Source organism: Sus scrofa, chromosome 4, assembly GCF_000003025.6.
Source record: "Sus scrofa isolate TJ Tabasco breed Duroc chromosome 4, Sscrofa11.1, whole genome shotgun sequence".
Classification (NCBI taxonomy): domain Eukaryota; kingdom Metazoa; phylum Chordata; class Mammalia; order Artiodactyla; family Suidae; genus Sus; species Sus scrofa.
Window position 1 is genome coordinate 13,133,278 of NC_010446.5, and position 1,069,223 is coordinate 14,202,500.

Genomic DNA, 1,069,223 nt, shown 5'->3' on the forward strand with positions numbered 1-1,069,223 from the left:
TCAATCTCTGGTCAGGCACAGTGGGTTAAGGTTCTGATGTTGCCACAGTTGTGGCTTAGGTTGCAGCTGCAGTTTGGATTCAGCTCCTGCCCCAGAAACTTCCATTTGCTATGGGTGCAGCTCAAAAAGAAAAAAAATAAAAAGAAAGAACGAAAATAATCCCACTTAGAGTAGCATTAAAAAGAACACAATCTTGGGAATCAATTTCACAGAATAAGTGCAAGACCTGTAAACTAAAACCATAAAACATCATTGGAAGAACTTAAGAAAGACATAAGTAAATGGCACACCTCAGGTTTATGAATTGGAAGACTATACTGCTATAATTGCAGTATACACTATTGATTTAAAGTTTCAGCAGATTTATCAAAATCCCAGATGAATTATTTAAAGAAATTGATACCTATTCTAAAATTCACAAGGAACTGCAAGGAGCCCTGGGAAATCAAAAGACTACTGAAAAAGAAAAACAAATTTAGAGGACAAACACTTCCTGATTTTAAAACTATTACAAAGCTACAGCAATCAAAACAGTATGATACATAAAGACAGACATTTATATTAATGGAATAAAATCAAGAGGTCAGAAAAAAAATCCTTATATTTATGATAAATTATTTTTTGACAAGAGTGTAAATATAATTCAATGAGGAAAGAATAGTCTTTTTCAAAAAATGGTGAGGGAAAACTAAATATCCACATACACAGGAATAAAACTAGACTCCTACCTCATTATTTACAAAAAAAAAAAAAAATAACATGGACCATGTGGTAGCAGAACTGAATATAACAGTTAAAACTATGAAATTATCAGAAAAAAAATAGGAATAAGTGTTTGTTACCATGCATTAGGCAATAGCCTTTTAGATATAACACCAAAAAACACAATAACCAAATGAAGAAATAAATAAATTAGACCTGATCAAAATTTTTAAAAAAATTGTTCTTAAACAGATGACTCAAGTAAGTGGAATGACAGTCCAAACAATAGGAAAAAATTATTTGTAAACTGTATATCTGAAAAAGGACTTATATCCAAAATATATAAAGAATTCATATAACTCAACAATATAAAGACAAATAACCCAATTTAAAAACTGGGCAGAGGATATAAATAGATATTTTGCAAAAGAAGATATGCGAATGGCCAATAAGCACATGGAAAGAAATACAATGCCATTAATTACCAGAGAAATGCAAATCAAAAGCATAGTGAGATGCCAGCCACTTCATGAACCCATTAGGATGCCTATAATCAGACAGACACTAACAAATGCTGGTGAGGAGGTGAAAAATGTGGACTTTTCATACATTGCTGCTGAAAATAAGACAGGGCAGCCTTTCCCATTAAGACAGTTTGGCAATTCCTCAAAAAGTTCAACACAGAGTTACTGTAAGACACAGCCATTGTACTCCTAGGTGTATAACCAAGGGAATTAAAAACATATGTCCACATAAAAACTTGTACACAATGTTCACTGCAGCCTTATTTGTAACAGCCAAAAGGCAGAAACAAACCTAAATATTCATTAGCTAGTGAATAGATAAATAAAATATGTAACATCCAGACAATGGAATATTATCTGGCCTTAAAAAGGGTTAAAGAGCTGTACTTTTACAACAATGATGAACCTTGAAGCATGCTAAGTGAAACAAGCCTGACAAAAGAGGCCACATGTTTTATGGTTCCATTTAAGTGAAATGAGCAGAATAGAAAAACCCAGTGTTTGTCAGGAACTGATGGGAAGGAACAATGGGAGACAAAGAGTACAGAGTTCTTTTCAAGATGATAAAATTTTGGAATTAGTGGTAAGAGCTAGACATTCTGAGAATATACTAAAAAAAAAAATTAACTTTACATTTTAATGAGGTGGGTAATATAGCATATGAATTATATTTCTGTAATGCTGATTTTAATGTTATTCATTATAATCACAAGGTCCATCACAATATTTTTGGCACATTGTGATGATTTGTTGATAACAAGTTTTTAAAGTCATGTGAGTTAAGTGCCTGAGAATGAGGACTTTAGAAGAGGGTCAGGTTTCATGGTTTAAAATACAAATAACTATTTCTAGTTTTTCTTTCCAGAGAGGATAATGGAGAATAGTGGACAAATGAAATTATCCCAAGAAGAATTTAACACTCCAGGACGAGTGACAAGAACCTCTTTTGATCTTTTAATGCCTTACTAGCAACTTACTGAATTTTCAAGGTTTTTAAAAAAAATTTTATTGGCATATAGTTGACTTACAATGTAGTATTAGTTCCAGGTGTACAGCAAAGTGAATCAGTTATACATAAAAATATATCCACTCTTTCTTCTCTTCATTATAGGTTAAATAATGGTTAGCACCCTGTTTTGTGAATTTTAAAGTTTATATTATAGTTCTAAGGCACCTAAAGACAAGAAATGAGAGAAGTGCTGGCATGGCCTTCTTCACTTTAGAAAGACTGCGGCCTTGGAGAGTCATGGTATGCAGTTGCCTTTTTCTTGAGATGTCCCGCAAAGGAAGTCAGAACATCACGTACTATAAAATTAGGCCTCAAATGTACTTTTATGTTTCCCAAAGGACACTATTTAGGATGATTTTGGCTTTCTAAAATAATAAAGGAACATTTGAAAGTGGGAAGATAGAGGAAGATGGAAGGATACTAGAAGTGGAGAGACAGACACAAGATAAGAACTTTAGTCTTGCATCCTTTATGCAGCAAGTGTACCCAACATGCACAAGCCAGACACTCACTAAATGTGTCTTGAATGAATATAAGTATTGAATGAATTAAACACTTATTCAAAGAATCCATGAAAATTATAACAACCATGAGGGGTTTTTTTCCTTTTCTTTTTTTTTTTTTTACATTGAAGAATCTCTGTTTTAGAAGGGATTTTAGAATTTGCCAGATTCAATGTCTCATATGTGTTAGGATACCACTCCCTTTATGCCCTTTAAGTGGTAATCCAACCACACTTGATTGGATTTCTGATGCTGTACTTATTAACTCTCAGGATGGTTCATTTCCAAAGATCTGACCAGTCACTTTGCATATAATTAGCTAATGCTTACTGTGGGCCTCCTTCGGGCCACCAGGCATGAAAGGTACAGCTGCAAATAAACTAGACAAAGATCCTGCCCTTACACAGTTTTCATTCCAGTGAGGTAAGGAGAGGAGACAGAAATAAATAACTGAACGAATCATATGACAAAAGCTATGGAAAAAGTAGAGTAAATGGAATAGAGAATGCTGGGGGGTAGCTGCTGTTTTCTACATAGTGATCAGGGCAGGACTGCCTGATAAAGAGACCTTTGAGCAAAGAGAGTCTAAATATTTAGACTAAATCCAGCCCTGCTACTGATTCTCTGTGTGGCCTTTAGCAAATTATTTCCCCAACAGTCAGGGTTTTTGCATATAAAATAATGGAATTCCAGCTCTAACATATTTTCATTCAAGAGAAATGACTCTTATTCGAGGACGAGTGAAATGTGAGTAAACAGTGTGGCTCTAAGATGAGGGAAAACTGCTGATTGGTTTCCTGGTCTGTAACAAAATCTCCTCCATTCAGAGTAATTCAAGGTCAGAGCTTCTCTCCTCTGTTTCCTCTTCACCTAGAACATTTCTGCCCACAGCCTATATTCAACAAAGGATTCTGCCTTGGTGAATTTTTGTCCTTTTTCACAAGGATTCAAGTGGCTTCATTTGAAATTCAGGAATGGGGAGCAACCACAGAGTGTGGTTAAATTCCACTGGGAAGGCATGCAGTTTGGGAGGGTCTATGTACAGCCTAGCGGGTCCCAAATTTGCATGCATATTGAAATCATCTGGGATGCTTTTTAAAAATCCCAATGCCCAGGCTGTGCCCAGAAGAATTAATCAGAATCTCTCAAAGTCTATTTAATGCTCCTCCGGTGATTACAATGAACAGCCACAGTTGAGAACTTTGGTTTGGGGAAAAGAGCTTGCTTTTGACAGTACACATATCTGGGCTTGATCTGATTTCAGCACTTGGTGGATGTATGCCCTTGAGTAAATGTCTCAACTTGATTCTCATTTTCCTTATTTGTAGAATTGAAAAAATATTTAACACCATGTAAATGGATGAACCACTGAGCAATCTATCATTGATGTGTTTTCACTAAAATTTATTTTAAGTCCTTATCTATTAAAACCCTAGCTTTACATAATTCTCTATTAGCTCTATGCAGATAAATGTATAAGCCATGTTCTTAGGAGCTAATGATTTTTATACAAAGCCCTGAAAGATTCAGAGGAGACAGAAAGACAACATAAATTGATGTCACTGGCAGACAATCTATCAATAAGAAAGTGCATCCTGACAACCTGAATGTGGTGGTCAGAATTTTCAAAGATAGAGGTCTTGGTTGTCTATTTCTGCATAACAACTTACTGAAAGATGTAATGGCTTAAAGCAATAGTATTCATTATTTAAGTTTGCAAGCCAAGAATCTGGGACAGATTAGCTGGGCCCTCTGGCCATGGGTCTCTCACAAGGCTGCAGTCATCGCAAGGCCCAAGTGGGAAGGATTTGCTTCTGAGCTCACTCACGGTTGTTGGCAGGATTCAGCTTCTCAGAGGCTGTTGGATGGAGGCCTTAGTATCTTGCAAATTGTTAGTCTAAGTCCTGCCTTGGTTTCCTGCCATGTGTGCCTCTCCAAAGAACATGGTACAACATGGCAGCAAATAAGCAAAAGGACGAAAGAGGGTGCCAGCAAAGGGGAACGTGCTGGCAATGGACATCACAGCCTTTTGGTAACCTAGTCATGGAAGTGACATCACATCATTTCTGCCATATTTGATTCATCAGAAGTGAGTTCTAAGATCCAACCACACTCAAACAGACAAGATTACCCAAGCACATGAACACCAAGGAGTAAGGATCGCTGAGAGTTCTATCAGTCCATGGCAGGAGATGCTTGGAAATTCTGTTTTTTCATACCAAAACATCATTTATTGGTTCTCCAAGAAGCGACTGAAAACAGAAGTGTCGGCATTCCTTCATTTTCATTTATATTTCCAAGAGCCAAACCCAGTGATTTTTCTTGAGGTTTGCACTTATTGAGCCCCTTCTGTGTGTGTAGCAGTTTTAAGGGCCATGGGGTGATTTGAAATGAATAAAACAGTAGCTACCTTTTAAAAAGCTCAACAAATGAGGAAAACAGAAAAAAAAATCATCCCAAATCTAGCAAATTTTATTATAGAGAAACTATATACTAAAGTCTTGTGGGTAAAAAAGAAACTCCTGACTATTTGGGGATGAGATAAAATTTGAGCCACACCTGAAGGATATGAGATAAAATTTGAGCTATGCCTGAAGGATATAGAGGATTTTGAGAAATGCACACTTGAGAAGAGCAACTAGGGGAGGGAACAGCTTGAGCAAAGGCACAGGGGCAGGAAAATTTAGAGAACATTCCAGGATTTGTGAGGATAAAGTATAGGATTCAACGTAACAAATAGAAAAATAAATCGGGATGTAGTTAGCTAGAGACAAAGTATAAATCAGTGGAGGGACCACTGAACATTTGAGCATTGGAGATTGGTATAATAAAATCCATGATAATGTTCAAAAATAGAATGTGTACATGTATGTGTAACTAACTGGGTCACCATGCTGCACAGTAGAAAAAAAATTGTTTTGGAGAAATAACTATTAAAATTTTTGAAAAAAAAATCCATATGTAGAGCAATCACACTGGCAGAGGATGAAAAAAAAAATGATTGGAGTGGGGACAGTTGGGAGGACAAGGACACTGGAGGTAGAGAAACCAGTTAGAGAGCCTTTGAAATTATATAGCCAACCAGAAAAGGCATCTCTTCATAGACAGGGACAGTGGGAGTATAAATGCGTGAGGGGACATTGTGGAGATAACACCAACAGAATTTAAGGAGGCCTTTGAGAAAAGTTTAAGCAAGAGAAATTGAGAAGGACTGAAATTTCACACCTGGATGGCCAGATTTATAACAATTCAGGGGAACATTTGGAAATATGAAGTAAGATAAGGAATATATCATTTGATTCATTCATCCCTTTAAAGTGGTTCTCTTATGAGAAACAAGTTCTCTATTTGCCTGAAAAAATAGGAACCGAAGTGTCATAGTGGATTGTGTGTGCTGTTGTTTGTTTGGAGAGATAATAAAACACAGGGCATAGATTCAAAACCACCCAGGAGGGTGGTGAAGCAGAGTCAGAAATCAAATTTAGGTCTGTTTGATCCTTCCCATCGCTTTGGAGCTGAAGTCTTTGAGGTCGTTGATTGTAACACTGAGCAGATTAGATTATACCGCAGACAATGAGTAGCTAAAGCAACTTTGTTGTTTTTCCTCTTGGTGTTTGAATTTGTGAGGGCTTTGTTTTGACTTGGTTACAATTTAGGAGCTTCATAGGCATAACTGCTCCATTAATGGATTTAACATAGCATGTCTAATGAATAAGAATACACAAAGACTGCAGGAGAAAGGAATGTCTATTTCCATCCAAGGGCATTTGAAGAAGCCAGGATGGAATTCAGGCTTGGCTCTTAGGGAAGAGCATATGTCTTTACTGTACTGCAAAGTCACCATGCAGAGAGGAAAAGACTATTTGGCTGGTGATTCAAAAACAAGCACCAATAAATACCGCCATGGAGAAGGCAGAAAGAGGGATTAAGAGTAAAATAACTGAGTTATTAAGTTCTAGAAATAGTGAAGCTGGTAGTGAGCACGGGGGTTTGCGCAATGCCCAATGTCCAGGTCACCAGGTGACCTGGTCAAAGATCATGGGATGTCCTCAGGGAGAAATAGCTGCCCCTTAGCAGTACCAAGTTCTGTTCAATCTACCCAGAAAGTTCTCCTGTCAGTTCCCTCCTCTGTTTCAGCCCTTGTTCAGGCTCATTATTTTTTCTCCCTTTCTGTCCTAGATTTTCCCCTAGAAGTTGCATTTTAGACACGGATTTTAAGGCATACACAGATGACCCTTGAACAATGTGAGATTAGGGGTGCCAGCTATCTGCACAGTCCAAAATCTGCATATAATTATTGGCCCTACCTACACAGTTCTTTGTGTCTGCTGGTTCCTCTGTATCTATGGTTCCACATCTGCAGGTTCAGTCAACTGCAGATTTAATCAACTGCAGATCACGCAGCACTAAAGGACTTACTATTGAATAAAATATGCCTATAGGTGGACCTGCTCAGTTCACACCTGTGTCATTCCAGAGTCAACAGTAGTTCATTTCAGAAGTCATCCCGAGAAGCATCAGTAGGGAGGGCAGAGGTGAGAAAGAGAAGGGAAGTAATTCAATAAAGGGCGTGTTAATGAGCAGGTTATCGCTATGGGCATTCGGAGCTGAATTACACGGGAGATAAAGTGGAAGAAGCCTCAGAGTTGCTCCACCTGAGACACAAGGAAACTAAAATATTTATCCTGCAGCTTCTGTTAATCATCAGTTCAGGGTTACACTCAGAGGATGTCAACTTTCCAGCTCTTCCCGCCAGTCTCATGCAGAGGCTGAGTGCCCAGAGGACAGCCTTTAGAAGGGGAGCCCCACATGCCTGCAGTCAGGACCTCTCAGCACACGTAGGATGATGGTGATGAGAGGATATGGCAGATCCCCCAGAGCTCAGCTCTGCCTGGCCTAAGGGCCCTCTTTCCCAGCCGGCAAGCCCTAACCTGCTTACCTTTCATATTCATTGTGCATGGACCATACGCAGCTACTGAGATACAACAATAAATAAGGCAGACTTTATCCTTGTCCTTATATTTCCTACACTCAAGTATAGAAAACATCTTTTAGCCAGAAAAATTGAGAGAATTTTATAATGAACCACCAATTATCCATCATTCAGTTGGACAGCAGTTGCTAGCATTTTATCCTATTCGTTCCGGCTTGTCTTCTGGCTTTGCTGGACTATTTCAAAATGAATTACAGATATTATAACATTGATTTCTAGGTACTTCAGTGCGTATCTTAAAAGAAGACCATTTCCCTGTGAAACACAATAACATCACACTTAACAAAGTCAAAATCAACAATTCCTGGCATTGAATACCCAGTTTTTAACATTAATTGACATGTAATTCAATAAGTTCAGAGAGTGTGGAGACTGATCCTCTGTCTAATCCAATAGTTGAATTTTATCCCTTGTAATTTATGGCATGGTTGTGGTAATAGGGAAATAATTTGTCTGAAATGGGGGTCAGAAGACCTATTTTTTTTGCTTGTTTGGTTTTGTTTTGCTTTTGCTTTCTAGGGCTGCACCTGTGGTAAATGGAAGTTCCCAGGCTATAAGTTGAATCAGAGCGACATCTGCCACCTACACCACAGCTTACGGCAACTCCAGATCCTTGACCCACTGAGTGAGGCCAGGGATCAAACCTGCATCCTCACGGATACTAGTTGGATTCATTACCTGCTGAGCCACAATAGGAACTCCCAAGACCTGTGTTTTAAGATCTTTCAGTAATCTGAAGACAAGTAGCTCAAAAAAGGATGAGATCTACTGGCTCATATAACTAAAAAGTCCAGCTCTATCAAGATCAATAACCATACTGTTAATAAACATCTGTGTAGTAGCACTTACTACATGGCAAGCCCTGCTCTCCACACACACTCACACACACACACACACACACACACACACACACACAGAGACACACACGGAGTCATTCATTTCTCACAGCAACCTCATGAGGTAGGTTTCTATTCATTGGCTTCATTTTACAGATGAGACATGCAGAGTGACTTGCCCAAGGAGGTCACATAGCTTGTGAGTGGCAGAGTTGTCTAGGGTTGTCTGGCTCTACCATCTGGCTTAGGACATGGCTGGTCCAGGAACACAATCTCCCCCCAGACCATGCTCTCTCACTTGTTCTTCTGCTCCATTTCCAAGCAGAGCTTCCTCTCATGATTGAGGCATGGTTTTCATTGACTCCATCTTTACTCTCAACACCCCCATACAAAATATTCATCTCTTTTCTCCAACAATTCTTGATGGGAATGATTCTAATTGAGTCCCTCGTGTCTGATTAACCTGACTTGAGTTATGACCTACCCCTCAATAAATCACTAAGTCTGTAGAACTGTTCTCCCCCAGAGCCAGTACTGTGGTCAATTCCTTTATAATGAATAGACAATGAGAGGAATGGGGGCTTCTCCAAAGGAAACCAGAGTGCTATTTCTAGAAGAAAAGGAACTGAATGCTGAGTAGCCAAGAGTTTGTGCAGCACAAACCCTCAGTTTTCTTACTCCCAAGAGAAGGCAATAGGACATTGTGCTTTTTAGAGAAGTTAGCTCCTGTGTTTAAATTCTATTCAACTTAGGAAATGAAGGCTGAGAGATAAGAAGGAACTCACTTAAAGTGACACAGACAGTTAGTGGCAGACCATGGGTTAAACCCAAGATTCATCAATCCCAGTCCAGTGCCTACGACTCTCCGTTCCCCAGCCACAAAAACTCTGTAAAAAAATATTAATTTCTGGAGTTCCCATCGTGGCTCAGTGGTTAAGAAATCCGACTAGGAACCATGAGGTTGCGGGTTCGATCCCGGCCTTGTTCAGTGGGTTAAGGATCCGGCATTGCCGTGAGCTGTGGTGTAGGTTGCAGACTTGGCTTGGATCCCACGTTGCTGTGGCTCTGGTGTAGGCTTGGCAGCTACAGCTCTGATTAGACCTCTAGCCTGGGAACCTCCATATGCCATGGGTGCAGCCCTAGAAAAGGCAAAAAAAAAAAAAATTACTTTCTGGCATTGGTCCTTAGCTTGAAGAATCTGTGGCTTTGCAAAAGAGAAAAGGATTAGGATATAACTCTTGACCTTATTTCAAAGATAAATATTTGACCAGCAATTTTTACTAAAGTCCCCAAAACAGGAAAAAAAAAAAATGAACTTTTCACAGGCTCCTCCAAGATTAATCTGTTTCCACAGGAATGCATGAATGAAGTCGCCAGCACCACTCATCTGCTGTCATCAAAGTAGCTTATGGCTACAGATAGCATTACCTGGTACAGCATCACAGCTTTTGACAAGCAAGCAAGAGAAAGTCCCCCCCAAGGTTAGTGCGTCTGGATTTGTAAAATCTCGTGTTGATCTTCATCTCTCAGTCATTTTGAAGGAAAGCTTCCCAGGTGACCAACTCAGGGTCCCCTTCTCACCTCGGACTTGAGAGAAAAAAAGTGACACTCTTAAGCATTTAAAAAAAAAAAAAAAAACGAGCAATGGGATTTTTTTTTTTTTTTCCCACAACTTTTGGCTGAGGGGAAGACTTGAAAGGGAAGGATGGGAATATTGAAGAAGCGGGATTAAGGAACTCCATATGCTACATTCCTGTTATTTACAAATAGGAACTCACTGGAGCCACACACGTGCACACACACACATGCCTTATGACAGCACCTCTCTTGTTTGCCTATCTGTCCTGTTCTCCCTTGGTTGGCCAATTTCTTTTATGTTAGCCCCACTTACAAAGCAAGCCAGTTTGGCGGGTATTTGGTAGTTGTCAATCACCTTTGATATTAAACCTCCTAGTAAGTTATTAGTTACTGGCTGCTCTTGGGTTAGCTGCCCACTCTATGTAATCCTGGCCATGCCTTCACCAAGGGAGTGGAAGGTCAACACCAGTTTGTACAGCTCCAGCTGCGCTAGGCATGGGTGGACTTTCTCTTGCCTGTGTGTCCAAAAGTCTAGAAGTTCTTTCTAGAGAAGGATGTTATGGGTAGGAAAGTTCAGATGGAATGGGATGTGAGAAAGGATAATATGTCATGAGAAGCTGATCTGGTACACCTGCTCTTCTGCAACTACAGGCCAGAATCTGAGTTTCAGTACTTTTTTTCTTATTACCTCTTCAGAAAGATGAAACCGAATGTTTATATAGGATTTATGATGATGCACAAGCAAAAAGTGTGTAGACAAATATCCGGTCACCCTGGGATACAGAGATTTTCCTTTTGACTCCAGCTCAATGCTCTGGTATGGAAAGAAGGTTCTCCCTTTCCTTATTGCTTTGCACAAAACATTAAAAAACTTGATGTTTTCCAGTTCCACGCCCATGTGCCATCAGCCCCACTGCCATTTACCCCTCACTAAAGTACAAAATTACACGATAGGAAGGAAGAAAAAGAGAGACCTAACATTTTATTGAATACCTACTTAAGTACCAGGAATATGGTACCATATGACTTAGGTCGTATATTTTCGACCCCTATATATTCTAACAACAATACACAAATAGATCTTATTATCACTATTACATAGATAAGGAAATTGAGACTCACAAATGTTAGTGTACTTTTCCACGATCATCCAGTTGCAGCCCTGGGATTCAAAGCCCGTCTATGCGAGTCACCATCCAGGTTCTACCTGTACATTCACTCCTTTTGTTTCTCTTCACAGTGTCCTGCACACTGCCAAGTGTTAGGAAAATGATTACAGGAGCAGCAACACATCAACACCAGCCCCTCAGAATCATCTATATAAAAGGTTCTGTGATCAAAGACGTTGACTATTTCTGCATATAATCTTTATCCCATAAAATGCAATGTACCACTGACATATTAGTGATTCTAAAATGTCCTAAATAATCATTTTAGTTTTGCTTAGCCAGTACTTCCTAAATTAACTTGATGACAGGATGCTTTCTCAGATAACATCCATGAAGATCTCATGAACAAAGAATTTTATGGAAAACTCTTTGGGGAACACAGCATTGCAGGATGCTACCTTCCTCTCATTTTATGAATGACAACATTGGGTCAGAAGTAAAATTGTCATTTACGAGTGACAATTCTGACTGAGAAGGAAGCAATGATGTGTGTTAGGACCCACAGCTAATGACTGGGGGAGCTGGTGGGGGGCCAGAGGTCAGGATCCTGGATGGTTATGTTAATGAAGCCGTGGCATAAAACAGTCGTGTATCTTTGTTCTCTCTTCCTGTCCTCCTCCTCTGGGATGTCATTCATGCATCTGTCCTCATAGAAAAATCTTATCACCTACCAAAGGAAATGCTGTTTGATTAATTCACTTTACTCTGATTCTCTCTCTCTCTCTCTCTCCCTCTCTCTCCCCCATAAATTCCCAAAGCATTTAGAGAAGTGTATGTAAATGCAAAAGGAAAAACATGCGATTCCCCAAGTTTGTGTCAAAGGCTGATAACTCTAATCAAATATGTCACTTCTTCACCTTGAACTGAGGCATGATTCAACATGAATTTCTTCATACACACTCAAAGTAGCCTCCACAAATCCCACTGCATTGACATGTAAGAAAAAATATTTTTGTCATGTTAAATTTAGAGCATAATTTTGCGAGTTGCATGCAGCCTTTCCCCTTCCCTGCTCTTTTATTTTGTTCAGCAAGGCGGCTGACAGATAGCATGACTTCTGTCCCTAAGTCTCTCAGGGTACTTAGCACACAGCGGAAGATGCTATGTAAAATGATGGACCCAAATCCACACGTAAGAGATGGTAACCTCACAGAATCACAAAACTTTGAATCTAGAAAAACATCTGATCAAGTGAGAGTCAAAGAGTTGAATGTACAAGGAACAGGGTGGTAACAACAAGCTAGAGTTAGGGGCCCTCAGAACACCAAAGACTCAGGGAACCTGGGGACACAACGCTCCAAGTCTGTCTCTCTTATTAACAGGAGAGTAACCCAGAGTAAAACCAACAAACCCCTGCAGCCTCGCAAATTCCTCTGAGGCCAACTGGAGCCTCTAGGAATCAGAGCTATGAGAAGTTTCCTTCAACTTAGGGACACAAGACAAGTAAATCACTCGGGCACTGACACTTCCATCTGGAGACGGTCAAATAAAATGCAGAACCTCTTATAAAATATCCCAGATCTGAGGTATAAGGGTGGATGAGATTGTCTTAATGCCCATGTATGAAGCAAAGGGATCCACCAGGTTCTTCTCTTTGCCAGCTGGCTGACCTTGGCTTCTCTTTCTCTTTAAAAAGTTGTACTGAGCAAATCTCCCAGAGGTAGAACCAAATATACCAAAATGGGAATGGCAGAGAAAACACAACTGAAAAATTAATGCAGAAAGTTTAGCATCTGAATAGTTAGAATTGCAGGAAGAATGACATGAAAAAGTGGAAAAGAAGGAAAAAATAATGAAATAACTTGAGAATACTTTCCAGAAGGACACAGATTAAAAACTCAACTGTTGTGGGGCAGGTATATAAATTGGGAATAGGAAATTAACAGATACACACTATCATATATAAGATAGATAAACAACATGGATTTATTGTACAGCACAGGGAACTATGTTCAATATCTTGTAATAAACTACAATGGAAAAGTCCAAAAAAGAATATAAATATATATATATATATATATATATACACATATATATATACATGTATATATAAACAAATCATGCTGCTATACATCTGAAACTAACGTAATATTTTAAATAAATTATATTTCTTTTTTAATACTTAATTTTTTTAAATTATAGTTGATTTACAGTGTTGTGTCAATTTCTGCTGTAGAGCAAAGTGACCCTGTCATACATATAAATACATTCCCTTTCTTATGTTCTATCCCAAAAGTGAATAAACTATATTTCAATTTAAAAAAAATGCGTGCTCAATACTAACTTTTCTTTTTTGCTTTTTAGGGCCACACCCACGGCATATGGAGGTTCCCAGGCCAGGGGCTGAATTAGAGCTGCAGCCGCCACCTAAGCCACAGCCATAGCAACTCAATACTAAAATGTTTAAATCCCACTCTAAGACACGTGAGAGTGAAAATTGCAAAATACCTGGAATAAACAGCTGAAAAGGCATTTTGCCAAATCCAATGACCAAGTCACAATTATCATTTTTTTCTTGACCTTTCAGTTGCATTTGACACAACTGATGAATTCCTCTTCTTAAGGTATGTTTGCCATTTGACTTTCAGAACATCATCTCCCATTTTTTTAAATCTTTTCCTCCTCTTTCTCTCTTGGTAGATCCTCCTCACATTCCTAGACTTCTCACAGTCTCTCTAGCATCTCTGGCCCTCATTCACCTAAACACCAGGTGAGCCTCCCATTCATTAGAACAACCAAAATATCCCCACAAAATTCCAAAACATCTCCCACAAAACATACCACATAAGATTAAAGACACAACATGTGAATTTTTATCCTTACATTTTACCTAACTTGGTGCTGACCTTGGACAAGTCACCATCTATCTCCAGGCCTCAGTTTCCTGGCCTTCAAATTGAAGACAAGAACCTGGATCAAGGGTGGCCAAGTAAAATGCCAATGGGAAAGGCAGATGAAATAAAGACTGAGTCAGGTGTAAAGAAAATATCACACAGCTTGATTCACCTTAATGATCCCGTTTTTTAATAGATACATGTGTAAGGAAAAATTATTTCATTTATTACTTATTAAAGAAAATAATTGTCTCAAAAGTTAAATATTGTCTTTGCAACAATGCCAAGGCCATATAATGACATAAGACGCAACAGGTCTTTGGCCTCAATGTTGGACACAGAGGGAGGAGTGAGACTGGATTAGGGCAGAAGCTGACCTCTACAGGGGACAGTGGCTACTGAACTTCATTTAATTGTTCCCAAGTGGAAATGCCCGTCTAATGTTGTCATACCTTTCCTTTTTTTTCAAAATAATCCAAAATATCCAATTTTTAAAATGCAAAATTAGAAATTATGAAATGTTGGTTCCGATCTTATAAAAACATCACTGAAGTCTAGCAAAACATACGTTTAAGATGATTTCACTCACAGGTTCCCTGTTTGCTCCCACTACTTTCCCTTCCATCTCTGAAGACCATTCTAACACAAACTCTATCATGTTACCTTTTGGCCAGGGGTCGGGGGTCTAAAGAAGAAATTCCTAGAATTATAAAAACACATTTGTTAGAGGGTTAGTCTAGGGCTGAGATTTGGTGTCTTTCACTTTCAACAAGAAAGTCAGAAAGTCTGCTAGGAGATTGTTTTAGAAGTTAAACGGGTTATCTAACTTTACATAAGCCAACAGCACACCCAGGCGAGGTTAGGAGACATACAGGGCTTCCGTGGGAGTTTACTTATTTATTTACTTATTTAGAGAAGGACAGGATACAAGGCCTAAACTTCCTTTGAACACAGCACCACCCTGACATTGTTCAGACTTTCCCTCTGCCATGCTTCCAGGCGCGCTTTAAAGGAAAGCGATAAGAAGGAAGGCAGAGGAAGTCACTCACGCCGGGCACAGGAGGACCATTAACGTTTGCCCTGGAGGCTGTGCACCAAGCTCTTCAGCTGCCCTGGTTTCATTTATTTACTTGTTTGTTTGGTTTGCTTGTTTAAGAGAGTCAGTAAACTTCAGCCTACATCTGGAACTGCTTCCTAGGAAGAGGCGGCGGGCCATCAATCTTCTCTCTCTCAAGGATCATTGTATCAATGGGACAAAGAGACAAGTGATGTTACCTTAGGTCTGCAGCTCACAGTCAGCCTGGTTATCAGCAGGGGAAGGAAGTTGGAGTGACAGGATGTGGCAGGTTAGAAAATAGCTTATGGAATGTGAAGGAACAATACCCAGCTTGCCTGGAAGAACAGTCCGCTTTGGATGATTCCAAGTTCACACCAGGGGTTGTTTAAGCAGAGGCTGGGGTGGGGGGAAGTCAGTCTATTCTCAGAATAGATCTTTGGTGCCCAGCCTCTTGCTTCCAGCTTAGAAGGTAGCATGAGGTAATGAGCACACACTTTGGAGTTAGACAAACGTGGGTTCGAATCCTGGATCCTCAAGTTGCCAGCTTTGCAATTTAGGGTACCAAATAATTCTTTATTTCTCATGTATTTATATATAATGTCTCTCATTTGCAAAATGATATGAAGTTTGACATAGGTAGTTTTGCAAGATTAAATACTGTAATGAATATAAAGTAGAGAGTATATTGCCTGACAGTAAGTACTCAATGAATTTAGATTTCTCTTCTCTCTGAGTGCAAAAAAAAGGACTATCTTAGATCAGCTGCCTAGATAGTAGGTTTTGTGCTATGCTACACTTAATAACAGTATCTTTAACCCCCATGTTTCCATTATTAAGGACTCAATACTCTGTCAAATTTAATACCAGAAAAACTTAGAATGGAAAAGGTTAATAAACAGCATGTACTGGAAGATTATATCTTGCCCCAGTTCCTGCTGGCCCCAATCTCCTCCAACTAATAAGATAAGTGTTCATATTATCCCCTTTTTTCCAGATGAAAAAACCGAGGCTCAGGGAGCTTAAATAACTTGTCCAGATTATACAGCTATTAAGTGGCTAATGTAGGCTTAGAAATTACATCAGTCTGAATTCAGAGTTTGCAAACATAACTGTCATGCAAACCAAGGGGAAGTGGCATCTCCTTTACTCTAGCAAAAAGGTCTTGAAATATCCAGCTATGTCCTCACTCACCTGGTGGCCAATGGAGATGCCATGTGGCCACCTGTGACGACCTTGTGTGGCAGCTTCCTCAATGACGCCCTGAGTTAAAATGCCCACCCAAACATTTTTCCCCAAATCTCCCAAGGCCTGGCTGCCTTTTGAGTCCCTCTAAGAATTGAACCTTCAAGCCCCGCTGGTTGACTGGGGAAATGGTGTTCTTTCCCCCATTTTGCTATAAGCTTTTGGTCTCCCTCCTTGCAAATATCTCTCTTTAAGTCTGGAAATAGTGCTTCCATTTCCAGGCTAAAGGCAAGCTTTCTCATGAAACTCCTCTGGCAGACTTCCCTCCCTGGCACACTTAATTATACCAAACAGAAGAAATTTAGACCCAGACAGACCTCGATTTGAACTCTGACACTGCCAGTTGGAACTGTGGGATGCTGGGGAAGACGCTTGAGCTCTATATCCTGCACATCCTCACCTGTAAGATGCTCAGAGGGTTGATGTGAGGATGAAATAATTGTATCTTAAGATTATAACACAGTAACTGACACATAGGCAGTGACTGCTACCTAGCTTTCCTGGCTCTGCCACTTTCTAGCTGTGTCACCTTAGGCAAGCTACCTCTATTCTGTCCTTTAGCTGTCACATATGAAAATGAGGAAAATCATATTCACCTCACAAAACTATTACAGTGACCATTAAAGACATAATACAAGAAAAGGTTTTAGTGCAAAACCTGGCACATAAAGGTGGGTTTCCTTTCATTTTTCTAGAATTCTTAAATTCTGGTCATAAATAAAAATAAATAAAATATAATAAATAAATAAATAAATGTTAAAAGAATAATAAGTTATCGCCACAACCTTATTAAATTATCTAAAGTGAAAAACTCACCAAGAGTGGGTGATGACATACAGCAGCTAGAACTCTAATGTGCTGCTAGTGGGAATTAAAAACCACTTTAAATGTAATTGTAATGTATACATGTAAGGATAACCTGACCCCCTTGCTGTACAGTGGGAAAATAAAAAAAATTATTAATAAAAAAAACACTTTGGAAAACAATTATGCGGTTTCTTAAAAAGTAAAACATACACCTACCATAAAAATTAGCCATTCTTCTTCTAAGAATTTACCCAAGAGAAAGAAGAGTGTATGTTTACAGAGAGAGTTCTACACAAATATTCATTGAAGCTTTAATTGCAGTAAACTGGAAAATACCCAAAAGTCCATCACCATGTAAAAGGATCAACAATGCACGGTTCATCTATGTAGCAGAACACTACTCAGCAGCAAAAAGAAATGAACTGTTGACTCACGGAACAAAGTGGATGGATTTCAAAATGGTTATGCTATGAAAGAAAGCAGCCCTCCCCCCAAAAAAAGTGTATGATTCATTTACATAAAATTCTATAAATGCAAATGCGTCTATGGTGACAGAAAGTATATTATTTGTTACCCAGTGATGGAGTGGAGATGGAATTATGAGGCAAGTATTACAAAGGGTCATGAGGAACTACTGAAGATGGTATGCTTCTATTCTGATGTTTGTGATGGTTGGATACTTAACATTAAAACTTATGAAACTGTACAATTCAATTATTCACAATTAAATGTATATCTAAGATATAGTGGCAAGTGATAAAGCCAAGTTTTTTACTAAGTCTGACCCTAAAATCCATGCTTTTGGAATATATATATATATATATATGTATATGTATATATACACACACACACACATCTTACATATACATACAAACATATATACATTGATATATTTACATACATATGCATGTGTGCCCCATTTTTGGCCTCCTTTGAACCACAACTTGAGGACTAACGATTTGGCATGCAGGAGGGAGAATAAAGTAGTGGACAAGAGGACTGAGAATGAATACAGCTGGGATAGATTGATAAAGACAAGTGTAGTAGAAGCGTGGAAAGGGGGATGAGAGCCCTGAGGAGAGGGACTGATCCCTGAATTTCAAACACCTCCCAAGCGTCCCTGAGTGACTAGGTCACGGTTCCCATTTTCTTTTCTTAGGGGGACCCTCCCTAAACACCCAATCCCGTGTGGCTACACCCTTCATAACCTTCTCATCAAAGGCCCTGTTAAAAGCTCTATTTTATTTTCTTCACAGCACTTAACTCCATCTGAAAGTATCCTGTCCAGGTTTATAAAGTCATTTTCTCTCTTGCCCTGCCTAGCTCACTACTGTTTTCCAGTGCTTAGAATACTGCCAGCCACACAGGAGGCGCCTGCTAAAAAAAAAAAAGAAAAAAGAAAAAAAAGTGTGTTGAATGAACGAGTGAGTGAATTCATCCGTTTCTATTTTTGGTTTTGCTTTTACTTTGGAGCTTGACAGTCTCCCCAGATACCGTTTGCCAAAGCTTTTCCCCTTAATTCCTAACCCCATGTCTGTTAACACGGAAATTAAATCCAGATGTTTCTGAATCATTTGCCCTGGATTCACCACAATTTGGGTTTTGTAAGAGCTGAGTTATGGAGCTAGTCATTTAGTAATGCAATGCCCAGAGAGGGAAGCAATCAAGCCTCAGAGATAAAGGATTCAGGAGAAGGAAAGAGTCACAACATCTCTAAGATGTATCTCCAGTTGGAATTTTTTTTTTCTTTCTAGGGCCGCACCTGCGGCATATTGAGGTTCCCAGGCTAGGGGTCCAATCAGAGCTACAGCCACCAGCCTACACCACAGCCACAGCAACGCCAGATCCAAGCCGAGTCTATGACCTACACCACAGCTCATGGCAACACTGGACCCTTAACCCACTGAGCAAGGCCAGGGATTGAACCTGCAACCTTATGGTTCCTAGTTGGATTCATTTCCACTGCACCACGATGGGAACTCCTCCAGCTGAAATTTTGACAGGAAGTGGTGAGGGATGGAGGTGGTATCTGGTAACCTCTACCCTTAGTTTTCTTCGCCAAGACAGGACAAACTCTCCTGGACCACTCTACTAAGAAAGCTCATGTTCTCCAATGGGTAGTGAAACTCTCTACCTGATCTTATATCCTCAGATAATGCCCAGGCAGGTTCCTACCTTCCAACCTGTTTGATACGTTGCTTTGGAAGCAGAAGTCTGGTGCAGGTGTTAAGACACGACACATTTGTCATTCAATAACAAATAGTTCAAGGCAAGATCTAAGAACACAGTCCAACTGGGAACTGCCAACGCAGTTTTTTGCTTTTGTGTTTTTGCTATTGTTTCAGGGGGGTGTATGTATGTACGTGTTTTAGTACAGGTTTGAAGAATGACTATGAGCTTTCAAACAAGACAAATGTGTGTTTCTATTCCACTTCTATTTACTGGTAGTGTCCTTGGGGCATTATATTCATTTTCTGAGTCCCTGTTCATTTTTCAAAATGGAGCTAAAATAGTATAGAGTCGTTATAGAGATGAAATGAGATTTTGTTTTGGTAAAGAGTCTGTCAAAACACCTAGTACCCATTAGAAATATTAGAAGACAATGAAAAAAAACATTTTTTAAATAATGAGAAAAGAAGGGGAAGGAGGCAGGAAGGAAGTGAGGGAGGGAGGAAAGGAGGGAGGGAGGCAGGAAGGAAGATAGGCAGTGGTGCGCTAGTAAATGTTTAACAATTTAGAAACTAGTTGTGATAGTAAATAAATAAATAAGTAAAATTGACAAATGTAGTGCTTGCCAATTTCCATGGTGTAAATACTCTTAACATGACCAATCACAAGCTTTTAATGTGAAGTCAATCAGCTCACAACGAATCTGAAAATTTAATAATTCTTGCGAGCAGATATGGGGGACGGGGCGGGGGGGGGGCATCACCTGCCACCACCGAAGAACAGCTACAAAAGGCCACAGCTGATGAGGAAGTAAATACTGCCCACCCAGCCTTTGTGGTGGATTCAAAATATAGTTTCAATTCAAATTAGGTTCACAAATACTCATTTTTACCTTTTTTAGAAAGAATAGTGTACTTGAAGCTGCAATATGAGATGAGCTTTCAAAAACTTTATTTATGATACACTTTGGGACTGGTATTTGAGGGTTCTAGGATATATAAGGAAAAGCCAAAGATACATTTGAACCCATAAACAGGACCACTTGGCAGGCTCTAACTCATAATCTGCTTGATCTTTTTTAAAGAATCTTCTGAGTTGCTAAAGTGAATTCCACTCTTCGGGATGTGCTAAGTTCTCAAACAGTCTCTCCCAGGCTAGAAGGCAAACACACTCTTAAGAGGGGATTATATTTTGACCACTATCATCCATTAATACTTCACAACCAATTCTTCAGCAAGAATCCAAGGGAAAGAAACATAGAACAGATAGGATTTCAGATGGGGTCTGGAGAGTCAAAATTATCACAGGTCTTGGGTCACTGGAAGGAAGGTGGTCTGAGGGAAGCGGGGCCGGGCTGGGTCCAGAGCTGCAAGAAGCAATGAGAGGACTTTGGTCCAGAACACAAGGGGCGATCTGAGAACAGGTCCTACACAAAAACACTGCGGTTCTGTTTTTACATTATTTTTAAATAAAAAGAAAGAAACCTATATCCTTAATGTTGGAATGATACTGAGCAAATCACTTACCGCTTCTGATTCCTTTCACTTACCTATAAAAGGGGGTGAAATATCAGAAAATTCTTCTTCGTTTCCAATGAGGTAACAGAAGCATCTGGGATGAGGCAAGGTGTCAGCCCAATGATCCCCTGCTGTTTTCTTAGATTTCTTCTTCCTTTATAAATTTTCTCTGTGAGGAGCAAATGGAAAGACATGAGAGTGTTTCACAATAGAGATAGCAAGATAAGTAAATGCTGTGCGTGCGTGTGTGTGTGTGTGTGTGTGTGTGTGTGTGTGTGTGTGTCTCAGTTGAAATATGGACATCTGACTTCAACTCAGCAGGCAGAAGACCCTTTTATTACAACCACATGGTTTGGGAGTTCCTGCTGTGGCTCAGCGGAAACAAATCTGACTAACATCCATGACTAGCATCCATCAATCCCTGACCTCACTCAGTGGGTTAAGGATCCAGTGTTGCCATGAGCTGTGTGTTGTAGGTCGCAGACATGAATCGGATCCATCATTGCTGTGGCTGTGGCTTAGGCCAGCGGCTCCAGCTCCAATTCAACCCCTAGCCTGGGAACCTCCACATGCTGTGGGTATGGCCCTAAAAAGACAATTAAAAAAAAAAATTTGGAGTTCCCGTCGTGGCGCAGTGGTTAACGAATCCGACTAGGAACCATGAGGTTGCGGGTTCGGTGCCTGCTCTTGCTCAGTGGGTTAACGATCCGGCGTTGCCGTGAGCTGTGGTGTAGGTTGCAGACGCGGCTCGGATCCCACGTTGCTGTGGCTCTGGCGTAGGCTGGTGGCTACAGCTCCGATTCAACCCCTAGCCTGGGAACCTCCATATGCCGCGGGAGCGGCCCAAGAAATAGCAACAACAACAACAACAAAAGACAAAAGACAAAAAGACAAAAAAAAAAAAATTTGATTTAATTCTTTAGAAGATAATAGGCTAGGTTAAGGAACTCTTGACTCTCCAGCCCCCATTAGAGCCTATTTCAGATGTTGCCTCTTTAATGAGGCTTTATCTAATTCTCTCAGCAGAAACTGGCCCTCACCATGCCACCCCTACTGTATTCAGCTTCTTTTTTCTCTGCTCTAAACATAAGTCCTATGCTGCCTTGCAACGTAACTATCTTATTAGGCCTGGGTTTGTATATTTAATCTGTTGTTTGGAAGGAGCATCAATCAGCCTCCCTCAGATTATTTCGGGTTATAAAAAGTTACTGTTAAGAAAATGCATGACCTTAAGAAAAACAGGGATGTCAACCAGGTCTCATGGAAGCCAGGAGCAGCCCCACAATTTAGCCTCTGGAAAAGCAGAGATCGTCACACATCCAAGCCTCAGGAAGATGGGCACATCTTCAGATACAAGAAAGTCACTTTGATCCCAGCAAGCACCCTTAACACAAAGTATGTATCTGGGCATCCACACACTGGCCAGCAAGTACCTGTGCCTCTCTTGAAGTGGGGTTGTCTGGGTTCCCTGCATCCTGACTCTACCACTCTCTCCATCCCTGCTTTTCCTCCTCTGCTGTCTGCTCATCTCCATCAGAGAAATATGGTGGTCAAGGTGGTCATTGTCATGCCACTGGCCAACCTGTTTCTGTCACCCGTCCTGTCTGCTGTTCAATGGACAGGCTTGGAGTTAGATGCCACTCCAAGCAAATAAATCTTGGCCAGTGTGCTGAGTTCACACCTGGACTAGCAAAGTTTCTAAGGTGAGTGGTGTGTGTTTGGGAACTCCAACAAAGGTGTCGGTGTGGCAGGCCTCTGAAACAAGGACTCTCTGGTGAACGACCTTATCTCCATTACCCTTCTCTAAATGACTTTTAAGAGTTAAGCAAGCTGTCTCTTGTACATCTCTGAATCCCCAACAGAAACTAAAAGGCGCTGAACAAATGATTTTAAAATCCAATGTTGCTGATTTTTCATTAGATTTGTTTTAGCTTTCCATTAATCCTGACTCTGATTTGGAAAGAGTGTGCCTAGGATATGTGTGTTTATCCGTGTACCACAGGCAGCGGGACACACCTTAGAGAGGTACTATAATCATTTAGAGAAAATAAAACGGCCAGCAAAGAGTCTGGGTCTGGTTTAAAAATACATTTTAATAAGATTCCTTAGGGCTTCTCATCTAGAGAGAACTTTAAGTAGACGTATCTATCACATCTTTCCTTTATCCATTTTCCTTACACGGCTGTGGAATATACTGATGGCTGTGGCCCCGTTTCCATACTTAGAGTGATATTCAGTTGAAGCCTATTTATTTTACAAATACAACATACAGGTGCTTGGTATTCATGCTTTATGTCCTCAGCCTACTTCTTGAAGAGTTACCTTGAATGTGGTCCGAAGAAGATAATAAAAAAGGAAAGATCCCTGATAAGCAACGATTGCTATGTCCTGATATCTTACTGGCTGGAGACCTCAGCTCTTTTGGGTCACACCTCTTCAGTGTGATTAACGGGAAAAGCACCAAGAACCACAGTTGTACTGACTTTTGTTGTACTTATCACACTGCCTCATAACACTGATTTGTACATCTTCAATCACGCTAATCTCCTCCATTCATCTTAATACCCCCATCAAATGCTGCCTGTACAGCGGGAGTCAATAAATCTTGTCGAAATCAATGAATCTTCAAATACACAGATGCACCATCAAATGAATGAAAGTGCTTTGTCACCATTGCTCTTGTTCACTTTGCCCAACACCTTCTTGATCTGATGGACTTTGACCAGATCCCCTTCCTCTCCACTGTCATCTATTCATACTACAGCCTATACAGAGAGAAGACATCCAGTTACAACAGCATTTCATATAAACATATAAACAATCTTTTCATGTAGTATAAGTATGTCCCGGGTGAATTTGTTGCCTGTTTAACTAAGCGTCCTGTATTCTAACTGGCAACCCTAATACATGTCAACAGCCCCAATCACTTAGGTCTATTTTCAGGCTACAATTCTTCCCATCCCCACCCCATCTTGGACAACACCCCCCCCCACTGCCTCCAGCCCATGCACTCCTGGCCCTCTCAGCATGGACCACATTGGGCTGGGCTGGAATGTCAGCCAGAATGGCTCTTGCTTTAATGAAAGGAGAAGCATGCCTTCTGCCTCAAAGTGAGCAAGGTCTCCAAAAGTTTCCTTAAGAAGACAGGGGAGGCCAAGGAGAAGGGAGGCATCCCCACAATGGAACACTTGCCTCTTTTGTCTAAAACAAAGAAAAGAGCTATTCAGGAACCAAATTGATTGAAATTGAGGGAAATTGCCAGACCACTGATAATTGCAGCAAAAGGGCAGTGGTCACTCCAACTGATTGTCACTTCAGAGGAGCTGTGCACCAAAAACAAGCAACCCTTTAGTGACCCACGATCCTCCCTCAGGAAACATTTCACACTAGCCTTTAAAGCCAGGCCAAAGCATTTTCCACACCATATTTACCTTGAATTCCCAAACCTAGGGGGACTGAAAATCATCCAGTCTCTAAATGTCTTTCTCATGCTGAAGAGATGAATGAGACAGGCTTCTACCACCATGGCTTTCTCCATTCACCAGCCTTTGAAATCACACAAGTGGGTGAGACCCTGCCCCCACCCTCGGTACTAGGTGGGCTCTGGCTCTCTGCCATCCTGCACCCCGTCAGACAATTCAGAAATGCTACTTCTGTTCAACACCATGAAAACCTGAGCACTTTTCTGGTTTATCTTTTTTGTTCTTACATCCTCTTACAGTGGCCCTCTGACAAAGACAAATCTCTCCTAGGTTTTAAAAGGAACCTGTATTTATAAGTTTGGTGAAAGAATTCAGACCTGGGGCCTGGAAGACTGTGAATGGTCCCAGCTTCACCACAGACAGGCTGAATGGTTTCTGGCAAGTTGCAGAACATTTGTAAACCTCAATTCTCTCATTGAGAAAAATGACATAGTTGGATGTGGTCCACAGGTCAAAACTGTGCTAAACTGGGAAGGTCAAATAAAAAATAGCATATATTTTATATAAAAGTTAATAAATACATAAACATAATTTAAATAATAGGCTTAAAATAATATGTATTAAATATCCCCTTCTTTGAATGTATATGGCAATACACATATATATGGCCATACATATATACAGCTATCTATAGGTGCGTGTGTTTGAGATCAGTAATATGTATTGTAAATAAGCTCTCTGGGGGATTCTGAAGATTAGACAAGTCTAGAAATCCCTCGAGAGAAAGGTCACTGGTCTTGTCCTGGTTAGCATTTCATGGCAGGAACACAGGGCGTATTTTTCTCCCTACCTAATCCTGGGAGTCTGGAAGTTGTGTACGTAAGAGTGAGTGAACCAGGCCCTCCAAGCATTTAAGAGGCCAAGGGGGTCTACTCTAGGAAGGGAAGAGGAGGTGCCCCCTGTCTTCCAACCAGGAAACCCACTACACTTCCTAGAGGGCGTTCCTCCTTAGAGTAAAAGGAAGGGTAAAAAGTCTGGTTTTCTCTGGGGACATGCTGGGGTGAGTTCAGTGTTTTCTACCACCCCTGATCTGATCTGTAGCACAGGAGGCTTTGCTAGAAAAAGGGCTGCCTCCAGATTTAAACTAGGCCTTGAAGATGAGTTCTGTGTGGATTTGGTGTTCTGAACGAATATCCCGCCATTTGGGAATCTACCTCTCCAGGCTCTACAATCACCTGCCTGATCAAAAGGGTCTAAGTTACTGAAAGGCTCTAGATTCTAGCTCCAGAGGAGCTGCCGAACTTGATGTAACTTTGACCTCTCTCCTGCACCCCTCCCTGCTTCCAGTGTCATCCCGTAAATTAGGAGGTTGGCTGATATTTGGAAGGTCCTTTCTAGCTGTGAGAGGATGTAGAGTAAAAATTTCAAAAGCTTTTGTGGCTGCTATTTGGATAATCTAATTAAAAGGTATTTAAATATCATTACTAGTTTCTAGTGACAAAAAGAGACACAAACTGAATGTATATGTAAATAAGGAAATGGCTGCAAATTGTGACACATCCATGCAAGGACTACATGCAAGGACTATTATTAAGTCACTTAAAAAAGTGAGTTTGATCCCTATCTATATATCCATGATGAGTTGTAAAAGTAAGAAATTTATAGACACTTTAAGCAAGTCAAAGCAAATATGTGTCTATATGAATTTGATACTTTTAACAAAAAGCACCAAAAGTGTATGTCTACATGTTTCATACGAATATTGAAAATGAATGCAAAGATACCCATAATGCTGTAAATACTAGTTTCCTAGAGGGACAAGGGATGGGCTGAAGAAATATTATTAGATATTCTTTTCATATCTTCAAATTGAATCACTGGTGGCAGTGAAGGCAAGTTTCTTTTGTAATTTTTCTGAAGATTAAATAAACAAACAAACCCAAACAGCCTTATTACTGCTCTTCTCCTGAGGAAGGCAAAGGAGGTACGGATGGAAACTAAAAGTCTGGTCCACACAAGCTATTGGAAAACACTCCCACAACAGTGAGTTTCTTCTTTGGGGGTGTAATCTCCAGCCCCACTGCTATAGCCCTGGGGGCTAAGAATCTCCTGCTAGTGTAACTACACTGACCTCTCAACTCATCTCTTTGCTCTCAGTTTCAACCACGAATTTTTCACATTGCTGCCAAAGAAATAGTACTCATGTCACTCCCCATCTTGAAAGCATTCAGTGACTTCTCACTGTGTCAAGGGCACAGCCTACACTCTTGCCTAATAGAGCAAACTATGTTCATCACAATCAAGTTCCAATTTGTTGTTGTTGTTGTTAAACTTTATCCACAGATTTTTTTTTCATACTCTATGCTTCAGGCACATTGAATTGTTCACCAACTGCTATTGTTTTTAAAACACCTTTTGCCTTTCCATGGCTTAATGTTCTTTTCTATGCTATATCTCCTCAGCCCGAATCCAGTTCTCTCTATGCATTTCTAGTGAATGCCTACATACCCTTCAAGACCCAACCCAGATAGCCTCACCTGTGAAAAAGTTAATGTGTACACTGAAACCTGCAAGATGGAGGCCACCCCAGTGACCCAGCTCACATCACAAATCTAAACCTACATTAGCCTGCACTTACAGGAAACCTAACATACACCAATCATAGTCCTCCAACTCAGCTTTAGCTAGTTTACCTTACCCTAGAAAATAGGACCTGCTAGCCTTACAAAGAAATCCCAACTCCCTAGCCAATCACACTCTGCTTTTGTGCTGCCTCCTCTAATGCTCTGTAAAACTCACTTTTGCCCCAAATCTCTTGGGAACCTTGCTCCACTGCTTATAAGACACTGTATTTCCCCAACCATGGATTGTTTTCCCTTGACTAAAGAACATCAAACATGTTACTAAACTGTTTTTGTTTTGTCATTTGACACCTGTATAAAGGCTATCTTTAATGCCACTCTCAAGAGTAAGTCATCCATACCACTTCAACATCCATAGTAAATCTCTAGTCTAAAGTTTACTACTATTTTCTTATACTAATTTATATACTTACCTTTCTCTTCCTGGAATGAAAATTCCATTGCACATGGTATATGCCCAATGAATTTTGTGTAAATAATATTTGTTTCTAATTGGTCTAAGATTTTTTAACTATTACAGTCAAAAACCAATAATAGACTCTAAGGGATAAGTATGATAGTTTAAACTCTGTTTTCAAGTGACCAAAGTGAGTACATGATTAAATATTGATAACATCAAAGGAACACCCACCTGTGCTAATTATTGTCATTTAAATGATTGTTTCAATTGGTTATTGATGTCCCCAAAACTCCTGAAGCCCTTCTCTTCCACCTACTCCCCCACAAAATAGTGTGAAGAAGATGAAATAACATTCTCTTGGGTGCCAAAAGTTTTAAATCCTAATTCTGCTTCTTCGGACCGTTGGAGATCAGGCAAGTTCCTGGCTTCACTGTGCCTTGCTTTGCCCATCTATTCAATGGGAATAGTGACAAAATAACCACTTTGAGGGGTGACTGTGCAGCTGAACCAAGAAGAATGTTAAAGTTCTACATGAACCTAAGTTGTTACTTTTTTTTCTTTTAACAGTAGCCTCTCCTCCTACAATAGTCATTTGCCTCTTTTTCACTCACTCTTCTGATGGGAAATCAGAGGAGCCCTCATGGTTGCCCTGAGAAAAAGCATAACATGTATACCCAGTTAGTTAAGTAGCCCTGTTAGATCAAAATGAAGATGTCGCACACCAATTATTATCAGACAGTTATCTCCTCTAACAAAAATATTTTGCATAATATATAAACATCGTAAATCAACTATACTTCAATTTTAAAAATAAATAAATAATAACAAGCTTTCGTTTTGCAAAATTATCATTATTTGGTTCATTTGCGTATCAAGGTCTTCAGAATGTATATGATACCATAAATCACACACAAAAAAATCACTACACACACACACCCCCTACACATACACAGACCATTTTCAATCAATTAGATCAAGGTTTTCCCTTCCAATTTCTTCTATGAACACCATTTTCTTCTATGCCACAGAGTCAGGGTGGAAGTGAAATTTGCTGAGGATTGGAGATGAGCTAATTTTGGTCGCAATCTGGGTGCCAACACTTACTATGAACAGGGTATTTAAGTTCTCTGAGTCTCCATTTCTAAATTAGTCAAAAAGATTTACTATTTAGCTTGCAAGATTATTATGAATGAAAATAGAATAAAACATATAAAGCTTCTGGCACATGTTATGTGCTCAAAAAATAGCAGCTACTATTATTAATATCTTTCATCATCAGCTTCAAATATTCTCTAAATCAAAAAGCTGGTTAGCTTTGATGCAAGCAAGAAGTCAGAGACCTCTGTCATACAGAAATTAGTGAACATGTAAAAGAAGAAAGCTCAAAACATTATCTTCTTTAATATTTCCCAAATATATTCTGAGACACTAACGTCTAATCACAGCTAAACTTTAATTGCATTATAACTCTGGCCCTAGGACAAAGAAGGAGGAATTGTATTAATAATCATCAGCATTTATTGAGTAAATGGAATAGAAAATAGGTATGAACAGCCTTCCAGGAAGGAGAGTTTCATAGATAGATATTGTCAAGGAGCCTTAATGTTCAAAAGTCATGGACTCTAATCAGGGAGACAGGAATAGTGACTGGACTACCGTCCATGATATCAGACTAGGTTCAAATCCCAGCTTTGCCACTTCCCACCTATGTGAGCAGAAATTAGTCCTGTCAAAAAGAAATTCAAAGGGGACACAACTGTTAGAGGGGAGTCTACAGCAATAAGAACTGTGGTCATTGAAAATTTACCATGTGTCAGACACTTGATGGTTATGCTCTGTACCTTATCTATGTGAAACAGCCCAATGAGGTAGGCATAGTTATTAGCCCCATTTTTAGGAGGGGAAATCTGAGATGCAAAGAGGTTATATAAATCCTCCAATGTTACAGAGTCCAAATGACAAACCCGTGCGCAAAACCTGTGCACATGGCTATAATCATTATCTCACTGGTCATTAAAAAGAACTCCTGGATATCATGTGTTAGAAACATGTGTCTTTTGTTGGATGTTCATATATATATATAAATACATATACATCAAGAATTTGCAATGGCATCATAAATTTGAATGGAATCTCAATGACATGGTGCTTTTAGTACAGACGGCTCTGTGACCAAAGCACATGCTAGCCTTGAAATGTATTTCAGTTTAATTGTACTATACAGCCAAAGAAACCTCTTATAAGTCATGAGCGACTTTCAGTGGTCAGTATACTGCATTATACACCGACTGTCAAAGAAGAGAAAACAAACCTAGCGTTCAACTTACTTAAACTTCTCATGCCACCTCAAAGAAAACTGAGGTTCAATATAATTGAATAAAGTCCTACCAATACAGACACACATCTACCTTCATGGCAGAGATGAAACTTGAATTTGAACTCCTGACTCAAAAGTCCAGAAAAGTGTTCAAATGTGCAAAAGCTCAGCAATAAACCTCAGTGACGTTTTCAGTCCATTAGTTATGTATTTGGCCTAGCAAAATTAGCACAGCTCATGTTCATTTGAGGTCTAAGTTTTGAATAAAGATAAGCTAGTTGTTCTCTCATTTGTATATCTCATCCCTCCAACTTGAGAAAGAGAGAGCAAAAACTGGGCAATTCTTCTGCCTGGATTGGCTCATCTCTTCCCACAGTCATTCCAGGACAGATACATGTAGGTCTGAAGCAGGGGAACACAGTAACATTTCAGAATACTCATAACACTGCAATTTCCTGTTCAATTTCCAGCCATCTTTGTTAGACTTTGCGTGCACGAAGGTACCATGATTATTGTACTCAGAGTCCCCAGATGCTTAGCAAAGGGTTTTGGTAAATAGCAGATGGTCAATACATGTTTGATGAATGAGTGAAAGGAAGAAGAGGTCATATTTAAGAATGGCTATTTACTGGCCAGAGAGTCATAATATGAATTAGATCTCTCCGCCTCAATTGCTCCTAGGAAACTTCATTTACGTTGACCTCGTGGTGGTGGGCTCAGTCCCTATCTATTCAGATAGGTCTTCCACTAGCATATAAACTCCTTGATGGCACACACTTTGCTTCTTTTTTCTCCATTTCTTACAAAGCACACATGCCCCCTCCAATAATCCTAGACTAACGCCTGTCACATTCTAGGCGCTCATGACATGTTTATTGATAGAACTGAATCTATAATCAAAAGGTTAACCAGAATGACCTGTCAAGGACACTTTCAATCTTAGTAATCCATGACTTTGGAATGTTACAAAGATGTCTTCTAAAAGTGTCCTCACTTGCTTCTCTATCTCTTTACTAAGCCATCTGTGATTCGGATGTCCTCAGTGTGGGACGGTCCAAGGAAGATGTGTAGATTTTCAGGTATGCCATGCCTTGGGGTACCAAGCTTGGAAACACATGCTTCCTTTGCTCACATGTTCAGAGACGGTACGTACTATACCCAGATGCCAGTGAGGGGCTTTTAAACAATGGTCCAACATTGTTAATTTTATGCTTATTTTCTTTGCCTTCTTTTACTTTATTTTTACTTTACTTTACTCCTAAAACTGATAAACAGGGTAATTCCTGAATACAACCAGATATATTTCAAGTTTTACTAAGTAGGGCCAAACTAAATTCTTACCTCATGGCCTAAAAGTATCCTCACATTCTTCAGAGAGTATCTACCATGAACCATACTTCCTACAGATTATGGCAGGACAACGTGGGAACAGAGCTCACAATCTGAGATTTTTTGCTATATGGGAAAGTCAGAAAGCACTGAGTCTTTACAGGGAACTAGCAGAAGGAGTCAGGATGCCCAGAAAATGGAATTCCTGACAGAGGAAAACATTCTGTGTTATTTACAAGTGGGAGTTGTCAGGTCAGCTAAATCAATTATTTACCATTTGTTCAATTTGGCTTTGTATAAATCTTCATTTTCTCACACACCAAATTCCCAATTTATCGTGAAGCCATGCACAGGCAGTAATGAGAATAGAATGTCAAACATTAAACTGAGGACAGTTGCAAAATTTACAAGTTCTGCCTTCTCAGCTGGCTTCACTTCTCTGCATATTTCCCCTGCCCAGCAGCCGTCATTTTGTCTGATTTTCAAATGTAAGTCATAAACAAAAGCCCTATCCCATCACCCTATGAGCAAGAGTTGTACAACATCTTTGTTTATGATTTTGAAACTCAGAATTCCAGCTGGTACCTCTCACTTGGGAGGCCGGTGAGGGTTGTAAAAAAACACAAATTACAGAAATAATAACTCTAACAACAACCTTTTTTTTTTTGGTCTTTTGTCTTTATAGGGCCACACCCACGGCATATGGCGGTTCCCAGGCTAGGGGTCTAATCAGAGCTATTGCTGCCGGCCTACACCACAGCCACAGCAACACCAGATCTGAGCTGCGTCTCTGACCTACACCACAGCTCATGGCAACGCCAGATTGTTAACCCACTGAGCAAAGCCAGGGATTGAACCTGCAACCTCGTGGTTCCTAGTCGGATTCGTTTCTGCTGCGCCATGACAGGAACTCCAACAACCATTTCTACTTTGCATATTTGGGGGGAGAATCTGTGCAAAAGCACATTATATAAATTACTTTATTTAATCCTGACAGTGCCCTAGGAAGATATTACTTGTATCATTTTACAGTTGAAGAAGTTGAGATTTGAGATGTTAAGGAGCTAGTCCAAGGTCACAAGATTAATGTTAGCAGAGCCAGGATTCTAGCATTTGATAAATGGTCCTTTTGATCCCATCCCTTCCTTCTTTTAATTTCCCCTCTTGAGCATGGGTCATCAGGCCAGACTATCTCTCCGGCCACCACTGTTGAGAGCTCTCATTTCAGCAACATCTCTAACCCAATGCCCCTTTGGGGTTGACCTTTTATTAACAACATGATCCATTTATAAGAATATTTCTGAACTCTGCCCTTGGGATCAATATCTTCTTATCAATCAACAGTAGGAAATTCTCCCCAGGGAGCCCTGAAGAACAAAATGAGACCTAGGAGGAAGCACCTGCATAATTAAAAAGGGCAAGTCCCCCTTACAAGGCAAAAAGAAAGAGCAAAAAAGACTTGCAAGTTGATGGAAAATTCAGTCCCAGAGACCCAATCCTGGACCACATGAATTGTTTTGTAGCTCGGAACCTCTGACTGAGTCACTTTAATTGCTGGAACTTGTTAAAGAGCGCTGCTGATACGTGCATGTGGGCACAGGGCTGGCCCAGGGGAATTGGGTCCCTGAAGTCAAGTCAGAGGCTTGGGCTGGGGACAGGCATCTCTCGCAGTGCGTTGGAACAATAGAGTAGTCAGTCCAACGGCTGCAGCACTTGTCTCTCACATTTACTGTATATAGAAGCTTCTCTGCTTGCCCACTTATGGCTGTAAAAGGAGGCTGTAGTATAGAACTTTTTTTTTTTTTTTTTTAAGTACAGGCTCTTAAGAGCCAAATTTCTTCTGTTCAAAATGTGGCTCCTCAGCCGACTATCTGCCCGGGATTGCAAAAGTTACATAGCCTTTGTAAGCCTGCGTTTTCCCATCTCTAAAGTACTGACAGACCTTCCTAGGTACAATTGAAGCAGTGAGCCAGAGTAAAATTTTACTGCTTTGTTCATTGCCAACAGATGGCAAGAATCATTGCTGTTGCAGTACTGTGTCTTCAGACTTCTGGTGAACAACTGTACGTGTAAAACGCACTTAGGAATCCAGTTCACAATTAGAGGAGCTTCCATTTGGGGTCTCGGAGCACCTCGATCGCTGCCTATTGCAGCTGGAATCCCTATCAAGTTACCTCCTTCAGTGGTTTCCGACCTCCTTCCACTGGGCACTCGGGTGCCACAATGGAGCTTCGCAAACCTCTAAGGGGAATAAGGGAGGTGAGTGACAATGAGTAGGTGCGTCTCTTACCCTCCAACCCCTTTTTCAGGCTAAGCATCTGTGACATAAGAAATATATATATTTCTGCCCCATTTCCTGACACAGAGCTCCCAAAACCTCTGTCATTTCCTGAGCGTTGGGGGCGGTAGGAAAGTCTTACCCAGAGCTGCTCAATGCCTTGACTTTTCCAGGGTTATAGGAGCTTCTTTGGTTCTACTGAGGAGACTCTTGGTGGGCTCCTAGATGGCTTCAGGACACGGGCTGGTCACCAGAAAGATCAAGCCACAACTGGACTTACAGAACGTTCAGCCCCTTCCCATCCCAACCTCCAAGGAGGGGAGAGGGGCTAGAGAGTGAATTAACAACAAATCATGCTTACATGATGATACTTTCATTAAAAACCCTAAACTACTGAGTTCAGAGAGCGTCTGGGATGGTGAACGCGTCCACGTGCCGGGCGGGTGGTACATCCCAACTCCCCAGACACGTCTGCAGGAGACCACAGCCGCCCTCACCTGCTAAGCCTCTTCATCTAGCTGCTCACACGTATCCTTGAGAATATTCTTCGTAATAAGCCAGTAGGTGTAAGTCAAGTGCCCCCTGAGTTCTCTGAGTATTTTAGCAAATTGCCACATCTGAAGAGGGGACTACAGAAACTCCCGATTTACAGCCAGCTGCTCAGAAGTACCAGCGACAGCCTAGACGTATGATTGGCATCTGAAGCCGGGACAGTCCTGTGGGACTGGGCCCTTGACTTGTGGCATCTCTGCTACCTCCAGGGAGATATGTCAGGACTGCATTAAATTGTAGGCTGGTGTCCAGAGTTAGAGAACTGGTTGTGGGTGTGAGGAAAAACCCCACGTACTCGGTGTCGGCAGTAGTGGGAGCTGAGAAACCGTTCTCCTTCAGCTCCTTTACTGTTATCTGTGTCACGCATGGAGAGTCTGAGTCATATTTTATTTGCTTTGGGAAACTTATTGATAGAAAAAAAGAAGAGGAGTGAGAGAAGGACTAATTTCACCCCCAGAGTGAGTGGCTTGGCCCCGATCATGTTAAATGAGCACAGAATTAGACCCAGTACCGCCTCTAACTCCTATTTCCGGTGCCCAGTGAACACCATTGAATGAGTCCGGCTCTTTGCTTTGGTCCAGCAGGGTCTGGTAACGCCCATTCAGAGGTTCAGGAGGTCACAGATGGGTTGTGAGGAAACAGCCTGAATGCTTGGCTCGCTGGCTCCAGGGAGACGGTTTTGAATTGATGGACTTAGGGTAACTGGGAAGGAAGAAATACAAAAAGCTTGGCATGGCTTCCTCAGCCCCCTGGCTTCCTCTGCTGACTCACATGGGGAACAAAAACACAGGAAAAAAAACACAGAATACCTGTGCCTTATAATGCTAGAGCGGTCTTCAGGAAAGCCTGGGAAGTAGTGACTAAGTGGTAAAACTTGAGCCCCAGTGAGACTAGCACTTCTTGTGACATTTCCTCAAAACCAGTCTTTTAATCCAGATTTTTAAATGTTACCCGAGAAAACGTGAATTAAAGACTGATTGCAAAACAGGATGACAGTCCCTCAAACAAGCAAATACAGATTTATTATATCATCCAGGAATTCTACCCCTAGGCATACATTCAAAAGAATTCAAGACAGGGTCTCCAAACAGCGACTCATACACCCATATTCATAACGGCATCATCCACAACAGCCTGAGGATGAGAGCAACCCAAGGTCCATCAGTGGATGAACGGATAAATCAATGTGGTATTTACACGCCATAGAAGGTCATTCAGCCTTAAAAAAAGAAGGAAATCCTGACACATGCTATAGCAGGGATAAATCCTGAAGACAAAGTGGAATAAGTCAGACAGAAAAGGGCAAATGCCCTATGATCCACCTATGCGAGGCCCCTGGAGCAGACAGGTTTGGAGACAGAAGGGAGAGTGGTGGTTGCTGGGGCTAAGAAGAAGGAGGGAGAGATTGCTATTGCTTAGTGGGTATAGCGCTTCGGTTGGGAAGATGAAAAGCTTCCAGAAACGGATGGCAGTGATGGTTACACAACACGGTGAAGGTACTTAATGCCACTGAACTGCACAGCCTAAAATGGTTAAAATGATAAATTTTATGTTACATATATTTTACTTCAATTAAAAAAAAACCAAGATAGATATACCAGGCAGTGTTTAGAGAAGTACAAGTGGTCTATGGCATTTAACACAGATGAAAAACTCAAGGGCCTCCGGCGGTATGGACTTTGCCCTTTAACTCCTTCTACATCTCCCCATTAGGACTCTAATACTGACAGCACAGTAAACAGGATGCCCATTGTGGCGAGAACTGGATTTCTGGGGAAGGATCCTGGATTCGGTCTTTTTAGGAAAAAAGTCGCATACCTGATTTATTATTAGCATCTTAATGATGTGAGTTGTTTTAAAGAGACAGTGCTTTTCTCAGCCGCCACCTGGAGGGAAGAAGTGGCTCAGACCTCAGGAATGGTCCCTTGTAAGCATACCAGAGACCCTGCCCCTTCCTGCCACTCCGTACACAACAGCTCTCCTGGCACATTGTTTCAGGGATATCCTTATCTCTTTATGGAGAGCCCAGAAGAGAAACAAGGGCCCCTTCCTACCGAGGTTATGAAGAGGGTAAACATAAGATCAATGCATGCGAAAGTGCTCGGCCAGGGCCTCGCACAGAGCAGGCGCCCAAGGAATATTTCAGAACTCGGGCTGTAATTGTCTAACTATCTCCCAGGTATTTTCACATTCATTCAAAAATGATAAGTGAGCATCTATCACATGCCTGGCTCTTTACAAGTCACAGACAGTAAAACAATGAATCAAATAAAGTCTCTGCTTTCATTCTAGGAGGGGGTCAGAGAATATACAAGCAACTACACACTGCCTGTGGGGAAAAGGGGTAAGAAGAAGACAAAGAAGCAAAGTAAGAGGAAAAGACACTGATGCAGGAGGGTGTCCTTTCATCTGGGGCAACTTGGGGAAAATTTTAAATCAGACCCTTTGCATTTGAACAGAGATCTGAAAGGCAGGCAGATGCGTGAAGGACGCTCTAAGCAGCTGAAGCTGCGAGTAAAATCCCCTGAGGTGGGGATATGCTCGGAAAGTTCCCGAGGGCCCAGGGGCCAGTGTGGTTAGACAGGGTAGGAGGTGGGAGCTGGAATATGAGGCCAGGAGGATGTGCATGCAGATTTCAGGGTGTGTGTGTGTGTGTAGATTGTGTAGGATGGCTCAGAAAACGCCTTCTGCAAAGGGCTATAGCAAATATTTAGATCTGTGGGCCACGCAGTCTCTGCTGTAGGCATTACGCTGTGCTGTTGTAGCGTAGAAACAGCCACAGACAAAACACGTAAACCATGGGCAATAAAAATAAAACAAAATGGGGAGAATCTGAAAGGCAAGGCTGAAGCCTTTGGCCTTCATCCGGCAAGACAGAAAGTCACGGCAGAGTTTGCAACATGAATGACAGATGTGGCTTCCATTTGAGACCATTTCACTTTGGAAATGAGGAAAGCCCTGCGGAGGCTTTTGCAACAGTGAGATGGTCTGCAATGGATGGGGAGGAAGCTTTGTTTTGAACGTGAAGCCAACAGGAGTTGCCGACAGGTTGGATTTGGTGTATGAGTGAGAGCAGGGATGGCAGGCAGCTTTATGAGCTGGACGATGACAGAGTGAAGCTTCCATTGACTGGGTCATGGAACACTTTTGGAGGAAGACCTTTGGGGGGAAATCGAGGGTTCACATTTTCACATGTTAAGCTTGAAATGCCAGGAAACACACACCTGGAGAGGCCGAGAGGACGGATGAGTTTGGCCTTCTTAGGGAAGATCAGGACCAGACACATCGATGATGAGAAGGTCGTCGGCACAGGGGCACAATGAAAAGTAATGGGACTGTCCTCTATTTCCCTGAGTTCGTTTCTGTTCTTGTGGTTGCCAAGGGGGAGAGGGGAGGAAGTGGGGTGGATGAGGAGTTTGGGGTTGGTAGATGCAAACCATTACATTTAGAATAGATAGGCAATGAGGTCCTACTGGACTGCAGAGGGAACAACATCCAATTTTCTGGGACAGAACATGATAGAAGATCGTAGGAGAAAAAGAATATATAAATTGACACAACATTGAAAGTCGACTATACCCTAATAAGAATTAAAAAAAAAAGTAATGGGACTGATGAAATCACACCAGAGGGGAGATCAGATTTGTCGCATAGAGTGTATGATGCGCCCTGAATAGCAAGCAGGTCCATGCCACGGTTAAGGTTAAGGCATTGGAACAGGCTCACCTGAGGGTAAGTGTGTTCTTAAGCAAATCAGTTCACCTCTCTAGGCCTCCAACTACTGAACTGTATCCAACTCAAAATGATGTTCTGAGGATTATTAACCCAGTACCTTCTAAGCTCTCTTAAGTCATTCTCCTACTTAAAACCTGCAATGACCTTTCTTTGCTCTTAAGATAAAATCCACAACCCCAGGCGTGGCCTGCAAGGGGCTGCCTGGACTTGGTCCCTGCTGGCCTCCCCGACTTCTCCTGCCCACGTCTCCTTCTCAGTCTCCAGTTATTCACACCTGATCTCAGCCAGGCCAAGGCATCCCCCAAACTCATTTCTCACTCCTGTTCTCCTGGCTCTTCTTACTCTTCCTTTAAATTCCGCATAAATGTTGCTTCCTTGGCCAATGGTTCCCTGAACAAGAGCACCAGGGCATTCAGCAGCCCCCAGTGCACACCCTCAGTCAAGCTGAAGCGAGGGATCGCTGGCATTGCTGTTGGCAGGTGTGCTGGTGAAGTCTTTTCTACTCACCATCAGATGGAGAAGGGGAGGGAAACTGGTGTTTTTAAGTTGTCTATTTGATTTCAGGTAACATACTGTATATTTTTGATACAGTTTGTCCATTAAATTTCCAAAAGCATATTGAGACAAATGTTCTTTTTTGAGATATGGAGCAATGAAGATGAAGAAGTGATAGATAAATAGAGTCCATTTATGCAAAACTTTGTATCCTGAATTCTGGGCCTGAGAACAAGCGTTATAATTATTTGCCTATCAGTACAATCGCTATAACATCATCTATAAAAGTAATTATAAAGACAGTAGGGGAAAGCCCCACTCCTTCCAAGAAGCTTTGTCTTGGTCTGCTGATTGAGCAAGGCCCTTTGAGCTAAATTCCTTTTTCATGATCCTGTAGGTAGGTGGCTCCACAGTTATGCAGGTGATAACAGATGACTGTCCCTTACAACTGTCAGAGGAATGTTCCACACTGAAGTAGCCTCTGGGGAGAAACACGGAAGTATGTCACACTTTTGTTACAAGTGTTAAAAGAAATGCATTGCACGAAATCAAAACTGAAAAGAACAGAATAAAAGAAACCCACCAGTTTTGCACCACAAAGTAGAAGGTGGATACGGATAAAGACTCAGCGCACCCACCACTGGAGCCCTTACTTGGTCAATTTCTGGGTGTGTGACCACAGGAAAGCTGCCGCCTTTCTTCTCTGAGTCTCGCTTTAATCAAAATACCAACTTTACCAAGTTGCGATGAGGTTTAACCAAGGTAGGAATATGAAAGGGCTCCTGTATTTAACTGCTCGTTTGGCTAAAATTGCTACGTGTGGTCAAAATGGATGCTGACTGAACCAAAAAGATTTGAAAGATTTGTCTGGAGAGGACTTCTGCGTCACAGGCATCAGACCATCATTCTGTCAGGAGGCAACCCTCGAGTACATGTGTGCTCCCATCTCCGGTTCAGCAGCTGTTTGGACCCTGGCAGAGGTACCATCCCCATAGTCCTCGGCTAACTCATTGATAAAATGATTTGACTGGTGCTGCGTCTATCCCCTCAGGTGCCTGGATACACAGAAGACAGTCATTTGAGATTTTCCTCTCTACATTTGAAATTTTTAATTTGGGAAAAGTATTTATGTTAATCAACGTCCTACAGCAAGGATTTATAATTTTTCTCATCATCCAAATGGGTTAAAAATGCTGTGATGCTATTTAGCCATTATATCTATTTATGTGTATTATTTGTCTTTGTTCAAATATACTGGGATTGATAGCCTCCTAGAGGCTGGTGGGTTCTTCCAGTGTCATGGCTGTAATTCAAATAAAATGAGATGGCAGAGTCTCTGGGTGTGTTAAATTCATTCAAAGGCATTTCTCCTTATGTTGGAAAATACTTTAACATGAGTAATGAATCTTCTAAAAACGTATTATTATCCTAATGTGTCTTCATTAGGATAGTTTGGTCCTGCTATCCACCACCAAGTTCAATTCTCTGGGCTTCCAGAAGCTTTATTCTCTCTAATCTGACTCATAAAAAAATACCAATATTTAGAAAACAGTGCCTTTAGAGAACAGGTAACCTCCACATCCTGAAATGATGAAAATTCATCGATTTGGTCACCCTAGATATCTCCATGGGTTGTGTCTCAAAAGGCAGCCCAGGATAGCCGGAAGTACCCAGGAGAGTGGAGCTGATGGTATTACTGACATTATTCACCAACATCAAGCATCAGAAAGTACTTAGTAAATAGTAAAGGCAATAAATACAACACATACTAGAACTCAGCTACTTCTACCTCTCTAATTCCTCCATTCTGATGACTTAATTCTATATGTTCTACTATTGAGTTCCTACTACATATCAGGCATCGTGCAGGGGTTAAAGAGAACCATGGCCTTAAGCTATAGTCTACTTCAGGGATGCATCCGTGCATACCTCGGAGATACTGCAGGTTTCAGTTCCAGACCTCCACAATAAAACAAATATCACAATAAAGCAAGTCGCACATTTTTTTTTGGTTTCCCAGTGCATAGAAAAGTTATGTTTTACAATATACTGCAGTGTGCAATAACATTATGTCTAAGAAAACAATGTACATATGTTAATTAAAATACTTTATTGCTGGAGTTCCCATCATGGCACAGTGGAAATGAATCTGACTAGTATCCCTGAGGTTGTGGGTTTATCTCTGGCCTCACTCAGTGGGTTAAGGATCCAGCATTGCCCTGAGCTGTGGTGTAGGTCACAGATTCGGCTCAGATTTGGAGTTGCTGTGGCTGTGACGTAGGCCGGCAGCTGTAGTTCCGATTGGACTCCTAGCCTGGGAATCTCCATATGCCTCAGTTGCAGCCCTAAATGGCAAAAATAAATACAATAAAATATTTTATTGCTAAAGAATGGTAACCATCACCTGAGCCTTCAGTGAGTCTTAATCTTTTTGCATTAGCAACATCAAAAATCACTGATCACAGGTCACCATAACAAATATAATCATAACGAGCAAGTTTGAAATATTGTTACCAAAATGTGACACAAGACATGAAGTGAGCAAATGCTATTGAAAAAAATGGGGTGAAAGAAGACTTGCTTGAAGGAAGATTACCACAAACTTGCCATTTGTAAAAATGCAATATCTGCAAAGTGCAACAAAATGAAGTCACAATAAAACAAGGTATGCCTGTATATAAAATAGTTAAATAATAAATAATTACTACTGAAATCATTACTAAGAAAGAAAAAAAAAAAACAGAATGCCATGAAAATAAAATAATGGGGAAGGAACTACTTTAGGACTAGTGACAGAAAAGGTGTTTCTGAGGAGGTAACAATTATGCTGAGATCTCAATGATAAGAAGGAGGCATACTTGCACGTTCTCCATGAGGAGAACATTCAAGGCAGAAACAAGAATACATATAAAATCCACAAGGCAGGAAAGAGCATGGAGTGATTTAGAAGCATTAATAATATCTGCATGGCAAAAGTAAAAGGAGCAAGCCACAGAAGAGTGCCAGACATGCTTGCAGATGTAAACAGGGGCAAGATCATAAAGGGACTTAATGCCATAATAAGGAGGTTACTGTAAATACAATAGGAATCTTCTGAATGCTTTTCAGCAGAAAAATTAGTGATATATGTTTTTAAATCATTCAATGCTGCTGCAGAGAGACTGTATTAGGCTGATTTCAGAAAGTGTAGAAGATTAATTAGAAGGATTTATTTGTTTTCTTATTTGTTTTAGGGTGACTTATTATTCGGGCTCCAGCAGGGAATGACAGCCTTTCAAAAAAAGGTAATTTGAGAATTTAATACAGGGTTGAGGTTGAGGCAGAGTATAGGAAAGCCGGAAGAGGGCAGTGCTATTTCTTGGGGATAAGAACTAGGAGAGACCCATCACAGAAAAAAAAGGCACGCCTGGTGGGGTAACTAGAGCATAAGGACAGAAAGCTGCCTCCTTATAGGAAATGAGACTTTTCACTGAGAATCCCTGCAAATCTGGGGAGGGGAGGGAGCACATGGGACACACTCCTCACTCCCTCTAGTTTCCTGCTCCTACTCTCCATTAACTGAATCCAACCAGAAGCCCAAGGGCAAGTGAGCCTAGTAATGTAGCTTATATACAGATCAGCCTGCTAAGAAATAGAACAGGGTGGAGAAGAGATCTGGAAGGGAAGATGGGGAAATACGGCCCCCGAAGGTGACAGTGAAGAGAAAGGTAAGTGGAAAAACAAAGGATATCTTTGAATATAGAATTCCCATGAGCTGTAGATTATTTGTTTTATAGAGAGTAGGGGACAGAGAGGCATTAACTATGAACCTTAGGCTTCTACTTGGAGTCATGGGGTTGATTATGGTGCTGTTTACTAAGATATGGTAGACTTGGGATTCTTATGGAGAAATTCAAGATGCACTGGCATGGCAAGTGTAAGGTGTTTGAGAGACATTCCAGTGGAGATGTCAAATGGGCAGCTGGATGAACAAGACTGTATCTCAAAAGACACATCTAGGCTGGAAAGACAGACTTGAAAGTCATCAGCACACACATGGTATTTAATGAGATGGTAATGACTATTATCTGAGACCGTAAAGAAAGAGGGGAACTATTTTCAACTTCTAAGATCAGAGAGAGGAGGAGAAGCCAGCAGAGAAGACTGAGCAGGTGTAGTCAGAGCGATAGGAAGAAAACCAGGGAGGCAGAAGGTCATAGGAATTAAGAGTGTATATCACGGAGGAGGGAGGGCCAACTGTGACGAAGTACAATTGAAATGATAGCACTTTGAGACTAGCTTCAGATCGTGGAGCAGGCAGAAGCAGTTTAGAGTAGACTGCTCATAATAAGCCTGTGATACAGGGTTCATTATTTTTTTTAATTTAACAAGTGAGAAAATAAGGCTGAGATGCATTAAGTAGCTCTTTTATTCAGTCACTAAAGATTTGAATGCAGGTCTTTGATCTCAAAACCCATGCTCTTTCCATTATGCTGAGTAATGCTCCAACTCAGATTCCTGCTACACAGGAAGTTTGGAAGGAACTGTCAAGTTAGCATCTCATCTGAGGTTTCTGCCAGATCTGACCTTCTCTCAGCTCTGGCTCCCAAAGGCAAAAGATGAGGAAAGGCTTCCCCTCCAAAGAGGAAAAATAACATAAAATAAATGGCAAGATATTAATCTTGAGACCCTTTTCAAAGAGGTGTTAAGTGCCCCCATTGGCATTAACAGCAACGAGCTTCGAATATCACTTGTACAGCAAGCAGCTTAGCTCTGCAGATAACAAGTCACAGCAGGCATTCTTGGGTTGCAAATGCAGTCACTCTGTTTGCCAATTAACTCTTTCTTACTTTGCTTTTTATGTAACCAGCCAGGAAGCTTTACTGAGACTGTATGATCCCCCAGCAACAGCACTGGCCTGGGAGCTGGAAGAGATGATGTGACTGAGGCACCAGTGGTAGCAGGGAACAGACGGTAGCAATCATAGCAGTAGAACAGTCATTAGCAAGCCAGAGCCCTTGGAGGCTATTTTCTGAAATAAATTTCCATGTGTTTGAGCTTTGTATTAGTCAACGTCATAGCCGAGACATTGTTCTTTCATCTCAAGACATTTCGATTTGTCTAAGTTGTCCTGAGCATGCTAAATAAAATACTCTGTGGTCTTCCCAAGTACACTGCCAAAAGTCCTTAAATCATTTGTGATGCCACAGACTAGATTTCTCCAGGAGCAGGTGGCTTTGTGTCCTAGCGAGAGCTGCTGTCTCATCCACTGGAATCACGACTGCCCGCAGATGAAACACAGGGCTCCCACGGATGGTCTTTGCTTGCTTGGGCCCCCAGCAACAGCTGACATGATTGACAATCTCACCTTCATAAAGCATGTTTTCTTTTGTCTACTTGACACCACAATTCCTTGGTGGTGTCCTTTTCCCACAGACTAAACTTTCTCAGTTTGTTTGTGCCACTTTCTCCTCTTTTGCTCAACCTATAAAGGCTGAAGCAGCCTGGGGTCTTCCCTAAGCTCCCTTTACTTCTCCATCAATTTCCTCTCCATGGAGAGTGCTGGCATAATTGGTCATCCCCAACAGCACTGCTTTGAGAGACAGAAGGTGCTAAACCAGGCAATAAGTATTACAGGACCACAGATGTGTTTCTAGGTGATCACATCCTCTAAGGAGCAAAGATTCTTAAATCTTCCTCTATAGACTCTGGATATACATATTCAGTAGCCAACTTGATATTTCTACCTAGATTCAAATAGGCATCTAATCATAATATAGGAAAACAAAATTCTTGAGTTTATTCTTGCAAACCTGTTCCTTCTCAGTCATTCCTATTCTAATAAATGGCCCCATCATTCATCACCATTCATAAAGCCAGACATTACCGTTGATTTCTTTTTCCTTTGCCCACCATATACAACTCATCAAGTCTTACTGGCTCTACTACGTTCTTAGATAAAGGTACCACCACTTCTTGGCTAGATTCTACAAGACCTTCTTACATGGGCTTTCTTCGTTGATCATGGCTAGAGACTCCCCACATTCTGAATGAAATACATGCTCCAAACCTTTATGGACAAGATGCTCCATGTCTTAGCCCTTTCCCACCTCCTGCAAACCATTTTCTTTCCACTTTTCTTTCATCTACTCCCCGCTGGTCTACTGGCCTTCTCTGGGCTTTCCAGTAGCCTCTGTCATTATCTTGAAGGTTCTAACCCTCAATGACTAGCTTCTTGAAATCCAGAACTTTGTTTGAATGACACCTTCTTAGAGAGACAGTCTCAACTGGGTTCCTCGTCTCAGTCACCAAACATAGTAAGTGATTTCAGTAACATCCCCCTCTCCAATTTTCTCAAAGACTGTACAACACTTAGTACCATTCTAGATGCTTGGTCAAGAAGTTAGTTGATTATATCCAATGTATGCCCTAGGGCAGGTGGACTTAATTCTCTAGGGTCACCTTTGTTGAAGAAGGCAAAATATGCTCTCTCATCATGTGTTATCCTTCCTCTAAAAGTGGTCATTACCATCTGGTATTTTTCCTCCTTTGTTTTCTTTTTGTTTACTCCCTATCTCTTCTGCTTAGATCGTGAACTCCTTAAGAGACTAAGTCCATCTGCTCTGCTGGTACCTATGATGCCCTTGAGTATTTGTTGGGGGCAAATCATCGAGGTTCTAGAACCAAGATGGAAGACCTAGGAGGATGAGGACTTCTCGCAAACCCTTTCTCAAGCTGGCCTTTATTACAGCATGGCCCTTCCAATTCCTTTACTTAAATCACACCATATTGTGCTTTCTCTAATACTTGCTCATCACATCTGTAATTACTCCATTCTCACGTGTGGTGGTTGTCCCTCTCCTCTCCCCAGAACATGAGCTCCATAAATGCGTGACCTTTCTGACTTGCTGTCTTGTGTATCCTCTATATCTCACCCAGTGCCTGGCACATAACAGTTTTATTATCTAGATAAATGAAAAAGAGGGCAAGTCTCTGTTTAAAGAGACTCTGGTCCAGGCATTAACCTTGCGATGGACCTTTGAGCTGGTTGCTAAGGCTGTTTATGTGTCAGACACTTAAACAGCATCTTTCCCTTCCCCTGAGGGTCCCATCTGTAAAATGAATACTCATTAAGACCCACCTTATACACCATAAGGAATAAATCGGTCTATGTATAATCACCGTGTGTTGTCTTAGAGTTCTTCAGAAGCAATCTCTGCCACAAGGATTCTAGTCCAACTAATTCATTTGACAATGAAGGGGACACTGGTAAAAGTAGGGGAAAAGAAGAGAGCCACCTGTATGGGCAACTGAGCTTAATCCCACTGAGCAAACTGGGAGACAGTGGAGCACATGTGCCTCGGATTGATCTCACCCAAGGGAAAGGGAGCTGGGGTATTAATACGCCTGTCAGTCTGTGACAGAGGGCTGTTCCCAGGGACCATACATTCCCGGGCATGTCAGGATGGCCTGTCTAGCTCTAAGGAAAGGCCTTAAGGCAGATAAATGAAGGGGCTGCAGCCGGAAGTTGAGCTGGCATGCACTGCAGCTGTAAGGGCAGCAGGACATGGAAGGACACCAGTGGGGAGGGTCCCCAGAAGCAACTGCCACAGTCGACTGCATGTTAGCATAGCCAGTGTCTAGCAGAGTAACCTCATTTAGCAGTGCTTACTTTTATTCACGAACCCTCTGAAATGGTATACGGTGGATAACTGTACATTTGGAGGCAGGGAAAGATGCTAAACAAACATCGGATGTTGAAAAGGATCCACGACCCTGAAGAGTTAGGAGCCACTGGTACAGGAATCCATCTGACTTGAGGCTTGTCTCTTTTTTTGGTCATCCATTCAAAAATGCTGTGACTGAACCACAGAGTAAGCATGGAGGCTGCACCCGCTGATAAGCTCACAGCAATCTCAGGGGAAGGTAAAGACGTCCCCACTGACGAGAGTGAGGAGCTGAACCAAGTTTACGCAGCTCTCTGAGGAGAAGCAGCGCTGCCCCAGCACACCCCTTCAGTACATGTAAAATGGACATAATAATCTCTCTCTTACAATCTCTACCTTATAAGGCTTTCGGAAGAATTAAATGGCATAATGGATATAATATACTGAATTACCTAAAATAGGCCTTGGGACCAGTTTTTTGAGAACAAGTACAAAAGGCAGATGTTTATTTTATTGGGCACCTAGAATCCCCAGACACATAATCACATCTTGGGTGAAATTTAAGTAGAGGGAGAGTGAGTGACAGGGTGAGGGAGCAGCTGGACCACAGTGATTTTTGGCCAATTGGATATTTCCAGAGAGCCCATTTGAAGCCAGTAACACCCAGAGAGTGCACTGACTGCATGTTAGCAGGCTGGTGTCACTGGGATTGGACTCTCTGAATGCTTACATGACCCTGGGATAATGAAGAGAGCCAGAAGGTCAGAACGACAGCGATGCTTCAGATGCATTTCCAAATATTTCCCTGATGCAGGAGGGGAGTCCCGTAGAAACCAGTCTCCTGACATTTGTCCACAGGATGCCGAGTCAACACAGCAGACTGAATAAATTTCAATCTTAGGTACATAACTTTTTTTTAAAGTGGCTTGGCTGGTACATTTTTGCACTGTCTGCACATTGGGCAGAGAGCCGTCTACAAAAGGTAAATCAAATCATAGCCTCAGAGATCTTTGGACGAGAAGTGTTTTCAAACCCTTGCTTAGAAGCACTGTTAGAGCCTGGAAAAGATCTGAGTTTTAGTTGTCAGAAGGCCTGGATGCAAATTCTGGCCTTCTCCTTATTTTTTTTTTCCCAAAATAAACTGTAATGGTTCTGAATTATTACAAACTAAGATTCAGTATGATCACATGCCCATATATGAGAGTTCTGTGAATTAAATTCTTTGATAATACAATCAATATTTATTAAGGGATACATCTTAAATTAAATATGTTCTAATTTGAATATATATGAATATTCAAAATAGGGAGAGAGTACATACAAGTAAAGTCCAAAGATACCTGCCAGAATTATTTAGACTCACAGAGCATTTGTTCAGGAAGGAGTATTTTAATACTGACATTGTTTAGAATTGCCAACAAATACGTTCGTAAAAAGCAGAAGGCCTTTAATGATTTTAATATTGGTTTTATGGCCTTCTACTTATTAGACATGAAGATTAAATCAAATTGCCCTAAATCTCATTGTTCTCACCCAGAAGCCAAATCCAAGTCGTGAAGATTAGCAATACGTGTACACACACACACACACACACGGACAAAGCATGCACACGCATGCACGTATATAGAAGCACGTATGTGTGAAGAAAGCAAAAGCAGTAGCTGTTATCAGACAGAGCCCCGCCCTCGCTTTGAGATTTTGGGGGTGAATCTAGGAGAACAACGCAGGAGAGTTAGGCTAATTGCCTCAGTCATGCTTGGAAGTGAGCAAAACGCAGCTGAGGTCAGCAAACGACTCCCCACAGGCCAAATCCACCAGCCTGCCTGTTTTCGAGAATGAGGTTCCACGGAGTGACAGCCACGCCCACTCACGTCTGGAGTGTCTACGGCTGCTTTTACGCGATGGCAACAGACTTGAGTAGTTGTGACAGAGACCAGATGGGCCACAGGCCTGAAATATTTACTATGTGACCCTTTACAGAAAATACTCGTTGACCTCTGAAATAAAAGGCAAGTGACGTTCCCACTGCGAATGTGTGTTCGCACCAATCCCGAATGCTGCCTCGTCCAGAGCGAAGAGCCTTCCTTCCAACATGGTGGGACGTATGAACGGAACGGGCCTTGAAGGACCCTCTTCCTCCCCACATTCCTCCTTCCCCTCCACCCACACCCCACCCCTCACAGTGACCCCCGATTCTCTCTTGTCTGTTCAGGCGGCGTGAGACACAGACCAGGACTCGGTCACTCAAACACGGGTGTTGTGATCCCCCTGCAACCATGGCGTGTGAACAACCTCAGCCTGTATCCCAAAATATCAATTTTATAGAAAAATATATAAAAATCTCATCTCTCATAAAAACAAATGAGGAGATTTTAGATGAAGCATAGGACTGCAAAAAAAAATGCCCAGTCTGCTCTGGTCCCTCTGATATCCACTCCTGGAGGAATGTGTTTAGCCTCTTCTGCGCTGGGGTTTTTAGAAGAGAAAGCTGACAGGTATTCTCCGTGTGGGAGCTGACATTTCAGAGTCGGACAGAGCTGTATCTGACCCTTTGTTCCACTGCTAACTGGCTGTGTGTCTTTAGTGCCCCGAGAGGATCACTGCCTCCCCTTCTGCAAGGCAAGGAGGAGGGCTGGGGGGAGAGTGAAAAAAGACGACCTGTATCAGCGGTTCTCAAACCTGAATGCACAAGAAAACCACCTGAGGAACTTTCTGGATGCCCAAGCCCCACCCTCAGACCCATGAAAACAGAATGGGAGTAGGGACCAGCTCTGGCATTTCAAAAATTGCTTCAGATGAATCTACTGTGAAGCCTGGGTTAAGAAAAGGCTGATGTGCATGGAAGAGTTAGCATGACTTAGAGCCGATCATCAATAAATGGAAGCTTTCAGGGTGTGTGTGGGGGGATTAGCCCACGGCACTCAGCCCACGGCATGCACTCACTGGGGCTATCCTGTCCCCTGCAAGTTCCAACTCACCCACGGTGGCAAATAGCCTGAGGTTAACGCATCACCCCACTCATAAAATATATCTGCATCACAGAGCCTAATGGAGCCCTTAAATCACATCATGGAGACAGCTTGGGGCTCCACCTGATGCTGATTCCAGGACTGAGGTGGTTGCTACAGCCGGGGCATCTGGGGTTGGATACTAATGTCCGTTAATGCACAGGAACTCAGGTCCTTTAGGGACCCAGCAAGCATACTCCTGCCCTGTGGGGACCACCAACTTATGAGATGCTCCGGAAATCCTTTAGAGCTCATCAAATTTACCCCTTGTTCCATCTGTTCGCTCTAGATATGGAGCAGGGTGTGTGTGTGTGTGTGTGTGTGTGTGTGTGTGTGTGTGCGCGCCTAGGTAAATGGACTCCTGACCCCAGTGTCAGGGACCTGGCTTCTCTCCCACTTTGTGCCAGCCTTAGTTCCCAAATGAAGAGCCTGAGGTAGAGCCTGTACCAAGGTAGTTTATTTTGGAAGCAATCCCAAGACCATGAGTGAAGCACCAGTGAGTAAAATAGGAAGGAAGAAACGTGAGCATCAGTTCGGGCATGACTGGGAGTGACTGACTGGGAGTGAAATATGTCTCAGAACCATTCACCTGGGAGAATGAGAAGGGGAAACGTTTATCCAACAGTGCCAGCTCCCTTTGGGTCAGGAGTGGCCCCTCCAACCTTAACCTCTCGAACAGTTCATCCTTAGAAGCCAAGCAAAGTTGTACAGTGAGCCAGAGAAGCCTGGGGAAGGAGGATTAGCTGCTCCACCTCCCCTGGCACACAGGCTGTTGGAACTGCATGGAACAGTGCACAGAATACGGGGCCGGGAGGGTGGGAAAGAGTGTAAAAAGGTGCCTCACACTCAGCCTTCCACTCACCCCCCCCAACACCACCACAGCAGGTGTTCGGGGCACCATCTCATCTGGTCCTCCCCCATTCCCAAGCAGCTGGCATCTTTTTCTTCCTTTCACAGACTAGGACCTTGAACCTCAGAGATGTCAGGTAACTTAGAGTGGCTGAAGGGGACTCAAACCCAGGCTACACACCTTGGACTCCTCCTTTCTTCACCCCTGAGCTGGGGAATGGAGATTCCAGACACATCACTGCATCTTTCTGATTCTTGGTGTCCTTGTCTGCAAGATCACGCTGATAACCTCTGCCTCCTTCCTGGGTTGTGATGAAGAACGAGAAATGTGTGTAAACTATAAAAGGAAGTACATATGCAAGGACTTTTTTTTTTCTTCAAAAGGCAAAAAAGGAAGGAAAGGAAAGGAAAGGAAAGGAAAGGAAAGGAAAGGAGGAAGGAAGGAAGGAAGAAAGAAAAAGAAAGAAAGAAAGAGAAAGAAAGGAAGAAAGAAAGGAACAGTACAACAGCATGTGCTGGTAGCAGAGGAAGGGATGGACATGTTTGAAAGCCACATCCATGACTTGGGTGGTTCTGCTTGAATAGACAGCTGCCACAAAGAGCCTGGAGCTGAGGCAGATTCCTTCTGTTTAGGGGACAGCCTTTCACTGGGGTTCAAATAAACATCTAAGTAACCGGGGGCAGAAGAACGGTTGCTGGGTGTGCCTCTGGTTATCCTAGAGAAACAAAAGCTAAGAACTACAGTTTCTCTCATATGAAGTGGAGCAGCTTTGCAATTGAAAGACAGAGCAATCCGCCTGGAGCAATTATGTTTTCATTATTATTCCCAAGCTGCTGTGTCACAAATCACATTTTCCATCCCCGGGCGTGTTGGTGCAGAGCTGCTGACTGCAGTTCCCATCATTCTACCAGCTGACTGCTCCAGCCGGGCCCTGGGAGCAGCGAGCCGGTGTCTCATTAACTGCAGTACCTGCACACAGATTGCAAACCCAGCGGAGCAGATGCTGTGTATTGAGGAAAACCTCCTCGTTTTAAAACGACCACAAGGTCCTTTTTACTATCAAATTCCTATTGGGATTTTTCTAGAAAGAAAGACCGTGAACCCCTTGAAGATGTTTGTGTCGACCTGCATTACAGCTCAGCTGAGACTGCTGAGGCTGGGCGTAACTTTGACTCGCAGGCACAAACACAAACACGCCCAGGCTCCATTGAAAAGTGGCAGACTTGAGAGCGCAGGGGCGCTGCCAGGCTCATGCCGCCATCATGTGGCCATAGGAGGAACTGCACCGAGGACAGGGGACCGCCAAATTTGCTATGGACTGTTGTGTCTTCCTTCCTCCAGCCCTTCCTCCCTCTCTCTCTCCCTTTTTCCTCTCCTCCTTCCTTCCTCTTCTCACTTCCCTCTTCCCTTCTTCCCTCCTACTTTCTTACACTGTGACAAACACTGGGATACAAAAATGCATCTGAGACGCCTTGTGCTTTTAAGTAGCCTGGTAGAAGGAGAGGAAAAGGGGAAGGGAAATAATTAAGTTCCACGGTTTCCAGCCCCTTCTCCTGGGTTCCTAAGAATGATCACAGTTAATTCTCACAAAAGCCCTGTGTGGGAGGGGGCATTACTGACACCAGTTGTCAAATTAATTTGAAGGGTCAGCCAACAAATCCTTGATTACTTGGTCATTAAAATAGATCAGGCAAATTCAAAGTCAAAATCGTGCAGTTTATATTTTAAAAAAGCTGATTCTTGCAAAACTTCACAAGCGTTACATCTAGGGGCGCAAATTATGCTTTTGCTTACTTATAGCTCTGAATAAAAATCAGTACTTTACCTCCAAACAGGCCTTAAGACCACGTCCTTATCCATTTTGCTATTAGATTATTTGTCAGTTCTAATTCTTAACTTGTCGACGCTCTTTGCATACTGGAGATATTTTCCTTTTCTGTGTTATATGAGTTGTAAAACTTTCTCATAATCAGTTATGTTCTTTACTTCTTCATGGAGTTTCTTAAGAGTTAGAATATTTTAAATTATTGTTTTTAACAGAACAAGCTGCTAATTTTGTTTCCCCTTAATAGCTTCTGAGTTTCTTATCTTGATCAGGAAGGCATCCTCCACCTCGAAGTATGATAGAATCTTATTTAAATATTAACACTGATTTTGTAATTTTATTTTTATGTTTATATTTAGTCTCTGTGAATTTATTTTTGTACTCTATTTAAGTAACCTTTGTTTTTATCCAAATGGAAAATTGCCTCTGCATAATTAAAGACAATTTTTTTTCCTTTTTAACTAAGGCACATTTATCATAGAATATGTGCCCATATATAGCTAAATCTTACCTTTTCTATCACCTTATTTATACTGTTCCACTACAATGCTACTTTTATTTGGTAGGGCAAGCCCCCACCCCTTACTAATTTTCTTTGACAAAATACTTTTAGCCGTTCCAAAATAACTCCTACATCACATACATATACACTGTCTGAATTTTTATAGTAAAGAGGCATTACTTTGGTTGATAGCAACTACCTTCACTTCTGTGTCTAGTGTAGGCTTCATGGGTTTGTTGGATGCCAGGGAAAGCCTGGGCCTGTCTCTGAACCAGCTGGAGGGAGTTGATTGAACCAGACTAAATCAGTCTTTTTGAACTGAATTGAACTGAATCAGATTGAATCACTGTTGTCAGGGGAGGGGTCTCATGGCTGCCAGGGGCCCATCCCTAATAGTAACTGGAGGTTGTTCTCAGTGAATGGGGTGGTTGTGAGATGGGCAGAGCCCCTGATGTTTCCTGTGTTCCTTAATCCCGGTTTATTTTAAAAATCACACACTGATTGCTGTTTATATCCCAGGGCTTGGGACTGGGGACTCAAAACTAAATCAGATTGAGGCCTTTTGGGTGAAGAGCTCGGGGTCCAGGAGAAACTGACACATGGGAAAACAAAGGAAGCTCCCTACTGGACAGAAAGACGTAGTGGACACACGTGCATTGTGCTGGGATGGCTTTGGGGTTGGGGTTGGGGGCAGGAAGTGAAGTCCTCCCGGGTGAGTCAAGAAGGCAGGCGATTCCCTCCTCCACGGGGGACTCGGTCCTGCCACAGCTCAGGGGTAGAAAGATGTGTGATGATTCGTGTGTGTGTGTGTGTGTGTACAGGAGCCTAGCCAGAAGCCACAGAGTTTGCAGGCTTGGGTTAAAGAGAGAGATTGAAGGATTTAGGAAGGAAGCAGCTCATACGCGTCCCGGTCTTCTTCCCTGTCCGCAAGGACAACACAGGCAAGCACTCGAGGCAGGCTTTTCGAAAAGACAAAGTTCTCACTGTCCCAGGAAATGGGAGCTTATCCGGAATAAAGACGCTGCTTCATACCGTACCACCTTCTCCCACCCCTCTCCTGACACACAAGTGCTGTTTGTTTGAACGTTTATCTCAAATAGAAGTTTTAAGGAAGGGCCCCTAGACATCACCGTAGATCCTGTGTTATGCTTCAGCTGTTTTCTGATGCTCGTTCACACGATGAAGTCATGAAGATCACGATTGGGGCCAGATGATATTTTCTGCGGTAATTATTGTTCTTGGAAATAGGAGAGCAGAGCAGAGAGGATGTGAGAGATGGGCAGGTTTGAGGCAGCAGTGCAGCACACCGCTGGGTTAACCCTTGAGGGAAAGAGACCTGGGGAGGTGACGTGACTCGGCCAAGTTCACACAGCTAGTTCATTTGGCACACACGGATCCAAGCAGAACTCTTCTCCAAATGCTTCCCCCTCGCATCATTATGCAGTGAAATGGAGGCCTCCTTTTGACAGAATCCATCACTTCTTTTCTTCTAAACATCAAGATGAGGGTTATTTTTTTTTTTTTTTTTTCTTTTTACAGCTGCACCTGCAGCATATGGAAGTTCCCGGGCTAGGGGCCCAACCACAGCCATGGCAACACAGGATCTGAGCCACATCTGTAGCCCACTCTGCAGTAGCATCACTGCTGGGTCCTCAACCCACTGAGCAAGCCCAGGGATTGAACCCACATCCTCAGGGATACTACATCGGTCATATATATATACGTGTATATACACGTTTATATACGTGTATATACGTTTATATGCATGTGTATATATATATATATATATATATATATATATATATATACATATGAAATTTTACAAATATAAAAGTTCACTCAGGAGAGTGAAATTTTTCAAAGGACAAACTACAAAGGACTTAGAGAGTCTTCCCCTCACCCCCCCAAGAAAAGATCTCGAACAAGGAGAGGCTAATTTGATGGGAAATTACCCCACTCCTGGTCTCCCTAAAGAAAAATCTTCCCTAAGCACTCCTGTCCCTTTGCTTACTCCTCCCATAGAGAGCCCCCAAATCTTCCCACTGCAGAGTTTGGGTCAGAGCACAGGGGATTTCATAGCTCATCTTTCTGCTTCCCTTTAAGTATCCAAAAGTCCTTGCAGAGAGCAATTATGTTCTCTGCCATATAGAATAAAGTTCTGATCCTCAAGGAGAAAAAAATGTCTTTTTTTCCAGCACCGTCAGTAGCTGGGTGGAAAAGCCAGCTGAATTCTGGAGAATAATTTTAGAAATCCATTGTTGCCTTGATCTCCAGAATTTTCTGTCTGTAATAAAGCTGGCTTTCTGTTCTCCATGTGTCTACCTCCTTGTATCTTGGTTGATTCAGAGCTCGGATAGGGAAAGGGGGTGTGCTGAGTCACCCCTTCTATCAGAGAATGTCAAAATGCATTACCAGTAGCCAAGGGGAAGACTGTGAACAGCTTTCTCATGCTTTCTCCCGGTGTTGCCAAGTCGATTGAAATTTCATGTGAAATGTAAATGCTTTTGTTGGTCACAGTTGAAAGATGTTTCGGAGCTCAACGGTGTCTTTGTTTGTTTGTTTGTTTTTTCTATACTTTGCTCTTTGGATAAAAGCAAAATGGAATATGTGACCAATGAGGACTCAACTCAGCTTGCAAAACCAGCCACTCAAAGAGACAGTCCAGGAGCCAGTGCAACCAGGAGGGCAAGGAGACCAGACCAGCTTCTCCTAAACACAACTGGACCGCCTCTTTTTCTTCCTTGCGTCTCCAAGAATCTTAGCATCCAGAAGTTTCTCAAAGGCCATCTACTGCAACCACACCGAGGAACTGGAAGTTCCCTACGCACCCCTAACAGCATCTGTCCAGGCTCAGCTTCCTCACTGCCAGAGAATTGGAGTTTTATAAAGCCGAGGCCATCTTTGAACAAACTGATTTTTGAGGAAGTTCTGTTGTTGTCTGGTTTTTCAAAGTATGTTCGCAGTAGCCTTCCTGAATTCCATCTAAATTCTACTTATTAAAAGGCAACACTGCCATTCCTCCATTTTAAGATGCATATCTGTTTACATTTTTTCTCTGAACGTGGAGTGCCTCTTAACAACTCATGACTTAACATTTTTTGACAGTTCTTGGCCAGGCAGTGGATGTGACATCGTTGTTGCTTGTGCTTATGTGAGCTTAGCTATCCCTGGTGGTGTAGTGAAAACTGCAACCTCTCAATGTGTCAGTCAGCAAGCCATTTAGATGCCTTGGAATAAGAAGCATAAGGACCCTTTGTGACCTAAAAAATCTCAACAGTTGAAATGTTCTGAAAAATCGCAAAAACACCAGCATCAAAATGTTCAAAGGCATCTCGAAAAACAAATCTTGGAGACAATAGCGGAACAAGCTTAAACAATGTGGTATTACAATGTTGTTATAAAGAGGGAAAAAAGGATGGCACAATACAGCAAAACAGCTTAATGCGCCTAATGCACAGATTGCAATAGCTGTTTAGGAAACGAAATAGATTCATAATATGCCAGAAACACTGCTAAACCCTTTTCATATCTTATTCCACTTAATTGACATAGAACCTAATGAGGTAGTTAGTACAGGGCTGCTCTTCTTTATACAAAACTTTTGGGGCAAGGTGAAGTGTATAACCATTGTGATTATTTTGGAGAAGTAATATAGGGCATATATTGTATCTCATCTAACACCATCAACACAGCCTGGGATAATGTGCTTTAATTTAAATTATGTGTTTTAAATTTAAAACACATTTACATGTGCACCAAAGAGTAAGTTAAAGAAAGACCCCAACAAGCCTCATGGCAGTTCAGGTCAGGTTTCGCTGCGAATGAGTTTGCCATGGGCTTATAAGAATATTTTCTGTCTTCAGATATTTTGGGATTTTAGAAATGCAAATGAGGCAGTTTGGATTTGTATCACTGCATCCATTTTGCAAATTAGAAAAGCAAGGCTTTGTAAGTAGCTTCTCTGATGCACACAGCCTAGACGTATGGCGTTGGATATGAAACCCAGACTGCTCTCACTCCACAGCACGTCATGCATCAAGGTCTTAACCATGATGCTCTAGGGCCTCAGGGAAACACCTGCCAGGGGGTTGAGGGCCACCCATGCTCTGAGGGCCACCGGCATGGGCTCTGAGTCTTCCTTTTGCAGACTAACCGCCTGCATGTAACCGACTATCTCAGGTCTTCTCACCACCATGGCTGCTCTCCTTCGAACACACAGCTATTACCCCCAGTCCCTTCTAACCACGACAGCACACAGCAAATCTCACTGCCACCCCCACCCCCGCAGGGGGAGACGTCTGCTACTACAAGACCAGAAAGGTGTGATGAGGAATTCCACTCCTTACCAGCACCGACCACTTGCTCAAGGAATGTTTTTAATTTTTTAATAAATTATAAGCGATGATGTGGCCTCTGCTTTTACAGCGCTCATGATTTTAGAAGGAAAAGTTAAAAGAAAGCCATCATCAGTTCCAAACTCAGGTTCGTGAAGCTTTATATCCCGGTTCTACAGAAATCACAATTCCTCATAGAAATTTCCCTGGAAAAGTCACAGTATCATAAGAATTTTAATAATAATGTGTATAGGCTCTGTAGCTAGCTTATCTGGTTTGAATCCTATTTCTGGATGGGTGATCTTGAGCTCATTACTTAACCTCTCTTTGCCTCAGTTTTTCATCTAACAGTTGGAGATGGTATTGCCTGCCTTTGGGAGTGCGTGCAAGAATGAAATGATTTCATACATGCAAGCTCTCAAACTAGTATCTGGCCATAGCAAGGACTCGACGGATGTGAACCTTTTATCATCATCATCATCAGTATCGCTACTGTCATCCTGGATATATTTTAAACAATGACCCATGGTCTCCCAGAAAGGAAAAGAGGCAGAAACAAACTTAGGAGCCGGATCTCTCTGCCTCTGAAGCACAGGATCTTCATCATTAGACTGCCTTGCTCCACATGCCCAGAAGTTGTGATGCCCAAAAACCAATCTGCCCATGCAATTCCAGGGCTCTTCCAAAAACCACACCAAGGAGCAACACCATATCTTTCCCTATCTCAGAATTAATGTTTTGGTGCAACACAAAGCGAATGCACAGCCATCATCATGGAATCTATTTGGAGTATTAAAGTGGGTTGCATCTGTTCCAACACTACCATTACTAAAGGCTTTACCAAGTGTAAGAATTCATGTGGTTCTCTCCAAGGAACCCAAGGTGGCTTTAATGGCTTAGTCTTCAAAGAGATTTCGCGCTTGTGGAAGTTACAATATATATACAAACACATTAGAATATAGTGATATACATATATAGACTCCTGAGTTAATACTTGTGCTTAATACTTATTTACTACATTTGAGTCCGAATTTATTTATTGAGAGAACAATTATTCTTTTCTCCTTCGTAGGAGAAATAATTCCGAGATCTTTAAAAAGAGGGGCCATGTCGTCTTCATTTATTTATCCATATTGCCTTCGAAATGAATGCTTGGGAAGGAAGAATGAAGGGAGGGAGGAAGGCAAGATGGAAAGGGGGGAAGGAGGGAGGTGGGAATGAATGATGTGTGGCTGCTGTCTTTAGTGGGATTCTGCCATACTGCTTCATCTTCTCTAAATAGTCTCTGGAGCACAGGGCAAGAACACCCCCCCACACCCGCCCCCGTTAGTACTTCCATCAGCCCTTCCTCCACACCCAGGCATGCTGAAAAAGGTTCCCACAGGGGCTGCAGGGAAAAAGACAATCTGAGACCTAAACAAAACAAGGATGTTTTAATCACTGCGCCAAAATGGGAAAGGGAAGTCAAAATAAAAGGAGAACAGGCCATAAAGGCACACTGCCCTACAAGCACTGGCGAAACTTGGGGGTAAACGTATTTCGGTAGCTGGGGTATAAATAAGCTCTGATTTCCCTACAGTCTTAGAGGGATTTTAGGGGATTCCCATTGATCAAACTGTGAAGTGTGTGTTCGCACACCCCCAATGTCAGGAAGCGTTTCTTAGCTGCTGCACACCTCACTGTGACTGCCCCTCCTGAATGCCCAAGCTGGCGGTGTCGCCTGGAGCTGGTGTCTGGGAACTGGAATCCAACCTAGATCCCCCCACCCCATATACTACCTGTGTGACCTTTTGCAATATAGCCAACCCTTTCAAGCTTATAAGTTCCTTATTTTAAAATGCACATATCAATAGCACCTGATTCATAGAGCTGTTTTAGAAATGAAGAGATAATCCACATGGAAAGTACTCAGCTCATTGTTTGACAAAGTTGTCTCAAAAATATCTAGAACTGTTTATTATTATTTACAGCATGATAACCTATGTTGCATTTAATAATAGGTGTTCCTTGGACTGTAATTTAAGTTTTTAGCGCGTGTTTAGTTTGTGTTTTCGATGGCAATGGCTCCGCACTGAATTTCTGTTGTAGTCTCAAATGATTAATATGTTTTTCAGCAAGATATGATGGTTCTTGGCAAAACTGTGATGTAGGTGAGAGCAAGCTGTGTAGCAGAGTGGCAAGAATGTGTTCGAGGCCTCTTTTATCTTCTCCGACCAGTTGTCCCCCAAGGCCATCTCCTGCCACCTCTTAGTAGCATCTTCTCCTGGGTTCAGGAAACAAATTGGAAGTCGGATCCCCTGAGTAGATGATATACATGACAGTGGGAATAAAGGTTTCTGATAAGCTGTATTTATAAGAGAGAGATTATCCTGGGAACATCCAGGTGGCCCAATGTAATCACAGGGTCGTTTAAAAGAGGGAGGCAGAGGGATAAGAGCCAGAGAGATGACATCATGAGAAAAACACACCAGGCTATTCCTGGTTTTGGAAATGGAGGAAGGGAGCCAGGAGCCAAGGAACATGCTCAGCTTCTAAAAGCTGGAAAAGGCAAGGAAACCGAATCCCCCTAGAAGTTATAAAAGCCCTGCTGACATCTTGATTTTAGCCCAATGAAGGCCACTTTGGACTTCTGATCTCCAAACTGTAAGATAATTAATTGGTGATTTAAGGCACCGAGTTTGTTGAAATGTGCTCCAGCAGCAGGAGGAAAATAACACACTGGCCCCTGAGGTTCTATGATGCGGGAGCTCCCGGGGACAGTGTGACTTATAGACTTGATTCAGATGACCTGGAAAAGCATAGCCAGAAAGAGGACGTGACCTGACAAGTCAAAGAGGAGAAAATGAGCAGAGCCTGAACCGTCCTTCTGCGCACAGAGATGGAATGACCGTGCGATGCGGTATGGAGAGCAAATAGCGAGGTCAGGAATTAGGAAGATCAAGGGCACAGGGCTAGGATGGGGGTGCAAGGCGGCTGAGTTTCAAGACTGGCAGCGGGAACAGCGGGAGGAATGGGAGGAGAAATGCTTGACTGCCCTGTGACAAGGAAAACTATGCCTGGTATTTCATGGCGTAGGAAGCCCTCTCATTGGAGACACCCTGACAGTTCACCCTTCGAGCCGTGGTGCCTCACACGATGTGTATGGGTACCGCCTCTGACACCTTCCATGTCCCCTGACGCCACATCAGCTCTGAGCATGTGTCACCAAACAGGCTGTCCCCAAATGTCAGTGCCGGTGGTCAGTGCGATCATGTCCCGCGTGCAGTGTGGACTCCAGCTATTTGTGGAAGCACATCTTTCTCTTCAGAATAGTCCTAACATCTCACTCCACGTGAAGAAAGCCAGTGCCAGTAATGCTCTGTGATAAAGGGTGCTGTCATCAACTTTTATGTTCACAGACATAGACAGGAAGCGTTTCCATCTTCCTCCCACCCTCCCTCCTTCCCTTTCTTTCTGTCCACAGTAGGATTCTAAATGCTCTGAAGAAGCCAGAGAATGCAAATTCCACGGAAAGGACAGGACCCGGGGAGGTGGGGGGTGGGGGGATGGGAAGCCTGAAAGATGGTGCGTATGTTTTGTGGTTGTTTTCCCAGGGTGCCAGGTTCTGCGACACAGTCTTTTCCCTGTGTTTCTTGTTTCCTTTTCTGTTTGACCTGGATCTCTCCTGGCTTTTGAACATAAAAGCACCTCTCAGTGTTCAGCGTCCTTGGAGCAAGACGGCAGCATGGGTCCCGGGAAATGGGCTTAATTCTCCCCACACACGATTGGAGAAGCAAGTTCTGTGACTTCCATGACTGCCAACAATACCTCATACCCAATACGTGGGACGAGGATGAGGAATTTTATTTCCAAATTAGGATGGCCTTCACAAACAAAGAGAATAAGAACACCAAGAGCAACGTGAGACAGGTTCCTCCGGCTGAAGTGTAGTTCTTCTCATGACAGTCGTTTAAGGGCATCCGGGGCATAAATTAAAGCTGGCACACTGCAGTCATCTACACTGCAGCGGAAATGTGGGGCTGGCAGGGGGCCAACAGGAGCTCAAGGCCCCGGTTTCTTTCCAACTGACTGTGTATCCTTGGATTAGTCTCTTGCCTGGAATAAGGCCTTTTGACTCTGTCACCCAAACTTCACTCAGCTTTGAAGGTCCATGACCATATTGCTCCAGCTAAAGGTCACTGTCATTTTCCCAAGGTTGTCTTCATGGTCATGGAATTTAAGGACCAAATACCAGGATGTCATGGTGACAAAATGCTCTTTGCCACCTAGCAGGGTGCTCTTTAGGGTGAGGAAGTTGTACCCTGGACATAGGTCTCTGTGGACTTTTTGACTCCCAAGGTTACTGCTTAGGAGCCTCTGTTACAAAATCCAAGTCCCTCCTCACTTCCTTTAAAAAAAAGAAAAAATAGCTTTAGGAGTTCCCATCGTGGCTCAGTGGTTAACGAATCCGACTAGGAACCATGAGGTTGCGGGTTCGGTCCCTGCCCTTGCTCAGTGGGTTAAAGCTCCAGTGTTGCCGTGACTGTGGTGTAGGTTGCAGACGCGGCTCGGATCCTGCGTTGCTGTGGCTCTGGCATAAGCCAGTGGCTACAGCTCCTATTCGACCCCAGCCTGGGAACCTCCATATGCCGCGGGAGCGGCCCAAGAAATAGCAAAAAAGACAAAAAAAAAAAAAAATAGCTTTAATGTCAGCACGAGAATGAGTCAGGCAATCATATAATCTCAGAGTAGAAAGAGGCCTTAGAGGTAATTTGCAACAAACCATTGCACATTCCCAATACTCAGCACGCCCATTTATAGGTGAGGACACCCAACTCTCAAGAGAGAGACTCTGGCTCACAGGTCCATTTCCATTAAGTGGCAGAGTTGGACTTGAATGCCAATAGCTCCCCCAGCAGACCCCTGATCTTTCTGTAATTGCAAAGGCCATCCTTTACTGGAGTCTCCATGTGTGTCTAAAATACAGCCTAAGGGAGGCCTACAAACCCTTGCTTTGCAAAGAACGGTCCCTGATCGACCAGCATTGGCATCGGTGGGAAACTTATTAGAAATGCAGAATCTCAGGCCGCTCTCCAGACTGACTCAATTACAATCTGCTTTTGTGATAAGCTCCCCAGGTGATTCATGTACATGGTAAGTTTGAGACACACTGACATCGACTGTCCTTAAGTCAGTGCCAACAGCCATAGTGCCCCGTAGTCTTCCAGGTGGTACTCCACCACCGGGAATGATAACAATTCAGCGTGGCCCCAGAGGACCCTACTGGTTACTTCTAAGGCAGCATTAGCAAGTGGTTCTTCAGTCCTCCACAGAGAAATCTGTGACCTCCATGGGAAAAGCCTTAATGATTTTCAATCACTACTCAGGAATCAACATCCATTTTGGTATCTAGGAAACAAGGAAAGGGTTTTTTGTTTTGGTTTGGTTTGGTTTTTTTCTTTAAATATCAGATGACTGTGACTCTTTTGTTAACTTCTGCTTACTTTGCTTTGGCTTCAGTTTCATGAAACCAGAACCTCTTATTTACATAGGGTTTACATAAGGTTCATTGTTCTTTCTGTGGCACAAAGAGGCAGACTAGGAAAAGAAAGAACAAGCCCAGTGGGCCCAGAGGCCCCCAGAGCTGAGTTTCAACACTACCTCAACTACTTAGTAGCTGTGTGACCTTGAGCAGAGCAGCTTACCTCTCTGAACTTAACTGTCCTCCATAAAATTGTTATGCCACAGTAACTAATTTATGAGAGTCTCGAGAGACTATATATGAAAGTTCCCAGCATGCAGCGAATATTCAGTAGGATGCTGAGCTGTGTGATTTAGAAAGGTGGTAAGTAGGGCCTGTAATAAATGCTTCTTGAGTATCCATAGTGTGAGTAGACACTGGGACTAAAACCATAAATGAGACTGGTATAGCATCAGCCCCCATTAGAGCTAATGTCCACTGAGAAAGTAAGGAAAAAAGCAATGGCTGAGTGCTTGCTATGTGCAAGGCAATGCTCCAAGACTTCGCGGATGGACTAAATCATCACTGCTATCCGGCAGTTAGAGGTACTATCCTAACCCATTTTACAGATGAGGAAACTGAGGAACATAGGAGTTAAGTAACCTGGCTAAAAGCTGTAGAGCTGGCAAATAGAAATCTCAAGGCTATGACCTCATATAATAAATCAGTTCTGGAGCCCAGTTGCTTAAGTTGTACACTAACCTGCCTCACTATAGGTAGCAACCAAAGGAGATGGCCAGAGGGCTAGAAGAGTATACTGGGGAGCCCGACCCAGTCTGAGGGATCAGGGAAGGCTCTCTGAGAAGCGGAAGAGAAGGAGCATGGGAAGGAGGTGATGGGACTCAGGTAAAGAGGGGCGGAGCCTTCCCAGCAGGGTCAGAATAGGGGTAAAAACCTGAAACTGATGGAGAGCTTAGTTAATTTAATGTTGAATGACTAATGCTTGATTCCTGAAGGGGACTGCAGCCCAAAAATAAACCAAAAATAAACACGTACACTCACAGATACAACTCCTTAAATGTTGTATCTGTCATATACACATTCCCAACTTGTAGCTGTGGCCATTGCCTTTTTTTTTTTTTTTTTTTTTTTGTCTTTTTTTTTGCCATTTCTTGGGCCGCTCCAGCAGCATATGGAGGTTCCCAGGCCAGGAGTGAATCAGAGCTACAGCCGCTGGCCTACGCCAGACCACAGCAATGCGGGATCCAAGCCGTTTGTGCAACCTACACCACAGCTCATGGCAACGACGGATCCTTAACCCACTGAGCAAGGCCAGGGATTGAACCCGAAACCCATGGTTCCCAGTCGGATTCGTCAACCCGAGCCACGACAGGAACTCCTGGCCATTGCCCTTTTAAGATACAAATGAGAAGGGCAAAGACTCAAGCTTTATCTGGACATGGAATTACCTATTCATCCTTTCTGCATGACCTTGAAAAGGCTTATTTAGAACTGTTTTTTAAACCTTGGTTTCTTTATCTGGAAAATAGGAATAATAATACCCACTTCTTAAACTTGTGGTGAAGGTTAAATAAGCATGAATGTATGATGCCTGGCCTATAGCAGGGACTCATGGAATGTCTGCTTCCTCCCCTTCTCTGTGTTCAAAATTAGAAGCTGGCAGTTATACAGGGAAACCAAACATAATCTCTGAACACCCAGGTCACCTCCCTCACCCTCCATCTGAAAGTGTTTGGTTTTTCTGATGTCTTAAGCAAAGTTCGGTTATCAATTTCTGTCACAGAGAACCCACAAGACTTTTCAAAAAAGTCCTTACTTATTTAAGATCCTTCCGAGGAAGCAAAACTCCATTTGGACAAAGACTTCCAAATGCCCTATTGCAGTCTTTCTTATAAACAAATAAATAAATAAACTATGAAACTGGGCGATAAAGTACATATGAGACAGTTAGTTAACAAAATTAATGTGGTTTTTTTTGTTTCTAGCAGTGCATCTTAAAGGTTTATGTATGACTTCAATCCCTGCCAAATGCCAGAGAGAGAAATTTGGAGTCCAATCAAGTCAGACTTTTTCAGAGATAGATGGAACTTACACAACTGAAATCAACTTGCAGAACACTGGGTTAAGTCCCCCATTTTCCAGCATATATGAGTGATTTTTAAAGCTGAAGAGAAAATCACATGGGCTTATTGGTAGAATGAGGACTTGAACTTGGGACTCTTGGGGCACTCAAGAGACAGCACATGCAATGATCAGCTAAGGAGATTTGCTGCTCAGTGCAAATAATTCAAATTTCAACATCTAAAAAGAAAATTATGGATAAGTGGCTAACTTCCCTTCTTTGAAGAGTAAAAATGGAGTTAAAACTGCTAGAAAGCAACAAAGCTTCCATTCAACAAATTTAAGGACATATTCCCTTTTCCTAACAAATGTGATAATCCTCAGGCCTGCCACTTCTCATTGACCCCTTTGTGGGAAGATAGTAAAGTTTGCTTAGATTTGCATGTGATTTCCATACTGGTCACCCAATCCCAAACTCACGTCAGTGGGTAATCACATGCCAGTTTCTGTTCTGACTCTTGGTCATTAAGCAAGAATGTGGAGTCCCTTCACCTCTGCCAAGCAAAGCCATCACCCAAGGAAAGCAAGGCTATTCTCCATCATGGCCTCTTTCCAGCTGGGTATCAAGGCAGCTTCCTATCCTGATGCCCTTCAAATGACTTTCAAAGATCCACAAAAGATTGCCCAGTGCCCTGATGCAGTGTGTGGTCTGAACAAATTAGCTATGAAAGAAACGTCTAGGGTAACTGAGGACATCGGAATTTGGAATGAGTATGACGTGGCCCTAGCAAACAACTGTTAATTTTGAGGGGTATGATAACTGTATTATTGTTATATAAGGTAACAGCCTCACTTTTTAGAGATGTGCTGTGGAATATTGGGGACTGAAATGTCAAAAGGATAAATCAAATGCAGCAAAATGTTAGTAGGTGTTAAATACAGGAATAAGTATCCATTACGATGTCCTATTTTTCTGTATGTAAAAATTTGCACACTAAGCATTTTAAAAAGAAAGTTATTCTACTAGGATTTTTAAAAAGCTATGGAACATCACCTCTGTTGTTCTTTTTGACCAGCTAAGAGTCAGCCTCCTGTGCTATGATGAAGTAAATAAGACCTCCTTTCTTTCTATATAAAAAGCAAACACAGGTAACTGGTACACATATATTTACTTATTGCAAAAATTCCCAATCCTCAAGCAATATAAGGGGTAACAAGTGAAAGCCCCTCTCCGTGAATTGCCTTCTCTGTCGATTTTCCCCAGAGCACCTGCTCCCACCTTTCTCCCCCACCATTAACAGTGATAGTGGAAGTAAACAGGAGAATGGATTTGCGTTCCTGGGCCAAACTCAATGCTGAACCATCCAAGAAGAGAAGCACTAGATGCAGAGTAATGGGTGGAGTGGGGGCTGGGCGGGGGCAGGAGAGGAAGAGAAATAAGGTTGGAGAAGTGATGAAAAGATGGATGCAGGAATATTATTTTTGGAAAGACCCCCTAGGTGCTTGCTCTGCTTTCTCCCCATGAGAAGAACCTTCCTAATTCTGAGATCAGTTCATTAACCAGAAGAAGCTGAAATGCCCAGGGTGATAAAGGTAAATCCTTCCCCCTAGGCTATAGGGTCATAAAGTCCTTCCCACACAAGGAACCTTCTCAACACTGCTTTCTCATCATGTCAGGGTCTGATCTGGGAAGAGAGTGTCTCGGTTTGGGGTCCTGATGAGGAGCCAGGGCTCCAGGGTGGAAACCATGACAGGTTGGCTCCCTTACATTATGAATCCTTGGTTACATGAAAGAGGAAGTCATGCTAAATAAGTGTCACCTTTTTCTCACTAATTGGTAAAATGGGTGCTGTGTAACACCACACATATTGGTGGATTCATGAAAATACACAGTGGTATGACTCATATCCTTATAGTCCCTGAAACTTGAAGGAGCATATTTTGCACTGATGGCCATGCTCAAGTACAACAGCTTATTCTTGGAGTGAAAAAGGAATCACCTACCTTAGAAAATGTGACTCCACTCCTCTCAGAGTGCTCAGTGCACTTGGGTTTCAGCAGGAAGAATTTAACTCTCAGAGTTTGGCAAAAGACACCAAGCAGACTATTGGGCATGCCTTCCATTGTACTGAAACAATGGACTGGCTCTCTTGTTTGGGGTGGTATGGTTGTGATTTCCAGAAATTGGATGAATCACTAGTCTCAAGCAGGTAATGGTCATGCCAACTTGGCTGGGCACCAGGTGGCCTTTCCTAAAAGCTGCAGAAGAAAACTGTGCCATAAATAGAAATGTCCGCCAAGTATTTCCTGGAAGAAAAACCCTCGGTGATCAAGATCTCCCGCTCATTTTGCTCTCTACCAAAAAGGGACTCTTTCTGGGTCTTTCTTCTCTTAGATCTGAGAGTACAATTATATGAAAAGGACCAACCATGCCATGTTTTTTAGAGAGGAAAAGGAACTGGTATTTCTCAGTGTGTTAGCCGTGTATTGTAGTTAGGAACACTCTGAGTTGCAAATAAGAGAAACATGGTCTAACAGAGGCTTACGTAAATATTAGATTTTTCTCTGTCATATATCAAGAAATGTATAGATGAATAATCCTAAAGTAATATGACGGCTCAAGGATACTATCAAGAATACCCATCTTTCAAGAATATCCTTCTAGCTATCAACTTCACTATCCTTAATGACTCCTCATTGCTATTGCCTAATGGGTACAAAATGAATCCTATGGCTCCAAGAAACATAATTTCAATAAAACCAGGAAGAGGAGAGAAGGTATTTATCTGCCCATTTTATCTGGAAAGAAAACATCCCAGCCTCCCAGCCAAGGTCCCCTTATCTCTCATTGGTCTAAACAGGATTACGTCATCTCCCTTAGCTGAAGGAAGCATGGAAACCGCCTTTTGCAAAGGGAAAAGGTGTTCCTGACAGAAGTCAGCCAATTGCAATTTTATGCCTGGGACTCCACACTGCACAGGTTGCATCATCAAGGAGGAAAGAGGAAATGGATGTTCAGCCGATAACTAACACCTCCATCCATCAGAGGACCATTCCCACCTTCGACGCCTTGCTCTCCATCTCTTCTTTCCCCTTTCTGCCTTTCACACAAACAGAACACAAGGAGTCTCCTTTTTGCAAGGCTTGCTTTAAGTCTTCCTGAATGATCTCCTCTGGGTCACCATCTCTGAGAACTTTATCCCACAGAAATCACTGCTACCATCGACTGGATTTTACTGTAAACCAAACATTAGGCTAAAATTGAGGGGTTTTGATAATTCTCCAAGAATCCCTCATCATACAGTGACTTTCCACAGTCAGCCCGATCTGTATGGACTCAACTCCATCTGGAGCCAAAGACCTTCTCTCTTCCCTCTAACGTGTGTGCTCCTTTCTTCTGCTGCATTCTGGTGCAACGGGAGTCCTGCCAAAGTCTGTTTGCTCCTGTGTTACTTTATGACTTATTTATTTGTATCAATTATACAAAAAGAGTTCTATTTTCGAGGGCCAGAAAGGTCTTTAAGTTGTCCTTGTCACTTATTTCCAACCATATCTGACTAGTCAAGTGAGGTTCAGAGGGTTTATACCCAGGGCCTAAGGAGTGAAGACTTGACCTTTGCACCTTTGCCTTATCTAGGAACTAAGATATGTTTGTTAAAATTACCATACAGTGGTTTTTAACCCTGGGTGGATCCTAGATATTAGTATTTATTTTTTATTATTTATTTATTTATTTGCTTTTTAGGGCCGCACCTGCGGCATATGGAAGTTCCCAGTCACCACAGCTACAGCAACACGGGATCTGAGCCTCGTCAGCGACCTACACCACAGCTCATGGTGATGCTGGATCCTTAACACACTGAGCGAGACCAGGGATTGAACGTGCATCCTCATGGATATATATATATATACACTTTTTTTTTTAGTATTTTTTTAAAACCTCCCTAAGTTTTCATGTGTGGCTCAGACTGCCATTCTAAAATGAGACTGGGTCTCTGTGCAAGACTGATCACTTACAAAACTTTTTTGAGGAAGGTCTCTGGTTTTCAGTCTACAGTGCTCCGTGCTCTAGACTACTGGAGCCTGTCAATGGCATTGAGAAGTCTTATCCTCTCTACAGAGCCAGAAAAGAGGCTGGAAAGTTAAAGTGAGGATTAGTCTGTACCTCTGTCTTAGAGCAAGAAAATCTGATATAGAAGGAGACAGAAAGGCAGCCATTAGCTGTCAGGGGCTTTATGATGCTATAAAGCCAAGCTAAAGAATCTTCCTAACATGTGTAAGGACTCACACTACGCACAAGGACTTGAGCTTTCCAACTCACAGACAACAGTTACTTCCAGGCAGTGTGATACAGAGAATGAACGTTGGAACTCAGAGTGTTAACAGAGTTTGCATCTCAGCTCCAAATGTATAAGTAGGGTCCCCCAATTTAACTTTCTGAGCCTCAATAGCCTCAATTGTAAGAAGAATAAAACCGTATGCTCCCACGGCTCTGAGAATAAAAGGAGATAAAAAAACATAACCTCCTATAAATAACTGTAAACAATTGCCTGGTTCTGTTCCCGAAGAAATACCCATTCAGTTCAGCCATCAAACGGTTAAGAAAGCTAAGTTGAGTGCAATCACTTGGTTGAGATATTTTATTTCTGAACAAAGGTTCTATAATTTCAGCTTGGCCATGCCTATACCCAGCTCCTCACCCAATCCTCACAGCAGCCTGTGGGAGTTGTAAGCAGATCCGGCGCTCCACAGTAATGCTCTTTGAAAAAGTATTGTGCTTTAATAAGTCACTTTTCTCTCCTCTGGCTAAGTTCACAGGAATTAGATTGCAAGGCACTTTATGCAAAACGTCTGACCTTCACTGGCTCTGATTTGCATTGTCATCGTTCCTTTATTCTTCTAAAGTGCCTTCATTTTGCATAATGTTATAATGTTATTCAGGCTTTGCAGTTAGCACTATTTCATTTCTCCAATTATAACCATTTTAGGCAAAGCTATAGATAACCTTCAGATACCCATGCCTGTGTGATATTTCATTCACAAGGAGGAAGCAATAAAATTAGACTTTTTTTAAAAAAGAAAAAATAACTTAAAAAGCTCATTTTAGGTGGAAATTTAAAACTCCAAGACTAGATTTTTCTTTTCCTCTTGGGGAGCAAGAGAAGGTGTTGTCTCTGTCACCCCTGAAAATCTCTGCATTACTGTTCAGTTATTACAGGCAAAGCTTCCCGTTGAAACAGGGACATTCACCTAAGCAGAATAACCCAGTGCTATAATGCAAAGTATTTCTCAACCTAAGCTCTCTCTTCCCACTGTTCCCACAGGTTGCACCCCCCTGCAGGAATGCCATCCCAAGGACTGGAATCAGTTAATGAACTGAAGCCTGTAAGAGACATGACATCTTACATATCTGCCATGTATGAGACCAAAGGAGTTCTGATCCTTTCTTCTAATTTATAGTTAGTTGAAGAAGACCAGAAATAGATTCTGAGAAAGGGAGTGAGGAAATGACTCCAAACGAAACGTCAGCCTTTTCACACTTTTGCAAAGACCCTCAATTACAATTTGGATATGCTAAACAGTAGAAAGAGACACTCATTTTTTTATGAAATACCTACTCTACTCTACTCTAATACACTACACTACACCACACTACCAGTAGGTATTTATCAAATATCTACTATTCCTCAGACAAGTCATGAGCATACAATACAAAATGCACCCACTAGCCACAGGGCTTACCATCCTAGACACAAGATCATGGTGAGGTACTCAGACAATCAATGAATCATGGCAAATCAGAGAGACTGAAGACCTATACCAGAATTACACCTTGCTCTACAAATAATGTGTGGCTCCTTCATTTCTCTGCTATTTGACTTCTCCTTGCATGGACTACGATTTGCTAAGTACTTAAGGAAATGATGTTTATAAATTTAGTCCATGCAAACTGAGAAATAAATCTAATCAATAGTCAATTCACATACTTGTATTTCAGGTCATCTCTTTGAAATGACTGCTGTATTTCTCGGTTCTCTTCTCACCCCTGATCACCTGGCTATGTGGGAGAAGGACGGTCATAGCCCCAGGGAACTGTGCATTCCTAAGGCTGGGTATCTGAGCGTATGCAGGGCAGCATCTCATAAATATCCTTGACTTTGCTTCAAGCCTGGGTGTTCACTGAGGCTGACATCCATGAATAAAGAAACCTTCTATAAACATTTCTCTATAGACTTGAATCTGAGGCCTCTACCTCAAAACCCCCCACCAAGAACCTCTTTAGTTCTTCCTGCCACTACAGACCTCTTGGGTCTATGCTACTCCTTCTTTCTAGCCTTGGCCCAGAAAGCCATCCCCTGGCTTCTGTTGAAGGGTCTCCTCAACCCCACTTCATTTGGCCCCACTGCAGGCTCAAGGACTCTAAACCTGGTGTATCTTCTCCTGTACTGGAACTTAGGATATCTCAGGACTGTCAGCAAAACCCTCTCTCCACGCCAGACCATTCTCTTAAACCATGCTGGGACTCCCCTTGTTGGCTTATGGCTGTTCTGCATCATGATGTCCCCCTTGAGTCCTCAGCAAGGAGGTGGGCCAGAGCCCCCTGCCCTGTATAGCCCCCCAACCTGGCCAACACATTTCCTGCCCCCTCCGGAGTGAGAGGTAGGGTTACATCCCTGACTCCTTCTCTGTTCTCTGTCCTTTCCTTCCCAAGGACATCCAATCACCCCTCTATGCCCTGTGCTATACTGGCAAGCAGGATCTTGGGAAGCAGTTATATTATAGTAAAATCAATTAATATATATATCTAAAAGTAATATTCTTTTTATCCTTAAATATCCAGATTCTCAGTCACCAAATGCTAGACCAACAATTGTTTTTGCTTCCCATTTTATAGATAAGCCTAAAATGAAGAAAGTCAGAAACAAAATTAATTCACATCAACCCCTATATATTAACACCTCACGTTAAATATTCGTTAGTGACACGAAACTGCGGAACTTTTCTAACAGAATTGTATCTCATGTTTTTTTCTTCTAGGCATGCTCTTCTGCTCCTGGCCCTTAAGACAGAGGTGTTTCTCCAAAGTTATTTCCCTGGTGGCCTGATTTTTTTTCTCTTCACCATGTTTTTATATGTGTGTGATTTCATCTACTCTCAGAATTTAGCCAGAAGCTTTAAATCTAGACTCTGCATTCCTGCTTACCCATTTTCCCAATTGTTATTGGGTATCCCTACCTTGGGAGAATGCTGGTTCTTCAAACGGGACATTCAGGGAACTGAATGGTCCCCACCACACGGACTTTCTAATTTCTATTCGGATTATGCTTTCTTCAAATATCGTACTATCATATTTGGGTCTTCATTCACCAATCCTGGCCATGGCTGGTTCCCATAGAGTCTACCTTCTTGGTCTCCATGATATCTCAGCCTTATTTGCTGCTCTCTCTATCCCTGTCTTACTTCAGACACTTCCTCATCACCTCTCACTGGGACATGAAGTCAGGTAGCTGTCATGCAGTATTAAAAAGAGGGCTCACACTCCATCTTGGTGTCTTGGCATCCTAGATATTCCAACACTCGGCCCCAAACACAGTTCTTATTTCCTGCTCATCCTTTACAGACCTGCCAAGGTTGGCAGCCCGTTCTCCTTGAATGTGGGCTTTCTTATCACTGTACGGCAGCTAAGTACTTCTTTTCTGTCTTGAATGAGCTTGTCAAGCCGCTCCATTTATTGCAACTACACTGACCAACCAAAGTCCATTTTAAACAGAACTTCTATTTTTTGTGAACAGTTTCTTGAATGGCTATCTGTCCCAAGACCCAATAACACACTCTTCTGTCACCTATACAACTTCTCTTTGGTCATACGAATGAGCTAACTCCTTTGATCCTCAAGGCCAGGTTGGGTTAAGGATTCCTTCTGCGTCACCCCAAATTTTATGGGAGAACCTTCTTCTCTCTCTGGCCCCCTCCTTCCATAAGTAGACACCATTGGGAGAGAGAGATACCTGTTTTCTCTTTTTCCTGTCCTCACTCATTCTTTCTCATTGAAGGAAGAGTGAGCTACCTGATTCCCATGTATGGGAAAAGGGACTGAGCAAGTTTACCTTGATTTTTTTTTTCTTCTCTCTCTGTCTCTCTCAGGCTGTTTCTCTACCCCCTGAAGCTTGACTGTCTGTAGGATGCATGCATTCTGGTCTGCTGTCCATTAGGTGGCAAGAACTTCTTTCTCTCTGGGGAAATCTTTAGCTTTTACACCATTATACAAAAAGCAGATGAGTAAGTTCGATTCCCGCCTGGAGTGTTGTTAGTGAGACCTCTGGGTAACAGATCTGTTATCACATTCTCTAATCTACTTTTTTTTTTTTTTTTTTTTTTTTGGTCTTTTTAGGGCCGCACCTGCTCCTTATGGAGGTCCCAGGCTAGGGGTCAAATCAGAGCTATAGCCACTGGCCTAGGCCACAGCCACAGCAATGCCAGATCCAAGCCATGTCTGTGACCTACACCACAGCTCACAGCAACGCCAGATCCTTAACCCGCTGAGCAAGGCCAGGGATCAAGCCTGTGACCTCATGGATACTAGTCAGATTTGTTTCCGCTGAGCCACGATGGGCACACCTCTCTAATCTACTTTTTATCACTAATAGAGCTGACCCGCTGCTGTCCATGTGTTTCTCCTTTGTTTCCCTCAACTGACTTAGAACTTGATGGAGGAAACAAACAGTACCTCACACTCCTCCACGATGGTTTTCAGTATGGGCAAGACCAGTCTCTGTCTCTTCTCTCTAGCCTGCAAATTCCTGGCAGACAGGGGTGTGCCTTTTCGATTTTTATTTCTCCAGCGTCTGTCACATTAACTGGCTCAGTGTGTATCTTCAATGAACGGAGGTATGAATGAAGACTTTACACCACACAGATGGCTTGTCATATACCTTACGACAGGACTGCAGGAATAAGTGAATGAATGACAAATACTTGCATACTCGCCACAACCAGTCCTATTCCTTATCACCAGGGGCCTACCAGCTTGAGCAATCTGAAACTCACAGTTTTGCCACAGCCTGCGTTTGAGGAACACCCGCAGCTCTTCCTCACCGCTTTGACTTCCAAGGCTGACAGCATGGTAACTTGTCCAGAACTGTTCAACCCTATCATCCAGAGCCACATCATCCAGTCAGCAAGGCAGCAAAGCTGGGCCACAGCATCCCTCTCACCCATAATCTTCTCTTTATGCTCTTCTGTTCTCCCTTTATAAATCTATTCAGTCTCTTTCTGCACTTTAAGCTATAACAGTGTCTCCCTCAGCCTCCCTTATCATACAAGCTGACATAGGCATTCAGGAAGCCTATTATTTCTACAGAAAAAGACTTCTTTTTTTTTGGCTGAAAAATTTTTCCTTCAAACTCTTGTCCTCTTTCCCAGAAATTTAACTGTGTTATTTTTAACCTGAATTAGGGGTGTCTCTTTCCAGGAGACTTCCTTTCTGTAAGCAGGGGAACTAACTCCATTTTAACATATTAGCAATTATTTATTTATTAGCCATCTCTATGGCCTGGGTTAGTATTTTAACAAAGGAAACGGAATGAATTTCACTTGGGGGCTTCTAGACCACCACCATTTGTACAGGGAAGGAAAGCATCTGATGACCCCAGACCATTTCACACTTTAATTCCCTTCATGAACTAACCACTAACTAGTACTTAGTGGATATTCTATACTCTCTACTAGTTACATATTGCTGTTTGACAAATCACGCCATAATTTAGTACTTTTAAATGACAGCCATGCATAATTCCTCATGAGTTTAGAGATGATCTGAGAAGTTTCGCTGGTCTGGGCTGAGCTTGGTTGATCTTGACTGGGCTCACTTATTCACTGCGGTCAGCTGCGTTTGGCTGGCAGCTCAACTAATCTGGGCTGAGCCTCTATGTCACATGTTTGAGGGTGGACTGATCCAAGATGACTTTAACTGTGACAATTCAGCTCTGTCTGATCTCTCATCCTCCAGCATGCTAATCCAGCTATGGTACCATGGTCTTGGGAGGATTCCACATTCAAGAAAACTCAACCATGTGAGAGAAGGGGAGACACACAACGGCTTTTCCAATTATACTTTGTGGCATGTTTGCTAGCTTGTCTAATAGTCAAAGTTACGTAGAGTCTTAGTCTGAAGTTCAGAGGGGGAGGGGCTTTGAGGTACAGGATAAAGAGCATGAATAATAAGAAGCCATTAAATAAGCCCATCTATGCAATTGATTTACCACTTTTCAAACTCTCCTTCTGAATGGTGTATGTCAGAGAGTAGAGCTGAAATGCCCTAATTTAATCCTTGCTGGAAATAATATCATCAATAACAACTATGAAAACAAACAAAAAAAAATAGGCTTCATGGATCACCAACTGCAGTTCTTAGACCAAGACTATATATAAATGTTTTTATTTAATCCACACAACACTATAAAGCAGATATTATTATTATTGTTATTTCAACTCAGGTGCTCTAACTCCAAGCCCCATGGGTTTAAGCATGACCCCAGTCTTCCTGTAAAAGCAAGTTTGCAATTAGGTCTCCCATAGGAACACATAGCATGGTAACAGCCTTTTGCTACAGTTTGCTCTTGTTTCCCAGTAAAACCGCCTTAGTTTTTGCACCCAATCTCTTCCTAGGGTGCAAATTATCTGAAGAGCCCAAAGACATGAGAGCATACAGGCATTTATGAAATTGAGAGGTGCAGTGAAAAATATTACTCTGGGATCATTTCTCAGTCATGGCTCACAAATCATTTTATACTACCTCCTCTCTTAAACCTTAAAACCGCTCTTCCCTTCTCGAATTGTTGCTAAGCAACAACAAAAACTGGAATGGGAGCATTCCTCAGCTCTGGGTCCATCCTTTCTAGACCTACTATTGAAAAAACGCTGGATCCAGGAAGGAAATCACATACCCATGCAAACATGAAGCAAGTATTTAGTAGTGGGTAAGAACAAGGGCAGTTAGGGGGAGAGGAGACGTCTGGTACTTACTAAAGAAGCTATCATCTTCTCAAGCCTAACTTAGGATACTCTTTGATACAAGAGCTTCTTCAACAGAGTCCAGAAAGTAAAAAACCATTTCATCTAATGAAAATGTCCTTGCCTATCAAAGACTGGCATGACCAAGACTGTTCAACATGATTGCCTTTAAGTTGCTGTGATTTCATCCTGAATGAAGGCTACGCCATGAGGTGCAGAGGTATGCTTGGTAGTATATCATAGTGCTTGTGCAGGTTCTTTGTTGCAAGTGTTGAGGTTTAATTTGTATTACATGATCCATGGTCCCTGGGAGTGTCCTACATAACAATCTAATCCAAAGGTTAATAAAGTTTTTCTGTAAGAGGCCAGACGGTAAATATGCTGGGCTTTTCAGGGCATATGGTCTCTACTGCAATTCTGCCATTTTGCACAAATACAACCAAAGATGATATGTAAATGAACGTCCATGGCTGTTTTCCCATTAAACTTTCTTTGCAAAAAGAATGGCGAGCCAGGCTTGACCTGTAGGCTGTACTTTTCTGAAAACTGCCTTGAATAATTAAGAAGTATCTAGATTCAAGCTCTCTTGCTTTGGAGAATAAGTTTAGATTGGGTAGGATGAAGCATAGGCCAATTTAACTGAGCAGCTCTTAACTTCGTCTTGTTGTCATACTCAGCAGCTGGAATCTGGACAGCCTTGGTTAAGAATGATGCGATAACCAGTGCAGTTGATGGTCGAGAGGGGATTCTGTTGGAGAAACTGAGCCTCCTGGAAAGAACAAGACTGTGGCCACAGAGGAGCCTGGCTTCCCTCTGACATAAATTGAGGGGTTTTTTTTGTTTGTTTGTTTTGTTTTCCTGACAAAGGCTTAACTCTGAAGTGCTTAGAGCTGTAAAGACAGGATGAACCAAGGGACTAAAGTCAAATACTTAAAGGACTCTGGACTAGAAGCAAGAAAGTCTGAGGCCTAGTTCTAACCTTGCCACTAACTAACCACGTGAGTCAGTTATTCAGGGATCTAATTTTCCCCAACAATTAAACAAGAGATCCCAGTGTTTCTCGTCTGTGCACCCATCCATCTGCATCACTCGCTGCTCATTAAAAAGGCAAGAGTCCTGTCCAGACACCACCCTAGACCCATTCAAGTATCACCTCTGAGGGCTGGAGCTTGGTGACATGTATGGATAGCATGAGCCCATTCTACCAAGCACAGAAGCCAACCTTTATTGAGGGCCTGGCACACTTCAGCCTCTCAGGATGTGTGCAAACAACTCCACGGGTCTTAAAAATCCAGTAAAGTTTGAGAACCACTGGGTAAGAAAGATACCCTCCAATCATCCTTCCAGCCCCAACATTCTGTGCCTCTGAAATGTGCCATAAAACCTATCATCCTCCACAGTGCAGACTTCTCAGGGAGAAATGCCTGTTAACTGTGACACACGCGGCATTCATTAGAGCCGTGCGGAATTTCGGAAAGAATAAGCCTCACCTATACCTCTGCTTGGAAAAATGGTCTCTTGGCCTGAGCAGATGTGTTATTTGACAATCAGAAGGGGAAAAAAAATACCTCCACACCCTTTTCCTCAGGCCAGAATGCAAATCTGGAACTCACCCTACATACCTTCCCAGGGAGGCGCCCACAGCACAGCTGACGAGGAACTCTGCGCTTGTAGCAACAGGTCCTGGAAGCTGAATCACATCCTTGAAGCCGACACAGCTCCCTTCAGCTCAACAGAGCAGCTGCAGGGGAGAAGGGGAAAGTGTGTTGATGTGTGCCTGTGGTGTCTGTAATTGTGAGTGTGTGTTGTAAGGTGTGAGTGCATGTGGCGTGTACGGTGTGTGTGTGTGGTATGTGTATGTGGTATGGTGGCTGGGGTGTGTGGGGCAAGGTATCTGGTGTTTGTGCCTTTGTGCTTGGTGTGTGGTGTGTGTGGTATGTGTGCTGTTTGTGTGGATACACTGCATATGCAGTGTGCATGTGTGGGTATGGTATCTGTACAGTGTATATGAGTGTAATGTCTATAGCATGTGTGCTCGCGCACGTGTGTGCTGGCGGAGGGCAGGATAAGGGTGATGGTTAACCAGAGAGCCAGAGTCCATGGACTCAATAGCTCCTACTACGTGTGTCCTCCTCTGCCCCCCCAGGCCAGGGGCTAACAGCACAGAGGTGAATTAGAACATGTCACTGCTGGGAACAATCTGAGTCCAGCGTGTAGCCTTTCCTGAGTGTTATGAGCCAGGCGCTTCCCTTGCATCCCTCTCACAACGAGCCTAGGAAACAGAGACCATGGCTGTTCCCATCTTACAACTGAGAAGCCTGCGCCAAGACAGGTGAGCAGTGGAACACTCCAACACACCTGAAGAACTTGGACCAGGCGGTCAGACTCCAGAGCCCATTCTACCAAGCACAGAAGCCAACCTTTACTGAGGGTCTGGCACACTTCAGCCTCTCGGGATGTAACCACCCCACGAGGAAGACACTGCTGTTCTCATTGCGCCAGTGAGTGAATTATCCATGGTCACAGCCAGTAAGTGGCAGACCCAGGATTTGAACCCAGGCAGTGTTGCTCCAGGGGGTGTGTGACGTTGCCTCGTAAAGGCAGATAAACATGGAAACAAATGACAGCATAGAGGATGTATGTGCACTGGTTAGAAGAAGGAAAGGATAACTTTCTGGGGGAGGACACAGAAGAAGCTTCCCTAGGAAGGGCTCTCCATTTTCCTGCATTCTCAAACCTGACTCTTGGAGAAACTGCGGAGTCCATAGTCCTCTGGCCACAACTTTAAAGACAACAGAGAGAGTGTGATGCTTGTAATTTCATATCTGTTGATTTGTCTTTGGTGGGTGGGGAGCAGGACTTGTGCTCTATTTCTTTTTCCTGTCTTTGAACATAAACTCCCTTGATGAAATGTGAAATGCCTCTTTGGGTCACGTCAATAGCCTCTTATAGACCCCCTCTCTCTGAGGAGCCAAAGAGTTGTCAAGGGCAGGCAGGTCTGTGCAGGGGCAGAGAAGACGAAAAATGAAAAGCCTGTAAATGCCGACTGGTGTTGCCCAGAGAGCAAGGGGCTGGGGAACTGGGGGGAAAGTCTTGCTGTACATTTTTGTTCCCAGTGCTACCACAGTTTTTAGTCCTCTCTCCAAAATAACTGGAGATGAGTCATTAATATTCATGATCATTATGTATTTCAGGAAGACAGGTGTGACCAGGTGTACTCTCAGAAGAACCATCTTCGCAATGGGAGCGAACGCTCACAGGCCTGGGTTTAGCTGCACAGGACATTCATGACTGTAGCCAGAGCATCAAATTTGCTGCAACTATAGCATATTTGTTTTTATAAAGAAAACTTTGAAAGTAAAACAATACATAAAGGAGAAGGATCCAACTTAGTTAAATAAATAAGTACAAAAACGGTACCAGAACATCCCTTAGAGAGTCAGCTAAGCCAGCTCCGTGTGTGTGTGTGTGTGTGTGTGTGTGTGTGTGTGTGTGCTTGTGAATATACAAATGTATGTCTTTGTGAGTATGCGTGTGTATGTGTTGGTAAGTATGTGTGTATTTGTGAGTGCATGTGTGTGTGTGTGTTTGCACATCACTTCTGGTCACCTAGTACTTGCACATTTCCAGGAAAGGGAGGTCACCTCTTTCCCAGGCAGGTCACCCCATTGTTTTGTAACACAAATGGTTAGGACTGGGCTCCTTATAAGAGTCACCATCTGTCCTAATTCTGACTTTTGAAGTTACTCAAAGTTGATTTTAAATACTTTTTAGTGACTTCAAAACCTTTATGGAAGAAAGACATGAAAACCAAATGAATATAAGTAAAATAAACACATGGATTTTTCTCCACATAAAAAGGCCATTGATTAATTGAAGATGACTAATAAATCCCTCTGATCCTCTTCTTTTCCATCCTGCTTCAATTCCCCTTCTGCCTAGCTTCCCTCCCATGCCCAATTACACGACTCTCTCCTGAGACACACGGGTGCACCCGTGAGCACACACACAAACTGCCAATTGGTGGGTTCAACACGCCTTTAAAATTCGGACTGACATCGTCCTTGAGTGCAGTTGTGAAGTGCTCAGGAGACTTCCTCCAAAGTTTGCTGATGGGTCCAAAGTCAGCACTTACGTGCCACTATTACAACTGCATTCCTTGCCCTGTGCCCAGTTTCACAATGTGCAGCTCAGTTCATCACTGGGTCTTCTTGCCATTTCCTAAATGGGTCCTCAACTTAAAACCACCCTTCCTAAATGACTGGGTCCTTTATTGTCACACTTGTTTCTCCTTGGACTGAGGTCTTGATTCCAGGTTCCTAACCAGCAATGTTTCTGACACCATGGATGGCAGCAGACATTTTAACTGCCTTCATTTCCAACAACCAATTAAATGTCTACAGGGAGGCCAAGGACAGACAGTTATGCAGGAAGCTAAATATGACTCCGTTCTTCAACCAATGGACAGCTACTGAAATGTACTCGCATCCAGCCTTCATTTCTCAAGGTGTTCGTCCAAAATATTCTGAAGGAAACTTGGAAGCCCCTTGCTGAAATTGACACACATGGCATCGGAGCAATGATGCTAATCTGGCAACCCTAGCAGAAAAGAAAGGAGGTGAATTGGCTTCTATTTCTTTTATTCTCAGGTAAGCCCTATCAGTTGCTGGTGATCACTTTCCTTCTATAAATACAAAAGAAAATTGCCCCCTGCGGTTCCTCAAAGATTCCTTAGAGTTCCAACTGTATATTTAAGGTTTGGGAGGAAACGCATGAAATTTAGGTGTGAGTTCAAATTTGCTCTCTATTAGGAGTCATTTATTAAAGGCGGTGATCTCTAGCAACTGACTTCTTTTCTTTCCACAGTTTCTTTATCTGTAAAATGGATACAGTGTATATCTTCCAAAGTTGCTCTGAGAAGGGAACTCGACAGAATGCTGGGACTCCCTAACGCAGTGCCTGACGTGCCCTCCAAAGAGGTCTGTCCCTGACCTGTGGACAGGGACTTCCTTCGTTTCCACACCTTGACCTCCATGCTTTTATAATATTTCCTTATAAATCCCCCTCTCCATGTCCTACCCTTTCCAGTGGGGAGATCACTGTCCTTTATATTTTATAAAACGCATACAGCGATGTTTCCTCACTCTTCTCTGCTAACATCAGGTTTTCTGTCCTGGACATCGAGCCTCTTCCTTCCCGATTATCTTGATTGTGAACAGAGCTTCTAAATAGTCTCCCTGCAACTCCCAGTAGCCCTTTCATTCTGCAAACTCCTCACACGTCTCAGTTTATTCAACAATTATTCATTAAAGACACACGGCATTGAGAGCACACAATGAGTGCTATATCTTCAATGCTGAGGACACACGGATGAGCAGACTGACGGGCCCCGTGGTAGCACGTCTCACAGGGAGCATTAGTTTCCTGCAGGTGAAGCAGGGTTTAACTCAGACCCAGGTCCCAGGTGGGTGTAGCACCCAGTGGAACTAGGACTTGCATCCAAGTGCCCCTTCTGCCATGTCATGTTGACATAAAGATATTTTTTTAAGATATATATAAACAGCACCAAGGAAATATTACGAAATACACTGTTAGGTGGCCCCATGATCCTCCTTCTGACATCATCTGCCTCCACTCAACTGGTTATCAACTAATCCTTATTAAGTGGTTACTGGATAGGTAGTTAAGGTGTAACTGATAACAGCTAAGGTGTGGCCTCTTCCTGTGAGAACAAAGTGAATGGCTTTATCCACTTTATCCGCATGCTCCAGAGAGGGTGGGAAACCATGTAAGCGGCTGTTCTTCCCTCTTCATTTACCAGTTGGTCCTAATTCAATCTCTCCACCGTTCTCAAACATTAAACTCCAAATGCAGTGAACAGAAGATCATTATATGCCACAATCACCCACTTTGCCGAGAGAACCCACCCTCTTCTCTACTCATTTCCCCTGCAGTGAGGTGTAAAGAGGTCCTTAACAGCAGCAGGGAGGGACCTCGGCTCCTGTCTCACTCCCATCACTATCTCAGTGTGTGATGGTGGGAAGTTCGTTATATATGTCTGGGCCTCCTTTTCTTCAACTATGAAATCAAGGACTTAAGACTTGAAAACTCTTGAAACAAGGTCCTGCCCTAAGGTCCTGCCCCAAGGGTCAACTTCCTGGTTCGAGCGACATTTGGCTGTGCACAGAGAGTAGCAATCAGCATCCTGCCCCAAGAGCAAGAGTTAGCGCTGCAGGAACAAGGACAAGGCTCTTCGGCTCCCATAATGTGACCTGAACATCCACATTCTTCCCTAAGAGCTCATGCTGTTTGCTCAGACAGCCTTCATGGGGCTTGTCCCATGAACACAACTAGATCTGTGCACAGGGCTTGTAGCCCAGCTTTGCTACCTATATATCGTGTGGCCTTGAGGACGCCAGGTCACCTCTCTGGGCCTCTTTACTTCCTCCGTAAATGTGGGGTAATGATACACCTTCGAAGGCAATGATGGGTCTAGAAATTTTACAACTGTATTATTGATCTGATTGGAAGATGGCCTGAGGGGCTTGCCTTGAACCTGTGATTGTGAAGTGAGCAAGCACAAGCACAATGCATTTGCTTAGATTGCATGCTTATTTGAGATGTTTAGAGAGAGAACATGGGTGTAGGTTATATGAAGTGGTGGGACTCAGGCCTCCTCTGGTTACCCCAAAAGCACAGTCATTTTTCAAAGAGCTGTTGTGACAATTCAATGTGATTCCACATGCCTAAGTGCCTGGTATGTGCTCAAAGAAATAAAACAGCCTCCTGGTTTTGAATATGACTCTGCTTTGCACCAAGCTCCAGGTAAAATGTACATCACCCTAAAGTCCTTTGTCCTGCAGTAAGTCCGTCCTATGAAAGAAGAGAGCATTTTTTGCAGGGGAAGTATGCAAAAAACAAAATGATTCTCTCTTGGGAAATACTGTCTTATTCTTAAGATCTGAGATAAATCAATGAGATGTTGGAACATACCAGACGACAGCTGCATGGCTCCAACAGTCCTGTGGGCTTGCAGAGCTGACGTGAGAATGCTCAAAGCATTTCTGCAAAGTGCTTATTTTTCTTCCAGCCCTGGCAAATTCTACTCTGAAATTTTAGATAGACAGGTAGATAGATAGATAGATAGACAGACAGACAGACAGACAGATAGATAGATAGACAGACCGTCCTCTGAAATCTACGAGTTTATAGAAGTTGTCCCCAATATCCACTCAGCCCTTCCTCCTCTGTATCAGATGCTTGTTTTTTCAGCTGGACACATGGCTGCACAGGACAAACATCACGTTTTCCATGGTAACTAGGTAGGGTCATGTGACAAGTCCCATCCAATAAAGTATGAGCAGAAAAGGTGAGAGCCACTTCTCAGAAATGTCCCCAACCAGAGGGGGCTGTTCTTACCTTTCCTCTTTCTCCTTAAGTGCTAGCTGGAAAAACAACCATCTTGGAGACTGAGATGAACTTGGGAATGGAAGCCATGTGTAAAAGGTCAAAGATGGGAAGATGGGTCCTAAGACAGGTCCCTTCAAATCTTACCCAAAAGAGAAATAAGCCACACTTTGAAAAACAGAAAACAAAAACTGTACTTGAGTGTTTCCGTCCCCATGTAGTTGAAGCAAATTCTGACTCATCCAGAGGTGACACTTGGGAACCTTTGGAAATGCTACTTACTCAGTGTGCACACACACACACACACACACACACACACACAAATGAGCACTGGTCTAGGAAATGGTTACTGGACAGAGTAAAGTGTAACCGATAATAATTAAAGTGAGGTCTGGTCTAGCTTCTATCACTAGTTAGCTTGTTGACATTCAATAGATCGTTTACTTTTTAAAGCCTCAGTTTGCCCTTCAGCAGAATATGGGCATTAAATAAATATCTCCTCTACAAATTTACTGCTCCATTATAATTTTTAGAAAAATACAACATGAACTCCCGTGTAAAATATTGTGTCAAGCTTAAGGATATTAAAGGAAAAGTAGAATCTGGCTGTAAACATACTCTGTCAACATTTATTATGCTCCTGACTCATGCCAGGTACTGGGAAAATTGAGGTGACCTGAACAGAGAAATTAACAAATATTGATAAATAATTGTAAACAGTAGATTTGCATAGGAGAGAGGCACTTGCGTCATGGACTCATGTGTCAGGGGACATCACCTGGCTGTGGGAAGAGGAGATCAGGAAGAAATACATGCGTAAGTGACATTTAAAGTGAAATATGATGCCTGAATGGAGGTTGACTAGGTGGAGAGTGGGAAAAAAGAAAAACGCAAAAAAAAAAAAAAAGTATCAAGTGAACTTTAAGGGTTTTTGAAGGACAAGTTGATCAAAACTGTTGAGCCACAAAGAAGTTCAGATTTACTCTCTCCCAGACCTGCCCAATTACAAACGGATGCCCCCCAGCAAAATCTCCACCCAAACCTTATTACTCATGACTTCAACTCTTAGAAGATGTTTTTTTCTTGAAGTGGCAACAATGAGCATTTTTAGACCAGAGACTCTCCTTTTCATGTTTACAACAGCTTTCAGCTTTCTGACAAAGCAGACTCACATGTACAGTTTCACATAATACACAAGGTAGATGGTATCAGCCTCAGTTCCAGGGCAGAAATGGAAAGCTGGTGAAGGGAAGCGGTATATTTGTGAGTAAGGGGGGGCCTTGAATTTGTCCTCTGAGCTTCTATTTCTTGGTCCAGTGTCTGTCAACCCCTCTACTTCTAACTTGACACCGTTTTCACACATAAGTGTGACCACAAGAGAAGGAAATCAATTGATCCCCTTTAAAGGAAAACTGGCCAATTAATCCAACAAAGCCAGTGAGAGAGATTAAAGTCAAACCATTTCTTCACTCTATTTATGACCTGCTTCCAAGCCACACAAGAAAATAAATGAAGACTTTAAATCTACCCTTTGGTTTTTGACTTCAGACACTATTACACAGATTGATGGGAGGCTTTATTCCACAGAATTGGCTCTAAATGACACTTGTCTGTTTCCAAAGTTGACTCCACCCTCAAAGGATAAAGATTCAGCACCATAGGGACGATTCAAAAGCATGTGCGGGAAGCGCTTGAGGCGGTGCTCAGGACTGTCCAGACCTGTTTCTAGCCGTGTCAATGCCCTCTGAATAAGGGTGCACCTGGATGCGACCGTCAACGGTGATCAGCAGTTCTCTGAACGATCTGATTGTGATTTACAAAAATACAGTGAATTATACACTTTTAAATGAGTGAATTATATGATACGGGAATTACATCTCAATAACATGACTAACGTGTAACCTCACTGGTTGATTCTATCCATAGTGTTACCACTGGGATAGGCTCAGAGAAGTAGCTTTATGCCTATAGGTTGCAGCTGAGATGGACATAAATACACCTACCATTAACCTTGCTTGTCCCCTTCTGCTCCTGAGACAGCTGGTGTGACCTCCCAGCACCTCCTTCGGCTCCATGACTCATCATCTCTATTACTTCACCGGAGCCCAGGGGTCTAGATGGAGCCTTTCTGTCTTTCTTCAACAAAGATCTTTGCAATGAGAGTCTTTAAAAGAGAAGAATTTCCCCGTCACACCCAGCTGCCTTGGGGTCTGCCAAGTGTTCACAGAAACTCACAAATTTCCCAAGGCTCCTTGTGAAAACCGTTTCCTCAAGAAGATTCCCTACAGCAGATTTCAAGGAAGTTGAAGAAACCTCCAACATGTGGGAGCAGAGAAATGAAAACAAAGGTTGCAGAGGTTAAAGCTAATTACTCTGAGGACTGTTTGGTCAATGGCCTGAAGTGTTTTAAAACGAGCAGCAGAGTCAGCTCCTAGTTGGGAGATGGAGTGAAAGGCATTCACACCTTTGTTATTGGGATACTCGCAGGTAAGGAATCTAGAATGTTGCAAAATTGCTTCTCACACTCATTCTTTCAAGCGATCCAGTCTAGAGCCATATGTGAAGGGAGTGTCACACCTGGAAAATGCCTCCTTTGGTCAAGATTATATTGAATTTGGTCACCAACCAGCCTCGGGGTTTCCAGAGGCACCAGCGAAGCTTGGAGTAATCACAGAAGCCCAGAGATCCAGGGGAATCCTCATTGTTAATATCCCTGGAACACAATGGGAGGCCCTAAATCACGGAAATCCTGATTTTCAGTATCTGCCTGGCCACAAAGAATCCTGGTTTTCTTTAATTCCTCGGAATGGGAGGAGGCCCAGATATCACAGTGAATTATTTAGGAGCAAGGAATAAGTCCACCTGTCAGTGCTGCCGGCACCCCAAGATTACTGATTCCTATAGAAAAGTAGGCAGGGACACGAAGTACCTCGGTATTGACTCATACACCAGAGGTCCAGGTGCCACTGGAATGGCATTTCCAAGAGAGAAGATCATACATCTTTGAGTTCATTAGGATTAAGTTCTGCTGTGAGAAAAAGAGACCTATAAAATTACTGTTTAAGTAAAGAAAAAGTTAATTTCATTCTCACATTTAAAAAGTCTTTGGGTAGGCATGCCACAGCTCACCCATTAGCTCCTCAATGTCAGCAAAAGGATCCTTCTGGATTTGGTCCTTCATTTCCCAAAATACCTTTAGGATCCAAATTTCTTTCTGAAATTAGCTAATTGCATATTCCAGGAACTAAAGAGAAACAAAGAGTTAAGGATAAGCCTCCTCTCTTAAAAAACAAACAAACAAACAAAAAACACTCCAGAAAGATCTCAATGACATTACAGCCTTTATAACATTGGCCAAAATTCAGTCACGTGATCACATCTTGTGGTAAGGAAAGGTGGGAAATTTGGCTGGGCAGCAATATGCCCAGGTAAATATTAGGCTTGTTACTAAGTGAGAAGGGAGAATGGATTATGAGTTCAGCTATAGATAATCTCTGTCATAGCCATCATAAATTAGCTAAAATAAACTACCCATAGTATTAAGGAGCCAAGGTCCTTAGGAAAGACGCCTATCTCTCTGAGCTTCTGTTTCTTCAACTGTAAAATGAAGACATGAATGAATCACTCAGGTATCACTCCTCTCATTTTTTTTTTAAATCTATTTGACTTGGGTAGATTATGTAGAGGATTTTTTTTTTTTTTCCAATCCTTAGACTCTAAGTGTCTTCAAAACTCTCTGCAAAGCCTGGGTATCTTTGGGTAAGAGGTGTCTGACCAGGAAGACAAATCTGGAAGAAGAATGTGTTGAGCTAATGATGAGGAAGAACAAGGTCCATTAAACTCCAGGTTAATTGTCAACAAGTGGCCGACTCCCAATCAAGCAGTTGACTTAAAAATCAGAGGATTAGAATGACATCAGTCCTTACTTTTTCAAAAACACGTTCAACCATGAAGATAAATGCCTCTTTTCTTCCTATTGAAATGCAACTGATCCCCTGCGGGGAACACACTGAGGATCCAGAAAGGAAGGAAAATGAACTTTGCGGCATCTTGTGCAAATTTCTCAAACATGGATTCTAATTCAGCTGCTGGAAATACAAAGCAATCTGTGTGTACACATGATTATAAGCGGAGAGGAGCGTGTCTAACAGAACTCCACAGGCCTGGGTTTTTCTGGGAAGTGACCAGGGAAATTTTAATGTTCCTATCGTTGACCCATTATCTAGAAATAAGGCCTTTAACTTTCACCTTCATTGCCTTTCAACCACCTACCACACATGGCTAGTCCCTTAAATACCACTATGACCAAAAGCTAATCTGATTCTAATATCTCAGATTCTGAAACTCATGTGTTTATAAAACCTGAAGTTACAAGGTTCAGGTTTAAGAACTCAGATTCAGGAACTGGATGGCTGGGGATGCTAGTTCCTGTTCTGATTTATACAAGCCATGTGACATGGAACAAATGACTTAACTTCTCTACACTTCAGCTTCCTTCTCGGCAACATTAGGAGGGATAATGACATTTCTCTCTTTAAAGGAGTATGAAATACAACGATTCCTGGAATACAAGCGATTAACACGTCACCTTTAAAAAAGGTAAGCAAACCTTTATTCTTCTACCTTCCACTTCTTCATTTCCACTAAAATTTTGCTTTGGCCTTATTCTCAGTTCTATTCCTAAATCCCTCCCACTTCCCGAGGCCTCTTTTTCTTGAGTGCTCTACAAGCTGAAGGCCACGTGGGACCCGTTTCAACTGCAATCCTGAAAGCCTTCTCTTCTCTCTTCTTGACCTGCCATGTCATCTGTGTTTCCAATTTCCACCCTCTGGTTCCAGACCTTTGAGCAGCAACAGGAGAAAAATGCTTACAGTGCCCACCAGCAACGCCAGGCACTCACACTTAGCCTCGGCTGGTTCAGAAGGCTGAGCGACACATCTGTTAGTCACACCTAGTTCCCACTTTCCACAGTGAGGTTCCCACTTTCCACACACGGAGGAGCTGTTATTCCAACCCTGCCCTCGCAGCATGAATGAATTCTTTTCTTCATACATGTCCTAACTCACTCAGTCAATAAATATTTACTCAATCTCCTCCACAAGCTAGATGAACCGTTTCCAAGGAGGCTACTCCCACGAAGGGAAGTCGAAGACTCACTTATTCCTCCCTTCATTCATTCATTAAAAGGGTCTTCCTCCTTCAGAAAGAACACGCAGAGCTTCATTACATTTCTCTCCCCTTCCTCCGAACTTTTCTCCCAAACTCAAATCACACCCTCCTCTAATGTCTACGCAAGAGTCAAAAAGAAGCTTCTTATTTCTTGGCCAGTCTAGTTCCTTCTCCTGCATCCTCTGCAGGCGAATCGTTTCCTTTGATACATCCATTTTTGCATTTCTTGGTTTCTCCCCCTTGGCTAATCTTTTACTGTACTCAATGAGTTTGAGAGTTTGCCTCCAAAAACCAAGCATTATGATGTAATGCTTTCCTTGCTGCTGTCTCTCACTCTTTCTTGCTCCCTCCTGTTTAAACATGCCAAGCACATCTAACACTTTCTCAAACCCTCTCCCATCCCCTCCTTGACTCACAGGTATTTTAGCCCCTCAGAGGAATGGCTCTCTCCGGGGTCACTAACAGCCTAGTGACAGGTTCTAGGGTTCTCCGTCAGTCGTCACGTACGTCTCTCTCCTTTCCAAGGCCTTCGGCTCTGGTAACTCCCCTCTGCTTGGAGTATCACTCCCCCTTGTGTCACTTTATTCTAAGCGCTTTCTTTATTTTGGGGTGGCCGCACCTGCCGGCATATGGAGGCTCCCAGGCAGGGGTCTAATCCAAGCTACAGCTGCCAGCCTACACCACAGCCACAGCAATGCCAGATCCGAGCCATGTCTGAGGCCTACACCACAGCTCAGGGCAACGCCAGGTTCTTAACTCACAGAGCGAGGCCAGGGATCGAACTCACAACCTCATGGTTCCTAGTCGGATTTGTTTCCACTGTGCCGTGACAGGAACTCCTCTGAGCGCTTTCTGAAGCATTCCTGGTGGTTTCTTGCCTGGATCCAGGTCCCTGACCACGTGTGAAAGCATCCCCCAAGGTCTGTGCTCCCTTCTCCTTCTGTGTGTGCGCCTTCTCCTCAGTCGTCACTGCATGAATGAACCACGTGTATTTCCCTCTCTGCACCCCAACCTTTCCTCCGAGTTCCAGACCTCAGATTTCCAGTGGCTGCTGGACATCTCCATGCAGATGGCCTCCTCAAACACATGTCTCACAAGGGAGGCCCGGCTTCCACGGTGCTCTGCTCACAGACCCTGTAAGTGGTCCATTTCCAGAATCTGGCCCCCAGTGGTCACAACCCATAGTGACCAAGGTAACCAAATAGATTCTCCTTAGAGTCACAGACTGATAATAATAATACTTATTAAGCAGCTCCCATTATATGGGTTTGTCCCTCAATTATTTATACTCCAGTTAAACTGTATTAGTCCCTTTTTTCCTGCCCCACACAATTTTATTTCTCTCTCTCTCTCATGTGTGTGTGTGTTTTAATGCAGAGAATTTCTTTTCTTCATTTTCTTCTCTCCTGACAGTTTTTTTTTTTTCCTTTAGAAAACCAGCCCTGATAATGAATAAAATCCCAGGAAAAAGAAATTAATCAAAATCTATCGTACACGCACTTCTCAGCCTCATCCCCACCCACATTCTTCAGCACCGTCGGTTTCAGAACCACCAAACTCTTAACACTCCTGGAACGGCCATGCCCTCTCCCCGCTCTGAACTTTTGCTCTTGGGCTAATCCCAGGAGCTAGAACACTTTGTCTCTCTTCTTTCCCTGGCTAACTCCAGGAAGACAACTGAACAGAACAGTTAGAGCCTGGATTGGAATCCTGGATCTATCCACCCTTTACCTCTAGCATGACCTTGGCAGACTATTTAACCTCTCAAAGTCACATGTTCATCACCTATTCAATGTGGTTAACAACAGTAGCTACATCCCAAAGGTGTTGCCATGATTAAATGAGATAATACACAGAAAGCAAATGGGACGCTGCCTGACACAGGCAAAGCTTCAATAATTGTTAGCTGGTATTACTGTCGTCGCAGTGCTGCGGTAGAGATAAAGCAGGGCCTGAACACACAGAAGAACAGTTAATATAACCTTGGGAGGTCTGAGAAGATTGAAGGAATTGCCTCTTCTTCTGTGTGCTCATAGCCCCTGGCTTATCTCTGCCACAGGACTATAAAATATATTTTAATTGTAGCATCCATGAGGATGCAGGTTTGATCACTGGCCTCACTCAGTGGGTTAAGGATCCAGTGTTGCCATGAGCTGTGGTGTAGGTCGCAGACACAGCTTGGATCCCACATTGCTGTGGCTGTGGCATAAGCTGGTAGCTGCAGCTCTGATCTGATCCCTAGGCTAGGAACCTCCATATGCCCTGGGTGCGGTGCTAAAAAGACTATATATATATATATATATATATATATATATATAAATTGAATATTTACGTATCTCTCCACCATGGAAAGGCTGGGAGGGTAGGTGCCATGTCTCATTTATATTTGTATTCATAACACATAACATAGTGACTGGCTTTGTAAAAACTCAATAATGCTGAGTGAATGAGGGAACGTGCTAAATTTAACTGCAGGGCCAGCTTCTGCTCAGAGGCTTGTGGCTCTCCTCCACCCCAGACAAAGTAAGTCATCCCCTTTTATTTCCCACTGCGGCCAAGCCTCCTACATTTCAGTCATATTTACTTGGGCAATATCCCACTCCCCCACTAGACTGTAAGTGCCCTGAGAGAAGCCACTCCATCTGTAGGACCTATCCCAGTGTTTATTTGCTAAAAGGATGCCTGAACAGGCTGAGAGTGCTCTCTGACTCCTAGGAACTCTGTGACTGAACTGCCCAAGGCACTGACATGGGCCTTGAGTGGGTGACCAGGCCTTGCTCACACTTCCTGCTTCCCTCCAGAACCCCCTGCTTGCCCAGCTCAAAGACTCGACTCTCTGTGTGGCAAAGCTCTGGAATCTGGCTGCTAAACTCCGAAGACAGGAAGACAGAGAGGCCAGGGAGTCATTTGAAATGACTGTCCTGAGCTCCCGTTTCATCATGTGTATGCACTTAGTGACACATCAGGAAATTTTTTTCCAGCAGCGAGTTTTTTTTCCTCCGTCCACTTGTGGACATGTTGAAAGATCACACATAGGTTTTCAATGAAGTCACTGACAATCAGGGGAAGCCAGCAGCCACAGCTGGTGGGTCCGAGTCTCACCCCCCCCCCCAGGGGGGACAATTTAATCTCTTGGCCTCACATTGGGAAAGCAGTCTGAGGAAGGTAAAGACTCTGTTAACCTTTTTTTTGAAGAAAGAAAGATCAAGAGTAACAAGAAGAAACTGTATGACTTGAGGCAGCTGCTGCTGTTACTAAAAAGTAAGAAAGGAGGTGGGAGGGGCCTTAGCCCGTGGATGACAGGAGGCTTGTTATCAGCGGCCAGGGTGGCCGGGACTGGTGCTCCTGGGAGAATATCACTTCCTTTGTGGAGTAAGATAGGAGAAGATTTCTAGCCCCCACGGAGCAGCGTAGGGAGTCTGGGGTTTGGGGACACTTTCTGATTCAGGATGCCTGGATTCAAACAATGTCAGTATCGCTTGTGAGGCTCGTAAGCGATGAGTAACAGGAGAGGGATGATTCATAGGCCAGGGAACCCTGGAAGCAGTCAGTAAAGTCTTGAAAGATGCAGGCAGCGGTGTAGCACAGCTGTTGGTCTTGCCACTTGTGGATTCGGGGTGGGTGGGGGGAGCCATTCCAATGAGCCAGCAGTTCTCATCCTGACTGCTTGCACCACAGCCATGATTTCACCCCATAGAGCCTCTTCCGAAAAGCAAATCAAAAAGAGGTTCAGAGACTGTGGAGGGCCCCGATGCTCACATTTCCTGCTGAATCCAGAGGTCTACATGCTTGACTAGGATTCCCTGATCATATTTTTGTCCATCAGCCAATTAAAAGAGTGCATCATTCAAAAGGAAAGCTTAATTGCCTCTGAAACTAGGACATTTCGTACTCAAAAGGAATAGCTGACCGGGAGCAATGACCACCTCTATGGTTACATGTAATGAGACCGAAATGCTATCAGAACGTACTGATCAGCTCTCAGAGCTTTTCAACACCACATTCACAAAGATAAATAAGGTGCAGTCACCGACCTTGAGGAACTCATCAGGAACAAGGTGGAGAGAGCCACATAAACAGGGGATTACGACACAGTGGCGTATGTGCTACAGTGAAGTTTATGCCTACTGTGAACACTGAGACTGAGGAGAGGAGGGATGAGGAATAAAGAAGCCAGAAAGGACGGAGGGCAACAATAAGAAAGAAGAGATCAGGGAGCTCCTGTTGTGGCAAAGAGGAAACGAAGCCAACTAGGAAGCATGAGGTTGCAGGTTCGATCCCTGGCCTTGCTCAGTGGGTTAAGGATCCAGCATTGTCGTGAGCTGTGGTGTAGGTCACAGACGTGGCTCAGATCCTGCGTAGCTGTGGCTCTGGTGTAGGCCGGCAGCTACAGCTCCGATTAGACGCCTAGCCTGGGAACCTCCAAATGCCACGGGGGCAGCCCAAGAAATCACAAAAAGATAACAAAAAAAAAGAAAAAGAAAGAAAACAGAGTAATACCAAAAGACAATGGATTGTATACTAACATTACTATATAATCCATTATCTTTCAATTGTACTCATACACATGAATAATAGAGCATATACATATGTGTGATATACATGTATATATAATAAAGTAATATATATGGTTGGGGCATCACATGATGATAAAACAATCTACAGGAAAATAGTAATCCTAAATATATATGCACTAAAGAACAAACCCTCAAAACATATAAAACAAAAACTCATAAAGCTGAAAGAAGAACTGTAGTTGAGGACTCTTAACACTTTACTCATAGAAAGTAACAGAACTACCAGACAGAAAATCAGCAAAGTTATAGAATGGAGCAATACAACCAAACAGTAAAATCTAATTGACATATACAGAACAATCTACCCAACAATAGTAGAATACACATTTTTTTTTCAAGAAATCATAGGACATTTACTAAGATAGACATATTCTGGGCCATAAAACAAGCCTCAACAAATTTTAAAGAACTGAAATTATAAAAGTATATTATTTAACCATAATGGAGGTGAACTAAATTCAATAACAGAACAAACAGCAGGAAAATCTCAAGATACCTTGAAATTAAAACACGTATTTCTAAATAGCCCATGGTTTACAGAGGAAGCCTCAAAGGATTAAAAAAAAAAAAAAAAGCACACAGGACTAAATGAAAATACAACATATCAAAATACGTGGGGTGCATCTTAAGCCATGATGAGAAAGTAATTTATAGCACCTAAGACATCAGAAAAGATAATAGGTCTCAAATAAATAATTACATCAAAAAAACCCTAGAAAAATAAGTGCAATATAAACACAAATCAAGAAGAAAAAATAAAATATCAGAGATAAGAGCAGAAATAAATATAACCAAAAATGGGAAGACAATAAAGAAAAATCAGTGAAACAAAAAGCGGGCTTCTTCAATAAAGTTAATAAACCTCTAGCAGGACTGACAAAGACTAAGATGAAAATACATAAATCACCAAGATCAGGCATAGAACAGAGGATATTACTATAGATCCTATGGCCATTAAAAGAATCATATGAGAGCAATACAAATAACTTTATGCTCATAAACTTGACAACATTAAAGAAATGGACCAATTCCTCAAAATTCACAAGGTACCATCATTCAAACAAGATTTAATAGATTCCTGAAGAGGCCTATAACCATTAAAAAAGTTTAATCTGTAATATAAAGCTCCCCAAAAAGAAATCTTCAGCCCCAGATGGTTTCGGTGAAGAAATTTACCAAACATTTATAGAAGAATTAACACCACATTTACACAATCCCTTCCAATAAACAGAAGAGAAAGTAACCCTTCCCAACTTATTTTATGTATCATTACCATGACACTAAACCACAAAAGGGATTGTGTAAGAAAAAGATAACTACATACCAGCATCTCTCATACATTTAGTTGCAAAATTTTTCAATAAGTACTAGTAAATTGAATCCAGCAATATCTAAAAAGAATTACATGTCGTGATCAACTGGGATGTATTCCAGGCATGTAAGACCTAGTTCAATATTCAAAAACCAATTAACATAATCCACCATATCAACAGACTAAAGGAGAAAAGGTATATGATCCTATAAATTGATGAGAAAAAGCATTTGACAAAATTCAGGACTCACTGATGATAAAAAAAATTCTCAACAAATTAGGAATAGAAGGGAATTACCTTAATTTGATAAAGAAAATAAACCAAAAAACTCTGCGGCTAACATTGTACTTCAAGGCGAAAGACTGAATATTTTACCTCTAAGATCAGAAACAAGGCAAAGATATCTATTCTCACCATTCTTATTCAACACAGCAGTGGAAATTCAAGCCAACCCTTATTCCGTCTATCTAAAACAGGCCTTGTGCTGGCAATAGGGTTGAGAGCCAGCAGTTATCACAGAAAAGAGATGCACACACCTGTGGAAAATGGCAAGTGAGCAGAACATCCGAGTTGTATGAAAGAACAGAGGTGTAGGGGGTGGGAGGTTTGAGCAGGTGTCAACAAAGTGGAAAGACCTTCAGAATTATTTCTCCCCCCATTTGGTAAAAAACAGAGGAGTCATGAAGTGCGTGTCCCAGGTTTCAAGTCCCCCACCCCCCATCCCCACCAAACTGTCCCATGAGTCACAGCAGCAAAACGGCATTCTGCACAGCACAGCAGAAGCAGTGGCTCTTTGCACCTAAAGAGCAATTTTCATTTTATCAGGCCAGCTGGAGCTTGTTTTTGAGTCTGTTGGAAAGATAGGAAGCTTTCAAACAGGAAGTTGGGATAGGGTTACAATGACAAATCTGTAATTTTGTTCATGACTTTAGAGCAGAGGAATGTTCTGCTGTCAAACTGCATTGCGACAACCAAGTTTAGCATATATGTGTTTAGGCCAATTTGGCTGCTTGGAGCTGGTTCTGATTCTTAAAGTTTGAGTGTTATCTTTGTTTCGCCCTTCAAAAAAAACAAAAAACAAAAAACCCATTCCCTGATATAGTGAAGCTCTCCCTGGGACAGTCCTCAGGATCCCATTTCAATATTTCAAGCTCAAACTTCTTTTAACTGAACTCCCAACCCCCTAAGTTTTTGAGAAATCTCTCACCCTCTCTCTGCCTCCTCACATATTCCAGTCACCAACTTCTGGCATTTTTGCTTTAGAAATGGTTCTCTCTCTTTATTATTATTATTATTTTTTTTCCTTCTTAGGGCCATACCTGCAGCATAGGAAGTTTAGGAAGTTCCCAGGCTAGGGGGCCAATCAGAGCTGCAGCTATTGGCCTACACCACAGCCACAGCAACACTGGATCCCAGCCACATCTGCAACCTATGTTGCAACCTGCAGCAACGCCAGATCCTTAACCCTCTGAGGCCAGGGAATGAACCCTCACAAACACTATGTCATGTTCTTAACCCACTGGGCCACAAGGAGAACTCCAGAAACGGTTCTTAAAGGCAGGATTCATTCCCCATTAGCAAATGCATGACCCCAGTTCAGAGCCTCACCACCTCTCATCTGGACCAGTGCACCAGTTTCCTGACTCATCTCCCTGACTCAGTCTCCACTTGTAACCTTTCTCCACCTGGTTGCCAGCATGACCTTCCCAGGACACTAATTGCATCAAGCCATTTCCCTGTTTACATCAGTCCTGGTGGTTCCTCATCCTCAACCGTGCCCCTCAAATGGGGCCCACAGCCGGCCTTTGCTCCTGCTCATAATAAGAGAGTGACACCTAGAGACACTCAACATGCCATGGTATCCTCCTTCCACTCCGCCAAAGACTGGAGGATAAAAACCAACCATGGTTCTTCACCATAGATGGTTCAAGAAGCCCGATGCTGCAGAGACTTCACCCCCAATCCTTCATTATCTGGCCTGTGTCTGTGGTTCTCCTGACATCTTCCAGACTCTCATACCTTCCCCTCTTGTGTGAAGTGCCTTGACAGTTCTCCAAGCATTAGGCACCTATGAATTCTTTCTGAAATGCCCTTCCTTGCCTTGTCTATCTGGGGACTTCATGTTATCTTTACTCTTCTGCTAAAACAACTTCTGTGAAGCCATATCTGACACCATCTTTCAACTTCCAACACAGATATACTTTCCTTGCGTCCTTCTGCACTACCCAGCACATTCATTTGAGAAGCATTTTTGCAATGCCCAATCCAAGACGAATGGAATAAGATTAAATACCTGCCATCAAATGAGTCTCATGAATTTTCTGTGTATCGTCTCCTTGGAGACAGTGGCCATGTCTGAAATATCTTTGTGTCTCTAAAGACTCTGTGCTGCGAGCATATTGGGAACTGAGGTAATGATGCATTTGGAATTAAGGTGATAATAATGGATGAGACATCTTTCACCAGCTTGGTTAACCTGTCTGGACTCTCATTTCTCCTTTAATCCATGTCAGATCTGGACTGTAGGACACCCTTTTAAACTCAAATCTTGTGCTTTAGAGCCAGGGAATTCACATTACTGGAACTCAGCTTCTCCAGATTCCCTTAGAAAATGGCCCTTATCTGCTCCGTCTCCACCGCACAGCAGTTCCTCAGACTCTAAACACCAAAGCTGATGACCTCAGGAACGTATGTAGCTGTATTTTCCTGAGCCTTTTCACCAGGTCTTTCTCGGTACTGCATCCCTTTGGTGATAGTGGACTTTCAGCGGCTTGCAGACTGCTCTTTAGCCAGATAATTAAAATAGATCTAAAACAGGAATTTCAAACTTGCATTTTTTTCTACTGACATCTTCTCTAGGTATTGTTGGGAAATAGAGGCAACAAGAAAAGGCACGTTTCAACACAAGCATGGCATATGCCCCTAGGCTTGGGGAAGAGCATCCGACAGTCATTCACATATGAAACAATAAATCTGCAACATCTCAAGTTAAACATATTACACTGGAAGTGAGCTGGCATTGTGGGTAACTCAGTCAAATCAGCCTATTAAACTTAATGAATTGAGATCAGTGTTCTTTCTCTTCTCCCTACTCTGTGTTTATCAGATTTCACAAAATGTAGGTGGAAATACATATTGTCCTTTAGGTTTTCATATCAGATCCAAGTCTCTTCTTCCCACTAGATTTCAGTGCAATAGAAAATTATTTGTAGACCTTGGAATAGACAAGTTCTATCTCACAAACTTCTTCTATTGCCCACATTCGATATTGTTAATGAACTGATTTATCTTAAGTCACAGCAGTATCATATGGACAGTGATCATTTTCCATTGTGTTGCTTTCAGGAAAAGTGGGCCACATGCTTTAAGAGCATGGTCTCCCTCTGCGCCTTCCTCTTGTCCAAAACACATTCCAAACCCCTTCATGCCTGACTAGGTCTGATTCACCCTTCAGGTTTCAAATTAGAGACCACTTCCCTGGGCCCCCTGTGTGTTCCCCAAGCTGGTGCAGATGACATTCTTTCTTGCTTCCATAGTATCCTTGAAAGCCAACCTTTGAAAGAAAGGGGAATACTCATGCAAATGTCAAATTACATCTAACTTGGGGGTGAGCAGAGCAAGCAGAATACACTCATTTTGAGGTCATCTCCATTTCAATCTAAGGGAAAAAATATTCACACCAGCAAAGACTGAAGAGTCTAACATTTTTATTTCCTCAAACAATTCTTCTCAGAAATACTCAGTTAAGCCAGAAATAGCTAATAGGATGGTTGAAGATGCTGCAAGTATAACTGCTCTACGAAAGGGGCTGTATACACTGGGAATGTCACAGTTAGATGAAGTCCTTAAATAATGCTGCTGCAGATATTTTCTGAGGAATCAGACACGAATTCATCTTACACATCACTTTCCTTTCTTTTATAGTCTCACCTCACCCCTTCCTCTCCCCACCAAAAAACTCTCCATGAATTTGGTGTGTGAATCTGGGACAGCAATTCTTCAGCCCAAGAGCACAAGAGAGGAGGATTTCGCTGTTGGCTTCTGGGCGTGCCTTGCAGAGATTTCCACCACTGCAGAATGCCCCTGCATCTGTCCTCATCTTTCAGATTCCTTTCACTTTAACTGACAGGCCGGCTTCCCTCCACCCCCTTCCCTGGAGCCATACCCATGGGCCTGCTATACACAGTAGTGTTTTCAAAGCTATATTCCCAGCAGGAGTTCCCAGAGCAGGCTACACACCCAGGAGGAAGGAGATAAAGGTCTGAAAACTCAGTTTTAATTGCATTTGGATTTGGGAAGCCCGTTTTGATTAACAAGTAACACTGTAAGGGCATATCTCTTCCAATTTAATGAAAAAGGTTTTTCCTCTTTAAGAAATTGAAAGAAGGAGTCAGATAACTCCCCCACACTCCCCCACCCGGAGCCCACAAGCAATAATTTGATTCCTGCAGTCTAATTTGAATGCCAAGACTGCAACAAAAAATAGCTTTCAAAGGGCTCTGGCGCCCTCTGCTGGTAATCAATGCTGACACCAGTAATGAAAGGTCACTGAATGTTGGGAGTTTATCTATTCCATGCCATTCATTTAAAGATGAACAAGGTGGGGATGAAGAGCTTCACTCAAAAGCTATTTAGCTTGTTAATTCCAACTGTATGTGGTCTGAGGACACCCTATAATGTTAGAAAACCTCTTTTTTTGGAATACTGTGTATTTCCTTACTAGGTACGTCCTCGGGCAAGTTAATGGTTCGCTCCAAGTCTTCATTTTCCATCTCTACAAGACGATAACAGAAGACTGAATGGCTTTGATGGGACTGAAAAAGTGCCATTCTTTGAAAGCTATCATTTACCTGCTCCTTTCTTGCTTCGGCATCATCTTCATCCCACTGTTCACCAAGGCTGCTGGGATAATCAAGTTGTCAGGGCCACTGGGATACCGCCCTCACTTAATCTTCTATGAATTAGGTATGAGACACAGGCAGTCCTTTGGCTAAAGTTATACAAAACCTTCTCCTGCACAAATCTGACCTGTGCCCATATTATAGTAAATATAAGCCACATGACTTCAGGACCAACTGAAATGTAGACATCGTGTCAACCACCGACCCTCCTGACTGATTCACTATATTACCTCAGCTTCTCCCTCTGGAAAACAATGACTGAATAGCCTCTCTTCTCTTTATTTTCTTTGCCTAATACTGCATCAGCCCTGCCACTTCTTTATCTCAGCGCTACCATTCTGATGACAAGGAGCTCTGGGAATCTCTTTTTGCAGTTGTGCACTTCTGTCTTTACTTTGTATGCATTTGGCAATGCAAAATCAGGATGAACTCAGAAACATTAAAAGGTGTGGAGGTCTTCCAGTGTGAACTTGCTCTGATAAATTCCTTCTGCCTGTGAAAGCTGCTATAAAAGTGTTGCCTCTGGTGAAAAACATTTTACAGACTTTCCTGGCTTTAGACAAGAAAGGTGCAATAGTTGGATTGGGCATTGGTCAAAAAACTCTTTGCCTGTTGTACAGATTTCTTTTCTTCAGTTTATTAAATGTCAGTTATATGTGGGTATAAAATATTGTTCTTAATATAAGACACACATGGAGTGAGAGACTGGCCATGACTCCACAAAGCTATTGTCCAGCAGAAGGATGGTTGCTATTCACATGTCATTTGATTATTTCTTCCTTGCCACTGTAAACCATTCTTCTGATTGCAGCAGGTGTATACAGACACTAACTGTAAGCTCTTTCTCTGTGATTCTGCTATCAACTCGTTTTGAATATGCACACATATTTTTAAATGACTCTGAATACACACAAAAGCAAGTAGTTAATTATAGAGAACTGTCCCAGACTGTGCCATAATATGCCCCAGATATTATATTAATGTTACAGGTATTTTAAGTCCCAGATCCTAATCCTTTTACCACTTTGGTAGGCTTCAAGCTTTGGTGTTCAAGACATTTGACAGCAAAGAGAGTCAAAAAACAAATATTCTTGTATCTCAGTCCCTGCATTTCTGATTCGGTAGGTATGCAACAGAGTCTAAGATTCAGGGGCCCATAGACAAACTCTAAGAAATACTGTGTGGCAGGCAGCATGCACATTTCTTTTCTAGCTATTCAGCAGTAACTTTAATGTGTATTTGGGGAGCTACGTGTTTATAGGCTCTCTTCTGTATGCCAGGCACTCTCTGGGGCACTTCCCCTTGGTGGTTCAAAATAGTGGTTAAGAGCAAAGAGGCAGAGCCTCTGGGTTCAAATCTAAGCTCAGCCAACCTCTCTGTAGCCACCACATCATTCATAAAAGGAAGATACTACGTGTATCTTCATCATACAGTGACTGTGATACAAACAGCTGATATATTTTAAGGCGTTCAGCAAAGTGTCTAGACTATGAGGGCAATTGTTGTACACACAAAATTGAAGCTAAAAATGGCAACGTGTTTGATCAAGTACACAGAGCCAGTAGATGGAATGCCGGGATCAAATTCCCCATAAAGCTGAAGACTGTTTTAAAACATATGTAACCTATACTTTCTTTACCCCCGACAAGCTTTTGGGCAGATTGAGGTGTGACTCAATGCATGATAACTGGTGAAACGGTGAAAGAATTTCATACTGTGTGCAAAGCAGGTGGCAGAGGACAAGAAGCCCTACATAAATTTAGAAGAAAAACCTCTTTAGGGTCCATCGCCTGGTGCATTGAAGATATCTTGGTTTAGGTGAGCTGGGACCCCAATTTCCAGACACCTGGATTCAATGAAAGCAAAACAGGGAAGTTTTAACTTCTAATAAGCTAGAGAACAAATTGATTTCTGGATGCTCCCAGCTTTACATCTAAGAAGTAGAGCAAGTCCATTCTGTAATGTATAAAATCAACCTCATGTGGTCCAAAAGTTTTTCCTAAAGTTAAAAGGAAAATCCCCCTGTGGCAAACTGAAATCATTTCATTCTCTCTTTATCACCATTGAAAATGAAACTCTCAAGTCAATCACATTACTGGTTAAAAAATATGCATGAATTTCTCAACAGTGGTCGAGAAAAATATACTGGTTTAGGCATTCAATCAAGTGGATAATAAAAGCCGGAGTAACTACTTTTTTTTTTTTTTGTCTTTTTGCCATTTCTTGGGCCGCTCCCGCAGCATATGGGGGTTCCCAGGCTAGGGGTCGAATCGGAGCTGTAGCTGCCGGCCTACGCCAGAGCCATGGCAATGCGGGATCCAAGTCACATCTGCGACCTACACGACAGCTCATGCCAATGCCAGATCCTTAACCCACTGAGCAAGGCCAGGGATGGAACCCGCAACATCATGGTTCTTGGTCAGATTCATTAACCACTGAGCCACAACGGCAACTCCCAGAGTAACTACTTTTATTTCTGAACCTTCTCTGTGCTCAATATTTTGACAAGTGCTGAACTGGACAGATACTGGTTTGGACATAACAATATTTTCTAAATTTCTGTATCACTCAGCACACACACAGGCACAAACTATGCTTCTCTTATTAACAGTCTCTATTTAAGAAATAAATCTGTAAATTTGATACTCCAAAAATAGGATATTTGGCATTCAAATCCGTTTGATGATGGCACATTAAGGATTCTTTCTAGGAGTTCCCTTCGTGACTCAGCAGTTAACCAACCCGACTAGGATCTATGAGGATGCAGGTTTGATCCCTGGTCTCTCTCAGTGAGTTAAGGATCTTGCATTGCCGTGAGCTGTGGTGTAGGTTGCAGACACGGCTCAGATCTGATCCTGTATTGCCGTGGCTATGGCATAGGCTGGTGGCTATAGCTTCAATTCAGCCCCTGGCCTGGAACCTCCATATGCCGCAAGTGTAGCCCTAAAAATTAAAAAAAAAAAAAAAAAAAGATTCTTTCTACAATTGAATACTGGAACTAGTTCTTTCAAATAATGAAGTTCAACAAAAGAGTAGATGTCAAGTCTCCCAACAACAGTTTCTTTCTGAAGAAAACGGCAAATATGCATTGTCCAATTCCATTCATATCCAAATTAATTATCATTCCCTCTAAAACATTCTACTGCTTTCTTGTCCGCTAGTTCTTTTCTAGATTACTTCTCTTTCTTCTCCCACAACTTTTATAGTTTCCAGATGCCATGATCATGATTTATCAGAGAGCAATTATAATGGCCATGACTAAATTTAACCAGTGATTGTGCAAAAGTTTGATAGTCTTGTATAGCCCAAAAGTTATCTAGCTTTATAGACAAAAATGCAAGAAATAGGATACCTGAACAGCAAACATGAAGAAACAAAGGACTTCCTTTGGGTTTTTTGTTTCTTTGTTTTTAATAAGGTGATAGGGTCCTTGAACTAACTGAGGAAGGGGGACAAGAAAAGGGAGTCATACCCCAGTTGGTTAGAAGGAATTCCCTGAGATTTAGGTGACAAGAGTGGAATGTGCTATCTGAGCAATATGATACAGAGAAAGAATCTGAAAACAGAAAAAATGTCATAGTTTCACCCACCAAATTAAATATCAATATATTACCATGAAGTGAAAGAGCGCTCAGGAACAGAGAGACTGATCCTTATGTGCTTGGATTTGAACGATGGTGTGTGTGTGTGTGTGTGTGTACATATAGTATATTTGTGTAAATGTATACATAAGTGTATGTATCACACACACGTTTATAGATATGACTACATAATGAGACAGTAGAGCATGAAATAGCTACATGCTCTCATAATATAGAGTACAACTATCAGAAAATGAGAGGAAATGGGAGAGCACAGGCAGGGTATATTAAGCTTGCTAGTGGTCTTCTATAGTATTTGGGGTATAAGACTATTACTTCAGTCCAGATGCTGAGGAAAACAAGAGGGTTCTAGCTAATTTAAATAGTGTCATAGGACAAAGCAATAAATAACTGAGACAAAGAAGACACTAAGGGCATTATACCAAAATACAAATGCAAAAGTAACAATGACCACAAATAAATACATCTTCCTAAGTAGCAAAAGCTTTATCGAAAGAGATGCAGGAACCTCCACCAGCAAAGATTATGGCTCATGAAAGGCTCTGGTGATGGTTAACGTTTTTTAGCAATAAAGTATTTTTAAATTAAGGTACACACATTTTTTAGACATAATGCTATTGCACACTTTAATGGACTATAGTATGGTGCAAAGATAACACATATATGTACCAGAAAACCAAGTAAAACTATGGAGACAGTGAAATGATTTGTGGTTGCCAGGGGTTGGGGAGAGGCGGAGATGAATCAGCAGAGCACAGAGGATTTTTAGGACAGTGAAACTATTCTGTTGCCAGAGTAATGTTGAATATAGGTCATTATAAATTTGTCAAAACCCATAGAATGCACAAGCCTGAGAGTAAACCCTAAAGTAAACTACGGACTCTGGATAAGGATGATGCGCAAGTGCAAGTGCACCGCCACGCCGCAGGATGTCGACAGGGAAGGCTGTGGGGCTGTGGGGGCAGGGCTATGTGGGAAATCTCTGTACTCCCCACCCGATTTTGCTGTGGACCTAAAACTCCTCTAAAAAGAGCCCACTTAAAAATATAAATAAATAAACAGAAGGATAATTAATGGTAACACTAAGCACTTTCCTTTTTTTTTAAAGAAAGCAAGGGTCACAATCTTTATGGTTAACAATATCCATTTAGATCCCAGAGTATTAAAAGCCACTTTATAAAGCTAAAGGCAACAGCTTACAATGAAGCAATTACAGGTATTAATATTTGTTCATCTAATAACATAGCAACACTGTTCATAAATCATTGCCTAAATAAGACAAAAAAAATATACAGATAGACTAATAACTGGAGACTTCAGCACACATCTCAACTCAAGAAAGATGAAGCTGACTAAAAACTAGCACATTTAAGCCTTAAACAACTGTGCCCAGTGCCACCAGTTTCACAGTGCAAAGCTCTGGGCCTTGCCCCCGATTTCTGCCACACAGCAGGCAGTTCCCACAGCAGGAGAGGTTTGATTCACTTCTTACTGAGACAAGACCTTGCTTCAAGCTTGTGCTACCCATCTTTCACCTTCTGCAGCAGAAACTCTCCATCTAGATATTGGCAAGAGCCCCCTTAGCAAGGACATGTGTACAGTCCTAAGGCACAGGGAAACAAACACCTCTATGGACAGCCTTCAATATCTGAGAGAATGATTTCATCACTCAACCCAGACTGGACAACAGTGAGAGGCATTACAACAGCTGAGTGAGCACTGGGTCCAGTTTCACCAAGTGGTACCCTCGGTCACATCCTCTTATATTGACTGTTCTCCCTCCCCTTGCTCTTCGGGGATCCAGTGATAACTGCATGATGAGGGCGAATGTGTGTGTGTGTGTTTATAAAAGAATATATTTATATCCTAAAGCATACTGTATATACCTACATATATATGTAAATATGTAAACTATGAAAAACCATGAGAAAATAAATGAGTACTGTTTTAAGTCACTAAGTTTGTTGCAACTGTTACACAATAACAGATAACTGGTGGAAATACTCAGTGAACTCTGAACAAAAGAAGTAACCATTGTAAGTAGTGGGTAGGCTGGCCCACTGGATACTTATACATAATAGATCTCTGTAATTAAAAGACTGTTCCAATACTGGAATCGACCAACATATCAATGGGGCAGAATAGGAAATTGAGAAATACATCCAATTACACATGACTTTTAATATAATAAAAGGGGCCATCTCAAACTAACTGGAGAGCTACAAGCTACCTCAGAGATATTGCAGGTTCAGTTTGAGACCACAGCAATAAAGTATCCCAATAAAGGGAATCACAAGAACTTTCTGGTTTTCTGGTGCATGTAAGTGTTATTCTTGCACCATATTATTAAGTCTATTAAGTGTGCAATAGCACCTTACCTTAAAAAAAATACGTTACTTAATTTAAAAATAGTTTATTGATTTAAAAAAAAAAAAAGTAACCATCACCCGAGTCTTCCAGGAGTCATAATCTCGGCTGGTGAAGGTTCTTGCATCAGTGTTAAGGGCTGCTGACAGATCAGGGTGGTGTTCTTGAATGTTGGAGTGGCTGAGGCCATTTCTTAAGGAAATGTTTGCTGCATTGATTGATTCTTCCTCTCACGGATGGTATGTAATGCTGTTTTTCTGTGGCATGTAATGCTGTTTGATAGTATTTTATCCACTGCAGAATTTTTTCAAAATCGGAATCAATCCTCTCAAATCTTGTCACTGCTTTATTAAACTAAACATATGCAATATTCTAGACCCTTTGTTGTCATTTTAATAATCTTCACAGCATCCAGCAGTGAAGTGATCCTATAATCACCAGGAGTCGTTTCCATCTCAAGGAAGAGTTGCTCATCAAGAAGCAACTCTTCATCTGAGATTACAGCAATCCAGTCACATCTTCAAGCTCCATTTCTAATTCTAGCTCTCTTGCTCGTTCCACATCTATAGTTACTTCTTCCACTACCATCTCGACCCCCTACCAAAGTCATCTTTGAAGCTTGGAATCAACTTCTTCCAACTGTATGTTGATATTTTGACCTCTGCCCATGAACCATGAATGCTGTCAATGGCATCTGGAATGGTGAATCCCTTCCAGCAGGTTTTCAATTTCCTTTGCCCAGATTCATTAGAGGAATCACTATCTACAGCAGCTATAGTCTTTTGAAACATATGTATTAAGTAACAAGACTTGAAAGTCAGAATTACTCCTGGATCCATGGGCTGCAACGTGGATGCTGTGTTAGCATGCGTGAAAACAACATGAATCTCATTATGATCACAGTTCTTGGGTGGCCGGGTGCATTGTTAATGAACAGTAATATTTTCAAAGGAATCTTTTCTCCTGCTTGGTAGTTTTCAATATTGAGCTTAGAGTATTCAGTAAACCATGTTGTTAAAGAGATCTGTTATCATTCGGGCTTCCTTGTCTATTTGTACATAAATCACAGGAGACTATAGATTTCGCATAATTCTAAATTCTAAGGGCTTTAGGATTTAGGGAAGAGTAAATGAGCACTGACTCTAACATAAATCACCAGCTGCATTAGCCCCTAAGGAGAGCCAGCCTGTCCTTTGAAGGCTTGAAGCCAAGCATTGACTTCTCCTCTCTCGCTATAAAAGTCCTAGATGATGTCTTTTTCCAATGGAAGGCTGTTTCATCTACACTGAAAATCTGTCGGAGTTCCTGCTGTGGCACAATGGGTTTAGAATCCAACTGCAGTGGCTCCGGTTGCTGTGGGAGCATGGGTTCGATCCCCAGCCTGGGCACAGTGGGTTAAACGATCTGGCATTGCTGCAGCTGTGCACAGACCACAGCTGATTGGCTCAGATTAAATCTCTGGCCTGGGAACTTCCATGGCCATTTGTGTGACAACAAAAAAAGAAAAAAGAAACTATTGTTTAGTGTAGCCATCTTCATTCATTTATCTTAGCTAGACCTTCTGGATAACTTGTTGCAGCTTCTACGTCAGCACTTCCTGTTATGTTGTTATGTTATGTTATGTTATGTTATGTTATGTTATGTTGTTAGTTATGTCATGTCATGTCATGTCATGTTATGCTGTGTTAAGCTACACCTTATATTTTTATGTTATGAAGATGCCTTCTTTTCTTAAACCTCAGGAACCAATCTCTGCTAGTTTCAAACTTTTCTTCTGCAGCTTCCTTGCCTCTCTCAGGCTGAATTGAAGTGAAGAGAGTTAGGGTCTTGTTCTGGATTAGGCTTTGGCTTAAAGGAATGTTGTGGCTGGTTTGATCTTCTATCCAGACCACCAAAGCCTTTTCTATATTAGCATTAAGGCTGCTTTGCTTTCTCTTCATTCCTGTGCTTCCCAGAGTAGCACTTTTAACTTCCTTCAAGAACTTCTCCTTTGCACTCAAAAATTTGGGTGACTGTTTGGCTCAAGAGGCCGAGCTTTCAATCTGTGTGAGCTTTCAACATGTCTTCCTCACTAAGCTAAATCATTTTTAACTTTTGATTTAAAGTGAGAGACGTGTGACTCTCCCTTTTACCTGAATACTTAGAGGCCTCTGCAGGGTTATTAATGGGTCTAATATCAAAATTGTTGTTTCTCAGGGAATAGGGAGGCCCAAAGGGAGGAAGAGAGACAGGGGAACAGCTGGGCAGTGGAGCAGTCAAAACACACATTAAGTTCATCAGCTGTGGGCACAGTCTGTGGCATCCCAAAACAGTTACGATAGTGACATCAAAGATCACCGATCCCCATAGCAAATATAATAATAATTAAAACATTTGAATCATTCAGAGAAATATCAAAATGTGGCACAGAGACAGGAAGTGAGAATATTCTGTTGGAAAAATGGCACTGACAGACTTGCTTGACACAGGGTTGCTATTAAACTTTTAATTTGTAAAAAAAAATGCAGTATTTATGAAGTGTAATTAAGTGAAATATGCCTATATAAAAATCAGATTCACTGCTTACAAGATATATTATAAATGTATAAAAGATTTAAAGTACAGAAAAAAAAAAAACCCTATATGAGTTCAAGAAGAAAACAAGAGTGGATTTTTTTCACCAACAGGGAAAAATTTCCTAACTATGCCTCCAAATCCAGAAGTGAAAGGGAATCTGGTTGGTAAATTTGATAAAATAAAAATTTTAAACACAATAAGCCAAGTTAAAAACCAAGAAAAAATATTTGCAAACTTGTAATTTCCCTATAGTATAGATAGCTTTTAGTGATGGAGAAATAAAACAGCTTCTAATAATCAAGAAATTATAAGTCAAAACCTTATCAAAAAAATAAATAAATAAAAGGTGGGGGAGCAGGGATCTTGTTGGTTCACAAATTTGGGAGCCTCCTGGGTAAAATCTGAAATGTATCACCATACAGGCAGGGTAAGGAGAGCCTGAAGAAATGCAGAGAGAAGCAGCCCACTCCTGACTGGTAGGTGGCAAGTATAATAAGCAAGGGAACTACAAACCAGGCTTGTCTTGGGCAGACACAAGACAAGGACATCTTGGCATCTGCCCATCAGAATCTTAGCAGTTTACTGAGAAGCCTTAACTGGGTTCAGTCATGGACACTTTTCAGATTGTCTCAGCAACATGCTGCATCCTTGAAAACAGCTCCCTCAGCGGGAACGCTGGGCAGAGAAGGCATCCCAAGGACAGGGAAGGGCAGAGGAACCTCCAGTTGCCTGGTCCAGCTCTCAGGTCAGCTGGCAGTCATGCTCTCTCAACAACCACCTCCATCAGATACAACGTGTTCACAGAAGAAAAAGAAATAGAAAAGGCTCTTAAATTCATTAAAAGATCCTATCCTTGTTTATAGTAAAAGAAGCAAAAGTTAAAACTAGACTGACAAAACAGGCTGTGGGAAAACAATCTCATTTATTGTTTGTGGAAGTTTTTTTTTAATGTTTAAATTACTACAAAGGAGAATTTGGTAATATGTAGAAAAATTACATAAGCACTTAATCTTTGTCCCAACTGTCTCACTTCTAAGAAGATACATTAACAAATTTGCACACAAGGCTGCAGTAGATTGTGCATTTCACTTCAACCCTTCGGCTTTCCTTGTATCCACAACTCTGTCATGCCCTCTTTGTGGGTGAAGCAATTCTCCACCTTTGATGTTGGGCTTGACCAGGAAGCTTGCTTTAGACCATGGTACGTGAGTGGAAGTGACCCTGTGCCAGACCCAAAGCTGGGCTTTAAAAGATATAAACGGTGGTGATTATTTCCATATTCAACTAAAACTTGTTGGTTTTCTGCTACATTGCATTTTGTAGCAAAAGTTGATACAAGAAAGCATCACTTGGAAACAACCCAAATGTCCATCAAGAGGGGACTGATTGAATAAACCATGGACAAACTACCCAAAGGATTATTATGCTTCACGTTTAAAATTGTTAACAACAAGAGCAATTTCCATTTAACTAGGTCAATTCAAGATATTTAGGAACAATTATTTCTCCTGAGAAGCTCCAAATGTTTAAGTAGACAGGGCATTTCATTCTTCACAGTAGCACTGGCGTTAATCAAGGGACCATTCCAAAGCATTGCTTTCACCGGGTCATTGCTTTCAGCCCTAGGAAATCAGGAAGTGTACGTATCAAATTTGGATTGCTCTTCAGAAGAGAATCACAAGTTACCAGGAGTCTCAGACTTTTTGCTCATCAAAAGTGAACTCATGTTCCTAATGGCCACCATGCATGAATGAATAGGGAGGAATTGTTGGGGGTATAACTTGCTGACTGTCCATGGCCCTGACTTCACTTTTTTCTTGACTGCTGTGGGGAGCTATAGGTCATGGCAGATAAGATGACAGGTTTGACGTCAGACACACCTAAGCTATAGTCCCTGACATTTTCAAGTCTGACCAACTTAGTTATGAAACTCAAATTCTTTGTCCCTCAAACAGGGTTACTAATACCTACCACGGAGAGCTTCAGTGGATGAAAAGAGGGAACAAATATACTGATTCTACACAGTGCTTGAGAGATCACAGGCACGCAAACATATGTGTATATTTGTTTCCTACCTCCATTTCTTCTCATCAAAACTATGGAAGTGTTGGAGTTCCCATCATGGTGCAGTGGAAACAAACCCAAGTAGGAACCATGAGGTTGCGGATTAGATCCCTGGCCTTGCTCAGTGGGTTAAGGATCCGGTGTTGCTGTGAGCTGTGGTGTAGGTCGCAGATGTGGCTCGGATCTGGCGTTGTTGTGGCTGCAGCGTAGGCCGGCAGCAACAGCTCCGACTAGACCCCTAGCCTGGGAACTTCCATGTGCCACGAGTGTGGCTCTAAAAAAAAAAAAAAAAAAAAAAAAAACCTATGGAAATGTCCACAGAAATGTGGGCTCTGAAATCTCCTAGTACTAGTTAAATTCAAATTTTTCCTTAATATTTTCAAGTCAGCTTATATAAAATGATTACAATCTTCACTGGAATATACACAGAAATGAAAACCAAAGAATCATCTTGAGAACTCATTAGTAAAATGAGACAGTCTGCAATCACAAATAAAGGCTCAGAGGTAACACTGCATCAAAAGACTCTCTACCTTATTTAGTCTAGGTGTGTATGTTAGACTTGATTTACAATTATGCACTCCTTCTTCTAGTAAAATAACTATAGATCTCTGTCTGTTGACATGCAGTGATGTGACAAGTATTTTCTTATTGGGGAGCTTATATCCCATTGTCCAATACGGCCATGTGATTTACTTTGGTTAATGGCAGACCAATGCATGTGACATAGAACACATCCAAATAGAAGTTCTGACCAAGAACTAGAGTGGAAAATATCATTATAGATAAGGCATCAATTAGAATACTAAGAAGGGTCTTGCCTCATTACTGGGAAAAAAATTAATCCCATCAAATTCTCTAAAGGGCTTAGTAGGAAATAATTTAGTTTTTTTCAGGCCACATCCAGTCTCTATTTCATATTATTTTTTACAATTAAAAAATGTAAAAACTGGAGTTCCCGTTGTGGCTCAGTGGTTAACAAATCCAACTAGGAACCATGAAGTTGCGGGTTCGATCCCTGGCCTTGCTCAGTGGGTTAAGGATCCAGCATTGCCGTGAGCTGTAGTGTATATTGCAGACATGGCTTGGATCCCACATTTCTGTGGCTCTGGTGTAGGCCAGTGGCTATGGCTCTGATTAGATTCCTAGCCTGGAAACCTCCATATGCCGCAGGAGCGGCCCAAGAAATGACAAAAAAAAAAAAAAAATGTAACAACCATTGTTGGCTTACATAATAAAAGCCTCTGCAATACACTAAACACTGCTTTGGTAGCACCTAACTAAGCTTAAAAGCAAAACTCTAGAGGGCTAAGATATTTCTAAGTAACTTAACTGGGTCCAGGATGAAGCTCAAGAATATTGACAGGAATACAAAAATATCGGGATCCTACAAGGTAAAACTCACAATGTTTGACATCTAATCGAAAATGACCAGGCAGATGAAAGCAGCATAATAAAAACTACAATGAGGATACAAATCAATAAATCAAAACTGCCTCAGAAATGACAGATTATGGAACTTGCTCCCATAACCTAAGAGATTCTCACTGGAGATGAGGCTCACCACTTTGGCTTTAAGCCATCTTTGTTTCTAACACGTGGAAATGTTATAGCTCTTGAACTCAACATCAACATCATTCCCCAAAATTTCCTCCTTAAATCTCCCTACGATTTTTCCATGCATTTAGAGAAGTAAAACAGATCTTTCAAGACATCTTCATCCACAAAAGTGCCTAAAAATCTTGATTCATTTCTCTATTTTATCAACACATGTCAGTTCTTAAGAATCTTGAAAGACAAAAAATCTGTAATGAACCTTCAGCAAACCAGAGTCTCCATTGTGTCAGAAAACATTAGTGACAACCAAGACAGCAGATTCACATAGATGTGTGTCCAATAAAACCACTAGATGGCACACTATCTTCACATTTTATTAACACTAAAACCCAGAAGGGAATTTGGTCCTTTACAAGGGACACTTAGTGGACAGCCATCCTAATTTGTCATTCCAGCTGTCTGCCTTACTTGCTGATGATCTTGTGAGAAGGAACTGAGTCTTCGCTTTGCTTTAACATGAAAGGGAGCTTTCTAATTTTTTTAAATATCGATGCTGTGGTGAGACTGAATATTTTCAAAAGCAAAGTGTGAGATGAATTCTAATTCTCCCATTCCCCACTTCTAAACATAGGCTGCCTGCCTTAACTCATCGACTATCCCCCAGATTCCAGCATTTTTCAAGGCCTATGGTGGTTTCCTCTCCTGTAATAAGCTATCACTTTTCTTTCCAGTCCACGAGTACCTCTTTTTTTCCTAAATGCTTGTAAGACTTTTGCTTTGTTTCTTATTAGACAGGGCATTATAACATTGGGGAAGTTACTTTATCTGTTGGAAGGTCAGTTTTCTCTTCTTACCATGGAAATCACCAAAGTACATAACTCATGTTTAATACATAGTAAATTCTCATAGATACATTTTTTCTACAAGCCCTTGGTATAATATTAGGTATAATTTCCCACTGTCCTGTGCATTAATTATATGCTCAGTAATTCTTTCTTGAACATGGACAACTTGCCAAACATCTGCTTGCTTTTATAGGTGGAGTTGAGAATAAAATGTATACAAGCCATGCCCTTAAGTCTTACAGTAGAGGAAGGAAGAGGGAGATGAATCCTTGCAGTAGGATCTACAACGTAGCAAGTACAGAGGACCACAGGAGAAGGCAGCAAAAATAACTTCTCTCGTCAGGTAGAATTAGGAAACCCCCCTCAAGGGAGTATTATCTATACTTAAGCTGATAAAAAGGGTAGTGATTAGCTAAGTAAAGGGGAAGAGTTGGTGAGATTTTTAATCCAGCCTGTGAAAGTTCAAAGGCGCCACCCAGGGCTTATTGAAGTTATTATGGCTTTCAAATGTTTCTGACCACAACTTAACAATAAGAAATATATTTTATATCTTAACATATACACAGACTCAAACACACATAAGTGAAACAAGACTTAACCAAAGTATTGTTAACCTTATTGTAAAAATGCATTCTGATATTTCCCATTCTCTTTTATTTAAAAAGTATTGATCTCATCTCACAACAGAGCACCCAAGTATTTAAAGCAAAACAGGCCAAAATGAAGGGAGAAATTAAAAATTTAAGTAATAACATTTGGAGACTTCAATATCCCACTTTCAATATTGTACAGAACAACCAGTCAGAACAGCAATAAGGAAACAGAAGAAAACACAACACATCAACTAGCCCTAACAGACACCTGTAGGACATGTCACTTAGCAACATCAGGATGTGCATCCACCTCAAGTGTCATGAAACATTCCCCAGGAAAAACCATATTCTAAGCCATAAAATAGATCTCAGAAACTTAAAAGGAATTAAATATAAATTTCATTCTGAAACCAAAGGAATGAAATTAGAAGTCAATAACCTAAAGAAATAATGGGAAACTGACAAACATGTGGAAATTAAACCACATACTCCTATTAACCAACTGGTCAGAGTAGAAATCACAACGGAAGCTAGAAAATACTCTGAAATGAATGAAAATTAAGACACACTATAGCAAAATATAAGGAATTCAACCAAAGCATCTCTTAGAAGGAAACAGAGCTATAAATGCCTATATTAAAAGAAGAAATATCTCAAGTAAATAACCCAACTTGTCACTTTAAGACACTGAATAAATAAGAGCAAACCGAACCTAAAGAAAGAACAGGGACGGAAATGATAAATATCAGAGCGGAAATTAATGAAATAGAGAATATAAAGACAATAGAAAAAAATCAACAAGACCATGTGGTCCTTTGGAAAGACAGGTCAAATTCACAAACCTTTAGCAGGAATGACCAAGGAAAGAGAAGAAAAGACGCAAATTACTAAAATCAGAAATGAAAAGGAAACATTATTACCAAACTTACAGAAATAAAACTCTTTATAAGAGAGTATTACAAAAAATATGAATTGTACACCAAAAAGTTAGATAAGTTAGATGAAATGGAAAAATTTCTGAATCTGACTCGAGAAAATAGACAATCTGAATGTACCTGTAACAAGTAAGAGAATGAGTTAGTAAAAACAACAACTACTACAACAGCAAACATCTACCCACAAGGAAAAGTTCAGGCCCAAATGGCTTCACTGGTAAATTTAACCAAATATTTATTTAAAAAGGAATACCCATACTTTAGAAACTCTTTCAAAAAATACAACAGGAGAAAACATTTCCCAGCTCATTATACTATTACTCTAACATCAGTATTACTCTAATATAAAAACCAAACAAAGACATTACAAGAAATGAAAACTCCAGACCAACATGCCTTATGAACATATATGCAAAAATTCTCAAAAAAAATACCAGTAAATCAAATCCATCATTAGATAGATATACAGATGTAATGGCCAAGTAGAATTTGTACTAGGAATGCAAGGTTGGTGTAACATCTAAAAATCAATTAACTAAACTAAAAAAAAAAAAAAAAAAACTACATGATTATCTCAGTAGGTGTATAAAAAGCAATACCTGTTCATGACAAAGACACTAAACATATAAGAATAAAATGAAACCTCCTCAACCTGATAAAGGGCATCAATTAAATACCTATACTTAATATCAAACTTAACGGCAAAAAGCTGAATTTTTTACTCTAAGATCAAGAACAAAACAAGGATGTCTGCACTCATCATTTCTATTCAACATTGTACCGGATGGAGGTTCTAACCAGGATAATCAGATGAGAAAATGAACAAAAATCATACATAATGGAAAGAAAGAAGTAAGCAAGTAAGCTACCTCTCTTTACAAATGACATGACCTTGTATGTAAACATCTTAAGTAATCCACTAAAAACCTATTAGAATTAACAAGCGAATCAGTCGCATTTCTGTATACTAATGATGAAATATTAGAAAAGGAATACAGAAATACAGTATCTTTTTTTTTTATTTTATTTTCCCACTGTACAGCAAGGGGATCAAGTTATCCTCATATGTATACATTACCATTACTTTTTTCCCCCACCCTTAGTTCTGTTGCAACATGAGTATCTAGACAAAGTTCTCAATGCTACTCAGCAGGATCTCCTTGTAAATCTATTCTAAGTTGTGTCTGATAAGCCCAAGCTCCCGATCCCTCCCACTCCCTCCCCCTCCCATCAGGCAGCCACAAGTCTCTTCTCCAAGTCCATGATTTTCTTTTCTGAGGAGATGTTCATTTGTGCTGGATATTCGATTCCAGTTATAAGTGATAAAAAGACAACTTTCAGAATGGGAGAAAAGAGTTTCAAATGATGCAACTGACAAGGGCTTAATCTCTAGAATATATAAACAACTTATACAACTCAACAGCAAAAAAGCCAATCAATCAATGGAAGAATGGGCAAAAGACCTGAATAGACATTTCTCCAAGGAAGATATACAGATGGCCAACAAGCACATGAAACATGCTCAACATCGTTGATTATAAGAGAAATGCAGATCAAAACAACCATGAGATATCACCTCACACCAGTCAGAATGGCCATCATTAATACATCCACAAAGAACAAGTGCTGGAGAGGGTGTGGAGAAAAGGGAACCCTCCTGCACTGTTGGTGGGAATGTAAACTGGTACAGCCACTATGCAGAACAGTTTGGAGATACCTTAGAAATCTATACAAAGAACTTCCATATGACCCCACAATCCCACTCTTGGGCATCTATCCGGACAAAACTCTACTTAAAAGAGACACATGCACCCGCATGTTCATTACAGCACTATTCACAATAGTCAGGACATGGAAACAACCCAAATGTCCATCAACAGATGACTGGATTCGGAAGAAGTGGTATATATACACAATGGAATACTACTCAGCCATAAAAAAGAATGACATAATGCCATTTGCAGCAACATGGATGGAACTAGAGGATCTCATACTGAGTGAAATGAGCCAGAAAGACAAAGAGAAATACAATATCTTTTAAAATTGCACCTCAAAAAATCAAATACCTGGGAATACACCTGACCAAGGAGGTAAAGGACTTATATGCTGAGAACTATAAAACATTAATCAAGGAAATTGAAGAAGATGTAAAGAAATGGAAAGATATTCCATGCTCATGGGTTGGAAAAATTAATATTGTAAAAATGGCCATACTACCCAAAGCAATCTACAGATTCAGTGCAATCCCTATCAAATTACCTATGACATTTTTCACAGAACTAGAACAAACAATCCAAAAAGTTATATGGAACCACAAAAGACCCAGAATTGCCAAAGCAATTCTGAAGAACAAAAACCAAGCTGGAGGCATAACTCTCCCAAATTCAGGCAATATTACAAAGCCACAGTCATCAAGACAGTGTGGTACTGGTACCAAAACAGATATACAGACCAATGGAACAGAAGAGAGAACCCAGAAATAAACCCAGACACCTCTGGTCAATTAATCTTTGACAAAGGGAAGCAAGAACATAAAATGGGAAAAAGACAGTCTTTTCAGAAAGTATTGCTGGGAAACCTGGACAGCTGCATGCAAAGCAATGAAACTAGAACACACCCTCACACCATGCACAAAAATAAACTAAAAATGGCTGACAGACCAAAATATACGACAGGACACCATCAAACTCCTAGAAGAAAACATAGGCAAAACACTCTCTGACATCAACATCATGAATACTTTCTCAGGTCGGTCTCCCAAAGCAACAGAAATAAGAGCAAAAATAAACTAATGGGACCTAATCAAACTGACAAGCTTTTGCACAGCAAAGGAAACCAAAAAGAAAACAAAAAGACAACTTACAGAAGGGGAGAAAACAGTTTCAAATGATGCAGCAGACAAGGGCCTAATCTTTAAAATATACAAACAACTTATACAGCTCAACAGCAAAAAAGCCAACAACCCAAGTGAAAGGTGGGCAAAGGACCTGAATAGACTTTTTTCCAAGGAAGATATATAGATGGCCAACAAGCACTTGAAAAAATGCTCAACATCCCTGATTATTAGAGAAATGCAAATCAAAACTACCACGAGATACCACCTCACACCAGTCAGAATGGCCATCATTCATAACTCCACAAAAAACAAATGCTGGAGGAGGTGTGGAGAAAAGGGAACCCTCCTGGACTGTTGGTGGGAATGTAAGCTAGTACACCACTATGGAAAACAGTATGGGGGTACCTTAGAAAATTATACAAAGAACTACCATATGACCCAGCAATCCCACTCTTGGGCATACAGCCGGACAAAACTTTCCTTAAAAAAGACACATGCACCCACATGTTCATTGCAGCTCTATTCACAATAGCCAAGACATGGAATCAACCCAAATGTTCACTGATAGATGACTGGATTAGGAAGATGTGGTATATATACACAGTGGAATACTACTCAGTCATAAAAAAGAACAAAATAATGCCATTTGCAGCAACATGGATGAAGTAAGTCAGAAAGAGAAAGACAAATACCATTTGATATCACTTATATCTGGAATCTAACATATGGCACAAAGAAACCTTTCCACAGAAAAGAAAATCATGGACCTGGAGAATAGATTTGTGGTTGCCAAGGGGGAAGGGGAGGGAGTGGGAGGGACTGGGAGCTTGGGGTAAATAGATGCAGAATGGAGCCTTCAGGATGGATTCTGAAGCAGCAATGGGATTCTGCTATGTAGCACTGGGAACTCTGTCTAGTCAATTGTGATGGAACACGTAATGTGAGAAAAAAGAATGTATACATGTATGTGTAACTGGGTCACCATGCTGTGCAGTAGAAAAAATATATATATAAAGAAATAAAAAAAAAGAACAAGTGAGATCAGAAAGGGTGCAAGAGAGAAGATTAAAACACAAAAAGCAACTGTGTTTCTATACACTTGCAATCCAAAAATCCAAAAATGAAATTAAGAAAATAATCTGTTCACTACAGAATCAAAAATAATAAGATCTACAGCAATAAGTTTAACAAAGTGCAAAACTCATGCTCTGAAAATTGCAAAATAGTGTTAAAATAAATTAAATAATAAATTAAAGAGGTTCCAAGTAAATGGAAAAGCATCTTCATGTTTATGGCTTGTAAGATTTAATACTGTCACAATGACAACACTGTCTGGTCTACAGACCCAGCGTAATCTCTGTCAGAATTCTAGTTGGCTTCTTTGTATAAACTGACAAATTGATCTTAAAATTAATATGGAAACGCAAGATATACAAAATAGCTCAATCTTGAAATTGAATATAGTTGAAACTCACACTTTCTGATTTCAAAACTTATTACAAAGCAACGGTAATTAAAACACTGTGGTTCTGGCATAAGATAGGCACACAGATAATAGAATGGCACTGCATATATATGAACTGTATATATTAAGTAGTTAGTATATATTATATTATAATTATTATATATAATTATATGGTTAATTATTATAAATTGTATTATTAATAATTAATTATTATTAAATATATAATTATATTATTACTATAATAGTTAATTTTATTATATAGTTGTTATATATATTATAAACTATATACATACAGTTTCAATTAATTTTTGACAGGGATATCAAAATCATTGGTTAGGAAAAGAACATTCTTTTCACTGAATAATTCTAGAAAAACTAGATATCCACATGCAAAAAAATGAAGTTGGATTCCCATCTAACATAAAATTTTAACTCAATATGGTTCAGACATAAATCTAAGAGCTAAAACTACAAAACTCTAGACAAAAGCGTGTAAGTAGATCCTCATGACCTTAGCTTAGGCAATGATTTATTATTCATAACACTGAAAGCACCCAAAAAAAGTAAATTAAAATGACCTTTTCAAAATGACAACATTTGTGTTTAAAGTGACACTATCAAGAATATGAAAGAGCAAATCACAAAACAGGAGAAAATATTTGTAAATCATATACCTGGCAAGAGAACTCCATGTGAAATATACAAAGAATTATTACAACTCAACAATAAAAAGACAACCCACTTTAAAAATAGGCAAAGGGGAGTTCCCGTCGTGGTGCAGTGGTTAACGAATCCGACTAGGAACCATGAGGTTGCGGGTTCGGTCCCTGCCCTTGCTCAGTGGGTTAACGATCCGGCGTTGCCGTGAGCTGTGGTGTAGGTTGCAGACGCGGCTCGGATCCCGCGTTGCTGTGGCTCTGGTGTAGGCCAGTGGCTACAGCTCCGATTCGACCCCTAGCCTGGGAACCTCCATATGCCGCGGGAGCAGCCCAAAGAAATAGCAAAAAGACAAAAAAAAAAAAAAAAAAAATAGGCAAAGGATTTGAATAGATGTTTTTCCAAAAAAATACATTCAAATGTCCTTAAATATTTGAAAGATGCTCAAAATCATTAGTTATCAGGGGAATGCAAATTGAACAGAATACCCCTTCACATATACTTAGACAGTGATAACAAAAAAACAACTATTAACAAGTATTGGCAAGAATGTGGAGTAATCTGAACCCTCATACAAAACTGGTAGAAAATAAAGACAATACGGCTACTTTGAAAAATAGTTTAGCTGTCCCTTAAAGAGTTAAATATAAAGTTACCATTTCACCCAGCTATTCCACTCCTTGGTATAAACCTAAGAAAAATTAAAAAGTACAAATCTTGCACACATATGTTCAATGCAGTATTACCATAATAAGCTAAAGGCAGAAATAATTCAAAGGCCCAACAACTGAAAAATGGATAAACAAAATGCGGTAATCCATATGACAGTGTAGTATTTGACCCCCCCCAAAAAAATGAAATTCTGATACTTTCTACAACATGGATGAACCTTAAAAACATTACACTAAGTGAAAGAAGCTAGTTACAAAAAGCTCCACCTTATATGGAAGCATTTATATGAAACATCCAGAATAATCAAATGTACAGAAACAGAAAGTAGATTAATGTTTGTCTATGGCTGGGAAGGGGGGGGTGGCAGTGGTGGCTGAAAGATACAGGGTTTCCTTTGCAGGCAATAAAATGTTCTAAATTATATTGTGGTGATGGTTGCACAGCTCTGTAAATATCCCCAAAGCCAGTGAATCTTATACTTCAAATGGGTGAATTATGTGGTATATAAATTATATTTTAATAAACCTGTTAAAAATTATTGGTCATGACCAACTAATGCATTGTGAACAGGTGCTCTGAAAAGAACTTTGTTAAGAATTAAAAGAATTCCAGTTTGGCTGGAGCACAGAGAAGCAGTGGGCTAGGAAGCAGTAGGGTTCGGTGACTTTTCGAAGCCACACAGGGAAAATGGAGTTTGGACACTAGAACGAACAATCTGCCTCCCGTGCATATGTATTTAAATATTATGTTACATAGCTTTAGTTTGCAAAGAAGATCTTTAGGTGCAAGTCCAGGATCTCCCACTTGGTAGGAATTTACATGTCAGGTAAGCATCTTAGGTTGCCTTTTAGTTAGAAAATTATACTCACTCTCTGTGCTCTTTGTATGGAATAAATGATGATGAAAAAATGCCTACTAATCTAGCAGACAAAATAGAGAATAGCCAATGTTGTTACTACAAAAATTTGGTTGACAGTAATATAATAGGTGGCACTTTACTCTTTGACAGATGGATTTGATTTTTGACAGATGGAGATGGGTGTGGTGAATGGAGGTGGTCAAGGCAGGCAAAACGTGATAAGCAAAGATAGAGTCAGCAAAATGTTAAAGCTGAGAAAACACTGAGTGCATCTTGGCTGAGCACAGTGTGAGTCAAGAAGAACACAGGACTAGGACCTTGAATGACAAGTTACAAGTGGATCTTTAATTAGGCAGGCAAAGTGGAACCACTGAAGCTTTCAGACTGGATGAATATATGTTCAGATTTGGGTCTTAGGAAAGCTCATCCGTCAGTATCTGGCACAGAAGAGATATTCAACAAATGTTCTTTGGATGAATGGCAGCAAAGTCAAATATACTATGAAAAAAATAGTAGCAATGAGTAGAGAATCCAGTTAAAGGCTATAAAATGTAACCAGAGAATAGATCCTGTTTAGCAGGATAATTCCAGAGGTCCTCCCAGGTACTGGATTCAGCATGGGAGTGCTTTGGCGTGCATGCCTATGAGACTTCTGGGAATTCTGCTAGAGGAACACAAGGAAGAATAGTAGCCCTTTTCTTGACTCTGGATGTTTTTGTGTCTGTGTGTGATGTCTAGAATGGCTACAGCCATCGTGCAATCAGTCTGCGGGCACGGCTGCCAATAAGGGTACAGAACCAAGAAGATGCAGGGAAGCAGCCCCTGTCATCTCTGAAGCCACCTTGGACTCCTTATTATAATGAAACTACCTTTACTTATCATTTAAGCCAGTAGGGTCAAAGTTATATAATACTGAAAGCCACAAACCTGCTGATGGATAGGAGACCATCACAGCTCTCCAGGCAAAGGGTAATTAAGACCTAAGTTAGGTCAGTGTCCTTGGGAACAGAATGAGTCAAAGAAATTTGAGAGGCAATTTAGGCGTAGAGTAGGACTGTCAGATTTAGCAAATAAAACTAAAGACACACAGTTAAATTTGAATTCCAGAAAAAAAAAAACAATGGACACTTCATTATGTGTTGTGCAACACTGAAGACAAACTTATGCAAACATATTATTTGTTGCTTCTCTGGAATTCAGCTTTAACTGGGTGTCCCATATTTTGTCTGGCAACTGGAACACAGAACCTTTAAGACTTAACCATGGACTTGATGTGAGGAAAATACCAGCAAAAAGAAGATACAGGTGCCTCTGAGGTTTCCATCCTGAGTCACCCTAGGAGTACTGGGACATTACTACATAAGAAGAAGAAGAAGCACAGGCATTTTGTGGAGAGGATAAAAGTCTCGCTGAGAATTTATGGTAGACGAGACAGTCATCATGTTATTCTACAAGAATAATTCTCAACGGGGGGGATTTCTGTTCCCCAGGGATATCTGAAATATCTAGAGATATGTTTGACTGTCATGACTTTGGTGGAGGGAAGACCAAAGCTATTGACAGCTAGTGGGTAGAAGCCAGTACACAGGACAGCCCTTTACAACAAAGAATTACCCCACCTAAAATATCAATAGTGGTGAAGCTGAGAGACCTTATGTTTTAGAGGATGAGGTAAAAAATGTTTTTAGGATTTGTATATTAAGGCTGCATTAGATTTTAATAATCTGATTTCATTCTCTGTTCAGCAAGATCTACTGAGCATCTAATATGTAGCAGACCAGTTGTCAGGAACATGAAGAGGAATAAGACACAATGAGGGATTTCTAGAAGCTCAACCAAACAGGGGAAATTGATGTGTATAAGTCTCTGGATGAAAGCTTTCAATAAGCATACTGAAGAAAATGTCATTTTATCTAAATTTGAGAAATTGGGCCATAAGATTGCTGTTTCCCAAAAACATGGGCTCCAGAACATTAGTCTGGCTAATCTAAATCTAGGAGGCAGACAGAGCTTTCTTTATCCCAGGAAAACATCATGCGACTCTAAGTAAAGGACATACCTCGACCACAGTCTGGAAGAAAATTACTGTTGATTGCATTTTTAGGCTCAAGAGGGAAGGTGGAAGCACCTGTTAGTGTCTAACATGTGCCTAACACCTTCCCAGATGCCATCATGTCAACTCGCTTGTTCTTCACAAAAGCAGAATGATGTGACTATTGCCATATGCCTTTTATGGGTGAGGAAGTTGAGACTCAGAAAATGCATAATATCTGAAGTATGTCTTTTGGGCTTGTAGCACTCTCTCTTTTCGGTTCATTTTCTTTTTTCTTTATGTTTTTGTTTTGTTTTTACCTACTTTAGCTAAACCTGTGTCCCAAATCTCAAAAAATAATTGTTGGGGCAAAAAGAATTAAAATTGTTCAGTTATACATCTAGACAATGGAATCCTATTTGGTGCTAAGAAGAAATGAGCATCAAACCATGAAAAGACATAGGGGAATCTTACATGCATATTAGTAAGTGAAAGAAGCCAATCTGCAAAGGCTAGACACTGTATAGTTCCAGCACATGACATTCTGGGAAATGGTAAAACTATGAAGACAATAAAAGGGTCAGTGGTTCCCCAAGGTTAGGGGAGGGATGAGTCAGCAGGGCACAGAGGATTTTAGGGCAGAAACACTACTCTGTAGGATAGAGTTATGGTGTACACATGTTACCAATACATCTGTCAAACCCACAGAATGTACAACACTAAGATGTTAACCCTAATGTCAACCATGGACTTGGGGTGATAATGATGTGTTAACATAAGTTTATTGATTTTAATCAATGTACCCCTCTGGTGGGAGATGATGATAATGGGGGAGGCTGTGCAGGTGTAGGGGCAGGAGGTATATGGGAAATGACTATACATTCTGCTCAATTTTCCTCTGAACCTAAAACTGATACATTAAAAAAAAAAAACCATCTGGTAAAAAAATAATGTAACTTGAAAAGGACACCTGAGGAATTCTGTTTTTAAAAATGGTGTGGTCCTCCTTTGGTGTGTCCCTTAGGCTGTTGGTCTTTTGCATTTGTCTGCTTTTGCTGATGAAGCTTCAGCCCTCTGTCTTGTCAATGGATGTTTTCCCTTGAGACCTGCATCAGCTCTCAAGGGAAACATACAGCTCAAGAGACAGAATGGTGGAACATGGGAGAACTGTGCATCTTGAACTCTCCTGTTGACTGGTGAATGGCTTTGTGTAAGTCATTTTAGTGGACTAAGCCTCGAGTTCCTCATCTTTAAAATGAGGTTGATAAGTGATGGTTATATCTGATTACTCATTTACCATCAGACAACTGTGCTAGAGAGCGAGGTCCACAAAGCTAGGAGGGATGTCTGTTTTCTTACTCATCCCTTCCACAGCGCTGGCACAGGGCGGGTGCTAATAACGATGTGTTAGGTGAATGGATGGATGAATACAGGAAGGAATAACAGTGCCTGGGCTGCAGGGTGGTTGTGAAGCCTGGACAGCCAGGGTCGAGAACATGCTAGGTGTCTCCTTTCCCTGGCCCTTGTACCTGAGAATTATTCCGGGCAATTAAGAACAACAATAGACATACAGACAAAGAGAAATTTCAGGAATATGACTGACCTAGAGAAATGAGAGAAAGGAGACACCTGCTCCATTTTCACTTAACAACATTAATAAAAGTAGGTCTTTGTCTTTCCTAATTGCACATTGGGGAAAAGCAGTATCAATTTAAATGCAACACATTTCAACCAAGGGATAGGCTATTTCTAGCCCAGGTCTAACATAATGATTCCCAAGAAGCCTCAAACCTACTGATTCAATTATTCGAAGAAAATTTCTGAAGTTAAGACAGGCCTTATTTAAGACGCTGTTATCATTTTCCTTGATTCTTAAGAAGCCAGGGGTGAGAAACAGAATGAGCAGCACTCTGCCAGAGGAAAAGAGAGTCACATCTTGTTTTGGCTCTGTCAATAAGCTGTGAATACTTGGAGCAAATCCTATCTCCTCTCCTGGCCTCAGCTTCCAGATTCATAAAACCTAGAAATTAAATAAATTAGAGATTCTCCAGAGCACATGTTTGGAGAAAATACTGGATTAATATTCTATTAATATTTAATATTTGGATTAATACTTTATGCTTGGAAAAACAAAAAAAAAGGCATCTTTTTAAGACAGCAAACTATATCTTGATTAGTGGAGGAATATGACAAATAGAGTGGTTATAAATGGAACCTGTTCTTAGCCATCACTTCCTCTCAGCTCCCAAGGAAATAAACCAGCATTTTGAGAGCTCTGTGGGTGCATATGTGTGTGTGTGTGTGTGTGTGTGTTGTATACATGAGTGTGAGTGATTTGTACTGTTTACCACAATGTAGAATAGACTAATTATTGAGGCACTGATTATGTGAATCTTTTATCATTTTCAGATCTCAGTTTTTAAAGGATCCCATTTGCAATGATAAAGATGATTATTAGGATTTTAAACACTGAGTTCTTTCTCATGCGTGAAGATTTTGTGCTCACTCTTCAATGGCCACCAAACAAATTGTTAGAGAACATTCTGCAACATTTCTCTCCGGGATTTACAGGGTGGTGAATATTATGAAATTCACAAGTCAATTTACAAAAAAGAAGATACTGCTTTTCACCATAAAGGCCTGAGTTAATGGACCAATAGTGGGGTGACTTCAGTTGAAGTTATCAGCAGGGATCTGGGCATTTATAATTGACTGCACTCTGTGCAAACTTTCTTATATATGGGAAGAAAATTCATATTTCTTAACCCTCCAAAATGTGTCATTTGTCTTCTGATTTAATAAATGTAATTTAATAAACATCTCTCTTGTGGGAAATGTTGATAACAGGGGAGGATGTGCAGGTGTAGGGGCGGGAGGTATATTCTACTCAATTTTACTCTAAACCTAAAACATCTAAAAAAAATAGTCTGTTAAAATAATAAAATAACTTGAAAAGGCTACTTGAGGAATTCTCTGTTAAAAAATAGCATGGTCCCCCTGTAGTGTGTCCCTCAGGCTGTTGATCTCTTGCATTTGTCTGCTTTTGCTGATGAGTGGGTCACACTACTGACACATAGTAGGTGCTCAATAAATCCCTACTGAGTTGATAAATGAACTGATCAGTTAATTATGGTCAGTGTTTTCTAGATGAGGAAATTGTGGCTCCTAGAGGCAGTATGCAGTAGGGCTAAGATCTAGCTGTGTCTTTTGTCAATGCCCTGGTCCTCCTCTTGTCCTTCCTTCCTCTTGGTGGACCCCTGACTTCGCAGCAGCGTAGTGCATAGCACATAGTGTGCATGTGGCTCGGGACATGTTTAGCTAAAATCATCTTCAATATTTTATTTATCTATAAAGTGAAGCATTGTAATCTACAAAGATACCTGCAAGGATTCAGAGAAGTAAGCAAGAAGAAAAACAAGTAAAAGAAGTAGATTCATACTGATTACCTCAACTGGAGCCCTAACAGTGGCTTGTCACCCCCCTCTCACTTCCCCACTGCCTCTGATTTTAAGCTTAGTGATGTTCATTCTATAAGATTATTCCTTTTTATGAACAGTGTGTAACTAGAAATATCAAGGCTGGTGTTGGTGGGAAACCAATAAAAGCAAAATTAATCGACTGGATACAAGGGGCAAGACTGAATTCATAAAATAATGTAATACCTTTTGTGAACAGGTTTACATTTCACTGGCAATCTGATAGCAGCTTTCTCCTAAGACTTCATGAAAATCAACTCTTATCCAACCCCAGATGAAAAACAGTCCAATGGCTTTAATTATTACTTAAAATCCGTAATAAAAATAGGTTAGTGCGTTTGGAGAAAGAAAATGGGAGCCTAAGGAGGTAATGTTCCCCACCTAGATAAACGGGTTAGTTCGGAGACAGAGAGTCACTCCTCTCTCTCTCATTTCTCACTATTTGCCATTTTTTGGTTTTATATATATGTTTATATATACACACATACATGTACGTATATAAAATAAATCTCAGAACTACTTTTTAGTTGCCTTGGAATTGATTTTCTGATGCTGAATGTAACATAGTACTAAAGAATATTTAGAAAATACAGACACTTATAAATAAGTATATAAAGTCAATCAGGATGCCATCATTCAGAGTGAGCCATTGTTAGAGTGTTGCTATATGCAATAGAAATTTGGGCAACAGAAATGGCTAAGCAATTCACAGAAGAGAAAACTCTAGGAAGAATTTAAAAAGTAATAAAATTTTTACAACCTTACCAGTTGTTTAGGAAATGGAAAATAAAATAATACAACAAATGTAAAAGTGACCATGGGAGACATAGTTGAAGGAAGTATCAAAGAACTGAAACATAAAATCAAGGAAATTATCCAGAGTGAAGGAAACAGAACCTATGTAAGAAGAAAATATCAAAAAGATCCCCTCTCTCTCTCAGGCTTTCTTTCTCTTTTCCATACCTTCTCTGCATGGTGGAGTTGTAATGCCATCAGTTGAGACAAAGCAATTAGACAGCAGGTTGAAGAGAACTGCTGGGTGGAGGGTCAGGGTAAAGGGGGCATCTCTGCAGAGGGAGAGGGCAGGCAATATTGATGGTGAGCTCCCAAACAGAGTGAGGAAGTAAACCTGCTGAGGGTTGGCCCAGCATGCAGTGTCAGAACCTAGCGAGGTGAGGCCTTCCTTGAATGAGTAGTTCCATGGAGGAAGGACTTGGCATGCTTCTCATATAATATATATATACATACATATAATCTGTAATAAAATAATGACTGGGAGAATCAAATCCACACTCTTTAGACAGCGATCGTTCTCATATTGACATACAGGTTCAATGCAATGCCAATCACATTCTAATAATACTTTTGAGGAAATCCATAAATCTTTTTTAAAATTTATATGAAAAGGCAGAGGATCTGGACAAGCTAAATAATTTTGGGAAAATGTGTGAGGGACTCGTACTACATGATTTCAAAGCAATATAAAGCTACAGTAGTAAAAACAGAGAGTTTGGAATAAAGAGAAATTCATAAATCAATGGAAAGAATGGAAAGACCAGAAACCACATTTTATGGCCAACTGATTTTCAGCAAAAGTGCCAAACCATTTCAAACTATGTCAAAGGTTAGTGTTTTCAAAAGGTAGTGATGAAACTACTATATATATGTTTGGAAAATATAACTAAATCTTGACAATGATACCACACATACATATTAATGTGAGATGGAACAGAGACCTAAATATGCGAGCTAAAACTATGAAACTTATACAAGAAAAAAATTTTGACATGAGATTAGGAAAAGAGTTCCTAAAGAGGTCCAAAAATATATACACACCTGTTACTACAAAGAAAAAAAGTAGTACCGCATTTTGTAAAACAATATGGCCTTATATTAAAAAGTCAAATTTGTATGGGCTATAAATCCTAGCAATTTCACTCCTAGGTATTTATATAAAGGAAATGAAAACCAAAGCACAAGTCCACATATGCTCTTGAAGTGAATATTCATATCAGCATTATTTCTAATAGTTCAACACTGGAAATGACTCATCCCAAATAATACCAACTAATGCCCTAGTGAAGGAAAAACAAAATCAGCAAATCCATACTATGCTACACCACCCAGCAATAAAAAGGAACGAAATACTATGGCTCAATCTCAAAACATGTGCTAATATGTTCCATTGAAATGAAATTTTTTAAAAAGTAAAACTAAGGGAAAAAATTGGATCTGAGTTTACCTGGATTTGGAAGTCGATCAACTGCCAAGTGGTACAAGGTAACTTTTTTTTTTTTTTTATCTTTTTGCCTTTTTCTTGAGCCACTCCCACAGCATATGTAGGCTCCCAGGCTAGGGGTCTAATCAGAGCTGCAGCCACCAGCCTACGCCACAGCCACAGCAGTGTGGGATCCGAGCCGCATCTGCGACCCACACCACAGCTCACGGCACCACCGGATCCTTAACCCACTGAGCAAGGTCAGGGATCGAACCTGCAGCGTCATGGTTTCTAGTCGGATTCGTTAACCACTGCACCACGAGGAACTCCAAGGTAACTTTTTTAAGGTGGGGAAACTCCTCTTTATCTTGGTTATATCAGAGGTTACTGTGCAATACACAATTTTCAAAATTCATCAAATACCACATTTAAGATGGGTAGGCCTTACTGTATATAAACAATACAATGTTTTAAAATGGTAACTCAAATCCTTATAACACCCACAAAATTAAAACATTCCATATGATTTATATACAAATATAAAAGGCAAAAATTTAAACTTTTACAATGAAATACAGGAATATATTTTTTGATCTAAAAAAGGAAGCATTTTTTTAAACACACACACACATACCTCCCCTAGACCATTACTGCAAAAATTAGCAAATTCAGCTTTGTTGAAATTAAAAATTTATAATCATTGAAAAAAGGGTGACAAGCTTGCCCAATTTGCCTAGGGCCTTCTAGATTTTAGCACTTTAAAATTTTGTGTCTCAAGAAACCCCTCAGTCCCAACAAACCAGGACAGTTGGTAACTGTCCAGAGTTTAGCTAATCTACTCCATGGCATTGCTGCCTCTGCCCCCAGTGTGTCTGGCACAAGTGGACAGTGGAGGCCCTAAACTGACACTATCCCTCTCATGTAAGCACACACCCTAGATAACAGCCCACAGAGGCACAAGCAAATTTAGGTTCCTAATATGAGTCTTCCAACAGCCCTTGTGAGAAACAGTCTCCCCTGCATCTTGGCTGTCCATCTGTGTGCCCCTTAGGTAAGATCCCCTGGAGCCTACCAAAATCCAGCATTTTTTTTTTGGTTTGAATTGACCAATTCAGCCTTAGCCCAGGAATCCAAAAGCACTCCATCCATGGGCCTTAATAAAAGGATGTGCCCTGCCTCTCCCTTGGCTGGGCCCCTGTCTTGACCTCCCAGGTAGGTCAAAGTCCGCTGTGTACTTCCTCTAGGACCAGTGAGGAACAAACTTCTCCCTCTCAGTGTCTCTTGTGGTCTCTTGCTGAACTGCTCATCAGCTCTCACCCTTGGGTTCCATGTAACAAATCATAACAGGAACTGTACGGAAATGTCATTAAAAGAAGTGAAGACAAGCCCCAACTGGTAACCAATATTTTCCCCAAGGGTGAAAGATAAGGAATTCTCTGGACTATCAGTAAGTAAAAGGTGGCAAACACCTCATTCAATAAATAAACGAAAGCCTTGAACAGACATTTCTGAGACGAAGAAATATAAAAGGCTAATACACATAAAGGGATGATCCATTCTACCTTATTTTTAATCTGGGAAATAAAAACTAAAGTGAAATGCCAGTGATAGACCATTAGAAACCAACGAGTTCGTTCGAATTTTTCAAAACCTAACAGCATCAAATATAAGCAAGAATTTCGAGATATATGAGAACTCACATAAAACTCTATCTAATAAGAGTTCCTGGTGAGGTGCAGTGGGTTAGGAATCTGACTGCAGTGGCTCTGGTCACTGAGAAGGAGGGGTTGGATTCCTGACCCAGTGCAGTGGGTTAAAGAATTCAGCATTGCTGCAACTGCAGCATAGTTTGTAGCTGTGGTTTAGGTTCAGTCCCTGGCCTGAGAACTTCTATATGCTGTGGGTGCAGCCATTAAAAAACAAAAACAAAAACAAACCAACAAAAAACCTCTGACTAATATACAAAATTTGTAACAATTCATTAGAAACGTTATAGCAAAGAAAATAATGAAGTAGAAAATGTGCATATCCTATAACCTAGTAGTCTTACTCCCAGGTTTGAAACTGTAAGGGATTTTGAATGTGTATATATAGATAGATAGATAGATAGATAGATAGATAGATAGATAGATAGATAGATATACGTGTGTGTGTGTGTATATAAATTATATATATAAATTATATATATAAATTTATTTATATATATATATATATTGATCTTGGAGGAACTTTATGACAGTTCTGATACTAACAGAAATAAGTAGAATAGAAAATACAATTAGTCCATGTGTTCACTGAAAGGAGAATAGATAATTAAATATATTCACACAATAAAATGCTATTCAGATGTGGAAAAAATGGTAGCTACATTTTTCAACGTGAATGAATTTTTTGGCTGCACCTGTGGCATCTGGATGTTCCCAGGCCAAGGATCAAACCCGTGCCACAGCAGTGACCCAAGCCATTGCAGTGACAATGCTGGATCCTTAACCTCCTGCACCACAAGAGAATTTTTAAAAATGAAGTGAAATAAAAATGCTAGTTGCTTTTAACTACAGAATGATGTAATTTTTGTCAAGTTCAAAAACAAAGAATTTTACAGATATATAGGTATGCAGCAATATTATCAAGGAAAGCAAGGAAATACACTACTAAAGTGAAAATAATCATAGTATCAAGTGTCTCTATATGAGCATGTAGAGAAACGGTCATCTTTACCAGGGGGAAATGCAATTGCTACATTATCCCTGGAAAGTAATGTGGCAATATTTACTAAAATAGAAATGAATATGTATCTATGGCTCAGCAATTTTACTTATTGGAATTGATCCAATTTCTAAAAACTGCCTTTAAATAAATATATTTGTACAAAGGTGATCATTGCGTTAGCAAAAAAATGAAAGCAAATGAAATATCTTTCAATAGAGGAATATGTGAATAAACTGTGGTACATCTCTGTTCTTTCCAAAATTATCCAACTATTCAAATGGCTGAATTACACTTCGAGAGAAAGTTACATTTAGTTAGATGAAAATAAAATGGCAGAATAATATGTAAATATGATCTTGCTTTTGTAAATTATTGATTTCCAAAATAATGGCATTAGCCAGAAGCATTTGTGCCTATGAATATATATACTTGTTTTGCAGGAAAAGAAATGGATTGATGTACATCAGTGTGTTAATTTGTTACTCTGGGAGATAGAAATGAAAATGGGATGGAATGAGATTATTAATTTTTAAATACAACCTTGCCTTGTTTTATTGGTTCAAAAGAGGGTATGTTAATTTGTAATATAAAGAAGAAAAATTAAAAGAAAAGAAAATGTATAACTACTTTATATCCACCGGGGACATTTTGGAAAGTTTAGTTTCCAAAGTGTGTTCCAGGGAATTATATTTGATAGTATGTTTAAAGAACTCTCCTTCCAGACAAGTTTGTGAACCTGGGACTTTAAAAATTAAGGGTATTTTTTTCACTAAATTATTTATCATATCAACAATTTTACTTGTGATGTGAATTTCCAAGATGAGGATTTCATTTGTAGAATTTCTTAAAATTTTTCACAAGCTGGGATATCTCAGGGAATTACTGCTTTATAAAACCAATTTTCTTAAATAATGTGCTAATCTAATTCCCCCGACAAAATTACTCTCAATACAAAGTTAAATTCTTTCTAATCTTTTTGCCAGCATTTTAACATAGTGTAGATTATATGGTACACATAAATTTTACCTCCTTTGCCTTTGCAATGCTATTTTTAGTTTACTGTTTTATCATTGGACAGATTTTTAGGGACATCAGTTCATTACAATCTAGTTGGACTTTCAGCATAAATATTTGTGCAAAATGTAACCAACACAATCCTGAAGTCACGATTCTAAATATGATTAACTAGTAAATAATGTGTTTATGTGATTCACACTAGAAGTTTTAAAGGGACTGACTAGAGACGATGGCTATCTGGAGATAAGAGGAAAGCCTTCATGCAGAAAGGAATTTGAAGACACAGGACCAAGGCAGCCCTGGCCAGGATTAAGGGATGTACATATATCCCGATAAGAAATGAGCTTGCTCAGGATAGGGACTCTAGCTTCTATTAATTGATTGGTTAATACAGAAGATCACAAAGACTTAAGGATGAGATGCAACACCATGGAATTCTGCAGAAGGAAGCAATATTTGTTATTATGCAGCTAAACCTGGATTGTGGTAACTGAGACCTATAATAAAAAGATTTATGTTTCCAGATACAGTGAGCTGTCTTCACTGTTTCACAACAAATCCCTTATTCATGGAAATAGTTATCCCCTGAAAAGAAAACTGAAAGCCTGTCAGAGTCTGTTCAGGCGGCTATAGCAGAATACCATAGACTGAGTGTCTTAAACAACAGACATTCTTTTCTCACAGTTCTGGAGGCTGGGAAGTCCAAGATCAAGAAGCCCACGGATCTGGTGTCTGGTGAAAGCCTGCTTCAGAATTCAAGAGGGTTGCTATTTCGCTGTGTCCTCATGTGGCAGAGAACAGAGAGTGTGGTCAAGCTCTCCCGTCTCTTCATATAAGGAAACTAATAGCATTGATGAGGGCCCCACCCTCCTGACCTAATACCTCCTAGAACCATCACACTGAGGGGCAGGATCTCAACATATGGATGTTGGAGGGACAAAGCTACTCAGATAATTCAGCTGGATGCTGCATAAACCCAAAAATCCGTAGTAGTAAGTACTAACATTTTTAAAGTTATTTAGTAATCCCACTTACATGTATTATTAAATTTTATCTATTTACCCCACCGGTGAGAGTTAGGTATCATTATGTTAATATCATAAAGAAATTAAGACTCAGTTTGAGTGATTTACCCAAAGTCACAAAGTTAATTAGTGAATGAGTTGGGATTTACAACCAGGTGTTTCATCATGTTCTTTCTGCTACACCATCTATTCCTTCTCCAATATTAGGCATTTTGATAATAAAAAATATAAATATGTTTAATTTGTTGCCTATCCATTCTTGATTTTTTTAAACTTTGGATTTATTTTATAGTCAGTTGGAATATCTCTTCAGGTAATTTTGTTTTTCAAGAAAAATACACTGGTGACGTTATCTCTATGTTGTTGCCTATCTGAGAATATGTTTTCATTGTCACAAACATGAAAGATAACTGGGATGGGTGTAAAGATTTGAGATCAAAACCTTTTTCAATTAAAGTCCATAAGTTGCCACTCCTTACATTTTAACTTCTGATGAAGTGAAGTCTAAGCCAGACTGATTTGTGTTTAGGGGTAACCGGTTTTCATTTTCTTTTTTAACTAACCTGTTTCTTTTTCTTTTTTTAATTTTCCCCTTACCTGAGTACTTGTCAAAATTTCCCTTTTTCTGATCCATCATAAATTTTACCAGGGCATGTTTTTCTCAGTTCTTTTCCACTGATTTCATCAGAGAAGCAAGAACACTTCTGCCTTTACTTTCTAATCTAATTTCTTATCAGGATTTTTCAAAATTATATGTGGATGCCTATACTGCAGTTAATCTGATTTTTTCCTTATGAACACTTATGTTTAAGTAGAACTAATTTCTCTGTCCTCTATCATTTCCGTTATTTTTCTCATTTTTAATTATTTCTCTTAGAATTTCAGAACAACTCCTCAGTTTATTTCTTTAGTAGACATTTATTGTTACTCTGTGCCACTCATTGTCCCACATGCTCAGGATACAAAAATGAACAAGAGAAACAAAAATCCTTGCCTTTGTGGGGATCGCAAAAGAAAATAATGTTTCAGATAGATGATACATAATTTGGAAATAAATGAGGCAGATATGCCAGGGATGGAAGAAGCACTTTTAAACAGGATGAGAAATAAAAATCTTACTAAGAAGAAAACATTTGAGTAAAGACGTGATGTGGGTGAAAGGGTGAGCCAAAACATATCTAAAAGATCATAACCGGCCAGAACAATAGCAAGGGCAATGACCCTGACTACTGGTATGTTCAAGGAAAAGTGCAGAGACCAGTGTGCCTGCTCTAGGGTGAACAAGGTGGGGGTCAGGGGAGCAGGAGATGAAGCCATCGAGGTAATCTAAAGTCAGATCCCATGAGGCCATAGAGTAATAGCAAGAACCTTGGCATTTGCTCCAAGAAGGAAAGCCAGTGAAGAGTTCTGAGCAAAGGAGTAGCATGAGCTGATTTGCTTTTTAGTAGAATGACTGCCTGCTGTGAATAGGTCTAAGAGCAGAAGAGACATTGGGGAGAAAGCTACTGCCATAATCCCGATGAGAGGTGATGGCAACTTGAACCAGCATGACTGGGGAGGAGGTGATGATGTGGCTGAACACTTAATGTACCTCCAAGGTAAACCAGTAAGACTTTCTGATAGGTTGGATGTGTGAATGTAGATTCTTGTACTGGGCAGCTAGGACAGAGTTAAATTTTAACACAGAGAAAATTACAGAAGTAAGGAAAGGATATCATAAACAGTTTAAAGCATGTTATTTATGTAATTTTTTCATCTCTTTCTTTTTTTGTCTTTAAGGGCTGCACCCACAGCATATGGAGGTTCCCAGGCTAGGGGTCTACACCACAGCTCATGGCAACACCAGATCCTTAACCCAGTGAGCAAGGCCAAGGATCGAACTCGCAACCTCACGGTTACTCGTCAGGTTCATTAACCACTGAGCCATGACGGGAATGCCTTTATGTAATTTTTTTGTTTGGCTTCTTTTTGCTCAAAATTTTATTTGTAATAATCATGCATTTTAACAAACATACCTGTGGTTCATTTAGGTTCACTGCAGGGACTGGCAGACATTTTTATGTAAAGGCAAGATATTAAAAACTTTTGGCTTTACAGACCAGATGGTCTTACTGCAATAACTTACCTCTGTCACAGTGTGAAAGAAGCTATTGCCAATATATAAAACAATGGGATTGATATGTTATAATAAAATGTATTTGCAAAAATAAGCAGTGGGACGGATTTGTAATTCGCTGAATGTCCTCATCTACAGTGTCTTATTGAGTGAAAGTATCACAATTCATTTATCCATTCTGCTGTAGATAAGTATCTGGGTTGTTTCAATGCGGGGCGATAACAAACGATGCTCCTAAGAACTCCTTAAGAATGCCTTCTGGTGACCATGCCCTCACATTTCTATTTTATGTAAACAAAAGAAATGGAATTGCTGTATTGTAAGGATGTTAATCTTCAATTCCGATAATGTTACGCTTTTTTTCCAAGTAACTCTAATAAGTTAACTTTCACCAACTGCATATGAGAGGACCTGCTGTTTCACAACCTTACAACCAATTCGCTAGTCAGTCTTTTAATTTTAGTGCTCTGGTGAGCATTTAGCGGTACTTCGTTTTGAGTTCAATGTGTACCATGTGATTTTTATAATAAAGACTAACACTTTCACATGGATTTGGCCACAGAATTCTTTCATATGAGCCTGATTAAAGGACTGTCTACATATTCCTACCGGGTTGTCTTTTTTATCCAATTCTTTTGTAGTTTGCTACAAATTCTGTGTACGTGCCACAATTACATTTATCTACATACTTACTCTTTTCTGATGTTCTTTACTCGTTCTTGCATTTCTCAGCTTCCATGTGGCAAATCATTTCATTGGCACTGAATAACTTTTTTTAGTGTTTCTATTAATAGAGCAGTTATGCTGGTGGTGAATCTTCCTAGGGTTGGTTGGTTGTTTGCTTGACTCTATCTTAAATTCACATTAGTTCTTGAAGAGATTTTTGTCTCAATTAGTGCTTTAGGTTGTCCCTCACTTCCTTTCAGCACTTTAAGGTATCATTCCTTTGTCTTCTGCTTTCTGTAATTCCTGCTGATAAATCAGCTGTTCGTCTTGTGGCTCCTCAGAAGATAATATGCCTTCCCCACTTTTCTGTTGTTAAAGATTTGTATCTTTTTTCTTGGTTTTAGCAGTTTTTCACGGTGTCCCTGGCCATGGTTTCCTTTACACTCATCCTGCGAGGGGTTATTAATAGGGCTTCTCGAATTGGTGGTTCAATTTCTTTTAATCTTTTTGGGAAATATTTATTGCTTTTTTCTTTTTTCTCTGTCTTTCCTTTCCTCTTGGATCTCTAATTATATGTAAGACTTTCTTACTGAACTCTTTATAAATGTTACACATTTTTCTGTACTTCTTTTCTCTTTATATGCTTATTTCTGGATTTTTTTTTTTTTTTTTTTAGTTTACCTTCCAGGTAACGAATTCTACTTTTTTGGCTTTGTCCAATCTGCTCTTTGACACAGTATATTAAGTTATAATTTTTAGTTATTTTATACTTATTTTTATTTCTGAAATTTCAATTTGATTCCTTTTATAGTTTTTAAAGTTCCAAATATCAATTCTGTTTTTTATTATGTGGATTACTCATGGATTTATTTTTTATTTGTTGTTATTAATTATATATCATATAATCCATATTATCTTGCATATGTATTGTATAAACATGTATTTTTTAAAGTTTTGTAGGTATTTTGCCCATTTTATTCTAGGCTTTCTCAGCAGGAAGTCAGTTAGAATTGTGTGGTCTATCATTCAGGAAGAAGAATTTCTGACTCTTCTTATTTTGGTGTTTTGTTTTTTTTTTTTTTTTTGGTTGTTTCTAGGGATTATTTTACTTGTACTACTGCAACTTTTTTTTAATTTAGTTTCCTCGTCATCTTTTACAATACTTATCTGTATTTTACCATGGACTGTCTTCCCTTATTATCATGGTCTGTTTCTGTTTCAGAGAGGCAATGTTTCCTTACACTCTCATACCAAACTGGTTTCCAAAACTGTCATAAGTTAGTCATTCTTCTGAGTGTTCTGGACAAAGTTCCCTTTTCTTTATCTTGCAATTTTTTTTTCCCAAAAAGTTATTAAAATTGGTCTTTCTCTTAATTTGTTATTTAAGGAGAAACTCTTTCCAAACTTGTTGACAAACTCAGTAGATCATTATTATTCTGCCTTTTGTCAGCTGCAGGTCTGGCTGAGTCTTAGACCTATACATGGATGGCAACTTGATGTAAACAACTTTTAGGACAATTCTTGGTCCGCATCCCTTGATTAGACTTTAATTAGACTAAAAGATAAATTTCACTGAACATATAAAAATGCCGAATGAAGAACATTATAAATCCCGGTACATAAACTCCATCATGTTCTTCCCGTTTTCACCTTTTGCTTGCTCCTCATAACGCCACTTAGAAGGATTATACCTCTAGTATGCAGCACTTCAGCCTGTTTAAGAGTGTGTTTAAGACCTTGACCATTTAATCAACATTTCTAAATGTCATATTCCTGATTTGTAAAATAGGATAATAATAGAATGGCTATTGTAAGACTATTACCTGAAATGATGCATGTAAATTTAATAGCATAATTGCTGGCACTTAGAATTAAGTAAATGTTACCCATTATAAGTAGATGTAAACAACAGTACTAATGTTACGGTCATTAATTTGCTGCCTCCTGCTCTCCACTCTGACCTTAACCTGCTGAATTTAGATAGAAATGACATGATGATACTGTTGGTGTCAGGAATGTACTATTTGTTGGCTCTTTGAAAGGCACTATTCATGCACTAAAGAGACTGATACGGCGTTTTCTGACAGGGGAAGTTTCATATCTTTGTTAAGTCTGGGCAGCGGAGGAATCAGAAAGCAGTCTCAAATGTCTGCACGTGTCCGACGTGTAACAAAAATGAGTGTAGCGAGCCAAATGAAATTAAAAGGGACTCCTGATAGGGGCTGTTCCAAACCTTAGAGCACATGCCGAGTATTTTATGGGCAGCCATACTTCAGTTTCAGTTCATTGATGTGATATGGAAGTGTGGGTTAAGAGATTTCCCCAGGAGGTGGTTACTGGGATTTATAAGTGAAGTCACATTTCATATTTGTGTGACTCAGGATATCAAACAATCTGTATGGGCTATATCGGGCATACATGGCTCATAATAAGCTCTTCCATGACTTCTAACCTGTAAGATAAAGCCCAACAGCTTGTCAACCGCATCCCATGATGCTGGCTCCAAAAGTTCCCTTCAAAGTTATCTTCCACCTCTTCTTGATTTTAACTTTATACGCTGGTAACACCAAAATGCTTCTAGGAATCCTCTGACTACATTCTAAGCTCCAGGCTTGCCTAAGTGGCCCTATTATAGTTTTAGTATTAAAAATTCTATGCTCTATTCTGGGCATAGAGCCATCACAGACCTTGCAGCACAATTTTAAAAAACGTCTGTTTCCATCATCCTCATTTACCCAGAAGCTTCTTGAAGCTTAAGATCATGGTGCGTCCACCCTTTACCCCTATGCCTGGCACAGGGCCAGAGACATAGCAGATACTCAGATAACATTTGTTAAACTGGATTGAATTTTTTGAAAGGAGTGTGGTAAGTATTATGATCATTCTCTGCAGAAGCTGAAATGGGGTACAGAGGAAATGGGGTACAGAGGACATATTATTGATTGTTTTCGTTACTTATTATTTTGGGTCCTGAAAAACCAAAGACCTGTAAGATTTCCAAGGCAAAATACGCTTGAGGAACTCCCAGTAGGCTGACTGCCCTATATTTTAACACTTAAATAGCAAAGGTAAAATTGGTATAAGGAAAGTACCCATAGCTATTACGTATTTATGAGGCTATGACACCAAGATCTTTGCTAAGTAGGTCACAGGAAATATATATTTTTTTCCATCTTCATGCCATCCATAAAAGGCAGATACTCTAATAGTTCCCATTTGCCAGATGGAGACATTGAGACTCAGAGGGAGTGCCCATGATAATACAGCAAGAAAATGGTGGTTTCAGTATCCACACCAGGTCTAATTTCCCTTCACTTCTTAATACTACTTCACCAGCGTCAAGTGACAACAGTGACCTATGGATGATTTTCTTATTCCAACAAACCTGAAATTCAGAAAGAATCCACACTTCTTTGTGATTTTATCATGACGGCTGTGAAGAAGTAAAGAACCAGAACCGGACCAGAGGTACCCTGGATACAAACTACCACAGTTCACTGCTCTGACTGCACCTCTAAGTTTTCCTTCAGTATGTAGATCCTTTAAGGGGCGGGGGGGGGCATTCTAACTAACAGGGAGGTTTCTGAGATATCACCTTTCCCTGCCTGGAAATACAGAATAAAGCAAGGACCCTGGAGCCTTATATTCTTGAGTTCAAATCTCCACTCTGTTCTTTTATGAACTGATTATATTCTTCCAGGGTTATTTTCCTTATATATAAAACAGAATTCATAGAGCCCTGCTGGACTCATAGGCTTGTTATGAAAATCAAGTAACAAAAGGCAGAGGAAAATGCTTTTGAAATTGTAGAGCACCAGGCACACAGGAAGAGTGGTTATTGTTTTGCAGGAATGACATTCCCCAAAAGCCGTTTTATGTGAAATGTGGAAACCTGGGGCAGGAGATAGGTATACACTGTGTCCAGTGGTCCTGCTTTGATAACAGTTCAGTGGTTTAAGTAACCAGAAAATCAATGGAAATCAGGTTATTAACACTGGACATATACAATCTATCAATGTGGGCCTTTACTTTGCCAGGGACCTACAATTACACCTCATGATAAGCTATATATATTTTGCAGAATTTTAATAAAATGCATATCAATGAGCAATAAAAAGCAATAAGGAAATAACAAAAAGAGATACAGAGGGAAAAGCATACCTTTATGGGGATAGAGGGAAGAAATTCAGTGTGCTTTTTATTAACACTATGGAGCACTTACCCAACTCATCTTTATAAGAGCATACAGCCAAGTAGACATGATTCTATCATACTTATGACCATACAAGAGAGAGGAAATTTCTGCTGAGCTGACAGGTGATGTTAAGATTTCTTTCCATCCTCGGGCACTATGTGTACCAAACTCAGACCTTCTGATGTAAAGCCATCCTTTGTATGAAAATCTGTTGTACAAAACAAAACCAGTCTCTTTCACTCCCCTATGATTTTTTCACCAGGAAACAAACCATTCATTTGTTATCAATTTATTTATCATACATTCACAATGAGACAGTGCTCTGGGAGCATGGGATTCCATTTGATGGCGTTAGTAGATCTGACTTCAATAGCGTTTAATAGTGCAAGAGAGCCTGTCTTGCCAAGAACCCTTCCTCGACTATTCATAACTTGTAGGTACATCCGTGCAATAAAGAAGCCAGAAGCTAAGTGAGAGAGACATGCCAAGAGGTAAGAGCATATATTCATTAAGAAGGAGAAGGACAATTTGAAACATTTAACCTTAGAGTAAGAAGGATAATAAAGTTGTAGTTATTGAGTAGTTGCTCTATATCAGTCACCATACTAAGCACTGACATAGATCATTTAATTCTCACAAGAACCTGTGAGGCAAGCAGTATTATTACCTCAGTTTTGTAGATGAGGAAGCTGAGGTAGAGAAAGTAAAAGGCTCACAGCTGCAGAGACAGAAACCCTACAAAGTCTAGATTGAAAGGAATCAGTCATTCTTCAAACATCCCTTCGTCCAGATGGCCTTTCTTGGGATGAAGACAGAAAAATAAAGATAACACATCCCTGGCTTCCAAGAGCTACTATCTACCTCACTCCCTTTTCCTTCATTTGCCAATCTGATTCTCCTTCCTCGGTCACAAGCCCACCTTTCCATTCACTGATCACCTTCCATTTCTTGGATCTAGATCTACTTCCTGCCTCAAAAGCTCATCTTTCCACTCCCTGATCTTGCTTCATTTCCTGGGTCATTAGCTCACATCTCTTAACTGACTTTGACTTGCTTCTTGGTTCTCCTTAACTATAAGGTAGACATATTTGGATCTAGGAAACAAAAAAGCAAATACATGAACTATTACATTCACAGTTCTTGCTTCATAAGCAATATCAAGAATGAAAGAGACCTCTGTCTGTTTGAAATCTCTTTATCCTAAGTGCCAAAAGACTAGACAATGCAGCATTTAGGCTGAGGCCACAAAGGATCTTCTCTGAAGATTAGAAAGGGGTATCACAGCTATGAATTCAGCCCCTGTGACTGTCACAATGAAAGTAAGTCAATCTAGAAGCAGTGAATCCAGAATACCACTCTGGACTTGTGTGTGTGTGGGGGGGGTCATTTAGGACCACACCCACATCATATGGAGGTTCCCAGGCTAGGAGTCGAAATGGAGCTATAGCTGCCATCCTACACCACAGACAGAGCAATGCAGGATCCAAGCCATGTCTGCAAACTATACCACAGCTCACGGGAATGCCAGATCCTTAACCCACTGAGCGAGGGTTAAGTCAGATTACCGCTGAGTTGTAGAAGGAACTACAAAAAAAATTTTTTTTAATGAAGACCTCTAGCATAAGTCCTCTTTTCATTCATAAATAAATAAATAAAGGGAATCAAGTCAGCATAAAAATATATAAGCTGTTAAAGAACACTCTTAACCACCCACTACTGGGTCAGTAGCCAAAGCTTAAGATAAGAATGAACTAGGTCAAGCTTTGTCACATCCAACTCAGATGGTGGATGTGCACCATGCTGCTGAGAGGTCAAGGGTGAATTTTAGGAACAGTGGAAGGAAGGACAAGAGGAGGATCAGGGCATTTACAAACGTACAAACCTCTCAGCACATCTCCAACTAAAACACATAAGAATAGTTTTATTAAGAGCTTACCAGACAGGATAAAGACAGTGGAATAGAAGGACTGGAGCTCAACTTTTCTCCTAAAAACAACAAAATTTACAACTAAAGACTGAGCACACTTCACCAAAATAGACCAGAAACCTTAAAAAAGATACCCTACTCCAGAAGAAAAAGAGGAGGCCACATCAAGAGGCAGGAGGGGCGATTTCGCGATATAAACCACCCCATACCTCCCGGGCGGGAAGCCCCACAGGCTGGAAAGTAACTGGCTCACTCACAGAGATTCACCTATAGGAGTGAGAGTTCTGAGCCCCACATCAAACTCTCACGTGTGGGGATCTGGCACTGGGAGAAAGAGCCCTGGAGCATCTGGCATTGAAGACCAGTGGGCTTGTGTGCAAGAGCTCCACAGGACTGGGGGAAACAGAGACCCCATTCTTAAAAGGCACACACAGACTTTCACGTGCACTGGGTCCCAGGGCAAAGCAAAGTCTCCAAGGGAATCTGGGTCAAACCTGACCGCAGTTCTTGGAGGATATCCTGGGAAAACAGGGGTGAATGTGGCTTGTTGAGAGGGAAGGACATTGAAAGCAAAGCTTTCGGGAATATTCAGCAGCAGTGCCTTTCTCTGGAGGTGGCCATTTTGGGAAAATCTGGCCCCACCCATCAGCCAGCTGCTGAGAAGCCCCAGGGCAAACAACCCAGGTGGGATCACAGCCTCACCCCTCAGTAAACAGGCTACCTAAAGACCCCCCCCCGCCCCCGCCCCCTGGCACACAGCTGCCTCTAATCCCATCCAGAGACTAAGCCCCACCCACCAGAGGGATAGGAATCGGCTCCTCCTACCAGGGGGCAGGCATCAGCCCCTCCCATCAGGAAGCCTACAGCAAGCCCCCATACTGACTTCAGCCACAAGGAGGGCAGACACCAGAAGTAAGAGAGGTTACAGCTCTATTTTCTGTAAAAAGGTCACCACACCACAAACCTATAAAAATGAAAAGACAGAACTATAACTCAGATGAGGGAGAAAGGAAAAACCCCACAAAAAAAGCTAAGCCATGAGGAGATTCTCCGCCTCCAGGAAAAAGACTTTAGACTGTTGATGCTGAAGATGATGCAAGACATTGGAAATAAACTGGAGGCAAAGATGGATAACTTACAGGAAACACTAACCAAAGAGATACAAGATATAAAACTTAAACAAGAAGAGATGCAAAATACAATAACAGAAATAAAAAATGCACTAGAAGCAGCTAACAGCAGAATACAGGAGGCAGAAGAACGAATAAGTGAGGCGGAGGACAGCTTAGTGGAAATTACGGATGCAGGACAGAAAAGAGAAAAAAGACTGAAAACAAATGAAGAGAGTCTCAGAGAACTCTGGGACAACATGAAACGCACCAACATCTGTATTATAGGGGTGCCAGAGGGTGAAGAAAGAGAGAAGGAGACAGAAAAAATACTCCAAGAGATAATAGCTGAAAATTTCCCTAACATGGGAAGGAATCACTCACTCAAATCCAGGAAGCACAACAAGTACCATACAAAATAAACCCAAGGAGGAACACCCCGAGACACATACTAATCAAACTGACCAAAATTAAAGACAAAGAAAAAATATTGAAAGCAGCTAGGGAAAAGAAACAAATAACATACAAGGGAACCCCGATAAGGCTATCAGCAGATTTTTCAACAGAAACTCTGCAGGCCAGAAGGGAGTGGCATGATATACTCAACGTGATGAAAGGAAAAAACCTCCAATCAAGATTACTCCACCCAGCAAGGCTCTCCTTCAGATTTGAAGGAGAAATCAAAACCTTCTCAGATAAGCAAAAGCTGAGAGAATTCAGCAATACGAAACCAGCCTTACAACAAATACTAAAGGAACTTCTAGAGGCAGAAAAGAACAAGAGAAGAAGGAAAGGAAAAAGACCAGCAAAAACAAATCCAACGTAATTACTAAAATGGCAATAAGAACATACATATCAATAATTACCTTAAATGTGAATGGACTAAACGCCCCAACCAAAAGACATAGACTGGCTGAATGGATACACATACAAGACCCATATATATGCTGTCTTCAAGAGACCCACTTCACTTCTGGGGACACATACAAATTGAAAGTGAGAGGATGGAAGAAAATATTTCATGTAAACGGGGATCAAAAGAAAGCTGCAGTAGCAATACTCATATCAGACAAAATAGACTTTAAAATGAAGAATATTTTCAAGGACAAAGAAGGACATTACATAATGATCAAAGGATCAATCCAAGAAGATGTTATAACAATTTTAAATATCTACGCACCCAACACAGGTTCACCACAATATATAAGGCAACTGCTAACAACCTTAAAAGGAGAAATTGACAATAACACAATCATAGTGAGGGACTTTAACACCCAACGTACAGCAATGGACAGATCAACCAGACAGAAAATCAATAAGGCGACACAGGCCCTGAATGATGCATTAAACCAGATGGACTTAATAGATATTTATAGGACATTCCATCCAAAAGCAACAGATTACACATTCTTCTCAAGTGCACATGGAACATTCTCTAAGATTGACCATATCCTGGGCTACAAACCTCAGTAACTTTAAGAAAATTGAAATCATATCAAGCATCTTTTCCAACCACAATGCTATAAGACTGGAAATCAACAACAAGACAAAAACTGCAAAAAACACAAACACGTGGAGACTAAACAACATGCTACTAAACAACCAATGGATCACTGAAGAAATCAAAGAGGAAATTAAAAAATACCTAGCAGCAAATGACAACGAAGGTACGACACTCCAAAACCTATGGGATGCAGCAAAAGCTGTTCTAAGAGGAAAGTTTATAGCAATACAAGCCCACCTCAGGAAACAAGAAAAAGCCCAAAGAAACAAGCTGACTTTACATCTAAAGCACTCGAGAGAGAACAGACAAGACCTAAAGTTAGTAGAAGGAAAGAAATCATAAAAATCAGAGCAGAAATCAATGAAATAGAAACAAAGAAAACCATAGAAAAGATCAATGAAATGAAAAGCTGGTTCTTTGAAAAGATCAACAAAATTGATAAACCCCTAGCCAGACTTATCAAGCAAAAAAAGAGAGGACTCAAATCAATAAAATTAGAAATGAAAAAGGAGAAGTAACAACAGACACCACAGAAATACAAAGGATCATAAGCAACTACTAATGCAACTGTATGCCAATAAAATGGAAAACCTAGAAGAAATGGACAAATTCATAGAAAAGTACAATCCTCCAAGACTAAACCAAGAGGAAACAGAAAAGATGAAGGGACCAGTCACAACAACTGAAATTGAAACTGTGATTAAAAAACTTGCAACAAACAAAAGTGCAGGACCAGATGGCTTCACAGGCAAATTCTATCAAACATTTAGAGAAGAGCTAACACCCCTCCTTCTGAAACTATTCCAAAAAAAACTGCAGAGGAAGGGATACTCCCAAACTCATTCTATGAGGCCACCATCACCCTGGTACCAAAACCAGACAAAGACTCCACAAAAAAAGAAAACTACAGGCCACTTTCACTGATGAACATCGATGCAAAAGTCCTCAACAAAATACTAGCAAACCACCTCCAACAATACAAGAAAAGGATTGTACATCATGATCAAGTGGGAATTATCCTAGGGATGCAAGGGTTCTTCAATATCCACAAATCCATCAGTGTGATACACCACATTAACAAACTGAAGAATAAAAACCATATGATCTTCTCAATAGACGCGGAAAAAGCCTTTGACAAAATCCAACACCCATTTCTGATAAAATCTCTTCAGAAAGTGGGCACAACGGGAACCAACCTCAACATGATAAAGGCCATATATGACAAACCCACAGCGAACATCATTCTCAATGGTGAAAAGCTGAAAGAATTCCTGCTGAGATCAGGAACAAGACAAGGATGTCCAGTCTCACCACTACTCTTCAACATAGTTCTGAAAGTCCTAGCCACAGCAGTCAAAGAAGTAAAAGAGATAAAAGGAATCCAAATTGGAAAGGAAGAAGTAAAACTATCGCTATTTGCAGATGACATGATACTATACCTAGAGAATCCTAAAGACTCTACCAGAAAACTGTTAGAGCTTATCCACGAATTTGGCAAAGTTGCAGGATACAAAATCAATACACAGAAATCGACAGCGTTACTACATACTAACAATGAAAAAGCAGAAAAGGAAATTAGGGAAGCAATCCCGTTGACCATCGCATCCAAAAGAATAAAATACCCAGGAGTAAACCTACCTAAAGAGACAAAAGACCTGTACTCTGAAAACCATAAGACACTGATGAAAGAAATCAAAGATGACACAAATAGATGGAAAGATATACCATGCTCGTGGATTGGAAGAGTTAATATTATCAAAATGACTATACTACCCAAGGCAATCTACAGATTCAATGCAATCTCTATCAAATTACCAAGGATATTTTTCACAGAACTTGAACAAAATATTTTAAAGTTTGTTTGGAAGTACAAAAGACCCAGAATAGCCAAAGACATCCTGAAAAAGAAAAATGGAGCTGGAGGAATCAGGCTCCCAGACTTCAGACTATACTACAAAGCAACAGTTGTCAAAACTGCATGGTACTGGCACAAAGACAGAAATATAGGTCAGTGGAACAGGATAGAGAGCCCAGAATTAAACCCACGCACCCACAGCCAACTAATCTATGACAAAGGAAGCAAGACTATACAATGGAGAAAGGACAGCTTGTTCAATAAGTGGTGCTGGGAAAACTGGACAGCCACATGGAAAAGAATGACATTAGAACACTCCCTAACACCATACACAAAAATAAACTCCAGATGGATTAAAGACCTAGATATAAGACCAGACACTATCAAACTCCTAGAGGAAAACATAGGCCAAACACTCTCTGACATAAACTACAGCAACATCTTCTCAGATCCACCTCTCAGAGTATTGACAATAAAAAGAAAAATAAATAAATGGGACCTACTCAAACTTCAAAGTTTCTGCAGGGCAAAAGAAACCCTAAACAACACAAAAAGACAACCCACAGAATGGGAGAAAATCTTTGCAAGTGAATCGACTGACAAGGGATTCATCTCCAAAATTTATAAACAACTTCTGCAGCTCCATCCCAAAAAAACAAACAACCCCATCCAAAAATGGGCAGAAGATCTAAACAGACAATTCTCTAAAGAAGACAGACAGATGGCCGAGAAACACATGAAAAGATGTTCAGCGTCACTAATTATTAGAGAAATGCAAATCAAAACCACGATGAGGTACCACCTTACACCAGCCAGAAGGGCCATCATCCAAAAGTCTACAAGCAAGAAGTGCTGGAGAGGGTGTGGAGAAAAAGGAACCCTAGTACACTGTTGGTGGGATTGTAAATTGGTGCAACCACTGTGGAAAACAGTATGGAGATGCCTCAGAAAACTAAACATAGAACTACCATTTGATCCAGCAATCCCACTCCTGGGCATCTATCCAGAGAAAACCACGACTCGCAAAGACACACGTACTCCAATGTTCATTGCAGCACTATTTACAATAGCCAAGACATGAAAACAACCTAAATGTCTATCGACAGAGGAGTGGATCCAGAAGATGTGGTACATATACACAATGGAATATTACTCAGCCATCAAAAAGAATGAAATACCAGCATTTTTAGCAACATGGATGGACCTAGAAACTATCATGCTAAGTGAAGTCAGCCAGACAATGAGACACCAACATCAAATGTTTTCACTGACATGTGGAATCCGAAAAAAGGACAGACGGAACTTCTTTGCAGAACAGATGCTGACTCACAGACGAAAAACTTATGGTCTCCGGAGGAGACATTTTGGGGGGTGGGGGGATGTGCTTGGGCTGTGGGATGGAAATCTTGTGAAATCAGATTGTTATGATCATTATACAACTACAGATGTGATAAATTAATTTGAGTAATAAAAAAATGGAAAAAAAAAGAGCTTACCAGATGCTAGGCACTGTGCTAAGCTTTTAAAATACATCATTGAAGTCCTCCCATTGGCAGTCCATGATGTAATTTTTGTGTATTTGCACGCTTTTTACTTATATGTGTTTCAATATTTTTAATTAGTTGTCTTTATTTAAAACTAAGGAAATTTCACCATTTTCACCAAAATGCTTTGCTTTTCTTAAAAAAAAAAAAAAGGCAAAGCTGAATAGCAAATGCCTACTTCAGGTTGTTCAGGAACTTTCCAATTTGCTTCAGGCACCAAGAGCCCTGTTGCCTGGCACTCAGCCCATCTGCCCATGGGCAAGGTCTTTTTGGCCCCTGCAGACTTTTGAATTTGCCACACCTGCATCGCATCTTAATCCTTGAAGAAACTCTACAAAGCTAAATATTGTCTTTTCATGAGGACAATTTTACTTGTGTAAAACTGATTCAAAAAAAAAAAAAACGTTGTTCAATACATAATAGTTAACTTTCTTCTTTATTTTTTATCTGTAAAATTTGGTTGGGTTCCAATGCAGAAGGGAAAACCTATTCTTAAAATTTTAATTAAATACAGCTAAAAATAGAGACTACTTGGTGAAGCTTTTATTCAAAGAATAACCACAAAATGCTATTCAAAGGGAATTCAAATGCAAAAATAAATCCACCAATGTCCACTCCTGCTATTGAAGGTAGATGAGCCATATCATCACCTCATTTCAACCAAAGAGCCTATTAAGGTGAAAATGTTTTTAGAATCAATTATGTATTTGAACTGGAACTTGAATATGGCCTAAACTGCTAAATGTTTGAAGCAAAAAAGGTTGAAGGAACAAATTTAGGAGGTGGGGTATAAATTATTTATGGACCTCTTGTAAAATGTCACAGAGTTTTGTTTAATTCTACCAGGACCTTCTGGGGAATGCAATACTGCTACTCTATATGCTACATGCTTAGGATGCTGGCTCTTTGTCAGCATCCCTGTCTCCATGGTAATAGGTTAGTGCTCATCCCCCACCCCCATCCTGACCTCCATACCCACAGCGAACCTTAGCGGGAAGAAAAGCCCTCTGGGGGGCCATGCACTGCAGCTCTAGGACATAAACAACTCCATGGGTGGTTGCCATGGCAGATCTTAATCCAAAATATAATTATCGTGAGGTGCACTGGTGATGCACTTATGTGCATCAAAACAAGAACAGCTACATTTCAATAAATCACTCTAGCCAGGTAGTTGCCAAGCTAGTGTTCTGAGCAGCTCGGGTTACAAGGCAACCACAGCTGTAATTCATCATTAGAAACAATGCCTGGAGTCCATCCCTGGCATGGAGTGACTCTCCAGTTTCACACACACAAAGCCACATGTTTCCATAAAAAGAATACCAGGCAAATTCAGATTTTCATCCAGGCAAACCTAAGAATGACCTAGGGAGGTTGTCTGTTTCTTTTATTTAGCAGTAGTGGCAACATATTGAAATCAGTTTACCTGTCTGAGTATAGATTATCTCATTTGCAAAATGCAAGTACAAACATACAACTTATGAAATTGTTGGGAATATATATGGGAATTGCAACCAACACACAATGGCAATTATTATTATTATATTATTATTTTTAAACAGGGGAGGCTCTGATAAGTTTTGGAATAGAAGATAGTCATCAAATAATTAAAAGATAAGATCTTCCGAATTAAAGGACCATCCATCTTTCTTCTCCACACAACCATGTGCAAATACAGATGTGACTAGCAGCCACTTACACTCAAAGATAGGCGTGCAGTCAATACTGCAGATGGAGAGTGCAGGCAAATGCTCCATGCGTTTTGTTCATTGTTTAATTCCTCCAGCAGACACTACAAGAGTCTAGCATGTATTTTCTTCCCCCTGAATGTCCCATTCCCACACCTTCATAATAAGAGCAGAATATTTAATCAAGTTTGAAATTTGTGTTTTATGAGGAAATGTAACTCAGCTTAGATTAATCCTCCTGCTCATCAAATACATGTCATCTCCAACACTGAGCTTGTCTTTGTTCTCCTGTCAATCCTTCATCACTAACTATTCTTCATGTTCCTGTCCCTAGGTTTCAAGCAAGGATTCTCAGTCAACAAATTTCAGAAGTGAGTGAGCATTCCCAATCCCATGTTAATATGTGAAAACTGATCATTGTAGACATTAGGTGACAGGCCACACAGTTAATAGCAGGGCTGGCTGAATAACAGAGGTTGTCTGACTTCTACCCTTAATCCCGTGCCCATTATGCAACACCAGCATGCCTCCCCTAGTATCTGTTAAAAAAAAATTGTTATGACATTGTAAATGTGCCATTGATACTACCAGAATTGGTCTCACTTTAAAAATCTCAGATATTTCAGGCAAAGTTACTAATCAATTTCACTTATAATGGAAGTGGCTGAATTCTTTGAACGATATGGTCATCACTGATCAAGCCCGACATATATATTTTTAATTTTTTAAATTATACTTGATTTATGCCATGTTGTGCCAATTTCTGCTGTATTTTTTGGCCATGCAGAGACCTGAGCCACAGCAGTGACAACACTGGGTCCTTAACACACTGAAGCACCAGGGAACTCCTATATGTTGTTATTTCTCTGGCTCAGCCTTCAATTCCTGACTCAGAGACAACCTATTTAAGCACGTGGACATCAGTGTCACTGATAATATTAATACATAGGCTTTATTTAATTTCTCATCCAAATTTCTCTCATTATACTTTTTACAGCAGGTTCTCTTGGGGCATACAAATATCTTTGTACAAGTTTAACTGGCTTGCCTTAAAATTTTAATATTTTCATTGAGTCAAGTTTTCCCTGGTCTTGAGAGATTCAGAATTTGAGGGATTCAGAGTTATAACTCACTGCTTTACAAGAAGTTTCTCTTATAATCAGTCTTCTCATGGTTATCAGAAGTTTCACAACTTTCTCTATCCTTCTGGAATAGAATTTTTTGTTATTCTTTTTTGCTTTTTTAGGGCCATACCTGCAGCATATGGAAGTTCCCAGGCTAGGGATCAAATCAGAGCTACAGCTGCCATCCTATACCATAGCCACAGCAACATCTCAGCAAGAGGGGATCCAAGCCGCGCCTGTGACCTACACCACAGCTCATGGCAATGCCGGATACCTGACCCAATGAGCAAGGCCAGAGAACGAACCAGCATCCTCATGGATACTTGTCAGATTCATTTCTGCTGTGCCACAACAGGAACTCCCTGGAAATTTTTATAAAGTGATTTCCTTCGTATTCTAAGGGATAATGTGGTTAAAGAGAAAACTAAGGGCTGAATGTGCAAATGTTTCTATATCTGTTTTCTAACTTAGACTTTCCAGTTTTCCTTTGGAAATGGAATCTCTTTGTATACATAACCTAAGAAAGACACTTTTTTTTTTAAACACTGAAACTATATACCTGGTAGTAACTTTATAAGCCCTCATTTATTCTGATTTTAATTTTAAAAATTAGATAATTGTGTTAGGGCACTGAGGATACATCTCATCAGATATTTGTCAAAATAGAATGTGGGTACACATAAAGAGTGAGCCCTAAAGTAAACCATAGACTTGGGATGATAATGACACGTGACTATATTCATCAATTGCAGCAAATGCATCATCTTCTGGGGGACGCTGGTGATGGGGGAGGCTGGGCATTTACGGAGGCAAGAGATGTATGCGGTATCCCTATACTTTCTGCTCATTTGCTGTGACCTTAACATTGCTCTAAAAAATAAAGTCTATTTTAAAGTATATTAGGATAATTGATATAAAAACTCCTTCCTTGCAGGTACACAAGTTATACCCCAAATGAAATATCTGCTTTTGTAAGTCTACACTATCTTCCAGCCATTTTTTTGCTTTACTCCTAACCCGGTTCCAAACATCAGTACAAAGAGCTGACTGTGAAGAGTTTATGTGTGTTGGGGTGGGGGGGGTGGGGATGTGGGTGTGGGCATGTTTCAAACATATTTCACTATAAAAACTATGTGATTATGATCTTTTCATCAAATAATTAGTTAATTTGGAGGTTTCTAATTGGAATTTGTGCTATTTGATGCACAGGTTGCAATTCTTAGTTGAGATTATAAAGTGTGAGAGAGGGAAGTGTTAAAGTTATTATAAACAAGTTTCAAAATATTTTAAAAATTTCTTTACCATCCCTCTTTTGAATATAAACAGTTAGCAATTACAGATGAGCATAGCCATTTTAGGAATCTTTTTATGAGCTTCATGTGGTTAGTTGCCACATTTAATTCTTATATGTTATGTCAAATAATAAACTTTCCTGCTCTTATATAAATCACATAGTAAGGAATGGCTTTCCCTCAAGTTCTTCTGAATCAGTGAAATTTAACTCTACAAGATTTTTTCTAATGTCTTTAAAATTTTGATTTGAAAAGAATTTAACAATAAAAATTTTGTCCTATTTTTATGCATTTATACATGACCCAAAATCACATGAAACATAAGTGCACAATATATATTTTTGTAAACTGTTTGATAAATTCTATGTACATTTTAAAATGTCTTTTGACAGCCTTATCTAACCCAGGGTTTCTCAATCTCAGCACAGGTGACATTCAGGGCTGCATAATTCTTTGCTGAGGGAGGCTGTCGGGTGCACTGTAGAATATTTACCAGCATCCCTGACTTCTACATACTAGATGCTAGTTTCAACTCCCAATTGTGACAACCATAAATATCTCCAGACATTGCCAAATGTCTTATGGAGGGGAAAAAAATCTCTCTGGTTAAGAACCACTGGGCTAACTAATAAATGGGATCACAATATTCTCCTTAAAAATATATATCTACTATGCATACATATAGTATGCATATGATTTTTAATTGTTCTTGGTCTAATAAGTTCTCTCTGTTCTTTAAAACATCGTACTGAGTTCAAGGTCAGAAGATTGATCATGAGGTTTAATGCATTCATAAAAACAAGCATTTATTGATTGGCCTACAATTACATTGCACTGTGCAAAGTGCTGAGAGGGACACCACAAAAACATGAAAAGCAACCAGTGCCCTCCGGGAGTTGATGATCCTCCAGAGTGAGTGAGAAAAAGCCAAAATGAAAGGGGGCTACGGCACAATGATGATTCAGGATAGTACCAGGGCTGAGAAAAGCTCTGCCTGAATCTGGTACCGAAGGGACTAGAAAAGAAGGTGGGTAGACAGAGAGGAAAAGGGGTTGGTTCCTTTTATAAAGGAGGAATAGCAGGGACAATTATTTATTGTAAAAAGTTAACGTGTGCTAGGCACCCTCCTAAGTACTGATTATGTCATATTTTCTGTACATGATATACAGGTATATGACAGAAATTAAGTTCTGGGTCTAAAATCACCAGCCTTTGCTTTAAATTCCTACTTCTCCTAGTTCACTATGACTTGGGAAAATACTTATCCTATTTAAATATTACCTTCTTATGTATAACCTGGGATTAATTATAGGGTATGGTTATTTTGAAGCCTCAAAGAAGTGATACATGCAAACCAATTTAATATAGGATTTATACCAATAAGAAGTAAATATTTTATTCTCATTTTATTATTGCTATTAAATACTCATTTATTCAAGTATTTAAACCCGGGCCTGTCTGTATTCACAGCTGTGTACTCTACAGTCACCATGTTCCCAGAACATGGGCTTGTGCAAAGAGCAAGAGAAGTTCTGTCTCCTGCTTGGAGAAGACCGTGGGCTATGTCACAAGTGCCAGGAGATATTAATGCTCATATGAAGCCCCCCAAAAAGCCAAAGTTGCTGGAGTAAATAAATAAACACGAGCAGGAGGAAAGGTGGCACTGGATGGAAGGAGAATAGTGAGGAAAGTATAAGCAGAGGCCACAACATGCAAACTCTTCTAGGTGATGCTAAGAGGTTTGAATTTTATCCTGAAACCAATGGGAAGTCACTGAAGGGGTTTTAAGCCCAGCAATATCAGGATCAAATGCGTCTGCTGGGAAGATCAGCCTACCTATTTGAAGGATGCAGAACAGACTGAGGTATAACAAAACTGGGAACTGAGGCCAATGAGGAGACTAAACGATGAATAATGGCAGTCTGGGCTTGGCTAGTAATAGAAGGATGAGAGAAGCAGGATTTAAAGATTTTTTTGGTGATATAATTGATAGGCTGTCCTTCAGCTAGTAAGTGGCAAAGCCCAGGCATTTGGTTCCAAATCTAAATCTAATACATTTTCCTGAGCATCATAGCTACACTCTCCTACAACCTAGATACCTATAAGCCACTAGACACTGAGAGAGCAAAAGTAACTCTATGCATAAATCAGCATTGCATCCCAAGAAATGGGGAAAAAATTCAAATTTTATAGTCTTTGTACTTTTTTCTGAAAACAGTACTGTCTGTGGAGAGAAAAAAAATGATATTGAGTCAGTGATGTCATCTCTGTATGTGACAGAAAACATGACTTCCCTGAAATGTGGTGTTTACCTCAATGTAGCCCATTAGCATCTACTGTCCGCCCAATTATCTGTGCCTTCCAGGACGAATCTGAATAAGTGTGTATTTTGAAAATACACTGAAATACTTCTGGTTTGCTATCAACAAACATCATCATCTCAGAATAAAATGACATCTATGGATGCTTGTCTTTTTTTTCTTTTACAACTTCCTCCTGCTCTTTTGGCCTCCTTTTTAATATATATTTTTTATTATTCAATGAATTTTATTACATTTATAGTTGTACAATGATCATCCAACCAAATTTTACAGCATTTCTATCCCAAATCCCCAGCCCACATCCCCCCACCCTGCAACCTGTCTCATTTGGAAACCGTTAACTTTTTCAAAATCTGTGAGTCAGTATCTGTTCTGCAAAGAAGTTCATTGTGTCCTTTTTTTAGATTCCACATGTAAGTGATAGCATTTGATGTTGGTGTCTCACTGTCTGAATGACTTCACTTAGCATGATAATTTCTAGGTCCGTCCATGTTGCTGCAAATGCTGTTATTTCTTTCCTTTTGATGGCTGAGCAATATTCCATTGTGTGTATGTATATGGATGCTTTTCTATAAGCACATCTTCGGTTAACTTTTCATGAATGTACTGACTAATTCAACAAATGTGTTTTAAGCTAGTACTCAGCCATATATTATACTTGATAGTGGTGAAAAATGAAAACTAGATAGAACATCTCCACTCTTAACCAGTTTGCAGTTGAGAGAGAGATAGGACAGTAAACAAGTAATCTCAGGAGAGTCAGCAATTGGCTGGCTGGAGTAATTATAGGGCACTGGTGGAAGAGAAGGACACGCAGCCCTCTCTTGGAGGAGCTGATGTTGACGTGAAAACTTGAGAATAACTAGCACTAGCCTGGAGAAGGTGGAATGGAAGGGAGAGCATTTTGTGAAGAGCTCAGAGTATATGCAAAAGGCCAGAAGTAAAAGTAAAAATGGCATATTCCTGGAAAAGCAAATATTTCAGAATGGCTGGAGAGGAAAAATTTACTTTTGGTTAACCCCGGGGGACAAAATCATAAAAGAACTTATAGTTCATGCTAAATAGCCTGAATTCACCAACAGGGAAGTGACATGATCAGGTATAACATTTAGAAAGACCTCTGTGACTACGGGATTACAAACACATGCACGAGGGTGAAGAGATCAAGTTACAAGGCAGGCAAGTCAACTGGCAAGTCCTATGTGTTATTACAGACTAGAAATTATGTATTCTAAAAAAGCTGAGTGGATAAAAAGAGAAATAGGCAACTTCTAAGGAGACTGGTTGATAGGATGAGCAGGTCTTGGTGACTGATTGGACGCGGTGGATGGGTGAGTGTTGGGAGGTATTGAAGATGATACCCAGGTTTCTGATGGGAGTTAGGAGTAGAGGAGAAATGCTTAGGACATGAAAGTAAATAGTACCTTGGGCATGTGAAGTGTCACCTGTTTTCAGGCCATCTAGGTGGTGACGACCATGAGGTAGTGTTCACGGAAGAGCTCTGTGACGGCCTCCAGAGATCCTGTCGGCATCAGCGTATACTGCAGGGAGAAATCTGACTGAATATGGTCCATGGTCAGAGAGCCAGAAAAATGTGACAGCCCTGGGTGAATCAGCCCTTCACAGCTATCCCGAGGCTGTTATAATTCCCCTCTGCAATCAATGATACACCAAGCGAGCAGTTTCCTTAGGGTCACTCCAATGACCTTGTTGCATGAATCTATTATTAGGCCTCTACCGATTCCTGTTTACAGTGATTCCAATCTGCAGCCAATACGACAATCAATATCTATATATTGAGTGCTCCATATATGCTCAGCACAATGTCTGTCAGAATTCACTTTAGAGTTTTAGATATGATGGGCTAGAATTAGGGCAAAAGACCCTAGACAAGGTGACCAGGAATAGGAGGAACTTGCAGAGAAAAATACAGTTTTAGGCACAGAAAATAGCAGGTGTCAATCTGTAAAAATCATGATGGGCTAGCAAACCCAAATTGCAAGAGTTCTGCAAAAACCAGGAGTCAATGTCAAGGGTCAAGAGATAGGAAGAATAGGACAGAACAGATGCAAAACCAAGAGGAGAACATGGGAGACCTAAGGCAATTAAGGTGCTTAAGCATTTCTGTATTGACTGCATTATCTATCAAGAGCATGGTCCTTGGATGGGACAAATCCACTTAGAAGCACTAGGTTGTAGTAGATAGCAAATATTCATATTGCTTTGATTCCTTCATGGTTCTAGAACTTCATTCTGAACATATTTTATTAAAGCAGTATTTCCACTTATAATAATCCCCCACTGTCTAAATCCTTTAGACAGGGACTGCTGAAATAATTATAAAAACATTCCACTAATGAACACTTATTCTCTGTCCCAGAATGGTCATTTTGCATGCTCTGCCCCATTTAATCTTCACAACAGTTGAGTGAGGAAAATGAGGTTCCTATTGTCACTGGGAAGAAAGTGAAAGCCCTTGACGATCTGCCAGTGAGATTCAGTTTTTTTTCTGGCTTTGCTTTCCTCTCTTTTTTCCCTCCAGAAACTTGCTCTGAATCACACTCTTGCTCCTGATGCCCTGGCCTCTTCCGTATACCAACGCCACCATTCTCCGAGCCGCAGGGTATCTGCACATGCTGTTTCCTCAGTGTGGACTTCTAGTCTCTCTTTCACTTGGCTCTTTTGGATCTCAGCTGAAGAACAGCTTCTTAGGCAGGCTTTGCCCACCTTCGCAGTACCGGTCTGTACCCTTGGTCATGCTTTAGAGGATCATACTCCTTTCCTGCAGAGCCCGGAGCTCAGGATGTAATTATATCGTTATTATCAGAATTAACTGTTTAATGGTTTTCACACTAAATTGACTATAAGCACAAAAAGAGCGCTTAATTACTATGTATGTCTTTGTTCACTATTGTGTTCTGATATCAAGTACCATCCTGGCACATGGCAGGTATTCAATAAATGTTTGTCGAAAAAATAAATGTACGTAAAAGGTAGTTTCTTCAGTTACATAGATGGCATATCTATATACTTATTATTTTATTAAACCCTACAACAGAGTTAGTTTTTTGACTATTTGTAAATTATGAAAATGAGGGCTAGAAAAAATTGTCACTTAATCTAAGATCAAACCTGTCATTGATTAGTACCAAAGTTACAGCTCAGAGATCCCACCTCCCTGCCCATTTTCTTTTAAAAATATTAACTCCAATTTGCCCACTTTTGGCCTTCCCTTCACCATCTCCATTATGATAATTTGTACAGATGCCCAACGGGAAATGCAGACAATAAGTCTACATCCTAACAATATGCGCTTAATGAAGTAACCAGAAAAGTAATCCGCCACTAAAAATCTAAATTAACATACTAAAACCATAGCTAAAAACATTGGTTTGATCTGGCAACTGCACTTGTCATTTCTATAGAGTGTGAGTTTTTTTGCAGACTGAATATTTCCCTTCAAATAAAATTGAGAACTGCTATAGAATTGTGCCAGAAAGAGTCGTGGTTGTGTTGAACATTCTACCAACATTCCTTGAAAAGCATGCATCATTTTGACATTTTATTTAGATGTATCTTTTAAAGAAGCCATTGCCTCCATGCTGTAAGCTAATGGAAAGCAACTGCAGTTCCTCTTTAAAATCATTTGAGCCCCCAGAGCGGCGCAACAATTCAAATCATGTCTGTATAGCAACAGTTTATGTGTACGAGTTCCCTGTGGCAAAGTTCTTAGTTAAGCCCGTGGATCATATTATTCCGAGTCAGCTGATACCTCTTTGAATGCTACTGCCTGTGTTTCTACGACTAAATTTAAAGAAGATCCTGTGCAATAGTACTACAGCAACTCTCATATCTTCTTGATTATTTCTGTTCTCTCTTTTTGCTTACATTGTCAGGTATAGACTATGAGCAGAAAGCCCAAAAGCCAATAAATGAGAAATGCATCATTCCATTGATTCAAAAGGTGATAGTGCACCAGTGTTTTCTAGAGGGTTTTTTTCCCCTCATTAATCCAGCTGGATCTTTCACTAATAATCCACTGAAGAGGGTAGCTGAATATTTGAAACACTGGATTTTTTTTCTTCTGTACTTTCTTTCTTGTTTTTTTGTTTGTTTGTCTTTCTGTTTTTTTAAGGCTGCACCCGAGGCACATGGAGGTTCCCAGGCCAGGGGTCAAATCGGAGCTGTAGTCACCGGCCTACACCACAGCCACAGCAATGCCAGATCCTTAACCCACTGAGTGAGGCCAGGGATCGAACCCGCAACCTCATGGTTCCTAGTCAGATTTGTTTCCATTGCGCCACAACATCCTCTTCTGTACTTTCTAAAGTCAATTAATCACTTCTAAAACCAGAGTATCGCCCACCCAGGACTCTTTGCTGAAAGAAAGGCAATATCTTTATTAGCATTTAACCAAACGACCTCAAAAGCACCTGTCCTTTGAAAAAATTATAAAAGGAAAGAGGAGAATTCAAAGTAATGATAATGAAGACACTTCTGTTTTGAACACAGAAGAAAGCTGATGAACAAGAGGAAAAAAACACAAGGACACATAGGCAAGAATATTCTGGTGAACATCAGGGACCAGGGAGAGCAGTATAATAAGAGCTTAGGATTGCAGCCTTGAGTCAGACACACCTAAGTTCACTGGATCATTCATTTATTAATTCATTTATTTGAGGGTGGTAGCACAGCATAGTGGTTCAAAGCATAGAAATTTTAGCCAGAGGAACTGGAACCAAATAGGAGTTCCATCACGGACAAGCTGTGAAGCCTTTGGCAAGTTCCTTAAGCTCTCTGGCTTCAGTTCACGCATCTGTAAAGTGAGCATGATAATGTGTCTATTTCATAACATTGCTAAGAGGATTTAATGAATTAGCACAGGTAAGATGATTAAAACTGTGGCTGGCACACTGTGATCATTATGCAAGGTTTGCTGTTAACTTTTATTTTCCCCAAGCAACTGCTATACGCCAACCCCCACCACAGGTGCTGAGCACTGGAGAGGGACTACAATCGGCACTACCCCTCACTCTGTAGATCATGATAAACATTATGATGGGAAGGGGGTAGAGAGATGTGAGAAAAAATAATGAGGCCGTGGGGTAGTTTGATTTACTGAATGGTGATAAAACACCTCTCTGGGAAAGGTGTCGTTGGATCTGAAAGACAAAGTTTGAGCGGATAAGAGTAGCTACATGACTTAAGAGAGATAAAATATCCAGTCAGAGGACATGACAGGTGTAAGGCACAGGATGAGGAGTACTGGCTATTCTTGAGAACTGATGGAAGGCTCCTATGTCAGAGATGCAGTAATGGTGGTGAACGAGTGGCAAATGAGCCTGGAGGCATGGGGAGGGGCTGGACCACCAGGACCTCTTACTGACACTTTTTTTTTTTCTCAGAAAAGGAGGAGGCTCTTGAAGGATGTTTTGCAGAGAAGGAATATAATCAGATTTCTTTAAGTGAATAGACTAGTTTTTTTAAAAGAGCAGTTTTCGGTTTACAGAATAATTGCACACAAGGTACAGCCCATTCTCCTAAGTCCCTTGTTCCCTCCTCCCCTGCAGTGCCCCCTACTATTAACACCTTGCACTAGTGCAGTATATTTTTTACAACTGATGAACCACTGTGGACACATTATTATCAGTACGATCTAGAGTTTACATTCGGATTCACTCTTTGTGTTGTACAGCTCTATGGCTTTTAACAAGTGCCTAAGGTCACGATTCATATATAACAATGTCATATAGGATCATACAGAATAATTTCACTACTCCCTAATATTTTGATTTTAAAAATGGACTAACTTGAAAGTATGTAGAAAATGTGACTGGAATAAGAGTAGTGATGAGAAACTAGGTAAGTGGCTGTTATCACAGTCTTGACAAGAGATGATGGTGACCTGGACTAAGAGAGAGTCACGGAAATCAGGAGAATGGGTACATCTGAGATCCATCTCACGGATGGATTTGTTGGGGGTGTGTTAATCACGGCAAGCAACTGCTCTATGTACGGACCTCAAGATCTCAGCAGGTTCTCATAAGAATAAAAGCGTATTACTTGCACTTTGGCAAAGCGGCTCTGCCTCAGGCTGTCATCCAGGGAACTACGTCATCTTGCAGCCCAGTCCCATCCCTGCCCCATTCCACCTCCTGGAGCCCTCTCTATTCAGACAGGGACAGATCAGGAGTGGAGGGTCACATGGAGAGTGCATATCAAATTCTCCCGGCCACCATTCAGTTCTCAGTCCTCAACTGCTAGAGGTCTGGGGGAAGGCAGCGCCGTTATAGGCCCAGGAGGAAGGGTAGATGAGGTTTGGTAAACACAGAGCAACGTTTACACAGGATAAAGGAGAAGGTGTTAACAATGACTTCCGAGTTTCCGGCTTTAGCTGCTGAATTTATACAGATGCTGAGATTAAGACTGAGGAAGAATCAAGATTCTTGGCGGAAACAAAGACAGAGAGATCAGAGTTCATTTTAACTGTGTTTCCACAGGCAATAAACTTAACCTCTCTGTGTCTCCGTTCCATCATTCATGATATGGAGCTGACGATGGTCCTTACCTTGTAGTGTTATAAGGACTTTACGAAATAATCCAGGTAAAATACTTAGCAGAGTACCTGGTACATCCTAAGCACTCAAAAACTCTTCCTTGCTGTCACTGTCATTATCATTTTTACCATTATTAAACAATAGGTTAATAATAATAGATTAGGTGCAAGAGGGGTATATGATACATAATCCACATTTCTCTTCCCGAAATGAAGACCTGCCAAGGATCTTCTTGTTCCATTAACTGGCAGAACTTACAGAGGCATTTAAAAACTCACTTTCTAAATTGCAATGAATGCCTTGGCATTTTGTGTGGCTCAATGTCAGAATTTGCCATTATCCGTTTTTTTTTTTTTTTTTTTTTAGGACCCCACAGCATATGGAGGTTCCCAGGCTAGGGGTCGAATCAGAGCTGTAGCTGCTGGCCTACACCACAGCCACAAGAACGCCAGATCCCAGCTGTGTCTGAGACCTACACCACAGCTCATGGCAACTCCGCATCCTAAACCCACTGAGTGAGGCCAGGGATCGAACCTGCATCCTCATGGATACTAGTCAGATTCGTTTCCGCTGAGCCACAATGGGAACTCTGCCATTATCCTTTTTGAAATAAATGGGGGAAAGGAGAGGAGAAGGATGAAAGGCTTTGCAGTGTGTCCCAGGAGAAAAGTTACGACTGTGACAGTGTTAGAGGAGAATCTCAGCAGAACATAAAATGAAGAAAATTTGTAAAAGGATTAGTGTGCAAATAGTTTACCCATTTACTTTCTTCCACTCTCATCTCAGTATTTCTAATCTCACCTGTTCTCCAACGTCCAGGTCACAGAGCAAATCCTTTGGTGGCAAACCATTCTCTGACATCAACCATATAAACGTTTTCTTAGGTCAGTCTCCCAGGGCAATAGAAATAATAAATAAGTAAAAAACCAAAGGGACCTAATCAAGCTACAAGCTTTTGCACATCTAAGGAAACCATTTTTAAAAATGAAAAGACAACCTACCGAATGAGAAAAAAATAGTTGCAAATGATGCAACCAATAAGGGCTTAATCTCCAAACTATACAAACAACTCTTACAACTCAACAGCAAAAACATACACACACACACACACCAAAAAGCCCAATCAAAAAATGGGCAGAAGACCTAAATAAGACATTTCTCCAAAGAAAACATACAGATGGCCAATAGGCACATGAAAAAATGCTCATCATCACTAATTATTAGAGAAATGCAAATCAAAACTATTATGAGGTACCACCTCACACCGATCAGAATGGCTATCATTAATAAGTCTACAAATCATAAATGCTGGAGAGGGTGAGGACAAAAGGGAACCCTCCCACGCTATTGGTGGGAATGTAAATTGACACCACTATGGAAAACAATATGGAGGTTCCCTAGAAAACTAAATATAGAACTGCCATTGATCCAGCAATACCACTCATGGGCATATATCCAGACAAAACTTTCATTCTAAAAGAAATATACACCCCCATGTTCACTACAGCACTATTCACGGTGGCCAAGATATGGAAATAAGCTAAACATCCATCAACAGAAGAGTGGATCAAAAAGATGCAGTACCTATATACAACGGAATACTACTCAGCCATAAAAAAGAATGAAATAATGCTATTTGCAGCAACATGGATGCAATTAGAGATTCTCAGATTAAAAGAAGTCAGAAAAAGAAAGACAAATACCATATGATATCACTTATATGTGGAATTTAAAATACAGCACAAATAAACCTATCCACAGAATAGAAGAAGAGTGACTCACAGACATGGAGAACAGACTTGTGATTGCCGGGGATGGGGAGGGGGGGATGGAATAGGAGTTTGGGGTTAGTTGATACAAACTATTACATTTAGAATGGATAAGCAATGAGGTCCTGCTGTATAATACAGGAAATTATATCCAATCTCTTATGATAGAAAATGATGGAAAATAATGTGAGAAAAATAATTTGTGTGTGTGTGTGATTGGGTCACTTTACTGTACAGCAGAAACTGACAGCACATTGTAAATCAACTATACTTTAATAAAAAAAAAGAAAAAAGAAAAGAAAAATGCCCCTTCCTCAGCTCATGTGCTCAGAAGCAGAACATGACTAGATCTAAGGCAAGGAAGTATTCAATTTGGCCACTCATAGCAGGAATCCTAGGACTTGTGTGAGACCCATCAGGAAACCATGTTCTCCATTCTTCTGGTCTTGAACTTGCGAAGGTACAGGAGTGAGGGGAAAACATGTTTAAGAATACAGCCATCATAGAGAAAGCAAAACTGAAAACAGAGGAGAGAGACACTGATCCCAGCTGTGTAGCACCTGGATCAAGACTTTCCTGAAACTACTTTCTCCCTGGGCTATCAATTACGGAAACCGGTATCTTCCCTCTTTTGCTTAAGCCCTTTTTCATCTGGGTCTTCAGCTGCTAATGACTAACAGAGCCCTTACGGACACATGTTCCATGAAGCCTTTCTTTTTTTATTTTATTTTTTTTTTCCGTCTTTTTAGGGATGCACCCATGGCATATGGAGGTTCCCAAGATAGGGGTCCAATAGGAACTATAGCCCTGGCCTAATCGAAAGCCACAGCAACATGGTATCTGAGCCATTTTGGTGACCTACACCACAGCTCACGGCAACTCCGCGTCCTTAACCCACTGAGCGAGGCAAGAGATCAAACCTGAATCCTCATGGATGCTAGTCAGGTTTGTCAACCACTGAGCCACGACCGAACTCCCATGAAGTCTTTCTTGATCCTTACAATTAGAGCTGATTTAGCTCTTCTTTTATGGCGTTGCTTTCTGTGAACTTACCACTTTCCATTATATAATTATTCATGTACATATCTAACCTTCTTTACTACAATTTAGACTTCTTAGGGAAAATGACTATTTCTGATGTATCTCTAAATTTCCCATTTTCCACAATCTTTATTAGAGGGTCAAGAAATGGTATAGTGTTAGAAGAATTGGTTGAGGATATCTTGGTTGGTATAACTTTTTAGCAATGAATCCCAAATTGAAGGCCTAGAATTTCCAAGCAGTTGGAGATTTATTGAGAGTGTCTGAAATCTGTATGCGCTAAGCATTGCATAAAGAATCAAATCATTAACATATCTCATCTATAAAATGCTATAAAAATGTTTGTATAATCTATTGTGTTTGTTAATTTTACTGTAATTAACAAAATTCAATTTCATTTTAACTCTATTACTGAATCCAAGTCAAATACTATTCAATATCTTTTAATGTTTATTCACTCAATGAGTACATACATAGCTAGATTCACACATTAACTAAGCACATACAATAAGCCAGAGACTGATAAGTAAACACTTTATTTTTTATTTATTTTTTTTTTTTTTTGTTTTTCAGAGGCACACCCGCGGCACATGGAAGGTCCCATGCTAGGGGTCAAATCAAAGCTGTAGCTGTCTGCCGACACCAGAGCCACAACAACACAGGATCTGAGGCGTGTCTGCAACCTACACCACGGCTCATGGCAACATCGGATCCTTAACCCACTGAGCAAGGCCAGGGATTGAACCTGCAACCTCATGGTTCCTAGTCCAGTTCATTAGCCACCAAGCCACGACAGGAACTCCTGAGAAGTAAACACTTCAAATGCATCACGTCACACAAGTGTCCCTGACATGACATTCTTTTGTAGTGGCCTTACTGCCTAAACTTGACATCAAAACACTATAGAAAACACTAACATTGGTGTGGTTCACTGTGCTCGGAGCACAAAGGTGCCTGTGGCTGGAAGTTATCTCTAATGAGCAGTGACTACTGCAGGTCCCACCCAGTCACCATGAAGACTGAGGGGGGTGGTTATCTTGGCACAACTAAATTTGTTCATAGCACTGCAATGTGCTATTGCCTAGAGGACAATTTCCAAGTCCTTACATTGAATACATCTTCAAGATCACATCCCTGCCTGCACCCCACAATTTTGCCTCCCTAGTCTTTTCCAGCCCCAACCCCACACCCACACCCACCCACACACACACGTATACATATCCAGAGGTGTGGGTACATCTGCTACCCCACTGCAGTGCTGGACTGTTCCACGTTCCTGTGCGCATCTTGTTTTGCCCTCCTCTGTACCCCTATTCTCAAGGGAGGGAACTGAGCCACAGGAGGGGTTTAGACTCAACACTGACTCTAGAGTCAGCAAGCTTACTCATTGCTATAGACTGACTGCTCATCTTATTATCTTCACTTAGTTCTGATTAAAGAACACGACCCAATAACATCACTTTTAGATCTGCCACATTTTCCTGCTGTCTCTTGAGTTAGATTCATGAAAGTATTAGCTTAAAAAAATCCTGAACCTGCTGTTACGTGACCCCAGATGAATAACCATCTGATGTACACCTCTGCTACTTTCACTACTTCATCACGTTTGGGGCAGCTTTGTGGCTCTGCTCTTTCCTCAGTTGCCTTTAGGAATTATAGTCTTAATGTGATTTGAACCAAAATTATCTACGAGAGCGACAGGGAGGGAGAGGAGTCTGAAGTGGGAGAATGGGCAGCACAACATGAATTCCTGTTAAGCATTCTGTTAGTGTACCTTATTTCCCCAGAGCAGGAGTATCAGGAGGCGGCAGAAACAATTCACTCATTCAACAGCAATCTGATACAGGAGCTGCTTGTCAGAATCTTGGAAACACAGGTTGATTAGGCTCTGGGCTGCCTCTGATAAAAGGTGCTTTAATAATACAGAAAGGGGTGTCTGTCGGATCCTAATTTTTTTCCTCCCTCTGTCCTGAAAATCATCCACCATCAATGAAAGCCTCATGTTGTTTGCTATGACAATTGATGGATTGGATTTGAAATCCAAAGCTATGCTTTTGTTTGTTTATCATTTTGCTTGTGGTTTTCCATGCCATAGTAGGTACAAGGTATTGTGCAATGGAACTGTAACTACAGAGAATACAAGAGGGCTAGCGAGAGGAGCATAATTTTCTTCCTTGTAAATGAGACTGTGAAGCAGTGGGATGAGCAGTAACACTTAGCTGGCCGACAAACCATTATCTCCCTCCTTTCATTCTGCTAAGGTAGTCTGTCCCTGAGTCATCCAGAGGAGGCTGACCCCGTGGGGTCACCAAGGAGGTTATTGCTTGTTATGGTTAAGAGAACACACTGTGGAACCAGACTTTCCAGGTTCAAATCCTGGATCTGACATATATTAGTGTGACCTTGGACACTTATTTAACCTCCCTGTATCTCAGCTTGCTCACCTAGAAATGTGGCTAATAACAATGTATTTCACTGGGTTGTGACAGGAGCAGATGCATCAATAGAAGTAGACAACTAAGAAATGGACTTGGCACAGATGAAGAGTTGTATGTGTATTAATTATGATCATTAATACCTAGTGTTAAGCTCCTTATTATTTGCTACTTAGTGCCTTCAAAGAAGGAGTGTGCTCTCAGCTAACTTTTCCCTTACCAACACACTGCATCCTGCCATTTGTGAAGCATTTGGGATAGAATTCCATTTGCTAGGCCACAGGGCTTCCGTCAATCTTCCATCTCTCATCTACTAAGATGTGCTACCTTTACTTGTGAAGTTACCAAGCAGGTGTCACAAAAGCAGGACCTTCTTCCCTTCTGGTTTGAAAATCATGGAAAGGAAAGAAGGGGAACCATTACTTAATAAGCAGCTAGGATTGTGATCCAACTGCTTCTTGGTTATTTCTCACATCTTGGGTTGGGGAACTGAGGTTTTAGCCTAAGGCAACTGCTTCAAACACATAACTTAATTATCTTTTTTTGTCTTCTGATGTCTATGAACTGTGTGTTCTGCCCCACAGCATCCCCCATTCCAAAGATTCAAATAAAACTGGTGCTTCAGGAATGTGAGTAGTTTCTGTAACTTAAAATCTCCTACCTTGTTGAGTATTCTTGGATACAGAGGATGGATATTCCTGAGGGTTACCTGCACCCCATTTCACTTCGTGTCTCAAATGTGGCAAAAGCAAGCCATTCCACTTTCCCAGATCTGTGATTCAAATCTGAATTCAAGAATTACTCCCACCTTGAAGTTTCTGCTGTGGTACAGTGCATTAAAAATTCAACTGCAGTAGCCTGGGTCACTGTGGAGGTGCGAGTTCAATGCCCAGCCCAGTGCAGTGGGTTAAAGGACCCAGCATTGCTGCAGCTGTGGCTTAGGTCGCTGCTTCAGCTCAAATTTAACCCCCGGCCCCGGGAACTTCCATACGCCACCAGTATGGCCACGAAAAAAATAAAAAAGAATCACCCCCACCTTAAATCTCCTCTCCCAGTGAATGACACCACCCCCATCTAGTTGTGTACAGAGAACTGTACCTGCAATTCTTGGGACCTCCTCCATCCCCATAATGAATCACCAAGCCAATCAACTTAGATTCCTAATTTTTCTTGAATTTACCTGCTTTTCTCCATCTTCACTATCACTGACTTGTACTAAGCTATAATCAGGTCTTCCAAATACTCTCTAGAGTCTACCCTTGCTCTGCTCTAATCTGCTCTCCTCACAGTAAACCAATTATGCAAACCCAATTATGTCACATCTATGCTTAAAAACCTTGGGTAGCTTCCCACTGCTTTGCAGAAAATGTCAGAAATTCTTCCCCAAACCTTTAAAATCCCCTGTAATCTGCTCCTCGCATACTTCTCCAGACGCATTACCCATGGAAAAGCACCCCTCCAACCTGTTCCTGCCATGCTGGCCTTCTTGGATTTCCTCTAGGGGAATGACACACACGTGCTCACGTTGTCTGTGACTGCTTCTGACAGTGGCAGAGCTTAGGGCTTGAGAGAGAAACTACGGCCTTCAAAATCCAAAATATTTTGTATTTTGCCCTTTATAGAAAATAAGTTTGCCTATCTCTAAACATTAGTATGGTCATTCAAGAAAGCTAATTTTTTTTTCCTGAGAACTTAATTTGTGCCTGATAATAAGTCAGCCACTGAATTATGCCACTGGAAAAGAATGGCTAATGGTGGGAAATGGATGTTTTGACAAAAAACTAATGTCCTCCTTAAGCACAGTGAATTTTAAATCAAAACAGAATTTTTCCCTTTTGCTATAAACACTTCCTAGATGTTTCTGTCTTCTTACAATTTCTTTGTAAGATTTCAGTTATCTTTTAAATCGTTTCAAACTACACACTGCTTTATTAGCAGAAATGAAATCTACCTTCGAATTTCTGGGGACTTTGAATATCAACTAAGCTGCTAGAGTAAGAAAAGGGAGGAAAAGAAAGAAAAGAAGAAAGGAGGAGAGAGAAGGAATTATACAACAGATAGAACTGAAGACTTGATGGCTACTTTACTAGGTAAAGGCACACAGTTTAGAATTAGATAGTCCTAGGATTTAGTTCATTGTTAAGCCTTACGGGCCTTAGATAAAAGGCTGACTGATACCTCACTAAAATAAAACAGACTGAATTTGGTTACCGAAAATAGCTTGACCAGAAAATTCACTTATGTGAATCTCAACGTCCTTATCTATAAGATGGGGATAGTAATAAAACTATATTTCATAATATGTGTATATGCCACCTATATTTAGCTGTAAGTATAGCTTAAAATTTAACTATTTATTATAAGTTAAATAAATATATACGTAAACATTCTATAAGTATTATAAAGTGTTAATACTATATAATTAATTATAAGTATATACTAAAATTTAGAAATTTTCATATCATTTTATGTAATGATGTTTTAATGTTAATTTACTTGTATAAATGTGAACTATTTCTGGCTTATAATAAATTCTCCATATATATTTGTCAAATAAATGAGTGTATAAATAAATAAATGAAAATTATAGTATAGTATAAAAAAATACATAATACATTCATTTCTTCTGATTCTACACATAGGATCATTAAGGCCCTGGGAACTCGGAAAGACAGGGAGTCTGTACCAGCTTTTGGTTGGGGATGCTGTCTGGTTAATCATTAACTGTCGAGAAAGAAATACGTGTGATTTATTTTTCTGCCTAGGTTTATAAGTGACGTCTCCTGCGTTGCCCTACAATGATACTGACCTGGATTTTCTGAGCACATCTTCGTAACCTTGCCTAGGTGATCTGGTGTGTCTGCTGCTCTATAAAAGGAAAAATAATCAGAGGTACATTACACCAGTGTATAACTCCACAGCAGAGCTAGCAGTCACCACGGGCAGCCCCAAATGCTGGAAAGGTCACTGCCCTTTGTATCAAAGAAAAGCAGTTTCCCATCCCAGGGCTCCAGCTTTCACAAGCATTTGCTGCTGATGCTGCCCAACATATATTCCCTTTCTCCTGACAGCAGTGCCCTGAGTGTGTCCCTGGAGGAAACCCTTCCCTGTTGTCAATTTCAACAGACATTCAGTCTATTACCGACTGCGAGGATGAGCATTCCGACATATTTGTCTGCTGCGTGTGTCTGGGAGCCGCAAATGCACTGAGCACACACATAGAGCTTCTTTGTTAATATCATTTTCACCTAAAATGAACTAGGGATCCTTGGAGACATGGTTGTTTGGGGAGGGAGAAGGGGAGGAGAGGCAGAGTATGAGATAAGCCTGAAATACATCGTACCAGAAACTATGGAAGTACTGAGAAGGACAGAGGCATGCCAAAAGAAAGCCAGCTTGAAGAAGCTCCCCTTGGTCCAACTGGATGCAAGTGGAGTACCAAAATAAATAATGATAGTTACGGATTTGCCCCACTAAATAAACAGATAATCACAAGTCCACAAATAGTAAATAAATTTAGAACCTAAAAAATAAATACATACATAAATGAATAAAAGTTTGATTAACGATGGAATATGTACTTAAATAGCCTCCTCACAGCATAATTATTAACAACAAAGAAAAAAAGAGAACTTTAAAGTAAGAATTTTGGCAAATATCACCCTAATCCAATGATGAAAAGCTAATATCACCAGTAATGGGACAAACCAATATTGTGTGCTTCTTGATAAGATGCAATGAGCAAAAACAGAATCACTTCCGTGATATTCCTGCCGAGGATGCAAACCCTGAATCTAACCATAAGGAAACATCAGACAAACCAAAAACGAGGACACTCAACAAGATCACTGGCCTGAAATATTCAACAGCGTCAACATAACGAAAGTCAAGGAGATGCTGAAGAGCTGTTCCAGACCAAACAAAGCCAAACAGATGCAACAAGCTGGACACAACACATGATTCTGGACTGCTTTAAACACATTAGTGGGAGAGCTGGAAATCTGAATGGAGTCTGAGGATTAGATGGCAGTAATGTATCAATGTTAACTCTGATGATGATGGTTGTTACTTGGTTGTGTAGGGAAATATCCTATGTATAGGAAATACACATTAAAACATTCAGAGGTAATGGGGCAATGGACTGGCAACTCTCAAATAGTATAGGGAAGGGAAAAAAAAAAAAACCTGTATCCTGCTCTTGAACCTTTGCTGTAAGTTTGAGATGGTATGAAAATAAAAACGCTCGTAGTAGAAATGAAGGACACATCTAGAAGGATGCTCCAGAATTGCTACTGTCCATGAGAAGAGGACTAGTGTCTAGCATGAAAGAGACTTGCTCTCCATTGCTTACCTTTCATACTGTTGAGATGATTTATGCTGTGAATTAAAAACTATATCCATTGGAGTTCCCATCGTGGCTCAGAACAAATCTAACTAGCCTCCATAAGGAGGCAGGTTCAATCCCTGGCCTTGCTCAGTGGGTTAAGGATCCAGCATGCCATGAGCTGTGGTGTAGGTCGCAGATGTAGCTTGGATCTGGCGTTGCTGTGGCTATAATGTAGGCCAGCAGCTGTAGCTGTGATTCGACCCCTAGCCTGGGAACCTCCATATGCACGGGTGCACCCCTAAAAAGACAAGAGACAACAACAAAAAACAAAACAAAACAAAACAAACAAACAAAAGCCACACACACACTATATCCATTAAAATTTTAATAAAAATTACAAATAAAGTACATGCATGACCACTGCCAATATTTTGAAAATTATAAACATTTGAAGGGCTTGACCAACTCCTTCAGGGATAGCATTTTGATATTCTTATTGCTATTCATGGTTTCCCCCATTGGTTTTACAACATTGATACTGTGGTCCTATGTGGTATGTAACGTTAGATTTTAAAAATTAATGTAATTTTCCATACTACTTAAAACTCTTTTAAACATCAACAAATAAATAATAAATAAAAGGAATTCTATCCTTCAGTATGTGCCTTTAGGCTTCTTAATTTTATTGCTAGCACTTACTATTATGTAACAAAATAAATAACTAATTATTTGCATTATTATTTTTGGCTGTAGCTCCTGCACTAGACTGCTGGTCTCTCCCATAAGTCTAGGGACTTTGATTTATTCTCTGCTGAAGGTTTGATGCCTAGTGCTGTTCCTAGCACACAGTAAGTACTCAATAAATATTTATATTCGAAAGATAAATGCCAAGGAGATTTATTTGCTTTCATGTTTCAGAACCTGTTACATAGAAATTATTATCTAGGCTGATAATAAGTACTTACTATCTGCTCAGTCACAGTGCTAAGTACTTTACAAATACTCTCTAATCTAAAGGTTCATCAACAATGCTATGAAAAAAGACTATCACCACGTACAGATGAGCAAAAAGAGGCTTGGGGGGAGTGAACTGACCAAGGGCCCACAGATGGCATTGAGGGCATGAGACTGAACCCGGCCCTGGCCGTCTCTTTGGCCTTTCCCCTATCTGCACTGCCTTGTGGTCTTAGCTCCATGGCAGGCACATCAGCAGTGAAGATTACTGGCCCTTTGCCTTTTTCCTGGCTCGGCTCTTCATTACTTCTTCTCTGGACTCCTGTAGGGAATGCTTAGCTATCCTCTTGGCCTCATACCACCTTATAATTTCTCTCCAGATAATGTTTTCAAAGAAAAACCAGTGATGCCTCTACCAATTACTTTCAAGAGTTGTCTAGTGGCTAAAGCAGAATTGCTCAGAGCTTGTAGAACATTTAATCTGTGAGAGGAGAAAGCAAGAATCTCTCTTTCCTAAAATGATAAGCAGAGATGCTAAGCTTATATCCAAAGAGGAATGTCAAAGATCAAGGGTATTCAAATGGTCATCCATCGACAAATAAATTGCACGCCTGGGGTAGAAGGTATTGTACCAGGGTTATAGCAATAAATAATGAAGGGAGGGGATGGTGGGGCAGGATGCCGAGATGAAATGTGAAAAGTGAGATGTGAGATGTGCAGTCGGAGCTAATAAGGGCAAAATGAGTGCAGGGAAGAGTGAAGTAGGATGGCAAAACAGAAGACAGCCTTGACATATTCCAGCGACAAGACTGATTGAGAGCAATCATATCAATAATGGTGAGTTATTTTAAGGAATTAAAGAGTTAATGTTGAGTCTATTACAGGGTCTCGTCCGTAATAAGACCAATAAATGGTGTATCTTATTAAGACTACTTCAATTTTAAAGTATTGGAATGTGTAAAAATCATTGTAAACTCTTCCCAGAAGCAGAGACACGTCTTTTTTCAGATGCGTTTGTACATAACATCTTCCAATGCCTTCATGTACAGTGACAACCTCAGAATGCATTCCAAAATACCAATATGTCCTTTTTTTTGAGAAGTCAATAAATAAATAGTCTTTCCAATCTCTTCCAAAATCTATGGCTCTGTTAATTTTTATTGGTTTCACTGTTTAGGAGGGTTTTATAGCCTGTACCATCAGGGGTTTTACAAAGCAACTTGACTTTTCCAAGGTAGACATGGTCTGAGGTTGTTTTCAGTCACTTTTGATTTCTTATGTTCCTCCTACCTGCTTGTTAATGCCTTTGTGCTACTATTATGAAATTATATTACACCCTGAAATTTAGACTGACTAAACACCTAAACTCAAAAAGCAAAGCAAATTTGAAACCGAACTACATACCTATGTAGACTCTCCTCCCCCCACTGCCCTACCATACTACCACCTTGCCCCTCAGTTAATCCTATATAAACCAAAACCAATATCCACTGGGAATTCCTGCTGTGCACAGCAGGTTAAGGATCTGGTGTTGCTGCAGCTGTGGTGTAGGTCGGATTCGATCACTGGCCCAGGAACTTCGATGTGCCTCAGGTGCAGCCAAAAAAAACTGAATATCCATTGAATAAAAACAAACTGTAGGCTGTTGTACACCATGTGTGTGACTGGAAAGTTACGGTACTAGAATCAGATGTGATGTTGTAACTGCACAGAATCACCGCAGCGAAACATGCCTAGACCATACTTGAACAGTGAGAAACAAATCATATAGCCAGATCATAATGCCCTTCAAAGCAAGAAATAACCCAGGGTTCCCAAGATACTCCAAAAGAGAATCCTGGCAAATCTATCAGACACAAATATGAAATGTCAAGTTCAAGAGCTGATTGGATAGAGCATTTCCTAATAGATCAAAATGCCCTTCAAAGCAAGAAATAACCCAGGGTTCCCAAGATACTCTAAAACAGAATCCTGGCAAATCTGTTAGACACAAACATGAAATGCCAAGTTCAAGAGCTGATTGGATAGAGCATTTCCTAATGATTTCCTATCTTTCTTGACTCCTTGTTCCTTAAACATACTCTGTATTAGGCAAATCCAGGACCCTGCGGTGGTCTTCTTTCTCTGCTTGGGGTGCATTACAGCCATCTTGTCCACTAGATGTCTTTGTTATGTTGCCAGACCATGAAAGGAAATAATTCACATATCTTAGTGGCTAGAATTAGACAGACCTGACTCAAGGCCTAGCTTTGTCACTTCTTGGCTGTGTGACAGGGGATTCCATAGTAAGCCGTCAAGACGTTAATAAAACTCTTAGGACATGAAGAGGTAAGTCAGAAAGGCAATACTACGTTCTTTTTCTCCCTCCTTTTTTTTTTTTTTTTTTTTTTGTCTTTTGCCTTTTCTAGGGCTGTTCCCGCGGCATATGGAGGTTCCCAGGCTAGGGGTCTAATTGGAGCCGTGGGCACCGGCCTACACCAGAGCCACAGCAATGTGGGATCCGAGCCTCATCTGCAACCTACACCACAGCTCACGGCAACACCAGATCCTTAACCCACTGAGCAAGGCAGGGACCGAACCCGCAACTCATGGTTCCTAGTCGGATTCGTTAACCACTGCACCACGAGGGAACTCCTCTCCCTCCATTTTTTAAACATGGCCATGGAGAGCATGATAATTAATGACTTCCTCCAGGCCATACAGTGAGCGAAGATGAACAAATGCTTTAGTTCATCACTGAGGATTGGGGAGGGGCCTCATTTCAAACCTCTGGTCGTCTGACTACCATGATCTTTGTACTTCACCATTAATTTCACTGGGACCCTACATGTATGTGAAGTGGGATTATGGCAACAAAAAGAGGGATTTGAGGTTACGTGGGCCCCCTCTGGTAAAGCAGACTGAGTGGAAGGGTCCCAGCCATTGAAAGCAAATTCAGGTCTGAGTATGAAGAGACATGATAAATCTAACTGAATCTCACTGATGTTTCCACATAAGAGACTTAACTCACTGTTTCCTCTTGCTAAGTGCATAGCTTCTAGATGTCAGTGTCTCACCATCCCCTCTCTTATCATGTAATTCAGTAGCAATGGTAGTTTCTGGAATCTCAGAGAAAAAGGAGATGAATCTCTGATTTGAGGAACTCACAGCCTATAGGGGAGACGAGAGATAAACAAAAATTGCAGTCAAGTGTGGCAAGTGCTGCCAAAGACAGCTCTACCACAACAGCCCTGGCACCAAAGGTGTCATGCGGCCTGGTGGTCTGATGAGGTCCAGAGGTTTCACTTCAGGGAGACTCTTGACAGGGTACTGAAAGATAGTTAGGAGTTCTCTAGGGAAAATATAGTGGGTTGAATGATGACCCCCAAGATGGTATGTCTACACCTTAAACTCAGCAATCTGTGAATATGACCTAATTGGGAAAAAAAGGCACTTTGGAGGTGTAGTTAAGTTAAAGTTCTTGAGACAGAATTATTCTGGATTATCTGAGCTGGCCCTAAATCCAACGAAAAGTATCCTCACAAGCGACAGTAAAAGACACAGACACGAATAAGAAGGCCATTTGAAGATGGAGGAAGCGATTGCAGTTAGGCAGCCATAAGACAAGGTACTTCTGGACATACCAAAATTAGAAAAAAGCAGAAACCTAGAGCTTTCAGAAGAAATATCACCCTGCCAACATTTAACTTTGGACTTCTAGTGGCTAAACTCTGAGAGAATAAATTTCTGTGTTTTAAGCCACCCAGTTGTGGTGACTTATCACAGCAGCTCTAGGAAAGTAACCTAGAGGTGAAAAGGGAAGCAGCATTTGAAGCAGAAGAAACCCGTGACATTGCTGAGATGTGATGAGAGGAGCTTGGTCAGAAGAGCTGCACCACTACTGCACTGGTGCCTCTTCATCTGGTCGCACTATGTTGAGCTGACAGAGGAGGAGAAGAGCTAGCTGGTTCAATGATGAGCAGGCGTGACATGCGTTTCAAGCTGAAAACGGTCTCCTTCTGAACTGAAGACACACTAAAGGTGTCCCCTGGAAACAGTGGGAAGTTTAATTTTCTATGTGAGCAGAGTTTTGGTTCATGTGTCTGGTCATCCACTTTGCGTTGGAAGAGACGTGGTCTGAGATACGGCAATATACAGACATGTGGGCAGGCATCTGACATGGCTGGCTGGTCAGGAGTCTAAAGAAGAAGGACTGAAGGTCAGAGCCCAAATGATCTGGAAAAGAGGCATGAGGATAGAGCCTTTGCCAGGGTCCAGGACTTTTTTTTTTTTTTTATTGCAAGTAAATGCCCACGAGAACATTCATCATGGAAGTGATGCTTAACAACCAAGTAGGCAGAGTGACTTGGCCAGTTGACAGCAACAAGCCTTTGTGGTTGATATTAAAATAAAAAAGGGGTGCCCTTAGTCTCTAGATAAGTAAGTTATTTCTCAGCTCAGTTGACCCTTATAATACCTTATACCTATATTCCATTTTATAATTTCCCAGGCCCTGCTGCCATTAATTTCTACTTGGAAAGTAGAGGGCCGACAGACTCCAGCCCTCATATTTAGAACATATTAGGATCTTGTACAGTGATAATGCAAGTACTGAAGTCAAGCAGACCTAGTCTCTGTTCCTTTATTTACAAGCTATATAGCCTTGCATGCATAGGTTTACCTCTCTGAAACTTAGGTGATAATGCCTACTTGTAGGGTAGTTATAAGGAACAAATGAAATAATATTTTTAAGTCACTTTATTTTAATATAATTTTAAGCTGACATAAAAGGGGTAAGAATAGCACAAGAAATTCCCAAATGCCCTTTACTTATTTGCTCTTTCTCTCCTTATTCATATACACACATGTACTTTTTTTTTGAATGATTTGAGAATAAATTGCAAAATCATGTTCCTGAACCTTTAGATTCTTCAAGATATATTTCCTAAAACCAAGGACATTCTCTTTCCTAATCAATGTTAGATATTATAGGACATTATTTTTCAATATACAGCCATAGTGAAGTGCCTCTGACTTTCCCAAGAATGTCTTCATTTTTCTGAGGACATTTTTTATTACTTAATGAATTTTATTACATTTATAGGTATACAACAATCATCACAACCAAATTTTACAGCCTGTCCATCCCAAACCCTCACTACATCTCCCCACCCCCCAACCTGTCTAATTTGTAAATCATAAGTCTTTCAAAGTCTCTGAGTCAGTATCTGATCTGCAAAGAAGTTCATTGTGTCCTTTTTTAATTTTTTTATTACTCAATGAATTACATTTATAGTTGTACAATGATTATCACAACCCAATTTTATATCATTTCCATCCCACACCTCCAGCACATCTCCCCACCGCCAAAACTGCCTCCTTTGGAAACTGTAAGTTTTTCAAAGTCTGTGAGTCAGCATCTGTTCTGCAAAGAAGTTCAGTCTGTCCTTTTTTCAGATTCCACATGTCAGTGATGGCATTTGATGTTGGTGTCTCATTGTCTGACTGACTTCACTTAGCATGATAATTTCTGGGTCCATCCATGTTGCTAAAAATGCCGTGTTCCTTTTAATAGCTGAGTAATATTCTATTGTGTATATGGACCACATCTTCTGGATCCACTCCTCTGTCAATGGACATTTAGATTGTTTCCATGTCTTGGCTGTTGCAAACAGTGCTGCAATGAACCTTGGAGCACATGTGTCTTTTCACATCCTGGTTTTCTTTGGATAGATGCCCAGGAGTGGGATGTCTGGATCAAATGGTAGTTCTACTGTCACTTTTCTGAGGAATCTCCATACTGTTTTCCACCGTGGTTGCACCAATTTACAATCCCACCAATAGTGTACTAGGGTTCCTTTTTCTCCACACCCTCTTCAGCACTTACTGTTAGTAGACTTTTGGATGACGGCCAATCTGGCTGGTGTAAGGTGGTACCTCATCGTGGTTTTGATTTGCATTTCTCTAATAGTGAGTGATGTTGAACATCTTTTCATGTGTTTACTCAAAATGGATTAAAGACCTAGATATAAGACCTGATGCTATAAAACTCTCAGAGGAAAACATAGGCCAAACACTCTCCAACATAAACGACAGCAACATCTCAGATCCACCTCTTAGAGTAATGACAGTAAAATCAAAAATAAACAAATGGGACCTAATTAAACTTCAAAGTTTCTGCATAGCAAAGGAAACCCTAAACAAAACGAAAAGACAACCCACAGAATGGGAGAACATCTTTGCAAATGAATCAACTGACAAGGGATTCATCTCCAAAATTTATAAACACCTTCTGCAGCTCAATACCAAAAAACCAAACAACTCCATCAACAAATGGGCAGAAAATCCAAACAGATAATTCTCCAAAGAAGACATACGGATGGCCAAAAAACACATGAAATAATATTTTTAAAGTGTTACTGAAGTACAGTTGATTTATAATGTTATGATAATATCTGCTGTACAACAAAGTGATTCAGTTATACATATACACACATCCATTCTTTTTCATATTTTTTCCCATATAGATTATTGCAGAATAATGGGTAGAGTTCCCTGTACTACACAGAAGGTCCCTGTTAGCCAACCATTTCATATATCACAGTGTACAGAAATAACATTTTTAAAAAGCTTAATGCAATGTCTGCCACACAATTAATACTAGGTACAGATTAGATGCTGTTCCCTATAGTCAAAATTCTACAGCCAATCTTCTCTGAATCCTTGTTATCCTCCTATACCTCTCCTTCTCATCTTCAACCAGACTCTCAGATACTTTTTAAAAATGCTTTTATACCTAGACTGGTAAAGAAACTTTGTCTTATGGAAACAACCTAAATGTCTATCAACAGATGATTAGATTAAGAAGATGTGGAATATATACATAATGGAATACTACTCAGCCATAAAAAAGAACAAAATCATGCCATTTGCAGCAACATGGATGGAACTAGAGACTTTCATACTAAGTAAAGTCAGAAAGAGAAAGACAAATACCATATGATTTCACTTATATCTGGAATGTAACATATGGTACAAATGAACCTTTCCACAGAAAAGAAAATCATGGACATGGAGAAAAGACTTGTGGTTGCCAAGAGGGAAGGGGAGGAAGTGGGAGGGATTAGGAATTTGGGGTTAATAGATGAAAACTATGCCTTTGGAATGGATAAGCAATGGGATCCTGCTGTATAGCACTGGAAACTGTCTGGTCACTTGTGATGGAGCGTGATAATGTGAGAAAAAAGAATGTAAACACGCATGTGTGACTGGGTCACCCTGCTGTACAGTAGAAAATTGACAGAACACTGTAAATCAGCTATAACGGAAAAAATAAAAATCATTCTATGCAAAAAAAAAAAAAATTAAAAAAAGAAACTTTCCCTTGCGTCTAATCCCCTCATAACCACTATCAGAGAGCAGCCTGCATCCCACCACTTTTATTTCCTCTTCGTTTTAGTCTATGACTCCCCAAAGCACCTCTAAAGTTCCCTAGAGTAATGAAAATTTGAAATCTACTGGCCTAAAGCAATTGGTGTAAGCATGTAACAAAGGGAACTTAATGAAAGGTCTAAAAGATATTTATCATTTAACAAGGCAATTAAACATACTATCCAAGATTGTGCCACCTGGGTTCCTGTGACCTACACCAGCAAAACCTAATAACAACATTTCAATTACATACCCACAGTCAGCTCCAGATACGGGTTAGTTAGCAAATGCTAATACAGAAAAGACAGTATGAACAAGGCGAGAATTACAATGGCAGATTAACACATGCAGGCCAACAAATTGTACCTTCTGCAAATGAATAAGACTAACAACAGCTTATTGTGAGAACTGTCCCTACAGCACTGAATTATTTTCATAATTGCTAAGGTGGGAAAACAAGAAAACAAACGTGGACCAAAAATAGGGGGAGGAGGGAGGAGCTGGATTCTAGCTTTAACTCTGCAGCTAATAGTGATGCTAAGTGAAAATATTCTCATGATAAGAAACAAAACATAGAAACAATCTTCTCATATGACTAACTCATTAGACTCTAGACAAGTCAACCTCTCTTTTCTGAGTTTCTATCTCATTGTGAAGATTAGAAAGGGCAAGACAGGCTTGGGAAGTAAGAGGAGTTCTCATTTCTAAAAGCCCATCTTAACACTGAAGCAAATGTAGAGACAAAGAGAAAATCAAATTAAAGCCAAGTGAGCAGTTGGCAAATGGAGCAGGTTTCACATAAACTGTGAATCAACAAATATGATGAAGCATCTATTATTTGGACCCAGAACTATACTATCTGCTAAGGGGAGACAAAAGAGTGCTTGCATTTATTCTCAATCAATCCTCACAAAAGACCTATGAGGTGGATGCTTAGAGAGGAGTGAGCTTAGTTTTCAGGACATTGAACCATCAACTAAAATGCTTTGGCTGCAAGTAAGAGACTCCTATTTGAACCTGAGCAACAAGAAAATGCTTCACTGCCTACAACTGAGAATGCAGTGGCTGGCAGTCTTCCAGCTGTCATACAAGGACCTAAGATTTCTCTGTCCTCTGTGTCAGCTCCATCCTCTATCTGTACCACACCTGAGGTTCACACAAGATGGGCCAGGATGGCAACCTGAGCAACATGTTTCCTTGTCTCTGTCCCGCGGGAGGAAGAACACTTCTCCTCCCTCAGGTGGACTGTCTGTTCTTCCCGCAAAGCTGATGGGGATAACACAGGTCATAGGAAACTCCTGAATCAGTAACTGTTACCAAAGGATGGATGCCCTGCACTGGAATTCGAAAACCAACAAGGACCATTCCTAGATATGGGAATGGGGCCACTTTCTTCCAAATCATGAATGTGAGAGATACATGTGTGAACAAAAATAGAGGAAAGAAAAGAGACAACACAAGCAACTGGTGGGTCCACTCCACTTACTCAAAGTCAAACACTTGGTAAAGCCAGCACTGAATTAGTTAAATGCCTTACAGAACCACAGACCAGGAGTTCAGGGTTTAAGAATTTGGCACTGTCACTGCCCTGGTACTGTGGTATGAGCTTGACCCTTGGCCTGGGAATGTCCACATGCCATGTGAGCAGCCAGAAAAAAGAAAAAGAAAACAGGAATTGTAGGAGTTCCCTTGTGGTACAGCAGGCTAAGGATTCGACATTGTCACTACAATGGCTTGGATCGCTGCTGTGGCACAGGTTTGATCCCTGACCCAGGAACTTCCACAAGCTGCAGGTACGGCCAAAAATAAGTGAATAAATAAAAGAATCACAGACCAACTTCTGCAATTTAGAAAAACCACATTATCAAGCAATTCTTCTCATTACAACCCAACAAACCAGTTTTAACAACTACACCCCCAAACATGCATGATAACCATATTTAGCCAACAAAAAAGTCAGGTCACTTGGTCTAAAGAAGAATGAACTTATCAAGACGACTGAAATCCAGAAAGTCACAGAATGGCCAAGGCATATGAATGCCATGCCAATAGAAGCCATTTGCTTTGAATGAGAGTCAACTGTCTTATAAATATATAATAATGGTATCTGCACAATAATAAATATTCATGTGCCATTTAGCCCATCTTATTATTGTTGATATTTGTTCATTGTAAAGAAACGCTGTTGTATTTAAAAACCGCAGAAGGTATAGAAAGCCTTTAGGCAATTAGAATTTTTTTAATGACTGGTCGTAAACAAAACACCTCTGCCGATAAGTTTTCTCTAATTTCTTCTGGCTGCTACTGATAATGGGCTGTAAATAATGCTGCCCAGTGTCTGGTGTCTCTGAAATATTTAACACTGGGACAGAGATGAGCTGGCTAGTCCCGGCCTCTTCTTAGCTGAAACCTAGATTCCAAAATATTCCCCCTTCCTCTAGGGTTATACTCCATGGAAATAAACATTGTTTTCTCACAAAACGTTTTTTTTTTTGTTTTTTTTTTGTCCCATGAGGAGAAAAGATAGTGGCAGCCCAAGACAGCCAGTCTGCCTAGAGGGCTAGTTCCAGTTTGCTATGCAGAAGGAAATAAGCCAGGGAACCCAACTTCTGGACCATCTCCCACTCTCTCCCCACCCCCACCCCCCGCTTGGGGTCATTACCATATACCTGGTACTCCAAGCTAGGCCAAAACACCATTGAGGTCCTCTCCACTCCTGGATAAACAGAGTCCTTCTCACACTCATCCTCCTGGTAGATGCTCAGTCAGTTTTTGGTTTAAGTGAAAGATCTTAACATGGGCTTTCTTAATGGAATTGAAATGCCAAAATGAGAACCTCAGAAATAGAGAGTAAGTGGGTTTATAGCTGCCTTCAGTGTTTTGTAAATATTTCCCTCCTTTTTTTTTCTGCTGCCCCATTCTTGGCCAGCTCTTATCACCTTCATCTTAAGTGTCATGGACTCTTGTCTTTCCTAACTCAAATTCCACTGCAAAATTAACTCTGTAAAGTAAACATCTCTTTGCTCATTACCTCCCTACTCATTGGGAGTTCCCGCTGTGGCGCAGCGGAAATGAATCTGACTAGGAATCATGAGGTTGCGGGTTCGATCCCTGGCCTCGCTCAGTGGATTAAGGATCCAACGTTGCCATGAGCCTTGGTGTAGGTCGAAGACGTGGATCAGATCCCGAGTTGCTGTGGCTGTGGTGTAGGCTGGCAGCTGTAGCTCTGATTGGACCCCAAGCCTGGGAACCTCCATATGCTGTGGGTACAGCCCTAAAAAGCAAAAAACAAACAAAAAAAACTTCATTGTATTCCTATTGCCTACAGAAGACCTGCTGCACCAGAGGTTGGCAAATTTTCTCCATAAAGGTTCAGATAACAAATATTCCTGACTTTTGAGGCCAGATGCTCTCTGTTACAACTATTCAAACATGCCTTCTGCCACTGCAGCACAGACGCTACAGACGATGTATGGACAAATGGGCTTGACTATATTCAAAACAGAGGTTTATTTATGAATGCTGAAAAGTGAAGCTGACATACTGCTTAAAACATTCTTCTTTAAATTTTCCCCCAACCATTTAGAATAAAAGCCATCCTTAGGTCATAAGCCATACTAAAGCAGAAGAAAGACAGGATTTGACCTGTGGGTTGTAACTTCCTGACTCCCTGGTCTAAAGCACTTAAGTTCAATATCCAAATTAATCCCCATGCACAGTTTAGGTATCTCTTCAGCGTTAGCTTCCACTGTTCCCAATTCACCACCATGATACCATTACTCCTGCAAAACTGAGCACCATTTCATTCTCTGAATGTTCCACGTGCCCTTCCATCTCAGCTCTTTTAACGTCATTCCTCCCACCTAGTTCCAGAGACTTAAACTGAATTTCTAGCATAGAACTTTTCCTAATGATCTTAGCTTGAAATAACCTATCTTTAATAATACCAATTTTTGCCTCATTCTGAGTAAGCAATTTACATATCTTATGCCCTTTAACCCTCAGACAATGAGATAAGTGTTGTTGGACCATTTTACAAATTGAAAATTGCAATTCTGAATGATTGTGTGCCCAATACCACACAATAAATGGCCAGCGCAGGAGTCTAACTCAGGTATTTTAGGCCCCAAAGCCCATGCACTCCTTTTTAAACCCTAAGTACACCACAGACACTAGTGTTTTATTTGTACGTCTTTTATGATGTAGATTTCATTTCCACCCATTATTAGAGCTATTTGTGTGAATTTCCTCATCTCCTTTTCTAAATTCTGGAATTCTTGAAGGCACAGTCTATGCCTTATTCATATTCGTATCCTCAGAGGGATTTGCATAAAATAGGTGCTTAATACATCTTTGTTGAAAGGATGAGCACCATTCAAAACACACTTGTAGCATGATTTGATTTCCTGCAATCACTATCCTTGATGACAGAGAACCTGCCTTTATTCCCCAGGAAGCAGACCCAGAGATAAACAGAGAATCAAAACTGGTCTCCATCAGCATGTGTGGAAAGATTTCATTTATGCTCAAGTAAAAGCTAGACAGATACAAATACAAAACACATTTGGCCATTTGTTTTGAATTTTAGCACTTTCTTTCAAAAAGAAAAAGCCCAGAACTGTTGGTGTGTTCATGAGTTCTATTAATACAGGAGCACCAGGGTTGGCAAAAAACATTTCAAGGGTTTTAGAGAGCCTTTGATGCCAACAACCCCTGGCACTGTTGGTCAGCAGGCAGAGAATCTGCTCCAGCCTTGCTTATGACAGGGTCACCTTCTGTTTCAATTGGACACTTGGGTCATTTAGCATGGAGCTTCAGTCTGGCCATGGTATTTGGCAACAATGACAGAGACAGCCATCAACAACTGCCACCCTGGCTCGCCGTTCAACTTGCCGAGTCTAAAAAGTGACTGATTTTTCATGTCTTCTGAGGTTAAGTTTGATAGATCTTTTCCTTCTTTGGATGTGATGTCTGACTGGCGATTAAGTTAAGAACTTGATACAGGGAAGCGTGATGTAAGGACATAGACCCTGAGCATTGGATTCAAGAACTCCTATTCACCTGTGTGTGTCACTTTCCATGTTTCATATGATGTATCTGACTATCATTTTCACTGCTTTTAAACTGGAGAAAAACAGTACCTTTTTCAGAGAATTTTAAACGAAGGTGTCAGCATCCACATCATCCCAAGGACAGTGCCTGTCACCTAGTAGGTACTTAATCACTGTCACTTCCTTCTTCTTTCTGTCTTAAGATAACATTTTTGGAAATGAGGACTAACATTAGTTCACAAATTACTTACGTGACAGCACGGTTTTGTTGTTTTGCTTTGTTTTGCATTGCTTGGTGGCTGTCTCAGGAACGTGACTGAAATTTGACTGTATTAAATTGTGAATTACCTGCAATCCCACTCTTGGGCATCTATCCGGACAAAACTCTACTTAAAAGAGACACATGCACCCGCATGTTCATTGCAGCACTATTCACAATAGCCAGGACATGGAAACAACCCAAATGTCCATCGACAGATGATTGGATTCGGAAGATGTGGTATATATACACAATGGAATACTACTCAGCCATGAAAAAGAATGACATAATGCCATTTGCAGCAACATGGATGGAACTAGAGAATCTCATCCTGAGTGAAATGAGCCAGAAAGACAAAGACAAATACCATATGATATCACTTCTAACTGGAATCTAATATCCAGCACAAATGAACATCTCCTCAGAAAAGAAAATCATGGACTTGGAGAAGAGACTTGTGGCTGCCTGATGGGAGGGGGAGGGAGTGGGAGGGATCGGGAGCTTGGGCTTATCAGACACAACTAGAATAGATTTACAAGAAGATCCTGCTGAATAGCATTGAGAACTTTGTCTAGATACTCATGTTGCAACAGAAGAAAGGGTGGGGGAAAAACTGTAATTGTAATGTATACATGTAAGGATAACCTGACCCCCTTGCTGTACAGTGGGAAAATAAAAAAAAAAAAAAGAAAGATGCTGAGTGAATGAGTGCATGAAGGACAAAAAAAAAAATTGTGAATTACGTCACAAGTAGAATTTATTTTAAAAGAGTAGTGAGCCTAAAATTTAAGACCTCAGATTTAAACTTGATTGTGAAATCAGAGATTAAGTTATGCTGCAGACATAATGACTTATGAAGCCAAGCAATGGAAATGGGGAGTTGAGGAGAACGGACCCCTGCGCACATGGACACACCATGGCTCAGTGACTGGAATGTCCCTGCTATAAAGCAAACAGGTGTTTTCAGCTAACCATACCTGGGTGACGAGTGTAGAAATCCAGTCCCCAGAAATATCTCTTTCTGCCACAACCTGCTCTCTCTTTTCCCCTTCAAGATAAATCATCCTTGTTCTCCCCACCCCTCACCTCTCACCACAGCTAAGTTAATAGCATCCTAGGTCTTTTTAAAATATCCAAACTATATACATTCTCCTTAGCTAATAATTCTTCTTCTCTCTCCATAATACATTCAACTATTTCAAGAACCTCCATCTCCTTCCCCACATTGTAACTTTTCTAAGCATCCACGCAATCCTAACTTCAGGAACTTTCTTATAAAAGTAGGTCTATCAAACCACTATGAGGTACCATCTTACACCAGCCAGAATGGCCATCATCAAAACGTATACAAATAATAAGTGCTGGAGAGGGTGTGGAGAAAAAGGAACCCTTGTACACTGTCGGTGGATTGTAAATTGGTGCAACCACTGTGGAAAACAGTATGGAGATGCCTCAGAAAACTAAAAATAGAACTACCATTTGATCCAGCAATTCCACTCCTGGGCATCTATCCAGAGAAAACCATGACTCGCAAAGACACATGTACTCTGATGTTCATTGCAGCACTCTTTTCAGTAGCCAAGACATGGGAAAAACCTAAATGTCCATGACAGAGGAGTGGATCCAGAAGATGTGGTACATATACACAATGGAATATTATTCAGCCATTAAAAAGAACGAAATACCAGCATTTTTAGCAACATGGATGGACCTAGAAACTATCATGCTAAGTGAAGTTAGCCAGACAATGAGACACCAACATCAAATGTTTTCACTGACATGTGGAATCTGAAAAAAGGACAGACTGAACTTCTTTGCAGAACAGATACTCACTCACAGACTTTGAAAAACATATGGTCTCCAAAGGAGACAGTATGGGGGTGGAGGGATGTGCTGGGGATTGTGATGATTATTGCACAACTATAAATGTAATAAATTCACTGAGTAATAAAAAAGACTCAAAAAATAAATAAACAAATAAAAGTAGGTCTATCAACAGAGGTAAAATTCTCTAAGTTGCAGAGTAAAAGAAGTACAATTTTTAACTGTCTTCAACATCTAAAATCCATAAATATGCCCAGGACTTCCCTTCAGAAATCACACCCTCGCATTTTCCCAAGTTCATTATCAAAAAAAAGTGAATTCAAGTATTCAAATTAAACAAAACACTGTTTCTTTATCAAGGCTTACATATTTAGGGATTACTTAGTTGCTAGAATATTTTATTGATTTTTTAAAGGCTGCTGGCTTTGCAACTATAGCATTTCTGTTATGTTACCTTTAGGCAAGTTTATGGCCTAAATGGGATACTTAAATAACTTTCTCAATAATATTTATGTAAGTATTGAGGATCTATTTCAAATGACCCACTCATAATTACATTTTGGGGACATAATTCATTTGTATGAGAGTTACTTCTTGGATTTAAGCTATTGGTTGATATCAGAAAATTCATAGCTCACTTTATATACTATACATACATAATTTATTTTATTTATTTCTTGGAAATTTTTGTGATTTTCATCACAGACTTACTTTTGAGATTTTTAACTTCTGAAAATTCTCAGTGACATTGAAGGGCACACCTTCACTGGCATTAGCCAGTGTAGTTCTTGAACATTAACTGGGTTGGTTTGTTTGTTAGATATGAGTAGCTTCCATGGTTACAGTTTGGAATTATGTGTTTCCTCCTTGACAGTTTTTCCACCAACTGGCATGTTCCCACAAAAGCTAGTCTCTGAGCAAATTTAGTCAGGTATTCAGATGTTTACTAGTAAAGCAGTAACAAAACAAGTCATTTAACAAATTGTGCAAGCTTGATAACATCTCTGCTCTCTGGTCCTTTCCATCCTGTCACATGCATTTGATGAAAGGTTTTCCTGAGGCAGGCTCACAATAGTCTAGTGGCAGGATTCAGCTAACCCTCCAGTAGGAAGGGCTGACAGAATCCTGCAGCAGGAGCCACACGCAGACCTGGAAGGAATCCCAAGGCCAACGCTTTATCCTGAAGTGGAGTCATTTGACCAATAGATTTTTATAGCATGTTCATGCAAGAATAAAGGCCTTGTAACCCATTTGGCCAATCCAAAATCATGTCTAACATCTATTGTACTAATTAACCAACTCTCTGGTGTTGGTCACTGATAAGAAGAGTTGAATCCTCCTAACAGAATTGCCAATCTGTGGGCTTCTGATAGTCTTTCAAAGGCTAACCAATTTAGAGCTTGTCTTGACAATTAAGGTGTTTCAAACGTTAAGCTAATTAGAATGAGATTAAAACACTTGCCTGTGTGTGTGTGCACATGCACACTCTCCAACCATAAATTACATGTAATGTAGAACTCCTGAAATTTCCAAAATCTAAAATGTTAAAGACCTATAGATTCTTGTCTTTGCCCACAAGAAATCTTATGCAGATTCACAGGTGAGAGATGGATACAGTTAACATAGTATGAGAGCCAAGCCCTAAGAAACTAATAGACTGTTCTTGTTTGGTAGTAGAGAAATGCTGAAGGTTTTAAGTTGGGAGGAACTCAAATTGTTTAGGAGTCAGTAGCTCTAGAAGGGTATAAAAGAAGGAGCCAGGGATTGGGGGCCAGAGTAAGTACAGGAAGAGAAGACAATTTAAGTGAAACTAAAGAAAAAAAAATATGATTAAATGACCTATCTTTCTGCCATGTAATATGCTTTAAAAATGAGTATGGCCTATCCATTAAGAAAATCAAATATGTAAAATAATGACTGTGCAGAACGCATGATCCAGACTGACATATTTGTTATTATTTTGCCAGTGTAATAATAGCTATACCTCTGGTTTTCAAGATGCCTATTTAAGACTGGGTGATGCATTAAGTTAAAATACCACCAGGGCTGAGTAATGTCTAGGTCAGGATCACATTACCCTAAAGGTTGGGTTTAGGATGTACGATTTATCTGAAATAAGCCAGCACGGTTTAATTTTTAATTATTAAAAATATTTGATTAGTAAAATTATTTAATCATTAAACATAATTTAATTATTAACATGTATTAAAATAAATTATAAATATTTAATCATTGCTAATTATTTTAAAATCCAGCCAATAAAGCAATTAGGTGCCTTTCCATTAGCAGCACAATCTGAGATCTGGACAAGAAGAACACTGCTCTTTTAAAATATGATACTAGTTATCTTTCATCTAATTAGAAACTAGACAGAATTAGTGCTTCAAAAGAACACATTTAATTACCACACAATTTTCAATACCCTCTATGATATCCAGCCTAAGCCTGAACCCCGTCCCCGCCAATGATAGGGTTCACACTTTATCCCAAGCCTTCTAATTCAAACTTTCAAAAGGTCTGGCTGTTACAGCATCTGTTCTCATGTGCTTTCATCCAACAAATAAGAACTGAGGGTTTCCCACTGTTGGGTACTGTCATTAGCTCTGGGACCCAGGATTAAACAAGTTACACAAATGTCTTTGCTCTCTTGGAACTACATTCTAGTTGGGGAAGGTAGACAATAAAGAAAGATAAGTGATATATCTAGTCTGAAATGGAAGAGATGTGATCTGCAGAGAAAAACCAAACAGAGGAAGGCAACAGGGAGACCTACGGTGCTGCGTAAGTTCCAAAACAGGCAAGGAAGTCAGTAGGTAACTGGGGGCAGAGCAGTTAGAGCAAATGCCAAGGCCTCGAATGCTAAGGAGGAAATGCTCCTGGAGGAGTTACGGAACAGCAGGATGCCCTGGTGGCCAGGGCAGGGCAAGTGAGGGGAGGACACCAGGAAGGCCAAAGAAGGTATAGGGAGGGAGGGCAATGGTAGGATCAGCCTCCAGAAACTACTATACGTGAGGAACGGGAGTAGGACCCAAACCATGAAACCTTCCAATGACCTCTGGATAATGACGGACTGTCCTCACGTCCAGTATCTTATGTTCCTCAGATTCAACCAATCTCCTTAATTCATTCATTCCCTCTCTTCATGTCCCCCAGTTCTGTACCCCTTCACCATCCTGCTGACTCACTAAATATGATTTAGGGAGCCTGGTCCCTCTTTCCATAGGAGGCCCATGACTGGATAGAACAATTAGGGAATATGTGATATGCTCCCACACTGCCCTTCATTCTGCCGTGGGAGCACTTATTCTCAATTATAATGGCTGCCTATTTGCTTGTGCATCTGCTCAGTGGAAAAGGACCTCCCTAAAAGCAAAGATTTGATCCCATCACAATTATGACCCAGAGTCTCACATATCATTGGCTCATATATAGTTGAACAGTCTCACATAGAGTCAGTGTTGGTTGAATATGTATAGATGATAAACCTGAGGAACAGAAAGGTTAAGCAATTTGCCCAAGGTAACAAAGCTAGAAAACAGAAGAGATGGGATATGATCCAAAGCAATCATCTATTTAACTAGCCTATCTGTCCACCTGACTACACGATAGTCCATCCCACTGAAATTTTATTTGCTTCTCCTGCCTATCCTCCCCACTGGGCTCTGAACTTCCTTGGACCAGCAGCTATGTCGCATGCATTACTGCAACCCTCAAACTTGGCACAGTGTCTGGTAAAATGAGTGCTCAGTCGCTGGACAGGTAGAAGTGTTAGAAAGTTTGGTTTGGATTTTGCTCTGGCTGAATTAATTTAGCTGAGGCTATAACTGGTGGCATTTAAGGAAAGGCTGGATTTCAAATCTACTGATGAACAGATGTGACACATTTAGTAGGTCATTCAGGTGGAACAGAGTTATCACTTATCCTGCTCATGTGTAAACACAAACACACACACAGGCCATCACTCAGGGCTTTCCTGGGTCTGTGAGATCAAGGGTGCAGACTCTATTTTCTTATGGGCTGGCTTACTCCAAGGTCATTAGTTCAAGCAGGGCAAATAACCTAGTTCAAACTAAGCCCCCAGATAGGATATATCTCCCAAAGGACACATGTTTAATGAATATGAACAGAGAGAGTCTATAGAGCAGGAAAGTCATTTTTATTTTTAGAGGAGAGAACTATAGATTTTTGGTTGATCCCATCACTCTACATTAAGCACCCATCAATATGGCAAAGTGGAAAAAGCTCAAATCTTGGAGGCAGAGTCTAACGGCAATATCTGGTTCATATACTTGTTGCCATGTGAGCTTGGGAATGTCTTTTCAACTCTTGTCTACACTGGTTTCCTTAACTGTAGGCTCTTCCTTTCTCCACTGGTTGCTAAGAGAATTCAGTGGAATAATGTGTATGGTATTGGCACATGGAACAAGCCTGCCTCATGGGATGTAATCAGAATGTGATTTTATTTTTGTTTTCTACTAATTCATTAGTCTTATTACATGGGTTGACTTTTCTATTTCTGCATGAAAACTTGATTGATCTCATGACATTTCTGTTCACTTTAAGCCAAAAATACAGTGTCAGTTCAATCATTCAAAGTATCTAGTCTGTATGATAATCAGAGCTTTGAATTTCATTCAAAAGTAAAATTTCCTTCTATTTCCATACCCAGGATCTTGTGTGAGGAGGTCCTCAAGACCCCCTCTGGCTCGATAATTTCCTAGGAGAAATCACAGGATTTGCATGTAATCGTACCGATCCCTCTGATTTATCAAGCCGAAAGGATACAAAGCAAAACCAGAAAAGGGAAAAAAAGTTCATGGAGCAAAATCTGGGGGAAATTAGATGCAAGCTTCCACAGTCCCTCCTAGTGGAGCCACACAGCATGAAATTAATTCCCCCCAAAATGAGTCGTGATGACACGCCTATAAGGTTGCCACCCAACGAAGCTCATTAGAGATACGGCATTCAGGGTTTTTACTGGGGGCTTATCTCATAGGCATGGCCTCCCTCTGGCTCATGGGAAACACTGGGGCACTTTTACCCCAATTAAGCTCCGTGACTGTAGATGACTCAGTGCAGTCACTTCTCGGCTGCAGCTGCCTAAACATCTAGCCTGCCCGACTCTCTCTTTTAGGTTCTAGCTAAGAGTCAGTCACCAGTCTTGCTATTACGCCAGCTGCAGAAGCTAAATATCTAGGTTTCAGAGTGGTCCTCTTTTCATCTGATGTAAAAAGCAGAGCGTCCCTCTTCCTTGCCCTGCTGACTGAGGGCGGTGCTGGCGGGGGGGGGGGGGGGGCGCTCATGGCTGACCAACAGCTCCCTCTGGAAATGACTTTCACATATACTTCAGGGACTCCTCTCAACTCACTTTGATATCTAAAATCCAGGTGCAAATCCAGGTTTAAAGGGGCCCAAAGTTAACGTAACATAAGGAAAAAATGTACCTTCTTTACAAAAAAAAAAAAAAAAACCCATAAAAATACAAATACATAATTAGGTACAAAGTAAATACTTATTATTAACAAGAATAAATCACAGAAAAATTAAAAAAAAATTAAGCTGGAAAATACTACCAACCTAAAACTCAGAAAAATAACATTTCTATTAACTACATGACCCTCTTCTATAACACCTTTTTTCTATATGTTTAGCTGTAGACTCTTTGATCACCTCTATAATAGACAACTTTGTACTTCTTTGTTTTCCCCCTTATAGGGTGGTACCCGAGACATATGGAAGTTCCCAGGCTAGGGGTCAAACTGGATTTGCAGCTGCTGGCCTACACCATAGCCACAAAAACACCAGATTCAAGCTGTGTCTGCAACCTATACCACAGCTCACAGCAACACCAGATCCTTAACCCACTGAGCGAGGCCAGGGATCGAACCCATGTGGGATATTCATTACCACTGAGCCATGGTGGGAACTCCTATACTAGTTTCAATAGTTTCAATATCTTTCAAAAAAAAGATAATCCAGTTTTTCCTCTAGTACAGCTGATAGGAATTTATTTTTATTTTGATCAGTTAGATAATTTTTTTTCAAATTCATACTATGCCATTGGTAAAGCTACACACATTTTGAGGATTTGCTGTCATAATTAAGAAATCTCTAACAAGTTTTTTTCATGCATGAGTTGTGAGATTTGGAAGAAATTTCTAGGTACTGGCTTCTAACTCCATCATTTCCCACCTTTCTTTCTACTCCGTTCTATGTGTTTCCATGCTGGGATCCGTCAGCCTGGTCCTGCACCTTTGGGTCACGAAGCTGGGGAGGATGGCGCTAAGAGAAGTCCGAGTACTTGTGGACGCGGTGCCCACACTGACACCATTAGCAAATCTGTAAATCCTAACACGAATGTGACTATGGGCCACAGGACCAAGCTAGATGTATCCACAAATCAACGTCCTGCTAGTTCAGTGATTCTCAATGGATGAGGGCTCACTTTTCTCTCCCCAGGGGACTTTGTGAAAACTGTGGGAGTGGACAGGGAAGGGTTTGGGACTTGCTACTGGCATGCGGTGGGTAGAAACCAGAGATGCTGCACATACCCTTCAATGTTCAGGACAGCCCCCACAGCAAAGACTCATCCAGCCCAAAATGTCAAGGGTACCAGGACTGAGAAGGCTTGATAGTAAGAACCTGCTCGCTGATTTTCAAAATACACCCCCAGTTGCTAAACCACCAGCGGTCACTTGGGGAAATGTAAAAAAGAGAACTCTGAGTGAATATGGACCACAGTTAAAGCACTGCAGCTAGAACACCTTACTTTTGCAAAAACATATAATCATATAATTTAATTCCCAAGGCTCTCCCAGAGCCTTGGAAGGGGCACTATGATTAAGGAATCCTAAGCTTCATCTTCATCAGCTTCAGGATAAATCTCGTCTTCCTTCCCTGCCGACAGAGATGGACAGCAGAAACCCGGGTTTAGCATCCTGTTTATATATTGAAAAGGAAGAAACCCCTTTGGAGTGTTGCTTTATCACAGGCTAGCACATTATCTCAATGTTGTAAAGTGTAAGACAGAGGGAGGTCACAAATCAGCCACAGTCAGGCTAGGACCTGGCTTACAGACAGGATGTGCTGATTCCCACATTCAATGTGAATGAACTGCCAGCCCTTAAAAAATTATACTCTACACAGAACCCGAGATTTCAGACTTTGATCAAAAACCAGCAGCACTGGGCTTCCACTCCCATCTGGCAAGAAGGGAGTTCATTTTATAGTTTGCCAAAGACTCTACCCAGCCAGTAGTTTATGCCCCCCTCCCTAGCCCTCTAGGTATTTGAATCTACAAGCCTGCCCCATGGCATCAATTCCCTATAAAGGGCTGTGCAAATATTCAACAGACAAATATTCAATATTCAAAGGTATTAACACTTTTACTACTTGGCCCGTAGCCTCTTTTGAATGCTGGACAAACACTGCCTCATTTATCATGCGTGATTTTTCTTTTCTTGGAAAGTCACACGAGCCATATTTTAATAGAAGCCACACAGCTTCAGCAATTTGTCACATGCTGGACTTCCTATGAAAATGCAAAGTGCTGAGGAAAAAAACAAGTGTCCTCTCCACTGAATGTGGCAGGGCTGAACAAAAGGGGGGAGGCCCCCAGGGGTGGTTGGGAGTCAGCTGCTCCAGGAAAACCACTTCTTAGAGGCCAGAATACAGAATGCCAAATTGATTTCAAAGCCCAAAAGGCCAGTTATAATGTAAAAATTAATGAACAAAATAAAACAATGGCAACACAAACATTGCAAAGTGTCTCAAATTAAAATTAGGATTTTTTTCTTATTTGATTCAGGAATATGACACCCAGTGACACTTAGCAAAAAATATGAGTGGGCTCCTTGCGAAGCCAGGTTTTCTGACCCCATCTTCAAATCATTAGTGATTCCCAGTCAGGCGCCAGGTATCATTAGATATCAGACATCAAAGGAGGCAGAAGTGTTTGAAAATCTTGTGTCCCTGAATCCTCAACTCTGTTCAGTTAGTCTTGTTCCTAAACATAGAATTCATTATTTCATTTGGAAGATACCAAATCCCACTTTCTTATTTTACAACAAAAGAATTGAGACAAAGGGTTACTCGGAGACAGCCTGTGATGGTTGTTATGTGTCAGTTTGTCTGAGCCACAGGGCCCAAATATTATTCTGGATGTTTTGGTGAGGTGCTTTTAGATGAGATTTAAATCTGTGGACTTTGAAAAAGCAGACTGACCTCTGCAATGTGGGTGGGCCTCATACAATCAGCTGAAGGTCTGATCAAACAACAGGCTGGCGTCTCCCAAGCAAGAGGGAATTCTGGAGGAGACAGCCTTTGGACTTGAATTGTATTGGCTCATCCCTGGTTGTCAGCCTGCTGGCCTACTTTGCAGATTTTGGACTTCCCAGCCTCCATAATTTGATGAGCCAATTCCTTCAATTTCTTTTACTGTATATATATACATCCTATGGATTCTGTTTCTCTGGAAACCTCTGACCTAAGACATAGCTAAGGATTTGAGACTAAGATTCAAGTGCCCTTTCAACATATAATGACCTGATGGCAAACGCCACTAAAGGCAGTTGTTAAGTAGGTAAATGTCACCCTCTGGGGTGGGGTGGGTATCACTTGTGTGTATTCGACAGCTCCAGTAGCAGGAATATTTTCCAGATCTCGCACCTCAAGGGAAAAAGGGGGATGATCAGATTTAGACAAGAGCCAAAAGGCAGGAGCAGATCCAGTTCCAGGAAATCAGGGAGCTGAGACAGAGTGGTCTCCCACTCTGGGATGACGGAGGATGCCCAGGCCATACAGACAGATGGATTAAGCCCCAGGCAAGAACACCGAGGTATAAACTGACGAGAAAGAAACCAAGGTGACAGTCAAGTCCTAGGGAGACAGGAAAGGGTGTTAAGGTGCCGAGCCAAGAATTCAAACCAAACTGTTCAAAGCAGGTACAGATATAGATGCTAAGAGGGAGATTTAGCAACTCACCCAGCAAATATTTACTATGCATCTGCCATGAGTCAGGCATTATTCTAAATCACGAGGATAAAATGGTGAGCAAAGGCAGCATGGTCCCTGCCCTCGAGGAGTTTGGAAGCTGCCTTTGGCAATGACCAGAAATAGTGACTCTCAATGAGTAAAGGAGAGGGCCTACCTGGCCAGGAACTTGTTTTATGTGTCTAGGAGAACAGGGAGGATATCTGTAGCTGTCTGATGTATTAAAAGGCATATTCCAAATGATGCTCCACATTCTTCCTGGAAAACCACTGACAGAACCAAATCGTTTTTCATAATATAAACTACAGAGAATAGAGGGTTGGGATGTTTTTCATAAAGAAAGGGCAGCTTGGGAAATATTTGCCAGGAATATTAGGCATTTACAGCTTGGTTTTTTGTTTGTTTTTGGTTTTGTTTGTTTGTAAACCGGCAGGGGAGGGGGAGTGAAGAGGCTCCTTAATTTGCATCCAAGGACCAGAACAGAAGAGACACAGCCTCTTGCATCACTTATACACACTCCACGTCCCTCCACTCCATATGCATATATACATTTTGGCATACACAAACACACACATACTATCGGAACAGAGTCTTTCACCTATTGCTTAATTCAGCAAGGTGTGCTGACCACGTGGCCAATTCAACGCTAGGTACTGGGAATGTGCCCCATGCCCACATGGGGCGAATCATCCACTGGAAGAGAAAAGCAATAAGCAAACACTTGCACTGATAAGTGTGCAATGCAAACTGGATATACTGGCAGGAGGAAAGGCACACAGTAGTGGGAGAGCCGAGAGGGAGGCCAGCCCAGCCCTGGATGTCAGGAGGAAGGTGCCATCAAATGACTTGACACGTTTAGGTAAGAGATGCATTTCTCTTTTCAGAGCCATGGAAACATCTTATTATTCTTTTCCGTCCTGTATTTTATCTACATAACAGACAGAAAGGTAGCAAGAAGAGGTTGGAGGCCATTAAACTCAATGTCAGAGTGATTGATAGAAGTGCCATCATCTTTGCAAATGTTACCTGAATATCACTCGTACGATGAGTGTGCCTCTCCCACAGTCCCTTAAGATTTTCATAAATCCTACTGGTAAGAAAGGGTGCTTCTAACACTCCTAACATAGAGGTTATTTGCAGCCTTTTGATTTTCACCAGGTGATGTGCAGTCATTACTAATTCAGTCAGATAACTCAGCTTCAATAAGTCACTGGCCCCAGGAGTCTGAAAAAACATCAGAAAACAAAAAACAAAAACATACATCCTGGACCTTGTCCATGACCCCAAAGCCAAATTACTGACATTTACTGATGCTTCTTCATGAAATTTCCTTAGAGAACTAACGTGTTTGTTCATTTTTAACCTCCTTCTTTTTTGATAAATAAGAAGACAATTAGGTTCATCCTGTAGCTCAGAAGCATTTATTTATCAGTGACTATTTTTGACTACCTACTATGAATGAGGCTCTCGAGTTGTTGACAGCCTTGCAGGGAAGCAGAGATGTAAACAAATAAAAACAATAAACAGGGGAAATAAACCAGGGGAAGTGTGAAAACAGAGGCAGAGATTAACTGCCTGAGAGAGGAGAGGATGAGGGATTGCTCCATGGGGAAGATGCTATTTTAGCTACAAAGCAAGATGGAGAGGAGTTTGCCAGGCAGGGAGGGGAGAGGAGGGTGGGAAGGAGAAGGAGGGGCTCAGGCAGAGGAAACAGCAAGTTCAAAGGCACAATGGTGAGGAGCAGCCTAGCCCGCTTACAAGCAGGAAGCTAAGCTGCTCAGCACATCCTACGATCACAAGGCATGAGGGGCCCCGGTGCAGTTAGCAGTAAGAACAATGTCCGGGGCTTTGTAGCTTTGAATGCCCTGCTAAGAATTTTGGGCTTTTCCTGAAGGCAAAAAGCAATCTCAGAAGAATTTTAAGCAGAAATGATGTTGTAATAGGATTCGTGTTTCAGCAACATCACCCTGGTAACCGTAGGGAGGATAAAGCAGGATGGGGAGAGCCAAAGTGACCAGGAGGCCACGGCAGCATGGGATTGGGCTGGGAATGTCTGTTTCATCTGGTTTTATTACTTCCAGAGCCTTTTCCTCCACCTCAGTCCCTGCTCTAGGAGTGTGCTTTTAACCAGAAATTGCTATGGATCTTTCAAATTTCTCTCCTAGGATCCAGCACTGAGTATCAAAATGGGTGAGAGCTGGGAAGGGCTTTGCAAAGCCTGAAAAAAGCAACTACTCCGGATCCCTATTTGTGCCTCCTCCATATCTCCAGCCCTGGAGAGTAGCCTTCCTGACCACTGGTAATCCCTGGTTTAGATGCTGAGCCTTTGGTAGTCCTTAAACGCTTCATTTAATACCACGAAAACTTATACTTGGAGACAGATGGTATCTAACGCACACTCTTCCTCTTGCAGAGGAAAGAGAGGCCTAGGTTAAGAGAAGTGACTCGGCCCAGGTTATCACATGTAGTTAGCGGCAGGGTCAAAATCATTATTGCCACAGCATATTGACTTATGATCAACTGTGGGATTTTTGAAAAGTAAAGTGTTACCAGTATCAGGAGTTATCTTATGTTAAATGTGTTCTTGAGTGGGTGAGAAATGGATAGGGATTCTGGGAAAGGAGACCAAATACAGCCAGTCCTCACTAGGCAGCCATGTATTTAGCATCTACAGTATCAGAATACTTGGTGGCAAGTGACAGAGACCCAACTTTAGGTAGGTTTGCCTTAAACACAAAGGGCAATTGATTGGAAACTTTGTCTAAATGCATAAAGGGCTGAGCTGCAGCGGGTCTCAGGCATAACTGGAAGCCAGGCCATGCTCCATTTCTCATTTCTGCTTCTCTCTCCCAGAACAGTCATCTTTAGTCTCTCAAACTAGCTTTATACTTTTGTTAGGGGCATAACATGGATGAAATTTGGTAGCTGGAGACTCTCGGACCTCACCTCCTATAACTTTGCCCCGAAAGAATTTTTCATCCCTTAGAAAGTCAAAATACTCTCAGAGGAAAAAGTTGATTGACTCAGCTCCTTATATATTCCCCAACCCCATCAGGCAACTGAGATACTGTCATCAGAAGCCACTAGTATAACCACGCAGTTGAGGTGGGATCCAAGAAAAATGATCCAGGAGGTAGATGTTTCCACTATAAATGGTTCCACTGATGTAGTAAATACAAATAACTGCAGAACTTGATTCTCTTGACAATATTTGTTTAAGTTTTATCATCATAAGGTTGGCAACATTTTCTTTGTATGAATATCATCTATCATATGCTTCTCTATTGCTTTTGATTTCTATTTACTATATGCAAAGACTTTTCCCCAAATGAAATTTTAAACTTAAAGAAAATGGTAATTTGAGGTGCATTTTTCTTATTCTCCACTGAGTCTAATGTGCATTCACTGTATGTGCCAAGTACTTGAGCTCTGCTAACTCCAATGCTACGTGTGGCTGTACCAAGAGGGATAAGACAGGAAGAGTTACTGAGGAGAAGAGGGAACACACCAACTAGGGGTGAGGTCTGACCAGTGGGAACTAATCCCCAGTCCATCCGTCAGGTCAGGTTCCTTCTCTGAAGATTATACAAGAACACAACTCGGGACTATTTTCTCCGATTTGCAGCAGGACGTGAAGAGCAAGTGCGGGGGCCTGGGCCTGGGCCTTAGAGAAAATTGCAATGCAGGATAACACTAGGATAACGCTGTAATACAAACAAAAAGAAGGAATGAGTCACCCTGCATGGGGATGCCGAGGAAAGCTTTGCAATACTGACACGTGAACCAATTCTTCAAGGGCGAATATGGGTTTTCCAGGTATGAAAGGCAGACGGGCAGAAATGTCAAAGGGAACTACCACACGCAAAGGAATGGTATATGGATGCACATGACGTGAGCTTAGAAAGACTGCTATCATTGTAAAGTAAAATAAACCTACTTAACCTATCCAAAAGAAAAAGAAAGGAAGGGAACAAGGGTGAGAGAAGAACAGGAAAGGATAGAAGAGAGGAGGGGAGGGCAGCAGAGGGGAAGGGAGGGGAGGAAAAAGAGAGTTTCAAAGCATAGAGTGTGACTCCTGGGCATCCAGGGGGTTATACAAGCACTGGGGGTGGCAGCGTGGCCATTTTCTCTGTCTCTAATGCAGACGTGGCAGCTGTCCCCTCATGACTTCTCTTTCATGTCATCTCTGCATTTCTACATGTGTCTTCTCCGTTCTCCTTTTGCTCAAAATACTCATCAGTTGCACATCGTTTAAAATGATCACCTACCCCTAACCCTAGAGCTCTTATTCCATACAACCTTTCTCTTCTCAATGCTCTATAGGGAAACTAAAAAGTCTGTTTCATCCTGCAAATTCTCAAAAAAGAAATCCAAATTTTTGTTGGTAACCCCACAGTTTGTTTCCCTTAGACTAAGATGCATCCTTTGTCTGTTTAGTGGAGCCGCTGAAAGCGGTCTGCCCTGGTGCCTTTTCAAGTAAAGGGATAGTAGTAACCTGGTGGGTGATTTAAAGACAACACACTTTTCGTAAACGGTGAGAAGTGGGGCAGCTTAAGCACACAGCAATCTTTCACTTGCCTTGTTCTACGAGGACAAAAGAATCAAACCCACCAAAAAATGTCAGTACCAGCATCTAAAAGATAGCAATTGGACCAGTTCTCCATCCAAGTAGCAGTGTTACTATAGGCGGTCAAGGACAACATGACAGAATAAAAGAAGATGCCAGGATCCAAGCAGGAGGGATGACAAGCTGGAGGAGTAAGTACCACTGAATTCAGCCAGGTCAGCAAAGACAACATGACCACAAAGTATTTATCCTGGACGATGTCTTTCTCATTCAAAGTCACACCGAATGGCACAGAACACCTAAGTTAGTTAACGCTCCACCACAATTTCCAGATTCCAGGTAGCAATTCATTATCACAGCCCTAGTGCCACCAGTGATCATTTCGACGCTTTGTGATATTCTTCCAAAGGACTGTGGTCATGTTCAAATCTCATCTCATGACACAAGACAGTGCCCTCCCTTTCCATGTTGTGAGCCGACAGTTTACGGGGAAACAGCCAAGAGGATAGGTCTTCTTTTAAACTATGTAAAGGCAGAAGTAGGGATTTTATGTAAGAAAAATAAAGTGGCCTTAAGAATACGTTTTCCTAGGAATAGAAAGCCCCTAGGAATCAGCTTGCTTGAAAGCTGAAAAGCTCAACCTCCTGTCTCACGTTTCCTAGCAATGTTCAAAGCTGGCAGATAGAGGAAGAGAAGAAAACTAGAAAATGAGCATCCTTAACTCTGGAATCTACAGAATGTTCCTCTCACTTTTTCTGGGAGCTGGACTTAAAGTAAGGCTTTACTCGGCTCCTTATTTATTAATTAATTAGGAGATTTGCTTATTTTAAGGCAGAGGTGAGAAGAGAACTGGAAAAGAGAAAGAAAACAAGTAAGTCTCTCTTCAGTAGTTTTACTGATGCAGGAGTGAGACAGCAACTCTGTTTGATGGGAGGCTGTTAGCAGCACGTTAACATTTAGCAAGTTTAAATGCAGTCAATTCATTTCCATTCAAGAGTTAGAACCACCTCTTTCTAGCCAAACTGTTTTAATTTGGGCCTCATTTTGAGTTATTTTGACCATATTTAGTCATAGCCAAACCTTAGATTAGAGAAAATGGGATTTGTGCCCTTGATCTAAGGATGGGAAGAAGTAACAAGCGAATGAGGTTCATCATCATTAAAATTATCCTTGTCATCACTGCTACTGAGCTCCCACTATATGCCAGGTCCTCATGCAAGCTTCTCAGGTGCACCGCCTTACAAGAGACATGACTCCTATGTGAGATACCGTAACTGTCCCTATTATGCAGATAAGTAAATTGAGGCTCTTAGAGAAGTGTAAATTGCCTGATGTCACTGAGATATTAGGTAGGGGAGCTTGGACTGAAATCCGAGTCTTTCTGATTCCAAATTATGTTTTCTCAACCAGGATGCTGCAATTATTCCAAGGGATCTGAATCTTGCAACCATTAACTGCTGAACAGAAAATCAGTTTATAGAGAAAGCACTGGACTAAGCAACCGAAGGTCTGTATTTCTGTCCAGCTTTTCAATAAATAATCATTTGCAGTCACAGTTTCCTCATCTATATTATGGGGGGGGGTGTTGAACAGGTTGATCTCAATCCTGACATTCTGAGATGTGGTCATTTTAGTGACTACTCACCCATACTATATTTCTTCTAAGGAAAAGAGTAAGTGGTTTCAGTTTCCTCATCAATAAGTGAAAAGATTGAAATACTATGTCTCTATTAAGGGAAATCAAAATTCTGCTGCTAAGTTTTATAAAAATACACTACTTAGGTTAATAATCAAACCTGTGTTTAATCTTCTCTCAAGTCCACCAAGAACTGCTACTCCCACACCCCTGAACACAAGCAGGTGCACTCACTCCTGGCCTCCCCACCCGGGCTCTGCAGGCTCTAAAAGCCTAAGGCTGCAGAAGGATAAGCAGTGCTTACTTTTATAATCACATTCTTTGCTTCATGAAAAGATCTACTAAATGGATCCTTTAAATAGCAATCTCTTTTAGAACATTTAAAAGTAATTCAATTTACTCCTTCAGAAACACATTTACCATACCCAGCAAGGCCCACCAGAGTTTTGAATAGTTACCAGTCTAATGGAAGTAGGGACATTTTATGCTTATAAGGGAAAAGATATGCATTCACTGATTGAAAGTATATTCATTGCCAGCCTATTTCTTGAGCACTGAATGCTGGGCTAGGTTCTTAGAAAATGTGTGAGTGAGATTAGTGTAGCAACTTTCCACCAAAATTTTTAAGTCCAGTGTGTTGGTGGATGATTTTTAAAGCAACAGCTTAAGACAGAATAAGCATTACGACTGGAGAAGTACTGGTTTTATGGATACTCCAGGTGGGAGCACGTCATGGGAGATTTCCTAGGAAAAATGATACTTGCAGTAAGACCTGAGGGATCAAAAGGAAGTGTATAAAAGTAGGTGAGTGGGTAGAAGGGGGAGATTTATGCTCAGGGAGAGGACAAAGCAAGTGTGAAGAGACCAAAGCAGAGATCATGGCACACAGAAGTCATGCACAGAAGTATAACAGACTTCCCAGAAAATGAGGCCACAGAGCTAAGTAGGGAATCATCTCAGGAAGGGACATAAGACTTCTTAAACATCTCGATCTGAGTATCCTTGGGCTAGTCACTCAACTTCTCTGATTTACAAGCAGAGTTTAGAATAGACCGTATCTAAGGTCCCTTCCAACTATGAAGGTCAATGCCATAGCTAAAGGAAGGGGATAAAATTGGAGAAATAACTTCACCTGACCTTCAGTGGAAGTGTAGAGAGACCAGGTGAGGGATCACGCATTTGTTTTTTTATTAGTTATTTATCTAATACTTAAAAGTTAAAGCAAATAACTACAAAAATAAGTATACAGTCAAATTTTATGAAGGAAAATAAAGTATTAATCAAGGATAACTAGCACAGGCCCACAGAAAGCACCATACTGCACAGTAAAACATTAGGAATGTGTCAGGAATAAGGCAAATCCAAATTCTGTCATTTCCATTCAACACTGTAATGGAGAATCTAGCCAGTTCAATAAAACAGGGAAAAATAAAAAGCATAAAGTTCAGAAAGGGAGAAATAAAACTGTCACGTCTAGCAGACAAGATAAGCTAAGTAGGAAATCCCAGAACATTTCAGACCTTTGGAGTGAATAAGAAAGCTCATCAAACTCAAAGGAAAAGTTAACTAAAACTAATCAATTTGGGGTTTTTTGTTTTTGTTTTTTGTCTTTTTAGGGCTGCACACACAGCATTTGGAAGTTTCCAGGCCAGGGGTAGAATCAGAGCTATAACTGCCAGCCTTCACCACAGCCACAGCAATGCCAGATCCGAGCCATGTCTGCAACCTACCATCACAGCTCATGGCAACACCGGATCCTTAACCTACTGGGCAAGCCCAGGGATTGAACCCGCATCCTCAAGGATACTGGTCGGGTTTGTTACCGATAAGCCACAATGGGAATTCCTCAATTATTACGTCATACAGTGGTTACATCGGAAATTGAATGTTTAAAATGGACTTGAATTAGCATTTCTACTATAAGCTCTTCTATATCTTTTAGGGAAAATTTGCAAAACTTTAAAATACAGTGAGGAGTTCCCGTCGTGGCGCAGTGGTTAACGAATCCGACTAGGAACCATGAGGTTGCGGGTTCGGTCCCTGCCCTTGCTCTGTGGGTTGACGATCCGGCGTTGCCCTGAGCTGTGGTGTAGGTTGCAGACGCGGTTCGGATCCCGCGTTGCTGTGGCTCTGGCGTAGGCCGGTGGCTACAGCTCTGATTCGACCCCTAGCCTGGGAACCTCCATATGCCGCGGGAGCGGCCCAAAGAAATAGAAAAAAAATAAATAAATAAAATAAAATAAAATACAGTGAAAATCGGGAGTTCCCTGGTGGCTCAGAAGTTTAAGGATGTGGCATTGTCACTGCTGTAACCCAGATGGCATGGGTTCGATCCCTGGCCCAGGAACTTCCGCATGCCCCAGGTACAGGCAAAAAAATTTTTTAAATTAAAAAATAAAAATAACTAAACAAATTGGTAATAATTATATTTATTGGAGGAACTCAATATTATAGCTGTGTCAATCCTCCCTAAATTATTCTATAAATTAAATGCAATTCCAAACAAAATCACAAAGAGCTATTCACAAAACATGGTAAACTGTTTAACACTTATTTGTAAAAGGAAACTGTCAAATTTATACAAGACAAACGTGATCTATAAGATATCAAAGTTTACGACAAATCTTTAACAATTAGAACAATATGACAGTTGCCTAGTAAAAGAAAACAATAGTGAATAGAACCAAATAGACAGTTCAGAAACTGACCTGTGACTATTTTGATACTCGAATATAGTAAGTAGTGGGGGGAAAATAGAGTATGCAATACATGCTTTTGGGGAAATGAGCTATCAATTCAAAAAGTTAAATTAGATTTCTGCATTACACCTTACTCCGAACAATTAAACTTGAATAAAAACCTAAATGTGAAATATCAAATTAACACATTGTACATTTAAATTTACACAATGTTATATATCGATTACATCAATGTGATATGTCAACATCTAAATGTGAAGAAGTAAAATTTATGTAAAAAAGTGTATAACAGTTGTAGATGTATGTATACAAAAAAACGTATGATCATGATTCGGCATCTGATATTGCACACCGTCACTTCTTTTCAGGCCAAGGAGTATATCGTTTCCTGAACTGTACACAAAATGCCATAAAATGCTATAAAATATGAAAGATTTTACAATTTCCTGAATTAAAATTTTTAATTTCTGCTGGTAGAATATACCATAGTTTTAAAAAAACAAGTCTCAGACTTAAGAAGACATAGTATACATAAAACGTAAACAATTCTTATAAATCAATCCAAAAGATGCAAATGACCAAAGACAATAAAAGGCAAAATAGATAAGCAAACAAGCCACAGATAAAGAACTGCCAGTGACCAAGAAACCCAAAACGAATGATTAAACAAAATCTATCACTTAATCAGATTCAAAGGAAGAATGGAAAAGGGGAAAGGAGAAAAATAAAGCAAGCCTTGTAATAGAAAAGGCTGGTGGGGCTGTGGGAAAATAGGACTTCCCATGTACATCAGATGGAAGCATAAATTAGTACAACCATTTTGGAAACTGTTTTGCTAATAACTAGAAAGTTGAAGAGAAATATGTACCCTAGGGAAACCCTAGATATGGAGTGAAGAATTCACCTACAAGGATGACAACACAGCGGTTTTAAAAATAAGAGTAAAAACCTGAAAACCACCTAAATACCCTCCAAGAAGAACTGATAAGTAATTATGGCATTGTCATGGAATGAATACTAGTCAATAATAAGGATGAATGTTCTAGTGCTACGTTTGTCAACATAGATAAATCTAACTAGACATCATAAGGCCACACTCACAAGAAAGTAAGCCGCAGAAAGATACCACGATTACCTCTGGGGAGGTAAGAAGGAGAATGGGATTAATGAAACCCTTGAATTTTATGCCAGAAATTTTTCATAATATATTTTCAAAGAAAAGGAAGATGTAATTCAACTTCTGTGTTGAATGCTGCTGTGATACAAGTAAAATGAAGACTAAAAAGTATCCGTAGGATTCAGTAACCTGGATGTCACTAGTGATCTAAAAAGTATTTTCTTTCTTTCATTGAACAAGTATGGATGCTTACTGGATATAGGTAATCTATTGCTATGTAGCAAATTGCCCCAATAATTAGTGGCTTAAATTAACAAACATTTATTATCACGACGGTTTCTGAGGGTCAAAAATCCAGGACTGACTTAGTGGAGTGGTCTAGCTTAGAACTGTTCATGCTCAGGCATCATCTGAAAGGTCGTGTGGAGCTGGAAGAACTGCTTCCAATGTGGCCCACTCGTGTGACTAGAAAGTCAGTCTGGAGTTCCCGTCGTGGCGCAGTGGTTAACGAATCCGACTAGGAACCATGAGGTTGCGGGTTCGGTCCCTGCCATTGTTCAGTGGGTTAACGATCCGGCGTTGCCGTGAGCTGTGGTGTAGGTTGCAGACGCGGCTCGGATCCCGCGTTGCTGTGGCTCTGGCGTAGGCCGGTGGCTACAGCTCCGATTCGATCCCTAGCCTGGGAACCTCTATATGCCGCGGGAGCAGCCCAAAGAAATAGCAAAAAAAGACAAAAAAAAAAAAAAGAAAAAAAAAGAAAAAGAAAGTCAGTCTGATGGTTGGGAGGAGCCCTCAGTTTCTAACCATGTGAGCTGCTCCACAGGCTGCTTGAGAGCCCTCATGATCTAGCTGCTGCTTTCTCCCAGAGGAGAGCCCAAAAGAGAATAAGCGCTATGCCACAATGTCTCTGATACTGCTCACCAGCACTCCTGCTTTAGTTTGTTTTATAAAAAAGGAAGTGGCCCAAGTGGTCAGAAGGCTTTTTAGAGGGAACAGGGACAGAGGAGGATCCTGGCATAGAAGCAGGATGATGAAGACATTCCAGACAGGGAACAGCATCAGTGAAGCCAGAGATCACACAAATTATGCATTTGAAGTATATTTTAACGTGTCTTTATTACTGAAGATGCCAGAAGAATAGTTGCTTATGAAGAGTTTCCCCAGACTGAAATTCATATACTACCTGCAGAGCTATTATGTTCCCTAAGGGCCAGGACTGTGTATTTTTAATTTCTGTGTCCTCAGAAGCTAATGCTATGGCTGGCACAGGGTACATTGTCCATAATATAGTTTATTGAATAAAATATGTGTTGCTAAAGAATGAAATTAGACCATTCTCTAACACCATACACAAAAATAAATTCAAGAGACCTAAATATAAAGACCAGATACTATAAAACTTTAGAGGAAAACAGAGGCCAAACATTCTCTGACATAAACAGCAGTAACATCTTCACAGATCCACCTCCTAGAGTAATGACAACAAAAACAAAAATAAACGAATGGGACCTAGTTAAACTTAAAAGTTCTTGCACACCAAAGGAAACCGTAAACAAAACGAAAAGAAACCCCACAGAATGGGAGAAAATATTTGCAAGTGAAGTGACTGACAAGGGCTTACACTTCAAAATATATAAACACCTCCTGTAGCTCAATATCAAAAAAAAAACAACCCCCACAAAAAATGGGCAGAACATCTCAAATAACACATACGGATGGCCAAAAAAGCACATGAAAAGATGTTCAACATCACTCATTATTAGAGAAACAAATGAAACCTACTATGTGGTACCACCTTATACCAGCTAGAATGGCCATCATCAAAAAGCCTACAAACAATAAAGGTTGGAGAGGGTGTGGAGAAAAGGGAATCCTATTACACTGTTGGTGGGAATGTAAATTGGTGGAAAGCAGTATGGAGATTCCTCAAAAACTAAAAATAGAACTACCATATGATCCAGCTATCCCACTCCTGGGTGTCTATCCAGAGAAAACCACGACTTGAAAAGATACATGTACCTCAATGTTCACAGCAGCACTATATACAATAGCCAAGACGTGGAAGCAACCTAAATTCCATGGACAGAGGAATGAATAAAGAAGATGCGGTACATATATATGATGGACTACCACTCAGCCATAAAAAAGTAGGAAGTGACGGCATTTGTGACAACACGGACGGACCTAGAAATTATTGTGCTAGGTGAAATTAGTCAGACAGTGAGACGCAAACATCATATGGTATCACTTATACGTGGAATCTAAAAACAAAGGATACAAATGAACTTACTTGATGGTTCATCAAGACTGAAAAATTTATGGTTTACTGAAGGGGTCAGGTTGTGGGGGTGAGATGGACTGGGGATTTGGGAGGGAAATATTCTAAATTTAGGTTGTGACGATGGTTGTACAACTACAAATATAACAAAGTTCACTGAATTAAAAAAAATAAAGAACATTTCCTATTTCCTTATAAAACATTTTAAAGGCCCACGCTGAGCTTCCTGACTGCCTCCACTTTCTTTTTCAATGCTCTGCATTCCAGAAGTGCCCCAGGAATATTGTTTAATTGATTAATCTTCACTCTCAGCATAACTGAAAATAAGACATACCCCCACCTGGGCAGCTCTCAATTGGACAGGAATTCACACACACACACACACACACACACACACACACACACACACACACGCACACACTCTGATACTGCAATGTTAGATGGGCCTTCAGAAAAATATCAACACCCCTCTCTCCCAGGTCACAATAAGCAACTGAATATCAGATGAATCTCGGTTGACATGCAGTTCCAGAACGGAGATGGTAATATGCTTGTTAATTACTATCTACCTTCCCCAGCTAGTCATTATATCTGGTTATCTGGAGGATATCATTTTTCTCACCTTGGGAATCCCCAGGGCCTCTTCTCTGGATAAAGACTGCCGAGCTGGTAACCTGAAATATCTCTCCAAATGACCTCCGGGTGTCTAGGCTAATAAAAGAATTCAATGTGAAATATTAATGTTCCTCATTGAATGTGAACTTCTGACTGTGTCAAAGCCCTCACCAGCCTTTTCCACAGATCCCTGCTTTCTCTATTTTATTGTTATTATTATTGATATTAATTCAGCCAAAATTTAGACTGCCCTCTGAAAGCACTGTTACTCCCCCCAGAAAGTCATTTACGTGCAACTTATGGCCTTGAAGATGATTAAAGGATGATTTCTATTCCCTGTTAGTCATTTGTCATTTTGCTTTGGATCATAAAAGTCCAGGGTAAGTTTCCAGGGAGATTTAATCAAGTTACTGGAGTGGAATTTTACAGGCATAGCTTCAAAGACAAGGGAGTGGAAAAAAGATGAGACTGAGTTATACAGATAAGAGTGCCCGCCATTCCCTGGGTATGTGCTCCTAATCAAGACTCCTCACCTCTGTACTTTGGTCTTCTCATCTGTCAAATGTTATGATTAATGAGCTGATATTCACATACACAAAAGGTGCTCCACAAGTGAGAGTTTCCTTTCCTCTTCATTTCTAAAGAAGGGTACTATGATTGCAGGAGTGGCTATGTTTCAGGTTGGGAATGTCTGGTACCTGTAGAAGCATAGCTAACCACTCCTGGAGGCCATGGGGAAGACCAAAAATGCTGATGATGGCAAATCTTACTCGATGGTTGATCAAGACTTTGAAAAACTTACGGTTACCAAAGGGGTCAGGTTGTGGGAGAGACGGACTGGGGGGTTGGGAGAGAAATATTCTAAACTCAGGTTGTGATGATGGTCAATGTGCACTGCTGGAGCTTATATCCAGATGGGATACAATGTCCTCTCCTGTGTCTTAGAACTGTTCATTCCCTAAAGTCCCAAAATCTTGGATCCACTGCAATGTAAGAATGATCAACCTAGATCAAACTCTGGCCAGCCCCACTTTGGCTAAAACCAATGAGAGGCTTAATGGACCATCTCTGGAAGGGAAGAAAAGAACATCCTTGTTGGTTATAATGGTTCAAGTTGGGAGGAAACTAACACAGTGAGTAGCAATTATTTGAGAGGGGCTGGGAAATGGCAAGATAAATAGGACACACCCTTTACCTACACAGATTCTCTGCCACGATGTGAGAGGGGCTGTCCAGGACTGTATGTGTTGTGCTATGAATGCAGTACAGGGAGAGGGTTCCTTCCACCAGGAGCACAGGGTAGGAAAGGTCTACAAACAATGTGATTTGGGTTTAGGACTTGAGAAATGCACAAGAGTTTGCTAGACAGAGAGACTGCTTGGACTGAGGGGAGAGGATGATCAAGAAGTCAGAGGAACAAGGAGAGGGGCAGGGGAGGGATGGGTCTGGAAAGATGATTTGGGCCTCACCCACAATGCCAAGCTTTCCCCCCCAAAGAGCTCTCAAGCAGAGCATGACACAATCAGATCAATTTGTCCTGAGGGCCCACTTTTCCCCATATTTTATATCTTTTTTTCTTTCTACAGCTTCACCTGTGGCATATGGAAGTTCCCGGCTAGGAGTCAAATCAGAGCTGCAGCGGCAGGCCTACGCCACAGCCATGGCAACACTGGATCTAAGCTGCATTTGCAACCTATGCTGCAGTTTGGAGCAATGCCAGATCCGTAACCCACTGAGTGAGACCCAGAATTGAACCCACATCCTCACAGACACTATGCTGCATTCTTAACCCACTGGGCCACAATGGGGACTCCCCCACATATTTGACTAACAAGTTTATGCTCTTAGGAAAACTTCCATGAAATATTTATATTATTCTTTAATATTTATATTTTACATGTTATTATATTTTAACTTAATGAGTAATAATGTAATATATATTATGTATATTTAGTACCATAATTAAATAATACATTATTTAATGAATAATAATATAATACAATGACGTATCAGTTCTCTATGAGTGGAAACAAAAAAAAATCTATTTTGCTGAGAACTGAAAAGATCTGAAGAATCAATTACCGGAGTTCCCACTGTGGCTCAGTGGATTAAGAATCTGACTGCAGAAGCCTGGATTGCTTGCTGCTGAGGCATGGGTTTGATCCCTGGCCTGGCACAGTGGATTAAAGGAGCCAGCATTGCTGCAGGTGTGGTGTGGGTCGCAGCTGTGGCTCGGATTCAATTCCTGGTCCAGGAACTTCCACATGCCATGGGTGTGGCCATGAAAAAAATAAAAGTAAAAAAAATTAAAAATTAAAAAAAGAGTCAATTACCAACAGGGCAGGCAATGGGAAGCCCCAGAGATTCCAGGGCACTCAAAGGAATAAGCTGTCTCTAGAAGATGCCAGCAAGGGGGTGAGTCAAACTTACCCATTTTTATTTTTCTCCCACATTTTAAAATATTTAAGACATAGAGACAATCATAGAAATAATATAAGCAGCTGTGTTCTTACTACTGACCACTACCAAATATTACATGTTGTCATGTTTGCTTTAATGAAACATTAAATATACAATTAAGGATGCTCTGTACTCCCTCCCCAGTCTCATTCTTCTATACGCCTCTGCCCCTAAGATCATAAATTTTTATTCTTTACAGGCATGTTTTTATTATTGTATTATGTATTTGGATATATGAAAAATACATGGCATTGTTTAGTAACTTTTCTGATAATAATTTTTTCTCATAATTCTGATTTTGAGCCATATTGATTCATGCAGGTTTTGGTTCATTCATTTTTTTCGCTATCGTATAACAGTCCATCACTAAACATGCTCCTTTCCTGCATGTTCACTCTGTCTTTCTCATTATTTTGCTCTTTCTCATTTGTTTTTTCAGGCTGAGTTCTCTGGAGCCAGACTGAAATGGAGCATTGCAAGGCTTATTAAGAGGTATCCTTGGGATATACACTTAGGGAAGAGGGAGGAAGGATGGGGCAGAGGAAGAAGCTGAAACGATACATGGCCTGTCCCACAGAAAGCTCTGGAACTGAGATGGCCTTCACTGTTGTCCCAAATTGAGACGGGTGACCAGCCCTCTGTATCACCTAATTTGTATTAGCCAGTCACTAGCAGTTATGTCCTGGGATGGGAGCATAACCTTGGGTGAATCACGTCTCAATGTGCAAGGATGGGTCTCATAGGGTACAGGGATGTGGGCCTGCAGCACCTGGAAATCCAATCACTGGGAAGGGGTGTGCCAGCTGGAAGACAGGATCTGGTCAGAGCACCCCCGCAGCCACCACAGACCAATACGGGTCTGACACTCAGCACTTGTTCTATCCTTCCTCTAGTGTGACTCGCAGTCACTGAGTCCAGAAAGCACACAAATTAATTTCTCAGTCTCCCCTAGAGGTAGTGGTGTGTTGGGCTGAGGGTTAGCCAGTCCGATGCACTTGAATGAGATTTAAAAGGAGGGAATGAGATGGAAGCTGGGCTCCTCTTGCATTTCTGCTGCCCCCAGAGGCCTGAAGAGTTTGGCTCCTGCACCAGTGATAGCAGAATTTCCAGTATCTAGGTACTGGTTTTGTTGGTGTTGAGAAATAGCCTGGGGCAGATCCCAGCAGAGGCGGCATGGTTCTGGAATCAGTTGCTGCAGCTCTGATCTTGGCAGCTTCCTGACAGTGGCCATGGCAGGGTGGTTCTGGAGACAGAGAGGTCCTGATCTGAGAGGAGGCGGAAGTTCTTTAAGGGGTTTGGTTCCAGGCTGTGACTCTGGAGACCATTCCCTTAATCTCTAGTCAGTTTCTTCAATGCTTCCCTCAGTGGTTTTATAAGCCACTTCATAAATGTTTCTCTTCCTGCTTAAACCACCCACGGCAATTTAAAGATCCTTCACCTGGAACCTGACTGATTTATATCAATTATTTATAATTTTATTTGGTAATTTTTATCAGATACTCAGATTTTCCCCTAATTTGTACTATTAAAAAAATGCTACAATAAATATCCCTGTGCATGTTTCCTGCTGAATATATGCAAGAGCTTCACTGAGTATAAAAGTACATATGTCTTCAACATTACTAGCTAGTGCCAAGTAGATATTTTATCACCTTATGCTCCCCTTGTATATATACTATGAAAGTCTGGTTTCTCCACATCATCACCAACTCTCAGAATTGTTACACATTTTTATTTTTGCCATTCAGTGTGAAATGGTAGCTCTTTGTTGTTTTAACTTTATTTCCCCTAATTGGGAGATCAAGCATTTTTTGTAAGTTTATTTATCATTCATGCTTCCTCTTCTACAAACTCCATGCTCACATCTTTTGTGGATTATGGTACTTATTTGTTCTTTTCCTTACTGGTTTGAAAAATGTATTTAAGTATTCTGGACTCTAATCCTTTGTTAGTCATGTGTGTTGTAAATATAATCTCCCAATCTGTGGCTTCTCTTTTAACTTTTTGCAGTGTTTTTCTTTTTTTTTTTTTTTTTGCCTTTTTGCTATTTCTTGGACCGCTCCCGCGGCATATGGAGGTTCCCAGGCTAGGGGTCCAATCGGAGCTGCAGCCACTGGCCTACGCCAGAGCCACAGCAACGCAGGATCCGAGCCGCGTCTGCGACCTACACCACAGCTCATGGCAACGCTGGGTCGTTAACCCACTGAGCAAGGGCAGGGACCGAACCCGCAACCTCATGGTTGCTAGTCGGATTCGTTAACCACTGCGCCACGACGGGAACTCCTGCAGTGTTTTTCAATTACGCATAAGTTTTAAAATTTTAAGGTGAATTGGAGCTACTGCCCCATGGTGATATTGGACAAATCACTGAAAGAGTCATGGCCTCAAACTCCAAACTCTCAGCCACTAGAGTGGCTTCAGCCACTCTTTTAAAATATTATTTATTTATTTATTTAGGCAGTACCCACGGCATGTGGAAGTTCCTGTGCCAGGGACCAAACCCAAGCCGTAGCAATGACAACACCCAATTCTTAACCCGCTGAGCCACTGGGGAACTTCAGTTTTGGCTACTCTTTTTTTTGGTCTTTTCTAGGGCCGCACCCACAGCATATGGAGGTTCCCAGGCTAGAGGTCTAATTGGAGCTGCAGTCACCAGCCTATGCCACAGCCACAGCAACGTGGGATCCGAGCCGCATCTTCGAACTACACCACAGCTCATGGCAGTGCTGGAGCCTTAACCCATTGAGGAAGGCCAGGGATTGGACCCGCAACCTCATGGTTCCTAGTCGGATTCGTTAACCACTGAGCCACGACAGGAACTCCCAGTTTTGGCCACTCTTATTCAAAGGAATGTGCATTTTTGAACCAATTAATGGGTACAGTTCTCTTTTTTTCTTAATATTTAACCTAATTTTCCATTTGTACACAAAAGAACATGAAAATATAAACTAACCATTTTAAGTCTTTATATCACTCCATCCAAGATTCAAATTTTAGGGAAAGAGAGATTATGTAATTAGTCTAGCTTACTCTTCGCCAGGAGATGACAGGTCATGCTGATTTTCAGTTCTACCAAAACTGTGTCAGTGGAAGAGGAGTAAATCCCCAAATCAGACCCCAAGGCAGCCTTCAGGTAGAAGGTCAATGGGCACAGGACAGGCAGAAATAATAGACGTATGCTACACGTGTATTGAATAAAGGAAACAGATTTCTTGGCTGTAGTAACAGAGTTTTGATTTGCAAAATAGTAAAACAACAAGATAAATTCCTTATAACACATTATAACATGATATGAATAGAAAAGAAAGAACTCTCATGTCCATCTGCTTGAGCCAAAGAAAGGGGGGCCTATCCCAGGCAGAGGAAGAAGCAGTGCATAGAAAGGGAATCATAATGAGCAAATCATGTTCTGAGAACTTCCAGGAGTTTAGTATGGCAGGCATGTGAACTGCAAGGAAGAAGGTTATAGGCAAAGCCAGATGGGAACAAAGCTTTTTCTTTTTTTGGCTTTTTAGGGCCACAGTCACTGCATATGGAGGTTTCCAGGCTAGGGGTCAAACAGGAGCTGCAGCTTCCGGCCTCCACCACAGCCACAGCCACACAGCATCTGAGCCACATCTACAACCTACACCTCAGCTCATGGCAACGCCAGATCCTTAAGCCACAGGAATCGAACCCACATCCTCATGGATACTAAGTCAGGTTCCTTGCTGCTAAGCCACAACAGGGACTTCAGAATAAAGTGTCTTATAACCACTGCCTATTAGATGTCTTCTGAGAGAAATGAAAGAGTGTGGGGAGGCATTTTTAGTGATAAAAAAAAAGAGTACTTATATGTAGGTATTAAAAATATTTCAGGCTTCACGAAAACTAGTAGACTGTATCAGAGCTGTTTCAAGTAGCCACTGTCAGAGAAAACATCAATCCACCAGAGTGGACACGAAGCATAGCTCTTCTTATGCTCTTGGATTGAATTTAAAGATATGCATTTGCAATGATAAACCAACAAGCTCTAAATTAAAAAAAAAAAAAAAGGAGTTCCCATCGTGGCGCAGTGGTTAACAAATCCGGCTAGGAACCATGAGGTTGCGGGTTCTATCCCTGCCCTTGCTCAGTGGGTTAACGATCCAGCATTGCCATGAGCTGTGGTGTAGGTCGCAGACTCGGCTTGGATCCTGAGTTGCTGTGGCTCTGGCGTAGGCCAGTGGCTACAGCTCCGATTAGACCCCTAGCCTGGGAACCTCCATGTGCCATGGGAGCGGCCCAAGAAATAGCAAAAAGACCAAAAAAAAAAAAAAAAAAAAGTGTTATCAGAGTCACAGGCAGGAAAGTTTTATACTTAGTTTTCTTTTATAGTCTTTATTTCAAATATCATGTTGCTGTTGTCCAGAACACATTCTGATTTTTGTTTCAGGACACTTACTACCTAGATCTCAGCAGGCCTGCTGCATGGAAAAACAAATAGCATATAAAACATGAGGCAAGGTGCCCTCGGTTCCCAACCAGACCTCTGCCATTTGCCAGCCATGTGGCTTTGGATCTCTCCAAACTTGAATTTGCATACCTGAGAAACAGTACTGAAGACAGACACACACCCCACCTATACCCAGAGCAACCAAACAAGGCAAAATCTAGTTTTATACACCTTTATACATATCACTCTTTTAAAATAGTATGTTCAAACCTTTTTTTTTGAAATTGTGCAGTGTTTTTCAATTTGTAAGCTGAAAATTGGTTAAACTGATTTTGATCAGCATTTTAAAAATAATCAAACCTGAATAAAGTAAACTGGAACAGCATGGAATAAAGAAGGCTCAAAAGGAAATAGAAATTATCAAAGTAATACCACAAAGAAATACCATTGCTTCAGATGCATGTATTTGTGTGATTCATTCTGTGTGTGTGTGTGTGTGTGTGTGTGTGTGTGTGTGTGTGTGATGGTGTAAAACAGCTGGCTTAAAGGGTTAGGTGCCCCGTGGGCTCTTACTGAATATTAATTGCTAGGGATGGGATGAATAATGGAAATCACCAATTGAAGGACTAAGGCAATCCTAGGAATCAATGTCCTCATGAGAAGGATGAGAGTGTCTTAGCATGAGCCCAGCTGCATCTCTGGGGAATGTCTGAATCAGAAGTCATCATTATACTCTCAGGAACTGCAAATGAAGATTCATAGGCCCATAAATTTCCTTTTCTATGGGTCCCAGACTTGCATGGCTCAGTTAAAAGGTAGGTTCAAGAATAAATGCTCTATTTAGTAAACCCAGAGGTTAGGGGCAAAAGGCTTATCATTTTTTAATTCTCTTAGATCCATCCCGCTTAGAGCCCACCAACAGAAATATCTCTCAGGAAATCATCTTTGAAGGAATCTCAGTTTGCTAATTTGGAATTGAACAGTATGATCTTCCACTTTTCATTCAATGTAACTTTCCACGAACGGAGATGAAATTTTGACTCGCAGAAGCCGTTAGTGAATCTTAACAAAAGAACACCGTAATCTTGGAGCCACAACTTTAATTCATTAATTCAATTGTATTTTAAACAAAAGTGCATTGTACTCCCACTATGTTTCTAGTACCAGCTAAATTGAGAGGAGGATGTGAACAAGACAGACACACTGAGCACAAGCATGTTGTGTATAAAGTAAAGGACATACGGTGTGCACCATCTCGGCTGGTCTGAAGTTCACAGAAGACCTTTTTAAGGAAGTTATACTTCAATTAAGACCTACTGGAAAGATGATTTAGAGCGAGTTTGGTAAAATCTCAGTGAGGGGATATTCCAGGTAGAGGAGCAGCATATGTTAAAGCATGAGGGGGGGGGGGGGAAGGCAGGGAAAGAGAGATAAAGACAGAGACAGAGAGACTGAGACTGGGATAACAGGTGGAGTAAAAATGAGATGGCCTGCAGCAAGAGGGGAAGCTGGAGAGGAAGTCTTCAGGCAAGTGAGCCTTAAAAGCTGTACCGAAGAACTTGGAATTTACCCTAAGTGCAATGAAGAGCCATGTGAAAGAACTTCGTGTGTTTTTACAAAGCTAGTGGCTGGTATATAAGAGTCAAAAAGAAATGACAGACGTAAAGGTCCGTTTTTAGTCTCTGATGGATAAAGCAGTGAGGACAGTTTAGGAGACTCTCAATGATAACCCTGATTAAACATATCTCCTCTAGAGGAGCAATGGCTGGCCTCTGGAAAAATGATGAGTCAAAAAATATTGGTCTTGGGGCTCCCATGGTGGCTCAGCAGTTAAGAAAACCCAACTAGTATCCATCAGGACATGGGTTTGACCCCTGGCCTCGCTCAGTGGATTTAGGATCTGTCATTGCCATGAGCTGTAGTGTTAGGTCACAGACGCTGTGGCTGTGGCACAGGCCAGCAGCTGCAGCTCTGATTCGACCCCAACCTGGGAACTTCCATATGCCATGGGTGCAGGCCCCCTCAAAAAAAATATTGGTCTTCCAAGGAGCACCCTAGTAGACTTTCTCTTCCCGACCTAAACTCTTGCTTCATAGCATGGCTGAATAACAACTACTCTAAAATCAAAAGTTTCAATAATAATCATTAACCTTGTTACACCAATTATGGGTCACTAAGAGTTGGCTGACCTAGGCAGGGCTCATCTGGGTGGTTCCAGCTCAAACTACAGATGCAAGACCCTGGCTCCTAGCCGAGGCTTGGACTCAGATCTGTTCCATGCTTGTTGACTCATTTTAGGGCTCTGAATGGCTACAGGGAAGACTCTCCCAGACCAGACAGAAGCTCAAAAGAGCAAGGAGAAGCACAGGAGGCCTCTCAAAGCCTAGGGTCAGCCCTGGCACACTTTCACTTCCTCCTCTTCTATGGCTGATCCATCGCTTTCTGTGGTAAAAATCACATAACATATATTTTACTTTTGTAAGTGCACACTGCTGTGACTGGCTTATCTCGCCATGTCTTTGAGTTTCATCCATATTGTGCATGTGCCAGAATTTCTTTCTCCTTAAGGCTGAATAATATTTCACTGCATGATGATACCACATTTTGTTTACCCATCATCTATCAGTAAACACTTGGTTGCTTCCACCTTTTAGCAATTGTGAAAAATACTGCTACGGATATGGGTGTACAAATACCCTGTTTGTAATCTGGGGGTATATATATCCAAAACAAGACTTGCTGCATCATGGTAATTCTGTTTAAGTTTTTGAGGAATTTCCATGCCATTTTCCAGAGTGGCTGTACCAGTCTGCATTCCCATAGGCACTGCATAAGAGTTCCAGTTTTTCCATATCCCCACCAACACCGGTTACTTTTTACTTTTTTATAATAATGGGTATGAAGCGGTATCTCATTGTGGATTTGATTCACGTTTTCATAATGATTAGTGATTCTGAGCATCCTTTTACATGCTTATTGGCCATTTATATATCTTCTTTGGAAAAATGTCTGTTCAAGTCATTTTTAATAGGGATGTTTTTTGTTGCTGTTGTTGTTTTGAGTTGTAGGAATTGTTTAAATCTTCCCTTATCAGATACCTTATTTGAAAATATTTTCTCCCATTCCATGTGTTGCCTTTTCACTCTGTTGACAGTACCTTTGATACACACGTTTTTAATTTCAATGAATGAATTTATTTTTTTTTAATTTTGTCTGTATTTTTAGTGTCATATCTAAGAAATCACAGCCCTATCTCATGTCATGAAGCTCTTCCCTGATCTCATCCCTCTTAAGAGAGTATGGATTCAAGGAGCAGATAAGTGTTGGTTCAAAAAACTCAATCTAGGGGAGTTCCTGTTGTGGCTCAGTGGAAATAAATCTGACTAACATCCGTAAGGATGCAGGCTCGATCCCTGGTATCACTCAGTGGGTTAAGGATCTGGAGTTACCCTGAGCTGTGGTGTAGGTCGCAGACATGGCTCGGATCTGGCATTGTTGTGGCTGTGGTGTAGGCTGGCAGCTCAGCTCTGATTCGACCCCTACCCTGGGAACCTCCATGTGCCGCAGGTGAGACCCTAAAAAGACAAAAAAAAAAAAAACCTCAATCTGGATACCTCCCTTTCCTCCTTTATTGCTCACTGAACTAATACCCTCTCCTTGCTCTGATCACAGACTTTTGTTCTTAGGAAGGAACCTAGTCACCGGAGGTAACAGTGACTAAGACTTGGCTAAAGAACATAGGTCCCAGGGATACTTCATTTCGAGCAGAGGCAAGAAAGCTACACATGTTTACATTTTGGTCACCTCTGGGCATGGGAGAGAAAACATCCCTGAAGACACAAATCAGAAACCTGGCTCAGGGCTCAAGCTGCCACAATTTCTGGAATTTCAGCCTTTAGCATCAAACTGCTTCATTAGTAAAAACTACCAGGATTTCATTACAAACAGGATATAGCGGAGGTGTAACCCACTAACCAAAAAGACCCACCGAGGGAAACAAACACAAACACAGTTCTTACACCCCTCCCACATAATGCTGATCCCTTCTTCAAGGCAGTGGGACTCCTTTCCTTGGGCAATGGTAGATAAATACGTTTCCTTCTGGCCCAGCTTTTTCAAGTCATATTGACATTGTATAATTTGTTTCATAAAACAAAAGAAGCATTTTCTTGGAATCTTTTCCAGTTCTTGTCAAATCTTGTTTACACTGGGTAATAAAACAAAGTTTTTATGGGTTTTTGTCCTTTTTTTTTGGGGGGGGGACACATATGCACTATGTGAAAGTTCCTAGGCCGGGGATCGAACCCATGCCACAGGTGTGACCTGTGCCACACCTGTTGGCAATGCTGGATTCTTAACCCACTGTACCACATGGGAACTTTCATTTTTCTGTCTCCTAAATGTAAAATCGCAATGCTAAACATGGTCTTTCAAGTTATACTCCCTTACTACAGATTCTAATTTTTTTCACTATCATCCTAAAGTACCCACAAATAAATGTGCCTTCACGAGAGCGCACACACACACACACATCCTGTCAAGTATCACTGGTTCAGAAAGCTCATAGACGGGAAGAGTTTGTTGCTGTTTCTTTCTAACTTGTTCTGTTTTTGTCTGAGAGAGTGCAGAGACTGATGTACATCAAGGTTTGTGTGTCTGTGTTTGTGATGGACAGAGAGGCGAGGGATTAGAGAGGAGAGTCCTGGACGAAGCTGGCTGTGTGAGGGATGGGATGGAGGTCTAGGCAAGAGCGCGTTTATTGCTGACACAAACTGAGGGATAAGGTGGTGGAAGGGACACAGCTGGAGGATTAGGGTCCATCTACCGCTCAGCAGTGAGCCCGCTCTAGCCTGTTCCGGTGCACCTGTTGATGTCTACTGTGGACACACAAATGTAGGCCAAAAAAAGCTGATTGGCCTCTCCTGTGATCTTCATGATAAAAATCCTGGAGAGGCTCAGGGATAATGTGGAGAGGCAAAAAAACAAATAAATTAATTAATTACATAAATAAATGCAAGGTTGAGGTTAGAGGAAAAGCTTTCTATGCCTAATTTGTTGCAGATATTATTCAAGAATAAGTCAACTGTAAAAACATGGCCCTTGAGACCCTGCCAAGGTTAGTACAAACCATTAGGATCTGCTGAGCAAATGCTAGCTATGTACTCAAAATCTGCTTGGTTGAAGCTTTAACTTAAGTACCAATTTTGCTTGCCCTTAAAAAAGTATTTAATAAGGGAGTGGCATGGGGGCTAGGATAAAGTGACCATGTTGTAGGTGTTGGTGCTGAGCCAGATAAAGCTGCTCCTGGTTTCTCTGTCAGAGAAACATTTTTTCATACCTTCCCGCTCCTCTCTCCCTCAGGACCTGGATATACACCTCAGATCCTGCTTGGAAATGACTGAGAGACACTGGTTTTGCTGAGGTTTCACCAGAGAGCTTAAGAATAGTCTCTTTTTATTCAAACTGGCCAATTCTTGCCTAGATACAACACAGGTATGGCTAAACAAAGCCTGGAAAACAGAAATAAGGAGCAGAGGGAATATCATGGTCTCATAAGGGCTATGCATTAATTGGTGTCACCAGAAGAAAACCCTGTTTGATAAATTCAGTGACTATTCTAGCAAGGGCATATTTCACATCGTCCCCAAATTTATAATTATGCTCACTACATGCCAATGGAACTCTCTCCCCAGAGTTGACTCTCTAATGGCCATGTAATAAAAGGTAATATATATCCTTATGCCAAGCAATAAATAGGGAACACTCGGCAGCACTGTCTTCCTGAGGAAATCTCAGGTCTTTGGGGGTGCCTATTCGTTCACACAATAAGGGGACACAAATCAACATGGTGGCCGAGCAGGCACGGGGTGACTGATGGCCTCAGCTCCTAATGAAACCAAACCATGAAAGGCATTAGAAAGATTGATTGGCATTAAGTTAGCTGCCTGTGCTGCTGGGGTGCCCCAGGCTATAATGAAACTGCCAGGGGTTATTTATGGAGATGTAGGGCTTAGGGTGTAACTTATGTCGGGCAGGCTGGTCTTACAAACAGACAGACACACACTTGAACCTCCACAGTGAATGGGGCAACTGACACCCACTTCCATGCGGCTCCTCTCTCACTCGTTGGGATGTTGTGATTTCCTGAGCATTTGCACCAGGCTGAATAAGGACTGGTACCCGACCAGAAGGAAAAACAGGCCAAGGTTGCATATCGTTTGAGAATACGAACTTTCAGTAGGACAAGAGAAGATGTTAAAATAATTGCTGCTGAAGCCAAACCGAATACACACATCCACATCCAAAAGCTATGCCTTTGTCTAAGCCAGGGGATAAAATATATGCTTGTTTTCAATGGTTGGGAATCCACTTTTAACCATGGTTCCTTTTACGAGAGCCAGAAAGAGGGAAGAAGGAAAACCAACACTGATTCTGGTAATTGAGTCGTGTGCACAGGCTCTGGGGGCACAGGGCAGGGGACAAGGGTGGAGGGTGGATTTGGATGGGGAAGCAGAATAACTAGCACATCGCCACCTTCTTCAACCCAGGTCTCTGTTCTACAGTGTGTGGCTTTCAGGTGAATGTAGAAAAAAAAAGATAGAAGCAACTTGAAAAACAGGACTCTTCAAGGGCTACTAGGAACAAGATTATACAAACTGTAGCACGCCAAGAAGCTAGAAATGTCACCCAATCAGAGAGTCTCTTCAATTTCCTGCCTGACTGGCTCTAACAGACGGAAAAGGGGAAATGGTGCATGAGCTTTGTAATTCAGGCTTGATTCCTCAAAAGTCACCTCTCTCTTAATATGTTGCCTCCAATTCTGCAAAAGTATACGCAAAATGATGTGGTGGAATCTGGCAATCCGGGGGGGTGGGGCATGACAGTGGGCAGAGCAACAGCAGCTGGGGACACAGCAGCTCAGGCCTCCGGAGAAAAAGAAGAGGGGCCAGGGAGAGAGGGGGGAGATGCACCCAGCAGAGTTCAATGCTGCATGTTCCTATGAGGGCTCCCTCAAATGTGGACCCTGAGACGGAGGCTTGGAGAGGTAGCTTACTGGGGAGATGACAAGAGGAGACATAAATGAGGAAGTAGTGAAAATAACAGAGCAAATAAAGAAAGGCAAAAAACTGAAATACTGTATTGAATACATTTCAAAAGTAACCCACTAAAGGACAAAGAGGTTGGCCAGCAACCTACCGACTCTCATTCTCCATTGATTGAAAGTTACTCCCACAAAGCAAAAGAGTGGATATTAGGTTAGATGGAAAACATGATTAAATTAAGGATTTTGAGAGACGGAGTTTATCCTGGATCATCTGGGTGGACCCTAAATGCTGTCACACACATATAAGAGAGGGTCAGAGACACATTTATCCATGGAGAAGCTGATGTGATGATGAAGCAGAGGGAGATGCACCACCAGACACTGAACGAGGTGAGAAGGATTCTTTCTTACAACTTCTGTAGGGAGTGTGGCCCCACCAACTCCTAGTGTTCAGACTTCTGGCCTCCAGAACTGTGAGAGAATAAATTTCTGCTGTTTCAAGTTTGTGGTAGTTTGTTACAGCAGCCTCAGGAAACTAATACAAGGAACTTCCCGAAAACTCATTAATTAAGCACTTGAGTTTGTAACTTATCCTTATTAGAGTAAAAACCCCCTTCTTGGTGCAATAAATAGCACCAAACAACTGTCTCTTCAAGACTTATTTTGAAGCTATGACCTAGCTTTGGCCACGGATCCTGAACTAACCTGTCACCTCTCTGCCCAACACAATTAAAACCCCTGCCTCAAATGATTTGCACTAAACCAGACTCCAGAATCCTCAAATGTATCTCTCTTTGCCATCTCCATTCTAATAAATCTCCTAAGAATCTATCAACGTAATGATCTCCCTTACCGCAACATTTTCAGAAAGTCAGCTTTCAGTGCTGGTGACTGTGATTCTTGAACATGCTCCCCACTTCAGACTAACAGGCTGGCTAATAGGGTAGGATATAACCTGTGCAACAGACAAGGGGAAAACAGAGGTTTGGGGTTCTCGCCAAGAGTTTGCGTTTCTGTAGCTATTGAGAACTTTGATCTTCATCTCTGAAATAGTAATCTCCAAATGCTGTGACAATACATCTTCACTGGTAAGTGATTTTTTTGGCCATGCCCACAGCAGGCAGAAGTTTCCCTGGCCAGTGATCAAACCTGAGCCACAGCAGTGACAATGCTGAATACTTAACCACTAGGCCACCGGGGAACTCCCATAAATGATTTTTTAAATTATAAATACTTAATATATATATTTACATTTATTTTTATATAACATATTTACGCATTCTATTCTTTTGTATATATTTAAAAGCATAGACAAAAATATAAAATGTAAAGTTTTAAAGTAGAAATGAAATACAAACTGCTTTGAAATAATTTTAAGTTTACTTACTGATACCACCAAGATCTTTGGTTAAATCTGAAAATAATATGACTAATATTTCTGTCAGTACTGCAATTGGGAAAATTATGAAAGATTTTGAAATGTGCAAAAGATTACTAGGTAATCTTTCAGCTGAATGCTGAGCATTATCTAGTAAACCCTTTAGGGTTTTCTAATTCTATAGATATTTACACCTTTGATTGTCTTGGATGAGTCTGTTTTATAATTCTGCACGTTGTATGAAACTGATGATTATGCAAATTATTTTTATCCATAGAAATGCAATTGAATTTTGTCTAGTAGAGGTACAACTGATTTCTGCTCCATAGAAAAATACAGTTCGCTGCCTTACAGGATGTCATACAGTTTTGTAACCATTAGCAAATTCATTTTAGCATTCTTGATTGCCTGTAAATATCTTGGCTCTTCAGATTTTCCTTTGAATTGGATTAATCACCTTATGGGTTCTCTCAATGATTAATAAACTAGATAAGACTTTTGGCACATGTTTATTTTATATATGTACGACAGCATATTTTATCTTTTTTGAAAATTATCCGTCGAGAAATGAAAACACACATGTTTCTTGAAAAACATCTTGCTTTAATCCTTTGTGATACAACAGTTTAAGTGTCTGGTTCTAAGTTCAGTTACCTCAAGGTTTTAACGGATGCTACAGCGCCACCTGAGAGCCATCAGAGGCATTGTGGAATGGCCCTGGATTTCATTCAAGGTTAGGAGGAACAAGCTGCAGAGAGCAGACATGAAAAGACAGTGGAAGGAAATAAAGTTCCCTTTCCTTGAACTCCAGGGAGATCCGCTCTTTCAGAGGAATGGCTATGAGTTTAGAGTAAGCACAGAAAAGGTCTAACAATGGAAGCTCCCAGAGTAAGGTCGTGGGTGTGGGCAGGAGAAGAGAGGCATGAAAGCCTGAGAAAGAAGAGGAAAAGCAGGAAAGCAGGAGCTGGTGGTCTCATGGAAGCAGGTGCTTTTTCCTTTTGAATGCTACTCTGTTTTCCCTATAAGCTCACACTCCTCTCTACCCATAGAGACTCAGTGCAGTCCTGGGACACGTAGGCTACTGGCAGCACACTTGTGAACCGACAGAACGGTCCTGCAAATAGTTTCCATCCAACTCTCTCAGCTTTAAAGACTCTAGGATTCTACTCCAAAGAAGTCCCTATTGTATAGATATGCATGTGAGTAGTGAGATCACGCGTCTGGGTGCACAGCGCCAACAGAGGCAAAACTGACAAAACATTAGCTGTATCTGATGAATGATTTCTGCTTCTTGTAGCACTTCTGAGCTACACCAGGTGAGCAGCTGAGCACAGAACATCACACCCAGAGGAAGGGAGAACAGGTGTGTCCCCTTCACTGGACAGAAGAAGGGGGTGGGGTTAAAAAAGAAGATGACAGACTTGCTAACTAGGAGTAGGATGAGACGCCAGGTCTCCTGAGTCTTAGGGGCTTTTTATAGAACATTGTCCTCCCTCCCTGAGATGTCTTTGATTCGCCTGGCCCTTTAAGTTTACTGAGCGTGGTCACTCACTTTATTTGAAGGTTCTCCCTCCTCCTCAGAGCGTCAACTTCTAGGGATCCTACAAAACCCAGCCCTTCATCCACACATCTTATTGTCTTTACTAAACCCCTTAAGCTATAAACAAAAATCTGGGACTAGTTGGGATTCCTTCAGCTGATTTAAATAAAATGGAAATAATGCTATTTCCCATTACATAGGAATGTTGAGAGGATTAAGAAGATAACACTGGGTACCCAACACATAGAAGGCCTTCCGTGAGTGATTATTTAGCAGACGCTACCATAAAGAGCTCAGTGGACAGTGGTGGGGAAAAGGCATTGAGAGGACTTCAGCTCTAACCTCGGGGATATTCTGGTTAGCATCACATATGTGCTTCCCGACTGTTATCTAAATGGTAAATCTCGCCCTGCCCAAGATCAGCAGGAAGACCTAAAGCTTATGCTCAGTTCTTGCAACATAAAAACAAGGCTCAGGTGACTTCTTGGCCAAAGCCATTTCAAATGTCTCTGCCCCTTACTTAATCGCAGTGATAAATACCATGTAAAGAGCTGAGGCTAAATGCCACATGCATAAACCAGCTGGATAGCAGCAAAAACATGAGCTATTAGGCCTTCTCTCTGATGCCCAGGGGAGCTTACCTGCTCCTCTTTTTCAGCAAGCACCACAGTTAAAATACTGTTTGATATGTTTCATAAGTCAGCATAGCAACAGCAGGGATATATATATTTGAAGTATTCTGCATCCAAGCATCACTCTGAGTGCTTTTAATACCGGCTTATACCACACAAACCAGCAGGAGTTGGTATTTAATAACAGAGCTAACAAGAGGTACGGTGTCCCAGAAAATCGACCTGTTTCCAGTGCTAGCCAGGGATAAGGCATTTTCATGAGATTCACTCCATGACCTCCACAGCACCCGTGAAGAGTGGGTATTAATGTCCCATCCAAGGCAGTGGGGCAACTGAGACCCAGGCTGAGGAGCCAGTGTGGGCAATATGGCAGTGAGGGTAGCCAACAGCAAGGCAGAGCCCATGTCTCCTAACTCCCCACTTGCACAGCCTTGGTGCTGCAGGGTGGTCGTCTTTGTCTGTTACACAGCTTCCTGTGTCTCCCCGATCCAGCCGTGAACATCCTGGGGCCTGTGGAAGACTGTGCTAAGGCAACTGCCATGGGAACCTGGCCACTATCAAGTGCAGTAATGCCCTTCCTTCCTTCTTCCTTTCAACTTCCCTCCTTCCTTCTGTCCTTCCTTCCTCTTTCTTTCCTTCTTTTTCGACTTCCTTCCTTGCTCCCTCCCTCCCTCCCTTCCTTCCTCTTTCTTTCCTTTCTTTCTTCCTCTCTTTCTCCCTCCTTTCTTCCTTCCTCCCTTCCTTCCTTTCATTTTCTGCAAAATAAATCTTATTGAGACGCCCATTATGTAAAGTAGATCCAAGTGAGCTCAGCTTCCTTCATTGCAAACTTGGGGGGGAGCAGTGTCTAGCCTCCTCAGCAGCACCCTCATTCCTCCCCACAGTCATCCGGAGTAACCCCCTAGTTAGAGCCCAGTTTGAAAACCGCTGGGTTGGACCAATCTCCAAATTTTACAATTAAGGAAACTGAGTCCTAGAAAGAGAAAAAAATTCAGCAAAAGTCAACTTTTAAAAAGTCTTCAGAGCACTTTTATCTTCATTTTTGCATGTCACTCCATTTGCCACGTGTCATAGTAACATCGTATTATGAGGAAACAGTCTGTGATTTTCCCAGCTTACACTGAGTGAGAACTGGAGCTGGGATTCTAAGCCAGGTCTTCAGACTCCAACTCTGCACCTTCTCACCACTCCAAAGCTGCACATCAGCCTCTCATATGTAAGTAAAAGTTGTGCTTCATTAAAACAAAAGTTCACAGAGATCCAGAACTCTCTGTATGTCCTGAAGCATGGAGACTCTGATGTCCACCAAGTCTTAGTATTTATTAAACAGGCATTGCTTCACTGGTTCATATTCTGAATACGTTCTCAGAGTTTAAACTCAGCACTGCAAACATTCTTTGTGTTTGCCCCTTCTCCTATGGCATCAGGGTGAAATAATTATACTTCTTGCAGTTAATCTGTGCCTATTATTGCCCAGCAAGTTTATCTGTTCCATGTAGCTTAGAGGAACAGTGTCTTGGGGGTGCAGGGGCAGGTCAGGGGAGATAAGGGAAATGGGAGTTTCCAGTTAACCAGGGAGGTTGAAGTGCAGCAAGAGAACAACGCAAGTGTAAACAAAGAGGACCGAAAGGGAGGATAAATTCTAAGTGCCTCCTAGCCTGGCACTTTGAAGATTCGGTCCCTGTGGGAGTTGCCAGGCACTGCATCTGAGCACCTGAGTCTGCTCTTGTCTTGGCTGCTGGAAAGCAAGACCCGTGTTGTGTAAGTCTGCCATCTGTTGTCTATTTAACCCATAACAAGGATGGGCTTAAATGTAAAGAGCAGCGATGTTTTTAAAGAAATGTAAATTGACGTAAGTTACCATCTATCCATCTCTCCAGACATCCTTTACGTCATTCACTCACCCATCCATCCCTTGCTTTCTACAGATACACAGTGAGTGCATATAAAGATATGTACTATGCTATGTGCTACCAATACAACAGTGATTTCAGCTAAATATGAAAGCTAATGTTTACTAGATGCCCATTACGGCATAAGCACAATACTGAGCATCATGCATGGATTATTATATTTAACGCTACATTACCATGGCATCATTATTACCATTTTACAGATCGAAAAAAAATGGAGGTATATCACCCAAAGTCATGTAGTGAATAAGCGACAGAACCTGCATTTAATACCAGAGCTTAAGCAGTTAACCGTCATGTGAGACAGACAGACCTCACATTTTAATCCACGATGATTAATGGTGAACCTTTCTTTCTCTGTATTAATTTTCTATAGCTGTGTAACAAATTATCACAAAATTAGAAGCCTTAAAACAATACCTATTAAAAAATTTATGGTTACTCTGGGTCAAGAGTCAGGGCACAACTTATCTGAGTCCTCTGCTCAAGTTCTCTCAAGGCTGCAATCAAGGCATTGACCTCAACCCAACAATCTCTGGGATTTCTATGAGCCTATGGAAAGTTCCATATGTCTGCACTATTCACTTGATCACCTTTCAGCACTATGTCATTACTTTAGCAGAACTTTTTACTAATCTGACCATGTTCTCTTTTCTACCCATGAGCAAAAGTTCTGTGCAGGTTCTAGGAAGTCTGCACTCTTTCTTTGGTGCCAAATGTTTATATTATTCCTCTTGCCTCAAGTTTCAAGTTACAACCCTCTCTATGCCTTATTCCACAACCTACTTAGCCTAAAACTTTGGGACAGGTTTTGCTACAATAATATGTGATGTGAGTGAGTGAGTGTGTGTGTGTGTGCAGTAGTGGCAAAAAGTATGCATTGTTCAAGATTTGGCAACACATCTGTGAAATAACTCCTCCACACATGTATTAGTTAGCTATTGCTGAGTAATATGCCATTCCAAAACAAAGAGGCTACTCAGCCCATAATTCTATGGGAGGAAAGAAAATTAAGTTGGGCTCAGTTGGGCAGCTGTTCTGATGTTCACTGTTCTCAGCTAGGTTTACTCATGGATCTGTAACCAGTTCATGGATTTGCAAGTGACTGGCTGGTCTAGGTTGGATTAAACTGGGATGCCTTATTCTCTTTTATTCCTCTTCAGGTAGCTGCCCCTGCTACTCTTTCACCTGTAGCCATTACTACTTCCCCACTGAAGAATCCATGTGGTTCTTGGTGGACATGGAGGGCTTCTAATCAGAGCAATCCCCCTACTACTGTCAAGGAAATAAAGCCATGGCCTGGGTCTAGCTAGTAAGCATCTCAATTCCCTGTCCACACTGTTTGGCCCAAAGCATAAACTTATGACATAAGCAGGACATACATAACTCCCAGGAAAAACAGATTATTATAGTATTATCTGTTACATTATATGTGTGTGTGTGTGTGTGTGTGTGTGTGTATAATAACTTCTCAGGGAAAATTGTGAATATATATAAATATATGCATATGTGACAGATACATAGAGATATATATAGATACAGATAAAAAATGAAAGAGAAGATTGTCTTTTTTTCAGGTTGACAAATGCAATAACATTAAGCCTGGAACAGCCATCAGTCATGTACTTTCCCCCCCCTACTACATGGAGGAAGCTTAGGAGCCCAGGTACAGAATGAGACCAATACCAAAGGGTATAAAATTTCAGTTATGCAAGAAGAGTAAGTTCCGGTGATATAAGAACAGCAATGTGACTATAATTAACAATACTGTACTATAGGAGTTCCCATCATGGCACAGTGGTTAACGAATCCAACTAGGAACCATGAGGTTGCGGGTTCGGTCCCTGCCCTTGCTCAGTGGGTTAACGATCCGGCGTTGCCGTGAGCTGTGGTGTAGGTTGCAGACGCGCTCGGATCCCAAATTGCTGTGGCTCTGGCGTAGGCTGGTGGCTACAGCTCCGATTCAACCCCTAGCCTGGGAACCTCCATATGCTGCAGGAGCGGCCCAAGAAATAGCAACAACAACAACAACAAAAAGACAAAAGACAAAAAAAAAAAAAAAATACTGTACTATACACTTGAAACTTGCTAAGAGGTTAAATTTTAAGTGTCCTCACCACAAACAAGCAAACAAACAAAAAGAATGGCATCAACACAAAGGAAGAGACGTAAGGGATGGGAAGGTCCTGAGGCCAACAAACAAATCCCTTGTCACATCCTTGCTGGAAGCCAGCTTTGGGGTGGCCTGTCAATGCTTTGGGTTTGTAACATGGTAGTTTTAAGTACTTAGTGAGAGCTATTTCAATATTCCACAAATTGCGATAAAATCAACAGCTGAAAAACCATAACAAAACCTGTTAAGTTTTTCCACAACCATCTAGAAGGATGGGGCTATAAAATGCCCCTTTTATAATACTCTTCTACTTTCCTCAAGACGTCAGAGAGGGATTAGGGACAGGAAAGGAGTTTGCCTTTTAAAGGAAGAGAGAATTTGTGAGAAAACCAACCGTTTCTTATTTCTACAACCACCTCGGCCATGGAGGAGAACCTTCAACTTATCTCAGCCCCTAACCTTTTTCCAGTAAGACGTAGTTCCACAAAACATGATGTTCCCACGATCACTATTCAGGAGCTGGTGACCATCTGTTTTATGAAAGTTTCTGCACCACTGAACTGGCAAAAAGGCCACTGCTGTTGGGATGTGAAGAAAGAGGAGACCTGTGAAACCACCTCTGTTTGGCAGGGGGAGAGGACAGTTCCATGGGTAGAGCTAGCATGACAGAAATCATCTGGGAAGGCTGTCATCTCACTAGTATCCCCCAAGAAGGCTGCACACTAGGCTAAAGAACCCAGCAGGAAGGGCTGTGAGTTGACTGCCCATGAAGCTGGCTGATGTGGGAAGAGGATGAGCCTCAACCAGTCTTCTCTCAAGGAAGCTGACTGTGCAAGATGGAGGCCTCTGGGATCTTCCCCAAAGTATAATCCAGAGGTACCCCCCACAAGACAGCCAACATCTGGATTCCTGTGACATAGAGATGACTTAAGATCAGAATGACAGCTATAACCAAAAGGGAAAGGCCAGGAAAAGCCATCCATGAACAATCATTTAAGGAAATACCTCTTTTGTCTCTCTCTTTCCCATTCTGAAGACCATCAAAGAATGGACTTGGCAAAGAAATGAGCATAAAGAAAAGTAATGAGTGAACTTCAGCCCTCAATGGGGATACAGACTCACCTATGCTGGGGGGTGGGGGAAGGGTCTGAGAGAAAACAAGAGATAAGAGTTTTAGAACAAAAAGGACTAAATATTAGCCCTTGAAAGTGACCAAGATGTTTTGAATCTGACTAGGATGTCATTAGGTAGGTGACTATATAATTTATTGCAAATTCCAGGACACTAATGAAAGTCAAAGGGGGCACCGTTTCTAATTGCTTGAGGACAAAGGTGTAAACCAGAATATTCCCAGGCAAATAGAGACATAAGTCACCACGCCCTTAAGGAAAGGGGCTTCCACAGAACACACTGCTAACAGTTTTCAGGGAAAATAAAAGTGCTTCAGGTTTATATTTGAAACGGAATTTTGAAGCCAATTAATGTCTTTTTTTTTTTTTTTGCATTGAAGCTACTCTGAGAGGTTTTTGTCATAACGGAAGGGATCTCAGTAAATAAAATGTAAATATAAAAATCATCAGAGTCTTAAGTACTAAGACAAAGGTAAGCACTAGCTACTAGAGGAGCCTGGGTAGGAAGCCCCTAACCCAGCCTGGCGGGTCAAAGAGGAAGTTCCAGAGGAAGAAACTCTGGGCTGAACCTCAGTACGAGCAGAAAACACACAAATGCACGAGAAGGAAGGGCAGAATGGAGCGGGGAAGGCCAAGGAAGAAGGAGTGAAAATAAGCAAACGAAAGGAGAATACTAAGCACAGGAAAGTGGGAGGTAGGATCTAAAGCAGAAGCAGGCAAACTGTAGTCCACAAGCCAAAGGGTGACGGGTCTTGTTTATTACTAACTACCTCCAGGTCTTTGGTTTTGCATTTCTATTTGGTTTCCTATCTAGAGAGCTTGGCTGGATGCTGTAATAACAGAGGAGACTTACTTTGTGTGTGGCACGGACAGGTCTTAAGAGACAGCCTCGGAGTTCCCGTCGTGGCACAGTGGTTAACGAATCCGACTAGGAACCATGAGGTTGCGGGTTCGGTCCCTGCCCTTGCTCAGTGGGTTAACGATCCGGCGTTGCTGTGAGCTGTGATGTAGGTTGCAGACGCGGCTCGGATCCCAAGTTGCTGTGGCTCTGGCGTAGGCCGGTGGCTACAGCTCCGATTCAACCCCTAGCCTGGGAACCTCCATATGCGGCGGGAGTGGCCCAAGAAATAGCAACAACAACAACAACAACAACAAAAGACAAAAAGACAAAAGACAAAAAAAAAAAAAAAAAAAAAGAGAGCCTCTAACACCTGTGCCCTCCGGCTCATTTTTCAAGTTGGATCCCTACAGGAGCAAGCCCTGAGGAGAGAAGCTGGGGCATGCAGTTTATTCTGGAGGCACAGAGATCCTGGCAGAGCAAGGGCAGCAAGACACAGGAAGGGGAAGGCAGACAACACGGAGCCAGTTACTCGTTCAGTCACCACAGGACACAACCAGAACCGCCTTCCTCCAGGAATATATGGGGAATTGTGTACAATGCCTGCCTCAAAAGTATTCCAGCAGAGGGATGAGAATGCCAGGCCATACCCAACACCCAGCAATCACAAGTTAGACCCTCCATTCTCAGATATCAATTCCCAGTCAGGGGCTCCAACAGTCTGAGGATAGAATTCAGATGAATAATTATTAAATTAATGATAACACTGTCCTAATTTTACTTGAATAATGCCATCTCGAATACAAACACACACACACACACACACACACCCCTATATATATACATTCTTTTACAAAACAATGTGTTAAATATCAACTTTATATACTTTACAAAAATACAAATTCACTTAATTTAATCTTGAAAACACCTTTGTGAGATATGTGTATATATATGTATGCATGTATATAAATATACATATATAGTCCACTCGTATATTTATTATTTCCATTTTATAGATACAAGGAACATGCATGCAGAGCAGCAGCATGGAAAGGAAAAGAATGCAGGCTTTGGCATCAGGTAGATTGAGATTTAAACTCTAACTTGGACTGAAAGTTAAGCTGTCTTAACTTCATACTGTCTGAGTTCATAAATTGAGGATTATAATGCCCCTTTCATAGGGTTTTTAGGAGGACCAAACACAGTAATGGTGTGATAATAACAGCTACCACTTTGAGGAATCTCTCCCATACCAGGCACTGTGCTAAGCACTTTCTGTACTTTTCTTTGTCTCAATCTTATGTGATATGTTTAATATTACACCCTTGTAAGGACCAAGAGAATTTAGCAAATTGTTTAAACTGTATAGAACACTGTTAGCTCATTTGGAAAAGCAACGAAGAGTGGGTGGTCTTATAAATGGAGCAGCTGGGTGAGAAGCACTGCCCAGGAAGAGCAGGAGGAGGAAGAAGCAGAGGGAGGAATAGAATAGGCTTTCCACAGCCCTGCAGAAGCAGCTGCCCTGTAGGAGTCAACTGCTTGACAGATTGCACCCTTTAAGCAACGCTCCTGGTTTGTTTCTACTACCGCAATAAATCAGGCTGTGTAACAGTAAAATACTTATTTCCTGCAAGAAAAAAAAAATCTATTTACTTACAGGGCAAGAGTAACACCACTGGCAAAGGTGGAAAACCAAGGGCCGATGGTAATAAGAGATGTCAGATCCTGTGCACAGAGCCAGGACAGTAAGCATCAGCACGCGACTTTTTCTGGCCCCTGAAATAACATGGTTATTTGCCAAAGCTACACCTCAAAAATTAACTCTGGATTTCCCGTCATGGCTCAGCAGTTAGCAAACCTGACTAGCATCCACTGGCCTCGCTCAGTGGGTTAAGGATCTGGCATTGCCTCCAGCTGTGGTGTAGGTCACAGATGTGACTCGGATCCCACATTGCTGTGGCTCTGGTGAAGTTCGGCAGCAGCAGCTCCAACTGGACTCCTAGCCTGGGAACCTCCATGAGCTGTAGGCGAGGCCCTAAAAAAATTAAAAAAAATAACTCCAACGGAAATGCAGACAGAAATGGAAAAGCCATATTAGCTTCATTGCTGGTCCTTGAACCCATGAAACACAATCTTGACATTTGCTGTCCCTCTGCCTGGATCAGCTTTCCCCCAGAGAGCCACGCAGGCCACTCCCTGATGACATCCATTCCTGGGCTCAAATGTGGACCCTGAGACCCTTCCACCACCTCATCTGAAACAGCCCTCTCCCTGCCAGCACGCGCTCTCTCTCCCCAACTCTGCTGTATTTATGCTGCATGGCCTTTAGCGCCACCTGACACTTCAAATGCCACTTCATTCCTTTACTATAATTTTATCTATCTATGCAGTAATTTATTTTTTACTTATCCACGTATTTATAATTTTATGTTTATGTGCACTGTCTGTGTCTCCACACTGTCATGTAAACTGCACAAGAATAGGACTTTCTGTCACTGAAGCACTTCAAACATCTGCAATAGAGATGGGCACATAGTAGGGATAAATAAATATTTTTATGAACAGCAATTTATCTTTATACTTGTTTGGTTGGTTTTATTTGTTGATTGGTTTTTAAATGCAAGTTATAAAAGAGCTGATTAGAGTCGTACTCCCCACCCCTTCTCTTGGGTCCACTGTGTTGCGTTATCTTATCTAAATGTCACGCTGGATATAAAAAAGAAGTCGGAGCATATATGAATGGCGTCAATTTTTAACACACTAAAAATATACTAGTTTTAAACTGATTGTCCTATTGTGGTCTCACCTACACTAGGAGGATCGAGTTGGTATCACTGTTCTCATGTGAAACAAAGAGGCGCTCTAATTCAGAGAAGTTAAAGGGCTTTCCCAAGGTCACACAACAAATTAGTTGCTGGGGTAACAGGTAGTTGAAGTTAGGACACAGAAATCTGGATTCCGATCTAGTAAGTGTTTCCATTAGGCACAAAACAGGGAACTGATTATACATGCACACCACCGTCACCCCCACAGCACCTTCATCACCACAGAGGACATTAAGCATCCACCAGCCACCAATGGCACACCTTCCACAGGGCCAGGGCAGGGCTCCAGCGTCTTCTGTAACACAGCATTCCAACCAGCCTCCGTTAAGAAAGTTTAACCTGCCTGCCTGCCCCCTACCCTACTGACTATTTTGCCCTGTCCCAGTCACCTGTCCACAAGATGGAAACAACGCATGGCTTAGGTTCCAGAAAGGATCTTTAGGGATTACTTACTAAAAAGATTTACCAGTTGCCCAGCACCATTTCACAATATGTAAAAGTATATTACGGTTATTTTGATATACTGCAGTGGAATGAATTGTGTATTTTATACACACACACATACACACACAGAGTCATAAAATAGTATTATAAATTACGTGTAAGAACAGGGGTAGATGCTTTAAAATATTTATTTCATTGCCATTACAGATACATCTCATATTTATACTTTATAGAAACTAGAAAGAATGAATCTCATCTTTGGTACTAGATGATTACATGTTTCAGATGGTCCTAAATCTTACATGCCTGCAATAGCAGATTGTGGAAACTGGTCTTGATAAGGCATGTGTGCTTATTTATTTGTTTTGCACAGGCCAAGACCAAAGAACAGTCTTCCTTTTAAGAAGTATTCCCAAAGAATCTGGTTTACACTCAAGCAATAATTGTGATGCATAATTATTTTGCAAATAGGCAGTCATGGTAAAATTTCTTTATACTTGATTTGTCAGTAACCACCTGGGGTTCTAATTAAAATTCACTCTTGGTATATGTAATAGCATCAGATAATGTTATTCTTACCTCATTATATAATAATTACATCTGTGGCTTTTGGTTTTGTTTTTAATTAGCTTCCATAGTTCTCTACAAATGACATGGGGCAACCAACACAGTTCACTTCTGTAGTGATAGAAAAAAAAGCGTAAAGGACAAGAAAAGCATCCAAAGGTAATGAGGATACTGTGAATAAAATGTCAATGACTTGAGGCAGATAGACTGGGTTGCGTTTCATCCATCCTTCTCTCTTGCTCATCAGTTCCTATGACAAGACTGTGCCCATGGTAGAGGGGACCTCACGGATGTTTTGTAAAGGCAGACACCTGTGTAAGAGCTGCAATTCCATGATACTGGCTTCATGACATTTCATTCTTTCCACAGTAGAGCCTTGCACCATACTTGCTGTAGAACCCTGGGAGGCCTGGAGGGATGGGACATGGTGATAGCTGGCATCAGAGAAAGAACCAGAGGAACCAAAAGTGGCGCTTAACCCAGGATCCGTTTGCCCACTTGAGGGCAGGAGGGACAAAGAGGAGGAGGTCGCCATGAAGTCGAACCTCATCTCACCCCTTAGACTGGGTTTGTGCAAGAGAAAGATTTAAATTCATTTAAATCGGATTTAAATAAAATGCTACATCATTTTATATGAAAAAGCTAGGGAGGCCAAAGACATCTGGGCTACGACAATTTTATACGCAAAATAAAAATTCAGCAGGCATATGTTGAGAACGGGAGGCTCTGTGCCAGGGGACTGTTCTTGAGTTGAACATAATAATGCTTTAGTTGTAGATAATAACTATCCTGTTTCCTAACTAATTTACTAATTCAGTTTTACCTCCTATACTTGAGACCTGTCACAATTCTGTTTAAGAACTTTCAGCGGCTCTTCTCCACTACATAGCATATCAATTCTAAATGCCTAGGCTGGCATCAAAGGCTTCCAGTTAAGACCGCATATGTCCTGTCCTGACTTCTCATGTTTCTCTTAAAGGACATTCCATCCCAGTCTTTCTGGTCCCAAAGTCACAGGCATGCCTTAAACATTTCTCCCCTGCCTCTTTCTCTCTCTCTCTGCTCTCCACATCCTCCCCACATAAACATAAAGCCTAAGCACACTTTCCCTACTCTCATTCCTTCTGTCTAAGTCTAACGTATCCCTGTTTTCCCACCGCAAGCCCCATGTGTCAGTCTAGGGCCTATAGGAATTCTGTTGTTGAATAAGAAAGACCTACTTAGGAGCAATAGAAAGCTCTCTGGGCGCTACACCAACCAGAAAACCATTGCCCCACTCCCCAGGTTCATATTAGTCTGCCTGTCTTCACCCCTAAGAAACATAGGCCCACAGGCTGCAGTCTCCGGCAGCATGATGATCCAGTTCGGCATTCTGAGACTGCTGGTTACTCAGCAAACGGTTCTGAGCACTGGCCAGGTGAGGCACCTAGCTGGACACTCCATGTGGATGATCTCAGAGGGCCCCTCAGGGCACCCTGTGAGGTGAGGATTAGGCACATCCTCAGTGCATAGGTAACTCAGGCTCATGAGGTGAAGTGACCTGTCCGAGGTCAAGCAGCTGGAATGAAAACCAGCAGGGCACACACAGTGCTTCATGTCCCTTCCAATTACTGAAAGTTCCCACAAGAGCCTGGCCCCAAAAGCTTGCACAGCTCCATCCCTGCAGTGCCCTGTCAGAAGTCACAGATTCAGAGAAATGAGGAAGCTTGTTTATTCGCAGGGCAGGCTGGACTGGATGGCTTCGTGTCAAAATCCCTGGAAGAATGCCAACTCGCAGATTGCTCATTCATGATGCCACTCTTTTCCCCACATCCTGTCTTCCCAAGGCAGTGACGGCCACGGGGATGACCTCGAGCACGACGCCCCTGCAGGCCTCATACATCAATCAAACTGAAGGGCCACCCTCACCCCCACTTGCAGAGCTGTCACAAGAACAATAGTAACATTAACCATGTGATTCTCACAAGCACATCGTCAGACAGGAGAGAACAATGGTGTTCGGATGTTTTCAATGTTCTAATTCACAGGTAAGGAAACAGAGGCTCTGAATGACAAAGTATCCATCGGCTTGTAGGTCAAAAGAAAGAGTACAGACTGTGTTCTATTTCTTGGTCATATTAGCAGTTATACAATATTCATTTTGTTGTGATTCACAGAGCTGTGCATTCTATTTTGTACACTTTCCATATGTGTTACACTCTCCCCACCCCCAAAAAAAGGTTAAAGATGAGTATGAAAGGACATAATTGATTTAGCTGAATCCCAAGACTCCTAGGTGTTGGGATTCAATTAAGTCCTAATATATATAGGAATCTTATATACATTTGCTAGTTTGTGGCTAGTCATTGGCATTATTTTATATACTACAAAAAAATCTATGTACATATCCATATGTGGATGAATATCAGTAAGAATAGTTATTTTAAACATATTTAAAATACTAATCCTTGACCAATTATTTTTATTAAAGCTTTGGTAGTTACTATCAAATTGCCCTCCAAAAATCTCTACCAATTGATGAAAACACTTATTTCTTCATATCTCACCAATATGATGATCATCAAACTGATATTTGCCAATCCAACCTGGACAAACTTCTCATGGGCGTTGTAACGTTCACTTCTTTAATTATGAGAGATGCAGATCTTTTCCCCAAGCTCATAAGCCAATTTTACTTCTTTTTCATCAATCAGCCTATTCATGTTTTTGCATGTGCATGTTTCTTTTGGCCAGATGGTCTCTTATTGATTTGTAATAGCTCTTTATCTACTGAGAAAATAAGTCCTTCACATATCATTCTTAGTGCTTTTTCTCTTGGGCAGAAATGTTCTATTTTCTTTTTTTTTTTTTTTTTTTTGGTCTTTTTGCCTTTTCTAGGGCAGTTCCTGCAGCGTATGGAGATTCCCAGGCTAGGGGTTGAATCGGAGCCACAGCTGCTGGCCTACACCACAGCCACAGCAACAAGGGATCCGAGCCACATCTTCAACCTACACCACAGTTCACGGCAACGCCAGATCCTTAACCCACTGAGCGAGGCAAGGGATCAAACCCGCAACCTCATGGTTCCTAGTCAGATTCGTTAACCACTGAGCCACGACGGGAACTCCAGAAATGTTCTATTTTTATGTAGTCAAATTTGCCAGTCTTTTCTCTTAGATTTTTGGGGGCTTTATAACATGTTTAGAGGGACCATCTCCATTCCAGGACTGCTTAAGGACATGTTTTCTCTAATGTTGCATTCTTTTTTTTTTTTTTGGCTTTTTAGGGGTGCACCCACAGCATATGGAAGTTCCCAGGCTAGGGGTTGAATCGGAGCTGCAGCTTCTAGCCTACACCACAGCCACAGCAATGCTAGATCCAAGCTGCGTCTGCAACCTACACCACAGCTCCGACAATGCTGGATCCTTAACCCACTAAACAAAGCCAGGGATAAAATCCACATCCTTATGGATACTAGTGAGGTTCATTAATGCTGAGCCACAGTGGGAACTCCCTAATCACTCATTCTTTAAAGGATTTGCCTAATAAGATTTTCCCCTCTCTGGGCAACAGAATGTTGTCAACAATATTCAGGTAGAAAAGTTCCGTTGTGGCCCAGTGGAAACGAATCCGACTAGGAATGATGAGGTTTCGGGTTCCACCCCTGGCCTTGCTCACTGGGTTAAAGATCTGGCATTGCCATGAGCTGTGGTGTAAGCTGCAGACACGGCTCAGATCCTGCATTGCTGTGGCTGTGGAGGAGGCCAGCAGCTATAGCTCTGATTCAACCCCTAGCCTGGGAACTTCCATATTCAGCCCTAAAAATAAATAAATAAAAACAATATTCAAGTAGAGTCCATCCAGCTGAGTTTAATACCTAAGGGGTTCTCTAACTTGAGGCTCTACAAAGACAACCAAAAGAAAAACAAATGAATAAGACTAATGCCACAGTATAGCATGGCAAATAGACAAGGTTTACTGGACAACAGACTAAAATTTTATACTGTACAATAGGCTATAGACATTATTTGGTGGGTTTCTGCTACTCACCCACAGTTCCTTATCATGAAGGAAATGAAAACAGTTAGCCAGACATAGTCTAAGCTCTCATCTAATTCTCCTTTCCTTTGCCTTTTCTAAGGTGTTTTTAAAATTGAGATATAACTGACATACTACATTGAGTAAAGCCAAGATATACAACATATGGATTAGATACATTTATATAGTATAATACTGGTGGGGGGGGAGGGAGGGACTGGGGGGTTGGGACTGGCACATGCACACTGAGGTAGATGGAATGATTGGCCAACAGGGACCTGCTGTACAGCACAGTGAACTCTGCCCAATATTCTGCGATCATCCGTGTGGGATAAGAATCTGAAAGAGAATGGATATGTGTGTATGTGCGACTGAATCCCTTTGTTGTACAGCAGAAATGATCACAACCTTGTAAGTCAAGTATACATCAATAAAACTTAAAAATAAAACTATTAAAATAATAATAATATGGTTATCATAGCAATCGTATAAGCTAGTACCTCTAGTATGTCACATAATTACCAATTCTTAAATTCTTTTAATTTAATGTCATGTCTCCCAGGTGATTCAACCTAAAATATTTCTTCGTGTGTCGAGATCTTTATTACTTTTGGGAGGTAGAGTCTCAGTTCCTACTTGTGCAAAAGGGTCAAAGTTCACTCAATGGATAGAGGCTTTACCTCAAGTATTCCAAGGAAACTCGCTTCCTTCAACAGAGTCTGAGACACCTGTTGCTGCTGGTAACAGATTATCCCAAGACATTTCCACCTGCTGTCACTCCTTCGCCACCCTGCCCTCTGCTGTCTTTGGCTGGGAAGTGGAAGAGAACAGGCTCCAGGGTAACACCAGGGGCTGCTGGAGCCTGGACACAAACTGCCTCCTCACTACTACATACGTTATTTTAGAAGAGGAAACAGAGGGTCCTAGAGGTGGAGTAATTTGCCCACCATGGCAAGGCCAGAGCAAGAACCAGGCAGGATTTACATCTAGGTCAAACTGCTGACTGAGCTCTGAAATATTAGACAATACGTCTATGTGAGAAATTAAAAGGTACAGTAGGACCTCAAGAAGAGAAGAAAACCTTGCCTGAAGATATCCACACAAAGGAGACCCTTGGGAAGGGCCTCAACAACACCAGGTGGCCCCCAGGTGGAACACAATAGTCCTTTACAGACAATACCCTACACCCACTAATTGGAACAAACAGTAACCCCGGGGGCTCCCTTTCCCCTGCAGGCTGGTTCTCTGATGGTTGCAGATGGCAGCGTGGCTGGCTGACTTTTTGTCTAGACAGAACCTACTCCCCACGGCTCACGTAATTTCTCAGATGCTGCCAGGCCACCTCCGCCTCCGCCCTTCCCTCCTCCTCGCTATTCTGTATTCTCCGCGCTGCTCCTGTCCTGTGGAAAGGAACGCATCAAAGCCATATGGAGTCATTCTTTCTGGGCGCCCGTGTCCTTTCGCTCTTCTCCTTTTCCTGGAGCATTAATATTAATAGCTTGTTTCTTTGCAGTTGCTTTCTTCTCCAACCTCAAGGGACGGGAACCTTTTCTTGGTCTTTGTGCCAGACGGAGGAGGCCTCATTTGAAGGCGTGGGGAGGCGCTTTGGGAAGCACAGGCACGGATGATGTCTCTGATGTAATCCCGGGCCACGCAGTGCAAGCATGTGATGCTGCTGCACTGCCAGCCCAGTCCACCAAATATTCTTTGTAATATGCGTCCTTTTCGAAGAGGAGGAGAAAGATGTGCAAACAATCTAGCCAAAGCCCAGTGAAATCATCTTTAATTAATAATCATTGGTCTTGCAGCCAGGCTCTGCACAAATTTTGCATGCCTCGTCTCACATAAATTATCAAAATTCTACCAGTGGAAGAGTGTTATCCCCAGTATCCCTCAGAGAGAGTCCGCCACTTGCCTTATGTCACACAGCTCATGAGCCTGAAAGTGGAAATTCAATTCTCCTTCTAATTAATTTCAAAACCCATATTTTAAACCTTCACTATCAACTCTTTCCTGTTCTGGAGCCTCTATTCAGGCTGAATTCCCAGAAATTGGAGACCAGAAGAAAGGCTTCTTTTGTGCTCAGTGGACCCCGGCCGCATCAGAGCATGGGAGCTGGCACGGCAGGACCCAGCCTTTGTGGGTCTGCCCTCTCCTCTCTCACGCCCACTCCAGTCATGTTTGGCACCATGTCCGAGGTCCATGGAAGCTTGAAGCCAGAAGCTGTTAGCCCAGTCTGCGCTGACCAGCCCTCAGAGAAGTCTGGGTCCTGAGCTGTGTGTTTCCACCACGGGCCAGAGGGTGGTTTCATAGCAGGAATAACAAGAGGAGACCTGTCAGGCTAAACTGACATTGGAGGAATGTGGGTGAATCCCAAAATATCAGCGGCCACCTTGGCATGGGGTTAAGTGACGGGGCTTCAAGTTCAAGGATATAATAGGATGTGGAAGCAACAAAGACACCACATCTCTGGAGTTTGTTTGCTTTGAATTTTTAGTGCATCCCCTGGACACTGAAAGAAAGTCTGAAATGGTCAAAATATCAAGAAACTTCATCATGGTTTACAAAGTTTTGTGGGCTTTTTCAGCCTGACCGTGAACTCTTTCTTTCTCTTAGCAGCCTCCTTTTGTTTCCTCAAATGCGTCAGATTCCTCCCTAGCGAAGGGCTTTCCAGCCTCTTTCCTCGGATGTTTACCCAGCTCATCTTTGTTCCTGCCCTGTCAGATTAGGTGAGCTCATCAGACTGAGCAGGCACCAAGCACTAATTTATACAGGGCTCTGGAATAGTGAGCGGCATATTTTCAGCAAATATTTTCGGCTCTGTGGGCCATACAGTCTCTGTCACATCTACTCAATCCTGCTGTTGTAGCATGAACACCAGCAGAGATGATACATCAGTGCATGAGGGTTATCTGTGGATGTCAATACAGACTTATTTACAAAAACAAGTGGCCAGTTAGATTTGACCCATGGACCATAGTTTGCTGACCTTTACTCTAAGACATCACTGAAATAGAGAACTGTGGAAACAGGTAACTCAGGTTTCTGCAGTAAATTAACAAAACATGTAGGCCAGTCTTGATTCCAGCCAAGTCAATCATACCTTGAGCATAAACTGAAGCAAATACTTCTTGCTGGGCTGAGCCCATCTGTGATGCAAAGTTTTTTAAGCGATGAATGTTATCAACAGTCAGCTGAAATCTGGAAACCCAATAATCCATGGCGTGAGATGGGAGCAAATTACTTATTTTAATATCTATGTGTTGGATCCTTTAACATGTTTCACGAGATGCTTTCTGTCTTGGGAAATTACAAAAAGAAAACTTAAATGAGAATAAGAACTATGGAAACATAGAAAATATTCTGCCAGAAATGTGCAAAAATACCAATTCTGCTTCCGCTGGGAGTGAATTAGTGGGTGGAACTATTTGGGGATACAATTTTAATTAATTTAAATTAAGTTGCTTGGAAGTCTGTCTACACACAGGCTGTGGACTTCATGCCTGTGTCCTCTGTTTGTACCATCCGCCTCTCCCAGGCAAAGCCAAATTCAGGATCTACTACTATCAATATTTTCTTTTCAGATACAAAGACTCCCCACCAGCTTCCGGAGTCTGGTGGAGCCCAGTGAGAACCAGCCAGAGGTAGTTTTCTTTATTCTTCAACCATTTATTAGACACTTACTATGGGTCTGGGATACATGTGAATGAAACACAGACTCAACCCATAAAGGGCTCCCTGACCAAGTGAGTAATTAGGTAATATGTGAGCATGAAACACACTTCAAAAGAATCAAATGACACACAGCACTAAAGAATGTACCCACAGATGAGTACCAGAGCTACCTGCACTGTGTGACTCTCAGCCATACACAGCCTTGTAGTCAGCTTGCTGCCAGAGCCCTGGGTGTCTGGGCACCAGCTGAGGCTACACTGGAGCATTAGAAGATCTCAAGGGCACAGCACAACAGTGTTGTTGGAGAACAGGGGTGACCAGAGCAAAAGAAAGAAGCCTTTAGACTGTGATGAGTTCAGGCTCTCCAAGACTCTTCCACAAATGCCAATTTCATCAGCTGGTTAATCGAGTTACGACTCTTCACTGGCCCATGGGTGATGAATGGGGTGGCATCTGCCAGTAACAGAATGCATTTCTTTAATTCTTGCCTTTTCTCTCCTATCTCTGCTAATGAGGATGAACTCCAGCCACCACCACTGCCCATCCCCACAAATATCTCACCCAGTTACAGTGCACTAGTTACTGGGAATCCTTAGCAATGCCATATGGGTCCAATGGATGCAGCAAGAACAAAAAGGGGAAAGTCATTAAGTTGTGCGAGATGCCTAGAAGCATTCTAGAACCTCCCCAGCTATGGTATAAGAAGAAACTGTGCACCCAGAACCCAGACGTTAGGACTGGGACACCAGCCTCTACAAAGATGGAAGGCAGGTGGCTAGAAGACCTGCACTCTTCTGACCCAGAGCATCTGACGCTCTGCACAGGCTGCTGGTGGCAGATCTGAGATCACCCCAAAAAGCATGTTCATAAAACCATGCCTGTCCACATCCTCATTCTTATTTGTATCTTGAAAAACAGCTTGTTTTCTGGTTCTTTAGTAAAAGGAAGTGATTTTTTTTTTAAATCAGTTTCTTCCTGCCTCCATAAGATAAAAGGAGAATGAGTCTGTTTGAAAACATACCAAATTATTAGCCTGTACGGGGCCTCTATATTTTTTAGTCCCTCTGATATGTTTTCTCATTGCCTCTTATACTTCTCTTCCATAACACTTCCTCAAATTTTCAATTAAATAATGTTTTTCTAATTCTTTAATATCTCTGTTTGCTGACTGTGTACCCCATGAGGACAGTGGCCATGTCTGTTGTATCATTTAGGTTCCTTCAAAATGTATCTGCGGAATGAACAAAGGAATGCAACTGACTCTCCAAGGACCTTATCACACCTCTGCTGGGAATGCCTACAATTGGGCTGATTATCTCTGACTTCAAGTGCAAGCCAGTCAGTATCAGATGTTCCATTTGGAAGCCCCCTCCCCAGTGTAGGATGGAAACATCCCCGTTGATCCTTGTGGTGGGAAAGCAGGATGAGAGGACAAAGAGAAAAGGCTGGCTGGGAGGGAAGGCACTTACACACTTTCAAGTCTGATTATTAATATTCTGTGGAAAACAAGAAACCTATTTAATATTCTATGGCAAATAGGAAACCCAACACGATAACAAATAACTTCCTGCTGGACATTTCAACTAATCCAGACTCTAATTCTGCTGCATGAAAAGCTGTGTTAAGTCCTGGAGTCAGAGAGCCAAGACTGAGTTACAGTTTGCAAAGCCAACATATTTCAGAGATGGTTCCAGGACACCTAATGTGAAAATTCAAATGAGGCCACCTGCTTTATTACATGTCAAAAGGAGCGTCACCCCCACCCCAAGTGCAAGTTATTCTCCTAACCGTACAGTATGGGAAGTGGGATTTTTCGATGGATTTTTTTCCTTCAAAAGCCACAGTCTCTACCAAGCCACCAAGCTTTTTCATTGAAAATGAATTTAGATAATTTGAAGTTTGGTGTGTTGGGCTTTCATTTTTTTTTTCTTTTCAATTTTCTTTTTCTGTTCAGGAAGACACCCCTTCTGGTGCAGTCATGCCCCATTGAACAGAGCCAAACCTGGATATAATTATTTCCTCTGAGATGAAAGCAACCTAATATGGAAGAAGCTATTGAAATTGAAATCTCAGAAAACCACCAACCCGAGGCAGGGATATTTTTATCAATGATGCATTCTTCCAAGAGGGAGGTTATTAAAATTTCAATTTTATATTTGTGTGTATATGTATATATACCCACATACATATGTTCACATATATATGCCTATGTGCATATAAATACACATATAGTTTTATATATATAGTCTTCAGAAGGAAGATATGTAGTAATTAGCGGAGGAAGCAGAATTACTAACACCTAATTAGAATAGAAAGAGAAGTCATTTTAAAAATCTGTCATATATTTAATTAAGAAAAATTAGCATTTGGATGCATGGCTACCAGTCAGTAATGAGGTGAAGAAGAGCAGGTTTCAGGAAAACTGGGGCGAGTTCTAAATGCACACTCTGCTCCACACTCAGATAACCGCAAACAGACCCTCTAACTGGAGCAGCCATGTGCTAAGTTAAAACTTTGGTTCTATCAGGTTTCTCTTCTTCCTAAAGAACCACTGGAAGCCCATCCAGCCACACACGTCAGCTTTAAGAGGTTTCTATTCTTTAGAAGGGAGCGCGGGGATGTGATGGATGGGGCACTGCCCGCTGCTTCCTTTCCAGAGACTAAGAGAGGCCATTAACTGTCTAAGGTCTGAAATGTGAAGCTATGCATATAGAAGCTGGTGGTTCTACTTGGCCCTCGCCAGGCAGGATCCCCAAAAAACAATAGATTATTCCTTCTACTAGCTGTGCTTGGTTGGCCTTGGTTGTTTCTCTTATACTTCTAATCTTTTTGTTATTTGGGTTTTTTTTATTTTGGGGGGCTTTTCTGAGCCCCGATTTGACTTTTACTGGAAATCCACCAGGATAGTTATATTAGTCCATTCAGGCTGCTAATAACAGAATCCCATCAACTGTCTGGCTTACAGACAACAGAATTTATTTCTCACAGTCCTGTAGGCTGGGACATCCAGGCTGGAGGGGCCGGCAGATCTGGTGTCTGGTGAGAGCCTGCTTCCTCATAAGAATACCTGCTGCCTAATTAAGGCAGAGCTTAATCTCCCTGTAGTGTTCCTCCTGTTCTTCTCACTGCCTGGCATATCCTTTCCCATCTTTTCAACGTGGCTCTCCCCTAGGCATCTTTCCAGAATCAGTTTTGGCCCCTTTTATCTTCTATGCCTCTCTGGGCTGAAGTCCATGGCCCTTGTGTATGCTCCCATGAGACCTGTGTTTCTCCTTTTCACTGACTTCATGGCATCCAATTAATCAGATCGTGATCTCTCTCCCCAGTGCCAAGCTTGGCAGGTGGGGCACCTGTCTTTCTAGCCCTGATATCCAGAATGCCTAACACAGAGTGGGGAAATTTTAAATGATTACTAATTCGATTTACTTGAAAGTGCTATTTCCTATTTCGTAGCTACCCCAGTGAGCTAGGTTATACTGTTGTAACCAATGCCCCATATCTCAGGAAAGACCAAAGAATTATCTTAAAATGAAAAATAGCATCTCTCACCTGTACTAAACGTCATTCATGTGCCCGCTGGGCCTCTCTTCCACACTGACCTCACACTGAGCCCCAGGATGATGGAGCAGGCACCATATGGAATACTGCTGGGTTGCCACGACCAAAGGAGAGAAGGCTCTGCTCTGGCAAGTAAATACTCTGACCTAGAAGTGACGCCTTCACATGGCAGGAAATAATAATATGGCCCCTTCTAAGCACAAATGATCCAGGAATTTTACTCCTGATCCTAGAAATCTGAGTGTCAAATATTTGAAAATACTAATGATTTTAGAATAGCTGCCACTGTTTATGCATGTGTGCATATAAATATATAGAAAGGTAGGTAGGTACGTAGGTAGATAGATGATTGATAGATAGATAGATAGATAGATGATAATGTCTATATATGAAATCCGTATGGGAGGATGGGGGAGTGATCTGTTACAAAGAAACAGGGATCGTGTCTCACTTGTCTTAAGAACCTACACCTAGCGCTATACCGAGAACTGGCTGTCTGTATATTTTACTGGCCACCAACTTATTATACTTGTGTGCTTTTATATAAGCTGTTCCTTGCACCTTGAGCTCTCATTATTCTCTGCCTGCTTTCACCTGATTGTGCCTGATTCCTCTCTCAGACGTGTGATTATACGTGACTTCCTCGGGGAAGACTTCATCGGAAACCCCTTACACACACATCACCCTATGTGCTTATGTATCCTTGGTCTCTGTCACAGAGCCCCACACCCTAGAGTTTCACACTTGACTTCAGTCTCCTGTCATTTCCCACTGGACTGAATGTTCTATCAGAGTATGAATCCTGCCTTGCCCAATAACGAATAACCACCCTATTCCCAATATTAGTTGCTCAAAAATTATCTTTGAAGGAATGACCCAACTAATGACTGTAAAAATGAATTGATGAAATCTCAACTGCCTCTATGTTGTTTCAAGATGGTTTCCTCCAGTGTTTTGATTCCTTGGCTGCCTTCCAAGAGAGGAAGGAATCTACTTCCTTTACTCATCCTCCTGTTTAATCCAGAATCACCATCCAGTTCATTTTCAAATATACTTCTCTCTGGCCAAAATTTTATCTTGTCATTTTTTTAAATTATTTCTAAGTTGTTCTGCCCTCCTTCAGTTAGTAGAGGACATCTTCAGAGCTCTCCACTCTGAAGTTTATGAAGTCATCACACACGCACGCACGTGTGCGCGCGCACACACACACACACACAAAACATACTTAAGACTTGATTTCCTACATTTAAAATGGAAGATGCAGCCATGACTGCCTCTAGAACTCCTATTGGTTCTACACTCTGATTTTATGGCCATATAGTTGCTGCATTTCCATCTCTTTGCCAGTGCTGCTTTTTTTTTTTTAACCTAAAATAAATTCCTGAACCTCGGACCAGTGTGGCTATTTCTAAGGAATCTTAACAAGAATTAGTCCTATTTAGAAGAAAGTGATATATTAGATCATTACTCCCTTGGGGTGGGCAGAAAACTTTTTCTCCTCATCAGCAATACTGTCTGAAACTCCACCATTCATTGATTCAATTTTTTGACATTTGTGAGCCAAATTCTTGGCTCGATGTTTTCCCAAAGGTGAGTCCCATATGCTAAGGTAAACTTCTCTTCCTCTCACAGGCCACTTGCCAGTGGTGTAATCTCTGAATAAGACATGCTATAACCTTAGCTCTGCCAGTGGAGTATGCTTTACTCCAACTCATTCTCCCTTGGGGAAGTTTTCTGTGACCCTTTAACTGAGGCACCCATCCCTACGATCTGTTCCCACACCACGCTGTGTTCTCCCCACCCTAATCCTCCTCGCACCTTGTCGCAACCACCTATCTACTGTCTGTCTTTCTCAGCAGAGAGCAGGCTTCACTGAAAGTTTGGTTTGTGACCCTTACCCAGCATCTGTTTCCCAGTGCCCAGTATATTATTCAAGTGCTCTCTTAACAGGCACGTAATAAATATTTGTTCAATGCATGAAAGAGAATTTTCTGGTCCAGTTGAGACTGAACTGGGAGTGAAATGTTACAATCAGCACTGGATTATCCAATTTTCAGGCTAAGATATGTTTAGGACATGCAGTGGGGGACTGGGGAGGGAAAACAGTTTAAAGCATAAAAACTCCCTCAACAACAAACTTATTCAGAACTTTGGAATCAAACCATCCCCTAAGTAAGTATTTTCATGTTAGGATACATAACATTTTGTGTTATTTCAAAAAAATAAAATCCTAGAGTTCCCGTCGTGGCGCAGTGGTTAACGAATCCGACTAGGAACCATAAGGTTGCGGGTTCGGTCCCTGCCCTTGCTCAGTGGGTTAAGGATCTGGCGTTGCCGTGAGCTGTGGTGTAGGTTGCAGACGTGGCTCAGATTCTGAGTTGCTGTGGCTCTGGCGTAGGCTGGCAGCTACAGCTCCAATTCGACACCTAGCCTGGGAACCTCCATGTGCCATGAGTGCGGCTCCAGAAAAGGCAAAAAGACACACACAAAAAGGTAAAATCCTGGAGTTCCTGTCGTGGTGCAGCAGAAACAAGTCCGACTAGGAACCATGAGATTTCGGGTTGGATCCCTGGCCTCACTCAGTGGGTTAAGGATCCGGTGTTGCCGTGAGCTGTGGTGTAGGTGACAGATGCAGCTTGGATCTGGCGTTGCTGGGGCTGTGGTGTAGGCCGGTGGCTACAGCTCTGATTTGACCCCTAGCCTGGGAACCTCCACATGCCACGGATGCGGCCCTAAAAAAAAAAAAAAAAAAGGTAAAATCCTCTTTGTAGCTATTTTCTTTCTAGAGTAAGAAGCCAACCATTACATTTATTAAAATTAAATCTGTGATCTCAAAAGTCTTAGTTGAACTTGTAACTCAAAGGTCTTATGATAGCCTTACCTAATCTTCTATTTGTACTTTCGCTACAGCTTCCCAACTAAACAACTTTACAACAACAAGCTAATTGTTTGAAGTAAAAAAAAGAGAGAGAGAGAGAGAGAGAGAAAACGGGAGTTCCCCTTGTGGCTCAGTGGAAACAAACCCAACTAGCATCCATGAAGATTCGAGTTCAGTCCCTGGCCCTGCTCAGTGGGTTAAGGATCCAGTGTTGCTGCAAGCTGTAGTACAGGTTGCAAATGGGGCTCAGATCTGGCCTTGCTGTGGATGTGGTGTAGGCTGGCAGCTGCAGCTCCAATTCGACCCCTAGCCTGGGAACCTCCATATGCCACAGGTCTGGCCCTAAAAAGAAAAATAAAAAAAGAAGAGAGAGAAAACAACAGTTACGTGGCTGATGAACATATGGAGAAGGCAAGAAACTGAATCTGGACTTCGCTAGTTCTGGCCAAATCTGCGGAGTCTGCTGGAGTATTGTGAGAAAACATTCCAGAAAATCTCATCTGCTATTTCATACGTGTAAACCTGAGAGCATTTAGCAGTTCTCAACTTTCACGTGTTCAATTCCAAAAGCACATTCTCCGTCAATGATTCTTTTGAGAATTTGAATCCATTTTCCCATAGAAACAATAGTTTAAGTGTTTGTAGGTTTTCCAGGTGAGCTCACCCAAACCCATTTCTTCCATAACTACCTGACATACACGTTCACAAAAGTAGAAAACAGTGCAGTAAAGGTGTTGATTTCTTTTAAATGCCAGAAAACATATCTAAACATGGAGAGTAAAGCAAAAATACATTTAAAAGTCATCATAATTTTTCAGACCTCAGGTTGGTTACAATAACAAAATTTATCATAAGGAAAAGAAATAAGAATTTGGGGATTTCCCTGGTGGCTCAGCAGGTTAAGTCTCCAGCACTGTCATTGCTGTAGCACAGGTTCAGTTCCTGGCCTGTGAATTTTCACATGCCATGGGAGCAGCCAAAAAAAAAAAAAGAAGAAGAAGAATTCAATAGTATTTGTAGAAGCATCATGGAACACATGACTGCCTGTTTCCTAACATCCAGTCTCTCCTTCCCTCTTTCTTTAGAAAAAGAAAGTAATACTCAATCTGTAGCTGGATACAAAGCCAATCAGCATAAAAAGCATAGCCCATACCCCCCGGGGGTGCAGGTACAGTCATACGATGAATTCCACCACAGGGCTGAACCTGAAAGTGCTGTTGTAAATCCCAGGTTATGGTCTCAGCTGACCTTAGCCTCCTCAACTGACTGGAACACAGAAATACTGGGAGGAGAGGGGTCCTAGACAGTGCATTTGAAACCGGTACCCTGGCAAATGATGAAGTGCGAGACAGGTTCCTTAGGCAATCTTGTGGAGCAAGGTCTCCCCATCAGCTCTGAGCCACCTACTTCGCGACTGTTGTATCAGAGAAATACAAATTTCTAACTTGTTCATTCTGAATCTTTTTGTGGTAACAGATATGTACAGAGATAGATAGAGATAGAGTCAACTAATGTAAACAAGGAATGAAGATGTGCTGAAGAATCCTGCGGGAGTTCTAAAGGAAACATCAGAACTTCCAGGATGGGGCTAGTACAAAAAAAAATGCTCAAAACTCAAATTTTTTTTCTCTGAAAAAAACATTATTTTTTGCCTCATGAAAATTTGCCAAAATAGGTCATCGGGGTATTTTCTTAGACGCTGCAGACTAAACCAAAAGGTCTACTACAATTTCCTTCCTTCTTACTTCTTCCTTCCTTCCTATCTCTGTTCCGTCATTATTCGAACCCCAACCTGTATGAGGCATCAGGCTGAAAGTATAGCTATAACGTTTAACAAGGTACAGTGTTTTGTCCTCATGGAAGTTACAGATTCATAGGACAGAAAAAGAAAGGACTCATAGCCCTGCTCTGTGATAAATGCTATAATGCAGTTATTTCCAAAACTCTGGGGGAGCCCAGAAATAGAAATGTCTTTTGAAAATCATCAGAAACCTTGCCTCAAAAAACTGAGAAAAGAGCTTCTGAAGAGTCACAAGGGCATGGGTTTCTTTTTAGTTGATGAAAATGTTCTAGAATTATGGTGATAGTTGTACAACTCTGTGAATGTACTGAAAGCCATTGAATCGTATGCTCTTAATTGGTGAACTGTATGGTATGTAAATTCTATCTCAATAAAAATGTTAACAACAACAACAACAAAATACTGAGGAAACAACTCAGCGCTTCACTGGAAAGAACTTATAGTTAGCCTGACTTTTTCATAATGATTGGATACCTGCACATATGTATGCATTTGTACAGATGCGATCACATCAAAATCACACTCAAAAGGTTTTTATTTTAGATCCAAATTTGCTTGATGATAAGAGTCAGAAGCTTAAGCACCACTCAGAGAGAGTATGATCCAGGATATTACGTTTGGCACATTCAACGGAAGAATGAGGGTAGAATGCAGACATGGTTCTAGCTCTTCACCCTTCCTTGTGACTGCTCTTTGCCATGGAATATCTGTGGACACTACAGAGTCTAAGCTGGGAAAGCACCTGTACACTTAGCCTTGGCCTTGAACTTCTGATATTGTCATGAGAAAATTTTGTCCTAGCTAAATCAATGACCTGGGAGAAGGATGAAAGCTCTGTTGAGCAGCCTGGCCCAACCCAGAGCAGATGACTCCCAGGAGACAGCAGATTGACGTCAGCCCAGCTGAGACAGGAGAACAGCAACCCTATAAGTCAAGCTTGGTCTAGATCAGCTGACCCCACCCAAATGACAGGAGACATGGCAGCTAAATAAATTCCATTGACAGGTGGTTGTTATATAACAAAATATAGACAGAGTTAACTGATATAAGGCTAAGGAGTTTTTATGATTAGGCAAGATGAGGATACTTATCTGGTCCTCACCACCGCCCTTCTTTCTTCCTCTCTTAACTCAAATGCCAACAAATGCTCCTGACACTCCAAGTACAACCTGTCACTTCTGGGAGGCTCACTGTTTAAGGTGCTACATGTACAGCTGCTCCACACTCTGAGACTGGAGGGACAGAGATAAATCAAAGTCTTCCTATTTTAGACAAGAGACTTAAGGTTATTTTCTCTCATTACCACAGCTGTTATCCTTGGCCTTTTGCTGCTAGTCAACAACCACATCTTAAAGCCACGGCTCTTACGTGTCATAGAGCAGAATCAATAGCATCGATCCCAGGAAACAATAGAGGCCTCTGCCCACAGAGATAAGCTCATTTTTCTCTCCTTCTAAAACCCATGCTTCATTTTCAAGTTCATACGACTTATTCACTCAACATCAAACATGCGTTCAAGTTGAAGTAGAGGGGGCTGGGAATGATGTACCATTTTTTTATCTTCCTTTATATGTGACTTTTATCCGTGCTCCCAATCCAGGGTTTTCTCCCTAAGAACTAGCAGGGGATCTTACAGCTCGTACTGCTCATCAGGTTCTCTCAGAAGTAACAGAAGTTAGGACTTATTTTTTCCAGCAATTACAGAATTGAAAACATTGAATTTTATTTTTGTAATTGTTCTATTACACTTCATATGAATTCTCAATTTCAGGTCCCCAGTGTTTGTCGCAATGTCAAATACGTGCTCAATAGACACTTCTTATGTGTCTGAAGACAAATCAAAATCTTTATAGACAGAATTTATATTCATAAATTCAAAATAAGATATTCACTAAATGGTCCTGAAATTCAGATGATGAATGACAACTTCCAATACTATACGTGTGTGTGTGTGTGTGTGTGTGTGTGTGTATAAAATACATACAGATTATATGTATACATATATAGTGTGTATATATATTTCTTAAAAGAGACAATGTAGGGGAGGTTTGTTTTTGTTTTTGTTTTTTTGTTTCTTTTAGACTGCGAGCTTTGGAATTAGAAAAACTGGAGTATGAATTTTGATTCTACTTGTCTTTTTGGCAAATTAGTTCAGCTATCTCCATCTCTGTTTCCCCATTTGAAAAATGGAGATAATAAAGACCTCAACAGAATTGTTGTAAAATTAAAATCAGTTCTGTAAAAAACATTTATTATATTTGTTATAATAAATATAATTATAATAACCATTTATTATTACCATTTATTATATTTCAATGTATATTCCTTGTACATGGAAATATAATAAATGGTAATAAACTGAATTACTTTTAATTACCTTTCAGATTATTTTTGGCATTTGAAAAAGAAGTAGAAAAAATATACCAACTTTAAAGGAAGAGTGTATCCACTCCGAGGTATTATTCCATTCTGTTTTAGAATCTTACTTTTGATGAATTAGTCACTCTGATCACATAACTATGGGAAAAGCATACATGGGCTTAATTAGAACTCCCAGACCCACTCTGTGGGAGACATAAAGATTGGATTAAGAGCCAAAGTACCTGCCCCTGGGGAACAGAGGACTTGGAAGAGGTGCTGGACCTCCTGGAGCCAGGTCCACTTTACTCTCAGAGTGTTCCGCACATTTAACAAACATTTTTTAAGTGATGGAACTAGGGAATGGCGTACAAACTCCTAACCATACTGCAGTGAGCAACAACCTCACAACCTGAATGTAGTTCCACAATGCAATTCAAAGCCTTGGGGATCCCATATGACTAAGGTTCAGGCCTTCATTATCTCTGAATCCCTAGAATGAACTTAGGGCAGTACCTGGCATTAACACGTGCTAGCTAAATATTTGATTGTTGATAGAATCAATGAAGGCCTTTTACAACAGTCCCACAAAGGTCACGGTGGCAAATCGTATCCTTTTTAGGTCAACAAGAAGAGCCGTTAACATTGAACATTGAACAAAGCACCTCACCCCGTATGGTGCTCTGTCTCTCATCTGTGTAATCCACTGGGCCATATCAAATGACATCTGCCACTACCAGGGCTCAAACCATCAGCTCTTTGGAAACAACCTCTGCAAGCACTGTGTAAGCATGCTTGCACGTGCGCGCGCACACACACACACACACTCACATGTGATTTTCTCACAGGAATAGTGAGCACCTTAACTAAATATTTATCCTAGAATTAGTAACAGGCATTTACTTTCCCAAAGAAGCACAATCTTAGAAGTATTCTGATCTGATTCCAGGAATCATACATTTATGTAAGTATTTAATCATTTTTCCTAAGGTATACTCCAGGAAAAACAATGATATTTAAAAGAAAGAACAGAATGATGGCATCCACCACAGAGGCTTGACTGGCTCGTGCTTGCCCATGTGCTCCCTTTCCATGAGGTTTGGCCTAAATGAATAGAAATAGAGATTCCAATCCCTGTCCCTTGATATTGTTCTAATTCTAAGTCTATGCCCTGAGTTCTCTCTTTACAAGCTTCTGGGTGATTCCAGTTCCAGGTATGAAAACCACTCTGCCTGCATCAACTCTAAGGCCTGTCCATTCTTAATATTTAATGAGTCAGCCAGGTAGGAAGGCTGCAACTTCTGTCATCCCACAGATCTTGAGGTGCCTGATGTGACAACCTAGAAAAGTGCACCTTTCTTCTCTAGCTCCCCCTTACATGTCCATCTAAAAGCTGCAAGTCTAGTATGAGAGGACATCCATCCGAGCTAGATGCCAGCACTTCAATCAATACAGTATACTTTTTACTAGGACCCTCTGCACAAACTTCAAGGATTTTCTCAGGGGCCGTGTGTAAATTGCATCTAGATGTCAATCACCCCCCCCATGCTGAGTTTCTCTAATCCCCAGAGCTAAGCCAGCCACTCGGAGGCATCAGTCAAAGGTAGAAGACTCTGCCCCCCACCCCCTGATCCCAGATCCTTTCCTTGTTGGAACCCCAAACCCCATTTCATCTAGACCCAAAACCTGAACCTACCCCTGTGCAAAGATGCCAGAACCAAGAAATGAGATTGGAACTTTGTCACGAGGGTATGAGTACGTACAACTAGAGGGGCAAACCAATCACTCTGCAATCTTCCTTAACACCCACATCGATATGGCAACTTTTCTTTGATCGGACTTAAAGCCACTGTAATTTGATAAACACTTGGGTAATTTCTTACCTTATAAATCTCCCCCATAAGACAAGTGTTACGAGCACAGAACCCTTGACTGGTCTTGCTCACTCACATCCCCAACACCTAGCACAGAGCCTGCACATGGTGCTCGGTGACGTCTCACAATAATACACGGAAATGGGTCTGATTATTGTTGTACAGGATGTACAGGTTTCCTGCCCCCTAGGAAAATCCCCTTTCAAAATCAATTAGTGAATATTTATTGCTCCCACCAGCCATGGGAATTCTGAATTCCCTCGTCTGGGTTCTAAGAGGATTAAGCAACTATAAGATGCATAAGGCAGCTCCGGAAGCTGCAGATACCCTGCCAAGTTTAAGCTGCAAGTCAACAAATGAGATGGGCTATCTGTACTAGCTGAGGCGAAAGACAGATGGACAGCTCTACAAGACCCCTGTTCTGCTCCTCCAACAGCTCTCTTACCCTAGACTCTGCAGGCAGATATGCAGTGCAGATTGAACATCCTGCTTCCGGCAGAGAAGAAACATCCAAAGCCTGTATTCTGAAGGATATTGACAAGGACTTCAGGAATTAGGGGAGGAAGGGAGACAGAGGGGAAGGGATAAAAGGGGAGAAAAATCTTAAGGGAGAAAGAAAAGTGAGTCCAAGAGTGTTTAACCAATCAATCAAGGTATACTTTTAGCTGGACTTACAAAGCACTCACTCCTTCTTCCAACAGGCTAAAACATCTTTCCTAATCCTCACCTAATATTTGAGCAATATCATGGGGATGAAATCAATTTTTCATATTTTACAGAGCCAAAGAAGCTCAAAAAGAGTTTGTGAGAATCCAAAATGGTTCAAAATCAGAGGTTTTAGAGCTGGGATGGAGTTTGCAGAAATCTTCTAGTTCAAATTCCTGACCTTGGATAAATACTATTTAATTTCCCCCATTTTATAGATAACACAAGCTGGTAATAGGCCTGTGCTTCTGTTAGAAAGGTATGAAGGGGCTGAAAAGAGCAAAACCTGGTCCACTAAGCACAGTGCTTTGCAAAAATATGCTCATGATTTGGATAAGTCAGGACCCTATCCAAGTGACCCAGTGATTCCCAGACTCATTAGAATTTATTCTAAAATTTTAATAAGTGGTTTCCACATGCCAGCTTCTGTTCAAAACCCTTTAATCCTCACAGTAACCTGATCAGGGAATTACTATCAGTATTTTAATTTTACTAGTTAAAAAAAAAAGTACAGAGAGGTCAAGTAACTTTCTTGAAACTGCACAGCTAGTAAGTGTCTGAGCAAGAACTATGAACCCAAATATTCCAACCCTTTAGCTTGGACTTTTAGGAGTTCCCGTCATGGTGCAGCAGATTCCTGACTAGGAACCATAAGGTTGCAGGTTCGATCCCTGGCCTCGCTCAGTGGGTTAAGGATCCAGCATTGCCGTGAGCTGTAGTGTAGGTCACAGATGCGACTTGGATCTGGCGTTGCTGTGGCTGTGGCGTAGGCCAGCAGCTGTAGCTCCGATTTGATCCCTAGCCTGGGAACCTCCATATGCCGCTGGTGCAACCCTAAAAAGACAAAGAAAAAAAAATTGCAAACATAGATTGGACTTTTAATCTCTAGGCTACAGTGCCTATCAATTCAATATTATCAATTCATTCCTTTTAAGGAAGGAACTACCTTATTTTTTTTTTATCTCAAAGAAAATTGTCTAGAATGTCCTAATAATCCCATTATTATATAAACACCCTAAAGGAAGGTGAAAAATTGAGTGCTAAGAAAGGTGACACTAGGTTCCTGATCTGGCTCACCTCTGCTGTGTTCTCCTTGTGAGTATGGCAGCCAAGAGGAAAAAACATCCCCAAATCATTACCCCAGAGATAGATGAGAACCAAGCACTAAGAATTATTTTATTCCAGAGTTACCATTGTGGCTCAGTGATAACGAATCTGACTAGTATCCATGAGGACGCAGGTTTGATCCCTGGCCTTGCTCAGTGGGTTAAGGATCTGGCGTTGCCATGAGCTGTGGTGTAGATCACAGACATGGCTCGGATCTGACATTGCTGTGGCTGTGGTGTACGCCAGCAGCTGTAGCTCCCATCCAACCCCTAGCCTGGGAACTTCCATATGCCAAGGGTCCAGCCCTAAAAAAATAAAAATTAAAATTAAAATTAAAATAATTATTTTATTCTGCTCTAGTGCCCATTTTATACTCATTCTTCGTTTCTCCATCTCTTTATGAGCCTGTGTTGCAATAGCCCTCTATCCCCAAAGACAAGTGTTTGTTTTTTCCCCAACTTATCTGAGGGGACAACAGGTCAAAATACATTCTTTATTAAGAAGACTGGGTCCTCCCAGAGTTAGACGTTTCCAGAGTAACAGGCCCAGAGGACCCCGATCCTGCAAGTACGTGGTTGCAACACCTGTTCCAGTGTCTCCCAACGCCTGCAGGCCTCTCTTCCCCACTGGACGACGCTCCAGGAAGACTTAAGGAGAGCACTTACTCTTTTCGCATGGCACAGAGCCTTTTAGCATTCTCCATAAGGAACCGGTGGCTATTAAATCTGCTTCTAGCCAGTGTCCCAACAGGGGGTGATTTTGCCCCCCAGGGGACATCTGACAACGTTGTCTGGAGGCATTTTTGGTCACCGCAACTCAGGAGGGCGGTAGAGAGGAGTGATATGGGATCCTAGTGAGAAGAGGCCAACGACGCTGTTGAAAAAACCCTATGAAAACCCTATGATGCACAAGTCAACCCCCATAGCAAAGAGTTCCCCAAGTTAAAGTTTCCATCCTGCTGAGGTTGAGAAACTTTACTCAAATCCAATGTATTCCTTTGATGAATGAAGAAAAATCTAAGAATTGAAGAGATGAAATTTCTGTCCCAATCTTACCCAGCTGAATGGTGGCAGAGTCAGATCTGGGACCTGACTCCCAGTCCAGGCTCCTTTCCTCACTGATGAATATTCCAGAAATCAGGACAAGTCTCTTCAGAGCACTCATGTGGTTCCTTAGGCCAAACAAGCTCAGGCTAAAAAGAGAATCTTATATTATACCATGATTTCCTGCTGCCTATTTTTACTTTAAAAAAAAAAAAAAAAACCTGCATAGCTTGGTGTATATAAATAAAGTAAACGTTGCATATATACGTATCTTTAACTGCTTTTTTCTTTTTTTAGTTTTCCGCAGACTGATGAGACATTGCTTTTTTATCACTCATTTTTCTAAAGATGGGTTAATTGCTGGTTAAGAGTGATAGATTAAGGATATGGAGGTGACTCGAACCTTTCCCCTCTCTCTCTCTCTCAAGATACTGATGTGAAACAAATATGGGGAAAAAACTTAACTCTATAACTTTGAATAGTAGTCACAGGATTAATTCTTGTATTTTTCAAACTCTAGGCAGGATGGCCTCAGCGCCAGCCTCTCCTGAAGCTGCTGACCACCCTCCAAGACGACTCATGTTCACAAGTGTCCACAGGCTCCTGGAGGCAGAGTGCAAGATGAGGAGAAGCAAGATCTTTGGGTCTAGCCAGTTCCACCATTTACTTGGGCACGTTAATTAGCCTCTGTGAAACTGAATTTTCTCTTCAAAATGGAATTTTTTAAAGGAAAATAATTATAGAGATGTTAAAAAAATTTTTAAAGATGAATTAAATTCCTCCTGAGAAGAGGGAGCACATACTTGGGGAAGATAATAGATGCCTGCTTTTTACTGTCGACAGAGCTTTTACTTTTTTTCTTCTTTTTATCCTTCAAGAGAAGACTAAAAATACCAGGGCAAGAATTATTAGCTAAAATATATGCCTCCCCCTCCTCTTGCTCTCCAGTCAGTGACACCCAAATTCCTCAGGCACTGCAACAGGTTGAATCGTTTGCTCTGGGAGTTAACTTGGTGGCTTATGTCTGTTACTGACCTCACACACCCCAATAAGCATTGATTACCTGGTGTGTGCTGGTTACTGCACTAGACATTCACCATGACAGCGGGAGGAACAGACAGGGATGAGGCTAATGCACACCCCATCCTCAGGACGCCTACGATTGGGGCAGGGGAACAAGGCCACATGCAATCCAAAAACCACACAGAATGGGATGCATGCATGCTTGAGGCACGATAGTTATTCCACAACTTAAACATCAGATTCCACTCCTGGCTGGGCACTGAGAAGATCCTTACACACGACATCAGACAGCACCCTTCAAGGAGGAAAAGAATTCAAGCAGAGCTTTCAGGGAGAAGCACATTGCAGCATAGAGTAGGGCCTGATTACAGAAGGCAGAGAGCATGGGAATATAAGAATTGTTTCTGGGAGTTCCCTCTGTGGCACAATGGGTTAAGAATCTAATTGTGGCAGCTCAGGGCAGTGGATTAAAGGATCCAGTGTTGGAGGAGTGGGTGTGACCCCCCAAGTCCAGTGCAGTGGGTTAAAGGATCCAGCGTTGCTGCAGCATAGATTGCAGCTGCAGCTCGGATTCAATCCCTGGCCTGGGGACTTCCATATGCCACAGGTCTGGCCATAAAAAGAAAAAAAAAAGAAGAGAAAGAATGATTTCCCAGGAAGACAAGCACTGTGAAACGGTCTAATGTGAGCTGAAAAATAAAAGGGAACAGGCTTTGAAAGGGGAAATGTGCCTGTTTTTCACATTTATTCTATATTATTATATTTAGTCTTTAGGCAAATGGGAGCCTCTAAGGATTTCAGAGCAGTGGTGGGATACGAACTGAGAATGTGCTTCAAGAAGGTTATTCTGCAGCTCTGGAAAGAACAGATCTGTGGACGGCTGCAGAGAGGGAAGCTCTTCAACTGTGGCCTGTTCATTTCTTCCTGAGTTTGAATTAGAATTAGGGTCTGAGGTCTGGAAGGGCCTTAAAGGTCACCTGGTGCAAACTTGTTCCTGGTGCAGGCGGCTCTGGGTTTACACACTCTACCCAAACACCTCCCTTGATGGGAGGGCCACTGGGACACACAATAGGTGTTAGGGGTGTTAGTGACCAGCTCAGCTCCACAGGAGATAGAGACGTGCAGGGGAAAGTCCTCAGGCCTGGGTTCCAATCCACCTCTGCCCAAAGGTCAGGCTACTCTCTGAGTCTTGGTGACCTTACATGGGAATGATAACCTTCAAAGGACAGAGATGCACTGTTACAAGATTATAGACCCGACCCACTGTGGCCCAGCATGGCAGGCACATACTCTTCCTCTTTGTCTCACCCAAAATCTCCCTTGTTGTTTCGCCCATTCATAGCACCTGATTTCACCCTCTGGAAGCACAGAGGCCATGTCTGCTACCAATTTCACAAGACAAATATTAGAAGATAGAAATCATGTTGCTTCAAGTTTTCTCTTTGCTAAAGAAGATTAACCTCACCTTTCTCAGATAACCTCTTTCCCAAAGCACTTATCTTTGCAATACTAAAATATGCACTGTGATGATGTCTAAATTGGTCTTTAATATAAAACCATATTCCTGTGTAGGGTGAGGGGTGGCAGGAGCTTTCTGAAGTGCAGTCCTGATTATCTCACTCCTTTTAATGAGTGAGTTTACTTGGCTAAGAGGAGAGAGGGGGCTGAGTTGGTGATCTCTAGAGACTTCTGACCCCTTTTTCATTCCTCTGGGCTCTAGTCTGACAACTTCTCAAATGTAGCCTAGGACAAGGCACTGGGAAAAAAAAAAAAATTGAGAACCACTGGTGTAAGACACATGGATCAGTGTTCGGCTGACTACCCGAAATAAACTAAGACTAACAAGATTAAAATAACTTCAACACTTCATGTTAAAGAGGCACAGATGAGCTCTTGTTAAGGCAGCACATAAAAGAGCACTGCAGTTTTCAGTACAATTAACCTGGCCTGGGGATCTGAGTAAGAAGGAAAACGGGTGGATGAGACCCAGTGCCCATGCCACCAGCGTGGAGAACAGGCTGCTTCTGCTTTAGAAAACTGGAGCCTCTCCTCCAGCTGACCCCAAGGCCCAGAGCAAATGCACTCAGCAATGTGCATGACCCCTTGCTCTGGGCTGGGCTCTGTATGGGGTCTTAAGGATGACGAGGTGATTAACCCAGCATTGCTGCTCTCAAGCGGCTGGAAGTCTGGCTGAGGAGACGGATAGAGAACAAGAAAGATTATGGCAATATAATGTGCTAGATGAAACAAGGATCATTGAAACCTAGGTTTTACACTTCACGTCCAAGCAGGGGGTTGGCACAGAAAAGACAACTCAGTTTAATACAGTCATTAAGAGGCAGGATGGAGATTTATTCAAAGTGCCACTGGAAGCAGAGTCGGGGATGCCTTCTCAAAGCTGAGAAACTGCACAAGGCTGAAAGACAGGGCAGGAAATTCTGGGTCAACGGAATAACATGCCCAAAAGCTGACTGGAGGGAAAGCCCAAGGAATAGCTAGAAGAAAGGCAAAGAGACTTCTGGGTTTTTAAAACCTTAAGTAGTGTGGAATCAAAGAAAGGCTTTTAAGCATGGATTACAGGAAACAGATTCCAGTAGAATCCTCTGATAACTGAGCAGAGAAGGAGCTGAGAGAGAACCCAGGGGCAGGGAGAGCTGTTAGAAAACGCACGCCCAGGTCATAGATGGGGCTTAGATTAGGGCAGCGGCTTTTACAGATAGAAAAGAGAAAGTGGGTTTGGTAAATAGTTTGGACAAAGAGCTAAATCAAGATGTATCACACCCCCATGTCAATATCTAAACACGGTGCTCTGCCATAACTGGGGCATGACGATTAAAGGATGGGTCCTGAAACCCCCAGCACAAACACAGGAGAACCACCGAGAAGACAGGCCACTGTATTTACTTATTATGCGTGCTCTGCAAAGATGCCAGGGCAAAATTACTTTAAGTCTCTAAGTATTTATTAAGCACTTCCCTTATCCCACATTCTCATTCACGGCCAGGCACTATATTATGCTCCCCACATGTACAATCTCTTTTACCATACGAAAAAAAAGACTTTTGGAGTTCCCGTTGTGGCTCAGTGGTAATGAACCTAACTAGTATCTATTACCATGTGGGTTTGATCCCTGGCCTCACTCTTTGGGTTAAGGATCCAGCGTTGCCATGAGATGTGGTGTAGGTTGCAGATGCAGTTCGATGTGGCATTGCTGTGGCTATGGCGTAGGCCAGCAGCTACAGCTCCAATTCTACTCCTAGCTGGGAACTTCTATATGCTGTGAGTATGGCTCCCCCAAAAAAAGTTTTTACAATAATAAAAGCAAGTGAATAAGTTTAAGTACCTTGCCCAAAGTCAAAGTGAATTAACAGTGTGACTTACATATACAGAACAAAGCAAGAAAATATTTCAACAGATAGTAAATTGAATGAAAAATGTCTATATCCCAGGAGTTCATATGGCCCAGTCTCTGACCATTAAATAAGTTCCCAAAGGAAACAGTCTCTCTCATACATTGCTCATGGACATGCAAACTTGTATATTCCATCTGGAAGGGAATTTGAAGATATTCAACAAAATTTCACATGCATCAATCTTCTGACTCAACAATCCACTTCTAGGAATTTATCCAACAGCTGCACCTCCCACAAACGAAAATATATATGTACAGGTATCTTTAACTGCAGCATTGCTTGCATATACAAAATATTGGAAACAACCTACATGTCCATGGAAAGTTATTGAATAAACTGTAGTCCATACACACATCCATGGTATGTAGCCATTAAAAAAAAAGAAGAAGATTTCCCTGAACTGTTATGAAATTACCTTAAGGATCTTTTTTTTTTTTTTTTTTTTTTTTTTGCTTTTTAGAGCTGCAGTCGCGGCATATGGAGGTTCCCAGGCTAGGAGTCAAATTGGAGCTGTAGATGCCAGCCTACACCACAGCCACTGCAATGGGAGATCCAAGCAGCATCTGCAACCTACACCACAGCTCACAGCAATGCTGGATCCTTAACCCACTGAGCGAGGCCAGGGATTGACCCTGCATCCTCATGGATGCTAGTCAGATTCAGTAACTCCTGAGCCATGATGGGAACTTCCAAGGATCTATTTTTAAGTGAAAAAAAGGAGAAGTATAAAGTGTGCTACTGCAAGAATCCTGTTAGGTCATTTCACTTACCCCTAATGTTCTCTCTCAGTGATTTTCTATCCACTGTCCCTCGACTCTCATCCTTCACTATAAATCCTCACTGGCCCAGGCTATATACAGGGTTAAGCCCAAGCTCATGGCTCCATTGCAAAACCCCACTTCAGCGGTCCCTCTACCTATCATGATGGTCCTAAATAAAGTCTGCCTTACCATCTTTAACATATGATTGAATATTTTCTTTCTTTAACTTTAGCAAATTTGTTTTTGATGCCTGGATATGAATTAGAAATTCTGAAACTACTTTATGCTAATACTTGGATTGAGTAAGTAAGTGAATATATGGTGGAAAATGAAGGCCAGGTTTCTCCCTGTCAGAGAAAGTAGTTATAAATAAGAAAGGAAGAAGGTGACAGTAAATCTAGAGCTGTTGGATTGGAATCAGAGGTACTGGTATGAACTCATAGTTCTAATATATGTATGTACATAGACAGATAGAGAAATAAATATGTATGTATATTTTCATATCCGTAAGTAAATATACGTAGATTCCATAACTGTCTCTGCCGAAAAGTGTTAGAAACAATAACACACCTCAATAGCAATAAGCATGTCTAGTTCCCATATTTTGGTTTCTAAATACTTTTATTTGATAAAAATAAATAGATATCCTTGAAAAGTAAGGGAATGGATGTCAGGAGCATAAAAAAATATAAGATGTGCCTGGAATATTTATAGCACCAAAAATTAAGGAAATGATCAACAAATGATGTGAATATATTGAGAAGACTTGGGGACCAACTTGAATAAGCTCCCTCTAAATCTGGAATAATCTGAGCAACAAAATAAGGGTAGTAATGGATTATAACCCACAGACTAAAATGGATATCCATGAGTTCATACTAGTACAAAAAATAATTGAATAATAAATAAATGGGGATGAAGGGACTGCTCTTACTTACAGTAGAATTCAATTAATAATTTTATAAGGAATGATGAAAATAAAAAATAATGACCATTAGTATACACCACAGTGAACACTGTGGCACAGAAGTATCACTAAAGAATGCTAAACTTACTGGGCAAAAGTACAATGAAAAACAGGATATCTACACAGTCTCAAAATATCTCCCCACAAGATATTTATTAATCACAAAGGTGAAGAAACCTGGCATACAGCACCTTTTCCAAGTGCTCAAAAGCAATATTATCAGGAATGACACAAATTGACTTCACATACCTTCTGATATTGATGCACAGAAAAGGATAAAGGTCATAACATCACTTCAGTTGTGATCTTGCCAGAAATACTTTAACTCATCTAATCAGATTAAGGGACATTCTACAAAATAACTACTAGGCAGTACTCTTCAAAAGTTCAAGATCATCAGAGCAAGCAAGCAAGCGAGAGAGAGAGAGAGATGAAGGAAGGAAGAAAAAAGGAGGAAAGAAAGAAAGACCAAGGATTTCACAGGTTGGAAAGACTAAAAAGACATGATAAAAAAGCAATGAAGGATTCGAGATTGGATCTTGGGCCAGAAAAAGTACAGATCCAGTAGAGTGGAACACCCTGCAAAATTCAAATAGATTAGTTAATAATACTGCATCAATATTAATTTCCTGGTTTTAATCAGTACAGTGTTGTAAGATGTCGACATTAGCACAAGCTGGCTGAAGATATTTGGAAATTTTACTGTTTTTCAAGTTTCTCTAAGTCTTAAGCTATTTCAAAAGAAAAAATGAAATACATACATACATATGTAAAATTCCAAAAATGGTCTACAAGGTACTAAGTTAATCAGGCTTTTTTTGCTTGCTACTTGGAACTTAATTCTTTGTTTTGTATATCAACAGTATCACTGATGTTTCTTTTTCTTTTCTTCTAGCAAAGGGGAGCCCAGGAACTGGCCCAATACGCAAGGATCCTTCCCCTTTCTTCTCATTTCCTCATTCCTGTCTCTCAATTCTGTATCCCAAAAAATCCATGAGCCAAGTTAATGAAAACACATCTCTCTGGAGTTCCCGTCGTGGCGCAGTGGTTAACGAATCCGACTAGGAACCATGAGGTTGTGGGTTCGGTCCCTGCCCTTGCTCAGTGGGTTAACGATCCGGCGTTGCCCTGAGCTGTGGTGTAGGTTGCAGACATGGCTCGGATCCTGCGTTGCTGTGGCTCTGGCGTAGGCCGGTGGCTGCAGCTCCGATTCAACCCCTAGCCTGGGAACCTCCATATGCCGCGGGAGCGGCCCAAAGAAATAGCAAAAAAAGACAAAAAAAAAAACAAAAAAAACACATCTCTCACTATAGAGTGAGAGAGAGACACTGACTGACCAACAACAATTATTTTTAATGAGTGGAAGAAGGGGCAGACTTGCAGGGCTTGTTTCTGTAACACAAACATGACCAAAGACCAGGGATGGTCAGGAAGGAATAAGGTAATGGGCTGGGCCAGTGGTCACTCTAATTCTCAGGCGAAATTCTCCATTGGCCTTAAGGGGAGCCATTTTCTCTGTCTCCAGTGAGGATTAGCTACAGTCAAATCACTTTCAGCCATCAATTTCTCTGTTATACACAGAGTTAAAGGTGTCCATTTTGGATATTTTCTCAAAACCAATTCAGCTCACGAATTTGCACAGCATCAGAGTATCTTCCTACAAGATGTTTATTAATTACAAAGGAAAAATCTAAATCTTACTGTGGGGAAACCTCACAGACACTGCTATAAACACATGTTCAAAGTTCACTTTACCAATAATAAAATACATCCACATCATGTACCTTTTGATGTGACACACAGGAGGGGATATTATCACCTCTGTGGAGAGATCTTGCCAAGCGTCTCACCCACACCAGTGCAGTGAGTTTAGTGCCATCACTGCTGCACGCTGTCATAGCAGTGATATCGATGGGTGCTGAAGCTGAAATACCTTACATTTAGCTGACTTTACCAACAACCATCATCACGAAATTGAACGGCGTTGAAGCAAAATAAGCCCTTATTCTAGTTGGGGAAACATTCAATTAACGACAGAATCATGTAGAGCCACCCGGTGGTTATGGAGATTTAGTGACTCACTGCAAGTGAAAACTGCTGGTAGCGGCAGTGGTGCTATTTCCCTGGCGCTTGCTTTGCCAGTCCCCAGCAACCATGCCTGGCTTCCACCCATCACGAAGCAAAATGAAACAAAAATCACCAGGGGTTAAGAAACCTAAATTGGATTATAGTCACACCATTTAGAACACAAAATTTTACTGGTAATTGCATTCAGCTGAATTAATATCCTTACACGAGTTTATGGCCCATTAGTATTCTGATGGTGATTATTTTTACTTAAATACGTCTGCCTCTGAATAAATGGGGAAAGAGTGCAATGATATGAGGTTTTGAGATGAAAAGGATATTCTGTTTAGTAAACCAGGGTTTTGGCATGGAGGGAGCTAGGATTGTGGGTGAAACTGAAATTACAGAGATTTATGTCATATTACGTCTTTGCAAAGTTATCTACTGAAGCCATAATCCTATAGTTTTCAAACTTCGTTGTACATATCAGAGTCAGAGACCAGAAATACAGATGCGGAGGCTCTTCCCCAGACATTCCGCATCGAAATCTTTAGCAGCAGGACTCAGGAATCTACATTCCTAACACAGTTCTCAAGTATTCTAGTGAACAACCTGTTTGAGGAATACTGTTCTAAATTCCAGGTTATAAATGATGATTCAAGTATAATTTGATTTAAAGGACCAAGTCCACCACGGAGACAGACGAAAGGACAGCAAACTGTGGTTCATGGGCCAAATCTGACCCATCACCTGTTCTTGTATATAAAGTTGTAGTGGAACACAGCAATGTCCATTTGTTTACAAATTACCTATGGCTACTTTCTTGTTAAAATGGCAGAGACAGCAGTTGTGACAGAGAGCATATAAACTGCAAAGCCTAAAATGTTCACTACCTTACCAACGTCTGGTGTAAACCCATGCCAGGGACTAAGAAAGTGGGTGAATGAAGAGACAGGCTGGTGGAGCAGTTAGCTGCTGCCCAATGGTCACTTCCCTTCTCTGGTTTCTTCTTTTTTTTTTTTTAAGTCATGGATGCACTCTATTTTTTTTCAGCTTTATTGAAATATAATTGATATATAACATTGCGTAAGCTCAAGGTATATACACAGGATAATTTGATACATGTATATAAAATAATTACCATGATAAAGTTAGTTACATCTATCACCTCATATAATTACCATTTTCTGTGGTAAAGGCATTTAAGAACCTTTTTTGTGTGTGTGTCTTTTCTAGGGCTGCACCTGCGGCATACAGAAGTTCCCAGGCTAGAGGTCTAATTGGAGCTATAGCTGCCAGCCTATGCCAGAGCCACAGCAATGTGGGATCCAAGCCACCTCTGCAACCTACACCACAGCTCACAGCAACACCACCAGATCCTTAACCCACTGAGCAAGGCCAGGGATCGAACCCGCAACCTCATGGTTCCTAGTCAGATTCATTAACCACTGAGCCACGATGGGAACTCCAAGAAGTATTTTCTTTGGCCATACCCACAGAACGTAGAAGTTCCCAGGCCAGGAATAGAACCCACAGCATAGCAGTGACAATGCTGGATCCTTAACCTGCTGCACTACAAGGAAACTCCCAAGATCTACTCTTTTAGCAACTTTCAACTATACAATATAGAATTGTTAATTAGAGTTACCATGCTATACATTAGACCCCCAGAATGTAGCCATCTTTTAAGTTAATGCCCTTTCATCAACATCTCTGCATTTTCCCCAGCCCCTGGCAGCAACCATTCCTCTACGAGTTTAGCTTTTTTAGATTAACCACATGTAAGTGAGATCGTACAGTATTTGTCTTTCTCTATTTGATTTATCTCACCTAGCAGAGCGCCCTCAAGATTTACCTGTGTTGTTACAAATGGCAGGATTTCCTTCTTTGTCACGGATGAATAATATTCATATATACATATAATATTTTACATATAATATTCATATATATATATATAGTATTTTTTTCTTTATCCTTTCAACTGTCAACGGACACAGCTTGTCCTGTATCTTGGCTCTGGTGAATAATGCTGCAATGATCATGGGGGTGCAGATAGCTCTTCAAGATACTGAGTTCGTTTCCTTTGGCTTATTTCCCAAAAGTGGAGTTGTAGATCATATGGTAGTTTTTATTTGTTATTTTTTAAGTAACTGTCATAAGTATACTCCACAGTGGCCAGCCCACTTTCCTTGGATTCTAATCTCAGCTCTGCCACATACTAGAAGGACTTAACCTTCCTGAACTTCAACTTTCTTCATTCTATGCAAATGAGAAAGATTAGACTAAATAAAATGACATATAAAGGAGAGGTATTATTACAGTCTTTGTGCTAAGAATAAGGAAGAGAGATGGATAAATCATAGTTTGTGCCCTCTGGGTTGCTCAGGCATGATCTCAAGGTTCCATTTTATCTTTGGCTTAAGCAGCTCTATGGTACAGTTATTAAGGTTGTAGGTTCTGGGGTCTAATTTAGGACACTGTTTAAAATCTGGCTCTGCCACTTACTAGCAGTGTGACCTTGAGAGAATTCTTTATCCTCTCTCAGCTATTCAGGAAAAATTAAGATAGTATTTACTCCAACGTGTCAAGGTGAGGTTGAATCAGACAACGCAGTAACACAGTGCGGGTATGTAATAAACCATTACTACTAGTATTGTTCCTATTCTAGCATTTGCTTATCAGAGGAGATACCACTGATCTGGATCATGCTTCTCTGCGCAAACCTTTCCAAATTGTCCCTGTCCACTAAATACCAATAATACACCCCCTCCCAGTCAATGGAACAAACCAAACTGCCTTTAGGTATTTTCAAACATGGAAAGAGCGATGTTGTCACCACCTGACTGAGAAGTACTTAGTGCAATTCTTAAGGACTTACTTATTTCTGTGTTCTCAGTCCAACACTACGACTATCACATAACTCAACAAGTAGCCTTTACAGAAATGAGTAAAGGAGAATAAATAAAACAATATGACTTTATAAATATGTTGAAATAGCACAATTATGTATTCATAAGTCTTCTTTGTGTATGGTTCTATTAGATTTCTAGAATTCTTCATTAAATTGCAAATATTTCGGATGGAAATACTCTCAGCTGTTATTAATGAGCATCAAGGTGGGTGAATGCCACCTGTGACCAAAGCCCTGCAGGTGATGTTTACAGGACAGAGAAGATGGGGATGTAATGGTATTAAAGTATAAATTCAAAAATATAAAACCCTGGGAGTTCCTGCTGCAGTGCAGTGGGTTAAGAACCTGACTGCAGCAGCTCAGGTCATGCAGAGGCATGGATGGGTTCGATCCCTGGCCCAGTGCAGGGGGTTAAAGGATCCAGCATTGCCACAGCTGTGTGGGCTGCAGCTGTGCCTTGGTTCAATTCCTGGCCCAGGAACTTCCATATGCCATGGGTGTGGCCATGACATGCACATATATATAAAGCTTTGTATGCCTCTAATTGTGCCTCTGCAAAAGTCTGTGCATAAAAAAAGAAAGTATGTGACCATGGGAGCTCCTCTCTCATTTTATTTTAAAAGAAATTAAACACCCAAGGTCCTTTCATATCTATCATCATTTTTCTCCTCTTCCTTTCCTTTTTTTTTTTTTTTTTTTTTTTTTTTTTGGCAGTGCCCATAGCATGTGGAAGTTCTGGGCCAGGGATCAAACCCACATCACAGCAGAGGTCTGAGCCACTGCAGTGAGAATGCCGGCTCCCTAACCTGCTGGGCCACAAGAGAACTCCTCCTCTTTCTTTCTTACAGGAAAATGCTACATCTCATATTTCTCTTTCCTCAGTAACCAGTCTTCCTGAGAAACTAATATGAAACTTCCTTATTTTTATTTATTTATTTTATACCTGTTATTTATTTTGTGAATGAGCCACATTCTCCTCATAATTTATTGAAAGCTTATTCCCCAGGAACTTCAAATGTTTAGCCCTCTAAAAGTTAATGGCCTCATGACCACTTTGGTTTTCTTTTCAACTCTCTCAAAGCACTTGACTCTGAAAGAAATATCCATTCTCATAGCGTCAACAATGACAACCAATCATTATCTGAACATTTACTATCAGAATCCCCAAATTCACGCAGTTTAATTCTGTGAAGATATTCACTTCAAAACTGGCAATTTATAAAAATTATACTTCCCTCAAACATCTTTCCTTACTTACAAAGGTCTCCTAGTCCACTGAGGCAAGTGTGTGGCAATACTGGTTATCACATGTAAATATCTATTAGTACCATCAAACTCCAGAGCAAATCTCTTTCAGAATAGAACTGCACATCTGTCAAAAGATACCAGATTTCATGATGTCCAAGCACAGTTGAAACACCCGCAAAGCCATTGAGCTAAGAGACTCCGGAAGAGTTATTCCAGTGAAAAAATGAAAAAGATAAACTGACAAGAATGATGATACAACAGCGACCTCAAAGACTTCAATAGAAAATGATTTGAATGTTGAAAAATTAAGAGCAATTCTTGGGGAAAAATGATGACCTCTCACTTTTTTTATTGCAAATTTTGCCCTCTACAATAGTAAAGCAGAGCACTTGAATAGCCAAAACTCTTGAAAAAGAAGAACAAGGTTAAATGTCTTGCACTTCTTATTTCAAGCTTATTACAAAGCTATCATAATCAAAACATTGTGGTACTTGTATCAATACAGATAGTTAGACCAATGGAATGTAATACAGAGCCCAGAAACACACCCACATAATTATAGCCAAATGATTCTTGATAAGGAAGCCACGATAATTCAATTAGGGGGAAAAAAGAGTCTTTTCAATAAACAGTTTTGGGAAGGAGTTCCCGTTGTGGTGCACTGGTTAACGAATCCGACTAGGAACCATGAGGTTGCGGGTTCAGTCCCTGCCCTTGCTCAGTGGGTTAACGATCCGGCATTGCCGTGAGCTGTGGTGTAGGTTGCAGACGCGGCTCGGATCCCACGTTGCTGTGGCTCTGGCGTAGGCCAGTGGCTACAGCTCCGATTCGACCCCTAGCCTGGGAACCTCCATATGCCACCGGAGCGGCCCAAGAAATGGCAAAAAAAAATAAAAAATAAAAAATAAATAAACAGTTTTGGGAAAACTGGATATCCACATAAGAAGAACAAAGGTGTACCCTCACCTTATACCATACACAAAAATTAACTCAAAATTTATCAAAGATCTAAATGCAAGACCTAAAACTATAAAACTCTTAGAAGAACACAGAGGAAAAGCTTCATGACACTGAATTTGGCAATAATTTCTTATAAATGCAGGGAAGGAGTTCCCGTCGTGGCGCAGTGGTTAACGAATCCGACTAGGCACCATGAGGTTGCGGGTTCGGTCCCTGCCCTTGCTCAGTGGGTTAAGGATCCGGCGTTGCCGTGAGCTGTGGTGTAGGTTGCAGATACGGCTGGATCCTGCGTTGCTGTGCCTCTGGCGTAGGCCGGTGGCTACAGCTCCGATTCGACCCTAGCCTGGAACCTCCATATGCCACCGGAGCGGCCAAGAAATGGCAAAAAAAATAAAAATAAAATAAATAACAGTTTGGGAAACTGGATATCCACATAAGAAGAACAAGGTGTACCTCACCTTATACCATACACAAAAATTAACTCAAATTTATCAAAGATCTAAATGCAAGACCTAAAACTATAAAACTCTTAGAAGAACACAGAGGAAAAGCTTCATGACACTGAATTTGGCAATAATTTCTTATAAATGCAGGGAAGGAGTTCCCGTCGTGGCGCAGTGGTTAACGAATCCGACTAGGCACCATGAGGTGCGGGTTCGGTCCTGCCTTGCTCAGTGGGTTAAGGATCCGGCGTTGCCGTGAGCTGTGGTGTAGGTTGCAGATACGGCTTGGATCCTGCGTTGCTGTGCCTCTGGCGTAGGCCGGTGGCTACAGCTCCGATTCGACCCCTAGCCTGGGAACCTCCATATTCCGCGGGAGCAGCCCAAGAAATAGCAACAACAACAACAACAACAAAAAAAAAAGACAAAAGACAAAAAAAAAAAAAAAAATGCAGGGAAAAAAATTTTTCCTCCCCTTCTTGGGATCCCTGGCTGCATGAAAATTAAGCTGACCAAAACAGATTAATGGAAGAAAGCATACAAATTAATTCGATACAAGTTTTAAGAAATATGAGACCCTTCATAAGGAAATCAAGACCTGAAGAAGCAGTTAAACCTGAATATTTTTATTCTAGATTTGATGAAGAGTGGATAGTCACGAAGAAATATCATAGGGCAAGGAGTATTAGGTGAGCACAGGAAATTTAGCATGACCTATTTGGATTCTTGTTGGCATCCCTTGTCTTTGGAGATAAGGAGACTCCTTTGCTTCATATAGGAGGGCACTTCTCACATTAGGGTTTTATGACCTACTTCAGGAGAGAAGGGTGAGGGGAAAGTCAGAGTAATCATCCTACTTCTGCTGTTTTCTCCAACTCCTTCAACTTAAAATATTAAATATGCCAAGGTGCCATATTTTAGTGTATCTTATCGAACCCCATCAGATATGACACCAAAAGCACAGCCAGCCAAAGGTAAAACAGATAAATTGAACTACATCAAAATTTAAAACTTTTGTGCATTCAAGGATGTAATCAACAGAGTGAAAAGACAACCCGTAGAATGGGAGGAAATATTTGCAAACCGCATATCTGATAATAAGTTAAAACCTAGACTGTATAGACAAGCCCTATGATTCAACAGCAAGAACAACAGGAACAAAAACATCCTGATTCAAAATGAGCAAAGGACTTGAATAGACATTTCTCCATAGAAGATAAATAGGCATGGTCAATAAACAAATGAAAGATGTTCAACATCACTAATCATTAGCAAAATGCAAATCAAAATCATGACAAGACATCCATCTCACATGCATTAAGGTGGCTACTATAAAAAGAATAGGGAGAAAATAAAAGAACAGCTGTCGAGAAGGATGTAAAGAAACTGGACCCCTTGTGCACCACTGATGGGAATGTAAAATAGTAGGAAAGACTATGTAGTTTCTCAAAAAATTGAAAACAGAATTTCCGTAGGATCCACCAATTCTACATCTAAGCATACACTCAAAAGAAGTGAAAGCAGGATCTTGAAGAGCTATTTACACACTCAGAACTAGCAGCATTATTCACAACAGCCAAAAGGTAGAAGCAGCCCAAGTGCCCACTGACAGAGGAATGAATAAACAAAGTGTGGTGTATATATACACAATAGAGTATTATTCGGCCAGAAAAAGAAAATTCTCTTTTTTTTTTTTTTTTTTTTTTTTTGCTTTTTTAGGGCCACACCCGCGACATATATAAGTTACCAGGCTAGGGGTCGAATCAGAGCTACAACCCCAGATCCTTAACCTACTGAGCAAGGCCAGGGATCGAACCCGCATCTTCATGGATGCTAGTCGGGTTCCTTAACTGCTGAGTCACGAAGAGAACTCCCAAAAAAGAAAATTTTGATGCATGCTCTAGCCTGTATAAACCTAGAAGACATACTAAGTAAAATAAGCCAATTACAAAAAGACAAATACTGTATGACTGATTACACTTATAGGAGGTATCTAGGTAGGCAAACTTGTAGAAAGAGAAAGTACAATTGTGGTTTCTAGGAGCTGGGGGAAGGGGATACGGAGAGGTTTTGTTTCATGGCTATGGAGTTTCCGTTTTGCAAGATGAAAAAGTTCTGGAGGTTGGTTGTACAACATTGTGAATATACTTAACATTACTGAACTATATACTTGAAAATCGTTAAGATGGTAAATTTTGTTATGTGTATTTTATGATTTTTTTAAATATCAAAAAATAGTTGAGGGGAAACCATTGTAAGATCTAAAAGGATCCCACATTCAGATTACTTGCCAAGAGTCTTTAAATTTTCACTCTGCGTTGAAGAGTCAGAGATTGATTTCTTTGCTGTGTGTGAGGTTTGTGCACAAACAGAAACTCAAATCAACACACCAATGATTGGTTTTAAAAAAAAAGACTTTGGAGTTCCCGTCATGGTCTGTGGTTAACGAATCTGACTAGGAACCATGAGGTTGTGGGTTTGATCCCTGGCCTTGCTCAGTGGGTTAAGGATCAGACGTTGCAGACGAGGCTTGGATCCCGGGTTGCTGTGGCTCTGGCGTAGGCCGGCGGCTATGGCTCCAATTTGACCCCTAGCCTGGGAACATCCATATGCCGTGGGTGAGGCCCAAGAAATGGCAAAAAGACCAAAAAAAAAAAAAAAAAAAAAAAAGACTTTGGGATGACAAAAAGTCTAGAAAATAAATATATATTTATGGTTTTTTTAGAAAGCAAAACAGAGGGTAGATTCTCACAGACTAGCACACAGATTCACCAGTTGTATGGTAACAACAACAAATTAATTCTTTGTTTGTTCTAGGAATTAGTCACCAACTGGAATTAGAATATTAATTGTTTTAAATATAAGATACACATAGCTATAATTACTTGTTTATTTTTAAGTTTTTCACTATTACTTATTAAACATTGGTTTTGTTCTGTATGAAATTATTTAAACGATCTTTTTCCACTATAACTCTTTGGATAATAGAGCCCTCCTTCAGTTATGCCTTCTACGCACATTACTTTAACTCTATCTTTGAACCTGAGCGATCTAAGTTTTCCAAATGCTCCAGGATATTTTTATTTAAAGTGTTTTTCAGTTAATTCAAATTCAATGTAAAAAGTCAAACCTATCACTGCCCTTCTAAATACTACTTTCCTATCTTTCAGTGTCATCACACATGCCATACCAACCAAAATGCAACCACTGGTATCATTCTGTCTTCTTCCATTTGCTCATACATCCTTTAATGTGTGCAAACTCTGCTGACTTTTGAAAGCTATTTTCATCTGCCCTCCCTTTCACATCCCCTCAGTGGTTCCCTTAGTTCTGGCTCTTACCGCTCACGCCTGGATGATTACAATAAACTTCTCTTTTGTGTCCTCACTTCTTGTATTTTTGCCTATTATTCTACCCAAATAAGACCGTGTTAATCTTTCAGTGGAGCTCTGCTCCAGCCAAAATGCTTTATTCATTCTCCTTCAAACATGTTTTTCTTTTCCTGTCTCTTGGCTTTTACACCATTCCTTCTTCCTAGAATTCCATCCCCTCCAAAACCGACTCAGATCCCAGTGCTGCCCTTCTCGATGAGCTCAAGCCTAAGTGTTCTCTCCCCACAGACACATTCTGCCTACATCCCTCAGAAGAGAATTATCCATGCATATCAACTCTAGCTGGTCACAGGGTGGAACCCAGAAGTAGGAGACCAGGATGCTTCTTAACTATAAAATCTTGACAAAGATGCTCAATGGGTATAGTGACTACATGCAGTTGTTATTTATTGAATGCTCACTATGTGTTAAGTATTTTTTTATTTACTAATAGCCATTATTTGTTGAGTTTTTCTTAGATATTTGATCCTAAATGCATTACTTGAATCAGTCCACATAAAAAGCTGTGTTAAGGTATATAGTATTATTAGCCCATTTTTTCAGATGAGGAAATTAAGGTAGAGAGAAAATGTACAACTTAACAGAGAAAGTTAGTAATGACTGGCAGAGCTAGAATTCAAACTCAGTCCAACTCCTGAATCTACATTCTGGACCAATACCCTATGGTAAATTATAATATTTAACTCTACAGTAACCCACCAAAATATATATTATTTTTCCCACTTTGAGGATTAAAAAATGAAATTCAAAGAAGACAGGAAATATCTTAAGTCACAGATATGGTAAATAATAATACTCAACTCTACACCCAAATCTGTCAGACTCCATTAAATATTATCTTTAACATGCTCATGCTCTTAAGCTGAACACAATTACCTCAAAGTTCATTATGGGAATCAGAATCATGTACGTGCTTTATAAATGTTAACACACTACACTGAAGGTTGAGTTGAATATCCTGTGAGTACACTCTTATGTTGCCACTATGCCTATTAGTATTAGACAAATAGTCTCCAAATTTTAATCCTATACTTCTATTGGTCTGTTTATTGTCTTTAAAATGGAGTGATCTACGTGTAAATTAAATACATGCATTACTGTATCAATGAATCTTGATTCTGTCACACATTAGCTAATTGTTCCTATGCCACTTTCTTAACCTACCTGTGCTTTAGCTTCCTGATTCTTTAAATGGGGACACCAGTATATACATGTGAGGTGTTGTCAGTTAAAATAATTAATATACATAGAGTATTTCTAATAGTACCCGGTACACGGTAAAATGTTTAAAGTACCATAAAACACATAAAAATACACTTTAAAGAAAATGAGAAATGTGGTAAGTAAATTTTATTTCAGTTTATTGTTAATGATATAAACTTTCTTGCCTTACCTAAAAATATTACTAACATCACTAATTTTAGCAAAAGAAATATCATTTAATATGTTCCACTGTTTTTTTAAATCTGTATATAACATTTTGTGAAATAGTGATTTAATGGCCTGGTTCTAAATTTATTTATTTTTTTATTTTAATGACTGCCTAGTTGAAAAAATATACTTCACAAAGAAACACACGTCCTTATGGAAAAAGAACTTTAATATTAAGCATTCATATATAAGTTTTGATATCTGATCAATAAATTTCCATCTTCCATAGTGTTAATCTCTTTTTTTAAAAAATTAATGGGGAGTTCCCGTCGTGGCGCAGTGGTTAACGAATCCGACTAGGAACCATGAGGTTGCGGGTTCGATCCCTGCCCTTGCTCAGTGGGTTAACGATCCAGCGTTGCCGTGAGCTGTGGTGTAGGTTGCAGACGTGGCTCGGATCCCGTGTTGCTGTGGCTCTGGCATAGGCCAGTGGCTACAGCTCCGATTAGACCCCTAGCCTGGGAACCTCCATATGCCGCGGGAGCGGCCCAAGAAATAGCAAAAACAAAAAAAACAAAAAAAAAAAAAAAATTAATGGAAGGGGAGTTCCCGTCGTGGTGCACTGGTTAACGAATCCGACTAGGAACCATGAGGTTTCGGGTTCGATCCTTGGCCTTGCTCAGTGGGTTAAGGATCCAGTGTTGCCATGAGCTGTGATATAGGTCGCAGACACGGCTCGGATCCCGTGTTGCTGTGGCACTGGCCGTAGGCTGGTAGCTACAGCTCCAATTAGACCTCCAGCCTGGGAACCTCCCACATGCCACAGGAGCAGCCAAAGAAATGGCAAAAAGACCAAAAAAAAAAAAAAAATTAATGGAAGGTATTTAATATGTTTTTTATAAGTGGTCTCAAAAACCTACTGAAAGTCTTCATTTGGAATATTTTTAAACAGATCAGGATATTTCAATTCAAAGCCTTATTAATATTGAAATATGAGAGTTTTATAGGTAAAATAAATCAGTTTTAATCCCAGGAACAAAAATCAGATAGTGATGGAAATATTTTTAAACATACACATATTTTCAAAATTCTTCCTCCAAGCACAAGTTTTCTTCAAAAAGTCATCATTTTCTCATTTATTGCCAAAAACATCACTTCAACTTCAAAAAGATTAAGTGTGAATATTTTGTTCAAAAAAAAAATGCTGCTGGATAACATATGACCAATAACCACTATTTTTAGCTCATGATATATCTGAAAGAGTCCAAACCAGGAAGCAGCATGCTGTTCTTGCTGTTACTGCTGATGTGAATTATTAAAATAATTCTGACTGACAATTTCTTTACAGAAAATATTTTAAATCACTTGTACATTTTAAGAAGATGGGTTTACTAAAATCAGTAACATAGTGTATAAATCCATTTCACCAAGAACTATAAACTGCAACACGTCACTGTATGTTCAGAACAAGGTAGCCATCCCCACCTCTAAGTAACAAAGCTCCCATTCCTCCTGCAGACCATGTGACACAGAATCATTAACCTTACTAAGTGATGGAGCCTGTATCTATCATGTTAAATACGAGTAAAACTTAGTATATTTCCATTTTCTCAAGACATAATCTAAATAGAAACTGAAGTCCTACAGTTTTCTTCAGGCACCTCAAGGGATAGCCCTGCACAGACCTAGAAGGTACACACACCCAATTTGGCTTTTTTTTTTTTTTTTTTTTTTTTTTTTTGCCATTTCTTGGACCGCTCTCGCTGCATATGGAGGTTCCCAGGCTAGGGGTCTAATCGGAGCTGTAGCCACCGGCCTACGCCAGAGCCACAGCAACACGGGATCCGAGCCGCATCTGCAACCTACACCACAGCTCACGGCAACGCCAGATCGTTAACCCACTGAGCAAGGGCTGGGATCGAACCCGCAACCTCATGGTTCCTAGTCGGATTCGTTAACCACTGCACTGCGCCAAGACGGGAACTCCCACACACCCAATTTGGAAATGACAGCACTAAGCTGCCTCAGGCCAGTAGTGCCACTACATGATCACGAAAGAAGAACATGACCCATGTGTTTTTCTCAGACCTCTATTTTTCCCATTAAGGGGACTCAACCACTCACAGCTTTCCTCTTTCTGTCTCCACTGTCTTCACTGGCAAACTCAAACATATTGATACATACACGTCCTTTTAAACTCGATTTCTCTCTTGCTTCATTCTTATATCCGTGCATGAATGTTTCTCTTCCCCACTCTTTTTGAAAATTACTCTAATCGTTGCTTATAAGCATAAAGATAGTATTAGTGTTGGAGTTTCCCTCATGGATACTAGTCAGGCAGTTAATGAACCCGACTAGTATCCATGAGGACGCAGGTTCGATCCCTGGCCTCACTCAGTGGGTTAAGGATCCGGCATTGCCATAAGCTGTGGTGTAGGTTGCAGAGGCAGCTCGGATCCCATGTTGCTGTGGCTCTGGTGTAGGCCAGCAGCTACAGCTCTGATTCGACCCCTAGCCTGGGAACCTCCATATGCCGTGGAGCAGCCCTATAAATGGCAAAAAGACAAAATTAAATTAAATTAAATTAAATTAAGTAATAAATACCAGTATTCTCAATTGCAAAAGGCTTTGGAGACTTTTAGATGGCTCCTTCAGAATTACTATTTTTCACTTAAACCTCTATTCACATCCTCATCGTCTCCTAATTATATCTGTTTGCCTTGAGCACTAGCTTTCAAAAGATATGTATCCATCTTTTTCTTATTCAATTTTGATATTGTTCTGTTCAGGAGTTTCCGGTTCCTGGTAAGATGGAGTAAGCACAATCCACTCTGCCTCGCTCACTGAAGTCAGTACATACCTGGACAGGGTGCATGAAACAACTACATGGGGAGTCTGAAAATTAAATAGCAGTGGGAAGACTGGGAAAGAAGACTGCCACTTGAAGTATCACCAGACCAAAAATTACGAAGTGGTCATTTTTTTCATCATTTTTTCCTCTAGTATCTCCCAGCCTGAGCACAATGCAGCCTGATACTCAGAAGTTAGTATCAGCACAAACAGAGAGCTTCAGAAGAAGCCCTTGCTTCTGCCTAAGGAGTGAAAAGAGAACTCTTAACGCTTATAAGAGAGTGTGTAAATTTTCCTCATTTTTTTTTTCTTTTCTGTTTTTGGAAATCCCAGCCACCAAGCAATGCCATGGTCATGGCATCAGTAGCCCCCAAGGGAGCCCACTGAGAGGGATGGTGTTGGCGGCCCTTCCTCTCTTATCAGTGAGCTGTAATTCCCAGAATCAAGAGGATGGCTTCCCCCTGATTTTTACTCTTCCCTTGACCTCCCAGAAGTTGGCTCTGGCCATGGACATAATCCCAAAAAATGTGCAGCAGAACAGGATTAACGAGAGCCTCAGCTTTGCAGCTAAAGGAGCAAATGGGAAATACCTGGGAATAAGTATCCGTAAGATTGCAAAGGCAGAAGACCAAGAAAGCAACCCCATAAAGTCACTCATGAACGCCTAGGTGTCAGCCCCTCTCTGTACAGGCATGGACAGGATCCTAATCAGCATTTCAAAGAATGTAAGAACTTAAGGTACAGACAGGCCACTGCCTACATCACAGGCAGACCCCTGGGTGGCGCACATGTGACGGGTCTAATTGGAACTGAAAAGTCTTTAAAAACTGAACTGACATTGGAACTACAGTCCACAGAAGGCAGGTTGGAACTTGCAGCTTCAATCTAACCAGGTCAAAAGCCTGATAAAACAAGAATATCTATGTTTTCAACAGGATTTAAATGACGTCAAGAGTCTCACAATATAACCTAAGAAATGTGCAGGATACAATCTAAGATTACTCAGCACATAAAGAACCAGGAAACCCTCAATCCACACAGGAAAAGACAATCCACAGACAGCAACCTGAAGATGACACAGGGTTATAAGCTGAATTGTGTTCCTCCACAATTCATACATGGAATCCCTAACCATCAGTACCTCAGGATGTGATTATATTTGGAGAAACAACCTTTAAAAAGAAGATTAAGGGAGTTCTCATCATGGGTCAGCAGTAATGAACCCAACTAGAATCCATAAGGATGCAGGTTCAATCCCTGGCCTCGCTCAGTGGGTTAAGGGTCTGGAGTTGCCGGGAGCTATGCTATAGGTCACAGACACAGATTAGATCTGGAGCTGCTGTGTCTATAGCCCAGACCAGCAGCTGCAGGGCTGATCTGACCCCTAGCCTGGGAACTTCCATATGCCACAGGCGTGGCCCCAAAAAGAAAAAAAAAAAAGGAGATTAAGTTAATATAAGGCCATTAGGGTAGGTTCTAATTCATTCTAATCAGTGTCTTTATAAGAAGAGGCAACAAGGACACACAGAGAGACACCAGGGCTGCCCATGCAGAGAGAAAGTCCATGTGTAAGTCACAGTGAGAAAGCAGCCATCTGCAAGCCAAGGAGAGAGGGCTTAGAAGACACCAAAACTACTGGCACCTTCACCTTGGACTTCCAGTCCCGAGAGCTGTGAGAAAATAAATTTCTGTTGTTTAAACCACCCAAGCTGTGGTATTTTGTTAGGGCAGACTAAGTAACATATTCTGATATTATAATTTTCTGGCAAAGACTTTAAAGCAACTATTTTCTAAATGCCACAACAACTAATAGTGAATATTCTTCAAACAACTGGAGAAAAATGGAAAAATCTCAGCAAAGAAATAAAAAAGAATCAAATGGAAATTTTAGAAATACAAAGTGGTATAGCCAAAAAAATAAAATAAACTCACTAAATGGGTTCTGAGGTGAGAGGGAAAACAATAGGTCAAAAGAACTCATCCAATCTAAACAACAAAGAGAAAAGGGATCAAACAAAAAAGAGGGGACTAAAATTAAGGTCATTCGAGTCCCCCAAAAATAGAGGGGAAGGAAGATAGGAAGATGATGTTAAAAAAAACAAACAAACAAAATTAAGAAATAATGGCTAAAAACCCCTAAGTCTGGGAAAAGATTTAAACCTACAGATTCAAGAAGCTAAGAAAAACTCTTAAAGGAGAAGCTCAAAGAAATACACACACACACACACACACACACACGCCATAATCAAACCTCTAAAACCTCACGAAGAAAAATATCTTAAATGTAACCAGAGAGAGATGATACCTTACCTATAGGAGAACAACTTAAATGGAAATGACAGACTTTTCATCAGAAACCACAGAACACAGAAGAACTGGAACTCTTAGAAATGACACCAAAATCATGACTCATAAAAAAATTACAAACTGGAGTTCCCGTCGTGGCACAGCGGAAACGAATCCGACTAGGAACCTTGAGGCTGTGGGTTCGATCCCTGGGAACCTCCATATGCCATGGGTGTAGCCTTTAAAAAAAAAAAAAATTACAAACTGAACGTCATTAAAATTAAAAACTTTGCAAAAGACATTATTAAGTGAATGAAGAGGCAAGGTATAGACTAGAATAAAGCATTTTCAAATTAGGTATCTGACAAGAATTATATAGGTAGTGATATAGATATAAAGAACTCTCTAAACTCAAAAGTAAATAAAAACCCAATTAAAAAAAAGAGAGAACAGGTGCTTCCTTAAAGAAGATACAGGTGTGGCAAACAGGCATATGAAAAGATGTTCAATATAACTCACTAGAAGAAGAAAATGCAAATTTAAAGCATAGGACGCCACTGCATACCTATCCAAATGCTAAAATAAAATTTTCTTTAAATGACTGGTAATATTAAATGCTTGTGAGGATGTGGAGCAACTGAAACTCTTCTACACTGCTGATAAGAATGGAAAAAGGTCCAGCCACACTGGAAAAGTTTGGCAGTTTCTTATAAAGTTAAGTAAACTGTAGTAGTATATTCACACAATGAAATACAATGAAATATTCGAAAGAAACAAACTATTGATACAGGCAACAATTTGGATAGATCTCAATAGAATTATGCTGAGTGGCCAATCCCCAAAGACTCCACTTATGTAACAATCTTGAAGCAATAAGATTACAGTGAAAAAGAAAAAATATACCAGTGGCTGCCAGGATTAGGGATGGGGTTGGGGGGGATGCTATTTTTAAGGGGTACTGAAAGGTGGTTTTTGAGGGCACTGTAACCATTCTGCATCCTGATTGTAGAGGCTATTACATAAATCATACATATGTTAAAACTCAGAACAATTACATCCAACAGTCAATTTTCCTCTATGGTAATTAAAAAAAATTAATAAATGAAAAATATATCCTTCTGTTTTACTTAGCTATTCACTTGGTAACATTATTACTTTTCCAAAATTGTTATTGCCAGTTGTCAGTTACATTGTCAGAGAAATAAGCCTTTGTTAACTAGCCTAGAAATCTACATACAACTTACCACAATCATTTCAGGGGAAAAAGATATTTCAAGTTTCCATCATGATCTGACAATGAAGGATGACTTGAACTCAGCAGTCAAAGAAGCAAGACAGGTCAAGCTAAGACTAAGACAAAGGTGGGCAGAGAGAGTCCTGGCAGAAGAGCAGATCCAAACAAGTGCGTGGCTGTGGATCCTCCAGGAAGAAAGGAGGGACTTTCTAAGGGGGAAAACATCAGCCCCAGGGCAATCTGAGCTTTCCATTAGTGGCTCATTTACCTGAAAGAGACTGAGAAAACTTTCAAAAACAAAGAGATGGATCTTTTCAGCCACCAAGTTTTTGTCTGACTAATCTACGTCACCTGTTTTAGCTGGTTCGAGCTGCTCTCACAGAATTCCACAGACTGGGTGGCTTCTCAACAACAGACATGTATTTCTAATGGTTCTAGAGGCTGGGAAGTCCAAGATCAAGAAAGGTTTCAGCAAATTCAGTGTCTGCTGAGAGCCTGCTTCCTGACTCACAGAGGATACCTCACCTGTCCTCACATGGCCGAGGGGGCAAAGGAGCTCTCTGGGGTATCTTTACGAGGGCACTAATCCATTCCCAAGTGCCCCTCCTAATCACTCCCCAAAGGCCCGCTATATTTATATATTTTGTGCAGGTAGATATGAATTTGGGGGGACGTAAGCATCAGTTCTTATCGTAAATTCTAGAAACATTTTTTTTCTTTTTACCACAGACACATAAACATATATATGCACATATACATATACACATTATTTATATATATAAATAATAAATATAAACTCAGAATTATTGTATTCGACAGTCAATTTTCCTCTATGGTAATTTAAAAAAAAATAATAATAAATGATAAATATATTCTTCTGTTTTACTTAGCTATTCAGTTGGTAACATTATTACTCGTTCAAAATTGTTATTGCCTATATATATCACAGGCCCTGTGGGTGAGGATGACAGGCACCACCGTGGCCTGGCCGTGAGACGTGTGTAAAGCGCATGCGGGGCCTACCTGCCCGCTGATTCGCGAGGATGCCCTTTGTAGGGTCTCTTTCAAGGTGTTTCACGGCCATGGGTCCAAAGCGACGCTTGCAAAGAACCAGCTACGCATTTAAGCATTCGGGGGGAAGCGTCTTCTTCGGCCGCAGCCTGGGGACCATGCTCCAGTTCCACGTTCTGGCGGGTCTCTGAGGGCCCGAAGAGAGATTCTAACAGAAGCCTGCACTTTGCTACAGGGGTTGTTGTCTGAGTCCACGTGGCGGAGGGAAGAGCCTGCAGCCGCGAGGACAGAGCAGAATCGCCGGTGGAAATGAAACTGATCTCGTGGACAGTCAGCTTCTCGCGAGACCTTGCTGGAGAGGAGGGGGTCATGCAGAGGACGTGACCGCAGGTTGACCCTTGACCTGGACCAATTATGCTAATGAAGGCTCGTTGCCCTCCCCTGGCCTTGAATCAGTCCACCACTGATTCCCACAATGGGAGCCGTTTTCAAGGACGCAGTTTGGGGAGAGGAGGGTGCTGTTGAGACCCTCTGGGCAGTATGTGTGACTGGACCCCTTAAAGCGACTCTGTACACTTGAGATCCTGGCAGGCAGGGGTGGAGACCTTGCTGCCCAAGAACAGCCTCCTTAATAAATTCCCCTGCATATTAACACTGCCATTTGCCAGTTTGGAGCGGCTGTCTCCGTCTCCATCTGTCCCTCCTGTATATGGGAACCAGGTTCAAATTTTACCCTGGAAGCTCCTGAGGTTTTGAACCAAGACACCTCTTCCCTAGAAGAGGTGTTGGACCTGCTATCTGTGTGCGATGCCTTACCCAGGAGCAGGTGGGAACCACAGGGAGTGTCCTCCAGCAGCAGCATGTACTGAGGCCCCGGGGCCAGGGACAGTCCCAGCCTGGTCCTTGCACCCAGGGCCTCCAGAGCCTGGCTATGCCACCCACAGCTGCCCAGACCGGAGCTCTCTCCAGACCATTCAACTCAGTGCAGGTGCTGATAGCCAAGGAGAAGCTTGATCCAGTCCCAGACCCATGGCTACTCCAAGGAGCTGATGGGGTTGCTGCACCTGCGTGGTCATCAAGCTCATGCCCAGCCTGGTGCTGGGGAATGGGGCCTTCTTGCTGGGACTAAGGCTTCCCAGACTAGCCACACAGAGACATAGTGGTGGTGCAGCCCATGCGTGACTACAGTTGAAGGGGATCACATTCTATACCTGCCTGCTTGCTGTCCCCTCTGTCTTCATGTGGCCATTGACACCAAGACCTCTATAAAGGCTAACACCTAGCAGCTGATGGCAGCCTTCATGCTCAGGCTGCAGGTCTCTGGTCAGTACCATATGTAGGCCAAATCAGAAGCTGGCCAAGTCTCCTGACCCTGCTTGGTTTGTGTACTTTGGACCCAACACTGCCTATAGAACCCCGACTTTCAGGGCCAGACCTCCTTGCTTCTCTTCCAATGCCTGACCCAAGCGACCAGGCCACAATGCCCACTTCTCCCTTGTGCTCTATAGGGGTGTGCAGGGCTCAGGACCACTGTGGGGCTGGCCCCTGCAGGGAGGAAGCCCTCCTTGGATCTCCTGCTGCCCAAGATCCCAGTTGAGACCCAGCTCTGCAACCAGAGGTACTGGTGCCCACTCTGCTGTGGAAGCTCTGGGAGGGGCCCTTCTGGGCATGAGCACCTGTGGGGCCATTTCCCATGGCTTCCCCCAGGGCCTGGGTTGCACCGGAAATCCGGAGTGTGTACCTAGGTGAGGACAGTGACAACAAGGCTGAGATGGGTCAGAGCTAAACCCTAGAACAAGTCCCTGGGACAGGAGGTGCCTGGGACCCACACCCAGTGTCATGGCTGCCCTGCTGGGATCTTTGCCAGAGCAGGAAGGCAAGGACAAGGATCAGCAAGTGGCAGGGGATCATTGTTTGTATAAATAAAAATTTTTTTGTTAAAAGAAAAACATATATACACGCTATTAAAATTACAATAAAATTTGATATCTATCACAAGCCTGTCAGGGTTTTAAAATATGTAAGTTCATTGACACTCTTCCATTCAAGTGGTGGAGTCCCAATCCCTTCTTCCTGAACATGGCTGGACTGAGTGATGTGATGTAGGAGATCTTATGTGATTTCAGAGGTTAGGGCATTAAAAAAAAAAAATACATTCTTGTGCCCCTTTCTCCCCCCACCCCTACTGTTCTGATTGGCAGAAGACGCCACTGTGCCATGAGGCTCTTCAGGCAGCCCGAGGAGAGGCCCAATGGCTTTCAGCACCTATATGAGCAGGCCTGTGTGAGGCCACCTGCCAAGTAGATTCTCCAGCCACTCTGCTCAATATTCTGTAATAACTTATGTGGGAAAGAATCTGAAAAAGAATAAATATATGTCTGGTAAGACTGAATCACTTTGCTGTACATCTGAAACTAACATGACCTGGTAAATCAACTATACTCAAATATAAAATAAAATTTTTAAAGAAATTCTCCAGCCCCGGCCAAGCCTTCAGAGGATGGCAGGCCCAGCCAAACTTGTATTACAAGGTCATGAGAAATCTCAAGCCAGAATGGCCAGCCGAGCTGCCCCTGAATTCTTATGCCACAGAAATGGTGAAGGATTATAAATAATTATCGCTGCTCTAAACCACTAAGTTATGCAGCATTAGATAACTAATACAAAGCCTATATGTATCAGGCCTCACATACATTATCTTATTTAATTCTCATACATACGGTAGAACATCTCATTTTACAGATGAGGAACCTGCTGCCTGGAATTACTGAAGAATTTATCACATGGTCATGGGAGCTAGTCCACAGCTGGCATTTACACTCAGGATAGGTTATGTTGGCATTTGCATGCACTCAGGAGAGTTTATGTAGGTCGTATGAATGAGTGTCAACACGGAGACAGAGTCATGGAAAGCAGTGAGTGGAGTGTGATTGGGGGCAGGGGGGAGCTCCTGAACAGAAGTTCAGCTGGAAGAAAGGAAGGAGCTAAATTAGCAACTTCAGTAGAAATTCTGCAGTTCAGGTCAAACTTTCAAGGAAGGAAGGAGAACTTTGGCAAAGAGAAAAGCAAAAAGGAGATGAGAAAAAGGCAGAACCAAGGAATGGTTTGTATCCCTAAATCACAAATGAGGGGGTAGCCAGGGACACAAAAGGAATCAGTCAAAAGTGGAGCAAGAGTCCTTATCAAAGTCATGCCGCCGGTCATTTTCTGCCAGAAGTTGCCCTGGTAATAGGATCCCCACCTTATTGTGTTGTTATTTACATGATTAAAGTGCATGCAAACAAAGTGCTCATGATTTTATTGGTGCTGATGTTCACATTTGTCCCTTTACCTTCACCGTCTCTGGAGGTCTGTGTACAAATTTGAGAAAGGTTTTGTCCCAGAAAAAGAATGACACCATAAAAGGGAACTTGGACAATATGACCCATGGTCTGTGGCTCAGCCTCCCATGAAGAGCTTCCAGATATCATAACCCTGGTAGGAATTTTTTTTTTTTTTTTTTTTTTTTTTTGGCCGGGGATGGAGGAGCACACTCATAGCATGCAGGAGTTCCTGGGCCAAGGATTGAACCTGCACTGCCACAATAGCAACCCAAGCTATAGCAGTGACAACGCAGCATCCTTAACCTGCTGAGCCACTGGGGATATCCAGGAGTAAATTTTAAGTATTTTAAGTAACAAAGCTTGCAATTTTTCATACCCAGTCCATTCTGGTTTTAATCTAAAAGAAACCCTGTACGTCAGGGCCCTAGCCTGGCAGCATCTCTCTCCCAGGGTGCTGAGTAAGGCATCAGAATCCTTTAGGTGCCATGCTGTTTGGATGGCTCTGCCTGCTTTGACCATTTCTGAGAGCCAGGCTGCCCAGAAAGAGTATATTTGTTTCCTAGGACTGCTGTGACAAAGTACCACAAACCGGGTAATATAGAACAACAGAAATGAATTATCTCATAGTTCTGGCGTCTAGAAGTCCAAAATCAATACGTTAGGAGAGCAGTGCTCTCTCTGAAATCTCCTGTGGGGAGATCCTTCCTTGACTCTAGCTAGCTTCTGGTGGTTTCCTGGCAACTGTGGGTGACTGATGACTGCCTGCTGTAGCATGTCAATCCCCGCCTCCATTGTCACGTGGCCATCTTCTCTATATGTGCCTATGTATCTTCTTAGAAGGACAGCAGTCATGTTGGCATGGAGCCCACCCTAATGACCTCACCTTAACCTGATTATATCTGCAAAAATCCTTTTGCAGAGGAAAGTCATATTCCGAGAAACTGGGGATCAGGGTTTCTACATGAGAATTTAGAGGGGTGGGGTACCATTTGATCCAAAGCAGAATGAGAACAGAACCCAGAGGCAACAAAAAGAAGCCAAAAGAGAAATGACCCAAAATGAATATCCCAAGTTGATTCCCACTGTATATATATACCCACTTGCACCCCTGTGACTGTCCTTCCCTCTGTTCCCCATGACACTTGCAGTCCCCACAAGTTAATCTAAGTCTGCCACGGTTAATCTAAGATAAGGTGCCAGGCAAAAGCATTAAGATTTAGCTTGTCATAACTCTGCCTTGAGTGTCTGACTTTCCAAGTTGCCCACCTGGGCACCTGATTAGTGACCTTCAAATGAGTGTTCTTCAAACATGCAGCAGCTCATGGGTCACTTGTGCTTTGGTGAGACCTTCACGCTGGCCGGGAATTTCAACAACACAACAGACAGCCTACTTCCTAGACTGGCTCTGGGTCCCAGGTGTATTTTCTAGCTCCCATCATCATATCTGCAGCTGAGCCCTCAGGAAAGAGAACAGCGGAAAGAACTCAGGTCAACAAACACTTCGGGGACAATCTGAAAGTGGCAGGCATCCCTCCTGATCGCCTTCCATTGTCTGGAACCCAGCTAAATGGTCACACGAGTCTTGGGAAACCAGATGTCAAGACCATGATGGCAGCAGCAAAGTTTAGGAATGCTGGGAATTGTAGCTCTCAAAGGAGTGGAACTCAGCCCAGAGTCAAAACATTAGGATGACATTTCTAAGTGTGTTTAAACTCTATACAGCTACTGACATTTCTAAGTGTGTTTAAACTCTATACAGCTACTGGATGTTTTTATTCATTTTTATCCTTGTATGCAGGTCAAGGCCCCCAAAAGGCCAAATTTGCCAGATCTCAAACTCCTCTGGTAAAAAATGGCAAAAGGTGCTGGGGTATGTTTCATTGTGAATAGATCATAAGCTTTGGAAGGAAATAAAGGTGGCTTGGACAGCAAAATACTTTAGATGCCTCTGTTAGGAAAGGGAGTTAACCCCCTAGGGTTTGCATTTCCTCATCGCCTTCCTGGACTACTGTTAGAGCTTGTCCTGGGTCAAGCCGAGCATGTATACACATTTTAACATGTACCTACGTCTACGACGAGGGTTCTATTATTATTTTTTTGAAGGAGAAATGGAGGCTCAGAATGTTAAACTCTTTTGCCCAACAGAGAGTGACTGAGTGGAGTGGGGAATCCTGGGCCATAAACCCAGGTCTCCTGAGCTCCAGACGATGGGCAGCCAGTGAGTAGTCTTGGTTCCTGAAATCCCACATCAAAAGTCAGAGGGAGGGCAGTTCCCTGGTGCCTCAGTGGATTAAGGATCTGGTGTTGGCACTGCTGTGGCACAGGTTCAACCCCTAGCCCAGGAACCTCCTTCCAAGGGTGATGGACACACACACACACACACACACACACACACACACACACACACACGGAAGTCATAAGAACAGGAGATTGCTGTCCATAGATGATGACTGCTGTGAGCCACCGCAGCTCAGTAACCACAGGGCTCACACAGCCACTGTGCTCTGCCCTCAGTGGTAAAAGCCTGGCAAAGACTCGGCTCAGAACAATGGGCCATCAGTCTCCGGGGTTTGGCAGCAGTGACCAATTTTGCTGCTATATGGGCACACTTTCCCAGAGAGAGATTAGAAAGCAGGAAATTTTTTTCTCAAAGGGAAAAAGAAAACCCATCCCAAAGTGTTCTTTTGCTAACAGCCTCAACTTTGTAATAAATAAAGACGGCAAATGGGAAGAAAATGCATAAAACGGAAATAAGCTGAGTGAATCATGGCACGTGCTATATACACTACATCAATATTCATGTTAAATTACCTTTTACTCCAACTCCATGGTCCTCCTGTGTGCACTTAAGGCAGAGTGGTTTGGGGAGCCCTTCGTTACCTACGCTAACACGGGGGACTTTTGTGAGAGCAGGAGGAGTACCTAAGAATGATAAGCACCGCCCTGAGTAATGTTGAAGCCCAGGGTAAGGCCGGGAGCTCAAGCACCCTCTCTGCACTTGGCAGGAGAACAGTAATCCATCTCTTGGTCCTTCCTAGTCAAGGGAAACTGAGCTGAGGGAGAAAACAGGGAGAAAATCCTTAATCTTAGCAACAGCAGGATCTGGCATTTTAGCAGCAGAGCTTAAAGGAAAACAAAAAACAAAAAGCCCTGTTGAAAAGTTCAAACCTAGGTAACCATTTTCTCAAAGAGTCTTTTGTATAAGCGGGGCGATGGGCTGTGTGGGCAAGAAGGCGCAAGGGCCAGGCAGGGAGGTGCCCCGCTTTCCTGCGGGGGAGGGGGTGGCTGCCCTTCCTAGGGCTCGGGGCTGGTACAGGCTGTCACAGCGCTGATGGGGAGGCCAGCAGAGGGAGGCCAGTGTGCCCCGAGGCTCAGCTGGCTCGGGGGCCAACATTCCTTCCCTTGTTCAGCTCTGTCCTCCCAGTGACCTTGGGGTTAAACTACAGTCAAGCTCACTCCTCTGTGCAGCCGTGAGCTGCTTCCCACCAAAGGCAACGTTCTAAATGGGAGCTGTTGGAATATCCTTACAAGGACTCTTCCTCTCCAAGTTACCACAGCTTGTCTTTACCTGGGAAGAGCATGGTGTGTGTAGTTTGTGTGTGAGTGTGTGTGTTTACACCACATTAGGTAGCGGTGTGCATGCAAAAATGGATCCTACATAAATTATTTTACATGTTGGACCAGGATGACTTTAAAGTGTTAAATCAGGTTTTTCCTGTGCTTCCTGGACTCACATTCATTATGTCAGTTTTTCCTTCAGATAAGAGTCTATATAGTCCATGGAGTTAAAACTTTCTAAGCAGAGTGCTGTGTGTTTACACCAACTAATTAATTAGCACTTCCTGAACACATACTATGGGGCAGGCAGTACGCTCAGAACTGGGAATGCCAACACAGCGAGTGTAGGCAAGAAGAGAGACTCTGCAGTCACACTGGATTCAAATTCTGGCTCTGCCACTCAGACCTTTGAGAACTTAGGTTAAAAAAAAGTTGAAATTTTTGGTGCCTCAGTTTCTTCATCCATAAAGTGGGTACAACAGTGCCTCAGAGGGCAGATGTGGGAATTCAATGAGATGCATGTAGGAAGCATAGTACCAGCGTCTGGGACCCAGGAATTCTGTGCAAGCATTTGCTGGCATTAAATTTCGGGTGCTACCTGAAGAGAGAGCATAGTACCTTCTTTCCCACCTCTTTCCTACTGGCTTAGGGGTGCCCATGGCTCCGTGTTGCTAACCTGGGTTCCCTCACCATCAATGGTGCTTTCCTAAACCTTTCACACATAAGTTCTCCTCTTGTGAACAAGTCCTGTTTGAAGGGTCCTTACCTGAGCGCAGCACCTATTTTCCTATTGGGATCTGATACAAAGCTACTATTATTATGCCCATTTTACAGATGGGTCTAGAGGGGAAAAGCAACTTGTTCAAGACCTAACAGCTAGTCAGTGGCAGAACTGGATTTCAAAATCAGATCTGTCTAAATCCAGAACCCGTGTTCTTAACTGCTATACTGTAGCAGCAATACACATTTCTGGACAATGCAAGTGAACTGGGAGGCCTGGGAGTTACAGCCTTGAGAAACCTGCAGCAGGTAGAACTACACAATACAGGCAATTTGCACACCTGTCATCCTCTTTATTAAGCAGGGTGCTTCCTGTGGCTCGGGGCTGGTACAGGCTGTCACAGCACTGATGGGGAGGCCGGCAGAGGCAGGCCAGTGTGCCCCGAGGGATAAAAGAGGAACATCCTCTTGGGTCTCCCCCTGCCTGGAGTCAACCAATGATACTGGGCAAAAAAATATCTGCTGGTGCTGAGAAGCTGGGAGGAGCTGTCAGATCTCACTCACATTTAATCCTGGGTGGGAATCACACTCCAGGGCCCCTTTGGCCATTCTCTAATTGTCCTGACTGAACCCTTTGGGTTCCCTTTGGGGCGGAGACTTATTTTAAACAGCCCACCAGAACAGGATAGGCAATGATTGATTCTTTATCCCAAAGGAAATTCATGGCTACTTTTGCCCCTGAACATCTAATTCATTCACTAGACCTGGGGAGAATTCATCGTGGGAACTGACTAAGGATAGCACTTGCATCTAAGCAGGACTGCTCTCTGCATGCTGGCTTCTGCCTCCCACCTCAAGAAGCTTGATGATCTTTATTTAATGCTGCAATGCTGAGGCTTCCTCTGCAGAGTGAAGCATTGATCATCTCAGGCTCCAGATTAAGCAGAGAGAAATTTTTAGCTAAAATAGTTACGTATACACATTTCCTTAAATGATTTTATGATAAAATAAAAAGTCTACTTCCTCTGCCTGAAGCAAAAAAGCAGTTAAGCAAAGACTCTCAGCCATGCCTTTTTCCAAGGACTTCTGCTCGCTCTTGTCTCCATCTTGGCCCTCATTGCACTGAATTGTGTGCACCCAAAAGTGAGGTCCTTGTAGACAGATTTTGTGCCTCTTTCATTGCAGTGTCCCTAGCCCAACACAACACCTGGAACACATCAGGCACTCAATATATGCCGTTGGATGGAGCGACGCATGGATGCCCCCAGGGCTCCCTGCAAGGGCTGTCATCAGAGTGTACTATGCAATTACATGTTGACGCATTAGCCTCATCCGCAAAGGCAGACACCATATTTCATTCAGTTTTATACTTCCTATGTTTGAAGCATCATGACTGTTCAAAACACGTTTTGCAGGAAAAATGGTTATGGAGAATATAGCAAACAGGAAATAAAACTTCATTAACTCTTGCCCTCCTGCATTCCTCGGAGAAAGCTGGCCAGCTTCTTAGGTTGGTATCTACATGCTGAATAGTTGCAATTATATAACATTCTGGAAAAAGGCAAAACTCTGGAGACATAGTAAAAAGCTTGGTGGTTTCTAGGGTTTCTGGGGAGGGATAAATAGATGGAGCACAGAGCACTTTTTGGACAGGGAAACTAGTCTATAGGGTATTGGTATTAGGAGTTTGGCCAGATGCATAGAGGGTACAACAAAGAATAAACCCTAATGTAAACTATGAACTTTAATAAACAATAACGTATCAATATTGGTCTATCAATTGTAACAATGTGCAAGATGTTAATAATAGAGGATCAATCCTTGAGGATGGGGGAGGAAAGGGGGTTTATGGGAACCCTGTACTTTTGTGCTCAGTGTTACTGTACATCTAAAACTGCTCTAAAAATGTAGTTTGCTAATTTAAAAAAAATTGCAGGAGTCCCTGTTGTGGCCCAGGGGTAATGAACCTGACTAGTATCTATGAGGATGCAGGTTCAATCCCTGGCCTTTCTCAGTGGGTTAAGGATCCAGTGTTGCTGTGAGCTGTGGTCTAGGTCACAGACTCGTCTTGACTCCCATGTTGCTGTGGCGATGGCATAGGCCAGCAGCTGCAGATCTAGTTCGACCCCTGGCCTCTGCACTTCCGTATGCTGTGGGTGCAGCCCTAAAAAACAAAAAAAAGACAAAAAAAAATTGCAATGTAGGTGGTCACTCAACACGTGAAATATAGGAATAGAGAGATGTTGGCTGAAGTAGGGGTGTAGCCCCTCTATTTTAAACCCACAAGTACATCTCAGATCTCACTTTCCTCCTCTTGGGATCGTGAGACACCACCATGGAAAAACCCTCATTATTCTAGGTAGTTATTTGAAATCTTCTCTTGTTTTACCTACCCCCCGGCTCCCAACCCCACTCCTGGCACAAGTGTGTCCTGAATAGTTCGAACTGGCTCCTGGCTCTGTAGCCCAATCTTGAAAGCCATCTTTAGAAATGGCTGTGTGGGAGTTCCCGTTGTGGCGCAGTGGTTAACGAATCCGACTAGGAACCATGAGGTTGCGGGTTCGGTCCCTGCCCTTGCTCAGCGGGTTAACGATCCGGCGTTGCCGTGAGCTGTGGTGTAGGTTGCAGACGCGGCTTGGATCCTGTGTTGCTGTGGCTCTGGCGTAGGCCTGTGGCTACAGCTCCGATTCGACCCCTAGCCTGGGAACCTCCATATGCCGTGGGAGCCGCCCAAGAAATAGCAACAATAACAACAACAACAACAACAAAAAAGACAAAAGACAAAAAAAAAAAAAAAAGAAATGGCTGTGTGGAGCCTTCTTGTGGCTCCTCATGGACTTTAGCACAATCCGCCTGATTGAAAACTTTTCTTGTTTTGGCTTTTCCACTGTATTCAATGAGAAATCCCTGTTTGGGCCTAACCATCTCCCATATATTTCCATCCAAGGCCAGTACATAGAGGAGAGGGTCATGGCCCAGTAGTGCAGGGAGAAGGACTGGGAACTTGGAACGGGATATACATGAAGCCAGATGGTTTTCATATTCCAGTCACAGCCTCGACTCCTCAGCAGTCCTGCTGATAAACACACCCTGATTGCAAACAAAGAATCTAAAAGAGAACGCAATATCCCCTTGAAGGCAAACTAGAATGTGTTAACTACAAGTGGTGACACCGCAATGGCTGGCAAATGTTGGCTGGGCAGGAAGGGTGCCGGTGAAGTGCCGCAGGGCACCAAAACACTGAGGAGTCAGTTCCACCAATTAATTGAGTGCTTCTGAGCAGGAGCTGTATCTAGAAGTTTTCCCAAATAAGCCTCGGCTGCACCAGCTAAGGCCCTTGGGAAAGGGGAACAAACTTGCTCTCTGGCAGCAGGGAGGCCAGAAGCGCAGCATTGCCATGGCTACCCAGCAGAGCCTCCTTCAAAGCCTTTCAGGAAGCTCTACTATTTGTGGAAACTGGGTAACATTCCCCAAAGGCCAGCATTCCTCCACTGCCCTGCGCTTTCAGTGGTTGCCCCTCTTAACTTCCCTCACTCCAGTTAAAAGCAAGAATGAGCCCTTACACTCCACTCACACTGGGGACCCTCAGTGACACTCAGCTGGAATGCCTCCATCAGAGACCCTACAAGGCTGAGGCCATCCCAGCGATTCCTATTTGCCACAAATCCCATATATTCACAGATCCAGATGTGGAACTTCATTAGCATACTCTTAAATGCCTAATGGGATTGGAGGGGAAAACAATAGATCCTCATTGATGTGACCTAGTGTCAATTAAGGATGCAAGTCTTTAGTATCCATGAGGACTCAGGTTCGATCCCTGGCCTTGCTCAGTGGGTTAAGGATCCAGCATTGCCATGAGCTGTGGTGTAGGTCGCAGACTTGGCTCGGATCTGGTGTTGCTGTGTCTGTGGTGTAGGCCTGCAGCTACAGCTCTGATTCGACCCCTAGCCTGGGAACCTCCATGTGCCTTGGATAAGGACATGAAAACACAAACGATTAAAAAAAAAAAAAAAAAAAAGGACTCAAGTCTTTCTTCTTTTGTTTTCTGTGTTCTATTTTCCAAACATACTAGCAGAGGGAGGTGAGTGATGAGTAATGTAATCTCTATTGTATATTTGCTGCAAAGAACATTTGGTAAGAGACCTTCCACTGAGAACAAGGGGTGGATGTTTAATTGCATTTTTTTTTCAAAGAAAATAAGGAAAATGTGTAGATTGGTTTAATTGGTAGTATTTTGGCGAACAATAAAAACCGATTTTCAAACTAGCTTACATTCTTATTAAAAACCAGACTTGGGAGTTTCCATTGCAGTACAACGGAAACGAACCTGACTAGAATCCATGAGGATGCAGGTTCTATCCTGGGCCCTGCTCAGTGAGTTAAGGATCCAGCGTTGCTGTGAGCTATGGTGTAGGTCACAGATGTGGCTTGGATCCCATGTTGCTGTGGCTGTGGTGTAGGCTGGCAGCTGTAGCTCCGACTCAAACCCTAGCCTGAGAACTTCCATATGCTATGGGTGTGGCCCTATTAAAAAAACAAAACAAAACAAAACAAAATAGACTCTCCTAACCAACTAACAAAACAAAACAAAACAAAAAAATCAAAAAGAGAATCTGAGATTTTCTGTTCAAAGGTCCCCAACACTGCACATCTATTTGTCTTTTCTGGCCAGTGTATCTTCATCATTCCAGAAGCGATACCAATCCTCTTTGAGAATGGTGTCTCTAAAGCGGCTTCTTCTACAAACGCTATCAGAATATGAGGTTCTAGAGGAACTGCCAATGACAGCATCCCAATTGCTTAGCCTCTGGATGAGCATCTGACCCAGAGCAGACCAAAGTTCCTCCCGGTGATTTTCAGAATAGAATTAAAGAGGAAAAGACTTGTTTCCCTTTGGGTGAGAAGCTGAAGAAGTGATTCCTAGGATTCTAGAATTAGGGGAAGTGGTTTGTCTAAAGCAATGAAGATGACACACAGAGAAAGGCAAAGCCATGATAGGGAGCACCCTGCAGACATTCGAGTCCTTGGTCTAGGGTGTATGTGGTAGATTGACACAGAAACAGCCCCCATGAGCTGGGCCTCCTTGTACACACAACCTTGCAGGGTCCCCATGCACATTGATTTGGGTCATGGCCAAGTGTTCAGCCAGTAGGACATCAGGAAATGCAATGCCAGCACAAGCTTGAAAAGCAAGTATACACTGGGACCTTCCCTTTCTCTTGCTGCTTTCAATACTTAGTCACCATGAGAAGGAGCCCAGGCTAGCCTGCTGGAGATAGACTGTCCCAGCCAATACCCAGTGAAAACTGCCAGGCATGGAGAAGACCATTGTAAGCCATTTGGCCCCAGTCATGTAAACATGGACACCAGAGATTATCAGAACTATTAGGCTGAGCCCAGTCCAAAATGATGACTCACAGCTCACAGATAAGTAAATGAAGTGGTAGTGATTTGTTCCACCAAGTATTGGAGTGATTTATTGCTCAAAAATAAATGATTTGCTGCTCTCTGAAACCAAGTAAAAAAGGGTGACTTCAGGGCAAGAAACCATGTAGAAAGAAAAGCCCAGGTGTCCCAACCATCTCAGCCATCCCAGCCATCTAGCTAAGGTCACAGCAGTAACACTATGCCCAGGTGACGCTACGTGGAGCAGAGATGTCTCCCAAAGGAGCTCAGCCCAAGCTGCCTATCCACAGATTCAAAAACAAATAGATGTTTGTCTGAACTCAAGCTTTAAACTTAATAGATCACTAGGTTTTGGACAGGCTTATTATGCAGCAAAGCTAACTCATACAAAATCCACTCCATTCTTTCTTTTCTCTTAAAGGCAATATATTCTTCATTTTGTCCAATTTACTGTGCATGATTATTAAGTGCATACATAATACCCAATCACTCTTTTTCCTTTGACTACAAAATCCTGCTTATAGGTAGGGAGGATATGTACATAACTATCTACAACTAACTACTCACCCTATCCATTTCTCTTGCAGCTAGATATGGTCAGGTGATGCAGCTTAAGCCTTAAAAAAGGAAATGAACAATTTATGAAATGGACCACACCCATTCCACTTTCTATTTTCTTTCTTACTAGAACACAGATGTGATGACTGGGGTCACAGCAGCCATTTTGAGTAAATGAGTTAAAGAAAAAAAAATTTTTAAGTGAGTAAATGAGCCGAGTAAAAAAGAAAATAAAGAATCACAGAAATATCAGACCTGATATTGTTGAGCACCTAAAGCAATGTCAGTGACCATTTAACTCTAGAAGTGTTGTACAAGAAAATCAGAAACTTTGTTTCAAGATACCTGTGTAAAACAAGCTTCTATTACACACAGCCAAATACAATCTTAAATGACTTAAGTTAGATTTTTGTCTCTTCTAACCAGAAGAGTCCTAACTAGTGATTGGGCTTTCCTTGGGGAAGTCCTGGGGCTGCCTCTGAACTCCAAATCTTAAGGAGCACTGCTCCCCCTTTCTCTCTGATTTGCTTGTAGACACATTGTCATTTCCCTCTATCCCCTTAAAATAGATGAGATGGGTAGATATTTCCAAAAAGTATTTTATTAAAATCCAAAGAAAAACACAAAGGAAATAATTACAAAAATATAAATAGCATGAAATTGCCCTGTTCCCATATTTGATTCTAAAGTGACCAAATAAGTTCTAAGAGCCCTTGTTCTAATCTCTTTATTTATGAAAGTAGTTCTCAAAGTGGTGCGCCTAGACCAGAAGCATCAGCATCCCCTCAGAACTTGTTAGAAATGCAAACTCCCATGCCTGAGCCCAAACCTACTGAATCTGAACCACGAGAGTAGAGTTAGCAATAAGTGTATTAACAATCCCTGCAGAGCCATCACCTTACCATAATTAGTTTCCAGTTTCTTGTGGATAATTATGTCCTGGCTCCTTTTCTTCCAGGCAGTGTTGGGTACAGCCAAGGGTCTGGAATCAAAAAGAACTTGGGGCCATTTTGTGACTCTGCCATATTACCTGTGACATCTTGGGCCAATTGATTAACTCCTAACTCCTTGAGGTCTCAATTTCTTCACAGGTAAAATGGGATATTACTTGACAGGATAGTTTAAGGATTAAATGAGGTAAGACCTGCAAAATACTTACTCACTATATGGCTCCATACAGGTACTAAACAAAGTCAGATAGTTTTTTAAAAGTCTGCATCTCAGTCATGTGGCCACAGATTAGCCCAGTAACAAATATCTGGTGTATACAGCCATCTTATTTTCAAAAATTAAAAAAAAATATATAGATTCCCTCAATTCAGTTCAAATCTCCCAATAGTCCTTGATATTCCCATGCTCCCACTTCAGTGAGGTGTCGAGACAAAGAGTCCAGTTTATTTCTTAACTGATTTACTGGAATTACTGACACTCCTCACTCCCTAGTGGTTAATCTGGCCTTTCCTGGCTGAGGATGGAGGAATTTCCCTTCTCTAGAGCATTCCCATCCTCCTCACCTCCAAGGGTCTTCCATCAATCTGCTTCCCTCCATTGAATCATAAACAGCCTCCAACTGTATCATAAATATGCTGAGTTAATCACATTCAGAAACAATCATTCACTCAGAGGAACCAATTCAGAAACATTGGCGTGTAAGGCAGACACAGGAACATAGTTTAGTTTTGGTTTTGTGGGTTTTTTATAGTTCATTGTTTTGAATAAGGAATCCACATCCATGATTAAAAGGTTCAAGGATTATCAAAGAGAATGCAAAGGTATTCTCTTTCCCACTTCCAACCCTTAGATCTCTACTCAGAGACAACCATGCTTGAGAGCTTTGTGGGTTAACTTACAGATATAGTCTGTATGTGGAAAAATCATGGGCAAAAGCATGAATTTTTTACACACACACACACACACACACACCTCTACAGGAAAACAAAGGATGAAATACATATATTATCCTTTGTTTTCCACAAAATATATTATACATATTCACTGTACCAGGAATATGGAAAGCATGACTAATAAGACAAATAAGAGCCCTTAATAATCTGCAAAGTTTTATATAGGGGAAGCCTGAGAGTCTGGATGATATTATATGCACTACAGAAGGATCTTGTCCTGTCTCTTCTGTCTCTGGCTGAACACAAACGCTTTCTTGAGGGTGGATGCTATATACCTGTGTGTGTGTGTGTGTGTGTGTGTGTGTGTGTGTGCGCGCATCATGCATGTATGTCTACACGTATGTCTGCCTTACTCTTCACACAATCGTAGCACACACATCTTTTGGCATCAATCTCTTCTCTATCATACCAGCCTGGTCACTTAGTCCTAAACTGAACTTCTGCTCCCTGGGTTTCTTAAAGAGTTCAGCCTCAGAGCTCTGGCTCTCTTTCTTATTTCTGTCAACATTATTACCACACATACAACAGTTTACACATAAAGGATACAAATTTATCAAGACACTGCCTTTGTCCTCTAGAGGCAGAAGATGTAGCAGAGATGCTCAGCCAGTTCCTTCAGCTCGGTGAGGGCTTTCCTCTCTGGAGGTGTGATGAGAAACCCTGGGAACCAACAGCACTTATCTACCTGATGCTGGCAAATGAAGGGCAGAGGCAGGTCTAGGGTGGGTAAGACTGCTGGACCAAGGCCAAGAGTGGGCTGAAATGGGAACACACGTTTCCTGGCATACCTCCTCAATCATGCCCAGGTATGCTTGCTTGATACCACACCAGCCTCTCTCCAGGATTTTCCAAATACTGTAACCTGTGCCGCAGCCGCTTTCATTTCTGAGCTCCCAGATGTGCAGGTTCACAGGAGTCTCCTCCTCTGCACCCAGGCACGTCCTTTCACCTTTCACATTTGGGCCCCAGTGTGACCTCCAGATAAAGTCTCCTAAAATAACCTTCTGAGGATAATCTGTCAGGCGCACGATTCGGCAACAGGGCAGGGAATCTTTCCTGACTTCTGCAGATAGGGGCTGACATCTCAGCATGAAATTTGTCTACCCTTATCTTAGCACACAAGAACAAATTATCCCGCCCCTGTTGTAAATCCAGCAGCCCTGCATCTGTGGGGAGGTTTCTGCATAAATCTCCAGCAAACTCGACTTGGCTTGACTCTCCACTTTTGTTTGCTGCCTTTTGCTGGCTCCAGGCTCACAAAATCGTCAGTCTCACTAGAGGACACACAGGCTTTGATCTGGAGAAGTAACAGAAGAAAAGGAAGAGAGCAACCAGAGTCACTGCTGTCATGGAAACCCCAACCACTTCCAGCTGAATTGCAGTGGCTTCTTCCCCTCACCACCAAGGCCTGGGGAGATTTTCCCTCGACAGCCTGGGAAACCAGGACTCACCAGCTTTCAGGGCCTTGCAGGATGGTTAGTACCAATAGATGATCCTGAGTGAGGTGAGGAACCCATCCAATTGGGCTTTAACCAGCATCAGTAGCCCCAAAGCCAAATGACCCAGAATCAGGGGAACCCTCCACCCAACTGACAACTAATTAAACATCAAACATCAAAGTAAATATCCTTGGCCTGGGTGCCTATGTTTCATAGACAACAGGATAGCCTAAGGAAATTTTTAAAAAAATCATTAGCAGTAACAGAATAACTATGGTGCCCTTAGCTTAGGTGCAGGCTCCACTGAGTGTGCTCGCTTGCTTTTAATCCTCCAGATCCATTACCTTGCAGAGCTCACAGCAGCCCAGGAAGGGGTGCACTGTAGCACCAGGGAACTGAAGCCCAGGGAGGCTGATGTGCCCAAGGTCACACAGATGTAAGAGATAGAGCTTGATTAGAATAGGTGGTCAGGAGTTCCCATCGTGGCGCAGTGGTTAACGAATCCGACTAGGAACCATTAGGTTGTGGGTTCAATCCCTGCCCTTGTTCAGTGGGTTGATGATCTGGCGTTGCCGTGAGCTGTGGTGTAGGTTGCAGACGTGGCTCGGATCCCGCGTTGCTGTGGCTCTGGTGTAGGCCGGTGGCTATAGCTCCGATTGGACCCCTAGCCTGGGAGCCTCCATATGCTGCGGGAGCGGCCCAAGAAATGGCAAAAAGACCAAAAAAAAAAAAAAAAAGAATAGGTGGTCAGGCTTCAGAGCCTACATGCTTCCCAAGCCTTCACACTCACCAGAATCAGGAGTTCCCTGGCCTCGCTCAGTGGGTTAAGGATCTGGATTTCCGTGAGCTGTGGTGTAGGTCACAGACGAGGCTCAGATCCCACTTTGCTGTGGCTGTGGTGTAGGCTGGCAGCTGCAGCTCTGAGTAGACTCCTAGCTTGGGAAATTCCATATGCTTAAGGCGCAGCCCGAAAAAGCCAGAAAAAAAAAAAAAATCTAAAAATAAACAAACAAAAAACTCACCAGAATCATCTAGTGGTCTTGTTAAAAATGCAGATCCCGGTTCAGCAGATTAGAGATGGGGCCCACGACCCTGCATTTCTAGCAAGCTCGGTTCTCCCGTGAGTGAGGCCCATGCTGCCTGTTGGAAACAGGCATTTGGAGAAGCAAGGGTCAATCTGACTCAGGCCTGCAAAGTGGAAGGTGAGTGCCTCTGCTGATCCACCCACTGCTTGTTACCTGTCCACAGAGAAATAAGAACAGAAACTGGGAATGAAATTTTGTAAGTATTTGATGGTGATTTGATTATTTTATATCTGCTAAATCTAATATAAAGGTTAAAAAATGGGCTTGTGTGTCATTTTATTATAATCTTCATGTTTCTAGTAATTTATGTGTGTTATTTTACAAAGGTATCAACTCACAGAAAGTTTGGAAATTATAAACCAAACCAACAGGCAATAAAAACAGCCTGGCCCTTTTCTGCAGATAATTTGAAAAATCACATCTCTAAACTACTACACTGTACTGGCTCCCTAACAGATGGGGAGTCTAGGACCAAGGAGTGTGTGGGTATCTGTGTATCTATGGGTGTGGGTGGAGGTATCTGTGTGTGTGTGACTGTACCACTTCAACTCTCATTTCCGAAAGTTCCACTTCCTTTTGGTTTTCAGGGCTTTCCTGCCTATCTAGGCTCATGTGCATATGGAAAGTACCATCCATAAAACCCCTTAAGTAATGCGAATTTCCGTTTGTCCCTTCCTAGTTTGGGAACCTTAGCCAAGTCACTCAACCTCTCTGAAGCTGACCTGCAGGATAAAGACATAAAGCACGCAAAGTGCTTAGAGCAATACCTGGAACCACCACTAGCAATCAATAAAGAGCAGATACTATTATTGGAGGAAAAGAAAAACAACAGCAAGAAATAAATTCATATCAGACATTCATCGATTTCATCAGCATTTTTGAGAAAAATGCCCTGATACCCCTCTAAGCACTGGGAAAGTAAGATGCTGCACTTCCCTCAACAAAATGAAATTAAAATTCCTTCTTCAGCTTGGAACCATTAGAGCCCCGTTTCTCACAAAAGTCTACAACTACAGTGAAATTTCAATCCTAACTGTTAGGCAGAATAGTGCCCCAAGGCACTGCAAGATGTCTGATCATCAAGCAAAAATGTAATTGTTTTCATTCTGCTCCAGAAACTTAGGCAGGTGAGTGAACTAACACAGTTTAGAAAGATTTTCAATAACAATGCATGAAACAAGGCGGGTTTTATTTAACCTTCAGTTAAACCGACATCCAGTTAAGTAGAGATCATCAGGGTGGGGCGTGTTCCAGATTAATGGATTTAGATTCTGCAGGTAGGTTATTTACATAATGACTCAGGAGGCAGAAGCCCCCTGGGGCTGGAGGACAATGCAAAGGGCTGAGGACTGTAAGTCTTGATCTAGTCCCTGACAATGGGGACTGGAATGTTTAAATTGCTAGGTGAGGGACATTCCCCAGGTGGGAAGGGAAGCTTTCTGACCTTTCCCAAATGGCAGACTTCACGCTCAGGTTGGGGTGATGTGTAAAGTGCCTACAGGGGTGTAGTGATTCCTACAGCACGCTGAAATCCAGTTTATTTGTCTTCGTTGGCACATCCCCAAAGCTCTAATGACTCAGACCCTCCCCCGGTAATACATTCATTTGTCAAATTTGTCAGGGTCCCCAGGTTGTTTCTTTTTCCCTCTCCCCAGACCATCCTTACACAGGAGGTTCAGGTTCCTTTTCCCAGTGGGGCCATCAGTCTGTTTCTGCAATCAGTGTGGGCAGGCTAAATTCTAAGAAACCTGTCTGAAACCCTGGGGCTAACTGCTCTGGGTGTAGCATGCCCCACTCACAGGAGGAGGAAGAGGGAAAAGAAACACTGCATTAACGTCTGCATTTTGCCTCACAGAGTGAAGCTCCTTCCTGTTGTTTGTGACAGAGACGGGACATGCGGTGGTCGGAGTACCAAGGAGTCCTGTCCAGCGGGCTTGGGTTCAGACCTGCTTGGGTCCATATCCAGTTGCTTGGATGACTTGCCAGCTCTGTGACAGGGATTAGTCACTCAGGACATTTCACTTTCCCGGGCTATAAAATGGGAATTAGGATAATAATAGAGCTGCCCTGTGAAGTTGTGAGGAATATTAACCACATAGTGATTACAAGTAGTTAGCACAGCAGCTGTCGTGGAAGAAATCATCCTACCACCCTGGAGACCAGACCTCATCTTTTTGTTGGTCCATAGAGAAAGAAGAGGAGCAGAAAATGCTACCCTAAAATAGGCCAGTTTGGTACCAGGATTATCTTGAATTAAGGACAACTGAGAAGAAGCAGATGCAAGAAAAGCTGTCTTCCCACTATCTGCCTGAAAACAGAGCATAAATTTCCCTTGTTAAGGTGCCCCCTTCTCTTCTTGAAAGTTTCCACCATGGTGCAGTGGGTTAATGATCCAGCTTTCCCACTGTGGAGGCAACAGTTGATCCCTGGCCCAGCCTAGTGGGTTAAGAATCTGGTGTCGCTGCAGCTGTTTTGCAGGTCACAGTTGAACATCCCATTTGATCCCTGGCCCAGAAACTTCCATATGCCTTGGGGGCAGCATGAAATGAAAAAATAAGGCATTCCCATTGTGGTTCAGCAGAAACCAAACCGGCCAGCATATAAGAGGATACGGATTGGATCCTTGGCCTCACTCAGTGGGTTGGGGATCTGGGGTTGCTGTGAGCTGTGGTGTAGGTCGCAGACGGTGTAGGTCGCAGACACAGCTTGGATCCTGAGTTGCTGTGGCATGGGCTGGTAGCTACAGCTCCGATTCAACCCCTAGCCTGGGAACGTCCATATACCACAAGTATGGCCCTAAAAGAGCAAAAAAATTTGAAAAAAAAAAAAAACAAACAAATAAATAAAATACAACCACTATGGAAAACAGTATGGAGGTTCCTCAGGAAACTAAATATAGAACTCCCATATGATCCCACTCCTGGGCATATATCCGGACAAAACTTTCATTCAAAAAGATACATGCATCCCTAAGTTCATTGCAACACTATCCACAATAGCCAAGACATGGAAATATAAATGTCCATCTATAAAAGAATGGATTAGGGAGATGTGGTACATATATGGAATGCTACTCAGCCATAAGAAATAATGAGATAATGGCATCTGCAGCAATATGGATGCAACTAGAGATTCTCACACGAAGAGAAATCAGAAAGACAAATGCCATATATTACTTATATGTAGAATCTAAAATATGGCACAAATGAACCTATATACAACAGACTCAGACATATAGAGAATGGCGTCGGGGAAAGGAGTAGGATGGATAGGGAGTTTGGGGTTGGTAGATGCAGGCTATTACATTTAGAACAGGTAAGCAATGAGGTCCTTCTGTGCAGCACAGGGGACCACATCTAATCTCTTTGGATAGAACATGATGGAAGATAGTATGAGAAAAAGACTATGTGTGTGTGTGTGTGTGTGTGTGTGTGTGTGTATACCAGGGTCACTATGTGGTACAGTAGAAATTGGCACAACATTGTAAATCAACTATACTTAAAAAAATTTTAAATAAAAATAAAATGCCCCCTTTTCCACTTCCATATGAGGAGGAGGATAGCAGCCTTATCATTGCAGACAAGATGGCACAAAGAATGGGTCTACAAGAACAAACCTTACTAGCCTTTATCCCCCATTGGTTTCCCCATATATTTGCCATCCCACAATTTGCCATCACTAGAAGCTCAAATTTCTTTTCCTTTGTCTTGTCGCTTCTCTGCAAAATTGTTGTTCTTGGCTAAGATGCTATACAATCCCAAGCTCTAACCACCCCTTTATCTGTTCATTGCAGACTGTTCCTGTGTATATGTGACACACGTTAGTAAACCTCTATTTGTTTTTCTTATTCTGTATTTTGTCAGTCTAAATTGAGAACCCCAGCCAACCAACCTAAGATAAGTAGAGCAAAAAACTTTTTCTTCCCTCCCCTGCAAAAAGTATTCACAGAGTAGTTATAGCCCCTCTGATGGGCAAAAGCCAGGTAAACATACTTTTATTTTTGGATCAGTCACTAAATATTCCTTGTCTGATATCCCCAACTACTTTTAAGACTCTTAAGACAAAGGTCCCATTCTATGTACTCATTAATCCAATCCTTCAAAAATGCTTACTGAATATCCACTGATGTTCAGGGGGTGTTAGCTGGGGTGTTGGGTCTCTGAGCTCCCAGAGGGCAAAGATCATGTTTCAGTTCTTTCGTAGAGCAAACAGGAATGATGGGTGATATAACCTAGGTATTCAATAAGGATTCCTGGAACTGGACTGCCAGACATAGTAGCTGACTGCCATGTGTATTGCTGCACATTTATCTCCAGCCACAGGGCCCAGGGCAGGGCTGGACCTAAGGTAAGTCCTCACCATGTAAAGGGGGAACTCCTTCCCATTCCTTGCTCATGCAGTCCAAATTACTCATTCAATCAACTGGAAATCAACCATCTGTCAGAGCTGTCTGAGAGGCTACCTCCCAGGTTTAGGTCCTCGACAAGTCTGTGGAATAAAATATATTTCTCAACTTTTAGGTTGTGCTTTTTTTTTTTTTTTCTTCAGTGCACAGTATGTATGGAAGAACATTTGAAATTTTAAGTAGAGCTGTTGGGGAAAGCGCACCAAGAGGCTAACATCTGAGTCAAGACTAAAGAGCACACCATGGAGATATCTGGGGGCAAAGTGTTCCAGGCAGAAGGAATCGAAAATGTTGAAAACGGGAGCAAGAGGCAAGCTCACCATGGGGGAGGAACAGCAAGGGGACAGTGTGGCTGGTCTGAGCAAGGGGACAGGTGATGAGGGAGGCAGGCAGGTCTCTGGGGCTATTTTAGGGGCTTTGGCTTCTCTCTAAGTGGGATGGGGAGCCATGGGAGAATTCTGAGCAGAGGAGTGACCCAGTGAGGCTCACGGTCTCACAGGATTGCTGGGGGCTGCTGGGCTGTGAATAGACTATAGGGAGGTGAATCTTTGATGGGGATCCCTTGGCCTCAGGCCTCAAAGTGATTTGGGCAAAGCAGATAGAAATTGACCAATCAGATCTGGTGAGCCTAAGGCTCCAGTTATACTGGATTGGAGGTCCCCCTAGTCCATCCTGCAGAGAGCCATGCTGAACAAAGGCTGTCTTCCTCTCTCTCCTCGGAGCTCCTTCTTCCCTGGAAGCATGAAGAACGCCCAAGGACAGAAAAGGAGGTTGGGTTTGCTCTGCCGAAGCTTCTGTCATTATTGACAGCCTTGTCTCTCCTCTGAATAGCTCATCCTCCCCTTCTTGCACAAGAAGTGCAAAATAAGATCTTAGAATTTAGATTAAAAAAAAAAAACCTACACTTGGATTTGCAGATATGCCAATATTTGGATTTGTAGAGCTGTAATTTAAGCTGGTCTCTCCTCTAGAACTGCCTGGTGAAATGCATCTTTCATGAGGCTTCTGCAGGAGCCCAGCTACACGCTCAGACTCCTGAGCACAAATCAAACTACTGTTCAACACACGAATATGATGTCAGGGGCCTCCTAAAACATCACGCTTCCAGGAGGCACAAGTTTTGGTGTTTTTCTGGCTGGTTAACCCTCTCCCAGGAAAGGGTTAAACCCTTCCTCACAATTTAGGCACAGGATTGAGGCAAGGAGAGCTGATGGCCGGGGTGGGTGATAGCCCCAGATGCCTCTCCAGGGCATCTCCTCCACACCCCAACCCACAGGGCAGACTCTTTCCATCCCAGCCCACTTGCCAGAGCCTGTTCTGGGGATCTGAGGTCAAAAGGAAATAAAATGCAGAGGCCAAGGAAAAGGATAACACTCAGCAAGCTCTTCCTTAATCTGGAGATGGAGGAATTGTTCAAAGTGCAAAACTCTTGCTGCAGGTTTTCAAGCCCAAGACAGGCAGGCTGGGAGGGTAAAGAGAGAGAGAGCAGCTTCAGGCCGGTTCTTTCCTCCTGGAAAGAATAAAAGTAAAAAAAAAAAAAAAAAAGAAGAAAAGAAAAAAATGAATGAATGCCCAAAGCAGGCTGTAACACTGTCTCTTTTATAAGCTTCCGGGGTTTGTGTAGCTGCTGCTGTGTATACAGCCTTGTTTGGAGATGGAGGCCCTTTGTGAGAGTGAAATCTGGACTAGTCCTCACCTTTCTCTCGGCTCCCTTCCCTGCTCCACCACCCCAGCAACATCCCCAGCCCTGCTCCGAGTCCCTGAAAGCTACTGGTGTAGAAAAAGCAGAGTGACCAGGGTAGGGAGCCACCAAGGTAGGGCAGCCAAGGGTGTCCATGTGCCTAGGGCATGGGACTTTTGATGCTAAACCAGGATAGTTCCGGGCAAGCCAGGATGAGTTAGTCACTCTACATATCCCCGGATGAACAACGCACAGGCCAATGCGACTGATGCAGCTTGATGAGGCGTGAAAAGGGTGGATGTGGAGCCAGCCACATTTGGATTTGAATCCAGCTTCTTCCACTTACAATCCCTAAGAATCCTATCCCTGGACCTTTGTATTCTTATCTGGAAAATGTTACAAAACAGGATTGGCATGGAGATTTAGTAAGCTGATGCTCAGGTTAAATGGTTATCCTTTGCCTCCCCATATGAAAATCATCCTCTGGCTCTAACACAGCTCTAATCTAGAGCTAGTGGGTGGAAATAACGTTTGGCACCTACAGAGCCTTTAGGATTTTCAAGGTGCTTCCACATACACTGTCTCACATGAGGATTCCCCAGTGAGGCAAATAGTATCATGAGCCCCACTTTAGAGATTGGGTAAGGCCTCAAGAGGGTAAGAGACAGCTCCAAGGTCATATACCTGGCAAAAGGGACTCCAACCCAAGTCATCTGTTTCCACTCTGCTACCACTCACCTCCTATGTCTCAACAAAACCCCAGCATTGGTAAGAGGCACAGGTAAGTCTGGAAGTTACCCAAGGTAAGGAAGGTGTGGAGGATCCTGTTTTCCAGCAAACTCACTCAGGTATCTGAGGTTGCCATGAGCCTGGGGCCCAGCCTGAAGAACAGGCAGAGTTCCAGAGTGTCTAATCAGCTAATTTTGCCCTTGTGCTCCTGTTCTGTACATTCTTGGATTGAGCCATTTAAACAGAGCTCTCCACTACACCTGCAGAGTCAGGGTGTCACTGCCTTATCAGGTAGAGACATCAATTCTCCATTATTCCTCACTGCTCTGGGCAGGAATACTGTGAGAGTGACTCTCTGGCATTCAGCACAACTTGTTTTTATTGAGTGCTCCCTCCAAGGAGGTGTGTGGAATATGACACTTGGGTCACTGCTTGAGGGTGAAGCTACAGTACAGCTGAGAATTCAAATCTAACTAAGGTTTCTTTATGGGTGCTCTTGGGGAAGGTGCCTTCATGGCTTTCTCCTTCATTCACCAGGCTCCATTTCCAAGAATGCCTTTTGTCCCCACAGCCTTTTCATTTATAGGACCAGCTTCCTCTCACCCCTTTACCATCCATTTTCCATAGGACAGCTAGAGTGACAACCCTACACCCCCAAAGCTTTCCCATGGCTCTAACTGCACGCCCATCACAGTCCCTCTCACTTACTGTGCTCTAGTTGCAACTGTATCTTCTTCCTTTTTCCTGAACACCCCAATTCCCTCTTACCTTGGGCCTTTGCTTCTAGTCTTCTCGTGAAAGGAATGCCAAGGCCACCTCCTTCTCATCCTTCAAGTCTCAGCACAGGAGCCCGTCACTGACCATTTAATCCATTTTATTTATTTATTTATTTATTGTCTTTTTGCCATTTTCTTGGGCCGCTCCTCGCAGCATGTGGAGGTTTCCAGGCTAGGGGTCAAATCGGAGCTGTAGACGTCAGCCTACACCAGAGCCACAGCAATGCAGGATCCAAGCCGAGTCCTACACCACAGCTCACGGCAACACCGGATCCTTAACCCACTGAGCAAGGCCAGGGATTGAACCCGCAACCTCATGGTTCCTAGTCGGATTCGTTAACCACTGAGCCACGACGGGAACTCCTGACCATTTAATCCAAAGTAAGCCTTCCCACCTCCTCTCTGTAGCCACAGTTACTCCATCTCATAACTGTAGTCTATTTTCTTTATGGCTCTTATCTCTCAAAAATTATTATTCATTTACTTAAACTTGTCATTGTCTCCTCCTATCAACATATAAGACCCATTAAGAGAAAGGACTTTGTCTACTGAGTCTGTGGCTTTATCTCTAGAGCGCAGCACAACCAGAAACTCAAATATTTGTCAAGCATTGAAGAATGTATTTGTCTCTATTTAAAACAAAGTGGTTATGAGCACAGGCCTTGAAGTCAAGTGGACCTGTGCAATGATCCCACCTACCAACTAGAAAAAGTCACTCGGCCTCTCTAAACTTAACTGACCTTTATAATAGAATCAAGAGCTCAGTCAATGGTAGTTGTCATTGTTAATTTTAGAGTTGTGTCCCTCCCACCCCCACTAGTCCAAGCCCCTGATGGCAGGCACTTTAATATTCACTTCTGTATCCATACATCTTGAAACTTCCTCTTACAGCATCCTCTATGTAGCCTTCCTGCAAGACATGTCATACTGTCCTAAGGCAAAACCTTAACACAATACCTGTTGTACTTGTAGAAGAAATGGGCAGTGTATAAGAATAACAGGTATCAGGTAGGTCTTCGAGAAATATATTTCGAATTAAGTTTTCTGTAGAAAAAACATGAATTAAAGAATAATACCGGATGCTATATGATCAGGTGCTGAATGACATAAATCAAGTGATATGATGTGTAGTGCAGAAATTGGATGGCAGGGGTAGCCAACTCAGAGGCTCCCAGGGTTATTCAAGGATCCACATAGGTCAGGTAGGTAGGACAGAGGTTGGGGCCAACTGGAAGCTATATCTCATCTCCAAGGCAATGAAGGCTCAGCGCTAGCTTTTTGTTGCCATCCTGGACTGTGGGCCCAATGGTCTCATGTCATTAGCACTTTCAAGTGAAGCTAGAAGTCTGTGTGTGTGGTTTTTTTTGGGGGGGGCCGCACCTGTGGCATATGGAAGTTCCCAGGCTAGGGGTTGAATAAGGGCTGCAACTGCCCGCCACAGACACAGCCACAGCCACAGGCATGCCAGATCCAAGCCATGTCTGCGACCTACACCACAGCTCACGGCAATGCTGGATCCTTAACCCACTGAGCAAGGACAGGGATTGAACATATATCCTCATGGATCCTAATCAGGTTCATTTCTGCTGAGCCACAATGGGAATTCCCATGGAAATCTGAATTTTTATGAGATTTCCCAAGTCTCCAACTTGTTGACAGTTTCAGTTCATAAAACAAGTGTTTCAGATGAACAAAGCAAGTTTGGGAGCCATTCTGTAACCCCTAACCAAGAGCCCTAGGGGAGCAGAGGGAGGTTGGGTCCGAAACAGGAATTAATGGAAGAAGCTACACAGGAGGCAGGCTATAGGGATGGCCAAGAATTCCCCTAAAGCATCCATTAAGCATTTATGGAGCACTTACTGATTGCCAGGCATTGGGCCATAAAGTTGACTCAGAGCTTGTTCCTGCTGAGACTTTATACTTGGTCAGTTCAAGGACTGTTGTTGAGCCACTAGTGTGTACCTGGTCAGAGCTCGTCAAGGAAATAAGATCAACACCTGGACAACTATCATTAGATCTTTACCCCAGAGTGCTGGCAGCAAACCATCACACTGCTGTGTGCTTCAGTGGATTCTTCCATCACTAGGCAACCTACCCCACACCTAGGGGCAAAGTGTCCCACCACAGCTGAGGGTAGCAGAGGTTCCCCAGGCTAACAGACGTGGGATAACTTGCCATTGCCTCTCTCAGCCTAACCCCTCCCTGTAAAATGGGCATCTACATGAGCCTACCTCGTAGTGGCAAAAACCATTCAGGTAAAACAGCAGCCCCCAGAGCATGGGTTATCAAAAAGTTCAGGGGGGACCCATCTGGTCACACATGCCTGAGGCCGGTCAGAAAAGACTTAATCTACACAGCAGACACACAGAAGTCCCTTTTTGGTCTAATTTACACTGAGATTTTAGACTTGCTGAAGGACTAACTTCCATCACAGCCCTGCCAATATTGATTGCTGGGCTCCAAAGTATATAAGTAGATTGATTTCTTTTTTTTCCCCTCAAACTAAAAAGGATCGCAGTAGTATTAGTACATTCCTGTTTCCACTGGTCAGTAGACCCACTGAATAAATAATCGTGTTACCTGGAAAAATTGAGTCAAAAGAAACAGTGATGGAAAACAGAGCAGAGGAGGTCTTGAGTTGCATTCTTAAGCAAACCAAAAAAAAAAAAAAAAAAAAGAGAGAGGGAGAGACAGAGAGCGAGAAAACCACTTTTGTAGAGCTTCCATCTTAGGTAAAATAAACAAAACCAGCATGGAGGGGAGAGAGAGGGAGTGCCCTCTTTTAGTGGAGGTTATAGGCAATACTAGTCTCCTGTCATTTCCTTCTGTAAGTCAGCAGGAAGGAAATATATCCAGCGAGGGCCTCTGCTAATATGCTCTGAATTTAAAGACAATTAGGCAATTCCTACATCCTCTACCGCCAAGAAAAACAACCAGAGCCGAATGCTTTCTTTCACTGTCTTTTGAACTGGGAACTCTCAAAACAATGGAGGTTATGAAATCAACTTTGAGCTAATTTCAAGCAACGTTAATAGTTAATAAAGAGAGCCCTGGTCTTGGAAGCAAGTCACTAACTAGGTCTTTGTTCTGTTTTCTACAGTTCCTTCCTGCGAATTTTTTTTTTCTTACCTGAAAGTTTCACAGGACTTATTTTGTAAACACCTTTAAACTGAAGCACTTCTCCAGTCTGCCTAGGAAAAAATTCTTTTCTGTGACCTTTGGCAAGAAATAGGTTCTAGGAAAGAAAAGAAGGAAGTAAAAGTTTCTTTGTTTCCTAATGTCTGTTCCTCCCTCTCCAGGTACTTTGGGAAAGAACAGGCAAAGGGAAACAGAACAAACACCAAACTCTTAATCCCTCTCTTCTTTCTACACTGGCAGGTGGCGTTTGCTTTACAACTTCTTTTTAAAGCTCACAGCTCCGAAAAATACAACCTGAGCAAGCAGCGAGGGCCCCACAAGGCCTTGCTTTAAGAGGGGAAGCAGGACTCCCAGGGGCTATGCGTACAACAAGAGGGGCGCAGACTGCCAGTCCAGCCAACCCATTGGTTATTTACTAGCGGGATTTAAACCCGCTCCGAAGTGGAGGCGTGGCCTGGGCGGAGCCCCCTGGTCTGGGTGGGCGGGGCGGGGAAGGGGGCGGGGATGCCCGAGGCTCCGCGCGGTGCGGGAAAGACCTGGGCTCCGGGAGCGAGCGTCTGTCTCTTTAAATGCCAGGGGCTGCGCTCCCGCCCTGGGAGCCGGGAGCCGGATCTACAATCCCGTCCCTCCCGCTTCGGCGCTTGTTGCTCGCCCGGCCCGACCGGGAGCTGCAGCCGCCGGGCACCGAGACTGCTTCCTTCTTCTTCTGGAGAGCCCCACCTCCCCGGGAGCCGGTTGAGGGGGAGAAACAGCCCCAGCAGGAGGGAAAAGGTGCCGTGTGAAGAGGCATCACTCCCCCCCTTCAAGTCTTACGCGGGGGCAAGACATGCGCCGCTCCCCCCTGCCCAGCCTCGCAGCCGCCTGCGCCTGGAGAGGAGAGACTGCGGAGCCCACACCTGCAAACTCGTCCTAGAAGTCTCAGGGTGCGGCTGGGGACCCCTCCCAATTCCCCTCGGCCTCCACCTCTCCGCGGGTGAGTTCACGCAGGTAACCCGAACTAGAGGGCGGGCGCGCGGCGGGGGGGAGGCGGGCGAGGAGGGAGGAGAAAGCGCCGCAGGTGAGCCAGGTTGGGCCGCTCACCTGCTCCAGCCTCGCGGCGGCTCCTCGCCGGTTTCTCTCTACGGTTAGATGGCGGGGAGGGCGTCTCAGGGGCTAATTTAGGCCCCTGGGGTGAAAGTGAGAGTAGGAAAGGGGAATTGAAGTAAAGTTTCTTTTTCTTACCCCCTCCTATTTGGGCTTGGCAGGTTAGGGCGCTGGCGGAAGCGGTAGGAGTCGCTGATGCAATGGGCTTTTGCCCAGGCGAGGTGAAGGGCTGGGGGAGGGGGAGAGCTGGAGTTGCCAGGCTTCCTTTGACTGTGACCCTGGAGGTGGAAAACTGAGGGAAAGCTCGCTACATTTGAGACGCCTAGTAAAATGACTCCAGGTGCCTGGCCCTCAGTCTTTTTTCTTCTTCTTAAGAACAAATCGCCCATTTCACCGAATGGCTCCTACATGGCTACCTTGCCTTCTTCTCCCAACAGGTGGTCTCAGCCCCGGTCCGGGGACCTGTGCCAATGACCCTAGTGGTGGTTTCGCTTTCTCCTCTTTCGGCGGTGTGAACGTGTGTCCACGGCGTGATGGGCAACCAGGTGGAGAAACTGACCCACCTAAGTTATAAGGAAGTTCCCACTGCCGACCCGACTGGAGTGGACCGGGATGACGGGCCCCGAATCGGAGTCTCCTACATCTTCTCCAATGACGACGAGGACGTGGAGCCCCAGCCGCCGCCCCAGGGCCTGGATGGCGGTGGCGGCGGTTTGCCCGACAGCGGGGACGGGCCGCCCCTGCCCCCGCCACAGCCCTATGACCCACGGCTGCACGAGGTGGAGTGCTCCGTGTTCTACCGCGACGAGTGTATCTACCAGAAAAGCTTCGCTCCAGGCTCCGCCGCCCTGAGCACCTACACGCCAGAGAACCTGCTCAACAAGTGCAGGCCTGGCGACCTGGTGGAGTTTGTGTCGCAGGCGCAGTACCCGCACTGGGCTGTTTACGTGGGCAATTTCCAGGTGGTGCACTTGCACCGGCTGGAGGTGAGCAACAGCTTCCTGACGGACGCCAGCCAGGGCCGGCGCGGCCGCGTGGTGAATGATCTGTACCGCTACAAGCCGCTGAGCCCCAGCGCTGTGGTGCGCAACGCGCTGGCGCACGTGGGCGCCAAGGAGCGCGAGCTGAGCTGGCGCAACTCTGAGAGCTTCGCCGCCTGGTGCCGCTACGGCAAGCGTGAGTTCAAGATCGGTGGGGAGCTGCGCATTGGCAAGCAGCCTTACCGGCTGCAGATCCAGCTCTCTGCGCAGCGCAGCCACACACTCGAATTTCAGAGCCTGGAGGACCTGATCATGGAGAAACGGCGCAACGACCAGATAGGGCGCGCCGCGGTGCTACAGGAGCTGGCCACGCACCTGCACCCCGCGGAGCCGGACGAGGGCGACAGCGACGCCGCGCGGACTACGCCGCCTCCCGGGCGCCCCCAGGCGCCGGGCCAAGAGGAGGAGGACCGAGAGGCGGTGGTGCACTGACAGGCGAGCTGAGTGCGGAGCTGCGTGAGGGAGCCTTTGCAGCAGCCGCTGCCCCCTCCCTTCTCTCCCTCCCTCCTCCACCATCTTCTGGGTCCCAACTGGGCTCCTGGGCCATTTGGAAAACGGAGAGTTGGCGAAAAGCGCTGCCAGCTGTGGCTTGAGTTTGTTATCTTGGACGGAGGAGGAAGAGGGAGCAGGTAGGAGCATTTTGGCTGGGGGCGCTTCTTGGCTTCTTGCCTGCCCGTTCAATCTGTCTTCCTTTCCGAGGTGAGGCACATTTTGGACTTGCCAGATATTAAGTACCTGCCGGACATGGGTCCAAAAATCGCCCCTTCTTATGCACGCAGGGGTGGAGCAAAGTTCTGAGTACCAGTATCTGCCATTGCCTTCTGCCCGCTTCCCCTCCTACCCTAGGCTTGGAGGATACACTGTACCAAGGCCAGAGCAAGTTTGTGGTGGTGCTAACCCCTAGGAGCAGTGTGAGGGAACTGGGAAGTTGGGATGATTTATGTTATGGTTTTCCTGGGGTGCAGGGCTGGTGGAACCAGGACCCATCTAGGAACAGCAGACTGAAACAAAGGAGCCCCCTGTGAAGTGTAACAAATGATTGAGTAATCTTGGGCTGCAAAACAAAGACTTTGCTACCTCCCCCCTTTCCATCCCTGAGCGGTTTGTCTTCTGAAGTTGGCCTCCTGCATCGCAGGCCAGCCACTTTCCAGGTTACAAGTAAATCCTTGCCACAGGCCCGTTAAGGGAAGGATTCATTTTTGCTTCCGTTCTGTCGCCTTTGTTTTCCTCGCCCACTGTTGTAGGTTGTAGGCACTTACAGCTGCGTTATTAGTTCTAAGAGGGAATAGGCCTTTGTGTCTCTTTTCTAATGAAACTTGCTTGACCATGTTCATCCACAGGCCACACTGTGAGGCTGGCTGCTGCCACCGCATAAAGTATCCACTACAGAAACAGCCAAACAGGGTTGCCCTGGCAGGAATTTGTCAATTTCCTGTTCATTCCCTGACCTAATCCCCTTCCCGAATAGTGAAAGTACCTTTTTTTTCTTTTTTTTTTCTTTTTTTTAAATTTAAGTGGAAGGCTTTGGTGGTGGTCTTCCAACTTTTTTTCCCCCTCACTGCCCCATCTCCGTGGCTCTCACTCTTACTTTTCTGCTGGTGGTGAAATCTTAGGCTTGAGGCATATTTCAGTGACAAAGTTGTTATTTTGCTAGCCACACTCAATGTGATTTAATTCAAGTTGTAAAGTCTTGTTATATTGCTGCAGTCTCCTTGTTGCTTGGAGAGCACTCCTTCAGAATGCTCTCAATGAAGAGAGGTGACAGCAGTCACAAATAAATGCCACCTGGTGTAGTCAGTACCAAATCTGGTGAAGGTCCTTAAAGCCTAGGTTGGTGATTGTGGGATGTGTCTGAAGCAGGCTGGCTGATTCTGTCTGGATCTGCTGCTGTGTTTGCTTTACTGTGAGACTCTAAAAATATGTCCAGTTTGTCCTTTGTTTTCATGTGTGCTCTTTGATGATGTGTGCCCTTGATCTCAGAATCCTCTGCTGTACAATGGCACTGCTAACGCTGTCTCAAAAGTTGAGTAAAGTTTTTTCTTTCTCTTGGGAATTGTTATGAATTACACTGAACAAGTCATTTCATGACCCACTTCTTACAGTTGGAGTAGAATCACACTTGAGTGGTCTATAGCAGTGGTCATCCTTGGGCCTCCTGCTTGGGGAGCTTTAAATCAAGGCGACAAGACTTGAAAGATTTCCTTGTATACTTACTTTTTCAAACGTGGGACATTGAGGCCATAATTTTTAAAAGCTTAAACCTTCATCATAACATGAAATGATTTAATTCCAAGGGCATTAGCTATGTTCCGTTTTCCCAGGACCCCCACACAGGTCCTATCGCTTTGACTGTTAAAGCTGAACAACCCTCAGCCCTGGTCTGGGACTTTGGAGAAACATCAGTCTTCCGTTGGAAATGTTGATCTAGATTTCTTGTTTAATAATCTCACAGCTTATATTTCTGTTCTTTTGCTTCTGGAAAAGTGGAATGGGATAAACATGAGTAAAGATACTTAGGAGAGCTTACTAGATTTGGAATTTTTTTTATGTTTAACACAGTCAAATGAAAGTTGAATGTAAATGGCCATTGTGCAGACAGCAGGAGAGAACAGAGCAGCACTGTCTAGCAGTTTTGGGCTAGCCAGCCAGCTCTCTTTTCCACTCCCCCGTCTCTGTCTCCTGCCTTCACCCTTCAATGGAAAGCGAATGCGATCGGAGTTCCCATTGTGGCTTAGCAGAAATGAACCCAACTAGTATCCATGAGGATGTGGGTTTGATCCTGGCCTCGCTCAGTGCATTAAGGATCTGGCATTGCCATGAGCTGTGGTGTAGGTCAGAGATGTGGTTCGGATATGGTGTGGCTGTGGCTTAGGCCAGCAGCTGCAGCTCTGATTTGACCCCTAGCCAGGGGAACTTCCATATACCGCAGGTTAGGCCCTAAAAAGCAAAAAAGGAAAAAGAAAAAGAAAGAAACTGAATGCCATCAGTCACACCAAAGGAGTGACTCTCCGTTACAAACCTCTTTGTGAGAAACCTCAACTTGAAGGAAGAACTCCTGTAAAATGCACCTCAAGAGTAGCATTCTGCCTCTAGAGAAGAGGTTTTTGGTAACAGGGCTTGAAAATGAGCTAGAAGAGAAGAGAAATCTACTCCAGATGCTGCTTTTTCGTCTGTCTTTACGGGGTACCAGAGGTGTGAAGTATGTAATGCTTTGGAACAGTGATTGCATTGGAAGTTTTATTAGGGTCATCATGCTTAAAGCACCAGCCAGCCAGAAACCAGTGAAGTTTCCAAGGAAAGGGGATTGAACCAACTGTTGGCATCTCTTCTGAAGACGGCAGTTTTGTGGATAAGTTTTTAATGTTCGGGCAATGGTTGCATCTGGCACTTTAAAAAATATATACATATATATTTAATAACTGTTGTTTCTCCTTAGGAATAAGACTCTAGAGCTGTTTTGTACTGTGAAATTACCGATGCTCTTTGAAGGAAAGGAATATTGATTCTAATGTTCTTCAGAAGCTCTGGCAGGGATAAGCAGGACGCCCAACTGGAACGTATACTAAATGTAATCAGACAAATTCTATTTTCTTACTCGAGCAAATATTTTATTGAGACGGCTATGTATGGCAAAGGAGCCCACAACTTCAGCTACATAACTTTTTATATTAAAAGAACTCATGCTTTTTGTAGCTTTTATTCCACATTTAATTTAGAATGACTTTATAGCACTAACATGCCTAGCAGAAGACTATACTCCAGACCTATAAGGAAATTTTTAGTTTTATGAAGAAATAACACTTCAGTGGTTCAATTTCTCATGTCTTCGGTGCTATTGGCCATAAGAGCACCAGTTGACAACACCACAACCACGTGGAAACATATTTTTGGAAGCAAAACTTTAATTTTCTACAACATATGCTATGGAGAGTGAAGAAAATTTAAGGACTACTTGTTTTTTTTTTTTTCCTTCATATGGAGTCCACTGTGTTGAAGACTTCATAGTATGTGATTGTCTAACCTTTTTTTTTTTTTTTTGTAAATTAGAATAAAATCTAGTGTGATCATGATCATTGAAAGGATTTGTTTGGAAAGTTACATTTTATTTGTGATTTTTTTTAATCAGGGTAACTATAAACTTATAAACTTGACTGGTTTATTCAGCTTACTATGTTGTTTTGTTCTTAGCGCTAATACTTGTGACTCATGGAGAATTACATCAACTAACTTGATAAATCCCACATGCATTTTATTTCCTAGTGAACTGTGTAAATTTTATTTTTGTTGAAGATTATATGTTGAATCAATGTTATGTTCTCAAACCACTTCTTGAGAAGGAGGTTCTGATTTGAAATTGTATCATTTCCTTCAAAATGAAGGGCAAGTGCTTAATTAAATAAAAGATTGATGACATCTTTTAAACCATTTCCTCTTTACTGTGTCTTATTACAATAGAATCTGTCTAGTCTTTTTGAAAAATGCTCTGAGAGTTTCCAATAAATATCTTTTAGACCTCACTATATTTATATACATTTTTTTCCATTTGTATACTTTGTTCCTGCCTTTTTTTTTTTTTTAAGGGCTGCACCTGTGGCATATGGAGGTTCCCAGGCTAGGTGTCAAATCAGAGCTACAGCTGCCGGCCTACACCACAGCCACAGCAATGCCAGATCCGAGCTGCGTCTGCGAACTGCATCACAGTTCAAGGCAATGCCGGATCCTTAACCCACTGAGCAAGGCCAGGAATCAAACCCGCAACCTCATGGTTCTTAGTCAAATTTGTTTCCACTGCGCCACAACGGGAACTTCCTGCTATTTTTTTAATTCCAAGTCCTAGCTACTTGGCTCAACTAGTTTTTCTGAAATAATAGTGTGTTTCATCTTTAAATTGTTCGGTAAACACTTTGGTGAATTCATTTAGTGACTGAAAACCCTCCCTGCATTTATTGTGTGAGAATTAATCACCCATTGCTTATAGGCTCCGTGTTCATGAAGAATGTCTTATGAACATAAATTTTCAATGCACATTGATTTTTTTTTTTTTTTCTTCCCAGAATCAATGCAAACGTTGCAGGAACCCACACTCACATTTTGGAATCTGCACTGGGGAGTTTTGGTATTAAGATCAGTAACCCATGTTGTGTCTTAGGTGGTTTCAGAATCCCAAGCAAAGGGAATAGGCTTTTAATTATAGGAAACAGGCAAGTGTGATCACATGGCGCTGTTGACATGATAAAGGATGCAGGTTGTAGTAGTTGGTATAGGAGCAGATGTGGCCTCTGGGGTTGGCAGGTGGGAGGTCAACAGCACTCAGGCCAGCACCTGAAGCCTCTACCACAATCCTGTTGAGACTCAAAAACCTGGGCTCCATCAATAGATCCCTGAGGATTTTATTTAATTTTTTTCTTTTTATGGCCATATCTGCAGCAAATGGATTTCCCTTCCCCCACCCCACCCCGCACGTTACTGTTAACTGAGCAAGGCCAGGGATCGAACCCACATCCTCATGGACACTGTCAGGTTCTTAACCTGCTGAGCCACAAAAAAAATAACTCCCCTGTGAGGATTTTAAATAGGAAGAGTGTTGAATGCTGAAGGTTATCAAGAGCTCAAGTAGCAGTGAGGCCAGTTTTCCCTAGAGTGCTAGCCCTTAATTTGTCATGGTTCTCATTGCACAAGAAAGTAGAAGGAGGGGAACATAATACAGAATGTGCATTTATTTGGGGGTGACTTAGTGGCGGCTGCTGTTCCTATTTCTCTTAAGTGGACTGAGCTTGCTTAATGCAGGAAAATGGCACATTTGAAAGTGTTTAAAAGGACCTCCAGAGTGAACAGAGCCAGAATGTATGCAGAAGGGCTTTTAATTCCTTTTACTGAATTTGCTAGAAAAACTGCTTATTAAACAAATATAGCAATTTTACCTGCAGAGTAGATGCAAGAAAGGTTAGTATCTGCATTTGCAATCACAGCAAGGCACTATGTATGAAGGGCTAGAGGATGCTGAACCCTAGACCAGGTATTAGAACTTAAAGGGGTTACAGCCACATAAAAACCTTAGATAGTCCCTGCCCCTGAGCTCATTTCTAAGGGGAAATCAATTTCATTCATACATGTGGAACAAATTATAATGAAAGGTGGCCTTGTGAAGGGCTGAGGGTTAGTAGATACTCAAATAAAGCAGATGTGTGTTGGTTTAATTGGAGTACTCCCACTGGAGAAATCAGATCAAAGCCCAGAGGATACAATGATAATGGAGGAAAGGATATAACTAATATCATATTCACAAAGTACTTCAGCCGAAGGCTTCTAAATTCCAGTGTCTTACATACAAAGATACACCAGATCATATTTTCTGTCCGCACATAGGTAAGGCAAAGAGCTCCTTCGGTGGCACAGTGGGTTAAGGGTCCTGTGTTGTCTATGTGGTAGTGAGGGTTCGATTCTCAGCCTGGTGCAGTGGGTTAGGATCCAGCATTACTGCAGCTGTGGTGTAGGTCCAGGCTGTGGCTTGGATTAGATCCCGGGCCTGGGAACTTGCATATAGTGCAGGTGTGGTGGAAAAGTGAAAAACAAATTAAAAACTAATAGGTAAGGCAGATAACTACTTAGTACAAAAAAAAAAAAAAATTCACATGAAGGAATTTAGAGTTGTGATAGGTGCAGGGAAGGAAATGTGCAGGGTGTAGGGAGAAGATCTCCCTCCATCAGTGAGTCAACGAGGGCTTCGTGAAGGCGCATTTATGCTGAACTTTGGAAGAGGTGGAGGAGAAAGCCACGTGCTTCAGAGTGGGCCCTGATTACATTAATTCAGGGATTCCTGGGAAGTGAACGAATGAATATTGAGTGCTTTTGCTTCACAATCTAATGGTGTCCATTTCTCTGGGGTCTCCTTCAGCAAGCAACACGTTGTCATTTATGTATCTGACACATAACACGGGAACAGGCAAAGAGACCCTCGAAGTCCTAGTGAGTGCATGAATTTGGGAGTTGTGGTTTGCTACACTAGCAAGCCCTGCTATTATCTCAAGGTGGCATCAGGACTGTGGTTTGAAGAGGTGACATAGCAGTGGTAATTAGGGTGAACTGAACAGGGAGAGCAAATGAGTGACTCTCTCCTCCCCTCTCCCAGAACTAGATATTGTACTGCTCATGCTTGATGGCGTAGACTATCAGCCAAGCTTTGATGTGGAGTGTGAATTTGGGCCTTTGCCTGATGCGAGTGTGAGGAGAAGTGGCCAGGCCAGGCTGGATGGGAGCAGAAGTAAGAGGTGGCAAGAGGTATTACAGCTTCCATGTCACTGGAATCATTATTGAGAAAGATGTCATTTTGTTCAGTTGGCTAATACAAGCCACCACTGCAATATAGTCTCTCATGCCTTGTACAGTGAGACCATAAATGACTCAAAAGATGAGCTTCTCTGCTCTTTTCTTTTGGGAAACTTAAACAAGAATGTAATCCACTCCTAAGATGTGTCTATTGATATTCCTTGCATTCTTTTTAACTTTGAGGATTCTTTGTTAGCTAAACTGGAGGTAGAGGGTCTGACCTAGGCCCACAGAATCAAATAATGTTAAAAGATGGCAGTCAAACTACCTGGGTTTCTCTGCTTAGCTCTCCTGTAACCTTGGGAGAAATTAGGCACCCGCTTGGAAAATTTATTTCTTCCTCTGAACAATGTGGCTTTATGGCATCGGTCAAGTCACTTACTTCTCTGAACATCAGTTGTATTTGTAAAATAATATAATAAATTTATATGTATATATATATATATCATAGCTGATATAACTGAACTATACTAATAGTATTAACTTTAAATGGTTGTTTGTGAGCACAAAATGAAACAATGCATATAAAGCCCAGATCACTAGCTACTGAGATTAAAGAAAATATAGGATATGGTATGTGTCTAATTCAAAATAAATATTTTACAAATATTTATTTTGTCTTTTTAGGCCTGCCCCTGCAGCATATAGAAGTTTCCAGGCTAGGGGTCAAATCAGAGCTGTAGCCTCCAGCCTATGCCACAGCCACAGCAATGCTAGATCCAAGCCCGTCTGTGACCTACCCCACAACACTGGATCCTTTAACCCACTGAAGGAGGGCATGGATTGAACCTGCATCCTCATGGATGCTAGTCGGGTTTGTTACTGCTAAGCCACAACAGTAACTCCAAAGTTATTTAAGAGAGAAGTCTTCTCTTTAGTCTTGGAGAATTTCTTAGCTAGATAGAAGAAATTGGTAGCATAAGAAAAAGAACTCTAGTTAATACTTGAGTTGTTTAGCCACAGCTGCACTGTTTGAAATTTTTCTTGAGCTTTGATCTCTAATAGAAGAAACATTTACCTTGGTTTTTAATTTTATATGCTTACCCATTAATTCAACAAATATTTCCTGAGAGCTTTTAAGGTACTAGAGGCTGGAGAGCTGAGAGGGGATAAGAGGGGATATTGCAGTAATAATATTGACTGTGACGAGGTCGCTTTGCCTTCACTGTCCTATATTAATCATCAAAACAGCTTTTTTGGACAGATGCTAACATCCTCATTTTATAGTTGAAGAAATGAGAAATGAGGTGATTTGTACATGAACACATAGCTAATAAATGACTGGTTCTGCCCTGGAACAGGAATGCTGCCCCAGGCTATGGTTCTTCCTCTGAGAGCCTCTGACCACTCCCATCCTTTCTTACCCTGGGAGATTGCATAGCATCTTATGCAGCTCCAACATCTGGCAGGCAGCACTATCTGGATAGTACACATATTTTCACTCTTGGAGCAACTCTGGTGGCAGTGACTCTGGAAGGCCAAAAAGAGGCAGGAACAAGGGGACAGGCAACTCAGCCAAGAGGAATTTGACGTTGTTAATATGTAGCAGTGACAAGCCAAGGTAAATGTTGACCGATCCAAGATTACCCCTCTCTGGGACTGTGCACTGTGACAATCCCTCCTCAAACTTCCCCTCTTCTGTCTGCCCTTTGGTGGCTCCTTTTACCCCTTCAGGCTGAGGTCATGTCACACAGACCTGTTGAAAATCATGGCTCCAATGGAAGTCCTGCTGTGTGACCTTGGGCAAGTTAGTAACTTCTGCAAGCCACCTGGACTTATGTAAAAACTAAGGCTATTAGGAGGGCCTCCTCCATAGGGCTGTTCATATGGCTTACATGAGACAACGGAAGTCAAGTGCATATGAAGCTCTTGGGTTTGGTGTGGTGGCCATATTGGTTGTCCCTGCTACCAATGGCTCCATTAGGGATATAACATATGACCCCAAGGAAATGCCTTTACCCTCTAGGACCCTGGATCTACATTTGTGTGTGAGGAGTGCCCAGCTCCAGCAGGGTTTTATATAAGATTCCAAGTGCAATTTCATCCTTTGAGATGGTTATAGAAGTTGCTAGTTGCTCTACTTAATTAATTCTAGTTAATTAATGCTAATTAATACTGATTCCTTGACCATAGCCCTAAACTTCATTCATACAAAAATGAATATGTAAAATGTAAAGAAGTTAATAATGATAATATAATAGCTGAATTTCAGGGAGTATTTTTATTATGAAAAGTGGGAATTATAGACAAACTTTCTGAGAATTACAAATTTTGTTAATGATTTTTAATATTGGAAATCGAAATATCGGCCATGGCTAAAGAAAAAGGTGATCGTAGAAGTAAATTAATCCATGTCTCCTTTATTTTGAAAAAAAGTTTAGAATTTTTTTTGAAATCTTTTTTTTTTTTTTGGCTTTTGTCTTTTTAGGGCTGCACACTCAGCATATGGAGGTTCCCAGGCTAGGGGTCCAATCGCAGCTATAGCTGCTGGCATACACCACAGCCACAGCAACTCCAGATCCGAGCCGCGTCTGTGACCTACACCACAGCTCACAGCAACGCCGGATCCTTAACCCACTGAGCAAGGCCAGGGATCAAACCCGCAACCTCATAGTCCCTAGTCAGATTCGTTTCTGCTGCGTCATGACGGGAGCTCCTGAAATCTTTTTAACTTTGCTTTTTGAATACTGACTTTTTTTTTTTTTAACCTCCACACTGGGTTATATTTCTCTTTGCTACCTGGCTCTACTCTTGGCCAATACATCATACCATGAGAGAATTCTCTTGTATCTCAATGGGTAAGCATAATTTATTCTACTTTATTCTGATGGGGGTCTATTTCTTTTTATATTTTAGAAAGGACAAGGTTGTTCATAAAGCCATAAAGCATTGCATGGTGGCAGTTCTTCATGCTGACATCTGTTTTAGTACTTAAAAAAAAAAAAAAAAACAACCTACTAGAAGTTCCTGCTGTGACACAGTGGCTGGGTTTGTGACTTCCCCCAGCCCAGCACAGTGGGTCAAAGGATCCTGCGGGTGCTGCTGGTGTGGCCATTGAAAAACAAATAGACTTTATTTTTTTAGAGCAGTTTTAGATTCACAGAAAAATTGAGTGGAAAGCATGGGGTTTCCACGTAACCCCCTTCCCAACCATACAGCCTTTCCCACCATCAACATGGGTATCAGAGTGGTACCTGTGTTTCAATGGATGAGCCCACATTTATAAATCATCATCAACCATAGTTAACACTAGTTTCCACTCTTTGTATTATATATTCCTTGGTTTTGACAAATGCATCCACCACTATAGTATCATACCAAGGACTTTTATACCAGACCTGGTCTTCATTTCTTTTCCCTCCCAAGCTAAGAATTTGTCTCTTTTCAGCTGCTCTTATCAAACAGATAAGATACACTTCTCTGCTGGGACCTTCTGCTTTCTTCACCATCCCAAATGCTGTTGAACTCTGTTCATTCAATCTTTAAGTATTTATTGAGATCTACCTGGCAATGTGGTAAAGGCTAAAAAGAAGAATGCCATGGGGTCCCTATGTTCCAGGTGCCTGCTCACCTTGTGCTGAGGAACACAGGCAAACAATGAATGCAATACCTTGGGTCTCGAATGTGATGGGAGGGGACAAGTAGGCTCCAGGCATCATGGTGGCACTGGGGTAAGGGTTGGGTATAGGGGACTGGTGGCTAACCCCACGTGGTGGGGATGGGGAAAGGTCAAGGATAGGCTTCCTGGGGAGACTTAAGCAGATGGGGGAGATATTATCAGAGAAAGATTCTAACGTAAACCTGTTCCCATCTTATCAACTTTTATTTTCAGAGTCATCTCTTTTTGTACATAGCTGGGGTTGGAGCAGAGGGGGATATTGTGAGAACAAACACTATAAATTGCTTAATACTCTCTTTTTCTCTTTTTCACTATGCTGATAACGGATTTTAGCCAATCAGGATACATTATCAAAAACTCAGAAAGGATATTAAATTTACTGCAGTTCAGTGTTCTCTTTAGCACCATGCAGCTGACTTTAGGTGTAGCCAAGCAGTTCCAACATGGTTAGAGGATTAAGGCCGCCCTCTCCGTGTTTTGAGGGAATTGAGAAGCACTGAGGAAGGCACTGGCTGTGGCTGGAGTTAAGCCTGGGCTGTCACCCAGCACCTCCCTTACTACACCTGGGCCGATGGCCTCCCCTGGCTGGAGAGGCTGCATTATATTCTTTTGTAAAGTGGGGATATTATGTCGTCTACCATGCAGAGTTGTGGAGGTAGTGATAATATACATAAATCACCCAGAGGTGGTCCTGGCAAGAAGTTGTCGCCATCATTATCCATTTCCCCCTTTTCTTTTTTGCCCAGTGTTCATGACTCAATCTCAAAATCTCCCAGATAAATTTCCAGTTGGAGCAGATTAAGCCAGATAAACTAAACCAGAGGTAAGATGGTCAGTGGGGGTGCAACATTTGGTTTTGTAATGGTTAAAATCATCTGGCCCCAGGTTTTGGGGTGAAAATCATACATATATGTTCACACACACACACACACACACGCATGCACGCACATATCAATAGGCCAAGTACATCATTTCACCTGAGTCTGGCTTCTATGCTACCTGACAACCAAGGAATTGACCTCGGGGCATCGATATCATCACAAAGTTACAATCAATTTCTTACCTCCCTGGTTAATGCCTCTCTCTGCCTGCCCTTTAAGCCTGTGAATATTTTATTGATGTAATTTTATTACTTTTTATATTTAAAAAATAATGTGTGTTTAATATAGAAGAGGTTCAAATACTGAAGGATTTAACAGTGAAGGACATCCTCCATTGCCTTTTCTCACCCGGCTCCACCTCTCACCAAGGGTATTGTGTAGTGTGTTCCTTCTAAACTTTTTTTCTGTTAACATTCAGATATGCTTATATGCATATATTTTCCCGGTTTTTAAAAACTTAGATCATGCTGTGCATCTGTCATTGATGCCCATCGAGATCCAGCTTTTCCTGATTATAAATGCTACTGCAAACATTTTGCTATACTTGTTCTTGACATATATGTGAGTATTTCTGAGGGGTATAACCACCGAAGTGAGATCTCTCACTTAAAAGTCACACAAAATTTAAATGTTGATAGGAACCACCATATAGCATTCTATAAAAATTTTGCCAATTTACACTAATACTAATGACTTTCTCAACTGTTTGAAAATATTTGCTTAATCATAGGTAAAAATTAGTAGCTTGTTGTTTGAGTTTCTGTGAGAGTTTTATTTTTTTTTTACCACCTGAGCTAGTCTCATTGTCTGTCTGTCTGTCTGTCTTTCTTTCTTTCTTTCTTTCCTTTCTTTCTTGTCTTTTTGCCTTTTCTTGGGCCACTCTTGCGGCATATGGAGGTTCCCAGGCTAGGTGTTGAATCAGAGCTACAGCCACCGGCATACGCCAGAGCCACAGCAACGTGGGATCCGAGCCGCATCTGCGACCTACACCACAGCTCATGGCAACGCGGGATCCTTAACCCACTGAGCAAGGCCAGGGATCGAACCTGCAACCTCATGGTTCCTAGTCGGATTCGTTAACCACTGCGCCATGATGGGAATTCCTGAGGTGGTCTCATTGTTATCAGAGCAGTAGTTTACCAGTTTTATTCTATTTCTTTATTTGGTATTTTATTTTATTTTATTTTTTTTGCTTTTTTTAGGGCCGCTCCCGATTCCCAGGCTAGGGGTCTAATTGGAGCTATAACTGCCGGCCTATGCCACAGCCACAGCAATGTCAGATCCAAGCTGCGTCTGTGAACTACACCACAGCTCATGGCAACACTGGATCCTTAACCCACTGAGCGAAGCCAGGGATCGAACCCTCAACCTTATGGTTGCTAGTCAGATTTGTTTCCGCTGCACCACAATGAGAACTCCCAGTTTTATTCTATTTCAAACATTATAATTCTTTCCAAAGCACTTGGTTACTGGGTCAGCCTGGCAATGTCTTGAGTCCAACCTGTGAGTTTGAACAAATAATAGAAAGGTGATGGTGAAAGGTATCCAAAATTATCCTTCCTTTAAAACTGTAAATCACAGTGTGCTGCTGATTTACATCCTTTATTGCTTCGAACAGTGCTTAGAATGGAATCCTAGTTCCTTAACATGGCCTGATGGCCCGCACAGTCTGGCCTCTGCTTATGTTGCTGATTTCACTTCTCATCATCCCCCTTTCAGGGTATATTCCAGCCTCATAGGCCTATATTTATTTCCCTAAACACACCAATGTTTTTCTTTCTTGCTTTTGAGCAGTATTTTTCAGACATTCTGATTATTGACCTACAATGAGAAATGCACGGTGTAGCAAAACTAAATGCCCACATATGTGTGTGTGTACATATAAAACTAAAAGGTATTTATGAATCAGTAAATAAGTATAAAACTAAAATTTTACCAAATAACTCCTAACAGTGCTGTGATGCCATGTACGAAGCAGAATAATGGTCCCCCAAGTTGTCTGAACCCTAGTCCTCAGGCCTGGGAATATGTTTTTTGACCAGTCTAATCTCAAAATTAAGGATTTGCTGGGGTGGGAAACAAATACCCAGAGCCTCCTATTTTTACCAAGTTACAGCATCACTTTGGACAAGGCTTTCATTTCATTGTCTCTCGCATCCTTAGCCTTTGCTTTGGAAATGCAGACATTTATAATGTGTTTGGCACGTTCACAGTATGGCATTAGATGCCTTAGGGGGATGTGGATTATGTTCAGAGGTATAAACAAATTCCATCGTTGTATGCTTGTTGGGGAAATCAGATTAAAAAGTCAGAAGAAACTTGAAAGTAAGAAAGACAGAATGGGGCATTCCACTGTGAGATTAGTTAGGGGTAGGAGGACACTTGGGTCACCTTGGTCACCTCCAGTGATGAAAACACTCACCTGTAACGGGATGCTTTTTTAAGTGTATTTCACAGATTATCACATACGCTCTTTGCACTCTCTTCTTGAAATATTATTACAATTTGCCTTGAATGGGTGTGGAAATTGAACCTCAGAGAAAAGGAAATAAAATGTATATTGAGCACATACTCTATGCCAGAGCCCATGATTGGAACCTTACAAATGGTATTTCATTTAATCCCCAGTATAACCTGGGAGGTCGCCACTGGGATTCTCATTTTACTGATGAAGTGATGACTCCAGGATCCAGATCAGATGAAGTCATTATGCAAGATCGCTGAGCTGTGAAATGGACCAAACAAGATTCAATCCAGTCATCTGACTCCTGGGTCACTTGCTCTTCCTGCCACATTGCACATACTCCTGGCAGTTCCACTCATTCTCATTTGCAAGCATTTCCAAATCACATAATCGCAATGGTTTCCCTTCAGATTTCTATAGCGCTGCTGAAAGTTGAGGAGGTGGAATTATTAGATTTTCCTTGGTGACCCCTGTTACTCTGAAAAATAAGCTGATGAAGGCAAGAAACTGAAGAATCCAACTGAGAGATGACAGAGAGCTAAGGAAGACAAAGTCCTGTGTGCAAAGGACTTTGCTTTTTTTACTTTAACATTGTATTTGGGGATAATTTCAAAATTGCTTGAATAAGCAAAATGCAAAAGAACCTCTAGCTACCCTTTCCACAGATTCATCTCTTGTTAACATTTTATTCCATTCTGAAGTACAAGTGGGATAAATGTTTTTAATGTCACTCTTGCCCAAGAACTCCGTGCCTCACAGATTCTTTATTCCTCATTTGAATTTTCTAGAGCCCAGCTCTCTTATCCATTCCTTCCTACCCATTTCTCACCTTCAGTTTGGTTTTATTGCCCAGGATTTCCTTCTCTCTCACACTGTCGGCACAAGTCTGGCTCTGCCACTGGCCGGCCTGAATTCGGATCGCCATTCTACCACTTACTCGTCATCATCACTTTTATAGAGTTTTAGAGTCTCCTCATCTGATGAAAGAGCCTGAAGTAGCACTTTCCGGAGTGTTGGTGAAGACTATGTGGAATCATCGGTAAGTTTAGTCACAATACCAAGCACAGGATTAATTTCCCGAGAAGTGCCTACTTAACATTGCAAAGGACCCATGTTCATTATACAGCTGTACTTGTTGTTAAAATATTAAAACACTTCCATATCAGTTGATAAATAGCTGCTTCCCTGAAACCCACCCCCTCATCACCTTGTCACTGTCATCTTCCTGACCACCTGGCCACTGCCCTGGGACCACACTGTATATTCATTCTTGCAATCCAATAACAGGCCTGCCTATGGAGCTGGGGCCTCCAGCACTCTGCTGCAACTCTATGTGCAGAATTTTGATTGGTTGATGACTGCTGAAAAAATGCTAATGTCATGGCAGAATATTAGCTTCGTGCCTATAAAATACTATGACCCCTGTTTACAGATGATGAAGAAAGCCCAGGGAGAGAATGAGGAAATTTGTCCAAGGTTACAGAAATAATAAATGATTTAAACTGAGACTATTTAATCCCCAAAACTATGTCCAGACTCTAGGGAATGGAATCCCAGTCAACAAGTGTGGTTCAGACCCTGGGACCTTGGGCAGGGGGCTTTGTCTCTCAGAGCAGGGGACAGAGTGAGAATGATTCTTCTGTCTTCCCTTCCTCTCCATGCACTGAAAAGTGTCAATATAGAAAAAAAAAAAAAAGGTGTAAATATAGGGACATTTTCCTTGTCTTTTTGTTCAGGGCAAATAATCAAGTTTAGCCGTCAGTTTTAGGCCAGAGAGCAAACTCACCGTGTTAATTATTCACAGGGTTGACCACTCTGCTCTTTTCTTGAAACTGCTAAACCAGCTGAGACAAACCAGAACAACAACACTGGTAAAACAAACTTTTCGGAAAGAATTCGTTAAAGTAGAGCCTACAAATATGTTTAGAGAGGGAGCATGAGCCAGTGAAAGCCAAAACACACAGTGAAAGGAGCATGGCCTTGGGAGCCAGAGAGACGCCACTTATGAGTGTGCTATTGGGCAGATCATGTAATAAGTTACCATGGTTTCATCATTTGGAAAATGATAAGTGTCTTGAAGAGTTATTTAGATTCAGATACAATAGATGTACAACCCTAAGCTCAGTGCCTGGCATGGGAGTGAAAATCAAAGTATTTGCTCACTTAGACTACAGAACCCTAAAGGAACCAGGCACTGAGTCAGCATCCAGAGGCTCCCAGAGGTCCCCAGTGGGCCAGGGGTTAATTAACCTTAACCTTGCTGGATTGCGGGGGCAAGGATGTGGCTATTGACCAGCCAGAATGGAAATCTTTTAGCTGCTGTGCTCACGTGTCCCCCTGAAGAGTTCTTGGTAGTAGTAGAAAATCTCAGGCATCATCAGGTCCAGTCTTCATTGCAGGAGAAAGAGGGAAGGACAAGGGACAGCTAGTAATTGGGACGTTGGTTTGTTTCCAATGGCACAGAAGGGGTAAAGGGAAAGTTGAAGCCCTTCTCCTTCCTATTTCCCATCCTCACTCCCCAGAAATGACAATTAGAAGCAGATTCTTGTGTCTTTTTTCTAGAAATTAGCCAATTAGCCTTCCTTCCTTCCATACAAATGGAATCGTAATATAATAATAGTTAATATTTAGCATGTGCTTGCTGTGTGCCTGGGAATATTTTAAGCATCTTATATGGACTGTATGTTTTTTAACCTTTATGACAACTCTGTGAAATAGGTACTGTTTTTATTTTCATTTTTCATATGGGAAACTGAGGCCCAGAGAGGTTAAAGCACTTGCCTAAAGTAGGTAGGGGCAGGAAAAAGAGCACGAGAAGTCAACATACATCTAACTTCTGTTTCATGCTTGCACAGCATTTCCTAATAGAAATGAATTATAGTTTAACTCATTGTTGGGTCTTGAAGTTGTCCAAATCTGTTCTAACCATCACAGCTGCTTCAAACAGCTTCGTGTTGTTTTCTTTGAAGTTTTACCTCTGGTTTGATGTCTAGTTTGTGCCAGGCACTCTGGGACGATCTTTACAGGCACGTAGCCATTTAGTACTCAGACTCCATGAGATTAGGAACCATTGTTCTGCAGGGAGGTTATTCAGGCTCCCAGCCATTAAGTAACTTGCCCAAAGTCCCAGAGTTAGTCAGTGGCAGAGGGTGAAAATGAATTCGGGTATGTCTCATTTCAGGGTCCATGACACTGCAGTTACTATGTAACCTACATGGTGGTATGTGAAAATTATACATTTACAGGACTATTCTCCTTTTAATAACATTACCCTTTCATATTTTCCTATGTATTAATCACACTGTGACTTCATTTTCATATCTATAGATGAGTTAATAATACCTATTACTATGGACTGAATCGTGTTTCCTTCCAATTCATACATTGAAACCCTAGCCACCGAATGTGATGGTATTTGGAGCTGGGGTCTTTGAGAGGTCATTAAGTTTGGATGAGGTCATGAGAGGGGAGCCCCCTTGAAGAGACTGGTGTCCTCATAAGAAGAGACACCAGAAATCTTGCTTCCCCACCACTTCCCCTCTCTCCACAATGTGAGCACGCAGCGAGAAGTTGGCCATCTGCAAGCTAGGAAGAACCTAACCACACTGGCCCTTTGATTTTGAACTTTGAGCTTCCAGAATTGTGAGAAATAAATTTCTGTTGTTTAAACCACCAGTCTATAGTATTTCGTTATGTTAGCCTGAGCAGATTAACATGCCTACCTTATAAAATCATTTTAAAGATTAACAGAAACAGCAAGGTAAAAAAAGCATCTAGAATAATTTCTAGCGTGTTTTAGAGTTACATGACAGTATTGTCTAAGAGCTTCACAAGTACATTAGTTTCCTAAGGTTGTCATAGCAAATACCGTAAACTGGTGGCTTAAAACATTGGAAGTGCATTCTTTCGCAGTTTTGGAGGCTAGATGTCTGAAGTCAAGGTACTAAGAAGACCAATGTCCCTTAAAAGCCTCTCTGGAGGAGGGGCCTTCCTTCCTTCTCCCCAGCTTCTGGTAGCCCCATGCGTTCTTTGGCTTGTGGTGCTATCACTGCTGTCTCTGGCTCTGCTGTCACCTGGCATTCTCCCATGTGTCTGTGTCTTCACACGGCCATCTTCTTTTAAGGACATCAATCCCATTGGAAGGATTCGCTCTACCCAGTATGACCTCATCTTAACTAATCACATCTAAAAATGACCTTATTTCCAAATAAAATCCCATTCTAAAATATTGAGGGTTAAGGATTCAGCATATCTTTTCTGAAGGGAACAATTCAACCCATTGCAATATATCTTACCTAATTCAATCTCCATGGCAATTCAGTGAAGCAGATATTATCATATTAATTTTATAGATGAGGACACTGAGACTCAGAGAGCTCATGTAACTTGTCCAAGGTCACAAAGTGACTAAGCAAGTACATGCTCTACTACATTTTAGCTAGTAATGTTTGGGGGCATAGTAAGCACTCAAAAAAAATATATGAGTTTATTATCATTTTTATTTGTTTGCTTCTTATTTTATTTTGAAATGCCTTATAAATAACCATATATCTAGAGTAAGGATGAGAAAACTTTTTTTTTTTTCCTGAAAAAGGCCAAGCGGTATTTTAAATTTTGTAGGTGGTATGGTCAGTCTCTGTTGCAACTACTGAACTCTGCTGTTGTAGCATGAAACTAGCCAAAGGTAATATGTGAGCAAATGAGCACGATTGCATTCTAATAAAACATTTGCAAAAATAGACGGTGTTTATCTATTCATCAGTTGATGGACATTTGGGTTACTTTCACATTTTGGCATTTATGATGAATAGTCTTGTTATTTGTAGTGTCTCTGAAGCACAAAACTTTTTAATTTTAATGAAGTTCAAGTTATCATCTTTTATTTCCTATGCTTTTGGTATCCTAAGAATGCATTGCTTAATCCAAGACCATGAAGACTTACTCCTCTGTTTTCTTCTAAGAGTTGTATAGTTTTAGACTGCTATTAATTTTCTCATCCAATTTGAAGTAAATTTTGTTTGTAGTTTCATTCTTTTGCATGTGGATATCTAGTTGTCCCAGAAACATTTGTTGAGAACACTGTTCTTTTCCCCACTGCCTTGTCTTGGTACTCTTTGCAAAAGTCAACTGACTATAAATTTAGTTTATTTCTGGATTCTCAATTGTATTCCTTGATCTGTATGCCTGTCATTAAGGCAGTTCCTCATGGTCTTGATTACTGTTGCTCTAAGCATTGAAACAAAAAAGTGTGATTCTTCCAACTGTGTTCTTTCTTTTCAAGACATTTTGGCTCTTCTGGGCCCTTGTATTTCCAGATACATTTTGGGATCATCGTCTCAATTTCTTCAAAATAGCCATCTAAGGTTTTGACAGAGATTACAATAAATCTTCAGAAAAAAATTGAAAGTATTACCATCTTAACAATATTAATTTTTCTAATCCATGGACATGAGAAATCTTTCCATTTATTTAAGTCTTCATTAATTTCTTTCAATGATGTTTTGAAGATTTTAGTATACAAGTGTTGCTTTCTCTTAAGTTTATTAAGTATTCTGTTCTCGATGCTATTATAAATGGAATGGTTTTCTTAATTTTATTTTCAGATAGTTTATTGTAAATGTGTAGAAATATATTTGATTTTTGTATACTGATTTTGTCTCTTGTAATCTTGCTGAATTCATTTATTTGTATTAATATCTTTTTATTCAACCCCTTACTTTTCTCTATAAACAAAGTCATGTTATCTGCAGATAGAGATAATTTTCTTCTTCCTTTTCAATCTAGATGCCTTTTATCTCTTTTCCTTGTTTAAATGTGCTGGCAAGAACCTCTAGAACAATACTGAATAGAAATGGCAAGAGCAAATATCTTATCTTTTTCCTAATCTTAGGGAGAAAAAAACTTTTAGTCTTTCACCATTTGTAAGATGTTAGCTATGTTTTTTTTTTTGATTTGTTTTCGTTTTTTTTTTTTTTTTTTTTGTCTTTTTGTCTTTTGTTGTTGTTGATTTCTTGGGCCGCTCCCGCAGCATATGGAGGTTCCCAGGCTAGGGGTTGAATCGGAGCTGTAGCCACCGGCCTACGCCAGAGCCACAGCAACTCGGGATCCGAGCCGCGTCTGCAACCTACACCACAGCTCACGGCAACGCCAGATCGTTAACCCACTGAGCAAGGGCAGGGACCGAACCCGCAACCTCATGGTTCCTAGTCGGATTCGTTAACCACTGCGCCACAACGGGAACTCCTGTTTTTTTTTTTTTTTTTTTAATAGATGTCCTTTATCATTTGAGGAAATGTCTTTCTTTTCTTAAATTGTTTTCATCATGAAAGAATGTCATCAGATTATCTTTTTCAGCTTTTGAGAGGATCATGTGATTTTAAGCTTTATTCTGTTAATATAGTATCTTACATTAATTATTTTCTTTATGTTGAACCAAAGTTGTATTCCTGAGATGATCTTATTCATGGTATATGATCCTTTTTATATGTTGGTGAATTTAGTTTTCTAGTGGTTTTTTTTTTTTTTTTTTTTGAGGATTTTGTGCCTATCTTCATATGGGATATTGATTATTGATGTGTAGTGGTTTTTTGTTTGTTTGTTTTAATTGTGATGTCTTTGATTTGGAATCAGGATAATGTGAGCCTCTTAGAATGGTGTCCTGCAGGTCTCTGTTTATTTTCTTTTATTTCTTTCTATTTTTAGTCTTTATATTGCATAATTGCAACTGAACTGTCTTTAAGTTTACTAATTCTTCTGCCTGCTCAAATCTGCAACTGGGCATACTTTATATCTTTTTATTGATAGTCTCTGTTTAATGACACATTTTTCTCATACTTTCAATTCTTTAAAAATAATTTCTTTGAGTTGTTTGAATATATTTATGACAATGGATTTAAGTCTTTAGTAAGTCTAATGTCTGGGCTTTCTCAGAGACAATTTCTGTAAACTATTTTTTTCCCTTTGTATGAGCCATACATTCCTTCCTATTTCTTTGCTTTTTTTTTGTTTTTGTCTTTTTGTCTTTTCTAGGGCCGCACCTGCAGCATATGGAGGTTCCCAGGCCAGGGGTCTAATAGGAACTGTAGCAGCCGGCCTATGCCAGAGCCACAGCAACTCGGGATCCAAGCCGCTTCTGCGACCTACACCACAGCTCACAGCAATGCTGGATCCTTAACCCACTGAGTGAGGCCAGGGATCAAACCTGCAACCTCATGGTTCCTAGTCTGATTCGTTTAACCACTGCACCACGATGGGAACTCCCTGCATCTCATATTTTTGCTATTGTTACTGAAAATGAAAAATTTTCCAAAATAAACAACTTTTTACTTAGTTATCATTGATTTACAATGTTGCATTACTTTCAGGTATACAGTGACTCAGTTATACATATATATTTTTTTCAGATTCTTTTCCATTATAGGTTATTACAAGGTATTGAATATAGTTCCCTGTGCCATACAGTAGGCCCTTGTTTTTTATATATTTTATATATGGTATTGTGTATCTGTTAATCTCATATGCCTAATATATCCCTTTCCTCCCTTTCCGTTTTGGTAACCATAAGTTTTTTTCTATGTCTATGAGTCTATTTCTGTTTTGTAAATCTGTTCATTTGTATTGTTTTTTTAGATACCCTATATAAGTGATATCATCTGATATTTGTCTTTTTCAGTCTGACTTATTTTATTTAGTATGATAATTTTATGTCCTTCCAATTGCTGCAAATGGAATTCTTTCTTTTTTGTAGCCAAATAATATTCCACTGTGTATGTATATCACATCTTCTTTATCCATCCATCTGTTAATGGACATTTAGGTTACTTCCATGTTTTAGCTATTAGAAATAGTGCTGCTATGAACATCAGGGTGTATTTATCTTTTTGAAATAGAGTTTTCATCTTTTCCGCATATATAAACCTGGGAGTAGGATTGCTAGACCATATGGTAACTTTGAATATTGGACATTTAAAGTAATACAGTGTGTCAACTCTGATGCCATATTCTCTCTTTCCTTTAAGCTTGTTGTTGCTGCTGTTTGTTTTTTTGTTTTTTGTTTTTTTTTAGTGACTTTCTTAGGCTAATTCTGTGAAACCTGTATTTTTTGTCACATGTGACCACCAATGTCTTTATTTAGTTTGCTTAGCGGTTAGTAAATGAGTGGATGGCGATTTTATTAAAATTTCTTGAACTAATACTCTCCCAGCATTTTTAAGGGCTCTGTGTGTGTGTGTGTTATGTTTTAAGTGCTCTAGCAGGCAGTTTACAATCAAACTTATCCTAAACTTCCGCTGATACAGAGATTCAAGAAAACCATAGGTGAGAGAGTAGGACTCTATCAAGCTTTTCCTGGATGTATGCAGTTCTAAAAATGCACATGGGGAGTTCCCACTGTGGCGCCGCAGATACGAATCCAATTTGGAACCATGAGGTTGTGAGTTTGATCCCTGGCCTCGCTCAGTGGGCTAAGGATCCAGCATTGCCATGAGCTGTAGTGTAGGTCACAGATGCGGCTTGAATCCTGCATAGCTGTGGCTGTGGTGTAGGCTGGCAGCTGTAGCTCTGATTTGACCCCTAGCCTGGGAACCTCCATAAGCCATGAGTGCAGCCCTAAAAAGCAAATAAATAAATAAATAAATAAAAAAAAATGCACATGGGCTTCTAGGTTTCCAGGAATATGTTGAAGATTTTCAGAGGCCCTACGAACATTTCGTTACCCAGGTGTTTGCTTTAAAATTTTTGGTTAACCTATTGTTAGCTCTAACTGTTAGCATACCCTCAGGCAGCTGGATTGTAAACAATTGCCACTGATTGTATTCCACAAGTACTCTGTGGGTGGGGCACTTTACAAAAAGCAAGCTCTGCTTAGGTCAAATGAAGACAATCCCTGAAAATGGAGCTTTCTAGTGAACTGCCGGATAGGTCAAATATGACAGTTCTTTGGAAATGGGGCTTATAGGGAGTTCCAAACCCATTCAGCTTCCTTCAGCAGCAATTTAAGCTGCTGTTTTCACAGCTTCTGTAGTTGTGAGGCTACTGGCTTTTAGTGTTAGAAAAGAAATGGAGAGAGGGTGATGACCACAGGTTAAAATACCACAAGACTCACTGCCCTTGCTGAGATTCAGCCATTTTTCTTGAATGACTACTCCTTGGATTGTTGTAAGCCTTTGGTGATTTCTCAGAGTTCTGAAAAAGTTTATTTTGACAATTTTCATGAGTGTTCTCATTGCTTTTGTGGAGAAGTAAGATTTCAGAGTTCATACTCAATCTACCTCTTTAGAACAGTTGATTGTGTATTTTTTAAAGAGCTATATAACAAATTGTCATAAGCTTAACAGCAAAGACAACCTCCAGGTATTATGTGTACTTTTTGTAGGTCAGAAGTCCTGGCATGGAGTAACTCGGTTTTCTGCTCAGAGTCTTACGAGGCTGACATCCATGTGTTGGTTGGACTATATGTTCTCTTCTGGAGCCCAGGGTTTTCTTTCTCACTCATTGAGGTTGGTGGAAGAATGTAAATTGTTGTAGGACTGAGGTCCCTGTTTTGCTGCTGGCTGATTCATCTCAACTCTGAGAAGCCACCTTTTGGTCTAAACCATGACTTAGAAACCTATTTTCTCAAAGCCAGCAGGAAAAATCTCTCCCCAGTCTGTTAAGGTAGAATCTTATATTATGTAACCTAAACATGGGAGTGAATATCCTATCACATTCACAGGACCTTCTCAAGACAGGGAGTATGTAACGTATAGGTATACTAGGGAGTGGGATTCTTGGAGGCCATCTTAGAATGCTGCCTACCACAGGCTTCATTGTGGGTTTTTAAGCATTTGGCTACAAAAGATATCATTTCCAGCTATACTTCATTTGAGTAGAACTGTTTCATATAGCTTAATCTAGTATTTAGAATAACCCTCCAACATAGAAAGGGATGGTGTTCTTAAACCCATTTTAGATATTGAACAAAAAGGCTTGGGGATATTATATGATTTGTTCATGGGCACATGGATTGTGAGAGACAAATAATTCCTCTGATCTAGGTAGAGTGCCTTCTGCTCTACCCCACACCTGCCTGCATGTTAAAGGTCAGTCCTTTTGTTTTGTTTGCTGCATGGCAATGAGGATGTTAGTACCCGAGGTTTCTTTTCTTTTCTCTGTGTGTGTGTTTTGTTAGGGCCACACCCACCGTATATGGAGGTTCCAGGCTAGGGGTCAAATCAGAGCTACAGCTGGCAGCCTACAAGGGGAGGCCATAGCACACTGGATCTGAGCCTCGTCTGTGACCTACACCATAGCTCATGGCAACACCGGATCCTTAACCCCTGAGCAAGGCCAGGGATCAAACCCGCAACCTCATGGTTCCTAGTCAGATTCATTTCCACTGCGCCACAATGGGAACTCCGAGTACCCAAGGTTTCTTTAACGGACTTGGTTTCTGGAACAGTCTCCCCTCGGGTTCCTCCAACTTCTGCATGTGTATTTGGGGAGAATACCTGAGCATGGAAAATAGTATTAACCAGGAGTTTTGATAAAATGGAGTTTTCAGGGGTGAATTGCAATTTAAATAGCTGAAAAATTCCATTTACTTCCAGCAATGTATTCTGAATGCTCCCTCTGGCCCAGCTCAAAGGGAGCAGACAGTCATCTCCTGCAGAAAGTAAATGGAATTTCTCTTTTTCTTTTTCTTCGAAATGCCTTGAAATAAGCAATCTCGAGGCTGGCAATGAGGCCTCAGTGAAGACATCATCAGAAGGAACAGCAGAAGGTTCTGAAGGTTGTCAGCCATCGACCAAACTCACTCTCACTTTGATATGATGGTTTTGCAAGTGGTAAAAGAAATTAACCATGTTATACCAGCTTTCCAACCTCCCTCTACTTAGTCTCCTGGTTCAGTGTATCCAGTCATTTAAAAGGCTGTGGGTGTTCCTTAGTTCCAGCTCAACCCCTTTAATTATTCTGTGTCTTTCTGCAGTGCAAATAGCTGTTTGTATACTTATATGTGTCCCTATATTTTCTCACATAACATATGCAATCATATATGGGTTTTTTGTTTATATATATATATTTTTTTTTATATATATATATATATACTTTTCACACATAAACACTGATTTTAAGTGAATCTTCTACCAGCTTACATGGCATCTGTCTCAGGTTAGTGAATAAGGAAATGTTTGGCCACTGTGTCTTCTCTGTAGATCCCTGTTGCTCCCCAACTTCAGGTTAGCTTCCTGACCTGAGTTCTTTGATAGGTTTAAGAAAAGGCATTAACTTGCAATGTGTCCAGTTTCTTTCTTGTTGTAAATGTGGAAGCTGAATTCATACCAACTTTCTGTATCTCTGAGCTGAAACCAACAGTCTTTGCATTACAATCATAAATCTAAAAATGTACCCTAGGTTAGAAAGTATTTCTCCTTTGTTTAAAACTGTTATTGTTGTTTGATTTCCTTTCCCTGATTCTAGTGAAGTTGAACATCTGTCCTGCTCATCATCAGTCATTTGTAGACCCCTCAGATCCAGTGCGGTCCCAGATGTCCTCTGGAGAGTCCTGGGAGGAAATCTGGGGGTGCTGGACAGGGAGGAAGATGTAGGGTGATTTGGGGAGGCAAGAGAATTGATGGAAGTGGTTCCTAGTCCCAATATCAGCTCTTTCCTTACGCTTTGTTCATCTCCAGGGCTAAAATCTCTACAACACCCCCTTTATTCCTCCACGGCCTGACCTGTCTACTCTAGGATCATGTATTTTAACTTCATTCTCAATTGTTCTACCAACAGAGAGTCAAGCCGGAAGAACTCCAGGATTGGACCCTGGCCTTCTGTCAGGGCAAGCAGCATCTAAGGCAGAGTGATAAAGGCAGGATCAGGCAGGGTCCTAGGAGAAGACTTCGCCTTCAGGTTAGTCATGCTCGAGGAGAGTTAAATTGAGAGATTATTATGCTGTGAGTGTGTATAAGGAAACCATGATGGGAGAAGCAGCACTGGGTCTATTAACAACAAGGTTCAGGAATTCTCTGATGGCCTAGTGGGTTAAAGGTCCAGTGTTTTCACTGCTGTGACTAGGGTCACTGCTGTGTTGCAGATTCGATCCCTGACCTGGGAATTTCCACATGCTGCAGGTGTGACAAAAAAGAAAAAAAGAAAAAAAAAAAAAAGAAAAAGAGATGGAAACGGAAATAACTGTGGCACCTCTCATTTAAAAAAAGGGGGGGCAAGATTCCCTTTTTACCCCCAAGGTCTTTATTGTGAGGGAGTGGTCTTTGGAGCAGAGACAGAAGGGCCCTCCCCTGTACGGAGAAAGTTGTGTGGCCTGAATGAGACCCAAGGTGAAGGCAGGTGGCCAATTCCAGGTGTGATTGGGAATAAACTCTCCTCCCTCCTTCTTCTGCTGATGTTTATAATTGGTCAGTACCAACTAGAAGCCAACTGGCAGGGGAGCCCATTGATGGATTTGTCCAAGTCTGTCTCTTGGGGCACAGATGAGAAGGTGGAGAGGGATCTGAGCAGGTCAACTGAATACATCCAGCACAAAGACCATGGGGAGCACATGTCAACAGGTATTCATATGGCTATTTAAGATTTCTTGAATTAAGTACCTAAATACTGTACAATGTTAATAATTTTGCTCTGATAATTCAACCATGACATTGAATCACCCTGTAAAGGGTTTACTGTTATTACTTCCACAAAAATCCAAGGCAGAGCGTGATTAGTAATTTGGCCAACATTATATAGCTAGAAAGACTGGTGAAAAAAATGTTCATAAGACTCCAAAGTCCTTACCAATGACCACGAGACTCTGCAAATTTATTTGACCGTTTTCTTGGGCAATCACTCAGAGCCAGATTTTTCTCCCTCCACAGTCTAAGGAGCCTTTCTGATCTGGCCCTAGCCTTTCCTTCCTCTCCAAAAGTGGACTGAGTCTTTAGTCAAGCTTTAAGAAATTGGGCCCAGGCACTACAGGCAGGACCAGATCAGGTAAGGACACCTGGAAGGTAAGCAGAGCATGTGGTGGCCAGGCAGAGCCAGGGAATAGGGAACAGGGAACCAGCAGAAAGGAACAAAGAGACCACACAGACACATTTCACCTGCAGCCTGGATGTCAGCCCAAGGGGAAGAGAGATAGGGATGCAGAGGTCATAGGCGAGGCTGGCACAGTTCCTTAAGAAACACATGAAAGGTGAACGTGACTTTGCTTTAGTCCAACAAAAGCAGCTAATACTTAGGGGTTAAAGCACATTCTTATGTTTTATTAGATAAAATAAATCTTCCTGAAAGCAGGGCCTTTTCATTTTGGTATCCCTACCATTAAGCAAGGTGCCTGGCACCTAGTAGCCAATATCAACAGATATTTGTTAAATAAATAATTGGAAATGTAGTAAAAAATGGAGCTAGGAGGGTTTGGGAGCCAATAACATTGGGCACATAATTCTGGTTTTGTTGACTATTGAGTGAGAGTCCTTAGGGGTGATCTAGTTCCTGGGAACCTTAATTGTGCTCATACATGAAATGAAAATGAAGAATTCTTACATTTGCAGGGTTGTTGGGAAGTTATATACGCACTATACACGTACATACTATACACAATATACTGGCTATGTAGTAAATATGTTTTACACACACACACACACACACATTCATACACACTCAACACCACTTTTGCATCTAGCAAAGTAACCATGACAATATGATGACAGTGACCAGGATAATGAAGAAGTAACTTCCCTTGTGGGGGGTTCCTATATTTTTTGCTATTTCCACTATTTCAACAAGATTCTTTTCCAAACAGCTCCATCTAAGCAACAAATAGGCCTTAAGCTTCCCACTTGAGAAAAGAGCAGGTGATAAAGCTGAGCGGTGGCAAAGTGACCTCTGTTATTAAATCAGCACAATAGTGCAGGCTCACTTTTTCCTACTTATAACTGTTATAAAGGAAGGTCTAAAAGCCACCCCATTACATCCTCTCAGAAGTAAAAGCTCTTGCTGCAGGGGTTTGCTGAACCTTCCTAAGGCAGGAAACACTGGGCCATGAGCTGGGTGCTTAAACAGTTCATCTCTAGCTTAGTTGTGACTTAAAAAAAAAAAAAAAATCCCACTTAACCTTTCTCAGTCTATGAAAGTCGGAATCTGTTCACCTTCATTCTTCTCATCTTGGGAGGTCCCAACCTTTACACTCATCTCCATACCTCCCACTCGTCATTCCACCAAAATTCTCTCTGGTTACTGATAAAATTGGTTATGATGGCATTTAATAGAAAGAACAGCGACAGACTCCCCCTCGCTCTCAGTACCAGCTGCTTTGCTGATACACGCACACCCACCTATGGTCTGACAAGGAGGCAGCAGAGAAGAACTCTCCTGTGTTCACTGGGTTCCCAACATGTGCTCATCATCTACTATGCAACCTGGGTGGTGGGGGAGGAGAGAAGATGCCGAAACCCAGGGCCACAGCATACAAACAGATAGCAGCTGCCCTTCAAGGAGTAGCCCAACATTTTTTAAGAAATGTTTTCCATAAAATTCATCAGCTGACAAATGTCCTTGGTCCATGTGCACTATGATGATCTAATACTAACATGAATCCAAGTTAGACTTCAAGCAGAATTACCTGAAATGCTCAGCATCAATAAACACTGCTCTCTGCTGCAAGAAAATGCATGAGGAGAGCTCAGTTGAGAATTTCCCATAAAGCGCTCTCAGTAACAATCACTAGAGCGATCTTGATTCTCCTCCTTCACTCCTTGGAAGAGGAACCACTTTGGATTCCTTGAGCCTCTAGTTCATACTGATCTTCTGAGGGGGATTGAGAAGGAGGCCCTTTCATGTCCATGAGGACAGGAATCTCAGGCTGGAGTTCATTGGCCTCTGCAAAGTTCTATGAATACTATCCACAAAGCTTTGGCTATTTAGGCAAAATTTGTATCTATCTCTTCCATGAGCTTCTTCTTCTCCTTTTTTTTTTTTTTTGAGAAAAATTCCCATCTCCTTCAGGAGAATCCCATGGTTGTATGCATCCTCTAAAATTGTAAGAGCCATTAACCGAGAGGGGTTGCTCAAACATTCTGTAAATTTCACACAGTGTATTTTAGCCAAAATTCAGAAAGAAAAAAAATTTAAAAACCCTTCCTTTCTCCTTGGCTTATGGGATTCTCACTCCTTTCCCAGAGGTCAGTGAAAGACCTGTGTCCAGAGGCAGCGTGACAGTGAAGGAGTTGTGGTAGAGAAGGCTGTGTTGTAGCCAACACTCTAATGGCAGTTGGCTTTCTGAATCTGTGTAGTCTCTACAATACTAGCTATTGGAGGTTGAAGAAGAATACTTTATGTCAACCCCCTGCCACCAGATATAGCCTTGAAGGAACATGTTAATTGTACAGAAAGTTTGATGGCTTCTATGTACTCCAACAAGTATACCCCCAAATATTTACCAAGTGTGCAAAACTAGAGAGTGAGTCTTCTTGCTAATGGTCCATTAGCAAAGTTCTACTCAAGTTCTGCATGTGAATTTTGACCAGTCTCTTAATGCTCCAACCTGTGTTTCCTCACCTGTTCAGTCCAGGTGAATCGACTCACCTATCCTGACTTTAAAGGATGTAATAGTTAAATGATAGAATTGCTGAATCACTAAGGAAGAAATGAAGCATGTAAGAACATAGAAACCTAGGTATCCTAGTCTTTATGGAAAGAATGTGATTGTTCTGAAAGGCAACTATGACAAAAGTAAAAGGATGGCTTCCAGGAAGAAGAAACTAATGGTTAAGGTGGTAAGGGATTTGTTGAAAGTGGAAACCAGGGTCGAAATATTTTGTATGAGTTTGCTCACATAAACGTACATTCTCCTAGGCAAGTTTGAAGATTGTTAAATGCATCTGATAAGGAAGGAATCTAACCAGTGGTATGGATTTGGATCAGATGTCAGTTCAGTGATCACTGTGAAAAATCCTGTGGACCTTTTGGCTTCCCGGATGCCAGCCTGACCACTCAAGGGCCTGACATCCTCTGAAAAGGTATTCCTGAGTTTTAAACCCACTGGGCAACCACTTCTCTACATTTGCCCTGTCAGACTGTGCCTACTTCATGCGTCACTCATTTACTTGTCTGTGCATCATATAGATTGAAGTGTTCAATAATAATACTGCTAGTAACAAGGATGTACTATGCTGGGTTCTACTTTATGTTACTAAGATTATTCTTCACAAATACACTGCAAATTAAGTATAAAAGATTTGTTGGTTATAACTCCAACCTGGTTAGTAGCCATCAGGACAATCAGGAAATAGCATTACTTGTTTACTTACTGCCTTCAAACTTTCTGATGTGTTGGCTTTCTCCTTCTCTTGATGGCATATGTGGGAGACTCTATAGCTTCCTGGTTATTTTCAAGTATTATCACACACAGTTAAATCTAAAATAATAATAATAATAATCTCACATCCAGCTTAAAGCTACTCCCCTTTGCCCTGTTCAGGTGTTAGGTAGATATATAGAGCGCTTGGACTCTTTTTCAGTTCTCCTTGCTCCACCTCTTACCTGTCCCACCTCGTTGGTGATGGAATTTTCAAGATTAGGGATGTGGGAAGGATGCAAGATCAGGTGGCAGATACTGTTCATGCTGTTCTCTTGGCTGTTGAGAACCCTCGAAATGAGTGGGATCCACATGTTGGCTCTTCCAGGTGGCACCTTTCATGCAGGTTCCTCAGAGATGCTGACTTGGCAATGTGCAAGATGAATCTCTTTGAGTACTCCAGTCCCCTGGAGGAGATGAGTTAAGCTGATTGTCTTCAATATCTTCCATATCTTGAAGATATCTTCAATATCTTCCACGATATTCACCTGGCCCAGTAAAATGTACACAGACTTGCTCTGCTATGGTGGGCAGCTTTGATGAGCTTCACCCTTCATCTCTCCAGGCAGACACTGGTCTCTGTGTTTCCAACGCTGGGGGATATCTTTTAAGATTTCTTAAGAACTCTACTATACTCTCCCTCAGGGGCAGCTTGGAACTATCTTTTCCAGGCATCCAGCCTGAGAGTGAGATGCCATTTTGCCCTCTTGTGACAAATCCTCCATCCAAGACTGATTATCCTATACGTCCTCATTTTGCCATGGGTGAATGGAAACAAACCCATCTCTAAACTAAAGACTCTTTGAAAGAATCCTCTTTTCCCTAAGGAAGCTTCTAGCCTGACTGTAAGCAAGTTGTTGGGAGTGTTAGATTTGGTTACCAATTAGCAGTTCTCCTGTGGAGGGGTTTAGCTCCTCTTTAGAAGGCATAGCTACTTAGCTTTTTCACCATCTTTGGAGTCTCAGCCAAAACTCTAAGTTCTGCCAAACATTTGTTCTAATCCTTTTGCCCATGAGGACATGAATTGCAAAAAGATTTGCTGCCAAATGCTGAGATCACTCCACTTGTAAGAGCAAAAGTTAGATTTGAACCCTGACCTGTCCTCCCATGCTAATCATCTCTCATACTCCAAGTGTCCTCTTTAACTAAAGTTGCTTAGGACCAGGAAGAAGGAAATACACTTAATCCCATTTTATAGATGAGTTAATACAAGCTCCAAAATTTTAAAAAGACTTGCTTAAGATTAACCCCTGGACTAGTAAATGTCCTAACAGGAAACAGATCCTATGCGGAGGAGGCTACTTTAAAGACAATTTAACGAAAGACTATTTGAAAAGGTGTGGGCTGTAATACAACACCGTAAGGGTTAGTTCACTACTTCAGGACTAGTTAGCAGAAGGGCCATTACCTCTAGGACTAAAGGGAGGAGAGGAAAGAGTTGCATCTCAAGGGCGACCTGGAGAGGAGCAGGGATCTCAGGTTGTAGGAGCCAGCCAGTCTTAATTCATGGCTCAGGGAGGAAGCTGGCCTGCCTGCTTCCCTGCTCAACCTCCAACCTCCTCTGGGGGCCAAACTCAGGGTGGGAGCCAGAGGGCACTGGCACTTGTTGAACTTGTCCTTTCAGGTTGGTCTCCCAGAGCACAGAGCCAAAGAAGAGTGGAGAATGGCTCTGACCCACTCATCTAGTCATGGCAGAGCTTGGGTTTGAAATCATATCTGCCTGCACCAAACCCAGGGCCGCCTCTGCCCTAATTTCCTTATGTGGTTGTGACACTTTATATTGTGTCACAATATATGAGCCCTAAATGTTCTTAGGGCGGGGAATTTTCTTGCCATCTTTATAAATGCTGCCACCCCAGTACATAAGACACTCAGAAAAAATCTGTTGACTGAGTGACTGAATGAATGAATGGATAGAGGGATGGGCTACAGATAAGCTTGAAACACATTGAGACAGCATAAGCCAGAGAAGCAGTATGTGTTGCACCAACTCTCTATACGAGATGATGTCTACACACTTTTGTGTACGTGAAATTTTATGTTATGTATTTTGTGTATATTGTCTCATTTAAATCTCACCTACATCAATACTTGAATTATTACTCCTTGATGAGTCACCCTAGTTTATTTGTGTAATGGTAGTGGCTGAAGTGGGATCTGAGCTCATATCATCTAACTCTAAAGCCAGTACTCCTTCAAGAAACACTCAATTGAGTATAATATGATTTAATAACAGGATAATCATAGTTTTATCTCAAAGTCTTTCTCTGTCTCTCTCCCTCTCTTCCTTCTGTCATTGACTCATTGCAAAAATTAAGTTATCTCTCTTAAAAGAGATATCTCACATTCTGGATGTGTCTGTTGGCTTCCTTGTAGTTTCATTTAAGTTGTTCCTCTGTCACATGTCCTATTTTCTGTAAGTAAAGCTATTAAGTACTGGTTTAATTCAGATTCAGCTTTGTTTTTCTTTTTTCTTTTCTTTTTTTGACAAGGACACTTTGTGAGTAGTGCTGTGTGTTTCATATTATAGTACCTCAGGATAGACACAAAGCCTGACTATACCACCTTACATAAGGCTAAGTTAATCATGAATTTAGGTGATTTAGGAAAATTTTAATTATTATTATTATTAAGTGGTATTATGAAGTTAAGCACCAACCATGTAGCAAGTGTTATGATTGGCATCACACATTATCTTGTTGAATCCAAAGTCTGCATGCAAAGTGTTCTCATCCTCATTTATTAAATGAGAAAACAGGCTCAGAGAAGTTAAGTAGGTTCTCTGAAATCATCCAGCTAGGGAGTGACAGAGATAGGATGTGAACTTGGAGCTGATGGACTCTAGAGTCTATGTTCTGAACAACTATGTGCTTATGCTTCATTTATTTATAGCACATTCTCACAGTCCACTCCTAGAACTTTTGATTTTTGTTTGTTTAATAGAATAAGTCAGAGTAATTTTACATTTAACATTAGAGCCAGTGTTGGAAAAAGGGCTGAGAAGGGAGACCACTTTGTTGCCAACCATGCCATGGAAGGAGGGAAGCAAGGATAAGAAGGAAGAGAAGACATGGAGAAAGGCACTTAGAACAGCTTGCAGCAGGCTGCAAAATCCAGAAAGACTGTCTATTGAGAGCTTTTAAATTGTACTTTATAAAACCACAACCCAAAGTAACTTAGAGAAAAAGAGCCATTGATTTGCTCAAGTCTCCAAACTATGGAGAGGCCAGAGGTGGACCAGCCTCAGGGACCTCTAGACCTACAAACTAGATAGGATTCTGTTGAATTCTCCCTCCATCTCTCAGCCCTGCTTCTTCATGCATGCTGGTTTCTTGCTCCCAGGTTGGCTGTCTCCACACGGCAGGAACTATGGCTACAAACAGTTCATTCTTAAAACTACCTCACCCAAGATGAAAGTGATCTATCTTTTCTTCACTACAGTGGGGAAAAATCCCAAGGAAGGACTCTGATTGGCTGGGCTTGGGCCAATCAGAACAGCCAGGGAAGAAGGGCCCTATTATTGGTCTACTTGTGTCACATGTCCCTCCTATGGCCAGGAAAGCAGGGTTCATTAGTATAAGAAGGAAATGGGGAGTTCCCATTGTGGCTCATTGGTAACAAACCCAACCAGTATCCATGAGGATGCAGGTTCAATCCCTGGCCCTCCTCAGTGGTTAAGGATCTTATGTTGCAATGAGCTGTGGTCACAAACAAAGCCAGATTGGCTTGCTATGGCTATGGTGTAGGCTGGCAGCTGCAACTCTAATTTGACCCCTAGCCTGGGAACCTTCATATGCATTGAGTGTGGCCCTTAAAGAAAGAAAGAAAGAAAGGAAGGAAGAAAGGAAGGAAGAAAGAAAGAAATGAATCACATAAATAAGGCTACTGGAGGAATTGTGAGCTACGTAGTCACCTCTGAGTCCATTTTCCACATGTTCTTGTTATGAACAAATGATAGCAGATGATATTCAGAGGCAGGCTCTGGGATAACTGAAAAAGAGAAATGTAGGGGGAAGGAAACTGATGTTTATTAAACACCTACATATGCTGAATAGTATTTCAAGTGCTACATACATAGATTATTTATTTAATTTATTCTTATATAGGGAAAAATGTTTATTCACATTTTTTTTTTAATTTTTATTTTTTGGTCATGCCCGAGGCATGCAGAAATTCCTGAGCCAGGGATTGTACCTAAGCCACAACAGTGATGACGCAGGATCCCTAACTGCTAGGCTATCAGAGAACTCTATAGGGAAATTTTTTTTTTTTAATTTCTGTTATTATTGTAGGATCTGATACTTTTTAAAATTTTTTAAATTTTTAATTTTTTAAATTACTCAATGAATTTATTACATTTATAGTTGTGTAATGATCATCACAATCCAGTTTTACAGTTATGTCCCTAAATGTGGATTTGTCTGATGAAAAACAGAATACATGTCAGGATTTTGATTCTACTCTGACCAGCTGACCCAAATATAAATGGAACTCTGCTTCATTTTTGTGAAGAGGCATTTGCTAAACTGAGTACCCTAAACTCAGTATTTTATTGTCATTTTTAAAAATAAACTGAAGCTTGCAGAAATGAAATGATTTGCCCAAGATCAAAGTTAGTAAATAGGAAGCCAGGATTTGAATTTAAGTTTTTATAGTTCTAATACCTGTGCTCTTTCCTTTAGACCCAACATATTTTAGTTCTAGAGGCACTGAGAGTGGAGGAATGATACCCAACTACAGAAATTCTGTGTATGAAGCAGATGCTTCTTCACAAAAATGAAGCAGAGTTCCATTTATATTTGGGTCAGCTGGTCAGAGCAGAATCAAAATCCCGACATGTATTCTGTTTTTCATCAGACAAATCCACATTGAGGGACATTCTACAAAATATCTGACCTGTATTCCTCAAAGCTGTCAAGGTCATCAAAAACAAGGAAAGGCTGAGATACTTTTACAAACCAGAAGAGACCGAAGGGATATTACAGCTAAATACAAAGTGCTATCCTGGATTGTGTCTTAAACAGAAAAGGGACAATAGTGGAGGAACTGGTGACATCCAAATAAAGTCTGGAGTTTAGTTACACAGTGTGCTCATGTTGGTGTCTTCGTTTTGAGAAATGTATCATTTTAATGTAAGATGGTAATTATAGCGGACACTGGGTGAGGGGGACATGGGTACTCTCTGTACTGTCTTTACAATTGTTCCAGCAATTTAAAATTATTTCAAAACTAAAAATTTATTTAAAAATTGTTTTGTTTTGGGAGTTCTGTCGTGGCTCAGTGGTAACAAACCCAACTAGTATCCATGAGGATGCAGGTTGGATCCCTGGCCTCCCTCAGTGGGTTAAGGATCTGGTGTTGCTGGAGCTGTGGTATAGGTCGCAGACTCGGCTTGAATCCTGCGTTGCTGTGGCTAAGGTGTAGGTTGGGAGCTGCAGCTCCAATTCAACCCCTAGCCTGGGAACTTTCATAGGCTGTGGGTGTGGCCCTAAAAAGGGAAAAAAAAATAAATAAAATAAAATAAAAATTGTTTTGTTTTTCTCCCTTGAGTGAAAAAATGAGCGGTTGCAGAGCCTGGGGCGAGCCTGTAGATGGGAGTTCACTACTGACTGTGATGAAGGGGGTCTCTGCACTCCTACACAGGGTCTTACGGACTGAATATTTATGTTCCTCCCTCCAAATTCCTGTTAAATCGTTATCCAAAATGATATTATTTGGAGGTGATGCCTTTGGGAGTTAATTGGATTTAGATCAACTAAATGGTCATGAAGATGAGGCTCCATGATGGAACTCATGTCCTTTTAAGAAGAGGAAGAGAGGAGTTCCCATCGTGGCTCAGTGGTTAACAAATCCAACTAGGAACCATGGGGTTGTGGGTTCAATCCCTGGCCTCCCTCAGTGGGTTAAGGATCTGGCGTTGCCGTGAGCTGTGGTGTAGGTCGCAGATGCAGTTCGGATCCAGTGTTGCTGTGGCTCTGGCGTAGGCCAGTGGCTACAGCTCCAAATAGACCCCTAGCCTGGGAGCCTCCGTATGCTGTGGGTGCAGCCTAAAAAAGACAAAAAGAGAAAAAGCCAAAAAAAAAAAAAAAAAAAGAGAGAGAGAGAGAGAGAAAGAGAGACCAGAGCTCTCTCACTCTCTAGTATGTGAGGATACATGAGAAGGTGACCATCTTCAAGGCAGGTGGAGAGCTTTCCTTAGAACCAAATCTACCAGCACCTTGATCTTGGACTTCCCAGCCTCTAGACTGTGAGAAATAAGTACTGTTGCTTAAGCCATCCAGACTATAGTATTGCTATAGTGGGCCACGTTAACCAAGACATAGGGGATAACATACATTGTTATGAGTCGTGAGTTAAAGGAATAACACCCTAAAATGAGATTACAGTGATGTGAGGGAATTGGTAGTGGTTAATTTTTGCTCAAATCTCAGGTTCCACCCAAGAAAACTTTTCCTCTACAGATGCTGTGCTAACATGCACTTAGTTCAGACTATGGTATCTCTATTTTCTTTCTTTTTAAAATTTTTTTAATAGTTATTTCCTCAATACAATTTTTTTCTATTGTAATGCATGATGACCCAGTTACTCATACATGTACACATTCTTTTTTTGTTTTTGTTTGTTTTGCCATTTCTTGGGCTGCTCTCACAGCATATGGAGGTTCCCAGGCTATGGGTAAAATCGGAGCCATAGCTGTCGGCCTACGCCAGAGCCATAGCAACGTGGGATCCGAGCCACATCTGTGACCTACACCACAGCTCACGGCAATGCCAGATCCTTAACCCACTGAGCGAGGCCAGGGATCGATCCCACAACTTCATGGTTCCTAGTTGGATTTGTTAACCACTGAGCCACGATGGGAACTCCATGTAGACATTCTATTTTCTCACATTGTCATGCTTCATCATAAGTGACTAGACATATTTCCCAGTGCTACATAGCAAGATCTCATTGCTAATCCATTCCAAAGGCAATAGTTTGTATCTATTAACCCCAAGCTCCCCAACCACCCCACTTCCTCCCCCTTGGCAACCACAAGTCTATTTTCCAAGTCTGTGATTTTCTTTTCTCAAAAGGTTCATTTTTAGCTTATATTAGATTCCAGATATAAGTGATATCATATGGTATTTGTCTTTCTCTTTCTGACTTACTTCACTCTGTATGAGAGTCTCTAGTTCCATCCATGTTGCTGCAAATGACATTATTTTGCATTTTTATGGCTGAGTAGTATTCCATTGTGTATATATACCACATCTTCCGAATCCAGTCATCTGTTGATGGACATTTGGGTTGTTTCCATGTTTTGGCTATTGTGAATAGAACTGCAATGAACATGCAGGTGCGTGTTCCTTTTAAGGAAAGTTTTGTCCGGCTATATGCCCAAGAGTGGGATTGCTGGGTCATATGGAAGTTCTATGTATAGATTTCTAAGGTACCTCCATACTGTTCTCTATAGTGATTGTACCAGCTTACATTCCCACCAACAGTGCAGGATGGTTCCCTTTTCTCCACACCTCCTCCAGCATGTGTTATTTGTGGATTTATGAATGACGGCCATTCTGACTGGTGTGAGGTGGTATCTCGTGGTAGTTTTGATTTGCATTTCTCTAATAATCAGGGATGTTGAGCATTTTTTCATGTGCTTGTTGGCCATCTGCACATCTTCCTTGGAAAAATGTCTATTCAGGTCTTTTGCCCATTTTTCATTTGGGTTGTTGGTTTTTTTGCTGTTGAGTTGTAGAAATTTCTTGTATATTCTAGAGATTAACCCCTTGTCCATTGCATCATTTGAAACTCTTTTCTCCCATTCTGTAAGTTGTCTTTTTGTTTTATTTTTGGTTTCCTTTGCTGTGCAAGAGCTTGTCAGTTTGATTAGGTCCCATTGGTTTATTTTTGCTTTTATTTCTGTTGTTTTGGGAGACTGAACCGAGAAAACATTTGTAAGGTTGATGTCAGAGGATGTTTTGCCTATGTTCTCTTCCAGGAGTTTGATGGTGTCTTGTCTTACGTTTAAGTCTTTCAGCCATTTTGAGTTTATTTTTGTTCATGGTGTGTGGATGTGTTCTAGTTTCATTGATTTGCACGCAGTTGTACAGGTTTCCCAGCACCATGTGCTGAAAAGACTTTTTCCCATTTTATGTTCTTGCCTCCTTTGTCAAAGATTAACTGACCATAGGTGTCAGGGTTTATTTCTGGGTTCTCTCTTCTGTTCCATTGGTCTATACGTCTGTTTTGGTACCAGTACTACACTGTCTTGATGACTGTGGCTTTGTAATATTGCCTGAAGTCTGGGAGAGTTATGCCTCCTGCTTGGTTTTTGTTCTTCAGAATTGCTTTGGCAATTCTGGGTCTTTTGTGGTTCCATATAAATTTTTGGATTGCTTGTTCTAGTTCTGTGAAAAATGTCATGGGCAGTTTGATAGGGATTGCATTGAATCTGTACATTGCTTTGGATAGTATAGCCATTTTTACAATATTAATTTTTCCAACAGACTATGGTATCTCTAAAGCTCACTAACTTCTGTGACACATGGGGTTGCCAGCCTAGGTTGAGGCCCCAAACAGTGTTGATAAATGAACAACCTTTGATGAAGTTGTCCCAGCTCCCCTTGGGTGCTTCTTATCTTGGCTCCTGTCCACCACTTCTCTTAGTTTTCTTGGTTTGGAAACACCACAGACGAGAGGGAGACTTACTACCATCTGCTGGTGTCTAGTCCCAAATGCACCACTTAGATGACTTACTAAAAATGAAGAATGTCTTCCCTTTATAACCTTTACAGTTGATAAAACCACAACCCGCTGAGTATGTTCTGGCTCCTCACTCCTGCCAACAAGTCTAATTTTTTTACCTGTGTTCCTTAACCAGCTATGAAATGTGGGTTTAAAAGAGGAGAGGTGAGATTATGATGATGTTCCCTCCTCTTTCAAAGGTAGGACAGAGGGTCTCATATAAAGTTTATAAACATACAGATTTCAGAGTTGAAAGTATGGTGACAAAAATCCTGGTTTTTCCAAAATTGAGCAGTTGCCTACCATGTGAGATTTTCAGAGCTAAAACTGGGACATTTCTAGGAAAACTGGGATGGTTGATCATCCAGACAGAAGGGACCTTAAAGTGATCTTCTCACACATTAATGATCCAAAATCTATCCTTTCCTCTCGGAAGTCTGACTAGATAAATATTGGAATGGCATATGTGTTGTCAGGCAGCAATGGGTGGAACTGACAGAGATGGATTTGGGCTGCACAGTGCGGATAGAGGAGGCTTCTATGGCAGACTCAAGGTCAGAACACTTGGGTGTAAATATCATCCCTGTTGCATAACAGCTAAGAAAACTTGGATAAATGATTTGTCTCTTATTTTACAGTTTTTTTCACCTGCAAAATGGGAATACTATTTAGTACCTCTGTCATATATCCATATTGAGATTAAAATTCAGTAACTCAGGTACAGTTTTTAATATTCTTAGCACATAGGATGTGCTAAATCAATATTACATTTTATTATTGCTATTGATACTATTAGCAGTCTGGATTCTTATTAGTAGTTCCACTAGTTACCAGTATGTGGCCCTGCTATTTGCAGCTTTCTCAACTATAAGTGGATATGATGACAGTGCCTTCCAGAGGGGTTAGGTGGATTTAGTGAGATAAAGTAAGTTCATAAACAGCATGTGGATTATGGAGGCTCCTTTCTCAATTCCTGAGGGTCCAGGACTCACTCGTTCTTATTTTTAATTCCACTAGTGGAGTAGAGAAACAACAGGATTTATAGACAGGGTCTTGATGTTGGCTATGCTTTTCTAGGATCTCTATTCAGTGGTTTTTCCTTTAAAGAAAGGCTGTGATTTTCTTGGAAGGCTGGGAATTGGCTCTGAAGGCAATTACCCAAAATGAGTGTCAGTCATGTTTTGACAAATAGAATCATCATTGGAAGAAGCATATAATCTCTTTAATTATCCATTCTGTAACCCACATGTTAGCTTTGTTGTCATTCTTCAGTGCTAGTCCCTTTCCAAATATATCCATTCACGCACAGTCATTACTGAATAATGTACAATTGGTGTTATTTTTTTTAGGGACAATGGATCAGGGCTGCATGACACTAGTCATCACAAACTCCTTCAAATTCTCCTTTTCCTTTCCCCTTTTCCCTTCTTTCTTTCCTTTTCCTTTACCTTTTTCTCTTTCCACCCTCTCCCCTTTCTTTCCCTCTGTCTTGCCAGCACTTCCCTCATTTGTGACACTCCCCAACTTTCTCACCTTGCAGTAGAGACTGCTATATGTTCCCCAAAGGCGGTTTTCTCTTGTTATGGGCATATAGTTAGACTGCATTTCCTAGGTTCCTTTGTAGTATAAATTGACTAAAGTTTATCCAATGGAATATGGGTAGAAGTGCATAACCAGCACCTGGTAGTCTGGCCCATTAAAAACCTCCCACCAATAATCCTCCATCATTTCTTCCTGCACCTGACTTGATGCTGAAGCCTGGGGACTGTTGATGGCCTTGAAGCCTCCATCTACTTGATTCTGTGTGGGACAGAACTAATCATAATTCTAACCCACAGCCCTACCCTTTGCCATCAGGATCATCTTCTCAATCCTTTTAAGAGTGAGAAACTTTATGTACATGAGTATTAAACTTTATGTGACTGAGATATAAACTTCCACTGTTTCTTCTTTTTTTTTCTTTTCTTTTCTCCTTCCTTCCTTCCTCCCTCCCTCCCTCCCTCCCTCTCTCTATTTGCTTTTTAGGGCCGCACTTGCAGCACATGGAGGTTCCCAGGCTAGGGGTCGAATTACAGCTGCGGCTGCTGGTCTACACCATAGTCACAGCAACATGGGACCTACAGTCACTGCATCTGTGACCTACACCACAGCTCACACCAACGCCAGATCCTTAACCCAATAAGCAAGGTCTGGGATTGGACACACATCTTCATGGATACTAGTCAGGTTCATTACCACTGAGCCTCGACAGGAACTCCTCCCAGCATTACTGATCTTGTGTTCCTCCAAGCCTCTTTCTTCTTAACTACAACAATGTAGATCTCAGGCTGCTGTTTCCATGCTTGCACACTCATAGCCAATGTGGTGCTCAGCAAAGAAACTTTTGATTACAAAGAACCACCTCTTTAAAGGAAGGGGTATATTAAATAATATTTATTTTCTGTGGCATGCCATCTTTTATTCAAAACTAATCTTGAACACCTACTATGTTTTTTGTCCTTCTGTAGTCACTAGAGATAAGGCAATGAAAGTCAGCTGCCACCTTCGACATCTCTTTGGTGCTAAAACAGACAACAAATGTATAGTTTGAAAATCATAGGATTTCATGGAAATCAAAGGAGGGATATCTAATTCAACTTGGACTTGAATCAGGCAAATTTCCCTAAGGAAGGACTTAACTTGAATCTTAAAGAATGAGTATGAACCACGCAATGGTGGAAGAAATGTATTCTTGAATAAGGATTGTAAATAAGAAAACAGTGAAATGACATGGCTTTCCTGGAAACTTCATTTTAGGTCAAGCCAGAATGAAAGGCATATAACTGGGGTATGGGTGAGGTGGGAGATAAAGCTGGACATTCCAGCTTTGGGACCAGATTCTGAAGGTTGGTTATGGTGAAGGTTAACTTGTATCTGACACTATCTGCTCTTATCTCCTTATTAAGACACCATGTCATGATATCTCAGTCACTAGATCAAAGATAATTCCCATTCCCCATACAGGGCTCTTCCTGTGTACTAGGCACAATCTCTTAGGTAGAAAAAAACCATGAGGCTTAGGAGACCTCAATATGGAACACTAAATATTTCCTTTCTGTGTGGACCAAGAGCCTTTTAATCTTCAACCATGCAATCATCATTGTTGTTGCATTTTGTCCTTTTTACTTATATAGCTCTTTATGGTTCATAATGGCTTTTGTTTTTATTACTAAACGCTTTAATTTTCTCTTCCCCACTGTCCTTGACACTCTGCAGAACAGATTCCATGACCTCATCATACAGGGAAAGGGACCAAAATCTGGAGAACTGAGATCATTTGGCTGTCTTCATTTGTAAGTGGTCGAGCCAGGACTAGAAGTGCAATTCAACATGTATATCCTCTTGGCCTTGATCTCCATAACATCTTCTAAATACTGTCACTTTAGTAGTGCCTTACTTATATAGCCACGCAACTAATTTTGCTGTTTGACTTAAGATAGAGATTAGAAAGATAGGCTTTGATAGAGTTCCCTGGTGGCTCCGTGGGTTAAGGAGCTGGCATTGTCACTGCTGTGGTTTGGGTCCCTGCTGTGGTTTTGGTTCACTCCCTGGCCCTGGAACTTCTGCATGCTGGGGGTGTTACCAAAATTTTTAAAAATATAGGCTTTGAAATAAAAGGAAACCTAGATTTAACACCTGATTTTTGGTATATTGGACAAATCATTTAACCGCTTAAGTGGCAGATTTCTTATTTGTAAGTTTTTCTAATAGGACTGTTGTAAGAACCAAATGTGATGCTGTAAATGAAGCATTTAGTGTAGGGACATAGAATTTTATAAATTTATTGTGGTCTCTCTTTTTAGTTTTTTTTAATTTATAAAATTTTAAAATGTATTCAATGTAGAATAGCATAATAAATTGCTATATAGCCAACACGCAGCTTCAGCAATTATCAGCTCATGGCCAGTTTTGTTTCATTTCTCTCCATCTTTCCTCTCTTGTGTTGTTTTGAAGGAAATTTCAAGCACTCTATCCTTTTATCTGTAAATTGTGCAATATGTATCTTTGAAAGATAAGAATTGAAAAATAATTAATAGCCACAATGCTATTATCACTTTCTCCTGCAAAAACAAGGACAAAACACTATATATCTAATCACTTTTGATGGAACATGATAGAGGATAATGTGAGAAAAATAATGGATATTTATTATTGTGACTGGGTCACTTTGCTATATAGCAGAAATCAACAGAACGTTGTATATCAATCATAATAAAAAATTAAAAACCAAACCAAATCAAACCCAATACCTGTAGCAGGTAGAATAACAGTTTCCAAAGACATTCACATCCAATCCCCTGACCTGTGAATATGTTACATGGAAGAGGAGAATTAACATTGCATATGGAATTATGGTTGCTAATTGGCAGACCTTAAAATAGAAGGATTATCCCAGATTATCCAGGAGAACCCAGTGTACTCACAAGGATCCTTAAAGGGGAAGAGGGAAGCAGAGAGGGAGAACTATAGAGACAACAGCACAAGGACTCAGTCAGTGGCTTCTGGTCTTGAAGATGGAGGAAAGGGGCTCTAAGCCAAGGCTTATGGGTGACCTATAAAAGCCGGAAAATGCAAGGAAAGAGATTCTCTCTCCCCTGGAGTCTCCAGAAAAAATGCAGCCCTGCTGATTCCTTTACATTACCCCAGTGAGACCCCTTTCAAAGTCCAGAGCTATAAGAAAATTAATTTGTGTTGTTTTAAAGCACTAAGTTTATAAATAACTTAGCAGCAACAGGAGGCTAATAAAACAATAATTGCTTAATATCATTAAATATTGTCAGTTAGCTTGGCATTTGAACTCCCAGCTTAAAAATCTAGACAAATTTACTTGGACTAAAAGTCTGAAATACTGTTTCATAAAAAAAAATAATAATTCAAAGAGCTTAAAGTCTGCATTTGACCAGATAATGCAATTGAAGTACATTGCTTCTAAAATGGAATGTTATTCTTGATGGTCTTTCATTGATTTATTTGCTCATTCTTTTATTCATGTGCTCTTTCTTTAGATAGCACATAGTAGCAAGGGCCTACTGAGTTATCAATTGTGCTAGCTCTTGGGAAGGTTCTACTAAGACCCATTCTTTCCCCTTCAAGACAGTACTATCAGAATAGTAAAAAAATAAAAAAATAAAAAGCAAAAAACACCCCCCCACACACACATTCTGGGAACATACTTTCCAGGTTAATTTCAGCTCTGACCACCACCAGCTGCATGATATAAGGCCAGTAACTAACACCTCTGACCTTCAGTTTTTTTCAATCTATAAAATGGGATCAATAGTTGTACCTGATAGGAGTGCCATGAAGATTAAATGAGCTAATCGACTAGGTAGAACTCACAGAATGCTGCATGGGACACGTTAAGCATTCTACAGGGTTTTTGCCTTTTATTATTCTATACCAAGGATTGATATTCTTGAGTCAGATCTTGCTCAAGTTCTAAATCCTTACTTTCTCATCAACAAAATGGGATTAATAAGAACCTACCATATTTAATGATATAATTGAGGCATTTGGTACAGTGCATAGAACACAGTAGACACTCAAAATATATAGAAGTGATAACCAGTTTTACTGTTCATTAGTTCTTACTTAAGAAATTCCCAGGTAAGTGGTATTATATATTTATTGAAAAAAGCAATGCTCATGCTTCTCCGCCTTTATTCTACCATGTCAATCAACCATTTTTTGCTACTATGCCATGGAGGGAAGAAGCAGAAGACTAGGGTTGGAAAGGGTTTCAAAATCATTATAAGAAGCCTGGTGTGGGAGTTCCCTATAGGCCTGTCAGTTAAGGATCTGGTGTTGTCACTGTCGTGGTGCACATTAGACCCCTGGCCTTGGAATTTCTGCATGCTGTAGGCATGGCCAAAAAAAAAAGCATGATATGGTGACATACCTTAAAGTAACTATTCTTAAAAGTTACCTTTATCTAATCTTCTCCTCTTTAGTGTGGGCAGAACCTGTGACTTGCTTCTAACCAACAGAATATGACAAAGGTAATGGATGCCACTCTTGATTAGGTGAAGAGTGTCCCTCCTCTCTAAGGAATAGAACTATTATTCAGGAAAATTCTAAGGTAGCTGGAAAGTCAGCATTTGCTCTTACTATGTCACAATCCTCTTCTAGCATACCTGACTTTTCAGTAAAAGACTTTAAGCATCATTGCAATCTGCTGGATTTGACGGGTGGGTCTGATCAAGAAGAGGGCCTAGAGAGAAATATGTCAACTTTACCCAATTTCCCCCTCCAAGTTTTGGCAAAAAATTCCTCTTGGATGAATCTTTCTCTTGAGTGGACTAAGGTAAGGTTCTCAGTCATAGCAGACAGACTTTCAGTCTGTGGGGTTGTAGAGAAGATCTAAGTATTAAGTAAAGTGACAACAAATTGCATTCTCATCAATAGTAGAAATGAATAGGCAGATCTTAGAGTGGAAAATACAATGGTGTCCTGAACATCTCCTTTTCAAACCTTAATTATAACAAAGAAAGATTGAGAAACTACTTGGGCTACCAGGGAAACTGATGCACAAACATACACATGCACATAGTCAGATCTACACAATCACAGAAGCTTCAATGAATAACCCAAGATTTCACAGTCAGAAAATCTTTTATTTTTAGCATATATGTAATATTTAGGTCTAATCATTTGCAAAAGAGGATAAGGAACAGGCACTATGAACTTTTGTTTAGAGACTCTAAAGGGCTATAGAGACCCTGCTCAGGCTATGCACCTAATGATACTCACTTTTCATGGCTCTCCAAGACCCTCCCAGCTTTGACAATGGCAAAGATAACAGATACTCAATTCCAGCCCAGGCATCTGTAGTTGATCTCTATTTAGCTCCCTTGGTAGAGATACACAGATTGTGAATACCTTGACCTGGGGAAAACCTAGGTCATCTCATGAGAATTAATTGAACAAAGTTTCAATCCCTGGCCTTGCTCAGTGGGTAAGGATCCAGTGTTGTCCTGAGCTGTGGTGTAGACTGCAAATGTGGCTCTGATCCTGCATTGCTGTAGCCATGGCACAGGCCAGTGGCTACAGCTCTGATTCAACCCCTAGCCTGGAAACCTCCATGTGCTGCCCTAAAAAGACAAAAAAAAAAAAAAAAAAAAGAATGCCAGAAAATTTGGGGCCACTATATGGAAACAGAAGGTTTTAGGGAGTGGAACAGGATAAAGGGAAGAAATGTACAATAGGAGAGAGGTCGCATGAAGCCCTGCTGCTTTTCTATCCATTTTGCCCAGGCCAGCTCTGCTACTAGGAATAAATCCACAGGCCAAATTATTCAGAATCACGTGTACTGGGCCAGAAATGCATTATTTAACTTTTTTGCAGGAGATGTACTTTTTAATTTGGTTTTATTTTAGCCTAAAATTACAATATTAAATTTTAATATTCAAACATTAGCATGAGTTTGCACTCCCTGAAAGTCCACCCACCTCTTTCCTCCAGCACATGCAGAATGACAGTAGAGAAGGGCCAGACACAGGGAGGTGGAGAGAGGGCTGAGGCTGCTACTCCTTTCCCTGCACCAGAGTGGGTCATGTATCTTTGAACTCACCACTTCCCTTCCCTGGGGCTCAGTTACTTCCTCTGCCAAATGATGGAGATGACCTAGGAGTTCTTTAAAGTGTTCTTTCACATATCGGCTACATCGCCAGTTCCATCTCCTGCCATTTTCCCACTGCTTCCTCACACACCTACACCGCCGCGTTGCTTGGATTCACTCACTCTCGGACTCATCTCTCTCACAACTCTGGCCCCTCTGAGCATCCCTCGGCCAAGAAGAGCCCTTTCCTCGTTCACTATCTGGCCAACGCTGTATTCACCCGTTTATTCTCCACCAGAGCAGTAGCATAAGCCTACCACATCTGGGAAGCCCTCTCCTGACTCCCAAGCCACAGTAAAAGCCCTCTTTCGCTAAGTCCCAAGGACCTGAGAAAAATCACTACCATTTAATGATTAGAGGGAGCTGTAATTGTTTGGCCTTCTGTTTGCTCCCTAAGATTGTGAGCTCTGGGAGGATAGAAATAGATTTTTCACTCTCAGCTCCTTTCTATCATAGCACCTGACAGTTCTCGCATTCTTGAGCAATAGCAGAAGCTTAAAGAACGTCCAGTCTAACGAGACACAGAATCCGCGTCTAATCGAAAAGGAAATCTCGCGAGAAGTGGGTCTTGCCCCGTGGGCGACGGCCACGCAGACCGTTATTCAGCCGTTAAACTGCTGTTGCCCCGCCCCTGCCTCCTGGCCGCTGGCGTGGAGCGATTTCCCACCTTTTCTGAGGTTCCAGAAGCTTTTGTTGGCTCTTTCTGCTGCCCTAATAGATGGAAGGTGCCCCGGTTTCTCGTTGGTCTTTTAAAGGTAAGGGCAGGTGTGCCGAGTTCCTTCCCTTTTACAAAACGACCTTGCTTTGTCTTAATTAACTCTGTAGGGACCCCGGCTCCAAATAAGCTTGTTCTGTTGAGCTGAGAGGTTAGGGCCTCAGTGTGTGAATTTGAGCAGCACAGTTCCAACCATAAAACCAGCCAAACTGGTGAGCCACATGCTGGGAGCTGGCCGGGGTCAATCAGGGTTCTGGGGGCTCTCAACGCCCTTCTCAGCACCCCACCCCCACCCCCCGGTCCCCTGGCGGGGTCCCTGCACGGTCCCAGCCTCCGCTTCTGTGGTTCAAATGAGCGGACATCGCACGCCCTTCTAGAGCTGCGATGACAAATAAACAGGGCAGAGCTGGGACAATATGTGGGACATCAAAGCATAATTCAACATACTTGTTTATATTCCTCCTTTTGTCCGCACCAAGAAACTCTTTGCAGATAAGGACATATTCCAATCACTCCAAGAGGCAACTGAGCAAAACGCACGCACGCATCTGCCCTTGGAACTTTAGTTTCAACAAAACCTCGTGTATGAAAATAAATAACATGGACACATAAGATAAAGGAGAGTGCTAGAAGCCAGGAGGGGACAACCCAGGTCCTTCCCTCTTCTTTCCAGTGTTTATTATACCCTCATTGAGAACACTCAGGCATAGTTTCTTACAGTTACTCTAATCTAATCGTGCAAGGCAACTGCTTGGATAGTTTTATTTTTTATTACAAAATAACAACTGCCTGATTTATTTGTGTGTGTGTGTATATTTATATCTTTCAAAGTTGGGAATATCATCACATACTTTTTATTCAGTAAAAATCTGTGGTTTTTTGTAAAAAGTAGGCTTAGATAATAAGTGCCATTTGATAATTCCCCATATTAACAATGCATCTTGAACATCTTTCCATGTTAATATATATTCTACTCTATGTCATTTCAAATGGCTAGTTTTTTTGTTGTATGAATGAACCATGATTCATTTAACTATTCATAATTGATGGGCAATTAACTTCTAGCCAGCTTTGAATTATTATGCTATTATTAGCAACCAGTGCTTGGAAGAGATCTTTAATCTTTCTATATCTCCCTGCTCATTCCACCAATATGATTATTTATCTTTGGGTATATAGACCAAAACTGACAATAGCTGGGATGGTAGAGATGAAAGGGACAGGCTGTTCATAGAGCTATGTTCATAATATTTTTGAAAATCCTATGCAATGATTTGTAAATTTATCTGGAGAGACTTATGCTATGTGCCTCAAATGAATCAGTTACCAAATGGTTGCTGAAACTTCTAGCAGGGCATTCCAAAACAATGGAGAGAGAAAAAATAATAGACATCAGAATAAGATGCAAATGAGTGGCAGAGGAATCTGGAGAGGGTTTTTGATTGGAAGGAAAACTGGCTGAGGAAGCAAGAGTGAGTCAAGATTGAAAGGGCAGCAGACCTTTCCATAATCAGCATAAAGGGGACTCATGCAGAAATTTGTTGCATGAAATCAAAATTAATGCCTTAAGTAAGAAGTCACTTCCTGATTTTTGGTGCTTTTGTCTTTATAGAGCTTTGTGAAAAAGGGCTGGGAGACAGTAGCCAGGATTTTGGACCTGGAGTGTCAGCTGATTTTGTTGTACAAATTTAAGCAAGTCTATTACTGTCACTGGCTGAGCTTTCTAAATATGTAAAATAAGAACCCTGGATTAGAAAGTGAATAAGGTCCTCTTAGATTCCATTTTTTAAAAAATCCTGGATCTTCTAAGATTTCACAGGTAAAAAACAAACGTCTTCATGGATAAAGAGTCATACAGAGGCCAAGAGGTTAAAAGTGCAGAAATCAGGACTTGCTAAACTTTATTAAGCATCTGCTCCCACCTCAACAATAATCCTATCACTCCTGCCCTCCCTTCTGGGTCCTGTCAATTTACTATTCAGATCAGCTGACTAATTTTGTCTGAAAAGGGAGTGGAAAATCTCCCTGTCATGGATACACTTTTGATTTGATGGATGAAGCTTAAGTTCCAAAGAGAGTGTTAGGCAGGAAAATCCAGCTCTTTCAAACTAATTACTGCATATCTGATTTATTTCCCTCCTTAATGCTGTTTATTTTGTTTTTATTCAAAATATAAAATTACTCCCTGAGTTGGGAGATTAATGACTTTTTTCTCCCTTAGCAGCAGATCATTTGTGGATCCAGGTTATAAATTGAAGGTTAAGAATCCATGACTCATTGTTTTTTCCTTTTTCATGCAGGATGTCCCCTGAGATTAACTTTTTTTTTTTTTTTTAAAGTTACAGACATTACTGTCTAATTATTTGCAGGCTTTGTTTTAAGGAAAATGAATTTTTTTTGTGTGTCTGCTATACTCCTGGAAAAGTTTATATTTTGATAAACTAGAATTTTTAACATTATTGAGCCATGGCTTGATGGATCATAGTTTTGCTTGCCTGATTCATTCATTCAGTTAACAAGTGTGCACTTTCTGTATGCTTACTCTATATAAGGAATGTGAACATTTTGTGTCTTGGATGCAGCTAGGCTCTGCTACTGAGGTTAAAAGGAGAGGATATAGAGGGAGAGAATTGCTTCTTAGGTTGATTTGCTCTGTGTTTGGAGTGTATTCATTTGTTTATTATGTATTCCCTCACTGGCCCATCAAACATTTGTAGTCACATATTGTGCTGGGGTTTTACATAGTATAGTGCATTTGGCATGCATGCATTCATTCATTTATTCATTCATTCAGCAACAACAAACAACAAAGCCCAATCCCCTACTAGGTGTCACTCTCCAACTGGTCTTCCAGATGTGGATAAAGAAAGGGAAACAATTATGAAGGGCTTTGATATTCTTAAGGAACTTTGACTTAATTTAGTATCTTCTTTTCTTTTATCTGTGTTTTCTGGTATTTCCTAGCCATTTAATTGGGACAGGTTAGTTAACCTCTCTGTGCCTCAGTTTCCTCATGTGTTAAATGGAGTATGCACCAGTGTCCAGTTCAAAAAAATAGAATACACTACAGATAATATCAGTAGAGAGGGATTTAATGCAGGGAATTAATTACAATCTTTTGGAAGAGGGAGAGGAGTAAATGGGAGAAGAGAATCAATCAGAAGTGACAAAGTGCTAACCAGCCTTTGGCAGGAGCCCAGCCTGCACCTATTGCTTGTCTGCAGGAGGCGCTATTGCTGCTATTGATCAGGAGGTCCCTGTAGCTGTGTGGATTAGAAGCTAAGCTCCCATTAATGCTGCTACCACTTGGGGAAACAGAGGGAGAAAATCAAAACAATGCAAGAACAAACTTTTCCCTTTCTCCAGCATTCTAGTCTCTCCTTCCATTGGCACAGAACCCAACCAGAAGGCAGCTGACCAGTGAGCCTAGGAAATGTAGTTTGTAGGCTTCTATATGCTCTGCAGTATAAAGGAAGACAGAGGAGGGCAGGAAGAAAACTGACAGCTACCAGACAAACCAGCACAAATGGGGACAATAATGGCACCTACCTTACATGGTTGCTGTGAGTTATCGAGTTAAAGTATGCAAAGCCCTTTAGAACAACGCCTGATAAATAGGAAGTGGTTGTTATTAGTGATCATTACTGTTATCCAGTGACTCCAGAGCATCGGAAGGGCATGTAAATAGAGTAGTAATGGAGTCAGACTTATATTTGGGAAAGCTTAGTGGGGGCTGTGGAAGAGTATGAACCGTAATGGATCATAAGGGACCATATAGAAGGTGGTTGAACTACCTCTGCAGCAATATGGATGAACAAGAGGGAATTGATTACATGGTAATAGAATTTAGGCAATAGAATTATCTTGATTTAGTAATCAGTAGGAGGGTGCAGAAGGACAGTAGTTCCAAGATGCTTCTAAATTTTGGCTAAGGGTGATTGTATAGAGAGTGGGTGGTCGTATTATTCATCGCTATGTCATCAGGACAGAGATAAAGTATGTCTCACTGACCATGGACTCTGCAATTAGGATAATGCATGTGGTCTATGTGTGTACTTATTTACTGAATGGTGAACCAATGAATAAATTATCTGATTCCCTCACTATTAAAGAAAAAAAATTAAACTATGGAGACAGTAGATCATTTTCTCACAGTTCTATAGCTAGTGAGTGGCAAAGTCACACACCTGAGTTTTTTCATGTCCAGTGTAATTTATGGTGACCATGCAGACCCCACACAGACAACATAACACTGCAGACACAATCATTGGTCTCTGTACCAACTGTGATCCCGGAATAGCTAGAGTTCAGATTCCTACATTTTAAGAAAGAAATTAGGGAAGTGTATCACCTAGGCAGGTTATATTCATACAAATAACCATGATGGCTGCTAACATTTGCACAGGGCATTTTTTAAAACAGAAATGGAGATCAATTCTATTAATTGTTATCTGCCCAGAAAGTCTCTGCTAGGAGCTGAGATGTGCCTTCAAATAAGATGCATCCCTTCCCTCAAGGATCTTGTTATGAGGGTCAAGATCTTCACAAATGTATGTTTCAGGAGATTTTCTGTACTTGAAAAAGTGGGATGCTGGGAGAATATAAGAAAACTTCCTCTGCAACACCAGACCCATCTCATGGTGGGCACTGTTGCTTCTGGGATTTCTTCGTAAACAGAACAGACTAGAGTCAGAGTGCATGTGAAGCCAGCCTGGGTACCATACCACCCAGAGTGAGGTCTGTAGATGTCCTATATCTGAGTCACTTAGGATGTTTGCAAGAATTGTGATTTCTTGGGGGCCAACCAAAACCTACTCAGTCAGAATCTCATGAGGTAGGAGCTTCCTGCAAGAACATGCTTGAGAAATTCTTCTTCTGGTTTCATCAAGCCAGGACCTTCAGCTGTTAGCCTACCACTAATTAGATCCTTCCTGAAAGGCAAAATCAGTCTCTCTCCTCCTTTAATCCCTTTTCCTTCCTCTGGACCCTCCTGTTGTGCATGTTATGCACATCTGTCTGTTTAAATGTCTCTCCACTAGCCTTCACTTTGTGGTGATATGAGTCACTGTTTAATTGCAGTTCCCCAAGTCCCACAGGTACATGATTAAAGTCCCTAAATATGCTTTGCCTTCTCTTGATTCTAAATATCTTCAGAGCTAGTCCTTACTTGACCAATCTTTCCATGTCTTCATTTTGTTGTCCCTTAATCATCTTCCCAAACAGCCCAAATGTATTCTCTTCCAGGAGTCTTTTCTGTACCTCTCACATGGCCACAGGCTCTTCATTCTTCCTTAACCTGAGTTATTCTCTTTCTATTGTAACTTTTTCTCTTTTTAGCTGCCTCTTCTGTCTCTCATGCTGGATTCGGCACTCATGTGATGGGAGGGAACCAAATCGGGTTCTTGGTACACCCAGATTGTGGCCTGTAAAGTAAGTATACATTGAGTTAAAGGGCAACAGAGCTGACCAACTAACTAACTACATGCTTTGTCCTGTGATATGTGAGCTTGAGCCTGTGTTCTGGGAAAGAGGAGGTTGAACTTTTACCTCCAGGCCATGGTGCCAGTTTAAAAACATCTGCCATTTCTGGACAATGTGTCCTTTATCCCAGGGCTGGATTAGCCTTGTTTTATCTTTATACCTTTGGGTGATTATTCTTGTTTGAAGAGGGTCTTGTAGGTAGAGGAAAGATTCCCACCAGGACTCAAGGTCCTTTCTCTGCCCTGTGTTACTTGACCCTGGAAAGTGGTAATGCAGCTTTTTCCTTTCCCTAGTCACTACTGAGGTCATGCTTCTCTACTCAGAAACGGAAGCTTGTCTCCAGCACACCCAGTCATTTGTTTTCCAGGATTTGGAGCAGAATTAATTAGCTTGGAAAAGCATGTGGACAATGCTAAGTATTATTAATGATGCAATTAACGGTTCCTTCCTGCAGGGGATGGGTGGTTCCTGGCTCCCTGGTCATTCACTTTTTTTTTTTCAGGGCTACACCCACAACATATGGAATTTCCCAGGCTGGGGTCCAGTCTGAGCTACAGCTGCAGGCCTACACCACAGCCACAGCAACTGGGGATTCGAGCCAAGTGTGTGATCTACACCACCGTTCATGGCAATGCCAGATCTTCAACCCACTGAGTGAGGCCAGGGATTGAACCTACATCCCTGGATCCTAGTGGTTCATTAACTGCCGAGCCATGAAGGGAACTCCCTCTGTACATTTCTTAAAGATGATTGTGTTTTTTTCCATTTTCACTCTAACAAGCTCTGCTTGGTGCCCTGAGTCTCTGTGCCCAGTTAGTGCCTGGCAGAGTTGTTGCCAGGGCCTCACTTGTATCAGAATGGGACTCACTCATACATTCCATGGCAGAGAAAGTGGATGGACCCAGGCATATCTCCTCAGCAAGGCAGGAATAACCTAAAGGATGCCAAGGGGAAGCAGAAGTAATATGAATTTAGCACATGTAGAAGTAATGTGAATTTAGCACATTCACATTAACTCTGTTGTTATGTCCCAGTAACTCTGCTCGGTGCTTTTGCACACTTTATTTAATCCTCATCACAGCCCCATAAGGTAGACATTGCTATCCCTATTATACAGATGTAAAAATGGAGACTCAAAAAGGTTAAGTGCATTGTCCAAAGGCAAAATTCTAATAACTGTCAGAGACAGGATTTAAACCTAGCTTTGTTTGACTTTGAAATTACTAGTGCTGAACCAACATGTAGCATTGATATAGATTCTCTACAATGACTTAGTAGCAGAGATCTGCTTTATTGCATGTCTTGAACACCAGTTTGTCCCCTTCCCCACCTCAGCCCCTGTGCCTTCTGTCATCCCCTCCATCCTTCGTACTTGACTTCACCTTGGATTTCACTTTCCATGCCTATCCCATTCAGCTTTTTCCTCCTATTTTGTCAAAATTCCACCAGAATCACCTCCTTGTCTAGATTCCTGTGGCAAATGAAAGACAATTCCAGTTAATAATTAAGACTTGTTTTGGAGGTAGTGTGCATTGAGATCAAATGTCAGCTCTTTTTTTTTTTTGTCTTTTGTCTTTTTAGGGCCGCACCCACGGCATATGGAGGTTTCCAGGCTAGGGGTCAAATCGGAGCTGTTGCTGCTGGCCTACGCCAGAGCCACAGCAACACCAGATCCGAGCTGCATTTGCGACCTATGCCACAGCTCATGGCAATGCCGGATCCTTAACCCACTGAGCGAGGCCAGGGATCGAACCCGAAACCTGGCCCCTCGGATTCATTTCTGCTGTGCCATGATGGGAACTTCAAATATCAGCTCTGTTAACTGATAACTGTGCACCTTGGGAAATGTCCTTAACCATTCTCTGCCTCAGTTTCTTCATCCCTAAATTGGGGATAATGATAGTTGGCTTCATTGTTGCTGCTTCCCCCAATCCCAGTCCTCACTCTCTGCATCTCTCCAGCTGTGTCAAGCATCAGCTTTCCAGGGAGCCTTATGTGGCCTGTTACATTGAGTTAAGAGTGCCCCTTTTGTGTTCTGATATGCCCTGAATGCTTGCTTGCCTGTTTATGCTCACTACATTATAAGTGCCTATTGCTTGGCTTTTGACTAGATTGTAAGCATTTTAAAAACAGAAACCATGTATTATTCACTTTTGGGAATTGCCAATCACCAGTATGAGTCCTGGCATATGGTAAATCTTCAATTAAAGTTAGTTAAATAAATGCGTGAATGTATGCATGAATGGAAGTGATCCTTAAGTTGAATTTTGAAAGATGAGTGGTTCTTGCCAAGTAGATAGGAAGGGAGAGAGAAGGAAGGGCAGTCTAAACAGAAGGGGTTGTATGATCTGAGACTTGGAAGTGTGAAGCATTTGAAGATCTTTGGGGAACTGAGAGTGGCTGGAGCCAAGTGGGACACAGGATGTAAGTTAGGGAGACACGGCGTTGTGGAGCAGAGGATCAACACTTCAGAAATCTTTAGTCTCAGGATCTACTGAGGCTTGAAGGGAACAAAATATTAAGTTCAGCTCGAAGGATATTTTGTTGTTCTGGTTTGTTCTAGTTGAGTTACTTTAGATAATGCATTGATTTGGTCACACTTTGAAACTGTTCCAGTATGCGTATTTGTAGAAAAAACAAACAAAAAATACTTTCGATTCGAGTCACAGTTCAAGAAAAAAAATAGCATGCTTCTTTGATTAAAAAAAGCACTTAAAGCAACTTTAAGTTTCTGAAATAGTATCCATCACTAAAACTATTGTGTCCTCCCCACATTTCTGGGGCTCCTGTGATATGAGTTGTACCCCTCAATGAAGTATCAGAAAGGGGATGTCTGCCCCTCCCTCTGATCCTTTTGCTTACTTCTCCCTAAGGAAAAAAAATAATTGTCTGATTGATGGAGTTTTATTTCCACTGGCTCAGAGTTTTTCACTCTGAGTTGGTAACTAACTAGAGGTCATGAAATCAAGAAAGGTTGAGACTTACTTTACATCAAGATGGAGAACATTATAAATATATTTTCTGAAAACTTTTATTTTGGGTGTGTGTGTGTGTGTGTGTGTGTGTGTGTGTGTGTGCTGGGTCACAATATAAAACATATCTTTTGTTGTAAGTCTTGGCCAAAACTTGGTAAACCTCTGTACTTATTGGCATCCCTTGACTGCAATGGATCATTACAAGCCATTGCTCCTATATGGTTTGCCTGTCTTGACTTTTTAAGACCACTTGACCTGCTTAATTTGTGGGATGTTTACTCTGTTTGTTTCATCTTCAATGTAGTAAGGACATCTGGATCCAGGGCCTCCTCCAGAGGCAGATCTAGAGGCCCAAGGCTTTCCTGACCCTCTGTTGGGATCATTGGATTGGAGCCAGGCTGAGGTTCTCCAGGTTTTTTCAGGCAGAGGAGTGTAAGTCCTTATTTGACGGAACAGCTATTAAGGAATTGAATGGTTAGTGTCCTGACAGAAGCAGCAGCTCAGCCATGAAGACCATCAGGGGCTGAGATGCAGCCCTCACATTATCTGCCAAGCCATGCACTTATGGGGCTGGTCTCACCAGCAAGAGAACTGTTTCTGTTATAGCTAAAGTTTTCCCTAAGTGTTCTGATGCTTTGTAGACTCCACCTGAGGTGGGGTGGGGGCCTAGACTTGAGAGATAAAATATATAGCACCTCCTTTTTGGCAGCCAATCCAAGCTGTAGTTCTCCAATCCAGCATCATCCATGATGAAGTTGATATCTCATCTCCTAGCTGACCTTGGTGTCTCTTATCAATGGAATCCAAACTTAGAAAATGAAGGCTTGTAATGATAACCCCTGAGAAACCATAACATCTCTGTGACCACTTAATGAAGGGTTACTTCCCCATTCCCTGCTTCCAAAGGAAGCTGCCAAAAAGAGTTACCTGGTGCTTTCCAGAATAGGTGGAGTTAAGATATGAAATTTGTGCTGATCTATAGGACCCCTCTTGGTCAAGCAGGTGGATGTCAGATGGTCCTACCCAGAAGAAAAAGTGAATCCAAAATTCTCTTTCTACTTAACTCTATTCCATGTGGAGTTAGCCACCAGATGTTCCTGTTGTACTCAGAGCTCTAGGGAGGGTAGGGATAGTTTGCTCAAGGGGCCCAGAGAGAATGTCTTCCCTGCCTCTTCCTAGCTTCTGATAGTGGCCAGAATCCTTGGTGTTTCTTGGTTTGTAGACATCCCTCCAGTCTCTGCCTCTGTCATCACATGGTGTTCTCCCTATGTGTCTCTCTTCTGTAATTGAGCCCCAATTCCCTCTTTTTATAAGGACATAGCCACTGGACTCAGGCCCACCCTAGTCCAGTATGACTTCATTTTTTTTTTTTTTTGTCTTTTTAGTGCTGTACCTGGGGCATATGGAGGTTCCCAGCTTAGGGGCTGAATTAGAGCTGTAGCCACTGGCCTATACCACAGCCACAGCAACGCCAGATCTGAGCATGAGTCTGTGACCTAAACCACAGCTCATGGCAACACTGGATCCTTAACCCACTGGGGCAGGGATCAAACTTGCGTCCTCATGGATGCTAGTCAGATTTGTTTCCACTGAGCCATGACGGGAACTCCAAGTATGACTTCATTTTAACTTGATCACAACTGCAAAGAGTATTTCTAAATTCACTGGCAGTAGGGGTTAGGATTTCAGTATAACTTTTCAGAGGACACAGTTCAACCTACATCAGTTTCAGAAAGGTACATGGAGCTAGAACTAGCGGGATGGCTTTGATGACTGCGTTAAGCACCTGGGAATTCCTGCACATGTGAAATGAATAAGAGTTAGGGTCTTACAATAGGATATTTGATTTCCCTTTTACAAAACTGTACACTCTGAGAAGTGACTTGGGGACATGAATGACAATTCAAATAACAAAGGGATATTCTTGTTAAAAAGATAATAATCACCTCCCATTTTCCTGACAATTAAAAGAGAATATGTTTTGTTCTCCGAGTTCTGATTTCTATCATGTCACACTTTCCTTGAATATCTAAATAAACTAATTCAAGACCCCATTCTATATAAGTGAGGAAAGTCCAGCATCCTCCCCAAGATTTCTGAAGATTCTTACCATTCTCCAAAGTACTCCAGTAAGAGGCTGTTCTTGTCTTTAATGACCTTGTTTTTTTTTTTTTTTTTAAATAATGGCATATAGTTACCACAAAAGACATCCATTAGAGTTAGTTTACTGATATCACTCTTTCTAATTTCCTTACCCATTCCAAGGATATATTTGCAGCCTGGTTCTCCTTAGGTCCCAGCCTGGCATTATTTCCTGGGATTCAGTCCGTCTCTATAGTAATTCTCTTAGCTCTTCTTTTTCCCACTTCCCAGGACTCAGTCCCACAGTTTCCAGGACTGAGGATTGGATATTGGAGTATGAGGAAAACTCCTTTTATTTTTCAGAGCACTTTCTCTCCCCTTTGTTTCAACTTCCTCCTTGCAGATCACAGCTGAGATATGTGTCTTTCCTAAACAAAAAGGACTTTGGAAGGCTTTCTGAAATTGATGAGCCATTTATCATATACACTCACTTTAAGCAAGATGGAAATTATGGGTAAAAATGTTTTAAATTCTCTCATCCCCTGTTTTAAAAAGGGTTCCAGCACTCTCTCTATGAGCAGCATCTTCTAGAAGGGGGAGAGAGGTGATGAAGTGTAAAGCATGCAGTAGATGATTGCAGTGAGTTGATAAATATTGGCCCTTTCTGTGTCCTACTTACCTTTCTTACCTCCCCTGTAAACAAGGAGGAGAGCAGGGTCAGGGCCCTGGTGCTAAGGTTCTGTCCAGTCAGTAACACTGCTGTGCTCCTAAAGATGGAGGACTACTGTCTTGCCACAAAATTTCAAGAGAAACTTGGATACTTTTTTTTTTTTTTTTGCAGCTGTCCTTGGTATCCAGCATCATGCTGAAACTTACTTCAGAAATCTTACAGGCAATAGTAGTGTCAGCATTACCGTGAAGTTATCGTGGGGTAATTTATGCTTCTTTCAGGCAACTCTGCCTTCTAAATCCCTAGCAAATCCTCCCCATTTTTTGAGACCATGATTTCACTGGAAGAGTCTGGGTCATCTATCACCATCTTCCAGATTCAGCAGGTTTTAAGGAGCCCAGGAGCCCAGTGTGCAGCCTAGGAAGGGGAGGATGTTGGAAGGAAACTAATTCACTCAGTCTGTGTGGTCACAGAGAGGGAAGTTTTATTGGCTCTGCTCTTTTTAAAATTTAGTTTTTATTTTTAAGGGGTCCATGAACATGGTCTAAAGAGTTAACTCATTCTATACGGTTTAAGAAAACAAATCCAAAAAGCTGTGTTCCACTTCTTTCCAGTTCCCAAGTTTGCAAAGACAACCGCCTAAATCATTTTAGTCCCTTTTGGGGGCATATTCTTCCATATCTCCAAATACGACTTTTTGGTTTGGGGGTTTTAGCTTTTCTTTATTTGGTATCCAGCCTAGGATATAAGGATTTAGACATCTTTCATACTTTTTCTCAAAACTCCCACTACAGACATGCAATTTCCCCCTTTCCTTCCCTCCTATAGGTTTTAGCTAAGTGCAGTGAAGTAAATATCCAGTGTGTACATTATTTAAAATATATAAATGTTATTTACAAGAAAACCATATAGTATATGAGAGTTACATTTCTTTTTGGCACAGATTTTTGTTTTTGTTGAATTTATTGATTACCTTTCATATTTCTTTCCTATGTTGTACATCTCACTAATAATCCCCGTTCTCCCTACTTGCCTGAATGTCCTCTGACAAATAAAGAGGGGGAGGTCCTCTCAGTTACCTCTGCTTGAAGTATATCCAGAGCCTTGTCTATTTGGGGACAGAGCCATCCTTTTGTCTTTCCCTCATCATCATTCTGGACCCTTTTGCTTTCTGCTATTCAATCTCTTGTCTCCTCCACTCCTTGAATCTCTTTCTTGTTTTATTCCCTTCTTCACATGGAGCTCATCCTCAGCTTAAGTTTCCAAAGAAAAAGTTCATTAGAGTTAAATGAACATTTTTGAATATTATGTGTCTGAAAATATCTTCATTGTACCTTTACTCTTAATTTTAGACTTAAGCTGTGTATAGAACACTAGGAATCATTTAATTTTCTCAAAATTTTAAAGTTGTTCCTTCTGGACTCTGTTGTTAAAAACTATGTATTCTAAAGCCATTTGTATTCTTGATATTTTGCAGAAAAATGACTCTCCACCTTTCTCAGGAAATTTGTTGGATTCCCCCAACCTCCACCTTTTCTTTCTTTTTTTTCTTTCTTTCTTTTATTTGGATTTTTGGAATCTTTAAAAAAATCTTTTAAAAAATCTATTTGCTAAGTATTAATTAAGTGGCTGTTTTACTTTGAAAACTCATGTCCTTCCATTGTGGGAAAATTTCTTCAATTATTTTATGTGATATTCTTCTTTCCATTTTATCTGTTCTCTCTTTCTAGAGTTGCTGTCATTTGGATGTTGCATTGCCAGGATTGAAACTTGGTTTTCTTGGAGCTCCCACTGTGGCTCGGTGGTTAACAAATCCTACTAGGAACCATGAGGTTGTGGGTTCGATCCCTGGCCTCCCTCAGTGGGTTAAGGATCCGGTGTTGCTGTGAGCTGTGGTGTAGGTCGCAGACGCAGCTTGGGATCCTTAGTTGCTGTGGCTCTGGCGTAGGCTGTCAGCTACAGCTCTGATTAGACCCCCTAGCCTGGGAACCTCCATATGCTGTGGGTGCAGCTCTAGAAAAGGCAAAAAAGACAAAAAAAAAAAAAAAAGAATAAGAAGTTTCAATAATTTTCAGTGTAGGAGGGTTCCCTTTTCTCCACATGCTGTTCAGTACTTACTGTTTGTAAACTTATTAATGATGGCCATTGTGACCAGGTGATACCTTACTGTAGTTTTGAATTGCATTTTTCTAGTAACTAGTGATGTTGAGCACTTTTTCATGTGTTTTTTGGCCATCTGTATGTCTTCTTTGGAGTCTGTTTAGATCTTCTGACCATTTTTTGATGGATTTTTTTTTTTGATATTGTGTTGTCTCTAAACAAAATCTTTACCCATTTGAGCCTCATTTAACTGTAAAATGGGATCAGAGTAGCTCCTTGAAAGTTACATGAGATCAAGCATATAAATTGTCTTGCAATAAATACATACTAAGTTTAGTTCCTAGCTTTCTTAGAACCCACAAATTAATGTGTTTTATAATTAAAACATGAAGAAGTCAAATAAAGCCTTGAAATTAGACATAGGTGGGCTCGTTTATCATCTCAGCCTCTTCTTTCTCTGGGTATGGCGGAGTAGCAAAACAGCCTTCCACAATGATCCTCATGCTGAAGAGGTGGCGCTCCAGTTCCCTGGGTTCTCATCTTTGGTTTACCAGTGGAGCCCTGGCTTCTTGGCATTTTCTGTTTCCCCTTGTCTGATAACTCATTTGTTTTATTCCCCTTCTTGGCTGGGGTTTCAGGCTAATGAGAGAAATCGCATGTACATAAATCCATTGTTGTCATAAACCCTAGTAGTTTTGCTTTTGTGGCTTAATGGTGACTGTAAGAAGGGAAGAATAAATTATAGTTGGGTGGCTAAATGGTATGCATTACTCCTTATGACTTTACATTTAGGTTCGGGAGGGTAACATTCTTTGCACTGCACTTAAACTTTAGGGGGAAGACTTGCCAACTAGGCAAGACTTTCCAGTCTCATTTATATGCATCATTGTTTCACCCTGAGTTCCTCTGCATTATAAGCATACACACACACAAACACACATATATACATACAAACACCCCCACACAAACATACATACACACACAAATGTACAAGTAAACACACACACACACACACCACACACACACACACCACACACACACACATGCCTGCAACCCCCCCACCCCCCACCCTACACCAAAGTCTTCAAAGTTTGGTTCCTTGACTGACTAAGGACCTCTGCTTCTCCCAGAACAGAAATTCCTTTTCCCAAGTCAATGGGAAAACCATCATCATTTTTAACTTTTTGTTTTCTGCAATGTAAGACTACTGGCATCAGAAGTATCAGGTTCGCATGTTAAAAATGGAGAGTCCTGGAATTTACTGTCTAAGAACTCAGTTTTTTGTGATACAAACCTTTTTGGCCTTTAGGCTCACTTCTCATGACACTGTTTTAAATGCATACAACTAAATACATAAGAGCACAAAGGAAACTAATTATACAGCTTTCTATCTCCTGTAATCGAGTATCCTTCCTGATGTAGTAATATATATGCTAATTAAGTAATATATAAAATAGCACTTAGCATCAAGTTTAGCAACTTCAGTTATTTTGGAGTAAACATTATTTGGAGATATCTGAAACAATGGAGATGAGACATCAAAATGTGGTTTCTGTTGGTGACATCATAGGTACTGCTAATACTATGCTACTTTGTTGCCTACTTTCAAAATGCTAAACTTCAGTTAGAGGTTAATGAAAATAAAGATGTAAAATATGTCTCATTCACGTGCAGGGACTTCCTGAATTCTAAGTATGTACACCAAGTTAAAACAAAAAGAAAAAACAACAACAACAACAACAAAAAGAACACCCTCCTCCAAATCTATTGAAGTAGAGTCTCAGTAAGGAAGCCTAAGAATCTACATTTCAACAAGCTTCCAGAACAGGAGAACCACATCAATGCAGTGTTTTCTAAACAGGTCACACTTTTAAGCCTCTGTGTACTTGCCCCTGGGCTGGACCCATTCTTCCCGGAAGCTAGTGAAGACTGTTCAGCTAGCTCATGTCTTGCCAAGCCTTCCCTGATAATGTTCTTTATCCCCTAAGCTACCCAGTCAGGTTTATTAACCTCTTCTATCTATCTCCATAGCACTTCTGGAATGTACTCATCCCTCTCCTCCATCTTCCACCCCATCATGGAAGGGAAGGGTGGGACAATGTGTTATGAATTAATTATATTAATTATTAGCAGGAAAAACCCAAAGAGCACATGGGTCCTGGACAATATATTTGACATTCCTACTAACATAATTCAATTAACAGAGGATCCACAAAGTGATGGGCATTTTTTGGAGTGAATTTTTTGGATCATTTATCTTGCCTCTCAGCTCCCTTTCATGAGTTTGGGATTTCATGAGTTTAGGATTTCCAAGCATATTCCTTGGCAATCTTGATCCTCTGCAGAATGTGGTCATTGGGCCCTTTCCCACTTAACTTTTTTTTCTCTTATCCCTTTAATTGCACACTTATCCCTTTAATTGCATCACTCCCCCAATCCATTGTCAAGCAGAGTCCACTTTTCATTGTTAGTTATTCCCTTATTTGTTTGTTTCTGCTGCTGGGGGCATAGTAGGGGCCTTGGGTTTGGGGGGTAAAGGTGAGAGGAGGAGCAGAGTGGGACAGTGCTCTGGTCTCCAAGTGGATTATATTTTTTATCTTTTTTTTTTTTTTTTTGGTCTTTTGTGTTTTTAGGGCCACACCCACAGAATATGGAGGTTTCCAGGCTAGGGGTCTAATTGGAGCTGCAGCTGCTGGCCTCCACCACAGACAGAGCAACATGGGATCTGAGCCGCATCTGTGACCTACACCACAGCTCACGGCAATGCCGGATCCTTAACCTACTGAGTGAGGCCAGGGATTGAACCTGCAGCCTCATAGTTCCTAGTCAGATTCGTTTCCACTGTGCCACCGAAGGAACTCCTATTTTTTAAAAATCAGATTTTTATTCCATAGAAATCAGCTCCTATAGACACGTCTTCTGTAGCTTATTATGTTGAAGAGAGATATATTCCTCAGTTTTAGTTACATTACCGAGGTCACAAGCTCTGGGAAGGTAGGGAGTGAGGAGAATGGTTAGGAGAGAAAACTATCAAATCACATGGAGTTACTTCTTCAAGTGTTTGTCTTATCTTTCTTATAAGACCAATGTCTTTCACAGCAGAGTCTGCTATTTAAAAGCAAGTGATTTTTTTTTTCCTGTTGGTCAAATTAAACTCTTTAAGTTGAAATTCTCTGATTCAATTATAATAACATTTCTGTTACAGAACTATATTATATGAAGCATTTCTCATATCACCTCTATCACAGGTGTAGTCAGTGTTCAGTAGAGAAGAAATTTATTGGTATATGTCTTTTATTGCCAGTATTTAGCAGAGTGCTGGCACATAATAAGTGCTCAGTAAACTCTTAAGGACTTGAAGTGCAAAGAGATAAAAACCTGAGAATCTGGAAATTTAGGTCCAAGTGCCACCTCTGCTACTAACTTGCTTTGTGACCTTAGGCAAAACTCCTATCTTTTCTAGAGTTAGTGATCTCATCCATCAACTGAAAGGATCTGTTTATATGATTTCAAAAACATGAGTTCCAGTGTTTCAGAATTAACAGGGAATCTTAAAATAATAACATCATTATGATCATCATCATCATAATTAAAAGCATTAGCAATTGCAGATCTCCACCTAAAATTTTCACAAAGAAATCTATATTTTAGTTTCTGAGTGTGATTTTGATTATCAGGTTGAGAACTCCTATCCTAAGGTCCTCTTACCTCATCTGTCAAAGATTATATTTTTCAACAGTAAAAGGAATTATGCAAATGGTCTTAGAACAGAAAAATAGAATATGGAATCTTTCCCATAGACTGAATTTTTATATCATGAGAACATACTTTTATTCCTATAGGCTCTACCCCCTCTTTTAGTCAATAAATGTCTGTTTCAAGCTGACTCTACACCAGGACCTGTAGACGAACCTGGGATCCTAGAGGAAACAGCGCAGGGTCTTTCCCTTGGAGAAAACTGGGAGAGGGGGAGAGATAAAATGCAATGGGCCCAGGAGCTCAGAATTCAGTCTTGGGTATTTAGATGTGGCCTCCTAAAGGAAGTCAAATATAGCTGCCTTCTCTCTTCCTTTTCCAAACACAAAGGGAAGCCTTCCTAAAAGTATCATGGCTTCTTAACAGCAAACATACTAAGTGGAAACACAACCTGCAGATTGATTAAACATCTAAAACTCCCCTCTGTGAAATGGCAAAACATAATTAAAACTTTGATGCTATTAAATTAGAGGGGAAAAAAAAAAAGACCATGCTTCTTTTTTTCCCCCGTAAATGGCAGCTGAATGGAATTCTTAAGCATCCACCAAGTGCTCATTATAGACTCAAGCCAAGCTTCTTTTTGATTTCCAAAGGAGCAGGAGGGAGTCGCTCCAGAGTTGCCAATTCCATCACTGGGTAGCTTGGGGCAGGGGTGGGGGTCTTTTTCCTAACTGCATCATTAAAATTTCCCTAGCGTGGACAGAAAAGTTATTAACTAGCCAATGAAAAATACTTAAATGTCATTAAAAAGTTTCAGCACTCTCATAATTCTCCTTAATGGTGCAAAAATCAGCTCTGGACTCCAGTTCTGAGATTGCATTTTCAAAGAACCCTGCGAGGGAAGTCTCAAATTACCCAATTACCATATTTATTGCCAGATTCTGTTTTCTAATCCCTGATGACTTTGTCAGATATATTTATGTGCTGTTCCTTTTCTTCTTTGGCCATGGGTATTGAGCTGGGCTTGTTGCAACTTGAGTTGGAGAGCCTTTTGGTTACAGATAATAGAAGGATGGCTGGGCTAGAATGACCTGCAAGGCACACCCTGCCAGAACCAAACCAGAGGGGAAACTGTGGCTGGCTTCCAAGTGATCATTAACAGCATCAGAAACGCCATATTGTAATTGTAACGGATATAAATTAAGTTGCACAAATAATTTGGCTCTTTTCCTGTTTAGAGGACCCAGGCCAGGAGCCCCCCAGAATTCAGCTCCAATCAGAGAGAAGCAGTTTCTCTTCACTTTTCCTTATTTGAAGCTTAGTTATACAAAAAGTTTGTTATCACAAAGAGGGAGGAAATAAATTAAATGGTAATCATGCATTGGTATCCTGTGATTCTGTCTAAGGGAAAGGATGTCTGTGACTCTGAAAATTTTAAAAGAATTGTAGCCTGATTTATGGATGCCAAATTTCTATAGTTTTATACAGTTCAGTGGGCAGCATGGTTCTGGTTTTGTTTTTGTTTCTCAGGAAGTTGGGCACTATTAAAAAAGCATAACCCCACTTCAGCTCCTTTCAACCATTCTCTGTGTCACTTGCTTCCCTGGAAAAAATGCCTGATGGGCTAAAATGAACATAACTTGACTTAGCAGTTTCTGGTCTATTTTCTTTTGCTTCTTCTCATTAAATAAAGATAAAAGAGAGCACATCTACACACACAGCTAAACAAAATAAAATAGAAAATCAGTTCTTGAGAATGATTTCTCTTTTAAAGATCAAATATAATATCTGGAAAGGCTTTATGTTTACATACTGATTATGGCTAGTTTTAGTATTGTTTTTGAATTATGATATTCTTAGCAACTTTTTCTCTAAACTAAGGCAGTATTTTTATATATATCCATTTTCCCTTCTTTCAGGTTAAAGACTGTGTTCCTTTAATGGCTGAGTCATTTTCATATATCATTTCAAATTAAGATATTTTTATCTACATTCTACCTAAATTCTTGCAGTATGCTGATGTATTACCCCCCCCCCAAGGTGAAAGCTTATTTTATATATGCCTGTTATTTTTTTCAGAAGGCCCAGTTGATTTAATCCCATATAGATGCTGCACTTAGCACTTAGAACTATTCTTAGCAAGGAGACCCTTTGCTTGCAATATGCATATAGAGATTTGTTCCATGGAACACACTGAAAAACTATGATAAAATAACATGTCTGTTAGCTAAAAGCACAGAAAAAAACTCAGGTCTTCTTAAATGTGTCCAGTTATAACCATAAACCAATATGTAAATGATAATAATGTCATAAGCCACAAAAGCTAAATTGGAGCTTTTGTATTTAGAAAATGGAAGAAGTAAATATAATATTTATTGGGCATATACAAAGGCAAGGGACTGTGGTCAGTGCTTTCCCAAAGTTCTGTTACTTACTTATCACAAGAATTCTGCAAGTTTGGCCTAATTATCCCAGTTGGATACTTATTCATTTATTGATTCATTCTTTATTTGTACATACACAATACACACTTCAAACACACACAATAACACACTTATTTCCTGGATGCTGGTTTTGACCAAATGCTCCACTTGGCTCTACTATGCAAGGTGAGTCAAGCCTATCTTTGAGGTGCATACAGTTTAGTAGAATAGGTGGGGGTGAGGATGGAAGGGAGCAGAAAGATAAATCCTGAAATGCCTAGTGCCACTCCAGAGATATGAATGAGATGTTGGTGGAGCTAAGAGCAAAACCTGGAGACACTGAAAGATCAAGAAACTTTCTCTCCTTTTTTCCTTCTGGATAGAAACTACAGAGAACAAGGGCCTTTGGCTAAGAATTTAATTGAATCCTTGCTAGGGCAGCAGTTGCACTGATTCTTGCAGTAATGAAGGAAGCAGGCCTGGCCTTGGGCTCTGTTCTTTTTCCCTGAAAGCTCCAAGAAATCTAATTTGGAAAAGGGGGAGGTTGAATAAAAGGAGTAAACTCTTCAGGATGATGTGATTTACAGATGCTATGGATAAAGATGAACTTTGCAAATTATAAAGCACTTCCAGAATACTTATGATTGAGATTTCTCTCCCCAAATTTTTCCTTGGGAGATTGTGTATTAGGCATGTTTTGCCTAATAAGTGTGTCTGTACTTTAAGACATACATAAAGTACAGGGGGAAGTTGTGAAGGGGTAGGACTTGGAGGGTGTGAGAATGTTTAGACCATGCTGGGAAAACGTCTTCCCCTAATCTGTGAATTGTTAAAGGCAGTCAATGAAGGTTGCTCTGTGATGTTTTTCTGACATCACCTCTGACACCAAACGTGTTTTTTTTTTTTTTTAATTTTTTTATGCCAATTCTCCAAATCTCCAGCACTAACTGGATGTCCAACAATTCAATTCAGTAACTACCCAGAGTTAGTGCAGACCCCATAAGACTGCTCCTGCTCCAGACACCAAATGCAAATGGATGCCCAGGCTATCCACATTTCTGCCCAGCTGTCTACAAATTTGTAGGTGCTCTTAAGTCCCCCATGTCAGGTCCTATAATTCACTAAAATTACTCAGAAAATGCTTACTTACATTTATGGTTTATTATAAAGGATAGAATTTAGAAACAGCCAAATGGAAAGGATTCATAGGACAAGGTAGTGAGAAGTGGGGACTGGGAAAGCTTCCATGCCCTCTCTAGGTGTACCAAACCTCCTAGCACATCACTGTGCTCTTCAACTCAGAATCTCTCTGAATCTCCTTGTCCAAGAGTGTTTATAAACCAATCTCAGAGTTCCCCTTGTGGTTCAGAGCTAATGAACCCGACTAGTATCCATGAGGATGTGCATTTGATCATTAGCCCAGCTAAGTGGGTTAAGGATCCTGAGTTCCTGTGAGCTGCAATATAGGTCTTAGAAGTGGCTTGGATGGATCTGGCATTGCTGTGACTGTGGCATAGGCTGGCAGCTGCAGTTCCAATTTGATCCCTAGCCTGGGAATTTCCATATGCTGTGGGTGTGGCCCTAAAAAAAATAAATAAATAAAAATAATAAATAAATAAATAAATAAAATAAACCACTCCTCACCCCTCCCTTCCTTCCTAGAGGTAAGGGGTGGGGTGGTGAGTGCTAAAAGTTCTCACTCCCTAATCACCTGTTTGCTTGTTCTAGTGACCAGCCTCCATTCTGAACTATTTAGGGACACCCAGCATGTATCATCTCATTAGCATAGGCTCACGTGTGGTCAAAAGAGTCCTTATAAATCATAAAAGACACTCCTGTCACTTAGGAAATCCCAGGGGTTTTAGGAGCTCTGTGCCAGGAACTGGGGACAAAGACCAAATGTATGTTTTATTATACCTCAGTTGTATAATAGTAGAGGAGGGAAATTTTAAGGCAGATATCTGACTCTTGCATCCTGCTTGTGATTCTGCATTATTTCTCTCACCTATCTTTGGTGTTACTACACTATTACACATTTAAAGAAGATCCAAAACTCAGATAGTAGTGTAAGAAGAAATGACAACTCCAGGGAACCACAGTGGCCTCTTAAGACTCATACTCCAGAGCTCCAGGGTGGGGAACAGATATGCGGTGGGAAGGGCCTCCCTCCATGCATAGTGCCTTAGGTCATTCACTGCACAAGACCACCCAAGCAATGGCAAGTGGAGATTACTGGAGATTGAAATCTAGTCTGCGTTCTGCTTCCCCAAGAGTGTATCTGGTATGGAACTGTTAGGGAAAGTCTTAATAATTTCCTCGTAGTTGCCATTTGGGTTAGCTCTGTGTTGCATACGTCTAAACAGTGGTTATGAAGACTAATTTATAATAATATAGGAAAAAATGTTCTCACCAGCTGAGAATTGCAGTATGTGAAATTGTTGAACAATGTGAATATAACTGCATAATGACTGCATCTCTAAAAAAATATACTCAGGAAAAACAAGACCTGAGATGAGATTGTTTCTTTTCCCTTTTATATCCTTCTTTAGCAAATTTTCAGTAATGTGACTATATTGCATTTATAATGAAAATAAATATTTTAAAACAAAATAATGCAATGCTATTTTTATTTAGCTTTCTCAAAGACAAAGCATGTGTATGTGTAATGTAAATGTGTACTGGGCTGGAGGAGGCAGAGACAGAGTTATGGCATATTCCCAAATGGGATTAGTGAGAAGTATGTGAGCTAGAAATGGTGTGAACCAAGGGAAGATTGCCTTATGTACGAAAGATTGGCTATGCATTCTTTCCTGCCAGTTCCCTATTCCATCATACACTTATTTCAACAAGTGAAGATATACTCTGTGCAATAAGTAACTCTGTTAATATGAAAATGCTTCCTCTATGAGGATTGAGCCTTATAGACTTAAACTACATAAACTTATGTGCATAAACTTAGATAAACATCTAAGTAAGAGTCCCACATACAGCTTCCCTGTTATCAGAACTTATTCAGATTGAAAAGCCTGAAAAGGAGTTTTGCATGCTTTCCTGTTATCAGCTTTCTTCTGGTAATCAAAGTACCTATAGAGGACCAGCTTTAGAGAGATTTGGAGTTTCATACCTGAGGTTCAGAAGAATTGCTGTAATAGTAATGACAAAGGTTACAGGGATGATGTGTAGACACTGATAATAACTGACACTAGTTGACTGCTTTGTGCAAGATATATGGTAGAGTGCCTTATGTGCATCATCTTATTGAATTACCACAATATTCTTGGAGAGCGGATGCCAGTTTTCCCCTGTTTAATAGATGAACAAGCTTGTGAGACATATGTAACTTGCCCAAAGTCACCCAGCTCTGAATCACCGCAGTTGGGAATTCCACTCAAGTTGGCTTGATTCTAAAACATGACATTATACATTTTTCTCCATAATAGGAGGAGGCAAACTTTTTATGTAAAGAGCCAGATAGTAAATATTTTAGGCTTTGTGAGCCAAGAGGCAAAACTGAGGCTATTGCATAGGTGAAAGAGAGAAAATGAATTTCTACAAATTTATCATTGATGAAACTCAAAATTTTATTTATAGACATTGAAATTTGAATTTCATATATACTAAATATTATTTTTCATATGTCAAGAAATATTATACTTTAATATTTATTTATTTAAGGATCCAAAAAATTTTTAGCTTGGGAGCCATACAGAAGAAAGTAGAATGGGAAAGGTCAATAGTTTGAAGACTGCCATTTAGCTGGGATGTCCTTAGGTAGGCAGTTATAGGTGGGAGTGAATAGGACACTTAACCAACAATTAAAGGAAATTGGTACCCTGGGATTTTTGGCTGAGAAAACAAAAGGATGCAGAATGCCAAGAACAAAAACACTAATTGTGCTGTCTTTCAGCTGAAGCTTCTCTAGCATAGCCCTCAGAAGTACTACTTAACCTTTGCTGAGTGGTGAGGTTCCCACTTAGAATTTATTGCTGTGACTTGTGAGGTTCCCACTTAGAATTTAGCACTTGAAACCATCTTAGGGAAGAGTGAACAGATTACTTGAAATTGGAACTTGTCTTGAAAATCTAGCATATGTTTGTTTAGCTGAAGGTTAAGTTTAGATGTTATAATTAGTTTGGAACTCTGCCGACTTCTCTTTCTTTCTGACTGTAACCCACTTGCTCAAGTAAAGGAAAGAGGAAATAAAAAGAAAGAGCAAAAGGAGGAGAAAGAAGAGATGAGAGAATAACTATACACATGGCACATATTTCCTTTATTATGTCTTTAGGAACTCTAAGATTTCATCATATTCATTTGAAAATTTGTGTAATAACACAGTATTCTGGAATTACGCCAACTCTAGTGGAGGCCAAGTTATGGACAAGGACATTGAAAGGATATTTAGGACATGGCCTCATCCACATCTGGCTGAGTGATCTTCAGCAGGTAATTAACTTCCTGGATCTCTGTGTCATCTTTTATAAAACAAGGGATGAGTGCAAAGTTTGGTAATGTTATGAATAAAGGCTCTTGGTTATCTCCAGATCAAAACTAGGAGTTCTTCTCTAGGAAAAATATTATGAGCAAAGAGTGCAAATAATGTAAATGATCACATTTTATCTCCAACACAAAGGACACTTCTTAAATCACTTTAAAAGAGATAAGCTCTTGGAGTCCCTGGTGAACTTGCATCAGATTTTAGGAGAGTGTGGGGCTCTTACAGTTAAGGCTCAATACGAAGTACATTAAACTAAATCAGAACACTGTAGTCAAGACCTAAATGGTATCGGCTGAACCTAGGAGAAGAGGTAAGAGCATAATAACAACCTTTAGATACTAAGGGATTTATATGCATCACCAGTAGCAGGCAGACCCTTGTGGTTTCAGATGCCGAGAATAAGTTAAAGTTGAAAAGAAGGACATAGTCGAAGGACCTTGGATGGAGTCCTGGCTCTGCCTTACTGGCTATGTGACTTTTGGGGAAGTTATCTAGTATCCCAAAGCCAAGTTTCCCAAGTTTCCCATTTTTGAAATGGGGATACTATTTACTGGGTAGTATTATGAGGTTCAGACTTATCAATGAGAATTTCTTCCTTCTAAGTGCTCAGTGCTAAAGATAAAAATATCTATAGTGCATGGTCATTTTCCTCAAGAAGCTCTCAGATGAGAGGGAGGTGGTAGGAAAGTAAACATTACATGAAGCAGCCTGCCTATGGTCTAACCTGGATGCTGTGGGAACGAGTAGGGATCCCTTACTTGCCTAAATAGATAATGAGGGATCCAGAAGAAATATAAGTAAAGTTGGAATCGAATATTTACAGATGAGTAGGTATTAACCAAGACAAAATTCCAGGCAGAAGCAGCAGCCTGACCAAAGGACTAGAGGAAAGAAGAATGTAAAGTATTTTTTATGTGGTGATATCTGCCATGAAATTTAATTTTTTTTTTTTAAGGGCTTCACTTGTGGCATATGGAAATTCCCAGGCTAGGGGGGTCAAATTGGAGCTACAGCTGCCAGTCTGTGCCACAACCATAGCAATTTGGGATCTGAGCCACATCTTGTGACCTACACCACAGCTAATGGCAACGCTGATTCCTGATCACTGAGCATGGCCAGGGACTGAGCCCGCATCCTCATGGACACTAGTCGCTTTCCTTTCCACTGTGCCACAGCGGGAATTTCCTCTGACATGTGATTTACAAGTTATTTTATTTTTAATTCCGTTCTCAGCCAAGTGATTAAGGCGGTTATCAATGATTCATGTTAGTTGCATGTACCCTTGATATGATGTGATGAGAATGGCATTCCAATTCTGTGGTCTTCCTCCCCAAACCCCAAATAGCAGTCTAATTGTGAAAAAGATATAAGACAAATGCAAACTGAAGGACAGTGTGTGAAATCTCTGACCAGTAGTCCTCAAAATGTTCAGGGTCATCAAAGACTAAGAAAGTCTGAGGAAACTCTTATTGGCCAGAGAGAACTGAAGAGTCTGGATGATATGGTTTTCTGCATGGGATATTGGAACAGAAAGGGGGCATTAGGTAAAATTTAGTGGCATCCAAGTAAAATGTAGTTTAATTAATAATGATTACCAATCTTGGTTCCTTAGTTGTGACAAAGGTACCATGATAATGGAAGATGTTGGCAACAGGGGACACTGGGTAAGGGATATGTGGGAGCTTTCTATATTATCTTTGCAACAAAAAGTAAAACTAAAATTATTCTAAAAATTGAAAGTTTATTTAAAAATATACCATATTCCTACAGATGGCCAACAAACACATGAAAAAATGCTCAACATCGCTGATTATAAGAGAAATGCAAATCAAAACTACCATGAGATATCACCTCACACCAGTCAGAATGGCCATCATTAATAAATCCACAAATAACAAGTGCTGGAGGGGCTGTGGAGAAAAGGGAACCCTCCTCCACTGTTGGTGGGAATGTAAACTGGTACAGCCACTATGGAGAACAGTTTGGAGATACCTTAGAAATCTATTCATAGAACTTCCATATGACCCCGCAATCCCACTCTTGGGCATCTATCCGGACAAAACTCTACTTAAAAGAGACACATGCACTCGCATGTTCATTGCAGCACTATTCACAATAGCCAGGACATGGAAACAACCCAAACATCCATCGACAGATGACTGGATTCGGAAGAAGTGGTGTATATATACACAATGGAATACTACTCAGCCATAAAAAAGAACGACATAATGCCATTTGCAGCAACATGGATGGAACTAGAGAATCTCATCCTGAGTGAAATGAGCCAGAAAGACAAAGACAAATACCATATGATATCACTTATAACTGGAATCTAATATCCAGCACAAATGAACATCTCCTCAGAAAAGAAAATCATGGATTTGGAGAAGAGACTTGTGGTTGCCTGATGGGAGGGGGAGGGAGTGGGAGGGATCGGGAGCTTGGGCTTATCAGACACAACTTAGAATAGATTTACAAGGAGATCCTGCTGAATAGCATTGAGAACTTTGTCTAGATACTCATATTGCAACAGAAGAAAGGGTGGGGGAAAATGTAATTGTAATGTATACATGTAAGGATAACCTGACCCCCTTGCTGTACAGTGGGAAAAAAAAATACTAAAAAAAATAAAATAAAAAATAAAAATATACCATATTCCATCTCTTTGACTGTCAGTAAAGAAAGATAAGAAGCAAAGAACTCTCCAAGGCAGATTACTGTCTCTGAGCACATTTCACAACCTGGGAGGAATTCACGATCTGGGAGGAGTCTCCAAGTCCCCTTTCAGGATAAGTTGTGCTGAGGAAATAGGATATGTCTGAGATCAGCTCTCATTAAGCCTTATCTGAAGTTCAAAGAGAAATGGAGCAAGTCAGGATGAGATCCTTGGATTTTAGATTCCTGGGAACTCTTTTTTTTTATCTGACACTTGATGTAATCATGTTGCAATCTTTCTTGTGACATTTTGAAATCTGGGAAAAGAGCAATAGAGTTCAGTGCTTTTCACTTATCTTAAAACCCATCCTAAAACTGGGGTGGGGAGTGGAAGATATCCTCTTACAAGATTGAGGAAAACAAATAACCTGCAATGCAAAGCACAAGGCAGCATGGTGGGATGGAGGAACTTGACAAGAGAGGGACAGGCCTGGGTTCTAGGCACAGTTTGAGCAGACCACTGCACTGCCTCCTCATCTGCATTATAAAACGAAGATTGTGGAGTGGGTTCTTTCCCCTTCTAGCTCTTAATATTCTAGGATTCATTTCCTAGATGTTTGAAAACATGTTCAGGAGTATGGCAACTTTTTTTTTCATAAGACTTTTTTTTTTTTTTTTCAAATTTCATAAGAATATTTGCAGAGCCAAGAAGAATTTCTTTATTTTTTTTTTTCAAGAAGAATTTCTTGGAGTTCCTGTTGTGGCTCAGTGGTTAACAAATCCAACTAGGAACCATGAGGTTGCGGGTTTGATCCCTGGCCTTGCTCAGTGGGTTAAGGATCTGACGTTGCCATGAACTGTGGTATAGGTTGCAGGCGAGGCTTGGATATGGTGTTGCTGTGGCTCTGTGTAGGCAGGAGGCTACAGCTCCAATTAGACCCCTGGGAGCCTCCATATGCCATGGGTGAGGCCCTGGAAAAGACAGAAAGACCAAAAAAAAAAAAAAAAGAATTTCTAAACCTTAATTTAATACAACTAGTATATATTGAAAGGCATTTTTTTTTTTTTTTTTTTTTTTTTTTTTTTTTTTCCTTTTTTTTTTTTTTTTTTTTTTTTTTGGGCTGCACCCGAGGCATATGGAGATTCCCAGGCTAGGGGTTGAATCGGAGCTACAGCTGCAGGCCTACACCACAGCCACAGCAACACGGGTCCGAGCTGCATCTGTGACCCACACCACAGCTCATGGCAATGCCGGATCCCTAACCCAGTGAGCAAGGCCAGCGATGGAACCCGCATTCTCATGGTTCCCAGCCAGGTTCTTTAGCTACTGAGCCATGAAGGGAAGCCCAAAAGGCAATTTATTTTTCAAACTAATGAGTTTGGATGGCTCAACCTAATTTGGCATATTTTTTTCCACAGAATTAATCAATCTTCCCAGTTTTTTAGTTTTGCTTATATCAGCTGAGGTAGTTCTAGGGAGACTTTGTTTCTCTTCTTTTTTGTTGTATTTTATTTTTAAAATTTTTCATGAAAGTATTTTTTGTTTTTTCAAGAGTTTGTTTCTTTTTTCCCTTTCCAGAGTTTTCCTTTCAAAGTGTACATTTCTTGGAATCCTCTTACTGCCCAAATGCTGAGAACAGCCTTGTCTCCCCTTCTCTCAGGTTATAGCTACAGGCTCAATGGAACGATCACTTGTCCAGACCTGAAAATCTCAAGAGACCTGGAATTTAGCCCTGACTCTCCCACTAATTTGCAGTGAGGCCCTAGGCAGTGAGTTCTCTGAGTATCAATTTCCTTGTCTATGTAGTCAGGAATGAACTATATCCTCTTCAGGGCTCTTCCTGGATACAGATGGAATGAGAAAAGGGGAAAAGTTTCGCCCATGCATTCATTCTGTCAATCATTTACTTAGTCATTTATTGATTTAATTCTTCACACACTCAAATATGTAAAGGGAATAGTGTTTAGATCCTATATGCCACTGAGAAGTTCATATTAAGTAGAAAAAACAACATTATAATTTGTGTAATAAAAGTATACAGAAGGTGCCAAGTTGCCTAGAGCAGGAATAACTAGCTCTGCCTGGTCAACCAGGGAACCAAACCCATGTCCACTTCAGAGTCTTTGCACTTGCTGTTTCTTCATTTTCAAACACTTTCTCCAGACATTCATGGCTTGCTCTGCAGTCTAACTCAGTTTTCTGCTCAAAATTTCCCTTTTGGTGAAGCTTTCCTCTGTTACCCCATCTCTCTCTACCTGTATTTCACTTTTTCTCAAAATTTTTCATTATATTATATATTTAGTTGTTTATTTATCACCTGTCCATCCATTAGCTGTAATCTCCCAGGAGGGTAGGAGCTTCTGTTCTATTGACCACAATATCTCCAGTACTATGTCTGTGTCTTGTGAATATCTTTTAAATGCTAAATAAATAAATGAATGAATGAATGCTGAGTGATCTGCAAAAGCTTCCTGGAGGAAGTAGGTGGTAATTCAGCTGAACAATTGAAAACATGAACAGGGTTACCAAGGCAAAGGCATAATGAGAATAAGAATTCTAGATAGAAGAAACATGAGAGGAAGCCTGTAGGGATGAGAAAGATTGGATTGTTACCCAAATGATAAATAGTTTGGTGCTACTGAAGTTTAGGATGAGATGGCAACGAGAGTGACCAGCCATGAAGCTGGAGGTGTCAGGTCGATCATGTATGACTGTGTATGCTAAGCAGGGAAGGTTGGGGGGGTGGTCCTGGTAATGAGGGTGAGGAACCGTTGGAAAAAAACAAAACAGAAGAGAGATTCCCCTTGACTTCTCTAATCGTACTGTGGCTTATCTTTCAAATCCCTAACAACTCTGACCCCCTTCTTTCTTCTAAACTGGGGTTTTTCAAACATTAAAAAAAAAAAAGTATGTGTGTATGTATTTATTTTAAATTGAAGTTTAACTTATTTACAATACCTCAGGTGTACAGCAAAGCGATTCAGTTACACATATACATATTTATCCTTTTTCAGATTCTTTTTCATTATAGTTTATCACAAGATATTGAATATAGCTCTCTGTAATATATAGTAGGTCATTGTTATTTCTTTAATATATAGTAGTGTATATTTGTTAATCCCAAATTCCTAATTTATCCCTGCACTCCCTTTTCCATTTGTTAACTATGTGTTTACTTTCTATGTCTATGAGTCTACATCTGTTTTGTAAATGAGTTCATTTGTATCATTTTTTTATATCCACACATAAGTGATACATGTTTGTCTTTCCCTGTCTGTTTTTTCACTTAGTATGATAATCTCTAGGTCCATCCATATTGCTGCAAATGGCATTATTTCATCCTTTTTATGGCTGAATAATATTCCTCTGTGTGTGTGTGTGTGTGTGTGTGCATAAAACCACATCTTCTTTGTCCATTCATCTGTCAATGGACATTTTAATTGCTTTCATGTCTTGACTATTACAAATAGTGCTGCTGTGAACATTGGGGGTGCATGTATCTTTTCAATTTAGAGTTTTCTCCAGGTTTATGCCCAGGAGAGTGGAATTAATAAATCATATAGTAACTCTGTTTTTTAGTTTTTTAAGGCAACTCCATACTGTTCTCCACAATGGCTGCACCAAATTACATTCCCACCAACAGTGTAGGAGGGTTCCTTTTTCTCCACACCCTCTTCGGTATTTATTATAGACTTTTTAATGATGGCCGTTCTGACTGGTGTAAGGTGATACCTTTTTGTAGTTTTGATTTGCATTCAAATATTTTTGACTATGACTCTCAGTAAGAAATAAATTAAACATGATGTCCCAGTTCATAGATAAATTGATAGATCATAGATTGGTAGATAGATACTGGATACAACTACATACAATCCTATTCTAGTCTAGTCTAGTCTAGTCTAGTTCTATTCTATTCTATTCTATTCTATTCTATTCTATTCTATTCTATTCTATTCTATTCTATTCTATTCTATTCTATTCTATTCTATTCCATTCCATTCCATTCCATTCCATTCCATTCCATTCTCCTATTCCATTCTATTCTTATTAATTTTTAAAGTGTTAGTTGCTGTCATTATACTGATTTCTCTACCCAGGGTTTTCAAAAAACTGTAACTGGGTCATGTTTCAGTTACGTGTGTGTGTGTGTGTGTGTGTGTGTGTGTGTGTGTGTATTTAATTTTTTTTTAAACTGAGGATTGCATTCAAGAAAGCCTGAGCAACAATTCTTTACAATCAGAGGCACAGGTTGAGACACTTCTGCATCACAGAGCACACCCAAGGCAAATAGCCTTTAACCCTAAGATCATTCAGATCCCATGCTGGGAGCATTCTCTGATGAAGAGCTGGGAGGCCAGTTAATGGGCTTTGTCTTCAGCAGCCAAAGCTTAAGGAGTGGACTGCCTTGTGATAATGTGCTCCTGAGCATGCCAATAGCTGTTGCCTTTCAAAGTGTAAGTGTATTAAATGAGTTCTTAAAATGACCTGATACCTGGCAGGAAGCCCCAGGGGATGTGTGAGAACTTCTTGTTAAAATCATCATTGTTGACATCACTTGTCCTCGAGAAAGGCATTTAGTAGATTTGCATTTGTCTGGCATGGTTGAAGTCTGCCTGGTTTATGGGTTGTTGATTTTAACTTGCAGGAAGATGGATTTTTGAAATAAATCTTAGCCTACAGCAACCAGAGCCCTTCCAGGTCACCTTTCATGAGGGAGAAGGCAGTGTACCTATTGGAAAGAGCATAGCATTGTACATTTGAAGACCTTGGATTAAGTCTAAGACTGTCTTCCTGGGTGGGCATGGGCAAGTCATCTGACCTCTTTAGACTCAATTTCCTTACACATAAAACAGGTATAAAGATACCTTCCCTTGACTTCACAGAGGCACTTTAGGGATAAAAACAATAACAATAAACAATAACCATTAATAATAATGTCCCAAACTCTTATGCAAGTTATAACAGATTCTTTTGAACATAAATGAAGTTAATAAACACCTTCCATACAATAATAAAACTACCATTTTATAAGAGGAAATTGAAAGATTATAAAGTTGATAAATGAAGCAGATCAGTACGTGAGGACACCAAAATTCAAACACAGGCCACTCTGGTTTCAAAGTCCTTCAGTGAACCACTAGTTGGAAAGTAGACATTTCAAAGAACATATGGGCTCCAAGGCTGTGTGCTCCCTGATGGAGAGGCATTGATGCCTGTCTCTTAGTTCTGACAGTGGCTGGTATAGAGAAAACACTCAGTCTGTGTTAGTTGAAAATAAATGTCCTCAGTTGTCCTCGTCTTCCTCTTTTCTTTTTTGGCTTCTTAAATTATTTTTGTGATTTTTTTTTTTTTTTTTTGATGCGAAAATTGCTCTGTCACCTGACATAGCTCCCTGTCACATTTGGAGGAGCAAATAAACAAGCAAGGGCTGGGTTGGCTTCAGTAATAAAATTTGTTCAGGTTGAAAAATGCATAATTACCCAAATGCCTGTATTGTTCATTTTCAAATATGGGCACCAACAAGGAGCATACACTATTAGGAAGTCACATGGAAAAGTCTTACACTACAGTTGCATTTTAGCCCTGCTGAAATGAACTTGAAGAGTAAAATTGGTGTCCAGCGTGGTTGAGCTCAACTAGGGACAAGCTCATTTGGCATTTCCTGCCTTTCCTGTAAAGGTTCCAGCAAGGTAGAGATTATAGCTTCACAATCCAGACTTTTGTATATATATTTATTATGCACACACTGTAGGGAAAGTCACTAGAGCAGTCCCTTGGTATTTAAGAGGTGTTGGTTCCAGGGGCCCCGTCCCTCTTAGGCACCAAAATCTGAAGATGCTCAAGGATTTTATATAAAATGATGCAATGCTTTTTTATAACCTAAGCATATCCTCCCATATACTTCAAATCATCTCTAGATTGCTTCTAATACCTAATACAATGTAAATGCTATGTAAATAGTTGCCAGTATGCAACAAATTCCAGTTTTATTTTTTGGAACTTTCTGGAATTCTTTTTTTTCTAATGTTTTCTATCAGTTGGTTGAACCTGCGGTTAGGAAACCTGTGAACACAGAAGGCCAACTTTATAGAAGTCAGCTAGGGCTGCCGTAGTGAAGTATCACAGACTAAGTGGCTTAAACAACAGAAATTTATTTCTTCTTGAGTCTAGATTCAAAGTTCAGGTATCTGCAGGGTTTTTTGTTTTTTGTTTTTTTCTGAATGCTTTTCTCCTTGGGTTGCACATAACTGCTTTCTCTCTCTGTCTTCATTGTCTTCCTTTTCTTTGTGTGTCTGTGTCCTAATCTCTCCTTATGAAGACATCAGACAGATTGGATTAGGGCCTACTCTAGTGGCTTCATTTAACCTTGATTATCCATTTAAAGAACCTAGCTCCAAATATAGGCACAGTCTGATGTACTTAGAGGTTCAACATTTGAATTTGAGGGAGAGGGGAATGGACACACAATTCAGCCTATCACAGTCAAAATGTGGACAAGATAAAAATGACAGTTATCCGCAAATGCCACTTCTAAAGCTTTAATAAATATCCTGGGACCTGGAAATGTAAGGGAGATAAACAAAATTCTTCAGGTTTGTGTGTTTTTCACTTTCTGCTAATGAATTTATTTTAATTCCTTTTCATGTTTCTGCTGTTAAACGAACAAAGTCCTTTCATGTTTGGGGATTGCAGGTTATTTCCCAAGGAAAGGAGTTATTTGGTCACATTGGTGATGTGTAGTTTCTCTCTTCTTTCTGTGAGAACCACTCACTGCACAAATATCTGCACTTTTCATGGGAGCCATGGAGGAGGAAGAGAAATATTTCACTAGCAAAGGGAAAGCTACTAGCAGCAGAATGACAGTGTTTCTCTAGAACCTACCAGGTGCAAAGTTGAAGACAGAACCTTGTGGCATCTTCAGATGGAGATTGTATTTATAGGTAGGACCTCTATCCAGACTAATGTGAACCCACCACTCTGTCTAGACTTCAGTACCTGAGAACACTCTTCAGACTTGTCATCTAATCCAGTCTGCATTCTTGTCTCCCAAATAGCTATGCCTTTTACTTTCTTCCTTTGTTTTTATTCAGGATCATTGAGGTATAACTTACATATACTAAAATTCACCCTTTATTTTAGGTGTTTAGTTTGAAGAGTTTTGAAACATGTATACTCTATGTACTTGCATGACAATTGAGATACAGGTGATCTATGCCCAACCTCCAAATTTTACTCCTTTATATTCTGTCTTAAACATTCGATAGAGTTCACAAGTAAAACCATCTGGGTCAACTAATAAGAATGCAACTTGGAATTCAGCTTCTTTAATAGATAATAGACTATTCAATTATCTAATTATCTTTTAGTTAGCTCTGAGAGTTTGTGTCTTTCAAGGCATTGGTTCATTTATCATCACATTTATCGAAATAAAATTAAGATATTATCTTACTATCTTTTTCCTGTCTGTTGGAGCTGTAATTATGTTCCCTCTTTCACTTCTGCTGTTGGTCACTTGTGTCTTCTCTTTTTTATTTGATAAGTCTGGTTAGACGTCTGTCAATTTTATTGATAAAGTCTCCATTGAGCACATATGATAACACAGGTACAAGCAGATGGAACAATTAAGAGTTTGCCTTGTGATCCCAAGATGCTTTTTGAACAAATAATTTGCTGAAAAGTGAAGTAACACTAGTAAAAATTTTGGTTTCAAATTTCCAGTCATGGCAATGGTGATGATTATGATTATCTTAATAATAAATAAGGCTTTGTGTTTAGTGTAGTCAGCCTTTGTGATAGTGGTTTATGTGGATTATATTGCAACTGTTTTAATTTGATAAGTATAAAAATGAGACAATAAGTACCCCAAACTTACATTAAGCACAAAAGCTGTCTACATTCTTCATATGCTTTCCATTCATAGTTCATCTTTTTGCAAAATGATATAGGCAGGGAGTATTTATTGATAGGGTGCAGAACAGTGATGTTGCTATATTATTCAGTAATATCTTACTCAGGCATCAAGGTAGAAAAACAGCAAATGAATTGAAAACCAATTAATGGCCCCAAATCCCTCTTCTGACAGTATGGTCACATGTGTTCTGAAACTCAAATTTTTCATATTTTGTAAAGGTAATAAAGCACATGTGTTCTCCCTTACTCAATACCTTCAGTGGAGACCTGGGGCAGCATCTCATAACCAAACACACTGGAAAAACAATGACCATAAATAACCTCACAGGATTTGCTGCCAGATGAGTTATTCCAAAATGCCATTTTTCAGACTTTTTTGAATTTTGAGACTGAAGAAAAAGACTCTAAATATATATGGTCAAAATAGCCTGTGAAAAATATTCTAGATCTCCCATAAAAAATGGTATATTGGTTTTGTGTATAGTGTCCCATTTTTCCACTGGGAAGATGGCTTTCCTGGAGGAACAACCAATTGTTCCTCCAGGGTAGAACAGATTGCTGTTGTTTTAGTTGAGTACCATATGAAGTAACTGGCTTGCATTTAGGGGCCCATGTTAAATGAAAATTATGCTTTCTCTCTTTATTTTTTGGCCAAGCTTGTATAGTTCAATTTGGGAGATTAAATCAATGTATGTTTGATACAACTTTACTGTAGAATACTTGCTCAAACAGTTTTACATGAGCCAACAAGAATAAACAGGAATAAAAATAAACAGCAGTGTCAAACTACAGCCTTCTGAATTGGAGACACATTTATGAGAAGTTAAAATATATGCACAGAGATGGTAGAGATGACATATTCTGAGGTCTGCATAGAAGCAAGTTAACGTGGCAACAGAACCTAATGAATTGGTGGTATCCAATGTGTTAACACTTCTCTGTGTGAGATTTTGTATTGTAATTTTTAAAATAATCCAAATATATTTTTAAAAATGAAATCTGTATCAAATTCCAGGGTTCTGGAATACATAATACACTGATTGTCTCCATGGTTTATTCTAGATGTAGACAACGACATAGCAACAATAATAGAAATAACACATCAATCAAAATGAACATTTCTTCAGTACTTACGGTGTGCCAAACACTCTTCTGTGTGTCTAAGATATTAACTCATTTAACCTTCATTTATTGTTTCAATAAATACTAACTGAGCACTTGTCTTGCATTAGACATTGCTTTAGGTCAGTGATACTCATGTGGGAGAGGTTTTGCCTTCCAGGGGACATTTGAAAATATTTGGAGACATTGTGCTTATTATAACTGGGAAAGTGCTATTGGCAGCTGATGAATAGAGGCCAGGGATGCTGCTAAACATCCTATAAAATGCACAACAACACTCACAACAAAGAATTGTCCCGCCCAAAATGTCAATAATGTTAAGATTGAGAAACCTTGTAGTGGGTGACAGTGATACAAGTGAAAAGAGAAATGTCTGCCTTCATGGAATTTACATTGCAGTGAGGAAAAACAAACTATTTAAAAGTAAATATCAATTACTTAGCTGGTGATTAGGTTTTATACTATGAAGGAAAAAAAAAGAACCTGGGGAAAAAATAGGAAGAGTAAGGGTGTGTGTGTGTGTGTCTGTAGTTGGCTGCAGGGTTGAGCTTTGGACATTTAAATAGAGTGTCTTAGTAAAGACTTGCCTAAGAGAAGACTTTGGAGGGAAGCCTTGAAGGAGTGAAGGGGCATGTATATGCATACTGGACAGAAGAATTACTTCCAGGCAGAGGGAACTGCAAAACGAAGGGACCCAGGCAAGGAAAAAAAAAAAGGCAGAAAAAAGCATGGCTTTTTCAGGAACAGCAAGGAGACCACTAATGACCTGAGGAGAGTGTAGGAGGGAATTAAAGGTTAGAGAGATGTGGGAAGGCCATTATATAGGGTTTATAGATGGAAATAAGGATTTGAGTTTATTATGAGTAAGATTGGAAGGGATTGCAGGGTCTTGAGCCAAGGAGTGTCATGAGCTGATTTGTGTTTTTAAAGGATCCTGCTGACCACTGCATTGAGAACTGACCATTTAAGGCCTAGGACAGAAGCAAAGAGACCAACATGTAGTCATGACCACAATCCAGTGAGAGATTATAGTGACTTAAACAGGGGTTCCAGCAGTTAAAAGGTGAGAGGTGGTTGGACTCTAAAAATATTTTTCAAAGTTGATGCAACACTACTTTGTGAATGCATATGAGACGTGGAGAAGAATCAAGAAAGCTCACTTTTCTGTATGCTTGTTTTTAAGCTGAGCCTCTCAGAGAATGAAATAGCCATTTTCTGAAATGGAGAAGGCTAGAGAAGGAGTAGTTTGAGGATACCGAATCATGTTTAATTTTGATATGTTTAATTTTGATATATTTAATTTGAGGTGTCTATTCAGCTTTCAGGTGGTTAGAAAAACGGGTAACCACTCTGTGAAAAAGATACTGCCGTTAGTCCCATTTTGCAGATGAGGACCCAGGAAAAAATAGGTTAAGTGATAATGCTATTAAGTGATAGAGGCCTAGATTGTAGTAATACAAACTGACACCTTGCTGAAAAATCTCATCAGCCCCTCTCTCCTGAGATGGCACCTCTTGGTTTCTCTTTCAATGGATGGCCTTGACCAGCTCTTGGAGAGAGAAAAATTCTCTGCGCTAATGTGAAGTCTTAAGATAAAGCCTTTTATGGAGTTGGAACCTGAAAGTTAAGCTGCTGTCTCTGCTAAGTTTTCTTTGATGGATGTACTAAAGCCTACCACCATGTAAGACCTAAGGAAAATATGAGGATTCTGCAGTTACAGGCAGCTTAGAAAATGATTATTTATTGAGCATCTACATTAGTAAAACCACTGACTCTGAGGGTTCCACAGACAACCTTGCATTAAAACAGCCTCTGTCATTCACTGGACGTGATTTCCTGGGACCAAAACTTAAGTGCTCTAAGTCTGTGTTGAGCAGGTTGATAATGCATGTGAGAACATTATCTCTGTGATATGTCTATGTGTCCCAGTGGCTTTTTCACACAAGGGTTAGGCTTTTACCTCATCAGCCCAGTGAGGAGATCCATTTTCCACTGTTTTAGTGGCCATAGAGTCTGTATGGTTTTGCTATGTTTTTGTTAATTGTCTTTTCCCTACTCTAGAAGGTATGCTTTTTAAGGGCATGGATTCGTCTATTCTGTTTATTGTTCAGAACAGTACCTGTCACATATTAGGTGCTCACTCTTTTTTAAGAGAAAAAAATTAATAATCCCAATCTAGTCATCCCTAGGAGCTTGGCTCTGTTTTTCTCCCCATTTTACAGATATGGAAACTGAGGCTTAGAGAAATGGAACAAGGTACTCAGAGGTACCTAGCAGCAGGAGGCAGAACCTAGTCACATGATAGCGAAATAGATGTAAATTTTAGAAAACCCACCACTGAGTGTATTAAGTAACAGAGTCTAATAACTAAGTCTTTCTAAGTTCAGTACCCAGTTCTGTTTGAGCTCTCTGCATCATAACTCCATCTGTTAGTGGAAGATGATGATAATAATAAATAATAATTCACGTACATTATAGCATTTCTGTGAGGATTGAATGAGTTAATACAAATATAGTGCAATGTAGTAAGTGCTATTATGAATATGAGATAATATATTTTTTCTTTATTTGTAACACATTTACACCTTGTTCCCATATCCCTCCTTAACATTTGCATTTCCCAAGCATGTTCAAACTTTAGCAAGGTATTTTCTCATATTTATATTTAGCTAATTTGTATGTGTGTCTTAAATTACTCATTATGTAAATGACTTTGGTTTAGTAAGGAGAATATGCTAGGATATGGTTATTTGGAAATTGGTTTGTGCAACTTAGAAAACAGAAGAATCATAACAGTCCTCTGGAGAGAGCCTGTTGAGAGTGCAACCATACATTTGTAGGTTTTTATTTTTAAATAATCACCAGTCATGAATGCAGTAATGGCTCAAAGCTGAACATTGATCTTTCCACAGCAAGGTGGATTGTGTTTTCCTGCCACATTTCCAGCTCTCATCTTTGATATTAAGCTGCCTCCCTTCAGTCCAAAATCTATCAATCTGGCTTTCAAGAATGAAGCTTCAAAAACAGTGTGGATGCTTTGTTATTTTTGTAGATGGGTGATAGAAGATTCCTGTGTGTATATGTATGCTTTGTTTGGTAGGAACCATTTACTTTTCAGCCCAGCTAGAATCTAGCCTGTTATGGTGCTCTGTGCAGTTAAATTCCTTAACAGATTGGTAAAGCTCTTAAATTCTTTTAAAGAGAAGACTCTCAGAGTTGGCCCTTTTCTAGGTACCCTCTGATGCCCTAGGCAAAACTACTGTTTGATCTATGCAAATCTCCCTCAAGCCTGGAAGTATTGGCCTCTCACTGCTGAGGGGAAACAGTGTTGTCTTATAAGTAGATCACAGTAGAAAAAAAATCCCTGAAGAAACTTAAATCAAAATAAAATCTTATTACTGAGCTTTCCCCAACATCTTCTTTTCCAAAAAAACTAAAACAAAAACAAACAACCTTAGTTTAATGAACAGATATCAGAGGAGATACTAATAACAGAGGAGATTATTAGTTAAGCCTAAGTGAAAGAATCATTCATTCACTCACTCATTTATTCATTTATTAATTTAACATTATTTATAATAGGCTCACTACATGTTGGGTCTTTTGCTAGGTGACAGAGGGGCAAAGTGGGTTTACAATTATTAACAGAATTTAAAAAATACTTCCTGTCCTTATTTTCTTTATGAAAGCTGAGATTTCAAAGTATACGTCCCCCCCCCAAAGCCTCATGTCTATAACAGATCCACATTAAATACCTACTGTGTGCAAGGAATTGTGCTATTTACTGTAAGTATACGAATGTGGCCTTGAGATCTTAATGAAGAGAAACATAGTGTACATGTTCAAAGCTGTTCTCCAATGGGTTTATGGTCCACGGCAGGCAGAATTCTAAAATGCCTTCTTCCCCAGATCTCCAGCATTAATCCCTAAGAATGTGAACATGATGAGATATCACACTCATGATTATGTTACATTTTATGGTAGAGGTTTTTTGTGGTGTGGTTAATGTTACTAATCAGTTGACTTTGAATAAATGAAAAGAATAATTATTCTGGTGGATCTAATCTTATCACTTTAGAAGCAGAATTTACTTTAGCTGGTAGTTTAAAAGGAAGTCAGAGACATAGAATTTGGTATAAGAGAGGTTACTGAGATGGAGGGGCCACAGAGCAAGGACCTAAAAGCTGTTTTGAGATGCTGAGAGTGGTACCTTGCTGACAGGCAGCAAGAAAATGGGGACCGCAGTCCTACAGCCCAAGGAATTGAATTGAGTCAGCAGCATGAATGAGCTTTGATGCAGCTTCTTTCCTAGAGTCACCAGTTGACACTTGCCCTTAGCCTTGTGAAACTGTAAACAAAGGATCCAGTTGAGCTTGCCTGGACTGCTCTCCAGAACTGTGAGATTATAAATGTGTGTTGTTTTCAGCAGCTAACTTTTAGCAATAAAAAAAGCTATGTAAATAATACATAAATAATAGCAATATAAAAAAACAAAAATGCTATATAAATAATAGTAATTAAAACAAATAATATATCATCCTTGGTTAAATGCATTTTCATAGATATTTTGTAGTTAAGATGTTTTAACAGTTGAGTGGGTGCTAAATGATCTATGTAGTTCTTTATGATTAATAATAAAATTAATTCCTTATATTTGTTTAAACCTATTTACCTAGTGCTTTCACATACAATTTTTTCATTTGATTTTCACAGTTTGTTAGGAATTGTTATGTCCATGTTAAAGACAAAGAAACTGATAATGGTGTATAATATGACTTGCCAACTAATCATCATAAGTGGTAAGAGTGGGATTTGAATTCAGGCCCTGGCACTCCCATCTTCCTTGGGCATATTTGGGCATATTTATCAGAAAGCTGATAGGGTACCCCAATAGTTCTTTTGAAGTAGTGATTTCTCTTCCTTCCTTCTAATATTATCTTCATCATCAGTACTGAGGGCATTCTCCTCCTGCTTTCCTGCTTGTTTACTAAATGCTCATTAACTAAATAATGGCACCTAAAACAGTTTTTTTTTAAGTCAAAACATTTATTGAATATCTATTATATACCATATACCATGGCACTTGCTGTCCAACATGGTAAAAAAAAAAAAGGCAAGTGTCCCTTGTCTATATACATGATATTGAGTCTGGGAAGCCACCAAAAGGATGCACTTCTCTTGCATGTAAAATAAATAAAAAATAGAAACAGACTTTTTCTGCAGCTAGCTTACAAAATAAGACAATCCAGCAATCTTTTCTCTGTCCCTGTGTAAAAAATGTTGCCACTTTTATTGAGATATAATTGACATATAACATTGAATTAGTTTAAGATGTATAAATAATGATTTGACATACATATATCAGAAAGTGATTACCACAATGAGTTTAACATATATATATAACAATTATAACACAGTTATAACACCCATTATATATATATAGCAATTATAATACAGTTTAAGATGTATAAATTTAACACAGTTTAAGATGTATAAAATAATTTGACATATATATATCAGAAAGTGATTACCACAATGAGTTTAGTTAACACCCACTATATATATAACAATTATAACACAGTTACAATTCCCCCCACCTTGTGAAGAGATCTTTTAAAATTTATTAACAACTTTAAAATATTCAGTGCACTGGTGTTAACTATAGTCACCATGTTGTGCATTAGATCCCTAGAATGTATTTATCTTATAATTGGAAATTTGTACCTTTTGATCACCTTCACCCATTTATTGCATTCTCCCATTTCACTGGCCTCAGCCCCCAACCTCTGACAACTGCTAATCTGTTCTCTCTTTCTATGAGCTCAGGTGTTTTAAAATTACGTATATAAGTGACATCATATAGCATTTATCTTTCTCTGTCTAATTTATTTCACTTAGCATAACCCCCTCAAGATTCATCCATGTTGTCACAATAAATAGCAGGGTTTTCTTCTTTTTATGGCTGAATGATATTCGTGTGTGTGTGTGTGTGTGTGTGTGTGTGTGTGTGTGTGTGTGTGTGAAATTGAGTGTATTTATCACATTTTCTTTATCTTTTCATCCGTTAATGGACACTTAAATGTTGTTTTCATGACTTGGCTATTGTGAGTAATGATGCAGTCAACACGGGGGTACAGATACCTTTTTAAGAGAATGATTTCATTTCTCTTGGCTGTGTAAAATTTTTTAATTCCTGTACAACTTTGTTCCTTTTTTTTTTTTGTACATCCCATGGCATATGGAGTTCCTTGGTCAGGGATCAGATCTGAGCCACACTTGCGACCTAACAGTGTGCTGGGCTGGGGATGGAACCTGCATCCCGTACTCCCAAGACTCTGCCCATCCTGTTGCACCACAGCAGGAACTCTAGCCTTCTTATTTTCTCTGCAAAAATTTATTTGGGAAGTATTCCTATTTCCAGATGTTTTTCTTTCAGAAAAATGATTAGGGCAACTTCACTTTTGCTGGAGAGACTAGAAACTGGGAGAATGTAAGATAAGATCGTAGGTTGTAGTCCTACCAGTTTCCTAAACCAGTAAATCTCCCCCAGCCCAATTCTGACCTCACCAATCCCCTGAGAATGGTAGGACAGTGAGCAGGTCTTGGAAAGACCAACAAAACCTGCCTTTGCTTTCCAACACAAGACTGCTTTTTGTCTCTTTGAATCAATCCTGAGACCAAAGACCAAACCACTCCCATAGGGCAGGGCATTCATACCCTAAGCTCTAGTCCCTCATTGTGTTTTTCTCTCTTTCTTTTATTTTTTTCCTCGAGATGTACTTTTTGGGTAGGAAGAAATAAAGTCCAATAGTAAATTAAATTTGAAATATATGTAGCTACTGTACCTCTTTATCATCTGAGCAAACAATTTGGGGTTAATGTGGTAGAGCCTAACCAATCTTACAGTGTCTGTCACAATCTGCCCCTATATCGACTATTGTCATAGAAATGGGATCATGTGGGGGTGGATATCTCCCCACCAAAGAACACTCTATGCCTAGACCCATACTCAAAGGATCTCTGTTGGGAGCTAATAGAAGGGCTTCAAAAAGATATGCTGTGACCAAGATCAGCTCTGGAAGGCATGTTTAGGAGGGTCTTATGGACTGCAATCTGTTGAGACTCATCTTGAAGCAATTCTGTGTGGCCAGCCCCCTGAATTCACTTAGATGACAGCAGGATCTGGGGTAAGCGAGGGTAACTGTTTCCTGTGTCCCCTGTTCTAAAAGCTATCACTTTTGAGATCATTGTTGAAAAGCCACTGTGTCATTGCCTGTGAATCTGAGGAGACTCCTCTGACATGCAGTTCCCACAATTGCTCTTTAGAGCCAGCTAGCGGGGACCTGGCGGCAGTAACCTTCATCCTCTCTGGTTGATGAGTAAAACAATGCACAGTCCACCAGAGACTCCCAGTTACAGAAGGGATAGATGACAAAAAAGCAGAGAAAAGTGAAGAACTCTGTGTTGGCTATGCATGTGATGAGGGGAAAAAAAGCCCAAATCCCACCCTCCTCCAAAAATAATCCATTATGTCTACTTTTCTTTTATCAAAAGCAATTAAAAAATAGCAAAGTCCCATCTGTTCTGTGTCAGCATTAGAGATTGTACATTGTGTTTCATCACAAGCAGGTTTGCCATGCTGGTGGGGGTTATGTTTTTGGATCATGCTTGAAAACCCAGAGTAACTGAAAAGAGAACTTGGCCCTCAGGCCCTTTCCTGTTGCCTGTGTTTGGGTTCTTCCAGCAGTTGATGTTTTTTAATTGATTTATTTGATTAAGAGAATCCTAAAAAGAGGCAAGAAGGTGAAGAAAGGCAGCTGCATAGGCCTCTAGAAGCCCCACAGGTAAGAGCCCCACGTTCTCAGCACAGCAAGGTGGTTTTCCTGTATGAATTTGTAGTCTGAGTTCACAGCAGCAGCCTCCTTAGTCCTGAAGTGTCGAGAGTTCATATTTGAGAGCTGCTGGTTAAATCTGATCTTGAGTTATGCCAGGGTAGACATGCACTCCTGGAGCCTCCCTTTCCTTCTTCCTCATCTCCTCCCTGGGATCCGTATGTACTGGTCAGCTGATAATCACAGATAGGCTTGTTCCTAATTGTTTGGCTTCTAGATCAGAAGAGAAAAAGGCAGACAAAGCCATCGATTATGACTATTCTGCTGCTTTCCCTCCCTACCCTGGACAGTTTTCCCAATGTTGACATCATGCCACTCTGAGGATGGAACACTTTGTTAATGGTCTGATGAAAAGGAGATAGCTGCCACCCCACTCATACCTTTCAGCACTTGTTGCTTTTTGTGTGCACACTGCTGCTGTCAGGGTTGGACTGATGGGGGAATCCTGAAAAATAATGCCATCCTTTTTTTGAACTAGGGGTAGTGGCAAAAGTCGTAGGGGAGATCTCTGTTCAAAGGCGAGTCATGAAAGCAGTCCATCAGTTGCATAGCTTTAAATGGGTTGGCATTCATGAGGAGAAGTGATGATGGAAAAGGGCACAACCTTGGTCAAGGTGTCCAATGCTGAAACTCCTGGCAGGGAATACTGTCTTTGAGAAAAAGAGGATGACTTTGCATTAATATTCCAAGGACAAAAAGAAGTCAGAAAAATTTGAAGCTAGGAAGATGGGCCAGGATGGACCAAGGCAGTCCATCTGAAAGCCCAGTGATGGAGAAGATAAAAAAAAAAATATCCCTAAAAGAAGTATCCCAGGTCAGTAGCCCAGGCTCATAGAAGCACTCTACGTGGAGGGGAATAGAGGAGAGATGGTTTTTGCAAATTGTATCTGAAGCTGGACCCAGACACACTGGGTAAGCTTTGGGCCAAGGAGCCAGGTTTGCTGTCCAATGTGGGGATTCTCTGGTCAGTGACTTAGATCAGCAAGGTCATCTTGTAGCCATGGACATGCGTAAGTGTCAAGTTATGTAGGGCCAATCTGATAATGGCACAATGTGCCAGAAGAAGAAATGATATTTGACAGATTAGACTTATTTCTCTCTCCTCTTGCTATTTAAAAGCAGAATCAACCTCCTCCCCTCTTCTTTAGATAGAATGAATATGGTGACATATTCCTGCAGCAATTGTTGGGGAAGTCTCAAGTCTTAGCCTTTCTTGTTAATAGGCAAGGTGGGTATTCTGGTGATTATTTATAAAAAATGAAAGAGAACTATAACCATATTTGGAAGTCACGTTGCTGAAGGAGGCATATTTTATAATTTTACCTCATATACTCTGAGTTTGATAGTGAATTTATAGCTGACTTTTAAGAGTTATTTTAAGAATAAAACTTCATCTTTAGCTTTTTCTAATTGCAATTTCATCTGTCTTATCCTCAGAACATTGGGGAAGGTGTATTCTGAGATATTTCTGACCCCAAAGGGAGAAGGTGTGGAAAGTCTGACCATGTCCTTCAAAGACATTTTCATGAGGATTGGTTCACAAATACCAGTTGTAATCTAAAGAATGTACTGACCTACTATTGCTGCATTCCTGGAATTCTGGTGAAACAGACCCTCCACCAGAGAGCATAGTTCTCAAGGAAGAGCCAACACCCAGTTTATTAAGACAGATCTCTGTGGGATTAAAGGATTTTAACTAAGTTTTTATTGAAACTTGAGCTCAGTTATATCAGGAGACACTTGCTGATGCCAGCAGAATGGAATGCTCTTTGGTGTCTCTTTGTGGCTGTAGGTGAGGGAAGGTGGGGGCTGGGTAGGGCATTGGGGAGTGAATAGTCTTCACTTCAGTTTATCTGATAAACTCTCAGTGTATTCATGTTGGAACAAAAGCTGGAGACCTGGAGTGGTTTGAAAATATTTTCTCTGGAGTGTAATTATTGGTCTTCAGGAGAAGAAGAGTATCTTCTTCTTATTCCTTCTAGCCTCTACCATTTAGTAGTAAGTATTTATCAAAAAAGGAAAGAATGAATGAATATTGACTCTGCATTCAAGAGGACTGGGTTTTAATCCAGGGTCCGCTGCATTGATTTTAATTATCCCTATGTCATTTCTTTGCTTGGGAATCTTATGTATTTTTTTTTATTTTCCTGAATTGTGATAATCTAATGTACATGTCAGTTTCTCCACCTATTTTATGAACTTCTCAAGGAGAAGGGTCAGCTCAGAAACTCATTTTTTAGCAAAAGGCTGTGTTTGTTACGGCTTATTAACAAGAACACGGGCTCTGAAGCCAGATTTCTTAGGCTTACAACCTTATTCCCCCATTTCCTAGCTGTGTGACCTCAGCCAAGTTGCTTAACATCTCTTATGACTTAGAATATGGATAAAAATATTGCCAATTTCACAAAGTTGTGTGAGAATTAAGTGACAAGAACATTTAAAGTGCTTGGAGCTGTGATACATACTCAACAAATATTAACTTACTACTTTTAATTACCATTGTTTTTCTTTTTTTAAATTGAGATGTAGTTGATTTATATTACATTATTTTCATGGGTGCAACATAGCGATTCAATATTTTTATAGATTATACTCCATTTAAAGTTATAAAATAATGGTTACATTTCCTTATGCTTATTATTCATTATTATCATTGTTGATAATATATATTTGTTGATAAAAACAACACTCCATCTCACTGAACCTGTTTTCTTATCTATTACATAGGGACTGTGATATAGTAATAACGATAATATCCTGAAGAGCTCTCGTGTGGATCAAACGAGACAATGCCTGAGTCAAAATATTTTTTGAAAACTGTAGAGTATTTTGAAATTCTACCATTATTTATAGTATTAACTATAGCACTGAAAGGAGAAATTATTTGCACAGGATTCCACAGTATGAGTGAGGCAGACAGAGCTGGTCTGGAATATTCTTAGAGCTTCCTTGAGTCTCCAAAGTAATGCTTAGCTGTGATGCACACAGCCAAAGCCTCTGGGATTACTGAGCCTTTTTCAGTATTTACATTAAGATGTAACCACAAGTCTTTCAACAAAGCACTATGTTTTAATCAAAGCTGCCCCAGCTTTACTGTGCTTGTCCTCACTGGCCTTGATTTTTGAGATGCCAGATATCAACAGTCAACTCTTTAAGTGCAGACTGAATGCTCTATGGATAGATTGTCATAGACGCTGTTGAGTATCCAGAAGAGGTAGAAAAAAGCCTAAACTAGGAGTTGGAACACGTGGGATAGAGGTGTAATATTTACCACTTATAAATCGTTTTGCCCTGGGCAAGCTACGTTGCTTATTTGGGATTCTGTTTTCATATCTACAGAATAAAAGCAATCAGGTCATTCCTGAGATCCCTGCAGAGTAAATGCCTTTGGGGTCATGAGTCTTGTGTTCCACTGGGACTTCTGCCATTCTCCTGCATTGTGATGTTGCACAAGCCACAGTCTCTATTCAATCTGTAGTGTCTTCATTTGTACAGGACTTTTCCTGAAACAGACAATTTTTGTGCTCCTGGTATGTTGGTCACTGTATCAGGCAATGAAGATGTGCATGTATGAACACACAGGTGTACACACTCAGTAATAAGTACTGATGGATAATAAGTGCAGAGAACTATGGCTTAGTTCTTTGAACACAATATTCAATATAACTTTTTTTGTTTGTTTGTTTTTTTCAGGGCCTTACCTGCAGCATATGGAGATTCCCAGGCTAGGGGTCAAGTCGGAGCTGTAGCCGCTGGCCTATGCCACAGCTACAGCAATGCAAGATCTGAGTTGGATCTGTGGTCTACACCACAGCTTGTGGCAATGCCAGATCCTTAACCCATTGAGCGAGGCCAGGGATTGAACCTGCAGCTTCATGAATGCTAATCAGATTTGTTTCTGCTGAGCTATGATGGGAACTCCTCATGTAACTTTGATAATAATTTTATGAGAAAGATATTTTACAGACGGGAGAATTGAGTCTAAGAGAGAGTAACTATCTTGCCCAGTGGCAACCCTAGTACAGCTAAGGTTTGAACCCAGCGAGCCTAAGTCCACTTAACCATGATGTTACATGGTCACCTATAAAAGATTAGGAAGGCATCATATGTTTCCTAGACTAAGCTCACTTCTTTTTTTATTATGGTTATTCAAATAGTGGACGTGTAGGAAATGTTCTTTCATAGGGTACTTAGATTTTAATCTGAGATATAACACATGAGTTAGCTGGATTCATGGTGTGTTGGAAGACTATTCCTCTTCAGTGGACACCCTGCTACCAAATGCAGTAGCTGCCTGAAGAGTTCTACTGTTTTCTTTGTTAAGATTTTAAACACTGGAATGAATGAAATGAATGAAGGCATGAACTGGGCAAATGCACTGTGACATGAATTTGGAAGGGCTGGCAAATCGACCAAATGACAGAATACAAATGAGAAAAGATGAGACCTGTTAACTACTTTATATGCAGTATCACATTTTATTTATTTATTTATTTTTATTGTTATTTCCCCAATGCATTTTTTTCCTACTGTACAGCATGGTGACCCGGTTACACATACATGTATACATTCTTTTTTCTGACATTATCATGCTCCATCATAAGTGACTAGACATAGTTCCCAGTGCTACACAGCAAGATCTCACTGCTAATCCATTCCAAAAGCAATAGTTTGCATCTATTAACCCCAAGCTCCCAATCCATCCCACTCCCTCCCCCTCCCCTTGGCAACCACAAGTCTATTGTCCAAGTCCGTGATTTCCTTTTCTGTGAAAAGGTTCATTTGTGCCATATATTAGATTCCAGATATCAGTGATATCATATGCCATATGACCCAGCAACCCCACTCTTGGGCATATAGCCAGACAAAACTTTCTTTAAAAAAGACACATGCACCCACATGTTCATTGCAGCACTATTCACTATAACCAAGACATGGAAACAACCCAAATGTCCACTGATAGATGATTGGATCAGGAAGATGTGGTATATATATACACAATGGAATACTACTCCGGCCATAAAAAAAGAACAAAATAATGCCATTTGCAGCAACATGGATGGAACTAGAGACTCTCATACAGAGTGAAATAAGTCAGAAAGAGAAAGACATATATGCAGTATCACATTTTAAATACAGTTCTCAGTAGGACTATTTTATTCAGTTTTATGCATAAGGAGACTGAAGCTTAGGGTGGTGACCATCCAAACAGGACACAGACTGTGAATTGAACTTTTTTCATAAAATAAGCTTTTATTTAGGCCCTTCGTCTGACCTTGATCTTGAATGGGCCCTTCATCTGACCTTGATCTTGAATTTCCAGCCTCTAACATTGTGAGAATAAATTCTTGTTTTTTATAAACCACCAGTCTGTGGAATTTTGCTCTAGCAACCTGAACAGGCTAAGACACTTGGCTTGTAGATGCTTCATTCCAGTCTCTTCGTTCATCTTCACATGTGCTTCTCCTTGTGCCTGTGTCTCTGTATACAAATTTCCCTCTTTTTATAAGAATACCAGTCATACTGGTTTTATGGCCCAATCAAATCAAGTATGACATCTTAACTTAATTACACCTGCAGAGAACTTATCCCCCCCCAAAACATCACTCTCATAGGTACTGGGTGAAGATAATTTTTTTTTTGCGGGGAGAGGAACACTATATAGAACAGTTCTTTTTATTTCAGCATCCAGTCAGGGTGCCACATAGCATTTGGTTGTTACGTCCCCTCATTCTTTTCTGACCTGAAAAGATTAGAAAGATCTCCTTGTTTCTCATGACCTTGACAGACTTGAGGAATATTAGCCATGTATCGTGTAGATTGTCTGGGCTTGTCTGATGTTTTTCTCATAATTAGCATGGGCTTATAGGATTTTGGAAAAAATACTGTGGAAGTAACATGGCGTTATGACTTGGCCTTTAAACTTAAAGTCCATAGCTTGGGTTTCAATTATAAAACTTAAAACTATGAAGATGAAACATTTCTTAAACTTAGCTGTTGGCTTATTCTTTTCACTTTCTTTTTGGGGGCTTGCATTGCACTGGACATATAATTGAGGCTTGATAAATACCAAATAAATTGAATGAAGTAAGATCTGCTGCCACTCCCAACCCCAACTCAATTACCTGTCCCCAAACATGGAAGTGCTACCTTCCTTACCTTGTATATGTGACAAAACTATCCACATTGCCAATGTTAATTAACATTTTTTGAGATCCACTAGTATGTCATGTGCTATTATAAACACAGAGTTGGACATGACCCTTGCCTGAGAGGGTTGATAATCCAGATGACAGGAAAGCTGAGGTCATCTGTAGGAGTTGAGTTTTATGTAAAGATTCTTCAGCTTCTCAGGGCCCAGATGAATTGACAGGAGGGGAAATCAGAACTTGCTCTTCTCTTGCAAAAGATGGATTATGTGGAATCAAATCCTTTCTTGAATATTAATGATAACCAAACAAAAAAAGCTCTCTTATTAAGCATACTTCAGCTTTCACTTCAATTTAGTAGTGAAGGGAGAGTATATATAAATTAGTGAATTAAAATTTTGGAATTCTAGCTTCACCATGTACTTATTTGCTTGTTTGCTTATTTTTATATTTACCTTTATGTTCATTTATTCACCCTAGAAGTAGGCACAGTGGGGTGACTAGAAAGAGTACATCATTTGTAATTAGTGGAACTTCTTCTAAGTCCCAGTTCTCTTAAATGACAAGCTATACTTAAAACTAAGACTCATTTCCCCAGCTATAATATCAGGATGACATATCCCATTGCAGCACTGTTTTTGACTGCCCAGGATTTACTCCCCCATTTTGGAAATCCTTGATCCCATTCCTGTTGGATGCAGTCTTGTTTCAAGTGTCCCACATTCCTCCAGCCATGGAGTGGACATGTGCCTTGATTTGACTTCCTCTCCTGGGAATCTGAATTTCATTGGGAGTGCCGTAAGAACAGAAGTGACTGGGGTGAATTCATTCTGGAAGAGGCATTAGGAAGAGGCTGTCCATTGGTTTTTGCTACCCAGATCCCTTAAAATGACTTTTAATTTTTTCATGAGCCATTTATTTATCTATTTATTTTTGTCTTTTTTTTTTGCTATTTCTTTGGGCCGCTTCCGCGGCATATGGAGGCTCCCAGGCTAGGGGTCTAATCGGAGCTGTAGCCACAGGCCTACGCCAGAGCCACAGCAACGCGGCATCCGAGCCACATCTGCAACCTACACCACAGCTCACGGCAACGCCGGATCGTTAACCCACTGAGCAAGGGCAGGGATCGATAACCACTGCGCCACGACGGGAACTCCTCATGAGCCATTTAAATTTTTTTCTCTTTCCCGTGCATTCTGTCTCTTCCTTCTTTCCCCTGATATACATATTTTATCCACTTATAGAAGCCAGAGTTGGTTTCTATTGCCTGTGGCTTAGAACCCTGATAGATAATTCTTTTAGCTTTCTACATCCCTGCCCTATTCCAGGCTGGAGATAATCCCTTCCTCCTCTCAACTCCCACATTAGTATATTTATCCAAGCTCCTTCCTTCACACTCCTAATATTTTTGTATTAATCTCGTCTAGCCATGAGAGAGACAGTCTAGCATATTGGTATTAGGGAATGAATTGTGTCATCCCCAAATCCATTTATTTTTATTTATTTATTTTTTTTTGTCTTTTGTCTTTTTAGGCTGCACCAGCGGCATATGGAGGTTCCCAGGCTAGGGGTCTAATTGGAGCTACAACTGCTGGCCTGTGCCACAGCCACAACAACGTCAGGTCCTTAACCCACTGAGAGGGGCCAGGGATCTCACTCACAACCTCGTGGTTCCTAGTTGGATTTGTTTCTGTTGCACCACGATGGGAACTCCTCATATATGATATTATAGTCCTAACCCCGAGTATCTCAGAATGTGACAGTATTTGGAACTAAGGTCTTAAGGAGGTGATTAAGGTAAATGAGGTCATTCAGGTGGGCCTTAATCCAACATGATTGATGCCCTTAGAAGAAAAGGAGATTAGGGCACAGACACAGACTGAAAGAAGACCCTGTGAAGACACAGGGAGAAGATGGGCATATCTATAAGACAAGAAAATCAACTCTGTCAACACCTTAATCTTGGATTTCTAGCTTCCACAACTGTGAGGAAATACATGTCTACTGCTTCAGCCACCCGGTGTGTGTTACTTTATTATAGCAGTTCTGGGAAGCAAATACTGTGGTCAAGGATAGAGATTGTGGGGCATTTCTGCTTGGATTCAAATCAATACATAACTGTGGACAGGTTACTTAACCATGCAGTGCCAGCATTTTTTGGTGGAGGGCAGAGGGAGGGCATGGAGGAAGACAGCAGAAGGTATGCTTTATCATCTGGTTAAGATTCAAGAGGAAATGAGAGAAAGGGATCATGTGTGCAGTTTCTCCTTCCAAACTGTTAGTCTCCTGACCTGAAGTCACCTCTCCTCCCCTGCACATGCTTTGCTAATGAAGTTTTCTCCACACAGACAGAGCAGCAGGAATGGGAAGGAGGTTCCCCGCCTAACAAGGTAATAGTGAAAAAGTTAAAGAAAAGTAGTCAAGAACAGGAAAGGAATTTCATTTGTGTGCTTTGGGTGAGTCACCTAACCTCCCTAAGTGTGTCCTGTAGTCTAAAATGGGGATGATAATCCTCGCATCTTAATGCATTGTTGCTGCAATGCTCATGTGATAGAAAATGCATCTTGTCTATAAAAAGTTCTCACCAGTCTATGAATTCCTTGAAGACAGACTCTCTGGTTATATTTTTCAACTTTTTATTCCCACCTTACATTTTAGCCCTAGATATGTGGTAGGAATTCTGTTTATATTTGCTGATGACTAAGCCGTGGCTGTTGTTATCAAGGGAGAGAGCAGACAGATGGACAGCTGCTCAGAGCTGGGACTGCAGTCTGGATTTTATGTGCTAGCCCCAGGCTGGTGCTGGCGATTCAAGGGTCAGTGTGGAGCATATACCAAAAACAGTAATAAAGAAAAATACATATAGTTTTCTAAATCTAGACTTTTTTCTGCTTGAATGTTTAACTTTGGAGTGGGTGAGAATTCCTAAACTAATTATAATGAATTAGTTATAAACGATGGAGTGGGGATTAGGGGAGCACTATCAAAGTCACCTTGCCTGCTTGGTCTCCAACAACAACAACAACAACAACAACAACAACAACACACACACACACACACACACACACAAGCCCATCCACCACACCACATCACCGCAGATGTGAAGACATAACTGGGTATAATTCCTCTGCTGAAATTTACTCATTGCCTTTCTGTTTCCTATGGAGTGAAATTCAAAGTGTCCATCCCCATGTTCAAAACCTTTATATCAGGCTCCCTGCCCACTTGTTTATCCTATTTCCTCCCTCTTGCCTTGCATCCCAGAATCAGAACACTGTTTGCTCTGCTAAGCCTCCACATATTTGCACATGATTCTCCTTCTGCCTAGATTTGTCTTTTTCCACATATCTGCCTGGCAGGCTCTCCTTGCCGTGCTCAGTTCCCGCATTGCCTCCTTTTGTGTGTCTCATGCTGGTCCCCTCCATCAAGCCCTTTGCACCAGAGTTTAATTGGTTGTTTCTATACTGGCCTCCCATGCTGAGCCTCGCGCAACTCCAAAACATGTTCTACTGTCTGCATCTTTTTACCCATAGGTTTCAGCAAATTCGATGTAAGAATGAAAGGCTGCTTTTTGGCTTCCATTAATTGAAAGCTTACTATGTGCCAGGCACTGGGCTAAATGATTTTCATACACTCACATCTATTTAGTTTCTTGCTATGAGGAAACTAAGGCTAAGAGAGGCTAAGTAACTTACCCGAAAACCTCCCAATGACTAGGAGGAATGTGGGGACTGGGACTCAGGATTCTGCAACTGACTCAGTCATATATCAAACATTTAATGTACATCTGCTGCATTCAGTATTAGTCATTGTAGGGTTTGCTGGTTTTAGCACAACATGTTTTAAAGCATCTTGTTTTTCCCTAGCAAGACTGGGGGAGGAGGGGTGATATCTTTTATTCAGAAAAGTCAGAAACCTCAGGCAAAGGCAGCAAAGAGGATGGAGAGACCAGACTGACAGGCCCTTCTGCATCCATTCCCGTAGATGAGAAGAAGTAGGTTTAACATTACTAGAAGAAGGGCTCTGAGTAATAAGAAAGGAAGCACTTTGACTCTGGAGATCTGGAATCTGTCAATGAGGTGGGCTGCTGTTCTGTCTCTGATTTGATTGCTCACTTTTCCATGCTCCAGGGCTCAAATTGTGTAACTCAATGGGAAATTTTGTTCTACATATTCTTCCCACCTAAAACCACATTTTAAATCATAGCAACCAATGCATGCTATCACCTGAAAAATCTCTAAAGATTTGTTGATCTTTCTCATTCTGAATAAATATTCACTCATTTATTTTTGAACTTTCTTTTGTGAATTGATTTTGATTTTTTTTTTCAAGAGGACTTCACTAAGTTTTACAAGCTCAGGCCCCACAAAACTTAGATCTCTCCCACTCCTGTCTTCAACTCTGCATCGCAGCTGCCTTCATTTCTTTGTCTCTCTTGCTCAGAGACATCCATCATCCTTCATAGACGTCTTTTCTACCTTTGTATTTTCAGAGCACAATGACTAACATACAGTCACATTCTTGATCATCTAACATAGCTGTGGAAATGGAAAGAGGTGTAACAGTTCTGAAGGTGGAAAGCACTGCCTGGTCATTTCACTTGTCAGAGAGGAGCTGTCTCTTTCAGACCTTCCCTAGACTGTCACGTATAAATTTAGGCAACTGATTAGGAATAGCTCCGAGGTGCCCTGAGAAAAGATTACCAACAGCAAAAGGATAAGTCCTAAATCATCAAGAAAAGGTTGCCTTATGTTTTCTCACTTTACGATCAAAGGGGAAGTGTGTTTTTTTGTTTCATTTGTAAAGATTGGCCCCTGTTTCAAACAATGCTGACTAGGAGTTCAGTCTTGCTGTGTGTCTGGTTTCTTCTTTCAAAGCATTTCTTAAGCCTTTTGAGGAAAATATGCAGGACATTCACCTCCTCTCTGAAGCCTTCTCTGATTCCTAACAGATTCTGAAGAACTGATTACTTCTGCCTCTGAAAGGGAGTTGTGTGTGTGTGCGTGCGTGTGTGTGTGTGTGTGTATTACTTGTATGGGCTGTGTGTCAAGTGCCATTCTAAACCCTTACCTATATAAACTCATTTAATCCTCACAACAACCCTTTGCTGCATTACTATGTTCCCAAATTTACATGAAAGGCAATGGGACTTAGACATTGCTTCCTAGTTTCTTTGAGTGAGCCTCTATTTCACTCCTTCTCTGTCTAAAGTGACATTATCTGAGGACTGGGTGGTAAATCTGAGCTTTCAGTTAGGCAGTGCTTCTTAGTTGTGTATCCCTGGGGATTTTTCTCATTCAGTTGTGGAGGGAAGGGCTCAGCAGGCAACCAGGGCCCTGGAACCAGTTCCTTCAGAGATCCGTCATTGTTCCTGAGCAGAGGTTTTAAGGCTCAACCCACTCAGGTTTTTAACACATACACAGGGGACCACACTAGGTACTGACTCTCCTTTTTTACATGTGTGAAATCTAGAAGATACCACGTGTTCTTTCCAGTATAGGGTATTGCTAGGAGTAAATGTAGAAACCCTTTGAAGAGGATAAAGTATGTCGTAGATGCAGGGCATTTTAGTAATTAGCAAAGCTTTAAACACACATAAAAAAGGCTGCATTACAACATCAAAAACTAAACTAGGCTGCACAAACCAATTAGTAATGCTGAAATTCATTCATGTAATGCAATTATCTTCTCCCTCTAATCTATCCAATACACTGTCATAAGAATTATCTCCCTTTTAAGGCAAAAACCTGTAATGAAGTCCACTTTGCCTGAGTCATTTCTAACAATAAAAAAAAGCTGCACCCAATCTTTAATGAGAACCTACTTTCTACCTGACACAGGGCCAGTTGCCTCGGCTGAAAGCACAGTGATGCCTCTTGGCATAATCTCAACCTAGTCACTTAACCTCTAAGAACTTTGATTTCCTCATCTGTAAAATGGGGGTAGTGATCATAGCCATAGGCATGCTGCATGCAGTCATGCAAATTGTACTGTTGTTGTACAGTTATATAGCAAAAAGGCACCATATTAGGTAACACAATTTATATCATTGACAGGAAAGATCAGTATGCTTACTGCCCACATTTCCCAGTAGATGCTAAAAGAGTTTCTAGTTCTAACAAAAATAGTATGACAATTTTCCAACAGAAAATAAAGTGTTTTGAAAATAAAGAGGCTTTCACTACTTCCTACTTAGGCAAAGAGCAACCCATGTGTCTAACTCTTAGGGTCATTATGTGGCTTGATTTAACAGCAGTATAGAAAGCACATAGAGCCCATAAGAAGAACACATAGGTGGTAGTAATTATAGTTCCTTTGCATTTTCCAAAGTTATCTCCTTTATCCTATCACAACCTTAAAAGTAAACTATTTTAGGAGTTCCTGTCATGGCTCAGCCTTCAGTTCTTTGACCCCTAGTGGTTAAGATTCATGAGAATGTGGATTCAATCCTTGGCCTTGCTTAGTGGATTAAGGATCTGGTGTTGATAGGGGGGCTGTGGTGAAGTTTGCAGATGCAGCTTGGATCCTACATTGCTGTGGTTGTGGTGTAGCCCAGTAGCTACAGCTCTGATTTGACCCCTAGCCTGGGAACCTCCATATGTGGTGGGTGTGTCCCTAAAAAGAAAATAAAATGAAACTATTTTAAATCCTTTTTTTACAAATAAAATAACTGAAAGTTGGACAGATTAAGTAATATCTTAAATTTCAACTAGGTAGTGAGTGGCTGAGTTTGGGATCCAAATTGGAGCTATGATGAGTTTGGGATCCAAATTGAAGCCTGTATGCCTAAGTCTGAGCTGTTAACAACTGCCCTGTGCTGATTCTACATGTGTCAGGGCAAATTGTGCTCCAGCCATCTGCCCAAGCAGTGACCACTTCCATGGCATCATCATCCTGAAACATCATGGGAAAGACAGTGCAGCCAAATCCATATTTCATTTCTTCCTGGGGCTTCAGTCTAATTTGTCCTTCCTGCACAGTGTCCTAACCTGAGAGGAGTCTTCTCGCCGCAGTCATGTTAAGGCAGTTTTCTAGGGCCTGGTCCTGGCTTACTTTCCTTCTCCTCATTATCCCTTGGATACCATTTGACCTTCCATGGGCAGGAATTGGAAAGAGGGGTGGGAGTACAGGGAGCTGATTGCAAGCCTTCTTTCAATCCTGGCCCTTCCTACTACCTTGCTAAGAGAGGGAAGAGCGTGGAGAGAGGAAACATCCCAGGAAAACATCTCTAAGTAGAAGGGAGCAATTGTCCGAGGCTCATATCTGCTTTAAACTCTTACTGCTTGCAGTGACTCTCTGTTCAATCCCCTTTATTATTTGCCATTCCACTATTACAACATCATTGTGTCCTTGACCTCCATTTCTTTGACCACTAGCAAAATGCTTCTGTGATTGTGGAGGAGCCAAGGCAGGGAAAGTAATGAGATTCTTGAGTTTCTCTAGAGGACAGGAGGGTAGTCAGGAGGGTATGGCAGCAAAAAACATCCTACACCAGAAGACAAAGAGGAGGCCACATCAAGAGGTAGGAGGGGCGATTATATGCTATAACCAACCCCATACCTCCTGGGCGGGAAGCCCCACAGGCTGGAAAGTAACTGGCTCACTCACAGAGACTCACCTACGGGAGTGAGAGTTCTGAGCCCCACATCAAACTCCCACGAGTGGGGATCTGGCACTGGGAGAAAGAGCCCCCAGAGCCTCTGGCATTGAAGGCCGGTGGGGCTTGTGTGCAGGAGCTCCACAGGACTGGGGGAAACGGAGACCCCATTCTTAAAAAGCACACACAGACTTTCATGTGCACTGGGTCCCAGGGCAAAGCAGAGTCTCCATAGGAATCTGCGTCAAACCTGACTGCAGTTCTTGGAGGACCTCCTCGGAAAACGGGGGGTGAATGTGGCTTGTTGTGGGGGAAGGACATTGGAAGCAAAGCCCTCGGGAATATTCAGCAGCGTGCCTTTCCCTGGAGGTGGCCATTTTGGGAAAATCTGGCCCCACCCATCAGCGCTGAGAACCCCAAGCCAAACAACAATCCAAGTGGGATCACAGCCCTGCCCATCAATAAACAGGCTGCCCAAAGAGCCACCCCCCCCCCCAGGCACAGAGCCACCCCTAATCTCCTCCAGAGACAAAGCCCCACCCACCAGAGGGATAGGAATCAGCTCCACCTACCAGGGGGCAGGCATCAGCCCCTCCCATCAGGAAGCCTACAGCAAGCCCCCCGTACCAACTTCAGCCACAAGGGGGGCAGACACCGGAAGTAAGAGAGGCGACAACTCTATTATCTGTAAAAAGGTCACCATACCACAAACCTATAAAAATGAAAAGACAGCAAGTGAGAACTCAGATGAGGGAGAGAGAAAAACCCCCAGAAAATCAGCTAAGCGATCAGGAGATTCTCAGCCTCCAGGAAAAAGACTTTAGACTGTTGATGCTGAAGATGATGCAAGACATTGGAAATAAACTGGAGGCAAAGATGGGTAACTTAGAGGAAACACTGAGCAAAGAGATACAAGATATAAAACTTAAATAAGAAGAGATGCAAAATACAATAACTGAAATAAAAAATTCACTAGCCGCAGCTAACAGCAGAATACAGGAGGCGGAAGAACGAATAAGCGAGGCGGAGGACAGATTAGTGGCAATTACGCACGTGGAACAGGAAAGCGAAAAAAGATTGACAACAAGTGAAGAGAGTCTCAGAGAACTCTGGGACAACGTTAAATGCACCAACATCCATATTATGGGGGTGCCAGAAGGAGAAGAGAGAGAGAGAGGAGGGGACAGAAGAAGATATTCTAAGCGATAATAGCCGAAAACACCCCTAACATGGGAAAGGAGCCACTCCCTCACATCCATGAAGCACAGTGAGCACCACATAAAATAAACCCAAGGAGGAGTACACCGAGACACATGTTAATCAAACTGACCAAAATTAAAGACAAAGAGAAAACATTGAAAGCAGCTAGGGAAAAGAAACAAATAACACACACAAGGGAGCCCCGATACGGTTATGGACAGGTTTTTCAGCAGAAACTCTGCAGGCCAGAAGGGAGTGGCATGATATACTTCACGTGATGAAAGGGAAAAAACCTCCAACCAAGCTTACTTTACCCAGCAAGGCTCTCATTCAGATTGGAAGGAGAAATCAAAAGCTTCACAGATAAGCAAAAGCTGAGAGAATTCAGCAGCATGAAACCAGCTTTACAACAAATACGAAAAGAACTTCTCTAGGCAGAAAAGAAAAGGCCACAGCAGGAAACCAAAATACCACAAATGACAAGGCTCACCAGTAAAGGTATATATACAGTAAAGATACAAAATCATCCACGCACAATTATGCCACCAAAATCAGAACTCATGAGAAGAGGAGGGTACACATGCAGGACACTGGAGATGCACTTACAATTAAGAGACCAACAACTTAAAACAATCTCAAATGTAGAGAGACTCTTGTATCAAAACTTCAGGATAACTGCAAACCAGAAATCTACCATTGATACACAAACACATAAGAAAAATCAACGCAAGTACAACACTAAAGAGAGTCATCAAACCACAAGAGGAGAGAACAAGAGAAGAAGGGAAGAAGAAAGAGCAACAAAAACAAATCCAAAGCTATGAATAAAATGGCAATAAGAACATACACATCAATAAGTACCTTAAATGTTAACGGACTAAATGCCCCAACCAAAAGACGTAGACTGGCTGAATGGATACAAAAAACGACCCATACATGTGCTGTCTTCAAGAGACCCACTTCACTTCTAGGGACACATACAAATTGAAAGTGAGAGGATGGAAGAAAATACTCCGTGCAAACGGGAATCAGAAGAAAGCTGGAGTAGCAATACTCATATCAGACAAAATAGACGTTAAAATGAAGAATATCTTAAGGGACAAGGAAGGTCACTGCCTAGTGATCAAAGGATCACTCCAAGAAGAAGATATAACAATTTTAAGTATGTACACACCCAACATAGGTTCACCGCAATGTATGAGGGAGGAGAAATCGACAGTAACACAATAATAGTGGGGGACTTTAACACCCCCCTTACAGCAATGGACAGATCATCCAGACAGAAAATCAATAAGGAGACACAGGCCCTGAACGAAGCATTAGACCAGATGGACTTAATAGGTATTTATAGGACATTCCATCCAAAAGCAGCAGAATACACATTCTTCTCAAGTGCACATGGAACATTCTCTAAGATTGATCACATCCTGGGCTACAAATCCAACCAAACGGAAAACCTAGAAGAAATGGGCAAATTCTTAGAAAGGTACAACCTTCCAAGACTAAACCAACAGGAAACAGAAAAGATGAAGGGACCAGTCACAACAACTGAAATGAAATGTGAAACCTGTGGCAGTTACAATCATAGAACATGAGGGCGGTTGCCTGCCAAACGACCGCGAGTGTGAGGTGCAGACGGGACCAGATGTGGCTCTGCGTAGGCCAGTTGATTCAAACTAATATATGCAGGAGCAAAAAAAAAAAAAAAAAAAAAAAAAAAAAAAAACAAAAAAAGTGCAGAACCAGATGGCTTCACAGGCAAATTCTATCAAACATTTAGAGAAGAGCTAACACCCCTCCTTCTGAAACTATTCCAAAAAAAACTGCAGAGGAAGGGATACTCCCAAACTCATTCTATGAGGCCACCATCACCCTGGTACCAAAACCAGACAAAGATACCACAACAAAAGAAAACTACAGGCCACTTTCACTGATGAACATCGATGCAAAAGTCCTCAAAATACTAGCAAACCACCTCCAACAATACACGAAAAGGATTGTACATCACGATCAAGTGGGATTTATCCCAGGGGTGCAAGGGTTCTTCAATATCCGCAAATCCTTCAGTGTGATACACCACATTAACAAACTGAAGAATAAAAACCATATGATCCTCTCGATAGACACAGAAAAAGCCTTTGACAAAATCCAACACCCGTTTCTGATAAAAACCCTTCAGAAAGTGGGCACAGAGGGAACCTACCTCAACATAATGAAAGCCGTGTATGACAAACCCACCACTAACGTCATTCTCAATGGGAAAAAGTTGGAAGAATTCCTGCTGAGATCAGGAACAAGACAAGGATGTCCGCTCTCACCACTACTATCCAACTACTCTTCAACATAGTTTTGGAAGTCCTAGCCGCAGCAATCAGAGAAGTAAAAGAGATAAAAGGAATCCAAATTGGAAAGGAAGAGTAAAACTATCACCATTTGCAGATGACATGATACTATACCCAGAGAATCCTAAAGACTCTACCAGAAAACTCTTAGAGCTCGTCCATGAATCTGGCAAAGTCGCAGGGTACAACATTAATACGCAGGAATTGACGGCATTTCTACACACTAACAGCGAAAGACCAGAAAGAGAAATTAGGGAAGCAATCCCGTTGACCGTGGCATCCAAAAGAATAAAATACCCAGGAGTAAACCTACCTAAAGAGACAAAAGACCTGTACTCTGAAAACCGTAAGACACTGATGAAAGAAATCAAAGATGACACAAACAGATGGAAAGACATTCCATGCTCTTGGATTGGAAGAGTTAATATTATCAAAATGACTATGCTACCCAAGGCAATCTATAGATTCAATGCAATCCCTGTCAAATTACCAAGGACATTTTTCACAGAACTCAAACAAAATAGTTCAAAGTTTGTTCGGAAGCACAGAAGACCCAGAATAGCCAAGGACATCCTGAAAAGGAAAAATGGAGCTGGAGGAGTCAGGCTCCCGGACTTCAGACTATCCTACAAAGCAACAATCATCAAAACCGTGTGGTAGTGGCACAAAGACAGAACTATAGGTCAGTGGAACAGGATAGAGAGCCCAGAATTAAACCCACGCACCTACAGCCAACTAACGTATGACAAAGGAGGCCCGAATATACAATGGAGAAAAGAGAGCCTGTTCAATAAGTGGTGCTGGGAAAACTGGGCAGCCACATGGAAAAGAATGACATTAGAACGCTCCTTAACACCATACCCCCAGATAAACTCAAAATGGACTAAAGGCCTGGATTTAAGACCAGACACTCTGAAACTCTTCGAGGAAAACATAGGCCAAACACTCTCTGACATAAACGACAGCAGCATCTTCTCAGATCCACCTCTCAGAGTATTGACAACAAAAACAAAAATAAACAAATGGGACCTACTCAAACTTCAAAGTTTCTGCACAGCAAAGGAAACCCTAAACAAAACGAAAAGACAACCCACAGAGTGGGAGAAAATCTTTGCAGATGAATCGACTGACAAGGGATTCATCTCCAAAATTTGTAAACACCTTCTGCAGCTCAATACCAAAAAAACAAACAACCCCATCCAAAAATGGGCGGCAGATCTAAACAGACAATTCTCCAAAGAAGACAGACAGATGGCCAAAAAGGCACATGAAAAGATGTTCAACATCACCCATTATTAGAGAAATGCAAATCAAAAGCACTCTGAGGTACCCACCTTACACCAGCCAGAATGGCCATCATCCAAAAGTCTACAAACAATTAAGTGCTGGAGAGAGTGTGGAGAAAAGGGAACCCTAGTACACTGTTGGTGGGATTGTCAATTGGTGCAACCACTGTGGAAAACAGTATGGAGATGCCTCAGAAAACTAAACGTAGAACTACCATTTGACCCAGCAATCCCACTCCCGGGCATCCATCCAGAGAAAACCACGACTCGCAAAGACACATGTACTCCAGTGTTCATTGCAGCACTCTTTTCAGTAGCCAAGACATGGAAACAACCTAAATGCCCATTGACAGAGGAGTGGATCCAGAAGATGTGGTACGTATACACAATGGAATGTTACGCAGCCATTAAACGGAATGAAATACCGGCATTTTTAGCAACATGGATGGACCTAGAAGGTATCACGCTAAGTGAGGTCAGTCAGACGGTGAGGCACCAACATCCAATGCTTTCACTGGCATGTGGAATCTGAAAAAAGGACAGACTGAACTTCTTTGCAGAACAGATACTGCCTCACAGACTTTGAAAAGCTTAACGGTTTCCAAAGGAGACAGTTTGTGGGGTGAGGGGATGTGCTGGGGTTGTGGGATGGAAATCCTCTAAAATTGGATTGTGATGATCATTGTGCAACTATAAATGTAATAAAGTCATTGAGTAAATTAAAAAACCATACCAATCATGGTTATAATAATAGCAGATTGTTCTACATAATGTGTTTGGGCCTTATCCAGTCACTTGAAGCTCTTAAATTCAAAGATCGAAGTTTTTTGAGGAAGATGGAATTCTGTTCCAGATTGTAACATAGAAGTTCTGAGTTTCCAGATTTTGGACTCAAGACTTCAATATCAAGTCTTTCGTTATTACCTGAATCTTTAATCTGTTGGCTTGTCCTGTGAATTTCAGATTTGCCAGTCCTCACAATCATATGAACCAGTTGTTATAAAGTACATCTCTGATTTGCTCTTGAGCCAGTTGTTATAAAGTACATCTCTGATTTGCTCTTACACACACACACACACACACACACACACACACACATGTAACATAAAGGTCTCTGTAGGGAAAATACATATATATATATATATATACATACATACACACACATATACATACAGGACATATAGGATGTGTGTGTGTCTGTGCGTGTGCTCATGTGTACAGTATTGGTTTTGTTCCTCTGGAGAACTCAGGCTAATAACACAACCTGGTATAGAAATTCCTCAAGAGTATGTCCTTATTTCCCCATAGATTATTCCAGTGATGACAGAAAGGCCCCTTGTATTAGTCTCATAGGCTGGCTCTGCTGTGGCAACAAATAACCCCTAAATCTGAATGACTTCACACTATACAGACTTATTTCTTGCTCCTATCACAGCCCATCACAGGGGACACAAACTTAAATGACTAGTGGGTCCAGAAAGGAGAAATAAATGCCCGGTGGAGCCTTGGGGACTGTAGTGACCTAGAGAGCAAATGCCTAAATTAGGAAAATCCTTGTTACTTTGTAGAAAAGGCACTTGTGTGTCCAAATTTTCCAACCTTTCAATAGACAGAATACATTGGGATTTTTAAATATGAAATGTATAACTTGATATCTTTATAACACATTCCAATTAAAAAATAAAAAAGGCCTGAGTAGTACAAACAAAATCTTTCTTCTGGTTGCAGTAGGTCCAGGGTCCTCCAACTGGCTACTTCTGTTTGAAAGTGACTGCCCAACCGTTTTCATTCTTGCTTGTCTCAAGCTCAGGCTCTGCTTTGATTGAAATCAAGTCCAAGAAGAGGAATGTGGTCCTCTTTATGAGGCACAGGGGACTTCATTGTCAGCATATGGAAAACCAAGAAACTCCAATGATAATAACAGAAAACCAACCTGCATAGATACACATAAGTATACATTTGAGTAAGTATACTAACCACGAGTGAACAGACCAGAAAATAAGCAGAACCTTCAAAAGATCACTTTATCACTTGCATAGACTGAAGCCCTCCTGTGTTTAAAAGGTCTGCCAGAGACATTTGAATTGGAGTCAGTTATCAGTACAATATTTTCTATTTGTTTGAATGACATTCTCTTGATTATCTTCAGAAAAGGGCTATTGAGTTCCAGAAAGACTAGTTACAAGGCTGAACTCCTGGGCAGGGGAAGGAGAAAGAGTGGTGTTGTATATGATAAGACGACAAGAATGAATTAAGCACCATCTGCATGCTTTGTGTGCAGCTGGAACTAGACTTTATTCCTCAGAAATTACCCTGGAATGTGGACTTCAGTACTTAGGCCTACCCAGGTGACAGAAAACATTTGGAGTATTTTCAACAGAGGAAATTCACAGCATCAAAAGAGTTACATAAGGAATGGAAGAACCTGATAAACCAAATGAGAGGGCTGGAGCCCAGAAATTAGCCATTCAGAAAGCAGGAAGCCACTACCACCTTTGAGTAGGAGGGACAAAGAGCCAGGGTCCCCTACAGAGGTCAGGACCTTGGTGGCACGTCACTCTGGAGCTGCAGAAGAGACATAGTTGCTGTGAGAGATGCACTCACAGCAGTGAGGAGAAAAAAAAAAAAAGATCCTGTTTTCTCCCTTCTTTCCACCCTCGAACCCCCTCCAGTGCTTTCTATTGACTGTAGCCTGATGGCAGCTGTTATTGAGCCTGGGAATACAACCCCCAGAGGGCTGGGGTTGGGGGCAGGAAGAACACCTCGGGATGCACAGGTCTGGATTAGCCTGGTCACAATTAATGTCCAAATTGTAGCCCCATCATTTCTGCCCTACAGCGCATGTCCAGGGAAGATCACTTTCTGGGGACATCTACTCGTCACAGTAACCCAGGCAGTGGAAGGGTTACTTTGTCCCACTTCCTCCCTGAGGAAAGGGTGGTTGTGAGGAATCAGGCACTGCTTTTTAATACTTCCGCCTGGAAATGACTGCCTCACTTTTCCCACCATTTATCAGACATAGCAAGTCATAGTGACTCTGGGAAGATGTTACTGGAATCTGGGTTCTTGTTCACACAGTTGAAGAATGAACTTTGCAAACACACAGGTAATAAGCAAGTAGTCTTTATTACAGGAAAGCAAATAGCACCCAGGGCTGCCGGGAGTGGGGAGAAAAGCCCCCACTCTGTATTGTCCTATAGGGATTTTTATCCCTTAAAGATGGGCGGGTATCAACGTGGGATCCAGAAAGATGTGGTTTTCTCCTGTTGGCCTTGCTCAATTACGTGTATCAGTCCTTGTCCAATAGGGGTCTTAGAGGTGGAAATCTCCTGTAGGTCTCATGGTTTCTTTGCCCTTTTCTTCCCGTAAACTGAGTCATGGGATTAAGGATTAATGTCCATCTGGGTGTAGGTACACTCTCTATAGTAAACAAGGCCTGTGGGGATGTTACTCCCTGGAGCCCTTAAGCCACAAATGTTCATCAATAGCCATATCAAAGAATGCATCGAAGCCCACGCTCCTACACCTACTACCTGAGTTAGTATTCTGCTTCAGTAGGGCTGTGCCTCACTTCAAAGGTGACTGGAAGTACAACCGTAAGGTATTCTGAGAAGGTCAGGAGCCGGAGATAGTTGGAAAATCGCACTAGTAACACCACAGGGATCAACTCAGAATGTAAAAACATGGGCTTTGCCAAGTCATATTCACACTGATGTACTCTGAGTTTTCCAGAAGGCTTAAGGAGGGGTCACAGTTTATAAAACCAGGCAATACTGGGTCCAGGCAAAACTGGGTTTAAATCCTTGCTTCTCCTCTTCTTAGATGTGAGGTTCTTGGATAAATTGATTAACATTTCTGAATTTCCTCATCAGTAAAATGTTTATGTTATAGCCTTTCCATCTCTTAGGGTTAAGGTATTCATTCATTCATTCAGTGAGATGCTTGGGTTTATCACAGTAGCTGGGAAAGAAGCTTCAATGTGATTAGCTATTACTACTTTATTGACAGTTTTTTCCCCAGTCAGTCACACAGAGCTCTGGGAGCTGTATTAAGCCATGGAACAGCTCTAATATCAGAATGGACCCATAATTCAACCTCAGAAACTGACACAGTCTTTGTCACTCTCTCATTCTGAAACAGGTACCACCCTTACACAATTAAAATGAATAAACCCATCTGGGTCAAATTTGCCATATTTATTTAGTCCCAACCATGGCAAGTCAACTTACCATAACATATGCTATTTCACTTCTACATTACATATGAAGTTAGGTATCAGTCCTTTTTTCAAAAGGAAAAAATAAAAATGAGGCTCAGAAAGACTCAGCAAGTCCCCAGAGCTCACACAACTAGTTGAGTCATACAGGGAGAATTTAAGTTAATGGATGCTCATCCTGTTGCCGAAACTTGGCCTCTGTCCACCAGTGCCTAATAGAAGCATGGAGATGATTTGGGTGAAAGAGAAAAAAATAGCTTTATTGCTTTGCCAAGCAAAGGCAGCCAGGCTGGCTAATGCTCTAAAGACTGTGCCCTCCCTTGGGAGAGATTAGGAAGTGGTTGTATAGTTTGGGGGTGGAAAATAGGGCCACAGATAGGATCAGGGCAGATGCAAGCTTTCATTCTTCTGCAGAGTTGGTGTTCAGTGGTCATAGGACTAGTTCTGGTGGTCTTCCTCTCTAGTTTTCATTTGTTAGGGGATTTAGTTATGCAGAACTCAAGATATTGTTATGTATATTCCTCGAAGAGGAACCAGAACCCTGCCCCAAGGCTGCACTGTTATTTCTTGACTATTCTTCCCAGGTCCCTGCATCCCCTCCCTTCCCTGATTAGCAACCATTTGAACCTACCCTTCGAAACTCAGGGAAGGTCCTGGAGGCTGAAGCTTATTCCCTAAAAATAAGAATTGGGGGACACAGGAAGGCATGGGTGCCCAGGAGCCTCATAAGGTCTTGCTTAGTTTCAATCCCCAAATCTTGTTAATTAATATTATTTATTTATGTATTACCCATTGTCCATAAGGCACTATATTGCAATAATACAATTAGATCCCAGGCTTTATCAGGAAATATAAAAGTAGTGTAGAGTAATATAAGCCTGCATTTGTCCTCAAATATTTTTGGGAGAGTGAGCCTTTTAGAACATAAGTCAGATCATGTCACTACTCTGTTCAAATCCCTGCAATGGGCTGTCATTTCACAGAATTAAATTCAGTTTATCACAGTCTTCAATTCTCTACACAATCTGACATCTTACTACCTTATGAATCAAATCCTTTCTCTGTTTCTTTTCCCTGCTATGCTTTTTTTCCTTCATGCTAATCAAGCTATGTTATTTACATGTTTGTTTGTTGTTTGACTCCCTAAACTAGTATGTAAACTCTTGAGTGTAGAGACCTCAGCTATTTGCTCATTGCCATATTATTCATGCTTAGAACAGTGTGCCTGTGTATTTGTTTACTAGGGCTGCCATAACAAAATATACACACTGGGTGGCTTCAGCAATAGAAATGTATTTTCTCACAATTCTGTACACCAGAAGCCCAAGATCAGGGTTGATATCTAGTGAGCCTGCTCTTCCTGGTAAGTGGCTGTCTTCTTTCTGTGTCCTTACATGGCCTTTCCTCTGCTTGCATGGAGGAAAGGGAGGGAGAGAGAATATCTCTTCCTTTTCTTCTAAGGATAACAGACAGCCTTCTTAGATTATGGCCCTACTCTTTGACTTTAATGAACCTTTATTATTTCTTTATAGGCTTTATTTCCAAATACAGTCACACTGAGGGTTAGAGCTTCAATTTATGAATTTTGGGCAAATGCAATTCAGTCCATAACACTGGTGAATAGTGAATTTTTGATGTTTTTTTGGAACTGAATTGCATTTCTTTTATCCTATTCCATGTGGTACCTTCTGCACTGATTTTAAACATGCTGCTATCATGCAGAAACCTCTCTAATTTGACGCAGGGGTTTATTCTACTCTATGGTGAGGTGGAATTATTGAAATGCTGAGGGGACTTTCTTCCAAGGGTCTTTTCGTTAATCACCCTAGTCTTCCTTGGTCTTGGAGGAGTAAGGCACATCTTTCCAAAGTATATGATGACTAGGTAATGTTGATCTTACTACTGGGAATGCACAGTGTCACCAGAAATGTTGAGTATAAGGGAGATGAGAACATCATGCAATTCATCCACATAATTCTTAGTAGAAGGAATATTGAGGAAAATTGGGTTAAGTGGTTAAGCAAAAAAGAATGCATTTGGGAATGGGTGTATATCCATGTGTAGAAGCAGGAGAATACATGCACTGAAAATGCATGATTTGAAATTGCTCTTTTGTAGTGGGAGATCATGAAAAATAGATATTGTCCTTGTCCCCAGTTGCTGGCAGTGAGCTCCTGAAACCCTTGGGATTTCCTAAGTGATATGAGCACTAGGAGCATCTTTTGTTCTAATATTTGGTCTTTGACCCTGGATTCTGACACAGAGCTCCTGAAACCCTTGTAATGTCTTGGATGACAGGAATGTCTTTTGTTCTGCTAAGGAAACTCTGAGTGGTCTCCTGGATGAGGGCTGGTTATCTGAAAGACTAAGCCATGATGAAAAGCTTGGAATTTTCAACTCCACCCACCCCTATTCTTTTGAGAACTGAAAAGGGCTGAAAATGGAGTTAATGATTGATTATGCCTGTGTGATAAAGCCTTCATAAAAACCCCAATTGTGTGGGGTTTGGAGAGCTTCTGGGTTGATGAACATGTCGAGTTTCAGGGACAGTGATGTGCTCAGAAGGCATGGAAGCTCCAGGCCACATATCTTGACTTAGGCATCTCTTCTTTCTGGATGTTTACCTGTAAAATTTATCATAATAAAAGGATATGATAGCACAGATGACAACTTGAACTTGCGATTAAAATCTGAAATAGGGTAGAAGGAGTATTGTGAGACTGAGCCCTTAACCGATGGATCTGATGCTATCTCCAGGTAGGTAGTATCAGAATTGAATTGTGTTAAATTATTGAACATGTTGACTGTGTCAGATAATTGTTGGTGTAGGGGAAAAACACCCCCTACAATTGAAATTTGGTTTAGAATTCTTTTAGTAGGTCAAAAAGTCCAATATTGATAGTTTCATATGGTTCAATATTACGTGTTTGGTTGGGCATATGTGTAGAGGCGCATAAGTTGAAGTCTTGGATTTCTATTTACCTGTGTGTAGGGGGGTATAAGTTGAGTGATAGACACATATTTATGTGTGTTGGGAAGAAGAGGGTGTGCACATGGATGAATGAATGGATGGATATAAGAATCAAGGAAAGTTTTCTGTAGGAGTTAACTTTAAGTTTATGCTGAAAGGACAAATAAGGACTAGTCGGTGCACTGGCAAAAAAGGGTGGAACAAGTGCGCTCACCAAAGAGAACCATGTGCAAAGGTTAGGTAAATATGTACATGAATATCACCATGTCTAGACCATAAAGGGTCAGGATCTGGGAGAGTGAGGAGAGTAGCCTCAGAGGAGAAGAGGGGACAGAGGGTCCTGTGACTCATGGCACAGAGAGAAAACCAAGAACAACTCACAGATTAAGTAGGAAGTTTATTAAGCAGGTTTAGGTAGTCTGGAATAGAGAGTACAAAATGAGAGAAGTAAGAGGCTGTGAAATTGTATTACGTTGGAAGAAAAGATTTTCCCTGGACTAATAGTGGTTGCCTTCATCTTTCCTTGGTACTGTGCCTAGAACCCTTGACCAAAGCAGGAGGGGGCACAAGTAGAGAGAGAATCAGAGGCTAGCAGACTGCTGTTGAATCTGATGACCCAGACGGGTTCTTTTGAGCTGTTGAGGCACAGGATCCCCATTCGAGGGGTCTTCAGAACTCCCACATAGAGGCCTAGAGGTTCTGTGCTGGTGACCCCTCCTTTCCACTGACCCACTGTGTGAGGTCAAAGCCCAGAGGGCGTAGAATGATCTTGAGGCAGAATGGGAGGAAGGTGGAGGGATGAGGGGAAGGGAGATGAAGAAAGGGAAGAAAGGAAGACATAGCAAGGATAAAAGAGATAACCAAAGCTCAAAGTTAGAGGGAGAGCAGAAAGGAGAGGAAGGCTCTGGGAGAGAAAATGTTCATCATATACTCAGAGAAGAGTTTGAGACCCGAGAGGGAGGCAGGAGGGAGCATCTATCTGAAGGAAATAGTTGCTTGAGTTTGTCTGCACAGATCTGTCAGGTTGTTTTCTGAGAAATTGAGAACAACATTGGTTTGAAGGGGGTTGAGTGTTCCTCTGTCACCTTGCTAATTTACTTTCTATCCTGAATTAGAGCCCTAGGACACCACCCCATCCCTGTCTGAATGCAGCCTGATTTCACAGCCTCTAGGCCTGCTATGTGGCTGCTCTGACATTTTTTTCATAGGTTTTCCATCTGCTTCAACTATTGCAAATCCAATTTCATATTTGGCATAAAGTAAATCAGTTTCAAGAAATATCTTGTCTTCTTCCAAATCAAAATGCCACATTGAGAATGTTCAATGCCAGCTACAAATTGTCAGAAGGGGTTGAGAAAAATGAAAAGGCTTTTGCTCTAGACAGGAGGGGAAAGACACGTATTTGAATGCAACATAGTGGCTCTGTGGTATCTAAATCATTCAAATGAAGCTAGAAAAAAATTTTGAAAGCTTGGCTAATCTGTTCTGCTATTAACATTGTCTCCTCCTTTCTTCTATCTTGGAAGCTTCCTTTTTTGGGGGGGCACACCTGAGGCATGCAGAATTTCCCAGGCTAGAGATTGAACCCACGTCACGGCAGTGACAATGCCAGGTCCTTAACCCACTGAGCCACCAGGGAACTCCTGGAAGCTTCTTAATAGCAAGAACCACTTCTGGGTCTGAGCATATCCATTTCTTCTGAGTATCTGAAAAGTGAACCCCATTTACCCACAATTACATGGGCTGTTTTCCAGCTTTACTATGTCCTGAGGAGACAAGATGCCCTGTCTACAGTCCTGGAGATTTCATTCATCACTTTATTACAAACCCCACAGCTCTCTGCCTTACCACTCACCAAAGTCCTAGAAGTGGGATCTCATGGTTAGCATATAATCTTTAAACCCACATTTATGCTACCTCCTGGACTGTCTTAAATGCCCTTAATTTCATTTATGAAATTCTTTAAAGCATTTTGTGCATGGTTATCTGGAAGAGAGTCTACATTTGTAAGTTACCAAATAAAAAGTTTCTCTTATTTTCTGTGGTGTAGAGGAGCTCTATAGGGAGAGAAATGACAGAAATGAGATGATAGGAAAATAAGGAAGGGAGAAACTACTAAGGAGAGCCCTTTGGATATTTATCTTCACTCCTTTATACCAGCCATTATCCTTGCCTTTGAATTTCCCCCCAGTGTTGATCACTTAGTGAACTCATTCAAGCTTTAGAACATCCAAAGCTATATTCCCAGAAAATCTAGACTATGCTTAGCACTTGGTGGGTACTCAACAAATGTCTGGTAGTAATAAAATATGGTAAAATGATTAGGAAGTGATGAGTTTGAAATATTTATTAAAACTTTTTTTTTTTTTCAGCCACTCTCGTGGCATATGGAAGTTTCTGGGCCAGGGATTGAACCTGCGCCGTTGCAGTGACTCAAGCAACAGCAATGACAAGCCTTGATCTCCTTGTGGGAACCCTTAGAATCTATTCTCTGAAGAACTTTTAAGTAGACCCTGTGGCAGTATTGACTCTAGTCAGCATGTTGTGTATTATATCCCTAGTACTAATTTCTCTTATAATTGAGAGTTTGTACCTTTTGACCACCTTTTTCCACTTCTCCATCCCTCTCTAGATCTTAGCATAATCTTAAATAAGTTACTAGACTTTCTATAAGTTTCGTTCCCTGTCTTGGTTTTTTGTTTTTGTTTTTGGTCTTTTTGTCTTTTTTGTTGTTGTTGTTGTTATTGCTATTTCTTGGGCCGCTCCAGCGGCATATGGAGGTTCCCAGGCTAGGGGTTGAATCGGAGCTGTAGCCACCGGCCTACACCAGAGCCACAGCAACGCGGGATCTGAGCCGAGTCTGCAACCTACACCACAGCTCACGGCAACGCCGGATCGTTAACCCACTGAGCAAGGGCAGGGACCAAACCCGCAACCTCATGGTTCGTAGTCGGATTCGTTAACCACTGCGCCAGGACGGGAACTCCCCGTTCCCTGTCTTGGGAACTCAGGAAAAGTGATTCTGATCTAGACCTTGAAGGAAAAAGAGACTGTCCTTTCCAGCAGGAAAGGAGCTGGCCAGACATTGGAGGGGTTTAATGAGTAAAAATTATTGGGTAACTGCATTACATAAATAGAAGGTGCCAATGCATTTCCTGTCTTAACATTTTCAAAACTAAGAATCCAATCCTTTTAGGTGAGATCTTCTCTTTTTTTTCATTAGAAATATACACAGAGTTCTAAAAAGTGGAAGTTTCCGTGTCTTAAATACATTACCAAAGCTTATCTTTAACGTCTTTTCAAATCTACCCATTGTTATAATAGTGCCTATTGAAACCAGGCATTAACAGTGAAATGAAGTCATTTACAACAATAATTGTAATATTTTTTCTTCAGTTATAATCTCCACTTACATATTATTCATTTATTTTTTTCCCACTTAGATATGGAACCACTCAGGTTTGGTTCTCAGTTTGGGAGAACTGGCAAAACCCTATGATACTAATACTATCTGAACAGCACTAATCACTGACTAACTCACATGGTGAATTTTTCTTTTTTCGGAAATTCCAAGACACTAGATAAAAGAAGACACTACTTTATGTAAAATATATATATATCTTAATATATATGTTCTATATATTTGTGTGTGTGTGTGTATATATATATATATATATATAGAAATATATAGAAATACAAGTGATCTTCATCCAGTGAAATGAAATTTATTACTCACTTACTTGTCCTGAATCAAGTCAAATTACAAATGAAAAAAGTTTAACCCTAGTAGTTTTCAAAAATGTAAATAAATATGATCTACATTTTTTCATAATTAAATTTGTAAATGTTAAAATTTTTCTGTGCAAGAGTAGTATTGTACCAGAAGAGGAAAAGCAAATTATAAGACCATTTGTGAAACGAGCTTATTGATTTGCATCAAGAACCTAAAACCACACAGATGTTTTTCCCAAGGGTTATTTATGTTAACAAACAATGAAAACAACCAACATGTACAATAATAGGAATGTAAGTAATTAAATTGTTTTATACATTTATATATTTTTGCCTATTTTTTATAGAATGAAACATTATGCAGCTTTTAAAATATTAAAAGCTGATATTTTAGCAGAACTTTTAAAATACAGGTAAATGTTTTCCATTTAAGGAAAATGAACATTCAAAATTGTATATGCTGCATAATGTGAATTATTTTGAGTCAAGTCTGAAAGGAGATAAGCCCAGATATTAATAGGAATTGTCTCTGAATGATGGAATTATAAATGATTTTTCTTTCTTCTCTTTTCCTTTTCTTTCTTTCTTTTTTGTTTTGTTTTGCTTTTTATGACCATACCTCCGTGGCATATTGGAGGTTCCCAGGCTAGGGATCCAGTTGGAGCTACAGCTGCTGGCCCATACCACAGCCACAGCAACATCAGATCCAAGCCATGTCTGCGACCTGCACCACAGCTTATGGCAACGCCGGATCCTTAACCCACGGAGCAAGGCCAGGGATTGAACTGGCAACCTTATGGTTCCTAGTCGGATTCATTTCCGCTGTGCCACGATGAGAACTCTTTTCCTTTTCTATTTTCCCCAAGAATTCTATTGTGGACATGTATTATTTTTGTGATACAAACAGAAGTAGTGCAGCCCTTGTCCCTGGCCCTCTAGAATCCCTAAGGCAATCTGTGTACTAGAAATAGAGCAAACATCCTACCAGTCCATATGTTAACAAAAGGAATAGTAAAATAAATAATGTCACTATTCAAGTGAGCCCAGGTGCAGAGCTGCCTGAGGGAGCTGGATTGGATTAAAGAGTGACAGGAGGAGGGGGGAGGGCAGAATAGAATGAATAGTTTGGGCAAAGGGGTGTCTGCTGAAGGAGGAGGTGGTGAGATGAGAGGACCCCAGTCAAAGGGAGAGAGAGGGCAAGTCACATCCCACAGGAAAATTAGTACATTCAAGGAATTGAAACTTAACCAAATTAGTTCAAAGAAAGGTGAAAGAGAGGATTGTCCTGGGATTGGGATGGGAGGAATCATGCTTAATAGGAAATGGAGTTGAGGAGTAGAGAGTCTTTCAGATGCAGCAGCTCCTATGCTGGTTGTGACTCTCTGGGGCCTGATAGTCTTTCATCTCTATTTTTCTCTGCACAGAGCCCATCTCCCCTTAACAGGTAACTGCCTTTCTCTGTATGTTTATAATTCTGCTCCTTTAAAACTTCAGGTTGCTTTTGCCTATAGTTTGCTCTGGTCCTACATGGACCGGATTTTGGCTTAGATTCTTTAGATCAGACTCACTTTCTGTGTTTGATATTTGTGGTTGAGAAACCTGACCAGTCCATCTTAGTTCTGGTGTCTATCTTAGTCCAGTCGCCTGTGGTTTAGGGTAAGGGTATGGTGGGGAAAATGTGAATGCCTGGGACCAACTCCTCAGCAAAGAAAGTGGGTGTGGTTTGTTTGTTTCCTTCTTTCTTTTGCTTTTTAGGGAGCTGCACCTGAAGTATATGGAAGTTCCCAGGCTAGGGGTTGAATTGGCGCTGCAGCTGCCAGCCTGTGCCACAGCCACAGCAGTGCTGGCTCTGAGCTATGTCTGCGACCTACACTGCAGCTCATGGCAATGCCAGATCTTTAACCCGCTGAGCAAGGCCAGGGAACCCGAATCCTCATGGATATAAGTTGGATTCATTACTGCTGAGCCACAACAGGAACTCTAAGAGGGGCATTATTTTAATGAAATAGCATTGAATCAGTAATTCATTTTTCCCAAATATTAATTTTGAAGTTTCAAACCTATAGTAAAGTTGCAAGAATAGTACAATGCACACCCAAGTTTATTTTATTTAGATTCATAATTTGTTGGCATTTTGTCACATGTAATTTATCTTGCTCTTCTCTCTTCTCTGAACCATGTGAGAGGAAGATGTACATGTAAATGACTCTTAATCTGTAAACCCTTCAGCATGCATGTCCTAAGAAAAAGGATTTTCTTCTACACAATCATATTCAATTAATGGTCACACTCAATTAACTTAACACCAATATAATTCCCTTACTTAATATACAGACAGTCCATATTCAGATATCCTCAATCATCCTAATGATTGCTCTTTTAGGTATCTCCACCCCCATTCACCCCATTCAGGATTCAGTCACAGGTCACAGAGTACATCGAATTAGCATGTCTCTTTAGTCTTCTCTAATCTATAACATTTTCTCTGGGATTGTCAGTCTTCTGATTTGATCCAGCTTAAACATCTTTAGGTGGGTCTATACTACAAGTGAGATTGTGTCTGGGTCAGTATATCATAACAGGAGGCAAATCATGTCCATTTATCCCATTATTTTTGGAACTGCTTGTTCACTGTGCTTAATTTACATTTTAAATAACCCGTAAGCATTGTAATTTGATTAATAATAAATTACTTCATGCAGACCTGGTAACTGATGGGAGACTGGAATTCTGTATAGTGAGGCTATTTGAAAACTGCAGCTCTAGCCAACTTCCTTGAAGTACAATGCTCCATTTAACTTTGCAGGATGTTTACTTGCTTGGGCTAGAGAGGCAGCATAGTATACTTATCAATTCAAAGTGTAAGTGCTAGTATCACACTGTCTGGTTCAAATCTCAGAATGACCACTTACCAGCTAAGTGACTTTAAACATGTTCACTGATCTCTATAAACTTCAGTTCCCACTCTACAAAATGAGGATACTGACCACCCACTATTTTTTTTTTTTAGGCAGTGTCTGAGGCATGTGGAAGTTCCAAGGTCTATTATTTTAAAAAAGAGAGAGAACATTAAAATCATTGGTGTTTGTCTTTCTGGCTCATTTCACTCAGGATGAGAGTCTCTAGTTCCATCCATGTTGCTGCAAATGGCATTATGTCATTCTTTTTTATGGCTGAGTAGTATTCCATTGTGTATATATACCACTTCTTCTGAATCCAATCATCTGTCGATGGACATTTGGGTTGTTTCCATGTCCTGGCTATTGTGAATAGTGCTGCAATGAACATGCGAGTGCATGTGTCTCTTTTAAGTAGAGTTTTGTCCGGATAGATGCCCAAGAGTGGGATTGCGGGGTCATATGGAAGTTCTATGTATAGATTTCTAAGGTATCTCCAAACTGTTCTCCATAGTGGCTGTACCAGTTTACATTCCCACCAACAGTGCAGGAGGGTTCCCTTTTCTCCACAGCCCCTCCAGCACTTGTTCTTTGTGGATGTATTAATGATGGCCATTCTGACTGGTGTGAGGTGGTATCTCATGGTAGTTTTGATTTGCATTTCTCTTATAGTCAGCGATGTTGAGCATTTTTTCATGTGTTTGTTGGCCATCTGTAGGATATGTGTTTTTCTTAGGGAAGATCAGTGCATTAGCCTCACTGCCAAATTATGTGACAGAATTAAATGGATTCTTTGAGTGCTTTGGGCTAATTGCTAGGTTTGGTGTTTCCTTCCTTTTATGATGACTGCAGCGGGGGCAGGGGGGGCAACTATTTCCTGTTGACTCTGGGAAGGTGGGGGAGATATCACAAGAACGGCAGACCCAGGTTTCCAATGCCTTGGATAGAAGAATCCCAGAATTACTACCAAATTCAACAACTGCAGCTTACAGATGAGGATTCTATAACAAATTCAACAACTGGTCAGTGAAGATTTGTTCCGGATCCACAGCTTAGCTAGCAGGACAACACTGGATCTAGGAACGGAACTCTTGCTGCCCAGTAAGGCACTTTTTAACAGAATTCTGCCTTTCCAACAGACCTAACATTGCACATTTTCTTACTTGCTGCAAGAGTGAACTAGTTTGCAAATCCATGAGTAGCCACTGTTTCCCATGGCACTTCAGCTGGAAGTATCAAAGGATAGCAGTAGATAAGCAACACTCTCTGATCCGATCCTAAACAATAAAATCTACAGGACTTCATTTCTTCCTAATCCTCCCTTTCTGGTCTGGTGGCGAGTGATGGTGGTGGGTGATGGTGGTGGGGTCTCTTGAATTGCCTTTTGTGAACTCCTCCTGAATATGTAAATTCTCTGATTCCTCTGTCATTTTACCTGTGTCTCTCTGATTTTTGCACTTGAGACCATGTCCCTCTAATCCTTCGTCCAGCTTTGCCTGGTGTGGCCACTATCTTGAGTTGGAGGAGAAGGAAAGACTCTCCTCTCATTGTTAGTTAATTCTGACTAGTCTCAGCATCTGACAGCCTCCACTTTTAAGAGCGTTTTTCTTTAGTGAACTCCTTCCACTGAACACGACCCTCCTTTCTGGAACTTTGTCACACATCTTTGTGCCAGAAGACAATCTGTGAAGTAAGAATTATTCCACCTATGTTTTCAGAATAGGAGACTGATGCTTAGAGATGATAAGGGTCCCACAACTATTAAATGGAAGAATCAAAGTGTGATTCCATGTGCACCTCCCTTCATTACCCATGGCCTACCTATTAATCCACACTGTTTTTCTAACCCACCCTGGCATTCAAATTGGAGTGGAGAGGATGTTTGATGGCTTGTGGGTCTTCAATATCCATGAAATTACAGCCTAGTCTCTTCAAGGGAAGGCAGGAAAGGGAAGCATATACTCAGTTAGCACAACCAGCTCCATAGCCTTCTGGACCTTTGAACTAAGTCTTTGTGAAAGCTTCTGTTATCCACTCCATCACAGAAGGTTTGCAAGGCCCAGACCTCTGGAGAATTTCTCACTTCTCTATAGAAATAAGGAGCATGTGGAAAGTTCCTCCCATCCTCTCAATATCCTATGGAAAAAAAAAAAGAGTCTTCTTTTCAGTATCCTATGAAATATCCTTTTCAATATCCTTCTTCTCAATATCCTATGGAAAAAAAAAAAAAGAGTCTTCTTTGCCATGAAGAGAATACAGCCCATAACCACCAACCAATTTTATTCTCTAAGAAGAATGACAATTATGATCATGGTGGTGATGACAGTGATGAGGAGGAGGAGGAAGAAGAGAATGAAGAAGGTGAGGAACACCCTCTGGACAGGCATTATGATACTTGCTGAAGTGGATTTCAAAAATTTCTCATGACCTTAAGAAAGAAATGTGAGAAACCTGAATCTCAGAGGGCTTCATACTACAAAGCAAGTAAAAGTCAGTATTGGGATTATCTCAGGAGTCATTCCCTTCTTCCTACCACAGTTTCTCCCATAACTATTTGCCATGCTAAGGCTCAATTATTGTGGACTCATGACTATTTCATGACAGTGGAAGCATATGTCATCTTTAACATGTGGATTTTAGCAGTTGCAGAAATGCAGAGTGCTGTCAGGGGATTCAGTTATTTTCAACCCAACCCAACAGAAGGCAGGGACTCTGGATCATGCCTCTCACTCCAGGAGGAGACATATCTCTTTTGCGCTCCTTCCTTCAGGGTATATGAAGATTGTGATTGTGGTAATTCTATCACAATTATTTGATAATGTTGACACAAGAGGAAAATGTCAGTCAAACGTATTCCCTTCACATTATATGCCTGTCTTCTTTACCTCAACCCAGTCTATCCATCTTCCATTTCTCCAGGGGCATTAAGGGGAAAGCCATCTAGGGGAGAAGGCTGTTCAGCTGATTGACGTGGGGCTTATGTGCATAAAGCAACCATGGCTTTTGAGTGGAATTATTGGAGTCTTCTTGCTTCACTGATTAAGGATCTGAATGAAAACTGCCTTTAAATTAAGGTTCTAAAAAGAGAGGGATAACAATAGATCAAAGCAGATCCTAAAAAGAGAGAACACTTTATTTATAGCTTCTGCATTAATTCAAAACAATCTGATGAGCAGAGATTTGCCCATGCACGCACTTTCCACAAAAACAAATGCCTCTCAGGTTGCTTTTATTCTAATATAATATCAGTGCCCAAGGCAAGAAACATTCTGTACTTCACTCAGCAGAGCCTGTCCAAATTTACAATTAAATGGAACTGACACAGCTGATCATACTGGAGCTTGTTGCCTTTTCAGCTGGGGCCTTTCTTTTGGAAGATTGGTTATTATGCTGGCTGTGCCCCAAACTGATGGAGCTTGCTGTACCATTTCCTTTACCGGCACTGGGACACTATGAGCAGTGGGCTTCCAACCAAGGAGATCTTGTCTCCTGGGGGATACTTGGCAATGTTTGGAGATATTTTTGGTTGTCACTACTGAAGGGGGAGTTGCTACTGGTATCTAGTGGGTAGAGATCAGAGATGTTGTAAAAACATCTTGCAGTGTATAGGATAGCAATCCCCTAAAATTATCTGTCTCCAAATGTCAATAATGCTGAGGTTGAGAAACCCCGAGTTAGAGGACAGCTGGTTGGTAGGAGCCTCCAGGGTCAGGGAGATCAGAGGGACTCTCCCCTTGAAGTTGTAGGAGGTGGTATCATTCATGGAGTTTGGTACTCAAAATTCTCTTCAGGAAGGAGGTGTAACAAGCCCAAGAAGGAAACCATAATGTCACACAGAAAGCAAAAGGATATAAGCAGATACTTGATTTAAGATATGGAGCCACGTTGGCAGCAGCATGGAGATTCATGAAGGAAAAGAGGTTGAGTGGGTTTGGGGCAGTGTTTGCAAGTAGGTCTTGTTTTCTCTTCTCAATATTATAGCTCCTTGCAATTTGGAATGTGAAGATATGGCATCATTTGGAGGGCTAGTCATGAGACAGATGCTTTTGGAATATTTTCATTATTTTTTTCTAATGTATCATAATATCTTGAATAGGGGTCTCAAAAAGGTGACCTACCAGTGAATTAAGCATAATCTTTCATTCTGTCAACATGATATTTAAGAATGGAAGAAAGAAAAGGGCAAGGGAGTGAGGAAGGGAGAAAGGAAGGAAGGAAAGAAATAAAGGAAAAAAAGAAAAAAGAAAAAAATGAAGGAAAGAAAGAAAGAGAAAGGAGGGGGGATGGGAGGGAGGAGGGAGAGAGAGGGGAAAAGAGAGGCAGGTTGTCGGAATGCTTACAGGCACAGCACACAATATTGGTTCCACAAACCCCAGCCCTCTCTATTGTGACATCTGGCCTCAATCACACATTTATGTTACTAGTCTGACCTCACGAGTATTTAAATTTTTTACCACTCTGGTCTTACATTTCATAGATGTTTCGAAATAAAAACATTCCTAAAACCATACCATGACTTGGTCTGTCCACAGCGCTGGGCAAGATTTCATCTACTACATGGAAAGAAACCTTAGCATTTAGATAGCTTTCCATAAGAGGTATGGGAAAGCCAGCTCACTGCTTTATGGTCACTTTAAATAAAGGATCATAAAAAGAATATTAGATGAATAACCACAAACATTATATAGCCCAGTGGTAGCTTCCAATCAGAATTATCTGGGAGCTTTTGAAAAGCACTCTTTCTCCAACCCTATCTCCAGAGGTTCTGATTTAATTGGGCAGGGGTGGGCCCAGGCACCTGTATTTTTTTTAAAAGCTTTAGATGATTGCAGATGCAGCCAAGATTGAAAACCTCCATCTAGTTTGTCTTCCTCATTTTCAGAATAAGAGTGAAGGTCAGAGAGGCATAAAGTTTGCTCAAAACATATTTGCTAAATATATATGTTTCTACTACATTTGCATTCTCTTTTCCAACCAGGGCTAAATATGCATCAGAAAATATAAGAGGGAAACCCAAGAACAGTGTGCTAGGGGTGTTTCCAGCCCTTGCTGGCAGAAAGACTGGCTGGTTGGCAGTTTCTGAAGAGAGCTAGGCTCTCTTGAATTCTGCAACCAAATAGAGGGTGGTGAGTCCCCCAGTTCTCAGAAACATCCCACAGCCATGATAGGTGACTTGCAGTGTTGTTTTAGTACCTTCTTTTGCTTGCTTTGTCAGAGTTCAATATTTCTCTCTTTTAAATTTCAGGCATATCAGCATTAACTAAAGCATGGATGGGGATTTGTTTAGAAGGATGTAGAGATGTCTGTTCTTACTGAAAAAATAAAATTCAATTTGTCAGTATAAGGATGTTAGTAGGAAAGGAAACACTGGCCAAATTCCCACTGAGCAAGACAATAGCCTGGAGATGTGTGAGGGGGGACACAGTGACCAATATTTGTAAGAGGGACCAGTGCCTAGTGGTTTCTTGACTCGGTTTCAGGAAGCAGTAGAGGAATCTGAGCTCACATTCTGCAAACAGGCAAATGCTTAAGCCCACACACACACACAATTCAGGGCATGAAAACACATGACCCCACCAAATTCCACCTCTTCCAGAGATGTTAAAGGTGTCAGGCCCTTGATGTGTCTACTCTCATTTATTCCCGTAGTGCCTGGTGTGTGAAGTTAATACTCAAGTCTACATTTTACGAAAGCATAAACTGAGGCTCAGAATGATGAGGAATGCTGTCCTCATGGTGAGCAGAGCTGGAATGCACAGCCAGTGTTCTTTTAACTAGAAATGAACATATTTACCTGTATACTTCATGTGCTTTTATTGACCACATGCCTCTGGTTGGAAAGTGGGTTTTGGTTTTTTGGAATGAGCTGGACTTAGTATGATTAATCAAGAAATTGATTTATTCTACTTCCACATTGTTCTCACACTCTTCGGATGTTCATTCTCATATTTGACAATATTTCAGGCAGATCGCATGGCTTTTCTCATCTCTTTCTAGTTACTTTTAATTATTATGAGTCTGACTTTCAGATATAAATATCAACATTTAACTTCTAATTCAGTTCATTACTTTCCCCCTCCCCATCTCTTCCCAACCCCTCTAACCTGCCCCTCCCACCCCAGCTCAGGTCAGACTCACATTATTATAATCTACAAAGTGTGGGGGGCGGTATTCATTTTGCATTCTACTTGCTCATTTTCTCTTCCTCCACACCCCATGCTGCTTTTGCTTTCCCCAGCATCAGCTTTAGGAGAAAACTGAGAAATTAAAATCTAAAAGATGGTTTTACATGACCAGCGCTATCAGATCTCACACTTGTGCCCTCTGTCTGGCAGACACCTAAGTGCTGGTATTACTTCTCTGGGGGGGCGGTGGAGGCAACAGTGGGTTCTTTGGAAGTGCCTAGATTTGATAAATTACCAAGAAGACACACAGGCTGCAGCAGATAGTACTACCCACAGCTAAAATTTGTTATGGCAAAAGGATACAGAGCAAGATCAACAGAGGGAAAAGACAAATGGGGCAAGGTTGGAGAAACCAGACACAAACTTCCAAAGATCATTTCCATTGGAGTCACAGAGGACACACTCAGTTCTCCAGCAAGGAGTTCTGACGTGTGAGATGTTGCCAACTAAGGAAGTTCACTGGAGACTATGGACCCAGAGTTATCGGGGGCTGGTAAGTAGGCAGCCTCACCTGTCACATGCCACAATTCTAGACTCCCAGAAGGAAAGCAGGTGCTCTGTGTAAGCCATCTGGCTTGTACAAACAGTTGAGGCAAGGGAGCCAGAACTGTTATCAGCTCTGGGAATGGGGGGAACACTCTGAGTTCTCAGACAAAGTCAGTAAAGGGCTGACCCTGTAAGCAGTTCTTTCATAGGAGAGCATAGGTCTGCTCTACTGATCTTTTCTGCACACACTCCCAGCCCACCAGGTACACTTGTGCTGCACCATTCACTGGCCTTCCCTCACTAACAGGTTGAACTCCAACTCTCAGTAGATGCCGCCAGCAGCAAAGCAATACACTCTTCCTCCTGGGAGTCCTCAGTCCAGGTCTCTTAACCATGGAGGCAATCAATGCCTTTGGGAACTCTGAACTAGGCCTCTCCTGCTGCAGCTTTGTAGCCCTGCTAGCAGCTCCAGCAGAATAAGAGCCAGACAACTTATTCTGTCCAACCAAACTCTAAGACATACCTGTTATGTCCTCTCAATAATGTTCTCACCACTCTGGACCTCTGTTGATCCTGAAGGCCACTGAGTTCCCCTTCTCAGCCTGGCAGGGAAGACTTTTCTTTCTGTATTTTATTTTATTTGTATTTGTATTTATTTTTATTTTTTTATTGTTATTTCCCCCAACAATTTTTTTTCCCCACTGTACAGCATGGGAACCCAGTTACACATACATGTATACATATTTTTTTGTCCTTTTGTCATGTTCCATTGTAAGTATCTAGACTCAGTTCTCAGTGGGAAAAAGACAGTCTGTTCAGCAAGAACTGCTGGGAAACCTGGACAGCTGCATGTAAATCAGTGAAGGTAGAACACACCCTCACACCATGCACAAAAATAAACTCAAAATGGCTGAAAGACCTAAATATAAGACAAGACACCATCAAAATCCTGGAAGAGAACATAGGCAAAACACTCTCTGACATCAACCTTACAAATCTTTTCTCAGTTCAGTCTCCCAAAACAACAAAAATAAAAGCAAAAATAAACCAGTGGGACCTAATCAAACTGACAAGCTTTTGCACAGCAAAGGAAACCAAAAAGAAAACAAAAAGACAACTTACAGAATGGGAGAAAATAGTTTCAAATGATGCAATGGACAAGGCCTTAATCTCTAAAATATGCAAACAACTTATACAATTCAACAGCAAAAAACCCAACAACCCAGTGGAAAAATAGGCAAAAGACCTGAATAGACATTTCTCCAAGGAAGATGTGCAGATGGCCAACAAGCACATGAAACAATGCTCAACATCCCTAATTATTAGAGAAATGCAAATCAAAACTACCACGAGATACCACCTCACACCAGTCAGAATGGCCATCATTAATAAGTCCACAAATAACAAGTGCTGGAGGGAGTGTGGAGAAAAGGGAACCCTCCTCCTGGATTGTTGGTGGGAATGTAAGCTGGTACAATCACTATAGAGAACAGTATGGAGGTACCTTAGAAATCTATACATAGATCCAGCAATCCCACTCTTGGGCATATATCCAGACAAAACTTTCCTTAGAAAAGACACATGCACCCGCATGTTCATTGCAGCTCTATTCACAATAGCCAAGACATGGAAGATTTTTCTTTATATTCTCAATAATGTTCTGCAAAGAAATTCTCTCCTGGACACTTCTCTGGGCTGCTCTTATATAGAGAGTGGAGGTGGGTGATGGGCTAAAAGTTCAGGAAGGGGTTTGGCTACTTCTTAGCTTCTTTGCTGAACTGTCCAGCATCTCATTTCAAAATTTGCAAGTACTTGTTCTTTATTGTTTAGAATTTTGGGCTTCTGCCAAAATTCTGAGAAATGGGAAGAATCCCAATTAGCAATGTGTCATTTGATTCCTTCCTCTTTATCTTTTATTCCATTCCCATGTCCACTGCTCTGGTCCAGACTTGATCACTTCTTACACTTGTTTACATGGACATTCGCAGGCCTTCTGTTTCTTATATTTACATTTTCTCTCCCATGCAGTATTCAGAGTTATGTTTCCAATATGATGTTGATCTTATCATTTACCTGCTTAGTCTCTGCTGGCTGTCCTGCCACAGGAATGTCCACAGTCCTCAGTATAGCTTGCAAAAGCCCTTCAGAGCCTGGCTTCACCTGCCTTTCCAGTTCCATTACTGGCCCTTTCTGGCTTGCCTCTAAAACTATTGTTTCCTGTGTGTTGAACTCTTTCTTTTTCAGACCTTTGCTAGTGCTGTTTCCTTTGCTTGTCTGCAAAGGGAACTTCTGCTCAATCCTCAACGGCTCCAGGTAGAATGGCCAGTTTCCTTTGCTGTGCCTCATGGTACATTGTGCACCCCAATTCCACCTATTACTGGCTGTGTGACCTTGGACAAAAACGGTTAACTCCTTTATTTCTCAGCTTTCTTGTCTGTAAAATGGGGATGATAATATTACCTACTTCATGGGGGAGTTAGGAGAACTACTAAAGAAGCAAGTATTATAAAGTATTGAAAACTGTAGCTGGTCTAACTCACATTCTACAAAATTTGTTATATAAATAAATGCCTCAAATTTATGTTTTAAGATCCATGTCTGCCTTCAAGACAGTGAACTTTGTGAGAACAATGAGTCTTCCCTTCTATTTTTGCCTTCCCAGTGATAAGCATATATAGAAGGTGCTCAGTAAAGAGCTGGGAAGAAATACTGTGGTTTAAATGATATTAAGGTTTTTTCTTAAAATAGCACAGGAAGAAGAGAAGTGAGTACAGGTAGAGATAGAATGATAATTGTTGAAAGTGGCTATGAATACATGGGGATTCATTGGATTATTCTATTTTTATACATGTTAGAAATTTTCTATAATACAAAGTTAATTAGCAAGAGTGAACAATTAAAGATCTGTTGAAAGAATTAGTAAATTGATGCTAATGTTCTCCATTTCTTTGATTCCTCTCTGTATTTCCTTTTTAGAATTTAGCTTCAAGCTCTGATTTTGGAGGAAAAGTAGGAATGCAGGGGGATAGGGTAGCCAGGAACCCTGTTTGCTGTGTATGGAATGTTCTTTTTTCCTTTCATCTTAGAGCCAGAATTTCACTGCCACATGTGTTTGGAAATTTTCTTTCTCTTTACCACAGGTTGTTCTCCTACTTGAAATATCTTTCCTTTTTGATTCATTTATGAAAGTTTTGTTGGGAATATGTGAGTTTTTCTTTTTTTCATATTTGCTCAGAGTCACTCAGCCATCTTAGAGCACCCCAGTCTGACAATTGATAAAGTTGTTTCAAAAGCCCCACATTCCTGATTTGCATTTTCTGCTGTCTGCTAAAGATGTGGCCTCTGGAAGGGGCGGTTCTATCAGATTGCATTCTGTCCCCAGTGTTGGCAGCAGGCCGACAGCCAGGCCTGGCTGCAGGAGACCCCAGGTACTTATTGCTGTCCATCAGGCATGGGAAGGAACCACCTCGAGTGTCCAAATGGGGCTGAATGTTGTCAAATTCCTTTGTAGTCATGTCATTAGGGGCCTTTGTTCTACTCTCCTGGAAAATAGTATTGAACTACTGTGCACCTAGAAAAAGAAGTCTTTGTCAGAGATGTAAGCAAATTCATTGAGCACTTGCTAAGCATCCAGAACTTCTCTAAATGCTCTGCATAAACTAAATGCTCTTTATTTCATCCTCATAACAACTGTTACATATTTTATTCCTAAATTGCAGATTGAGACTAAAGCTCAGAGAGATTAGGCTACTTTCCTTTCTTCTAGGTAATGAATCTGGGATTAGAACCCAGATCTGGTTTACATGTTGAGTCCTTTCCATGGTGATTCCCCATTGCTTTCCTTAGACTTCTGATATCCATAGGGAGCACAAGGGGTCCCTCTAGCACCATGGGGGAGAGGAGGAAAGGAGAGCAGATGAAGCTCTGTATCCCCCAACTTGGTTCAACCACATTGGCTTCATTTTCATTTCTTCTTCTCACATACCAGTAATTGCTAATAGTGGGTACTCGTAAGTGTCAGACACTGTACTTAACAGTTTGCATCCCTATGCTATTTAGTGCTCATGACAGCCCTGAAAGCAGATTGTGTCATAATCCTTCATTTATCCATGAAGATACTGAGGCCCACAGAGGATAAGAAACTTGCCAAAATAAGCACAGCTGACTTGGTCAGGAATGAGTGCTGTGCTTTCCAACTTGAGAGCTCAGTACAGCTCATCCCATCGGATTTGGCTTAAAGAAGCAGTGCAGTTGGTGCTGCTCCCTACTACCTAGCTCAATAGGCCTGCCCTTCCCTCCCTCCCTTCCTCTCTCCTCCTTCCTCCATCCCTCCCTTCCTTCCTTCCATTCATTCTGTACCAAGTAGGCTCTGGGATTAAGAAAATGAAAGACAGGAGTTCCCGTCGTGGCACAGTGGTTAACGAATCTGACTAGGAACCATGAGGTTGCGGGTTCGATCCCTGGCCTTGCTCAGTGGGTTAAGGATCTGGCATTGCCGTGAGCTGTGGTGTAGGTTGCAGATGCGGCTCGGATCCCGTGTTGCTGTGGCTCTGGCATAGGCTGATGACTACAGCTCCGATTGGACCCCTAGCCTGGGAACCTCCATATGCCGCGGGAAGCGGCCCTCGAAAAGGCAAAAAGACAAAAAAAAAAAAAAAAAAGAAAAAGAAAAAAAAAGAAAATGAAAGACAAAGTTCTTACCAAAGGAGGATCTTAAGGTCTGGAAGAAAAGAACTTTATATGTAAAGCCAAATATGAAATAAGATCCGAATTACCCAGGCCCAGAAAAGATAGAGAATGTTTCACAATCTGGCAAAGAAATCAAGAGGTGTTAAAAGATTCCTGACACCATCCCCGAGTGGCCTATCTGAGACTTGTCCCCTGAACTTCTATTTCCCAGTCAATTCCCCTCCCTATGCCTTTGCTATTTCCCCAGGGGTGCAAATGAGTGGCAGCTCCCTGAATTCCAAGGGTCACCTCAACAGTAGGAACTTGCTAGCACAGTTGGTCATTTTTCTTCATATTCACTTTCCCATGCCTGATTTTGGATTTTTGGTTGATTTGTGCAGAAATAGCTTAATTTCCCACTATCTTTTAATGACATGGTCTTTAGAATGCCAGGTCAGTACCTCTGTCTCACATTCTTCTGCATAAATCCCACTACCTGTTACCAGATGTTATTTTGTTTAGGGCAGTTTTGCAGCTAATGGAGGCTTCTGTCCTTGTTTAAATGACTTGTTTTGCTTTTAATCAGAGTGTTGTGTTTTTCTTCTCTCTGTCTCTCTCTCGTCTTCTCTTTGATGCTTGTGTTTGAACCCAGATGTCTTTGCTAACAAAAGAAAAAAAATATTAGAGATAAAGAAGGTAGGAAGCATGATTAGATCTTTTCAATCTGGAACTCGCTTGGGAAGTGAACTTGTGACATTGCACTGTGATCAAACTTACAGCTTATTGAGTACCAGGGGTAGCTGCCACGCTGTTCCCCACAGGGGAGGATGGAGTTTCCTGGGAGAAGAAAATCCCATGGTATCCACCCTGAAGGCACACTTGGAGTTGGATTGGAAAACCACCTACCCCTCTGCACCGCAACTCAGGGTTCTGCTTTGCAAGCTTGAAGTTGGCTTTGCTGTATAAGCCACATACTATTCTGTCATCTGAAGGAATCAGGATTTCCTGAGCCAATTCTGACTTACACTGGTTGCCAGGGGATAGGAAACCCCTTTCTACATGAGAGGGGCTAGAGAAGACTTCTGACCAGAACCTGATGTTGGAGAGGAGCTTACTAGATCAGACTTGCCCCTCACACCCCAAGGTTCTTCCTGGGCTTCTGTATTCTGGGACTCACCCCTCCCTGGACTCTGTTTCCCAGGTCCTGTCCCTGGCCCTGCCTCACCAACTGCTCCTCCAGTGCAGCTCTTCTGGATGTCCTTTGCTACCTTGCACACCAGAGGGATAGCCATTCTCCTCCCCAGGACAGCTTCTTTCTTAGAGAGGAAACCATTTAATTTTGTCTTCCCAAATGTAACTCTTCCTGAGGGAGGCATGGCTAAATCAGAATAAACTCATGCATTTCCTCTCATTTTGCTAATGGAAAACTGGACCTATTAGGAAAATGAGTTTCATCACGATCATCCTCGAACCTCTCACCAGCCCTGCTAACTCTCAGCCTTGGTTCCCAGTTCTTGGGAGGAGCAAAGCCTTCACTGAAATGGGAGGTGAATACAAGTCAGGTAGGGACGGGGCATCTTTCAGATTGTGATATGATTGTTTTTTCAGTGAGGACTCCTATTGAGACCTGCCTCACTGAAAAGAGCTTTGTCTTGTTTACTTCCAGTAGTCTCCTTTTTACAGTCAAACAATAGGCATCCTAACGGAGCCCGGTTACCAAAGGCAATCATTGCCTGTTTCCTTGCCTTCCGGAAGACAGAATAAGGGGAAAGGGCTCTTATGTTCAGGCATCAAAGACAGAGGCTTTGTTTACTGAGATAATGAGCTGCTCTCAGGCAGCGAATAAGGCATTTATTTGCTTGTCTTTCCTTTGAATCTAGAATAGAACCCACACTTAGTAAATGTTCAATAAATATCTTTTGAATGGACTAATGCAAAACATCTTCCAGTACTCTTAGTGCCAATAAATACTGTTGCATGACATCCTGTGAAGATGAACTGAAAGAACCTAGCAGTATTCTTAGGTACTTGTTTTTGTTCCCATTTTATTTAGGAAGAGGTTATGTAACTTGCTTAAGTGATTGTAAACGGCAGGTTCAGGATCTGAAGTCAAGTCTGTCCATTTTTAGGCTATGGTGAGTTTAGTGCATGTCAGTGACATGTGCTATGGCATGGCATCATGCAAATAGCTATAGAGACACAAAGAGTATCCCTGGTTACTCTGCCCAGTAGAATTAGAACAGCTTTCACAAAGAAAATGCTATTTGATTTGTGATTTGGATTTTGAGACTTGTTCTACAGTGTAGAGAAGTACAGGAGCACATTCGAGTCAGACAACACTGCACACTCAGAGGCAGAGCATGGCCAGGAGGAAGCCAGACTGTTGTGGCTGGGGCAAGGTTGCAGGTTGGGAAGGAAGCGGTCCTAAGTGGAGCAGGTAAGAGGGTAGAGGAAGATCTGCCCAAGGAGGTTAGCTGAAGCCAGAGTGTGAGAGAGGCAGGATTCTATCTGACTAAGACACTTTTGAGAGAGTTCCATAATAATCTAGCTGCATGGCTGGAACATAAATTTGTCTTCCCAGAGTTTGACAGTAGAAAAAAATCTTCCTGAGAGTACCTTTACTAAAAGGGAGACCAATAGCTCAGATATGTAACTTCCAGCAGTGCACATTCTAGAAGAAAGTATTAGTTAAGTTCCCTTAAGAAACTCAAAACAGTGCAACCAATTGGACCCTTAAGTCTTTGGGTTTCCTGCTTCTAAAAGTTCTGCCTTTCGATGCCCCCATTGTTAGTGGCAGCTGAGTAGTTTGTGTAATTTAATGGCCCTTTTCTCATCTCTGCAGACTGAGGGAACACCACAAAGGAACTCTTTGGGATGTGAAGTCGTAAAACTTGATGTTTCTAGTGACATATTGGTATTTATGGCATGTTGGCCAATAGTGAGGCAAAGGCTTGGCTAGAGGAACTGTCCCATGTGCCTACTTCCTTGTCATCTAAGTAGATCTGTATCACTATTTGGGATCATCAAACTCTGCTATACATCTTCAAGCCAACTGGCCAGAGTGAGAGGCCAAGTCCCTTGCTATGAGAGAGACCTTAACTTTGCTGAAAATATATATGTCCATAATGTATTAAGGCAACTTAGAAATCCTCTAAACCCAACCTGCATTTTGCAGAGGACAAAACCAGGGCTCAGATATGTGAATTGACATGCCTACAGTAACGTAGGAACCCTGCTCTGTCCAGTGCAGTAGCTACTTACCACATGTGGCTAGGAAGCACTTGGAATGGGGCCAGTCTGATTGAAGTGTGCTGTCGGTGTGAAAGGCACAGGGCATTTCCTTGACTTAGTGTGAGTATAAAATAGCTGGTTGATATTTTTGTACTGGTTACCTGTTGAAATGATAACATTTTGGATCCACTGGATTAAATAAAATGCATTGTTGAAAATAATGTCACCTTACTTTTTCTGTGTGGCTGTTAGAAAATGTAAAATGACTTGTGTGGCTTATGTTTCTATTGGACAGAGCTCTTCTCAAGCTTGGAGTGGAACACAGGTGTCTTGCCTTTGATGTTAATCTGGAGTGGGGTGGGGAGTATTGGCTGGATCAGGGGGAGCCTAGAGGCAAGGAGACAGATTAGGAGGTTTCAACAGCAGGCAGGCCCACGGAGATGGGGAGGGGGGCTGCAGGTGCTCACTGTTAGTCATGGGCAAGTTCCTATCATGGGGCCAGTTGTCCCCCTCATACCTCCCTTCCCTCAACAGCCCCTTTTCTAATTATCCAGAGCACTGGAGCTTGCTTTCTGTTTCTATGCCACTCCAGGTGTGTGAGATGTGAAACAGTCAATCTCAATATTGATCTGTTTCTACCACCTTCCCAACTGCTTCGATTTGTGGCTGCTCTTCAACCCTCTCTGTGGTTCCTCAACTTTAAACAACCTTTCAGTCCTCTTCCCTACAGCATGTTCACTTAGAAGTCATTTCAAAACAGCATTTTACTTTGAAAAAATGTAGAATGAGCACTTATTAAAGGAATGAGAGTCTGTTTTTCCCTCCCTTCCTTGCAGTATCTTAACCCTAGCTGCCTAAATCTAGGTTCTGAAAAATGCAGAGGAGTTTGTGGAAGGAATGAGCAGACTGGTTATGGAAAACAGCGTTGAGTATTTGTGTTGAGTATTAAGCAATCTGTTCTACTGCTGGCTCCAAATCCTTGCTGTGGAAGAGTTCTAGACTAAACTTTTACAAACAGGAAATAAGAACTCTTCATTCATTTACTCACTCATTCAGCCAGGCTTTAATGGGCACCTACAGGTTTCCAGGCCTGTACTGGGTTCTGGAAGTACCATGGTGCTCACAGCAAACATGGTCCTATAGTGAATAGAGAAGAAAGATACAAACCAATGGGTCAGAGGTGGCTGTCAGGTCCCATAGACCCTGGTAGCCTCAGCATGAGCTGGCAGCTCACCTCCCTGACCAGGATAACTTTGCTGGTAGAAATGCAATGCAGCAGAAATCGAGTCCTTTGCCAGTTAGGACACTGAATAACTATTTTTGAGTTCATTCAGAATTTTGAGGATTGTTGTTTAGACTCAACTCCCTCCATCTTATCGTTACTAATATCTCAGTCAGTCCATGGCCTCCTAGATTAAGGTCACCTCATCTGGGTTCATTGCTGCCAAAGTACTACACACTTCTCATTCTCTTATTTCGCAAATTGCCCCCACCTGCTCTTCCACAGGATGTGCTTTACTCTGTCACTCTGTAAGATGACAGCTCCTCCCTGAACCTCAACACAGTATCTCAGGATTAGGCTCAGCCTAGTCCCAGGGGTGTTGAGGCCTCCTCTTTCCATGATGCTATTCATAAATCATCACTTTTGTTTTTTCTTTAAACTTAAAAATAATTAAACAATATGATATAAAAAGAAAGGTATATAAATGCAGGGTTTAAATAATTATTATACAGTGAATGCCCCCCAAAATGCTGCACAGACAAAAAATGAGACCATTGCCAGAACCTAAGAAGACTCTCTGCTTCCTTGGCTGGTCACAGGCCCCTACTACCCTTATGAGGAGAACCCAGGATTCTGATATTTGAAATAATCCCATCTCTTACTCTTTAAAATTTTATTTACTATTTTTATAGTATCCCTAAAGAATATAGATTAATTTTTCTTTTTTAAAGCTTTATATCAATGAAATCATATTTCATGTATCCTTTTGTGTCTGACTCAACACTCTGTTTGTGAGGGTTGTTCATGCTGTTACCTGTATCTGTAGTTTACTCATTTTTATTACTGTGTACAATGACCATTATTTTTCTACTCTCTTGCAACCCTGCCCTCTTGCTTTGAGCCCAATGACTTCAGTCTGCTTTGGTTCATAGTTCTCATACCCACCACAGGCACTGCCCCTATCCTGGATAAAACTTTACAAGCTCTTTTATTATGAAAAGTGTGAAACATAGACAAACTTGGGAGAAAAGATTATACTCAGACCTATTATATATTACGCCCAGCACACAATGCTACCAGTTATCAGTTTATGGGCTAAACCTGTTGTAACTATATCCCCATGCAGTCACCTTTTCAATTATTTTGATCATTATAATGCTCATATAATTTCATTCATAATATTGTAATATTTTTCTCAAAAAGCTAAAAATTCTTTTAAAGAAATAATGTCATATTATCATACATAGAATAAAATCATACTTTCTGAATATTAAAGAAATCAAGCTGATGTTCACATTTTATTGTCTTAAACTTTTTACTACTTTTTAATTTAATTTTATTTTTCCACTGTACAGCAAGAGGATCAAGTTATCCTTACATGTATACATTACATTTTTTTTTTCTCCACCCTTTGTTCTGTTGCAACATGAGTATCTAGACATAGTTCTCAATGCTATTCAGCAGGATCTCCTTGTAAATCTATTCTAAGTTGTGTCTGATAAGCCCAAGCTCCCGATCCCTCCCACTCCCTCCCTCTCCCATCAGGCAGCCACAAGTCTATTTTCCAAGTCCATGATTTTCTTTTCAGCGGAGATGTTCATTTATGCTAGATATTAGATTCCAGTTATAAGTGATATCATATGGTATTTGTCTTTGTCTTTCTGGCTCATTTCACTCAGGATGAGAGTCTCTAGTTCCATCCATGTTGCTGCAAATGCATTATGTCATTCTTTTTATGGCTGAGTAGTATTCCATTGTGTATATATACCACAATGGAATATATATCCTCCGAATCCAGTCATCTGTCGGTGGATATTTGGGTTGTTTCCACATTCTGGCTATTGTGAATAGTGCTGCAATGAACATGCGAGTGCATGTGTCTCTTTTAAGTAGAGTTTTGTCCGGATAGATGCCCAAGAGTGGGATTGTGGGGTCATATGGAAGTTCTATGTATAGATTTCTAAGGTATCTCCAAACTGTTCTCCATAGTGACTGTACCAGTTTACATTCCCACCAGCAGTGCAGGAGGGTTCCCTTTTCTCCACACCCCCTCCAGCACTTGTTATTTGTGGATTTATTAATGATGGCCATTCTGACTGGTGTGAGGTGATATCTCATGGTTGTTTTGATTTGCATTTCTCTTATAATCAGCGATGTTGAGCATTTTTTTCATGTGTTTGCTGGCCATCTGTATATCTTCCTTGGAGAACAGTCTATTCAGGTCTTTTGCCCATTTTTCCGTTGGGTTGTTGGCTTTTTTGCTGTTGGGTTGTATAAGTTGCTTGTATATTCTAGAGATTAAGCCCTTGTCAGTTGCATCATTTGAAACTATTTTCTCCCATTCTGAAAGTTGTCTTTTTGTTTTCTTTTTGGTTTCCTTTGCTGTGCAAAAGCTTTTCAGTTTGATGAGGTCCCATGGGTTTATTTTTGCTCTAATTTCTATTGCTTTGGGAGACTGACCTGAGAAAGTATTCATGATGTTGATGTCAGAGAGTGTTTTGCCTGTGTTTCTTCTAGGAGTTTGATGGTGTCCTGTCTTATATTTAAGTCTTTCAGCCATTTTGAGTTTATTTTTGTGCATGGTGTGAGTGTGTGTTCTGATTTCATTGCTTTGCATGTAGCTGTCCAGGTTTCCCAGCAATGCTTGCTGAATAGACTTTTTCCCATTTTATGTTCTTGCTTCCCTTTGTCAAAGATTAATTGACCGACCATAGGTGTCAGGGTTTATTTCCAGGTTCTCTATTCTGTTCCATTGGTCTGTCTGTCTGTTTTGATACCAGTACCATGCTGTTTTGATGACTGTGGCTTTGTAATATTTCTTGACGTCTGGAAGAGTTGTGCCTCCTGCTTGGTTTTTGTTTCTCAGGATTGCTTTGGTGATTGTGGGTCTTTTGTTGTTCCATATAAATGTTTGGATTGTTTGTTCTAGTTCTGTGAAAAATGTCCTGGGTAATTTGATAGGGATTGCATTGAATCTGTAGATTGCTTTGGGTAATATGGCCGTTTTTACATTATTGATTTTTCCAGTCCATGAACATGGAATATCTTTCCATTTCTTTACATCTTCTTTGATTTCTTTGATTAAAGTTTTGTAGTTCTTGGCTACTACTTTGAATCAGGATTAAAGAAAGGTGTGGGAGTTCCCATTGTGGCTCAGTGGAAACAAACCTGACTAGTATCCATGAGGGTGCAGGTTTAATCTCTGGCCTTGTTCAGTGGGTTAGGTATCTGGCTTTTCTGTGAGCTGTAGTGTAAGTTGCAGACACGGCTTGGATCTGGCGTTGCTGTGGCTGTGGTGTAGGCTGGCAGCTGCAGCTCTGATTTGACCCCTAACCTGGGAACTTCCTTCCATGTACCATGGGTGCAGCCCTACAAAGGAAAAAAATGATGTATAAATTGCAATGTCATGGTTTGTATTTCTCTTAAATAGCATCAATCTATAGATTCCTCATTCTCTTTACATACTTGCTTGTTTCTCCCCCTACCCCTCGGTTTTTATCTCTCATTATCCTCACAATTTATTTATTTCTTAAAGAAACCAGGTCATTAGTCTCTAGAGTTCCTCACAGTTTGTATTTTTCTGTTGTTTGAGATGTTCTTCTGTTCCTTAGGTTTCCTTTAAATTGGCCTTTGGATTTAGAGCTTTGTTCTAGATTTAGTCTGATTTTTGGCAAGAATTCCCCACAGGTGGTATTTTGTACTTTCTCCAGCAAGCCATATGAGATGTCAGCAGCCAGTGATAATTGTTGTCTAGATGATCCATCATCCATCCTTGCATCTGACATAATGGGTTACAATATTACAACATTCCAATTCTACCATTCCTTCATTTGTCAGGTAAAAATGCTTCTATAAAGAAACTTTCCCTTGTCAAGTATTTGGTTTCCCTGTGAAAAGTTCTTACAGGCAAGGAAGAATAAATTTTTTTTTCCTTTTCCTTTATTATTTTTTCATTTTTCAGAATAAATGAAATTGTAACAATCTCCAAAGAAGAATTAGGCAATTTTCTACTTCTTTTAATAGCTTTATAAATTTGAGGATAAAACCTTGATCAAAATGCTTCAATCCATTGTGATTATGCTTGATGTCCAAATTATCCCATTTTGACCAGTTAGGAGTCTTTTAACCTGACTCATGAGCTCTAAAGACCTTTCAGTACAACTTAATTAGACATTATAGTTTCTCTCATGACATCACATCATATCACTTCATCCATAAATATTTTAGAGATCCCTGAGTTCTTTTAAAAGTGGTAGACCACAATCTCATTGCTAAGGGTACTCATTGCTACAAACAGTGTTGGCCATTATTTCTAAGCCCTTAGAAGATAAGCTGTCATGAGTTTGTGTAGATACTTATGAATCGAATGAGGACTACATAGTTTTTAACTAGTATCTTTGATTGTACAGCTCTATTCCTTGTCTTTTATGTCAGTCATTATATCGATGACACTGATGTAATTATTTCAGTGATTGTATTTATCAGTGACACTGATGTAATTATTTATTTTCTTTCTCATGTAGTTCACACACAGCAGACTCAGAATAACACTGTAAATACTACCATCAGCAATATGATTATTAAATCAATTTCAGATTTTTTACAGTTCATTTTGTCCTTTGGGTACATCCTCTGAAGATGTTTAGTGAATTACTGTGTTGTAAAATCATTTGAAATATTTTTTTCCACGTGGTTATGGTACTAACTCAGTACACTATTGAAGTAAATTATTTTATTTTACTTTTGATTTATAGAGATAACTTACTATTCATTTAAAATTATGCAAAATATTAATGTGTTCCAAAGTCATATTATAAACTAGAATATATTTATAGAAATTTAGCTACTATCCTTGTTTCACTTCCTGTTGCCTCCTTTGCCCTGAGAGACTATTTCTTTTAAATTTTTTGTTTTATTCTATCATTTCTTTTAAATATAAAAAATATATGTAGGAGTTCCCGTCATGGGGCAGCGGAAACGAATCTGACTAGGAACCATGAGGTTGCAGGTTTGATCCCTGGCCTTGCTCAGTGGGTTAAGGATCCGGCGTTGCCATGAGCTGTAGTGTAGTTTGCAGACGTGGCTCGGATCTGGTGTTGCTGTAGCTCTGGTGTAGGCTGGAGTCTACAGCTCCGATTGGACCCCTAGCCTGGGAACCTCCATATGCCACAGGTATAGCCTTAGAAAGACAAAAAGACCAAAAAAAAAAATATATATATGTATATGTGTGTGTATGTGTATATATATATATATATATATATATATGTAGATGTACTCTCTTCTTTCTGAGATTAAAAAGTGGTATATTACACATGCTCTTTATCTTTTTTTTTTAAGGCCAGATTTGCAGAATATGGAAGTTTCCAGGCTAGGGGCTGAATTGGAGCTGTAGCTGCCAGACTACACTACAGCCACAGCAATGCCAGATCCAAGCTGCATCTGCGACCTACACCATAGCTCATGGCAATACTGTATCCTTAACCCACTGAGTGAGGGGCCAGGGATCAGACTCGAATCCTCATGGATACTAGTCGGGCTTGTTACCACTGAGCCACAATGGGAATTTCCTCATCATTTTTCTTTGCTTAACAATATAGCACTTCAAAAATATATAAATGGATTCATACCTCATACACCCTTATGGGATTGGCTTTTCTCACTTAGGATATTTCTCTGGAGATTGATCCAGGTTGTCAAGTTTGTTCTTTTTCATTGCTGACTGGTATTCCATGGTACAGAAGTGCCACCGTTTGTTTATTCAGTCACCTATTGAAGGACATCTGGGTTGTTTTTAGGTTTGGACTATTACAATTAAAGCTGCTATACATTATGTACAGGTTTGTGTGTGGATAAAAGTCTGGAAATGTTACTCTTGGGTTGTATGTTAGTGTGTGTTTAGTTTTTAAAGAAACTTCCCAACTGTTTTCCAGAATGGGTGTACTATTTTTACATTTCCACCAGCAATGTATGAATGATTCAGTTTTTCTGCATCCTTACTAGCAATTGGTGATGTCGTTATTTATTTTAGACATTCTATTAGGTATGTGGTCATATCTCATCATGGTTTAAATCTGCATTTCCCTAATGTCCAATGATGTTGAATATCTAGAGACAAATTGATCAGATATTGAATTTTTCCAGACCTATTTCATTCAACAATATGAATTTTTGCTCAAAAACTCAACTGAAGGCAACCTTTACATCTTGATCTAATTTCTTCTAGTAATATTTTAAATCTCTTGATAGCAAAGGATGTTTATATCTAATAAAGGTTTATCAACCTCTTCATGCACATGCAAAACACTTACTTATGCCAATACAAGTGAGTTATTTATATCCACTGACGAAGTAGGTCTCCTAGGGGTCACATTTTATATTAACACTGAATTTTAATAAAGATAGTCACTTGAGGCTCTGGTTAAATTTTTGCTGTTCCTTGTTCCTTGAAGTTCCATAGTAGCTGATATTTGGCAAAATATAAAACTACAGTTGGGTTTGAAAGAAAAATTTGTTTTTCTTGATTTGTTTCTGAAAACATGTTAGACATAAGTCACCTGAATTATGCAAATTGGTATCAGGCAAAAATGAAGATTTAGCTGTTATGAAAATCTCTTCTCTTCAAATTTTATCTTCATTAAAACAAGGACAACTTGATCTTCCACATGGAAATATCTCACTAAATTACAGATCATGTCAGGGACTGACTTCTGTCCACAGAAGCAGCAACCTATTTAGTTCTCTTGTTAGACTAGATGAGGGAGGGGAGCCCAATCTTGAGCAAGTTTAATATGTAGACTCTGTGCAGCAATGAATGTTATTCTAGATTTTTTTCATCCTTTTCTTTAAATTATGATATTACTGTAATCAATTCCAGGGTTAAAACAAAAAATTAAAACTGCTTGTAATTATACATTATCTTTTCTTAAAGTTTTTTTTTTTGTAAGAACGAAAAGAATTGAGATACAAAATAGAAAAATTAGGGAGGAATTAAGAGGATGCTTTTTATTTTTAAAAAACATTTTGTAGCTGGTGTGTTTGGAAGAAGTATTACTATACAGTCAGAAAGATGTGGATTCAAATCTCAGCTGTGTTGCTTGCTGGCTAATACAGGGGCTGCACTTTGAAGTTTATTTGTGCTTCAGACTCATTTGTTGAAAACCAGGCTAAAAAAATTATTTTGTAAACCTCTAGACCTACCTTATGCTGCCCTCATGCGTCTGAGAAAAGAGCAGTTATGTTCACCTTGGTTTTCATGCTAAAATAATCTGGAGATATGAAAAAAGTAAAAGACTCTGTTAGTTGATTTCTTCCTCTTTTTTAAAAAACTCCCCAGGTGAGTCTAACTGTGCAGCCGGGTTAAAGAATCACAGAAATAGATCATAAAGCCCATAAGGGCAGGGGGGTTGACTTTGTAATTCGTAATTGTGTTGTTTTGTCTAGAAATGTCTCTGGCTGAGAATAGTGCTCAATTAATATTTATTGAGTAGACAAATTAATAGATGAATGTGTACTTGACTTAATTTTAAAAAGTGGTATAATCAACTCTCAAGTCAGATTCTGCTGTAATAACTGTAGGATCAGTTTAGCCCTGCCAGTGTCCCCGGAACAGATTTTAAAACCTTGGCTTAAAATCTTCTAACAGAATGCCTTTGAGTTTAAAATAAAAATAAATAAATAAAATATGAACATTTTACCATAGCATTTAAAGCATTATACAGTCTGGCTCCTTCCTACTTTCTCACCCTCGTCTTTTATTGCCCTTCCTTTTCAGTCATCCGGGTTCTATTTATCCCTTGAAGCCATTGGTCTAGTTCTCACCTCAGGACCTTTGCCTTTCTGTTCCTTCTGCCTAGATTATCAGATCTTGCCAGATCTTCCTCTGCCTGATTGTTTCTCTTCATGGGAATATCATCCATACCCACTTTCCATGGCTACCCTGCTTAGAGTGCCCCCACCCTGCCTCACTCTTTATCCTATTACCTTGTAAGACTGTATAATTATACTATAAAAGATTGATGTGCTTCTTGGGTTTCATACTCTTTTTTTTTTCAAATTGAACTGAAGTACTCAATTCTGAAACCCTAGCTAGAATTGCACATTAACAATGGAATACTTGCAACCATAACGGATAACTGTTTCAGGATTTTCCAGAAGAATCTGTTTGAGCCTTTCAGGCTCTGATAGAGAAGTGTGCAGTCAGCAAGCGCCATTTCTACCCTAGCCAGTTAAAATCTTAAGCAGCTTTATTTCATGCTTCCTGATTCTTTTGTGCCTTTCTGTTGAAACTAAGAATTTTTTGTATACTTATTAACCATGACTGTCTTTGCATTTCTATCAGAATCACGGGGGCTACCAGGAAGGAAAATACTGCTGCTCCTTGGTGTCTATAGAATGGATAGCTTCCGTGGAACCTGTCAGAGCTTTCCGGGCCATGAATAAGACTCAGAGTACTAGCCTACTTCCCATTGTTTTATGGGGAATGAGTTATCAGACTACAGATAGGATTTGGAAATCTAACTTTATTAATGGGAGACATTAATTTACCACGTCTCCTGTTTTTACGTGAGAAGTTTCCACTGGTGTAGCTCTCTTGGGCTCTCTCATCCCATCACTGCCTCTTGGGAAGAGACTCTATTCTGCCGGGAGATCTGGGAGAATGAAATGAACATGGATCAACTTTTTCTCATTATCTCATAACCACACCGCAAGGACAGTTGAACTAGGTCTGTCCTTCTGGGGTGGTCTGCAGTTTTAGGGGATTTACCAGTTCAGGAAAGTATTAGCAAGCCAGTTTGTCCAAGAACTTAAGCCATAATTTTTATCTGACTTTATGCTTATCTTTCAGTTGGGAAGGAGAAGGCTGAAACTTTGAAAACTAAACACCATCTAGGGCCTGGGAACTGCCACTTTTAATCTTCTTTCTCTGGTTTTGTAAAATGTGTATCTTTTTAAATTTTAGCACATAGATGTGGCTGACCATTAATTTTTAGAAAAGGGGAGGAACTTCATACTCCTAATGGGTTGAGCTTTTAGCATTGCCACTCTACCTGCATTCTGATTTTCATGTAATTTAAGTGTTCAACTAGCTTCTCATTGAAATCGCTATAATTTATTTTTTATTATGTAGCCTGTTAGTCATCAATAACTCCTATTAAATAGAGGTAGTTGCACATCCCATCAATACTTTTGATTATTTTCCTCACTACTTTTCTAATGTTTATGTCTGTATTTTCCTCTTATTATTGGCAGTCCTCTGTGGTCCAGAGATTGTGGCTAATAATGTCTATGAAGAATTCAGCAAATATTAGAGGAAATACAATCAAATATCACTCTCTCATTTATGGCAGAATATATGAAGTATCAAAAAACAGGTATAAACAAGGTTGCCCAGGAACACTGAGGAAGGAAATATCATGTTCATGACCATATATAGGACTGGCCCTGCATAGACTGAATAGTTTAGAAGGTCAAAAAATTTTTTAACCTTGATCTTACACATGTCTCCACAATAGTAATGAAATTTGTTCATGAAATAAACAGATTAATAAGTGAGCAAGTCTGCAAGTTTTGACGATGTTTCCTTGTGCTCCAAGACATTTCCTATCAGACTTGCCAAGGGATCATCCATTGGAATAAGATATTGAAAGGCCATTATCTTTGCCAAGAGAAGCAGCCTACTTGACGACATAATGCAGATTACCTTGAATCATCTTGCCCTATCCTGGCAGAAAGTAGGGTCTGGGGGACTTAATAATAGACAGTTAGTTTTTTTGTTGTTGAGTTGTCTGAGTTGTTTGTATATTTTGGAGTTTAGGCCCTTGTCAGTTGCATCATTTGCAAATATATTCTCCCATTTTGTGAGTTGTCTTCGCTCTGTTGTTTTTTTTTTTTTTTTTAAATGGTTTCCTTTGCTGTGAAAAAGCTTTTAAGTTTAATTAGGTTTCATTTGCTTATTTTTGTTTTTATTGTTATTATTCTAGTAGGTGGATCAAACAAGATGTTGCTGTGATTTATATCAAAGAGCATTCTGCCTATGTTTTCTTCTAGGAGTTTTCAGTATCTGACCTTAAGTTTAGATCTTTAATCCATTTTGAGTTTATTGTTGTGTATGGTGTTAGAGAATATTCTAATTTCATTCCTTTACATGTAGCTGTCCAGTTTTTCCAGCACCCCTTATTGAAGACTGTCTTTCCTCCACTATATGTTCTTGCCTCCTTTGTCATAGGTTAGTTGACCATAGGTGCTTGGGTTTATTTCTGGGCTTTCTATCCTGTTCCATTGATCTATATTTCTGTTTTTGTGCCAGTACCACACTGTTTTGATGACTATAGCTTTATAGTATAGCCGTTAAGTCTGGGTACCTGATTCCTCTAGTTCCATTTTTCTTTTTCAATATTGCTTTGACTATTTAGGGTCTCTCATGTTTTCATACAAATTTTGAAATATTTTGTTCTATTTCTGTGAATAACATCACTGGTAACTTGATAGGGATTGCATTGGATCTGTAGATTGCCTTGTAGATTGTCATTTTGACAATATTGATTCTTCAAGTCCAAGAGCATGGAATATCTTTCCATCCGTTTGTGTCATCTTTGATTTCTTTCATCATTGTCTTATAGTTCTCAGAGTACAGGTCTTTTGTCTCTTTAGGTAGGTTTATTCCTAGGTATTTTATTCTTTTTGCTGCAACAGTAAAGGGGATTGTTTCCCTAATTTCTCTTTCTGGTCTCTCATTGTTAATATATAGAAATGGAATCAATTTTTCTGTATTAATTTTGTGTCCTGAAAATTTAACATAATCATTGATGAGCTCTAAGAGTTTTCTGGTAGAGTCTATAGGATTTTCTAGGTATATTATCATGTCATTTGCAAACAAACAACCCAATTGAAAAATGGGCAGAAGACCTAAATAGACATTTCTCCAAAAAAGATATACAGAGACCCAACAGGCACATGAAAAGATGCTGAATGCTAATTATTAGAGAAGTACAAATCAAAACTACAATGAGGTACACCTCACACCAGTCAGAATGGCCATCATTAACAAGTCTACAAATAACAAATGCTGAAGAGGGCGTAGAAAAAAGGGGACCCTCCTTCACTATTGGTGAGAATGTGTACAACTGCTGTGGAAAACAGTATGAAGGTTCCTCAAGAACTAAATATAAAACTCCCTTATGATCTAGTAATCTCACTCCAGGGCATATATCCAGACAAAATTATAATTCAAAAAGATAAATGCATCCCTATGTTCAGTGCAGCACTACTTGCAATAGCCAAGACATAGAAACAACATAAATTTCCATTGACAGACGAATAGTTGATGAAGATGTGGTACATATATGCAATGGAATACTACTCAGCCATAAAAGGAACAAAATAATGCCATTTGGAGCAATATGGGTGAAACTAGAGAGCCTCATACTAAATGAAATAAGTCAGAAAGAGAAAGACAAATACTATGTGATATCACTTATATGTGGAATCTAAAATATGGCACAAATGAAACTGTCTCCAAAATAGAAATAGACTCACAGACATAGAGAACAGACTTTTGGTTGCCAAGTGGGAGTGGGGAGGAAGTGGGGTGGTTGGGGATTTTGGGGTTGGTAGATGCAAAATTTTACATTTAGTGTGGATTAACAATAAAGTCCTACTGTACAGCACAGGGAACTATATTCAGTCTCTTGAAATAGAACACGATGGAAGATACTATGAGAAAAAGAATGTATGTATATGTATGACTGGGTGACTTTGCTATACAGCAGAAATTGACAAAAATTTAATTAAAGATTAAATAAATAAAAATATAATGGATAGTTAGGGCCATAGAAAAGGGCTGGAACACTCTTCACTGAAAGTGTTCCAGGAGGGACTAGATGATCGCCTGCCCAGGATCGCCTGCCCAGGATACTGGAGGAGATCCCTGCCCTTGGTAGAAAGCTGGTAAGAATATATACCTGTGCAGGTCCTTCCCACTTTGAAATTTTATGGTACTTTGCTAAGAAGATGTATGCAAGGACTCATAACAGTGGGGAGAGAATTGGGTGTTTGGACTCTCCTTTCCCTCTCCAGTATAATTATTGGTGCCCATTTCCATTCCTTTCCAGAATCAATCTTGATTCAGAGGACAAACTAGCATAAATAGGAACCAACCCTGTATACCTATATAGTTCTAAATTGTAAAATCTCTACTCCTTTGTAGGATTATAGATTAGAATTTTGATTCACTTCTCATAGGTATTTCATTTGGAAACATTGTTTTAATTCTAGTTTCCTTAATTAGAAACTTTACATTCTATGTAATCATTTTAATACATTTTTATTATATTATGACATATTTAGGAAAAGAATTTTTAAAGAAAAATATAATAAAGATACATATATGCATCCCAAATAACTTAAGAAGTAAAACAGCAGCATAGATCTTACCTTCTATTTCTTTTCCCCTGAATATATTTCACTCCTCTCACCTACCCATTGGTAAGCACAATGAAATATGCTCAAAATAGCCCCTTTTCTTTTTGCTTTGACATGCAAGGATAATATATTTGCTAAATTCTCTTGCAACAAGGTCAAAGCATGAAATTAAATTCTAAACAATAGAATGTGAATGTAATGATCTATATCACTTGTAGATCTGGCTCATGGAAACCTCTTGAGTGATCCTCCAAGCTTTCTCCTTAGTCGGCAGCATGGAGAAGGTCAGAAGTTTATGAGGAGGAGGAATTAGAAAGAACAATACTCATTCCCTGAATGACTATGTAGAGCAATTTTATACCATTGACTTCACTGAACCATAACAAGAGTGAAGAGTGAACTTGTGAGTTAGCCTACTCTGATTAATAGAGCAATTATTATTCCCATGCAGTACTTTAAACTTTCATTACATAAGGAGGAGTCCCTAATCAGTGCATAATTTGCATGTTTTCCAACTTTATATAAATGATTTAAAATTGCATGTGTTCTTAAGTATCTTGGTTTTTTCACTCACTATTCCTTGAGCTATCTAACCATGTAAGTAAGGGTTGCTCTTAGGTTATTCTCATTGCTGTTAGAGTTCTGTGCTGTTTGCATATTGTATAATTTGTGTATCTGTGTCCCTGTTGCTGACTAATTGTTTCAGATTTCTTGCTACTTTAAACAATGACTCTATCCTATTTCCCTGTTTATGTGCATATAAAAAGTATATATATATATATCTAATATATATCATATATATGTGTATATATATGTATACACACAAATATATATGTATCCAACTTAGATTATAGAGGTTGTTTCTGAAGAGGCTGCTGCAAGAGGTTAAACAAATACATGTATTATTCTTTCACTACCTGGGAGTTTCCTTTTCACAAGAGCCTATGTATGTTCTGTTGACTGACTTGATTGCTCTGTTTTCGTGAAAGAAGTGGTTAAGAAATTAGAAATAATGCATGCAGATAGATAGCTGGAGAGCAGTTTGGAAAATCAATGCATCCAACAAGCATTCATGGAGGACCAGTTATGTGCCAGGTGCTAGGGACCCAGGACTTTATAAGAGCAAATTGAGCTGAGTATGGGATGAATATTCAAGGTGCTCATACTCGGGGTGGTATTAATGGAATACAGTAAAATAGATAAATATAGTATACTTAATGGGTGCAGCAAATAGTCTGAAAGGAGTAATCATAACTAACTGTTGAGGTTTTACAGGCTATCAAAGACTGCTGATAATACTTAACTGATCACATCAATTGCAAAAGATATTCTTTAGGTATTCCTTTTATTACATTACATACAAGGGGCTCATTTGCATGTGAAATCTACATCAAGTATGGAGTCTGAAGTGAGGGCAGGCCCATATGTTCAAACAGTAAGCAAAATTCAATCCAGAATGGTCCATATTCCTTTTGGTAGATTTACTCTGCATATATGCTTCTTACTAAGGCTAGGAAACATTGATGTCTGCCTGGGCAGATGCCACTTATCTCTCTGTCCCTGTGAAGGAACCAATACAGTTCTAGTCACTTGCTTTAAATGTATGTTTCCAACAATTGCCCCTCCAAAGAACTGTTCACTTTCTCCTCTGGTGATTCTTCATCCACTAGTGGGTGTTTGGAAGGAACTAACTGGCATTAATTGTGTTTCTCACAAACAAATGCCTTTTCAGAGAGTGATAAAATAGCGATTGCAGCATCATTGGAGCTATTCCTTGAGATGGCTTTTTGCATTTTCAATTTATAAAGAAATGGGGCAAGTTTTGAGGTTTGAATTAGTAAAGAAAACAGACACAATGCACAAGAGTCCATTCATAACACTGCTTTCCTTAAAGGACAGTAACTGTGGAAAATGTTCTATTTTAGAGCTGTCACATTTCAGGGCGATTAGCAAGATGTTTGCTACTGACATATCAGAAGGTGTGTGTGTGTGTATAGGGGAGACAGCATTAATATTTCTTTTGGATATTATAGCAGCGGCCATGGACACCCCAGTAATGAGAGCTGTGCTACAAACATGGCTGTAGCCACAGCTGTGCAACTTTGCTGAAAAAGCAGCCATGAAATCAAAATCCCTAATTATCCAAAAAAAAAGACCTTTTGTTCCACCATCCACTGGAGTAAGCTAATAAAACTAGCTCCTTTGGTGGCCAGAGAGCTAAAACTCCTTCCCCTTACAACTTAGCTGATGATCAGAAACACCAAAACCTTTGGGAGCTAAAAGCTCAGATAGTCAATCAAAATCACATTGACTCTTTTTTGTGAAGAAAGGTTAGCTGTCTTTAAATTCAGAAACCTCATTTTCAACACAGACTCATATATTCTGTCCTAGGGAATCCTCCTCAGTCTTGGCTGTGCTCTGAATACAAGTGCAGGGATTTTAGAGTCTACTAAGTAGGAGGGGAGGCAGTTCAGGAAATGAGGCATGGTGTATTTTAGAGTTCAAAGAGACCTTAGATGCCATATCTATAGTATTCCTCTCATTTTAAAAGAAGAAAATTGAGGTATAGAGAAGAAAATAAATTATTCAAGTGGCAAAGATGGCCCAAGTCTTCCCAATTGCAGTGGGAGGTCAACTGGGAGCTTCTCTCAGCCTTTGCATGGGTATTGTTTTTTATGTGTATCTGGTGTTTTGGTCATGGGGTACTTGAACATCAAGATTTCCATGAATGCATTTTCCTTGGCTTTATCAATTCTAAGAATACAGCAAACATACATGAATTAATCTTTATTTATGTGCTTAGGGAAGGATAGTGGGCAATGCTAGGAGAAGGGTGGGAGAGAAAGGAAAGCAGCTACGTTTATGGATTTCTACCTTTGTGGAAGACACTGTGAAGAGAGGTTTGTGTATGTTATCTCATTTAGTCTTTACAACATCCCTGTCAGGGGGGTATTTTATCCCATCTGAAAGATGGGGAAACATTTTAAAAACTGAGCTAGCAAAAGGCAGAGCTGGGATTTACAACAAGATTCCTCCAGTTCTGTATCAGTTAGACATATTTTGGTTGCAAGTGACAGAAAAACTAAACCAAAATGTCATAAACCAAGAGATTTGTTATTGTATATAAGTATTAAGGCCAGAAGATCCCTGGCTTCAAGCTTGCCTGGATTGGTGGTTGGGTCTCAGTCTCCCTTGTCTCTCAGTTTTGCTCTCCTTCCCGTTTGTTCTTAAACTCAGGTTTGACAATAAGATGGCTGCAACCAGTTCTAGGCTGTTATTCTCCACATTCAAGCCCAGAAGAAAAGGAAAGATTTATAAACAAATCCAGCAAATATCATATTGTATTTCATTGGTTCTGAATGGGTCACATGCCCATGAAAATGAACTACAGTGGCTGAAGGGATTGCAATGCTCTGATTGACCAGTACTGAATCATGTGACTGAAGCTAGAGCCGCAAGTGATTTTATATACCTGAGGCAAATGGTCTGAAGATGGAGGGGTTAGTTCTCCATTCTGTTTTGCAGAATATGGGTGAATGTCTGCGAGGCAAAAGCTTCAGCTGGCACTCAGGATCTTAAGTCTGATGACATTTATAAAATCCAAAAAGAGTATGCAGAAGCAAACCACTGGGGAAACATACTTGAGGCTTAGGAATTGTAGTATAACCTCCCTAATATTGCAGGATTTTGCACAACTGGGGCAGAGAAGAGACAGTTTAACATAACCCCCTAAGTGTGGCAAGGTGATATAATTGAATCAGAATATGTAGGCCTAGTGAAAAAAAAAAAAAACTGCTCTCATAAGTTTTATTAATTACCAGAGGGCTGGGGTGTAATATATATGAAATGTTGACCCACTGGTAATACGTACTTAATGTAAAGTCATTTCAGTTTCATTTCAGTATCATGTTAAAATAAATTCACTAGGTGGCCCATTGGATTTGAGTCATCAGATGGAGTTCAGCCAATACTTCCTGATTACTTCAGTGTGTACTATACTGAGTAGCAAGTAGGGAGAGGAGCTTCATTTGGAGAACTCAGAACAAGAAACTGAATCAACAAAGTCAGATGCTGGGAAAATTGAGCTGGAGGTGGGAGCACGCAAAGAGGAAGGAGGTTTGGCTCTAGTTATGTGGGGCATATGACAGACACTTGCAGCACTCCATTCATAGTCTTCCTACCCCACCAGTGCATCACAGGCCTGCCATGCTTCTGGCTGCCAACTCCTGTATTTTCTTACCTTAGGGATTCCTTTTGCTGTAGTAGACTCTTTTGCCATGTGTGGCAGACCTCAAGAGCCAGAGAAGTAACTCCTTTGCTACCCTAGCCCCAGCAGTCCTCAATGACTGGTGGGAATGGATGTCCAAACACCCCCAGCTCCCTTGCCCTTCTGGTGGAGTAACTCAGAGATATTACACACTAGCTCCTAGGATTTCACCAGTGGCATCAAGCTCCGCTTGCCCTTGGTGGTAGCTGACTTGATAATCTATAAATTGTCTTCTTTTCCTTGTCTCACTTCTCCCAAAGTGAGTGTTCACATTCTTAATAAACTACTTGCACTCAAGTGCCTTTGCTTTAGAATCTTCCTTGAGGGGAACACAAAAATTAGAGATTAAAATTGCTGCTCGAGAAGGTAGGGATGTATGAGTTGTGGGTCAGGCAGTGCCCAAGGAACAAGTTAAAAAATAATGTTTTGTCAGAATTCTGTGTGTATCTTCAGAGACTAGATTGTGGTTTTCCATAATTCCAAATGGGACTTTGTAGAGTGAAGGGATTGAGGGAGAGTCACCTGGTCTCCAGTCCGTGAGAAGAAGTCAGAGAATCTCAGAAATGTGAGCCAAAGTGACTTCAACCTCAGCGCAGGACACTTCTCTTTGCCCTTTCTGCCATAATGACCTCTCATGACTTTCTCCCTTACATACATCATCACGTCTTACTTCCTGAATGTGCTATTGCTTGTGATTTTTTTTTTTCTGCCTGAAGAGTATTTTCCCTTGTTGGCCTTGTAGAATCCTCCTTTAAAACTTGGAGCTTCAGTCCTTCCAGAGAAGTTGATGCTTTCTTGTCTGAGCACCTCGATATCATATTAATTTGCCAAGCTGCACCCCTTCTTTCTCCAAATGCTCCTGTCTTCAGTTTGTCAAAGTCAAGAGGGCAAGAACTCTGTTTATCTCAAAATCCTCACCCTCAACGCTGGCATTTAACATACCTCACTAAATAGTCAAATGAAAAAAAGGCAGCGGGGTGGGGTGGAGAAAAAGGGAGAGGAAGAGTCAATATGTTCCAACAACCTGCGAAATTAGCAGCAAATACAACTAGGGGACCAAAGAATTGCACAATTAACCCTTGAAACAGACTCAATGGCATGGCAGAAGAGAAAACATTTGTTTTTTTATCTTACTGCTGGAGGAATATGCATTGGAGGCAGAGAGGACTTTTAGGGGAGGAGGTCAGAAGAAGCACAGGTATGGGAGCGGGAGGCTACAACATCAGCTTAGGAAAGAGCAAGTGGTTCAGTCTGGCTGGAGTGTGGGTGAAGCTTGGAGAAGACTGAGATGAGGCTGGGCATGCTAGAGTTTGAGGTATGGGCCATGGAACAGCAGTAGGCAATAACCAAGTACTTGTAAGAAATGCAGAATTCAGACTCATGGAATCAGGATCTGTATTGTAACAAGATTCCCAAGTGATTTCCATCATCTGGACAAAGATGCACACTTGAGCTTACTGTCAGACCTAAGTTTCCACTTCTCATTTCTCTTCCTGATGAAGCAGAGATGAACTTCATTGTATACTATCAAAACCTTACTTTGCCGTCTCCTTCCCTTTATAGATGGCTTTATGTGAGAAGCTGTCTGACAGGAGAGACCAAGTGCTGCGAAGTATCTTCTGAGTGTAATGAGAGTTGTGGCTATACTCATACTTCTCTCTGGCTCTCCCTCATCTCCCCAGTCTTCCATCCTTCTTCCTCAACTGCGTGGAGAAGCCTCCTTCATGCATTGCAGGGATCTAGAGAAGCTAAGGCTCAGATAAAATGAAGAAAAGTCTATTAAAAGAAAAGAAATATTCAAATTGACCTATCATTTTACAGTTAATATTTACATTTATATTCTAGTTTCAGAAATTAAGTGTATACAATAATAAGAGTTCTAACTCTTATTTTTAGGCTAATAGTGATTTCAAAACAATTTTAAAATTTACTGTTTTCCAAAATCTAAACCTGTTCTTGAGTTTCCCTTACTCCTGGGAAATCACCACATTCCACAGCTCTTTTACACATTGGCAGGTGAATTCCTCAGAAAATTGACCAGAGGCAAAATATCAGTCGATAGTATGACAATATCTTGACATATCTTTCCACTGTTGTATTAACCAGAGGACTCACATAGCATCTCTATATGACCAAATAACAACTATAATTTGGTTGTTATGGTGGCTGACCGTATAATGTTAACCTTTGCTGCAGAGATCTTTTTCTTAGCATTAAAAAACTTACTTTATTCCGTGTTTGTCAAAACAGATTTGGGCTATATCTCTAGGAGGCTAGCTGTAAGTTAATTACTCAGCTACCAGGCAATAGATTTACCCAGTTGGATCTCCATTTTGCATCCAGATGTTTCTGTATGGAAGCTGTCTATAACCAGGAGATGTGTATAATGTAGATCAGTAACTCAACAGGATAGCATTATTTTAAATGCATGGTTTCCTATACCTTGTGTAAAGTGTGAAATGCATTGTTTAATATCTTGCATGTAGTAGGGGCTCAGTGAGCATTGGTGGAATGTGGGCATAAATAGAGCAGGCTTGAAAATGGCAAATCTATCATCTGCTCTTTATTCAGTGCTTTTCTTTGAATAGCCTGCATTGATTTGAGTACATATAACCATTGTGTGACTTGATTTAAAGTGCCTTTAGACTTAAATAATGATTCTCTATGGGAATATGCAAATGAATTTCAGTTGAAGAGCATGAGTATTGATAATAGGAGAATTAATTAAGTCATGGGAACTATCTCTGCCACTAATTCCATGTGATAGATTTGGGCTGATTACCCTGTTTGAACATATTGCTGAAATTTAATGCGGTGAGAGTTTTCTAATCTGAAATAGAGCAACTCTTTCCATTCACACTAGACAAGGGTAGTTTGGGTTTGCAAAGGGGCGTGGACTCATGAAGGGAATGCTGAGTGAGTCCTCCAAGTGCGTAAAGTTTCTGGATGGATCCTGGATGGCTAAAGAGGCATTAACGTCTGGCCAAGCAAAGAAGTTAAGAGGGCTGAGGAATCAGTATAATATGGTACAAGGGAAGGGATGTTCATTATTCCTTCTCTGGTGGGTTGGGGTTTGTTGATCTACAAATGAAGCCCTTTTGGGGAATACATACAATACCAATTAATTAAAACCCTTAATGAATCCTTCCTTTCTAGGAGGAAAAAATAAAGCACACAAGCTTTAAGTGAGACAGACCAGGGTTTTAACCACACCCACGCAACTAACAAGATCTCTCTGAGCCTCTATTTCTTTGTAAAGTGAGATTGTTATAAATATTAAATAAAATAATATATGCAAACATATTTTTAGAGTTATTTTGAGAAATATCCAAGAAAATTTATGTAAAGCAATGACAGTAGTGTCAAGCACATAGTAAGTGATTGATAATATTGGATGTTTTAATTATTACTACATATTTTTGACAAGCTTGGCCATAAGAAAATCAATATGAGTCCATAGAATAGCAAGAGTTGTCATTAATTGAGTGTCTGCTCTGTTCAAGGTACTGTAAGTATATTTCAATTTAATATTCACAACCACACAGCAAGACAGGTGTTATTATTCCCACTTTACATGAGCATAATCTGAAGCTCTGAATAGGGTTACACAGTTTATCTGAAACCACAGAGCTAGTTAAGACAAAGCTGAGCTTTCAGACATCCTTCTAATTCTGAAGCCAGTACTCTTTCTGCTGTGCTACATGCACAAGTGTGACTATGATTGGATAAGGAAGCACCATGATCTGTGTATACCCTGCTTTGTAAATGAAGGGTAGCAGATCATTTCTGGGAAGAACATTTTAAATAGAACATCGAAGAAAATGTGTTAGCCCTGTGCATACGGAAGGTATGTATGTGAGACTGAGGTTGGTGAGGACAAGAACAAGGGAAGGGAGTGGAAAAGAGAATTCTTAAGACAAACTCAGTTTGTATACAATAATATTAGACTAAATTTAGTATCATGTACTGTGTGCCTTCCAGTGTAGCTTACTGATTAAGCGGAGACTCTAGAACCTTCTGGGACTTTGGGTTTAAATTCTAGCCTTAGGGAGTTCCTATTGTGGCTCAGCAGAAACAAACCTGACTTGTATCCAGGAGGACGTGGGTTCAATCCCCTGGCATTGCTCAGCAGTTTAGGATCCCATGTTGTCGTGAGCTGTGGGTAGGTCAGATGGGGCTGGGATCCCTCGTTGCTGTGGCATAGGCTGGCAGCTGCAGCTCTGATTTGACCCCTAGCCTGGGAATTTCCATATGCTGCAGGTGTGGCCCTAAAAAGCAAAAATAAATAAATAAATAAAATTCTAATTTGTATCTATCCAGTGGTGTAGTCATTATTTAACTAATAATTAATAAAAATAAAAACAGTATTTAACTTCAGCTTCTTTTTCAGTAAAATGGGATTAGAACCTTAATCATCATTAGAATTACTTCAATACATGTATAGATTCTTTTTTCTCGCATTATCATGCTCCATCATGTGGGATATGTTCCCATTCTATACATGTATGTGTAACTGGGTCGCCATGCTGTACAGTAGAAAATTGGCAGAATACTGTAAACCAGCTATAATGAAAAAAATAAAAATCATTATATAAAAATTTAAAAAAAGAATTACCTCAATAAATACCAGTACCTGCCTCACCTCTAAGAAATTCTCATTTAACTGGTATGGCATGCAACTTGGACATAGGTATTTTTAAAAACTTAAGTGTTCTAATATGCATTCAGGGTTGACACTCATAAGTTGAGCATTAGAATATAAGTTCTTTGCAGGTAAGATCATCCTATTCCATAGTTATGGCCCCAGAGTCTATTTCACTGCCTGGTACACAGTAAACACTCAGTAAAAATCTGATGAAATATGAAAAGATAAATGCATGATTGGACATAGATTCAACTCTGATGTTTGACTACATCCAGTGCTCATCCTACAGTCTGTAATGCTGCTCCTTGGAAGCTTTTAGATGACTGCTATTCTTTATAAACAATATGACTCCCTCTCAGTTCTTCACATAATCTAAATCAAACTTAAGCAAAAATACCAGTTGATTCACTAAATTGAAGATGGTCCAGCTTCAGGCATGGTAGAATTCAAGAGCGTAAATAGCCTCATCAGGGCCCTGCTTCTCCCCCTTCTTCTTTGGGCTCCTCTTCTTCTTTTGACTTATTCCTCAGGTGAGCTGTTCTCTTGAGGGGTCAGGATTATCCTCCTACTTAAGAAACATTCACTTCCTCTTGATAACAGAAAGTACAAACTATTTAATATGATTTAAGACCTTTGAAAATCTGGCTCCAGCTGACCTCTCAAACCTCCCTTTTTATGCCCCCTATATGCAGTGTACACTTAACCATCTCAAATATTTCCTCTCTCTTAGGTAACTTTATATCCATGTACACTTGTCCACACCAGGCTTTTTTTTTTTTTTTCCATTTTGATGGAGTTTCTCCATACGTGAATTGATGTTTCCATTTTCTTTCCTCATTTTTCTATTACTAATGCATTTATTAATTGTGTATTGAATGGCTACCCTATGCCAGGCACTGTACTAAATCACACCAATACAGTGGTGAGTAAGGCAACTTCAGTTGCTTCTCCTTATAGTTTAGCAGGATAAACAGATAAGTTATGTAGTATTGGGGAAAGTACTTTGGGAACATGTAACCTAATTGAGGGTTGGTGTCAGAGAAAGTTTCCAGGAGGAAGTGACTTTTAAGCTGAATTGCATAGGTGGTTAGAGTAGCTAGGAGTTGGCCAGATAAACAGGGTTGAAAGTGTCTTTACCAAGATACCCAAATTTCAAGGTATAGTTCATATCTTAATTTCTACCAGGAGCTTCCCAGATTTTCCCAATGGAGATTAACTTCCTTCTGTTTGGCTCTCATAGCACTTTTGAGGTCTATTATAATATATTTATCACCATCTGCCTTGCATTATGTATTCATGGTAAACATGATAATTGGACTCATGGTAAATATTTAAATTGAAAATTGCCAAACTTTACAAAGGATTCATAAGCAATGTTTTTTTAATCTCAGAATGGCAGTTTGAATGCCATGGAATATATTTTCTTCCCTCAGCAGTAAAACAGCTCTACCAAGCCCCATACATATATCTTTAAAAGGTAATTATTCTGCTATGTGGTGTTGAAACTGGACACTGAGAATTGGAGGGAGCAGCATGCACACTAGAGTTCAGGCTTTGCTGTAATTGAGGTAAAGCCCTAATCCATGTACTCACTCATTTATTCAGTGTATATTTCTTGAGCACCTACAGGGTAAGACTGCCAGTGTTAGGTACTGAGCCAAACTTACACAATTCTTATCCTGTGTCTAGTAGAGGATGGACATTAAGCAAAGAATCATATTAATAGCTGTAGACTTACTAAATATAATGGCTCCAGCGAAGGCCCCATCCAGCTATAAACTGATGTGTCCACTGAAGGATACTATAAAGGAGTCTAACTGGAGGACCCACCTGATGCGGGGGATGCAGAAGAAAGTGACACTGGAACTGAAGTCTGAATTTTAACAAATTTGGCTAGTGATGGGGAGGGAAAGACAGAGTATACCAGGGAGGAAACAACATGAGCTAAAGAAGGAACATTCACAGAAAGGAGCACTGTGAATTAGGAAAACAGAAAGAGGACCAGTGTGTTCTATGTAAGAAACTCAAGGAGGAGTGAATCATGAGATGAGGCTGGGAAGATGGGGGAGGGCAGTATACAAGGCCTTTCAAGCCATGTTAACGTTTATGGTTTTTATTCTGGGAGCAGTGGGAATCCATTGGGTGATTTTAAACAGAGTGACGTGATCAGCTTTGCATTTTAAAAGATCACTTGGTTATGGTGTGTGGAAAACCAGAAATTGTACATGAAATGGGCCCTGAAAACTTGCTTCACTAATGACCCTTATAGGTGATAAACACCAGAGCCTGACATGTTTGATAAATTATCTGCCATTTATTTATTATGGCCATAGCAGCAGCAAACCCTACCCTGCTGTTGAAGAGAAAAAGTGCCTGAAAGGAAGGTAGAAAATTAAAAGAAAACTGAATAATTTTTCAACTCTCTGAGTCACTTTTCTCTAGCATTAGTAGCAGCAGTAGTAGAATATGCAGTAAGAAGTTCTAAATTCATGTCTTCCTGACAGGAGATAGAAAAAGGACTCTTTTCTGAAAATGGGGTTCTAATGCATATTTACTACATCCTTAGGGATCCCAATGGCTATGCTCTTTTAAGGGTGTTGTCAACACAGGTGCTGGCCATGCAGTTTAAGGTTTACACGGGCTTGTCTACACCTCAGGATAACACAACCTCTGAGCTTGAAGGTCTTCAAAAGCCTTGAACCGTAGTAACAGAGAAATTAGGACAATGGGTAGAAGTTTGTCACTTAAAAGAATCCATTAGAGGGAAACAAAGAAGACCTCTGAGGGAGAGAAGGTAGAAGAATGTGCCTCTTTGGGCTTTGTGTAGTTTTAAAGTGAGAGACTCAAAGACTGCCCTTGCCAAAAGATTTTTGCTGAACCCTTTGTCAGGAAATAAGGCTGGGCTCTGAAAACAGAATCGAGGTCACAGCAAAGGGTAATGGGAAGATACCCCAGTTCCTGGCCTGAGAAGCAAAGGAGGGATGAATTACCAGGCTCTATCTGGGGCCCAGCTGGGAGTGGAGATGGAATCGGCAGTCATCCTGCCCAGATCTCATGCTCCATTTCCGTTCATTTACATTAACATCCAACGGAGGACTGCAGCATGTCCGCAGGAAACCAAAGTCACTTACCTATCTGTGGCTCTTTCTTGACACTTTGCCAAAAGTGAGGCCATGCCGAAGACATGGATGACAAATTGGCTACATTTTACATGCACATTTAGATCATAAAATTAAATGTATACAATTTAGAGAATGATGAGCACATATATGTATAGATAAGCACTGTATGTAATTGGTGAGCACATATCAAAATGCATACTCATATATGCTGTCATATATCTAATCATGCTTATCCATAGACCACATGCATATGCACACTCATATACATGTGTGCATATATACACATATATGCACATGTAACAAATGAAGAGCAGAAGGGTACACATATTAGAAAATACTATATATATATGTGTGTATATATATATACACACACACACACACACACACATAAAGGTGGGTGATTAGATAGATAGATACACATGGCTACTACAGCTGATGAATTTTGAGTTGAAGCTAGTGTTCACTTAGCATTCCAAAAAAATCCTAGGGCCCTTAAGAATTACGCTAAATCTACTCTGCCTGTGCTCTAGAAATGGAACAACAAAGTCTGGATGACAACACATCTGTTTACAATATGGTTTATTGAATATTTTAAATCCACAATTGAGACTTACTGCTCAGAAAAAAATTCCTTTCCTTTCATGATATTACTGCTCACTGACAATGTACCTGGTTACCCAGGAGCTCTGATGGAGATGTACAATGCGATTAGTGATGTTTTCATGTCTTCTAACACAACATCTATTCTTCAGCCCATGGATCAAAGAGAAATTTTGACTTACAAGTCTTATTATTTAAGAAATACAATTCACAAAGCTATAACTGCCATTGATGGTTTTTGTTCTGATGGATCTGGGCAAAGAAAATTGAAAACCTTCTGAAAAGCCTTCATCATTCTAGATGCAATTAAAAAGCATTTATAATTCATGACAATAGGTCAAGATATCAATATTAACAGGAAGTTGATTTCAGTCCTAATCAATGACTCTGAAGGGGTCCAGACGTTAGTGGAGGAAGTAACTGCAGATGTGGAAACAACAAGAGAACTAGAATTAGAAATGGAGCTGCTGTAATCTTATGATAAAATTTGAAAGGATGAGGAGTTGCTTTTGTTATGGATGAGTAGAGAAAGTGGTTTCTTGATTAGAATCTACTGTGGTAAAGATGCACCAAAGATTGTTGAAATGGCAACAAAGTAGTTAGAATATTACATAAACTTAGTTGATAAAGCAGTGGCAGAATTTGAGAGGATTAACTCTAATTTCAAAAGAAATTTTACTATGTGTAAAATGCTGTCAAATAGCATTGCATGCCACAAAGAAATCATTTGTGAAGAGAAGCATCAATAATTTCAGCAAATTTCGTTGTTGCCTTATTTTGAGAAATTGTCACAGCCACCCCAGTCTTCAGCAACCATCACCCAGATCAGTCAGTAACTGATCAACACTGATCAACACTGAGGCAAGACCCTGCACTAGCAAAACAGTTACAGTTTGCTGAAGATTCAGATGATGTTTAGCATTTTTTATAGCACTAAAGCATTTTTAAGGCATTTGCCTTTTTTTACATTTTAGATGTAATGCCATTGCGTGCTTAACAAACTATAGTGTAAACATAAATTTTATATGCACAGGGAAGCCAAAAAATTTGAATTACTTTATTGTGATATCTCTTTATTGTGATGGTCTGGAATAGAACCAGCAATATCTTCGAGGTCTGCCTGTATTTTGAGTACTCTTGACATCTGTCTTGGGAGATTTTAAGCATGGGAGTGGTAATCAATAGCAGAATTGTGTATTACAATCATGGTGTGGACATTAGGTGGTAGATATAGAGATATTCCTGAAGGAGTAAAGAAAGCCATTTAAAAAGGCTTTTGTGATCATCCTGGTGGTATATGAAGAAGATTTACACTCAGGTGGTGTCTATGGAGAAGAAGACATATAACTCTCTCAAATAGTGCCCAAGGATGTGCTATAGACACTCTGTAATTGTCACCAGCCTCAGTCATTATCCTGAACACCTCAGGATCCAGTGTTGTATGGGACACATGCTTATCAGACTGTTGGATAACTTGTGATTCCGACCTCTTTTTATTGAAGCTTGCCAACTGCTATGTGTAAAATGCTGTCAAACTTGGGCATCACTTTGTTTTCTCAGTCAGGGGAGACCAAAAGCCCTGCCTGAGAATAAAGAATCAGTGAGAAAATTACCAGTAGTCTCAGTAGGATGGAACTCCAAGGAGTAACTTGGAGAATCGTGCAAAGGAAGCAAATGGGGAAAACTGAAAAATATTTTGGTTACAGAGAACCACACACTTAATACAAAGAATGAATGTAATATTAATAATAGTTGGAAAATTAAAATGCTGTATTAGTCATCAGCTATTTTCACCTTCATGGATGTCATGGTGGTTTAGTAGATTTGGGCCTAAGTAATGTCCACTAAGCCTTCTAATAATAGCTAGGGGGACTAATTTTATTTTTATTTTTTTTAATTTTATGGTTGCACTTGGGGCATATGGACGTTCCCAGGCCAGTGACTGAATCTCAGCCACAGCTGTGAACTATGCTGTAACTATGGAAATGGCAGATCCTCTTAACTGACTGTGCCAGGTCAGGGATCGAACCTGCACCTCTTTAGTGAACTGAGCCGCTGAAGTCAGAGTTTTAACCCACTGCGCTATGGCTAGGACTCCTAATGGCTTTTATTGTGGACATTTTTAAAGAGTGGGACAAGCAATTATTTTTATGACTTCATGTAGACATTTCTTCTGGAGGCAGGATGTGTCAGTGTTCTTTTGCTGTGTAGCAAATTTCCACAAATTTAGTGATTTAAACGAATGCATATTTATTATCCCACAGTTTTCACTGGTCAGGAGTTCAAGCATAGCTTACCTGGGTCCTCCACACAGGGTTTCACAAGACTTCAGTCAAGGTGTTTGCTGGGCTGGGATCTCATTTGAAGCCCAGGGTATTCTTCCATATTCACATGTTGTTGACAGAATGCATTTATTGAAGTAGCTTGCTTTTTCAAGGCCGTAAGGGGAATCTTCTCACTTTGTTCATTTCTAATCACTAGATTCTCTTTTAAGGGCTCATGTGATTAGATAAGGCCCACTCATGATAATCTCCTAAAGAGGTTAATTTAAATTCAGTTGATTAGGAACCTTAATTACATCTGCAAAGTCTCTTCACTTCTGCCATGTAGCTCAACACAGTCCTGGGCATGAATCCCATTACCTTCTCCGCATTCTATCTATCAGAATAGAAAGTCACAGGTTTCATTCACACTCAGAGAGGATAACACAAGGGGGTGGATCATTGAAGACCATCTTAGAATTCTGCCTACTACTAAGGAGTATGGACAAATTTATCACAATGTTTTGACTTTATCACATGGTAACAAATCAGTGAACTCTCCAGTGAAGGTCAGCCTTTGCATACAGAGCATTTCCCGATGACTTTTGAGTACATTCTAGTTAGATTTTGTTACTTGTTTTGTCTATTCACATCCACCACAATTCCCATGGTGTCTTCAGGTAGTAAAAATTAATATGGTTAATTTTCATATTAATTAGGAAATTTAGTCCTCAAAAGAATATCTCTAAGAATGTGACTAGTCAAGTTGCTTATTGAAAGACAGTTTCTGCCTTCCTATTGATGCTTAATATTTTGTCAAATATCTGAAACAATCGAATCCATGCCATCATGAGCTGCAAATTTCTCAGCTTTTCTTTGCAAGCTTTGGAGATCATTATTGCCACATTTCAAATCCGATGTATTTTTTTGGAGGAAGAAAGTGAAAATTATTTAAACATAGTGGTCAAGGTTGGCAGATTGTGGTGGTCACTTTGAGAGCCACACATGTTTCCCTCCAGGAATGAAGGACTTATTACCTCAGCTTTTGGATGTGTTGCTGGAAGATGATCCTCATCTGCCAGCCCTCCCTGAGGACTGTCTTGGGCTAGAGGAAATTGCCTTGCCCAATGTCACATCTCTTTCCAGGGACTGCCCACATCCAATACCTGATAAAGACAGGAGTATAAAGTTCTGAAGAGTCATTTCAGCTGCAGAGCTAACTGTGGAATGAATGTCTGATCCATCTACTGGGACTGCATGCAAATTCAACTACTCCTTCTTCTCAGTCCTGCTTCCTTTGCCTCTCTTCCAAAGGTGTTGACCCCAAGAGCACTCACTAATAAAAGACCCACATGCTAATCTCTTATTTAATCTGCTTTCCAAGGAATCCAACCTGCAACACCAGACAGAGAGGATTTGGGCAGGAAAAGGATTTGGGCCCTCTTTTCTGCCATTCCAAAATATTCATTGTTCTCCAGGTATGTAGCTTTCTTTGACTGCACAAGATGCTTCCTTGCCCCCATTTCTCCACTCTGTGATTATATACCTGCTCATACTTTTAAGATCTATATGAAATGTGAACTCTATGTATCTTTTCATATCTGCTGAGTGAAATTTACCCCCCCCCTTCTTCTGTAATTTTATAGCACCTTGTACTAAGTTCTATGTATAGAACTTATTGCATTATATCCTGGTTACTTGCTCATGTGTTACTAATGTGTTATTCTTCCCTGATGGAATATCTCTATCTATCCATCTTCTCTTTATGTCCTTGACATACTTAATCTTTCCTCTACCTTCTTGTACATTATCCTGGTATAATAGCTGTTTTATTATCTTTGTCTATTAATGTTATCATCTTTGCCAATTTTAGGTCCATTTTCATTGATTTTCTTCTTTACTATGTGTCGTATTTTGCTGCTGCTTTGAATATCTGGTAATTTTTTATTGGGTGCAGATAATTTGAATGTTACTTTGTATTTCTATAAATATTATTGAGCTTTATCTTGGAATGTGGTTAAATGACTTGGAAATATTCATTCCTTTAAAACTTTATTCAATGGGACCATAAGAGCACTTAGTCTAGGGTTTATTTTCCTGCATTTCTAAGACAAAACATTTCTATATACGAATTCACTCACGATGCCCTATGAATTATGTGGTTCTCTTCTCTAGCTGGTGAGTACAGCCCGTGTGAGCTTTGCAAACGTTTCTTCTAATCTTTTGATCATGCAGAATCTCCTCACATAACTATAATGATTATTATTTAGCTGAATATTTGAGAAGGACCTTCTGTATATCTCTGAAGTTCTCGATCTGTGCAGACCTCTTACCATCAGTACTATGCTCTGCACACTCTAGGTTGCCTTGTTCTCTCCAGATTCTCAGCTTTGTGTTCTCAACTCAAGAAGTTCACTGGGCTCTGCTTCCATTCTGATCCATGTACAAGAGCCTGGAGATCTTCTCCAAGGACCCCTACCTAGGCCTCTATCTGTAGGTTCTATATACATAGATTCAACCAAACATGTATTAAAAATATTTGAGAAAAAATTCCACAAATTTCAAAAAAGCAAAACTTGAATTTGCCACATGCTGGCAATTATTTACATAGCATGTATACTGCATTAGGTATACAAATAATCCAGAGATAAATTAAAATATATGAAAAGATGTGCATAGGTTACATGAGAATACTATACACCATTTTATATCAAAGACTTGGGCATCTGCAGAGTTTGGTATCCTCAAAGGTCCCAGAACCATTCTTCTGCAGATACAAAGAGATGATTACAGTAACTTGGGAGTATTTGTGGGGACCATCTGTTTTGGATCCTGCCTCTCAGAGATAACTTCCCTTCATTGTTTGAAGTCCAGTGATCTGAGAGTGATGGCATCATGTATTTTGTCTGAGTTTTTACCTTTTCTTAGCTTTAGCTGTTCCAGGCAGCTGGATATATACAGCCTCTGTTACTCCATATTGGCAAGAAGTAGAATTTCTTCACCTGAGAATTTATCCATATTCAAAATTAATTTTTAAAAAGCAATTCCAGTCAGGAGGACTAACTAACTGGGTCCAGTTCACAGATTTTAATTACTGTATTTATTCTCTTGATTACTTTTTGTTGTTGTTATGTCCCTTCTTCTATAGTACCCACATTTCTTCTGTTGTCCCAGCACCTGCAGGATGATGCTGTCTATAACAATGTGACCTCATCTCCCTTCGCTTCTCTAGCCCTAGGGTTGATAGTGGCTTCCTACTGCTGCTAATCTCTGGGTTTCCTCTGAGTGACCACTGTGATGGAATATTCCTTTCATTGCAAAGCAAAAACATATTTGACTGACACGCTCAGCTGACTCACCACTCAAAATATCCATTTGGTGGACAAGATCAAATTTTCTCCAAGCTTCTCCCAGTCCATGGTACACATGGCAGGGGACTAGATCCAGTTCATTTTTGCCCAATGTAGGACTCTGCTAATGGCCCTCTACTGCTTGGAGACCCCCATTCACCTATCTGAGACTGTCAGAACTGTGGCTGCAGTCTGAGGTTCTTCCTACGCAGCCTTTCCTTCTCATTCTCATTTCATAAGAGTTAGATCTTCTGACTCTCTGAAGGCTCTAGCCCCCTGCTTATGCTCCATTCTGCTTTATGCCTCACAGAAAATGCTTTCCCTAGTAACTCTTTTGCCTACTAAACCCACCTTGGTGTTGTCCTCTTGGAGGACCCAGAATTACACACTAACCTTCTCCTGTTTGGCTTTCAGTTATTCCAAATGTTTAAGCCCCCCTGTTGAACTATATGGCACGACACCTTTTTTATGCCAACTAGACTTTGATAAATACAAAGTTATACTATTCTAAGAAGATACTTAAGGCATAATACATGTGCTAGTTATCAGGCAGTGCTTGTGCCCTTCACCTCTGCTTCAACCAGAGGAGATCCACATTTCATTGTTGCTTTTGGGCTACAACAGTGAAGTTCTGAGTGTAAATGGGAACTTCCCTCTCACATTTTTATTTTGTTCACCAGGCATTCTTACATCCCTCATCTGCAGCCAGGGTCTGCCATTTGTCCAGCATACAACATAATGAAATGTGAATCCCACCAGTTAGAAGGTTTGAGGATAATGCTCAACAAATTTCTGGAAACCCCAAGTACAGGCTCTAGTGTTAAAGCTTGTCCTGATTCACCGCAAAAGGTGTACAAATAGCAGAGGGTTATTTGGCATCTTGGGGTCTGGAACTATTTATAAACAGCATATACTGAGTTTGAGACATGAATCATGTGTCCCACTGGCTGGACAGGGGTAGGGGTTTGACTTGATTGTCTTTTTATTTCCCTTTCTTTCTGGAAATCAGTCGATTGGGACTAATTTGCAAGCTGCCAGTTTTAGGCAGGTGCAGGCTCTCAGACACTGCTATTAATGTAGTTCTTTATTTTACTCCGAAATCTTGCCTTGTTGGGAAATAAAAAGAGCTTTGCCAATAAAAGCAAGTTTTGCCTATGGTAGTGAGCCTGTTTAAACATATGACCATTGTTCTAGATGCCATCATCGTTGAGTTTCAAGACAGCATCTTCCCCAAAGGGCTGGGTAAACAGCTTTCACATTTTCTCAAGCTTTGTAGGGTGGGAGAAAGATTTTGGTAGCTTTTGGCCTTGCTCATATAGGTACTTCATTACCCATACAGAAGAGTTCTTCTCCCCAAACCAAGCCTTCCATCACAGTGACTGAGACTTAGTTGTGCCATGTATTTACTATCTGAGCCTCCATTTAAGTTTCTAAAATAAAAATTATAATGGCATATGTCCATCCTAATTTCACATGACTACTATAAGAATCAGATTCAAACCAAAATAACATATAAAAATGCACTATTAATATAAAGTGCTGTCCAAGTGCAAACAGCTTTATATGGCAGGTGATGTAGTGGAAAAACAGATGAAGTATGAACTGGCCTCAAATTCCAACCACATTCATTTATTAGTTTTGTGACTTTGGGCTATATCCCTAACTTCTCCAAAACTCACTCCCTTTCTGAACATAAAGATAATTTATCTTGAAGGATTAACTAACATAAGTCTTTCATTCTTCCTTTGTGTGTGATCTTTGTTAACTTACATAATGTTTTCTTCATCTGAGCAATAGAAATAATATTAATCTGCCATCTAAGTGGAATTGTAAAATTAAGTGAGAAAAGAATCTAGAAAAGTGCAAATGTAAAGTATTATGTTATGAAAACTAAATAGTGCCTTTATCAATTAAAAGCCAATGGTAGCAATGAATGTTGAATGAACTCTACTGGGATGGGACAAAAAGAGCAATAGTCTTGATAAGAATAGATTTTTAAAACAAAATTTTACCTAATTGCATAAAAATTTAAATGGATTGGTTATTTTTCACCATTCCTAACAAATCTCAGCTACTTACAAGACCTAGTATTTCTAGCACTTAAAATTTATTTTTTTTAAGAAGGGGGGTAAGAGACACTATGGAATGTCTCTTATGTGGTAGGTACTTAACTATTAGATAATTTAAAGTGGAAAAGTGTTTTATGATACAAGTCTTATTATCACCAATTTACAGATGAGGAAATGGATACAGAAAATATTTAAGTCATTTGCCCAAGGACAGTAGCAGCCAGTATGTGATGGATTCCCAAACTCACAGCCAAATATGTTTATAGTCCTCTGGTTTGACATTAAGACTGCAGTATCCAGGTTCATTTAGTAGAATGAAAATACAGTAGATCCTTGAAGAACATGGGTTTTAACTGTGCAGGTCCACTTATATATTGTTTTTTTTTCAATAATAAATACTATAGTATTACATGATATGTGGTAGATGCAGCAGTGCTGACTATAAGTTATACATAGATTTTCTGCTACCCAGAGGGTCAGCACCCCTAACCCTTGGGCTGTTCAAGGTAAACTGTTTAAGCATTTGTTTACTTACTATCGTCCACTTTAACATTTCATATCACATGGGAATTCATGGAAGCCCACACATTCCTCACAGTGGACCTAAGGTCATTTCTTTCAGGCCGTAGATGATGATGTCAGCTCAGTGAACAAGGCAAGCATTGGAAAAACCAGTTTTTTTTTCTCTACCTCATTTTCCTACTTCCCTCTGGGCATTTTTGCTCTCTTCCTGGCTGGATTCTTATTGATTATAGTGCAGTTTGCTTCCAATAAGCAACCTTTTTCACAGTTGAGACCGTTGTAAATTGGGAAGATATTTTCTTTAATGATTGGCAGTGACAAAATGGAGAGAAAGTTGAGTATTAGCCTAAGGAAGTCCTATAAAGGAAAAGGATTTTTCCTGGATTCTCCTCTCACCTTCATAAAATCTAAAGACAGGAGTTTTATGTTAAAGCAATGGTAAACAAAAGCATTTTAGTCTGTTTGGGTTGCCATAACAAAATATCATAGACTGGATGGCTTATGAACAGCATAAGTTTATTTCTCACAGTTCTGGATATTGGAAGTCCAAGATTAAGGTGCCAGCATGGCTTGGTTCTGGGACAGGCTCTCTCTCAGACTGAAAGATGGTGCTTTCTCTCTGTGTCTTCATACAGTAAAGGGTCTAGGGACCTCTGGTGTGTGTGTGGGTGTGGGGGGGTCTCTTTTATAAGGCATTAATCTCATTTATGAGGGTCCACCTTTGTGACTCAAGTATCACTTAGATGCAGCACCTCCATATCATCATCTTTGAGGGTTAAGATTTTAATATATGAATTTTGGGTGGAGACAAACATTCAAACCATGGTGGAAGGGACAGAAAGTACAACTGTAAGCTGAATTTGTTAAATGGTCCAATTGTCAGATGAGATAAAAACAAAGAGGGTTTCTTTGTTATAATGAACTGTATTTATGATAATGTGTAAGCAAGAGAACATTTATTAGCTGTTGATGGGAAGTTAGCCAATGGCACATAAATGGCACTTAGAAGTGAAGATGATTACTATTGCTATCCTCTGTGTCTAATCAGAATCTGTGATGATGAAGTCTTTACTTTTAGAGCACAAGATCAAGAGTTTAACATGAAACATAAGCAGATTTGCATCTCTCACTTAAAAAGCACATGGAATTCAGGGTTAATAGATGCAAACTATTACCTTTGGAATGGATAAGCAATGAGATCCTGCTGTATCGCACTGTGAACTATATATCTAGTTACTTATGATGGAGCATGATAATGTGAGAAAAAAGATTGTATACCTGTATGTGTGACTGGGTCATCTTGCTGTACAGTAGAAAATTGACAGAACAGTGTAAACCAGCTATAATGGAAAAAATAAAAATCATTATTTTAAAAAAAGCATATGGTCAAGAAGCTTGACTAGAACTTTGAAACTCAAATTGTGGTTTATATTCTTGCAGCATCAGCATCACCTGGGAAATTTTCAAATGTGAGATCTGGGGCCTATCCTAGATTTACTGAACCAGAATCTTCATTTTAACAAGCTCCCCAGGTTTTTGTGAACTTTAAAATGTGAAAAGGACGGTTTAAAGGAAATAGTCTCTCTCTCTCTCTCTCTCCCTTGGCAGGTCTTCTTCAGGAATATCGATGTGGGGGAGAATTAACTAAAGTCTCCTGGGAAGACTATGCTATCAGATCCCATATAGGGATTATTCTAATTATGGATTCCAGAAGAGGGGACTTTTCTCATACTTGGCTTATTCTTCTATTAGCCTGATTCCCACAAAACATGTGCTTTTTTTAAAATAAATTAAAGTATTGTTGATTTACAGTGTTTCTTCAATTTCTGTTGTACAGCAAAGTGACCCAATCACACAAAGTTCCCTGTGCTATACAGTAGGATCCCGTTGCCCATCCATTCCAAATATGAGAGTTTGTATCCAAAGACCCCGAATTGTGATTTTTAACATCAATCTTTTCCTTCAACTCATTCTTAAATTCCTCTTACTCTCTGTCTTTCTCCCCCTCTCTCTCTCCTCACTTTTTTTTTCTAATGGTGTTCTGAAGCTGGCATGTTGGGCTCCATTAAATAACAAGAACACATGTGTGGTAGGTGGAGGATACCAACTGGGTACTTCTTTTGCTTCCTCTGGGTTCAGAATGTCATACTGGTAGCTTGAAATCAGTCATGACAAGAATACTTACACTGTGGAAATTGCAGACACTACAAATCAAGGCTTTTCTTGGTCTCACCCAGTTTGCTAGCATTTGAATGCCTTGTCTTGCCTTTGTCAGAAACTTTTCTTCTCCTTCTCCTTCTTTCTGTATCATTAATCCTCTCACCTTCTTCTCTCATTTTTTTTTTCCCTGCTTTTTCCTCTCTCTTCCTTTTTCTCTTCTGAGGAAATACCACCAACATCATGACAATAACAACAACAAAATAAAGGAAAACCAATATTCTCTTAACCTGAATGACATTTAAAAGCCACAGAACCTTTAAAACAAAAGCTGGTGGGAGTTATTATAACATTTAAGTTAAGGAAAAGAAAAGCTACACTTTTTTTTTTTTTTTTTTTTGTCATTTTAGGGCCACACCTACAGCATATGGAAATTCCCAGGCTAGGGCTCCAGTTGGCACTGTAGCCGTCAGCCTACACCACAGCCACAGCTACGTGGGATCCAAGCTGCACCTGCAGCCTACACCGCAGCTCAGGGCAATGCCAGATCGTGAACCCATTGAGCAAGGCCAGGGATCGAACCCACGTCCTCAGGGATGCTAGTCAGCTTTGTTAACTGCTGAGCCATGGCGGGAGCTCCAAGCCATGAATTATTTATTTATTTTTAATTTTTAAAATTTTTTATTTTAAGGCAGAATTGCAACGATTTTTAATTTTTATTATTTATTTATTTAGCTTTTTGAGGGCTGCAGCCTCGGCATGTGGAGGTTCCCAGGCTAGGGGTCCAATCAGAGCTACAGCTGCTGGCCTACGCCAGAGCCATAGCAATTCAGGATCCAAGCTGCGTCTGCAACCTACGCCACAGCTCATGGCAACGCCAGATCCTTAACCCATTGAGCGAGGCCAGGGAGTGAACCTGCAACCTTGTGTTTCCTAGTCAGATTCATTTCTGTTGTGCCACAACGGGCACTCCCAAGACATGAATTTTTAAGTGAAATTAGAAATAGTCAAATGTCAGTTTTCTCTAACCAACCACAGATTAGGGTGCTCAGAAATATTGTTATTTATCTAATTTGTTTACCATGTGTTAAAGTCAACTTCTTCTTCACTTATATTCAAAATAATGGAAAAGTGATGTTTTAGTAAATTGTTTAAATTCTAAACAATGCTGACTCATCAATAACAGAGGGTGTTGATCTGTGTGGGTCCACTTGTGCACAGATTTTATTCAAGAGTAAATACTGCAGTTCTATATAATCTGCAGTTGGTTGAATCTGCAAATGCAGAATCAGAGACAGAACCATGGATACAAATAAACCTTGAATATGAGGAAGTGCTGTTACAAGAGGTGGACTATATATTACATGTGGCACTCCTAACCCCCTGCATTGTTAAAGGGCCAGGTATATTAGCAAAGGTATGCTAGGTGTCAAGACACTATGCTGGGGTCTCTTTAATCTGTGATATTTTTACACCTACCCTTTTTTGTATGTAGATATAATCTCAAATATTTCATAAGATAAAAAGGTTTTAGTGGGCAGGACTGGGTAACTGAACACTTTCCATTATATTCTTACTGTGGGAAACTATGCTTTACCTTCTAATCAACCCACTTGTAGTTAACTTTGAGACCAAAACATATATTGAGTATGGGATTTTGTATTTGTTTATTTTTCCTTGATCATATTGTTGGTATTTTCTCTGGTGTTGACTAACAATTTGCATAATGATGTCCAAAAATATATGTTTTTGCATTTATGAATATTCAGTTTCTCATATAGAGGATCTGTCATGTTGCACTAATTGATGGAAATGAGTATACAGAGGATTCTGAATATGATTATGATGATTAGATTTTGATGGTTCATTCATTCAATCATTTAATAATTCATTTACTCAAATATGTGATGAGCACTGACTATGCACCAAGTGGCATGGATACAGAGATGAATAAGACATGCCCTCCAGGAGCTTATGTTTATGTTTATGAAAGGAGACAGGCACACATGTAACAATTATAACACAGGGTGATGAGTGATATTCTAGTGGTATTGACAAGGTACTGGGAAGCAGAGAGGAAAATTTAGTTTGAAATAGGGCAATTAGGGAGAAGTTTACAGAAGCGATTTTTAAAATGAATTGTAATAAGTGAGTAAAAAATGAACATGAAAAAGTAGAAATAGTTTTATAGTATACAACACAAACATAACAAATGATAAGAATGAAAGAAAGTTCAGGATCTACTAGGTGAATATACATTAGTTCAAAAGGATTGGAGGTAAGTGTGGTAGAATGGAGGATGCTGTGGTATGAATGTTTGTGTTGTATGTTGAGATTCTGATACCCAATCTGGTGGTTTTAGGAGGTGAAACCTTTAGGAGGTAATTAAGTTATAAGAATGGAGGCCTCATGAATGGGATTACGGCTCGGATAAAAAAAGATCCCATAGAGCTCTCTTACATGAGACTGAAGAAACAGGAAGTAGGGAAAAGGTGGGGAATCATATTTTTTTCAATTGTGTTTACCTTAGACAAGATTCATTTTCCTGCCTGTGGAAAAGAATTATTCATTTGTTCTCACTTTGCTACTAATTAAAGAGTTTTAAAATGGTTTGAAGACAAGAAAAGGCTCAGGGATTCCATAGGATTACATAATCTAGAAAAATGTACTTAGACAATGCTTAGCCTTCTGCAGAAGATGCTCAGATATCTTTATTTTCAAAGCATTTCACATTTTTCCCCCCTATGGCATGAACAATTCTGAGTACTGTGTATGTATTAGAGTGGTAATTAAATTGAAAAATATTTTGTAAGAATCTATGCTTTTTACTCATTTAAACTCCTTGATCAGTGTTAAGCATATAATAGGTTCTCATTAAATACTGAGTGAATGAGAGTAGATCATGTTCTGAAAATGACAGCAGACCTACTTGGGAGGTAGTGCTACTGCAAGTTGTCATTATGCTGATCCTGTGATATTCCAAGTGAACATATTTGGACATATGAAAATATGTGCACTAGTTATTTAATAGTACTAGTAACTATAAACACTTCACATGGGTAATAACATAAACTAGTAGTAATTGAAAATTCATTCTAACATGCAATAAAGCATGAAGAAATACAGTTCAATCTGATATATGCACAGGGATTGCCAGAAAGAGTAGAAGCATCTAAGGCTAATAAAAAATTCTGATTCACGTACATCAAACTGTCAAATGTGTTTGACCTTCACTTTCTGTATTTTTTTCTTTTTTTATTATTTATTTTTAACTTATTTTTTATTGTTATTTCCCCCAACATACAGTTTTTTTCCCACTGTACAGCATGGGGACCCAGTTACACATACATGTGTACATAATTTTTTCTCCCATTGTTGTGCTATGTTGTAAGTATCTAGACATAGTTCTCAGTGCTACACAGCACGATCTCATTGTTAGTCCATTCCAAAAGCAATAGTTTGCATCCATTAACCCCAAGCCTTTACTTTCCCTCTGGTGTTAGCTTTTGTTCTTGCCCCTTGTTGGTCTCTCAAGTAGAACTGATTGACAGGTATGGCAAATCCCATCATGGCAGCTCTTTTTAAGGAGGATTGATGACCATTAAGAACAGGCATTAACGGAGTTCCTGTCGTGGCTCAGTGATTATTGAATCCAATTAGGAACTATGAGGTTGCGGAGTTCGATCCCTGCCCCTGCTTGGTGGTTTAAGGATCCATAAGGATCCAGCGTTGCCATGAAAAGTGGTGTAGGTCGCAGACGCGGCTGGGATTTGCTGTGGCTACAGCATAGGCTGGAGGCTACAGCTCCGATTTGACCCCTAACCTGGGAACCTCCATATGATGTGGGTGTGGCCCTAGAAAAGACCAAAAAAAAAAAAAAAGAGGGGGGCATTTTTTGAACAGGCATTAACCTTAAACATGGCTTATTTAAGTGTGGATGACTTAAGGCTCTGTGCATAGTGGCCAGGCTTCCTTTGGGCTCAGTCAGTTGGGTCCCTGGGCATTAGCATTTTCAGTGGCAATCTGGCTCTACTGAGAAAAAAACAGTTTCTTTTCCTTGAAAATGAAATTGTTGTTACTGAGTTTGGAGAGGAAGGAACAATAACAAATAATGCTGTTATCCAGATACACTATTTCTAGCAAAAGTATTTGAGGAGGTGGCCATCATCTTTTAAGTAAAAGTTTAAAAATTATGCACAAATAGTCAGAATTAGAAATTTTAATTTGTTGGTGAGACTAAAGAGCTGAGATTTACTGTCTAAGCAACTTTACTTCTGCTTTTATCTGAAACCAGTTTGTCTCTGCCAGGTAGTTTGCTATCATAGTGAGTTACCTAGCCTTCCAGTATTTGGATGATGTTATCAAACATTCTACTTAGAAGCCTCAAGTCACCTTGAAATGCCTCTTAAAAATTTTAGATAGCTCTGAAATGTAATTTTCAAATACTACAGAGTCTCTCGAACTATCCCATTTATTATAGTATATAATAGTATTATATATTATATAATTGCAATAAATACATATTTATATACTATTTACATATTTATATAACATAATATATTTAATAATATATAATATATGCTGTTATATATTATATAATATGAATATTTATGTTAAATATAGTTTATAAATATTAAACATAGTTACAAATTATATATAATATAAAAATATTATAAGCAAGCCGATAGTAAAATAGGGATAGAAACTCAAAAAAGTTGGTCATTTGATGCTTTTAATTTGCCCTGATGAAAACAAAGAAAGAAGGTACCTGAATTGCCTATCCGAAGGAAAGTAATAGAAATTCTGCATTTACATAAAGAAATGACATTCAGATAGCTTTTGGAGAGCTAGAGTAAGCACGGCAGAGGATGCCATATGTATAATGCTGGCCCAAAGTGGTCCCAGATGTCAGTTTTCAGGGGAAATTGTAGGAATGTGCATTTAAATTGGACATGCTATTTAATATGATAGACAGATATAGTCAAGGCTGGGAGATTATTCAAATGAAGAACATAACACTTTGACCTCTGACAAATCTGTAGTGGAAATTCCATTGGGAAAAATATCAAAATGAAGCAAACTAAACTCCATACTTATTTAGAATCCTTTTCTCATTGGTGATGGTGGCAGCTGGCCTGACATGACCAGGGAGGGCCAGGGTAAAATTTCCTTCTACAAATGAATATTGGACAATTCTTCATACCATTAAAGACCATTGTTCCTCAACTGTTAGAGACAATTCTGTGCTCTAGGTATGAAGTCACGAATACAATTTTTAATTTTTGTGATGATTCGATTACATGCTTGACTACAGAAAGTTCTACTGATAAAGATAGCACCTTACATACTTGAGCATGGTCAGCATGGAAAATCAGCACACCTTCCACCTTTCATATAAGCTGTGAAGGAACTATAGAAATAGTATAGAAGCATGCATTAGAAGGAAAAACAAGGAATAATTGCCTGAATCAAATTTCTGGGAGACTGAAGGCTTTCTAGGTGCAACAGCTGGGGTAGAGTTTACCTGAGTAGAAGGTGGAGTAAGGGTTTGAGGAAATTTTTTACCTTGTTTCTCCAAAAATTATCATAGAGGCAATAGTTGACTTCTTCTCCAGCAATAGTGAGCAGTGTCCCAGCCCACAGAAATCAGTGGGGGTGATGTTAGGGCAGAGCATGGTTCCAAAGGGGTGATGAACACAGAAGGGAATTGACTAACCAGTCATCTTCAATAATTTTTATTCACCTCCTCCTCCTCCAAACTCTTAGGACTGGTAGATTGGGATGTTGGAGATTGTCTCATTCAGGGCTGCTTATTTCTAAAAATTTATGCATATCTACAGATAAGAACAGATAAGTTTTAGAGTGGCAGCAAATGGGAGGGTAAACTCTGCAGGACTGGGGGCTCAATCTGGGAGCTCCTCCTACTTCTTAAATTCAGGTAGGAGCATGTAGACCAGGACCTAGATTTTGGGTCTTCCTGAATACACTTTAAAAGATAGAGTAGCTAACTAATGCCTCCAGGAATACATGAATTTACAGGCCAAAATAGTCAGATCCTTGATCAAATAACCTTCATAACACACACACACACACACACAGACTCACACTCACACTCTCACACACACATTATACAACCAAAGAGATATTGAAAGAGGAGCCTCAATAATTTTAATGAAGTAAAATAAATGTAAAGTGTTAAGGGATGATTTAAGACTGTAACATCAAGTTGTAAGAACAAATGGAAATATTAGGTAATAAAGTAGTAAATTTGATATGGAAAAACACAATGCACAGAATAAATAGCTGATGAAAGAAGTGATGAGTAGTAAATAAGACTGAGGAGCTCTTTGGAAGATAGCAGAGGGAGTTCCCTGGTGGCTTAGCAGTTGAGGATCCAGCATGGTCACTTCTGTGGTATGGGTGTGGGTCACTTCTGCAATGAGGGTTTCATTCCTGTCCCAGGACTTCTGCATGCCATGACATGGGCCCTGCCAAAAAGAAAAAAGAAAGAAAAAAAGGGGAGGATTAAGATGGCAGAAAGGAAGGACTGGAGCTCAACTTCTCTCCTAAAAACAACAAAATTTACAACCAAATGCTGAGCAATCTTCAACCAAATGGACCGAAAACTTTCAAAAAACATCCTACACCAGAAGACAAAGAGGAGGCCACATCAAGAGGTAGGAGGGGCGATTACATGATATAACCGACCCCATACCTCCTGGGCGGGAAGCCCCACAGGCTGGAAAGTAACTGGCTCACTCACAGAGACTCACCTACGGGAGTGAGAGTTCTGAGCCCCACATCAAACTCCCACGAGTGGGGATCTGGCACTGGGAGAAAGAGCCCCCAGAGCATCTGGCATTGAAGGCCGGTGGGGCTTGTGTGCAGGAGCTCCACAAGACTGGGGGAAACGGAGACTCCATTCTTAAAAGGCACACACAGACTTTCACGTGCACTGGGTCCCAGGGCAAAGCAGAGTCTCCATAGGAATCTGGGTCAAACCTGACCGCAATTCTTGGAGGACCTCCTCAGAAAACGGGGGGTGAATGTGGCTTGTTGTGGGGGAAGGACATTGGAAGCAAAGCCCTCGGGAATATTCAGCAGCGTGCCTTTCCCTGGAGGTGGCCATTTTGGGAAAATCTGGCCCCACCCATCAGCGCTGAGAACCCCAAGCCAAACAACAATCCAAGTGGGATCACAGCCCTGCGCATCAATAAGCAGGCTGCCCAAAGAGCCCCCCCCCCCAGGCACAGAGCCACCCCTAATCTCCTCCAGAGGCAAAGCCCCACCCACCAGAGGGATAGGAATCAGCTCCACCTACCAGGGGGCAGGCATCAGCCCCTCCCATCAGGAAGCCTACAGCAAGCCCCCCATACCAACTTCAGCCACAAGGGGGGCAGACACCAGAAGTAAGAGAGGCAACAACTCTATTATCTGTAAAAAGGTCACCACACCACAAACCTATAAAAATGAAAAGACAGCAAGTGAGAACTCAGATGAGGGAGAGAGAAAAACCCCCAGAAAATCAGCCAAGTGATCAGGAGATTCTCAGCCTCCAGGAAAAAGACTTTAGACTGTTGATGCTGAAGATGATGCAAGACATTGGAAATAAACTGGAGGCAAAGATGGGTAACTTAGAGGAAACACTGAGCAAAGAGATACAAGATATAAAACTTAAATAAGAAGAGATGCAAAATACAATAACTGAAATAAAAAATTCACTAGCTGCAGCTAACAGCAGAATACAGGAGGCGGAAGAACGAATAAGCGAGGCGGAGGACAGATTAGTGGCAATTACGCACATGGAACAGAAAAGCGAAAAAAGATTGACAACAAGTGAAGAGAGTCTCAGAGAACTCTGGGACAACGTTAAACGCACCAACATCCATATCATAGGGGTGCCAGAAGGAGAAGAGAGAGAGAGGAGGGGACAGAAGAAGATATTCTAAGCGATAATAGCCGAAAACACCCCTAACATGGGAAAGGAACCACTCCCTCAAATCCGTGAAGCACAATGAGCACCACATAAAATAAACCCAAGGAGGAGTACACCGAGACACATGTTAATCAAACTGACCAAAATTAAAGACAAAGAGAAAACATTGAAAGCAGCTAGGGAAAAGAAACAAATAACACACACAAGGGAGCCCCGATACGGTTATGGACAGATTTTTCAGCAGAAACTCTGCAGGCCAGAAGGGAGTGGCATGATATACTTCACGTGATGAAAGGGAAAAAACCTCCAACCAAGCTTACTTTACCCAGCAAGGCTCTCATTCAGATTGGAAGGAGAAATCAAAAGCTTCACAGATAAGCAAAAGCTGAGAGAATTCAGCAGCACGAAACCAGCTTTACAACAAATACGAAAAGAACTTCTCTAGGCAGAAAAGAAAAGGCCACAGCAGGAAACCAAAATACCGCAAATGACAAGGCTCACCAGTAAAGGTATATATACAGTAAAGATACAAAATCATCCACGCACAATTATGCCACCAAAATCAGAACTCATGAGTAAGAGGAGGGTACACATGCAGGACACTGGAGATGCACTTGCAATTAAGAGACCAACAACTTAAAACAATCTCAAATGTAGAGAGACTCTTGTATCAAAACTTCAGGATAACTGCAAACCAGAAATCTACCACTGATACACAAACAAATAAGAAAAATCAACGCAAGTACAACACTAAAGAGAGTCATCAAACCACAAGAGGAGAGAACAAGAGAAGAAGGGAAGAATAAAGAGCAACAAAAACAAATCCAAAGCTATGAATAAAATGGCAATAAGAACATACACATCAATAAGTACCTTAAATGTTAACGGACTAAATGCCCCAACCAAAAGACGTAGACTGGCTGAATGGATACAAAAAACGACCCATACATGTGCTGTCTTCAAGAGACCCACTTCACTTCTAGGGACACATACAAATTGAAAGTGAGAGGATGGAAGAAAATACTCCGTGCAAACGGGAATCAGAAGAAAGCTGGAGTAGCAATACTCATATCAGACAAAATAGACGTTAAAATGAAGAATATCTTAAGGGACAAGGAAGGTCACTGCCTAGTGATCAAAGGATCACTCCAAGAAGATATAACAATTTTAAGTATGTACACACCCAACATAGGTTCACCGCAATGTATGAGGGAGGAGAAATCGACAGTAACACAATAATAGTGGGGGACTTTAACACCCCCCTTACAGCAATGGACAGATCATCCAGACAGAAAATCAATAAGGAGACACAGGCCCTGAACGAAGCATTAGACCAGATGGACTTAATAGGTATTTATAGGACATTCCATCCAAAAGCAGCAGAATACACATTCTTCTCAAGTGCACATGGAACATTCTCTAAGATTGATCACATCCTGGGCTACAAATCCAACCAAACGGAAAACCTAGAAGAAATGGGCAAATTCTTAGAAAGGTACAACCTTCCGAGACTAAACCAACAGGAAACAGAAAAGATGAAGGGACCAGTCACAACAACTGAAATTGAAACTGTGATTAGGAGTTCCCGTCGTGGCGCAGTGGTTAACGAATCCGACTAGGAACCATGAGGTTGCGGGTTCGGTCCCTGCCCTTGCTCAGTGGGTTAACGATCCGGCGTTGCCCTGAGCTGTGGTGTAGGTTGCAGACGCGGCTCGGATCCAGCATTGCTGTGGCTCTGGCGTAGGCTGGTGGCTGCAGCTCTGATTCAACCCCTAGCCTGGGAACCTCCATATGCCGCAGGAGCGGCCCAAGAAATAGCAAAAAAAAAAAAAAAAAAAAAGAAACTGTGATTAAAAAACTTGCAACAAACAAAAGTGCAGAACCAGATGGCTTCACAGGCAAATTCTATCAAACATTTAGAGAAGAGCTAACACCCCTCCTTCTGAAACTATTCCAAAAAAACTGCAGAGGAAGGGATACTCCCAAACTCATTCTATGAGGCCACCATCACCCTGGTACCAAAACCAGACAAAGATACCACAACAAAAGAAAACTACAGGCCACTTTCACTGATGAACATCGATGCAAAAGTCCTCAACAAAATACTAGCAAACCACTTCCAACAATACATGAAAAGGATTGTACATCACGATCAAGTGGGATTTATCCCAGGGGTGCAAGGGTTCTTCAATATCCGCAAATCCTTCAGTGTGATACACCACATTAACAAACTGAAGAATAAAAACCATATGATCCTCTCGATAGACACAGAAAAAGCCTTTGACAAAATCCAACACCCGTTTCTGATAAAAACCCTTCAGAAAGTGGGCACAGAGGGAACCTACCTCAACATAATGAAAGCCGTGTATGACAAACCCACCACTAACGTCATTCTCAATGGGAAAAAGTTGGAAGAATTCCCGCTGAGATCAGGAACAAGACAAGGATGTCCGCTCTCACCACTACTATCCAACTACTCTTCAACATAGTTTTGGAAGTCCTAGCCGCAGCAATCAGAGAAGTAAAAGAGATAAAAGGAATCCAAATTGGAAAGGAAGAGTAAAACTATCACCATTTGCAGATGACATGATACTATACCCAGAGAATCCTAAAGACTCTACCAGAAAACTCTTAGAGCTCGTCCATGAATCTGGCAAAGTCGCAGGGTACAACATTAATACGCAGGAATTGACGGCATTTCCACACACTAACAGCGAAAGACCAGAAAGAGAAATTAGGGAAGCAATCCCGTTGACCGTGGCATCCAAAAGAATAAAATACCCAGGAGTAAACCTACCTAAAGAGACAAAAGACCTGTACTCTGAAAACCGTAAGACACTGATGAAAGAAATCAAAGATGACACAAACAGATGGAAAGACATTCCATGCTCTTGGATTGGAAGAGTTAATATTATCAAAATGACTATGCTACCCAAGGCAATCTATAGATTCAATGCAATCCCTGTCAAATTACCAAGGACATTTTTCACAGAACTCAAACAAAATAGTTCAAAGTTTGTTCGGAAGCACAGAAGACCCAGAATAGCCAAGGACATCCTGAAAAGGAAAAATGGAGCTGGAGGAGTCAGGCTCCCGGACTTCAGACTATCCTACAAAGCAACAATCATCAAAACCGTGTGGTAGTGGCACAAAGACAGAACTATAGGTCAGTGGAACAGGATAGAGAGCCCAGAATTAAACCCACGCACCCACAGCCAACTAACGTATGACAAAGGAGGCCCGAATATACAATGGAGAAAAGAGAGCCTGTTCAATAAGTGGTGCTGGGAAAACTGGGCAGCCACATGGAAAAGAATGACATTAGAATGCTCCTTAACACCATACCCCCAGATAAACTCAAAATGGACTAAAGGCCTGGATTTAAGACCAGACACTCTGAAACTCTTCGAGGAAAACATAGGCCAAACACTCTCTGACATAAACGACAGCAGCATCTTCTCAGATCCACCTCTCAGAGTATTGACAACAAAAACAAAAATAAACAAATGGGACCTACTCAAACTTCAAAGTTTCTGCACAGCAAAGGAAACCCTAAACAAAACGAAAAGACAACCCACAGAGTGGGAGAAAATCTTTGCAGATGAATCGACTGACAAGGGATTCATCTCCAAAATTTGTAAACACCTTCTGCAGCTCAATACCAAAAAAACAAACAACCCCATCCAAAAATGGGCGGCAGATCTAAACAGACAATTCTCCAAAGAAGACAGACAGATGGCCAAAAAGGCACATGAAAAGATGTTCAACATCACCCATTATTAGAGAAATGCAAATCAAAAGCACTCTGAGGTACCCACCTTACACCAGCCAGAATGGCCATCATCCAAAAGTCTACAAACAATTAAGTGCTGGAGAGAGTGTGGAGAAAAGGGAACCCTAGTACACTGTTGGTGGGATTGTAAATTGGTGCAACCACTGTGGAAAGCAGTATGGAGATGCCTCAGAAAACTAAACATAGAATTACCATTTGACCCAGCAATCCCACTCCCGGGCATCCATCCAGAGAAAACCACGACTCGCAAAGACACATGTACTCCAGTGTTCATTGCAGCACTCTTTTCAGTAGCCAAGACATGGAAACAACCTAAATGCCCATTGACAGAGGAGTGGATCCAGAAGATGTGGTACGTATACACAATGGAATGTTACGCAGCCATTAAACGGAATGAAATACCGGCATTTTTAGCAACATGGATGGACCTAGAAGGTATCACGCTAAGTGAGGTCAGTCAGACGGTGAGGCACCAACATCCAATGCTTTCACTGGCATGTGGAATCTGAAAAAAGGACAGACTGAACTTCTTTGCAGAACAGATACTGCCTCACAGACTTTGAAAAGCTTAACGGTTTCCAAAGGAGACAGTTTGTGGGGTGAGGGGATGTGCTGGGGTTGTGGGATGGAAATCCTCTAAAATTGGATTGTGATGATCATTGTGCAACTATAAATGTAATAAAGTCATTGAGTTAAAAAATAAGAACACAGCAGAAAGAGTTCCTGTCATGACTCACAGGAAACGGATCTGACTAGTATCCCTAAGGACTTGGGTTCGATCACTGGCCTTACTCAGTGCGTTAAGTCATCTGTTGTTGCCGTGATCTGTGGTGTAGCTCGCAGATGCAGCTTGGATCTGGTGGTGTTGTGGTGGTGGCATAGGATGGCGGCTACCAATCCGATTTGATCCTTAGCCTCGGAACCTCCATATGATGTGGGTGTGGCCCTAAACACCAAACCAAACAAAAAACAAAAAACCACAGCAGAAGGCATATCCTGTACTTGAGTGAAAGGCACAATAAAACAAGATGGTATAAGCATCATAATAAATATATACTGAATGATATGTAGAGCTCAAACTGATATCAGTGAAGTGAGGAATATAGAAAGCTAATAACTGCATTTGGAGATATTGAAACACTCAGGGACTAATGGGGGGAAATTAAAAAAAGCAGTGTCAGAGCTGCATATACATGAATTTTATATATCTCTATACTCCAATATATAGATATATTTATCTGTATATCATTTATATCATATGCACTATCCAATATTACATAAATTCTTTACTCAGAAAATAGAGGATATATTTTATTATTGATGAGTATAGAATATTTTAAAAATATAGATTGTATCATCAGTCAGAAAGGAAGTCTCACAATTAAATGCCAAAAGATCAGTTTCATAGAGATTATTCTATATAAATAGTGCAATAAATTTAGGAATGTCCAACAAAAATAGATGATATCTTCACAGACTTGAAACTGAAATAATATGTAAAATATCCTTTGTGCTTAAAAAAGAAAATATAAAGGAAATTATGAAATGCTTCAAATTGAGAGGTAATGAAACATCACATGTTCATGGTTGCAGAGTACTACCAAAGCAGTATTTAGAGAAAAATATTATTTCAGATGTCTATATCAGGGCATATAGTAGACTTAAAATTAACAAGCTGTTCAAATCAAGAAAGTAGAAAAGAAAAATAGAGCAAACACAAAGAAACTAGAAGGAAGAATACAAAGAAAAAAATACAAATCAAGAAATAATATAAATTAAAAATAGAGGGAACCTGGATTTGCTGAAAAAAAAAGAAATAATAGATTAAAAAACTAAAATCTGATTCTTTATAAAGATGAATAAAATAGATTTTAGCCAATTCTGATTAAGGAAAAAATATGCCAATAAATAAAATACTGAATAAAGGGGGAAAATATAGAAACAAAATATGTTTTAAGGTGATATAAATATTTAAGTAAATATATGCTTATACATTTGAAAACCTTGATGAAGGAGAAATTACTAGAAATGTGTAAATGCCAAACTTGGTACAAGAAAGAAAAGAACTTAAATGACAAGGTTAACAGTAAATAATCCATGCAGTCAAAGATCTCTCCCAGTAAGTTCCAATCCCAGATGGTTCTTCCAAACATTGGTATAGTTAATAACTCTCTTAGGCAAACTGTTCCAGAGACAGAAAAAGTGAAAGCTGTCCAGCTCATTTTATGAAGATACTGTTATCCCATCTCCAAACCAGAAAAAAAAAAAAGAAAATTTAATCTATTTCATCAAAACAGACTAAGATATTAACCTAAATATTAGGTAACTGTAAACAAAAGTGTACTTAAAAATAATACAACATGATCAAGTAAAGGTTCAACATTAGAAATTTCTATCAATGTGTTGAACTACAAAAATATATTGGAGGAAAAGGAAATTTATGTGATTTTTCTTACTAGATGCCAATTTGGAAAATTCAGTACTGACTTATGGCTTTAAAAAATAATTTTTTATTTTATTTTTTAAGTTTACTTTTATTAAAGTTAGTTGATTTACAGTGTTATGTCAATCTCTGTTGTACAGCACAGTTACCCAGTCATACATATACATATACTCTTTTTCTAATAGTATCTTCCATTGTGTTCTTTCCCAAGAGACTGAATATAGTTCTCTGTGCTGTACAGTACAACGTCATTTATTATTCATTCTAAATGTAATAGTTTGCATCTACCAACCCTAAATGCCCCATCCATCCCACTTCCTCCCTTCTTCCCCTTGGCAACCACAATTAGGTTCTCTATGTCTCTGAGTCTGTTTCTGTTTTGTAAATAGATTCATTTGTGCCATATTTTAGATTCCACAGATTCCACATATAATTGATATCACATGGTATTTGTCTTTCTCTTTCTGACTTATTTCATTTAGTATGAGACTCTCTAGTTTCATCCATGTTGCTCCAAATGGCATTATTTTGTTCTTTTTATGGCTGAGTAGTATTCCATTGTGTATATATATATATATATATATATATACCACATCATCTTCATCCATTCATCTGTCAACGGAAGTTTATGTTGTTTCTGTGTCTTGACTCTTGTGAATAGTGCTGCACTGAACATAGGGATGCATTTATCTTTTTGAATTATAATTTTGACTGGATATATTCCCAGGAGTGGGATTACTAGATCATATGGGAATTCTATATTTACTTCTCTAAGGAACCTCCATATTGTTTTCCATAGCAATTGTACCAATTTACATTCTCAACAATAGCGAAGAAGGATTCCCTTTCTTCTACACCCACTTTAGCATTTGTTATTTGTAGGCTTATTAATTATGGCCATTTGGATTGGTGTGAGGTGTACATCATTGTAGTTTTTTATTTGCACTTCTCTTAATAATTAGTGTTCAGTATCTTTCCATGTGCCTGTTGGGTCTCTGTACATCTTCTTTGGAGAAATGTCTATTTAGGTCTTCTGCCCATTTTTCAATTGGGCTTTTATATCTTGTTGTTCAGTTATGTGAATTGTTTGTATGTTTTGGAAATTTTTCCCTTGACAGTTGCATTGTTTGCAAAGATTTTCTCCCTTTCTGTGGGTTGTCAATAAAACATATGAAAGAGAAATTAGGGAAACCATCCTATTTATCATCACATCAAAAAGAATAAAATACCTAGGAATAAACCTACCTGAAGAGACAAGAGACCTGTACTCTGAGAACTATAAGACAATGATGAAAGAAATCAAAGATGATGCAAACAGATGGAAAGTTATATATGCTCTTGGATTGGAAGAATCTGTATTGTCAATATGACTGCTACCTTAAACAGTCTACAGAGTCATTGCAATCCCTATTAAATTACCAATGACATTCTTCACAGAAATAGAATAAAGTATTTTAAAATTTTCATGGAAACGCAAAAGACCCTGAAAAACCAAAGCAATATTGAAAAAGAAAAATTGAACTGGAAGAATCAGGCGCCCAGACTTCAGACTATACCTCAAAGCTACAGTCATCAAGAGGGAATGGTACTGGCACAAAAACAGAAATATAAAGCAATGGAATAGGATAGAAAGCCCAGAAATAAACCCAAGTACCTATGGTCAACTAGTCTATAACAAAGGAGGCAAGAACATACAGTGGAGGAAAGACGGTCTCTTCAAAAAGTGGTGCAGGGAAAACTGGACATCTACATATAAAAAAAAAAGAAATTAGAACTTTCTCTAACACCACACTCAAATAATAAACTTAAAATGGATTAAAAACATAAAACGTAAGGCTGGATATGATAAAACTCCTAGAGGAAAACATAGGCAGAATGCTCTTTGACATAAATCACAGCAACATTTTGTTTGATCCACCTCCTAAGAATAATGACAATTAAAACAAAAATAAATCAGTGGGACCTAACTAAACTCAAAAGTTTTGCACAGCAAAGGAAACTGTTAAAAAATGAAAAAGACAACTGACAGAATGGAAGAAAAAATTTTAAAATTAAATTAAAAAGCTATAAACCACCACAAAATCCACACCAACATTATATTTTTTCTTAGTTTTATTGAGATATAACTAACACACAGTACAGTATAGTTTAGTAACATAATAATTTGACTTATATCATGAAATTTTGATTACTACATTACATTTAGCAATATCCATCATCTCATATAGATAAAAAATTAAGAAATAGAAAATTTTTTTTTCCTTATGATGAGAACTCAGGATTTATCCTCAGCAGTTTTCATACACAACATACATCTGTGTTAATTATATTTATCATGTTGTACATTACATCTCTACTATGTATTTATCTTAAAACTGGTAATTTTTACCTTTGACTGCCATCATCAAGCTCTCACTTCCCCCAGCCCTCACCTCTAGTAACCACAAATCTAACCTTTATTCTATAAGTTTGTTCCTTTGTTTGTTGTTGGTTTTTGAAGTTGACCTGTACAACACTATATTTGTTCCTATTAGACAACGTATTGATTCAGTATTTTTATACATTTCAAAATGATTACCAGGATAAGCTTACATGTCGTATGTCACCATAAAAAGGTATTATATAATTTTTTACTATATTCCCCACAGCTTACATTTCATACTCATTATTCATTTATTTTGCAACTGGAAATTTGTACCCCTTAATCTTCCTCACCTATTTCTCTTCTCTTCTCACTCCCTTCCCCTTTGGCAATCTCCTGTTGGTTATCCGAATCTATAATTCTGTTTCTGTTTTATTGTGTTTATTCATTTGTTTTCTGTTTTAAATTCCACATGTAAGTGAATCATACAGTATTTTTCTTTCTCCATCTGACTTGTTTCACTTAGCATAATCCTTCTAGGCCCATCCATGTTGTCACAAATAGAAAAATTTCATTCTTTTTATGGCTGAGTAATATTACATTATATATCACATCTTTATCTATTCATCTACTTTATAGGCACTTAGGTTGCTTCCATATCTTGGCTATTGTAAATAATACTGCAGTGAACATAGGGATGCATATATCTTTTCAAATTAGCATTTTTGTTTACTTCAGGTAAATCGAGTGTAATTACTGAATTGTATGGTAGTTTTCTTTTTAGTTTTTGAGGAATTCCCATACTGTTTTCCATAGTGGCTGCACCAATTTACTTTTCCACCAACAGTACATGAGGGTTCCCTTTTCTACATATCTTCTTTACACTTGTTATTTTTTGTCTTTTTGATAACAACCATTCTGACAGGTGTGAGGTGATAGCCCACTGTGGTTTTGATTTGCATTTCCCTGCTGTTTAGTGATGTTGAGCATCTTCTCATTGGCCTATTGTCCATTGTGTGTTTTTTGAGGAATATCTATTCATATCCTCTGCTTTTTGTTTGTTTGTTTGTTTTTAGGGCCATACCCATGGCATATGGAGGTTCCCAGGCTAGGAGTCGAATCAGAGCTATAGCTGCCAGCCTGCACCACAGCCACAGCAACATCGGATCCAAGCCGTATCTGCAACCTACACCACAGCTCATGGCAACGCCAGATCCTTAACCCACTGAGTGAGGCCAGGGATCAAACCCACAACCTCATGGTTCCTAGTCAGATTTGTTTGCACTGCCCCACGATGGGAACTCCATCTGCCCATTTTTATTTTATTTTATTTTATTTTTATTTATTTATTTGTCTTTTTGCTATTTTTTTTGGCCACTCCCGTGGCATATGGAGGTTCCCAGGCTAGGGGTCAAATCGGAGCTGTAGCCGCCGGCCTACACCAGAGCCACAGCAACGCGCGATCTGAGCCGCGTCTGCAACCTACACCACAGCTCACGGCAACGCCGGATCGTTAACCCACTGAGCAGGGGCAGGGATCAAACCAGCAACCTCATGGTTCCTAGTCGGATTCATTAACCACTGCGCCACGACGGGAACTCCTGCCCATTTTTAACTGAGCTTTTTTTTTCAATGTTGAGTTATATGAGTTCTTTGTATATTTTGGATATCAACCCCATATTGAATATATCATGTGCAAATTACTTCTCTGATTCAGTACATAGACTTTTTATCCTTTTGTGGACAGTTTCTTTCATTGTGCAAAAGCTTTTTAGTTTGATATAGTTCCATTTGTTTATTTTTGCCTTTGAAATATTACTAAGACTGGTGTCAAAGAGTGTACTGCCTATGCTTCTTCTAGAAGTTTGATTTTAGGTCTTCATTTAATTCTTTAATCAATTAAAATTTGTTTTTTATAATTTAGAAAAGAGTGAGAGAGTAGTCCAGCATGTAGCTGGCCAGTTTTCTCAACACATTTATTGAAGAGGCTGTCTTTCTCCATTGTATATTCTTGCCTCCTTGTCATATATCAATTAACCCACATCAGCCTTGATTCATTGTGTGCCTTCTGTCCTGTTCCATTGATGTATGTGTCTGCTTTTGCATCAGCACAATACTGTCTTGGTTATTGTACCTTTGTGGTAGTTTGAAATCAGGGAATATAATAGCTCCAGCTTTGCTCGTTCTCAAGATTGTTTTGACTTTTTTGTTCTTTTGGTGATATCTGGATATCTGACTAGATAATTCTTCAAACTTTTCTCTGTTCAAGATCTGAAAATTCTGGGAAAAAACATGCAACTCTCATTAAGCCGAGATTCCCAGTCAAGTGGATTATAGCCAGTACGTATATCCATCTGGTAGGTGTGTTTCAGGGTGATGGTTAAGAGGAGGTTGAGTGTGAGACTACGGAAGGTGAGAACTTGCTTTCTGGGCTCTATCAGTAGTAGTACTATAGAGTTGACACATCATGGGCTTTGGTAGCAGACAGATCTATGTTCAGATGTAGCTCTTGTACTCGTGTTTGTGATCTGGAAAGCAGTATGCCATCTCTCTATCCTCCATTTTATTATCTGTAAACTATTAAGATCTGTCTAAGTTGTAGTGAGAATTAAAAGAGGAGTGCATTTAAAGGATATTTTATGGTAAGTTCTCAGTACATATAAATTCCACTCCCTCTCTGAGTCATAGGTCAGTTCCTCCCAGTTATAAATTAAACTCTCAGGAAGATGGACAAATTCACCCATGCCCCCGTGGGGTACTTCAGTGCTTGGCAACAATAATACGTTTTCTTATGACTTGAAAGTGTTAGTGTTGCTTCCTGTAGCACTACTCAGAAATAATTCAAACCCTGGAGAGAATCTGCCTCTTTGAGTTGCAACCACCTTCTTGTTTCCTTCAATGAAATCACTCTACCATACTTTCTGATTGAAACTAATCATCCTGTGGAAATTACATGGCTTAAGAAGTTCCCTTAAGGGAACTGAATTTCTTGTGCAGTGACACTGCCATTGCTACTACAAAATTTAGCAAGAACTATTTCCAATTTTTTTGACATTCTAAGGTTGCAAGATCAGCAGTTACTCTCTTTAATCAAAATCCTATACCCTCTTTGACCATCACTAACTCTTGAATGGTGGAATGAAATACATATGCAATCTGATTGAGTCATGATGGATAATTTCTGGGAGATAATCATAAATTAAACCATCCTGACACACCAGGAAACCTGTAATGTAATACCTTCTCCCAGAGAGAGAAGAGACTGAGAATGATCCTCTTTCTTTACTTTTCTTTAATAGGTATACCTTTCTGGTAACACAAGGCTGATAGCATTTAATAATGGATAGGTTATAGTCATCATGCATTTAATTTTCAAATAAAAGAATTTTTCTGAAAATCATAAAATGATAATAACATAATAATATCTTAAAATGTTATGGTGTATTTTCCCATAGGAATTCAGAAGTTTTTACATAAATTCTCCTTGTTAGCACTTTTGTCTGTTTTGAAGTCTTATTGATATAAAATGCAAATAAATTTTAAGTATTTTATGGGGATTCTGTTGATATTTTATGACTGCCAAGCATCCAATATCTTTTCCAAGTTCAACATAGTGCAATTTTAGAAGTATAATTTAAAAGATTATTTTGATGAATGACTTTACCTGGCCCACTTTCTTTCTTAGCTTTATTGAGAGAGTATTAATGTGTATACACTCTAGTATTTGCAAAGAAGTTTTACGAGTATAGTCTTTTATTTGATCATTATAGTCAGGGCATATATTTTCTGAGTTATATAGATGAGAATTTGGGGCATGATGGAATTCAGTGATAAGTTTGACTCTCCATTTTTTTGTGATTTTACCTGTTTTCTAACTAGGATATAAGACCCCTTAGAGCAAGGATTATTGATCTTATTCATCCTATTTATTGCTGGATGCCCAGCACTTAGAACACTGCTTAGCACACAGTAAGCATTTTGTAAATATGTATTGACTGGATGGATAGTCTCCCTCGGGAAACTGGAACAAGGTTGGGAAGAAGAGGAAAGCTAAGAGAACAGTCTTTTGTTTAGCTTAGACTTGAAGGGGAATGAGTTGATAAAAGTTAGCTTTCAAGGAACAGATAACAGACCAATACGAAGGAATTCAAGAGCAATAAGCAACATACGTATTAACATCTTTGGGAGAGTAAACTATGATCATCTTAAAGAGAACATGAAGTCTATATTTAGAAAGCTTGACTGCATTTATGCTAGTTATGATTGATTCACATCTTTTCTTTGTACTCTCCCTACTATTTAGTAACATTATTTTAGTAATTTAGTACTGCTTACTAGTGTTAAGGAGACTCAAAGAAAGGGTTTCCCTCGCCCCCCAAATTAGGCCAGAACATTAAAGATACAGAAATTAATGCGGGAACAAACAAGATGGTAGAAATAATCAGATCATAAAGAGAAAAGCAAAGGAAATATAAAAGTTGGGAGGGAAAATGTTAGGATTTTCCTCCTATTTGAAATAGTACATGTTTTATTTTGTTTATGACAGTGATTCCATAGCATCAAATGAATAGAAAAATTTTGAAGTATATTGCTATTTTTTTCTCTTCCCCAAACCAGTTTGTTTACATGACCAGAGATTCTGCAGTGTGTAATGTCATAAATATAATTAGTCCTTTATTTTTAAAAACTTATATTTGGCATTCCATTTTTTTTATTGTGTAGTAGGTTAAGGCTCAAGAGCAGTAGATAAGTTCTTACCTGAAAAAAAAATTTAAAACTTTATTTAAACCAATGTATGGATTGCCTTGAAAATGGAAATGTTAAGTAGAAGCACACCTAATGTGCTCCATTTTCTCCCCTTGCAATTAATATAATTTTATGTAAATACATAAATGGTAAATGTTCATGAAAGCTACAAGTGGTTAATAGGTCCTAGGAAATAGATAAGAATGAGGAATTTTTTTTTTCAGAAAAGGCAGATTGGTAGGAAACTAAATATAAAATGATGAGAAATCTGAGAATCCTAAGAAATAACACTCACCTCCTCATTTCCAATAAATTTCAGTATCTCTATTTTTCCACAAAGATGATTTTTTCAACTCTGTCACCAGTATTATTCCATTGTTTAGTACGTTGAGAAATTCCCTGATTTAAAAAGAAAATGGCAAAAGACACAAAGCAATACTTCTTAAAGCTTTCCAAACAATGGAACAGACAGTGTAGGGTTTAGCTTTCCTTTCTTTACCCCTACCTCTATTAACAAACTTGCTTTATCTGATGAGTAACAAAAGAATATTATTCTGGCTTTGCATTTTTGGCCAAGTTCTGACAAGTTGGTACTTTGGTGTTTAATTCAGTCACCAAGGATTCTTCTTAGAAGATATCCAATGGACAGATAAAAAGACAAAAAAAAAAAAATCCTACTGAATGCCAGACTTTTTGATAATATTTGTTCAATAATGTTTTTAAAGTCAATGAAATCACTTTCAGAAACTCCCTATACCCAAGTCTCCAAAGGCCTAAGGCCTACAGCCTGGAAACTTCCTTTGAATGCTAAATAATTATAAGAATATTTTCTTTAAAGTGATAGAAAGTTCTGAAATAGTACCCTAGAGAGAGTACTATTGAAAGAGAGATATTTTATATTTTCACAGAGAGTGTACATACATCATTAGTAATACAAAAGAAATTTTGGGGCAAGGGATTGATTTTATCTTTTAATTATAGGTGATAGAAGAATTTAGATGCTTTAGATATCTATTTAATTCCATCATCACTCCATAATGTTGACTTTGGAGTAAATACAGATTTTTGAGGATCAGAAGGCAAATGAAATGGAACTAAGGATTCTGAGAAATAGACCCCAATCGTCCTTATTGGCACAGCAACTCAAAGTCAGGAGGGCACTAGATACCATTCTCAAGTCACTCGTTCCTAGAGGGTGCCTATATTTCTTTGTATACTTTCCATGAGCCAGCAACTGTGTCTGTTTCCTCTCACACTTTGAATACCTGATTTCTCCTTTAGTTCCAGTGGTATATAGACATAAAAGGTGACCACTCCAAGAAAACCGTGGTTTCCAAGAGAGGCAGAAACTCTAATTCCTTGATTTTTACCATAATTCAGCAGGAACTGAAATAATTAGACCTCAATTTATATTTCATTAACCAAACAGGAGAAGCTGCAAAAATCAATTCATGATCCCCCAGTCTATTTGTATAACCACATGAGAATACCTTTCCCAGTTTGGTTTACTTGTTCAAATACTTCCTTCTCCAACCCCTTAACAACATTGCTTTATTTTTGTCTTCACATTTATAGGGTCATTCATCCTCTCGCTTCTTTTCTCATAAGACTAGAAAATAGCTGAACTGACAAGTACAATTGTAAACAGGGAGATAAGGGGATGAATTCAAAGCCTTTGTTATGGCCACCTTACGATCAACTAGTTTGTTGAGGTTGTTGTATAGAAGTTGCACTTATAATTACAGACTACTGTTTACCAATGCATGCAGTAATTCACTTTTGAGGACAAGTCAATGTCCCCCTTAACCATGTTCCAATTCAGATATCCAGGAAAATAGAACATGATAGTCCATGCCCTATTACCTTCAGAAGCCTCCCAGTCATAAAATTCTTAGTCATGTTCCTCTGTGCTTCTTTTACCCTCACTCAATTTCCTAGTTTTCTTCTTTCTCAGACTTTTCTTCTGCACCTACTAGAATTGCCATCCCATCAGGAGTCATCAAACTTCCATTTAATATTCACTATAGTTCCTGTCCTTAGCTGAAGCCTGGCTGATCTCTGAGGATGCTCCCCTTGCCATCTTTTCAAGGAAAGGCATCTCATTTTCATATACACCATGTGGCATGTAGCCTCTAAAATGGCTTTGGGTTTGTCCTCCTACAAATCACACCCTGTGTGACATGCTCCTGTAGAGCATGAACTGGTCTAGTACTTGCTTCTAATGAATAGAATATGGCAGAAGCAATGAGATGTCACTTTTGTGATTAGTTTACAAGATTGGAAGTTTCATCTTGCTAGTTGACTCTCCCTTGTTGACTTTGATAAAGCAAACCACCATGGTGGAAGGACCAACATCAGAGGAAACTTAGGGAATCCTCCAGCTTGCAGCCAGCTAGGACCCAAGGCCTTCAATCTCATAGACATTGACAAACTAAAACTCTGTCAATAATCACATGAACTTGGAAGTAGCTCCTTCCAAGTGAGCCTTCAGATGAGAATTCAGACCTGGCTGACACCTTGATTGCAGCCTTGTGAGATACCCTAAAGCAGAAGCCCCAGGTAACTATTCCCAGAGTCCTCACCCGCAGAAACTGTACAATAAGAAATGTGTGTTGTTTAAATTGCTAAGTATGAGGAAATTTGTGTTACTGATGCATATATACCACCTCACAAACCCATAAGGCAGAACTTGTTTAATGATAAGGCTTCTAAACAGTTACTCTCCTACTCTTATGAGAAAATCCCTAGTTATTTTACTGTTGTCTCATTCAGCTCTATATATTCTATCCTTTCTCATTATAATCTACTCTGACTTCTCCTTTAATAAAGACTTTGGAAACTGACTAAAAACAACCTCTCCAACTCAATGGAAGCCATTATTCTGGTAAGTTGAATCTCAAAGTGAATAAACAGCTAATAATTTAGGAAAAAAAAGAATTTGCCACTTCTTTTTGTCCTCTGCAAAAATTTTCGTTATTTAGTTCACTTTAACCACAGGACAACTGGTTTCTTTTCTTCATTTAAAATAGGAGCATTTCTGAAATTCTAACTTCTTAATCTCTAGTCAAAGCATCCTATTCCTCCAGTGTGCATTTTTTGTTTGTTTGTTTTGTTTTCTTTTTGTCTGCCCCATGGCATGTGGAGTTCCCGGGCCAGGGATCAGATCTAAGCCCAGTTGCAACCTACACTGCAGCTGCAACAATGCCAGATCCTTAACCCATTGTGCTGGGCTGGGGATCAAACCTGTGCCCCAATGCTCCAGAGATTCCACCAATCCCATTGCAACAGCACAGGAACTCCCAGTGTGCGTTTTTTAAATTAATCTACCGTTATCAATATTTTTGTTCAGTCACACTGAGATCTCTTCTCCATAGACTCCTCCAATTTCTTTTATTTGCTCCCTCCTACCTTCATATAGTAAAGTAATCAATGTGTGCAGTTAATGTCATAAAGACCTGAGCTAGAGTATCAGTCATTACTTACTGCTGTGAGACAAGCCAATTATTTAACTTTAATTTCCTTATCTGTAAAATAAAGATATGCCTGGTGCTTTGTAGATATCTAATAAATATTACCAAATGATATATATTTATGGAGCTTAGACTTGGTTAAATGGACCATTCAAGAAATAGAACCAGCTTATATCTGAGAATCACTTGCCCTGTTATGCTACTCTCATTCTTAGATGGTGAAGCTTCAAGCTTAAAGCAAGTTAACTTTCTACAATTTCTGTACATAGACTTGAGTTACATAGAAGCAATGGAAGAAAAAAAAATCACATAACCTTGAAGACTGTTACCTGATAAATGTTTTGTCCCTAGATTTTAGTTGGACCATAAAAAACATGCCTCAAAATGTTTTTATCTTTCCCTGTATCGATCTTGCTCTCATTTCCAGTAACAGCAATTTCAAACTGTAATGCAAAAAAAAAATCCTTTACAACTGAGGTTTTGGAGAGTTTTTTGTTTATTTGTTTATTATCATTTGTATATAAGTGTAAGTGTGCTATGTGATTTTCAGTGGAAATCTCTAGACTTTATTTTCTTAGTATTTGAGGCTGTGATAAGGAAGTGGAAGTCTATGAGCAATTAACCTTATAACCAACAAGTTAAAAGTGTTGCATAGATTTTATGCATTATTCATATATAGCTTGCATAGAAGAGTTGTCTTTATTTTCTGATTTTAAACATGCACACAGTAAAAAAAAGGATGGTGATGGGGAGACATAGAGCTCAGAGGTCATATGAATATGCATCCTGACACTTTAATATTCTGCTTGAGAAATATAGTATTGGAGATTTAACAACACTATCAGAATGTCAAAATCAGATGAGGATTTCTCTCCACTTAAGTGCCCATACCAATCTGAGAGATCCTGACTTAACTTTCACTTGCCATTCTAGGGCCATAATGGTAAAAACAAATGCAAATTACTTAGATATACTTAAAATAACATTTCAAAGGAACTTCAAAGTATCCCTATAAACATGTGATTTGGGCTCAAAACAAAAGTTAGGAAGATACTGTATCTGTGAGGCTAGATTATATAATCATGAAATGAGGACAGATTGAAATATGGGAGAGTTCTATGCCGACAAAAATTCCACGTCTAAGAGCAGGAAGGTTTTTCTCTGGACTTCTCACTTCCCATGGAGCTGGAGTTTTCCAACCTAGCTGGTGAGAGTTTGAAATGCTGGACAGCAGCCTAGGCCTACCCTGTAATGCCAAATGATATTTTAGTATTCAGATAAGAATATGAGTTGATATTGCCAGATGGAGCCTTTTATTGGGATTTCTCAGTCCAAATAAATCTTGAGAAAATGACTAACAGCCCTTGGGGGAAAAACAGTTCAAGTTAGCCTTTTCCTGGTTCCACTACTTTTGGGATGAAATACAGGTATCCTTTTGCATAGACCAGATTGGGGCCAAACAGGAATATATGAAGAAAGTACTATACTTGGAGGAAGAGAAGGAGGAGGTGCAGAAAGAGAAGCAAGGAAAACATTTAGAGAAAACTCTTCCTACAGAGGCCATTGCAAAATAATGAAAGAACAGGAGGTATTGGTCCCCACATCTTTTTATTTCAGAGAAGCTGGGAGCTTATGTAGAATGCCTTTGTATAGGTTTCTGTAAAAGTATTTTTCTCACAGTTATTCTGTGCTTTGTAATGTAAAGTAAAATAACATATTTTGTTGAAGTGTCATTTGGAGCCTTTGGAAAATGGACTGAAAAAGACAGGGATTATATGTGTGTCCCAAGTAGACCTGTTAGAACATGTAGCTGCCATTTTTCAATTCTTTCTTCTCCTAATTGGTCTGATTTTGTGAATTTATTTGAAATACTGTGTTGGGCATTCTCACTGTCCAAGAAACATTTCTTTATAAATGGTGGTTGTAACTGAGTATATTCATTGTGAGCCATTGTGTTCCATTTAGTTCCATTTAGAGTCCTTGTGTGAAATGGTCAGAACCAAAAAGCCTTTCTTGAAAATACTAATGTAAGCTACTTCCTCTTAGAAAGGGGCAGAATTTAAAAGACTATATCACAAAAATTATCTTGAGCTTGAACATGTAAGGTAACACTATATGGATGATTATATAATTATTCCTAATACATTTTAGAAAATAGGTGGCTTCCTTATTTTATTTTCTGTTTGTATATTGAACATGTTTGCCTACATTTGAAGAGGTTTCTGATTCACAAACCCTTGTTACATAGAGAAATAGCAATAGTCATTGCTCCTTGTCTTTCTGAAAGCCCATATTTGAGACTCATTTTACTGACAGCTTTGCCTCAATAAGTTCATTTTTAAAATCACTCTTGAAAGATGAGGTCTGAACTATTGCCCAGAGTAGGCATGAGAGGAAAAAAAAAGTTCATCCTAAGCCTAAGTACACAGTTTAAAAAAAAAGATGAGATTGGGTATATGCATATACCTGTAAAGCCATGACCACAATTCAGGTGACAATTAATTATCCTTCACCTCTAAAATTTTCTTGTGCCTCTTTGGTGTCTTTTGTTGTCTTTTTTTTTTGTTTGTTTGTTTGTTAGTTTTTGTTGTTGTAAGAACACTTAACATGAAATTTACTCTCTTAACACAATTTTACATACATGAAACAGCATTGTTCACCATAGGCCCTATGTTGTACAGCAGAACTCTAGAACTTACTCATCTCACATAACTGAAACTTACACCCATTGAGGAACAACTCCCCATTTCCCCCTCCTCCAGTCACTGGCAACTAGCATTCTATATTCTGTTCTCTGCTTCTGTGAGTTTAAAAATGCTGTGAAGTTTTCTCAAAAAATTAAAAAGAGAACCACCATATGATCCTGCAAAGCCACATCTGGGTATATGGCCAAAAGTACTAAAGTCAATATCTTGAAAAGAGGTCTACATGTCCACATTCACTGAGACATTATGCACAATAGCCAGGATATGGAAAAACATTGAGTCTACTGATAGATGAATGGATAAAGGAAATAATTATTCAGACTTAAAAAAAAAGGAAATTCTGCCATTTGTGACAACATGAATGAACCTAGAGGAAATTATGCTAAGTGAAATAAGCCAGTCACAGAAAGACAAATACAGCATGATCTCACTTGTATAAGGTACTTTAAATAGTCAAATTTTTATTGATTAAATTTTTTTTTTTTTTTTTACTGGTTATTAGGAAAGATGTGTCAAAATCTCCCACTCTGTATATTTGTCTCTTGCCTTTTATTTCTGTCTACATTTACATGTTTTGAGAGTATGTTATTTGGTGGTTACCAATTTAGGGTTGTTATGTAATCTTTTTGGATTGCCAAATTGATTACTTTAAAAAGTTTTTATTGATGGTGGTCTTTCTTACCTCAGTGTCTACTTTGTCTCCTGTAAGTTGGCCATATTATAGGCTAGTCTTAGTATTTGCACAATGTATATTTTTCAGTCCTCTTTACTTTCAATCTTTCTTTGGGGACATTATTTAAGATGTTTTTCTTGTATACAGCATATAGATGGGCTTTTATTTTTCATCCAATCTGACAGTCTTTTCCCTTAAGTTAAAGTGCTCTATGTATAATTTAAAGATATAAAGTAATAATTGCATTTGTAATTTAATATAATATTGACTTTCATCTTAATTTTGCCCTTTATTCCATCTTATTCTTTATTCTCTGTTAATTTCTTTAGGAATAATCAAGTTTTTTTTCTTTCTTTCTTCTTCTTCTTTTTTTTTTTTTTTTTTTTTTTGTCTTTTTGCTATTTCTTCAGGCTGCTCCCACGGAATATGGAGGTTCCCAGGCTAGGGGTTGAATAGGAGCTGTAGCCACCGGCCTACGCCAGAGCCACAGCAATGCGCAATCCGAGCCGCGTCTGCAACCTACACCACAGCTCATGGTAATGCCGGATCATTAACCCACTGAGCAAGGGCAGGGACCGAACCCACAACCTCATGGTTCCTAGTTGGATTCATTAACCACTGCACCACGACAGGAACTCCTAATCAAGTTTTTAAAAAAATTTCTACTTCTTCAATAGCTAGTAGGTTATAAATTATTTTATTATTATATTTTGTGTTTATGCTAGAGAGCCTCAAATATATGCTTATTAGAGCATAATGCAAGTAAATTTGCACTTTACCATATCTCAAATAATTCAAATTCTCAATAATATTTGAACTCCATTTAACCTCTGTTATGGGCTGAATGTTTATGTCCCCCTGAAATTTATGTATTGAAGCCCTAACCCCCAATGTGATGATATTAAGTGGTCGGGCCTTTGGGAGATAATTAGGTTTAGATGAGGCCATAATGGTGGAGTCCCCATGATGGAGTTTGTGTCCTTATGAGAAGAGACTAGAGAGCCTCCTCTCAGACTTAGCCTCCAAAACTATAAGAACGTAAACATCTATTGTTTAAGCCACTTAGTCTATGGTATTTTGTTAGAGCAGCCCAAGCTAAGACAACTTCCATGTATTTTTTTTTTTTTTTGCTACACCTCACAAGACCTTGTTATAATTATAAATATTCTTTGGGGTTTGTCCACATCTTTACTCTTTTCAATGATCTTTATTCTTTCCTGAATTTATGTGTCTTTCTGGGATCATTTTCCTCCTGCCTAAAGAACACATATTACCTTGTAGATTTTTTAATGTGAAAATATTTTTATTTTTGCCTTCATTTCTAAAAGGATATTTTCACTAGGTATAAAATTCTAGATTGATAACTTTTAAAAGATATCTAAATACTGTCACCTGACTTCCAGAGATTCTGTCAAAGGGTCTGATGTCAGTCTTACTTTTATTCCTTTGAAAATAAATATATTTTTTTTCCTTCTAAACACTTTAAAGTTATCCTCTTTGGCTTTGGTATTTGGTAGGTTTACTGTGATGTCATAGATATCATGCTTGGAGTTTCAAGACTTTATTAAGTCAGTGGCTTCAGGGCATCTATGAGTTTAGGAATATTCTTGGTCTGTGTTCCTTTGAGAGCACTGAGTCCTAACCACTAGATGATCAGGGACTCTGTGCCCCTTTAAATATCACTACTTTGACTCATTCTTTATGTCATCTTTTCATGGGACCCAAATTATCTGTATTTTAGGCCTTTTTAACTATAGTTCCATATGCCTCTTATTCTCTCTTCTTTGCTATGCTTTTTTGTTTTCCTCTCTGTGATTAGTGAAGGTCAGGATTTTCCAACCTTGGCTCTACACAGATTTTGGGCCAGATAATGTTTTTGTTATTGTGCAGTGCTCTCTTGTGCATTATGGAATATATAGCAGTACCTCTGACCTCTATCCATTAGGTGGCAGTAGCATTCCCCCAGTCAATACAAAAATATCTCCAGACATTCTTAAACATCCCTTGGGGGACCCAGTCACACCTGCATAAGAACCACTTGACCTATTTCACGGTACATTTTAGAGTTAACATATCACTTATAATTCTTGGTTAAACTGCCTTCACCTGAGTCATGAGTTTGCAGATGAGCTCCACCTAGCAGCTTTTCTGGGGTCTTTGTAGAGACTTCTTTACAGAGGACTTTCCTTCAAGGCAAAGGTAAATACTTCAGTAGATTTCCAAGCTTGGGGCACCCATTTCTCACTGGTTCAATGAATGGGGAAGAAGAAGGCCCTTAATACAGCTGACACATTTTGATCCAGAAGTGGTGTCCCAGGGAGCAACAGGTACATTCTGGCGTACATTTCTCAGTACTTTTCCTATCTCCCAAGTATTCAGAGGCCCCTGCCAAAACTTCTCTTTCTTCTGCTCTCTCCATTATGGTTTTGCATCACTCCTCTGGGAATGCCATTCTGTAGAGATCAGACTGTTTGGGCCCTCAAGTGGTGAGAAAACTGTTATTAAATGGGGAACATAAAATGAGCATGGGGCATGGGGTCATGGGACTCTAGGTTCAGCTCTGGGTTATGATTTTGATATAATAACTCAACCTCTCTGGAACCACTTTACCTATTGGAAAACCAGGGACTGATTTACATATTTTGTGCTAACCTAACTTACAGTTCTCTATTTCTTCTTCTATGTTTAGCCTGTACTCCCATGTGTAAAGCTGATAATTTATTTATTACTGCTCTTTTCAGTTCTAGAATTTCTATTTGATTCATTTTTCAGGTGATAGTATCTACCTTTTAGTCTATTTTTGGAACATTTATCATGTGATTTTAATGTCCTTGTTTGGTAATTCCAATATTTATTTCACCAGGAGTTTTTCTGTTGTTCATTTCTTCCTTCTATCTTGACTAGTGATTTTTATTATATTCTGGAGATTATGTGTAAAAAATGGGAACCATTGTGAATGATATCTTTCCCCAGAGAATGTTTATATTTTTCTCTGCCAGTAAGTTAGAGGAGGGACATATCAACTAGATAATAAGTACATACTGAAATGGTTCAATGTTGAGTGTTAACCTTTGTGAAAGTTAGTCTCTTTAGTGTTTTCCCACAATTCTAGGACATCACCATCAATGTCTCAAAGTTATATAATTTAGTTAATCTGTTTCTAAAAATTAGTAGCTTTTAGGTTTTCATTTCATTTAGCATTGATTTCATTTCATTTAGCATTTTGTTTAGCATTACTCCTTTCATTTAGCATTGATTATATTTGTGTTTTTCCAACCAATATAATTCTCGCTTCCAGTAATATCACTCGTAATACAATATATTTAAAATGTTATACTATTGTCTCTGAGATTTTTTTTCTATGACACTGAAACCTTTGGCAATGACAATTATGTGATGACCATTGCTTAGCTAGAAAGTCGTGAGACACATCATAATTTAAACAATGTTAAAATTTGAAAATAGAAGAATACATCTTAAAATGGATGTGACTACACTTAGAACAGTTCCTGGTGAAGAGTAAATGTGAATTATTATTTTTAGAACAGTAGTATCATGATCTAACATACCTTTTAAAAAGACTCTCTCTAAAACTCAATAATAAGAAAATGAACAATCCAATTAAAAACGATCAGAAGAGAAATCTCATCCAAGAAGACATACAGATGGCAAATAAGCATATGAAAAGATGTTCAACATCATATGTCATTAAAGAATTGCAAAGTAGGAGTTTCCATCATGGCTCAGTGGTTAATGAACCCGACTAGTAACCATGAGGTTGCAGGTTCAATCGATGAGGTTGCGGGTTTGATCCGTGGCCTCACTCAGTAGGTTAAGGATCCAGCATTGCCTTAAGTTGTGGTGTAGGTCACAGACATGGCTTTGATCCTGTGTTGCTGTGGCTGTGGTGTAGACTGGAAGCTGTAGCTCCTATTCGACCCCTAGTCTGGGAACCTCCATATGCCATGGGTGTGGCCCTAAAAAGCAAAAAAAAAAAAAAAAAAAAAAAAAAGGCAAAAAAAAAAAAGAATTTCAAATTAAAACAAAATTGAGATACCACTACACACCTAGAACATGAACAACATCAAATACTAAAGAAGGTGTGGAGCAATAGGAATCTCATTCATTGCTGGTAGATATGCAAAATGTTATAGCCCCTTTGGAAGATAGTTTGTCACTTTTTATAAAACAAAACGTATTCTTAAAATATGATCCAGCAGTCACCCTCTTTGGTGTTTATCTAAGTGAGTTAAAAAAAAAAAACTGCCCACAGATGTTTATAGGAACTTTATTCATAATTGCACAAACGTGGAAGCAACCAAAATGTTCTTCAGTAGGTAAATGGATTTAAAAAAAAAAAGGTACATCTAGGCAATGGAATGTGGAATGTTATTCAGTGCTAAAAAGAAATCAACTCATGAAAAAATAGGCTGGTACCTTAAATACATACTGCTAAGAAGAAAAGCCAATTTGAAAAGGTCAATATGAAAAGAAAAAAAATCTGAAAAGGCTACATGCTATAACTCTATCACATTCTAGGAAAGGCAAAACTATGAAGACAGTGAAAAGATCAGTAGCTGCCAGGAGTTGTAGGGGAGGCATGGATGGATAGGCAGTACACAGAGGATTTGTAAGATGGTGAAACTATTCTGTATAATACTGTAATTGTGGCCACACTCTGTTTTGCATTTGTCAATACTCAGAGGATACATAGCAGCAAGACTGAATCCTAGTATAAACTATGGACTTTGAATCATTATGACGTGTTAGTGTAGGTTCATTCATTGTAACAAATGTACCACTCTGGTGTGGGATGTCGATAGTGGGAGAGACTCTGCCTGTGTAGGGCGTGGGATATACTGGAACTCTATACTTCCTGCTCAGTTTTTCTGGGAACCTAAAATTAGTTTATAAAGTCTATTAAAACTGTAAAAAAGAAATATCTAACTGTAATGTAGAGAATAGTTTTAAAGGGTGAGTTCAAGATCAGATAGGAAACTTTTTTTTTCAAGTAAGAAATCATTACTTGAAAAAGAGATGAGTGTGGGAGTGGTGCAGAGTGGTCCAATTCTTGATATGTTTGAAGACATATTAAACAGAATTTTTGATAGATTGGATATGGATTATTAGAGAAAATAGAATTATAAATAAATGCACGATTTAGGTCTCAATGCCAAGGAGAATGGAATTGATATTTATAAAAATGGAGAAGGCAGGAGAAAGAGTTTTATTAGGATGTTGGGTGGGAGAGGAAGGAAGGTCAAGATTATGATTTGGGATATTTAAGTGTCTATTAGATACTAAAAAGTAACATTGCAGTTGCGTACATGGGTCTAGAGTTCTGGGGACACATTTAAAAGAGATCAACATTTGGAAGTCATCAGTGATGAGACAGCACTTCACATCATGAGAATGATCTTGAGGTTACCGGGGCAGTAGGTTTTAGATAGAGGAGAGGGCTGCAGCATAGCTTTGGTGGCCTTCAATGCTAAAGGTTTGGAAAATGGGGAAAAATCAGAAAAGAAGACTGAAAAGGAATAACTCCTTGAATCATGAGAAGGGGTCCTTTAAGCCAAAAAAAAAAAAAAAAAACACCAAAAAACCCCAGAATTATGGAAGGTGTTGCATTCTGCTGCTAAGCTGCATTATGAAACATCTTATATTCTTTTAAGAATACTTGTTTTTGAATTGAATTTCATCACATAGTATTTGAGATTTTCATGTTTTGGTAATTTATAAGTGAAATAGTCATAATTTTCTTTCATTGCTCAGTCATTATTTGTAGATCAATGTTACAATAGCCTCTTGACATCAGCTAATCAAAATTACCTAGGTGAGTGGGGTTGTAAATATACCCCACACTGCCACTTTCCATTCATGTTAAATCACGAATCCTCTTTTGTCTTCAAATGTGTTTCTCACCATTTTTTATTTGTTTTGTGGTTGTAGTTATAAGATTATCAGATCCATGTTTCTCTCCCCTTTTCATAGTTCATCCAGGCTTTAAAGGAAGAATCCAGCAGTGAATTTTTTTTTTAATTGAGAGATAATCGACATCTTTATTGTGTTAAGTCAGACCTCCCATTGATGAAGTAATCTCTCCATTTACTTGGGTTTATTTTATGACTTTTAATAGGGCGTTAAAGTTTTCTCTGCTAAGATGCACATTGTATTAGGCTAATTTCTAAGTAAGTATAATTTAAAAATGGAAAACTATCTGATCTAATTGCTTATTGCTATAATAAAAAATGCTACTGATTTTTCTATGTTTTTCTATGTTCAGAAAGCATGATGAACTCTCATTCTAAAGTTTGTTGATTCTGCTTGAAGTGCAATGTAAATTATTATATCCTCTTATTATATCCTCTTTATAAAAGTACATTTTGACATTTCCCCAATTTTTAAAATGTTTTCCATTAAGAATCATGTTTACTGTTGGCTTTAAGGATATAGCCTTTACGATGTTAAGTATTTCCTTCTAATCTGGTTTGTGATAGTTTTGCAATAAGTGGGTGCTGAACTTCATCTATATGTTTCTAAATCTGCTAATAGGATGAGGTAATTTTTTTCTTTTTGACCATTAAAATGTTAAATTAACGTATTTTCTTATGCTGATTCATGTCACTATTCTTGCCATAAATCTTACTTCATCATTATATAGTTACTTAAATAATACTAGTTTTGTTTATCTAGTATTTGTTTTAAGATTTTGGCAATTATATTCATAAGTCAGGCAGGTATGAAATTATGGGGTTTTTAACAAACTTTTTTGGAGAAGTTTTAAGTTTCAGAAAAATCGAGCAGAAATTACAGAGTTTGCATGTACTGCTTCCGTCTCCCCTAGTTTGCTCTATTATTAACACTTCACATTTATTACGATTAATGAGCCTTATTAATACATTATTATTAAATAGAGTCTATAGTTTCCATTAGGGTTTATTCTTGGTGTTGTACATCCTATAGGTATTGACAAACATATAGTGTCATGTGTCCACCGTTAGAGTATCATACAGAATAGTTTCATGACCTGAAACACCTCAGTATTCCTTCTATTCATCCCTTCCCGTACCTCAAGCCTTGACAACCACTGGGCTTTTACTGTCTCTATAATTTTGTGTTTTCCAGAAAGTGATGTAGTTGGAATTAAATCCTACAGTTTTCAGCCTTTTCAGTTTCGCTTCTTTCATTTAGAAACATATATTTAAGGTTTCTGCATATCTTTCACAGCTTGATAGCTCACTTTTTTTAATTACTGAAAAATATCCCATTGTCTGAATATACCACAGACTGTTTTTTCCATTTATCTATTGAAAGACATGGAATTGTGTATTCGTGTATTGTTCTAATTGAGTTTGAGAAAGTAGGTTGCACTAGAATCTTAAATTTTTTTTTTCTTTTTTCTCCATTTTGGATAACTGGTATAAAACATATTATCTGTGCCTTGAAATTTAGTGAAATGTCCTTTTAATACTATCTGGGTCTTGGGTAAATATCCAGTCAGTGGACAGAAATCATAGTAATTTGAAGAGAAAAAGGAATAATATTAAATGGTAATGAGGAACTGTAAGGAATGCAGAAGTAGTATGTGTACAGACAATTCACTCTTTCTATGGCTAAAGCAGCAAATTTGGAAAACGGATCCCTTGTCTCCACCAAAAGTTGAGATTTAGGCTATTAGAAAGGGTGTGACTATAGCTCTTTGGATGGTGGGAAAAGTTACTTAGGTGCCATAGGACCAGCTGGTTATGAGGAAACTGCCTACTGAGGTATCATAAATTGTGGAACCTGCTTTCTGGGGTCCTTGATGATGGAACTGGATGAGAAGTCAGCCCTGGAGTTCTGCTGAAACTGAATAAGATGCCACCTACCACGGCACCTGGGAGACTCTAGAAAAGGGACTGGGAAGCTGTACACAAGGGTCCTGAATTTGCTAGGTGCTGGCTGAAGTGCTTGCAGAACTCACCAACAGTTTCCTGCTAGATCATGCGTGAGTTTCTTTAAAGTCAGCTGGTTGGAATGTAGAACTTGCCAACAAGTACACACCCCTTATGAAAGTATGCTGAATTCCAGGGGAAGCTAGCTGGGGGGCTGATAGAACTCACTAGAATGCTACCGTGTGGGTACCATTAAAACTTGCTGGGGGAGGGGGGCACTGAATGCTGCAGGATTAGAGAAGAGAAATAAGCACATGGAAACCAGGGAGAGAAGTCCCCTCTCCTGCAGTATTCCTTCACAGCACTCGACTGATAAAGCCTAACGTTATGCCCACTGACAAAGAAGAAAGGTTTATAGGGTCTAGCCCCAGTATCACAAAGCAGGGTAATGAAGGGAGGATTTGGGGCTGAGAGAAAGAAAATTTTAGCTGGTGCAGGGGCTTTATTTTTTGCTAGGAAGAAGGGCAAAAGTAGAGAGAGGTTTCTGTTTGCATTTTTATTAATGTTTGGCTGTTGACGATATATAATTTCTTCTTGTTCCAATTTTGTCATTTGATCTTTTCCCAGGAATTTGTTTGTTAGAGCTGGGCTGTCAAATTTATTGTTGAATAGTTTTCCAAACATTCCTTTAAAATTAATATAAAAATAATGTTAAAAAATCTGTTTATAGTTTTCTTATCCTTTCATAGTCTTTTTTATCTTTTTTGTATTTATTGCTGTTGGTTTGCAAAATGGCCCCTGTACATGGAGGGCAGGGAGAGAATAAAAACAGGGGCAGATCACTTCAGATGGGTAGGTGCCAGGTTTTGGGTTTTTTTGTTTCTTTGTTTTTTGCTTTTTAGGGCTACACCTGAGGCATATGGAGGTTCCCAGGCTAGGGGTTGAAATCGGAGCTGCAGCTGCTGATCTATGCCACAGCCGCCACAAAGCAGTATCTGACACATGCCTGCTGCAACCAACACCACAGCTCATGGCAATGCTGGATCCTTAACCCACTGAGCGAGGCCAGGGATCAAATCCGCATCCTCAAGAATACTAGTTGGGTTACTTACCGCTGAGCCACAATGGGAACTCCTAGGTGCCAGCTTCAGTGAGCAAGAGAATTTATATAACAGACCTGTTAACATACAGCCATAACAGACAGCTATAAAATGAGTAGATCTATACACCTGTTCGCCAAAATCTTAAAAGTTTATGTAGAAGTTTAATCATATATACTGTTCAGAGGATCTCAACAACACATTCTCAAGGAGGCATCCTTGAAAATGGCTCCTTATGTGGGTGGACAGAATGCACATTTCAAAGACAAGGGAGGAGGTAAAGAGCCTCCTATTGCCCGGGTCCATGTCTTGCAGGTCAACTGATGGTCATACCCCCCCCCCCCGTATCTTTTCCAACAATTACAGAGATTGTTAGTGATCACCAAAACAATGTATGTGTTTTCCCAAATTCCTTCATTTTCATTTAGGGTGAGGACATGTGACTATTGGTTGGTCCAAACCAAAGAAAGAGTAGAGAGTAGGACTTCCAGATCAAAGAAGCTAAGAGCCAGTGTTCTCATCCTTCTCTTTCTTCTTCTGTCACAGCTTCCATGGACCCCTGATCACTACTTGAGGAGAATTTTCCTGTGGATTCAACTGACTAGCTATTGTGATGTAAGCAGGTAAAAAAAAAAAACAAAAACCATTTATCATGTTATGCCAATGAGATTTGAGATTTTGTTGTCAGCTACCCTTAATTACCCTAAAACAGCAATGCTTCTCTCCCCCTCTCTCTCTTTCTCTCTTCTTAATCAGTCTTTCTGGAGGTTTATATACTTCAGAAGTCTTTAGAAAAGAAAAATTAGCCTTTGGATTAGTAGAGCACAGTTGATAAAAGCACAGAATATTAGTCAGTGTCTGGTCCTTATTAGCTTTGTGATCTCGGGAAAGATATGCAGTCTCTCTGTGCACTGTTTTACTCATCTGTAAAATGAGAATGAATAATTTTGCTTGTGTCTAAGGGTTGTTGTGAAGATTGAGTGGGTCAGTATATGTAAAGCACTTAGAACAATGTACAGTATGTGCTGTGAACATGTTATCTCTATTTTCTCTATTTTATTAATATCTTTCTTAATCTTCATTACATCTTCTTACTTCTTTGGATTTATTCTTGTTTCTTATCGATTTTTCCCTAGCAATTTTGGGAGTATTTAGCTCACTTACTTATAACCATTCTTGTCATCTGGTAAATGATTTTTAGGATATATTATGCTCCTCACAGTGCTTCCTTCTCTGGTTCCCAGACATTTTGACATGGGGTGCTTTTATGCTCACTCAGCTGTAATTTAGTACTTTTATTTATGAATTTCTCTTTAACTCAAGTGCCACATAGTTGTATGGGGGGAGGCCACAGATACTTGGGGTTTCTATAAGACTTTACATTTGGTCTTGATTCTTAATTTTATTGAATAATAGTTGGAAAACTCTTCAAGATATCACTTCTTTGCAATTTATTGAGGCTTTTTGTGTGTGTGAATCAGTATTCGATTGACTTCTGTGAATGTTTCATGCATGCTTAGAAAATAAAAAGTGTCTGCTCACTGTGTATAAAGTTCACAATATATCTTTTCATTTAGTTATTATTTATAATATATACAAATTTTTAATTTGCTTCCTTAAGCTGTTGGTTTCTGGAACATAAACTTTGAAGATTTCTCCAGCTATAGCCACTGATTTAGTTAGTTATCTTCATGGTTCATCAATTGCTGTTAGAGATTGTGTATATATATTTGTATGTGGTAACATATTCATTATTATCAATCAATTTGATGTTTTGTTCCTAACATATAAGATAAAATTTTATCTATACTCATTTTTTTGCTTTCAATTCTATTCAGTCAGAAATTAATGTGGCTATAGCATACTTCTTTCAGCCATATTTGCCTCATGTGTTATTTTTCACTCTTTTATTTTTTCATCTTGAGTGTGTTCATTGTACATAGATGATTATGAATTGGGGGATAAAGGACACATGCATACTTGTTAAAATATGGGATTGATAAATTGATAAATTTCATATTTATTTAATGAGATATCGAAACTTAATTGAATGAAGGTGGTGAAAACAACCAAGAACAGAAGGATATCTTTGCACATCTGCTTAATTGCTTTGTTTCAGTGTGATGCACTGCTGCAGTGGACACTTTCCATGAAGCTTGTGTCCTGCTAGAGTTGAGTAAAATGGGGATATGGTTACTTCTAGGTGTACTGGTGAAGTGGGAACAGTAGGGATAGTGTTTATGCATGAAGAGCCTTTGGAATAGCCATCTTGGCTCAGTTATTCTCCATTTTCCACACACTGCCCCCAGCACCTGCTCTGGGGAAAATCCCTTGATCCTTTTGAATGCTATTTTATCCATCTCAAAAGTTGATTTTCCTGCTTGTCAAATCATGGGTGGTGATGAGGTAGAAATGTAAAGGAAGTAAGCAGCTACTGGGTCAGATCCAAAGCACACTGACTGGAAACAACAGATATTCATTTAGTTCACAAATGTGTAGGTCATCAATCTAGTCCGGACAGCTCTCCCTCCTGCTCTAACCTGAAATTACTTGTTATCTGGGTATAGTCCATCTTAGGGTGACTTGTTGCATTTGTGGGTCCTTTGGCTGCTGCCTGGAGGAACTTGACTTAGCCCCACTCTGATATTCCTCAAGCAGGCTAGCCTAGGCATACTCTCAAAGGAAAGGCAGAGGTGCAAGAGTCAGGGCAATTTCTATACCCAAGCACTCTTCAAGTCTCTGCATAAGTCAAGTTTGTTACTATCCTTTGGCTAAGGCAAGTCTTGCAGTCAAGCCTACCACCAAAGTAAGGGTTATGCAAAATTATATAGAAAAGGATGTGGATATAGGTAGGAAAAAGTGAGAATATGGACTTTGCATGTTTAAAGTAAAACAATCTTAAACTGAGTTAAAAGCCTTTGGTAAGAAAATATGGAAGTTCTTGTAGTGGCTCAGTGGTTAACGAACCCGACTAATACCCATGAGGACACGGGTTTGATCCCAGGCCTTGCTCAGTGGGGTTAAGAATCTGGCATCGCTGTGAGCTGTGGTGTAGGTTGCAAATGCAGCTTGGATTTGGTGTTGCTGTGGCCGTGGAGTAGGCCGGCAGCTACAGCTCTGATTCGACCCCTAGCCTGGGAACCTCCATATGCCACAGGTATGGCCCTAAAAAGACAAAAAAAAAAAAAAAAAAAAAAAAGAAAAAGAAAAAAAAGATGAGAAATTATAAATATTTATGGGTCATGTGGTATATATGCTAGGCATTTTCTAGTATAATATGTGTTATTATCCTTTACAACACTTCTAAAACATTCTTACCTCTAGGAAATCCTATATTTGGAAGCACCTAGGCATAATTCAATCTTCCTTGAATCACAGAAGTTTTTTATCTGTACTTTAGAATTCTCTCAATCTGAATTGGGAACTCTCAGTATTTCAAAAATTTTTCTATATATTTGGAAATTTAAAATGCTTAGCTGTAGTTGAATTAAATTAAACTAACAGATGCCATAATATAATACTTGCTATGCTCTAAATCAATTAATTATTCAGTGTTGCAGCTTTGTGAAATAAATTCGTTTTTCTATTAAACAGTCTGATTTTAAATTTTGCATGAAATGTTAAATACAAGACAAGACACCATAAATCTCCTAGAAGAGAACATAGGCAAAGCATTCTCTGACATCAACCATACAAATGTTTTCTTAGTAAGTCTCCCAAGGCAATAGAAATAAAAACAAAAATAAACCAATGGGACATAAACTTATAAGCTTTTTCAAAGCAAAGGAAACCATAAAAAAGAAAACAAAAAGACAACCTACAGAATGGGAGACAATAGTTGCAAATGATGCAATTGACAAGGGCTTAATCTCCAAACTATACAAACAACTCTTACAACTCAACAGCAAAGAAACAAACAACCCAATTTAAAAATGGGCAAAAGACCTGAAAAGACTTTTCTCCAAAGAAAACATATGTATGGCCAACAGGCACATGAAAAAAATGCTCAACATTACTAATTATTAACGAAATGCAAATCAAAACTACAATGAGGTACAACCTCACGCAGTCAGAATGGCTGTCATTAATAAGTCTACAAATAACAGGAGTTCCCGTCGTGGCGCAGTGGAAACTAATTTGACTAGCATCCATGAGGATGCAGGTTCGATCCCTGGCCTTGCTCAGTGGGTTGAGGATCTAGCATTGCCGTGAGCTGTGGTGTAGGTCGCACATGCGGCTTGGATCTGCGTTGCTGTGGTTGTGGTGTAGGCCAGTGACTACATCTCTGATTTGACCCCTAGCCTGGGAACCTCCATCCCGCAGGTGTGGCCCTAAGAAGCAAAAAAAAAAGTCTACAAATAACAAATGCTGGAGAGGGTATGGAGAAAAGGGAACCCCTCTACCCTGTTGGCAGGAATATAAATTGGTACAACCACTATGGAAAACAGTATGGAGTTCTTCAGAAAACTAGATATAGATCTGCCATGTGATCCAGCAGTCCTGCTCCTGGGCATCTATCTGGACAAAACTTTCTCTGAAAGAGATACATGCACCCTGTTCATTGCAGCACTATTCACGATAGTTTGGGTATTGCCTTTTATACCAGATAAGCTTGGATGCTATGATGACTCTTAACTTGTGATCACACTTAAGACCGAGAAAATCAGATGATGAGGGAAGACTTTTTTTTCTAGAACAAAGAGAAATGTTGCTGAGTTTTACAAAAATGCATTCTTGTATTATATTTATCTAATTAAATCACTTAATTCATTATCAGACTAGCATATCCCTGATAGGAAATAATATTGGTATTTAAAATATTAGAGGTCCTGAGTCCTCTATAACTGCAGATATTCTAGCAAAAACTTCAATTCTTGCCTGAAATCTTAGAGAAGAAATGTAAGAACTGGGCTAGACTAGAAGATTTCTATCTTTTCCCCAACTCTGAGTCTATAATACTTTGTTAGATTCCTCTTATTTCAAAGATATGAACATTATTATGTCCTAATAATGTCTCAGATGCTATATAGGTAGGCTCTGTGATGGCTCACCTGTGTATTCATACAACATTGAAATCCTCACAGAATTAAGGCATAAGCATTTGTTGAGAGTCGAAAACCAAATTCAAAGACTGTCTTTTCACTTGAATGACCCGTAAATGACTTTGATAAATAAGCACTGTTGCCTTGGTAAATAAAACCTGCAAATTAAATACTGTTTTATTTCCTTTGGTATTTTCTCAATGGTGTAGAAAATTTGTCTTATCTTCCACTAAATTTAATGTGGCAGATTGGTGTTACTTCTTGAGTGCAATGAATATTATTTACCTAGAAGAGGAAAGTTGGTCAGGCAAGCTTTTTGAAAACATTAGCCTCATTCGGTTGTTTTATTAATAATTATTTACTGAGAGCCTATATGGAAGAGAGAGTGCTTAGAACAAGAAAAACAAAGATGATTAAAATCTGCTTCTTGTCCTTGAAGATCTTAAAATTTTATAGGAGAGGTAATCAAGGGATAGATACTACAATATTGAAAAAAAATCGGTGCTTAATTATACATGTAGGGCAATGGGAGCACAGAGGGGGACACTTAGCCCAATGGTCAGGGGAGGCTTCTTGAAGTAAATAAAATCTGAATTGAGGAATGAAAAGCAGGATTAGGGGCTGCAAGCTTTTGTGTATAGAACAAGCCAAGGATGATGATTAGGTTTATGTGTCAACTTGACTGGGCCATGGAGTACCCAGACATTGGGTCAAACATTCTAAATGTGAGTGTGACGTTGTTTCTGGATGAGATTAATGTCTGAATCAGTAGACTGAGTAAAACAAATTCCACTCCCTAATGTGGGTGGGCCCTGCCCAGTCAATTGAAGATCTGAATAGAAAAAAAAGGCTGAATAAGAGGGAATTCTTCCTTTTGACTGATTGAACTGGGATATTGTCTTTTCCTGCCTTTGGACTTGAAATGAAAATCAGCCCTTGTTTCTTAAGTCTGCTGACTTTCAGACTAAACCTTACACTATTGATCCTCCTTCTGGTTCTTAGGGCTTCAGACCTCAGACTCAGAGTGGAACTATGTGATCTGCCCTCCACTTGGGTCTCTAGCTTACCAATTGCAGATCTTAGAACTTTTTAGCCTCCATAATTGCATGAGCTGATAAAATATTATAATACACATGGTATTATATATATAGTATGTTACATAGAACTATAATGTAAATATAATTATCTATATGCATACATTTATGTTTCTCTGGAAAACCCTGACTACTTATGCATCAAAGAATGCCACCATCTCTAGTCATACTACTGACTTTCAAAACTGTAAGAGTAAATTTGTATTATTTTAAGCTATAAGATTTATGGAAATTTGTTACAGCATCAGTAGGAAACTAATGCAACTAATAAAATAGACAGACACATGTCAAGATTGATCATGGGAGTTCCCTTTGTGGCTCAGTGGTTAACGAACCCAAGTAGTATCCATGAGGAAGTGCGTTCGATCCCTGGCCTTGCCCAGTGGGTTAAGGATCTGGTGTTGCCATGAGCTGTGGTGTAGGTCACAGACGAGGCTCTGATCCAGCATTGCTGTGGCTGTGGTGTAGGCCAGCAGCAATAGCTCTGATTTAACCCCTAGCCTGGATAGTTCCATAGGCTGCTTATGCAGCCCTAAGGGAAAAAAAAAAAAAAAAGGATTGATTATGGACAAAAGAGAGGTAGAACAAATGTACAGCAATAAGAATGATTTAAAAAAATAGGAAATAACTATAAGTGCCATAGATATTAAAATACAGTAAGAGGATATTATTATGAACAGCTTTGTAAAAACTAATTTGAAATATTTGGTTAAGAAAAAAATCCTGGAAAAATTATTACTAAAACTGACTCAGAAAGAAATGAAAAACTTGAACCGTGATATAACCATTAAAGTAACTGAACAAATAGCTAATTATTTCCCACAAAGATCTACTAAATGTTCAAGAAAAATTTTCAGTCCCACACAAATTATTCCTGAGTGTAAAAAAAAAAAAAGGAACACTACTGAGTGCATTTAGTGGGATTATCCTAACTTTGATACAAAAACATTACAAAGACAGAATGATAAAGAAAAATTATAGGTCAGCTTAACTTTGGAACATAAATGCAAAATTGTAAATAATTATTAGTAATTAAATCCAGATATCCATTAACAAGAAAATATGTCATGATCAAAATGAGTTAATTGCAAGGAATAAAAGTTGGATTAATGTTAGAAAATCAACATGAAACTAACAGGAGAGAAATAATAAATCATAAAAGCATTTCATTAGCCGTAGGAAAAGTATTAGGTATAATTCAATACTTATTCATTAAAAAGTAGTAATTAGAAGGGCCTTTCAGGAAGCCAATACACCATACTTAAAAGAACACAGAAAATGTCATATATAATGGGAAATAGTTAATCACTTCCTTTAAATTAGGAGTAAGAAAAGTATAGCTATAATTACTCCTTCTATTCAACATTTTATGAACCCCTGACCAATATAGTAAGATGAGAATGACTTTTAATTTATGGATTTAAAAGGAAGAAATAAGCCTTTCATTATTTTCTGACGATAATATTGGCTCTGTTGAAAACGCAAAAGAATATACGGAAAATTATAAGTAATTTAGCAAGTTTAGTAGGTACAAAAATCAATATAAAATCAACTATTGTTCTACACAACACTACCAGTTAGAAATATTTTCTTAAATGTACAATAGTGCCAATAAAAATACAAATAGAAACAAATTTAACAAAAGATGTAAAACACCTTTAAGAAGAAAGTTATGAAATTCTGAACAACATTGAAGAAAACTGTAATTGAGTAGCATACTATATCCATGAATAAGAAGACTCAGTATCCTAAAGTTGACAATTCTTTCCAAATCCTTCTATCAGTTGAGAAAAATTTCAGTCATTGATATGTGGGATTTTAAGTGTTTGTTAAAGTGTCTTACCCCTTTATCCCCAAAGTGATATTTTTGACAAAGTATTTTCACCCCACTTTATGAAATTATAATCATATTGTTCTTAATACATGGTTAAAAACTTTAAATATAAAATTTGTAAATATAAAACTTGGTTTTGAACATGTATTTGAGGAGAATATTTTAAAGGTAAAATTGTTTATACCTGAAAGTAAATTGCTTTAAACAAGTTATCTGTATTAGTAAGAAAATATAAGAATCTATACTCATACTTCTTTTAGCTGTAAAAGTTTTGCTATTCAAATACAGCCTTCTGAGTATCCAATCTCTTGTGGCTCTCTAGAAAAATGATAAACATAATTTTCTTTGGAACACTACCCACAGACTGTGAGATGATTCCAATCTCTCTTTTTTATAATTATTACTCAATGACTTTATTACATTTATAGTTGCACAATGATCATCACAATCCAATTTTAGAGGATTTCCATCCCACAACCCCAGCACATCCCCTCACCCCACAAACTGTCTCCTTTGGAAACCGTTAAGCTTTTCAAAGTCTGTGAGGCAGTATCTGTTCTGCAAAGAAGTTCAGTCTGTCCTTTTTTCAGATTCCACATGCCAGTGAAAGCATTGGATGTTGGTGCCTCACCGTCTGACTGACCTCACTTAGCGTGATACCTTCTAGGTCCATCCATGTTGCTAAAAATGCCGGTATTTCATTCCGTTTAATGGCTGCGTAACATTCCATTGTGTATACGTACCACATCTTCTGGATCCACTCCTCTGTCAATGGGCATTTAGGTTGTTTCCATGTCTTGGCTACTGAAAAGAGTGCTGCAATGAACACTGGAGTACATGTGTCTTTGCGAGTCGTGGTTTTCTCTGGATGGATGCCCGGGAGTGGGATTGCTGGGTCAAATGGTAGTTCTATGTTTAGTTTTCTGAGGCATCTCCATACTGCTTTCCACAGTGGTTGCACCAATTGACAATCCCACCAACAGTGTACTAGGGTTCCCTTTTCTCCACACTCTCTCCAGCACTTAATTGTTTGTAGACTTTTGGATGATGGCCATTCTGGCTGGTGTAAGGTGGGTACCTCAGAGTGCTTTTGATTTGCATTTCTCTAATAATGGGTGATGTTGAACATCTTTTCATGTGCCTTTTTGGCCATCTGTCTGTCTTCTTTGGAGAATTGTCTGTTTAGATCTGCCGCCCATTTTTGGATGGGGTTGTTTGTTTTTTTGGTATTGAGCTGCAGAAGGTGTTTACAAATTTTGGAGATGAATCCCTTGTCAGTCGATTCATCTGCAAAGATTTTCTCCCACTCTGTGGGTTGTCTTTTCGTTTTGTTTAGGGTTTCCTTTGCTGTGCAGAAACTTTGAAGTTTGAGTAGGTCCCATTTGTTTATTTTTGTTTTTGTTGTCAATACTCTGAGAGGTGGATCTGAGAAGATGCTGCTGTCGTTTATGTCAGAGAGTGTTTGGCCTATGTTTTCCTCGAAGAGTTTCAGAGTGTCTGGTCTTAAATCCAGGCCTTTAGTCCATTTTGAGTTTATCTGGGGGTATGGTGTTAAGGAGCGTTCTAATGTCATTCTTTTCCATGTGGCTGCCCAGTTTTCCCAGCACCACTTATTGAACAGGCTCTCTTTTCTCCATTGTATATTCGGGCCTCCTTTGTCATACGTTAGTTGGCTGTAGGTGCGTGGGTTTAATTCTGGGCTCTCTATCCTGTTCCACTGACCTATAGTTCTGTCTTTGTGCCACTACCACACGGTTTTGATGATTGTTGCTTTGTAGGATAGTCTGAAGTCCGGGAGCCTGACTCCTCCAGCTCCATTTTTCCTTTTCAGGATGTCCTTGGCTATTCTGGGTCTTCTGTGCTTCCGAACAAACTTTGAACTATTTTGTTTGAGTTCTGTGAAAAATGTCCTTGGTAATTTGACAGGGATTGCATTGAATCTATAGATTGCCTTGGGTAGCATAGTCATTTTGATAATATTAACTCTTCCAATCCAAGAGCATGGAATGTCTTTCCATCTGTTTGTGTCATCTTTGATTTCTTTCATCAGTGTCTTACGGTTTTCAGAGTACAGGTCTTTTGTCTCTTTAGGTAGGTTTACTCCTGGGTATTTTATTCTTTTGGATGCCACGGTCAACGGGATTGCTTCCCTAATTTCTCTTTCTGGTCTTTCGCTGTTAGTGTGTAGAAATGCCGTCAATTCCTGCGTATTAATGTTGTACCCTGCGACTTTGCCAGATTCATGGACGAGCTCTAAGAGTTTTCTGGTAGAGTCTTTAGGATTCTCTGGGTATAGTATCATGTCATCTGCAAATGGTGATAGTTTTACTCTTCCTTTCCAATTTGGATTCCTTTTATCTCTTTTACTTCTCTGATTGCTGCGGCTAGGACTTCCAAAACTATGTTGAAGAGTAGTTGGATAGTAGTGGTGAGAGCGGACATCCTTGTCTTGTTCCTGATCTCAGCGGGAATTCTTCCAACTTTTTCCCATTGAGAATGACGTTAGTGGTGGGTTTGTCATCACGGCTTTCATTATGTTGAGGTAGGTTCCCTCTGTGCCCACTTTCTGAAGGGTTTTTATCAGAAACGGGTGTTGGATTTTGTCAAAGGCTTTTTCTGTGTCTATCGAGAGGATCATATGGTTTTTATTCTTCAGTTTGTTAATGTGGTGTATCACACTGAAGGATTTGCGGATATTGAAGAACCCTTGCACCCCTGGGATAAATCCCACTTGATCGTGATGTACAATCCTTTTCGTGTATTGTTGGAGGTGGTTTGCTAGTATTTTGTTGAGGACTTTTGCATCGATGTTCATCAGTGAAAGTGGCCTGTAGTTTTCTTTTGTTGTGGTATCTTTGTCTGGTTTTGGTACCAGGGTGATGGTGGCCTCATAGAATGAGTTTGGGAGTATCCCTTCCTCTGCAGTTTTTTTTGGAATAGTTTCAGAAGGAGGGGTGTTAGCTCTTCTCTAAATGTTTGATAGAATTTGCCTGTGAAGCCATCTGGTTCTGCACTTTTGTTTGTTGCAAGTTTTTTAATCACAGTTTCTTTTTTTTTTTTTTTTTTTTGCTATTTCTTGGGCCGCTCCTGCGGCATATGGAGGTTCCCAGGCTAGGGGTTGAATCAGAGCTGCAGCCACCAGCCTACGCCAGAGCCACAGCAATGCTGGATCCGAGCCGCGTCTGCAACCTACACCACAGCTCAGGGCAACGCCGGATCGTTAACCCACTGAGCAAGGGCAGGGACCGAACCCGCAACCTCATGGTTCCTAGTCGGATTCGTTAACCACTGCGCCACGACGGGAACTCCTAATCACAGTTTCAATTTCAGTTGTTGTGACTGGTCCCTTCATCTTTTCTGTTTCCTGTTGGTTTAGTCTTGGAAGGTTGTACCTTTCTAAGAATTTGCCCATTTCTTCTAGGTTTTCCGTTTGGTTGGATTTGTAGCCCAGGATGTGATCAATCTTAGAGAATGTTCCATGTGCACTTGAGAAGAATGTGTATTCTGCTGCTTTTGGATGGAATGTCCTATAAATACCTATTAAGTCCATCTGGTCTAATGCTTCGTTCAGGGCCTGTGTCTCCTTATTGATTTTCTGTCTGGATGATCTGTCCATTGCTGTAAGGGGGGTGTTAAAGTCCCCCACTATTATTGTGTTACTGTCGATTTCTCCTCCCTCATACATTGCGGTGAACCTATGTTGGGTGTGTACATACTTAAAATTGTTATATCTTCTTGGAGTGATCCTTTGATCACTAGGCAGTGACCTTCCTTGTCCCTTAAGATATTCTTCATTTTAACGTCTATTTTGTCTGATATGAGTATTGCTACTCCAGCTTTCTTCTGATTCCCGTTTGCACAGAGTATTTTCTTCCATCCTCTCACTTTCAATTTGTATGTGTCCCTAGAAGTGAAGTGGGTCTCTTGAAGACAGCACATGTATGGGTCGTTTTTGTATCCATTCAGCCAGTCTACGTCTTTTGGTTGGGGCATTTAGTCCGTTAACATTTAAGGTACTTATTGATGTGTATGTTCTTATTGCCATTTTATTCATAGCTTTGGATTTGTTTTTGTTGCTCTTTATTCTTCCCTTCTTCTCTTGTTCTCTCCTCTTGTGGTTTGATGACTCTCTTTAGTGTTGTACTTGCGTTGATTTTTCTTATTTGTTTGTGTATCAGTGGTAGATTTCTGGTTTGCAGTTATCCTGAAGTTTTGATACAAGAGTCTCTCTACATTTGAGATTGTTTTAAGTTGTTGGTCTCTTAATTGCAAGTGCATCTCCAGTGTCCTGCATGTGTACCCTCCTCTTACTCATGAGTTCTGATTTTGGTGGCATAATTGTGCGTGGATGATTTTGTATCTTTACTGTATATATACCTTTACTGGTGAGCCTTGTCATTTGCGGTATTTTGGTTTCCTGCTGTGGCCTTTTCTTTTCTGCCTAGAGAAGTTCTTTTCGTATTTGTTGTAAAGCTGGTTTCGTGCTGCTGAATTCTCTCAGCTTTTGCTTATCTGTGAAGCTTTTGATTTCTCCTTCCAATCTGAATGAGAGCCTTGCTGGGTAAAGTAAGCTTGGTTGGAGGTTTTTTCCCTTTCATCACGTGAAGTATATCATGCCACTCCCTTCTGGCCTGCAGAGTTTCTGCTGAAAAATCTGTCCATAACCGTATCGGGGCTCCCTTGTGTGTGTTATTTGTTTCTTTTCCCTAGCTGCTTTCAATGTTTTCTCTTTGTCTTTAATTTTGGTCAGTTTGATTAACATGTGTCTCGGTGTACTCCTCCTTGGGTTTATTTTATGTGGTGCTCATTGTGCTTCACGGATTTGAGGGAGTGGTTCCTTTCCCATGTTAGGGGTGTTTTCGGCTATTATCGCTTAGAATATCTTCTTCTGTCCCCTCCTCTCTCTCTCTTCTCCTTCTGGCACCCCTATGATATGGATGTTGGTGCGTTTAACGTTGTCCCAGAGTTCTCTGAGACTCTCTTCACTTGTTGTCAATCTTTTTTCGCTTTTCTGTTCCATGTGCGTAATTGCCACTAATCTGTCCTCCGCCTCGCTTATTCGTTCTTCCGCCTCCTGTATTCTGCTGTTAGCTGCAGCTAGTGAATTTTTTATTTCAGTTATTGTATTTTGCATCTCTTCTTATTTAAGTTTTATATCTTGTATCTCTTTGCTCAGTGTTTCCTCTAAGTTACCCATCTTTGCCTCCAGTTTATTTCCAATGTCTTGCATCATCTTCAGCATCAACAGTCTAAAGTCTTTTTCCTGGAGGCTGAGAATCTCCTGATCACTTGGCTGATTTTCTGGGGGTTTTTCTCTCTCCCTCATCTGAGTTCTCACTTGCTGTCTTTTCATTTTTATAGGTTTGTGGTGTGGTGACCTTTTTACAGATAATAGAGTTGTTGCCTCTCTTACTTCTGGTGTCTGCCCCCCTTGTGGCTGAAGTTGGTATGGGGGGCTTGCTGTAGGCTTCCTGATGGGAGGGGCTGATGCCTGCCCCCTGGTAGGTGGAGCTGATTCCTATCCCTCTGGTGGGTGGGGCTTTGTCTCTGGAGGAGATTAGGGGTGGCTCTGTGCCTGGGGGGGGGGGCTCTTTGGGCAGCCTGTTATTGATGGCAGGGCTGTGATCCCACTTGGATTGTTGTTTGGCTTGGGGTTCTCAGCGCTGATGGGTGGGGCCAGATTTTCCCAAAATGGCCACCTCCAGGGAAAGGCACGCTGCTGAATATTCCCGAGGGCTTTGCTTCCAATGTCCTTCCCCCACAACAAGCCACATTCACCCCCCGTTTTCCGAGGAGGTCCTCCAAGAATTGCGGTCAAGTTTGACCCAGATTCCTATGGAGACTCTGCTTTGCCCTGGGACCCAGTGCACGTGAAAGTCTGTGTGTGCCTTTTAAGAATGGGGTCTCCGTTTCCCCCAGTCTTGTGGAGCTCCTGCACACAAGCCCCACCGGCCTTCAATGCCAGATGCTCTGGGGGCTCTTTCTCCCAGTGCCAGATCCCCACTCGTGGGAGTTTGATGTGGGCTCAGAACTCTCACTCCCGTAGGTGAGTCTCTGTGAGTGAGCCAGTTACTTTCCAGCCTGTGGGGCTTCCCGCCCAGGAGGTATGGGGTCGGTTATATCATGTAATCGCCCCTCCTACCTCTTGATGTGGCCTCCTCTTTGTCTTCTGGTGTAGGATGTTTTTTGAAAGTTTTCGGTCCATTTGGTTGAAGATTGCTCAGCATTTGGTTGTAAATTTTGTTGTTTTTAGGAGAGAAGTTGAGCTCCAGTCCTTTTTTAAATGCCTTCTTAATCCCATACCTTCAATCTGTTTTTGAAGACTGGAAAAAACAAATCTTGCTAGGAAATGTCACACTATTCACTCCTGATGGGAGTCAGCAGTAGTGAGGCAAGTTCAATAATTACTATATTTTTAAAAAGGAGGTTTGTCTTTGGGTTCAAAGTAAGTCAAAATTTTAAGGTTTTGAGAAAACAATGCATGAGAATAGCTTTCTGACCTTGCATACAGAAACATTTCTTAAAGAAGACATAAAAAACCAGGTCATAATTTGGAAGATAAATCAAATTGATACCATTAAAAATAGCACCTATTCATCAAAACAAACCAGAACAGTGGTGCAAGACAAACCACAGACTGTAATAATTAGGCCTCAAAATATATAAATAACTTCTATAAATTCTAGGAAAATGGCAAAAGACTAGGATAGCCCTTTGTAAAAGAGGCATCTTGAGTGCAAACAAACATATGAAAGTTTCATTAGTGATTAGTTTATTCCATTCATTATTAGGTCACTAATCTTGGGCTGCCAAAAATGTAAAAGTCTGGCAATGTAAAGCGATGGTAAGAATATAGAGTTAAAAGAACATTCAGACACTGACATTTGGAGTGTATGTTGGTATAAACATATTGGAAAATTCTTTGGCAGTATCTAGTACATTTGAGCATCACATATCAAGCAAGCCAGCAAATCCATTCCTAGGTAGACATCCCAGATAAACATTTTCACATGGGCACCAGTGGCCATAGACAATAATTTTATAGTGGAGTCTTGAATAGCAGAAATACTGGAAGCAGAACAGATGTCCGTCAACAATAGAGTGGGTAAAGCACCTGAGATGAATTTAAAAAAATGGTTACTCTAAGATAGTGCAAAGAGATGTATGTCAGCATCAAGGAATAGTATGGGAGAAACTCGGGAAAATAGTGCATGATTCCAAGCGATATGTACAAATAAACTGCATTATTATTTATGCATATAAGCATATGTGTTACAACTTCAGATAAGAGCAAGGGAATTAAAAACATAGCAATCAGGATTTTGATTACCTTTGTGAAGGAGACTAAGGAGTGAGACACAGGAGAGACACACAGGAAACCTCTAGGTTATAGGCAATATTCTTTGCTTAAGCTGACTGGTGAGCCCATAGCTATTTTATTGTTGTTTATATTTTACTGTTTTTGAAACATGTTTTATAAATCTTTTGAATTTGTTCAATAATTATTACATTTTTTTAAAAGTAGGTGTATCTTGCCGTTCGCTTCGCATAGGTAGGCAGAGGGAACAGCGTTTACTGAGGCATGGAAGTCCAATGCTTGAGGAAGGATATAAAGAGGTATTAAAGGAGTGTGTATTGTGAGTGAGGTGAGGACAGATGGAAGCAAATCCGCAGAGGTGGATATGAGTTAGGGACTTACTAGCAAGTACAGAGCTTCTGCTTTCTGCTGCAAGTGATCAAAAATGTTGTGAAGAGATTTTAAACAGAGAATAACAGTCACAGTGCTTTGTACCTAAAACACAGTGACACAGTGTAGAGATGTGGCTCTCAATGCTGACTGCATAACAAAAATCACAGAGGGAGTCCTTTAAAAATGCAGGGCCTGGAGTTCCCGTCGTGGCGCAGTGGTTAACGAATCTGACTAGGAACCATGAGGTTGCGTGTTCGGTCCCTGCCCTTGCTCAGTGGGTTGACGATCTGGCATTGCTGTGAGCTGTGGTGTAGCTTGCAGACACGGCTCGGATCCCGCATTGCTGTGGCTCTGGCGTAGGCCAGTGGCTACAGCTCCGTTTGGACCCCTAGCCTGGGAATCTCCACATGCTGCGGGAGTGGCCCAAGAAATAGCAAAAAGACAAAAAAAATAAATAAATAAAATAAATAAATAAATAAAAATAAAAATGCAGGGCCTGGGCTCCACCCCAGATGGAACTCTGGTATCGTTAGTTGGAAATGGATCTTGGGCTCAGATGTCACCAGGTGAAGAGAATGGATTTGAGGGGGACAATAATGATGGTGATTGTGATAGGCTGACTTTCAAAGGGGCTTTTAGTAATTTTTGCTACCTGGTAGTATGATTTCACTCATGCTTGTATGAAAACTGCTCCCCTTGAATGTGGGCTGGACCTAGTGAATTGCTTCAAATTAATCCAATATGGCAGAGGTGATGGAATGTCACCTCTGAGATTTTTATTACAGAAGATTCTGGCTCTGTCATTAGCTCCTCCTCTCTCTGTCTCTTTCTTGATTGCTCCCTCTGATGAAATCAGCTGCTGTGTTGTGAGCTGTTACATCTGGGGAGGCCCATGTGGCAAGGAACTGAGGGGAGCCTCTGGCCAGTGGCCCACAAGAAACTGAATTCTGCTTACAGCCACATAAATGAGCTTGAATTTGATCCTCCCCCCAGCCAAATCTTGAGATGAGTGCAGCCTTAGTGGACACCTTGGTTGCAAAATGAAAGACCCTGAATCAGAGGACCCAGTTAAGCTGCACCCAGATTCCTGCCCCAGAGAGAATGTGAAGTAATAAATGTTGTTACTCTGAGTGACTACATTTTGGGGCAATGCGTTATGAAGTGGTGTATTACTGATAGGGTAATGATAGTTGTGGTAGATAGAATAATGTTCCCCCCTCCCCCAAAGATGTCCATATCTTCCTTTCTGGAACTTGTGGGAATGTTACATGATGAAGGGGACATTTAATTTGCTAATCATCTGACCTTGAGAAAGGGAGATTATTCCACTGGGCCCAAGGGTCCTTAGAAGGAAAAGGGGATGTGGAAAAGGCCATGTCAGAGTGATGCAGTGGTGCATTGCTAGCTTTAAAGATGGAACGAAGCCACAAGCCAAGATATGTGGGGGGTCCCTAAAACTGGAAAAAGCAGGGAAACAGATTCTTCTGTATAGCACATATTGCCCTAGTCCTACTGACACCATTGTTTTAGCCCTGTGAGACTCATTCTGGACTTCTTAGCTCCAGAACTGTAAAATACTTTTGTGTTGTTTTAAGCCAAGTTTGTGATAATTTACTGCAATAAGAAATTAATGCAGGAGTTCCTGTCATGGCGCAGCAGAAACGAATCTGACTAGGAACCATGAGGTTGCAGGTTCGATCCCCGGCCGGCCATGCTCAGTGGGTTAAGGATCTGGCCTTGCTGTGAGCTGTGGGGTAGGTTGCAGATGCGGCTTGGATCTGGCGTTGCTGTGGCTCTAGCGTAGGACAGCGGCTACAGCTTGGATTAGACCCCTAGCCTGGGAACCTTCATATGCCACGGATGTGGCCCTAAAAAAGACAAAAAGACAAAAAAAAAAAAAGAAAAAAAGAAAAAAAATAAATTAATGCAATGATTCTAATGATAATAATAATGATGATAAGAATATCATCACCATTTATTCAGTGCTTACTGTATTCCTGGAAACGTGTTACAAGGTTTGGGATGCCCAAACATCCATAGGTGATCGGCACTTTCTCATTCTTATTGCTGTCACCAATAAGACTTTCAAATTGATAGAAACTGGGAGGTGAGAGAAATGAAAGGTGGAAAACCGAACTCCACTTTCTCTGGAATTTACCTGTTGCACAGAGGGATATGGTAGTAATCACACCAGAACTGCATTTTGCAAATAAACCTAATTGCTTTCCTAGCAAGCATGTGGAAGGTCACATGTTTATTTTGACAAAGCTGCCATTGACAAAAGTACTTTTTAAAACACCTCACTAGGTAATCATCATTAGACCCTGAACTGTGTGCTGGGAACCTCTTCACATGAGAAATTACTAATCCTTTAAGAGTAATTTTAATTTTCAGAAATAGCCAAGATTCTCTCAGAGCTAAATTGAGGAAGAGGGTTACTTGTCATGATTGCCTGAGAAAATAATAACAGTAACTAAAATGTGTTCATTCTTGACAGTGCTAGGGCCTTCATAAGCTTTTTATTTATTATAAATTTAAATCTCAGAATAAGGCTAAATGATTGGTGTCCTACCTCAAAGATGAAGAAACTGACCTTAGAGAAATTTTGTGATTTTCTCATAATCAAATCAATAAGTGGCTAAATAAGACTATAAACTTAGGCTGGCTAGCTCCAGGCCCTACATGTACAACCTCTATATGTACTACTTTCAGGAATTTCCTTCTGAATTACTGGTGTTTAATGTTGCTGTAATGTAGGGTAAGATATTTATACTTTGAAGATTGGCTATCATTAGCTTCAATCCAGCTTTGATCAAGCAGGCTAGATCAGCTTTCTCAAAGCCTTCCAAAACCCCTAGTTCCAGGGGAACCATAAACGGGGAGTCTAGTGGGCATTTGATGCTTTTCACTGATTCTATAATACACTTTTTTTCTTTCAAATTTAACAACTCTAAAATTAAAATGCACCTTGCTATCACCATCATCTGGGTAGCAGTTTTGATGTGCTTGTTTTTCCCTACACAAATATATCAACACTTGAAGACATAAGTGTCAGTAGCTTGGATAAAATCATGGAGATGATAATGAAGTAGGCTTAAAACAGCAGTGTATTCTTGGGTGGTAGAGATAATGATATTGTGTGGGAAAATGTGGGTATCAGTAACTCTGAGATAAAAAGGGGCTCAGAAGAGTTGGGCTTTGTTTTAAAAGTTTTAGAAATTCTTTTAAAGGACATGTTTCATATATAAACATATACCTAGGAATAATATATGATAAAATATTTGTCAAAATCTCAAAGAATTCTTTCAGTAAGTATAAAATAAAAATACTTTCAAGTGTTAAAAGAACATGCAATCTCAGCTTAATTGGCAGTCATTAATTAATCATTAATGGTGCATCTTATCATAAATAATTTTTTAGAGTTGATGAAATAAAGTAAGTTGGGGAAATACTGGTCTACAAAGTTAAATAAGTTTATTTTTAAGTAGGGCTTCTAAGAGATTTGGATCTGCCAATGCAAATCAAAAAATGGGAGAGCAAATGTAGATTTTTCTTAAATTTATTTGACCATGAAAGCATGTTTCATGCATCTTTATAGAAATTATTCAAGGAAATATATTTTGGAAAGCACCGAGCTCATTAGTATAATTTGTTACAAATGGAAGACAATCATCATTTTCTATAATTTGCAAATATTCCCTAAGATAACTCCAGAGGGAAGTCTAAAATTTTTCAAGTGATTAGAACATAGTGGAGACATGTATTCTTTTTTTTTTGTATTCTTTTTAAAATTGTGATTATTTTGAAGAACAATGTTTTTTTGAATGAATTCAATAATTCCAGTCCAAGTCAGTAACATTCCCACCATCTCCTTAGTTTACCACTCTTCACTTTACATGAACAAATGTTTGTTGTGGGCATTTTCCTACTAGACCAGAACTCCTCTAAGAGAAAGATTCTCATATTTGCATCCAAACCACCAAACATATGATGGGAGTGTACCAAGCCATTTGAGAGTGGGGCTGCATAAATGCTTGCTGGAGGGAGGAAAGGGAAATCCATAATGTTATGATATAGACAATTGGCCTTAATTATTTCTCCTGTAACAATCACTGTTATATTGTCTTGTTTGTGATATAATGATACCTTTCTGTTTTTGAAGGATGGAATAGGGAATTGGGCATTAAATACTTTTCATTCATAATGGGTACTTAAATGTCATCACACTATGAAATTCTCTTAATTGTCCCCAAACCTTAGGCTGACAGATCAGGTTTATTAAGTGGCCTCAGACAAATTATAACAAATTGAATATCACACTAATTGGCCTATGCAATTAACACACAGTATTTGAAAATTCCTGTGATAGGAAGTGAAATTTCCTCAAGGAACTTAGCCAGGAAAGGGCTGTAGTAGCTCAGCTGATGTTTTATGGGGGCATTCAGCTTACACAATTTGTACCCCTCTTTGAAATGTAACAAAATCTATTGCTGTTGCTAAAATTAAGGGAAAAAAAAGAAATTAGTCTTATTAAATAGGCACAGCTCCAAATTGAAGCTCTGATATATTTATTCATTCACTCATTCACTAGTTTACTGATGTGTCAATCACTTACCTCTGTTAACATCCTCTGTGATACTTGTTCACAGTCCTTTTAATAATCTGACCCCCTGTTCTCTAAGGACAATACTCATCTATATGTGCTCTCCACATCTCTGCTTTGCCTATTGCCTTACTATTATCTTGACTCCTTTATCACCATCCTGCTGGTTGTCTAGGTTAGAAACATGGGTATACTTTTTGAATCTTCCCCCACTTTTCACACCACAATCCAGCACAGTTAAGTACATAAATATTCATCTATGCACCCACGTCCACAATCTGTCAGGAAATCTTGTTAAATCTGAAACTCTCAAATATATCTTTATCTCTTAGTCCCCACACCATGCTGTGTTTGGAATTTGCTCATCTTTTGCCCAGATTATTGCAACAGACTCCTAATTTGCCTCTGAACTCCCATTTTTGTCCAATCTATTCTGTTTTATGCAGACAGAATTTTTTTCTAAAAAGATAGATCTGATCTTTTCATTCCCCAGCCCCAAAATCTTTCTCGCTCTCTCTTTTTCTCAAAATAAAATGGAAAATTTCCAGCTTCCATTTAGAATGTAGAAAGCTGGAAAAACATAAATCTCACTGTTACAAAGAAAAAATATGAATAATTTGTATAATCACAACTTTTCTTGAATCTACCAAAAAAGATGAGGTTGCAGAGCTAATTTGAAATCTCAGGAGAGATTTCAGGAAAGACACATCTCTCCGAGGGGAAATGTAATGCAAGTCCTTACAGCAGATGCCACGTGCCATGCACACCAGAAATAATTCAACTGAAACTTTTAACAAATGGCTCAAGGCTGAGTGTGGACCACTATAGAGTATAGTGTCCCTGGGAGCCACTAAAACAAAGGGAATCTGCACCCTCTGGAGGCTTTTCCCCACAGATTGCCATTGGGTCCTCACAAGAAAGTCTAGCATTAGGGTGAGAGTGTAGATAAAACAACCTTTGTGATACAGTCTTGGAAGAGGGGAATAACAGCTGTGAAGGGAAAGGCTTGCCTGGAGTATTCTCCACTAGTTCCTCTACAGAACAAAACCCTTAAGATATTGGGGGATGGGAATCAAAACCTGTTGCCTTTGGGACACAGGATCCACTGCAAATAGGGGAAGGGAAGAGAAAAAAAAAAAAAGACAAAACCAAAACCAACACAAAACCTCCTTTGGAAGAGGCAGGAATAAGTTCTGAGGCTAGACCATGGCAGACCCCCTACCACTGGAGGGGGTGCAGATTCACTGCCTATCCCTTTTCAAGTGGTAGAGGAAGAGAACCCCTGAGATCCAGGGTCAGCTGCCTCAGAAGAAGGATGAACCAGACTGAACACCACACCTACAGCCCCCATCCTCCTCCAGACATGAACTGGGCTAGTACTTGGGGAGGACAGAGTGTGAGAAGGACCTCTTGTACTGAGGTGCAGGAGAAGAGGAAAGAGCTGAAGGTGATGCAGTCACAGAGAAGAATCCTCTGATAAACCAGCCCCACCCTAAACACAAAGTAATGCTGGAGGAATTTGATGTTTATATCAGATGTAAACACAGCAACACCAAAACCCAAATTCATTTCAATTTTTGGCTAGATTGACCCAGTAGCCCCACACTAATGCCTAGTAAACAAACAGGTTGCCAGTTTCCAGGCATAAAATTGATTATCTCACTTGCTACTGTACTATACAAGCTGTTTTGTTTCCAACCACAAATTACAACAGACAAACAAGAGGAAAAATCAACATATTCTTCAAGAGACAGGTCAATCAACAGATGTATATAGAATTACATATAGATACAGATGTTGAAATGTAGGTGAAAGATCTATGTAACCTTTGGTTTATCAATAAGTTTTTAGATAAGAAACCAAATGGGCAAGTCGCAAGTGAAAAAAAAAGGGTAAAGTAGACTTCATAATTATTTAAAACTTTTGCTCTATGAAAGACAATGTTAAGAGGATGAAAAGACGAGAGAGAATATTTTTACACCACATAGCTGATAAAGGATATATAAAGAACTCTTAAAATTCAACATAAGATAATCAACTCAATTTTTAAAATGGGCAATCACATACTTCTCCAAAGAAGTTATTGAATAGCAAGTAAACTAATGAAAAGACCCTCAATGTCATTAGGTATTAGAGAATGCAAATGAAATTAGTGAGATACCACCACCAATACCTACTATTAGAGTGGCTGAAGGGAAGAGCAGACAATTCCAAATACTAATGAGAAAGAAGAGCAGCAGGAATTTTCCTTCATTAATGAGGGAAGTGAAAAGTGGTACAGCCATTTTAGAAAACAGTTTTTCAGTTTCTTATATAATTAGACATACACTTTTTACATGATCTAATAGGTATTTATCCGAGTGAATTAAAAACTTATGTTGGGAGTTCCCATCGTGGCTCAGTAGTAAGGAACCCAACTAGGATCCATTAGGATATGAGTTCACTCCCTGGCCCTGCTCAGTGGGCTGGGGATCTGGCATTGCCGTGAGCTGTGTGTAGATCACAGTCGTGGCTCAGATCTGGCATTGCCGTCTGTGGCTGTGGTGTAGGCTGGTAGCTACAGTTCCAGTTCACCCCCTAACTTGGGAACTTCCATATGTTACAGGTGCAACCTCCCCAAAAAAGAAAACTTACATTCATGCAATAATCTGTAAACAAATGTTCGTAGCAGCTTATTTATTATCCACATGAACTAGAAATAACTAAGATGTTCTTCGACAGGTGAATGAATAAAATGTGGTTAAAAATTCTGGTATGTCCATACAGTGCAAACAAAAGTACACATGAATCACAACCACCCCATAACAACCATTCACACAATTTTGTCTATTTCATTTTTATATGTTAAATATAATGTGTTTTGACCATAATCTTGAAAACAGAAAGGAAATAAAAAAGAAAGAAAACATTCACATTGCCTTCAATGTGGCACATCCACAGACAGTGTTCAAGTGAAATGCCTTCTAATAATTTTTTTTTCCATTTGCATAGTGTTAGTGGTGTCTGTATACAGCCAGAATTAGATCTGTAGGTCATCCTCTGGTCTCAAGTCTGTCATGGCTATCAAATCAGAGAGGCACATTTGCATAGTGGGTAAGAACCTCATTAACTGTAACATAGTTTTTTAAAAGCACAGATATTCAAGTCAGATGGCACTGGGGTCAAATCATGTTTTCACTATTTACTGACTTGGTAACTTCAGGCAAATTACTTAACATTTTGGAACCTCTGATTCTTTTGTGTGTATGTGTGTGTCTTTTTTAGGGCTGCACCTGGGGCATATGGAGGTTCCTAGGCCAGGGTTGAATTGGAGCTGTAGCCGCTGGCCTATGCCACATCTGAGCCACATCTGTGACCTACATCACAGCTCATGGCAACGCTGGATCCTTAACCCACTGAGTGAGGCCAAAATCTAACCTGCGTCCTCATGGGTGATAGTCATATTCATTTATGCTGAGCCACTGCAGGAACTCTGGAGCCTCTGATTCTTTTGAAACATGTTTTAACAAAATCAATCTCATGATCATTGATCAGCAAACCGGTTCCTATACGTGGAGAGCAGAGAGAGATTGAAGACAGAGGCAGCCCACTCTATATCAATAAGTGACAGATTTAATAAGCAAGGGAACTTACACAGAAGGCTTGCCTTGGGTAGCTGCAAGATGAATAGATCTCCACTCTTATCCACCAAAGTCTTAAGAATTTATATAGAGGCCTTAATGGGGCTCAATCACATGAACTGTCCAGATGGTTTCAGCAGCACATTACTCTCTCAAGACTGTGTCCTTGAAAATGGCTCCCACTGTGGGAACAGTGGGTGGAGTGTACATTCCAAGGCAGAGGAGGGGATGAGGCACTTCCAATTGTCTTGGTCCAGCCCAGGAAGTCATTTGGTGGTCATTTCCTCTTGATGGCCTCTTCCAACAATAATATATTGTCAGATTAAATGAGATAGATATGAGCAGCACATGACAATATGCAATAAATAGAAGTTATGGTAGTTACTCATACTGCTTGGTGTTCCACATCCTTAAGGACACCCCTCACTCTGGGGACCCTGGGAAGATCTCACATGACTACAATGATTCACTTTGCCTAGATGAGAATTTATTACACCTATTTTATTTGCTTCATTATACCTCTTTCATTGTACCTTTTTCTTCCTGGGACAAACCCTCATTCCTGTTTGGTCTTGTAATATATGAAGTGGAAAGATCTTGACTAGTGGGCACAGAATAAACAAAAATAAAAGCAAGAATAGGATGAGCACCAGCTTCTAATCACAGCAGACCCAGTATTCAAAATGGATAACCAAGTCACAGAATCAAGTACTACCACTGCCACAATTTACAGTGCAACATTAATTTCCTTATTCAATGTAATTTCCAAGTAAAATAGTGTCCCAAAGCTCAGTAAATTACCATCTAGGGTCACATTAGAATTAATATTCACAAACTATGGGAAAAAAATTAGTGTTTTCTAAGAATTGATGTAGTGCAGGGGTGGGACAAACATTTCTGTAAAGGGCCAGTAAACAGTTTTGGCTTTGCGGGCCATATGGTTCCCAAGGCAATTACTCAACTCAACCTATTATAGCATGAAAACAGCCACAGGCAATAAATAAACAAATGATTGTGTCTATGTTCCAGTAAATCTTTATTTATAAAAACAGGTGGTGGGCTGGATTTTGGTCCATGGGCTATAGTTTACCAGTTCCTGAGGTAGAAAATAAAGGAAAAGAGAAAAATTCCCTTGGATTTAGCTTCACTACAGCTATTGTCCACCTAGCGCATGGTCTAGTCAGTGTAAAACTCAATCAGGAGAAATTTCCTTTTGAAATATTAATTACCGCACTATGCATTTCCTAGGTTAGATAGATACTGCTATTTTTTATTGGAAAATTGCCTCTGAAACACTAAATCACTGTCTAAAGTAGGATAATGTATGGGTTTGCAGAGTGACACACATACCTTAGTCTGAGTCAAAACTCTTCTCTTCTCAAAACTCTTTTCTTACCAGTAGTTTCTGTTTCTAGTACAAAATCCACTAAATTCTCTTTTCAGTTCGTTTTTGACCTTGACATTTCAGGCACCTGATGTTGATTTGAGGACAGGTTCTGACTTGTGACCAGCCTGCCCTCTTGTTATGTCAGTTAGACGGTCATCAGATCCTGATCACTTGTTGTGTGTCATGCTGTGTATGATGTGTGGCAGCTGTGACACTGAACTGCTATCCATTTTGATACCAGGCAACTTGATTCATATCAAGCACTTTGATGGGTGAAGTGAGAAAGAATCTGAAAGCCCCTGGAGAAATCAGCTTATGTCACCAAGGAACAGCATTGTTCCCTTTCAGAAGTCTATTTCCATGAAACACAGGGGAAAGGAAGTGGAATGGTGAAGAACTAAGTTGAAAGTTAAGTACTTGGATCACACAACCAAAAGCAATATAGAGAAGATAGAAAATGCCAGTGACGCCAGTGTGGGAAATAGTCTCAAAAGATGACCCCACACAATTCCTCCTCTGACCTAATTCCCCTCCCCTTAAATCTGGGGTTGCCCTTTTGACTTGTTGGTCAGTACAACTCAGCAGAAGTGATGGTTTTGGTCTAGATTATAAGAACCTTTGCAGTTTCTGCCTGAATTTCTCAGAACACTGTGGCTCTTGGGACATTCTGTCTAGGGCACCTGAGACCCTATATAAGAAGATTTGACCACTTTTCTGGGAGAAAGTCCACATGGAAGAGCACTGAGGAACCAGGCATGTGAGTGGGCCATCTTTCTCACCCAAGTACACACATGCAGTATAAATGCCTCACAATCAACGGTTAACTTTTTTAAAAAATTGTATTGCAAGTGCCTGACAGTAAGCTTTTGATTGCCTAGGCATTCATTTCAAAGACATCTATCTCCAATAAATATATTGCAAATTATACAGCCTAAATAAAAAACTAGGCAGCCCACTCATGAAGTTCCCCTTTTTAGAAAGCTCTGGGTAACCTTGATGTCTGAACTCTTGAGTAACCCTGATTTTCCCTTCCCATACTTAAACTCCCACTCTTATGTTTTAAATACACCAATAAAGAGTGAACCTGCAAAATACACCAATAAAGAGTGAACCCTACGCACCCCACCTACCACGTCAATAAAGGCAGAACCCCAGGTCTGTGCTCTCTTTATTTCTCTCTACCTTGGACCTTACTCTGTGGCCCCAGGCATGACATGTACTCTCTAGGACCTATAAATAATAAATGTTATTTTTTCAAAGCTCCCTGACGTTGTTACTGAAATATGTCTTGCCGTCATAATAAGGACCACAAGGGCCTGTGGTCCACAGTACAATTGCCTCTGGTCAGTACAATCAGTACTGCCTAGATGGGTGCCTATAGGCACTTCTAGCCAAAAGCATCACTATCAGTGGTCTGGGAGACAAAAACAGCACACAGTATCAGTCTCAGCCACTATCTGCTGCAGTTGTATAAGAAATCCAAACAAGAAACACCTGTCTGAGCCCCAGTAAACCCATAGAACCATAAACAAAAAATTAAGCCACACAATCGTGGCCTTTTTAATGAAACAATTGGTAACTGAGGTAGCCAGGATAAATAATTAAATCCCCCTTTTGGGGAAACATAGATGGTTGATGGTGATTTTTGCCTCAAATGGAGAGGATACTAGTCTGTCTAAACTTATCAGGGGGCTTGAGGCTTTTAAGATGAATAGTGGGGATATGAAAAGATGAAAAACTAGAAGTGTGAAACCAAGCTAGTCAGATACTGCCAGTGGAGAGCGAAGATGACAGTTTGAGATGAAAGTTTTATCTGGCTTTTTTCTTGAATCAGCTTCTGCAATGAAGTCCAGGGAATTTGGAAGGCTATGCTTAGAAGCAGGTTTACTCCAGGGTCCCTGTGTCTACAGAAGTCCCCTACTACATACTGAAATGTAACATTTTTAAAGGTGATCTTTTTGTTACTAGGCATTCTTCTATTGCTTTTAAAATTTAGAAGTCCTGGAGTTCTGTTGTGGTGCAGTGGAAACGAATCCGACTGGGAACCATGAGGTTTCAGGTTTGATCCCTGGCCTCGCTCAGTGGATTAAGGATCTGAGCTGTGGTGTAGGTCACAGACACGGCTCGGATCTGGCGTTGCTGTGGCTCTGGCTGAGGCCGGCAGCTGTAGCTCTGATTAGACCCCTAGCCTGGGAACCTCCGTATGCTGCCGGTGCGGCCCTAAAAAGACAAAAAAAGGCTAAAATAAAATAAAATTTAGAAATCCTCTCCACTCCAGCTTAGAATAAATATTGAATTATTTTCTCCTTTTTTGAGGCTATAAAATATTTAATTAAGCTGAAATTATTTTATCATATTAGTATTGCTTTGGACAAAGCTAAAGCAAATTTTTCAATAATAAAGAAATGATCAGTTGGGTCTATTTGATTGTCTTAAGCTTGATCAAATATGTTATTAAACCAACTAAAAGAATGAATTTGACTGGGTCCTGTTGACTTTATGACAGCGTGTAAATCCATATGAAATGAGAGAATGTTCTAATGATCTATTTATTGGTTTGGAAGTTTTTCACAAGATACTAAACTGTGTATAGTCCTTTGCAAAGCATGTAGCGTCAGAACACTAATTCTGTAGAATGTTAATTTATATTGAGTGGTAAAAGGATGTTGTGGACAAACATTTGGGAAATACTGGGTAGAACAAAGTAAAATTGATTTTTTTCTCAGAGTATTTAATGTAAATTGTGAATTTCCCAGTGTACTATAAGGAACATTGCCTAAGCTTACTCAGCCATGAACTCCTCCCATCCCTGCCTGCCCTCCCTCTCTGCCAGAGCAGAAAGAAATGCCTGTAGATCCAAGAAAAAATTTAAAGTAGAGTTTCTTATATATAGGGTCGCTACATCTTCCAGTTTGTCCCAAATATTCCTCCTTTATACTTGGTGCCCTGGCATAACCATTAATAACATCCCCTTTGATTTTAAAGGCTAAATGATTTAAATGATAAATTATATGGTCACTCTGTATTCCAAATACAGCTACTGTCCTGGCTACTGGCAATTTTTTAAAACAGATAACCGCTTTTTAAAAATGTCAGTTTAGTATAGGTACTATTCCATAATCCTCATAAAACTCTATGAGGTTAGTACTAATATTATCTCCATTTACAGATGGAGAAACTATCTTATAACTTGTTCAGAAGTGATGCACTTTTGAACTCTAATAATCTTATTCAGAGCTCCCTCTCTTAAATCTATACTACAGTATTCACTGCAACCTCTAATACCTATTAGTATAGCTCTAAAAAAAAATATGGCCCATTCTATGTCTCTGCTCAAACTATTTCTTCATTGGAGTATCCTACACACTTGCCTCCTCTTTGGTCTGTAAATCTTGTTAATTCTATAAGTCTTTGCCTATACTGGTCTTCACATCAAAACCTTCCACTTATACCCTAGCTTATAATGACGTGTAATTAGTTGGAATTTCACTGGCAATGATTGTTTCTGCTCTCATTTCAACATATATTCAGATATCCCGTTTGAGAACCATAAATGATTCGATGGTTCTATTCTTTTTTTCCAGTCAAGATTAAAGTTTTTGTAGGCCTGGGCCATGATTGCACTGTGCTTTCCAAAGTGCTTCCCTGGATGCAGTGCCATCAGAGTCAATACCATTTTAGTTTTCCACTACCACAGAGAAAGAAAATGCAAACGCTAGTGAAAAAAATCCACAGCTTCAAAATGCCTGTGTATTCTTGGCTTTTAGTTGGATACCAATGGTATTATGGGGGTCAGAATATCTAGCTTTGACTTTTTTATTTGGTGACATTAGGCAAACATTTTCTTCAAGCCCCAGTTTTCTCATCTGTATACATATGCCCTGTATAATTTAAAGGATTTTACATGGATCTAAAGAGACAACTTGTGGAGAAATGCTTTGTAAATTATAATGTGCTGTACAAGTATAGGGGGTTGGCTATTGTAAGAAATAGCACGAAGAGATCCTGTGTACCCTTTAGTCAATTTCCCTTAATGGCAACATCTTTCAAAACCATTGCAAAATATCAAATCAGGATATTAACACTGATACTAACATCAAAATATATATTTCTGTCATTAAAAGCATCCCTGTGTTTTCCTTTTAGAGTGATCCTCATTTCTCTCCTGCCATCCTTCCTGACTCAACAACTAGCAACACCTAATCTGTACTCCATTTCTACAATTTTGCCATTTCAAGAATGTTATATAAATGGAATCACAGAGTTTCTAAACTTATAGCATTGGCTTTTTTTCACTCAGTATAAGTCTCTGGAGATTTATTTAGGCTTTTGCATATATCAGTAATTTGTTGCTTTTTATTGCTGGCTGGTATTCCTTGGTGTGGATATACTACAGATGGTTCAACCACTGAGACATTGAGGGAAATCTGGGTAGTTTCTAGTTTTTGGCTATTTTGAATAAAAGCTGTGATGAACATGTGTGTACAGGTTTTTTGTGTGTGTGCTTTTTGGGATAAATTCAGTTACTGGATCACATGGTAATTGCATATTTAGTTTTTAAAGACTGTCAGACTGTTTTCCAGTGTGGCTAAAACCATTCTATATTCCCACCAGGAATGTATGAGTGATTCAGTTTTTCTGCATCCTTGCCAGCAGATAGTGCTGTCACTGCTTTTAAAAATGTTTTGTCTTTTTGATAGATATATAATAGTATCTCATTGTGATTTTAATTTGTATTTTTCTAATGACTAATGATATTAAACATTCTTATGTGCTTACTTTCCACTCTACTGTATATCCTATTTATTCACGTGCCGCTTTATATTTTTTGCCCATATTTTAATTGACCGATTCCTGTTGAGTTTTGACCTATTCTTGTAATTATTAGTCATTTGTCAAATATGTGGCTGGCAAATATTTTCTCCCACTCTGGAGTTTATCTCTTTATTCTCTTTGAATTGTCTTTTGCAGAGAAAACACTTTTAATTTTCATGAAGTACAACTTAATAAGTTTTCTTTTTGTGCATCATGTTTTTGGTATTGAGTGTTTGCCTAGCCTTAGATCCTGTAGATTTTCCCCCATTCAATTTCCTTCACGCCTCTGTCAAAAATCAGTTAGATTTATCTGTGTGGGTCTATTTCTAGTTCTGTCTGGATCTGTTCTGTTCCATTCATCTGCAAATCCGTCCCTTCACCAATAACATAATATTGATGACTGTAGTTACGTAAATTCTGAAATCAGGTAGACAGATTCCTCCCTTCATTTTTTTTCAAAATTTTTTTACTTATTCTAGTTTATTTGCTTTTCAATATAATTTTTCCTGCATAAAATCTGTTATCATATTTTTCTGATAGTTTCTTATTTTCTCCCCCAAATTAAAAATTATTATTTTTTCTCTAGGAATATTATTTTTAAAAAAATATCACCATATCCCCCTTACTTAGGTTTTCCACTGATGACCTGTTAACCAAGACATAATTGTTTTTCCCTCCTTTTCTTTTTTCTTTTTTTTTAAGGCTGCACCTGCGGCATATGGAAGTTCCCAGGCTAGGGGTCAAATCAGAGCTACAACTGCTGGCCTACGCCACAGCCACAGCAACAGGGGATCTGAGCCAAGTCTGCGACCTACACCACAGCTTAGGGCAATGCCAGATCCTTAACCCACTGAGTGAGGCCAGGGATTGAACCCACATCTTCATGGATCCTAATCAGGTTCATTAACCACTGAGCCATGAAGGGAACTCCCTTCCCTCTACTTTATAGCCTTTTTTTCCCAATACTATTTTATAGACACTTCCAGCATCTTTTTTTGGGGGGGGCAATAAAGGGTCCTAAACTAAACTTATTAGTACCCTATTCAGAACAATATATATTCTGGATTGGGGGAGGATATTGTATTTCACTAACCTGAACCACATCAATAAATAATTTTTAGGCACCATTCTTTGAACTGTGGGCTATAAAAATGTTTAGTATAATAAGCAATATATACCATAATAAATATGCATATACATATGATTTTCCTTGCAGATGTTTCATTTACAAAAATATTATTTTTTTAGTTCAAATGCGATCAGTATGATTTTGTCCTGTTTTTATATTTTAATATGTTGTTCAGTCATTTATATGAATAATAACTATGTAAAATAACTTAATACTTGAGAAAACAGAAATCAAAAGTCTTTAAGACAAGCAAGACTAACTAAACTTTTATGAGAAGGGACTAAGGTAAGATTTGTAGGCTTTACCAAGAAAACAAGTCTCTTCAAGTTCCCGATTTTATCTTTGGTAGTTCTAAGTTAGAAGTATATAAACTGAAACCAGGCAATAGGATAAAAATGACCTAAAGTATAAAGAACAGAAAGTATGTAGGGTGTGACAATCAGTGATTTAAACCATCTAAGATATGCTTTTTCATTAATCTTTTAAGTGGAAGGTCATCAGTTTGTGTCATTGAACTTGGCTTTTTATAGCTATTGGACTTTAATGGACCAGTTGTTTCTGGTGGTTCACTTGCAACCTTAGTTTAAAGTCTCTAATTGTTGCAATTTAACACTTCTGAAAAGACCCTTTCTTTGTTTTCTGAGTTTCAGTGATGATAATGAGAATGGAGTTTCAGAGTAAGGGGCAAAGCCATCTCTAATTCACAAGTATCTGTCACTGAAGTGTTACTCCATTCCTATCTTTGTAAGTTGTTATGCCCTATGTAAGCAGCACAGATTTAATAGTTTTGTTGTTATTGTCATTGTTTGTTTTTTAGCCATTGTGAATGATAGGAGTTTTAGCAATAGAGGGCTTTATCCCATCCAGAAAATAAACCTTAGTATGTTCATGAAAGTGTAAAGCTGTGGCTGCAAAAGGCATTCCATTTGGAGATGCTGAAGGTTTCTTTTTGATCATGGGTCCATCCACATCTAACCTTTACAGTTTTTAGTTACAGAAATAACACGGATTAGCCACAACTTCTACAAAAGTTTATCCATTGGAGTTTTAAATTGTGGATAATTTTGCACTACTGTGGGATATCTCCTGGAAGATTTTGGCAAATGTTCACTTGAGGTTTTATTCAGTGTTAGAAAGCAGCTCTCTTGGCTTTGCTAGATATTATTCTTCTTAGTCTTAAAACACATTTGTTCCCAGTATTTCTTGTAGAAGTTACATCAAAACTTGTGTCTCTAGTGAAATCCTTTAACTTCTCCATAGAATTATCTTATAAAATGTTCACAGGTAAATAATGTATTAGAAAAGCTTGCTTAGCATGGTGATGTGCTAAAGCAATTGATATATTTGTAACGGTATCTGTTTGACTAGGAAGCTCCACCTTTAGGGTAAAAAATTTTGGAGGGAGAAGGAAACATCTTAATTTGAACTATTTCCAAAGATAAACTATTTCAAACTTATATTGGCTATCAGAGAATATATTTACTCTTTTATTTTTAACAATTTCTTGTGTTCCAGAAAGGAACATTGTTCAGCAATTTGAATCAATTTGATTTCTAATAAGGGATTAGCTTCTGTAAGAGACCAAATGACTTATTGCACAGCCAATGTAACATTGTCCCTTATTTATTTATTTATTTGTTTATTTATTTATTCATTCATTTATTGCTTTTTAAGGCCACACCCATGGCACATGGAAGTTCCTAGGCGAGGGGTTGAATCAGAGGTACAGCTGCTGGCCTATGCCACAGCCACAGCAACGTGGGATATGGGCATCTGTGACCTATACCACAGCTCATGGCAATGCTGGATCCCCCACCCATTGATCAAGGCCAGGGATTGAACCTGCGTCCTCATGGATGCTAGTCAGATTTGTTTCTGCTGTACCACAATGGGAAGATCAATAAAAATAGATTAAGTCAGACTTAAGGGAGCATCCAGAAGATCAGTTCTGGGCACAGATACTTCTTGAACCATGAAAGCATGATCAAGAAATTTTCTTTCATTAGGTAAGTGTAAGAGGGTTTTTAGATTAAGGGACAATAACAGTATTTCATAAGTAGATGGCTGACTAGCAGAAAATGTTGGTTGTTTTCAGCTAATAGGGATTATGTGGCAAGTGAAATATAAGATTTAAGGGTGATACTAGGCATTCCCGTCATGGCTCAGTGGCTCACTGGTTAACGAATCCAACTAGGAACCATGAAGTTGCGGGTTTGATCCCTGGCCTTGCTCAGTGGGTTAAGGATCTGGTGTTGCCGTGAGCTGTGGTGTAGGTTGCAGACACGGCTAGAATTCCATGTTGCTGTGGCTGTGGTGTAAGCCAGAGGCTATAGCTCCGATTAGACCCCTAGCCTGGGAACCTCCATATGCTGCAGGTACAGCCCTAGAAAAGGACAAAAAAAAAGGTGATACTAGTATGAAATCTAAAAATACTTTGAATAGTAGCTAAGACTCCCATTGCTCTAAGGCAAAGAGGTTAAGCCTTGGCTACTGTATCAAAGCAAAATCTAAAGTAAGCAATGGTTCTTTGAAGTGTACCATATGGTTGAGTCAATAGCTATAGAGTATGGCCTAATATATTAGTAGATACAAAAAAGAAATATATGATTATTTGAGAAAAAATGCTCTGGATTTTCATGTGCTCTGCATTGTTTTATCTCTGTACATAAATATTTTCCCCATAAGAATACTGGAGTTTGAGCTAAGTATTTTTATCCAATCACATTTAATCTAGAAATATTAATCATATCCAAGATGTTTTCCCACGACCTCCAATGATAATTATTCTGTAGTGCCTTTTATCTGAAAGTGCCACTTGTAAGGCAAATTTTACCTTACAGGTTTGTTTTGATTTCTAGTTCACTTACTTTCTAATAGTCTGTGGAAATGTTCAGTTACATGTTGAAGATATTCTGAATTGGAAATTACCCATTTCATTTTTCTCTGATAAAGGTCTTTAATTGAGATCTAAGGTTATTATGAAAAAATGGGATAAGCTTCTCTTAAACTGTTGTGTCTACCCAAAATATTGTTTGGGAGTTTTAAAGCCTAGTTTTTAAAGACTACTAATGTTTTGCCTTTATTTGGTTTACAATTTTGAATCGTTATGCAATCCACTTCTAAGAGAAAGGCTTCTTAAATTGCTTTTATATAGTGCATGTCTATGTATGTATGTATTTCGCCTTGTAGGGGCCATTTTAAAAATATACATTACGAAGCTATTTAAATACTCTTTTAGTCTTTACTTCTTTATTCCTTTTAACTTCCATCTAAAGTCTAATAATTTGATCAAATTAGAACATCTGTGACCATTCTGGACAATAACTATCTTGCAAAATTCTGAATTCTATAGTAGATTCTAGTATAAGTTCTAGAGGCCTAGGAACATTTTTATTTATAGCCCTCAATTTTTCTCTATACTTGTTTAAATGTAGCTTTTATGTATTGCCTTCTGATTTAAAAATTTAAAAAGTATTGTGTGCAAAGTGATTGTTTCTTTCCTGAGAACAACTCTCCCAAAAGGGATTTCAGGAGGTCAGAAGGAGGAGCCAGAGTTGGAGGCTAAGATAAGATAAAGAGATACAAGAAGTATAGATTTCAAATAGTTGAACAGGAGTCAACAAGATTGCCTTTGTAAGAGATTTTTTTGAAGTATTTTGTTTATTTGAAGTTAGCATACAAGTTGATAAAACTGACTATTGAATGTTTGATATTTTGCTTTGTATTTTTATCTGAAGCTCCCCTAAATTTTGACATGTAAAAAGTTTCACAGACTAGCCATTGTTATTTAAAATAAAAATAATTTTGCCAGTCAAGAAGATAAATATAAAAATTAGTGTTGCAGTGAGAATTCATAGAAAAGCAGCTGTTCTGCCAGAAGTTTATGGCCTTGCTGTAGATAAGCTCATGACAAAAAAGAAAAAAGGCCTCTATAGTTGCTCAGGTGTGTATGTTTATGAATAATGTTTTGAGTTTCCTAACCAAACAGATGCTAAGAATGGACTGTATGATCAGAAACACAGCACGTGTGGATCTTGGAATATAAACTAAACAACATGACCTACTTTTATGAATTGGCAAGATGGACTGGAGACTAATCAAGCTTGTGCCCTCATCTGCTGATGGAACACACTCTTAGACATGTGACAAAAATTAGACAATCCAGGACAAAAAACTTCAGCCATCCATTCATCTCCTTACAAAGCACATACATACATATGGGCACACATTATATATATGTGTGTGTGTGTGTGTGTGTGTATTATGTATATATAAATATATTTTATATAATACAAATATAAAATACACACATATAGGACACATATATACATATATATATAGGATGATTTTATAGTTAACCTAGGGCTTATGGATAACTGCCTAGAAAAAGGACCGTACATTCCTAAGTCAAAATTCATGAACAGGTAACTAGTCTCATGGGCACTGGGAACATGTCAGCAAAGGTTTTCATCATTGGGGAGTAGCAGAGCTTAGAGGCCACCTGATCCTAATGATTGTTAAACAATATCTATTAACTACAAAACTCTTGATGACAGAGGAGAGATTTACTGCACAGTACAGTCCTAGGTTAGATCAGCTAAAGAACAAGAGAAACTGTAAGGGCCCAAGAGGGTGTCAGTTATGCTAACAGCTATACATCATTGTGATTGAATATCTATAGGAAGTTTGTGTGCTGACTCGATGACTTTCAGAAGTGCGGAGCTATTTCTGACTAGTTGGTTTTAGGAAGCTGAAGTGAGTTGATCATTGCTTAAATGGACATAAAGGGGAGTTCCTATCATGGCTCAGTAGTATCCCTGAGGATACAAGTTTGATCCCTGGCCTTGCTCAGTGGGTTAAGGATCTTGCATTGCTGTGAACTGTGGTGTAGATTGCATATGTGGCTTAGATCCTGTGTTGCTGTGACTGTGGTGTAGGCTGGAAACTGCACCTCTCATTTGACCCTTAGCCTGGGAACTTCCATATACCACATGTGCAGCCCTACAAAGCAAAAAAAAATTTTTAATTAAAAAAAAGAGCATAAAATCAGTTGTAGTGATTGCTTTTACTGCAGCTATAGAACTGTAATTGATTAATTTAAGTATAAAATCTGTCTATTGACTAAATTTTGCCATGTCTACATAACATACAGGCTTCTCTCCAAAGTGGTCAAATTATTATTATTTTAAAAAATTTTCATGCTAGGGAGTAGTTACAAAGAACAGGCAGCTAGGAATAAGAAACAATCAGTCAGGGGGCACTCAATGATGATAAAAACCTAGAGTCAAAGTCAAAGGAAGAAGCCCTTCCCTCTACTGAGACTCATCACTCATTATGATTCAGTCACTTTTCAGGAGCTTGGAAACCTCTATTATTTAAAGGTTTTTTTCATGTGCTTCTGATTGAAATTTTTATTCTTTGGATTTAAAATGAAAGATAATTTTAAGACTAATTTGCCCTATACTCCTGTTTTATAGGTGAGACCAGAGGAAAATTGTCTAATCTGGCTAGTTATTGACTCAAATGAGGCTAAAACCATAACCCTTCACTTCAAGTCTTGTAACCTCAAGTTTGGTTTCTGAATGCAAGTGTGAATATTCAAACTTAGACCTTAATTAGAATAGCTCTAATACTCTTTGGTCTTGATTTCTGATTATGCTCCAGAATTGTTTTAAACTATTCCTTGAGGATAAGAACTTCCATTTACTTATTTTTTAATTGCTTAATTCCTAATGTCTGAGTAGTGATTGGCATGTAGTGAATATGTATTCTGAAAGATTAAAGAATAAATGAGTTAATGAATTACTAGTCCTCCAATTTATGACTACAACTATAGCTCCTAAACCCTGGTCCTTACTTTTTTGCCCCTTGGTTTCCTCATCTATAAGACAAAAATGTAATAGTGGCAGATCTTTAGGGTTTTTCCAAATCTGGCATCCTAATTAAGATACTACCTGTGAAGTTTTTAGTTTAGTGTATTTGGTAGCAGTAATCAGAATGGAATACTCTGCATTAGAGGAGAGTTGTATAAGACTTAGGAAGTAGAAGCAATGAAGTCCTACTATACAGCATAGGGAACTATATCCAGTCTCTTGGGATAGAACATGATGGAAGATAATACGAGAAAAAGAATGTGACTGGGCCACGATGCTGTACAGTAGCAGTATTTGATGGCAGTAATCAGAATGGGAAGCTTCTACATTAGAGGAGTGAGCATCGTATCAGATTTAGGAAGTAGAAATAAAATACGTTAAAACATACAGTTGAAGTTATACAATTGTAATCCACAGTTGGATGAGGTAGGGAACTTTATGAATAATATGAGATGAGGGCTTATAAAACTTTTAATTTTACACTGAGATATTAAAAGTAAAAAATAAAGTACTAAAAGTTCTGGTAAATATGTCCTGATTGGTGAGATAGCTCTTGTTCAGAGAGGAAGGAGCCTTCACTCTTCCCACATCTTGTGCCCTTTAGAGCAGCGTGAGAGTCCCCTCCAAGCATGGGATGAGATCCAGCAAAGATAACCAAGACAGAGGTATTGGCAGGTTTCCTAGGTAACAGAGCCCCTTGCTGTTACATTACAAATGAAGAAAACAATAATCAAGGAGAAGAGAGATAGGATTTAGATAAAATCTGCCTGTGAAGAAAGTTTGAAGAAGCATTTGGGAGGGGTTTGTGCTGAAAAGAATGAGATCACTAATAGAGCAAAATTGAGCTCCGCTTTAAAGGGTAATGTTGTAGTGCATGTTTAAGAGTGTCCAATATGAGGTAGCCCAAGCCCTTTTCCTGCTGTTGTGGTCATAGATGGGGCCGATAAATTGTGTTCATTAACTCAAGTTGCCCCACCGGTTCTAACTGCAACAGCATTCCCTGTAACTCCCAGAATCTCTCTCAATTCACTTCTCCATACAGCCACTACCAAATGATTGGAGTGAGTATGTAAAATGAAACTGATTTGTCATTCTTGTCCTCCCTTCCCAGTGGTTGGGGACTGCATTTTAGGGTTAGATGTTTTCCTTCAGAGAAATGTAAAGAAAGGATAGTCTCTGAATTTGTGGGAAAATAGATTGAAGGGAAGATGGGGCAGAATTCTCAGGGCTTTTATGCTCTGGGAACACTGCTTTGGGCTATAGAGAAATGTACCTTTCAGCTCTGTGGTTTGGCCTTTCTTGAGCTAGAAATAGCTGATCAGCTTTAAGAAAAGGGCTGAGAACTTGACCTCTGGAAAAATGGGAATCAAATCAGATATTGTTCAGTGACTACCTTTAGTCTTTATTGCTGGCTTGCCAAGGGAGAAAACAGGTCTTCTAACACCAGCATCCTGAGTTTTTGATGGAGTGGCTATAAGCTTAAAATAAAGGCAGAGCTGCATTTAAATCCCACCTTTGCTGCTTGCTAACTAGGTCATATTGGACAGGCTTCTTAAACATTTCAAACCTTAATTTCTTCATTTGTAAATTGAGGGTACTAGTACCCACACTAGAGATTTTTTTTAAAACAGACAATTAAACATATTGTAAACAGTTAAATAAGTGAATTTATATGTAAAAGAAGTTTGGGGGCGTTCCCATTGTGGCTCAGTGATAGCAAGCCTGATTAGTATCCAAGAGGATGAGGATTCATTTATTCCCTGGATCCCATTTATCAGTGGATTAAATATCTGACGTTGCCACGAGCTGTGTTGTAGGTTGCAGACTCAGCTTGGATCCTGCATTGTTGTGGCTGAGGCCTAGGCTGGCGGCTGCAGCTCGATTTGACCCCTACCCTGGGAACTTCCACATGCCATGAGTGAGGCCATAAAAAGCAAAAAATGAAAAGTTTAGCACACTTAAAGTATGCATTAAATGACAGTTATCGATGATATTATTTGCTCCTTTCCATAATAACTTGAATTTCTGGTTTTCTTCTATACAATTGAATTTCAGAAAACACTTAAATGTCACAATTCCTACTTCCAAGCCCCTGTGACAATAGCTTTCACTCCCTAACACTTATTACTCCCCAGGCAGTCAAATAATCCTTTTTTTACTCATGCTCCCATTCCCCAGTTTTAGCCAGATAATCTGCTTAAATGATGCCCTTTCCAAACTCCCAGACTGACCAATGCATCTAAAGCTATCTCTCTTCAACCTGATTATCTTCTAGATCCCTACTCTTTTAATTATACTTGATAGCTTTTTTCCTTAATAAAATCATATATTTGTTTCCTTGCTTATTGCTTGTTTCCACCAAAATATGAGAAAAGATTTTTTTTTCAGTCTTGTTCATTGCTGCATGTCTAGTACCTAGAACCATGCCTGCCACAGAGTATACATATACACACGCATACATGCACACGCTTTTGGAAGGATGGATGCATAAATTAATAATTGCATGGTTATAGGTTTGTTCCAATTTTAAAATCCAATTTCAACCACTATAAATAGTACTACATTGATCAGGCCTATAAATGCCTCCTTGGAGTATAGACATTTTTCCAGAGAAAACACTAGGAATGAATTTGTTCTGTCATAGGGTATGTGCATCTTTAACTCTATTACGTATTGTCAAATTGTCTCCCAAAGTACTCACATCTTTTTTCACTCCCACCACCAGTGTATAGCAGTTCCTATGTATTCTGTCTTGTCAGTATTTTATATGATCAAATTTTAAAACTTGCCAACATAATGGAGTATGTGTAAAATGGTTTATCGTTATTTTGAATATGTGCTTCCATAATTACTATTGAGGCTAAAATAAACACACTAGTGAATTCTCAAGCATGCTGTGCAGTCATTCATAGCATCATCACAATGATATCTGAGGGACTGAAATTTTTTTCTTTCTCGATCCAGAGCAAGGACTTTCAATTAAATAAAATGCTTACTCTTGACTTTAGTTGACTTTTCCATTTGCAACCTTTGTCCTATGCCTAAGTTATCATGGGAAAAGTAGGACAAGCATTGGGCAATTTGAATTCTGGGTTTAGCAGTCTTAGGTTTGGTCAAGGTACTTAGACTTTCTGAAAAGTGAGATTAACCAACACTCTGTCCTTCCATCTTTATAGGTTTGGTATGAGAATAACTGAGATAATTGAATTAATGTCTACAGAACTGTGTAAATCTTAGTTTTTATTACACTTTTGCTGACATTTGTGAGGATCTCCAGGAAGAACCTTCTCCCTACAGCTAAAATGCACCTAGGCAGAGCACATGCAGCCCTCTGTTAAGGGCCCAGTGTGAAATTGAAGTTAATCTTCTCCTGTGACTTTTGTTTTTTCTTGGCAAGTGAATAGTTCAACTACACGCAACTTACAAGGCCAGTGGATTCCTATTCAATAAGGAATTTACTTAATGAGCACTCCTCCAGCAGCTTTGAAGTTATGCCTCCCATGTTAAAAGAATGTGTACAATCTCTGGTTCCCATGTGACAGTGCCTGCCTCCCAGAATTTCCCAAGGAGCTGGAACAAAGGGTTTCCGTTAGGTCTCCAGGCTCAGTGAAGGGCCAACTTTAAGTGAGATTTTAAGTGATGCAAGTTTGTCTTTTATGTTTTAGATCATCTTGTCCCTTTTTCCTATGCAAGGGCACCATTTTGTTTCCACTGCATTCATACACACACACACACACACACACCAGTTGTGTTAAATTAAACTCTGGGCTCCTTTATCCCACCAGAATTCTTGGGAATTTGCATTTTTGCACAGATCAAAGCTTTAATCTCTACAGATTAAGTCCTAGGAATTGCAAGTCTCAGTTTTTATATGGAGGATGTCATTGAGGCACAAGAAAACCTAGTGGTGGCTCAGATCAGGAGGGCACCTTCCTCAGATATGGCAGTGAGGGTCTGACTCAGTGGAAGACAGCCCCAGTCAATGTATAGTCTCAGAAAAGAGACAGTTCGAAACCAGGAATCATCTTCTGGAAGGCTGGAGCTGCTGAGGTGGTCAGGGATTTGCATTCAAATGCATTTTGAAGTGGAAAGCAATTTGAATGAAGGAGGCTTTTTTTTTTTTTTGAATAATAATAAAAAAAATTGTGCTACTGAACCCACTTTATGATAAGACACCATAGTAACTGTGCAATGTAGTGCAACCTATGCATTTAGGGTGGGTTCACACTGCTTTTGTCTGCCAGAAGAGCCTAGTGAAACAAAGCAAGGAAATACCTCAAGTGGTATTTCCTTTCTGGAACAGTTTCCTAAAAGCCCAGTATTTAAGTACTATGTTCCCATATCCTGCAGTTCTCGTTACCACATTAACTAACCAATACACCCTGAATTGTACTAATTGCTGAATACATTTTACCTCTTTTAGTCATCCATATATAAACTTTGTGAGGAAAGTATGAATATGCCCATCATCCTAAGGAAAGAACTGAGATTCAGAAAAACTAAATGTCTATCCAAGACCTCACAGCTTAAGAATGACTAGTGTGATGGTTGATTTTATGTATCCACTTGGCTGGGCCACAGTGCCTACATATTTGGTCAAACATTACTCTGGCTGTTTTTGTGAAGATGTTTTTGGATGAGATTAACATCTTAATTGGTGGACTTTAAGCAGGTTATCTTTCATAATGCAGGCGGGTCTCATCTAATCAGTTGAAGACCTTAATAGAAGAAATGACTAACCTCTTCTGAGCAAGAGGGAAGTCCACCAGCAGAAGGCCATTGGACTCAAATTGCATCCTCGGTTCTTCCTGGAGCCCCACGCTGCAGATTTTGGATTTAGCCTCCATAATTACATGAGCCAATCCTTAAAATAAATCTCTCTCCTCCATACATATGCACATCTTAGTACTTCTATTTCTCTGGAAAATCCTAACACAGCTGGTCTAGGATTATAATGTAGCTCCGTCTTTGTCTCTTTCTTTCCGCTAAACCATGTTGCCTCCCAACACAACTGCTAGGCAACGACTGTATGTAGTCCTAGATTAGTCACCATGGGGAAAGGTAACCTCAAAATGGAGCTTTTTATGCAAAGTTTTAGATATTCATTGAAATAAGATTCACTAGTGAATGAGGTAGTGTGAAGAGCATAGGGCTTACATATAAACTTTAAGATTTTAGTCTAAATTCAACATTTACTTGATTTGTTGCCATGAGCAAGCTACTCATCACTTCTGAGCTCTTATTTTCTTCATTTGAAAAATGGGGATGATGCTTATTTCAAGAAGCTTGATGAATATTTTGGTTATCTATCGCTGGAAACAAAGTACTCTAAACATAATGGCTTAAAAATGACAAAAACATCTTTTTTTTGGCTCACAATTCTGTAATTTGGGCCCAGATTGGTAAAGATGGCTTTTTTTTAAAATGATTATTTTTTCCATTATAGTTGATTTACAGTGTTCTGTCAATTTCTATTGTACAGCAAAGTGACCCAGACATACATGTATATACATATTCTTTTTCTCACATTATCCTCCATCATGTTCCATTGCAAGTGACTGGATATAGTTCCTGTGCTATATAGCAGGATTTCATTGCTTACCCACTCCAAATGCAATAGTTTGCATCTATTAACCCCACACTCCCAGTCCATCCCACTACCCCTTCCTCCCCTTGGGCAACCACAAGTCTGTCCTCTAAGTCCATGAGTTTCTTTTCTGTGAAAAGGTTCATTTGTTCCATATATTAGATTCCTGATATAAGTGATATCATATGGTATTTGTCTTTCTCTGTCTGACTTAATTCATTCAGCATGAGAGTCTCTAGTTCCATCGATGTTGCTGCAAACGGCATTATTTTGTTCTTTTTTACTGCTGAGTAGTATTCCATTGTGTGTATGTACCACATATTCTTAAGCCTTTTCTCCACACCCTCTCCAGCATTTATTATTTGTAGACTTATTAATGATGGCCATTCTGACAGGTGTGAGGTAGTATCTCATAGTAGTTTTGATTTGCATTCTCTGATAAATAGTGATGTTGAGCATTTTTTCATGTGCTTATTGGCCATCTGTATGTATTCTTTGGAGAAATGTCTATTCAGGTCTTTTGCCCATTTTTCAATTGGGTTGTTGGTTTTTTTTTGCTGTTGAGTTGCGTGAGTTGTTTGTACATTTTAGAGATTAAGCCCTTGTCAGTTGCATGTGAAACTATTTCCTTCCTTTCCTTAGGTTGTCTTTTTTTTTTTTATGGTTTCCTTGGCTATGCAAAAGCTTATCCGTTTGATTGGGTACCACTGGTTTATTTTTGCTTTTATTGCTGTTTCCTTGGGAGACTGACCTAAGAAAACTTTTGTACAGTTGATGTCAGGAGGCATAACTCTCCCCAACTTCAGGCAATATTACAAAGCTACAGTAATCAAGACAGTGTAGTACTGGTACCAAAACAGACATACAGACCAATGGAACAGAATAGAGAACCCAGAAATAACCCAGACACCTATGGTCAATTAATCTTTGACAAAGGAGGCAAGAATATAAAATGGGTAAAAGACAGTATTTCCAGCAAGTGGAGCTGGAAAAACTGGTCAGCCACATGTAAATCAATGAAACCAGAACACATCATCACACCATGCACAAAAATAAACTCAAAATGACTTAAAGACTTAAACATGACAAGACACCATCAAACTCTAGAAGAGAATATAGCCAGAACATTTTCTGACATCAACCATGCAGATGACTTTTTTTTTTTCTGTTCCATATTGCATATCTTATGGTGAAACATCCAAGATGGCTTCTTCACTCCTGTGTCTGTTGGCTCAGCTGGAATGGTTGATAAGACATCTCTATTCTTTTTCACTTATTTTTTTTCCACAGGGCTAGCTTGGTTTCCTTTACAGCATGGAAGTATCTTAACATTTTGTCCATTTTAAAGTGAAATCAGAAGGTTGTGGGCCCTAAAACCTAGACCAAGACTTGGTAGGTTATCCCTTCTGTCTCATTCTGGTGGTCAATGTCTGCCACCCAGTTTAGCTCAGAACAAATGAGGGGATGGAAGGAATGACACAGGGAATTAAACAGCTTGGGGTAGATCTCCTTGGGAGCTGCAAAAGTGGCAGTCTATTATAATAGAAACCAAGTAAAAGGACAGATTTACAGAGTATATCTCAGGACCAGGTATAAAGAAGGCAGAATTAATTCAGATGAAAACAGTATTTATTTTCATGATCTTTTGTCCTCTATAAACCATGTGCCTAGACATTTGTTTCAGCCACAGATTGCCTCTGTGGACCATGAAGAGAACAGAGGAATTATTTTTCTTCTCTTAAAATGAGATCATAGTAACTTGAGCAATGCCGTACAGTTGTGGTGGTGCTGATAGGTATTCTGTGTTAGATACTGTGTGCTATCAAACTGACCTGCCCCCCCTAAAAAAGTCAAGTTGTAGTATTTGACAATTCCTGTGGTGTAAATACTCCCAACATAGCGGATGCCAAGCCGACTTGAGGAAAGATGCATACAAACAGCTCTTTTCAGACAGTACCTGCATTTCCAGAACACCACTGAGCTGGGAGAGACAGAGACTGGTTGCCCAGAAAGTCAAGGTTCTGAGGAAAAAAACTTATGATAAAATATATTTTTATAAACTGTGGATGATCGAGCCTAAACCAACCAACTCCAAGACTCCAGATGGTCAACTTATTGCCTCCACATGGAGGTGAATGAGAAAATAAGATGAGACTTAGAATGCTTCTCTTTGAAGCAGGGTATTACCTCATAGAAAACAAACAAATAAGTAATGTGAAGTAAGCAATTTGTCTTTGGTACTCACCCCACCCCCCACCTTCTTTTAGGGTCCCCACCCAGAAGTATCTTCCTGACATGTTTCCTTTTTTCAGCTCTGGTAGCCTTCCTGAGCTGTGGAGCTCAGCTTTCCCAATCCTACCCAAAATGAAATGCTCATAAAAGAGTTTAATCATTGATAATGGCCTCAAATATTAAGATTCCAGAGCATTAGGCATATCCATGTTTATTGATGAATTTCTCCAAAATGCCTTTATAACTCATTTGTAAGTAAGTTGTTTGGAACCTAGTGTACATTATCCCATATAAATTACAATATAAACAGTTCTTACACAAAAATCTATTTTGCTGAGATCAATGATCACTTACATATTTCTGTTAAAAGGCAGAAAGTGATAACTATTGTAAAAATCAATAAATTAAAAAGACAACCAAACTGAATGAAGTATTTTGAATTTTTAAAAAATTTCTATAGGAAAATTAGGTTTAATAAGAGGAGATTAAGAGTATAACTGGTTGATTTTGTGAAAATAGGAAGTTTCTTGAAACTAATAGTTTTATGGATAGATGGTTATAGCATTGCATCTCACCATTTTCAATTAAGTATATTTTTTAGCACTATGCTTCATGCATCCTAATCATTACTAGTGTTGTGTTTGGGGAAATCACAAGTGAAACAAATAGTTTTAAGAAAGGAAATAGAAAGAAATAAAGAAAGAAAAGATATTATCTTGATGAACTATTTCTTGGGTATATTCTGTACTGCATGTTCCCACAAGTTGTTTCATGATCCATTGAGTTTCAGAAACTGAATACTAGATCTCTATTTCGATAGTCACAATGTGTGTTAACATAGATGTCATTTAAGGGGAAAGGGGAACCCTATTTATTTATAATAAACTTATTTAACAAGTAATCTCTTAACTTACTAGACATCAGAGTCCTTTACTTAAAGAATATTTATTAATATCCAGCAAAACTGGTAAATTCTAGAGCAGTGTTTCATCAGCTGTTGATCATGACCCAAAAGTGAATCATGAAATCATTTGAGTGGGCTGTATAAGCATTAAAAGAATAGAATAGAATAAAACATTTCAGAATCCATTGCAAAGTATATTGTTTAATACAAAAAAAAGGTAAAATACATTTTTTTAGAAATGTGTACATTTATGTGTATGTATTAGGTCACAAAGAAAAATGTATTTCTTACTGTGAGCTAAAAACTATTTAGCATACACTTTGGGAAACCTTTCTTAATAAAATCTAAGAATTAAAACAAAAAATGTCAGTTTATTCATTATTATTTTATTGGGATGTCAGATGTCAGATCAATTAAATGCAACATATTAAACCTATTATGCATTGTAATAAAGCATAACAATAAAATGAACATTGTGATTCTGGCATACAATTTCGAACTTTACCAATATCATTTTATCTATCTGCATGTAAATCTTGCTATCTTTTCCAGTTCTTGGCCTCCCATAAGAGGTAAACACTATCCCCAAATTAGCATTGAATTCCTTTGTCTTTTTCCCCAATAATTTTTACCAAGTATGTGAAGTATTCCTACATTGAGTTTTGTTTATTTTGTGCATTAAAAGAGTATCATACTGAGAGCAATCCTCTGAGATTTCTTGCTTTTATTTTCAACTCAATATTTTGTTTCTCTAATTCATCTATGTTGGTTGATGTAGCTGGTTCATGTGGTGCATTTTATCTGCTACAATATTTCCTCTATTGCAAACATTTCTGAAAACTTTTCCTGGTTAAACACATTAAAGAGTTTCTCTGAGCTATATAGCAGGAATTTCTGTATGATCCATTCCTAGATTTGGAATTGGGAATCATAGAGGATTATAATTTTCAACTTTACAAAGTAATGTGAATTTATTTTTCTGAAAGAGTTTCTTTATTAATACACACTCTTACCAGTATTTAAATTGCTCCATGTCATCAACATTTGGTATAGAAAGACTTGTTAACTTTTGTCAATCTATTGGGTATAAATGACATTATGGTTAGTTATTGTTAACTATTATTGTTAATTTACATTCCTATCATTATTATCAAATAGTAAGTAGGTATCTTCTAGTATCTTCTAACATATTTATTTTCTATGGACTTTTGTTTTTTGAGTTGCATTTTTATGTCTTTATATTTTTCTGCTGAATTGTTTCTTATTAATTTAAGAATTTTTGTACATAATAGTTATTAATCTTTTGTTTGACATATGTGATTTAATATTTTATCCTTGCCCTTTCACTTTCTTTGTAGTATCTTCTGTTAAACAAATTCTTAACTTTAATGTAGTTAAGATTATCAATATTTTTATTACCTTCTTTCATGTCTTTTTAGAGAAACTTATACCTATCCTGAGGCCTAAAATATTCTTTTATGTTTTTTTCTAAAAGTTTTATTATTTTGTTTTCAAATTTAATCAATCTGGGCTTAGGTTTTATTTATAGTGTGCAGTAGTGTTCCAATTTCATTTTATTTGCCTAAGAATAATCTTTTTTCTTAGCACAGTTATTAATTGCCCCTCCTGTTTCTAATGGTTTGTAGTAACACTTTTATCATACATAAAACTACCACATATGTTTAGGCCCGTGTATCAGTTAAGATTAAGGTCATCAGATAAGTCATGCTATGTGTTCTGAACATACTCATATTTAAAATTATTTGTACTTATTTTAAATTAAAATTCAACTGGGTGTCCTATATTTTTATTTACTAAATATGGCAACTCAGTCAGGATCCACTCAGGGAACTGAGACAATAGTTTTAAAGAAGTAGCTTTCAATCAAGGGTGTATATATTTACCCTGTGAGGAGATTTTTTTAAGATACAGACACCAGAAGAGCTCTTCCTTAGATCAACTGAAACAAAATCTCTGAAGAGAGGTCTAGGCATTATAGGTCTTTTAGGGCAATTCTAAGCTGAATCTCATGTGTCCTCCTTGTTAAGAACCACGATCTCAGGGACATTTCAAGAAATTCTTTTCGGAGTTCCCGTCATGGCACAGTGGTTGACAAGTCCGATTAGGAACCATGAGGTTGCGAGTTCGATCCCTGGCCTTGCTCAGTGGGTAGAGGATCTGGTGTTGCTGTGAGCTGTGGTGTGGGTTGCAGACGCAGCTCGGATCTTGCGTTGCTGTGGCTCTAGTAAAGGCCACTGGCTACAGCTCCATTTGGACCTCTAGCCTGGAAACCTCCATATACCGCAGGAGCAGCCCTAGAAAAGGCAAAAAGACAAAAAAAAAAGTTCTTCAGAATGAGTTTTATTTTAATTAACTCAAGCTAACAAGTTTTGTGTGAGAAATAAATTGATCCCTGGGTCAAACATTTGAGGTAGGAGTTCCTGTCATGGTTCAGCAGAAACGAATCTGACTAGCATCTATGAGGATTCAGGTTCAATCCCAGGCCTCCCTTAGTGGGTTAAAAATCTGGCATTGCTGTGGCTGTGGTGTAGGCTGACAGCTGTAGCTCCATTTCGGCCCCTAGCCTGGAAACCTCCATATGCCACAGGTGCTGCCCTAAAAAACAACAACAACAAAATTTTGAGGTAGGATTTAAGTTTATGAAACAATCAGTGAAAAATGGTAAATTGATTCACATTCTAGTGTTGGATTCTGCAATGCAAGGTCTAAAAAGAAAAGATTATGATGTGTTTAGATTAACTTGGAAAGGCTTTCTGGAAGATATATAGAGTTGGCCCTTGAAGGACATGTTAAGATTAAAGCTTTCATTTCTCTAAATTTGACAGAAGAAGACTAGACATTAGATGAAAGAAGGCCTGGATCACAGTAATTTTCAACTCTTAACATAAGATCACAGAGATATTAGGAAGTCTAGAAAGAAAGTTTAAGATTAGCTTCCTAACTCTAGGATTATTGAATTTAGAATTATGGCATCAAATACTGGAATATTGATAAGAACAGGGCAGGCAGGACAGGTAGGGATTACGTAATATGAGAAACCAATAAATGAATAAAATCAATTAATTTCTTTGGTCATCGTTAATCACCTACCAAGGATGAGCACAAAGCTTTTCCTCTTCTACTAGGCAGAAAACAAGCTGGGTTCATGGCAGCTATCACATTTCCAAAATACTACAGAGACAAGAAATACTTAGTCTTAAGCACATATGAAGTCTTATATCTTATTGTCACAGACTGAACATCAGCACAAGAACTGATATCTTGTTTGGAATGTCCTTCCATCCTCAAGACTTTGGGTTGGGCTTTATGTTTTTCCCACTCTTTTTGACGTCTCTATTCCCAATACTTTCCTCAGTAAAGATCAGTTGGACCTGACTAGACAAATATTTATAAGCCCTCATCCTAAACCAACAAAATTATAGACACTCTTTTTCTCTCCTAGATTTCAATTATTGTTATTTCTTCCCACCTTTCTTCTTCTGTATATGTGGTATTTGATTACAGCTGTAAAAGAGAATTATAGGCATGGCTGATGTGTGGTAGTTCTTTTACATTTTTGAAAAAGAAGAAAATGTAATTATATTAAAAAAAAAAAAAACCACAGAGCTTTTTCAAAAAAGGACATTGGTAAAGGCAGAAAAGAGAAGGAGGTTAAAAATTAGGGTCCATCTGAATCCATCTGTGCTACAGTTATGACATATAAAAAGCTTTATGAATGGAAACTATGAGAAAAACATAATGGATTGATATTTTAAGATTATTACAGGATAAAGCACTAAATTGCAATGTAGTTATAAAAAATACCATAACCTATCTCTGGATAGGAGGGCATGAAATTCAAAACAAAAAATGGATTGCACCAAAAATACTTATTTTCACATAAAATTGAAATGAATATTCCTCAAGGCTGGTTCCAAATTGCACTTGTTTAAACTGTAATTAGTGAGAAGACTAGCCGATGTGTGGATAATACTAACAATACTGGTGAGATGATTAGCCATGGGGTATCTAGCCAAAGATTGTTCTTCTGATAATTAGCTTCAGGATAGAGAGTCTAATATTTGCCAAGACAAAATATGTTGACAAAGATCCCCATATGGGCTGGCAAATATGTGCTTGGGATATAGAAGAAATTAGGAATTAAAGAACTAGGCACTGAACTAGGCCATCTGGCTAACATTTTTAAGTATGTTACTCATTCTGATGGCCAGTTCTTGACACTTCCAACATACCTGGGGCAGCCATGAAGGTGCATGCTTGGATCTTCATCCAATAAAGACCTTACCATTCCATTTATTCAGGGAGTACAGTTACTAGAGAGCCTCTAGCTCTTAGTCCCTTTAGGATCTGCTTCAGCTTTCAAGCCAAACATTGAGTATTCTTGAGGGTTTTCTGGCCAAGAACTGAGCATGTCAGGTGCATTTGGTCCTGGCCATTTCTGCCCAACATAGAATGCCTCCAATAGGTAGATTCTGCTCCAAACCTCCACACTGAGATAGTAGAATCTGTTTCAGATGTGCAATTCAGGCTTACATTCTCACTGCCTAATCTTACTTTTTAAATTATATTAAAATATTCATTACCAAACCCAAGGCAGTCTAAATTTCCCCCTATGCTGTCTTCTAGAAGCTTTATATTTTTGCACTTACATTTAGGTCTGTGATTCATTTTGAGTTATTTTTTATGAAATATGTAATATCAGAGTCCAGATTCTTCTTTTCTTTTTGCATATGGTTGTCCAGTTGTTCCAGCGCTATTTGTTGAAAGGACTGCTGTTTGTCTGTTGAATTGCTTTTGGCTCTTTTTGTCAAAGATCAGTTGACTATATCTGTGTGGATCTATTTCTGGCCTTTCTATTGTGTCCCATTGATCTATTTGTCTATTCTTTCATCAGTACCACACTGTTTGGTTCCTGTAGCTTTATGGTAAATCTGAAGTTAGGTAGTGTGAGACTACATTGTTTTTCTTCTTCAGTACTGTGTTGTTTATTTGAGGCTCTTTTTCCTTCCATACATGGTGACAATATTTATAAAAGCAATCGAGAGATTTCCATGGTGAGCTCAGGAAGTTAAGGATCCAGCGTTATCACTGCTGTGGCAGACTTGATCCCTGGCCAATGAACTTCCACATGCTGGTGTGGCCAAAAAAAAAAAAAAGAAAGAAAGAAAAGAAATTGGCTTTCATGAATTGACCTTCTATCCTGCAACCTTGATGTAATAATCTCTTATTAGTTCCATGAGATTTTTGTGTCAGGTCTCTCAGATCTTCTACATAGATGAGCATGCCATCTACAAACAAAAATAGTCTCTTTCTTTTTCTTTTTTTTTTTTTTTTTTTGTCTTTTTGCTTTTTCTAGGGCCGCTCCAGAGGCATGTGGAGGTTCCCAGGATAGGGGTCGAATTGGAGCTGTAGCTGCCAGCCTACGCCAGAGCCACAGCAACGCGGGATCCGAGCCGCGTCTGCAACCTACACCGCAGCTCACAGCAATGCCGGATCCTTAACCCACTGAGCAAGGCCAGGGATCCAGCCCACAACCTCATGGTTCCTAGTCGGATTCAGTAACCACTGATTCACTATGGGAACTCCAAAAAATAGTCTTTTTCTTCATTTCCAATCCAGATACCTTTTATTTCCTTTTCCTGTCTAATTGCATTAGTAAGACTTTTAATATAATGTTGAAATGGAGTAGTAGGAGGGAAAATTCTTATTTCTGATTTTATGGGGAAGACATCTAGTATCTCACCATCAAGTACATTAACTGTAGGCTTTTTGTAGATATGTCTTATCAAGTTGAAGAAATTCTCCTCCATTCCTAGTTTTCTGAGAATTTTGATGATGAAGAATAGGCATATGCTCTCATGGCTTTTCTTCTACAGTCTGTTGATGTGATGAATTACACCAACTAATTTTCAAAGGTTGAATCAGTCTTGAATACTTGAAATAAATCTCATTTGGTCATGATGTATGATTCTGTTTATACATTGTTGGATTTGACCTACTACTATTTTGTTTAGTTTTTTTACATCTATATTCATGAAACATATTGTCTGTAATTTTTCTTGGTTTTAATAACTTTATCTGAGTTTGGTATTAGGATGGCGCTGGCCTCATAAATGAGTTAAGATATGTTCCCTTTTATTTTCTGAAAGAAACCATTATGAAATGGTACAATTTTGTCCTTAAATATCTGTGAATTCACTGTGGTCCAGAATGTGGTATATATATATATATATATATATATATATATATATGTTTCTCCCCACCCTTGTTATCATTTATTAGAATAGGACATTTTCACATTTTGGCAATTTAGTGGGCCTTTAAAAAATTTTTTTTCTTCTTTTACTAACTAACCTCTTCTACCTCCTATTGTTACTGTCTTGTTTTGAAGTAATTTCTGTATCTTTATATTTCCCCCAAATTATTACATTTTAAGAAGAACAGGTCTTAGAAAATGAGTGGTTATATTTTTGGTTCCCTTTTATTAAAATTTTGTTTTATGCTAAACATTGTTCTAAGCATCACATGTACATTCATTATTCTGTTTATTACTGTACAAACTTCTTTGAAATAGATATTATTCTTACCGTTATTATTTCTATTTCATAGATTAAAAAACAATAGCTTAAAGATATAAAATACTTTCCTAAGGCCACAGAAGGCCTTGGCACACAACATATAGCTTGTAATCAGTGGCTTTATTACAGCTAGTTTATTACTTATTTCAAAATTGCTTTAAAATTAAACTTTTAAAGGATAAAGAATTAAAAAAAAAAGATGTCCATGGCAAAACTTAATTGGAAGCCAGTTTTGATTTATTTCAAAATCTTAACACTTTATCGTAGGCTGCACTGCTGGTCCACAAATGCTTTTGAAAAACCATATGCCATTTGTTAAACTCTCTACTAACACAATTCTACTAGTATATAGATTTCATTCTTCTGAGAGTTGATTTTATCAAGAATTCTAACTGCATATCCCCACTTACAGAGATGCAACTGCTCCCATCACTTTTTAAAAACTGGGATATTAATAGTTTTCTACATTTGGACATGGCTATTTGGCCATACGAAAAGCCAGACCAGGTATGTTCCTATAACTGTAGATGCATATATTTTTATTGTCCTGGCTTTAAATTCAGGCTTCTTTATATTCTCCAAAGCCCCAACATAAATAGCTCTGAAGTTATATCTCCATGCATAAGTTCCTAAAAATGAGACATTAGAACTTAAGCCAATTAAGATTCTGGGTTCAAATAACCTACTATACAAAATCATTGTGGATGCAGTGCTCATTCATAATATTTTTACTTATAAAATGTATAAACTTCTCCAATGTTTTTGTGAAGTGTGCTAGTTAGAAATTCCCAGCGGGTAAAATATGCTGCCTAAATGAAAGCCATTACTAGAACCCTCTTTGTTGTTTTGGAAAAGCTTATTTATGTGCTGAAATTCAATATTCTATCCTCTCTTATCAGCTGTTGGCATGGGATTTTAAATGTAAATTACTTTGGAATATAAATGTTTATATTTGTCAAGCTGAGAAGAATAAGTTGTTAAACAGTATGCTAAGGTGCTTGTTCATAAATGACATCAGCTTTGTATTTGCACATAGCTATCAGCTTGGATTAATGTAGTTACATTTAGGATCAGTGAAAGCAGACAGATTTTGCAATACACTGTGGTTTTGATAGAGAACAAAACAGTCTTAACAAAAAGATGAGAATAAAAGTTTGGAATTTCTTCTGGGGTTTTTAATAGGCATAGTAAACAACACAATGTTGAAACACAATTATATTCCCTTTCAGTTTGTTTTAAAGCCGGAGCAGCAAGTGTTAGCTATAATGATCTTTTTCTCTAGTATACAAATAAGTAAAGAATGCTGCATTTTGTTTTGGGGAACAAAAATTTTCCACGATGATGACAGTCTTCTCTATTGGGTATCTTCATAAAGTCAGTACATAGTATAGTAACAGATTCATCTGTAAAGACTATGGAAATAAACTGTCAGTTCAAACCTTCATCATTACAATAATTTGGTAAGAATTCCTCCTAGCGTTCAACTCTACAGGGACTTATCGCACCATATCTTTCAGACAAGTGCCCAGCAACTGGCTTTGAGATTACCAACAGAGTAAAATATTCTTTTAGAGGGCTATTCCTACATTGGTTTTATATATATGTATATATGTGTGTATGTATGTATGTGTTGTGTGTGTGTATATATATGTATATGTATGTGTGTGTGTGTGTGTGTGTGTGTGTATAAAGAGAGAAAGAAATGGAAAGAAGGACTGATTTTTATTCAATGATTGTCAGTTTGTTTAGAATTAAATTACTGTGTGGTCAGTGCTAGACATCATGTACTAAACTGTATCATTGTAAATCAACTATACTTCAATAAAAAAATAAAATAAAATATATCAATGCCCATTAACCTTCTTCAATGAATTCAGAGTTCTTGGGAAAATAATATTGCAGTGTCTTCTACATTATCTGTGACAGTGATTTTCTAATGTTACTATGCGTTCTAATGGGACTGCATAACAGCCTATTTTCCCATACTCACCTTAGAAATTCTGTTCAGCAGCTCCAAGGTAGAGCCAGGTACAGCATTCTAAAGAGCACATCACCTTTTGGACCACACTTTAAGACCACGTCTAAGATCTTTGTTGACAAGACTATTAATGGACCCTTTCTAGTCCTCGATCTCTATAAAATTGTTTTCTCCAGCTGGGGAAAATGACCACCACTTTCTCTTAAAACTCTAGAACAGTGTTTCTCCAAAGGTAGCTAAAGGACTGCTGGCACTGGGATTAGGTAAGGTACTTACTAAAATATACATGCTGGGTCCCGTTACAGATCTGTTAAATCAGATATATTTGGATGTGGAGACTTAGAATTTTCATTTGAACCCAGTTGATTTTTTTTTCCTCCCATTGCTTTACTTCTAGGACCTTCCTTCACATAGGAATTTTAAAAAGGATGATTTTGAGAATAGTTCTATTTTGATCTTGTGTTTGAGGAATTGTTGCCTTAAACCAGGCAACCACTTTGCACTTCAAGGCAACCACTCTAGTTAAATTAAACTTGAGAACTTAAATACATTTGCTAAAATAATAACAAATTCTCAACTTCCTCCCCTTCCCTTTGCTCTTTATTCCTTGATTCAGTTCACAATCTATTTGACTCTTAGCCTCTTTTTTCTCTCTTTCCTGACCCTGTGAACAAGCCTCCATTTTAAGAATCTTGGGTAGGTGAGAATTTCCAAGGCAGAAAAAAAAAAGTTTAAAAAAGTCTTATTTTAGACATGTTGACTAGAATAAAATTCTATTAGATTGGGAGTCTGACATCTGTAGAGACCTACTAAGAAAGCAAAAAACATTATCCCAAAATCAAGTGATGTAGAGTGACTACTATACTTAACAGTAGTTTTTAAAAGTTAAAAAAATTCTGCAGAAATTGTTTTAGATTGATGATGCAAAGAGTTTCAGAGTTGGAACGGAACCCAGAAGTTACCTAGCCAAAGCATGCTGAATTGCTGTAGGAAGCAAGATAATCTCCTTTTTGCCTCACTACCTGTTGTCTCTTTGGCCTTAGATCTTAAGGAGAGTTCTTTTTCTTATGGTGGATGTGGTAGCTTGGTGCTCACCATTCATTCTGGTCTTTCTAGTGTGTCCCCCCATACAGTATATAGGAAAAGACAAAACCTAGATTTCCTAGATTCACTTGCAGCAAGAGTTTGGATGTGATCTATTTTCAGACAGTCTGGTGGATCTGTGAAAGATTTGGAAGGCAGAAGTGAAGTGGAAATGATACTTGATCTTCCAAAATATTTGCTAGCAACATAAACATGGAGAATTTGAGATCATCTGTAGACTTTCAATGAATGTCATGTTCAGACACTAGCTCAATGAGGGGATCTACAAGGTGCAGATCTTTTAGGCAAGGTGTGGCTTTGGAGTTACCACTTCTGGTAACTGGAGCAGCAGGTGCAGAGACTGCTTCTTCACAGTGGATCCTGACCAAGAGCCAGTGATTAACACAGATGTGCCTTGAGTCATCTTCATTTTCTTTGGTAGACCAATTCTCTGCTATTTTTCTGGAAGTTGTCATTTTTTCCTATTAATGCATATTACTTGAATATGCAATTAAGTGAAATTGAATTTGCTTGCAGGATTTAATCCTTAAATCCTTAATAGCTTAAATCCATAAGCTATCCTTAAATAACTACTATGCATGTGACTCTCCAAGAAGGAAATTTAAAAGGTAGCTTTTCAAAAAGAATCTTTTTGTTTTTCTTTTTAGTCCTTGTGGTATCTAGAGAGATTGGTGATACAAGGTCTAGGGAGTGATTGAGACATCTCTTCTCTAAACATGTTATGTTTTAGATTTATTCATATTCCTATATGTAGCTATTCATATTCCTAGATGTAGTTTTTTTTCATTGTTACTGATATTTAATATTTTATTACATGAATATCCACAATTTATTCACATATTCTACTGTAGATGGAGATTTTGATTGACATTTTTTTCTACTAAGAATATCCCCATGCATGTCTTCTGTTGTACACGTGCACATACTCTTGGGTATACACTTTAGAATGGGGTTGCTGGGTTGTACAAAGAGCACACACATCATGATCAGCTCTATTAGGAAAAAAAAACCTGTTTTTCAAAGCTGTTTTACCAAATAAATTCTCAACAGCAATGGATGAGTGTCTCCATATTCTCCTTGATACTTGATATTACCATATATTTTAAATTTTCCTTTCAGGTGAGTCATTTTAATGTTTTAATGTAGCTTTATGGTTTGTTTCCCAATTACTAATACTGCAGTGAGGAAAATGGCACATTCTTTTCTTTAATATTTATTTATTTATTTTGCTTTTTAGGGCCACACTTGTGGCATATGGAAGTTCCCAAGCTATGGGTAAAATTGGAGCTACAGCCGCTGGCCTACACCACAGCCATAGCAACACGGGATCCGAGCCACGTCTGCTATCTATACTGCAGCTAACAGCATTGGATCCCAACCCACTGAGCAAGGCCAGGGTTCGAACCTGCATCCTCATGGATACTAGTTGGATTCATCTCCACTATGCCACAACAGAAACTCCCTTCTTTAATATTTAAGTTAAAGTATAATTAATACAATATTGTGTTTCTGGTGTACAGCATAGTGATTCAGTTATGCATATTCTTTATAAAAAATAAATACATTATGTATAATAATATATATTATGCATAATATATGTTATTTATATAAAATATATATGTGCATATACATTTTATAATCTATATATTATTTTTTCAGATTCTTTTCAATTATAGATTATTACAAGATACTGAATATAGTTTCCTGTGCTGTACAGTGGATCCTTGTTGTCTATCTATTTTATACATAGTAGTGTGTATCTGTTAATCCCAAACTCCTAATTTATCTCTCTCCCCACACCCACTATCCCCTTTAGAAACCATGCATTTGTGGAGTTCCTGCTGTGGCACATTAGGTTAAGAATCTGACTACAATGGCTCAGGTTACTGGGGAGATGTGAGTTCAATCCCTGGCCCTTTGGGCTAAAGGATTTGGCATTGTTACAACTGCAGCATAGATTGCAGCTGTGTCTTGGATTCACTCCCTGGCCCAGGAACGTCCATGTACTGTGGGTGTGGCCATAAAATTAAAAACAAAAAGAAAAAAAATGATATGATGTGTGGGAAATTAGATTTATGCCCAGACCACTGTTAAGGCCTGCAAGGAAGGGCACTTGTGTTCAGATTCAATCATTTACATGTTTTACTTTTTGAAAAACCTGTAGAATTCACTTCCTCTCCTCCTTGCTTCTTTTGATAGAAAAAACAACATAAAAATAACACTATAAAGAATTCTTTCTTTGGAAAAAAGAGAAAAAAACCTTTCCACCCATAAATGCTTTTATTTTTTAACCTTCCAGGCCCCATTCACATGCATGTCGACTTAAATAGCTGCCACCTTGGAACTTTTAGTTGCCTGCTGGGCCATGAGCTTCCTGAAAGGAAGCAGAGCCCATTTACCTAGCAGCCAGCAGAGTGCCAACAAGTGGCCATAAAAAAAAAAAAAAAAAAGAGAGAGAGAGAGAGAGAAAGAAACCATAAGTTTGTTTTCCATGTCTGTGACTCTGTTTTTGTTTTTTTAAATAAGTTCATTTATATCATTTTTCTAGATTTCACATTTAACTGATGTATATTTGTCTTTTTCAGTCTGACTTTACTTAGTATGATAATCTCTAGGTCCACCCATGTTGCTGCAAATGGCATTATTTCACTCTTTTTATGACTGAGTAATATTCCACTGTGTATACATATATATGTGTGTATATATGTATATATATATGTACACCAAATCTTCATTATCCATTCCTCTGTTGATGGATACTTAGGTTGCTTCCATGTCTCGGTTATTGTAAGTAGTGCTGTGAACATTGGGATGCATGTATATTTTCAAAGTAGAGTTTTCATCAAAGTGGCACTTTCTTTCATGTACTCAGTAAACATTTACTGAACTAAAAACAGGGAAGACAGTTTTGAGCAAGACAGAATAGGCCCCTGTTGTCATAGACTTGAGACTTTAACGGAGGTTCATAGACATCAGCAAGTAAAGAGATGGTGATATGTACTGTGATGTAAATAAAAGATGGTGATGTGATAGAGAATGGGAATCTACTTTTAGGTAGGGAGATGTAGTTGACATTACTGAGGGTAACTCTATATTAACATATAAACAGGGCAGTTTTGAGAGTAATAAGCACCAGGACAATAGGTGGTAGGCTGAGACTGCCCAGGGCAAAAAGTTGCATATCGTCACCCTAACATTCCTACTTTTACTCAGAGCTAGTTTTCCTCCTTTCCTGGGCTCAGGGAAGGACTTATTTCTCAGATTCCTATGCAGTTTAATGGAGCCAGGTAACTAGTTCTGGCCAATGAAAAGTGGATCACTACTGAGCTTGAGCTATGGCAGGCTCATGCATGATCATAGGGTTTTTCTCATTCTTTGCTGCAGCCATCAGAGTGGCAATATGTTCCAGATGGGGTGGCTACAAACCACAAGATGGTGACGCCTCCATCATTCTGGGTCCTTGAGTAAATATACAGAGCAGAACCTCCTGAAGAGCCTTGCTGAAAACATAGAATAAGTGAGAAATAAACACTTTGTTGCTGTTGTTTTAAGACATTAACAATTAGGAATGTTTCTCCCAAGTAGCCTATATATTCTAACTTACATTCTGAGAGTCCGAAACTTCTGAGTTTCTGTGGAAATTGTCATTAGCTACAATCCTCTGTTTTTCTTAGGATTCAGTGTCTCAGTTATAAATAATTTATTAGTGATTATCAAGTATTATGTGGCACAGTAATGGCAATAATAACAATAGAAGGCCACATTTTTAAACTCCTATCCTAGTAATATAGTATTTAACAAGTATTATCTCATTTTATCCTGAAGACAACTCTATGTGTTAGGTATTATCTTTACTCTAAGATTATAGATTAAGATTTACAATAAGATACAACAATAAGATACAAATTGAAATTACAGAGGCACAGAGAGGTTTAAAAAAAGTTGCTTCCTTGTTTTATTTGTACAGAGAAAGAGAAAAAAATAAGTGATTAAAACATGGGTTTTGTAGATACACATAGCTAGGTACAAATATTGGCTTCTGCCACTTACAAGCCATTTGCAATGGATTAGGTCATGTGACCTCTCTGAGCCTTAGTTTACACATCAGCAAAATGGTGATAATAAGTGTATGCAGTCTAAGTTATAGTGAGTTTCAAATGGGCTAATTAAGATATTTCTATACATGGCTTATAGGAAGTATGCAATAAGTAGTATTTGTGATTTTTATCATTATCGGCATTGTAATCACAACTATTACTATCACAGCTGGAACTTTGTGTTTGATTTTGGATATCATATTTTAATATGGATGCTAACAAATTAAAGTGACTTTAAGATTTAATCAGTGCAAGATCTGGTGATTGTATCATTTACATGAGGACTATGTTAAAGAATTGAGAAGAATTGGTTGGGAGAAAAAAATCTTCAGATAATTAACTTCTAGTATCTGAGATGCAATCACAAGAGGAAATATTGGATTGGAGTTTCAGGGAGAACTTTCTAATAGGCAAAGTTATTTAAAAAAAAACAACTGTGAGCTGCCTTGTGAGGGTATGAGCTTGTCCAGTGTTTGGTAGCTCAAAAGCAGGTCATGCCATTGTAAAAGTGAATCTTGTATGGAGTTAGAGGTAAGACTAAATGAATTCTACAAGTAAAATGAGTCCTCAAGAAAAAAACCTCTTCAGTGCACAAATGATGCAGATTCCAAGCAATATGCGTAGACAAGCAGTCATCTATTTAAAAAGAATCCCAGATTATTGGTGTCTGTGTCCTTTTTATGTGCAAGTAAGAATTCAAGGCCATTTTTGGCCGTTTTTTTTTTTTTTTTTTTTTTCCCCTGGGAATCAAGGATACATGAGATGCTGCGTAAATTCTAGCCCATGTGGGTTGCAAATTACTTTTATTTAAGCGATTTTTTTTGGTTTAATTTTTATTGTATCTCTCCCTAATGTACTATAAGCTTCATCTGGGTGGTAATTGGGTCTGACTAGTTCATCTCTCCATTCATAGCATCTAGCACAGTACATGGCTCATAGCATGCACAGAATAAATATTTGATGAATGAATAAATTAATGAGTGGTAGTAGCATAGACAGGATTTGGTGACCTTTTCAATAGAAGGGAAGTTAGGAAGAAGGGAAGTCAAGAATAACTCCTAGGTTCTGAGCCTAGCTAACTGGTTACATGGTGGCACCATGCATCTAAACAGGAAATGTAGGAGAATTAGATATTTTAGATGGTTTGAAGATGATGGTGAGTTAAAAATCCTGATATGCTATATGTGTCCCTTGCGGGATATACAGGTAGAAACCCCTAAGTAGATAATTTTATATATGGAGAGGAACTTGGCTTAGGGATGTGTCTGGCAGGCATCAGTTCCGTGTTGCAGGTAGAGGTATGGTGGAAGATACAATGTCACAAAGAGAATATTGGAACTGATATGGAAAGAAGGCTGGGAGAGTACTCTGAGGAACCCACCATTCATACTATTTCCAGAGGAAGGCAGCCTCTTAAAAGAAATCCAGGAAAATGCAGCAGAGAGATACAGAAAGAAACAAACCAAGAGTGAACTCAGGAACAACACAGTAGAAAGATTCTACTGCACAAAGTCTAAGAAATTGAGGAAAGTGTCCAGATCATCTATCCATTTAAGTGCCAAGAACTTGAGTCAAAATGCATATCTTTAGAATACCTAAAACTTGACCTCACACCTTTGCTTTGATTATTCCAGTGATAAAGAAGAGCTCACTATCTTATAAGTAAAACCATGTGTGACTCCGATAAAAAATTGCATATACAAATTAAAGTTCACTTATTTTATTCCAGTTATGAACTTCTATGTGTAAAGTCTAAATAGTAATTTATTAAATGGTTCTTCATCCAAGTAGAAGAAATACAGGGACTGTATTCTTTATTCAAAGCAAATGTTCCACCAGGGAAAATTTTCAAACTGCAGGATTCTAACTTAATAAAGAGTTGAGATCAGATCATTACTAGTGTGTTATACCTACCCCAAGAGAATGAAAGGAATGAAAACGCATTTATAAGGAGAAAGAAGCAGTAGTAGGGGCTAAGGAGACAACCGACTAAATGAAATTAATGATAACTCTAAGCTGCTTTCTCTCCTGATTCATTTTGGCATTTTTCTTGAGCAAAGGAAAATAAAAGAACTATCTGGATAATTAGAAAATAATAAAGACATATTTTAAAAGTTGGTAGCAAAAATAACCTTATGTATAATACCTAAATATACACAACTTTGGATTTTTATAGTGATAGAGCTGAGGAACAGGCAGAGTGGATATAATTTTAGTTAGAGAGTGCTGGAATGTTGCTCATTCAAATAAATATTCATCCCATGAACCTGTTATGATGTCTGAAATCTTATTTAAAACCTTGCTCCCTAGTACAATAGCCCTACCCACATGTGGCTATTTAGATTTAAATTTAAAATAAGTAACATCATAATAAAAGTAAAAATTCAACTTCTAAGTTGTACTAGCCACATGTCAATTCCTCAATAGCCCCATTATGGCCAGTGGCTGGCTATTTTACTGGACATAACATGAATAGAGAACATTTCCATCATCATAGAATCGTTTCTTGGAACTCTGGAGTCCTCTGCGTTGCAGCTTTCTAGAGACTTTCAGTTAAAATGTTAATAGTGTTAAATTATAGACATAAATTAATACCTGGTAGAGATGAGCATATGAAATTGCTTTGAATTAATAAGGATGGGGTGTTAGCGAGGGGTAAATAAAGTAAGCCAAACATCTATTGCATGATGAACATGAATGTAGACTTTGGTTTATTCCCCCAAAGCCAGCACGCAATAGAGTTGGAAACAAAACCCTAGGCTCCCTGACTCCAGTACCCACACTCAGTGCTGCCTTCCCATATCTATGAGAAAAGTGTAGAAAAATGAGTGTAAGACACAGGTCTCTCAAACAGAGTTGGGGAAGCAGCATAAGAGAGGCTGTGCTCTGCCAGTGGATGAAGTATTAAGTTTAATATCAAGGAGAGGGAGAGAAAAATAATTAGATACGCAAGTAGATGATGAAAGGGAAAGCAAAACCCCCCAAAGATCAAATTGACTAACCCCCCAATTTTGTTTTGTCTAAGATCTCATGAAATAACCTACTGAGCTGTTCTGGCAAGTGCTTAAGACTAAGTTTTAGCTCCCATTTTACATTCTACTAGCTTTGAATCATGGTCATAGCACTGTCCCTTCTAGATCATGGAGTTAAAGCATCTGTGAAAAGCTGATGTTATTGATTCCTTAGCAGCAAAGATTAAAAAAAAAAACAAAAAAACAGAAAACAGGGCTGGTTACAGTAAGAGAAATTGGTTGTGTACAAAATGGGAGATAGAATATAGAAGTAGAGCCTGTGTCTTGAGCAAGTTCAAGGTCAAAAGAAAGTAGGAGAACACAACCAGGTGAGTCAAGGTGATTTTTTTCTACCTTTCTATAATTTTCTACCTTTCTAAATTAGTTAACATTAAAGTAAAGCAGTGTAAGATTTACACATTTTTTCCAAGCATGTATTTCTTTTATTATACACCGAGGACTGTTCTTTGTAAACACTTGAATTTTTAGCAAGAAAAGATCCACTTTTCTGTATGTCAAAATGCATGGGTCACAGAACAAAGTCATTATGACCTAGCTTATCCCTCTCTCTGCCCATTAAAAGAGAATTCTGGATGAGCTCATAAAATATGTTGCCTTTTCTTGCTTTCCAAGTTGCTGTGTGCCTGACAGCCTTACATTCTCATATTCTGGACTTTGAATGCCAAACCCGGAAAAATGGGAAGAAAATGAAGGACAAAATCAAAGACACTGAGCTGAGTAGATACCCAATCAGAGAAGGACTAATGTATGAGGTGTAGGAGTAGCTGGGATATGTAAGAGAATGTGATGAAAGAAAAAAAGAGATATTAAGAAGTATATGTCCTGCTCACAAAAGTAGATAAAACACAGACTTGATTTTTTTTTTTTTCTTGACTGTGTTCTTTTGACACTGGTACTATTCCACTATGGTGAAAAGATAGGTAAAGCAGTTTTTAAGCATTATTTTAGGCATTGTTACTATAGCCTGTCACTTGTCTCCAGTCAAGAACCATGCTTTATTATTTATTTATTTATTTTATTTTATTTTTCCCACTGTACAGCAAGGGGATCAAGTTATCCTTACATGTATACATTTTTCCCCCCACCCTTTGTTCTGTTGCAATATGAGTATCTAGACATAGTTCTCAATGCTACTCAGCAGGATCTCCTTGTAAATCTATTCTAAGTTGTGTCTGATAACCCCAAGCTCCCAATCCCTCCCACTCCCTCCCTCTCCCATCAGGCAGCCACAAGTCTATTTTCCAAGTCCATGATTTTCTTTTCTGTGGAGATGTTCATTTGTGCTGGATATTAGATTCCACCTATAAATGAAATCATATGGTATTTATCTTTCTCTTTCTGACTTATTTCACTCAGGATGAGAGTCTCTAGTTCCACCCATGTTGCTATAAATGATATTATGTTGTTCTTTTTTATGGCTGAGTAGCATTCCGTTGCATATATATACCACATCTTCCTAATCCAATCATCTGTTGATGGACATTTAGGTTGTTTCCATGTCTTTGCTGTTGTGAATAGTGCTGCAGTGAACGTGTGGGTGCATGTGTCTCTTTTAAGTAGAGTTTTGTCCGGATATATGCCCAAGAGTGGGATTGTGGGGTCATATGGAAGTTCTATGTATAGATTTCTAAGGTATCTCCAAACTGTTCTCCATAGTGACTGTACCAGTTTACATTCCCACCAGCAGTGCAGGAGGGTTCCCTTTTCTCCACACCCCCTCCAGCACTTGTTATTTGTGGATTTATTAATGATGGCCATTCTGACTGGTGTGAGGTAGTATCTCATGGTAGTTTTGATTTGCATTTCTCTTATGATCAGCGATGTTGAGCATTTTCTCATGTGTTTGCTGGCCATCTGTATATCTTCCTTGGAGAACAGTCTATTCAGGTCTTTTGCCCATTTTTCCCTTGGTTGATGGGCTTTTTTGCTGTTGGGTTGTATAAGTTGCTTGTATATTCTAGAGATTAAGCCCTTGTCAGTTGCATCATTTGAAACTATTTTCTCCCATTCTGAAAGTTGTCTTTTTGTTTTCTTTTTGGTTTCCTTTGCTGTGCAAAAGCTTTTCAGTTTGATGAGGTCCCATGGGTTTATTTTTGCTCTAATTTCTATTGCTTTGGGAGACTGACCTGAGAAAGTATTCATGATGTTGATGTCAGAGAGTGTTTTGCCTGTGTTCTCTTCTAGGAGTTTGATGGTGTCCTGTCGTATATTTAAGTCTTTCAGCCATTTGGAGTTTATTTTTGTGCATGGTGTGAGTGTGTGTTCTGATTTCATTGCTTTGCATGTAGCTGTCCAGGTTTCCCAGCAATACTTGCTGAATAGACTTTCTTTTTCCCATTTTATGTTCTTGCCTCCTTTGTCAAAGATTAATTGACCATAGGTGTCAGGGTTTATTTCCGGATTCTCTATTCTGTTCCATTGGTCTGTCTGTCTGTTTTGATACCAGTACCATGCTGTTTTGATGACTGTGGCTTTGTAGTATTTCTTGAAGTCTGGGAGAGTTATGCCTCCTGCTTGGTTTTTGTTTCTCAGGATTGCTTTGGCAATTCTGGGTCTTTTGTGGTTCCATATAAATGTTTGGATTGTTTGTTCTAGTTCTGTGAAAAATGTCCTGGGTAATTTGATAGGGATTGCATTGAATCTGTAGATTGCTTTGGGTAGTATGGCCATTTTCACAATATTGATTTTTCCAATCCATGAACATGGAATACCTTTCCATTTCTCTACATCTTCTTTGATTTCTTTGATTAAAGTTTTAAAGTTCTCAGCATATAAGTCCTTTACCTCCTCGGTCAGGTGTATTCCGAAGTATTTGATTTTGTGAGATGCAATTTTAAAAGGTATTGTATTTTTGTATTCCTTTTCTAATATTTAATTGCTGGTATACAGAAATGTGACTGACTTCTGAATGTTAATCTTATATCCTGCTACTTTGCTGAATTTGTTAATCAGTTCAAGTAGTTTTTGGGTTGAGTCCTTTGGGTTTTCTATGTATAGTATCATGTCGTCTGCATACAGTGACAGTTTGATCTCTTCTCTTCCTATATGGATGCCTTTTATTTCTTTTGTTTGTCTAATTGCTGTGGCTAGGACTTCCAAAACTATGTTGAAGAGCAGTGGTGAGAGTGGGCATACCTGCCTTGTTCCAGATTTGAGTGAGATGGCTTTCAGTTTTTCTCCATTGAGGATTATATTTGCTGTGGGTTTATCATAAATGGCTTTGTTTATGTTCAGGAATGTTCTCTGTATACCCACTTTGGCGAGGGTCTTGATCATGAATGGATATTGGACTTTGTCAAATGCTTTTTCTGCATCTATTGAGATGATCATATGATTTTTGACTTTTCTTTTGGTAATGTGGTGTATGACGTTGATTGATTTGCGTATGTTGAACCATCCTTGTGAACCTGGGATGAACCCTACCTGGTCATGGTGTATAATTTTTTTGATATGTTGTTGGATTCGGTTGGCTAAGATTTTGTTGAGAATTTTTGCATCTATATTCATCAAAGATATTGACCGATAGTTTTCTTTTTTGGTGTTATCTTTGTCTGGTTTTGGAATGAGGGTGATGGTGGCATCATAGAATGTCTTTGGGAGTATTCCTTCTTCTTCCACCTTTTGAAAGAGCTTAAGGAGGATGGGCACCGATTCCTCTTTATATGTTTGATAGAATTCGCCTGTGAAGCCATCTGGTCCTATACTTTTATTTTATTTGAATTGACTTCTTCAATTTCATTTCTAGTGATTGGTCTGTTCACTTGGTCTGTTTCTTCTTGATTCAGTTTTGGCAGGCTATAAGATTCTAGAAAATTGTCCATTTCTTCCAGATTGTCAAATTTGTTGGCATATAGTTGTTCATAGTATTCTCTTATGGCTTTTTGTATTTCTGCAGTATCCGTTGTGATTTCTCCTTTTTCATTTATAATTTTGTTTATTTGAGTTCTTTCTCTCCTCTTTTTAGTGAGTCTGGCCAGGGGTTTGTCAATTTTGTTTATCTTTTCAAAGAACCAGCTCTTGGTTTTATTAATTTTCTCTATTGTTTTTTGAATCTCTATTTTATTGATTTCTTCTTTGATCTTTATAATTTCCTTCCTTCTGCTGACTTTAGGACTTTTTTGTTCTTCTTTTTCTAATTCATTTAGGTGGAGGGTTAAGTTGTCAATTTGGGATCTTTCTTCTTTTTTGAGAAAGGCCTGGATTGCTATAAATTTCCCTCTGAGCACTGCTTTTGCAACATCCCATAGATTTTGAGAGGTTGTGTCTTCATTATCATTTGTTTCAAGGTAGTTTTTAATTTCCTTCTTGATTTCCTCATTGACCCATTGGTTTTTTAGTAGCATGTTGTTTAGTCTCCATGTAGTGGCTTTTTTCTCATTTCTTTCCCATGGTTGATTTCTAATTTCATGGTGTTGTGGTCAGAGAAGATACTTGAGATAATTTCTATGCTCCTAAATTTGTTGAGGTTAGCTTTGTGTCCCAATATGTGGTCGATTCTTGAGAATGTTTCATGTGCATTTAAGAAGAATGTATATTCTGATTTTTTTGGATGTAATGTCCTGAAGATATCAGTTAAGTCTAACTTTTCTATTGTTTCCTTCAAGATCTCTGTTGCTTTATTGGTTTTCTATCTAGAGGTTCTGCCCATTGGTGTGAGTGGGGTATTAAAGTCTCCTACTATGATTGTATGCCCATCAATTTCTCCGTTTATGTCTGTTAATATTTGTTGTGTGTATCTGGGTGCTCCTGTATTTGGGGCATATATGTTGATGATAGTAACATCCTCTTCTTGGATGGATCCCTTAATCATTAAATAGTGTCCTTCTTTGTCTTTCTTTTTGTCTTTTGTTTTAAAGTCTATTTTGTCTGATATGAGTATTGCAACTCCTGCTTTCCTGTCATGTCAATTGGCGTGAAATATTTTTTCCCACCCCTTCACTTTCAATCTATATGTATCCTTTGTCCTAAGGTGAGTTTCTTGTAGGCAGCATATTGAAGGTTTTTGCCTTTTTATCCACTCAGCCACTCTGTGTCTTTTGATTAGAGCATTCAGTCCATTGACATTTAAGGTGATAATTGATAGATGATTATTTATTGCCATTTTGAACCTCGTGTTCCAGTTGATTCTATGGTTCTCCATTCTTCCTTTCTTTTTTTGGTTGGATGGTCTCCAGTTATTATCTGCTTGAGTGTTTTTTTTTTCATTTTTTGCGAATGCAATGTTTGGTTTTGGCTTGTGGAACCATGCTTTCTTAGATACTTCTACTTTCTCTTCACTTACCAGCATTTTGCTTAAATTTCCTTTTTAGAAAGAAAAACAAAGCCGCAATGGTTTGAATATGTTAAATGATTAATCAAACTTACAGACTAGTTAAATGACTAAAACATGAGTTTCAAGATTTGGTTGGAGTTCCCGTCGTGGCGCAGTGGAAACGAATCCTGCTAGGAACCATGAGGTTGTTGGTTCGATCCCTGGCCTCCCTTAGTGGGTTAAAGATCCATTGTTGCTGTGAGCTGTGATGTAGGTCGCAGACGCAGCTCGGATCTGGCATTGCTGAGGCTGTGGCATAGGCTCGCGGCTACAGCTCCAATTGGACCCCTAGCCTGGGAACCTCCACGTGCCACGGATGCGGCCCTAGAAAAGACAAAAAGACAAAAACAAAAAACAAAAAACATTTGGTCTCAGCAAAATTACAAATGACTAAGTTTCATACTGTCTGAGTCACTGATGCATTGATAGAATGCTTAGTTAAACCAATGATAGTCAGGGGTATGTTGTATTAACAACCACATCATAGGGCCCTTACAAGATTTCAGTGTGCTAGAGTAAGTGGAAGTACAATGCATGCTGTAATTACTTATACAAGCGCAGGTTTTTATGGTGAAATAGAACATAATTACAACTTTAATGAAAAAAATCAGCAAATACATGTTGAGTACCCAAATTAGCATATTTGTCATAAAAATAAATGGTGTATTAACTGCCTAACTGTGCACATCTCTATCCTTGCTGTTGAGCCAAGGTTCTTTCCAGCTTACTCTTCCGTACTAATCATAGACTCGCATAAAATACTTGCTATGTGATAATAGTGAGTATTGTGGAAATAATGTGGGTTTTAGCTCCAGACTTCATTCATTTATGCGTCCATTCACTTAACAAATTTTTATTGAGACTCTAGAGTGTCCGTCATTGAACAAATATTTTTGAGATCCAGGGAATGTGAATAATGGATAATTGAAGAAATTATTGAGCTGAGATAATGAAATGTTGGAATAATTAGAGTGATAGAAGGAGATTTTTTTTCCACATAGAGAGAATATCATGTACATCAGGATCAAGGATGAAAGAGAGTGAATGTGACTGTAGCCAAAATAGAGAGATGGGGCTCTATGCCAAGGCTGGAGAGAGAAACAGAAGCATTGTCCTACAGACCATACCAAGAATTTGGGACTCATTGAAATAGGGCTGCTGCCCTGTCAGATTGACTGTTGCTGCAGTAAGCAAAGAGTGGATAAAAGTCCGTCAGTTTAATGGCAGATGAGGTAGTCCCAGGAAGAGAAGAATGTAGCTGGCTATAAAAGGAGATCCAGGAGTTCCCGTCATGGCGCAGTGGAAATGAATCCTACTGGGAACCATGAGGTTGCGGGTTCGATCCCTGGCCTTGCTCAGTGGGTTGCAGATCTGGCGTTGCCATGGGCTGTGCTGTAGGTCACAGACTCAGCTTGAATCTGATGTTGCTGTGGTTCTGGTGTAGACTGGCAACTGCAATTAGACCCCTAGCCTGGGAACCTCCATATACTGCTGGTGTGGCTCCAAAAGGATGAAAGACTAAAAAAAAAAAAAAAAAAAAAAAAAGGAGATCCAGCTGTGGTGTAGTGTGATAGGGATCCAGCATTGCTACAGTGGCATAGGTCACAGTGCTGGCTTGGATTCTCTCCCTGGCCTGGGAACTCTCATATGCCATGCACGGGTGTGGCTGAAAAAGAAAAGAAAAAGGTAAGAGTGAGGATGATAGGCATAATCCCAATAAAATATTCCTGGATATTAGCTGTATCTTGATTTTCCACAACTTAGCAGATACACAAAGGCAGTCACTGTATATCTCCAATGCTCAGTTTCCTCATTTTAAAACTGGCATATTAACTTAAGGATTTGGGGGAATTAAATAAATGCATATATGTAAAACACATTGTCAACTCAAAAGTGGTATGTAACCACAATTATGGAGCTCAGTAGCCCTGCTTACTTTATTGCTGTCTTTTTTTTTCTTTTAGGGCCACACCATGATGTATGGAGGTCCCCCAGCTAGGGGGTCCAACCTGAGCTATGGCTGCTGGCCTACACTACAGCCACAGCAACATAGGATTTGAGCCGTGTCTGTGACCTACACCACAGCTCACAGCAACATCGGATCCTTAACCCACTGAGCAAGGCCACGGTTCAAACCCGCATCCTCGTGGATGCTTGTCAATTTCGTTTCCACTGAGCCACAACGGGAACTCCAGTCCTGCTTACTTTGGAATGGCATTTTCAGGCTAGAATTGAAAGACAGCAAATTGATAAAGATCATATTCTATGAGGAATACAGGTGCTGTGAATTGAAGCCAGTGACCTTGAAATGGCTTCTATGGCCTCACAGGATTGATTCCTGTTGTCTGTCTTTCCTTATCTTTCATTACTCTTCTACTCCAGGCATCTCTTGAACACACACCAGATATCTCTTGAATACACAAGGCATCTCTTTTAGTACAGTATTTTCTCTGTAAAGGGTTCTTAGCACCAGTAACACCAGCCAATCCTTTTACACATGGCTCAAAATTATCTTTTTTTTATAGCACTCGTAACTTTATATGCATATAATTTATACATGTCATGTTTATTATCTGTCTCCATCTATAAGAATGTAAACTCCATGAGAGAAGGGAAATTTGAGTGTTTTATTCACTAATGTATTAGATAAAATGGTTGACCCACAGGAGACACTCAACAAATGTTTTTTGAATAGATCTGAGAGGGAAGTATTTCCAATGTCATATGTCCTGGAGCTAATACGTAACAATTATCATCTTTCTTTGCTTCTCAATAGTATCCATGTAAGTTGTAAATGGCCAAAAATATTACAATGAGACTTTGTAGAAGACAGAAGAACAAATACGATTGAGCAAAGGAAATTCTAATTTTAAATATGTCTGTGGAAAAAAAATAACCTGAAAGTTAACACCAACCAAATCTTATTTCGCATATTGGTGAGTAACTGAATAAATTATGAAAGAAAATGTCCAGAAACCCATGAAAAAAACTTGGTAATGGATACTGAGAAACCATGAAATAAAATTAGGCTCCATAAATCTGATCTCTCTTAGGAGGACTTGTTAATTGTGCTAATGAACAGGTTCAAAAATCAGTGGAGAAAGTTTTGGCATATTCTGACTGCACCATCTTAATGTGATTCCATTCCTCACAATATGTGCATCTCAGATCATTGAGCACTTGCTGAAAGATGCCTTTCTGGACCATTCTACTGAAAATCGTTTCTCACATTACTGCTCTGTCGCTCTAAGATCTTTCTCCAACCTTACTTTTCTTCACATCATTATCACTTCTTAAAACATATTTTATATTTGTTTACTCATTGTTTATGTCTCCTTTAGGGAGGTTGAGCTCTATTAAATCAAGAACTTTGTCTTTCTTGTTTTCTCTTATTATCCTTAGCTGAATAGGGACTGACATACAGTAGGAACTTAGATAGATAGATTAGATAGATAGATAGACAGACAGATGCATAGACACACAGACACATGCATACATACATATGTTAGATTCGGCAAATGAATAAAAATTTATGGGTTTTTTGTGGGGGAGGAGGAATAAAAGGAAGGACCAGCTGGGCATTGCCTCTCTATTGCCTGTTCCATCATGAAAGTCAAACTCTGGGTTAGAAATTTAAGGCCTTCCATCACTTCCTTCAACAACAATTCACTGATGTGTATACACAAGGTTGAAGATAAGGAGATGGCTTTGGTTTTCAGGAAGTTTATAATTTAATGGGGAAAAAGGCAAAGTTCCTAACAATAGGTCTAGGTCAGCCAAACAAATGCTGAGCTAAGGAACAGAGCAAAAGTAGAGCCATTGCCTAAGGCAGAAATGGCTGAGTAAATCTGTGTGGGGGAAGGGGAAGAAGGATTGAGGATCGGTCATTCTTATTTTGTTAACTTCTAGTGCCTCTTCCTGAGTTGTACCCTACTTATTTGCTTTTCTATGAAAACATCTTTTCTCTTGGTCATTCTCAAATGGCCTTGGCATCCATACCAACTAACACAGCTTTTCAATTCTCCTTTATTAAAGTGCATATATTTCCCACCTTACAAATTTAACATTCACTTCATATTGACCTTCTTTGGGAAGCACACTTTAATGAGTTCCTCCTTACTCTGTTTTTATACAGTCAAAATATATTCAGTATATCTGGTACATAGAGACTCTACATTGAGTGTAAGTTTGAACTGGCTAGGGAGACAGACATACAACTAATCATAACACCGGGAAGCATTAAGCATTATAACAAAGCACTGTGGGAACAAAGGAGAGGGAAAGACTAATTTTGCAAAGAAGAAATATTGAGGCTAAAATTTGAAGGATTAAAAGGGTTTAATCTGACCAAGAAGGGAGATATGGACAGAGAAAACAATAAGGAACACAGGTGTGAAAATGTATTGCAAAGCATGAATCTTCAGTGAAGCTGATCTATAGCATAGGGGTTGGTACAAGATTGGATTAGAGATATAGTTTAGAGTTTGATTGGGAAAACCTTTGGATGTCTTACTAGGGAGTTTAAACTTTGTGCTATAGGCACATGGGAGATTTGTTTGAGAGAGGAATGTGATATAATCAATTCTGGTTTTGAACAAATAGCTCCACAGGAGAGGAGCAGGATAGGGACAGATTAGAAGTACATTCATCACCCCAGGGATGGTAACTTTTACAACATTTTTAAATGATTGTCCAAAATGCTATGATGTAAAAATCAAAAAGCTATCTTAGGGAGTGGAGTTTTAGATGACTGTAATCTTTAGGTTGGTTTCCTTAATCTCTTTTAAGACCAGCATTATTTTACTTTTGCTATCGGTATTTTGAGGGATTTTTTTTTTTTAACATTTTTAAGTTTGTTAAAATATTTGCCAGTTATGTCCAACATTGAATTTAATACTTGCTGGGCTATAAATTCCTGGAATTATTATAGTAATAAGGAAGAAATAGTATAAAAGAGGGAAGGGAAGAACATAATACTATTTCAAAGTTTTTTACATACCAAGTGTTTAAAAAAACCGCACTATTTTATTTTTACAAAGACTCTGCAATGAAGGCATTATTATTTCCATTTTACACTTGTGGAAATTGGGACAAAGAATTTAAGGAAATTGTCTCATATCTCATAGCTATAAAGTGACAGAGATAGGATCCTAGCCCATGTTTAGTTGATTACCAAACCCATTTGCTTTCATTTACCATTCTCCATTAAATAAGTATGAATTGAGAGTTTACTATGCATCCTCCATGAGTACTAGACTTTAGGAACATACATAAGCAAGCTGGTTTTCCTTTGTCTTCAATAACCCCCTCTCCAGGCTGTATCACCCACATTGCTTTACTGTCTAGTTACTGATGGGGTTCTGCTATTGGGGGCCATCGGTAGCAGTTCTGAGACCAGGAGAATTTATTTCCCACACTTTGGTGATTTTTCCATCTCTGATTTGTGGTGGTTTTTCCATCTCTGACTATGCTATGTTCATTTGCAGCCACAGTCCTGTTAGGCAGCCCTTTCCTGAGATTCATTTCTCTCACCAGGTTCTGACAATATTGTTTTTTGTTTGATTTTTTTTTAATCTTTTTTTTTTTTTTTTTTTTTTTTTGGTCATCATTTTAGGGCTGCAACTATGGCACTTGGAAGTTTCCAGGCTAGGGGTTGAATTGGACCTATAGCCACTGGTCTACACTACAGGCACAGCAACACAAGATCCAAGCTGTGTCTATGACCTACACCACAGCTCATGGCAACACTGGATCCTTAACCCCCTGAGTGAGGCCAGGGTTCGAACCCACATCCTCATGGATACTAGCCAGGTTCATTACTGCTGAGCCACCATGGGAACTCTTGACAATATTGTTTTGTCCTCTTGCCTCTTCCATCCTAGAGGTGGTATCAGCTCCTCAATATTGTCAGCCCTAAGGTGCTTCTCCCTTCCTTCCAACTCTTTAACCTTGTTCTTAACTCAGTAAACTTATCACTAAACTCTCTTCATAAACCCTTCGAAGAGCTATTGCCTTCATTCTGGGACCCTAGCTGATTCCATAGTCTCCCTCTAGAGGGCAAGATGCGTGAAAACAGGGACTATGATTGTCTTGTTCATTGATTTCATTTTCAAGGATAACTAGTTCTTGAAAGGACTGTGGTTGCATAGAGCCTGATAACGTGATAAAAATGTGCCCTATTTATTGTTTAAATTTCCAAGTTTAGATATCAACTATATACCTACTTGGCTCCCATCCCCAGAGTTTTTTCCAGTGTATTTTGTCCAACTATGTTTGTGCCCAGATTTATTCTTACATCATCTTTTCAGAGAACATTTGAAAATCCTACTTATTTGGAGTGGTTGGAAATGGGATATTCTGATTCAGTAAATATAATTGTAAAGAGCCATGTTGCAACAGTCAGAATACTTGCAAACTAGTTGAGGTTCTGTCGTTTTATCACAGTTTCAACTAGGGCATGTCCTTCAAACATTCCGAGCCTCACTCTTTGTGTTTGTATAGGTGGAATAGTATAATAGTAACATGTAATCATGTCCATTTATTCTTATGAAAATGGAAAAATTATTTTTCACCTACGGGGACTTTAGGTAATTTCCCCACAAGCCTTAGGATTGCAAATAGAGCAAGTTTCTTTGAGCCAATATACCTCCCACACCAAATATGTGTTCTCAAGTGTTTGTCAGCTTCAACTCTCCAAGATGAGAAGTCCCAGCCATATGTTCTGAGCCGTTAGTCCTTGACTGAGCAATGCAAACAGATGGGGCCACTGGGAAGATGCCGAGATGCTGGCAGAACCAGCTCCTGGAACTTAGGTACTTTCTTTGAGAAATAAGAGTTTTCTGGATGATAGTAATAGTGATGGCACTAGAGATGGTGTCCAGGAGAATTTGCCTTGTTAAAAGCTGGCTCTCGGGAGTTCCCATCATGGTTCAGTGGTTAACGAATCTGACTAGGAACCATGAGGTTGCGGGTTCGATCCCTGGCCTTGCTCAGTGGGTTAAGGATCCAGCATTGCCGTGAGCTGTGGTGTAGGTTGCAGACGTGGCTCGGATCTGGCGTTGCTATGGCTCTGGTGTAGGCAGGTGGCTACAGCTCTGATTAGACCCCTGGCCTGGGAACCTCCACATGCCACGGGAGCAGTCCAAGAAATGGTAAAAAGACAAAAAAAAAAAAAAGCTGGCTCTCACTCATGAAAAGCTGTGTAAAAGTCTGCATCATACAACACCGTATCAAAACTCAAAGCTTCATGGAAAGGAGTTGTGAGCATTTGCAATTATAAGCATTTGTGGCAGTAGAGGGAAGCCAGATCTAGTCTGTTAGTATTTTGAATGTTTTAAAATAGGACTTGTTTATAAGTATATATTTTCTGGGGAAGTCTAATATAATACAATCTCTTTGTTATGACCTTGACTTTGGAAGACTGGTATAGGACATTAATGTCAAAAATTTTACTATTAGATAATAATCAAACAGAAAGAACCTAGAAAGAGATGGTGATCAATTAATAATAGCAATAATAGATAATATTTATGAATCATTCATAGTATGTCTAGTAATGTTCTAAGCTATGAGTCCCTAAACTACAGCTGCCAGCCAGATCTAGCCCCTCCATCTGTTTTTGTAAAGAAAATTGTGTTGGAATACAGCCACACACATTTGTTTACATATTGTCTGTGGCTGCTTTTTCCACTACGAGAGCAAGGTTGAGTAATTGTGACTGAGACAGTGTTCCGCAAAACTGAGAATATTTACTATCTGACCTTTTACAGAGAAAATTTGCTGACCCCTAAGTACCAGTCTAAGCACCTCACATATTTTATCTTGTTTATCCCTTTCCTCACCTTAAAAAGTATAGTAGTCCCCCTTAACTGCAGTTTCACTCTCCCTGGTTTCAGTTATCTACAGTCAACCATGATCCAAAAATATTAAGTGGAAAACTCCAGAAATCAACAACACATAATTTTAAAATTGCATGCCATCCTGAGTAGTGTCATGAAATCTCAAGCCACGTCCTTTCTGGGATATGAATTATGCCTTTGTCCATCGAATCCACATTGCATACACTACCTGCCCCTTCATCACTTAGCAGCCATTTTGGTTATCAAATTGACTATCGCAGTATCATACTATTTATGTTCATGTAATCCTTATTTTCTTAATAACAGCCTCAAAGTGCAAGAATAGTGATACCAGCATTGTGGATATTCTCTTACTATAAAGTCTAATTTATAAGCCTCATTTATAAATTAGTCTTTATCATAGGTATCTATATATAGGAGAAAAAACATGGTATATAATAGGCTTCAGTACTGAGGTTTCAGGCATCCCCTGGGGATCTTTGGACATGGCCCCATGGATAAGAGGGGGACTGATGTATATAGTATTTTATCTTCATTTTACAGATGAGAAAACTGAGAAATGGGAGAGTTAATTGGCCTAAAATCTCACAAGTAGGAGATTCAGTCTCCAAGAGTCTGAACCTAGGACCCATGTGGTCATGCCCTTTCTTCATGCTTATTTTGCCTATTATAATCCACAGAGTCTAGGAATTAGTGAAGAATTGCAAATGGTTCTCTATTCTATTCCACTCAGACTGCCAGCTCCTGAGAGCATCAAAGACCTTTAGTGTTAACAGGCATGACCCAGACTACATCTTCTGAGTCCCTCTTCCCTTCGACTTCTCCCTAGCCATGCCCCTGACTCCCAAACTCTTTTCTCAGTCACCCCTAATCCAGCTCCTCTGCCACATTATTTTTCTTTCTGATCTCAGAAGTCTTTACATTCCACCAGATTGCCCCCCCACCCCCGACAATAGCTAAGAGGGTTCGAATTATATATAGGTGGAGAAGAAAAGTGAAGAGAATTCCTTTGCAAAGTCAAACATCCACAGGGCAAAAGAACACTTAGAGGGTTTTTTAGCCCACACTTTTTGGTATTATTAAGCTAAAAGAGCATGTTTTTTTTCTATGTTTTGAATTGTATTAAGTAAGGCTTCCATCCTTTTTCCTAATTTATTATATTCTGGCCAACAAAAGAGTGGGAAGGTTTTAGAGATCAAGTAGGTGAGAAGAGAGAAACTCCTTATCCTATGCTGTGAGAGCGTAAAATACATAAATGTAGAACTTTCAATTTGGGGGTTGGGGAGCAGGAACTGAGCCTGACATCCTCAGTCTCCCCTCTCATGCCTGAAGAAGTTATCCAGAATACTGGCACCCAAAAGTATAGTTTTCAAAGCAACTGCTTGAGATTTTTGTGATAGAACATACATAAAGCTCCTAATTCTGGGGATGGGAAGGTAGAAGTTGTTCAAGATTGTACAGTCACTAAAATGAGGATTATGGTGGTAATAAGGTTGATGTTGATTATCCCTGGAATTCCCCAAGTTGTGAAAGTTCCCATTACAATACACCAACAGTTCCTCAGGAGTATGTTCTCCAGGAAGAGAGGTTTTTAGAGGAGGTAGAACCAATTGTTCCAATAGACTCTTAACTGATTACCAGCCTTGGGACTTTCCTTTGAGCACCTCCACAAGATTGTGGATAGAATGATCTTTCTAATAGGAAATGTGATCAAGGCACCTCTACTCAACTCAAGACTTCCCATTATCACCAGGGCAGAACAGAATGGTCCTTCTGTTGTATAAACTGAAAAGCCTTTTAATAATGCACATAAATCTGTCAGTAGTTGAAATTTTAATAAACTCCCAATTAAACAAGGGTCACTAAACATAGGGAGAAATGTAGAAATGTCATTCCTGCTCATAGAGTGAGTCAGGAGGTCATGAACCTCCTTCATTTGAAGATACCAATGTCGTATTATCAGAGCTCCACAGAACCGTGGACCTGGAAGTGGCATATGGGATACAGTGAGCCTTTGTGGGTTTTGAAATTTATTGTATTGCATTGCATTGCATTGTATTGTATTGTATTGTATTGTATTGCCACACCCACAGAATATGGAAGTTCCTGGCACCAGGGACTGAATCCAAGACACAGCTGCTACCTATGCCACAGCTGTGGCAACACTGGATCCTTTAACACAGTGCCAGGTCAGGGATAGAACCTGCACCTCTGCAGTGACCTGAGCTGCTGCAGTTGGATTGTTTTTTTGTTTTGTTTTGTCTTTTTGCCTTTTCTAGGGCCGCTCCTGCGGCATATGGAGGTTTCCAGGCTAGCGGTCTAATCAGAGCTGTTGCTGCTGGCCTGCACCAGAGCCACAGCAGCGCAGGATCGGAGCCACACCTGCACCACAGCTCATGACAATGCCAGATCCTTAACCCACTGAGCAAGGCCAGGGATCGAACCCGCAACCTCATATTCCTAGTCGGATTTGTTAACCACTGTGCCATGACAGGAACTCCTGCAGTTGGATTCTTTACCACACTGTGCCATGGCAGGAACTCTCCCTTTGTGGTTTTTTAATTACCCAGGGTCCATTATACTTTCTTTTTGAAACTGAACCCTCATTTCCTCTTGAGGAATTATCTCTTCCAAGACTTGCAGTCTGATTTGCCAGTTAATCAAGTAATCTAGTCAGAAGGATAGGTATGTGAATAAGAGACAAGGTCCATCAGATGCTCCCTTTTTTGGAACTTGAATTAAGAGTTAGCAAAAATAAACCAATGGGACCTAATCAAACTTACAAGCTTTTGCTCAGCAAAGGAAGAAAGAAAGAAAACAAAAAGACAACTTAAAGAATGGGAGAAAAATAGTGTCAAATGATTCAAATGACAAGGGCTTAATCTCTAAAATACACAAACAACTTATACAACTCAACAGCAAAAAAACCCCAACAACACAGCTGAAAAATCATCAAAAGACCTGAATAGACATTTCTCCAAGGAAGACCCTAACCCTAACCCTAACCTAAAAATGGCTTATTGGCCATTTTTACATATGGCCAATAAGCACATGAAAAAATGCTCAACACCATTGATTATTGGAGAAATACAAATCAAAACTACCATGATATATCACCTCACACCAGTCAGAATGGCCATCATTAATAAATTCACAAAGAACAAATGCTGGAGGGGGTATGGAGAAAAGGGAATCCTCCAGCACTGTTGGTGGGAATGTAAGCTGGTACAACCACTATGGAGAACAGTATGGAGGTACCTTAGAAAACTATACATAGAACTACTATATGACCCAGCAATCCCACTCTTAGGCATGCATTCAGAAAAAAACTTTCCTTCAAAAAGACACATGCACCCGCATGTTCATTGAAGCTCCATTCACAATAGCCAAGACATGGAAACAACCCAAATGTCCATTGACAGATGATTGGATTAGGAAGATGTGGTATATATACACAATGGAATACTATTCGGCCATAAAAAAGAACAAAATAATGCCATTCGCAGCAACGTGGATGGAACTAGAGACTCTCATACAGAGTGAAGTAAGTCAGAAAGAGAAAGACAAATACCATATGATATCACTGATATCTGGAATCTAATATAAGGCACAAATGAACCTTACCACAGAAAAGAAAATCATGGGCTTGGACAATAGACTTGTGGTTGCCAAGGGGGAAGGGGAGGGAGTGGCATGAATTGTGAGCTTGGGGTTAATGGATGCAAACTATTGCCTTTGGAATGGATTATAAATGAGATCTTGCTGTGTAGCACTGGGAACTATATCTAGTCACTTATGATGGAGCATGGTATTGTGAGAAAAAAAGAATGTATACATGTATGTGTAACTGGGTCACCATGCTGTACAGTAGGGAAAAAAATAATGTATTGGGGAAATAAAAAAAAAGAGTTAGCATGACAATACTGAAAATAACTGTGGTTCTCATTCATTCCAGAGTTGGTACCTGGAACCACCTCAGAAACTTCCTGAATCCCATTCCAAACCATGTATTCAGACTCTCTTCACTCCGTATGTCCACTTTCCTGAATCAGCCTTCCAATAAAGTTCTCTTTTGGTCTAAAAATTCTAGAACCATTTTCCTGTGACCAAAACACTCCAGTCTTTATATAAGACATTGAGTTAAAACTTTTACAAAACTTATGAATCATCTATTCAATATTTCAGATACTTCAACTTGTGTTTTATTGAAGAGATGCTTATATAACACTCTTATGTGTCAAAGCTCCCTTCTAGACACTTCGTACATGTGGATGGGTTGAATATCCCCAGTGTAAGAAGAACACAGTTCTTTATGAAACTGCTCTTTCATCATTTCCTATATTTGGTTAAAATGTGCTTCTATGTCCTTTTTACCCTTTTGACCCTTGTCCTGCCACCTACTACACAGAATAATACTGCTTGCACTCTCCCTTTGACTCCTTGTTGTATATATAATCAGTTGTAGATTTAGGTATATGGATAACCTATAGTGTTTCAATGCATGCAATTGTAACTTGAGTGTCATCTGAGTTAAAGGACTGTCTTTCATCTGCTACCTTTGTATAGCATGCAATGATTGAGAATGTTGCATTAGGGAATTCATAAAATCCTAATACACAAAACAAAAAGAGAAATTTCATTAAAAAAAAATCCTATCATTGTCAATGAAAAAGAGTCTGAAGGCTTTATATCTTGAACTCTTGTTGATATAATGTCACCAGTTACCCCTACTCATGCTTTATCTTTATTCATGCATCTATTCACTCAATAAATATTTATCAGGCATATACACCAGGTGTGAGACAGAGAGCTAGGTGTTTTGGAGTGTAAAACGATAAATCAGATGTGGGCATCTAACATATGCATTACAAAATAAAAAAAAAATCAAACATCCACTTTCTTATTGCATATGGAACAAGTGCATACATAATTAATATTGTTATTTGGTTTGTTGTATGCTTGTTTGTTGCCTCCATCTAGCTCCTTAATGCTATATAGACAGCTTGTAAAGATGCATTTCTTGAAAGCGTCTTCTATAGGACAATACTGAAGGAGGATGGATGATACACTAGCTATTTAAAGACATAAGAAGAAGCTTTCTCTTGCTCCTAAAAGATTTCTGACAATTGTTCAATAAAAATTGCTGCTTCTGGAGTTCCTGTCATGGCACAGTGGTTAATGAATCTGACTAGGAACCATGAGGTTGCAGGTTTGATCCCTGGCCTTGCTCAGTGGGTTAAGGATCCGGTGTTGCTGTGAGCTGTGGTGTAGGTTGCAGACGTGGCTCGGATCTGGCGTTGCTATGGCTCTGGCGTAGGCCAGTGGCTATGGCTCCGATTGAACCCCAGCCTGGGAACCTCCATATGCCTCAGGAGTGGCCCTAGAAAAAAAAGAAAAAGACAAAAAAAAAAAAAAAAAAAAAAAGAATTGGTGCTTCTTCCCCAGAACAGGTTTTAATTTTTATTTGTTCCTGATCTAAAATGAGCTCTGGAAATACAGATGAAAAGTTATAGAAACCTCCAAGCACAGTGAGGTGGGGAGAGGAAGAGAGGAAAAAGATGGAAAAGGAAGATGAATTTTAATTATTTGTATTAGTATTGTAAGAAATACCCCATGTTTTATGTGTACTTATTACTCACATACCACCAAGATAGATGATGATGATGGCAGATTCTTTAAAATCCATTGATGGTAAGATTGATATGGGAATACTGATCATGAAAGATACTCGTGGAAATAGCACATCTCTTTTTAAATTTCAGAAATAGCCTATATAATATCTGGTGACAATTTGGGGTTAATGTACACAACGCATTCATTCCCACCCTCTAGTTCATTTTAAAGAGAGAATATCACCTTTTATCCGGAAGGGAGATGCTGAAGGAGAATCCCCCCTTATTGCCTTCTAAGAGCCATTTACTTTGCTTTCTTTTAAAAAATCATGAGTCAGTTACATTTTCTCTTTTTTCCAACAAAGGTTTTTATCCCTAGCCCTGGTTATATCTACTCTTTCTTCATTCCCACATATCAGTTAGACAATACTGATCCTTCAAATTAAAGGCATGGTGGAATGGAAGAGTTGTGCAGAAAGCTTTGGGTCTACTACAAGAAAATCCACAATATTTATAAAATTTAGGTGAATTTATTTGTATGTATATAGAATAGTCATTCTTTCTGAGTATTTGATGGCATTAGCAAATGCATGGTGCTAAGATAAGGACTGGGCCTTAGAGGAGAAGGGAAGAATGAGGTAGAGTGGAAAGTTTTACTTGTCTGGCCTCCAGCCTCCTTTTCCTTATGGAGTTATGCTAGGTTCCAAGGGAAGAAGAGACTAAGAAGCAAGAATAAGTGTGTTTGTAAGACATTAAGGATTCTATGGTGGGACTTCTCTGTATCTTAAATATGTCATCGCAAGAAATTCATTTGAGAAAAATCCCTTCAACACTTCTTGAACTGGTGGGTAGGTGATGTACATAGCAAGTAGAAAACTCAACCTCTGAATTCAGCCAGACATGGGTCTGAATTAAAGCTCCTGGTTCTCACTTTATGGCTGTGTCCCCTAGAACATGTTACTGCTGCTGCGCCTTGTCCTCATAAGAAATGGAATCATAGTCACATATCATAGATGGTTGTGAAGATTATATGTGTAAGGCAGAATGAGGTTTTTTCTCTTTTATCATCTTCATATCTGTGCTAACAAAAATGATTTCACCCCAAGTCGTAGCTTTTTTTGAGAATTAGTTCTGCAGTTTTTAGCTTACACCAAAATGCAGACTGATGTGAGGGAAATTGGATGATTTATAGTATACTTAGTTCCAGCATTATGAATGGGTTTCATTTCCAAAGGTTCATTTGTGTGTAAGTCATCTACCACATTATAGGCGTTGAACAGATGCTAATTGTTGGGTGCCTTCCAGTTTTAAATGGCATCTGGCATTTTAGCAACTACTAATGCAGCTTTGTCCATTCGCCTGCTGCTCATGAAGGCAGTGAACAAAGCAAAAGCTCACCTCTCTTGAAATTAAGACTTAAATTTTGAAAGGATTATTATAATCTTAAATTCAGTGAAATATATTGCAATAAAAGTTCAAAAAACCTCTACCTGGTCTTCAGCAAATAGTTTTATTCATGCTCAAAATTTTATTCAAACAGGGTTGGAAGAAGATTCTTCCACTTCAGCTTGTCCTCCTGATGACAACACTTGAGTCTCCATTAAATTAAAACTAGGCAATTTATGCATGGGTACTTATTTTTTCCCTCAAACAATCAGTTATCTTTTACTTCTCCTCTGTCTACATTTTCTGTAACCAAGAGTACAAAATAGCAGAAAAATGTCAGCATTTGAGGAAGAGGACTTGTGAGGTATGATCATCAATGGTAATCAGTGAAAGCAAATACCAAAAAATTGTAGAAGCAATGCATTTTGGAGAGTAGACAGAACATGTCATGTAAGCTGTAGATATAAAAGGTTCCCAGTTTTATAAAATAGATCCTTATTACCTAATATCTTATGAAACCAGGAAATGAGTTGGGAGCCTTGCCTATCACTCCATTGTAGGATGCACACATCAGCTCAGCATTAGACAAATGAAGAGCAGAGTTAAGAGAAATCTGTGCACTACTGGTAAACACCAGGTCTGGAGACAACTACTTCTTCCAGGCTGTCAGGAGATTTAAGAAAATATTGGGCATATAAAAGTTACAGAAATGGAAAAGAAACTGTAAGAAGTATAAGAAGATCTTGTTTTTCAAAATGACATATTGTAAGCCAAAAGAACATTTAAAATTAAACATTTAATAAACTACACCAAGAGAAAGAAAAAACTATTAAATAGAAGCAAAAAGTCACAGAAAGAAAAGTAGGCTGAAATAAAAGCACAGCAGAATGGGGTGAAAACAATATTGGGTTAACTAAAAAAAAGGAAAAAATAAAGAAAAATACCAAAATTATAGTAGCCTGGTTATAGACCATATTGAAGGCAGATGGAGGCAGAAAAGATAACAATGTGGGAAATCACACAAGATGGTGGAGGAAAACCTGAGAAAATAAAGTAATGAAAATAGAGAGGGCAGGAGAGAAGATGGTCACAGAAGACTAGGAAAGAGAGAATCACCTGCCAGTGCATGGATAACTACTATACCTGAAAGGGCAATTGGTAAATGAAACAAAAGCAATGATAGAGTATTTAAGAAAGAGATCTTCTCTGAGCCAATTACCTAAGGATAAACATGGAAAGAGGTCAGTGTATGCTAAGCAAATTTGAAGAGTCGTACATGTAGACACATGCTGGCAGAAACATGAATTTCTATAGTTTGAAGAAAAACATTCTACAAACATCTAGATAGAAAGAAAGGTTTCTTCCCACAAGAACAAAGGGTAGACTAGCTTCTTTTTATAATATAGTATTTCTCTTGTAGTAGACACTGATCTATAAAATATAAACCAAAAGCTACTGAGGAAATTCCATCATGATCAAAAACCCAGGTTCTTGGAACTTAGTGAAATTAAATGCTTTACAAAATGGAGTTTGTGAGTCAAATGCTTATTTCACCCTAAAATAAGTAAATAAATAAATTTCCTGTTTTGATATTGTGATACATGCAAATAATTTTAGAATACACCCTATGGCCCTTCATGCTGCTAAGATGTCTTAATCTTAATTAAAATTTCCTTTTTCTCCCTCATTGTATTTCAAAGATGATCTAGTTATGCCTTTTTATTGAGCCAGTATAATCTTGACCACCTCCATGCATAAATGGAAAGCAAATGCCTCCCCTAAGAGTTCCCTCAGGACTCTTTCACTAAGGGTTTCAATAATCTTAAGACCATGAATATCTCCAAGATGTTCATTCTTTCCTTATGTTCATGATCTTTACAGAGAGCATATTGAATCCTGTCTAGTTGTTCTTCACAGCTCCCACTCTTCTCCAAATTGGATGAATGTACACTTTTTGGTCCATCAGCAAACAATGTGGGCTCACTTTATGGTTGTTTTCTCCATCTCCTAGTTTATTGGTGCACAACAGTTTAACTCAACTCCATGAAGTATTGCTCAATGAATAGCCTGTACTATAGAGAGGTCACAGTCATTTTAGAGTCCTGGCATTCAGTATCTTTTCTTCTAACTATGAGACTGTTTCCTTTGGGAAAGAATGTGGTGTACAGATTAGTTCCCCTGTACTAAGTCCTGAGCTAAAGATGGCCTTCCCTTGGACTAATGCACTGCTGTAGAAGAAAAAAAAGTTAGTATATGTCCTTAATGGTTTGATAAAGGGGCATCGTGAAAAAGATGAGTGTGGAAAGGATTCCTTTTTATTAAGCTTAGCAGGGGAAAAGGTTTAAGATATTCATTTCCATAGATAAACAAGCCAAAGGAAAAGAACATCTGCTGGGAAGGGCTCCTCCAACATGTAGCAGATGTGTTTCAACAACAAAGCATATCCTATAAGCATTTTAGGATTTAATTATTTAGTTATTTTATTGAGCTGAGGAGCAAGGGAGTGGGGATGGATTGAGGAAGCATATTGTAAATTTACTGAGCCTGGAAATTCAATTACAAATGTAGTTTAAGCCTCCACATGCTGAAGTTTCTCTCAGAACATATGCTAACTGCTTTTTGATACACAGACCCCAACTGCAGTCATCCCATTACACATGTATGGTGGCTATCACTCTGAATTATCCCCTCATTACCACCTAAACCCTCATCCCTCCCTTGCATTTTTGCAACAACTTCCCTTCTCCTTTCACTGCCTTCAGTTTTATCCAGTTCAAAACTGTTGTCCATTTAACCATTTTTCTAAAATGCATATCTGATTATTGGCTCTGTAAAAAAAAAAAAGATAAAATAAAAGGAGGGATGTGAGATGAAAGGTTAAGGAAGGATTAATCCAAAGCAAAATAAAATTGATCGGGGACAGGAGAAAGGAGGAAAATAAAATAACAGCACTGGAAGCTGTCTATATATAAAGTAGCCAAAATGTTCAGACAGAGCAGTTCTGAATCATGCACAATATACATGGCCAGACTCCAGCTCTCCTGGGTAATGCCTTCTAGGAATGATACAAGTTTTACAGAGGAATGTCAGTTAAGAAGGGGTTGCAAGTCTGTGCAATTTTTTGAAAGGCTAGTCAAGTGAGGAAAAAGCAGTCCTATCACAATGGCCCAACAGAAGCCAGAACCTCATCCATGGAGTGCCTTTCTGTGGTCCTCCACTGCCCAAAGTATAGAAGTCCAAGAATTGTAGTGTGATATATCAGAACTCCCACTTTTTTTCTCTCTAGACCCTTATTCCAAGCTCCTGCAATGCACTTTGCACTCTAACAAATATTTGCATTTCCCCAAATACCTATCATCTTGATGGTTTCGTATGTCTTCTCTCTTCTTAGGATTACATAATTTCTTGTCTAGATAATAAATTCCTTCCAATCCTGTAAGAGTTAATTTTGGTCTCTTTTCTTCTCTGAGGTCTTCTCTGGTCACCTTCACACTAAAATCTTTGTCATGGATAGTTTCTATAATCAGCTTTCATAAAGCCTGGCATCCATTCTGTGATTAGCAGTTATTTAATTTTTTAATCCTTTCCACAAATAGAATACAAACATTGGAGATCATAATGTTCTTACTTTACGTATTAAGTGAATGAATGGTGTGGTCAGGATTGCAAAATTCAGTGTAACCAAGCTACATACATGTGGTTAGGATGGGCAATGTGTAGATATACCTTCTCCTCTAAGAGGTAACTACCATAACCCAGAAACAGTGTTGGCTGGGGACTAAGACAGTGGCACAAAATGCCTACCCCTTTTATTTTATTTTTGTTTTTAGATAATCATTTTCATGATGATGTTTTTAATTGTAAGTGCCAGAAAACTCATCTCATCTAACTTAAGCAAAAACATCTAGAGTTCATTCAGCTTTAGGTAGTCCTTAATCAAGGGCATTTCTTAAGTGAGATTCAATTTCTCACATATCCTGGTTGTGTTTTCTTTCATGTTGACCTCATGGTCAGGCTCCCTGGAGAAACCCAAGGCTGTTCTAGGTATATAGCATCTTCACTGTTGGCCAGTCTGGGAGAGGAGAGTCTGCTGCTCACTTGGCCGTCCCAGCATTAGGTTTATTGCCAAGATAACACCATGAAATCCTTCCCAAGTGACCACTGTTTCCAAGTGCATGTGAAGTTCAGGTTGACCAGGTCCAAGTCACATGCCACCTCTGAAGCCTACCGCATTCCAAATGTAGAGACAGAAAATAGAGAACAAAGTTGCCGTTTATAAGTAGGAAAATGATATGATCTGCGTAATTTATTGCACAAACCAGGACACTTTTGAGAGAGAAGGAGATACTGTTAATAAATAAACCAGGGCAGCACAAGCACTGTCCTGGGAGGCATGGCTCCATCATCACCCTGCCCATAGGAAAAGCAGTACACTGTTGCCATATACATACATTGCCATGTGGATATATCTACATACACATTCGTGCTTGTATAGTTTATAACTTTGTTTAAACTTCTATTTAAATTCATGGAAAGAACTCTGGACTGTTTTAATAAAAATATTTTATTAGTTTTGCCTTTTAACAAATCTCTTCACTTCTCAGGTCTCTATTTCCTCATCTTTTGAACATAAGTATATTCAGCATCCTCTCCTGCTCTGTAGTTCTCTGGAATGACATTATGATTCTATGTCAAGGCAAGGCTAGTATCAAGTGAACTAGGAAATGACTGACTCTTGAGACAGACTGAACTTACAACATTTTTGGCTCATTGTGGCAGATTTGGTATTTTCAAATCCTTAATAACAAAATCAAAAACAGCAACAACCATGTATCAGAGATTATTACATGCCAGCATAGCAGCACTGAACTCTTTATATGTTATTTATATGTTATTTCATTTGTCCTCATCCAACTCAATGAGGGACACATCATTACCTACCTTTTATAGATAAGGAAGCTATCACTTTCATCAGTCACTCAGCTAACATTAATTGAATGTTTAATGCATTTGAGGTCTTGTTCTAGGTACTGAGGAAATAGTGGTGAACAAGACAGTGTAGGTCAGACTTCCCAGAATATATATTTTTTGGAACCAAAGCCTGTAGGTGTTTCCTAGCTCCAGTTCATTTACCACCCAAGGATAAGACCAGCTTCTAGCGTGATGTGGAAGTCTGTGGAATGCTGTTGGCTCTTCATGGCTCTGTCTATGTGAGTTCAGAGTAGTATCTGCTAGTGGGCTTGTGGTTGTTGCTGGTCAGAAAGGTTGTAAGTCACGAAGTAAACCTGGACTTGGGGTAAGGAAAAGTGAGGACAAACTAGAACCTGCTGGCATCTTTGCATCTGTCTCTCAGCACCTCTAACCAATGAGGACATTCAGTGAACAGTAACTACTTCTTCACTCTCATCTCCCAAATCTCACACAAAATGTTCTGATGGTCAAGCCTAACCTGGTTTTGTAAAGGAAGCTTTGGAGAGATTTGGAGATATCCAGCCCCATTGTAGCCAAATTGACACAGCAGGTGAGCACCACAGAGGGAAGTGGGAGGTTTGGATGGTGGTGAGTTAGGAGAGATGGACAATAAACAAACTATTTTTAAAAGTTAAAACAGCTGAAGCCAACATGTAATTGATAATTACAGGGTTGAGAGGCGCTCTGCTACAGAGTCACCAGTGGCTACTTTAGATGGGGGTCAGGAAACTTTGCAGAATCCCTAAGTGGAGAATCAGAGACTCCAACCCAAGTGGTATGGCTCTGGAGCCAATTATTTTATCTTCTACATAAATTTTGTGCAAACTTGAATGATAATAATAATTTCCAGGGGCCAGAGGGTATGTCTTAAAAATACAAGTTCCCAGGCAGCTTTCCAGAAAGACAGAATCAGAATCTGACAGTCCTGGAACTTGTGGTTTTAACAAGTACCTGGGTGGGATTTAGCAGACCAGTTTAGAGAACACTGCAATAGTGCTTCACAAAAGGGTAGTAAATTCCTGAAACCGGACTGCGTATATAGTCCTGAAAAGAAGACCAAATATCCCTGAGTGAGTTTGAACCACCAGCCTTTCAGCTAGTAGCCAAATGTGCTAACCAGGTGCACCCCAGGGACAACTGTGCAGCTCAGTATGACTTCAGCCATAATAGATGAGGCTCCTCTGTGTGGCATTTTGTCTGGAATAACACACAAGGACTCAGTAATATATACACATATGCCGTCAACTTTTCTGATTTATCATAAAAACTCTGTGTGTGTGCGTGTGTGTGTGTGTATGTGTGTGTTCAGGAAGAAGAACCTGCAAAGCTTTTTAACTCCTCAAAGGTACTTAAAAAGCACTGTGTTTAGACATCTCAACAACTCCCTTATGCACCTGGGAGAAACATGTGAGTGAAAACATGCTTCATTTATATGGAAGGGCTTTCAGGCTTTAGAAGCACAGCCTGAAAGGCTAAAGAAACTTCACCAACAGAGATAGATATTCGTCAGTATTAATGGAAACGTTCACTTCCCCCCAATGCTGAGAGCTTCCAGGGGGATTAATTGTTTAATATTCACAAAGGACTTTGAAGATGAAAAGACCCACATAAAGGCTGAAAATGAACACTCACTTTGTTTGCTTTTCTCATCCTGTAGTTGAATCTGCGAAGCCACCGTGTCTTTGAAGCAGCTCCAAGATTATAATAATGATGACCACCCTTGGAGCTGGGAGAACAGAGTGAGCAGGGAGGAATAATTTAGCCTCAGCTATAACTCCAATAACTATAAAAGTAAGGACTTTGGTATCAGAGTGCCACCTGCCAGCTATGTGACTTTGGGCAAATTAAGTACCTTCTCTGAGATTCTGCTTCCTTAGCTGAAATATGAACTAATTTATGCCTTGATTATTGTCAAGTTAGAGGTGTTTTAAATGACTTAGGTATTGTCTGGCACATTGCTGATACTTGTTCAATTATAACTATTTTTGTTATTGCCAATGTTTGAAGAATAGTAATAAGTTTTCTTAAGTCCTGATGCTGCAAAAGCCAACATTATCCTAATTAAATTTTTAAAAAATGGCAAAAGAGTAGGAATGAACCAGGAAGAAAGGCAAGAAATCTTTTGATTCATTTGTAGGAATGTGTGTGTGTGTGTGTGTTTGTGTGTGTGTGTGTGTGTGTGTGTGTGTGTGTAAAAGAATACTATTATTTACTCAAGATTATATAATTTTAAATTGTACATTCTTTCATTAATTTTTTTTGTTCTGCAAATATCCCAACTAATTTCTTTAATAGAGCTTTGCTATCAATTCCCACTCCCACTCTCACACCTATCTTTAAGGTTCGTTTCAGTGTTTGTCAAAGTTGAAAATGCAAGGACTTCTGTGAAGCATCTGAGCAGCTCAGCATTTAATGGAGACTCTCAAATATAATGACCCTGAGCTGTAAGATGCTGCAGGAAGAGACACTTAGACCCAATCCTGTCTCCATCTCATTTAGACATTGGGGATTATCTTCCCACTTTTTTCCAAATCAGGAGCACTCCAGGAAATAAGATGGGATTTAGCAGGAAAGAATAAGAGAATTGCGATGTTTGCTTTGAATTCTACCCAGATTTAACCCATCTGGGGATTAACTGAGCACTCCTGCCCAGCTCCTATTTACTGTTCTTTGGATTAGAGGCTGCTTCTTCAATAATCTCAAGGGGGTAATAACCCTGGCCTGGGATTCCCCTCCCTATGCCAATCACAACTCTGTGAATACAGTAGTTATGACCATATGGATATAAAATCGTACTACCTTGGAGAGGAAAAATAAAATCAAGGATCTTAAATAGGTCCATTTTCTCAAATTTGGAAAACACTCTTCTATAGTTTACTCATTTTTGGTATAAGCCCCATACTTCTCTGATATGTACAAATTAAGTAACTTGGTATCTTAAAACTTGAAGTGCCAGAACTAGATGCCCAGAAGTTTATAGCTGTGCTATGGGTCTTTGTAAAAGATTTAAGAAAAAGAATAGACACCAAGAGTTTCTCTCTGGTCTCTCTTGTAGTTTCCATGATAGAGGAGGAAGTGGATTAGAGGGAGACCTGAGAAGGTAGCATACAAATTCTTTAAGAAAATTTCTTTGATCTGAGTTAGGTTTAGCTAACCAGAAGAACTACCTAAGGGTTTGTGGTCCAGAAGATCAGAAATCTCAACTGGGATGCAGAAGGCCTGAGTTTGAGTACTACCGTTAACATGAATTAGCTCTGTGATGTTGGGAAATTCTATTAAACTTTGCTTGCCTTGTTTTTCATTAATTTGTTTGCTTGCTTTTTTAGTCACTTATAAATTAAGACAGTAAATGAAGTTTTAACTAGATAACTTACTAAATTTTGATAGGAGTTTCTCTGCACATGAGTATCTTTTCTTTAAGAAGGAAAAAAATAAGCCCATGGTTGTCACTGTCTATCTTCTCTGTACCCTTAGTTGGAGTTCAAGTTATGCTGGACCCTCATGAGCACATGTTGGTGAGAGTGGATGACAGGCAGAGCACTGGGCTTATTGATTTGGCTTGAGGGTCCAGAGCATTATAAACTCTGTCTTTGGTAAGAATTGATATCCATGGATGTCCAAATACAGGGTACACAAGTTCATAAGTATCCAGGCATACTCAATCCAGAGGTAATTAATATATTACATAGCAAGTGCCAGAGGTAGCAGTATAACAACTCAGCATCTAGTAACAGTCCAGTATAAATATTAATGACAAGCAACATGTACATGGTGTTGGTGGCCTGGCTAGAAAAAGTAGACTTCAGAGGAGGGTTGTATGAGGAATGTAGAGGTGAAAAGAGGAAAACTAAGGTAGAAATCCAGGCAGACAGGGCAAAATGGTAAACGGTGCCATCTGGTGGGAATATGAGGTCACCTATATTTGACCAGATAATGACTAAGTCTTGAAACTTCTATCTGATAAACTAAGGTTACAAATGTCTAAGCTGAAAGCACCATAATGGATGAGCTACCAGATTTCCACTTCCAGCCAAGTTGGAGTAACATCCATAAGATTTACCCCTCCCCCTAGAACAAATGCAAAACTAGACTAAATAGATAAAACAATGATTTCAAAACAATGGTGATGATAAATGAAGAGCAGGGAGCTCTAGGATTTGGGAGACAAACAATCCAGTGAACCTTACACTTCCCCCAGTGAGAATTTTCAGGCTGTGGTTACAAGGAGACAATGCCTGGTGGAATCCTTGAGTTGGAGAGAAGAGTCTGGGAAGATCAAGGTGACTATATTTTCAAGTTCTGGAGAAAGCTGCACAGAGAGAACATCACATACTTAAGAGAGTCCCCGTTGAATATCCAGTGGAATACTAATCAGTGAATGCTTGTGAGGTATTTTGCCTGAGGGAAAGATCCATCCAAAAATCTTAGAGGGGACAGTAAGTGGTGCTCACACAGAACCATTGGCATTGCCTGCTATTGTGAATATCCTGAAGATAAAGGAGAACCAGTAAGGAACCTTAAGTGAGGAGGGATGTAGTCAGATTGACCTTTTAGAAGTATAACTTTGGGTACTGTGTGGAGAACATTGAAAGGAAACCCAAATCAAAATAAATGTAAAAAAAAAAAGAGGAATTATTAACGTTTTTAATATGGAAATATGGGCACTTCCAATGTTCAAGGCACTGTGCTAGGTTAACTACATGCATAGTCTTACTTCATCCATCCACTAACTGAGATCAGAGAAGGCACACAAGTTGCTCAAATCACTTAGCTAATAAGTGGATGAAATTAAATTCAAATCCAGGTATGTGTTTCTAAAATCTATACCTGATCTCTAAGCCATGCTGCTTCCTTTTCTGGTGTTGGCTAATACAATCCAGAGACTCAAATCATAGTCCTATATTTGTCCTGGAAGTACTACCCTTAACTTGACATCTGACAGTACATAAAAATATCAATATGACAGTAATAACAACTAGCATTTGCTTAATATTTAATATGTGTCAACCCTATGTGCTGTAATTACATTCATGCTCCCAACAAGCAAAAAGAGAGTCTATTTATTTTTCCTTCTGAAGAGTCTGCCTGCCAGAGCCAGTATATTACCCACGCAGGCATTTCACAGTTCACTGCCCTTGCATCAACCAGGCCTCCTGACTTCAATGCAGAAAAGACATCAGCAGCACACCAAAGATTTATGTGGTAAGAAAAGGCAGTGCTAAAAAGAGAATAACATCACAGTTAATAAACTAACTTCTCTTTGACTGCTTCAAGATCTTTATCTAATGTACAAAATGCAGAGGCCTGGAGTGGTCCCTTAATACTGGGGGACACTTGGAGCCTTAAGCAGAATAGTGTGAACTTTTATCTTTTTGTAATAATTATAGAATTTAAATATCATGTGCTGAGACACGTTTTCCTGTTTTCTTAGTAAGCCCAATGTTTAGAAAAAGCTGCTGAACTTACTGGGTGCTGCTTCCCAGGTATAAGCCACTGGGTATTCTTTTGTCCATGACTTGCTAGTATTTTTTTTTTTTTTTTGGTCCATAGTTATACACCCACTTCTCTTTTTTTTCTGTTCAGAGTTAAAAAAAAAAATAATGAATCAGGGCATGCCAACTATCATTTTCTAGTTAAAAGAAGCAACTGTGAACATGAGTTTTTCCCATTAACTCAAAAAAATAAGAGTTTCCAGGCAGTGTAGCCAATGTTCTGACTGAAGAAATGATAATTCCCCCATTAAAGCTCTCATCTTACAACTCTGTGTGTGTATGCATGCGTTTGTGTGAGTGTGTGGTGGATAACAAAGAAGGAGGGACATAGAAGAACAGATAAGAACCATTACTGCATATTCCGTTCAGTCCTAAGAAAGCTTCTGACAAGTACTAATAATTCATTGTATGATTTTTTTTCTCTCAGTGCTATATAGTGTCTCAGACTCTTTTTCAACACAACACTCTAGAAAACTGCTAAGTTATCTATTTGGCATTAAAATGTATCCTATTAGCCTTTCATGGACCTGCCTTTCAATTGGAACATTTTTAGTGACAGAGAATTCCCTTTTTCTAAAGCCCAACATGCCACATTTACAGATTGTTCTAAATATTTGAAGTTCTTTCTTGTATTGAATTTCATTTACTTCTACCCATTGGTCTTGGTTCTGCTTTCTGGTCTAAATAGAAAAATCGGTATATACTGCTCTATACCCTGGAAGTGTATAAAGTGCAGGGGCTTTCAAGAAAGGCTTTTAAGGTAAAGTGAAGCCTGAACCCACTCCTATAAGAATGAGCAGGGATTAGCAGGGAAGGGGTATATAGAGGGTAAATGTGTGAGTACAAGTTAGAAGCAAGAAAGTGATCCAGTATCCAAAGGATGAGGCCTGATGATTCCAGAACAATCAGCAAAATCCAGTCATGGGGTGTATGTGTGTGTGGTGGATGTGTGTGTGTCTGAAGAAGTAAATGGGTACAAGAACCTGAGGGCTTCTGAAGCCTTGTTATGTGATTTTAATGTCATTCCAAAGGCTTTGGGATATACTGCAGTTGGGTATGACATGAGCACATTTGTATTTGGAAGAGATCATTGTGCTGCATGGTGGATAATGCTGACAAGGCCAGGTTGAGGAGGCAGAGAACCCACTCAGGAGGCAGTGACTGTAACTGTGCAGTGAGATGAGGTGGGCAGAAATCAGAATGGTGATAGGACTTTTCCATCCCTTCATCATGATGGTCACCCTTGTCTCATTATGTTGTTCTTTAAAGTTTCTCGGAGTTTCTTTTGTGGCTCAGTGGAAACGAATCTGGCTGGTATCCATGAGGACATAGGTTCAATCCCTGTCCTCGCTCAGTGGGTTAAGGATCCAGTGTTGCCGTGAGCTGTGGTGCAGGTTGCAGACTGGGCTTGGATCTGGTGTTGCTGTGGCTGTGGTGTAGGCCAGTGGCTACACCTCTGATTTGACCCCTAGCCTGGGAATCTCCATATGCCATGGGTGCAGCCCTAAAAAGGTGATAAATAAATAAATAAATTTCTCTTGTAGGAGAGGAAAAAATTCTACCTTTCTTGATTCTTTGGTCTAAAAATTAAAACATCATGGACTGATTAACAGAGGAAAACCAAATTTAATTGCATATGTATTGGGTTCCATAAGAATATGGGACCCACAGACCATCAGGCAGTTGAGGCTTATTTGCCATTCTGATCTAAAGAGAGGGGAATAGAGATTTGAGACATCAAAGGGAAGACAGATAATTCACAGGAAAATGGAAAGAACAAACGTTTAGTAAGCAAATGTTTGCCATGCCATTCAGAGACAGTGGGGCCCAGAGAGGACTTTGATCTCTAGGCCCTGCTGAGTTTCCCCATGTTACCGAACCTAGCCCATATTGTTTGTACTTACCTCCAGTGATAGTTCTCTTCCTGCCCCAAGCCCTCTATCTAAATTCTTTTAGGCAGTTAGGAAGGAGGTAAAAAGCTGTTCCTGAGTCTTTGGGGCTGTGAACAACTTAGATCAGAGTAATCCACATGCCAAGGCAGCACATTTTAGCGGGGGGCTCATTTTGAACCCCTTCACTCTGATAATCTAATACTCCAAATTGAGTAAGAAATTCCAGTGGAGATCTGAACTACAGAATAAAGATGAGTTATCACCCTGCTTGTTCTGGATACTGCAGAAAATGGCCCCATTTATTTTTTGATAGCTATTCCACATTGTTTATTAATGTTATTATTGCAGTAGGCTAGAACACATTAATCCTTTTTTGTACTATATAGGCACATTTATTCTTTCTGATACTTACATTTTTTTTTTTTTAGTTCAGTTGCAAAATGTTGTATGTATGCTTGGTATAATACATGCTTCTTAGATTTTGCCCAGTATTCCAGATTTCCGAGGACATTTTAGATTTTAGCACTGATATCCAGATGGCAGCTCAGATAAAAAAGACCATGGTCTTTAAAGTCTGACAGACCTTGATTAAAATTCTGGCCTGGCCACTTATTAGTTCTTTGGTGCCAGGAATTTAACTTTCTTAACTTCCTTTTTTCTTTTTTAAAATGCAATCAAAGATTTATTATATCATTACATAATATATCATTGTATATTGTCATATAACATACTATCATAATATATATATAATATGATATAATATCATATAGTACCATTGTGAGGATTAATAAAAATAATATATATAAAGTGCTTGTCACAGTTATTAAATGCTGATTATTAAATTATGGCTTCTTGGCTCCAAACACTCTCTGTTTTTAGCTTTGAGACGCTGCAGCTGGGAGTCTTCAATGCACTTTTTTCACCAGCTGGCTTCCTCTTAGGTTCTGTCCCTAGAGGACACTACTAAAGAGCCTGGAAGACCAGAGGAGGATGAAGGTTCTTGCTCCTTCCTGTTTGCTCACCATCACCCCACCGACAGTTTTTCATCCCAGCAGTGAAAATTGTGATCAATTTCCAGGTTTTCCCACACTCTCAGAGCCAGACACATCATCCACTGACCAGAAAGCACAGGAGGGACAATGCCCCTTCCTCAAGGTCTAAACCCAGTTCAGCAGTCATTGTTCAAGCGCCAGAGACAACAGCATCATTTGAGCCGTGTACTTCTTTAGAACTTTCCTAACTCCACGTGGCCTTTCCTCTCAGTCCCCATGATCCTAGCCCCTTCCTTTCGCTCCCTCAACTGGAAGTGTTTCTTGCAGTGACTATGTCTGAATTACCTCACTGTTTCTTTTTTTGCCTTTTTAGTCCCCACCAAGTTGTCAATTTAGTTAAAAATAGTCAACTAATATTTGTTGAATAACTTTGTGTCCTAGTCATAACTTATTTAGAAAAATTTTGTTTCTATCTGAACTTTAAAATAATACTGCTATATACTATAATTTACATTATGTATTCATCCACATTGCGATTTTTCCAAAATTCATCTGGAGTTCTATAGCTTACCTTGTCCAAATGTAGATGATCTCATAGAAAATGCACTATTTGGAGTTCCTGTCGTGGCTCAGTGGTTAACGAATCCTACTAGGAACCATGAGGTTGCGGGTTCGATCCCTGGCCTTGCTCAATGGGTTAAGGATCTGGCATTGCCGTGAGCTGTGGTGTAGGTTGCAGACACAGCTCAGATCCTGAGTTGCTGTGGCTCTGGTGTAGGCCGGCGACTACAGCTCCGATTCGACCCCTAGCCTGGGAACCTCCATATGCCGTGGGAGTAGCCCAAGAAATGGCAAAAAGACCAAAAAAAAAAAAAAAAAAAGAAAGAAAGAAAATGTACTATTTGCCTTTTATATTAAAATTCCTGGAGTTCATTGTGTATCAGCAGTAAGGAACTCAAATAGTATCCATGATGACACAGGTTCAAACCCTGGCTTCACTCGGTGGGTTAAGGATCTGGCATTGCCGTGAGCTGTGGTGTAACTTGCAGACATGGCTTGGATCCCACATTGCTGTGGCTATGGCTGTGGTGTAGGCTGGCAGCTGTAGCTCCAATTTGACCCCTAGCCTTCCATATGCCACAGCGGTGGCCTCAAAAAGACAAAAATAGAATAAAATAAAATAAAAAATTCCAGCTTTGCCTATTTAAAAATTCTTGAGATTGTTAATTAAGAACTTTTAGATTGTTTGAAGGTCATTTTCTTGAATCATAGTGTTTATAGACATAGGTTCTAGGGTAAGACAGATGTAGATTTGAATTGAGTCAATACTTGTGAGCTCGTAAACATCTCCATACACTAATTTCCTCAATGTTATTTACGTAATAACAATGTTATCTACTTATAAGCATTCTCAGAAGTATTAAATGAGAAAATTCAGGTAAGTCATTTAGAATGGATATTTCTTTTTCTTAATTGTGACGATAGTTTCACAAGTGTATACATATTTAAAATGCATGAAACTGTACACTTTTAATAATGCAGCTTGGAATTCCCATCGCAGTGCAGTGGAAATGAATCCGACCAGGAACCCTGAGGTTGCAGGTTCGATCCCTGTCCTCCCTCAGTGGGTTAAGGATCTGGCCTTGTGGTGAGCTGTGGTGTAGGTCACAGACACGGCTCAGATCCCTTGTTGCTGTGGCTGTGGTGTAGGCCGGTGGCAACAGCTCCGATTAGACCCCTATCCTGGGAACCTCCATATGCCGTAGGTGCTGCCCTAAAAAGAGACAAAAAAAAAAAAATTAATAATGCAGCTTATGGTATGTCACATATTCATCAGTAAAGCTGTTGGAAAAATCTTCAATTGCCCCTTAATTTTCAATCAATAAAATAAAGTCTAAAAATCCCCATCTAAAACCTAAAGAGTCCTTCACAACCTAATTCGAATACATGATTAGTATGTAACAATTTTCAGTGTTTGTTTCCAGATATCCCACATCATTTTAGGCATCTTTTTCCTCAGGAATATATGGCCTGTTCTTAACAAATTCTTGGAAAAATGAGTTGAGATATAGGTCTCCTTATTGACCTACGGGTTCATCCCTACCTCCTTTCCTCCCCCAATCCTTATCTTTTGTCTATCTACCTCACATTCACCCATAGATATTTAATATGTACTAACCATAAACTATTCTTCTAGTCCTTATAGCTATGGGCTTGAAAACTAGACAAAACAAAATGAACAAAAAAGTCTTCCCTCTCTCTAGAGCTTACAATGTAGCAGAAAAATGGAAAATTATATTTACACTTGTTCTTTTAATTTAAGGATTTCTCAAAAAGTACACTCCTAAGGATGGGTTTCCTGATGGAGTAACATATAAGTTTTCTCTAGGAAATCACTTAGGTGAATTTTTTCCACGTACTTGAAAGTGACCATTTTGAGCCTTACCAAGAAATATATATTAATTAATTATCTGAAAGTAAAGTATATAAAAATTTAACCCCGTTTGGGAGAAATATCTTTATACCCTGATGTGAAATGGAATGCAAATAAAAGCGTCTGATTACCCAATTTCAGATCACTGTCCCCCTGCCTTTTACTAACTCCTATGTTGCCAAATAGATGCCTCCTGCCTCCCACGGCTTCTTCTTTCTTAGAAAGGAAAAAAAAAAAAAGAAAAGCCACCTTGGCGAATGATCTTTTCATTAGTACCAAGAATCACAGTGCCACCTGCTACCTGATCACACCTACTGCAGAGGGGAGAACGGTGGGGGGGTTGGCAGGATGGCCCTCAGAAATGACCAAGCTTCATATTATGGTCTAAAATGGCACCTCCACAATAGAGAGAAATATTAACGACCATGTATGTTTGGAGATTCAGGCATCATGCAAGGTTTCGAAATGAACAATGACTTTCTTTCTTCCCTCAAAACAACAGCAAGGAGTTCCCATTGTGGCTCAGTAGTAATGAACCCAACTAGTAACCATGAGATACAGGTTTGATCCCTCGCCTCACTCAGTGGGTCAGAGATCTGGCATTGCCATGAGCTGTGGTGTAGGTCACAGCTCTGATCCTGTGTTTCTGTGTCTGTGGCTTAGGCTGGCAGCTGCAGCTCTGATTTGACCCCCTAGCCTGAGGACTTCCATATGCCACACATGCAGCCCTGAAAAGCGCCCCCCCCAAAAAAAAAAGAATAGAAAAAAGAAAAAGAAAAAACCAGCACACCAGCAAGTAGTGTAGTGTAATAAACTGATAGGTTTCTCCCTATTTGTATGAGGCACAGGAAGAAGGGCATCACAGAGGAGGAAATGCTTCCACTGAGTCCTGAAAGACTTCCCTTCAGTGATTTCTCTAACTGATGTTTAACCCCTTCAACCCACAGTTATGCAATGCCTGTAATAAATGATAAATAAACAAAAGGTTGCGATCAAGGTATCAGGTATTCTTTGGGGTAACCGGGTAGTAGGAAGAAACATTTAGTTTATTACTCTACTTGAACCACTGAATGTGAGGTTATTGTTTATTTTGATAGAAATTATAACACATTCTTTCTCACAGACTGGACTTAGAGATGACCCAAATAGAAAACCATGTGTGAAATTATTCCCAAAACACTGGAGGGAGGGCAGGGAGATGGAGAAAGAGAGAGGTTGAGAAAGAGGGAGGGAGGGGAAAAAGGGGTTGGAGACAAGGGTAGGATTTAAGCATCTGTTGGAAAAAGCAGAAGAATTAGAAGAAAACTTCCTGGAGAATCAAGTCATTATGCCCTTCTTGGAGCAAAAGCTCAGGAGTGGCGTTCATCTATGGAAATAAAGACTAAGAAATGCATGTAATCTGTACCAGTCAAGCAGCTGGAGAGAAATAGGGTCTTAATTCCCACTTTTGGTCCCTCCAGAGGAGTGGTTTTCTGCTTTAACTCCGTCTTTGTTGAAGCCACACCAGCCTTTGTCTCTGAGTTCCAGAGAGCCTATTTCCCTCTGAGTTTATTTACTCTCTCCTCTTCTGCTGCCCACATGGCGTTTTCCTTTACTTACAGGAGTCCTAAAGACCTGAAACAGCAGCAGGCAGATTAAAAATTAATAAGAGTCTCAGAGGGAGAGTACCAAGAGGCAGTTGGCTCTGTGATCAGCAATTTTTTGAGGTTCTTTAAATACCCAATTATTTTCAAGACACCTACGGAACAGAAACTATAGGACATGAGAAATAGGTTTTCAGGCCAGAGGGAATACATTTTTAAGCAAAATTCTTTTAACTTGAAGAAGAGAAGAATTATGTCTATGATGCTGCTCTTCATTGCCAACCTCTCTTCCCCAAATCTCCACCTATTTTTTTTCTCTTTTATAGTTTGAGGTGACTGGCCCAGCAGGAGTGAGAAGAATTTATCTTCAGCATAAACTTCATTATTCTACAGTGTTTCTTCATTTGCCTGAGAGGTAAGGATGCTATGTAGACAGAAACAAAGGAAGAAAAAAAGAAAAAGAAAAAAGAAAGAAAAAAAGGTAGTGAATGAATTAAAATCGGGCCCAGGAATACTTGATGATACACTACATCTCAACTCAACCAGAAAGAAAATTTAAACCTGATATGTCAGGGAATTGAGAAGAACACATTTTTAGATTACTGTGTTTCTTTGAATGAAAAACACTTTCTTAAAGAGCCTAATGAGTGCACAAAGCCATAAAATGGCCTCTAAGTACTGTAAAAATGAATCCATAGGAAATATTTTGTCTTCCACTTTCATTCTGCCGTTTCCTAAAACCTATATTGTGGTTAGTAAAATATTTATGTGTTGCACTCCAGAAACGTATTATTTATGACGCTGACACAGGAAGGACTGCATCTGATGACCACATTTTCATTTAGCCATGGGAAGGAACAAATTGTAGTTGAATTACAAACATGGAAACACATCAGGCAGGGTGCAAATAATTTGTTTACCCTAAGACAGGGTTGTCAGGAAGCAGTACGGTAATATGGCTCAGAGGAAAGTCTCTGTTATCATTACCTTCCAACAGGTTGTCAGAAATCAGCAGGCTGAGAGGGAGTTTTCAACAAAGGCAGTAAAGATAAAACAAAAAGGTGGGGTTTTTTTTGTTTTGTTTTGTTTTGTTTTTTTAAGTAGTGTTAATGGAATGCCGAATTATTAGCATTGCAGAAAAAACAAATGGAAATTTTGGTACCTAGCAGAGTCAATTTACTATGACTTTTTTATAATGGGTGTGTTATTTTTCAATCAAATCTAATGTTCCTTTCCACTAGTAACTGTTAACTTTAAAAAAGCAGGAAGCTCAGGTGATCTGAATTATGTTTTCAGAATTGTCTAGTACGTCTTACTGTAAATCACTTAGCTGTCTGAAACAAGATCTTTGTACTCTACTCTCCTGCTCTAAGAAAAAATTATGTATATATTTGTGAATGCTACAATTATAAATTGTATGTTGAAATTACTTAGAAGAATTAGAAGAAAAACTAGAGAATAAGAGAAATTAACTACAAAATACTATCCCATGTAACATTTATTGACCATTTATCAAGAACTTTTGTAAAGAAAAAGTTACTTGGAATTCTGGTTGGCTATAATCTATATGACTCATGCTTCCTATTTCTCTCATTTTGTTTTGTTTTACTGGAAATATACTTCATGTATGAACTTGGTTTTTTCTTTTGTTAATTTTATTGTTTACACATTTATTTTTCTCCCTCTTTTCTAAAAAGGATTTGAGATTAACCACAGTATACTTCTCTTCATGGGACAAAAACAAACCACCTGTATTAGTTGAAAAGGGATTACCCATAGGTGACAGTATGTCAGTCTGTTGCTCAAAAAATGTCAGTTGCTTCCTGTTGTGCACTGAATAAAATTGAAATACTCTCAGCATAGCATTCAAGGACATTCATATTCTGTCCTCAACCAGCATGACAGAAAACAGAGAAAGTCTTGGAAGTCTGGGAGTTCCCATCGTGGCTCAGCAGAAATGAATCCGACCAGTATCCATGAGGATGCAATTTTGATCCCTGGCCTTGCTCAGAGGGTTAAGGATCCGGCATCACCGTGAACTGTGGTATATGTAGGTCTCAGATTTGGCTCAGATCTGGCGTTGCTGTGGCTGCAGCATAGGCCAGTGGCTGCACCTCCAATTTGACCCCTAGCCTTAGAACCTCCATATGCTGTGGGTGCAGCCCTAAAAGAACAAAAAAAAAAAAGTCTTGGTAGTGTGAATATTGATTATACTACCAGTCAGTTGGATCAGACTTAGCTATAGACTTAGTCTTTCTGCAAGAGATTTTCCAGGAAATAGTTTCTGCAAGGGATATGATGTTTTCTGACTATAACATGAGTTCCAAAGCAGTCAGAGCTTATGATTGCTCTTTGTTCTCCTTATTTGTGTCTTTCTAGGTTACAAGAGGTCTGATTTTTCCTTTCTTAGGGTTCCAAGCTTCTAGCATGCTTCCTGTATGCAATAAAAATTTCTGGACTCTATTGCTAAACCTTGCCTCATTCTAGGGTTCTCTTACTGTTCTCTCGAAGTTCAAAAACTATGCTTTTTCTTCTTTTAGCATCTGTCCTTTCCAATATGCTGTTAGAGTCAGACTAGGAATTTAAATCAAGAAGAAAGACCCATGGCGTAGGTCCATTCCTAAATTGAGACCTGGATTCCACATTAACGGCTTTGGTAGTGGCATTTTTAAATCAGTAAGTGTCTGAGGAATGCCACTGGCTACTTAGAGGTTTGAGTGTCTTATTCATTCAATTGCACTCCCAAATGTATGTTACAACAAACATGCTCAAATGAAAGGTGCCCTGATTTAGGCTAGCACTTAAGTATCATGATGTGGAAGAATTTCTAAGCCCAGCTTGGAACAAAAAAAAAAAAAAATAAAGAAACATGCATATATATGTTTGTATGTTCATGTGTGCATACATGATGTGAATATGCTGGGAAAGTTGTAGAGAATGAGTAATTTCCTTAGTAGTCTTCTGGGTTTAGGGTGTGTGTGCATCTATGTATGTGTGTTTTCTGTGACTTCATGGTTTGGTTATCACTAATCCCTAACATCAAGATTGGCCTTTTTTTCAAACTTAAGTGTAATAACAGAGGCAAATGAAAGTGATTTGAAGCTTGTCTGTTATTTCAGTTTATTGCACCCCTGTCCCTGTCTAATGTGTGACATAACTTCTACCACACCAGTTTTAAGAAAGAATAGGCTAGGAATGAAATAAAAATTAGTTTATCATTTTCAAGAAAAAAATAGCTTAGTATTGATCAGGTTATTCATGGAAATAATGACTACTTGGGGTCTAAACTAAGATCACTGTTGTTATGTGACACTGGCTCACCTGGGGTCTGGAATATTAGATTTAAGGAGAACTTAAAATTTAGGTGGCTCAGAATTGACACCTAATTCATTGAATTGCCACATTCATTTTAAATGTAGAGTTTCCACAAGTCTCAGTCAGAAGAAACTCAGAAAAGAGTCATTTTTGAGCATAGATAGATGTCCCCTTGGCAGTCTTAGAGGCACAGGAGTAAAACTGGAGTCTAAGAAGGGAGGCTTTGCCCAAGACAAAGAAAGGACGGAAAGCCCAACATGAGTTGCAGCAAGAGATCCATGGCAATAATGCAGGACTCCTCCAAAGAGTCAGAGGAGGAGGTCTGGAAGCCAGAAATGACTGAGTATGGAGACACCTGTAGACATCAAGGGGTCAGGGAGTGACAAATCAGCTTGGAGCTTCTTTATCTTGATACCCATTGATTGGCACCTGGTGTGTGAAGACTATAATAAAAGATTTAGCAGTTGGCTAGGAGATTTCAGTATCTCTCACCCCTGCAAGGAAACTGTGAATGACCAGAAGGGAAATTGCTTGCTGCTAAACTCACGAACAAGGGTGTCATAAGTCATAGGACAAAAATATGGTCTTTATCCTGAGTGTAAAAAAATAATTGGGCATAGAGTGTTTAAAGTGGGGGGGATTTCAGAAAAGTTACCTGAGGTCTAAAATGGAAAGTGATTTTCCCAACTGCAACCAAGTTAGACCATGGATTTACTGAATCCAGTCCTTCTTCTTGCCAAGATTATAGTACAAATGCTTTTATCTCCCTACATTTATTTCCCAGAAGAAACATAAGACTGGAGATGGGACATTCTGATCACATAAGATTTCTAAAAAATAAAATTCCTTTCCTTCCTTTCTTCCTTTCTTCCTTTCTTTCTTTCTTTCTTTCTTTCTTTCTTCCTTCCTTCCTTCTTTCTTCCTTCCTTCCTTCCTTCCTTCCTTCCTTCCTTCCTTCCCTTTCTTTCTTTCTTTCTATCTTTCTTTCTTTCTCTCTCTCTCTTTCTTTCTTTGTTATTCCACTGAATAGTAGTGGTTTTGTGATTTTTCTTCTTAAAGTATTTCAAAGGCATTGACTCTTGTGACTCTGTTTGTGCATGTGTGTGTGTGTGTTTGTCTGCATGTGTGCATGTGTGTGTTAAGGTTAAAGAAAGACTTAAAACCCTCAGTGATATGAAACCAAAAGCACAGGCAGCAAAAGTAAAAATAGATAAATTGTCCTACATCAAAATTAAAAACATCATTGCACCAAAGGATACAATGAACAGGGTGAAAAGATAGCCTAGGGAATGGAAGAAAGTATTTTCAAGCTGCATATATGCTAAGAGGTTAATATACAGATATACAGAATATATGAAAAAATCCTACAACTCACCAACAAGCAAACAGACAACCCAATTAAAAATTGAGCAAAGGACTTGAATAAGCATTTCTCCAAAGAATACAGAAAAATGGACAACAAGCATATAAAAGGATGCTCAACATCGCTAATCATTAGGGAATGTGAATCAAAATCACAGAGATATCACCCCATCTCCATCTGAATGACTATTATTTTAAAAAAGAGAGAGAAAATTAAAATCATTGGTGTTTGTCTTTCTGGCTCATTTCACTCAGTATGAGATTCTCTAGTTCCATCCATGTTGCTGCAAATGGCATTATGTCGTTCTTTTTTATGGCTGAGTAGTATTCCATTGTGTATATATACCACCTCTTCCGAATCCAATCATCTGTTGATGGACATTTGGGTTGTTTCCATGTCCTGGCTATTGTGAATAGTGCTGCAATGAACATGCGGGTGCATGTGTCTCTTTTAAGTAGAGTTTTGTCCGGATAGATGCCCAAGAGTGGGATTGTGGGGTCATATGGAAGTTCTATGTATAGATTTCTAAGGTATCTCCAAACTGTTCTCCATAGTGACTGTACCAGTTTACATTCCACCAACAGTGCAGGAGGGTTCCCTTTTCTCCACACCCTCTCCAGCACTTGTTATTTTTGGATTTATTAATGATGGCCATTCTGACTGGTGTGAGGTGGTATCTTGTGATAGTTTTGATTTGCATTTCTCTTATGATCAGCGATGTTGAGCATTTTCTCATGTGTTTGCTGGCCATCTGTATATCTTCCTTGGAGAACAGTCTATTCAGGTCGTTTGCCCATTTTTCCATTGATTGATGGGCTTTTTTGCTGTTGGGTTGTATAAGTTGCTTATATATTCTAGAGATTAAGCCCTTGTCATCATTTGAAACTATTTTCTCCCATTTTGTAAGTTGTCTTTTTGTTTTCTTTTGGGTTTCCTTTGCTGTGCAAAAGCTTTTCAGTTTGATGAGGTCCCATGGATTTATTTTTGCTCTAATTTCTATTGCTTTGGGAGACTGACCTGAGAAAGTATTCATGATGTTGATGTCAGAGAGTGTTTTGCCTATGTTTTCTTGAAGAGACATTTTTAATCCATATTTATAGCAAAATTTCATAATAGCTGAAAGGTGGAAGAAACCCAGTGTGCCTGGATGGATGAATGGATAGACAGTATGTGGTACATACAATGCAATGAAATATTATTCAGTCTTAAAAAGGGAGTGAATTCTAACACATACTACAAATTGGATGAACTTCGAGAATGTTAGGCTAAGTCAAATATTCTAATCACGAAATGCAAATATTATGTGATTCCATTTAGAGGAGGTCTCTTGAGGAATCAAACTCATAGAAACAGAAGGTAGAAGGGTGGTTCCTGGGTGTTGAGGGGAGTGGGAAATGGGGATTTGTTTAATGAGTACAGAGTTTCGGTTCTGCAGGATGAAAATGTTCTGGAAATCTGTTCACAATACAAATACGCTTACTACTGAACTTTTCACTGAAAAATGGCTAAAATGGTAAATTTTATGTTCTGTGTATTTAACCATAATTTAAAAAAACAACCACCTTCCATTAGTTCCAGTAGGGGGTAAGGGCTAGATTGGGACCATAGGGGAAAGCAAGAAGAAAGCTGATAAAAGAATAAATACTGGGCACTTGTCAGTCTGGGATACCTCTGAAACACTGTCTTTGATACTCACAAAAATTTTGTGCAATTGATACATTATCACCATATATACACAAATGTGCAGTCTGGGGCTCAAATAAGTTAAGATTTTCCAAAGATTATCGTATTAAAATTTGCAGGGGAGTTCCTGATGTGGCACAGTGGGTTAAGGATCTGGTGTTGCTGCAGCTGTGGCATAGGTTGCAGCTGCAGCTTGGATTTGATCCCTGGTTTGGGAGCTTTCATATGCCATGGTTATGGGGGAAAAAAAAATCATAGGACTAGAAGTCAAATCCAGGTCAGTCTGACTCCTATACGTGTTCCAAGAAATCCATATCCCTGGCACCTCCTAAATTTATTACAGAAATCATGTCTTAAATACAGGAAAGATCAGAAGGGCGGGGGCAGGTTGGACTTTTAAATAGAGTGGCCATGACCTACTTGAGAAGTTAGCTGTGGTAGGCAGAATAAAGGCCCTCCGAAGATATCTGCATCCTAATTCCCAGGACCTATGCATATGTTGTATTACATAGCAAAGGGCCATTAAGGTTCAGATGGACTTACGTAAGCTAATCAACTGATCTTAAAATCCTGGATTTTAAGGATGGAGGGGGACTTTGAGCCAAGGAATGTAGGCAGTGTCTAAAAACTGGGAAAGGTATGGGAATGGATTCTCCCTTAGAGTCTTCAGAAGGGAATGCAGCCCTGCTGACCCTTGATTTTAGCCCAGTAAGACTCACACTAGACCTCTGACTTTCAAGAGTATATGATAATAAATCTGTGCTATTTTAGGCCAGTAAACTCATGGTGATTTGTTATAGCAGCCACTGAAAGTCAATACAGTCACATTTTAATTTCTTTTGTTTAATCTGCCTTTTCCTTAAATTCATATTGTTTTGAATTTTTAAAAAAAGTATCAAAAACTGTCAAATCTACCCCCAGTCTGGGAAGTTTTAGGTTATTGTTTTGTTGATTTCTTTCTTAATTGGTTTTCTTCCAAGAGAAATGTGTATTAGGGCTGAAAGACCCATTAGGACCTGGAGAAATCATGAGTGTAAAAGTGAGAACTGGGTCTAACAAAGGTTAGAATTGTGCTTCTGAGCTGCATTCACAATGGTGCTCCTGACCAGAAACACTTAAAAAAGATTACCAGACCCTGGGGAATTAGGCAGATGAGTACATAACCATTTATCTTGATTGATGGGGAGCAACCTAATTGCCTATAGGCTTCCAGAGGGATCAGTGACCTGCACGTATTTTCTCTATGTGCCAGACAGTCTTCTATATGCTGGTTGTGTGTTATTCATTTGGTTGTCACATTAAACTTATGTAATTGGCATTGTTATTCCCTGTGTAACATAGGAAAATTAAAGCTATTAGTGACTTGATAAAACTCAATTTTCTGCTGAATTTAAAGAGCCAAGATTTAAACCATGGGTTGTCAGATCTCAAAGACTAGGCTGTTTTTCCCAATACAGTTTGTCCTTGAACAACATGAGTTTGAACTGCATCTATACACAGATTTTTTTTTTTTTCAACAGTAAATACTATGATAATTCAAGATCCATGGGTGGTTAAATTAGTGAATGTGGAACCTGAGAACCCTGTATACAGAGTACACAGACTATAAATTGTATGTGGATTATTAACTTTGAAGAGGGTTGGTGCACCTAACCCATGCATTGTTCAAAAATGGTTCTTTAACCATTTTTAATGGAGCTTTGGACCATTCTGAAACTGAATGAAAGCAATAGTGTCTCTTCTCAGAAAAAAAAAAAATGCACACATAGCCGCAAACACATACACAAATGTGCACACATATGTTTGTATATAATTTTCAGGGGGCTCATTTGCCCCGTGAGGGTTACTTACAGGTTAAAAATCTTCGTATTTACCATCTTCTGTTAATTAGAGGCAGCATTGTTCTGTGGTTTATGGAACTATCTATAAGCGGAGCCCCACATGCCTACAGATAACATTTACTGCATATCAGACTTTAGGAAGTTAGCCTCTCCATGCCTCATTTTCCTAATTTATAAAGCAAGGTTGTAGTAGAACTGACCTCCTAGGGTGGCAGCAGAGATTGTAAAAGTTTTTACAAAAAAAGCTTTTAGAAGAGTAAATGTGCAATGGTATTTAATAGATGCTTTCTATTATCATTGATGTTGACTTGTGAGCTCTAGACTCAGGCAATACTTTTTCAAGGATAACCTTAGAATGATGGATGTAGCAGGAAAATTCCAAAGCATCAATAACTACAATACTTGGAGAAGAAAAATCTATGTTTTGGATAATGCACCTGCCATCCTTATTCAAAACTATTGACTCTTTGAATAACAGGGTCAGTAGAGACTGAGGAATGAATGCATTTTTATCTACCCAAAAGCATTTCCATGACACTTGTCTCCAGAGAACCAGAATGCTGAGAGAGAGAAAGATTAGACAAAACATCAGAAACTTGTGACTTATGACTTCAGGGGAGAAAACATTTCAGAATACCCAGCAATTAATGATGAAAGAACATTACTGTGAAGCTCCTTTGGGATGGAAGAGGAAGCCTTCAGAAGGCACTTGATGTGCTTCCCTTTATAAGAAAAAGGTAGAGGGAGAAACAAGTGACACTTTGATCAGCAGGGAAAAAAATAGTTTAGCAGTCATCATGCTGTGCAAACACACCTAGCCTCTTCTATGTAAGTGTATTACTAAGTGTCCATCAATGCTGATAAATTTAAATAAGAGCAACGATGGTTATAAAAGGAGAGATGTGTAAGTATGAGGAGGTCTGTGTATTACCTATTTCCTATATTTAAATAGTGTATCCAGAACATCTAGAGAGGTTCCAACATGGGAAAAAATATTTTCAGACTTCATGGAGGTACTGATTGATTATTTCAACCAAAGAGTTATTGTAACTAAAGAATTGCCTTATATTATTTCCTTTCCCTCTTTCTGTATCTTTCTTTCTGTTCCTTTTTCATTTCTTCATGCACTTAACAAACTTGAAACATTTTCCTTATTTAAGGCAGCATTCTACATGAGTGGGGAGTACAGCTCTTCACCTGAGATGCCCCCTTAAGGAACAGATATGCCTGCCAACATTATAGGTAATTAAGTTCTTCAAGAACCAATTCATAATGATACCAGAAGGACTCTTTAATCCAGGTCTTTATGAAGACAACTAAAAGATTTCCTGGAAATGGCTGAAGCCTTATACATTTATCTACTTACACTGTTTACTATGTGCCCTGGGCAGCCAGCTGCTAAAACTCTGGTAATGTAAAAAGATGATAATACATCTTTCTTGCTTTGGTTTGGTCACAGTTTGGTTGCACAGTTAGCAAAGGAAAACTGAAATATGAACCTAGGATTTCTGAGAGTAAATTTAGGTCCATTTAGAATGGAAATAATTTCAGTGAAATATTTGGTTTAGGGAAATTGGGGGCTATCACCAGATCATCCATTCTGAGATCATTGGTTTACTATGTCAATGTCAAGGCATCATAAGCATTTGGAATGATTCTTTTTGACCAGAATGCATATTTGATAGATGAAAGAATCCATGTATTCATGAAGTTGCAACTGCTTTGGAACTAGTGCTATTCAAGGTTGCATAAAAACAAATAGTCCAGCAACTAAAAATAATTAAAAACAATCAAAATATTTAGTATAGTGTGTCTTTAAAAAAAAAAAAAACAGTTGAAGCAAAAGTTACAAAAGGGAATGATATGTTCTTGGAAGCTAACACAATTCCTTAAAAAAATCCCCTTCTCCCATATCACTTCCTCTCAATTTCTCTTTCCCGCTCCATAATTGTTCCAGATCTCTTGTTTCCCCACTAATGCACCTCAAAAACTTCCATCCTCCCCAGAATTGTCTCTCTGCCAACAGGTCTTTTTCTTTTTCTTTTTGGCGGCGGGGGGGGGGGGGGCGGTGCATCTGTGGCACATGGAAGTCACTAGGCTAGGGGTTGAATCAGAGCTGCAGCTGCTGGCCTATACCACAGACACAGCAATGTGAGCTCTGAGATGCATTTGTGACCTACGCCACAGCTCATGGCAATGCTGGATCCCTGATGCACTGAGGATCTTTTCTTTTGTGTTATCCTTAGCTTTTTGCCGTTATATAAATAAAGGAGGATCCAGAATTGATCTGAAAAAAAATATGTCTCTCTCTTCTGGGAGAAGTGGATGAGAGGATAGTAAATGCTTATAATTTAATATTCTTTTTATCCCCTTCACACTTAGATTTTTTAAAATGGAGTTAATGTTGCATGCTGTACCTTCAGAAATGTGCTAAAAGGCCCTATCTGCTTTTTTCACTTGCATAAGAAACTGCTGTTCTGAGTCACCAAGAAGGTAGCTGTTAGGCTTGGATGTACAATAGATTCACTGGAACTTTACTAACTTCTTCAATAGCAGCTAAAGTTTCCACAGAAAATACAAGTTTATGGCTTTCCCAGTATGGATTTCGCAGTGTACCTGGAGGAAAAGAGCATCTGAGAGAAAACTTCACTCATTTCTCTGCCTCTTAGGGACACTTGAACTGCAAGTCTTTGTGAAGGGAGAGTGGAAGGGGAGAGTTTACGATTAAAGCTTTGGAACAGCTGGAACTGAATATAGATTGTTTTAATAATCATAATGCTTTAAATGGCTACTAACCAATAAGAAAGAAAAATTCAAAAGAGCAGTTAACAGTAACTGTGGGAAAAAGACATTTTATATTTTTATACCTTACAGACTTGAAGCTGTTCCATCACTAGGCAAAGTTTTCTTCCCATGTGCCATTGTGATTACTCTGAGTGTGTGTGTGTTTGTATACATCTGGCAGGACAGAACCTTTCCTATTTCTAGTCTTAACAAGAAAGGGGCAATTCTTTTCTTCCAGATGAAATTTTCAAGAATTTTTCATTTTCCAAACAAAATGTAAATTTTGAGTTTAAATGCTGCAAATTCATAGATTATTAGAGAATTTTACAGTGGTAACGCTTTCCAACCAGAAATAGGTTAGTGCCCTCCTTTTATCGAAGCTTCATTATATCTCAACACAATTGGGTTTTTTTTTTTTTGCTACATTATACACATCTGAAAATTCATTTATTTATACATTAAATATTGATTGAACATTTACCATGTGGCAAGCACTGTTTTAGAAACTGGAGATATAGAATTGAAGAGACCAGACATTATCCTTGTCCTGATGGAGCTTAAATCCTTCTGAAAGTAGACATGGCATAATAGGAAAACAGTTGTTCTTGATAGTCACGCCTAGGAATTTTATATCTCTTTATATTGAAAAATTTACAGATGGCCAACAGGCACATGAAAAAATGCCAAACATCACTAATTATTACAGAAATGCAAATCAAAACTACAATGAGGTGCCACTTCGAAATGGTCAGAAAGGCCGTCACTGACAAGTCAACAAATAGCAAATACTGGGGAGGTATGGAGAAAAGGAAACCCTCCTTCATTGTTGATAGGAATATAAATTTGTACTACTACTATGAAAAGCAGTGTGGAGGTACCTCAGAAATCTAAATATAGAACTACCATATGATCCAGCAGTCTCACTCCTGAGCATATAACACAAAACATTAATTTAAAAAGATACATGCCCCCTATGTTCATTGTGACACTATTCACAATAGTCAAGACATGGAAACAGTCTAAATGTCCATCAACAGATGAGTAGATTAAGAAGATGTGGTACATATATACAATGGAATACTACTCTACCATTAAAAAGGACAAAATAATGCCATTCACAGCAACATGGATGCAACTAGAGATTCTCATACTAAGTGAAGTAAAAAAGAGAAAGACAAATATCATATGATATCATTTATATGTGGAATCTAAAATATGGCAAAAATGATCCTATGTACAAAACAGAAAGAAATCATGGACATGGAGAGCAGACTTGTGGTTGCAGGAGGTGGGGTGTGGGGAAGGAGTAGGATGGATGGGGAATTTGGAGTTGGTGGTGTTATGTTTGGAATAGATGGGCAATGGGGTCCTACTGTACAGCACAGGGAACTATTGGTGCATGACTGAGTCAATTTGCTGTACAACAGAAATTGAAGAAACATTACAAATCAACTATACTTTAATTAAAAAGAAAAGAAAAGAAAAATTTGTATATACATTTTGAATTATTTCCTTAGGACAGAATTTCAGATGTTAAATCCTTCTATCTAAGATTAGGGACATGTACAAAGTACAATCAGTTCCTTAAAGAGTTTAAAGTTATTAGAATTCTTTAGAGAAGCAGTCAGTTATGACTAGATGGCATTGTAGGTCATATTTCTTCCAAGCCTTAAAGAACCGGCACGATTTTTGAGGCAGAAGATGGGAGAAAACTGAGAAGACTGGAGGGGAAGCCACATTTGAAGAAGGTTGTTGGTAATGATGGAGGTGCGAGTTTTTGATCAGAGATGTATATACTTGGTGAGGATGTGTCGCCCAAGTTCTAAACCCTGAGATGGTTGTACTCTACCCCTCACACACCACACACCTAGAAATGCAGTTCCATATGCTATGCAGAGGAGTTTCAGCGATGCTCTCCTGCTGCCATGGCACCTGGAAGACAACCCTATGGCCATGTGACTCAACTCCAAAGGGAATCCTCTGGGGGCCTGACAGGCATAAACAACTTGAGAGGAAGAAGCTTCTGAAACACTGAACAGAAGAATTAAACTTCATCGTTTGCTTAGCATTAATTAAAATTTTTCCACGATGTCCTGAATATTCAAGACCCTGGAGATAAAGTGATGTTAATGTTCGCACTCAGGCAGCCCTGGATCTCTGTCTGGACCGCTGACAGCCTCTGACAACAGCTAAATTACTCCTTGGAAATCAATAAAATATTTCCATTTTGATGCTTATTTATTGTGTCCTGATATATTCTCTTGATGCTACAGTAAATATTTGACATATCATTAGAACTTTCCTCAGAAATATGGAGAGTAACTGGAGTTGGCTGCCACAACAAAGATGCATGCTTTACCCCATACTGCAATTCAGTTTCCTGGGAAGTCGACTCTGAGGCATTGATTCATGTGCAGGAAATTTACTGGGTAGTGCTGTTAAGGTGAATACCTGTGGCAACGTGAAGGCAGAGAGGCAAGTTGAGAAAGAAGGAGTCAGAACCAAGGCCTCAGCTAATTCCCTGGGGCTGGGGGTGGGGGTGAGGGAGTTTTGGACCTGAGTGGCCGTACAGAGTTGCCCCCCATTGAAGAAAGGGGAATAGTCCTTTATACCTATGTGCTGACCCAGGCTGGATGGAGGTTGTACCCAGGAAGGGGACTGACCTTGGACAAGTGGGCTCTCTTCAGGAAATACCAACAAATAAAATATAAAATCATTTCAAAAACATCGCTTAGAAATTCTACTAATAATTAACATTAAGTAGTATTCAATATATTTCTCTATATAGATATAGCTATGAGAATAAAGACCATATTACTGTCTCATATTATTCATGCTTTTAAATATCCTCATTATGGATTATTATCATACTATTTAAAATAAATTATTCTCAATTTTCTTTTAACGAAAGGGAAGGAAATTGCATTGATAGTGAAGACATTGCTCAACTTCACAAAAAGATTTATTATCTTAGAAATCTCCCACCATGACTTTGGTTGACAAGATTTAATCAACTGTTTTTGCTTGGGAGGGCTCATGTTTGAGAGTATCTGCCTCTTGCTTTGTATTTGATATACTATTTGACTGTGTTTAATTTTCTTTTAGAATTGTATAGACTTAGCTCTATTGTCTTCTGGCACTAATTGGTGCCACAAAGAACTTTGGAATAAATCTGATTTTTCTCCTTACAAGAAACTTTCTATTTATGCCTGGATGCCTAGCAGGTCTATCTTGTGTAAGTCATTATTTTCTGTGAACATGCAGTATTATTTTGTTCTGAATATTCAGTTCCTCCTTTCTTTTAAGTTCTCTGTTTTACAAATTATCCTGTGATTTCATGGCTACCCAATCTCTTGCTGAGTCTAAGAATTTCTCCTATTCATAAACAGTCTCTCTGATAATCACAAAACTTTCTTTTGTCATACACATATATATGTATCATGGATTTCTTTTTGTTTCTAATTTCTATATCAGTTCTCTAATGGTATTGCTTTATTGTCTACATTTTCATATGATTTTATTATTGAGTCATTTTCAGCTCTTAAATATTGACTATGTGTATATATATATATATAGAATATATGTTGAATATATGTATACACATACATATACATATGTTTTATATATATAATATATATATATTTGAAGAAATGCTCTTTTCTTTGGGTTATGTTTTTTCCCAGATTGAATTCATCTGTTTTTTTCATGACATGCTCCTTTCTTGAGTGCATATTTGAGTATGTGTTTAGCTGTAGTTATTTTGCATAGAAAGTCATGTCATTTTGATGACAAATTTTCTAAAATCTGTCTTGATCAGTCTTGGCTTTTTATTGAATTCCTAAGTTAACTGGAATCTATTTGTCTTTTCATAGAAATAGTCTAGGAGTTCTTCTGTGGCTCAGCAGGTTAAGGATCTGATGTTGTCACTGAGGTGTCTTGGGTCACTGCTGTGGCACAGGTCTTGGCTCAAGAACTTCCATGTGCCACGGGAGCATCCAAAAAAAAATTTTTAAAAAGTAAAAGAAGTGTTCTGAAATTAGGTTATTCCAGTGGGAGGGAGTAGGCAGGCTTCATAAGGCTTTGCAGTTCTATCTTTGTTGGAGTGTTGCTTTGTTTTCTGAAATATATTTTTTAATTCCCTATATCATTCATATCTCATAGTTGGAAGTATATATCTCATTTCCATGTGTGAATATGCTAAAGTTTTGATCATTCTCCTAGTTTACCATGAATCTCTAAGGAAAAAAAAATGTATATATATATATATACACACAAACACACAAAGGGAGAGAAGCTCTGCTGAGATCTTGAAATCCTCAATGATAAATGGAGCTTTTAATCATAAGGATTTGAAAAATATATTTCTTTGGTCTGCCTATTAATAACCTCAGATTAAGAGGTATTGTTGAGACTTCCCAGAATTTTTTTCACTTTGTCTATATTCCTGTACCACTTGTAAGCACCAGAATTGGGAGCAGGAGCTGTCAAGAATACTCAGTATCTTCTTTGGCAGCCACTTCTACTCTTTGTGAGTCTAACATTATATCTAGTTTCTTATTTATTTGATGTACTGGATTTTTTGCTGACACATACTATTTTGTCATTGTTGTTGGTTGTGTTAGATAATAGGAAGTAAGATGTGTGACCCAGATTTACTCTGCCATTTTACCTGGAATTTTTTAAAGCTAAATTTTATGTTCATTTGCAGCAGTCATCTTAATTCTGGTTCTTGGCAAAACTATTTCCCTGCGTCATCTATATGGTGTTGAATTACTACGTATATATGTCATCACATCATCATCATCATCATCATCATCATCATCAAATTCCATATGTGCTTTAAATCAGACTTGCCTCAGGAGTTCCCTTATTGTGCAGCAGGTTAAGGATCTGGCGTTGTCACTACAGCACCCATGGCTGCTGCTGTGGTGCAGATTCGATCCCTGCCCTGCAAACTTACACATGTTGCAGGCATGGCCAAAAAAAAGACATGCCTCAAATAACTTTTGAATGTAGGAATGTGGTACTATAGAAGGTACGAGGAGAAAGAAACAGATATTATCTAGCTCAGTCCTTCCAGTTTGCAGCTGAAGGAAATGGACCCAGAGAAATTAAGTGGAAGTCACGTTCAAACAGTTAACTATTTTCCAAAGGAATTCTAGACTATGAATGAAGCCAAATTGGTAAAACAGAAAGAGTACAACTTGGAACCTAGATAAACTTAGGTTTGCATCCCATTTCTGCCACCTAAAAACTATGTGAACTTGAATGAATTATTTCATCTCCATTTGTCTCATTCATCTCATCTGTGAAAACCTTAGAGGGTTTTGAGAAAGACTTAAGGAGGTGATGAATATAAAGTGTTTAGCACTGTCTCTTACATAGTAAGCTCTTAATAAATGGTGGTAAGCATTATTATTAAGCAAATTTATAGAGCTAAATAGTGGTTGTATCAATTAACTATTTCTGTGAAAGAAACAGCTCACCAATTCAGCAGTTAAAATGACAATAATTTATCATTTGTCCTGAGTGTGTGGATTAGCTAGAGGCTGAATGATCTAGACTGGGCTCAGCTAGCCTGTTTTGCTACTCTTGGCTGAACTCATCTACCTGTGTATGGCTTCCTGGGTTTAGTTGCACTTGGCTGGGCTCAGCTGACCTTTTATTTGATGGATTCATTCACATGCATATAGCTTTCTGGAGGCAAATGATTATGACTGGCCTAGCTAAAAGTTCTGCTCCATGTTTCTCTCATTCTCTCGTGAGTCAAGGGGCTAGTCCAGGCACCTTCTTCTCATAGCTACAGCAGAAGAACAAGAGAGTAAGCAAAAGTATGTGACTCTTTTAAGGCTCAGGCTCAGACCTAGAATTCCTACCTAATTCTGTCAGCCAAAGCCAATTTCACAGCTTAACCCAAAGTCAAGGGACTAGAGAGTGAAAACAAGATAAGCTAAAGAATTGCTATTGAAAACACAATCCATCGTAAGGCCAAATGAGGTCTAGAACACTGCAATGTGAAGGAAATAAAGCCTGGGCTTTTCATTCAGACTGAGCCAAGGTTTAAGGCCTAGTTTACCTAGTGTACAAATTATCACTGTGACTTTGGTCAACTTATTTAATTTTTATAAAAATCATTTTCCTAATCTAGAAAATGAAGAAAATCACTAGCCATGCAATATTGTGAATTAAATTATTCGAAATAATTTATCATATGGTTTAGCACATAATATTTAATAGTAGCTATTATTAGTATTATCTCCTACTTTCAGTCTTGGGTTCTTCCCTCAGACAATATCAGGATACAAATTATTATTTTAAAAATTTTAAAAACACTCCCTTCTCCATGTTAACAAATTCTTATTTAGTTTCATCTTAAAACAGGAAAAATAGATGCTAATATTTATTCCTGTTTTCCTCTACTAAATGCAAACAAATACTGGCACTAATGAAAGTATTTTTAATGGGAAATTCAGTTTGATTTATTTGCTAATTAGTACCAATTAGACTTTTTTTTTTTTTTTTTTGGTCTTTTTGCCATTTCTAGGGCCGCTCTTGCGGCATATGGAGGTTCCCAGGCTAGGGGTCTAATCAGAGCTGTAGCCACTGGCCTACACCAGAGCCACGGCAACGCCGGATCCGAGCCATGTCTGCAACCTACACCACAGCTCACGGCAACACCGGATCCCCAACCCACTGAGCAAGGCCAGGGACCGAACCCGCAACCTCATGGTTCCTAGTTGGATTCGTTAACCACTGCGCCACGACAGGAACGCCCAGTACCAATTAGACTTTTAAAGGGACATACGAATGATATGTTCACATAAATATGTGAATGGCACACAACCTATCATGTTTGCAGAAAAGGGTTAGTGCCAGGAAAGCCAGAAACTGGTGAGATATGTTCTATTTATGAGAATTCATTGGGCACAAGAGGTAGCATGCACTCTGCATAATGTGGAGGTCAAGAGAACACAGTACAGCACGGGGTAAATAGAGGATGAGATGAATGGCTGGAAAACACCATTAATCAGGGGAGAAAGTTGGCATTCTGCATTATGGATCTATAAGCAGTTTAGCTAAGGTGTCTCCAGGATTCTGTAATTAAGTGGGATTTACCCAGCACTCTGCTTTCAGAAGGAATTCAGTGCAATTCAATAAATGTTTCCTGAGTGCCTTCTCCACGCCTGCCATTGGAAATAAAAGATGAGCCTCTGTTCTCAAGTAACTTAGTCTAGTGTAGGTGTCAGTCACATATACAAACTAATCAAGTAACTGGTGATGAGTATTATAATGGGATTAGTAACCAAGAGTTGTGGAAACACAGAAAAGAAATAAATGAATCTTGGTGAATTTAAATTGGGTTCTGATTAATGAAGAAGATTTTGATATATTTGAAAAAGGAGGTAAAGTTATAATTAAACAAATAAATATGAGATTTCTGGCTACTCCAAGGGATGAGAGGAAAGAGGGGTTGTAGAACATCCATAGCAGAAAGCTGCAGAGTTCAGGATGCATCACTTGAGATGTACTGAAACTGTTTAAGCATTGCACTGAACAGACCTTGTCCTTATCTCTCTTGCACATCTAGTAAGGTTGGTACAATGCAGGCTCTTGTGCATCAAAGAAACTGATATTCTCTTATTTTCTTGAGGTAGTGAACTTAGCCCATGATGAACTATATCCTCAAAGGATAACTGATAACTAAATCAAGACTGAGAACTAGCCCTTTGACAATATGGTACCTGCTTTCACTGTTGCCTTCTAATGAGTATAGCAGATACTAAGTCAACAAATAGAAAAGATAAAGCAGACTGAAATAAACACACTGAAAGAAAGAAGATAGGCAACAGGGAGAACTTGGAAAAGACTCTTTAGAAAAAAGTCTTGAAATAAAAGGTATGTGAAAAATCAAGGGGGATATATTCTGGACAGAGGGGAGAGTAAATATAAGAATATAGGAATTCTGAGGTGAGAAACTGTTTGGTATGTTGAAGAAACAGAGTGAAAACCAGTGACTATAATGATTAAAGTAAAGGCTGGAATGAGATGAAACATAAGAGGTAACAGGAGAAAGATTAAGTAGGACCTTTTAGGTCACAGGGACAAGTTTGAGTTTTATCCTAAGAGGAAGCCATTGAATTGTTGTGAACATGGTTTTAAAATCCCACTCTTGGGCATATATCCAGACAAAACTCTACTTAAAAGAGACACATGCACCCGCATGTTCATTGCAGCACTATTCGCAATAGCCAGGACATGGAAACAACCCAAATGTCCATCGACAGATGATTGGATTCGGAAGATGTGGTATATATACACAATGAAATACTACTCAGCCATAAAAAAGGATGACATAATGCCATTTGCAGCAACATGGATGGAACTAGAGAATCTCATACTGAGCGAAATGAGCCAGAAAGACAAAGACAAATACCATATGATATCACTTATAACTGGAATCTAATATCCAGCACAAATGAACATCTCCTCAGAAAAGAAAATCATAGACTTGGAGAAGAGACTTGTGGCTGCCTGATGGGAGGGGGAGGGAGTGGGAGGGATTGGGAGCTTGGGGTTATCAGACACAACCTAGAATAGATTTACAAGGAGATCCTGCTGAATAGCATTGAGAACTATGTCTGGACACTCATGTTGCAACAGAAGAAAGGGTGGGGAAAAAAATGTAATTGCAATGTATACATGTAAGGATAACTTGATCCCCTTACTGTACAGTGGGAAAAAAATATTCTGTTTTTAGTATTTAGAGATAATTTTGCTGCTGTGTAGCAAATGGTGGGGTGGGTGTCTGTTGTCAGCCAAATGCCACCACTGTTTCCTTCTAAGGCTGGTGATTCTGCTTCTCAGAATTACTCCCATGTTTGGTTTTGCCAAGGAATAGAACATCTGTGATATCTGAAAGTGGAAGCTTTATTATCCAGAGGTAATAGCATCCAAGTTAATGTGAATAGCATCACAGAACTTCCCAACCAAATTCTGAAAATTACTTGCTTCATGGCTGTAGACTAGGACTGTTGGGGGACCACCTCCAACATTCCAAGAATGATGACAACTTCCAGGCAAGCTTTGAAAACCCACCAGATTTGGTACTGTAGGCCTAGGTCTTCAGTATTGTCTTCTGTGGCCTTAAGCTTCAGCATCTCTGGCAACTGCCCCTATGCCCCAGCTCTTCTAACAATCAACATAAGCCCTGTTCTATGTTAAACCCTTTATTTATGGAGTTTATAGAGTAGTTTCTGTTTGCTGACTGATAGAAAAAGAATGTTAGAAAGGATTAAAAGCTGTGAGCAGTCACATTTAGGAGACCACAGAGTAGTGGAGAAAAATGATGAACTTGAGACACACCTGGTAGGAGCACAGAAAATATTACATATGGATTACTTGGGATAATGAAGTAAAGAAAGAATGGAGGATGTCTCTATGTTTTTAGCTTGGTAATGGCACCATTTAATGAGATGAGGAAGTTTAGGATTGAACAAATTTTATGGATAGATATCCTAAAAATGGAGGGTAAACTTTGAAGAGGAAGATAGCTGGCCAGGACCATGGACTTTCTGGGATGGTATTAGGGTTCCTAGGATCATTGTGGATGCAGGGAACTTTGAGGGCAGAGTCTTTGAGTTGAGGCTATATTTTGACTATTTTATCTGATTAAAGGAAAGGAATTAGAAAGCTGGCTTCAGGAATCTCAGGAGAAATTCCTTTGGAGTGGGAGGAATAATTTTTCTTAAGCTGAAGGGAACTCAGTTCAAATGTTGACTCTACAAGTTATTAGCTATGTGATTTTGAGGGAGTTATTCAACCTGTTTGAGCCTGTTGCTTTATCTGTGTATTAGAGAGAAGATTAATGCCTACCATCAAACATCAAATTGAATTATAGCTATCAAATACCTGGTCATAAATAATATCCTGTATCGATGCACCAGATGTTTGTTGAACAGCTACTAAATACTAGACATTATGCCAGGCAATTTGGATATAAAGCCTCCTAAATAGTGGAGGTAATAATAATCAGATTATGAGGAGGCCTGACATACTCTGGAGAGTTAGCTAAAGTTTCCTGTGAAGTGATGTTTGAGCTAAGCTCTGGATGCTGAATAGGAATCAACTACAAACACAATGGGAGTTTTTGTCACATGGGGGTTGAGAAAAGATGAAGAACATTCCAGGTCACAGGTACAACATTGTTAAAGGTGCTGAAACAGAATGCAGGAAAGTACATTTGGTACCCAAAAAAAGACCATTATGGCTGGTGCTGAAAGCATGAGGGCAAATAGACTTTTAGGATTTCTTCTCTTTAGTCCAGGCCAGCTCTCAAGAGTAAGACAAAGACAATGTTTAAAAGTAGACATTTTGCCATGGCACAGTAGGTTAAGAATCCATCTGCAGCAGCTTGGGTTGCCGCAGAGGCCCAGTGCAGTGGGTTAAAGGATCCGGTGTTGCCCTAGCTGTGGCGTAGATCACAGCTGCAGCTCAGGTTCAATCCCTTGCTCGGGAACTTCCATATGGCCAGGGTGTGGCCATTAAAAAAAAAGTAGATATTCTTTGTAGCTGAAATCATAGTCATTACTGGATGAGCACTTACTGTTTGTCAAGCACTGCATTAAGCACCTAACTCTTTCTTGTTTTTGAGAATCATTATGTCTCAGACACTGGCATATGTTGATGAATAAGACAAATGTTCCTCTGTATTTTGTAAAATTTTACCTATTTAATTCTCATAATAATCTTCTGAAGTTAGAGATGAAGATAGGTCAACAATTCCCAAGCTCATACAGCCAGGAAATACTATAGTTATTAATCCATTTATTCATTTGCTTTACACATATCTATTGAGCACCTACCATGTGCTGGGCACTGTTCTTGGTTCTTGGCCTCTAATTAGGTCCATGATACCTGACACCCAGAGGTGAGTAGGAACAGTTAATATTCCTAGCATTGTGCTAAGTACAGTGAGAAATTCACAGGGCTTGCTTATCTGATCTTGACATTCCAATAAGGGAAAGAAAGCTTGCATTTGTGAAACAAACAACCATAGTGTGTTTATAGTAGGAAGAGACCTAGAATCAGTCAATGTGGCTGATCCCAGCTTGGCCAAGAAACAGCTGAGTGAACTGGGCAAGTTGTTTAAAACCTTTGAGCCTTGGTTCCCTAATCTATAGAAGGTAGAGAGATATGTAAGATAAGCTGCCCATAATTCCCTAAACATGTTGCCCAACCCAATTTGAAACAACATCTTGATCCCTAGAAGTTACAACCTTTATCAAAAAGTCAAAGTGACCTCGTGTCTCTTGGTATTACCAGTTTTGTTTGTATATTTGTTTTGTTTTATTTTTTTCCTCAATTTTTCCTAATCATAAAAATCATGTCTTAGGCTACTTGATAAACATATAGATTCCTAGGCATCTCCCCTTGAGATTCAGAAAAATAGGTCTGGAATGGGAACTTGTAAGTGACTCTGGACATGAACTTACAAGGCCTGAATTCAGTCAAGTCTTGGCCTCTGATTAGATCCATGACATTGATCAGGCCAGTTGGCTTCTTGTCCATAGCAGAGTTGATGTGAGAATAAAACGAGAGGATCTACCTACAGCACCCAACACGTGGCCCAGCATTTTATGGTGCTTACTGAGCCAAACCTGAGTTATTAGTATTTGAGTTATTATCTCAGGAAAATGAAGTCTTCCATGTGCCATTAGAAGTCACCAAACAAACACACTCCTGAGCTGACAGAATATTTCAGCTCCAAAACTGAGAGGGTCTCTTTGGATTTGAATTCTCTTCTAGAATTCTTAGGGCTAGAAGGGTTTGAGTTTATTTCTTCCAAGACCAAAACCAATCCCATTTTGCCATGAAAGAAAAAAATCCACAGGCAAAATATCTAGAAAAAGAGAAAGGAAATCTCTGCCTAGTCTCGATTTGGGCATTTGGAAGAGGTAATCTCTCTAATACTGCAAATTGGATATACATAATTATAAGGAAAGGAATACCATCTATTGAATTCTAAGCAGCAATATTTTATCATTTAATTATACAGCAACACATTACAGATAATAAAAATTAAGACTTCACAAGATTAAATGTGATTTTATTGACACAGCTAGAAATTACATACTTAGGACTAGAACCCTGGTCTCTCTCATTCCCAATCTCACATTCTTTCCATTCTTCCAGGGTGAATGTAGCACCATTATTTTATTTTAAGTGCTCAAATATAACCTCATGTCCATGTTGAAATACTGATCTGGAAATATAGGCCAAAGTCCTATGATGTGGCTATATTACTCATGGATAGATGAGGTAACGAAACAAAGAACTGAGTACAAATTCATGATATAAACTATAAGTGACATCCCTAGCTGCTGAGCCTTTGTCAAACAACACTTTATCCACTGGACAGCTTGCCATCTACTAGCTGATGTCTGTGGCATGGGGGACTTCATGAGAAGGGAGGAGAAAATAGTGTGAGGCATAAATAATATGCATGAATTACTGGGGGCTCAAAACGTAAGAAAGAACAAGCCTTTGTGATATATGGTGCCCCTCATCTGGGACCATAGGGCAGTCATACATGTCATAGAGTGACAAACAACTATAAAATATCCAAGTAAAGGCTTCAAGAGATCAATCTCCTGAGCTTCAGCAGGTGGTGGGTCAAGCCACAGAATGAGAGGGGGGCGGCTCACTGCCCACTATGAGAACTAATCACTGCCTCCTTCATTACATCTCCAACTCCAGCATCCCCAAAGTAACTGCTTTTCCAAAGACACCCATCATTTATTTCATTTGTTTATGCTGTCCCCTTGCCTAAAATATACTGTGACCAGAGCCTGATGTTTTCAGAGTCTGTCCAGGCATCACCTCTCTCAGTAAACTTTTCCTGCTTCATCCAGATTAGGTGTCCTCATCTTGACTGTCCAAATTTTCTATGCATATTTTCTCACTTTACCTATTGTGCACTAGCAAGTATTAGTATGGTGGTCCTCATATGTTTGTCTCCTCTGCTAGACTCTGAATTCCCATACATCAAGGAACCTATTTTTTTTTCTTTTTAAATCCTTTGTGCCTACATGTAGCCTGCATACTGGTGGCTCACAACTTTAGTGTCCATTGAAATCACTCAGCTTCCTGGGCCCCATTCCCAAAGATTCTGATTCAGTGAGTCTGTGGCAGGACCTGGAAATGTGCATTTCTAACAAGTTTCCTGGTTATTCTAATGGTGCTGGTCTGTGGACAAATTTTGAGAACCACTGCTCTATACTGTAGTTTTTGCTAAATACACTTATTTTCTACTGCATAAGTGGTTATAAGCATCAGTTATGGAATCACCCAGAACCTGGGTTTAAATCATAGTTCTCCAACCTAGAAGACCTTAGAAAAGTGATTTAATCTCTCTGAGCCTCAGTTTTCTTATCTAAAAAAATGGATACAATAAGATAATACTAAAGTACTAACCATGATGCTCTACAGCTTCTGCTGATTTTGAGCTAGAAGTAGAAGCACTAGGAGGAGGGGAAATAAGAGAGAAGGGAGGATACAACAGTCCAATAATCCCTGAATGAGGACCAACCTCACACATGGAGCCCAGCAGTGAGTTTAATTAAATACTACACACATTTACTTACTGAAGTATCCTATTTTCTTAACATAAACAGATAAGAGAGCAGTGGTGCATGATAGCCCCTAGAGTGCTGGGAAGAATCTGTTATGAATTTTCTTACATCAATCAAATGATTCATATACACCTTTTCTTCATTGGATGGCTTGCAGAATTGAATCTGGGTGGTTTTCCACCCAGGCTTACCACTAAAACCCTCTCATTAATAGATAATAAGCTTCTGCTGATCTGCTCCTAGGCTGCCTTCCAGAGCAGCTGTTTCCTCCTGTGTTGTGATTTAAGCTATGTTAATAGTGATGAAAACAAATTTGTGTTGCTTCTCTTCTCATTAACTTTATTATAGAGTTTTTCTCCCAAGATACACACTATTGAATTTATAAAGGGGTTAAAACTTTTTAACCTACATTGGCTTGATATTTCTCAAAATCTGGATGAAGAGTAAATGATTTGGTGAATCTTCAAATTATGGATTTGATTAAAAGTGATGGATTGTCCAGAGTCCAGCCTCTGTGCCCTCCAATTTAGGGTGACCCTCACATCTCTACACTATTTCCAGGGGCAGCCCTCACTCTTCCCAAACCATTGGCCAGTCTCATCTGGCTTATTGAATTATGGCCAGCTAGATCACCTGTCTTCCCTAGGGTGATCAACTCTTCTGTTTGCCAGGGACTGGGAGCACTCTGGAAATGGGACTTTCCATTTTTAAACCAGGAAAATCCAGGGCAAACCAGGATAGTTTGGTCATTCTGCAATCGATCCTACAGTTTGTAAGTAGCCAAGCCCACTGAGTCCTAAGGTCATGACTATTTCCAAGTCACATTTGCCTTCCCTGTGACATTTAGCTCAGGCAATTTTAAATTTTTTCAAATAGCTTTTAGTCATCATCTCCTCTCCCTGTCTCTGCTTCCCATATTCATGGCACTACCAGGCAAAGGTATAATTTTAAATTATATCCAGCCTGGGGGAAGTCAGTTGTCAGTGGTTTGGAAAGATACGGATCAGTGGATGGGATGGGAGAGGGTCATGATAAATTTCTCCAAACACATTTCTAAAACCCTGATTTTTTTCTCTGCCTCGTCCTTTATATTTTAGTTGGAAATAATATATATGTCCCAACATCACTTTTAGCCTTGTTATAGTGTTCTAATGCCTACAGCCATTTGTATTCCAAGAGCTCCATTGTAGCTAATTTTTTTTTACATATTTCAATTTTGAGGTGAATCAGCCTCAGGCAGATTTGTTCTCTTAACTGATTTCCCAGCCTGACTTTCTGCTTCCATTTCTGGGGGTACACGGAACCTGACCCAGCAGTAAGCGAGGAAACATGCAGGGGAGAAGTGCAAAGGATGAGAAGCCCTCTGTACTTTGTAACAGCTTGAAGATATCTTACTGAAATCTGAAGTGTGCTCAGGTAACAAATTTGAAAACATCGTTCGAATTCCTACCCTCTTCACCCCCCAGGCATCATCTCATTGAACTGTACCCTTTGAAGCAAACTAATGCCAGACCTATGTAACAGGGAGCCCCATCAGACAGTATGTGTGAAAACGGTTGTCGCTTTGGCCAGCACATGGGAAGCAGATGTTTTCTGAGAGACTTGATGGCATCCCAGGCTCATCACAATCTGCCCACAATCTGTCTTTCCAGACGTATCACCCTCCCACCCCCATAGATGCTCAGCCACATGAAATGATTCTCCAAAACCCATTATGCCTTTTCATGCCTCCATTCCTCTCTGCACTTGCTATTTTCATTACCCAGAATATCCCCTACATTTGTTTCCCCTTCTTTGCCTGCTAAATGCCTACTGATTTTTTAGGATCCAGTTCAAATGACATCGTTAAAGCTTTTCTGGACTCCAGCAAGCAATCAGTTATTCAAGTCTCTGTTCCCTTAGCATGTGGAACATGCCTCTGTGTATCAGGCCCCAACATGACCTTTCTCTCTGAAACCTGTGTCAATCTGGTTATGTCTGGGAGCCCTAGAGACATGATATGGCAAGAAAATGGAGTGTTAGAAAGAGGAATCTGCAGCTCTGTGTGAAAGGGGAAGTATGGCTACTTTGGGAGCTACTACCTTACTCACTATAGCCTCAAGACTCCTCAGAAGTTGAAAATTACTTTCCCCCTTTAATTTTATCATCAACTGGGGTAGCTTTATGTTTTTGCTGCTCCAGTACCCTTTCCCATGACTCTCCCTCCAGTAACAGGTAGACCTTGTTCCTAGCCACAGTGGTGGGATATTTAGAGGCCCTGCCAATCATAGAACCCCTTCTTTCTGCAAACAGTGATTCGCCTAAGGGATGGATGCGACCCCAGCAACCAATCAGAATCCTTCCCTGGAACTGATACATAAACAGTAGGAGGAGCCATTAAGGAGTCTGGTTCAGGGTGTGAAAAAAGAAGCCAACTAATGCTGTAGGAGTTAAGGAAACTCTTGCCATGGTAATAGGGACAAGCAAGGCAAGCAGACTAGATGGAGCAATTTCCTTGTCCCCAAAATTGTGCCTTTCCATCTCTCTCTAGTGCTTCTACTGGCAAAACCTAAAAGGAAGCCAGCTGGCAAAGGGGACATTGAGTTTCAATTTCAATTCAGCATCACAGAACAGACTAGAAGGATGATTTGGAGTTGAGGTGCAATTGTTTGTTCAAAGTAGAGTAGACAAATGTATGCAAGCATTTTGCCATTGGCCTACATGGTTTCTCAGATGGCTGTGGAAATGGGTAGGTATTGTAGGGCCCTCTCTATATACAGATACAAAAGAAATCGTCAATAAACTGATCTGGGAACCAGCAAGTCATGAAAATCTGTTAAAAGACCAGAAATATGAAACCACCTCATAGGCTATTCTCAATTCCTCTCCACTTTACTTTTTTAAAAATAACATTAGTGTCCAGATTGTTGGGAGCAAATTATGGAACAGTTATAGCAATTAGTATTATTTTGGCAGTGTTTCCTGCTATCTGATTTATTTCCCATACTTGAGAAACAACTTCTCCATCTGTTAAAGGACTTTTTCATATGACATTGTGTTTTTACATCCATTTCTCCCACCAAACTATGAACACTTTTATGGAGATCCTCTGTCTTATTTATCTTTGCACTGGTTTATTGCTGAGGATTCACTGAACATTTACTCATTCATATTAATTCAACAAACGCTTTCTTAGCACATTTTATGTGCCATATCCTGAACTACAAGTAAGGCATATAATAAATTTTAGCTGTTTCCCTCAAGATGCTCATCGTCTAATAGAAGGAAGGGATGAAAAAAGACAATATTAATACAGACTGTATAAGTGCCCTGACAGAAGTTCTGGGTATAATGGGAACGCAGTAGAGGCCCCTAATCCAGACTGAGGTAGAGAGAGCAGAAAGGAGATTTATGAAGTAATCCAGGTTAGAGATTAGAAGGGTTTCCACCAAAGGTGGGCAGTGGGAATGATATTAGTAGGAAGAAATGAGACCTCTTGCATCTCAAATTTGATTGCCCATGAGAATAAGCTGAAAGCTTATTAAAAAAAAAATGCAACAATGATTGGGCCTTTTCCGAAACTAATTAAGTAAGCTTTTCTTGAGATAGGACCTGGACATTAGTATTTTTAAAGTATTCTGGGCAATTCCAAAGAGCAGTCAGTCATCTTCAGACTACGATTCAACAGAGCTTGATGACTAATTGCATATATTGTAAGGAAGGGTGAGATGTACAGGATAATTCTCTAGCTTCTGGCCTAAGCAACCACATAGATGGTAAATGTTAAAATAAACTGTCCTAGTGTGACTGCGCATTGCTTTGCCATTCCCACGGTTCCCTGTAAATGTGGTATGTAAACAGCAACTACTCAACAAATCTTTTTGGAGAAACAAGTACCTGGCATGTAATATCTGTTCAGAGGGGAAGATAAGAAGCAGAGTTTTGAACAGGTACAGTTTCTAACAAGTACAGATTATACCAGCAGGTACAGATTATACCAGCAGGTGCTGAGAAAAAGTTTGAAAGAAATCAGCAGTGATGGCTGTAAACAAGTAACTTCATGTGCGTAGACAGTAGACTTTAGTAATAGGGTCAAATACATGTGAAAATTCACACACATCCTTCTCAACAATGCAATTTTTAACCAAAACTAATATTTAGAAAATGTAGTGTTTTTTAAAAAGTTGATTTGTAAAAATCACTAAAAAATATATTGCATTAGATTCTTGTAAGAATCACGTGGTGTTAATTACTATTGCCATTTACAAAATATTTCTAGACCTCCCTCTTCTCAGTGAAATTAGACTTTCCATTTTTTTTTTTTTTTTTTTTTTTTTTTGGTTTTTAGGGCCACCCCGTGGCATATGGAATTTCCCAGGCTAGGGGTTAGGGGTCAAATCAGAGCTGTAGCCAAATCAGAGCCACAGCCATGGAAATGCAGTATCCAAACTTCATCTGCAGCCTACACCACAGCTCATAGCAACACTGGATCCCTGAGCCACTGAGCAAGGCCAGGGATCAAGCCCACATCCTCATGGATACTAGTTGGATTTGTTTTCGCTGCGCCACAATGGGAACTCCTCTGTCCTTGTGTTTGCAAAGGTCACATGATTAGTTCTGTCTAATGACTTTAAAGTTGAAATGACTGCGCTGTAGCATTCAGTGGTCAAGCATTTAACTAATTAAATTAACTATATAACTTTCCAGAGGTCTTTTATCGCTTTGGCAGCATTACCAACAATATCAGACAATGATATCCACGTCAACTGAGTTTCCTAAGCAGTTATGGATGTATCCCAACTTATGAGGGCCATAAGCTAAAAGTAAATCTTTACTGTTTTAACTACTGAAATTTGTGAGTTGTTTGTTACTGCAGCATAAGGCAACCTGTCATGACTGATAAACACTTTAAACACTTTAACCCAGGAAGATTGTTCTTTCTAAATCCCTGGTGCTTATCAACTGTAGTTAATCAACTGGAGACACTGTATCTACTTTTACAATATTTATTTTATGTTATACAGCCTCGTTGGTCTTCAGATACTTTTTTTTTTTTTTTGGTCTTTTGGGGCTGCACCTGTGCATATGGAGGGTCCCAGGCTAAGGGTCAAATTGGAGCTGTAGCTGCCGGTCTACATCACAGCCACAGCAATGTGGGATCTGAGCCTCATCTGTGACCTACACCACAGCTCACAGCAATGCTGGATCCTGAACCCACTGAGCATGGCTAGGGATTGAATGCGTCCTTATGAATACTAGTTGTGTTTGTTAACCGCTGAGCCGCAATGGGAACTCCCAGATACCTATTACTCACATCTCTAATTAGAATGGAAGCTACTTCAGGGCAAGTGCTAACTCTGGATAAGGGGTTTAACTCTTTGATACACAATTTCTTAATTTACTAAATGGGAATATTAAAAACTTCCCACAGTTTTCAAGGGATTTAAGATGCACACACATGGGCTATCAAACACAGCTCCTAATACAAAATAGAAAATCAGAAATTATAATTCTTTCATCCTTGCGATCTACACAAAATTTAGCACATTGCTAGCTGAAAAGATATAGTTATGCACTTAAAATATTTTTTTCAGTATTTTGCAAGTTTTTATTTGAGGATAAAGGAAAGAAAAATTTATTAATTTTCTAGCAAATGAGGACAGCAGACTAGCATCTTGAAACCTACTGTCCTGTCTATTTAAGGAGCATTTGAGGAAGGGGACCACAAGTGTCAAGCCCTAAAGAGATGCTATCTTAACTTTTATTAAATATGTGTTACTTTCTCCATTTTACAGGTGAGAATATTGAGACTCAAAGAGATTAAGTAACAAAGCACTATGACTGCTTAAATAGTAAGAACCAGTGTTCAAATCTAGCCTAATTCCAAAGCCTGTCTTTGCTCTCCCCTAAAGCACACTGCTTTCTTTGTTTATTTAATTATGGACTTATGATTTAATTATGAAATAAATGTAGTTTGAGACAGTAATAAAAGTGGTATCTTTATTTACCTCTACTTCTATAATATTTCTTTCTCATTTCTATGAAGCTATTGTATGTAAGATATACTATCAATTAAGTACATTTTTTGGAAGAAATATCCAAGCATAAGTAAACATGGATTTTAAATTTCACCTTGATTTTAGAAGTTCAAAATGAAAGGAAAAAAGGAGATAGGTTAAAACTGATGAAAAACTTTGATATAAATAGAGGCAATGACAGGCATAATACCATGAGGACATTTTAGTTACATATTAATGACTTAAATCCTCAAAATAATCCTGAGAAATGGTATCATTGTCTCCACTTAGAACTGCAAAAATAGAGTAACTGAGTTACTCTCCCAAATCCCGCAACTAGTGAAAGGCAACCCCACCAAACACATCAGTGCTGTCTTGTTTTTATGTGTTAGGCAGAGTTGGTGCTTATTTGTGTGAAGTGGTTTGAGGTTTTTCAAAGTCACCGGTCAGTCTCTTAAAAACACCTTCACATCCATCTTTAGATGAAATCAGCTACGAGACATTTCCTGAGATGGTGTGATTTAGTGTGCTGACTACACTACTCAAGGGTGCATGGTTCCCAGGGACCTGTCCGTGCAGAGCAAGGGAAGGAGCACCACATTTCGCCTACTCATTCCTCCCCTTGCCTCCCACCACTCTGCCCAGACAAGTGTGTGTCTAAAACCTTGTGAGATAAGATAAGGTCACTTAGGGAGAGCCGTAGATAGTGGTTTCCTCAGCCTCACAAGATAAGAAACTGAACTATATAAGGGAGAAAATTAAAGCTGCAGACTCTTTGGCATCAGGAAAGTAAAAATATCAAAATCCCAGGACACTAAGAAATTGATGCTATCTAGGGGCTTCTGCTAATAAAATTCTCAACACAGAATATGGATCTTTGCAAGCAGTATGTGTGCCATTTGCTCCATTACTACCAAGACTGCCTAATGATGTCATCTGTGCTATAAATGCCTGTGCCCCTCTGAAAGGGGAAGCGGGGTGAGGGGGTGGGGGTGGGGGCTTCTCTGACTGACACAGGATACAATTCCCTGGAAATCAGGTTTTTATGCAAACTCTTACTTTGCTCAACCATTTCGTCTTCCTAGAAACTGACTAGAAAGGCTCATGTTAGCCTAGCCCCAAGCTCAGTTACCTACCAGGCACGTGGGTCAGTTCTTAACTGGCTACATGGAATAAAACTCTTCCAAATATTTGTCAGCTAATGTAACCTGGGACTCATTGCTACCTAATATTTATCAAAAGCTCTGCTGAGGGATATAGCCAAGAATATCTTGATGGATATGCCATCCCCACCATTCCACCAAACAAGCTGAAATTTACCCCCATATTAGGCTCAATCATTCTAAGACTGTACCTGACTATATCCAATCAGTTCCTTGGGGATTGTTTTCACTGCTTTACCCTCTTCCTGAATTGTGTCTAGGTGGGAGACCATTAAACTAGATTAAGAGTCACTGTAAGAAACTGCTCACAGTGCTCATCACTGAGTCTACTGAGAGGTGTTGTTGAGCACATCAATCTCTATATCACATACTGTGCTCTTCTCGAGGATCCTGGGGAGAAAGTCCCGTCTGCTCCTAGCAATAAGAATAGAAATAATCTTTTTATAGCTTATAAGTATTGTGAACTATGTAATAGGCAGGGTTTTAAAAATTTCCTATTCGTTGCCAACTCTCATAAAATAATTTTGGGAAAGTAAGTATTTATAATATGCACATTAATTCTCATACTTGCTATTCTTAGGTCTCTTGTCTTATTTCTCTTCATTATTTTACTCCTAATTTTAACCAATTCCATCTTGCTCTATAATATACAAGTTAGTTACCTTAAATTCCTTCTAGAACAAAACTGGGGCTCTAAATAGATTTGTTATATTGTGTTAATGGTAGTACTCTAACAAGATTCATTCCTTCATCTTCAAGTGTTGTTTTTACAAAATTATTTTATTTAAATGAAAATGGTTCTGGACAGCACTAAGTGAGGTAACAAACTGTCATCAGTCTCATACCCCTTATTTTCTATTATTTGAATAAAGAAATAGGTATCTGGTTGAGGCTCACTCATATTTGCTGTTAACATAAAATGGATGAGGGAGAGAGAAGAGAAATAAAAGCTTTATAAAAAAAACAGAATGACAGGAGTTCCCGTTGTGGCACAGTGGTTAACGAATCCGACTAAGAATCATGACGTTGCGGGTTCAATCCCTGGCCTTGCTCAGTGGGTTAAGGATCCGGCATTGCCGTGAGTTGTGGTGTGGGTCGCAGACCCGGCTCGGGTCCAGCGTTGCTGTGGCTCTGGTGTAGGCTGGTTAGTGGCCCTAGAAAAAGGCAAAAAGACAAAACAAAAACAAAAAACAAACAAACAAACAAAAAACAAACAGAATGACAATTTTCTAAGTTCTTGTAGATCAGAATAATAGGATGACTCCAAAAAAATCCTAAAAGTTACTAAGTCATATGTCATGTCCTTCATTTTAGTTCAATTAACCAATTACAGGGAGAGGGAGAAAGCCTCAATTAACTAGATTTGGAATGGAAAAAAGGATTTAAGGAAGTCGGTTAAAGGTGTCGGCACTGATTATAAGGCTAATAAAGTCTTAGGCAGGAGTCACAGAAGACCCACACCTAGTTCATAGTAAGGTAATGATCTCAGGGAATATTTGGCCCTGGTTAATCTATTTCTGGAATAGAGAACTAGTTCAGGATAATATTTCTTTTGAGATAATTTTTAAGAGCAGTTTAAGGTTCGCAACAAAATTGAGAAGGTACAGAGATTCCCACGTACCCTTTGCTCCCACACATACATCGCCTCCCTCATCAGCAATGTCTCCCATCAGAGTGGAGTATCTGTTACAATCGATGAACTTACATTGGCATATCATTATTATCCATAGTTTGCCTTAAGCGTTGTATATTCTGTGGGTTTGACCAAATGTGTAATGACATGTATCCAACATTATAGTATCACACAACGTGTTTTTTTTTGTTTGTTTGTTTGTTTTTGTCTTTTTAGGGCCGCACCTGCAGCACATGGAGGTTCCCAGGCTAGGGGTCCAATGGGAGCTATAGCTGCTGCCAGCTTATGCCACAACTGCAGCCATGCAGGATCTGAACCGTGTGGACAAACTATACCACAGTTCATGGCAACACTGGATCCTTAACCCACTGAGTGAGGCCAGGGATCGAACCGTATCCTCATGGATGCTAGTCGGGTTTGTTAACCACTGAGCCATGCCGGTAACTCCGACACAATGTATTTTTACAACCCTAAAAATCCTCTATGCTCTGCTACCAACCTTAACTCCTGGCAACCTCTGATCATTTTATTCTCTTTATCGTTTTGGCTTTTCCAGAATGTCACATAGTTGGGATCATATAACATGAAGCCTTTTCAGGTTGACTTCTTTAACATAGTAATATGCATTTATGTTTCCTCCATATCTTTTCATGATTTGATAGTACATGTTTTTTCACTATTCCATAATATGCCATTGTTTGGGTGCACCATAGTTTATCTGTTTATATAAAGAAGAACATGTCGGTTAGTCCCAAATTTCAGCAATTATGAACAAAGCTGTTATAAACATTTGTGTGGAGGTATTTCTGTGGATATAAGTTTTCAACTCCTTTGAGTTAGGACCAAGGAGCACTATTACTGCATCATGTGATAAGAGTAAGCTTAGTTTTGTAAGAAACTGACAACTTGTCTTTGTAGTATTTTGCATTCCCAGCAGCAATGGAAGATAGCTCCTGTTGCTTCAAATTCTCACCAGCATTTGGTGTTTCAGGGTTTTGGGGATTTGGGCCATTCAAATAGGTGTATACTGGGTATTTTATTATTGTATTAATTTCTATTTCCCTAATGACGAATGATGTGAAGTATCTTTTTATATGTGTATTTGCCTTCAGAATGTATTCTTTGATGAGGTGTCTGTAAAGGCTTTTGGCCCATCTTTAATTTGGGTAGTTTTTTTTTTTTCTGTTGAGTTTTAAGAGTTGTTTGTACACACTGGACAACAGTCCATTAATCAGAAGTGTCCTCTGCAAATATTTCCTGTAGTCTGTGGGTTGTGTCTTCTTATTCTCTTAATGTTATCTTTCATAGAAAAGTTTTTAATTTAAATGAAGTTCTGCTTATCAATATTTCTTTCATGGATCATGCCTTTGGTGTTATGTAATAAAAAGTCCTTCCTTTACTCAAGGTCATCCAGGCTTTCTCATGTTATCTTCTGTGAATTCTCCACTTTTGCATTTTACATTTTGGTCTGTACTTCATTTTGAGTTCATTTTTGAGAAGGAGGTAAGATTTGTATTTAGATTCATTTTTGTGTATGTGTGTGTGCATGTCCAGTTGTTCCAATACCATTTGCTGAAATTACTTTTTAATCCATTATGTTGCCTTTGCTTCTTTTTCAAAGACCAATTGACTGTATTTATGTAGGTTGATTTCTAGGCTTTTATCCTGTTGTCTGTTCTTTCATCAATAACACAGTTTTAATGTATGTAGTTTTATAAGTCTTGAAGCTGGGTAGTGTCAGTCCTGTAACTTTGTTTCTCCCTTCAATATTAAATCGGCTATTTTGGATGCTTTTTTTCTCCATATAAACTTTAGAATGATTTTGGCAGTATCCAGAAAATAACTTGCTGGAATTTTCATTGAGATAGCATTGAATCTATACATCAATTTGGGAAGAACTGACAACTTGACAATATTGAGTCTTCCTATAAATTATCATGGGATATTTATTTGTTTAGTTCTTATTCAAAAGAATTTTATAGTTTTCCTCATGTATATCTTATACATATTTTGTTAGATTTATACTTATTGTTGTATTTTTGGGGATGTTTAAATGGTATTGGATTTTTCATTTCAAATTCCGCTTGTCCATATGTGGTACATAGGAAAGCAACTGACTTTTATATATTAGCACTATTATACTACAGCCATGTATTAACACAACAGCTGCATATTGCTTTTAGGATTTTTTGTTGTTGTTGTCGATTCTTTTGGATTTTTCTACATGGACAATTATGTCATCTGTTAATAAGGACAGTTTAATTTTTTCCCAATCTGCATTTTTTATTTCCTTTTCTTATCACATTGCATTAGCTAGAATGTCCAGTAAATGTTGCAAAAGAGTGCTAAGTAGGGACAGCTTTGCCTTGTCTCTAATATTAGTGAGAAAACCTCAAGTTCCCTACCTTTAAGTATGATCTTAGCTGTAGGTTTTTTGTAGATATTCTTTATCATATTGAATTCCTTTATATTTCTAGTTTACTGAGAGTTTTTACCATAAATGAGTATTTTTGCCTCCTTCTGCCATGCTCTGTAGTTTTTTTCTTTTTTTTTTTTTTTTTTTGATACGATGCACAAGGAAGTGCTATAAATAGGCCTTTAGGTGGTGAGATGTGGGGGACAGGGAACATGTTCTATCCTCCATTTAGTCTGTAATTAGGTTTCAGTCTCTTAGTGAGCCTTTACTTCTGGAATGTGAACATCACAAGGGTTTCTCATGGTTGTTGTTTTTTTTGTTGTTGTTGTTTTTTCCTCACCCACTTGGGTGAGAGAGAATGGCAAGGGTGGATAGAGTTGGATATTTCCTCCTTTGAAGTTAGTTAGGTTCTGATAATACTGCAGCAGTTGAGGTTCTAGATAACTAATTCCGCTTAGAAAAGGCTTTGTTAAGAAGAACAAAGTCCTCTGGCATATTTCAAATGGTTTCGTTTTTCCTCCTCCTGCTGGAAGCACAAGGGGTTTTTTTCTCTGATAGTTACTGCAAGAGCCTGGTTGAGATCCTGGAGGTAAGTCTCATAAAAATTGTGGAAGTCCCCCGTGACTGATCCCACTGGTGTTTTTAACTCTCAGATTTAACTACATTAAGCCTCCAGCAATTTGTCACTTACAATCCAGGTTTTCCTAGTGGCTTTTGCTCTTGGGTCTCTGCTCAGGTAAGCTGTGATGCCCTGTATTCACCTGTCTGTAACTCCAACTTGGGTGCTACAATTTTTCCTATTTCCTCACCTCTCTTATGGATCTTATAAGGGCTGTTGATTTTTCAGTCTATTCAGCTTTGTGTTTGTTGTTTGTATGGACAGTGTTAGGACAGCTCCTTTGGACAGTTGGTTGTAAGGGCAGTGTTAGGACAGCTCCTTATGAGAGGAACTGGAAACCAGAATTTTCCCAGGAGAACTTTTAGAGGTATATGAACTCTCTGGAATGTGAGTCATTGGTAATAAGTTATTAAGAATACTGAAAACCATGTCATTTGGGAAATTGTTAAAAGCATCATGTTGCACTATGGTGAGATAGGCCATGGCTTTGGAGTTCAAACACACCTAGACACTTCCATTAAATTACTTCTACTGGATATCAGATTCTTTGTTTCTAGTGTGAATTTATTTAATAGATTGTTCTTCTCCCTGGGAGGAAAGAGCAACACATAGGTGACATGGAGATCCATATGGGATCATAAAAATATAAAGAAGGAGATGATTTTTAGAGACTGCTCAGAGCCAAAACACGGAGAAAAGTCTAAAAACTATATCAAAAAGGTAGTGAGAAATAGAATCTACGTATAATTTAATTCAGAATATACAGTTGACCCTTGAACAATGTGGGAGTTATGAGCACCAAACTCCTGTGCAGTTGGAAATCCGCACATAATTTTACAGTTGGCTCTTTGTATCTGCCATTCCACATCCATGAATTTAACCAACTGTAGATCATGTAGTATTTTAGTGCATATTTGTTCAAATATTTTTCATATGCATGGACACACACAGTGCAAACTCATGTTGTTCATATTTGTTAAAAATAAGTTTCATATGAGTGGACATGCACAATTCAAACCCATGTTGTTCAAGGGTCAACTATATACACCAAGCAAAATAACTATGTTTTAAGAAACATGATGGTTAGTATACCAGATATATTTCAAACATTTTTGTACTTGAACGAAAACTAGACTATCAAATTTATCTTAAGGGTTAAAACACAGAAATTGATTACCATGGCAACTTGCAGAATTAAGTAGGCATAGTGAAAAGAAAAGAAGATGAGTTCAAATCCACACACTGTCACTTACTGGTTGTGTGAACTTAAGCAAAGTTAATGCCATTGAACTTCATGTTATTCAAATGCAAAATAATAAATACAAAATGTGCTTCCTGCCTACCTCAGAGGATTGACACATGACTTAAAGTGAGATCATATTTTATAAAATATTTTGCAGACAGTAATGTGCCAGAAAACTATTATTGCCATCATGACTATTATGATTAAATAAATTTCATAAGGATCAAAGGGACAGCGAGAATGGACCACAGGATGAATATCCAAATCTAGTGCCCCTGGGGAAGAGCCCTTGAATTCAAGAATAGGCATATGTATTAATACAGTGAGTCTGACAAGGAGAGAGGGGTAGAAGTGATGAGATGATTCAATTTTTACTCCCTTGGCAGTTAATATAATATAATTATATTTAGAGAGAATACTGTATTTATTTGGAGATATATCTCCAAATATATGTGTATATAACTTTGGGATGAGAGAACTGACAGGTAAATTTAAATTAATCTAATTATGAAGGGATATTGGACTTTGTCAAATGCTTTTTCTGCGTTTATTGAGATGATCATATGGTTTTTGACTTTTGTTAATGTGGTGTGTGACATTGATTGATTTACGTATGTTGAACCATCCTTGTGAACCTGGGATGAATCCCACCTGGTCATGGTGTACAATCTTTTCGATATGTTGTTGGATTTGGTTGGCTAAAATTTTGTTGAGAGTTTTTGCGTCTAAATTTATCAAAGATATTGGTCAATAGTTTTTTGTTGGTATCTTTGTCTGGTTTTGGAGTTAGGGTGATGGTGGCGTCATAGAATGTTTTTGGGAGTGTTCGTTCTTCTTCAACCTTTTGAAAAAATTTAAGGAGAATGGGTATAATTTCCTCTTTGTATGTTTGATAGAATTCTCCTGTGCAGAATGGAGCCTTCAGGATGAATTAGCAATGGGATCCTGCTGTGTAGCACTGGGAACTCTGTCTAGTCACTTATGATAGAACACTTAATGTGGGAAAAAAGAATGTATACATGTATGTGTAACTGGGTTACCATGCTGTACAGTAGAAAAAAAATATATATATATAAATAAATGATAAAAAAGAAAAAAATTAATATAATTAATTAAATCAAAACCCCCCACAAACAACCCAGTCGAAAAATGGGCAGAAGATCTAAATAGAAATTTCTCCAAAGAAGAATACAGACTGCCAAAAAACACACGAAAAGATGCTCAACATTACTAATTATTAGTGAAATGCAAATCAAAAGTACAGTGAGGTACCACCTTACACTAGCCAGAATGACCATCATCAAAAAGTATACAAACAATAAATGCTGGAGAAGGTGTGGAGAAAAGGGAACCCTCTTACATTTTTGGTGGTAATGTAAATTGGTACAACCACTATGGAAAATGGTATGGAAGTTTCTCAAAAAATCCAGACTAGAACTACCATATGATCCAGGAAACCACTGCTGGGCATTTATCCAGAGAAAACTGTGATTAGAAAACATACATGCACCCCAGTGTTCATTGCAGCACTATTTACAGTAGCCAGGACATGGAAGCAACCTAAATATCCATCAACAGAGAAATGGATAAAGAAGATTTGATATATGGTGGAATATTACTTGGCCATAAAGAAGAATGAAATAATGCCATTTGCAGCAACATGGATTTACTTAGAGATTATCATAATAAGTGAAGTTAGACTGTGAAAGATAAATGCCATATGATATCGCTTATATGTGGAATCCAAAAAAGTATACAAATGAATGTATTTGAAGAATAGAAATAGAGTCACAGACTTAGAAAACAAACTTATGGTTACCAAAGGGGACAGGCAGGGGAAGGATCGACTGGAGGTTTGGGATTGGCACATGCACACCGTGGTATATGGAATGACTGGCCAACAGAGACCTACTGTTTAGCACAGGGGACTCTACCCAATGTTCTGTGATGTGAAAAAAATGGATATGTGTATATGTACAACTGAATCACTTTGTTGTACAGCAGAAATTATCACATTGTAAATCAACTAGACGTCAGTAAAACTTTCAAAAAGTGGAAAAAAAATGTCAGTTAAGATGATTGTTCCTCTGCTTTCCAAGATATGTGGGTCCTATTAACTGCACATCTTTTGTTTTCATGGATAGCAGAGTAGAATGGGGTTTATCACTTTGAAAGCATGTGTTATGATAATGTAAAGTTTTATGCAAAGGAGGTGAGAAATTTAGATATTCCTGATAATGACCAAAAAAAAAAGACAAAAAAGGAAAAGAAATAAAAAACAGGAGAAGGAATATGATAAAAGCAAATCCCAAGTGCTGGCAAGGGTAAAAAATTACTTTCAACCATCAAAATATTTGATACAGTCTGTGTTAAGCAAAATGATGGCCTTCCAAACTTGTACACAACTTAACTCCCAGAATCTGTGAATAAGTTATGTTACTGGGCAAAAGGGAATTAAGGTTGTATCGACTGACTTGAAAATAGGGATATTAAACTGGATTTTCTGGGTGGACCGAATTTCTTTTTTTTTTTTTTTTCTTTTTTTATTTTTGGGCTACACTTGTGGCATATGGAAGTTCCCATATGCGGTTAGGGGTTGAATCAGAGCCACAGCTGCTGGCCTACACCACAGCCACAGCAACGCAGGATCCAAGCTGTATCTGTGACCTATACCACAGTTCATGGCAATGCCGGATCCTTAACCCACCAAGCAAGGCCAGGGATCAAACCTGCATCTTCATGGATCCTCGTCAGGTTCATTATCACTGAGCCACAGTGGGAACTTCCTGGGTGGACCCAATTTAATCACAGAGTCCTACTCTGTGAGAAATCTAAAGATCAGACAGAGAGAAATGCAACATGAGAAAGACTCAACCTCCTTACTGGCTTTGAAGATGGAGAAAGAAAGCCATAAGTTAAGGAAATACAGATGTCCTCCAGAAGCTGGAAAATGTCCTCAAATTACAGCCAGTAAGAAACTCCATCCCATAGCTTCAAGGAACAGAATTCTGCCAACACCCTGAGCAAGCAAGAAAATGGATTCTCCTCTAGAGCATCCGGAAAGAAATGCAGCTTGCCAACAACACTTTGATTTAAACCCAAGGAGACCCCGTAACAGTTTTCTGACTTCCAGAGCTGTAAGGTGATAAATTTGTGTTATTTTAAGTCATTAAGTTTTTAGTAATTTGTTATAGCTGTAATGGAAAATTAATGCACAGTCTTTTTAGTATGATAAAGAGCACTGTGTAATGTGAGGTCTTCATAATATCTTAAATAACAACTATTAAAAATAAAAGTTTATTGTGACTTGATTTTCTTAGTAATAGGAGTGATTTCTCATCTAAGGTCCAGGTGTTCCTAAGGTAAAAGCACAATCACTTAAACATGGCCATGGGAATTAGCTGAATCCTGAATTACGTATACTCCAGATCAGTATAGGAATAGCCACTAGAGGTATCTAAGGAGAAGCACTGGAAAGAAATATTTCAAAAGGGCTTTATTTGCCCCCAAGGAGTGACTGTAAGGGTGAAGAATATGACAAAGGCAGGGATAAACTGTATCTTTCTGGCAGGTTCTATGGTGTGGGCAAAGAAAAAGCAATTGCAGGCAGTGTATAAGGCTGACAATTGTCTCTAGATGTGAAGTATTTGTAGAACATTAGGTGTAAGGCAGGAAGGAAATTGTTGAAAAACATGAGGACCTCACTTGTGAAGGCCTCACTTGTTTGAAAAAACATTTGAAGATAATTAATTGTGTACACTAGTTGTAGGAGTAGTGGTGGTGATAGTCACACTCAAACTAATATTAAGGAAAAATATTAGCAAATTGAAACCAGCAAAATATAAAAGGGTAAGATACCATGAATATAGACAGTATATCACAGGAATGAAAGCTTACTTCAACTTCCAAAAAAATCATTATGTGGAATTTACTTTTTTTTTTTTTTTTTTGTCTTTTGTCTTTTTGTTGTTGTTGTTGCTATTTCTTGGGCCGCTCCCACGGCATATGGAGGTTCCCAGGCTAGGGGTTGAATCGGAGCTGTAGCCACCGGCCTACGCCAGAGCCACAGCAACGCAGGATTCGAGCCACATCTGCAACCTACACCACAGCTCACGGCAACGCCGGATCGTTAACCCACTGAGCAAGGGCAGGGACCAAACCCGCAACCTCATGGTTCCTAGTCGGATTCGTTAACCACTGCGCCACGACGGGAACTCCCCTGGAATTTACTATATTGACAAAGTATAGTAAAGGTTATCTAATTACCTTACTAGATTACTAAAATTATTGGACAACATTCAATAGCCATTTATAATTTAAAGAAAAAAAAACTTTGCAAATTAGAAATAAAAAGATCTGGGTGTTCCCCTTGTGGTGGAGCAGAAATTAATCTGACTAGTATTCATGAGGATGAGGATTCAATCCCTGGCCTCACTCAGTGGGTCTGGGATCCAGCATTGCAGTGAGCTGTGGTATAGGTTGCAGGCGTGGCTTGGATCCCACGTTGCTGTGGTATAGGACAGTAGCTATAGCTCTGATTCAACTCCCAGCCTGGAGAACTTCCATATGCTGCGGGTGTGGCCCTTAAAATAAAAGGAACTTTGTCAATTTGATGGAAACAATCTATGAAAAACCTATATAAGAACCAGGGAAGTTCTGCTCTAACTACTTCTTTTCAACTTTTTTAATGGAGGTACTAGATGGTGCAATAGAACAAGATAAAGATTTAAAGGCATAATAAATTAAAAAATTGTAAAGTTGTCGTTCTTTTGTGGCATGAATGTCTATGAAGGAAATTCTAAATCTACGAGGCAACTACTAAATTAATTTAGCATGGTTACACCATTCAAGATCAATATGTAAAAAATAATTTGCATTTCTATATTCTGGAAACATATGTAGCAAATAAAACTTTAAAATGATACTAACATCAGAAAACATAACATGCTTGGGAATAAATTTAACAAAAGAAGTTTAAGATCTCAAAATCGAAGAGGTAAAATTGTCACTGTATGCAGATGACATGATACTATATATAGAAAACCCTAAGGACTCAACTCAAAAACTACTCCAACTGATCAACAAATTCGGCAAAGTAGCAGGATATAAGATTAACATTCAGAAGTCAGTCACATTTCTGTATACTAACAATGAAATATTAGAAAAGGAATACAAAAATACAATACCTTTTAAAATTGCACCCCAAAAATTAAATACCTGGAAATAAACCTGACCAAGGAGGTGAAAGACTTATATGCTGAGAACTATAAAACATAATCAAGGAAATTAAAGAAGATGTAAAGAAATGGAAAGATATTCCATGCTCCTCGGTTGGAAAAATTAATATTGTAAAAATGGCCATACTACCCGAAGCAATCTACAGATGCAATGTAATCCCTATCAAATTACCCATGACATTTTTCACAGAACTAGAACAAACAATCCAAAAATTTATATGGAACCGCAAAAGACACAGAATTGCCAAAGCAATTCTGAGAAACAAAAACCAAGCAGGAAGCATAACTCTCCCAGACTTTAGGCAATATTACAAAGCCACAGTAAGCAGGACAGTGTGGTACTGATACTAAAACATACATACAGACCAATGGAACAGAATAGAGAATTCAGAAATAAATTCAGACGCCTACGGTCAATTAATCTTCAACAAAGAGGCAAGAATATAAAATGGGAAAGAGACAGTCTTTTCAGGAAGTGGTTCTGGGAAAACTGGACAGCCACACATAAATCAATGAAACTAGAACACACCCTCACGCCATGCACAAAAATAAACTCAAAATGGCTTAAAGACTTAAACATAAGACAAAACACCATCAAACTCCTAGAAGAGAACATAGGCAAAACATTCTCTGCCATCAGCCTTACAAATGTTTCTCAGGTCAGTCTCCCAAAGCAACAAATAAAAGCAAAAATAAACCAGTGGGACCTAAGCAAACTGACAAGCTTTTGCACAGCAAAGGAAACCATTAAAAAAAGAGACGACTTACAGAATGGGAGAAAATAGTTTCAAACGATGCAACTGACAAAGGCTTGATCTCTAAAATATATAAACAACTTATACAACTCAACAGCAAAAAAGCCAACAACCCAAGGAAAAATGGGCAAAAGACCTGAATAGACACTTCTCCAAAGAATATATACATATGGCCGACAAGCACATGAAAAAATGCTCAACAGTGATTATTAGAGAAATGCAAATCAAAACTACTATGAGGTACCACCTCACACTAGTCAGAATGGCCATCATTAATAAGTACACAAAAAGCAAATGCTGGAGAGGGTATAGAGTAAAGGGAACCTTCCTGCACTGTTGGTGGGGATGTAAATTGTACAACCACTATGGAAAACAGTATAGAGGTACCTTAGAAAACTATATAGAACTACTTTATGACCCTGCAATCCCTCTCTTGGGCAAATATCCATACAAAACTTTCCTTGGAAAAGACATGTTCACCCACATGTTCATTGCAGCACTGTTAACAGTAGCCAAGGCATGGAAACAACCTAAATGTACATCAACAGATGAATGGATTAAGAAGATGTGGTGTATATATACAATAGGATACTACTCAGCCATGAAAAAGAACAAAATAATGCCATTTTCAGCAACATGGATGCAACTAGAGACTCTCATACTAAGTGAGGTCAGAAAGAGAAAGACAAATACCACATGATATATCGAAATCTAGTATATGGCACACATGAAGCTTTCCACAGAAAAGAAAATCATGGACTTGGAGAATTGACTTGTGGTTGCCAAGGGGAGAAGGAGGGAGTGGGGTGGTTGGGGAGCCTGGGGTTAATAGACACAAACTATTCACTTTGAAATGGATAAGCAATATGCAGTATAGCACCAGGAACTATATCTAGTCATTTATGATGGAGCATGATAATGTGAGAAAAAGAATGTATATGTGACTGGGTCACCTTGCTGTACAGTAGAAAATTGACAGAACATTGTAAACCAGCTATAATGGAAAAAATAAAAATCATTTTAAAAAAATCTCAAAATCAACAATGAAAGATAGCAAAGAAGATAAAAATGGAGAAGTAAACTGTGTTATGAATTGGGAGATACAATATGATATCATTTGTCCCCAAACTGAACCATAGAGTCAACACAATCTCAAAATTCCTACACTTTTTAGAAATTTACAAGTTTGATTCTATAATTGATATGCAAATATAAAGGACCTGGAATAGCTGGGAGGGGTGCAGAAAAGCAAAGTTGGAGAACTATGTAATTTTAACACTTACTATAAGACTACTGTTAGTAAGCTGTGTGATACTGTCCTAAAGATTACAAATAAATTAAACATTTTTAAAATCTTGAAATAGGATTACAAATATACAGTTACAAGTTTTTGATCAATTTATCAAATCATTTGATGGGAAAGAAAAGTTTTGCTTTCCAAAAGGCAGTGCTGGAACAAGTGGATAAACACATGTAAGGAAATGGCTCTTGCTCCTACTTTACTTCATTCACAAAATTTAATCCAAGGTGGATTACAGATCTAAAGTTAATAGCTAGGCGTTCTCGTCGTGGCTCAGTGGTTAAGGAATCCGACTAGGAACGATGAGGTTGCGGGTTCAATCCCTGGCCTTGCTCAGTGGGTTAAGGATCGGGCGTGGCCATGAGCTGTGGTGTAGGTTGCAGACACGGCTTGGATCCTGTGTTGCTGTGGCTGTGGTGTAGGCCAGCGGCTACAGCTCTGATTCAACCCCTAGCCTGGGAACCTCCATATGCCACGGGAGTGGCCCTAGAAGTGCCAAAAAGACCAATATAAATAAATAAATAAATAAAGTTAATAGCTGAAACTACGATGCTTCTAAAAAAGAAAACATAGAAGAGTATTTTTCTGACCTTGGAGTATGCAAAAATTTGTAGGACACTGAGTAGGCTAATCATAAAAGGGAAAAAAAGGTAAATTAGGCTTCATCATGCTCATGCAAAAACACTTTTAAGGAAATGAAAGTGTAAGTCAAATACTGGGAGAAAATATTCATGAAACGTATATCTGACAAATTGTTTATATTCAGGATACTTAAAGAGCTCCTTCAAATCAAAAGTAAAAACTCAAATGAAAATGAGTAAAATCCTTGTAAAATAAAGAAGATAAATGAGTTGACAATAAGAACATGGAAAATCATTAAACATCATTAGTTATTTGAGAAATGCCAATTAAATGTAAGGGATAACAGTTCACACCCACTTTAAAAGATAATATTTAAATACTGACAAAGTCAATTGTTAATGAGGATATAGAACAAATGGAACTCTCAGACATTGCTCATGGGAGTGTAAAATGAGCTATACTCAGTATAAAAGTACATTTTTTCTGGGCCTAAGCCCATGCTATGTTCACTAAACTACAGTGGTTAATTATTTATCAGGCATCTAATATGTGTCAGACACTAGGCATGGTCTAAGCATAGAAGAGTGAACAGGAACACAAGCACACAGTTGCTGATTTCATGGAATTCACAATCTAGTGCAGGAAACAAACGTCAATCAGAGAATCAAAGAAATAAAAATACACTTAAAACTGCAACTCTGATAAATTATAGGAAAGTGTATTTTGTGTTGTGAGAACACATCATACTGGAGATTTATCTAGTTAGGGGAATAGCAAAGATTTCTGCCAAGAAATGATGATTCAGTGAGCATAATCCTTGAGGAAGGTAATTTTTGTTGCAGATATGTTATCATTATTTATTATTACTATTATTTTACTAGGAATATCTAAAATCAGGAAACCTCCTGAATTGGAAGAATGTTAAAAACAGGATAGATGGGAGTTCCCGTCGTGGCGCAGTGGTTAACGAATCCGACTAGGAACCATGAGGTTGCGGGTTCGGTCCCTGCCCTTGCTCAGTGGGTTAACGATCCGGCGTTGCCGTGAGCTGTGGTGTAGGTTGCAGACGTGGCTCGGATCCCGCGTTGCTGTGGCTCTGGTGTAGGCCGGTGGCTACAGCTCCGACTGGACCCCTAGCCTGGGAATCTCCATATGCCGCGGGAGCGGCCCAAGACCAAGAAATAGCAAAAAGACCAAAAAAAAAACCAAAAACAAAAACAAAACAGGATAGATGCTTATCTCTCTGAGATAGGTGGATCTGTCCTGCCCAGAGAGGACATGTCTACTCAAGGTCCCTTTTAATTTCATTTGGTTATTTTATGGTATAATGTGCTAGAAAGAATTAAAAACAAAAACAATGCACACAAAGAAACTATGTTTACATTCCAACTCTTTCGTTAAATTCTAGGTATAGAAAAATAGAGACTCAGAGACATTACATTCTGGGAAGTTCTCTGGTGGCTCAGTGGGTTAAGGATTTGGTGTTTCACTGTGGTGGCTCAGGCCATGGCTGTGGCATGGATTCATTCCCTGGCCATGGAACTTCCACATACCCTGGGCATGGCCAAAAAGAGAGAGCGAGTGAGCAATTACATTCTTATTCAGTATCACACAGTCTGTAAGTAAGTGCCTGGGTTAGGTTTTTTGTTTGGAGTTTAGGGTCTTTTTTATTCCATAGTGAAGGGGATATGCTGTTGCTGAGAGACAAGGAAATAGGTATAGCAGAGATTGTCATCTCTTGTCCGGATTCCCTCTAGTTCATTTGCCAGTTCTGTGTGCTCATACACCAGTTTCTCTATGCTTTGCTCCAACAGCTTTGCATCTACAAAGCTGCCCATGAAGTACTAGAGTCACTGAGGGTTATGCTCACAGGAAGATGGCAGTTTCTTCCCCACCCCACCCCATAGCCCATAGTCAATGATTAACTTTTGTGGGAAGGTAAAAGCTCAGCTCCCTTGCTTTGAGGCTGGAGAAACTTTGGCATGCAATATATGATGTGAGCATGATTCAGGATTAGGCTGATGCTGGTACTTTGCCAGAAATTATACATTTCCTGGGTGCTTTTCCCCCATCCCTTACCAGTTTCTCCTGGGAACATTTCCTTAATAAATCATTTATGAGGTTCCCATTGTGGCTCAGTGGAAATGAACCCGATATAGGATTCATGAGGATGTTGGCTCAATCCCTAGCCTCACTTAGTGGGTTAAGGGTCTGGCATTGCTATGAGCTGTCATGTAGGCCACAGATGTGGCTTGGTTCCCACTTTGCTGTGGCATAAGCTGGCAGCTGCAACTCTGATTCAGCCCCTAGCCTGGGAACTTCCATATGCTGCGGGTGCTGTCCAAATAAATAAACAAATAAATAAATCACTTAAACACGACCTTTCATCTCTGGGTCTGCTTCTAGTGAATGCTGTCTAAGAGTGGATGAGAGCTTACCTCTGACATGGTAGGTGAGAACCTCTGATTCAACTTGGGAGAGGAAGAGGCTAACCAGGCAGGCTCCTGAGTTCTGACAGAAGAGGCTGTATTCTCTTCAGCAGGTGGACAGCTCATTGCTTGTTATAATTTCCATGAGATCTTTAAAGGAAATCCTCTGGTGAACTAATGATAAAGGAGCAGTATCTTAATCCAGAGGGACCTGTCAGTGGCATCATTGAGCATAGATGCCCCAAGAGCAGGAAGCATCAGAAAGCCTGTACCCAGTCTAATTCTCCAATTCAGAATATATTGTACTAGAATTTTCCTATTTCCAAGTCTTTTTAGAGATAAAAGATTCCATATCCTGCTTAACTTAAAACACTTCACCAGAAACATATTCCGTGACTCAACCCAGATCCCCTGTTGAATCTAAATTTAGGTGTAGGATGGTAGGAAATATGGGGCAGAAGTTTGCTGAGTTTCTATTATGTACCAGAAATCATCTATACAGTGCCATTTAATCTTCCCCATAATCCTCTGTGCTATCCCTATCCCCACTATAAAGATGACAAAACTGAGTCACAGATCTGTTAGGTAAATAATCCAAGGCACATGGATTTGCAGTCTGGAGCAGAAGATCTGGAGTTTGAAATCAGGTGTTTGTGTACAAAGCCAATACTCATTCCCATACATCAGTCTACTTCCTACAACCTGCAGACCTGAAGCTGATAGAGAAGCAGTCAACCTTTTTAAATTCTAAGACTCTCGTATAATATTTAACTGAGAATATAAGTAGTGTACAGTACAACTAATGGTGACTTAAATAATATTGATAAATATTATAACATGAAAACGAGGTCAGCAGATTTAAGACTGGCTCAAAAACCTGACAATCTCGTTATGAGTCTAGAATCTTCCCACCTTTCTGCTTTAGCATTCTGAGCTTGTTGGTAAAGTCTCTCCTCATAATTGTGAGATGATATTTCAACTCCCAGGGTCCCTAGAAAAGATGAAAGGGAGCAAAAAAAATGGATAGGCATCTTCATGGATGTCGCTCTTATATTTCATAAAAAGAAATTATTCTTATAAATTATCCCATAAGCTATTGCCTCCTGTTACATGTTCATCCCTCCTTGCAAAAGCAACTGGAAAAGTAAATATCAGACAAAGGTAAGGGGACACTGTGAAAACTATGATTTGTTTACCTCATAGGGCTGGGAACATAGCTTTTAAATCAGAGTTTTACAGACTGAGAAAGTATATGATAGTTGGTAGGAAAAAGCAATATTTATTATGTGGTGACAGATAGGTCTGAAATTTTAGCTTTCTGTACACTTTCTCCCAATTCAGCTAAGCTCCTGAAATCCCTGGAGACACAGGAAATTGCTCCCACTCCCAAAGCTGTATGCTGAGAGTATTTCAGAGGGCAAGAGTTTAGAGGAGGGCCTGAAACAGTAACATCTGACAGCTATTAGATTCATTTCTTGACAGCACTGGGGATAAAATGGGGAAGAGTGATAAAAGATGAAGAGAATTTTCTTTGTTTTCCTCCTGTCAAAGCTGCTGACCCAAATCATACATGCTCCAAATGGACAAAGTTCAGCCCCATTGAAGCCAGCACATTAAATGACTGCAATATTTTTAGTAGGAGCAATGGCCAAGTATAATGACCAATCGATTTTTTTTTTTTCAAATGACAACCCTAAGTCCCTAGAAATGCATCTCTTTTGGCTACCATCTGTTATCACCTACCATGAACTTGACTCTGGCACAGATGAAGAGAAGAGAGTATTTCATTTCTGTTAGAGAGAAGGAAGATATACAAAGGGAGAGAAACTGGAAAGTTTGGCAAATCCAGTTCTGGGAAAAGGACAAATGTGGAGAAGTGATGCACAGAATTTGACACAATTTGAACAATGATAAATGTCCAGGGCGGTTCAAATGTAAGTGGATGGGCCTTGCCACACTACCTGAAATGGAACCTTCTATGTGATAATGTCTTGATTAAATGGCAAGAGCACATCCTGAAGCAAAAAAATAAAAAAAAGAGAGAGACTCAATTTTCATTTCCTGGCCCTTAAATTTTATATTTACATAGATTACAGTAATAATAGTAAATATGTATTAAGCATAATCTTTTTCCTAGGTTTTGTTTTATGCCTCTTAGCTATATTAATTCATTTAACTCTTACAAAAACGACTCTGTGGAAAGAATACATTATTTCCATAGTACATATGAAGAAACTGAGGCACAAGAAGTTCACAAAACTAGTGACTGACAGAGACAGGGTTTGACCTCAAAAGAGCCTATGTTTTTTTTTTGTTTTTTTTAATTATTATTATTTTTTATTACTTAAATGAATTTATCACATCTGTAGTTGTATAATGATCATAACAATCTGATTTCACAGGATTTCCATCCTACAGCCCAAGCAGATCCCACAACCCCCAAACTGTCTCCTCCAGAGACCATAAGTTTTTCAAAGTCTGTGAGTCAGCATCTGTTCTGCAAAGAATTTCAGTCTGGGAGTTCCCGTCGTGGCGCAGTGGTTAACAAATCCGACTAGGAACCATGAGGTTGCCGGTTCGGTCCCTGCCCTTGCTCAGTGGGTTAACGATCCAGCGTTGCCATGAGCTGTGGTGTAGGTTGCAGATGTGGCTCGGATCCTGCGTTGCTGTGGCTCTGGCGTAGGCTGGCAGCTACAGCTCCGATTGGACCCCTAGCCTGGGAACGTCCATATGCCGCGGGAGCGGCCCAAAGAAATAGCAAAAAGACAAAAAAAAAAAAAAAAAAAAAAAAAAAAAAAAAAAAGAATTTCAGTCTGTCCTTTTTTCAGATTCCACATGTCAGTGAAAGCATTTGATGTTGGTGTCTCATTGTATGGCTGACTTCACTTAGCATGATAGTTTCTAGGTCCATCCATGTTGCTAAAAATGCTGGTATTTCGTTCTTTTGATGGCTGAGTAATAGTCCATTGTGTATATGTACCACATCTGGATCCACTCCTCTGTCGATGGACATTTAGGTTGTTTCCATGTCTTGGCTACTGAAAAGAGTGCTGCAATGAACATTGGAGTACATGTGTCTTTGCGAGTCGTGGTTTTCTCTGGATAGATGCCCGGGAGTGGGATTGCTGGGTCAAATGATAGTTCTATGTTTAGTTTTCTGAGGAATCTCCATACTGCTTTCCACAGTGGTTGCACCAATCCAATTTACAATCCCACCAACAGTGTACTAGGGTTCCTTTTTCTCCACACCCTCTCCAGCACTTATTGTTTGTAGGCTTTTGGATGATGGCCATTCTGGCTGGTGTAAGGTGGTACCTCAGAGTGGTTTTGATTTGCATTTCTCTAATAATGAGTGACGGCTGAATATCTTTTCATGTGTTTCTCAGCCATCTGTATGTCTTCGTATAAATCAGTGGGACAGGATAGAAAGTCCAGAATTAAACCCATGCACTTACAGCCAACTAATCTATGACAAAGGAAGCAAGACTATACAATGGGGAAAGGACAGCTTGTTCAATAAGTGGTGCTGGGAAAACTGGACAACCACATGGAAAAGAATGAAATTAGAACACTCCCTAACACCATACACAAAAGCAAACTCCAAATGGATTAAAGACCTAGATATAAGACCAGACACTATAAAACTCCTAGAGGAAAACATAGGCCAAACACTCTCTGACATAAACGACAGCAGCATCTTCTCAGATCCACCTCTCAGAGTATTGACAATAAAAAGAAAAATAAACAAATGGGACCTACTCAAACTTCAAAGTTTCTGCACAGCAAAGGAAACCCTAAACAACACAAAAAGACAACCCACAGAATGGGAGAAAATCTTTGCAAGTGAATTGACTGACAAGGGATTCATCTACAAAATTTATAAACAACTTCTGCAGCTCCATCCCAAAAAAACAAACAACCCCATCCAAAAATGGGCAGAAGATCTAAACAGACAATTCTCCAAAGATCCTATGTTCTTGCCTACTAAGCTAGATCTTTCTAGAAATGAAGTCCCCTTAGTATAGCCTTCTAGCTAGTTGTTGGCAGGTACGCCCCACGACATACACACACACACCCATATGCAAACAAAATGGCTTGTGGCCAAAAACATTTGGGAAAAGCTAGTCTAGGCAATGTTAAGCACTTTCCAAACTTATTGACTCGGTAGTGTTTTATTTTCTAAAGAATATTTGGAGATGAATATTCCATGTAATTGGCTTCAGGATGCACAGCTTTAAAGACAACCTATAATGCACTCTGAAAGGAATAAACCTCGAGGGAGTAGTCATAGGTCCTCATTATTTCATCAGTCTGTTCTAGTCTCGATATGATTTTGAGAAGGTAATGACAGTAAGTAAAATGATAGTAAATGATAACATTAATATCTGGGTTTAAATGTTTTCAGTGTGCTGGGCGTTATTTTAAATGGTTTCCATATGAGTTCTTATTTATTCTTCATAACTTGATGATGTAGGGGCTGTTCCCTGCTCATTATTCCCATTTTCCAAATGAGGAAACCAAGATACAAAGATCTTCAATAACTTGGCCAAAGTCTCAAGTTATAAGTGACCTTATTTTAATATTTTATTTTTGTCAGATTGACTTAGTTGAACTGAAAACTCAAATTTCTAAAATCCACGTAATTACCTGGAGAGTTTTAATTGAACTCTTCAGAGAATGAAAGAATTGACTGGGAATGACTAAAACTACATAGTGGGATTATAGTCTTCTGTATTTTATGAATGAGCTAATTTTAAATAAAAGCACATAGTAAAGAAATTATTAATACTATGGGATGTTGCTCTGGCATTAGTTTTTAATTCCACCCTGTTAGTAACGAGATGAGATGAATTCTTCAGCTAGGTGTAGCTGCAGGGAAACCTTCCTCTCTTTGTCTTTTTGGGGTGATTGTTTTCATTTTATAATTACTATTGTCCCTTGTGTTTTATACATTTGGACCTGGAACACAGAATTGAATTCATTATTCTTCTAAGTTCATGGCATGTCATCATCATCGTCCGTGCCAGGGCTCACTTTATTTTATTTTATATTACTATTATATTCACTTATCTGCCACTTCCAATTACACTCACCAGCCCTCATAAAATTCACTGTATTGCATAATGTATTTTGTTTGTTCATTTGTTTGTTTGTAGAAGTACACGTATCTTTGGCTAATGTTGCTTTTTGCCTTGCAATTGGCTCCTCTCTTTTGAGAGCAGAGTGGCTCTCTGGTCTGTGCCAGCTATACTCTCTTTACACCAGCACAGTCTCTGACCTCTGAGAACTTTCTAATCTGGGCCACTCTGATTTTTGATGAAAATTATATACTGTTTTATGTACTTTGTTTTGTTTGTGTTAGTGGTGGGTTGAATTCGGCTAGAAAATATCTCTTCCATTTTTCTAGGTAACCAACTCTATGATATATACAGATAACACTATTGAATATTCCTCTTGTTTATGTATGCTCACAGCTTATGTTCTTAACAATTTCACCTCATTTTTGTGGATTGCATACTTTCTGCCATTTTTTCTGAAACAAACCTTAACTATAGTTTGTTGAATTGACTATGTTCTCTTCCACCCTTAGCCTCCAAATTATTGCTACCACCACCTGGAATACATCTCTCCCCAAACTTTCCATTCCCCATTCACACTTTTTAACTCTGTCCATAATTCATTTTGATCTGTAGAATGAATAAATGGTAGAATGAATGAATGAATGACAAGCATTGTCAAAGAACATGTGCTGTTTAATCAGATGATCCCTGCAGAGATCACTGGCAAACAACTTTGCATGCCTTATATTTTGCTAATTCAGTGAGACTGGAAGAACTCCTTTATGGTGACATCTAAGAGCTGTTTACCAAAATATGTGTCTTCATGGGTGTTCCTGCGAAATCTACCAGGTTACCAAGAAACAGTTTCAAGTCAGAATGGATTTTTCAAGCTTAGTGCAGAATTACAATTGTGAACAAGAATACAATCAAGGTTAATCATACACTTTAGAATTAGAAAGATGCTGCAACTACTTGAGATTTGGTATCTGATATCTGGAAATAACACACTGCTCATAAGGAGAATGCCTAATTGGATAATGATTTGATATTTAATGGTGCAGTGCATCCTGCTGTTAATCCTCTCTTCCTCAGTCGCCTGCTCTAATGAGATTAGCACTAAATCAGTATGCTGGCTCTCTGAATCTCTCAGAGAATCAAACAGTGGTCTTCATCATTAAGACTTTCCACAAGGTAATGAGGAAATTTCCCCTCAATATTTGATTGGAATATAAATAAAATGACTGGAACAAATCAACATTCACTGTAAATGGGACCTTAGATATTTCAGCAGTTCATGGTCCTCACCTCTCCTGCGCATTGTGATTGCTTTCCTGAGAATGAAGCCCTCTGCGTAGCTGCAAGGGTGAAGAAGCCCAAACCTGGGCCAAGGACCTTGTACAAACTCTATATCCTACAGGAGGTTCCTCCTGGAATTACTCTATTTGGAACAGCACTTGAGGAACCCCATACTAAAGGTATTTGTCAAAAACAATAGAGATAGGGAGTTCCCGTCATGGCTCAGTGGTTAACAAATCCAACTAGGAACCATGAGGTTGCAGGTTCAATTCCTGGCCTTAGCTCATGGGCGTTACCATGAGCTGTGGTGTAGGTCACAGACGCAGCTTGGATCCTGTGTTGCTGTGGCTCTGGTGTAGGCCAGTGGCTACAGCTCTGATTGGACCCCTAGCCTGGGAACCTCCATATGCCGTGGGAGTGGCCCAAGAAAAGGCAAAAATACAAAAAAAAAAAAAAAAATAGAGATCTTAGTGGAGAGCAACTAAGGAGAAGGCTCATAGCTTTATGATACAGGCAAAATGGCAGAGCAGTATGAATTTTTTTATTTTTTAAATTTTATTGAAATATAGTTTATTTACAATGTTATGTTGCTTTCATGTATATAGTAAAGTGATTCAGTTATGTGTATATATATATACACACACACATACACACATATGTAAACGTGTGTATATACATCTATATACACATATATATTACTTTTTAGATTCTTTTCCATTATAGGTCATTACAAGATGTTGAATATAGTTCACCTACAGTAGGTGCTTGTTGGTTATCTCTTTTATATATAGTAGTGTATATTTTAATTCCAAATTTCTAACTTACCCCCACCCCCACTTTCCCCTTTGGTAACCATAAGTTTGTTTTCTATGTCTCTGGGTCTATTTCTATTTTGTAAATAAGTTCATTTGTATTAGTCTTTTTAGATTCCACATATAAGCAATATCATATGATATTTGTCTTTCTCTGTCTGATTTACTTCATTTAGGACCTTCTCTAGGTCCATCCATGTTGCTGCAAATGGTGTTATTTCATTCTTTTTTATGGCTGACTAATTTTCCATGCATGTATACTATAGCTTCTTTACCCATTCATCTCTTGATGGACATTTAGGTTGCTTCCATGTCTTGACTATTGTAAACACTGCTGCAATGAGCACTGGGGTGCATGCATCATTTCAAATTATAGTTTTCTCCAGATATATGCTTGGGAGTGGGACTGCTGGATCATATGGTATATTTTTAATCTTTTAAGGAACCTCCATGCTGTTCTCCATAGTGGTTGTATCAATTTACAATTGCCATCAACAATGTAGGGAGTTCCTTTTTCTCAGGACCCTCTGCAGCATTTGTTATTTGTAGACTTTTTGATGATGGCTATTCTGACCAGTGTGAGATGATACGTCATTGTAGTTTTGATTTTCATTTCTCTAATAATAAGGGATGTTGATCATGTTCCCATGTGCCTTTGGCCATCTGTACATCTTCCTTGGAGAAATATCTGTTTAGGTATTAGTATGAAGTTTAATAGTGAGAACCAGGAAGAGATAGGCAGAAGGGTCCTCCTGGGATCACAATCAACTCTCAGGCTCCAAAAAGCTATAAAGGCTTTGTGCATGCACTAGGCCCTCTCACGTAGAAGCAATCAGACTAGGATGTGAGGCAGACTTCAAAGAATTCCACAAGTCACACACAGACCCATCAACACAGGGTAGAAATCTCAATGGCATAAACACTGACAAAAAGAATCTCACTGACCGAATGTTGAACAATAAGCTGCTCTGACCCAGGGGAGACTCCTAGGAAGAAAGCTTAAAACTAAAGCTTCATTCTTCCTGCAAAATCTTGAAGATTATGTGCATACCCAGGGATGCCCCCTCTTGAGAGCAATCAGGAAAGGAACCTCTAAACTCCTAGTTCTTGGGCTAAATGTGTGGCAGCATACAAAAATGCCCTGAAATTTGATAGCTGCTTTCAAGCCACATGTGAATCCTAGGCTAAACGGGAAAATGTAACTGGCTAATGGATCTTAAGCACAATCTTTGACCAAAAAGTGCCTTATACTGACCACATGTGAACTCCAAGTTGTCAAGCTAAAAGAAAAAATCAAGGGGGAATAAATCTGAACATGGATATCAGAGGCAGCAAACTGCAGGGAAAGTAAATTTGGCAAGATTAGTTCTGCCAAGTTGTAAGCAAATAAACAAATACCAAATAAAGGATCAACCCATTGCAATGTGAGGATTTGTGTTTGACCCCAGCCTCACTCAGTGGGTTAAGGATCCAGTGTTGCCATGAGTGTGGTGTAGGTTCTAGACATTGCTCAGATCCTGCATTGCTTTGGCTGTGGTGTAGACCAGCAGCTGCAGCTCTGATTCAACCCCTAGCCTAGGAACTTCCATATGCCACAGGTACAGCCCTAAAAAGCAAAAAAACAAAAAAACAAAAAAAACCCACAAGAGATGGTGGTTATTATCTAGAGTTGTTACAATATATTATCTAAAATGTACAGTTTTCATTTTACAAATTATAAGTTGTGCAAAAAAAAAATATGACCTATATATTAAAAAAAAAAAAAAACCGTATGATAGAAACTGCCTTTGAAGGGATCACAATGAAATAAACTTCCCACCCAGTAGGATGGCTATAATCAGAAAAGCAGAAAATAGCAGGGGTTGGCAAGGAGGTGGAGAAATTGGAACCCTGTGTACACTTTTGGTGATGATGTAAAATGGATCAGTTGTGGTGACAAACAGTTTTGTGCTTCCTAAACAATTTTAACATAGATTTACTATATTACCCAACAATTCCACTCCAAGGTATATATCCCAAAGAACGGAAAACAAGTATTTGAACAGATACTTGTGGACAAGTGTTCATAAAAGCACTGTTCTCAATAGCCAAAAGGTAGAAAAAACTCAAGTGTCCATCAGTTCATGAAGAGATAAACAAAATGTGGTATATCTATGCAATGAAATATTATTTGATCATTAAAAAATGAAGTATTGATACGTGCCACATGTAAATAAGCCTCAGAACCATTACGCTAACTGAAAGAAGCCAGGCACAATGTCTAATATTCCATTAATACCATTCTGTGTGTTTTTCATCTCAGATGTTATATAGCTCTAGAGATTTGATTTGATCTTTATTTATAGCTACTAAGTATAAAGTAGTTTAGAAAATCAGCAAAAGCCTAGATAAGCAGGCTCCAAGCTACCTCCAAGAAAAATTTCTAATCTTTAGGGTAACAATGCCTCTGCTCTCATTGTGAGAACGTCCACTAACAATGTAGACAATTGCTAAATTAAGAAGCTGCTCACTCCAGATCCAGGCTGCATATGCTATGTTCAGGAAAGCTGCCACTTTCACTAAGAAAGTCACTGACTCAGGGAGTGACTAGTGATGAGATGTGTGGCCTCAGCTGTGATCCAAGCCAAAAAAATGGATGCCTAACTTTATCCACTCCTTATCTAGTTCCAAACATAGATCACATGCAAATACTATGTATTGGAACAACTTAGATCACATCTCTACCCATACCCACAAGGAAGGCTAGAAATGCCTTCCCTTACACTTTCTGAAATACAGAAGGCATTCTAGGTGAAAGCATGAATGAATATTGAGTAGGTCAGTCTATATACCTTCCACAGTTTCACAGTACGGAAAAAAGGTAGAAAGAGGCCAGATTCTGAACTTTTGATCAGGCTATATATAACTAGGCGGGACCTCAAGCCTTTTTACATTTTCTTACTTTTTCATTTAAATCAGTTAATGCATTACTTTATTGGGCTTAAGCTAAGCTAATTTCAATTATTTATTTTTGTCACATGCCTGAGTACTAATTGATAGATATACATTTTTCAGTGGCCACACCTGTGGCATATGGAAGTTCCCAGGCCAGGGATTGAATCTGAGTCATAGTTGTGACCTACACCACAGCCATGGCAATGCTGGACCCTTTAACCCACTGCGCTGGGTTGGGAATTGAACCCATGCCTCCTCAGTGACCTGAGCTACTGCAGTGGGATTTTTAATCACTGAGTCACAATAGGAATTCCTAATTGATAAACTTTAAAGTTTCTTCCAACTTTAGTGTTGTATGACTCATTTTACTTCACTCGAGAAATTTACCAGCAATAATTTTGGTGGGAAGGAAATGCAGTATTAAATAGTGACTACCTAGATCAAAACTGAATAACCTGAAGCCTATCCTTCCCTTTTTTCTTACTATCATCCCTCAACCTTATTTTGGTTTACCATTACTGGAGGAGGCACTCCCTGATAAGTGGACTCTAAGCCTAACAAGTAGAAGTTTAATAGAATGGGTCAAAGAATGTAGACAAAGAGGAGTAAAGTTGAACTACTTTTCCTTGGGTGAGAGGATGGAGTAGAGGATGAAGCCTTTTGGGGTAGAGGACAGTATCCCATGGGAAAGTTGAACTAGATAGAATGGAAACAATACAGTATACATGCAGTTTTATTAAGTCCTGGGAATACAAAGACAATCAATGCAAGGTTGTCAAAAGACTGCAAGCAACTAGTTGCCCAACTAGGGATAAAACAGCAAAATTTTGGAAAGCATATTGAGGAAAAACTCTTAAAACTTCACATTTCCATTGGAGATAACTCTTTCTTCAGGGAATAGAAATCTGTGCTTTTGGTTAGATTTCTTCTGTTAATCTCTAAGCATAATGCATTTTCCCTTGATAGCATTTTATTATAGTTGTGCATAATTATTTGTCTAATTACTTCTTTAATAACCATGTCCCATGATAAACATCAAGTTCTATAGGGCCAAAGATTATATCTAGCTTGCTAATTTCTATATTCCCAGAACCATATTCCCAGAACCTGGAAATAGGAAGCCAGATAATTTTTTAAATATAGTTGAATGAAACTAGAATTCTGATTTCAAAACCAGTGCAAAAGTTGGAAGCAATTATCTTCCAAACTTTCTTCCCCCTTTACTTTCTAAGCAAAATCCAAATACCAAACTGAAACAAAATAGCACCTTTATCCCCTAAATAATCAGAAGCTTAAAGACAAATGTCTGGAAAGTACAATGCTTGTTGCTCTAAACTCATATTCCCGGAGTTCCCGTCGTGGCGCAGTGCTTAACGAATCCGACTAGGAACCATGAGGTTGCGGGTTCGGTCCCTGTCCTTGCTCAGTGGGTTAAAGATCCGGCGTTACCGTGAGCTGTGGTGTAGGTCGCAGACGCGGCTCGGATCCCGCGTTGCTGTGGCTCTGGCATAGGCCGGTGGCTACAGCTCTGATTCAACCCCTAGCCTGGGAACCTCCATATGCCGCGGGAGCGGCCCAAGAAATAGCAACAACAACAACAACAACAAAAAAGACAAAAGACAAAGAAAAAAAAATAAAATAAAAAATAAACTCATATTCCCATTTATGTGCATTTGTTACATGTTTGCTACCCAGATTTCAGCTTTAACATTCATCACCACCTTCTAAGACTATCTTCTAAGATAGGTACCACCATTTTACACATGAAGAAACTAAGGCCCAGAGAATTTAAATAACTTGTTAGAGGAGTTCCCGTCGTGGCTCAGTGGTTAACAAATCCGACTAGGAACTATGAGGTTGCATGTTCGATCCCCAGCCTTGTTCAGTGGGTTAAAGAGCTGTGGTATAGGTCACAGACGCAGCTTGGATCCCACGTTGCTATGGCTGTGGCGTAGGCCGGCAGCTACAGCCTGGGAATCTCCATATGCCACAGGTACGGCAATACAAAAGACAAAAAGACAATAAATAAGTAAATAAATAAATAAATAAACTTGTTAGAAATTGACAGAGCTAAGATATGAACTCAGGTGTTTTTGGAGTTCCCGTCAGTGGAAACAAATCCAACTTGGAACCATGAGGTTGCGGGTTTTATCCCTGGCCTCTTTCAGTGGGTTAAGGATCTGGCATTTCCATGAGCTGTGGTGTAGGTCACACATGTGGCTCGGATCTGGTGTTGCTGTAGCTCTGGCTTAGGCCAGCAGCAACAGCTCTGATTAGACCCTTAGCCTGGGAACCTCCATGTGCCATGGGTGCAGCCCTAAAAAGACAAAAGACAAAAAAAAAAAAAAAAAAAAAAAAGAGAGAGAGAGAAAGATATGAACTCAGGTGTTTTTAATTCCAAACTTGGAGCCAGTCCCATGTTAGCTGAACCTATCAACTTAGAAAATGAATTCAACCCAAAATTCTTCTCTGATTTAACTACAGAGATGCTGGTATAAATTCTGTTTCATCTCTGACTTGAACAGTGTTCAAATGTGATTTCTAGCAGTGCAATTATTGTCCCCAAATCCCATTACAACTAAACAGTTTGGACAAACCAGGAAGTTTATTCCAGCATGATTTTATGTGACATAGGAAAGCCCAACAGCTCTCCCTGGAAAACAAGACAGATGGTGCACACTTTGGTTATGGGTCCCACTCCTCCATTTCTGGAAGAGGTGTATTATTTTAACTCTAAATCTTTAAAAGCTCCTTGGTAAAGTCATAGCAAACGCTCTTGGGTTTGTTCTGTTTGCAGAGCGGAAGGATAGCCTGCACTTTTAAAATCGTGATCTCTTGGAGGATCCCTATCCCTTTGTTACATAGCACAGTGAGAACTGAACATTTTTATTTTTAATTTTCCAATGACAATGACAGTCTAGACAACTCAGATAAAATATGCCTTTGAATCACTAGGTAGTTCCACAGGTTGTAGAGATACTATGTTTTGATGCAGACATGCTCTTTAAAAGCAAGATGCAGCAATCCCATTTTTTAAGTGCCTGGTGAGAAAGCAGACTCGAATTGTAACTGTTAGGGCATTATAATTAAAAGTGATGCCCATAGTCAAAGAACTTTATTTTTCCAGCATAAGCTTTGCTCTGCTTTCTAACTTCTGAGGCTCATGGGGTTGGATTCCCAGAGCTCTGTCAATAATGTGGCTCACTAGCAAATTTGATGTGTTTTTTCAGCTGTAGCAGAGCACGTTAGCATAACATTTGCACATAGCTCCCAAAGGATCAGAAAGAGTCTAGAGGTTTATATTAGCATTTTGAAGATTTTGATTTTTCTAAAGTTTTGTAAGAAGGTAGAGAACTCTTAGTGAGAACCATTTGAAGCTTAAATAAGATTCCACCCAGCTATTTCATCTAGCATACAACTGCAAAAAAGGTATTCCTCTACAGAGGAGTCACAGGAAGGAAGAACAGTTCCGTTTTATCTAATCTGGTCTGAGTTTTATTGTCTCATGTGGATCAATCTATACATGAAGAAAGACCGTCTGTGACATCCACTAATTAGGGTTCTGTTTAAGACCTACTGTTGTGGTTAAGGAATCTTTACTTTTGGAACCTCTTTGCCCTGTATGAAAGCCATTGCATATTATATATCACACCTACATGAGCAGCTTACATCCTCTGTTTTGCAGCAGGCATCCACCTTCCTAGATCCAAGATATCGAAGTATGACATCATCTCGGGAGGCATCAAAGTCTATGTGAAGTTCCCTCTAACATCATTTAGAGCTCTTGTAGATACAAATGAACCAAAACACCAACCCACACTGATGTAAACAACAAAAAGCATTTAACGGCTTGTATAACTAAAAGATGCAAGGATGAAGTACATATTAGAAAATCCAATATCATTTTTGTTCTGAGCACATTTAGATTTTCTATGGCATTTGAATTTTGACCATTACTTTTCTTGATAAATCTCTCTTTGCTTGAGTTCATGTTCTTATTATTTCTAATACCTCACTGGCTATTCCTTCATGGACCCCTTCCTTTTTTCCTAATTTCCCAAATGTTAGTGGCCTCCAGGCCTGAGACTGTGTTCATCCCCTAACTTGCTTCCCTTAATGGCCTCATCTGAAAACATACACTCAGCTACCATCTTTACATGAATGACTCTTAAATCTATATTTTCAAGTCTAACCTCTCTCTAGAACTTCTCATTCATGTCCATCTTCCTCCTCAACATCTTTACTTGGTGCTACAGGTATTACCAACTCAGTGTAATCCATCTGACCCACTCTTCCAACTTAAGATGCAAATGAAATCACCTTTTTTGATACTTTCAACTAATGGTCTGAATTTTCATATGCTTAACAGATACACATTGGCAAGAAAAATAAAAGTTTACCAACCCAAATAAATCTAGTCCTTCTTCTCAAAATCTAAATGAAAATAAAGCCCTCCAACCCCACTGCTAGCACCACTGTTTCATTGTGGCCATATGGATTGCTTTTCAACACTGGTCTTGCCCAATCTTCTAAACACTTGTTCACTACTACTAGTATTCCTGTACTAATTTAAATACCTGCCAGTCTCCAAACTTCAGGTTTGCAGCTATTTGATAAATAGCCACATACTTAAAAACAGTTTCCCAGGTAGGCTGGTTATGCTAGAACCAGCTTTTTCCTATTAATGCAGGCCATTTTTTTTTTCAGATATTTTTTTTTCCCACTGTACAGCAAGGGGGTCAGGTTATCCTTAGATGTATACGTTGCAGTTACAGTTTTTTCCCCCACCCTTTCTTCTGTTGCAACATGAGTATCTAACATAGTTCTCAATGCTATTCAGCAGGATCTCCTTATAAATCTATTCTAGGTTGTGTCTGATAAGCCCAAGCTCCCAATCCCTCCCACTCCCTCCCCCTCCCATCAGGCAGCCACAAGTCTCTTCTCCAAGTCTATGATTTTCTTTTCTGAGGAGATGTTCATTTGTGCTGGATATTAGATTCCAGTTATAAGTGATATCATATGGTATTTGTCTTTGTCTTTCTGGCTGATTTCACTCAGTATGAGATTCTCTAGTTCCATCCATGTTGCTGCAAATGGCATTATGTCATTCTTTTTTATGGCTGAGTAGTATTCCATTGTGTATATATACCACCTCTTCCGAATCCAATCATCTGTCGATGGACATTTGGATTGTTTCCATGTCCTGGCTATTGTGAATAGTGCTGCAATGAACATGCGGGTGCATGTGTCTCTTTTAAGTAGAGTTTTGTCTGGATAGATGCCCAAGAGTGGGATTGCAGGGTCATATGGAAGTTCTTTGTATAGATTTCTAAGGTATCTCCAAACTGTTCTCCATAGTGACTGTACCAGTTTACATTCCCACCAGCAGTGCAGGAGGGTTCCCTTTTCTCCACAGCCCCTCCAGCACTTGTTATTTGTGGATTTATTAATGATGGCCATTCTGACTGGTGTGAGGTGGTATCTCATGGTAGTTTTGATTTGCATTTCTCTTATAATCAGCGATGTTGAGCATTTTTTCATGTGTTTGTTGGCCATCTGTATTATCTTCTTTGGAGAACAGTCTATTCAGGTCGTTTGCCCATTTTTCCATTGATTGATTGGTTTTTTTTGCTGTTGAGTTGTATGAGTTGCTTATATATTCTAGAGATTAAGCCCTTGTCAGTTGCATCATTTGAAACTATTTTCTCCCATTCTGAAAGTTGTCTTTTTGTTTTCTTTTTGGTTTCCTTTGCTGTGCAAAAGCTTTTCAGTTTGATGAGGTCCCATGGGTTTATTTTTGCTCTAATTTCTATTGCTTTGGGAGACTGACCTGAGAAAATATTCATGATGTGGATGTCAGAGAGTGTTTTGCCTATGTTTTCTTCTAGGAGTTTGATGGTGTCCAATGCAGGCCATTTTGTTAATCCCAGAAAGTCAGTTCCCAAACCAATCTCTTTTCCCTCCTACCAGTTCCCTTTGGAGCTTTGGTATTTTTTTCCCCCAGTGTTTTGTTTGTTTTGTTTTCTTCTTGGTCAGTGCCCTTATACAATAGGTTTTTTGAAATTGGAATCTCAGAGAGCAGAGGTTGGGGATGTCTGACTCTTGCCTTTTTGGTGTTCCGCTTAGAGTATCAAAGGGTGCAGTCACATCCACCACAAAATATAATGGATGAGTACGCTCCTTACATATGTATAACTAATAAAGGATACTCCAGTGACTTGTATCAGAAAAAAAGAAGACAATTCTCTCTACTCACAGAACATGCTGACAGAGTCTCTCACCAATCAAACAAACCAAATGCATGTACTACTTCAGTAGGTGCCCAGACACATCAGTATGCCCAGTTGAACTCTGTCTTTTCCTTCCAAATTAGCTCCTTTTACTCATCGTCTTGAAGAGTATCTATCTATATGTGCAATTCCAGCCTCAAATGCAGAAAACCTGCTAAACTTCTCTCACTGCACTATCCACATTCAATTCTACTTCATCATCTTGAATCAGACCCTTCTCTTCTACTGCCAGTGCCTTAGCCACTAATTCTTGAAGGGATTATGAAATAGCTGGCCCTTCTGCCTTCCTCCTCCAGCATCTATTCTGCTTCTGAAGTGATTATTTTCAATACATAAATGCTCATGATATCTTTAGGATTAATATTGATCTGTATCTCCCCATTATTTTCAAAATGAAGAATGCACTCATGGCCTCTAAAGTTTCCGTGTTCCATGGCCAGCTTTGTAGCCTCACCTCCAGCTACTCTTCCATATAACTTGTAAACGCTGCGAACTGTGTACGGTTTACCAGCTACATCACAGTGCTTCCCACCCCTGTGTCTACACATGTCTTGACACCAGTAACATCCAGTTTTTCCCTTTCAACTGAATTGACCCCTTTCTCCTCCTACAAAATGCAATTCAGCTACTTCTATGTTTAGAAACCATTTTTGGCCTTTCTGTTTGATTTTGATGTCCTTCTCTAAGTAAGGACATCTATCACATCACAGTATGAATGCTGACCTATTTGTCTATCTCCTCCTCTAGGCTATAATTTCTTTAGACAAACATCATGTCTTATTTCTCTTGTCATATCAGAGGGTACACTGCTTGTCGTCTAGTGAGTGTTTCACAATGTGGACTTGGAAGAATGAGTGGCATGGATGTAGTGTCTAGGACAGTGTCTAGCACATTATCGGTGCTCAGCAAATGTTAGTTCCATTTCATGCCTCCTCCTCTTGTCGCCTAACTTTGTGAAACTTTAGTAACTATGTCCTAACTTTGTGATACTTTAGTAACTATGTAGTTACTTCTCGCTTACACTGTAGAAGCTATTTACCTGAAGAAAGGTGAAGATTTATAGTTATTCAGATTTGCTGATCTGAATTATTATTATTATTATTATTTGTACTTTCTAATAAAATTTACCATATATTTTCTATGTACTTACTTCTCTTTGTGTTGTCCAGGTAGTTTCTGTCAGTAATTTGCTACTAAGAGAGAGAATGCAAACATGAAATGTAGTGCTTAGACCACTGGTAGAGATAACTTCTACCATTTGTGGTTACTGTTAAAACAAGATCTGATGCATTTTAAGAAACTATCCATTCAAGAAGCAGAACTGGGAATTTGGAAGGCAAGATACCTTAATTCCAACAACCACAATAAATCAAGCTAGGCTTTTACCGAGTCTTACTAATTCCCTATCTCCCCATCTACTGATAACAATTCCAGTGTGCCTTATGTGAGAATATAATGATATTTGGGGTCATCGTGGTATCACAAAGAAAATGATCCTGAAGTCAAAATCAACACATGGAAGAGGCAATTCTTTGTTTAAACAAATCATGTTTTCTTCATCTCTGAATTTTTTGTTACTTCTAAAGATTTATTATTATTATTACTATTATTATTAATGCCAAAATGTGCAAAATGAAAGGTTTTTATGGGCAAAAAGAGGATGGGACAAAGAAGTTGAGAAAGTAGGTTATTTCAGGCAAAGTCAACTTTCTTTAGGGGAAAACAAGGGGCCTTAGGCAGATTACTTCACTAGCACTGACCAGGAAATTCCAGACTCGTTTAAAATTTCCCTCCTAAGAGAGGTTGAAACTGTACTTAGGTTAGGTATTAAGTCTTGGTGGGGCTTAGCGCCAAGTGACTCCACTTTGAGCCTGTTCTTTCTTTTTAACACTAACAAACTCTCAGGATAAGTGTTATTTCTGTTTCCCAGATCTGGATTCTTGGAGAGACTAGATAACTTATCCAAGGTCACCCTAGCTTTTCAGGCTTTAAATAGACTCTAAGTGAGTCTAATAAGAGTTGTTCAAGAAAAACACAAAAACAGTTCTGAACGTCAGCATTGAAAGTCTCATTTAAAAGTATATTATTCTTGAGGATAAGATCTGTGTATTAGTTATCTAGGAATGCCAAACAGCTGGCACCTAGTGATGGGGGGGTCCCATAGTTACATAAAGTTATTTTCGGCAAGCCATGGAATGCAATTTGCCATGCCTGTGTTTTAAGAAGTTTCTTTTATTTTCTTCCTAGGACAGAAACCATGTCATGGTCAATTTCATATTCTCCTTCTGACATCTGACACAGCCTTCCATTCCTATAGTACTGTCTTCAGACCTTTATTCCAGAACTTTAATTAATCTGCTGTATGTTCAAGCCATGTGTGCTTCCTAACTACAATGCCTTGTTCATTTATATACATTTATAACCCAGTACATAGTACTTGAGGTGCTTACTGAATATGTGTTATAAAATCAATAAATAATCCTAGATGTTAATTCATCTTGTAAATATATTTATAAAAAAATAGAGCTGAACTGAATAAAGTTAAACTTTATAGACTAATCTCATTAGTAAAGGTGACCTTGCCCTATTCACTAGCACCTGGCATAGAGTAGAATACTTAGTACATGCTTAGTACATGCATTTTAAGATGGGATCCAAATAAGTGAAACCTTCACAGAAGACTAGAAAGCAATGAGGTGGCAGAAACCAAGGTTTTATAGTTTGTGGTGGATTTTTAATATCCTTGTCCTGTATCACTGTCTTATTCCCCTACACAAGGAGCCAAGCTCACCCTCACCTGCCAGCCTTAAAACATAGGATTAACTCTCTTTAGTCCTGGAAATCTTATCTCTGGAGTAAGTAACTGCCTAGACAATAGAAGCATCAGCTCCATAAATGCGAGTGTAATAAATTCTCAGGTTTTTTTTTTTTTTAACCTGATTCCTTTGTACTTGAGAGATAACTTTTGTAAAAATTCATGGAAGAAAACACAAAGCATTCACCCATGGCATCCATCTTCATATATGATCAGATCTTTTAAACTCACTTTACATTAGTATGGCACTTCGGATCTTCAAATGACCTCAGTAACATGTTACTTCTGTTAGTATTTGTAACGGCCTTCAGCAGTAGTACTGTTTTCCTATAGCAGGTACTAGATTGTGAGAGAGAAAAAAAGCAGCCCTGGTAGCCTACTCACCACCAGTTAGACCTAATGCTCCTATACTGAACATCAGTGATTTCACAGAATTATCAACATCAGCAATGACGCTGGGCTGTCATAGTTCCCCTGCGTGTTTAATCTCTCTAGCTGCAGCAAGCACAATAAACATAACTTTGTTTAATTATAGAAGTGTTCCTTGTAGTTTTAGACTGGTGGACATCCAGTCACTTATCCAGATCTACCTTCCATCTCACTTCTTTCTTGACTCCAGAGCTATGAATTTCTTTACTATCTGTTCTCTGTGTGATATGATATTGTGATTTATAATAAGAAATACATGTTTGCACTTTGTCCCCATACCCAGTTCTAGCACAGAGCTTCTAAAGCCTTTGAGATTTGCTATGTGGGAATAGGAAATATTTGTTGTATCAATGGGGAAACTTTTGGAAAACCCATGACCCTTAAAGATGGGGAACTGGTTACTGTGGAGCGTACCATGTGATTGGAGGGTTGAAATTTTCAGCTCTACCCCTCAACCTCCTGGGAGGGGAGAGGAGATGGAAGTTGAAACAACCTCCAGTGGCCAGTGATTTAATTAATTGTGCCTATATAATAAAGCCTCCATAAAAAGCCAAAAGATGTGATTCAGAGAGCTTCCAGGTTGGTGAGCCTGGAGAGGGCCTGGAAACTCTTCACCCCATCCTGCATCCCTTGCCCTGTGCATCTTTTCCTTTTGACTATTCCTGAACTTTATCCTTTTATAAGAAATCGGTAATCTAGTGAGTAAAATGTTTCTCTGAGTTCGGTGAGCTACTCCAGTAAATTAACTAAACCCAAGAAGGAAGTCATGGAACCTTTAATTTATAGCCAGTTGGTCAAAAGTACAGATAATAACTTGGATTTGTGACTGACATTTGAAAGGGGGGAGGGTGCAATCTTATAGGATTGAACCCTTAATCTCCAGAATCTGATGCTATCTCCAGGCACATAGTATCAAAATTTAGTCAAATTATCAGAGTATTCCTGTGGCTGTGTTGGGATTACCCACCCCCCCACACACACACACTCATTGAAAATTGGTCTCAGAGAACCGAAAGAGTCGCCAGGACATAAGAAAAACAATATATAGTCTCTTTCTGAAAATAGTGGATCTTGATTAGTTTAGCATAGAGGCTGGCAAACTCTCTGTAAAGAGGCAGAGAGTAAATATTTGGGATTTGTGGCTATATGGTCTCTGTTATAGCTTCTTAGCTCTGCCATCATAGTGTGAAAACAATAACAGACAACATGAAGTTGTGAAAATAGACAGCCAGAGACTTCCCGTCATGGCTTAGTGGAAACAAACCTGACTAGTATCCATGAGGACGCAGGTTCTATCCCTGGCCTCGCTCAGTGGGTCAAGGATCTGGCGTTAACCATGAGCTGTGGTGTAGGTTGCAGATGCAGCTCAAATCTGGTGTTGCTGTGGCTGTGGTGTAGGATGGCAGCTGTAGCTCCAGTTTGACCCCTAGCCTGGGAACTTCCATATGCCACAGGTGCATCAAGAAAGAAAGAAAGAAAGAGAGAAAGAAAGAAAGGGAAAATATACAGCCAGCAAGATTGGCCAACAGGCCTTATTTTATAGTTGGTAGGGTAGGCCAGCAATGGAAATTCTATTCACACACTAACTATGGGCATAGAAGGGGGGTTGTGACCTATCTGGAGAAAGGAAATTTGTAAGTACTTTAGCTTTGGGGAGATTCTGAGAAATACTCTTAAAAAGAGACACATCAAATAAATAATTCCTGCTGGATGTTTGTGAGTGAGGTTGTGGCACCTAGAATTCTTGAGCCATATCAGAAACACAGGGAGAGCTAGCTAGCCCTCAAGCTGAAAGGTGGAAAGAATCTGGTCCATTGACTTGCTTAATGAACTAATTCTGGGGTTTTCCTACTGAGATTTCTTTGAGTCTTTTTATTATTGAAACAGTTTGGAATTGCTTACTCGTTACTTATCTCTGTCTTGCTGATGTGGGAAATGAGGATTAAACACTGGAGTTGACTTTTCTGTGTGAGATTTGGAATGTCCTTATACTCATTTTCTGTTTGAGCTCATTGATCCTCACATTCATGCAGAAGTTACTAATTCCCTTTTTTTATCTTTCTCTTTCCTCCTTTTGTCCCTTCCTCCTTTCCTTCTCTCCTTCTTTCCCTCATTCTTTTTCTCCCTTCCACCCTTCATTTCCCCCTGTGTATGGAAGTATTGCACAGTTGTAAAAAGCAGACCTAGGGTGGTGGGGGGGAGAGGATCTGACTGAATTGTGGTATTACTCTTAGTGAAATAAGTCAGAAAGAGAAAGAAAAACACCATATGTTATCACTTATATGTAGAATCTAAAAAGTAAAACAAATAAATGTATATAAAAGCCAGAAACAGACTTCCAGATACAGAGAACAAACTAGCGGTTACCGATGGGGACAGAGAAGGGGGTAAGGGTGCAATAGGGGCAGGGATTAGGAGGTACAAACTACAATGTATAAGATAAATAAGCTGCAGGTATATAAATCTTACAGTACAGGAACTGCAGCCAATATTTTATACTAACTCTAAATGAGATATCATCTATAAATACACTGAATCACTACATTGTATACCTGAAACTAATATAAAATTGTAAATTAACCATACTTTAATTTTAAAAATAATAATAAAAAAATAAAACTTTACCTCCATGACTTGCTGGTTTGCTGTCCTGCCTCTTCCAGCTTGCTTTCAACCAGCCATGTATTCTCCATCTTGTTCTAAAACTAAACTTGCATTGACCACTAAATTCTTTTCAGTCTTCCAGTCACTACAAATCTCTTTTTGGGCAAAAAAGTTAACATTTGTTTTCAAATGCTTCACTAGCTTGCTAAATCTGTTTTACTTTAAAAAAGAAAAAAAAGTATCTTTGATGACCCCTCTCCCAACTAAAAGGCTGCAACCTAAAATCTTGGGTTTCTGAAAGTATTTATGATCTAAAAGTGAACCATGTTGAGCCACACATTTCCTATACTCTCAATTTTCTCATCTGTAAAACGGTTACCTCACAGCATTTGGAGGAGGAAAAGAGAGGTGGGTTTTTTCCTATGTTTAGGGCCACACCTGAAGCCTATGGAAGTTCCCGAGCTAGGGGTCGAATCAAAGCTGCAGCTGCCAGCCTACACCACTGCCATGCAGCACAGGATCTGAGCCACATCAGTGACTTATGCCACAGCGTGGAGCAATGCTGAGTCCTTAACCCAGTGAGTGAGGCCAGGGTTCTAATCTGCATCCTCATGGACACTATGTCAGGTTCTTAACCCACTGAGCCATAACAGGAACTCCCAAAGTGGGTTTTATTTGAATACATGATAAGATCCCAATAGTATAATGGATTATTCACTTTCTTTTTGAATGATGGTGACAAAATAAGAGCCACTTGTATTCCAAAGAGGTTTCTAAGTCCTGCACCTTGGTGTTTGCAATATTTGCATTCTTCATCCATCAATAATATTTGTTGAACACATTACTAAATACTTGACAATATATTATGCATTGTGTAAAGAAAAAACCAGACATGACTCTCACCTTTTAGAGAAGTGTGATATTTGCTTTTTCGATAGTAATGCTGCACACTATATAATTGTACCAATTTTCTAACAGAAAACATGTCAGAGTATACTCAGATAGATTTATGAATCAGGAGAAAAACAGTGTAGATTCAGGTTAAAAATCTCAGATGCTGAAATTGACAGCCCCTGGATTCAATCCCAGCTCTTCTACTTATTACCATGCAACCTGCGACTTGTTGCTTAACCTTGCTAAGCCTCAGTGCCCACATTTACAATGTCAGAAGGGACTGTTGTTGGAATCAGTGATATAAAAATGTAAAGCCTTTAAATGACTACTGTCTTGTAGACTTCGAATACCTGGTAACAACCATTGTCTTCATTTAAAGGGTCAAGATCTATGTTACCATTTGAAATGAGGCTTTACTTACCTTCAGAATGACCAACAATTTTCTAAGCCCATCATTATTTTTTCTATCTTCAGATAACTTCAGGTGTGACTGTTTATAAGAGGAAGAGAAATTTACATGCCTCTCTTATCATTGACTTAAAGAATTACCCAGATTAAAAATACCATCAGATTTAAATAGATGAGAAACATTCATATCCATTCCCACAAATACAGATTGGAAAGAGCCAATTAAGATTACTTTCTCCTATGCCCTAGCAAGCATTCTGCTCAAGAGGATTTCAAATTTCTCAGGGGATCAGAAAGAGAGAAAGAAAGTAGGGGAAAAAAATCCTTTTCGCTCTTAGGCAGAAATTCAAAGAGGAAAAAAAAAAACAAACCCTTCTTATGTTGATCTCCTTGTCTGGATTTGTCTTGATTTTATAAAATGGACTTAAAAGTCCCCTCTAGTTTTGATTTTATTTCATTTTTTTCAACCACTGGGAAGTCAGAGAAAATTACATAAGCAAGGTCTGATACAAACTTCAAGCTATGCATAAAGGAGATTTAAAATAAAAACTGCAAATAATAGGCCTTCCCAGCTTCATTACTTGCCACTGCTTTCCTTATCCCGTCCCTGTGCACCCTTCTCCCTGCAGTCCTCACAACTCTACACCTTAGGTCCTTTTCCTTCCAGTCGGCAATGCCTTTCCTTCTTTACCCACTCAGGTTTCTTGGTCCAAATCAAATTTCACATCCCCTGCTAAGCTGTTCCTATAGCTGCCTCTTCCCCAAGGCAGAATCAGGCACTCCTGGTGCTGTGATTTGCCTCTGGCTTGTTCATGCTGTTTCAACAATTTTCACATTGTTTTCTAATTGGTTACTTATATTTCTGTTCCTTTGCTGTTCCAAACCCTCATTTTTTCCCCACTAGTCAAGGAGCTACTGTCTTACACTGACCTGGGGACCTCTATAAGATTATGGCTATTTAGCCCCAGTTCTCTTTGAGGAAAGGACAATATCTAGAGTGATGTTTATTAACCAGGGCAATTTTGCCCCCTAGGAGACATTTGATAATACATGGAGACATTTTTAATTGTCATGACTGGGGTGGTGCTACTGACATCTAGTGGGTAGATGTACAGCACAGAAAATATCCTAAATATCCTAAAATGCACAGGATAGCCCCAACACAAAGAATCATGTGCCCCCAAAAGTCAATTGTACCAAAGTTGGGAAATTCTGATCTAGAGTGAAGACTTGCTTAGGATTAGCATGAGAAATGTACTCATGCTGAGGTGCTAAGTCTGTGTACTGCTCCAGCCATCTTCCAGAGCAGTCAAAAGAGTTTTACACAGCACTGGCCAAGATTCCCTTACAAAGTTAAAGTTCATTTGATTAATCAACAAACTTTCATTTGCTGTTTCTGGTAGAGCTAGAATGGGATCCATAGAAAAGAACTCCAACTACCTAGTCCAAAGACTTCTCTGTGACTTTGAGGCCACTGTTAATTTTCTTAAGTTTGAATCTCTGAGAAAATGGTTTGGGACTTGGTTCTTCTCCTTGCCATGGGCTCCTTGGGAAAATGAGTTCATTCCCTTCTCAAGTGTCAGCATTCCTAAAGGAATTAAAATGTACAGTTTTGCTAAGGAAGAAAACCCTCAAGTCCTTTTATACCTTTTCGTGAGATAATAAGCAACGGGATCATTAAGTGATTCTTCCCACTGTAAACAGTCCTCTTTAGCATCCTCCTGTATTCATGGAAACAACTAGCGTAATTTCTAAGTGGGTTCCTCCCATGACACTCCATTTTTAGAAAGCTGTTTAAGAAGGTTGGCTTCCTGACCAGATGCAAGTTGAGTTTTCAGGTTTGCCGCAGACATACCAGGCTACAGTAAAATGGATACATCCAAACAAGATCTTGGTTCCTTTCTGCTCAGAGCTTGCAAACCTGGAGGCTGGACTTGGTGTCTGACTCACTTTTCTTTGCCATGTCCTAGACTAAGCCACTGTCAACCCTCTTCTTCACCAAGACAGAGCCCTCCTATTGGTCTTCCACAGCCCCACAGTCTGTTAGCTACACAGTCAAGTCAGTAAAGGTTTTGAGTCTAAATCGGATTAGTCACACCCTGATTAAAAGTGATTCACTAGGTCTTGCAGCTTTTAACATAAGATCCATCATTCTTTTTAAAAAATTATTTATTTTCTTTTATTTTTATTGAAATGTAGTTGATATACAATTTTATGTTAGTTTAAGGTATATTGTAAAGTATATATTTGGTATTTATATTAATGTATTTCCCTTATAGGTTATTACAAAATATTGAATATAGTTTTCTGTGCTGTACAATAGGTCCTTATTGTTTATCAATTTTTTTTATATAATAGTGTTAATCCCAAATGCCAAATTTATCCCCTCATTTCCCCTTTGGTAACCATAAGTCTGTTTTCTATGTCTGTGGGTCTATTTCTGTTTTGTAAATAAGTTCACTTCTCTTTTTTTTTTTTTAGATTCCACATACACACAGTATCTTGTGATATTTGTCTTTTTCTATATGACTTACTTCACTTATGATAATCTATGTTTGTCTCTATGGTGATCTCTATGCCATGTGGCTTCAAATGGCATTATTTCATTCTTTTTATGGCCGAGTAGTATTCCACACACTACATCTTTATCCATTCATCTGTTGATGGATATTTGTGTTGCTTCATCATTCTTACTGTGCACTCAAAAGTTCTGTGTAGTACTGACAACCTAAACCTTATCTCCAGCCAAGCTCTAAGCTCTCTCAACTCCAAATCTACTAGTCTTCTTCAGCTCTTACAGTGTGAAGTGCTTAGTTCCATCTCAAAGGCTTTGTTTAAGCTCTTTTCTCTGTTTGGAATGCTCTTGCATTTATCAAGTATCATTCTTCAGAGACAACTTCCCTGACTTTGCAGTTGATAGAAAATTTACTTTTTTATTTTGTGCTGTTTAATATGGTAGCCACTATCAACAGTGTAGCAATTTACATTTGAATTGATTAGATTAAATTAAATATTTAGTTCCTCAGTCACACTAGCCACATTTTAAGTGTTTGTTTTTCCTAATGTAGCTAATCACTACTGTAGTGGACAGAAAAAAATACAGAACATTTCCTTCATCGCAGGAAGCTCTATTTGACAGTGCTACTTATATATTTTCATAGCATCAGTTATCTTTCTCAGCATATATTACATAGTCAATTTACATTTATTTCAGTGAGTTGTTTTGATGATGATAGAAATCTCCCCAACTAGACTCCCTATTCTATGATGGCACAAACTGTGAGGTTTTCCCTTCATTATTCCTGGAAGATAATTGGTACTTAATAATTATTCATTGAAAGAAAGGTGAATGAATAGTTAACAGTCAAAACATGGATCTCTAAACAGTTCAATTGAGATATAATTCATATATTAAATAGATCGCCAATTTAAAGTGTGCAGTTCAATGGCTAGTATAGCCACAGTGTTGTATAACTATCCCCACAATCTAATCTTAAAACATTTCTGTCCCTCTAAAAGGAAACCCTGGACCCAGTAGAAGACTCCTGATTCCTTCCACCCTCCCCATGCCCTAAGCAACCACCAACATAGTTTCTTCATCTATAGATTTGCCTTTTCTTTTATTACATGTAATAGAATCATATATGTGTTCTTTCATGACTGAATTCTTTCACTTAGCATAATATTTCCAAGAATCATCCATATTGTGGCATGTGTCAGAACTTCATTCCTTCTTACTGCCAAATAATATTTCTTGTGTAGATATACCATTATTTATTTATTTATTTCTCAGTTGATGGACAGTTGGGTTTTGCTGGTTTGGAACCAGAATGATGAGTAATACTGTTTCTCTCAACATTCATGTACATGTTTTTGTGTGCATATATATTTCTATTTTTCTAGGAGTAGAATTGCTAGGTCATATGATGTATGTTTAACATTTTCAGCAACCGCCAAACTCTTTCCCAAAGGAGATGCACACTTTACATTCTCATCAGCCATCTATCTTGGTTCAAATTTCTCCAAGCCCTTTCTAAACACTTGATATTGTATGCCATTTTGATTATAGCAGTCTTAGTGGGAGTTGAGTGGTGACTCATTATGGTAGTGATTTGCATTTCCCTAAGGACTAATGATGTTAGGCATATTTTCATGTGTTTTCTAGCTATTTGTGTATCTTCTTTGGGGAAAGGTCTGTTCAGATTATTTTCCTATATTTTATTTGTGTTGTCTTTTTGTTGCTGAGTTGTAAGAGTTCTTTATATATTCATGATACAAGTCTGTTGTCAGATATATGATTTGCAAATATTATTTTTTCTATTGTGTGGGTTGTTTTTTCACTTTATTGATGAACTTTAACACTCAAAAGTTTTTGACTTAATGCATTCCAATTTATCTACTTTTTCTTTTATTGCTTGTGCTTTAGATGTTGTATCAAAAAAGCCATTGCCTAATCCAAGGTCATGAAGATTTACATGAATGTTTTTGTCTAAGAATTTATGGTTTTAGTTCTTACATTTAGGTTCATGATCCATTTTGAGTTTTTTGTGTGTCTTATGTGAAATAGGGATCACTTTTATTCTTTTGCATACATCTATCCAGTCGTCAGCACTATTTGTTAAACAGGCTATTTTTTCCACATTGAATTATCTTGGCACCATGGATACAGGATAACTTTTCACTTATCTAAGTCTTCTTTTTTTTTAATCTATGTTTTATAATTTCCATGTAAAAATTTAGGTAGATGTTGAACTAACCTTGAATTCTGGGATAAGCCCTACTTGGTCCTGGTGTAGAATCATTTTTATAACTTTCTGGATTTGATTTGCTAGATTTGTTGAGAGTTTTGCCATCTATAGTAATAATGAATATTGCTGAGTAGTTTTCTTTTCTTGCAATGCCTTATTTGGTTTTGATAACTGAGTAATACTCGTTTCATAAAATAAATTAGGAAGTATTTCTGCTTCTATTTTTTGATAAGCATTTATAAAGGATTGGTATGAATTCTTCTTTCAGTGTTTGGTGAACTTCACTAGTGAAGACCTTTGACTTTGGGCTTGTCTTCATGGAAAATTACTACTGATTCAATGTGTTTTCTTGTTTTAGCTACGTTCAGATTTTTTTTTTTTAAATGAATTGCTTTTGGTAATTTGTGCTTTTCTAGAAATGTGTCCATTTAAGCTAACTTATCTAATCTGTTGGCATACAGCTATTTACAATATTCCCTCATAATCATTTTTTCCTATAAATAAAATACTATTCCCCTTTTTATTCCTGATTTTAGTAATTTGAGCCTTATCTTTGCTTTTATTGGTCAATCTAACTAAAATATTTCAACTCTGTTGATATTTTCAAAGATCCAACTTCTGGTTTCATTGTTTTTCTATTTTGTTTTTCCATTTTCTATTTCATTGATTCCTATTCCAATCTTTATTTTGGCTATGGGTTTATTTTTTTTTTTTTTTTTTTTTTTTTTTTTTTTTTGGTGACATTTGGATTTTTATTTTTTTTTTTTTTTTTTTAAATTTTATTTTCCCACTGTACAGCAAGGGGGTCAGGTTATCCTTACATGTATACATTACAATTACAGTTTTTCCCCCACCATTTCTTCTGTTGCAACATGAGTATCTAGACATAGTTCTCAATGCTATTCAGCGGGATCTCCTTGTAAATCTATTCTAAGTTGTGTCTGATAAGCCCAAGCTCCCGATCCCTCCCACTCCCTCCCCCTCCCATCAGGCAACCACAAGTCTCTTCTCCAAGTCCATGATTGATTTTCTTTTCTGAGGAGATGTTCATTTGTGCTGGATATTAGATTCCAGTTATAAGTGATGTCATATGGTATTTGTCTTTGTCTTTCTGGCTCATTTCACTCAGTATGAGATTCTCTAGTTCCATCCATGTTGCTGCAAATGGCATGATGTCATCCTTTTTTATGGCTGAGTAGTATTCCATCGTGTATATATACCACATCTTCCGAATCCAATCCTCTGTCGATGGACATTTGGATTGTTTCCATGTCCTGGCTATTGTGAATAGTGCTGCAATGAACATGCGGGTGCATGTGTCTCTTTTAAGTAGAGCTTTGTCCGGATAGATGCCCAAGAGTGGGATTGCAGGGTCATATGGAAGTTCTATGTATAGATTTCTAAGGTATCTCCAAACTGTTCTCCATAGTGGCTGTACCAGTTTACATTCCCACCAGCAGTGCAGGAGGGTTCCCTTTTCTCCACAGCCCCTCCAGCACTTGTTATTTGTGGATTTATTAATGATGGCCATTCTGACTGGTGTGAGGTGGTATCTCATGGTAGTTTTGATTTGCATTTCTCTTATAATCAGCGATGTTGAGCATTTTTTCATGTGTTTGTTGGCCATCTGTATATCTTCCTTGGAGAAATGTCTATTCAGGTCTTTTGCCCATTTTTCCATTGATTGATTGGTTTTTTTGCTGTTGAGTTGTATAAGTTGCTTGTATATTCTAGAGATTAAGCCCTTGTCAGTTGCATCATTTGAAACTATTTTCTCCCATTCTGTAAGTTGTCTTTTTGTTTTCTTTTGGGTTTCCTTTGCTGTGCAAAAGCTTTTCAGTTTGATGAGGTCCCATGGGTTTATTTTTGCTCTAATTTCTATTGCTTTGGGAGACTGACCTGAGAAAATATTCATGATGTTGATGTCAGAGAGTGTTTTGCCTATGTTTTCTTCTAGGAGTTTGATGGTGTCCTGTCGTATATTTAAGTCTTTCAGCCATTTGGAGTTTATTTTTGTGCATGGTGTGAGGGTGTGTTCTAGTTTCATTGCTTTGCATACAGCTGTCCAGGTTTCCCAGCAATACTTGCTGAATAGACTTTCCTTTTCCCATTTTATGTTCTTGCCTCCCTTGTCAAAGATTAATTGACCATAGGTGTCAGGGTTAATTTCCAGATTCTCTATTCTGTTCCATTGGTCTGTCTGTCTGTTTTGATACCAGTACCACACTGTTTTGATGACTGTGGCTTTGTAGTATTTCTTGAAGTCTGGGAGAGTGATGCCTCCTGCTTGGTTTTTGTTTCTCAGGATTGCTTTGGCGATTCTCGGTCTTTTGTGGTTCCATATAAATGTTTGGATTGTTTGTTCTAGTTCTGTGAAAAATGTCATGGGTAATTTGATAGGGATTGCATTGAATCTGTAGATTGCTTTGGGTAGGATTGCCATTTTCACAATATTGATTTTTCCAATCCAGGAACATGGAATATCTTTCCATTTTTTTACATCTTCTTTGATTTCTTTGATTAAGGTTTTATAGTTCTCGGCATATAGGTCCTTTACCTCTTTGGTTAGGTGTATTCCGAGGTATTTGATTTTGTGAGGTACAATTTTAAAAGGTATCGTATTTTTGTATTCCTTTTCTAATGCTTCATTGCTGGTATACAGAAATGCAACTGACTTCTGAATGTTAATCTTATATCCTGCCACTTTGCTGAATTTATTAATCAGTTCAAGGAGTTTTGGGGTTGAGTCCTTAGGGTTTTCTAGGTATAGAATCATGTCATCTGCATACAGTGACAGTTTGATCTCTTCTCTTCCTATATGGATGCCTTTGATTTCTTTTGTTTGTCTAATTGCTGTGGCTAAGACTTCCAAAACGATGTTGAAGAGCAGTGGTGAGAGTGGGCATCCCTGTCTTGTTCCAGATTTGAGTGAGAAGGCTTTCAGTTTTTCCCCATTGAGGATTATATTTGCTGTGGGTTTATCATAAATGGCTTTGATTATATTCAGGAATGTTCTATGGGTTTATTTTGTTTGTTTGTTTTTTGTTTTTGTTTTTGGCTGCACCCATGACATGTGGAAGTTCCTGGGCCAGGGATCAAACTCTCACCACAGCTATAACCAGAGCCACAGCAGTGACAAGGCTGGATTCTTAACCCACTGAGCCATGACAGAACTCATAGATATGGGTTTATTTTGCTCTTCTTTTTCTAGTTTCTTAAGTTTGGGCTATTGATTTGAGGTCTTTCTCTTTTTTTAATATAGGTATTCACAACTACGAGTGTTCCTATAAGCACTGCTTTTGTTACGTCTCTTAAATTCTGGTGTGTTCTTATTCTCATCCATATCAAAATATTTTCTAATTTCTTTTGTGAACTTTTCAATGGCCTGTTAGTTACTTAGTAGTGTGTACTTGTATTTGCATATATTTGTGATTTTTTCCAAATTTACTTCTGTTATTGTTTTCTAATTTCATTCCATTATGGTCAGAGAGCACATTTTTTACTTTATTTCAATCCTTTTAAATTGACTGAAACCTGTTTTATTAATTAACATATAGACTATCTTGGAGAATGTTCTATATGCATTTGTGGAGAAGTTACATTCCACTGTTATTGGGTGGACTGGTCTAAAACTATTTATTAGATCCAGGTGGGTTTTAGTGTTAAGTCTTCTATATGCATGTTAATCTATCTAGTAGTTCTATCCACTACTGAAGTTGGGAAGTATAATCTCTATTATTGAATCATCTATTTATCCCTTCAGTTCTGTTAGTTTTATTTCACATTTTGGGAGCTCTATTGTTAGGTGTGTGGATGTTTATAATTGTTATGTCTTCCTGATGAATATACTCTTTTATCATTACAGAATGTCCATCTTGTCGCTTGTCATATTTTCTTCCCTTTTCACTCTGACATATTTTCCTTTTGATTTAAGTGTTTAATCCATTCACATGTAATGTTATTATTTATATAGCTTGATTCACACCAGCCATTTTGCTTTTGATTTTTATATATATCAAGGATATAATTTTAGATTTAATTTAAAGCCCTCTTTTATTATGCTCTTCTTTTGGGTAATGTGGAAAGCACAATATGTTCGTGGACAAGACTTCTAGATTTGCATCACCATTTCACATTTTGATACGTTTGTGATGCTTTTAAAATTCTTGGGGCATTATTTTTCCCATCAGTCAAATAATGGCTACTATTCCTGCTTTGCTTAAGCCTGAGCATTTTTGATGAAGGTGAAATTTGAACATGTACCTGAAAGGGTTTCTGTATGAAAGCTATCGTAAAAATAGGCCATTGATTATAGGGAATGTAGGTAGAGAACAACTTCGCTGTAACTTCACCCAGATTCTAGCACTCTGTGTAGCCCACGGAACCTCTGCCTCAGCAGGGCCCATCCATGAAACAGGGCTTTCACCATTTGTATTAACTTGAATCTGAAATTCCTTCAGAGTCTTGAGCAAATGTATAGCATTATTTCCCACTGGGTTATTTTTTTATCCCATAATGCCTCATTTCACAGGATTGATACTTTATTTGAAACCAGGGGCTTCAGCAGCATGAGCAAAGGTGAACCAGAAACAAAGAATATATTTTGACTCAATGCTTTAACTTTCTTTTTCATTCAAAAACTCTCTCCTGCAGTGGGAACTAAGTTTATCATGCCACCCGTGACAGTAGAAGCAATTTGTCTTCTTCTGGCTAAAAGAGAACTCCCTTTATGCCTGGGATTTGGACTTTTTTGAACCTATGGCACTTATTTGAGTTTCAGTTTTATCAACCATATTAGTTGTGAGAGGGTGACAGAATTTACTTCACAGTATTACTTTGAGACTTATTTTAGATGGATATATAGAAAACTACTTATATATGTTTGATATTAGTGTGAATTATCTCCATTACCAACCTCACCTCTTATAAGAAAACTCATTTGTGAAGAAGGATAAGTAGATGCAAAACTCATCTCAATTAGCCTTTCTTTTAATATCAAGAGTACTATTGGGTTCAAGGATGAGAATAAAATCTCACCAAGCATTGAAAGCTCACTGAGAATGGGAGTTAATAAGTAAAAGAGAGAAAGGACAGGCTACTTTACATAGAAGAAGAGATGGACACCTGGGACAAGAGAGGAGAAAATATAAAAAAATAAAATGAAATGAAGCAAGTCAAAGAACAGAAAATAGCGGCAAGGGAAATTAGGAAAGATTTCCTTCATACACAATTAATTATTTATAACCCTTTAAAATGCTAGGATTTGCTTTCTCTAGTATCCATTCAGCTCTTTAAAATATTCTCCAGGAGTTCCCATTGTGGCTCAGCAGGTTAAGGACCCAGCGTTGTCTCTGTGAGGATTCAAGTTAGTTCCCTGACCTCGCTCAGTAAGTTAAGGATCTGGCATTGCCATGAGTTACATCGAAGACCACATGTGGTTCGGATCTGGTGTTGCCATGGCTGTGGCATAGACTTGCAGCTGCACCTCCAATTCAACCCCTGGCAGGTGCAGCTATAAAAAGAAAAAAGACTCTCTGTTATCTAGAGCAATCAGAAAGGAGGAGGGTGGTAGGTGGGGAGCGAACTATTTTAAGCCAAAAATTTACTCTATTAAATGTTCTAAAGCAAGGCCTATTCTGAGAAGCATAATTAAGTATTTGCTAGGAATACTTTGGGGGCCTTTATGGGACAGCCAAGTTGTCAAACTTCTAATGCACTGCATCATTCTTAGATGATGACCTTCAAGAAAATTTATTGTCACTCCTTTTTGTCCTTTCTTGAGGACATTCCAAGCCTTAAGGTTTTGTAGAGTTTTGGCAGCATCTACCTGAATTTTTAGACTATTAAATCTTAGTTGAAGAATGTCAATGTGAAATGAGATTTATGCCAGCTTGTCTAACAGACCTGACAAGCACTTCAAATTTTATCCCACCCTGGATACTCTGACATCCACCAAGCTGAAAATGATGTATCACATAGGCTCATGATGAGTATTTCCAAGGCAAAATCTTTCCCAAGTCCCATTCTCCCTTCTATATTTTCCATGATTTAATAATAAGCATCTTGCTGGGAAAGAACATTTAAAATTCTAGGTAATGATGCACATAATACAAAAGTAAAGAGAGAATCGTCAAATATGTCATATAGGTCATTGTAATATTCTTGTAATATACTTTTTTTGGTACTGTTGTTCCCTTCAAAGAAATAATAACAATTCCTTAAAAACTAAACTCAATAAAAAATAAATAGAAATACCTTCTATGTGCAAGGTACTTTGTTCATTGGAGATAGGAACATAGGAATCAAGCAGATATGATTCTTATTCTCAAAATTGGGTAAATAAATATTTAAGATAACAATAGAAGACATTTGTCAGGGCAATATAAGAGTTATCACCAAATGAGTAGTTCCCATCGTGGCTCAGTGGAAACGAATTTGACTAGCATCCATGGGGATGCCTCATTCAGTGGGTTTAGGATCCGGCATTGCTGTAAGCTGTGGTATAGGCCACAGAAGCGGCTCGGATCCTGCATTGCTGTGGCTCTGTGTAGGCCAGCAGCTACAGCTCCTATTTGACCCCTAGCTGGAAACCTCCATATGCCATGGGTGCAGACCTAAAAAATAAATAAATAAATAAATAAATAAATAAATAAATAAATAAATAAAATAAAAATAAATAAATAAATAAATAAACTGTTGTTCTAATTAAGACACTGAGATTACCATAATAAATCTTAAAACAATGTTCCTGGTAGCTTCACATTAGTAATATTTTAGGATGAGATTAAAATATTGATATAATATCATTAATAAGGGACTTCAAGCTCAAGTTAAATAAAAAGGAAATATCTATGTGCTATCTGGAGATGCTTATACATTATTCTCCCAAACTTGAAAATATCTGACTAAAATCTCAAATTGTGAACATTGATCATCTGAATTCTATAATGAAATGCAAGCTCCCTCTCAGATTTCAAAATTTGGATTGTGACCACCCATTCTTGCCAGCAAAGCCATCTGGCTTGGTAAAATTAATTCTTGGGTGAGAAACTCATAGAATTTCCAAGATAAACTTCTTGGAAACTTTTGGCAACCAGGAAGAATCCTTGGCCAGAACTCAGAGATCTGAGAAACTGCTTTAACAAACTGTAGCTTTCAATGTCAATGCCATGGATTAGCTTTGTAGCTTGGTCAAATCGCTTTTCATTTCTCTGGGCTTTAATTTCCTAGCCATAAGATGAAAGTGTTGGATTAATGATTTCCAAAATCTGTTTTAACAAATGATTAATGTACAACTGGTAGTTTCAAATAAGAACATAAAATATAAACTTTTAACTCCATCAGCTAGAACTTGGTATTCTGGAGAGGTAAAGCCCATGATGGAATCTGAAACTAACCAATCACAAATTACTGTGAATTACCATTATTGCATAACAGGTAAAAGAGTGAAAAAATCCCTTAGATTATGATCATCTTGAGGGCAAATCTTACTTCATCCTCATCTTTGTATATCCACATTAACATGGTGTCTTATTTACCTAGTGGGTGCTCAAAACTTATTTATGAATTGATTTATGGGCTGATAGATCTGTGGTTGGTTAAATGGAATGGATGGATAATGAAGATATTTCCTTGGCATTGTATGTCCTATGTATGTGTAATTTACTGTATAAAATGCTCTTTGTGAGAAAAAGAAACACTATAAAACACTAAAAACACTATAAAATGCTTGACAGTGGTATGTAAAGTAGAAATAAATAGGAGACAGGAGTCATTAGTTGCAGAGCTGGTGTCATCATCAACTAGTAATGTAACTTTAGGGAAACCACCCGCTTAACCTCAACTTTCTCATCTATAAAATGACTATTAAAATTTATCTTGTCTCCTAAGTAAGAGTTTGTGTGAAAATAAAATGGGATGATGTACGAAGAGGCTTTGAAAAATGAAAATATATGTCATTATGATTGATAATGAAGAGCAGCTTTTATTTCTGAGAGTAAAGATTCTCAGAAGCAAGCACCTTTTGTGGGAACTGGAACTCTTCCTTTGGTTCTTGTGGTACCTTTAAACCTGCTGTTTATTAGGAGTTGTATGCTCTGTTCTTCCTTTAGCAAAATTGTCTTTCAGAATATTCCTATCCTCAAAGCAGACATTGGTGTTAGTTTTTCCACTAACAGCATTTTTGTTTCCTATCTTGAAGTTCTCTGATGAAATTTCCCTTTCCTTCCCAAACTCTAGATGTCAGTGTGTCCCCAGGTCCACTCTGGGCTTTTTCTCACTGTACACTCATTCTCTTTTTAAGTGCTGTCATCCAGACCTATGACTTCAGCGAGCTGTTACTCCAAAATTTAGGTCCATCTTTTACCTTGCTCTGAAATCTAGACTCTCATTTCCATCTGTTTGAGCAATATTTCTGGTTACATATCTAATAGACAAACTCAACAAACTCTCAACCCCAACTGCCACTCCCATACATTTTCTCATCTCTGCAGAAGGCATCCAGCACCCAAGAGCTAAGGTCTAAAATTTTGGAATCATCTTTGATTTTTATTTTTCTCTCACATTATACATCCAATCCAGCCACTAAAAATCTGTCTAATTGCTCATCTCCTCTATTATCTCTTTCTTTGACTCATGTGAGGGCCACTTAAATGGTCTTCCTCTTTATGTTATCTACTACCAGAATATTTTTATATAATGGTCAGATTAATCTTTTAAATATGTGAGCCAGATCGGAGCATGGCATTGTTCGGCATCCTTCAAATAGTTTTCCATCAGACTCAGGACAAAATCTAAAATCTTCAAGGTAAACTCAAGCTCCTTCACTGTTGCCACCTTACTCACTGCACTCCAGCTTCTATGGCCTCCTGGTCACCTGGTCAGTGTTTGAATACACCAAATCTCCTCTCATTTAAGGAATTTGCACATACTATTCCCTCTGTTAGAAGTGCTACGTCTCCAACATCACAATTCACATCCTCACACCTTTCATGAGCTTCTCAAAAAGTCATCACTTTAGAGAATCCTTCCCTACCATCATCTTTGAAATGCCTCTCCTTATTATCTTTATCCCCTTAGCCTGCTCTTTCTTCTCTACTGCACCATCACTATTGATTTTTATTCTCAATTATTTTTCAGATTGTTTTTCTCAAATATCTACAATATGTAGCTTTGCTTTTGTATAAAGAAATAAAGATAAGCTTTATGAAATCAAAATAATTGAGAGATCCAGGTGACCTATTCTGAGGCTCATTTGCAAAGAGACAAAGTTTAGACAATAAGCAAAAAAATAAGATACACAAGCTTATAATCACCTCTTATTAAGTTAGAAAAACTGAGACAAGCTAAAAGAACTTAGAATTTCATAAATGGAAGAAATCCTCTTTACTATGTATGGAGGGGTAGGTGGGGGTGCAAACTTTATACTTTAAAGTGTAGAAGTCTTGGGGGTTGAGACGAGGAATCTTTACCAGAATCATCCACTAGGTGCACAACAGTGTGTTGGGTTGGGAGGGTGTCTCTTGATGCTCCATTACAGCCTATGGTTTGAAAAGCAGTGGAAGGTCGCTGCTGTCTGGACCAAGAAAGAGGAAAGATGTCAAAATAAGAACACTTCTCAGCTAGGTCCCATGCTTTATGGCTAATTATACTGTATGGCTAATTCTAAAAGCCAATGTTTAGAATATCTCAAAATACCATCCAAATTCTGAGATTGCTGTTGCTTCACAGTTTGACTAAACTCCACAGAATGAATGACATCATTCCAGAAATGTTAAAAAGTGAAACCAAATCTAGACTTGATTTTATTCATAATTTTTTTGTCTGAAATCCTTGCTCAGTTTGATTTGAATTAGCAACAACACCAAAAAAGGTCATTGATCATGTCAGGTTTTCTCAGAATTTTGAGTTTGAATTATAGTTATATATGTCTCTAATCTGAGAGATGGCCACTGCATCTGCTAACTACTACATAAAGCAATGCTATTAAAAATTAACGTCTTCAATTTAACTGGTATTGCCATTAACATCTTATTTCTTTTGTCATATTATTCTTCTAATTTTATTAGGCCTTTTGTTCATAAGCCATGTTTATCCTGCTCTTCTATCATTTGTACATTTAATTTTTTTTCTTTTTAGGGCCACACCTGCAGCATATGGAAGTTCCCGGACTAGGGATCAAATAGGAGCTGCAGCTGCCAGCCTACGCCACAGCCACAGCAATGCCAGATCCAAGCCAAGTCTATGACCTACACCACAGCTCATGGCAATGCTGGATCCTTAACCCACTGAGTGAGGCCAGGGATCGAACCTGCATCCTCACAGATACTAGTTGGATTTGTTACCACTGAGCCACAACGGAAACTCTCTGTAGGTTTAATTTGTAATTGAGTTATTTCATATATTCCAGTTGCATTTATAATACAATATGATAACATAAAATTCAAATTAGTTATATTTTCTCAGTAAGTAGAATTCTCTTTCTTTTATTAGCACCATAGTCAAGAATCTTACTCCATCTTGATGTTTGATTACTGGCAGCTTTAAAGCTCTACTTCTCCTTCTTTTCCTTCTACTCCACATTTGGTCAAACTGATAAGAAAGCCCAGGTCTCCCTCCTTTGGCATGAGTGGGAGATTCATATCACAAAAGCCCTGGCCTATGCATGGAAAATCCCTGTCCCTACTTAACCCACACGTCAAATATCATAAAAACCCAAGCCACCCTCCTTTCCATACTATTTCAAGCCATTTTGGGATCTTGGGGAACGAGCACTGCTCTCCCCAGAAAGCCTCCTTACTGGAATCACGAACCTTTTCCTACCTACTAGGAATATGGGTATATTAGGAGTATGTGGTGTTGTCATTCTCAATATCTGAACCAAATTTTGGGTCAGGGTCCTTCCTCATCATGCAGAGTGGCTACAACAATACTTCATTTCAGCATTCTATAAGTTTCTTAATTATGCAGAGAACATACATAAAGTGGAGAGGGAAAGACCGTAATCAGTCTACATCATTTTATTGAAGAAACAACACTGTGCATCATGTTAGATTTAAATTGGATACAGAAACATTTTCACTTTATTTGCAATTACGAGCAAAGAAATAAGGTAGACCCAAGTTTTCTTTTTCCCAAGTATAAGGAGGGCTTAGATGATTATGAGCAAGAAGTACATTAGCACAGTCAATTTAAAGCTTACATGAACAAATTCTAATAATACACATTCTATAGACTAAGGAATGGTGATTATTAAATAAAGTTATATTTCTGGTAAACCAAAATAAACTTTGTATTTACTCTTTAGTAAATGTGCTCACAAAGAACTTAGTGCTGTGTAGCTTGAGGTAGAATATGACCACCTCTGAAAGACACTTACTTATTCCAAGTAAATAAAATCAGAGACAAATAAATTTTCTCCACTTTTGAGTATTGACGTAATTGGATTATTTTCTCTCAAAATTTTATGATACTATTTAAACCTATATTTTATATCCTCAAAATAATTTATGTAAAATTACATAGTTTGGTTATTTATTTACTAATTTTTAAAAACATCTCTATATCAGAATTGAGTTGGCAATAGTTTTTTAATATTATTATTATTATTGTCATTGTTATTAGCATTATCTTGTCTGTGCAAGACCATTTTTTCTTTATTATACATTATTGTTTCTCTCCATATTAGGCTTAACATATAAAATACAGGATGCCCACTTAAATTCAAATTCCTAACAAATAACAAAAATTTTTAGTACACATATTTAGAGTAAGTATATCTCATGCAATATTTGAAACTAAAACAAAAGAATCTACTACTGGCTGCTTTTTTATGTAGGTCCTCAGACTGAAATTCCTAAGGATGGAGAGGTCTTCTTAATTCAATATTACTTGGGCATAATTAAGTATTACTAATTTTTATCTGAAATTCAAATGTAACCATGTACCCAGTACTTTATTTGCTAAATCTGGTAACCCTACCGCTTATCCTCCAAACTCAATCCATACTTTTATGAACACATAATCTTATATATTTAATATGTATCCCTCCTGTCTATGTTCATATATATACTCATAAAATGTTGTATATGCAAGTCATGTTTAAAATTTAAGTAAATGTGGAGTTCCCGTCACGGCTCAGTGGTTAATGAATCTGACTAGGAAACATGAGGTTACAGGTTCGATCCCTGGCCTTGCTCAGTGGGTTAAGGATCTGGCATTGCCATGAGCTGTGGTGTAGGTCACAGATGTGGCTCAGATCCTGCGTTGCTGTGGCTGAGGTGTAGGCCGGCAGCAACAGCTCCAATTAGACCCCTAGCCTGGGAACCTCCATATGCTGCAGGGGGCGCCCTAAAAAGACAATTAATTAATTAAGTAAGTAAGTAAATGTTATTGGGTTTATGTCACATTCTCTTTTCCATTTAAGTGTCATTATTTTAGAGGTCTCTCCATGTAGACATAGCTCATTTCATGTAACCAGTACACAGTATTACATCTAGCCATGGACTACAATTCACATCCATTTTCCCTTAAAGATAACACCTAGGACGTTTCAGTTCTTTGCCAAAAAGCAATGCTGAAATTATATTCTTGTGCAGGTGCCCTCTGTTCCTGTGTGGAATTTCTCCAAAGCATATATATATATATATGTATATATATACACACACACACACACACACATACAAATATATACATATATATTTATTTACACACACACACACACTCAAGAGTGAAATCCTACATGGGGTATATATTTGTTGTTCATTTTAATAGGGAATTTCAGATTGTTCTCCTAACAGCTAATTCATTTTATTTTATTTTATTTTTTTTATTTATTATTTTCCCACTGTACAGCAAGGGGGTCAGGTTATCCTTAGATGTATACATTGCAGTTACAGTTTTTTCCCCCACCCTTTCTTCTGTTGCGACATGAGTATCTAGACATAGTTCTCAATGCTATTCAGCAGGATCTCCTTATAAATCTATTCTAGGTTGTGTCTGATAAGCCCAAGCTCCTGATCCCTCCCACTCCCTCCCCCTCCCATCAGGCAACCACAAGTCTCTTCTCCAAGTCCATGATTTTCTTTTCTGAGGAGATGTTCATTTGTGCTGGATATTAGATTCCAGTTATAAGTGATATCATATGGTATTTGTCTTTGTCTTTCTGGCTCATTTCACTCAGGATGAGATTCTCTAGTTCCATCCATGTTGCTGCAAATGGCATGATGTCATCCTTTTTTATGGCTGAGTAGTATTCCATTGTGTATATATACCACCTCTTCCGAATCCAGTCATCTGTCGATGGACATTTGGATTGTTTCCATGTCCTGGCTATTGTGAATAGGGCTGCAATGAACATGTGGGTGCATGTGTCTCTTTTAAGTAGAGCTTTGTCCGGATATATGCCCAAGAATGGGATTGCAGGATCATATGGAAGTTCTATGTATAGATTTCTAAGGTATCTCCAAACTGTTCTCCATAGTGACTGTACCAGTTTACATTCCCACCAGCAGTGCAGGAGGGTTCCCTTTTCTCCACAGCCCCTCCAGCACTTGTTATTTGTGGATTTATTAATGATGGCCATTCTGACTGGTGTGAGGTGGTATCTCATGGTAGTTTTGATTTGCATTTCTCTTATAATCAGCGATGTTGAGCATTTTTTCATGTGTTTGCTGGCCATCTGTATATCTTCCTTGGAGAAATGTCTATTCAGGTCTTTTGCCCATTTTTCCATTGATTGATGGGCTTTTTTGCTGTTGAGTTGTATAAGTTGCTTGTATATTCTAGAGATTAAGCCCTTGTCAGTTGCATCATTTGAAACTATTTTCTCCCACTTTGTAAGTTGTCTTTTTGGTTTCCTTTGCTGTGCAAAAGCTTTTCAGTTTGATGAGGTCCCATGGGTTTATTTTTGCTCTAGTTTCTATTGCTTTGGGAGACTGACCTGAGAAAGTATTCATGATGTTGATGTCAGAGAGTGTTTTGCCTATGTTTTCTTCTAGGAGTTTGATGGTGTCCTGTCGTATATTTAAGTCTTTCAGCCATTTGGAGTTTATTTTTGTGCATGGTGTGAGGGTGTGTTCTAGTTTCATTGCTTTGCATGTAGCTGTCCAGGTTTCCCAGCAATGCTTGCTGAATAGACTTTCCTTTTCCCATTTGATGTTCCTGCCTCCCTTGTCAAAGATTAATTGACCATAGGTGTCAGGGTTAATTTCCGGATTCTCTATTCTGTTCCATTGGTCTGTCTGTCTGTTTTGATACCAGTACCACACTGTTTTGATGACTGTGGCTTTGTAGTATTTCTTGAAGTCTGGGAGAGTGATGCCTCCTGCTTGGTTTTTGTTTCTCAGGATTGCTTTGGCGATTCTGGGTCTTTTGTTGTTCCATATAAATGTTTGGATTGTTTGTTCTAGTTCTGTGAAAATGTCATGGGTCATTTGATAGGGATTGCATTGAATCTGTAGATTGCTTTGGGTAGGATGGCCATTTTCACAATATTGATTTTTCCAATCCAGGAACGTGGAATATCTTTCCATTTCTTTACATCTTCTTTGATTTCTTTGATTAAAGTTTTATAGTTCTCGGCATATAGGTCCTTTACCTCTTTGGTCAGGTGTATTCCGAGGTATTTGATTTTGTGAGGTACAATTTTAAAAGGTATCGTATTTTTGTATTCCTTTTCTAATGTTTCACTGCTGGTATACAGAAATGCAACTGACTTCTGAATGTTAATCTTATATCCTGCCACTTTGCTGAATTTATTAATCAGTTCAAGGAGTTTTGGGGTTGAGTCCTTAGGGTTTTCTAGGTATAGTATCATATCATCTGCATACAGTGACAGTTTGATCTCTTCTCTTCCTACATGGATGCCTTTGATTTCTTTTGTTTGTCTAATTGCTGTGGCTAAGACTTCCAAAACGATGTTGAAGAGCAGTGGTGAGAGTGGGCATCCCTGTCTTGTTCCAGATTTGAGTGAGAAGGCTTTCAGTTTTTCCCCATTGAGTATTATATTTGCTGTGGGTTTCTCATAAAAGCTAATTCATTTTACACTCTCAAAATAAGAATGTGAGATTTTCTTAATCTTCTCCAGCACTTTATATTATTAAACTTGTTATTGTCATAATGAGTATAAAGTATTTATATACTCTTTTAATTTTTATTTCTCTGATTACTGATGAGATAGAGTTTCTTTTCAGTGTCTTTTTCTAATAGATTATATTTTCCTGTTTCTTTGTATGTTGGTTTCTGTCCTTCTCATGTTGAATGCTATGTTGCAGCATAGCATTGGGATCAAAGGCCCCTGCTCCTCAAAGGACTGTTGTATTCATTTCCCTGTTACCTGGTTAAACAAATGTTCCTACAGAATGTATTAGCTCAGATCTCTGTGTAACTGAAGGCTTTTTTTATTTTTAATAATAATTTTTATTTTTAACTATTATTTTAAAATATTTTTTATTTTTAACTAGGATCTTTGCTGTCTGTCCTATACATGTATAATTTAGTGGTCAGATAGAGATTGGACAAAGTTACAAGTACAATGTGACTACAGTTCACCTTTCCTGTCCCTTTTCTTTTGGATTATTCCCTCACTTTGGGGCAATAATAGGCACCACCCCCAGCTTCTTTGTTCCCTGTGCAAGAAAGATGGCATTTATTTATTTATTTATTTATTTATTTATTTATTTTTGTCTTTTTGCCGCCCCTGCGGCATATGGAGGTTCCCAGGCTAGGGGTCTAATCGGAGCTGTAGCTGCCAGCCTATGCCAGAGCCACAGCAATGCAGGATCTGAGCTGTGTCTGCAACCCACACCACAGCTCACGGCAACGCCAGATCCTCAAGGCAAGGCCAGGGATCGGACCCTCAATCTCATGGTTCCTAGTCGGATTCGTTAACCACTAAGCCATGACGGGAACTCCCAAGATGGCATGATAAGAACTTCAACCCCTGCATTTGGTGTGACTGGTACCCAACCTCAGGCCAAAACTGCTAAGGTGAGGAATTTAGCCGGTCCCATCTATTCTTCCAGATTCCAGCTTACCCCTAAAGACTACCTTTGGTAGTTGCTTTTTAAATTTTATTCAGAATCTATGGTTATTATCTGTAGGTGGATTAATCTACCTGAAAGTTACTGTGGCATACATGAAAGCAGAACTCCTCATCTATTAAGTTTTATATTTCAATAATTATATATTTCACTCCAAGAATTCCCATGTTGTTCTTTAAAAAAAAGTTCTCATAGTAGGAGACCTAAATACCCCCCTCACATCAATGGACAGATCCTCCAGACAGAAAACCAATAAAGCAACAGAGATCCTAAAGGAAACAATAGAAAAGTTAGACTTAATTGATATCTTCAGGACACTACATCCAAAAAAAGCAGAATACACATTCTTCTCAAATGCTCATGGAACATTCTCAAGAATCGACCACATATTGGGACACAAAGCGAATCTCAATAAATTTAGGAGCGTAGAAATTATCTCAAGTATCTTCTCTGACCACAATGCCATGAAATTAGAAATCAACCACGGGAAAAGCAAAGAGAAAAAACCTACTCCATGGAGACTAAACAACATGCTACTAAAAAACCAATGGGTCAATGAGGAAATCAAGAAGGAAATTAAAAACTACCTTGAAACAAATGATAATGAAGACACAACCTCTCAAAATCTATGGGATGCTGCGAAAACAGTGCTCAGAGGGAAATTTATAGCAATCCAGGCCTTTCTCAAAAAAGAAGAAAGATCCCAAATTGACAACTTAACCCTCCACCTAAATGAATTAGAAAAAGAAGAACAAAAAAGTCCTAAAGTCAGCAGAAGGAAGGAAATTATAAAGATCAAAGAAGAAATCAATAAAATAGAGACTCAAAAAACAATAGAGAAAATTAATAAAACCAAGAGCTGGTTCTTTGAAAAGGTGAACAAAATTGATAAACCCCTGGCCAGACTCACTAAAAAGAGGAGAGAAAGAACCCAAATCACCAAAATTATAAATGAAAAAGGAGAAATCACAACGGATACAGCAGAAATACAAAAAACCATAAGAGAATACTATGAACAACTATATGGCAATAAGTTTGACAATCTGGAAGAAATGGACAATTTTCTAGAATCTTACAGCCTGCCAAAACTGAATCAAGCAGAAACAGACCAACTGAACAGACCGATCACTAGAAATGAAATTGAAGAGGTCATAAAATCACTCCCTACAAATAAAAGTCCAGGACCAGATGGCTTCACAGGTGAATTCTATCAAACATATAAAGAGGAATTGGTGCCCATCCTCCTTAAACTCTTTCAAAAGGTTGAAGAAGAAGGAATACTCCCAAAGACATTCTATGAGGCCACCATCACCCTCATTCCAAAACCAGGCAGAGATACCACCAAAAAAGAAAACTATTGCCCAATATCATTGATGAATATAGATGCAAAAATTCTCAACAAAATCTTAGCCAACCGAATCCAACAACATATCAAAAAAATTATACACCATGACCAGGTTGGGTTCATCCCAGGTTCACAAGGATGGTTCAACATACGCAAATCAATCAACATCATACACCACATTAACAAAAAAAAAGTCAAAAATCATATGATCATCTCAATAGATGCAGAAAAAGCATTTGACAAAGTTCAACATCCATTCATGATCAAGACCCTCGCCAAAGTGGGTATAGAGGGAACATTCCTGAATATAATCAAAGCCATTTATGATAAACCCACAGCAAATATAATCCTCAATGGGGAAAAACTGAAAGCCTTCTCACTCAAATCTGGAACAAGACAGGGATGCCCACTCTCACCACTGCTCTTCAACATCGTTTTGGAAGTCTTAGCCACAGCAATTAGACAAACAAAAGAAATCAAAGGCATCCATATAGGAAGAGAAGAGATCAAACTGTCACTGTATGCAGATGACATGATTCTATACCTAGAAAACCCTAAGGACTCAACCCCAAAACTCCTTGAACTGATTAATAAATTCAGCAAAGTGGCAGGATATAAGATTAACATTCAGAAGTCAGTTGCATTTCTGTATACCAGCAGTGAAACATTAGAAAAGGAATACAAAAATACGATACCTTTTAAAATTGTACCACACAAAATCAAATACCTCGGAATACACCTGACCAAAGAGGTAAAGGACCTATATGCCAAAAACTATAAAACCTTAATCAAAGAAATCAAAGAAGATGTAAAGAAATGGAAAGATATTCCATGTTCCTGGATTGGAAAAATCAATATTGTGAAAATGGCCATCCTACCCAAAGCAATCTACAGATTCAATGCAATCCCTATCAAATTACCCATGACATTGTTCACAGAACTAGAACAAACAATCCAAACATTTATATGGAACAACAAAAGACCCAGAATCGCCAAAGCAATCCTGAGAAACAAAAACCAAGCAGGAGGCATCACTCTCCCAGACTTCAAGAAATACTACAAAGCCACAGTCATCAAAACAGTGTGGTACTGGTATCAAAACAGACAGACAGACCAATGGAACAGAATAGAGAATCCGGAAATTAACCCTGACACCTATGGTCAATTAATCTTTGACAAGGGAGGCAAGAACATCAAATGGGAAAAAGAAAGTCTATTCAGCAAGCATTGCTGGGAAACCTGGACAGCTGCATGCAAAGCAATGAAACTAGAACACACCCTCACACCATGCACAAAAATAAACTCCAAATGGCTGAAAGACTTAAATATACGACAGGACACCATCAAACGCCTAGAAGAAAACATAGGCAAAACACTCTCTGACATCAACATCATGAATATTTTCTCAGGTCAGTCTCCCAAAGCAATAGAAATTAGAGCAAAAATAAACCCATGGGACCTCATCAAACTGAAAAGCTTTTGCACAGCAAAGGAAACCAAAAAGAAAACAAAAAGACAACTTACAGAATGGGAGAAAATAGTTTCAAATGATGCAACTGACAAGGGCTTAATCTCTAGAATATATAAGCAACTTATACAACTCAACAGCAAAAAAGCCCATCAATCAATGGAAAAATGGGCAAAAGACCTGAATAGACATTTCTCCAAAGAAGATATACAGATGGCCAACAAACACATGAAAAAATGCTCCACATCGCTGATTATAAGAGAAATGCAAATCAAAACTACCATGAGATACCACCTCACACCAGTCAGAATGGCCATCATTAATAAATTCACAAATAACAAGTGCTGGAGGGGCTGTGGAGAAAAGGGAACCCTCCTGCACTGTTGGTGGGAATGTAAACTGGTACAGCCACTATGGAGAACAGTTTGGAGATACCTTAGAAATCTATACATAGACCTTCCATATGATCCTGCAATCCCACTCTTGGGCATCTATCCGGACAAAGCTCTACTTAAAAGAGACACATGCACCCGCATGTTCATTGTAGCACTATTCACAATAGCCAGGACATGGAAACAATCCAAATGTCCATCGACAGAGGATTGGATTCGGAAGATGTGGTATATATACACAATGGAATACTACTCAGCCATAAAAAAGGATGACATCATGCCATTTGCAGCAACATGGATGGAACTAGAGAATCTCATCCTGAGTGAAATGAGCCAGAAAGACAAAGACAAATACCATATGATATCACTTATAACTGGAATCTAATATCCAGCACAAATGAACATCTCCTCAGAAAAGAAAATCATGGACTTGGAGAAGAGACTTGTGGTTGCCTGATGGGAGGGGGAGGGAGTGGGAGGGATTGGGAGCTTGGGGTTATCAGTCACAACCTAGAATAGATTTACAAGGAGATCCCGCTGAATAGCATTGAGAACTATGTCTAGATACTCATGTTGCAACAGAAGAAAGGGTGGGGGAAAAACTGTAATTGTAATGTATACATGTAAGGATAACCTGACCCCCTTGCTGTACAGTGGGAAAATAAAATTAAAAAAAAAAAAAAATTTAAACTCAAAAAAAAAAAAATAAATAAAAAAAAATAAAAAAATAAAAAAAAGTTCTGATTACTTTTTATAGTCTCTTGTTTCTTACCTATTTTATATTGTAATTTTTTTTTTTACTCCATGTATGATATTCTAGTATCTGATGTCTTTGGGTATATAACTTTTCTGTGTACACTCTCTAGTGCCTTCTCTCTTGGAGATGTATTTATACTGTTTTGGGTAAATTTGATGATTGGCTCCGTTTAGTCCATGAAAACCCTAAGGAACATAGATTAGATATGCTTTTCTCAACGAAAGATTTTTAATTTTTTTCTACTACTTGTTCCAAATACTAACAACATGAAATAACATGTATATATGTATGTATGTATGTTGGCCTACTGATTATCTTATTGAAAAAATGGTCAGGGCTAGTTTTTCTTTTGTTTGTTTGTTTTTAATGGCTGCACCCATGGCATATGGAAATTTCTGGCCCAGGGACTGAATCTGAGCCTCAGCTATGACCCATGCCACTGCAGTCAGATTCTTTTTATTTTTTTTTATTTTTTTATTTTTTTATTTTCCCACTGTACAGCAAGGGTGTCAGGTTATCCTTACATGTATACATTACAATTACATTTTTTCCCCACCCTTTGTTCTGTTGCAACATGAGTGTCCAGACATAGTTCTCAATGCTATTCAACAGGATTTTCTTGTAAATCTATTCTAAGTTGTGTCTGATAAGCCCAAGCTCCCGATCCCTCCCACTCCCTCCCCCTCCCATCAGGCAGCCACAAGTCTTTTCTCCAAGTCTATGATTTTCTTTTCTGAGGAGATGTTCATTTGTGCTGGATATTAGATTCCAGTTATAAGTGATATCATATGGTATTTGTCTTTGTCTTTCTGGCTCATTTCACTCAGTATGAGATTCTCTAGTTCCATCCATGTTGCTGCAAATGGCATTATGCCATTCTTTTTTATGGCTGAGTAGTATTCCATTGTGTATATATACCACCTCTTCCGAATCCAATCATCTGTCGATGGACATTTGGGTTGTTTCCACATCCTGGCTATTGTGAATAGTGCTGCAATGAACATGCGGGTGCATGTGTCTCTTTTGAGTTTTGTCCGGATATATGCCCAAGAATGGGATTGCAGGGTCATATGGAAGTTCTATGTATAGATTTCTAAGGTATCTCCAAACTGTTCTCCATAGTGGCTGTACCAGTTTACATTCCCACCAGCAGTGCAAGAGGGTTCCTTTTTCTCCACAGCCCCTCCAGCACTTGTTATTTGTGGATTTATTAATGATGGCCATTCTGACTGGTGTGAGGTGGTATCTCATGGTAGTTTTGATTTGCATTTCTCTTATAATCAGCGATGTTGAGCATTTTTTCATGTGTTTGCTGGCCATCTGTATATCTTCCTTGGAGAACAGTCTATTCAGGTCGTTTGCCCATTTTTCCATTGATTGATGGGCTTTTTTGCTGTTGGGTTGTATAAGTTGCTTGTATATTCTAGAGATTAAGCCCTTGTCAGTTGCATCATTTGAAACTATTTTCTCCCATTCTGAAAGTTGTCTTTTTGTTTTCTTTTTGGTTTCCTTTGCTGTGCAAAAGCTTTTCAGTTTGATGAGGTCCCATGGGTTTATTTTTGCTCTAATTTCTATTGCTTTGGGAGACTGACCTGAGAAAATATTCATGATGTTGATGTCAGAGAGTGTTTTGCCTATGTTTTCTTCTAGGAGTTTGATGGTGTCCTGTCGTATATTTAAGTCTTTCAGCCATTTGGAGTTTATTTTTGTGCATGGTGTGAGGGTGTGTTCTAGTTTCATTGCTTTGCATGTAGCTGTCCAGGTTTCCCAGCAATGCTTGCTGAATAGACTTTCTTTTTCCCATTTTATGTTCTTGCCTCCCTTGTCAAAGATTTAGTCAATGGATTTTTAAAAATATGCACATCCCACACATTTTTTTTTATTTCTTTATGTATACATTTTTTCTATTGCACAGCATGGTGACCCAGTTACACGTATTTTGTTATGCATCATTTCATTGTCAATTAGTTCTCAGTATTTTATTTTATCATTTGCTATTTATCTTCTTTAACACAGGGATTTTCTATAAGTGCTTTATTGGTTTCAAGATATAAGTGATTTAAAATTCCATCCTTGTGGACATTCGTTTCTAACTTTATATTTTTGTGTATATATAAGATAAACTATTTTATGATGTTAGTTCTTCAGAATTGTTTAAAAATATTTGTGGTCTAGTAGGTGATAGGTTTTTGTGACTGTTCCAAATGTTACAAAAAATTCTCTAGGTATCACTGGATTATACTCATTCATCAACTCCTACAAATCTATGGTCTTGTTTATTTTTTGTCTGCTCTTTTTATCAGTTTTTGATAGTAATGTGTTAAAATCTCCAATTACAAGATTAATCACTATATTAATGTGTCACTTGTTGCTTTAATGTATTTTGAGTTTATATTCAGTTACATGCATATATTTGCTGATTGTTTTATCTTCTAGATCGATTGCTGTTTTTCACAGTAAGCAGCATTCCTCTTTGTCACTGATTATGCTTCTGCCAAAAAAATCTATCTTGTGCTCTATTAAAATTGCTGCTCTGTATTTCTTCTGGTTTACATTTGCCTCACATTTTTACATTAACTTCATTTTTCACCCTTGCATGTCCATTAAGAATGTCTCTTACAGGATTAAGTGATGAAAATGAGTTTATATTTATTGTTGCTATTTTTGTTGTAGTATAATACAATCTGAGTATATTAACTTTGATCAATGAATTTAACCAGTTTTAATTTATTAAAGTTTACTTTATATTAAATGTAACATGTAATAAGTGTGTGTATATGTAAATATTATGATTTATTTTACCCCTTAATTTTGTTTTCTAATTACTAAGCTCTTTCTGCTTTTAATTTTACTATTTACCTTGAATTAGAGAGGTTGGATCCTGACTTAATAACATCTGTACTAAAATTTACTTTTCCCTCTCCATGCTCAAAATTTAGCAATTTGTGTATTTCTCCCAGAACAGCTTTTATCTCCCACCATCACTCTTAAATTGAGGTTATTAAAATATTTTATAAGTAATTATTTATTTAGGATATAACATAATTTATAAAAATCTTAGTTTATTTATATTTCTTATACTTTGTTGTTAACTCCCAGATTTATGCTTTATCTTGCTAGGGTATAACCTTCAAGAGCTCTTTCAAATGCAGTAAAATTTCTGAGGAACTTTGTATGCATAGGAATATTATTATTACATTCTCATTTTTAGATGATTATTTAGTTGAATGTAAAATTCTAAGTCCCAAGTTCTTTCTTCCAGTACTCTGAATGTAACTATACCACTGACTATTGCTGAAGCACTGATGTTGAAAAGTCAGGTATCATTCAGGAAATTGATTTCTTTTGGCTTTCAAATGCTACATTTATAAAAAGGACAAGGTTATAATAGATCACGTATAAAAGGTTTTTCATTAGTTAGAAATATTCCTGGCTTCAAGGAGGAAAACATATTAAGAATGAATTAGTAAACACATTAAAATCTGTTTCATGTAAAGTCATGGGGCAGGAAATTCAGAATTAGTTCATAGCTCAGCAAACCCACCAAGAACTGATCGAGACTTTAAATCTCAAGGAATGTCTAGTTTCCCCATCTTTAAAATGAAGAGATTGCACTAGGTAGCTACTAAGATCTTTTTTAGCCACAATATTCTATTGTTCTATGAACAATGCTATCACGTAATACAGTCAGAGGGATTCACTACAATAACCATGAGTTTTCAAGAAATTAATATATTACCAGAGTTTGAGAGAGGTATTTAATGTAACTGAGGTTTTTGCCTTACAAAGACTGACAGAGCACTCATACAGGTATACATGAGGGAGAAACGTTTATGGGAGATCCCTCTATTTCAAGGTCTAACTTTAAACTTTCTTCATTTGAAGTAGAATTGCTAATATACCCATTGATAATCTAGCTGTTAGGTATTGGCATCCATTGCTAAATTCATGTGAGACTGACTTATAAATACTAGAATGTCAGTATATATTCAATTACAATAAGAATAAAATAATCAAGTGAACTATTTGCCTGTGCCTTCTGCTCATTGCATTCTCTTCCTATAGATAATTAAACAAAGATAAACATTTATTTTAAGAATTTGGCTTGATGAACATAGGAATAGAGCAAAAATATCAAAATATGCATGCATTCATTTGTTCATTCATTCAGATACACTGGTTTAGAGCATACCATGTGGTAGAAACTTCTAAGAAATTCTAAAAAAGGAGGCAATTCTTATTTTTAAAAAAGCACATAATGGTAAAATGCACAAGTATTAATTATTTGGCTCAGTGAAATTTTCAGGTCGGTATCTGTCTGGAGACCTTCTATATCAAGTTATGGTATTTCCAATAGGTCAGGAAGTTCTCTGCAGTCAATATCTCTCCCTAACTCCTTGGCCATTATTCTGACTTCTGTAATATTAGATACACTTTGTTCGTTCGTGAATTTGATAGTCATGAAATTTTTACAGTCTGTATTTTTTTTTTTTGTCTGTCTTATTTTGGCCAATAGCAAAACTTAAGATCTCATTCAACACTGGTAGGTACATCAGTAGTTTATTCCTTCTAATTTCTTTTTTTTTTTTTTGTTTTTGTCTTTTTTCTAGGGCTGCACTCGTGGCATACGGAGATTCCCAGGCTAGGGGTCCAATTGGAGCTGTAGCCGCCGGCCTATACCAGAGCCACAGCAATGCAGGATCCAAGCCTTGTCTGCGACTTACACCACAGCTCACGGCAACACTGGATCCTTAACCCACTGAACGAGGCCAGGGATCGAACCCACAACCTCATGGTTCCTAGTTGGATTCGTTAACCACTGAGCCATGATGGAATATCCTATTCCTTTTAATTTCTGAGTAATATTTCATTGTATGAATATACTACAATTTATTTATTACCCTGTTTATGGACACTTAATTCATTTTCATTTTTAATATAATGGATAAAGCTGCTATGAATCTTCTTGGGAAGTATTTTATGGATATATAAACTTATTTATCTTTGGTATATACCTGTGAGTGAGATTTCTCGATCACAAAGTAGGTGTGTCTTTAATTTTTTTGGAAACTTTAAAAAAAAATCTTATTTCATTTTTATTACACTATAGTTGATTTATAGTGTTGTGTCAATTTCTGCTGTACAGCCTAGTGACCCAGACATACATATATATATATATATAAATACACACACACACACACACACACACACACACACACATTCTTTTTCTCATATTATCTTCCATCATGTTCTGTCCCAAGAGATTGGATATAGTTCCCTGTACTGTACTTTGAGACCTCATTGCTTCTTTATTCTAAATGTAATAGTAGGAGTTCCTGCCGTAGCTCAGTGGTTAATGAATCCAACTAGGAATCATGAGGTTGCTGGTTCAATCCCTAGCCTGGGAATCTCCACAGGCCATGGGTACAGCCCTAGAAAAGACAAAAAGACAAAAAGACAAAAAAAAAAAAAAAAAGTAGTAGTAGGCATCTACCAACCCCAAACTCCCATTCATCTTACTTCCTCCCACTTCCCCCTTGACAAACACAAGTCTGTTCCCCATGTCTGTGAGTCTGTTTCTATTTTGTAGGTAGATTCATTGGGGCTATATTTTAGATTCCACACATACGTGAAATCATATGGTGTTTGTCTTTCTCTTTCTGACTTCACTTAGTATGAGAAACTCTAGTTGCATCCATGTTGCTGCAAATGGCATTATTTTGTTCTTTTATGGATGAGTAGTATTCTATTATATATATGTACCACATCTTCTTAATCCATTCATCTGTTGATGGATATTTAGATTGTTTCCATGTCCTAGCGATTGTGAATAGTGCTGCAATGAACGTAGGGTGCATATATTTTTTTTTAATGAAAGTTTTTTCTAAATATAAAAAGTTTCCCAATGTGACTTTGCCATTTTCAATTCCTAGAAACAATGCACAAGGGTTCCAATTTCTCCATATCATCACTAACACTTCATATTTCCACAGTAAAGTTTTAGCTTAGCAAGTTTGGGGTGCTCAAACCCTACACATTCTAAACAATCAACTCCTCCTTGACCAGCTCCAGAAAGGTAACCCTGAATCCTCAGAATGTGTTGCCTTATGTAAGTGACTTTGTATACCTGGTGTCTCTGACCATGCTAGTTTCTGTTAACTGTGTGATTTATGATGGAACATGTGGATGTGCTCTATCACATCCACATCACAGAAGAACCTCTGAGGTTCCTCGCAACTTCTTACTATTAAAAGCAATGTGGCTGTAAATATTTTGTGCATGTTTTCTTTTGAAAAGATATATATCCAGAGTCAGAATCTCAGTGTGAAATTACTAAGCCTTAGATGGAACTTTACATAAACTTTGGGATTTTACTTGATAGTGTCTATTTCTTCCCAAAATGACAGCAGCAATTTACACTGCCACCGCCAATTGGAATTTCCAATATCATTCCCATCCCTGCTAACACTTGGTTTTTTCAGAATATATCATATTTCCCAGTATGTTGTATGAAAATGTATTTCATTCTGGGTTTTATTTTTCCTTCCCTTGTGACTAGCAAGGTTGGGCATCTTTTCCAATTTGTTCATTGTCCATTAAGGTTTTGTTTTACTTGTGTATTACCTATTCATACTTATTTTTTCTTTTTGATTGCCTTTTTTCTTATGGATTAGTAGAAATTATTCTACTTCTTATTTTGGATACAAAATCTTTATCAATTATGTGTGTTAGTAAAATCTTCTCCAAGTCTACTTATTGCTTGTTATCTTTCCTTTTCTGCAAAGAGTATAAAATTTGAAAATAGTCAATTTATCTTTTTTCTTTAGTGATTTGGGTTTTATGGGGTCATTCCTTCCTAAGATCATAATAGTCTTTGAAACTTTTAAAAAGTTTTATTTTATATATTAAGCTTTTAATTTACCTAAAATGTACTTCCATGTGTTATATGAAACAGACTATCATTTTTATATGTTTATTGAATAATCTAATATTCCTCCATTGGTTTTAATGTCCCCTCTGTCATATATCACATTTCTGTATATTAATGGGTCTTATTCTGTGTTCTTTATAATATTCCATTATTCTAGGTCTATGTGTCAATTTCTGGAACAATATTAATACTTGTTTGATTATTATATACCATAATGCATCATATATTTTATAACTTCATAAGTCTTAATTTTGGAACAGTTCCTTTGCATCAATTTTGATCAAGCCCTTTCCAATCTAGATATTGAGGAGAAAAAATTCAGCTCAGGAGGATTTTTTTTAAATTACGTTTTTGACGGGTAGTGTTTCAGAATATTTACCAAGCTGGATTTTTAACCTTAGTCCTCAATGTCGAGTGTCCTTTGTTTTCATTCATTTGTCTTTTTTCTTGACTAATTCTGGAAAGCTTGTCAATTGTGTCCTCCACACATCTGATCTGACATTTTATGCTTAAAATTTGGCTTTCACTTTTTCCATGATAGATTCTAACTTCACTTAATTTGCATTTCCTATGGTCTTTCTTTATATCCTCTATCTCCCCTTTGCAATTTATCCTCTTAAGAGTTCCCAGTCAGCTTATCCCCTCCTAATGGCTTTCTGCACCTGTCTCAAAACTTTCTCTCTGCATTCTACACTGAGGATTCCAAACAAAGTCCAAAGATTTTATTCTGGTCCTGCAGTGGATAATTCTCAGATACATATTTCTATTAGACTTCAGGATTTCCTCCTCATTCATATTTGCTATTATTTTCCCATAGGCTTTGAGTATAGGCTGCCCCTGTACTCAATTGAGATGAGGTTTCGAGAGCCATTGGGTGTCACTCTTTGCCTGCAGGCAGGGTATTGTGAATTGTCAGGGCTCTGGCTGGATACATTTCTCACATCTACACCCACTGGACAGATTGTTATGTTTAGCTTCAGTGCAGTTTCCCAGGTATAGCAGATAATCATCTAATGGAACTCATCTACACTTAAGAGGAGAGCATGATGGTTTCCCCTTGGTTGTATTTCTTGTTTCTTCTTCTTTTTGTTTTTGCACTTTAAATGAAAGTTATTAAAAATCCCCAGCATACTCTTTCTTACTAAACTTTTAGTTCCAGGATAGGTAGGGTCTATGTCTAACAGACTTTGACAGCTGCATATCATACCTCAAAACAGTGATCTACACTGTCTGTCTTCAGTCCCTTATTCCATGCTCTTTATCCACTCCAACCAGGCTGCCATCCCCACCACTGTACAAAAAGAATTCATGATGATTTACCAGTGATCTTCCTCTACAATGGTAAATCCAGTGATCAATTCTTAGCCTCATCTGACCTGACATATGGAACATATGACAATAAATCTTAGTCTCCCTTTTGAAACACTTCAAAATTGCCTTCAAGAAAACTCTACCTTCTCAGGTCTCTTCTCAAGCTGGCTATCCTTCTCAGCCCCCTTTGCATTTGTCCTCATCACTGACTTCTTAGCATTGAACTGGTCCAAGGCTCATGCATGGATGTTTTCTCTTCTCCATATACACTCACCTCTAGTATCACTAGTCTTATGGATTTGAATATAATTTATACACATATAAAGTTTTATATCTACCCTGAATTCTCCCCTGAACGGCAGGCTCATTAATCCAGCTGCCTATATGATATCTTTATTTTGATAGTCAATACATGCATCAATCTGTATGCATCCATGATAGAAATGACTATTTTCTCCTTCATCTCTGACCCTAAAACTCCCTTCTGCTTCTTGGTTAATTACTTAGACTGCTCAGGTTTTTATTAAAAAATACAATAGACTGGATGACTTAAATGACAGGAATTTATTTCTCACAGTTCTGGAGGCTGGGAAGTCCAAGATCAAGGTGTCAGCTGACTCAGTTTCTGGCGAGGGTCTTCTTCCTGACTTGTACGTATGTGTGCTTCGTTCACATACGGCATAAAAATGATGGCCTCTGAAGTCTTTCCCTTTTTGAAAAGGATACCAGTTCTGTGGCATGAGGGCTCCACCCTTATGACCTCATTTCTTTGACCTTAATTACCCCTTTAAAAGCCCTGTCCCCAGTGTAGTTACATAGGGGGTTAGGTTAGGGCTTCAAATATGAATCTTGGGAGGACACAATTCAGTTCAGGACAATGACATTTTAATTCTTTCTAGTTGCTCAAGTAAAATACCTTCAAACATCCTTAACCTCTTTTTCCTTTCTTTCATAATCTACATACAATTTATCAGCAAGTCCTACTTGCTTAACCCTTACGTTTATTTCCAAAGTTTGCAACCCTTTCATTAACATACCTACTATTCCAGCTGCCACAATTCTACCTGAGAATAGCCCCTCGACTGGTCTCTTTGCTTCTGCTCTTACCTCTCTCTGCTGTTTCTTCATAACACCATATGAAGAACCTGACTATTATCCATGAGGATGCCAGTTCGATCCCTGGCCTCACACAGTGGGTTAAGAATCCGGCATTGCCAAAAGCTGCAGTGTAGGGTGCAGATGCCACTCAGATTCTGAGTTGCTGTGCCTGTGGTGTAGGCCTGCAGCTGCAGCTCCAACTTAACCCCTAGCCTGGAAACTTCCATATGCCATGGGTGTGGCCCTACAAAAAATAAAATAATAAAATGACTTTTTAAAAAATTACATAAAATACAATTTGATGGATAAGCCTTTAACATAGTCGTACTCACCTCAGCCCACAAACCAACACCTTATTCAATGGGAAACACTAAAGGGCATATCATTTGTTCCCACTGAAGTTAGAAAAAAGACAAAGGTGCTCAGTATCTCCTATATTATTTATCATGATATTGAAGGCATTATTAGCCAATACAGTTGGACAAAAGAAAGTGATTAGGAGCACACAATTTGGAAAATAAGATGTAAAGTGATTTACTAATGACATAGTAACAAATCAGGAATATCTCCTTCCCTTTTGTACTCTGTGCTGCTCCCGTCCAGTGCTGTCAGGATACCCTCACTAAGCTTGCTTCCTTAGAGCAGACTATCAAAGACATGCCGCTTTGCTGTTAAGCCCTAACTTCCTGCCCAAAGTTAAATTTGCTTCCCCTAAATTGAAGGCTATCAGACATTCCCTTGACTGCACAATTTGGCATTTAACCTTTGTGAGTATATATCTGCCAGTCAATGTAAGGAAACATATGGCGAAGGTAGGTTTCCAGATCTTCATCTAGAAAACTTAATGTCATATGCCTCACAGCTGGGGCTCAAAGGCTTCTATAATGCTGCTATAACAAATTAGCACCAACTGACTGGCTTGAAACAACACAAGTATATTATCTTACTGCTCTGGAGGGCAGAAGTCTGGCTGAGAGGCTTGTGCTATTATCAAGGTATCAGCCAGGCTGTGTTCCTTCCGGATGCTCTAAGGGAGAAACCCTTTCTTTTCCTTTTCCAGCTCTATAGGCTGCCCCATTCCTTAATTTGTGGCACTTTTCTCTATCTTCAAGCTCAGCCAAGTTGGGCAGAGTCATTCTCATGCTGCCACCTCTTTGGTTCTCTCTCTTTGCCTCCTGTTTCTACTTATATGAACTTTTGCAGTTGCACGGGGGCCTACCTGGGCAATCTGGGCTAATCTCCCCATCTCAAAGTGAGCTGAACAGCAATCTTAATTCTATCTGCAACCTTAACTCTCCTTTTCATGTAACTTGTCATACTCATGAATTTCAGGGGTTAGGACAAACATATCTGGAGGACCATTATTCTGCCTACTGCAGGCTATTAGATGACAGAGCCTTCATTTTACAAATCGGAAAAATCTTGGTTGAGTGTGGATTAGAATAAAATACTACTATCTCTCAAACCAGGGTAATCTTCACATAGGAGACCCAATACACATTATATACTTTAGTCCTCCCCCAATTAAAATGCTGCTCCATTTACAGTAGATAGACTATTTAAAAGTTTAATACACAATATAGACATTCTACATGCATGTTTTCTTTTAAATTCAAAATACAATGCCTAATAATATGTTTAGTATACTAGGTGGCAGTGAAGATGACAGCAAAAGCAAATTATGCAGTTGAGATTTTAATGAATATTTTTGCCAGTGAAACTTGAAAATCCAGGAACTGATGTGAGAAGGTTGTTGTTCTTTTATTAAACATACATCGAACTTGCACACATCTAAAGAGACTTTCTGTCACAGCACTGAAATTTGATGTTTGATCTTCAGGTTCAAATTTAAGCTGACACACTGCCTTTACCCCCTTTTTTAAAATTAATATGTGTCTGGGATTCTTTTTCTTGGAAAGGTCAGTGTTCTGTAATATCATTAAGAGATGCCTCTCTCTTTTTTGGTGAGGCAGCAAGGGATATTAGCTCTTGAAAGCACAGAAATCAGGGAAGTTGAAGAGGTCAACGTGTACATCAGCATGACATCTAGGGACCACCTGACACAGAAACTCTTACATGATTTATTTTCTTCTCTTTTTACTCCAGAAGAAAAAAAAAAGGTGCTGTCAACCTCATTTAGGCCGTTATTCCACATTTCTACTTATCAGGTGTTCTTTTGCTCAATTTTTCTATTTTATTATAACCCAGTGTTCTTGGTTATTGTCTTTCACTTCCATTCCTACATTACCACCTGAACTTGACCGGATAATTTTGACCTGTAGAAAGAGCCAATTAACTTCTGTATTCTCTAAAGAGATCTTCAGCTTTATTGCAGGAAAAGGGAAAGACTGACCTCAGGGCTGAGATTGGGCCCCAAGGTTAAGAAGGAATAACTGTCCACTCCAGAATAATCTGTTCATTCCTGCTGTGGTGTTCACTGAGACTCAATACCTATGAATCCCTGAAAATCTCAGACTTTCTGAGTTCTGGGCATACCCAGCTAGGAAAGTAATTGTGGGCAAAGAGAATTGAAAATGATGCTGTTGGGTTACTGGAGAAAAGTCAATTCCATGTAATTCCACTGCAAATCAAGAGGTTCTTTTTCAGCAATGAAGATGTAGAGATCATATATATGGCTCCTGCACTTCAAAACCTTAAGCCGTAAATATGAAATAAATCATAGAGTCATTTTTAATATATTCATTTTTAAAAGTTTGTAACTATATTTGGTGGTGGATGTTAGCTAGGTTTGTTGTGCTGATCACTTCTCTCTCACTCTAGATACAGATATAGATATAGAATTATCATATTATATACCCGAAACTAATATAATGCTGTATGTCAGTTATGTGATATATGTGTGTGTGTGTATAATACAGTTGGGCTTTGAATAACACATAGATTATGGGCACTGACCCTCTGTGCGGTTGAAAGTTTTTGTGTAACTTATAGTTAGCCCTTCCTATACCTGGTTTCAAAGTATCCCAGGTTCCACATCTGCAAATGAAACCAACCTCAGATCATGTAGTACTGTGTATTTACTATTGAAAAAAACAGTGTGTAGGTGGACCCACAAGGTTCAAACTCACGTTGTTCAAAGGTCAACTGTACTTGCAATGTCAGGAGAAACAGAGGAAAGAAGACATCAATTCCACCATAAGGAAGGGAAAGGGATAAGGAGCTGGAACAGTCATATTTTTTAAAAAAGTTATTTGAGGATGGTGATTGTTGCATTCTTCATTATAATCCCAGTAACACAGCAGTGTAGGGAGCCTAGAGTGTAATACTAAATTTGATTTTTTTTTTCTGTTATGGAAGTATGGTTTAGTGAAAGAAAAAAGGACTGTGTAGTCATATAAACCTTGGTTTGAAAATCATTGGTAGAGGTATCAAAAGGTATTTAACCAATCTTAATCTTAATGCCCTCCTCAGAAAGGGTAGTGGCAAGGGTGTCAGACTGTAGGCTTGTTTTGTCAATTAGATGAGAAAATACCCAGACACTTGGAATCACCCAGCATGAATCATGCGAATCTTAGGATTTCAATAAATGATAGTGATTCCATTCCTTGCTGTCTTTCTGCTTCCCTTGCTTCCTTTGTTTTTCCTTCTAATGAGACGTCATTAAAGATATTAAATACAAATGTAGTCGAGAAGATAGTATCCTTTGGACCATTGCAGAACCCACCTACCTTGTTTCACCACCTGTGTTCGCTCAGTTTCCATCAAGATACCCTGCCCCTACTTCCAACCCTCAACTGCATATTCCATATTACCATATCAAATTGGAGGAAAAAAAATCCCAGCTCAAAATAAGAGCTCTTCAGAGTTCAAATCCATCCACACCTGGCCTCTGTCTACTCCAGCTCAGAGATATAAGACTATTTATTTATTCCATTCATTCATTCATTCAACAGATATTTGTAGAATATCTAGTATGAACACAGCACTGCATTAAATGTTAGGAGACTAGATGATGATTGTGACAGGAAAAATATAGAGATGCAATTTTAAAGATTTAAAATGTTATTTTGCCAGTTTATTTTCTAAAATAAATATGTATTATTTTAAAATTATTCTTAAAAACATAGTATCCCTATTTTATTAATGAAGACTTAAGGCTCAGGAAAATTAAGTAAATTTCTCAAAATAAGAAACCAAGCAGAATTTGATTTATAAAATTTTTAAATATGCCATTTTTGTCTTTGTTTCTCCTTGGCTTTTGGGTTAAATAAAAAGAAAATGTTTTTTATCTGTGTCTTCCTCAATGAGTTTTGATAAAGATTATTATGTTTTCAGAAAAATTTTTATTTGTGACATTTAAGAACTCTTTTTCATACCCTCTATGCCCTAATAAAAGAATTCTGCCTTAGCCAGAAAATATTGAATAATGCAGTTGAGCAAGTCAGGTCCTATATCTTTATAATTATTTTTTGGCCAAAAATTTTTCTTCTTGGGAGGTTCAAAAGCATTATTTATACATGACATTTTGAGGTTGGTAACCTGCTTCACAAATTTTCTTTCCTTTCAATGTCAAGGAAATCTCTTTGCATGCTTTTTTTTTTAATCTCTCAGACGTGTAATCAATTTTGACCCATTTGGGACCACTACCTGCATTGAGGAAACATGGCCTCTGTGATCTCGGTAACAATTGCCCCAAATTTCACACTAGAACCAAGGAAGATCTTAATGACTAATATCTTGTCAGAATGTTGTCACTCATTATGTGGGCCAGGGTGGGCAGTGGCCTAATTGTGACAGTTTGTTTTGCTTTGTTTTGTATTCTTTATTTCCTTGGGTTCTAGTGTAGAGCAAAAATGCCATGAATGACAAATCAAAGGAAAGGAGTGTGCCCTATGTTACTTTAAAGAGATTGTTTTTCTTCTTTAGGAATCTCTCTTAATTGGGGTCTTTTCTCAGAATTCTAATTCTGAGGAACCACATCTAAAACACAAAGCTGCTGGAGCTCTCAAATTCCTCTGCTCTCTTTCTCTAGGTTTGTCTTTTCTCATGTGTTTGGTGATTTCAGGTGATGTGTTAATTTTTGTCTGTGAGATTTCCCATCAGCCTGTCTGATGCATCTCTCAACAATGTAGGCTTGGAGTTAGGCATAGAATGTGCTGCTGAGGCTGCCTTTGCTGAGCATGTGAAATATTGGGAGTGACTTCCCATCATTCTCTCCTAGAGTGATCAGCCATCCTAGATACTGTCTTTTATATATAAAACCCAAGCTCCCACACACTCTGCTTCCACCTGAAAGGAGACATCCAGTTGAGGATGAGCAGCTGTATGACCAAGCATCAATCTATTCCTTTGGACAAAACCAAGGAGTCACTTTGTTGGCTGCCATTGAGTTGCTTTCTACTCTGAGCATAGATCACTCCCAGGTATGCAGGCTTTTTGCTGCCAACCTCCATTTTTTTAACAGAGTTCTCATGGTATTTTTAACTGTGGTTTCCATCTTTACTTCTGTGTTGTCTATTTTATGTCTTTCAGGGATTTCTCATAGTTACATGGAGTAACTCTTTTGTGTGTATCATGTTTGTGGATTGACTGATTGATTGACTGATTGATCGATTGATTGATATGCCATTTTGTCATTCTGCACTTAGAGCAAGTGTGGGAAGCTATAATGTATTTCAGACAGCTATCTTAAACAAGTTGAATACATGCTCTCTAGAGGCTCAAGAACCTGAAAATACTGCCAACAAACTTTGACAATTGTCCCACTATTTCCTTTTACCCTCAGCAAAATTGGGCAGTTAAAGCAATGTGTGTCTTTGCATCTACTTCAGGCTGATCTCTCATCTGCTACCAGGGGAAGAGAAAAAAAAATGAAGCTATAGTCTCTAATCCCACAAGAATCCCTTCCTTGGAAATACTAAGTCAAAAGTTGAAGGAAAATATGTACTCTCAGTAATGAGGAGCTGAAACAACCCAAAAGATCAGACTGTCTAATAAGACTCATAGGAATCAGGGATTTTTTTCCACCACCAAGCTTTACCATTGTTTTCAAGGATACAAGTAGTCACAAAACACAGCAAATCAGGGAGAGGCCCAGAACCTCCCATGCTGCTGTCCAGGCCCTCACTTCCCATATCAGATGATTTCTGGCCCAGATTAACAGATACAGTTTCTTTTTTTTTTTTTTTTTTTTTTTTTTTTGTCTTTTATTGCCATTTCTTAGGCTGCTCCTATGGCATATGGAGGCTCCCAGGCCAAGGGTCCAATCGGAGCTGTAGCCGCCAGCCTACGCCAGAGCCACAGCAACGCGGGATCTGAGCCACATCTGGGACCCACACCACAGCTCATGGCAACGCCGGATTGTCAACCCACTGAGCAAGGGCAGGGATCGAACCCACAACCTCATGGCTCCTAGTTGGATTCGTTAACCACTGCGCCACGATGGGAACTCCCAGATACAGTTTCTAAATGAGATGTGTGATCACTGTGCTAACTCCTTTACTTCTCCATTTTACTCTCGGAGAATAACCTAGTTAATCCAACTTCCAGGGAAGCACCCCTCATAAATCCATACTTCCAGATTTGTTTGCTATAAATAATCCTAGACAAACAGGCACATTCTGCTAAAAGCACTCTTTAGATAAAGAATCTTCTGTTAGCAGAAACCATGTAGTTTGATTGACAGCAGGTATAGCGTTAGTATTAGCGTATTAAAAAGAGATTAGATTAGGTCACAAGGATTCCTTCTTTTCAGGAGCCTCTCGCCCGTTACCTACCTCTCCACCACCACATGCATAAAGGAGTAAATGGGTTGGAGATCTGCTGTTTAAAACGCCTTCCTTCCCAGCAAACAATCATCATAAAATTGATTTTATTTATAAGGGCCACTCTTACACTCAATTCTAATTCAGTACACTATTGTAAGAAAGTGAATTATTGTTATTGCTGGTTTTTATTCTTTCTGTGAACCCTCTGAGAATTGAATTGAAAATTCAAATAAAAAGCACAGAATTAGAACAATTATGAAAATCATTCTTTATCTACATTGAACATATTTTCTTTAGTTTATATTTCTAAAATAGTTTTTCAAACCTTTTAGTTGGCTGCCCCCACACATATATACCATGCCATTTGATGTGAGAAATTCTGATTGTTAGAATTTCAACGTTTAGTAAGTATTACAAATACCTAGAGAAAAACCGGTAATTCTCTAAGTCATAGGTAGAAAAGAGTTTCCATTTTGTCTGTTGATTCCTGTTCTTTCTTTGAGAGTGGTTACTTGGAACATTGCGTTGCGAAGGATTCTGAAGCTAGTTATAGATTTAACGACAGCAGAAAGTTACTATAATTAAGTACTAATTTTGGTCATGTGCATGGATCTTGCCATTCATGACCCAAACTATTTTTAGACTATAATAATTTACATTTGTTTGGAGTGCAGAATCCGAGAACAGTTTTAGTAGAGATGGATAACATGATCTTATGTCCCTGTTTGTCTGAGACAGTTCCAAGTTTTGCCTATTACCCCAATGTAATGTAATTTTTAGTATTACTCACTCTCAAAAGTATCCTATGAAGATGACATATGGTTATCCTGGTGAAGATGATATATGGTTATCCTGGTAAGGGTCCATTTATGAATCTAAATAATAGCAAATTATAGAAAATAAAATTTAATAAAGGATCTTAGGAACAATCAGGTGTGGAAGGATACAAGTATTAATGGGATATGAGATGGCCTGTGTGGGTCATAAGATCCCTTCAAACCTGAGATCCTGGTTTAAATACCTTATTTCACTGATGGGGTAACTGAAATTCAGGGAGTTTAATTAAAGTATTCAGTCACAAAGTATGTTTTTGGTACAGCTACTGATTTCCAGATGAAGACCTTTTTCACACAGTATATTCATAACAACACTTTTTATTACTTATCTTAGGGCATCTATGGTAGGTTGAATAACATCCCCCAAAAGTTTATGTTTATCCAGAACATCAGTGTGAACTTACTTGAAAATAATATCTTCACAGATTTAATTAATCTCAAAATGAAATCATCCAGGGTTTAGTATGGGCCTTAAATTTGATGACTGTTAGCCTTATAAAAAAAAAAGAGAGAGAGAGAGAGAGAGCATAGAAAGACATGACATACACAGAAGGGAATGCTGTGTGACCACCAAGACATGGTGGTCTACAAGCCAAGAATGATGTATCTACAAGCCAAGAAATGCCAGGGATTGCAAGCAACAACCAGAGGCTAGGAAAGAGGCATGGAGCAGGCTCTCCTTCACAACCCTTAGAAGGCAGCGATTCTGCCAAGACCTTGATATCAGACTTATGGCCTTCTACAACAGTGAGAAAAATAATTTCTGTTGTTTTAAGCCACTCAGTTTTGGGTTCTTTGTTACAGTGTACACAAGAAACTAATACAACAGCCATCCTCATTCATATAAATTTCATAAAGATACACTAAATTGTACTTTTTAGAGGGAAATGATAAAATTATGTTTATTCATGTATCTTTTCTATTATGGAGGAATGAGTTTTGGTATTCTTTTGATGGTACAGCAAGAAACCTAGAAAAGCCTATATACAGCTAAATAATTCATTTCTACTTTCTCCACCCTCTTTCTAACCTCCAAACCTTTCCCCACAACAAAAGCCAGTTTCTTACAGAGCTGTATATAAGGAACCATAGTCATCTAGAAAATAATGACACAGCTCCAGTTAATCTCTAAAAGAGGGCTCTGATAAAAATTAGACAGAAGTGTGTACATCAAGATTGAGATTCAAGTAGAATCTTCTGGTTCTAGCCTTAGTTTAAAGAAGAGAGACAATTTTTAAACTCTAATTGAATGAACACCTCCTTCTTTCTTGAAGGCCAGCTAGGGCTTAAGAGTGAAGAAGTAGAATCTTCTTATCACGAAAAAGAATACAGTGTTTTCTTTCCTCAGTTCTTCAAATTGGGCCAGCCCTTTGCATATAATTAGGCATTCAAAAAATGTCTATTGAAATAACAAAATCAATTCAAGTGAAACACATAAAATATATTAGTTATCATTTTTTCAGCCTAATTCTGTCTCAGTTTGCTCAGCTAGAAGGGAAGACTCAATGTGCATTTACTTTTGTAACAATTTGATCACTTATTTCAAGCATATATAAGTATATAGTATATCAAATGGTAGTTTTTTGGTATGCACAGGAGATACAAAGATTAATGTATAATAGTTTATGGTGTTCAGAATTCAGGGGGAATATGTATAGAAAAATAAGCAAAGAAGTGCACTTATGATAAATTGCATTGTATAGATATGTCCAGATTTCTTTAGAAGCAGGGAGAGGGGAGGTATATCTAACTCTGAATGTCAGGAGAAAGAATATCAGGAAAGGTGATATCTGAGAGGGTCTTGAATGTTAAGTCCACCTTTTCTCCCTTCAGCCCTTGAAGCATCTTTATATTCCAGTGATCATAATGCAAGGTAGAAATTTCTAAGCATGGCATGTACAAATAAAATGGGGAGATGGAGGAAGGAAAGAGCATTGTCAGATACACCTTGAATGATGGGAAGTTGAACATGCAGGGCTTTGAAAAAGGAATTCTTGGCAGAAAGAGCAGCCTGGAACTTGGCAGAGGGAAGGTAAGTGCACATTTATGGCAGCTATAGCTTGGCCAGTTTATTTGGAGCATAGGCCTGATTATATATGGCTTCAAATGCCTGATTAAGAGGTTTGGACTTTGCTGGATAGGACTAAGATGTGCTGAAGATAACAGAGCAGGGGAGGAACTTAATAGACATGGTGCCCTCTAAGATATACTATGGATTATCTAAAGGATAGATAGAAGAGTGTTTAAAATGGAAACAGCAAGAATGGCTCCCAAATTGTTGTAACAGTAATCAGGTGAGAAATGACAAGGGTCTAAACTAGGGCAAGGGCAGTGGCAATGGAGAGGGAAAAGAGTATGACCATCCTGAGACTACATTACAGCTGTAATCCTAAAGTGCCAGACACATAGCTTCAAGTTTGTCCTGGATTACTCTGTAAAACCTCATCATAAGACAATGAGGTATATTATTATTACCCTATTTTACAGATAAGAAGACTCCAACTAAGGTTGGTTGATAGTCCTTTGAACAGATCTGGGTTATATCTCTTCCCCTAGTATTATTGTTGAGGTAGCTTCTCTCTAAGAGGGCCACCCTTCAATGCATTTCCTCCTGGATGTGAGTGCCATTCCTCCATCAAGAGGCAGAGTCTGTTCATCCATCCCCTTGACTGCAGTCTGTACTATGATTCCTTTGGGCAGTAGAATGTTGTAAATGTGACACTTTGCCACTTCAGGCACCACTTTTGGGCAGACTTGCAGTTGCCATCCGTGTTTCATAAAATACTTGTTTGTGCAGAAGTCTCTTCTCAGAACTGAGCCACCATGCTATAAGAAACCCTCACCACATGAAGAGGCCATGCGTAGATGCTCTGGTTGACAACTCGTTAGAGCTGCCAATCAACACTCAGAACCAAATGCCAAATAGACAAGGGTATCATCTTGGACGTCCAGCCCAGCTGAACCTTCAGATGACACTACTCCTAGTCAGCAACCATATAAAATACTGCAAGTAAGAATCATCCAGCAAATCTTGGGTAACACAGAGAATCATGAGAGATAATACTTGTTTTAAGCCATTAAATTTTAGTGTAAATACTCCATAGCAATAAATAATAAAGCAGTCAATGAAAGGTGCTCCCTTTATCTCTCAAGTGTTCTGCTGTGGACAGTATATTGCATGGTTTGCTAGGACTTTCTTTGTGGCTCAGTGGGCTAAGGATCTGGTGTTGTCACTGCTGTGCTTCAGGTTCGATCTCTGCCAGGGAACTTCTACATGCCATGGGAGCAACAAAAAATAAAATAAATGTCTCCTGACTGAGTCAAGGAGATGGGATTAAGATGGCAGAATAGAAGGACTGGAGCTCAACTTCTCTCCTAAAAACAACAAAATTTACAAACAAATGATGAGCAATTTCAACCAAATGGACCAGAAACCTTCAAAAAGATATCCTATTCCAGAAGACAAAGAGGAGGCCACATCAAGAGGTAGGAGGAGTGATTACACAATGTAAGCAACCCCATACCTCCCGGTTGGGAAGCCCCCCAGACTGGAAAGTAGCTGTATAACAGAGACTCACCTCCAGGAGTGAGAGTTCTGAGCCCCACATCAAACCCCCATGCGGGGGGATCTGGCATTGGGAGAAAGAGCTCCCAGAGCATCTGGCATTGAAGGCCAATGGGGCTTGTGCACAGGAGCTCCACGGGACTGGCAGAAGCAGAGACCCCATTCTTGGAAGACGCACACAAACTGGCATGCACTGGTTCCCAGGGCAAAGCAGGGTCTCTGTGGGAATCTGGGTTGGACCTGGCTGTGGTTTCTTGGTGGGCCTGGGAAAGCAGGGGTGAATGTGGCTTGTTCTGGGGGAAGGACATTGGAAGCAAAGCTCTTGGGAATTTTCATCAGCATGCCTTTCTGTGGAGATGGCCATTTTGGGAAAATCTGGCCCCACCCATCAACGCTGAGAAGCCCCAGGCCAAACAACAATCCAGGTGGGATCACAGGCCCACCCATCAGTAAACAGGCTGCCTAAAGCCCCCTCAGGCACACAGCCGCCTCTAATCTCACCCAGAGACAAAGCCCCACCCACCAGAGGGATAGGAATCAGCTCCACCTACCAGTTGGCACACCTCAGTCCCTCCCATCAGAAAGCATACAGCAAGCCCCCCTACCAACTTCAGCCATAAGGGGGGCAGACGCCAGAAGTAAGAGAGGCGACAACTCTATTACCTGTAAAAAGGTCACCACGTCAAAAACCTATAAAAATGAAAAGACAGAGAATGATAACTCAGATAAGGGAGAGGAAAAAAAAAAAAAAAAAACCCAGGATAGGGAGATTCTCAGCCTCCAGGAAAAAGACTTTAGACTGTTGATGCTGAAGATGATGCAAGACATTGGAAATAAACTGGAGGCAAAGATGGATAATTTACAGGAAACACTGAGCAAGGAGATACAAGATATAAACCTTAAGCAAGAAGAGATGCAAAAAGACAGTATATTGCATGGTTAACCTAGATTTGGGAAGTGCAACCAGAGCTCAAACCCAGGTTAACTCTAAGTTCCACTGCCTAAGAGAGGAAATGATGTGTGGGTATAAATTGCCTGGGAGCATAAAATGTTTTATTAATCTCTTCATACCCTAGATTACCAGGTACCCTGTAAGAACTGAATGAACAAAATGTTTATTAAGTGAATAATTCAATAAATGGATCAGTTAAAAGTTAAATGAGAGTTAACTTCCCCTAATTTGTTGTTAAGGCAGTTGGGGAGCCTTTCCTCCACTTTTCCCTGTAACATTCTTTTGCAGAAAGGTAAGCCAGTGGATACATTTATGAACTCATGATATGGTCCTGCTACCTGTTCTTCAGACTAAACTTTTATCATTGTGGGAGGAAAGGGGTGGGGAAGTACAGTAAAGAGCCTCTTATGAGGTTGTAGTAAATTTAGTAGACTCTTTTTAAAAGAATGATCTAGGGGGTTTTTTGTTGGTTTTTTTTTTTTTTTTTTTTTTTTTTTGCTAAAATAGAAATTTTGCTGAGCCTTTATAACAGCTCTGCGCTTCCTCAAGCACTTTTCTCATAAATTTTAATATTAGCGTCCTTTGTGCTGCTAAACTGCAGGTAATGTGTGTGTGTGTTTAACTATATTCTTCTTCTAGAGCTCATTAAACACTCTCACTCCTCTAATGATTTCTGGGCCTCGAGTTAGACTTATTAGCGCACAAGGAGCAATAGATGCCTGAATCTATTTACAGGCTGGAAGGGCTGTTGCTGGCAAGGCATTTGTCTTCTGCAGGACGTGCTGACTGTGGCTAGTTAATTCCATTCTTCCTGATGTAAAATGGTCCTGCTGAATCTGAAACTATTAGGCCAACCAAACTTCAACAGTCTGTTTTAAACTGAAGGGGTGATTCCTAATACTGCTGCAGTGTCTTTCACCTGAGCAGGCACTAGACCTGTGTTTTATTTATCCTTATGTTTCCAGTGCTTGTTACAGTGGCTGGAACCCAGGTAGCTGTCCAATAAAGGTCTGTCTGCTTCAGTTTCACTTTCTTCCCTTCTTTCCAAACTGTTTCTGTTTAATCAATGTTTGAAATTCTTTAACCTTTTTAGTAATTCTCAAATCTACCTCTTTCAGCTCCATTGTCTCTCTTGTTACTTGAGTCCAGGCCTCCATCATCCCTCAATTGGGTTCTTAGACAGCCTTTTAATGAATATCACCCTCCTCCATCCATTATCCACATTGATACCAAAATGAAAGTGAACTTTGCTACATTCATGCTTGAAACCCTTCAGTGACTCTTCTTTGCCCATCTCTTACAACAGGAAAAACTACATCTAAAATCTCTATCCATTCAAAGCCCTTTTTAATCTGATCCCTCAATGTTTTTTGGTCTTATTTCTTACTCAGCATCTCTAGGCAAACTGTGGTCAAGCCAGACTCCTTATTCCCAGAACACTTTATGCATTTTTCTTTAGTGTGTCATGCTGCATGATTTTTTCTGACCTGGAACATTCTTCCTGCAATCTTGGCTTATTGAAATTCTATTCTTCCTTTACAACCCAGTGAAACAATCTCATATCTTTTCTTACAACCCAGACATCCAACAGTCTCAAACCCTTTCTACACCTTTCTTATTTACTTTATTTTATTTTATTTTTTGCTATTTTTATGGCCACACCCACAGCATATGGAGGTTCCCAGGTTAGGGGTCAAATCAGAGCTGTAGCCCCCAGCCTACAGAGCCGTGTCTGCGACCTACACCACAGCCCATGGCAATGCCAGATCCTTAACCCACTGAGCGAGGCCAGGGATCGAACTTGCATCCTCTAGATTCTAATTGGGTTTGTTAACCACTGAGCCACGAAGGGAACTCCCACCTTTCTTGTTTAAGTGAATTTCTCCCTCCTGTTTTCCTGGACTGCAGCCTGTATATTCTATTAAAGCTTGACCAGGAAGACATCTGGATGAAAAGCTCAAGTCTGGAGGTTTCCTATTGAATTTGAGCCCAGGCTATGCCACTTATTGGGCTTGTGAACTTGAGCAAATTACTGTATTTTCTTTCTCAGTTTCCTCATGTGTACAATGAGAATAAGAACAATATCAAATCATAGAAGTGCTATAATAATTAAATAACTTTATTGTCTGATACATTGAAAGTGCTCTGCAGGCATTTCTTCAATTTAAAAAAAAATAGCAGGTGAGGCAGTAGAAGAGTGGTGATATCTTAAATCACTGATTAATGGTTCTCAAAGTATGGTCCAGCAGTACAGCCTCCCTCACCTGAGAGGTGGTTAAAAATGCAAACTATTAGATCTCACTCCAGACCAACTGAATCAGAAACACTAAGCATGGGCTCAATAATGTATGTTTAACCAGCTTTCTGGGCAATGCTGATGCCCAAACAAGTCTGAGTACCACCCTGTAGCTGATTTCTAAGATACCTTTTACCATGTATGGATTGATTATAATCCTCTAGTTCACAGCACTGAAATATCCTACTGAGGTCAATTCTCAAAGGTTGGACAGGGCAGTAAGGAATTAGGTCAGGAAATGAAAAGGGAAGCCAAGAATCTGTTTGCAAGGGAGCAAAGAATGAAAGAGGGAAAAACATTGTTAGAGAAAAAAAGCAAAGGATGAACCTTCTATTTCTTCCTATTCTCATAAAATCAGGTGGCCTCACATGGGTTATTATAAAATTATGACTGTAAAAATATATATTCTATATTTCTACATATGAAATACAAAAATATATTTTCTATTACTTACATATTAATAAGAAACATTAAATTGCCATAAAATTACCTTTTAACAAAACTCCCTTCTGTTCTTCTAGCAATTGAGAAATTACATTTAGGAAGAGAAAGAATAATGGGAAAATTTACTAAAAAGTTCAACACAATTTAGCACTTATTGCCCAATATAAATATATGTGGGAAAACTAAAATAAAGCACAGGAGGGGCTGAATGTAGCACCTAGAGGCAACCCAGTTATTTGCGAGACTGTGGCCATTCAGCAGACATCACCACCAAAACAAAAGGCATTATAAAATATTTTAGATATACAAAAAATTGCAAAATAACAGACTAAATATCTATGCATCCAACACCCAGATTAAGGGGTAAATAATTACTACATATACCTAAGATAGATACTTTTTTTGGGTCTTTTGTCTTTTTAGGGCTGTACCCATGGCATATGGAGGTTCCTAGGCGAGGGATCGAATTGGAACTAGAGCTGCAGACCTACACCACAGCAACAGCAACGTGGAATCTGAGCTGTGTCTGCATCCTGCACCACAGCTCATGGCAATGCCCGATCTTTAACCCACTGAGCGAGGCCAGGGATGAACATGCATCCTCATGGATACTAGTCGGGTTCGTTAACCACTGAGACACTACAGAATCTCCTAAAGTAGATATTTAAAGGGGTCAAATGCATTCAAAGTGCTGCCTGGCTCTTAAAAAATTAATAAAAAAGCACAGCACAGGGCTTAACACAGTAAATATCCACTCCCTTCTCTTCTCTTTCTTGCAAAATGTGTAAACAAGCTTCCTGGCAGTGGGATTTCCAGACAGAAATATGCATTTTGTGGGTAAGTTTTAGGATGGTGAAATTGTTACAAGTGAGTAAAACAATTACTGCTGCTGCACTTCCCAAATAAAGTAATGCGTTCTTAAGGGAGACTTCTTTCCCACTTTTAAAAGTAAAGATTCTTTACTGAAAATGCTTTGGAAAGCTCCCAGGGATAATTCCACTATTCAAGTACAGTATTACTTGAGGGTAGAGAATGAATGATAATTAACTCTGCTGATTGTGAAGGTTTTTGTGATCTCATCTTTCAGTTCAAGCATGGGGGAAGGGAAGGGATATGTCCATGTGAGCCTATAGAGAAATTAGGCAAATGTGGAAAATTGACTAAATATACTTTCTATGTGTTCTTCTTTTGATTCCCCAGAACTCTGGGTTTACAGGATAAATTAAAAAAACATCAATAACAATAGTTACATTTATTGACCAGCTTACAAGTGAAAGTCATTACACTAAGCACTTGATAGATATTAATTTATTTAATCTTTATAATGACTTGGGATGGGAGGTATTATGATCCCCTTTTTCCAGGTAAGGAAATCAATCATCAGAGAGGTTGAGTAACTTATCCAGAGTCACAGAGTTGGAGAATGGCAGTAAGAAGCTCAAGTCCATGTTTTTAACACTGTGCCATACTTTGTACTGCTCAGAGCATATTGCCAAAGACAGAATGCCCACTAGTCACCTAGGGAGCAGTTGACTAAGAGATTGCTCATCTAGCCAAGTCTCATTTCACAGATGAGGAAACTAAGGCTAAAATAAGGAAAGCCCTTCTGCAAGTCTGGAGAACTGAGGCTAGATTTCAGGACTCCTAATCAATGCTATGTCACTTCCTCCTTTTCACATGTCCGAAGTGAAATGTATCTTCTTTACTTTAAGACTTGTTTGTCCAAACATATTCCAGATCACATGAGCAGCACCACAGTCTACTCCAGGGTTCTCAACTCTGACTGCACTGCAGAGGAGTTTTTTTTTTTTTTTAATACCAAAATCAGAGTACCACTCAATACATTTTTATATATTTTGTTCTGGGATGGTACCAGGACTCTACACTACCTCTGATTGAGCATATTGTGGGGTTCTCAAAATTTACATGTACATAAAAAGTCTCTTCACGTCCATCCCCTTGACCAAGAGTAACCTAAGCAAACCATGCTCAGACCTGAACTTTTGCATCTCAGTGAGTGGCAACCACCGAGTTGCTCAGATCAGAAATGTACCCTCTGTCCTTGGTTCTTCTCTTTCATTTCCATCTACATCCAATCCATTAGCTTGTGCCAGGTTTTTGGAAAATGTTAAACAAAAACAAAAAATGCAGGTGGTTATTGGAGTGAGGTCCATTGTGGGTCTTCACTTGAAAGAGTATAAATGTACACACACACACACACACATACACCTTTCTGATGGCTTCTTCTTCTTCTGTCGTTTTTATGTTGCTTCGAGAACCAGGGCTCCCTCTCTGAAGGAGTTGAACTCCAGTGTCTCTAAAGAGAGTCCCAGTACTCTGAGTGACACCCTGACACCACTGTGAGATGGCTCAGTCCGCTTTTGAACTCTCATATTTTTCAGCTTTATTCTTCCCACCCATCTCTCCTAACCTCTCCATCATTGGCATATGCACAGGTAATTTGTGTGGTGCTGAAAAGAATTCTCTGCTCCTGGAAGAGCTGACAAAGGAAGGTTCTTTAAAGCAATGATCTCCATCACGTTTCAGTCAAGCAAGCAATAAATGGCTGCCAAGATTGATTAAACAGACAAGTCAAGCAGAGGCCTCTAATCAGTCATGAGTGCTATCTGTCTGGGTAATGCTGCCACAAAGAGACAGCACTTTTCTGCCTTTCCACCCCATAGCCTCCTTCCCAGTCGTGTGATCAGACCTCACAGACCCTAGACTATGACCGTCCATGTTAGGAAGTGTTGACAGTGGCTAACAATTTATCAGTCAGAAAGTGTAGAAGAGATTTCTTTTTTCTGATGATCATGAGTTCACACAGCAAGTAGAGTGTTTCAAAGTCAGGACTTTGTATTTTTGTCTGAGAAATAAAAAGATTCTAGAGCTGTGCTGTCAAATAGAAAAAAATATGAGCAATATATGAAATCTTACATTTTCTAGCAGCCACATTAAAATAGTTAGCTAATTTTTAAAATAGTTAGCTAATAATTAGCTAATAAAATTATAGCAAATAATTAAAAGACAAAACAAAGAGATAAAAATTGGAATAAGAAAGAAGAGGAAGTTTGTTTTTCATCTAGAAACTCAACTTCCTCATCTGTGAACAGAAATGATAAGTGCTTTGGCACCTCTCACAATGTATTTAGGTAAATGATTCTCAAGCAACCACTGTGGAAAATGCTGCATACTAATTTATCTTTCTAGAGACTCACAAGGCAGGTTATCATTATCCTTTTCATTTACGGATCAGATATACAAAACAATCCCTGTTTCATACTATAACCTCATCTTTGGTCTGTATCTATCTTCCTTTCTCTTTATCCTTTTTAACAACATAAATGAGAAAGTATAAGCCTACCGCTCCATCAAAAATCCAAAACTTTCATAGTAGCTTATATTCCACATCTAAGATAGCCATCATCCCAAATTTTATGCTTATTATTCCCTTGCTTTCGCTTGATATAATTTAATATCACACATACATATTATTTAAAAAGTGGTTATATAATTTATTACATGCGTATGGTTATGGTGTAATAAATCATGTTATATATAATCTTGAAACTTGCTAGACATGGAGTCAGATTCAATGTCTTCTTAAGACATCTCTTCATTCAATACCTGATCAAGGCTTTATCATCTCCAAATCTACTGTTTCATCTTTCTTCTAAACACATTTTGCCTAACTTTTCTAAAGCCTTTGGGTTGCATTTTTACTTTCTTGATAATACTTTTTGAAGGACAAAATTTTTAATTTTGGTGAAACTCGCATTATCTATTTGTTTTCCTTTTGTTAATTGTGCCCTTGGTATCATATTTAAAAATCCATCGTCATATTTAAGGTCATGAGGTTTTACCTCTTTGTTTCTTCTAAAACTTTTATAAAAATTTTATAATTTTATCTCTTACATTTAGGTTTTAGATTCATTTCAAGTTAATTTTTTATATAGTGTGAGATAAGGATTCAACTTCACTCTTTTGCATATATCCACTTATCCCAGAATCATTTGTCGAAAAACCATTCTTTCCCCAACTGAATGGTCTTGGCATTCTTATCAAAAATCAACTGTCCATAGGTACTTAGACATACAAGTCTTTTTGTAGTCATGAGAAAGAGCGGACAGGAAGTTTTATCTAAATTATGGAGAAAGGTTGTTATTTTCAGTAATTTCCTTCCTGGAACACAAACTGGGGGGTGGGTGTGGGGTGGGAGGGTGGTTCTTAATCATCATTCTTTTCTAGGAACACAGGGCTCAGAGAAAGTTCAAAATTGTCAGTCCCCCTTTTTATTCACTGTGAATGATTGTAATGCATTCCTAAGCAACTAAGAAACAATCATAAAACTCATGAGTGAGATGAAGCAGAATCTAATAGTCTCTCTAGGACTTTTGTTGATGTTGGTACTGTAAAGTAAATTGAACCATCTGCTGAGAGGTTATAGCAAAGGTCATTTGTTTTAGAATCTTGAATCAGGAGCATCTTAAGCAGGAAAGCCTGAAATGAAAAAGGGAAGTATTAATATAAAATGTTGAATTAAAGCAAATAGCCAGGAGTCACACCCTGTCTGTTACAAGTCTAGTAGATTCCAAGAGATTGGTGGAAGAAAATCTTTTGATTAAGCAGCACTGCTGTGGAAATCAATGAAAACCACCCAAATGAGAATGGGCAAAGACTATTTATTCAGAGCTTCCTATAGCAAGGGAGTCTGTGACCATCACTTACATTTGGCAGAGTCTGAAACCAACAGAAGCAGGCATTCTGGCTACAAAAGACACACTACTCAGTAAGGACACATGGAGATCTCGGAAAAAAGAAGTTTATCATAACGTGTGGTCAAAACCAAGGCTCTCATCAGTTGGATTACATATTTAGATATCTATTATTCTTTTCCAGATAGGAAGTATTTAGCCTACTGTCCTGAGAATGTTGCAGAAATTAAAATTTAGAATCGCAGCATCTGATCAGTAGATTGTAGTAACTAGTTCTTTTTCTTGGAGAGATGGACACTGGTAAAGTCATTTACCAGTTGATTTTTTAAATATCACTATTCTATATTGGCCCAAGTAGAAACACTATCAGCTATAGTTCCTTGTGGTCTCATTTGATGAAACAGGAAATGCCCAGAGTTTTTATAATAAGATGCAGTGATGGATGGTATGTATATCCAACAGTCAGTCAGTAAGACTGGTACTATTTGAGATAATCTAAATGGAATTAGAGGGGTTCCCGTCATGTTTCAGTGATAATAAACCCGACTAGGATCCATGAGGATGAGAGTTCAATCCCTGGCCTCCCTCAGTGGGCTAAGGATCCAGCGTTGCCATGAACTGTGGTGTAGGTTGCAGATGTGGATCAGATCCCACACTGCTGTTGCTGTGGCTGTGGTGTAGGCCGGCAGCTGCAGCTCAGATTTGACCCTTAACCTGGGAACTTACATACACCACAGTGCAGGCCTCCCCCACCCCCGGGCAAAAAAAAAAAAAAAAAAAAAAAAAAGAATGGGATTAGAATAAGTATGTTTCTGACGTTACAATTATATAAGGAAGGAAAAAAGAAAGGCATATTACATGTAGATGATAACCAAGGATCTATAGAAAATTAGAAGAATTAGGAGTTCCCGTCGTGGGACAGTGGTTAACGAATCCGACTAGGAACCATGAGGTTGCAGGTTCGGTCCCTGCCCCTGCTCAGTGGGTTAAGGATCCGGCGTTGCCGTGAGCTGTGGTGTAGGTTGCAGACGCGGCTTGGATCCCGTGTTGCTGTGGCTCTGGCGTAGGCCAGTGGCTACAGCTCTGATTCAACCCCTAGCCCGGGAACCTCCATATGCCGTGGGAGTGGCCCAAAGAAATAGCAAAAAGACAAAAAAAAAAAAAAAAAAGAAAATTAGAAGAATTATCATGAGCAGAAAGATAAAAAACAAAACAGGAATCAGATAGCAGTCCAACATTTTGAGCAGAAACTCCCCATTGTCTGAAGTCATCTGCTTGTTCCAAAGATATTAGGTCAGGTTTCTTCTACTGAAGATCATCTGGGTCTATAAGAGTTCTGAGTATCCTCAGTTTGAAGTCCCTTATTGTAGTAGTCTTCCAATTGTGTGTCATTCTGAATTATTTATTTAATTGTTAAACATGAACCCAAGCATTGACTCCCTGGCATTTCACTGCTGTATCTGTTGTTAATAGTAGCTGATAAGGAGTTCCTGTTCCAGCTCAGTGGAAACAAACACAGCTAGTATCCATGAGGATGTGGGTTCGATCCCTGGCCCTGCTAAGTGAGTTTAGGATCCGGTGTGAACTACGGTGCAGGTCGCAGACAAGGATCAGATCTGGTATTGCTGTGGCTGTGGAGTAGGTCGGCAGCTGTAGCTCTGATTCAGCCCCTAGTCTGGGAACTTCTACATGCCCCAGGTATGGCCCTAAAAAGAAAAAAAGAAAACAAAGAAAAAGAAATAAAGAAAAAAAGTAGTACCTGATAAGGTCTCTTCCAATGAGGTCAAGAGCAGCAGTTTTCCTCTGATCCCTCTTCTTCTTTTTTTTTTTTTAATGGCCATACTCACAGCATATGGAAGTTCCCAGGCCAGAATTGAATCTGACCCGAAGCTGCAACACACGCTGCAGCTAATTGATGAAATATCCTGGCTAAAGGTCATAAAGATGTCGTTTAGGAAAGTGTCTTCAAAAGATACCCTTAGTCTATTGGTGAAATGACTGATTATAGTATACGAATCCCTTGTAATGTTTTTCCATGTCACCATGCTGTAGAGTGGAGTCTAATATTGCAGGTGAAATCCCCTAATGCACAGACTTTCCTATTACCAATTTATAGGAGAATAATTGATGTATCTCTGAATCAACTAAAACCAGAAGAGCTAGTGAGAGTACCTTGGCCAAGGGAGTTAAAAGTTTCTAAAAGTTTCACCAATTTTAATTTAAGGATTTGCCTTGGTCTTTTCAACCTTTTCAAAATATTGTGGATAATAAATACAGTATATTTTTTGAATAAGAGGAAATGTCTTACCGTTGTATAATAATACTTTCTGTTACATGTGTGCCCCAAATCACTTGATATAAAAGCTGGGGTATCCCAGGTTGAAATCACAAGATCGAGCAGCTTTTTATATGGCCATAAGGGCTATAGCTTTTGAGCAAGAGAATGCTTGAGCCCATTCTGATAATAGATACACAATAACTAAAATATATTCAAATCCCATAGAGGTCAAAACCTGAATAAAATCCATCTGAATGTGTTCAAAGTTCCACTGTGAGGTTTTGGGTCCTGGCCGTGTCCCATCTTTACAGTTTTTCCAGGATTAAATTTTTAGCAGATGATAGATGACTTAAAAATACCTTCAGCTATCTTTTAAAAAAATTTACCAACATTGATTTAGAATAACAATCAATTTATCTATTCCATGATGAGAAGTTTCATGGAGAAATTTGGTTAATATCCATTTGAAATGATCCAGTATCACCAAGTGGACTGGTTGAAAATATTATCTGAGTGAAGGGTACAACCAGATTTTTGTTTCCATTTTCCTTTTCAAAATCAGGGGCTAAGCACTGCTCCTCTCATGGCCTCTATGATTCCCTCCACATATTTATCCTTTAAAGGTTTAGATAGGATCACAAAATTGGTTGAGGCTGCTCATTTACATTTACCATAAAGATCCACTGAAGCTTTTTCTTTAGTTTCTATATTATCTCTCTTTAATTGCCATCCCTCTAGGGAGTAAGAGTACACTGAAAAATCCCTTAACTGGTCCATTTTTAGGAGAATCTCAGAAGAGAAGGAAGAACCCACTTTGTTATAAAAGCATCCCAAAGTCATGAAATACTCCAAAACTACATCTACTATCTGCATTTATGTTCATCCTTTGATCTTTAGTTAGTTGAAAAATCCCAGTAAGTTTTTCCATCTAAGATGCTTTTACTTCGAGTAGGAGACTATATTCTAAACTATATTCTTAAATTATTGATAACATACACTGTTAAAAATCTCAGTTTTGAGGTGTGATCTATCAATAAATAATATTAGGTTAGATTTCTCTGTGGGATCCCTAATATATTTAAGCAAGTACGGAAAGTTTCCCAACTGAAGACGATCCTGACATTGCCCTTCTTTTAGGAGGGACAGGAGAGTGCCAGTATTCAGGATTTTGTAAGAATGAATGGTTATGTGAAAAGGAGGGAGTAACAAAATCTCATTAGAGGCTAATCAGTTTGCTGAAAAGAGTTAACGTATTCTCAGTCAGCAGTAATGTCTTTGCTGCTTAAAGAAGCATGAGATTAAGCAGAGAGCCTAGAACTAGTTCAGCAGAAGCATCACCAATTTTTTTAATGCACTTATTGCCCTCACTCAAAGGATATAAACCTTGACAACAAGGTCAAGGGTGAAGCTATGGTAAAAAACAAAAACAAAAAAAAAACTTGGGGAGTCCCCGTCGTGGCTCAGCAGTAACAAACCTGACATGAATCCATGAGGATGCGGGTTTGATCCCTGGCCTCTCTCAGTGGGTTAAGGATCCCTTGTTGCCATGAGCTGTGGTGTAGATTGCAAATGCAGCTCTGATCTGGTATTGCTGTGGCTGTGGTGTAGGCCAACAGCTGCAGCTCGTGATTCTACCCTTAGCCTGGAACTTCCATGTCTCAATTGCAGCACTAAAAGACAAACAAACAAACAAACAAAAACTTGGTTTTTGATGATTCACATGAAATTAAGTTAAAACTCCAAGGACTTGTTCAGACTGCTCATACACAATTAGATGAAATGACTTTTTGTTCTTAGGAGTACCTAGGTAAGAAAGCTGAAGATCTGTCTTCATGTTATAGGAGGTCTGTCCATGTTTCGATGTCCACATCCCAGGATCTCTTACTGAGGACTGAGTTAATTCATAAAGAAGTGCTATAATCACAGAAAAACTGGGCACCCATTGTCTCTAGTATCCAGTTAAACCTAGAAATCCTCTCTGTTATCATCTCGAAAGAGGTCCAGGATAAGTCAGATAGTCTTTAATCTCCCAGGAGAGAGTGTTTTCCCTCCTTAGATAGAACATGTCTTACTTAATGGGCCGTGTTGTGGAACATTTGTAATTTATCATTTTAAACATCATGTCCCTTTTCTGCTAAGAATGAACATAAGTACTAACTTAATTTTTTTTATAACCTTCCTTGTTCTCAGAACAAAGTAGAAAATTATCTACAGATTATTTCAGAACTGAATCACAAGGGAAATTTAGATCTTATAAAGCTTGTGTAGGGACTGGGGAAAAATTAGTCATGCACTCCTGAGACATGACTGCCCAGGTATGTTGTTGTCCCCTCCAGGTGAAGCCAAAAAGATATTGACCTTCTCGATCTTAGAAGCACACTGAAAAAGACAAGAAAAATGAAACAGGTGGCTTTAGGCAGAATAGTTAACAAGATGATATTTGAATTAGGTAACTATGGAGAAACAAAAGATAACAATTTTGTCAATGGTCCTGAAGTCTTGAATGAAATGATATCTTCATCCATTTGGTGTTTTACTGGCAGGATGAAAGTATTAAAATGGGTTACTGCAGAGTTTGAGGAGATCTTTGGATAAAAGGCTTCCAGAGATAGAATTGAGCCCTTCCTTTGCTTCTGCCCGCAAAAACATGTTGGGAAAGTTTGGGTAATGGTTTGATAGGATCTATCTGAACTTTAGTAGGTTCTGCTCCAATTATTCTGTTTCAAGTCCCAGTGTTGGAAATTTTATCCAATAAACTGTCGGGAAGAGTGTCGAGATCTTTATCAGGGTATACATTAAATATTACTAAGAAGGCAAAGGCATGTCCACAAGACACAACTTGATTTTGAATAGAGAAGTCCTCTGAAATCTCAAGAAATAATTCCTCTCATGTGCATTTAATATTACAAACCCATTTTCAAAGTAAATACCTCCTTATTAAATTTGCAAGGGTGACATCACAGAGCAGAAAGGAATTTTTTTCAGTCAAGGACATGAATTAAGATAAGGGCTGGAAGGAAAAAAAATCTGTAGAGTATTTAAAATACCTACTAATCGTGTGGTATATTTACTCTGAAGAAGAGGTTGAGCAATGGTGTCAGGTTTAACAGAGAGAGAGTCACACTTAGATCTATCAGGAATTAATGAGGCCGACCAATTATATTTATAATTCTCCTTGTGTATTTAAGAGGCAGAATGCTCTCTTCTTTCATATTACTTACCACATCATTTGGAAAATTCCTCTTTCTTTGTCTGTCTCTAAAACTAAGGGAGATACTCCCTGCAAGTTGGGACCTTGTGTTCTTGATTCTGTTTCATGGCAAGGGGAGCAGGGGTGGCAGAAGTGACTGGACATCAGTTCCCAGAAGTCCGTGCCTGGGACACCACAAACACTCGATGAACCCTTGCAAATTAATAGGTGGGTGAACATATTATGTGTCTTTAAAATTATTCAGTATGTTGAGATGACATGACCCATCTCACAACTGTGTTGTGAAAATAAAACAAGCTAACATAAAGCAATCAGAAAAAGCTGAATCCTGTGAGGTAGAATATGAAATAGAGTGATTTATTTTTAAACAAATGTATCTCATCTCCTGACGCCTAATGAATGTTAGAATGCACTAACTAGATATCTTGGGGGTCTGGATTATATGCTTATTTCAGGATTGCCTTTCTTTGCTCAAAACCAGGAAGGAATTCCTCCTGAGAACCTGATTACTGACACAGCATCTGAGCAAGCTGCATATTAAAATCTGTTTCATTCTTTTTTAGTTAACCAACATGAATATCCTCCTGGCTTTCATGTCTGTGGGATGCATTCCCCAAATTCAAATCCACATTTACAACTATCTTGGCTCTGCATCATGCCCTGTGCATGATGATACATACTTGGTGAATCAGTGGCTTGCTGAATAGCTTCCCAGTTTGGGCATGATTGTGATTTCCTTAATATGAGTCTTGATATTATTCTCCCTAAATGCATTCTGTTTGCAATACCACTCATGATTATTCAGACCGTAGTCACAAAGGAAAAAAAAGACGCCTTTATCCTTATCAACCATATTCATAAACATGAGTTACAGAGTCTGAAACATTTTCCAAGGGAGTGTGCTCTGAACCTGCAAAGCAGAGCCACAGGTAGATTGCCTTTTAAAGACACTACATCTCAGGAGAAGACAATAATATGAAAGTTCTGAGATTGAAACTGTCTTAATTTAGATTCTCCAAGAAGCAGATCATGCCATGATGATTTATTGGTTTATTGCAAGTAGATTTGGAATGAGATCCAGGAAACATTAGTAGGGGGTTGAAGAATGGGGACAGAAAATAAAAAGAAGCCAAAAGAGAATGCCAGTGTGGGAGACTAGGTCTCAACCTCCAGTAGATGGTATAGCTCGTGCCTCAGAGATAGCTCACTTGAGCAGTGAGAAATCTGGGATATTTAATGCATTAACGTCCATTTTTTGAGAACTATCCTGAGGTTACTAATTCCCTGGCATCTATACCCACCCCCTGGCATCAAGTCAAGCATGTTACCTTACCAGAGGGAGCCCTTAGATAGAAAAATATAGGTTCTGTAGTGTGAAGCAGTTTCCTGAAACACTGAGACCTCAGGAGACATGGGTGAAAAACATGGGCAGTGTCTTTCACCTATATACTTTGGATAGTCAAGTTCCAAATTGCAGGATGCATGAATGGGCATATCCTCTATTAAATTTCAGCCGAAAATGAACAGTTGTACTTGTAACAGGCTCTTTTTTTTGCCTGATACACAGGCAAAAAGGAACTAAGAATTTCCTTAGTTTCATTAAATTTCTGCAAAGTACCATCCAATAACCAGATTTGTCAACTCTTCTCCAGAATTTCCATTCACTCATTTTGTACCTAAGTGAGACAGTTACCTCGAGCAAATAAAGTGTTTATTCTCTCCTTTAAACCTTGATTTCACTCACCTTAAGTTCCCTTTAGTTTTAGATCCAGTTCTTAGAAACAAACTCTGAGGCAAGGATCTTAAAGCAAGGGATATAATAAGGAAGTGCTCCTGTAAGAAACCAGGAAGGGAGAAAAAGAAGCAGAGGAGGAAGTAGAAGGCAAGCAAGAGTGTGATTTCCATGAAGCCCCAGGCTGGACTCCGATCCTGCAGGGAACCCTGGAGTATAAATTAGGCTCAGGCGGTGGTCTTGTCTTAAGACAAAGGAGAGGGAGCTATTTTATTCCTGTAGTCAAACAAACATTGATATCAGGCTTCACTAAGGGGATTGGAAGGCATTTCTGGCTCTCTGTAAAGGCCAGGGCCCCAGTCACCCCCCCTCCAGCTAGGTGATAGATGCGCAGAGATGGTAAAGGGGATCTAAAATGCTCAGGATGGGGCACATTAAGCTCACACTATCTGACACACATTCTTCCATTTTCTGGATGATCACAATTTCTGGGGGAAGTTCTATGAGAGGAAAGTTGGAATAAGTTAATTTCCTGCTGTTGCATTTGGTCCTAAGAACATAATCTTTTTTCTCTATCACTCTTGCAGATCCCCCCTTAAGCTTTGGCTAGTGCTTCCACCAGTGTACATGATTTGCCTTCTTCTCTGAGGAGTCTGGGCCCCAGGTTATGTTTTACCAGGGCATAGCATGATAGCACTAAGAAAATGTCCCAGTGGGTTTCCTGAGTGCCAAGCATAGCCCAGCCTTCTCCCATTGTATAGCAGCACCCCCAGTTTATGCTTCTGGTAACTCTCCTCTCCCTCATCTCTCCTGATGTGGTACTTCCATTGAGTTTCAGCCCAAGATCTTAGCTCTTTCATGAAACCTTCCAGGTGGTTATAGACCTCAGAACTTCTTCCCATAACTCACTTATTGCCTAGCCTCTTGTTGAGCCTGAATCACAGTCTGCAATGTGATTCCTCATTATGAGATTTGTATTGGATTTGGACAATGTCATTTGGTTGACTTGTGTGTGTATATCTTATCTTTTCAATGGAAACCCCGAGCAGGATTTACTGGTTATGCCTAGCCCAGATTGCTGTGCCTCCCTAGGACTTAGTGAGTGCATGTTGGATCAGCCACTGAACAGCTTACAGAACAGCACATTTTCACTATAGGACTAGAGCATGATCTTTCTCATCAGAAGTCTTGCTTTCCAGAGTTCCCTAATTTACTTGGTTTTCAATGACATTCACTATTATTCAGTTCCCAATCATCTCTCAAATAACACAAAAAAGACAGCTTTGAGAAATTTAACCTTTTATATTTTGAAAGCAACCAAACTCTTAAAAGTATATGTATTTTTAGATATTTTATTACTAATTACTTGCAGATGAAGGCCATAAATATCTCACACACAGAGAAAATTTCCCTTCTTTGGCATTTCTCAGACCTTAAAGTTGACAAACATGCTTTGTTTGGGGATAGTGGGTGTTTGTGGAGAGGGCATAGAAAATATTTCCAATCATCACATAAAGAGGAAATCCAGCTTATATTTAACATCTTTTTGGTGCCAGCAATTACACTAGAAATTTTATAAGACTGGGTTGTCCAGAGATTTTTTTTTTCTCCTTTTCTCTGAAGTTCACATGTTGGAGTATTTTGAAGCATATCATAGCCTCTCATGGAAGCTTAAAGAGAAAAGGGGAAAATTCAAGTTAATTCATTTTGCAATTAATTACTTCTTCTGGGAAGGCTTTGCCTTGTAACTACAGTATTTATCTCTATGTATTTGTTATTTCTGATTGTTTCTATCTTATGTACTTTATTCAGAAGCAAAAACTGAGTACAGAGTAGAACTAATCTTGACTATGTGACTCCAAGTATGTAATCTATTCTCCACAAGCAGTACAGGGATGAAATAAAATATTTATATGACTATTAATAAAGGTTAAGATATATTGAATGCTTGCTGTGATCCAGGCAGTCTGTAAAGTGCTTTATACATCATCTCGTTCAATACTCATAGCAATTCCCTGAGATAGGTCCTATAATTATCTCTGTTTTATAGATACAGAAATTAAAGCTCAGAGAGGCTGAGTCACTTCCCAAAGATCATACAACCAGTAGGTAGAGAAGCTGAGATTATACTACATAGAGGAAAAAGCCCTGGTTCTTTACTTGGAGATGGCCAACTAAGTTGTACTATCAGCCCTGGTCTTGCAGCCAAGGGATCACAAGAAAATCACAAAATCTTTAAGCCTCAATTCTTTATTTATTGAATAGAACCCTCCATGCTCACACCGCCTATTCCCATCTACTTACACTCTCCTTTGTCCATTAGAGCATTTAACTTGCACAGTTTTATACAAGAGTTACAGGTAGCTCACGAAGACAGAAAACATGTCATGTTCATTTTCAAACTCGTAGTTCCCATGCTACTATCCTATATGCTTTAAATGCATTAACACATTTAGTCCCCACAATACCATAGAGAAGTTTCTATTTTTATCCATACTTATTTCACACTTAAGGAGGTTGCTGGACCCCACTCATAATGACTTTAAAAGGGGAAGAAAAGAGTTTGCTCCCATTCTCTCACAGAATGGGAGCAAAATCTTTACAAATGATGCAACAGACAAGGACCTGATTTCCAAAATATACAGCAACTCGTACAGCTCAACAACAACAACAAAAAAACAAACAACCCAATTGAAAAATGGACAGAAGACCTAAGTAGACATTTCTCCAAAGAAGACACATGGATAGCAAAAAGGCACATGAAAAAATGTTCAACATCACTAATTGTTAGAGAAATGCAAATCAATACTACAGTGAGGTACCACCTCACACCAGTCAAGATGGCCATCATTAAAAAGTCAACAAATAACAAACGCTGGAGGGGGTGTGGAGAAAAGAGAACCCTCCCTCACAGTTGGTAGGAATATAAATTGGTACAATCGCTATGGAAAACAGTATGGAAGTATCTCAGAAAACTAGATATAGAACTACCATATGATCCAGCAGTTCCACTCCTGGGCATATATCTGGACAAAACATTCATTCAAAAAGATACATGCACCCCTGTGTTCACTGCAGTGCTATTCACAGTAGCCAAGACATGGAAGCAACCTGGATGTCCATCAACAGATGAGTGGATTAAGAAAATGTGACCTAGAATAGATTTACAAGGAGATCCTGCTGAATAGCATTGAGAACTATGTCTAGATACTCATGTCGCAACAGAAGAAAGGGTGGGGGAAAAAACTGTAACTGCAATGTATACATCTAAGGATAACCTGACCCCCTTGCTGTACAGTGGGAAAATAAAAAAAAAAGAAAATGTGGAACATATGTACAAGGAACACTACTCAGCCATAGAAATGACAAACTAATACCATTTGCAGCAATGTGGATGGAACTAGAGATTCTCATATTAAGTGAAGCCAGCCAGAAAGAAAAAGACAAATATCATATGATATCACTTATTTGTGGAATCTAAAATATGGCACAGATAATCCTATCTACAAAACAGAAACAGATCATGGCCAAGGAGAGCAGACTTTTGGTTCCCAGTGGTGGGAGGGAGGAGGGAGGAGGATGGATGGGCAGTTTGGGGTTTGGGGAAACTCACTGTTACATTTGGAATGGATGGGCAAGGGGGCCTTACTGTACAGCACAGAGAACTGTGTGTGACTGGGTCACTTTGCTGTACAACAGAAGTTGAGGAAGCATTATAAATCAACTGTAATTTAATTTAAAAAAACAAGGTCTTTATGAGGAAGTATACAGTTGGACTTCTCATGTTCCTCTCTGACCTCATCTCCTACTAATTTTTCTCTACTCATTTCCTCTAGCTACAGTGCCCTCCCTCCTTGCTATTTATTTCGGTCTTCTATTGCTCCATAACAAACTATCCCAAAATTCAGTTCCATTGCCATCTCTGTGGCTCTGTAGGTTGACTGATTTTAGCTGAGCAGTTCTTTCTTGAAGTTACTTGTATGATTGCAGTCTAGTATCAGCTAGGTCTGAATTCATCTGAAGGCTTAATGAGCTGGAGGTTCAAGATTCCTCATTCTTATGACTGACAATTGATGCTAAGGGCTGTGAACCAGAGCATCTACATGTGGCCTTTTCGTATGCCTTGGACTCTTACAGCATGGCAGCTAGGAGAATCAGTGTTCTGAGGGTCAGCATCACAAGAGCGAGTGTTACAGGAAGCAGGAAATAGAAGTTTCTAGGCCAGCAAAGAGCCACTCCTGGAAATGGCACAATGACAACTAAGACATGTTCTGTTGGTTTAGGCAGTCAGGAGCCTGGTAGGATTTAGGACATGGAGAAATAAACTCCACCTATTCATGGGAATGTGTCCAGGTCTCATTGCAAAGGAGCATGTGGGATGGGAGATATTGCAAATGGCAATCTTCAGAAAATATAATCTATGGTGCCATTTTTCAAAGACAACAGCTATGCTTTCACTTCAGTGCTTTATAATAGTCTTTACATCTGCCAGCAATGCTTTTCTCCCAAGTGTTGGCACGATTTACCCTCTCTTTTCTTTCAAGTCCGTTCCACCCTACAACCCTAAACTTTTGATTGCCCTCAAGTTTTGGCCAGCATTAAACCACTAAGGTGCATCTCATCCTTAACAGCACATTCTCAGAATCTGCTAAACATTCAGAAAAATATTTCCCCATTAAGACACCTCAGTAATGTCACCAATTCACCCCACCCTATTCACCTAATTGCCCTACACCTCTACAAATTTCCTGCTGCTTCTTCCTTACCCTCCATAAAAGAAAAGCCCTTTTTAGGTTTAATTTTGAGATACCTGCAGATTTCTGCCATCATAACATTTTCCCTATTGGATTAGTTATTTTAGATAAAGTCTATCTTTATCTAAATACATACTTCAGAATAATTTGACACTCAGCACTCCTAATCCTTTTTACTCTACACTGGTTTTTCATACCACTTAGTACCTTCAAACATATTTTATCTATTAAGTTTCTTGTCTTTCTCCCTTCATTAGAATATAAACTACATGACAGCAAGATTTTTTCCATTTTGTTTACCAAATTCCCATCGCCCGGTACAAGCATTATAGATGCTCAAAAAGCATTTGTCAATTTAATGCATAGATCCTCATCTGTGGTGTAATGAAAGCAAGTGTATCTAACACCTAAATATATTGAATAAAGAAATATTTGCTGCTGATCGTGTGGGGTCTCATTCTCCAGCACAGATAATTGAGTCTCTGACATGTCTCTTGAGATAGGTTCTCCTCTCAGTTATGGTTTCTATAAAATTCTGATTAGGATTTCCCATTGTGGCTCAGAGGTAATGAAACTGACTAGTATCTAAGAGGATTCGGGTTCGATCCCTGGCCTCGCTCAGTGGGTTAAGGATCTGGCATTGCTAGTGAGCTGCAGTGTAGGTCACAGATGTGGTTCAGTTCCCATGTTGTTGTGGCTGTGGCATAGGCTTGCAGCTGTAGCTCTGATTCAACCCCCCGCCCGGGAACTTCCATATGCCATTGGTGCAGCCCTAAAGGAAAAAACCCTCATTAGTTCTCTGTTGTATTTTTCTTAGTCTTTCCTAACCCCTTTCCTTCTCTGCTCTTGAACTTAGCTCAGAGACTGGAGCCTGGTTATTTGTGAACAGTTTCCCCTGATGTTACTAGACCACTAGATTTTCAATTATTTTCTCTTGGCACACCTTTGTTAACTTGTATTGAATATATATCCTAGCTAATCCCAGCCATTAGTCTTCCCTCCCTTTAGCCTGTTAGATGTTCTCAGATGCTGTACTTTCATGTGGTCTGGAACATCTTTCTTGCCTCTCCAGCTGATCTGTCCACCCAAGCTTACCGTGCCTCATAGACAAGGTACACTACTGTTTGTGACACCTGCTAATCATCCAATCTGATTTTAACAAAATAAGATCCCGATAGACACATCTCAAAGCTGAAGAAAAAAAAAAAAATGTCTTCTTCATGATCATACATAGGTAATATTTATGAAGTTAATTTTTGTCAAAAAAGATCTAAGGGCACAGTGATTTTATGTTTCAAGTTATTCCTCCACTCCTAGGATCTAGGGAGAGGGAAAGAGGAATGGAAATGTCACAAGTCTTACTATATCATAACATGTTTCAGCTGATGACCGTATAACTCACCTTGTTATTATCCACTGCTGTCCCTTTACACAAAAGTATCAGAGCCCTATTCAAATGAATGAGATTATCAGTGCCTCAGAGTTTCCTGCAAGCATCACTAACAAAGGGGCAATCTTCACTTTTATTCAAATTACACATATCTCCTGAGTTTGCGAAACTGAGCTAGAAATCAGTTGAAGAAAATTTATGGGCGTTTGGGCCAGGAGGAAAAGCATAAAAGCTAGGACATTCCAAACTATGGGGAAAATTCTTCCCTCACATTGAAAAATGAAAGTTTGGGAGTTCCCGTTGTGGCGCAGTGGTTAACGAATCCGACTAGGAACCATGAGGTTGCAGGTTCAATCCCTGCCCTTGCTCAGTGGGTTAACTATCCGGCGTTGCCGTGAGCTGTGGTGTAGGTTGCAGACGTGGCTCGGATCCCGCGTTGCTGTGGCTCTGGCGTAGGCTGGTGGCTGCAGCTCCGATTCGACTCCTAGCCTGGGAATCTCCATATGCCGCGGGAGCGGCCCAAGAAATGGCAAAAAGACAAAAAAAAAAAAAAAAAGAAAGAAAAATGAAAGTTTTATTTTCAACCCTTCTTTCAAATGTAGGAAATGTCTCACACTACCTTTTACTCTTCCTTGTCTTATGTTTTTATTTTGGATCTTCAAAAGAGGCATAGGGTGAAAGAAAGGGCCCTAGAATCCAAGGCCATAGCCCTGGGTTCTATATTCTTCCATTCAGGGTCTGAGTCTCACCTATGAAATGAAAATAATAATTTATACACATGCCCAAGGGGTAATAGTGTGAATTAAATGAGAGGGCAAATTGAAAATATTTTAAACAATTTGGAATGTAAAAAATATATATATTTGTATTAGAGAGTTAATACTTGTGAATGCCATTTCCCCTAAAATAGCATATAAATTAAATTTATTTTAAATATATTTTCAAAATGAGTCTAAAGTTTAAATAAAATAATAAATGCATGGGAATAATTGAGATATGTTTGAGGGAGGAAAAAGGAAGACTAAGAACTGGCTTATCCTATCTAATATAAAATGTATTATTAGGCTAAATGAGTACTTCTCAACTGGGGGCAATTTTGTCTCCCAAAAGATATTCAATAATATCTTGGAGAGAGTTTTGCTTGTTACCACTGAATTGGGATGAGAAATATCCAATCCAACATGCCAGTAGTTCTGAGGTTAAGAAATTGAACTTGACAGAACAAACAAAAAGAAACAACAACAACAACAACAAATGGAGTTCCCGTCGTGGCTCAGTGGTTAACAAATCCGACTAGGAACCATGAGGTTGTGGGTTCGATCCCTGGCCTTGCTCAGTGGGTTAAGGATCCAGCGTTGCCGTGAGCTGTGGTGTGGGTCGCAGACGTGGCTCGGATCCTGCGTTGCTGTGGCTCTGGTGTAGGGTGGCGGCTACAGCTCCGATTCGACCCCTAGCCTGGGAACCTCCATATGCCATGGGAGCAGCCCAAGAAATGGCAAAAAGACAAAAAAATAAAACAAAAAAAAACCAAACAGAAATTGAACTTGAAGTACTAAAACTATGGTGCATGTATGGAGGCTAATAGACAAATAATGGGACAGACTGGGAAGTCCAAGTACAGTCTCAAGTGTTACATCTAATAAAAATGTCCCACTAATTTGGTAAAGTCTCAGTAAATGTTAGTAGATCTATTGACTAATTGATTACAAGGAATAGAGTTACAACCTTATTTCATTTAAAAAGAAGATTCAAAATTTTTAATAAAAGTAGCTGAAGAAAAATGTGAATAGTTATTTACTCTTGGGATAGAGAAGCTATTTCTAGAAATAACATTCATTCTACCCATCATTTAAGATCCAGTGTGTTTCAGTTCTTGGACCGTATCCCTGTGAAGTGGGAAGTGGGAGGGTAAACATTTCTATTGCCCAGCAAACAAAGTTAAGTTTCAGCTCTGAGGAGGCTGGCTTATGCCTGCAGATAAGCAAGAGGCCTGATTAAACAGGGTTCTGTAAAAGGAGCTTAAGTTTCACTTCTCATTCTATGCTTTCAAACAAGGATAAAGAGTGTTCCCAAAGAGATATGGATGCTGAAGCAATAAGTCCTAGCTCTAGTGATTAGCTTCTGTCTGGAGACCACAAACACCCAGAAGTCCACAGGTTTCTTCCTCTAATCATGATCACAGAACTAAATTTTAGCCTTTGTACCTGATTTATTATTATAAATTTATTACTATATCCCTTGAAAACCGTATGGATTAGGTCACCTTGATCGACAAAATCAACTGTTTCAGTGTCATCTTCCAAGACAAAGGGGATTATATTATGTGTGCAAAAGTAAAAGGATACAATTAGAATGTGATCCCTACAGCTAACAGCAAGGACAGCGCTTCTTTAAGATGGCTATAGATCTTCCTTTTTGTTTGATGTTTCTTCTTTAAATTCCCCGTATATTATCCCTTTGGGCATAGCTGGAGCAAAGATGATCAGGCCCGGCTTCAAAGCAGTAACATACAAACAATATTTGCATCTATTTAGTCCCAAAGGGCTGCGTACAATTCAATTGTAGTTTTGGTTGTATTCACTTATGCTCTTCCTACTCTCTTGTTCCTCATTCACTTATGACTTGGGCATAGAAATCCATATTGGCCTGTGACAGGTTTTGGAAATTGAATATGGAACCATTCCCATAATTGGTTGCATCACAAGTGAGGAGACAATAACAAAAGTGGAGAATTGGGGCTCTAGAAAGCAGATGAGTTTCTCTTTGAGAAAATGAGAGCAGAGCACAGAGATGATGGATTATATGTTAAATAAGGAGAGAGAGTATCAAATTAGATGGCACAGCCTATTGAATTTCAAAAAACAAAGAACCTTCTAAACCTTTACATATAAACACAATCATGGGGCTTAAGCATCAAGATATTTTAAGGCTATAATAAGAAAACAGAAGTTGGACAAACTTTCCTTGACAACAAAGTCATTCTTTAAAAAGATTTCTCAGTTCACTCCAGTGCTCAGGAACTAAATTATCCACATTACCTGCCTAATCATGTTGTTTTTCACAAAATTTCCTTTATTTTTGGCTTTTTAAAAAAAGATATTTGAATTGACATACAATTTTGCATGTAATTATGCCTGGACTTTCCATATATGCTTTGGGCAGTTCAAGGGCAGGGAGTTTGCTTATTTTATATCCTCCAGAGTATAAAGCATAATTATCCCCCCAAACTGTGGCATTTGTGATTTTTAAATTATAGCTGATTAGTGAGTCTATACAAGTGAGTCAAAGATAGAATAATATAGAATATATGTCATTTACCCAGAATTCACTGTTCCAAGAGTGTTATCTTTTTGAAACATATGAAAGAAGTGAAAGAAAAAGAAAAGCTTTCAAACATCCAAAATTGATGTTATTAAGTTCAATTTGTACCATCTTAAATGAGCATGAAATAACAAAAGAGAAAAACTTGAGATGGTTATAGCTAGCTAGGAATTATTTTAACAATGTGACATAGGAATTAGTACAGGGTAAATAACTTTTGACCTAGGGAAGCAGATTCTTTTCAGATAGCATGAAACTTTTTCTCCATGCTACAGAGAGGAGACACTGTTCCCAGCTAACAAGGAGCTTTAACAATGTAATTTTGCAGAATGTACTCTGGAGGGCGGGGGGTGGGGGGACTCTCAATTTTCAGCATTTTCATGGATGTGTGCAATAGGCAGTAGGAAAAAGTATGGCTAAAAGAAATTCAATAAGTGAAGACTCTGCTCATAATGGGTATATGAGGAGTTATAGCCAAAGAGTTTGAAAATTCTCTGGAGCTAGATCTTAAACACAGATATAAGGTAATGACTTTCATGAAATAGAAACATCTGACATATCTGTCACAGACAGGTATGAAACACAGAAAAGATTCAGCAAAACTGGTAGAATCAAAGGTGCATCATTATGAACATCCAGGCAGTATCTGGAGAGCAGTATTGCCCTTAATATATTACTAAGGGACCCACCATCAGCTAAGTGAGGAGGTCTGGGAGGTATCAGCCCATTACATTATAGCAACATCAGGGTTTCATTTGTGCTCTGAGATGGCATCATTGTACCTAAGTAAACCAATTATCAAGCCATTCATAGTTGAGCTTATATATTAAATCAGTCATTCTTTGTTTGCTGGCCACGCCCATGGCATGCGAAAGTTCCTGGGCCAGGGACCAAACCCACACCACAGCAGTGGCAACACCAGATCCTTAACCTGATGAGCCACCAGGGAACTCCTAAATCAGTCTTTCTTAGCTAGTTCTTTGGACTATCTTTTATAATTTTTAATTTTTTCATTTTTGAAGTTTTACTGAAGTACAATTGTTTTATAATTTGTGATAATTCTGCTGTACAACAAAGTGATTCAGTTATACATGTACATTCTCTTTCAGATTCTTTTCCCACGTAGATTATCACAGAATATTGAGTAGAGTTCTCTATGCTGTACAGCACTTTCCTGTTGGCCAATCATTCCATAAACCTCAGTGTATGTATGCCAATCCCAAACCTCCAGTCCATCCCTCCCCCTCCATCTTTCCCCTTTGGTAATCATAAGTTTGTTTTTAAAGTCTGTTTCTGTTCTGCAAATAAATTCATTTGTATCCTTTTTTATAGAATCCATATATAAGTGATATCATATGATGTTTGTCTTTCACTGTCTAATTTCACTTAGTGTGATAATCTTTAAGTCCATCCATGTTGCTGCAAGTGCCATTATTTTGGTTTTTTATGGCTGAGTAATATATATATATATATACACACACCACATCTTCTTTATCCATTCATCTGTCAATAGACAGGTAGGTTGCTTCCATGTCTTGGCTATTGTAAATAGTCCTGCAATGAACATTGGGGTGCATGTATCTTTTTGAATTATGCTTTTCTACAGATAGATGCCTAGGAGTGGGATTGCTGGATCACATGGTAGTTCTATTTTTAGTTTTTTAAGTAACCTCCATACTGTTTTACATAGTGGTTATACCAATTTACATTCCCAGCAACAGTGTAGGAGTCTTCCCTTTTCTCTGCACCCTCTCTAGCATTGTCTGTAGACTTTTTGTTGTTGGTCATTCTGGCTAGTGTAAGGTAGTTTTGATTTGCATTTCTCTAATAATTATTTGCACTGTCTTTTAAAGGCCTCAAGTGAAAATCACTGTTCAGATATTGTTTTAAAGAGTTTTTCTGTACAATTGCAGATCCAATTTAGTTGCTCAGAGTGATGAAAGCTCACAAATTGAGATAGAAATGGTTCAATATTTTTTTTCCTCTGAAGTTTATAAAAAGAAGAAATTGCTGTTATCAAGGCAAAGAAAAACCAAAACCCCTGATAATAATAAGTACATTTGTTAAATTTTTTAAACTGTGTTTTAAAACCTAAATTTCCGGGAGTTCCCACTGTGGTGCAGTGGATTAATGATCAGGTGTTGCCTCCATGGTTGCATGGGTTTGAGCCTTAGCCTGGTGCCGTGGGTTAAGGATCCTGTGTTGCTGCAGCTGAGGCATAGTTCACATTGGCAACTCAGATTCAGTCCCTGTCCTGGGAACTTCCATATGCCAGTGGTTGTGGCCAGGAAAAAAAAAAGAAGAAGAAAAAAAAAAAAACCAAAACACTAAATTTCCCAAATAATCTTCCTATTAGTAACTTAAGTAGGATAAAGTTAAAAAGTAGTAGTCTGGGTTTGGCCACAACAGAGTGTGGGTTCTAGACTGCTCTTTGTCCTCCCTGCTGTAAATAACCGGAAAACTGGATTAAATATATGGAGCATTTTTGGAGGAGAACTGGGAGCGGGGCAGATGGTTAAAGTGCAACTCTACCTTTTCCATCAGGCAGGGTCAGTGAGGACGACAGGGTGGATTCCCGGACGAACTCTGCCATGGAGAGAAGCCTCTTGGGGCTTGTGTGAGCTCGTGTGCCATGATGCCTGTAAGTGCATGGGCTGACAATTATGCCATGTGGATCATTCCTACAGGGGATAACTCTGCAGAGATGAGAGATGTCCACTTGCACATTCATACAGCTTTATAGGTTGTAGAAAGTTTCAAGGCTGGGATAAGTATGTTACTACTTTATTTTTTTTAATTTTTAAATTTTGTTTATTTTATTTATTTATTTATTTATTCACTCATTTTGCTTTTTAGGGCCGCACCTGAAGCATATGGAAGTTCCCGGGCTAGAGAAAGAATTGGAGCTACACCACAGCCACAGTAACACCAGATCCGAGCCGCATCTGTGACCTACACCACAGCTCACGGCAATGCCAGATCCTTAACCCACTGAGCAAGGCCAGGGATCAAACCCGCAACCTCATGGTTCCTAGTCAGATTCATTTCCACTGCACCATGATGGGAATACCATTACTGCTTTCTTTAAAGACAGTCCCTCTTTCCCTTCCTTTTGCAGCACACATCAGCTGTTTCTTGAGCAATTTCTATTCAAAGTAATCAACATGCCATCATGGCCTATCTTGGGGATAGCCCAACCTGAACCCCAGCACATCCATTCATCCAACTGTAATGTGTTGTGTGCTTTCCATGCACCATGAACATTCTAAGCACTTTCTCTATTTACTCTCCTTTCAGCTTTATACCAATAGTATGAAGCTTGGGCGCTAACACTTGTCTAAGACGAACCAGATGAAAAGAGTCAGAGTGATGGAGTTCCCGTCGTGGCACAGTGGTTAACGAATCTGACTAGGAACCATGAGGTTGCGGGTTCGATCCCTGGCCTCGCTCAGTGGGTTAAGGATCTGGCGTTGCCATGAGCTGTGGTGTAGGTTTCAGACGTTGCTTGGATCCCACATTGCTGTGGCTGTGGTGTAGGCTGGTGACTACAGCTGCGATTAGACCCCTAGCCTGGGAACCTCCATATGCCGCGGGAAGCGGCCCTTGAGAAGGCAAAAAAAAAAAAAAGACCAAAAAAAAAAATTGTCAGAGTGAGAAATATAATCCAGGTGTCTCCAAAGCCCATAATCATCATATTATATTGTTGTCCCAGCTGGTACACAGCTAAAGCAAAAGTCTATGAGAATGATAGAAAGTAATAGTGTGGGAGAGTTATATAGAAGAGAAGATGCATTTAGATAGGTGATCCTGCAAGCCTTCTGGAGAAAGCACAAGTTGGTCCTCAGAGTGTCAAGACTCACTGACAGAATGTTCAGGAATTTTCTTTGCAAGAAAAAGAGGAAGGGGTCCAGGCTTCAGAGTTTGGCAGACTTGGGTTGAAGTCTTGTCTTCATCTATTACTAGCTGTGTGACATTGGACACCTTGCTTAACCTCTCTGAACCTTCATTTTGTCAATATGAGAGGCCTCAATGACTTGCTGTAAAGCTTAAAAGAAGTATTAAACACATCTAGTCCAATACCTAATAACATAATAAATATTTAACAAATGATGCTTGATTTGAGCCAACTCAGATCTCTAGGTTATAGTAAGAACGTGGAGAAAAGTTCATTAATCGGCTTCTCTAGTGTATGCTTTAGAGAAGGCTGATCCAAAGAAGGATGTTGCTCTTATATTTGTATTATGTATTTGGTCACAAAACCCATACACTTGCTCACTCACATGCGAACACACAGACACACACTCATGCCTATACATGTGCACAAATACACAGGCAAGAGCAACAGACCTACAGGGAAGAAGTGCAGAGGGCTCAGGCACCATAATAAGCCTTCAGATCAAGTTCAGGCCTGTAGTGTTCTTAATTAAAGTCTCTAAAGAACTCGGTGTTGGCAATATCACCACCCAAAGCCATATTTATGTTGTTAATTATTTAAGTTACGGTGAATAAGAAACAGTGCCCAGGCTTCCCATAAAATTTCCAAAAATTAAACCAGGGAAATGGGCAATAAATGTCATTTGAAATGGTCCTGATGCCAGTTAATTGCATGACAACTATAAAATAATGGGGCATGAGGTGCCTCCACAATGCCTAATTAGTAACAATATGAACATTTTCTTGGGGAAAATGGCAATTACACGGTGAAAACACTTAGCAGTCATCATCAAAGGCCCTTTACCAATATTAGCTAATTAATCTTCCCCACAACACCCCGGGAGAAGGCAGCACAAGTTCTCATGGAGAGAGAGAGACAAAGGCCAAGAAATGAAATGGCAAGTCCTCTTCCTCCTTAGCTTCATTAAAGTACAGTTTGAAGATCTCAACCTAAAATCGTGCAGGAGGGATCCCAGGCAAGGGGAGAAGGATTATTTTTTCATGAGTGGCTTGCCCAGGTGATGGATAAGTTAGTGTGGTGATTTCTTAGCTGCCTTCTGATCTCCATCCTGGCTGCCCCTGAGAACTCCCCACACTGAACTACTGTCTCAGGCAGATGCAAACTCTTGCACATGTCAGCCCTGTCCCTTCTCAGCAAGAAGGCTTTTGACCTCAATTATACTAAACCAAGGGGAGTGGGAAGGGCCATGCCTCTTTCTGTAAATGCACACTTATTTTATTAGAGAACGGTTCACAACTTTTGGTTTCAAGCTAACTATGATGCCTAGAATTACTTCCGGAACATGACTGATTTTGATTAGGTGAAAATATGAAAAAGGAGTGAATTATACCTGGTATGAACTAGTGTAATCCCCATTAAAAATTTGTGAATTGGGGGAGGGGGGATTTATGAAATGCTGAAACAAATGTGTGGAGAGATTAAGTGACTCCCAAGATCCCATAGCTGGAAGAATGGTGAACTTGGCCCCAAATCATCTCTATTTGATCCTAAATTCTTAGTTTTTTCCACAACCTTTGCCTTTATGGTGATTTTCTTTGCTACAGTCTAAGCTACATCTAAACCCTCAGCTAAGGGTGGCTAGTGGGCAGGCCCAGTGGGCAGGCATTTGGGGATGTTAATGTCCTCACAAAGCATTTATGAGTTGAGACCTAGTTCCGGGTCAAACAAAATAGTTTTCTTAGAGCAATATATACACTTCGTGGAAGAGGATTCATTATTTGTCCCATCTGTATCACAAAAGAGGAAACAAGACCACAAAATTTTGAGAAGATAAGCTTTGGGTTTTGAAAATTCCAAAAATTCTGTATCCTGATCCTTATCTATAAAGTGAACACAATAGTTGTACCTACTTTATGAGGCTGTTATGAAGATTAAGTGAGCAGGTACTTAGTACCTCACATGTAGAAAGCACTCAATAATTGTTAGCTATGTTTTAAACACATATTGCCCTATTAATGATTGACAATGATTACTCCTCCACTCTGATGAACTATGCTGGCTTTGAAGTCACACAGCCTAAATTTCAATCCTGCATCATCTAATTACTCTCTGTAGAACCATAGGGAGCTACTTAGCCTCCATGTGCCTCAGTTTCCTCATTTAAAAAAACCTGTAAATATCATATCTTCTTGAGCTTTTTAATAGATTTGTTTGTAGGGTTTTAATAGACAATGCATGTAAGGCATTAAGCCTGGCACCTGGAAAATAATAAGAACTTGAGCAATATTAGCTAGTGATAATCATTCCATGTAGGCATACTTAGTACACAAGAGGAATTCAGTCAATGTTCAAATCCTAAAATCCACAAAATTAATTTGGTATTCACTCAACAAACATTTATTACAAACCTACTCCATAGAAGGCAGTATCTTATGTGCTGGAGAATCAGACATTAAAAAAAAACAAAAAACAAACCATAGTTCCTGCTCTCAGCTGTTGTAATAGTATAGACAGTGTCTTTGGGTATAGACGATGGAATAAGGATCCTTAGATATGTGTGAACTGGGAGGCTCTTCTTTTCCAGGCCATGTTCAATGAATGAACAAAGTATGTTGCAGTTCTCAAAGTTCAGGAATACATTTTATCCAACTTCCTACCCAGTGTAAAGTTCATTTAATCTAAATTCTTACCTCAATATGGAACAAACAATGAACCCTCTTCCATGAAATGACAAACCTTTTGTTTTTAAACATCTCTACAAACAAGAAGCTTTGTGAAGCAGCTGCCTCCACTGTTGAATAGTTTTAAAATTCGTCTATCAAGCGATTATACTGAAATATGCTTCCCTTGAAATGTCCACCCTTGGTCATTGTCTGTTGTCTGGAGCTAGACAGAGTAAGTGTAACCTTTTTCCAATCTGTTAGGTGTTTCCAACATATCCACTCCCACTTCTGAGTCTGTGTTTCCTTAAGTGAAACTTGCAGTCATACTGTGATTAAAGTCCAAAAGATCTGAGTATCTTTTATCAGTGGCGGGGGGGTGGGAGGCTTACAGATGGAAGGAGCCATGACTAAGACTATGCCTTGGTACCCATCACCCCACAGCCCTTAGTCTCAGCATCTCCTCTCCCCAAAGACCCATGTCAGTCCTACTCATACTTGTTAACTGACACATCTCTACCAGACTCTCTCTTCTAGTCTTTCCTAGTGACCTAACTCGTGTTCATATGTTCATTTAATAGTGGCTGGTTGAGTACCCTCTATGCCTAGAAGTGTGGGTAAAGGACACTTCAATGACATAGACAATATGATAAGCATAATTAGAGACATGAGGATTAAACTTCAGGTGGATATCCAGAACTGTTAAACATTCCCAGAAAAGTTCATTAAAATTAACTTCTCACTCAGCTGAGAAATCCCTGTTTCACATCTCTAACATAATGTTCTTGAACATCTCTGAATCTTTATGAAGCAACTGTTTCTACTGCTTAATAATTTTAATGTTCTTCCATATCAGGGTAATTTAAAATTTGCCCCCTTGTCACTTCCACCCCAGTCATTATCCTTCTTTCTGGAGCTAGAGAGAATGAACACAACCTCACTTCCACAAATAGATGTTTGCATATTTGAAGACTTTTCATGCTTCCATTTGCATTTCTGGCTCTTGGCTTCTTCAGCCTAAAACTCATCAGCTGTTTCTAAAATATTCAGATTCCTCATCACATAGAATGTCTTCTCCTGAATATGCTCCAGATTTTTAGTGTCTCTCTTAGGCTATGGCATCTAAATCTGGACAATCCTAAAAGTACCAAGCCTTTAAAGAAAGGGTAGATAGTTCCACAGTCTCACAGTGGAATTTTCAGAAGTAAAGTCCTGCTTGGTGGATTCTCTGCTATTACAAAAAAAATATAAATAAATAAATAAAACAATGACCTGGCAATACCTTGCTATGTTTATCAACCCTGAAGGATGCCAACCTCATTTTGATTCTGCACAGAAGGAGGATGTTCGCTTACGCCCTCAAGAGTCAACTCTCCAAGTCAGCCATAAAGTTAATTCTTAAAACATGTTCTTTATCACCTACTTGATGTGCCAGTCCCAATCCAGATGGCATTTGGCTTGACACTTTATTAGCTGACAGAATGAAGATCTCTGAAAATGAGACTTGTCTCAGATTTTTCTTTATATACGTTGGGACTAATTTCCATCCCCTAATTAAACCTTTAGGTGATCGACAGACACTCCTGACAAGCAGATCTGCTGATGGAACGAAATATTTTCAGTTTTATCTTCAAGACAATAGACATCCAGAACAATTTTAGAGATCTGAAATTTGGCGAAAGTAAGAGTTCATTTATAAAAAAGGATATAAGTATGAAGAGAGCATCAGAAGAGGCTCTGAGTGTATGGAAGAAGTAGCCCAGAAAAATGTGTAGACAGAAATGGTCCCCTATTCATGCAGCAGGAAATAAAACTCACAAGACAAATGCACAGATACACCCCTACTTGTGCAGTCAAAACCAACACATTTTCCTTATCCCCACGACACAGCATGGAATAAGGCAGTGAGCATTGACCCTGGAGTCCATATACGTGGGTGTGGGGACTCACTATTGCTATTGGCAAATCATGTTAGTCTCCTTTTTGAACTTCAGATAGTGAAGTTGAAAGCTAGCTGCTTACCAGTATCAAGAATTATTGAGTGAGCTTCAAGTTATATGCATTGGTGGAATTTTATAGAAAGGTAAGACATTGATAACACCAGATTCTGCCTCATATAATAATTATTTGTACATACCGCCCACTTGAATGTTAATGCTAGAGAGCAGGAATTACTGTCATCTCAGCTTCCTCCACATCCAGCATAGTATTTGTCATGTAGTAGGAATTTGATAAATGTTTGCTGAATTGAATTCCATGGAATTGAATTACTAACTTTGAGGGCAATTGTAGAATCTCACTTTACATCATCACCATTGCTTTGCTCAAAGCTGGCATGAGAAAGTATGCAATAAATGGTGCATGAATGAATAAATAAATTAAGAGGACCTGAAAAGATGGTTCCCAACTCTGAATGCACCTTAGAATCACCTGGGGTGCTTTTAAAATTCAATCTCTGGGACCATGCCCCATAGATTAATTTAAAAGTTCCCTAGGATATTGTGCTGTGCAGTCAAGGGTTGAGAAATAATGACTTTAAATAATAAGAAAATATGATAAAAACACCCCATCCTTTTTTAGTCCACTGTAGGATTTAGATTCTTAAGTGGAATAAAGCATTCAGAAAGGCTATGACACTCTAAAATAGAAGAGTGGTGTCATTACTGCTTTTTAGAAAGCTCCATCAAGAAGTGGTTTTCTAGACTGTTGGCTGATGGACCTCTTGGCAGTTATCACTTTGGCAACATGACCTTGCTGTGACTGAGCTGTGAATGCAGGATCAACCACCAAGGCAATTGCTCAGGACTTCTGCTTGGTCCTCATGTTCTAGGAGATTGCCACCTTGTGGTCACTCTGTAGTGACCATTATAACACCTTGACAGCAGGCTCATCTCAGACTTCCATAGATTTTTCTCTTTCTCAAGTTATATGCAAAATCCTAGTGGCGTATGATCTGATATTTCTAGAAAATGAAATAAGGGAGAGAATGTTCTGTAAGCTCCATGGTGAAGATAATGCTATAGATATTAACACCAGGCGTGATACAGAGGTTGTATGAGCAGGTAATTTATCTATCACTGTTGAATAGCAATGAGAGAGGTCAGTAGGAGACAATGTACTCAATAAGAGATCAGGCTTTATTCTCATAAGGAAGGTATTGGCTCTGTCAAACCCATTATAAACCTTTACTTCCATGAGAAAATATGTAAAACAGTAATATGGCCATAATTCCCATTTCACAGGTGAAGAGACTGAGGTTCCAGGAAGTAATTGCCTTTGTCAAAGCTACATGGCCAACCTCTAGATTAATTCAAACTGGGAACCAACTTTTAAACCAATATCTTCTGAAAATGAGATTCTATTTTACCCTAAAAGGAAAAATTCAGGGACAAAATCAAATTTCAAGATTGAATTTGAGTTCATGTATATGGGAAACAAAACACACATACCCATACATTTTTTAAAAACTTCATAATGAGGACTAATTGGATGATATAAATTTTTGCTTCATGAAAATTTTTGCTTTGTAACTCTGTGAAAGAAATATATTTTCTTCAAAGACACAAACAAATTCAGACAAACATCTATATTTCCAAGTCTTGCCAGACCTGCTGTAATGAATAGATAAGACTCATTGGTAAAGGCACCTAAATCTAAATATGATGAAGTATGAATGATATACTGCACACCAATCTGATATTTCAAGCAGATTAAATGTATGAGAAGTGAATGGGCAAAGGACCTGAAGAGACATTTCTCCAAGGAAGATATATAGATGGCCAACAAGCACATGAAACAGTGCTCAACATCACTGATTATTAGAGAAATGCAAATCAAAACTACCAAGAGATACCACCTCACACCATTCAATGCTGGAGGGGGTGTGGAGAAAAGGGACCCCTCCTGCACTGTGGTGGGAATGTAAGCTAGTACAACCACTATGGAGAACATTATGGAGGTACCTTAGAAAACTACACATAGAACTACCATATGACTCAGCAATCCTACTCTTGGGCATATAGCCGGACAAAACTTTCCTTAAAAAAGACACATGCACCCTCATGTTCATTGCAGCACTATTCACAATAGCCAAGACATGGAATCAACCCAAATGTCCACTGACAGATGATTGGATCAGGAAGAAGTGGTATATATACACAATGGAATACTACTTGGCCATAAAAAAGAACAAAATAGGAGTTCCCATCGTGGCTCAGTGGTTAACAAATCTGAGTAGGAACCATGAGGTTGCGGGTTTGATCCCTGCCCTTGCTCAGTGGGTTAAGGATCTGGTGTTGCCATGAGCTGTGGTATGGGTTGCAGACGTGGCTCAGATCCCACATTGCTGTGGCTGTGGTGTAGGCCAGTGGCTACAGCTCTGATTCAACCCCTAGCCTGGGAATCTCCATATGCTGCAGGAGCGGCCCAAGAAATGGCGAAAAGACCAAAAAAAAAAAAAAAAGAACAAAATAATGCCATTTGCAGCAACATGGGTGGAACTAGAGACTCTCATCCTGAGTGAAGTAAGTCAGAAAGAGAAAGACAAATACCGTATGATATCCCTTATATCTGGAATCTAACATATGGCACAAAGAAACCTTTCCACAGAAAAGAAAATCATGGACTTGGAGAACAGACTTGTGGTTGCCAAGGGGGAAGGGGAGGGAGTGGAAGGGACTGGGAGCTTGGGGTAAATAGATGCAGAATGGAGCCTTCAGGATGGATTAGCAATGGGATCCTGCTGTGTAGCACTGGGAACTCTGTCTAGTCATTTATGATGGAACACTTAATGTGAGAAAAAAAGAATGTATACATGTATGTGTAACTGGGTCACCATGCTGTACAGTAGAAAAAATATATATATAATAAAAATGATTTTAAAAATGTATGAGAATTGGAAGACTGTGCCTGGAGACACACAGCCCTGAGTTGGTATGTCAACTCTTCCACTATGAGCTGTGAAATCTTTTTTTTTTTTTTTTTTTTTTTTTGTCTTTTGTCTTTTTGTTGTTGTTGCTGCTGTTGTTGTTGTTGCTATTTCTTGGGCCGCTCCCGCGGCATATGGAGGTTCCCAGGCCAGGGGTTGAATCGGAGCTGTAGCCACCGGCCTACGCCAGAGCCACAGCAACGCGGGATCCGAGCCGCATCTGCAACCTACACCTGAGCTGTGAAATCTTAATGCCCTAAGTTCAGTTTCCTCACCTACAAGTAAGAATGATAATGACAACTTACTAATAATTCTTATTGCTGTTAAGTGAAAGAGTATACCCAGACAGTAGTCCTAAAACAAGAAGCACCAAAATACTATTTGTGTGAATGAAAAAGTTTCCCTTATCCTATGATTTTCTTGGAATGTTGGGCAAATTGATCACACTGCTAATGAATGAGTATAAATTAGTTTGGTGCTGCAGCACTCTAGATGTCCAAGATTTTATAGGGGTTCTAAAACATACCATTCACATCATCAGAAAGAAAAATATGAAAAGGATAGTTTAGGCAGCTAAGAGGAGTTGGAAACTTTGTTAAATGGATCAGCACAATGATCATAGTGCCTTAAATTTTACCTTTGGCTTCAGTTTTAGGAAGTAGTTTATTGGAACAACAGCTTTAGAAAGCAGCCCTGTACTGAGCTGCCGAGAAGACATTGCTTTTTGATTTCCACCTGAGTGGATCATGAGTTAGCTGGTATCCAGAAAGAAGCGGATGGGTTTCAGTAACCACAGGTCATGCACTCAGAAATCACTGTTGATTTCAGAAGCTGAGAGACAAAGACTGCCCAAACTATTGACAGGCCAGACACTATATACCAGACACAGAAGTGGGAAATTTCTGTCAAAACTGGGAAAACTTCCTAAGGGCTACCTATGAAACTTTGACTTGCACCTTAGAATGTAAGCACCTGTATTCATTTTGTTCCTTTTTTTTCCTCCTGCACAAGTAGAATGGGGGAAGTATGTAGTCCATGCAATGAAGAAACACAAGATTTTAAGAAACAATTGTGACCTGAGTAGTATCTCATGAGTAGGATCAGCTGCTCTCAAATCTCCTTTGTCATCTTCACAGGCTCCAGGTTACGTACAGCTGGGACTGCTGCTACCTGATTGCAAGAATTATATAAGACCAAGATAATGAAGGCTAGATTTAAAAAACATAAAGGTAAGTAATCTGAATTTGAACCCAGATCTGTATGACTCAGAAGTCCATGCTTTTAAATCAATCCTCATGCTGTCTCTATGAGTAAGGGAAAAAATGTCATGAAAGTGTTATTTTAGCCAGAAATAAGTGTAGGAAAGGCCACAGAAACAGGACCCTCTATATTGCTTTGGCAATGTTGGACAAACCTTGGCCCCACTGTAGTAAAAGTAGGCTCGGCACGGAGTTCCCATCGTGGCTCAATGGTTAACGAATCCAACTAGGAACCGTGAGGTTGCGGGTTCCATCCCTAGCCTTGCTCAGCGGGTTGGGGATCCGGTGTTGCCGTGAGCTGTGGTGTAGGTTGCAGACATGGCTCAGATCTGGCGTTGCTGTGGCTCTGGTGTAGGCTGGTGGCTACAGCTCCGATTCGACCCCTAGCCTGGGAATCTCCATATGCCACGTAAGCGGCCCAAGAAATGGCAAAAAGACAAAAAATAAAATAAAATAGGCTCGGCACGTTTAAGCTTTCTGCAAATTTCAGTATCCTCTTCTGTAATAGAAAGAGGTTGAACCAAATGACCTTAGGCCCCTTTCGATTCTACATAATTGTTTAATACTCTAGATTTCTATAAAGTATTCTTTGTAAAGCCTCTCCAGGTGGGGTTTACTTTATTATCAAGTAAAAATGGTTTTATGGGCATGTATTATTTTAGTGCTAAGAAAGGACAGCAGTGCACATTGGCAAGCTAAAAAAAAATTGACAGTTAACGAATTTACTCACTAGCCAATTTCTCCAGTGTATGTGATGCCGTAAAAGGATTTTTTAATTAAAAAGAAATTATTTTTAAAATTAGAACTATTGTCAGTTTTTGCAGATTCATCACCTGAAAAAATTTTGCATATAGATGTCTTCATGTGCATGTATGTTGATTTCTGCCTCTCCTATTCCTCCACGCTAAACATGTTTATGCTTGAAGCTGCTTTGTGAATCCCAAGAAAGCATTTGAAGAAAATTAAAAATCTCTGCCAAAAACTATAACCATCACTGAGCTTGGTCATAAACTTTAATTGGAAAACTTATATTAAGTATGTATCTTTATTACATTTTGAAAGCATGAATAATATATATAATCATCCAAAGACTGAGCTATGAGCATTGCTTTATTATTCAAATGTAAATGAAAGGGTACTGAATTATCAATTAGTGTCCAGCTTCTTTGGAAGAGTGGGAATAAAATCTATTAGACCTCAGCTGCTGATTTACATTCTCAAATGTCTTTATTCACAAGCCTAAAAAGCAGGCCGGTAACAGTTGCCAAAGCAGTTGCCAAGACAACTTATCTCTGGATTTAGTATTACTGCATCACGAAAGACGCCTACGGGGAATTTAATTAACTAACGCTTCATCCTCCTTGGCCAAAAAAGAATGGATTTTCCTTTTAACTCAAAGTCCCTAAAGAATGAGATTCAATAGAGTCAGGGTAGACAGACGCACACAAGATAGATACACACATTCACAAACGCTGGGATTTTATTATAATATAGTGAGGCTAGTTTTCAGCCAGGGTTTACATAGAGTCTACCTCAATAGTATATACATGTTTATTGACTGGATGTGAATAGATATGTATATACATATATATAGTTTATTTATTCATCCATTCATTTTCCTTCTCTTTCCGTTTTCCCAAAAAGAGTAGGCAGTTTAGAGAAAGTTAATTGAAATGGAAAACTAGCATCAAAGGAAAGATAAATCAGATTAAAAATTGATTGGAATTTCAGAATTGTTAGAACTATGTTTCATAATTAGTTGTGAGCGTCCAGGTAACCATGGCAATAATGGAAATGAAACAAATTGCTTGGCTTACATTATTCCTCACAGAAAGGAATGCTTTTACCCTCCTAAATTCTAACATTTTTTATGGGGTGGGGAGAGTTGTTTAAAAACCGCGTATTTTTCTCTTTTTTTTGTTCTTCATATAAAGAATTTATTTTATTTTTTATTTTTTCCCTCTGTACAGCAAGGGGATCAAGTTATCCTTACATGTATACATTTTTCCCCCACCCTTTGTTCTGTTGCAGTATGAGTATCTAGACATAGTTCTCAATGCTACTCAGCAAGATCTCCTTGTAAATCTATTCTAAGTTGTGTCTGATAAGCCCAAGCTCCCAATCCCTCCCACTCCCTCCCTCTCCCATCAGGCAGCCACAGTCTAAAGTCCATGATTTTCTTTTCTGCGGAGGTGTTCATTTGTGCTGGATATTAGATTTCAGTTATAAGTGATATCATATGGTATTTGTCTTTGTCTTTCTGACTCATTTCACTCAGTATGAGAGTCTCTAGCTCCATCCATGTTGCTGCAAATGGCATTATATCATTCTTTTTTATGGCTGAGTAGTATTCCATTGTGTATATATACCACCTCTTCTGAATCCAATCATCTGTTGATGGACATTTGGGTTGTTTCCATGTCCTGGCTATTGTGAATAGTGCTGCAATGAACATGCGGGTGCATGTGTCTCTTTTAAGTAGAGTTTTGTCCGGCTATATGCCCAAGAGTGGGATTGTGAGGTCATATGGAAGTTCTATGTATAGATTTCTAAGGTATCTCCAAACTGTTCTCCATAGTGGCTGTACCAGTTTACATTCCCACCAACAGTGCAGGAGGGTTCCCTTTTCTCCACAACCCCTCCAAGTTGGCTGAGAGTTTTTATCAGGATTTGATGTTTCATTTTTATCTGCCCTTGTGCAGTTTTTTCACATGCATGCCCTGGTTAAGACTCAGCTGAAGACTAAAGAGGATACCTTCTGCAGTTTTTCAGTTCTTTCTGTGTTTTCTCTCTCTAGTACTTCACTCTACAAACTCTAGCCACTTTGGCTTTCTTGGATTCCCAAGCCCATTTCCCCAACACAGGGAGGCCAACAGGCTCAGCCTGGGCCCCTCCTGCTGGCAATATGACTTGGAAACTCTCTCAAGGCAATAGTCCGGGATAATTTCGGGACTCCCTTCATTTGTTCTTATGTCTCTGGGACTATTGGCCTTTTTTGGTCAGATGTCCAATGTTTTAAAAATCCTATGTTATGCCCAGTTTTTTAGTGTTTCTGCAGGAGAGTTATTCCATCTTCATTAGAAGTAGCAATGTTTCTGGGTAGTTTTCATACATGCACACTCTTAGATCTTACTCTGTACATAAATCATGGGCTAGGTCTTGAGAATATGTGTATTTTCAAAGCCCACCACTAAATTCATTGACAAACCTGGTTTATGAAGTACAGATTTATCCTCATTTTATATCAAATGAAACCTGACCTGTGTGGGTGAGTTTCAGATCATGACTAAGACACTGAACCTTGGTCAGTGATTTCTTCTACTTTTCCATATTTGTACAACCAGTGTCTGTGTCTGGTACATTAGTGCTAATGCTGGATGATCATTTCGTTTTAGACATTTCAGTAATGCTTGACATCTAAATAGTCCAAAAACTAACTGTAACATAAATTGGATTGCTCAATGGAAGTTGGGTGTTTCTTGCCCTGTGTTAAACATTACATGCTATACCAAATGAGGAAGAGACAATAATAGACAATATATAATCATCTTAACACAGGGAATTCCATAAAAATTTGGATCTGGAGAATTTTTACCAAGATCACTATCATCTTTTGTCTTTTGTGTGTTATTGACACCCTTCTAAGATAACACTATCACCATTACACCAGGTGATGGCATTGGTCACTCTTAGACATGTTTTAAAACACAGCTAGGTAATCATTTCCTCATGCTGTCTTCTCATAAAATTCTAGGCAGCTTTAACTGCTCCCACTCCTGAATGCAGTATTTTAGCCTTCTTCAGTCTACTAAGAATGTGCATTTGTATGAATAACACCTGTATCAGTACATTCTTTTGTTAACTTTCCCAGGTAACCGGTTTCATGGAAATTATTGATTTGGAATATCCATTCCTCTTATTCAGTTATTCTAGAAATATTTAAAAACCTAGAATATGTGATAATTTACGTTACATAATATGAATGTATAATTATAAATGCTTTTATGATTATATAATTTAAATGTACATATAATATGCATTCAGTTTATTTCTTTTTCTCTGGTATTCTGCCTGGGAATATCTGAAAAGCGGATAACTGAGTTATATTAAGTTTAATTAACATTAAACAGCATTAAGTTGGCAAGTCCCGTTTCCTGGGCTGCCAAATTTCTGACTTCATGGGTATCTAAACTGGCTTACATGCTGTACAGTAGACAAAAATTTGTATTGGGGAAATAACAATTAAAAAAATAAGTAAATAAACTGGCTTACAAATGGCTGAATCTGTGAGGAGTTGTTTCCAGTTGGGACTGTTTGGTCATGAGCACACCCTGATAATACTGCTATAATTCCATAGGATTTTCTGGGTACCCTCTGACTTTATACCACTGATTTTAAGGGAGTCAAGGAAAATCGCCTTTGGCAGGGCCGAATCCCTCCATGCAAATGTTAACTCAATGAAATTTTATCCCTTTGTTCTTCAGATCATCTTCTAAATTACTCATAGCCTGTCAAATAACATGTAAGTGAAAAATTGGAATTTTGCTGTAGTTCAACAGTCTGGTCTTAAGCTTAAATGTTTTAACTCTGAGGTTTGACTGACAAGGATTTAAAAGGAAAGGTGGGCTTTGTGTACACACCCAGCCCAAACTAAGACAGTCCCACCAATACCAACAGAAACCTTGACCATGTGCTGACGCAGCGATGAGGAACTCAACTCCTTATAATTGAGGTTCGAAAAAGGGAATATCTTCATATAAGAGCTAAACCAATCCATTGATTAGAAGACTCCTGCCATAGAAGAAGATAATCATGGACTTATTTTTTCTGAAAGAGGCATTAGAAATCATCTAATGCTATATTTCTTTAATTGGTAGGGAAGGGGAATGATAATCAGAATTATCTGGGGCTGTGAGGAAAGAATGGAGGAGTACTGAGCATATGTAGTTTGACAAACCTCCAAAGAGATCCTTTTAAACTTTTCCTAATTTACAAATCACTGGTGCAAACAATGCTGTATAGCCCTGGCTACAATTCAAACCACCTGGAGATCTTCAAAAATCCCACCATCCAGGTCATTTCACAGACCAAATTAGAATCTCTGGACTGGATGCAAGCACCAGTGTTTTAAAGAATCATATATAAGAGGTTAGAAATCTACAAGCCACAGATGGAAGGAAGCTTCTAACACTGAGACTAGGTTAAGTCCCTAGCACACATTTGAGTAGCCACAAAGAGCTACTTCTCTACTTCTCGCCAAACACCTCTCCAACTAAGGGTTACTATACCCTCCGGGGAGTTGTTATCCTTAAACTACCAAGTTTTCTTTAATCATGGTAAGATACACATTAAGTTTACTATCAGCTATTTTAAGGGTAGAGTGCAGTAGTGTTAAGTGTGGTTGCATTGCTTTGCAGCAGATCTTTAGAACTTTTTCATCTTGCAAAACTGAAACTCTATACCCATTAAATGCCTATTCTCTATTCCACCCCCTTCCAGCCCCTGGCAACCATGATTTTACTTTCTGTTTCTATGAGTTTGTCTACTTTAGATACCTTGCGTAAGTGGAAATAAGCGTTTATCTTTTGGTGAGTAGCTTATTTCTCTTAGCATAATGTCCTCAAGCTTCATCCATGTTAGAACATGTGACAGGATTTACATTTTTAAAAAAGCTTAATCATATCCCATTGCATGTACATACTACATTTTCTTTATCCATTCATCTTTCCATGGATATTTGTCCATATAATACCTCTAAGCTATTGTGAATCATGCTGCAACGAACTTGGGTGTGCAAATACTCCTTGAGATGCCACTTTGAATTGTTTTGGATATACACCGGCAGGATCATATGGTATTTCTCTTTATAGTTTTTGAGGCATCTCCATCCTGTTTTCCATAGTGGCTATGTCTTTACACAGTGGCTCTTCATTCCTACCAACAGTGTGCAAGTGATTCCAAAATATACGGAATGCTTCATGAATTTGCATGTCATCTTTGTGCAGGGGTCATGCTAGTCTTCTCTGTATTGTTCCAATTTTAGTATGCACGCTGCTGAAACAACTACTAAATAAAAGATAATTTTCAGAACTTATTAACAAATCCCACGGAGGTGGCAGACTAAGTCTCTCATATTTATTTTAAAATGTATGTTTGAATAATTAATTTTATTGTAATGGAAATCAGATCAATGGTCAAGGAAAAGTTACTAAAAGGAAGCTTCAAAGCATAGTCCCATACCAGAGCACCATTAGGGAACTTTCTGGAAAGGCAGATTCTCAGGCCCTGCCCCAGAAACTTATTGGATCAGAAATTATGCAGTTTGGGTCCAGCAACTTGTGTTTTAAAAGACTTTAGGGTCTACCAACGCATACTAAAGATAGAAACACTCTATATTTTATCATTTTATAGATCTTAAAGATAAACTCTCCAAGCCCCAATACTTTTCTTATTAATGCTTAAAAGGCTAGTAAGTTTATTCCTTTTTGTTTTATTTTACTTTTTGTTAGTTGTTTGGTTGCCTGGTTGGTGAAACAGCCTTGCTCTTAAGCATCAGTGACTTCAGGATTAAAAGCTCACTCAGATAGTAGTTCACTCCATAAATTTGTAACTATAGTAACTTCTTAGTCATGCTATATTCTGTAAAATGAGGAGACTGGATCAAAGATAGCAAATATCTGCTTTACATGCCACCACCACTCTTCCAAAGCCCAAGGCGGATATTGCTAATTGATCAGGTTGCTCTATACCTCCTAGTTTAGAGTTTCAGAATCCTTAACACAGCTCTCCCAAAGAATCATGAGATAAAATCCATTTTCTACCAGATAAATCTTCATTGTACTATTTAGCTCTGTCTTTAAATAGTATGGACTCCAAATACTATCAATTCTAGGGTTTCTCTGAGAAGTGTGAGTGTTTTGGGTATTGGCTTGGCAATGATGGGAATTGAATGATTTCTTAGCTTGGCCTCGGCTGCAGTGTTTCCCTCACCCTTCTACTTATGAAGTCTGCACACTGATTCAAACTAGTAGCCTTTGGGTGAAAAAGGAGCACTTTTACTTCTTATTTAATCAAATCTCACAACAACAAGATCTAAATAATCATCTTTTCCAGCACAAAACTAAACATTGTACTCACATAACCAGTGTTCTAGTGCTGACCTAGTATGATGTTCATGAGGAGATCTCCCTCTTGGATTCGATACAAAAGAGTTAAGATTTATTGAGGACCATGCATGTGCAAAAGCTTTGTTAGCCAATTTGCTATTATATCTGATTTATTCTGCTCAAAAACATTTTAATATATACGTAACTACATGGTTTCTGATTTACAAATAAGAAAACTGAGGTTTAGAGAAGTTAAGAAACATAACCAATCATAAGCTTAAAGGAAGGACCAGCTGTCTAATTTACAGGGCTCAGTGCAAAATAAAGATGCAAGGCCTCTTTAGTCAAAACATTATTAAGAATTTCAAGACAGGCGTTCCTGTTGTGGCGCAGCGGAAAAGAATCCAACTACGAACCATGAGGTTGCGGGTTCGATCCCTGGCCTTGCTCAGTGGGGCTAAGGATCCGGCGTTGCCGTGAGCTGTGGTGTAGGTCACAGACGGGGCTCGGATCCCACATTGCTGTGGCTCTGGTGTGGGCCAGCGGCTACAGCTCCAATTAGACCCGTAGCCTGGGAACCTCCATATGCTGCAAGTGTGGCCCTAAAAAGCCAAAAAAAAAAAAAAAGGGAATTTCAAGACAGATACTGCAGAGCGTTAAACCAAACACAGGACCTTCTGAGCCATGGGTTCCTGGGCTACTGCACAAGTTATGTGCCCATGAAGCTGGCCCCACTTAATGTCGGCGCTTATTCCAAAACCTATGTCACTTTTCTATTTGATCACATATGAGAGCCAAGTGATTTTGTGAAAACTAAGGGTTAGAATAGAAAATAATGCTTCTGGGTACAGAATGGAGAATTTTTCTCGAAGCAATCACAAACAAGCCCCTGTGGCTATGTGTGTATAAGCCAGAGGGTGACATAATCTTGGAATCAAACAGAAATGCCATGAAACCCTTTTCAGTAGGTACAACCTGATGGATAAAAATAAATGTTGAAATTCATTGCTTCACTTTCTTTTCTTCCATCTTGATAATTCCAAGACCCCCAGCATGGTTCTCTTAGACCCAGTGGGGTCTTGAATGAATGGATTTATCCAGCAGTTCATTAAGTGATGATGAAAAGGAAGCAGAACTTTGAAAGCAGGAACCATGTAGACCCCACATAGAGAAGCTATAATAACAGTGTTCCTGTCAAAAGCCCAGAGGGCAGTCCAGCCAAGAACTTAGAAGCAGCTGTGATAGGTGTGATGCCCCAAGAAGTGTGGTGAGAGTGGGAATTCAGGGAAGATTCAGCACAGATTGACAGGAGTTCACATGAGAACCTGTTCCCACATCCTCCCACCACGAGATGTGCAGGGGACCAGACAAGAAGAAAAGAAGAAAGAGTGGCCTGGGCTCTGCACCTATGCAGGTCATGGTTGGGGCTCAAGTTGTCCTTTGGAATTTCACCCTCCTAGGACCTTAGTGTGACAGTTATTTATAAAGCCACAATTATCCTATAATGTTTGTCTGAAAATCTACCTGCTTCTGCCTCTGCCATTCTGAGAATGATGGAAACTGAATCATTAGCAGTTGCCCCAGTGTCACAGGTGACTTTGTCACCATCTTTACCACATCACTCCACATTTTGTTCTACTTCAAGACTGGTGGGTGGGCTATAACTGACAGAAGACTCTAAACTATCATCTTATTAAACACACGTTTAAACTAGGGTTGCATGACTTCATAGGTTTAGGGCAAGGGTTAAGAAATATCTAATTTTACCAGATGCAAATTTGCAAAGGTGATGAGAGTCAAAAAATTCTTATTACTCAATAAGGGATCTTACCGAGACTTCCAAAGCATCTTAAGGCTTTAACATCTTTTAAAAATCACTTCTCTTCAGGTCCGTGTATTGCCTGATCTTATTATGATTAGACAGACCCAGGCTAGCATCTCAATCTTGTCACAAGCTGTGTGACCTTGGTCTAATTACTCAAGGATGATGTAAAAATTAAATGAAATAGGCCAAGTGCAAGGGTTTGGTAGAGTCTACGTTCTATTGCAGCTTATCAAATAATATTTGCTCAATGAGAAATTATTGCAGTCTATAAATGGAAAAATGATCTTTTTTCCTTCTCTTATATATCCTCATTCCAGAGTCATCTAAGACAGAAATATGAAACAAACACTGTATTTATTCTTACATAGAAACTTATAGTTTATAAAATGAGATATTATCTCATTTGATCCTCATAAAAAGTTCTTGAGAGACAGTTTACAAAGTGGTTGTCATTTTCATACAACTTACAGAATGGGAGAAAATAGTTTCAAATGATGCAACTAACAAGGGCTTAATCTCTAGAATATACAAGAAACTTACACAGCTCAACAGCAAAAAAGCCAACACCATAATTAAAAAATGGGCAAAAGTCCTAAAGAGACTTTTTCCCAAGGAAGATGTGCAGATGGCCAACAAACACATGAAAAAATGCTCAACATCACTGATTATTAGAGAAATGCAAATCAAAACTACCATGAGATACCACCTCTCACCAGTAAGAATGGCCATCATTAATAAATCCACAAAGAACAAGTGCTGGAGGGGGTATGGAGAAAAGGGACCTGTCCTGCACTGTTGGTGAGAATATAAACTGGTACAACCACTATGGAGAACAGTATGGAGGTACCTTAGAAAACTGTACATAGAACTACCATATGGAAAAGCCTCTCGAGGTGCGACCTGGAGCCCACTCACTCTGAAGATGGTGGAATAGAAGGACTGGAGCTCAACTTCTCTCCTAAAAACAACAAAATTCACTCTTTACCCAAATGGACCAGAAACCTTAAAAAAGATATCCTACTCCGGAAGAAAAAGAGGAGGCCACATCAAGAGGTGCGGGGGGGGCGATTTCGTGATATAAACAACCCCATACCTCCTGGGTGGGAAGCTCCACAGACTGGAAACTAACTGGTTCACAGAGACTCACCTACAGGAGTGAGAGTTCTGAGCCACACATCAAACTCTCATGTGTGGGGATCTGGCACTGGGAGAAAGAGCCCCAGAGCATCTGGCATTGAAGGCCAGTGGGGCTTGTGCACAGGATATCCACGGGACTGGGGGAAATGGAGACCCCATTCTTAAAAGGCACACACAGACTTTCACGTGCACTGGGTCCCAGGGCAAAGCAGAGTCTCCATACGAATCTGGGTCAGACAAGACTGCAGTTCTTGGAAGACCTCCTGGGAAAACAGGGGTGAACGTGGCTTGTTGTAAGGGAAGGACATTGAAAGCAAAGCTCTCGGGAATATTCAGCAGCTGCCTGTCTCTGGAGGTGGCCATTTTGGGAAAATATGGCCCCACCCATCCGTCAGTGCTGAGAAGCCGCAGGGCAAACAACAAATCAGGTGGGATCACAGACCCGCCCCTGAGTAAACAGGCTACCTAAAGACCCCTCAAGCACACAGCTGCCTCTAATCCCATCCAGAGACTAAGCCCCACCCACCAGAGAGATTAGAATCGGCTCCACCTACCAGGGGGCAGGCATCAGCCCTTTCCATCAGGAAGCCTACAGCAAGCCCCCATACCAACTTCAGCCACCGGGGGACAGACACCAAAAGTAAGAGAGGCTACAACTCTATTATCTGTAAAAAGGTTACCACACCAAAAACCTATAAAAATGAAAAGACAGATAACTATAACTCAGATGAGGGAAAAAGGAAAAACCACAGAAAAACAGCTAAGTGAGGAGGAGATACTTAGCCTCCAGAAAAAAGACTTTAGACTGTTGATGCTGAAGATGATGCAAGACATTGGAAATAAACTGGAGGCAAAGATGGATAACTTAAAGGAAACACTGAGCAAAGAGATACAAGATATAAAACTTAAACAAGAAGAGATGCAAAATACAATAACTGAAATAAAAAATTCACTAGAAGCAGCTAACAGCAGAATACAGGAGGCAGAAGAATGAATAAGTGAGGTGGAGAACAGATTAGTGGAAGTTACGGATGCAGGACAGAAAAGAGAAAAAAGATTGAAAACAAATGAAGAGAGTCTCAGAGAACTCTGGGACAATGGTAAACGCACCAACATCTGTATTATAGGGGTGCCAGAAGGAGAAGAGAGAGAGAAGGGGACAGAAAAAATATTCCAAGAGATAATAGCCAAAAACACCCCTAACATGGGAAAGGAACCACTCACTTAAATCCATGAAGCACAATGAGTACCATATAAAATAAACCCAAGGAGGAACACTCCGAGACATATTAATCAAACTGACCAAAATTAAAGACAAAGAGAAAACATTGAAAGCAGCTAGGGAAAAGAAACCAATAACATACAAGGGAACCCCATTAAGATTATTGGCAGATTTTTCAACAGAAACTCTGGAGGCCAGAAGGGAGTGGCATGATATACTTAACGTGATGAAAGGAAAAACGCCTCCAACCAAGATTACTCTACCCAGCAAGGCTCTCATTCAGATTTGAAGGAGAAATCAAAACCTTCATAGATAAGCAAAAGCTGAGAAAATTCAGCAACACTAAACCTGCCTTACAACAAATACTAAAGGGACTTCTAGAGGCAGAAAAGAACAAGAGAAGAAGGAAAGAAAAAAGACCAGCAAAAACAAATCCAAAGCAATTAATAAAATGGCAATAAGAGCATACATATCAATAATTACCTTAAATGTTAATGGACTAAATGCCCCAACCAAAAGACATAAATTGGCTAAATGGATACAAAAACAAGACCCATATATATGCTGTCTTCAAGAGACCCACTTCACTTCTAGGGACACATACAAATTGAAGTGAGAGGATGGAAGAAAATATTTCATGTAAACAGGGATCAAAAGAAAGCTGCAGTAGCAATACTCATATCAGACAAAATAGACTTTAAAATGAAGAATATTTTAAGGGACAAAGAAGGACATTACATAATGATCAAAGGATCAATCCAAGAAGAAGACATAACAATTTTAAATATCTACGCACCCAACACAGGTTCACCACAATATATAAAGCAACTGCTAACAATCTTAAAAGGACAAATCAACAATAATGCAATATAGTGGGGCACTTTAATACCCAACGTACAGCAATAGACAGATCAACCAGATAGAAAATCAATAAGGAAACACAGGCCCTGAATGATGCATTAAACCAGATGGACTTAATAGATATTTATAGGACATTTCATCCAAAAGCAACAGATTACACATTCTTTTCAAGTGCACATGGAACATTCTCTAAGATTGATCATATCCTGGGCTACAAATCCAACCTCAGTAACTTTAAGAAAATTGAAATCATATCAAGTATCTTTTTCGACCACAATGCTATACAACTGGAAATCAAAAAGACAACAACTGCAAAAAACACAAACACATGGAGACTAAACAACATGCTACTAAACAACCAATGGATCACTGAAGAAATCAAAGAGGAAATTATAAAATACCTGGCAGCAAATGACAACAAAGATACGGTACTCCAAAACCTATGGGATGCAGCAAAAGCCGTTCTAAGAGGAAAGTTTATAGCAATACAAGCCCACCTCAGTAAACAAGAAAAAGCTCAAATAAACAAGCTAACTTTACATCTAAAGCAGCTCGAGAGAGAAGAACAGACAAGACCTAAAGTTAGTAGAAGGAAAGAAATCATAAAAGATCAGAGCAGAAATCAGTGAAATAGAAATGAAGAAAACCATAGTAAAGATCAATGAAATGAAAAGCTGGTTCTTTGAAAAGATCAACAAAATTGATAAGCGCCTAGCCAGACTTATCAAGCAAAAAAGAGAGAGGACTCAAATCAATAAAATTAGAAATGAAAAAGAAGTAACAACAGACATCACAGAAATACAAAGGATCATAAGAGACTACTATATGCAACTATATGCCAATAAAATGGAAAACCTAGAAGAAATGGACAAATTCTTAGAAAGGTACAATCTTCCTAGACTAAACCAAGATGAAATAGAAAAGATGAATGGACCAATCACAAGAACTGAAATTGAAACTGATTAAAAAAACTTCCAACAGATGATTGGATTCGGAAGATGTGGTATATATACACAATGGAATACTACTCAGCCATAAAAAAGGATGACATAATGCCATTTGTAGCAACATGGATGGAACTAGAGAATCTCATTCTGAGTGAAATGAGCCAGAAAGACAAAGACAAATACCATATGATATCACTTATAACTGGAATCTAATATCCAGCACAAATGAACATCTCCTCAGAAAAGAAAATCATGGACTTGGAGAAGAGACTTGTGGCTGCCTGATGGGAGGGGGAGGGAGTGGGAGGGATCAGGAGCTTGGGCTTATCAGACACAACCTAGAATAGATTTACAAGGAGATCCCGCTGAATAGCATTGAGAACTATGTCTAGATACTCATGTCACAACAGAAGAAAGGGTGGAGGAAAAACTGTAATTGCAATGTATACATGTAAGGATAACCTGACCCCCTTGCTGTACAGTGGGAAAATAAAAAAAAAAAAAAAAAAAAAACTTCCAACAAACAAAAGTCCAGAACCAGATGGCTTCACGGGCGAATTCTATCAAACATTTAGAGAAGAGCTAACACCGCTCCTTCTGAAACTATTCCAAAAAAACTGCAGAGGAAGGGATACTCCCAAACTCATTCTATGAGGCCACCATCACCCTGATACCAAAACAAGACAAAGATACCACAACAAAAGAAAACTACAGGCCACTTTCACTGATGAACATTGATGCAAAAGTCCTCAACAAAATACTAGCAAACCACATCCAACAACACATTAAAAGGATTATACATCATGATCAAGTGGGATTTATCCCAGGGATGCAAGGGTTCTTCAATATCTGCAAATCATCAGTGTGATACACCACATTAACAAACTGAAGAATAAAAACCACATGATACTATCAATAGACGCGGAAAAAGCCTTTGACAAAATCCAACACCTGTTTCTGATAAAAACCCTTCAGAAAGTGGGCATAACGGGAACCTACCTCAACTTAACAAAGGCCACATATGACAAACCCACAGCGAACATCATTCTCAATGGTGAAAAGCTGAAAGAATTCCTGCTGAGATCAGGAACAAGACAAGGATGTCTGCTCTCGCCACCACTCTTCAACATAGTTCTGGAAGTCCTAGCCACAGCAATCAGAGAAGTAAAAGAAATAAAAGGAATCCAAATTGGAAAGGAAGTAGTAAAACTATCCCTACTTGCAGATGACATGATACTATACCTAGAGAATCCTAAAGACTCTACCAGAAAACTGTTAGAGCTCATCCACGAATTTGGCAAAGTCGCAGGATACAAAATCAATACACAGAAATCGACGGCACTAACAATGAAAGAGCAAAAAGAGAAATTAGGGAAGCAATCCTGTTTACCATTGCATCCAAAAGAATAAAATACTGAGGAGTAAACCTACCTAAAGAGACAAAAGACCTGTACTCTGAAAACTATAAGCCACAGATGAAAGAAATCAAAGATGACACAAATAGATGGAAAGATATACCATGCTTGTGGATTGGAAGAATTAATATTATCAAAATGACTATACTACCTAAGGAAATCTACAGATTCAATGCAATCCTTATCAAATTACCAAGGACATTTTTCACAGAACTAGAACAAAATATTTTAAAATTTGTTTGGAAGCACAAAAGACCCAGAATAGCCAAAGACATCCTGAGAAAGAAAAATGGAGCTGGAGGAATCAGGCTCCCTGACTTCAGACTCTACTACAAAGCAACAATCATCAAAACCACATGGTACTGGCACAAAGACAGAAATATAGATCAGTGGAACAGGATAGAAAGCCCAGAATTAAACCCACGCACCTACAGCCAACTAACCTATGACAAAGGAGGCCAGAATATACAATGGAGAAAAGAGAGCCTGTTCAATAAGTGGTGCTGGGAAAACTGGACAGCCACATGGAAAAGAATGAAATTAAAACACTCCCTAACACCATACACAAAAATAAATGCCAAATGGATTAAAGACCTAGGTATAAAGCCAGACACTATAAAATTCTTAGAGGAAAACATAGGCCAAACACTCTCTGACATAAACAACAGCAACATCTTCTCAGATCCACCTCTCAGAGTATTGACAATAAAAAGAAAAATAAATAAATGGGACCTACTCAAACTTCAAAGTTTCTGCAGGGCAAAAGAAACCCTAAACAACACAAAAAGACAACCCACAGAATGGGAGAAAATCTTTGCAAATGAATCGACTGACAAGGGATTCATCTCCAAAATTTATAAACAACTTCTGCAGCTCCATCCCAAAAAAACAAACAAGCCTATCAAAAAATGGGCAGAAGATCTAAACAGACAGTTCTCCAAAGAAGACATACATATGGCGGAGAAACACATGAAAGGATGTTCAACATCACTCATTGTTAGAGAGATGCAAATCAAAACCACGATGAGGTACCACCTTACACCAGCCAGAATGGCCATCATCCAAATTCTACAAACAATAAGTGCTGGAGAGGGTGTGGAGAAAAAGGAACCCTAGTACACTGTTGGTGGGATTGTAAACTGGTGCAACCACTGTGGAAAGCAGTATGGAGATTCCTCAGAAAACTAAACATAGAACTATCATTTGACCCAGCAATCCCACTCCCGGGCATCTATCCAGAGAAAACCACAACTCGCAAAGACACATGTACTCCAATGTTCATTGCAGCACTATTTACAATAGCCAAGACATGGAAACAACCTAAATGCCCATTGACAGAGGAGTGGATCAAGAAGATGTGGTACATATGCACAATGGAATATTACTCAGCCATTAAAAAGAACGAAATACCAGCATTTTTAGCAACATGGATGGACCTAGAAACTATCATGCTAAGTGAAGTCAGCCATACAATGAGACACCAACATCAAATGCTTTCACTGACATGTGGAAACTGAAAAAAGGACAGACGGAACTTCTTTGCAGAACAGATGCTGACTCACAGACACTGAAAAACTTATGGTCTCTGGTGGAGACAGTTTGGGGGGTGGGGGGATCTGCTTGGGCTATGGGATGGAAATCCTGTGAAATCAGATTGTTATGATCATTATACAACTACAGATGTGATAAATTCATTTGAGTAAAAAAAAAAAAAAAGAACTACCATATGACCCAGCAATCCCATTCTTGGGCACATATTGGGACAAAACTTTCACCCGCATGTTCATTGCAGTTCTATTCATAATAGCCAAGACATGGAAACAACCCAAATGCCCACTGATAGATGATTGTATTAGGAAGATGTGGTATATATACACAATGGACTACTACTCAGCCATGAAAATTAATGAAATAATGCCAGTTGCAGTAACATGGATGGAACTAGAGACTCTCATACTGAGTGAAGTAAGTCAGAAAGAGAAAGACAAGTACCATGTGATATCCCTTATATCTGGAATATAATATATGGCACAAGTGAACCTTTCCAGAGAAAAGAAAATCATGGACTTGGAGAATAGACTTGTGGTTGCCAAGGGGGAGGGGGAGGGAGTGGGGTGGATTGGGAGCTTGGGGTTAATGGATGCAAACTATTGCCTTTGGAATGGATTGGCAATGAGATCCTTCTGTATAGCACTGGGAACTATGTCTAGTCACTTATGATGAAGCATGATAATATGAGAAAATAAAATGTGTACATGTGTTTATAACTGGGTCACCATGCTGTACAGTAAAAAAAAAATCATATTAGGGAAATAATTTAAAAAATAAATAAAAAAAAAACCAAAGTGGTTGTCATTTTCCATTTTATGGAAAAAGAAAGTAAGGCTACAAGTAGTAGTTTTTAATTATCCAAATCCATATAGTTAAGAGAAGGAAGGAAGGGAAGGGCTCAAGTCCAGGTCCTCTAGCTTTAAATTCTGTCGATTTTAGAAAATCATCATCCCATATATCCTTCAGTACTGAAGCAACCCATCTATAATTGTTGGACCAGGTATTAACATAATCAAAATAGACATTTCCTTCCTGACTAAACCTGATTAATGGCTTAATCTGGCTCTGGTATCATTTCTGGAAAACACAAAGGAGACTTTTCATATAAGCCTGTCAGAAAAGATTCAGGGTCAGAAGAAGCAATCTTTTAATCACCTTGTGTTATCTCAAAGACAGCTTCCAGTGGTACAAAGATCAGGACACACAGTCATTTCAAATGTGTCATTCTCAGTGTTCTGACCTGCCAGTCAGAATTAGAACAATTTCAGATGAAGCCATAGGTAGGCTTATGATGAAGGAAAACTTTTAGAATAGACACCAAAGAGGAGAACTAACTCAGAAATTCCAGAAACATTTGGCTACCTAAATAGAATGATGTCCTGAAATCAAATAAAAACATAAAGAGGTGGAGAGATGTATTAATGATAATTGAATGTCTACTATAAGCAAAGCACTGAGTGAAAATTCTAAATACAGTATCCCATCTAATCCCCTCATATACCTGAAAAGTAGATGGGTTTCTGTGGAGGGTTTTTGGTTTTGTTTGTTTGTTTGGGGGGTTGATTTTTCTTCTTTTTTTTGGTCACCCAGTGGCATATGGAGTTCTGGGGCCGGGTATCAGCTTCCAGCCACAGTTGCAACCTTCGCAGCAGCTGTAGCAATGCCAGATCTTTTTGACCCACTGCACTGGGCCAGGGATCAAAGACATTGCAGAGGAGTTCCCGTCGTGGCTCAGTGGTTAACGAATACGACTAGGAACCATGAGGTTGCAGGTTCGATCCCTGGCCTTGCTCAGTGGGTTAAGGATCCGGCGTTGCCGTGAGCTGTGGTGTAGGTTGCAGACACAGCTCGGATCCCATGTTGCTGTGGCTGTGGTGTAGGCCAGTGGCTACAGCTCTGATTCGACCCCTAGCCTGGGAACCTCCATATGCTGGGGGAGAGGCCCAAGAAATGGCAAAAAGGAAAAAAAAAAAAAAGACTCTGCAGAGACACTGCAGATTCCATTGCACCACAGTGGGATTACCATGAAAAGTTGTTGTTGTTATCCATATTGTATAAATAAGAAATTGTAGCTTATAGAATTTAGGTCACTTGTCCAAAATTAGTGGCTGAGCTTCAGTTTACAGTTTAAACCCTGACTTGCCTGAACCCAAACCCCGTGTTTTAATCGCCTGAGCAGGAGTTCTCAACTCCACAGATCAGAGCAGAGCTGACAAGAAACGGAAAGTACAGATACCCATATTTCATTCTAGCACCAATATTCTGACTCAATGCATTTTGGATGGAGCCCCTAATTCTTTAGCAAATGTTCTGAGTTAATATAAGGGACAGCTAGATATGAAAAACTATACCATGTTACCTCCTCAAGAGACAGTTCATATTTCTTAAAGCGGTAGTATTTCGCATACTTAGCACTTAGCTGGTGCAGAGAGTATGAATTGCTCCTTGACACCCAAGGTGCATGAACAATCTTATTCCTCTGTATTTGCAAATCAAATTATGTCCTTTTAAACTCTCACTTAATTATGCTAATGTCATTTGGTATGACCTTGGAACATACTAGAAGCTCTCAGGATTACTGAAAAATTGAGAAGGAGCCTTTTCTTTAGGCTACTCACAGCCATCACTGTTACTCAGTTTGCTCCACTGATTCTCCTCATTTGCACAAGCCACAGAGTCACCAGCCCTTCATGTAGCACTCTATGGCTCCCTGGCTGTGATCCTGAACTGCTATTATTTTAAGACCCCACTCAATGTGTGCTATTGGGAGTATTTCCCACTAATTAAAGGAAACTGGAAGTGGAATCATTCTTCCCAATCTGGGAAGAGCTCCCCTAATCTCCTCCCAACCTACCAAACAAAGTAGTCCTTTACTTTCAACCCTAGGACTGCTGTCCACTTACCTTTCTTCACCTTTTTTCTTTTACAAGGAAATGTAATGGTTAAGTAGGATGTGTAAAATATTTTAAGTCCAAGAATTAACAGATAGCATTTTTATCTTTTATGGGAATAAGTCAGTCTAAAAATGCATGAGCTAGTCTTCTATCCCTAAGGATGAACAGCTACTTCTTTAAAGTCACAGGAAGCAAAACACAAGTTTGAGTCTTCCAATTCTGCTACATTAAATTCTCATTAACCCACCTTGCTGCACTGTTTACAGGCTCAGTATAAAATAAGATGACATTCAAATTACCATGTACATGCTTGGCTATAATAGATGCTTAATACTGAGTGAGCAAAATATGGGAAACAAAATAAGTACAAAATATGGCCCCTTCCTCACAGAGACTTTATAATCCTAATGTGAAATAGAGTCTATGTGAAATGACCCTGAATTTTATACATTGGGATGCCTATCTTTGTTCTATTATGACTACCTTTGGGCATTCTAAATCTAGCCTTTACATCCTGCCCCTTCACCCCCCAAAATTAAAACATTTGATATTGTAGTTATTCTCTTTACACAACAAAAGAAAGTGTGGCAAGTTACTTTAAAACTGTAAAATTTTATACTAATCTATCAAAAATTCTTAAAAGTAAGAAAAAAAAAGCAGAGCATTTTATCACTGCAATATGCAGCCACCTCACTTCTGGTTTCATCTTGTCCTTTCCACCCTAATTTCTTCTTTGCCTCAGTGTCCCCATCCTCTTGGTCTTATCTTTATTCACAGATGACATTATTTCCTATATAAAAAGATCCCAAATATTGACCTAAAACAATAAAACCGCCAGAAAAATGAGTTTATTGGGGAATAGCAAAGAATGGCAATTCAGGACAATCAGTGGCAAACCACAGGCAAGTGGAGAGAACAAAGGAAAGTTCTGTTTTATAGGAGAAGAGAGAGTGGGGAGGGGCTGTTATATAGAGTCCATTGGAGGAAACTGGGAGTTGGAAGAGCAGTGGCTTTTCTTTGGGTGAGTTGTAACAGTCTCTCATTTAACTTAGTTGTAGTCAGGCAGGAAGAAATTCTTCCTTCCTCCTATTAGATAGAAAACTAGTAGCCTTCTTCTGGAATGTTTCTTTTTCAGTTTATATAGATTTTCTTTAGTTGGCCTAAAGTACGTTAAGCATTCCATTCCCAAACTCTAGCATAAACAGTTATATTATAATTATAAAATCTTTCTAATGCTAGCTCACACACACTGGGCTTCTATTACAGACCGTACACTTTGCAATGTGTTATCTCATTGAAGCCTCACAATAGTGCTGTGGAGTCAGAACATCACACATGTTCTCAAAGCTGAGCAAACACACTTCTAAGAGATTAGACAACTTGCCCAAAGTCATACAAGTGAGTTGGAACCCAGGTGTATTTATGCAGAAAAGCCATAGTGCCTTTCTCACTCTGTGGTATAGACATCTATTATTACATCTACTTTTCAAACACTCTGTGGTTCTTATCATGTACTGGTCACAATTCAAAATGTTTTGCAAATATTAACTTAATACTCATAACCACTTATTAGGTAGATGTTATTAATATCCCCCTTTTAAAAAAGAAGAACTGTCTTCATTTTCTGAGTCCCTGATTCATTTTCTAAAAAGTTTCTAAGTCCTCAACAGCTGTAGCAGTCACTGATTCAATAACAGACAATATACCTCCAAGGTCAAACTCACCAGCCCTCTGCTTGAGGCAAGGCCATTTTGAAGTCTGGACAAAATCCTTTGAAGTGGCATCTATAAAATTCAAGCCAAAACAATAAAACAAAAACATCGAATTTAATTTTCCTTGGAAAAATTATGGCTAACAGAGAGATGACATCAGCTGGCATTTGTGCAAGTCTCTATTTTAATACATATTCATTTGAAGGAGGGCCTGAAAATATAATAAAGTGAAAGGATCCAAGAGGCTCTGTCAAAAGCATCAGTCTTTCTTTCCTCTTTTCAGATAGCAAAAAAGGAAAAGGAAAAAAAAGAAGAAAAAAGGGAAGGATGGAAAAAGAAAAAGAAAAAGAGAGGAAGAGAGAGGGAGGAAGGGAAAAAAATAAAAGAAAAATTAATGAATACAGTAAAGTAATAACCTTCCAGAAGCTAAAGAGATAAGTAAAATAAGCAAAATATCAAGAAGTATAATATCATAGAGTTAATGTCATCTCAACCTGGCATCAAATATTTCTTCCACCCCTCAAGAACTGTATGACCTTGGCATTCCTGTTGTGGCTCAGCGGTAACAAACCTGACTAGTAACCGTGAGGGTGTAGGTTTGAGCCCTGGCCCCAGTCAGTGGGCTAAGGATCTGGCATTGCCGTGAGCTGTGGTGCAGGGTGCAGACGTGGCTCAGATCCCCAGTTGCTGTTGCTGTGGTGTAGACCTGCAGCTGTGGCTCAGATACGATCCCTAGCCTTGGAACTTCCATATGCCGCAGATGTGGCCCTAAAAACAAACAAACAAGCAGCTTTATGACCATTGACAAGTTACTTAACTTTTTTATGTATCAGTTCCTTTACTTGAAAAATTGAGGAAATATCTGCTTTATAGGAGTTATGTGTGTTTTAATGAAATAATGTGTGTAAAGAGTCTAATACTGGTACTGAATAGAAGTTAACCTTTTGCTGTCCATTCCCTAGACATCTGTGTCTCAAATCATGGTAAGCCCAGAGAAGTGGCTGTACTGACTCCCACAAAGTGAGAATTGAGAACGTTTTTTAAAATGCAAATGGAAAACCTTACTTTGAACCATCACGACAAAAAATGATATTTGGATGCCCATTCTCAAAAGTGGATGGAATCCGATGATCTCTAGAATCATTACCGCACTGAAGGAAATACTGACAATTGCCAGCTGACCTATTCAATTTCAGATTTCTTAAAGCAATAAGCAGAATAAAAGGAGGTCAATACTGGTGCATCCTAGATATGCTTAGCATTGTCAACACATAAAAATAATAAGGATGCCTTGAGAGTTTCCTCAGTAACATTGTCCTGTCGCATAAAATATCAGCATCATAGTGTATAAATTGCATTTTTCTTTCCATTTATGAGGTTTGGCCTGTCAACTAAATGCCCGAGACTTCCACAGGAGGAATTCCATAAGTAACCAGTTTACTCAAGAACATTCTTCTCACCTCACATCCTTCATTCAACTTTTTTTTTTTTTTTTTGTCTTTTTGCCTTTTCTAGGGCTGCTTCCCTCGACATATGGAGGTTCCCAGGCTAGGGGTCAAATCGGAGCTGTAGCTGCCGGCCTACACCACAGCCACAGCAACGCGGGATCCGAGCCGTGTCTGCAACCTACACCACAGCTCATGGCAACGCTGGATCCTTAATCCACTGAGCAAAGCCAGGGATTGAACCTGCAACCTCATGGTTCCTAGTCAGATTCGTTAACCACTGCACCACGATGGGAACTCCAACATTTCTTTTTTTTTAATCAGACTTCATTACTAAAGATTCTGTGTTCAAAGTCCACCTCTTTTAATTACCAACTTTGGGCACATTAAATATTCTTTCTCGGCTTCCAGTGTTTGCATTTAACTGTGGAGTTGAGAGTTTTGTCTTTAGGAATTGAGGGAACTAATATGTCAAAATACCCTTCAAAGTCTCTGCACACGTTCATCACTCAACATGTGGCAGGTACTGACTTATTTATTCATATTATTTATTCACAACGCTGAACTGCATTCCTCATTAATGTTCTCAAACAACTCTATACTGAAATCGTAGCACCCCAGACACTGAATCTGAAAGCCTTCCCTTCTGAGATAGTTTATATTTCCTAATCTAGATGAGTTCTGATCAGGTCCTTCAACTAGAGCTTCTGAGGAAACTGTTCAGTTAGCCATCCATATCTGTGGGTTCTGCATCCACAGATTCAACCAACCACAGATCCTAAATATAGTACATGATCTGCAGTTGGTTGGATCCATGGAGCCCACAGATACAGATAGCAGACCAAGGGACTTAAACATCTGGGATTTTAGGAAGGGGGTAGGGGAAGGAGGATAAGATTCTGGAACCAGAACTTCACAGAGGATACCGAGGGTCCACTGAACTTGGAAATTTGTGCAAAAGAAAAAGTCCTATCTTGGATTTAAGCAAGATTGAGAACTGGAAATCAAAGTATTCTTGCTAACCTTAGAAAGGGGGACATGACTCTTCAACACATTGGTTGAGAATCAGAAGGAAAGTGCCAGTAGCTAAAAAGACTGATTTGAAGATTGCTGAGTTACTAAGTTTCATCAGAAAGAAGAATGGCCACAAGGAGAACTAAGAAAACGAAGACATTAAACGGTACAAAAATGAGTACATTAGGTCAATCACATTGTCAAAAATAACAAATAAATGAGCATTCAGGATTTGGAAGAGCTTATGATTTTGTTCATGCATTCTAATGGCATCCTTGAGATAATTAAAATGTCTCAAAAGCTGGTGGGAGAGGTGTCAAAGCAGATAACTCAATAGAGATGTCAGCTTTCTGTATAACAGCCATCAAAACAATGACTAAGATTTAAGACTAGAATGATTTTCTCTTTCCCTGGCCAATTGATGAAATGACAGTGACTTCTCACTAGTATATGTTCAATAAAGTGTAGGCTTTGGGAAAAGAGGGAGGAGGCAGGAGGAGAAGGAAGCTGGGCTCTTTGAGAGACAATATCCCTTTTAATTCTACTGTGAGCTGCTGCAAAGACCTAGTTTTACCTCTTCTTCTTATGATAGAAACAACTTTCAAAAATGCTGAAGTAATTCATATTCTTTCCTGATTAAAACTCTTTTGAAAGGTCACATTTCATGGGATGGATGGTCTTTTGTGACCTATTTTTCAATCATAGGAAATACAGTTTTTCATGAACCTTGCAGACAAAATTAAGTGACCTTTTGCCTGTCTCTACCTTTATTCACATCTGTCTTGTGTGTTTCTCCAGGATATTTTTGAAAATTTTGTGTCCTGCTTCGAAGTAACAGTGGGCTCACTACTATGTATTAAACCAAGTGTGATGATATAGCAGTTAAGAGCATAGGCACTGGAACCAGATCACATGAATATGAATGCCAGTCTGCCAGTTGCTAGCAGTGTGTAATGCAAGGTGAATAAGTCCTAGAGACGTATTCTATAGCAGTGTCTATAGTTAACTATACTATATCATGTACTTAAAACTTTGATAAGAAGTAAGTATATAAATAAATAAATAAAACGCATTAGATTTGGGTATCAGGTCTCAAAAGAGTGTCCAAGATCACACAACCCATATTTGGCACAACTAAGATTTGAACTCAGAGTTGCTGATATCAGAAAAGTTAGCCATTTGCTGATTTTTGAGGGCTTGCCATTCGATGCAGTCCCAGGTCTCATAGCTAACACATGCCAGAGCTGGGATGAATTTGAATTCCAAAAGTTGTGTTCTTTTTACCATACCAAACAAATGTCTTTAAGGGCCATACTGACACCACAGAACAAATCTGTTAAAAAAAACAAAACAAAACAAAATGAAAACCTTGCTTTGGATTAGTAGAAACATGCCATCAGACTGAACACCCAATACACAGCAAGGTTTATCTCCAGCTTTCCAACCTTGTCTGTCATTCAGTCTTCCGCTGCTGTAGTCTGGGTGTCCATGGGAGTGTCCCAGAAAGGCCCAAACTCTCATGGGACACTAAGTTCTCATTTGTCTGCACAACCATGGGCTAGTTTGTATTCTGTGTCAGAGTTGGATGTGGTAGACATCTACAGCACTTGATTGTTGAGTGCTTATTATCCATTTCAGCCACATGTATTGAGCACTTACTGAAATAAAAGACCCAGGAGTTCCCATTGTAGCTCAGCAGGTTAACAGCCTGACTAGTATCCATGAGGATGCATGTTTGATCCCTGACCTTGCCTGGTGGGTTAAGGATCTGGTGTTGCTGCAAGCTGTGGTGTAGGTCACAGATGCAGCTTGGATCTGGTGTTCCTATGGCGTAGGCTAGCAACTCTAGCTCCAATTCGACTTCTAGCCTGGGAACTTCCATATGCCACAAGTGTCGCCACAAAAAGAAAAAAAAAGAAAAAAAGAAGAAAAGAAATGTAAGACCCAATGCAAGGTTATGTGAAGGATACAGGGATGATATTACATTCTCCTATCCAAGTAATAACCAGGCCCGACCCTGCTTAGCTTCCGAGATCAGACGAGATTGGGCACATTCAGGATGGTATGGCCATAGACTGATATTACATTCTATGTTTGCAAAGAGTTTTACTCTTCAGAAGACTCCCACATATGTCATCACATATAATCATCATGTGCCAGGGAGAAGTAATTTATTATCCCACTTTTGCACATGAAGAAACATATATGTATGTTGTGGTGTGATTTATTATTAGAAATACATATTTAGTCTTTGCTCTCATTTCTGGCACAGATCCCTCCAAACCCCTTAGAATTTCCTAAATAATAAGAGTCATCCAACCAAGTGTCTTATTATTATATTAGTGAGGTGATTGGAGGAAGGCACCTTAGAATGGGGACCAAATTAATATCTTGTGTTCCAACAACTATTACCCACCAATTAAGGGTCATAAGCTATATGACCCTCTCATGTTTATGCTATTTTGCCTTCTGGAATCAACTTGCTCATGAGTAAGTAGTCTTTCTACTAGTAAATGATGTCTTCCATGTTATCCCACTGGCTACCACAGGACTTGCTAAGGGCTCTCTACAATATCCTTGGGAACTCCTTGGGGTACTAAGTTCCAGTAGCTCTAAAAACACTATGGCTTTTTCTGCCGTTGATTTCCAAGCATGGTCATTGCCACTGTTGCTCTGAGCCTCAGATATGAAGGTACAAAATCTCCATAATGGACTGTACAGTAGAGCAGAAACACAGGTCTTGCACAAAACAATTCTTTCTATTAGAATAATAAGAATTTAAGTACCTCTTGCCTTCACATGAGTCAAACCTGAGTTCGTGAAGATTGGGCTTGGAAACAAATGCAGAATTTGGATGTCATGTCATGCTTTAGATTCCTCTTCCCTATTCACATCTGAGACTTTTTTGTTATTCACCAAGTTTATCTGCCTTTCCTCAGGCTCGTCCCTCAGTTGTCTCCCAGGTGTTCCTCATTCTCTAATGGTCTTCTAAGCTTACTTTCATTTCAAGAGCAAATACAGCTGGGTCTAAAAGTAGACCTCTTACTCTGCTATTTTTAACAGATAGAATTACCAATAAATAAAAGCAATTTAGGGAGAACCCAAATAACATTTATATCAAGACAAAAGTTAATATAGTAAAATTAGTTCTAAATGCTGTTCAGGAAAACTGCTTTTAGCTGAGCCTTTTGGCTATGCAAGAAGTAGATGATACATTTTTTTTAAGTATTCTCTAAACATTTCCATATATAGTGTATGAATACAGCTTGAACACTTGAGGAAAGATCTTAAAGACGTTCACTTTAGTACATCTTTCAGACAAGGTCATCTAAAGCAAGTGATACTAGTTCCTATTGTATGGGAAAAATTATTTAGGTGATGGAGAAGGAGCTGAGAACTGTCCCTGTCCCTCTAAGTGCACCCACAGAAGAAATTTATGTTTATGAAGGGAAAGCGATAAGCCAGCCAAGACTCTCTTGAACACCAAATCCCTTCCACTCTGAATCAGACACCATATCAATTTTTAAAAATCATTTCAAAAGCCCTCCAAGTGGCCTAACATGCTGGCAATCACTCACAGTGCTTGTCAAAACCCTTGTCTGGATATTAGCTCTGCCGTGGGTCATCCCGACAGTAGTATGGCATCTTGTATAAGGATGAGGGAGCTTTACCAAGTGTATCTGAGAAATCAGTGAGAATGCACAAAGAAACTACTGGAGACCTGCCCTTATCCATTGGCCCACTGCCTGTCATATTGGAAGGGCTTTCGGTTGTCAAATAATACCTGACTTCCCTCTTTCACTTGTCTCTACTTGATGATCTTTGAGAATTATGATGTAATGGCTTCTCAAACTCTTTGCCAAAAAGTAAGAAAAGATTTTCTTTTTTATTATTTTTTAATTTGTTTAGCATTCCCTGTGCTATACAATAGGATTTTTTGTTTGTTTTTTGTTTTGTTTGTCTTTTCTAGGGCCACACCTGCGGCATGTGGAGGTTCCCAGGCTAGGAGTCTAATCGGAACTGTAGCTACCGGCCTACGCCAGAGCCACAGCAACACGGGATCTGAGCCACGTTTGCAACCTACATCACAGCTCATGGCAATGCCGGATCCTTAACCCACTGAGCGAGGCCAGGATCAAACCCACAACCTCATGGTTCCTAGTCGGATTCGTTAACCATTGAGCCACAACGGGAACTCCAGGACTTTGTTGTTTATCCAAAAAGAATTTTCAAGATCACTTTTATAATAAACACATTGTAAAGGGAGGGAAGGAGGGTGAGAGAGAAAATATCCACATGATATCTCTTTACTGATGATACTAAAATCTACTTCCCCAGTAAGATGGCACTATCCTGTACCATCTTCTCTCTGAGCATCTAAATTCAAACCATTAGTTGAGAATTAGTTTGATGCTGCCGCATCCATGAAGCCTTCTCCAATCATTACACTGGTAATGACTGCCATTAACTTCATCTCTCCATGGAAAAACTTAAGCAGACGGGGTACAGCTTATCACCTAACTCTAGAACACATAATGTCTCTTTTCTGTGACAGTCTTCTTTTTATGTCTATATTGAATAAACTTGAGTCACATTTATACTTGAATCAGGAGCCATATGATACAAAAAAAAGAGATAATAATATAGGATTTGGGATCAGGGAGACATAGTTTTGCAAAAGAAAATAGAAAATTGGCCAAAATGTTTTTTGGAACACGTGAGCACATTAATATGTAATTCATTGCACAAAATAACTAAAATAAAAAAGTTTTCTTTTACATCCCTCAGTGGCAACAATATTGTCCAAACATACATGTAATGAGAGGATTTCTACCATGTATTCATACATTATACTGTACCTATGCTGCTGTTTCTAGCACCATGAGTCTTTTATTAAAGACACCTTACTACTCAGCCATAAAAAAGAACATAATGATCCCATTTGCAGCAACATGGATGGAATTAGAGATTCTCATACTAAGTATGAAGTAAGCCAGAAAGACAAATACCATATGATATCACTTATATCTGGAATCTAATATAGGGCACAAATGAAGCTATCTGCAGAAAAGAAACAAACTCATGGACATGGAGAACAGACTTGTGGTTGCCAAGGGGGAGGGAGAAGGACTGGGAGGGACTGGGAGTTCGGGGTTAGTAGATGCAAATTACAGCATTTGGAGTGGATAAGCAATGAGATCCTGCTGTATAGCACAGGGAACTATATCTAATCAATTGTGATGGAACATGTTGGAGGGTAATATGAGAAAAATAATGTTTATATGTATATAGCTGGGTCACTTTGCTGTACAGCAGAAATTGACAGAACATTATAAGTCAACTATAATAAAAAAATTACAAAAAGAAAGACCCCTTCTCTTAAGCAATAAATAATCCAGCAGGAAAAATGATAAATTGCTCCAATCAAGCATACAAGTAGGCTCATCGTTTAGGTCTTTGTGAGATGTTCAAGGTATAAGGGTCACAGGTGTCATGAATAGATTCCCTGGGATACAGACAATGAGATGGAGTTTGGTATACAGTATGTTTATAAGGGTCAGTCAAGCCCTATGGAGAAGGAAACAAGAAGGAGTGGACAGAATGAAGAATCAAAATACAATATTGGCCCTACAACAGTCTTTAGTGAACACCATGGGAAATTCTGGAACTAGGATAGTCTTCAATGCAGGCCCATGTTGGAAAGAGATGGCCATACCTATAAACCCAGCGTCAATCATTCACTGAAGAAAGACGGACCAGGAAGTGGTATGAACTCAGGAGAGTCGGCACTCTACGGCTCTGAAAGGCCAATAGCTGACAGCTCTCCAGCAGCTAGGAAAGCATTCTGTTCCCTGAAGGGGAATCCGGACATAACAGAGTCCATCAAAGATGTGATGAAGAGACAGTGAATGTGGACAATGCCATTTGCAAGCTTGATCGGGCAGGGGAGGAGAAAAGATAGTGACTAGAAGAGTTATGCTTGAGGGGGGATTTTATTTGGTAATGTTGCTTTTCTTCATTTTTCTATTCTAAGATGAGAGAAGCTAGTACAGAGGGAAAAGTTGATGATATAGAAGAGGAGAAAACAATGAGCAAAATAAAGCAAACTTATTTATCCTTCTTCCATATACACGCAGAACTTTTTATGCCCCAATGATAACATTTAGTCGATTATAGCACACAAAGTCTCCCTGACTCTACTGTGATCTACACAAAAGCAGGGACCCAAACAATTTTCAAATTGCATCCTCTGCATTTAGAACTGTAGAGAGCATGCAGTTAGCATGTAACTGTTGAGTTATTGAATTGAACACTAAAAAATGGAGAAACCTAAGCCCCTTGAATATTATATTTTTTAGTTAACTTAAATAAGAAGTGTCTAAACAGTATTCATTTTTTAAAGTAATAATAATGTTTCCTACCTACTGTGTAAATGTATCTTTTAGCTGGTGTGGGGCAGGGGAAAACACACGGATGATTCTTGCCATAATTATGTTAGATAATGAACAGAGTGGCTCTCAGGAGCTATCAGCTTGTCAACTCATTACATAAATTAGGAAATCCAAATTAATACATACATAACCCAGGGGTTGATACATACAATGAGATTTTGAAACATCTCAACTTGTCTTAAAGATTTCCTTCTTTATAATGTCTTTTTCCTCCTTTGAAGTATCTGCTGTGAAAGATGATTAACACACAGCTTATTGGATTGGAAACCAAATAAATCAATGTTGTTTTCTTTAAAGCTAGAAGGCTCACAAGGAATAGCTCTTACAATATTTATTTATCTTTAATAATCTCCAATGGACAAACCTTTACAACTGATCTGTCAAGGGTCAGCGAAGAAAGAGGAAAACTCTCCTTACGGTTAACCTTCACAGGGCCGTTATTTCTTGTTGGCATTTGTGTTGCCTGTTTCCTCCGTGGCTAAAATGAAAAGCAGCATTACAAGAAAGATTTGTCTGTGGCTTTCATGCTGGGGCACTGGAGGAATGTAAAAGAAGGTGTTATTAATGGAAGAGCATCATCCCAGATTCTCGTAACTCTCCATAGATGTATCTGATTCTGTTTGGTAAGTGATAAAAGAATGCTGATAAGAATCCTGATTCATGAAGAGAATCTTCAGTATGAGTCTGTGCAATACTCACCCTTTGGGGAGTTCGTGATCATGTAAATCTCTGATTCCATGTCAAGGAGCCTGGATATGTGCTAAATGACAGCAAAATACCAAACAGACTAATTTATTCCATGTATTAGACCCTCACCACTTACATTTCAAGAAAGAGAAATCGCAACAAATAATCCGTGTATTTGGGGACATTTTGAATGGCAGTCCTAAATATAACTTAGGATTAATGTATTAAAAATGGAGGGGACAGGATGGTTGAGACTTCTCCAAGATTGCTGCAAGATAAGAATAAGAGAGCTAGAATATCAAGCTATTTTTCAATTAACCCATTAGAATTTATAGAAGTTCCTGGTCAACGTAAAGCGGTCCCTTTGAGAAACTACAAAGTTAATCCCACAAAGTTGCCATTACTAAGGTCATGGTGTTCCTCTTCTGAAATTCTTTTTAGAGCTTGAGACATATCCTTTTATTTTTTTTTCAAGTGAGAAAGATATGAGGATTTTATTAAATCCATATTTTGTAATAATCAAAAGAACTTAAGATTCATCATATTGTATAATTAATCACATTTATGAGCTTTACTTGTTATTCTTTTGTTGAGCAATGAAGTATTTTATTTTTTTATCTTTTTTAATTGTTACTTCCCCAATACAATTTTTTTCTACTGTACAGCATGGTGACCCATTTACACACACATGTACACATTCTATTTTCTTACATTATCATCCTAGGTCATTAGTGACTAGAGATAGTTCCCAGTGCTACACAGCAGGATCTCATTGCTAATCCATTCCAAAGGCAATAGTTTGCATCTGTTAACCCCAAGCTCCCAATTCACCCTACTCCCTCTCCTTCCCCCTTGGCAACTACAAGTCTATTCTCCAAGTCTCTGATTTTCTTTTCTGTAGGAAGGTTCATTTGTGCCATATATTATATTCCAGATATAAGGGATATCACATAGTACTTGTCTTTCTCTTTCTGACTTACTTCACTCAGTATGAGAGTCTCTAGTTCCATCCATGTTGCTGACAAGGGCATTACTTTGTTCTTTTTCATGGCTGAGTAGTATTCCATTGTGTATATATACCACATCTTCTAATCCAGTCATCTGTCAATGGACATTTGTGTTGTTTCCATGTCTTGTGAATAGTGCTGCAATGAACATGCAGGTGCATGTGTCTTTTTTAAGGAAAGTTTTCTCCAGATATATGCCCAAGAGTGGGATTGCTGGGTCATATGGTAGTTCTACTGAGACACATCCTTTTAAATAGCTTTTGGGGCAGTGAGTAAATCTTCATGCTCAAAAAGTGGATTTATATTTTAAAGTTTATTTATCCATTTGGAATTGTCAAAAGTCACTTAGAGCTGAGCTTGAACAAACACCTGGGTGATCAAGGTGGGTTACAACTCCAATCTGACTTCTGTTTTATGGACTGAATTACTTAGAACCTGGCCAAGAAGGCAACTGCCAAAGGGGGATCGCAGAAATAGCCTGAGTGAAGGAAGGGCAACAACATGTAACCTGTCCGAGAGAAAGACTTTGGACAAAGAAAAAAAAATGTATTTATGAGTGCCTTTCTCCTTGAAAAACACTCTTATTTATTCATTGTTTAATTTAGCAGCATGTTCAGCAAGCAGTACTACCACCTACCAAGCTCTGAGCACAGCGCTAGGAGCTGAGGCCATTCAAACAAATAGGACCCTGTCTCTTCCCTGGAAGACTCACAGCCTAGTTGGAGAGAAAGACATTTTAATGGAACATCACGGAAATTGGGAAAGCTTTTGATAGAGATATGCATAAACATCAAAGACTCAAACAAGACTGTAACTGAGAGACTCTGGGCATTATAACCTATTTTGTGTCATGGACACTTTGGACGGTCTAGTGAAACTTATGGACCCCTTGTCTGAGTAATGTTTTAAATGCATACTATAAAATACATATTATTACCAGGAAACTATATTGAAATGTAGTCATCAAAATTTTTTTAAATGTGGTCTTATAATGTATATGCTCCCCAATCACCTTATTAAAATAAGATCTGGAGTTCCACATTGTGGCACAACAGAAACAAGTACGACTAGTATCCGTGAGAATGCAGGTTCAATCTCTAGCCTCTCTCAGTGGGCTGGGGATCTGGTGTTGCTGTGAGCTGTGGTATAGGTTGAAAACATGGCTTGGATTCCATATTGCAGTGGCTGTGGCATGGGCCAGCAGCTGCAGCTCCGATTCGACCCCTAGCCTGGGAACTTCCATATGCTGCGGGTATGGCCCTAAAAAGCAAATAAAATAAAATAAGATCAAGTGGTGGTCCTAATAACTAATGTAGTTATGAAATAGTGAAAACGTAGTTGATATTTTGAGATTTTTGTGACAACTATAATGTGGCATGAAAATACCTATGATTTCTTGGGTGATAAAATCACAAAAGCTACTAATCCTAGTAGGGTTTATTAATTTCATTCATAATTAAAGGAAATGATCAGTTAAAGGTTAATGAAAATAAAGACAATTTCCCCATCTTCAGACTCTCTGAATTTTATCCAACTATCCTTTGGGGGTTGATGAACCCTTTCTAAGAATCCCTTCTAACGGACAGTATCCAAGCTGAGTCTTAAATTAGTGTCTAAGCAGATGAATTTGGGTAGAGTCAGACTTAATTCTGTAAGCCCTTGCTTATATATTATACTTCCATAGGATCCCACAAAGCCAGGGATGGGCATATAGTACACATGCTTAATGTGTACTTGCTGCAGGAAAGTGAATTTTCTGGCTGTATATAAGAGCATCATCAGGGGGAAAATAAGTGGAATTCTTGCAGCTAATCAACCAGGCATGTTAAGGAGGAACAAATTAGGACCTTTGCCTTGGTAAACAAGTTGGAAAGTAAAAGGATTAAGGGAGCTTAGACATGTATGAGGAGGAATTGTCTGCCTAGAAAAGAAACAGGGAAAACAAATGGGAAATCTGTAGCAAAGAGATTACACAAAGATTATATTGGAAATTGCAGGATGAATGTAGAGGCAAGAGGCACGAAATAACCTAACAACAAGCCAGGTCCTCAGAGAGACAGTTGTGCACTGAGTGGGATCGGGGTGGGTCGGCAGAGAAGGTCTCTGTCTTTAAAGATTAGTAGAGAGGAGACAGAAATAATACAGAGAAGCATAATAAACATGAACTGTCTGGGGGCCTTGGCTGACTTTGGTGTCTTGAACATTCTAATGATATGAATGAGGTGTGAATTTGTTAAATAGAGTTGGAGAGAAAAAAGGAGGTCTCTGGTACCTACTCTAGTGAGGTCAGGCCTGGAGGTCCCCAACCTGAAGCAGCCTCAACCCCAAGCTGAGGGATGGTCTTCCTGCAAATATTATGTTATTCTCCCTGAGCGCCTATGCATGTCTCTGACCCTGCCAACCTGACCAGAGCCCCAGAAGTTAAGGGACTGAGGGACCAGTGTTCTTTTTCTTTACTGAGGGGAAAGTAACCTAGCACTGATGTCTTGTTTTTGTTCAGTTCAGCAAGAACCTACTGTGTGTCAGGCCCCATAGCTTAGACTGTCAATGCCCCAGCCTAGTTCCTAGATCTTCCCTGGAACGTGACCATGGACAGTTCCCCTGCATCATTTCTCCCTGAAGGTATTCTCCTGGAGGGGGCATACTTGGCCAGCTCCCAACACAGGCTAGGAGTACAGTGGAGTTAACTCCCAGGATCCATGCTTTACCAGCGAGAGGTTCCAGTTAGTGGACGAATACTCCAGTTTCCTTGACCTTCAGTGAGACAGGCAGGAGGTGGATTCTATAGGTTTTCAAAGAGTCTATAGGAGGAATAACCTCCCTTTGTGGCAATCTTCTTGTTAGCATGCCCTTCATTACTTTTACTCTCTTCCCTGTCTCATTCTGCATCCCAAATGGTTTCTGGGATTACCTCCTCGAAGAACTACTTGTGCTCGATTGCTTGTCCACTTTTAGGAGACACACAGCTGAAACATCAAGTCAGGCATAAATGAGAATAGAGAGAAGACAATGTGTTTTGAGTGCTTACAGTAACAGAATTTCATATGTATTGCCCCCACTTAATCTTCAAAACAACCTGTCAAGGCAGCTATTGTGATTATCCTTATTTTATAAATAAGACAACTAAGGTTAAGAGAAATTAAGTAGCTTGACCCAGAGCACTAACAAAGGGAAGTGGCAGAGCAAGGGGGTCAAATGCAGGCCTATCTAACTCCAAATTACATCTCTTTCATGCAACATTTCTGATCAGTGGTGCCATTGAAAAACTGGTGGTTATTCGGGGTGGCTGCTAGGTTGATAAGAGGGAAGGACATTGCAGGCCATAGAGAAATTCAGAGGCTTTTTCTTGGCAACCCCAGGAAGCTTACTTGCCATATCCTAAAGATGTTTAGGGAAGAAATAAATATAACACTGGGGAGGCAGAACTGTCAGAATCTGGCCCTACACACATGTGGAAAGGAAGAGAAAGCAACTAATAAGATACCCCTAAAAGAGGAAGTTAATGTACTTGTCCCAAGTGCACCACTGTCTCCCGCCCATGATCCTGAGGAAATTCTGGGCACTAGAGGGAAGAAGTTTTGCAGATAGACGTGGGGAACAGTGTTATCAGATGACTTGTTCTTTTGCTGGACTGCCCAGATGTCCTGTTGAAGTCTCTGCCTAAGTACATTCTTAATAAAGTGAGAGAAAGGGAGAGAGAAAGAGAGGAGAGAGATAAAGAGGTCATTCAGGACTCAGATTACTTTCTTCATGCATGGAAATCCTCCAAGGCTGGGGACTCCATCTGGACACTGAATCCAAAAGCCCTTTCAGTTCCCATCACGGATTGAGCAGAAGTCAGGAATGTGCAATGTCTATTGCAAAATGACTCTAGTAATAGAAGGACTAGTTTGCCCACTAACCTGATAAATCTTGACTTCTCAGTCTTAAGAACAGCCCAGTATGCTATACTGAACAGGTAGAACAAGCCAAGGTTGATTGAGGCTCATTTTAATACCCAAATATGATCCAAAAGACCCATGATGGCTCTTTCACGAATGAGCTTTGGCACTCCAAGCAGGCCCCTAAATACTCAGGCCTTCAGCTTTCTCGTTTGAAATGAATTTGAGTTAAATCCTCTGATATCAAAAGTCTCTACAATATACCAGCCCCGTGAGTTTCTCCAGGGACTGGGCAAGAAAAAGAATCTCTCAGACAGTGATTAATTGAAACAATAACCACAGGTTTAAAAGCAAGATCTGTGCTATTTATTGCCCATCCAAGGGACAACTGACTATCAGACACTGGAGCAAAACCCATCTCTGCCAGACCCATGTTTCACTCAGGTGTTAGAATTAAAGCTCTCTTGACAGAGAGAGCCTGAGAATAAGGCAGCATGTTGTAGTCATATTCTAGCACCAGCCCAGGAAACCTGCCTTGCTGACTCCCTAAGCCAGTATCTCAGACACTTCAGAATGTGGGGTAAGAAGAAATAGGGAGTGGAGAAGAATTAATGATGGGTAGCAGTTACATCTGTATTACAGGGAAATAATTCAGACCTTAAAGTAGACCTGAAAAAGTTTTCATCCATTTGGAATTTTACCTGGCCTTCAGTTTATAGCCCTCTACAAAATCCAAATCCATATGTCAGTACTCCAAAAGCTTATGTGGCAAGACTTGCTAGATATTGGCAGCATGAACCAGAGAACAGGCGGGAGCTGGACCTGCAGAGGAGTCCCAGCTGGACCAGCTGCTGGGCATTCTTAGTGAGGGCAGGGGATCAGCTAGTAAACGTATGTGTATAAATTACCTGAACATAAATGTGAATCAAGTAATTTTTGGAACAGGTGCTTTGCAAGGACGTGTCCAATGAGTGGGATAAGGACACAAATGTCCACAAAGACTATCCTAGGTCGTAATATTCTGTTACCTCTAGATATATGTCTACTCCAGAATAGGATCCAAGCCAGCAGTGGAGATATAAGGGCTCTGAGGAGGGAGCCTGAGAAAACTTATGTAGGCAAAATGTCAAGAGTAGTGCCATGTATAGAAGGTGTGAAGAAACAGCTCAACTCACAGTCGTGTAATTGAAGTAAAGCCAAGACCCTAAGCTTTGCAAATAGTGCAAATGGAGCATGACTGAGGTAAAGGATTGTTCCTGACCCTCCTGATACCTTGCCAGAGTCAGTGGATTCAGTTACATGGACCTGAGGAAGAATAAAAGATGAAAAATCAGAGTCACCCACTTCCCACTCCATTTTAAGTAATGAAATCTCAGCTAGGGGTGACGCAGCATTAATTCTCAGCCCTATTGTGTCCCTATTTCTATAAAGTGCGTAATACCTCAGAGTGGGGTATGAACCTGAGAGATCCAGTTACCAGTAAAATGGAAGCCCATTGTAGTTCAGTATGTTCTCATATGAGATAATTTGTTCATTAATTCCTTTATCCTTATTTAGTTTTGATCATCTCTTATCTCTCGTGAAGGCTCCTAGATATCGTATCATAACCTACAGATTGAAAAGGCTTATAAAATAGTAGTTATTTTTGAGTGTAATGTATATGCTAGACTCTGTGCTGAGTATTGTTTTTCTCTTTTTCAAGCTTCACAACAAAACTTTAAAATAGAAAACATTATTTCCATTTTACATCCGAGGAAACTGAGATCTGGATTCTTTAAGTAACTTGCTTAACATCACAAGATAATAAACAATAGAGTGATATGTAAACCCCACCCATTTGAACACATAATAATTTTTACTTCTTTATGTTGCTACTTCATAAAAATTATCATTATGAAAATGGCCCAAATACATAAAAATCTATCAAATATCTATAACCGTTCACACTTCCCAAAAAAGCAGGTGATGCCTATGCATAGAATATTTGAGGATGATTAATTATTTTAGGTATAAACAGCCTACTACCAGTGAAGGGAGAGAGTTCTTAAGGAAGAATGCAAGCAGAACTTCTCAATCAAAAATCTAACCTAGGCCTTCGATTAGTGAAAACAAACATGATTTCATTGAAGTGAACAATAAGGAATGTAAAGGGATGTGGTGTGGGGTTTAAGTGGACAAGAAGCAGAGCATTCTGAATGTGCACTTAATGTCAAATAACAAATTGTCAATCAGAGTCCAGTTCCAAAAACTTGTGAAAGAAAGCTGAAATGCCATCTCAACAGAGCTACAGAAATTGACACGTCCTTTTGAGAACAATTATCACAGTCCAAATACCAGAGAATATAAGAGTCTAGAAACATAAATCTGAATGTCATAAGCAGCTCTAAAAAAACTTCCCCCAAAATGACAGAATGATACTCAGAAAAGTGAAGGTCAAACTTCATCTCTCAATTCTGAATGTTTGCAAAACCCAGGAGGTTAAAAGTAGCACAGGCCATAAGACCTTCCAGAAGGGGACTAGAGTTCTCTCCTGATTTACTTGTTTTTAAAGCTGCACAGCTCAGTGTGCTGAAGGTCAAGAAGGTACTCAGGAATTTACCTAAAAGAGACGCTCTGCACCAGCAGGTTCACTGACACACTGAAATAAGGACAAGATTAAAAGGCATGTGACTTAGACTCTGACCATGGCATTCACATCTCCACATCCATGTGATGTTGGGCAAATTAGTCATCTTCTCTGTACTTGGGTTTCCTACCCTTAAGTTGACCTGAAAATGCCAATGCTGCCAAATTCACAAATCTCCCTGAGGATCAAATGAAATAAAAGTTGTAAAGGTAAGCTCTAAAATAATATGGTTCATATGTAAAACGATGTTACTATCTCTTTTATCCCTGAAGACTGAATTATTTGCCAATTTTTCTATTAATTTTTAACTTATTTATTTATTTTTTGCTGCACCCGCAGCATATAAAGTTCCTGAGTCAGAGATCTTGTGTGTGTGTGTGTGTGTGTGTGTGTGTGTGTGTGTGTAAAGACAGAGATCTCTGGTGTCTTTTCCCTTTCCTGTAAATATATCAGTTCTAACAGATTAGGGCCCCACCCTTTTTACATCATTTAACTGTACTTCCATAAAGGCCCTATATCCAAATGCAGTCACACTGAGACTTGGGGCTTGAACTTATGAATTTAGAGGACACTGTTTTGTCCATAACACCTACTATTCCTTAATTTTTCTCTTTTCCTGTGCTATCAGTTGATCGCCTTTCTTGACCCATTCCCCCTTGTGCTGTTGGTTTTCCTCAAATGCTTAGTGACCCTGAACTGTCTCTTCATACTTGTTAACAAAGGCCTGGGTTTGTCAATATAATTTATTAGTCCTTGTTTCTCTCTTGTTACACAGAAGGGCTCCCTTATCCTATCCTCTGAATGGAAGGGCTGATATAAGCTCTATGAACTTCAGAATTCATGGATGCAGAGCCATGGGCAGGCAGATTGCACCCCTCCTCCTATCTTCCTGTACGTCAAAACAAGTGGAAAGGGCTGACTGATGCCCCCCTGCCCGAAGTAGATGTCCACCCTCAAGGCAGAGGCTTGAATTTAGATTCAACATGATTTCAAGAAAATAACTATTGACTATGTATTTTAAGGCTGAAAAGAAAAAGAACTGTACAGAAATATGATACCCTAGTTAGTAGGGCTTTTTAATAGGAATATGAGTTAAACTGAGTATGGTTTTAACAAAATAAGTATTGAACTATGTATTGTACTAAATCCAAAAAAATAACTATGCACAAATATTACATTCTAGTTAGTAGGCTCATTTTTCACAGGGTTATGGTTGGCAATTTTGAACCTACTTATGTGTATTCTGGGATTGAGCAAATAAGTTAATATATCATAGATAATGAGAACCATGTTTACTGCTGGAGAAAAGAATTATAAACAAGGAAAGGAAAAAGGCTAGCATGAATCCTGTAGTATTGGACTGGATATAGCAGTATAAACTCATGATTTGTAAATACCAATATATAGATAGATATAGAAATAGATTTAATTCTGTCTACTGAGACAGACTAATACCAATGAAAGGCTCTTGATCTCTAAATGTCATTCTCCAAACCTTAGAGAGATGGTTGATTCAAGCAGCTGAGCAGGAAGGTATAAGATGTGACTGGAATAGCTTATGGAGTGAAAAAGTAAGAAAGTGCTCAAAAAATGACAGAGAAATTTAAAAATTCACAGAAGCCAAATTGATGGGGCCTGCTATGTCCAAATCTGGGACAGTTTGAGGACTGAATACACAAGGGTGGAATCGATTGTAATTCATAAAATAAAGTAAAAATCCACAAGTACCTAGTGATAGAAATAAATAATGGAATAAATAAGGAGGGTAAATAAAAGTCTTCTATATAGTAGCATTCCAACTAATAAACATAGAAAGGATAAAGGAAATAGAAAAATCACCATGGAGTTCCCGTCGTGGCACAGTGGTGAACGAATCCGACTGGGAACCATGAGGTTGCAGGTTCGATCCCTGGCCTTGCTCAGTGGGTCGAGAATCGGGCATTGCCGTGAGCTGCGGTGTAGGTTGCAGACGTGGCTCGGATCCCGTGTTGCTGTGGCTCTGGTGTAGGCCTGTGGCTACAGCTCCAATTCGACCCCTAGCCTGGGAATCTCCATATGCCGCGAGAGCGGCCCTAGAAAAGGCAAAAAGACAAAAAAAAAAAAAAGAAAGAAAGAAAGAAAGAAAGAAAGAAAGAAAGAAAGAAAGAAAAATCACCATGTGGAAGATATCATAGCAATGATTATTTTAGACCAGATCGTCTGTAAATGCTAAAAAGCTAGTGAACACATGACAAACAAAGATAGTAATACAGTCTTGAATTATTTCCCAGCAAGATAGTGATTAATTATAAAGAGAAAATAGTTATTATGCAGTGGAAAAACGTGTCAGTCACCACCTTAACAAAGTGATCAAAGTCAACATTTTGGAAACAAATCCACATCATTTGCCTCCAGATTCAATGCACTGAGAAAGACATAATACCGTTTGTGCACTATTCTTGCCAAAAATGCATAGAGTAAATTTAATCATGAGGGAGTAGCTGAAAAATCAGACTGAGGTATATCTATGAAAAGAACTGGACAATTCCCCTCGAAAGTGTTAAGATCATAAAGGAAGAGGAAAGACTGAGGAACTGTCACAGATTGGAGAGACTAAGGAGCCATGTGAACTAAATGCACTGTGTGATCCTGGATAGAACCTTGGACTAGGAAGATGGAAATTACTGAGAATATTGGTGAAATTTGCATAAGGTCTGTACATTAGTACTACCTAGAGTATTGTACCTGATAATTCCCTGGTTTGGACCATTGTTACAGTACTATATAAGAGGATGACATTTGCAGAATTTTAGTGGTTTGTGGAACTTCTTGGTACCACTTTTGCAATGTTCTATTATTCCAATGTAGTTTCAAAATGAAAACACAAATTAAAAATAAATCATTGATGGATAAATAAGCTGCAGAACATCCAGACAATGAAATAGTTCTTATTGTTAAAAAGAAATGGGTTATCAAGCCATAAAAAGACATGGAAGAATCTAAAATGCATATAACTAAGTCGAAGAAGCCAATTTGAAAAGGCTATATACTATATGATTCCAACTACGTGACATTCTGGAATAGACAAAACTATGGAGTCAGTAAAAAATCAGTGGTTGCCAGGCTTAGAGGAGAAGGAGGGATAAATAGGCAAAGTGTAGAGTATTTTTAAAGCAGTGAAACTATTTTATATAATTCAATAATAGTGAATACCTATCATCACACATTTGTCAAAACCCATAAAATATAATACTAATACTAAGAGTAATCCCTAGTGCAAACCGTGGACTTTAGGAGATTATATGTGTCAGTGCAGGTGTATCAATTATAACTGATGTTCCACTTTGGTAGGGGATGTTGATAATGGGAAAGTTTGTACATGTGTGAGGGCAAATGGTATGTAGAAAATCTCTGTACTTCCTGATCAATTTTGCTGTGAACCTAAAACTTTTCTAAAACATCAATTCTGTCAAAAACAAAATAAGATGAAAAAATAACTTATCGATGGATGTTAAAACTAGTGGGTGAGAGTTTAATGAGAAACAGCATATTTACACAGTCTGAAATAATCTACCACAAATTTATTTATTAATTACAAGGGAAGTATTAGATCTTTACGGTGTAGAAACCTGGGGCAAACACCACCATGGTGCAAGGACCAAAGTTAACATCACTGTTAACATAATATTGATAAAAACTGACATCATGTGGCTCCTACTTGATGTACCAAGGACATAGCATCACTTCTCTGCTATTCCAGCCAAATATGCAAAACCTGAATCCAATCATGAAGAAACATCAGATATCTGCAAATCAAAGAACATTCTACAAAATACCTAGCCTCTTTAAAAGTATTAATTTGCTCCTAAGAATTAATACAAACCACTATTATCTCTGCCCCAAATGAGAATAACCTCTGTGATGGTTTTGTACTTTACCAATCTATCTAAGAGCAAACTGTGTTTCTCCACATTTCTTTCTCTATCTTTTTCTAGGTTAAGGTTGTCCACCAGAAAAATAAGTAAAGTTTGGAAAGCAGAAGGAAATCAACAGTCATTATGCCTGAAGAGTTGGTGTAAAGAGTTTGGTGCTGGTGCATCTTGTGGCTAGCCTTCTAGATTTTCAGGATATTTGAACCTGTCCAAAATGTCCATAATACATTTGGTCCATGCCAAAAGATTCTCAACTTTTGGGACTGTCCAAAACCATTTGGCATAGACAAAATATCCTCATGAACATTTTGAGTAGAACCAAATTTCAAGGGCCATTTGGCATGGACCAAATGTGTTATGGACATTTTTGACAGGACCAAATGCTTGCTTGTTTGCTAACCAACTGCTGGCTCACCTTGTTGGTGGGAAGCAGCAACCAGACCGACAGATCTTCCAGTCTCTTCCAGATCTCTTCCTTTATCATCTCCAGGTTCTGAGCCAAGTGTGTGTGCAGCTACCTGGGGAAAGGCACCAGCTTCTACTACAGGTCACCCAATTTTGAGAGATGGTGATAAAAGGGCATAAGTTCTAATTTGACCTCAGTATCCCAGCTTTTCATCCAGATTGTCAGCCCTAGTGACCTAAGTGACATTAGACCACAATCAGATGCAGAGAAAACAGCCTTCCTTTGACTTCCATACCAGCTCCTACAATTGTGTAAGATCTAATCCTTATTCTGATTGAACTATAACCTGTATACCCTCCTAATCAGTCCTTCCTTTCTCCTGTCCCCCTCCAATACATACTCACACACCATAGAAGGGTGATTTTTACGAAATATAAAGTTGATCATGTCAACCTCCCCTTTTTAAAACTGTCCGAGACCGCCCATTCTTCCCAGGATAAAGACAACCATCCCTAATCCTGCCTGCAAGTTGCTAGAAGCTCTAGTCCCTACATTTCTTTTCTTGGGGTCCTTCTTGTGCTCTCTTCTCCAAACATATTTGCCTTCTTTAGTCCACAGTTCTTATCTTGCTCCCATAAAACATAGGACATTTGTATATGCTGCTCCCTCAGCCTAGAACTCTCTTGGCTCCTCTCTTCAAGTAATTAATTTCTTCTCATCTCTCAGATTTTAGCTTATTCTGATCAAATCCTGAGCATTTATAGCATCAAGCCATTCTTCATGTTACTTGTTACATAAAGTACAAAAATCAGATTTTACCTTGACTGCTTAAATAATATCTGTCTCCTCTACCAGACTCTAAGTTGTATGAAGGCGGCTTAAATAATATCTGTCTCCTCTACCAGACTCTAAGTTGTATGAAGGCAGAGTCTGTGTGTGGTTTGGTTCACCATTATAGCCCTAGAGCCTAACACAGATTCTGGAACATAATAGACAAATAATAAAGGTTTGTTGAATGGATGAATGAATGACTGATATTGTTTCCAAGTCTTTATAATATATATTTTTTGTTTAGCAACTTTGAATGGAATTCCATGACCTTTAATCAAAATAGTCTTCAATGAAATAACCATCTCACCAAAGCATGTCATATTTATCTATAAAATAAAAGCAATAATCGTCAACCTGCCAATTTTTCTGAGCTGTTGTTAGAATGAAATTAATTGAAATAATTGATCCAAATGGAAATCCATCAATAAGTTTTGGTCATCCCTGTCCAGGCCTGCTCTACTCTCTCCCACTTGGATTTTATAGATCCTGGCTGCACATGCCCAGAGACTAAACCCTCATAGAAAGATCTGAACTGCACATGTGGATACTCATTGTCATACAGTTTAGGATAATGGTACAAATTGACACTAGTGGCTTAGTTGGGAATTTTACCTATATCCAAGAGAAGAGATTCAAAGTATGCCTTGCTAAGTGGCCCAGAAGGCGGCCTGCTTAAGTTTCAGAGTTTCATAGTCATTAGCTATATAAGAAGCTGTATGAGCCCCTGTTGGAATGCAGAATATCATTTCTGCTCACTGAGAATCTCACCAGGGAGAAATGGGGAGACGATAAATTCACCAAACATGTTGCAGCCTTATGACCTCTGGTAACACTTGCTAAAAATACCCAGTGACTCATGGGCATAAATGTAGTTTCTCTTAGGGAATATATGTTGAAGAGGGTTCCTTTAAACCAAACCTCCAATTCGAATGGTGGCTGTGCTTCAAAAGTCACAAATGTTTAAGATAGGATGGGCACCAAAGATCTCTCTCTCATCACTGTCACCCATAAGCATCCACGGCATTTGCCCAGATAAATCCTTGAAGGTCAGCCACAAGAAGTGTGCTTTAAATACACACACACACACACACACACACACACACACACCCCACTAAATACATTTCAATGCATTCCATTGCTTTCATAATAAGGATCAAACCCTTAATGAATTCATAAGATCATTGATGATCTGGGCCCTACTTACTTCTCTAGCCCCCTCACATTCCATGCCTGTGCCATCATAAAGCTCCCATCTTGTTTTATACATGCCCAGAGCGCTCTCGCTCTCTCTCTCTCTCTCTCACATACACACACACACACACACACACACACACACACATCCTCTCTCTTCAGCCACATGGACTTCATTTTGGTCTTCATACTCTTCATGCTCTGTCTGTCCATTCATATGGCTTTTGAACATGGTGCTGCCTTTTATTTATTTATTTATGTTATTTGGAAATGCTCTTCCTTCCTTTTCCATCTGGTTACCTCCTCACCTTTTAGATCTCAGTGGAAGCCTCTCCCCTTTAAGAAAGGATTCCTTGAAATTCCCATTGTGGCGCAGCAGAAACGAATCTGACTAGGAACCACGAGGTTGCAGGTTTGATCCCTGGCCTCATTCAGTGGGTTAATGATCTGGTGTTGCCATGAGCTGTGGTGTAGGTTGCAGATGCTGCTCAGATCTGGTGTTGCTGTGGCTGTGGTGTAGGCCGGCAGCAACAGCTCCGGATGGACCCCCTAGCCTGGGAACCTCCATATGCCGCAGGTGTGGCCCTAAAAAGGACAAAAAAGACGAAGAAAGGAAGAAAGGGAGTTCCTGTCGTGGCGCAGTGGTTAATGAATCCGACTAGGAACCATGAGGTTGCAGGTTCGATTCCTGCCCTTGCTCAGTGGGTTAATGATCTGGCATTGCCATGAGCTGTGGTGTAGGTTGCAGACGCGGCTCAGATCCTGCATTGCTGTGGCTCTGGCGTAGGCCGGCGGCTACAACTCCGATTCGACCCCTAGCCTCCATATGCCGCAGGAGCGGCCCTAGAAAAGGCAGAAAGACAAAAATAAATAAATAAATAAAAGAGAGAAAGAAAGCCTTCCTTCACCCATTGACAAGGTTAAATACCTTGGCCATAAACTTTCTTATGCCGGTGTGTCTCTCCTGATTTTCAATTCACCTGTGGGTATTCAACTCGATGGATGTTTAATTTCAGTCACTGGAGTGAGGCTAGGGGACTTGCTAGGTGTTGTTCACTATTGCGTGTGTAGTCATTAGCACAGTACCTGCCTCTAGTAAAGATTCAATAAATATTTGTGGGTGGAATCAGTGGATATTAAGCCATGTTTTACACAAAATTTGATTAATGGCTCTATGAATATTGATGTGTTTAAATTTCCCTTCTTCTGCAGAATCATGAGTAATATAAAAAGACTAATTTGCCCTCTTCACAGGATCCATGTCTCTGGCTTACAAATGTACCTTGACCACTTCCCTTACATTCGCCTCAAGAAAACAAGAGTCCTGATACTGAGGAGAACTGCACCATGAATCAGCAAATTGATGGTCATTAACATAGAACTTATTATTTGTTAGACAATGTTATTTTTTTTATGAGGCTATCAGAGTAAGCTGCAGGAAGGCTGCCAGCGTGTTTCTGAAGTGATTTTTTGCAATCTATTTCCATCAGCTTCATGCAGTTCTGCACCTATTAACACATCCCTTTGAGATTCAATTTCACTCTAAACTCCATCAGTTCTAATCCACATGAATCAAATTAAGCACCAAGAAATTTTATCAAAATATTCCAATTAATTTTAACTAATTTCATTCACTTTGACAATTCCAAACACTGAAATTAATGTCCTTCTCGCCAGAGCATACATGAATTGATTTTTCTTCCATCAGATCCTTTACCTTTTACTCCTATACAGAGTATCTCCAAACATGTTTACTAACACATCATTATAACTTCTACAAAATCTTCTCAATTCCTAATAATTTGAAGGGATCAGTGTGTTGTTATGACCTGGTCAATCCCCTTTCCCTTAATAGCCATGACCTCTCTGAAGTCAACAGTAGAACAGAGAAGCCAGAGTGATCTCAGGGAACTTTATGGACATATAATTTCCCTGATTGGGTCCCTCAAGCCTGGGTTAGTATAGTTTATACACCCTTTCTCCTGCGTTCATATCTTCTTCTATCTTCTCCCATTTCAGCCTAAACCTGTGTGTGCTATGGTAAAAACCTGCATTCCATGAGGCAAAGCTTGAGTGGATAATGGACATCTTTCATATTCTCCGGCTCAATGAATTGAAGCATTCTCATCTTTTGAATCCCTCTACTCCAAAGAAGAAGCCAGGTACTCACACTTCCTGCCTTCCCTGTGGCAGAGTTATTGGCATAATCCAGGCAAGCAACTAACCTATAGTGGTGAGGCTGCAAGGGTTATAGTAAATCTGATCAATGGTCTCGACTAGGAATATGGGCTCAAGAGTTCCATTTCATTCTTAGGAAATCTAGATAGTTAGAAAATTCTTCTTTAAGCAATTGGACAAGGTATCAAGACTGTTGAAAGTATCCATGTTCCTTGGTCAGAAATTTCATTCTAAAGAATTCATCTTAAGGAAATATTTTAACAAAAAAGAAAAAAATGAGGGAGTTCCCATTGTGCCTTGGCTGTAACGAGCCCGATTAGTATCCATGAAGGTGTGGGTTCAATCCCTGGCCTCTCTCAGTGGGTTAAGGATCCAGCATTGCTGTGAGCTGTGGTGTAAGGTCACAGACGTGGCTCAGATCCTGCATTGGCATGGCTGTGGCTGTGGCTGCAATGTAGGCCAGCAGCTGCAACTCTAATATGACCCCTCAGGTGTGGCCATAAAAAGATAAAAATAATAATAATAATTTGAAAAATGAAAATGAAAATGTAGACAGTTATTTATTGTGACATTAATTATGAGAAAAAAAAATCCTTAAAATCTGGTCATAGAAAGATAGTAAAGAAAATTGTGGGGAGTACCCATAGTGGCTCAGTGGTTAACGAATCCAACTAGGAACCATGAGGTTGTGGGTTTGATCCTTGGCCTTGCTCAGTGGGGTTAAGGATCCGGCGTTGCCCTGAGCTGTGGTGTAAGTCACAGACGTGGTTTGGATCCCATGTTGCTGTGGCTCTGGTGTAGGCCGGTGGCTGGAGCTCTGGTTAGACCCCAGCCTGGGAACCTCCACATGCTGAGAGCAGCCCTAGAAAAGGCAAAAAGACAAAAAAAGAAAAGAAAATTGTGGTACTATATCTCATTGGAGTTTTGCAGCCACTAAGAATTAAAATTATTTAGAAACAATTCATCATAGAAAATGTTAGTGACAGACTCTAAAGCAAATAAAGATGACTATGAAAAGGTATGTCAGCTTGCATATTCACTTTCTTAAAATTGGACTATATGTAAATAAGTCTTGGAAAGGAACATGGTGGGGGAGTAATGAAAAGGTGTTGAGGATAGGATATTTAAAAACATTTTCAATAAACTTTACAGACTACTGGTTTTGATTTGGGCTCTGAGAGATTTCGTGTTCACCTGACAATGGGTCCAGACCAAGGAAACCAAATTGCTCTCTGGTAAATAAAGCATAAATTTGCCCAATAAATTGAACTGTAACCCTAAATGAATCAGAAGGAATTGCTCTTTTTTGGACTTCATAAGAGCCCAAGGCCAAGGATGGGAAGGTACAAATATAACTCTGGAATCAAATCCAGAAGCTTATGTCATTTTAATGTCTTGGAACAAAGAATACACTCTTCTAACACTTTTCTCTTCCCCTTCTGTAGTCCCTGCTCCTCAATGGAGCAAAAAATACCTCCAAGAAAGGATGATCATTCCTTCTTGCAGCCTTGCTATGCACACACCAAGGAGCAGCCCATCCTTATAATACTATCAGTCCACTCCCAAGAATTCAGCTCACTAGATTACCCTTCTCATTCATCAATGGTGCACGACTGACTCTAAAATGGTGTAACTAGAATTTCAAAGAGAAGAAGTCATTAAGGTCTGTTGAATGTCTTGCCCCATGAAAATCTAAAAGTAAGATCTCCTATGGACAACTAGCTCCCCAACTAAGAAATGACAGAAAATAGAGGATAAAATGAAAGAAATTTGAGGCAAGAGCATATTACCAAGGATGATTTCAAACAGAATTGGGATGCTCTTAAAATAAAATCAAGAAGGGTCTTGATGAGAGTTAGTTCTACCACCATTGTTCTCCCAGCTCCAAATGGCTTTGTTATTTATATGCCCTTCCCCTCTTTAAGCTCATGGTAATAAGCAAAGCGAGCATCTGTCAACTTATGTGGTGCTCTTAGAAATTCAGAAGTAGAAACCATGTTCTTTGAATTCAGGGGATTTCTTATTTCATGACATGAACGATTCACAACAGTATCAATTACTGAACAAACCAAGATATATGTAATGAAGTGCCAAACTTAATGGTCAAGTTACAAGGTATAAGGGACAGAACTTCCTTTGGAATCATAGATTGGCTTTAAATTCCAGTGCCACCCTTACTAAGTGACCTTGGGTGAGTCATTTTAATGTCTTTGAGCTTCTGTTTCTTTTTCTGTAAAATGGAAATAATCACAGCAATAATCAAGCCTCATATGTGTGAGAAAGAGTTGCCTGATGAAGTGAGGTTCAGGTTTTAGAAAAATGTGTAGAAAGGATGTCTGTAGTATTGAATTTCAGGCAAAGACAGTAGAGCACAATTTGAAAAGTAGATGGCATAGCCAATATTTTGTAATAACTGTAAATGGAAAGTAACCCTTAAACTTGTAAAGTAAGTGGCATATCCTGTGGGTCAAATTAAAATATATAATATATAATAGATGGAAATATATATATATACACATATATTTATTTATGTATATATATATATATAAATATATACATATATTTATTTATGTGTGTATATATATATATATATATATATATATATAATGGCATAGGGGTACAAGAATTGATGAAGGGAGCATGCCTGTGTCCTTTGTCACCACTAAGAAATAGGCAATATTAAGCATTTTGGAAGAGGTTCTGAGTTGGTATTTACTCCCCTGGGATGAGTATAGACTAAAATAACTTACCTGTAGACGCAACCTAGTGTCGTAGAATCAGGGAAATCCTTGCTCTCCTGAATAAATGCTATGACCCCTCAGTACATGGATGACATGTAAAAAACTACCCTGTGAAAAACCTCATTTAAAAATTGAATACTAGAGTTCCCATTGTGGCTCTGCAGAAATGAATCTGACTAGGAACCATGAAGTTGCAGGTTTGATCCCTGGCCTTGCTCTGTGGGCTAAGGATCCGGTGTTGCTGTGAGCTATGGTGTAGGTCACAAATGCAGCTCAGATGTGGTGTTGCTGTGGCTGTGGTGTAGGCTGACAGCTGTAGCTCTGATTAGACCCCTAGCCTGAGAACCTCCATATGCCATGGTGCGGCCCTAAAACGACAAAAGACCAAAAAAAAAATTGAATGTTTATTAAAAAAAAGAGCCACCATCCTTAAAATACAATGTCTACTGTATAAAAAAGAAGAAAGAGTAAAAATAACCTAAATGGCAAAAACACTCACCAGGAAAACATGAAAATTATAATGACAGGTGAAAATTGTAATCAAAATTAGCACCACAAAAATTAATTAAACAGTTGCCTCTTTAAACAGTGGGTATAAAAGTTTGGTGTGATGCAAGATGAATAAGTTTTAAAGATCTGCCATACAACATTGAGACTATATTTAGCATTATTGTATTGTACCTTAAAAAATCTGTTAAGAGAGACATTTCATACTAAGTGTTCTTACCACAATGAAATAAAAATAAAATTTGAACACACTTTCAAAACAGAGAAAAAAATTGTTCAAAAATGCTATAGCCATACATATGCTTTAGCGCATTAAAAAAACATGAGCCATCAGTAGAACTTGGGGAAAAAATAGTAGGGAAAATAATCATAAGTGAAGATCACACTAGAAGGTTTAAAAAGACAATTAACGTTACCAAAAACAGAGTAAGGCCCAAGAGAACAGGACAAAGAAAAGTAGATGAATGAAATGATACTGATTAGGGATCTAGAGGAAAGAAAATGATAGCTTAGAAAACAGGTAAGAACTAGCAGCCTTGAATTCAAGAAAAAAAGTACAATGGCAAAACAAGTATTTTCAAACTTGAAACTATGTGGCACCTTCTTGAAGAACTTCTGATAGGATAAGATTCAGCCAACTAAGAGATCATCAAAAAACTCTAGCAAATAAACTGGTAGTGAGCAATGAGTTCCTTTAGAAATAGTTGTATGAATAACTAAAACAATTGTGAAAATTATGGCTGTTAAAATATGCTAAGATAATCATGACTCTGTATAAACTATATAAGTAGCAAAAGTTTGGAAGGGATAAAAATATGGGGAAGTAACATAAGTATGCTGAGTTCCTCATATTACTTAGCTGAGTTTTTAATAATAATAATAAAAATATTTTTAACACCTGACCAGGAGTCATGATAAAACAGTTTAAAATACTTAGGAATACACTTAATGAGGAATTTGTAAGATCTATATTAAGAAACTTTAAAATATTCCAAAAAGATAAATACACACACAAAAAAACTTAAATCAGGGAAATATATAATGTATTCTTAGATATAAAGGCACAATGTGATAAATATGTTAATTATCCTCAACCTAATGTATAAATATAATGCACTCCAGATAAAAACTTATAAATTTGATGTTACCATAAATTTCAAATAGGCCCTCTGGTTCTAAAGTCTATATGTGAAGACAAATTCTCAGTATATTCTGAAAATGAAGAGTAATGAGTAGGAATTACTCTAATTAGACACTGAAATATTTTATAAAGAATGCAAAAATTAAAATAGCATTATATTTTCACATAAATTGTTAAAACATTAGAACAAACTGGGAAATGGAAGAAATATATATTAAACCCTGATCTATGTGATACAGGTGACTTTACATATAAGTTGGGAAATATGGATATTCAATCAGTGTTGTCAGTATAACTGGATAGCCATGTGAGGGAAAAAAATATTATAATGAGTCCTACTTCATTCTTTTCAATAAAGTAGATTCCAAATAGAGAAACTATTGAAGTGACGTAAAATCAGAAAAATTCTAGAGGAAAATAATTTTTGAAATTTTAGAAGTCATTTTTCAAAATAATTTCTGCACAGTAAGTATCTTTCGAAGTATAACATAAATTCCAGAGACTATAAAGAGAAAAAAATCTGTAATTTTTATTAATATATATTTTTTAATGCATGATGAACAGGAAGCTCACAGAAAATAAAATACAACTGGTTCTTAACCATATAAAAAGATATACAGTACCATTGTAATGGGATATGCAAATAAAACCTATAAGGAGATAACAATTCCTAAATATCAATTGGCAAAACAACAACAACAACAACAACAACAAAACTGGAAAAACCCCAATAACACAATGGTTTGATAAGTGCATTTGTGGTAGGAGGAGTACAAGTTCATATATATTCAATGAAAAGTAACTTGGAAAAATCTATTAATAAAAAAATGGGAGTTCCCGTTGTGGCGCAGTGGTTAACGAATCCAACTAGGAACCATAAGGTTGAGGGTTCGATCCCTGCCCTTGCTCAGTGGGTTAACGATCCAGCGTTGCCGTGAGCTGTGGTGTAGGTTGCAGACGCGGCTCAGATCCCATGTTGCTGTGGCTCTGGTGTAGGCCTGTGGCTACAGCTCCAATTAGACCCCTAGCCTGGGACTCTCCATATGCCGCGAGAGCGGCCGAAGAAATAGCAAAAAAACAAACAAACAAAAAAAATGTACACCCAGCATTCCACTCTTTGGAATTTATCCTACAGATATCTTTGCACTTTACAAAAATGATATATGTATACTGCAGAATTATCTGTAGAAACAAAAGTTACGCAGCAGCCTAAATTTCCATCAGTAGAGAATTTGTTAAGTAAATCATAGATACAGCTAATAGCAGTGAAATAATATTCAGTCAACGTAAGAATGAGAAATTTCTCTATGTACAATATGGAATAAATCTCCAAGATATATTGTTAAATAATACAAGCATGGTGCAATGTGCACACACTAATACAGTATGATGGGTGTGTGTGTGTGTGTGTGAATATGCACTTGAAAATTCAGGCTCTCTCAGTTGAAATAAGAAACTAGTAATAGTGTGTGTCTCTGGAGAGAGAAAATGGATGACTGGGAGACAGAAGTAGGAAAAAAAAAAAGCTATTTTTCACCCTGCCCCCTTGATTCTGCTGAATTTTGTATTATGCTGCTAAATTTTGTATTATTTGATCAAGGAAAATGATTTCTTAAACTGTGGCCTCAGAAAATTAGGACCAGATAGAGAAAGAGTAATGGGAGATTTTGTTGATTATAAATTCACTTTTGTATTATTTGACTTCATGTGTACTATGTTAATCTTGTTTTGAAAATTCAAAAAATTAAGCATAAAAATAATTTAAAATACTCTGTTCTATTTAAAATACTCTTTCCTGCTATTCAGCTGTTTGTGCCAATTTTAGGAGTAGAAAATATGTCGCTGTAACTAAAATAGAGACAAAATGTTCACTATTATGGGAACACAAAAGAAAGATCTGTTAATCTCTGAGGAAACTCAGAGATGGAAGGTGCAGGTTAAACTGGCCCTTAAAAAACATTAAATCGCCAGACACCTGTGCCAATTCTTGCAGGCACAGAGTACAGCATTAGCAAAGCATGGTGTACACAAAATCTGCCACGTTTAGGGAGCCACAGTGATCTGTGCAGCGTGAAGGTAGAAATGACATAGGAGGAATGGCTAGAAATAAGCTGAAAAGGAGCAAGAGTTGAAGAGAATATCATAAAGGGCCTTGAATGCCATGCTAAGTGATGACCTTATGTAGTACATCAGGGGATCCTAAACCCAAGTGATTATCAGAATCGCCTGGGGAAATTTTATAAAAGTACAAATCCCCAGGCCTCTCTCCCCTACCAATTAAATCTGAATCTCTGATGAATAGACCTGGGAATGTGTAACTTGAAACCAAAATCTCTCTAACTCAGCCATAGAGGAGGAGAATCATCAAGATCCCATTCATGGAGTTTTTAGAGCACCATTCTGTGTGCAAGGAGAAAGGAATGGAACCATTAGGAGGTTATTAAGAATTATGGAGTTCCCTTGGTGCAGGGGTTAAGGATCCAGTGTTGTCACTGCTATGGTGTGGATTTGATCCCTGACCTGGAACTTCCCTATGCTACAGGTGTGGCAAAAAAAAAAAAAAAAAAAAAAAAGGCATCATATGTAGTCTCATTTCTGAAACCTGTCAGGCTGCAAATTAAGATCTCTTTCCAGGGACTTAAAGTTCAGAACTCATTCCTGCCTTGACTCTGCTAAGAGGTGGGGGCAGGAATGGAACTGGGGGGAAAGTAGGAAGAGGAATGTCTGCTGTTGAATCTACTGCTCTTTCCTGCGCCTCCCTCCCAGCATCCTCATTTTGTTCATGTTGTGAATATATAGTCAGAAAGAACACAAAAGACACAAGGGCAATGAAACACATTCATTAAGGTTTTTTCATAGAAGCAGAGACTCTGCCTCTTTTTTTATTAAAACAGCAGTAACCACACTCATAACCAGTCCATGTTCACGGGCAGCAGATTTTGTGTGACCTTTGGAAATGCTGATTCAGTTGTTGCCATCAAGTCCTAAGCTAATGTTAATTATACAAATGTTGCTCACCAGGCACTGGTGCTCATGAATTACTCCAGAGTCCTTCTTCCAGTAAAAATGTTGCTCTATTGATTCAACATATATCTGTTGAGCACAGAGATATGAAGACACATTAGACACGGGTCCTACCATGGAGGATCTAACTATTCCCTAGTTATCAGTAGGTCTGCTGCAATGTCTTCATCCTGCCCAGGGTCATTTAGGTCCTAGCAGAGAAGAGTCACCATGAAGTAGTAACATCCCAAAGAGTGGGTCTTTAGTGTAATAATCCTAGCAAACTTCAGTCTCAAGCTGAACATGGAGAATATTAAATTTGAAATGAACCCTCAATATCATTTCATCCAACCACTTCAATTTATAGATAACAAAATTAAGGTGAAGAACAGTGCACTGATTTGTTCAAAGTTATATAGGAAGTGAAGGACAAATCTCAGGAAGTCAGATGTCCTGATTTCTACTCTGAACCTTATAGGCTAAGTGATTATAATTTCGAGTAACTATGCCTAACTAATCTTCTTAACTAGGATATGACTGGGAGTAGGCATTAAATTCACCTCATCTCTCAAGAAAGGTGAGGAAATTAGAGAGCTTTTAAGTTACTGGGACAAGGAATCCATCAACCCACAGCAGGAAGATTACATGACTTGAGTTAATTTGTATGCCTGATTTTTGCGATAGTTATTGAGTGTTTATGATCAATGATAAATAAAGCAGATAGATTCTCAGTTTTCTGACTTGACTACCCCAATTATCCCACCCAAAACATGGTGAGTGTGACAAATTCATGCTTTATTTTCATCTATACTAGCTCCAGACTTATAGTCTGGCCTTCTTCCTTTCTCAAGTTTGGCTCTCAAGGCATAAAGCAGAGATGACAAATACACAGTATGCTTGCTATTTCTGTCCTGTTCTCTATCCTTGGCAGACATCACTAATCAATCACAGTGCTCTTTCCATTGTATTGTAAAGAGGCATTAGAATCCTTCCCCACACAGCTCTTGACCAGCACTGTCAATCTAAGATGACATGTGATTGTAAGGTACATGAATTTTGCTTGTTTTCTCCCTAGATAATCTCAGTCTGAATCAAAACCTAAAATAGAATTGCTTAAAGAATAGAAGAGAAGCAAAAAAAAAAAAAAAAGAAAGAGAGATCTAATGGGTAACAAACAGACAAAACCAATTTCAAGACTGCCCAGAATCAATTCAAATGCTTCAATCGATGTTTACTGAGTGTCAGCACCATAATGGGTATGAGATAAACTGACAAGAATAAACATAATTTTAATCTTCAAAAGTTTCCACATCAGATGGGAAAGATTTCAGATAAAAATATAATTTTTAAGCAATATAGTAATGATAGTTATAACTAGATAAGCTCCATGTCTTTAGGTAGGGATCATGACTGTGTTTTTCAGTATTGAAGACCCAGCATCCACCATCACATCTGGCATGAGCCTGGAATGTAGTCATATTTGTTAGTTGACCAAGACAGAAGTCAAACTACTTAATTTTTCTTAAATAAATGGACAGAGACCTTAAGGGAAAATCAAGGTTTTCCTGAATCTTGAGAAATCAGTGAGAATTTTCCAGATGAAAAGGCACACATAGAAAGAGGAACTCCTATATATATAACTTTACTCCAAAATTATGATGAAAACAAAATAAACCATTTGTCCCTCATTTGTTCATAGATAAAAATTACCCACACCCCCAAATGACTTAAAAGAGTGCTTAATGAATATATAATAAAATGAAAGGCATAACTATGTTTTCATCAAAGCTGTTGTAATCCATCTTTATTTTCTATAGATATTCTAGAAACCCCAAATTCAGCAGTGCTCACAGATTCCACCTGGGTATATGCTCTCAGGGTGATCGTTTATCTTTTTGGATTTGTGTGTGTGTGTATGTGTGTGGAACACTAAGATCAATTAGAGTGACATGTCATTGCCTGGCCTTCTTTTGCCAGTGCATAACAAAGTGACAGAGAAAAAGATATGAAGGGTGATGATGTGTTACTTGTTTTTACTTCCTAAATTGCAGATGTCTGTTTCTAATTGATAAACAACCAAAATTTCAAAGCATTGACTTCAAGCATAACTAAACATCTTCCATCAGGCAGCTATTTTAGAGATCTGATTAACATTGTCTCCTCTTCAAATGTGCTTGAAAGAATTCATTCCAGAATACTTTCATGAATAATATCTTCAATCTGCTCCATCTTTGAACTTTGATAAGTCTTAGAGCCTATGCCTTCCTCTTTTGTACTTGATTATATACTCTTTTGTTGGCACATTAATGGTAATGTGCTAAATCATGTGTCCCCAGTGAGCTTGTGGGTCTAAGGCAGAGATCAGGCCTTCTACTTCCCTATGTTACACAGAAAAGGGAGAGAGGACAAAGAGAATAAAGGACAGAATGACAGAAAGGAAAAGAGGAGAAAGAGGAAATAAGACAGAAGAATGAAATCAGCACCTCTTGGACACCCATTATGTTCTAAGCATGGTGCTATGTGTTTTCATATAGCCTATGCTGCTCAATCCTTTTAAGAATATTGTAAAATAAGTACCGCTTTCACTTTTGAAGATAAGGAAAATAAAAAACAAATTGGCTACCAGCCGAATGGTAGAAGCAGAATAAAACCTCATATCTGTCCTTCATGTTTCTGTCTCCTTTTGAAGGAAGTAACCCTTTTAAAGCCCTTTCTCAGGGGACAGAGATGGGCAGCCATGTCTTAGACCAACAGACGCAGACTCTTCCCCATCCCGTGGGCACTAGTGATTGAGTAGCACCTTGGCATCTGAGATATGTCTGTGTCCTATATGAAAAGATTAAGCCATTCAGATTATTTTTATTTGACTTAGAAAATAGCTGAGAGACTGAATTAGATATGAGACACAAAACTAAAAATAATAAATTAAGAAATTTCCTGTCAAGTCACAGGATAGTATATATTTATAATACATGGTAACATACAAAGGACTTATAGATGAATTACATAAATAGTTCAGACATATATTTGAGAAAAAAGCAAACAATATTATGGAAAAATGTTCAGAGTTCCCATTGTGGCTCAGCAGGTTACAAATCTGACTAGTATCCATTAGGCTGTGGATTCAATCCCCAGCCTTACTCAGTGGCTTAACTGTCCAGCATTGCCATGAGCTGTGGTGTAGGTTGCAGACACAGCTCAGATCCCATGTGGCTGTGGCTGTGGCTGTGGCATAGGCCTATAGCTGCAGCTACAAATCAACCCCTAGCCTGGGAACTTCCATATGCTGCAGGTGCAGCCTTAAAAAGCAAAAAAAGAAAAACGGTCAAAAGATCTGGACAGGTACCTCACAAAACACATATCCTGTGCAGGGTGGCTATCTAATGTATCATCTAAACCAGGACCACTTGCAGAGTGAAAGGGGGCCCTACTTCTAATTTTATCAAGGCAACAGAGTAAATCAGGACTGACCCAAGCAAACTACGAGGTATAGGTCATTCTACCCAAATAACATCAATCACAAGATAAGATGCTCAACCTCATTTGTCATTCAGGAAATGCAAATTAAAACTATGAGATACTTCCATACTCCCACTGGATCAACTGAAAAGAAAAACAATGATAATACCAACTGTCAATGAGGATATGGAGCATACAGAACTCTCTCACACTGCTAGGGGAGTAAAAATTTGGGAAATAACTCTAGAAAATTCTTTGAAAATTGACAGAACATTGTAAACCAACTATAATGGGAAAAAAATCATTGTAAATAAATAAATAAAAATAAAAAACTCTTTGGCAGTATCTACCAAAGTAAAACATATGTATGATGCATCAGTCCAACACTCAAGTACATGTACAATGGAAATATATACATAAATGCACCAAAAATCATAAGGAAATTTGCATAGCACATTATTCATAACGGCCCAAATTAGAAACAGTCCAAATGGCTATCAATAGTAGAATGTATAAATATGGAGTAGTATATTCATATGATGGATGACCATACACTCCGTAATTAAAATGAATGAACCACTGCTATACAGAACAGCATGAATAAATATCATGAAAGTAGTGATAGTACTAAGTAGTAGTAGTAAGTAGTAGTACTAAGAAGGTAGACTGTAGAGAGTAGATACTGTAGGCTTACATTTTTACAGTTGTCAAAACAGGCAAAACTAATCTATGGTGTTAGAAACCAGGTAACTAGTTACCTTTAGGGAAGTGTTAGTGGCTGGGCTGGGAATTAGGGAGCTTCTGCAATGCTGGTTATGTCTCATTTCTTCATCTGGGTGTTCATAATTCAAGAATATTCACTTTGGGAAAATCCATGAGCTGTATCCTGAAAATTTGTGCAGTTTTTTATACATAGTCTCAGCTTCAATAAACAACTTAATTAGTTAAAAAAGAAATGAGGGGAAATTTCTTGAAGCAAAAATAAGTCAGCATGCAAGCTAGAGTTATATAGGGCAAAAGTGGAAGTTTGCAGGGAAGCTATTCAGTAAAGAGAGTAGAATGGAGCAGATGTGCAGATAGAAGCCGAGAAACCATCAGAGAAAGACCATTAGTTAATGACAAAGAAACAAGTAGAACAGTCGAAACCTAGCATTGCCTCCAATCCTGGTGATTTTCCTTTTCCTAATCCCATTCATGAGCGTCTTTAAATAATCACCTTTTTCTTTGAAGCTATATAAGAGGCGCGCTCTCTCTCTCTGTCTCTCTCTCTCTCATAAAAAGAAGCAAGGCTAACTAAAATGCCAATTATGCTTTCTTTCTCATACCTCCTAAAAATGCAGTCTTAGCAGCTGAGGAGCTTATCTTCATCAAACTGTTTCTGTGATATAAGTGAAATCAAAAATAAACTGAGCCAAGTGGGTGATGAACCCTAATATTCTCCATGACAAGGGCTAGATGACTTCCAAAATGTATCGCAAATAGGGAAATATCATCCTGGTTCAAACCTATCATCTTTCCTAGATGTATAAACCATGAGTAGTGCTGAAATAACAGATCTTATGGTATTTCATGTTGACACATTTATTGAGCTGGATGATGTGCCAGATGCTAAGCACAGGGTGATGGATCTGAATATAAACACAACTCTTTCTTTTGGCCTCATAGGTTTTGTCTTTTGTTTAGCGCTGAATCTCCAGCACCTGGAATGGCGTCCAACACATAGTAGGTGCTTGACTAATATTTATGGAATGAATCAGTGAATGAATAGGTAGAACAAATATATAATCACTATGCAACAGTACTCGGTAGCTGCATAACAAGCTTCAGTGATTCAAGGGAAGTAGTTATTTCTCCAGTAAGGCAGAGGAAAAGCTACATGGAAGGAACTATTAGGTTGAGCCCTGAAGAATCTTCTCTAATTTATTGAGAGACAAAGAAAGATTTCATAGCCAAAGAACACCATGGGAAAAATTGGGGGTATGTATGTATGTGCATAATTTGTTTGCTCTTCTTTTCCATTCCCCACTCAATGAAATGTTGGGAAATGTGGTGGTTCATAGACCACAAATTATATACTCTAGTGGTTTCCTGAATCCCTGGTCAACTTTGACTACACAGAGTAAGGAGAAGTAAAGAATTATCCAGACGATTCATGTTACTAGAAGAAAAAAAAAAAAAAAGAGTACTTGAGAATTTAGTTTTCCAGCATACTGATCTTCCATAGTGGTTTTCAAATTGAATTTCATAGAGCCCTAGGGTATATCTAAGAGGTACTGCTTCATAAACCACCCTGGAGTGAGAGACGAAAAAAAGTAGACGAGGCCCCAGGGCCTTCACCCCCGATTTAATAGCAACAGCTCATTTTTTTGTCTGTTTCCTATGAGATTTTACTAGGAAAGATATTCTCTGTATAATTAGGCAGTTATTCTATTTTTTTAAAAAAATAAATTTTTGGAGTTCTTTTGTGGTGTAATAGGTTAACAGTCTGGCATTGTGACTGCCATGGCTTGGGTTGCTGCTATGCTATAGGTTTGATCCCTGGCCCAGAAACTTCTGCATGCTATGGGCACAGCCAAAAAAAAAAAAAAAAAAAAAAAAAAGGTTTTAAACAGATAACCTATAAAGTGCAAATTCACAGAGTAATTGTCCAGCCACTTACAGTACTTTTTGTACACACAATTTAATCACTGTAAAGAAAAACAAAACACTATTGATTTTTATTTCTTTGAATTTATGATCTACCCTGACATTCCTAGTCTACAGGGGAGTAATATCTAGTAGTGATTTTTAACATCGTAAAAGATAAAGCATCTGTCATAATTGAAAGACTGTCAATGTACTAATTTTGATTAACTCTCCCCACTCTCATGTCCTGCACCATGTCATTTTTTTGGTTTGCACTGGGAACCTTGAGCCCCTTCAAACATGTCTCTTCGTTGCCATGCTGTTTCAGTGCCTGGGCATGAGAAATAAAATATTATCTCACGCTCCTCTCTCAGATTTCCCCATTTAGTCTTAGTTCGTGACTTTATTTGCATGCATTTACATTCTTCATTTCATTTATAAAATAAGTAAAGGGATTTTATAGGTCTGTTTAATGTGCTAACATACAGGTTGCCCATGCTGTTTCCAGATAATTTATATATTCAAATGATTCACTTCCTTCGTTCTTTCCTCCAGCTCTTCTAGTATCACGGTTCCTCTTTTAGCAAATGGAATATTATAATTTTTGTCTTTTTTTTTTTTCAGGGCTGCACCCAAGGCATATGGAGGTTCCCAGGCTATGGGTCCAATCGGAGCTGTAGCTGCCGGCCTACACAAGAGACACAGCAATGTGGGATCCGAGCTGAGTCTGCAACCTACACCACAGCTCATGGCAACGCCAGATCCTTAGCCCGCTGAGCGAGGCCAGGGATCGAACCCACCACCTCATGGTTCCTAGTCAGATTGTTTCTGCTGAGCCACGATGGAAACTCTGGAATATTACAATTTTTTTTTTTTTTTTTTTTTTTTTTTTTTTTGTCTTTTTGCTATTTCTTGGGCCGCTCCTGCGGCATATGGAGGTTCCCAGGCTAGGAGTCTAATCGGAGCTGTAGCCACAGGCCTACGGCAGAGCCACAGCAACGCGGGATCCGAGCCAAGTCTGCAACCTACACCACAGCTCACAGCAACGCCGGATCGTTAACCCACTGAGCAAGGGAAGGGATCGAACCCGCAACCTCATGGTTCCTAGTCGGATTCGTTAACCACTGTGCCACGATGGGAACTCCCCAGAATATTATAATTTTTAACAAGCAATCTTATAAGTTCCTGAAGCAATAGATATATGTGTATATACACATAATTGAAACTGACCAAATACATATGTGTGTATATAAAATTTGACTGTATATATATAACCCATTAATAAAAGATAGCAACAGTCAATTTCTGCTCCCCAACTAGCCCTAAGTCCTTGACTTCCTCAATCATAAAATAAGGAGTAATTGCATCTAAACCTCACAGAGTTTATATAGAGATGCATCATATATATCTAATAGGATAGGCTTGCTATAATTGATCTTAATTTCCCTGTTACTGTTCTTTCATGGTTTTGACCATAAACTAAGGAAACTAATTTTAACTGTGATCAGCACTGTTATATCCAGGTGAGCACTCTTTTTCCATGTGACTACACTAGGAAACAGAAATATATTTCAATGATCTTTGTTTATTCAACAAAAATTTACTGGCTACCACTATCTGTCAAGGAGAGACTGAGTTTGGGACTGAAGACTGAAATATACAATATCCAAGCTTTCTGGCAATTTCTACGCTAAAGGAAACAAATGTTAATCGTAAAAATCACACCATTGGATGTACAGTTACAATACTGGCCTGAGTTGAGGGTGAGAGGAAAAGGTCCCATGAAGGCCTGTGGGAGGGAGCTGACCCAGCCTGCAGAGATCAGGAAAGATGTCTCCAAAGAAGGTCCTCTTGCATTAGAATCTGAAGGATTAGTAGGAGTTAAGTAAGCACAGTGGGCTGGAGGTGGGAGACCCGAAATCAGTGATATCAGCAAGAGGAAAAGGAGTATGAAGAAGAGGAGAAGGACTATGAGTTAGGAGCACAGAATAGGGAGATGAGAGTGAAGAGAGACTATCAGCCAACAGTAACCACACATCTCTAGATGCCAGGCACCACTCTCAGCAATCTACCTGAATTAACTCATCTGCTCTTCACAGCAACCCTACAATGGAAGATGGAAGTTGGAGGGAGAGCCCCATACTACCTCATGAGTGTTACTGAATACTGAAGAATAGAGGATAGAAGAGTTCATTTATTTAACCAGTATTTATTGAAGGCTAATTGCATCTCGGGCACTCTTGTAGGCACTGGTTTATGTGGTCAAAAAGAAAAGAAAGGCAGAGGAGAAGAGAAAAAGCCATAGGAATCATGGAAGCCTTCCAGAGGTATTGGGACCAATAGTGTAATTCTACTTTATTAACGGAGTGTAAAGTGTTGACTGGCTACTTCGCAAAAACAGCATTATGTCATTTTCCATTGACAGACATTGCTGGCCATACCTCTCCTCTTCCTAAAAGGAAAGGCAAAATTGAATCAAAGCATTTGGTTGCAGCTTCAGAAAGTTTTAGGAGCAAACCAGTCTGGCCATTCAACTGATTCTTTCGACCACTCCTTTCAGCAACTTTTGGAACTTCTGATGACAGGTTGGATGTGCTCTCCTCAAGTCCTGAAGCATGGAACCGCAATCCACATACCAGCTCAAATGAGCTATTTCTGGCTTCCTCTCACTTTTACATGGCACACGTTATCAACTCAGTCCCAGGAAACATACTGGAAAATTTGCAACAGAAGAGAAAAAGTAGTTGGAACCCCAGACCTATTGCACCCTTTATCCCAGGTCACAGTTAGCATCAGATATTTTTCTACAAACTAAGCTCATTCCTCCTGTTCCTTCATAGTTGTACCCTTAAAGGATTCTGTTCTGTTTGTAAAGATCTTAGTTGGTTCAACTGTGTCAAGGCTAGAAGGGGGCCAAGCAGTGTGAAATAGAGGAAAGACACTGGCTTTGGATTTAGGTATGAAATCCCAGAGCTACCGAGAGTCAGATTACCTGTCTTGAATTGTAGCTCCACCACATGGTAGTTCCTAGAACAAGTTACTTAACTTCTCTATGCCTCAGTTTCTTCATCTATAAAATGGTGTAATATTCTTAATTCCAGTTCTGTAGGATTATTATGAGGGTTATATGAGATATAGATATATGTAATAGATCTACTATATATAATATATACAATTTATATATAACGTATATAAATAACATATATAAAATAAATACATATAATGCACTTAGTAGTGTCTAAAATTAGCTATCACTACTAGATGTTCTAGTTATCTATTTCTGCGCAACAAACCAAAATTGAATGTTATAAAGCAATAGCCCTTTTATTATGCTCTCAGCAGAGATAGTGCTAAACTGGGACAACTTGAATGTCTAGAAAGGGCCAGGACAGCATCGCTGTGGCTCTGTCTGGGGTCTCCGTTCTGTTACTTGAAGTCTTTGGTTATTCTCCCCATGGTCCAAAATAACCTCACTCCTATGTCTGGAATTTGTGGTGAAATAGCTGGAACAGCTGTGGCTGCCAGGACATCGTTGTCTCTCGCCATATAGCTATTTGGACTTCCTCAAGGCACTTTAGTATCAGGGTAGTTAGACTTTTTATCTGGCAGTGGCTTCCCAGGAGTGGGCATTCCAAAAGAACCAGGAGGCTCTTTATGAACTCTGGCCTGTGATGATCCACATCCTTCACACATGCACAGTAAACTCACCCTAAGACGGCTGCAGCAATATCTACCATCACACATGCCCTTCCATATTACCATTAATGTACGGAGCACATCACAAACATAAATAACTAACTTGTGGTGGCCAGGGGGCCGGGGGCTTGGGGGGATGGGGTGGGAGTTTGGCATTAGTAGATGCAAACTATTCTATACAAAATGGATAAACAACAAACTTGTATTGTATAGGGCAGGGAACTATATTTGATATCTTGTAATAAACCATAATGGAAAAGCATATGAATAAGAATGTACATATATGTATAACTGAATCACTTTGCTCAACATCGGAGATTAACATATCATACTTGGAATGGCTAAGCAATGAAGTCCTACTGTATAGCACAAGGAACTATATCCAACCTCTTGGGATAAACCATGATGAAAGATAATATAAGAAAATGAATGTGTGTGTATACACACACACACACACACACATATAACTGGGCCACTTTGCTATACAGCAGAAATTAACACAACATTGTAAACAACTATACTTCAGTAAATTTTTTTTTTGTCTTTTTTTTTTTTAGCTATTTCTTGGGCCACTCCCACGGCATATGGAGGTTCCCAGGCTAGGGGTCGAATCGGAGCTGTAGCCACCAGCCTACGCCAGAGCCACAGCAACGCGGGATCCGAGCCTCGTCTGCAACCTACACCACAGCTCACAGCAACGCCGGATCATTAACCCACTGAGCAAGGGCAGGGATTGGACCCGCAACCTCATGGTTCCTAGTCGGATTCGTTAACCACTGCGCCACAACGGGAAATCCACTTCAGTAAAATATTTTTTAAGTGGAGACTATATTTCTCTACTGCCTTGGATTTGAGAAAGCATATGACAGATATGACCAATAGGATGTGATGGAAATGATGCTGTGCCAGTCCCACGTGTAGCCCTAAACAACCCAGGAGCTTCTTTTTTCTGTCATCTTGGAAGCTAGTCAACACATAAGAAGCATGACCTTGAATTCACTATGCTGTGAAAAGTATAAGCCAAAGGTCCTGGAGGATGAGATGTGAAGTAAGAAGAGAAAAAGCCCAAAGAACACCAAGGCACCAGGCATATGGGTGAAAAAGACATCTTGGCCACCTAGCCAGCTGATCCCCCAGGTGACTCCATCCCCAAGTGCCATCTGACTGGAACCATGTGAGAGAGACTCCAAGAACTATCCAGCTAAACACAGTCAATCCCCAGAACTCTGACAAGAATAAATTGCTATTTTAAGCCCCTATGTTTTAGGGTGGTTTGTTAGCAATAAAAGATAACTGAGAACGCTAGCTCTGTGATCTTGGGCAAGCCACAAGCTGAGCCTCAGTTTCCCCAGGTGTCACCGAGGAGACACAGAATAAATATTTATTCCTTTCCTATCTTTTTTCCAAGGCTGTGGCAGAGATTTATAGTTGTTTTGCCATTCTCATGCCATGTCTTCAGAGGAAGAATATGCTTCCTCCTGGCTTGACAGAGAAATAAGAAAGCAGAGGAATGCGTTATTGAAGCCCCAGAATATTTCCTGCTTCTTTGCTAGCATCAGCCAGAGTGTGTTTTGTGCTGTCGCTTCTATATAAAGATAGGTGACCAGCTGCCTGAGCGCCAGCCTGCCTCTCATCCTAACGGTGATCTCAGAAGGAAAGATAGATTGTACTCAACCTTCTCTGGAATCCAGGACCTTTCACACTTCTGGTCTTTGCATATTTGTCTGCTTTTCAAATGTAGAACTTTTTTCCAAACCATTGTCAGTGTGAATACTAAGAAGAAAATGACAGACTCTTTTGGAAATCCAAAAACTATGCATTTGTAGGATTGTGGCCATTATAGGCACCTAGTATGCAGTGAATAGTATTGGATGAAGAAAAGACAGATGCCTTGTCTCACTTTTATTATCTTTGTATTTCAAAATCTCTATTTCTCAAGGAATGTTTGTGTAAACATTATATCACAATCACCAGGTTACCTGTTAAAATTACAGATTCCAGACACATTAAATCAGAATCTTGGAACAGAAGCTGGAGATTTGTGTTTTTAAGAAGTACATGTAGTGATTATTAAGAACACTGAAATTCAAGACCCACACTCTTAAATTCCTAGGTTTCTTTCCATGTTTGATTTGGGACCTATTTAAGTGGCTAAAAGAGAACAAAGAGACCCAAGTAGAATTCATAAATTCTAGTGCCTGCCATACCTCTATATAGAATTAATCATATCTATGGAGTTCTGCTCTTAAAGGATATAAACACTACAGATGTTTGGTTCACTGACTTTTTAAATCTGTTTTTGCTTAATCTATCTAAATGTAAAACAAACATGAGAATATCTGATAATTTCTGAAGCTTTGGTAAAAGTGTTTACTTAAAGTCATGGAGAAAATTTAATAGTAAAGAGTAATTACTTCTTTCCAAGGTAAAACAGCATGAGAACTCTTTTGAGTTGACCAGATTCTCTAAGTGAAAGAGCATAGGATTTAGCAGACAATATTGAACAATCAATTCACCCCTTTTTCCTCATGTGCTAAGAGAATGTCTATGAGGTTTTCGTAATGTCTCCATATGGCACAACTCCCTTGTAGTCTGTGTGCAGTGCACTAATTGAACATCTGTACAAAGTTCTATGAATGAGTAATGAAAGCTTGGGATAGTGAGGGATTCTTACATGAAGTGGTAATAGGATGGAAAAATAAAGCTTTATATTGATCTATAAAACAGGAACCCGAGATTGTATAGATAGAAAATCATTTGATTGAAATATTGCTCAAGTTCAATAAGATACTTGATAAGCTCAAAAACATATATGTGTGCACAGACATCCACCAACACTCAAGCACACACACTGTGAAGGACACTTAAGGTTCCCTAGCCATATTTTGAATACATTTTCTTTTCTTCTGGAAAATTCCTGGTTTCCCTTTTTGGACAGACCTACTGCTCCTCCAGTCTCTGCCTTTGTGGTATGGGCTCCTTTTAAGCTACAGGGATAGAGAGCATAACCCATGGCTTAGCCAATCAGCACACTCCCTTTCCTTGGGGAAAGGGGGAAGAGTATATGACCCAAGCTGAACCAGTCAGAGTCACTCTCAGGACCTGTACAAGTGCTCCTGGGAAAGGCTCTGGCACTCCTCTGCTGGCCTTATACTGAGATGGGTTGAGGCAGAGACTATTATTGCCATTAGATACTAGGAAAGGTGGATCAGGAACGTTCAGGAAAAAGGGAAGCAACTCAGAAGACTTTTCAGCTTAACTTGTCAGTTCCCCTTTATGTTTTAGCTTAGCCAAGCCTGAATGGTTTCACCATCACTTGCAGCATCACTAAATGAATACTTGGCACAGCTACCAGATCCTTTGTTTGACTGATATATGCCAAGGTTTTACTTTGTGTGTTGTTTTCCTCTCTAACAGTTTTTGTTACACTGATATATCAAGTTTAACTATGAGGAATATATAATTTATTCTCCAAACAAGAACACTTTGGAGAATGAAAGGGGCACTAGTTATGCTTACGTCAGGACAAAAGTATGGTCCAAAGCAAATAAGGATATATGATCATTCTAACTTTGATCAAATGGTCAGCCTGCTGATAATTTGAAGATACAACCAGAGTCAGTTTTTTTAAGTAGTTTGCTTTACAATGCTCACCATGGTATTCCTGATAGTTAGAACTATGTCCAGTACAAAGTCTATACTCAATATTTATTTAATGAATAAGGAATTTCAAAAATATTTCAGTAGGATTTCCCATCGTGGCTCAGTGGAAACGAATCTGACTAGCATCCATGAGGATGCAGGTTCAATCCCTGGCCTTGCTCAGTGGGTTAAGGATCCGGCGTTGCTGTGAGCTGTGATATAGGTCGCAGATGCAGCCCCAATCTGGTTTTGCTGTGGCTGTGGTGTAAGCTGGCAGCTACAGCTCTGATTCAACTCCTGGCCTGGGAACTTCCATATGCCGTGAGTGCAGTCCTAAAAAAAAAAAAAAAAAAAAAAAATTCAGTGTGTTCATTCATTTATTTCTTCAATAAATACTTACGGATGTGAGTGAGTGATAAGGTCCCTGCCCTCCTAGAGTTTTTATTCTTGAGAAGACAAGTAAAGTACTTTCTGGTATGGGGTATGAGCTGTGGGAGAAATGAAACAAGAGGGGCATTTGAGGAAAGAGAGACATTTTCAAGTATTATGATCAGGGTGTATCTCTCTGAAAAGTTGTCATTTGAACTGAAACCAAAACAAATAGGCAGAGAGTAAGAGGAACTCCGTCCAGCAAAAAGCTCTCTCTGTCTGCTTTTCTGCACTGCTCTCCAGCTCATGGCATAACCCGCATGATCGTACAGTGCTCAGTATTCCAGGAGCTGCCAGTAGACAAACCTTGAGGAGGTGCCAAACTGGTTGAGGAGAGAAAGTATAGACCCAGGCACAGAGTGAGCACCACAAGCATCTCAGGATGGGAGAATTTAGAGCATCCCAGAATTGAGGGTGGGCACAGGAAGGGGCTTCATGGAGGAGGAAGTGAGATTTAGGATTGGGGAGTAGAGCAGTGTTCCCAGGCTCTGAGATGAGGCTCAGGGATTGGGTCTTAGATTTGAATCTTAACTCTTCTGCTTATTGGCTTTGTAAACTTGAGTAGATAATCTTTGGGAGATTCACGATCTCATCTCTAAGACTAGAATAGTAATGATATTATCCTAATATGTACTTGGGGCTTAGCACAACATCTGAGAAATAGTAAGTGTTCGGTAAATATTAGCTATTATTATTACACAGTGAGGGCAGAGAATAACAATTTAAATATGTTGGAGAATACAAAAAGAAATAAGATGCTGGCCTTTCCCCTCAGCAGTCTTATTGTGTACTCAGAGTAATGGGAGTTCTCAAAGCTTATACTGAACATCAGTTCTCTGAAGACTTAACAAAGTGTTCTTCCATGAAGCCAAACAATGACAATTTTTTCCAGTTATCAAGAAAAAAATGAGTTTAGTATCATATTTTCCCCCATTTCAAGTTTTTGTTTCAGATATGTTTTTCTTAAATGTTGGACATCTGCTACCTAAAGTACTAGCAGATGAAAAAAAAACGAGTGAGCAAGCAACAGACAAATATTACAGAGCAACTCAGAAACAGCCAATCACGTTTAGACCAACAGCTTGTTCTTTTCATGGACATGTGTACTCAAGGTAGTGGTTCTTAAATCATGCACAGATTGTCATATTGTCTGGAAGTAAAACTGTTCCTATTGCATATCCCAAAGTTAAATATATCAATCAGTATTTCATGGTGTTCTTCAAAGAGAGCCATGCCTTCCAGATGCTCTGTCTCCTAAATAAGTTTGCGAATCACTCTAAAGTCAAAAGATGAAAAAAGACACATTCAAAGCCCTTGACAGAAAGTTTCTAATTCATCTTCCCACTCTCCTGGAAACTGGGAATATTGTAGAGGTCTACGAGTGACGAAAAAGGGGAAAAAAGTCGAAGAAGACTAGGATACTGTTATCTCCTTGAAGAAGAAAGTAAGACCCAGAAGCTGGTTGATGATTTGCCCAAGGTCACTCAGAAAGTTTACAAAGGAAGTAATGACATCTTAGGGAGGAATAGTTCATACAGATCTCTGTTGTGTGCATAAAAATCACTGAGCCTCCCAAGAGCAATGATAAGGAGCAGTGTGATTTAGGAACACTGACTGCAACATATATTGAGGTTTCTAGTCCCAGAGGCACAGTAACTAAAACGGTCTCAAAGCAGCAGGCAGGAAGTGTCTGGTTCTGTTAATGAATGATACCCCAGGTGGATGCTATTCCCCCCATTGCACTCTGCTCATCCGTCTAGGCCACTGTGTCTTTGATTACACTAGAGAGTCTTCTCCATCAGTTTTGACTAGCACTAAGCTCAAATGCTGCTTATTTCATGAAGTCTGTGGTTGGAATCTCTCCCTACTCCAAACGTCTTTAATGATGGCTTTTACCTGTTTTCTAGTAAGATCCACATGAGAAATACCTTTGTATGCCTATGTTCACTTTTTTTTTCTGTTTTCTTCTTAGATTTTTATTTTTTTCATTATCGTTGATTTACAGCGTTCTGTCACTTCTACTGTACAGCAAAGTGACCCAGTCATACATATTATATATACTTTTTCTCACATTATCCTTTATCATGCTCCATCACAAGTGACCAGATATAGTTCCCTGTGCTTATCCACTCCAAATGCAATAGTTTGCATCTATTACATTCACTTTTTATTGCTGCTATAAAATATTACAAATGTATTTGCTTTAAATGGCACAGATTTATTATCTTACAGTTCTGGAGGGTCGAAGCCCAAAATGGGTTTCCCTGGGTTAAAATCAAGGTGTCTGCAGACTGTGTTTTTTTCTGGGGGCTCTAGGAAAGATTCCATTCGCCTGACTTTTCCATCTTCTAGAAGCTGCCTGTATTCCTTGGTTTGTGGATCCTTTCCTCCATCTTCAAAGTCAGCCATATAGCATCTCTCTGACCCTGCTTCCAACATCACATCTCCTTTTCTGACTAAAACTAGGAAATGGTCGCTGTTTTTGAAGACTCATGTGATTATATTGGGCCCACCAGGATAATTCAATCTCAATGTCTTAATTTAGTCACATTTGCAACATCTCTCTGACACATAAAGTAACATATCTACTGGTTCTGGGAATAGAATGTGAACATCTTTCTTTTTTTTTTTTTTTTTTTTTGGTCTTTTTGTCTCTTCTAGGGCCATACTCTGGGTATATGAAGGTTCCCAGGCTAGGGGTCTAACCAGAGCTGTAACTGCTGGCCTACGCCAGAGCCACAGCAATGCGTGATCCGAGCTACATCTGTGACCTACACCACAGCAGCTCACGGCAATGCCAGCTCCTTAACCCACTGAGGGAGGCCAGGATCAAACCACAACCTCATGGTTCCTAGTTGGATTCCTTAACCACTGAGCCATGATGGGACCTCCTTTTTTTTTTTTTGGATGTGAACATCTTTGAGGAGCCATTTTTCAACCTACCACAACCTGCCTTTAGCCCAAAAGATTCATGTCTGTCCCACATGCAAATTACATTCACTTCATCCCAAATTCTCCAAAAGCTTCAACACATTAAAGGATAAACTCAAAGTTTAAAACCTTGCATAAATCAGAACAGCTCAAAAGTCCCAAATATCAGAATCTAAATTATGCAAATTAGGTAAGGGTGAGGCTCTGAGTACAATCTACCTTAGGACACAATTCCTCTCCATCTATGTGGACCTGTGAAACGCAAGAAATGTTATCTTCTTTCAAATGCAAGGCTGGGAAAGACATCAAATGATAGTTATAGGCATCCCTGTTCAAAGGGGAAGAAACTGAAAGAGAAAAAATAGTCAAGCAATTTTGGAATCCAGCAAAGAAAATTCCATTAGGTTTCAAAATCTATGAATAATTCTCTGATGCATGTGGCCCCTCCCTCTAGGCTCAAGGCTCCCTTCTCTGGACTCATGACTCTACTCTCTGAACATGATGCTGGATCCCCTGAGTTATTCTTACTTTTTCATAAAAGGTAGCACTTGTTTGCAGCTGAGTAATTTTATCAGCTTGTTTCCTGCTGTAGACTGTTAAGGCTGACAGCCTTCTTTCATTTAGTACTCTCTTTCCGTCGAAGCTGACAGTGTTTCTGAAGGTATAAAATTCTCAAGAACGTTGTAGGTCTTCTTTGTATGTCATGGGGATTCACACACAAGACCTGTCTGTTCTCAGGTCTTCTGAAACCAACCCAAGTTCCAATTCCCTCCTTCTATCCCAATAAAAAACATATTTAGCCCAGAGATGGAGCTCAAAGTCCCCTCAAAAGTATTGTCCAAAAAACCATTGTCCAAATCTTTTGTTTTCCTTTGGGATATATATTATGGCAGGGGAGAAAAACTATTTTTATACCATCCTCCATTCATAACACGCCTTTATCTATGGTGTAAAAGTCTAAGCTTCATGAGTCCTCACAACTCTTTGACTTTTGATACCGAAAGCCAGAGTTTTACCCTAGAAGAAAACCAGTGCTCTCTCCAAGAGCATGGCTCCTGCAACTAAAAACTTTGGCCATGTGTGCTTACAGGTCCATTCAGTTGGCCACCTGACTTCATCATTCTAGTCAGTGTATTTAGAGAATTTTCACTGACTACTGCATGGAAGAATAATGCTGGGTAAAAAGAGCCCGCAAAAATATTATTACATCTGTTAATAGTTATATTATACACTGAAATATGTTATGTGATTCCATTCTTTTGGTAATTCTCAGGATTGAGATTACTATCCCCATTTTATCATTGAAGAAATAGGTACACAGAGCATGAACAACTTTCCCAAGTCTCGGTGCTTAATAAAATGTCTAAGTGTATGTTCAAAACTAAGTCTAACTTCCAAATGGAACTGGGAAAGCAATTCTTACAAATGTCCAAGGCAAATAATCCCACTAGCCTTCAGTTTCCACATTTGTCAAATAAAAATATGGTTCATAATTTCTTAAACACAATTCCAGAATCCAAAAAGCTTTAAAAACTGAAAGCATTGTTGGTATTGTTTTTGCAAATGTTGTACCAAAATAAGACCTGAACTGCCATTTGATGCCAATTTTGCTTCAGTGCTTCTATCAGCTATACATTACTCTACTGCTGGCTGATATTTTTGTTGCATTTTTGCTGTGTGCGTGTGTGTGTGCCGTTTAATTACACTCTAAAAATGTCCAAAAACTAAAGGTAAAAATATCCCAATGAATGATAGAGAGAAGAAGAGAAGGGAGTATTATATTTATCAATAGCAAAGAAAGAGGAGTTATTGCAGAAATCTCTGCAGGTGTATCTCTGAGGTCACTTACTGTAGAACGTAATGTGGAACTGGCAACATTTACGATTTAGTGAAACTGAAAGTCAATTTTTTGATGTTTTACAATGACGATGACATCCAAGAACTTAAAGAAAAATGAGTGAAACATTGCCTTGAGGAAAAATGAAGACCTTGATTTTTGATTTATTAGATTTGAAAACAATAAAATGAATGTATGCTACTCACTTGATTGCTAATCATGAAACAGCCAGGCTATTCCATGAAGAAGTAAAATTGAAGGTGAGTGTGAACATTCAGAAAGTTTGATACAGAAACTTAACAAATGTCATGGTGTGAAATATTTGAAAATCTGTAGTGAAAAAGATTCAACTGATCATGAAGCAGCTGAGAATTACATGTACAAATCTGCCAAGATCATTTCTGATGAATCTTAATCCTTAACAAATTTGCAAATGCTGGTGAAACCTGTTCCTAGGAAACTATACTGATGCCGTGTTCCTAGGAAACCCTTAGCAATGGCAGGCAGCAGAACTCTAGCAGGTTTTGACTCTAAACTCAGATGTGCCAGTTCTGTAGGAAAGATTGAGTAGATAATGACTGGAAAGAGTCAAATTCCAGTATGTTTAGCTGATGCGTGCAACTTATCTGTCCTTATTATGCAAACAAGAAAATGTGGTTGAGCAAATAAATACCTCTGACTAACTCAATAACCACTTCATTCCCAAGGTTTGAGTTCATTACAGGCAACCTGGACTGGGAAAAAAAACCCTGCAGTTTATTTGTTCCTGGACACTACTCCACAGAAGCCCCTCCTAAACGTCTTGGAGAAAATAATATTTTGACGTTTAACATTTGCCTGGATCTTACATCTATTTACAGCCTTGTTGGTCAAGAAATTTTACACTCCATGGAGGGCGAGAGCATAAATTTCCTTCCACCTTTTGTTTTCTTTAAGCTGGATGCTTGCTGCAGTTAACAAAGGCCTAGGAATCCCTGACATGTTAAAAGAGTCGAGATTGTCATTTCTGTAGTTGCTAATGCTTGGAATAATGTTGATACATCTACGTTGACAAATGCTTGGCACACGCTCTGGACTATAGAGATGTTTTAAAGTGAACCTGCTGATGAAGACTTGGAAGGTTTTATCAATAGTAAGAATAACCTCATGCCAAACTTCATAAATGACACTGAAATTTCATCATATGAACATGGTGAATAAACAATAAGAAGTTGACATAGAACACTGTCATTATTGTGACACTGATCATAGACTTCATGAAAGAACACACCTGATGATTAGGGATTTTTAATTTGTAGGTAACTTACAGAGTTCACTTAAGTTGTGAATTATCTTTGTTGACTCAAATTATTTCTACCATTATGCAAGAAACGCCAACAAGATAGTCTTAAAAGATATGAGGTATACAGTGAATGAAAATAGGATTTGGAATATTCCTAAAATAGATATCTTAGGAAGGTAGTATGGAGAATAAAGGCATGGGTTCTAGAGCCGCACTGCCTGAGTTTAAACCCTGGCTTGACCATTTCCCAGCTGTGTGACACTGGACAAGTTACTTCACTCCTCTGGCTAGTGTGTTCTTCTCTGTAAAAGGAGAGAAGTAATAGTAACTATCTCACTGGGTTATTGTGAAAGTCGATGAGCTTAAACCACTTAGGAAAGGGCCTGGCATATAATAAACACTAGAAAAGTGAAATCCCCTTGGGTAGGTGTACTGAGACAGAGCTTCACACAGGGAGAGACTTCAAAATATGAAAATAATAAATAAATGAGTGGCCTGTATTCCACTCCAGACACTCTCTCTATCCTTTCATTCAATTATTATGAGTAGTCAAGCTAATGCTCTGTTTAGGGCTCTACTCTGGTCCCTCCCCCGCGATTAAAGTCCCTTTCAGAACAGTTTTTGGGTTCCGGCTGTACCTTTCTTACTCTCAGCGCTAGGGGTAGTGGCATTTTCCTACAGTTGTTCATCTCTGAGTTGCCTCACCTTCCATTTTCCACTTTCCACACACCTCTTTGACTAGACCTCTCAGCTGACTACCTGGCATGGTCCTGTTCTCCTGTAGCTCTCCTGCCTGGCTACCAGCTGATGCCCAGCAGTAGAATGATGGCTGTGAAATACATAGGTTCCTAGGGTTTCTGACATACATTTTCCTGGAAACTGAAGAACTGATGACAAAGAAGGAAGAACACTGGGCTAGGAATCCAGAGTCTGAGTTTAAGTTCCTGAACTGAACTAGCTGCTGTGACTTTGGACACATCATTTCTCCTCTCTGGGCCTGTTTTACCATCTAGAAAGTGGACCCACTGACACCCTTTCCAGTCTTAAGAGGGTTCATCTCTAGTTCTGGATCTGTAGTTCTCAGTGCCATCCCTGTACCCTTGCAAATAATACCTGCACTGCTATCCTGAGCTCTAGGGCTTTTGCACCTTCTGCACTCACTGCAAGGCAAGAGATCAGGGATTGGGGAGCCCTGGGCTCCTGGAATCTCCATAGCCAAAGAAATCTTGCACCAGCCTTTCTCTTTCCACCCAAAGCAGAGGCCCCATGCCCTGCACGTTCACTCGTTTCCTGCCTGCTCTCCTCAGTTCCCCTCAGGGAACTAGGTTTTTTGGTTTTGTTTTTATTTTTTTGAAGGGAGACGTTCCCAGGAACATTCCCAGTCTCTTCACTGTGAGTCATGGAACAACCGTCACATGTAATATAATTCAATAACTCTTTGTGAACAGTGGGAACCAGCGATTTTTTCCCTCAAGATTTTTCACTCAGAATTCAACTAATTGGTTATGATAATTAGCAGAAATGTAGCTCTCTATTGCTCCTTTGGGAGCAGACCAACTAGAATATTATAGGCAGCTACTCCTACCCAGCGCCACACACACGCAAGTCCAGCAGACATCTTTATTAGCATGCAGCTCCTATCAGCTATGCAAAAGCCATAATTTTTTTAAGTCTGTCTTCGCTTTTCCAGAACCTTCCTATGAGCCTGCAGCTGCGAAGAGGCCCAAAACATGAACCTGCCATTGAGGAGACCCCAGGAGAGAAAAGTCTCAATCTATTTTTTAAACCATGCCTTCTTTGTATAAAAACAAACCTCTCTTGGAGTTCCCGTAGTGGCTCAGTGGTTAACGAACCCAACTAGCATCCATGAACACGCATGTTTGATCCCTGGCCTCGCTCAGTGGGTTAAGGATCTGGCATTGCCATGAACTGTGGTGTAGGTCGCAGATGTGGCTGGGTTCCTGAATTGCTGTGGCTCTGGTGTAGGCAGGTGGCTACAGCTCCAATTCGACCCCTAGCCTGAGAACCTCCATATGCCGCAGGTGTGGACCTAAAAAAACCAAAAAGAAAGAAAGAAACCTCTCTTTTCCTTCCTAATCCAATACCTCAAATTAAATTATAGAGTGGATAAAGCCAACAGTAAGATGTTCTATGTTTTTTCTTCAAATCAAATCAAAGAACTTGGCTGTCTCTGCCTTATCCACACATGGTTGAGAATCACGGATCTGGTAGGAGAGGACTCTGTCAGTCTTTCAGCTTTCTCAACTTGGATGTGTAGAGGAGCCATGAGGCCAGAGACCACCCAGGCTTTGGTGGAGGGCAGACCTGGGTCCAGGTTCCGAGAGCTGTGATCTTGAGGACATTTATCATCCAGGGAAAGTGGGGTCCAACCTCTCTGAGCTAGTTTCCATGTTTCCAGAATGAAGGAAATAGCTGACACTCACCTTTGGTTGTCATGAGGATTAAGTGAGCTATGTGAATTGTTATATGATATAGATAATACTAAGAGGCTTTTCTATATGCAGGGGCTCTTTCAAGTGTTTTACAAGCTCATCTACTCCTCATAGTAATCCTAGAGGTAGCTACTGCTTTCCCATTTTACATGAGGGAAAATTGAGGCTTTAAGAAATTAAGTCCCTTGCCCAGTGTTCGGCACTTATTAAATGACCAAGAAGGGACTTAAACCCAGATCTGTCAGACCCCATGAGAAGTGTTTTGCACCATTATGTCCTGTGCTTCCCAGTGTGCACGTTAGCTCCCTTGGCTTTATCAGCAATACTACCACTTATATTAAGACCCACCATACTACTAATATTTCTACAAGGACAGGTGTTTTTTGTTTGTTTGTTTTGCCTTTTTTTTTTTTTTTTTTTTTTTTTTTGCTTTTTTTAGGGCCGCTCCCACGGCATATGGAGGTTCTCAGGCTAGAGGTCGAATCAGAGCTGTAGTCGCTGGCCTACGCCACAGCCACAGCAACACAGGATCCAAGCCTACACCACAGGTCACGGCAACATTGGATCCTTAACCCACTGAGCAAGGTCAGGGATCGAACCTGCAACCTCATGGTTCCTAGTCAGATTCGTTAACCACTGAGCCAGGACGGGAACTCCCAAGGACAGGTGTCTTAGTACACTTGGGCTGCCATAACAAAATACCATAGAGGGTGATTTAAAAAACAGAGGTTTATTTTCTCAAGTTCTGGCGGCTAGAAATCTAAGATGAAGATTTTTGTCAGTTTGGTTTCTGATGAGAGCTCTCTTCCTGGCTTGCAGATAGCTAGCTTCTTGCTCTGTTCTCACGTGGTCTTTCCTTGGTGTTTACATGGGGGGAAAGAGAGAGCATTGGTGTCTTTTCTGATATGGACAGTAATTCGATTAGATCAGGGCCCCACCAGTGTAACCTGATTTAACCTTAATTACTTCTTTAGATGCCGCATGTCTAAATACAGCCACCTGGGGATTAGGACTCCACACATGAATTCGCAGAGGACACAAACATTCAGTTGATAACTGCAAGGCTATTGGGTTTGTTCACTGTTCTACCCCTAGTGTTTAGAACTATCTGGTACAGAGATGGCACTCAGCAAATATTGGTTGAATGTATGAGTTAATAAATGAATGAGTACGCAATGAACTTGAATTAATATAGGACACTGATTCTAAACCTTTTCACCAGAAGGGATTCATTTTATTAATTTCTTCCCATGAGCCTCATGCTTTGATAAATTTCATCTTCCAAGATGAGACTGGTAACAAATTAGCTTTTCCCAAGTTTAATTAATCAAAGACAAATAAATCACTAACCAGTACTTCTAATCAGCATGAAAGATGTAAGCATTGTAACCAGCCTGAGTTGTTTAAGGCTAGGCTGAAGCAATGACCTGTTGCGTAGATGCTCTAACTGCGAGCAAATGAATAATTACTCCCAAGTTTTCAAAATTCCAAAACTAGCTTATGAATCGTAGGGATCTGGGCACCTCGGTTTGGGAAACACTTTCTTAGTGTGATCTATGTCATACAAAATTGGCCTCTCATCGAAAGTTTCGGTTCCAATGTGAGCAATTAAGAAAACATGCATTTAGTCAAAATTATCTTTGAAAATCCATTAAGTCACCCAGATTCAAGGTTTTGTACATAGTCTTCTGCAGCAGTGCATCTGTAAATTTGCAGTGTATGCAGTAATGTGCAGCACACAATCAAGCCTTTTTGTGCAAACCATAATTGAATATGTAGCATGTAATTATGTATAATCGAATATCCAATATACACATATGGTTGAATTAAATTAAATGTACACATGATGTGACTCAATCATAATGTTTTCATATATACAAAATAGTACATATAATAAATATTTATATTATAAAGAGTAATTAAATAATTCCAATCAGATTTAAGAAATAGGACATTGCCAAGGGTTTTAAATTCTTACATTGCCCTCCCTCCTAACATCCCTCTCCCTACTCTCTCCTAGCTTAAAACTGTCCTGCATTTTGCTTTGCTTTCCAACTTTACAACATGTTTGTATTACTAAACAATACATCATTTAGGTTTGTTTGTATTGAGCTTTATATAAATGGTATCATATGGCAAGTATTCATGTGTAATTTATATTATGTAAATGTTTTTGCACAACACTGTTTCTGTTTCAACACATGTAGCTATAGTTCATTCATTTTCACTGCTCTATAGAAAATTACTTTTCAACTTAAGGTGTTCCTTTTCCTGAATTTAGTTTTTGTTTTTGTTTTTGTCTTTTTGCCTGTTCTAGGGCCGCTCCCTCGGCATATGGAGGTTCTCAGGCTAGGGGTCTAATCGGAGTTGTAGCTACTGGCCTACGCCAGAGCCACAGCAACATGGGATCCAAGTCACCTCTGCAACCTACACCACAGCTCTCGTCAACACCGGATCCCTAACCCAATGAGCAAGGCTAGGGATTGAACCCGCAACCTCATGGTTCCTAGTCGGATTCATTAACCACTGAGCCACGACAGGAACTCCTGAATTTAGTTATTTTTATCTAATATTAGTTACAGAATACAAATGCATCAACATAGAACACTAACACTATCGTTGCAACAAACAACTCCCAATCTGAGTGGCGTTAACAAAATAAAAATTTCATTTTCTGGAGTTCCTGCTGTGGCACAGTGGGTTAAGAATGGAACTGCAGCGGCTCAGGTCACTGCAGAGGAGCAGGTTCAATCCCTGCCAAGGCACAATGAGTTAAAGGATCTGGTGTTGCTGCAGCTGCAGTGTAGGCTACAGCTCAGACTCAATCCCTGGCCTGGGAATTTCCATATGCCATGGTGCAGCCGTAAAAAAAAAATGTCATTTTCTGTTCACATCACAGTCCAAAGTGAGTGGGCAACTCCACTAGACTTATCTTCTCCAAAAAGTAACTCAGGAATCCAGGCTCCTTTCATCTTGTGACACCAAGATCTTCAACATTGACTTTCTGGTAGCCATGGAAAAAGAGAACAAGAAAGATACCTTGGGGTTCAGAAGAGGCTGGGACATGCCTTCTCTATGCGCAGAAAAGGAAATAGATATGCTATAAAAAGAGTTCACTGAGCTTAGGATAAGAGCATTGGCTTGAATAAAGCTGAAAAGTTCTCTAAACTCCTTTGGTTTTATTATTCAGTGAATTTTTTTTAGCACCAACTATATGCCAGGTAATGGTTGAGTAACAACTATGGCATCTTTGATGAGGACCTGCCCACCCTCTGTTTCAACATTCCCCAGGCCAGGATACTCACTGGCCCCAAGGAAGCAATTCCCATATTTGTACATCTTGGACTGATTATTACTCATTATGCACATGTCAAGTAGTAATGACAAGGACCAGGTGTTTCTGTCCTTATACAACAATGTAGAGGACTCAAGGTGACCTACAGGCCAGATTTGTTGCTGGGGTCACCAATGCTGGGGTCCTCTATGACAAGGACAGTAATTATTTATTTTGAACATGATACCCCACTGCGAATTTTTGGTCTTTTTCATGTTCCAACAAATTGTCATATAGTGTTTTCCAAAGTTGGGATCTATTAGATGTCTCCAGATCCCAAAATAGTTGAGCCAGCTGGGTTTTGCCTTTACCCAACTGTTCCCCAGTTTTTCTCTGTACCCTGGTGCACATGCGTGTGTGTACCCTTGCACACATGCATACTGAGACTAATGTATTATTTTATAACTGATGAAGACATTTTCAACTCTGCTCTTTAAGATTTCATAATACTTCCAATACCTAGAGTCTAGCACAAGCACACCACATCTTTAACACAGATACTTCAAAGAGGTATGTTTGATACTATCAACAGACTCTGTAGAGGACAGGGACATTTGTAAGAATACAGGGGAACATGTTAAGATAGGGCTCAGGTTTTTTTTAAAAGGCACCAACACAAATATATCTTGTTCCCAGAAAGTCATGCTGAAACTTTCCTGCACCCAAAAATACTTTGAATTCAGTGAATTCTAACTCCTGTGCCTTATCTCTTCTGTTGCCCTTGAGTTCATATGAAATCAAATAACCATTTTGCATATATATATATATGTCATGGGAAAATTTAAGGGTAAACAGCTTGAATTCAAATGTACTAGTTATGCTTAGGTAAGAAGTTGGCAAACTTTTTTCTGTAAAGAGCTAGATAGTAAATATTTTAGGCTTTTGCATGCCATATGTTCTCTGTTGCACGCATTCAGCTTCACCGTTAAAGCATGAAAGTGGCCAGAAATGAATGGATGTGAACGTGTTCCAATAAAACTGTGTTTATAAAAACAAGCAGTAAGCCAGATTTGGCCCAAGGGCATAGTTTCTAATGCCTAATTCAGGCCATAAAGCCTGAAGCCCTTGAGAAAGTAAGAATTGCCCCAGAATTGGGTTGGGTATAGGAAAAGATTCCCAGTGTCAGTCGTCTGAGGAAAGGGAGGTAAAACTAGGAAGGCACACCTGAAACCATGCAGGAAGGGCTCTCCTATCTTTCTTTGAGCTTAATTTGCTTGTGTCTCAACTTGGAAGATTGTAGACTTGCCAGTGAGAAGAAGGTAAGAGAAAAATAATGGCCTCTGCCACTGCCCTGGGGGGCACTTTCAGACCTCCACAAAGAAGAAAACTTGATCTTCCCTCCATGCTAGAAGGAGGGTGAACTCTGCATTATGAAGCACTTTATCTAGCACCCTACCATCCTGCTTTGCCCCCTCACAACTGCCCTGTTCCATCTTCTACTGCAACTGCCACCCCTACCCTATGAGAAGAAAATCAAATTCCCCATTAAGTTTCCCACACCCGCTCCTCCTCCCATCTTCCCCATCTCAGTAACTGTCAACTCCCTTCTTCTACTTCTGAAGTCACAAAGCCTCAGAGACAACCCTGACACTTTTTTTCTTTCCCCACCATTAACTGTGGTTGCAATTCAACCTCTTCTCATCACAGCTACTCCCCTGTTCAGAGCTACCTCTTCCCCCACCATTAACTGTGGTTGCAATTCAACCTCTTCTCATCACAGCTACTCCCCTGTTCAGAGCTACCTCTTCCCCCATCTCTAGTCCCTCAGAGATCTTATCAAGTCCCTGACTTTAAACACATCTATCTATACATGACAACTTCCAAATGTACACCTCCAACCAGACCACCCCGAGAGTGGTACTCCCCATTGCACTGACTTCACCATCTTTACATGAGCAGACTTTACATACTCAAATCTGGACTCCTTATCTTCCTCTTTGATTCAGTTTTTCTGCAGTTTTCCCCATTTCAGTAAACAAGAACTCTGTCTTTCCACTGGCTTGGACCAAAATCTGTGAGTGTGTGTGTGTGTGTGTGTGTGTGTGTGTGTGTGTGTGTGTGTGTGGTATCTATCTGTCTCTTTCTCTCTCTCTTCCTCTCTCTTCCTTCCTGCCTCCCTCTTACCATTTCTCCCTCCCCAACTCCACCCCCATCTAATCCACCAGCAACTCCTGCTGGCTCTACCTTTAAAACCCCTCTACTGTATCACATTAGCCCACTGCCCTCTTAGACAGTCATAATAACCTTCTGCCTCCTTGTTTCCAACGTCGTCTCCCTACAGTCTATTCTCAACCCAAAAAGCAGGGTGTTATTTTAAAACTCCAGTCAGATGATGTCACTCCTCTACTCATAACTCTTCTACCTCTGGATTCTTTGTCTAAGTTTTGCCTACACAATTAACTATAAACTAGAAAGAAAAGAAAATGATGGACTCTGCTGCTCATGGTCACTAGAAAGCCCCAGGATGTTCACTCTGCTTTGATGCCTAACCAGATCAAAAACTTGTCTATTTCTGCTTAAGAAATGTTCATCTACTCTGATATCAGAAAAAGATGTTCTTCTCTTTTTCTTTTTCTTTTTTTGGCCAATTCTCTTGAACCTACTGCATGAATAGTTGGTCACTGTGATGATTCAAACAAATTTTATAAGAAGTAGCACTTTATTTTCTAAATACTTAAGGACCACAGCCTTTTAATAAAGGTTAGAAAATATACCAAGATGAGCCCTTCAATCTCATATAATTTTTCACATAATCACACCTATGTATTCATATCTGTCCCATCATCTCAACCATATGGGTTGGTTAGAAGCAAGTCACAGGTTCTGTCCACACTCTAAACAAAGGAACCACACCAGGTCATCTCCAGGAGATAAAAATCTTGGGCATCTTAAGAGTCTGTCCAGCACACAGAGCACACTGACAGAACCTCAGGGGGGAAGCTCTAGTGTTGTTGTGTGCTTGTAGAAAATAATAGGTATTTTTAAAATAACTTGCCATAGCTTACTTCTATCATTGACCTGACAAACTGGTAAGTGAAGTGACAGTTTCAAGCCAGGGGTTTGGAAGTCTTTAAGTTCTCCACTTCAGATTTGTGTACTTTAGATATGCTATAACTTAAATAGTTCTGGAGTTTTTACTTTGTTATAATTTCCCTTTAAGTAGGCATAATTTATTTCTTCTTTTGAGTTGTATGCTGGCTGTGTAACCTAATTTTTAAAACTGAATCCTGATCATTTTCCTTGTTGTTTTAAATAACAAAAGAAATTCTAATTTAATTCTTATTCAACCAAAACAAAGCAAAAATCCCGATTTTAACATAGTGTTACCCCCTGAAGAGACTGGAAAAGTAAAGCATGGTTGTTTCATTTTAAGGCTTGGTCTCTTAAATAAGCTGACAAAAAAAATGTATTTCGATTGAATTTATCAAATGTTTATTATTTTTTGCCACCATTATTTGGGGGTAATTATGGCTCTATAATTCAGTAAACATGTTCTGATGTAAACAACTGTGAAAATTGCATTTTTGAATGCTCCAACTGTGCCCACAACATAATCAGAGGCAGTAATTTTTTACTCAGACTAATAATTAGAAGTAATTAACTACTAGAAGCAATTAGGAATAGTATTTTATTCCTTAACATAATTTAATGAGCTGCTTTTTCAATGCGTGTTTGAATATTTAGCAACCAGTAATTACATTTAGAGAAAAGAAAGAAGTATGCCTATTTAGTTAACAATCCTAGATGCCAGGCACATGTGTCAGTCTGGCCATTAACAGGGAGTTTTGACAAGTCACTGGGTAGAATCCTGCTGAAAATGAGAGCTCTGTGATAAACTTGGAAAGAAATGGTCTCAGGATTTCATATCGGTTCAATCATTGGATCATATTTACTAGGTATTTACTAGGTATTGTGTCATCTCTGCTAGGCACTGTTGATATAAGAATGAATGAGAGAGGCATAGCACCCCCTAACCTCCACCCCAAAGAGGTTACACTTCAGAGAAAGGTTTAGATAAACGTGGTAGCATGGTAGGAAGTTTAAGATGCTATAGGAGTATAGCCTAGAGAAGGTTTTTTTGTTTTGTTTTTGATTGGCACATAAACCATGGTGTTAACTAGATGAAGATGAGAGAGAGGAAGCTCTGGCACTAGCAAAACCCAGATGAAATGCCTCTGAGATGGGAGTGAGTGGGCACCTCCACAGAACTAAAGACCCTGCCGGCTGGAGCAGACAGAGCAGGGGGAAGAGTAAGAGCCGGCAGGATCCCTGTATGCACAGCCACCCCAGCCACATTAAGGGGTGCAGTCTTCACCTTAAGGACAATGCTGGAGCACTGAAGGGATCTAAGCTATGCAATGACACCATAAGATTTGCCTCTTTAAAAGATCTTTCTGGCAGCTAGTCAAGATGGAATGAGAAAAGGCGAGAGGAGATTTGGGGAAGTATGCGAATAGCTGTTCAGCTGAAAGTTACTGTAGCTTTAACTATGGTAATGGATGGGATGGAGAAATATAGACTGAATCATGAAATAGACAGGGCTTGATGATGGATGGAATAAAAATGGTGACAGAAAGAGAAGGGAGCTGACAGGGACAGCTGAGTGGTCATGGGAATTAATCTAAGGAATACAAGGGTAGCATCAGGTTGCGTTATTGACTGGCATGCTTTCGGAGCTAGAGGTGCTCAAAGATGTCAAGCGGAGCCATTGAGTCAGCAGAGTGTATACCCACCCTTTCAGAGCTTGGGCGACAGACCTCAGCTGGAAGTATATGTTTTGGAGTCTCATCAGCCTATAGGAAGAGAGAGTTTCATCTAATTGAAAGAGGATTTAGAGTAAGGAGAAAATCCAAGCTAGAACTGAGCCTGGAGAAACTCCATATACACAACCCCAGCAACTAGGCACTCCTCGCCCCTCCCACATCCTCCCAGTTGTTCCTCAGGAGCCCCAGTGGAGACTCATACATGCTGAGGTTGCTTCCCCCTTCGTTCTTTTCAGTGATATTCCTTTGCCCACAAGTCTTTCAAGGGAGGCACCGCTGCTGCTACTGCTGCTGATACTGCCTGATAGGAACTGAATCCTGCTTTTCTTCCTAGGGTCTTTTCTTGTTCCCAAAGGGGCAGACCCAGCTACGAAGAGTGCTGTGCTCTCCTCAGTCTTCCTGTGTTACTGCATCCACACTAACTTCAGTGCACAAATGACAAGTCCCCTCTGAAACTCTGGAGAGCATTCTCTCTATATGGAACACACTACCTGCTCTCCACCTCAAGATCAGCCCACACGGCAGGTTAGGGAAGATGCCATGCTAGTCTCCTCAGTGTCTCTTCTCTGTCCTATAATGACCCACTCCCTAGGCTCGTGCACATAGAAACCGGATTGGGGGGTGGTCACTGAGGACATGCTGATCCACTCATTAGATGAAACCAATCTTTGCAACCCTGTTTTGCTTCAGTTTCATTTCTGTACTACCCTTCGGAAAAAAATCGGTGGTTATACTCTGGTCTGGAGCCAGTACCAAGGAAATCAACATTTCTATGTTTTGCAGTTTAGGGAATCATCTTTTTTTTTTATCATTTTAAATTTCCATAACAATCCTGTGAGGAAGATGTCATTATCCTCATGACATAGATAAGGAAACCAAGGCTCAGAGAAGTTAATTACTGGACTCACAGAGCTAAGGTTGTGGAACAGTAATTGAAAACCATATCTTATAACTCTAAATTTTAGGTACGTATTATACCAGGCTCAAGGCTGCTCAAATTGGAAGAACCACAATTGTTAAGAGATTTCATAAGTTTATGTCGCTACGACGTGTGAAATCTAAAAGATACATGATAGGATTGTCCAGGGAAGACAAGACTAAGAAAACTTTTGATCACAACTAGTTATGAAAAAGCTGAAAAATTCAGCAGCAGAGTCTTAATTTCAGGAAGAATCTTTTGGGAGTACTGAGAAAAGATAAAGTGTTATGAATTCAGAGACAAAAACAAATGAAAAACAAATTATCCAGATCTCCCTTTGTTATTGCAGCATTAAGTAGAAAAATAATTGGAACCATGTATGTGGTCCATCACTGGAAAAACAATCACCTGTAGTGCTTGGTAAAATGCAGATTCCCTGGCCTTGCCCCAGACCTGTTGTCTCTGAATTCCTAGAGATGAGACCCAGTAATTTGCATTTTTAAAAGATATTCAGTAATTCTTTTACAACCTGAAGTTAGAAAGCTACTGAAATAGACCATTCAAAACTGTTTATTGGCCCAGCAGCAGAAAATGAGAACAGCAGCTGGGTGCAGGACAGACTAAAATTTCTCAGTATAATGATTTTCACACTAAGTGTAAGCCTTAGAGCCCTGGAGGAGTTCTAATCAATAGAGGCAGGTGTTGTGGGAAAGGAAACTAAATTTGGCTGTGGAAATTTCAAGTTCCTACTTTGCCAAATCAGTCAGAAAAAAATCATATATTTCTGAGCCTGTTTCCTAATCTAAAAATTATGAGATTAATTTCTGCCTTGCAAGGTTATTTTAAACATTAAATAGTATTTAGGGGGTGGGACTTTGAGGAAGTATACAAAAACTTTGTGCATTTTGTTTGATGTATGTTTTCATGAGTTCTCATCCATGCATCAGTACTGGAGGACCTCAGCTATTTGTAAACATCAAAATCAAGCCATGACCATGAGGCCTTAACAAGTTGAGTTCTCAGTGCCCCAAAGATGCCAGTTTCCTATTTAATTTTGTTGCAAAAGATGTATGGCTGCAGGATATATATTAGCTGTACATCAAGCTAATTGCTGCCATGGGGAGGAAACAGGTGAGGGCCAAGCAAACTTTATCTTTTTCCTTCAGTTTTCCCATTATATTTTCTTCTGCAGCTTCAAAGTGGGGACCATCTCCATCCTCTCCCACAAAAAGCAACACAGATTATTCTCTGAAAAGCAAACTTATCCTTATGCACGTTCTGAATTGTATGTAAGACATAGTTTTCATAAAGTGTTTTTTAATTATCTTGCCCCAGAACATTTTATTATTAAAATATTTACTGGACTCCTAAACATATAGCACAATAAAGTTGATTAAGAACCTTCTTTTATTTAATTCTGGGTGATATATATGAAAAATATCATTACTTCATCTTAAATTGGCTTTCACTTTCTTTTCCCCTACCCAGTGTTTCATCTTGTCCTCAAAATACCTGTATATCCCTTGCATTTCCATGATCAGTCAGCAAGCATTTACCCACAAGATTCCTGCTTCTAAAAGCAGTCAAATTATTACACCCCAAATTCCCTTTTTCTCCTCCTTCACTGTATTTTCTTGGCACTAGGTAGGAATGAGCTTAATTCAACTAGGAATGTGTTTTGCTACTTTCTTAGGGAGGGAGATAAGTTAAACTATCCAGTATGTCCTTATATGGATCTTAGAAGCAAAGAGTCTTAGAAAACTAAAAATGGATGAAAAGGGAAAGAAAAAAAGAAGAGAATTTGCCTATACCAAGCACCTTCTACACAAAAAGCACTAGACTAGGAACTTCAGATTCATTGCTTTATTTAATTGCTGTTCCTTACCCCAACCACAGGCTTTAATGTTAATCCCTCCTAGGAAGTCCCCATCTACGGCCACACTTACAGTGGACATTTTATTTTGCTGGAAAAATCCATTCAAGGAATGACAGAATGAGTGTTTTTAACTGAAGTTTTTAAAACACTATCCTTTACTGGGCCCCTTGGGCAGATGTATGTAAATATATGCACAAAGATCCATTGATGATTGTCCTAGAGCCAATGACAACATGGAACCAACCTCATAATTCTTCGATTAGAGAGCCTTGTTTTTCCAAAAATTTTCACTTCCTGTCCAAGCCAAAGTTCATTTTGTGCCTAGGCAGTGAAAGAAATCTCCTGAAGTTATTTCAAAAGCACCTGGGGTTGTTTGGGGGAGAAGACGCAACAAGGAACCTCACAGAAGACCCAAGACTTAAACAAACACAAGTAGTTCTCACAGGGCTGGAACTGGGAAGTTGGAATTTTACTTTTCTATCTCTCAGAGGCAAGGTAGTCTCTCTGAACTCTGCTTCCCTCTGATATCAGCTCTGTTTTTCCTCAGCAGTCTTGTCCGGGACCCAGCCCAGTACCCAAGGCTCAACTCCACATCACTTCCAGGTAAGCATTTTGGGTATACTGACACCTCTGTGTCTCTTCATTCACTTATACAATGATTCTCTTTGGGTTCTGCATCTTTTTCCGGTCTAGTTAGCGTGGCTGGGGTGGGTTATGAGGCACACAAGGAAAAAAATCTCAAGGGTTGAGTATGAACAGATCAAATGAGAAGGGGAAGTTGGCATGGAAAACTGATTGCCACCTTCAGTGAAACATTCAAACTTATAAGTGGATTTTCTGATGAATTATTTATGGTTTCCTCCTCCCCTCTTGCCTTTACTTTTCTTTTCATAGAATACCAGAGGATAAAAGAATTGAGCTATAGGTCTAAAGCAATATTTTGGAATTCCTTTAATTAAACAATAAGTTTATGACTCAGGGACAGAGCAAATATATCTGCTCCTCCTAACACACGCATACACACACACATACACACACACACCCCCACCTATCCCAAGTACTTAGCATATACAAATACACAGATAAATACTTAACAAATATTCACTAAATGACAAATAAATAAATGAGTGAATGAATGATTGGACAAATAAAATGTGTATGTTTTTATAGATCTAAGTTCTTATAGCCAGTAGGAACATTCAACAGAAATGTTTTGCCCATGTGTAATTAACTTAGCTTCACTTCTTATAATATGAAGAAGCAATATAGTATAGAGATAAAGAGCATGGGCTCTGGAGACAGACTTCCTGAATCGAATTATTGTGATCTTGGACAATTTATTTAACTTCTCTGTGCCTCTGATTTCTCTTCTTGGGGTTGAAGATAATAGTATTAACCTTAGAGGGTTGGTGTGAAGATTTAAAGAGTTAATATAAGAAATGTTCTTGGAAGAGTTTTTGGCAGTAATTGCTGAATAAAAAATTGTAATACTTGTGTATTACAATTACACAAGTGAGTTGTTTCCATAAATTTTATATAATTTTGACAAATATTTATTGGTGTATGTACATTAGAGATGTGTGAACAATATGTATGTATATTGTTTTGGGTTAGGGATCTGGGGTTGTCACTGCAGTGGCTCAGCTTGCTGTTGTGTCAGAGGTTCGATCCCTGGCCCAGGAACTTCCACATGCTAGGGTATGGCATATGTATACACACATATGTACACACATATAGGCATATGTATACACACATATGTACACATTATGACCTTATGGAAAAGAAGGATTAATCTGGGAATCCATTGAGAAAGACAACTGCAAAAGCAAATAACTCAAGAAGTTGAATTAAAAAGAAAAATGCTACATCAAAGTACCCATAAGATTATGAGAAATAAGAATAAGAGGTAAATTCTGCCTGGAAGTCATCTCATATATGGCTCAGAAATTCCAATGGCTAGGAAAGTTTGACAGTTTGTATAAGAACTGAGGTCAAACCTGAATTGGTTAAAAGCCCACCCACAAAGAAGCAGGGGTGAGAGGGAAATGGGAGTAGCAAAGGCAGTATGTAAGGCCTGGGGGATAATTTGGAACCAAATCCTGACCTGAGAATCATAGGGCCTTGTCTGCTAAGTTCATGTTGAATTTGATCCAAAAGAAATAATGCATTCCTCTCCAATTAGCATCCTGGGTAGAGCTAATTTTGGCTGAGACAAACCCAAAATGTGGCCAGGTCCTAAAATCTGTGAATTGCACTTCCTGGCCAAGGATAATAAGCTGACATTGCCCCTACCCAATGCTCCATCTCTCAAAACCTCCCACAGCCTTTCCTCACTCCATCTGTTCAACAAATTCCAAATGTAGCTATTAGCTATCAAAAGATACATTGATCTGGGAGATGACACCTGTGGAGAAGCCCTCTTTCCTTTCCTCCATACAAATACGATGACATTGTCCTATGTCTCCTCCCATTCAACTGAGTTCTTTACTTTCTGCTTGTGGCATGGACTCGAGAATAAATCACTTTCTTAGACTATGCTCACCCTGTAGAGTTTCTTCTTGGGATCCTGGGGAGACATTTGTATAAATAAAAACCTATTTTCCAATTGATTCTCAAGGTCATTCCTGGACTGCTACATTATCATTTAGAACTGATTTGCTGTGAGGATTCACTCTGAATGTTTTTGTCTCAAACTCTAAAGCCGTGTCAAGGTCTGAAAGAAGAAATCCCTGTGTGTTTAAGAACCACATATTTTAAAATGTCTCCCTTCTATTTAATAGAGTTAGAAGAGAAAATGAGCTGGCCTGAGGGCTGGAGAAAAAATTGTAGAGATTGTTACAAAACCTGATTCAAAAACAAATATCATATAATGAAAACAGCATGACTTCTAGAAATCAACACACCCAGCTCTACCAATTACCACCTGTGTGGCCCTGGATGTGTGGCTTAACAAATACCTGCCCCAAAGGACTAAAATGAAAATTCAATTACACAATGTTTGTAATTACCTAGCTCAGTGGTACTCCAAAGTTTGCCTCTTCCTCCTTAAACTTCTTATGATAAATGAAATATTCAGCAGAAACAAAGGATCTTGAGAAAGGAGAAATGATGTGAAGCCACCCAGTCAAATGTGGTAAATTTCTACTTATTATTCATGCAAGAATTCTTTATCATGTTTCTGTTTGGAATGGTTTTCAGGTCCAGTATGGTATGTGGGGCATACAAAATTGAAAAATAGATTCTACCCTCAAGATGCTTAAAATCTAATACTTGGTAAAAGAAACACTAAGGTATAAGTCAGATCATAATCTGTAAGGTATGTCATATCAGATCTGAAGAGGTTCTAATCTAAAGGGTACTCAAGATTTCGGAAGTCAAGAGATGCATGTAGTTTCTACATATGAAGAAGGAATTGTGGGCTGGAAATAGAAATATACAGGTCATCTGCCATTTAAAACTATTGTTGAAATACTAAGTTCGTGTCGAGGAGTTTTGGGTTAGGGACATGGGGTTGTCACAGCAGTGGCTCAGCTTGCTGTTGTGTCAGAGGTTCGATCCCTGGCCCAGGAACTTCCACATGCTAGGGTATGGCATTAAAAAAAAAAAATAGTTAAACTTCCAGGTGTTGAAAACCTACTGTGAGTCTCCTAATCAAGGGAGTGATGGCTCAGAGAGAATCAGCCAGGAAAAGGAAGGTAGAAAGCTCATCCAGGAGGCAGTCTTTAAGGGAGTCCACATCGTATGGATGCAGTTTATAGTGTGTGTTTTCATCCTGTTACCCCTTGCATTCAGTAGCATGTTGAATGGCTAAGTGTATCACTTGTTCTCAACTGAGTGGTTCTTTTGCTCATCTGGCTGGTAGGGATTAATATGATTACATTTAGTTGGTGGATAAGTTCAGGGCTGGGCTCAGCTAGAGACCCTGCGATGGCTAGAGTCCTTTCTCCTCACTCTCTCTACAGAGTCTCGAAGCCTCTTTTTATTTTTATTTTTATTTATGTGGTCTATCCATGTAACTTCTCCACATGATCTCTCCAGCAAGGTAATCAGACTTCTTGCATGGTAGCTCAGGGCTCTGAAGATAGTGAAAGTAAGAGCTTCTAGGGCTTTGTGAAAATTAGGATTGGAGCTTGCATGATATCACTTCACTGCATTCTGTATGTTAAAGTGAGTCACCAGGTGAGCACACATTCAAGGGGAGAAGACAAGTCAAGAATATGGACAGAAGAAAGTATCAGTCAACAGTGGCCATCAATGTAACAGATCATCGCAATGTGTTAAAAGTTAGTAATCTTAAAGTGAGCTATTCCCCCTCCTAGAAATTATAATGCTTGGAAAATACAGAGATGAGCCTTAAGATGAGACCCCATGCCCACATTCTAAGAGAACCTTACCCCTATCCCTCATCCTCTTACACAAACATTCTACAAAAGTTAGAGAAATTAACTCACATGCCGTTTCAGAAGACTAAGCTAGCTCTCCCTGTACACATTCTTGGAAAAGAGCCAACAGTCAATCCACAGGAGAAATGAGAAGGATAATGCCTCATCATTCATTTTGGTGAACTTTATCAGAAACAAATTATCAGAATGGCTAACCCTGACTTCATGCATTCAAAGATGGATCAGATCTAATCCAAGGTGAAGGATAAAAAGAAAAAAGTAGTGGGAATTCTGGAGTGCAAGGGAACACAACTCTCTTGCTTCCAGGGGGGCCAAATAATTCCCAACTGCCGCATCACAAGGATGTGACAAAACCGGGATAAAGAAGGGAGAAGCCACCACTACCTCTATAGAGGGCATGGATTTGAACTTGGACATGACAAAGCAGGAGGGCAGAAAAAGAGATGGTAGAGAGAAATTGTTTATTTGATGATGTTGTATTGCAAATAAACCCAATTAAATGTTTTAATGGATTGTTCATTTTAGAAACTATTTATGCCTTATCCTCAACTTGTGAGATCTTAGTGGCTCTCTGCTTTCTTACCTGAAGAGTTAAGATTAAAAACTACTGTCAAGAACTGAAAAGTAATAGAGTAACCTAGGGTTCCCGGAGAGTCTGAAATGGAAAGAATCCTACTGTGTTTTTAATCTTCTGTTTCAGAATCAAAGTGATGAAGTGGATGGTCAGACACTGGTGATAAACATGGGGATTTGGGGAATAAACAGGAATAAACATGGGGATTTGGGGAAAAGAAAAAACACAAAATTCCCCTCAGATGTTTTGCGAAATCCATGAGAATTTGCAACATTTGATGGAATTAAGAGAACCAACTAATGATGTGGAGTCACTCAGAGACCAGCAAAAAGTCATCACCACTCCTTTGGTTGAAGGGATAAAGGAAGGAAATAATGTTACTGAAGTCAGGTGAGGCCTGAAACCCTGGAGAAGAAAATATCTCCAGAAGCTATTGGGTAGGGGATGCTGTCACTCTCTAAGCTGCGACATTGAAAAAGGGGAAGGATGAGGACATAAATGCGCCAAACTTTCCTCAAACTCCCTTCACTTTCCAATCTCCTAGTGGTGTATGTCATTGCCTGAGTCAAACCATAAGCCAGAGGACAATAGATCCCATAATATAATCCAAACAACCCAGTACCCAGCAATACACAGAGCTGAGTGGGAAGGAGGAAAAAAAAAAAAAGTGGACTAGCAAGGTGAGGAGGCAGGCATCAAATGAAAAATAACCAGCACAATCACAAACAATGGGAGGGGGTGGAGAGTAATAACCACAAGTCACAGCCCTAGTAATAGGAGTATAATCAACTCTTTAAAACAGTTAAAATTATTTTCAAAGATTCACATAGGAAACACTGAAAATAATTTTATTCACTCCATATTACATATTTATTACAGATTACAGAAGAAATTATGGGCAGAGCTTGAGAGTTATTGTGGAACACTACTTAAAGGGCAAAAGATTCTAACTAAAGGAATCTAGCACCACCAAGCTGTGAAAATTACACTTTCAAAAATAATTATTATAACCTTATGGTTAATTGAAACAAATTGTACCTGTAAAAGCCTATTAGTTCATAATAATACCCCAAAGAGGAAATTCAACATTAAGTACAAAAAATGCAGGTGTGAAACAAAATACTGATGAATACAATAAGGAATGTTTAATTTTTTAGGAAGTTTAGAGTATAGATATCTATGAGGATTTTGTTTCTTTTATTCAGTAAACATCTATTTATAAAGTTTCAATATATGCTATTTCTGTCTCTATTAGAGGAGAAAGTGAATACATAGAACACAAGTGAGACAAGTACTCTTTGAGATTATATATAACAAGTACAAAGATAGCTTAAAATATGTTCTAAAATTGTATTGGGGAAATAACTATTAAAAAAAAATATGTTCTAAGATTGTAAGACTCATGTTCTCAAAGAAGAGATAACTATACATTCTTCATCTCCAAGAAGAAGCTAGTGATGGATAATTAAATTATCACATATTAATAACATACACATTTAATAATACAAACAGATAAGGTCAATATATCATAAAACAGTCAGTAGGTCATGCAGCATGGGCCAAGTGAGACTTTTTTTTTTTTTTTTTTTTGGTCTTTTTTTGTCTTTGTTGTTGTTGTTGTTGTTGCTATTTCTTGGGCCGCTCCCGTGGCATATGGAGGTTCCCAGGCTAGGGGTCGAATCGGAGCTGTAGCCACCGGCCTACGCCAGAGCCACAGCAATGCGGAATACAAGCCGCATCTGCAACCTACACCACAGCTCACGGCAACGCCGGATTGTTAACCCACTGAGCAAGGGCAGGGACCGAACCCGCAACCTCATGGTTCCTAGTCGGATTCATTAACCACTGCGCCACAACAGGAACTCCCCAAGTGAGACTTTAAATGTACGTCATGACTTCTGCTTCTATTGATGAGGAAGTAAGAGGGTCTGAAATGACCTTCCTTCTGTAAACAACAAGAAAACTGGAATATAAGAAAAGACTACTTTGAGATATTGGACAACATGCATAACAGGACTGTAATCTCTGAAAAAAAATGGAATCAAATGAGGTGAGCCCTACCTCGCCCATTCTGCTTATAGGTAATTTCTGAAATTTGGCACAGGGGAGGAAATCCCATACAAAACACGATGATCTTGCTGAAGTGAAGAGAGAGAGAGACATCAGGGTTCAAGGAGGGGCAGAGTACTTTAGAGGAGGAACCTACACAGAGAAAACGTTACCTAAGTTTACGTGAGTATTAAGTGACTGAATACCAAGCTGCACATATATAAGATAAAATGTCTTGAGCTTGGACAATGAACATGTTCTAGAGAAAGAGTACAGTAGGCAAAAAATTCCAGGAGCTTGCATAGGGCCTGGAATCATTTGAGATCCCACCAGCTAAAATAGAGAGATTTCAGTGAATACATAAGACAATTGTTGAGGCCTCACAAGTTGGGATAAATTAGTTTTAGAGTAATGGATATTCCAAATGCATCCTAAAATGTCTTAAAAGAAAATCTTGAAGGGATGAACTTATTTGCAAATAACTTAATCTCCTGAAAGAAGAAAACTTAACATTCTTTAAAGGAATTTAACAAAATCCAGCTATGAACAACATGAATTTTTTTTTTTTCCTTTTTTGGCTGTACTGCAGCATATGGCAGTTCCCGAACCACAGCTGCAACCTATACCACAGCTGTGACAATGCCAGATCCTTAACCCACTGCACCATGCCAGGGCTCAAACCCACACATCATCAGTGACCTGAGCCTCGCAGAGACAATTCCAGATCCTTAACTTGCTATACCACGTTGGGAACACCAACAACATGAAATTTATAGCATTCCACATTTGTTCAAAAAAATAGATATATAAAAGATCAGGAAATTGTTATCCATAGCCTGGAGAAATATTAGCCAATAGAAAAACAGGTACATAATGGCAGCAATAACACTTGCAAACAGAACATTAAGGCAGCTATTATAAATATGTTTCCTATGCTCAAGTTTGTAATGAAGATATGAACACTAATGAGAAAAATGAAAGATATTTAAAACAGCCAAGTGGAGATTCTAGAGGTGAAAAATAGCAAAAATAAATATTAAACTACATGGAATTAACAGTATACTAGACACTGGACAAGAAAAGACAGAGCAACAGAAACTTTCTAAAGTGAAGCACAGGAAAAAGATTAGAAATAAATTTAAAGAGTCTCATTTTGGGAGTTCCCATTGTAGCTCAATGGCATAAGAACCTAAGTGTCCATAAGGATGCAGGTTTGATCCCTGGCCTTGCTCAGGTGAGTTAAGGATCCAGCATTACCACAAGCTGCAGTACAGGTTGCAGATGTAAAAAGGTGTGGCTGTAAAATAAATAAATAAATGTTTTTTTAAAAGATTCACTCTTTTAAAAAAAAAGAGCATCGTTTATCTTTGGGAAAATGTCAAATTATTTAATATGTATGTAATTGGGTGGAGGTTTTCAGAAAGGAGGAAAAGATTCAGAGGAAAAAAATCATTTGAATATGGGCAAAATACTTTTCATATTTGATGAAAACCATAAATCTGCAAGTACAAGATGTTCAAAGAATCTCAAGTAGGTTAAACACACACACACACACACACACACACACACACACACACCTGCATGAAGGCAAATCATAATCAAAATTTTCAAAACAAGTAATAGAGATCACTTTGCTCTTAAATCTTAAAAACAGCTAACAAAAATATATATTCAGAAAGAAAGATAAAACTTACAATAGTCTTCATATAATAAACCATACAAGCGAAAACAGCAGATGGACATCATTAAAATTCTGGAAGATAAAAATATTCAACCTAGACTTCTATATCTATTTTAAAAATCAAAGCAAAAAAAAAATACACTTTCCAGACTTATACTTCAAAAAATGTTAATGGTATCCAATCTCCTGGGATAGACCATGATGGAAAAGAATATAAAAAGGAATGTATATATATATATATATGTTAACTGAGTCACTTGGTTGTACGGCAGAAAATTGGCACAGTATTGTAAATCAACTATACTTTTAAAAACTTATCCCCAAAAATGTTAATGGTAAATTCTTTAAACAGGAGAAAAATGACACTAGATGTGAATTTTGATTTATGCAAAGAAATAAGAGCTCCAGAAAGGGTAAATATGTGAGTAAATATAAAAGATAATTTCTCAATTATCAAAATCTTTAAGATATAGTTGGTAAATTAACACAAAAGTAATAAATTAGTGTGGGGCTTAAAATATATACACAAGCAAAGTGTGTGATAGGAATAGTGCAAAAAATGGGAGGATGAAATTGAAGTGCAGTATTTTTTGTGTGTGTGTGTCTTTTTGTCTTTTTTAGGGCCGCACCCACGGCATATGGAGGTTCCAAGGCTAGGGGTCTAATCAGAGCTGTAGCCGTCGGCCTTATGTCACAGCCACAGCAACACCAGATCCAAGCCACGTCTGCCACCTACACCACAGCTCATGGCAACGCCAGATCGGATCCTTAACCCGCTGATCAAGGCCAGGGATCGAACGTACAATCTCTTGATTCCTAGTCGGATTCATTAACCACTGAGCCACAATGGGAGCTCCCGAAGTGCAGTATTTTAATTTTTATGCATTATCAGTGAAGTGGTATTATATTACATGAAGATAGACGATGTAAGTGAAAGCTGAATATGTAAACCCTAGATCAACCATTACAAAATAAAATAGAGATATAGTTAATAAATATATAACTCTCTCTCTCTCTCTATGTATATATATATGTATATGTATATATGGTAAAAATTAAATGGAAACCCAAAACATAAAAGATCAAAAGAAACTATGAAAAGGAATAAAGAACAGTTGATAATATTTAGCAAAAAAAAAAAGCAAGAAGGTATATTTAATCCAAGTATACTAATAGCATAAAATGTAAATGTCGAATCATTCTAATATAAAGAAAATGAAAAACTATGTGTTCATTTTAATACTTTCAGAAAATACATTTGGCAGACTTTAATACTTATTCTTGATTATAAAACAAAAACTCTCAGCAAAGCAGAAGGAAATTCTTCAACCTTATGATGCCACAAATGTCATATTTCATGGTGAAAGACTGATGATCATATTTAATGGTGAAAGACACAATATGACCCCAATAAGATAAGGATTTCTACAGTCATCATTTTCTAAATACTGTACTGAAGGTCCTAGCCATTTCAATAAGGCAAGAAAAAAAAAGGCATATAGTCTGGAAAGAAATAAAACTATCTTCATGTACAGAAGATATTATCATATATGAAAAAAATCCTAAGAAACCTTAAAAAAGAAGCCAATGGAACTTAAAAAAAAATGAACAAGGTGCTAGGATAAAAAGTCAATAACAAAAGCAATTGATTTCTGTTACCAGTGAACAACTGGAAATTGAAATTTTAAACAATACCATTTACAATAATATCAAAAAACATGAATTAGAGATATTTTTTAAAAGATGTTCAAGACCAGAGTTCCCATTGCCACTCAGCAGTAAGGAACGCGACTAGGATCCATGAGGATGCAGGTTTGATGCCTGGCCCCATTCAGTGGGTTAAGGATCCAGCGTTGCCATGAGCTGTGGTGTAGGTCACAGACGTGGCTCATATCTGGTGTTGCTGTGGCTCTGGCATAGGCTGGCAGCTATAGCTCCAATTCAACCCTTAGCCTAGGAACTTCCATATGCCGCAGGTTTGGTCTTAAAAAGACCAAAAAAAAAGAAAAAAAGAAAAGAAAGAAAGAAAGGTATTCAAGACCTATACACCAATATACGTACCAGCGTTATTTGTAGTCACCAGATCAGCAGTTGCCTGGATTCAGGTTTGGGGTCATGATAGGGACTGATCAGGAAAGGGCACGAGGGAAACTTTGGGTGGTGATGGAAATATTTTCATGAACTCCATGTGTCAGTTGTAGTGCTGATAACTTGCTATATTCATTGTGAAAATTCACTGAATTGTATACTTTAAATGGATGCTTTTGTATATAAATATTTCAATAAAGTTTAAAAATAGAAAAAAGGAAAATTTTTAAAAAGGAAAATATGGATGTCATTTTGTGAGGGAAATACTAGATTGCAAATATGGAAAGTAGAGACCTAAAAAGTCATTTTGTCCAGTTTTTCTCTACTGATGAGTGACTCGTGCTTGAATAGCCTTGGGCAAGGCAAAAGTTCTTGGGCTCTGACTGACAATTGATCTAAAACCTAGGTACTAAAAGTTTCAATAGTTAACAAAAATATTCTTTTTCTTTTGTTTACTTCTTCCCTGGGTAGGTATGAAAATATTATTGAAGGTCTAGAAAGATCCTAGCTAAGTAAAGAAATAATCTTTAGAAAGTATAAAACAAATACACAAGTATTGGAGAAATGAAGACACAATGGTGATATCTTAGAACAGATTTGAATGCAGACATAATAATATATTTCATAATTCTATTTATGTTTTGCCTACAGTTTAATATGTGTGCAGCATTTAAAAGAATATGTTATACTAAATTTGAAATTTCAGTTAATCACTTGAAATTTAATTCATCAAATTTAAAATCAATAATTTTAATACTCATGAAAATTTGTTTTCAAACTTTTGATTTTTCGATATATGAATTCATAAATTACTATTAAGTAAATAAATTACAAATGTTAGTGTTTTTATCCATGTACAAAAAGTGCCTCAGATATTAGAGCATGTATCAATACAAATAAGGAAAATAAAGCATGTCGAAGTTAAGAAATTTGTTCAGGGTCACAGGATTCCTTGACTCCTAGAGCCATATCTTCCCTAATATATTACATTATCTCTTGAGGCAAAAGGGAAGAGATTATATATAGCCTAAGAAGAGGAAGATAACACAAGAAATGATTAAGAAATGAGCATTGATGGGAAAAGAGCAGAAATGACATAAGACAGTACAATGCAGTAGAAAAAGCATTGGACCAGAAATCAGGGAAATCTGGATTCTTTCCACAGTATGAGCACTCACCAGCTCTGTGAACTAGAACAAGTCACCCCACCTATCCAGATCATCGTTTCGTAATAAAGCACCTGGCTATAGGATTCCGGGTACTTTCCACCCAAAAATAAATGCTTAAAGTGGTGTTATAACAGCAGTGTCATTGCTCCCACACATATAAAGCAGTAAGATAGAAAAAAGTAGAAATTTTGAAAATCAAGGCAACAGGAAAATAGAGATAGATGAAAATGAACAAAAAAGATGCAAAGAAATTCAAGTCAAAGTTCAATATAAATACAAAAGTCAAAGGGAGTAAGTTCAATGATTAATTTGTCTCTTAGGTTCCTGGAAACCAAAGTGAAAAGGGAAACAATCAGCTACAAGAAACAGTATTGCACCATGGTTACAAGAGCAGGTTTTGGCGTAAGACAGCTACTTCCTGACTGCAAGACCTCAGGTAGGTTTTCTTATCAGGAAAATAAAATGATAATAGGACATAATTCATAGGATTGTTGCAAGTATTTACACAAGTCAATACTTGCTCTGCATAGTTAATTTACACACAACACGGTGCCTGGGATCTAGAAGTTGGTCAGCGTCAGATCTTTTAAATGTATTCTTTGGAGTTCCCATCGTGGCACAGTGGTTAACGAATCCGATAGGATCCATGAGGTTGTGGGTTGGATCCCTGCCCTTGCTCAGTGGGTCGCAGACACGGCTCGGATCCTGCGTTGCTGTGGCTCTGGTGTAGGCCGGCGGCTACAGCTCCGATTGGACCCCTAGCCTGGGAACCTCCATATGCCGAAGGAGCGGCCCAAGAAATGGCAAAAAGACAAAATAAATAAATAAATAAATTTATTCTTTACATAAAATATAACATTTGTTTAGGAATGGTAACTCCAGCTGATTTCTGTTTTAGAAATACACCAAGAAAATTTATGACTGTTTAAGACCCTCGTTCATGCTCTTAATGACTCGTACTTGCCTAGAAGCACACAGCAATGAGTGGCAGAGTGTTTTAATAAACTGAAAATCCCAAGAACACAGCACATTACCCAGATCATAGCAAATGTTCCATAAATGTTTGTTCAATAAAAAGGTATGGCACTGAGTACCAGTAATATTAATAAAATTAATAAAAACTAACACATCCTTTAATATCTCCCAAAGGGTTTTCTCGGGATCCCTTAGCATCTTCTTTTCCTTCCTTTTAAAATCTTTTGTTAAAAGGAGTATTTCTGATTGAGAAGAGAGGTGATAAAAGTATGAACTAAGCACCTTTCAGCCCCCACACCTTACTAAGACGGTAGGTCTTCTGTATGCATCCAGAGCCAAAGGTTTATGGAGCACCTACAATGTCCTGTGTTCTTCACTAAGTTCTGGGATGCGAGGATGAGTAAGATATAAGGCCCTTGGGGAGAGAACATCCCAAAGTCAATGTCGTGGTCTGGGCACATAGGTGGGAAAAAAGAATTTTCCAGCATAGCAAGGTGAAAAGAAAGAAAATGTACTGAGATAAGGGACACGGCTAGCACAGCTGAACGACTTCCTGATGATCAGGGAGACCTCAAGCGTGTAGTCCAGTCTGTTTTTATAGCCTGGGGACAAAGGGGAGAGAAGAGGTCTTAGGGTACACTTGCTGGTTGGTTGGGGCAGGGTGAAAAGTGGGCCAAATGCCTTTCCTAGTAGGGGGCAGGAAGGGCCTTGAAAACTCTGTAACAATTGCAGTGGGATGAAGGGGTGATAACGTCTGATAATTTTTACCTCAGCCAGAGGCTTTTTGAGTTTCATCTCCTTGGAGCGACCTTGAAGTCCCAGAGTCAACAACACTGAATACCTTAACTTAAAGGAGAACATGATCCATTAGAAGAGACAGGTCATACACCAATAAAGGTATCAGTACAAGGAATATCTAGGTACCAATAGAACAGTGAAAGCACTACAGGAACCCGGAGAAGGGAAAATTTACGTAAGCCAAAATTCTTGAAACCGAGTACCAAATGTGAAGTGTGCAGCTGAAAAACTCGTTCGTACCTGCCATGGCTGTGTTTTGTGTTTCCCATTTCAAGACTGAAATAGGTCAGCAAGCACAAATTCTATAATAGACCCTAATGAAAGTCTCAGCCAACTGAAATCCTTCTTTGGTGTTTGACACTTGTCCCAGGAAAAGTCTCTGAAAGAACACAATAGCTGATGTCTAAACATTCCATCTCCTCAAGTTGTCTTTCCAGAACGCACCCAATTCATCTTGTGCAAGATGAAAGACATGGCCAGACTTCTGAGTGATGAAATCATTCGTAAGGAATCCAGCTACCATGTGTAAGATATTGCTACATTAATATTTGATTCAAGAGAATGTGGAACCGGTTATCAATAATTCAGTCATCATTTAACATCAGAGACATGGAGTGTGCCCGACTGTTGTATTAGTTTACACATTAGAGTGACTAAGATGTAGCATGTTATTGCCACTGTCACATTTCTTATGTTACATGATGACAGCATGGCTTATGCGGATTGAAATGATATACTTATTCTGCCATCCATATCCATAAAACAGTTGGGAGCAGCTAGACCAACCCTACTGGGAGGAAATGTAAAGAGAAATGTAGAATAGTATTCTGTTTTTGTCCAGATTCTTCAAGAAGAGTCAGTCCCTGAGAAAGGGACTCAGCTGCAAAGAGTTCCTTTGGAAGGTGAAGAAAAGATTAGCAGGGGAGTGGATGAGACAAGAGAGAGAAGGCAGCAAAGTAAGGGCACCTTCTCTAGAGGTCTGGAGTTCAATCCCATGGGGCCACTCTGACAGTCAATATATAAAATACGCCCAAGGGACAAGGCAGCTAGGGTGTTTACACAACATGAGTCATTGGTTGAAAGCTGCCCCTAGTAATTCTCTGGCACCCTCAAATCACCCTTGGACAGGAAAAACATCCTTCAGAGAGAAAGTTCTCAAGCACAGGGATGTAGGGTTTGGAACTTGGAAACGGGAGATGTGGCAAGCCACTTGTGTGATCTGTCACCAGGTCACAACTGACTCCTCATTTTGTCCCCACCACCCCAATAGACAGAGGGGAGGGAACCAATATTAAGAACCTACTACATGCTACATGTATTGCACCTGTCCTAACATCTAATCCTAAAGTAAAGGCACAGCCCACTTTTTCCAAGTGAATGAACTAGATGTAAGAAGAATAAAGTGACTTACCCAAGCTAGCCCAGCTCCAGGAAGTAAGGACAGAGACTCAATTCTCTCCAACCTCAAAGCTGGCACCTTTCCAATGAAGGGCATTAGAATTCCCCTGTGCAACCGCATCCGGCAATGCTAAGTCAGACACAATCTACAGAACTAAATTTTGACTGGTGGTTTCCAAACATTCCCAGCTTTGGCTTTGTTTTCCTCTTGCCTAGAATACCTTTCTCCTTTTACATCTGCTTCTTTAACTTTAGCTACTGGCAGATCGAAAGCCATCCTTTAAAGAAGACATAGGGCTTACACAAGCAGTGTGAGGCATAAAGAGACATCCCACACATGAAAAAGCAGAATGAAGGTGGTCCTGGTACTTCTAATGAGGTTCTTAAGTAGTTCTCACCCATGCCAGGGTCTGACGACAGCATCCATAAGCAAAAGCCAAGAGATGAGGATGTGCATGAGATGCTCAGGAAAAACAGGGCGATTCCTTTGACTGTGGCTGTGGAGGAGGAGTCTTGCAGGTGGGCAGACACCAGCACAAGATGGCCTTTGAAAGCCAGGCTATTGACTCTGGTCTCCTTCTGGGAACAAAAAGCCACAATGATGGGTTTCTGAGCAGGGAGAGTATCATACACAAAGTAATCAAGAAGATTAATCTGACAGCCATGAACCAAATGGATCGGAAAAAAGGACTGGAACTGGGAGTGCAGTCACAAAATTTAAGGAGCTTTTAGCAATTTCTCTTGAGTCCCCAGGGTTTAAATTTTACTGATTCATTTTTCGCTTTTCTATCCTAAATAAAGCACAAGCCAAGCTAGCTTTGCTCAAATCTTGAGCTGGGTTTCAAGGACTTACTATTGGCAAAGGATACTTAAGCAAAATACTTCTCTGGGCTTTGTGGAGTATAAAAATCTAGCCAGTCTCATTTTCCTCACTTTTCACTCATTGCTCTGTTTACAAGACACTTTCAAGAAGCCTTCTCCTTATGATCAGAAAGTAGCTTTTTTTTTTTTTTTTTCATCTCTATATTGATAAGCTTTAAGTCAGAGCTAAAAAGTTCTGGTGTCTGGAGAGCCAAGATGCTATATGCGGAAAGCCATTATCTCATCTTGCCAGTTGAGTCTCAAAACTCTCCCAGGTACAGTGGTTCCCAAAGAACACTTCAGATGCTAGTATGCACAAAAAGTCCTGGCCTCTGTCGATGCCCTGATGACATGTCAGTCCTTACTTTAGCCAAATAAGGGGTTTGATTCTCAATCCTAAGGACCATTAGGAAGACATCCTCAACAAATGTAAAAGAATAAGACTGTGTGGTTAGACTGGGCCTTTCCAGATTTTTAAAGAAACTCTAATTTCAAATCCTATATCCATTTGGATGCCAATCAGTGGGGCAACAGCCATCGGTTGGGATAGCCAATATTACCCTTTCACTGTTGATGAAAGTCCAACTTTTTGCTAGCTAGTGATTGGAAGAGTCATTTATTACATGAAGAAAGTAACTATCAAATACAGACTAAGAATCATTTTGAGTGGCAATTTTCCAATTTTAAGCCAAAACTGAAAGAAAAAAATGACCTAAGCTTAGACTAGGAAAGTCACTGTTGTCACAGAAATTCGATCAAAATTCTTGGGAATTTTCAGGGCACACCTAACCCTCTCTTCCTCGGCCAATTTTGAACAAATTCAAAAATAAGATCATGAGTAGGAGGTTGAGGAACAAAATATAACCTTTCCCATCCTACCACATGTTACCTCATCATCCAGGTCCTGGCTTCCAAGTTCTCTTTCTTGATAAATGATAGAAATCAACAACAATATAGAAGCAAGATAGGGGTTTTGAACCTTGATTGTCTGCTAAGCTGGGACTCTAGGTTTATAGATTGTTTGGCACTCCTTTTGAAGCAAACGTATTTTTAGTTTAAAAGTAATAAGCTCTTTTATTTGAGTGGTATATGATTGAAATTGTTATATCCACTGTTGGGAAGTGTTAAAGGTAGAAATGTACGTCCATGTGGTCTAGAGGAATGAGAAACAGGTCAGACCTTATGACAAGACCAAATCCCTTAATACAAGGCAGAAGATAGGAAGTGCCAGGGGTTCTAGTGAAAAGTGACCCCTCTAGAGGGCATGAGCAGCTGACACACGCAGGCTTCCGAAGGACACAGAAAAGGCTCAAGCTGAGTGGATAGCAGAGGATGTACATACACTGCAGTCTTGCTTACTCCTGCCATTTGTATTCATTCAGCCTTCAGCAGTAACATTGTCCAAACAAGCAACTCCAGAAGATTTAAGTAACAGAAGCATTTTGGTGCATTTATTTTAAGGACAGACCCATTTCCAATCCATTGTAACATCCAAGAGATGTACAGCAAGGGTGGATTTGTTACTAGACTTTTCTTTACAGCCTACAAATGTGTGTGGCTAATTATATAACCACCTGCAGTTGTACAGATGGAAACATCTCAGCTCCAGCTGGAGCTTGCACCAAGACTAAAAGATGCTTGGCAGCAGCAGTTATAGTCTTTGATGGCCAAGGGCCGGAATGGTCTGGCCTGTTTTTCCTTTTCAGGTTCCAAACTACGGCTTGGGTGAACAGAGGTTGCCCACACTTTGAAATATTTCTGCAAGGGTGAGGCTGACAGGCATGAGTGGCTTATTTGCGTTTTGGAGCCGTGGTTCACATCCTTATGATTCAGTACTTCTTTGGATTTGACTAAAGGAAGTAAATTTATTTGATTGATTTATTTATTATTGGTTTTATTCTATTTTATTGAGCTTTGAAAAATATTAAAAAATAAGTGTTACAAATAGGAAATAAGATAAAGGCAGTCAAAATGTCAAACTTCCAGTTACAAGATAAATAAGTTCTAGGTATATGATCTATAATGTGATTAATATAATTAACACTGATATGTGCAATATATGAAAGTTGTTGAGTTCTCATCACAAAGAAAAAGATTTTTTTAAATTTTGTATCTATGTTAGATGATGGATGTTCACTAAACTTATTGTGATAATCATTTAATGATGTATGTAAGTCAAATCATTGTGCTGTACACCTTGAACTTATACTATACTATATGTCAAATTTCAAAAAATTGGAAGAAAATAAAAGAGGGTAAATTTTTAAAAATTACTCGAGTTCCCTTGTGGCTGCAGCAGCTCTGGTCACTGCTGTGGCACGAGTTTGATCCCTGGCCCAGGGGCTTCCACATGCCTCAGCACAGGCAAAAGAAAATTACTAAAAATTGCTGTGCGTGTATTTAGTTATGTCAATAATAATGGCTAAAAGACTTAGACTCTTTTGAGAAAGAAGGAAATGAACTCATACACTTAACCAGGAAAAACCTTGGATTAAGTCCAGACGCTGAATCTATTCAGACATTTTCCACCACCTCTCAGAGCTCTCTGCCCCTCAAAAGCTTGCTCTCCACACCTAGGAAATTTCATAGTTCATTAATGTTGGAGAGTGTCTCCTAGATTATTTTATGAAGTGTGACTGCCAGGAGCAAAAATGCATATGGAGACAATGAGTCTCATGTGATGTGAAACTTCCGAAAATCTGAATGCCAGATTTTTACAGACCAGCTTTTTCCTGTTTCTAAGGAGGGTCTTCCCAATGCTTTACACATCTACAAAGCAAACCAGGATAATAACCTCCCTCAGGTCTGGCTGTGAAAGACAATGGAGATGTTAATTTTGTGTGAACCTAAGGTCAGCATGCCTCTTTTGAGATATTGAAAACCAGCTTGTGGTCTATTCTCTTTGAAATGATTATTCCAACACATCATGCACCACGTTCGGAAAAACATTAGGCAGTTTTGAAAACATGATGAGGTCAGACATCTGCTCTTGCCATCCCAGTGTTGTGAAGATGGAGAATATTCTGCCCTGAACACCTTTTGTAAGGTGATCCTGGGAGAAATGTATGGTTTATCATGCAGAAAACATTTAAGGCTTGCCAATTACATTCACTTCAGGCTTAGCTATTATTCTGCATCACATTCCTCAGGGAAAATGAGGCGTTTTTCCTATTAACATTGTTATTCTGGGATTATAATTCCCACTGACAAGGTAAGAAGTGTAAAGTCCCAAAAAGCCACTTGATTTACCTAAGGCTCCAAAGCAAGTGTTTAATTGAACAAAAAGACCATTAGACTGAGGTGGCTCTACTGCCACAAGGTGACTCTGTGCAAGCAAACTAAATCCTAAACCTGTAAATGCCTCAAGCTTGCAAATCAAAATACTACAAATGACCAGTCACAAACAGCCAACTAGGCTTTAAGCTACAGCCAATTAAATAAATTCCTTTCTTTGCCTCTGCCCTTTCTACAGACCTTTGCCCTGGCTCTGGTGATGAAGTGCTCCTAACCACTTCCGGTTTGCCACTGCCCCATTCAAATCACTGTTGCTCAAATAACCTTCTCTCCCCCACCTCCACTCTCCACGCCCCCCCCCATTTTATTGAGATATAATTGACATACAACACCTGTCAGGTATGTAACATAAAGATTTGACTTGCATTTATTGTGACGTGGTTACCACTATACATTTAGTTCAAATCCATCATCTAATATAGGTACAAAAAAAAAATGTTTTTTCCCTTGTGATGAGAAGTCTTAGGAGCTACTTTCTTCACAACTTCGAAGATACCACACAACAGTTTTAACTCTAGTCATCATGTTGTATGTTACATCCCTATTGTTTGTTTATCCTGTAACTGGAAGTTTGTACTCAAACTATAAACATTTTTACTATGCCTCAGTTTATCTTTTAACACAGGTTAGAAGCAAAATTGAAATTTTGAGATTCAGAACTACCATTCTGTTTAAATCAAGCTGAAAGAAGTATACTAAACTGCTACCACAGGCCAAGTAGTAGGATAAACATTGAGGAATATATTTTTTTAAATAACAACATTAGCTTGCGTCCTTGGGACAAGTTCTAATCTGGGAGAAGACAAAACTTTAACACAAACAACTGGCAGAAGATGAAAGACAGATGCTTCTGGGGAACAAAGCACTTTGAATGTTGGAAAATGGACATTCCTAATGTCGCTGATTCTGCTGCTGAGATGTCTTAGTTCCTCCCTCACTTTGCAGTGGCACTTCAGGCGTCCAGCCCTCTCCAGCCCTTCCTGGATTCCCAAAACTTCCCTCCCCACCCCCAGCATCCATCTGTTCTCCAGAACCAACTCCTGCCCTCTAGCCCAGGTTCTTCTCTAATCTATTGCAGCCAAAATGCTATTTCTAAAACACATTCTCACCATGTCACTCTAATTTTAAATGTCTGGGTACTTCCAGTTATGGTATCATGAAGAGCACACCAAATCTCCCCTCCCTCCAAAAAAAAAAAAAATCCCTAAAGAACCAAAAACAAATAAAAACTGGATAAAATAATTATAAACAGTAATTGTAAGGTGCCAGACATCAAACAAAGGCAAGCAGCAAATTAAAGACATATAGTCATGAAAAACTGCTAGAACATTGGGCAGGAACAGCAGAAGTCTATGACCTTTCTAAACAGAAAGGCTCCCATCCCTTCCTAGCTTGATGAGAATGGTAGTTTTATTGGGGTGAGGCAAACCTTTAAAATCAGCAGCTTTCTGCCAGAGATGGTAGAATAGATTTGAGGCTGAAGGCAAAAGTCCAGGCAGGTGGCAATGCCATTAAAGTTTCAAACTCAGCAGAAAATAAATGAGGAAAACCCTATAGCCCTGATGACCTGAGGTTAGAGACCCAACTGGAACAGCAGACCAGCCAGAAATATAACAGGCAGAGACAAGAAATGAAAGAGCCATAAAAGGCCTGACAAGGAACTTACACAGACGTGCATAGGAAAGACCTGAGAAAGTTCAGCCTAGAATAAGGCCAGTGGAACTGGCTAATCTCTTCATGCCTAACACGCACTTATGGGCAAAGGGGATAAGCTTCAATCAAACAGTTGATGCTGAGTTTAGACTTCCTGTCAGTGACCTAGGGCTTCTGTAGCAAATTACCATAAACTTGTTGGCTTGCAGCAACAGAAATGTTTCTTCTCACAATTTTGGAGACCAGAAGTCTGAAACCAGTATCACTGGGCCAAAATCAAGATGTCAGCAGGGCCATGCTCCCACCAGAAGCTCTGGGAGGGAACCCAATTCTTGTTTCTTTCAATGACTAGATGTCACTGACCCAAACCCGGGTCTACTCACCCAAATGCAGTAAAGTCTATTTACTGACACAGGGCTGTGATGAAGAAAAGTGCAGCATTTATTGCAAGGTGCCAGACAAGGAGTCCAGGGCAGCTAATGCTCAAAAGACAACCCAAATTCCCTGATGGGTTTCAGGGAAGTGTTTTTAAAGCCCAGGTGAAAGAAGGGAGTCACAAAGTATGTGATCAGCCTGTGCACTGATCTCTAATTGGTTGATGGTGAGGTGATAGGGCAGTGTCACAGGCGTTAACATTAGCAGTCCTCAGGCTACAGTAGGTCTGGAGGCTGAGTGCTCATTAAGCAGTTAACTTCTTCCATTTGGTGGGGATTTTAGCATCTGTAAAACAACTCAGGAAATGTGCATTAGATACTGTTATCTAAGTACTTCAGGGAGGAACTAAAGATTTTGTAGCCACCCTATGACTGATATACTGTTCAAATCTTAGCCTGGCCCAGTTGCTACTTTTGTCATTACGTGTTCACATCCTTTCAATCATGAGTTCTTAAGCCAGGCTTTTGTGAATCAGGGGAGCCTGGGAGACTCCAGCTTTTCTGCAAACAAAAGTCAGGCAGAGGACATGGGGGAGGGGTCTGTCAGGGGAAGGCTCATTTACATAGTAACTGTCATCATTCCTTGGATTGTGGCTACATCACTCCTGTCGTCAAGGCCAGCAGCTTCAAATCTCTTTGTTCCATCCTCACATTTGTGTGTGTGTGTGTGTGTATATATATGAACAGAGGCAATGACTCTGCCTCCCTCTCTGAAGGATAACTGTGATCACATTTTGGGCCCACCTGGACAATCTAGAATAATCTCCCCATCTCAAGATCCTTGATTTAATCATGTCAACAAAGACCCTGTTTTGCCATATATGATAACATTCACAGGTTCCAGGGACCAAGACATAAATATCATTTGGAGGACCATTTTCTAGCCTATCATACTACACAATTTCAAAATTTACTATGAAGTTATGATAATCAAGACAGCATGACTTGATACAAGGATAGACTTAGAAATTGAGGAACAAAATAGTGTCCAGAAATTAACCCTACATTCAAGGTCAGTTGATTTTAACGTTTCCAAGGCAATGCAATGGTGAAGGGGAGTTTTTTCAATAAATGGTGCTTGGAAAAATTGAATATTCATAGGAAATAAAAGAACAAAAACTCTACGAAGCAAAAATTAACTTAAAAATGGTTAATATACCTAAATGCTAAAATTATAAAACTTCCTGGGGCTGAGTCTTCCTGGGAACAGTTTGCCAGGAAGTCAATACCTTTTTTCACCTAAATTAAAGGGGCTTTCCTAAAGGATACAGACAAAACAACAACAACAACAACAAAAAAAAAACCTGCTGAGAAGCAAAACCATAGAACGCATGTGTGATGCCTCTGTGGCAGACTCCAGCAGACTTAAAGAGGCAAGCTTCCTGGCAGAGGGGAAAGGAAAGATGTGGATGTGCATTTAGGGGAAAAGGGAGAAAAAGGGGAAATGAAGGGCAGTTTTGGAGGGTCAGACACCTTCAGAACTTATTCAGCAGAGGTCTAAGCGGGAAAAGAATTCACAGTTATTGTATCTGACCTAAGCTTTACATATGATAGCTCACTTATCCTCCCAACAACCCTTTGAGGCAGTTAACATAATTGACATTTTACAGAAGACGAAACTGAGCCTATAAGTGAATTGTGGAAGGTTATACATCTAATAAATAGAGCCAGAATTCAAATCTGAGTGTGCCTGACTCTACCATTGCCTACCTTTCATGAAGATGTGTTAATTAAAAGTGCTAATTCCCATAAAATAGGGAGCAGAGTACTTGGTGTATCATAAGTGCTCACCATAAGTATGAAACGACACTTACCCATTTGTTCAAAACTCCAATACATAACACTTAAGAAAGCCAAACCACCCACCACCACGCCTCACTGCTCACCATGTGCAAATTCAGACTGTAATAGCTGCTGCCCCAGGAACTCAGGACAGAAAAGCTACCCTGGTGAAAGGAATTACCCTGCTTATGAAAATTTGCAGGCAGGACAACAGAGCACTTCCAGTAGAATACCTCAACCCCAAGGACATTGCAGGGGGGGTGCCTCAAGTTTGCTACAAAGAACATAAACAGAGGACAGACTAGGAAAGCAAATCAAAACACAAAGTGTAGGAGGAAAGAAACAAATCACTGGCCTAGAGTACAGTTAACAGCCCCTGGCATAATTTAGTTGTTAAGAGTTAGCCTAACTCTTTGGGAAATGTGTATGCATTTATCCAGTCGTTACAAATGGGCACTAATTAAGATAGCAATAGAAACAAGTACACAACCTGCTGATGGCAAAACAGAGATGACAGCCTTTTCCTATGCCTGGAAAGGAAAGGTTGAAGAGTTAGATAGCTGGTAGATGAACAATGGTGGTTACTTACTGACTTCCAAAACTAGTACCAAGAAATGTTTATGTGATAATAGTAATAACTAATGTCCACCGAACACTTGCCATGTGCCTTGCCTGTGTTATTTATTTATTATTCACAATCTTATGAGAGCCCACTTAATGAATGAGGAAACTGAAACCAGGAGTTCCCATTGTGGCTCAGCAAAAGCGAACCTGACTAGTACCCATAAGGATACAGGCCTGATCCCTGGCCTTGATCAGTGGGTTTAGGATCCGGCCTTGCCATGAGTTGTGGTGTGGGGTCACAGACATGGCTCAGATCCCAAGGTGCTTTGGCTGTGGAGCTGTAGCTCCAATTCCACCCCTAGCCTGGAAACTTCCATATGCTGTAGGGTGCGGCTCTCGAAAGCAGAAAGAAAGGAAGGAAGGAAGGAAAGAACTGAAACCAAGAGGGTTAGCAAGTATTGAATTTAAAATTAGAATTTGTTCTATTCAACCTTAAAAATGGACCCATTTATTATAGCTCTATGTACATCCTCTCTCCCCCCAGAGTGGTCTATGGTCTAATAACACATCCTTCCACTTCTCTCCTCCCAAAAAACCTTGCAGTAATCGTAGTTTATAAATAATCAAAATGTCTGTCTTACTTTTCTGGCATTTCCTTAGGGGATCTGCTTTTAAAATATTTCAATTTCACTCTTGCAAAATGCATTAGTCACTATGGAAACAGTTAATTCATTGATAAGAGCAGAGATCTTTTATTAATAAGGATACAACAGTATCTGCGACCCATAATTAGCAGCTCTGCATAGAAAGGCATTCCCAAGGGGGAAAAATACATGTGTAGCATGATAGGATTGTAGCCTTAGTACAATCAGCTGCAGGACGTAAATACCGGGCAACCACTCGTGTCGCGTCCATTCGGTAAATCTTCTGAGGGTTGCTAAGTACCGGTCTCCCCAGACCTCATTCCCAAACCTGCCCCTCCCAGTTTAGCAGCAGCGAGCTGCCTGCTGAGCACAAAGTGGTCTCTGTTCTCTCCACCCCATCATCTCAGAGGGCTTTCAGGCGACTTGTGCGGTGGCCAAACTGTTACTGGGCCTAATTAGCTCCCCACCAACCAGAGCACTCCCTCCCAAACCCCATGGCCTTCCACACAAAAGCTGCAAATTGCTTTCCGACCTTTGAAGCCCTCCCAGGAAGTCGACAGCAGCCCTGAGGAAGAGCTTCCTAGCTGTGCCTTTAGTGCTTGGCACCCTCTGATCAAAAGCCTGGGTAAAGGGCAAGAGAACCAGCCCCTGATGAGCAGCAGCTTTGGAGAGGCGCTGGTGCCCGCAGCTAATCAGGGCCGGCAGGGGGCGGACCAGGGCCTGTGTATAAAAGCCCAGCCTAGCCTCTGATGCCTGCTGTGTGAATTTGGCCATTCAGACAAAAGTCAAAGTACAAACTCTGGATCCTCCCTCTCCTCCTTCCCCTCCTCCTCCTCACTCTCTTCCTCCTTCCCTGGACAGCTTTGGCTCAGCTTTCAAGCTCAGAGAGCAGCAAAATCAGGACAAAAAAGATTTCTGCACCTGAATCACTCCTTCTCTGTTTCCAGTCTGCATCTGAATTCCGGCTCCAATGCCTATTAGCAGTGCTACTTTGGACTTGTTCCTTGACTTTCCAAGTCTCGGTTTCCTTGTCAAACTGCCTGGTTTACCTTTCAGCACCACCATTTAATAGCTGGTGATCTTGGGGAAGTTACTTCTCTCTGCACCTTGGTTCTCACATATCAAACGAAGAATAATAACAGCACCTGTCTCAGGGCAGGAGCTGGAGCCACAGGGACCTACCTGTGAGTCTGGAACCACAGTGAGAGGGGCTAGATGGTGGGGGCTGGAGCCATGAAGGAGACACAGCCACTGCTGGTGGTATTCTTCTTTGGCCTAACCAGCAGCCAGTAAGGGCCTGGGAAGTGCAGTTTGCAAGGGTCCATCCTCTGTAGCACAGAACAGCACAGGGAAGGATGAGAATGAATCTCAGCACAAACAGGCACAGAACTGTATGCTGCACAGGACTCATGGGCTTGTCTGTAAATAAAATAAGCCAGGCAAACCTCCTCACACAGGGATTGGCACCTATGGGTGACCAATAAGTGTCATGTGACAGTTAGTAGTTGTGATGATTAATTTCGTGTCTACTTGGCTGGCCATGGAGTGTCCAGATTAAACATTATTTCTGGCATTATTACGTCTGTGAGGACATTTCCAGATGAGATTAGCGCTTGAATCAGTGCTCTCAGCAAAGCAGATTGCCTTTCCCAGTGGGGTGGGCGTCATTCAGTCTTTTGAGGGCCTGAATAGAACAAAAGAGTGTTGACTGGAGAAAAAAAAAAAAGAGCACAAGAGAGTTGTGACTTAAGTTTTATTTGGGGTGAAATGAGGACTGTGGCCCGGGAGGCAGTGTCTCAGACGGCTCTGTAGAGCTAAGGGAGGAGTCACATGTATGTCATTGTAATGAAGGGGGCTCGTGCAGTCACGCACACATTTTGGCAGAGGGTTGCTGCTAGTCCGATGAGCAGATGTCTCCATCAATGATTTTAGTGCTTTTCCAGATATGAGAAGATGCAAGAAATTGGGCTCAGAAAAATCTTCCTCTGAATATATCTTTCTGAAGGCCTGTTCTGCCAGTTTTCCCCAGAGCACTGAGTTTCTTGCTCCTGACCTCTGCCCTGAGTTCTGTTCAGGTCGTGTGGAAGGTCATTGACTGCGGTGGCTAGTGACCTAATCCCTGTAGAGGCAGATGGCGAATGAGAGTTTTTAGTTGGTAAGGGGGAAGAAGGAGGTTTCATCCTTTTCTTCCTGCCTCACTGCTTGAGCTGGTTCATCTCATCTCATCTTGTTCTGCCCTCGGCCTGGGATTTACACATCAGCTCCCCCGGCTCTCAGGCCTTCAGACTTGGGCCAAGTTACACCACCAGATCTCCTGCATCCCCAGCTTGTAGACTGAGGGCCTCCTCAGCCTCCATTAATGCATGAGCCAGTTCATCATCTCAGTCTCTTTCCATAGATATCCTACTGGTTCTGTTTCTCTGGGGAATCCTGACTAATGCAGTAGCCATAGCACTAATAGATGGAGGGGTGATAGGACTATGCAGACAGCTAACCTCTGTGGCCGTGCGTGGGTCCCTGTCCAGCCTGAACAACTTTGTCACCTACTGTGATGCTTCCTCCTGGTTCTAGAGCACGGAGTCCCCTTCCTTTATTCCAGCTGCAACCCAACAACACAGAAACCCAAAACATCTCTTTCTTTGCCTTTTTTCCTCTTTTGTTCCCAAAGCCCAGACTATTAATGAAAAGTGTCACAAAATATGCTAACCAGGTTGAAACCAGGATGCAGCCCACAACTGCTGCTCTCATCTTGTGTCCCTGGAACATTCTCCTCACTATGAGTCCTCTCTCTGAGCAACTCAGAGTGAGTTCCTCTCAGAACTCACTTGTCTTGTACTGAATCAGGATCACAAAACACGGATGTCCCACAACTCGGCTAGAAGGTGCAAGATAATGGTTAATATTCTAGGCTCTGGAATTGGGTCTGTATTCTGACTTTCCACAGATTTGCTATGTGACAATGAATAGATTGCACAATCTTGCTGAGCCTCAGTTTCCCCATCTGGGAAATGGGTGTTTCTGACAATTAAAAGAGAGAATCCATAGAAAGCAGTTAGCACAGTAACTCTAACATATGCTGTGCTTAAGAAATGTTAGTTATTATTTCCTTTTATTGTATCTCTGCCCCCTTAGCTATCTTGTTTTCTTTTATGCCTCTCTTAGAAAATGTATCCCTCCATATTTTAAGTATAAATTCTCTTACTGTTCTCCAGTAAACTTCTAGATTTCTCTCCATCAATTATCTCTGCTTTTTTCGGTCTTAGTATTTATTCTTTTCCCTCTTCTTGCAAATGATTTCTCTCCACATTTGTATATAACTGACTCAAGAAAAATACAAATAGGAAACACAAGAAAATTTTCTTCCTTACTAATAAAGAAATAAAGGTTAAAAAATTCCAAACATCTACTTTATATGTACCAAAATAATAAAAACGAATTCAACCATTCACTTTTTTTCAAATGGCAGAGAACAGCAGAGGAAAAACAAGTTTGGTAATGGCCCTATAAAGTGACACTATCTTTGCAGAAAACAATTTGACAAGTGGTGACAGGAGTCATAAAAATGTTTACACTCTGACCTAGGAATGTCAGTTTGGAAAATTTATCCCAAGAAATTAATTCTATAAGGAAAAAAATGAGTTCTGCAGATGTTTATAGCTGCCCTAAGTATTATCACTTGAAACTAGAAAGAGCTATTCCTGAGAGACTGAAGAGCTTGCTCAATTACTGCATATACTGGGAGAGGATGTGGTCCTGAGTTGTGACAATTATGATGGAAGAAAGAAGTACTGTGCATCTATTGTTATATAAATGCTCCCAAGAACTCGACACAGGCCTGAAATGGACCACAGGGTGAGGTAAGGAAAAGGAAGTTAGAATCAAACAGCCACAAAAATAACTGCAATAAAAAAGTTGTCTTCTAAAGCCATGAAATAGAAATAGGAAGTAGAATTTTGAAAATAATTCATGCTACAAATGGCTAAGTGTTCTTTATTCTTTCAGCTGATAGAAAATTATTGCTGTCTTGTTAGGTGGCAAACTAAGAAACAGTGACACAGAGGCAAAATACAATGTCCCTGCCATAAAAAAACCTTACAGTCTAGACTGCTACTCACCAGAAAATCTCTCTATTAGCAAAGAGGAAAAGACAGATTGCTCTGAAAACACCAACATGACTGGAACCAGGAAAGGTTTTCTGGAGGAGACATCACCTGAGCTAAAAGGAGAACTTCATCCAAGCAGAAAAGGGGAGGGAAAGGAAATGTTAGGCAGAGAGAAGAGCACTGAAAGGCAGATAATTTATGTAAAAAAGTGATTTCCTCCCAGACACTGCAAGTGGTGCAATATAACTAGACCATGGCATCCTGTGAGGTAGATGGAGATAAGGCCACCAAAGTAAGCAAGAACCAGATCAAGAAGAACCAACATGCTGTCAATGGTGAACTCCACACAGAAGGTTCTGGAACATCCTCAAAGATTTAAAGAGGAAAAGCGACATGATGACAACTATTGCAGATAATGAGTTACCAATGTCTAGATGTCTGGTTAATGTGAATAGTTTAATAGAGTGAATTTATAATCAAGGAGGAAAAGTCAAACTTTTCTAAAAGAAGAATTTCCTTCCTCTCTGCCTACTAATATTCTTAAGCTATGTATCCTTTATCTTATAACAAGAAATATACATATATTCAACCATGCTGCCTGCTTTAACTACTGCTGCCCTGTTTTTTGGATATATGCTGATGTTTCCTATTTCTACATTTCCATTTTTTTAGTTTCAAAAATTTACTACCCAACAATTATGTTATATGTTAACATGTAGCCAAACCCAATTTGTAAGGAAACTATCACAATTATAATTTTATAATACTCAGTTATAAGATATAAAGTAAGACGAAAAAGCTTTTGACAAAGTTCAATATTTGTTCATGATAAAAACTCTCAACAAAGTTGAGGGAACATACCTCAACTAATAAAGGCAATTTCTGACAAACCCCAGTTAACACAATACTCAATGGAGAAAAGACGAAAAGAATTTCCTTTAAGATCAGGAACAAGAAAAAGATGCACACTCCTGCCATTTTTATTCAAACTAGTACTGGAAGTCTTAACCACAGCAATCAGATAAGAAAAAGAAAGAAAAGGCATCTGAATTGGAAAGGAAGAAGTAAAACAGTCACTATTTGCAGATGGTATCATACTATATATAGAAAACCCTAAATACATCACCAAAAAACTATTAGGATTAGTAAATGAATTCAGTAAAGTTGCAGGATAAAAAATTAATATACATAAGTCTGTTGCATTTCTGTACAATAGTAATGATATAAGAAAGAGAAATCAAAAAAACAATCCCATTTATAATTGCAAAAAGAATAAAATACCTAGGAATAAATTTAACCAAGGAAGAGAAAGACCTATACTTTGAAAATTTTTAAGACATTAATGAAAAAACTTGAAAGCACAAATCAGTGGAAAAATGTTTCATGTTCATGGATTGGAAGAATTAATGCTGTTAAAATGTTTTTATTACCCAAAGCAGTCTGCAGAGTCAGTGCGATCTCTATCAAAATATCCATGGCATTTTTCATAGAACTAGAATGGAATTGTTCTGGGCTGAGGCAAGGCACTTGAACACATTCAGTCCTTTCTTAAGCTTTCACAAATCTATTGGTGCTTAATCACATGTGAATCTCTAACATGTCCAGTTGACTCCATGCATCTTAATGGACAAATTTATTTGTTTGAACTCTTCTGGTTGTAAGTTACAGAGAACCACTCCAACTTCTTTATGCAAAAGAAATAAAGAAGTTAATCAACCTAATGAAGAAGAGCAGGAGTACGACAGGGTCTGAAGACTCTGGAACCACAGACTGGAACCTGCCTGGACTCCCACACTGGTTTCTACTCATCCCTGTTTCTCGCTGTGTGGTGACTTTAGTGTTTACAACTACAGACTGGATTTTTATATTAATAATAGATATGGACCTTGAATAGTTCCACTTTTTCTGTCTTATGAATTTGGTCACCTGAAATTGACAGCCCTCAAGATCCCTTTTGCCTCAATTTCAAAAGTTCCAAGGAATGGATTCATTGGTCAAGCCTGAGTAAGCAGTCCATCCCTAGACCAATCCACTTGGCCAGGGGACCATGTCAAGTTATATTTGAATGAAAACTCCCATGTAAATCATTTGATAAAAGATATGGAAAATTCCTAGGAAAAAGGGTTGGATAGAAAAGCTTAGGAGTTGACCCCCCCCCCCAAAAAATGATAAAAGCAAAACATGCACTAGCACATCTGTTTCCCTCTGCCATGTTCTTACAATATCACTCAGCCCAAGCTCTTTGTTATCTTTCCTACTCTAAACATAGCTAAACACATCTTTAATTTTTCTTAGCACTTTTAGAAGCCTCAGCTTGCTCTTTCTGATGTTGATTATTAATGTTTATAGTTGTCTAACTCACTTGCTGCCTTAGGATCCCTTATGCCGTCAACATCCCACACCCAAGGTACAGTCTCCTTATATGAAGTTATTAGTTTGAGAGGCATAACCGTATTGTCTCTGGATTTCTTACATATCCCCATCTTGGTGGTAAAAATGCACTTTAAGAAATTAAATCATCATATCCATTCATTTCTTCCAAGAACATGGAAGTGTCAGACACGAGGTTGCCTCCTATGATTAGAGAGGTTGCCACAGGAAAAGGAAGAGATACCCAGAGATGGCTTCTAACAGCCTTAAGAATCTGGCCAGAGAGGCAGACATGGACCAAATTAAATAGGGTTCAGTATGTTAAGTGCTGAAGGTGATCCTGCCAAGGTGTACAGTAGCCCTGAGAAAAGAGGAACTAACTTTTGGGAGTAACTGAAAAGGGCAAGAGTGTCTTATACTAGTTTTAGAGTATACGTCTCCTCCGCTGGACTCTCAAGATCATAGAATCACTCATGTTGGAAACAGAAGTGACCTGAAAGGTTACTCAGTATGAACATCTACCCAGAGTCCAGATTTCTCCTGCCAGTCTGTCTCTACCTGTAGGCCTCCCATGATGAGAACCTCATTGTGGTATGGGAGAACAGGTTGATATGATAGAGAAATCAAAGAGTTGGCATCAGATAGACCCAGGCTCAAAATACAACACTTACTAGCAATGTGTCTGCAGACTAGCCACATAGCCTCTCCAAGCACAGATTTTCTTGCCAGTTAAATGTCATCATATTACCTAACCATATGGGGTTATTGGAAGTTGTGGCTTTAACTACTTACCTCCTCGAGGCAGCACATTCTATCCTGGGACAAAGAATCAGTAAGAAGCTCATTGTTGGATCAAGATGAAATCTGTTTCCTATGTACTTTGTATGCATTGGTCCTTTATGCTTTGCACAGGGGAAAGAAGAAAAAAAAGAAAAGCCCTTTCATTCCCCCAAGAGTATCCCAGACTGGACTATGATAATATACCAAGGCCTTTTTTCCATAGCTGTTCTCTCCCCTCTGCAGTGAATTCTCCTGGCTTATTGCATTCTTGCTAAATCTTTGTATTTTACAGAATTCAAAATCTTTGTATTTTACAGAATTCAACCATCTCAGTCCTCAGAGATTCAGACTCATGGCCCTCACGTATCTGCTTATTATAATAAACAGGCTTTAAATTAATTCTCAGTCCCCACAATTCCCTTTCAATAGAATCACATAAAATGGAAATGTCAAAAGCTGAAGAAAGTATAACTGTTTTACAATTGAAGATAGAACCATGAGCTAGACGAATTCAAACTAGCTGACTGGGTCACACAATAGATGTTTCTGTTATAAGAAAAATAGTGTATAGGATCTCCCACCTCTCCAAAATCAAATTCATTGTGTGCTTATAAGATGCCAAAAGGAATCCCATTGACAGATGTAAAATATTCAAACCTCAGGCTCTGTGGCTGAATACCAAGCCTTCAGTTCTCACACACACCGTCCTTAGCAATGCAAAGCAAATAAGATGAGGTCTCTTTCAAAAGAGAATGACAGTTTTCTTGCTGATCCGTATATAATGCAAACTCTTCTGGCCATTGGTGGACTAATAGTCCAACTATTGTAGTGCATTTGCAAATTGCACTAGAACAGTATGTATTGTTTCACACAGTCCACAGTCCGTATTTCCCAAATATGTTTTGTGGGGGTGTGAAAAGGGGGAATCAGGTAACACAACTTAACATCATGTTTTAAATTTAGGAAGAAAAAGTAGCAATTTAGAAATAACTGCAGACTTAGAATTTTTTTCCATTTTGCTATAAAATACGGATTTATTTGCCATTATTGTATATCCAAGCAGGTGAAAGAGTGAATGAATATAGTGTAAGACGGGGGGGCATAGAAGAGACTCACAATTGCCAATTACATTATATCTTAATTTCAGGATGCTTCTTTCAAAATTATTTCCTCATTTGACATTTCTCTTGGAAAATAATAAAAGGGGAAAATATGTTTCAAAGCTCTTTGGGCAGCTATTCAGAAACCAAAGTGCTAAGCACTTAGGCCTGCAAATATGGAGAGAGGTAGCTGAGTGAGACCCTACTATTCTTTGAATTAGCCCATTGCAAGGAAACATATTCTACTACTGTAATTAAATGTTGTTTAAAATGATCTTTTTGAATCTTTTCAAGACATTTGTAATACGAAACACCATCCAAGAAAGGGGCTTGCATAGTCATTAATGCGTTAGGTAGTGTTGGATATGGACTCAAATCAGACACCTAATGGGAAAAAAAAACAAATGTGAAGACCCTTGGAAGTAAGAGATTTGAAAGACAAATGAATAGAGGACAGAGATAAGCTGGTTAGAGCACAAGTTTTCCATCAGCCTACCTGAGCAAGTCAATTTTCCAGCCTCTAAGCATCTGTAAAATGGGTTAATAGCAATGCCTAGCTCAAGGTAAAACCTTTGCCTAGGACCTGGTATGTGAGAAAAGAAAATGGTAATTAGCTATTAGTGTAGTGATAACAATAGATGCTCCTGGAGTTCCCGTCGTGGCGCAGTGGTTAACGAATCCAACTAGGAACCATGAGGTCGCGGGTTCGGTTCCTGCCCTTGCTCAGTGGGTTAACAATCCGGCGTTGCCGTGAGCTGTGGTGTAGGTTGCAGACGCGGCTTGGATCCCGCGTTGCTGTGGCTCTGGCGTAGGCCGACAGCTACAGCTCCGATTCAACCCCTAGCCTGGGAACCTCCATATGCCGCGGAAGCAGCCCAAGAGATAACAACAACAACAAAAAGACAAAAGACAAAAAGACAAAAAAAAAAAAAAAAACAATAGATGCTCCTTTAGGCTTACAAGGGAGCCCATGAAAATTAAAGTTCTCTCCTCTCCTTTAGGTACACTTCTGGTACCTAAAATGGGTCTTGGGCGAGCAATGCCATCAAGCAGCGTGCACCAAGCCAGGACCAGGAATAGACCCTGGGCTCTGTTTTTCCCTTTGGGAAGCTCTTCAACTCTCTATTTGCACTCCTGCTATGTGTGGGGTTGACCAAATGCCCCATGGAGCCCCAACTTATGCTTATTGAATTGTTCAGGAACCTAATGACTGGGCTTGTTCTAGAAGGGTGGGCTAGCAAGGGTGTTGTTCCCACTGGCAAGTTTGGTATTTCAGATTTGGCCATCAAAATAGTGTTGACATGTTGATTTGGGATGACTCAAGTTGTTTAGGTAGACAGGGGACTTGTAAAGTTTATTCTGGGGCTCCTACACACCTTAGGGATATAAGCTGCTTGGTAATAAGATGCTCTTCATAGAGTTGGCTACTCTTTCTCTGTTCCCATTCAGGAAGAGGGCTCAAAAAGTTCAAATGAAACATAGACATGAAAATCGAGATAGTGCAGGATACTACAAAGGCAAATTATTTCAAGCCATTTAATTACTTCAAACCAGAAAACCACTGTCAAGTTACTGGGGAGATAAGGAAATTCCACTTCTGAGGATCCCTTGGCCCCTACTGATGAGCGTTCCTGAGCCCCACCAGCCCCAGGAGAGTGTCGATGCTTAGATAAGAACTTTTAAAGTTACTACTAGTAGAAGAAATGAAATTTAAATGATGACTCCACATTTTGCCTTCCAGAAAAATTGTTTTAAATAATCATTGCAAATACTGACCAAGATGAGGTAAAAGAAGCATTTTCCGACATCACTGGTTGTCGTTTAAAATGGTTCAACCTTTGGGACAGCAGTTTAATAATAGGTGTGAAGAGAATTTAAAATGCTTGTGCCCAGTTATATCGCTTCTGGGAATCTAGCCTCAGGAAATTATCATAAATATAGAAAAAGCTGTCAACTTTTCTCTACATAGCAGCTGGCCTCCATCTCCTCTATTTTTCTATCTTGTAAGAACTTCTGGATAACGAAGGAAAATATGAATTACACTTTAGGCTATTCCTGGTGACAGATATAAATGGATTTAGCCATATTTTTTTAATTAGAACTAGCATTTATTGTTTCTTTACTAAATGCCAAATGGTATGTGAAGTGTTTTGTATAGGCTAATTCACTTAATATTCACTACTACACAAACAATGAGTGTGTCTTAGAATTCCTTCAACTCCAAGCAACAGAAATCCCAGCTTCACTGACTTAAACCATAAGGAAAATTATAATGACAAGAAATCCAAAGGTGGAGGACTCTGTGACCAATAAATGCAGTGGTACCATTAAGAAAGCACCCAGAAGCTCCCATCATCCTCTCGGCCATCTTCAGAGATCCTTTGTGGTCACAGATGGTCACCATAGCTCCAAGCCTCACATCCACACATAAGTATCTAACAGAAATAGCTCCACGTCTCCTTGACCAGAGATGCAGCTCATTTCTAAACCAATTCCTAGCAATTGGCATAGAGAAGAAACACATGGCCATGCCGAGGATGAATCACGTAAACAAATTTGGATTTGGGTTAGAAAGCACCAAAAGACAGATGGACATTGGGGAGCAATTAACGATCTCAGCTTGGAGTGAGATATTAATTACATCCATTTGGCAGAGAAGGAAGTTGATGACTGGGTCTAAGTAACTTGCCTGAAGTTGCATAGCTAGTAAGTGGCAAGGCTAGGATTTGAAGCCAGTTCTGTCTCTGTCTAGAGTCCATACGTTAGCATCATGATGCAGTAGTGATCCACACATGTGTATTAGAACATACAGAAAGGTTCTGTATTAGTTAGGGTTCTTCAAAGAACAAAACTAATGTATGTGATTTATTATAAGGAATTGGCCCCTACAGTACGGAGGCTGAGAAGTCCCACAATGCTGTCAGTAAACTTAGATTCGGCAGATCCAATGGTATAGTTCTTATCTAAATCCAGAGACCTGAGAACCAGTAAAGCTGATGGTGTAAGTTCTAGTCCCAGTGCAGAAAAAGAACGATGTCTCACTTCATAAACAGTGAAGATAATTCTCCATTATTGACTTTTGTTCTCTTCAGACCCATATTGGGTGGGTGAGATGGACCGACACTAGGGAGGGCAGTCTGCTTTACTCGGTCTACCAATTCAACAGCAATCTCATCCAGAAACACCCTCACAGACATACCCCAAATAATCTTTAACCAAATGTCTGGGCATCCCATGGCTCAGTCCAGTTTACACATAAAATTCACCACCACGGTTTCTCCGTGGAAATCATTTGCTCTCTTACTGTGTTTGTTGATGTGAACTTATTTTTGTGCCAGCAAACAATAAAAACATGTCAGTCATAGTATTGAAAATATAGGAAGAAGAAAATTGGGTTATTTCCCTTTTGCTTTTGATTAGGAAGTGCTAAATAAACTGGGAAAGGATACATACCCATTTCAATCATTTTCTCACTCATTCATTCAACCAGTATGACAGCTTTGGCCTTTAAGGGATGTGGGTTCCAATTCCCGTTAAATCTATTTCTTTTTTTTTCAGTCTTTTTAGGGCTGTACCCACGGCATATGTAGGTTCCCAGGCCAGGGGTTGAATCGGAGCTGTAGCCCATGGCCTACACCACAGCTCACGGCAACACTGGATCTTTAACCCACTGATCAGGGTCAGGGATCGAACCTACGTCCTCATGGATACTAGTCAGATTTGTTTCTGCTGAGCCACGACAGGAACTCCTCCAAATTCCCTCTAAAAGTTCTTTGTGAAATAGGAAGTGCAGTATAGTGGCAGTGATTGTCAATGGTACCAGTAGAAATAGAAATAATAGCAGTTTGATAAGGACCAATGTTAAGAACAAAGTAAGGTTCCCAGCCCTTTCTTTTCCTCCCGAACTTTTCTGCTGCCCATTTTTTGTTCCCATCCCCTCCCTCTTCTGTCTTTTCTGCCTCCTTCTGGGTTTTTTTTTTTTTTTTTTTTTTTTTTTTTTTTTTTTTAATGTAGAATAGGAAGGATGGGGAGAGAAGAGCCAAAGAAGTCAAAAGAAGAGAAAAGAGAAAAAAAAAAAAAAAAAACCAAAGCCACCTGAAAAGGAGGCGATAGAAAAGGGTTTGCAGAAGAGGATGCTATGGATGAGCTGTGGGAAGGAGACTTGGAAAGGAAAGGAGGGTGTAGCACTCTGTTTTGAAATGGATTCTCATTCACACTCTTCAAGGGACATTGGTGGAATTTGCAAGTGCTTTGTAAATACTTGTCCCTGTTAAAATGTGTCTACTTGAATGTGACAATGTACCAGCAAGGAATGATACAGAGTCTTGGGGTTCAGGTAATCATGATAGGAGTCGTCAGAGGAGGAGAGTAACAGTGTCCATAGGAGCAGAAACAGTAAATTACCAACAACTGGGAAAGTCACTTTGATTCTCAGGACTTCAGGCTCCTCGTTTGCAAAATGAGAGCATTAGAAGTTACTTCTGAGATCCTGCTGTATAGCACAGGGAGCTATATCTAGTCACTTGTGATGGGAACATGATGGAGGATAATGTGAGAAAAAGAATATATATATATATGACTGGGTCACTTTGCTGTATGGTAGAAATTGATAGAAGACTGTAAATCAACTATAATGAAAAAAATAAAAAAAAGAACAACACAGAAAATCAGTAAAAAAAAATTTTTAAAAACATCAAAAAAGCTTAAAAAAGTAACATTGATAGTGATGCTAATTTTGTAATGTATAAAAAAATCACTATGTTGTACACCTGAAATGAATATAATATTGTGAATCACCTAAATATATACATATATTTAAATATACATATGAACATTTAACATTAAAAAAAGAAGTTATGGAGTTCCCATTGTGGCTCAGTGGTTAACGAATCTGACTAGGAACCATGAGGTTGCAGGTTCCATCCCTGGCCTCGCTCAGTGGGTTAAGGATCCGGCGTTGCCGTGAGCTGTGGTGTAGGTTGCAGACGCGGCTCGGATCCTGCATTGCTGTGGCTCTGTCGTAGGCTGGCGGCTACAGCTCCGATAGGCCCCCTAGCCCGGGAACCTCCATGTGCCACGGGAGCTGCCCTAGAAAAGGCAAAAAGACAAATAAATAAATAAATAAATGTTACTCCTAAACTCTAATATTTTGTGGTTCTATTCATGTCGACTAAGTGCCCAGTCCTGAGTTATATGGTATAGAGAGAAACAGAGGAAATATAACACATGATTCTTGCACTCTAGGATCTTACAGGCAGTATGGGCTTTTTTTTTGCCCAGTTGTGATCAAGCCCTGCCTCAGGGTCTTTGCACTTGCTCTTTCTTTTACTTGCAAAGCACTAGCCCCAAATATTCACATGAGTCTTTCCCTCGCCTCCATCAGGTTTTTGCTTTAATGTCACCTTCTCAGTAAGTTCTTCCTTTACCATCTTACTTAAAATTGAAACTTCCGGCGGTGGGGGAGGAGGTGGATACAAACATTCAGCCCATAGCAATGTTTAAGTTTTCAAAAAAGGGGAAAAAAGAGACTATGTCCTACTGTATGACATGAGAATCTCAGGTAATCCAGGGTGATTTGTTTCAAGTCTGGTTTGTGAGGCTTTTTTGGTAAAACTCAGCTTAATGGCTTATAATTAACAGTTAATAAAATTAGCAACACCTACCCTCCAAAATCACAACCCCATTCTATCTATCTGCTTTCTTTGCTAAATTTTCCACTACACTTGTCATCACCTAATATATTATGTAATACATTTATTTGTTTGACATCTGTTATTCTATATAAGAATTTATACTTTATTAAGAATTTTTTATTCTGTTTTATTGATTGCCGTATCCCCAGCAATTAGAACAGTGCCTGGCATGTGGTTGGGCTTTAAATATGTATTAAGTGAATGAAAAGGAGACACAGCGTGACTTGGTGTAGCAAGAGCATAGTAAGAGAGGCCGGCAAGCTGGAGCACTTAGGAGAAAGCTCACAGGGATGGGCAACAGGCAGGGCATGGAGAGGTGAAGCGTTAGGTAGAATGGAGGAGCGCTTTCTAAGTTTAACAGAGAAAGCAGGACAGAAAAAGCCTATGGGCATCCACATGTTATGTTCTGAGCTACCCCAGGATAAAGGTCTACCTAAAATGGAGGAAGGGACCACATTAGAAAGCAGTGGGAGGTCAGGACAGGAAAGCGGTTGAGAACAACCCAAGGAAGGCCCAAGACTCAGAGACATACGATATACTATGCCCAAAGTTTGTTTCCATATATTCTAGAGGCTGTGTTGACAAGATAGCTCAGCATGCTTGTATTGAACACCTGCTTCATAGAGTCTGACACTAGGAAACAAGAAATGGATGAAACAAAGCATCTGCCCCCCATTAGCCTGTGATCTCCTCCAGAAGAAATTATGATGCTAACGTTGGTAATAACTGCCATTTCTAACCTTATTTCATGAAGGCATTTTACATGTAATATATATCCCCAATTTTTCTGGTTATCCAATGCTGCATAATAAATTTCCACAAAACATAGTGGCTTAAAATAACCATTTTATGTTTTTGCAATTTTGTGGGTAAGAAATTTGGAAGGGATCAGCTAGAAGATTCACTGTGGTCCCTGTGCCACCAGCTGGAGTGACTGGGGCTAAAGGATTTTCTTCAGTATGGTGTCCTCATTATGTCCCTGGCATTGTGACGTTCTTTGGCCCCTCTTCTCCCTCTCTTTCTCTCTCTCTGCCTCCACACCATTTCGCCTATCCCTGTGGCTCAGACTTCCACATCACAGTGGCCTTAAGATAGATTTCTTACACAGCAGCTCAGAGCTCCAAGACAGAATGTTCTAGATGAGATCATTCTGCTTATGTGGGGCCCAGAGACTGACACACTATCTCTTCTGACATATTTTCTTGGAGAGCAATCTCAGATTCTTCTCAAATTCAAGGGTATGAGATGTAGCCTTACATTTCTCCATTGCAGGAATGTCAAAAAAATCTGTGTCCTTCTTTAATCCACCACAGCAATCTTCACAGCAAACCTAAAATAATATAATCTCTATTTTTCAAACAAGAAAACTAAGAAAGAGAGACTAACAACTTACTGAAGGAGGAAGGCCACATACTAAGACGATAGTAACGAGAGACTTGACAAAGCCATTCTTAAACTTACTGTAAAACTATTATAGTCAACACAGTTTGACTGTGGAAGAAATCTGCCCACCTGCAACCAGAAATGCTCCCATTGGATTGCTAGAGATAATTTTCTATTATCTTAAGCCCATTGACATTTGGAGGCTTGTTTGTTAGAGAAGCTACTGTTGGCTCTTATCCTAACTAATTCAACAAATTTAACAAGGAAAGGGTTAATACCCCTAGTATATAAAGAACATTTACAATTGACTAATAAAAAAGGAAAAAAAATCATAGAAAATGAGCAAATTAAAAATTTTGAAAATGGCCACATCATTAATGAGAAAATCCAAGTGGATGATAAGTATAAAAATATCCTGAGAATATCTTGACTAGTATCCAAGGAAATGCAAATCAAAGCAACTGATCAGATTAGCAACAATTAAAATGGGGTAACATCAAAGCTGATGAAAATCCAGGGAAGCAAGCACTTTAGAAAGTTGATTAAATGAATTACTCCAATTGGGAGGGGAAGTAATGTGGCAATATATATTAAAAATTTAAATAGACAAATTCTGTGAATATAAATGTATGAAAAAACGTGCATATCATAGCTACCTAATATTTATTCAATAAACAAATTTATAAATGAAGAAATTATAGGATAGAAATTATTACATGTATTTACCTCACCCTTATCCCACAAAGAAAAATTCTATATTTGTCCATTTTGTTTTCCTAATCCTCCTCCTCTCCTCTAGAAAAGCAAGTTTTCTGCTTGAAGAAAAGCAGACCAACAAGCTTTACATTTAAAAAAGGAAAACTGGGGATATGGGGAGAGATATAAAACTGCTTAAGAATTATAAGAAAGTAATTCTCAGGGGTACACGTGGAGAGAGACTCCAGAGCAGCCATGGGGTGTGAGAGAGTTAGAAAAGCAAAAGGGATTTACAGTGTTTCAGTGGATAAAATGCATCCTCCCCATCTGAGGAAGTCAGATGAAGAATGATTTTGCTTTTTCATAATTTTTGCTTTGGGGATGGTGTGTCCATACACATGAACTGCTCTGAGACTGGACCATAAGAGTCCCTGAAATAATGAGGGTTACAACTGATAACTGTGTTCTCCACTGCCAATATCTGTAATGTGCAGTGTCAGATCTTAGAACAAATCATAGCTCTTTCATTCACTTAGCCAACCTTTCTTGAACACTTATAGAGTATCAGAGATCTGTTGTATCTCAGTCCCTGAAAGCAGACTGACTAGGACGTGATCCATAAATTGATAAATAAAGACTTAAAGGCTTTGGGGATCAGGAGAAAGTGTTAAGTATTATTTATCAGTTGATGTGGCAATGCATCATTCTTTATGACTCAAACTCCTTTAACTGGACCCCTCCCCTTTCCTTGTAAAAACATTCTGAGCTGAACCTGTAGTGACAGCATATCGTGACCTCTATACTTAAGTCTTGTCAGATGTCAGAAACATTTGCCACCCATCACTCAGTGGCTCAGGGACTCATATCCTGAACATCAGCAGAAACCTCACACACAGCTCTCATCCATTTGCAACCAATGGAGATCAACACCAAGGAGCAAGAACTGCATAGAAGCAGTGCCAGGAAAATAGTGCATCAGGCTCCCCTGGGTGTCCAGCCTGGGTCACTCTCTGCAAAGAGACCCACTGTGACTGCCTAGTAATTCTGATGGGCATGTAAATATCAGAGAAAGCCTTTCCCAAGCTCCCAAATGTTATTAGGTGTTATAGAGAGAGAAGCTAAAGTGGTACACAGGCATGACTTTCAAAGGAGCAGAGTAAAATAAGTATCAGGTGTAAGTTGGAAGGGATAGAACTGCTCTAGACTTAGTCCTTGCTTAATCCCCACATTTTTCACGACGCTGACATATTTAGAACGCCGGTCCCTCAAAGACCTTTTCTCCCTTGTCCAAGATGAGTAAGTCATTTTCCCAGTATGAGCCTTGGTGTTGCTAACTACAAAGTAAGAATATTAGGAGTTCCTGTCCTGACTCAATGGTTAACAAACCTGACTAGTATCTATGAGGACTCAGGTTTGATCCCTGGCTCACTCAGTGGGTTAAGGATCCAGCATTGCTGTGAGCTGTGGTGTAGGTCACAGATGCGGCTCACATCTGGCATTGCTGGAGCTGTGATATAGGCCAGCCGCTACAGCTCCAGTTAGATCCCTAGCCTGAGAACCTCCATATGCTGAGGGTGTGGCCCTAAAAAAAAAAATTAAAAAAAAATAAAAAAGAGAGAGAGAGCGAGAGCGAGAGAGAAAATATTAGCACCATCACAAAACTCTTTAGAAAATTTTTAATTACGTATATATTTTGCCCAAAATAGTGTGTGGTACTAGGATCATGTAATTAGGAATTCTTTTCCATCCTCCTCTAAGCATTGCAAAATGTTGTCATATCTGCCATGGCATTTACTTTCCTAAAGGAGGCCTGGAGAGAAGTACAGGACTGCGTGGCCTTTGGGACCAAGACTTTGTTTTCAAAAAGTTATTCAAATTCAAGTGTAGCTTCATGAACTGGAAAGGCTGGAGGCTAGGAGAGCTGACTCTGGTTCTCACTTAGCCACTAACTCATTCTTTTTACGCTGGCATATCCTTATAATCTCTGTGTGACTTAGTTTCCTTATCTTCAAGCCAGAGATCTCGTAGACCATTCTCACATATGGTGCTACTTGTTAGGGTCAAAATCAAAGAGCAGAGTAGGTGTGAAAGCACCTAGAAAATTCAAATTTATTGAATGTGACGTAATCATTATTTTTGTCGGTAAAATGAGTCATTAGGCCTAGATAACGTACAAGTTCACTTCAACCTCTGACATCTTATAACCTCATGCCTTTAGCTCACCCTGGGATCTTGAGCTGGTCACTTTGCCCTTTTTCTTCCTGTCTCCCCACATCCACCTTAACCTGGTGCATAAAACAATAATAAGGATATTTGAGTATGTGTAAGCACATTATCTTCCAGAACAGTGAACTCACATTGTTCTAGAACCATCCCATTGTAGGTTATGTCTACATCACACAATAGAATTAATCAGAATTCCAAGTATGTTTTATTAGGTCAGCCTGGCCTGCCTGCCTATGGCTGATTTAGGACAAGTCATAACTTTAGACCTGGGCAAACAATTCCAAGGGAAAATTCCAAATCACATTAGAATTGCTGCTTTACATTGTTTGTCGAACAATGAAAATTTGAAACTGAATAGCTGTGGTAGATTGAGGATGTCTGCAATATTTTTTTTCTTTCGTTTTGTTTTGTTTTTTGTTTTTTTTTTTTTTTGTCTTTTTGCCTTTTTTAGGGCTGCTTCCATGGCATATGGAGGTTCCCAGGCTAGGGGTCTAATCGGAGCCGCAGCTGCCGGCCTACACCATAGCCACAGCAACGAGGGATCCGAGCCGCGTCTGCGACCTACACCACAGCTCACGGCAATGCCAGATCCTTAACCCACTGAGCGAGGCCAGGGATCAAACCCGCAACCTCATGGTTCCTAGTCAGATTCGTTAACCACTGAGCCACGACAGGAACTCCTGCAATATTATTGGTCATCAAAAAAAAAAGGAAATTTTGATACATTCTAAACATGGATGAACTTTAAAGATGTTAAGTGAAATAAACCAGTCTCAAAAGGACATCTACCGTATGATTTCACTTATATGAGGTACTTAGTGTATTTAAATTTATAGGTACAGAAAGTAGAACGGTGGTTGCCAGCAGATGAGGGGAGGGGGAAATGAGAATTATTGTTTAATGGGTATGGAATTTCTGCTTGAAAAGATGATAAATGTTCTGGAGATGGATGTTGGTGGTGGTTAAAAAGCAATGTGAATGTGCTTAATGCTACTGAAATGTACACTTAAATATAGTTATAAAGTGGTAAATTTTATTTTAGGTAACATTTTAGCATAAATTTTTTAAAAGCTGAAAATTCTTTGCTACTCCTCCCACTGTGAAGTGAAGTCTAATTCCCTTCCCCTTGAATTGGTCTGGCTTTGCAACTTTCTTGATGGATAGAAAGTAGCAGAAATGAAGTTCTGAGACTTCCAAGACTAGGTTGTAAGAGGCTGCGTCACATCCACAGGCCCTCTTTGAACACTTGCCCTGAGGTAGTGGTACTCAACACACAGACAGGGGTGACTTGCCCCCGGGTGATATTTGGCAATGTCTGAGACATTTTTGGTTGTCATACTGGGAAACGGAAGGACAGGTGCTACTGGTGTTGAGAGGCCAGGGATGCTCCCTAACATCCTGCCCTGCCCAGCCCAGCCCCTCACAGGAAAGGATGGTCCATCCCCAAAAGTCAAGTCTCGGCCAAGACTGAGAAACCTGGGCCCTGGGGAAGCCAGCTGCCTGTAAGAACGCCACTCACCCTGGAAGCACCACATTGTGAGGACATGGAGGTAATTACTTGTACAGGCCATGTGGAAAGAGAAAATACCTGCATAGCTCCAAATCCTCCATCCATACCATCCCTGATGCCAGACATGAGTGAAGGCACCATTTTGAATGCTCACTGCCAGCAGAAGAGATTGAAGAACCGAAGAAGGCACAGCCTTCCAGTTGAGCCAACCTGAACATCTCCAACAGTTAGAGCCACCCCAGCTGAGGCCCTGCTCATCAAGGCCACCTCCCCACCGTGTGCTGACGGAATTCATGATCAACAAGAGTGTGCATGCACATAATGAAATGACTGTTGCTTTACGTCACTTAGTTATGGACTGGTTCGTTCAGCAGTAATAGATAACCGGAACAGCATCCCGTTGATATCATAGAAGAGATTAACTCTTAGGAACCAGGAACCTGGTTGCAGGAAGACTGGCACTAAGTAGATGGTGCAGATTAAGTCAACCTTAATTTCAGTGATCGCATCCATAAAATGGGGATATGCATCTCTGTCCTTCAAGATAGTGAGAAAATTAAGATCAGGTGTTCAAAAGCACTTGGGATTGTAGCTGGCCTAGTGGAATTATTCAGTAAATAAGTTAAGGTTAGATTTGATCTGATTTGTTTTAAGAATACAGAGCAAAGATGATCTTTTTTCAGACCTCCTTCAGTATTGAGTAATTTCAATGTATTTGTCTCAGAAACCCTCTTCTCCTCACCCACCTCATGCAAATATCTCTTGCAAATGGTTTTCAAACAGACGTAGGTTAGAGCTCCACTTCAAATCCTTTCTAACTGAATAGGCTTGAGCTATTTAAAATCTCTAAGCTTCTATTTCGTCTTGGGTAAAATAAGGGTAATAATAATATATTTAGCTCATAGAGAGGGTCCGTAGATTAAATGAGATAAATGCATATATGGTCCTTAGCAGAGATCCCAGCACAAACCAAACACTCAATATCATTTTTATTGTTTGCGGGCCACCGCCTGCCCACCAGCCTGTCTTACATCTCTCAATCCCAGCAGTGGGCACAAATTACACTCTAAATGGGCTGTGCACGATAGTAATAAAATGAATTTTCTCTAACTTCGAACGATGCCAAAGGGACTGTAACTACAGGAGGAAAGATGAGCGGTTTCTCCTCCTCAGTAATAACACATTTGCTGCATCGGGACACGTTCAGAAAGTTGAAGAGGAAAATCCTGCAACTTCTTCTGAGGTCAGGACACGGGGATTCCTCTGGTGTGTAGCACCCAGAAAGATCTGTCCCAGATGGAGCAGGCTGGTACATCTCTCTGAATCACCATCATCTGCTCTTTCATTTTTGGCTTCACCATCTAAGCGTTTGGACCAACACTTGGCTTCATCATCTAAGTGTTTGGACCAACACAAAAGATTGTTTTGCAAGATATAAAAGAGTACCAATTTGAGGGAGGTTAAGAACCCTACTAGTAACCACGAGGATGCAGGTACGATCCCTGACCTCACTCAGTGGGTTAAGGATCTGGCGTTTCTGCAAGCTGCAGCACAGTTCACAGATGTGGCTCAGATCCCATGTTGCTGTGGCTGTGGTGTGGGCTGGCAGCTGCAGCTCCAATTACACCCCTAGCCTGGGAACTTCCATATGCCTCGGTGCAGCCATAAAAAGAAAAAAAAAAAAAAAAAAAAAAAAAAAGGAGTACCAATTTAAGTCCAGTTTGTTTCCAGGCCTGAGTAAAAGCACAGCAAAGGAGCTATTACGACACCTGTCAGCGAGAGATTAGGCTGGCCATTGAGATGCAAGCCCTGTTCCCTCTCTCCTGGCCTGTAGAGTTCATTGCAACCCATGGCCAAGCCCTTCTGATCGGAACTTCCCCAGGGGATTTAGTTCTGTGAACCCTGGAAAAGCAGCTACCTACCCTAGGGAAATTATCCAGATGAACACCCCTAACGGTGGCGTTCTCCAATTGAAGAGGCTTTGGTGCCCAGGAAAGTAAACGAGAACATACAGGCCACTAGGATTGGATGCCTTTGAGAACCGTGAAAGGAGTGGGAAAATTCTAAGGGCTTTCATTTGGACACTGGAGTCTCCCGTGAAGTACTGTCTACAGTTTACAATGAGCCTGGAAATCTGTTCTAAGACTGCTGGGTGCAACGATTATGCTGTACATTAAGAGACATACCACACACACACACACACATACACGCACTCATTAGCCACCACTTAAAACATTTTGCTTTTCTTCCCATGTATGACATCTACTGAGAGCCCTGCTAATGATCTACTCTCCCTAGTTTGACACAGTCTCTAGGATTTGCAAAAAGACTATGTTATGAATGAAACAAAATAATCCCCAATATTTGGACACAAAAGTATTTTCATATATCTGATGAGTCGTGTCATACAAACATTGCAGCTTAAATTGCAAACCACCCCCATTCCAATACTCCTATCCCCCTTCCTCTGACATACTGTATTTTCTGTATATACGTGTTTAGGTTTTTCTTTGTTTTGCCCAAACAGAATGTAAGCTCCATGAGGGGGTTGGGTAGGGTATTTTCCTAATTTCATTTACTGCTCTCTCCATAGGGGCCAGAGTAGTTCCTGGTCCCTGCTTGGCACTTGCATAGATCAGGGTCCAATCAGGAGACAGAAACCATGCCAGCAGTTGAAACAGAGAATTAAATTTTTTTTTTTTTTTTGCTTTTTGCTTTTTAGGGCTGCACATGTGGCATATGGACATTCCCAGGCTAGGGGTCCAATATGAGTTGCAGCTGCCAGCCTACACCACAGTCACAGCAACACCAGATCCCAGCCAAGTCAGTGACCTAAACTGCAGCTCACAGCAACGCCAGATCCTTAACCCACTGAGCGAGGTCAGGGATCAAACTTGCATCCTCATGGATACTAGTTAGGTTCATAACCAGCTGAGCCACAGCGGGAACTCCCAAGAATTAAAATTTTAAATTGTTAACCAGCCAAAAAGTTATTAACTAGATAACTAAAAGAATAAAAAGAATTCTAAAGTAACCACCTAGGGCTGGGTTAACCAAGGGAAGAGGTTGAAATAATTATTAAAACTTGGAAACTCGGAGAAAGGGCCCCATGGAGCTGCAGCTCTGAGAAGGCTGCCTGCTGGGCTGAGGCTGGCGTCTGGGCGGGGCCCAGAGGAAGTTGCTGTGGGCCTGAGACTCAGATCTGAAGCGGGGCATGGCCTGACTGACGTCTTGGAGGCGGGGCATGATGAGGCTGAATTCAAGGCAAACAGGATTCCAGCGCTGCCACCTGGGGGCGCTGCTGCATCCAGGAGATGCGCACAGAACCACAGAACAGTGAATCATAGGAAGCCCCAGAGACCTGCCAGCGAGAGGCGATTCCCCTCTTCCCCATCCAGCCTTGCAGAGAGATCTCAATGCTAAGAAGGGAGGTGTTTCTGTCCCAGAATCTCCATGCTAAGTTAGAAGGGAGGTGTTTCTGCTTAAAACAATAACTTAATAAAGTTATTTGTAAAGATTTCTATAAGAAAGAAATGAAAGGGAAAAAGAAGGAAGAACAGACAGACCGCGGGACATTGCTGACAAAAGATAACCCCGTGGCATTTAAAGTAAGAATAATAATAGTACCTGCCAGTTATTTTTCTCTAACACTGTGCTCAGCTCTTTAGCTTTACTTTCTTGTCTCCTGACAGCTCTGTGATACTGGACTTATTATTCTCGTTTTATACATGAGAAAACGGAGAGCTAGAGCGGTTTAAGTACCTGCTCAAGGTCACAGGGCTAATAAATCCTGGAGTGGGGATTTGAACCTACAGATATTTAGTATTAAAGCCCTTCCTCCTTCTCGTCTCCTTCTTCATGCTCATTGGCTAAAGTGTATCTGGAAAGTTAGCACTTCAAAAACCCAGGAATACCTAGAGAAAGAGAGGATGTGAACTATGAAGGGGTGTGTGTGTGTGTGTGTGTGTGTGTGTGTGTGTGTGTGTAGACTCCAGGTCAGCTGTTAAGGTAACCCTGTCTATAGCCATGTGACTATGAGGCCTGGGGACACTAAATTACTCTTTTTTCATCAAAGACTTTAGCTAAGGAGGGAGTTCCCGTCGTGGCGCAGTGGTTAACGAATCCGACTAGGAACCATGAGGTTGCGGGTTCGGTCCCTGCCCTTGCTCAGTGGGTTAACGATCCGGCGTTGCCGTGAGCTGTGGTGTAGGTTGCAGACGAGGCTCGGATCCCGCGTTGCTGTGGCTCTGGCGTAGGCCGGTGGCTACAGCTCCGATTCAACCCCTAGCCTGGGAACCTCCGTATGCCGCGGGAGCAGCCCAAGAAATAGCAACAACAACAAAACAACAACAAAAAAGACAAAAGACAAAAGACAAAAAAAAAAAAAAAGACTTTAGCTAAGGAAAGAAAGAAATGAAGAATGAAAGAAAGAAGAAGCAAGACTAGGAAAGAAAGGGAGGAGGGGGGTAGGGGAGAAGAAAGGGGGGTGAAGAGGACAGGGAAGGAGAGGCCCAAGGGGAGGGGACCAAAGCCCTCCTGCCAGTTACACGTAGCCATGGGCACCAGCCTCTCCGCAAGTAGAGAACTGCCTGAGACAGTCAACTTTTCTTCCTTCCTCTCAACCAGAGCAAAAAAAAACTGTAATGACGTTATTTGCTGCCCCCAGTAAGTCCCTTAACTGACAGCTCTTAGGCTAAGCTTCTCGCAAATATAGGAAAGGCCAAGCCTAGCAATCAGCACAATTAATTGAAACGCCAACTTGAAGTTCACTAGATGAGTGCCGCCGAATCACAGTCATTACTGGTGATTAAACGTTATGCAAAAAGATCCATGGAAAGACACAGGTTTAGCAATAGACTTTAGCCCTACCCACACTGTGGGAGAAGCCAGAGCAAGATGACACTGGATGGAAAAGCTGGGGTGGAAGCAGAACAGCTATTGGCTTGGGGGTTAGCGGAACACAGACAGATGCGGCAGAATGGATTGGGGCCAGCTGTCAGGAAGCTGGTAGTAAGAGCACAGAGGTGCCTCCTTGCTTTCCTAGAGGGTCTCTTCATCAGAGTAGTGGAGTAGACCCAGGAATCAGATCTTAGTGCCAGTCATGGCTCTATCTCTTTTCTAACCTGTGAAGCAAAGCTCATACATCTATACTTTAGAACTTCCATGAGGATAAATTAATAAGTAACTTAAACACCGAGATGAATGCCTGGCTGTTACTCCATAATAGATAATGTCTACCATCAATCAGTCAACCCATAACCAATCAACAAATGTTTGTTGCAAATGTACTATTTACAGAAACTTTTTTTTTCAGCTCTTTTCGTTTTTTTTTTTATGTTTATTGAAATATAGTTGGTTTACAATGTTGTGTTAGTTTTGGGTATACAGTGTAGTTCCTTGTGCTATGCAGTAGGTCCTTGTTCTAGATTTTTATATAGTCACGTGAGAACAAAGCAGCAAGAGAACAAAGAGGCTGTGTTTCAAAGCCTAGTACATCTGTCTCCCAAGGCCATGTATTTCCCTACAATGTTTGGCCTCCTAAGATGGGAATGTAGAAAGTTCAAAAACAATGGGAGAGGGAACAAAGCCTACAGTTAACCAGGTATTCCCAGGCAGTGTGTGCTCCCCACACAGGTTGAGAGCCCAGGCTTTCTGGAGAGAGAGGTATCACTTTGGGTTGGTCCTGCCTCCATTAGCTTCCTAGCGCTACTGTAACAAATTCCTATAGCCTTGTGGCCTAAAACAATGGAAATTTATTTGGTCACAGTTCTGAAGGCTTGAGGTCCTGAAAGTGTCGGTGGAGCTGTGCTCCCGCTGGGGGCCCCGAGGCTCCCACCATCCTCGGCTACTTTGACAGCCTCCTTTCCATCTCAGTCTCCTCCGAGGTGGCGCTGCCTCTTTCTCTTCATGCATCTTCTTTTGTCTCTTATAAAAACACTTAGTATTGGACTTGGGGCCTCCCAGGTAATCCAGGACCATCTCATCTCAAGATCCATAACTTAACTCCATCTTCAGAGACTCCTTTTCTGCATAAGGCCACATTTACAGGGTCTGGGTATTAGGACATGGACACATCTTTGTGGGGGGTGAGGGGGTTGGGGGTGAGCAGTGACCATTCAACCCATTGAAATGCTCTAACCTTCTACCATGTTTGGAATTTCCTTTCACCAATTATTCCATCTCTCCTCTTGCCATGTCAATCTGACTGTCTTTGGCCTGCCTATACTACCCACGAGCAAGAGTCTCCTCAAAATCCTGCTCCTGCTGCTTCTCTTTGTTCTATAAACACTAAACCTCTTGAAAAGCATTGTCTGTACCTGCAGCTCCAACTTCCTTGTCACCCACCTGCATCTTGGTCCCTGAGAACCTTGTTCCCGCCCTCACCACTGGACTGCCAGTCCTCTGAAAGGTCCTGTCTAAATTAGCATCATTCTTTCTTTGCATATTGATCCTCTGTTATCTCCACTATCCCTGCCACCAGCTACATGACATTGAAGCCTTTGTCTCGGCCACCCTGCACCCCAGTGCCTAAAGCAGTGCATGACACACATTAGGTGCTGCCTCAGTGTGTTAGTCCAGGTCTTCTGGAAAGTCAAAGCAAAGAAGCAGCTAGAAGTGCAAGAGATGTATCAAGGATAGCACCTGTGACAGCTGAAGGAGATGGAGAGCAAGGTGAAGCTTGGGGCGATGATATGGATCTGACATCCGTGAAAGCAGAGAGGAAGGACTGGGTAGGAAGGGTCTTAGACTGCAGGGAAGTTCAAGAGTGTTTTGCCAGGCTGATGGGGAGCCCAGCAGACGTGTCCACAGCCCATAGGAAGACAGCCGTCTGCAGCCACTGGCTGGTAACAGCCTTGGAGCAATGCACCCTGGCACCTATGTGTGGCGGGGGCTGGGCAGTCAGCGTGCCCTCCTCAGGAGGAGCATTTTCACGGCCACTCCAGGCGCTTAGTAACCCCTCTGTGACTGAATGGACGAGTGTCCTTGGTCTGTCTCTCCTCAGCACAGGGCACCACTAGCTGACCACCACCTTCCTCCCTCACCATTCTCGCCACCCTCTCGCAGCCCCTGTGTGCTTGCATTCTCCTGATTTCTTCCTACCCCTCTAGCCTTTTGATTTTCTTCTCTGCTCCTTCTTCCTCAACTCACCGCTGAAATATAGGCATCCCCAAAGCCTCGACCCTCTGCCAAGTCCCTTTCCTCTGCCACACTGTCCTGTATGCCTGCACCAGGCTTGCGATGAGGGGTGCACAGGAGGGCATTGGTCTGGGGGATGTCAGCAGACGCTGTCGTCTGTGCGGCACTCACTGGGCGCCAGGCCTTGCCCTGTACCTTTGATTTGTCTCACATTACTTATCCTCACTTTGCCCCTAAAGAGGTAACAGTATCCCTTTTTATAGATGAGGAAACTGATTCAGAGGGCCTCCTAATCCCCAGGCCACATGGCTTATAAATGGGCAGGATTCAAACTCAGGTCTACATGATTCCAGAGCCTGAGCTCTCACTAGACTTCAGGTCCTTGAGGTCAGAAGCCATGCCATCCCCATGGCATCCAGGGTAGCTAGCTGAGCACACAATAGGTACTTTGCAACCTCCAAGTGGATTCTGATACTGGCACACACTTGCCTGCAGAGCCCCTGTCAGCTGAGAAGGGGTTAAGGCTCTGGCAGAGGGAGCCTGGCTCTGGGCGACCTATTCGAAATAATGAGCCTCTGGTATTCTTGCTAATGACACTCTTCTCTCACTGCTTCAGGTTTTACTCACAGGAGTAATGAATTAATTAGTGAATGTGGGTGAGAAGCTCTTTGAAGTTGTAAAAAGCCCTGAGTACACATGCTAAGAAAAAGGACCAAATAGACTAAATCAGAGGCCCTGTGAATGCAGAATAACTCCTAGTGGCTGTACCACCTGCCCTTGGAGAGCAAGTGCAGACAGAACAAAGGAAAGGAGGCAGGGACACCCACTGGCATCGTGAACACACCCAGATCCCTGGGGCAGCCTTCAGAGGCTCCCATCACCTCCTGGGAGTTCGCCAAACAATTCATCTGGTCTGCACACTCGCAGGGATTAATGGTGGAAGAATCTGAGGCCACCTAGAGGCTCAGCAGGAAACAGTGCCAGTGTCATGGGTATTGTTTTGGTTTAACTCCTGCTGCAAAGTCTGCATAACCATCCACCTCAAAGCCCAGGGACTTACAACAGTCATCATTTATGTTCATAATCTGCAGGTCAGTGGAGGGCCCCCAATTGCTTATGGGTTTGGCTGGTGTGGTCAAGCCCTGCTCCACGTTCTCTCATTCCCCTCCTGGGATCAGCAGCTAGCTCAGGCATGGTCTCCTCATGGCGATGGCAGAGGTACAAGAAGACAAAGCTACTCTCTCAAGTCTCCACCTGGGTCTCAGCTGCTAATATAGCATTGAGCCAAAATAAGTCATTGCAATGAGATGAGCCCAGTGACAAAAAAGCATCCCCAACCACAAAGAGGACATTGCAAAGCATATGAAAAGGGGCTGGATAGAAAGAGGGGTAAAGAATTAAGACCACTAGTGAAGTGTACCGTGGGGACAGAGGGGTGGAAGATTTCTATTGTAGGCACCTCCCCTCCAATCAGATCATCAAAGTCCTGTTCTCCATCAAGAAGTGAAAGAGACAGGGGCTCCATAAAGAAAGAACATCGGCACCGCAGTAACCTGCTCATACTCACCAGTTACACAGAAAACGCTGACATTTGTAAAGGCAAGTATAGACCCTGTTATGTTCCATGTTTTTTCCAAGACTCCTGGAGTTCTCATGTTACGGCAGATACCCAGCAGCCCTGCGCTGCAGTGTATCAGCTCTGGCGACAGCCCCGTGGCTGTAGCGTACCAGCTCCAGCAGCTTTGTGGCTGCAGCTCTTTTACCCGGCGAGAAACCAAGCAAGCACTCAGAGAGTTGGAGAACTCAGTTTTATTACGCCGGCGGGCTCAGAGGGGATCGCTCTCCAGAGTCTGAGCCCGGAAGAAGGGTTTCACAAGGCTTTTATGGGCTACGTCTTCCGGGTCCAAGCTTGACTAGTTGGACTGGAGTGACGTCAGGCAAGGTAGTAGATGCGGAAGCAGATGCATGGGGGAGGACTGGTTGGGCAGTTGACTAGACTTTGCTTAGTCATCATGGCTGGGGTCTCTCCTTTCTACATTTTATTGGGACATTTTCTCCTACACTCAGGGTTGAACTTTCGGACTCTTTAAAGCCAAACAGTATCCAATTTTCCCCACGCTATGCCCAGTGCAGAATTCCACAAGGACCCTCTGCGTAGACCCCTGCTCAGTGGTTCATTTAGTAGTGGGACAGGTCCTCTCCCGTACACATGGAAATGCTAAGTGGGGATCCCCAGAAACCAGACAGCCCCATTCCCAAGAGGACTGCTTAGGCCACTAGCCTATGGCCTTATGCAAGATTTGCATCTAGCAATGAGTTGTCCTTTGGTAAACAAGCACTGAATGAACGAGTGGGTCGAATGCCCAGAGGGAGGGCATCGTGGCATCTATCACACTTGCCTCCTCGGCTGCTTTGTCCCAATCTTCGGCTCTTGAAATGTCTGTCATTCCTGGATTCTTCTCATTGGTCACTCACCCTCCCCCCCCAACTTCCACTTCCATCTAAACACTGATGGCTCCCCAACCCTAATCTTCAGCCCTGTCTTCTCCGGAGGTCCTGATTTAATGGTGTCACGGCCTTCCTGTACTAGGAAGGCATTCACTCAATTTATCAGAAAGCCTGATGTGCACCCATCAGTTGAACAAACAAGGCTTTATCTTGCTCACATATCAGGTAATCTTGAGGGAAGTGGTTGCTGGCATCCATTCAATAGCTCTATAATGTCAAGGCCAGCATCAAGGGTGTTCTCTTGACTCTTTGAGGAGATCCAATAATAAAACTCTCTTCTCTGCCCAGCTCTGAATTACTTGAGAAATAAGACAAGAGAGTCAGCATGTAGAGAACCAACACATCATCTATTTCCTGATAACTGACCCTGGAGGTTGTGTACTACAAATCTGATTAAGCAGGGTCCCTCTTTTTGGAGCCCAGTATTGGACTGACCGCCATGCAGCTTCATGGGACTGAGGCAGGTCCCAGGGTCAGAGCTGGGCTCATGCTGGGGGGGTTGTATAAGGGAGCCTCGTCCATGTAGAAGGGAATACCAAATGTGGAAAGAAGCATTCCCCTCCACACCCCACATGACTTCACCTCCCCTACACCATTGTTGAGCTGTGTGTTCCCATCTCACTCACATCCCCTGCATCTTGCTCCACGGGGGTTTCCAGAGGGACCACCCCAATTTGACCCTCTCCCCCTTCCTACCCTCTGCCCTGCAATCAGAGTGGTCTTCCTAAAAGCCATGTCTAGTCATGTCACTCCCCTGCCCCTAGTCACCCAGAGGAGAAGTGCCTTCCTGCTTAGCATGGCAGACAGATCTAAACCCTGTCCTGCCCAGAGCACCTCACCTCCACTCGCTCCAGCCGCCGCATCCCGTGTTCCAGCCACGCCAGCCTCCCTAGCCTTCCGTGGACACTCATGCCCTTCCTTACCTCTTCTTCTTTGCACTTTGCTGCCCCCTCAGCCTAAACCAAATGTCCCTGTTTTCCTGCCTGCCACATACAATCCTATCCATCCTTTAAACAAAGTTTGCCTCCTCCTGAAGCCTTCTCCAAGCACCCTCCCCAGGGCAGGTAGTATATATTTGGATCTCCAAGAGTTACCTGGAATGAGACTTCCTCTGTGGCTCACAACATAACTACTCGGTGTTGTCCTGCCAACAGCTCTGATTCTATCCCTGGCCGAGGAATTTCCATATACCCTGGGAGCAGAAGAAAAAAAAAAAAAAAATTCCTGGCGTTTCTCCAGAAAAAGCTCACAGAATGGAGGCTTTATTGAATGAATATGTGACTAGATGAGTAAATAAACTTTTCTACCCAACTAGATTGTAAATTTCTTCCAGACGGGAGCCCTGACTCGTGCCTCTCTGTACCTTGTCACAGGCAAGGATGATAGTGATGACGACAGTGAGAATGACCACCACTAAATCAGCAGGCTTCTCGGCCCTCATCTTCCTCCCACATGTACACTACGTCCAGGAAGTCTCTCCAGTCTCACTGATCTGTTGAAATAAATGACCACGTGTCAGAGCAACACTGTGCACAAATAAAATGCTCTCCAAATGGTTTCATCTCTGAGGGCAGTCCCTGGCTTTGAAGTGAAGTGGCAGTCTAACCACTTTTGTGAAGACTTGTGTTCTGGAACACACCTGGGGCAGTACCTTGTCATCTGCTAAAAGGTTTCAGAGCAAGAAAACATCCCAGCTGAAAGAAAGATGGTGATGTCAAAATGCTGGTGGTGGTTAAGCACTGACTGATACTGGCTCCCTGGACACAGTGTCTGGCTGAATCTTATTCTCCCTTTCATTCAGGTCAGGACAGAAAGACATGGTTTTACAAGACACAGAGGTCCTTCATCTCTGTGGAAGGGTTCTAGGCTCTCTGTGTACCTGCACCCACCAAGAAGAGGCTGTGCAGTGTCCTCTGTGGCAAAGATTGGGGTCTGGCCTCAGGGACCCCGATCTGACACTGACCAGCTCTACTGTGTGATCCTGCAAAAATCATTCACCTCTCCTAGCCTCCATTTCCCTTCTTGTCTCCAGAAGGCGTCTAGATCCCTTCATCTTGCAAGTCAGTGCTCTAAAACTCATTTTTTCCCTTGCCCACTCAGCTGTGGCCTCACTGGCCTTTGGGCCGTTCCTAGGACATTCCAGATATGTGCCCTCCTAAAGACTTTTACACTCTTTCCTTCTCCCAGAAAATGCTTCTCCTGGGTAGCAACGTGGCCCCTCACTTTACGGTCTTTGCCGATCATCCTATTTGTAATATCACCCTCCCTCCACTCCCTGGAGCTTCTTGCCCCCTTTTTCCTGCTTTACTTTTCTTCATAGTACTTACCACCTTCTAACATACTAGGTAATATGCCCATTTATTTAGTCTGTCTCCCACTTCCTCCCCTATGACAACAGAAGCTCTAGGAGGCAGGGATTTCCGTCCATTTTATTCACTGTTCAGAGCAGTGCCTGGCTCAAAAATATATGTGACTGAGCAAATGATTTCAACGTGTGTTTATTGAGTTCCTACTGTGTATCAGGTTCTGAGATATAGGAATGAACAAGACTGCTTCTCGAAGTGCTGTGTCTAGGGAGACAAATAAGTGAACAGATAGGTTTATTAGTTAATAAAACTGGGGCAGCAGTGGAAAGATGATGGATTCAGGGGTAAGTCAGAGGAAGAACTAGCTCATTCCCTTGGGATGAGGGAAAAGCCAGAGGCTTCTGTCCTACTCGGAGCCCAGAAGCCCTTCATGGGTCGGAAAAGCTGAAAGGCCGGTCCAAGTAGAAGTTTTGTTTCAGAAAACAGCAAAGGCAAGACTGTCATTTGCTAAAACTTTATTAGGAACAGAGATGTTTATCTCCTGGATTGCTTAATGGATGTTGAATAGATGAAGAAATAAATGCTTTGGAGTTTGTGTCATGGCTCAGTGGTTAACAAATCTGACTAGGAACCATAAGGTTGGGTTTGATCGCTGGCCTCACTCAGTGGGTTAAGGATCCGGTGTTGCCATGAGCTCTGGTGTAGGTTGCAGACGCGGCCCAGATCCCACGTTGCTGTCACTCTGGCGTAGGCCAGCAGCTGCAGCTCCAATTGGACCCCTAGCCTAGGAACCTCCAAATGCCACAGGAAGATGCCCTAGAAAAGGCAATAAGATAAAAAAAAAAAAAAAAGAAAGAAAGAAATTCTTTAACAAAAAGAGATCATCTAAGGCATCTTTAGCCCTACGATCTCTTCCAGACAAAAGAATTTCACAACACCCTAAACGAAATTTCACCGTTAAAACCTTCTTCAAGGAAGGAATTTTCCCTGGAAGCCTCAGCTAAAACATACATTGTCAGAGGAAGCTGAGGTCTTGAGCTACCAGATCAGATTATTTTATTAAATATTTAATTGATATGGGATATAAGAAGGATGTAAGAGAATGAGAGATGGTCTCTGGTGTCGGTGAATTTTCACAGAGATGGCAATGAGATAGAGCAAGGGTGGCTAGCTACAGTTCCCCCCCCCCGTCCCCTGTTTTGTGTGGACTGAGAGCTAAGAATGCTTTTCTTGTTTTTACTTTTTTTTTTTTTTTTTTTTTTTTTTAGGGCAGCACCTGCGGCATATGGAGGTTCCCAGGCTAGGGGTTGAATCAGAGCTGTAGCTGCTGGCCTACACCACAGCCACAGCAACGCAGGATCCGAGCTGCATCTGTGACCTACACCACAGCTCACGGCAATGCCGGCTCCTTAACCCACTGAGCAAGGTTAAGGATCGAACCGCAACTTCATGGATCCTAGTTGGATTCATTAACCACTGTGCCATGACAGGAACTCCTTCTTTTCTTGTTTTTAGATGCTGAGAGGGGAGGCAAAGGGAGGAATCAAAAGAATTCTACTTCACACACATGAAAATGCCATAAAATTCAAATTTCCATGTCCATCAGTAAGGTTTTATTGGAACAGAACAGGCTAACTGCTTACGTGTAACCTGTGACCACTTTCCTCTATCATGGCAGAGTTGAGTAATTGCACCAAAGACGGTATGACTGTTCTTTGGGAAAAATAATAGTAGCTCAGAAGCCACCATAGGTTAAAATTCAGGGTAGATTAAGCTATACCCCTACAGGCTCATTACCAGTTTATATGAAAGTAGGACTCCCACCAGACAGTGCTTGAGATGATTAATTTTATGTGCTGATTTGGTTGGGCCAGAGCACCCTGGTATTTGGTCAAATACATGTCTAATGTTGCTTAGAAGGCATTTCTTTAGATGAGATTAACATTTAAATCAGAAGACCTTGAAGAAAGCACATTACCCTCCATAATGCAGGTGGGCCTTATCTAAACAGTTGAAGGCCTTAAGCAAAAACAGACTGTATCCCCAAAGGAAGAGGGAATTCTATCCACAGATGGCCTTCAGACTCAAACTGCAATATCATCCCTTCCCTGCATATCCAGCCTGCTTGGACATATCTCGCTCACTAGATTCTTAGACCTTGCCCCTGCAAGTGTTGGGATTTTCTCAACCAGTCCACATATTATCATTTGCACTAATTTGCCAGTTAGGGCCCCTTTCTAACATTCATTATGCTAAGTTATATCCCACATATGTCACCAGCAAAACCCATTTCTAAACTCATTGAGATCGTTAGCAAAGTCCCTGGTATTGATCAAAGGGAAAAGGTAACAAAAGAGATTATCGCAGCCATTTCTGGACTATGAGCTTTATGATTAGATTACTTGCTACCCACTCCTTGGAGGTGAGCTCCTGCTTGATGGAACTCACGCCCCTCAGGCGGGCTCTAAACTAATTGGCACATAAAGCACACTGAGATAGTGAAGTATTTGGAAGTAAATTACAGACATTCTAATGATGAGATATAGGAAATGTCACATTTCTAAATCAACTTTTAATCTGCTTGGAGCCACCATCCCACTAAGATGGCAGGAAATTCAATCCCAGTGGGGCCTTCCACCCACAGCCCTGCTCTTAACTTCCACGAAGGTCCTGGGAATCTTACGCAGTCTCTGGCATCCCAGGAGGACCCTGGTCTCTCCTCCAGGTGGCTCTTCTGATGTGCTCCCCATCCAAGACCACCTCAAGCCTGGCCTCAGTGATCTTTGCCAAAGTGGAAGCCCAAGGCCTCAGGCCTGTCTCTAGATGCCCCACAGAGCCACGGCCCCTGAGGACTGGGGCACAGAGCCCATGCCATGAAGCCTCCAAACTACCCACAGGCCCGTCCCTCTTTCCATTTGCAGGAAAACTCCCTATACCTAAAGCCTCGCCATCTTTAGAGTGAGAAAACCCCAAGGGACTACTAGAGTGCGGCAGATATGGAGCAAGAGGGAAAGAAAGGTTGAATCCTTGCATCTTGGAGCAGAAAAGAGAGAAGGTCTGGGCCTAAGCAAAGAAAGGGCCACGAGGAATTTCCCAGAAAATGTGAATCACAGAAGGGGGCTCAGAAGAGGCAAATCTGGAGTGAGCATGTGCTAAGATCTGGGAGGGATGCAGCAATTCGAAGTTCATGAGGGCTGGGGTCAAAATCTCATTTCAGGGTTGGGGGTGAGTGGAAGTGTCCAATTCTCCACCAGCCACTTGGCCTTTGACCTAAGCTCCCTCCTTCCCACTTGTTCCCCAGTGCATACCAGCTCTGGGTGGGATGGTTTCAAGCCTCATCATAAGAGCTTCTTTAATTAACAGTCTACAGGCTACTGGCACTGTTGGCCTTGTCCCTGCCCATCCATGATGTCATGATGCTACTCTGACCACAGCCACAAAGAGGGGCAATGCTGGCCCATAGGGAGTCCAACCAAGGAAAACAGATGTTAAACCAGATTGCAGACAACTTTCCACTCTCCCCTGACCACCCAGCCCACACCCGCCCAGGGCTCCCTGGAGATGCCAGTCTGTGTTCCCCTTCTCTGCATCTCTGCTGCCCCTCATTCCTCAAATCCCCTTGTGCGCATGCTTCACGTGAGAGTGGCAGGGCTGGAAGCCAGGAGGGGCCTCCCCCATGCTGCTCCCTGCAAAGCTTCTGTGAGTTAATTTTATATGCCAACTTGGCTACTCAGGTATTTGGTCAAACACATCTAGATGTTGCTATGAAGGCATTTTTAGATAAGATTAGCATTTAGATCAATAGAATTCGAGTAAAGCAAATTACTCTCCATAATGGGAATGAGCCTCATCCATTCCATTGGCGGTCTTAAGATAAAAGGCTGAGGTCCTCCAGAGGAAGGAGGAGGAACGCTGTCTCCACACAGCTTTGGACTTGAGCAGCAGCACCAACACTCCCCTGGGTTTCCAGCCTGCTGCCCTGCTATGCAGATTTTGGACTTGTCAGCCTGCATAATTGCATAAGGCAATTCCTTAAAATAAATCAGTCTCTCTCCCCCTTTCTTTTTCTCTCATATAAGATGAATGTGTGTATATATGAATACACACACACACACACACACACACACACACACACACATTTGTTCTGTTTCCCTAGAGAATACTAATTAAAACAGCTTCCAAGAGGACATTTTTGAGTATACCTCTCTGTCTTCTCACAAAATCATTATTCCATTTTATGTATTTCAGAGGTTGAAGAGGTGGGAAGGCAGAGAATAAGAAAATGAGGGGAAAGAAAGGCTATTTCCACATATAAAGCAAGAAAAGGAAAAGGAAGAGAGTATCTGGCAGCCAAGAAAGGCCCTGTGTCAGTTTGGACCCAGGAAGAAGGTACTAACACAGAGTTCACAGTGTGAGAGATTTTTTTTTCTGGAAAAAGTAGTAAACAAGGAAATTGCTTTTTTTTTTTTTTTTTTTTTTTTTAATTTTAGGGCCGCGCCTGTGCATATGGAAGTTCCCAGGCTAGGGGTCAAATCGGAGCTACAGCCACCTGCCACACCCACAGCAACACAGGATCTGAGCTGCCTCTGTGACCTACACCACAGCTCATGGCAACACTGGATCCTTAACCCACTGAGGTCAGGGATCCAACCTGAATCCTCATGAATTACTAATCAGGTTTGTAAGCCGCTGAGCCACAGCAGGTACTCCAGAAACTGGACTTTTTAAAAAGCAAGCAAATCTAAATTAGCAATTATAAGTCAATAATAAATCAATTATTCAATGAATCCCTAGTGATTAATTTGATAAGAACAAGGTTGAATGCAAACAATGGACAATAACATGGGAGATCAAAAGAGGGAGACTCAGGGTGAAAGTAATCCAAGATCCTTGCATTTTTTGAGATAAAATTTAACTTAGACTTGTTTAATGAAGATGTATGTTAAAATTAAGGGTAAGCACTGAAAGATTAGAAATATAAAATATAACTTTCAAATGGGAAGTAAGGGAAAGAGGAGGCTAAAGAAAACTCAACTGAATTGAACACAGGCAAGGGGATGTAGAGAAGAAGCATAAACAAAAAATGTCAAATAGAAAACACAAAATAAAGCGGTAGAACTAAGTCCAAATACATTACTTATTGATGTAAATATAGACTGAGCCCTCCAGCAAAGGTCAAAATGGTTATCATTCTGCGGCAAGCAATATATAAGATAAGCCTGGAACATCTTGTTACAACAGAGAGCAAAGAGTTTTCAAAGACAACAAGTTTTAGGAGCTCACTCCAAGAGGCTCCCATTGTCCAAAGATGGGGCAGACTGAGCAATGGTCAGAATAACTGTAACAGTGAAAAAAACATAGAAAATATATTTGTAATATCCAAACACATAAAAATAATAGCAAATATATTAGCAAAGAATTTCAATGGAGTGAAACACTCCAATATATCACAATGGTAATGTTTAAATGGTCATATTTAAGGAAATAAATTCATTTTTTAAAAGCTAGTAAATAAAAGGAAAAAAAATCACACATTTACCCTGTATAAACAATACCTCGAGGCAACCAAATAAATTAGAGAGAATATTCGTTGTAGAAGAACCCCAGCTATTAAATGAATATGGTTATAGAACTAGACTTATTTTAAAAGCAATATAGAATCATCATTTTGCAAACCTGCTAAAATAATTGGTCTAGTGCAAAGGTAGGCAAACTTTTTCTCAGCAGGCCAACTAGTAAATATTTCAGGCATAAAAGGCCATACAGTCTATGTCAGGACATTTAATTGTGCTGCTCTGTCTCAAAAGCAGACATAGATGATATATAAACGAATAGGCATGACTGCATTCTAATAAAACTTTATTTATAAAAACAGGAGTGATCTGGAGTTGGGTCCTGGTGGCCATTGTAGTTTGCTACCCGACCTGAGTAGTGATCATCAGTATTTGCTAACAGCATAGAGAGAACAACCATACTGACCGTGTTTTCAAGCCCAGTGCAACTATACTTCTAAGATATACTTCTGGGAGTTCCCGTCGTGGCTCAGTGGTTAGCGAATCTGACTAGGAACCATGAGGTTGCCGGTTTGATTCCTGGCCTTGCTCAGTGGGTTCAAGATCCGGTGTTGCTGTGAGCTGTGGTATAGGTCGCAGATGCAGCTCCGATCCCATGTTGCTGTGGCTGTGGCTGTGGCTGGTGGCTACAGCACGGATTAGACCCTAGGTGCGGCCCTAGAAAAGACAAAAAATAAATTAATAAAATAAAATAAAATATACTTCTGAAAATCTCAAAGATCAAAGAAGGACTCAAGATGAAATTAGAAAATATTTACAACTAATGATCATAAAAACACTATCCATCAAACTTAATGGAATTTACCTCACATGGCACTGAGAGGGACAATGTAGCCTTAAACATTATATTAGAAAAGAAGAAAGATGGGAAATTAATGGGCTAAGCTTGCAAACATTTAGGCAAAGAACAATAGAATAAATTTGAAGAAAATATGTAATAAAGAGGAGGAAAAATTAATAAACTGGAAACAAAACATACAACAGAAGAAAAGGAATGTCAAAAGCTGATTATTTTAAAAGAACAAGAAATAAAACAGACACAGCAGGAAAACCAGTTAACACCCACGCTTCAAACAGCCTGGATAGAAAAGAATTGAGAAATTTCACATTTAAAATGCTACAAATGACAGGTCAGAAAGACTAGAAAGGGAGCTGGTATTTGCCAGCTAATGACTGCAGACAATCAGGATTTTTTTTCTAAAAGTTCTCAATCTTCTACCTTGGTATTTATAATTCTTTCTTTTGTTCAGAATACACTATTTTCTACCCTGATTCTCTCCCTTCAACTCTCCTACTCTGTGGAGCCTAGCCCCTCACTCTCAGCAGGCGATACTTCACCTCCAAGGTCACTGAGCAAATAGAAACCAATAGGTAGGAGTTCCCTCGCTCACTTTTCTGGATTCACTAGCCCACTGGGATGTTCCCATCTTTGTGTGTGTGTGTGTGTGTGTGTCTTTTTGCCACTTCTAGGACTGCACCTGCGGCATATGGAGGTTCCCAGGCTAGGGGTCGAATCAGAGCTGTAGCTGCCGGCCTGCGCCAGAGCCACAGCAATGCGGGATCTGAGCCGAGTCTGCAACCTACACCACAGCTCACGGCAACGCCGGATCCCTAACCCACTGAGCAAGGGCAGGGATCAAACCCACAACCTCATGGTTCCTAATCAGATTCGTTAACCACTGAGCCATGAAGGGAACTCCTGGGCTGTACCCATCTTGTTACAGACTCAAACCTTTGCAAGCATGTTTAAATATTCCTTTTCCTGGCCTCCTTCTTGGTAACTAGTATTTTAAGTTATTTCTTCTCGATGTTTCTCCCGGCAGAAACTTTTCTGTCTACAACAACCTCATTAACACACAGCTCAAGAAGTGCAGCTACCTCTTACCCTGGCTCCCGATTCCTGTCTTTTTCTCCAACACACCACAGCAACCATAAAAAAAAAAAAAAAAAAAAAAATTAAAGAAGAAAACTGACCATGCTGTTAAACTCCAAGCCATCCAGGACTCCCTCCTGCCTGTCAGATGAAGACTAAGCATTGGTGTTGGCCATTCAAGCCTTTGGCTTCCCACCCACATTCTGCCCCTGTTCCCCCTGCTCCCTTCAAGACCTAGTCTCTGGACTCACTCACTGCAGAGCCTCCTCCTTTGTTCCTTAAGGACTCACCTCCCAGGAATCCTCTTATACATCCACATCTCCCCAGACTCCATTATCTTCTCTCTATAGCGTGGATTTAGTGCCTTTACTTAGAAATACTTTGAGTGATTTCTCATGCAGCAAGTAATTATTCTTTCATCAGATATTTACTGAGCATTTTCACCTAAAGACATATCAGAATATTTATGCCAGCCCTATGCGTAATTACTAAAGACTAGAAACAACTTAGTATCTTTTGACAGTAGAATAGACGAGTAAATCGTGCTATATTCATAGAATGGTATACCAGACAGTGGTGAGAATGAATGAACATTCTTAATATGGGGCGTGTGTACGATTTATCCACATAAAGTTCAGGAAAAGGCAAAATTAAGTGATGGTATTAGAATCAGGATCGTAACTACCACTGACAGGGATGAGGGGAGGGATTGGTGACTGGAACAGAGCATGATGGAGGCTTCTGGAATAATAGTAGCTCTGTTTCTTGATCCTAATCCCAGGATGTGTTCCTTTTGTAACAGTTCATCAAGCTATGTAGATTATGATTTGTGCACTTTTCTGTATATGGTAAACTTCAACTAAAAGTCAACTGAGAGTTCTATTGTGACGCAACAGAAATGAATCCGACTAGGAACCATGAGGTTGCAAGTTCGATCCCTGGCTTCGCTCACTGGGTTAAGGATCCAGCGTTGCCGTGAGCTGCGGTGTAGGTTGCCAATGAGGCCCAGATCCGGTGTTGCTGTGGTTGTGGCTGTGGCGTAGGCCGGTGGCTATAGCTCCAATTGGACCCCTAACCTGGGAATCTCCACATGCTGCAGGTGTGGCCCTAAAAAGACAAAACAAAAGTCAACTGAAAAAAAAGCAGTGAGCACCTATGATGTGCCAGGCACAGGGTCAGAGGCACTGGGAAAACAAAGAGCTAGTCGGTCCCTCAAGGACTGGAAGCCAAGTGCAGAAGGCAGGTGAGGAAGCGTGGCAGCGTTAGAGTACAGTGAGGGAGCGATGGTAGAGGTTAAGCATGCAATGCAGCCCATTCAATTCTGTGAGCCTCAGTTTCCCCATCTGTACAACGGGGAACATATTTCCCACTTCACTGAGTTACATAAGAACCCAAAAGATAATATGGGTGGGCGTGCCCCCCAGAGTGCCTGGGGCATGGCAGGTGCCCAACAAATGTTCTTGACTCTGAATCCCATTCTCAGCAAATATTCCAGGAGAGCTCCACAGACAGCAGCTCCTTCCTCTCCGCCTCCATCCCCCTTCACACTTACACAAACACTCAGACACACATAAACACCACACGCACACAGGCTACTACTCGTGACTCCTTGGATTAAGACAGCAGTAGAAAATAAATATTAAACCTCAAAGGTGTTCACAGTCACTTTCTCTCATTTCTAAAAAATGCCTGGTTTCCTTCTCTGCAAAGTCCTGAAGGGCTTCCATTGAAATTTCCTCTCCTGCCACCAAAAGTCCTGTTAGATGTGCTCGCCCCAAGCCCTGAGGAACCTGGAAAAGGAGCCAATGGTGCCATCCAAAGGCTCTTTCTCCCACCAGGATTGAGGAGCTTTCCCACCCAAATGAAAACAGTTCTTTGGAATTCTATTGTGGCTCAGTAGGTTAAGAACCCAACTAGTATCCCTGGGGATGATGGCTCGATCCCTGGCCTTGTTCAGTGGGTTAAGGATCCAGCGTTGCTGAAAGATTCAGTGTAGGTTGCAGATTTGGCTTGGATCTGGCATTGCTGTGGCTGTAGCGTAGGCTGGCAGCTGCAGCTCCAATTCCACCCCTGGCCTGGGAACTTTCATACGCATCTGGTGCAAACCTAAAAAGAAAAAAAAAGTTCTTAAAACGTTCTTTGAAATCTGCTCGTTTGGAACTGAATGGGAAACATGGATAGGCTCTGCTGGGTTCGGTAGCCATGGCTCCGGCTGGTTTCACTGGACAGTCATCTTCTGAGGGCTGACAGCTAAAACAGTGACCTCAGTCAGCAGATGGCAGAGTTGCTGTATGATCATAGACAGGTCCCCCAAGGGTGTGCTCAGGGCACAGGGCACTCCATCCTGATGCCACCTGCCATGGCTCACTTGGAGATGCAGATGTGAGCAAGTAAGCTGCGTTGTTTTGGGAAGGAGATGCACCCCAGCAGGTCTGAGCCCACTTATCTGTACAATTGAGCCAAGAAGGCACCTTCATCTCCTCTGTGCCCCTCTGAAACCTCACTCAAACCCCACGCCTTCTTCCCATCTCCCTCAAATCAAAACCTCAGCCACCATCACCTCTCAGCCATACATCTCAAATCACCTCTCACCTATCTCCCTGATTCCCTCCTCACCCTGCCAACTACACCACCTCCCCTCACCCCACTCAAGCCCACCAAGCTCCCGCCAAAGTGGTCAGGAACGTTCCACACATCCTCCTCACCTGCCCAAGTCCTGCTCATGCTTCAGATCTCCATTCCCAAGTCACCTTCCCAAACGTTTCGCTGACTCCCATGCTGGTCAAGAGTAGACCCCTCCCCCATCATCCTCTCCCCTAACAGCACTTCCAATGTGTGTCTATCGATGTGTGTATTTGTGTGCATGTCTGCCTCCTCCGCTGCTAGATTATGGACTTTCATTCATCACTCTGTCCTTGGGGGCCAGCACACTGCTTCAAACACAGTAGGGGCTCAATATTATTGGGTTGATTGGATTGATTGATTGATGGGGCTCTGGAAGGGGAGCATTGCCAAAAACTTTAAGCAGCGAAAAAGAAAGGCTTTTCCTTCATTAATGAAAGAAGCTTGGGGAGACAATGGAAGAATCACGCTGCTTTTTATAGCGAACAATTATGGGCGGCTGTGTGGAATGAGCACAGAACCAGACAGACCTGTTCCTGCCACACGTCAGCTGTGTGATCTTGAGAAAGTTACTTAACCTCTCTGAACCTAGCTTTCTTTCTGATAATGGGGGGGAATAATACATGGAAGTATTTTATAAAATCTTAAAGCACTGGAGAATTCACAGGGTCTGAGTTAAGGCGGCAGCAGGGGAAACAGAAGGTAACGGAAGCGTGCAAAGCCTGTCTGAGATGCTTTCCACACACGCTCATACACGTGCTCTACTGAAGAGTGTTCCCCCCAAATTCTCGGCCACCAGAGCCTGTGGAACCTTGGAAACAGTCTTTGCAGTGTACTCGGATGAAACCATTCTGGGTTAGGGTAGGCCTAATCCAGGCATTGGTGTATTTATAAAAGAAAGAAATTTGGACACAGCCACAAAGGAAGTCACGTGAAGCCAGAGGCAGAGGTGGAGTGGTACATCTACAAGCCAGGGAATGCCAGATTGGTGAAAAGCCATCAGAGGTAGGAAGAGGCAAGGAAGGACCCTCCCCTAGAACCCGCAAGGGAGCATGGCCCTGCCTATACCTGGAGTTTGGACTTCCAGCCTCCAAAACTGTGAGAAAATGGATTTCTGCTGTTTTCAACCACCTAGCTTCCAGTGCTTCGTTACAACAGTCCTAGGATACGAATACACATGCACTAGCAATTTGCCATTTTGAATACCTTCAGGTGGCCCACGTGGCCCACCTTTGCCCTAGTGAGTCTTTGTCACCAAGGAAACAGCCCTGGTGCTTAGCCTAAAAAAGCTATCAGGAAGATTTGTCTTCAAAAGATAAAGAACAGAGATGAATTGTTCCTCTTGAACTGCCTGCTCTTGGATGGTACTTGTCACTCTTAATGCCCCAGTTCTCTGCCTGCCTTTAATACCAACCAAGACTGTCACAGCAGCCACCTCAGCTTTTCTGTGGCCTGCGGTCCAGGCAACATCTGGCTTCCCCTCCTCCTGACCTCGAATCACTGGGGGCACAATTCCATCCCAGGCTCAAACTGACTGAGGAATACGTGGCGAGGAATGATTTTTATTTGCAGCCCTAGTAGAGCAGATTCTATACAAATGACCCATGAGGAGAAACTGGCCAGATGTCTTGGACTAGGGTGTCCAAATATCATCTTCCCAATAGCAGACTGTGGGTTCCCTTTCTTGATGGCATGTTAGAGAGCAGAGTCTGGGACACAGTCAGCACATAGCGGTGACAGAAAGATCCAGCTCACCCACTGCGCCCACAGCCAGATCCATCTCTTCTCTGATGTGTAGATGGAAGTGTCCCTTCCCTACACCTGCTGGCCAGAAGGAGCAGCTCTTCCCCAAACACTTTGCCCTTTGCCCCTGCCATTTGCCCCCAGAGCTGGCATGAGTGTCCTGGTTTATGAACAACACCTGATGGCCCATGTTTCTCAAGAGGGAGGAGCTAATCCATCAAAGATGCGGAGTGAGAGTCCCTGGTCTCTTTCTCCTTCCACCCGGACCTGTGGGTAGCAGGGACCTGAGAAAGTGTGTCTGCTCTGCAGATATAAAACCTGCCTTGGGAGACTAGGCTATGGACAGGCAAGAAGCAAGCCCTCTTTGGCTCTCACTATAGCCTCTACTATTCTTCATGTAATAAAGGTGGCTCTTTAGTTTCCCATCCTAGTCATTTTATGACTTATCAACTGGTTCAGAACATGGTGGTGAAGGAGTGCTATTTGGTAGGACCTCCCAGTGGCCTTCAGACCTTCAATACAGTTGATTCTTGTTATTAGTGATAGTTGTTTTCTATAAAGTCCTGTTAACATTGAATTGGCAGATACTAAACTATCTTTCCTTGAGGAAACACGCACATACACACACCTTAAATCCTACAAACAACCCGTCCTAGTAGATTCAATTTGATTTTTATTTTACAAGAGAGAAAGCAAGGTTCAGAAGTTTTAGGTGACTTGCCTGAAGCCACCCACTAATAGGGGCCAGAGCTGGGATTCAAACCCAGTCCAAATGGGCAGTGTCAGGGCCTTTTGCACTGCCCTGTTCCACCCTGTCTTCATCCTCTGCTTCTCTCTGCTCAAGAGTAAAACTTGGAGGCAAAGTGTTGTCTTGTTCTGCTTCGGCTAGGAAGAAATGCATCAGGCAACTCATTTTTTTTTTTTTTTTTTTTTGCTGCTCTGCACATGTGGGCAAAAAACTACAAAAGAGCCAAGAGTGTTGATTTGGGGTTACAAATAAATGTTAGCTGGTAGATGGGTTTGCAAATACAAATAATGAGGATCAACTGGATATTGTCTTATTGCTTCTAATTATTCACTGTCCTTGTAGCAAAAGGATTATACATCCTTGCTCCTGTCATGTGATGTGAAGTGCCTCCCTGGGGGGGGGGGGCATGCCCCATCCACTGCAATCAGGGCCACGTGACTTGCTTGGGCCAGTGAAATGCCAGCGGCAATCCTGGGAGAACCTCTAGGAGCTACCTCATGGTTTCAACCACTTCCTCTCCTCTTCCAAGAGAGCACTATGTCTCAAATGAGGCTGCTTCTTCCACCTGGATGCTGGACTAAAGATGCCTGAATCACAGCCAACATGTAATATAAATGAAAACAGTACCTTTGGGCTTGTAACCGAATGAGATTTTGAGGTTTGAAACGGCAGTCTAACCAGAGCAAAAGCTAATAGAGACTGAAAGAGTCTCCGATGTGATGAGTAGACGGCCTTGCTGTAATCTTATCCTGTGGGTTAAAGGCAATAATCCTCTTCTGTTTAAATAGTGTTGGTTGGGGTGGGGGGCACACCGTCCAGTGGAGGCAGGACTCCAGAATTCCAGGTCTACCCAGGATGACTGAGGCCTGGATTTCAAGATGCTACTTGTGCTATGGTTCTCAGGTTTATTGAGCATCTGCTATGAACCAATCATCCCTGCAGGCCCTGGGAATATGGATAAGAACAGGGGCTGGAGGACTCGCCCTCTCGGAACTTACCCCTTCAAAGCCTTCCCAGGCATGACTCAGAAGCACAGCTCCAGGATTCCCTGGTTTGGTTTTAAACCTACAGAAGTAAGAAAACAGCCTTTTCCTGCTGTGTGTGAGCTCATGATTTTTTTCTTGTGTCGGTGGGGTCAATTACTCTCCTGCAGTACTGCAATAAAGCTATTGGAGACTCTCAAGTCAATGCTCTTATTAATTACTGTATCAGCTGTTTCACATACCCTAATTATCTCCCTGTGGCACAGACAATGGCCTTTTTAAGGGTTTTTTTTTTCCTTGTAAAAATAGAAATATGTATTTTAAGCTTTTCCAGAATTTAAGCACAACACGCGCGCCATCTGCTGGTTAAAATGAGAAATAGATGCATTGATCTCCAGTTTGAACTTTCAAAATCTTACTAGTACAACTAAGGCCTCTCTGACAGCAGGCCTTGCAGCCTGGCAGCCCACCAATTTTTTTTTTTTTTTTTTTTTCAAAGCCCCTCCGCAGCAGCCATTGCAGCCTGGACAGCCGCAACGAAATACAAAAAAAAAAAAAAAAAAAAAATGGATCCACAGTTGAGAATATTCCAGAAGCAGGACTTTTTGCTTTTTCTCATAGGAGCTTTGTAACACTGTTGGCTTTAAGAGGAAATTCAACAGTCGTGAGTAACTGGAACAATGTTCTGAGATGCTGTTGGTTCAGGGGCAGGTGCTGCGAAGCCTCCAGTTTTACTGCAAAAGAACCAGTGTTTTTTCTTGACTGTGGGCTTTGCTGATACTTCTGATGATACTTTTAAATTTTGTTCTATTAAATATTCTTGAATGTTATTACAATTGTTGGAACACACCAAAAAAAAAAAAAATACATTTCAAAATAATAGATAAAAATGCCCTTTAGGAGTTCCCATCGTGGCACAGTGGAAATGAATCCGACTAGGAACCATGAGGTTGCGGGTTCAACCCATGGCCTTGCTCAGTGGGTTAAGGATCTGGCGTTGCCTTGAGCTGTGGTGTAAGTCTCAGTCATGGCTCAGATCTGGCATTGCTGTGGCTCTGGTGTAGGCCTGCAGCAACAGCTCTGATTCGACCCCTAGCCTGGGAACCTCCATATGCCACGGGAGCGGCCCAAGAAATGGCAAAAACAAACAAACAAACAAACAAACAAAACAAAGATTAAGAACTAAAGCACAAAGAAGGGTATTACTTGCCAGTGTGGTAGATGGCACAGTCATAATTTGAACTGCCATGAACCCGTCTTCTGTTCTACACCAGCATCCTATAATAAGCTTAGTGAAGGAGATAGAGAAATGTAGAATTTAAGGACATAGAATAAGTCACAGTTTGCAAAGCATGCAAAGGTACGTGACCTTGGGAAGTCCCCTCAACCACCTCGTTAGAGGTGTCATCATTATCCCCATGTCATCATCCCTGTGTTACAGAGGGGAAGCAGAGAAGGATTAAGAGTCTTGCCCAGATGTCACACTCAGAGCAGAACCAGGCTGGATCCTGGGTCTGCTGCCTTTGGATGCCAAGTTATACCCACCAGGCCTTACTGCTGTCCAGCCCCTCCAACTGGTAGGGAAGGAGGTATCTGAATCAATTTCATCCTCCCAGGGACCAGTAGGACCAGGCTCCATCTCAGAGGGCAAGGAGGACAACCACTTTCTGAATGTTTCCACTGCAGGAGATTCAACCTCCTCCTCCAGAAAGAGGCCCCTCCCCCTTCTCCCTACATTCCCTTTGTGCTGTCCACACCCACACCTGCTGGGGTAGGGACTGCTGAGGCCCTCAGCCTACAGCAGGCCACCCTCTACACACACACACACACACACACACGCCCTAACATTAGCTTTTTCAGCAGTTAGCTTTTCCTGAGTCTCTAGGAACAGTAGGTATCACATTGCTAATCCTTGGTGTCTCCCAGACAGCACATTACACACATTTTGGTGATTCATTGATGTCTAAGGAGTGATTAAGATGTAGAAACCTCAATAATTTTATATGATAACAGATGGTAACTGACCAATCATTTGTAATGTACAGAAATATCAGATCACTATGCTATGTACCTGGAACTAACATAGCATCTTAGGTCAATTATATTTCAGTTTTGAAACAGTATTCAACAGCAAACCCATGAAGTCCTCCCAAATGGAGGAATCCTACAGCCACTGGGAGTCAGGTATGTAGATGAGGTCACAGCTTCACCCTTCACAAAAAGTTTTAAGCCTCTTTTAAACGTCAGTTTCTTCATCTTTAAAATAAGTATAATAATCACAAGCTCTGGAAAATTCACTGAGTATAAAGAGGGGGACATCACACTTGAAAATGCTTCATCGAGATGAAACCCGTTGTACGTGCCAAAGAAAGCCCTTCCTGAACAATGTGGCTGTGAACTGTGGATTCCTCCATCAACTATGAAGCTAGTGGAAAACTGCAGTGATGTAAACACTAACTGGAGTTTCCACTGTGGCGCAGTAGGTTAAGAATCCAACTGCGCGGCTCAGGTCGCTGCAGAGGTGTGGGTTCAATCCCTGGCCCAGCACAACTGGTTAAAGGATCCGACGTTACCACACCTGCAGCTCTGATTCAATCCCTGGCCCAGGAACTTCCATATGCCATGAGTGCAGCCATAAAAAGAAAGAATGAAAAAAAAAAAACTAACTGCAATGTGCCATTAGAATATGCATTGTTATATGTTGTTATCATTCTTAGACCAGAAGAGTTAGGGTTCCACAATAAGTCATCAATTCCACAAGTTACTGAGTGCTTCTGTGTTCTGGGCACCATTCTGGGGCTGGGGCTGGGGGAGGGAAGGGTTGTCTTTTTTCCTTTTTCCTTTTTTTTTTTTTTGGCCATGCCTGCAGCATGTGGAAGTTCCCAGGCCACAGCAGTGACAATGCTGGATCCTTAACTACTGCACCACAAGGGAACTCCAGAGGGTATTCAAAACACCCCACAGCCCTGGCCTTAAGGTGCTCACTACCCTACAGGAAGACTTACTTCTTCTCTCTAGCTGACACAAGGAGGACCAGTGGGTACTGCAAAGAGGCCAGCTCCAGCCCCAGCCCAACATGGGAAGCAGCTCAGTGCATCAGTAAGGGAGCAACATGAAAACACCTCTCAGATCTTCTGGTTCTGCTGCTTACCTGCTGTGTGTCCTTGAACGAGCTACTTTTCCTGTCTTCTGTGTGAGTACTAGCTCAGATAATGGATTTAAAAATGAGTTCTAACCAGTTAAGTGCCAAGCAAATATTACAGCAAAGACTATTCATATTTGTTCCTCAATATCATTTTCCCATTTTACTATCGCTGAAAACATGGCTGTTTAGCATAAAGACTACATTTCCCAGACTCCCTTGCAGTTAAATGTAGTCATGTGACTGAGTTCTTGCCAATAGGATGTCACTAAGTGTCATGTGGTGGCTTCTGGTAGATAGAGGAAACTTTCTTAGAGGTAGCTGGTCCACCCCTTCTGCCCCTTCTTCCTGCTTTCCTCCAGGATGTGTTTGGAGTATGGTTGTGACTATTGAAACTCCAAACTGGGCCATGAGAACAGTGGTTAACCCTAGGGCAAGTGGAGTGGAAGCTGAGAAGGGTGGTGGTCCCAAAGACTTTGTGGAGAGCCATCACAGCTCTCCTGAACTGGAAAGCCTGTGGATGTTCACACAAGAGAGAAATAATTATCTCTTCAAGCCACTGTCCTTTTGAGTTTTCTATCATTCACAGCTGAACCTGATTCTAATTCACATAAATATTGTTTGCTATGGTGATGACATGCCACAATGGCCTTTCTAACAGTGGGCATTGTGTAGTACAATGAGTTGGCCAGTTAAGAAGGTCAGCTCTTACCACAAACAGTCCTCAAGGAAATACTATACAAACTTCTGTGAAGGTTCTTCTAGAAGAGAATCTTCCATCAGCTGGATTCCAAGGACGAGCAATCCAATGAGCATGAGACCCACATGCGTAGTGGGACTCAGGACAAATCAACCACATCAGGAAAAACTCATGCAAATTCCAAAGCACCTATGGCTCACAGTCTGGTGGGAGACAAATGATGACAACACCATGGGGTCTGTAACAGAGGTGTCTGAGATCCTGCGGGAACACAAGGGGGCATTCTGGTAAGAAAGCAAAGGGAGAATAAGAAAAATTTTCTCTTTTTTTGTTGTTTTCTCTCTCTCTCAAGAACTGTTGATTTACAATATTGCGCTAGTTTCAGGTGTACAGCTAAGTACTTCAGATATATATATATAAATAAAAATTATATACATATATAATTTTTCAGGTACTTTTCCAATATGGGTCATTACAAGATACTGAATATAGTTCCCTGTGGTATATAGTTCCCTTGTTGTTTATCTGTTTTAGATATAGTAGTTTGTATCTCTTAACCCCATACTCCTAATTTATCCCTTTCCTCTTTGGTAACCATAAGTTTGTTTCCTATGTCTGTGAGTCTCAGTCATAGAAAAGGAAGGAAATAATGCCATTTGCAACAACCTGGATGGACCTAGAGATTATCATACCAAGCGAAGTAAGTCAAACAGAGAAAGACGAATATTATATGCTATCAATTATATGTGGAATCTAAAAAAATAATACAAATAAACTTAGTTACAAACAGAAACAGACTCACAGACATAGGAAAGATTTCTGAAAGGAGACATTAGAGTTTGGTCTTAATGGATAAATGGAAGTTATCCAGAAAGAGAAGGGTGGAGAAAACATCCTAGGCCGAGCGCAACGCGCAGAGGCAGGAAGATGTTGGTGGAAACCCAGAGCGGGCTTCCAGCGGGGTCCACCTGCTATGGACCACAGAAGGAGCAGCCACCCCAGGTGAACCCCGCCAGCCTGTGGAACACAGCTGCACCCCCAGGTTTCACTTTCCAGGGTGACTCAGAGGATGACGTGGAGCTGCCGTGGGCTCCCCGGTGGTTTTTTCGCAGGGATGGCTTCTGCATGTGGGGTCATCGCTGGTGAGTAATGAGACAGACCGGCTTTATAGATGGAAAGTGAGAAAATATCAAAGTGCTCAAAGCAGGAAGAGGGAGATGTGGGGTAAAGCAAAGGAGAAGCGAGCATTAATGATTCCCTTTTTGGAGACCACACAAGGGCTGATCCTGCTGCCTCCTTAGCTGCTCCCCTCAATGAAAGGAGGATCTCAGTCCCACAGCCACATCAACCCCAGAGGTCAAGTGGAAAGTCCTCAGAGCCTCCTCGGACATTCTCTCCCTTTCTTCCACGTCAGAAGTGAAGCATGCCCATCTACTGCAGTCCTGAGAGCCATTCCTGGCCTTGCCCTGCCGCCCAGGATCTGCCTTCCAGAAATCCGGGACAAGCTCACATCTTCCCAAACTGCTCACCCACTCAGCCCCTGGCCTGGCTGGAACTCCACTCAGCCTCTGGGTAGAAATGGCCCAGGTAAAAAGAAGGATGATGCTTGGAAGGTTATACCAGCCCTGCCCCATGTATACTTTTATGGGAGGATTCTCCGGCAACCCTTGAGGAAGGTATACTGCCCCATCCTGCTCAGATGGGAAGCTGAGGTTTGAACCCACTGTGCCAAGGCTTATGTCAAGCACTGTACCACTGTGACTCAGAGGAGGAGGTGTCCACTCCTGAACCAGAAAATCCCATTTTGTCATAGCGCATACGACTGAAGATACTCCCTGTCAGCTTCCCAGCTGACACTCCCCTGTACCAAGGGGCCATGGGAGACACAAAAAAACAGGAAGCATCAAGGGCAGGGGTATCTAAGGAATGCCCGCTGTGTGCCAGGCACTACACTGGTCACCCAACATGAGCCATCCTAAACAGATGGTCCTTACAAGAGTGACACTGAGGTCAAGATTAGCACACCTGTTCTACAGACAGGGAAATAGAGACTCGGGGAGGCTGGAAGTGATTCGTCAAAGATTCGACTCCACAAGAGATCATTACCATTATGAACAGTGCAGACTCCTGGGCCCCATTCCAGACGGGCTGAATCAGCTCAGAGGTTGGGACCCCAGGAATGTGCTTTTCAAACCGTTTCTCTCCAAGATTTTCCGATGGTGAAAGTGTGAGAACACTGTCCTCCACCAGGGGCTCCGAGTTGGGGACACAAGACCTTCATGCCTCAAAGGTCCAGTAATAGATGACAGTGAGCCAGGATTTGTCAACAGGAGGCAGCTGGTACAGTTGTTAGTGCATAGTCTCTGGAGCCAGGTCTCTGGAGTTCGAATCCTGGCTCTGCAAATACTAGTTGTGTCACCTTGAGCTAGCCACATTCCTCACTGTGCCTGAGCTTCCTCATCTGAAAAACTGCATCAAAAAGAACACCTAGGAGTTCCTGTTGTGGCGCAGTGCAAACGAATCCGACTAGGAACCATGAGGTTGCAGGTTTGATCCCTGGCCTTGCTCAGTGGGTTAAGGATCTGGTGTTGCCGTGAGCTGGGGTGTAGGTCATAGACACAGCTCAGACCCTGCGTTGCTGTGGCTGTGGCGTAGGCTGGCAGCTGTAGCTCCGATTGGACTGGAAACTCCATATGCCACAGGTGAGGCCCTGAAAAAACAAAAGATAAAAAAAAAAAAAAAGAACACCTAGAAGGTTGTTTGGGGAGGATGAATGAGTTAAATGTGTGGAGTTTGGCACAGTGCCTGCCACAGAGTAACAATCCAGCGATGCCGTTGTCATCATTACATGATCAATTGTCCCAAATAACACAAGAAAGAGGAGATTATTTGACACTGTGGCTCCTGAAGGAGGAGGTCAAAGAGCAGCGTTCCAGAGAATTTGAATGGATAAAAAGAGAAGAGCTTAAACAACAGCTCTTTCTTTCATTCCTGAGCTGATCTTACATCACTGTTTGTTATTCCTCAGGAAGTGTCACCAAGAGCAAGTCACTGCAGTCGAGACAGGTCGTGAATCAGTCTGCGAGGCTGAATCACAGCCAGAGCACATCCTCTCCTGGGTCTTGAGGGGAGGAAGATGACAGTTCTCTTTGAAGCGAGGACGGCTTTGCCCAAGAAGGGAGCTGTGTATATTTTTTATGGCCACCAGGGGGAGACAGAGAGCTTAACTGACTTCACAAACTGAACAGTATTCCTAAATTCCTTGAAGATTTGGGCCATTGCCCACTGATTTGTTTTCACTTTTGCTGTTTCCCCTACTTAGAATGGCCCCCATTTAACCCATCATCATTCTCCCAGCCAACTTCTTCATATGCAAACTAACCTCTGGCCAGCCACTATGCCAGGGGCCGAGGGAAGATACAAAGAAATATAAGGCATTTAAGGAACGCTTTGTGTGTACAGGTACTCCACTGGTATCCTTGTAACTACAATGAGGTCATTCATTTTCAAGATTCACTTCATCAGGAATAAGATTCAGGGCACTGTCACTAAGTGCCAGGCACTGTGCTAACATTTCTGTGAATTAGCTCATTTAACTCCCTGAACTACCCAATAAGTAAGTACCACCATTATACCCACTTTACAGCAGAACAGACTGAGTCTTGAGGGAATTAATAACATCTGCCCAAGAACGCAGAGCTAATAAGGGAAATGGAATTCATGTATGAGCCCATGGAGTCTGGTTATAGAACCAAAGCTGAAAACTGGCCACCTCTCTGGTCCTTCCACAAAGCCTTGCCTCTGCCCACACTGTTCTCTCTCTTCTCTGGATTCTGATCTTGTTTGTAAGCAATCCAATGTAGGACTTATACTCATTTCTTCTCTCACACACACTGGCAAATGCCACTCTCCCATCCTACCCCCATCCCACCCCTGCCAGGTATAGAGTAAGTTTCTTAAAGCCAATGATTCTATCTCACCCTTATTTCTATGTAACTACCATTTATTAAGCATCTCTGTATCTGACATTATCAAGGGCACATTTATTCTTTAGATTTGCTGTTTACTAGTCTTCACAGTAACCCTGGCAAGTAAGTAGTAGTATCCACATTTTATAGGTGGAAGATTAAGTCTCAGAAGTTACATGATCCTAGACCACTCACCTACCTGGCAGGTAGAATATGCAGGACCCCAAGGCCTGCAGTCTCTCCATGACCCTCAGCTCCACCTCCCCCTCTGCCTTGCTTGGGGCAGCACCCAGAATGAAGGGAGCCTCAGAACATGAACTCGAAGGCTTCAGTTAAGGTCCCTCACTCTCTGGGATGCAGGTCAAAAGCATCATCTATTGATTCCTGTCCGGTACAGTTCCCAGACTCAGGCCCTCTCCTATTCTCAGTCCTGCCCCTTCTTTGGTGGATTCCATGTTTGAATGTCACTAGTGTAAGAACCATGTCATATTCACCACCATGTCCCCGGAGCCCAGCACAGAGCTTCACACATAGTCTGAGGCTCAGTATATGCTCATGAATAAATGAACAAATAAAAACAATTAATACATCTGGTCCCTCAGGCATTCTGTACCCAGATCCTCTATGAACTAGCTTTTGACCACAGCCTGACAGTTTTTTGTCTCAATTCTATCATTCAAATTTGGACAACAAAAAAGCACTTTGTAGAATTCCTGCTGTGGGGCAGCAGGTTAAGGATCTGGCATTGTTTCTGTGGCAGCTGGGGTTCCATCCCTGGTCTGGGAACTTCCATATTCTGCAAGTGCAGCCAGAAAAAAGGAGTTCCCATTGTGGCTCAGCGAAAATGAATCTGACTAGCATCCATGAGGACAGTCTCAATCCCTGGCTGCACTCAGTGGGTTAAGGATCCAGCATTGCTGTAAGCCGTGGTATATGTCACAGACACTGCTCGGACCTGGTGTTTCTGTGTCTGTGATGTAGGTCGGAGGTTACAGATTGGATTTGACCCCTAGCCTGAGAACCTCCATATACTGCAAGTGCAGCCACCTCCCCCCACCCAAAAAAAAGCACTTTGTGAACTTTAGCAGGCTATGAAATGTGAGATAACACCTGAGCTATCCCTTGAATCCAGGACACTGGTAAGGACCTAAGAGAGAGAATCTGTCTGTCTGTCTGTCTGAAACTCTGATGTTAGAACATAGATGCGGGAAGTCTTTAGACATTTTTAAAGATGTGATGGTGTCAAGAGCCTGGCAATAGCATGGAGTTAAGAGGGTAGGTGCTGTGCTGCTGGCAACGTTCTAGCCGTTCTGCCCAGGGCTGACCCTGGCTGTGGCTGCTGCGCCCAGCCTCCCTGGTTCCCGCCTGGTTCTCCAGCCCTCTCCCATCAATCCTGTGAACTACTCAGTATACTCCAGTGAATTCTAAAATTAGGCGGAGTCCACTTCTGTCGCTTGAAAGCCATAGCGGAAGCTGGCCAGTTGCTGACCAACCCCATTTCCTCTTTTCCTAAGCACACGAGGCATTTCTCTCCGCGATCCTTGCAGTTAGGTTAGTGGGGATCGGCGGGCCAGTGGGGTGGTCCTAGAACCCTTTGAGCAATCACCACATTCTCTCTTTCCCTTCCACAGGGACTTCAGAGGCTAGACAGGTAGTGGCACAAGGTGGAAAGAGCCATAGTCCCAAGTCGCCATTTGGGGAAGAGATGCCCCAGACAGCCACACAACCAGCATCAAGCCAGGAAATAAATCTCGAACTCACGCCACCCATAGCATGGTTTTTGACAGGACCTAGAGTTTATCACTCCCACTAACACCATCGAAACCCAGACTAGTTCAATCCCTGTTATCGTTAGTGTTGCTATTATTAACATGGCTCTTCTTTTTTTTGTTGGGTTGGTTGGTTTTTTAAATTTTTACAGCCACACCCAGGCCATATGGAACTTTCCATATCGGGTTGCATATGAGCCACAGCTGTGACCTGCACCACAGCTGCAGAAACACTGGGTCCTTTAAACCACTGTGCCAGGCTGGGGATCGAACCCGCACCTCCACAGTGACCCGAGCTGCTGCAGTCAGATTCTTAACCCACTGCACCACAGTGGGAACATGGCTCTTCTTAATATACTGGCTATTCAATAGGTACTTTATAGCTAGGAAACTGCCGTTTTTAGGTCACTGTTAACTTTTCTTGATTTCCTATGAGGTGCCTCGAATTATTCTAGGTATTGGAAAGCTTGGTGATCAGGTTGTGGCAACTCAAATGGGAATGTCTATGATTTTTCTAATACCCAGCACATAGCACCTGCTGAATGAAGAGTGCTTTCTCAGGAGGCAGGAGAACCTGGTGGTGAAGCAGGCTCCCCAGAGTGAGATGCAGCTGGATTCAAATGCCGGCTCCTCCTCCCAACCCGTGGGAACGAGCCAAGCCATTCAGCTTCCCTGAGCTGCCTTTTCCTCCCCTGTTAAATGGAGAAATGTATGATTTCTTCAGCAAATATTAAACATTTTACTAAAAACTTTGAGGATCAAGAGAAACAAAATACATGCATTCTAGATACAGCTCCCAGCACAGAGTAATTATTAGAAAACAGAATATTCACTATTTTAAGTTTTTCTAACACCGAAATATTACTCGGGAATAAATGTCTAATGGAGATTTAGTTCCACGGACAATTTCATTTCTTAGGTAGATACCACAGCTGCTTAGATTCTTTAGATTTAGATGCTTAAGCATCTCAGTTAGCTGTCTAGCTTTTTCTCAGTTTCACAATTCTGGCTTGTTTATTTACTTCCTGGAGCCCGCTGCCTTCCCTGGGCACTGCGCACACATCAGCGTGGATGTGGGGCCGCGATCCCGCCCAGCAGATGCCTCCGTGTTTTCTCTTTAACCCCCATGAGGACCGTTTTCCCCCCAAATGAGGGAGAAATTCACAATCCTAATGAGTCTAAGAACAAAAGTGTCTTCACTGAGTGAAGATGTTCCATTGATTTGCAGATTTTAAGGGGACTTCAGCCAGGTGGCCAGTATTTGGAAACCACGGCACATTCCATCTTTGTGAAACAGCAGCAACTATTGAGTGTCCAGCACCGAGCCCACACCGCCCCATTTAATGCTGAAAATGACCTTCAGAGATTGAATCTGTCGTGATATCCACTGGACAGATGAGGACAATGAGGTTTAGAAATTTGAAGTAACCTGTTCAAAATCAACATCTGAGTGACAATGACTCCCCTGCATCCTGTACCCTGAGCCTCACTCGGCACTGGCGGCACTTGGGAGCTGACCCATCTCTTTGACTTAAGTGCTCTTACTTTTAGTTCTTACACGAAGTGCCGGATACACACACTAGTGCAATTCTCAAATGCAAGCCCATTTCCCTGACTTGAACATCTTGCAGCTGGACTGTGTGGGCTGCACTGATTCTGCAGGTCTGGTCTCAATGAGTTGGTGCAATGGACAGGGCAGAGTTTAAACACCCCACATGCTCAGGTCTGACCCCTGGCCCACCACTTAACAAAATCACTTCAACTCTGCAGCTTTGGTTTCCTCATCGATGAAATGGGTATATTCCTACTGCACAGTAAGCCCTGAGGATTTAGGTACAAATCTAGTGCAGGTCGAAACACAAAACATGCCCCCTAAACAGCAGTTCTCTGTGCCTTCACTTTTGTCTTTCCCAAACTTTAGGGCAAAAGATTGACAGCCCAGTGGGGTTCTCAACCAATCAACAGTTGTTACTGCTGTTGTTTTTCTGGACTTGGATGGGGATTGGGGGTGTGGACAAGAGGTGTGTCACACCTCATGCTACATAGAAATTCTGGGAGGAATTTGTATGTAGAGAACCTTGGACTCCCCCAAAGAGATTCTGATTCAATAAATTGGGATTTTTGACAGCTTATAGGGCATGCCAACATGGAGGTCATCAGACCACCCTCTGGGAAACTCTGTGCTTCAGTCATTCAATTAAAATCACAGCATCCTCTATATCCTCAAACCATCTCATATTTTTAACTAAATTTTTGTAGTATTCTTTTTCATATTCTTTTCCATTACAGTTTATTAAAGGATACTGAATGTATTTCCCTGCACTATAGGGACCTTGTAGGACCTTGTGGTATCCATTCTGTATAAAGTGGTCTGCATCTGCTAGCCCCAAACTCCCAGTCCATCCCTCTCCAATCCCTAACTTAATTTTTTATTCATTGTGTCCATTCCCATCAGCACACCTTTGTAACTCGAAATAAATATATCATTAAAACATATTTTATATCAGTTCCTGAAACACAAGTATATAGCAAGAAAAGATGACAGGCTGTTACCAGGAGCCCCAAAGGCAAAACTGCCTGATTGAAATCCCATCTCTGCTGCACACAGCTGTGTCAGTTTGGACTGGCTTCTTAAAGTCTGTCTCAATATGCCATGTGTCTGAAGAGGCAATAAGAGTAGCCACATCAGAACGCTGTTGTGATGATAAAGTATTAGGTATAAAGCATTTACGACAGTGCCTAGCGTATGGTGAGCACTCACAAAATGTAGTTATTCTTATTTTGAGAAATGAAAAAAAAATAGTATCACTTACTGCAAATAGAAGATAATCACTTGAAGTTCCCACTGTGGCTCAGTGGTTAGGAACCCAACATAGTAACCAAGAGGATACAGACCCCTAGCCTCAATCAGTGGGTTAAGGATGCGGCATTGACACAAGCTGTGATGTAGGTCACAGATGAGGCTCAGATCAGGTGTTGCCGTGGCTGTGGCATAGGCTGGAAGCTGCAGCTCCAATTCAACCCCTGGCTCAGAAACTCCCATATGCCGCAGGTGCCGCCCTAAAAAATAAAATAAATAAATAACCAAAATATATGCATAACTGTGAAAAGTTATTAAAAGGTCATCCATAAACCATCTAAAGTCATCTCTGTATCATCAGTAGTATACATTCCAGAGGCCAAGAAGCATGTCAAGAGGGGCAAATATGGGACAGACCAACTTGGGGGTCATTTTGGTTCTGTCTCGGACCTAGCTTTGCATCTCTTCTGGAGAGCTGCATAAAGTCCTAGGACAAATTTCCTTGGTCCATCTGGAAGTAGCCAGAAGACACCTATCTCCCAGGGATTCGGAGCTGCTCCCAGCTCTGTGGGAAACAGAGCCGCCTCCCAAAGGAGGTTGCTCCACACCTGCTCATTAGGACTCTGTGCTTCTCAAGGCCCGCTTATCTACAGATCTCAGTGTGCCTCAAAACATTCATTAATGCACACACCACCGCCCCGGCAGCCCAGAAGCACAGTCCCCATTTGGCAGATGGGAAAATTGATAGAAAGATCTATTAAGTGATGGCACTTGTAAGTGACGGAGTGATTAAGTGCCTGTTGAGCCAACAAGGAGCTGTGGCAAGAAGGGAAGTGATGACTCTTAAAGATCCAGGCCTGCAGGGCCTCCCTGCAAATTGAGGAGGGAGGTACACACGGCAGAAACCTGTATGGCTCTTTCTGTTTTCCCCGTGACAGGATGGGAACAGGACAGGGTCTCTGGAGAGCAATGCAAGGTCACGATGTAGATATTTCATAAAGTTCTGCTGAATCAAGGGGTGGAGAGGATTTTTTTAAAGGAGTCCAAAGATTCCTTCTCATCCAATTCCTCACCAAAGGAGTGACTACAGACTCAGCAGGGTGCAGAGGCAAGGGTGGATTAGGCTGAGAGATTTATGACGCAGAATGACGAAGAGGTATGTGGGCAATAACTGGAAAGGAGGCCAAGAGCGTGGCAAGCCTCAGAGCCAGGGAGTAAGATGAAGGCTGAGATACAGGAGCTACAGACGAGGTTCAAAACTCATGCTGGGAAGATGTCTAAATAATCTTCGGGAGTTCCCATTGTGGCTCAGTGGCTTAAGAACCCGACTTAGTGTCCCTGAGGATACAGGTTTGATCCCTGGCCTCGCTCAGTGGGTTGAATTGCCACAAGCTGCCGTGTAGATTGTGGATGTGATCCGGACCCAGCGTTGCTGTGGCTGTAGCATAGGCTGGCAGCTGCAGCTCCCATTCAACCCCTAGCCTGGGAACTTCCACATGCTGCAAATGTGGCTGTTAGAAAAAAAAAAAGAATCTTCAAAATGCTCATTTCAGGAGTATGTCCAAAGAAAGTCATAGGACAATTACTTGAAGATTTTTATAAAGATACCTTTAAGTACATTTTCTGCAACAGTATAATTTGTATTAACAAAAATTATAAAAATCTAAATATTCAAAATTCAGAAATCACCTTAAAGAGGTTATGGTACATCCACACTATGAAGCCATTAAAAATATATTTAAGGATGTTTAATTATATGAAGAAAAGATAATCATAAATAAGTGCAATTTCAGCAAAGATAGTAAACATATTCATAAAGATATCAAAGGAAACAATTCTATGCTGAGGGAAAAATCAGGAAGAAATACTACAAAAGTATGAGGATAATCTGGGTGGTGGAATTAGGTTGAATTTTGTACATGCACTTCTGTATTTACTGAAATTTAAATAATACATTATGTATCTTGTGATTTTAAGATGTTAATTTTTTTTAACTTTTTCTGTGAATGTTTTGGGACTTTATTTTGGAACTTGCTCCCCTGGGAGACAGCTCTGCATTTCTAAAATAGATCCAAAGACTTCAAGACTTACCCGGTATCTGTTGGCTGTATACTTCAATGGCTCCAAATGGCCAAGGGGCTCCCAGCCCTCAGCATTTGTGAAAGGCATATGACAGGACATGAGAATGAGCCCTGGAGTCGAGAGATCCTGCCAGAAGTCCCAGATGAGCTGCTTACCCATTCCATGGTCTTCAGCAAAACACTTTCCCTCGATTCCCCGTCTACAATGGGGATAACTGTGTGCTGACACCTCACAGCAGCGTAGTCCGTGAATGACATGCTCACAGGGACATAGTCATCCCAATGGAGATGTAATAAATAGCATCCTAGACCGGACACAAAGAATGACCTCAGAGTCCACCCTTGGTGAGCTCTGCCCATCCGCGTGTACCCTCTCCCTCTATCAGCCACCTGCTGAGAACAAGTGTTCACCGTCTGACCTCAGAGTCATGTTCAGCTCCTGGAGGACATGTTGAATCATTCCAGAATGACTAAACCAGGAGAGGAATCCTTGGAAATGTATAAGCACCCACATTCACCATGGTGACTCTCAGTGAGTCATGGTGTCTTAATTTAGCTGCAACATCCATCCCGAACTCAGCAGGCTTAACAGGAGGAAGCCGTCGGTAGCAGGTAGTGAAGTATCCTGGTGACTTTGAAGAACATTACCCGTATTCAGCTGTGAATACACATATGTGCAGAACCAGGAACTTCATCTTCCTGTGGACCCATCCTTTGAGGAGTTCCACTCGCTTTAACCTTTCCTATGGCTTGGCTTCTTCTCATAAAGTGGCCAGTGCATTTCTAAAGTCATAGAATACACATAGAATGTCTCAGTGTTGCCTGATCACCTATGCACCTCAAAGTCTCTAGGCTAACAGTTCCTAAAAAGCAACAGTGGGACACTAGCTTAAAGAATGATAATTACAAGAAAAACTGTCCTCAAGTCACTTTGGAAAAACACACTTTTTTTTTTTTTGGCCGCCCTGCAGCACATGGAGCTCCCAGACCAGGGATTAGATCCAAGCCACAGCCTCAGAACCAAGGCAAGACTGTGGCAACGGCAGATCCTTAACCCACTGTGCTGGGCCAGGATTGAATCTGAGTCCCAGTGAAACTGACAGCATTAACGGCCTGAACCCAGCCTAAACCCGGAATGGGACTTGAACCTAAGGTTTTAAATTAGAATCACTCACCCTGTGTCTGGACTCACTGAGGTTCAGGTTCTTCATGTCTCCACACAGAAGGAATTCAGTAAGAGACAAAGTGATAGGCAAGAAATAGATTTATTAGGATAGGACGCTTGTGAGAGATGCAAGTGGGTAGGCACAGAAGTTCTGCCCTGAGGATCTGGTGGGCTACAGTTTTATCCTCCAAGAAGAGTGGGGGTTGGAAAAGACCTCCTCTTCCTTTCTGGGAGTACTAGTCCTCCTTAGTATCCGGTAAGGTGTGTATTCAAATCTGCAAAAGGGTGGTCCTCAAACTCTTGCCCTTGGTCTGAATATGAATGCACGCCTCAGTCCATCCCTCACCAACGACCTGGGGCAATTCTCAAGACTCCACTAATGAAGCAAGCTTTTTTTGAGCAATTTATTTACTTAAAGTGATCTCCCAATGGCTTTTTTTGAGCAATTTATTTACTTAAAGTGATCTCCCAAAGTACCCTAAGTTATCTGTGGTCCTTTATTGGGACTTCTAAAACTACCTGTGTCTACTCCATCCCTATCACCAGCACTCCCAAGATGCTGCCGATCCCATTGCTCCACAACAGGAACTCCTGGAAAACATAACTTTAACAGGTAACATACAATTATAAATCTCCTAGAACCATGAATCCTTTTTTCATGACCAATCACACGGGGCTGTTGATCCAGGGAACACTTTTTGGTCAACATGGCTTTGAAGCAAACTAGCTTTGTCTTCTGAAAGACAAATAACCTCACCAGTAGCCTCCAACCTGCTAGAAAGAAAGGAGAGACTGGACGCTGGCAATGGAAAGAAGACTAAAACGTAACTGGATCACACCACATCACTCCCTCTCTCAAATATTGTCCATGGCTCCCCACTGCCTGAAATTCACTGTCTCAGGCATGGCATTCAGGGCTCTTCACCTTTTAACCCCAAACCACCTCCCAGCCTTAATTCCCACAGCTACACATTTTCCTATACTCCATTTAGATTCAGGTAGAATTAAATTTCTAACTGTTCTGACAGCCAGCACCTCTTCATGAAGAGTCTCCTTTCATTGACAGCTTTGAATGATCTGGGTTCAACTTTATTAAAGGAATTGGAAACTTTTTCAACTGAACCACAGACTGAAACCGAGCAGGATCCTGGGGAACTCCTGGGCACAAAGGCCTTTAGTCCCCCATTCTTGCTTTTAGGACATAGGCCTCTTTCAGCCTCCATGACCCTCCCTGAGTTCCAAAGGATAGATTCAGTTGCTGATGAGGGAAGGGCAGGGATGTGGAGACCAGGAAGGAGCAGTTGAGAGATAACAGTGCAGCCTCGGGGCAGGGTCCTGCTTCCTCCTCAAGGAATATGCGTAACAATAAGGAATATACAGAACAATATCTATGAGTTCTTCTGCAGAACCAAACCCTCCACAGGAAAGATGTTAACTACTAGATAAAGGATTCTTCCTTCTAGAAAGGAGAACCACCTTCTGAGGCAGCTAAGCACCAGCTTTGAAGAATACAAACTTGCATCTATCCCGATCCTTATCCCCGAGCCCTATTTTTCACTCCCCAAATATAAAACCACCTCCCATGCTTTCCCATAAAGGGACACAGGTTTTAGAGCATTAGCCTTCTATAGCCTCCTTTGCCTGGCAAAGCAATAAACGCTACTTTTTTCTCCTTTGCCCAAAATTCTGTCTCCAAGTTTCGATTTGGCACCAGTGAACAGAGGCTGAGTTTCAGCTGCAAGACCACCTGTGCTTTCCCCCTCTCTCCCCATCCCGCCTCCTAAACCGTCATCTTCATCTTTTTATAGCTGTTTTCAAAATGCCCTTAAACTTCATCCCTCCTCTCTTGTCATTCTGGAGTTCATATCTACACGTTACATATTCCTATGTGATGCTTTTCTCCCATTGTGTCATAGTAAGCTCGTTGTTCGGAGCTGCCACAGTTGTGCTCTGACTTCCTCCATCAAGCCACACACACACACACACACACACCACACACACACCACACACAAAAGAAGTTCCCGTCGTGGCTCTGTGGTTAACGAATCCGACTAGGAACCATGAGGTTTCGGGTTCGATCCCTGCCCTTGCTCAGTAGGTTAATGATCCGGCGTTGCCATGAGCTGTGGTGTAGGTTGCAGACGTGGCTCGGATCCCGAGTTGCTGTGGCTCTGGTGAAGGCCGGTGGCTATAGCTCGATTCACCCCTAGCCTGGGAACATCCATATGCCGCGGAAGCCGCGGGAGCGGCCCAAGAAATGGCAAAAAGCCCCAAAAAAAAAGACACACTGTGTGTCTCCCTTCTCTGTGGTGAACACACAGACTTAAAAAACAGGATCTCTGTCTTTACCCAGGCCATTGATTAAACTGCTGACTAACTTATAGCAGGGAATATGGCCGTAATACCTCCTCCTGAGGCTCCTGTCGATTTGCTAATGAGAACATTTGGGTAAATGGTTATTCAGATAACTTAGAATCCATGTAACTGTGTTATCATTCAGTGCTTGTGACCCCAATTTGTCTGAAAAAGATCCCAGCTTACCCATAAAAGAGCCACTGAAGGCCATGCCTGAAATCCAGACACTCTGCTCCTGAGGATGTCATGAGACAGCTGGTCTAATCACCATATTCCAAAAAAAGGCCCTTGGCCTTGAGAGGTTGGCATATTAGTCAGGATGGAGAAGAATCTGGAAATCTCTGTGGATTATCATATTACTTTATTTATTTATTTATTTTTGTCTTTTTTTCTTTGCTAGGGCCGAACCTGCGGCATATGGAGGTTCCCAGGCTAGGGGTCTAATTGGAGCTGTAGCGCCAGCCTACACCAGAGCCACCACAACACTGGATCGGAGCCACATCTGAGACCTACACCACAGCTCATGGCAATGCTGGATCTTCAACCCACTGAGCAAGGCCAGGGATCGAACCTGAAACCTCATGGTTCCTAGTCGGATTCATTAACCACTGAGCCATGAAGGAAACTCCTTATCATATTACTTTAATCTTCAGGCATAAGATAAGAGCATGGGTCAAAAGTTCTCCATCTTGTCATTTTGCTTCTGGAGCAGCAGCGTCTAAGGCTGCCATGGCAGAGGAAGAAAGGGACATCAGAGCCCCATCAGCTCCTCCCCCTGCTCATCATCCACTAGTAAGAAATTGTCATGGGGCTCCAACCTGATTCTGGGGGCACCTGTGAAATATCGGGGAGAAAACAACTGCTGGGTGGCACGAACCATGTCTGCCACAGCTGCGGAGGCCACTGTGTGTGGTCCTGCACTCATGTTTCCCCTCTTCTGTGCCGGGAAAGCTTTAGCTTATTTAACAATTCTAGAATCCTCCACACTAAAGTCTTTGAACAGATTCCATTAGCATCAACCACAAGAGGCATAAATGCCAGAGCAATAACCTAGATGTTCCAAAAGATTGCTTAAGAAGTCCCTTTCATGTCATTGAAACACACACAGACACAAAACCATCTAAGCCTCTGGCCCCTGGAGGATAAGAACTCTCAGTTCCGAACAGTGTGCTTGACTAAGTCCGATTAATGAATTTCTAAAGTTATTTTTGTTGATCCTCCCACTCTTGATGCCATAATTTGCCTGTGGCAACATGTGTGTAGATTAATGAGGCTTTCAGCAGCAAGTGGAAAAGTGTTCATTAGCTTAATTACCCACACCCTCAGAGCAAGGGCAGCTCAGGGCTGCAGGGACAGCAGTGTCTGTGCTGGCAAGGAACGGCCACTCAGGGCTGCTCAACCAGGATTATCTTCTCTGGAACGCAAGGTGAGGAAGTGGGGAAATGAGCGTGGACGTCGTGCACTGAGGACAAAGCGGCAAGATTCATTGTGACTTCCTGACTGCGTGCTGAACGTGCATGGAGCGCCCAGCACTGGTAATCCCGTGCTGAGGAGCAAGCACCTCCTCTGCTTCTAGCCCGCTTGATCCTCACACATAGGAAAAGCCCCCAAGCCAGGGACCAATCTCCTCTAAGTCAATGGGAATGGAACGTGTGGATTCTTGCTGGGATGAAATGATAGACCATCGAGCCCTTCCTACTCCTGGACCAATCTGACTCTATGTCTCACCTATGGTCGGCTCCCACCTTGGACCTAGGACTTAATGACTCAGAGCTGGCCCTGTGGGCCATACTTTGCTTCCAAACCACCCCCTTGCCCCTTGAGACTCTTACCCCAAGGACCTAGTCCTACTTCTAAGCCCCAAGCAGAGGAGAGAAATTTCCCCTGCCTCTTCACGCTGCCCCTCTCCTGCTGACATCTCCGTCTCCTCATTGCTGTGTTCTGCCAACTGGGACCCATCTTTTGCTTATCATCCCAGACTTGGCACTTTCACCTTGGCTTTCCCACCCATTGGCTTATAGTGCTCCCTGCTAGACCCTTTGTAGGACAGAAGTGGTCCTGTGGGAGTTCATGGCTCTCAGGAGATAAGACCCATACATGGAGAATGACCATCAAAGGAAAGGGAGCTCTAGCACCTTGTAGGTCAGTCTTCCTCAAACTTGCTTGATCATAAGAATCATTTTCTAAAGATGTAACTTCCAAGCCTCCATCCATAAAGATTCTAATTTTAAAAAAAGCTGAGGTTTAGACATTTTGCTAAAGTATCTAACAATTTTAAAATTGTTAAAACACTTTCAACAAGCAGCCTGGAAATCTTTATTATGAGGTAAGTTTAAAAACACTAGTAAACAACTATATGACAGTAGTAGCAACTATCGATGAAACATCTATCAGACAGCCAAGGTGCTAAGAAATTTACATATAGTGACTCATTTTATTTATCTCAACAAACTTTTCCACATATGAGTTAAGTTCCAATTCTGCTAATGAGAAAATCCATATCCAGATCCATTGACTAATTTCTCAAAATCATACATTTAGTAAGTGACAGAGCTAGGATTCTAAACCTCATCTCCCTGGCTCCTGACCCACATCAACTAAAATAATCTGTTTCCAAAGGCTAAATTCTGGTGTAGACCAGTGGTCTCTGAGCATTTTTTGCTTTTTTGGGGGGGTGGCTTCCTATAGCAGTTCTCAGGATAGGGGTCAAATAGGAGCTACAGCTGCTGGCCTACGCCACAGCCACAGCAACACCAGATCCCCAAGCCACTGAGCAAGACCAGGGATAGAACCCACATCCTCATGGATACTAGTTTGCACTGAGCCACAATGGGCCCTCCTCTGAGCAATTTTTTGATCTAGTACCATGTTGATAATAAAATTTCAAGCATGCATCTCCAGCGTATGTGCATGTATTTTTAATATATATACTATTATTCTAATGCATTATTGATGTTATAAAATATATATATGGCAAATTAAAAGGCTGAAATCAAGAGAATTAAATACATTTAGTAATTTTTATTTTTTAGCAACACCTAGTAACTGTTTTTTGCTTTCTTTCCTGAAAAAGCATTGATAATTATAAAATGTTTTTTGTGAGATCAATGTGATTTTCAGTATGCTTTCCTAATTATTTTCAGTCTTACTTGAATCTTTATGGTCTAGAGATTGATGCTTTGGTCTTAAATTCAGTTTGTTCTGACACCTGCTTTTAGTGGCTGTCATTGTTGGAAAAGATGCCCCATAGAGATGTATAGATTCAAATGAAAGAAAGACAGCGTTATAGCTTTATTCAGTCATAATAGTTATTTTATAATTCCATCCACCAATTCTTCAAAGATACTTGGTGAAATGTGGCAAGTAATTTCTGACTTCCCTGATAACAATACATTTTCCCCACGATTTATTGGAATTCTTTTAAAAAAATGATTTAATATCCAGTAACATTTCATTTAGAAACTTAAAACAGGCTAGAATATTGTTTCAGTCTTTTAAAAAATAGAAGCATATGTTGTACACATCATTTTTAACCAATGTTAACATTAGAAATGATTGAATCCTCAGTGCTCAAACACTGTCTTCATATAAAAAGTATCTTTTTCTTCTTTTTATTCAAGAATAACGTGCATACAGGAAAGTGTACATATGATAAGGGTCCAGATCAATGTAGTTTCACAATGTGAGCAGACCCGGTTGCAGATCAAGAAAGAAAACTTTATCTGCAGCTACATTATCAAAAGCCCCCTTGTGCCTTATCCAGTAACACCCCACTCTCCTAACTTTCAAATTAGTTTTGCATGTTTTTATGTTTTCTTTCTTTAACCCCACACAAGTGGAATCCTACAGGAGGCATCCTTTTGTGTGTCTGGCCCTTGTGGTTCAAAATCTCATTTGTGAGATTCATCCACTCTTTCAACCAAGGCTGTCTTTGTGATTCATTCTCATCATAGGTAGTCCTGTCTTGAGTGACTTCACAAGTTTATTCATTTCACTTTGGGTAGGCATTTGGGTAAATGCCAGGGTTCAAGTGTTAGGAATAGTGCTGCTATGAGCATTCACTGCCATCTTTCAGTGAACAGGTGCATTTCTGTTGGGTCTATCCAGAGTGTGGAATTGCTGGGTCACTGGGTTTGCTTCTGTTCCGCTTTTGTAGATACTGCTGAACAGGTGCCAGAACAGCTTCCATGAATTTCCACTCCCACGCTGTGGGAGTTCTGAGTGTTCCACATTCTTGCCCACTCTTGGTATTATCGATCCTTTTCATTTTAGCTATTGTGGTGCATGTGTGATGGTATCTCACTGTGGTTTACATGGTTTTTCTTTGAAAGGCAGTTACTATCTCCATCGTTATTAAATCATGACACTTACCTTAAGGGGACAACTTCCATGCATGCTTGTGTTTTTTCAAATGTATCTACTTTAGCTTCATCCCCACAGTCTCTCGTCATCCTTGAAAAGATCAACTAGTTTGGAACCCTTGATTTTATGTTCACTCACTGTTGCTAATACTTTGCCCAAAGAGAATGAAGGAATATGGTTGAACAAAATATTTTTTTTGTTCAGGTGCACTCCCCACCTAATTACAAAGTATTGTAAAAATTCCACTTTATTTTATTTTATTTTTTTTTTTATTTTTCTGTCTTTTTTTGCCATTTCTAGGGCTGCTCCCGCAGTATGTGGAGGTTGCCAGGCTAGGGGCTAATTGGAGCTGTATCTGCCAGCCTACACCAGAGCCACAGCAACAAGGGATCCGAACCGCATCTGCAACCCACACCACAGCTCACGGCATCGCCAGATCCTTAACCCACTGAGCAAGGCCAGGGAGCGGACCCACTACCTTGTGGTTCCTAGTCAGATTCGTTAACCACTGAGCCACAACGGGAACTCCAATTCCACTTTATTTTAAATTTCTCGCCTCTGTACAATGATTCACATCAGTGAAATCCAGTTGTACTCTGCGCTTTGGTGGCTTCAATACCCTTCTATGGACAATACAGCAATAAGTTTCACAGACAGTACTACCTGGCAAAATTTACCTTTTTCCTTTTATTCCAGTCACCTTGACTACCAGAAGCATTGCTTTTGTTAAGAAACTCATTTACTCTAAACCAGGAGAATGTTTTGTTTTGTTGTGGGTTTTTTTTTGTTTTGTTTTGTTTTGTTTTTTGGTATATCTTTCCTTTAAGAGCTCATAAGAGGAATTCGTCGTGACTCAGACAGAGGGTTTAAAGATCCAGCATTGTCACTGCTGTGGCTCAGGTTGCTGCTGTGGTAAGGGAACTCCCACATGCTGCCAGCATGGCCAAAATAAAAAAAGAGTTCTACAATATATTTCATCTCTGAAATGAAGAATCTAGAGGGAATTCCCTTCGTGGCTCATGAACCCAACTAGTATCCATGAGGTTTGATCCCTGTTCCTAGCTCAGTGGGTTAAAGATCTGGAATTGCCATGAGCTCTGGTGTAGGTTGGAAAAGTGTCTTGGATCTGGCCTGGCTGTGGCTGTGGCATAGGCCAGCAGCTGTGGCTCCCATTTGACCCCTAGCCTGGGGACTTCCATTTGCTTCGGGTATAGCCCTGAAAAAGAAAAAAAAAAAAATCTAGAAATAACATAAGCTGAAATATGTTGGAAACATTTGTACTTTCGAGGAGTTGTATAGCACACTGAATTATTTGTTTTCTTCAACTTTTCAGCAAAAAGTTCTATGTATCTTCTAACAGTATTTAATGACCAAGGAGTCTGTTACATGCCACTGTGTAACAAGAGGAACAAGGGTTTGACTGATGGGTTGTGATCTTTTACTTTCAGTATTAAGTCATACCTTTATAATTATCACATTTGATCAAATTTTGTAAAGAGCTGAATTGAGTGTATCATGGCTTTACCCAGTTAAAAAAAAGTCTCTAAATGTCTTGCTAATTGAATGGCTTTGCACTTGCGTTAACTATGTCAAGATACAATATTCATTTAAGGAAAGAGTCGTCATTAATGACAGTAGATGAGAAACCATATTTGAAATATTCTTTTTTTTTTTTTTCATTTTACAGTCACACCTGCAGCCCATGGAAGTTCCCAGGCTAGGAGTCAAATCACAGCTGCTGCAGCTGCCAGCCTATGCCATAGCCACAGCAAAGTGGGATCTGAGCCACATCTGCAACCTACACCACAGCTTGTGGCAGCACCAGATCCTTAACCCACTGAATTAGGCCAGGGATCGATCCCGCATCCTCACAGACGCTAGGATGGGTTCATTAACCCCTTGAACCACGATGAGAACTTCTCAAATATTATCCTTAATGATTTTTAAGATTTTGACCAATTTTGTGATTGATGTAATGAGACAGCCATGATTCTCCTTCTGTCATTAGCTGAAAAACAGCGAGAACTGGGAGATACAGCAGGGTCTCGAGCCCTCCTGCTTAACCTCAGGCTAGCATCATTAACATCTCTTCAGCTTGCAGTTTCTTCTCAGGAAGCATCTCAATCACTTGTCCACTTTGTAAGGATTAGTTACATTGAAGTGAGATGTCCTACACTGCAAATCCACTTAAGAAGGCACAGGGCACCAATAGGCAAGGCTTCTTGGAAGTGTACAGATTTCCATTTCAGGGAGTCTCTGAATAGTGTTCCCCTGCACTTCTCCTTGGCAGTTTCCAAGGCCAGAGCTCTGGGGGCTTCTAGGAAGAATCTTGTCAGCCCCCTCGTGTGATAGATGAGAAGCTGGAGGCGCTCAGAGGAAGAATAGGGACCAAGGAGATTGATGCGGGCCCTCTTGGAGGGGACACAGGTTCAAATCGAGGCCCCTTCCACCTCCTCTCTGTGTACGCTGGAGATGGCTTTCCTCTCTAAGCCTGTTTCCTCAGCTGGGTACCTACCAGGGCAAAGGTTACTGTTTGTAAACTACATCTCCATAAACCTATCTTTAGAAGGAAGGAAGGGAGGAAGGGATGAAGGGAGGGGGGAAGCATCAGTGCCAAGGCCTAAAATTAAGTAGAGATTGTCAGGCACACCTGGAGGCTCTCAGGAAGTGGCAGCTCTGTCCTAATTATCTCTGAACCCTGGTATGCTTAGCTCCTAGTTGATGCTTAAAAGTTATTAATGATTGTAGCAGGTTGAATGGTGGCCCCCAATGTCCCCCGCCAAATCCCTGGAACCTCTGACTATGTCCTTATTTGGAAAAAGGCTTTTTGCAGATGTCAGTTAAGGATCTTGAGGACATCCTGGAATATATCCAGGTGGGTTCTAAATCCAATGACAAGTGTCTTCGTAAGAGATGGAAGACAGAGAACGCAGAGGAGGAGTCCGTGTGAGGGCAGGAACAGAGACTGGAGATACACAGCCACAAGCCAAAGAGGGCCAGAGCCACAGAAGTTTAGAAATAGGCAAGGGAGAGCTCTCCCCTAGAGCTGGCAGTGACCGCAACCCTGCCAACCCTTTGATTTTGAACTTCTAAATCAAACTGTAAAAGCATACCTTCCTGTTGTTTTAAGACACCAGATTTATGGGACTTTGTCCCCACAGTCCCGAGAAGTAAATACACCAACCTTGTTGGGTTCATGTAATCACACAAATTTGGTATGACCTGATCCAATGATTTCCAAACTTAAGCTCTGAAGAGCCCTCCGTGGTCCCCATGACATAATTTTGTACTTAGAGGTACTCTTAAGATTTCCCGTAATTTAAATATTCTTCAGCTTAAAAAAAAAAAACTAAATTAAAAATCGAATCAGGAGTTCCCGTTGTGGCTCAGTGGAAATGAATCTGACTATCATCCATGAGATCAAGGGTTCAATCCCTGGCCTTACACAGTGGGTTAAGGATATGGCATTGCCTTGAACTGTGGTGTAGTTCACAGATGCAGCTCAGATCCTGCATTGTTGTGGCTGTGGTGTAGGCCGGTGGCTACAGCTCCGATCCGACCCCTAGCCTGGGAACTTCATGTGCCCTGGGTGCAGCCCTAAAAGACAAAAAACAAACAAACAATCAAAAACAACATAATCAACCAAACCTAAATCTTCTCCAACTCTAAATGGTTTTTTGTTTTTGTCTTTTTAGGGCTGAACCTGCAGCATATGGAAGTTCCCAGGCTGGGTGTCGAATCAGAGCTGCAGCTGCTGGCCTACACACAGCCACAGCAACACAGGATCCGAGCCATGTCTGCGACCTACACCACAGCTCACTGCAATGCCAGATCCCTAACCCACTGAGCGAGAGCAGGGATCGAACCCATGTTGTCATGTATACTAGTCAAATTTGTTTCTGCTGAGCCACGGCAGGAACTCCTCCAACTCTAAATGTTAACACTGAAATCAGAGAAGTCACATAACTCGTCCAAGTTCCCCTGCAAGCAAGAGGCAGAGCCATGGTGAGCACCACTGTCTTCATTCTCCCTCTACAGGGCTCTGCCTGTTCCCCAAGGAACCACCACTACATCAATATCCTTGGAAAACAAAGAGGAAAATACAAGCAGCAGTGCTGTTACCATGAATGACAAGATAAAGATGCCCTTGATTTCCAGCACCGCCACCATTCAACCATCAACTACGGGTTCCGAACACTGTGAGAAGAAGAAAGAAAGAAAGAAAATGGAAAGAGAGAACAGAGAATTCAAGTAGTGGGAGCTCCAGACAGTCTACAGGAGTCTTGAAGAAAGCGTTCATGGTATCGACACCGATGAAGGTAAACCTTTCTTCCTCCGTGGCCTGAGCAGTCAGCTCAGCCTGCTGTCACTTTGGAGTCAGACACAAAAGAAAATTCCTCCCGTAGCCCTGTGACTTAGGTCTGTGTGACCTTGAGCAAAGTTAACTTCTGGGAACCTTGGTGTCCTGAGGAAATGGGCATCATAGCTCCTTGCAGGAGCTTGCACACCTAAATGAAGGGTGCAAGGCTCACATGATCTGAGCAGCCTAGGGATCTGACCCAGAATCTGAAGCTAAGCCAGTAGACCCTTGACACTAGCTGTGGGCCCTGGACAGTTGCCCGTCCATGCCTCAGTTTTCTTGTCTATGAAATGGGAATATTGCTACCTGCTTCAAAGGGTCCTGATGGAGTTTAGAATAAGCCAATAGTACAAAGTACTGAAACAATGCCTGGCAGAAAAGTGCCGTATGAGCATTTGTTAAATTAAAACTTAATATGAAAAGGCAAGTGTTTTCTCATATCCTCATAAGAGGGACTCTTCTTTTTTTTTTTTTTTTTGGTCTTTTTTGTCTTTTTAGGGCTGCACCCATGGCACATGGAAGTTCCCAGGCCGGGGTCGAATCGGAGCTGTAGCTGCCAGCCTGCACCACCGCCACAGCCACAGCCACAGCCACACAGTATCTGAGCCGCATCTTCGACCTATACCACAACTCACCACAACGCCGGATCCTGACCCACTAAGCAAGGCTAGGGATCAAACCCGAAACCTCATGGTTCCTAGTCGGATTCGTTTCCCCTGCACCACGACGGTAAACTCCATAAGAGGGACTCAAGGACTTAGAAGTTGATCAAAAGAATTTTGATTGCATAAAATGCATCGATGTTGGTTTTAGCAAGGGGAAATTTGCTTTTCTGACAGATGCTACAGTCTGAAGATTCTGGGAGTCTGAGAACTTCCTCCCTGCCTGACTCAGTGTGGACAGAAAGAGAGTTTGAGGAGAGACGGAAGATTCTGAGGGCTCAGTGACTGGCTGACAGTGAGAATGTTTTCTTTCTGGTGATAAATTGTCAACTGCCCATCTTTCCAACCTCATGGGCCTAAGTGGGGGGCTGGCCATGCCCAGCCCCTGACTTGGAACAGATGTTGAGTCATTCACCTCCACTGAGGGGATTAGGGTTATTCCAGGCCTAGGACCAGGCATTCCTGGGCCATGACCGCAGGTTGTGCTGACTGGAGTCTAATTTCTGCAGGCCTCTAGCTCACGTCTGCTGATCGCTGAGCTCTCTCATTCCTTTGGACAGAAATAATAATAATAATGAACACCGGTACGTATCCGGCCCTCTGCGGCTAGGCAACCAGGAACACAGAGATGAGCTGAGCTCGTGGAAAAATGAGATTAACAAATGGAACATTGCGAGTCGTGTTAGATGGGAGCACGAAAGAGACATTTCAGATAACCAGGGGCTGAGTGTAGAAAGTTAAGGAACCTTCTCTGTGTGCTAAGCCTGACTCCAAGAATGTTGCTTTATTAACTCATTGGACCCTTACAGTCACTCAGCAGGGTAGGTGGTCTGGCCCTAATTTACAGCCAGGGAAAGCAAAGAACAGAGAGGTTAAGCCACTTACTTAAAGTCACACAGCTAGAAGGGGTAGAATCAATGTGCATCCAGACAGTGAGGCTCCAGAACCTGGGCTCTCTGCCTCTCAGCCGGGCTGAGGTGTCCTGGTTGGTGGCCCATCGCATTTCACCTTTGGGTCCTCGATTCCCTCAACATTGGAAAAGAGAGTGAGATCTGCCTTGAATGCTGACCCTGGACCCCTGTCAGGAGAGAGGATCTCACCTTACCCTCAGGGCCCCGTTGCTCCAGGTTATTGCTATGAATGAAAAATGACCCCCACCCTATCAGTAAACAAAGCAGATTGCAGCCATCAAACCCTCAGCCACAGCAGCCCCACCAACTGGGCACCCTGAGGGGATTTGGGGTGAGAAAAGCAGCAGGGCACACAGTTGAGGTGCAGAGTGATTTCAGTGAGCTCAGACCCTTGCATCTTCGCAGAGAGAGAAAAGCAGAGCTAAATCCATTAACGGGAGATGTCCGGTTTTCTTTAATTACTCGTAATCTTTTCTTGTTCTAGCTACCTAGTTTTCATGGCAAAGCTCCTATGTATCCTGGCTCCTCCCTTACCTCTTTGGAGCCGTCCCTCAGAGTGATCTGAGACTGTCCTTCTTGGACTTAAGTCCTCAGATTTGACCCCTAACCTGAGAACTTCCATATGCTGTGGGTGCAGCCCTAAAAAGACCAAAAAAAAAAAAAAAAAAAAAAAAGAAAAAATCACCAAACAAACACGAGAACTCCAAATTTCATACCATTTTTACTGTGCCAAATCGGCCATGGAACTACTCAAGGCAAATCCTCAGGCCCCATAACTCAGAGCTTCTGTTGCATGAATGGTCAAAAAAAAACTGAGGGCGAGGAATAATAAATAACAAAGATAATGGTGGCAGATAACATTTACTAAGCTTTTAGCCTGCTGTAAGCACCGTGCTAAACACCTTATTTCATTTAGTCTTAACATCACTGTGACATCCGTTCTTTTTTATCCTAGTTTTTTTACCAATAAGAAAAATGAAGCTCAGATGGTAGATGATTTATCCAGTTTATCTGCTGTGTAGTGGGAAACAAACCCAGGCAAGCCTGATTCCAAAGCCAGCGGATTCCTCTTTCCTTTGCAGCCAGAGATGCATCTTCCAACCACCTCTGCCTCTGTGGTGGTGCCCAGGGAGGCCATACTCTCGAGATTTGCCTTCTTCAGAGGTAGCTGTAGGACCAGTGAAACCCACCTGAGTCAGGATCCCTGGGGGCTGAGATCATTATTGCAAAAACTCCTCAGGTGAGTCTAATAAGCAGTCAAGGTTGGGCCCTTGTAGGTTGTGAGAGCATCTCAGGCTTTAGTGTGACAGGGATGTGGCTTCTGATTCAGCAATCTGGAATGGGACCTGAGATTCTGCATTTCTAGCAACACCTCCCCCCGCCCCACCCTTCCACGCCGAGGCTGTGGGCCACACTTGCGGATACCAAGGCTATATAGGTCATGGTGAGGATATGAATTTTATTTTGGTGCCAGGGAAGCCCTAGCAAAGATTTTTTTTTTTTTTTTGGTCTTTTTTTTTTTAAGGCCACACCTGCAGCATATGGAAGTTCCCAGGCTAGGGGTTGAATCAGAGCTGCAGCTGCCAGCTACAGCCACAGCCACAGGCACAGCAACACCAGGTCTGAGCCACATCTTCAACCTATGCCACAGCTCACGGCAACACTGGATCCTTAACCCATTGAGTGAAACCAGGGATCGAATCTGCATCCTCATGGATACTAGTTGGGTTCTTAACCTGCTGAGCCACAACAGGTACTCACCGGCAGAGTTTTCAACAGGGGTGTGTTTCTATCTACACTGTGGAAGGATGACCCTGGCTGCTGTGTAAAGGACAAAGCTTTGGGTGATTGGGAGGCCCTCTGTCTGCCTTTGTCCAGAGATGACATGTAAGGGCTCAGCTGCCCCCCTTCCAGGCAGGAATGGGTGGGGCATGAAGCACGGGCCCAAGGCCAAACTGGGAGGCCAACAGTGCCTGGGGTGGAGGTCCCTAAGCCTGGGAGGGGCCAAAGGCATGCTCCAGTGACCCTCCTCCTGCTTCTTTGGGTGCTGGCAGAGAGCTTTCTCTCCTCAGTGGCTGAAGGGCCCAGTCTGAGAACAATATACCCTGTGGGGAGACCCAGCAGGCAGGTGGGAGAGTGGGAGCAAAATTTTTTCCAGGACTTTTTCAGAATTCCACCAGGCTGCGAGACCCAGCCCAGAGCCTGGCACCCTGACCAGCAGCCCTCTGGAAGGAACAAAAGCCCCTTGGCCTGTCTTGCCCCTGCTTGTGGGTGCTCAGGAGAGAATTCAAGGGGAAAGAATTTCACTTCCAAAGGAGTGGTGTGAGAGTTTGAGAAAAGCCTCACTTCTCCAGGCTCTCCGTTTCCCTCTCGGCCCATGAGTCATCCTGCTCCAAAATGACAAACACGGGTAAATAAGATAGTAGGAGTGACAGGGATGACTCAGCTGACATGGGCACCCGTCCGGCAGGGTTCAGGGGCCCCACCGAGGGCAGGAGGCTGCATTCGGAAAAGGAGGAGGATGGTGCATGAGGGAGCCACTCAAGGCATGTTTTTGTCTCATCCTGGTCACAGATGGCAGCCACAGAGTGGTTTTTCCACCGGGAGCTGCCTGAGGCCGGCCCGGCGTTACTCACAGGGGAGGGGGGCACAGCCGGAGTCAAGGGCCAGTGGTGGCTGGATGTGTGCAAACCTTCCTTTGACTGTTGCCGCAAACGGCAGGGCCCTCCTCCCAGAGTGCTGGTCTATGCCTCATTTTCTTCCCCAGATCCTCCAACAAATGAATTTGGACCTTGGGGTGTTTATGAGTAAAATAACAGGATCCTGGGATTTATTTATTTATTTATTTGTCTTTTTAGGGCCACACCTGTGGCATATGGAGGTTCCCAGGCTAGGGGTTGAATCCGAGCTATAGCTGCCGGCCTACAACGTAGCCACAGCAACGCCAGATCCGAGCCGCATCTCCCACCTACACCACAGTTCACAGCAACTTTGGACTCTTAACCCACTGAGGGAGGCCAGGGATCGAACCTGCATCCTCATGGATATACTAGTCAGATTCATTTCTGCTGAGCCATGACGGGACCTCCTGGGATTTATTTTAAAAATTCTATTATTCCCCACTCTAGAAACACTGAGAGGTGATAAATGAAGTGACGTTGGCAAAGTGTTTGTAATTGTTCAGCTGAGTGAAGGATGCATAGGATCATGAAACCATTTTTTGTGCTTTGGGATACGGTTTCAATTTCCATAATAAAAAATTGCTGTGGTTGTCATTTTAAAGGGCTTTGGTCCAGTCACCTCTCACTGACCTTTAACCTCCTGGAGCACTGACATCTTTCTGGAAAGTTTGACCTCACTTCCCCTCATGGGCCTCAGTTTCCCCAGCAGCCTAACCATCTCCTGTAAAGAATGGGGCATTGGTTCCAGTGCTTTCTGAGCCCTTTTCCAGCTTTGCTTCCCTGTGAGCTGATGATCTCTGTGGATTCCAAATTCTCACTGTCCCCGGGCACCCCACGCACGTATTTCCACAGCAACCTTGTGTGCCGTGCTTAGCGTAGGGGTTAGATAAGGATTCTGGAACGCCAACGTCCAGGGGTGAATCCTGAATCAGCCACACCCTAATTATGTGACCTCAGGCAACTCACTGACTGTCTCTAGATGTCAATTTTCTGATCTGAAAAATGAAGATAATAATACTAGCTACCTCATGGGGTTATTATAAAGATCCAATGACCTTAAATTTGTAAAACATTTAACACAGCGCTTGGCCTATGGTGCCACAGAAGTAAAGTGCACTGAAGAAGAGGGAAAGGCTTCAGAAGCCAGCTGGTTCTCTAGGTCAGGGTTGGCAAATTCTTTCTTCAAAGGGCCACACAGGGAGTTCCAGTTGTGGCTCAGCAGTAACAAACCCGACTAGTATCCATGAGGACTAGTGTTCGATCCTTGGCCCTGCTCAGTGGATTAAGGACCCGGCGTTGCGGTGAGCTGTGGTGTAGGTTGCAGATGCATCTCAGATCTGGCGTTGCCGTGGTTGTGGTGTAGGCTGGCAGCCATAGCTCTGGTTAAACCCCTACCCTGGGAATTTCCATATGCCTATGATGCCACGGGTGCAGCCCTGAAAAAAAAGGGGAAGGGGGCCAGACGGTAAATGTTTTCAGCTTAACTGGTCGTATAACTTAGTCACATCCAGGCTGAAGCAACTTGAAGCTGATAGGCCTCTTCCATGTCTCTCTTTCCCCACAGGCGGTATATTCCAGATGGTGTCACTGCCATTTACAAAATGACAGCAAACTCACAGTCTGGGCTTTAGCAGAGTGAGAAACTGTGAGTGTATTAAAGCCACTGTGATCTCTGTGGCTTGTTCTGTTGCCGCAGCACAGCCTGGCCTCGCCTGATACACAGTGGGCAGCCCTTGAGGCCATAAAGAATAGACCTATTGTTCTTTCCCAAATTCACTCCAAGTACACAAACTTTCTTAGTTTTATTTTTTTTCGTTTTCATAAATCATGTCACATCTGTCTACCATGCCAGCTGCCACCTTGTAAACACCTTCCGATCTGTGTGCACGCTCTGCTCTAAGCCAACACCCAGAGTTGAACATGGCCCCCCGGATGGGCCTGACTTCCAGCAGAAAAGGACCGCTTACAGGGGGTACACCGAGCATCACGTCAGGTAGGGGGCGGAGTTCAGAGTGTATTGTTGATACGGATGGAGTTTCCAGTGGATCATCTACTATTGTGCCTCTGTGAAGCCCACCTTCATGTACGGTTTTTGTAAAATTGGCATTTCATGGAAACCAAGAGGCCCTGCTCCATTTCATCCCGGGCTGCCCTGCCAGCCTCTCAACAGCTGTCATCAAGCTGAAGAGAACAGGATAAATGGGGAGGAAGAGTCAGAAAATGTTGTCAAGTGTCCTCGGTTGTGTGTTTCTTACACACGATAGTCCCAGGTTCTTGGAAGGATTCTGAGAAATGAGTTCAGTGGGAGCTGCAGTTATGGGGACTGTTTTTCCCAAACTGAAAATCAGGATGCAGATCAGATTAAAAACATGATGCCACTCCCAGGCAGGGGATTAATTTGGAGGCTGACTTTGGGGAATTTTAGGAATATTGGGTGGTCCTTTGGGTTCAGAGGAAAGGATCCTTGGCCACTCGGGTTATCAGGGCAATCTGGAGAACTTGCAGTCCAGAGGCTTTAGAGAAGAAGGGGCACTAAACTGCCACCACAGGGGCTGAAAGAAGCTAAAGGAGCCACAGGGTGAGACCCACTGGTAGGAGCAAGGTGTTGGGACCAAGCAGGCCTGCATTCAAATCCTGGTTCTACCCTTACCTACCACGTAAGCTTCAGGCATGCCCGACTCCTCTGAACTACTGTCTCTTCACTTGAATTCCATTTTAATGGTGGCACCTACTTGAAGGATTGATGTGAGGATTAAATGGTGAAGGTCTATAGACTCCAGGCTCTTAGGAGGTGCTGGAGCTGAAAGTACCATTTCACATCAGGTACTAGGTACTTCTCTCAATAGGTGTGAGGTACTTCTCCATTAGGGTACTAGGTACTTCTTTTGATAGGTACTAGGTACTTCTGCCACTAGGTGCTAGGTACTTCTACCACTAGGTACTAGGTACTTCTACTAGGTACTAGGTACTTCTCTCACTATGTACTTATTCCCACCAGAAGATAGAAAGAACAGCGAACAAATTCACTTTATTTAAATATAATCTTTAGAAATGGATACTGCCAAAGTTCCCGTCATGGCACAGTGGTTAACGAATCCGATAGGAACCATGAGGTTGTGGGTTTGATCCCTGGCCTTGCTCAGTGAGTTAAAGATCGGTGTTGCCCTGAGCTGTGGTGTAGGTCGCAGACACGGCTCAGATCCCGCATTGCTGTGGCCCTGGCGTAGGCTGGCGGCTACAGCTCCGATTAGACCCCTAGCCTGGGACCCTCCATATGCTGCGGGAGCGGCCCTAGAAAAGGCAAAAAGACCGAAAAAAAGAAATTGATACTGCCTTGGAACATTTGTTCATATTGCATATTAGAATATGTATATGCTATCTGTATTCATATTCTAGATAGTGGGCAGTTTTTTTTATTTTAATCCCCATGCCCATCTCCAGGGAATTCTGACTCAAACAGTAAGGATGACTATGATGTACAGCTGGGTTTGAGAACCACAGGCCCAGTGCCTCCCACCTCCCACCAATGGGAGCCCACCCACACAGCACTCACAGGTCAAGGAAGGAAATCTCTCCAGCAGGCAGCTGAGAAGGTAGTGCAGGTGACTCCTGGCTATATCTATATCATCTACATCTCAATATTATCTTGAGTAGAAAATGGGAAGGATCTTATTGAAAAACCCATTTGCTGACATATACCTCTTGGAATTCTAAACCTTTCACACCCTACCTGATTGAAGTGTTTATTTGTTTTTTTAACTAATTAAGAGGTTGGGAGGGGAAAAAATGAATTCTTTGGCCAAAAATATTCCTAAAATATCTGCAGGGAGACAGAAGGTAGTTTAAAGCATGAAGAATAAAAATGCAAGAAACCCTATCAGAATCCAGGCAGGTTCAGAAGGAGGAAGAGACATGAAGACTCAGAATATTAACTCTGCTCCACAGGTGAACGTGACCCAGTGAACGAAAATCAGTCTTCCCCAGCGTCCCCAGGATGACAACACAGCTACTCTCCCCACGAGGAGACACGAGTAAAGCAGTAGAGAGAGAAGGCTGGTCTCGAGCACTTTCAGAGGGAGTAAATATGTTGATTAGATTCTACATGTTTATGGGCCAAGGCAGGAAGGTAGGAGTCTCTGTGGAATTTTCCAGAAATCACACTTTATCTCCTTTATATTCATGTGTTCCTTCAATCTTTACTCATGCAACCAACACATACCTCCCAGGCACACTCTGGGTGCTCCAAGTGCCCTTGTTGGCTCTGAAATGTGGGGGCCCAAGAACAAGAACTAGGGAGAAGCCTCTAGGAGCTAAGGGCTGGCCCAGCTGGCAGCTCACAAAGAAACAGAGACCTCAGCCTGACAAACACAAGGAAGGGGATTCTGCGACAACTTGAACAAGTCTGGGAGCAGATTCTCCCCTGAATCTTCCACCAAAAGGCCCGCTGACCAACACCTGGATTTCGAACTCATGAAACCTTGAACAGAGAAACCAGATTCTTGTCCATTGTCCCAAGGTGGCCCTGCAGGTCAACAGTGATTCCAGGCCCACCTACCGTCCCATAGCCTGGTAACTAGACAGAGGCACGGCCTTCCACAAACCCTGCCCCATGAGCCTCGTCTCATGCTTATCTTCTCAGGCTGACCAACTGGGGGCTCCACTGATCCTCCAGCTTGCTTCCAGACCTTCCTTCCCAAGCTCCTACCATGAATGTTTAAGGTTCAATTTCTGTCATAAATCTCAACTCAAAAAATAAAAAGGAATTGGCTTCCACTAGTGCTGAAAAAAAAATTCCTCAGGAGTTCTCATTGTAGCTCAGCAGGTTAAGAACCCAACTAGTATTCATGAGGATGCGGATTTGATCTCTGGCCCCATTCTGTGGGTTAAGGATCTGGTGTTGTCGTGTGCTGTGGCACAGATCACAGATGTGCTCAGATACCCATGGCTGTGGTGTTGGCCAGCAGCTGCAGCTCTGATTCAGCCCCTAGACTGGGAACTTCCATGTGCTGTGGGTGTGGCCCTAAAAAGACAAAAAAAAAAAAAGAAAAAAAAGAAAAAGAAAAATCCTCATTCTATCAAGAGGAACCAGGGCTGGCTGCCAAGAGAGACAAGGCAGTCCTTTCTTTCAAACAGCCTTCTTCAGGCTTCAAGCCACCTGAGACCCAGCCCCAGGTCTGCCTGTGCCCCACTCCCTTCCCAGCTTGCGCAGTGACTTGGGCGAGTCGTTGTACTTCTTTGCACCTGATTCCTCACCTATGAAGATGACAGCAGTTTTTCTACCTGCTTCACAGGGTGGCTGTAAGGATCAGGTTTGTGCAAAAGCAGGCCAGGGACTGATGCGGCGATGCATGCAGATGGAGGCTACGGAGATTGGCCAGGGAGGTGAGGAGGTGGGGTTCTGTCCTTCTCCCACCTAAATGGCAGATGAGAGAAGGAGAAGGAGGCTGCTAATGTCAAGGACAACCACAGCCATGACAATGACGCTTGTCATCTCAGAGCAGATTCTGTACACAGGCTGAGCAGCAACCAGGTAGAAATGGGCAAGGCTCAGGCAGACCCCTGTTTCTCCTCTCCCTGAGAGCCCACCTTGGTTTAGGGCATAATCCTAGACCAGGACACTCACATGATTTAACTCGTTTTGGCAATTTCTTTCCAGCATTTTTTGTTTGTTTGTTTGTTTGTTTGTTTACATTAAGGATAAGTGTTCCAGGGAACGTGTCAAAAAGAAAATGATCAGAGTAGAATGAGTGGCATCAACTGCCACTGATAACCAAGGCTCCAGGCAATAACATGGATATGCTGCCTTTCCTCCCAGATGCTCAGCAAGCAGGTGCAGATGAGATCTCATATTTGCACCAGACGCTTCCCCTGGCCTCACAGGAAAAGTGAGCCCCTCCCCACTCAGGGATGCTCTCCCAAGATGTTGCAGCAATCTTTATGAGCCAGAGAGCAGAGGAGGGCAACTGATGTTTATTGGGTGCTAACGAGTACTTTACTTAATCCTCACAATTATCCTATGCAATAAAAATCATTATCCCCATCTTATAGATGAGACGACGCGAAGTCTTAGAGATAAAGTGACTTGTCCAAGATCACATTGCTAATAAGCAGAGGCACTGGAGCTTGAGAAAGGCCTGGCTCAGAGCATTGGATGCTAAGTGCTGTGGGAAATGCAGACATCAATGTTCCAGGGTTAACACACCCTTTAGGGAACTTTCAGTCCAGTGAGGGAAACAACAGGTGCAACTGACATAAAATATAAGGTGGGCTGCAGTAAGCAGAACCTGAAAGTAATGGACTCTGAGTTCCCAGAGGAAGGAACAATGAATTTTGACTCCGATCCAGATGGCACTTAAAGGGGACCATGAAAGATGGTAGAACCACAGCAGGAGGAGAATGGGGAGATGCAGGGGAGGGATGGAGAGGTGGTGGGGGGATAGACACTAGCCTGGCAAAGGCCTGGGAGTCTGAGAATACCTGCCAGATTGCTCAGTCAGGAAGGTAGAGACCACGTGACTTTCCTGCTTCCAGTTCCTTCTCTTCCAGGATAAGGCGCAGGCACCTAAACCAGCATAACCAGGGCCTTCAGACACTGGGCTCCCCCAAAAGCCATGAACTGCCATAGTCATGTCAGTCTCCCCAACTTTCCCCACCTTCTTTCACACTGAGATCATTATTTTATTTTGTTTTGTTTTGTTTTATTTTTTCTTTTTGTCCATGCCTGTGGCATGTGGAAGTTCCTGGGCCCGGAAATGAACCTGTGCCACAGCAGCAACCCAAGGCACAGTGGCAATGCCAGATCCTTAACCCACTGAGCCACCAGGGAACTCTCAGAAGTCCTTCTTCTTTTTTTTTTTTTTTTTTTTTTTTTTGCTTTTTAGGGCCGCACCTATGGCATGCGGAATTGTCCGGGCTAGGGATGGAATCAGAGCTGCAGCTGCCAGCCGACATCACAGCCACAGCAACGTGGGATCTGAATCGTGTCTGTGACCTATACCACTGCTCGTGGCAATGCTGGATCCTCAACCCACTGAGCGAGGCCAGGGATCAAACCTACATTCTTATGGATACTAGCTGGGTTCCTAACCCACTGAGCCACTATGGGAACTCCTGAAGAAGCCTTTTAGAAACAGGAACCAGAGAGCACAGAGCACATCCAAGCTCTGGCTAAGGTGGCTGGGCACTGTCCTGGAGAGTTGGCAGTATGCCATGATGCCAGACACCACTGCTGTGGCCAGGTCTGGGGAGGGGTGAGAAATTGCCTTGTATGCAGAGGAGCTCTTGAGAAATACTACGTGAATAAGTGGAAGCCTTGGGAAACCACCTATTATATGACTAAGGCTCTGAGACATCTCTGTTGATGGCCTGGCAGAGCGCTTGCCAGCCGAATCCATCACTGAAAACCTCAGAGAGCTTCTGGGTGCATTCAGATTATGGGTTGTGGGAATCTCAGGTCATAAAACTTTCGCCCAGCTGCTCAGGTGCCTGGCCAGGCAATTAAGGATTCTTTCAAGCAGATCAAAAGACGCTGGTGAGGTGATCTCAGGAAGCTTCCCTGTGAGGAAGGCAGGAGTCAGGTCTCATTATCCTCATCTTACAGATGAGAAAAGTAGGTTCCCTGGTGACTAAGTCCCTTGCCTGAAGTCAAACAGCCAGCAAAGGGTGGAACCCAAAATGAGCAGCTCAGTCACCCAATTCCCAGGACACCATCATCCCAGAGCCTCCCATTCCATGGAAGCTGGAGTGCTCCCGGGAAGTCTGGACCCACATTTGGGATGTTAGGGCATGGAGTGGTCCACAGGGACTCTTCCAACAATTCAGCATCCATGGACACTTAACACATCCACGCAGTGACTTGGCATCTGCCCTTTGCGACATCAAGAACACAAGACCCCAACCTAACAACATGGTTATTCCTTGGCCCCCTTCTATGCAAACCATTGCAGAGGGCATCCATTTTAGCAGTCATCTTACAGAACTTCTGTACCTGACTTCAGATCCCAGTTCTGTGCTAGTCCCAGGACCTAAGTCTCACTTCCTGCATATGAGATTTGGAGATAATTCAAAATTCCTCTCCAGCTGGGTTATTGTGAGGTCAGGTGCATCAAAAGCAGAGCCGAGAGCCCGGCACGTGGTAACCACTTATTAAATATCAGCAATTATTAATGGCATTGCTCATATGAGAGATCTGAGCTTGAAAAGCAATTCCCCGTTCTTTAGCTGTTCACAGCCTGCCTGCTAAGGGATTAGGTTTGACTTTTAGTATTTGACCAACTCCCTTCCTTCCAGGACACGGAAGTTCATTTTTACTCTTCTTTTTGTGTGTGTGTGTGTGTCTTTTTGTCTTTTGTTTTTTTTCTAGGGCCGCACCCATGGCATATGGAGGTTACCCGGCTAGAGGTCTAAACAGAGCTGTAGCCACTGGCCTACACCACAGCCACAGCAATGCAGGATCCGAGCCGCATATGCGACCTACACCACAGCTCACGGCAATGCCGGATCCTTAACCCACTGAGCGAGGCCAGGGATTGAACCGGCAACCTCATGGTTCCTAATCGGATTTATTTCTGCTGCACCACAACGGGAACTCCTCATTTTTATTCTTAACAATCTCAGCTACTTGCCATGTTTTAAAAGCAAAGTATACCTGTTATAGCCAGAATGCTCTAAAAGTCAGAGAGGCATCTGGTTTGTCATGGCCTCAAAATCCTCTCTGGGGTCCTGCCTTGTACCTCCCTAGTCTTTCCATTGCCATCTGGTCATCAGCAGGACCAGGGTCCAACCAATGAAAGGCAGCTAGCCAAGAGAGGCCAGAGGTTGGGATTCTGATGCAAGTTGGCATGGGCGCCTGTGGTCCCTGACTCTAATAGCATCTTGGTTTGCATCAGTGTTATGGTGTCTCCTGACCTGGAAGACTGTTTCTCCCAACGAACCCTGGTTACTCAATATGCTTGAAAAGGAGTGTATCTTCTTGTAGGCTCTTACTCTTTTTTTTTTTTTTTTTTGTCTTTTTGCCTTTTCTAGGGCCACACCCTCGGCATATGGAAATTCCCAGGCTAGGGGTCCAATCGGAGCTATAGCTTCCTGCCTACGCCAGAGCCACAGCAACGCAGGATCCAAGCCACGTCTGCAACCTACACCACAACTCACAGCAATGCCAGATCCTTAACCCAGTGAGCAAGGCCAGGGATCAAACCCGCAACCTCATGGTTCCCAGTCAGATTCATTAACCACTGCGCCATGACAGGAACTCCACCTTGTTCTTTGTGGATATTGCGATTGCCCTTCACACACACCAATGTCCTACCTTCAGCTCATCAGCCCATCCCACAGGTCACCTGCAATTTAACACTCTTCTGCCTTCTTCCCCCAAACCCTTGCATCTCTTGGTCTGAGTTCTTTCTCTGCCACAGGAGTGCACTCAGCCTGCTCTCAGGGCAGGCCAGGGAGACCCTTCCATGAGTGATCCAACTAAGACAGACAAGGATTAGAAGATAAATACCCCAGCTACCTCATCCTCAGGGAAGGCAATTCTGAGATCAGCCATTATTGCCTCTTAAAGAGTCTCCAGCACAACTGAATCTCAGGCACCAGTAGCGGCAGCTGACTTTCACCGGTTTCCTCCTTTCCCTGGAACTCTTCCTCATGCCTCTAATGAAGCGTCCTTGGACCCTCCGTAGCGGCTGCTGGTGCCCTAATCTCTGCCCGTGGTGTGCTCTTGGGGGAACCCAAACGAAGACAAACTTTCAAGGGAAGATAGCTGTTACAGCAAAAGAGCACAAATCATTTTTTTTAAAACTACCACCATTACATTAGGCAGACATTGGCACTGAAATGTGACATGGAGCAAGTCTAAAATGAATAAAACCCCTGCTGTCCTCTCTGTCTCAACAGACTCCTCTAATGCCGACTACCAGTTAACTCAAGGTTAGGGTCTCGCTCACGAGTCACACCAGACCCAGCCACAAATAAAATGTGAGCCCCTCCAGAGCCTGTGGCCAGCCAGGGCTGAGCTCTCAGAATAAATCAATTAGACCCTCCAGGGCCAAGAGACAGCTATTCTTTGGCTCCTTCAGTATCAACATCCTGCCATCCTCTTTCATCCCTTTTTTCCCTGGATTGCAGACTTGAAAGGAAAAAAAAAAAAAATCCAAGTACTCTCTTGTCCTTTTCCTGCATGATCTTCAGAAATCTTCTCTTAGCTGAGCTAAGACATCTGCTCAGTGACTTATTCAACTGAAGTCCCCCCCCTTATCGCATTCCCCATCTGCATCTAATAGGTACCTTCTCCTCAGCACTAAGTTGTCTCTGATAGACCCATCTTCCACCAAGACTTGTTAAAATTGTGTTGGAGAGTGTTGTCCTTCTGAAGATTTCAAAAATATTTAGAACCTAACAACAATTGTTCAACAAAAGTATACCGTCAAATTTGCTGTGCTCTGAAATGTTTTCTAGATTTTCACATGTGTCTTAGAGTGGGTGTATTAGCTTTTATCGATTGCTGTGCAACACGTTACCACAAGCTTAGAGACTAAAAACAACACATACTCATTCCCTCGCAGTTTCCGTGAGTCAGGAGTTCAGGCGTAGCTTAAGTGGGTTCTCTGCTTAGGGCCTCACCAGGTCCAGGGGTGTTGGGCAGCATTCTCATCTAGAGACTCAGCTGGGAAAGGATCAACTTCCAAGCTCATGAATATCATTGGCAGAATTCACTTCCGGTGGCTCTCTCACTAAAGATCCTGGCTTCATGCTGGCTGCCAGCTGGAGGCTGTCCCAGAGGCCGCCCCCCACTTCCTTGCCATGTGGGCTCGTCTAACATGGTCGCTTACTTCTCATCTCCTGTTATTCCACTCTTGCGAAATGCCCTCCTGAGTGTGGGCTGAACCATTCACTTGTTTCTAACTAACAGAATGTGCAAAAGTGATGAGAGGTCAATTCCAAGACAAGGCCGCAAGAGCCTGTGACTCCTGTCTCATTTGCATTCTCTCTTGCCCTCTCACTTGCTCATTTATGACGAACCCAGTGCCATGTTGTGGGATGCTCTATGGAAGGGTCAGTGTGGCAAGAACCAAGGAGGGCCCCCTGCCAGCAGTTCCTGAGGAACTGAGGCGCTCAGTGCAACAGCCAGTAAGAAACTAAGTCCTGCTTAGGCGCCTCCGTAGGCGCCAACTGGAGAGCAGATCCTTCCCAGTCAAGCCTTGAGATGACTTCCGCTATGTGAGAGTCCCAGAACAGAGGACCCAGCTGAGCCTCTCCTGGATTGCTGACCCAGAAAAGCCAAGAGATGCTAAATGATGTGGTTTTAAGCCACTAAGTATAGGAGTAATTTGTTACACAGCAGTAGATAACAAACACACCAGCAGTTTGTCCCCAATACTTTAATAAACATCACCCTAAGGGAACAGGATTAAGGCCCTGTTCTAGTGCAGACAACAGAGGAACAACTTGAGTGCAAGGGCTCAGAAGTTTCTCAATATGCCCCTTTACACCTCAGAGCTTGACCCAGAACCTGCAAGCAGAGAGGCTGAAACAGAAGAAAACAAAAATTGGAATTATTCCAGTAAAATCGCTTTGTCTATTGAGAAGCAAGGTGGCCTTGTCTTGGAGACAAGATGCAGACAGAGACAGCCATTCTCCTGGGGCCAGCACAGAGACGCTGGAGGGAGCAGCAGCCTGGGCACAGATAGCAGCCACACCGGCCTTGGCAAGAGGCCCCAAAGCTTCCTGTGAGCATCAGAGCAGAAAGCGGGAGCTGAGAGAGGGAAGAGTAAACACCATGTGGGAGCCAGAGGACAGAGTCCGTGTGTACATGTGACCTATCTCTTGGGACTTCCAGAAATAACTGAGGTGAGAACTTGGCAGGGACTCCTTGACCATGGAGTATAAGACTAGTACAAAGTGAGATTGGGTAAATCTAAATATTTATTGACAATGACAAAGTGATGGGTGTGATAGATATGGCGGCCCCGCCCCTGCTCCCAACCTGTGGTCCCTGGGAACTTAGGAACATAGAATGATTTTCTTCCTAATGGCATTTTAAGTTCCTACAGTACAGGGATCTTCCTTGCCTTCCAGGGTGATGTTGAACATGCCATGTTGGGTGAAGAATATAGATGGAGAGAAAGACACCATGGTCCCTCCTATTTAATGAGTTTAACACAAATAAGTTTAGGCTTCATCCTCTTGACCTTGTTAGAGGCTGCCTTTTTGCCTGGTCTGCCGAGGGCAGAAGGCTGCATCTTTGGTACGAACATCAACCAGCCTATGCATGGTATGATCACCACAGCCAGACCCCAGCTCAAATCGTTGGAACGTACAACCTCAAAGCCCTCCTAGGCTGAACCACTCCTCATGTTCTGGGTGAACAATTAGCGCAGAAAATGTGGGGTGGAGGAAGCATCGATGAATGCATGGACCATTTCCAAAATAATGCATGACGCTGTTTTAAAGCACAAAGTGTAGGGGTCATTTGTTACACAGCAAGAGATAATTAACACACTCTTGACTGATGGCTTGTGCCCCACACTTTAGAAAACACCATCCTAAAGGACCAGCATTAAGCCACCATTCCAGTGGGGTGAGTGGGATGAAGATGAAAGGCAGAAAGACAGAGGCTAGATGGGAAATCAAAAGCCTTGCATTCTGGTTCCAGCTCTATCAAGACTCCCCAGCTGTGTGAGCTCAGTGAGAGCACTTCCTCTTCTGTAAAGTGGAATTAATGATAAATGCCTTTCTTACGTCACACTGTCATTATGAGACTCAGATTATAGAACCCGAGTGAAAGCTTTTTAACATGTAAGATTATATTCCCAGGTAAGAGGTTATAATCATCCACATTATCAGCATCAGCTTTATTGCTGGCTCTTATAAGGTAAAGCCAACAAAAGTTTGAATGTCTCAATCAAAGTCCACCCGAGAGAACAGAAACCACCCTAAGTATTTGGAACAGGGAGAAATTAAATGGCAAATGAGTTACACAGGGGATAAAAGGGCTGGAAAGCCCACCAGGAAATAATGGGTGACCCAGAGATTAATCATCACAGGAAATCCCTCAGCTGGAGAGGAGGAGGAGGCGGGATCATAGGAACCTAGGGCTTGAGGTCAACCTACGGGACGCTGGAACCATGGTGGGAGCCAGAACCAAGGGAATAATACCTCTGCTGATACTTCTTTTTTTTTTTTTTTTTTTTTTTGTCTTTTGTCTTTTTTTGTCTTTTGTTGTTGTTGTTGTTGTTGTTGCTATTTTTTGGGCCGCTCCCGCGGCATATGGAGGTTCCCAGGCCAGGGGTTGAATCGGAGATGTAGCCACCGGCCTACGCCAGAGCCACAGCAACGCAGGATCTGAGCCGCGTCTGCAACCTACACCACAGCTCACGGCAACGCTGGATCGTTAACCCACTGAGCAAGGGCAGGGACCGAACCCGCAACCTCATGGTTCCTAGTCGGATTCGTTAACCACTGCGCCACGACGGGAACTCCGTCTGCTGACACTTCTGAAGGCAGCGGGGAGAAGGACCCTGGTTTTTCCCTTCCTGATGCCCTTCCAAAGTGGTCCATTGCCTCCCATTGACTGGACCAAGCCAGAAACCAGTGGACACAAGAGTGACAAAGGGATCTGGAGCCAACCAGCCCTGGGCCAAAGAAGCAGTCTACTTACAGCAATGCAGTAAGACTCTAGAAATGAGTCTCATCACAAAGAGACTCAGAATCCCAAAGACTCAGACTCTGGAAGACCATGGGAATCCATCTGGCCTGACCCCTCATTCCACAAGTGAGGCCTTGAAGAGGAAAAGAATGTGACTTGCCCCAAATCCTCTAGCTAGGGGCAGCCTGAAGCCCAGGCATCTGAATTCCCAGGTCATAGCCTTTTCGCAGCATTAACTTTACAAGGATGACTAGCACTTCAACTTAACAAAGGGATGTATTCCAGTAGTTGATTTTTTTTGTTTGTTTGTTTTTACAGCTGCACCTGCCGCACACAGAAGTTCCCCGGCTAGGGGTCAAATCAGAGCTACAGCTGCGGCCGACACCACAGCCTCAGCACCATGGGATCTGAGCCTCATCTGTGACTTATGCCGCAGCTTGCAGCAATGCCAGATCCTTAACCCACTGAGCAAGGCCAGGGATCAAACTCTAATCCTCAAAGACAGCATCAGGTCCTTAACTCACTGAGCCACAATGGGAACTCCTAACAGTTGATTTCTAAGACAGTTGTTTGGATCTTTGTACTCATTTTCCCGTAGAAACAAAGTTATCTTGGCTGATTATGGTCCCAGACTGGCTGTTTAGCCCACAACCAGGGAAAGAAGGAAACTTCCTTCTCCCAGTTAATGTGAAATCCAGAGGCGGATCAGCCTCTCTTTCCCAGGGCAGAACAGAAGAGCCTCCCCATCTCCTTGCTTTACCATTAAGGGGGTGCTGGCGGGGGGAACCACCCTGCCTCCATCACTCCTCTCTCATCACAGCCAGACTCTCCCACAGTGGTCACTCCTGTGGCTGCAGGGCCAACAGCAGAGCAGACTCCCCTGGAAGGCTGGAAGCAGGGTTTTTTGTTTTGTTTTGTTTTGTTTTGTTTTGGGGGGGTTTCGTTGTTGTTTTTGCCCTTCAAACCTTTGCACTGTTGGCACTCCCCTAGTCACTGGCCCACCTCAGGCCTGCAGTTGTCGCCGTGGGGTCTGAATCAGCATCTTCAAAGTACAGGCATTATTATGAGATCATTTTACATTTGGAAAAATGAAAAAAAAACAAAAAAACAAAACCTCTTTTACTTTTCTACTATAAGTGCAACGAGGTAAAACTCACAGGTACCCATGGGAAGTGCTCTTAGAAGGTGAGGAGAGAGGGAAGACGCAGAGGGGATGCGTTCTCTGGGGGTGAATGCTCCGTTCTCTGGGGCCGCCGTGGGTTCAGTCTCCTGTGGTTTGGGGCAAGAATTCCTTCAACAGCTGCATGGTGGCCCAAACTTGATCTCTGGTTTTAGACATGCCACTTGCCATCGGTGAGCTCCAATTTTAGCAACCAAGCATCCCCATAGAGAGGAACTACTCATCTACCCCAAAATGAGAATGAGGACAAATTTCCTGGGAACTTAAACCAAAATGCAATTTGGGAGTGAATGCAGAAAAAGAAACCGAAATACACTTTCTGTTCTGCAGGTCGAAACACAGAGCTGTAGTTCCTCAAAACTTAACCCTACCTCCCAGCTGAAGAGAAGAGGAAATCAAAGTCTGTACAGCTCTGGCAGCAGTCATGCTCCAGAACTCTTCATGAAGCTTCCCTACCCTGCAGAGTCGGAAGTGACTCTTCCCCATCCCCCACCCATGCTCCTGTCCCTTGTTCCAACTGGCACATCCCACCGGGTCATTCACACGGGCAGCACCATGCCCGCCATGCCCCCACTTGGAGGGGGGATAATTTCCACCAGCTGTAGTGTGAATGGCGCCCCCTGAGTTGGGTCCCACTTCTGCCAGAACATCTTGCGGATGGCCATGATTTAAGGCTGACACTTACAAGGAGGCCACAAGCTCCTAGGTGAGTTCCTGTGACTTCTGCGTCCCTGGCACCCAGCACAGTGCCTAGTATGGAGTAGAATCTCACTAGAAACTCCTAGGGATTTCAGAAGCAATGAATGTGAAAGGAGAGTCAGCACCCCACTTAGACAGGAAGTAAGCAATTACTTTAAATAGGAGCAGCATCCTAATTAGAGTGTGGATTGTTCTTGAAATAACCTTAGATACTTTATTAGCACCATGCTGTAACCAACTGAACTAACCGGCCGGCCCGTGTGAAATAACCTTAGATATTTTAAAGGGTAGATATAACATAGTGATTAAGATCTCTGGGTCCGAAGTCAGAAGGATCTGAGTTTGAATCCCTGCTCCACAACTGCTGAACCATATTCCCAAACCTCTCTAAGCCTAGGTTTCCTCATCTGGGAGGGCCCACTGAGATCACACCTTAGCCCACTGCCTGATACACAGTAATGTCTTGGTTGTAATGACAAAGTTATGTTGTTATGGCAATTAATCAAAAACTAAACATTAATCCTAAATGGCACATTTTAGTTATCAGTACTCATATCCCCCAAGAAGGAATATGCTGAAGACGTATTGAGTGCTCAGTTAATGTTTATTGAATGACAGAGAATGAGCAAGAGACAGAGAGAATGAGAATGAAGGTGGGGGAAGGTACTAAACCAGGAGTCAGAAGAGATACAGCTTCAGATCTGACATCACTAACATTGTGACTTTGAGTCAGTACCTGTCTGGATCTCAAATTGCTCCTTCTTAAGATTGAAGGGTATCAGATGGTGTCTCAGGTCCCTTCTCCTGGAACCCTTCCCCCAGAGAGGAGCCCTGTAGCCCCTGATCATTTTTGCAGTGTTCCCTCAGATCCTGCAGGTGGTGCTACTGAGTTAAAAAGAGAATTGTTTTTTTTTTTCAGCTTGGTTCCAACTGCCAAGTCTCTGCACCAACAACAGACTGGGAATTAGGGAAATGACTGACTTGTTGCTGAAAATGCCTGGGGCAGTAAACGAATCATTCCATTTCCTTTCTTCCCTAGTTGGCCTCTCCCCGGTGCCATGAAAACTTCAGGCCCTGGATTCTAAGTCCAGTTCCACCACTTCCTGGCCAGTGACCTTGGGCAAAGGCATTTGCCTTCTTGGAGCCTAGTCTTCAAAATGAGGCAAATAATACGGACACCCCTGGAGCCCTGGGAACATTAAACAGTGGTTATCAAATAGAAGAGTCCAGTGCCTGGCACATAGTAGGTATTCAAAAAATATCCATTCCTCTTTCATTCGTAAGGACTATGGCTAGTGCTTGAGAAGTAAGGAGCAATGTGCAGTAACAGAGTAATGAGATGAGCTTCCTAGGAGAGTCAGCATGAATCGAACCTTGTAGGATGGGGAGAGTTTTCCGGACGGATCATGAATTGTTGAATAAAGCCAATTAGATCTTCACATTTACTCAGTTGAAGTTTGGGGGGTTTTGTTTTTAGTTTTTTATGGCTGCACCCATGGCATATGGAAGTTCCCGGCCCAGGGATCAAACTAGCCGCTCTGCAGTGACCCAAGCTGCTGCAGTAGGACCTACTGCACCACAGCAGAAACTCCATTTTTTCGTTCCTTTTTTTTCTTTCTTTTTAGTGTCGCACCTGCAGCACATGGAAGTTCCTGGGCTAGGGGTCAAATTGGAGCCGCAGCTGCAGGCCTACACCGCAGCCACAGCAACATGGGATCTGAGCCACATCTGTGACCTACTCAAGCAGCTCACGGCAATGCCGGATCCTTAACCCACTGAGCAAGGCCAAGGATGGAACCCAAATCCTCATGGATACTAGTCAGGTTCTTAACCCACTGAGCCATGACGGGAACTCCCTGAATTTTGTTTTTTAACCCAGCGCAGTGGCCGCTGCACTCCAGTAGGGCAGAGTCTAGTAAGAGCAAGGCTTAGGATGGAAGTGACTGCAACAGAGGGAATTAGTCCTGTCCTAATGATGACGATGGTGATAACACTAAATCCCGGTGGGATTTGTGAATGGGAAGCGCTGGGTAAAACTGGCTCTGTGTTCAATCCTCCTCACAGAGACGCGGTCACTGTCTCTAGTTCTACTTGAGGAAACACACCGCCTCTCTGCAAGTGACGCAGGTGGGGTCTGAAATCAGACTGGAGGCTACGCTGGATGTGCAGCGCTGGGGGTACAAGGAAGAAGCAAGTCCACACTGTCGGTAGGTGGGAGGGAGGCCCGCAGAAGGAGGCCCGCAGAGGGAGGACACAAGACTCGGAGGTCTGGACGTGGGAACAGGGCATCGACTCTGCAGAGAGGCCTGCAGCGCTGAGCTCTGGAGTTCAGCCTGTTCCCGGAGAGGACGGGACTCACTGCAGGGTTCCAATCAGGGGGATGCTGAGGGGAAGGAAATGGGCCCCCGCTGCCTCTCCCCTCGCCCCCTCAGCCCCCAGGAATCTGGGCCAAGACAGAATCCTCGGGCTTCTAATTAACGTGCCCATCAAGGAGCCTGTCCAGCCTCCATGTGGCGCGTAAATAATTTACAGTGATGGAGCGTGTTTATGTAGGATGGCAGCCAGCAGCCTGCTCCTTCAGCCTCAGTGCTTCTTCTCGCTCCGCTGGCCAACAAGCTCCCCCAGGACCCACAGGGAGGAGTCAGAGGCTGGAGCACCCAAGGACTCCTTCCCATGTGCCCGTCCCTGGGGAGGCAAGGGAGTTCATGGTCCAGGACAGCTGAGGAGCGATGGGCCCCAGTTCCCAAGGAAATCATGTCCTCTTCCAACGAGTTAGAAAGGGTTGACGTGGCCTCGGGGATGGGGCCGAGGGCTGGGCTGGGAAGTAAGGAGCTGAGCCGGGTGGAGAAGGGGAGAGAAAGAGAGAGAGGGAAAGGGAGGGAGGGAGAGAGAGACAGAGAGAGAGAGAGAGGAGAGAGGCTTCCTGCCTGAGCCTGCAAGGGCCTGGACTGTGGGTGCACTGAGCTTCCCTGCCCAGGAATGAGCGTTCCCAAGGAACACTCCTCAAGCCCATGTACCTTCTCTCCCCTCAAGGCAAAAATGAAAATATTACTCTCCCAAGTGCAGGAATAAAGCAGCACAGATGTGACTGTGAGTATTAAGAAGAAATAGACATATATTTGGTCTTCATTAAGGTTCCTTACCTAGAATTCCTGAACCTCTTGGAATTTCCTGGGTGAAGAAGAGTGATCAGGATGTCTTTTGTTATTTAAGCAAGGTAACTTTAGGAAAGCCATTACTTCACCCGAGGGGGGCGTGGGCTCTTGTGACCCGGGGAGCTTTGATTCGAGGGTGGGAAATTTCAGCCCCACCCTCCAGCCTCCTGGCAGGGGAGAAGGGCTTGCGATAGAGTTCCATCGCCCAAGGTCAGCGACTCAGCCATCCTGCCACATCCTGACATCCCCATAAACATCCCAAAGGACCGACTCTTAGAAAGCTTCTGGGTCCAAGAACCAAGAGTTTATCCACGTGCCAGAGGCTGGCCCCCAAACTCCACAGTGCAGAAGCTCTGCTGTTTGGGATCTCACCTTATATAGCTCCTCATCTGGCTGTTGCTTCATATCTTTTAATAGTCTGTAATAAACTGGTAATCTGGTGAGTAAATTGATTTCCTGAGTTCTGTGAGCTGCTCTAGCAAAGTAATTGAACCCAAGGCAGGGATCATGGGAACCTCCCATTTATTTCCAGCTGGGCAAAAGCACAGGTAACAACCTGGACTTGCAATAAACCCCAGTCTTGTGGGACTGAGCCCTTAGCTTATGAGATCTGATGCTACTTCAAACAGCAAGAAATAACGTCAGAATTTAGTTAAATTGTAGGACACCCAGCAGGTATTCCAGAGAATTACTTGGTGATGTGGGGGAAAAAACATACATCCCAGTTGGTGTCAGAATCAAAATCAAAATATCTAATTTTGCATTGTCCTATGAACTATGTTGAGGTCGCATTTAGCTACATTGTGAAACCAAGGTCTGCCACGTGTAAATTTGGGGGGTTTTTTGTGTGTGTCTTTTGTTCTTTTAGGGCCGCACCTGCAGCATGTGGAGGTTCCCAGGCTAGGGGTCCAATTGGAGCTACAGATGCCAGCCTACGCCAGAGCCACAGCAACACCAGATCTGAGCCGAGTCTGCGACCTACACCACAGCTCACGGCAATGCCGGATCCTTAACCCACTGAGTGAGGCCAGGGATTGAACCTGCAACCTCATGGTTCCTAGTCGTGTTCGTTTCCACTGCGCCACAACAGGAACTCCAGTTACGTGTAAATTTGTATCTAAACCAAGTTGGTGAGATGTTGTGAATTGAGATGGATAATGGAAGCTTAAGTTTAAGTTCAGGCTGAATAGAAAGAAGCCTATTTCTCAAATCTAGAAAGAAGAGGACATGGCTAAATTGTATAAGGATTGCTACCAATTAGGATTTGTACGAAAACTTCCAAAATTTAACTAGATGTTTGCATTTTATTAAGTTCTTGCTATAACTCTTAATTATCTTCTTAATATATTAACCTATGATATTGAGTGAAAGAAATATGTGGCAGTAGCTTCATCTCACACACACACACGAATTCTCATTATTTATGGTAGTTATGTTCTGTAAAGTTCCCATGAATACTGAATTAGTGTTGTACCACTGTTCCTAGGGGAAATAGAAGGTTAAGTTCCTATGAGCCTCTGGTCACAATATTTTCATCAACCCATCAATACATAACCTTGTTTTATGCATGTTTCTGTTTAAAGATACTTTAATATATATTGTTGATTAATTAACCCTGATCTCACAGTTAACAACACTAAAACCTGTGCCAGAAGAAGCTTAACTAATATACCTGTACCTTCCCCGAAGGCCCTTCACAGCCCTCTGTGCTTAGGATAGCAGACAGCACAAGAGACTACACTTGGGGGTGATTTTAAACAGCAAAATCACCCAAAAGGAGAACAGAAGTTTTCGGAAGATGGCACTAAATAGATGACAAAAGAACCCTTGTTTACAGTACAGGAGCTGAAACAAGAGGGCAGAGCACTGTTCAGGCAGGACCAGGAATATTGGGTGAGTCAAAGGTTTTCACTCCTCTGCACCTGTCCACAAATGAGTGTCCACAAATATCATGCCACTAATATGTTTGGTGGTTACAAGCAAATATGGGCAAGTAGGCAATATGCGCAATCCACAAATATTGAGGTCAACCACATTTTAAATATATATGTATATAATATATACTTTGTATATATGTGTTTATGTATATATATGTGTGTGTGTATATATATTTGGTGTATATATGTGTGTGTGCATATATATATTTATACACACCATATACATACATATATATGGTGTATATACATACATAGGTATGTGTGTATTATATATACACACATAACTGTGGTCCCCAGGGATACTGGTCCATTGGGAGCCCCTCCCCAAGTTTCCCCAGGCCCTCCAGGCTGTTGGAAAACAGCTGCAGCTGTGCTTGGCAGCTCCTGAAGGCACAGCTGGAGGATCATTTGAAGCAGCATTAACCTGCAAAGAGCATTTAACCAAAGCTTTCTCTGTGGTCTATTTGAAACAGCCTGCAGGGCTTTCTGCTCAGGATTCTCCCCCAACACACCCTCCCACTTAGTGACAACTTGGGCCCAAAGGCTCACCCCCGCATCCTCCTTCTTGGGTGACTCCCACACCAGCAGCTGACCCCTCCCACCTCTGCATGTCCCCCATGTGCCTTGTGTGAGAACAGAACCTATTGTCCTGTCTGCATCCCCACCTAGAGTGCTAGGCTCAGAAGGCTGAAACCACATCCAGTTTGTTTCTGTATTCCCAGCACCTGGCAAAGTGCCCCATGACCAGGGGCTGTGGAGTGTTTTGAATCACTGAACAGCAGAAAGGACAGAGGCATTCGAGATCATCCAGTGCCAGGATGCTCAAAGTGGGGGCCGTAGCCAAATGGCAATCCCCAGGGAGCTTGTTAATAATGCAGATATCCTGGCTCCTCCCCAGGCCTTTGGAATCAGAATTTCTGGAGAGGGGTCCAGCAACCTGTATTGCAACAAGTGTGGTAGAACATTCTTATGCTCACTAGATTTCAGAAGCTCCAAGTCTGACTTCCCCCCCACCTCCACGCCTTTACAGATGGGAAGTGGAAACTTGTTTCCCAGAGTCACACTTTGGTTAAGGGCAGAGGCAGAGCAAGAACCCATCTCCTAATTCCTGATCCTGTGCTCTCCTGAGGGTCCCGCAATGAGCGGGCTGGGGAGACAACAGCCACCCTCACTGAAATCAGCCCTTCGTAGCATATCTCCAAGACAAGCACGGTCCCCATGTTGGTTCTCATTCTTGAGTCCTTCTCCCCCCACCCCCCCCTCTCTCCTCTCCCCTCCCCTCCTCCTCTTCCCCTCTCATCCTCTCTTCCCCCCATCTCTCAACTTGGGGAAATAGCATAAGCTCTCTGGGCACCTACTTCCTTCATATGTCAGATGGGAACAATCGCCCCTCCCCTGGCCAGTTCAGGTCCATCCAAAGAGCACACGTTACCTCTGAGTGGATGCTTTGGTGATGACTGGAATGATGCAATTTAGGGAAAAGGCCTTGGGAAATTAAAACAGTCCACTCAGAGGGCAGACGTTATCTTTAGACTTTTCCTCCATCAAATTGTCATCCTGATTCCCACCGCCAGCCCTCACTGCCCCCACCATCTCCTGCCTCAGCTGTGACAACATGGTTTGTTTTTCTTTGCAGTGGGCTTTGGGTTATACATACAGGCAACTAGGTGAACATTCTGTGAAGCCGTTAGGGTTTCTCAGAATGAGTCATTTTTTCAAAAATAACAAAACCTCTCGACATCACTTGATTTCAGCATTCTCGCCAGGCTCTTGTAACCTCTTTTGCAATTGCATTCCAGGCACGCCTGACTTTTTTCTCAGGCCTGGTGGCAAGTCCCCTCTCCCAGTAGAAGGACTGATGGACAAAGAAATCAAGCCCAGGATCTGCCAGTCTCCTCCAGGACACATTCGGGTTTCAGATGACGGGGAGCGAAATGTCTGGAGGCTGGAGGGGGCGGGGTGGGGGGGAGCACATGATCAGAGAGGCTGCCCTGGTTTCCAGCCCGCAGCTACTCAATGGATTTGACAAACCACCCTGCTACATCGCCCTCCCTGTCCTAATTAGGACTGGCTACGGATCCAAAGAGCGATAACTAGCCGTTGCTTAATGTGTCACGGTTTTACAAAGCACATTTCACTCCCAGCCTTGCAGATGCAAACATTGGAAGCTCCTGGAGTCATGAGGTTGGATGTCTTGCCCAGGTTCGGACAGTGGATGATGATAGTCTCTGCGCATTGAATGAGCCCAGCACTTGACTGGTGGTGTCTTTGGGGTGGGGGGGAGTTTTAGGGCCACACCCACAGCGTATGGAAGTTCCCACAGTGGGGGTCTGATAGGAGCTGTAGCTGTGGGCCTGGGCCACAGCCCAAGCGACACAGGATCTCAGCCACATCTGCTACCTACACCATAGCTCATGGCAACACCAGATCCTCAACCCACTGAACGAGGCCAGGGATCGAACCTGAGTCCTCATGGATGCTAGTTGGATTCATTCCTGCTGAGCCACTACAGGAACTCCTGACTAGTTGTATCTTAATGGTACGTACGCTCTTCATCCATCAATGCTCACAAGGAGGTTGTGACTATCCCCATTTTCTAGATAGAGAAACTGAGGCTCAGAGAGGTTAAGTAACTTTCCCGAAGTCCCACAGTAAGTGGCAGAGCTGAAACCGAAACCCAAGTGTGCCCGGCTTCAAAGCCTGTGTCTTTCCCCACCCTTCTCATGCAAATACTGCTCTCAAAGCACTTTGCACATTATGCCACTGCCACTTATCATGGATTTTAACTGACACTCTAGGTGTCTTCATCCTATGAACCCCTTGATGCAGAGGGAGTGCTTCATTCCACTCTGTAACCTCGGCACACAGCGCACTAACTGACAAATACACACCCGCCATGTGTTGTTGGATGAAATCTGAGAGGGACTAAGCCTGTGGCCCTCAGAAGATAGACCTGAGGGTGTCCCTGAGCACACTGCCACTCCTATTCCGGAGCCCTCGGAGGCTGTGGTCCCCAGGGAAGCCCCAGATCTAAACCCGCTCCCTGTACTTCCTGGCCTTAGTAAGAACACTCCCCTCTGCAGGTCCCAGCTTTGTCATCTGTGCAAACATGTTGGATACAAGACAGAGGCACCTCTGTGCTCTCAAGTGATGCTTCTGAAAGTGTGTTGAATTTTCTCGAGAGGACAGGACATTTGTTGACTGTATAATATTTACTTGCAAAAGGGTAGAGCAAAACTCATTAACAGAGTCTGTAACATTGATCCAGGAATGCGCTTTGCATTTACTTTTGTCTCTATAAAAATCCTGGCACAAAAAGGGGAAGTAGAACCTCAGAAGTCTTAACTCAGTGTAACTAAAATCCTGTGTGAATGAAATATATATACACGCAGTATCACTATCGTGTTTGCTTCCGCTTTAAGACTCCAGCTAGATGTCACTTTCCCACTGCTCACCCTCTCCTGCCGCCCCATCGCCAGGTGGGTGGGATGACCCTCCCCTATGCTTACATCAGGGCACATGTCGCTTTTGCATTAAAACTACCGGCTTATTTATCTCTCTCCTGGGAGGCTGGGTGCCCGTGTTTGTCTGTTTCCTACTACACTTTGTGCCTCATGTCCCTTTGCATCTTCAGCACTTGGCCAGAGTGCAGCCCAGAGCTACCACTTAAGAAGTGTTTGTGGATTGCACGGACTTCCCCCATCCCACACTCTTGCAGAATCCTTTGCTCTTCTGAGGGCGCATCCACATCATAACTCGGGGAACTCTGCAGTGGTTCTCTCCTTGTGCCCATTTTAAAGGTAAAGGCACTAAACTAAGACTCAGCATGCGACTGACCCATTCAGCACCACACAGCCAGAGAGGGGGAGCACCCACATTCTAATTACAGAATCATGGAGGGTGAGATTTGGCCGAGCCTTGTAGGCCATGTAAAACAAGACTCCTCAAATCTGGTTTTAGCAAAGGAATCTTTTTTTTCTTCTTTCCCCAGTGAAATCTTACTCAAAATCACAATATCAGAAGTTTGGGGAGAGGACCTGCCCTTGACGAAGAAAAAGTAGAAACACTGAACCCCTATGTTTCAGCCCCTCAAGACCCTCAGGAGGAGGAAAAGGGCACCACTGGAAACCACAGATGCAAATAAATGTTCTGGAACATCTACATTTGTGTTCTAATCCCGTGTTCCTTCAACTGTAGCACCCCACTTCCCCAAGATTGCCTTCTTCCCTCAAAAACTGCCGCATGGCCATCATTGTGTCAAGCCCTGTGCTGAATTCTTAGCTAAGGATGGCAAGTGTGCTGGACTTAATGTCCAGGGATCCGTGTTGATCCCAGTCCTACTGCTTCCGGGCTGGGGAAGCTTGGGAAAGTCACTTAATCTCTCCCTGAGCCTTGGCTGCTTCACCTGTCAAGTGGCCCCAAGGCTTGGATTGAATCAGAGTCCATTGCCCCATGAGTGTCAACACACTGAGCACACACCTTGACACCTGCATGTGTTCCTGAAGCGTTAACAGCATCTGCCACCTCAGGGCTTTCCAAGGTGCCAAGCGGAACCTTCAGGAAGGACCTGAGGTCCCTTTCATCAGGATGCCCACGCTTTTATTTTAATAATCACTCCTCATCTCCCAAGGGAGCGGGGGTTGGCCTTTACAGCAGCGACGTTTCTGCTAAAGACATCAATTTAAATGAATGAAATGTGGGTTGACTTCACCTCAGATACCAAGTTAGCAGTGTTACAGGTGGGAATGTTACAGGTGTGGCCAGCATGGAGCAGGAGTACCTGATCGACTAGGGCTCAGGAGCCTGAGATCTGGAGAGTCCACAGGTAAGAGGGGGTGAGGCAGAGAGCCACCCTTGTATGCTCAGCTTCCGTCTTCCCACCTCCAGCCGGTGGGCTCTCTAGAGGTGATGACAGGTGCCAAGCAGCACATCTTATTCCACCGGGTAGTGCTAAGTTGGAAGGCTCCCAGACCCCCACAGGCCTCAGAGGGGAATAGGACACAAGGAGGTCTCAACCAAGAAGCCTCCAGGAGCAGCTGTTCCTTTCTGCCTCTTGCATCACTGGCTCTATCTGAAAGGTGGCAGCTGGCTGACAGCGGTTGGGTTGTGTGGGAGCCTCCGGGTCCCAACTTCAAAGTGGCTTGTTATTTTTAACAACAATAATAATTCTCTAACATGTGTATTGTGCACCCAGTCCTTTCACTATATTGCATCATCGCCTTCGAAATCCTCGTGTCTCCGGAGTTCCCGCTGTGGCTCAGCTGGTCATGAACCCGACTGAGGATGCGGGTTCAATCCCTGGCCTCGCTCAGTGAGTTAAGGATCCCACATTGCCATGAGCTGTGGTGTAGTTTGAAGATGTGGCTCGGATCTGGCATGGCTGTGGCTGTGGTATAGGCTGGCAGCTGATTAGACTTCTGGCCTGGGAACCTGCATATGCCACAAATGAGGCCCCAAAAAGACAAAAAATTGAACTGAAATCCTCATGTCTTGTAGAAGAAGAAGGCTGGACAGGGGCCATCAGCTCTCCTTTGCTAATGAGGCAATTGAGTCTTACAGCTGCTGTGAGTCGCAGAGCCCCTGGACGGCAGCATGTGGACTGGAACCTAGGATCGTCACTGCAATTCCAGTCCTCTTCTTAAAGCCATCGCTTCCAAAAACATCTGGTAACCCAGGGGCATGGGGGAAGGGAGGGACCAGTATCCCTGGCCTCGCAGCCTCCCCTGGTCAGCCAAAGGGCTCTGGCAGGCTTGTGCCTGCATGATGACACTGCCCAGGGCATCAAGACAGCAAGGCCCGGCCAGCAGCATCCTTATAAATTCCTGGCCTGGCAGGTGCCCTGGGTCCTCGCCATCTCACCGGGTCTCTGGTCTTCCTTCTGTGGTCAGGTCACCGGAGGTCGGTTCTGCTGGAGCACCTACTTCTTTGCCTTTTGTCTGAGACCTGGAGCCCACGGACAGACCAGGTTCAAAGATCTTGGGGCCCGAGGGAGGGTCCCAATACGGAGGTTTCTGAGTGATGGAAGGTACAGTTCAGTGTGACCTGAGAACGCTTGTTCAAAATGCATGTACCCACTGAGCTTTCCTCTGGGTATGTCCCAATTTCTGAGTGACCCAGGCAGGTGTGTTTTCAACAAGCTCTCCGGCTAACTCACACTTCTGGCTCTGACACACGCAGAGCCAAAGCAGTCACCTGGTTTTACAGAGAGAGAAACCAAGTCCCAGACAGCCTCCATTTCCATACCAGCACAAGCCCACTTCTAAGTCCCTTCTGGCTAATGATTTGCTTCTATGTGATTTAACTCCAGCCAGGATCTCCTAAGGCCAAATAGAGTCTCAGAAGGAGGAGGCAAGGCCCCCAAAGGAACCATTCTTCAGAGTCCTTCCTTAACAGCACAGAGACCAAGCTTTTATGCTTGTACCTTAAAGCTCAGCTTAAGCTCCTTCACTCTCAGAAGAGGCCTAGAAGATAGAGGAGATAAGAAAGACGATGAGGGAAGACACGACATGGACTGTTGTAGTCCCTCCCCTGTCCTCATTCTCATTCTTGTTGATTTCTATCCGCAGGGTTCTGCGAAAGCGGATAATACCTCCCATCCCAGGAGCAGGACCTTGGCTAAACCAACCATTGAAGTCCACCTACCTGCAAACAGTGATTGGCCCAAGGGTAAGGCATTGACCTAAACTGACCCAGTGCGAGTAAATTTCAGGATGTAGGGTGAAAACAAAGGAGGAAAAATGTTTTCTGTCTCTAAACAGATATGATATAAAGAAGCACATAACCAAGAAAGTGCTAGAAGTCCTCTTGCAACCAGAAAGACAGTCAGCTTTAAAGAAAATTGATATCACAAAAGACAGAGTGCAGAAGTAGAAAAATAAAAAAATCTGCATCTCCGACCTACACCACAGCTCATGGCAACGCCGGATCCTTAACCCATGAGCGAGGCCAGCGATCAAACCCGCAAGCTTATGGTTCCTAGTCAGATTCGTTAACCACTGAGCCACGACAGGAACTCCCAGATCCCATTTTATAAATGGGAAAACTGAGATTTGGAGAATTAAAGAGACCAAGCCAAGGTTCCCACAGATAGCGCATTACCAAAGAAGGAGCGGAGTACTTTCTTCTGGGATTTCCTTTGAAAAGTAAGAACATCAGCAGGCATTGCTTTACTTACCTCTAGGACTCAGAGACATGAGACAATGTAGCAAATCTGTCCTCCTGAAGCCTTCAGCGGGTCCCTCCATCCACCTCCAGATATAATGGCACCTCCTTAGCGTGGCTCCTATGGCCTTCCTGGCCTAGCCCAGCTCACCTCTCACCCTCCCCTCCCAGAAGGCCACAGGGCAACCATGCCGAACAACCACAGATCCCCCCAACCCACCATGCTCCCTCTCACCTGCCATGGGGTTCATGCCCTTCCCTCTGCCGAGAAGGCAAATTCTTCCCCTTCTGTTTAGCAGACTCGCATACTTTCTGGAGGTTCAGCTCTGTCACCTCTGCTGGAACTGCTCCCTACAATCCAAAAATCCCTAGGTACTCCTCCTCTGGTCCCCCAGTGTGTGTGTGTGTGTGTGTGTGTGTGTGTGTGTGTGTGTGTGTGTGTGATGGAGGAATAAGCATGTAGTGTTTGCAAGCAAAGACATAAATCTTGCCCTGCCACTTACTGGCTGCTTGACCTTGAGTATTTCACTTGACCTTCCTAAACTTCAATTTCTCATCTGCAAAATGGGGATATAAAAGTTCTTCATAGAGTCACTGGTAAGATTAAATTAGATAATCTAAGAAAATGTTTGACTTACACACTGAATGTTCATTAAACTATTGCCTTTATCATTACTTATGACAGTAATTATTTTCTGTTCTCTCTTCCCAACCAGACTCTGAGCTTCAGGAGGACAGGAACTATTGTCTTTGGACTTAAATTTCTCCCTGCCTGGGTCCTGGTAGGGGCTCAATAAATAAGCAATAAGGAAATTGTTGGAGACCACAGAACAGCAGATCTCTGCAGAAGGCAAGTATCTATGGACTCAGAGTTTTAAAGTACAGAGTCTTGGAGTTCCCGTTGTGGCCCAGTGGTTAACGAATTTGACTAGGAACCATGAGGTTGCGGGTTTGATCCCTGGCCTTTCTCAGTGGGTTAACGATCCAGCGTTGCCGTGAGCTGTGGTGTAGGTTGCAGACGCAGCTCGGATCCCATGTTGCTGTGGCTCTAGTGTAGGCCGGCGGCAACAGCTCCGAATAGATCCCTAGCCTGGGAACCTCCATATGCTGTGGGAGCGGCCCAAGAAATGGCAAAAAAAAAAAAAAAAAAAAAGACAAAAAATAAATAAATAAAATAAATAAAGTACAGAGTCTCTTTCAAAGACAAGATGAAGGACTTATGCACTAACCATGTTATTCTATAAACAGCTGCATTATGTCCTAAGGAGACCCACTTTTGATATTACAAAGAAGATAATCTCATCATTGCCTATGCCTGTCCCTGCCCACTAATCTTGTCACCTTCACTAATCCCATCAATAATAACCTCATCACCTTCCTTAATAAAAAGATATGGGCCTGTTCTATGGAACAGAGTGCCTCCAGGTCCCTCCCCTTTCTATTTTTTTTTTTTTTTTTTTTTTGTCTTTTCTAGGGCCCCTCCTGTGGCATACGGAAGTTCCCCGGCTAGGGGTCTAATCGGAGCTGTAGCCACCGGCCTACACCACAGCCACTGCAACTCGCACAGCTCATGGCAACACTGGATCCTTGACCCAATGAGCAAGGCCAGGGGTCGAACCCGCAACCTCATGGTTCCTAGTCAGATTTGTTAACCACTGAGCCACGACGGGAACTCCCATCCCCCCCTTTCTAAATGTAAGAGTCTTATGTGTTGTTATACCATGTGTTCCTCTTCCAGGATTCCCCTTTTCCCTGCAGCGCTGCTCACAGCAGGAAATGAACAGAGTAAAATGGAATCAGCCTTTAAATTCAGATTAAAAGAGGGATGCTAATTGGAGACACCTGATTTCAAGCTGTGGTCAAGGTTTTGGCCACCGGGATGGCTTGGATCAGCCAGTTCAGTGGGCTAAATATCACTCTGTTATTCCCCAGGGACCCTCCTACCTCTTGGCTTAAATAATTTCCTGTTACTCTATCATCATTCTTCCCTATTGCAAGCATATCCAGGGAAAGTACTTTACTGGTCAACACTTTTCATTGGTTCCATGACCAGTGCCCTCCCCGAGGTCTAGCCTCAACTCGCTGGAAAGCTAGCGTCTCCCTGTCTCAGCAGAGAAGCAGCCACAGAAGAAGGGCCCAGGAGGACCCTGAGGGGGAGATTCCATTCGGCCCCTGCTGACTTTTCCAACCCTACCTCCTCTGTATGCTTCTCAAGTTCCCCAGACCCCAGTCCTAAGCACCAACCACACTTGTCAAAGTCACCCCCAGCCCTTTCATGCCTCTAAGCTTTGTAGTTCTTTTTCTTCTTTCTTTTTAAGGCAGCGCCTGTGGCATATGGAAGTTCCTGGGCCAGGGGTCAAATCGGAGCTGCAGCTGTGGCCTACTGCACAAACATGGCAGCACCAGATCTGAGCCACATCTGTGACCTATGCAGCAGCTTGCCGCAGCACCAGATCCTTAACCCACCCAGTGAGACCAGGGTTCAAATCCCAATCCTCATGGACACTGTGTTGGGTTCTTAACCCACTGATCCACAGCAGGAACTCCTAAGCTTTGTAGTTCTTGTCTTAGCCAGGAATGCCCTTCCCACTGCTTTCCTCATTTATTAAAAGTCTATTCATCCTTCAAACCCCAGCTCAAACCAGCCCTTTCCTGAGGTTGCCAGTTTCTCCAGCTAGAATTTTTTTTTTTTTTTTTTGTCGTTTCTAGGGCCATACCCGTGGCTTATGGAGGTTCTCTGCCTAGGGGGTCTAATCAGGACTGTAGCCACCAGCCTACACCACAGCCCAGGGCAACGCCTGATCCTTAACCCACTGAGCAAGGCTAGGGATCGAACCCGCAACCTAGTCAGATTCGTTAACCACTGAGCCACGACAGGAACTCCTCTCCAGCTAGAATTAATCACTTCCTTTTCTTCATTTCCATAGTACTCAAACTCTGAGGGTTTTTTTTTCACTTATAATAATGCTTATTTTATTGGGTGGCTGAGAGAGTCAAAGGAAACAATGTGTGGAAAAGTCTTAGAAAAATATAGCAGACTATGTCCACATGGATTTGTATTGTGACAATTCTTCCCTCCAGGAGAGCATGGTTGTTCTGGCTGATGTTATGGTTTGCTTTGTACTTCCCTCCCTTTCCTGTATCAATTAGGGTATTTGGGGTTGTGTAATTCTGTCTACCTTGAGTACCGTCTCTATTAAAAATAAATACAAAAGGAATACATAGACTCCGTATCAGTTCAGAGATGAATTTGGCTGCAAGTAACAGAACCTCCAAACATAGTGGTTTAAAACAGTAAGGAGTTCTCAGCAAGGGGTCCAAAGGAAAGATGTTGCTGAGCAGGGTTGCTGTCTGTGCAGTCCTCCTAACCTCTTCCTCATGCTTATAAAGTATCTGCTACAGCTCCAACCATCACGTCCTTCCTCCATCCTGGAGCAAGGGGAAAGACATCCCCAGTAGATAGACATTTGCATCTCATGCACTAAGCCACACAGCTACCCCTCCCTGCAAGGGAGCCTGGGAAAGTGAACTCTGAGCTTTCCACCTTCTAGGACAGAGAAAGCATAGCTTGAAGGGAGTTGGGATGTGTGCTATTCTATCTGCCACAAGGAACTCTCAGGAAGAAGGAAGAGCTGATCATCCGGATGGTAGAAACTAACCTGCAGTTATCTTCAGAGTGCTGCTCACTCAGCCACTCAGCTCCTCTTGAGGTTCTTGAGTCATAATTTACTTTCCCGTAGTCTGACTTTCCAGCATGAGGCAAACGCCCACACTTGGCCGGAGGAATACAGGAACCTTGACCAGCAAGCCCCACAGTGTGGTATTGGATGAGAGACAGAATGAAAGAGCTGGGCAGATGAGAAACAATAAAATGCTCACATTGCCCTTATTAGGATGGGAGCTCCCCAAAGGCAGAACCCCTGACTTTCTCATCTGCTCATCGGCCGCTCTACCTGGCAAAATGATGTACTCAGTCAATCCACTGTGACTTGAATGATTTCATTCTTCAGCCAGGAGCATGAGTTTGTTTTCTCCCCCTTTGTTTTATTTTGTGTCATTGTCATTTTCATCCTCATGTAAGCATGGGTCTTGAAGCCAGATAGACCAGGAATGGAATTCCAGCCTCACTAAACCTCTTTCTGTGGCTTTGGTCAAGACACTTTACTCTCTGTGCCTCAGTTTTCTTCTCTGTAACATAGAAAGATTGAGGAGTTCCCGTTGTGGCTCTGTGGGTTAAGAACCTGACTAGTATCCATGAGGATGTGGGTTCGACCCCTGGCCTTGCTCAGTGGGTTAAAGGATCCAGCGTTGCTGTGAGCTATGGTGTAGGTTGCAGACGCAGCTAGGGTCCTGCATCTCTGTGGCTATGGTGTGGGCTGGCAGCTGCAGTTCCAGTTCAACCCCTAGCCTGGGAACCTCCATATGCCACAGTTGCAGCCCTTAAAAAAAAGAAAGAAAAGATAAGAAGATGGAAACCAATTGCATGAGGTTGCTATATGAATGGAACAACACAGGGTGTGTAAAGCACTTAGTAAGTATGTGGCCCATCTAGTCACTCTAATATCAAAGGCCTGTTATTATTTTTATGTTGGAATTTTAAGCAATGAGAGCACAATAAATAAGTCGCTCCATCCAATTCCCCAGGAATTCCTGTTTGGATTCCTACCAATGGCAGGTTTGATATTTGAGGAGAGAGCAAAGTTCTAATCTTTCCAGTTCATCCTAAAAATAGTCAGCTCTTCTCTGTACAATCTGTCAGCTCAGCAAGTCCCATCTAGGGAACCGGGAGATTGTGTAAGGCAATCTTTCTAAACCGGGGTCAAATGTTCTCCTTTACCCGAGAGTAACTCGCAAAAGATGCACATGAAGATAAGGGGTTGGCCCATTAGTGCGGGGGAGGGGATGTCTTCCCACCCGCGCTGGGGTCTGATGTCTGGAGCCGCAAGGATAAAATGCAACTGGCACCTTTTGCATTCTGGAGAGAAGGGATATTTTTCTCATGTTTATTCATTCAACCACGCAAGTCCATAAATGAAAGACATTTGCTGGAAGCTACTAGCTCAGAAACCAGTAAATGCAGAAGAGCAGAAGTAATTAAGTGAACCTGCCCCTGAGATCTCATGGTCAAGCCATTTATTGAAACCTTTAGGCATTCAACAACAATAATAATTAATATTTATTGAGCGTTTATTAGGTGCCATCCCTAGTTCTAAGACTTTATGTGCATCATTCACTCTTATTCCTTCTCTTTTTTTTTTTTTTTTTGCTTTTTGGGCCTGTACCTGTGGCATGTGGAGGTTCCCAGGCTAGGGGTTGAATTGGAGCTGTAGCTACCAGCCTACACCACAGCCACAGCAATGCGGGATCTGAGCCGTGTCTCTTACTCCACAGCTCGAGGCGATGCTGGATCCTTAACCCACTGAGCGAGATCAGGGATGGAACCCGAATCCGCATGGATACTAGTCGGGCTTGTTACCGCTGAGCCACAATGGGAACTTCCTCTTATTGCTTATCTTAACCTCATGAGATAAGGACTTTATCTTGGGTGCCAATGAAAACGTTGAGGTACCAAGAGATTAAATAACTTATCTGGACTTTTAGAAACTCCCTATCTGGGAAGCTTTCCATTGTTATGACCAGTGTAGGGGACTTCTAACATAGGAGGGGGTCACTCATTGTCAGAATCAGCAAAAGGGAGTTCCCGTTGTGGCTCAGTGGAAAGGAATCTGATTAGTATCCATGAGGGCGAAGGTTCAATCCTTGGCCTTGCTCAGTGGGTTTAGGATTCAGTGCACTTTATGGCTGTCAAACCAATGACATCCTCTGGACATTCTCAAGGGCTTCTCTAGGCTCATGCTCTTCCCTCCCCAAGCAGGTCTTTCCCATCACCTTCTCTAGTAGCCACATCCTGCTCATTTTGCAAAACTCAACTCCACTGCCTCTCTCAAAAATCAAGAAAAATTTCCAGGAATCCCCCACCATATTACCTAGGTATGATCTCTCAAACCTCTGTTTGTCCACCTCTGTTGGCCCCAACATTTTGCCAAAAATTATGTTCGGCTGTGTATCTGGCTTACTTTGTCTATGAAGTGAGTTCTCCTCCAAAGCAGAGGCCATGTGTGGTCAACTGTCTTATCTCCAGGGCCTGGCATTCCTGGGTTTAGTGCCCTGGTTCATGGGCACTAAACCCATATGCCTGGCTCACAGTATGCCCATGTAGGTGCTTGGCTGCCATTCACAGAATGGAATGGAAAGTGGAAATTCAAAAATGAGATAACGGGAGTTCCCATTGTGGCTTAGGAGGTTAAAAACCTGACTAGTATCCATGAGGATTCCGGTTCAATCCCTGACCTTACTCAATGGGTTAAGGATCTGGTGTTGCTCCAAGCCTCAGCGTGGGTCAAGGATGTGGCTCAGATCCCATGTTGTTGTAGCTGTGGTATAGGCTGGGGGCTAAGGCTTCAATTAGACCCCTAGCCTGGAAGCTCCATTTGCCACAGGTGCAGCCCTAAAAAGACAAAGAAAGAAAGTAGAAAGAAAGAAAGAAAGAAAGAAAGAAAGAAAGAAAGAAAGAAAGAAAGAAAGAAAGAGAAAGAGAGAAAGAAAGAGAGAAAGAGAGAAAGGAAAAGAAAGAAGGAAAGAAAGAGAAAAACGAGATAACACAAGGGAAATTCGTGCATCCCCAGGTTAGAGCGTGAGGAAGAGATGTCAGCAGATGCCATGAGCAAGAGAGACCAACAGGTTAGACAACCAAGACTTTCTAAGATTTAACGATTAACTTAACTCTGTCCTCTCAAGCAAGCTGCTGAATTCCCCAGTTGCCACCCAGAGGAGATGAAAAGCAGAAGTCATATTATAATTTTGTGCAACTTTGGGGGAAAACCACAGCTTCTACTCCTTTGGCTTCCACACCCTGTTCTGCCATTCCCTCCCCATCCAAATTTTCCTCTCCACCATACAAGAAAATCCGAAGGTGCCTCACTTTAGTAGTAGTAGTAGTAGTTTGTCTTTTTAGGGCTGCACCTGCAGCATAAGAAAGTTCCCAGGCTAGGATTGAAATGGAGCTGCAGCTGTGGGCCTATGCCACAGCCACAGCAATGCCAGATCTGAGCCACATCTGCAACCTGTGCCGAAGCTTGCAGCAATTCTGGATCCAAGGCCAGGGATTGAACCCACATCCTCATGGATACTAGTCAGGTTCTTAACCTGCTGAGCCACAATGGGAACTCCTCAAAGATAACCTCCCTTTAAAAACCTATGCCATGAAAATCTAGTTTTACCAAGAGTGTAAGTCAGTTAGGGGAAATAATCTGCTCTACCAGAAATCATTTACTTTAAGAAAAAAAAAAAAAAGATTCTATTGAGTAGCAAATTACCAATATGGTGCATTGAAAGTGAACTTGATTGTCAGAGACTCATAAGTTTGTTATTTCCTGGACACATGCTAGATGTACTGCAGAGTCAGCAGTCAGTGGTGGAGTGATAATGGCCTATTTGGGGGAGAATTAGAATGGGGGAGGACCAGTGAGAACTTGAAACTTGACTCCTTCCCCAAAAGCTTCCACCCACAATGTTTTCAGAGTTGATTTTCACAAAATATGTCTTGAGCTGATCCACCAGAAGTAAAGAGTCCCCATGATCAAATGAGCTTAATAAGAGTGCCCAAGAGTGGAGTTCCCATTGTGGCACAGCAGAAACGAATCCGACTAGGAACCATGAGGTTGCGGGTTCAATCCCTGGCCTCGCTCAGTGGGTTAAGGATCCGGTGTTGCCATGAGCTGTGCGGCTTGGATCCCCGAGTTGCAGTGGCTGTGGTGTAGGCCAGCAGCTACAGCTCAGATTAGACCCCTAGCCTGGGAACTTCCATATGCCTGCAGTGCGGCCCTAAAAAGACAAAAAAAAGACAAAAAAAAAAAAAAAAGAGTGCCCGAGAGTGCCTACTCTTAACAAGTGTCCTGCTTTTAAAGGTCCTGGTCACCATTTGGTTATGCAAGACTCAGGAATCTAGAAAGAAAGCAACTTGTTTCATTTTATTTCACTCTACTTTTCTAAACTTATTTGGCAATAGAATCTTTCTACAATAGAATTTTTAAAACATTCCATAGAATTTCTTTCCAGAGGAGGCTATCTTGAGAAAGACAGTAAAGCGAAGTGGGTAAGAGACTGGTGTCTGTGGCCAGACAGCCTGGGTTTATATCCCAGCGATGGTGTGCTCTCTGTGTGATGGAGGCACGCCACTCCACCCATGCTCTGTGCTTTCAGTTCCTCATCTGTGAAATGCAGATGATAAGCGGACACACCTCATCAGACAGGATGGATGTGAGAATTAAAAATATTGAAACATGTAAAGCTCTTGGAATGGATCCCATATATAGTCAGTGCTCGGTATCAGCTATAATGGCCATTGTTTCTAATGTAGGACTCCTATCACCTAACAACATGAGGACCCAGGCATTAAATATCTCAGTGTATTCTTCCAGCCCAGCCACAAATTTCTGGATACAGTCAAGTGTAATTAATGTGACCATACTAGGAAAATGGGGTTCAAGGCCAAGAAGAGGTAGGACATAAGAAGGATATATCCAGGAGTTCCCATCGTGGCTCAGTGGTTAACGAATCCGACTAGGAACCATGAGGTTGTGGGTTCGATCCCTGGCCTTGCTCAGTGGGTTAAGGATCTGGCATTGCCATGAGCTGTGGTGTAGGTCGCAGATGTGGCTTGGATCCCGCGTTGCTGTGGCTCTGGTGTAGGCTGGCAGCTACAGCTTCGATTAGACCCCTAGCCTGGGGACCTCCATATGTGGCAGGAGCGGCCCTAGAAAAGGCAAAAAAAAAAAAAAAAAAAAGGGTATATCCAGCTCTTGGTGGTGATTCATGTTGACACCCAAATAATGGGAGAGAGGATGGACTGGGTCCAAAGCTCTGGGTCACTAGGGTGGCTGCTGGAGGGCCATGGCTCAGTTACATCACATATACGCTGTGTGATCTGAGGCAAGAAACCTAACCTCCCTGTGCCTGGGAATTAGAACAACACAGGACTTTTAGAATTACTGTGAGGATGGAATGATCAATTAAATGAACAGTGTCTGGCTTCTAGCAAGTAAAAGTAGCCCTGATTATTCTAGTCTTAATGTGGTGATATCAATGTTTTTGCTTAATTTTGTTTCAGTTTTTTTTTTTTTTTTTCCCCCTTGGAAACACAGACTCACAGACTCAGCACTAAGGGGGTACCTGAGAGGCCATCCAGTGCTACATCTTTGCTGACAAGGAAATGAGGCCCAGAAAGAGAAAGTCATTTTCCCTGGGGTCACACAGCAAGTGAGAGGTAAGGAGAAGGACAGGTTCTGTGAGGACTGCATAGGTGAATGATGTCAACCCTCAGAGCAACCCTAAAAGGTAGATATTAGTGTTCTCATTCTAGGGATGAGGACACTGAATCTCAGAAGGAGAAAATAATTTTCATCAGCTCACACAGCAGATAGGGTGATAACAACGTCTATTGTGAGAACAATAGCAATCAACACCTCGCACAGACCTTGGGCTGATTACATAGACCCTACTGGGTTCTGGTGGATACAGTGAAGGTGGCCTGGCGGGGAGGGGGGCGCACAGGCAGGACTGGTTATTGTCATTGTGACTGTCCCTTTCTGGTTCCCTGCTTCTGCTCTTGCCTCCTGTGTTCTCCGCCCAAGAGCCAGAGGGATCCTTCATTCTCCACCACTCGTCTCTCTTCCTCCCCAGGCTTCCCATTGCTCAGTGCAAAATCCAAAGCCACTCCGGTGACCTTGGAGGCCTTACAGGACCAGTTCCGATGCTGGCCCCCCGCAACTGCACTTCCTCCTCTCCCCTCCTCCTTCATTCCTCTCCACTGCAGCCACTGTCCGAGAGATACACCTGCCCCCTTGCTGTCCCCTTGCCCAGCACACAGTCTCCAGTGCATCTGCAGGGACCCCCCCCCACCTTCTCGGTGACACCCTCCCTGACCACCCTTTATGAAACAGCTCCTATACCCAGCCCATCATTTTTTCCCCGCATTATCCCACTTTATTTTTCATCTAAACATTACTTAATGAATTAGGGTCTCTACGCCTCTTTGTTTCTGTCAATATCTTCTTCCCAGCAGAATATGAGCTCCGTGAGGACAAAGGCACTGCTTGTCTTGTTTGTGCTGGATCTTCACTGCTTATACCAGGACCAGACACAAGGTATGCAGATCTGTCCTATAAAAGAATGAACCCTTGGCTCCTTTGGACGTTGTGAGCAGCGGGCAGGGGAAGGCAGAAAGCGGTGATGCGGGGTGGGGTGGGGGGGGGCAGAGCAGATCCAAAGAAGGAACTGTAAGCTGCTGCCAGCTGCCAGAGGGTGCCCTTGGCAGGGCACAGCTGGATATAGCTATGATCTTCCCCCTTCTCCTCCCCAAAGTGGAGAGCACCCTGAAACCACCCCGAGCTGAGCCCCACCCCAGGGCAGGCAAGAGAACTGAAAGCCAAACCTAAAAGCATCTGAAGTGAAGCAAACCTCAGCCAGTCTCTAGTCCGCTGACTCGGTGCTTCCATCATGCCCAGGAGATGAAATCAAGGTGGGGGCTGGGAGTTCCGCCCAAGAAGAGGAAACTCCAGCCTAATAGAGCATGGATGACCACAGGCTCAGCAGGTGTGCCTGTAAGGGTCCCCGCAGAAAACAGAGTTTACCCCCATGATGCACATGGACAGCATTCAATGAAGGGATCTTTTGCAGACGTGGGCGGGGCCAGCAGCACCACGAAGCCCTGACGCCCCTGCAGGAGCACAGGGAGGAGATGGTGGTGCTGCAGGCTTCCAAAAGGGTGTTGGGGACCGCAGTGGCAGAGGAGCACAGCTGCCCCTAGAGGTACAGACCTCTCTCTCCGTCTGCCCTCTGGTCCCCTGCCAGCGTCCTCAGAAGACAGGTGACAGGGGAGCTGAGGGACGCAGCTGGCAGGGTCGGCTTCCAGGGCACACAGCAGGGCAGGGAATGGGTCTGGCGAACCATGGAGAAGAAATGGCAAAGGTGACAGATTAATAACCACTCAGAATTTTTCCCACTGTTTTGTGCAGAATCTGGCACAGACCAGACATGAATAAATGCAGCTCCCAGTGTCCTCATCAAATTGCTTTGTCCTCCACACTCAGCCAGGCACCAGCCAAAGGTGCTTGAATCATAGACACACACACACACACACACACACACACACACACACTCCTATTGAGCTCTTACTAGTGCTGAGCCTGTCTTTGGCCCTTTACAGACAGTTATGGGTAAGTTTGGCTGTGCCTATTTTTTCAGATGTGGAACCTGAGGCTAAAAAGTTTCATAGCTTTCTTTCTTTTCTTTTCTTTTCTTTTTTTTTTTTTTTTTGGAGGTGACTCGACTAGTGAGGGGCAGAACCAGGGCTCCACCCCAAATGAGCCTAACTCACGGGTCCATGCCATCAACCACCATGGTCTCCATCCCTGAGCCTAGCACAGGGCCTGCCGGGCTATGGGAGGTTAAGGAAGCGTGGCCTAAAGGAACTCTCCCTACAGTCTCCACATGGGTGGGAGTTATGGGCTCACTTCTGCACATCGGCCATCTCCAACCCAAAGTTACTAGGCAAAAATGCTGTTGCTCTTGGCTGATTTGAGATGGTGAGGGCAGAGGACAGGGATGCCGGCCTACCAATGTCCTGGATCGCTCTAGCGCTGAAATAACCAGGGAAGCGCCTGCCTCTCTGCTCACCTCCTACGAATCCATCATCGAGGACCCATGGATGCCAGCCCATGCTGATCTGCGGGAGGTTCCAACTCCCATGTCTAGTTTGGGGGAGCTGGCGATGGGGGAGCAAAATTTGGAGAAACCAGTCTACTCAAAACTCAGAAAATGACCCCAGAAGCACACTGCGTTGATGGTGCAACTCTTGTTTGCCTACCATTTGACTTCTAGCAGGAAGTATTTTTAAAGGGTATTTTTCGCCCTTGCTGGCCAGTTCCTCATTGAGAAATTCTCTTTTGTGACACTTGGACATCTCAGCTCCCAAAGTGATGATGGGACTTTTTTTTTTTTTAAATTGCCACTTCCAGGTTTGGATTCACTTCTTCATTCATCTGGAAGAACAGAAAGGATTTCCAAATGCTTATCAAACGTATCCTCTGGGCACTGAAGACGGGCCTTGTCCTCAGACCCTGACTATCACTTTGTGGAACCACACGGCACAGGATGGGATGTCTCCACCTCCTCTTCTCTCCATTGTCAACCCACCCACTCAGCAGTTTATCAGCCCCCCTCTTTGTCCCCCTGTACATTATGAAGCAACAGGATAAAAATCTCCTTTAATGTTTAGTGAGAAATAGAATGTAAACCAATGGTACAACTGTAGTGGGCTTCAGAGCTGAACAGGCTCAGGATGATGCTGGAAGTTTCCTGGCTCCCTGCCCTTCTTAGGGGCCAAGAAAATGGAAATCACCACCCATTACAGTGGACCACGGACAGGTCCCCCTCAGATCCCTTACCCTGTGTGCCTCAGTCTTTTCAATGACTGTGAGATGTAAGTCCTGCTTCATCTCCTAGCCTCACCTTCGTTTCCTTTCCTCAACTCCAGGCCAGGCAGCACCAGGTCCTGTCACACCCTGCACAGGCTGTGCTCTGCCATCACCTACCTTTGCTCATGCTCTTTCCTCTGCCTGGAATGCCTTTCTCCCACCAGCTTTCTCTAGCAAGCTTTTACTTTTGCTGGAAGACTCAGCATCATTTCCTGAGCCCCAAGCTAATCTGTGCCACCTCCCCCCCAACCCTGGGAACCCCATGCTTCCCTCTGCCTCGACATTCAGCACTTTGTGTTGGAAACATCTGCTTTCTGGTCTACCTCCCACGTGGACGCTGAGTTCTGGGAAGACCTTCTCTGACTCCACCCTGATTCCCAGAGGCCAGCACAGGACCTGACCTACAGTGGGTGCTCGGAGAAATGCTTTCTGGAATCTGGCTCAACACCCTTTGGTTGTCCTCCTCCTCTAAATGGGCATGTGAATTAACTCAGCCTGTGCCCAGAGAAACAGGAACTTAAAGATAAGTACAAAGTGGCCGAATCTCCCGAGCCCCCAGGCTCTTCCACCATTTGTGGTGAGTTGTGAAACAGAGAGTGAGCAGCCCAGAGTGGGGACCTGAGAAGCTGTTGGTGGTGGGAGTCCTTGGGTGTTCCCACGTGGTATAGTTTTCATGGGTCCAAAACCATCCATCTTACCAGAAATTCCAGCACTAGAGCAACTTTCCTCTAGCTGAAATCTCTCACCCTGGTTAAAATGGAAAGCCTCATGACATGGACTTCTAAGGGGTCTTTATTTCTACAGCTTTATTTATTTATTTGTTGTGTTTTTAGGGCCATACCCAAGGCATATGGATATTCCCAGGCTAGGGGTCTAATAGGAGTCGTAGCTGCTGGCCTACACCACAGCTCACAGCAACGCCAGATCCTTAACCCACTGAGTGAGGCCAGGGATCAAACCTGCGTCCTCATGGATGCTAGTGAGATTCATTTCCATTGAGCCACAATGGGAACTCCTCTACAGCTTTCTTGATAATCATAAAGTGATATACCAAAAGCTGTGCCCATCATCTCATTTAATTTCACAACAAGTCTAGGAAATCAGTACTATTTTCCCCATTTTATGAGTGAGGAAACAAAGGTATAGAGAAATTAAGGTGCCCAAGATCACACACCTCTGAAATGGAAGAGCCAGGGTCCAAACCCAGCTCTGTCTGGCCCCAGGGTGCTTCTTCTTACCCAAAAGGCTAAATTGCCTACTTGAATGAGGGGAAATGTCCCTGAACAGGAACCGGGAGATCTGCCACGTGACTTTGGCTTGGTCACAATACTTCTGACCCTTGATTTCCTCATCATTTCCCTCTAAGCCCAAGGTTACACTTGACTCAAGACACAAGTAGCATCACTTCCTCTACAGAGCCTCTCCCAACCACTCCAAGTCATAGTCACTGGAGAGCTAATCAACTCTTTCTTTGTGTTCCCATCTGCCCCTTTGTCCCAGCACCCATGTATCAGTTCGTTATCACTGTGTAATAAAACACTTCCAAACTCAATGGCTTCAAACCAGCCATCAGAAAACGTCTTCTTAAAGGGCCAGATAGTAAATATTTTAGGCTTTGCTGATCACAGTCTCTGTTGCAACTACTCACTCTGCTTTTGTCTCCCAAAAGAAACTAAATAATACGTAAATCAATGGGCATGATTATATTCTAATAAAGCTTTATTTACAAAAATAGAGAGCTGGCTGCTCCACAGGCAAGTTTTCCAATCCCTGCTTCGAGCAGTCAGCATTTATCATTGCTCATGTGTCTATGAGTTGGATGAAACAATCTGCTCATCTGGGTCAGGCTCTGCTGATCTTGGCTGAGCTCGCTCATGTGTCTGTGGTCAGCTGGCTACATGCCTGAAGCTTAGCTGGTCTAAGATGCCTATTTGCATACTTGGTAGTTGTCCTGGTATCAGTGAAGGTGATGGAGATTACTGGGCTGTACCATCTCATCATCAAGGAGATTACCCTGGGTTTATTCACCTAGAAGCTCAGCAAGGTTTCTAGATCTGGTAGAAGCACACAAGGTCAATTGAGACCTAGGTTCAAAACTGGTACCCCATCACTCCCATCACATTTTATTGACAAAGAACCTCACAAGACCAGCCCAAATCTAACGGGTAGGGAAATAGACTCAGTCTCTTGATAGGAAGAGTTAGGAAGTCACATCTCATGCGTGTGCTCAGTGCTGGTCCTGGTGCAGCTCCTAACAAGACACCCAAGCTCAATAAAAGTAGGAAAGTTCCAGAACTTTGGTGCAGGGTACTAATACAGCAAGCCCAGAGCAATGTGGGTTTAGCACTGAAATCAGCCCCAGCTCTGCTTCTTTACTTTACAAATAACTTCTCTGTGCCCCATCTCATCATTTGTAAAATAGAAATAAAAACAGGTAACTCCCTCTCATCATAAAACCCAAAACAACACAACTTCTGTTGCAGGATGTTGCAATAAATCTAACACTCATGGTGTGCTGGGAGCAGCTCAAAACCTTTTACCTGCCTTAGTTCATTCTGTCTCTTCCACTGCCTCATAAGGCAGGTCTTGCTATAATCCCATCTTACCGATGAGGAAGCAGAGGCTCAGAAATGTTTAGTAACTTGTCCAAAATCCCACTGCTTGAAGGATGGGGATCCGGGATTTGAGTTCTTGCCCTTTCGTTCCAGAGCCTGCCTGTTATCACTGACACATCCAACAAATTCCAGGTAACGTTATGCTTACGGCTCTCAGCCCTCCCCAAGGTCAGGCATGCCTTCCTCCTGTCTGCGCTTTTCCTGCCAAATGGCAAAACAGGGGCCTGTGTTTTGTGCTCGCCTCTGGCAGTTCCTTATCCTCTGACCTTGAGCAAGCAAGGTCACCTTTCTGAAACTCTCTGTAACCTTGTCCATAAAATGGGTCTAATAAATCCTGCCATCCTGGTAGAAATCATGAGGAATCACTGAGACCCATGTGACTGCATGGTGTGAGTGATCCAACAATGCACAAAGTGAAGGGGCCAATGAATGGGGCACTTCCTGGAAGAACGTGGACACTGGAATGCCCAAATCTTGCTTGGGGGTGGCAAAGCAGGCCACCTCTGCCTGGAAGTCACTTTGTTTATGCAAAGATCAACTGAAGCTGAAACCTAAGAGGCTGCCATCTGCCCTCAGAGCAGACTCTGCTGCCACTTTCATGTTTGCTTCATCGGCTTCAGGTTGGTTTGTTTCTTCAAAAAAAAAAAAAAAAAAAGTTTGGCAAGAGATGTTGTCTTGAAAATTTTAAGTGGTTTGGTTTTCTTTTTCTTTCCCCATTTTTTTTTCCCTTTGATTGCATAGAACTTCAAACAATGATGCCATTTACAGACTGCAGGCGGCCTCCTGCCTTGGGTCCCATGCTGAGCTCTACTTTCTAAATCCTTGGCTGCTGCCACTCTGACCCTGAAACCACAGCTCTCCTTTGAGCTCTAGTCACATGGCATCAGAGGGCTCTGTAGCTTCAAGTGGCAGTGGGGGCCAGCCAGGATTATGATTTTTTATTTTAAATTCATCACTGTTATTAAATGCCCAGAGGTGCATTTTCCTCTCTCCTTCCAGTGTGTCTCCAAGATTCTCAATGTTAAGTCCATGGGTCCAACTCTCCCACTTTTGACTCCTTGTTCTAGAAGATGTGACAATAAGGCTGGCCAAGATCTGCTACACTTAGACATGTTTTCTGCCCTCCTGGATTCCTGGAATCAGGACACTTCATGTTAAGACAGTGATCACTGCACATCAAACCCTAGCAGTCATTCACACTAGAGTATGAATCAGCCTTTTAGCTGATCTGAAAGCAGTTGTAAGATGGGCAAGGTGGAGAAGTAATTACTTCTGGGAGTAATAAGCAGGATGCAGTACCACAACGGGTGTGAAATGGGGCAGAAACGGGGGATTGTCACATGCTGAAAGTAAACTTGACAGCTGTCATGAATTTGCCATGTACTGGGACAATGACAAAGCTTTACTCTGAAAGGAGGTTACCATCTAAGAGACCTCCATATTGTTTATGAGTTCATTCTTTATCAAATTTATTTAATAAATTTTATATAGTATATCTATCATCTAAATATTAGGGGCTATTCTAAGCTCTTTACGAATATAATCTCATTTAGTCTTTATAACTACCTCACTAGCTAAGTATCATTAGCATTCCCATCTGAAAGAAGAGGAAACTAGGTAAAGAAAAATTAAGTAGAAGTTCCCATCATGGCTCAGTGGTTAACGAATCCGACTAGGAACCATGAGATTGCGGGTTTGATCCCTGACCTTGCTTAGTGGGTTAAGGATCTGGCGTTGCCATGAGCTGTGGTGTAGGTCACAGACGTGGCTTGGATCCCGCGGTGCTGTGGCTGTGGCGAAGGCCGGCGGCTACAGCTCTGATTGGACCCCTAGCCTGGGAACCTCCATATGCTGTGGGAGCAGCCCTAGAAAAGGCAAAAAGACCAAGAAAAGAAAAAAAAAGAAAAATTAAGTAATTGGCCATTCGTCACACAGCTTCTAAATGGCAGAGCTGAAGTTCAAATCCAGGCAGTCTGGCTCCAAAGTCCACACTATTAACTTCTGCGCTGTAAAAGTGAAAGAACACAAAGCCATTAGTGTAATTTAATCTTTTTTGGACAAGTAAATGAATAAACCCTTGTGATGAGTAAGTCATTTCCACGTTCAACTTCAAAAGCATTATCAAGATTGTCAGGGCCAGTCATTAGAGACTGGCTTATGAACTTAATGATGAACTTGATGATGACATTCATTAATTCACCTTTTTGACTCATTCAACAAGTACCACCAAGCACCCTCTAATGGCTCAGACCAGACACTGGGTAGACAATCATTAATAAGACAGCTTTTGCACTGCCTGCCCAGAGCCTATAGTCTGGATGGCTGTTGTGGCCTCCACTGGGAGTTACAATATAGGTGGCAGGTGCTGGGAGTCTAGGGGTGAGTGTGCAGAGAAATGAGGGCCTATGTAGAGAAGTGACATCCAAGCCGAGGCCTCACCATGAAGCCAGAGTCAGCTAGATGACAAGGCAGGGGCAGACTGAACCAGGAACTGCCAAGTCCCAGGGGTCATGAGAACCGGATGGTTACACACAACTGAGTGAGGCTGTTGGGGGGAGAGTGGGAAGGTGTGTGGATACTGAAGGTGGACAGACAGCAGGACTGGACCCCACAAGGCCAGGTAGACCCTGATGGGAAGTTAGGTTTTACCTTGAGGTCAAAGCGGGCTGAACCAGCCAGGGAGGGCCAGGGAGAGATTCGAGGTGGAGCAGACCTGGAAGTGGTGGTAACTTCCAATAACTTCAGGAAGCAGAAGCTACATCTCTCCCCCAAAACAGGCTTCTGGACCTGTGGGTTGATTAAAGGAGACCGAGCCTAATTTCCTCAAGTTAAATACAGCTTACGTCAGGTGTCTGGACCCACTTCTCCTTGAAACAAAGGGGTTTATTAGAGAAGACATGTCCATAAGAGAAATAGTTCCCATTGTGGCTCAGCGGGTTAAGGATCCAGCTAGTATCCATGAGGATACAGGTTTGATCCCTGGCTCGCTCAGTGGATTGAAGATCCTGCATTGCTACAAGCTCGCAGATGCAGCTCCGATCTGGCATTGCTGTCTGTGGCTGTGGTGTAGGTCGGCAGCTGCAGCTCCGATTTGACCCCTAGCCTGAGAACTTCCATGTGCCACAGGTGGGGCTGCCCTAAAAAATAAAAAATAAAAAAATAAAAGAAGAAAGAAAAGAAAAGAAAAAAAAACACCACCAGTCCTGGCCCTTGAAGCAAGTCTAGCCTTGTGGAGGAGGGAGGGCTTTTACGTTGGGTTCTTCCATTTGGAGGTGGCTTAAAGCCTGATGCCCGGGAATCGGCACAAGTGGAATGTCACTGGGGAAGGACAGGGGAACGGCATTCCCAGAGGGCACATGCAGGGTATGGCCTCAGCCTGGCCTGCCAGGAAGGCAGATCTCCCCTCTCATGCTGAAAAGAGCCCTGGTATCTTGCTCCACCTTGAGCTGAGAGAGAGAAGCCATAACAGTAAGAACAGCAGCAGCTTACTATGGTCTAGAGCAGCTCTGTCCAGTAGGACTTTCCACGAGGAAGGAAGTGTTCTGTATCTGTGACATCTAACAGAGCAGCCTGTGGCTATTGTGCAGTAAAAAGCAAGGCTAAGGCAACAAATGAACTGAAGTTTTAATGTTAGTTCTAAATAACTTCACATGCCTAGTAGCTCTAGCTTCGACAACACAGTTCCAAGATACTGTGGTCAGTACTTTATGGGTAATATATCAAGGCTAACAATAGGCTTTGAGATAAGCATGGTTATCAGCTCCAATTGACAGCTACAGAAACTGAAGGTCAGAGAGGTTAATTTGTCCGACTTGCCCAGAAGTGTCAAGCCAAGATTCAAATCCCAGCAGACCAAGCCCAGAGAGAAGGAATGGTTCTCTCCGTGTGCCTTTATTCATTCATTCATTCCAGGGACATATAGTCATTGTGTTTGCTGTGAATCAAGGACCACACCATGTGACAGGGATGCACACATGAAACAGGTGAGGGCACCGGCCAAGGGAAGCAGATGACCTGTGGAAGGAGACAGACCAACTAAAGGAGGCTGCATCACCAAGTGCCAAGTGCCAAGTTCAAGGTCAGCTCGCAGTGCTGAGAAGCCCTCATCTGGGGCCATTAACCCAGCACAGCAGTGTGTTGGGGAGTCTGGACAATGAGCAGGTCTTCTTTCTTCTCAGACCCTTCCTCCTTCTGAGCCCTGGCCAGGACCCCCGTCTCCCCTCTCTGGTGCCCTCCCCCCATAATCGGGAATACCTGAGAGGGCAGGGCTGGGCAGCCCCAGGGAGGGGTCCATCACCCCTCTCCTGTGAAGCTCATGGGAAACTCAACAACTCTCAGTAACTCAAAAACCTGCCTTGACGTGCCCTCAACTGTCCAAGTTGGCCATTGGTAACCCACTTGCGTCTTCCCGAGCCTAACCTGGCACTCAGTTCCTAACAGACCTGCGCCACAGGTTCAAGGCCCAGCTCCACCACACAGTGGCCTGGTGATCTTAGACAAGCTTATTTTAACCTTTCTGAGACTCAGTGTCCTCATCTGAAAAACTGCAATAGTAAGACACACTTTCCAGAGTTTTTATGAGGCTTAAATATGTGCAAAGCCCCTAATACTTTGTAGATTTTAATAGATGGTGGCTATTATTAATAAAATCATTGCTGATTAAAGCTGCAAGTATTACCTGTCCCCTTGCCGCTCTGTCCTTCCCACCAGGGCACTCAGATGAAGGAAGGAAATGAGAGGTGAGGAACAGGTGGCTGCATGTTGGGAGATCTGGGGTCCCATCCATGCTTGGTCACGTGCATAAAATCAGATGTCATGTCCCCCTTCAGTGTCTTAGGATCCTCATCTGTAAAATGCAGCTATTGGTTTTATTTTATTTTATTTTATTTTTGTCTTTTTGTCATTTCTTGGGCCACTCCATGGCATATGGAGGTTCCCAGGCTAGGGGTCTAATAGGAGCTGTAGCCTCCGGCCTGTGCATCTTTTAATCTTAAACGCTATAAAGTTAAACAAAGCAGGTCTTCAAGTCAAGGCTGGTCCAGAGGCTGCTGTCTTGGTATCTATAGGCCAGATAAGGTCTCAGGGACTCTGGGCCCTGATGGGCAGCAAATCTGTTCCTTGGAGTCTCCGAGATGCGGCCCCTCCACCCCTGCTGCTCTTTGGCCTGCTTCTGAGAAAACACATCTTTCAGGTCCCCTTTTCGGTTCCTTCCCCCACATGCGTCACTGACCTATGAGACCTCAGAGGGTGTCCCCGCCAAGGGCCAGGCCTCCTGGAACCCCACAGCCATGTGTCCTGGTAAGTTCTCCTTGCATTTCCAGGAGGCTGTGCCCCTCTCAGTTCCCAGTTCCCATTTGTGACGATTGATTTCCTACACCGACCTCACTCCCCACCACGCCGAGCGGAAAAAGGTTGATGAAATCATCACTTCAGCCAGGACCTGAGAGAACAGGTGTGAACCCGAGGCTGAGCTGACAAGCAAGAGGATGCTGAGAGCCATCCCCATGCCAGGCTCTGTCGAAGGGTCCAGAGCATGTCACAGGTGTCTAATCTACATCATCTCGGTAGCACCTCTGTAAGACAGGTACTATTGTCATCATCCTTTTGCAGAGGAGAAAGCTGAGGTTCCAAGATGTTGAGTGACCTTCCTCTGGTCACCCCATTAGCATGGCTGAGACCTAGGTGGCTTGGCTCCAGAACCCCAAGTTGTAAGTCATACTCCCTCTGACATTGAAATGCACAGTCCACCCCTCCTAGCCCTCTGCAGGCTCCCTCGCCTGGTTGGGATAAAGCCCAGCCTCTAGGGGTGGGCCTGTTGGATCCAACCCAGTCTGGCCCTTCAGCATCGTATCTCACTCCCTTCACAGAATTGTGTGTGCCTCTGTGCCTTTGCGCATGCTGATCCCTCTGCCTGAAATGCTCTTCCCTCCATTCTCAGATTTGTGGGTACCATGGCTGACCCTTTGAAGCATGCCTTCTGTGAAACCATCCTGGGCAGTGGATTATTGCCTCTCCAGGCCTGCATCTGTGTGGTGTATAAGTTCCATCCCTGAAGGACCCCCACTGGATAGGCTGTCTCCTCATGAGATTAGCAGCTCCTTGAGGGCAGGGCTTACTCCTCCAGCCCTGACAACACAGCAGGTTCAACACATGTTGTCCGCGGTGACCTACGTGGGACCTTCCCCTTCTCTTGCATGACCTCTGCTCATGTTTGTTTTAGCCTGAACCCACAGGCACCCAGATACCATTGTTGGGGGACAGTGCTGTGGAATCAGCCAATAATGTCACTCTGCATCAGTTTGCTAGGGTTGTCACAAAAAGGGGACTACAGATTGGGTGACTTAAGTAACAGAAGTTTACTTTCCACAATTCTAGAAGCCGGAGTCCAAGATCAAGGTGTTATCACAGGTGGATTTCTTCAGAGGCCTTTCCTCTTGGCTTACAGGTGGGTGTCTACCTTTGATATCTTCACATAGTATGTGTGTGTCTTCTGTATGTGTGTGTCTGTGTGTGTTTGTGTCCTAGTCTTTCTTATAAGGACACTGGCCAGGTAGGGTTAGAACCCATCCCAGTGACCTTCGCCCCCCTTTAAAGAACCTAATCACCAATACAGTCACATCCTGAGGCCCTCAGGGTTAGGAATTCAACACAGGGGTTTGGGGAAGATACAGTTCAGCCTAAACACACCCCGGATCCCCTGTTTCCTCCTGCTCCCTGGGTAACCCATACACAGCTAGAATCACTAAAGATCAAGCCGGAAGGCCTTTCATGTGTATCCAGCTCAACAGTGGCATTTTGCAGATGGGGAAGCTGAGGCCCAGAAAGAGGAAACGGCTTGCCACCCAAATCACCCAGCCGATGAAGTCAAAGTTCCTGACTTCTGGGCCGGAAGTCCTCCGGTGACCCCCGCATCCATGTGCAAACATCATCTTTGCCATCCTGAGCTCCCGCCCACTGCCAAGGCAGAGCAGAGGGGAGGGTGGTGGGAGGCAGAGTGGATTTCTGCCAGGAACTCCCCTCCCTCACCCTGAACACCCCGATACTCATGCCTGCCCTGAAGCCCAGGCCTATGGAGCTGTCCTCAGCCACCTGTGGGGTTTCTGCAAGCTGCTCTGGTCACCCACACTCAACCTCGGGGCTCCCAGAAGGGGAAGTTGATTGAAATACCAAGCATTTGACCTTCTCGTTCCAGTCCTGAGTGTCAGTTAAAAAAAGAGCTTCTCGCCACCCCATGTGCTGTGCTTTGGGTTGGTCAAAGGCTTCCCAGGAGCTGAGAGTCACCCCCACTGCCCTGGGGGCCAGGGGAGAGCCCCTACGTCCCTGTCCCATAGCCTCTTCAAGCCTGCACAGCCCAGGGCAGGGCAGCTCACATCTGCAGAGTCCAGGCTTCTCTGGGATCACTGCCTCCGCCTGTCCACACTGCAAGAACTCCAAGCTGTCCCTGCAACCAGGGCTCCTCATGCCTCCAAAAACGTTAAGTCCTCCTCACAGCGCTTTGCCTACTTCCCAGCTTTTTTTTTTTTTTTTTTTTTTTAATCTTTTTGTCTATTCTAGGGCTGCTTCCCCAGGCATATGGAGGTTCCCAGGCTAGGGGTCTAATCGGAGCTGTAGCCACCAGCCTACGCCAGAGCCACAGCAACCCAGGATCCGAGCCGTGTTTGCAACCCACACCACAGCTCACGGCGACGCTGGATCCTCAACCCACTGAGCAAGGCCAGGGATCGAACCTGCAACCTCATGGTTCCTAGTCGGATTCATTAACCATTGTGCCACGACAGGAACTCTACTACTTCCCAGCTTTGGCCCAAATTAGGAACATGAAACTTCGTGTCAAATTGCTTGAGTTCAAATCTTTTCTCTAGCACTTTGTAGCTGTGTAACCTTAGAAAAGTGACTTAGTCTCTCTGTGCCTCAGTTTTATAATCTATAAAATGGGGATTATAGCAAAGCCTTCTTTATAAAATCATGTATATTAAATTAGTTGATATGTGTATAGTACATGGCATGGCGCCTAGAACATATTAACATATTAAGCCCTGCATAAATAAGTGTTAAATACATACATACATACCCCCATCCCACCCAACAAGCTTTCCTAAGAACCCACAATGCACAAGGCATTTTCCCCGGCAGGAAAAGGCTTATGATGCTGGTGTACATGATGCAGCCTTGAAGGGCAGGGAGATATTCCCAGGCGGGTGGGGTGGAGTAATTCAGGTAAAAAAAGAGCATGGGCAATCAGGGTGGCTTAAGACCGTGGGCATTGGGCAAACAAGGAGTGCAGCTAAAGCTCTGAGCCAGAGAGGTTGCAGGAGCTCCAATCTTGGAGAAAAGGGACACCACAGTGCAACTCCGCCTTGTGGACCACTTACCACGCACATGCCCCTCTCTGGGCCTTGCTCGCCCTTGCCCTGACCCCCCTCTCATGCTGCCAGTCAGCAAACACTGAGTTGTAAATCTGTTCCAACTCAGCCCTTGACCCTGACTCTAAAGCTGTGTTGCGTGTGTGGAGTCTCTGCTCTGGAAAGAAGACAGAGTCAAAGAAGCTCACAAGCCACTTTGAGTGTGATGTCATCACAGATGGAGACTGACACGGGGCAGCACCAGCTGACCTTGAGAGGTCAGGAAGGGCTTCCTGGAAGATGGGACGCGTGAGCAGCATGGTGAAGGGCACCTGAGCCTTGGTGGTGGGGGAGGGTAAGGAATGTTCCAGGCTGGGAGAAGGCACCAGAGCATGAAATTGCTCATGACTTGGCACCGCTGGAGCAAAGTGCACACAGGGGCCAAGAGGCGACAGACAGGGCTTCTGGGAGGAAGTGACCAGAGCCAATGCGGCCATGTGGAACAGGCCGAGGAGCTGTGCCCTCATCTAGGAGTCAGTGGGCTCAGGGATGGGCTTGGAGGGGGAATTTACAGAGAACCTTATCAGTTCCCCCAGCACCAGAGCCTGTGACAAGAATATAAGTGCAGGTGGTTTATTTGCAGCGTGACCCCAGGAAGCAGCAGTGACAAAGGAAAGGGAATAAGGTGGGGATTTGGGGAAAGGACAATAGGGGGTGCAGTACTGAGCTGTTTATCCTGTGGGAAGCTAGAACCAGTCCTGCTGGGAACCCTCTGGGACACAGTTAATGAATTTCATATTGTCAGCACCTTTGAGTCCCCACTGTTTGAGGATACCCTCCAGGAGGCACAAACTCCCTCCCCTCCCCCACTTGTAGATTGTGCCTTGACTGGGGCTGCCTGGCTTCTGTGGTTTTGAACAAGCCACACATTTTTGAAATGGGACACTCACCATGTGCCTGAAACTGTCCTTGCAGCAGTGCCAGGATCAGGTGGTTCAAGGAAGGTGTGGGGCTGGGGACACCAAGGCACCTGCAGCAATGCCCTGGGGCACAATTAAGTTTTAAGAATTAAGAATTTAAGAATTAAGTTTTGTGCTAACAACAGAAAAACAAAAATCACAGTGGCATAATCAAGGTAGGCCTTTCTTCCATCTTGCATTGAAGAAGTCCAGAAATAGTGGTTTGGGGCTAGCAGACCTGAAGTGCCTTCTTCTGGCTGTGGAAAGCCATGCTTTAAATGGCCCGCAGTAGCTGTTAGAGCTTCGACCATCAGGTCCGTGTTCTAGACAGCTGCATGGGGCCAGGAGAAGGAAGAGAGCTCCCTCTCCAGCCCTTTCACATGACGTTTCTGCTTGTATCTATTTGGCCAGAATGTAGGCATAGGATCATCCTTAGCTGCAAGAGAGGCTGGCAGGTGTTGTCTTTGAGATCATTGGCTGTATATCTAAATAAAGGTTGGGGTTGTTTTACTAAGACGAGAGAGAGAATAGACCTTAAGAGGCCACTAGCAGCCCCTGCCACAAGGATGTGAGATGGGAGTCACGAAATTAATGAGGACACGGTTGTCATAATCTGGGGAGAGATGAAAAGGGCCTGAGCAAGGGAGGGGGTGGGGAGGGCATGGGGAAGGGGCTGCATGTGTCAGGTGTCTGGGTGGGCATTTGGCAGGACCTGGTGAGGGATGTGGACAGGAAAGGAGGCCCAAGAGTCAGGAACACCATCCATGCAGGCAGGGAATGGATAAGACAAATGGTTTGAGGGAAGGCTGTGAGTGCCACTGTGGACATGAGATGTGGACATGGATGCCTGAAGGCCAGCCAGAGATGTGCAGTAAGCAGAAAGTTGCATGTTCAGGAGGTCAGGAGAGAAATCTCTTCCTGGGAAAGCCATCTGGGGGTGTCGGCCTTTCGACAGCTGAGGTCTTCAGCTTCAGTAGAGTTAAGGATGTAGGACCCAGATAGAGCAACGGGACAGCATCGCAGCGTGGAAGGGGCACAGGAGGCTGACCTTTGTGAAGTCTAAGGGCAGGAGAAGAATCAGGGGTATTCATGCCCTCAGTCAGTTGCATCCCCCTGTTGAAGCAGATTAAAGAAAAGCCCCTCTCATAGCTACACTCTTTGGATTTTGAAATCCACTTAGTCTTCAAGTCTGGGGCTTGTAGTGGCTCTTTGAGATTATTCATCCTAGCATGCTGTTCTCTTTCCTGTCAGAGTCCTTTAATCCTTCCTTTTGTAACAAAGCCTTTCTTTAACTCTCCTTAATACAGAGATAAGTAGATGATTGATAGATAGATAGATAGATAGATAGATAGATAGATAGATAGATAGATAATAAAGAGAAAGAGAATAAATGGGTGGAAGGGTTGGTGAATGGATGGATGGAAGGGTGGGTGGGTGGATGGATGGATGGATGCATGCATGCCTGCATGGAAGGTGGGTGGATGGATGGATGGATAGAAGGGTGGATGGATAGATGGATGGATGAATGGATGGATGGAAGGGTTGGTGGATGGATAGCAGATAGATAGGTTTCAGGAAAAGATTAATTCACAAGAAAAATTGAGAAGGGACATAGGGGAGGCAGGAGGAGAAGCAGGAGTTAAGGTGGAAGTGAAATGTGACCCCAACATTAGTTAAGAGGAAGGCTATGACGCATCCATTGGATTTGCCGCAAGAAGGTCGCAGATGATCTGGACAAGAGCAGTTCCATGTTGTGGCAGAAGCCAGACTGTAGTGGGTGGAGGTGGAGAAATGAGTGGAAGATGAGGAAGTGGAGACAACTGCTTTCTCCCTCTTCTCTACCTAAAAGGCCTGGCTCAAATGTCGCCTCCTCCACAAACTTTCTCTGATCCTCTCCTCTTCCTCCAGTTCTCAGAGCATCCAGTCGCCTGTCTGCCACAAACCAGTGGCTAAGCTCCTAGGGTAGGAGGCCCATGCCTCTGGATAAACTCAAAGTCACAGAAAGAGCACTGGATTTAGAGTCCAGAAGCATGGGCTCAAACCCTGAAAAACTGTCCAGCCACCTGTCCGGGTTCCCACGAGGGAAGCACATCCTGTCTGACTCGGCCATGAATGGGCTCTGGGCCCTGCCACATGCCCATCCCCGCACACCATCGAAGGTGCCTCCCAGCTGGTCAGCATCCAGTAAAGGACCACAGTCTGCCCGGCCACTGCCCTCATATGATACCTTGGCCATGAGAAAACGTAGGAACATCTGAGATGGCCATGAACATGCCTCTTTCCTGCAACCTCCAGGACAGGTCAAGGCCAGAGGCAGTTTGTATTAGAAGAAAATGTCCATGAGTTCCCATGTGGCACCAAAGGTTGAGGATCCACCATTGTCGCTGCTGTGGCTCCAGTTGCTGCTGTGGCACAGGTTTGAACCCTGGCCCAGGAACTTCCATGTGTCTCCAGCACAGCTTAAAAAAAAAAAAAAAAAAAAAAAAAAGGAGAAAGATAAGAGGAAGAAGAAAATGTCCAAACTGTTCCTGGGGGTTCTGTAAGGAGCCCAACTACTCCTGCCTATCACCCTGGCCTGTCACTACCTAGACCTGTCACTCTGGGTCAACTCTAATCACTCAGACCAAGGCTCCATCATGGGCAGAAAGAGCCATGTATAGCCAGCCACAAAGCTGACCTCTATAGGCCCTTCCCTTGTATTGGACACAGTTCTAACCTGGGGCTTATATCGAGTCCATTAACCTCAGCATGACTCTGTGAGATACCCACGAGTCTTATCCCATTTTATGAACTGGGAACCTAGGAAAGACCAGGCCCTGGAGTAAGCTGACATTTTCAGAGCCAAATCTCTTCTCTTGGCAGAATCATGAGGGAACGAGCATGGAAGGAGAAGGCAGCGTACAATTTTACTGGGCACCGTATATCTCATGTTATCCTCACAACACCTCCGTAAGGGCCTGCATTTCATGGATGGCCAGACAGAGGCTTGGAGAGGGTCAGGGTGGCTCAGCGGGCTAGTGATGAAGTACAGGGCTATGATTTTAACCCTAGGCCACCCCTGTTGTTGAATCTGCTTGATAATTCTCAACTTGGAGAGGCAGGTAATGTGATCCCCACGACACGGATGAGAAAACTCAGGCTCCAGCAGGTAGAAATGACTTGGCCAAGGTTGCGGTGAGATCGGAGGGCTAGGAATTTGAACCCAGACCTCTGACTTTGAAGCCTGTTGACATCAGGCAGGAAGATGGAATTGAGACGTGGAAGGCTTTCCTCTGCCTCTCAGATTGTGCCAGGGTCTCCGTGGCTTTTATTCACCCCCGTCCCCAACTTCTGCACCCCAGGATCCTCCCCCGAGCAGCCGCAGGATCCAGCGCCGACCAGGGAGAGGTCAGGGCTGAGAAGGTCTGGCGTGTGCGATGGGGCCGTTCCCAGTCTAACCCCCTAAGCTCCTTGCTCCTTATTCAGAGATGGAAGAAGATGGGACAAAACGTTCGTGTCATTGCCTCCGCCTCCTTGCTCCCCTCTACCCCGGCAACGCCACCCCTCTGAGCTCATGGGGTGCGGGGGAGGATGGGCCCTTGGCTTCCTGGAAAGCTGATTCACTCACCTTTTCACAGAAAAGAAGAAAGTCTTGTTTTCTGGACCCAAGTGGAGCTCACCCTTGCACAATCCTGCCCTTTGAATCCCCGGGGTGCCACTCCGTCTGGAAGTCTGTGCCTTTGGAGACTCCAAACCTGCTCGCTCTCCCTGATGAGGACTGATTACAATCACCCATTCTGGGCCATCACCCCAGGTCCTGCCTGCTGAGAGGCGCTTCCAGCTCCCATCCAGGAGCCTGAGGACAAGCTGCACCTCCCGCTGTAGCGGCAGGAAGCCAGCGCCTTGATGGCTTCAACCTCCCCCAACCTCCCCACCTTCCCCCAAACCCTGAGAGTGGCCTGTTTCCGGGAAGGGGGAGGTGTCTGCCCCCCTCGCCTCCCAACCCCGAGGGAAGCTTCTGGAGAACCACTCAGAGTTCATCTAAATAAACCCAAATGCTTTGGGACAGTCATCTTGGTAGTAAACAAAGTGGGGAAAAACAAACAGATTTTAGAGTCAGACAGATGTGGATGCAAATCCTGGTACCACCACACTGCTTTCTAACTTTGGGGACCCTCACTCCTCTGAGCCTCAGTTTTCTCACCTGTGAAATGGAGCTGGTTATCACGAATGCGGAAAATGACGCGGTAATGTCTCTTACGGTTGTGTGAAGAGTAAAGAATATAGCAAGTGAGTAAACACCTAGCACCACGGTCAGGGTCAGGCCCCCTTCCTGCTCTCTGCGGCCACTTCCTGCTCCGTTATCCCACAGCCTCCCGTGAGCCCAACACCTGGTGCCCCCTAATGCCCACCTGGTCTGTGAGGGGGTCTTTCCCGTCTCCCGTTGTTGGCCTTTTACTGCTCTCATCCCTGGAACAAATGTCTTTTCTCTGCCAGGACAAATTCTGTTTTTAGGATCATAAGCCTTAGGGAAAGAATTTCTCATTGCCAGCTTATACGCAAGGAAATGTCACCAAGTCGGCAGGCTCCTTGCACCTGGGGAGGCTCCATGGCCCATACCAAGTCACACAGCAAGTGGACGACAGAATCCAGCCTGCTGATCCTTGACCTCTGTAGGGTCAACCCCTCTCAGGGCTGGAGAGTTCGAAGCCCTTGTTCAAAAAGAAGTCTCAGGAGTTCCCGTCATGGCTCAGTGGTTAACAAATCCGACTAGGAACCATGAGGTTGCGGGTTCAATCCCTGGCCTTGCTCAGTGGGTTAAGGATCCGGCGTTGCTAAGAGCTGTGGTATATGTCACAGACAAGGCTTGGATCTGGCGTTGCTGTGGCTGTGGTGTAAGCAGGCAGCCGTAGCTCCAATTCGACCCCTAGCCTGGGAACCTCCATATGCCTTGGGTGCAGCTCTGGAAAAAGACAAAAAAAAAGAAGTCTCAGGTGACACCCCGGTCTGCACAGAATTCCCTTGGGGGTTTCTCAGATGCTGTAAATAGTTGTAAACTTTTTTTTTTGTCTTTTTATGGCCACACCCACAGTACCTGGAAGTTCCTGGGCTAGGAGTTGAATCAGAGCTGCATCTGCTGGCCTATGCCACAGCCACAGGAACACCAGATCCAAGCCACATCCGTGACCTACGCTGCAGCTTGTGGCAACGCTAGATCCTTAACCCACGGAGTGAGGCTGGGGATTGAACTCACATGCTCACACTGTCAGGTTCTTAACCTGCTGAGCCACGACAGGAACTCTGAACTTTTATTTCCACCTCTAGTTCTTGATAAATTTGTGAAATGTTAGCAAAAGTCAAACAACACCTCATTGACTAATGTTTTATGAGGTCAACAGGGCGCTTCCACCCGCCGGACTCAGTCCGCAAGTGTAAAAACATGGAGAATGCTTGCTGAAGAGCTCCCCACTTAGAACTCCACCCCCACAAGCAGCAGGATGAAGTTCAGCGAAGCTGGGGCATTCCTGTCGTGGCGCAGCAGAAACGAATCCAACGAGTATCCATGAGGGTGCAGGTTCGATCCCTGGTCTGGCCCAGTGGATCGGGGATCCAGCATTGCCATGAGCTGTGGTGTAGGTCACAGACATGGCTCAGATCCTGTGGTGCTGTGGCTGTGGTGTAGGCTGGCAGCTACAGGTTCGATTAGACCCCTAGCCTGGGAACCTCCATGTGCCATGGGTTCAACCCTAAAAAAGCAAAAAAAAAAAAAAAAAAAAAAAGAAAAAAGGAGGGTGTATAGCTTATTGGGGTCACAAAGCTGGTGGGAGGCAACTCCTCTCACCATTAATCTGCCTCCAAGGGCAACCCGCCTGAGGTTCCCTCTTACCCACAAGCTTGTACTGTCCTTTCTTTGTTTGTTTTGCTTTTTTAGGGTCGAACCCGTGGCACATGGAGGTTCCCAGGCCAGGGGTCTAATCGGAGCTGTAGCTTCCGGCCTACGCCAGAGCCACAGCAACGCAGGATCCAAGCCGTGTCTGCAACCTACACCACAGCTCATGGCAACACCAGATCCTTACCCTCTGAGCGAGGCCAGGGATCAAACCTGCATCCTCACAGATGCCAGGGTGATTTGTTAACCACTGAACCAGGACCGGAACTTCCCAGAGGAGCTGTTTTAAAAGGCAGATGCCTTGGCCTCAGCCACAGGCTCAGGGTTCCCCAGGGGCCGGAGGGGGGCAGTTCTCAGAATGTCTGTTCCTGAGAAGGGCAATTCTGATGTAGAACCAGGGCTGGGAACCACCAAATCTAAGTTAATCGTAGGCAATAAATAGCGAGCACCTGCCAGGTGCCACGCAGTGTCACCATGGTTATCCTTGACCCATCTTCACCTTGTGATGAGCAGGGGAAGCTCCAAGAAGTCAAGGGGCTTCCCAGGCCACAGCTGGTAAGAGGCAGAAGCAGGCTTTGACTTCTGGTCTTTCTGATTTCAGAGCCCAGGCTTGCCTGGCTCCCTCTACGTGTAGTCCTACTGTGTGAGAGCCTTAGGGACACAGGATAAGTCAGACTCACAGCTGGTCTAAGAGCCGACACCTGAACAGTTCTCTCTAACACAAAACTGCTGAGAGGAAGGATGACAGAGGCTCCAAGGGCAGTGAGCATCTAGTGGTGATGCTGGGGGAAAACCAAGGAGAACTGCCTGGAAGAAGTGGTGTCTGCGCTGGGTCTTGGCTGATCCTTTTGTTATTTCCGTCTGTCATGCAACATGCCAAGCATTGGGTTTGGTCCAGGAGGTAGAAAGATAAACAGGACACAGTCTCCCCGGTCTCATGATACTCATCTAGCATCCGGTCTTCTCAGCACCTCCCGTTGTCTGTGCTGGCTTCCCCTGCCCCCCACCTGCTCCCTTCCCTGCTGCATCCTCTGCTGCCTCCATCTACCTGCCCTGCCATTCAGAGCACCCTTCACAATGAGCTGGGTCATCCTCGTCTTCCAGGAAATGGGGTGCTCCAGGCCCAGAGCCAGGCAGGGAAGAGGCCCCGGGGCCCCGCTCAGGCCGAGGGAGTAGGAGGGGAGCTCCAGAGCCATGGAGTGAGTCACGGCGCCCAGACACCTGAGAAAGGGTGTCATGAGACCCACTTCCCTGGGAAGTCAGGGAGAGAGATGAGATAGGAAGAGAAAGTGCTTTGAGCTCCTTGGGAGAAAGAAACCACAAACAGGTCCGGGGTGTTATTATCATGGTCATTACCTGCCTCAATTAAAGGGGCGCACATCTACCTCCGTGACGAATCATTAACCTGTCCTGCAACCCACACAGGATTGGAGCCTTAATACAATTTCACTTTTATTATTAACAGATAAGCCCCTGCAGAATTCCCGAGAGCCACTTTGGGCTGCCAGGGGTCTCCCCCCCACATGGCCAGGAAGGAGAGGCTGAGCCCCCTCACTGCGGACACCCCAACTCCCAGCCCCTGGGCCCCCTACAGACGTCTGGAATCATCCCTTGGCTCCTGGCTCCTGTGTCCACATGGCCCTTCACCTCAGCTCAGCAGAGTCTTCCTCGCCTGGCGCGTCTGCCCATTTTGCGGGCACAGCCCAGCAAGGGGCCGGAAGGCAGAGCTTAGGCTGACCATGAACCTGTACATGAATGCAGGGAAGGCAATTATAAAATGGAGGAAGAACATCTGAAGAAGATGAACCCCAACAGCCCCTCTATCGCACGTGGCATCAGCCCATTGTTTGCTTTTATGGATGACCTGGCAGACCCCATCTGTCTTGTTTACTGAGCAGATACCCAGACACACCAGCCTTATGACAAAGACTGAGGAGAAGATCTATCATCTCCTCCGTCGGCAGGCCCTGCACGCCGGGAAATAGTGGAAACAGTTGAGTTTGGAAGCATTGGGGGGGGGGCTTGGAACACAGGTGTGTAAGCGTGCTGCAGAGGAAGTTTGTATTATAGCATTCCTTTTTTTTTTTTTTTTTTTTTTTTTTTGCTTTTTTTAGGGCTGTACATACAGCATATGGAAGTTCCCGGGGTTGGGGTCAAAGCCGAGCTGCAGCTGCTGGCCTATACCACAGATCCATGCTGCATCTGAAAACTACACCACGGCACACGCAACGCCGGATCCTTAACCCACTGAGCAAGGCCAGGGATCAAACTTGCGTCCTTATGAACAATAGTCAGGTTCGTTACAGCCGAGCCATAATGAGAACTCCATATTCTAGTTTCCACTTTGGTACTCTCTAGCCAAGATTAAAGATATTAGATGAAATGCGAGGATCTTGGTCAATAATCTGAAACCCCCATTGCCTCCCCTTCCCCCACCATCGCGTTTTTACTTAAACATTTTTATGATGATTAAGATGGAAGTTGGCTTTTATCAGTTAATGTTGGTTCCGGTCTTTCAAACTGTTCGTATCTGCTTTATAACATTCCCTGTACTAACTCTTCTTCACATCGGGGTGGGGGTGGTGACACAGGGTCGTTATGGCCTCAAGATAAAGTCTTAGTGAAAAATGAATAAATGTTCTTTAGTTATATTTTTTAAAAAAGAAATACATACCAATGCGTTCTGTCATGAAGCAACGCCCCCAATGTCCCCAAGTTGGGGCACTGCCTTCAGGAAAGGCTGGCAGGAGCTGATTTTCTCCACCTGAGGATGGTTCCCTAGAGTAAACAAACACGGCTGGGCCTCGGGGCTTAGAGAGGGCACTGCAGGCAGAGGGAGCGGCTGAGCAATGTGCTGGGAAGAAAGAAATCAGTGTGCTGGTGGGGGGGCATGGGGCCGAGTCCCACGTGGCTGGGGAGGTGGGGGAGGGAGAGAAATGAGGCTGAATGCAGAAGAAGGCGTCGATCATCAAAGGCCTCTTAGGCCAGGACTGTAACGACAGGCAGAGTGTAGGGACCAACCACGAGCCAGGCCAGGGTGAGGGGCTTTCTTAGCGGTGACTTGGGAAACCCCTCGTGACAGTCCTAGAAAGTGGTATTATTTATCATCCTCTTTCTCGCCTGAAGACATTTCCCCCTGGCAGTAAGAGGGGAAGCAGGCTCAGAGGGACCCTGGTTCTTATTGCAAAGATAAGAGGCTTGACTGAGGATGAGAGCAGGGATGTCAGGCAGAGGGAAAGGAAGCTGCAGGCTCCTTGGGCTAAAGTGATGGGGTGGCCAGTGGGGAGCAGGGTGAGGGCCCAGGCCACAGAGTGGCCTGTGGGAGGAAGGTGGTGCAGCTGGTGAGTGGGGGGCTGCAGGGAGTAGCAGGGCCTCCCGGGAGAGCCCTGGACTCCTCCACAAGCACAGGGGTCGGCACAGAGCACAGTCACACAAGGGCAGAGCTGGAAGCCACCTTGCAGAAATCTGGGGAGTAGGACCCTCCTGACTCATTCGCCCAGCTGTCCCCTCTGGCTCTAAGCCACCTGACTCCAGTTCAAGTCAACAGCGGCTCTTGCTTAGACGGCTCTAGAGAGTCCAAAAGCCTACCACAGCCCAGAAGGTTCTGTGTGGCCTTCTCCTGGGCACGCCCACCCCTCCTTCTCACCTTCCCACCCTGTGCCGCTCCCTCCCTTACCCTCACCCCCACCCCGGACTTCTTCCACTCTGGCTTCGCCACCCAGGACCGCCGGAGTCTTGCAAGGGCTGGCCTCTTTCTGTTCCCGGGGGGTTCATGCTTGGGGTGCTTCTTGCCATTTCTCCCAAACTCCCGATTCCACCTCCAGGCTGATGCCCCTCATCCTTCAAGATTCTGCCCACCGAGCCTCCTCCTGCCTCCTGGCTGTTCAGCACTCCCGTGACCCTGGGTCCTTTTCCAGCTAATGCATTTCTCACTTGTCATACTTGTTCCTTATCTGGCTCCCGCACAACTTTGTGAACCGGACTTGCTCTGCTCCCCAAGGCTGGAACAGTACCTGGCACAGAGCAGGGCTCTGAAAAGTATTTTTTGGGTGAATGAACGAGTAAACAAGAAAGAGAAGGAGCAATGGAAGCTGTGTGTGTATCCCAAGCTGCACTCTGGCTCCTGGCCTTCCCCTTCCCTGGACCAGCCTCCCCTCTTCTTACCCGCAAGTCTCCACCTCATCCTACGTGCTCTGAGAGGTCTCCCTGGGCATCTGTGACACAGGGGACACTCCTCATCACAGCACCATAGGACGCGTCATCTGAAAGGATGCAGCTTCAGTAAGTCCCCTGCACGTGAGGACGGCACCTGGCTCTGTGTGTAAATCTCACCTCCCCCGCCAAGGCAGCTCCCCCAGGCCTGCCACTGGGCCACACAGAGGGCCTTGCTAAGGGACGTGAGGGATGCACACGCTCAGCCACCAGAAGGGTTGACTCACTGTCAAGGGAGGTGAACATGAATAAGCATCAGATCCATGCAGCTGCTCCTTCCTCGCACGGACGGAACTCTCTCTACCCACTGGGATGTGAGTTAGGTGGTACAGGAGAGGGAAACGGTGCTTCAGCCCCGATCCCTGAGTGCTGGGGTGTATGGTCTAGTTACAACATAAGACCTAATCATAAGTCATCACCATATAAGACAAACGCCACCTCCAGACTTCCACGTCTTTATCATGCACCATCCCAGAGTCTGGCCCACGCCCATGAGGCACCTGGGCACCTGGTTCCCTCTCTCACTGGGCGGTGTTCACGTGCTCGGCACCATCTCCTCTGCATCTCCTGTTTCCATCTTACCATTTTACCTTCCCCAGTGTGTGTGTGTATGCGTGTGTGTGTTTGTTACAGTGAGCTCATCCCAGGCAAAGTGCATGTTGCTAAACCATTCCCTGGCTGTCTACAGACTATGCCTGGGAATTGTTTTTTATGAATGTTTGAACCCAACAACCTGCCTCTAGCAAACGCATCCAATTGGGCAACATGGCCAGGAAGAGGGTCAATGCTAGACCTTGAGTCCAAAGGTTTCCATGAGTACTTGGCGTCCCTAAGCACACTTTCGAGATCCTGTAATGGGAAAGGCAAAGGTACCTTAGATATATACAGAGAGAGACCCTGACACATAGGAAAACGGAGGAGTTGTGTAAGGTGACTCTCTTGGCACTCCTCGAGCACTGAGATACGGGAGTTGCCAAAGTTTCTCAAATTCTACCACCCCCACCTGGCGCTGCCTGGATGATGAAATATTCTGAAGAGTTTGAATTGCTTCCTCTGATGAGCGAAGCTAAAACCCAGCACCCCAGCCTGCCTCCTGGGTGATCACGAAGGACCATGGGACAGACTGGCAATGTCCCCACCAACACCCCACAGAGCAGAGCACAGCTCCCCTCTCTCAGTGCCGCCAGCATTAGAGTGAGTTACTTCACCTACTTGCTGGCAAAGAAAATGCCAGGTGGAAGCAAAATGTTGAAACCAAGATGGATGGCTCCCCGCCCCGAGGCGCGATGAAACACTTGGAAGAGGGCTTCCTGGGCGCTTGGCACATGCGTGAGAGAGCAGGGGAGGGGGTGCTGGGCTGGGGACACCCAGGTCTCAACTTGAACTCGAGCTTGTAACTGGCAGCAGAGAGGCCAAGGATGGGGCAGGGAAGAGGTTTCAGGGGATTAGGGCAGCTGCAATATTACTGATACGAAAGATGCATGAATTCCAGCAGCTTAAAAAAAATCCTTCCCAATGAATGAAATGGTGTGTGTGAATATATGTGCAAGTATATAGGTATCTGGGCGTGCAAAAATGGGGGTGTGGGGGTGTGTGCACACACAACTGTGGGTGTATTTGTCTGTGCATGTGTGTGTGTGTGTTTGTATGTGAGCATGAGTGCATGTGTGAGTTTGGGTACATTGCCTGGTGTGTGAGTGTGTATGTTGGTGTGTGTGTGTGCAGGTATGTGCATGTGAATGCAGATGTGTCTGTGTGTGTGTATATATGTGTGTGCATATCTGTGTATCTGTGTCTGTGTCTGTGTCTGTGTCTGTGTCTGTGTCTGTGCAGCATTTCGGAATGAAAACAACCATGGAATAAGCTTCAGAAAAGATGGGCTCTTATCTTGATCTGCCACATAGGAGCTGGGTGACTTTGAGAAAACCGTATCACCACTCTGTTTTCTCACCTGTTCTAGTTCCAAGAGCAATACCTAGTACATAATAACCACTCACTAAATATTTATTAAATGAGTGATTGTTATTTGGAGGTAATGCCGCTTCCTTTTCAGGAGATGAGAAAATATATGCCAAACTCCTCTCTTACTGTCTCAGTGATCGGCATACAACAGAAGCCCAGTAATTCTTAGCCCGTCCCCTCCCCAACTTCAGCTTTTTCCCCTTGGCGGAAGGAGGCTGATGAATGACATGATGCGTTAGGTCAAATGTCCCCTGCAGCCCCATTTCTTGGGCTGAGTCGTCCTGCTGCCATGTTCTTGAGCCAATTTCCAGGGCTTCTGAGTTCCCATGATGTTACATATTAGCCAGGCCTCTTCTTCCTGCTCTCAGTCAAATGCTGACAGTAATTCATTTGCAAGAATTAAATGCAAGATTGAATTTTAACAACTCAGAAATTTGAGGTCAACTGTGCTTTCGGCGACCTTTAGGGGCAGGAAGCCCGGTGAGTGAGCTGGTATCCCGACTTTTCATCGGGTGATACTCTTATGGGTCACAATCCTGCAAGATAGGAATTATTATCCTCTTCATGCATTAAAAGGGACAAAAGGTTCTGAGAGGTTGACTGGCCCAAGGTCACACCATCACCCCAGGGCCCCAGCACTGCCTCCAAGCCCAACCAGTGATGTTCAGAAGTTTCAGGCAGGCAAAAATCTCCTCACTCAGGAAGACAGGAATGAGGTCGCTTATGCTCTGAACCCACACCTCAAACTCTCTGACCAGTCAGCCCCGGTTGAGGATTGGCAGATGGAGCCAGGGCCATGTGGCAAATCAGAAAACTAGTCAGGTGGGACTGGAACGGTGCCTCTGAGGTATTTCACAAACACGGGAACAAACACATTTGGTGTCGCAATCCTGGCCACCCGGAGCTGCCGCGCTGGCTGTTTTTTGAGAACGGATGGTGGATGAGGCCTTCGAGGGCTGACGGGGCCCAGAGGCCCGGGTGCGCGCCATCTTGGAAGCAGAACCAGCCCTCAGGCGACAAGGCTCAGGCCCCTCAGTCCGCGGTTAGCCTCACTCTAGACCCCTTGGCCAGGCGGCCCAGAAGTCACCTGTACTTACCACTTCCCCCACTATTGCCTCTGACAGACCCTGTGAGCTGAGGTAACCAGGCTTCGGACTGGACCCCAACCCTACCTTTTCCACCTCCTTTCCCAGGAAGCAGACTAGCCCCTGCTAGACTCTCAAAGAGCTATTCATCCCATATCCTAAAAACAAAAGTTACCTAGGGCCAACTCTCTCTCAGCATGTCACCACGCCCTCTGGGATGATTCGTGGAACTGGTATGAACGGCTCCATAAACTCAGAGCACAGATATGGCCACACTCCACTGAATTTTCCAATTAGTCTCTTAAGCGCACATCAACATTACAAGCAGAAAGTCCAGCATCTCCCTCAGGAGGTCTCCTCCCTGCCCAATGAATTGTCCCAAAGCCTCGGACACAGGCCCAGTGAAAACAGAAATGAGGGCTCCCGTTCACCGGTCACAGAGGAGCTGGAGTCCCTTCAGGTTACAGCCACCACGAATTCTTACCACCACATCGTGTCACTGTTGAAATCATGCCTATGTGAGTTCTTGGATCTGGACAAATGTCAAAACCAAGTCCGCGACCTGCAGTTGGGGGCCCCATGGAGAACTCCCACAGTACAATTCTCCTAATTCATTTTTCTCACACTCGGCTATTTCCCAGGTTATAAGAAGACAGCCGCGGAGTTCCCGTCATGGCTCAGTGGTTAACGAATCCGACTAGGAACCATGGGGTTGCGGGTTCGATCCCTGGCCTTGCTCAGTGGTTAAGGATCTAGCACTGCCATGAGCTGTGGTGTAGGTTGCAGATGCGGCTTGGATCCCAAGTGTCTGTGGCTGTGGCGTAGGCCAGTGGCTACAGCTCCCATTAGACCCCTAGCCTGGGAACCTCCATATGCCGCGGGTGTGGCCCTAGAAAAGGCAAAAAGACAAAAAAAAAAAAAAAAAAAAAAGAGACAGCAGGAAAACTAAATCAGGACTGATTCTGTTTTCCATCCTCTCAAATCCCTTTCTCCCTGCCTCGTGAGCACTGCAGGAAAGACCTTCCCTCTTTGAAATTTCCAAAAAGGGAAACATCTTATCCTCCTCTCAAGAGCGTGAGTGCTGCTTGCTGTGTACCTGCCTGCTCAGGGCAGCTGGCCTTGCAGCCTTTCTTCTCTTGTGTGTCCCCTGATGGATCTGGCAACTTCCCTGCTAAAGGAGAGAATGAGATTGTGCCCAAGTTAAATTTCCAGCAGGGCCCCTCCTGTTAGGATACCTGCAACATGTGCAGTGAATCTCGGGGCCACAGAACTGTCCCCAGACATAGCCAGAGGACAGTCACTCTGTTTGGGAAGGGCCTAGGGTCTACCGGGCTTTTGGATACATACGATCCTGGTCAATCCTTACAACACCGAGAGGGATGCAGTTTCGAGCTACATTTTCTGGGGCCAGGGGTGGCGGGGTTGGGGGCGGGGATGAGGCCCAGAGCTACTTGGCTGTAAGATGCTTGCGCTCTCCCTCCCACTCTGGAGAAGGCACAGCATGCTCCCCCAGCCCAGGAGTTTACTGCAAGGGAGCTCAAACTAAAGAAAACAGCCTGAGAAGTTTGAAAGAGATAAAGGGATCCAAAAAGGGCAGCTGAAAGTGCGTGTGAGGCCAAGGAAGGCCTGTTACTCTGGTTGAAGAGGAGGAAGGAATGGGTTCATTTCAGCTCCTGGAACTCAGCCTAACTCTATTAGTATATATATAAATACACTAATATATTAGTATTGGCTATAGTTATAACTAATATTAGTATTATATTATACATTATATAGTATTGTATTATATATTACCTAATATATATTATATATTATATATATTATATAGTAGTGTATTATATTTTGTGTATATATATATATATATATGTAGAGAGAGAGAGTTATAAATGATGTAATGGATATTTGCCCTGAACATGTCTTCAGCATCTGCTCTGATCCCAGACCTAGGGTGGGCCAAAAAAGTACAAGGGCTGATTCCGGCACAAAACCTCATCTCTGAGCTTACCATCTTGGAGAAGACTCACGCACTCCTCGGTTATTCTAATTCGACACTGGAAGAGAAAGATGACCTCAAAAAACTAGAGCAACGAGATGGCCTCTTTAATTCTACAAGGTAAGTGCCGGTGTTATTCCCATTATCCGGGTGAGGATGTTGAGATTCAGTACATAATGATGAACCAGTAAAGGTTAAAGCAGGGATTGGATCCCAGGTGTCCTGGAACTCATCCGCGCAGTCAGAGGTGAGTCTGGGACAGAGAGGGAGAAGGAGGTAGGGCCCTTCCAGTGGCAGGACTCCGCTGGGGCGGACTTCCCATGAGGAAGCAGGAAGTGAGCATGTGCAGGGAGGGGAGGAGATAAAGTCTATTTCTGTCGGAAAGGCACCATCCCCCAGGCCACCAGTAAAGAGCAGCACAGTGAATAGCAAACTCTAACCAATTAGAAAAGACACTTGTTGCTTGCAGAAGAATGACTGAAGAGAGCTTGGGATTCTTTGCTCCAAAGTTGCCCAAGTATGAGCATGGTATGGGGGGAAATGGACAAAGTAGCTCATTTCCCCACCATTAATAGCTACACTTACTATGGACAAGGCATGCACTAAGCTTTTGCAAGCATCCTCTCATTTTAATTTCCAGGGAAACACTCTAATAATTATAGATAGTATCCATTGATTGTGAATCAGGTGCTGGATATTGTTCTATATGCTTCGATATGTTTAAACTCGTTGGATCTTCATGACTCCAGACAATAAGTATTATTAGAATCTCCGCTTTACAGAAGAGAAAGCTGAGGCATAGGGTGTTTACCCCAAGGTGATGTGGGTGGTAACGGGAAAGAACCAGGCTTTGAACTCAGCGGTCTGGCTTCAGAATCCGTGCTATTCTCCACTATCCATTTGGCCCTATAAAGAAGGTGTTTTGTTTTTCTTTGTTTGTTTGTTTAGGGCCACACCTGCGGCATGTGGAAGTTCCCAGGCTAGAGGTCAAATTGGATTTGCAGCTGCTGGCCACACCCACAGCCACGGCAATGCCAGATCTGAGCCATGTCTGCGACATACACCACAGCTCAAGACAATACCAGGTCCTTAATCCATTGAGCAAGGCCAGCCATGTCCAATAAACAAGGAATTAGAGGTCCAACAAGACTATATGAAGAGGTCATCTTGACGTTCCAGCCCCCGGCAAGTTCCCAGTTGTGTGTAGTTAAAAACCACGTAGAGCTGGAATTCCCGGCGTGGCTCAGTGGTTAATGAATCTGACTAGGAACCATGGGGTTTCAGGTTCGATCCCTGACCTTGCTCAGTGGGTCGCAGACACGGCTTGGATCCCAAGTTGCTGTGGCTGTGGAGTAGACAGTGCGTTAAAGATCTGGCATTGCCGTAAGCTGTGGTGTAGGTTACAGGTGTGGCTTGGATCTGGCATTGCTGTGGCTGTGGCTACAGCTCCGATGAGACCCCAGCCTGGGAACCTCCATATGCCTCAGGTGCAGCCCTAGAAAAGACAAAAAATAATAATAGTAAAATAAAATTTTGTTGTTCCCATTGTGGCTCAGTGGTTAACGAATCCGACTAGGAACCATGAGGTTGCAGGTTCGATCCCTGACCTTGCTCAGTGGGTCGCAGACAGGGCTTGGATCCCAAGTTGCTGTGGCTGTGGAGTAGACTGGCAGCTACAGCCCCGATTAAACCCCTATCCCGGGAACCTCCATATGCGGCCCCAGAAAAGGCAAAAAGAAAAAAAAAAAAAAAAAAAAAAAAAAAAAAAAACCATGTGGAGCAAAAAACTACCCAACTATGGGAAAAAATCATAAATCATTGTTGTTTTAAGCCACTACACTTTGGAGCAATCTGTTACATGGTCATCGAAAGAACACCATTTCCTCCACCTTATCTTCTTTCGCCACAAAAGATTACTCCATAGTTCACAGGTGTCAATGTCCACTGGCTCATGGCATCTAAGTGAGCTCATGCCTTCATGACTAATGGGTGACTTCCAACCTAAGGCAAAGGGCAGTGATGTGGCTTCATTCATTCAGTGTGAGCATGTACATATGCCAGCAATATGCTGGGGTCTAGAGACCCAGAAATAAATAAGATACAGTCCATCCTTCAGAAAGCCGTGTTTGGGGAAGAGCCCAATTCTTCTCATCACAGCATAGAGGGATGGGGTCAATTAGTTCATTCATTCAATAGCAAGTGAGTGCCTACTATGTGTCAGGGGCTGTTGCTCATGGGTACTAGTCATCAATGAACAAAAAGCAGAGCCGAGCCCTCATCCACCTTTTTTTGAAGGGGATTCCATTCCAATCATCACAGAGGTACAAGTGAAAGATCTGTGGGAGCACGAAGGAACTAAATGCTGAGATGGGAAGGGTAACAATATTTTACATTTGAGGATTCTGAGGTCCAGAGGAGTTCAGACTTATTCCACTACTTATTAGCTGTGTGACCTTGGGCAAGTTAAGATTTCTGTCCTTCACCTGTCTCATCTATAAAATGAGTGTAATACTTACATTGGCATCATGGATTATTATAAAGATTAAATGAGTTAATATTTGTAAAGCATAAAAAATAGTTCCTTATTTAAACACTATATTGATTTGTTAAATGAGTTTTGGAAACAAAACAATGTAAGCAAAACATGATTAGCCCAAGTGCACAGAAATGGTTCCAAGCTGGAATGTCCCCCAGTCCAGTGTTCCTGCGAACCCCTTCTATTCCGCTGCCCAACTAAATTCGTGCTTCCGTTTTAGTGAGAGATTTAAATCATCTGTGTACCCCCTCTCGACAGAGGGAGACCCTTATGCATCCCTAGTTAAGGGATTCAGCAGAAAGAATTCCAGGGTGAAAATCGCAGCCTCCCTGCAGATCAAGTGCGGGGTGGAGATTATTGGGATGACTCAGGTTGAGGCTAATTTACAAATGCACGTGTCAGAAACTGTGCTCTTGCCCCAGGTGTTTTGAGAAGGACTTGAAGGGTTCAAAGGCACCATCCTGCAGATAGGGGCTGCTTAAGACTGTGAATTCTCCACGGACATTTTCAGCTTCTACTGTCTGGCCGTCCTAGGGTATTCCGTCAGGACCTTCAGCCGGTGAAACTCGGTCCATTCAAGGCATGCAATGCCCGGGCTCTCTGAAGCTGACCTCGTCCTCCCATCGGGGTGGAAAGCAAGGGCCCTGGGAAGACTGTGGTCTCATTTGCAGCCTGGCTTCCATCCACGTACCAACGATGACACAACTCCCTCCTCCGACAAGCACTTTCCAATCTCCACTGAGATCTGTTGGATGAGGCGCCAATTTCCATCACAGCCGTGCACAGGCGGCTGTGGGTGCGGGTGTGGATGGAGCTCTCTTCCACCCCAAGATCTAAGAAGATGGATGGAGCTCATCTCCTTACCAGCCGGAAGCCCAGCCAAGCATAATAAGGCTGCTGCTAGGGGCTGTGAGGAAACAAGTGGGAAATGACCCAACAATCAGGACTGTGAAAGCCACATTTGTCAAAGAAGCGTGTTCATCTGCCCTGCTGATGGAATTGTCCCAAAAGGAAAGATTTAACTTGTTTTAGGAACTAGTCAGAGCCTGGCTTGGGCACGCTGCCCGTGTATTACGAGAACAATCTCTGGGAAATGAGGAATGGAGTTACTGCCAAGCAGATCGTAGCCCTGGAGCCTGATAGGCAGTGGCCCCTTATATTCAGTGTGTCCCTAAGTCTGCAAGACCCCCCCCTGACTATGACCAGTGCCAGATAAGCTGACCTGTGGTTCTCAGCCACTCAGCATTTATCAGGAGCTGGGGCAAGAGATGCTAGGACATAGCCTCTGCCCTCGGGGACTTCTTTGTCTGGAGCCCATGATAATTACAATACAATATGATGGGTGCTGCCATGTGTACTGATTCTGGAAGCCCAGAGGGAGGAGTGACTTGCCCTGTCTGGGAAATCCCAAGAGGATTCAGAAGAACTGAATGGTGTCTTCAAGGATGAGCTCCATTCAAGTGGTGTTTGTGAAGTGTTTCCTGGGTTCCAGGCCGAATGCCAGCACTGGCCAGGGAGAGCGAGCCAAATGTCGAGCGATTCCCGAAGAGGCCCGTTCCCATCCTCCCCACCAACGCCAGGCTGCCTTCCGTTCAAACAACCAGCTCAAAAATATCTCCCCTGCAGGAATCATTTTCTGGTTGCAAACAATCCCTAACTCAACACCGCTTCTCAACCCATGAACTTGGGGGCAGCCTCTTCATGAACCACTCAAAAGGCATTTACAGAGGCGCAGAGAGTAGCTTAGAGTAGCTACGGGCTCTAAGAGAATCCCCACCTTGTGCTGGGCTCCAAGAAGAGAACCAATGTACTTGTCCTTAGGTGGGTGCCAAACTGAATGGTCGTCATTATAAGTCCGCAGAACATGAGGGATAAAGTCAGGCATGAGGAGAGCGTTTATCCTCCTCGGGAACTCCATTTGAAAACGTTTGCACAGCTTCAAGTGCGAGCAGGTGTTTGGACCCAGGGAAGCTACAGGCCCCCTGAGAAGAGAAGTTTGTGTTTTCTGGGTCTGGGTGGCCACCCCTCGCCTTCCCCATTTTCATTCTTAACTTCTTAGAAGGGACACCTATAGTTTTAGTGCAGAATGAACTTGGTATGGTCTGAATATTTGTATTCCCCCTCAATCAAATCCATATATCGAGATTCCAAATTCCAAAGATAACAGGATTAGAAGGTGGGCCATTAGGAGGTGCTTAGGTCTTGAGGATGGAACTGTCACAAATGGGATTAGTCCTTTTATAAAAGAGGCTCCGGGGAGATCCCTTGTCCCTTCCACCACGGAGGACACAAAGAGAAGGCACCGTCCTTGAACCGGGAAGTGAGCCCTCAACAGCCACCTCACCAAATACGCTAGCACCATGATCTTGGACTTCCCAGCCTCCAGACGGGAAAATAACTTGCTGCTGTGTTTATCTACTACCCAATCTGTGGCATCTTGTTATAGCAGCCTGAACGGACCACGTATAGCTAGCACTCAGGACTTTCTAAACAGGAAATGTGGACACCTTGATGTAACTGAATCTCCCTTTGACAGTCTAGAAGGTTCCCCCTAGCAGGGCCTAGAGACACACCTAAAAGATTGGGATCCAGATGCTAGATATGCCATCATCTGCAGAAGGCAGAAAGGCAGGACAGCCATTAAGAAGAAAGATGGGAAGAAAGAGAGGGAGGGAGGGAGGAAAGAAGGAAGGAAGAAAAGAAGGCAAGGTGACCATTTTGTGTGTGTGTGTGTTTTTTTGCCTTTTCTAGGGCCGCTTCCTGTGGCATATGGAGGTTCCCAGGCTAGGGGTCGAATCGGAGCTGTAGCCACCGGCCTACACAGAGCCACAGCAACGTGGGATCCGAGCCGCATCTGCGATCCCACACCACAGCTCACGGCAACGCCAGATCCTTAACTCACTGAGCAAGGGCAGGGATCAAACCCACAACCTCACGGTTCCTAGTTGGATTCGTTAACCACTGCACCACAATGGGAACTCCAAGGTGACCATTTTTTGAGGACCTACTGTGTGCCTGGCACCGAGGAAAGTACTTTACACTTATTATTAAATACCGTTATACTTAATTTCTGCTTCCAAACAACTTGTGAGGAAGTTTCATTGACTCTATAACTAAGAAACCGAGGCTCAGAGAATTTAAGCAACTCACCAAAGGTCAAAGCCCTAGTAAACAGGGATTCGATCCAACAATCTGAAGACACAGAAGCCAGTGCTCTTTCTAGATGGCCTGGATAAAAATAACTGCCATTTATCAAGAACTGCTCACAGGTCCTAAGAAGACCCTTTACATGCAGAGTCACACGGACTCACCGAGAAGTTTCTCCCCGCAGAGCGGCCTGTGCCTGGTGATTCTCCTGCACAGGAGCAACAGCCAAGGTCACCACACTACCTAGCACCCAAACCAGAGCCATCTGAGCAGCAAGTACAAGGGCACCGTCTTGTGTGGTCACCCTGGTTACAACCCACCTTCCAACCATCCATCATATCCACATACATTTGAAGTTTGAAATATGCTTGAAGAGGCTTGACTCCAACTCTCCCATGTGAATCTTCTTGAATCTTCTTCACCCTCCCCAACAAGGGGCCATCAGTCACTCCGGGGCCTTGAGGACACCGACCACACACACTAAGGAATGTAAAAGAAATTTGAGCAGTGGATTTCATCATTTAGCTTTTCTGTAAAGCACTGCCCCACTCAAAGCATTCTCGTGTGCCTTGAGAACACATTTTTCTTGCCTTCTTAAGGTTCAAAAATATCCTTTCTTCCATGACATGATGATTATAATAAACTGTGATGTGGTGTTTAATGCCTGCAATGAACAAAAGTAAAAGCTGACAACATTAGGGTACTGGTTTGCTTGGCTTACTATTTTTAAGTGTACAGTTCAGTGATATTAAGTGCACTCCCATTGTCCTGCAACCGTCACTGCCATCCACCTCCAGAACATTTTCATTGTCTCAAACTGAAACTCTACCCACTGAAAAATAGTCCCTCACTCACCCATTTTGCCGGCCCCTGACAACCTCTGTTCCCCTTTCAGTCACCATGAGTTGGACTGCTCCTCCTACCTTCTACAAATGGAATCATAGAATATCTGTCCTTTTGTATCTGATTTTGCCCACTTAGTATAATTCCTTCAAGATTCATTCATGTTGAAGCATGGTGTAACATTTTTCTTCTTTTTCAGGGCTGCATAATATTCCTGATGGGAGGGGCTGTGATCCCACCTGGATTGTTGTTTGCCCTGGGGCTTCTCAGCATTGATGGGTGGGGCCAGATTTTCCCAAAATGGCCACCTCCAGAGAAAGGCACTCTGCTGAATATTCCTAAGAGCTTTGCTTCCAATGTTCTTCCCCCACAACAAGCCACATGCACCCCTGTTTTCCCAGGAGGTCTTCCAAGAACTGCAGTCTTGTCTGACCCAGATTCGTATGGAGACTTCACTTTGCTCTTGCCAGTGCACAGGCAAGTCTGTGTGCGTCTTTTAAGAATGGGGTCTCCATTTCCCCCAGTCCCTTGGAGCTTCTGTGCACAAGCCCCACTAGCCTTCAAAGCCAGATGCTCTGGGCACTCTTTCTCCCAGTGCCAGATCCCCACATGTGGGAGTTTGATGTGGGGCTCAGAACTCTCACTCCTGTAGGTGAGTTTCTGTTCTATGGGGCTTCCCACCTGGGGGGTATGGGGTTGCTTATATCGCCTAATCACCCCTCCTACCTCTTGATGTGGCCTCCTCTTTGTCTTCTGAAGTAGGATATCTTTTTGAAAGTTTCTGGTCCATTTGGTTGAAGATTGCTCAGCATTTGGTTGTAAATTTTGTTGTTTTTAGGAGAAGCTGAGCTCCAGTCCTTCTATTCTGCCATCCTAATCCCATCTCCAACATTCCTTTATATGTATATATCATATTTTGTTTATCATTCATTCTTCCATGGCACTTGACTTAATTTGCAAGTCGGTGTAAACCAAAGGCCTGGGCACCACGGATGCAGTCTGTTCATGCACTCAAGTGATGGGATACTTGCTCCCATCCTACCCGGAACTTCTTTGTGTGGTTTACACTTAACCACACAAAGATGACAAGGGGGCATGGACCGAATAGAGGCAGGATAGCAGAGAATGATTTTCAGGCCACAGCTGCCTCTCTACACTTCAAGATTTGATCGCCATCTCTGTGGGTCTAGAAGCTCATTGCTCAGCTCTTCCAGGAATGATCAGACCCTTGAAAAAGGGTTCCAACCACCTCCATCCATAGCCACCTTCTTTGTTCATGCCTTCATTCGCTGAGATGTACCCTTAACTCAGATACTCAGGCTAGAAACTTTGGAGTCACCTTCAGTTCCTTTCTTTTTCTCACACCCCATATCCAAACCATCTTCAAGTCTTGTCAGCTATTTTATTTTATTTTATTTTTTGTCTTTTCTGGGGCCACTCCCACGGCATATGGAGGTTCCCAGGTTAGGGATCGAATCGGAGCTGTAGCCACTGGCCTATGCCAGAGCCACAGCAACGCAGGATCCGAGCTGTGTCTGTGACCTACACCACGGCTCATGGCAACGCTGGATCCTTAACCCACTGAGCAAGGCCAGGGACCGAACCTGCAACCTCATGGTTTCTAGTCGGATTCGTTAACCACTGCGCCACGGCGGGAACTCCTTTGTCAGCAATTTTAAAAGAGAACTCAGATCCAACTCCTTTTCACTGCACCACCACCGCCCTAGTCCAAGCCACAGCATCTTATGCCTAGACTGTGACAATAGTGTCCTAACCTGTCCCCCAATGTGAGATCTTTCTCCCTACAAGCCCCTCTTCTCCTGACAGCCATACTGTCCAAAAATGTAAATGTGGTCAGGAGGTGCTCCTAAAGTATGGCAGAAAGCTGCTCAGTTTGCACAATAAAAACAATGGATGGAGTCCCAGTTGTGGCTTAGCAGGTTAAGGGCTCAACGTTGTTCTCTATGAGGATGCGGGTTCAATCCCTGGCCTCACTCAGTGGGTAAGGATCCAGCATTGCCACAACTGTGGCTCAGGTCACAGATGTAGCTCAGATCGGGTGTTTCTGTGACTGTGGTGTAAGTCACAGCCGCAGCTTCGATTCAACTCCTGGCCTGGGAATTTCCATATGCCACAGGGGCAGCCATAGAAAGAAAAAAAAAATGGATAAGGTCTTCTCTCAAAAGTATTCCTTGGAGTTCCTGTTGTAGCGCAGCAAAAACGAATCTGACCAGTATCTCTGAGGATGTGGGTTTGATCCCAGGCCTTGCTCAGTGGGACGAGGATTTGGCGTTGCAGTGAGCTGTGATGTAGGTCACAGATGTGGCTCAGATCCCTGCATTGCTATGGCTGAGGCTGGCAACTGCAGCTCCAATTCGACCTAGTCTGGGAACTTCCATATGCTGCAGGTGCAACCCTAAACAGCCAAAAAAAAAAAAAAAAAATTGTTCCTTAATGAATGGCTAAGCTAATAAAACAGAAAAGAAATCCCTACAAATCAGCAAAAATGAGAAAGCCTGAATCTACAGGGGTAGGCAAACAGTGGAGCTGAGGTGTCCAGGGTACGTGTGATCCTCAGAATCAAAGAGATGAAAACTGGTGGGGTTTTTTTGCATTTTAAGGCCTTAGGTGTGGCATATGGAAGTTCCCAGGCTAGGGGTTGAATGGGAGCTACAGCTGCTGGCATACACCACAGCCACAGCGATGCAGGATCCGCTACAGCTCACGGCAGCACTGGATACTTAACCCACTGAGTGAGGTCAAGGATAGAATCCATGTCCTCTCAGATATAGTCAGGTTCATTACCACTGAGCCACAATGGGAACGCCGCAAAGAGATGAAGTCTTAGTGCATCTTGTGCCTTGTGGGGGGAAGGGCATGGTCAGGAGACAAGACCTGGGGCCCTAGCAGGGGGGGGGAAGTCAGGCTGGAAATTCCCATAAAAACTCAGAACGGATGGACTAGAAACAAAAATTCCCAATGAAACTTGCTGATCTGGCTTTAGCACTGAATAAAGCAAAAACAAAGGAAAAACTATTTCCTTGAGAATGCCTAACCACAAGCCCAAATTTGCAGGGTTTGGGGCCGTTATTCTTATCTTTTATGTGGCCTACCACAATTTAAGTAGACCCATGTACCTACCAGAAGCATACCACAAATATTCCCCAGAGGTACCTTAAGCTCAGTCTCAAAGAATTGCCACAGATACTGTTCCAAGGAGCATAAGATCACAATCGAGAATTGAAAACACACAAATAAAAAATCTTTGTAAATGAGAGTAAGCAGCATCAACAACAATTGTTCAGTCCCATAACTGCAGATGTTAGAATTAATAGATACAACATATAAAACAATAGTGCAGATAATAAGATAAAAAAGAGCATGATAAAGGAATAAGAAAACAGCCAGGCATGTTTGGGAAAGAACCAAAGAGAACTTCTAGAAATGAGAAAGTAGAGTCTTTAAAATTAGAAACCCAAGGGATTGCTGAAACAACATATTAACACATCTGAAGTAAAAATTAGTGTGTGTGGGGGGGGAAACCTAAAGAAATTATCCACACTTACTATAGAGAGACAAAACAACACCACCACCAAAACATGGTGGACAGAATGAGAGGGACTAAACAGATATCTAATTGAGTGGTCAAAGAAGACATGAGAGAGACAAGGGAAGCAATTGGGTGGAAACTTATCAATTCCATGTTCAATGTCTCCAATCACTTCCCTCCATCTAAGAGGAAATTTCCAAGTCCCAATGAAGCCTACAAAGTCTAACGTGATCTGGCTGCTACCTACTTCTCCCTGCTCCCCATCTGTTCTGGAATTTGCCAAGTGTACTCCCTGGCCACAGCTTCTTCTGGGAGCATTATTCCCCTGAAACCTGCATGTTACTTCCTTGTTTCATTCAAATAAAGGCCACTCTTGAACATGTAAGCTAACATTGTCCCCACCCCCAACCTTGCCTGCTTTACTTTGCTTCTTAGCATGTATAATTTCCTAATATTATATTATAGCTTTATTTGTTTATTTTGTATTATTCTTCTCCTCGACCTATACACATATACCTTGCCCTGAGTTGATACTCAGTGAGTATTTTCTGATAGTAATAACAGATGAGTGAAACACACACATACCTACTGTGTGGTCAGCACTGCCAGGATACAGAGGTGGGTGTGGCAGGCACTCTGGGTGGCTTGCCATTCTCCATCTTCCTTTTCTCCCTTAATAACACAATCCTGATTTTGTCCAGGAAACAATGGAACCAGCTGAAGAGCTCTATTCCCAGGTACCCCTGTAGAGAGATGTGACCATTTTGACTATATTCTGGTTGGTGTGGTGTACTTTTTCTTTGTTTGGTGGTGCTTCCAGGAAAGCTCCTAAAAAGAATGAGTGGACTTATCTGGGGGACCTTATATATCCCTGTCCCTTCTCTTTCTTGTTACCTAGAATGTGGACATAAGGGCTAAGACTTCCATGACTATCCTACAACCATAAGTCAATCTTGAGGATGGGACCTATGAGCTAAGGATGGTAAACCACACAGATAGAAGGAGCCCGGAACATCAAAAACATCACAACTGTCATTCTAGGCTGGTCTTCCTACCCCAGACATATATTAGCACAGAGAAAAATAAGCTCCATCTTTTTTCAAACACTACCTGCTAAAGGTACTTCTCAAGGATATTTTGAGTAATCTTCAGTATCTGACTTGAGGAACTGGCAACCAACGATAAGATGCAGACATATGCACTGACCCCCAGGGCAATGGGCTGGCCAGGAATTCAGCAGGGTCAATTGCTTTGCCCAGCATGGGACTTGGTGGGCAGGAGAGCACTTTTATCTCCCCAAGGAAGGATTGGGTCATCAGCTTGGCCTTTCACACTCTCAAATTGTTGGGTTAGGCAAGGACTGGCAGTGTGAGGGGTCAAACCACAGCAATTTCTGCTCCTTCTGGAGTCACCCAGTGGGGGAAATGTCACATGTGCTCATAAGGTGTCACCAGTCAATCAGAAGCACTAGCTCTGCATCCTCTCTGTGCCTAGTGTTGCATTAGATGCCATGGGGGGGGAGGGGGGCAAGGAGGAGATGTGGCTTCTATCCTCAGAAAGCTTACACTTACAGGTACTCACGAACTTACGTCTGGGAAGAATCTTAGTGGGAACCTTGGTTTCTTGGGTTCAAGTTTCCATGTAGGGGGACCTTACCCAGTGTAGCACTTCCTGCCTCATTTCCCCATGATGTTCACTCTTCACAGGAGGTGGGTCCACTTCTCTGATATGAGTTTGAGAACAAAAACAGATAAACACTTCTGGCTTCTACTCTTTAGGATCCACCTGAAGACCTGCCTATAGGATCATGTGCATGTAAGATAAGCATGGGGATGTTCAGAGTTTCCACTGAAGGGATGGACAAGTCTGTCTGACTCTGGGGAGAAGAATTACAAATCCCTTTTCTGGTGATCATACACTTGTGCCATGTCCTTCAACCCAAATTTTATCCATTAAAAAGTTGACATTTTTATCTCCATCTCTCTCTTAGTTCTGAATTCAGGAAGAGAAGGAATGAGTTATTTTTGGTCTTTCAATATAATTAATGTTGACAGCTGTTAAGAACAACTTCCAAACCTCAATTTCTTTACGTTGTAAAAGCTTTCATTCTCATCTCACAAAGTCCAATGGTGATACTTCTGGTCAAGAGGCTCTGCTGTAAAAAGCTAACTTAGGGACCTAGTTTGCTTTCATACTGTGTTTCCATGATTAGGTGGCTTCCAAGTCAACCTGGAATCATCCAGCCATGAGAGATAGGAAAAGCCTGGAAGATCACGGTGTGGGATATTTTATAGTGTAAACATCTAGGCCTGCAAATGTCAGAGGTCACTTCATTCTATGCTCCATTGCGCAAAGCAAATTACAATATGCAAAGAGGCCGGAAATGTCTTATTCATGTGCCAAGGAGGAGAGGAGAACTGGACATTGGTAAACTTCAGCAGGCTCTACCATGCCCAACATGGTCTAAGCCTGTCATCATGAAAGTGACCATTTTTGAGAATCGAAGACTGTAACTAAGTTGCCCAAAGCACACAGCCATTAGCAACAGAGCTGGGAAGAAAACTGAGCATCACCAAAGCTAGACAGTGTATGTGGAGGGGGGAGGGGTAAAACCGAGAGCCTCGAACCCATCTGCCCTACCTCAGGGAGTGGTAAGTTCCCTGACACTGGAAGAAGGCAAGCAGAGGCTGACCATTGAGAACCAAGTTTTCCATCAGACAACTGGATTACATCAGTGATTCCCACACTTTTCATTCTCAAGGGCCCCTTTCATAATTTTTCCCTTTGGACTTCATGTTTTGAAAGATTTTGTCAAACAAACAAACTCCACTTATTGAGTAATAACAAATACATTTCCCCACTTCTTAATCAAGTGTGTGTGTGTGTGTGTGTGTGTGTGTGTGATCTACAACTGGACATGCAGATTTGGCACCAAGACTACCATGGTTTTGATTTTCTCATCATATTCTAGAAATGCCTAAAATGTCATCAATAGCCAGCCTAAGCATTTGACACCCTGCATTGATGATTTAATTCCAGCCAAAGCAAAGAAATTAAGGGTTCAGGTAGCCCTATCATAGGATAAATTTACTATTTAAAAAAAATTATTAAAAAGTACTCCCAGACCCATAATACCATTTAAAATTCTTAATGACTCATTTCCTTCTTTACTCTTACCCCTTTATCCCCCGCCTCCTGCAACAGAGAGTGTTGGGGTATTTTTTTGCCTCACTGCGTAGGAATCTTCTCAAAGACATGAACCCTGTCTCCATATCGCCATTGCCTAGCCTAGGGCCAGGTAGTTGCTCAAAAATTATCCATGAAAAAGAAAATCTATGAATGAATATGAGGAACTCCATTTCCAGCTTGAAATTAAGGTTGGCAGATCAGAAGGCAGCTGACCCCTCTGAACTCAGCAGGTATTGTCATCAGAAAGACAAAGTCAAAAGTCAAAGATGGGGGTCTTCCCACCCCCAGCAAAAAGTCCTAGCCGTGTCCACCACGGAAGTGGAGTTCTTGGAGGACAGCAACCCTTCCATTCCTATTCATTCATTCATTCATTCATTTCTGTTAGAGTATAGTTGATTGATAGTGTTGTGTTAATTTCTGCTGTACAGTATAGTGACCCAGTCATACATATATATACATTCTCTTTCTCACACTATTTTCATTAAGAGATTGGATATAGTTCCATGAGCTGTACAATAGGACCTCATTGCTTATCCATTCTAAATGCCACTCCTCTTTGAATAGACAGAGATTCTCCTAGTGCCTGGTACATGGTAGAGGCTATGGGGTCTCTCTCTTCTTAAATCCCATCTTTCCTTCTATTCCCTCCACCTTTCCCACCAATGCTAACGCCCTCAACCCCTTGCTTATATCCAGGCCTGGCACAAATTCTCAGGACTGCTCTGAAAATGGAGTAATTCATTGAGAGCATGCCTCATGTCCCACGGTCCCTTAAGAGCTCGTAAAATCCCTAAATTGGAACTTAAAAATAGCTTTCTGGCAATGCATCCCTGAATCCATGGGAGGGATTTCTCCTGTAGGTTTGTTTTTCATAACCCCCTGGGTTCCACCAAAGCCCTAAATGAGGACTGGCATGTGCTGGTGGCCTCTCCTCTGGCCCCCTTCAGGCCTGGTGCTCCCACTCTCGGTAGCAATGAATGCTCCCCAATCACCCTGCCCCCAGCTTGTCTCCCACAAGCTGGAAGACAGCATGGCCATGGCAGATGTCCTCACCCCTCCCTGTCTTTGTCCTTCAGAAGACTTATCCCAGTCCATAGACACATGTTTACCCATGTGAATAACTGTTTACTTTCTCTCTCCCCACCAGACGGTAAGCAGGGACCTCATCTGTTGCCATGGCTCCCACCATTGGTCCCCAGTGCCTAGTGCAGAGCCTGGACCACAGGAGTTGTTCAGCTTAAGCCACAAGTGGATGCAAGCCTGAGTGATCACAGGAATTCTGCTCAGTTCTCTAAAGGATAATGTGGCACCCTCTGCCCCGACACTTCGCTCCAGGGAAGCTTATGATGCCCTGGAAGGAATATTCCACTGGCCATGAAGAGACCCGTGTTTTATGGTCTGGCTGGGTCTTTGTGTGTGACCTTGGGTAGGTCACCAAACCTTGATAGGCCAGACATTCCTCACATGTACAGTTTAAGGGGATGTGGTAGATTAGATGTTAGCAAACTGTAGTCTCCAGAAACCCAGGGTTCCATGGAAACCCCTTGAAAGCCACACCAGATTCTTAACCCCTGAGCCACCAGGGAATTCCATCAGCTTCTCTGCTTTTAGCAGCAAAATCTGTCCTGAATGAGCAATAAAGCTGGGATTTGAACCCAGGCAGTGTATCTCTGGAGCCCAGCCTCTTAAGCAGAGTTCTGTGTATTGGAGCCATAATATTGAATAAAGTCAAGAATCCAAGATGGGAGTTCCCATTGTGGTGCAGCGGAAACAAATCCAACTAGGAACCATGAGCTGGCAGGTCTGATCCCTGGCCTCACTCACTGGGTTAAGGATCTGGCATTGCTGTGAGCTGTGGTGTAGGTCATAGACATGGCTCAGATGTGGCATTGCTGTGGCCCTGGCAAGGGCAGGCAGCAACAGCTCCGATTAGACCCCTAGCCTGGGAACCTCCATATGCTGCAGGTGTGGCCCTAAAAAGACAAAAAAAAAAAAAAAAAAAAGAATCCAAGATGGTGTAGGGTGTCTCAAACAGTACCTGGGATATGGCAGGTGTTAAAAACTCAACCTGGGGTTCCTGTTGTGGCTCAGCCGGTTATGAACTTGACTAGTATTCATGAGGATATGGGTTTGATCCCTGACCTCGCTCAGTGGGTTAAGGATGCAGAATTGCCATGAGCTCTGGTATAGGTCTCAGACGTGGTTCAGATCCTATCTTGCTCTGGCTGTGGTGTAGACCTGTGGCTGCTGCTCCAATTCGACCCATAGCCTGGGAAATTCACATGTCACAGGTGCAGCCCTGAAAAGCAAAAAAAAAAAAAAAAAAAAAAAAAGAAAAAAAAGAAAAACAAAATCAAAACTCAACCTGTGGGCTGAATGTATAAAGTTAGGGATGAATGATACTGGGTGAAAGTTTGGAATGGCTTCGTGGAGGGGAGGATATTTAAGGTTAGTCAAGAAGACGGGCAAGTGGTCTGGATGGGAAGGTAGACCCACCATTCCAGGCAGAGGCCAAAGCAAAGGCAGGACCCTGGGGGTTCAGGGTTCTGATGGGCGTCCCATCTTCATGAGAGTATCTGATCTTCCCTGTGTCTTTATCCCACAGCCCGTATCCTTATTTCGATGCCCAAAAGGACCATTGCCAAGAGGCAGGGAGGGACCAGCAGCCCCTCTATCTTTTGAAGCAGGGCCTTGCTCCCATCAAGCACCACAGAACTCTCAAAATTTGAAAGGCATTCAAGCACAGGCAGCTGAAAGGTTATATGTTCTCTGCAAAGATGAAGTAAAAAAATTCAAACATGGAGCTCAGTATTGGCCCTCAGTGCAACTTCTATTCTGTAGCCTTTTTCTCTATTAACTTTGTGCTGGGTTATTATTTTTTTGTAATTCCATTTCTTTTTCTATCTGGACCACATAGTAAATTCAAATATGAAAGCAAAATCGAGCACGTGAGAATGTTCACCATAACAAGTGAGTTCTGGAGCTCCCGTTGTGGCTCAGTGGTTAACGAATCCGACTAGGAATGGTGAGGTTGCGGGTTCGGTCCCTGCCCTTGCTCAGTGGGTTAAGGATCTGGCGTTGCTGTGAGCTGTGGTGTAGGTCGCAGACGCAGTTCAGATCCTGCGTTGCTGTGGCTCTGGCTACGGCTCCAATTCGACCCCTACCCTGGGAACCTCCATATGCTGCAGGTGTGGCCCTAGAAAAGACAAAAAACAAAAACAAAAAAACAAACAAAAAAAACAAGTGAGTGCTATGAGTGCTAACATTCAGTTTATAATAGTGAAACTCAACAAACAAAAAGCTGCCAATGAAAAGCCTACTACTAGTAAGTATTAACAAGACTAAATATGGTATAATTTCCACAATTAAATATTGTGTGGTTACTTTTAAAAGGGAGACTAGTTCAGAAATTCCCTGGGTTAAGGATCCAACATTGTCACTGCTTTGGTTCTGTGGCCTGGGTTTGATCACTGGCCCCAGCACTTCCACCTGCTACACACACATACACAAAAGCAGGCCAGTTCTGTTGATATGGAAAAGTCAAGATGCAGAACCATATCACAATAGGCTATCATTTGTGATATTGTCAAGAAGTTATTGAGACAGGTGTGGATTATTTACACGGAAAATTGGAAGAATGAAACATAACTGTTGAAGGTGATTACCTCTGGGAATTAGATCTGAAGGCGTAAAGTAGAAAAAAAAAATTTTTCATTGGTATGTCCTTTGCTTTTGAATTTTACCATGAATGTATGTTATTTTCATAAAGAAAATTTACAGGCTCTTCCACCTATAATTTAGTTCTATTAATTAATTTTAATAGAATATGTGCCATGGATACAAAGTTCATTTATGAATTTATTTAACATTGATAAGGGTTTATTATACCCCAAGCAACTGGTAGGTGCTGGGATTATGTAGATCCACAAAAGAATGTAACAGAGAGACCCTGGCTTCTAGTAGCTCATTGTCAAGTGAGGGCGACAGCCAAAAAAATATTGTGTCATGGAAACAGTAAAAAAAAAATAAGTGTCATGATTGAGAAAAGTCCTGAAAATTATGGATCCCTAGAGTATGGCACCTAACAAAGGAGGAGTTGCTATCTGCAAAGGGTTTTGAGGGATGAATAGAAGTTAATTACAAGGAAGAAGGAAAGGGAAGAGATTTTTCAGATGTAAAGAGCAAAACACATCTAGCTCATGGACAGTAGTTTAAACACAACAATCACATACTTTGAATACTCATAATTTTAAAATGCTCATAATGGAATAATATGCAACCATTAAAAGGAACTAAGACTCAGCTGGATAAAGTGGTTAAGAGTCTAGGCTTTAGAACCAGATGTTTCATATGGTTTATTTTTTTATTTTTATTTTTTTTACATTTTTTTATTACTCAAATGAATTTATCACATCCGTAGTTGCATGATGTGGTTTAGATTCTGACTCCACCACCTCCTAGCTGTGCCATTTTCCTTAACTTCTCTCGTTTAATTACCTCCCCATACAATGAAAATAATGATAGTGCATTCTTCATTGGGCTCTAATGAGTATTAGAATAAAATAATGTACACAAAATCCTTATCCTAGTGGCTGCTGCAAACTAAGCATTTTCATTAAATAAATGATAGTTATACTCCCATGGGCTTATTTTTAAGACATGTTAAGTATGAAGGAAGGAGACAAACTGCTTTTTATCTTTATGATATGATCTTATTTCAGCAGGGAACTTTGCTGTCTTGTTCTGCAATGTGTACCCTTCAATATACAGGTGGCAAGTAATAAAGAGATGTTGAATGAATTAATTCCTATAAAAGAAAAAAGTATATGTGGCATTTGCTAGTACAAACACAGAAAGAGAAACTGAGGAGTTCCCTGGTGGCCTAGCAGCTAGGGATCCAGTGTTGTCACTGCTGTGGCTCAGGTCACTGCTGTGGCATAGGTTAGATCCCTGGCCCAGGGAACTTCCAAATGCCTTGGGCATGGCCAGAAAAAGAAGCTGAAAGAATATATACCCAACTGTTCACAGATGTTGTCTCTGGAATGATAGGATTATGAAGATTCACCCTTTTAAAATCATACTTTTTCTCTAACAAATATTTTACAAGAAGCCTGACACCTGGTAAAAAACAGAAAGCAGTAATAACATTTGAATATAAAACAAGGGGAAAAGCAAGCATTTTAATTGTTTGCTGGCACCATGATAGTCAATTTGAAGATTTTTTTTTTAATTTGTCTCCAGTGTTTTGATAAATACAGTCACAGATTGAATAACTTGATCTTTTCTTTTCTTTTTTGGCTGTGCCCTTGGCACACAAAAGTTCCTGGACCAGGAATCGAACCCGAGCCACAGCAGCAACCCTGAGCCACTATAGCGACATCACCAGATCCTTAACCCTCGGCACCACAAAGGAGCTCCCAACTTGATCTTTTCTTAATTTAAAATTATGTGGGAGGCTGACTTCAGTCATTGCCCCAGTCTTTGAATCCATGCTCTTTGGTCGTGCTCTCCCAACACTGTCTCTGGGCTCAACCCTGTGGCTTGGTTTTGGTCAGTGGAAGAATAGCAAACATAACAAAATTAAGCTTGAAAAGCAGCTGTACAGTGGGGGTCCTGGAGCTCTGACACCTTGCAGAGGAGCCCAGGCTAGCCTGGGGTGGGCAGTTCACTCCCACCAGCAGCCAGCAGCCTACAGCCACCCAGCCAATAGCCACCCAACTGCCAGCCGTGTGAAGCCTTCTGAGACCAGACCGACCACAGACATGCGAGCCAGTGCAGCCAAGATCATCTAAGCCTGACCCAGACCAGAGAACCGCCCAGCAGAATCACAAGTTAAATAGATGGCTTTTATTTCAGGCCACTAAGGTTTAGGGTGGTTTATGGTTTGTCATGCAACAATAGATACCTGATACAAATTATTTTAGTCACATGGATCCTAAACAGAGGGATCCACTGTATGCGATTTTTCAAATGAAAAAAAAAAAAAAAAAAAAAAAGGAAAGTTAAAGATCCTGCAGCAAAGTCACCACCAACCATTTGCAAAGAGTCTTTTTTTAAAAAAAACGAAAGTATATCAAATTGAGGGCTACCTTTTGTGAAGGATTACAGACACAGGATGTCACATTTTATACAATACATATTATAATATAATAAGGGCTCTACCTTTCTGAGCTCACCTTGGCCTAATATATGTTTGACTTCCTCTTGAGATGATGCAGCATGTGCTATTAAATGATTCATTAAATTTCTCAAAGCATTGACATATCCTTGCAACGAATTCATTTCTTAAAAAATCATCCCCCAATCTTTCCTTTTGGACATTCCTGAAGCATGAAGAGGCAACACCACCCCCCAACAAGAACACACCTCTGCTAAGTGGATCTCGCATTCACACACATCACCTCATTTGTTCCTCACAGCATTCCTGAACAGGGGTGTGATTATTCCAGCTTAACTGAGGCAACAAGGCACAGAGAAGTTAAGCGACCTGCCCAAGGTCACACAGCTCAAGACCAGGTATTCTGCATCCAGAGCTCTCATTGTTATCTCATCACGGCACCTGCTCTGAGACACTTTTAAACTTGAGGTCAGATGGTTTACACTGAGCATCCAAACATCTAATAATCATAGCTAGCCTTTCTTTGTTGTTCTGTCTTCGAGATCAGCCTGTTTGTTTCAGCTTCTGCTTTTGGGTCAAGCTTCTCTCTCTAACCAATTCTGGGATGGGTCTTTCTCTGGATCATGTCATAAAATTAAAGTCAGTAGGGACAGACCAAAAAAGGCTAACCTTCATACAGCATTTTCTCAATACCAAGTATGTTCTGAGCACTTGGTGTATGTGAATTCATTTCATTCTTACAACAAGCCTAGGAGGCTTAATGAAGGGACTGAGGCAGATAGAGGTTAAGTGATGCGACCAAGAGCACCAGTGAGTGAGTGAGAGAGCCAAGATTCACACTGGAGAAAATAGCTCCAAACCAATACTCCTAGACCATTAAGCTGCCCTGCACCAGGACCTACCATCCTGGTTGGCCTGGGACTGGGAGGCTTTCACGGATGCTGAACTTCCAGCACTAAAGCCAGGAGAGTCCCAGGCAAACCAGGACAGTTGGACAGAGGTTACAAACCAGCAGGCCTCTGGCCATGTCCAGCCCATTCTATTTAGACCATACATAATTATTACGAAATGAAATAAAATTGAACCAACTTTTTTTTTTTTTTTTTTGGCTTTTTAGGGCTGAACCTGCAACACATGGAAATTTCAGCTAGGGATCGAATCAGAGATGCAGCTGCTAACCCACAGCCACAGTAATGCCAGATTCAATCCATATCTGCAACCTACACCACAGCTCACAGCAACACCAAATCCTTAACCCATAGAGTGAGGCCAGGAATCGAACGTGCCTCATGGTTACCAGCCAGGTTCATTACCGCTGAGCCACAACGGGAACTCCTGAGCCAACATTTAAAAATTAGAGATTTATTTAAACATTAAGAGATTTATTTTGGGGAGGTTGGGGTATGGATTTGGGCAGAGTGACAATAGCTGCCGGGCTCTGTCACCCCAGCAACAGCCCACCTCCGCCCTCTGCACTTCCCTCCCAAACACACACACACACACCAGGTGTCACATGTCCTGACCCCCGCCTGTTGGGCCCATTTCTATGCCTGACTGTTGTGTTTATTTACAGGACAGTGAGACCTGGTGTCACAGAATCACCCTGATGCGTTAGAGCACAGCTCCAGAACCTCTGAATTATTGGGGTGCTTTGAAGCTGCCTGGGACACACCTCAGCCCAATAGAATCAAACTTCCATGTGCACGTGAATTGGCAGGAGAGGAGGCAGGTTCTGGTTCAGTGGGTCAGGGTGGCGCCTGAGATTCTGCATTTCTAACAAGCTCCAAGGTGATGTTGATGCTGCATTTCCAGGGACCACACACTGAGGGGCAAGGGGCCAGAAGACAGCGCCTCATTCCTGTGTGAGCCAACTGAGCTGGCTCGTCTGGACTCGGTCTCCTTGGAGACTCAGCAGCAAGGTCTCCAGACCAGAGACTGGCAGCAAGCAGCCCCAGGTCACACAGAGCAGCCAGAACACACAGATCTTTGCTGTTGTCCCCTGTCTGCGCTGCCTCCCGGCTGCACCCACCCGCCCAAATCACAGCACCTCCTAGCTCACTTTGTGGGGCGAGGCTAAGGTGAAATTCACCAAGGAGACGTCAGCTCCAGGAGAATCTGCCTTTGAATGGGGGGGTGAGGGGGTGGCAGTCCTAGGTGGAAAGGGGTCCCAGTGCAGGTGAAGTGTGCAGCATGCATGCAACAGAGAGCGCAGAGGCTGATGAAGGGAGGGATGTAAGCTCGGGGCACAGAGCTGTCCCCTCCCCTGGCCCTGATGAGGACACCCCATGGTGCCTGAGTCAGACAGAGGGCCTGTGAGCTCAGCCCAGGGCTGCTGAGCTGGGAGGGTGAGTCAGAGGGCGTGTAGTGAAGTGAGCGTCTCCCTGGCCAAATATGGGGCTGTGTTCTGCACCGTCTTGCCACCGTTCAGGCTGCCAGAGGCCGAGGGCTGCGTCTGCTCCCTGGGACAGCAGGTCCCTGATGAAGAGGGGAACGACGGCACACTCGCTGACCACCCCACCCCCGAACCTGGCTGGGTGCGGATGGGTGAGCCGGTGGCGGGGGGGGGAGGGCACTTAGCTTTGCCCTCTCCGAACACCTTGGCACCTTGCCCCTGCACATCAGCTCACCCACACCATTATATAAAGCATGAAACAGAGAAGTAAGAATAACATATTTTGAAACAGTATTTTTGTCCTAACAGGGTCCTGGCCTGCTGTCATATGCCCACAGGACTATAGGCTGGGGTGGGAGTAGGAAAGAGACCACATCTTGTGTTTCCTCATATGACACTGCACCTCCTCGCCAACCCCATGCCACACGCAAAGCCTGGAACAAGGCAAACATGATTAACTATTTGTTAAATAAATTACCATGTGTATTGTGTGGGTGCATGTGTGTACGTGTATGTGAGTTTCTCTGCCACTAGAATTTTTTTTTTTTTTTTTTTTTTTTGTCTTTTTAGGGCTGCACCTGAGGCATATGGAGCGTCCCAGGCTAGGGGTCAAATCGGAGCTGTAGCCGCTGGGTTACAGCACAGCCACAGCAACACCAGATCTGAGCTGCATCTGCAACCTACACCACAGCTCACAGCAATGCCAGATCCTTAACCCACTGAGCGAGGCCAAGTGTGTCCTCATAGATGCTAGTCAGATTCATTTCTGCTGAGCCATGATGCGAATTCCTGCCACTAAACTTTTAATTCCTTGAGTAAATAACTGACATAGCGTGCCCTAGGTTCTGGGCACTGTTTTGAAAATCTTCTCATGTTAGCTCATTTAAGAAAAGGATTAACTCGTTTAATCCTCACAACAAGTCTAAGAAGAAAGCACTGTGATTATGCTCATGTTACAGATGAGGAGCCTAAACACCAGAGAGGCTAGGTAACTCGCCCTAGTTGCAGAATCGGGATGCTAACCTCAAGAGAGTGGACTCTGATTCTGTGCTTTTTTTTTTTTTTTTTTTTTTTTTTTTTTTTTGTCTTTTTGCCTTTTCTGGGGCTGCTCCTGAGGCATATGGAGTTTCCCAGGCTAGGGGTCGAATTGGAGCTGAAGCCACCGGCCTACGCCAGAGCCACAGCAACGTGGGATCCGAGCCGCATCTGCAACCTACACCACAGCTTGTGGCAGCACCAGATCCTTAACCCACTGAGCAAGGCCAGGGATCGAACCTGCAACCTCATGGTTCCAAGTCGGGTTCGTTAACCACTGAGCCACAAGGGGAACTCCCTGATTCTGTGCTCTTAATTCTATTTGATTCATTTCTGTATCTCTGGTGGACAGCACAATGCCTGGCATGGGTATGCAGTGATACGTGTATGCTGACTAGATGAATGGCATAATTAATTTGTTCATTACTGTGTTTGTGTATGTGCATTTGTGTCTCCCACGAGGCACTGCATTTCTTGAAGAAAATATTAGTCTTGTCAATGCCTCCCCGTGCATTCCATAAATGGTAGAAGGGCAAATACATTAAAGCATGAACGTTCCCCAAGACCTACCTGTCCGAGGTGAGATCTAGGGTGTTTAGGTAGCTGACTGAGGTTTTCAGGTTTATGAAGCTGCCCAGGAGGAGACAGCCAGGGCCAAGAGTCAGAGCCAGCTCCATGGCCGGGTGGCTTGTAGAGTTGCATGGGGTCCTGTGCTCAGAAAGGCCCCCTACTTGGTTCAAAGTTCTACCGTCGCCACCTTGAAATTCCTAATAGTTTTACACTTAATAAGCATAAAGGAAAAGTCTCTATTTTACGCTGGGCTCCACAAGGATGTAGCCCATCCTGCCAAGAGTGAAGAAAGCCCATGAAGGAGTTCCCGTGGTGGCTCAGCAGTGATGAACCTGACTTGTATCCATGAGGATGCAGGTTCAAACCCTGGCCTCACTCAGTGGGTTAAGGATCTGGCGTTGCCATGAGCTGAGGTATAGGTCGCAGACACAGCTCGGATCTGGCATTGCTGTGGTTGTGGTGTAGACCGGCAGCTATAGCCTGATTCAACCCTAGCCTGGGAACTTCATATGCCGTGGGAGCAGCCCTAAATAGATGGGGAAAAAGAAAGAATATAAAGCCCATGAAGATGCCTACAGGAGAGAAGAGCAAAGAGAAGGTCCTCCAGGAGCGCTGTGTCCATGGCCTCCAGGAGAGAAGCCTTAGCCGTGGTGAACATTCAGATGGTGGGCTCTGGGCTTGGTGGTTCCAGCCAGTGTGGCTTCTGAAGGGACATTTGTATCTCATCACTCCTCCCCAAGAGCTGCCCTGAGACACCCCTGGGCCCCCAGCTCCCACAGCTTCAAGCTGTCACTCAGGCCAGCTTCGCCAGCTCTCTTCCATTTCAGCCATTCACCTGACCATGCCTTCATGCCGGGGAGCTTAGATTGAGGCTGAGCCCCGGGCCAAGCTCTTTGCATTCAGCTGAGGCTTACTGCCACCACCCTGTGCGATGGGTTAAAGTGACCCCATTTTAGGCATCTGGGGTTCCAAGTTAATAAAAGTCAAGATCAAGTGCAAATAAATGATTCTAAGATCCTTCTTGGTACCCAGTGGCCCCCACTGCCCCTCCCCCCTGTTTTAGGCAGGCCCACTTTCTCTCTGCCTGGAAAGCCCTCTCCCTTCTTCCTAAATCCTGTCTTTTCCCATTAAGTCTCCTCCAGCCGTACAGGTGTCCAGGAGGGAGAATTGTGGATTGGGAGAATGGGGGTTCCCACGCAGGCCGTCCACCTCAGACTATGGGTCTTAACCACATGTGATATATTCGCTCTCCTTGTTTGGTCCTGGCTTTTGCATCTCATCGCATAGAAACGTGGACCTGGAAGGAACTCCAGCCTCAGCTTCTTCATCTGTAAAAAGGGAGCTATGAATAGACCTACATCACAGACTTGCCTGGATTAAGAGAAAGGATAGAGGTCGAAGGGCTTTTTAACAATCCTCAGGTCTGAGTTCCTATCGTGACTCGGCGGTAACGAACCCGACTCGTATCCATGAGGATGAGGTTTCAATCCCTGTGGGTTAAGGACCCGGCATAGCCGCGAGCTATGGTGTGGGCTGCAGATGTGGCTCAGATCTGGTGTTGCTGTGGCTGTGGTGTAGGCCAGCGGCTACAGCTCTGATTCGACCCCTCACCTGGGGACTTCCATCTGCTGCAGGTGCAGCCCTAAAAGGACACACACACACAAAAGTCCACAGGTCTAGGCAGTTACTTCTATTAATTACTAGTAGTGAAACTAAGGCTTGTACACCCAGTGCTAAGGACACAAAAGTCATTGGCTCCTATTCCTTCGCCTCAGTCAACCAAGGGCTGGTCACACCCTGGCCAGTCACCGGTCAGTTAAGAATCGAACAAGATGCATGCCTGTGAATCACCAGGATTTCTTCTGCACTGTCTTTAAATCCTGATGCTGCCTCTTCTTAGCCATGTGACTTTGAGCTCACCACTTTACCTCTCTTGGTGTTGAGTTGCTCATCTACAAAGTAGAGTTGACAGAGAGAGTTGTACTGCAGTGTGGTTGTAGGGGGACCAGCACAGTAATCACCAAGTGATGGTTGACATTATTCTTAGAAAAGCTCTTGTACTCACAAGATTCCCTCCAACGCAGCAAGTGCCTGATCAGCATCTTGTGAGTTGTGAGAGTTAATTTTGTGAGTCAAGATCACTGGGCCGAGGGATGCCCAGAGAGCTGGTAAAACACTCCTCTGGGTGTGCCCGGCAGGGTGTTTCTGAGCACTGGCATGGGTACACTGAGAAAGAAGATCAAATGGGATGGGCATCGTCCCATCTATGGAGAATGTGAATAGAACAAGACAGCGGAGGAAGGGCGGATTTGCTCTCCCTGTTTGAGCTGAAACCTTCTTCTTCTTGTCCTTGGACATCAGTGCTCCTGGCTCTCAAGCCCACAGACTCAGACCATGAGTCGGCTTTGGTTCTCAGGCATGGAGTCTGGACTGGAACTTTACCACCAGCTATCTTGGGCATCCAGCTTACAGATGGCGGATCATGGGACCTCTCAGCCTCTGTGTCATGTGAGCTGACCCCTTACAAATAATCTCTTTCTCTATATCTACATCTACCCTAACGATTCCATCTCTCTGGAGAACCCTGATGCCTACACTCTTACAGCCTCTTCCCTGGGTCTTTCCCCCAAATGAAGACACACCACCCTCCTAGAACATGAGGGAGAGCTCTACTCATAAGTCCTAAATAAGCCAGCTTTCTAAGTCTTTTGTTTGTTCGTTTTTATTTGTGTTGTTTGGTTGGGGTTTTGTTGTTGTTTGCTGTTGTTGTTGTTGGCCAGGCCTGCAGCATGCGGAAGTTCCCAGGCCACGGGTCAAACCTGAGCCATAGGAGTTCCCGTCGTGGCTCAGTGGTTAGCGAATCCGACTAGGAACTATAAGGTTGCGGGTTCGATCCCTGGCCTTGCTCAGTGGGTTAAGGATCCGGCGTTGCCATGAGCTGTGGTGTAGGTCGCAGATGCTGCTTGGATCCCACATTGCTGTGGCTCTGGTGTAGGCCAGCGGCTACAGCTCCGATTTGACCCCTAGCCCAGGAACCCCCACATGCCGTGGGAGCAGCTCAAGAAATGGCAAAAAGACAAAAAAAAAAAAAAAAAAGAAAAAACCAAAAACCGAAAAACCTGAGCCACAACAGCGACCCAAGCCCCTCTAGTGACAATGCCGGATCCTTAACCTGCTGCACCACAAGGGAACTCCAACTTCCTAAATCTCTCCACTTGCCCAAATCTTGATGAACCTGCAACATTCCCAACAGCATTTCCAACGTCCTCCCCTCCCCTAGCCTCCCTTTCCTATCGGCCTGGCTGGTCTGCCCAGAGTATAACTGATGGCCTTTTTTTTTTTTTTTTCTTTTGTTCTTTTAGGGCAGCACCCGCGGCATATGGAGGTTCCCAGGCTAGGGGTCCAATCAGAGCTGTTGCTGCCGGCCTATGCCAGAGCCACAGCAATGCCAGATCCGAGACGCGTCTGTGGCTTACACCACAGCTCACGGCAATGCCGGATCCTTAACCCACTGAGTGAGGCCAGGGATTGAACCCACAGCCTTATGGTTCTTAGTCAGATTTGTTTCCCCTGAGCCATGATGGGAACTCCACTGATGGCCTTTTGATTTCACTCCTTTCCCCATGAACCTGCACCCCTACAACCAGGTTAAAAGTCTCTCTTCTGGTTTTCAGTCTTTGGAGCTGAAGGGGCAGATTCAGGGCATAACAAGGCACTAGGTCACAGCTATGGTGAAGAGTCTATTTAGAGTTGAAGGTTCTCTGTTCTTTACCTACTCTCTCTCCCAATGACATTTTTCAAAGGACAGGAAAACAATGCGCCTCAGAAACACAGGTGCTGACACTGTGACCTTTGTTGAGCAAGGTGTACAATGTCTCCAAAGCACAGCTAGCTGGGAACAAGGTGCCTATCTGGTGGGGCTGTCCTGGGGGTTAAATGAGATAATTTTTGTATAGAGTCTAGTACAGGAGTTCCCTGGTGGCCCAGCAGGTTAGGGATCCAGCACTCTCACTGCTGTGGCTCTGGTTACAGCTGTGGCACAGGTTCAGTCCCTCTCAGGAGAACTTCCATGTGCTTTGGGAGTAGCCAAAAAAAAAAAAAAAAAAAAGGGCTAGTACAATTCCTGGCACATAGTAAATACCCAATAAATTTAACTATTTTGTTATTGTCATTATATGAAATCACTTCCAAATTGTGAAATTGCGCATCACGGTTTTATTGGAACCACAAAGATGTTAACCTAATTTTTCATCATTGTAGCAAATAAAAGCTATGAGCATATTGACACAAGCCAACTGATGATGACATTTTAACAGGCTTAGAGGCTGTCCTACCTGTTGTCCCATTATCCTCTTAAAAATCCTGCCAGCACTCGGTCTCTTTGGGCAGCATTTCTAAAAATTAAAAAAACTCACTCTCTCTAGAACTTTGATATTTTAGGTGTAATCTGTTGTGGTTTCTTCTCTGATGCCTGTAACTATTTAAAAGCCCATGTAATCATTCTTCACGCCATGTGCTAAAAGATTACACAGCAAGTCAAATTGTAGGGCAGGTAAGGGTCCTGTCGAGTGACAGCAAATTTCACCACCACAGCTAAAGCATCCGAGGACCTCTGGGACAAGTACAGAAGTAGGACACGGTGCTATCTCGGGTTGAGCTCCTGAACGCAATTTGAAATTCATAACCCAAGAAATAGCTGCACTGTTTCAACCCAAGAGTGCCTTCAAAGTACAGAAAGTTCAGGGTGAATTACAAAGTGTAAAGATTCTGGAAGGCAGACTTTTGAAGGCTGGGGTTCAATAGGAATCTATTCCTCAGACTGATTGAGCAGCCAGGAAAATTCAGCAATGAGAAAGGGGTCTCTCTATTTCTATGAAGGGGAAGCAGAATGAATTTTCAGAAAACATGAGAAAAATAATATTTCAGTTACAGGGTAAGTATTGATTTGTGGTGAAACCATCGAGAGAGAAATGTCACCTGCCTAGCCAGAAGCAGCTGAAGGAAGAGAAGAGGCTTTTTAAAATTAAAAGTTTAGGGAATTCCTGTCATCGCGAACCCGACTAGTATCCTTGAGGAGGCAGGTTTGATCCCTGGCTTCACTTAGTAGGTTAAAAGTCTGGCATTGCTGTGAGCTGTGGTGTAGGCTGGCAGCTGTAGTTCCGATTTGACTTGACCCCTAGCCTGGGAACCTCCATATCCTGCAGGTGCAGCCCTGAAAAAAATAAAATAAATAAAATTCAGAGTTTAAAATGGGGATCAACAAATTATGACCCAAAGGGCAAACCCAGCCCTCCACTTCCTTTTATAAATAAAGTTTTATTGTCACTCGGTCACAATCATTCATTTACATATTGTCTTCTGGCTGCCTGTGCTATAGGAATATAGATGAGTACTTGTGAGAGAGACTTTACGGCCTACCCAGCCTAAAATACTAACTCTGTCGCACTTTATAAAAAAATTTTCAAACCCTTGGTTTAAAACATCAGTCTGCAAGTTCCTATTGTGGCTCAGCAGGTTAACGACCTGACTAGTACCCATGAAGATGTGGGTTCGATCCCCTGCCTCACTCAGTGGGTTAAGCATTGGGCATTGGAGTTCCCATCATGGCTCAGAGGAAATGAATCCAACTAGCATCCATGAGGATGCTGGTTCGATCCCTGGCCTTGCTCAGTGGGTTAAGGATCTGGCGTTGCCATGAGCTGTGGTGTGGGTCACAGACGTGGCTTGGATAGACATTGCTGTGGCTGTGGCGTAGGCCAGTGGCTACAGCTCCAATTTGACCCCTAGCCTAGGAACCTCCATATGTTGAGGGTGCAGCCCTAAAAAGACAAAAAAAAAAAAAAAAAGACATCCAGCATTGCCATGAGCTATGAGGTAGGTCACAGACATGGCTCGCATCTGGCAGTGCTGTGGCTGTGGTGTAGGCCTGCAGCTGTGGCTCCAATTTGATCCCTAGCCTGAGAACTTCTATATGCCATGGGTGCAGCCCTAAAAAGACCAAAAAAAAAAAAAAAAAAAATCAGTCTATGTTCCCTGAAAAACAAAGCAATATTTGGGAATATATTTGAAATCAGAGTTAACCAAGAAAGAAAAGAAAAACTTCATTTGTTCATTCCATAAATATTTAATAAGTTCCTACTGTGGGTCTAGCTGTGAAAACAACAACAACAAAAACCACACAGACCAAAGTCCCTGTCCTCAGAGAACTTACCTGGGCTGATGAATCTCCTGATTGACCACTATAAAAGTGTGCATATTTTATAAGTGAAATCTTTCAAAGAACAATGCAGAATGAAATGTTTCAGGGCATGAAGAATGAGATCAGTGTTTCCTCGGCTTAGTCAGTAATACGTGATGAGCCTCCTGACAGTGAAATGAAGGAAGACTTGTCAGCCTGGGCAGCAACGAGCCAAGAAGACCTCAAGGCCCTGTGCAAACAAAGGCAGACTGTTAGGACTCATCGAGGTTGAAGGGGAAACTGGAGCCCATTTGCACATGGTTGCAAAAAACGGATTTGCAGCATGCGGTTGATCTGAATGAGATTCTTGGCCAGGCCCATCACAGCGTTGCTAACAGGAGCAGAAAATTGAATGGGTTTGCAGCAACAGAGAGCCAAGACTTTCAGACCCGCAGGTTTGAGACTCAGTAATAATAAGGTTTGACTTGTGAGCCAGAAATAAAAGAATTCTAAAAAGCTCTCAATAGTATCAGTTCGTGCATCTGAGAAAAAGCTGATGATTTTTCAAAGCATTTCCATGCAGAGTGGAGGTGCGGCAAGCAAGAAGCCGTGGCATTCTGTGAAAACACCTTTGGGCTGTCCAAAACGGTCATTTGTGTCCACTTGGGTTTAACAACCTTCTGGAGATCACAGAATTTATGAAACTGTATAAAATAATTCTTAAAATATCAAGTGTCCCGTAAATGGAGCAGGGTACTGAGATGTATTTCCAAATCTGAATTGAATCACATAGCGAATATTTTAGAAATTCTTTCAAAGGGCTGCAAAATAAAGTTATCCAAAGTCACTTTTTTTTTCTTTCTTTCTTCATTATTTATCATCTGAGTAAAGCAATAAACATTTCAAAACTACTTAGGATGAGGTAGAAGAAACACACCCCCCAAAAAAAACATCGTGGAAGATTTCGTAGTTTAAAAGTCATCTTTTCAAATGAGTACCAAAGAAATCTTTAAAGAAAAAAAGATTTGGGAATTTAAATCCTTTTCCTTTCAGAAGACAATATAACAGTGCTGTTTGTTACTAGGAATTGGAGTCTTGATTCCAAATTAAAATCTGTTTTTTTTTTTTTTTGTCATTTCTTGGGCCGCTCCCGCGGCATATGGAGGTTCCCAGGCTAGGGGTCTAATCAGAGCTGCAGCCACCAGCCCACGCCAGAGCCACAGCAATGCAGGATCCGAGCCACGTCTGCAACCTACACCACAGCTCACGGCAACGCCGGATCGTCAACCCACTGAGCAAGGGCAGGGACCGAACCTGCAACCTCGTGGTTCCTAGTCAGATTCGTTAACCACTGCGCCACGACGGGAACTCCCTTCCACAGCATCTTAAAACATACTGTGAATAGCACTCACCCTTGGTGGTTGTCAAGAATGACTCCGTGACTAAACTGATGGGCCTTGAAGGAAGGAACCAGGGTGTTTGGAGAAACTGACCACACAAGAAGAGAGTCTGATGGTGTTTGATGGATCCAATCTCACCTATCAGAATTACACATTCAACTTGGGAGGTATCACTGCTGACATCCAAATCTGAAACCTTAAGTTTTGGGGTTTTTTCTTTTTCTTTTCCTTTTTAGGGCCGTACCTGTGGCATGTGGAGGTTCCCAGGCTAAGGGTCAAATCAGAGCTGCAGCTGCCAGCCTACACCACGGCCACAGCAACATGGGGTCCAAGCCGAATCTGCAAACTACACAATCACTCATGGCAACAACGCATCCTTAACCCACTGAGCGAGGCCAGGGATCGAACCCCTATCCCTCATGGATAGTAGTTGGGTTCGTTACCACTGAGCCACAATGGGAACTCCCTGAACTCTTAAGTTTGAAGGCACACTTCCGTGATAACAAGTAGACACTGCTCCTGGGAGGGGATGATGAAATCATCACACAACAGAAATCGTCGTGTCATTTTTATTAGCATATTCCTGCATGTTCAAAGATTTTTGAAGACCTCACTTGAAAGCTGCTGCTGTAAAATTGCCCACAAAGGGTCTCACTTGTTTGGTGAAGTTCCCCTCCTGTGGAAATCTGCTGGAAAAAAGGGGTAAGGAATCTAGGTCCCCCACAAACATCGTATCAGGCTCCCCCTTGGCTGGGATGATGACAAAACCCCATTTTATAGGTGATGAAACCGAAGTTCAGAAAGGTGAAGGCACTGCATCCCTCGTTTCCTAAAGGAATGGCCTCCGTAGGGCCATTTGTCACTCTGCATGTAGGGGTTTGTGCAAGAGATTGTTTATTTACACAAAGGCAATCAGCAGGTGTGTGACCGACAGGTTTATGGGCCCTGGAATTCTTGGGAACCCAGGGTGGCCCCAGGCCAGAGGAATCCACTTCAGGCTCCTCTCAAACTATGACCCCTGACTAGCTCCACCTCCACCCCAGACTCTCCCCTCTCCTCCCCTGCCGTGTGGGGTCCCCATTACCAGTAGCTCTTTCTGTCTCATTCCACTGCCTGAAACTTTTCCCCCACCCCTCCGCAGCCTGGAGGACCACCACTGATCCTTGGGCCCGCCACAATATTTCATTTCCTCCAGGAAGTCCTCCCGTTCCCTCCCCACCAACTGCTTCTACCCATCCTGCCCTGAATAAACAATTGACTTGGTTGTATAGACAAGAGGTGGTCCAGCCCAGTGGTTCAAATCCACCTGCAAAGCCACCTGGAGCAAATCTGCCTGGGTCTAAACCTTGGCTCTGCCTTGTATGAGTTCTGTAACCTTGAGCAAGTCACTTAAGCTCTCTGTGCCCCCATCTCTTTCACTGCACATAAGAATAATACCTGGACTGGGAATCTGGGGTTAATAGAGGCAAACTATTGCATTTGGAATGGATAAGCAATGAGATCCTGCTGTATAGCAGTGGGAACTATATCTAGTCACTTGTGATGGAGCGTGATAGAGGATAATGTGAGAAGAAGAATATACATATGTGTGAGTGTGTGTGTGTGACTGGGTCATTTCGCTGTACAGTAGAAAACTGACAGAACACTGTAAACCAACTATAATGGAAAAAACAAACACCATTAAAAAAAAGAATAATAACATAACCAGCCTGTTGCAAAGGCACCAGGAATAACTACACGCAAGGCGCTTAAAACAATGTCTGACACATAGCAAGTGTTCATTATTATATCATGATATTAATCTATTTTTTTTCTGGTCCATCCAGACTGAATTTTTCCTTTTCTTTCCTAGGGCCGCATTTCCTGCAGCATAGGGAAGTTCCTGGACTAGTGGACAAGTGAGAGCTGCAACTGCCAGCCTATGTCACAGCCACAGCCATGCAGGATCCTAGCCACATCTGCAGCCTACGCTGCAGCTCATGGCAAAGCCAGATCCTTAATGCACTGAGCAAGGCCAGGGATCAAACATGCATCCGCATGGACACTAACCCACAGAGCCTCAAAGGGAACTCTAAACTGAGTTCTTGATTGAAGAGATCATGTCTTAATTATCGCAGCCTCTGGCACATAGTAGGTACTCAGGAAATGTTTGCAGAATGAACAAATGGACAATATCAGCCACAGCCTTCTGACCCCTCTGCCTATAGTTGGCCTTTTCTAGAGCCTGGCTTGGTTTCCTTGGGCTTGGGGCCCATATAAATGAGCCGATTTGCTCAGAGGAGGCAATGGTGAGGCAGAGGAGACCTGCCTCTGCTCTTTCCAGGGCTGAGCTATTCCTCCAAACACAGCTGCTCATCCCAGCAGAGTTGTGCAACTCCAGGCGATGCACCTTTGCAATGACGACTCCTCATCCGACAGGGGTGTTGGCCTGTTTTCATGGAATGGAACTTCCCTCACTGCAAGGTCCCAGGCTCTCACACTGTACCAACAGCCTCATCGGCTGCTCTCTGGGCATCTAAACCTCCCCTCACCATGCCTGGGCAGGGCCCCAGGGCCTGGAGCTTGCTGCCTCTGCTCTCCGCCTGCTACGAGCCAGCTCTGCCTTCATCTCCACACTCAAAGGCCGCCCCCTCCAGAGCTTTTCCAGACTCCTCCCAAATGGAAACCATGCCTCACCACTCTGAACTCCCATAACTCTCTATCTATCCTTGTTTCTTCACCTCGTAGAGTCTCAGTTTCATTATCTATAAAAGAGAGAACAGTGACTACTTCAAAGGGAGGTTATGAAGGTCAAGTGACTCAAGCAAATGTTTCATATCATAAGCATTTGCTTATTTACTACCTTGGACGTTTCTCGAAGCCAGGAACCCTCTGTTTCATTACTGTATGCCCTTATTCTTAGCACCTAGCTCATCTTAGGCCTTCAACCAATGTTTGCTCAATGAATGAGTTAATCAAAAAATCAATCAAGAAACATTAATTATGGCAAGGTAGCAATACCCTACAGTTGTA

General features: G+C 40.7%; 1 protein-coding gene, 3 long non-coding RNA genes and 1 pseudogene across 6 annotated transcripts; all 5 read left to right on the forward strand.

The window, feature by feature from the left end:
• On the forward strand, window positions 312,006-318,052 carry FAM84B (family with sequence similarity 84 member B). Of its 3 annotated transcripts, none has more exons than XM_005662850.3 (2): window positions 312,006-312,477; window positions 313,025-318,052. In XM_005662850.3, the coding sequence occupies exon 2, from the start codon at window positions 313,121-313,123 to the stop codon at window positions 314,057-314,059; it is 939 nt and encodes a 312-aa protein (XP_005662907.1). In that variant the 5' UTR covers window positions 312,006-312,477; window positions 313,025-313,120; the 3' UTR covers window positions 314,060-318,052. The 3 variants fall into 3 exon arrangements, with proteins under 3 accessions (XP_005662907.1, XP_005662909.1, XP_005662908.1); XM_005662852.3 differs by having other exon boundaries at window positions 312,377-312,491; XM_005662851.3 differs by lacking the exon at window positions 312,006-312,477 and adding an exon at window positions 312,549-312,927.
• LOC102165543 lies at window positions 360,119-964,103 on the forward strand. The gene is made up of 9 exons (XR_002343107.1): window positions 360,119-361,392; window positions 526,099-526,175; window positions 626,031-626,119; window positions 780,167-780,259; window positions 826,430-826,572; window positions 867,774-867,829; window positions 879,511-879,626; window positions 939,966-940,140; window positions 963,328-964,103. It is a non-coding gene; the product is annotated as an uncharacterized LOC102165543 (long non-coding RNA).
• Window positions 993,945-996,536, forward strand: LOC110260448. The gene is made up of 3 exons (XR_002343758.1): window positions 993,945-994,484; window positions 995,086-995,185; window positions 996,397-996,536. It is a non-coding gene; the product is annotated as an uncharacterized LOC110260448 (long non-coding RNA).
• LOC102166687 lies at window positions 1,004,541-1,009,076 on the forward strand. The gene is made up of 3 exons (XR_002343759.1): window positions 1,004,541-1,005,005; window positions 1,005,804-1,005,885; window positions 1,007,758-1,009,076. It is a non-coding gene; the product is annotated as an uncharacterized LOC102166687 (long non-coding RNA).
• LOC102158202 lies at window positions 1,027,525-1,027,986 on the forward strand (annotated as a pseudogene).

Bases quoted from the DNA above. Each gene is read 5' to 3' on its own strand.
- FAM84B (XM_005662850.3), top strand. From the start codon at position 313,121: ATGGGCAACCAGGTGGAGAAACTGACCCACCTAAGTTATAAGGAAGTT.